Source organism: Mauremys reevesii, linkage group 7, assembly GCF_016161935.1.
Source record: "Mauremys reevesii isolate NIE-2019 linkage group 7, ASM1616193v1, whole genome shotgun sequence".
NCBI lineage: Eukaryota > Metazoa > Chordata > Testudines > Geoemydidae > Mauremys > Mauremys reevesii.
Genome location: NC_052629.1, coordinates 112,078,175 through 113,231,607, shown reverse-complemented (window position 1 = coordinate 113,231,607; position 1,153,433 = coordinate 112,078,175). Strand labels below are relative to the sequence as shown.

General features: G+C 40.9%; 4 protein-coding genes across 35 annotated transcripts; 2 read left to right on the top strand and 2 right to left on the bottom strand.

The window, feature by feature from the left end:
- The first annotated feature begins 217,300 nt into the window (after positions 1 to 217,300).
- On the top strand, positions 217,301 to 978,040 carry CNTN4 (contactin 4). 19 transcript variants are annotated; one of them, XM_039547144.1, is made up of 27 exons: positions 217,301 to 217,832; positions 244,690 to 244,798; positions 323,030 to 323,079; positions 410,751 to 410,791; positions 670,785 to 670,925; positions 745,402 to 745,528; positions 746,883 to 747,058; positions 796,329 to 796,424; positions 837,068 to 837,271; positions 843,785 to 843,887; positions 845,057 to 845,241; positions 859,556 to 859,692; positions 861,256 to 861,385; positions 867,294 to 867,444; positions 901,664 to 901,791; positions 937,588 to 937,763; positions 939,322 to 939,420; positions 942,065 to 942,182; positions 953,045 to 953,203; positions 954,905 to 955,054; positions 956,731 to 956,801; positions 960,760 to 960,994; positions 961,533 to 961,648; positions 962,313 to 962,499; positions 963,268 to 963,380; positions 973,824 to 973,992; positions 976,154 to 976,831. In XM_039547144.1, exons 5-27 carry the CDS (start codon positions 670,871 to 670,873, stop codon positions 976,252 to 976,254), a joined length of 3,186 nt encoding a protein of 1,061 aa, XP_039403078.1. In that variant the 5' UTR covers positions 217,301 to 217,832; positions 244,690 to 244,798; positions 323,030 to 323,079; positions 410,751 to 410,791; positions 670,785 to 670,870; the 3' UTR covers positions 976,255 to 976,831. The 19 variants fall into 19 exon arrangements, with proteins under 19 accessions (XP_039403078.1, XP_039403077.1, XP_039403083.1 ...); XM_039547147.1 differs by lacking the exons at positions 217,301 to 217,832; positions 244,690 to 244,798 and adding exons at positions 286,998 to 287,062; positions 305,521 to 305,598; XM_039547143.1 differs by lacking the exons at positions 217,301 to 217,832; positions 244,690 to 244,798 and adding an exon at positions 286,347 to 286,466.
- Positions 978,041 to 995,446: 17,406 nt separating this feature from the next.
- IL5RA (interleukin 5 receptor subunit alpha) lies at positions 995,447 to 1,031,889 on the bottom strand. Of its 3 annotated transcripts, XR_005582690.1 has the most exons (11): positions 1,031,829 to 1,031,889; positions 1,026,251 to 1,026,335; positions 1,024,967 to 1,025,109; positions 1,024,193 to 1,024,331; positions 1,013,419 to 1,013,551; positions 1,013,155 to 1,013,342; positions 1,011,460 to 1,011,605; positions 1,010,567 to 1,010,702; positions 1,003,249 to 1,003,357; positions 996,687 to 996,755; positions 995,447 to 996,537 (listed from the first exon to the last, which is right to left on the bottom strand). XR_005582690.1 is itself a non-coding variant. In XM_039480805.1 (10 exons), exons 2-10 carry the CDS (start codon positions 1,026,330 to 1,026,332, stop codon positions 996,737 to 996,739), a joined length of 1,095 nt encoding a protein of 364 aa, XP_039336739.1. In that variant the 5' UTR covers positions 1,026,333 to 1,026,335; positions 1,031,829 to 1,031,889; the 3' UTR covers positions 995,447 to 996,736. The 3 variants fall into 3 exon arrangements, 2 of the variants coding, with proteins under 2 accessions (XP_039336739.1, XP_039336738.1); XM_039480805.1 differs by having other exon boundaries at positions 995,447 to 996,755; XM_039480804.1 differs by lacking the exon at positions 996,687 to 996,755.
- A 42,719-nt stretch (positions 1,031,890 to 1,074,608) lies between these two features.
- LOC120369542 (interleukin-5 receptor subunit alpha-like) lies at positions 1,074,609 to 1,117,146 on the bottom strand. Of its 9 annotated transcripts, XM_039482990.1 has the most exons (13): positions 1,116,227 to 1,116,410; positions 1,115,686 to 1,115,946; positions 1,108,023 to 1,108,119; positions 1,103,659 to 1,103,743; positions 1,102,373 to 1,102,515; positions 1,101,599 to 1,101,737; positions 1,092,746 to 1,092,878; positions 1,092,482 to 1,092,669; positions 1,090,789 to 1,090,934; positions 1,089,900 to 1,090,035; positions 1,082,565 to 1,082,673; positions 1,079,486 to 1,079,570; positions 1,074,610 to 1,075,057 (listed from the first exon to the last, which is right to left on the bottom strand). In XM_039482990.1, the coding sequence occupies exons 4-13, from the start codon at positions 1,103,738 to 1,103,740 to the stop codon at positions 1,074,935 to 1,074,937; spliced, it is 1,284 nt and encodes a 427-aa protein (XP_039338924.1). In that variant the 5' UTR covers positions 1,103,741 to 1,103,743; positions 1,108,023 to 1,108,119; positions 1,115,686 to 1,115,946; positions 1,116,227 to 1,116,410; the 3' UTR covers positions 1,074,610 to 1,074,934. The 9 variants fall into 9 exon arrangements, with proteins under 9 accessions (XP_039338922.1, XP_039338921.1, XP_039338923.1 ...); XM_039482988.1 differs by lacking the exons at positions 1,108,023 to 1,108,119; positions 1,116,227 to 1,116,410 and adding an exon at positions 1,117,102 to 1,117,146 and having other exon boundaries at positions 1,074,609 to 1,075,057; XM_039482987.1 differs by lacking the exon at positions 1,108,023 to 1,108,119 and having other exon boundaries at positions 1,074,609 to 1,075,057.
- Positions 1,116,622 to 1,129,734, top strand: TRNT1 (tRNA nucleotidyl transferase 1). 4 transcript variants are annotated; one of them, XM_039483005.1, is made up of 8 exons: positions 1,116,622 to 1,116,717; positions 1,117,486 to 1,117,651; positions 1,122,268 to 1,122,461; positions 1,123,358 to 1,123,496; positions 1,124,059 to 1,124,185; positions 1,125,371 to 1,125,564; positions 1,125,753 to 1,126,006; positions 1,127,577 to 1,129,734. In XM_039483005.1, exons 2-8 carry the CDS (start codon positions 1,117,486 to 1,117,488, stop codon positions 1,127,823 to 1,127,825), a joined length of 1,323 nt encoding a protein of 440 aa, XP_039338939.1. In that variant the 5' UTR covers positions 1,116,622 to 1,116,717; the 3' UTR covers positions 1,127,826 to 1,129,734. The 4 variants fall into 4 exon arrangements, with proteins under 4 accessions (XP_039338939.1, XP_039338941.1, XP_039338940.1 ...); XM_039483007.1 differs by lacking the exon at positions 1,116,622 to 1,116,717 and adding an exon at positions 1,117,008 to 1,117,154; XM_039483006.1 differs by lacking the exon at positions 1,116,622 to 1,116,717 and adding an exon at positions 1,117,013 to 1,117,202.
- The last annotated feature ends 23,699 nt before the right edge of the window (positions 1,129,735 to 1,153,433 follow it).

The window sequence follows — 1,153,433 nt, the reverse complement described above, 5'->3', positions numbered from 1 at the left end:
TTCAATCCTGTGTTGCCCAGATTTCAGTCCAGCATCCACTAGTTTTATACTCCTCTGCATTCATCCTGGACTTTCTTCCTGAGTCAATGCCTCCTGATAATTTTCTGTGCTGACAGGTGTCAGCTAAAGGATATTTCCTGGGGCATTCAATGTGCCATGAAATAGACATTTTAGGTGGTGCTAGTGTGAGTTAATTGTGTTATTCTGCAGCACTGCTACCTTGGAGATTTTAAAGGGACTGCATATGTGCAACAGGAATCTGTCACACATCTCACTATCCTAAGTAAATTGAAAGCCTACAAAGTTTGAGTGGGTTTGAAATTTATTTGAAGGCCTTCTTACAGCTGTACAATTTATCCACTGAGATCAGCATTTTACTGCGTATTGATTAATGTGGTTATTGATTTATTCTGTGATTGCACTGGCCTGGTATGTGCAGCACTGGAAAGAGCTGCATTCCAAGAGTGATTGACTCCTCTCTTTATTGACAAAAATGAGCTGATGAAAGTCTTCCTCCTGGCTGAGCTAGTGCTACATTTTTATATTCCTGCTTCTAGCACAGAAAGTACCAGACAAAAGCTGACTCCAAGGAAAGAAGCTCCTGACTCTGCATGGCTCAGCCCCTGCAATATCACTGTAGTTGAGCTAACACTTACCCCATAATCTCAGGTAGGGAATGAGTTGGGACACAGATGTTAAAAGGATAACTTTTAATTTTGAACCAAAGGATCAAATAGCTATTCATTCTTCAAGCTTTTCCAGGTGAGTCTTGGAGTTTACTGCTATTCACTGATGCTGATGGTGAGCTCTGTTCTCCCTCCTCCTCTGCCACTGCCCCCATCTTCAGGAGAGTGGAAGGGCCAGCTAGACTTGAGAAGGAAAGAAATGTGAGGGCCTTACTGTCCTCAGAAGGAACAGGGGAAGAAGTGTTGCTTTGTATGGGTTGGACTGGTTTATTGGGAGGGTGTGTTGAACAGTGGGTAGAGCAGCAGAGTCAGGACACCTAGGGCTAGATTCGCAAAATGATGTAGGCACCTAAATGACACTTCAGACACCTAAATCCCAGATTCCAGCCCCACTAGGATTCACAAAACCCTGCAGGTACCCAAACTTGCTTGGTACCTAAATTTTTGCAGTAAAAGTTCCCGAGGTGCCTATATCTTCCGCCTCCAGGCATGCACATTGCAGCCAGATGCCTATGTAATGTCAACAGACCCCAGTCATGATTGAACTGGGGACCTCTGGAGCTTAGTGCATGAGCCTCTACAGCATGAGCTAAAGCCAACTGGCTGTATTAGCGGACTCATTTTCTCTCTTTCTTTAAGTAGTCTCGGTGCTACTAGATGGGACAGAGCACCACACCCAGAAGGTGTGTTGGTTACATACTTCCTGTAGCTGAGGAAGCACAACCTGAGCTTCAGAGACTTCCCAGCTGAAATCCCAGACAAGACCCCACTTGTAACTCCCACAGACCCGGGTTGCTGGCAGGGGGAATTGAACCTAGGACTTCTGGAGCTTAGTGCATGAGCCTCTACTGCATGAGCTAAAAGCCAACTGGCTCTTAACTAAGGCTATAGAACAGACTCATTTTATCTTTCTCTTTAAGTGATCTTGGTGCCACTAGATGGGACAGAACACCACACTCAAAAAGTATGTGGGTTACACTTGCACCCCAGAACCAGGAGAAGATAGGAGTTCCTCCTCCTAATTTGCACAGGAGGTCTGATCCAGCAAGCATTCTCATAACTTACCTACTGGACCCTATAGGTCATCTACTGTTGGGTTTTTTTTTGGGGGGGTGGGGTTTTTTTTGGAGGTGGAATGACTATAATCAATGGGACACCGTAATACCAGGGTACAAAATATATCGGAAGGACAGAACAGGTCATGCTGGTGGGGGAGTGGCACTATATGTGAAAGAAAGCGTAGAATCAAATGAAGTAAAAATCTTAAATGAACCAAACTATACCATAGAATCTCTATGGATAGTGATTCCATGATCTAATAATAAGAATATAGCAGTAGGGATGTATTACTGACCACCTGACCAGAATAGTGATAGTGACTGTGAAATGCTCAGGGAGATTAGAGAGGCTATACAAATAAAAAAACCTCAATAATAATGGAGGATTTTAACTAGCTTCATATTGACTGGGTACATGTCACCTCAGGAAGGGATGCAGAGATAAACTTTCTTGACACCTTAAATGACTACTTCTTGAAGCAGCTAGTCCTGGAACCCACAAGAGGAGAGGCAATTCTTGATTTAGTTCTAAGTAGAGTACAGGATCTGCTCCAAGAGGTGAATATAACTGGACTGCTTGGTAATAGTGCCCATAATATAATTAAATTTAACATCCCTGTCGTGGGGAAAACACCACATCAGCCCAACACTATAGCATTTAATTTCAGAAAGGGGGTCTACACAAAAATGAGGAAGTTACTTAAACAGAAATTAAAAGGTACAGTGCCAAAACTGAAATCCCTGCAAGCTGCATGGAAACTCTTTAAAGACACCATAATAGAGGCTTAACTTAAATGTATAACGCAAATTAAAAAAAAAACATAGTAAGAGAACCAAAAAAGTGCCACCATGGCTAAACAACAAAGTAAAGGAAGCAGTGAGAGACAAAAAGGCATCCTTTAAAAAACCGAAGTTAAATCCTAGTGAGGAAAATAGAAAGGAGCATAAACTCTGGCAAATGAAGTGCAAAAATATAATTAGGAAGATAAAAAAAAATGAATTGAAGAACAGCTAGCTAAAGACTCAAAAAGTAAAAGCAAAACATCTTAAGTATATCAGAAGCAGGAAGCCTGCTAAACAACCAGTGGGGACGCTGGACGATTGAGATGCTGAAGGAGCACTCAAGAACGATAAGGCCGTTGTGGAGAAACTAAACTAATTCTTTGCATTGGTCTTCACAGCTGAGGATGTGAGGGAAATTCCCAAACCTGACCCGTTCTTTTTAGGTGACAAATCTGAGGAACTGTCCCAGATTGAAGTGCCATTAGTGAAGGTTTTGGAACAAATTGATAAACTAAACAGGAATAAGTCACCAGGACCAGATTGTATTCACCCAAGAGATCTGAAGGAATTCAAATGTGAAATTGTCGGACTACTAACTGTCATTTGTAACCTATCATTTAAATTAGCTTCTGTATCAAATGACTGGAGGACAGCTAATGTGATGCCAATTATTAAAAAGGGATTCCTGAGGCACCCTCCAGTGATAAATTGTACACTTGGCCAATCAAAGGGCCACATGGTACTGTCACTCTGGGTGTTTTGGGGCCTATTCTCCATAGTGCTTCCTGCGGGGGCCTCCTGGTGGCATTGTGGGAATATCAGTTGCCCCATGCTCTGCAGATCTGCCTTTTAGACCCCAGATCCTTATAAGGGGATTAGCTCTTCCATCAATTTAAGTAATCCACCTCCCCAGGAGGGGTAGCACGTGCTTTCTACATGGGGGGTTACAATGGCTTAACTGTACCATTGAGGGGTGTGGATTTTTCACACCCCTGAGTGACATAATTATACCCACCTAATTTCCCTGTGTAGACCAGGCCTTAGAGTAGCCTTCATGTAGCATTCTACTATGTGCTTGGGCAGTGAGCCATTCTAAGATGAGGGAGGACCAAATGACAATTCTCTCTCTCTTTATTCTGAGAAGTGTTGAGTGCTTCTTATGTACTGCTCAGGACCTGGTCCACTATGTGCTAGAGCTGTGCAAATAATCTTTTTGTTGGTTTGGTTGACTCAATTTTTTTTTGAGTTTTTCAGGGAAACAAAATGTAAAAAGAATAGTTTTAATTTCAATGAAACATTTAGTTTGTCACAAAACAAAATACTTAATTTCATTTTTGAGGAGGTTTGGGGATTTTTTACCTTTTTAAAATAAAATAAAATGAAATTAAAATTCAATTCAAAAGTCATTTCAAATGAAAAAAATCAAAATGTTTCATTTCAGAAATCTATGCAGTGTTGTAGTAACCATGTTGTTCTCAGGATATTAAAGAGACAAGGTGAGTGAGGTAATGTCTTTTATTGGACCAGCTTCTATTGAACAAAACATTTAGACAGTTTTTGGATTTTTTTCCCCAGCCAAAACAATCTAGTGAATTCAACACTAATTCACAAAATATTTTGGCCAACCCAAATATGCATGTTTTTTACCAAAAAAGTTTTGTCCAAAAATGTTGTCTAGTAAATGCAAAGTATTGTTATTTTCTATGACCTCTGCCTATAAGAAATAGAGGCAGAAATCTAATAGTGGCTAGAGGGAAAACTCTCAGGATCCTTCATGATCTCATTAGAAATGGGACTAAATTTTCATCCCAACCCCTGAAGGTAAAGTGTAAATGTTTAAAAAAACAACCAGACCACTTTTCAGAGTAGCAGCCATGTTAGTCTATATCCGCAAAAAGAACAGGAGTACATTTTTATCTCTTATTCCAGGCTTGATGCCTATTATATAATGATGATTTCCATATAGAATTTACATTAGTGTGTAATGAAACATGTATGTTTTAGTGGTAGCACTGTATATGACAAGACCAAAGAGAGAAAACCACTCAAAGCAACTACTTGCAAAAGTATAAAAACGTTAAGGTCTCAAAAATGTCTGCTCTGAAAGACACAACATGAATTTATGCACCCCCGCCCCCAGCCACCATGAGAAGTAGACTGCAGTTCCTGACTGATTTTAAGGAATGCAAAAATCCAAAAGATCCAGCATATAATAAAATGTTACAACAAATACACAAAAATATCAATGAGGCAGATCTTTTGTTGAAGCCCTAGGAGAAGACAAAGAATAATGTGTCTTGGTGTGAAAAAATTCCAGTCCAGCTAGCAACCTCTAATGTTTGTTCTCCTTGTTTAAAAGAGAGAGAGAGAGAGGAAAAGGCGAAAGCGATTATCAGATCTGAACATTTTGAAATTTATCAGCTCAACCATTATTTGATTCTGTGAACTTGCCTGGAAGAACACAGTGAGAGGGATTTCATAACAACACTTTCTCTTACTCAGTGTCAAGAGAGGTGCATAGAAATATTAGGTGCTATTGTACTATTAACTACAGCATCCCTCACGACTAGTTGCCTGACTGAAAGAGTGCTATTACAGATGCCACTTTCCTTTAGACTACTGGAATCGAGCCTAAAATAATATATATTCTTCACTTGCCCACACAATGGGAATAGGCAATGTTCCTGCTAGAGATGGTTGACGTGTTTTTTTTTTCTGAACTGTTTTCATCAAAATTGAAACATTTTATGGCAATGTGTCAATTTCAGTGAAATTTGACAGAAAAAAAATTAAAACAATATCTATCAAAATGGAGTATTTCATTTCAACTTTTTTGTTGTTGTTCTGACTCCTGTTTCATTTTGACTTTTGTAACTTTTAATTAATTTAGTACAGTAAATCCTCACTTAAAGTCATCCCGGTTAACGTTGTTTTGTTGTCACGTTGCTGATCAATTAGGGAACATGCTCATTTAAAGTTGTGCAATGTACCCTTCTAACATCGTTTGGCAGCCGCCTGCTTTGTCCACTGCTTGCAGGAAGAGCAGCCCATTGCAGCTAGCTGGTGGGGGCTTGGAACCAGGGTGGACCAGCATCCCCCCTATCAGCTCCCCGCTCCCCTAAATTCCCTGTGCAGCAGCTGCCCATCAGACTAGCAGTTGCAGCTGTCCCTCCCCCCACTGCCATGTGCTGCTCCTGCCCTCTGCCTTGGAGCTGCTCCCCGAGACTCCTGCTTGCTGTGCGGGGGCAAGGGGAGGGAAGGAAGAGGGGTGCTAATGTCAGGGTGTCCCCCTCCTCCCTGCTCCTGCACCCCACTTACCCCATCTTCTATAGAGAAGGGGGAGAACACCAAGGCTCAGGATGGAGGGAGCTTGCAGCAGCTGTGGTCTCAGCAAGCTGATCTAATTAACAAGGCAGAGTATTTAAAGGGGAAAGGTGCATATCTCCCTCCATTCCTGCTGCCTTGTAGAGTGAGAGAGTTAACCCTTGAGGTCTCAGCCAATTGCTAGTTCATCATTTAGCAGTAAGGGAAATATCCCACCCTCTGACTCCTCTACCTCAACCAAGCTTCACAATCATCATCACTGTGTACCAGTATTAAATTATTTGTTTAAAACTTATACTGTGTGTGTAATGTGTAGTATATGTATATAGTCTTTTGCCTGGTGAAAAAAATTTCCCTGGAACCTAATCTCCTCATTTACATTAATTCATATGGGAAATTGGATTTGCTTAACATCATTTCACTTAAAGTCGCATTTTTCAGGAACTTAACTATGTTAAGTGAGGAGTTAATGTATAATATTATATCATACATTATATTCAATATTTAATATCACGACAGAATATTGAATACATTATATTTTACATTATCAAAATGAAACATTTGAATAGGGTATTTTGATGGTTCTGAAATAAAATATTTTGACAATTTCATCACAAACTAAATTTAGAATTGTTGACTTTTTCATTTGGATTTTGGACAAATAGACACTTCAGAATTTCTTTCCAGACAGAAATTCCATTTTCTGACCAACTTCTTCTTGCCAGTCTGTATTGCCCTCGACTTTCAGGATGTTGGTGTTATATTTATAAATATGTATACAAACATCTGAGATGCCCCCAGTGTGTGGAACATGTACAGTATAATTATTGCAGCTTATACAATTGATTAAAAGTTGTGCCATCCTACTTGTCTAGCAGAGATAGACTGAATCTGAAGGTGGTACTGTGGAACTGAGCTGTTAATTACACGTAAGCTTCAATGACAAAGAACAAAAGATTAGAGAAAGGGTGTAATTTTCGAAAGCAGCTACATGATTTAGGAGCCAAAGTATCTTTTCAAAAGGGACCTAGGAGTGTCTACACAATGGGGGGAATGTGCATAATGGAGTTTGTGATTTCTAAAAGCACTAATATGTTGCACATTAATCAGTCCATGTAGACCCTGCTCATGTGTACTAGGTAACCTTGACCATTAAAGATTTGCAGTTGCTGTTTATTCCATTAACTGATGAATTTCAAATGTTCCTACCCTCCTGAATAGAACAGTATGATTTTCAGATTTATATTGGCTTATTTGTTGTCTCTTTAAAAAATCATTTTGTTGCAACCTCATTTTCATGTAATCATATAGCTTGAAAACAGCAGGCTTGATCTCACAAAGAGACAGAGATTTGAATACAGGGTGGTTTGATTAGGATATTCCAAAAGGACCTTCCTGTTATTGAGGTTTGAAATATCTAAGCCGCCAAATCTTTACATTGCTCATGCACAGAGAGATTGAGAATGCTTAGAAAAATAAAATAAAAAGAGTTAGTAACTAAAAATCCTTATTTTAGAAGCACAACGTAGTCAAGAGGTGGGTAAATTATTCATCATCCCTCTCTCCCAGAGAAGGAAAATCAAAGTGATTCTGAAATATTAGGCAGTGCATAGCAGCAGACATTTGTATCTAAGGCCCACCATAATAATTTATCTAATTTATCTATGGTACTACACTCATAAGTATGGATTCCTAATCATTTCCAAACATAAAACTATTTTTTTCCAGCTCCTGGAAGATTTCTTCTATAAATACATCACTGGTTCTTTGACATACGAGTCACTGCGAGGAAGTAAAAAATGGGACCATGCCCTGCTCTATAAAACCTTGTCTGTAAAGCATTTTAATAAAAACACTAAATGAAAAGTACGAGATAAAATCACAGTCTGTTGCTTATCATTATGCCAGCCTAACAGTTGGGTTTTTTTATTTGAAATTAAAGACATTAACTATGGTTTGGTCACTATGTGATAGTTCACAGCTTTAAACAAAATAAAACTGCCAACCTTATTGATTCATAGGCTCGCCAAGCTTTATGGGATGTAGTTTGGCATTTAATAACATTAAATATCCAGGGCCCAATTACATCATCATTTTTAAACCACAATTCCAATGTGGTCCTTGATGTTTAATAAGATATTGCTCATTACTTACTGTGGACAAAATGCTACTCTCTGGTCCTTAGGCTTCCAATCCCAGATCCTCCAATACTCTGCTCTCCTTCATTTCACAGAACTCACATTCACATTACATGGACCCTGCACATTCCATCCGCATAGAATATTGGAGTCAAAATTTGCCACGTAGACCTGAGAGGAGAGTTTTCCCATTGGTATGTGAGACATGCACTACCTTATCAGAGCTACTTGCTTTATCAGACACTTCTTTTGGGGTTTAATTACACAGTGACATCCAAACATCATCCAATCAAAGACTTCATAAAGGCAATTTACCTGGTGCCAAAGCACTGCAAGTAATTTGTGAAAACTCTCAGGCAGGATTGTCGCTTCTCTCATCTTTTGTATAGAGCCAAAAAATTATGTCCCACCTACAGTTCTGAGGAGAACAAAAATTTAATTAACAAGATTTCAAAATTTGTTTTTATTCCAATTAGAAACAAAACCTGAAAAATTCAAAATGATCCATGAAAGAAAATGTTGGGGGAAATATTGTTTTGGTCGAGTTAACTTTTTATTTTAACGTAAAAGTCAAAATTGAAACAAACAAATTTTGAAATGAAAACTCATTTCAAAAGGAAAAAGGAAAAAGGAAAAGGAAAAATTAAATGGTTCATTCCAAAAGTGTCAAATAAGGAACGTTTTGACAATGGCAGAACTATTTTTTCCCCTTTTTTTGCTTAACCCCCCGGAGCCGCGGGACCAGCGCCCGGCAGCGCGCCCCCTGTGGCATGCCGCCCTGCTTGGGGCGGCCGGATTACTAGAGCCGCCCCTGCTGGAACCTGTAGTCTCTGTAGGCCTATTAAAGATGAAGATGACAGCAAGCCATATTTCACAATTATATTTGGCCTGTGAGTCACACTTTGGCTGCTTACACTTATCTTTTGTTCCTAACCGAGCACTACAAAGGTTAAACTGAGGAGGCTTTAAATTGCAGGATTCATTTTCTAAGACTTATTTGTGGATTTTAATTCAACTGAACTTTTGTTAAACTACATTTTACACATTTGTTTATTTCTCAAAGATCAATGTATGAAAAGAAGGGAAATTAATAATTACTGGTTATTAAACAAGACTTTATTTTACAGAGAACATTTTGTGCTTAATGGGCTACAGGCACAGTCAATATTCTGCAACTGTTCTGATTAATAAAGATTTATATCGTGCATTTCGCTGCACAAACTTAAACTGACATCTAAACTCTTCAGAAAATAGTCTTGTCTTTACTAGGAAAATAGTTGTGTTCTTGACTCATGTTAGCTAATGTGGTAACTAACATGAGATAAAATCCTAGTGAAGACAAAGCAATTTGTAGTTTTAAAATGTGTTAGAGTGTTGAGATAAAACTATGGGGGAGCCTAGATTTTTAGGTCAGAAGGAACCACTATGATCATCTAGTTTAATCTTCTGCATAACACAGGCTGTAGGACTTCCTTGAATTAATTCCTTCTCATAGACTCATAGAATTTAAGGTCAGAAGGGACCATTATGATCATCTAGTCTGACCTCCCGCACAACGCAGGCCACAGAATCTCACCCACCCACTCCTGTAACAAATCTCTAATCTATGTCTGAGTTATTGAAGTCCTCAAATTGTGGTTTAAAGATTCTGCACAAAGGTGCAGAGAATCCTCCAGCAAGTGACCTGTGCCCCACACTGCAGAGGAAGGTGAAAAACCTCCAGGGCCTCTGCCAATCTGCCCTGAGGAAAATTCCTTCCCGACCCCAAATATGGCGATCAGTTAAACCCTGAGCATGTTGACAAGACTCACTAGCCAGCACACAGGAAAGAATTCTCTGTAGTAACTCAGATCCCACCCTCTCTTGTGTCCCATCACAGACCATTGGGCATATCTACCTGCTAATAATCAAGATGAATTAATTGCCAAAATTAGGCTATCCCATCATAGCAACCCCTCCATTCTTGATGATAATAGCTGTGGTTGAACTAGAACGTAACTTTTAGAGAAACATCCAATCTTTGTTACAACATTTTCAGTATTGGAAGAGCCACCACAACCACTGGAATTATAATTACACCCCCACTGATTAAAAAATGCCTTATTTAGTTTGATTTTGTAAAACTTCAACCATTAGAACTTGCTACACCCTTATCTTTCAGACTGAAGAATTCCTATCACCATTTCTTTTTATGAACTAAATCAGGGGTCAGCAACCTTCAGCATGCGGCCCATCAGGGTATTTGCTGGTGGGCTGCGAGAGATTTTGTTTATGGTGACTGTCCGCTGGCATGGCTGCTCACAGCTCCCAATGGCTGTGGTTTGCCCTTCCCAGCCAATGGGAGCTGCAGGAAGCTGCAGGCACATGCTGGCCACTGCTTCCTGCAGCTCCCATTGCTGGGAATGGGGGGCCTGCAGATGGTCAATGTAAACAAAATGTCTCACGGCCTGTCAGCGGATTACCCTGATGGGCCCCATGCCAAAGGTTGCCCACCCCTGAACTAAATAGATTGAGCTCATTGACTCTCACACTGTAAGGCATGTTTTCCAAACCTTTAATCATTTTTGTGGCTCTTCTTTGAACCCTGTCCAGTTTTACAACCTTCTCCTTGTATAATTGTATATTGATGTCCTTGAATAAGTGGACATCAGACTGATTAACTTATTGGGTGGAGTGGTTGCACCAGTGTCAAATACTGAAGTGATAAAACCTCCCTACCTCTAGGCAATACTCCCCTGTTTATACATCCACGGATCACATAAGCATATTTAGCCACAACATTGCACTGATGACATTAAGTCCCACCCAAGACATAGCCTCCCAAGTCTTTTTCAGATTCACTGCTTTCCAGAATAGAGTCCCCCATCCTAGAAGTGAGGCCTGCATTCTTTGTTCCTTCCCTTTGTCCATACTGAAATGCAAATAGTTTTCTTGTACCTAGCTTATTAAGTGATCCAGATTGCTCTGTATCAGTGACCTGTCCTTTTCATTATTTACCACTCCCCCGATCTTTGGGTCATCTTCAAACTTTTTCAGTGATGATTTTTTGTTTTCTTCCAGGTCATTGATAAAAATATTAAATAGTGTTGGGCCAAGAACCTCTCTCTGTGGGATACCACTAGAAACACACCATCAGTGATGATTCTTTGTTTACAATGACATTTTGAGACCTATCAGCTAGCCAGTTTTAAATCCATTTCATATATGCCTTGTTGACTTTGTATCATTCTAATTCTTAATCAAAATGGCATGCGGTACCATGTCAAATGTCATACAGAAATGTAAGTATATTACATCAGTACTATTATCTCTGTCAACCAACCCTGTAAATAAGGTATACTTTTGCCTAACTACTGGTGTTATAACTACAAATTATCTTGTCTTCATTGAACTTTACATTGTTAGTCACCATGTGTTCACTAACATGAGTGAACACATCTTGTTCACTAATAAAAACATACCCAGACTTCTACCAACATGCATTCTGGTACTTGGGTTGCTTTTCCATCATTAAAGAAGATTCCATTACACAGATACAAAGAAATGTACCCTCCACTACAGTGAAATGCAGCAACTCTTTAACAGTGTATAGCAATACTACATAACAATTTAGGGCAGGAAGTGAAGAATAGTAGAATGTAACTAAGTAATTTGGAAGTTGGCCAGGATTACAGTGTTTTAGTATGCCACCTGCTGCAAAAAGTCTTTTTTTTAGTATAATTAGCTTACATTTCAAAATAGAAAGCCATTTTAAATCCATAAGAAAGGGATATTGCATTTTGAAAATGTCCAGATGGATCACTTTGACAATTTCAAAACTTGTTTCCACTCTATTTAAAATGAGAAATGAATTAGAACCAACCCTTTCCCACAGAGTTTCAGTTTTAACAAAACAAAACAAAACAAAAAAACTTTTTGCTGAAAAATTTCTGACCAGCTCTACTTTTGAGTGCTTCTGTTCCCAATCAGAGATATCTCCATCAAACAATACCCAGTGAAATCCACCGCCTGCACCAGTCAGCTTCTGCATTGCCTCCTGTTATTTCAGCTATCTACTCCAAAAAGGAGCTTAGCTGTTTCTTACATGTATCCTGGATGAAGGGCAGCTGTCATGTCCACCTTTTTCAGGAAGGTTTTTACCTGAGCTCCATTATAATATTATCCCGGTGAATAATATAGTTATAAATCAGGTCTCACACAAATAAGATAAAGTATACATTCACAGGGTTAATATGGCTGGTGTTACAAACTCTTTTAAAGAAGCTATTGAAAAAGCACCCAAGTGCTAGATAGCATTTTTCACTGCATTTTTTATACTAATGGAGTGTATTAATAGGGGGGAAAAGTTATACCCTAGCATTATAACTCTTTCAGCTGATATTATCATTATGTGCATTTCACATTATCACTAATTTTATATTCAGTGTATCAGGACCATTAATTCACATTTAGTTTCCAGCTGAATAAGCTAGATCGCTTAAGAAAATTAATGTCTCTATTTCTTTTTATAGGGTGAAGTTCATTTACAATTCCAGACTGAGAGAAGATGAGAATTAAAACCATGTTTGCTATATGAGAGTTCCCAAAGATTAGCATTCATGCATGTTGTGAACATATAAAGTGCCTTAAATAACATTTGTGATTTCTCTTCAGCTAAAGGCATTTTTCCTTAGCTCTTTTTGATCTATTTAGCAGCTATGTCTTTAAGCTTTCCTTGTAGCATATACACATCAGTGGAAAATTAGACACTGAGGTTACTGAATTAAAAGAGAATCATTATTTACAATTGTGGTTTGTAATACAAAATGTGTTTCTGGTGGCTCACAAAAGAATGAAAATAGATCTTCTCCAGGATGGCATTAAGGAGTTTCATCCTGATCTTGTGTTATAGATAAAAAGTTTGTCACATTCAATGGAATTTCTGAAGCAGCAATATATCATGTTAACTAGTACACAAACTGACTGAAGATCTCAGGTCAACACAGCTAAGCAGTTAAAATTTTGGTGAGGAGAGAGGAATTCAATGAAAAACCCAGATTCTAAAAGCAACATTCTGTTCATATCAATCTTCCCGTGGAAATTAACTAGCATGTAGCTCTGGAAGACAGCTGGAGGAGTAGTTTACGGGGGAGTAGTTTACGTTGCCTATCTGCAACCTGATTCCACTGAAGTCACTGAAACTTATGCCACTGACTTCAATGAAAAGGATAGACCCCTCTGTTTTCTGTTACAGTGCAATTCATACCGCTGAAGAGGGACAGCTCAACACCTGTACACTACTTAAGACCTACTTAAGCATTCAAAATAACATGTAAGTAGGACTTGGTCCTCCAGGGGACCATCTGCACAGCAGTGAATTTCACCACTCAGTTCTGCTAAGAACTCCATGCAGGCAGGCCCTACTCCTGCACAGAGCTTACTGAAGCATTGCCAACCTCAAGCATTCAAAATTCATAAGTTAGCCCTATAAAATTATGAGGTTTTTTTCCCCCTAAATAATAAATGTGGGGTTCTTTTTATTTGCCTTCTGGTTTCTGAGCTTGAGAATGCCCTCAGGTCAGCTTTTGTTTGAAATCCTGAGGGCTAGAAAGTACTTTTTTGGAGAAACAAATGCTGAGATTCTCATGCAGTCAATCCTTTTTTTCCAGCAGTTGGAGTGTTAACAAAAATTAAATGTGATAAGACTCACAATAATTGTGAGAACTGGTGACACTATCATAGCAAGATTGGTATCTTAGTCAGTAATGTAATTCCTAGAATCCCCCAAAACCTGAATGTTTTGCTGAACGAGAAATAGGATTTAAATTTAAAATCCATAGTTATAATAAGCAACTGCATACGAGTGTCCTAGCTAACTAGGGCTGATGTGCCTTTAAAAGTCCTGGAGGTTTTAGCTTACCTGTTAAAAAAAATAGCCACTGTTTAAAGGCCTCTCTGGTGAAAACAGATGGTGATATGAATCTGTCCAGGCATGTAGATAAGGCTCACCCCCATACCAATTGAGCATGAGTCCATTTTGTAGCATAAAGGACACCATATCAATGGGCTCCAGTGTAAGTAGAAAGCTAGGGACTGAATGAGCATGTGGGCTGATGCAGAATCATTGGAGGTGTGTGGCCAGTCACTAGTGTGAGAGGCTCTCAAGCAGATAGGAAGAGTGAGAAAGAAGGAAGCAGATGGTAAGGTGCACGGGTAACGGTACTTCATGTTGTATGTCACAAGGAAACATGGTTATAAAGCTTACTTTCATACACCATCCCTTGCTAAAGTGATTACAACATTTTGGAGGCCGGGGCAGAAAATGGCATGTTTCAAAAGAAATTTACAATATTTATATTAATATACTAACTATGGCACATCAGTGTTTTTCTTGCAAAGATGCTAGCATGTTAGGATGTCACACTGAGATTCTAACAGCTGAAATCAGACTAAAAATTGTAGAAATAACATTGCCTCATTTTTTTTTAATAAATGATGTTTTTAATTCTAAAGCTAAAATCCAAATGCATGAGTGTCATTTTATAACAATTGCTCTTATATCATGAGGTATTTTCCAATGTTCCATGGCAATGCCTATGTAATAATGGTTTAAGAACATAAGAATGGCCATACTGGATAAGACCAATAGTCCATCTAGCCAAGTATCCTGTCTTCCAACAGTGCCTAGTGCTTCAGAGAGAGTGAACAGAATACGCAATTTATCAAATGATCCATCCCCTGTTGTCCAGTCCTAGCTTCTAGCAGTTAGAGGTTTAGGGACACCCAAAATGTGGTGTTGTGCTCCTGACTATCTTGCCTAATAGCCATTGATGGACCTAGCTGCCATTAATTTATTTAATTCTTTTTTTTTTAACTAAGTTATACTTTTGGCCTTCACAGCATCCCCTGGCAATGAGTTTCACAGGTTGGCTGTGCTCTGTGTGAAGAAGTATTTCCTTATGTTTGTTTTAAACCTGCTGCATATTAATTTCATTGGGTGACCCCTGGTTGTTGTGTTATGTGAAGGGCTAAATCATAGAATCAGGACTGGAAAGGACCTTAAGAGATCATCTAGTTCAGTCCCCTGCACTGATGGCAGGACTAAATCTTATCTAGACAATCCCTGACAAGTGTTTGTCTAACCTGTTCTTAAAAACCTCCATAACAGAGATTCCACAACCTCCCTAGGCAATTTATTCCAGTGCTCAACTACCCTGACAGGAAGGTTTTCCTAATGTCCAACGTAAACTGACCTAGCTGCAATTTAAACCCATTGCTTCTTGTCCTATCATCAGAGTATAAGTAGAACAATTTTTCTCCCTCCTACTTTTAACAACTTTTTATGTATTCAAACACTGTTAGCATGTACCCTCTCAGTCTTCTCTTCTCCAGACTAAACAAATCCCAGTTTTTCAATCTTCCTTCATAGTTCATGTTTTCTAGGGCTTTCATAAATTTTGTTGCTCTTCTCTGGACTTTGTCCAATTTGTTAACATCTTTCCTGAAATGTATTGTGTCCATCCAGAACTGGACACAATACTCCAGTTGGGGCCTAATTAGCATGGAGTAGAGTGGAAGAATTACTTCTTGTGTCTTGCTTACAACACTCCTGATAATACATCCCAGAATGATGTTTGCTTTTTTGCAAGATTGTTACACTGTTGACTCATTTATTTTGTGATCCACTATGACTCCTGGATCCCTTTCCACAGTACTCCTTCGTAGGCAGTCATTTCCCGTTTTGTATGTACACAATTGATTGTTCCTAACTAAGTGAAGTACTTTACATTTGTCCTGATTGAATTTCATCCTATTTACTTTAGATCATTTCTCCAGTTTATTCAGATCATTTTGAATTTTTATTCTATCCTGCAAAGCACTTGCAACTGACAATTCCATATTCACTTTCTCCACACCATTGATGATTTTATAGATCTCTATCATATGCCCCATTAGTCATTTCTTTCCTAAGCTGAACAGTTCCAGTCTTTTTAATCTCTTCAGATGGAAGCTGTTCCATACCCCTAATCATTTTTTGTTGTGCTTCCCTGTACTTTTTCCAGTTCTAATATCTTTTCTGAGATAGAGCGACCTGAACTGAACACAGTATTTAAGATGCAGATGTACAATGGATTTACACAGTGGCATTATGATATTTAATGTCTTATTAGCTATCCCTTTCCTAATGGTTCCTAACATGTTGTTAGCTTTCTTGACTTCCATTGCACATTGAGCGGATGTTTTCAGAGAACTATCCATGATTACTCCAAGATCTGTTTCTTTAGTGGCAACCACTAATTTATACCCCATCATTTCATATGTATAGTTGGGATTATGTTTCCCAATGCGTATTACTATGCATTTATCAACACCGAATGTTTAAAATGGGAACTTTTATTTCTGCTGGGTGTTTAGTAGCTTCACAAGAAAGAGATCACAAATTACCATCACTGGTTTACAAGGGTCAGATTAAGAGGGGGAAAAATGAAACTAAATGTTTCAGAAAATAGGTAAAGTATCCTGCTGTGGCAAATTTGGATGATTTAGCTGAATGCTGAAAAGTTTTAACATTTTCGTCTATAGTCAATTGGATACAAGAACTCAGCAATGCTCCTGAAGTCTTTGACTTGAATTCTCAGCTGTATGTATGCAATCATATATAATCACAACTATACAAAAGATTAGCTCTTTATTCTTTCCTAAAAAGATTTAACTTTTTTTAATTCATTTTTTTTAATATATGTGTGTGTGTGTGTGTGTGTGTGTGTGTGTGATTGTGATTCAATTGTACTCATATTCCATTTATTTCAACTATATGCAAGTCAATTCAGCAACAGGTGACTCAGGTTCCAGAGGTTTCCTCTTTCCATTGGTTTCACAGGAGGTAGGATGTCCACCCAAATAAAAACATGCATAGGAGTTTGAAGACACGGAAACGGATCAAGTGTTTTGCATTTTTCCCCTTAATAATTTTGTCTTCCAAAAGTGTTAAAGTCCTGGAGGGTAAAACTACTTGGAGTTTTCTTATTCCTCATTACACTATCAGATCGCAAAGCCATATTTCAGCGATGGCCTAACATGAAAGGCAGTAGAAAGAAATAGAGATAGTGGCCCAGATCATCAAGTGAGCCAGAACAGAGCATTGGTGCACCTGAAAGGGGAGGGTCTATGATGGCTTCAGGTATACTTGGGACAACATACATGGGACTTCTGGGGCTGGTTCAGCTCCCAACCTAATTTAGGTCAGCTGCTTCACCATTTGGGGACCACTGAAGAGTATTCTACTCTGCCCATATGCCCTTCTATCCCCATTATGCCATCAACATGTACCCTGCACTACGGGGGGCTAAGAGAAGGTGATGTAGAGTTGGCTGTGCCATATGTAGATTCTTCTATACAAGGAGACTCCATAGCTGCCCTGTTAGATCAACTTTGACAGGACCCAAAGGAGGAGAAGGGGCAAAGGTAGGGTTACATAATCCAAAGGGCAACCAAAGTCCAAATCAGCCCCTGTCATAAACATATAGCTAAGGGTAGCATAAAATCCCTCCTTTATCTGTAGGGTTAAGGGTTAAGCAGCTCAGATAACCTAGTTGGCACCTGAAAAAAAGGACCAATGAGGGGAGAAGATACTTTCAAATCTGTGGGGGAAGGTTTTTGTTTTGTGTTCCTTTGTGTTCTCTCTGGATCAGCAAGGAACCAGGGCAGGGAAAATACATCTTCCTAAGCCATAGCTGAACTAAGCATCTAATATTACAGAAATAGTAAGTAATAGTAAGGAACTACGTTAGATTATCTTTTGTTTTAGCTTGTGAATTTTTCCTGTGCTAAGAAGGAAGTTTATCCCTGATTTTGTAACTTTAAAGTTTTGCCTAGAGGGAAAATCCTCTGTGTTTTGAACCTGATTACCTGTAAATTACCTTCCATCCTGATTTTACAAAGGTGCTTCTTTTACTTTTTCTTTATAATAAAGTTCTGTTTTTTAAGAATCTGATTGGGTTTTTAGTTTCCTAAAAACCCAAGGGTCTGGTCTGTGCTCACCTTGGTTACTCTCAAGCCTCCCCAGGAAAGGGGGTGAAGGGACTTGGGGGGATATTTTGGGGAAACACGAACTCCAAGTGTTTCTGGTCCTGAATCTTTGTCTAACTCACTTGGTGGTGGCAGAAGTACTCATCCAAAGACAAGGAAGGATTTTTGCTTTGGGCAAGTTTTTAACCTAAGCTGGTAGATATACGCTTAGGGGGTCTTTCATGTGGGTGCCCACATCTGTACCCCAGAATTCAGAGTGGGGAGGGAACACTGACAGCCCCTGTATATGGCATCCTCAAAAGAGGCACTAAATCAACAGGTCTGAGTTTTGATCCATAGCCTGCCTGGGACATCACAGACATTATTACAGTGAAAGGTCACCTTAGGGATAGTAGGGGTCTTCTCAGATTTAGCAGCAATGAGAAAGCCTCTGGGCACTCCTTCAGGAAATGAAAAAGAAATAGTTATATACATGCAGGAGCATCCTCCCTCCCCTTGCTGGATAATTGTACTCTGCTGCAGATATATTGGCAGGATCCACTTAACAGCATACAAGAAAACAATGAACAATTACTTGGAATGCCTTTGGTATCTTGGGCTTAAATGAGATGAAACACTCGCTCACATGAACAAATTTAAACTAAGTGGGAAATTTGGGACCAGGAAGGAAATCTCTCCCCAGGGCACCCTGGAATTTGAGTTTTTTCTTTTTTATTTTTTTCTTTGCCTTCCTTGGGAACATTAAAAAGCGGGCTCTGTCATTATGATCAGTTGGACTTATTCCATGTGATCAGCTTAGTGCAGTCATAGAGGGTCAGTCACTGAAAAGACCACGTCTTCTATCACTCCTGTGATGCCCTCCTAATCTGAGAAGTTCTCATAAAAAATAAAGAAGTTGATAGAATCATTTTATTGCCTGTCAGGAGGGGAGACTGCCTTAATTTTGTTGTCACTGGGAGTCTAAATGTATAAGGACAGCTGCTGTGCTCAAGCAACAATGCAATCAGTTAATGCTTTCAGCAGGGAGACATTAGCTGCTTCTTCCTCCTGCCAAGCAAGAAGAAACAAACTTTTTATTTGGGGAACTTTTTAGAGAATGAATCTTTTTTGCATGAACTTCTTAGAACTGAGGGAAGGCGAGGACGACAATAGAACAGTGGCATATCATGGACGATCTTCCCATTGCTGCATATGGCCTACTGATTTTTGTGTTATTTGGCATTTTGACTGGATGTTGGCCATATACATTCCCTTGGCCTAATTCTGGTGATTAGCCAGAAGAGAAGAAATAACATGAACAGTATACTATTCATTCAAGGCCTACTAGTGCACCCATGAAGTCATGGGGAGTTTTGCCATTGACTCCAGCTTAACCAGGATCCAACTGTAGGGAAGCTATTGAATCAGATATGAAGCAAGGTTAGGAAACCATAGAGAAAATAGATACCCTTCAGGGACAGACAAAATCAAGGTAATAAAATGGAGACATTAGCTACTGGCACATTCCCAGTAACTGTATATCTGGGGACAACAGAACAAACAGGGATACAAATTAAAAAAAAAGTGTAAGTACCTGCGACACAATCTATTGCTTTGCCCCAGAGCTGAAGAAATGTAGGACTCATTAAGCCCTAGGAACAGGTTTCAGTGGCTTAGTATGCTCACTTCTAGACTTATCCTTAGAAAAGCTTTTAAAGAGTGATGAAAAGAAGGATCACAGCAAGCTCAGCCCTGTTTTGGCAGATTTCATTGTACTCTGTTTTCAGACATTCCGTACGGATCTTGATTAATCGACAGTTCAAGAGTCCTCCTTCAAAAATAGGTCAAGAAAAGACGACTGAGATTTACACCAGAGGTTATCAATCGGTCCTCCACTACAGGAGTGCACTTGTACAGAAGGATGTGGAGAATAGAAAAGGGTGGTTTCAAGTAATTTCTCCCCCTCTCCATGTTACTAACATTTTCTAGTCTAGAGAAACAAATCATAGTAATAGTAAGGAACTACGTTAGATTATCTAGGGGGTTCTCTGTCATGGCTTAGTGGACACCATGATTAAAGACAAGAACAACAATCACAATTAACTATAACTATTTTATTGCTAAAGAAAGGGGGAAATTAAAAACCAAACAAAACAGCAAACAGTTATTTTGGTTACAGTCTCTTCTTTATGGGCTTCTGTGGAGAACTTTCACCACAGATTATACCATTCAGAGGTGGTCTATTCTTGTTCTCAAAATCAGGAGTCAGTCCTTTTTTATGGAACCATAGATGTCTAAACAGTTTAAAGATGGGCAAAATAATTTCATTTAATCATGGAATCCTAGAATATCAGGGTTGGAAGGGACCTCAGGAGGTTATCTAGTCCAATCCCCTGCTCAAAGCAGGACCAATCCCCAACTAAATCATCCCAGCCAGGGCTTTGTCAAGCCTGACCTTAAAAACCTCTAAGGAAGGAGATGCCACCACCTCCCTAGGTAACAGATTCCAGTGCTTCACCACCCTCCTAGTGAAAAAGTTTTCTCTAATATCCAACCTAAACCTCCCCCACTGCAACTTGAGACCATTACTCCTTGTTCTGTCATCTGGTACCACTGAGAACAGTCTAGATCCATCTTCTTTGAAACTCCCTTTCAGGTAGTTGAAAGCAGCTATCAAATCCCACCTCATTCTTCTCTTCTGCAGACTAAACAATCCCAGTTCCCTCAGCCTCTCCTCATAAGTCATGTGCTCCAGCCCCCTAATCATTTTTGTTGCCCTCCGCTGGACTGTCTCCAATTTTTCCACATCCTTCTTGTGGTGTGGGGACCAAAACTGGACACAGTACTCCAGATGAGGCCTCACCAATGTCAAATAGAGAGGAATGATCATGTCCCTTGATATGCTGGCAATGCCCCTACTTATAAAGTCCAAAATGCCGTTAGCCTTCTTGGCAACAAGGGCACACATTGTTGACTCATATCCAGCTTCTCATCCACTGTAACCCTGAGATCCTTTTCTGCAGAACTGCTGCCTAGCCATTCGGTCTCTAGTCTGTAGCAGTGCATGGGATTCTTCTGTCCTAAGTACAGGACTCTGCACTATCCTTGTTGAACCTCATCAAATTCTTTTGGCCCAATCCTCTAATTTGTCTAGGTCCCTCTGTATCCTATCCCTACTCTCCAGCGTATCTACCACTCCTCCCAGTTTAGTGTCATCTGCAAACTCGCTGAGGGTGCAGTCCATACCAGCTCATTAATGAAGATATTGAACAAAACCATCCCCAGGACCAACCCTTGGGGCACTCTGCTTAATATCCGCTGCCAACTAGACATGGAGGCATTGATCTCTACCTGTTGAGTCCGACAATCTAGCCAGCTTTCTATCCACCTTATAGCCCATTCATCCAGCGCACACTTCTTTACCTTGCCGGCAAGAATACTGTGGGATACCATATCAAAAGCTTTGCTAAAGTCAAGGAATAACATGTTCACTGCTTTCCCCTCATCCACAGAGCCAGTGCAGGTGAGTTTTGTTTGTTTTTTTATGGATAACCTAAACAGGCTGTGGGCAAAGCTGTGTAATCTCCACTAAGTCCTATAACAAAGAAAGAATTGAGTCAAAGTAAGCCATATAAGAAGCTGTCTTGAGACCCACAAATGAATGAATATTCACAATTTTAAATTTGAATTAAATCCCACTATATCTTTTTGTTTACCAATGTGAATTTATATCTCCTTTCCAGAAATACACTGTTTAAACAACTATGTGTTTAATAGGAGAAGCTGTTAGTATCTTAAATTACCATAGCATTTCAATATCCATTTAAAATCACTGAAGATACATTTTAAACTAATTCTTTGGCAATACTCTATAACTTCATCTCACCAATACATGACTTCAACATGGATGATGTCATCTGAACTGGAAAGCTGATTATTCGTATTGCTCCTCTGTGGCTGTTTGTTCCTCTTAGCTGTAGTTTTGCAGCTGCTGGTTCCTTGCAGAGATGAAATGAACAGGATGAGTCATGATGAGCTCTGTAAAGGGTGCTGTTATATTGGTTTAGTTGGAATAAATGGGCCAAAGGTGTTAACATAACCTAGTCATTGTCCAACATTAAACAGGACAAAATCCCTTTAACCTTTTATTAATGATACAGACAAATAAAAACAGTTAAAGTATTTTAAATGTAAAGTATTAAGTAAGACTTTCATTTTGACAACATTTTTGTTCACTTTCTGTTTGGCTGGTATAAAAATGGTAATAACTATCCATTTGGGTAAAAGAAGTTAGTTGATATGAGCTGAAGCTGCTGTTGTCATAGGCGCCAACTCTGTGGGTGCTTTGGGGCTGGAGCACCCTGGGAAAAAATGGTAGATGCTGAGCACCCACTGGCAGCCCCCCTACCAGAACCTCCCCTTCCCTGCAGTGCCTCCTGTCTGCCGGCGGGCCCCGACAATCAGCGCTTCCCCCTCCCTCCTAGTGCCTATCGCCTGCCATGGATCAGCTGTTTCGCAGCATCAGGAGGCACTGGGCAGAGAGAGGGGAGGAGCTAGGGTGCAGTGCACTCAGGGGAAGGTGTGGAACTGGGTGGGAAAGAGGTGGGACGGAAAGGGGTGGAGTGGGGGTGGGGTCTGGGCGGAGCACCCCCCAACAGATTAGAAACTCAATGCCTATGGCTGTTGTCATGGCTACTGTTGTTAAATTCAATCCCTTTTCATCTCAGGCCATATTTGGGATTTAGCTGGAGCTGGTAGAAGTGTCAATGCCATCTGTATCTCTAAGCCACTCTGGTCAAGACATCTCTCAGGATTATGAAAATGAAGGCTTAGTGTCTCAGGAAAGTGTGGGATGGAAGACATGACAGTGAAGCTTGCTCCAGATCCTCCATCTGTTCTTCCATCTTTTATCCCCAAAGTTCCTTTCTTTAAGGACCCAAAAGGGGAGTGATAGGTGGGATGGCCCATCCCCTTATTATTTGTTTTAGTATATTAATTTCTGGTTCCACTTTTTCTGTTTTTGTCAAGCATGATATCAACACAGTCCTTGAGTTATATCAGTCGCCTGTTGTGTTTAGTCTAATTCAGTCCATCTCCCTTTTGTACCTTTTCCCATTAATGTTTGTCACTATAAGTTACTGTGACATTTTATGAACTTTCACATACTTTTTACAGTTGAACTCACAATTAGTGTAAATTTGTAGGTACGATTATCACAAAAGTGAGGCGCAAAGAGCATTGCTTGATCAGTTCAGAAAGACTTTATACCACTCTCTTTTAATTTCACTGAAAGACGAAGAAACACCTTTTTTAGGGCTAGCTGTATTCAAAAATTAGCTGTTGTCATCCTTTTATTGGCTTAAAGCCTTCAAGGGTTAGTTTTAGTAACATATTCATCTCATGAAGATGTAGTCTGTACAATGCATATATAACATACATTATTGAATTTTCCTCCCCACAGATGGACTGTGACTCCAGACAGTGGAGTTCTATTTCAATCTCTCACACAGAACTCCTTGTGTATGCCACTTAGGTTGAGATTTTCAAAAATAGTCCAGTGTTTGGCCTAACCCTGCTCCAAATGAGGTCAATGGTAAAACTTACATTGACTTGAATGGGAGCAGACCTGAGTGCTTTTGAAAACCCCATCTTTAATCTTTTTTGCCCATTGAAGTCAATGGGAGTAATTTCATTGCCTTCAGTAACCATTGATTCAGATTATCTGTGCCTCAGTTATGCATCTATAAAATGGGGATACTACTACTCATCGGGGTGTTGGGAGGATGTAACTGAAATGCGCTCATTAAATAACAGTTGAAAAGCATTACATATCTTACAAGTAAAATAAGAAACTAACACTTGAGCCTTGCCTGAAAGAAGGCTGATTTTAAAGGCTGCAAACAGGACAGTTACTAAGGGAGTTTGACTGATAATTTGGTGAAGTGTCTAATAAGGACCACAACTAAAGCTTTAAATCATGATTTCATACTACAAACATATGCATCACAAGAACAGAAATTTCAGAATATCTTAATGATTTAATATTTATTACTAACAGTCTGAAACATCTGGAGGTAATTGGGTGTTACACCTCAAGAAAGGTGGATTGGGGAAACAGGGTAAGTTAATACTCCAAAAGCATAGAAATTAGACTTCAGAGATGTTGATGAATGGAACACTCAATAGCTAAAATGTTTTATTATTACTGAGAAAGATTAAAAAATGAATGCACTACAATATATATAAACAGAAGAGCCACAAACAGGATGAATTGCCACCTGCAGTATCTATGTGCATATAGACTGCATGTGAAGTTCAATATTTCTTCAAAGGGAGATCTGAAAATAAAAAGCAATACTGCAAACATTAGAAAGTTATTAGGTGTTGTTACATTAAAAATGCATTTGAGATTTCTGGCGTGGAGAAGTATTTGAAATGGTAAACCAGGTTCTTCCTCTAGGGAAAGAAAAACACCCCAAAATGAATATTTTTGGGCCAGATAATTTAGCACTTGTTCACTGAAGGAATCTCATTGGTTTGACTTGCACAGGGCTTGGCAAATTAATCCCTCATCTTCCATCCTCTGCTGAGCTAAAAAAAATCAGAAGATCTGAGGTCACTTTCAAACTTAGGTCTCCCAAAAGACAACATAAAAAGCAGCGTGCTGTATGCAAATAGACAAGGCCAGATTAAAATATTTCAAGCACCAACGCTAATGTACAGCAAGAGTAGTACAATGCAGAGAAAAAAGGGAATAATTTTAAATATATAAGAAGTGGCAACATTATGAACTGAAAAGAAATATGGGAATGATGGTTTTAATAATTCTTTAAAACTATTAGGTCAACACTGGCTGAAATAAAAGAATTTTTTTAATTTACTTTTAGCTCCAATCTTAACCTTATTCATCATTATTAAATGTTGGAAGTTTAAATATTTAATATAGATGAGATTAAACTATTTAAGAGCAACTGAAGCCTTTGCAAGAGAACCTGATTAATTTCTAAAAATTGTGGATAATGTTGGGACCAGACACATCAGAAAAAAACAGAAGACAAAATAAAATTGTTGATTAAATCATTTATTTATATCATTTGTCTTAATTTCAGAGATTACTGAAAAGGGATTTAAAGAAGATGAATTAGTTTTAGAAAATGACAAACTAAGTCTTTCATAGGGACCAGTGATTATGTGAAGTTGTATTGAAAATAGAAGATAGAATGTTATGTAGACATGCTGGACAGATACTATAATATAATTTAGATACTAATCTAGAGAAGTGGATTAATGGAATCAGCTAGTTGGACATTTTCATGAGAGCTTTTTACTGTCTTGTAAAAAAAGCCTACAAAGAATTAATTGAGGTTTTGTATCAAAGAGAAATCACCAGAGGTAGGAGGGTGGAAACAGGTTTCAGTTCACTTGAAAAGATTAAACATGGCTTTCAAATCATTTAATTAATTTTATTCTTTGTTCTTCGTGGGGGAATCTTTGGAGCTTGTTGTTTTTCTTCTTCGCTTTCCTCCCTCCCTCCTGAAATGCCCCCTTGTAGGGATTCTCCTTTGTGACATAAAGGCTCTCTCCAAAGTCTGCAAAGATTGCTCTGAGCCTCAGCCAGAGCAGCTCACTGACAGATCAAACTAAGCAAAGATGTAAAGAGACTAATCTTTAAAATTTCTCACTGATTAAATGGCAAAAATCTGAACCTGAGCCTTTTCCCAGTGAGGTCAATGGCAATTTTACAGCTGATTCAACAGGAGCAGGAGTAGGATTTGTGCTAGTAGTATTCAAAGGCAAAATATGGTGGGGAAAATATCTCCAAGTGGAGCGGCTACTGTAAGCAGGAAGCTTTTATTTGAATATTGACCAGTGGATATGACTTAATAAATTAATTAAATAAAAAAAAGATGCTATCACCTTGGTGAAAACCATTCATGATCTGATATTTTCAACATATCTGGGGATTTTGCAATTACTGTGTTTGTCCTGGGGAGATCTGAAGGAATGGCACTTTGAGGCATTGTGGTGATGTGACATTTGCCTTTGGAGAAGTAGCATTAAAAGATGGATTGGCCAGATTATATTTGTGAGATAAGATTATGAAGCAGGACTGACTTTGCATGGGTGTGAGAGAGAGGTTTATTTTTAGAAGGTTAAAACGATCTGTCAAATGAAATGCTTTCATCAAGGAGTTCAGGCAATGGACCCTGAAAACTTCTGAAGAAAAGGAATATAGTGAGAATGCAAATAAACAGGATTGAGAGACTATTTCAAAACATAATATGAATTCACATACAGTAAATAACCAACAGCTATTGTTATGAAAACCAGGAACATGTCAAAAAGAGAAAGAAAATTAAACTAACTATAACCAAGCAGAAAATAAAGCCAGTTACTGTTAACAGTAGTTATGAGAACTGCCTTTATCTCTGAGGAAAGAAAATCTCCAAAATTCTCCATTCAACCTTTTCCTCTGCTTTAGGCAGCCATACCATAGTGTGCTCAGAAACGTACATTCTTCCCTCCTGTAATGTAAGGCAACTGTATTTTAAGTTGGATATTTTAATACCTACCTGTGTGCTGTAAAGTAGATGCCATGTTTCATTTCAGAGGTGCCTGCCCTTCACTGGTAAATGAAGTGATTTCTGTATAGTTAAGAACTTTGGGCAACTTTGAGATTAATGAAATCCTAAAAATGTAGGATATTGTTATGTCACAAGTCAGCAGATGGCACTGTCACAGATAGTGTCTCTTTTTCTTGGAGAGCGAGCAAGTTTTTAGTCCTTGAAGAAACACTGTATTGTCAGTTTTGTTATGTGATGGCCCTTTGAAATAAGCTGACACAGATGGAGTTTGATCTCTGCTTCATTCTGTATTTGGATAGAATTCTTGGGACAGAGTAGCATCCTGGAAATTAGGCATTGATAAGCGGATGGAAATGTCTGGAAGAGGAGATTACCTATATCATCTTTGTGACTGTCTTTGTTCCAGGAATGGTGTATGTGTAATTAAAGCAAGTTGCACTTTAAATATATCCAGACTCTGTTTCATGGATTTCTTCTCCATTATTACCACTTGTCAGAAGGATGTTAGGGGTGCTGGGAATGGTCACTAGTGCCAGCAGAAGGAGCAACAATATTATCAATAGACCTGATTGGGAAATGGGAAACAAAGAATGCTAGAAATTAATTTTCATTTTGAATCAAGATTTCACTGTTGTTGAAAGCTCACAATCAGAAAATGTCAGATTTCTAGCTTTTAACAGCAGCTTCTCTATGGCAGGTGACTTTTGTTTAATTCTACCTGGAAGTAATAATCATGTTCTACCCTTAAATTATGCTCGGACATAACGCCCAATGACATAATCTGCTCAAACGGAGTAAATACAGAATGTGTGTCAGTGTGCTTCTGAATGTTTTAGAGCCAGATTGTTTTCTCACTGAAGTCAATTGAAAGGATCACGTTGATTTCTATGAGAGTTGGGATCAGGCTTTTACTGCATTGCAGTTGACAATTTCTAAGCAGTATTTTTCTCACATCCTGAGCCTGTAGAAAACAGAATATATTTTCCCTTCTTTTAAATAAGTGCTAAAGTGTATACAAATAAGACGATACAGTAGATGTGGTTTCTCTCCTCTGTGGTTCTTTGAAATTGCTCCCCTTCAACTTTTGTCTTTAAAAACCAGATGACTTTAAACAGCTCTTAGAACTCTAGAGAAAGCTGTAAAATGTTTCTTTCCAGGCAATCAGAGGCAAACTATTTTGTTTCTCAATTGAATTATAAAGATAGGATTTAAGTTGAAAAAATATATAAACATAGAAATCATATTAAAGAACTGTCATCTTTTGGAAAGTCAATCTCTATTTTCAGGTTAGAAGGACCTTTGGGGCACACTCCAAAAGACAATTTATTTCCCCAGGCTTGGAATGAAGCAGGGCTTTGATGAGAGCTCATGTTTGCAGGGGAGTGGAGTTTTGCTGGGTAGAGATTTGTTTGTTAGGGGCTAAAAGCAGCTTAGGAGCTGTTCCAGTGCCAGATTCTGATAACCTTGTTCACACTGAGTATGACCAGACTCTGTAAGTAATCCCACTGAAATCAGTGAGACTACTTCTTGTGAATTAAGGTATTAGTCATTTTGAGTAGAATGACCAGATTTGGTCTTAAATAAATACATAAGGTTTGGGGCCAAGATCCTCAGCTGGAGTGATGTTGCTATACATCCGACCCTTGAAGTTTCTACTGTTCATATTTAAGTTTGAGTCTCCAGCAAACCATATAAGAACATCGCCTTGTCATCACATCATATCTGAGAAAATTATTGTACTAGGTGTACCCAACTCAGATTTCATAGATTCCTCATCAGGCAAACACCCAAAACTGACAATTTAAAGGATGGTGCTGTATCTTCATCGACGAGTTCAAACTAGATTTAGAGGGATTTGTTTATCTAGCCACCTATATCTCACCGATGTTGAGAAACTTGGGCCTGCAGAGTTGCTAGCATTAAAAAAAATAATAATAAAAATAAAGGAGAGCTACTTAAAATTAAGCTTTAATGATTTGCATTTTGAATGAGAAACTAAATTAACTTTATGCTAATATGATACATATATTCTTCCCTGAAAGATACCATTAAAATGGGACTACACGGATCAAGAGTTTAATAACTATGGTTGTCAGTCACAATTATTCAAACTGTTTTGCTGATCAAAGTTTTAAAAAACTTGGATTGAATTCCCTTGATAACATCCATGAGTAACTTGGAATGCAGGAATAGACTGAAAATAAAATGTTTTAGTTTAAATTTGTTAGGTAGGTAAATTTTTCATAATTGATCAAATAAAAGGTAGTATTGCATAGTAAGCAATTACACCATTTATTATTTTAATTTAATGTTAATATCATATAAATAAGATCCCATAAAATAATAGAGTAATAACCAAAGAACTTTTGTAAAATAATGCTTATGTCAAACCTGTTTGTGCACCCTGCCAAACTTCTAAGAGTTCAAAGATAGAATCAAAATCTTCAAAAATACTTAGCTAAGGAAATATGTCAGATACTGCCATATGGCAACTGTTAATAAATGTTGATCATACTTGAACTGAATATATATGCCAGGTACTGTAAGTGTCCAACATGCAGGAGTTCCATTTGCAGCATGTTTGCAGGATGGAATCTGTTTGTATCTTCCACAAGTTTCATTTAGACCTGGAGAATTCAGCAACCACCTCTGAAGTGAGAAGTTCCAGCATCTCAGGGCTCATTCAACCTTTGCCCTTTGTGCTTAGACTGTCATTTAGGTTCTCAGCTCATGCCACTTGTAATAGCAGATTTTTGATATAGCTATGTCTCTGTTAGGAACAGGACTAAGACTAGCAACTCGTTTCACACTGAACAATCAGATGGTAATGACTTGTAATGGTCATTTCCAGACTCAGCCAGAGGTGATCCATTGACCTAGAGTTGAAAGACTACACCTCCCATTACCAATACTTTGAAATCATCCAGTTTCTACTTTGTTTTACTTTTGAATCTAACTCTGCTGTTAAAGAAACATTTAAAACGCACGTGTCCAGTAGTCATTATATTTACAAATTCTGACTTTATGGCTTTTAAACCGGTATGAAGAATGTATTAAGTCAAGCATGGATGCACGGTAAGGAACACGTTTTTAACAGCTGGCCTTTATTTTTGCATTCACTATTTGCCTCTGATTATTTTAAGGCCCAAAAATGTGAGTTTGAAAATTGAGACCCAGTTAACGCTAAGAAGAAGATCAGATCTTAGATTATAAATAGGCAAATGCTTTAATTTCCATTTTTGTCAAAAGCATTTTAAGGTGCTCTTATCTCGTTGCTCTGTCACTGGAACTAAAATAGTGTCTTCTGAAGAAAGACATGCAGAAGTGATTGTTAAGGTCTGATCTTGCAACCTCAGCTCAGACATTTCTATTTACTTCAATGAGACTAATTTTGTGAATAAGGACAACTGGTGTGAGTAGGTGTTTCCCAACTGAGCCCATAGATTAAAGTTCTTTGGGGTCAAGGACATGTCTTACTCTATGCCTGTAAAGTACTTTGTACATTTATAGTGCTCTATGAATAATTATTAATAGCACAGAATAAGGAATGAATGAGGCAACTGAAGTGAATTCAGAATTCCCAGGTCTGACATTTTACTGAAAAACATTTATAGCCATTTAAAGTCTCTTTATTCTCCCTTTGGAGTTATCCAGAGTGGCAGGGAAGGGCAGGGAAGGGGCATAATCCTCACCTCCACCAGCCCATGGAAATGGGCCATCATGAAGGGGGGAGTGTATCCTAGAAATGGGTGTAGAAATGCACACGCTCCCCATGTGTACTGTGAGTTCTGGGAGACATTCTGCAGAGTGCCAGTAGGTGCTTCTCTTGATGGTTCAGCTCAGCACGGCCTGCAACACAGGGCTCACGGTCTTAAACGTACAGTTAAGCTGATGCAGTTTAGAAGAGAACATGACGTGTTAAGCTATCACTATCCGTATGTTTATATTGCAAAGTTTGTTAAACAATAATATGATTAAAGGAACGTTCCCCTAAACACCACAGTCAAAACATTTTGCTTGTCAGTTCTCTGAAATTCATCTAAATCTTTTGTTCTGTGACATTTATCATTGTTCGGTTCTAGCAAAGGTTATTGTTTTATTTCCCAATGACTTTCTGACCTGTCTTTAAAGTCAGCAGTCCAATCAGTCTTAGCTGACATACAGAAAATAGTAACATATTGACTTTTACAAGAGGTAACAGAACATGAAGAGATGAAAACTTGGCACTGAATTTTCCATATGAATGGAAGTGTCAACAAAACAAGAGAAATATCCACTCTTCATATAGTCAGTGTATTTTCTATATACTGCATGTGCTTCCTATATGTGCGTACACTTTTATATAAAGTGACACCAATGTACTTCTGAACTTATCTCCTGAGATTGACTTAGGGATTCTAGTTTAAAAAAAATTAACCTTTGATTTGATAAAAACATGGTGGTTCATCTCTTTATGGATACCTAAAAATGGAAAGAAATTAAATTGCTTCCATAAAGCTGTGTGTTTGGCTTTATGGAAGACCTCAGCCTTCAGAAATCGGAAATGGCTTCCAGTCCATTTAAGAATCCAATGCAAAATTTCTCCTTATAATTTTCAAGGTCCTTTCCTATTCTCCAGCCTGGTCTCTTGTCTCACAAAAATGGGAAACATTTTCTCCCATGTTGTCCCACCTTCTGGATCTTTCTGACTTTCTTCAAATCCCATCTCAAGACACACGATTAATCATCATACTAGTTCCAGTAAAGTGTATGCTTAAAGAAAACAAAGGATAAAGGATACATCCATTTTCAAATACTTACTATGTTTTAGATTGGCTAAACAAAATGATTAGTAGTGCTGATTGGAGTTTTCAGAATTTTCAATTTAAAGAATCTTGAATTTCCATCAAAGAACAGAGAAACTGTTCAGTGACACTTTCATATTTTGGCATTAAACCAGTTGCTTTGGAGAAAATACAAAGTATACCATCAACAGTATTGTAGAACGCTGACACAAATCTGGCTCAACAGGGAAATTAGCTAAAATTAATAACAACTGAGGACTGTTCAATGGCCTTGTGAGTTGAATGCCTCAGTGCAGCTCCTAAGTGACTAATGACCACAACAACAGCAACAAAACAAAATGAAACTGTCACTAATTGACAGTTTTTGCTGGCAGTCTCATCACAGAAAACAAAGAATATTTCTCTCCATGTCAAGGCTATAGCAAACTGGGGGAGTAGTGTGAGAAACCTTACATTTCTGCTGTCCATTTAGAAAATGGTGCATAGGTATATTGAAGATTTCACTCTCTAGTGTTATCTATAGAAGAACTTTCCCAAGCACAATAGTTTCTTTCAAATCTACTTAAAAGAGCAGTAAACTCCATCCCACTAATTATTATTAGTTCTTCATGGAATATTATAAAGAAATAATTGTTGCCTTAGTGCCCTGAAGCCATAGGGGTCATTTAAATGCAAATATATTGAATGAAAAAGCTACATGTTGCTGATAAAACTCCAGAACATGTTAATTTAACATTTCAGTCTTATTTCCAATATAGGAAAGTGGACATAGGTTGAAAATGACACCACAGTTCAATATTTATGAAGTATCATTTTTCCCCTTAGAAATAAAGATATTCAGGACCAACTGTTTACCTCCCCATAGTGAGGTGGAGTGACCTCCCTCCAAGGCTGATTGGGAGGAACCACTCCCTGCCCCCTGGTGGGCAGAGCTAGGCCAGGCCTGCCACCAATGTCAGAAGCAGGGGGATGGGGCAGGAAGGATATGAGGCAGGGCGCTCATTTGGGCTGGAGCCAGAGAAGGAGGCAGATGCCCCCTGCCTTGCTTCCATCTGCCAAATACCCAGAGGGCTAAAGCCCGACTGTGTTTGCTGTCTTCCCCAGCCAGGGAGGCTGGACTAAAGACTGCTAACTGCTCTGCCCTGCCCAGAGGCCTGGAGCCAGATGGTGGTTGCCATCTACCCAAGTGAGGGAGCTTGGGTGATTGCTGGTACTTCCCCCAGGGGCTGGGGCCTAGACCATTAACTGCTACTATACCTTGCTAATCCCCTGCCAATTGATTATCGATAGCTAGGTGGCATAGTGAGACGGAGTGGTCTCCCTTCGAAGCTGACCGAGAGGAACCACTCAAAGCCGCTACATCCCCTCTTTCCTTTCTATCTGTGTGGGAGATCCTAAACCCAGTGAACCCACCACCGATACACTGTATGGCGAGAGGAAAGGAAAGGACAGACCCTGGAGAGACTCTAGACCTCCAACACACTGTGAAGCCCCTCTCCCCATGGCAACAGAGACAGGGGTTTCAGGTAAGGCTGAGGCAGGCATGGTGTGAGTTTTCCCAATAGATCCATCACTACATGGATGTACAATCTTAACCACACCTTTCCTAACCTCCCCTGGTGGATGCAGGGTGACCAGCTGCTACAACAACTTTCTGCTTGTAATTATTTCAGTGGAGCAGCTGCACATCCACTTGGGCAATGTCAGAGGAATGGAGAAGTGATGTCCTTACACCTAACCCCATTAGCTTCTCTTAGATCCCCTGCTCATAGACCTTTTACTTGTTCTTTTGTTTTCAGTGACCAGAGAGAACTGGGAAGAGCAGTTAGCCCCCAGTACTAATCACTAAAAGTAGATTTTGTCATTTATCTACTTTCCCATTTTTAATTATTTTCATTTGTTAAAATTGGAAAAGCAAAAATAATCTGTCCATCATTCTACTGATCAATTTGGCCCCTTAGGCTCATTGGCATGGATTTGTTTCCCACTTGATCAATCACAAAGTCACATAAGAAAAGCTTTCCCCATTTTGCTCTGTGCAATGTTCTGAAAGTCTTCATGACAAGCTCTTTCTGCTTTATTATATGTATATGAGATCAGAGATAGCCATTGATACCAGTTTTCCGCAGATCCATAGATACAGGCTGCACCACAGTTTCCAGGCAGTTTTAGTACAAATTTAACAATCAGGGGGAAAAATGTTAACTGTTTAATATTTGAAGATGTGTTTAATATTTTAAACAGTAAAATTCTTCTGGTGGTTAAACCAATATTAAAGCAGGATGGAAACTACCTACTGGCTACTGTCTATCAAATAAATGAGTCTTGAAGAATGGTTCAGTGATGGTGTTAGCTGTAAGTCCAGGAAAACACCTAGACAATAGGGCATTAAGGGCAGTGTGAACACTCTTCATGGTTTTAGATACATAAAGGAAGAAATGTGCAGAGGGCCATGCAACCCAGTGCCGTCTGCATGGGTGAATTTCACCCTTAGATAGCCTGCAGTTCAGTGAGTAAGTATTATTTCTTCTCATTGTACTGCCTTCCTCTCTTACGTTCTTATTTGAATATGTGCAGAGGTGGAAGTTCCCTTTCTTACTCGAGCAGCTGGTAAATGTTGAGGAGAAAATACTTGGTATTACCCCCAAACAGTTCTTCTTATGCAGTGTCTTCCATGTAGGATGACCACCTTTTCAAAAGGCAAAAGCCAGATATATGCAGGAGCCCTGACCACTCTGTGGCCCTGCCACCTGATCCTCCTCTTCTCTCCCCTCCTCCCCCCAAGATCCTGCCCTCTGGCCAGTGGTAAGAGCCTCCCAGGGAGCCTGGGCTACTGTGGGGAGCCCTGGACCCTCCATCTGCCCTGGCTGGGGGGCCCGAGACCATCCCCGGTCCCCAGGGCAGGTGGAGGGTCCGGGGCTCCCCACAATGGCCCAGGCTCCCTGGGCAGCTCTTACTACTGCTTTGGTCTGACTTCTGGTCTGGATAGGGGGAGGGGGTTCAGGGAAGCAGAGGGCGGCACCTTGTGGCAAGGGGGACTAAGTCCCCTCCTCCCACCACCGGGAAGACGCTGGTGCCACCCCTGAGCCGTGGGGTGGCGCTGCAGGGAATCTGTGACCAATGCTGTCTCAAAGTCATTCAGCCTGGGACCAGGACTTGAAGTCTGCATTTTGGGACTGTCCCACCCAATTTGGGATGGGTGGTCACCCTACTTCCATGGCTGAGCACTAACCATTTTGTGGTAGTCAAGTAACTCCTTTTATTTTCAAGGAATCATGTCTTGGGTAATTTTAGTCTGGCCAAATAAGCCTCAATCGAACATAGTTACTTTTGATAAGAACAGATACACCTCTAACTGTGATCATGGTCAGCATGAAAAATGTTTTAACTCCTACCAACAAGACAAGGGATCCCGCTAATTCCTTTGAAAGTTACTCCATTTTCTTCCTGCTTGAGTTATGACTCCTCAGACTGTCTCCTTATCTTCCTTTTCAGCTCTTTCCTTAATATACTTTACTGTTGAATATTGTTTTATGCTGGAAGTTATCATTATGCAGCTTCCTAAAAAGCAACTTGTACCTACTGCAAAATAACTTTAAGCCTGATCCTTAGCTATTGTAAATCAGCCCAGCTCACTGGCTTCAGTAGAGCTATGCTATTATAAACCAGCTGAGGATCTGGCCTTTTATTTTCTGCTTTCCTTCCCACTGTGTTTCTTTATGTGATCCTTAAAGGCCCTATATTGTAGTTCTCTGGGTAGTCCCTCATTTGGTCCAATTACATTCCCACCTGAAATCCAAACCTCTGCATTCACATGAATTCCTGAACCACTCTAGGGAAGAGATGTTACAGCGCAATCTGAAAGCCAGTTAGCCTTATTGTAAATTTATATTGATTTCCCTAAACAAAGTTATTGTGTTCAAATATTTCCTTAATGGCTAATAAAGACCCACAAAATACATGAAAGCAGGAGTTGATATCAATGAGAGAATGCCCAGTGCTACCTCAGAGCCCTTGCCTAACCCTCACCCAATGTCACATCTCCAGTCATGGCCATTCCTAATGCTTCAGAGAAAGTACGGTAGATTAAAAAAACCTTCCAGAATACCATTGGGAGGAAAAATCCTTTCCTGATCCCTGACAGTGGCTGGCTGAAACTGTGAAGCATGAGACATAAGACAAACTGGAAGTGAGCCTCAGGTCTTCTGAGCCCTATCCCCTACCATCACAAGCAACCCCATCATACAACTGCACTCATAAATGTGTTCAGCTCTCTCTTAAAAATTAAGTTGTTTGTCCTCCCAACTCCTACTGTGAAGCTGTTCCTGAACCTCACTCCTCTGATGGCTAGAACACAATCATTGGGACAGTTCCATTAATGTGTCCATGGCCTTACTTCTTCTGATTGCCTTGTGCAACCATGTTAGGACAGGTTACAATCTAGCACATGATTTTAAAATCAGTTTTGTAGTTTACTTATATGATCACAAAAGTATCTGAAAGAAAGTGCAACCCAACTTATCTCAAAAATGATGTTAACAGTTCCTCTCTATCATTACGATTCAAAGGAGATCTCTTATATAATTTACCAGTTGCCAGCATTACTTTTCTACAGATGCAAAATAAGAACAGAAACAAATGGTTTCATGCTAATAAACAAATATACAAAGCATGATCAATTAGCCAAAGTGAAATGACTCATTTGTCATTAAGACAGCCGTGCAGAGATATAACTCATCTATACAAGGATCCCACTCATCATATGAACATTTGGTCTGTAGTGTACATTCTTCTTGAAAGGATCTATATAAAAATAAACAAATCAACAACCTCTTAGTTCAATAAGTCCTACCACAAGGAATCCGGGGTAAAGTAGTCCACTGCCTGTTGAATATATTTTCTTATGTTTGAAGCAGCTGCATTGTATTAGTCTCTGAGCGTAATAAAAGATTGTTGATCAGTGCTCTTTCTCCCTTTTTATTTTTTATGGTACCATAAAAAAATAAATAAAAGCAATCTCCACTTTACAGCACAGAACAACAGTAAGCATTCAGAGCTCTAACAAAATTGCTTCCTCAACAATCCAGTCCAATACAATATTGTCTAATTAATCCATTTCAATCAGTAAACCCTTTCTTTTTTATCTCATTGTCAATTCTCAAATAAAAACAGATACCGGAATGAAGCCTAGTACAGATGTACATAACACATTTTTCTTCCAAATCCACTTTCATGAAAGCTCAACATGAATTCAAGTTCTCTCACAAAAAATAGTTTCTTTATATAAGATCTTTTAAAGTAACTAAATAGTCCAAAAGAGTAAGAACCAGATTCAACAACACTCACTCACACTGAGTAGCATCTTACTCCATGAGTAATCCCACTGAAATCAATGCAAGAGGGACATAATTTGGCCCAATGGGACTAGCCATGGAATAGGTTATGACAGCATGAGTAATGGGGAGACTGAGGCCTTAAGTGCATAGTTTAAGGAAAACCCCTCTGTATCTGCGTGGGCAGTGGACAACTTCAGAGGCGGTGTGGAGGAGTCTCAAAATGTTCCATAGTGTGGGCCATATAGAGCTAGATGTTACTGGTTTTATTATATATTAATAGTGAAATAGTCTTCTGGCCCACATTTTCCCTACCTCTCAATCAAGTCTGCATTCATGAGCATACAAAATACCTGCGGCAAATTATTTATTATTATTATTATTATTATTAATCATGTTTATTACAGCAGTGCCTAGAGACCAACCAAGAAAGCCTAGCACATATGGACCCCAGACACACAGTACAATCTGAAGAGACATGACAGCCATGGGACGCTAGAAAGGAATATAATACATGATGTGATGGCAGCAAATGTCATGTTAAGTTCCACATTTTTGGGGGTGGGGTAGTTAGGAGAGGATCAGGTAGATGGAAAACAAAGTGAAGGGAGAGGGGACATTTATGGGAGAGGATGTAAGAGGGCCAGGGGAGGGAAGAAGAGGGTAAAACAGACTGTTGTGGAATGAAGCTAAGGTAAAGAGACTGTGAGGGAGAAGGAGGAGGAAGGGTTGGAGCAAACCGCCAGTCAACACAGGGCAGAGAAACTGTAGAAAGGTCTCTGAATGTCCGCAGGTCCCTGCTTTGGCTTCTTCTGCAGCTGCTCCCACTGGCTGGAGTTATTGACCAGGTAGCGGAGGCTTGTGGTAGGGAAAAAAGCACACCCTGAGCAGGGACGGCTCTAGCTTTTTTGCCACCCCAAGCACGGCAGTCAGGCAGCCTTCGGCGGCTTGCCTGTGGGAGGTCCCCAGTCCCGCGGATTTGGTGTACACACCACCGAATTCCCGCTGAATCCGTGGGACCAGCGGACCTCCCGCAGGCAAGCCGCCAAAGGCTGCCTGACTGCTGCCTTCGCAGGGACCGGCAGGGCGTCCTCCCCGGCTTGCCACCCCAGGCAGGCGCTTGGAACTCTGGTGCCTGGAGCCGCCGCTGACCCTGAGTCCTAGTTTCCACAAAGCTGGAGGGGGGGATGCTTGGGGGGTGATGTGGCCTGGGCTGGGCCCCATTTAACTCCCCTCCCCCCAGTACAGCAGTCTGTGCTTTGGCTGCTCTGCAGCTGCTTCAACCAGTTGGAGTCTCTGGCTGATTCCTCCCTGTTGTTTTTTATCAAGGCTAAAGCAGTTGTTTACAGGGAAGTGCTATAGTAGGAAAGTATGTGTGTATTTGAACTGTGTTTAATGCAGTATGTTCGTATCTGGTCCTTATTTGGCAGGGAGAATTAGAGACAGTCTCCCCTTACTCTTCAGTGCATCTCCCTCCTCCATCTGTTGTGCCTTTCCATCTCTTGTCCTCCTAATGCTTCCCTGTTGCATGTTCCTCTACCAGTGGTGGCTCTTCCTCTTGCACTGTTCACTCCCAGTTATGTTCGGCAGCTATGGCCTTACTGGTGTCACCAGTTTGAAATGGCAACTCATAGTAGTGGTAGTATTGTGGCAGTGCATAGCATGGTGTATGGGAATTGTAGGCTGTCACTTTAATGTACAAGGAGTTTCCTGGTCCTGCTTTCAGGCTAGGGGGCTCTACAGGGAATTGTGTGATAAGAGTCAGCACGGAAAAAGCCAGCCTAGCACAAAGCTACCTTAAAAAGCATGTTTTAAATCTAACTTATCTGTTTGTATGCTATGAATGTAACACACAGGGACCCCCACACATGGATCCAGGGGTGCTGGAACAATTTGTATATTGGGGGTGCTGAGAGCCATTGAATCAAACTGTAAATCCTGAGGGAAACCACTTCAAGCCAGGGGTGCAGCAGAACCCCCAGAGCCCCTAGTTGCAGCACCTATGCATGGATCAGGACACCACTGCACTAGACATTGTACAACACAGTATGAAACAACTCCGCCCACTCCAAAGAGCATAAAGTCTGTCTCCTCTCCTCTTCCCCTTTCTTTAGCAGCGGCCCCTAATAAAGGCAGCTGGGATAAAGGTGTGGCCCCTAAGTAAAGGCAGCGCCTCCTCCACCACATTTCCAGCTGCCTTTATAGACCCTCATACTCTTCCTTCCATCCAAGCTCATCTGTTCCCATCATTCTACTGGCTTCAGTTCTGTTCTTCCCCTGTAACCTCCATCCACTCTCAGTGCTCTATTGCTGGCCTAATGAATGCTTCACAGATGTTTTTTTCCAGTGCTATGTCATGGTTATTTTTAAAGCCGATTCTTTTCCAATGACCAAACTCTGCCCTCTGTACAGGTAGATTCCTTTGAAGTGAGAGGGAGCTGTGCAGACCTACCCAGTGACAGAATTTGGTCCTGATTTCCTCACTTTCTTTCTCCCCAGTGCCATGTTTCTGTACAACTAGATAATTGCATTCCTGCTGTTCTTTGGATACTGAAAAAAAATATCCCACAGAAATATGATTCTGGGATGTAGAGCTGGGCATGATGCACAGCTGTCTTCCCATTCCGCACGCATTGTCCAGCAAGTATGCATCTCGAATTGAGATTAGAAGTCAATCTCAAATATTGGCAAATCATAAAACAATTTTTAAATGTTTTGTTTTGATTATTAAATGTTTCATAAATTCAAACATGTTTCTCAGTCTGATGAGTTGAAATTTCTAAAGAAAAAGTTGTTTTGAATCAGAACACTGGAATTTTCCATTTTTAAAAATGTCAAAATGAAATGTCGCAACAATTTCAAAACTTTTTTCTCAGCAGTTTTTGAGTTGAGAAATTCCTCAAACTCAATCCAATTTCACAAAAAGTTTTGGATCCAACAAATTACCACTTGTCAATGAAAAATGAGTCCTGACCAGTTCTACTGGGATGTATATTTTTCACAAAATGCTTGGTAGCCACTGTTATGTGAACATTTCTTATGCACCTGTTTCTCCCCCTTTCACCATTTTGCAGCTGTTTACTCTTATTCTGACCTATGTCCATTAGCCTCTGCCACCTGTATCACTGAGTTTCTGGCTCTGTTTCCTCTTCCCAGACAGCTCTGCAGTAGGAGAATTGTCATATACTCTTAATGATTCCTTTATGCTATCAGCACAGGTGCCACTCTCTCCTTTCACTTGCTACTTTTACACTCTGAGTTGGAAGGGGTATGTGGGGAGAAGCAAAGAATGTGCAGTGCCTTCATCTCCCCCACCCCCAATGCACACACACAGATGCACTTGCTGGCTAGTGCAGACGAGATGAGGGAGGATTGTAATTTTCTGCAGCTATAGGCCAGCAGCAAAGTATTAATCCCCTAGAGCAAGTGGGAAGGAGGGGAAGAATTGTGACAGAAATGTGATTCTGAGTCATGATGTCTCCAGAGACTACTCTTGGATTGATGCTTCATATCACCTCTTGCTCAAGTTTGTGCCTGATGTCACATTCTAGCCACGTGTGAGTAAATGGATTTAAGGACAAGACAGATATGACTGTCATATTTGTGGATTTGGGCCCATTGGGGTAAATCTTTCATCGACCATTTAAGCAAACTCCTGTCAATACTAGGGGGAGTTTTTCCCTCAGTGAGGAGTGAGTAAAAATTGCAGGTTGGAACCCACTGTATTTAAAACATTCCTTTGATATTTATTCTTTCTGAAGTCCACATTCTCTGTTTTTTCATCCTGGTTAGTTGTAGAAATTTTATTTTCTGAAAATGAAAGCTCACATTCTGAAAAATATGACAAAAACTTCAGGAAATCTTTGTGAAGACCCTAACTCCTCAGAATTCACAGATTTTCCACGTCCACAGATTTCAATAGCCCCAGGCTATAACTCCGTGACATGCCATTAAGAAACAGAATTGCAGCAAGCTGCGCACTAGATTTTTTACGTCTGGCAAATAAGCCCCTCAAAGCTTGTAAGCTAAGTGCCATTCACCCCATAGGCTCACTTGTAATTGCAAGAGAGAAATTGCAGACATAGCTTGGTTTAATAGAAAGTGGGCTTGCTTGGAAGCTGGATTTTCCAAAGTTTTCAAAGCTCAGCCAGAAATCCAAGCAGATGACCACTCTTTTGTGGGACAGAGGCTCTCAGTTTTCATCTGTTAACTATAGATGAAAATATCTTGTCAATAACATTGTGGAGGGGTTATTTTTATGAGGCTGCATGCTGTGAAACACGGTGCACTAATTGGTATATGGGTAGTGTGTAAGAAGCATTAATCACTGTTTGTAGGATTTCTGTTATCTTTTATTTCATCCATATGGTTCCACTTCTTTATTATATCAGCAACCAGAAAATTGGATGGTCAAATAATATGATTAAATTGTAAACTGAATCATTACAAGTCTTCTTTGACATGCATCATTACTGGGGATTTCATTAAAATGAAGGAAACAACAGGGTTTGGAGAGATGTATAAAGTTGTGTGTGTGTGTGTTTGCATGACATTTTTCTACTATATTGGTTGGCTGTAGAAAAATGTCATACAAACACACACACACACACACACCACTTTACACATCTCTCCAAATTCTGTTGCTTCCTTTATTTTACTATTTTACAATATCTTTACTCAAGCTCTGATCCTGCAATGAGATGAGTGTGAGCAGATTCCAATGGATTTCTCATGAGGAAGATCAGAGCCTTAATCACAAATTCCAGAGAAGACATTTCCAGCTGGCATGAATATAAAGTCAGCTTGCACACGTGCATGTGAACACAGATGCTCATGTACACACAACTGAGTCTGAGTCTGTGTGTGTGGAGAGAGAGAGACCAGGGTGAGGTAATATCGTTTATTGGATCAACTTCTGTGGGTGAAAAGTTTTCAAGCTTACTCAGACCTCTACGTCTGTCTCTCTCTCTTTCTCCATACACATACATACAACAGATAAATTGACATGACTTTACAGCAAGTGTGGAACACATTATTTTTCTGTTATGGAGCTGAGAGAAATTCTTATGATAGTGTTTATGTGCAAAAGTCGGAAGAGAAAAAATGTACATAAAGGGCCTGAGTAAGGATATTACAAAAAAAAAAGGGAAGGGAATTTATATATGAAATCTTACTATTATTCTAACACTAAAAAAGAACATGATTGATAGAATTTTTTTTATAAAGTTAGAAAATTGTTTAGGGAGATAGGGAAAAAAAGGTAAAAAATATCAATATGCTAAATTGTCCTCTGTTCCACTGCCTTTATGCTTAGAGTGCAACATGAACAAGGTTTTCTCTCATTGACATTTAGAGCACGAGTGACAGCAAACAAGGCAGAAACTACAATACTCTTTGGGACCCACTTTGAATTACAAAACTAATAATAAAAAATCATTTTGACTATCTCCCTAGCAACACAATTGCTAATCTCATTGAGCAATTAATTGCATAATTGTTCAACAACCACAAAATGTTCTGTTGGCTTTGGGACTATCAAAGCAAGCGTAACAATCCTCCCTAACAGCATTGTATAATACTGATATAATTAAATGGAAATATAAAAAGAAAACAGACTAAACAGCATACAGAGTAAACTGTTGGGATATGACATTTACTGTGATCCTTCCCACTTTCCTTTCAGTCAAAAATGTTGCTATATTGGTATTCCAGCTACACAGGCATGTCGAAGAAATTCCTGACCTTGTCTAATAAAGTTTTAACCTGCTCACTGATAGCATGGTTGTATTCTCTATGGACAAAACATTTGTGTATTGGGAAGGAGGCATGAGGAGTCAGCAATTAGGATAGAATTATAAATTCTGATATCTCTATGTGGCACCCAATACAGTCGAGGGAAAAAAACTATGACACAGTGAAGCTGATTGAAAAGTTACCCATTACCTGTAATGATCTTAGAATTCTTCTTTGTTTTTAATTAAATGAAATGAATTTACAGTGCATGCCCGGTGCTGGAAAGGAAGCATTGGATGGTGAGGAAATTGGTGGTCTCATAGTTAAAGCAATGGACTGAGGCTCAGTAGACCCAGGTCTGACATCAGATCCAGGTCTGACAGAGATTGCAACCCCCCAAACCCTCTGCAATACCTTTGGGGACTATATTGTATTAAGTCTGTAAGTAGTATAAATATCACTGTGGACCAGGGATTGTATACTACTCGGGGGAGGAGAGGTACTGCAGCTCCACCAGGAACCACCAGTGGAGGGTGATTAAGGTGAATCACTTAGAGTGTAAACACCTCCAGAGAGGTAGCACCCCCAGGGGAGGCTTGCCAATACTGGTTCACATTGGATTTTCCAGAGACTAACAAACAAAGAAAGGGCTTTGGATATAAAGATTGTTTAAACTGACCCGGGCCTTCTTTCTGCTCCAGTAAACGGACAGGACCTTCTGTCCAAGGAGGCCCCGACTCTTGCAAAAGGGTTGGAAAGACTTTGGTTGGCCTGGGTGGGCTCTGGTAAGCTTTTAGCATATGTATTTTTTATTGTTTTTAATATGTTTTTTCTATAATGCTTTTACCTTAAGAACAAATGTGCTTGCTTAGAAAGAGCTGTGTGGTACCTTGTAACTGCTGGCAATAGACAGTTGATAGCCCACAGAGAGAAAACAATGCACAGGCTCTGTCATTAGACAGATTCACTTGCTGGAGATAAGGCAGCCTTAAAACCCCCTGGTCAGAAGGGAACGGGATAAAGGTCTGTTCCCAGAGACAGGTGACAGCTGAAGACCTGAGACCAGACTGGGCACTTCTGGAATGGACCATGGAGAACGGGATACAGATGCAGTTACCCTGAAAGTGGGTTCAATTCTTAGCTGTGCTAGAGGCTTAATGTGTAACCTAGAGCAAGTCACTTAGGGACAGATTCTCTAATCAGTTTCCAGTCCCCTTACATCACCAAGGAGGTGCAAATGGAACTGCAACTAGACAGCTGAAAATTCCCATCAGAGGGGAACTCTGAGCAGTCACAAATGTGCTGTCTATAGGACCTGCACCTCTGACACCCCAGTGCAAGGAGCATGGCAGATCTCTCCTCTACCACAGCAATAATGCACTGTCAAAGGGTGCATTTGTTCAAATTAAAACTCACAGCAATTTTAACTCAGGGCAGGAGTGCCCCCAATCAGGAGCTAGCTTTCTGATGCACTAATTCCTGTACTAAGCAAAGCATCTAGCCTTTTAGTCTCTGCACTTCAGTACCCAATCTCTGTAAGGAGGATAATAATGCTTCCTTCCCCCATGGTTTGTCTAGCTCACTTGTTTTGACTCTAAGCACTTCAAGGCATATACATTTGTCTTATTGTGTCTTCCACTGAAGTCAAAAGATACTTTACTGTTCATTTCACTGTCAGTAGGACAACAATGCCTATGAATCCCTGTTAATATGATGACACACCGGTCTATGTTTTGAATATATGTGACCCAGCTGGAGGAGTTGAGTGCATTTTCCACTGTCTGGCAGGGAAAGGGCTTGTGACAAATTAGGGATGTGCACATCATCTGTTGCCTCACTGCAGTTTGGGAAATTCATTATGCTCTTCACATTGCCGAGTCACAATACTTGTAGCAGGAGACAATTGATGGCTTTACATACTTGCATACTGTGGATTTTCCAGCTCCAAAATAATTTCCTACTGACGTCACATGCCAACATTGCAAGTTTCCTTGGTGCTATCGCCACTCGTTTCTCCACTGTCAATGCAGCTCTCATTCTGGTGTCCCTGCACTGGAGGAAGTTCAGCACACAGTTCCAGGAATGTGGCTTTTTGCATCTCAAAGTTATTCAGCCACTGCTTATCATCCCAAACCTACATTACGATGTAATCCCATCAGTCAATGCTTGTTTCTCTGGCCCATAAGCAGCAATCCAATGTATACAATTGCTTCATGAATGCCACCAACAAACTATGTTCTTGATGAAATTGTTCTTGTGGTTTTTCCTGCAGCTCTGAAAATAATGGAGTATTGTTCATCCTATGTTTGCAACATTCATGACATTAGTGCAGAGCTCTGCAAGCTCCATGCTTCTGTCAGAGACCACATACAGCAAAAAATTAGGGCACAGTTTGTGGGACTGAAAAACAAAATGTATGTCCTATAGATTGCATTAAGGAATAGTGAAAGTTGTATTGAGGGAACTTGACCCCTTGCTCCCAGTCATCTCTGCATGACTCTTTTCTACACCTAACTGCATTGCAAAAAAGTTTCTCAAAAGGCAGTGTACCAAATGGTGCTGCATGGCATACTGGAATATCTATCCATAGTTCACCTCGCTGTGCATAAACACAAGCATTCCTGGTGAGCATGCATAGTGCCAACACAAAGCAGCCAAATATGCACACACGCAAGCAGTAGAGTAACTGCTGCAGCTTTATACCACCATAACTTGCTTCATCAAAGTTTGCAGTGTAGACATGGTCTAAGACTACTTTTATTCTGAATGAGGGTGTTCACACAGTGGTTTAAGGCAGTTAAACTAATCCACTTTGCAATTTAGTTTATTCAGATTGATTTTCCTGGATGTCCCCTTGTGGGCCAGTCCTGAATTAGTTTCACAGTTTGCATGCAACTTAAGACCACTCATTACATTGCATGTCTCAGAGTAGAAATAATCCACACCAAAAAAAAAATACTAAAAAAAAAATCCCCTCTCTATGTAAAGGGATATTTAAATAGTGAGAATGAAAGCAAGGAAATTCATAGCGAGCCTCAAAGGCACGTCCTGTGAACCAGTTCTTAGAGGTATCTCAATGTTTTAACAGTTTGGAAACATTCTATGCTTTTAATACTTTGGTTGTTCTTTTGTTCTGTTTTTTCTTGGGTGGGACACACAGTCATTTCTTGTTTTCATATTTAGCTATTTCAACTCAAATTTGATTAAAACAATAGTTTATTTTTTTCTATTTTCTCTTGAACCATCTCTCAATCAATACTGCACATACCAGTCAGTTCCGCAACATCCTTATTATAACACTCTTTCTTGGTAAAATTTTCAAAACAACTAAGTCCCTTTACAAGGGATAGTAATGAGTGACCATAACTTGCATGCTGACTCTGACTCTAATTGAAGCCTAAACAATAGCCAGACACATGGAATTTTATTATTTTCATGTAGGGTTATTTGAAACAAGCCTGTGCTTCTAGTGGTTTTCACTAGATGAAAAATGAAGAATTGGAAAAAAGGCCAAAGCTGCTTTTCATCTTTGGTGAACAACACATAAGAACAGACATACTGGGTCAGACCATTGGCCCATCTCTAGCCCATTAGCCCATCTTTTGACAGTGGCCAATGCCAGGTGCTTCAGAGGGAATGTACAGAATAGGCAATCATTAAGTGATCGATCCCTTTTGTCCACTCCCAACTTCGGGCAGTCAGAGGCTAGGGACACCCAGAGCATGGGGTTGCATTCCTGACCATCTTGGCTAATAGCCATTGATAGACTTATCCTCCATGAACTTATCTTATTATTTTTTTAACCCTATTATAGCTTTGGCCTTCACAACATCCCCAGACAATGAGTTCCACAGGTTGATTGTATGTTGTGCAAAGTGCTTCCTTTTATTTGTTTTAAACCTGCTCCCTATTAATTTCACTGAGTGACCCCTCATTCTTGTATTATGTGAAGGAGTAAATAACACTTCCTTATTCACTTTCTCCACACCAGTCATGATGTTATAGACTTCTATCATATCTCCCCTTAGTCATCTTTTTTCCCAAGATGAAAAGTCCCAGAATCTCTCCTCAGAAGGAAGCTGTTCTATACCCTTTGTCATTTTTGTTGCCTCTCTCTGTACTTTTTCCATTTCGAATATATTTTTTGAGATGGGGTGACCAGAACTACATGCAATATTCAAGATATGGGCATACCATGGATTTATATAGTTGCATTCTGATATTTTCTGCCTTATCTATCCCTTTCCTAATAATTCCTCACATTCTGTTAGCTTTGTTAACAGCCGCTGCACATTCAGAGTATGCTTTCAGAGTAGTATGCTCCAAGATCTTTTTTGAATGGTAACAGCTAATTTAGACTCCATCATTTTGTATGTATAGTTGGGATTATGTTTTACAAAAAATGGGATTCTGTTTTCCAACAAAAAAGGGTTGTATTGAAAAGAATGGAATTTTCTCATGATCAGTTCTAACCTAATATAGAACGAGTCAGAGTCCTCATTCCTGGTCCCAGTGGGCAACGCAGGATTTAAGGTCCCAAGTCAAGTAGGCACTTTGGAAAATGTTACCTTGTGTTCTCCAGGTGATCATCTAAATTCATGTGTACAGAGGGACTATATATCAGTAACTTATTGGTCTGAACAATGAAGCTGAACAAAGGTTTCCAGTTACATCAACCTAACCTAGCAATGACATTGTATTTTGAAGATGCATTATAATCCTGTGATCATTGCAATTCCTAAGTACGTTATGAATGTAAACTTATCAGTATTTGAGAAACATTTCTCTTTTGTCTTTCTGCTTGTAAATTCAAGTGTTTCTTGAAATACAAACTGTCTTACATACCAAACCCTATACAATTATTACTAGAGCAATAGTTTGTTAACCTATTAATATGGAAACCAACTGCTCCTGTGGTGTTGAACATTTTAGAAGCCACCTATTTCTTCTCTTTCTTTACTGTTATTAATTATTAATTATTATTATTTCTGGTAAACATTTTTCTCTATTTAAACTTAATTAACATGACAAATCCAAGCACTAGCATCTTTGTTAGCACAGTCCATCCCTAATGATGTTAAGAAATGTACAGGCTCTCAGGATCCTGAACTCTGTTTTTTCACACATATTTGCATTCCAACTTCCAGTCAGAGCACAGAAATCCTACATTTATCAGATTAGAAATAAAATTCCCTAGCCACCAAATGTCGCTCCACAATAGTTAAAATCAGTTTCAAAATAGCCCTGTACATCCAAACACTTTTCAATCCATTTTCAGCATTTCAACTGGGAATATTTGTGCACTCCCATTTGAATATCTGTCAGTTTATCTTCAGGGCCACATTCCACTTTGCTATTCACATTGGCCCAAATGCCATACAACTCTTAAGCCTGGGCACAACTTTAAATACTTGAAGTAATGGACTCTAATATTAAATAAAAGACATTGTTTATAATTGTAATTAATCACTCCTCATCTCCACTACAGTACACTAGATTATCAATACCTTGGTGGTAGGGGAGATATTTCTTTTACATGTGTTACTCAGAGCACAAAGCGAGTACTCAACAAATAATTGTGAGAAGGATATTTCCTCTAAAGCAGAAAAGTGTTTTCTGCAAATATGATATCCAAAAAACAATGGTATCAAACTAGTTAAAGGGAGACTATGTGATTTCTATACACTATAGTGTGCAAAAAACCCCAACAACTGGGTACCTTGTGAAAAATAGGTTCATGAGATTTCTGGCTTACAATCAGAAATGTGATGAGAAAAGCTTTTTTCATGCCTTTTAGGGAGGACTCATGTTTTTTTCTCAAAAACAGTAAATGTTGAGATGTATCAAAATGAAAAACGATGGTGAAGAAATGGCATCTGAAGTTTAAGACACTTAGAAAATGTTCAGAACCACTGGACTTTGGTTTGAATTTTGAGTGATCAATTGTGAGAGAGGCTAATTCGATTAGTCTCCTCCATGCCTAGTAACAAATTCCCCATTAATATATATTCTTTACAGGAAAGTCTACAATAATTCAGGAAACATCACTAAAATGTAACTAGACAGAAAATGAAATCTAACCTAATGGTGATCACCAGTATTGATCTGTTTTATGACTTGTTGTTTGATACAAGGACAATCATTTGCAATTACAAAAAAGAAAAGAGAGACAGAGACAGAGATCTCCATGCTATATTATATTTTGTGTGTCTCATTTAACATGTAATCAGTTTTATTGACAATCCCTACTTCTACTATGTTGCAGTAGTAATCATAGAATCATAGAACTGGAAGGGACCTCGAGAGGTCACCTAGTCCAGTCCCCTGCACTCAAGGGAGGACTAATGTTATTAAGCAAATCTGTGGGTTTCTTGTTTTTGTTTTTTAACTAAGTGATAATTACCTGATTAAAATAATTTCATTGTCAAAATACTTTCATGTGAGATCCTAAAGCAGCACGCCACATGGGGATTGTATTTCTTTATGTCAAGAGATTGTAGACTGTATAATAGCACATAGTGTTGTATTGACTTCCTTTCTCTCTCAGGCTTTGTACAGTTATCCTAATAGTTTTGAGTAAAAAAACAATATCTTTAGAAGATTATAGTGGTTGCCATTAAAAAAATCAACATTTGCCATTCCAAAGTAACCACAGTGCCATGATATAAATTTTTCTTAGTGTGTAGTATCTGTTTTAGTGATTGTAAAAATACTTAATGAGAAAAAAATCCCAGCTTATAACTAAAGGTAAGATTCTGTCATGGATATTTTTAGTCCAAGTCATGCACAGGACAGGGGCAATAAAGAAAAACTCATGGAAGTCTGTGACCTGTCCCAGACGTGGACTAAAAATATCCATGGGGAGCTGCTGTGTCCCTACAATCTTTTCTCCAGTTGGGCAGCTGAGGGTGGGAGGGCCACCCACGGCAGCTTGGAGTCCTCCCATTGCCTGCCATCCATGTCAGCTCAGCACACCGTGGGAGGCCCTGCCGCCTGTGGTGGCTCAGAGCTGCAGAGGAGATGTGGGGGTCTCTCCACTGCTGTCAAGAGCTGCAGTGTCCCCCGAGCTGAGAGTGGCATCTGGGAGCTCCGAGGGCCCTGCTGCCTCCAGCAGGGGGGAAACCACAGAGCTCTTGGCTGCCGTGGGTGGTGGGGGGACCCTGCAGCTCCCAATCACCGGGGCTGAAGTCATGCATTCCGTGACTTCTGTGACAAAATCAGATCCTTACTTAGACAAAGAGCTGGGTTACAGAATGAGTTACAGAAAGGTGAGGTGACTTGACCAAGATCACACAATAGCTCATGAACAGCATCAGTAACAGAATCCAGGTCTTCAGATTTCTAGCCTAGCTCTCTACGCATTAGACTACACTTCTTCATGTAGCAAGATAGTGGAGCTATTACAGGCAGCTGGAGAAGTGAATGGGTTTTAAATGTTCTCAACCTGTGTTCAACCATAGTTTTAGAACACCATTTTAAACTATGTCCTTTTGCATTCATTTGAATCAATATTCCAAAATCTAGTGTAGCTCACACCATTTTATTAAATGGTAATTACATTTAATGGTCACTTCACATGTTTAGTGTTTCCAAGAGTTTGTATTTTTTATTTAAGTAATGCAGCGTATAGTGTGACTTGGTGGAATCATGGAAAGTATATATCCATGGGGGAAATATTTATCTGCACTCATTACCATGTTAGAAACTTTCGGTGTGTTATGTGCTTATGGAGAAGTAACAAAATGGGAGCACAAGAGTAAGAAAAACTAGAAGACCCATGGTCCAAATCTAAGATCAGTTATTCACACTTTATACTAGTGGAACTTTTACTTTAGGGTAGTTATTTCAAATTTGCGCTAGTGTGAGGTCAGAACCAGACCCTGATCATTTCCTTTCCAGAAATACAAACCTGTTTAAACAGAAAAAAAAAGAAGAAATGAGACAGTATCTTGTAGTCAGAAAAAATAATCTAATTACTTAAAACTGGAATGACCAGAATCAATTCCAAAAATATAACATAATGGGGTGTACGGAGCACCATGGCTACAGCTTGTAATTTATCTTCACTCCTTCTGAATCAGTTAGATTGTCAGTAGTTAGTTTTTGATAGCATTCCTGAGCACTAGGCAAAACACTATGTGGTTGGCACTTCAACATAGCATATCTAGAAAGGAAAAAATGGATGTGTAGTGACTCTGCTACTATCTTCCTGTGCGACCTCAGGAAAGTCACTTAATCTTTAACTCAGTTTCCCCATCTGTAAAATGGAGATAATACTTCCTTTGCCTATTAAGCTGTTTAGGGCAGAGACTGACTCTTACTACATGTTTGTGCAATGCCTACTATGCTGGAGCCTCTAATAATACAAATGATACTACCTTGGTGCAACATTGTTATGCTCAAAGGAAAATATGCAGCATTCTGTAAGTATCTATAGGTACAAGCAAACAGCAGATATTTCCACTCTAGCACTACCAAAATGTGACCTGAATCATTCTACAGTAACCATATTTCTTCATGAAAAAAATTCTTATGGAACAGAAGTTCAGAGAAAAAAAACAGATGAGAATGTTTATCAAAACTCCTTTGGAGCCTTGGGCTATAGCAAGCTAGCAAAAATATTTTGGCTAATATAATTGGTCTGAGATTTTTTTCCTGCCATATTTTAGCTATCTTTCACATACCAGAAACAATACTGCATCAGGTAATTATGTGACTCTTGAAAGCCAGTAATTTCAAATCCTGTTAAAGATAATTTGAAAAATGAAAAGTATCTTGTGCTCTATAATAATTCCTTAGCAGATTAGGAAGCCTCTGGTGTTAATCAAATATGAAGATGACTTTAGGAGTTAATAATTGGTTACCAGGGTGATTCACAACATTTACCAAGAACACCAGAGCAATTTTATAAAATTCTTCAAGAAAATTATATATACACACACACACACTGGGGAGGGAGTGATTTGCACCTCAGAGAAGTACTGCTTCTGGAATATTAACACACAAATAAGGGACTTCAGGTGTTATTCCAACCCTGAAGAAGTCAAGTGAAGAAAAGAATAAGGGGGGATTTAATAACTGCTTTCAACTACCTGAAAGGGAGTTCTAAAGAAGATGGATCTAGACCCTTCTCAATAGTAGCAGATGACAGAACAAGGAGTAATGGTCTCAAGTTACAATGGGGGAGGTTTAGGCTGGATATTAGGAAAAACTTTTTCACAAGGAGGGTGGTGAAGTACTGGAAGGGGTTACCTAGGGAGGTGGTAGAATCTCCTTCCTTAGAGGTTTTTAAGATCAGGCTGGGATGATTTAGTTGGGGACTGGTCCTGCTTTGAGCAGGGGGTTGGACTAGATGACCTCCTGAGGTCCCTTCCAACCCTGATATTCTATGATTCTAAGTGGCGCGCACACACACAAGTTTTTTCTCTTGTATCATGGACAGCTACAATGCTCCTCAAATCAGCAACCTGGAGCGCTAATCATTGAATGCTATTTGGAAAAATCTTGTAGTAGTGAAGAGGTTTCCTTGAACTATAGCAAGCCTTTAAGAGTTACATTTAATGATTTTAAGAATATGTCCTCTTGCAGTAAAGAGAATAAGATAATTCTCCTTAGAATCAACAAGGACATAATTGGACACTCAGCTTGGGCAGCTTTCTGAAGTTCTATATGCTTCTTTCCTACTTCATGACTTATAAAACAGCAGCAAAGACAGGTACAATGTTACTATACTCCAATAGTGATAATGCAAGTCTATCAAGTCTTCTTGAGTCTTGTTTAATGTATATCAGTAGGATCAAAATACTTTTCATCTAGTTTTATGTTCCTGCAGGCAAAAATGCCCAAATATCCAGACTGCAGAGGAAAATCCTGTTAACAGGCTATATCCAAAAACTCATTCCCCCCAGCTTACCTTACACTGCTATTTAATCTATATAGGAGCTTTGTAAACCCTCTACTAGAGCCGAATAAGTTTCCTTCACTAGCATACAACCCCTTCCTAGGGGTTTGTGGGAAGAGTTGCTTCTTATAGGAACATCTTTCCCAGCATGCCTTTCTGGGCGTGGTTCTTTTAAATGTGGAAGAGGCAAACAGCTGCAGCCCCTAAGAAGCCATTTTGTAACTGGCTGCTGTACTGCTTGCCACATCTTTATTTCTTTCTGCTGCAAAGTGCTTTTAAATCTTTTGTTTTGCCACAATTTTTACTCTTTCTTCTACCTTAGGTAGTGACCCATTTTCATGTATATGTCACCCAGTGCAAAGTGATAGCCAGTTTTCTGTTTCTGCCTGAGTACTTCACTTGGCATGGGGCTTGTTCTACATTCTGTTGTGGCAGTGGTTCTAGAGCAAACAAACAAATGAAAGCATATTCGGGATCCCAAATGAGTTTCAGAATGAGCAGAAACCGCCATCTCTCTGGCTGTTTTAACTCAAGTCCTTTGCTTACTGTAAACTGTTTAAATCCAATTGAGAAAATATTACCTGCATGTGGTGTTTAAAAAGAAAAATCCCACTTTTGCTGCTGTATATCTAGTGTTCCATTTGTAATGGTCTATTGTATTTATTAAATAGTTGGCACCAGCTGCTAAGAATCTGCCTGGAACAAATCTGGTTTGAGCAAGGTAAAAAGGCAGAAGAGTGACTTTCTCCAAACTAATAGCTGCAATTTTTTGTGAAACTTTAAAGGGTCTGAATGGGATTTGCACCTTACTTCGAGAAGAGAGAAACATGGGTTAATTAAAATAAGGACACATTTTTTGTCTCTAAAGAATGTTTATAAACCTCATCTAAAATTGGAAGTAATTTATCACTGGATGTTCTGTGAAATTCAGCTGTATATCCATCTGGTCATGGTGCTTTAGTAGGTAATATTGCTTGTAGGGCACTTTTTATTGCTTATCTCTCAGGAGGGATATCTAAGTCTTGCCTTGATAATGCTGGCAGCTCTATTTCATCCTAAAAAAATCACTTCTGTTTCGGAAGCATATAATTCAGTACAGAAAAAAATCATTCATTTTTTTTCTCCCTCCCATCCTCCACCCTCCCTTTTTGTAAATAACCTTTTGGAATCTTGAAACTGAAATCTGTTCCTTGCCACCTTTCTTCTCCTCCAGCACATGAAAGCGTTGCTTTGGAGGGCTGTTCATGAGTGCTGGATTGTATGACATTAATTTGTATTTAATAACATGGAGGGAAAGTATCACTGAAAAAGAGAAAAAAAATGGTTGGACAAATTGTAGGTCTTATACAATCTTGAACAATGTCCCTTAAGCTCTGATTTGAATGAGTCTCCTGAGTAAACCTTTTCAGCTGCAAGCAGGAGTGAATGTGATATTTAGGGTGTCCACTGGACAAAAAAGTTAGTGTCCCAGCAGATGCAGGCCTATATTTTAGAACAATTTTTTTTGTGAAATAAGTTCAAATATTGGCTAGTGTTTATACAGATAAATAGTCCAGATACATATACAGTCCTTGAATTGGGCACCACTACATGAGTTATCGAAGGAATTTGGAAATCAATTCCCTATTTAGCAGAAAGCCACTGTGACTTCTCCAGGGTTGAAATAACACCTCAAGTCCCCTATTTGTGCGTTAACATTCCAGAATCAGCAGCAGCACTTCTCTGAGGCACAAATGCCTCCCCTCCCCCAATATATTGTAGTAAGGCCATCCTTACTACAATAGAAACCATAGAAATCCTTGGCTAACTCATCCTGGTAACAGTAAAAGTACATGGATGAAACTGGGACTCAAAATGTATTGGAATGGAACTCCACTGAACACTTCTGGTACCAGATTCATCCAGATTTAAGGTGGTCACAGACTGAGACAGGCCTCAAAGACTGAAATATATCTGATCATCTCCAGCCTATCTGTTGGGGGTTATTCAGCTACCAGTGGCCTCACCTGTCACTATAGGAAAATCTCTTGTGGAATGTAGCTTAGATAAAGTTTTTATCCCTTGTCTCTTGTGTGTGGAGGGGAAAGAATATCCCCAAAGGCTTCACATAATTGTTTTTTTTTCTACACACTTTCTACAAACAGGTGTGTAAAAAAAGGAACATTTCCAGTATGAGTATAGTATGCCAGTGATTGCACATCATGAAACAAATTATGTCTGGACCTGAGGCACAGTCTGTGGGCTTTAAATAAGGCCTTGTATGCATTGAACATGTGTTCTCTGTTTTGTTTTGTTTTGTTTTAAAATTTCAAGCAACATTCAAAATGTGCTGCAACAACCCACCTGCTCCTGAACACATCCAGGATCAGCTTCTGTTCTGTTCAGGTATAAATCCACAGTAACTCTAGTGAAATCTCAACATATCCATGGAGAAATCAGTGGAACTGAGATCAGAAGCTGTCCTTAACATGCTGTGCAGCTACATCTATAGGCAGACCAATGCACAGTAATATCAGTTTCCAAGCTGAGAAGAATAGCTGCGCCACCGGGAAAAAATATTTGCAACCATGTTGGTTGAACTAAAAATTAAAATGGATCTGGTGGGTTTTAAAAACAAAGGGGCAAATCCCATCTGATGTAAAATGGAATAGCAGCTGATTTGCACCAGCTGACAATCTGGTTGGAGAGCAATTTACAACCTTAGGGGAGCCCATGGAATATTTGGTGGGAGTTAGTTTGCACAGAACTATTGACTGCTTGCTGATAAAAGTAGCGCTAGTGTAACATAAGTCACAGTACACTAAATCAGCGAATATAAGATATACACCTTGGGCTCAATCTTTCCCTCAGCTATGCACGAGTACACAAATGTAAGAACTAATTTTACAAGGGGTGTGATGCACACAGAGCACGTTTTCAGCAGTGTCAAAGGGCATCTAAATAGAGCTGCCTAAATACTGCAAACATATTTTGAAGATACTTATTTGAATTCCAAGGTTCTGTTTAGTTTTCACCATGTTCATTCCCCTTAGTATTCACTATTTGCAAACACTCTTAAGAAGGGGTTCTTTATATTTGAATACTTGGGATATGGGGGTTCTTTCCATAAATACACTTATTCACATGTGAGCAAGGGTATTTGCTATTGCTTATTGTTAATTTCCTGTTAAAAAATGTCAGCGATCTAATCAGGGATCAGACACAATGCACATGACTTGGGTGACCGATAACACACTATAAATAATCAATAATCAATAATCAAAATGAACAGGTTACAAACAACCATATGCAAAAGAGTGCTTGTCCCAACTATTCATTGAATCATGAATACATTTGCAAAAATCAGGATCAGATCACAGCAAGTCAGGAGCGGAAAAAGAGCTCAGCTCCTGAAATAATTTATTTGCAATGACAATGTACTCTAATTGTAGGAGTTAATGATTTAGACTGACAAGCACAATATTGGATTTTTGCCCTGTTCCTGCCATTCAACTCTGCTCAGGCCCAGTCGCCTGAGTTTGGAAAAGGAGAGAGCTACAGCAGTTGAAGTGTGGCACTGTTGCCAACTCTTGCAATTTTATCAGAAGTCTCAAAATGTTTAGTGTTTTTTCTAATGACTGAGCCACTAGAATTGTGACATTTCAGGAGACTCACAGCTTTTATTTCAAAATAAAAAGTAAATCCTTAGGCCTTGTAGCTGAGAAAAGTTTGAAAAAAATGAAGCAGGTGCACTCAAAGGGCTCTAAACCAGAAGGCAAATAATAAGAACCCAACGTTTATATTAAAAAAAAACCCTCTTATGATTTATAAGTCAAGGTCATGATTTTGGCAGGCTGATGTTTTAATGCTTGGGCTTGGTGATACTGAGTATGCTGTTAGTCTCTGTGCAAACTTTTAAAAACATCTACAGCTATTGAATGTAAAGCATGCCAAGGAATGTTAACTTGAAATCAATGGAATAGAAAGGGACTTGATCATGCATGAGTTTCATGTTATTGGCAATTTTGAAAATTGATCAGCTTTCCTGTAGGATAGAAACGGAATGGAGAAAGCACGGGAATAATATTCTCACTTCTTTTTTTAGTACAATTTACAAATCAGGGTCAGGGAGCACAGCAAGTGGCACCTTGGAGTACCCAAACTTCTAAAAGCACGAAATAAGGCTCTTCTTGATTAGACAAGGATAGATCTGGCTTGTGCTCCCTCAGTGATGCATGATAATTATAGTGATCAATCTACTGGAACAAGATATGAGTGTCAGATAACAGGACTATAAAGAAACGCTACTGCGAGATGTTTTCATACCAAAACCAAGCATTAAGATACATTTACATAATATAGGAATTATTTGGTCACTGGCAGCTCAGTTAGGCCTGGCCTATACTAGGAACTTACATTGGTGTAGGTTCTCTTAGGGGTGCAAAAACTCAGTGTCCCTGAGAGATATAGCTATCAGTGTAGACAGTGGTAGGTCAACAGAAGAATTCTTCTGTCAAACTAGTACCACCTCTAGGGGGGATGGATGACCTTTGCCAACTGGAGAACCCCTCCCATTGGTGTAGGTAATGTCTACACTGAAGTTCTACAGTGGCACACCTGCAGCAGTGTAGCTGTACCACTGTAGCATTTTAGGTGTAGACATATCCTTAGTTATTAGCATGTTCCTAGGTGTAACATGATTACCCAGCCACATCTATTGCTGCATCGTTGCAGGCTGTTTTCAAATTGATACATGATTGTGCTCAATACCTTTACCCCGGAAGTGTCTGAAAATAAAATTCAAAATACAAAAGGGTTTGAACTGACGCAGTCTGTCTGCTTGAGTGTGCAGAGAGCCTGAAACAATAGCACCAACATGCTCCCATTCATGACAACGGTGTGGTAATGCTGAGGTTTGATTACAATTTAACTTAACTACTTTGCTGGTTATTTAACAGAATCTACAAGATAAAGTACTTCTTTGTCACTGTTACATGACTGTTACATGGGCAGCTCGAAATATTATTTGATTACTCCTATTCTGTTTCTGCAGTGTTTCTACTCCTCCTACTTATAACGTGTATAAAGTGAATGTTGTTTTCTTCAGATATACATGGCATCTCCAAGAAATGGATCACATACAGACTGTATAAAATGTGATTTATTTCACACAGATGAGAACCTGGATCTTCAAAAGAATGCTTAGATCAAACAGAGAAACAAACTGCCCTGTGACTGATTCTAAGGCCAGTGAGTGATGTAAAAGCCAGTGAACAGATTTATGTGAAAATCATACTGTGTTATGTGTGACTCAAATCCTTTAGAACAGATTTCTGCCTAAACTGTACATGGCAAGGTGAGATTACTAAAACCGAACCTCTGCAGAGATTAGCGCTATCACCAAGACTTTACACAAAGCCACAAATGGACTGGAATAGGAATAGTTCTCTCTCGCTCTCGCATTCTCTCAGGGAAAAATAAAGGCAGCATCCAGGAGAGCAATGCTGTGTAGAGTCACAAAACCCATCGGCAGACCCAGAGGCAAAGTGAAAGCTACCAACACAATTGTCAGAAATCTCTCCCAGGGAGTCAGATGCTGCTGTTGCAGAAATATATTTTGAAGCTTGGCATCTGGGTCCAGCAATCACTATCCAAAGAAGAGAATAGCTTACTAAACTTACTTGACTTGCATCATAGCAGGGAGAGTGTGTGGACACTTTTCCATTTCCTACACCTGTGATTTATAAGGGAGATTTATTTGATTATTTTAAAATATATTAATACTATTAAGGAAATAGCTTGCTGATTCTCTTTTGCCCATATGCCCTCAGTGGCAAGTCTGCAGCAGGACCAGAAAAATCTGAAAGTTCCAACTCAATTTCTTTCCATTATCCCATTAAAGAGTCCAGTTTGTCCCACAGTGGAATATGCAGAAGAGATGTCCTTGCTAAATCATGACTGACAAGTAATCCATGAAGAACTCCCATAGTTACCAAGGCATAAAGTGTGGGATGGAGCATTTGGGTGGAGGTGGAGAAGCCAGTGCTGTCATGGTTTGCTTGCCTTATCACTTTAGGGGGAGTTTGCATGAGTGTAAGGAGGACCTGTGGAAATTAATGTTAACACTGTTGGAATTAATTCTGCAGGTATTTTCTCTCTGGTTTAGAGACAGATGATGACATATAGAAGGGTCTACCCTTAGTTTCATCCCTTCACCCACCAAATCTCCTGCCCCAGGACTCAAACCTATGGATTCCTCAGTGGGCAGGTATATTGCAGAGAGAGGTAGGAATTCTAGGTCTTATACTCAACCATCCCTTCCCTCTGCATAACTGGGCTATTCCTGCAGTAAAAATAAGTAAGCTCTGTCCCTTTATACCTTTGCAAATACTATACACTATATACGGTAGATAGATAGACAGTGTGTGTATAAAATATACTCCATTTAGTGAAACATAATTTCAAAGCTGTCGTCATTTGAGAAAAATCTCTAGTTTATGCTGCAGAACAAAGATGTTTAGTGAAATGTTTGTTTTTTTCCCTCTAGACTGATAACTCAGGGCAAAACATTTTCACTCTTGTCTGATTTATCTAGTTTTCCTCCATTTAATGGAAGTTCCATACATTCTGATATTTTATAAAATTGTATTTCTAACAGTTGTCCAAAACCCCATAACTTCATAACTCTGTTACTTTTTGTAGGCCTGCTGAGTAATGTTATATGTTACATTACATTATTTAACAGACCCACATAAAACTGCGCATTATAATGAAAGGTTATATGGTTAGATATAAAGCCCTACTTTTGTATTATAAAAGGCTGGGAAAACTGTACTAAGCATTTAACTCCCAGGCATGTCTGAAACATCACACCTACACAAGAAGCATTTTGCACAAATTTTGATTGTTTCTGTGCGTAGGGTTTGAGTCAAACCAAAGTCTTTCCATTGACTTCTATGGGCTTCAGAACAGGCCCTTTTCTAGTTTGAGAGTTAGACATATAGAACCAATTTTACACAAGAGGGTGAAAATGACTGATTTACCAAGGGATTTGAATTCAAGCCTATGGGATTTGTTTTACTTGAACGCTGCTCGGTCTCTCTGTAGAAACTGCTGCTATTTATTTATTTAATAATTTCCAAATCAAGAGAGAGACTCAATGTCGTGCCTCAGAATTTGAGTAAAATCTCCAGACTCATTTTACATTTGTCCTAATTACTCATAAAAGACTCACTGCTGGCCACTGATTTGAGCTCACAGGGCTTGGGCTCTGGGACTGAAAAATTGCTGTGTAGACAGTCAGACTCAGGCAGAATACACAGCAATTTTTAACCCTGCTGCCCAAGCCCCACCCATGAGCCTAAGTCACTTATCTGGGCCAGCTATATGTGCACTGTGGGGCCTTTATCCCTGTGTAGAGTCTGTGAAGTGCACAGGCAGTATGAAGTGGAAATGTTACCAAAAGCAAAACTCCAATCTAAAGTTTGAACATCTGGAATTTTGAGAGTGTTTGAGCTATTTACATAATTTGCAACTGGATTTCAAACTCTGCAAACCTGTGAGTCTTTGCCCCTGGAGTTTGGATTCAGCGCCTATAGCCATTAGTTATGCAGAACACAGACTTGAGCTTGGATTTTGATTCATGCCCCAAACAATTAATAATTTTCGGAAAACAGAATGTATTTGGGAACATAAAAGTTATTACAAAGACATTAAAAAGATCTACAATCAAAACATTCTCTGTTAACTACAACACAGTTTGTTTAATTTTCTTCTTTACAATCTTAAAAAAGTTAAAGGTGAATTGCACAACAACCTGCAATGCAAGCCTCCGCATTGTAAGTGTGATGATGTACAATCTGTTAGCTATCTGAAGACTCTAAACAGACTAATATTTCGAGAAGTATAGGATAAATCACCCATTCAGAAGCACTGAAGAGAAAATGATGAAGCTCTGAGTGAATTGTGAAGCAGTGAATAAGGATGTATTACACCACAGGAAACTATCAATATTTGTTTACTATGTCAGTGTGAAAAATAAATCTGTTAACTAATTTGTATTCTCTTCAGTTAATTTCAGTGTTTCAGCATGAGCTTTTGTGTTTCACTTTGAGTGGTACACAGCTGCTTAACGGTGCTATCAAGTATTCTGGAGTCATGGTTCCTTGGAGATAGGGAGACATTGTAAAGCATAATATCAATTCATAGATGATGAAAGAACATTCCTTTAGGTTTCAATCACCACTTTATAACTCTTTGTCTTCCTATTGATAGTGTTTATCTAATGCATTGAACACTCCCTATTCATTATAAATCAACAGCTTAATTAGCCAACCCCTTAATTTAATTATGTTGATATTAATATAGTGGAGTGATATATCTATAAACCGCCCCGACATGACCTAAATTCTTTTCATTTAACTGCTGTATCAATCCCCATGGCTAAAATTTTCAAAAAGGTCATTGATTTTAAATGCCTAAGCCTGATCTTCAGATGCGTTGAGCTCCCACAACCATCAATGGGAGCCATAGTTATTTAGCACCTCCAAAAATGAGGTCCTAGATGTCTCCAGCTGGGTAATCAAAATGGATGCACCCTAAATCAGTGACCGGGTGCGTAAATTTTGGTCTGTTTGTTCTCTATCCCTGGAGGTTTCCAACTGTTGCTATGATAATTGCATTTCCATGTTTGACCAGTTAAATTTACCTGCATATAAACCTACCTCAAATGACACTTTCTACTTTTATGGCTACCCAGCAGTCAAAACCTGGTGGGTTTTCTGTGTGCTTATAAAGAATTTAAAAGAAAACTGTAGAGTTTTGTTCTTTGGACATGACACAGTACTTGTTGAATGAGCTGGAAAAAAGAAAAGAAACAATTGTTACATATTTTAATGAGGCAGACTTAAATTCAGTTATATTTTGTTAGCTAGTAATTGTCTAGGAGAATAGAATTAACCTTGTGGCTGCTTTGTGGGCTAGCTGAACATGTTATGAAAGCTGGATCAAGAATATAGATAGCTTATTTAGATCCCTGCCTCTCTGAAAGTCTTCTGACAACAAATATCATCTGAATTGTTTGTTCACTAAAGATTTATGAAGGTCTTTTTAAAAAACTCATTTCAAAACTCTGCTCTAAAGAGCTGCAAAGGTCACCAAAGTTTTGCTTTGATTCCCTTTCCAGTTTCTTCATTGATCTTCTAATTTCTGTCATTTAATAAATGTCTATAGCTGCAAAGTTTGATTGACTCTGGTCAACTTGTATGCAAGCACATTACTTGTTTTTTCAATGTACTTTAGAAAACTGAACGGAACGATATTGGTGTGACATGAAATTAACATGGCAATAATGTACTGTTATAGGGAAAAAATGCACTTCAAAAAGCTTGGCAGATTCATGGATTGGAGTGGAGAGGGAAGCAGAAAAGAATCTAGGAAAAAAGGAAGGCACTGACTGTAATAATCATTGTCACATCAGAGGAAAATTGTTCTTGATCAATGAGTTTCAGATGTGGATGGAGCATCTAGAGTAGGTGGGACTGATAATCCAAAGTCTGCCTACCTTCTGAACACTTTGTGAAATGCTTCTCTTTAACAAAGCTTTCCCACAGCGACCAAATCAACCGAGAAGGAAATAATCATAATAAGTATGAGTAAATGAAATGGATTTGTGACCAGATATTTGTCCCATTTCAGTAAAAAGTAAAACACTAAACTGTGGCACTCCATGCTACTGAAAGGTATTGAAGAAAAACTGGGCCTACTACTTATGCTATTAACAATATCTCCTTCAAAGAAGGCAACCTACCAACACAGCTAAAGAATGCACCTGGTTCTTAGAAAACCAATGCTTAATTATATTTTGCCATGGTGTACAATTTGCAGTGAATAACTTACTGGTGATTATATCCTTTTCTGTTGGCAAATTGTCTGCAGACAGACTGTGACTTTTATTATTCTTTCACTATTTATTATTGCTTGATAAAAAGTCAGTTGATTGCTAGGTTAATTGTGAACCGTTCACTGCAAAAATTCATTTGAATGTTTGATATTTCTGTTTCACCATTTGAGCTTACTGATTGAATAGCCTAAACTGCATAAATCACTTCCTCAGCCTGTAAATATTTTTTTCATCGTGAATCTAACTTTGTTTTATGATTAAAAGAATCTTGGCTACCTGCCTGAAATTCACTTTCAATTAACATTTGTACAAACAAAATTTTGTGAAGAGAGACTAATTAGAGATTCAAACATTGTCAAAGGTAAATTCTATTCAGAACTTGTAAACTGTTCAAGAATATTTTTTCCACTTTTCAGTTAACCCTGTTGATAATCACCCAACTGAGAATTGCTCCATCTCTGGCCATGCTATTCTTGGCAAAATCATTAAGAAAGTAGTGACAACAAAACTCCAACAAGACTTGGTGTGAGGAACACAGCTAGCTCTCAGCCTGGTCACTAGGCAATTCAGCAAGCTCAGATGCACCAGTCTTTGCTCCAAGGCCTGCTCTGCCTTGCTCCCAACCCTGTTCCTGCTTCAGCCCAGACAGAGCCTGTACCTGCTCCAGCCTCATCCTCAACTCTTTGCTCCATTCTGGTTTTCCATCTCTGGGCTACATCTCTGACTACAACTCCGTCTCACCCTTCAGTTTAGGATTGGTTTCTGACTCCAACTTCACCTTTGGACTGGCACCTGATTCCTGGATCTACGCTTGCTGTTACCCAAATTGCCATAACAATCACCATGTAAAGTCCTGCTCTGCCCATTAGGTAGGCCACCCAGGCCCTGGCATCTTACACTTCACATTAGTCAACTGTGTGGATCTTTCCCAATCTAGCTTTACACCACAACATGGTGCAGATATCTTGTGTAGCACTAATGAATGACTGTGAGATAAAGAATAAACCTCAATATTTATAGTACTTGACATCTGTGTAGACTTCAACACAATTAATCACAAATGGGCAACACAACGTGAGTTTAATCAGTCCTCTCAAAAGTACCACATAACTTTGACTAGCTGTTTGTCCTCATCCTTCAGAGTCCTCCCCTTTGTAGACATCTGCAGACATAGGAACTGTACCCCTTTTTTCACAAGGTCTACGCGAGACCTCAAGGAGAGGCTGTGGGAATAATGCAGTCTCCTTTACCACCAATGAACTGAAGATACCCAGCTTCATATCTCCTTGTCAACAGACATGATCAATGCTGTTGCCAAGATCCCATGGTGTTGGTAAGAAAATAGCGCCTTCATGGAGGTCCCCTAGCAAAATGAACCTGTTAACAAACGCACAGTTATAAGTCCCAACACACTTGCACAAAATATACAGTGTTTTTGATAGTCTCATCCATTGGCATGAATCTTCCCTTCCTCGTATTGCATGAGGTGTCAGTGCTTTGTCAATGTTAAAATGAATAACAGAAAGGCTTCTGCTTTTTTTGGAATCAAATTAAGGCATGACAGCAACAAAACATTCAGTCCCTGCTGAACTTAGTACTATCCTTGACCTCTAGATGTCTCTTCAAATCAAATCATTCTAGATTTTCTTTTTCTTTTTCAGATAAGGCACTTTAAATCTCCAATGGTTCATTTAACCCCTTGCATATTCCAAAGAGCTATTTTATTGTCAGTTGAATTACTACCCATTAAATCTCAAATAAATAGTGGAAGACAAGGACATCTATACTTGCTACATTTACAATATAAAAGTAGCCATATGGAAGTTAATATTTTTTTCCTAATGATTATTTAACTGATAAAAGGAAAATCTCAAGGTCTCACTCTCAGCTCAGTATAACCTCTTAGGTACTTAGCAAAAAATAGAAAACAGAAGCAAACAAATAAGCACAAGGCAATTAGAGTATGCTGTAAGGCTAAGCTACCAGAATGAACACAGTAAAGTAAAAATATGTAACGGCATCAAATATCCTTCAGTGGCATCTTTGCAGAAAGCAAAGCATGACTTGTTGACGGAATGAACAATAAATCATTCCTTTTGTCCACCCCAAACTGAAAAGTCTGAATCAAAAGAAAAATTTCTATATCAGACTGTTGTAATATCGGCTACCATGTTCTAGAGTTACCAATGATAAGGAAGAATTGCCCTCAGAAGAAGGCTACTAGTGCTCCCTGATCTATGTTCCTTTTTGGGTTGGTGCACATACTTCAGATAGTGCTGATGGGAATGCACGTGCACCAAGAGATTAATTCTGCTTCCTCCTCCACAAGTACAGAGGACCCACTGGTAATAGGTGCAATTCTGCTTTACCAGGGAGACACCGTGCAGGGAATTCAAAGACTGCTACGTGGCACAGAGCCCAGCTCTGTGGTGGTTCACTGTACACTATGTAGAGGCATGACTGATGCAGAGCTAGGGTCTGTATTGCAGCAGACTCTCTCACCCTCTCCCATACCCAGACACTCCATGACCAGTGACAAAGAGGCAGCATGCACATACTAGGCCTGATTCAGTACCTACTGAAGTCAAGGGGTGTTTTTCTCTTGACTTAAGTAAACATTGCATCAGGTCCAAAGTCCAGAATTCAGGCTGTATTCGCAATGGAACCATTTGGTACTGGAACCATTGACCTGTTCCCTTTCGCTATACCCAACCATTCTTGGTTTGGCAAAGCAAATAATCAGCTAACAAGGAAACACCTTCTCCTTATTCCATCCCTGGACACCACACCCCACATGAAAATTTACTGCAGTAATAACTTCCAGGATTAATTGATTTGTTTAATGTCAATGAGACTTAACTTAAGCGTATGATTAGGTGCTTTGCTAGAAACAGACCTTAAGGGTTGATCCTGTGGTCCCTGAAGTGAATGGTATAACTCCCTTTGAACTCAGTGGGGTAGATTCAGGCCCTTAGTGCCTAAAACAGGGATTTAGTTACTTAAGTACAGATCTAGGTTCTTAGTTATAGACATCTAAGTGTGAAAACTGGGCCATAGGTTTTAGCCTCTGTGGCAAGGAACCAATACATGATCATTTAGAGACAAATATATGACAAGCCTGAAGACTGCTCTATGGAATCATTCACTGAGACAAATCTGACTCCTAACTTAAGATGTACCTCTGGGCAAGGGAAGATTTGAGAAGAAATTTAAGCAAATATCACAGTACTATCTGCACCAGTGACATATTCATTTCAACCTAGATTTTTGAAGTATCTAACTATGATATTAAAAAAATCCTCCTAGCTGAAATTCAGCATAAAGGGTCACTAAAAGAAAACAAAAAAGTCAGTCTGTTCATGAGTTACTTAGCCATTTACTGCCCACTAAGAGAAAATATGTTCCTTTGCACTTTACCTTTGTACCATACCCGACTCACCATCATTAATCGGTTTGGGATGGTGACATAGATTTTAGCCTTGTCTCCACACCCTTACTATCATTGAACCGCAAAACCCAGCTGGAGTTTCTGCTACACCAAAAAATTGCTGAAATGTGCTTACAGGACTGGGAGTCAGTTTGACTGGAAATTGACTGTATTGGCAGATAGCATATGGAGTTTCCAAGCGGAGGGAGATTTTAAACCAGGCTTGTCCTGAGCCCACTCAGATTGCAATCAATCCCATTTACCCTCACAAATGGGATGGAGGGTTCAGCAGTGATGATTATACAAATGGCATTTGCCACACAGGCATGCAGCAGGGTGTGTTGGCAGTGCCGAGTTTCAACCTACCAAATACACACTCCGTGACCATTCTGCAGCTACTGAGCTTGTAACTGACGTCCCTCTTTTCAGGGTCATTGATGTTGGGGTACAGTTTCATAAACCAAGTTAGCAGCGTTTATGTGGGATCCCCCAAAATAATATAGGGCACAGACACCCCATACAGAGCAATATTATTTCTGGGGAATAAAGTCCTTTCTTTCCCCTTCAAGTACAATCCTGATCCCCTCAGCACCCTGGCATCATGATCCTGTCCAGTGTTTCCCATGTTTGTATTCATGAATCGGCCTCTGTGGTCCACTAAGCCTTGCAGAATGAATGAATAGTAACATTTCTGGTTCACATACTCACTTGCCCCCTGTGGTGAGCAAAGTATTGGGATATGGGTGCCATCAATGTCCCCCGCACAATTCAGAAACCTCATCCTCTGAAATCCAGGTATTATTTCTGGAACTTTTCTTATAGCAACCACCTGTGGGCAAATCACAGTGTTAATTGCCTCACAAACCTGCACAACCATTACCCTGACAGTGTACTTTTCACGCCCAAACTGCTTTGCAACAGATCTATATCTGTCTGGTGCAGCTAGCTTCCACAAGGCACTAGCAACCTTATTCTAACCCATTATGGCTTTCCTGAATAAAGTGTTTTGGCTCTGGAGTTTGGTGCAAGCCCCTCAGACAGCTCTATGAAGGTATGTTTCCTCATTCGGAAATTCTGAAGCTACTGCTGGTCATCCCATTTCCAAAACAACAGGATCCCACCAAACCATCATGGTTATCCTGCACCAGATGTGACAGTCCACTTAAGGACATACCATGGAAATGCTGGCACTCACCATATCTGTACAATGTGAACTGAATGAATTGTCATTGATCCTCAAGGTCAGTTAGAATATATATCGTAAAAATGGCCATATTGGGTTAGACGAAAGTTCCATCTAGCCCAGTATTCTATCTTCCGACAGTGGCCAATTCCAGGTGCTTCAGAGAGAATGAACAGAACAGGTAATCATCAAATGATCCATCTCCTGTCACCCATTTCGAAACAAATGCTAGGGACACCATGTCTTTGACCTGTCAGAAAGTTCTGCCCAAATTCCATCCAGCATCATGCTGATTGCCTACTCCACTACATCACCATTTGTCCCACAATAAGGAGCAGAGGCAGAAACACATCATCACCCCAGTGCTCCATGTCTTCCACCCCGTTTGGCAGGGAATAATAGTGAGGTGGCAACATGAATCTACCATCAGCAAATGTGTGAAGGTGGGGACCAGCACCAAAAACACAAAGCAAAGTAATTCCTAAAGTGTCTCCCTGTGGCGCACAGTACCCTGGGATACCATCCCTGAAATGGTAGCACTAACATCACGTAACTACAAGTGGCAGTGTGGACGTGGGCATTGATGTGTACACAGCTTTATACTTATGTGGAGAACAGCATAATGTGGACATTCGGGGCAGGCATGGTCCTTACTTGAGTATGCATGCCAGTGTAGACATACACCACCGGAGAGTTTGTCATGAGTTGGTAGAAGTGATCATGATTCCCATTAATGGCTGACCTACCACCTGTAACAGCTTCTCCTTACCTACAGCTAAAAGAGTTCACTTCTAGCTCCTGTGGCAATGGCTTCTGTTCTGGTACTGAAGACTGCTGATTGATCCCTACTGATAACTCTGGTGTTTGTGTGTATGTGGCTATGGTTCTCAGGAGCAGTCACCTTATTTCTGAGCTAGATGAAAGTCAAGAAAAATATCAGTTTTTAAAAAGAAACTGCAAGAACTGAAGACAGGACAATGGACAGGATAACCTCAGTTGGCTAGATTCTGAACTTATTTACATCAGTGTAAGTCAGGAACAACTCAGAATTTTCCTTTTTGATGGACTTACTCTTGACAAATTTCAACATCACTAAGTACCAAGTTTGATCCAATTTCCCATCGGCATAGCACATCTTCATCAGATGTACTACAGAGGCGCAGCTGCATCGGTGCAGCTGTGCTGATGTAGTGCTGTAGTGTAGACTTGCACTAGGATTCGCTCTGCCTAAATTGGGTTGCATATAAAGAAAAAATCTTCCCTTCCCTTCAGTGAAGCTTAGAATGCATTCAGCTTTTTTTTTATGAAGCTGAGGTTCAAAAGTTCACCATTTATAGATGTCAGCTGTGGTGAGGAGGAGAGGGGAAGGTCTTCAGAAGATAAATAGCATAACAATGAGCAACTGAAAGAAAACCTTGACAAGGATGTCTCTTTCCAGGCCTGACAAGTTTAAAGCCTGTCTCCACTCTGCCCCTGACATGCACCCCTTTGATGAACCTGCATTAGAATCAGGGCTCAGGGGAGACACAGGCTTTTGCAATTTGCAATTACTGTAGGAAAGTAACTGCAACATCTTTGTGTCTGCCAAAAACAAAGTCCTTATATTTCCAGTGTTAAGATCTATTTCACACTGATGAACTGGATTTTTTTTTCAGAATAACACATAAGAATTTAAGACAAATATTTTGCATTTAATTTCTCTGGACCTCAAACTTTTCAGTCTGCAGTAATAAATAATTAATGGTGAACTTAGTCCTTGATCTAAATCAAATTGAATAGATCTCTGCATTAAGCTAATAGGACCAGAATTTGGCTTTTGTTGGAAAACTCAGAGATTACTCCCAGGCTGAGGGAAAAATCCACTGGCTTCTCCTTGCATACGACAACAAATTTATATTTCATTCCTTGCTTTTAGGGCCCTACCCAGTTCTGCCATGGCCTACAACTCAGATATAATTTCTTATAATGTTGCTCGTCATTCCCAGCACTCCACCAACCAAGCCAGCCTCACCACCTCCTTTCATTTCCTTCTTCAGCTCACATGTTATCAACTTCTTCCCCTATGCATGGATTGACTTCTCAGGCTATGTCTACACTACCACAGTAAATCAACCTATGCAATGCAACTCCAGCTACGTGACTAACATAGCTGGAGTCAACGTACCTTAGGTCGAGTTACCACAGGGTCTACACCGCTGGGGGCCAACGGGAGAAACTCTCCCGACAACCTACTTTACTCTTCTCATCAGGGGTGGAGTACAGAGGTCAACTGGAGAGAGATCTGCTGTCGATTTGGCGGGTCTTCCGTAGACATGCTAAATCAGCCACCAGTGGATCGATCTCAGAACGTGGATCCCAGCTGTAGTGTAGACATAGCCTCAATATCAGTGTGAAGAGAGACCAGGATGATTGAAGGGGGTGACTAGTATATGCTTTTGACACATAATGATATGCCCCAGTTCCACTCCTTATCTAGGAGATCAGTTTGGATGGTCACAATGATCCCTTCTGGCCTTAAAATCTCTGTGTCTATGGATCTGTGAATTTAATTCCTCTATCAAAAAGGAAAATATTCCACTGAATGATCTTGAATGGATAAAAAGTGATAAAATTCAGAGGCCTTTCTGTGAATGGAAGGTGAAATGAATTAACAGGATGAGATGCAAGTCATTTTTTTGGTCAGACAATGAGAATCATCACTTGGTTTTGTTTCTGTTTCATTTGTTTTACAGACCATATTTTTTGTTGCTGCTGCACTTTAGAAGAAGAGTGCAGTATAAGGCAGCTGCATATATATTATTGAATAATTTCCTGTGCACATGCAACTGTGAACTGTTGATAAGTCCTGATATTGGCATAAAGGAGTATTTCCTCCTGCCCATCCATGATTTATATATCTATTTCCATTTTCAGTTTAACCCTGCCTATGCTGTAAAATTAGGCCCCTGTGCTAAGCCGCAGCAACTCCTTTGGGGTAAAGGACATTAAAACTTTTCCCATAGACCTATGCAAATGATTAGTATTATATATTTGGTGTATTGTACATTGTATAAATGTCTCAATGAGCAATCTTGCCTCTTCTCTGTATGTTTCTGTGCCCTATTGCTTGGCAAGGGACATCAATTTTCCTTCGAAAAAATGAAACATCACAAATTCATGCAGATGAGCCCACAAAGTAATGCATCCTGCTCCCTTTTCCTCACAAACCTTGTCCCAGTCACTTCAGGTTCTACACTGCACCTTCTGATCTATTGGGGCATAATTCTACCTGGTACTTTCTACATGCACATCCCTAAACAGTTTGAACCAGATTATACACACACACACGCACATACACACACACACACACACAAAACTATTCATGCTGAGTGGTACCTTAATTTGTAAATAGCCTGATTTTCTCAAATGGGACTCCCCACGGGTAAGAGATGATTTAAAGGGGAAGCAAAATCAGCCCTTCGGCAGCAGTAATGCAGTTAATTGGAAGCAACCCCGATGGCTCTTTATAGAGAAGTCATTACTAACTATGCTTCTGTTTTGGAGAGTGTTTACTTCTTACATACACTCTGTTAGTTTTCTATCAGTTATTTGATTTATTCTTCATTACACTTTAATAGATCAGGTGACTATTTATTTTGTAATTATTTAAACGTGTCTGTATTTTGCACCTACTTTCTTTTTTCCCCAAAGGATATCAGATTTTTCTTTGCCACAGGAAACCTAAAAATCAACCACTAATTGTCTGGAGGGATGGAGTGGGTTAGTAACTTGTATTTTAGTGATTGACCATGTAATTTCCATTAGGATGTTTTGGAGCTTTTAGAATTACAGTGATTATTTTCATTTTTACCCAGGAAGTATGATACTTCGGTGTTTATCACTTTCATCCTAAGAGCTTTGTGACAAATTCTTCTCTGATTTACAGCAGTGTAAATCCTGCACCGCTGCATTACATAAAACTCCTAACGTGGTTACACCGCTGTAATGGGAAGCAGAATTTGGCTCTAAGTGCTGCCAAACACAAGAATGAAAAAAATAACTCAGGCCAATGGAGTGAGTGAGGAAGGAATCAGTAGAACTAAGCAAGTTCAGGAGCAAGGCAGAGATATACGCAGAGGAACATGAGGAAAATGACTCTTGTTTATAGGTACAGAAGGTTATTTGCTTTTTTTCTTACAATTCAAAGGTGGTTTTTTTTCTCACTTGCATCACATTAAAACACTGGTGCTGTATAGTTTTCTTATCTTGTTGTATTCAGCTTTGTTTGTCTAATGCCTGTTCCGCTTTTGATGGCTGACTTTATTTGTCTTCGTTCACCAATCTAGTCACTGTAATAACCCTTTGTTATTATTTATCTTTGTTTGACTTACATTTCCTCAGCAGTCTTCTTCTGACATTGTTCATCTTCATTCACTGGCTAGCCACTAAACAGAACTTGTCTGACATTGTTCAGCTTTGCTCTCTTCATTTCTACTCAGCAATAGTTGCTTAAAGTCATTCTTCTTCATTTATATTTCAGCCAGTCAGCCATCTCTTAGCCTCACTTGTGTATATTAGAAATGATCATCGGAGTTCAATTTGCTTTTACTTCCCAATACATCCAGCAATCATCATCTGACATTACTTAGTCCTCCTCACATGTACTCCAGGATTATTCATCTTTATTCACTATCATTCACTGGGCAATTATGTACCTCTACATCTTGTGCCTGGATGCACCATAGCTACCATTTATGTTCCGATTGAGCAACATTTGTCCCTACGTGTTTCCAATTTCTGCCTTACCACTATTAAGCACTCAGTCCTTCTCATTCAGTTAGGTATATCTATCCTCTGTAAATGTATCTACTAATGGAAATAAGGAAACAAGCCACTCTTGGGCATGTTGTTGTTATTCACACATCCCTTTTATATAAATGCAGGAATATATGGTCTTGTAGTTAAAGCACAAGACTGAAGGCTAGGAGATCTTGGATCTGTGGTGGACTTCTCATATGGACTGAGCAAGTCATGTTATCAAATGGGGATAACATTTTTTTTCATTCTCAGAATGGAATTGCTGGGCTTCCTTAATAAATGCACAGTGTTTTGAGATCGTTGGCTGGATGATTCTATCAAAGTTAAAAGCATCAAGGACCTGATTCAAAAGCTGATGAAAAGACTTGAATTGTCTTCAGTGGATTTTGGAGCAGGCCAAAACTTATTAGGAGGAAACTTCTGTCATAGAACTGTTATAGCACAAGTATCCATTGATAGGGGTTCTGCACAATCTTCTGAAGCATTTGATCATGGATTTTTAGAAGGGCTGAATGCCTACAACTCCAAGAGAAATCAATGAGAGTTGAAAACCAGGCGTTAATGTCTCAGGCTGCCAGCTGGGTAACCAAAACTTGTGCACAATTGAAAGTTTTGGCCTTAGTCTCAGTGTGTCATCATTAAATTGCAAAATTCAATCCACAAAATGGTATTGTGAGGCTTAAATAATAGTTATAAGGAACTGTGAGGTCCTCAGATGTAAAACTGCATAGAAGTGTCAAATATAATTATTATTATTTTTCAAAGTATATATTTGTTTGTTTATAAAATCAACATGTGGGGTTCTAGGAAAGCTAGGATATTAAAGAGGTAACATATGTAACATGCTACAAAGAGTGGCAAGGCTGTGTGGCAGAGAACAAAACTTTTAAAGCATTTTCTAAATGTTAGGAAACAAATTCTAAAGTGTGTATATGCCTCATATGCACATGTAATTGTGCACTTGCATTGTCAAAAATCAAGGTGATTTGAAATGCTTTATAAAATATTAACAAAGCAGATTAAAATATCAAATCTTCCAGATGATATAATTGAAATTGAAACCTGGTGCAAGTAAGCACCACTCCACTGAAATCAGTCTGAAATCAGTGGAATTACATCTTGGCTAAAATTGTCCTTTACATGAGTAAACTTAAAAAATACCAATAAATCCATTTATAAACAAAATAATTGAAAATGGAAATGGAACTAAACCAAAACTTCTAATGTCCCTGAACCTGGGGGAGACTGCTCAAAATTCAGATCAGGATCTGATCAATTGTTAGTGCTCCTATCTTTATATTGCACCTGCCAAAGTTTCCGATCCTCAGACCCTGACACTGTACTTTGGTGTGTTCAAAATCCAGAATTTGCAGCTTCAGCCTATAAGAACGACTATACAGAGTCAGAACAAAACTCCACCTAGCCCAGTATCCTGTCTTCTGACAGTGGCCAATGCCAAAGCAACAAAGAATCCAGTGGCACCTTATAGACTAACAGACGTTTTGCAGCATGAGCTTTCGTGGGTGAATACCCACTTCATCGGATGCAAGTCACGGATTCACCCACGAAAGCTCATGCTGCAAAACGTCTGTTAGTCTATAAGGTGCCACAGGATTCTTTGTTGCTTTTACAGATCCAGACTAACACGGCTACCCCTCTGATACTTGGCCAATGCCAGGTACTCCAGAGGGAATGAACAGAACAGGTAATCAAGTAATCCATTTCCTGTCATCCATTCCCATCTTCTGGCAAACAAAGGGTAGGGAGACCATCCCTGCCCATCCTGGCTAATAGCCATTGATGGACCTATCCTCCATGAATTTGTCTAGTTCTCTTTGTTCTCTATGTCTACTTAAAAATCAGTTCCTCCTTTACTTTCCCTGCAGGAACTAAGTTGTGAGCCTACCTTACAAGGAATAACAACATCACAAGCTCCTAAAGGATTGAAGCTTCCTTCAGGGCTTAGTTGCCTCTGTTGTCATCAACTGACAATGGAGAAATAAAGTATCTTTTTGTTCACTTTTAAAAGCTGTGGGTCAGATCCTTAGCTGATATGAATCAATGGAACTCCATTATGATTTTGTAAATGTTAAGTTCACATGTATTCATTTAGTGTCTGATTCAACAGTATAGCCTTACACTTTACTTCAAGGGGTATTGGACTGGTTTGTAATATTTAAATAAAATAAGCATGTCAATTCACCTTTGTTTATTAAACAGTTACTACATATAGATTTAAAAGCTTTTCATTCAGGAGGAATATCTGTAAAATATTTATTGCAAGTGTCATTTTTTTTCTTTTTACATCTTAATTTATGGAATTTTATAGAGCAGTAGATCAAAAGGAGAAGCAAAAGTATCAAAAGAAAATGGTCCATTCTGAGTATTTTATTGGCTTGCATTGCAAAAATACTATAACTTTTTACACGCTACATAAATAGAGTATGCAGGGAAGTTGTTAATTATATCACCTATTTTTTATTTTAACATAAAAATCTACAGAAAGTCTGGAAGCTCTGACAGTTCCTACTCCGGTAATATCCAACACATCATGACATTGGGGGAATGAGTTGGGATTAGAACTCAGTAGAACCAGATGGTGTTACTGAGTAGACCTAGAAGAGGCCCTAAAAAGTAACTGTGGAGCTAAAATAGGAAGTGTTAGAGGGAAAATGGAGGGCAAGTCTGTGCTCCCCTCCTTCCGCACCCAGTCACCCTCAGCGTAGCATGACAAAACTGTCTGTGGCTGGGTGAATGTGTGGACATGATGCTGACAGAGAATTCTCTGAGGCACTGCACTAGAGAACAAAAACATTGGGATCCTGATGATCATCTCTGGTATATGAATGAAGCTTTGAAGATATCTGTATGGAGAAAAGAAGTGTGATGTGCACCTTACCAGCCCCAATCAGCCATCTCAAAACACCTTGGGTAGAGTATTCAGGCTGTGTGGCTACAGGGGATGCACCATACTCAAATAAGGGCGAGGAACTGTACTGCCAAAAACCCATAAGGTAAAGCTTGTGCTGGCAATAGACCTTAGAGGTGATGTCAGAAAGCAGCCAGCTCTTATCCGTGTGATGTCCAAACATGATGCCAGATCTGATGGCATTCTAGTAACATAGGACAGCAGTCCTTGTGGACGAGGAGCTAAAGTATATAGGGAACAAAATACTGATACACACAGGAATTGAAGAACATAAGTTAAGTCACATATGGTCAGGAATGCATCTACATTGTCCTGTGGTGAATTAAACATAGACGTCATCTGAATATGGCCAGTTTGGCCTTAATTTCTCCAGCTCTTATGTAAAAACAATTTTATAACACTGTGGAAGGGAACACAAACTGCAGAGATCAACGAACAGGATTACAGAGAAATAAGATAAGTAAAGACCTGGACCTTTTGGGGGCAACACAGAAGCTGTATACACAAATGTTTTCTTCTCTATGCAGCTGCTTGAATTTTCTGCCCTCCTTCTGCACTATGGTATGCCACGTATAATAGCGATGAAGTCATGTCATTTCTTTACCCCAGTGAGCACTCAGCGGTGTAAGGAAAACCCACCTTTGGCTGCTTTATGTTACACATGTGTTCTGTAGTTTTCAGGTACATGTGAGTGAAGGAACATGGACATCTGGCCATTCTTCTATGACCACACCTCCTACTTGGCATGCCCCCTTTCTTATTCCAGCACTTACTGTGTGCTTATGCCACCTACCATGCCATACACACTGCTAGGGTGACCAGACAACAAATGTGAAAAATTGGGACAGGGGTTGGGGGGTAATAGGAGCCTACATAAGAAAAAGAGCCCAAAAATCAGGACATCTGGTCACCCTACACACTGGGGAAGCATCGTAGCTCAGACTTTTTCACGCAACATGCTTATTTCTCATCCATACCATCTCCAGGGCAATTTGCACCTATTTTGCCCCTTGATCTGTGTGTAGCAGATTGAGTGCAATGGGTCCCATCATATGAGTAAAGTGAGAAGATGACATGGCCTTGAGTTCTGAAAAAACTCTCCCATGTTTTCCCTAGCTCACATGCATATACCAGTCCCATTCAAAATAACATAGGTCCTGAGATTGCTCCCATTAAAGTCAATGGCAGAACAAAAGTCAGTGATGAAGTGATCTCCCTTGGACTATTTCAGAAAGGTCTACTAACTCTTCGAGTTCCCTTGCCCAGAGTAGTTTGCATTTCTCAATGATTTGGTGGTATGATTTTTTTTTCTAAGTTATTGTACAGCCTCACACTGAAGAGCAAGGCCACCAGATGAACGGCGGGAATCTTGTAAGTTTTGAGTACCTTGAGAACTATCATTAAATCCCTTTCTATGGTTCTACCAAAAAAGAAATGAAATCTTTACACAGGAGAGGCAAACACTTCAATGTTAGCAAGTGTGTGTGTCCCTTTTTTTTGTTTGTTTCAATTATCTGATCTGCTGTGATATTTATATACTTTGTACCCTTTGTGTGAGAAAATCATAATTGGCTAAAAGTTTCTTTCTCTCCTAGTGTCTGTGGATTCCCTGACTCCCTGGGCTTGCCTCACTCCAAGTTCTGCTCTTGCCTAGACTGTGCCCTGGATCTGATTCTGGATCTGACCTTTGGCTCCAGTACCCGGCTTTGACTTTATCTTTGTGTCAAGAGTTGGCTCTGGCATTTGGATTCTGACTACAGTTCAGATCTCCTGCTTCAGTCAGTAGGCTGACCACTATGACCTGGTCTCCTAAGACCTCATCTCATCTGTAGATTTTTATCCATTTAAACCAAACTGTTCACAAGTCTGAAGGATTTCTTTTATATCCTCATCTTTCCCTCCCATGAATAACTTTGCGCTAAAGATCACAGGCCAAATTTGGAACAGATGGAAATCAGCATAGTTGTACTGACTTCAGTGGACCTATGCTGATTTGCACCAGCTGATGATCAGACCCTACATGGATATTACTAGAGTGACTCCTGACTATGTATCTGACCTCTGCAGACTTTACGCACGTGAGTAGTTCCATTAATATTAACTATGCTGTAAGCTCTCTGTGGCAGGATAAGTGCCATGTCTTTCTATTTGTCCAGCAAAGTGCCTAGCTGGACACATATATAAGGGTTAAATTGCATTACCCTTACTGTGGTGATGACTAATTGTCTCAAGAATCAAGTATGCAACCTTTATGCACATTGGTGAGCACTTAACCATTGGTGTCGATAGGACTATGTGTCTGTGGGCACCAACGTGTGACGTAGCTCACCACAGCACAAATGATTGCTCAATCTAGTTCAAAGGGGAAAGGGCTGCAAAATTATGTCCTGTATTTCTTTGTCTTTTCTTGAAGCGAGTGTCTTGTTTTGATCCTTTACTCTAAGATTCGTTATTCTGAAATGTATTTTTTGTTGTCTCCAAGCTACTTATACGTCTCAGCTATTCTATATCAGATCACGTCGCTCAGTAAATAGTCTCCTCTCACCTTAGCATTTGTAAGCACATGTCACGTTAATAATATTATAGTTATTTATAGTCCAGTAGTGCCTAGAGTCCCAGTCATGGACCAGAACCCTACTGTGCTAGCTGCTCTGTAAACACAGAACACAAAGACAGTTCCTGCCCCAAAGAGCTTACAATCTAGGCAAATATTAGGAAAAAATAGATCTAACAAGATTGATATACAGTAAAGATGATAATGCCCTGGTTAGCTGAGGATTTCAAGGCAATATATTGAAGTTAAGGAAGCCTCTGAGCATGGTGAGTATACGTCTTCATAGCCATTTTACAGATGGGTGAATTGAGGCATAAAGAACATAAGAACTTGCCCAAGATTACATAGCAAGTCAAGAGCAAATTTAAGAATATAACTCAAGAATCTTCCTAACTCCTCCTGGAAAATACTGTCTCTCACTAATACATTCATTCCAGTTTCATGCACTTCCATGTATTGCTTCTTTGTCTCTTGGCAGCTGTCATTCTGCTGAAGACAACCATCATTTCTGCTCCTTGTTTGGAGAGAAAGCACAGCTAAATGGCAGCGGTTTAACATTTTTCTTACTCTATGATTTCACACTGTAGACATAAACTCCCAAGATAGGCCTGTGGTAATGTCTTTATGAACAGCTGAACATTTGGTGCCTCTCACCCCTAGGGCTTCTGTGGGATTCATGCTTTTGAAGAATTTACAAATGTTAGTGAGGCATGATCTTCCGTTTCTTAAATCATATTGACTAGGTTTAATTCTGCAATGCTTTTCTCTATCTTTCCCTTTTGATCTCTGAAAAAGGAACTTTCTGTGACTTTCATCATAAAGTTGTGTTACGTTTTCTGATCTTCCTGTTTTTTTAAAGCATATATCTAGGTCTTTGCTTCGGTAATGGAGTTATGTTAGCTACTTTTCAGTTTTTCGGAGGCTTCTCTTTAATGGAACGGAATAAGCTTACAAAAATGGATATATAGGCTTATTCTTCTTGTATGAGTTCTATTTTAGTGAATAATAATAATAATTAATTAATAATTAATAATATCTAGCACCTAAAGCAATCAAGGATCAGGGCTCCAATGTGCTAGGCAAGGCACACACATATATCTAAAAGAGGGGTTCTCAAACTTGGTTCGTGGCTTGTTCAGGGTAAGCCCCTGGCGGGCCGTGAGACGCTTTGTATACCTGAGCATCTGCAGGTACGGGCCACTGCTTCCCACAGCTCCATTGGCCAGGAACGGTGAACTGGGAGCCACTGGGAGCTGCAAGCAGCCGTAACTGTGGACGCTCAGGTAAACAAAGCGTCAAGCGGCCCGCCAGGGGCTTACCCTGAACAAGCCGCGAACCAAGTTTGGGAACCACTGATCTTTAAAGATGTTATTTCTTAATGTTCATCATCCATTCTACTCATGTTTAATAGTGAATTGGGTGTTCTTTGTAGACTTTCTAATTTTGTATTTTCTGATACCAATGTAGGTGAATGTGTTTTTTTTCCATTTATGATAGCAGATGCATATGCAGCTCTCACTATTGTTCTTTATTGAACATCTCTAATTTCTTAGTATTGTTTTTCAGAGTATGACATTTTTCTCTTCAACATTAGTCTATTTTAGTGCAATGTACTTTGAAAAGTTAACTCTTTAGTGACAACCCTGACCAAGGAGTGGTAAGTAAGTTGCACTACCCAGGAGTTGTTCCAGGAGATACTGTGCCCCTCGTAGGCTATGTCTAACTACAAAGTTAAGCCAACCTAACTTACATCGTCCCACAACTGTCGCAATAATTACATCACTTGTCTGTGTCTGCTCTTTGCTCCTTGTGTCAATGATGCATGTCCTCCACAGGAGGGATTGTATCAATTGTCCCATCAGTGTGGGGCATTGTGGAATGACTCCTGAAAGCCTGTAACAGTTGACATAAGCAATGTAGTATCTGCACTGACTCTGCATCAACCTAACTACATGGACTTTGACTCTATGCTGCTCATGGAGGTGGAGTTATTAAGTTGACGTAGAAGGACAGTTATATCAGCGGGAGCAAAATTTAAGTGTAGACATTTCCATAGTTAGATCTACATAAGCTGCCTTGCATCGACCTGACTCTGTACTGTAGACCAGACCTTAGTCACAATAATCTTCCTATTCACTGTTTTTTCAGAAGCAGGGGAAGTGCAGTAATTTGCACCAAATTAGAGCAATCACAAGAAGAGAGGGCAGGTGTGACAGACTGTAGTCTTATGTTCACCACTTGCACAAAACTATGATAAATTTTGTACAAAATATGCCTGGTGAGGTATCATTTAAAAACTCGTAATTTGCTGATCATTATTGTCCTGGTAAAATATGTGTGACAACATTGTATGGAAAGTTATAAGATTCTACTGTATGATGCTACTCAGGTATATTCCAAATATAAGGAAGCAGCCCAAACCAGTTCCTAAGAGATAAAAGGCAAACGGATGCCTCACCCAGTTGTCAACAAAATCAAATGGACAATCACTTGGGTAAGCAGCCACTCTTTGGCAGGAAGGAAGGTGGAAGTGAGAAATGTACATCTTGGCAAACAGACTTGCTATCGCCTGAACCCTAGTTGGAGATGATTCTCAAAGGAGAGAAATGCTATAAGAAGAGAGAACAGAGGACATAAATCACCTCGCTCCCCTCATCTCTACTCATAGCATCAAAAACGTTTGAAAGACAAAAGGAGCATTATTGAACTGAGAGCGGGTTCCTGACAGAAAAATCCAGCCAGACTGTTAGAAGCAGATGGTGAGAGAAACCTTTTGCTTTAAATTAACTTAGCTTGTTAAGATAGGTGTAAGTTTGTGTTTTATTTCTTTGCAACCAATTTTGACTTTTATACCTCATTATTTGTAACCACTTAACATCTATATTTCTGTAGTTAATAATCTTGTTTTATTGTTTTATACAAACAAGCATGTGTTTGGACTGAAGTGTTTGGAAACCTCCATTTGAGGTAACAGGGCCTGTGCATATGATTTTCTATTAAAGAAATCACAGCCTTTCTATGACCTTGTATTACCCAGAAGGAAAGAGCCGGGCAGTAGAAGATGCCCATTTCTGGGGACAAGTCTGGGACTGGGAATTTGCTGGTGTCACTCTCCAATATCATTCAGGAGTGGCTGGCTAGAAGCACTCCTATAATTCAACTGGGAGTGATTTTGCATGCTAGAGGGTGTTTGTAAACAGACCAGGAGTGATTGTTCTCAGGGTGAAGCCGTGTAAAAGGCACCCCAGGTTGGAGAACTGAGGGGGCACAGCTGTTCAACCATCCAGACTGTACCCTGGGGAATGTCACAATGGGGCCAAGGAGGAGTCGCCTCTGTGATTGGCTCCACTTCCCTTTATCATAGGCAAGGGTGTGGCCCCACAGTCCAGGTATCCCACGCCTTCCATTCTGAGGCACTATGTCAGCTGATCTTCAGGTTTTCCCACTTTTTTTCTCCTTTTAACTTTGAAACACTCTGGTTTTGATATTTGGTCAACACCGATTATGGAGACAGCTCTAGACTCTTTCCAGAAACGAGCACCTTTTCTAAAGTTCATGCCACAATTTTCAATCCATCAGTCTCTGCCTTCATATTCCGTAACAATTTCCCTTTGTATAATTATCTGTGTGTGTGTGTGTGTGAGAGAGAGAGAGAGAGAGAGAGAGAGAGAGAGAGACCATTTAGGTATTTAGGTAGCCTGACTTTTTAGTCACTTTTCTTACATTTAATTCTACCTAGACTTATTTTATTATGCTGAGGGTTTGCAATTATGATAGTCTTTTACATGAGCAAAAACATTCCTTGCTTGAAGGTCTTTTTCAAAGACCTCATATATTCTGCCCACTGAATGTATTTTTCTAAATTTACATATTTTTGATTGACAAGAGGAAAAATATATTATGAATAAGGCTGCTATAAAATCATGGGCTTGAGAAAATGATACATGTTAGTGTTTTTCCCCCCTACAGCTTGCAATTTTCTATTCTCCCCAGGCAATTTCTGACAGAAAGAAAGTGACTTTTCTAAGGTGCTGATCCACTGCTATGCTATAAAGAGAAAACTGAACATGGGGAGGTAACAGACAAAAAGTAAAATAGAGAGAGGGGTGAGACCTTGGGCAAGCCACTTCCCCTCTCTGAGACTCTGTTTCCTTTATCTCTCTTGTCTAGTTAGATTGTGAACCCCTCACAGCGGGGATTCTTTCACTCTATTTGACAGTGCCTAACACAATGGGGACACCTGATGTGGGGATTCTGGTGCTACCACAACCCCGATTAACGACAACAACAATAATAATAATTAATATTCATATAATTAGGCACCACATGTAGATTCAGCAACACTCAGTCATGCTCATTAAGCCCCCTGAAACCAAAAAAGGAGTCTTTATTGTACTGTGATGCTCTTCAGATGTACCTAGGTTTGAGAGGCACTTCATCACTACCTGCCCTTAGTGTGAGACAGCCTTGTTTGTGCCTGCTATAGTTCAACTCCCTGAAACCATCAGTCTCTGTCCCTACTAGCACTGCCTTCCAGGTCTCTGCAGATTTTGTTCTCTCTATGCAGGCTGCTAATAGACATAAAACAATCCTTTAACCCCCTTGAAGTATCACCTGATGTGTCCAGCAATTAACAACAGGACACTCTCAGAAATTACTAGGTTTGCTGGCAAAACCTGTTTGACAAATCTGCCTGGGACAGACTCTAAGAAATATTTTCAACACATATAACATAACTCCTTAAATATCATCCATCCGTCCAGTGATGGTGAGGATCAGTATGACATAAGCTTTTATGAGACACCTCATGCTATACTTTTTGGATAAATACTATGAAATCAGCATGTTAGATGTTAGCATGTTAGGGGCTGGAGAGCTGAGAAGATGACTATCTGAACCTGGCTACAAACTCTCTCCTTCCCAAGCACACAAGATAGGATGGAGGCTCTAAATCAAGCTTTCAGGACAACCATGAGGGGAGAGGGGAATTAAGGGCACCAGGAGAAGATTGTTAAAAACTAAATAGTTGAAAATAATCTTTGATGAAAATAAGTATGAATGAATTTACCATCAGTGAGTATTTTGAACTATGAACAACAGTTCTTTGTGTTTAGAGGTGTGGTAAGGGGATTGGGAATGAAGAGTGTTTTGTGGATATAGAATAAATTAAATTTGCCACAGAATGTAAGTGTTCTTGCAGTAAAATTTACTAATCGTTGTAGTTTATCACAGAGAGGGTTAAGAGGCAACTTGGTCATGGCTTATAAATATCTACACAGAAATAATTTTTAATAGAAGGGGGCTTCTTTAAGCTAGCAGCCAAAGGCATAACAAGATTCAATCACTGGAAGTTGAAACTAGACAAATTCAGGCTGAAAATAAGGTGCTTTTTTTTTTAACAACGATGAGGACTAACCATTGTGACAACTTAATCAAGGGATGTGGGAGATTCTTCATCACTTGAAGTCTTTATATCAACATTGGATTTTGTTTTTAAAGATATGGTCTAGCTCAACCAGAAGTTATTGGCTTGGTGAAAGAATTACTGGGTGAAATTCTATGTGTTATGCAGGAGTTCAGATGAGCTGATTATAATGGTTCCTTCTGGTCTTAAAATTGATGACTCAAGGAGTTCAGCAGTGCTAGCTGAATAATTTGTGAGGACTTGATAATAGCCATGGGCTTCCATGGGATTTCATCAGTATTCTACACAGCTTCTCTCTTTGTTAAAATAACTAAATTAAAATCTTAGTGTAAGCAAAAAACAAACTTGGGGCCTATCTTTTGAAGGAGAGGCAGATGGAATGCAATATATTTCATATGGGATTCCAGTAGTAAGAACAGCCCCATTCCCTTTAGAATGCAGTGTAATACGTATATTAGCTACATATACATAGCTAGCAGATAGGGAGAGATTTTTTTCAGAATGTTAGTACTCATTACTGCTAAAAACAAAAGAAATCCTGTGGCAATATAGAGACAAACAGTTTTTTTTTTGAGCAGTTGGGTGAACACCCTTTTTCACCCATGCAAGAAGATTCACACCACCAACCTCAAGCTCATGCAAAAAAGCTATCTCTAGTTATTAAGGTGCCACAGGATTCTTGTTGCTTTCAGACAGACAGACCTCTGATACTCATTACTGCTGTATGTCATCTTTATCATTAATCATCATCTGTTATGTCATGTTTCCTTTCCATCCGGCCAGGCGTCAGGTGTGATGCTGAATAGCTGCAGTACATTAATTTCCAACTGGTGGCTACTAGTGGCTGGCAAATTAGATTACTTTGTGACTATTTATTATCTGTGTTAATTGTTTGACAGCTCGTTATTGAGTACCATTCAGAGGATGGCAGATGGCCAATAAGACACTACATGTAGTTTGTTGTCCTTTTGTGACACCTTGATGGTTTTTAGATTTCTTAAAATAAATAAATAAACAAGCAACATCACATATTCTGTCCTCAATTACATGTAAAATAGATAAATTATTGAGTTTGTGCAGCATAGACCTGAAGTGTGAGATAGGGCAAATCTAAATAAGAATATAAACAAATTCATCTTGGGTTTGAGCCTTAAGCTATTTCAACAACAACAAAAGAATTCAGATCCTGCTGGATTTCTTCTCAGATGAAATCATTAACATGTGTGACACTGAAAATGTCAGAGACATAAAAAAGGAAATGAGGCTCAAACCCGTATGCTATGAAATTGTCCATGAGTTTGCTCATTATTGAAAGTGGTCAGGAATTTTCCATCAAAATTATTTCTTGATGAAAAATGCAATTTCTGGAAAATCTCCTTAGCTGAACTTGCATGATGACCCTCAGTCTCCAAACTGACTAAGCTGTACGGTGCATCATGGGAGTCATGTGACTTCAAACTGACTCCAAATGAAATGTTTCAAAATTCCGATTTTTGCTCAGCTCTACTAATTTATTAAATAAACCATTAATTATAAAATATGTTTTAAGCTCCAATTTTCCTAGTGATCTAATCATTTTTTCTCTGAAACCGTGGTCAGACCAAACTAGTTAATGGTAACCCTGTATGTTTCTGAAAAATTTAAGATTGCAAGAGGTTCCAGAAATAATGTTCTGAATGTCTGAATATCCAAGAGAGCTTGTCAAAAAATGAGAGAGGATTCGTGATTTTTTTTTTCATATGTTTTCCCTCCCTGGTTTATTTTAATTCTAAATGTCATTGAAATTTCAACATTTGAACAATTTTGACTTACTCTAATACATAGAGTAAGCTGACTGCATCTCCAATGGCTTCAATTTTCAAAAGCGAGAATGTGGGGTGCCTCAGTGTTTCTGTGCCCTGATTGCTGAGTTGGGAGTGGGAGCTCAGCACGTTGTAGGATTAAATTCTTGTTCTCCCCCCCAAAAATAACTCCAGCCCTCCCTACTCACTGAGCAGTGTAGAGGAACTAGCATAGGGGAGGTATAATTTGCTGTTTCTATAAGTAAATCATTAATAGATCCCACACAAGAGCAAGGACGCTGAGTCACACTTCCTCCCAAAGTGACCCCAACCAATAGGCTGAACCAATGAAATGTTTCATTTCAAGTCAGTTCGCGGTCACATGACTCCCATGTGCACCACACTTTAAGGCGTACCTCTGACTGAGAGCTGTGCCCAAAGTGAAATTCAATCCCCAATTTTTTTTTTACTGATTGTCTGTTTAACTCCCAAATGAATAATCCACCAAAAAAAAAAACCCACTCAACTTTTCTCACCTTGGTACTTCCCTCAGAGAAGCCACATTATATTACTGGGAGATGTTTGTAACTAAGTATGCCTTGTATTGTAGCTGTGACCGCCTGATTAACAAAGAGAAGATTATATCACTATGCAGTGACCAATACATACAGAGTTAATAGGATCTGCAGTAGTAATTGCTGTGTGAAAATATCATTGAAATGAGTGAAGTCAGATAAATGCTAAAGCATTTCAAATTATGGCTTCTCAGCTGAGTTCTGAAAAATCACTGAAAAAGTAATTCTCTACGCTGAAGGGCAGTGGCTCGTTGTCCATCTGGTAAAACATTTTAATCAGCTTTCATGAGAATGCCACAGAGATTATATTCTCTTCTGTCAATTTGTTTAATGTCAACACCTCTAGAATTTGCACATTTCACTGATTCTAGAATTATGCAGCTTTTATATGATGCCACATGCATCATATTTTATGTTGGTTGCTTCTGAGGCTTGGATTCACTTCTGATAGCTCTGTCTCGCATTCTGTTTAGTTCATAGAATTTCCCATTCTGGGTCCAGTTATTTGGCAGATAGTGTTTTTATCTATGGACCTTATAGCCTGTATCACAGTCTCACGGTGCTCTTTTATAAGCTTGTTGCTATAGTTATCTTGATGATGAGGATGATTTCTTTGTGCCTGTAAAAATGAAAATACAATTCTTATTCAACATCAGTGTTTAGGGAGGGGGTTCCATATAGAAAAGGTGATTTGTGCTTAATTATGATGAAGTATGGCTCTAGCACAGCCCAGTTTTTTTATTCAAAATATTGTGAAATGACAAAGGAATATGGTGATATTAACGGATATTGAACTGGGGGCTTTTTTGGTGTTTTTTTTTTATACAGCTGGCTCAGGTGCTGTAGCATGAATATTTCACTATTTGCAGTTATAAAATTTATATCTAGTAGTATTTTATTGTGGCCATTATGCCCTATATATGCTACCCAGAAATGTAAGTAGTGTGATAACAAGATCTGTCTATTGTTATATAAAATCTGTTCTATTCTCCCAGTGAGTGGCCAAGGCCTGGTTTGTACTTAAAAGTTTTGCTGGCGTAGCTGTGTTGGTGTGAAAAAAATCACAACCCTAATTGACATAAGCAAAAGGCCCAAGGGTGGATGCAGCTATACTAGCAAAAATGTCCTTTTGCCCCTTGTGACACTTTTTTAGGGTGCCCAAGACTGTGAATCGCCATGTTAACCTCCTTCCTCAATGACCAAGAGATTGGCTGGTGCTAAACTGGGTAAAATTGGGTTAAAAAGAATTAGGGAAGTTCCTGGAGGATAGGTCCACCAATGCTATTAGCCAACATGGTCAGAGACACAACCTCATGCTCTGAGTGTCCCTAAACCTCACCTGCCAGAAGCTGAGCCTGGATAACAGGGGATGGATCAATCAATAATTGCCCTGTTCTGTTCATTTCCTCTGAAGTATCTGACATGGGTCATGGTCAGAAGACAGGATATTGGGTTTAGATGTACCATCAATCTGAGCCAGTATGGCTGTTCTTATATTCTTACAGGCGTCATCTCCCTGTCTCCTGTCTATTAGCTCCTGAAAATCTCCTCAGGGGTCTGCCAGTTGCTGCTTTGCTTTGCAGGTTAACACTTGTGTGACAGGGTGTACCAACCCTACACTGCGGATGCAAGGGTTAAAAAGCTGCTCTGGGCCCAAAAGGGCCTGCTCCCTCACCTCCACTGGGCATGCTCCGAGTGAAGGGAACATTTAAAAGGGAGTGACTCAGCTCAGTCTGGGCTGACTGAGGAGGAGAGTAGTCTGGTGCAGCAGCTTCCTGTCAGAAACTGCCTGGGCTCCACAACACCTGGACCAAGCCTCATAGCCAAGCCACTGGAAGCCTGTTGACCGCAGGAGTGATGACACATTGTGTGCAGTGGAAGAGACCCTGGAGATGGATCAGAGGGGAACACAGGAAGAACCCCAAGTCCAACTTGTGACAATGTTGGGGACTGGAACAAGGGTAGGAAGTGACTCAGGGAGTGCACTTAGGAATATCAGGCCTGAGCCCTGTGCAAGGGCCACTATTTCAAAGGGTCCTGGGTCAGAACCCAGAGGAATAGGGTGGGCTTGGGTTTCTGACCACCAGTGGGTGACACTATCCTGAACTATAGCCACTGGCAAAGCGACTTTTGGACTCTTGCCAGTGGGTGATACTACCCAGAAATGAAACTGCAAGAGGAATCAACACTTGGAATATCGCCGCTAGGTATTACACCCAGGAGTATCACCATTAGGTGGTAATGCTGGCCTGGAGCACACAGCTAACTCCTCTCCAACAGCTTGATGTACCCCAGTGCCCAGATTCCTCAGAAGCATCCCCTTGTAGTATTCAGTGACTGTCACTGGACACTCACAGAAATTACCAGTTCAGCAGTTCCCAAAGGAACAATACACACACACTTTTTTTTGGCTCAACTGAGTATCAGCTCTAATATAACAGCAGCAATCTATTTATGGTAAATAGAAAAAAAACACTACACCTATAAGCTCATTAACAAAGGTTAAGATTTAACAAATAGTGAGCAAGCAAATAACAACATAACAACATCAGGGTAGAAATAAAACAGAAAAGGTATAACATGCTTCTTATGGTCTAAACTTAACTTTACCAGTCTAATCCCTTACCCAAACATCCTTCAGTGCTTTCAGCCAAATTCTGGTTGAGATCTTGTTTTTATGATTGTAATTTTACTGCCCAATTACTCCCTAGGAAAAGAATAAAACAGGGGTCCTTTTGTCTTCCTATTATACCCCAAAGTTCATTGTCTTTGCACCCCAAAAACTGGTCTACCTCCTGTGGTTTTAGTCTCTGGTATCTTCCAATGATGATTTCACATCCTTATGTTGAGTTGGAATGCAACTGTATCGCCTAGTTTGCCTCACGATGCTTAATTTACATCAGACACAGCAATAGGTAATAGACATGCTTTATCTGGCAGAAAACCTGTTTGTCAACACTGCATGCTTACATAGTTAACATTTTTAGTGGGCACACATAACTCCTTACACACCATCAGTACATTTCATAAGGTCTATGATAACCAGTGTGTCACCAGCTTTCATTTAAGATTTCACATGACATTCTTTACAGATAAATACTATCACAGCAATGTGTTGGGTGTAGTGAGTTTGTCAGACCTGATAAGAGCTGCTCACACAATTGTGAACTCTTTGCCAGCCAGCACAAATGAGCCTCTGTGTCACACCACTATAGCTTATTTTGTTTGAGGAACTGGTATAAGCTAAACCAGCAAAATAACGCTTGCTGGCCTAAGCTGCATCTCTGCTAAGAGGATTTGCCCCTCCAGCTATACTGGAACAACCTTTCCATTAGAGACAAGGTTCAAGACTCCCCCTTCCTCTCCCCCACCCCCCGCACCATTCCCCCTGCATGTAATGCACTAAGGACCTGATTCAGGAAATCATCCCTGTTGAGGATCGCACCTAAGCACATGCTCTGCTTTCCTATTGATTTCAATGGGACTACTTGTGGAGTAATTTACAATTCAGCATGAGTGCAGATAACACATCTGGCCCAATGTCAGTGAGACTATCACAGTCTATTTCTGTATTAATATTGCATTTATAAATACTTCATCTAAGAACATGTATTAAATGGGCACATAGAAGATGCTTTTTTCTATATGTTATAATGTGTTTCATGATTGGCACAATTGTTTTAAAGATACAGTTTGATTAGTCCTATGAAAAGCACTTTATTACATCTTTCAGAAGACATGTCCTGTCATATTGGGTTTCATCAGTTTTACTTTCCTATGGCTTTGCCAATAAAATCCAAGGCTAAATCTATCTAATTTTAGATGATGTATGTTTCTCCCCATGATAAGATATCAAATATTCTCTCTGCAACAAGTCATCTTTAATAACAATTTAAAAAAAAAGTTTTAAAAAAAGTTCTTTCAGATAACATTTGACTGCAATTTTCATTCTTCAGTCTAAGAAGGACGACTTGAAAATACGAGGAGTGCACTGAATCATTAAGCATTGACAGGGGACTTTTGGCTGACACATTTAACTACACTTCTATTATTAATCAAAAATGCCAAAAAGATGGTGTTACACTCAGGTGTTAATCAGAACTCAGTAGGGCCCTGTATAAATTCCCTTAAACTGATTAAGGAAATGCAATACTGGATTAATGGCGAATCAGTGTGAAATATGGAAGTATGACGTGCACATGCCAGTGAACTTCGACCATGGTGAGAAGAGATGATAATGAAGCTGTTGTTGAAGATGCAACTGTATTTAATAGACACTATTACAACCCTGGCTTATAAACCCATGCAAACACCCCAAAAATGCACCAATACCAGGAACTGGAGGAACAACCTCAGCTGCTACCTAGCTGCTCTCTCTGTCTCAACTCATATTTGGTAAATATGGAATAAAAAACAAAAAACGAAAGGGATATAAAGCATCATTTGCTTTAAGGCTTAAGATTAAACCAATCTCTAACCCAGTGGTTCCCAAACTTGTCCCACCGCTTGTGCAGGGAAAGCCCCTGGTGGGCTGGGCTGGGCTGGTTTGTTTTCCTGCCACATCTGCAGGTTCGGCTGATCGCTGCTCCCAGTGGCCGTGGTTCACTGCTCCAGGCCAATGGCTCCCATTGCGGGAAGTGGCGGCCAGTATGTCCTTTGGCCCGTGCCGCTTCCAGCAGCTCCCATTGGCCTGGAGCAGTGAATCGCAGCCACTGGGTGCTGCAATCGGCCAAATCTGCGGTCACAGCAGATAAACAAACTGGCCCAGCCCACCAGGGGCTTTCGCTGCACAAGCGGTGGAACAAGCTTGCGAACCACTGCTCTAACCATTAGTTGTTTCTACCAGATGTCCCTAGGGGCAAATTATCCCACATCTGCCTACTGTGGGGTTTTTTGCAGCATCTGGGGCTTGCCACTGTCAGATGCAGAATGCTAGAGTAGATGGAACACCTGTCTGATCTAGTGTGGCAATTCATGTGTTCCAGCTCCATCTGTACATGCTTAGAAATGGATTCTAAGGAGCAGAGGCTTGAAAGATCCTGGAATGCAGATTTATAACAGAAGAGCAAGGAAAACATTTTAGTTAAAACTTTACAGAGTAAGAATCAGCAAGTTAAGCTCCACCCAGGCTAATGACCATGCGCTTATTTCACAGGATGGTTTTTTTCCCTACTTCTCACACCCAGTCTAATCAAAATGACAGCACATTTTAATGTCTACTGATAAATCAATTCATTCAGTGTGCTGGTGACATGTTCCAGAACAATATGAAATTAAAAGCGTAAAGGGAGGAGCCATTGCAGAACAATAATGATATATTTGAAAATACATTTCCTCTAAGCATTACACCTTGTCTTTATTTGCAGTTAAATATCCTATCCAAATGACTACAAAATTATATTCCAAGAAGTGCTAAATGTCTGAGTTAGATCAGCAACAGGAAGGAGACTAATTCCTGAAATTTGGTATGGATTTCTCAGCAATAATTCATGTAGTTTTCCCTATTGCAACATAAATTCAACCAGAGAGAGTTGGGATTATACTCGGCCCTTATCAGACTCAGGGCCAGACTGAGTTTGACTTCTGTTTGCAAGGATGGAGCAACTTGAACTGTTTAAGGACTGGACACTGTTGTAATGGGTCATTCAGGGTTTCCTGAAGATAAGTGTCTAATCAATTGTGTAACTCTGCACTATCAGTTCATTAATCACAGTCCTTCTCCCTCTTTCCATCCCTTCCCCCCATCAACTAATTTGCTAAATGTCATTGTTAATTAACTCTTGCTTACCTCAAATCTGCCCAGTTTGTCTGTCTGTCTATCTATGGCTATGTCTTCACTACCCGCCGTATCGGCGGGTAGCGATCGATTTTTCAGGGATCGATATATCGCGTCTCATCTAGACGCGATATATCGATCCCCGAACGCGCTCCTATCGATTCCGGAACTCCACCACCGTGAACGGCGGTGGCGGAGTCGACATGGAGAGCCCCGGACATCGATCCCGCGCCGTGAGGACGGGTAAGTGATCGATATAAGATACTTTGACTTCAGCTACGTTATTCACGTAGCTGAAGTTGCGTATCTTATATCGATTTTCCCCCTTAGTGTAGACCAGCCCTATGAAGCATCTACCTAGATAGCTGTTAGCCCCATCTTTCACAGTATATAGTGAGCATCTTCTTGGAAGTGCTAACATCCTCAATTCCTATAGACATCAATGAAGGCACATAGATTTTGAGTGTTTTAATGAATTGTGGCTTATAGGAATAATTGGTAATACTTGCTTGTCATTTATTTGGTGCCTTTTATAGACGGACCTGATGGTACAGAGGAAAGTGAAATTCAGCCACCTTAAGGATCTAATATAGCTTTTTGCACAGCCACATTACACAATAGCATAAGCTAAGAAGAGGGACACACAATAATATTCCAACACAGTCAAAGGGCATATTTAGGCAGACACTAATAGTAAATTCAGTGGTTCTGTGTCTACTCACATTTATGTGGGTTTACATCAGTGTGTCTCCCCTGACTTGAATGGAGTTCCCGCTTACACATGTGTAAATTAGTGGAGAATTAGCCAAAAGGTATGTTTGTGATTATAATCTCTTCCACATAACAGACATTCTTGGGCTAGTGAAGTTACAAAGAGAAAAGGACATGGCTCCTGAATCCTTAATTAGGAATCAAGAAGGAAAATTTTGGAGGCAAAAAGGGAGTTGGTTTCAGAGCTGTAGCCGTGTTAGTCTGTATCAGCAAAACCGAGGAGTACTTGTGGCACCTTAGAGACTAACAAATTTATTTTGGCATAAGCTTTTGTGAGCTAAGACTCACTTCATCAGATGCATGGAGTGGAAAATACAGTCGGAAGATATATATACATAGTACGTGAAAAGATGGGATGGCTGCTTCCTCTCCATTTCCTTCTTTCCTGTGCTCACAACCTTCCTGCTACTCTTGTGTCAGCCTGTGGTGCCTTGCAGCTGTGCTCAGTGAAAGGCATTAGAACAGCAACTGCTAGCAGTTACCCTATGGTCACCTTTGATGAGAGGTCCATCATTGTGTCAGGCAGTGTTAATTGTCTGATGCTGTGACTTGGTTCACAATGGAACTATCAAGAGCGACAAGACACAATGGCTGGGCTCACTGTTTAGAAGCAGGACATGACTATTCTAGTTACTGCTTGTTATTTGGCCAGTCACTATAGTGGCACTGGAATATCATCCAGTTTGTTTGGAAGATTGTGAAAGTTGTGATTCCTGAGCAATAAACTCAGTTCAAGACTTTTGTTTGTGTGTGAAATATACAGAATGGGTTTCAGTACAACTGCAAGATCTCATCAGACTCACTAAGCTTACAATCTTGTATTTGGCAATATAGCAAAGTTTACAGGGACTTCAGGTACTATTTGCAGAAAGCAGAGAGACAAACATATTTATAAGCATTATTTTCTTTCCTGGAAGGCAACCTTTACACTACATTGATTTTCTCTTTAGTTAATACTCAGGCAGCATCCTATTTTTCTACAAAGCAATATCCACCATTAATTCTGCTACCCATTTCCCATAAATACACACAACTAAAGATGTGATAAATGTTGTAGAAACCTGAGCTTGCTTTAAAATGGTGAGCAAATGAATATTCTGATGTTTTTGGTATCCCTTTTATTTTACGTGTGCTCAATAGAAATATCGAGAGCTTACTGTATTCATAGTGTACTATTTTCTGCTACCTAGCATCAAATGAATAAGTCATATAGGAAAAAACCTACATTGGTAGTTCTGCAATAACGATGTGGAAAAAAGATGATTCAACAAAAATGTTCCACTTGTATCTGGTCCCTGCTGTTATTTTTACTGCCCTATAGTCAGTAGTGTTACCTTGGGTGCTTTTAAAAAGTCCAAGGAAAAGTAACACTGACTCATAAGGAAGCCTGATCTTCTTTGAGAATATCTGTTCTCTTATAAAATCAGGCTGGGACACTAATAAATAGAAATAGAGCCAGCAATCTCATCAAAGAAAGATGATCCCACACGACAGTTGTAAGAACTTGGACCTCAGGTGTCTAACTACATTTGAGAGTCTGGGTCTTTCTTTTTAAATCTTCTCTCTCTTTCTCCATCTCTCTGGCCCACTGACTGTTTAAGTATTTATTCACACAGGAACAGTCATTGGGCCAGAGAGAAAGTGAGAATGACTAGTCATTGGGCCAAAGAAAGAGTGAGAATGATTTTGTAGTCCTGTAGTTAGTGCACCTTCCTGGAGATGGGAGATATTGGGCCCTGTCCCCTGCTCCAATCATTCTCTCTTTATTTATCCACAGTGGAACAGTTTCAACAGGAGAGACTAAGGGAGCCCCACATCAGAATATCCCATTGCTTAGTGGATAGAGCATTTTCGTGAGAGGTGAGAAACCCTTTTTCACACATTTTCTCCCCCTCTGGAAGAAAGAGGGGATTGGAACTTGTCTCCCACATCCTAGGTGAATCTTCTAACCACTGGGCTTGACCCCCACCTCCTTCTCCAGCTGAATTCTCAATGGGACCCAGTCCAGTAGGCAGCCTCTGAGCACACCTATCAGATGGCGCTCCACATCTGAGTTAGGCAGCCCGGTTCATGAAAAATCCTGGGGCTTAGGCTATAGATAGAAGTTTGGATGCCTAGACGGACACAGCAGTGCACATATTAAGAGGTAGAACTACAGGCATCTTAGGGAACTTTTGCTGAGTAGGTTTAGGCATCTATAGGATTCAACAGGAGTTTTGTGTATCACAGTGGTACCAAAACTGGGACTTAGTGCATAACTCCTTTTGAGCATTCAGGCCTTAGAAAACAAAACCAAAATCCCCCTGTGGACAGTTTCAAACACATAAAAGGGTTACATTTGTCAAGTGAATGGGTGGTTGTAAATTCTTCACCTCACCCTGAGAATGATATTAGCAATCTTTTTGAATCTCACCTTGAAGAGACCTTCAGTGATGTTTCCATGTGTTTGCTGCTGCAGCTCTGCACTGCACATAAGGAATGAGATATTCTGATACTTACTGAATAATGATTTCCCACAGCTTGTAAGAAACACCTGCCCATTTGGGCACAGTATATAGAATTACTCCAGGGTATCGCAAACTGATCAGCACAGAGCTACTTTTACTTAGCACAGGTGTTTCTGTAATTTTGATAAATAGGAAAAACACACAATCTTCAATAATTCTCAGATTCACCATTCTACCTGTATGAGGTACTGCTCTGGAGTTTGCAACATCAAACATGAGAACACTGGTTGTCTCTTAAGTTACTTATCTCTTTTAGGGAATGTCCTGACTTGCTCACATGGGTTCGCATGTTAGCTAAGTCTGCCACCAGAGTCCACACTGCAAAGCTCTACACGTGCCATACCCCATGTGGCTACATCCACACCGACATTTGCACGTTGCATATTCCTGAGTGCTCTCATGATGTGGAGTACCCCCTAGTGCTAGAACTTTTCTTTCTTTCTCTGATACCTTGTAATTTCAGCTTGCCATATTGTAAATTACTTCTGGCCATGCAACTGACTCAACTTCTGTCTATTACAACCCGTGAGCGAAATATGGATCTGTTTTATCATCTGCTCCTGTTTGCGAGTGAATGATCCCAGAATAAATGTTTGGCAAAATGCTGGATGGCATTTTGGGAAGTTTCTGATGCAAAGAAGGTGGAAGAATGTTAAAGGGCAGGTGGGTCCATTCTAGGGTTGCCAGCCCTCTGGGATTATCCTGGAGTCTCCAGGAATTAAAAAATAATCTTTAGCTAAAGATTATGTCATGTGATGAAACCTCCAGGAATACATCCAACCAAAATTGGCAACACTAGCCCATTCATGGAAGACTGAAAAAATCTATTGATTGCAGCAACTGCAATTTATTTTCCATGTGTGTAACAGCTTTCTGGTACAGCGTAACTAGAACAGCGTGGTGGGACCACATTGTCCTGCAGACCTGAGATGACCCACAGGGTTTTTGTGCCTGTGATTATCCTGGGGGACCCTCCATACCTGCTGCTAGCATGGTCCATAAAACCACACCCTGAAAACACAGCATCTGCTAGAAGAAGGTTCAGTTACATGCTCAGCAGTTGCAGGATGATTGTGGAGTGTGTCTTTGGCAGACTGAAAGCAAGGTGATGCAATTTACAGAACCGTTTGGACAATGCAGCCAATGCTATTCATATTGTTGAGCCCTCCACAATACCTTTGAGGATGCAAGTGAACATTATGAAGACTCCACTGGTTTGCAGGCTAGGTACATGCAACCAGAAAATGCACCTTTTCTCTCTAGGTCTGCTTCCTGGAGTGCAAGGAAAGGGATGCCCTCTGTGCCCACATGTTTCCATGTCAGGGTGAAGTTAATGAAATCTGAGGATGTTCTTGCCCTACACTCTGTGCACTGTTAATAAATGTTATTTTTTTCCAGTTTTCCAACATCAGTTACCTATGCATGCCTTTGTTTATGGGTGTAATATAATGGGTCTTTGACACCCCAGAGCCCAGCACAGATTATGGGCTAAATGCCTCTGGGGCTCTGGACAGAGATTTCCTACAGTAAGCTATGTTCTCATTGTTCCCCCTGTTACCTATCAACCTCTGCATGTCTGCATGGGTTGAGGGATGGAAAGGGCACCATAGTGTAAGGGGTTATTGCCGCCCCAGAGCCCAGCACACACCAGGTTGTTTTTGTGGGTGACTATATCCCAATGTACATTGGTGTTGTGGGTAGTGAGCAAATGGGTCCTCCATCTAAGAAGTTCATGGTTATGGATGCAGTCATCACACAGGTCTGTACAGCTGTCCAGTGACTGAGGCCTTGGATGGCACTTCATATGTCATTCCTTCCTCTGTGATACTAAACCCCTAAATTCGGATCCCTTAGAACTCTAGTTGTCCATGTCACAGAGAACATAATTCACAAACAAATTCAGTTAGCGAAAAATAAAAACTTCGATTGTAATATGGGGAGAGGGAGGAAAGACACAAACAGGTGTGCTTTACAGCACAAGCGCAACATAACCCCCAACGCTACAAAGCATCAAAAACACAAATAAATTCCACAACAGAAATTTGGAACAGTGGAACAAAAAATATGCAACTAGGAAAGGCAGGGAAAAGTAACAGCTGATGAATGATTGTACAATTAGGCTTAAGTGCAAAGTAACCCTGAAAGGAATAAAATTATAAATAACAAAGTGTGGATGTTTCAACTGTGGACACCGAAACCTTGTCAGATATATAAAATACAGGGGACACACCAATAAAAACTAAATGTGCAGTACAGGTCAAGTGCAATATTACATTGTTGTTTATGTTTTCTGCCCTTTCAATATACCCTTGAACTTGTACTGTATTGCGGTTATTTTTATGGGGGTTTACCCTGTACTTCATATGTCTTCCAGTGGTTATGCACACCACTGAAAGTAACACACGTTGTTATTTCTGGTTTCATCCCTCTCTAAGTATGGAACTGTAAAGTGTGCACATAACAAACCCATCAGACATAAAATACACAGGAAGCCCCAATAAAAATAATTGTGCTGTAAAGCAGAAGTTCAGCATGACACTGAAAGGGATTACACCAGAAATAACACTGTGTGGAACTGCAAACTGCCCACATGAAAACCTTGAGCACATATAAAGTGCAGGGAAAATCCTAATCAAAGGTAACTGTACAGAGAAGCGCTACTGCAGTATACATTGCCTACGTCAGTTTACACACATCACTAAGAAATAACCATCTCTGCTATATACCATTTTCAAGTTAACAGAGAACTATATTCGTATCACAGACAAGTAAGTGCACATGGCAGACAACCCAGTCTGCTTTCAAAGCACAAAAAAGTGAAGAATTTGTTTTAATAGAGAAGCACAGATAGAACAGAAATAAGCAAGTGTGAAACTGTCAGTATGGCAGGAGAACATTTCTACAGTCCAAACTTGCAACATCCACCATACTGCCCTGAAGCAGTAGTGGAAACAGTTGCTGGTTGTGGCACTTGTAGTCTGCTTACCTCCAGGACCCCGCTAAGATCTCCTTGCGCAGGGCTCTGCAGGGGTTGATGTTCATGCAGGAGGTTCACGGGGAGTCAAATATTTTCCAAACCCTGAACTGGTTTCAAGATGTGCTGCGATGGAAGAGACTCCAGTTGACCTGGAGGGCAGAACACAATGTAGCTGGCACAGGAGCTCCCATTTTGGGAAGCTGTAGAGCTGTCAGTGGAGCTTGCTGAACCACTCTGGTGGCCTGCATAGTGATGATCCACTCCAGGAACAGCCTGTCCTGCTCGCTGTTTCTCCTCTCCTCTTGAAGGAAAAGTTCCAGCATTCTCTCCTCTTGCAGTATGTCTCTCTTTTTCTTGGCCCTCCGGAAGGCAAGGAGCTCCTCGCTCCTTTGGGCCACCAGTCCAAAGAGCTATTCCATATTCCTCTTTTTCCAGACCTGCTGCTGGCCACTGGTGCCCCTTGTGTTGGATAGGAAGCTTGGCTCTGCAGATGTCAAAGTGCCTGCCAAAGGAAGAAAGCACACAGTATGTTTATTGTATTTCTATGTAGGAATGAATGAATAAATAAGAAACCCACTAAATTAATCTTTAATCCTACATCCCAGGCCACAATTGGCAACGTTATGGAATGTTTAGAAACCTCTCCTTCATTGTTTCTCCTGGGCAGACATTCTCATTTCTGGCACTGGAAGAGTGAGGCACACACAGTATGGTAAGTAACATTTTTTTTTTGAATTATGAAAAATATTTGGAATTCTGGAACTTGTTTTGGGGGAGAAGGGTGAAATCCTTTTTAATGGACACTCACCAATGGTGGCTCTTATTTCGGTTCCAGGCAGGTACACCCTTGGAGAACATAAATATTTTTTAAAATATCAGCATGAAAAAAGGAAATTTTGTTTTAGACAAGTGGAGGGATCCCATCAATTTATGCACTGAAGATTTTTAGGGAACTGATCATGGAATTGCATATCATTGAGTAGAGCAACATAGTGATCTACCATGGTGGTTCAAGAAAGTTTTCTCTCCCCAGAAATCTGCAAAATCATCTGGAATTTCCGGTCCATGAAAAAGTTTTAGATATTGTGTTCCAGGAGTGGAGTGAAATCAGGATGAAAAATGACCAACTTTTGCAGTAGCATGCATACTTTCACTGGTGGCAGGTGGAGGAAGAATTGAGGAATTGTTCCTGTAATGGGTTCGACTCACCCCTTCGGCGCCTCCTGCTGGTGACTCTGGGGAATTAGCTCTTTCCAGTGTTCGGAGCGCCCTCTGCAGGCCAGTGATCCACCTGTCTTCTCCTGGCCCCCGTGTCCCTCCCAGGACCCCGGTGCCCCTTTAACCGGGTTTCCCCTTCCCAGGGGAACCCCCACCCTACTGTCCCCACTTCGCCTCAGTAGTGGCTACTGCCCAGTCTCTATCTAGCCCCCGTTCGCTGGGGCAGACTGCTGTAGCCAGCACTCATCATCGGCAAAGGGGGTTTGGACCTGCTGCCTTGGCCTACCCCTAGGTTGCCCCCTGCAAGCCCCTGTACCTTTTGCCCTATGCTAGGCCGCAGCCTGGGGTTTTCTAGGCTGGAGCTTCTCCAGCTCCTCAGCCTTTCCCCAGCCCTGCTTCACCCTAGGTACCTTGTCTCAGTTCCCTGCAGCCAGGCCCATCTCCCTCTAGAAACAGAGAGAGAGTGACTGGGCTCCTGGCTCACAGCCTTTTATAGGGGCCAGCTGTGGCCTGATTGGGGTGTGGCCCAGCTGCGGCTACTTCCCCAATCAGCCCTACTTTGAGAGCAGCAGCTCTCAAGCCCTGCCAAGACGCTTTTAAACCCCTTAAAACCAGGAGCAGGGATCCACCCTGCTACAGTTCCCTTTAGGGATCTGTAGTTAATTAGCACAATATTAACAAGGTGGAAGGAACACAAGCCAGAATAGGGGAAGAACAGGTTAAAGAATGTTTAGAGAAGTTGGATGTATTCAAGTCAGCACAGCCTGATGAAATTAATTCTAGGGTAGTTTAGGAACTAGCTTACGCAATCTCAGAACCATTAACAATTATCTGAGAACTGGAGAAGGGCAAACATAGTACCTATCTTAAAAAAGGGGAACAAAGAGGACATGGGTAATTATAGACAAGGCAGTCTAACTTCAATACCTGGAAAGATACTAGAACAAACTATTAAACAAACAGTCTGTAAGCACCTACATGATAAAACAGTATGATTATAAAGAATAGCCAGCATGGATTTGTCAAGATCAAATCACACCAAACCAATCTAATGTCCTTCTTTGACAGGGTTACTAGACTTGTGGCTATGAGAAAGCACTAGCCATGATATATCTTGATTTTTAGGAAGGTTTTTGCCACTGTCCCACACGACAGTCTCATAAGCAAATCAGGACAGTGCAGTATAGATGAAATTACTATAAGGTGGGTGCCCAACTGGTTGAAAGAGCTTACTCAAAGAATAGTTATCAATGGTTCACTGTCAAACTGGGAAGACATACCTGTGGAGATCCCATGGAGGTCAGTCTTGGTTCCAGCGGTATTCAATAGTTTCATTAATGACTTGGAGAATGGAGTGGAGAATACGCATACAAAATGTGTGAATGACATCAAGGTGGGAGGCATTGAAAGCACTTTGGAGGATAGGATTAGAATTGAAAATGACCTTGACAAATTGAGAATCAGTCTGAATTCAACAAAATGAAATTATAGTCTCATAGACTTTAAGGTCAGAAGTGGCCATCATGATCATCTAGTCTGACCTCCTCCATATTGCAGGCCACAGAACTTCACAAATCCACTCCTGTAACAGACCCCTAACCTCTGTCTGAGTTACCAAAGTCCACAAATCATGGTTTAAAGATTTCAGGTTACAGAGAATCCACCATTTACACTAGTTTAAACCTGAAAGTGATCCATGCCCCATGATGCAGAGGAAGTTGAAAAATTCCCATGGTCTCTGCCAATCTGACACAGGAAAATTCCTTCCTGATTACAAATATGGTGCTCAGTTAGACCCTGAGCATGTGGACAAGATCCACCAACCCACTAGGGAAAGAATTCTCTTTAGTAACTCAGAATCTTCCACATCTATGTACCATCACCGGCCATTGGGTATATTTGCTCTCAGCAGTTGCAGATCAGCTACATGCCATTGTAGGCAGTCTCATCATACCATCTTAAAGCCAGTTAGGATTTTTTCCCATTACTGGTCCCCTAATCAATAAAGATAAATACTATATGCCACACTTAGAAAGCAAAATCAAATGCATAATTACAAAATAGAACTGGCTGGGTGGTAATACTGAATAAAAGTATCTGGGGGCGATAGTGGATCACAAATTGAATATGAGTTAACAATGTGATGTAGTTGTGAAAAAAAGCTAATATAATTCTGGGGTGTATTAACAGGAGTGTTCTATGTAAGACATGGGAGGTAATTGCCCCTGTCTAATAGTCACTGGTGAAGTCTCAGTTGGAGTAGTGTGTCCAATTCTGGACACTACACTTTAGTAAAGATATGGACAAATTAGAGAGAGCTCAAAAGAGCAACAAAACTGATAAAAGGATATGAAAGCCTTAAAGAAAAGGTTAAAGAAACTGGTCATGTTTAGTCTTGAGAAAAGAAGATTGCATTGGGACCTGTAATATTCTAATATGCTAAGGGTTGTTCTAAAGAGGACAATGATCAAATGTTCTCCATGTCCACTGAAGACAGGACAACAAGTAATGGGCTTCATCTGCAGCAAGTGTGATTTGGGTTAGACATTAGAAAAATGTCTCTAATTACAAGAGTAGTTAAGCACTATAATAGGCTTCTAAGAGAGGTTGTAGAATCCCCATCATAGGAGTTTTTAAGAACAGGTTGGACAATAACCTGTCATGGATGGTTTAGGTTTACTTGAGCCTGCCTTGGCACAAGGGGCTGGACTTGATGACCTATTGAGGTCACTTCAACCCTACATTTCTATGATTCTATTACCCTTCCTCCCCCTCCACACACACACCTCCATGAGATATCCAAAATGGATGCCAAGATGGAAAAAATAAGAAAAATATGAATTTTTTTTGTTTTTGCCCCCAGTTTGGCATTGATTTTGGATACTTCATGGCAGCTGCAGCAGCAGGAGTGAGGGAAAGTACTATACGGGGGTCTGAAGTGCACCAGCCACCATCTAGTGTAAACACACAAACACACATCCTCCCAGCATGAAACACCCTCCTTCAGGACAATTAAGTTACTTGTCATAACGCACAAATCCTGCCCTAATAACTCAAGATGAAGTTCATGTACATAATAAAATGCATGATGGTTTGGCTCTGACCTGGATGCAGCTCATTGCCCTGTCCCTGCTCCACACTCTGTTCAGTCCACAGTCCGTCTCCACAGTCTGGTTCATGTCTAATCTTCAAAGTCTCCTGCAGGAACATCCTCAAACCCATCCTGCTGGGTGGCCTCCATGGGGCATCAATCTCTGTGGACTGCACTTGAGAAAGTGTGTACCCTTTGCTGCCATCCTCTGTTGAGGATGCTTCATCCTCCTGCCTCACAGTCAGACCCTCAGCATCCAGGAGGATATAGTGGCTGATGGTGGGTTCTGTGCTGGGAGCAGTACCAAGCACACTGTCAAGCTCTTGGTAGCAGGAACACATTCTGGGAGCATTACCAGACTGTCCATTAGCATCCTTTGTCTTTTGATACAGGGACTTGAGGTGTTTAATCCTCTCCCTTCATTGCATCTCTGTATGGTGTATGCTCTGCTCAGTGTATGGGGAATCTTCTCATACAGATGAATTATAGGACTGGAAGGGACCTCAAGAGGTCTTCTAGTCCAGGCCCCTGCACTCAAGGCAAGGCTAAGTATTATCTAGAAGATCCCTGACAGGTGTTTGTCTAACCCGCTCTAAAAAATCTCCAATGATGGAGATTCCACAACCTACCTGGGCAATTTATTCCAGTGCTTAACATTTTTCTAATGTCCCACCTAAACTACCCTTGCTACAATTTAAGCCCATCACTTTTTGTCCTATCCTCACAGGTTAAGGAGAACAATTTTTCTTCCTCCTCCTTGTAATAACCTTTTATGTACTTGAAAACTGTTGACATGTTACACAAATTCCTTCCATAATCATGTATCTCTATGTAGTTACACCAGATGGACACCAGCCCCTTGATGTCATTCTCTGAGCAATTTGAAATATGTTGGGGGATGGAAATTGTTTTTAAAATGGTTATACAATAGTTAGGTGGAGCGAGTTGTTACAGCAATCCACTTGCACAAAAAAGGAGGATTCAATCCTTCTCAAGGGAAAGTAAATGTCAGGTAACTTCTGGTCCACAGAGAAAAAGTGGGAGGGAAAAAAGGATACTGAAAGGTGAGAAGACACATGACAGGGAGTTGTGGTAGTGACAATGGAGGACTACATAGACTTGAGTGTAGTTCACTGCTACAGCCAAATCACAGGCTGGGCGGATACAGAGGTGGGTATATGGGTAGATGGTGGTATACGGTAATACCCACACTCCAAGGCAGGCACGCTACCTCCCATTCTACATGCACCTAGATTCAAGCACCCCTGCCTGGGGTGGGAAGAAGCCTGGACAAAATAGTGTGGTAGAGCCCAGCTGGGAGGGCAGCTGGACTGGAAGGGACAGTGTTGGTTGGTGGGGATGAGCAGCAGAGGAGAGAAGGGTGTAGGGATTGGTAGTCCACTGGGCCTGGATGCTATCAACAGCTGCCACCATGACTGCTAATTCTCACAAGTTTTCTTTCTGTTAAAAACTAAAGAATTATATAGTAAAAACACACACAGAGAACACACTTTGTTGACACAGAGTTATGGTTTCCCAGTGACAGCTTGTGTCCCTCCAGAACACTAAGTTCAGTTAAACTTCAGGAATCCAGGAAATACAGAGTTAAGGTACATGCCAACATAACCTAAAACCTGCCCGTTTTGAGCGATACCTCGAAACCCCAAATAACACATATACCCACCCTCTGCCTTTTCACTGTACAGGAAAGGAGTTACTTGCACTTGCCTTTCACTCAAACAGTTAGCCTACTCTCCTGACAAAATACCACACTTGTGAAATTTAACACACTCAGTCTTAGGATACCATCTAAACCTAAACTTTCCCTTAATCATCAGTAAACCCACAGCTTGCTCTCATATCCCTCCTCACTACTGACAATTCCCATGACAGGAACCGCTCCACTCCTAGTGCCTCAATAGTGAGACAACCTATACGATTTTGCAATAAAATGATGCAGACTAGCTCCTTGGCATACATGTCCCTGTTTCCTTTGCTCTCACGCATGGGATGTGCACAAACTCTGATCTCCTCATTACACAATCACAGCTCTGTGACACCTCAAACTAATTCCCATCTCCGCAGCTCACAGACACACCTCTACCAACCTGCCCCTTCTACTGTCTCAACCATTCAACAACCACAACTCACACACTGAATGCAGCTGCTGTGCATGCAGATAAATTCCAGTGACTATTGCCAGCTCCAGGGAGCAGACTCAAGGTTACGTGGGTATGTGCCTTAACTCTGCATTTACTGGTTTTCTGAAGTTTGAGTTTTGCTGAACTGGACATTTTGGAAGGACATGAGCTGTCCTTGGATAGGGTGACCAGATGTCCCGTTTTTTAAAGGAACAGTCCTGTTTTTTTGGGACTTTTTCTTATATAGGCACCTATTACGTTTTTTTACAGTTGCTATCTGGTCACCCTATCCCTGGGAAAGCTTAACTCTGCGCTCACAAAGTTTTTTTTATTTTGCCATTTATATATTCCATTGAATAAGAATTTCACCCTTCCATTTTGCTGGTCGGCGTGAACAACACTTGAGCACTAGTAACTGTCCTAGAACTCCTGGGAAGAGAATGAAACCAAGAGAAAGACAGACCAAGTTGTCACACTGTCAGGAGTTGGAGAACTATGTTTTTTTATTGAATGTGCCAGTATTTCTCAGAAGCAGGTAAGCAGAGAGAAAGAAAAGCACTCACCGAGAAGCATGATTAGTCTCCTACCCTTGAAGAAAATTGTTATACTCAAGGCCTTGCATTTTAGTGGAGCTTTTTTGTTCTGATTTTAAAGGTTCAGATTAATTGCTCTAATCTGGGCAGTAAATAAGCCATTAGCCTGGCTAGCTCTAACAAATGTCTCTAATGTAAGGACTTTCAAACACACTCCACTTGCCCACGTATTTCTGCTTACCCAGGCTGCAAAAGTTAGTTTATGTATTGCAGTGTAGCACAGCCTTCAGATAGTGCCTAGGGACAGATTCTCTGCTGTGTCCAGATTCCAGCATGGGGAAACCAGGGAGCTGGTTCTAGTTGGGATAGTTGAAAATTTTCCATCTAAACTGTTTTTAAGGGGAAATTGGGTTTTTAACAGAATGAAGTTTTTCATTAAAAGTCTTTGCTTTCAAGTTTTTTGTCAAAAAAAAAGCCCCCCAAACCTAAATTTTTTAGCCAAAAATCAAAATGATCAATTAGGAATAGAAACAAATGGTTTTGACATTATCAGATCAAAATGTTTGTTCTCCGGCTAGTTAGACATGACATTGCATCCTCCTGAGCCACCATACTGCCTCCTGGGGCCTGAAATCACAATCGCCCTTGGAGACCATAACCATCTGCCATGGGTTAGAGAAGCAGAGCAATGGGGATGGAAGCATAGCAGTTGACTCCATCATTTCTGTGGGGACACCCAGGCATTTTCAACTGCTTTTGCATTGCCTGAATAGCTCAAGAAGAGAGAATCAGGGCAGTGAATTTGTTTCTTAAACTTCAGAAGCACCACAGATTTGTCAGCACACGAACCAAATTTCTCCCACTTAGGGTACGTCTACACTACGGGACTATTCCGAATTTGCATAAACCGGTTTTGTAAAACAGATTGTATAAAATCGAGTGCGCGCGGCCACACTAAACACATTAAATCGGTGGTGTGTGTCCACGGTCTGAGGCTAGCATCAACTTCTGGAGCGTTGCACTGTGGGTAGCTATTCCGTAGCTATCCCATAGTTCCCACAGCCTCCCCCGCCCCTTGGAATTTCCGGGTTGAGATCCCAGTGCCTGATGGGGCAAAAATCATTGTCGCGGGTGGTTCTGGGTAAATGTCGTCAGTCACTCCTTCCTCTGGGAAAGCAATGGCAGACAAGCATTTTGCGCCTTTTTTCCCTGGATTGCCCTGGCAGATGCCATAGCATGGCAATCATGGAGCCTGTTTTGCCTTTTGTGACTGTCACCGTATGTGTACTAGATGCCGCTGACAGAGGCGATTCAGCAGCGCTACACAGCAGCATGCTTTTGCTTTTGCATGACAGCAGAGATGGTTACCAGCCATACTGCCCCATCTACCAATCCATAAATTGGTAAAAAGATGAGCATGGCTACCAGTTGTTTTGCACCATTTGCTGCTGTCATAAGTGCCCCTGGCTGCTCTTAGCCAGGGGCGCAAAAGCCAAAATTGGGAATGACTCCCTGAGTCAATCCCTCCTTTTTGGTATCTACAAATAGAATCAGTCCTGCCTAGAATATGGGCAAGTGTACTAGAGAACCACTGTATCAGAGAGCACAGCTGCTCTGTGTCAGATCCTGCAGAAATTATGAGCTGTATGCTATTCACAGGGGGTGCTCCTGCAACAACCCCACCTGTTGATTCCGTTCTTCCCCCAGCCTTCCTGGGCTACTGTAGCATTGTCCCCCCACTTGTGTGATGAAGTAATAAAGAATGCAAGAATAAGACACACTGACTTGTTAGTGAGAAATGAGTGGAAGGCAGCCTCCAGCTGCTATGATAGTCCAGATAGGACAGTAAGGAGTGTGGAGCAGAGGAGCCCAGCATCCCTCTGCTAGTCCAGGGGCAATTGAATCTTTTTTTTACACATGAAGGGTGGGGGCTGACAGAGCTCAGCCCCCTGTTGCTATGATGACGATGGTTATCAGCCATATTGCACCATCTACCAGGAAAAATTAGGGCCAGGCACCCTTGATAGACCTCACCGATGCTAGTCTGCATGGTTACCAGTCCTTTTGCACTGCCCCATGTGCCAATAGGCTGATAATGAGGACGGGTACCAGTCGTATTGCACCATCAGCCACCCATGGCGGGGGGGAGCAAGGATGTTGGTGTTGAGTGCTGCAGCATCGGGTCTATCTGCAGCATTCAGTAAAGATAGGGTGACATGTTAAAGAGTCAAGAGAGGATTGTTTTCCCTTTCACTTCTGGGGGTGGGGGGGGGGTGCGTAAATTGCCGAGCTATGCCCTGACCCACCGTGGACACTGTGTTTGACCCTAGAAGCATTTGGAGCTCAGCCAAGAATGCAAATACTTTTCGGAGACTGCAGGAACTGTGGGATAGCTTGAGTCCTCCAGTCCATGAGCGTCCATTTGATTCTTTGGCTTTCCGTTACGTTTGTCACGCAGCAGTGCGCTGAGCTATGGCATCTGTCTGGAGATTTTTTAAAAATGATTTTGAATTTCGTCTTCTGTAATGGAGTGCTGATAGAACAGATTTGCCTGTTCTATCAGTGATCACATCCGCATGGTCCATGCGGGAGCTCTTTCTTTATTTTGATTTTTAACTGCATCGCCACACGTGCTGATCGGAGCTCCACGCTGGGCAAACAGGAAATGATATTCAAAAGTTCGCGGGGCTTTTCCTGTCTACCTGGCCACTGCATCCAAGTTCAGATTGCTGTCCAGAGCAGTCAGTGGTGCACTGTGGGATACCGCCCGGAGTCCAATACCGTCGATCTGCGGCCACACTAACCCTAATCCGATATGGTAATTCCGATACTAGCGCTACTCCTCTCGTTAGGGAGGATTACAGAAACCAGTTTAAAGAGCCCTTTATACCGATATAAAGGGACTCTCAGTGTGGACAGGTGTGGCGTTAAATCGGTTTTACGCTCCTAAAACCGGTTTAAACGCCTAGTGTAGACCAGGCCTTAGCACTGGGAACAGAACAGGAACCAATCCTCCCTCCCGGCAGTGGAACCAGTGGTGAAGTTTCTGACCCATTGTCTTGTCCTCCTGGATAATAAAGGACTCCACATAAATCCAGAGAACTGTAAGCCTGACCCTGGAAAGAAAGATATGTGCATATGTAGCTTTAATTTCACTGAGTCCTTTACTCATATAATGTGAGTCTGCAGCAATTATAAAAGGTTTTTAATAAAAGAATATTTTTCCCCGACACAAACTGTACACAACCCAGGGTGGGAGTAATATTTCATCCCAACTTAAGTCACATGTTGTAAGCATACCATCTGAATCCTCCTTCTGCTTGTATTATAATTTATTTTGTTCATAGCTTTTGGTGAACTGTGTGGGCTGAAGCATTATGGCTTTTCAATATCTCACTAAATATATTTGGAATGCCTAATTGAAGCTTAACCTTCAGTTTGTACAATAAATATATTCTCAATCTTATAGTTCTGAAAAAAAATCTGGTCAAGGTCTTATTTAGCTAGTTTTGTTTGCCTTAAAAGACAGAGAACATGAAGACACTGCAATGAATTGCTATAATAGAGAATCAACAGGGTAAAAGACAATTTTGATGATTTCTTCTTTGCATTGCAATTATATCAGTACCCTTGACAATGAAATAAACAAATAGTAAAAAATAATTTCTTTCCTCTCTACATAATTTTAATTAGACACATTTAATTAGACTTGGGAACAATTTCTCAAGACTTTGCAACTCGTATTTAAGCTAGTCTTCTACAAGGAGATGTATTTATTATCATTTATTAAGTACGACAGCTAGCTACAATGGTACTATGCAGCTCATGATAAACATTGCTGTCAAAAATAATCTTTTATTGCCAAATTTATTAGAAAACAAAGTTCTCTCCAGGTTCATTAGTTATTAAGCTTTTGCTGTTTTAATTGTTATAATAAATATACTGACATATTTAATATAGTCACTAATTTTTTATGACACATCATTTCTATAGCTAGCAATAAATGTCCCTAAAGATCCTGATGTATTTCCCTGTTCAGCTTTCTGTCTTCACCTTGTGCTTTTAAAATTGAATATAAAAATAGGTAAGAAATGTAAGATTTGCAATATGTAAGATCAAAATAAAATAACTCTTGGGTAGATGGGTCAGTGTCACAGCTACAGAAATAATAAACACACATCATTTTAGAGTATTAAAAGAAACCACTGTCAGAACTTGAGAAAATGTTAAAGGGGGCAATTCTCTCTGCTCTCAGGGTGATAAGTAAAGTTTGGGCAAATAAGTGTAACAGGTTATATACCTGATGAATATATCTCCTCTTTTTCTTTGCATGAATGGTCGGCAAGCATCACAATTTTCTCAAATGTATTCTTTATTCCGAATTATTCACTGAATAGTTTCAGGAAATTATTCTTGGCCTGTAACTCATTCACAAGCAGCTTCCCTAGGGTATTCATTTTTCAAAATTCTAACTGTTTTTACTGAGTACACAGATGACATGCATCCTACAAATAGATTTGCTTCATGAGAGGTCCATTGCATGTGACAAGGAGGAACCTGGGAGATTCCATTTTCCATGCAGGGACAAGGAGGAACCTGGGAGATTCCATTTTCAACATCTAGCCCATGGTTAATCTTCAGTTCCTGATTTGGCAGCTGCTCAAATGCACATTAAAGTCAATGGAAGGAGACACATTGATTTCAGAGGGCAGTCAATCAATCCTGTGATGGACATAACACTTAGAATCAGGTTGTCAAGGCAAATACTTCTTATTAATTCAGAGTATGCTTTTTGTGAATATTCTTCTATACGTGCTTAAAAATCACTCTGTCTGTTAACAAATGGATTTACTATCATTATTATACTGGAAGTTGGTGGTTGCCTGGGGGAGCAGTGATCAGGACCATATTACCTTCAACATGGGCAAAAAAAGGAGAGTCCCAACTGGTAATATATATACTAGGTCCTTCAAAAGGGCTGATATTCCAAAGATGAAGAAAATTATGAGCAAAATTGACCAGGAGAAAAAAATTAGACAGAAAAAAATGAATGAAAACTGGGAGTTCTTTAAGAAGAGTTTTTCAGATCGCCAAAAAAATATGATTCCACAATCAAGAAAGAACACAACTTTGACTAAAAGCCCACCTTGGTTCAGTGGTGAAGTGAAGGGAGCAATTAAAGTTTAAAAAAGCAAACTATAACAAATGGCAAAATGGGGAAGTAGCAATCAATATAAATTTAAAGTTAGGAAGTGTAGAAAAATTATAAGGGAAAAATCCCCATTTCACAGGGCCCAGGACAATAAGGAGTTTTAAAATATATTAGGAATTAAAAAATTCCTAGTAATGATATAGGTCCATTACTAGCTAGAAAACAATACTTGAAACAATAGTAAAGAATAAAATTGTCAGATACATAGAAAAACATAAACTCTTGAGCAATAGTCAACATGGTTTCTGTAAAGGGAAATTGTGTCTTACTAATCTATTAGAGTTCTTTGAAGGGGTCAACAAACATGTGGACAAGGGGGATCCGGTGGACATAGTGTACTTAGATTTCCAGAAAGCCTTTGACAAGGTCCCTCACCAAAGGCTCTTACGTAAATTAAGCTGTCATGGGATAAAAGGGAAGGTCCTTTCATGGATTGAGAACTGGTAAAAGGACAGGGAACAAAGGGTAGGAATTAATGGTAAATTCTCAGAATGGAGAGGGGTAACTAGTGGTGTTCCCCAAGGGTCAGTCCTCGGACCAATCCTATTCAATTTATTCATAAATGATCTGGTGAAAGGGGTAAACAGTGAGGTGGCAAAGTTTGCAGATGATACTAAACTACTCAAGATAGTTAAAACCAAAGCAGATTGTGAAGAACTTCAAAAAGATCTCACAAAACTAAGTGATTGGGCAACAAAATGGCAAATGAAATTTAATGTGGATAAATGTAAAGTAATGCACATTGGAAAAAATAACCCCAACTATACATACAACATGATGGGGGCTAATTTAGCTACAACGAGTCAGGAAAAAGATCTTGGCGTCATCGTGGATAGTTCTCTGAAGATGTCCATGCAGTGTGCCGAGGCGGTCAAAAAAGCAAACAGGATGTTAGGAATCATTAAAAAGGGGATAGAGAATAAGACTGAGAATATATTATTGCCCTTATATAAATCCATGGTATGCACACATCTCGAATACTGTGTACAGATGTGGTCTCCTCACCTCAAAAAAGATATTCTAGCACCAGAAAAGGTTCAGAAAAGGGCAACTAAAATGATTAGGGGTTTAGAGAGGGTCCCATACGAGGAAAGATTAAAGAGGCTAGGACTCTTCAGCTTGGAAAAGAGAAGACTAAGGGGGGACATGATAGAGGTATATAAAATCATGAGTGATGTTGAGAAAGTGGATAAGGAAAAGTTATTTACTTATTCCCATAATACAAGAACTAGGGGTCACCAAATGAAATTAATAGGCAGCAGGTTTAAAACAAATAAAAGGAAGTTCTTCTTCACGCAGCGCACAGTCAACTTGTGGAACTCCTTACCTGAGGAGGTTGTAAAGGCTAGGATTATAACAATGTTTAAAAGGGGACTGGATAAATTCATGGTGGCTAAGTCCATAAATGGCTATTAGCCAGGATGGTTAAGAATGGTGTCCCTAGCCTCTGTTCGTCAGAGGATGGAGATGGATGGCAGGAGAGAGATCACTTGATCATTGCCTGTTAGGTTCACTCCCTCTGGGGCACCTGACATTGGCCACTGTCAGTAGACAGATACTGGGCTAGATGGACCTTTGGTCTGACCCGGTACGACCTTTCTTATGTTCTTATGTTCTTCTTAGAAAAGGTAAAACTGGTTAATAATGATGTATCTAGGAACAAGGGATGCAGGTCACACCTTCAGAATGAGGGACTGTATCCTGGAAAGCAGTGTTTCTGATCAGGGGTCACAGTGGATGAGCAACTCAACATGCGTTCCCAGTGCAATGCTTTGGCAAAAAGGGGAGTGGTGACAAAGGGCTGATCTACACTGCTGCTTAAGTCGATGTAATTTACGTTGCTCAGAGGGTGTGAAAATTTCACCTCCTGAGCAACATAAGTTACATTGACTTAAAGTGGTGTCCACACTGCGCCCTCGCACTGGCATAGTTTCTGCCTTTCACAGAGGTAGATTAATTATGCTGACGGAAGAGCGCTCGCCCATCAGCATATCATGTCTTCACCAGATGCACTATGGCCGCGCAGTTGAACCGATGCTGATGTAGCGCAGTAGTCCAGACTTGCCCTCAGAATAGGGAGGTGACTTTACTTCTGGGTATGCATTGGTGAGACTGATGGAATACTAATACTGCCACCGTTTAAAAAAGGAAGTTGACAAATTGGAGAGGGTGAAGAAAAAGAGCCCGAAAATGCTTTCCAGTGAGAGCCTTAAAGTGCTCCACTTAGTTTATCAAAGAGAAGACTCAGAGGTGACTTGATTATGATGTGTAAGTATCTTCACAGAGAGAAAATATTGGCCTCTTTAATTTAGTGGAGAAAGGTATAACAAAAACCATTGGCTGGAAGTTGAAGCCAAATACATTCAAATTAGAAATAAGGCATGATTTTGTAACAATGAGGGTGATTAACCTTTGGAACAAACTGCCCAGGGAAACAGTGGATGCTCCACCTCTCAGTGTCTTGAAATCCAAAACTCAGGTCCAGCTCCAGGGGTTTTGCTGCCTCAAGCAGCCCCCCCTCAAAAAAGCTGCGATCGCAATCTGTGGCAATTCAGCGGGAGGTCCTTCGCTCTGAGCGGGAGCGAGGGACCCTCCGCCGAATTGCCGCCAAATAGCTGGACCTGCCGCCCCAGGTAACTGATCTCTTTGTATATAGACTGCATCATACAAGGACTTTCCACTTCAGGGACTTTGTGAATCCACACAAAATAATGAGGATTCCACCAAAATTTTCATCCAAATTCTGTATTGACATGGGTTTCACAGATATATGAAATTATTAATATCATTATTGATAGTAAATATTTATATTATGATCATACTGGAAGGCCCATATTGGGATTAGGGTGCCATCATGTGCCAGGTGCTGGACAAACAGAAAAGAGACATTTTCTGCCAGGCATGGCTTACAGTCTAAAGACACAAACCAATGAAGGGTAGGGGGATATATAGACAAACATATATAATGAAGGATTGGCACAGTTTTGTTAGTTACTCGTGTTGTAGTTGAGTTTTGTTTGTTTGTTTAAATGGGAGGAAGGTAAGACAAAAAGGAGTAGGAAATAGAGGTGGTTGATTTTCTTTTTGGTCAGGATGATTTTTTAACAAATAATACCATGGGAAAATTTGAATTTTGCTGAAAAAATTGATTTTCTGTTGGGAAAATTGAAATGACAGCTCCCCACCTGGAAGGCTCTTGTCAGCTTCATTTTCTGTCAGAGAAATTGACCAAGGTCTTCCTGGAGGGTCACTGACTCTGAACGTCCTGACTTTCTGCCTCCCTACTGGCTCCAGCCACATAGATAGACAACTGAAGTGTGAAGTTTCTCCGGTCTGGAGCTGGAGGGTGGGCTGAGTGGCTGGGCTTTCTGCCTCCACGGCTCCAGAGCTGGGGCGGGCAGTAAGATAGGGAGGCTGAGGGTATGTCTACACTGCAATGTAAGCGCAGGCTCAGACTCAAGGTCAAGACCAACCCCTTCCATCTACACATAATTCTGTCTAACTCAGGGTTTCTCAAACTTCGTTACACTGTGACCCCCTTCTGCCAACAAAAATTATTACATGACTTCGGAAAGAGGGACCGAAGCCTGAGCTCCGCTGCCCTGGATGGGAACCAAAGCTTGAGGGCTTCAGCCCTGGGTGAGGGGCTGTAACCTGACCCGACCATCCAGGACTGAAGCCAAAGCCTGAGCCCTGCCGCCCAAGGCTGAAGCCCTCAGGCTTTGGCTTCAGTCCTGGATGGTGAGGCTCAGACTTTGGCTTCAACCCCGGGCCCTAGGAAGTCTAATGCCAGCCCTGGTGACCCCATTAAAATGGGGTCACGACCCACTTTGGGGTCCCGACGAACATTTTGAGAACCGCAGTTCTAACTCATACTCAGACCCTGGCCCTGGCCACAGGATCCTGCAGGTGTGGAGGGTTTGAACTCAAGTCCCGCTGGAGCTCAGGCTTAAACTTCATCATTTTACAGTATAGACACAGCTCATGCCTAAGCCCCCAGACTTGTGTCCTCAGAGGCCACCAACGCTATCCCACAATCCCATGGGGCAGTTTTCTTTGCCCTTTCTATCTCAAGAGTGGCTCACAGGAAATGGAAGCAATGTCCCCGGCTCTCAAGTACAGCTGCTCGGCATTTAATCCTTCCATTTTGTTCTGACCACTGAGCTGCAAGCAAAGTGAACCTTCCCCTGCATTTGTAATGACCGCTGACACAAAGAAATCCTTTGCTATGCATGCTGCTAGCTGGGCATGTGATCACAGACTGATAGATTTTGGTTAATTTCTGTTGTAAGGTGAGCAAACAGTTTGTTTTTTAGCAAGAGTTCCAGGAATGATGACACAGACTAGATAACAGCAAAGCAGCTGGCAGCGTTGGGGATTCATCAGACCAGTGACCAATGCAGGGAGCAGATTATGCGGCTCAAGACTGACTACTGGAAAGCCAGGGATGTGAACCGCACCTATGAGAACACGCTGGCATCCTGCCTCTTCTACAAGGGGTTTGACTATGTTGGGTACAGTACCAGACACTGAGCTGGGTACTGCACTGAGCACAGTGCTCCACGACAGCCTGGTCAGCTGGGACGGTGACCTTGTCACCCCTGAATCCAGTACAGAAGTGGAGGGGAGCCAGCAAGCACTGGACAAGGCTGCCAAAATGACTCTTGTACTCAAACTGGTCCCTGAGGAGAACAAGAAGCTCTGTAATTTTTTTTTAATTGAAATTGTACGCAGAGGTGGTGCTAGCCCACTGAGGTCCCCGAGCAGCAATATTTTGGGGGTTCCCCACAACACATAATAAAAAGCGAATAGGGCCCCCCCCTTGAGATGCTCGGGGCCCTAAGCAATTGCTTTGTCTGCTTATGCCCACTGCTGGCTCTGATTGTAACTTACCATTGTCTGTGTGGTCTTTTCACTGTGATTAACTGAATTTTGTTTAAGGAGATTCTGGGAGTTGAGGCTTTCCTCTCAGAATATACTGAGCTTTGTTTTACAAAGTATAATTTTTTGGCCTTGAGATTCCACAGGGCTTTTTGCCTGGGGATGCTCTAAACCTGTTGTGAAGTACTCAAACAATAATGCACTGTTTGATGTCTGCCTTTAGGCCCTTTGAGCTAGGCTGCTTCTTTCAGCTCAGCAACATGAGTCCCTTGAAGGAGGTCCCTGGGATCAGGGGCGGCTCCAGGCACCAGCGCTCCAAGCATGTGCCTGGGGCAGCAAGCCATGAGGGGAGGCCTGCCGGTCGCCGTGAGGGCGGCAGTCAGGCAGCCTTCGGCAGCATGCCTGCGGGAGTTCTGCCGGTCCCGCGGTTTCGGCGGCAATTTGCCGGCGGGTACACCGAAGGCGCGGTACTGGCAGACCTCCCGCAGGCATGCCGCCGAATCTGTGTTACCAGCGGACCTCCCACAGGCATGCCGCGAAATGCCACCTGACTGCCATGCTTGGGGCGGCAAAATACATAGAGCCACCCCTGCCTGGGATGCAGAGCAGTCATGGACCAGTCCAAGTGAAAGCATTTCGGTGATCAACTTATGGTGGACATTCTCGACAGAGCCAATAAACAGGTGCAGTACTATAGGGAGAAGGGTTCACAGTTAATAGAAAGGCAAGTGGAAAGGCAGACAGGCTGCAGAGCAAGAGGACAGAATTTTAACACGTGAGGAGAGGCTGGCAGGCTGCCCTCAAGTAATTGTTGTGACACTGGAAGATCGGGGCAGGCGGCCCATAAAGCTCCAGAAATGCAGCTCTCTTCAAGAGAAAGTTCTGGACCCACCACTGGTCATACCAGGTCTGCATGACAATGTGAACCCACCAGTGTGTGCTTGTGGCCCTGAACAAGAAGCATCGGTCTATGTAGGAGGCATTATCAGCTATACGTAGAGTCACAAGCAGCAGCATCCAGTTGGATTCTTCCATGTCTGTATCCTCCTCCTCCTCCGTCGCCATCAGGCACCTTCAGTAGGTCAGAAACTGCCACTGGAATGTGTGCCATCATCTCATAGACGCTTTGCCTGTTTGCTGAAACAAGAGTGAGAGCAAGCAAAAGAAGCTCTTCAAGCAGTGACTCCTCTGTGTTGCTGGCTCTGGTTGCCGGGAGCTTGCAAACCCAAAAGAAGGCCTGGCAGGATGGGTTGGGAACGTAGTGGGATGCGACAACTTTCTGTAACATGGACAGTTGAGTTTTCACACATACCACCATGAACCAGGAGCAAAAGGGGCTACAGCAGGGGAAGGCAGTAGGAAGCTTGGAATATGGTGGTTTGACTTGGGTCTGCATACTGCAGTGTGGATGCTGGGGCCCCAGGTATGGATCCTGGTCCCAGAAATTCTAAACCTAAGGTCAATATGCAGCATGGATGCTCAAGTCGGGTCTTGCAAACCCAGGGTTCATGGACTCAACTCCCACTAAGCCTGAGCTTAGACTGCAGTGCAGTCATACCTTGCATGGCCTGCCCCTACATCAACTGGGCTGGAAGGCTTTTGTCATTTTCCCTTGTGAAATTGACAGGAGCCTTCCAGGAGGGCAGCTAGGAATACAAAAAAGTCCCCAAATGGATTTTTTCTTGAAAACCCTTTGTGCATTTTTGACATTTCATCCTAGTTTGTGATTTTTTTTAAATGCTAAATTTTTTCTCTGGAAGGGTTTTCTATTTTCCAGCCAGCTCCTGTAACAAAAAGGGAATTAGGAGAGAGAGGAATAGTGCCCTCTCATAACCTGGCCTGCTGATCCTGTAGGCATCACTGATAGAGGTGGGTCTTAAGGAGAGAATTGGATGCTCACGACGATAAGGGCACTATGGACTACACCCCCCACCATTGTTACTCAAGGAGAACTGCCATTTAAGTTCATGTTGAAGACACAGTGAAGTTAATGGGATTCTGCATAAAAGTCAATAGCAGAACACGGCCTTACTTCTTTAATTCACTCTGTGATGGAGCATGGGGTGAAGCTTTGCTGATACATGAAATAGGGGTGATGAACCTCAGTCTTGACTTTGATTGTCCCAGGACAATTTGGTATTTAAAAGCATTGGGCCACACCTTTGTGTGCACTTGCATCATGCTCGTACCAGCTCACTTTTGATGCAGAAGCTTGCTAAGTTATTAAGCAAGTGTCACCGCAATGCAAGTGTGATCCTGTACTGACATACAGCTGATGCTCCTACACTATATATGTCAACATAGACTGGGGGAGGTGTGGTTACTAAGAAGTGGCTTAGTAGGGACAACAATGTGCTACAGCAATCCTAGGTTAGCTGTTTGGTACCTTGTGACCATTACACGCAATTATCTGGATGCTTTAATGCATAATATAGGATATGGGCAGCATCAGAATCAATCCAAGTAGGATCTTTTCTCTCCTTTTGTTCATCTGATCCTGAATTTCTGCTTTATGAACTTTATTGATGCCTAAGCATCTTGCTTTTTTCCCTTAGATTTATACCTGTAATGGAAGACCTAAATTACATAGGGCCAAATTAATCCTTGGAGTAACTCCCTTGAAAGTAGTGAGGTTACAGCAGGAATTAATTTTGCCCATTATGTTTATGCAAGAGACCATAGCAGCTCCAGTTTGGGTCCCATGGGAGTCAATACAATGCGGCTTTTATCTCCACTACAATGCCTTGCTTTTAAACTGTATATGTTTATATGAGGTTTGTGTCTTGTAAAATAAAGCACTGGCTGCTCTTCCCTGTCTGCTGTCTGATATGATGCATCAGTAACATCACGAACAACATGGCATGCTACACTGGGAAAGCAGAGGGAAATTTAGCAACCTAATGAGCAGTGTGTGCTTTCTTTTACTTCTTCTTTTTTAATAGTTACAGAAATTTGTTGTTCAGTCAACAAGCACAATGCATCATCCTGTGCTATTGACTATCTGCGAATCAGAGAAGGTAATAAACTCAGTGTAGCTTTCACTGGAAAATCACCCCATAGTAACATTCTAACTTGTTCCACAGCTTTCTGAACTGCTTGTCACCGGTGGTCCAAATATCCCAGCATGAAGTTTTCAAATAATGTGCTGACTGCTAGCACCATGGGGTTAATACGTGAACAAGAGCATCATAGTGAGCCTAAAAGAAAATGCTTGAATAAGCTCATCAGTAGTACAATAAAGTTAGTTCATACAAAGCTGAACCTGTTTCTATGATGTCTGCCTTTCAGTGTAGAGTTTTGTTTGGTAGTCCAGTGAATTTAGAATGAGGTGTCAATAGGGTTCTGGGCTCCAGCCACTCATGAGCTACTGACGGCATATGGGGTAAACATTCAAACGTTGTGTATTAATTTTCAAGTAACAGTAAAAGAGTCAAATAGTTAAAGAGTTAGGAGATTCCCTTAGTATCATCAGATGCAGTGATTTGAATATTCCCTCCTGTGTGCCCCACTTATAGCCACATAATCATAAAGCCAAATGTCATCTTTAGTCACACCGATAAAATCCATCATAGGTAACAGAAGAGGAAGATTGGTTAGCACCGATACAGCTGCTGTCATGCGTCTGATGAATATGTTCTAGGAGGATGGGAGAGCGCTCTTCCGTTGGCATAATTATTCCACCTCAGCAAGAGGTGGAAGCTATATTGGCGAGAGAGTTTCCCGCCAACAGCGCTGGTGTGGATAGCGCTTAGGTCGCTGTAACGTGTGTTGCTCCGGGGGGGAGGAGGGTGCCTTTTTCCACATCCCTGAGTGACACAAATTAGATTGACTTAAGCGGTAGTGACAGGTTTCAGAGTGGTAGCTATGTTAGTCTGTATCAGCAAAAACAACAAGGAGTCCTTGTGGCATCTTAGAGACTAACAAATTTATCTGGGCATGAGCTTCTGTGGGCTAGAACCCACTTCATCAGATGCATGGAGTGGAAAATACAATAGCAGGTATATATACATAGTACATGAAAAGATGGGAGTTGCCTTACGAAGTGTGGGGTCAGTCTAAGGAGACAATTCAATTAACGGTAGAATACCAAGGGAGGAAAATCACTTTTGTAGTGGTAATGAGGGTGGCCCATTTCAAACAGTTGACAAGAAGTGAGTAACAGTAGGGGGAAAATTAGTTTTTGTAATGACCCATCCACTCCCAGTTTTTATTCAGCCCTAATTTGATGGTGTCCAGTTTGCAAATTAATTCCAGTTCTGCAGTTTCACATTGGAGTCTGTTTTTGAAGTTTTTTTGTTGAAGAATTGCCACTTTAAAGTCTGTTATTGAGTGACCAGAGAGGTTGAAGTGTTCTCCTACTGGTTTTTGAATGTTATAATTCTTGTAGTCAGATTTGTGTCCATTTATTCTTTTGCATAGAGACTGTCCGGTTTGGCCAATGTACATGGCAGAGGGGCATTGCTGGCACTTGATAGCATATATCACATTGGTAGATGTGCAGATGAATGAGCCCCTGATGGTGTGGCTAGGTGTAAGTAAGCTCAAAATGTGGCCCAGGGAATTATAGAAATGAAATATAGAAAAAATCACTCCATTTAATATCCCTGCCAGTACAGTACATGGCCTATTGATGAGTCCAGCCCTTTTTTTTTTAAGACTTTTTTTTTTCATTTCCTTTGGCAGACTATTCCACAGCCTCATATTTTACATCTCACTATCAGGAAGTTTTTCCTTGATTTTCAGACTACATGCAGCTTATTTTCCCTTTCTTAATTTTATCTGTTTACATCTAGTTTTAGCCCATAGAGAATTTCCCTCCATCCATAGCAAACACAATCTTCAAGTGTTTGTGGACAATGATTGTGTCCCCTCTTTGTCATCTATCACCCAAGCTATACATATTTATTTCATTTAGTATCTCCTCATAAATCAATGTAACACCCCACCCCTGGTAAATTTTGTTGCTCTGCTCTGAGCTCACACATATATTTTGCTATGTTTCTGGTAGTGTGGGGCACGTAATACCCAGGTGCAATCACAGCAGTCATAAAAAGTAGTCTATTACCTGATGTCTCCACGTATTCAGCCCCAAGTCACATTCTTTTCTGCTGCCATATCACAAATGCATGTCTAAATTTGCTCCCCACTATCACCCCAGAGTCATTCCAGCATAACAGCTTCTCCAGATTTTTAGAATGAAAATGTGAAATAAAACCAGATCTAAATCCAATTACTGTGGTAACCCCCTGAACTCCTCCTTACAATTTGATTGATTAGTCTTTATTGTTGCCTTTTATTTATGATCTTTGAGTCAGTTCATAGTCTACATGAGAATGTTCCTGTCCAAACCAAGTTTAATTAATGTCGACAGTAATATTGTGCATGGCACAAAATCAAATGCTTTACTAAAATCCAAATACATTTCATCTATTGCACTCCTTCATCCACTCATTTTGTAAGTGAACTACTACATTTAAATATTAATATTTAAAACAAATCAAGTGTGTCCAACAAGATTCATTATTTATATTCCCAGCTGCCTCTTGCTCCATATTCAGTTATGGCTCAATCCTGCAATGGGCTGAGTGCTCTGGACCCTATCTAGAAAATCTCTGAAGAATGCACTCATCTTAAAGCATGGCCTAGTCTCATTGTTTTCAGTAGTAACTTTATGCACACACTTATGTGTTTACCAGCATCAGGGCTAACAGCCCATTACTATACCCTTACTCACATAATTAACCTTTTCTCACACAAGAGATCTCATGGATTTCATTAGGATAATTCCCTTGAATAAAGATCACTTGGTTAAGTAAGGTCAGGCTCTACTTTCTTATTCAAACAAAAAATATCCATTTAGATCAATTGTGATTTTGCCCGATGAACAAACAAATAGGTCTTCAGAATTGGGCCCTCACTTCAAAATACTGAGATCACTGCTTTTTTTAACTTAGCTCCTGTACCATGAAATAAGTTCTGCTAGATTTCTTGATTTACCATAAAAGTTAAGTATCACAGTTTAGCCAAATAAAAATGATTAAAATATGACAGCTGGCAAATTATGCTAACATCTGGCAACAAATCATTCTTGACAGTTCAACAGTACACTTCTTATAGCACAGCTATTAATAATATAAACAGTGAACTCAAAAACAGTAGTACTTGACTAACATATTACCTGAAGCGATAGAAGAAATGCACTGTTTATCTTAATGTGGAAGAAATGTCATCCTTTCCTTCATCAGTTTTGAGGCAGATTGAAAATGAATAACTATAAATACACAAATATTTTAAGTAACATTAATACTGTGTATCAAAGCAACTGAAATAGGGAAATTCAAAATGCAGGATGACGGTCTGGCCATTCAATGTGCTGATAATGCAGATATAATGTCCATGTGTCAGCAGAGATTTTAGAATGTGCATTATTTGGATGATATCTCACATTGATTCTGCCAAAGCCATTGTGATCTGCTATGTAATCATGGCAAACTGGGAATATTTAAAATAAATTCTATTGACCCAATAAATATAAATATTTCTTAGAGAGATCACACACTTATTTTTACCTGAATGTATTCTAACTTGTGAGGCCCAAATTTAGCAAAACATTGACACATGCGCAGAACCTTAAGACTACAGAAGTAGTCCTATTGATTTCAGTGGGACAACCCACTTGCTTCTTGTTTATATGCATGCTTATGTACCTGCTGAATCAGAGTTTAAGTGTGTATTTGGGGGCTTTCATACCATGGTGTCCAACTCTATCTGGAAACTCCTTAGTATTCATATCATGGATCCCTAAAAACTCCCCAAATGGATTGCATGCAGGTGTAGATTTAGCCCATTGTGTCTACAGCCCATGCGCATGCATGAAAGGTAACAGCTGCCCAGCTCACAAGCCAAAGAAAATGGTCTGGGTACTGCAGAAAACCAGAGTAGATGGAGACAACAGAAACCTCCCTCAGGCCATGGAAAGGAATCAGAACTACTAGTCAGCTCAGGACTGCAGTTTCTCCCATATGCTCTACCTTCCCCCTTTAAGCAGCATGCAATACAGCATGCAAAAGATGTAAAGCTTTTGCACAGGCTCTTCAAATCCCATGGAACAAAGTCATTCTAGCCAATGGAAGTTGGAAGTACGCATCACTTCTCAGGACATGGCACATTGTAAAGAGTTTCCCCAAAACCCATCAGTCCAAGGTACCCATACAGAAATTAAAGCAAAGATCAATAATCTAATACCCAATTATACTTGAAGGATTAGCCTCCATAAGGCAACACCTCCCAGGGCTTGTCTAGCTCAGTATATCTCCACACTGCGTTTTACTAGGTTTTAAGTGCAATTGGCACAAAGACACACATCTTTGGCCCCTGTTCCAGCTGCTATGTGCCCCTGAAGCTGGCAGGGGAGCAGCCAGGGTGGGAAGGGAGTCAGGAGTAGTGAGGGGGAAAGCAAGGACACAAGGGGATGAAGTGAAGCAAGCAGCATTCTTCTTGATTCTCAGCCAGTGCCGAGTCCCTTATGGCAGCTCTAAGTTGCACCTGGGGACATTTTGGCCTCTAGCCAGCAAAGGATTGGGAAAGCAAAAATGTACCTAAGAGCCATCTCCCCCTCTCCCTTCAGCAGCACTCAGTGTTAAAACTCAACACAATTGACACCCTGTCCCTACGTCTGTAAATCATAAAAGGTACTTAGTGTACACACATCTGTCACACACATTGAAAGTGGGTGAAATCTTTCAATACATATCAAAGTGTCAAACTATGTGACATAGACTGAAAAAATACTTCGGCATCCTAGTGACTGCTGTCTATTCTAAAATTAATCTATGTGATTTCCAGGAAGAAATTAGCAGGAATTTCACAGTTGGATTTTGCACATTTTTTGATTAGCATTTTTTCTTTTAAATACGTGTGTTCCTAGTTTAATTTCAGTGTGCTGCCGTGAAGTAATTGTTTCCCTAATGAACATGCTGTTGTGCACAGTTTGAGGATCTAAAAATAACCTATAGCAGAGGACTCATAGATTTTACCACTTTTACAGATAATTTATGGAATGATTTTGCACTTCTGTGACACTCAGCTCACAATTCACGTTCCAATACATGAGGTATCATTTGGAGTTTGCAATAAATTCTTAATGAAATTCTCTGAGTTTTATCTTCTAAGTGTTTTCTTTTGTGCTTGGCCAGAACATTGAAAGTGTGTTCACATATGTTCATGCAATATAAGTGGAAATAAACCTACTGTACAAACTTTAAATACACATTGGCTTCGTAACATTCTGCCATCTAAAGTTAGTGTGAATAATACTGCCCTAAATGTACTGTAAGAAGTATGTCCTTGCATTTATCTGCAGGAGTTGCAATCTTCAGGAGTTCATTTCAACACATATGTGAAGCCTGAGGGAGAGACAATGTAACAACCCAGGCTGCAGTTCCAGATGCATGCTGATGACATTCAACACTGCTGGTTCCTCTCTTTTCTCCTCTGTTCCAGACAAGCTTGGAACACATGGGGCAAAGACGAGAATGAGATAGAAGCACAGATGAAGGTAAACTGGCGAAAGATTAATCCAGACAAGAGGGACTGTGAGGCTGGTGGGGAGGAATCAACAACAGAGGCAATATCTGCATCCTGTGTGAAAGGAGGAGTGTTTTTCTTTTGTCTCTAAGGTTCACAATCTAGGAGTCCTTGTAGATCCCTGGGTGCTTCTGTGCTTCCAGGTACCATCACTAGCCTGGAGAACTACACACTTGTGAATTTTTGCTTCAGACATGATGAACCTTAACACAGTTGTCCATAACACTGTGTCCTCCATATTGGACTGCTTCAGTGGGATCAATGTGGCTTTCCAGTTGAAGAAAGCACACAGAAATTACAGGTAATGCAGAACACCGCTACCTATTTGCATAGAGGTGATTACTATGTGGCTCACACTTACACCTGGGTTCTGTAACTTGCATAAGCTACTGATCTCTTTCTAAAATTCGAGAAGCTGATTAATTTGATCTATAGGTTTTAGCTTACTTTGGGTCCAAGTAAATTAGGGACCTTCTCTTAGGTATAATCTTGACAGTTTAATACAGCTGGGGTGCTTTTGCTAGGGTGGAGATCTATGGGTTGGAAGTAGGTTATTCTGAGTGGAGAGCCTTTGATTTTGGACATAGGTTCCTGTAGCGGGCCTGTCACCGCAGCGCCCCCTTGTGGCAGGTGTAGGATGGGGTGTCCACGCCTCACCACTCTCCCGTCCTTGTGACCGTCCCTCTTCAGGTGGCCTGTTACAGCCTCTCGGCCTTCTTCTCTACTGTCTCCCTGCCTGGAGCGGTAGCGCGGCCTAGCAGCCAGAGTCCATATAAACCCCTTTTCAAGCAGGGTAGTGTGGCCTAGCGGCCAGAGTCCATATAAACCCTCACGGTTTGGGGGTGAGGGGGTAGGGAGACTCGGACCTTCCATCTCCACCAAGCCCCGACCCAGGGCCCTGGCAGCGGCAAGCTTTCCTTGCCACTCACTTGGCAGGGATCCTCCTGCAACACGCCGAGCATCAATACAGCTTTAACGCCATTTATCTCTATAGTTCCCCATGGTCACTTCCTACCGTGAATACTAGTTCCTCCGCAGCAGGGGGTCCTCTGGTCTGTTCCTCCCCTGTGACGCCCTCCGTCGGGGTCTTAGGTAGGGCCTCGGCTTGGCTGCCTCCTGGATCCTGGCTCACAGGCCCTCCCTCTGCAGGAGCTAGTGGCATGCGTCCTTCTCCTCCAGTGGTCAGCCCAGACTGAGCTGATCTGCAGGCCTTTATAGCTGATCTCCAGTTAGAGCATGCCCAGCAGAGCTTCCGGGGCGTGGCTTCCTCTGCCAGGAGAGAAGGGTTAACCCCTGCTGTACCGGTGCAGGGCCGCTCTGCCCCGTCACAGTTCCCGTATTGGTCTGGCTAAGCTTACGTTTGTGAACCCTCAGGTTATGGTACAAAGATCATCAGGCTTTTGCTAGCAGTGAGAAGGTGGCTTAGATGTAAAGGGCTCTTGATGTTATGGGAAGGAGAGATTTTGTTTGGGGCTGGCTGTAGTCAATTTGTTATTTGCAATATGATAATTTATGAATTTCTGTAATGTTTATTGATGGATTTATTCTGGTTTATACAAATACAGAAAACTCCTATATGAAGAACACAGTGAACTAACAATGTAAACAGATGCAGCACCAAGAAAAAATGAAGAAAGTAATAATAATTCCAGCTTCAGTCTTCCACCCACATTATACATATTCCAGCAGACACTACGTCCCCAAAAGCCTGGAGAAAAAATGAGAGTAGGGATTACAATGTATGTGTGCGTGTAAGAGACAGATTGCATATTTGAGGAAAGAAGCCTTGTATAGTATTTTACATGTGTGCACTGTTTGTGAGTGCGTTTGATTCTCTTTTCCAAACTCTTTATTCTGATCATGTAAGCATTTTGTAGCAGTTTGTTTTGTAAATTTAGAGTGACAACTTTCAGTAAATTATCTGAAGAAGACCATAAAATTGAAATCTTTGGATTGCAGTGTGCATGGATCAATGTTCTATTTTCCAGGGTTATGATAATGAGTTTATTTTAAAGATGTATTGAGTGATTTGACTTTAATTCTGCGATTAAAATTTGCCTCATGTCTGGGCAGCAGTAAGGTTTGCTACAGTGCTTGAGAAGAAATCTGGGCTTCAGAATGTAAATGAGACTCTCAACCACAGTTTTGTGGTGACTTTGTAGAACGGTGAGGTGACGTACTTATAGGCAGGAGGAATGGGCCTGCAGGACTGGACAGCTCAGAGGATTGACAACAGAATATGAATCCAGTAGCTGTATGCAATGAGTTTAGTGTTTGAATCTAGTTCTCAGTGACAAGAATCCACGTAATAAAAGCACCTCCACAACTTACATGCTTGATGATAGTCATAGCAGAGTGGCCAAGCTCTGAGGGCTACATTCTGCCTGACCTTCTATGGAAGCACAGGTTAGGTGTAGAGAGTGTAAGCTTCACCCTTATACAGCCTGTGTAAGGGCCATGTGGAATTGCAGTGCCTGTGTTAAGGGACCCCAAGGACTGTTCTTTTCGTACCTCCCACAGGACTATGGTGCTATGGTAGGGTATACCAGGCATTTGTTGACCTTTGCCAGAGACACCACTGCCTTGGCACACCCTGTTCTAGGAAACTGTTATTTAAGAAGAGAAGCACAGTGAGTTTGGTCCTCCAGGTGTTGCCTGAAAAGGCTTGCCTGGCTGATAGAACCAGTGAGACTTGGTCCTCCAGTGGCTAGAAGGGCTGGTAGCAGGAAGAGGCCAGTCAAGGTCCAGCACGCCAGGTTAAAAGTCCTGGTTGCTGCTATCAAATGTCAGTTCTGAAGAAAGCCAGGAGAGAGGGAGAAAGATAGATTCTCCCTCTGCATTAGCCCAAGAAGCCAGGCCTGGTCAGAGATCTAATTCTGACTGCATTCCCTGACTAGGTCAATGAGAGACTTTTAATGTATTTTGTGAAATATAAGACCCAGGTGGGCCATCCTGATTTAGATATTACTTGGACTGCTGAAATCTAGCATACCAGATAGCTTCAGGAAGCATTCTGAGTCAGATTGCTTCCCAGTGCTTCCCCTGAGGCACTGCTGCTCCACACCACCCTTATCATGGACCTAGCCCTAAATTATCATAACACCACCCTCTGAAGGGGTTTCCCCAGGACAAGGTTGAGGCCTATGCATGGTACATCTTACAAAAGCTTGCCTTGTTGCTGTCTGTTATGTACTCCAGCTGATCTTAACTCACTCTGCAGATCCATGCAAGAGGAGAAAAGTTATCTGCAGATGATTTCAGTGAAGACAATATTCCATAAAATAATAAGGAAAGGTTAATAGTGCAGAATCCCTCAACCACTGCTACTACAGCTCTCACATGGACCACAGCCTTCCTTTTTCTCCTGTTCCAGTGAGTTGATGTACATTGACAGAAGTAGTTCTGTGGCCATTAGTGCATTCACATCTGTAGCTATTAAAGCCTCAAATCCCAAACCACAAACAGTTTCCTCTAAAGATCAGATAGATAATGTAAGTAATCCATTGCAGAAAGCTACTCCGTTCAATCTAATCAAGAGGGGGACAGGTTCTGGTCTACTCTCCTCCCAGAGCAGACCAGAAAAAAATCAAAAACAATTGTAGCAATGCAATACATGAAAGCACTTTCATGTAGCATTTTGTTACTTGTGATCATTTATTTCCAAACTACTGTATGTTTCAGTTTGTCACAGAATTTAGCAATACAGCATGGGATACAATTGTTTTCAGAAGAAAAGGTAGATAAAAGTTTGGTACATCATGTTAGCAGGCATTTTTATCCGCTTTTTTATAATGCACAGTAAGGATGTATGAAACTGGCGAAACAATTTGTCATAAGATTTCACACCAGGAGTATCAATAATTCATTTTGCACAATTTCAAATCCTTAAAATCTCTTTTCATAACATTTGATGGAGGCTTTGGGGGTTTTTTTTGTTTGTTTGTTTTTTCCCAAGATCCACTTGCCAGCACATGCTTCTAGTTTAAAATTTTGCATTTTCAGAATTTCACACATTTAAATGGTGATACCCGCCCCCCAAGCCATCTTTGACAATTCTGGCTTGCAAATACGAGAAAGGGATAGGCAAAGCTACATATAAGTAGCAATACACAAATATATAGAATATTCTATTCATAGATATGCACATGTAGACATAAGCCACTTTGGAGAGGGAAGGGTGGTGGAAGCAGCTAGTGATATGCACTCCAAGATACCCCACTGAGGGTAATGTCGCCCTGGCACTAAAATCACAAGATACCAACAGTGGCTAGATCTTACCACTGAGTGGAAACAAGCAGTGGCCCATATGAGAGCTGTCCCCTATTGATTTAGTGCTGCTCTCACACAACATGTCCATGCACAGGAGGACTATTTAGGGATGAGCCCTGAACAACTAGGGAATTGGTTGCGAAACAGGAAACACAATCTTATCCTACCACTATGCAGCTGATTCCAGAATGTCCTGCAACTGGTGATGCAGGTGACCAAGATGTCAATAGGGGAGAAGCAATGGAATCAGGTATGTCTGTCGCATCACTGGTAATGGGATCCTTCTTTGGCCTTACTGATGGTGTTGCCACTGTGAATTACTCTTCTCCTCCAGTCCTGACAGCCCATGGAGAGTGGCATACTCCTCACAGCTGAGGGCATAATAGTTTTGAGGCAGTAGAAAAGCCAGCCTGTTTCTCAGCAAAATCCCACCGTATATCTAAACATTACTGATTCCTTTTAGCAGTAAACAGTGACAATAAAATAAACACCATGCAAACCGCAGCCGCAACACTGCAAAACGATCTAGATCCTGGGAAACTGGATAGATAGTGTTAGGGTATAGCTGGTGAGGAAAGGAGCATACAACCTTGATATTCTATGATTCTATGATTGTGGACGGGGAAGCCCAATGGAGTCAGTTCTTTCTCATTCCTCTGAAAGGTTGAGTTTAAAAGGAATAAAAGATGCCTTTGCACTATTGTCTCTTGACATTTCCTAGCCTGGGCAATCTTATGCCTTTAAATCTTCCCGCTGACAAACCCTACAGAAGAAAGAAAGGATAATAGATAGTAATCACTTGTATCCCTCACTACCTCAGTCTGTATGCACTATATCCTTCCTCGTAAACACTTGCAGCCTTCCTGCTCTATGGACCAAGTGTCCAGTACAGCTGACAGGTTGGTTTATGAACTCTGCTCTGTGTTAGCTTTATCACTTCCAAATGGCCCAGGTTTCCAATTACAAAGACAGTAGCAGATTAGCTAAGCAATAAAGATATTTTTTTTACAGTCATAAAGAGAGAGGAAAAATGTGGATACTCTAGGGAGGAAAAAAAAACACTTTTTTTTAGGTTTATTGTTATTATTTACTATTTTTATTAACGTAGTGTCTAGGCGCCATCATCGTGGACCAGGCCCCTATTGAGCTTTTGATACGCTTTTTGAGATGAATGATGTTCCTGTAGTTCAAAAACTGTAATGGGATTCAGAACAGTTGGATTCAGTTCTCACCTCCACTACAATGTTCTTGTGTTACCTTTGGCAAATCGTTCAAACTGATTATGCAAGTCAGTGAGATTACTCAGATGCTTAAAGCTACATACATATCTTGCTGAATCTGGGGTTTAAACTCTCTGTTCCTCAATCCCCCTCAGTAAATTTGAGGGAAATAATATTTCCTTTTCTTCCACTCTTTATCTGTCTCACCTACTTAGATTCCATGCCCCTAGGTGCAGGGATTGTCTCTTATGATGTGTCTATGCAATACCTAACACAGTGGGGCCCTTTTCTCAGTTTAGATTGCTGGGGGCAGCAATAATACCAAAATAATAACTTTCAAGACATGTTTTAAATTTATTAACATATAACATTTAAAAGATAATACTTATAGGCTGGCACCAATAGCACTTTACATGTTTCAAAGTGCTACACAAATATGAAAGGAACTCTGTCTTGTTGAGTGGTCAATATTTGAAAAGAAAATCATGACAGTTTTAGGTTATATTACTGAAAAAAGTTATGTGTTATAATGGATTCCTTTTTCACTATTTATGTTGCTTATTTATTTTTTGCCTTTCTGTCCTCTCAGAAGATGAAAACATGCAAGTCATTTTCACTCCTCCCCCCCCACATATTTTCTAGTAAATGTCACATTCTCATATACTAGCCCTATGCTTCTAAGTTTAGGTTGCAGGCCCTGGAGACAATGGTAACTTTGTTTTGTTTGCTTATTTAATAAGTTGCATGCTATAATGCGTGTAATGGGACTCTACAGCCTGATTCTGATTTCACTCACAGCAGTGAGTCAGAAGTAACCGAGGTCACTGGAGATATTTACTAGGAGTTTTGCCATTGACTTCAATGGAGCCAGGATTTCCAAACTCAAGGTTTCCAAAACCAGGTACTATTTAATACTTGCTTCCCTGAAGCACTTTCTGACAACCCAGTGAATTTGATGTCTACCAGATTTCTCCACTCATGTCCCGATGCAAGCATTTTAGATGACTCCAGTTCACAGAGTACATTTTTGTCTTAGATTCAGCATATTAATTGTGAACGGTATTTATTATTAACTAGGTATAAATATTAGATAGAACTATGTTGAATATGTCATGATAGAAAACCTGTGTCTGGATTTCTTTTCATTCCTGCATACAGGTTTGGCTATTCATTTTCTACTTAAACGTGGTATAGCACTTAAGTGAAGAAGCTCCAACTCCAATGGGAGAACTTCTCCCATCAGCACAGTTAATCCACCCCTCTGTGTCACTTAGGGATGTGGATTTTTCATACCCTTGAGTGATGTAGACCTGGCCTCAGACACAGAGAGGAAAGGAAGGAGGGTAAAACAGCTGTGGGAGTTGCTAGATGGTTATAGATCATTATAATAAGCCATGAATACTGTCTCTCTCTATTAGGTTTTTTTTTTTTTAGCAAATAAAAAATTTAATTTAAGCTTCTCATCTTCATCTTTTTGAAGGTGTTGGCAGGTTTTTTTTGAGGAGGGGACTATATAAGTCAGATATAAAATGATCAGTTTGTGAAAAGTGTGCACACACAGTGTGTGTTTTTTTTTTTTTTTATCTATCTTCATTCATCCACATAGTTGTTTATTAGGGCATTTACAGTACACACTGAATACACCCTGTGTACATGTGTGTGTGGGGTGGTGTGTGTGGTGGGGAGGTGTTGATCATTATATCAGTGGAAATATTCTGCAGGTGGTTGTTCTGGCGCCCTTTGAGTTGGTGTCTCCTGGTTTGTGGGGAGCTTGTTTCTGATGATGAGATTGGAGAGGTTGGTGGGTTGTTTGAATGCCAGCAGAGGAGACATTAGGAAAGATTTATTTCAGGATGGGGTCTCCATCGAGTATGGGTGATGGCTGTTTGATGATACCCCATTTGGGTTCCAGTGTGAGGTGGTAAGTGTGGTCAGATGGAGGTTTAGTCACTATTGAAGCAAATTCTCTCAGAGTACTTGGGTGGCCCGTTTCATAATGTTATCTACTTCTTTGTTGCAGTGTCCTTGTTTGGTGAAGGTGGTTTTGAGTTTAAGTTGTATATCCTGGATTTAGCTCTGTCCTTCCCAGAGGTACTACTTCTGGAAGACAGTATATGTGGAAACAAAAGATTTGATGGTATGCTAATGTAAATGATGAAGGCATTATGGTTCATAAGTGGAACTTTCAAAAGCATGTCCACGTTATTGAAAGTTAGCGCTAAAAAAAGCTTTACTAATTTCTATGTAAAGTTGCTGAGGCAATGGAAATATTTCCAGATTCAAAGTCAGACACTTTACAAATCTTTTGTTAGAAAATAGGGAACAGTCTTTAAAATAATTTTTTAAAGTTTTTTGTGGAAAACTTGTTTGTTAAAGGTAATTTCAGAAAGTACTTTCTAGACTGTCTTGCTGTGAAAGAATGTTCCTTTAGATTATGGTGTATTAGATTATACAGTACAGAGAATGTACCTAAATGGATATAGTTAAGCACCTAAGCCTGAGAAATGTTTTGAAGAGTATGATTATATAAAAAATGGCACATTACCATAATTGTCAAAGTAGCCATAAAGAAATGACAGAACAATATTAAGTGCCTAATTCTGCCCCCTTCACTCATGTTGATTAGTACCTGACTCCATGAGCACTCCCATTAAATTCAGGTACTACTCAAAGTTAATACGAGTGTCAGAATCAAAGCCTAAGATTATTTTAGAAGAGCCAGTTTTTGTGAAGATACTTGCTCAAGTGTTTAGGGTTATTTGTTTTTATTGCAAGTGCAAGAAAATACGATGACATAGCTGTTTCTAGCTGTAGGTATATACAATCCTTAATCACACAATAGCACGGGAGTGGGCAGACCGCTACACCCACTCGAAACACTTATGAAGTCAATAACTCAGTGCCATGGTCCAGCCATGCAGATATTATTTCAGGATCAGTGACTGTTATTTCGGTGCTATGGTCCAGCCATGCAGATATTATTTCAGGATCAGTGCCATAAGTAGTCATGCTTAGAGATGGGTGCAATTAAACAGGAATGATTTGTTTAGAAGTTGTCTTTTCCCCATTCTAATTAAAATGTGCCAAACCAGCAGACAACAAAAATGCAGTATAATGGTCATAATGATTGATGACAATAATGCTACCTAGCTCATATATAGCACTTTTCATCAGCGGATCTCAAACACTTTGTAAGAAGGTAAGTATCATTATCCTTCTACATGTGGGGAAACTGAGGCACCAAGCGGTGAAGTGACATGTCCAAGGTCACTAAGAGGCTAGTTGCAGAGCTAGGAACAGAACCCAAATTTCCTGAGTCCCATTCAAGTGTTCTACCAAGTAGGCCACACTATGTCCAGTAATGATCTAAGAGAGAAATATATTATGAAAATAACTCAAAACTCTGAGAAAACAAATTTTGATTTCTGGATAGCATTTTATTAAATAGTAGATTAAAGGTAGAGGTGGTAGGGAGACTGGTAAATCACATTATTCTATAACTTGGATTCTAAATTGTGCTGGAATTGCTTTAAAAAAAAAAACTTTTCTGGCAGAATTTAAAGTGAATAATAATAGTAAAAGCACACATCCCACCTCTCACCCATGGGCAGCAGATGTAAGTGCAACTGATAAGCTAATTAAGCAAACAAACAGAAACAACACACATCTCAACACTTATTAATAGCTTGAAATCAAATGTGTGATTGCTCTGAAAATCCAGATTGCTCAACTTATTTTGGTTGTCTAAAAGCTGGAGACAGTTGCCCAGTATGAAAGCTGCATACATTTTTTTTCTCTGTCCTGGCATTTTGCTACATTAATTTACAGCATGACCACCATGCTTTTTCAGTACTGGAAACACATTTAATCTCCATCTCAGTGCCTTAGAAAACAATAGATGACATTTAAAAGATCAGCCTTCTGATTGCTGATTACATGTTTGCGCCATTTCTGTATCTGGTGTAACATAAGAGCTGGAAACTATATTTGAAGATGATAATTTGGCACATTAAAATGCTGGACTATTTGAGCAGTCTTACTTTTTTGTAATATGAATTGTCCTAGTGAATTGGGTGTGCCTATGTCAATCTGAAAGCTAGAGATAGGAATCAATATAATCCAGTGACCAGTGCTTAATTTGTAGTGAAAGAGGTGCTGGGCGCAAGAACCGATGCAGCGAGCCAGAGGTGCCAGGCCTTTGAACTGCCAAGCCTGGACGTGCTGTGGCTCAGCCGTGATAAGCCCTGGCACGTAGTAAGCACTGCCTGTGACCCTTTTGGTATTACTCTTTTAGGTCCTGATTGAAGGCGCACTGAAGAAAATGGCAATACTTCCACTGACTTCAGTGAGCTTTGAATCAGGCAGTTAATTCTGTGACGGTTGTTTGGATGACTGTGGTTATAATAGAAGGAGTGGCAAGAAGGAGTTGCTCGTAGTAAGTGAAAAGATAACTGAACAACACAAATAAGATGTAATGGAACTGAAGTATTATAGATGCACATCCAAAGATTTAGGAGTAGCTCATTCTAAGCCTTTCTGAACGCCAGTAAATGGTGAACTATCCAATATACCTCACATATTAATTTTATACAAAAGTCATTTTAAAAATAGTTTTACAAAAGACTTGCCATATAATTTAATTTGGAATTGACATTTACTCTGTTTTTATCAGCAAAACTGGAGTGTGTTTTGGTGAACTCAGAAGCCACTTGAGTTCAAATCGTATCTCTAGAAATACAGTACAAAAGAAAAGCGGGATCACGTGGAGGTAATTGGAGAGACTGTAACTGCAGATGATTGCCAATGTATTTGCATATGAGGCAGTTCTGTTTTGTTTTGTTGTAAGTGGAGAAAGGTTTATAATGGACCAAACCACACTCATTTCATGAGACTGGGAGGCATTTGGTACATAGGATTCTGTGCTATTACAAAAGAGAATATTGAGTCTTGGAGCCATGGAACTGCACCCACTTACACAAGGGCTGCATCTAGCCCTTAGGTTCACCTATGATACCCACTGGAGATACATTATATAAAATCATTTATTTATGCTCAAAACTTGACGTGATTAGCAAGAAGCAGGAGAACTAATAAAAGTCATTCCTTGTCCAGAGATTTTAGGTTCACAGATACTATGACAATGAGTGAAAATATAGAAATCTAGATAGATATTCTGCTGATACCATGCTCACTATAGCTGTTGCTTTGCGTATGCAGAATTTGTACTAAGAGCAATCCTTCTGGCAACAGAAAAGATTTTCACAAGCACTGTTTCTCATTCACTCTATTCAACTCTTTTCCCTAGTGTACTTTTTGTCTAAGAAAATTCAGTATAAAACACAATGCTAAATAAACCCTAAAGTCATGTGTATCAGCCCTTTGGAGTTCTGGAGAAGAATCCAGAGACAGAAAGTTCCCCAGGCCAGCCTTATCATGGAAAGGAAACTCAGTCACCCCCCTGAATGAATTCAAGCCTAGCAGAGGTTAAGAAGTAGTTGAATTTGCAGGCAGGTGTTCCTCCTTATCCTGTTAGGGAAGCCAGTGGGACATAACCTACTGATTTGCTCAGGGGGTCACAGAAACTAACCGCAGACCCAGCACACCGGATATCTGCAAAATAATCTAGGTAAGTTATCCTTAGCATTATTCTACAATGTGTTAGTAGGGAACAGCATCTCTGGCCTATGACCTTCAGTAAAAGAGATCTTTGTTGTTTTTCACTTATTTGTTCTCTCAAACACTGAATTAATTTGAAACCAGGAAAGAGAACTTTTGTTTCACCCATAACCCAGTGTAACTAGTGTCTGCTTCTACAGAGAGTCCCATTCTACATTGAAGCACCTTGATAAAAGCCAAGAACTTCCAAGTCAAGGGTGACACCTAGGTTTTCATTATAGTTTGCTGTTGTTTCAACCTAACATTGCTTGCTTACTTAAACCCTTAATTCTTTTCCTTCCATTCCCTGTACAAAAAAATGGTGAATGCCCTGTGCAATCAGACATACTGAAGAATTGTTTTACTAAAGTATATGAATCACTTTGCATATCCCTTGACCATCTGAACTAATCTAAAGCAAATTCTAGACACCTACAGACTGATTTCTCTTAGGAGCTTAAGTAGGAAAGAATGTAGCTATAGTACCTAGTAATTTAAAGCATTAAAATTGACCATACTGTTATATTATTCATCACAGCCTTTACAGGAAATGCATAGACATTCATAATAGGTTGTAGACAAACTGAAAGATTTGTAGGCCACAATGCAATTGTAGCAATGAAGATTGAAATGATCGTTTCCTGCTACCATTCTTTCATCCGGGCCAGGTCCCCTACTGGGGTTAATGAGCATAGCTCTTTTTGACTTCAAAGGTGCAGCTCATAATTTGACTTCAAAGGTGCTGAGGATCTGGTTTATAATATCTACAGTTTTCTTTTACTTCCATTCCAAAAAAGCATTTCAAGAATTATAGTAAAGAAAAGCAGCTGTGCATTTTTATCAGAGTATTATAGAGATAAGGTCTAAAATCCAGGTCACATTGTGTAGTATTTGATCCCACAAGTAGTCCGATTAAGGCCAATGGAATCAGAATCTATAGTAGTATATGGCTATCAGAATCTGCCTCTAAGAACTAAGATGTTAAAATCAAAATGTAATTCCTATTTTCAGTGGTTCTGCCTTAACCATCACTAGCATTTTCTTTTACAGCTAGATAGAGTTATTGCCTGTACAATCTACTCCCTTCCCATGCATATATGTAAATATCTGAATACATACCTGAAACTATTATCTACTTTTGAGGACTTCAAAGTTTTTTTTACCATTTGATCTTTCTTTCTTTCTCTGTGTGCAACCTGACAGTTTTCCTAGCTAACCCCCAGAGAGTTTTCATACCTTTTTTTACCCTTTCATCTTTTTTTTCTGATTATATTAGTTTATCTTTTCTCCTCTTTCATTAGCCTTGTTATTTCTGTTTAACAACCTGACAAAGAACTCTTAGATAAAACATCTCCAGTTTCTAGAAAACACAACTCTTTTATTTGAATATCTCACACTAAAGCATCATTTTAAAAAAGAAAATGTGGCATCTTATCATTACAAAGGTAATGTCACTACTTTAGTAGTGTAGTGTCACTACACTTTAAGTTAAGGAAACCAAAGGCTCATGATAGAGCCTTTATAAAAAGTTTAAATTTTAATTAGACTGAGTTTTCTTTGTCCTTCTCACACTATCTAACATTAAAATTTAAGGCAATATTCACGGAGACTTCTTGGTACGGACTGGCAATTGACTCTTGGGCTACATTCTTAGTGCAATGAGTAGAAATTTAATAACATTATTGCTATCCATTTTAAAAGGACATGACTAAAACCTGCAAAAGAAAAAAGTAGCCCTAAATGACAACAGAATTAGCTCTTTAAACAAACATTTTCAGTTTTTATTTATATATCATTTTTATTAATGTGCTGCTGTTGAGAATAGAGTTTTTAAAAATAGGATGTCAACTACTCTAAGGTCGTTCTCACTGTTTTCATAATCAGAGTGGGTATGTGTAGCACAGGAGAGAAGGTCAAAGTTCTAAATGCATTCTCCAAGTTGAAACACAGAAAATAACTCATCTAATATTTTGCACATCTCAAAAGCTAGAGTGATGTGAAAAACTGAGAAGCAAGACACCTAAAGCAGAGTTGTGCACACAAATACCTTTGCAGGAACAAGGCCTGTGTTTTTGTTTTTGTTGTATTCTGTGCAGGCAGAATGTAAATGTATACCCACCCAAATGGTCATATGCAAATATTGTTTGCACAGATTAGGAGAGTCTAATTTAGAAGTTGGATTGAGAGCATTTTTCAAAATTACTCAAGTACACTGAGGTCATCTAATATAAGAGTCATCATTTTCCAAATTCCTCATCGTATTTGAAATGCTCACCCTGGTGAGTCACCCATTTTATTAAAGGTAAGTTGTTTAGGCCCACAATTCAGACACAATGGTGATGGCAGCTATGTTAAAAACTTCAGTAGATGGAAACATTGATTTTTGAAGTGTGTGTCATGTCTAAGGAGACTTCTCTAGGTAACATGCAGAGTGGTTTAAAAATATCTATCCTCTCCAAGGGGAGACATGAAATTTATTATTATTATTATTTATTAGGGCTGCCAAGTTATTAAAATAATTAATCGTGATTAATCACACTGTTAAACAATAATAGAATACCATTTATGTAAATATTTTTGGATGTTTTCTACATTTTCAGATATATTGATTTCAATTATAACACCGAATACAAAGTGTACAGTGCTCACTTCATATTTATTTTTATTACAAATATTTGCACTGTAAAAAACAAAAGAAATAGCACTTTTTTCAATTCACCTAATACAAATACTGTAGTGCAATCTCTTTATCATGAAAGTTGAATTTATCAATGAAGAATTATGTACAAAAAAAAACCCCTGCATTCAGAAAGAATCATAGAATCATAGAATTCAAGATCAGAAGGGACCATTATGATCATCTAGTCTGACCTCCTGCTAGATGCAGGCCACATAAGCCGATCCACCCACTCCTTTAGCAAGCGACCCCTGCCCCATGCTTCGGAGGAAGGCGAAAAACCTCCAGGGCCACTGCCAATCTTCCCTGGAGGAAAATTCCTTCCCGACCCCAAATATGGCGGTCATCTGAACCCCGAGCATGCGGGCAAGACTCTCCAGCCATACCCTCTTGAAAAAGGTTATATCATATCATTGACCCATTGGACTATTTACTTCAGTGCGGCACTTAATTGACCTATTGACTAAGCCCGTTATCCTATCATACCATCTCCTCCATAAACTTATCTAGCTTAATCTTAAAGTCATGGAGGTCCTTCGCCCCCACTGTTTCCCTCGGTAGGCTGTTCCAGTATTGCACTCCCCTGATGGTTAGAAACCTTTGTCTAATTTCAAGCCTGAATTTCCTGACTGACAATTTATATCCGTTTGTCCTCGTGTCCACATTAGCACTGAGCTGAAATAATTCCTCTCCTTCCTTCCAGAAAGAAAACAATGGAAAACTTTAGAGCCTACTAGTCCACTCAATCTTACTTCTTGTTCAGCCAATCGCTCAGACAAACAAGTTTGTTTACATTTGCAGAAGATAATGCTGCCTGGTTCTTGTTTACAATGTCACCTGAAAGTGAAAACAGGCGTTTTCATGGCACTATTGTAGCCAGCTCGCAAGGTATTTACATACCAGATGCTCTAAAGATTCATATGTCGCTTGATGCTTCAACCACCATTTCAGAGGACATGCATCCATGCTGATGACAGATTCTGCTCGATAACGATCCAAAGCAGTGAGGACCAACGCATGTTCAATTTCATCATCCGAGTCAGATGCCACCAGCAGAAGGTTGATTTTCTTTTTTTGGTGTTTGGGTTCTGTAGTTTCCGCATCAGAGTGTTGCTCTTTTAAGACTTCAGAAAGCATGCCTCTCACCTCATTCCTCTCAGATTTTGGACTTCACTGCAGATTCTTAAATCTTGGGTCAAGTGCTGTAGCTATATTTGGAAATTTCACATTGGTATCTGCTTTGCATTTTGTCAGATTTGCAGTGAAAGTGTTCTTAAAACGAACAACATGTGCTGGGTCATCATCCGAGACTGCTATAACATGAAATATGTGGCAGAATGCGGGTAAAATAGCACAGGAAACATAAAATTTTCCCCCAAGGAGTTCAGTCACAAATTGAATTAACACATTATTTTGTAATGAGTGTCATCAGCATGGAAGCATGTCCTCTGGAACAATGGCTGAATCATGAAGAGGCATATAAATCATTAGCACAACTGGCACGTAAATATCTTGCAACGCCAGCTACAACAGTGTCATGAAAACACCTGTTCATGTTTTCAGGTGACATTATAATTAACAAGGGGGCAGCATTATCTCCCAGAAATGTAAACAAACTTGTTTCTTTTAGCGATTGATTGAACAAGAAGTAGGACTGAGTAAACTTATAGGCTCTAAAGTTTTACATTGTTTCGTTTTTGAGTGCAGTTATGTAACAAAAAAAACCTACATTTGTAAGTTGCACTTCCATGATAAAGAGATTGTACTACAGCAATGGTTCTCAAACTAGGGCCGCCACTTGTTCAGGGAAAGCCCCTGGTCGGCCAGGCCGGTTTGTTTACCTGCCACGTCCACAGGTTCGGCCAATCACAGCTTCCAATGGTCACAGTTCACCACTCCAGACCAATGGGAGCTGCAGAAAGCAGCATGGGCCGAGGGACGTGCTGGCCACCCTTCCTGCAGTCCCCATTGTCCTGGAGCTGTGAGCCACGGCCAGTGGGAGCTGTAATTGGCCAGACCTGCGGATGTGGTAGGTAAACAAACCAGCCCAACCTGCCAGGGGCTTTCCCTGAACAAGCAGCGGCCCTAGTTTGAGAACCACTGCACTACAGTACTTCTATGAGGTTAACTGAAAAATATAATTTCTTTTATTTACCATTTTTACAGTGCAAATATTTATAAGAAAACATCATATAAAGTGAGCACTGTACACTTTGTATTCTGTATTGTAATACAAATCAATATATTTTAAAATGTAGAAAAACATCCAAAAAATGTAATAAATTTTAATTGGTATTCTATTGTTTAACAGTGCGATTAAAACTGTGATTAATCACAATTAATTTTTTTAATCTCATTTAATGTTTTGAGTTAATCATGTGAGTTAACTGTGATTAGTTGACAGCCCTATTATTTACAAATATTTTGACTGAGTTTTGCATACCGTTTATGCAGCCTCTGATGTGAAACTGAAATATTTCTGTTTGATGTTTAGTGAATAAGGGAGCAAATAATTTTCTCTACAGGAATTATTTACTTGAGGAAAATTTTTTATTTTCTGTGCCACTGTAAAAATGCAAACTATAATTACTTGCCTAAATCATTCTTAATCCCACTATGCATTTAGGTAGGTAATCAATATATTGTTAAAATTAATCTTAGACTATAGACCCTTAGCACTCACCCTGCATCGGAAAAAGTTTGTACTGTGTCAAAATTACCTTGTACTTTGCACATCCAATTATTTTTTCTCAACACTATTCCTTGTTCAGAGACTATGCAAATGCAAATGATTTTTAATAGTACTTTGGAAATGCGGTATGCCAGTTTCTTGTTTAAATTTTGGAACAAGGATTCATTAACTTAATGTAACTAGATGCAATTATCAGACAAAATAAATACTATCCTTTGGTTTGAACCAAGAATAGTCTTTGGTACTGTTGTGTACATATCCTGCTAGATGATTATAGTGACATTATGTAACTGACTGCAGTGGATATTTTTCCATTTGCCCACAAAACTGGAGATAAATTTTAAATTGAAGTATCACTAGAAAATGCATTGAAGGGATAGAATGGACTTCAGCAGCCAAGAGGAGGTATGCCTGCATTTCACATTTCGGGTGCCTTCTCTGGAAAGTCACATTGATTCCTTGGAGAAGTTATGATCCACAATCAAAGATCTTGCAAGTATAAAGAGCAACTGAATGTGGAACAGGTAATCTTCTTTCCCACAAATCAACAATCAATTTTAGCAACCAAAAAAGTGCAATAGTTTGCATTTATTTTGTCACTGTTAATCTAAATCCTGGAGTTCTTATCCATTTTTACTCATGCAAAACTCCAATTGACTTGGAGTATGGGCTGGATGGATGGACTATAAGGTGGATAGAAAGTTGGCTAGACCATTGGGCTCAATGGGTAGTGATCAATGGCTCCATGTCTAGTTGGCAGTTGGTATCAAGCGGGCCGGTTTTATTCAATATCTTCATTAATGATCTGGAGGATGGCGTGGACTGCACTCTCAGCGAGTTTGCAGATGACACTAAACTAGGAGGAGTGGTAGATATGCTGGAGGGATAGGATATAGAGGGACCTAGACAAATTAGAGGATTGGGCCAAAAGAAACCTGATGAGGTTCAACAAGGACAAGTGCAGAGTCCTGCCCTTAGGACAGAAGAATCCTATGTATTGCTACAGACTAGGGACCGAATGGTTAGGCAGCAGTACTGCAGAAAAGGACCTAAGGGTTACAGTGGATGAGAAGCTGGATATTAATCAACAGTGTGCCCTTGTTGCCAAGAAGGCTAAAGACATTTTGGGCTGTATAAATAGGGGAATTGCCAGCATATCAAGGGACATGATCATTCCCCTCTATTTGACATTGGTGAGGCCTCATCTGAAGTACTATGTCCAGTTTTGGGCCCCACACTACAAGAAGGATGTGGAAAAATTGGAAAGAGTCCCGTGGAGGGCAACAAAAATGATTAGGGGGCTGGATCACATAACTTATGAGGAGAGGTTGAGGGAACTGGGATTGTTTAGTCTGCAGAAGAGAAGAATGAGGGGAGATTTGATAGCTGCTTTCAACTACCTGAAAGGGGGTTCCAAAGAGGATTGTTCTCAGTGGTACCTGATGACAGAACAAGGAGTAATGGTCTCAAGTTGCATTGGGGGAGGTTTTCACTAGGAGGGTGGTGAAGAACTGGAATGGGTTACCTAGGGAGGTGGCAGAATCTCCTTCCTTAGAGATTTTTAAGCACAGGCTTGACAAAGCCCTGGCTGGGATGATTTAGTTGTGGATTGGTCCTTCTTTGAGCAGGGGGTTGGACTAGATGACCTCCTGAGGTCCCTTCCAACCCTGATATTCTATTCTATTCTGATTCAAGGGATTTTTGACGTAAAAGGGACTCAGTAAGAACTTCAGGATTTCATCCATTAAAAACAAAAAGAAAGAATAGTATATTTTTCCCAAATAAAAATTGAAATATTAGTTATAAAATAATATCCTTAAAACACAATACAATGTGAGCATCAGTAGATAAAAGAGTAGGATAAAGTGTTTTATATTGGCCAGCCCTAGTATTTAAAGGGTAGGTGTTTCTTACTGAGGGACAAAAGGTAGGATTTTCAAAAGTGACTTTGGAAAACAAATCCCAATCACTGGGACTTCTCCTAAGTCACATAGGCATTTTTGAAACTGTCCCTGACTGCCCTCTAAACAGGTGCATATTGATAATGCTACAGATTGTAGCCAGCCTCTGCAAGAAGAGATGGGAGGATAGAAAGAATATTTCCTATGCATACTCCCTGAACAGGGCACAGCCACAACTGCATTTTTTGAGTATTTCTGAGGCCTGGTCTACACTGGGGCTGGGGGGACAGGGAATCAATCTAAGATATGCAACCTCTAAGTCGACATACTTGGACCTCCTCACAGTGGTGTCTTCACTGTGGTGAGTCGACTGCTGCCGCTCCCCCGTTAACTCTGCCTGCACTTCTCGCGGCGGCAGAGCATGGGAGTCAACGGGAGAGCACTCAGGTGGTCGATTTATCGCGTCTAGACTAGACACGATAAATCGACCCCCACTGGATCGATTGCTGCCCGCCGATGTGATGGGTAGTATAGACATACCCTGTTTTGTAAGGAATGCCTCTGGCTAGCACTTCTAGTCACATCACCAACCAACATAAGGGTGGTTGGAAGGCAGTGAGGTCACAGTTCCATTCGACTCAATAATAGCCAGGTTAGACAGGGCTGGCTTCAAAGGGTGATATGCTGGTGAATATGTTGCCCCCTGTATTCCTGGAAGCTCTGGGAAGCATTGGGCTACCATGCCTTCCAGAGGATCAGCTGGGGCAGCCTATCTCCACACCATCTATAATGAAGGCTTATTATATGAAGGTACAAGCAAGCCTTTTAATGTACACTTGTATTCAGGATAGCTGAAGCCTCTTCTAACAGCCATATCGATTTTATAATTTGTTTTGTAGTTCATCTCTAAAGTTTCCCTACCACATATTATGCATATACCACAATGCAGTATACTCCTGTTTACCACCCCGTAGCTGATGTAGGTATGACAGATTACACTTACACTAGAATGCAGTGTCATAGCCCAGATTTGTATGAATATTCTCAGCATCGGATATATGATATACTGTACTTGGTTTGCTCAATTCTTGTGAAATGTAGGTACACACTGGAGCTGCCAAATAAAATGTTAAAGAGCAGTGTCTGTGTAGAAGTTTTCATTTATGTTTCAGAGTAACAGCCATATTTTACAGTAGGCTACACTGACTGTTAATTTGGACCCAATATGCAAGTATATTACATTGCAAATATCACTTAAAACAAAGTGCAATATGGCCTCCTATTCTACTGCATCATGAAGCATCCATTTCACAGAACTTCATTCATTTACATCAGTGGTCCCCAACCTTTTTGTCTGGTGGGCGCCAGACGAAGGACCGTGGTGGCGGTGGAGCACCTGCCGAAATGTCACCGAATTTCGGCGGCATTTTGGTGGCGACGCCTCTCGATGACATCACTTGTCAGTGGCAAGTGGCGTCATCGAGAGGTGTCGCTGCCGAAATGCCACAGAAATTCAGGGGCATTTCAGCGGATGCTCCACCAGCGGCCAGGACGCAGGCGCATTTAGATGCCCCCGCAGGCGCCATGTCGCCCGCGGGCACTGTGTTGCGGGACCCCTGGTTTACATCATGCTGCATTGACTTGCATCAAGCCAGGAATTCATATATAAGATACACAGCCTACATAAGTGTAAATTTTCACATTTTCTCCCTTTTTTATAGGTACAAAGTAAAACAACAGATTTGCTCCTGTATTTTGTACGTGAAGTTTGCTGGCTCAGAGATAAGTATTTGGTCTCTGTCATATGGTTTAGAGGCACTGAAACTCAGATTTGCGTCCTCAATCCGTTCTTGAACAATGGAAGTAAAAGAAGTATGGACTTCTAAACAGGTGCAATGTACCTCTATACGTGTGCCTACCTATATCAATACTATACATTTCCAGAGTTACTTTGAATTTATCCAGGCACACCATACTACAGCCCAAAGGAATTTTATGGCTAATAAAGTAGGAGTTTATGGTATGTGTGTATTATAAGGCCCTGATCCTTCAATTATATCCTTGTGTACTCCTGGAACACAACTGAGATCCACCTGAGTCTTAGCCCAGTAAGGACATTTTAAACAAAGTTCATGCTATTACTTTCAATATTTTTTTTGTTTCTTTATAAAAGTGGAGTGTAAAATATAATAATGGTTTAATTGAAAATGCAGTATGTTTATCAGAAGGGAATCGCTTGGGTTGTGTCCATTACTATTAGACATATATCCTGTTTATTATTTAACACACTTATTCAATTAGAGTCTCAGTGCATACAGCGGTGTGATGTATGAACTGATGAAGCTCCATATAGCAGATGGTTAAGGCACTGGATATAAATAAAAGAAAGAACATGTTGCACTTCATTTTAAGTTGCATTTCTAGAGTACTGTATTTAAATTGTAGGTACTGAAATCAAAGCAATGTGTAACATGGCAAATGCACTGCAGAACGTATTAATTGTTACATGTAACATGTTACACTTCATTTTAATTAGGCACTCAATTCAGACCCTTCCTTACTTTGAGTAGACTGAGCATATAAGTATGGTGCAATGTTTAGCACACACTAGATTTGAGTGCGTGATGACCTGGGTAACTGTAGGTCAGTTAGCCTGTCACGAGTCCTAGGAAAAATAATGGAAAGCTTAAACAGAATTCAATTAATAAAGAATTAAAGCACAGTTTTTAGGGAAAACAGGTAGGATCAAACAAATATGTTATTCTTTGAGATAAAAAATTTGTTTCATAAAGATAATTAGATAGATATAATATACTTAGACTTTTATAAGGCATTTGACTCAGTACCATATGACATTCTCATGAAAAAATAGCACTATACAATATCAGTAAAGCGCATGTCAAAGAATTAAGCAATTAGCAATTAAGAATTGGCTAAATGACAAATCTCAAAAATAGTCATCAACAGAGAGTCATCATCAAATAAGGGTGTTTCTAGAGGGGTTCTGAAGGGATCAGTACCAGGCTCAATACTGTTCAACATTTTATTAATAATCTGGAATTGAAGATAAAATCATCCCTAATAAAATTTGGAGGTGCCACAGACATTGGTGGAATGGTAAAAAATGATGAAGATGGGGCAATCCTACAGATAGATCGAGATCACTTGGTAAATTGAACCTATAGTTCTCATACAGCCAAATGCAAAGTTATATATTTAGGAAAAAGGAATGGAGGCCATACCTATAGAATGGGATATTGTAAGCTGGAAAGCAGTAACTCTGAAAAAGATCTAGGGGTCATAGTGGACAAGCAATGCAACATGAGCTCCCAGTGCAGTGCTGTAGTAAAAGGGGTTAACATGATCCCTGGATGTATAAATAGGAAAGGGTTAAGGAAGTGATTTTATCTCTGTATATGACATTGGACTGGAATACTACATAAAGATCTGGTGTCCACATTTTAAAAGGATATTAAAAACTTGGAGAAGGTGCAGAAAAGAGCTACAAAAAATGATTTTAGGGATAGAGAAAGTGTCTTACAATTAGAGATTTAGAGTGCTCAATCTGTGTAGTTTTTGTTTTTGTTAAATAAATTTGAGATTACTTGATAACAGTGGATAAGTACCTTCATGGGGAGAAAATACTGGGTACTAAAGGGCTCTTTAATCTAGCAGAGGAAGGCATAACAAGAACCAATGATTGGAAGCAAAAAACAGGCAAATTTGAATAAGAAATAAGTCACAATTTTTTTAACTGTGAGGGTGATTAACCATTTGAACAAACTACCAAGGGAAGTGGTGGATTCTCCATCTCATGATGTCTTCAGATCAAGACTGGATGCCTTTCTGGAATATATGTTTCAGCCAAACACAGACACAAGTTATTGGACTCAGTACAGGGGAAACCGAGAAAATGTAAGGACCTGTGATATACAGGAAGTCAGACTAGATGATCTGGACTTAAACTGTATGAATCTATGGATATGATGCTTGGAATATATTGAAAATACCTTTCCTATATGTATTCGTGACAAGTATATCAAGCAATCAAATTAACTATAGCATACTTCTGTTGAGGAGTTATTCTTTCATTTGCATGTGCAGCAAAAAAAAATCTGGATAAACAGCAGAACAGGCATAGAACAAAGGGAGGAGAGAGAGCAACAAATACATCTTTTATAATGTCACACATACCTATGCACCATGCACTGATAGATAAATTATTGATAAATATGAGAAGCATCTGACCAAGAACAAAAATGCCAAATTAATAATGCATCCGATTCCATTTATTCTTAGTCTAGATATGTATACCAGATACAGATGTTTTACATGTGAATTTGCAGCCGGTGTAAGGTTCTAGATGGACATCACTGGAGAGTGCAGTCTTCTTTTTTGGCTTGATCTTGAGCAACACTAGCTATGGGTCTCTTCTGTTTACTAGTAGTTGCAGATATTCAACACTTGTGCATAGAACTAGTTCTCCATGGGCAATGACATTGCAGGTTTTATCACCCTGCCTGTACCCAAATGAAATGTGTTCCATTTCTAGCCAGGAGGAGCACTTTTAGAGGTGTAAGAATGCAAGTTAGTCTTCATGTCCATTCATACCTTGACCTCTCCTGAGATGGTCAAGAACAACAATAATAATAAATATTTAGCAGTTGTATAATATTTTATAGCCTAATTATCAGAGGTGGGTGAAAATGTGTTTTAACCTGGGTGGACCAGATGCAACCAATTTATGCTGCTCATGAGGGTGTTATGACAGCCAGAGAACACCAGGTCACAGGTAAATGTTATCCATGCCCCCATGCCAAAAGTTGGGAAGGAGTAACATAGGTGCTACTACCATTAGCTCTATGCCACCAGAGTATCCTCCCACACTATGGTAATCCTCTCTCAACTGCTTTCGGCAGGTCTACATCAGCAATGCCATCCCAAGCAGCAGCCCAGGATCTGACCTTATCTTTTCAAATACCTGTATGAATTATAACTAAGGTTTCATTTTGTGATGGTGGCAACTATCTATTAGGAACTGGATTGATATCACAATTCATTCCTCATAGCCCATTGAGCATCTGTTCAATGGTCATAAATCTCAGTCAATACTGAGCTGTTCTGGAACTGAACCAGTGAGAGAAGAGTAAATAGCTCCATGTAATGCCAGATAATGCACTTTCAATCAGGTTCATACAACTGGAATATTGTATTTATAGCTAACATTCAGGGATTTTTTTAAATGTCTATTGTTAATACACTGCTTAGAAGCAAAGAACCATGAAAAATATGACAAGCTTTCAGAATCTGTATTAAGTCTAATGGATGATTCAGAGTAAAATGGATGGGATGGCACTTCGTGGGCACTGAATTAATACAGAGAATAGAAGTTTACTACAAGCCCATTTTACTCACATAGTTAAGCTTTCTTAAAGCTGCTGGGGAAAAAAGATTCACATGATATACACACTTTCAATGCTTCTGGCTAACACCTGCCGTTTCCCTGTATGTGGAACAGGGACAGGATATAACTCCTTAGTACTTTCAACTCATCAAACTCATTCTGCTCCTAGTTCAACATAGTAAATCAAGAATAAAACAACTGGGCCTTGTCCTGCTCCCATAATATCACTTTAGCTAGAACAGGTTTGAGACCATTACCATCAGTGGAGTTGCTCTGAATTTACACTGATGCAATTGAGAGCTGAATTGGTCTAATTGTGTTTAAAACTTCAGCACTTTGGAAACAGAAGCAGAGAAGTTCCAAAGAATGAAAAGATGAGCACATATTATATACAGAGCAGGTGCATTTTGCCTATTCATAGGCATTGTACAGCACATACACAATACTACAACCACTGAGAAATGATCATACATTTTAATAAAGTGAAGTAATAATACTTTGCCCTTGTATCAAATATTTCATGCACAGATGGCCAAATCACTTTACCTGGGGTGAAGACTGTGCACCCTTTTTGAATATATAGTGGTTGGTTGCTTTTCCTATGTCTGCATTAGATTATAGTAGCAAAATGGAGCTTATAGTAATAAAATGGAGTAAAGTGCAGGACATAAGGATTTATGCAAATCCAAAACACCAGATTATTAGACAAATTATAGTGCCCCTTGCAAATGAGTTTTCTCAGACCTAAGATACATATGTGTGAACCTCAAAGATCAGGAAATAGCTGCTGATATTACAGCAAGTTCTGCTTATTAAATAAACTGATACTATCATGTAAACCCCTTTTCCTTAGAGAGTTATGCTCAGAATTCATATCCTCCCTTACAGCACATATGATTATTTGACCTGCAGGTTATATTAACACTGAGGTTTTGCCAAAGGGAACGTGAGGGGAAAAGTACAAATGAGTCCAGATATTTTTCTCAACCTGTTTTGTCAAAGGTTCTTGTCACCCTTGTCACTTGTTTGAACTACAGATGGTCAGCGCAGCAACAGCCTTTTATCATGGAACTCACAGGAGAATATCAATACCTAGTGTAATCCCTTAAAGACATCCAACAGATACTGAATAGCTACACTATTATTTACATTTCACCAGATAAGGGACACTGAGCTAGAGGAAATGTGTGTCTTGTTACTTTCTATTTTTTGCTCCTGGAATGCTGCATGCTGTCACAATCCTGTCCATTTTTCTTTCTTGGGATTGCTAGTTAATTGGTTCCCTTCAAATTCTGCCACATTGCAGTAAAATTGTACTTAATAAGATTGGCTTGGAAGACTATGTCCTCACAGTTCCTAAAGGCCCAGAATAGACTATTGTTAGTGGTTTGAACATATCCTAGAAAGGTTAACATTTTGGAAAGTTTATTAAAGCCAACCTAGGGGATGTGGAAAGCAATATAGATGAGGTGTTTTAATCTCTTAAGCATCTTTCAAAATCTCAGTGTTAGCACATAAATTTAAGAGTGTGAAGTTGACCATCAAATGTCAAACTACTCTGAACAGAATTTTCCATTTGACTTTTTTTATCTTTCCTATCTATAAATATCCTTTCCTTGGTTTTGGATGAAAAAGTTAAGAGTCAGAGGAAAGGCGAGTACAGTATGTGCTTAGAAGAGCGCAGTGGTTATTTTGTTGCCTAGGAAAATCATAACTAGAGGTAGGTGTGCAGCATTCTGCCTGTGCACTTTAAAATTGGCTTCAAATTGTATGTTATCTGACTTGTCAATTACCCGTTAAGAGTCAGTGGTGGAACATGTTCTTAACTCACTTGAGTAAATTACAGCTATTCAACCCCCTCTCCCATCTTCCCTCTCCAGGCTAATTAGAATAGCTCAGTCATTGGGGCCTTTCTTTTCACATTACCCCTTTTGACTGATACTCCCATCATCATCAGAAAACTCAAGAGACTTTCATCTTGACTTCATCTCTTTCTATTCTTGTATTAGGGCTTGTCTACACTTGCAAGTTGCAGTGCTGGTAGAGGCTTTCCAGCGCTGCAATTAGTAACCGTCCACACCTGCAAGGCACATCCAGCGCTGCAACTCCCTGGCTGCAGCGCTGGCTGTACAACTGGCCAGGTTGGGGTGTAGCGATTGCAGCGCTGGTGATCCAGCGCTGCTCATCAAGTGTGGACACACACCAGCACTTTTATTGGCCTCCAGGGAATAAGGAGATATCCCAGAAAGCTTTTAACTAAATTACTCTCTTTGTTTTGTTATGCAGCCTCTCTTTGTTTTGTTGTGAACTCCGATCGGAGCTCCGTTGAACTGCTTATCTAACACTGATCACAGCAAACAGGAGCTATCTGTACCTGGCTGTGAACGATCAAATGAGAGGCAGGGAGAGAATGTTTGCTTGACAGAGACACAGCATTGGAGGCAGGCTGTTTGCAATTAAGACCAAGGGTTCCCGAACATTTTGTGATTTTTCAATCCAGGAAGCTAAAGTGTTGGCTCCAAAAATCCACTCTCTCTCTTCCCCGCTCCCTGTCACAGTACACCACAGGGAGTGAGTGAAACAGCGGGGAGTCCGTGTTGGAGGCAGGCTGTTTGCAATTAAGAGTTAAGACTAAGGGCTCGCGAACATTTTGTGATTTTTCAATCCATGAAACTTAACACACAGTGTTGGCTCCAAAAACCCACTCTCTCTATCTTCCCCGCTCCCTGTCACAGTACACCACCCTCCACCCCCCTCTTTTGAAAAGCACGTTGCTGCCCCTTGAATGCTGGGATAGCTGCCCATAATGCAGCACTCCCAACAGCGCTGCAAATGCTGCAAATGTGGCCACACACCAGCGCTGGTAGCTGTGAGTGTGGCCACACACCAGCGCTGCTCCTACACAGCTGGATGACCAGCGCTGCAAACCGTAAGTGTAGCCAAGCCCTTAGTCACATCTGCCTGGCCTCAGGAGTTTGGCCTGAGGCTTTGTGAGGATTTCTCAGACTATTAGAGTGACTAACTGTGACATTATTTGATTAAAATATGATCATGTAGATCATTGTTTGTATCACTGTTATATAATTGCAACAAATCTTGTACAAAGTATGTCAAGTAAGGTGTCTATGGAAAGGTTATGATTTGCTGACTATGATTATGCTATTTGTATGCATGTATCATTTTTTTATCTGAAGTTATGAATACTAACTATGTACCTGTATTTAAAATGTTTGCTCATATGGTAACAACGCACATCATGAAGGGACTATTCATGTAAAATGGCCCATCAAAGAACACTTAACACACAATGGACCATGGAAGATGCCTATCTACATTTAATGGATTTTCCTGAGAACATTCTAACTAGAGTATGGGTAATGGCCTCTGCTATGACTAAGCAAAGTCTGCATGGACATGTGACTTACCCATGTGACTCCAAATACCATCTTGTTACCTGTAATTTTCCACAAATTAGAACAATGGGTTTCTCTTCACTTGGCAAAAGCTATAAAAGGCCCTGGAAACATCTCCATTTTGCCTTTTTCTTGCTCAAACCTCTGGACTAAGAACTTATACTAAGGAGAGCATTCTAACCAATGGACTTGAGGACCTTCCAATGATTTGGAAGCAACCAGAGACTTAACAAGCCAGCTGTTTGTTCCATCACTGCTACAAGCCTGATCCAAAAACTTTGCAACTATTGTATGTATTTGATTCCTTTAACCAATTTTAACTCTCACTTTTCTTTCTTTCTTCTTTGTAAATAAATCTCTAGATATTAGATACTAAAGGATTGGCAACAGCATGATTACTGGGTAAGATCTGAGTTTTATATTGACCTGGGTATGTGACTGGTCCTTTGGGATCAGAAGAACTCTTTTTTGTTTGATGTAATTGGTTTTAAATAACCACCATCATTAAGTCTAGTTGTTGGGGGTTGAATCCAGGACTGGAATACCTAAGGAGGCTGCATTTCTGACTTCTTGTTAGTCACTGTGGTGAGACAGAAGTTTACTTTTGTTGCTGGTTCATTCTCATGGAAGAATAATTTGGTATTCTCATTTGTGACCCATGGAGGCACTGGGACACTAACTCCAAAATCTCAGGACTCACATTGAACTAGTTTTCATGGTTGCCACACATGCCATACTGATAGTTGTTGTAAAACTGAAAGTGAAGTTGAGTGGGACAGAGGTGATGGAATTGATCTGGAGCTCCAATTAGGAAAAAATTAGTCACAATTATTCTCATTTGATAGGAAATATAACATCAGAATAGAATGTAAATCAGAAGGAGCACTGGCAGGCAGATGGTCCATACGACCCATCAAGCCTTTTCTATCATCCTCTAATTAGATGAGTGGTAGCTGCTCAGAAACAAGAATATGAAGGGAGAATCACATCTCAAAAGAGGAAGCCAAGAAAAATAATCTAATCCAGCAGTTTCCCAAACTTTATTGGTTCACATAACACCTTCTTAAAAATTGTTGTGAGATGAACTGATGGAACATGAAGCTCTTGTACACATATCAGAGTCTGGGAACCCTGGTCCAGACACTTCACTGACCTTCATCTAACAAGTTAATAGGCAAGTCAAAAGAGTGGTCCAGGTAGCAGATTAAAAGCACCCCAATAAGTGGAATCTGAGAATTTAGCTCATCCCTTCCTGCCAATGTAGAATTGTTCCCTTCCATTTATCTACCATTCCCTTGTCAAATCTTGCTGTAATTGATTCAAGGAAATATGGCTTCCAAACATTCCACTGGAGAACTACTGCATTCCCAAAGCCAATAGGACTCATCAGGCCATTATATTCATGATGCTTACACTCATTTTGCCTTTACTTAATTTCATGTCATTAATCTTGGTTTTACAGTGCTGGCAAATTCTAATTAATTAGGGGGGGGTTGTGTTTATGTCCTTCAAATGATATAAATGGCTTCCACATCCCCACATAGTCTTTCATGGGCAAAATTCATACTATTAAGCTCGTTTGCTCTTCCTCGATACTATAAATCCAGTGTCACCAACCCCTTACTCCTTTTTAGTGTTCTCCCATCAGTTTTTAAACAAATCTTTACAATGCAGGTATACAGAACTGAGAGCTCATGACTAGTTAGTCATGAAGAAATGTCTACAGTGTTTATTTGCACTGGTCAGTGAAGTGGCTTAATAATGAGGGTTTTTGCTTTTTAGTTTGCTAAAACTTGAAATGAATGATATCTAATAAACTAACTGGGTGGAAAAATAGCACTGTGGTCATTTGGAATATTTGCTTCTTAACATTTTCAAGAGGCTTCTTTTTTTTTTTTTCAATTTAGTCTGTGTAGCTGTTTTCAGTTGATAAAACCACAACAGAAACTCTTTTATCACAGTGGGGAGTTTACCTCTCCCTTCAGATTTTGAGCAATAACAATTCTGTGGGGTAATAATTATTCCAGATGCAGTGTACCATGTAAATTAATCTATTGCTTTGGTAGTACTGTTCCAAAAGCAATGCTGATGGTGAATGCTCAGAATGAGCAAATTAATTAGCCAAACTGTGAAATCAAATAAATCTCACAGCAGTGACCTCTGTGTCACTGAATAAAGAAAGACATTAAATTCCTATAGTCGCTTTAGTTGAAGTAAAACCAGAAGTATCCCAATATAAATGATGCTGGCTTAGGGCTAAATACAGCCCACGATGATACATTTTACATAGTAAGGAAAGGAGAATTTTAAGGAGGGTAAAGTCAGCACACAGGCATCAACATGTGGGTGTGCAGATAGTGCTCAGAAATGCAGTAGCCAATATGTACTGCCACTGTAATGACCCAAGCAGCTTGGTAACATGGGTTGTGGTATGCAAAAAAGGAACATGGTTAGCTCAAAATCCTGAGAGCATGTCTGATTTTGTCTACCATACAATGAATGCAAGGTAGTTCCGTTAGGCTGGAGTCTTTTGCTTCTGGGAATAAACAGTGCCCTTTTCTGGGCATCTCTAGCAATGTTCACTGACCTTTTGGCCTATTTCAAGAGTTTGATGCTGAGCAGTCACAAACAAGTGCCAAAGTTTTAGTCAGATCTCTATTGTTGTGGACGAATGTCAAAGGGAACAAGAGGAGGTTGTTGACTGGAGTTATGGACTTAGTGGCCGGGAGAATCTTTAGCTGGAAAAAGAGTCTTGTAAAAATGACATTGTGGGGTTCCATGTAGATTGTCAGAAAGTCACTCATTTCTATGTTAAATGTAATCAGTTTACATGTAAAAAGATGGGTTTTTTAGTCTGCAAACTCAACCTAAAGTTAGTGGAGTTATTGGCATGTCAAGCTGTTTTCTTTCTTTGTTTCTCAGGCATTATCCCCATTAATAAAGTTTCTGCAGATCAAATTAGGCATCAGTTATTCCTTGGCAACCCCAATGATTTCAGACTATGCCATCAGTGACAACTGGGAAAACATGTTGCCTTCAATTGATCTACATAGGAGTGACTGATAGGTGCTTAGCGAGAATTTATATGGATGATGCACAAGGTGGGAAAGATTCCATTGAGTTATAGATGTGGTGGCTCGGCAGGCCTGCTAAGCAGTAAAGATCATTTTGGCGGGAGGTTACCAACAAAAGCGGATATGTCACAGGTCATGTTTGTATGGTTGTTTTTCATGGTGGAAGTGCACTTTAAACAGTAATAAACTCCAGGGTCAGTATTTCTTGGATAGAGTACTTCTGGGTCATTAACCCAGCTGGTCATTAACTGCCAGGAACTGAATGACCCAAAGGTCTATATTTCTAATATAAACTGTGAGTATACATTTACAGCAAAAATAAATAAATAAATGCATGAAAATTAAAAGTGTTGAAACTTCTGTGCTGAGAAATGAAGTCGAAGGCTGGCACAGGGTGTAATTCAGCACAGAACTCGGCAGCACTTGGAAGACAAAACCCAATACAGAACCCAGCAGGAAAGCAGCACTTCATTCTCAACATTCCATTAGGTTTATAATATGGATTCTTTAAGCATCAAAGATTTTTTTCCATTAAAAGGAAGACTGTTCCTTTTTAAGGAATTTGTTGGTGATAATTTTCCTTTAGAGGCTTAATTTGTACTACATTATCTTAGAAAAGAGTTCAGGTATACTTTCTTGTGGAGCTTTATTTAATCTCTCCCAAGACCCTTCTCTGTTTAGGACTTTGTAAACTCATAACAGAGTGAGATGCAGTCTATGGCATGAGCAGAGTAGTTGGATCAAAAAAATCCTGTGTTTAAATCCTGGCAAATCATTTAAATTATCTTCCTCAGTTTTCCTATCAATAAAATAAGGATAAATATTACTTGCATAATTATTTCCCATGGGTAATATGAGGATTAATTTACTAATAATTAGAAAACACTTTGAAAATTAAAGATCATATAAAAGTGCTATTATCATATACATATTTTGAACATTGGACCGAAAGAGTGCTTTTTTAGATGCAAAGGGGATGAATCCAGAGTAATCCCAGTTCATGCTCTGTTGATGTCTACTCAGCTAAATGTCTTCTGGGGTTGAACATCTAGAGCCTCATCCTGTTCCTGTGGAAGTCAATGGAAGGACTGCTTCTGACTTCAATGGGCATAGAAAAGCATTTTTTTGTTTTGCAGGGACAGCTGTGGGCAATTAGCTGTCTGTCCATGGCACAAATATTCTCATGGTGTCTGATAAAGCAAATTTGCCGTGTTTGGGTCCAGTTTGGCATAGTTCCATCCCAAACCATTTCCCTAGCTTTTTAGTTTCAAAGCTTGCCCTGAATGTTCTTTCCAAAGTGTGGCATGTTTTTGATTTTCCTTTCCAGAATGATTGCTGAAATGAAGTAATTGTGAATATATACTACTGAATGTTATTTCAGTGTCTCATTTAAGTATATACAGCTTGTTTCAACTTTTGTTTGTTCCAGTACGACTCCATTTATTTACTCTAGATTCACACCAACCTCAGGGAAGGAGAAACAAGCCCACAAAGGGTTCACCAGGACAGTGGGTTCTTCACAGGAGCATAATTTTAGAGCTAGTCAGGAACCAGAATTTCCGTTTCATAGAAAATCCTGACATTTCAAAACATATATTGTTCTGAATTGGAATCAAAAGCCAACATTTTAAAATTTCCCACAAAACAAAATGTATGAAACATTTCGATTCAGGCCCATTGAAATGTTTCATTTTGATCACGTCACATCATTTTCTTTCACTAATGTTAAATAATTTTATTTTGATAAGGAGAAAACAATTTGTTTCAATTTGACTTTTTCATTTCTACTCCTATTGTTTAGACTTTTATATTAGAAATATTATATGCACTCTATAACATTAATATAATATACAACTGTATAATATATTACATTTAATAGTTTAATATAATGTGCAAGTCTAAGCAAAATGAATTGAAATTATAAAGTCAAAAAAATTCAGTAGAACAGGCGGACTAGAACCTATGTCTCCCAGGTGAGTGCTGTAACTGCCAGACTACAGAGTCATTCTCATGCTTGCTTTCTGTCTAGCCAAATGATTCTTTTATTATATATCCAGAGTGCAACAGTTTCAACAATTACGTTTTTATTTGCAGTTAGTACAAACAAAAATAACAAGCCTACTCATTTCATTCCTACTGCGATTTCCTCTGGGCTAATTAACGTGTATTCTACTGATACCTCAACTGTGCACCTATAGGAGATTGAAAGATTTAAAGAGACAAATGCCAAATCAGTGCTGTGGTCTCCATAATGGATTGTTTTTGAAAACAGGACTGAAGGGGTATTCATTAATATTACAACTGAGAAATTTCTGTAAAACTTGTAGTAATAAATTTACTATCACAGATATACAGAATGACCACCCCACCCGGTTAAGCAGGGGAGGGCGGGTATTTGGTTGGCTAGCTGAATGAAGGGAACAGTGCTTTATGGTTGGGAGGAGATGAAAACTGTTGCAAAAGAGGACAGCTGGGTTGCTGACTCATCCCCTAGGAATTCAGGTTTTAAAAGGGGCAAGCCTGCCTTTTAAGACCCTTTTACACAGAGCAATCTGAAGCATCAGGTGATCAGTCAGTCGCCATTAATATGTTGTAATTCCATTCAATGGAGGCGGTAGTGTGGATCTGTGGGCATAGGATTGTTTTTCTGATGCACATAAGCAGACATCCTAGTGGCCTTAACAGTTGGCAACCAGGGTCCAGTGATGAGGCGAGTCTGTGTTGGCAGGGAAAGAAAAGCATGTTATTGGACCAGCTCATGCCACTGCTGTGTGCCCAGGGGCCCATCAGCAGTCACTGACATGATGTGGCACATGTTGGAGAACGCTATGTGTAAAAGGGTTCCATTACTGTCCAAAACAAGAAGGGACTTGATGCAGGTCTGTGTTGTCAGACATCCATTAACGGAGGGGCTGGCTGGGAGCCATGTGACACCACCTACGGGGACAAGGCTCGACAGATTCTAACAGGGGAGTGGCCAAATCCCTTGGGGTCATAAAAGGCTCAGCAATTTGGGCATTCTGGGGCACCACATTATTCAGAGAGGATGGGGTTCCCCTATAAAGCCTCAAAGCTAATTTGTTTTGGCCAATATAAAAGGGGGGCAGCAAGAAATGTCTGGGAACCTGACTGGGTTCGGGCAGTGGGGGAGGCAGCCAAGCTAATTGCTGGCGCCTCCTTGTGGTGGATGTCCAGTACAGGTACTCCATAGGAAAGGTATACAGTGACCAGATAAATGGCTTGGAAAAGGACTTAAAAAGAGGTGTTTGGTAAAGGAACAAACGGGGAGGTTGAGGACTCCTATGATTGGTACAGCAGGGAGCCAACGCCCCATTCTGATAGCTCAACTTTAAGCCTCCTACAAGAGGGTGGATGGTAAGGTCCCAGCAATGGATTTACTGGAGGGACTTGGATGGAAAAAGAGGAGGAGCTAGTAAAAGCCCCCAGTGTGACTACAGAATAAACATGGGGTTACCTGCACTGTACACTTTTATCTGCCGGGTAGTTAAAGTTGCGGCCTAATTAAACCCATGTCAAATGTCTCCTGTCCTTCTTTTGGTATAGATAATAGGCTTTATCACTCTGAATAAGGAATTAGGACCAAATTCATCCCTGATATAACTCATTCAATGTACAGTACACTGCTGAACTATTGGTATAACTCTGATGCAGTGTCATGCATACTGATATGACTGATATCTCTACTACTGCATTGCGATATCAGCAGTGGGTGTGGGGGGGGGCGGATATGCAAATAGTTTGTTTTTAATCAGAGTGGATGTTTTACTTTAAATATGTTAAATGATTAATGATTATCCAAACCATGATACATGATATGACATCTATTTTAGATACAATGTAAATGTCTACAATGGTCAGAAAAATGACTAGTTAAAATTGTCACCAACTTATCCAACAGATTTGTAAAATGAGCTCAGTCTCATTTAGGCACCTAAAGGAAGTGGCCAGATTTTCAGAAGCAAGAACAGTGGGAGCTGCTGGTTGGTGAGCCTTTTTGAAAATCTGTCTACTTTACTTAGGTGCCTAAATGGGAAAATTACCCTTTTAAAAAAAATCTGGCTTATTAGGCAAACTTCCATTAATTTTTTTTACATTGACATTTGCATTTTTAAGTAGCATGAATAGAAAATTCTCTCTATACTGAGGGTATGTCTATACTACCTGCCGGATCGTGGGTAGTGTTCTATGTATCGGGGATCGATTTATCGCGTCTCGTCTGGATGCGATAAATCGATCTACGAATCGACGCCCGTACTCCACCTTGGCAGGAGAAGTAAGTGGAGTCGACGGGGGAGCCACGGCAGTCGACTCACCTAGCCGTGAGGACAGCCAGGTAAGTTGAACTAAGATACTTCAACTTCAGGTACGTGAATAGCATAGCTGAAGTTACGTATCTTAGTTCGAACCCCCCTGCTAGTGTAGCCCAGGCCCAACACGAGGATGGTATTTTTCTTTTCTATTTCTAGAACTTCTTGTTGACGAGACTTTTATACCAAAGTTCAGTGCATATTAATTTTTACAACCTTTAAAGCTAAAATGGATATGCTAACAGTCTCGGATCCTTAATTAGAACTGTACTATCATTCTCCGGTGTAAGAAATAACAATTCACTCAAGCTATTTGAATCTATCCATTAAAACAGAGAAAACTCTAGTGGTCTCCTGCAGTTTTTGTTTTCTCCAAATGTTAGTACTTAGCACAGTTAATTTTCTGTCTGCCATAAATAGTAAGGTTTTGATTGTTTGTTTGTTTTTTACCATCCCTTATGCAGAAATGTCAGTGAGTCTTAACAATTTTACAGGCATTTAGCCCCCAGGAAATGCCTGAGCAGTCATGTAATCCAACTGTAGGTTTTACATAGATAGGGACATGTGCTTCAAGGATATTTAATTGTGTTCCATGTTTGTTGTGGCTTTACTTTTTCTTTTCCTTTATAAATGCACATCTGTCCTTTGCAGTGGGTTTGCTTACCGGTATTTGTGATTTCACTATCCATTGCTCTTTGTCTTTTGGCAGTAACTGTAAGTCTAGAACATAAGAAAGAAAAATATAACATAAGCATATCCATGAGGGAGCTTCTTTCATTTTATCCTCTTGCATTCCTCTTTTCATGGATTCATATCTCCTTATTTTTTATTTTTACCTTCTAATTTTTTTTTTCACTTTTAGTGTCAGGCCAAGACTGGAACTAGAAGGGCCAAAATACCATGATATGTGCTTTTCTCCCAATTTCTGGCCATAACCAGAAGAGAAACTGCTGGAAATATGAGCCAGCCTGGTCTCCTGAGGTTTTCAGACCAGTTTCTCAGAGCCATGAGGGGGTTGGTTAGTTCATGTAAGCTTTGGAGCAAACATTTGAGTAGATACAAACAACCTGATCTCTGAAACCTTTACGGCTTTACACATCACTTGAAAATTGCATCTCCAGTAGCTTTATTCGAGTGTTAACGGAAAAGACACTCATAATTTACAGTGTAGCAGAGGATCCCAGCAGTCAGATGGTTAACCAAGGTTGTAAAATACTGCTGTAAACAATAAAAGCCTTGTCACTGCTGCTGACAGAGAATAAAGGGTAATAGGAGTTAAAAAAAAACAATGCCTTAGTGGGAATTTTCCTTTTAAATATTCTAATCATAGCAGATCAGAGTCATACAAAATAATGTTACTCCACGAGTGGTCTCATTTATTGAAGTCGATTAACTATTCATGGAGTAATGTTCTACTCAGCATGAGTAACGGAATTAGAATCTGGCCCAAAGAGATTTTGGGGAGTTAGGCATTACTGTCTGTTTTGTTCTTAGCTTTATGCAGAAGTTGTGCAGTCATCTGTCTTGTCATTGAGCCTGCTGTGTTCCATCTGTATGAAAGGAAATCCTTGATCTTCTAATATGGAAATTAATTTGGCTAATCAGCTATTTGAGGTAATGTGACCAGCACTAGACTAGGACTTCTTAGACCTGGGTTATACTCCCAGTTCTGCCAGTGTCTGGCTGGGTGACCTTAGGAAATGCTTTCCAATTCTGTGTCTCAGTTTCCCCATCTGTAAAATGGAGATAATGACACAGACATTCTTTGGAAAGTGCTTTGAGAGCAACTGATGAAAAGCACTGTATAAGAGCTGGGTATTTGCATTATTGTTATTATTTTGTTTAATGTTAATTGTGAGGGAGCTGATTGTACAGGGTAGATGTCAACATCCCAAGGTAAAGTACCCCATCATTAACATTGAAGGGTACTATAAGATAATAAGCACAGGATGTCTGGCAGAGAAAATCTGTCCCTGGCATGTGTCTCTCCATCCGTTCTTAAACAAATGCTGGGAGCTCAGTCAGAGTGTTGAATTGGAGTTATAAATTTTCAAGGACAAGTACGATATTATTAGAATAACAGACACAGGACTGACCGAGAAAATAGAACTGGGGATTCAAAATACTAGAATACAGAATTTTCCAGAAGACTGGGCAAAATAAAAGAGGAAAGAGAAGCGGTAACACTGATAAGGGATTATACTGAATCTGCAATGGGAAATGATATTTTGGCAGACAAAGCAAAGTTGTTTTGATAAAACTTTAAGGTGACAAAGTTAGCTGTCATTTCTATTATTTCATCTTTTACTGCATTGCTCCTTTGCATGTGTCTTATAGCTCGTGATAGAACAGCAAACAACGGACTCAATCTTTTTCTGTGCTCAGTCTCCCCAGCAGAGATGGGAGAGCCAATAAGAAACTGGAAAATGCTATCCCAACATTATCCTGGACCTACAGACATACAATTGCTTGTTCAGCCCCCTGAAGATCTAGGACAGCCTTAAGGCTGCTCTAAATTCCACCTCTACTTTAATGGCTCTCCAGGGGCCATCCATAGCTGGAGACTATTATAGCAGTTCACTCCAGCCTAATGTCCTCCTATTCCCAGCACACACAATGAACTGGGAGGGGAGTGTTGTAGTGGCAGTTATACCAGCTGCTGCCATTAGGAATTTGCCCCTATACCATACAAAGCCATAGATGGTTGTTTAAGCTAGCTATCTGGCCCCTTTGGAGGTGGCAACCATGATTTATCCAAATAAATTAAATAGATAAATTGATATTGAAGACATTTCCAATAAAACCTGTAGAACTAAGATTTGACATTAACAAATGTTTTAATGGATCACTCTCACCACCTACATGCACACTGTCTGTAATTATCAGCAGCCTTTTCTTTTAAGAATAAAAGTAGTTGAAAATAGTGTCATGACACTTTGATTTTTCTCATTGTGTTCACATGAAAAATGTTTTAGAAGCTGTGACACTGCTGCTGTGAAAGGGAAATCCAAATGAAATAAGACTTACCTTCCTTTAATGTAATATGTTGGTGTACAGTAATTATATAATTGCAAGTAAAGAAAAAAAGGGATGCTGAAATCTGGATCTGTATACAAAAATGCACTGGTTAACATACTTTTAAAGCTTTGAGAAATTGATTTTGCATCCTTGCACAGGATTTAGCACCATGAAAGCCAGTCCCATTTAATTATGTGCTATATAAATGCTCAAAAAAACAAAACCTGGAATGATATTCCATCTAGAGTAACACTGTAGCATTCAGCTCGTGGCATGCTATGAACACGTGACCTGGTAGGACACACACAAGCCTCTGAAATTTCATGGATCCTAGTCTGCAGGAGGTCAACCTATCCAACGAAGATAGAAAAAAGATTATAAATAAACCTACTGCTGAAAGTTACAAAGCTGACTATAAAGTGGAGAACTTATGGAAATGCATTTGACTTTCTGCAACAGTCCTCAATTCCTGCCTTTCAGTCACTTCATTCATCTCTATGCTTCCCCACATTAGCATGACTTTTGGACTCAGCCATAGCTCGGTCTTCACGGTATCCTATTTTTGAAACCATTTCATACAGGACATTAGATCAGAGTGATTTCAGTCACCGTTGATCTGATCTGGGTATTAATATTCAATTATTATTGATAATATCAATTCAATTAAACATTTTTTCATTGCTGGCACTGACTTTATTAGTACAACACTAGTGAGAGAGTTACCTGTATGCAAAGCAAACTGGAACCCCATTCATACTAAAAAATTGGCCCATTGTTGAAAAAGGTTATGGAAACTGTCCAACCGGATGCAGGGAGAGAGTCAGAGCAGTGCTGGGTACCTAAGGGCACTGGAGACAGGGCCAGAGCCACGGGAACCTACACTGTACCCTGTTACAAGTTATACTGGTGTACTCCCCCATACTTCCAGGATATTCTACCTGCTCAGTTTTCTGTTTCAGCAGCTCCTCATGCTTTGGTTTTGTCTGCACTGCTGTGAGCAGCTGCCTTGATTCCTTTGCTGTAATGCAGACTAATAGCCAGTAGGTGGTTTGTTGAGCAGTGATCATCTTAGAAGGCGCAGCCGGCCTGGAATCCTAACCTGAAGCAGCTGTTCCACACTCCCAGTCAGTGCATAGGGTCTGGTTCCCAGACTGGGAGTGTGTAATGTCTCCGGCTGGTCTGGTAAATTTCCATAACAGGCAATTGCCCAATCACCCACTGGCCAAATTCTGACTGCATGCACATGAGTTCTCAAAAGTAAATTCAGCTCTGAATAGAAATAATGTACAGTATATCCTACTAACTCACACAGTTCTGTAAATCTAGATCTACATCCAGACCTCATTAACTGGCTTCTGTTCCCCTTTACAACAGCGTTAATCAGGGTAACTCAACTGAATAATGGAGGTACACTGGGATATAAACAGTGTGAAATCATCCTCTGGCCCGCTGGACCCATTTGTACCCTCTTTTGATCCAAAGTAACTATTTTGACATTAGTGGAGTTATATTCCAATCACACTAGTGTAATGGAAAACAGAATTTGCAAGCCCATTGTTTTTAGTTTATTCATATGATCTAGCTTCAAACTCCAAGACAGATACTTTCAATCTTACTTGAGTTGAATAGTACCTTCTTGAACATTCCCACTGATATCAATTGCATAACTTATTGGATAAGTTACTACTCAATGGGTGAAAACTTGTCCCCATTGAAGCCAATGGGAGCTTTGTCTTCAGTTTGAGTGGAGATGGGATTTCACTCAGTATGAGCCAGGGCATCATAATCTGGCTCTGCCATGGTTCTGGATTCAAAGGATCAGATTCTGATCCTCTTACTCAAACTGCTGAAGTACTGTACTACACAAATCATCCCACTGAGTCCTGATAAGGTTATGGACTGTTCTTTGTAACCTCTGTGGGCTCAGTTATGCTGAAATTAGGCTACATAGGTCAAATCTGTTCTCAGTTACACTGGTGTAAATCCATAGGAACTCCTTTAAGCTAGATCCTGACTTGCACTGAGGAAGCTTGGTGCCACTCTGCAGATGTATAGCTCTACAGCCAGCTAAACCAATTCCCAAAAGGATCTTCCCTATCTACGGGGATTGTTGTATATAGATCCACTATAGCAGCTTCTGAGACACTCCCTAGGAGCCCTAGACTTTGAGTAACATCTGTTTACAACATAATGATGACTGGAGTGATTGAAACTGCCACTTTCTGGATTCTGCCTATTAAAACATATATTGCTTCTAAATGGTTCATAGGGTGTAGGATTTCAGTCACCAGGAATGTCATTGTGACCTTTTAAAAGAACTAAACTCACTTAAAAAAGTTAAGAATCCTCACCTTTCACTATTCCCCCAAAACCTCATGAAGATGAGTTACACGGTATTAATATTTTGAGGAGCTGATTTACAAGAGAAGGCCAACACTTATTTTAATTTGCAAAGAAGAAAGAAATCTACAAGACCATATAGCTACGATGTGGATCTATATTGTACCTCCACAATACAAGACTAAATTATCCTCTAATTCTAATAAGAAAGCTATTTCACCCTGACTAAATAGATTTTGAAAGCTTTTAAGACATAGAAGAATCCCAGGAACAGGTGTGACTAGTGAAGTACTATTTGCAGAAAGTCAAGACTATGGCTTTCATAACGTTGTTTTTGGGTTAACGTTCGAGGGAATGAAGACTCCAGATACAGTAATTTTTGAAGGTGAAACTTGAAAGGCTTCAATTTCACATCATGTAATATGTTAAACCTTCTTCACTTATAATATGATACAGGTGTGTGTTCAAAAGCTATATATTATTGGTGCAAGTTGAGCTCTGCACACCCATCATTAGATCTCTAGAATATCTGTGTTTTCAGGAAGGGTCTCTTGACCCTGCCACATGAATTTGCCAAACTTTTTGGTAAGATTTTAAAACACAGAGTAAGACATATCCCTGGAAGTTATTTAAAATAAATATTTGGGGAGAGCTTGTTTTAATAGAGTTAATCCATCCAGAAATGGATAACAGCAAGATATTTAAACCCGGCATATCCAGTTTAATCACATTTAGAGTCCTTGGAAATTGAGTTTATACAACTTCTTTAATTTAGAGGCCAGTATAATGCCTAAGTATTTAATCTTCTTAGAATTGATATTGGACTTAAGTCTTTTGCAGCATTTCACAGATAGAAATAACACCCATTTTAGGAAACTTCATGAGGAATTCAAATTAATAAATCATCCACACCCAACCTAATCCAGGTAAAAATGTGGGGCTTGTTCTTTTTACCCCAAAGTTTGTTACAATCTGATGTTCCCTTGGATACTGACAACTATGACAACAATAGCACTGGCACTCGTGTTGGGTTGTGATTAGGGAATGGGTATTCCAAAGTGATGATTTCCTTCATTCGATCTAAGGCTGACTGAAAAACTTAGAGGGAAAGTGATGGGGTTAGAAATCCCCACTGCCCTCTGGAAAACCTGTACATTTTATAAATTGCTCTGGGACCTGTGTTCAACTCTATTTTAAACTACCAGCTTACTCCAGCGAGCTATGGCTTAAATATCATTGGCCACAAGTAATATATCATCTATATTATTGATTTTGTTGTTGTTGTTCAGTCACTCTAGATTTTCATCCAGCTGCTCGGTTTATCATATAGTGTTTCCAGAAACTTTTGTGTAGAATGACCAGATGCCAGTAATTTATTTCATAGCAGGCACAGAGCAACACTAATCCTGCTTTGCCTTTATAGCTATGCAATCCTATTAAAGTCAATGGGATTGTATGGAAATAAATGAGGGCAGAATTTTAGCCCTTGATATCTATTATGATTCCTCAACCTTCTTTTTTGAAGAAGGAATGTCACTGATGAGCAATCTGCTCTATTTTGTAGGACCTTAAAGGGTGCAGAACATAAATCTGCCTACTTCAGCAGAGACTGAACCTCTTACCTGCACTAGCCAGCATTTAATCATAGGAGTAACCTATTGAAATCAATGAGACTAAACAAAGGAGTAACTGTTTATAAGTGCGAGTAAAGAGTTCACAGTCTGTCTCTTAATTAAAAATTGCCTATGTGAAGAGAACCAAAAACTGAAGTGCCAAAAAATAAAATGAATAAAGACAGTTTTTAATGGTAATGAAAATAATTAGTAATATGTGCCTGTTTGCTAGGACATCCTTTATGAGTTCTGAGTAGCATCCCTAAAAATAAGTAGCTCTTATCCATGGCTTTTGGTTTTTTTATATAACTGAATATCATGCAGTTATATCTCAGCAAATGGAGTGACAGTTTGTCACAAAAGTGTTTTTATAGTGTTTGGACTTTATATCTAACAAGTTTGATCTTGCTAGGTTCATTGAATAAGGAGGTTGCTGTAAATTTAGTGTGAGCTCCTTCTCTAAAGAACACAAAATATTTTCCTCAAAAAGTTTGACATAAAAGTGAAATAGTAAATTCTAAAGCCATCCATGCAGATAGTTTCAATACTAAAGTGAATTCATGGGCAGATTTACAATTAAATTCCTCGTAGAATAGAAATAAAAAAATGCAATAGTCATTTGTAGCATGGATTCAGCTAGGAAACATAAATCATATTCAGTTTCAATAAAGGCTTAACTCATGATATCTTCAAATATCTGATCAGAGTGGTTTAATTTAGAACGTTCTTCTAGAAATTGAAATTTGTTTAAATCAAATGTTTCTGCTGGCAGGAATCAAGCAAAACCAGAAAGGCCTTCTGGTGCTTTGCAGGAAAAATCCTGCAACTCTTGCATAGATGTGGGAAGTAGGGGTGCTGCAGCCTCTGCCGCCCAGAGTCTTGGCCGCTGGCCCTGCTGCTGCTCGGGCGCTCCACTGCTGGTCCCGGGTCCCACTCGACCCCAGGTCCTGGTTGGCCTGCTAGCCCCAAACTTGGGAGCTCTGCTGCTGGCCCAGGGTCCCATTCCACTGTTGGCCCCAGGGTCCCAGCTGCCGGGCCCAGGTCCGGGGTCCCAGCTTCCAGCCTCACGCCCAGGGCTCTGCACCCGCCCCTAGCTGTGGTCCCAGCCTCCACTGCCTTACCCCTGTCCGCATCCCCCCCTCGTAGAGCCACAACCCTGGTCTCAGCCCCAGCTCTAGGGGGTGGTGAGGGGCATGGAGAGGGATGCAGCTCAGCACCCCACTCCAAAAACTGTTCCAGCATCACTGAACTCTTGCCATGTTTAGGTGAGACCAGGTGTCATTCTGCTGCAGGAGTTGAGACCATATACAGTCCCGCACATATCATTGAATCTAGCTCCTGGGGCCCAGTATTGGGACAGGATTGGTAGCAGGGGTAGGACCGATAGATTCACAGTTGTATAGATTCACCACTTACTGCCCTCTGAAAGATACAAGTAGAGTACAAGCTACTTCAGCACTTGGGCTGTAATAATTTTTCCTGTGATGCTTGGTAGCCTGTGAGGGGAAGATTCCATCCCCCTAATACTCCTGTGGGACCACCTTTGGCCATGCCTGGCTGCTTATGTGTGTAATATAGATATATATTACATACACACACACATATACATAATATATGCAACTCTTTGAGCACAGAAAGCATAATTTGTTGCTATAGAAGTGAATTGAAGGTGGTTTGCTGCTCAAGGCCACAACCAGAAAATGAATCCAAGTTAGTCATAATGAAAATAAAACCCCAATATTAAGTCTGTAGGTCATTTTCATCATGCATACTCAAGCCATTGTATAATTTATAAATGATAGGACTTCCTCTTTAGGTGAAGATCCAATTAAAAGGTTATTTTCTTTTTCTAATTCATAGCATGTTTAGCCACTTTACATGGTAAACGATGTACCATACTGCAATCGAGTACTGTACTTGAATGTTCCTTAACCTTTAGGGAGTTTGCTGCTAGCTGAAGCAGAATATCAGTGTAATGAATAACTGACAGAAACAGCTTGTGATATAACAACTGTTTGCCTTGGCAATAACCTATCATTTTGTTTCATACGATGCTCCCATCTCTCTCCACAATGTTTGATCAACATGGAAACACTGAGTCAATAATTGAGCTATGTAAATCCTTACCTAAATATTTAGGCTTATGGGGACTACGGGTTGCTGAAACGTCTCCTATGAAGTGTTGAGCTTCATCAACTCCTAGAGATTGCACTGGGAATTGGAGATATTTAGAGCCAGCTCCTCTGCTGGGATAAATTGGTGTAACTACACTGATGCACAATATTTTTGCATGATTGAACCCATAGCTCTTAATTATTGGGGCTGGCATAATTTGTATGGCCTTTAAGTAAGATTACACCTTCCCAACTTGCTTCCATCCTATGACCTCACATTTTGTTTACCCTTACAGCTGTTAAACAAATTCCAAAATTTCTAATGTAGATAATTTTTTTAAATAAATGCCTGGAATTTGTTTGTAACTGAAGTGTTCTGAAATTATTAATAGGCCTTAAGAGATCACATTGTATAAACTGAATTTATACTTAGCCAGGAACATTTTACATGAGGCTTAAGTATAAGTTTTGCTTTGAAAACAGGTATCATTTTCAAAAGTGAGTGTCATAACAAATGCTCATCATAAAATAGACACAAAGGCAACTACTCTGAAGGGGAGAAGTTCACCTATAGGTAGATGGGTACAGCTTCCATTGATATCCATTAAAACCCTATGGGCAAATTCCTGACCCCCTTTAATTCACTGGGAGATTTGCCATTGATTTCAACAGAGCCAAAACATCACCATGTCTCTTCATCTGAATGACAAAGGATTTACCTTAGCTCATTGGTTTAAATAAAGTTCATAACATTCATAAAGATGGTCATAAAATTGATTAAACTAAATTTATTTATGCCAAATGAAAACTAAGCCTGATACCAATACCATACAATTAAATTTCAGTAGGATCACTTTGACTAGAGTCATAACATAGCATGTGCATATAAGAATGGGCTTACTCCTTCCTTCAATAGATTACTTCTAGGTCTTGATAATGAGTACCTTATATCCAATATATTTTAAATGTGATTTCAGGACAATATTAGAGATGTATCCATAGCAGGAGCCAATACCTATAGTAGGTCTATACAAAGCATACACTAATTGCTTTATTACTAGTATATTACTTATGATTATCATCCAGAAAATCTGAGGTAAATGTCTCCTATGATTCCACATGCACCAGCAAAGGTTTAGTGGTGGCTTTCACATACAGCAGATAGAATTATTTGCTGGTTGCACCATTTCCTAAACACAAAGACATCTGGGAACCATTTAATAAAGTGATTTCTAACTGAAGAAGATATTAATGTATGCAATTTTGTACATACTCATTATCCTCTTGTTACTATGTGAATCACTCTGATTTCATAAGCATAAACCTGTTTAACTATCAGTGGGTACATTGTTAATGCTGTAATGGCTTTTGTTGATTTCATTCATTATTTTTATACTATTAATATTTTTTTATCATCTGCCCTTTAAAACTATTGGGTTGAATGGCTCTTTCTGTTACAGGTGTCTCTGATCTCTCTCTCCCTCTAACTCTTTGTTTTTGGTTGTTCTGGTGGATAAAACATACCCATCCATTTTAAACAAGCTTTAAAATGGCTCACAATTGCCTCTATTTAAGATTCAAACCAATTAATTTTTTGTGTAAATAACCATTTATATATCTCACTTACCTGTCTGAACTTGCAAATAAGATAATTTCATGTCAAAAACCTGTTATTTGTGCCTACAGTTTATGTGGATGCAAACTTAGTGGCTGGATTGAGGCCCCTTTAAAAATTTGCTCCACTGAATGTATGTACATATAAATAAAGATGACTATACAAACTCTTTATTATAAGAACAGGACAAAATTGTCAGTACCTTGAAATATGGAGAAGAGGAATCCAAGTCATTTCAAGGGCCCTAAGAACCCAACATTGTCTACCCTCCCACAGCCTGGTTATCGTTGGCAGGAGGAGAAACACACAAGAATGTCATGTCATCGGAATAAAACTATAATGATTTACTAGTGAGCACTTCCTCCCTTAGCTTTCTTACCCCAAATGCCAACAAGCAAATCTGAAGAAAACAGCTGTCTCAAGTACCTGCTGATGATGAATGTAAAGTTAGGAACATCATGATCTCATTTTGGATGAAACACCAAATCCAAACTGCAGCACCAAGACCTGGTTTAATGTCACTTTTAAAGCTTAATCAGATCTGACAAGCTACTGAGTACAACTACAAATCAAGAAGTAGCCTTGAAGAAAATGCAGTGTATCAGTTGCATATACACTGAACCTTTCCTCAACTAATCCTTCAAGGCCCTGCCCATGGGTTCTGTCCACAGAGACATGGTCTTGCGCTCTATAGGATACAACCTTACTGGAGTCCCTACATATCCTGCATAAGAGGGTGAGATGTAACTGTGTCTTATATGCTGCATGTGAGACCTCCTCCTCCTACAGAGAAAATGGGAGCAGGATTTGACCAGTTATCAGCATGAGGTTCCTTGTTTAGGAAAGAAAAACATACACTCAAACAATATTTGGAAAACAAAAGTGAAAATCCCAAATCTCACATGGACATCTATAAAATACCCCTTCAAATGACAAGGCAAACTCATTTATATGGGATAATGGGCTATTCTTACCATGCTATCATTCAGCTATATCATTAGAGTTTTCAGAAAGCAGGAACACAAACACGTGCATTTCATAATAACCCTATTGATATTTGAAGAAAGATCAAATACTATGGTTTTGCAGGAAAATGTGTCCCATCCTAAGTTATTGAAATGGAGATCAAACTGATCTCAGCTACAACGTCATTTTTCAGCCTATTTGTAAGACAGCTGTCAAATGGAAAAGGGATCTGTTGGCAGTATGACAACTGTTGAATTTGCTACAATATTCCCCTCTCCCTGTAATTTTACTTTTCACCTGCCAAACCAATCCATTTATATGCTTATATCCTGCTATTATATAAAATCAGGGTGACAAATTGTATGTCTGCAACCCTTTTTGTTCCCATTCTACAGCCCAGTGAACATTTGTGGTGTACATCAATTTGACGGGAGTGTAGGATGTTTGGGGTTGGTGAAAAATGTTACTCTGTGTGATTCATTTTCCTGCAGCTAATGCCAGAAAAACTCTACTGAAAACAATAGCATGGTTCTTGGACTTTGCACATATATTTCTTTTGTCCAGTTGTTCCTTTGTTTAAGCTGCTATCCAGATGGAATAATCAGGACTCTACAAGCAGAAACCTAGCAACGGTGGCATTATATATTATGATTTCTAAGCATCAGTAATGTGTGTCATTATGTGGGTTGTTTCCCTCCCCCCCCAGATATATGAAACTATGCCCATCACAGAGCCATTGGGCCAAATACAGCCCTGCTGTAAGTAGGTACAACTCCATCCATTTAATTCAGTGGAGTCTCACCCACTTACATCAAGATAATAATTGGTCTTTTGGATGAATTTCATACATGCAGACAAAGAAGATGCCAACAATATCAGCACACTGCTGCATACACATGTGTTTCAAGGAAATACCTGGGGTAAAACCTTGGCTCCATTGAAGTCAATGAAAAAACTCCCATTGACTTCAATGGGGCCAGGATTTTCTCCATGATTTTTATGGCATTTGGCATACAATTTAAATAGGGCTATGGGGAGCACAGGAGAATCTCACCACCTTAAATATCATATGTTTGTGATTCTGGAAAATGATTAACTATTTTAGGATCATGTCAGATTTTCTGCTGGCAAATCTTCTTATGTGTCAGTACATTGTAGGAAAGTCTCAGTGAATATCCTGTGATAAGGATACAGAGGAGAAATTCAGTGGTGGGGAGATTAGGGTTCATTTTAACATTACAACTGAAAAAAATACAGTTTTGCTGAGTAGTTTTCCTACTTTAAAAGGGGGGAAAGTAAAAGACAGTGAAGATTAAAGTATTTCATGTTCAATCATGAGTTCAATTATGAATAAGCCAGGAAATGGAGATGGTGTCAAGCTCTCAGTTCTAGGTGGTGAGGCCAGTGGTAGGAGTGGTGGTCAAAGCCAGACAGAGTCAGGAATGAGCATAGTACGGAGCTGAAACTGGGGTTCAGGGACAGTCTGGGGGTCAGAACCAGGGTTAGAGTTCATAGGCAAGCCAAATGAGGATTGTAGTCAGAGTCCGGAAGCAGACCAAATGTCAAAGCCAGGTTGGAGTTGGTCTGGGGGTCAAGAGAAAGGTGCAGTTCTGGAGCAGGTCAGGAACAGCACTGGAACAGGGTCAGAATATGGCACAGCCAAGGCTGAAGCAGGATGGAACAAGGCTTGAGCAAAGCTGGCACAGGGATAGGATTGAAAGCAGACTAGAAATCTAGAGAGTCTGTAATATTGCAAGGCAGCAGGAGGGTTCCTAGCCAAGTGGCACTGTTGCACAGATTGGAACAGTGCCACTGTTGCAGCTCTGGCAATGAAGGTGAAATACCTACCTGTGCCCTGAGGTCATGACTTGAGCCCTGCCTAGGGATAGGCTGATACAGCATGCCTGAGGGTTGAAACACTGCAGGTTTTGCTTGAGGGATGAGTTGGTGCTGCAGTATGCCTAGGCAATGAGCCACCGCAGAGTCTACTGGAGGAGTGAGTTGTAGCTGAGTGAGCAGCCCTTGTCCTGCTATGGGTTAGTGTCACATATGGGTGCAATCCTCTTCCTAAGGAAGTCAATGGTAAACCTTTGAAAGGGCCCTTAGTTGGTTAAAAATATATATGCTTATATTTTTTCCTTTGCCTACTGTATCTTTTATTCTGGCTCTGTACCACTGCATGTTACATTACTTTAGGAAGCTCATCAGGAGATATATTTGACACTTGTAGTTTTGTACATATCTTCCTTGTTTTTGTAATACCTCAACTGAGGCCTGATCCAAAGACCACTGAATCATTAGGAGGATATTCCATTGACTTCAATGGGAATTGATCAGGCCCTTGAAGAATAAAGCTTTAAAATGCCATTAATGCTCTTTTACTCACCATTTTTTAAAAGTCTGTAATTGAAAATAACCCACTTTACATTGCCTTTGTTTCGTCTGTGAAGCTGCCATGTCATATACCAACTGTGCAGTTATCAGCAAAATGCCATGTAGCATTTTGTGGTAACACAGTATATATCTCGTGTCATTTCTTTATGAGAAGTTAGCACAAAATATAACCCTATTAAAATTACAATGCATTTATCACCTAGCTCAGTTCAAAGAACTCACAAGCTGCAAAGAATTTAATTAAAAAAACGATGATTTAATAGGCAGGATCCATCTATTGTTTACTCTGGAGGTAAAGATTCTATTTAAAATTGGGTCCCAAATTTAATTTAGGCTTCCACCAACCTTGTCATAGATATGACTGCTTTAGGGTGAAGCCGACTTGTAAATGTTTCATGGAGGGCCCTTTGCTTTGAGTCTACTTCAGGAATGGAGCACAAAATTTAAGATGGTTTATGTTTCATCTTCATGTTTGCTGCAATGGAAATGCAAAGTGAGTAATTACAGCTTAACCACATGTCACATTCCAAGCGTGTGGAGGTGACAATGTGAAGCAGCTACCTGGAAAGGGTTAAGGGATCCCTGCCTGTCACATACTGGGCAGGATAAAAAAGGAAGAAGCAGCTGGTCCCAGGGTGTAGAGGGGAGGGTGTGTTCTCTTTTTCCCCTGGCTGGTAGAGGCTCGAGGCACTGTGGCCAGCTTTGGCAGTTGAGTTGATTGATTTTGTTATTTATATCTTCTGTTTGCAAATAATAAATTGATCCCTGAGACCTTTAAAGGACTACGGTGTGATGTTTATTTCCCTTGCCAGGCTGGTGAAAGAGTCCCCTAGCTTACAGAAGGGTTCCACAACAGGGCGTTAAAGAGGCACAATATTGTCAATAGAATATTGTAATATTAATAGCAAAAGATAATGCAAAAGGAAATACAATGTGCAGGGGGAAAGTACAGTTCCATTTTGGGACAATCTTGAATACTTTAAACCAAGATGTGGGGAAAAGGTGTCGACAAATAAATGATTGGTTTATTGCAAGACTGTGCAAATTATACCCACAATGGGTAAATTAACCCCACTAGGGGCTACTTTCAGGAATATATGCATAGCAATATGACGAAGGGTTGCACAGTTTAGCCCTTAATTTCATATCTTGCAATGCCACTGTATCTAAGGGACACAATGCATTCCAGTGTGAACTCAAGTTACATTTTTGCTATCTTGCATGACATCTTTGCAATTGCTTAGTATTACATTGCAGGGCTGATTTATCCTTTTTTTCTTTTAAACATATCCGGTGGTGATCCATTACCAAAGTTTCAAATGCACACTCTGCTTATCTAATCCACAGAGCAGCATTCACCCTTTGGTATGTCTGACCTTCAATTTTGAAGAACAGAGATTCTGGGGTCAGAGTTTTTGTCTGATTTTTTTCAAACCAGTATTACAAAATGAAAATGAAACATAAATATTGGCTACTTGAGCTACAGTACTGTATTTGTTTTATCACTTTAGAAGTATAGATTAGATCAGTATAAAAATTGGGTGTAACTCATTCTGAAGGAGGATATGTTAGAGGATTTCACTGATTTTCAATAATTTATTAATTATCTAGAATAACCACAACCACCATAAGAAAAGGTGTTTCTAATAGCAGTAAATTCTAAGTCACGACTATCTGGATTACACATTTTTAAAGCTTTATCAGGAGGCAAATGAAGCCCTGTTTGTACAGATGGATACTGGTGTGATTCAAAGAAGATCTTGTACACACTTTCTATAAACAGAAAAATGTTAAACACTTGCCATCAAGAGCGTGATTTAATGTACAGATAAGGAAAGGCAATATGCCTATTTCTCACTTTTAATTGAAACTCTGATGGAAGATTCATTTATTTATTTATTTATTTTGCATTTGAGAAAGCTGAAAAGCTTTCCTGTCCAAATGCCATGTTTCTGTGTATTGGTTGAGCAGTAAATTTGAGTTGTAGTAAAATGTTACCTAGGTTTTATGGTAAAAGACTTTTTTAAGCCATTTTTCTTTGAGATTATATCTCAGCTGTTATAGTTATATCCAACTTTGTAATAAAGACATTGTATGAAAAGTCTGTCCACTCTGCAAAAAGTCTCATGAAAATATGTGCACACATGATTTAGATGTGCAAATCCATTATATGTGTGTTGTTAATGCATAACAACCCTGATCTGCTTTATCAAGAGATCTGTTTGTCTACGTCAGTGATGTGCAAAACTATGTATGATTTTTTGTACACACATATTGGAAAATGTGTACCTATTGTGAATAGAAAGAAGCAAAGGGAAAGACGAGACTGTCTAAAGTCATTTTATATTACTGTTATACTATCTCCTGGGCAGATAAAGGGGGTATCAGATTTTAAAGTTCATAAGACTTTATTTTCAGCATTTTAGATATTATTGGGAAGCAGTTAATAAAAAAGGGGAGGGATAGGAACTATTTTATGACATTTACAAACCATCAGGGTAGTGGTTACTTCATTCAATCTCAATATGGAAATCAGAAACCTTTGGGAAATGTAATTAATTCATAAAATGTATTTCAATACCATGAAAGGCCAAATCTACCACTCAGATAAATGGGAGCAGCATACTGACTTCAGTGCAGATGAGCCTGGTTACATCAATGTCAAACATCATGAAAGAGCCCAGGTTAAACACAGAAACTTGAGTTAAAGCTGAAACACCTGTTGTGTTTTATATGTCAGTAATTTAGATCTCACATGGTGATAGTCATGTTTGTTCAGAGAACTCTAGTACCGTTTCTGTCCCATTTGACCCCTGAAAATGGGATTAAAATGCTGAATATGCCCTTAGCACAGAGATTCATTTCACCCACTATTTTTAGAGATGGTAACAGTAATGGTACTAAGACAGAAATAGAGAGCAGTTACTATCATTATTATTATTTAATATTTATGTGCTTTGGTGTCCAGAGGCCCCAATCAGGATCAGAGATCCTAAGTACTGTAAAAAATCATCTAATCACGGGATTTCTATCCCATTTTCAGTTTTAGAAAAAGGTTACGATTCAAGACAATGAGGTTATTTCAAAATCATAAACAATCATTACAGAAGTTCACAAATATTTTTTGAAATCTTGTGTTTATATAATAAGATGGACAGAAGGGAATTTTCTTTGAGACACAACAAAGGCCAACCTCAAATTATCAAACTAAAGATCTTACCTAAGGACAGATTTTGTAACTCAAATTCACATAGAGACACCTTACTCTTGTGAATAGTCCTATTGGAATTCCAAGCTCTGTCATTGATTTTTTATAAGGCCTTTAGGAACATTAAGGCCAAAATAGGACTACTTGCAGTATAAGGTACTACTCAACATGAACAGGGATCTAAGGCTATGTCTACACTACCATGGTAAGTCGACCTATGCTACGCAACTCCAGCCATGTAAATAACTTAGCTGGAGTCAACATACCTTAGGTCAAGTTACCGGGGGTCTACACCTCAGGGGGTGGACAGGAGAAACTCTCCCGTCAACTAACCTTACTCTTCTCATTGGGGGTAGAGTACAGGGGTCCATTGGAGAACAATCTGCTGTCGATTTGGCGGGTCTTCACTAGACCCGCTAAATCGTCCACCAGTGGATCAATCTCAGGACGTCGATCCCGCCTGTAGTGCAGACCTGCCCTAAGGCTAGATTTCCAAAGGTGTTTAGCTGCCTAGAGGGATTTTCAAAGGGGCTGAAGCTGGTTAGGCACCTAACTCCCCAGTATTCATCTTCAGATGCCTAAATAACTTTGAAAATCAGATGTCTTCCCTTCCTGCCACAGCCTAGAAAATTTGAAAAACAATGCACCAAACTGATCCCTGGTGGAAATCCATTGATTTAAGCAGAATTACACTAGGATGCATTTGGCCCTAGAGTTGATGACCTAATTTAAATCCTGCCAAATTGCATCATCCATTACCTGTCTATAATAAAAAGAAAAACACTTTTTTTTTGCAGCCTCCCTCTCTCTCTCATCACTTCTTCCCACCTGCCAACTGCTAGTCAGCTAGAACAAAATAACTTCACGGTGAGTATTTTTTAAATTTCTTCTGCTTTTTTCATCTCCATTAATCCTGTTTGTAATCCAGTCCTGCAAACTTTGCACATCTAAAACTCCCACTGACTTCATTGTGAGTTGTGGTTCTAAAAGGACTACAGGACCAAGCCCTAGTTAGCCGCATATAGGAAGGTGTTATTTAAATATGCTAAGTTTGTTCTCATCAGCACTTGACATGGAAGGTGATGCTGACAATACAGGGTCAGATTCTTATAATGATCAGCACTTCATTCCCTGGGCAATCTCTTTGAGTCACAATCTCTTCCATGATTCCCTCTTGCTTCTAGAGGGCAAGCAATTTACTTCATCCGTTTACTGGGTGCAGATTATTTCCGTTCTTGCACTGACTCGGTCCTGCTGGTCAGTGCATTGGAGAAGGCTTCCCCCACTTCATGACATTCCCTATCCACTTGCTCAGGGGAGAGTACAGGGCTTGCAGCCCGTACTGTGCCCCTGATGACTGGGAGTCAGGGTGAGCCGAGCTGTAACACAGATACACAAGGTCTTATTATCCTTTATTTCCTATGCACTGCTGCATATGGCTGTATCTCAATGCAGTCCCAATGCCATACGTTAATTGCTCATTTAAAGAGAAAAAAGGGGTCAAATGTCTGGAGGGAGAAGTAGAAGGACACTGGAACTGAATCTGGGGATTGCTGTGGGGGATGAACTGTTCAGGAAGGATAGGGGAAGGGAATTTAGTGGACCAGATTCTTAGTCAATATAAAACATCATTGTTTCACTAAAGTCAATGGATCTACACTGATTTACACCAGCTGAAGATCTGGCCTGATGTATTTAACTTTAAAATATAACTAACAAGACATGGGATCATCATTACTCTGATCATCTCACTATTACGCTGTATGCTGTTCCCCGATACCACATCTCTCTTTATTTTTTAGACTTCATTGTCTTTGGGGGCATCGGACTGGGTTGAAAATCACCTAGCACATTTTGTATGGTACCCCCGATCTCAATGACAAGTAATGGCAAGGAATTACAAAACTACCCCCACACAGGGCCTGACCTTACCAGGTTCCGAGTATCATTCCCTTCTGTGGGAGTTGAGAGCTCTCAGCACCTGGCAGGTTCAGACTCCTATTTAGCAGGAAACAGTTTCATGTCACTGGAGGTTTCCGTTGCTCAGCTGCTATGGAGTTTAATCGCGATTTGGAATTGCTTGGCTGAGTGCCCGTTCCATGGCTTCAGTGGGTTTCTGCAGTGCAGAAAGCGGCAGACCATTTCTGCTGAATAGATCCATAAATTATTAACATTACCTTCATATAGCATCTTATTGACTACAGCATTGTAAAGTACCCTATTAATGTTTTAAGCATTTCACTTTATTTTGATACAAGTAAATTATTTAGGAAATGTTAAAATGCTTTATGCTTTGACTAATGAGTAGAAAAAGTGTATACTGCATCTTATTTTAATTGGCTGTTTACCATATCCTGTGGAAATCAGGCATTTATTATTTCAGACTTAATTAACTATGCATACAATCCCTGATGGATATGCATTCAGTTCTTCCACTTGATTTAGTCATTAAGAGACATAAATGTGCAGATTGTTCTTATCTGGAAAAAAATAATTCTATTTTGAGGGAACTAGGTTAGTATCTATGGAGTTCAACACTGATCATCCTGATTTATTCAGTTTCCTAAATTAATTCAATACAATAGGTTAAATTTGGGATAGTTTAAATTGATTCAAATAGTGCAGAAACATTTCCTCAACCTGAAGCGGATGATATCTTTTGATTCTCACTTTTATCTTCCATTAAAAGACAGAAATGTTCTTAAATTAATAGTAACCTGAAGATTACTTTCAATCACTGTTTATATGATATTATATGTACATATATTTATTGGAATGTGTCAAAATACCTTCATAATATTAAAAGTCTAGATTTTCTTTTGCTTTACCATGCAATGCAGGGGAATAAGTGATGTAAAGATCTACATTATTCCCTTGCACCATTTATTCATATCACAGGTAGCAGTTTCCTCTCCTGCACAGGTGAGCAGGAAGGAGTTTAGGAGGCCAGTGCACCAAGGGAGGTCATCTGCATCAGATTTTGTATTCAGATATCAAACCAGGGTGGGAATGAGGAACCAGATTGTGAATCTCTCATAATATGGTCCCTAATCTGTTCTTGGGACAACACAACTACACACTGTCTCTTACATAGGGCTTGTAGCAAAAACACAATTTAGACCAATGTCATTATTCTTTGTTTTATTACTGTATTTACATGGGTCTCCTGGGTGTTCTACTAACAAAAGGAGCTGAGATATCTGCCCTAAACAGCTTACTCGGGGTCTGAGCAAGATTAGTTAAAGTCTAGAAGTCAATGCCAGTTAGATACTCAGAGTGTTTGCAGGATAGGGTCTTTGACAGAAAATACATGGGTCAAACAGCACATTAGACATCGCAACACTGTAGGTGGGGAACGAGAAATACTTGGATGACAAATACAGGGAAAGGAAATCGTAAACAGTTTAAAGTATTTTTTTCCTTTTTACTGTATCCATGAGCTGCTGTCATTGAATTGTCTTACTTTTAATATTAGAATAAATAAATATTGTACAAGGTCCAGACAAGGGAGTGTCCATAGGTAGTGCCCAGGTAGGAATGAGCAGTTATCTAACCAACATCAGTGATGTTCATGGGGTAGAAGAATGTATCAAGTAGAGGCTGTTGGTGTGAGAAATGGTCCAGATTCGTGCATCGGTAGAAGTGATAAAGGACTTCTAAGGTAACTTGGTAGAACATTGGGCACAGGAGAGGTTGAATCTGAGTCAACAGACAGAAACCCATTGACTCAAGGGGAGGACATGGTTGCAGTGCCAGGAGAGGAAGATGGCAGTGGCTATATGGACTTTTATGAGTGTGCATCTTTTTAGTTACACAAACATTAATAAACCAAACATTCAAATCTGGATCTGATTCTCCAGTTCTCTGTGCCATGAGTTGTAGTTTACACTAGTACAAAGTGGATATAAAACACTATCAAATCAGAATGGCAGTGATTTACACTTACTTTTCACTGTGTGAATGACTACATAAGGTGTAGGGCAATGGAAAATCAGAACACTTGTCTGTTATAGAAGTTGCACAGTATTGTGTTACATTATTTGAAACAAATTAGTTTTCCCAGTCATAATGTTTTAGTAGTTTTCTTAGAACCATCCATTCAAGAATTACTTTCCAAATTACCACACATGCTTCATGGAACTATTATAAGAAAGCAAAAATTCTATTACTACTATGCTAATTACCATATTGGCTTCTGATCATTTTGGTTGCCTTAATGTTGTGAAATTGAGTCTTTCAAGACAGATTTCCTGCCTGCATATGCTGTAGGAAATGACTACTGGGGGCAGGGAGGGGAAGCACTCAAACTTTTTAAACTCAATATTTATGGCTGAGTCTAATTCTGCCCCAGAGAAACTTAGCAGCTGAGTTTTAGACATCTGCACCTACTAACCTCCCATTTTTCCAAGTTAAAAAAGATATTTTCTGATCCAAGTGGTTATGAAATATGCTACTAGCATATGTTCTTACAACATGAGTCCCATTGTGACTTCAGTAGGAGTTTATTCAGGTCTTGGGGTGAAATTCATCCCTGTGGAGAGGACCAGCCAAAGACTGGGGTGAAAGGAACACAGGCATTGCCATGCAGGATCAGATCAATGGTCCAATTAATTCAGTTTCATAGGAAGATCCTATTTCTGGTATAAGGGAAGTGAAAGAAACATGCAATAGACAGTTATGGGATAACCTGCTCTCAGCAAACATTTCTTCCTCACCCCAAATAGCTAGAGGTTGCATTATACCATGATGCATAAAATGTTTCTATTTCATTTTATTTTTCCTTTCCAGTTTATTTTTTAAAATTTACCAATAAAACTCTGGGCATTCTCATTGCCATATAAATATCAAATCTTTTATTTTTTGAATGCTGCTAAGTAGTTGGTCACAGTGATTTCCTGTTGCAATGAGTTCCCTAGGCTAACTGTACATTGTGTGAAAAGACATTTACTTTTATCAGTTTTAAATGTGCTTTTTAGTTTTATTGAATATCACCCTTGTTCTTGTATTATATAAAAGGTGGACTAGCATCACCCAATCTACCTTTCCTATGTCATTCATTATTTTCATTCACTTGAATGACTTTCTGTGCTGCAGAAAAGGGATGATATCTCCATTATAATGAATTAGCCCAGCAGATTGCAGCTCTTTGAACAAGCATTATGTGGTACAGATATCATGTAAAAACATGCAAAAGGGACAATTGCTAGGTCTTTACGAATGCTACAATGCCTGCATTGAAAGACAGCCAGTCTAAACGGCTCATGGACCTGTGAGCTTTAAAAAAATAATCAGGTCTATATTTTGAATTGGAATTAAAGATTGGGTCACCTCTTTTCTTAGTTAATAAAATAGCATTTATGGGGAGACTTCAGTGAAAATTGTATGTGCTCAGCAACTTTCTTGATCAGACCTAAATTTTGGATTGTTATTAGTACCTATCCATTTGTTTGCAGTATAATTTGAAAAGGGGAATGCAAAGAAAATAATACACTTGAACTTTTTATTATTTTCATCATTCTGGTCAAAATCTACTTTTATAGACAGAAAGACCCAGCATCCTGGAGAAGTATTTGCCAAAGTACGGCATGAGCTCAATTAAATAAAAACCAATGAAATAAATTACTACATTGAACTAAGCAAAATAGGCCAGAAGCTCAGCTAGCTCCATACAATTCATTGGGTTATGTAGATTTGCACCAGCTGAGGATCTGGCCCATTGTGTGTCAATAATAAGATATGGGGGAAGAGAAAGGAAAGATATTTTGGCAGAAAGATTAAGTATGTTCTCATGACTCTGGGTTTCCTACAACTAGTCCTTGGTTCCCTGCTGCCACTATCAACCTTCTCACTTAGAAATTTTACCTCAGGGCACTCCTCCTGCTTCCTTGTCATAAGGACCCCATCCCCAAGGGGGGGCAGGGCTCCTAATAGCTACAAGAGGTGTTCATCAAAGGCCACTCTAGGAATCACCATTAACAATAGTTGCACTCCAGATTGCATTAACAAATATTGTTTACAATTAAAACCAATTAATGAACTCTGGTACTGAAGAGCTGTCCTATCAAAGTGCCAGAAAGTTTTATTTCATACCCCAGTTCAGGCTTCCTCTTCATAAGTGTAGCAGTGCACAGCAGGGCCCCCTTGGCTCCTATCTCTGCTAGGTCCACAAAGTCAGTCTAAGACCCTGGGGATAGTAACCACTAGTGCAGTTTTATTCACAGGTTTGTTTCCACCACCATTTCACCATGTATAGTTGGCCCTTCACCATCTGCAGGCAGGGGGAAAGAGCTATCTCCTTGCTTCTGCTCCCGCTGGCTTCCTTCCTCTGAGGCTTTATACACCCCCAGGCTAATTAGAGCCAGGTTTCCTCCAGCCAGCTCTAATTTATTCCCCTAAATGGGAGCTGGTGTGACAGAGGGATGAATCAGCAACTCTTTGCCCAACGCCCTGTCACTATAAGCCATGGAGCCTGAAGTCTGGTCTCAACCCCCCGCTCACTGCCCGCTCCCTGATGGACCAGTCTCTAGAGTCTGGAGACCTTGCTTCCCAACTTCAACAAGCCACGACCAAACCACATCCAGCCAGCCAGTCTCCACACTAACCCCTCCAAGAGTCCTCAAACTGCCAACTTTTGAATGAACAATCTGAGGTTGCCCCTAGCAACCTAATGGGCCTTCACAGAGTCCTTAGGTTCCAAGCCACTTTTACCAGCATATTTTATATCCCAACTTCCTCATACCTAAAATAATACAAACATATACACTAACGGTCTCCACATATGTGAACAAGGTTTATCATTATAATATATATTATATATAATATATTATGTTACATAATAATAATATTATATATTTTATCATTATTTGCAGATTTGGTAAAATTGGAACATTTTATGGAAACAATCCAATTTCACTGAAGTTCCAACAGAACTTGTCTGGTTTCCTACCAGCTTGCACACAGATTACCAGTAGCCACCTTGGGAGGGTGCTGAAGACCCCTGGTCTTCCAGGGTCCATGAACCCAGGACATCCTGCCCATGACTCAGGGTTAAATTCATTTTCACAGGGAATTTTGATATTTTTATTTTGGTCCTGACTGGAATGAAACCAAATTTCAAAATATTGGTATCTTCCACGATGTGGAATTACTTTTCCCCATACAGCTCTAGCCCACATCCTACCAACACTTCTGCATGTCAGTAACTTTATATGCTGAGTAACTACTGCCCATTAATATTACCTACATACACAGCAGTGAAGGTTTTCAGCAACAGACCTAGCTTTGTTGGGAAAAAAATGATTAAAATTTCTCTATAGATCCATTAAAGAAGCAGTTCTGCACATTTAAATCTATCTATCTAAGGTACTTATATGGCCCCCATTACTGTAGTATTTGAGCGCCGCACAACCTTTAATGGATTTTTCATCACAACACTCCTGGGAAGTACGGAAGTGCTATTATCCCCATTTTACAGATGGGGGACTGAGACACAGTTTGATTTCAATGGGAGATAGGTGCCTAAATGCCTTTCAGACTCTGGGCCAAAGAGAGTAGCTGACTTGCCTAAGTCACACAAGAAGTCTGTGGTGCAGCACAACCTTGACCCCAGGTCTGTTAAGGCCTAGACTAGTGTCCTGATCACAGGACCATCCTCCCTCTCTAAATGACCTAATAACATCAGTGGGAATGTTGGCTGTATATTTGGAAATGAAGTTTACAGGGTATCCCCTACTACAGGGTTAATTTCTTTCTCTTTTGTCTCTCTGTCTGCTTAGTATTCATTCAAAATACTACTGGAAAGTTCTTATGGTATTTCAAAAACAAAGTGCAGCAGGTAATGAAACCATCTGGGAACAAAACAGAGCAGGTTTGGCTAAATATCGTATGACTGGAATTTATCATTAACAAGATTATAGGCCACTAAAGACCCCGAGACCTTAAAAAAGTGATAGCTTAAAGAAGAGAAAAGCAACTCAAATCACTCTGAAGAACCTACCTCAGAGGAAGCAGGTCCTCTGTGTTGCATTGACACACATTTTGGATGGTGTGTTTTAGCAGTTATAGCTAAAGCTGCAGAAAGCTAAGTATTAGAAGCAAACGCTGCATGGGCTGCCAAAGCAGGACAGAGGGAAAGAATTTATTTTCTCCTATATGGGTTCATACAAGAAATGGCATTTGTGGTCAGATCTTCAGTTTCTTCTAAACATAAGTCTAGTTCATGGATTGACAACCTTTGGCACACGGCCCATCAGGGAAAGCCACCTGTGGGCCGGGACGGTTTGTTTACCTGCAGTATCCACAGGTTCAGCTGATCGCAGCTTCCACTGGCCGTCCCAGACCAATGGGGGCTTCAGGAAGAGGCGCAGGCTTTGCTGGCCGCCGTTTCCCGCAGCCCCCATTGGCCTGGAATGGTGAACTGTGGCCAGTGGGAGCTGCGATCGGCCGAACCTGTGGATGCTGTAGGTAAACAAACCATCTCGGCCCACTGGTGGCTTTTCCTGATGGGCCACGTGCCAAAGGTTGCCGATCTCTGGTCTAGTTGATTTAAACCAATCAAGGAATGAATGTATATTTATTTATTTATTTGTCATATTTCCTTTGGCAGGTATGTATATTTTTAAAGAGCTGAATTTCAAGCCACTGCGTATGTCTCTAGCTGTCTCTGTTGAGAAAAATATTGATGCATGTGTTAATTTGATGTAATAAAGGCTTTTTTGTCTATTTTCCACTTAACACTACTGTTGATCTTACGTAAATAAAGTACAGATGGCTATCATAATATTATTATTATGTAACATTTCACTCTACATTTATAATTTAGGTACTGCACATTGCAGCCAGAATGAGATTTTCCTAGACAGAACAGGTAATTATTCGGACCATTTTATTTATCGTAATCCTATAATTTTGTTAAAAGAATACTTTGAAGTTAAAAATTACATAAGTATGGGTAAATATTTTTAAAAAATCTTACCTGTGTTGCTAAAAACATCCTTATTATCCAACATTATTTTTTAGGCCATGATTTTACAGTTAGATCTATTAGTGTAGCTCCCTGCAACCTGAGGAATCCAAATGACTTAAAATAATGCTCTAGTATCTGAAATGTGTGGAATTTGGTAACTGTAAAATATAGGATTTTTTGTAGGGCTAGTCTGAGCAATTGGTCTTAGCCCAGACTAAAGGGCAGAATATAGTCAAGTCATTCCGGGAACAAATTGTGACCCAGAAAGTCACATTTTCTCAACTGCTCCTCTCATTCTATGCGGCGGGATTACTTAATGCCCTTTCAGGGCACCATTTACTTCTCTCAGGAACTCTGAGTAGTACTTCCTGGTCTTCCTCTGCCCACTTGTTCTGCCAGGGCAGAGTGTTGGATGAGACCTTTCAGCTGAGCATCTGGATCTTAGACAAGAGAAATGCAGAGAGGTGTTATATGCACACATATATTTTCAATGATGAGAGAAAGACAAGTTCAAACTGGAACAGGTGCAGAGAAGGGCTACTATGGTGATCTAAGGAATGCAAAACCTACCTTATGAGCGGTTACTCAAGGATTTGGTTTGTTAGGCTTAACTAAAAGAAGGCTGATGGGACTGAGCCAGAGGGTCTATTACAGGAATGGGTGGGTGAGGTTCTGTGGCCTGCAGTGTGCAGGAGGTCAGACTAGATAATCATGATGCTTCCTTCTCACCTTAAAGTCCATGGGTTTATGAGAAAGACAACTGAACACTGCTAAGACTCAGGATCAGTGTTAGATCATAGAATCATATGACTGGAAGCTAACACAAAGAGGTTTTCTAGTCCAGTCCCCTGCACGCAAGGCAGAACTAAGTATTATCTAGATCAGTGGTTCTCAAACTTTAGCAACCCAAGAACCCCCATTTTTATTTAGAATTTTTCACAGATCCCCAAGGCCCCAACTCAGCCCCAGACCCCACCCCCAGTCCACCTCTTCCTGGCCCACTCCATCCCTGCCCCTCCTCTTCCCTGCCTCTTTCCTCCCCCTCCCCCAAGCGCGCCCCATCCCCACTCCTTCCCCTGACTCCCAGCACCTCCTGCATGCTGCTGAACATCTGTTCCCCACCGAGCAGGAGGCGCTGGGAGGAAGGCGGAGGAATTGAGGGAGGGAGGAAGAGGAGTTGATCAGCGGGGCCTGCGGACCCCCTGGAGTACTCTCGGACCCCCGTTTGAGAAACACTGATCTAGATCATTCCTGTCTAACCTGCTCTTAAAAATCTACAATGAAGGAGACTCCACAACCTCCCTAGGCAATTTATTCCAGTGCTTAATTACCCTGGCAGTTAGGAAATTTTTCCTAATGTCCAACCTAAACTGCCCTTTCTGAAACTTAAACCCATTGCTTCTTTCCCTATCCTCAGAGTTTACCAAAAACAATATTTATCCCTCCTACTTGTAACAGCCTTTTATGTACTTGAAAACTATTATCATGTTCCCCTACCCCCCTGTATTCTCTTCCCCAGACTAAACAAACCCAGTTTTTTCAATCTTCCCTCATAGGTCACGTTTTCTAGACCTTTCATCATTTTTGTTGCTTTTCTCTGGACTTTCTCCAATTTTTCCACATCTTTCTAAAATGTGGTGCCCAGAACTGGACACAATACTCCAGTCGAGGCCTAATCAGCATGGAGTAGAGGGGAAGAATTACTTCATGTGTCTTGCTTACAACATTCCTGCTAATACATCCCAGAATGTTGTTTGCCATTTTTGAAACAGTGTTACACTGTTGAGTTAGATTGTGATCCACTATGACCCCCAGACTCCTTTCTGCAGTACTCATTCCTAGGCAGTCATTTCCCATTTTCTATGTGTGCAACTGATTGTTGCTTCCTAACTGGAGTACTCTGCATCTCTCCTTATTGAATTTCATTCTATTTACTTCTGACCATTTCTCCAGTTTGTCCAGATCATTTTGAATTTTAATCCTATCCGCCAAAGCACTTGCAACCCCTCAGCACTTGGAATTGTCACAAACTTTATATGTGTACTCTCTATGCCATTATCTAAACCATTGATGAGGATATTGAACAGAACCGGGCCCAGAACTGATCCCTATAGGACCCCACTTGATATGCCCCTTCCAGCTTGTCTGTCTATTCTCTGGGAATGGTTTTCCAACCAGTTATGCACCCATCATATAGTAACTCCATCTAGGTTGTATTGCCCTAGTTTGTTTATGAGAAGATCATGCAAGACAGTATCAAAAGCCTTACTAAAGTCGAGCTATATGATACCACTACCACTTCACCCCATCCACTACCACTTCACCCCATCCAAAACGCTTGTTACCCTGTGAAAGAAAGCTATTAGGTTGATTTCAAATGATTTGTTCTTGACAAATCCATGCTGACTCTTACTTATCATATTATTACCTTCTATGTGTCTGCAAACTGATTGCTTAATTATTTGCTCCATTAGCTTTCCAGGTATTGAAGTTAAGCTGAGTGGTCTGTAATTGCCCAGGCTGTCCTGTCTTCCATGACTTTTCAAAGATAATTTTTAACTCATTCTTCTCCATTTTAGCCTCTGATCCTACCTCATTTTCACTGGCAATCACTATGTTAAATGTCCAATCACTACTAATTTTTTTGGTGAAAACCAAAACAAATTCCTTTAGCAAGTCTACCATTTCCACATTTTCTGTTATTGGATTTCTCCCCATATTGCATAATGGGCCTATCCTGTCCTTGGCCTTCCTCTTGCTTTTAATGTATTTGTAGAATGTTTTCTTGTTACCCTTTATGTCTCTATCTAGCTTAATCTCATTTTGTGCCTTGCTCTTTCTAATGTTGTCTCTGTATGCTTTTGTTATTTGTTTATATTAATCCTTTGTAATTTGACATAGTTTCCACTTTCTGTAGGACTCTTTTTTGAGTTTCAGATCATTGAAGATCTCCTGGTTAAGTTAGGATGGTCTCTCATCTTACTTCCAATCTTTCCTACTCAGTGGGATAGTTTGCTCTTGTGCCCTTCGTAATGTCCCTTTGAAAAACTGCCAATTCTCTTGAACTGTTTTTCCCCATAGACTTGCTTCCCTGGGATCTTACTACAGACTCCCTGAATTTGCTAAAGTTGGCCTTCTTGAAATCCATTATCTTTATTGTTTTGTTTTCCCTCCTACCATTTCTTAGAATCATGAATCCTATCATTTCATGATCACTTTCACCCAAGCTGCCTTGCACTTTCAATTTCTCAACCAGTTCCTCCCTATTTGTCAAGATCAAATCTAGAACAGCCTCTCCCCTGGAGGCTTTCTCCACATTCATGTGTTCTCTTTTAACATATTAGAAGGCAGGGAAGTCTTATTGCTGCAAGTTACATTAAGTCTGCAGTATCAAAACCAAAGCCAGGGCAGAAGAAGTTGTCAGGAATTCCTGATGTAACTATCTATGATTTGAATGGCCATAGGGCCAGGACATAATACCCAGTACACAAAAGCACTCTGTGATACTAAGCACTTTACTACAGATGTTCTCAGGCTGGGAGAGTCTTGCTGTTATATATAATTTTTAAATTTCCCTGCTGCAATAACCTGCAAGCTGTATTGTTTTCAAACAGTGCAGATGTGGTAGATGTACAGTTTAGCCTTTTGTACACATTTTATTGTGTAAGGTTGAAAAGAATCATAGAATATCATCTAATCCAACCTCCAGCATAAAGCAGGACTGATCCCCAGACAGATTTTTACCCCAGTTTCCTAAATAGCCCCCTCAAGGATTGAATTCACAACCCTAGGTTTAGCAGGCCAATACTTAACCCACTGAGCTGTCCCTCCCCCCAAAATAAAGGTCATCAAGTCTAGTCCCCTGCCTTCACTGGGCAGCACAAGTACTGATTTTGCCCCAAATCCCTAAGTGGCCCTCTTAAGGATTGAGCTCATATCCCTGGATTTAGCAGGCCAAATGCTCAAACCACTGAGCTATCCATTCTAGAATGAGTAGACATATAATGTTGCCTTTTTCAAAGTAAGATTGTCTCGCCAAATATAACTTTTTTTACAGATCTTCTTGTTCAGTTGTGACTCAGCATTCGTTAGGCTATCCTCTTTCTAAGTGTACTGCAGCTTGTCCCAATGGATTTGCCTTGCAGCAGACTGACTGGAGTTCTGCTGGAATGATAAAAAAGGAAAAGCATACAACTTTTACTCTAACAGCCTCTCTCTGTCTGCAGTTTCTTTGAACATTAGTAGATGCTTCTGGTCTTGATTATGAGGCTCTCTAAGTCATGCTGAATCCCCAGTAATATGCTCAAAATTAGCAATGGGAAAACTGGATGTGTGTTGACTGTATAGAAGTGCAATAAAAGTCTGCTTCCAAAATGTAAGTCTTTTATCATGGGAGACAAGATGGGTGAGGTAATACCTTTTATTGAACCAACTTCAGTTGGTGAGAGAGACAAACGTTTGAGACACACATAACTCAACATTGCATAGAATCTTTTATCATACCAGTTTACTAATCCATATAATGCCGAAATCCATTGAGGGCAATAGCAAAACTCTCAGGAACAACCATGGTGTCCTAACTCCCACTGAGTAGAATCTTACTTGACAAGTAACCCCATTAACTTATCGGATTACTGGTGGCTCATTCAATGTGAATAAGTTGTTCAGAATCTTGCCTTTAGATTGTAAATTCTTTGGGACAGGGACTATGTGTGTCCAGCTCCAATTCCAGACTGGGCTCCTAGGCACTTTCACAATACAAATAATTAATACCATTCATTTAAACAAGAGTTGGATTTGTACTATAACATTCTGTATACATACTAACTTTTATATATGTACAAACTGGTCCGTAATTTGGTAACAGCTGGGTATCAGTGACGGACTGAAATCAAAATATTCTGTGGAAACTGTCAAATAGGCACAATATGATAAGCCACTGCTTTGGGGAAAGCTCTTGACAGTAATCCTCAATTTCTTTGGAGTGCTCACAGGTCAGAGGACACTCAGATACCACAGTAATGAGCACTGTTTAAGAATAGAATAAGTAAGGCAATACTCACCTCTACTTGCCGACAAAAAAATTGTTTTCAACCTGTTTGGCACTTGGTTTATCTGAAAAGTTGCTTCCTTCATATTTTTTTTCCTGCCTCAGCTCTTTCTTGTTGTCAGGGAGGGATTTATTGAGACTGCCATTACAGCTTGAATTGATGTCCATTATATGTTTAACATTCTGAGGGTCTGATGCTGCTAATAACTTTTAGAGATGTCCACATTTAAATGTTTGCAATATCAGACCCTTACTGGAGAGCAGCTATTTGAAATTTTAAAATGGTTAAAACACCATTTGGTTATCCCATTTTATGAAGAAAATGCTCATAGAATATGTTTACAGCACAGGCCAGGTCCACTACACCTGGGACAGACAAAACTCCCAATGAATGAAATGAGAGTTTTGTTTATGTAAGACCCTCTGTTGTTATTCTATGCTTCAGTAGTAAATGGTCACAGAAGTACAGAAATAACTGGGAATGTTTGCCTTTCAGCATTATTCATCTTGCAATTCAATATAAGAGCCCAGCAACTGAATAAAAGCATTTAAAATACTGGGCCTGCTTCCAATCTCACTTATACTGGTGTAAATCAAGAATAATTCCACTGAAGGAATGGAGTGTAAAACTGGTGTAAGTAAAATCAGAATCAGGACTATATACTACACCTCTACCTCAATATAACACTGTCCTCGGGAGCCAAAAAATCTTACCGCGTTATAGGTGAAACCACGTTATATCGAACTTGCTTTGATCCACCGGAGTGTGCAGCCCCCTTCTTTCCCCAACCCCCCTGGGAGCTTTATCATGTTATATCCGAATTCGTGTTATATCGGGTCGCGTTATATTGAGGTAGAGGTGTATAACCTTACATTTGCATGGAATGTATTGCTAAAGATGTTTATGGATACCGCTATTATAACTAGCTTATTTTCATGCACATTTAATAGATCAAAGGTGTCCAAAGTGATCTTCTAACATGACTAAAATAAACAAGTATATTTATTGCCACATAACTTGCAGCAGGATTGATACCCTTGTTGAATCTGAATACAAAAATAGTGATTGATTTTTGTTCTTAGTTTAATAAAAGGAATCAGAAAACACTATAAAAACATGCATTCATTTAATTTGACTGACATCTTCAATTTTGGATATATATTCTAACTAATGGAATGAAAATTGCAATACATGAATCAATTATATTTGTTCAGTTATCTGTTTGCAAAGTGAGAACAGCTTAAATTATATATGATCCCACTGTCTATATATCATGGTATCTTAATTGACAACAATACCATCAATAAATTTGTTTTTAATGAAGAGCTTATCTGTATGCATACATAGTTCATTTCTGATCTATTATTATTTATAGAAGCAATGGGTTTGTATTCAAGTGTCTTGAAACACAGTCCCCACATTTTTAATTCAGGACAATGGGAAGAATTTGGTTGACGTGTACAAGGATTTACTGAGATAATTAGCAACCCTATTAATATTATATTATTATTGTATCATAATTATGTTGCTATTAATAGAATTATAGCCTCATATTTTTTATTTAAGAATTCAGGCTGTATTATCAAAGCCCATTCATGGAAATGATAGGCCCCAGCCCTGCAAACACTTACGTGTTGACTTGACATTAAGCACACAAGGAATCCCACTGAAATCATGATGAAACGGTGTGTTTGCAGGACTGGGGTCATACTTTTGGGGAGGTTATAGGAAATAGGTTACAAACTTTAATTGGGCTTGGAAATATTTTTCACTATATATATATATATATATATATATATATATACAACACTTTGAGCCTTTTGTTAGTGGTATGGGCTCTGTCTTACAGTCCTTACCTATGGATTAACATTCTGTGTTTGTAAAGAGTAAATTCATTGAAACTTTCTGAATTTCACATTTTGATCTGCATTTTTCCCCATTTTTGACCAGCTCTATGATTTAGCATAAACAGGTTAATAAAAAAATTAATGTGGTACCTGTGATGGAGTTTATATCCTCCTCTGGCACTAAGAGAGTTCACTTGGAGTGAGAGAGCTTAATTAAGACACATGGTTGCACTGGGATGGTGGATCAGGCCCACCTGAACATGAACTCCAGCTGAGGGAAGAGGTATTGGAGAGCATAAATGGAGAGGAAGCCCATATGAGAAGGAGGCTGTAGAAAGAGAGAGAGGAAGAACTCTGCAGTCCCTCTCTGCTTTGTTAGAGAGTGAAGGAAGGACCTAGAAAGAGGTAGATATGCAATAAGCCCAGGGAGGAACTGTGGGAAAGGTCCTAGGCAGGAAGAAATTCAGGGAGGTAGCAAGGAGACTAAGGAAATAGACTTACCTGCTCACCACAGGGACCCTGGACTGGAACCCAAAGGTGGTGCAGAAACACCCTGATGCAAGAGAGTGAAGAAATGTGAAGTGAAAGCCCTGAGAAGTGTTTCTCTGCCCAAGAATGGAAGGACAACCCTGCAGAGCCCAGGAAGGCATGAAGAGTCTGTGGAGGAGAGAGCCAGGGTAGGGTGAAGAGTTAGCTTCATTTGAGTTTAGTTTATTGGACTGTTTGGTTACCCCAAAATGGGTGGGACCAAATGTGACCTGGTCAGAGGGCTGAGTCATGAGAAGAGATGGGCAACCATGGAGCCAGAGAGAGTGGATGTTAGCAGGGCTGCTAGAAGAGGAGGGCCTGCTATGCCACACCCAGCCTCAAGGGGGCATGCTAGCAGTGTGTCCATTTTTCTACAGTGCCTGTCACAGATTATATAAGCATGCTAGAGGTCAAAAAGACCAAAGTGCAAAACCTTAAAAATCACTTAAAGAACCAACCAGCTCAAAAGAATGGCCAAGCAGAAATAAAAGGCCAAGTTCTGCTGTCCATTACCCTTCTGGAGTTACTTCAAATGTATATTTGGACAGCTAAGAGCTGAATTTGATGCAGAAGGATTGGCACTCAGAAAAATTTCGTGACCCAAAGCAAATTTTAAACTAGAGGAAGAAGGCGCAGAATAGACAAGAATAGGCCAACCAAAGCAGTCTGGACTTACAGTGTGCCCTAAAGACAGGCTGTAAGAGATTCTGATGAACCTCCTATTATAGAATCTAATCCAATGCCCATTGAAGTCATTGGAAAGACTACCATTAACTTCAACAGGTATAGTCTGTTAAAAGCCAAGAGCTCTTTACTGAGCAACCTCATCCTCTCAGTGCTGCTAAAAGAAACGGTAGATCAAGAATAGACCCATCTTGATTAAATGGTGGTTTCAGTTAGGATCATAAGGTGGGCAGTGTTTGCTCAAATACTTCCTAGTTAGATTATTAAGGGATCATTCATCTACTATTATTATGATTTTCCTTTATATACAAAAAGAAACTAGAAGAGAAATATATTTACTTATGATGTAGGCAAAGAACACTCAACAATTTGAAATAATTGTTAAAATAGATGGGATACTGTATAGTGAGAGTGACTGTTCTTTTAACTAACCTCTAACAAGGAATCATGGCAGGTGATGGGTTTCATTTACTTTTTGTAGGTTTTCCTCTGTGTGTGTGTAGTGCCATGCAGTTTGGAAAATCAGCTTCTGCACATGCACAAACAGTTTTAGAAGGATGCAGTGATGCACAGTGTGTTGTAGAGGACAGGACTGAGTCCCTAGTGTGTAGGCACATCTGTTGCATTGACATGACAGACTATCATGTCTCCAAAGTATCCTTTGGCTTCTATTGGTACAGTGATCTGGGAACTAAAAAGGAGCAACATAATCGAGCATAACAGATGTGCATGATTCATTGCAGTCTACTGAGTAACTAATACCCTTTTTGGAAATTAGTACGCAGACCAAAATAGATATTTACCTGATAAACTATAATACCATCAGTGAATTGAGTATATAATGCATATTGCTAAAATAAACCCTAAATATTTCCCCAGTCCTATGGCTATGGCTACATGTCAGTTTCCATTCACTTCCAATTTGAACACTCTCTCTCTCTATATATATATATATATCTATATCTATATAGATATAGATATATATATGTGGTTGCTAAATCAATGAAATATATATAAATCAAAATCTTAGTAGGATTCGAAAAGAAATTGGACATTACAGATAACAAAATATTCAGAATTACATAAAAAAGATCATTGTAAGGTATATATATCCTCAAGCTTCATGCCGCAAGGCTAATTAATGGAGTGTAGGAAGGCTCTTTCTTGGTCGCCAGCTTATGCCATAATTGTCTGTGAGAGAGTTTTTTCTGCACCTTTCTTGGAGTAGCCTGTCCTGGCCTCCGTCAGAGACAGGTTAATAGACAAGATGGATGGCTGCTATGAGTAAATGTAGCAATTCCATTGTTCCTGTAGTCATGATTGAGCTCCCTTTTTTCAGCTATGGCTGAGGACTGCCTACCACAGCTCAGGAAAGCAAAGATCATGCTACCAATCTTGGAACTGCTGGGCATAAGGTTAGTCCTTAACAAAACTTGGAATAGCCTGAAGGGATAAATATTGTGGCGCAGGGCATATGTACAATCATCCTGTCCATATCCTTCTTCCCTGGCCAGGCCCTCTACAATGGATGCAGAGAGGATGCACTGTACTGGCTCTACACCATCAGAAGATCCTCCATATGCTGGGTCTTTTTTTTCCCACCCAGAATCCACACTGTAGCAGAGAATTGGCCCTTGATACTCAAGTCTTACTTTCCTTTGCTGTTCTTAGGTTCTTCCATCACACATAAAATATGATGCGTCAGATTAATTCCTGGTGTAGATCTATTGATTTCAATGGCGGGGCAAGTTGAATTTAGCCCGGTATGACTCAATAATCTCATATTCCAAAGCAAACCAGGATAAACTAAACATCTTTTCCCACAAAAGTTGTAGCTCTTTGGGGTTGGGAGGTCCTCTCTGCAAGCCTTCTCAGAAAACCTTCCCTAGCCAAGGACACAATTTCTTGAACCTCACAGACTTTTCGTTCCCCTCTGGCTTCCGTCTGCAAGGAGAACTCTAGCCCTAAGTAACTGGGAATACCTGGAAGACTCCTGCTGATGTCATGGATTTTATTGCTCATACAATATACTCTTTTCATTACTGTGAGGAGATTGAATGAACTATAACGATAGTTATCGGTCTGCAGGAGACTACGCACCTTGTGCTTACAAAACAGCCATCAAAAATCATTGTAAATCATTACTGGTATTCATGGTACTTCAAGCCAAAATTCATAGAGACCAGTTTTTAATAAAATGAATTATGAAATACTTATCCATCACCATGAAATTGCTGTGTGCACATTCAGCAAGGAGAATTAGCAATTTATTTATTTATAAGTTTGTCTCTTTTTTTCCCCCTCCATCTTAAAGAGAAATCACAAGAAAGGTTGAGTGGCATGTTTGTTTATGAAATTGGCCAGAAAGCATTGTTCTCAATTTGATTTGCAAAGGCTAATGAGTAACATAATTTTTAATCATAGATTTTCAGGTTGACACAATTGACAAGCACATCCTGCATGTGTTCTATTCTGCATGGCATAATATAAGCTGTTGTGTATGCTAACAAGAGAACAAAGGCAATGTGAAAAAGATCAATGTACCATGAGAGAATAAGACTTCTTTGGCAAACAAGCTGTGGTGTAAATATCTTTTGGTTTCAGGATTAGCACAGTGAGTTTTTATACAAACTGAAAGATTTTCTTTGACTTGGAACACTGAGGAGATGGAGGGGGTGGGAGAGGAATTAAATCAGTCCTCCTGTATTAGTTAATTGAATGCTAGCAATCATCTGAGGTATAGAAAACATAAGATCCTAAAATCCTATGTTCCTGCAGGATGATTTTTAAGACACTCTAGATGGTATATCAGGAAATATTATAAGAAAATGCACACTGACAAACTTCATAAAATTGATTTTCCCTCACCAGCCTACCAAGAGCATTTTTTTCAATTATAATATAGAGCCAGATGTTCAGAAGTTCCACAAATTTCCACTCACAGGGCCATATTCTCAACCCTACTTTACTCCAATTGCACTGTAAAGATGATGGAAATCTATCCTAACGGGGTATCTGAGGATTCCTCCCATCTATGGTTGTTGAGGACTGGAGGAGTTGCAGCTTGATCCTTGCTCCTTGCTCCCCAGGGGACTGCTCTAACCTGGAGTTGCCCCCAGGATTGGAGGAATGCAAAAGTTCCATAAACCCACATTTCTTCATCCTCCCTCCCTCACCTTCCAGTGGGCCATGGGCAGTTCTTTTTTGCCCAGGAGCCCCTTCCACTCCAGGAACTCCTAATAAGTGACCCCTGTAATCACCACTCAAAGAACCCGGGCTTCTTTTCGATCCTGGAGGACAAGCAGAATTTGGGGGCAATACCACTGCCATTTCATGGAGAGTGCAAACCCTCTACCTTCTTTCTTATGTAGCTTTTGGTAAAGAGTCATCAAGAGGAGTCTCACAGTCCTGCCACCCCAACACTCACATACCCCTTCCTTCCAAAGGATATTTCTGAGGATAGGAATCCATGCAGGAAGGTTCCTCTGTGCAGGGGGCACTCTGCACCTATAAGATTTGCATCAGCTCATGGCCCAGAAAGGAGAGGTGTAACAGGGGCCAGGGACTCCTTATTTATAATCCTGGATCTGTCTCTGATTGTCAAGTCAATTATCTTCTCTGCCTCAGTAAAATGGGGATTATAATGCTTACTTACGTACATCACCTCGGTACCTTGTGGATTAGGTAGTTAATACCAGCAAAGCACGTTGAAGAAGAAAAATGCTATCAGTATACAGAGTAAATGAATAAAGTATATATTAGTATTCCCTGGACAACATCTTGCTTGAATGATCATCAGGTTATGACGTCAGATTTCTTTATAGTTTATCCGTTAACACAAGACATACAAGAAGTCATTTTGGTCTGGAAAATGATCTTTGTCTCTATTGTCCCAACCACTCAGATCCAGTGTAAGTGGAATTGATGGTATGTATTTCCCCTAGCACTCACTCATAATGCCATTGACATGCATTGGTAAAGCTTCTATAACTTTTCTAGGTATTTAATTTTACTTATTCATTTTCAGCTGGGAACAGAGAAGGAGGGAGTGAGAATCTGCTTGTGTGGGTGAACAGCAAAGATCTGGGTAAGTGAAATGTTTGAGAGGAAAAACAGGCCTGTAAAGTTTTTTGCTTTTGATTTAGCTTTGAAAGTTATTCAGTATTAGAATATCAACTTGCTTTGCATTTTAATCTCCATAAATCCCATCAGGATGTGATAAATGCTGCCAAGTGCTATCAGAAACTTGCTTCTCTGCTGCCACTATTTCTGAAATGACAGCGGAAGAAGAGGTGCAGGTTTCTGGCCACCTTTATCAAAAGAGACCACAGGCAGATGTAATTTGTAAAAATTGAAAACTAAATTATATTTATAATACCCAGCCAGTGACCTTTATACAACATAATAAAAGGGACACTGACTGCAGTGTGTGACAATAAAAAGATTGGGCATTTTTTGTTGTTGTTTTTACAGGTAGCCTAATGGAAATAGATCCTGATTATTTTTGACACATGTTAATGGTGCTTGTCACATTCTCTGTATTTTCATCATGACATGCATAATTTTTGATGACATGTGTCACCTTTTGTATATTTCTTAAATATATGTCATTTGCTAAAAATATACAAGATATTGGCAAAGTATGCATACCAACAATTGCATAAAAGCATCTCAAAACAGCAAGTGCACCAGTGATTGGCAGGAGGTAGATACAGTTTATTTTTTAAACTACTGGTAAGTTACAAAACTATTTTTTCCCCAAACCCTTTTAAAATAAAGGTGGTGGTTAAAGGTTATCTTTGGGGGTGGGGGGATGATTCCAGGGAGAGAAAGAGATAGCTGGAGTTTTTCTGGCAGATATTTGCCTCTTCCTGCTGTGGAAAAGTGGTAAAATGCTGATACAGTAATGTGGTAGTCATTGATTTATATAGTTTGGCAAAAGCTAGGCCAGCTCCTCTGAGGAGGAAAGGGAACAGGAGAGACACATTTCAGTCTGGCATTGAGAAATGGCTGCTCAGCATTCGGGATGTGACCTTCCGCCATTTGAAGTGTATGGTTGATATTATTCTTACTCTGGGAGAAGCAGTTGGGGATTACTGGATGTTTTAATATCCCACAAGGCACATAAAAACTGGGGCACCTGGAGAAACGGCAGGTGACCCCTTTTGGATCAGAATGGATGACTCACTTTGACTGCTGTTATCTTAAAAATACCTCTCAACAAATGTAACTGTCCTGTATACCTTGTACTGTATATATGTACATATAACTATAGAGACACATTGTCCAAATAAGGTCCCATTCACTGGCTTTGTACTGATTTTTGTTGTTGTTACGATCACTTTCTTGACATTGAACTACAAGCAAGGCCTCAGATACAAAGACTAACCCCAGAATCAGATTATTGTCCAAACTCCCCCAAAGTTTAGAGGAATTTGGTGCTCCGGTTTGGTCCATTATAGAAAGAGATCTAAAAAATGAAGGTGGGCTCAAGACCCAATCTTTCCCAAAGTTCAGGTCCATTATTTCATGTAGCACCCATTGTTGGTACCTGGCACTGTACTGCTCAGTGCAGTCACCAGTCAGTGGTGAGTGAGCCCAGTCGCTGGTATTTCTAGGCCAACTGAGTCTCGGTAGATTCCAGACACTATTTCCAGTTCTGAACTCTTAGGGCACATGCCTCGGCTCAGCCTTCCTGTTTGATGCCTTTCATGAGGCACTGTCACCCAGGGGTGAAAGTAACTTACAGGACTTACCGGTACTGCTGGAGTCCTGAGGGGGGCGTGGCCTCATCCAGAAGAGGTGTGGCCTCATCCGGAAGAGGCGTGGCCTCTTAATATTTAAAGGCCCTGGGGAACCAGCTGTGGCTGGGAGACCCAGGGCCTTTAAATCAACCAGGGGCTCCCAGCTGCAGAGGTGGCTGGGAGCCCCCTGGGGCTCAGGGGAAAATTAAAGGGCCCAGGGCTCTGGCCGCCGGTGGGAACCCCGAGCTTTGCGGGGCTGGGGCAGAGATTTAAAGGACCCAGAGCTTCTGCCACTGAGGGAAGCCCGGAGCCCTTTAAATCCTGGCCCCAGCCCGGGGAGGAATGCAGAGCCTTGTCTGCAGCCTGGCTGGAGGAGGGGGAGGGAGGAGCCAAGAAACCAATGTGACAGTGAGTTTTCGTCTTCCACCTGCTTTTATTAGCTCTGAATTTAAGCTGTGCAGCCAAATGCTTGTATTTGTTGTGTATATTAGTATTGGAGAGATCCCCTCATCCCAGGGGCAGAAAAGGACTGCCCTTGCCGTGGTCAAACACACCCTCCCTTCAACCCCCTCCCCCCAGCTACTGTGAGTGAAATTAACAAGGATGCCAGAAACCTAGCCCTGGGGGCTGAACCATCAGGGAACAGCTGAGTTTAAACTATTCTTATGCAGGGAGCAGGCTTCTCTCTCCCTCCCTCAGTCAGTCTCCTTTTCTTACTGGTCCTCCGTACCAGACCGTACCTGCTTACTTTCACCTCTGCTGTCACCCTAGACCTTGAAACCAATGTCTGAGACCTCCCTATGTCCCCCTCCCTCTGCTGCTTATACACATTCCCCCAGAGCTCCACCGAGGCTGTGGTCACCCTGGCATTCTAGTTTAACCCTGTCAAGTGCAATGTGGTAAGAAAGCAAGGAAAACAAGATTAGCAAAGGAATATCTTAACCAGGGTGATTTTACTCTTAAAGCACCTGAGAGTTATAGATCGTTTAAAATAACAAAAGTCCTGAAATGCACCCTCACCTCATCTGATCTCACCCTTCCTGTCAGTCTGAGATTCATTAGCATTTCAAGTTAGGCAGAGTCCCTCCTTACCTCTTTCTCCTGCAGGTCCTTCTTACATGTTGTGATGGGCATCCCGTGCTCAGAGTAGCACCTCGCTCTCAAGTAGACTCTCTGCCAGGTGCTCAGCTGAGACTGTCCAGCCCTCTTCTCTACCTGCTTTTGTCATTCTTGCTCCACCTGCAGGCCCTTGTGTAGGAAAAGTATTGTTCCATGAGAACAGCAGGCAGAGACAATCAATGTCGATGGCCCAAGATTGCCATCTGGTCCTTCAACAAGGTGTCAAACACTTGTCCTCAGCAGGGCAACTGTCTGTAACAATAGGCAGAACAATAGGTTGTCTTTGGGCATGTCCAGGCTTGTGTTCAATACATAGTACACAATGGAGTTCATGGTTTGATATTGACATATCCCACGCTGTCACCCCCATCTCCAGCTTTAAGCCTTAGAGGAACACTGACAGTTTGTAAGAAAAATAAATTTTGCGGAAAACATATACAGAATGAGTGTAATTTTTCAGTCACAAATAAGCACATATTTGACTAGTGAAAATCTCTATGAAAAGCAGAGCTTAGTATTCAGTTGATACATTTCTGCTTTTCTTTACTGAGTGTACTGTATTATCCTTTTGTTTAACTGTCTGAATATAGAACCTGCAGGAAATTCTGATACATTGAGATGGGGAATCCACTTCAGATAAAAATAAGAACTTCTCTGAACCACTGCCTAAAACACAAGCTGATGTCCAGCATAATGCCGTGTCATGCAGAAAGTTGAGATAATATGTTAGTACTCATTACCTTTTATTTTAGGGTTTGGTTGTTCTCTGGGATATAGCAATATAGCAAGGATTGGAATGGAACGTACCAACAGTAAAATAGCAAAGTTGAATGGTCAAGAGTGTGGACAAATGCTTTCAATCTAATGGAAAAAAGGACCAATCTTTCCAAGTAACTGCACTATAACGATTAGATGGAATGACAATATTGACTATGTTAATAGAAGCAAAGGTATACTTTACAAGATAGTAAATTCTAGCCATACAAACACGATTTCTCCTTATGGAAAAGTACTATAGAATTTAGTAGCATATGAAAATCTTTCTGTAAAGCTTTTTATCAGGGATAAATATACTGTTACTTCCTCAAAGCTGGTTTTAAAAGTCTGTAGAGTGATTTCTACAGAGCCCTTTTTCTTCTGTTCCTTTTCTGGTCCCAATTCAGCAAAGCATGTAAGTCCATGTTTCACTTCAAGCCTATGAGTAATCCCATCCCTATTCAGCAAAGCACTTTAACCATGGGCATAAATACTTTGTCAAATAGGGATAGGATTACTCACATGTAAGTAATTTGCTGAACTAAAGCCTAAATTTTGTAGGACATTTTCATAAAACTTATGACAAAAGCATGAGGATTTATTTTAATTTGATTGGAAACACATAGCTATTGTAGTTCTTCACATACACTTCACCTGTAATACCCATTTATTTATTGTATATTGAAAAGTGGCAGTTATAGTGTACAGTAGACTGCACACCGTGAAATCTACAACAGTTTTTGAATAGATGAGGTTTTAATACTTATTTTAAATACCTCCAAAATATTATTTTGATATAGAGAGCACATACAAGATAAATAGTTAGATCCTACATTTAATATTCTGAGTGTATGTTGTAATGCATGATACACGTCTCCTTGTAAAATGAATCAAAGTGGTTGTGCATGTAGAGTAAGTGGCTGGATGACTGAATGGAGCTAGCAGAAGTCATAGTATATTAGCCTTACAAATGAAAAAGAAATCTTATAATGAGTGAAACTGGAAAGGATCTATCAATTTGGTTGTTTGACAGGAAACAAGAACTCTGAAATTTACTTTGCTTCCTCCCAACGAGTGTAGGTCATGCAAGAAATTCATTTTGAGGGGATTCAGAAAGTTCCCATTCATTATAGTCATGCTTATAAAATATATGATGCTTATAAAACAGAAATGTTTCTAGGGGGAAAGGTGCTCGTTTCATTGTTATGGACTTTAATGATATATAACTGAGGCTTTTAAAGACAGGCCTGTATTAGTAGGTTGGAACAGGAGGTGCACAGACCCCATAGCAGTGCTTGGAGGCATTACACCTGTGCAGATTAAGAAGAAAGATAAAGCTCTTTGATTTTCCTGTGTGATGGAGCTTTGCTCGATGCACCAGGGAGTGCTCTCATAAAGCCACCTCAAGGTCTTTTGTTGTTAGGGCCTTCCCACCCGCAGTGTGACCTGATGCTTCTGAGTAGAGCTATGTGAATAGCTGAGTTTTCAGTTCAATGTTGTAGCCATGTTGGTCCCAGGATATCAGAGAGACAAGGCGGGGAAGGTTATATATTTCATTGGACCAAAGTCTAGTGACTGCAGAAGTGTTAACAGGCCACTTCACCTTGAATGGTCTCTTATAATATGTGTTAACTACTTGTGCTAAACAATCTGTTCCACCTTCTATTCAGCTGTGACACTCTAAGGCCATGTCAACTCTAGCGAGCTTACCACAGAGCAGCTGAGTGACATAATTTTTTCCTAAATAAGTGGTAGTGTAGACATGGCATTAATACCTTTCCCAGACCTGACGAAGAGCTCTGTGTAGCTTGGAAGCTTGTCTCTCTCACCAACAGAAGTTGGTCCAACAAAAGATATTACCTCACCCCGCTTGTCTATTTTTCAGTTCACTGGCGGGTCTGAACATCTGAAAAAGAAATTTGTTTTGCGTCAACCCAAAATGGATTCTTTGATAAATCAAAAAGTCAGGAAAAAGTTTCAGGTTGAACAAAATGTTCAGTTCAACTTGAAATGAAACGTTTTGTTTCCAGGCATTTTAATTGTTTTGTTTTTTTTAAATAAAAGCAAAACAAACTTGGAAACAATGGGCTAGCTTAAAAAAAAAACAAGAGGAGGAGAGGGTGTGCCCCCATTATGCCAATGGCTGAGGCACTCACTTGGGATGGACTGGAACAGACACTTAAACCCAGACCTCTCCCGTCCTAAGATGAGTTCACAAAGTTATTGTGTGTTCTCTAGTGGTGTTTTTCTCCTATTGGAACTGTTCCACTCTGTATAGATAATTGAACATGCATTGGCTCAGAGTGTGAGAATGACTCTATAGCCTGGTTGTTAGGCTACTCACCTGGGTTCCAGTTCTAGTGAACGGTTAAGTTAATAATCTGGTAAGAAAGATTTTTCACAGCACGTTTGAGCAGTACATGGGATTATGTTACTACAGAACTGACTAGGGATTACACAACTCAAGTCCTGGTTCCTCTCTCATTTGCACTAGTGTAAATCAGGTGTAACACCATTGGAAACAGTGGACATATTCAGCTGTATAATTGGCATAACAGACAAATAAGGCCCTGAGTCATCTTGAATTAATATGCAGGTTTGGTCAGAACGACCATGTTGCTTAGGCCAACAGCTTTGAAGAAAGTGTTGCTTTAAAAAAAAAGCATGCAAGCATTCACACTTTAAAAATAGATACAAATATATAGGTACTGGATGTGAAAGGTAAGTTTATATTATAGAGCCATTAACACCGACTAGAAAATAAATTATTTTTAAAGTTCAAATATTGAGCTCTAGAAGAAAATCAAAAGTGCTTCCCTGCTGTTCTTTTCAATATTCACTTCATGTTTTATTCTGAAGTTAGATTCATCCATTCTCTAAAATGTACTCTACTTTTATCTTAAGTATTGCTATATCCAAAGGAACAAAGAATGTTTCTTATCAGCGTCTTCCTGCTGGACTTCCTAATGCATTTGATTTCCAGCTATTAACCCAGGAGACCTATGTTCACAATCACTTTGTGGTTCTTTAGACCCTACAGGTTTAGTGGTGTATAGACATTCTTATAAAGATTATTACTTTATTTTGTACTGAACAATGTTTGCCAATATCCTCTTGGCTTGTGTCTGAAAGATGACTAGAAAATCAACCAGCCAAACCACTGGGGATCTAAATATTTCTCTTGCACTGCTATTTGCTTTCAATAAAACCCCGGAAACATGAACTTTCAACAGCATCTTTCACTATTTTAAGTGGGAAATATCATAGTGTCATCACACTCCAGCCAAAAATAGTTAGATGAACCTGTTCAAGGCTTCTTGTAAAAATAAATGTCAGACTCATCACAAAATCATACTGAAAACTGATTTACAAATAAAGGTCTCTTTGCAGTCAGTGGGCCACATTCTGTTCTCACTTATACCTGAATAAATCAGGAGTAACTCCACTGAATTTAATAGCCATGTTGGAGTAAAACTGACATATGTGAGATCAGAATTTGGCCATAGTGGGAGAAGAAATAGGGCCATTGCAACACACAGGCTTTGCTAGAATATACGGCACAGAAATGCTACAAATCAGAATATATACCCAATTCTCAGCTACTACCTAAAATGTCCAAATACAGATATTAACTTACTAATAAAAAGCAATAACTACTTGTAATATTCTGGGTTTTTTTTTTAATAACGTGCTTTAAAGATGAAGCTTAGTTATAACAAACTCCCAAACTTCATACCAACATGGCTTTTTTTTTTTATTGGTAATTATCTTAATTTTCTTAGCAGAAGGCCATGCCCTCCGTCACAGGCATTTTGATCAATTTTGCATTACCCAATTTTATTCAAAATCATAAGTCATGCGTTAACTGTTTTTCTTCTGATGTGATTACAGATATATTTTTCCTGCCATTTACATTTATGAGATTTATGGGACTAACTTTTTTAACATGAATAGGAATGACGCATTTAAGGACCTGATTGAGGAAAAGACACTTTTTCAGAGAAGCACTTAAACATGTGTTTAAATCCCATTGAAGTCACAGGCTTACAGGTAAGCACAAGCTTAAATACTTTCCTGAACAGAGACTAAACATGGTTAATTACTTACCTATATCAGGAGCTACCGGTCCTATTCAGCAAAGCACTTAAGCATGTGCTTTACCTTAATAATAATCTTAAATGCCATTGACTTCAGTGAGAGTTGAGCATGCACTTAAAGTTAAGCAACCGTTTACATGCTTTCCTGGACAAGGATTCTAAGCCCTCCCCACCCAGAGCAATGGCAAAGTAGATGCCCAAAACTGCACAATTTATGGGGCTGACACATTCGACTCCATAGTAAAGTATCCACACTATAATATTCCATAAACTACTAGTGTTCTAAAAAAAGTAGGGAAAGTTCCATCTATAACAAGCAGACTGATTCTAAACATCTTAAAAATAACTTTTCCTGGGCAGGAGTTATCTTTTCTGCAGCTGCCAAAAATGTATCAGTCTAGTCATCAAAATGTATTCTTCTCCATTGTTGCAGGGTGAATTCAATCACAGGCTTGGTTCTGATATTATTCACTTAAAACATTTTTTCCAAAGCATAATCCTCCAGCATAATGCTTTATTACTCATATTTCTAGCAATAAAAAAGAGAGGATATATCATTTTATATTAATTGGTTCCTTCTAATCCTAAACTCTAATACCCATGGACTATGGCAACTCTGTGTGACAGAACAGGTTTATTTAATATACACACACATATACCAGCTCATTTTTGGTGTTGAAACCCACGTGTAGAACTTGGTGAATATATCCAAATGCTTCCAAAAGCTGAAATCACTTTATTCACACCCATTTTGCTCACTTTTTGCTCACCTGAGGTTTGCATTACCCTTGCACGTGCCATAGAAACACCAGTCCAGCTTGAGTGGGACAGGTGGCCCCAGAGCTCTTGCAGAAGCACAAAGCCTTCATATGGAAGGTCTTATGCCTCTAGCATGTGTCTTGAGATCTGTGCATCTCTTGGGAATCTAGCGATTGTTGGGCAGAACCTCCTGTTTGTTTCACTGTGGAGAATAATCCTCTCCCCCAGGGGCTGAATTATTATTTATTATTTGTATTGCAGTGGTTAGGAGCCCAATACTGTATCAGGACCCTATTGTACTGTATCAGGATCCCACTGTATAAACAAACAAAAAAAGATGGTCTCTTCCACAAATTGCTTACAATATAAGTAAAAGAGAAAAGACAATAGGTACATACGTACAGATATGTGGGAAGTGCATGGAAGCAATGAGACAATATTAGTCAGCATCACAGAACACCAGCTGCCAAAGTACATAAAAAGATAGTAGTAGTCTTCTAAGCTCCACCTACGATATAAGCTCCACCCCATGAGAAGCCAAGAAGAGACATCATATCACTATGTACTGCTCCAAATTGAGCCCTGCATCCTCCATGTTCTTTTTAGGAGAACCTCATAAGCATTTCTTTCCTGTTCCCTTCCCTCTTTCATATTTTGATTTTATTAGAAGAGAAGATTTTCTCATTGCACTACTTTTTCACAAACTACAGGGATGTACCAACAGGATTCATATAACACATGCTTTGCAAACAATCACGTAATACAGTAGCACACTCAGGTTGAAAAATTGCCTTCAGATTTGGTTTTCAGATCTGATTTGGCAGTCAAATGTATATTTGGATTTCATTCGTATTAGGATCAGAATTTTGACTGGGCCCAACATTTGTTTCCCAACTTTTTTTTCGAGGGCGGGGGGGAACCTCAACTTTCATCTAAATGTAGAGAAAAGCTATTTCTAATACATAGATGGCCTGTTCCTCTGCACAGTTTGCACTTGATTATGAATGGCTTTTTGTGTTCTAAATGCAGTACTGAAAACACTTCCAATGTGCTGCCTTAAGATTAGTGGACACTTTACCCATTCTGTGAACTCTACATAAATCCCAGAACAGCGGCAGGAAAAAAGCAACATAAGCTCAAACAGAAGGTCTCCGTTTATTGGAACTCCACAAACTGCACGCTTGAATGGCTCCAGGGTAACAAACTGCCATACCTGCCTCTATATACACACAAAATCAGAAAAAGCAGATGTTGACCTGACCTCCATCCAATACATTTGTGTTGCTCTACCAATCTGTATTTATTTGTGCTCTAATTATGTTGCTATCTTTATTTTTGCTACTTTAATTGTTCAGTTACTTGTAAGGCACCTATTACCCATGCTGCCTAGGTGTGTGTTATACCCACTAAAAAGAGCCAAGAATGGGGGCACATACTCTGGCACTTTTCAGGGAACCCAACTCAGTTTCCTTGAAGAAAACTGAGGTGGGAACTCTTCAGTAGATTAACTCTCAGAGGAATCTAGCAGCAGTCTTTGTTGGAAAACTTAAAAAGAGATGTATCTGATATCTCAAACTTGAACCAGGCCAGGCTGGGATTCAGATGTATTTCCAGTGGGATTGAGAGCGTGCTACCAAGAACGTCTTACTATGATGCTCTTGGTGTTCACATTCGTGATATCTAGTCAAAGCTTTTCACACAGAGCGGAATCCCAATTTTTGAGCTAGCTGGGTCCCAGAAATGAACTTGCAGCCAGTGAAGAGTTTGAAGGACATATGTGATAGGATCTCCTCCATCTAACTAAACTGTGGGCAGTAGTCGATTGCAATATCCAAAGTTTCCAAGTGGCATTCAAAGCTAGCCCCAGTTTCAGCTCGTTCTAATAGCAGAGCACTGAGGTGATAAAAGCATGAATTGCTTTGATGTGCTCTGCATCTGAGAGAAACCTTCTGGCCAGGCAGAGATAAAAGATGTTCCTGGTTGCTGCTGCCTTGTGTCCTAGGATCAATGAGGGCCACATTTAGTCCACAAGACTTTGAACCACTTTGGCAATAGGAAAACAAATGGAGGGCAGAGTCTTTACCAGTTCCTCATAAAGCTTCCTTCAGCCAGCCAAGCATAATTTATTTCCTTTTTATTTAGACTGAGCCTCAGCCATCTGGCTTTCATTCAGGTCCTATATTTCTCAGGCACTTAGAGGACAGGGGAAACAGTTCTGTCAGGGTCCAATGAAAAGGAGATGGAGAGCTGAATATCATCAATCTATTGATGACATTGTAGGCCATACTGTCTCACAATTTCCCCTGGTGGTTTCTCATAAACATTATTTGAGAGTAGTGGCAAGTTAAAGCCCTCTAGGACTACACAGCTGAGAGAGAACAATTGTCCTGCACTACTGTTTGCAGTCTCTCTGAAAGGTCCCATGTTTCATAAGAAGTGAGTGACCCTTCAGGGTCTGCTTTCAAAGCCATTGATGCCAATGCAGCAAAAATGTCTGGCCTCTGTCAATTGCCCTGAGGAGATCATGAACCATTGTAATTAATGCATTGTCCCCATAGTATAATCTGATCGGAAGCCTAACTGAAAGCAGCCCCAAGACATTGCAGAATGCCAGGAATAGCAAGAGAAGGCTGGCCATTCCTTTGTTATTGAACATCCCTGGGAAGAGAAGGTTAGAGACTGGATGCTAACTAGTGAGGTTGTCTCTATCCAGCATCATTTCTATAATCAAGGGTCAGTGCACAGCATGTTTAAGAGTTGTGCTCCCATAGGAGGGAAACATGTATCCATCAGTATAGGGCCCAGCAAAAAAAGACAAAGATCCATCACACAGCTAGTTGTGTGAATTTCTTCTAGTGTATCGAGGACTTTGTATTGTAAGAACAGATTAAATTTAGTCAGTGAAAATGGGGAACTCCTTCCTTCTACCACTGGAACTGCTCCTCTGACTGTGAACATTGCCCTGAATCTTCTAACAGATCCTCTCTCTGAAGTAAATTTAGAGTTCTACACAGAATGAGACTCTCACCTCAGGGGCTTGCTGGACAGTTTGGGTTTGGGTTAATCAAATAGCTCCACTTCCTCAAACAGTTCTCTTAGTCAGATCTTTGCAAGTGGAGGTGCAAATGAAAAGAAGGACTACTTAACCTGTTCATTGACTTCAGTGCAGGGGCGGCTCTAGGAATTTGGCCGCCCCAAGCAGGGCGGCATGCCGCAGGGGGCGTGCTGCCGGTCCCGCGGCTCTGGGGGACCTCTTGCAGACGTGCCTGCAGAGGGTGCGCTGGGAGGGCGACAGGCAGCTCCGGCAGACCTTCCGCAGTCATGCCTGCGGGAGGTCCACCGGAGCCGTGGGACCAGCGAACCCTCCACAGTCATGCCTGCAGGAGGTCCACCGGAGCCGCGGGACTAGCGAACCCTCCGCAGTCATGCCTGCGGGAGGTCCACCGGAGCCGCGGGACCAGCAAACCCTCCACAGGCATGACTGCGGAAGGTCCGCCGGAGCCGCTTGCCGCCCTGTCGGCAAAATGCCGCCCCAAGCGTGCGCTTGGCATGCTGGGGTCTGGAGCCGGCCCTGCTTCAGTGAGAGGTCAAATGTACTAGAAGTTCAGGACTGGGTCCAATGTTTTCAAATACTATTTAAAGAAAAGCAATGCGTCTTGTTGCTGGCTTAGCTAATCAACCCCACACATATAAAAAAAGACACTCTTAAAGATAATATATTTCCAATGAGCTGATTTTCTGTCATGGGAGTTTACTCTCTTTCTCTTTCTATAGCTTTAATTACAAGGCGATTTTATAACTGTGCCATTGGAGGGATAGCTGAGTGGTTTGAGCATTGGCCTGCTAAACCCAGAGTTGTGAGTTCCCTCCTTGAGGGGTCCACCTAGGGATCTAGAGCAGCGTCCTGCTAGTGTAGGCAGGGGGCTGGACTCAATGACCTTTCAAGGTCCCTTCCAGTTCAAGGAGATAAGTATAGGTTTGAGTATATTTGGGTTTTGTTGTGATTATAATTGGGAGACATTTTGAATCTATTGTTAGTTTTCCTGGCCGGTGTGAAAACTGGATTGGGTTTTATATTTATTTTACACCTTTAAAACAAAAGTAAGCAGGTGAAACTCACCAGGTAGTTAGGAGTAATAGAAGAGCCTGAACGGATGGTTATACTCATTTTGTGCAGAGGCTAGTGGTAGTAAATAAAGAGCAATGGAAGATTTATCAAACCTTGTGACTTTAGAACCAAATCACAACAGAGAAGACTTTAACGAGATGATTGTGAGTAGGCAGAGGGAAAGTCTTTAGGTCGCACCGTGAGCAGGTATAGTGTAGCTTCACACTTTGCACCTTGCCACCCTGGTTTCTTCACACACCTGCTTCGGACTATGCACATGCTAGCATAATCATTCTATCCATGGCTAGCGCTACACATTTTGATGCCCAAAGAGGCAAGCCTCCCCTGAAAGCTTTCTCTGGAGGGCATCCTGCCCTCAGCAGTAGTCCTGTTTTGATCTCTACATGACATTCTGCTTTGCAGAGAATAGCTGCAGCTTCTCCTGCTAGGAAAGTACTATTCCGATAACCTTCACACTTTTATCGGCTGTCCTACGGTGGCCTCTGTGCAGAGCCTGTCTCTAACAAATTTCTTAGCTCTGTAGTAAAGAAAGATAGTGAACATTTCACAGATACATAGATCCATCCAAGTTCCCCTCACTTTCCCCCCTTTTCATTTTACCCCTGTAAAGTTGATCCCTTTTTTAATCCACCAGTAAAGCAAAAAATCATTTTGTGTTGCTGGGTTTCCTCACTTAGGCCTGGTCTACACTGGGGGTGGGGGGAGATAAATCTAAGTTACGCAATTTCAGTCAACATACTTGGATCGACTTACTGTGGTGTCTTCACTGCGGTGAGTCGACTGCTGCCGCTCCCCCGTTGACTCTGCCTGTGCCTCTCGCTGAGCTGGAGTACAGGAGTCAATGGGAGAGTGCTCGGGGATCGATTTATCACATCTAGACTAGATGCGATAAATTGACCCCCGCTGGATCAATCGCTACCCACCAATCTGGCGGGTAGTGAAGACGTACTCTTACTCTTGCTGGAGTTGCTTCCTTGAGCTTCCTCTCTGGTTTGCGCCACCTCTTTCTCCTCATCTTCTAGGCCACCAATAGTTCATGGAAGATCAGAGATTTCAAGAGGTACAAAAGAGGCTAATGGAACATCAAGAAAAAGGCAGTTGATGAAGAAAAACCTGATAGTTTGCTAGGATCTTGATTCTTCTAAGAATTGGATAGGACAAATCAGGTAAAGTCAATCTATCCCTATTAATAAAAGGATTTACTTTTCCTAATGAAAAAGGAAACATTCTTCACTGCAGCATGCACTCAGTTCTCTTCAGTGCTGACTGAAGCAACAGCCAGAGGGGTCCTAGTTAGCTAACCTCTGATCAACAGCTCACTTTATAATATAATAATATAGAAAATTTCCCAGATAGCTCCTTGCTCTCTTAAAACATACCCAAGGGATTCCTCAGACCCTAGAAGAAACAGTTGGCTCAAAATAATATTAGGTAATAATCCACTTGGGTGAACGACACTATTTTTATGTCTATCAACTGTGCAGGAATTTTTTTTTCAGCCCATTCCACCTTGGTGTGAAATATAAACTTGTGCAAGATATGGGCAGATGCGTTCATGCCATGTGTCTGACAAAGTGGGTATTGACCCCCGAAAGCTTATGCTCCAATACATCTGTTAGTCTATAAGGTACCACGGGACTCTTTGTTGCTTTTTACAGATCCAGACTAACACAGCTACCCCTCTGATACTTCATGCCAGTGTGTAAGCCATCTGTTGGCTAAAACTCCACACCAATTGTTAGTTTTGCGAAACAGGTAAGAAGGGGGATCCAGGAAAAAAGAATTTGTGTAATCTTCTGATCTTCTGTCCCATAAAGAAAACCAGGGTCTAAGCATGGTAAGATATTTTGGGGACATCTTTCTCAAAGCAATCAAGACCTATTCTAAACTTGTTTAGCTTCCCTTGAAGATCAGACTATGGCTCCCTTTGGATATTTTGATAGTACAGCATTTCAGATTACCCAGATGACCCAGTACTTTCATTCCTTTCATATTTCTAATATGAGCCCTTTTCAGGAAATGGGAAAGAGATCATTAAATAGGTCTTTCAAAACCTGGATGAATGTTCTGCTTTTGCAGTCTGTCTTACAGATAACCTACAATATTTAAGAATAGTAGTTCTCTCCACTTTGATTTATTTTGCACTGCTTCTAAAGACAATTTTCTCAAAGGGAGAGTTACCTTCTAAATTAGCTTTGCAAAGATCATATCTATAACCCATTTAAAATAGACACTATTGTCTTTACCTGAACAAACAGAATTAGGTCACCAGATGCATTAAGTGCACACCACAAATGATTTTTCTTCCGCTCAAACACACAGAAGCCAAGAGCAATGTGAAATCCCACGTGGACATTTTGTGCTTAGCATAAATGAAATGAATGAATGCTTATTGTTAGGATGAGGGTCTGTATATTCTGTGAAGCAGCAGTCTTAGCAGCAAAATAAATCACTGAAAAATGTTGAAGTTGTTCCCTGTAAAATTACAAAATATAGTCAGCACAAAGAGAATGGAAATTATTCATATTTTGCCTTAGCATATCAGCATTTACACTCAAAAAACCTTGAAACTCTGGGATTTAGTAGTAGAATGGCTGATTCTTCACCAGAACTATGAATGTACCCACAAACCTTGTGGTAAAGGGACAGCACAGAAAGGAAAGCTGACAATCCCACTACTAACTAACCCAACAGGGTATTTAAAATTTCTCACATCACAGCTACCATTGTGATTACTGATCTAAGCCAAAAGTGTCAGAGATGTAGGAACTTCTTTGGTTCATTTTGGGAGAGCTGAAATATAACCAGGACTTTAATGTCTAGCCAATTTGTGTACAACTATAGAAAATAAACTAATTATTTTACAGAACTGTACAGTTATCACTGATACCTGCAGGAAATAATTGTGCATGTATATATAATCTAATGTTTAACTCCCTGATAAGGTGAGTGCTTCATTTCCTCAGGCACTGTTGAAAGTCCCACCCAATATAAATACATGGACAGGTAGAACCAACTACATACTTGTTTGATGTTTGGAATTTTTTTCAAATGAGACATATGGCTGAATTATGGGTCCTGATTTTCCAGAACCTGCACCAAAGTCAATGCATCATTTTGTGCATATTCAGCTAATGTGTGCAAACAATATATGAAATAAGTCATTTGGGGATTAAATCCTAAATGCCAGATTAGGAAGATAGGAACACAGTGTGACGAATCAGGACCTGTAGCACAGCCAGTCTCCAGGCAACCTAAAGAGCTCACCTGGACTGTAGTAAGCTGCCTGATTGACTACCGTGCATGATTGGTGGGAGGAGTCAGCAGACCTGTTCTTAGTCCCATTAGCAGCAGCTTAGTGGCTGCTTAAAGCATTTGCCTATGACTGTGATAGCTCATGCTTCAGACCCAGCCCTGGCGCTATACTTCCCCGTGTAACCTAGCTCTGACCTTTGGCTTCAGTTCCTGACTTCTGATCTCAACTCTGTCATATGGCCTCTGATCTGGGCTCATACCACCTGGCTACCAATGCCTGCTCTAACCACTGGGCTTGAAGCCTACTTTAAGCACAAGACACAACTGCCCTTGTCCCACTCACTGACACACAGGTATTTCCATTCTGCCATACATACCTATCATTTGTTGTTTGGCTCATGCTCATGGAGAAGTGTTCTTATCCCTTGTACATACTACGAAGAAGTTCTCATTAGCCGTATAAATTCCTAACCCTTTTCTCAATCCTACCATGCTCTTGGTATCAATTATATCTAGTAGCAATAAGTTCCTACTAGTAACTTTAATGGGGTCACAGAGGGTATCAGTCGGGGAAGAATCTGGTCCTACAGCAATACAACAGCTAAGAAATAAAGACTATTTTTCTTCAGGTTATGACTTCACTGCTTGTTTGGCTGAGCGGATTTTTAAAACAAGTGTGCAATCCAAAATATATTGGTTAAAAACAATTGCAAGACAAAAATAAAATTGTCTAAAACTTAGATTCTGTGCTGAAAATGGCAACGATTTGCCAGAGAGAAATCTCTCTATATTTTTTGATAATTACTTAAAATTTAGGGACAGATTCTACAACTCTTACTCAGGCTGAGTAGTACCTTACTCTGCATCTAGCCCCCATTGAAATCACATGATTGTGTCCTTCTCCCTCCACCCGTTTTATGTCTCTTATCTTTGGAGACTATAAGGCCGAGATCCACAAAGGGACTTAGGCATCACAACACTGAGCATTGCAGTGCCTAACTTTTAGGTGCCTAATAAATCCCAGAACAACGCTGTGATCCACAAAGCTGAGCAGATGCGTAGAGTCCCTCTACAATGAAGGGGGAGAGATGGGCACCTAAGATTGCAATCCATAAAAGCTAGCATACTAGGTGGCACCCTGCCTAAAATAGCCAAGATACCAATGAAAGAGGTATGTCCTAAGCTTACTCCTCCCTCAGGGCTAGTCCACACTTACCGTCCAGGTCGACGCGGTGAGTTCGACTTCTCGGAGTTCGAACTATCGTGTCTGATCTAGACGCGATAGTTCGAACTCCGGAAGCGCCGCGGTCGACTCCGGTACTCCACCACTGCAAACGGCGGTGGTGGAGTCGATGGGGGAGCCGCGGAGTTCGACCCCGCCGCGTCTGGACGTGTGAGTAGTTCGAATTAGGGTACTTCGAATTCAGCTACGCTATTCCCGTAGCTGAATTTGCGTACCCTAATTTGAACCCCCTTTTTAGTGTAGACCAGGCCTCAGGCTAGGTCTACACTGGGTGGGGGGAGTCGACCTAAGATACACAACTTCAGCTACACAAATAGCATAGCTGAAGTCGGTGTATCTTAGGTCGGTTTACCTGGCCGTGAGGACGGGGGTGAGTCGACTGCTGCCGCTACCCTGTCAACTCCGCTTCCACCTCTCACATGCAGTGGAGTTCCGGAGTCGACTGCAGAGTGATTGGGGATCGATTTTATCGGGTCTACACTAGACACGATAAATCAATCCCCAATAGATCAATCATTACCTGCCCATCCGGCGGGTAGTGAAGACCTGCCCTCATAGATAGGTGCCTATCTCTACTTAGTGATCCACAAACAGGAAACATCTTCCTGAGATGCCTAAGACATTTCCTAAGGGAATGAGTTAGGTGCCTCACTCCACACAAAATGGCCAGAGTTTTTTTTCCAACTCTATTTCACAGTAACAATGCAGCAGATAAACAGTAGCAATGGTAACTATTCAATAATTGATATTACAAAAGCCAAATTATATCCCAATAATGGTAAAATGAACTAGTGTCCCTGTTTGAAGAAGGGTGTTTTCTCCTGGAAGAGTGCCAAACCAGGTATGGGAGTCCTGGAACACCTTTTGTTTCAGTAATATATATTAGTTTGATTAAAGTTAATAAAGCAAGAACAGCTTTAGCAAATTGAACAAATGTTCAGAGATAATTTCAGTTATAATGAATGAACAAGAGATGGGGAGATGTAATTATAGGAATCTGCTAAAGACCTCTAGGGTGAAATGAACATGACCACAGCACGCTGTAGGAGGAAACAGAACAAGTAACAAGACACAGTTAGTAATAAGATACTTTAATTACTCAGAAGTAAATTGGGAACAGCCTGTGGTAACAGTGCCAATATGTTTGTAACAATGTAGAGCTACTGCAGGATTTTCTAAAACCAGTTGGTAAGCAGTGTTGCAACCGGGGTGCAGGAAATATATAAAGTAAGTACTATTATAGATTCTGCCACTCTTCCTCACATGGAACAATACCTTACTACATCAACATTACCTTTAATTTCAGTGGGACTGTTCAGAGAGGTGCTACTCAGCATAAAGATACCCAAGACATTTAGGCCTTAAATGAAGAGAAATTGCAGATCTTTATATATTTTCTATAACTTTATGTTTACTTAACAAAAAAAATATGACACTGGAGTAACAGTTTGAAGATCAAACTTGGGAAGAAATCATAGCAACAGGGAGCACTAGTTTGTCCATCAACTGGCCAGACATGGTTATCAGTATTGGCATCTGTGGGAACACTTGTTCAGCTATGATGAATTCTCACTTTTAAAAGTTGCAATAACAGTTAGTTGTGATATTTTAATCAAAGACAGAAACCTTCAATCAATAAAAGGGAAGGTTTTAAAAATAATCAATAACTTATTCATAATTTTTCAGCTTTTTAGCCTCCTAGCAACACTGATTATGATTTTTTTCCCCCGACGGAATGAAGTAATTTCATCATGAATGACACTAATTAATTTTGTCATTATAGGGATATACACTAGTTGCTACAATAGCAATTACTGAATAGTCACTATTCATTCTGTTTTAAAACACCATAAACACTGGTAAACAAGTTATAGATATTCTATTATTGCTTGTGTCTATTTAAATGTTGTGCAATTATTATTCAAGTTGTTTGGGGGACAAGGTCACTTTCATTATATCAGCGTTAACTGTCTAATCTCATAATGCCTGTTATATTATCCTCTGATGGAATATGCCCCAGTGCAACATATAATATTCAATCAATTCTTACTTTATATAGGACTCAATTTCTGGAACCCAAATTAAATGAAAAATGCTGTTCTCTTCTGAATATTGTTTCTGTGAAAATGGCATGGTGGAGTGGCGTGTTTCTTGTCTCTCGAAGATGTCTGTATCAGATGTTTTCCATTTACAAATAAGGGGTTTTTTTTGGTTGGTTGGGTTTGTTTGTTCATTTTCCTAAGTGCTAGGCCTGCAAACACACCTTGGGCCCTGAGAGTCAAGCTGGGTTCTTTACTTCTTGTGTATCATCACCAGCAATAAGGGTTCTGCAGGTTCTTGGTTGCACCTGAACAACACATTGGTCCCAGAGGTGGATTAAGGTTTCCTGGGGCCCTGGGCCAGAGCAAGTGGCCCTCCCCTCCTTCCACCTGTGATCTCACCCTTGTTCTGCCCCCTCCACATGTGACCCCACCCATGGCCCCACACCTTTCCTCCCCTTCCCCAGGGCTATGTTCCACCCAGGGTCCCCCCCATTCTGTGCCCCCACTGTGGCCCCAAGATCGGAAAAGCTCTGCCCCTCATGCCTCGGCCCCAGGCTCTCCCAGCCCTGAGGCCACATCAGGTAGCTTCTTCCGTCCTGGGGCCACAGTGGGGGTCCTGGTGCTAGGGCTTCTCCTCCTGTCCCCGGCTTCTGCTGAGGATGGGGTTGGGGGGCACTGGGCTGGGGGCTTCCCCTGCTGCCAGGGATGGAGTCCGGGGGTGCTGGGGGTTCTCCTGTAGCCCCCCGGCTGCTGCCAGAGACAGCATCTGGGGATGCTGGGGGCTTCCCCCGCCACCACACCCAGTCACCTGGTGGGATGGGTCAATATCCCCATGCTGACCTGGTCTGCAGCTGCAGCCGAAAGTCATCCTTGGCTTCCTAGTCCTTAAAGGGGCACAGACCTTTTCCAGCAAATCAGACAATGGCCCCCACCACTTAATCTGCGGTGAGGTCATTCTTTTAATAATTGAAATAAACTCCTATGTCAACCATGCAGGACATATGAAATTAGTTCCTTTGTTCAGATAGTTTCACATCTAGAAAGAAACATCTCATGCCATTGGCTAAGTTCATGACATGAACAACGAATAACTGCAAAAACCTAATTATAGAAGCAGTTCATGTGGTGATATACCTTGACTGGTCTATCTCAGGTGTTTCTAATGTGCCTATCTCTACTCTAACCTAGGCCTGTTCTACACCTAGAACTTAGGTTGACATAGCTACGTTGTGTGGGGGTGTGAAAAATTCACACCCCCAACAGACGGAGTTAAGCCAACATAAGCCCTGGTATAGACACTGATAGGTCGATGGAAGAATTCTTCTGTTGACCTAACTACCACTTTTTGAGGGGTGGATTAACTACAGTGATGCAAAAACCTCTTGTATATAGTGTCTACATTATAACACAGCAGCACAGCTGCAGAGCCGTAGCTGTGCTACTTGCAGGGATCGGCAACCTTTGGCATGTGGCCCACTGGGGTAAGCCCCCTGGTGGGCCAGGCCAGTTTGTTTACCTGCCGCATTCACAGGTTCGGCTGATCGCGGCTCCCAGTGGCCGCAGTTTGCCACTCCAGGCCAATGGGGGCGGTGGGAAGTGGCAGCCAACACATCCCTCAACCTGCACCGCCTCCCACCATCCTCATTGGCCTGGAACAGTGAACCGCGGCCACTGGGAGCCATGATCGACTGAACCTGCGGACATCTCAGGTAAACAAACCAGCCCGGCCTGCCAGGGTACTTACCCTGGCAGGCCGTTTGTCAAAGGTTGCCGATCCCTGTACTATAGCATCTGTAATGTAGACAAGCCTAGAGTGTTTTTACTATAAATGGGGCACCCATAATTCAGATACAGGTCAGTCCTCAGAAGTACTTATTAACTTTTGAAGCATAAAATAACCAAATAACAAAAACCAAAACAAATACAAGTACAGAAAACAATTGTTACCTCAAATTGTTTTTTGCTTGTAACAATAATAGATACAACCTCATGTGGGAAAGGTGATTTTAATTTTTTAACAGCAAAGGTACTGTTTGCTTCTTTTGCTTTAACTGCAACATTTTTCACCCACCTCTCAGTACAATGCTTTGTCTTTCCCTGGTGTGATCATACAATTAAGCCACAGTGCCGTGTTTTTGACACATCTCTGATTTCTATGACAGCAGATTACAAAATCATGCGTAGAGAGAACGGGAGATGAAAACTAAGAAAAATGTTGCAGCTAAATGCAATTTTATTCAGTGTGCAGAGGGATGACAGAATGTAGGACGGGAGTGCACCACAGAAGCATTCCTGTTTAGGAGGGATGTTTTTCAATGTACGTTGCTTCCCTAATATCAAATGGCATAGGGTTTAGGTACCTCACACTTGAAGAAAGGAAAGGGTTAATATCCCACTGTGGAAAAAGAAGAAGTTTTACCCTGCTGCAGACAGTGGCCCTGATTCTACAAGGTACCAGAGCAAATGGCTATATTTAAGGACCATATGCTTAAAACTAGGCACATGGTTAAGAACCTGGCTGAATCAGTGCTAAATAGCCCTCCAGGTGGGACTCAGAAAGGAGTAGGAGTAGAAGAGGAGGCAGTAGGATACTGGCTATTTGGGGAAGGGAGGGAAGGTAGAGTTGCAAAGGTACGTAACTCTCATTTTTAGGTGCACTGAAAGTCACTAAACTGCTCAGCTGCTGCCTAATCGTGTGGGCACCTTAGCTGCCTAGCTGAGGTTTTAGGCACCTAAATCTGGTAAACCCAGAAACCCCACTCACCTGCCAGTGAACCCTCTATATGCCCCAAATCACTCAGTGCCTATGTTTTTTTAGTAAAAGTTTCCTAGAGACCCAGGCTTCTGCCTCTGGACATGCATAATGCTGCTTCCCTCTAGGCACCTTGTTTCCTATTTCCTGCCTGAGAGCAATTTGTGAGATGGGGGAAGATACATGTACCTCCCCCTAACTCATCAAGGGGGTCTTATCTGGTAGGTGTGCTCAGAAGCCACCTAGCCCCCAGAAACCAGCTGGGAAGAAGAGGAGGTGCTCCCTCAGAACTTTTTGCCCAGTAGCTAGGATATGCAGCCAGGATGTGGGAGACCCCCCATTTCAAGTCCCCCATCTGCCTAATGAGGAAAAGGGATTTTGAACAGGAATCTGCTACTTCTCAGGTGAGTGCCCTAAACATTGGACCATGGGATATTCTGATGTGGGGTTCCCTCTGTCTCTGCTGATGAAGCTCATCCACTGTGGATAAACAATTAAATATGAATTGGGCCTGACCAACACTGAGTATGGCTTTCTAGCCTGGTGGTTAGGGCATTCAGCTGGGTGGTCCAGGATCCAGTCCTCCTGCTTCAATCACACTTTAATCATTTATCCATACTGTGAAACAGCTTCAACAGGAGAGCCTGAGGAAGACCTTAGAATCCTAACTCCAGGAGAGGGTTCACAGCTGAGACACAAGCAGAGACAGGCACTTCCCTCCAGCCTAGACTTAGGCACCTGTCTCTGTGAGAGTGGGTTTAGGACAGACTTCTGTAATTAGCCTCTCCCAGGGGCTAGCTTAGGCAGCTTCCTGCCTACCATACTGGCTTTGTGAGTTGCAATCTAAGGTACCCATCACTCCCCAGTCCTTGTATAGAGAGCCTAGGTGCCAAACTGAGGCTTTGTGGATTATATTTGCAGTGGATTGTTCCTGTGGTTTTCTGGGTGCCTAATAGTGAGCATTGCAACACCCAAGTTCCTTCATGAATCTAACCCAGAACCTTCTTCATCCTCATGGAAGGAATGTTCAGGCTTTGATAGGCCCTGAAATGGAGGGCCAGTGTTTCTCTTTCTCTCCATGGTCAGTCAGAGGCAGAACTGCATGGTAGAAGCTGGCGCATGTTATGTTGAAAAAGGGGTGAACAATAAGGTAGTGTGTCCCTTTAAGGTGAGCCTTGCACCAGTAAGCCCAGTTCTGAGGTAGAGCCCTGTTAAGAACAGGTGTTTGGGTCTGGTACAGGGAATGATCAGAACTAACTGGGGAGTGGTCAAGTGATTGCCTCATGGGCACTGATTGCTATAAAGGCTGAAAGAGCCCATTAGGGAGAGCAGCAATAAGAGCAATGGGAAGTAGATTAGTGCCTGTGGCAGGGGAGCTTTTTAGGTAGATGATCTCTGGGATGATTGAGGAAAAGCTGTCAGAAGCAGGGAGGCTTTGGGGAGAAAGCCCTTGAGTCAGCAGAAAGATAGATGTTGGATTTACACAGAACTCTTATTCTGAGGTTTGCTGAAGGTTGTTGGTGCAACCAACAACCTGATGCCCTGAAGGAAGGGCCTGATCAAACTCTGGGTGTGGTGTTTAATCCTTCCTGGTCTGAAGTAACAGGATGTTTCAAGCCCAACAAGAGATAAGATGTTAATTAAATCCTTGTTTAATGGTGTAACTATGAACATCTCAGTGTTCTCTGGAGTTTTGTGCTGGTAACTCCCAGTGTAACCACTGCCATTAAAATACCTGTTAAAATGTTTGTTATTAAAGATACAGAGAAAAAGGAAAAAAAACAGTTAAAGCATTTGAAATTCAAACTATTAAGCCTTTCATTTAACAGTCCCTTATTCTCTTTAGCTATAGAGAGTTCTAGAATTTCTTCCCCTACTCTCTCCTTTGAAGTCTTTCAGATGATGATAATTAGGTTTTGTTTTGGGGTGGGGATATTTTGGTGGTGGAGGAGAAGTGAGCTGAGATGGTCTGGAGCTGTTGTTGCTGCTGTTAAAGTCTGCTTCTAAAGCCCAAAAAATGAGACAAAAACATACAAGAGGAGACAGAAAAAATAGCAAAGTTAGAAAATACAGCTTCTGTCTCTGGTGCTGATTCTTACTTGCCACCTAGCAGCTAGAGAAATGTTTTGGCACAGTGTAGTCTTATCAGCCACTCCAAGACGTGGCAAATGTTGCCAGCACTGGGCTCTTTCGTACATTGCTCTTAGCTGCCTCGCTGACCGTTGGCTCAAAGCAGTGTTGCAAAAGATAGTTTTAGCCAGTTAATCCAGACTCTTACTGAACAGAAGATAAAAGGAGAAAGATAGGAAAGAAGAAACAAGATGGGGGGGGGAAACTGGGACACGGGTTGGGGAGACAGCAGGAACCCAAGACTGGCATCCCAGGTACTGTTCAGGATTTAGCTGAAGCCAGTGGCCACCTCTGGTGATGTCATTGGTTCCCTCTCTCTTTCTCAGCACTCACTCCTAAGGATGCCTTTCAGGATCAGGATGATAAAGTCCTGCCAGTGTGATAGTGGGGTCCAATGAGACACTGTGGGTGACGGCCATGATGATAAAACATATTCCTTTTAATCTATGCATCCCTCAACTCCCATTGAGACACACCTAGATACAGTGTCCAAGAAGCGGTGGCCTCTATAGAACATCCTTAGTATGAGACACATAGCCAAACAAACAGAACTGGACTCCACACTAATTCAGAAAGGATGAGCCCTAATTAGGTTCTGCAGGCATGAGCAGAGTAGGCACAGAAACCCGACAGAGGAAGACTAAGTATGAAGTTGAAAGGAGAGGTCTGAGATAATATTTAGACTCCCTCTTACTATTACCGAAGGAAGGGACAGAATAATAATACGAAGGCTGACATTGTCTTTGATTTCCCAAAGTTTCTTTTGATAATCCTTACAGTTGGGTATTTATTTTTTCTTGAGGATTTTTCTTTCAAAGGTTGAAGAAATTTCTAGACTATTCACCACCAATTTATCTGCACTGACTCACAATGAAAACAGTTCTCACATCGCGCACAGAGGAGTGCTCCAGAAGAAACGCATAAGAATTTAAAAGGCTTGTGAATAGCTTTATCACTAATATACCCCTTACTGTGCTAAACTGTGAATTCCCTGGAGTTATTTTTGCATCCCTAAACCATGCAATATACGTGCTATGCTGGCTCAATGTGAATATTACATATGTGTGAAACAGATTTGAGCTACACTAAACCTAGATAAATCTAAGCTTCCACCCTATTGCAGGTGGAAATTAACATTGTATAAAACAAAGCACTATGCACATAGCTTTTATATTGTACGTGTACAATGTCCCAGTAGGGAGAGAGCATAATTCACATGTCTCCAGAGTTCTGTTGTCTGTAATAAATCATGATAATTGAAATATTCATCACAAAAAATAAATCAAGGTTTATAACCTCTTGGAATTCATACAACTTGCTGTAAATGAAACATGAGAAGTTTTACATCAGGGATCCAGACTGCCTCCCAAAAAATGTAAGACCAGGAACTATTGAAGAATTTGTTTTTTTTCCCCTTGTATGTTCATCATGTAAGTGATATTAGATAATAAGTGCATTGGGTTGAGGTGATTGTTCATGATTTATTTTACAGTGATCTATAAAAATTTCCAAACACTATAATTGGTAAGTGATCTAGTTGGAAACTGCGATAAACACTCCACTCCCCATACACTTTTTAAAAAAAAATAAATGGAGTGCCATACATTTTTATCTGGGGAAAGGAGGAGCCTGTTAATGCAATATTAAAATCCATAAAGTGTGCTGAAACCAGATTAAAGTAGATAAAGGACCTGATGCTGCATCCCTGGACTCAAGCAAAACTCCCATTAACTAGGCTTTTTCTCTAACCCAGGGGTAGGCAACCTATGGCACTAGTGCCAAAGGCGGTACACGGGCTGATTTTCAGCGGCACTCACAGTGCCCGGGTCCTGGCCACAGGTCTGGGGGGCTCTGCATTTTAATTTAATTTTAAATGAAGCTTCTTAAACATTTTAAAAACCTTATTTACTTTACATACAACAATAGTTTAGTTATATATTATAGACTTATAGAAAGAGACCTTCTAAAAACATTAAAATGTTACTGGCACGCGAAACCTTAAATTAGAGTGAATAAATGAAGTCTCGGCACACCACTTCTGAAAGGTTGCTGACCCCTGCTCTAACCCCTGGTCTACACTAAAAACTTACTTCAGTATAACTGTGTTGCTTAGGAGTGTGGAAACCCACACCCACACCCCTGAGCAACACAGTTATACTGAGCAAACTCCAGGCGTAGACAGGGCTATGTCAACCGGAGGGCATCTACCATCAGCATGGCTACCACCTCTCGGGTAGGTGGGGCACCTATGCCGAAAGGAGAACACTCCTGCACGGTAGGTAGCATCTTCACTAAGTGCTACAGCAGTGCAGCTGTGGCGCCATGAGTATAGACAAGCCCTCAGTCAAAGATTACAAAAAGAGGCCCAGTAGTAGTAAATTAGTTAGCCACAGATCAATTCTCTGGATGAAGTTTTCAGATAGATGTTTTATTTATCTAGGTATCTTATACTATATCCATCACTGTAGTAATGGACATTCACAACATTTTTTTTTAAACTGTGAACTCCCTGTCTTGCGTGCTTGCCCAGTTCCTTGATCTTGGGAATGATACTGAAATATAAATATTAAAAGGGCCAGATCCTAAAGTAGTGTAAAATACTGTCAATGGAGCTACTTGAATTTACACCAGCTGAGGATCTGTCCTTCAATCATCATAAATTCTTCATAGCAAGCTTCAATATTATTTGGTGTAGCTGGTGTCTTTCGGGCAAACTGCATCAAAAATGTTATATGGAGTTATAAGTGAATATAAAAAGCAGATGGGGAGAAATTAAAAGGAATAATCAAGGGAGGAGGGAGGAGAGGTAAAAATAGATGGAGCTGGTGAAGCATGGAACTTGCAAACAGGCTGTTCCAGATGCCAGGAGCTGTGGAGAAGAGAAGTGTCTTATCAGCACTGGTGCAGAGAGGGCTACAAGTGTGAATTTGAGTGGTGAGGGGATATACATCTGAAATATCTTCCCACCTGTTTTCCCTCCAGCCAATGCTTCAGTGGAGCACCCACTGGTGACAGAAAATGCAAGGCATAATAAGATCATTATTCCTCAGACTACATGCATTAGCCTTGCTGATCTTTATGATCAGAAGATAGGATGAATAATAATAGGGACATGGGTTATAAATGGCAACATTTATTTCAGAGTATTAAGTCAACATTGGGTGAGACAAAAGTCAAACAAATTTTTAAATTCTTCTGTTCTTAGAAATGACATGGTGAATTAAAAAGAGATGCATTTGTTCATGCCCCCATATCGTTATCTACTCTGAGGTTGACGCCTTATTTAACTTTGACTTATCCTGGCTATGTTTAAAAAGAAATGGATTGCTTAACATGATATTTATATCCAAATAGCTTGTTCGCAATCTTGATAACAACTGAGGCATATTACATAGCTATATAGGGCAATGAGCAGGCCACATGTTGCTAGACACAGGTAACTCGTAGTTAAGGGTGTCTTTCAAAGGCCATTGAAGCCAACAGAATTCTTTCAGAGTTCACTTCAGTTGGCTTTGAATCAAGCCTGATCTACTCTGTCATCAAGTAGGGGCTACTGATAAGAAATTGTGGAATGGATTGCTAACTGCCCTACACGCTCCATGGATGGAAACCATTTGTATACCACTGTCACTTCATTTCTGTACTATCATTAGTATCATTTGTTTAACTTCTTAAAATTCTGTGCAGATGTCCAGTTTTAGCTACTGCTTGCATCCGAAGAAGTGAATACCCAACCCACGAAAGCTCATGCTGCAAAACATCTGTTAGTCTATAAGGTGCCACAGGATTCTTTGCTGCTTCTCCAGTTTTAGCTAAGCACTCAAAACCCATTTACTGGCCAGCTGGGGTTGTTCATGTATTTTTAGGGCTATATTCTGCTCTAGCTCCTGTTGAGTAGCACCTTATTCTGAGTGTAATACTATCACTAAAATACTTCTGGCAAAACGTGGCTTTTGGAATTTTGGTTTTGCACAAAAAATTTCTTTTGAATATTATCGTATTTAAATACTAATCTGGGGCAAAGTCATCCCATGAGGTAAGCCCATAAACCCACATAAATCAAACTTGAAAAATATGTATTCACCTTCTATACTCCTTTGTAATCTAAGCAGATTTTTTATTTTTTTTTAGGAAAACGTTAATTTCTTGTAGCTTCACTCCTGCTAGTCCACTGCTTGAAAAAATGACCAGGTTAGGAAGAAATTCTTTCATTCCCAAGGTATCTCTGATAAATTCTGCCTTTCTGAAATCCATGGCAAACACTGGATACAAATTTAATCTCCAAATTACAGGCAATTCTACAGTAGATGGCATTTCTATTTTCCATTGAGCATTCTCTACAGAATTATCCTCTGCAGCTCACTTATTGTCAGTCATTATTATAAAGAAACAGTGTCATTGTCACATAAGTTGTCTTCTCATTATTAGTTGTTCTCTCAGGATTGCTTTTAATTATAAAATGAGCCAATTTAATCTTGTTTTGCGTAATCCTGTTTACCAGATATTCTTTATCCAAAACAGTCTACGTTTTGTCTTTCCTTCAAGTGTTTGTTACCTTGGATTCAATTTGCAGCTAACTCTAGGTACAGATACCCTGACTCTTTATACTGAGAATATCTACTTTAAGTAGTAGGCAAAATATCTTCCTGAAGACTTTTTAGACTGGAGAGAGCTTTGATAGCATGAATAACTAAGTTTCCCTATCAATACAAAGTTTAAACAATGTATGAGTATAGCAATCAGATCACATCGATGACAATGGCCATAAAATGTCAAGTATATTAATGATGTTATAAAGTAGCATTTCCTAGTTTTTCCTCAAACTCTTGTTAGGTCTACCCATCAATTTCTCATAAGCTATAAATATTCAGGAAGGGAAGACAGTTACCATATAATGACCTCTAATAGGCACTATGAATGAATTCTATACTGTGTAATAGCCAGGCACCTGTGAAAAAGGACAAGAGGATGTAATCTATATGTGCTATATGAAACAGCATGCTGTATCTGCAAAGAACACTAATTATGCTGTGTAGTTAGAAAATTAAAATCAGAGTGCATCTACCAAAGATGTTGCTTGAACTAAGAAATGTACAATACTAGTACTTCTTACTCAGTAATCAGTATAGTAATTAGTTTTGCATTTAAACAAATTGTAAGACCTTCAAAAATTCAACTAGTAAGCAAAGATTTTTTTAATTAAAAAAAAATTTTCAATGCTTAAGTGATCGAAGTCAATGAATAATTTAAAGCAAAAAAAAAAGTCTAAGAATATTAGAAAAACACTGTACCATATCTGCAAGCAGTCAGAGAGAGAGAGAGTTTCCTAAATGCAGCCATTGCTGAGCTGATAGAAGGAAATATATTTCAATAATTTTAGTGCCTATTTTTAATATGCAGTTAATGTGCTCACTATAGTATTTTAATAACTCTTAGGCTTTTTCCCCCCCTTCTCTCTCACCAGTAACAAAAAAGCAGCCAGATCCCGCTCCCATTGAAGTCAATGAGACTTTTGTCACTGACTTTGATGAAAGCAGGTGTCTCAAATTAAGGGCCTGCTTTTTCAAGTGGGCATTCCTGTATCCGAGCTCAAGCTTAGGGATCAAGCGGGCCAGCTCTGTGCCAGAGCCACAAGGTTTACATAGCTATTTTTAATGCACTAGCTTGAGCTGGCTCGTGTGAATCTGTCCACCTGGGCTGGGATGCCCATTCCCAGCTGCAGAGCAGACATATCCAGAGAGGCCACTCTGCAGGCCCTCCTCAGTAGGTGCTGTGGAGAGATGTTCCATGGGATTAAGTGACATGGGCTGGATTGTTTTATATATGGCCTCTCACTTGGCAGTGGTCTCCCTACATGCTCTTCTTAAATCCTCTCTCCCTTAACATAGATTCTGTGTGCTCCAGGGGGCAAACCTGAAGCCTATTCCCAATCCACACACCTAGGCTTGGCATACGGAAGTTGCCAAACTCCTGCCACTACCATGCTCCATGGCCACTGCTTCAAGCTCAGTAATGCAGGGACCATTCTGGCAGTGAACCCCTCTTCTGAGGAAAAAGCTGATTCCCAATCTCTGCTGTTCTGTGGAAATTAGAAGTTTCTCCCTGTGGCTCCTAAGCACCAATTTGGCCTCAACTGATAATAGAAAGAAAATATGATTAACATAGGAGTGATGAAAGTTATGTGCCTCATGAATTCATCTCAAGGTGAACTATCATATATTTAGGGAGGTGGGGAGAACTTTTCAACTGTATTCTTTCAGTTAAAAAATCAACAGCTTAAAGACTATGGGCTAGAATCCTCAGATGATGTGATAGATCCATTGGTTTCAATGGACTCTATTGACTTACAGCAGCTGAGAATCTAGCCCCATATATTAAAGGTTGGCCATGGAGAGGCATTTCAAGGCTGTAGAAAAAAGCTTACCATGATTTGAATCAAAGTAATGAACATTCTAGGAGGACTATAAAGAGAATTGAATTCTTTTTAAAATTTATGGGAGCCCTTTATCATTCAAACGCCACTGAAAATGAATGTTTTAAAGATTGTAACATTCACACAGCATTCAGATGTTTCAGAGCCATGGAATGACTTTTAAAAACCTGCAAACATAAGGTGTTTTTAATGGCAGGCTCATCCTTAACATCTTAGTCTGTGGACCACAGCTTCATTTACTTCTATTGATGTAAAATGTATACATGGTAAAACTTTTGGGGCTAAATTGAGACACTGTTCTTCAGGACATGAATAATCTCCTGCTATGGGTTTGTACTGTGACTATCACAATGAGGTTCTCAGTCTCAGCTGGGGACTTTAGATGCTATTGTAATGCATTTTACAACTTTTACAACCCTACAGACTAATGTAGTGTTCATGGCATTATATGTTTTATTGTGAAACATGACCAAGCCTAGTCTTCAACACTGGTGAAGCACAGAGGTACATACGTACATAAATACTGTAGATGGGAAATGCACATTCTGATGTATAGTAAGAAAATTAAGATCCTATATTTCTTATCTGGGTAAAACTGCCTTAGCTTGGTGAATTGCACTTAGGCCTTAATTTCCATGAGTAGTGTATAATGATCAATAATATGAAAATTAATTGTATAGTGAACTATATTGTGTACATTTACCATCTGTTCAAGATAACTAGCCTAATACTTTATAAAGTTGGAAATGGACATAAACTTTTTTTTTCCCTTGCACACTATCACATTTTGTAATAGAACAGAATTTTCCCCCCAACAGCTGAATATAAACACATTTCACTTACTGAACTGTTAACCTTGCAAAGAATAGATTTCAGAGAATCTCTGGGAATTATGAAGTGCTGAGGTATTGATCAAACTGCTAGTAGCCTTGTGTAGCTGGTATAATATAAATTTTTAACTTATTTAATTGAAAAGTGCAAAGTTGTACTTGGATCTCTATCAGTAATGCACAAAAATCCACACTTAAGCAATGAATTGCCTTTTTGTGCACATTGTCATTATACAAGTCCTGAGTCAATATATCCTCTTATAAACTGTCTGTGCCCAGTAAATTTTCTGATTTACTTGGATGTTATGCGTTGCTTATGTGCAGAGAAAGCAATAAAAATTGTGATTATTAGTCACTATTCTCCTTTTCTGTTATGAGTCATTAACATCAATTACTAACCACTGCATTGTCAATTAAGACTATGGTGTGCTGCTATTCACTGCTAATGTGCTAATTGTCATCAATTTACTGCTCCAATTATGTGGTCATACACTTGCCTCAAGGTGTATTGTCTTCTTATAGTGCTGCCGAGGAGACAGTCTACTCCGTGTTTTCAATGTAAAAAATATTTTTTTAAAAAAAAACTTTGAATGAAGCAAATACGTATGATTGCAATGTATTTTGAAAAAAATGCTTCACAGGATTTTATTTTATTTAAGGTAACTGAATTTAAGAATATAAACTATATTTTTAACTGAGAAATTTTAAGGCTTCCTAATCATGCTTGAGAATTCCAAGGAAATACAGGTTTCACCTACAGTATAATTAGATTCATAGGTCCACTCAATCTATAGGGGTGTGTGTGTATAATATGTATATACATATTATATACACACACACACACATTGCTGACTCGTATCTGATTGGCTAGTACAGGTTGCACTTTCTAATCATCCTTGAAGTCTCAATTTTCTGCCTGTTCTGAAATGGCTGATGAGAAGGAATATGAATGGTCACTTTGAAATCCAATGTGCTGTGGTCCCTTTGCAAAGCAGTAGCAGATTTTGACATTCTGCAGTTTCCTTTTGGTTAGAAGTAAGGGTAAGGCCTTACCAAATTCAGGGTCAATTTTTGTCAGTTTCACGGTCATAGGATTTTAAAAATCATAAATGTAATGATTTCAGCTATTTAAATCTGAAATTTCAGTGTGTTGTAATTATAGGGGTCCTGACTCAAAAAGGAGTTGTGGGGGGCGGGGATTGCAAGGTTATTGTGGGGAGGGGAAAAGGGTGGCTGCCGACTGAGAGCCCAGCTCTGCAGGCAGCAGTGCAGAAGTAAGGGTGGCAATATCCAGGGCCAGCTCCAGCTTTTTTGCCACCCCAAGCAGCAAAAGGTGGGGGAACCCAATTGAACTGCTGCCAAAGTGCTGCCAAACAGGAAGAGAGGGAGTGAAGGACCCGCTGCCGAATTGCCACCGAAGCGCTTGAGCTACCGCCAAAGACTCTTTCTATTCGCCGCCCCAGGCACCTGCTTCCTTTGCTGGTGCCTGGAGCCAGCCCTGGCAAAATCATCCCATCCCATCCTTGCTTCTGTGCTACTGCTGGTGGTGGCGCTGCCTTCAGAGCTGGGCAGCTGGAGAGCGACAGCTGCTGGCCAGGAACCCTGCTCTGAAGGAAGAGCGGCCGCCAGCAGTAGCGCAGAAGTAAGGATGGCATGGTATGGTACTGCCACCCTTACTGCTACACTGCTGCCTGCAGAGCTGGGCACTCAGTCACCATCCACCACTCTCCAGCCGCCCGGCTTTGAATGCAGCTAGAGCTCAGCTGTCCCATGAGCTCTCTGCTCCCAGCCGAGCTGCGCCCACTCTGTTCCCCACTTAGAGCCGGGCTGCCCCCGAGGTCCCAGCTCCCCCAACCCAGCTGCTGCCTAGGTACCGTGCTCCCAGCTCCAAACCATTACTGCAGCGGTTATAAGTCGACCTAACGTAGGTCGACTTTAGTTTCTAGTGTAGATGGCCTGAGACACACCAACATGGCTCCAAGGATCCTTGATGTAACTTGATCCAAAAAGGACTGAAGCAACATTAAAGTATTTGTAGAATGTGATTTTAACATGCATGATTAGAATGAAATATTTAAAAGCAATACTGACTAGGTCCGGTCAAAAATTTTCCGTCATAATTACTTTTTAATGACAAATCAGGTTTTGATTAAACATCATTATTTTTGCAAAAAGTATTTTCCATTGAAAATTTTGATTTTTTTTTCCCCATCAAAAACCCACCCAAAATATTTTCGGTAAAATTCAGAATATTTCAATGCTGATATGATTCCTCATGGGGTTTGTAATATGGGTGCCTCACGTACTCATTCTCCCCAGAGCTAGACTATGCAGCCAGACTTCATCTCCCATGTTGCACTCTGGCCATGGGGCTCCCCTTGTAGCGTGCCTCCATCACCAAGAAAGGAAACTATGGTTCATTATAGGAGATATAGTCTGATCCAGGAGCCTTTCCTTGCAGGAGAATGAGATCACGAAGCACCCAGAATACAACTCCCGTGGGTCACTGTGGCAGGATTTCCAAATAGAAATATTTAAGTGCTCATCCAAAATATTGTTTGTTTTTGCCGAAAAGTCAACTTTCACAGGAAACCCCCCTGCTTTCTAACCAGCTGCACTATACAGACCTACACATTTCTTATTTTCCACTGAAGCAAAGAGTTTTGTGACATTTAATGGCAATCTTTTAGTAAGCAGTAACTCTCATTAATTGTAAGAGAGAGTTTTTGCATTGTTCTTTATAAGTGGAGTTGAGAACAAAAGCAGAGGAGAGTGGGTTTCCCAGCGCTGTGGCCTTTCTTAGTGCTCTGTACAATTACCTTATTCTATGGACCGCTAATGGTGCATGTACATAGGATTTTACAATATATCTGTCTACTAGGCTTTAATTTATGTCTGGCTCTGTAATTCTGCACCTGCTTCTAACTTTCTCATCTAATGACATTTTAACATGAGAGTTATTTTCCCATTAATCAGCTCTTACAATAGTAAATGACCCTTATACTCCACACGCTACTTGAGGGAGACAATGTTTACAGCCCTTTACCCTTTGGTAGCTGGCTTCTTTGCTTTCTGTTGACAAGTCCAGATCTAATTCCAAAGCTATTTTCTAGCTAAACAGGTGCAGCAAGTGCACTGTATTAATTTAAATTCTAATGAAGGTGAATGACATTAAAACCATTTGGCCTGAAAATCAGCAAAGGGCACCAGTATTATGACTTCTCTCCATCTGCTTGGGAATCAATAGCTTAGTGTGAGGAAATTCAGAAGGGGGGGGGCTAACATTTCTAACCTGATGGGCCACGCGCTGCTCTCAGTTTTAGCACTGACTTCATGGACTTCAATGGAATTGCAGTGGTGAAATCAGAATAGGATTTGCTCCATTAACTCCAATTTTAGTTTCCTGTTTATCGGCCGTCTTAGCTATGTTGCTGGATATGAATTTCCTCAGAGGAAAGTCATGTATAGTGTGATAGAGATTAAACCTAAGGGGTTTTATTAGATATTTAATATCGCTATAGAAATTTCTTTAATAAACATATAGATTTCAACAGAGAATTCTGTCCGTACTATAGTGATATTAAGATATTGTATTGAATTCAACAGCACTGGTATAATTTTCTATTAAAAACCATAGATTGGTTTTAAAATGTATTAAGGTTATAATTTTCTGTTAAATTCCATAGTATAGTCCTACACTATAGACTGGGCAAAAAGTAATGTGCTTTGCTCAGTCTGTTCTGTGATTACCCTCCTGGCTCTGAAAGGGTTAATGTGGGCTTGACAGGTCAATTACGCTACCTGGCTGAACCTGGAGGGTGGGCCCGGCTTAATTAAAGATGAAATCCAGGTGGGGAAGGAGCTGCGTGTTGACTATTGAAAAGGGAACGCAGATTAGAAGAGGCATTATATATTGCATGCAGTGCATTTCTTACAACACCTATATGTGTACTATAGATAGCTTCTAGTGAAAGTCCAGCTACGCTGTGAATGAAATTACTGGATGTAACTGTCAGGGCCAATTGTAATGATGAAAGTACCAAACAAATATATGAGGACTGTTGGGATTTTGATAGGCGAATTATAGCATGCAAAGTCAGAACTCCACATGCCATCTGAGTTAAAGTGTGCATGAGAAAGTTGAAAGACAAGGAAAAGCTATACGACATCAAAACTTTTTGTCATGGGAAAATTAGTTATCGATGCAAAGTCTCATGTTCAAACGTGGCTTGAGATTTATTTGTTGTGTCAAATATATACAGATGGGTCCTCCAAATCCCACCCCCCCCCCCGAGAGTGGGGACAGCATATTGTATACTGGAATTTGGAATTAGTACATCTAAAGGATTATTCCATTTTGTAGCTGTCGTGACAGCCAAACTAGCAGCAATTATGTTAGCAGTAAATTGGATCTGGGATTAATGCCCAGCGGTGGCCGTTTTTTCAGATTCAATCTCTGGCCTTATGGAGATACAAAAGGGCGTCTCAGTACATAAGTGATTTAATCAATTAAATTATATTTCTAAGAAAGTTTGTGCAGATGGGGACACCTGTAGCTTGGATATTGCACATATCGCATGGGTGGCCAACCTGAGCCTGAGAAGGAGCCAGAATTTACCAATGTACATTGCCAAAGAGCCACAGTAATACATCAGCAGCCCCCGCCACCGCCAGCACCTCCTGCCCTGCCAATCAGCACCTCCCCATGCTTCCTACCTGCTGCGATCAGCTGTTTCGCAGTGTACAGGAGACTCTGGGATGGAGGGGGAAGGAGCAAGGGTGCAGCAGACTCAGGGGAGGGGGCAGGAAGGGACGGGGGCCTTGGGGCAAGGGGTGGAGGGGAGACAGGGCCTGGGGTTGAGCAGTGGAAAGTTGGCACCTGTAGCTCCAGCCCTGGAGTCGGCACCTATGCAAGGAGCCACATATTAACTTCTGAAGAGCTGCATGCGGCTCCAGAGCCACAGGTTGGCTACCCCTGACATATTGGGATAACAAGGAATGAAATGGTGGACAAAACAGCTAAAAGGGCTGTAAGAAATGGAAATATTGGCATTGAAATAATGCCTTGTGTAAACAGGAATGCAAAAGCCTATTACACAAAAGTTTAAAAGAGGAACGGCCACACAAAAAAAAATTAATGAAAAAAGAGGAAGAGTTTTTTAACTGTGCCCTAGAGTTGAGGATAATGAAATACTTCAGGGCCTGGATAGGAAAAATGAAGTGCTTTTGTTTAGGGTACTAACTGTCCATTGTGACTTACACAAAAATCATTTTTGAGTAACCAGACAGCAGTGGACTATGTGAGCTCTCTAAGGTGGAAGAAACAATTGAACACCTTTTATGGGTACGCAAGGGCTTTGATAAAGAAAGGGAAAAGCTTTCTGACCAATTGAAATGCCTTAAGGGAACAAAAGTTACATTATGTGATTAAGTAAAAATATTGGCAAAATGGGTTCACATTAGACAAGTGTTGTTACGTTACCTGAAGAGCACAGGGCAGAGTGAGAGTATATAAACTGCTAAGTATTTAGGAATAATAATTAGTGGAGGCTATAAACTATTCAGTCAAGTCTGCTTCCCCATTAAAACAAAATGAAAAGAAAGAAGGGGGCTGCATTGAAAAACAGTGGAGTTGCTTTCTGGCACTAGAGAGATTGGCAGGGTCAAGGAGGAAGCCCAGGGGGAAAGTAGGTCCTGGGATCCTATCTTGAGTGGTGAAGTTTGGTAGGCGGCCAGGAGATGCAGAGCTCACCCACCAGGAGCAACCAAGTTGATATTAGGGCATGATCTGAACTTCCAGAGAGAGAGCCCTGGGAGACATTTAAAAGAGGAACAGAGAAGGACAAAGTCAAGCCTGAAGAGGGAAAATGGGGGATTACATCTGGGATTTTCTTGAGGGATATCAGGGGAGAATCCTGTGAGTCCTGGCTCTGAAGGAAGGAGGAACATAGAGAGGCTGTGGGAGCGGTCTGTTGACAGATTATGGTAGGAAGAAGTTCAGGCAGGCAGCAGCACGGAGTCTGAAAGAACAAACCTTGGCTGCTCATTAGGGAGTCCTTGAAATGGAATCCAGTGTAGTTGATGGTCCTGGGTTCCCCAGCCACTGAGAAAGGTGGTGTGAGGCACCTGAGAAGATAAGGACAACAAAGAACTTGAGTGAAGGGTACGAAGACCCAGGGGGGACCAAAGATCTTTTGTAAGGACACTGGACTGTTGTTTGTTGGACTTTGTTACTCTGGAAGGAGTGGGATAAAATGTGACCTGGCTGGACAGCCAAGTCACAAGAAAAGATGGACCACCATGCACGTGGAGCAACAGGGAATGCAAGGGGAGGAGAGACTGTTGTGCCACCCAGCGATGATAAGATGCTCTATCAGTGAGTCCACTCTTCTACACCTTCACAATACAACTGTAGGGCTGTAGCATCAGCATACATGCAAATTAGTTAGTCTTGGTAGAATTCAATTTTTATTTTTATAATTCTGATGGCTATCAATGTTTATTTGTAAGTATTTTTTTAAAAAATATTATCAATTTAAATTTTCAGTGTGGAAAATTATGGGGCAGTCAGAAATGGGGTGGTTTGACAATAATTTAATGACCGTAGATGTAGAGATTCAAAAAGCTAAAATTTTAAAATTGTTAAAACACAAATTTGTCAACATCACATCAAAATATGTAAAGTAAATATCCTAAAATCAAATACTAAAAAATTCTCAGGCAATATAAGAAAAATTCTGCTTATCTGTAAATCTCAATTATTATTGATGGAAATATTTTTCTCGATTTGTGTGTGAATAGTGAACTCAGCGTTTACTGACAATAACAGATAAAAATCAAATCCTTCCAAGCCAATAAATAGAATGGGGCTATGCCCTAGCAAAAAGCACAATCAAAAAGCTCAGTCCCAACCAATCACAATGAGAAGAACAATTCCTTTAGTCTTGAATTTTCCTTCCCTGTAGAATATTTTAGTTCACTCTACATACACTTTCAAGCTTACGGATCCATATAAATATTCTTCTCCTAGGAAAAAGAGGGCAAAGGGAAGAATTGTCTGCAATCTCTCAGCCAGAACACGGGATCTCCTAATTTTCCAATACATTTAACTTTGACTCTGAGTCCCACATAATGCTCCACATTCTTCTGGGTGAAGAGTTAATGCTGCTCTTTGATTAGCTAGAAGGATAGATCCTGGATGATAGAAGATGCTCACTCCTACCCAGGAGCTGAGAGTGACACCTGCAAAATGCTCCATCCCATGCTGACTGTGAATAAAGACCAATGTCCAGTCCTACAAAGATTTAAGCACAAGCTTAATTTTAAACTGTAGTCCCATTGAGACCCATATGCTGCTCATGTGCTTAAAGTTAATCACATGTGTACATCTTTGTAACAGCAGAGCCAAGACTGAACTTTGAACACAGATCTGGCTAGTAAAATAGCCATAGATTTGTTTAATATTCCCCAAAAGGGAACATTAGATCATTCACTTCAACCTTCTATATAACATAGGTGACAGAATTGCATCTAGTTACCCCTGTACTGAGGCCAATAAATAGTGCCCTATAAGTAAAGCATCTTCCAGAATGTCATCCAATCCCACCACTTCTCTTTTAGTTTGAGGTTGATCAACTAATGGAACACAGTTAAAAAAAAATTGTGCCTTGTTTTTAATTTGAATGTTTTTGGCTTTAACTTCCAGCCCTTGTTTCTTGTTATGTTTTACTCCTCTAAGTTAAAGAGACCTTTAGGGGCCTGGTATTTGCTCCCCTAGAACACAGGAATTGCCATTTTGAATCAGACCAGTGGATCCATCCAGTCTGGTCTCCAATCTCCAATAGCGGCTGCTACCAGAATCTCTTTATAAAAAGTACTTATGGCCTCCATGACCACAGTATCTGAACACCTCACAATCTTTAATGTGTTTATCCTCACACCCACCCCTGGGAATGAGGGAAGTGCTACAATCTCTATTTGCTGTGCCAAATATAACGCTTGTGCAGATTCCTTCCTATCTTGCCCACTCGTCTCACCCATGAAGACAGAGGAAATAATGGCCCCACAAAGGCTCCTCTCCATCCCATGCAGCTAACAGCAGTATAGGTAGCTGGTGCAGGCGAGTAAGGGGAAGACTTTTGTTCCCATGAGTGGATGCATGGGGGCTACACTTTCATTCTTAGAGAACAACAATCTGAATGGCATATACTCAGTGATGCTGAAAGACTTATTGGAATAATGGTTTAGATATGAGCAGATATTGTGGGTAGGCTACAAAAAAGAAAGCTAAAGTAGTATGTGGATGTATATGCACAAATATCCTATTTTCTACAGCACTGGTGAGTTGGCAGTCTCTCTCTATATAGCACAGGTAAGACTCTCAGCTGGGCTACTGCACAGAGTACTAGAAAGTTTTCAAGAAACGAGAAGCTGTTCAGAGTAGAGCAACAAGCTTGATTAAGTTTCAGAATAGCAGCCGTGTTAGTCTGTATCCTCAAAAAGAACAGGAGGACTTGTGGCACCTTAGAGACTAACAAATTTATTTGAGCATAAGTTTTCGTGGGCTAAAACCCACTTCATCGGATGCATGCAGTGGAAAATACAGTAGGAATATATATATATATATATATATATACACACACACACACACAGAGAACATGAAACAATGGGTGTTACCATACACACTATACCGAGAGTGATCAGTTAAGGTGAGCTATTAACTAAAGTAGTTACATCTCGAATGCAGAGTAAAAGAACTACTGCAGAGGTGTAGGGAACTCAGCCTTTCACCTCTGCCTGGTAAGTTTGAATTGTACTTTGGTCAACAGGGACAGAAAGACTCTCCCATGTGGCAACTCCTGGCTGACTTATGTGAAATGAGTTTGTTTTTATCATCTCTATTACTGTCGCCCTAGGAACTCCAGTCATTGACCAAGACTCTGTTGTACTAGTTACTGTACAGAGAATAAAAAGACTGTCCCTGCCCCAAAGAGCTTACAGTCTTAGTATGAGACAAGAGACAACAGATGGCTACAGACCATAAATATGCACAGCACCTAAATTGCCCTGAAGAGCTTCAAAAGTACGTTCATACCAGGGTTAACATTCCTCCTTTCTTCAGCTACCTATCTTGGGTTTGTTTTCTCTGCAGTTCTGCATAGAGAGGTGGGTGAACAATAATGACAAACAACCACCTGTAACCTTTCTCAGAACACAGAGACACTGTTCTTAAAGAGAGAAACTCTTAACTTGAATTTCAATATTTTTACGGTACAAAATATATCATTGATTCTGACTGTGCCTTTCAAAGTGAAGAAGTATAGAAAGAAAGGGAGGAAAGAGAAGACAAGAGACTATAATGAAGGGAAAGAGTAGCGGGAAAGGACTTGTCATTTTGTTTATTTCAATTTTTGAACCACTGTTCCAGTTCTCTATTGTGATACTGAGCTGCAACAATGGCACAAGTAGGCTGTAATGCCAGTGTAGCCTGCCCCGGGTATCCTCTTGTAGGATACACTGCCCCGGGTATCCTCTTGCAGGATGCACTGCCTTGTGACTGCCGTGTGACCCATGCTTTGTCAGCACCTTGTTAAGAATACTGCTGTGGTCCAGCTATTGCTGGGTACTGGAGTGGCCCCTTTGGTCATGGCCAGCTGGGGAAAAGTGAGAGCAGCCCTGTAGCGGTCTGAAAATGGATTGGCCTCATTGGTAAAGGTTACCTGGCCACATTCTTCTCTGGTGCAACACTACTGACTTCTGGGCAGTTACACTGGGATCCCATGAGGTCTTGTCTTTTTATTTTAGTGGGAGATGAATAGGTATTTGGGTGCCTAACACTGCTGAAGCATTTTTGCAAGTTGATTAATCCACAAAAAGCTTGTAATTATCTGAGTGTCTCCCTCTGGACTTCTGAGCATGTGTTTGTGTCTGGCGCTCTCTCCGCCTAGCATATGCTATCCATTTCCCAAATCTATTACAATCCGATCAAAAAATTACTTTTCCAGAGTCATACTACAGAAATATATTCTTTCATAAGCAATGTGGTCTTTGCTTATCATGTTGTTCTTTACTTTACATGGGTAAAAATTCCATAGCAACACACTGATATAGTTAAAGGTAATGAAGTACCGTACTGATTACAAGAGAACCTAATTAAAGACACATTTTAACATAACTTCAACTCTTGTTGAATTATGGATGTGAGGGAAGAAAGCAGCATTTAGAGTGATGTTATAAATGTAATTTGAGGAAACGTGTGGATATTATAAATGTAATTTGAGGAAACTGTGTCCTGACATTTTTGATAGACAAAACATCTTGTTTATTTGTTCATTACTGTTAAGAGTAAACTGTGAAACATCTTTACCTTTTGAGGATATAAAACTAATTAAATCTCATATCTCTTGACCTATCAAATCTTCTAAACCTATATTGCTCCCCATAAAGTGTACATGGTCACCAATAAAATATCTATAATTACCAACCAGTTCCCAAATTATGGTATCTGAGAGCTTGATTCAGTGCCTATTAAAGTCAAAAAGAGTTTTTCCACTATCTTTAAATGGATGTTGGATATTGGTTTGAGTTTGCAACTATGCACTATTTTAAGACACACTTTAATATGAGATGCCACATTGTGGTAACAGATTGGTAAATGATGATTTTTTTTTTCAAATGACAACAAATGGAGTTCAATCAGTATCTGATCTCATTGCTATAGGAAGACAATGGATGCTATTCTGTTCTAGTCAGGTTCTTAAACCACAACCATCATTGCAGTATTTAAGCTCTTTCTAGAATGAGAAAATTAATCAGTTTCCTCTCCATTTTTTTCCCCATGGGGAAGGGGAAAAGATGTATGTATAGCATGTGCATAGAGTGTCAGGGACTGGTGGCTTTGGGGGAGGCTGGTGAGTTGTTGTTTTTGTTGTTGTGGGTGGGTGGGTGGTTGGTTGGTTGAATTTCTTGGAAGCAGAGGAAAAGAAGAAAGGGGAAAGTGAATAGAGTGTGCCTTACATTTAGACAGGAACCCAGTGAGGTTGTGGTATTTCACAGCTCCTACAGGAAATCATTTTATCTTTTCTCTTTCTCTGTGTCATGTCCATCTGGCCTAATTACATTTAAAAATAAAGCTTTGAAACAGTGAAAAGTGTCAGAAAAGACACATTCTATCTCTGAATCAGATGTGGCAGGACCTTGCGGTCCTTCCAGCACGTTGATATCCCCTGTGACAGAAACTTTTATTACAATTGCTGTAATAAGTGGCATATTAGGTATCTCAAAACTGTTTGAAAATATTTAGTCAAATCAAATTTGAGCCCCTTTGTATGTGCTTTCTAGGAATATTTTAGCAACCATGATTAATAGCAGTAATGTTCACAGACACAGCAAATTTTAAGCACATTGGTGGAAGGTGAATGTTGAACTAAAAAATTCAAGGACAACACTCATCTAACCAGGGAAGAGGAACAATATCATATGACTTATCTGTCTAAGAAAACTTTAGCTGGGATTACAAATATATACAATGAAAAGCTTGGGAACAATCTACAAAATAGGAGTTATTTGCCAGATTTATACAAAAATTAAGTTAAAATAATTAATGTCTGTGGAAAATGCAGGCTGTTCACAGACAATTTGTGAATAGAATAGGTGAAATGCATTGAATAAACTATTTGCTGAGAATTATTTATTTATCTCTAACAAAAACTTTCAAACCAGGCCAAACACGATACTCAGCATTACCTTTGGCTTTGTTTGGAATATTCTGACTTCTCAATTTTCCCTTGTTGAGTGGCCAAACGATCATCTTGTTCATTTCATCATAGAAAACACTTTTTTCTCATATTAATACCAAAAGCAGTTTATTTCCTTCTGACCTCAGAGACCTATGGATCCAGTATATTACTCCAGTTTTTGTTATGTAGGCCTGGCTTCACATGAGTAATTAAACATGGGGGAAACCTCATTTTTTGGAAAACAGAATTAGGGAGGTAACTAGATTAGCAGGCTAAAAATGGAATGTTTGTGTTAAGATAAGTAAATGGGTCCTTAAGCTAAAAGACAGCTAAGATATGAGGGCAACTCTCAGAGAAACATTCGCTAAGAACAAAATGACAATGGACAAGATAAGTCAGAAGCGTAAAGATGAGGTACGAGTAAACTTGAACATGAACAGTGTATGGGCAGAGCATTATACAGAGGGATTAGTTCCTGCAAAGTAACCAAGCCAGTTCCAAAACATGTGATGTAATGCATTTTGAGTGCAACGTGATATGTAAATCTATATAAAAGAAGGTGGTTTCTGTGTGACTTTGGATGTATAGTATACCCTGTACCTACTCCCTCCGTTTAATTCTAGTCAACTCAGTGTAGCTTTGCTGTATGCCAAATAAAAGAACATGAGCGATGAAACTGAAGTCAAATAGAGTTCTTAGCCAAGTGGCTATTGCTACATGGTGGTGCCATGACACTGATTGGGTCCATGTAACTTATAGTTTATTATATGCGTAGCTTAACAGTTAAGGGTCACAACCCAGCAGTTTAGCAATGGCATTGGCAGGGTTTAAATTTGAGGAGGCTTCCAGGGTGCTGGAGAAGTAGGTTAAATGTAAGGGTGGATCCAATTGACTCCCTAGAGAGACAGGACTGGGTGGAGACGGAACGCCAATGAATAGCGCTGAATACAAAATGCAAAAAAGAGATGCAAAAAACTTGTTATTGCAGGGACTAATCCTGGAAATAGAAGCCCTGTGTAAAGTAAGAGGTACACGTTATGTAGGAAATCTTGAGAGAGAAAAGAATGGGCTGAAAGAGCAAAAGGAAATACTGTATATGATACATGCCATGCAGTCTAACAAGGCATTTTTAAAACCTAATAAAAGTTGTTAAAAAATTAAACAGGTACTTTAAATTCCTATGTAGAAAGTGCTTGGCAAAGCACACCAAAAGTTTGTGACACTAAAATGTTAAAAAATAGGAACCCAAGGGCAGCCATACAAAAATGTAGAGGGATTTGTGTTGGGTTTTTTTGGTTGGTTGGTTTTGTTTTAACACAAAACAAACAAACAAAGGCAGCAGTTTGACAAAATTATTTCTCGTGGCTAAAACTTTACTAGCAAAATGTGCAACCTTGAAGACTGAATGCAAAAGCACAAAAAGCAAATCAAAGTTGTATAGAAGGAAACAAATAAATTAATTGAAAAAAATTCCTGAAAGTTCAGGGAAAAAACAATATTTATCCAAAGTAAAAAGCAGCTGTCCTTGAAGGACTATATTTAGGGAGTACAGCTTTGAGAGCAAAGTATACTTAGTTAAAAAATAAGTGCAAAAAACATAGAAGAAGCTTAAAACTGCAGAAAAAAAATCAGCTAAAAAGTGTCACTTTAAAAAATAAGGTGGTTTTTTTTTAATTAAAAGTAATAAAAAAGATTTTGAACAAATTAAACACTTGGGGGTTAGGAAAATGTTAAAAAGAAAAGGGGGGGGGTAAAAGTGTTAAATTCTTGGTTTAATAATGAAACCCAGTTGTACCTACATATCTCAGTGCAGTCCTGCTTGGTAAAATTCTTAGTAATCAAACAAATTATGAAAAGGAAAGGAGAGGTGGTAACAATTACCACCACTATGCTTTTTGCCCCCAAAAAGCCTTTACAGTCATTCTAAAGAAAATTGGCCCTTCCCAATAAATGTGTATTGCATGCGGCTGTAGGTACAAAAACTATCTAATTTAAATTGTTTAGCTATAAACAATGTAGTTAAAATAAATTAAGGAAATACAGAAAATTTTATGATTTGACTGCTTCCAAATGTACTAGTAAAAATGTAATACAAGCCCCCCCAGTAACAAATTGTTGTGCTAAGTTTAAAAAAAAAACAAAAAAACCCAGCAGCTAAAACTGTCAGAAAAAGTTAAGTGTAATAGTAAGCTTTTACGAAAGTGTCAAATAACTAAAATAGAAAAATAAAACAAAATAAAAAAGTAAAAACAAAATGTTGCTAAAATATAGCAATCATCAAAGCCCATGCCAAAAAGTTATCTTGCCTATAAAAAAAGAAACCTAGTCAAAGCTTAAATATAAAAATCAAATTTGCAATTTAAAAAAGTAAGCAACTTAAATGTGTCATCTGCTTATAATTTGCAATTTACAAAAGGAAAACTTCAGGGCTGTAAAATCATTTTAAAAAAAAAGTTCAAAGACTCTGCTAGCAAGGCTAAGCACAGCAAGTTTAAAATATTTATTCAGCCTCTCATAATAAACTGTTTACAACATAGCAAGGGACCACATTTTAAAAAAAAACTACTTAAAAATGTAAAATGTAAAATAAATTATCTTGTTTAAAAAAAAATCCATTAAAAACCCTCCAAATCTTTCATTCAAAGTTGTAAAGCTAACACAGACACTCTTTGAGCAGCAGCCAACATTTTCTGGCAGACTTAATTATGTTAATTAACCATTCGGGTATCTCAATACTTTTACAAAGTTTAACATTTTTTTTAAATTAAGTTATAAATGTTAAATATAAATTAGTAAATAAAAACCCAAAAGGTGGCCAAAACCAAAATAGTAAAAACAAACAAAAACCCCTCTAAATTCCTTTTTCAGTAACAAAGCAACAGCTAAAAAGCTGTAATATTAATATAGCTAATATTATTGCAAGTAAAAAGTGAATTATAAAAAGTGTGTAGTCCTATGAATAGGGACCTACCAAATTCATGGCCATGAAAAACACGTCATGGACCATGAAATCTGGTCTTTTGTGTGTTTTTACCCTATACTATACAGATTTCACAGGGAGGGGAGACAAGCCCTGACCCAAAAGGGAGTTGCACGGGGGGGGGGGGTCACAATGTTATGGGGGGGCACAGTATTGCCGCCCTTTCTTCTGCGCTGCCTTCAGATCTGGGCAACTGGAGAGCAATGGCTCTTAGCCAGGCACCCAGCTCTGAAGGTGGCCCCCTGCGAACAGCAGAACATAAGGGTGGTAATACCATACCATGCCATCCTTACTTCTGCGGTGCTGCTGGCCGCAACTCTGTCTTAAGAGCTGGGCTCCTAGCCAGCAGCCGCCACTCTCTGGCCATCCAGCTATGAAGGCAGTACCGCTGCCAGCAGCAACGCAGAAGTAAGGGTAGCCGTACTGCAACCCCCGCACACTCACACACACACACACCCCACTAATTTATGGCTCAGGGTCCCTAAAATTACAACACTGTGAAATTTCAGATTTTAATAGCTGAAATCATGAAATTGACAATTGTAAAATCTTATGACCGTGAAATTGACCAAAATGGACCGTGAATTTGGTAGGGCCCTATGTATGAACCATGTATACAGTAAAAGGGAGGAAAGAAATGTAAACAAGACATGCTACTTAATAAAAATCTTATAATTGCTCCAAGGAGGGCGGGGAAGGACCACAATGAGTTAGGGTATTTGTGGGGTTTTTTTCTTTGTTTGTTTTCAGATGGCTGTGTGCTTTTGAAAGCAGAAACAACCCAGCTCTGAGAAAATCAGTAAATATAAGAAGCAAAGTCCAACCATCAAAATCCTATTCGGAAGTTCTGTTTCACTGTGGTATAAAATAAATGGTGGTGAGCAGGGCCGGCTCCAGGCACCAGCTAAAGAAGCAGGTGCTTGGGGCGACCAATACCAAGGGGCGGCCCTCTGGCCTCTATAGGGGCAGTACATCTGGGGCTTCGGCGGCAATTTGGCAGTGGGTCCCTCAGTCCCTCTCGGAGGGAAGGACCTGCCGCTGAAGAGTGGAGCGGCGCGATTGCGCTGCCACGGTGGGTTTTTTGTTGTTGTTATTTGTTTGTTTGTTTTGGGGGGTTCTTTTGCTGCTTGGGGTGGCAGAAAACCTGGAGTCGGCCCTGGTAATAAGGGAGTAAAACAAACTTTATGGTGGAGTTTTATAAATATATAAAGAGATTAAAATGTCCTAAATTGGAAATAAGTCCAAATGGTTTAGGGTTCAGACCTATTAAGGAAATACTGTGCAAAGATGTTCAATTTATTTATGTGTCAGTGTTATTAAATTTTACCAATCTGCAATTACCGGAGGCCTATAACCATGACTTTGGTCTGAATTATTTCTAATTTAGTTGTCCTAAAGAGAGGAAGGATGGTCTAGTGGTTAAGGCACAAGCCTAGGAATTTGGGTTCAAATCCCTATTTTGCCAAGAACTTCTTATATGATCCTTGGGCAAATCACTAAGGCTGTCTCTACACTGCCACTTTCAGCACTAAAACTTTAGTTGCTCAGTGGTGTGAACCCCTCCCCCCGAGCAACAAAAGTTTTAGCTCCGTCTCCCAGCGATAAAGGTACCACCCCTCATTTGGGGTGGTTATTTTTTATCACCGGGGTAGAGCTCTAGCCCGGTGATAAGATAAAGTGTGACTACACTGCCCATGTCACAGCGCTGCTGCAGCCGTGCTGTAACATGGGCAGTGTAGACATACCCTTAGTCTATCTGTATCTTAGTTCCCCATCTGTCAATGTGATGACAGTACTTCACAGGGGCTTAAATAGTGTGAGGTGCTCCAGTACTGTGGTCATAGGGCCATTTAAGACAGACCATTAGGTTAGACAAGTGGCTCTCAACCTTTCCCAATTACCGTACCCCTTTCCAGAGTCTGATTTGTCGTGTGTCCCCCCCGTCAAGTTTCACTGCACTTAAAAACTTACAAAATCGGACATAAAGATACGAAAGTGTCACAGCAAATGAAAAATGGCTTCCTTTCTCATTTTTACCATATGATTATCAAATAAATCAATAGGAATATAAATATTGTACTTACATTTCAATGGATAGTATACAGATCAGTATAAACAAATAATTGTCTATGAATTTTTAGTGTGTACTGGCTTTGCTAGTGCTTTTTATGTAGCCTGTTTAAAACCAGGCAAATATCTAGATGAGTTGATGTACGCCCTTCAAGAGCTCTGAGTACTCCTAGGGGTACATGTACTCCTGGTTGAGAACCACTGGTTGAGAGCCTAACTTATTTTTTTCTTTCATCTCAGGTGGGTGAGCACAGTTTAAAACTAGGGGAAATATTTACTAAATAAAAATTAGTACATAACTCCACAGACACTATACTATATATATATATATATATATATAGTGCAGTCTCTTGATTTCTATGCCATGAGTCCATAACAGGTGTAACTAGCAAATAGCTTTGAACTTGCAACAAAAAAACCCAACCCTGCGCTATACCATTGTTGGTGGGGTGATGGTAGGAAAAAAGTGGAATTGAAAAAGTAAAATCCACTTTCCATGAGAGATTTCCTCCAAATGAATCTTGTCCTTGTAATCAGCTATACTCAAACTATTCAAAGGAGGTCTTGGAACCAAAAAGTCTGTCTAGAAGCCTCTGAGAAACACTCTCAGAAATCTATCAAGCCGTAGTGTACTCAAGTCACCAACTGTTTGTGCGGTTTGCATTGTGATTACTTATCAGGTAACACTACGTTGCTTGTTATAAAGAAATCTAGCCAGTAAGACATAGGCATCATTAAAACAAAATGCATCTGGTTCTATCAAACACATTTGTTACATTTGTTAAGAGGATCTATTGGCCTCTGATCTGTTAAAAGGATTTGAAGCCATCTATTTAAGTGACTAGATATGCAGATATAGAGGAAAATGTGCAGACAGAAAATTAAATTGTATAGATCATGAACATCTCTGAGTTGATTAAATTGAATGAGAGTGCATTTCCTCTTTCATATGGAAAGAAGCTTAACATTAAAAAACTAATCTTTTTTAAGATAAAGTTCATTAACACAATGATTATTCATTTGGCTTTTATAATGATATTACTGCTTAATCACCAGAACATTGCTTCTTGTGCTCGATAGGAATCAGCAGGAAACATTTGAAGAGATCGTGCTGGTGTTAATGTGATGGCAGACGGAATGGAAATCTCACTGCTCTTCATTTCCAAAGCAGCAACACGTTCTTACTCAGGTTTCTAAAAATCTACCCGTCAAACAGTATGAGCTTTAAACCCTCATTAAATGCAGAGTAAAGCTTCAGGTTTCCTGTTCTCCACAGTTAATGTGTAAGGTTACTGTAGGGTGCATTTTCATTATTTATTATTATGTTTTGGTTTAAGCAGCACCCTAGATTAGGATTGTAATTAGAAATGGGGCCTTATTTGAGTACAGTCATACAGGACAGGATATGGTCCCCTTGTGTTTATAGTCTAATTAGATGAGATAGACAAACGGTAATAGACAGATAAATAAAATGCTTGAGGTGCTTGTCTTGTTAGTTACTACTTTTTGGGTTGATTTCCCTGCATTGTCCCAACTAAATCCCTATGCCAAGCTACCACAGCTAATATGCACCATTGCTTATGGAATGTCCCTTTCCTCCACTCCACAGATGGCTTTTTATTTTATCTTTATCTTTGTTTAGTTGTGTTCCATTTTAATGCTTGGCTGTTAGCTGCTTTCATGGTAGTTTCAACTTCTAACTTAATGGAGACCAGTGAAAATGAGGTAGGATCAGAGGCTAAAATAAGGAAAGAACAAGTTAAAAATTACTTAGACAAATTAGATGTCTTCAAGTCACTGGGGCCACATGAAATACATCCTAGAATACTCAAGGAGCTGACTGAGGAGATATCTGAGCCATTAGTGATTATCTTCGAAAAGTATGGAAGATGGGAGACATTCCAAAGGACTGGAAAAGGGCAAATATAGTGCCCATTTACAGAAAGGGGAATAAGGACAACTTGGGGAATTACAGACCACTCAGCTTCTGTACCTGGAAAGATAATGAACAAATAATTAGACAATCAATTTGCAACCCCCTAGAAGGTAATAAAGTGATAAGTAAGAGTCAGCATGGATTTGTCAAGAACAAATCATGCCAAATCAACCTAATAGCTTTCTTTGACAGGATAACAAACATGGCTAGAGGGGGAGTGGTAGATGTAGTATATCTTGACTTTAGTAAGGCTTTTGGTACTGTGTCATGTGACCTTCTCATAAACTACCTAGAGAAATACAACCTAGATGGAGCTACTATAAGGTGGGTGCATAACTGGTTGGAAAACTGTTCCCAGAGAGTAGTTATCAGTGTTTCACAGACAAGCTGGAAGGGCATATCAGATCCACAGGGATCAGTTCTGGATCTGGTTCTGTTCAATATTTGCAGCAATGATTTAGATAATGGCATAGAGAACACACATATAAAGTTTGTGGATAATACCAAGATGGGAGGGGTGGCAAGTACTTTGGGAGGACAGGATTAAAATTCAAAATGATCTAGACAAACTGGAGAAATGGTCTGAAGTAAATAGGGTGAAATTCAATAAGGATAAATGCAAAGTACTCCATTTAGGAAGGAAAAATTAGTTGCATACATACAAAATGGAAAATGATTGCTTGGGAAGGAGTACTGCAGAAATGTTTCTGGGAGTCATAGTGGATCACAAGCTAAGTATGAGTCAACAGCATAACCCTGTTGCAAAAAAAGAAAACATTGTTCTGGGATGTATTAGCAGGAGCGTTGTAAGCAAGAAATGAGAAGTGATTCTTCTGCTCTACTTCGTGCTCATTAGGCCTCAACTGGAGTATTTTGTCCAGTTCTGGTCATGTTTCAGGAAAGATGTGTACAAATTGGAGAAAGTCCAGAGAAGAGGAACAACAATGATGAAAGGTCTAGAAAACGTGACCTATGAGGGAAGATTGAAAATATTGGGTTTGTTTAGTCTGGAGAAGAGAAGAATGAGGGGGGACATAACAGTTTAAGTACATACAAGGTTGTTACAAGGCAGAAGGAGAAAAATTGTTCTCCTTAACCTCTGAGGATAGGACAAGAAGCAATGGGCTTAATTTGCAGCAAGGGTCATTTAAGTTGGACATTAAGAAAAGTTTCCTAACTGTCAGGCTAAATAAGTACTGGAATAAATTGCCTATGGAATCTCTCTCATTGGAGATTTTTAAGAGCATATAGGGATGGTCTATACCAGGGGTCGGCAGCCTTCAGCACATGGCCCATCAGGGTAATCTGCTGGCGGGCCGGAGACATTTTGTTTAAATTTCCCATCTGCAGGCACGGCCCCCTGGAGCTCCCAGTGGCTGTGGTTTACCATTCCCGGCCAATGGGAGTTGGGCAGCAAGCTGGTCCAGGAGCCTGGAAACCCTGAGGTTTCCAGCCTAGGGCAGTCTGCATGATGGGGCTACAGACCCTGGAATCCCTAACAGCTGGTGTCTGAAATTGGCATTGCATGACATGACAATGAACATTTTATGGAATAGTGGGTTGTTACAAAAAAAAACATTTTTGGTCCAACTCAAAATCAACCGAAATTTGAATTGTGAAATTTTCCCATGAAACAGATATCCTGAGTTTCAACCTGTTTTAATAGAGAAAACTGATGTGAGATCAAACTCAGTTGTAAATTAAATTATATTTCTGTGCGCTTATTTAAATTATAGACAAAGCAATGCTAAAAGCAAAGGTTCCCCCAATCCACCAAATTCATATATATCTACTTAGATGTACATATGTGCCTGTTTGCTTTGCAGAGAAAAATGTATCCACTTAAGCTGTGGTGGAGCACTATGGTTTTTAACCCCCATCGTTATCCTTAAATTGACCTCCTGTCAATTATATATTATATGATGGACTCTTAACCTTGGGATCTGGATTTCCTGTGGAAACAAAAGAAGGAAACACGGAAAATAAATTATCCAGCAAAGGCATAAGAAGTTATTACAGCCAGTCCAAGTCGATCATTACTGAGGGACCTATTCCACAGACCTGCTACCAGATTTTGTAGCTTTGCTTCAATTGCACTTCAGGGAGAGTGGGGGAGTTTCCATCATATCGTTCCTTCTCGAGTTGCCAAGTGGTGACATTCAGAGGCAAGGAATACCTACAATGGGGTAGATCATGCCAGCTATGTACCACTTCTCAGCAAATTCTGTGACATGTCTAACAGCCCCATTTTCTAATAGGTATGAGAAGAAATGGAATGTTGTCTATTAGCTGTCCAGTAAGTCACATCCCTACAGTAAATACTAATCACAGATAAGTGTAGAGCAAAGCAAAAGTGCTTGAGTCTGTAAAGCAATACTTGAGGAAAAGATGCTGGTTAAGGGACAGCTTAAATGTCTACAAGTTAAAAACATCAGATATCAAGTTCCAACAGCATCATCTAGTGATGGGTGAATGTTCTTAATTAACAGATTTATTTTTTTTCAGAGTTTAAAATAGCTTAATTTTTTGAAAGGGGAAACGTGTGTTCACTCCATAGAGATATATTAGTGCACATAAAAACCCAACAGATTTTGATTGTCCAAAAGGGAATGTGTAGAAATGTGGAAGTGCCATGCCTTTTAACTTAATATAACTTTCACAGATTTCAAGGCCAGAAGGAACCATTGTGATCATCTAGTCTGACCTCCTGTGTAACACAGGTCATAGAAATTCCCCAACATAATTCCTAGAGCAGATATTTTAGAAAAACATCCAGGCTTGATTTAAAAATTATAGTGATGAAGACTCCACCATGATTCTTGATCAACTGTTCCAATGGCTAATTATCCTCACTGATAAAAATGTTTGCCTTATTTCTAGCCTGAACTTGTCTAGCTTCAACTTCCAGTCATCAGATTGTATTATCAGCTTTCTCTGATAGATTGAAGAGCTCATTATTAAATGTGTTCACTCTATAAGTACCTTCATAGGGTAATCAAATCACTCCTTAACCTTCTCTTTGCTGAGCTCGATAGTCTCACAGAGCTCAATCTACCACTATAAGGCATGTTTTCTAATCTGATAATCATTCTCCTGGCTCTTGTCTGAAACCTTTCCAATGTATCAACATCCTTTTATAATTGTATGGGAACCAGAATTGGCCACAGTATCCCAGCAGCAGTCTAACCAGTGGCAAATATAGAGGAAAACTACCTCTCTACTCCTACTCAAGATTCCCCTGCTTATGCATCCCAGGGTCAAATTATCTCTTTGGGGAACAGTGTCACATTAAGAGTTCACGTTTAGCTGATTATCCACTGCAAACCCCATGTCTTTTTTTCGTAGTCACTGCTTCTCAGGATGGAGTCCTCCATTCTCTCAATCTGACTGACATTCTTAGATGTGTATTCATGTTCCTAGATGGATACACTTACTTTTAGCTGAATTAAAACACATATTGTTTGCTTGCTTCCAGTTTACCAAGTGATCCAGATCACCTTGGATCAGTGACCTCTCCGCTTCATTATTTACCATTCTCCCGATTTTGTCAGCTGCAAGTTTAAGTTGCTTTAGCAAAATTCAGGATCTCTTTTGTTTTATCGGGAGGCAGTGTGGCCTCATGGTTAGAGCTCTGCAGTGGGATTTGAGAGACTTGGGTTCTATTCCTGGCTCACCCGCTGGGTGACCTACTCAAGTCATTTCACTTCCCTGTGCCTCCATCCCGCTCTGTAAAATGGGAGTTATGATACCAGCCTCCTTGGTAAAGGACTTTGGGAAAGTCAAGTATTATTAATATATTTTAATGTTCTCATCTTGTGCTGGGATGGTCAAGGCATTGGATGCTTGTAGATGGCCTGTGTAGAATCTGGGTAGATACAAAGGATAGCTCCTGGGTATCCATATTTGAAACACTCAGGCTCTATCATCACTAGCTTAAGCCCCAGATTGTTGTTAATATCATAAGCCTTTAATATGGAAACACGTAAAACTGCACAAGACCATAGTTTTTTCAAGGATCTTTTTAATTAATAAACACAGGAGGGAGGGGGGAAGGAACCAGAAAATGGCCTGGTTCCTTTAAAAGGGCTTTCAATGGAATTCACCTTCTGCTCACACTGTCAGCTTTTAATTACAGTCTGTGCCACTTCCTGAAGTTCCTGTTCATGTTCCCTGTGGTTCATTTCATGGTTGCACGCAGCAGCAGGGTGGTAAGTAGATTTGTTGCTCGTGTATGTTCATTGTTCCAGTGGGATTGCAGGATGCAAACAATAAAGGCGATTGTTTGAAACAACACATTTTTTGCTCTAATTGGAGCAGTCTCAATCCAAATTAACCCATAAAAATCATTCTAGAAAGCTACATGGCACTGAAGCAGCAAAAATGAACAGCTAAAATAGAAACTAGAACCCAGACCAGGTAGCAGGAATGAAGGTCCAGTGGTTAGGGCACTAGACTAGGTTTTGGGAGACCTGGGTTTAAATCCCTATTCTTCACCAGACTTCTTGTGTGATCTTTGGCAACTCATTCAATCTCACTGTCCCTGAATTTTCCATCTGTAAAATGCAGGTCATTGCAGTTCCTTAGTTCACAGTGGTATTGTGAGGATAAATGTATTGAAGATTGTGGAGTGCTTTACTAATATAATGGGAGCCATGTAAGCTCACTATAGATGTAGTCCAATAGGGCTGTGCCTCTTTTCAGAGACTCCTCCCACACATATCCACCTTATGTTTCTACTTCCCTTTACTTACCCCTCCCATAAAACATACTTCTTAGAAGCTGCAGGGATCTTCAGAGAAGCCCCAGACAGGCTACATCCCTCAGCAAAGGAAATAGGCGTTGGGAAATAGCTGTCCATTGTCTGATGGCCCCATTTTTTTCTCCACAACCACACACTCTAGAGGAAAAAGGAAATGTGATGTGGGATATACCACCCGATGCCTCTGCTTTTTATTATATCTTTTCTTATTTGGATTTATAAAAGCACAGCTGATGCCTGCCTTACACTCTAGGCACCCCTAACAATTAATTAGAAACAAAATCAATACCATACAATCAATGCAAACAAAACAAGACTGAAAAGCTTAACAATAACTAAATGAACCATTACACCTGTCTTTGGTACTTGGAGAAGCACAAACTGGGCAGGGTTGGCAACTTTTCTGTGCTTGAATGAACTGGATAAATTTTTTTTACTTCTGAAGAGAGCATACTGATATCAGGTAATATCCTACACTACAAATGTTCTTCAAATGAAAACAATTAACTATTGACATCGATAGGAATTTTGCTCATAGGCAACTTTCTTCCCCAAGATATTTCTAACATAAGCAGAGTTCTTACGGCAGAAAAGACTCTTTAATCTTCAGTTTATAAGAAAGTAAATGATGTGTTTGTCTCCTTTCATTGCCAATCACTGATATCATGAAAGTGATGGTGCAGGTTATGTCTGTGTAGATATGGTCATGAAGCGCACATATGTTATTTAAATTACAATGCTGGGAAAAACACATTTGTGTTAGTAGCTTTCCATCTCCTCTGTGAAGCATTAAAATAATGGCCAGAAGAAAGCATCATTTCATGAGTGCTGCTGTATTTTCCTCTTTTCACAAGTCAGCTTGTATCATCTGAAGAGCTTACTCATGCATTCCCATCCAGTTCATTTTTATTACAGCTATGGCTTTGCTATAGATAAGCTCAGAGTATGCAATTACAATTTGGGTTCCTTCCATAGTCCATGTATTTTTCTAGGTTTTAATAATCACATAACACTACATCAAGCTGCATGGTTGCACTTGCCAAAATAAAATTGCCAAATTGTGCTTGTCAAAGTTTTCAAGGATTTAAAATTCAGATAAGAAAGACTGAGATATTGAACAGGATCATCAGTCAGGACAGGATCATTTAAGTTTCACACAATATAAAGGGGCTGATTTATTCTTTTCTTTTAAAAAATGTAGTCTTTTTTCCTTTTTTTATGCATTGTTTGGAACAAAGTTATCTCCTTTATAGCTGATTAACCCCCTTTCCTCTGGCAATATATCCAGCCATGTCCAAATCCTGCTGCTTTCTTCTCTATAGCATTCTAAAAGCTGATCTGTTCTTTCTATCAACACCAATTAAACTCGTGTCCAGGCCTTCATCGTCTAATACTCATGAGTATTATAAGCCCCCTTTTTTGGATTCCCTATTATCCAACTCCAGTCCATACCAAACACAGAAGCTAAGGTCATCTCTCTTGCCCATCTGTCTGACAATATCACCAGATCTTTGAATCCCTCCAGAAGCTCCCTGCCTTCCATGTTGTTGTTGTTGTTATTATATTTATCAACAATATATAAGGCCCAACCTGCTTTTGTTGTGTATCCTAAACTCCTACAGAGTAGCTAACTTATAGCTGTAATTTTCTCTAAAACAAGAATAAGGTCTCATTTAACACCTCCTATTTTGTCAAGTCACAAGTTGGTGGTACTAGCCTCCATTTTCTGCTGAGATGTGTTTTCTTCCATGAACAGGGCTCTAACTTGATTGCACTTCTTCAGGAAGTAGATAATGAGCTATAATCATGTTAACGTCTCCTAAAGAGTAAATTTTCAGCAGGGTAAGTGGAAGATAAGATGTACTATTTTAGAGGCATGACCCATAGAAGTTAATCACAGAGGTGCAATTTCAGTGTGAACCAGAGAAGAATCTGGCCCAATGTAGTCAAAGTAAAACCAAAAAAGGACTCCAGCAAATTCTGAATTTTTAACTCCTACTACCGTAGCTGAGCTGTTCTACTGGTTCAGTGTGAGTGGAATACTCCTTTTTAAAAAAAAAAAAAAAAAAAAGGTTAGAGAAACAATATTCATTCACTCATAAAGAATCATCTAATCAATGCATATGTCATAGAGCATAAAAACTTTATTCTGAAATAGAGAATATCAGAGTCCAATGAAGAGGAATTTATTCAAGTATAAAATGTCATGTCTCTCTCCTGCAAGCACTTATGCACATGCTTAACTTTAGTCCCATGATTAACCCCATTAATTTCAATGGGACTATTCATGGTAGTATAATAAAGCATTTGCTTAAGTGTTTGTGTAACGTACAAGCCTCCTGCGTGTGGTGTCTGTCCCATCTAGTGGCACCGCGACCACTTAGCGAGAGATTAATGAGTCTGCTCTAGAGCCTTAGCTAAGAGCCATATGGCTTTTAGCTCATGCAGTACAGCAGGGATTGGCAACCTTTGGCATGCAGCCCCTCAGGAAAATCCGCTGGCGGGCCGGGACGGTTTGTTTACCTGCAGCGTCCACAGGTTTCGCCGATCGCAGCTCCCACTGGCTGCGGTTCACTGTTCCAGGCCAATGGGGGCTGCGGGAAGCGGCAGCCAGCACATCCCTCAGTCTGGGATAATAATACCTTTCATATATTAGTGCAGTCTCCAACGAGGCTCGCTAGTGGCCTTATTTAAGTCAGTGGAAAAGACTCCTATTGATTTAATGGGCTTTGGAGCAGCCCTTTCCTGGCTTGATCCTGTACCCACTGAATTCAGTGGCAAACTTCCTACTGACTACAGTGGTGCAAGAGCAGGTCCTAGAAAGACAGGTGTGGTTTTATGTTATCAAGTAGGAGAAATGCATCAACACAATGCATTCTTGATGTTGACATTCCTGCTTAATCTACACTGGATGCCTTCGAAGCTGCTTCACCCTTTTGGTGCCATTGAACACACTTAGGTAATATACCCTTGGGTATTATGTCATGAGATATTTCCTGGATCCTCAGATATAAAGACACAGACTATAGATTGCACACATAATATGGACCTAATACCAATGAACCAGGCACAGCATTACTGAATGTTCCACAGTTATGATGCTTGTTTTGGGCCACATCTAATGCCAACCGAATGATTCACATTGACATCAACGGGCCTTTAGAGTCCTGCCAAAAGTACATATCATAATTTGGATCATGGTTCTCATTGTTCCAAGCTTTGGAGTCTGCAGTTGTGCTTGTGTGTGTGTTTGTGAGCAAGGAAAAGCAAACACACAGTGGAGCTTTTTCCAATGGATTACGAACAGTAAGATGACAAATGGGCATCATTTTCTATTAGCAAAAAGTATTGTAAGAAAACTGGACTTTGTGTGACCATAATAAATGTTACTGTTTATGGTGTTCAAGGACAGCAGGTTTGGGTTATAAAGATATCAACTGCCTTAAAATAAACAATTTGGGGGAAGAAGCCTGAGAGAATGAAAAGGGAAAACAAGAAAGTAGTGGGGATTTTTGACTAGGTCTCAAACAGCTCTTATAAGTGCTTCCCAAAATAGGTTACTTTTATTTTATATTTAAATTTCATCTCAAAGGTGGAATAGTCTTTCTTTGCATTCCATTTGTTACATCTGATACCAGACAGAAAGAAATAGAAAAAGCACTGAAAAAATTATACATGCACATTAAAATGTTAAAATCACTAGGTTTGTATTTTATAAAAGAAATAGAAACAGTCTCACTGCTGATAGAGGAACCTGGGACTCCCCTGAAACACCAGGAACCACAATCAGAAAAGGAAGAGACAGGTTTACCAAGAATCCCCTCCTGCTCCTTTCATTGTTGCCGACAGCACCTTTCGGCTCTACTTCAGAACTGTGATTTTTTTTTTGAGTCACTGAAATGCAGTTAAATAGGTCTAAGCACAGATAAATATAATGTAAGACAAGAAAATCCCAGTACTCTGCTTTTAAAACAAATTATTTGGAGATCAGAGAGCTGTTGTCCCTGTCGTAATATATAATGATGCAATACAAAAAATACATGCCTCACACCTGGACGTGAAGCGCTTTCTTAGGTAGACTTGAGAATGTGTTTACTGGCAGGGAATTAAAGAAACTTTCCGCATGGGTCAGGTTTTCTAACCCTTTTATCATTTCTGTTGCTGTTCTCTGGACTTCCTTCCATTTTTCCACATCTCTCCTAAAGTGTGGTGTCCAGAATTGGACATAATACTCCAGCTAAGGCCTCACCAGTGCCAAGTACAGCATGACAATGACCTCCCGTGTCTTACATACAACACTCCTGTTAATACACCCCAGAATTATATTAGTTGTTTTTTTCCACTGAGCTCAGGGATATGGGGAAAAGGTTAGCTTGTTCATAAGACATGAAGTTCACTCCTAGGCAGGGGGTCAGTACAAGTTTATGTACCACTTATGTCCTGTTTAAGCCCTATTTTTAGATCTCAAGTGAGACCTGAGTGGTGCATATGCCTTAGTGCTGGCTCTCTGCACTGGGGTGAATTTCACTCAAGGTGAATTGCACTGTATTTCCCAAATTACAATCAGGGTAAAGAGTAAAACATTACAGCAGAATATTAAAAATAAAGTGAGCTGCAAGGCTTGAATATTTGATGTTTTAATATTCATTAAAAAACAGTAATTATCTGATTATATCTGTCAATTCTGGAACATTAGCTTGCTTCATCCTTTAAACTCCACAGTTAATTTTTGTACAGATTAATTAAAATAAAAAGAACGCCGCTTTGTGTGGCTTTTTTATTCACAAACTTCTCTTTTACCTGAGTCTTTCTTTTTTCAAACAAGTTGCTATCATTTAAAGTAAACCAGACACCTCCCAAATGGAACAATCTCTTGAGAAATGAGAAATGAGATTCTACAAGAAAATGAAAATGTTTCATGTCTCACTTTCATCTTCTGAAAGGTTACTTTAAAAAGTTAACTCCGGAGGAAAAACAGATGTGTCCTGAAATTAAGCATTCAAAGCATCACTAGGAAAAGCCCATTGCACCTACACAAATGATGAAGGAAAACATGTCCTGAAAATAACATTCAATTCCACTATTTTAGGCATGAGACCAAGTATTGTTTTTTTTTTCTTGTTGAAACACAAGTTCAGTACTACTGAGATAATATATTCATCAAATATAGGAATGACTTCTGAATTTAGAGTGTAGGGTCCAATCAAAATCCCATTGATGTGACGACTTCCCATTGACAACACTGAGAAATGGATTGTGCTCTACATTAGGTCAAAGCAAAATTGTCCTTCCTTTTTGCCAAAGTCTTCAAAAATATCTGTACATATATATATTTTTAGTGAAACTGATTAGCTCATAAATCAGGGACAGAAATTTGGGCCCTGAATTTTCTCATTTGTAGAAGAGGGATAGTGATGCTTACCTGCTTTCTGTAAAGCACATTGAGCTCTGGCAATGGAAACTGCCATAGCAGGGTTAAATATTATTATTTAGAAATCATAGTTATCACTGAAGTGCAGCCACCAAAGGAGTGGATGCACACCGGGCATCTAAACCAAGAGGCATATTCAGCACTACTTCTCAGATAAAGAAATGTACGCTCATTTATCCAGGGTAAGCCTCTAGAGGAGAACAGATAGACGGACAGTCCTATGAAAACTACATAGACTAAAACAATATGTAATTATCTGATCTTGAATATGCCCATAACGCTAGGGCTAATATAACTCTAATCCTATGAAAAGGGTCATGCTCTCTAATAATAACAAATCATAGAAATGTAGGTCTGGAAGAGACCTAAAGAAGTAATAAAGTCCAGCCCCTGTGTTCAGGGAGGACCAAGTAAACCTAGGCCATCCCTGACAGGTATTTGACCAACCTGTTCTTAAAAACCTTCAATTATGAGGATTCCACAGTGTCTCTTGGAAACTTAATCCAGAGTTTAACTACTCTTATAGTTAGAAAGTTTTTTCCTAATATCTAATCTAAATCGCTCTTGCTTCAGATGAAGTCCATTACTTCTTGTCCTACTTTTAGTGGATATGGAGAAAAATGGATCACTATCCTCTTTATAGCAGCCCTTAACATATTTGAAGACCGTTATCAGGTTCCCCCTCAGTCCTTTTTTCTCAAGACTAAACATGCCCAATTGGTTTTCTAAACCTTTTGTTGTTTTTATTGCTCTCATCTGAACACTGTCTAATTTTTCTATATCTTTTCTGCCCAGAACTGGACACAGTGCTCCAGCTAAAGCCTCACTATTGCTTAGTAGAGCAAGACAATTACCTACCATTTTACATACAACATTGCTGCTAATACACCCCAGAATGACATTAGCCTTCTCCACAACTGCATCACATTGTTGACTCATGTCCAGTTTATGATCCACTATAACCCCCAAAACCTTTTCAGCGGTACTACTGCCTATCCTGTCAATCCCCATCTTGTAGTTTTTGCATTTAATTTTTCCTTCCTCAGCACTTATCTTTATTGAATTTCATCATACTGAATTGAGACCCATTTTCCAATGATGATTAGGCTTGGCCAGATTTGGTTTTTATTTTTTAATAATTTCAGCTGGAAACATCAATACATTTTAAACATTTTAAAATTTTGTATCAATTTAAATTTTCACAGTTGTAGGAAATGATGGGAATGTCAGACCATGAGAGGATCAGACAATAATTATCTACTGACAGACACTGAGATTCCAAAAGTTAAAATCTTACAACCATTAAAACACAAATTATCAACATCGTATGTCAAAATAAGCCAAGTTCTAATAAGTCAAGTTCTAATACATTCTCGAGCAGCATTTTTCTTACTTTCTCTATCTATAAATTTTGATTATCAATGGAAATATTTTTGTCAGTTTGTGTCTGTATGTGAAATCCTTGTTTATCAACATTTACCAATAAAAATAGAGTCATTTCAAGCCTAGTATTTTGGTGCATAGTTTAACATCTCAGCTGAAAAACACCTCTGATGATACAATGCCCCCCAGAGGCACTTTAGTACTGACTTAAAAGGAATTCATTCATTAACCCATGTACAGTCATCACGTAGATTTCCCACAGAGTTCTGTCATCCAGGTACCAACCAGACCCTGCTTAGATTATGAGAGCTGACAAGATCAAAGCCAAAGGCGATATAACTGGAGGCCAGTAGAGCACATAAAAGTATTTATGCAACACTAAAACTTGTTATTTGGGCACCTTATTAAAATGTACCAGTAAAGAAAGCAATTTGTATTATTCTTTTATTCTTCATTAATTAAGCATTTATAAGTGTTACATTAAATTTGACCAAGGAGTTTTGAAGTGTTTGAAAGTTCTGTTCACGTCAAGGCATATATTGGAAACCAAAATCTTTTTCTGACTGCACTGCATTGATAGCATTGTCATGAACACTTCATAGCGTAATGCAAATGAGAGATGACATGTATTGTTGTTGCTCTTGATGGCTAGGTCTTTAAGCATTTTACTCCCACATTAAAAAAATAGCGATTCCAAAGTGAAATTTCTCCTAAACATAAACAGAGAGCAACAATTATGTACATGTATAATGCAGTAAACTGTTTTTCCATTTTTTCTCTACTGTAGTTGTCCTATAGAATATAGGTAAAATGATACTTGATGATTTTTTATATCCTTATGGTTGAACAAGCTTTGTCAAGTATCAGCAAAAGAGGATTACCTTATTATCCATACAGTTGGTGATTTCTGCAAACAGTTTGTTGTGTCATCTCATTACTTCAATAATTGCCCTGTTCTAATGCTTACACTTTTTGTTTCTGACTGAGTTGTGATAAAATAGCTACAGTATAACTTTGAGCTTATTTTGAAGAAATAATGATGGGCCAGATCTTCAGCTGATGTAAGCCAACATAGCTGGATTGGGCCATTCCTGATTATGTGTGTTTAGCACAGAAGGTGCCCACCTCCTGGGTGTTTACATATAACCATCCAATAAAGTGCAAGCCCATACCTTATATGTGGTTTTTTTACATAAACAGTTTTCAAGTGTGGCATTTAAGGCAGAAACACAGTATCCACTTGATTTCTGGCAAACTTTCTCTTGGGCTGGCTATGACTTCATGCACCATGGAAAGAGATGTAGTCGTCACCCCTTAAAATTGAGAGGGTTGTGGGAATAAAGTCTTATTTTAGCTGTCATCTGTAGCATCTTGCATTTACACTAATAATTTCTTCATAAATTCTCTCCAATTCATTTGACATCTAACATTAAAACTAAAAGTAAGACAGTGAGGCTAGGCCTTCGGGATCTGCAAATAGAGGAAATGGCCTAGCATATAATATGAAGGTGGAACACTATTCATAATGGAAAGCAGGTTCTGCTCCTTGGTTTGTAGAGGCCATTGATGTTCAATTTCTTATCTGATAATAAAGGGCACCAATACCCTTCAATTATTTCTTTACGGAACCCTATTCAGAAATCAGGAATAAATGTAGTCCATTGAGCCGAGAAAGCCAGAGAGACCACCTCATTCCTGTTCCTTCTGCTAAATGACATGTCTGCTGTAAAATGCACTAATCCAAACTCAGCCCCCTTTGTCATTACTTCATCATCTGTCTGACTGTCGCACTGAAAGAGAACAGCTGTGCAACTACAAGTGAAACGAGAGCAGAGTGCATATTTGCAATGAAACAGATTGAGTAATCTGGAAAAAAAAATCGCTGGGCCAAATTCCGTTCCTTGCTGCATTTGGGGGTGTAAATCTTGTGATGCCGGTGGATTCACTCTTGCTTCGGTCTGGTGTGAGAGCGGGATTTGGCCCAGGCACTGAGAGCAAGGCTTAGATGGAGTGCAAAAGCCAGCACAATTGCTGTATATAAACAATAAGGGTTGGCAGACACTTTCTTTTTGTTTTAAATGATGAATTGCATTGTCTGGTCCCTTTGTCACGCTTGTCATTCAGACTAATGCATGAATATTCATGTTTTTATTTGCTAGTGGGGTTGTGTGGAAAGGAGGAGTAAACTGCTTTTGTTCTGAGCTATTCAGCTAGATTCTCCACTCACTTTCACAGGTCTGAAACCAGGGTAACGCCATTGACTTCAGTAGAGTTGTTCTTAATTTATACCTGAGTTGGTGAAATCTGAGCCACTCCCACCATGAGTTTCCTTATTTGCAGCATAAATTATGTTTTTGGTAGAAACATAAGTGAGTTAATGATGATTTTATTATTATGACCATTGTGTACATTTCTAAGCCCGTATTATGTGCATTTGGGTACCTGCAAAACGAATACAAATCATCTCTCTAAAAAAGAAGCACCATCCCTTGTTCCTCCCTTTTTAAGCCACTTTCATAAAGCTTTAGAGGCCATTGCATTTGCATTTCTGAGAATTTGTGCATGCTGAGTTGCCTCTTCATAGACTTTATAGCAAACAGAAAAAATAACAATAGAGTGTTTAACTAGTACTAGATGGAACTCAAAGGGCCAGATCCTCAAATCCACTGGAATAATTACACTAATATTAATCCTGGCATATGCTTCTGAAAATGCTAATGAAGCATTATGCAAATTCTGCAGTAGCTGACATTGCTATGCAGTTGTCGAAAGTAATGGTTCCTGGATACTGTACTGTATTCAGTAGTCCTTTCCTGAATAGAACAGTCTAGTTCTGTTCAAGTCCAGGTTTATGAGCTAGAGAGTCATGGAGATCCCTATGCCTGCATATTTACTATGATGAACATGTTTCTGATGACTCCTACATCATTTTGGTTTTTATAATGTGTATTATGGCCTTTTGAAATTTGACAAATTGTCAGCTATACATAATCATACGAGATGAGAAAATAGCAAAATGTACCCTGATGTATGTGACAGCGTGAAGTGCAAATATAATAACAAACGTACGGTTAAATAATTCAAATGACAAGGACGTTATGTAGTAATGGCGATTAGTAAAAATGCATATCATTTTTTTTCTTCTGCTTCTCTCGCTTAGATACCACATTGACTTTCTTTTAGCTCCCTTTGTGCTCCGCCACATATGTGAATGCCTGTTGTCCTACTGCTGAAGTAAAAGATGGCTAGCAGCTCCTTTTCTAGAATCTCAACTGATAACATCGTAACATATTAATCTCATAATATTCCCTTTAAAATAATAGATCAAAAATGTGCAGTGTTTGATGCTTGCTATGCCCCCCGAAGAACCTTCTCTACAAGGTGTGTAAAGAAGCAATGATAAAATGAAATCACCATCCGTCTCTCTCTGTCTCTCTCTCTCTTAATCACTCATGCACACACACACACACACACACACACACACATAAACACATACTTTTTAGTGGTATAGGACTGAAGCCAGGGGAGTCTGCAGCGGCCTGTTTAGTACAGCTTTAACTCCTCTCTCCGTTGGTGGAGAGGCATAAAAGAGAATTAATTTGGATCAAAGTGGTCACGTGACTTGCCTTAGCGCCCACTAGGCCTGATGCAGTGGCCCCTGAAGTCAGGGAATCTTTCCATTAATTGTCATGGGCTTTGGATCGAGCCCATTGTGAGTTTGACTGGGCAGGAACGAAACACAAACAGGAATCAATGTGATGAATATGTAGGTCTCGCTTATCATAGATTTTAGAGGGGATGAATACCTGGAAAGAAGCCTAGAATTAGTGCCAAATTTTATTTCTGGTGTTTACATAAAACTAGGTCACATTTTACGGTCAAGTGGGCAGATTAACATTTCATGAAACACATAAGGACAGGTCAGATCAGAATAAGAGTAAATATGCATCTTGTAAATAAATATCTTCATTGCTTGTGATTTCCCCAGTTTAAGTGGTGACTGACCCTGCCAGCAGGTAGGGGATCTTGGGGGACAACTACTGCACAGGTGGGGTGCAAAATAAGCTTTATTAAGAAAAATGCAAAAACAGGGAAAATTCAATAGTGAGGGGTATGGGGTTTGTTAAGGTAGACAATTGGGAAGGGGTTTCTTTTAGTAAATAGTATAGGGGGTTTCAATAGTGGGGTACAATACAGTAGGATACAATACAGTGGGTAACCAATTAACACTGAAGTATAAATGTAACAGGTAGCTAACAATTTTTATGTAAAGGCTGTGTTACAGCAGCATATAACCAACTAACAGTTAAGGGTAAAATGTGTTAAATAACCAGAGAAAAAGGGTAACCAATGGGGTTTTATGCTAGATTTTAGCAATACAATTGAGGTTTGGCAGCAGTAGGAGCGGGGTGAACCCGTGGGGAAAGGGATTAAAAAAGAGAGAGAGAGAGAGAGGGGAAGAGAAGCAAGTGGTGAAGCGGAGACCAAAGGCAGAGGCACTGCGGAGGGAGATTTAAACTCATGGAGATGCAGAGAGCAGACAGGCTGCAAATTTAAGCAGCAAAGAGAGAGAGAGAGAGAGAGAGACTGCAACAAGCCAGGGAGACACAGAGAACAGACAGGCTGTAAGTTTAAGCAGCAAGTGACTGGGGAAGCCCGGGGGGGGGGGGCACGGGGAGAACGGGGGAAACACAAATATACAGAACACAGCAAGGTCTTTATCTATGATCTAACTTAACCAAGACTACACAAATTAGCAAGTAACAGAACACAATACAACAATTCTCTAAGCCTAACTTACAGAATACAATGCAAACAATTTTCTAAACCTAACTTAACCACAGCTATGCAAAATGAAATTACAATTTATCTAGACTAAAGGCTAAACCTAACCTAATGGGTGCACCTTATACTAGGGGTAGTTTCAGAGGGCAGAGTGGTGTGTGCCCAGGATACAGCTCCAAGGGGGGGGGTTTAAGGTGGTGGCTGCAGCAGTGGGACGACTGCAAGTAGGACGGCTGCAAGTAGGACGGCTGCAGCAGTGGGACGACTGCCCAGGATAGAGTCCAGGGAGGCACAGCTTAGCAGCGGCACAGGTTTATTTCTAGCAGCAAAGGCACTGCGGAGCTAGAAACAGATTACAGATACAGACCAAGGAGTTAGCTTGGGTCTGTCTGCTGGGGAAACAAGGCCAGCAGCCAGGACAGGGGGAGTTTGCAAGAGGGAGTTCTTACCAATCCCCAGGACAGCAGCAAGCACAGAGACAGGAACAGCAGTAGCATCGGAGGATGGAGAGAGGACTCGATTCGCTTACAATAATCAGGAGATCTCCAGGCAAAATTCGTTGTTCGTGGGAGGGGAGTTTAAAAACGGGGGTACGCTCAAAAACAAACGAGAGCGGGGAGAGGGCCCCCAAAAGACCCCTAGCTGATCAGACCAGGTGGCAAAGCAAGGACCTTCGGGGGTCTGATCAGAAAATGTCTGGTTTTAAAGGCAAACTCAGGCAGTTTCCCGCCAGTAACTCTGATTGGTTCCTTTTCATACAGGGGAGGAGAGAAGGCAGGGAAAAAACTGCAGGTGAGCACAGAACATGTCTGGGCAAGTTCTGAGTCACAGGTATGACTCATATGCTTAACTATTTTGGCCACTTTAGGTCTTGCATTCCTGGGCAGAGCACCCTACACCGAGCCGGGTCTGAACAAAGAAGAAGCCCCCCTCCCTGAGCAGAGCAATGGCTCCAGTCAGTCTGCACAAGCCATTCCCATGAGCAGGGCCAGGCTGTGACTTTGGTAGCAAGCAGTTCAATGGCCAGGGGCGGGGGTGGCCACTTAGAACGAACAGAAAGGAGGGCAGGGGGAAAGGAATCCAGCAGGGGGACAGCTGTAACAGACAGTGACAAATCAGAAAAAGAAACTTGCTCAAGAACAAGTGCATAATGGCCAGAACTAGACAAATGTCGTTGGAAGCAATGCAATAAAATGTTCCAGCCAGAGCCAAATGAAATAAAGATGAGCTGAAAAGCAACTAGTTATTTTTGCTAGGGGCTTGTGGGCTTCTGAAAAGTGATCTCATCTAGTGAGCAATCAACTTTCCTCCCCAGGAATTCAGATTAAATTTAATCAATTAACAGAGTTTCCATTTTAGCCAAACAACAGCAAAAGTAGAGTTTTATGTAAATTCCTCAAGGTTTCTTTTTACCCCTGCAGAAAAATAGGAAGTGACTGGATAACGGGCTGTTTTAAAAAAAAAAAGTTAACTAATATTTGTAAAGGCACAAAAATGACCATATGTGAGGTATTGGATCTGCTTCAAATGACGTGTAGACATTGTTATCCTGAGGCTTAATATACTTGGACTGGACAGTTCCAAGAATAAGGAAGGAGGGTTCTATAATTAGAATAATTGCTTTCTGCTGTAATCAATGACTGAAGCTGGTAGATGCATGCCTTTAAACTTTGGACTTAATCTGTAGATGAAGCAGTTCCTGCAACTGTACCTGCTGTTCTCTAAGGAATGTAACCGTCGGTCTGTGATCTGAGCAATAAGTGTGAGTACCATCTCCTGCCATAATGGCTGTTTCCTGTGACCCAGTGGAACAAGGCAAAGACTGTAAAGCATTAACAGGTCCCAGCGGGTCACATGGCTGCTCAGGGCCGCCATGTATAAAAAGAAGGAGGAGCTGAGCCAAAGGAGAAGGGCGTCTCCTCTCAGTGGGGACTTTTGCCCAGTGTATTTCAATTGATTTGCTTTTGTTGTCTGACCATTTTGGGGAGGGGAAATGAAAAATCCCTAAAGAAAGATCTATATAATGACTAGTGCTTGAAGCTTTATTTTCCTTCCCTGGCTATTGAAACTGTCCACCAGTTTATATCCAGATTCCTAAGCCGGGAGAGAACCACTAGCTCCATCATGCCTAGTCCTTTGTGTAAAAGGATTAGGGAGGCACGGTGGTTGATTTTATTCTTTTCCCCTTTGTCTTCCTGTATGGATATGTGTAAGAGATCCCATTCAGATTCCTGAGCAGGGCACTTGTATGCAAGCGGCCCTCCATGCGTGGATCTCTGCCTTCTGCACAGAATGGACAGGGTCACCTGTTTAGGTTCTGACAGGGCTCACCGTGGTCTGCACCCCACACAGAGCAGGAGGTAGAGCTGGGTAGCCTGAAGGGAAGAAAAGGCCATGGGTGGGGGGTGTATGTAGTTCTCCCCCTTCTGACTGTACAGCCATTACTCAAAAAATACAATACAGCTGTATTATCATTTCCATGAAGCTACCACATGCCTGGTTCTGGCTTCCCCAGGATCCACCAGGCTTGAGGGAGAGTGCTACAGACTCTTTCATGAGCAGGAAAATTCTGTACCTCTGATAGAATGACTGGGGAGGAATCCCATGTGGATGTCTTCATGGAGCTTTTTTTAAGGCTGGGACTTAAGAAAAAAACAGAGGAAAGTCTGTTTTCATAGAATCCATCCAGTTTTACACTGAGCTGGTGTAACCCACACACTTCCCAGGAGTTGTATTCTGTACCATCTAGTGGCACCAAGACCACTTAAAGAGAGAGAGAGAGAAAATGAGTCTGCTTAACAGCCAGTTGGCTTAAGGCTCATGTACTGAGGTCCCAGGTTTGATCCCAAACCAGATCTGTCGGTGTTAAAAGTGGGCACTCATCCAGGATTTCAACTGGGAAGTCTCTGAAGCTTGGGATACACTTCCTCACCTAGGGGAAGTATGTAACCCACACACCTCCTGGGTGTGGCATTCTGTCCCATCTAGCAGCACTTGGCGGGAGAGAAAGAAAAATGAGTCTGCTTAACAGCCTGTTGGCTTTTAGCTCATGAAGTAGAGGCTCATGTACTAAGCTCCAGGCGTCCCAGGTTCAATCCTGATGACCAGGGTCTGTCGGCGTTACACTAGGACAAGACTTTTAGAGATTAGGCAGTGGTGTGTGCAGTGCAGCTATCACCATGCTGTGCAGCTATCCACAAGAAAGGTAATATAACAGTTTTTGTGCATCACTAATTTATTTGCCTTAAATTATGAGGCTGTTCAGTAACCTGATACATAGGTTTACAGTTTAGAACTGTTCAAATTAGTCTACAGACTTACAACTTTGTCTTAAAAGCTGATGCTTTTATCTTTGCAAAACTAGGGTATTTCTTTTCATGGTGGTTCATTAGTGCCATTTCTTTCAATGCCCATATTCATCCTTTCCCCTTCTTCTTCCTACTCCCCTGAATAAGATTCTCATAGTGCTTCGGTTTAAAAAAAAAAAGTATTTCAAGCAGCTTTTACATCTAAACTATGTGAAACTTTACATTTTCCTTTGTTTAAAAAATTGTGATTTTGATACCATTCAAAACTGGCCCCAAAATTATGCAAAAGGTCATGTACATGAATGAATCTTTTAATGTACCTTATCCGAGTTTCATGTTAGTAATAAAACCCCAGACCAGGCAAGTTTCACTGCTTGTGATTTGTTGCGAACATTAGTTACAGCTGTAATGGCCATGAATGGCTTATACAATGTCAGTAGTTTTGGTCTGGTTTCAACTGATTAACACTGAATTCTCCATATTCTCCTTGTACTATAATTCTTTCACATCCCAACCTGTTTGGTATTATTGTGGTTGTGTTGTTTGTTTCATATTTTTTCCCACTAGTTTTTTGTACCTGTTTATAACAACTGAATTAGATCATCACAAAGTCTACTGTTTCTCAGCAAGGATCAGATCAATTTTCTTGGATTTTCTTCCATAACTAAAATATCTATGATGTACTTTCTCTCTGCTTGTTCTAAACTATTACTTTTCAAAATCCGCTATATTCTTCATAAAGGTATTCTGTAATGACCAATCCGATGTTTGCCCAAGATGAGGTCAGACCGGTGAGATCAGGCCATCTTTGTTGATTTATATTCAGTTCGCCTAGCAAGATACCGAAGCATTCTGCAGCCTGTTTTCATTGCTGCTATACTCTGGATTGTAAGGCTGTGAAATTTCCCCTACACTATGGCTGTCAGCCTGCTTTCTGATTTATCAATTACCTGTACTGCTTGAAGCTTTTAATCCAATACTTTTTTTTTTTGCATTAGAAAGGAGTTGGTCACTCAATCAAATGGTATATACAGTGAAACCTTTGAGAAAGAATCATAGAATCATAGAATATCAGGGTTGGAAGGGACCTCAGGAGGTCATCTAGTCCAACCCCCTGCTCAAAGCAGGACCAATTCCCAACTAAATCATCCCAGCCAGGGCTTTGTCAAGCCTGACCTTAAAAACCTCTAAGGAAGGAGATTCCGCCACCTCCCTAGGTAACCCATTCCAGTGCTTCACCACTCTCTGAGTGAAAAAGTTTTTCCTAATATACAACCTAAACCTTCCCCACTGCAACTTGAGACCATTACTCCTTGTTCTGTCATCAGGTACCACTGAGAACAGTCTAGATCCATCCTCTTTGGAACCCCCTTTCAGGTAGTTGAAAGCAGCTATCAAATCCCCCCTCATTCTTATCTTCTGCAGACTAAACAATCCCAGTTCCCTCAGCCTCTCCTCATAAGTCATGTGCTCCAGCCCCCTCCGCTGGACTCTTTCCAATTTTTCCACAACCTTCTTGTAGTGTGGGGCCCCAAACAGGACACAGTACTCCAGATGAGGCCTCACCAATGTCGAATAGAGGGGAACGATCACATCCCTCAATCTGCTGGCAATACCCCTACTTATACAGCCCAAAATGCCGATAACCTTCTTGGCAACAAGGGCACACTGTTGACTCATATCCAGCTTCTCGTCCACTGTAACCTCTAGGTCCTAAGCTAACTGCCTTCTCCATCCCTGGTGAAAAGCCATTATCCAGAGTACTACAGTGAGATTGCTAGAGTCTGCTCCAAGAAGAATCAAATGGTAAGGGTTGGTTTTCTCAAATCACCACTCCACCTAGTGGTAAGACACACCCAACACTTTCATTCAACGCTACACAATAAATCAACTTCATTTGATTTTGTGTCCAATTTACCCTAATCACCAGTCAGCCAGTTCAGTCTCTGCCTTGTGATCAGATTACCTCTTTCATATTTGAGCATTTATCTCAGGAAGTACAGGAATTCAGCCCGGAAAGATTGGAAGCTGCAGAAAACTCTTATTCAGCTTGTGAAGGAGAGGAGAAAGGGACTCCTGACCCAGGCAGGTATATCATTGCATATTGCTTATGGCTCAATTTATTGAATCAGATGTTGCTGGCACAGTTTATGGCTAGCCGGAGACTGATCAAGGGCAACTGTCAGTTAATGTCATGAATTCCTCTCCCTGAGTTCATCAGGCTCTGGGATTCTGGCGATTCTTTCTTATATGGCGGGGTTGGCCTGAAAGGAAAAGGCTTCCTGACCTTATCTTGGCTTTTCAAGGTTTCCAATCTATGCTCACTATTCCTTACAGTACCTCCTTCTGAGGTTCCAGATGAATTAGGTGTATTCTCCCATATCATCATGCAACATGACCCAGTCAGATTCAGATTCAGTCCTTGCTCAGCTAGTGACATATCTGGGAAAAGCCCTGCCTAAAGAGCAAACATCTTAAAATATCAGTTGTTGCATACCACACAGAGACTACATGTTCATTGCCCCCCAAAAGTGATAGAAATGAAGAACAGAAATCACTTCTGAAATGGCTAAAATAGTTTCCTCAGGGTGACAAGGTCTTAAAAGAAATCAACTTCTAAACAGTTGGACTGCAAAAATCTACATTCATAATAAAAAAATCTACATCAAATCAACATTCATTCATATGCAAAACCAAAAAGACATTTAAACATCTCAGGACTAATGGTCCCTATTGTCTTGCAAACAAAGCAGTTGTAATATTTTATTAGGGCTGGGTGACAGGCCAAGCAATTCCTCCTTTGGAAATTTCTGCCTTGACAGAAAAGTTCCTTTCAAATTTATCAAAATAACAATGAAAATCATTTTTATATAGAATCTGTATCCATATAGGCTATTTTTCTCACAATAAGTATCTCAGTTCTTAGGTTAGTGACTTACCATTGGATTCATCCTTTCTTTGTGTGTCCTATTGACATTAAAGCCCAAAAGAAGCTCTGCTGGTCACTTAGGAGTGGCTATTGTTTCTAGGACCAATTGCGAGAGGTCATTGTTCATGTTGGCAAGGTAGCCACTTAATACAGATGATTTATCATTGTAAAATACTTGAAAGTCAGGGTGGTTGCTTAGAGCAGATGATTTCTTAATAAAGCTTGGGCCTGTAACACAAGCTTCACTGTAATATAAATTCCAAAGCTGTTTGGAAAAAATCCAACAAAACTTTTTTTTCAAAATTTGCCAATTTTGTAAACTCAAATTGTTTTGCAGAGGTGATTAGATTTCACAAAAGTTATGCAGAACCAAGGCAGATTGCTAGGGAACTGCTGGGGAGCCTGGGTTTCCCTGATCCATGGGTTGGAAGTTGGGGCTCCATTACATTTCATGGAGAATTTCAAATTGTTTTGGTTTTTGTTCCAAACTGGATTAAACCAAATTTTGAAATATCATAATCCTTTGTGAAATGGAATTACCTTTCTCTGTCCAGCTCCAGCAAATTCTTTTTTATTTTAGTTGTTTGTTCTTGGATATAAAGTTCTGCATAAGTGCTCAGTAGTTTTGCTTAAGGTTTATGGTCCTTTTAACCTCAAAACCACTGATCTCATTCTGGTCCAGGTCCAAAATGGCTGCAACTTGTTAACAGCTGGACAGTGTTTGAGGGTTCATGTGAAATCAGCTGGTGGTCTTAGTCCAGTCGTCTGTAGATGTGTCTACATCATGTAAACCCACAAACTGGGCTGCCTTGCCTTGTTGTATACAGTCTTGAAACTCTAAAGGGAGGAGAAGGACTGAATGGACATGGAGTGTGAACTAACTTTTTCTCCTCCTAGAGTCTCATCCATTCAAACTGGAAGGGAGAAGCTATCCATTTTGTACCTGTTCTGTGAGTGAACTGAGGGCTTCATTTTTCTAGTGCTATTCATAGATTCCAAGGCCAGAAGGGACCATTGTAATCATCTAGTCTGACCTTCTGTATAACACAGGCCATAGACTTCTCTAAAATAATTCCTAGAGCAGACCTTTTAGAAAAATATCCCATCTTAATTTAAAAATTGTCATGTTGGAGGATCTGCCATAGCTCTTGGTAAATTGTTCCAATGGTTAATGTTACCAGTCTGGCCCAGTTTCTTACTGCTTACATGTACCTTTTAATTAAAAACATGCCATTTTGTTCAATCATGCCAGAAAATGCACATACAAGCAAAATGACTGAATTACACCACTAGGAAATGAAATAGGGAGCAGGTAGAGTGTTATGATGTTGGCAACAACTAGGTTCTGAGATGCCAGACAATGAAGATAGGAAAGTTTAATTTTAAAAAGTTGGAATAAAAGACTGGGTCACTCAGGGAAACAGGGACTTAAGAAGAAAAAAGGCCTGGAGAAAGCAGCTGCAACAAGCAGAGCTAGCGATGAGGGAGGAAGGAAGGGCCCAGGTGCCCACACGCATTATTGCCAGTTTGACAAAGACTCCAACATCATCGGAGTGGGATTTGTTCTCTTCTATATCAAAAAGACAGCTGCAATGCAATCTGCTGTTTGTGTAGGAAAGGTGTTAGTGGAGAGCAGGATGGTGCACTCCTGGGAATATTTGCTTTAAGAAGACACTAAAACAATAATCATAAAATAATGAAGGAGGAATGATGCATGCAGCAGGCTACCAATAGCGGGGAAGATGAGGGTACAGCTATGAACCCTTCACTTCTAAAAAGGTAGGGAGGATGCACTAAGAACAAGCAGGCACAGGAAATCTGGGGGAACCAGACTGGAACAGTCTCTCCTAGAACCTTTGAATGGGGTTGGGTTTGTCTCTTTGAACATAAAGAGTTACCCTAATGAATGAGACTCTCAAATAGGGAATGAACCAACTCGGTGAAATCAATGGAAAGATTCCCATTCAATGGAATGGGTCTACGATGAAGCCATCAAGGGCAATGCAAAAAGGGGTGTTGTTAAGGCTGATAGGCACAACATTTGATTTTTGGCCTACTATGTTTTGGCTGCATATGAAAGGCCCTGGTAATATCTCTTTTTTCAAAACATACACTTTCCTAATCCTTTCCTATAGGAAAAATAAAGATGTTAGCCCAGCTTCTGTGAGCTTCCTTGCAAGAAGAAAAAAAGAGAGGGAAAGAAAACGGTTTTGGTAGTAATAAAGTAATTATAATTATAATGAGCACATATTTAGTGCTTCACATTTTCAAAGCACTGTACAAACATTAGCTAATGAATATTTGGTAAGCAAACAGATTTCAAGCTTCGAGGAGGATTATTACAAACTGTGAGAAAAATATTTTAAAACATTCAGGTGACTTGTTCTCATTGTTCCTATATTTACAAGGTGAGTAAGCATTGCTTCACCTGTATCTTAATTATAATAAGAGATTTTCTATGGTCTCTTATATTACTTAAGCTTTTCTGTCTTAAACAGGATCTTTTTAAAGTATATTGTGTGGAGATATGGTAAAGCTTTTTAAAGTAATTTACTGTTGTGGGGAGCAAATATTGAAATAATGAAAATCATTATAATGATACCAATGATAATCATACTTTTCTGCACAATAGTGACTTTCATCTGAGCTTTTATTACATATATTAAGGCCACAATAATGCAAGATGATTTGTGGAAGCATAATCCTGCACCTGCAAAGAACTGACAGGATCAGTAGCTAAGATTAAACTGCAGGACAAACTATGAGGTAAGTGCGGGACATTAGAAAGGTCACAGCACCTGACACTAAATTAACAGCACACAGCAACACTACATGGAATGTGCCAGATGCTCAGCTGGTAGATGTATCTCCATTCATTTTAGTGGAGCTACTCCAATTTACACCATTTTAGGAACTAGTCCACGCTAGATCACCTGCCCAAATTGTGAGTCTGATCCGTATGTCTCAATGTGAACACTAATACATGTGTTAAATCTAAGTGAGATTTGGGGGTGGAATTCTCCTCTAATTATTGAAGACTTGCCCAGCTCTGAAATATCCAAATTGCATCCAAATCTGACTGTTTTACCTCAAATTCATCTCAGTCTGACAGCTCAAGGAGCTGATCCGTCTATCTGATACATGAGGATGGACCCTCGTGTGAATCCCTATTGACTTTAATATGAATGTAAATGGATGGACCCTGATACCAACATGTATTCCTATTGAAATCACTGAAGCTCCATATACGCACAGAGGTCCACATGAGTGTCTCGGAGTGAAGGATCGAGGTCTAAGTTAGGAAGTTCAGAAGTACACAAGAGTAAGCTGCATTAAGAGCCAGACATGTTAATGCCAATAGTATTTTGTTTACCTCAGAACATACAGTATTTACCTTTCTTAGTGTTGGGACTACAGTAAGTACCCTGGTAAGAACTGAAATGTGGTAAATATTCATTTTTAATGGTGGTCACTATAAAATTAAATGAAACTGCAGAGGTAATGTAGGGGAGAGAAATGTAATTACTTCAGCTGCTATTTGGTCAAGTTACTGAGATTGGAACCATCACTATTATGAAAGTTGCCCTGGGGTTTTAATCAACCACAACAGATTAGGAGGATTTTAGTTTTACCTCTCAAATGCAATACATCCAATGGTTCAGCAACCCCTACCTTCTATTATGCTGACATGCTGGGCCTCATTCTCTTCTTACTTAAATCAGTGTAAGCCCACTGATTACAGTAGAATTATTCTTACTTTACACTGCTGCAAGTGAGAGAAAAATTAGGCCCATTGACTCAGGAGGAATATGCCACCTACTGAATCTCCAACACACCTCTCTGAAGGTCTACCACCCAAGTCTTTACCTAGTCCAAATCCTCTTGGCATCAAAGTCCGAGGTAGCTAAAGACTTATTGTGGGTAATTCTTGATATGAGTCTCCAACCTCCTTTTTCTTGTTCTGCTGCTTGACTTCAATATTTTATAGCACATATAGCTTTTCTCCCAGTCCCTGACACACAATTCCATGCTAATGGTTCCTCTGATTCATTCATATCCTAGTCTTTTTTTTTTTACTTACACACGCTTACCTCTTCCTAATCAATTTTCTCCTTTCTAAATATCCTCAGCTTTGGCAACTATACAGTAAGCCTTCTTCACATGAAGTGATTAAAGTATTCAACTTGCTTGCTTTCTTCCTTCAACTTGTCTGATTCAGTTTGTGCTCTGAGCAGTAGCTGGGCAGTGTGTATTTCTTGTTTCTTAAATTCTCCAGGTTATGGGTGATCTCTATATTAGTTTCTCTTCCAATTACTTCTGCTTCACTATCCATGAACAATATGTAGTATTAACACGTTAGCAGTTTCAGGGAAACACTAATCTACCTTCTAGCTGCTAATACGTGTGAAAATGACAAATGCCTCCCTTCTCAAAGATTTTACCTTGTGTTAGTTACCATGTGTTAACCAATATAAGGTAAGAAAACATCTTTTTTTCATATATGTTGGTACGGAATCTAACATAGTGAGTCCCTAAATTCATTGGAGAACTCTAGAAACGACTGTGATACAAATAACCAGTAATAATACTACGTACCTTTTGCATTTTTCAAAGGGTAATTTAATTATAGCTGTGTCTCTTTTTAGGTAGATAGAGCAAAACAAGTTCGAATAAAATAGTAACAACTAAAAACCTAAACAAATAAACTGAATTGAACTGACCTGAACAGCCTGGGTTTTTCTAGTTTTAAAATACTTAGTTAACAACTTTTCCAGTTACTTTTTATTTTTGTTCCTTACCTGTGTACTTTTGCATGCCATCAAGGCCTGGACATAAAGAAAAAGTACTACAATGGAATTTATAATAATAACAACAATAATAATGATAGTGTCCAAAGGTGTGCTGTGCTCACTCCAATCAAAACAAGAAATCACTGCACATTTCATGACAGAGCTTGATCTTGTGGCTTTTCCAGCCTAATTTTGCCTCTAAACTTTGAGGGAGTTTACCTGGTCTCTCAGCGTTTTCACATCTGCCTGTCACAGTTGTGAAGACAGAAGAGAGTTTGTTTGTTACATTATTGCCTGAAGTATTACAAAACAGAAAAATCCCCCAAACTTAAAACTGAAGAAAAAAATGTACAGGGAAACAATCATATATCATGGAGTTTCAGTTTCAGCCCTTAGGCTTTAGATTAGAATTTTACAAAAAAAAAAAAAAAAAAAAAAAAGCCTGATTTTTATACCTACTGCAAAGATGCTAAACTTAGCTGGTAGGCATCTTCAGCCTGCCCTTCAGCAGGGAGCACTGATTCATCAGCAGTGGGGTTTCCCCATTGTGTTTTACCCAGATCTTCTCCTTAGCATTGTCAGGGCTATTGTCAGAGAAGAAAAGACTTCTGCCTCCTGTCAAAGGGCTGACACTCATCAAAGTGATAATACCTTTTACCTAGAGAACCTTTTAGATGAGGTCCATGAAGCAATAAAGTAAAGGATGATAAAAGAGGAAAACATTGGAGATGTTGGAGGGTTTTTTGCACTAAAATTTGACATTAGAAGGTTATTTTATCATTTTTTCCCTTTTTACTTTATAAAAATTCCTTGATAATTTCAATGAACTGGTTTGCTTTTAGGATTTCAGCCAAAGCCCACTGAGGTCAACAGAAAAACTCTTACTAACTTCAGTGGGCTTTGAATCTGGCCATAGAAGGCCTGAGGCTAAGAATTTAACAAGATTCAAAACCCCAATAGGGGGTTACATGTGTGGTTTTGTTTGTTTTTAATTAATGAAATATATATGAAGTTACTGGGGGAAAAATAGATGCTGAACTCCTGAACACAGGTGAACAAGTGCTCACCCAAGCAGTCTCATTGCCTGCAGTGGTTGAAATGTGCTTAATTCATACTTCAGTAGGATGACTCATACGAATAACTTTCCCAGTCTGGTTCTAAATAACTTCAGTGTAGGCATGTGCAGACCCATTGCTTTTTTTAAAAAAGCTGATTTCACACTAACTTAACCCAGAGAGTAAATACATTTCAGAACATACAAGTGGCTACTCAGGTTGAAATCACACTGCATGTGAGTTGCAAAATGGTGATTTTTTTTAATGTAACAAATATATGTAGGTCTCTTTCTGCCTAATTCTTTTAAAATTATGACTAACTCAGTTTTGGTGGAATACTTGTGAACTGAAAGCTTACATTTCATTGCAGTGAATGTAGCTAATTTTCCTTCCTTTGTCTGAAAAGCTAAAAATGTTTTAGTAAGCCATTATATAGGCCACATTTGGGTTACAGATTAATATTCACTATAGAACACTCCCACCTTAATCACAGGTTCATTGCAACTGTAAAACCTGTGTGTTACAAAATAAGAAAATAAAATATAATCCTTATCAAACTTGGCACAACCTAGAAAAAGCTAAGAACCAAGCTCCAGTGTTTTTTAGATTATAGCACTCCAGTACCATTTTCAGCTGTCAAACATTCTGAAAACTTCTCTTTAACAGCTTTGCACAGACATTTTCCCCTTCAATCAGGCATGAGGAATCCAATTACTTAACATTTGAGCTGTAAAACAACAGTGTTTATGTGATAAGGCAAAAAGGAAACCTTTAGCAAAAGATGGTTTTGTTGTGTGTCTTACATTTCATGAAGAACAAAATCTCTAAGAAAATCTCTAAGAAAAAGAATGGTGGATCAAAAAAAAAAACCAACCCAAGGTAAATCCATAAATTTACCATAATTTCTTCAGTAATTCCTTGCCCTTCCTTAAATTTACTATAGAAAAGGACTTAAATACTGCAATTATTGAGGTTATCTAACTGCAAATTCTTCCCGGTAGTTATCCAAGGCAATTGGAAAGTGTTAATGGCCTATTATTTTGGTCAAAAATTAGAACTTATGTCATAATTTATTATACAAATTGTGTGATTCAAGGTGAATGTTTGGACAGGGTCGTATTTGTTCCCTAAAATGAAATTAAGTTAATTAATAATAGAGGTAGGCTTGACTATAAATACTTTATATCCTCTAAAATAAGCCAAACTACTGCTAGGAGTTTTCAGCAGCACTCATTTAGGGTTATTAGTGGCATCAAAGAGGGGGATAGTTAAAGTGCAAATGAGTTGGATTAATCTCCAGGTATTCATCTTAACACACTTCCTCCTAAAACGAGTACATAAGCAGTGTATTTAACTACACTTCAGTTAAAATACACATGAATACACTAGAGCTAAGTTGTCTCTCTAATTTGCACTCTGTAGACATTATTGTATCTTTAGCTACTTCACTCAGGAGGGTCACTGCAGTGGAGAGGGTACCTAGGATCTGATCTTGCAAGATGTTGAATGCCTCTATGTTGTCATTATTATTCTTTCTGTTGTAGTAGAGCAGTGTATTCCAAACTTGGGACACCGCTTGTGTAGGCGCGATTGGCTGGACCTGTGGACGGGGCAGGTAAACAAACCAGCCTGGCCCGCCAGGGGCTTTCCCTACACAAGCGGTGTCCCAAGTTTGAGAAACACTGCAATAGAACATAGAGGCCTAATCAGGAATTGGGGCCCCCTTGTGTTAGGTCCTGTACAAACAAGTAAAACAAAGACACTCTGGAATTAGGACAAGATTCAACAGGGGGCTAAAGACAGGAGGTAAAATCCTGGAAGTAAATTGGATCAGAACTTCACCCATGGGTTTGGGGATAGGGGACAAGGTACAGTAAAGATGACAGTGTCACCATGTTTCCAGTGAGGTTTTGAACTCCCTCAGTATCCATGATTTCAAAGGGACTTGAGGGCACTAAACAACTTGAAGGATCAGGCACTTAAATCTATGTTTCTAGACTCACCTCATTTTGGGATGCACACGCCTCAAGGATCTCAGTCAGGAAGAAGAAAAACGCAACAGGGTCACTGCCTTACAAACACTGAAGGGCTTGACAACTTCTGGTCCAGCTGTAATTAACACAACTGGTACTTGTGCAAGTACTGTGAAACTTACCACAAGCCCCATGGAGAGCAATCTATTAAATCACATCTAGGGAAAAGTTAAAATTATTCACCAAACCCTTTCCTAGTGTAACTTCATTGAAATCCAATAAGTCACTGTTATATTCCAAAGAGGACAGCATTGCAAAGATTAGTTACTTTGAAGGGACAGCATTGCAAAGGCAAGCTGCTCTCTCTTCTCAGACTTAAGTGTCTGTTGATTTAAACTTCATTAAATATGGAAGTGTTTATTTTTAATTAGCTATTTCTCGGTGCTTACCAGTATTTATGGAGGTGCACTTTCTGTTAAGGTCATGAAGAATGAAATAATAATAAGGAAACAAAACACTATTAATTTTGTTCAACCGTGTCTAACAACTCAGTCAGGTTTCAGTTTCAGAAACTGAAACTTTTCCCCCTTTTCTTTTAAAATTAAAACTGCTATTTCTTGTGTTTCTTGACTGTTGAATATCAGATGAAGACAAGAAGCTGGATCATCCTTTCTCATGGTAAAAACACAAAAGGGGACTAAAGTGAGGAAAATCCTCTGTGAGAATCCCCCAATGCTGCTCTGTCAGGGGTTTGTGCCTCTCCCCACCTCCCACCCCCACACACAATGGGTAATGGAACCAGCTCTCAAACCCCGCAGCTCTTCTGGGGTGAGCAGAAGGCCAGAATCATCTATGCAGCATCCCAGCAGACACCAGAATCCTCCTGCCCCATAGCAGCATGGTTCTGTTGGAGCTGTGACACTGTGAATGTGCCCTGGAGGCTCCTACAAAAAGGGGGTCTCCACGATGGAAGGGATTCTGTGGAAAAAGACAATACACATGGGTCAATGAGGGTTTGATATACAACCCCCTTGTCCAGCCACTTGCCCTATTCTGATCCAAACCCAGAGATGACCCTCCATAGGGCATGGAGGAAGAAATATTCCATCTCTGTCAGCTCCATATAGTCAGGACTCTGCAAGGTTTGAGTGGGAAATGGCAAAGTTAAGGAGCAGCTGTTCTATGCAGCATGCTACTCTTAGGAACTAGTGGATATCATACTTGTATATCCATGCAGAAGTCAAATACTGTTTCAAGCAGCATTATCTTTTATTGCATGCCTTCATCCTTCTCAGAGATAGGAATACTGCTTTCAGGAGAGTAAAAGAGGCCAGGCAACACTATAGAAAAGCCAGAAAATTGTTTGGCATTCTTTTCCCTATTAATGTCTGGGGCCTATGTGGTTTGGAAAGCACATGCTCTGTCTCCTTCTTAACCCACACACCTCCCTTTGGAAGGGGCGCATGTGTCAGAAATTCCAATAGGTGAATCTCATGAAGTTTTCTGAGGGTACATCTACACTACCCGCCGGATCGGCGGGTAGTGATCGATCTATCAGGGATTGATTTATCACATCTAGTGTAGACACAATAAATCGATCCCCGATGGCTCTGCCGTCAACTCCAGAACTCCACCACGGCGAGAGGAGGAAGCGGAGTCAACGGGGGGAGTGGCGGCCATCGATCCTGCGCCGCGAGGATGTGAAGTAAGTGATTCTAAGTCAATCTAAGATCATAGCTGAAGTTGCGTATCTTAGATCGTTTCTCCCCCGGGTCCCAGTGTAGACCTGGCCTGGGACTTCTATGGAAGGGTGCGATAAGGCCTCAACATGACTAGCCTAAGATGATCACAGAACAAGTCAGTGGCAAGACTGGAATGGCAAATGGTGCCTATCCATTACCCTTGCAATCAGACATAACATACTCATAAGTGTGCAATGCACCAAAGACATTTCAGAGCCAGTCAGACCTATCTTTTTCTATAATCAGACTGAGAAGTGAAATAGCTTGAATAGCTTCCTTCATCCACTGAATTCTCCACATCAGTTATGTATTATTGACTTTACCACCTTCCTCTTTCAACCCAGCTTGCTGCTCTATAGCAGCCATAAGTGGCAAAATAAAGTGAGATGTGATGTTGCTGCAGTGAGGAACAGAGCATAAATGTTTCACAAAAAGGGCAGCTGATATGAACTCTTCAGCTTGCTCACAGGACAAACGGTCACACTTGGCACTTTGTGAAGGGTTAGGAGCCTTGGCATTTATTTAATGCAGTTTTCTGATCTATTTGCAAAACATTTATACCGATAATAAAAAATAATGAACATTTTCAGGGAATTTGCCTTCACCAGAAGCTTCACGTCACACTACACAGACACCAGTGATTTGAAAAATAAAATAATAATGAAGCATCTTACAGCACCTGTTGTATCTCATTTCATGTTTATTCCTATTATGCAACTGGCTCCTAATTCTCTTCTTTTGTATGCTGTCCAGCAGGGAAGACACCAAAGTATTATTATTATTTATTTGTAGTACAGCCGGGATCGGAAACCTTTGGCATGCAGCCTCTCAGGGAAATCCGCTGGCGGGGCCAAGATGGTTTGTTTACCTGAAGCATCTACAGGTTTGGCTGATCGCAGTTCCCACTGGCCACGGTTCACCATTCTAGGACAATGGGGGCTGCGGGAAGCAGCGGCCAGCACATCCGTCGGCCCACGCTGCTTCCAGGAGCACAGGTTGCCTTTGGACATTCACATACATTTTTTTTACATAAAACTTCATGTCTATGTGGTATGCTACTTCCAACACTTGCCATTTGGAAAATGTCATGTTGTCAGGTGGTGTTTGAAAAAAAGTGACTACGTTACTAACAATCACATTGCTTCTTGAACTAATGAATAACTCATGAATATATTTGATTTCTTTATAAATATTTTAAAATCATTTTTATTCTCAGCAATAGCAATGAGCTGCATTGTTTGCAATGAAGTCAACACTGAAAACAAACATTCTTTAATCATTTTCAAAAACAATATTGTATTTTCGCTGTCCTTTTTTTCTCTTCAACTTTTCCAGTAGAGTTATGTGCTGGGTTTCCTTTTTTCTTCCTTCCAATTTATTAAAAGAAATTAAAGGAAACATAGATCTGCAAACACACAATTCAGGATACTAGCTAAATTGAATATAGTGATTATCACTGGAAAGTCAGATTTTATCAAAAGTTATCTACCAATTATTTGAGGTATTTCATAATAGTTATTTCTTTTAAGTAGAGCTGAGTGAAATTTTTTCAGCAAATCTGTTATCTGCTGAAAATGCATTTTCAGGTCAGCTGAAACTGTTTGTAAAATGTTTTGTCCCAGTGAAAAATGAAACTTTTGGGTTGACTTGAAACTTTCACCCTCCTCCTCCCCAGGTTTGGCCACTAAACTGAAAGATCATTGATTCATCCAGATCTAATTGTAAGTATAGGCAAATACTGCAGTATCTCAAGTATCCCAGTGTGATAACTGTAGGAAAATGTTGATTTATTTATGGCAACCACTATGCATATTAAGGAGTGCTTAAATAAAACACTTTTGTGCACTAAACCAGACAAAAAGAAATACAGTGAATCTGAAAAAAAACTTCACATGAGGCAGAAGTAAACTGGTATAGAAAATTGACCAGACTAACACAGATGGTACCTGTTTTAAACTTAATACACTTTGTGTGCAACAAATTTAAATCTATTTTAAACAATAACAGGGTCCTTCAATTAAAAGAAAATACATTAAAAGGAGGAAATTTGGAAAATCAGAATAAAGATGGTGTTACCAAGTAAACATCAGACTTCCTCTACTGATTTTATTAAACCTCATTTGCTTGTAATCCTAGTAAATCTATGAATTCGGTTTGGATTATGGCAGTTTATTGCAATGGAGCTGTGCATTACAATAACAGTCTTCCTGAACATAAGACAGTTGGCTAATCAGGCAAATTTTCCAAGTGTCACCCGATACTATTTTTCATGTTCAAGAATATAGAAAGTTTTATTAATTGCTTTCAGTTATGAGGACTTTACTAAGAATGTGAAATGGAATTTAGCTAGATTGAACCTTTTTTCCCCACTAACAAGTCCCTAATAAGGGGTCTTTGATAAATACCTTATTAATGAGCATGGGGTAATGTGGACACCAAGCATAACACACTCTAAAGCTGGAAACAGACTGATTTCAGGCTATCCTTTCACAGTCTGATAATGTTTCTTCAGCTCTAATTCTTTGACTGGATAAAGGAACTACCATATGAAGGAGTTTATAGTATGCCACAAAGTGACAGATTGTCATGCATTAACAACAAGTCAGAGATCTATGAAAGAGATTTGTATTTTTTTTCCCTCCCAGAAAAACTTTTTTATGGGATCAGTACCTAGGCATTTATTGATGTAGATATTACATCTACAAATGAAATGTATCTTGATCCCATCATACAGACTTCAGAAATGGGGAACAAATCTTCAGAAGACAAATTAGTAGTGAGGCCTCATTTAAGGAATAAAAACATTGATTATCTAGCAGATGGATTCTGTTTTATTTTTAATTTTTGGAGAAAAATCCTATAGATAAATTTGTTTTGTTTCTCCCAGTGGAAATTTTTGACTGTTTAATTAAAGGCCTCATTGCCCCATCATTAAATTCAAAGAAGCATATCTAATACGAGCACTTAAACGTAATGTCATTCATTAGTCTTTAATGAAGAGAAACTTATTCTTTCTCTAAAGAACAGCTGTAAAAATAGTGTCTGTGTCATCCATAAAATTATGTATTATGAAGATTATTAATGTGTATGTAATGACTAAAAACTTCCCAAGCAATGTGTACATGCTCCCCTCACTCCTCCACTCTCCTCCCCACCTCCTGCCATCAGCTCCATTCATGAAAGTGGTTAATTAAAGCCAGGACACCTGGAATTCTGCATTCTGTAACAAGGGGTATGATAATTCTATAAAATCCCAATGACAGTGATAACATGAAGCTAGCTGCTCCGCCACACTGCGGAGATCACTGGTCTGTCTTTTAACTTGGTTATAGCTTTCATGATTCAATGACCACAAAATCCACTATTAGATATGGGATTTATCTAACCCTTTTTTCATACTATGCTCTTTTATATATACATGGAAAGTGACTGGCATGTTTACAGCATTATGAGGGGGTGGGGAAAGAGGGTTGGAGTATGAGGAGGAAAACTCAGTAGGATTTGGGATGTCTTTCCAGCCACTGTGCTTTCCACAGAAATAATTCCAAACAAGTGCTGGTGTAAATTATGCTGCCATTTCTAGAAACCGCAGAGCCAAGATTTCCAACCTGCATTTGTGCATCAGTGTTATGACTATGATGCTAAGTTATTTAGCACCACTTTGCTGCCATCTTGGTTGATGATACAAAATAAGAAGCTGTGACTCTTCTCACAGCACCCAGGGCTGTGGGTCATCTTGTCACTATTTGCTTCCAGAACAAGGGAATTTTGCCTGGGACTCCCTAACACAAGCAGTCAGCCACTCTCCTCTGAGCCGCACCAGCCCTTGCAGGCTGACAATAGATGCATCCCAGCCTCTGGGGTCCTTTCAAAGTGTCCCCTTTGATCACTGGATACCCCGAATCACTAATCCAGCCCTTGATCACTGGATACCCACAGAAATCGCAGATCCTCTATTTCCAAAGGAATAGTGTACTACTGTTCACTGGCTTCACCTTAAATCACCACTTCTGTAATACACACAGCACTTGAGTTCAATTATAAAACAAACAGGAATTTATTCAAGAAAGAATAGAAATTCAAATAGAAGCCAGTGTAAGAGATGGGAACAAATGGTTACATATAACATCATAACAGGTATTTTGGAACCTAAACTTAAATAACAAGACAACCTCCTGTCTAGAGACATTTTCCTCACCTTAAGTCGGATCGGCAACCTTTCAGAAGTGGTGTGCCGAGTCTTCATTTATTCACTCTAATTTAAGGTTTCGCGTGCCAGTAATACATTTTAACGTTTTTAGAAGGTTTCTTTCTATAAGTTTATAATATATAACTGTACTATTGTTGTATGTAAAGTAAATAAGGTTTTTAAAATGTTTAAGAAGCTTCATTTAAAATTAAAATGCAGACCCCCCCGGACTGGTGTCCAGGACCCGGGCAGTGTGAGTGCCACTGAAAATCAGCTCGCATGCTGCCTTTGGCCCGCATGCCACAAGTTGCCCTACCCCTGCCTTAAATCCTTCCAGCATACTACAGCCTAATCTGACTGAGATCTTCTTTTTGCCTCCTCAGTGGAAGGAACAGCCTGCCTCCCTACCTACCATTATAGCTCAAAATATCATTGTGATGATTTGTAAATGGAGCTCCCCCTGCTGGTTCACTTCTTTCTGTAAATTTCCTCTCTTCAGAGATTGGACAACCCTTCATTAGCATGTGGGTCAGACTACAAATAGTTGCTCATGGTAAAGCAGACAATACTTCAGTTTACATGTAAACAGATAGATGGCAAAACATATCCTGCCTGGGAAAAAAAACCAACACCCTATTTTCATCTTTGCTGGAGACCAGCCCCCAAGTTGCATACCTTAAGAACATTTTTGCAGTATATATACATAACTCCTTACATAATATTTGTATTTCACAATATTTCACAAGTATCCTGGTGATCAGTGTGACACAGGCATTCATTAGAGACCTTGCCTGCCAACCTTTGGTGAACTATTATGCATACATCAAACCCAGGGGATCCCTGTACCCCATCTATGCCCTTTGCCAGTTGGCATGAAGAGGTTCCTGGATCAAAGAAGCCCGAAGCAGTATTATGGTAAGTATTTTTTGAAAGCATGTGTTGGGGAGAGCAGAATATCAGCAACCCACATGGTGACTTCCATATCTCTGAATATTGCCATCAGATTCTAGAAATAGAATATAGCAGTCATATTCAGGTTTTTCAGTAAACTTGTCCAAACGTATACGGCCAGGGGGAGTTGCCACACAGTCTCAGTAGTTCATATGGTAGCATTGTTTTACACATACACAGAGGTGCTTCCTATTTGCTCCAGCAAGGGGTGGGTGGGTGTATGTATGAGAGAGAGAGACTTTTATTCATAGCATGCAGTGACTTATTACTCTGTGTCTACCCAGCATATTATTCTGCCTCAGTAACAAACTAAAGAGTAGATACAGAAAGGGACTTAGGTGCCTAACTGCCACTTTAGGAGCCTAAGTCCAAAATTTAGATCCTCCAAACCCCCACTAACCCTATAGGCACCTAAGTTTCCACAAATAAAGTCCCTATGGTGCCTAAGTTTCTGCTAGTGTGTAATTGCAAAGTCCTCACATTGCCAAGCAGCTCAGCACCTAAGCCCTAGTGCAGTGTTTCCCAAACTTGGGACGCCGCTTGTGCAGGGAAAGCCGCTGGCGGGCCGGTTTGTTTACCTGCCGTGTCCACCGGTCCAGCCGATTGCAGCTCCCAGTGGCCACGGTTCACTGCTCCAGGAAGGTACACAAACTGGCCCGGCCCACCAGGGGCTTTCCCTACACAAGCAGCGTCCCAAGTTTGGGAAACACTGCCCTAGTGGGATTCACACACGAGGCATTCCCTGACCTATCTTCCTTGTGGGGATGCTCTGAACCCACCTCATACCAAATGTGATGCTCCCCTCATACCAAATAGGGGCAGTCGCTAGAGCACTTAGCCAGAATCTGTCTGATTTGGAACAGAGGCTTGAAGCAAGATCTCCCAGGTGAGTGGCTTAGCTTCTGAGGTCTAGGGCAGTGTTTCCCAAACTTGAGACACCGCTTGTGTAGGGAAAGCCCCTGGCGGGCCGGGCCGGTTTATTTACCTGCCCCGTCTGCAGGTTCGGCCGATCGCGCCTCCCACTGGCCATGGTTCGCTGCTCCAGGCCAATGGGAGATGCTGGAAGCAGCGCAGACTGAGGGACGTACTGGCCGCAGCTTCCAGCAGCTCCCATTGGCCTGGAGCAGCGAACCGCGGCCACTGGGAGCTGCGATCGGCTGAACCTGCATATGGGGCAGGTAAACCAACTGGCCCGGTCCGCCACGGGCTTTCCCTGCACAAGTGGCATCCCTGTTTGCGAAACACTGTGCTAGGGTATTCTGGCTTTCTCACTCTCACCTGCTGAAGCTGCCCCAGTTTGTATAAAATACTTAAATATTCATTGGGCTAAAGAGTGAGAGAGTGATTCTACAGCCCAGGGGTTAGTGCTCTTACCTGAGAGACCAGGTTCCAGTCACTGCACCAACGAATATTTAAATAGCGTATGCAAAGCTTCAGCAGGACAACTGTGGAGCTGTAGCCTAGTAGTTAGCCCACTCACCCGGAAAATGAAGGCGAGTGGGGTTCAAGTCCCTGCTCCAAATCAGGCAGTGGGTGTTTGAACCTGTATCTACTGGGCATAAGGGAGACTCCTCCTCAGTAATTTGTGAGAAAGGGCTGACCTAGCTTTTGTGCCTAACTCCAGCAGAGGGTGCTCATCTGTGAATCTCAAGTGGAGGGAGGTGGCTTAGGCTCTACCCTTTCTCTCTCATTTCAGTTCAGTCCTGGATAGGTTGTGCTGCTCCTTGCTCATTCTACTGGCTTCTATGAATTCTTAGGGGTTTAACTCTCCCCCTGTATTGTATAGGGAGCCTGGGTACCTCACTCAGTGCCCAGGATTCCACTAGGTGACAGGGCACCTTAGAGTTGGGCATTGTAATGCTGAGCCTAAGAGTATATGTGTAACTGGTACACTCTGGGCCTTTTTTCTTCCTTTCTAGTTAAAAAGCACTGGATGCTTTGAACTGTGGCAGCTAGCACATTGCAATCTGAATGGCTTTGCTTTCTATTTACCCAAAGTTATCCTCACCATGTTCAAATCCATACATTAATTACAAGTCAAGAACAGCCACGTAGGAGGGAAGGAATGAGCTCATTTGGTAGTGGTTAGCCAAGTAGCTTCTGAAAGCATTGACACACTTTTATATAAGGGGAGTCTGATTCTGATCTCACCCTGACATATATCAGAAGTAACTCCATTGAACTCACTGGCAAAACACCACTGTGAAACCAGTAAAAGTGAGATCAGAATCAGGCCCTGAAGATCTAGTACAAAACCAATTCTTCCTACAGCTAATCCCATATTATGTAACTTTGCATGAACTCTCAATTTCTCTTTAATTGCATGACCCCAATGTACCCTGCAGCACAGCAACATTTATGAATCTCTTTAGTTTTAGAATCAGAGAGGTAGCCGTGTTAGTCTGGTTCTGTAAAAGCAGCAAAGAATCCCGTGGCACCTTATAGACTAACAGACGTTTTGCAGCATGAGTTTTCGTGGGTGAATGCCCACTTCGTCGGATGCAAGAGACTTGCATCTCTCTTGCATCCGACGAAGTGGGCATTCACCCACGAAAGCTCATGCTGCAAAACGTCTGTTAGTCTATAAGGTGCCACAGGATTCTTTGCTGCTTTTAGTTTTAGATAAATTCTTTATTCCTATTTTGGGAAGATTGTGTGGTTCAGTGGACAGGACCCTGAACTAGGAGTCAGGAAGGGCTCTGGTCCCAAGTCCACCTCTCAGCTGCTATGTGTTTGAGGCAAAAAGAATTGTCTATTTCCCAATCTGTAAAATGGGAGTGATATCACTTACCTTCCATTGGAAAAAGCTTTGAGATATATGAATGAAAAGTGCTAGATAGGAACCAAGTAATTATGTCTCTGAATATAGAGATGCATCTATACAGCCTGGAGATGAGAAGGAAGACTAGAAACTGTGGCAGTACTTCTAAGATAAACATGGAATTTTGTTTTCATTTACAAATAGCTATGGTGCATTTTCTAAATACTTCCTGCTTTATAAGATTCTGAATACCAACCGGATGTTTGTTTAGTTTGATGGAGGTAAGCCTATTGAAAGCCTATGTTTTTAATGTACTATCTAATGCTTGAGAGGGTGGTGGGTTTTGTTTGTTTGTTTTAAGAATACTTCCCTTCCTATTTCACTATAAGATGTCAGGTACAATCACTCATGCTATTTTGCATTAAGGAATGGGGTGCAAATGTATTCACTGGCACACCTAATAAGTTATATTTTTTACTACATGAAGGCAAATCTATTTACTTTTCAAACAGCACTGGCAAAAAAAATGGATTTAGGACAGTTCTCATTTCATTTACACTCATAAAAGCTAGTCTGGGGTTACTAAATGGATTTGGTGTAAGACCAGAATCTGCTCCACTTACTTCTTTGTAGCTTCTGAAGTAAAGAAGTCCTGCTTGTTTCAGGACCTATTCCTTAATACACAAATTACTTCAGTCTTATTGTCTGTCTCCCCCCCTCCCCAGCTTACCTTAAACCACCCACAGCTGGGCAAGTGAGAGCCTATGGTGATGCTTTTAGGGAGTGGTTGGTGTGGAAGGAAAGTGCATTGCAAATTCACTTATCCTAGATCAGGCTGCATCTCTTCTTTCCTGATACTAATCAAGTAAGGCACTTTCTATTTCCTCAAAAGTGTTGCATGTGGGATAACCAAAAATAAATGTAAGCCTATTACTCTTAACTCAGTTACTTGTACTCTAGTTTTTTGTTTTATAGTTACTTGTTAATTGAAGGTACCTCTTTTGGTGTTCATTAGCTGGGAAGTTTTGTTTGGGGTTCGGTTCATCTCTTAAGGAAAGAGCTTTTGTCCTGCTACACCTAAACACCAATTTCTCAGGAGCTCTGCTGGTCCTTTTAGGTTAAAAGAGAAAGGGGAGGGGGGAGGGACAAATTCTCCCTGCTTTAGGGATGGGTTAAGAGAACAGCACAATTTCTTTCAGAAGAAAGAAAAGGGAAATAGAGAATTATATACATGATATGTATCACTGATAGTTTGCCCATATGTGGAAAAGACAGAGGTCCCAGATCTGGAAAGGGATTATTAAAGGAAAATATTCATACATACAGCAGAGGAAGAAATTAGTGTTACTGTGCAGACAAGAGAGATCCTCATAAATTAACAGTAACACCACTAAAGAAGACCTGGCAATTATGGAGAGGCTTTACCAATTTTCCTGAAACTGTGGCTATCTTGGAGAGAAGGTGAGGAAGCATGGAGTAGGAGGCAGTCTTGCCTAAAGCTTTGACCTTTTAAAGTCAGTTTTATTATAGTGAGACTAGATGTTACTAGCGTATATGCTATTCCAGTCTCTCTACCCTCCTTCCCCACCCGCCTTAACACAATCTATTAGTATCTCTGGAGACTCTTATGTGAGCAAATAAAAGGAGAATTTGACAAAGAGAATGAGAGAGACAAAACAAGAAATATTTTTCTTTGGAAATAATGTGAGCTCTTTCCCCATGAGACTTGCGGCTTAGTTTGGCAGCTGCGAGAGGACAGTAGTGAAGAGGTTCGGATTATTATCAAACTATTGTGTGCTAAACTAAAAGGAAGCTAAACTAGAGCTGGTGGGATTGTTTGTGTTTGCAAATCAAGGTAGAAAATGCCAGAATTCACACTGAATATTATTATAGACTAGCCATTACAATCAGTGGTTGGGCCCTGATCCTGAAAACTCATCCACACAGTTCTATCTATTTCTCTCTCTATAAGGTTAGACCCTGGTGCCCATGCAGAGTCATGGAAGTCAATGGATGAGAACACTAGATCCTATAGAGAGGGGGACTACAGGTTTTCTATTTATTTGAGCAGATTTAAGTTATTTGAGCAGATGTAAATATGGTTGAATAAAAATAAATAATGTAAAAAGTTATTCATAAATAACTTGATGACAATATTGCCAAAATCCATGATGACTTTTTGGTGTCGCGCTAAGCTGAAACATTTGAGGTTTGACTTCAAAGGACTTAAGCAGGTGCCTAAATGCTTTTCTGAATCAGAGTTTAAGGATTTAAACATGTGAGCAAGTGCTTTGTTGGATCAGGCTTAGAGTTCTCAGCACGATACAGGATTGAACCCTAAAACTCTCTGGGCCAAGGCCTCAGCTGGTGTAAAGCAGCATATCTCCATTGACATTAGTGTTACTTTTTTATGGTTTCCAGCCATCATACTTGCAAGGAGTTTTCTGTCCCTGCATATGAAACACCTTGTCTTTGGCTGGAAGCGATGGTTCACTTTTGTAACATCCTTCTTAATCTAGAAAGTTTATTTCAGACCTCTCACATTTTGCAGCTGCTCATGATTTTCAACAGTTTCATACCTGGCCTTTCTGCCAGTCTGTTTCCTGGCATTTCTGGCCTTTGCTTGATCTTCAATATTTGTGGGTTGTTTTTCCTTTTTTTAAAATGAGTTCTCCAATGTTCTAACAGCTGTTTGTTTGTCATTTGGAACTTGTATCTAATTATTAGATTTGCTCTCTCAGTCTGGAGCTAACCTCTCTCAACACCTTTCTGTTCATAGTCAAAGTGGTGTTAACTGACATTAGAAGGAAAATTTGTCTGGCATCCTAAATATTGCAAAATACGAGCATAGTTTATGGGAAATTGTGTAGCTGTTAATACAAGTAGCATTAGTCACTGTGGAATATTCTAATTTATGGCTGTCTCTAAAGAACATATTTACCAATTAGTATCTTTATTAGGATACTTATTTTTATCATTTGGAAATATCATTTTAACTGAAACCAGCTATGCCCCAGAGAGGAAGATGTGTTTATTAAATAAATGAATAAATTAAACCTCACTGTCAGTAACCATGAGGGGAACTGGCTCATACCACATGGGAATCTTTATAGATCTTATCATCTACTATCTCTTTTAAATTCATCCAATTATTGAGAAACACAATTTCAGTTAACATGATATTGTCTTGCTGTGAAAAGTATAGACAGGATATTGGAATTTGCTTGTTTGTTAAAGCAAGTAGCTCATTAGGAATAATTAAGATAGAAGAAGCCGGGGTATTAAATTTTCATGGTGTGCTGTCAGCTAGATAGCTCTACTAAAGGCAAAAGCAACACGGTCCCTCAATTAGTACATTGATCAGTTGGTGTTTAACATAATTGAGATGCTGCTTTTGAGAACGTTGCAGTTGATACGGGGTGATTTTGGCATCTTTCATTAAAAACTTAGTAACTCTAGAAAAATAAACAGCATAATAGGGTTGGAGGGATGCTCATCAGCCCAGAATTCAACTCAATGGACATTGCATCCATCTAAGGGCAGAACTAGGACAAAACCGGCTGATTTTTTGGTAACACAGAAGACCAATTCAAGAGAAATGTCCCACAGCAAGACTGATTGAGTGTACCCAGGCATCACAATGTTGCCATGATACACCCTTCCTCAAGAGGGATGAGGAGATAGGCCAAAGCTACTGTTATAAGTATAAATTCTGTCACCCCACAAGTGTCTGGCTGCCCAGACCTACAGTTGAGAAGCCATTACTGTGAGAGGGACCTGGAGTCCTTCAGGGAGGACTTACTCCCCATTGAGTTCAGAGGAGTTGCATAGGGTGGATATCTGACTCAGTTCTATTCTATGCGAACAGAAACACTTCTTGCTCTACTGCTGGATAACTTCAGGATGATGATAAAGACCTTTTACATCAAAATTGCATTCTTCTTTGGCACTTCAATGCTACCTTGCACCACCATGGAACCAAAGCCAATGTTTTTAAAATATATTTCTCCACCAACCCCATCAAAAAAAGAAATACATTTGAACTATGCTTGAAATAAAGACGTGGAGTTGGCAGGCATTTTGGCAGCCTGGAGGCCAGGTTGTGCTTCTGAAAAGGGATTTCTGGAAACTTATATTGCCTGAGATGTTAAAATTCTATGTGTATGAGTACACCAAGCAGACACCCTGTGAAGTCACAAACTCTGTCATTGAAAAATAATTCCTCATCTCATATGAACTGCAGAGAGACGGCAGCAGGGAACAAGCCAAGCTACAAATGACTGAAGCTGATGGAGTTCAAAATATATAGTGTTGCCAACTCTCATAATTTTGTCATGACTCCCATAATTGTTTTCTTTAAAGCCCCAGCTCCTGGAGTCTAGTGGAGATGTGATAATTTCAGCCTTAGTTTTTCTCTAAGAACGAAGTTTCTAGCCCTCCTGGCTGTGGAGGAAGCTTCAAAATGAGACCCCAGTGTACCGTAAAAGCTCAAAAAACAGAAGGCAAATAAGAACACAAAATCTATTTTTTTTTCCATAATCTCATTATTTTAAGGCCAATCTCCTGATTTTTGGTGAGCCTGACTCATAATTTTTGAACATTTGGGGTTAGCAATACTGGATATGTCTTGATTGAATCTGAAAAGTGAGGTATGTGATGTTAACTAATCACTAGTATTAGGGCTTGTCTACACTTACCGGGGGATTGACACGTGGTGATTGATGTATTGGTGATCGATTTAGCGGGTCCTAAATCAACTGCAGATCGCTCTCCCATCGACTCCTGTACTCCGCCAGATTGAGAAGAGTAGGGAGAATTGACATTGTGCAGCGTGGTCCCCATGGTAAGTAGATCTAAGCTACATCAACTTGAGTTACGCTACTCACGTAACTCAAATTGCGTATCTTAGATTGACCTTTCCCTGTAGTGTAGACAGGGCTTTAGTGTTTCTTTATTCAGGTTGTGAAAGAAAATAAACCTTTACTGGCTTTGGTGAAGGCAATGACACTGTTATAGATCAGCTGGTCCTTGTCCACCTACACACTGTGAATCAGTAGAAATTCAAACTGATTCATCTGGTTATTTTTATCAGCAGTTGGAGTCTGCAAATTCTCACTAGCAAAGTCTTGGCAGGTATAATCATGAAGTGTGGGTTTTTCTTTATGGGTGATCAAATGCAGGGCTGTTATTACCATACCCCGGAGAACCCTCGCAGTGTGTAAGTCATTACTTAATTGGTTCATGTCCTGTTTAGTCAGCAGCACATTATTATCATTAGGAGTATGGCCATCTGCCATGTATCAGCTTTTTGTGTAGGCCGGGGGGCATCTGCAAAGCCAGTCGTATGGTCACAGTTCTGCAGGTGTGGTGAGAAGATACTTAATGAATCGCACTTTGGCTCTGAGCCAGCAAAGCAAAGAAGTCTCTTCATTCTTCATAGCTGAAATGGCTTACCTTACACATTTTGCCATAGAAAACCCTTAGGTAGCAAATTATCCAACTTAATTCTAGCTTTAAATAGCACAGACAGATACATACACATACCTACATGCATAACCACATGGTCTCCTGAATCCCCTGTGGTATTCCACTGCAAGGGAAGTTAAAATAACATCTCTAATGTTTTGTTATCCAATCTAATGAGATTTAATGTACAAATAGCCTGATAAATATTTAAGTAACAGAAGATTTAGGATTGCTTTGGTCTTCTGAATAGTACTTTGGGGCCTACAACTGAGTTCAGTCCTGCAAACTAAAGATCTCCCCCTCAGCCCACTGAATTTAAAGAAATTTGAGGGGGCTCAATATCTTAGATGATCAGGCCCACAGACTATAAAACTGCATTTTTATTTACAAAGTAGATAAGTTGGCAATTCCTTTGTAGAAAGTAAGTTTCCTTGATATTCTGTTTTTGGATCCCCGTCATGTAGGCATGCAGTATTTGGCCACAAATAAAATGTTTCTCTTATACACAAACAATGTATATTTGTTTTAATTAAATGAATAATACCAGGCAAATTAGGTTACCATTCAAGTCATCAAATCAGAGATGTTATATTCTCAGAACATAACATTGTGCCTCACAAATTATCTCCCAATCCCACCTGCTCTCAGCTCTTTATATCTTGGCTATCTGCTTTACTATGATTGCTCCATAGAAAAGAAACAGATGGGGCTGAGGAAAATCCAAAAAAATAAATGGGGTAGAAACTGCCTCAGGCCTTTTGAACAGCATAAGGGTGTTTTTCCAGCACGAGGGGTGGCGGGGGTGGGACAGTGCCTACACACCTGCTGAAACATAAGATAATATGATTTAATTTTAACCATATTTTTTTTTAAAGTTCTAGCTCCTTTTAGAGAGAGAGAAATTCTGTTTTTTAGTTGTTGTTGTTGTTTGTTTTTTTAATCAGATAATTGCATGATCAATATTAGTATTTGAAACCTATATTAAAATGTGTGAAAATCCTTCTAAAGCAGGAGACTGTATATATTCACTTCACCATACTGAAAAACTTAGTAATCTCATTAATTAAATTGCTTTTCAAAAAAAGGCCAGTTCCATTGATACATGACAAAGATAAATTATGCCCTGGAATGGCTTATATTGTCCAGCATGTGAATGCCCTTTATGTGTTGACTTCCACTTAAAGAAAGCCCAGCTAAACATGGTTCCCCCCCAGCCCATGCTCCCATGATACATCAGTATATTGTCTGAGGGAAGAATGCTCTTCCTCTGTCTCTCACATTGTTTAGTGACTCTGCTCAGAGGTGACCTTACTAGTGGCCTTTAGAGATGATTCTTCTCTTGTCAGTCTTTACCTATTTTTATTAACTAATTTACATAGGGGAAAGAAAAGAGAGAAGTAAAACTGAGATTATTTAGTGACTGAAATCTCATATTTAGACCAAAGTAGGATGGAAAAAACAAACAAATCAGATATAGAAAAGAACACTGTGTACTGTGTGGTGGATTTTTTAGAGTGTTTTTGTTTTTGTTTTTTTACTTGATGGTGTCATTTTTACAGTGTATCCTGAATAACTACCGGTACTTAGCTGTTATGGTGGGGAAAAGGTACAGGAGAAATAATATTAGATATGATATAATTATTCCAGTAGGCAGGTAAATCCCATCTTTGTCAGGGGCCTGGCATTCATAGACAGAAATAGCAAATGAGTGTTTGATCTTAACAATACATTCAAGGCCAAGTTCATCTCTGGTGCAAAAAGGTGTAACTCCATTGAGTTCAATGAAGCTATGCTTGTGTTTGTGAGGCATGAAGTGGGGCTGTGGACTATGGCTTTTCAGTGTAGTGAAGGTGAACCTTGCCCTTTTCATAGACTCCACACAAGGCATATGCATCATTTGTATTCTTTATGTGCAGCTATTGTGCAGGGCCGCCCGGGGGGAGGGGGCAGGTGGGACAATTTGCCCCAGGCCCCGGGTCCCACGGGGCCCCCACGAGACTTTTTGGGGCCCCTGGAGCAGGGTCCTTCACTCACTCCGGGGGCCCTGGAAAACTCTCGCGGGGCCCGGTCCCCCGGAGCTTCTTCTGCTCCAGGGCTTTGGCGGCAATTCGACAGTGGGGGGGTCCTTCCACTCTGGGACCCGACGCCGAAGTGCCAGGTCTTCGGCGGCAGTGGCCCCCCAACGCAAAAGACCCCAGGCCCCCGGATCCTCTGGGCAGCCCTGTTATTGTGGTGCCTTGGGCCTTGTACTGGCCTCCTGTGAATGAATTTGTTCCTTACTTTGGTATGTGTAATTTAAACATTATCATTGTGTTTCTCATAATTGAGAATAATTGCATTTCTCATCATTCTCTGAGTCAACCAAGCCAATATAATGTCAAACAGAGCTTCCAGAATGACTAAGTTCTTAAGTCCACTTAAAACCTCTAAATGGGACTAAAGAGGTGCATAATCATTGTGTTGGGCCTGTGCATAGGGTGAATTTGGTCCCTTGGGCAATAATCTCACCCTAGCTAAAGCAGTTTCACCAGTAGAATGTGCTGCTTTTGTCAAATTGATGGAGTTGGAAGCTTCAGTGCATGCCTGATATTACTGTTGCAGATGCATGATAAATACCTGAGATAGAACTGAAGATCAAATTGGTAATCTAGACATTATATTGCTTTATCTTGAGATAGGAACCTCAGTCATGTGACCAGGAGGACATCCTTGAAAGATTGGAAAGATGCAGAGTATATATGAGAGCTATGAATGTTTCAGGAAGTGAAATTTAAGGAGAGAAGTACTAAAGTTCCCAAGCTTTCCTTCAGTGGTGGTGGTCTAACATTTATATGTAATACCATATATATGCATGATGCTTTACAAATGTAACATGATGAGTGGAGCTAGAGAAAGAGGGTTTGGTTTCAGGAGGGACCTACTTTGGAGTAACACCAGGACTCCAGAGCACATGCTGGGGTGAGGTTGCTAACAGACAAACTCTAGAGCTTTAGTATGTAATACTGGTCTCTCAACACATTTAATAAAACTCTCTCTTTATTACAGCTTGCCACATCTCTTATTGCTAATGAAACATCAATGAGAAAAAAGCCATGTTCCCTGCCCCAGGGAGCTGACAGTCTACATGAAGGGAAGGCAGATATGATGGTTACACCTCAAGCTTTTAGAACCAGAGTTTCTAGGTTCAGTCATCACTGTCAACAATCCACCAATGGGCACAGCATAACAATGAGGCCACAGAATCAGCTCCTATTTTATACTCCTTACATTCCTCTTGAAGTAAACATCTCTTACCTGCTCTGAATTAGTGAAGCAATTTTATGTGGTCCTCAGTTAATGCAATGCATTAGTAAAGCATGCATTAGTTATCAAGCAGTCAGCATCCCATGTGACAGCTTCATGTCATCCTTTGGTATAATTAAGCCATGATCGATATCTGTGGTGACACTGAAATTGGAAGAGTACAGTAGCAATCGTACAGGGGGATTGAACCAAAGCACAAGGCTAGCTATGGAGATTACAAATATGAGTGCTGTAGGCAATGAAGTGATCCAGAACTAAAATGTCGAGCCCTACATCCAAGGGAAGGAATTAAACAACACAGATAAAAATGTGGGAACTAATCAAGTAGTCATATATCCTCAAATGAAAGTGAGTGTATATTTATCTTGGTGCTGTTCTAACATTACTGTTTCATATGACCATGGTCTCTATTTGCTTCAGGGATGATGTGGTTGGGTGGGATTGGGTGAATAGAATGTTCTAGAAATGTGGGTCTATCTTAAGAAATGGTCCACTCCATGGAAGAGTTTTAGAACTACTTCTGTTGTTAATCAAAGTGGTAAAGAGGAGACACCAAGCACACATTTGACCTGGCCCGGGGAGGGAGACGGGGACCAAATTAACATGATCATGGGGGGTGGGGAGGTGATGACACCTATATAAGCATCACAAATCACTGATGTTAAAGCTTATTATGTTCTTTGGGCTATATTAGGTCTGTTGGACACTGGCCCACATTGAGAAAGCAATGAAATAGTGCACAGCGTCAAGAGGAGCTCAGAGAAAGCCCATTTGCCCCATGGGCTGCACCATATTCACAATATACATGGTCTTCCTTGCAGGCTGGTGCAGACAAGGTGGCAGATCCATGGCACCGCCTACAGGCATTGAGCAAGAGAAGTAGTGGCTGCCGACAGGGACTGCAGTTTTCACAGACTCTTACAAGGGGCATGCACAAATAGGAGAGAGGGTCCTTAAGCACTCTCCCCATATCTGTGCACTCATGCAAAATCCTGTCTGAATCAATGCCTTTCTCCCCTCCCTCAGTCTCCATATAAGAAATACAATAACTCCTCGCTTAACGTTGTAGTTATGTTCCTGAAAAATGCGACTTTAAGCGAAATGATGTTAAGTGAATCCAAGTGAATTAATGTAAATGGGGAGGGGTTTAGGTTAGGTTCCAGGGATATAGATATACACACAGTATACGTTTTGAACAAACAATTTAATACTGTTCACAGCTATGATGATCGTGAAGCTTGGTTGAGGTGGTGAAGTTAGAGGGTGGAAGAGGGAGGGATATTTCCCAGGGAATGCCTTGCTGCTAAATGATGTACTAGCACTTGGCTGAGCCCTCAAGGGTTAACACGTTGTTAATGTAGCCTCTCACACAAGGCAGCATGAACAGGAGGGAGGGGAGACAGCATAGCAAACAGAGACACACACACCTTGTGTGTAGGGGAGAGAGAGATGCACACTGCCCCTTTAAGTAAGCTGACCCACTCTTAAGTGCATTGTCTTTTTAAGTGGATCAGGAAGTTGAGACAGCAGCTGCTGCCCCAAGCTCTCTCTGTCTCTCTCCCTCTGTGTCCCCTCCCTGTTGTATATGGGGTGCAGGAGCAGGGGGGAGGGAGACACCCTAACATTAGCACCCCTCTCCCCTGCAGGAGTCTCTGGGAGCAGCTCCAAGGCGGCTGCCAAATGATGTTAGAAGGGAGCATTGCACAACTTTAAATGAGCATGTTCCCTAAATGATCAGAAACGTAACAACAAAACAACGTTAACCGGGATGACTTTAAGTGAGGAGTTACTGTAGTAGCAGTCAGGAGAAGACAAATGCAGGACTCGTTGTGGAACTAACAAAGCAAGAGAGTAGACTGCACGGTTTAAACTGCAGAGAGTGAGAGGATCTGGCTGAGAGTTGAGATGATATGGGGCTGAGTGGTATGGTATGCTGCTCATAAGAAGCAAGATGAGGAAGGAGTCACTTGCCAGTTTGCATCATTATGGAGCCTGCAAGGGAAAACGAACATCACGAGTGTGCAGCTTTTTTTCTCTTTAGGTCAAAAGGGCAGTGGCAACGCAATCTGCTGTTTGTGTAGAAAGAGTGCCAATAAAGATAAGACTGGGAATGTCTGCTCTAATATGCCACCTGCAAACTATCTATAATGTGGCAGAGACATCTGCATGCAAAAATCCCCTGGCCAGTGTATGTTGAGAAGACAAATCGCCAGCACGCTTAAACTAATGTTCTTAATTGAGATGAGTGCAAATCAAAAAGTATCAGAGCATTTGAACCTGGGTCTTAGTTCAGAATTCCATAGAGATAAGAGACGGTGATAAAATGCAGATCCAAATCCCGGTTGAGATGTAGAACACAGGGAGGTCATGATATGTATATATGCAAATTTATGTACGTGAATCTGTGTGTGTGAGAGATCATTTATATACACCCCAGTCTCTGTTTGGTACTGCTGTTTTATTTTTATATTTTTGTTGAATTTTTAAGCAGAATACAGTAATACATTTGTAATATTACCCATATGATAAGATACCTACTGACCCCAATGGGAGCCTCCTGCATACGCTAACTACTGGGAGTAGTAAATGTTTACGGGATCATGTTCAAAGACCACTGATAATTGTGACCACTGATAATGGACACAAGTCTTCTGTAGTCTATGATATTTCGGGGGTGCTGACTCCAGAATTTACTTGCCACTCTTTATCATCATATTAAGAATAGTCTCCTCCTTTCCCTTCCCTATTCAGATTCAGAATCTAGTTTTCCATTATTATTATTTTATTTATTTTTTATTATACCTGAATGCCACAGCTGGATTGTACTGAATGTTTCATTTCTGGAAACAAAGGGAGCAGAGTTGAAAATGTGAATGACAAGGCCCAATTCTGCCACCCTTACTAATTGTGAGTAGTAGTACCTGACCAATCTGAGTAGTAACGTGGACTGGAGCTGGTTAACAAAGAGGGCTTTCTCCTCCCTGTGAAAAATTTCTATGAAAACCATTTTATTTTTATCTACATCTTCCATGGAAAACTTTGATTTCCAGCAGAAATTAAAAAAACACACCCCAAAATATTTCCAATTGGAAATGCTGCCATTGTGCCACATGGGACTTTTAGTTTGGGAGTCTCAAGCTCCCATTATCCCCTTTATTCAGGTCTTACTTGTTAGACTACATAGCCCATGGTACATCATGTTCTCCCCTCTCAGAGCGAGGAGAGAGTACCTGGTCACGGCGCATAATGGAAGATGTAGCCCAGATGATGAGCCTACCCAGGAGAACAGATGAGGACATGAGGCACTGTGGCAGCATTTCCAAACTGAAATATTTTGCCTTTTAGCTGAAGTACTTCAGGTTTGAGGTATTTGTTTTTTCAACAAAAAAATTGAAATTCTCTTCGGAAAATATTTTGCCAAAAATCTAATATTCCATCAAAAAACAGTTTAAATGGAAAACTCTTGTGGACTTCAATAGACTCTTTTATACTATGAGCACCAGGGTAGGGAATAGCCATGCAATTCTGATCTGGGTGAAAATTTCCCTTAAAATTAGATTTGTTCTGATCTGAGACTTGATATGGGTCTATCTCTAGTTTTTGATTAACATGTAAATTGCTTTGTCTGAAACCTGAAAAAGATCTTAGGTCCACAGATTTGCAAATATTCAAATTTAATTTGGGTTCAATTCCAATATATTTCTCAGGGAAAAAAAATCTATCTGTAAGTTTGAATTTTACAATCGCACTACCTGCAATCCTAGCAAAATGTCACATCGCATGTGTGTGACACACCACAGGAAAGTCTGTGGTATGAAGAAGTGTCATAATTAATTGTACATTAACAGACTTAAGGGTTTCTGAGACTATTCGGTATAATAGTGATACAATCAGTGCCTGGATTTAGTTTGGAAGCACTGAAGCTGCAATATTCATTGTTTCCCAAACCATTATTTTTGCTCTACTGAACAACAGCTGCTGTATGGCAGTATTTTGAGCTATCCTGTTAAAGATCCATTCACTGATGCAAATAGGAAATGTTATGTCTTCTATTATTTTTGATAGATCTCCTGTGGATTTTTTTTTTACAGTTGAATATAAATCACAAGTAAAATCCCTTCTTGTAAATATAGCATATGTACAAGGAGTAAATCAAGTTGATACAATCTATTCCATTGTCGTAATGCATCTCCTATGTGGAATACATAAGAGAGTGATAAATAATATTTCATATATTACTACACCTGTGCGATATTTCACTAGAAACTGACAGATCATGGGAAAGCAACTGCTGGAGAATTCTTAATGAAAAGTAAAGAAAACTAATCATTTGGGGACTTTGTTCTGTATTTAATACAGCTGAATATATAGGGCTAAGTTATCTTTACGCACATCCCTGGGTAATGAGTGGAACACTAGAAGAAACTGAGAAGAATCCCTCAAACACAATTATTTCCAGGATTCCCCTGTTGCATTGGAGTAATTTGTGGTATGCATTTCCCCTCCCTCTCCATGCAGCTAGCCAACTCTGTCCAGGAGGGGAACATTTAGATTAACTTCTTTCAGCACCTAGAGCTCACATCTAGGTAGCCCTAATGCCTCCAAGTAAGGGCGTGGGGAGAGTGTTAATCCTGTCCTTCACCCCCCCCTTCCCGCTCCTTTAGATGACTGCACTGAGGCCATGTCTACAGTACAAAATTATGCCGACCCCATTTACATAGGCATACAGAGACCACAGTTATTAAATCACTTGTGTGTGTGCACACTTAGCTCCTTGTGTTGTCGTCCTCACCAGGAGCACTTATATTGATTGTATTGTCAGCATGGGGACATTGTGGGATGGCTCCTGAAGGCCAGTAACAGTTGACGTAAGCAATCTAGTGTCTACCCTGATGCTGCATCAACCTAATTACATCGACTGCATTGCTACGCCGCTCATGGAGGTGGTGTTACTAAATTGGCATAGAGAGACACTTATGTTGGCAGGGCCAAATTTAAGTGAAGACACTTCAACAGCTAGGTTAAATCAAAGCGCCGTATGTTGACCTAACCGTGTAGCGTAGACCAGGCCTAAGGCTATTCCAACCTCAGCTCGGGATGCTGTAGGGAGCTTGGCCAGATGCGTCCCCCAAGGGGTGAGTGGGTGGAGAATAGGCAGCGGCATAGATCATTTACTCCTCTTCTTCTCCACCTCACTCTGTCACACACACACACACACACACACACACACACACACACACACACACACGTTAATCAGTGGAGCTGGCTAGATGCAAGGGGTGAGGAGAAAGTTTGCTACATTCCAAAATGTTACAGGGTGTTACAAGTCACTATTCTTCTGTCTCCTTCTTCTTTCCCCCATCCTCCATTCAAACAAACAAACCTCACAGGGCAACAAGGGGGCCTTGTGAAACAAATATAGAACAGAGTGAGTTTAAAAAAAAACCTCTGGAATTTATAAGTCACAATTGGAGGGGAAGAAATCCCGTTATCTGAAAAGTCAAGCTCACAAAACCAAGTGTACCAATTGAAACACAGTATTTTGTGAGGATCTGAAAATGTATGCATCTGTCCCCCTCCCTCCACATGTATTGTGCCCCTCTATATACAAAGATGCATAGTGTAAACATAGGCCTACATTCTAAGTACAGCAATTTCACCTGGGTGAATTTTGAAGTGAGGTCAGTGTCCCAAGGTACATACATGGCCAGGTTCTGCTGTTTCACTGTTGGTTGCAGGTGCGAGTAGAGCTGGGCTATCAGGGAGACGGTTACAGCTCAAACCTGCATCTCTCCCTATTACCAGTGCAGGTTAGAGCAGTTATGGGGCTGCTCTAAGCTGTGCTGACCAGCAACTCTCCACCAGCTGGGAATAGCTGGAGAGCAGAATGTTCTGATCCTCCCTTAATCCTCCCTCTTACACATGGTCCCCATAGCCCCAGGACCTGGCTACGCTGCCTGTACACCTGCAAGAGGAATCTGTTTGTGGAGATGTTTGTGGCTTTTGTTCCCTTTGCTATATGGCAGTTGAACAGGCCAGAGAATCTACCCCAGTAACTGGAAGCCATAATGAAAAGAGTTTTAAAGTACATCCCTAAACGTTTGTTCATGGTTAGGCTCCCTACCCCCTCCCCTCTTTAAACAAGGGCTTTTTAACTCCAACTTGGAGTTCTAATTGCCAAATAGAGCTGGTCAAATAGTGTGTAATCCAAATTGTATTGGATTACAGTAGGATGGATGCATGTAGTGTACTTGTAGCCATGTCAGTCCCAGGATACTAGAGAGACAAAGTGAGTGAGGTAATATTTGTTATTGGATCAACTTCTGTTGGTGAGAGAGAGAAGTTTTTGAGCCACACAGAGGTCTCCTTTAGGTTGTTTTCCCAGTCCTGAAAAAGAACTCTGTATAAACTTGAAATCTTTTCTCTCCCACCAACAGAAGTTGGTCCAATAAGAGACATTACCTCACCCATCTTGTCTCTCCAATAGGAAGCATGGTCTAGAGTGGGATTTAAGAACCCTGGGTTCAAATCATGGCTTAGCCACAGGCTTCCAGTGTGATCACTGCAAATCACTTAATCTCCCTCATTTTTTCCCCCCATTCTGTAAATTAAGATTAATACTTCCCTACTTCACAGGGGCATGGTGAGGATAAAATCTCTTCATGATTGCGATGTGCTCAGATCCTAGGCTGGTGATATGAACACCTAGCTAGAAAAAAGAGGCAAAACTTATGTATTCACCAATTGCCAAAAAAACCAAGGGACACATCCAAAGCATGCAGAGGTGCCTTTGCCTGAGTATGTATTGGCATGTGTGAAAACTCAACTTGTGTGCACAATTTTCTGTAACTGCAAATACAAACATAGGCTGGCAGATGTAAGTGACATGCAGACCTCACTTCATGAAAATTTGTTGTGCTACTGCTACAGCTAAATGACACATCCTTTGCTTCGTTGTTTCCAAATTATTCTCAAACGATGTAGTGTGTCATTCGTATTCATGTATTTGTGCCTCCATGCTGTATTTATTACTAATCTATAATTAACCCAGTGTTATATGACAAATATTTAAACGCTTACAAATAATCATTCAGTGTTAGATGTCTCCTCTCATAAAATATTGGGTTTCAGTGCTGTCCCTCTTGTAACATTAAAAGGATACAAGCAATTATAAAAAGTACATTAGAATAATGACTGGCTGTGCTTACAGCTGGGATATTTTTCAGGTTTAGTCTTTAACAGTCACTGTTCCTACTATTCAATGCTTTCCCCAGAAATATTTTCATTAGTCTAATTAAAGCAGGCAGTGAAAAGATCAGTTTCAATTAATTTCAGAAATAAGAAAGGTCAATGGAGAAAATTGTCATTTGAACTCACTTGTCATTTTAACTTTCCAGATTAGCACAGCCATTCTTTCTGAAAGTGCAAGTGTAGATGCATCAACATTTACATTACAGGGTGCAGGTAAACAGATTAATGCAGTTTTTGGCTTTCATAATGTACAATTGACACATTGCATTTCCACAAAGAGGCCAGAACACAGCAGCACACTGGAACTGCTTGTATCCATGGGAAATGGGTAGTAGAACTATAGCCTCAACGTTATCCATATATACAGCACCTTGGCTGTCAGGCTGATATTCAAACAGCTGCCATCTCACATCCCTTGCTGCCAGTGCCAGTACATCAGTGTTTCTCAAACTGGGGTCGCCGCTTGAGTAGGGAAAGCCCCTGGCAAGCCAGCCCGGTTTGTTTACCTGCCCCATCCGCAGGTCAGGCCGATCGTGGTTCCCACTGGCCACGGTTCGCTGCTCCAGGTCAATGGGAGCTGCTGGAAGCAGCGCGGGCCGAGGGACGTACTGGCCACCGCTTCCAGCAGCTCCCATTGGGCTGCAGCAGCCAACCGTGGCCAGTGGGAGCCACAATCGGCCAGATCTGTGGATGAGGCAGGTAAACAAACCAGCCCGGCCCGCCGGGGGCTTTCCCTACACAAGTGGCAACCCCAGTTTGAGAAACACTGCAGTACATGCTGTTGGAAGAGGAACGACGGGGTATACTGTGCATATACTTGTGCTGAAAGGAAGGTCTGTCCTCTTAAAAGAATGGATCTAGGGCTGGCCAAATAAGTGGAAGCTCTTCCAGTTGCTCTTCCTTTACATCGTTGGTGGGGCGAGAAGAGACATAGAAAGTGAAGTGGCGAAAAGCTGCTGTTGAGAAAGAGCCTGTTTGATTTTCATGCACTGGACAAACTGTTTCAAATTGGCTAACCATGTGATGTTACAATACCCACTATTCTGACAAGGTCAAGGAGACCTTTGATCATTCGCTAAGTAAATGCTGGGCAAGCAAATTAAAATTGCCTGGGGTGGCTTTTCCATATATGCCAAATTTATCTTAGAGTTCTGTGCTCTCTTTCGAACTTTAGCTACATAGCCTCTCTGGCAACTTTCCAGAGATTCAAGAAGGATTCTTACCAGCATGTGTGAAATGGGAGAGCCCACACAGATTTGGGGGCAAAGCTGGTGAGAGGCCAATGGAATGCATTGTAGCAGCACAAGATACATTTTGAATGTTGTGAATTCAGTGACATAAGTAAATAGAAATTTGATAATCTCCTTCTAGCAAAGGAGACACAAAGACTCAGGTAACCGAGGAAGTTAGCAGACCATTTGCCTTCCTGTGGCTATAACAATGCCAGTAATGAGTCCTTACACAATTTGGCCCTGGTAGGTAAATTTGTACTTGCTCCACTTACCATTAAGAAAGGAGTTGATGCTAATGTTATCACCTGTTTCTGAAAAGTGAACAGATCCTTTGGTTTGTTTTAAATCCACCTGAAGCTCTATGGAAGGGATGCTCTGAAAGTAAATGCTCTTCAAAGCTCTGCAAAAATTAAGTGAACTACCTGGGTTTATATAATGCCTGTGACACTACACACAGTATGTAACCCCCAAGAGCTGCAGTACAATGGAACAGATCCTCAGCTTGTAGTATAGCCTTCAGTGAAGCTGCACTAGTTTACACCAGCTAAGTGCCTGAACCACTAATTTGTGCTTCACCCCAGCAAAAGTACTACCCAGAACTCAGTCCAGAATCCAGTTTATAAGAGGTGGTATCAAGGATAATAACCAGAAGGACATGGTTGTTCCTACAGTTGTGTAAAAGTTCCATCCTGAAACCTGAATTCAGGTGCAATTCCTTTAATTTTGGGTCTAGTAGCTTTAGTGGATGACAACAGAATTTCTAGTGAGTTTGGCTCAAGTTCTGTTTGCTAAGGATCTATGGCTTCAGGTGGAAACCTGTAAAACTCAGTGGTTTGGATTTTTTGTTAGATTTTTTGGGTGTGTTTGATCCAAAACTCAAATATTTTATTTATTTATTTATTTTATTTTGCAGGGGGTGGGGGGGGGGTAGGATTTAGAACCAAAGCAAATGCTTGCCACATATCCCTGAAAAGTCACCTATCCAGTTTCCCATGGTTCATCCTTTTATATCAGTGAATGTTAGAGAGTTGCGGGGACATAAGTGGAACAATTTCACTTTGAGTGTATGTTGCTTGCAAAGATATAAGAAGCAAAACAGTGTGATTTGTACAAATATGGCATTCGTGGCTTTTCAAAACAAGAGCAACAACACAGATTTGGCCTGCTGTAAAAACAAAAAAAAAATCAGCCCTGGTGTAAGTGAACACGAATCTCATTGAATGACTGCCTGGGGACACGCAACATTAAGTCTGATAGTGTGGCGGGGCGGAGAGAGGAGGAGGGAAGCAGGGTTGCTTTAGTTCATATATTCCCATTAGCTGTTTTACCTACTTCACTGGCTCTTTATTTAAATTGCACTCATTTAGGACCAGATTCTGATACCTTTACCAATAGGCACTTTATTGCATGATAATCTCAATGGTTCTTTGTTGAGTAAAGTACTATTTCAGCATGAGTAAGGATATCTGAATATAATCCTTGAATGCCTCAATGCTGCAAGATGCACTACTTGTCACATAGGTCTGTTTTCTGACTAATTTATAACTAGAGCTGGGCAAATATTTTTGCACAAAACTTTGCATTTCTCAAAAAAAAAACCCATTCAGTGAAGTCAAAACTGTTGTCATTTCCTGTCATTTTGCCAAATTGTTTTGGTCAATACAACAAAACCGGGGGCGGAATTCTGATCAATTTTTTTTCTATTTGTCACAATTGCAGGCAAAAAGAAAAATCTATTTTTCGCTCAGCTCTACTTATCACTTATGTGTATTCTACTCCACTGTATTAATTGCAAGTGGATGGGCTCCTCCGACTTCCGTGGGAGTGGCACCCAACTCCTCCAAGCTGCTTTTGTCTGAATTTCTGCTGCTATCTGAAAAAAATGCACAATATCTGCTAAAATGTTTGATATTTTGCACCAAATTTGACTTAACTACCTTGGGTGATGCTAAGCATCATCTTTTCTTCTATGCCATTTTTGGTTGTGTTTTTGGGGTGTTTTGCACACACCAAAATCCATTGTGCTCTGACCTAACCTCTCAAGTTGGCTCCAATTCCTTGCAGTTGCTTTAAACGTACACAAATCATTTCACCCACAGGAGAAACAAACATTGGAAATAGCTGGATCATGCAATCTTTTTAGCAGGCATAAAATAGGAAATAAGCTTAAGGTTGTTTTTGTTTGTTTTTAAAGCCTTCCTATAAATTAAATAGATGCTGGTCAGGTCTAAATTATTTCTCTCCAGCCATGCATAGATTATTTTTTAATGAGAAGATATTTCACAGGATGCAATAGAAATATGGGATATTAAAATGTCTCGTGGTCAGTGACAGCCACTATCCCACATCTATCTATGAAGAGGTGCTTCAGTGGTGGGTCCACTCTGTCACATCTTACAGAAAATAAAAAATTCTCCACCATTCAAACCCATTGGGTATATTTGGGTGAAGGAGGTACTTTCATTATAATCAAAATCCATTTCCCTTTGCTTACCTTCACTGCATTTCCAAAGCCTTTTAGGACTATGTGGTAAAGGTTGCTAAGAGAAAATTCTTTTCATGCTGGTCAGAAGCGTGCAGGCCAGATAGTCAGGAAGCAATACCCGATGGCTATGTCAACAGGTAACATAAAAGGGAAATCTATGGGTCTCCCTCTTTGTATTCCAGGCAGACAAAAGAGCCTCAAACTGAGAGAGACTGTGAGACAGGGCATGCATGAATAAAAAGAAATCAAAATGTAGCTGAGTAAGTTCCTGTCATAGAAGTTGGATAGAGGGCAGGGGACTTTGGGGTGGTGGTCAGGGGCGGGGTGTGGGTGGTGGTCGGGGAAACAGAGGCAGGGGCCCCAGGGGGGCAGTCAGGAAGGAGGGGGAGATTGGATTGGGCAGCAGGGGACATTCAGGGGTAGGGGTTCCGGGGTCGGACAGGGGACAGGGAGAAGGGGTGGTTGGATGGGGCAAGGGTCTCAGGGGGGCTGTCAAGGAACAAGGTGGGTTGGATGGAGCAGGAGTCCTGTGGGGGGCCACAGCCCCCTCCCCAACTGTCCCTCCATACAACTTATGAAACCCGATAAAGCCATCAGGCCAAAAAGTTTGCGTGCCCCTGCTCTATACTAAGCCATTCTGTAAAAATCAATTGAGACATAACGTTCCTATTTCCAATGATGGTCAGACAGGTAATGGATGAGAGATCTGTTGACCACTTGTCTCCAACCACAGTATCATTTGGTAGCCCATGTGACTTCACTGGAAGTATTTGTACTGATATTGTTCTGTAGTTCTTTATCACAACACTTGAGGCTAAAAATGATTCACCACTTTAAAAAGTCCAAAAATATATGCAAAAATGAGTATGTTCTTAGCACATCCAGCAATTGAGGTTGGAAGGCCTGCAACATTTAATTTTGCAACAGTCCAGATTGCATGATGAGTAACAAACTATAACATTTGAGCCAAGGCTGAGGAATTTTGTACCTGACTTGGAACAATGTCGTGTTTTCCATTGATCTAGTGTTGGTCTGACTGAAACTTTAACTTTCCAAGGTCTTTTGCACAACAGAGAGTTCCTACCATTACTATTTTTAACAGTTATTATGCAGCCAAAGCAGCATAGCTACACTTACACATTATTTTATAAACATGAATAAGCTGAGGACCTCATTGGGTATGTGTTAAGATCAAAATATGTTCTTAACAAAATAGGTGGTTGGGTAACAATTGCAAATGTGCACAAGGCTGTCAGGGGTTGCCTTTGGAATTTATTGGGTAGATACACAGTTTTTTGTTATCAAGACTTTTTAATTTTCTTTTTTTTTAAATGATTTATGCAAAGCTGTATAAACGTGATGATGACTTATCTGCTTTAAACCTGTAACAAATCAGAGTTACAACTGAACTTCCATCTTCTGTTGCTCTAGATATTGCAGGCCACATAATCTTCAGAGCAGGGCCAGCTCCAGGCACCAGCACAGCAAGCACGTGCTTGGGGTGGCCAATGGAAAGGGGCTCTTCGGTGGCAATTTGGCAGTGGGTCCCACAGGACCTGCCGCCGAATTGCTGCTGAAGAATGAAGCGGTGCGGTGGAGCCACCAATTGCGATCACAGCAGCTTTTTTTTCCCTGGAGCTGGCCCTGCTTAAGAGCTTTTTTTTTTTTTATAATTGGAGATATACCAATCTCCTAGAACTGGAAGGGACCTTGAAAGGTCATCTAGTCCAGCCCCTGCCTTCACTAGCAGGACCAATTTTTTCCCCAGATCCCTAAGTGGCCCCCTCAAGGATTGAACTCACAACCCTGGGTTTAGCAGGCCAATGCTCAAACCACTGAGCTATCCCTCCCCCCCCGATGGACCATTTCCTCAAAGCCATGGTAAAAGGCCAAAACATCCATGCTGGTACTGATAGTCCTACTGGTAGCCTTCCACAAAGTTAATCATGAGATCTAGCTGATTCACTCATGACCTACTGAGGGTGGATGGAGCCTTGTTGTTATTGCTTTGCTCCTTTTTTATTGCAGAGATCAAATGGTATACAACCTCACTGTGGGTCCTCTCTTGTGGAGTACTAAATGTCTCTATCTTATTTTCTCTCTCAAGCAATTTATGGCATATGTGAAGCTGCTGGGGAAGACAGTATGGATTCTGTTGCCACTGATGTACTATTGATTCCCAACTCCATCTCCTGTTCCTTAAATCCACAAAGTGTGGTGGTTCTGTTGTTCCAAAATTTGAAGGAAATAAAGATCTGGGAAAAAAGCTAGCTCATATTAACATAGGCTAAAGTAGTGCTGACTGGAAGAGAGAACTACCTGGAGTAACTAGCAGGAAACTTCAGTTATTTTATTAAGAATGTCTCTCCTTATATTGGTTAAAAATCTTGGGGTCCTACTACACCAGTCCCAACTCAAGAACATTGCAGAAACAATAGCCATAGATACCTTCTTCCACATTTTGACTAGTCATGAAGCTATACCCATTCCTTTAGGTGATCTGTGCTTTTGTCACTTTAAGGCTAGATTACTGCAATTTATTCTACATTGACCTGACCCAGAAGGCCATTCATAAATTAAATTTATCCAAAATGCAAAAGACAATGTCAGTTCTACCCCAGGTAAAATTCAAGCTCCTGGTCCTTATATCAATATAATGATAAATCTTTCTAATCTCTTCTGTAGCCATGTTCCCTGCAATTCCTAGGCAGTTTGCAATGAATTAATGAAGGAAACTTCAGATTTAGCAATGAATCTTCTAAATTGCACTCTTAATTAGAGATGTGAAATATTCATAATGAAACCTGAAACCAATTAAACATTTGTCTGGTTTTAATTTGACCTGGTTCCTAGAAAGGTGTGTCTAATGTGCCCCCAAAGGTTTGTGAACTCATGGTTTTGCAGTGAAATCAATAACTCTCAAGATGTTATCTGTAAAATATGGATGTGCGTATAAGGAAACTGGGGCAAGACAAGATGATGTCTATAATCCCAGTGTCACACTGTGAATTTATGACAGAGCCAGCATTAGAATTCTTGTCTGACTTTGAGTTGAATGCTTTACCCCTGTGTCATGATGCCTCCCCACATGCTATAATTATTTGAGCTGCTTGGAACATTTTTGACTCAATTAAACTTTGAATCTTAAACCGGTCCGCTGAAGTGCTTGCAACCCCTCCTAGCTTGGTATCATCTGCACATTTTATAAGCATGCTCTCCACACCATTATCCAAGTCATTAATGAAAATACTGAGTAGTACCTGACCCAAGACTGACCCCACTAGATACGCTGTTCCAATTTGACAACAAACCACTGATAACTAAAACAAGGCACAGATGATACACATCTGCTTTTCAACGTCACATTGTAAACAAGCATATTAAGAGAAACTGATAAATGATTTTTGAAGAGTATAATGGCTTCTGTTTTCACAACATATTTACAGTAGGTTGAACATTCATTGTCATGCAAACATTTTGCCACTTTACCTTTGACAATACTAATGCCAGTTAATAACTATGTTTCAAGTACCATTATGCCATCTAAAGTATCAAAGCACTGTGCTAATACTATATTTAAATAGATCTCTCAATATCTCTATGAAGAAGGCAAGTATTACTACATCCACTCTACAGATAGGTAAATGAAGGTACTCTTAACATCCATTGGTTTTATTTCTATTTTAGTTTTTGGTCAAACAAGGAGATACTTAGATGATCCCAGCAAGATGCAGCCTTGCACTAGCTGAGAACAAGACAAATGCAATGATGGGGTAATGCCCAGCATGCAGAAGAAGGTATGCTTTTACAGAAGGTCTGTACAGCTGAGGTAGAAGAAAGTAGATCAGGCGACTGACCATGAATGAGATTGGAAGATGCAATTTTAAGGAATGTTAGAAGATTAAACCATTCCATAATGGCTCTTGCCAAAGGAAGACGACTTCCAAAGGACTGTTCATGACGGAAATCCATTCTGTGTGCCACCATGGCTACATCATAGCCACGTGAATCTGCTACTACTTCTGAAATGAAGGCACCCATAAAATCACAGACATGTAGAGCTGGAGGAGACCTCAAGAGGTCATCTAGGCAAACCCCCTCCACTGAGGCAGGATTAAGTATACTAAACTATCCCTGACCGATGTTTGTATAACCTGTTCTTAAAAGCCTCCAAGGACAGGGATTCCACAATCTTCTTAGGCAACATGTTCCAGTGTTTGTTTATCTTGAGAGTTAGGGTTTTCCCCCTCCCCTAATATCTAACCTGAATCTTCATTGCTGCAAACTAAGCTGATTACTACTTGTCCTAACCTTGATGGACCTGGAGAACAATTGATCACCATCTTCAAAACAATGATTTACTTATTTGAAGACTATCTCCCCATTCAGCCTTCTCTTCTCTAGGCTAACATGCCCAGTTCCTCATTGGTCATATTTTTTAAACCTCTCATATAGTGTCAGAATATGAATAGGTTCCAGATAATCTGATTCCAAGTTAGTTGTGCTAATTCTTCCAAGTTAGAAATTGAGCTCACACATGTATGTCAAGATTGATTCATAGGGCTCATAATCCCTAAATTTGAAAAGATTTGGGCTAGTATTTGAGTTAATTTGTTTCCCCATAAATCTCAAGTAGTGCAAAGTTTGGGTTTTCACTGGACCTGCTCGAGAACATCTTGGAAAATATCATGGAACTTTCTCTATGTAACACTTTTCAGACAACAGAATTAAAACTATACATTGACTAACAAATACAAGCTTGACATTGTACAAATGTCCAGATAAGAGTGAGAGACATTCATCTGTATTTCTGGTGATGAGTTTACAGACATGAATACATTTGTGCGAATGACTCCTGGTTCCCAAAGGTAGGTCAAAAGCAAACCAAGGCTGCATTTTAATGAAACTGCGATTAAGAGTTGAATATCTCACATGCCTCTGTTTCCAGTATCCCAATTTCAAATGGTGGCCAATATTGCCTCTAAAATTTTTCCTTTGCTTAACTGGTACATTTCCTAACTAGTTAATGAATGGGCCAGGACAAGGTGTGTATCCCCGAAGTGTAATCCCAGGATGAATATCTCAGAAGATACACAAATGGCTAAGACACAGTCTAAAAGCTAACAAGTATTTCTCTTATGTAGACATTTCAATGAATATTTGCTGTTGAGCATTCAAATTCCGTTGCCATTCCCGTTTAGAGCAAATGGCATAAAGCAAAGCTCTATCAGACACACAGTAAAAGTTGGTGGGCACAAAAATTTGACTCCTTTTGGTTTGGATTTAGGTCAGACTGTGACTCCCTTACTCACACTGTCGAGCAGTCGCTCTTGTGATCTATCCCATTGAAAGCAAGATTGTGGTTGAGGCATCGCTGCAGGCATTTCAGAATAGGTTAGATATTAATTTCAAGCAGATGGATTTTATTGCTTATGAGCATAGGTTCTACAGAACTCAAATCATTACAAACGCTCCCTTCCCCTCCCCCTCACCAGGTACCTCTTTAAACTAATGCCCTCCTTTCCCTTGTAAGGACTTGGAGAACTTAAAGGAACAGTGATAGCCTGACATCTTTCCCTCCTCCCACCACTTTCTCTTCTACTTTTGAGAGGAGAAGCAAACAGCTCCCCATAACATGCACTCAGGGGACCATAAAGTATAAAGTTCTAAATCTGGAGAACATAAGAATGCTCATACTGGTCAGACCAAAGGTCCATCTAGCCCAGTATCCTCTGTACTGACAGTGGCCAATGCCAGGTGCCCCAGAGGGAGTGAACAGAACAGATAATCATCAAGTGATCCATCCCCTATCACCTATTCCTGGCTAAGATGATATTCTGAAGTGCATTGTAGAAAGCACCTACACTGCTGAGAAACACTCCTCCTCTTGCCAGCCTTGTTCATGAATTCAATGACAACAATGTCATGTAATCTCCAGCAAGTGGCTGCTAGTATGCCCTTCTGGGGGTTTCACGAGAGATCATAGTGCATCTCTCCCCCAGCCTCAGTACAGAGGGAGTGTTTCCTGGCAAATGTGATTATGTAAGAATAAGTATTACTATGATCAGAAAACCTCCACAGGCTCAAAACCTGTGGGTGGAAGTGAAAATGTACAATATGTTACTAGCAAGCTGTGTCATCTTTTTTTCCCCCCAGCCTCCACCAAACAAACCCTATCCCATTTCTTTTTAATCATGCAGTTGAAAAAGACAAGGATAAGTGTGTGCGGAGGTGCTTTTCCCTAATTAGAAAGCAGGCAATGGTTGACTGGAAATATTGACGAGAGAAATTAATACAAGATGTACAAATTACCTCCTATACTTAAAGGAAATTGGAGCTGTTCCCCCAGCCCCTTTTGCTTCAGTTTACAAAAAAATTATTTACTATTTCATCATGTTCCAACTGTGCACTTAGCACTTTATAAACAAATAAGGAAACAACATTCCTACTCCTAGAAGCTTATGCAAACTAGCTCCGACACTGGCAAAACAGAGCAGAGACAAGTAGCCACGTGGTATTCCTGAATGAGCTGCTGGTGATTTAAAACTATAAAGCTGAGGTTAACTATCTCTGTGAAGTTTTAATTACAGACTTGTTTAAAATACATTACCATTTAAAAATTCCATGCGTGTTATATGTCTGCATGTGATTCGATATTATCCTAAAACTTGTGCTGAGGAAGACTGTATTTGGGGTCTTAAAATACCTTGATGCACAAATGTGTAATGACTTTCTTTAGGCCTTTGTGAGCATGTTGCAGAAACATGTTTATAGGCTACATACTTTCCTTATCCACATGTAATCTTCCTTTTAGAAGAAAACCTAGCATTTCAGGCTGCAGTGGATTTGTTCCAACGAGCACTCTTTTGAAAGAAATACATTTAGCATAATACAGTCACTTAGTTCCATAAAAATATCCTTTCTGTGAAATATTTTGATGCAAATCAACCTTTTCAGGATGTATTCAACTATTCAAAACAATTGGAAATCTGCGGATCAGTTGGGAGCATCTATAAAGCTAAACATGTGTGGATCCTCTTTTAACAGAGTAGGTCTCCCTTACTCACACTAGTAAGCAGTCACCCCTGTGAGCTATCCCATTGGAGCCAAGGTGGTGGTTGAGGCATTGTTGCAGGCTCTCAACAACAGGTTAGATATGAATTTTGAGAAGATGGATTTTATTGCTTAGAGGTATAAGTTCTACAGACCTCAAATGATAATAAAAACTCTCTTCCCCTCCCACCATTGTTAGACTTACAATGAATAAAAAAATTGTTCAAAGACATTATTATTGCAGATTATCCACATGGCTTTACTTGAATATAATAATGTGCTAACCCTCAGTAAATGGTGACTTTTTAAAGATAACTATGATATTTATCTGGGGTAGAGGTGGCTTTTGTATGTTTTTGTTTTGTGGGGTTTCTTTTGGAGTATGCATGTTTTCAATTGCACTTAGACTTATCCAAACAAACACACACACATAATAGGCTGGCACATGCAAAATGGTCACTAATTAGGCATTATAGCCTCAAACTGTAGCCTGAATGGTACAACATATGACATGTAGACAGCTAATACAGGGCTTTAAAAATGACCGGCAAATGCCTGGGAAGAAACAACCACAGTAAGAAGGCAGGTAATTGCTGTACTTTCCACAGAACTAAAAATAAATCAGAAGGCAAGACAATAGTGAGACAATCTGCATGTGGCTACATGGAGTACACAGTAGTGGCACTTGCAGCAAATGCAGAACATTTAAAAATAACTTAAATTAGCTAGATTGCTCCAGAAAAGACAATATTCCTTTTTAGCTATTGTACCAGCCCCATATTTCCTCTCTTCCCTTTCAAAAAGCCATTAAGCTATAGTCTGTATTTTAAAATAAAGACCAAAATGAAGATGGTCCAAATATGACAAGAAGCAGATTCTCTAAAGTTATCACTCTTCTCTGCCACTAAGTAGATGCTATGGGGATCATCATCAGGCTATGGATGTATGCTAGAGAATTCTCCTGTTGGAGGAAGAGAGAAACTCCCTGCTAATGAGTGTGTAGGATCTGGGCCCTGACCCAGCAGTCTCCCCTTCACCCACACCCTGCCCCGTGGAGTAGGGGGTATGCTGGAGGCACAAGTAAATGGGACAGCTCAATTTCACTTTGCCAGTCCTCCACTGGAATAGGCTATTAAGGACCCTACACCAGTGGAATGATTTAGAGTAGCCTGGGAGCTGCTCTAAGGACATGTCTACCATTTGAGATAGTAGATGTGATTCCCAGCTCACATTGATGTACCTGTACTAGCTCAGCTTGAGCTAGTGCCTAAAAAGAGCCGTCTGTCTTCAGCAGCATAGGCAGCTGCTTATGGTTAGCAGCCCAGAGTACAATCCTGGGCATTACTTTGGCGGCTAGCCCAAGCTGCTGCCCATGGTCTCACACTCACTCTGCTACTTCTAGGGGCTAACTCGGGCAGAGCTAATGCAGGTGCATATACATGAGCTGGGAATCACATCTCTGACCTCAAATGTAGATGTACCCTGCACCACACTGTGGCCAGAATCAAGGAGCTTTCCACTAACACCCTGAAAATATCCCCCCCATCCCTTCCTCTTGGGCCCAGGTGAGTATCTAGTGCAGAGCTGCAATTGTGGGGGATAGTGAGTAAACTCAACTTTCACTGGCAGTATTTCCCAGCTGGCCCTTGGCCTCTCACAGGATTGGGCCCTGAATTTATTCGCACAAAACTAAGTTGGATGCACACACGAGCATTTAAAACCGGATGTGATGGATGACACAGAGGAAAAATGCTACTCCTGTTAGCATTAGTATCTCTGAGAAGCTGGCTTCCATGGGAACAAGGAATGTTAACAGGGGACAGATGGATATATCAATTCCAGCCCCCTCCTAACAGTTAGATATTCAACTTTTTCCTATGCTTTTTCGCATATACTCATTTGCTAGCTCAGGATACACTTGTAGCACTTCTAAGATCTCTTCTCCAGTTGTTCCACTAATAGCTAATGCCTATTGGAAGCATACTATTCACGAGATTGTCAGCAAATGTTCTGACTCCCTTTTCATCTGAGTGCAATTCAGTGTGTTTATTTTGGTCTCTAATGCCCAGCATGGCTTCAACCTTGGCTATCTGAGAACCAGCCTCTCTGCCTATGAACTGCTGATGTGAATGGGTGTTGCTGTAGCCATGTCGGTCCCAGAATATTAACGAGACAAGATGGATGAGGTAATATCTTTTAATGCACCAACGTTTGTTTGGTGAGCGAGAAAAACTTTTGAGCTACAAAGAGCTGAAGAAGAGCTCATAAGAATGGCCATACTAGATCAGAGAGGAGAAGCAAACAGCTCCCTATTACACACGCTCAGGGGGGCATAAAGTATAAGCCCCAATCTGGAGAACATGAGAATGGCCATACTGGGTCAGACCAAAGGTCTATCTAGGCCAGTATCCTGTCTTCCAACAGTGGCCAATGCCAGGTGCCTCAGAGGGAATGAACAGAACAGATAATCCTCAAGTGATCCATCCCCTGTCGCCCATTCCCAGCTTCTGGCAAACAGAGGCTAGGAACACCATCACTGCCCATTCTGGCTAATAGCCATTGATGGAGCTATCCTCCATGAACTTATCTAGTTCTTTTTTTGAACTCTGTGTGGCTGGTAAGCTTGTTTCTCTCACCAACAAAAGTTGGTCCAATAAAAGATATTTTGTCTCTGATGTGAATAAGGTCAGCTAACAGTCCTAAGACTGAGGCATGAAGGGGCTGGTGACAGGGCAGTAGATACCCACGCTGGACTGACAAACCTGAGTTTTCTTGGCCATCCGAGCTCAGTGCATATTTTGATTTCTCAGATAGTCACCTGGTAGGGATTGATGTGGCTGTAGGACTGGTATCTTGGCCACCTCTGAAAGATGTAAGTTGTATTCACTTGTGACAGAGTCCAGGTCACCTGATTTTTATGGAAAGCCACATTTCACAAAATGCCATAATCAAAAACAATCTGATTCCAAAACATTCTCATTTGAGCATGCTCTTATCCTAATCAAGTGCCTTGTGCTCAAACCTAAAAAGATCAGTACAATTGTTTTCCTGATACTTAGTAAGCCTTCTCTGGCCCCTGAATAGTTGTAATAGAAGTAGATTCCTCACTGACAAGAAAGTATGGGAAAAGACTATTGTTAAATGGGTAGTAGGTGCAAAATATGGCTCTTATGGCCATCCAAACAGGCAGCTTCCAGCTGCTGTACCCTTCTCCCCTTGCAACTAAACTAAGATAAGCTTCTCTGGTAGCTGATTCACTGCCCTCGGCTCTAGCTCTAATTTCCTCAACATCTGATGAGTAGCAGCTCTAAATCTGTCAATATGAAGCACAGAAGGATCTTATTGATGGTCCAAGTACTATGCCTTTCATGGATGGTGCCATCAATCTCATGTCGTACACATCCATTATTGCTAACAATTTATATTGCATGTTCGGTAACTCCTATGTGGTGCTTCGTGACTTTATGCTGCTGTCCAATATACCACAGTCTTTGTGCTACATTTATCAGACTTAATGTATGGCTGAAATACATTTTTGGGACACCATCCTTATTTCTAAAGTAGCTTGCTATGAGGTACTCTTTATTTTTCCAGATAAGTATTTTTGGCACACCTTGAATTATTCCCCATAGTTTGACTCTCTTCCTGAGAAGCAGCATTGTTCATTAAGACTGTCATCTAACGCTCATAAATCAATGGAATAGCCTTAATATAAGCTTTAGTGGAACAGCTCAGCATTGCTAAGGAAGCAATGCACTTCCTTAAAGCTTCAACAAAACACTCTCCCTTCCTTTGACTGGGCTACATTTGTTTATCAAAGGTTCTTAGCTTCTGCAAGATCCCAACTGCACTTTTCTCTACCCTTTTGTAATAATGAAATATCAGCTGACTCCCACCCTTGAGTATCATAGTAGATTACACAGAAGTAGAGTTGAGGGGCAAGATGTGTGCATCTATTACATTAATTATACTTCCTACTAATGCTGCAAGGAGATTACTTTTCTTTCTTGATCTGCCTGCATGGATCTGATTTGCAAAATGAATGCCTGGGTTAGGAATTTCAAAATGTGTGGCCTGCTCTACTGCAGCACTTCTGGGCAAAAGCCTTTTGGCAGCTGTAATCCTCAGTTGCTGGTGGTGACATGGTGAAGTCATTGCATCTCTGAAATATTGTTTCAAGGTGGCAGATAAGTCAATAAGATGGGACTTTGTGTAGCTGTTAGTGGCATATACCACACAGAATGCAAGCTAGCATGGTCTCATTGCTAGGGTAATGAACTGGAAGTAGTGAGTTCTATTCCTGGCTCTTGCAGTGATCTGCTGCTTTACAACTGGGACAAGACACTTAACCTTTCGGTGTCTTTGTTTTCCATCCCATCCTTTGTGGACCATGTCTGTTTGAATCGTAAGCTCTTGGTGGCAGGGACCGCCTGTTGCTATGTGTTTGAACAATTGGGCCCCAATTTTGATTTAGGTCTCTAGTAATTCAAATAATTTTAAAAATAAATAAATCTGTCCCTCCCTATAAGACCTCATATAATTTCAATATCTTAGGTAGTGTATATGTACTGTGTTTCATAAGGATATAGAAAAGATGCAAATATTTAAACACAAATTTGAATATAATTTTTCAGACGTTACATAATAGCTCCATTAAGCTTTTTTATAAAAATTACAGAAATGGTCCTTGACTTAACAATAGTGCCCCCCCGAAACCTTCACAGCTGCCGTTTGCAAGTAACTCATGTTACCATGTTATTCCTTATACTAACTAGCAGTAACATTAATTAAATAAAAGGTAAAATTCCATAGATTTTAATGGCAACCACTATGTGTTTCATAGTATTGATACTGAAGTATTTTGGACCATCACTGAGAAATATTTTAGTACTTCTATGCTAGTTTGTCTTTAGTAGTTTTGGCACATATAGTATATACTTTAGGCTTAATTTTTTACCATTAACAAATTTGATCCAAGATCTTAATAAAAAAAAAGTCATGAAATGTATATAGACACATTATTTTCAGAAAATAGCCTTAAATACTGTTTATTATTAAAATGTCTTTGTTACATACCAGCACATCTTCAATTTATGATTTGCAGCATACTTTTAGAGATGATTGTTAATAACTAGGGTGACCAGATGTCCCGTTTTTAAAGGGACAGTCCCATTTTTGGGGACTTGTTCTTATATAGGCGCCAGTTACCTCCCATCCCGTTTTTTCACAGTTGCTATCTGGTAACCCTATTATTAACTTGCTTATTAAATGTCCCCTATGCCCCTCGGAAGATTGATGGGAGGAAAATGCATCTCTGAGTTTGTCTTCTAATGGATTTGTCTTTACCTTTAATATTGACATACTACTACACTTCAACATCTAACTGTAACCTATCATTACCTGAATGAGGCTTATCGGTTATTCATAAACTGAAGAAGGATGTTTTCACCTACTACTTTATCATTTTCATTTTTTTCTCTCTCTTCGTGGTATGTAATGGCCTCTAGAGAAACCTCTCAAATAAAATTTCTTTATCACTTTTTTGCTTGGCACAAATGTATTTTTCCCTCTGTTTTTGAGCTGAAATTAACCTGGTTCTATTTCTGTCCTTTGTTGTCTCTATATTGATGAGACTTTCTTGCTCAAAATTGCCTCTGTGGCTGCTGGCCCAAGGGGAAGTCCAAGAGGTCTTACAGTTCAAGACTGTTCCTAGTTCTGTAGGGATGCATCACTCTTCCTAGCAGCCACATAGGATGTGGTCTTACATCACTAAGTCAATGGGAATTTTGCAGTTGACTTCAGTGGGAGCAAAATCAAGCCCACAATGCTAATTTTGGCTACTCACCTGTGAAATCACAGGGTCTACCTGTGACAGTGATCTAGATCTGTGTGTATCTACATATATGTGTGTAAGATATGTAAATGGTTAGGGTGCCAGCAGATGGTGCTCAAGAACAAGTAGCATAGTTTCTGGCTTCCTCTGGGCAGCTTTTTACACCAGCTCTTAACAAGGCCCAGTCCAACTGCCATGCTAATTGCAATTATTTTCAGGGTATAATGTTGAAGGGACACAACATTATCATTTCAAGAGGTGAATAGTGGGGTGCCTCAAGATTCCATGGTAGGGCCAGTGTTTAATGCCTCTATTCATGAACTGCAAAGAGAATGAGCCGTGAGGTAGTGACATTTGAGGATAACACACAGCTATGGTTATTCAAGTCTAGGGAGAACTGTGAGAAAATTCAGAGGGTTTTAGCCAGGCTAGGTCAATGGGCAACACACTGGTACATGGAAGTTCAATATTAATAAATGTAAAGCCGTTCATGTTGGAAAGAAACATTTTAATTTTCTTGCACCTTACAGGGTTCAGACTCTTTGTAACAACTCAAGTAAGGGACTTGATTGTCATTGTGGACAGCTCTATTTGCAGTTGTGGTCAAAAATGGAAGCAAGATGTAAAAAAGTATAAGGGAGGAGATGGAGAGTCATATAGACAATATTGTAATGCAATTAAATAACTCAAGATAGCTTCTCCTGGAATACAGTGTGTAATACTTGTCATCTGAACTTAAGAGTATCGTAGAGTTAAAAATGGTTTAAAGAGGCCTATATAGTGATAGACTCAAGGAGCTCAATCTATTTGGAGCTTAACAAAGAAAAAGCTAAGGGGTGACTTGATCACAGTCTACAAGAACCTACTCAGTGAACAAATATTTGATAATTCTCTCTTCAGTCTAGTAGACAAAGGTATAACAAGATCCAGTGGCTGGAAGGTGAAGCTAGACAAATTCATACTGGAAATAAGATATAATCTTTTAACAGTGAGGGTGAGTAACCATTGGAACAATTCACCAAGGGTTGTGGTGGATTCTCCATCACTGGCAATTTTTAAATCAAAGTTGGATTTTTTTAAAGAGATGTTCTAGTTCAAAAGGAATTATGTTGGCAGAGTCCTATGGCCTGTGTTTTACAGGAGGTCAGACTAGATAATCACAATGTTTCCTTCTGGCCTTGGAATCTATGAATGGTGACTAATGATTAGTGGCCATGAAAAAAATCTTATATGAAGGCAGATTGAAAAGATCAAGATTTTGTAATCTTAGAAAGGAGATGAAAAGAGGTGATGACAAGAGTCTATAAAATAATGAATGGCCTAGAGAAAGAAGATGGGGAATTTTTGTCCTTGTTTCATACACAAGAACGAGGGGAAATTCAATGAAATTAAAATATGTCAATTAACTGATTCAAGGAAATAGTTTTTCACACAATATGTAATGAGTTCCACAGTCTAATTGCCACAAAATGATATTGAGGCCAGAAACTTAGCAAGATACAAAAGAAGGATTTGGCCCTTAAATGGATAACAATAATATCCAGAATTATAATAGCATTAATATAAATTTTATAGTGATATTAAACCTGATGCTTTAGGACTTCAGCCTATCCATAACTAGTAAGGGTTAAGAGATTTTTTGCATTTTCCTCTGGAACGTGGTGCTGGCCACTGTCAGAGGCTAGATAAAGGATTAGATGGACCACAAATATGATCCAGTATGGCAAATCCTATGTCCTATGATTACCAACTCCCCTGTATCCTGACATGAGTTCTCCCTAACCAGTCATCCAGCGCTCCATTGGCCTGAAGATCACATCTCCATGGCCAAACTCTCTTGGGAAGAAAAGCCATCCCTTCAGCCACACTCCTGCAACTGGATCCACATGAGACCATACGGAGATTGGATCACCAAATGGATCACCAAAAGGCTGGAGGCATGTGGATCAGATTGCAGACTTAGAGCCTACACATGGAATACTAATGAATTTCTGGTGCAGCACTTATGATGGAAAGTGACTTCAAGTGCCTGGACATTTTAAACTTTTGCTGAAAAGGCAGCATGGCATTTTTGATGGATGGATGGTTAAACAGCCTTTTTTTCTTTCCTTCCCCAGTATCTCCACCATTTTCTCCCTCTTATCTGTCCATTTTTACTACCCACTCTCACTGTATTTTTATCCTTGTAGCAACATGCTTTCTGAATTTAACACAATGGCCACAGACATTGTTTTGTTTTTCAGTGAGGTCCTGAATGTGCACAGTTGGTGCATGAAGTTGATTTTCCATCAACAGGCCCCACTAACGAATCTTTGGAAAATCCGTGACCACAGTCACCTGTGATAAGTGTTTCTTTAAATACATTAACCCAATATTTTGTTTTCCATTTAAAATGTTTACAAGTAGTAAAGTATTCCACTGGCACTAGACTGTATATTTATTAGTCAATAGCTGACTAATAGGCTTTATTATGCAATGATTGTGTATCTCTTCTTCACATGACATTTAGAAATGTCAGCACCTTATCATGCCAACACAGTCTGAATGTTGTGTGTGCCTGTGTTTAAATGTATTTGCTTCTGATTTACATTTTTCCATACATGTTTTATAATTCAAAACTTCCCTTTTGTGCTGAACTCAAATGACTGTTGAACTTTTCTTTTAATAACTGAAATAATGAGGTGCATAGTGTTAAAATGTAATCTGAAAAGTTCACAGCAGATAATAGTTTTCTATATAAATGTGGTTCTTTAAGTACTAAGATCTAGAGGTAGATGTCATCTTAGAATCCTAAACACGATTATAAATAATTTACAGCCCTTGAACTGAGAAGCTGCAGGCTTTTCCTGTGCTGTTTTTTTTAATGTGTTAATTTACAAATTACAAATATAATGGTACCGTTTATTTTCAAATTACATCATTTCTATTATAAAACCCCTAATTTCAGGATTTGGAAATTCAATCATAAAACTTTGCTTCGGACTCAGACATGGTATATAGGCATTTTGTTCAAAGAGGTGGGAGGACATTTCGATGCCTTGGATGAATGCAACAAAAACAAAACAAAAACAAAAAAGACTGGGTTCAGATGCTCTGTTGCACATTTTAAGATTAAAAACAATCTTTTGCTTTTACAAGTCTAGTTTAGGGCAAAATCCTGCACTTCTTAATTCAGGCAAAATTGCCACTGACTTCCCTGGAAGTTTTGCTGAGGTAAAGAATGCAGAATCAGTAGTGGATTTAGGTATCTTCTAAAAAATTGTATCTTGAAAAGTGAGTGCAATTTACATGCTACACTTTTATCCATGAACAGTAGGGACATAAATATGAACATCTCAAGGCTGTATTGAGGCTCTATGGATATTAAATGAATTGTTTGGTTTCCATCTGTGACAGATATGGCCATTTCCTGCCATATCCTTGGGAGACTTTACTGAATTAAGTTGAAATATCTTTTGGGATCCATTGTATTAAATAAATGGTTTATATATTATTGTTGGCCAGGATTGTATCTAATCTTTCAGGGGGCAGATTTGACAGATGTAAGACCTGGGGGTTCAATGGAGTATACTGAACAACGTGCTCAACAATAATGGACTTTTGAAACAAAATGTTTAAGTGCTTTTCTTGGGGAATATGTAAGGGGAGGTGAATGCAAATTTTGGGCTAGGCAAAAAACCCAGCCATTTGGAGCTACATCCTGAGGAGTGAGGCATTGTCTGCTGATCACCATTTCCTGAGGCCAAGATCAATGGCCCAAACTGTGTAAAGGAAAGATTGAAATATTCATGGTGGTTCTGGTTCTGATTTGGAGAAAGTTATGATCACATAAACATGGGGAAAACCCAGTTCTGAGTTCTGAAGGATGGACTACTACCGGAACTCAAGGTTAGAGTTGGGGGTGACCCCTGGTAAGCTTTATAGCATGTGTGAAGGGGTTTTATTGGCTTTTAATGTTTTCTTTGTAATGCTTTCACCTTAAGAATAAATGTACTTGCTTATTAAGCTCAGTATAGTAACTTGTAACTGTGGGGAATTACAATGTTCATAACAAAGCAAAGTGCAGATGCTGGCCTTTCAGATGGTCTGGCTCGCTGGGGATATCACAATGTAGGCAAAGAACTGTGCAGCCTAGAACATCCCCAGTCTGGAGGGAGAGAGATCAAGACAGGTGATGGCTGAGGAGCTGGGAACCTAGAAAGGGTTCCCTCAGGGGATGATGGAGGAGAAATACATGTGCTGTTGCCCTGAACTGTGAAACCACCCATCTCCTAATAGATAAATGTCCACATTACATAAACCCTCCACCATAATTGGCATCTCTTTTGGCCAGAGGCCAAGGATTGAATCAATTTGGAGAAAGGAAAACTCCTTCGCTTTTAGAGATGATTTCTGAAATAAGGGTCAAAGCACACTGGCAGAACACCAAGGAGCTTCTTCCATTCCATCCCTTTTCACTGATGGGACTTCAGCCTCCAGCCTTCAATCCAACACCTCTTCATCAGCCCTAAAATCACTTAAAACATTGTCTAAAAGATTTATACTCCCAGGATTCAGTGCATTAGTGCCATAGTCTTTGAAAACAGTACCATTTATGTTGTCGCTTATCTGTGAACTCTAGAATATTTACACATTATGCTGCAGATAATGCTCTGCAGAAGTTTGTTACAGTCTATTGCTTTTTAAATCTTCTTTAAAATGCATATTTGGAGTTGAATCTCTAAATGAGTGTGAATAATTATTTACATGAAAGGAGCTGCTGTGGCCAGTATATGAGAATTGAAAATGCATTTCCTTTTTTTTAGGACACTGTTAAGAAAACCCACACACAGGATATTAACCTACATTGTACCAGGTAAGCAGAGTTGTACAAAACTTGCTTTAAGAAACTGTAAATGAGCTAAATCTTGACCTGGTTTCGGGCTTTGTTACAAATGAAGAATTCACCCCTAGTTCATTTTAAGTTTCTGAACCCAGAATTGGTTTCAAGCATATCAGGGCTTTGTTTTGAACAAGAAATGAAGTAAAACCATGGGTTTGTGTGTGAAAATGCTGTTTTATCTGAGTTTTGCTTTGATTTTTTGGGGGGATCATTTGAACCTGTGACTTAAAGTGAAACTCATGGGGTAAGAGCCCACACAGATCAAAACAGAAGAACATATCTGCACAAATCCCTTTTTACTGCAACCACTGAGCTACAAGAAGTGCTAGAATTAAAAATCCCCTGAGGAACTAGCAAATACCCTTTGCCTACTAAAGATAGCCTTGGTATTTAATTAAAGGTCAAACAGAATTGTACTGCAAACCTTGGGGATACTTTGAAGTAGTTACTTAAGACAGGGTTACCTAGTGAAGGCTTCAGTGTACAAGTAAAAATCATTTTCAAGAGTGACACAAGCTATAGGATAAAGAAGCTACTGCCAAGTGAAGTTGGGTGGTGGGTTCTGCATCCCTAATCCTGCGGCTTCACCCCAGCACTCATATATCTTGTCCTGACATTTTGTCATAGAATAAACCTCTCCAGAGCCATGCAATGGATGTACTTCTCTACATGCACATTCACAACAGGCTGCACAATGAAACTGCAATGAGGAGGAAGGAACTGGATATGCAACACGGTACATGTGTTTGCCAGACTCCTTAGGTCCTCATTTATAATTCTATATCTGGACATGATCGAATGTTAAGGATTATGCCAGCTTTTACATTTTACTTGGATTGGATTGCCAGCATGTGTTGAAACCTTCATGGTAATTAAACATAGGTTTTGTGTGTTTAATTACTGTTATCACGCTATGTACTGTTCTTGTTATGATGCCCTGAAACTGGTATTCTGATTGTCAATCATCTAGTACAATTACATAGCTGTGTGCTTCTGAAGGTTGGTCTGTAAGGCATTGGCCAAAATGTCAGCCTTATTATTACAATTGATCTTAAAACAGTCTGCAAGGCAGTTTTGTAGCTGAATTTATCATCCTGTCTATGAAATATTTTAGGCTATTTTCTAAACAGAATGCATCTGAATTTTGAGCTAAGGCCTTTGATTTGTGACTGCTTTTGTCCACCTTTGACTTTTTCATGAGTTTATTTGGAACAAAGCAGTTGGGCTTGTTCAGTGATGGGTTATAAAATATGCACAGAAAATGCGCATGGGTGAAATGCTGCTTAAGCAAGTAATCTCTTCATACAGATGTCCCATGATTTACCTATTGCACATTATTTGCTTTTGCTCACCACCCAATTGAGGGGATGTGATGTATTTCTCCGGTGTTTGCAAAGATGTTGCATGCTCAGCTGGGCAATGATGATGTATTCTACACATGTCCTTTCTGAAAAATTCGGAAGCATTTTCAGCGTTGATTTCCCTTAAGAGTTATTATACCCCACACAGATTGGCAGTGCAGTGCCACAATACCTGGATTTATGAGGTGACCTTGGAGACACAGGCTTTCCCAAATTGAAAGCACTCGGAGCTAAACCTGAAATATATATATTACTGAACATGTTACCATTGTATAAATCAGAATGAGATTATGCAAATAATAAATAACATTTATGGAACATCTCATGAAATACAGCACTAGAATTCAATCATGTACTGGTCAAAGGCATCCCTCTCACATCTACCGGATCTGGCTCCCATCCAATCTCAAATCGGGAGTTGATTTCAGTGGAAGCAGGCTTGTGTCCCTCTTAAATCCACTGTGGGAGGCTGATTCATTTTATTATCGGATTTTGAGTCTGTGTATTTAGATTGTGGTCAGAGATGCTGAGCAATGGCCACTCCCATCAAAGACAGTGGGGGATGCTCTCAGGATTGGGCCATAGCAGGGATTTGGGGGTGGGGATGAACCCTGATACTGTGTGATTCTTTCTTCGGTACTGGGGAACTCACACATGCTGATATTTTCCCACCCACACTGCCTTTTGTAATATCCCAGGCTGTGCGGTCTGAGAATGCTGAATCCCTGCAATTTGGCTGAGGGAGCTCCCCTGCTTTCTGACAGAAAACTGGTCAAGTTGTTGTTAGGATCCTCACTCTCCTAGCTGTTTGGGAAACATCAATTGATTTGTTATTAAAGCCAGGAGCTGTTCCAATAAGGAGGTGCTGATAAATGGCAATGAAACTGCAGAGTGGAAGCATGTGGCGTGCAGACCTAGGAACAGCAATAAAGGCAAACCCAACCTGCACTAATGTTAATTGTCATTTAGTTTATATCAATGTGCAGTTTATTAAACCATAAAGCAAGGCAATGTGCACAGAGAGCTGCACTGGAGATAATTAAATATAATCAGGGTTTCAGTTAATCCACCAAAACCCAGGAGATGCACGGTTAAGGTTAAACACCCTGTGTGCACTAAAGACACTGTTTGCACAGTCATTACAACATGCACTGAACTTAGACTGCAACTCAGGTGTAAAGGCAGGTCCCACCTACAGCTTTAAACACAAATTTTCTTCCTTTTTATGTCTTGAAATAACTTTGAATCTCCAAGTAGCTGTTGGCTTACTTATATGCATTGCAGTAACAGCTAGAGGCTCTAATCAGGACTGATATCTTCATGGTATCAGATGACCTACCTACACACAGGGAGAGTGGGTCTTGCTCCAAAGAGCTAAATCTGCATAGAAAAGAGGGGCAAAGGGCAATGTAGAGGGATATATCATATCTGCAAAGCAATCATAGTGATGGAAAACACCATGTATGCTCCACTCTTCTCATCTGAGTTGATTTTTCTTTGGGATTTTTTTAAAGTGTGTGATGAGGGGTCAGGTTGGGCTGATGAAGAAGGCATGCAGGTAGGGATGGATACACAGGAGTAAGGGAATGGGAAGGACAAAAGAAGAGGACTAGGGAGATTGAAGGTGAATGGAAATAACGGGGAAGAAAAGGTGGTGAGAAGCATGGAGGGCAAAGAGAGTGAGGCTGGGAGCAGAGCAAATGGCCAGTAGGTAAAATAGAAAACATCCAGAGTTGCAATTTACGAAGTCGGAGTCTGATGACATCACTACTGTTCACAAGTGTAAAACAGCAGGGTGCTGTGTGGGCTTCATTCTCTGCTCCTTCTGAAGGGGATTGCTTTGGGCTCTTGAGGCTTGCTTAGACTCCAAGAGCTGCTGCTTATACTTCCACTGAGCCCAAGAGGGTGGAGGGCGTGGGCTGCACGGGCAGAGCCCTAATCACCAGGCTATTGGTTATTCTGGTGCCTGCTGCTCTTGTTTCCCCATTAAAATTTTTGAAATGTCTCATTTTTGTTCCCATGTAGGAAAAAAAAACTATTTGCAAAATTGCATTGTTGTTTTCTGGCCACCCCTATGCCTAAGGCTTGGTGCCCAGGCATGTGCTCTTATGATCATTAGGTCTTGAGGAGGGAGCATAGGTAGAGGAAGGAGAGCCAGTTGGCCTTGCCCTTTCCCCCCAACCAGTAGGGGGCGTGCTGCCGGGGTAAACTTTAGAGTTTTTCAAAGTATATCTTGTCTGAATAGAATCCAGGCCTTTTTATCAACATCAAAAGAAAAAAATTCTTAACGTTCTGAAATGAAGCCTCTGAGTAAAAGTAAACCGAGAAATAAAGTTTTGTTTTGTTTTTAAAGAGGGTGGGAACATAGACTTGGAAGAACTTGATTTTTATTTTTTTAATTTCCAAAGATAATATCTACATTCACTTTAAGCATTTTTAAAAGACTTTTATCTATTAAAACCCACAATTTTGCACAACTGTGAAAATTTAAAGCATTTAAAAAAATTATTGATCACAATTTTCACAGTAGTGGGGAAATTAAGGGTGTGTGTGCCAGGCAATCATTATTTTAATACCAATAAACATTGTGATTAAAAAGTTAAAGCTTTATAATCGTTATAACACAAATTGTCACCATCACACATCAAAATATACCAAGTAAGTATCTTTAAGTTAAACTCATAAGTTCTCAAGCAGCATTTTTCTTACTTTGTAAATAGCACTTGTCAGCCATGGAAATATTTTTTGCCCCTTTGTGTATGGGGAAATTGACATTTACTAATTAAAAATCTTAACTCCTCCAAGCCTAAATTTAGTCCAGGGAATAGAGCATCAGTCTGGGGGCCAGGAGCACAGGCTTCTATTCCTAGCTCTGCCCCTAAACTGCTGTGACTTTGGCTGTGTGTCTACACTGCAAAAACAAACCCTGCCACAGCCAGTCTCAGAGCTTAGGTCTATAGTACTAAATCTAGCCCTGTATATGTTCTGGCTCTTAAAGCGGGCCAGGGATGAGTTTTAGAGTTCCAGCCCAAGCGCATAGAGCTACATGGCTATTTCTAGAGTGAGCCAGAGTCTGTAGACCCAGGCCTCCAAGGCTTGTTGGGGGGTTTGTTTGTTTGTTTGCTGTGTAGACATACCCTAAGTCACTTCCTCTCTCTGGTCCTCTTTGTCTGGTGTTTAGCCTGTAAGCTCTTTGGGGCAGAACGGGGTCCTGACCGAGGTTGTGCCTCCAGATGCCACTGTCACGTCAATAATCAGCAGTGAGATGTGACTCCTTGAAAGCCTTTTCTCTGCAAGGGAGAGCGGAATGACTCCTTCTGCAGCAAAGTTGTAAACCCGGCAAGCAGTTGTAATGGAAAGAGGGGCTGAGCCGTGCACAGCTGCCTCCCTCACAGAAGGGGCATGTTAACACGCACGGGGAGGAATTGCAGCCAAGCACCTTTGCACCGTTCCCGGCACGGGGAGCGGAGCAAAGGGGTTAATGGAGGAGCCGCTTGCAGTTAGCGCACCCGCCTGCTCTTTAATTCTCTCCTCTCCCCCACCCACGGGCGGCCAAGGCTCAGGTTGGGGAGGGTGGGGTTTGCTCCGCGCTCCCAAATCTCTGACGTTCAATGTTCCGGCCAAAGGCGGCTCGGTTTAACAACATACCTCCGGCAGAGCGGGAAGGCAGCGCTCGGGCAGAGGACGCTCGGCTCTGCAGCGGCACAGAGCCGAGGCGCCTCAGAGCAGCCGCCGCCGCCGCTGCTGCGGGGGGACCCGACTGCGGCTCGCAGCCTGCCGGAGCCCGCTCGGAGGTAAGCCCGGGAGCGGAGCAGGGAGCTCGGCGCACAGGCGGGGGGCAGCGCTGGCCGCGGCGGGGGAGAAGGGGCAGCAGCGCTCCGAGGCGCCGGGGCTCCGGCTGCCTGGCCCGCCGGCGGATCGGAGCTCCCGGCCGGCTCTGGGGCGCGGCTCTTTGCAGGCGTGTCCACTGCGCCCGGGGGTCGGAGGCGGCTCTCGGTGCGAGGCGGGTAAATAAGTTTGTTTGTTGCCGGCCACGCGGCTTCCTCCTCCTCCCGGCCGGGGCTCGCCCTGGGGAAACCGGCCCCAGCAGCCCAAGTCGTGGCGGCGGCAGCAGCCCGCTCGCCCGTGGCCAGGCACCTGTCCCCCTGCAGCTATGCTGGACGCTGCCGGTGATTTGCCTCTGTCCCAGCTAGGAGACTTTTTTATTTTGCGCACGAACAGGTTTGTTACGGGAGGGCAGAGAGGGGACCTGCCGGTGTCTGATGCTGCGGTCTCACGGCAGGGAGGGATGGGGAGGCAACATCACGCAAGGTGCTGAAGTTGTGTATTTGCAAAGGGGCTCGTGAACTAGACGGAGGGCGCTTCCCGGCCGCCTAGCCCGTATCACCCATCTCCCCGTAACTGCCCAGCCCGATCCTACGTTATCCGGAGAAGTCAAGGGTTTCCGATCAACTTTGCCAGATAGCGGCTCTCTTTGCAGTCACCTTGGCAATGAAGCCGAGACGGCTGCATGGCTCGGCTCAGCTCAGCTCCCCGTTTGTGATAAGAGACAGCGGAGCAGCGTGGTGGATCGCGGCGAAACAGACACTCGGCTGATCAGCCCTGAAGGGAATTGCGTTAGTTCTTCCTAATACTTCAGGGCGTGTTAATTTATCTCCCTTGCAGCAAAAAGGGCTGCGCTAGATCCCTGACATTCTGCAGCGCTGCCAAGCAAAACCCTTTAGGAGCAGGAGCCTAGTGCAAGCGACTGTTTCGCTGAATGCCAGGCTCTCTCCTCTGATCTTCGCAAGTCCAAAACGAAACGCATGACAGAGATCGATCAAGCCAGTGTCCTTGGGAGATTTTTTAGATGCAGAGTTGCAGCTATCCGAGCAATAGGAGAGGAAAGGACCAAGCTGAGCGTGTGGACGAGGGGGGTGGGACCTGCTATTTCGCTTTCTAGCAGAAACCTATGCATAACTTTTGCTTGTTGCAAACGAGTGTTTCTTGATGTTTAAGGGTTTTGGCTGCTCTTGCTTTCTAAGGGCTGAGGTTAGCTTTCCGTGTTATGAGCAACATAATGCAGCATGTTGTTTTATTTATCCCAGACAAGAGTGATTTACTCTCTAACCTACAAATTAAACGATGTTGCTTGCATAACAAGTGGAATTAGTTGGTATCTTACATACTAATTTTAGATCATCTCTTAGAATAAGTGAAAGCAGATTGCTGTAGGAAGAGATAAAGGCAGGCTTTTGCCTGAGGCAATGAATTTGTTTTTTTTCTTAGTGGATAAAAGAGAGTAAAATATTAAAGAGCTAGATGCCACAAGTATTCATACAAAATTATTTCCTCTCTTAATGAATTTCATTTTTGTATCTGTACTCATTTTAAAAACATCTATCTTTATATCTTGATGTGGTCCCTGATCTTTATGCTAACAGATAAGTTACTGGAGTTATATGCCATAGAAGTTGATGCAGGCTTCATGTTAAAACTGTCACGTTCTTTTTGAAATCCTTTATTAAATAGTTATTGGGGTTTTTTTTCTTTAAAAAACAAAACACCTGTTTTCACTGCTGGGGATACCACGGGGCATAAGATCAGAGCATGTTTAACAAGGCTAGTTTGCCATCTGAAATAATCCACTCATTTCTCTAGCTATTAGTAAATCTTTCCAGCATATCCTTCTATGTTTAGATGTTCAACTCAAAACTAACAGTGAAATCTGGTGCTGGATTCGGGGGGAGCGAGAAAAATTCCTGGTGCTTCTGCTGCTTCACTTTGCAGGAAACTTAGTGTCTTCTCTTTCTGGGTTCATCAAAGCTTTTATGTCTTTAAACTGCATTTGCCAGTTACTGAATCTGCCTAAATAGCTTCTGAATAATCCCTTAAAGTCCCCCACCCCTTAATCTTCTACCATAACTATTTATTTTATGTGGATAATCCCCCTCTTCTGCAGTAGTTCTATTAGTTTCTGTACTTCCTCATTTAGAGGAATGTAGTCAGCTAATTTCCCCAAAACTCCTGATTTTTTTAGGCAATGGCTTCCAGTGGTGAATGCACGAGTATATTCGTTTCATCTTCACAGCTCCAGAGTTTGCTTTTGGTGTGCACAAAGGGCATGATCCAAACACCACTGAAGTCAATGGGAAATATGTCCATTGACTGTAGGAGGCTTTGGATCAGGTCCTAAGTGAACTGACACAGGCTGAACTCTAAATTTGTAGGTATTTGTACATAATTGTGCATGTGCTCAGAAAAAATATTATTTTTTCATGTTTGAAAACAGTACCCATTACATGTTAAGTTGTTTGACGATCATGCTTAAGTATTGCATAGTGAAACCATACACCATATGCCTGGATTTCTTGAAGAGCAGTTTGATTTGAATGTATTCAGATGAGCTGGGATGAAGAGAACTGAAGAATTTGGAAATCTCTTGCAGTTTAACTTCAGAGCTCCAGTCTAGCCTCTTTCATTTTCCTGCCACGTAAGCTTTTCTTGGATCACTGAATGTATCTGTTTAGATGTGACTAGTAGGAGGTGAAAGCGCTTTCCTTAACTAGAGGAGGTCTAGGGAGTTTTGCCTTAGCATAGGGAAATTTAATGGTAAAATGACACTGAGTTCCTTTAACCATGAACTTGCATGACAAATCCAGTCATGTGCTATGGATATTTGAGATTCTCTACTGGAATTGTGTGCAGCCATTCGGTGCCTACATATGTTGTGATGTGACACCAGTTGCAACTGGTGGCCTCTAGTCCTCTTTCCCATGACTTGAAGGAAGGGTGTTTGACTCATATCTTTTAGTCATAACTCAGGACAGCACTCTTTATGATGGTTGGTCTTTGAGATTTCCACAATCCTTTGCTATTACTGCCTTATTTATATTTGTAGTCCCTCTATTGTTCGTTTTCTGAATGCTGATGTTTTACTGTCAGCTGAGAATCACTTGTGCTGGAGTCAGAAATAATAGCACTGCAAGCCAGCAGACAAGTGGTGTTGCTGAGTTCAAACAACTTGCAGAGTGAGTGTGTGACCTCCACAACACATATGCCTCTCTGAGTCACCTGGAAGCAAGAACCTGTATTCGTTCCTGAACCTGAATCTCCTAGATGGATACAAATATGTGCTGTTGATCTTCAGGTTTACTTTTTAGTCTTTTTTACACTTATGACACCGTTGGGTTAAAATTCCTATATTTTATTTTTTAAGAAGCAGACAGTTCCTTATCTGTGTTATTAGTAACACTTGTGGTATTAAAAAAAACAAAACTCATTTTGACCATCAACATAATGCTGTTAATGTTTTTACATTATTTTCAGCTGCATCAGTTTCACATGCCATTGTAGCGGGGTTCATGTTCCGGGTTCCATTTAGCTATCTTGATCCTGATGTAAACTCCTAGTGGAAGACATGGCACAGGTAGTTTTCACCTCAGTGTAACTAGTTGAACTCAAGACTGTGCCCCCACCCCACTGGAGTTCACATCCACTAGCTATATTGAGGAAAAAACCTACCTGTGCCTTGTAGGAGGATCTGAGATATATCTATAATCTAAGTACATATAGCATAGCCCTACACTAGCATCATGCTGCAAAGTTTGGGTTTCAGACACTGCTGGAGAATATTATTTCTTTAAAAATAAAATATTTTAATTAGAATCAAGGAAATGTAGGGCTGGAGGAGACCTCAGGAGGTGATCTAGACCAGCCCCCTGTGCTGACACAAGAACACATAAAACTAATTGAAATTAAGAATAATCATGGTCCTATTTCTGATGATGATGGATTTTGTAAAATGTGGCTTTCTTACCACACTTGTATTTGCGACCTAAATTGACCTGATAGTGTCCCTTTAAATATTGTTTCTAACTCACTTTCATGTTAGCTGGGATCTGCTACTTACAGCTATACACTAGAGTGGTGGTAATTTTGAGAAGTGTTTGGGGAACCAGATGGGAATTTTCCTTCAAACACAGGAATTATATACTGTTTGTTGCTGCATGAGTGATGTCCACCTCTGGTACAAAAGTAATCACAAACACAGAAAAGTAACATGAATCACAGGAAATACACAGATGTCAGCTTTAAAACTCAAAATCAGCCAAAAGTATGAGTTGTACACATTCTTATTGTAATCTGTTACAATGGTTATATGAATGTTGTGATGCCAGTGATTCATTCTTTTGATTATTTGTTAGATAAATACCTAATGAGGACTCCTAACAAATCTAATGAGTTACATGGCGGTATATAATCACTTTCCATTCCCTCAATAATACACCCCCCACTAAAAAATAATTATTGGGGATTGTGATGAGGTGTTCACCCCACACCAGTCTTGAAAGGGTTAGGGTATGCTAGATGGGCCAATTAACAGCATAGGCTGCACCTGGAGGGAAGCCAGGGCTCAGTAATGCTTAATTAAGGATGAAGCTAACATAGGCAGGAGCAGGTGGGGCTTCAATAAAGCTAAGAAGCTGAGAACAGAAGGGGAGCAGCTGAAAAAAGTAGTCTGCAGTCACTCCCTAACAGGAGAGAGATTTGTTGGTGATTACAGGGTCTGGCAAGAAGCCAAAGGGAGAAGTAGCCACAGGGAGTGGAAGAAGTCCAGATGGATGGTAAACCCAGAGCTGCTAGAGGATAGAAGAAGGAAGTAAAACAAAGCACGAGGAAGTAGCAACAAAGTCTGGGATCATAACTGTAGACTATAACTGCAGAGCACAGGATCCCAGGGCTGGAACCTGGAGTAAGGGGTGGGTCTGGTGACCCTTATCAGCTGTTGGGGAAGTGGCACAGCCTTGGATGTAGGAGAGAAGACTGCCTGGAATGGCAGAGGACAGCTTGTTCAGAGAAGCATTGGCAGACCCCCGAACACAGGAACTATAGGGACCTGGCCAGAGGGTCAAGTCACAGAGAGTCCTGGAGGGCGAGGTTGAGATAACAGGCTGAGCATCTGCTGGAAGAGGCATCCAGCCTTTGTCAAACTAATCCCCAGATGAGCATAAGGAGGTGCACCTGTTACAAAGATATGAAAACCTCAGATGTCAATGTTAGAATACACAAGTTTCACATTTCCTTGCAGAACCTGGGCAACAACATTTCATACATGAAGCAACGGTTGCAAGACTGTATATGCTGTACTGAGGAAGTAATTTTGTTCTTTGCTACTCCCTAGATCTAAACACTATTTTTTTAATCTTAATCTGAGGAATGAAAACCTATTTTAATGTGATACTAACAAAAATAAAGGCAGGGATTTTAGAATTGTTGGGTCACTTACTGAAATGGTGGCCTTTTGTTATCAACCGATTCCAAACCTTTTAAAAACATTTAATCTAATGATTTCTTAATTACGTGCATGATGCATAGGTAGTATACTACCCACCTGGGCAAAACGAGCAGGCTGTGGTCCTATAAATATAGATTGGGATTTTGTAAGGAGCCTAAGGCACCTACCCCCCAACATCACAGTGTAGGTATAACAACATGAAGGACTTAAGTAGGGTAAGCGCATCACATTGCTACTCCATTTTAAAAAAAATCTTGGCTAATTTATTCGTAGCAATTATGGCCTATTTTCTGGAATACCTACTCTTTTAAGATCAATGTCTCAAAGGTAAACCAAATGATTGCATTAAATAGCTTGAAGGGGTAAGAACTTGGTCTTACAAAATTCATTGTTCTGTTAATTCTTCCATTAAGTCCCAGTGAGCCACAAGCTGAGACTAGTACTATACAAAATTTCATTAAGGGCACAAGTTTTGGGGTAAAGCAAAATTGTTGGTTGTTGTTTTTTTTTTTTTAACGAATACAGTGGATTATATATCTCCATATTTATATTGTTAAAAACAAACAAAGTGACATTTAACTAGCAAGCAAAGCAAATATTCAGGGAGAATCCATTCAAATGTAATTTTTAGTTTAATTAAAGGTTAACACAAGTTTTAAAAAAAGAAACACTCCTCAGTAATGGCTTAATAGTTAGCATGAATACACTCAGTTGAAATGAACCTTACATAGCAGAGCTCAATAAATAGAATGATACATTATGAATCCACATCAAATGGGTGTATGTTAAGGATCAAAAGATGACTGTTACTTAATACACATTTTTCCCTATTCACCGTTTTCCCTTCCTCTCAAATCTGTTCCCCTTCTCACCTAACCCCCTTCCCACCTCAGAGAATTGGCCTTTTTCCACATTCTACTTTCCCTTACCAAGGAGCACAACCTTCTTCCTCTCTCTCTCCCATGATGTTACTTCCCCTTTCACACTTTGGTCCTTTCTCGCTCTTTTGCCCAGTCTAAGGTCTCCGCCACCCCTTTAATTATTCCCTCTACACTTTATAATATTCATTTTTTAGTCTATGGTCAAGTTTTTGGTATAGCTGCTATCTTCAAACTTGCATGTTCTGAGAGGTCCCTGAGTTAAGAGAGTTCTAGAATGTATCATATGGTTGAAGCCAGAGCATCCAAGATTTGAGGACAGCACCCAGGAAAGTAGAGATTGCCCTATGTGATTCCACAAGGGGCCACGTCAAGGTAGCAGGGTCTCTGATGGGCAGAGTAGATGTTATACTGAAGAAGAGGTGTTCTTATTAAAATTGATTCAAACCTTCGTTTGAGTTTGATGGCTGGTCTAGAAGGTTTAGGCCAATTCTACTTTGTTAGTAACTCAAAACTCATTTGCCCATCTGTGATAGGGTAGTCCACCATAGAGGGCAGTAGCTTCCAGTGGTCATCCCACTCCGCCACCTGACTTGAACCTTTAAGGCTTGAGAAGGGTCCAAAAGATACATGCAGAGACTGAGTCCTGGCACTCAGAGAAGGAATCAGGCTACTGTACCTTTAAGGGACTGAAACCCTGCAGAGAATGCAGGGAAGGGCAAGGCTCCCCTCTAACCCAACCAACTGGGAAGAGGTTGGGAGAAGAGGAGCTGTATAAAGGCTGCCTCCTCCCTCACAGCAGGGTGATGCTGACAACAGAAGGTTGGCTTGCTGTACCCTCCAGATTGGAAGGCTAATTAGGCCGGGCGTTCAGTGGAGGGGAGCTGGCGGAAGGCCTTGCAACTGACTAACCAAAAGCAAGAGACTGAGGCACACTCCCAGCTCCAGGGAGATGGCTGAGAGGAACTTCTGCTCAAAGGACAGAGCTACTGACTGCTTTAAGGCGAGGGACAAAACTTCTAGTAGTACTGTCCATCCACTGAAGAGAGAAATGGAGACTGGTTTGTAGGCAACACCTCCCGAGCTAGTCCCAAGAGAAACTGTGAGGAACCACAGAATATGTCTACGCTGTAATTAAATGCCCATGGCTAGCTTATGTCAGCTGACTGTGGGGCTCTGTCTGTGGAGCTGTAAAGTTGCAGTTTAGATACTCAGGCTTGGGCTGGACCCTCTCCCCACCCCCACGGGATCCCGGAGCTTGGGCCCCAGCCCAAGCCCCAACATCTGTACTGCAAGTTTTCATCCCCGCAGCCTGAGTCAGCTGACATGGGCCATCTGCGGGCATTTAATTCCATGTAGACTTGAGCTCAGAGTACAGGTGTTGATACTAGAGTCTTCTGATCTTGTGAGGATACTGATAAGTGAAGTAAAAGTAGGAGCAGCCCTGGGGAAAATGGTGGAGGGATTGAAGGAACCGTCCTTAACCACCTAAATAGGGTTTGTTGGCTGGAACCCAGAGGAGAGGACAGGTCTGGGTTCCCCCATCTCTTCCCTAGACCAAGAGGGGAAACGTGGCAACAAAGATTAAAAAAAAGGCCAATAACGGCTGATAGAGGCTGGGAGATGGGCGTGGTAGCCATGAAACTTTGAGTTTCCTATTTTGGCAACTTTTCTATTTACTGTCAAAGGGGACTGAACTGAACAGTGACCTGGCCAGAGAGCTAGGCTGCACACAACGACACATTGTTGAGGCCCCCAGAATGACAGAAGTGGGCACTAGGCTGGGACAATCCCTGCAATGCCTCATCCAGGCACTAGAAGGCTCTACGGAGGTGAGAGGTTTGATGACACCGCCCCTAAATCATATACAATACAAGGTAATTGTAGGCTTGAGACAATAGATGCCTTTGCATTTTATTTATATAAAACGTTTAACCTGATTTATATATTTCCCATTTAAACTTGATATGCATAAGGCTTAACAAGTAATTTTAGTCTTAAATTAGAGGACTAAGATAATGAGCAAACAGTTAAGATTATTTTGTTTATAATGGAAAAAATTTGCATTACAAATGGTAATTAAATCTTCATGTCCTGGGTGGCAGTAATATACAAGGGTTTTTTAAACCAAACTTTAATATCTATCTTATTAAACACTTCTTATGCAGGTGATCACAGGGTATTATTGCCAATACTTACAAATAACATCAAACCTAGAGAGTTATTCACATTTCCATATATATGCTTCTAATAATATATGGGTGTAAAGACTGAAATAGCTATCTGTGAAAGTCCACAGAGCTTCTGAGTGTATGTTGCATGCATGTTTTTTCATAATATAGTTAGCTCATTGTTCTGTTCTCCAGCCTTTGTCTTTTATTATCTATAGCTTGAAAAAAAGTTTGACAGGTGCCTTTCCCAACTTGCTCTGCAAATGCAGCCCTCACTTTAGAGTCTGAACTCTCCTCCTTGAGTTCCTCTTTCGTTAATAATCAACAGTATGTTAAAGTTCCGTTCAAGCTGTGTTTAGCTGTTGCCCCTCAAATCTGCTCAGCCCAATGCCTTGATCTTCATTCTCCAGATAGTCACTCCCACCTCCATTAGAGTGGTGACTCGCCACCAGGTTAGATGGTGACTCGCCTCTCTCGTGAGTCAACAAAATTTGCAAATGATGCCAAGAGGGTTTTTGTTTGCAATGCATCTCTGTATTTGATTAATGTGATTAAATACTTATGCCAAATTCTGAGCTGATTTAAACCTAATGTACTCCCACTCCATTTAGTTACAACTTTCCTGAACATGGTACTATAAATCAGGGCAAGATGTGGCCTCTTAAATTTCTATTATTTCTTAAGGTGAATTTACTCCTCATGAAAAGTGACAGTTTAATAGCTCTGAAATGTAATCTTCTATCTAGCCACAGGACAGGCATAACAGAGTCATTGGGAAAAGCCAGCTTGTCTATGTCACTTCATCACTGTCCTGGAATTAATATCAGTAGAGTTCAGAAGTTATTTCAATTGTTAATCCTCTTAAAACCTTGGCTTTTTTGTGGGACAATCAAAGATATGAATTTTGCTAGGGTGGAAGCTTGTCCACTCGGCACTGAAGTGAGACCAGCACAACTTTATTAGGCCACCCCTGTCGTCAAATAACTATGTTTTATCATTACTAGACTGTTCTGGTGGAGGGGGATGAAAGCTCTTTATTCCAGTCTTTTGAAATGAATTCCTGAACAGCACAGAACTCCTGGCTTACAAAAGAGTTGCTTGTTTAGCATCAAAGCAGGACACTTGCCTAAGATGGTTTTAGTCTTGAGAATGACTTCTCCTATTTAATTGTACGTATATTGTTGTTGTTCAGTTAGGAGCTATCTAATGCCCTCTGCTGTGCGTGTATGGCTAGAAGTAGAAATCATCATGCACTGCAGGAGGGAAAAATACATTTCAAATAGCATCAACCCTTGGCAACATATGAAACAGGATTTCAAACCAGCCCTTGATATAGGCATGTCAATAGGAGTTTTGTAGATACAGCAGATTGGTAATTTTTGCATGCAAATTATTTTGAATTACAATATTTTTCATTATTCTGAGCATATTTGAGTGACCGTTTCTTCCAAATAATTATATAAATATGTTTTTAATCCAAAAGAACCTTTGGAATATTGTTCAGTGTTTGCAATTAACTGGAAACAGCTTGTCAGGTTTTTTTTCTTGAATCATGTCAATAACTTCATTTTCAAAACACATGTCCAATTCAGTGGGCAGTTACTTGTGAATATAATCTCTGTTTGCACACACACAGTAACCCCTCTTCCACTAGATGGTGGCAGCCAATGCATAATAACTTTGATTATGGCATCCTCTAGTCATTGGCAAGTGGATTTGAGGCCATCATTATTTTGCAAGGCCTCCGGTTTTCATGAGATTGTGCACATAGTGGGCATTGCCCAGACTTGGATACCAAATTTAGTATCTAACATAGCATGCACAGTGCTCCAAGGAATCAGTGAGCCAGTCTGGATGCACACACAGAAGTTTCTCTTTAGGGCAAGGTGGTAGAGGGAGAAGTATTTTGAGAAAAAGGACGTGAGGGGAAAGTAATACCATGTAAAGCAAACAGCATCATCCCGTTGACCAGAAAATAACACTGACAATTCAGCTTTTCCAACACCCTGGCTGACTGTTCCCCTAGATCCCTGAAGCCTCAGAAGCAGATTTGTCTGCATGGGCTCAGCCAAAAGCTCATGGCAAATTTACATATACATGCAAACTATATGCAAATTTGCATTTAATCCCTAATGGTGTATGTCACTACCCAACTCCTCCACCAGAATCCATAACTTTCCCCAATACACCTCTATCCCGATATAACGCTGTCCTCAGGAGCCAAAAAATCTTACTGCGTTATAGGTGAAACCGCGTTATATCGAACTTTCTTCAGTCTGCCGGAGTGTGCAGCTCCTCCCCCCCTGGAGCACTGCTTTACCATGTTATATTCAAATTCGTGTTATATCGGGTCGCGTTATATCGGGGTAGAGGTGTATCTATCAGCTACCCCCACACACATCCTTCCCCTTTCTCACATTCTATCAATGTCCCCATCAATTCTCTGTCAACCCACAAATCCACTCTCCTCCTTCATTACCCTTCAGTTCTCTGCCCCTGGTTGCCCCTCACCATTATCCTCCTTTACTATGATGTCCTGGGTGTTGAGCTAGTCTTCCCAACAGCAGCAGTGTCTGTAGTGGTTTGACTGGGCTTAGATTTCCTCCCACTGCCCTGCCTTTGCTGGCTGTTCAGCATTCTCCTCTTTGATCCTCCCTAACTTCCTTTGTCTTTCATTGAGAGGGAAATGGGGGAGAACTCAGAACAGGCAAAGAAGGAGTCTTAGATACTAGCCCAGCCCACTCTTGTAGCTGGCGCAACCCCCTCCCTCCCCCCAACAACAACAACAAAAAAACCAAGGAAGGATCAATGAGTCAGGTGGGGCCAGAAAGCTGGAAGTTGAGCAGGCCTGCTGTCAAGGTCACCCTAATAGTCTTGCTAGAACATGTCAAAGTTAGACTCAGGACTCACAGTTTGTCAGACCACTCTGTTTTATTAGCACAGCGCTCTGCTAATGACACCCAGATAATGTGAGCACCATGCAAGACACAAACTATCTTATTTATACAGATAAAAGGGTGAGAACTTAACAAGATAACAAAGGAAGCAGAATCAGATAAGTTTACCTGGGCTAGGCATGCATATCTTATTTCCTCACTAACTATTACCCATCTTCTGTTAATGTTTCGCCATTAGCACCATTGTTTATGCCTAATGTTTCTTTTCCTGGCACCTGTATTTCAACATTTCTTATTTCTGCTTAAAGGTACATACAACATTTCTTTAATCCATTCTTATTTTTACAATATAATTCATTCTACTTTCACAGGCATGATTGAACAGCTAACAGTTCCCAGAGCTCTGTGTTCTCTGGACCAAATGTTGGCAGATGTCTGGCTGGGCAGTGCAGTTGGTAGATGGGCAACAGTTTCAAAGTATAGCAGGAACCCATGTGAAATGGTGACAGCAAGGTGGGTGCTTGTTATAAGCGCACATTCCTATACAGTGGTCCTGTGCTGAAATGCAGGGGACTTAGTACTGAGTCCTGGATAGAGCACAGTCCCAGTATGCAGGCTCCCTTGAGAGTTTTCTGAACCTACCTTATTCACTAGCTAACTAGTTGTAGAGGCATCTCCTCCTGGGTATTCCCAAATACACACATAGTGTAGATAAGGGCCAGACTGGTATCTCAGAAATCTACGTGGGCACTACTCAATTCACAGGAGGCACCCAGTGTCCAAGCCATGAATCTCCCTCAGTAGACCAGGAGAAAGGTCTATGGACTGGAACAGCATATTTATGCAAGGTCTAATGGGAGGTGTGTGCTGAAGGCTTCATAGCCTCTTCCTTTCCCTCAGTACCGGCTGGAAGGCCAGTAAGATAAAGCAGGGGGCTGCTTTCTCCCCCCCCACCACATTTTCTCCAATACCTATTCTTTTGTTGTCTCCCTTTCTAAACAGTTTTGCTCATCCTTTCCACACTCTTGGCTTCTTTACCTGGAAAATGGAGAAAAGCAATGTGCCAAAGAGCAGATATTCCCAATTCAGTGGGCATTCTGTACTGGTATCCTGGACTTCAGTTAGTTCCTGCTATGATCAGATGTTTCTTGCAGGAGTAAACCACACCATAAGAGGAACTTCACAGAAATACATCCAACTTGTTCATGCATGGCTCCCCATTTCTGTTCCAAATCATGATAGTTTCCTGCTATTTTTTCCTAGTGTTTTGTGTACATACTGCACAGTGAATATTAAATCTTTGAATGAAAGAATTGCTCAGGTAAATTTAAAGTTTGATATGCTGCTTGTAATTGCAAATGTAGAGAAAAACCACTAGTCAAATAGATCTGAGAATGAGGGAGCACAGATGTAGACTGACTCAATATTTCCTGAAGTCAAGTGGAAAAAAAAGCTAGTACTAGAATCCTTTAAAGATCAAACTAATTTTTTACTCATGTGAAAATGGGAAATCCTTCTATCACACTGGTCTACAATTTTTGAGAAGTCGTCTGCTTCAGAGATAAAATGTAATATTTATTATGTATTTTGATGTGCTGAATTCAAATATGACAATTAAAACAACTGATTGGCTACTGTTTCTAAGGTTTTTAAGTTTTTACATTTTATGTCTATGTATATTGTGTAGATAGTAGAGTTTTAATCATAAATTGTAAACCTAGGTCTTTTCATGTGTTTATGGTTGCTTTAAATGATAATATTTCACCTGTCCTGTTTATCTAACACTTTAAAAATCAGCAAAAGGGTTATATAACTAAAATTTATTATGAAACAAAAGGCAAAAAACTATTATGTACATAGTTTAGTCCTATTCAGTGTCTACTCGGCACTTCTTGGCTTGTCTCTTGTATTCATTAAATGGAGCATTTCTTGTCACTGTCCAGCAATAGTCTGTAAGCATTGATGGGCTCCATTTGCCCTGATAGCGTTTCTCCATTGTTGCAATGTCCTGGTGAAATCGCTCGCCGTGCTCGTCGCTCACTGCTCCGCAGTTCGGTGGAAAAAAATCTAGATGAGAGTGAAAAAAATATATCTTTAGTGACATGTTGCAACCAAGGCTTTTGTATGCTTTGAGGAGGTTTTCCACCAACAACCTGTAGTTGTCTGCCTTGTTGTTTCCGAGAAAATTTATTGCCACTAACTGGAAGGCTTTCCATGCCGTCTTTTCCTTGCCACGCAGTGCATGGTCAAATGCATCATCTCGAAGAAGTTCACGAATCTGAGGACCAACAAAGACACCTTCCTTTATCTTAGCTTCACTTAACCTTGGAAATTTTCCACGGAGGTCCTTGAAAGCTGCTTGTGTTTTGTCAATGGCCTTGACAAAGTTCTTCATCAGACCCAGCTTGATGTGTAAGGGTGGTAACAAAATCTTCCTTAATTCAACAAGTGGTGGATGCTGAACACTTTTCCTCCCTGGCTCTAATGACTGTCGGAGTGGCCAATCTTTCTTGATGTAGTGGGAATCTCTTGCACGACTATCCCATTTGCAGAGAAAACAGCAGTACTTTGTGTATCCAGTCTGCAGACCAAGCAAGAGAGCAACAACCTTCAAATTGCCACAAAGCTGCCACTGATGTTGGTCATAGTTTATGCACCTCAAAAGTTGTTTCATGTTGTCATAGGTTTCCTTCATATGGACTGCATGACCAACTGGAATTGAGGGCAAAACATTGCCATTATGCAGTAAAACAGCTTTAAGACTTGTCTTCGATGAATCAGTGAATAGTCTCCACTCATCTGGATCGTGAACGATGTTGAGGGCTGCCATCACACCATCCATGTTGTTGCAGGCTACAAGATCACCTTCCATGAAGAAGAATGGGACAAGATCCTTTTGACGGTCACGGCACATGGAAACCCTAACATCACCTGCCAGGAGATTCCACTGCTGTAGTCTGGAGCCCAACAGCTCTGCCTTACTCTTGGGTAGTTCCAAATCCCTGACAAGGTCATTCAGTTCACCTTGTGTTATGAGATGTGGTTCAGAGGAGGAGGATGGGAGAAAATGTGAGTCCTGTGACACTGATGGTTCAGGACCAGAAGTTTCATCCTCTTCTTCTTCCTCGTCTGACTCAAGTGAGAATGATTCTGGTGCATCAGGAACCGGCAGTCCTTCTCCGTGGGGTACTGGGCGTATAGCTGATGGAATGTTTGGATAATGCACAGTCCACTTTTTCTTCTTTGACACACCTTTCCCAACTGGAGGCACCATGCAGAAGTAACAATTGCTGGTATGATCTGTTGGCTCTCTCCAAATAATTGGCACTGCAAAAGGCATAGATTTCCTTTTCCTGTTCAACCACTGGCAAAGATTTGTTGCACAAGTGTTGCAGCATATGTGTGGGGCCCACCTCTTGTCCTGATCTCCAATTTTGCAGCCAAAATAAAGGTGATAGGCTTTCTTAACCATAGTGGTTATATTGCGCTTTTGTGATGCAAAAGTCACTTCACCACAAACATAGCAGATGTTATCTGCACTGTTCACACAAGTACGAGGCATCTCTGCTCACTTTGGCTAAACAGAAATGTGTCCCTTTGCAAAATCAAACACTGACAAATAAGAGAGCACGACACTAGAGCTGATATAGGGCAATTTGTTCAGCAGAGTGATGTAAGCTTCATTGTGATTGCATCATCCATGATTTCTAGGAATAACATGATGCAATTCATATCATGTATGACGCAATACCAGCTTCAGATTGCATCATTCATTGTTTTGCCTAAAAAGCAAGTACTGTCCAAACCCAGTCATAGATTTATTCATAGATCTGGTCAAAGATGTATTTTAGTCATTTCTGGTTTAAATTGAGATCCCTTCCCTTTATAACTCACTTATCCTCCGCCATTCCCAAGTCAAGGGTCGTATATACTGACCCAATAGCATAACTTGAAAACTAGAGCCATGTTTTAAGCATCATTTTAAGCATCATTTTCGTTCTCAGTGACCCAGAATTAGTAAAGTTTGACTACATTTATTTCAGAAGCATTTTGGCTGTAGAGCAGTGTCATTGATACAGTGACAGCAAAATCTCTTTTCACTACTATGATTTACTTGCTGGTAATTTAGAGGAATTTTAAAAAAACCCAAAGCGTTCCTCACCAATTTAATTTAGTTTTCGATCCCTTTGAAGAGCTGGAGGTTCTAAAGACTTTTAAAGTTGTTTTTCTGAACTATTACTGCCGCTAGGGTCTGATCGAAAGCCCACTGACATCAATGGGAGTCTTCTCACTGACTCCCTGGGCTCCGGATGGGGCCCATGATGAAGATCCTAGAGTTTTTAAGTCACAGCATCACAGTTTTAACCCTTGTCGTTTGATAGGAACAAAACAGAGAACAGAAAACTTGACCGTAACTTGCTGTTTCCAATGACGAATCTGTTTGTCTGTTTATTCCTTTAGATTCGGCCTTGTGGGGTGAATAGTGTAAATAGCTAACATATACACGTTTACTATTGAAGCAGGAAAAGGTATCCAGCTCCTCACTCCCCTCAACTGACTTAAATAGCCTTGCTCATCCACAGCCTTGCCCCCGGTCTCTGATATCACTGCCTGATGTTCGCAAGGGCTCTGATTTCTCCCAGAAAATGGTAATCATGGTGCATAATCTCACACAGTTCTACTTTTCATTAGTGGAATGCTATCACTAGACTCTTCTGCAGCATGTGTAGTAAAAATTCTAGGCTACATAGGAGATCATTTGGTAGGTTTATAGTTAGCCATGTAATGCTTTAGTATATGAATTTCTAGAGTTTTTGGCTAACTGTAGTTGCATTTGTCATTGTTGCAGAACTCTGACAGTGAACAAAAGGTGCTGCAGGGAACTATAACTCATGCAATGAATTAATGGATCCCAAGCTTGACTTTTTTTCCAGCTAAAAGGGAGCTTGGAGCTATGTGGTACTTATACTAAAGACCGAAGATACTTGACAACAAGTTGTATAAAGTGCAGGGTTTTCCTGCCTTATATTTACAAAATATGAGACTGTAGCATATGTTGCAAATGTGACTTTACTGGTGATTATGGCAACTTTTGAGCTATGTATTTGTAATGTTTTAAAGGCATCTTGCTATAGATGACGTTTTAAAAAGTGGAGTTTAATCATCTCTGATTAAAAGTCGATGCTGTAGCTTTATGTGTGAAGGTATGTGTTCACTGACCTCTTTTAAAAAGAGAATTGCTGTTTAAACTATACCATGTGACTGTACAGTTTTCTTCCAGGTAGATATGTAGGTACCAATCTTGTGAAATACTCAGCATCTGCAGTAACTTCAATGGGAGTTCAGCACCAAAAAGGAGAAATTTCGTATTCCATGGAATTAGGCAAGTAATTAGCTACACACTTAGGCCAGGCTACACTTGCAAATTTGCAGTGCTGCAGCAGGGTGTGAAAACACACCCTCTCCAGCGCTGCAAATTGCGGTGCTGCAAAGCGCCAGTGTGGTCAAAGCCCCAGCGCTGGGAGCGCGGCTCCCAGCGCTGTACGTTATTCCCCACAGGGAGGTGGAGTACGGACAGCGCTGGGAGAGCTCTCTCCCAGCGCTGGCGCTTTGACTACACTTAGCGCTTCAAAGCGCTGCCGCGGCAGCGCTTTGAAGTGCAAGTGTAGCCATAGCCTTAGTAACAGGCTTGATTCACCCTCTGAGATGCAGCAGTGAAACTTTCAGCACCTGTCATCCACAGAAGCAGCTATGTCCGAGAAAGCATTCTCCCTGGTGGGAGGGCAAGTCAATGGGAGGTAGACTGGGGTGGGGAGTAAGCATCTTTAAACTCTGGCTGAGGCACCAAGAGAGATCAGCCAGTTAAAGCTCTTCTTACAGTGTGCGTGGTCAGTGCATCTCCAGAATGCTGTAGTTCTGCCCATTCCTGCCCAGCCCCACCTGTTCTAGTGAGCTATACCAGCTGGCTACAGACTTGCACCTCTTTCTGCACTTGGGAACTTGTCCCTCTTTTTGTATTGTGCATGAAAATCAAGGAAGATACCATAATCTCTTCCTGGAAAGATGTTAAAAATCATACAACCAGCTTTTACAGCAGCTTCACGTGTCCATAGTCGTGTGTGTGCGCCCATGAAACAAAAGCAATAGAGGTAAAATGCTGTTCAGTTAAAAAGCACAATACCTTCTAAAAGTCACAACTCCTAGATCTTTATGCATGATTTCATATGTAAAACTTTTATACCCTAATTTGTGATCTAATCAGAATCACACTGTTATGTAATGTTAGCAACTATATCATTTTGTAAAATGGCTTGATATAGATTAAGTGGTTTTGGACTCTTTGATCCTCTGGCTTAATTCTCAGTGCTTCCCTTTGAAAAGTGAGTTTCAAGGTCAATCTGTATTATGCTAGTACATAAATGTATAAAGTCTGACTATACCATGTGAGGCAGAAACTGACAGTATGTGCCAAAATAAGCTGCTGATGGTTCAGGAATATATACTCTTTGATTTGCTCAGTCCAGCATAAGAGGTTACAATGTAGCTGAATAGCACACCTCAGAGGAATCTAGAATAGTGTAAACAGAGTACCTGGAGTAGATTAAGTGATATAATATGGTTCCTGAGCAATGGTATATTAACGACCCTGAAGACACCATCCACAATGACTGGCATAAACGGGCAAAAGTGCAATATTTGCATTGCTGTTTTATCCTCCTCTGTAAACACTCACCTGAATAAGCAAGTCTCCAAGGCCTCTGTACAGCTGTCTGCAAAGAGAGGAGTAGAGGAGCATGGAGGGTATGTGAAAAGAAAACGAATCCTAGAATATCAGGGTTGGAAGGCACCTCAGGAGGCCATCTAGTCCAACTCCCTGCTCAAAGCAGGACTAATTCCCAACTCATCCCAGCCAGGGCTTTGTCAAGCCTGACCTTAGAGGTTTTTAAGGAAGGAGATGTCACCACCTCCCTAGGTAACCCATTCCAGTGCTTCACCACCCTCCTAGTGAAAAAGTTTTTCCTAATATCCAATCTAAACCTCCCCCACTGCAACTTGAAACCATTACTCCTCGTTCTGTCATCTGGTACTATGAGAACAGTCTAGATCAGGGATTGGCAACCTTTGGCATGTGGCTCGCCAGGGTAAGCACTCTGGCAGACTTGACTGGTTTGTTTACCTGCCCCGTCCACAGGTTCGGATGATCGTGGCTCCCACTGGCCGCAGTTCACTGCTCCAGGCCAGTGGGGGCTGCAGGAAGCGGCGCGGGATGAGGGATGTGCTGGCCGCCACTTCCAGCAGCCCCCATTGGCCTGGAGCAGTGAACCATGGCCAGTGGGAGGTAAACAAAATGGCCCGGCCCTCCACAGTGCTTACCCTGGCAAGCTGCATGCCAAAGGTTGCCGATCCCTGGTCTAGATCCATCCTCTTTGGAACCCCCTTTCAGGTAGTTGAAACCAGCTATCAGATCCCCCCATGTTTTTCTCTTCTGCAGACTAAACAATCTCAGTTCCCTCAGCCTCTCCTCATAAGTCAGGTGCTCAAGCCTCCTAATCATTTTTGTTGCCCTTCGCTGGACTCTTTCCAATTTTTCCACATCCTTCTTGTAGTGTGAGGAATGATCACATCTCTCGATCTGCTGGCAATACTCCTACTTATACAGCCCAAAATGCTGCTAGCCTTCTTGGCAACAAGGGCACACTGTTGACTCATATCCAGCTTCTCGTCCACTGTAACTCATAAGTCCTTTTCTGCAGAACTGCTGCCTAGCCGCTCGGTCCCTAGTCAGTAGCAGTGCATGGAGTTCTTCCGTCCTAAGTGCAGGACTCTGCATTTGTCCTTGTTGAACCTCATCAAATTTCCTTTGGCCCAATCCTCTAATTTGTCTAGGTCCCTCTGTATCCTATCCCTACCCTCCAGCATATCTATCACTCCTTCCAGTTTAGTGTCATCTGCAAACTTGCTGAGCATGCAGTCCACACCATTCTCCAGATCGTTAATGAAGATATTGAACAAAACTGGCCCCAGGACCGACCCTTGGCACTCCGCTTGATACTGGCTGCCAACTAGACATGGAGCCATTGATCACTACCTGTTGAGCCCGATGATCTAGCCAGCTGTCTATCCACCTTATAGTCCATTCATCCAGCCCATACTTCTTTAACTTGCCAGCAAGAATACTGTGGGAGACCGTATCAAAAGTTTTTTAAAATCAAGGAATAGCACATCCACTGCTTTCCCCTCATCCACAGACCCAGTTATCTCATCATAGAAGGCAATTAGGTTAGTCAGGTATGACTTGCCCTTCGTGAATCCTGTTCCTGATCACTTGCTGACTGTTCCTGATCACTTTTCTCTCCTCTAAGTGCTTCAGAATTGATTCCTTGAGGACCTGCTCCATGATTTTTTCAGGGACTGAAATGAGGCTGACTCGCCTGTAGTTCCCCAGATCCTCCTCCTTCCCTTTTTTAAAGATGGGCACTACATTAGCCTTTTTCTAGTCATCCGGAACCTCCCCTGTTTGCCATGCAATCGCATCCGCCAACTCCATTAGCACCCTCGGATGCAGTGCATCTGGCCCCATGGACTTGTGCTCGTCCAGCTTTTCTAAATAGTCCTGAACCACTTTTCTCCATAGAGGGATGGTCACCTCTTCCCCATACTGTGCTGCCCAGTGCGGTAGTCGGAGCTGACCTTGTTCGTGAAGACAGAGGCAAAAAAAAGCATTGAGTACATTAGCTTTTTCCACATCTTCACTCACTAGGTTGCCTCCCTCATTCAATAAGGGGCCTACGCTTTTTCCTTGACCTTCATGTTGCTAACATATCTGAAGAAACCCTTCCTGTTACTCTTAACATCCCTTGCTAGCTGCAACTCCAAGTGTGAGTTGGCCTTCCTGATTTCTCTCCTGCATGCCTGATCAATATTTTTATACTCCCTGGTCATTTGTCCAATCTTCCACTTCTTGTAAGCTTCTTTTTTGTGTTTAAGATAAGCAAGGATTTCACTGTTAAGCCAAGCTGGTCGCCTGTCATATTTACTATTCTTTCTACACATCGGGATGGTTTGTTCCTGCAACCTCAATAAGGATTCTTTGAAATAAAGTCAGCTCTCCTGGACTCCTTTCCCCTTCATGTTATTCTCCCAGGGGATCCTGCCCATCAGTTCCCTGAGGAAGTCGAAGTCTGCTTTTCTGAAGTTCAGGGTCCATATTCTGCTGCTCTCCTTTCTTCCTTGTGTCAGGATCCTGAACTTGACGATCTCATGGCCGCTGCTTCCCAGGTTCCCATTCACTTTTGCTTCCCCTACTAATTCTTCCGTATTTGTGAGCAGCAGGTCAAGAAGAGCTCTGTCCCTTGTTGGTTCCTCCAGCACTTGCACCAGGAAATTGTCCTCTACACTTTCCAAAAACTTCCTGGATTGTCTGTGCACTGCTGTATTGCTCTTCCAGCAGATATCGGGGTAATTGAAGTCCCCCATGAGAACCAGGGCCTGCGATCTAGTAACTTCTGTTAGTTGCCGGAAGAAAGCCTCGTCCACCTCATCCCCCTGGTCTGGTGGTCTATAGCAGACTCCCACCACGACATCACCTTGTTGCTCACACTTCTAAACTTAATCCAGAGACTCTCAGGTTTTTCTGCAGTTTCGTACTGGAGCTCTGAGCAGTCATACTGCTTTCATATATACAATGCAACTCTTACATACGAAGCAGCTAGAGACCTTCCTGATAGTGCTTCAGGAGAAGGAAAGACATGACAGCTGCAGGAAAGTGAAGAGATGGAGAAGGGCTGATGAACATGAGACAGAGCAAGAGGCAGGGAGAGAAATGCAAAGGAGTGATTGGGGATTGGTCAGTGGAGCGATGAGAAAATCCTTGTGTTCAGTTATTCTGCCATCACTGACACCTGTCTTCTCCCTGCTGAATCCTTTATTTATTGTTCTGATAGCTCCGCCACTACTTTAAATGGAGCATGAAGAGATCTGGTTGGAAGGGTCTCACAGAGAATTGGACCATGGATGCTTCTCATCTGGCATCACAGCTCTTGGGGAAGACTCCTGCTGAAAAACTCTCCATGATGCCAAAGAGGGGATTGCTACTTCAAGCAGCATTAATGCAGACTTAGAAATCCATGTGGATGCACTACATCGGGAGGGGAGAATGATGGTGATAGACTCATCTCAACCCTAGCCCACTCCCCCACCCCGGCACAGATTTACCCTTATTGAGCTCTTCTGATGGGCTTCCACAGGGAAGAGAGGCCTGTGTGGCAGACACATCTTTTTCCCTTACATAAGCTAAAGAATGTCAGCAAGTGCACATGAACTCCAAACCAACAGATCACTTGAAACATCTGCTTAACTTTAAGCATGTAAGTCATCCCATTGAAGTTAAGTGCTTTCCTGGATTGGGAGGTCATGCCATCTTCATACAAGATGGGGCAGTTACTGTGTCTCCAATGGGGAGGGGGAACACACCAATATGATATTACTCAACTATAATTCAAAACTACATTCTATACATTTAAAACATTAACAAGAGGGAAACTCCTTCAAATCCTGTTGAAATGCATTTTTAATGTGGAATCTGAGGCTATGTCTACTCTACAAACAAAAACTCTCCCACCTCACAGAGTCCTAGAGTCTGGGCTCTAGCTCAACCCTGGAAGTCTACACTGCAATTAAACAGCCCCGTAGCCCGAGACCTTCAAGCCTGAGTCAGCTGGCACAGGCCAGCCATGGCTGTCTAGTTGCTGTGTAGACACACCTTGACGGTACTGAGGACCAAATGCTTGGCCAGTTCCTTCCATTTCTCCAAGTGCAGGGAAGTTATTGGTGGCTTCGCTAAAATTTTTGTCATTAACATATAGTTTTCTGGCTGTTTAGTGGGCCAACAACATCCCAAGACAAATTTCACAGTATTCAGAGAAAGGATGGCTAGTTCTGTTGGCCTGTTTGTTTGCTATCAGTAGAGAATAAAAAGTCTCAGAACCATTTAATATTATTTATTAGTGTATTTCAGTACTATTGTACAAAATATGGAATTGCTACCACTAGAAAAGTAGATTATCTTTTCCTGGATAGTTAATTTCATTTCATTCAGCAAAATTTGATTCATATTTCTGAAATACTGCTGCCAAACAGCTTTCTAAGCAGAGTTGCAGTGAAAGACAAAATGAGATCCGGGTAGGGAGAAGTGAAACATCATTGTTGCAATTGTCCAAAGGGGATGAATGAAAATAATCTTATAGATCAAACTTAAACTGAGTTCAGATATTACAGAAATAACACAATTCTATATCTATAAAATCAATCTGTCAACTTCAGGGTCACACTTCAAAATGGTACATCTATTCCTGGATTATCCATCTTTGTCTGTAACAGACATAAAATGTTAGTTCCTTACATTACAGTGATAAAAATCTGCAAACTACTTAAGGGTGTATCGGTTTTCCCACCAAAAAAACCCACCAAACAAAAAACAAAACCCCACACTTTCAAGGATTTATAAAATAGTTAAGCTGTTACAATTTGCTCTCAGTCTGAAATGGCACTGTCTTAGTCCAAAAGTGACCCTTTGGGGAAAAAAAAATTCCAAAAATTAGACTAAGTCATTTATTATCGTAAAAGACTGAAGGATGAAATAAGTTCATCTGAAGTGGGTCAAGAAACAGCTTATATCTATATTATCTCTGTCTATCACTTAACCTTTCAAAACGGGCAGAAAGGCACCTAATATTAACTTTTTATATCAGCCATGGATTGCATTATAAATCTATATCCTGCCTAATTAAAATAAGAAATGGTCTTGAGCTGCAAAGTTTTATTGTCTTTGCTTCTCCCCCCCCCCCCTTTGGTTAGTACATTCCTCAAATTTTCCGTTTTAGCCATTGGAATATGTAGGATAGATCAGTAGTTCTCAACGTCGGTCCACTGCTTGTTCAGGGAAAGCCCCTGCGGGCCAGGCTGGTTTGTTTACCTGTCGCGTCTGCAGATTTGGCTGATCGCGGCTCCCATTGGCCGAGGTTCACTGCTCCAGGCCAATGGGGGCTGTGGGAAGCAGTGTGGGCCAAGGGATGTGCTGGCTGCCCTTCCCGCAGCCCCCATTGGCCTGGAGCGGTGAACCGCGACCAGTGGGAGCTGTGATCGGCCGAACCTGTGGACGCGGCAGGTAAACAAACCGTCCTGGGAGGCTAGGGGCTTTCCCTGAACAAGCGGCAGACCAGCTTTGAGAACCACTGGGATAGATTATCTCTAATGCAGAGTCTCTTAAAATTCATTACTCTTCCTATATTTGAAGGACTAAATTAAACTTCTGAACTTAAGGATTGAGTACCTAATCAAACACTCGGGTTTCAAAAAAATTACCATTACATTACAGTGGTATAAATCTGCAAACTACTTAAGGTTTTGCATAAAACTTATTTTTTATAATATCTCAATCCAAGTGCAGCTCTCAAATCATTTTAGATTGTTTCTGGCAGCCTTAATAATTGATTAAATGCCACATAACACAAGACTGTAGTTCTCCAGTGGAATATATTCTGGTGATGAAAATTGTATACGTTGTCTGGCTCAGATCATCTCCTTTATCCAATAGCATAAAGAACGCTGTCCTGCAATTGAAAATTCCACCCCATGAATTGTATTTTTAAAGTCAATTAAAGTGAACCATAAGTCTGTGATTACAGGTAAAGCTAAGCACTTGTGTGTTTGCCATATTGTGACAGAATGTACCCCTGTATTCCAGGCCCTGCACGCTGTTGTGATAAGCTTTTAACAAAATGTGCCTTGTAAGGTATCATCTGAAAACTAATAGCTTGCTGGTCAAAAATACTGTGGTAAAATGTATGTATCAAAGTTTTATAAAGAGGTTTGCTTGTCAGAGGACAATCTTAAAGGGATTTGTATTAACTTCAATTTATGGATAAGCTTTAAAAAGAGTCTTCAGACAGCAGGAGGGGGAAAAAGAAGACAAAGAAAATCTGCATTTCATTGTACACAGGTGAAAAGAAACAGCATGAAGCCTCCTTCCTCCACTGGACTCCATGTCTCCTTGCTCTCAGCTGGAAAAAACTTTAACTAGAGGTCATGCTCAGGAAAGTGCTTTTAAAGGGTGGCTAACACATAAAAAATAAATGATAAGAAAAACCCATCTCCTCCTATCCATCTCTCTCACCTAAGAAAACAACACACACAAAAATCCCAGTCATTGGACTTTGGGAACAGATCCTGGCCTTAAAGTTTAGTCAGTAATGTACTGAAAACTTGTGGTAAGGACTTCACTTTGAATCAAGTCAAGTTTAAGTTTAGAAAGTGTTTTATCTTTATTTTTCCTGTAGCCATTTCTGATTTAAAGCCTCATTACTTGGACTAATTTAAAATCTCTCTCTTTGTAGTTAAATAAACTTGTTTTGTTCTTTAGTGAAAATTAATCTAGCATTGTGAATTGTTTGGGTAACTTTATTGAAGGTGGCAAGCTGTTGTGTATGGATTCCTTTAGTCATGTAGAAAACACCTATTTCTGCCCATTTCTTTTCTTTGTGTTTTTGGGTTCATTTTCAAGGGGAAAAAATGTGGTGGCTGAACTCATATGATTTACAGATAGGGAGAAAAAAGGTTGTGTAAATCCCTGAGAAGGAAATTTGCCAAGTCTCCCAAGGGCTCTATTACTGCAGAGTATATTGTGTATTATTTATATAAACAATGTGTATAAATGGCTGGCACCACTTATGCAGGCTTTCTATGAACTTTATCATTGTTTCCAGTATACTCACCAATGCATTAGGCACTGATCAGAAAATGTAAGAAGACGGTCACTGTCCCATATAGTCCAAAAAGAGACAGACAAAGGGTGGACAGATAGGGATATAATATACAAGAGAAGTAGTCAAAGTGAGATATGGCCATGTCTTGATTAATACAATGGCTTGTTTTATGGTCTTATGGACTACATAGGAACATAAGACATAAAACTGGAAGGGAACTCTTGGGTCATCAAGTCTAATCTCCTGCTATCACGCACAACATTATCATATAATCCTGTTCACAAATGTATCAAGCTCCATCTTAAAATTAGTTTAGTTGTTTTTCCCCACTTATTCCTAGCTCACAGCTAAGATGTTCTTTGTGTAAGCACGATGTGAAAGGAAGCACAGAGTTGATAGCTGAAGAACAAACAATGTGCCCATGTCCACATCACTGGCAGAGAATAGGGGCGTGGAGGGATCACTTAAAAAGAGACAGGAGGGAGGCTGTAAAACAAGGAGAAGAAGCTTGAAAATGTAGTGGAAGAAGAGGAGTAACAGACATGGAAGCAGAATTGGTTGGATAATTTCCAATCTAATATTTTTTACTGTCAGAAAATGCCAATTTGTCAAAATCGAAACATTTCGCCTTTGACAAAAATGCATTTTGAAAGACAAATTGAAATATTAGGGTTTTGATAAGCTTGAAATGTTACAACTATTTTGAATGGAGTATTTCAATTTTCCATTTCAAAATGACTGTCTTTATATTATAACATTTTTTTAAAAGTAAAAAATAAGAACGAAACAAAACTGAAATGATCAACCCAAAATATACATAATTTATTAATTTCTGTGCATGAGAAATTCCATTTTTTTGTTTTTTAACCATTCTGGAACATTACAAGAAATTCTGAAATTACATAACTTACCCATAAAACAAAAAAATCCAAATCCGCATGGCTCTACATGGAATTTAATCATAGTGACTGTTTTTTGTATGGACTGAAAAGGAGAGGGAGGAAAAACAGCCTTTAAAAAAAAAAAATCTTTGTGTTCCAACACACAACTGTAGAGGAAAGGATTAAAACTGTTTAAACATTTCATTCTATCATTATCCTTATTGGTATTTCAGAATATATATATATCAAAATGAAATGTTACCTTTCAATAAGGTCAAAACCTTTTCATAATTCCCTAGTAATTCATTTCTATGGAACATTTTGATTTTTGTCAAATCAGCATTTTCCATTGGCAAACAGTTTCATCAGGGAATTTTCTAGCTCTACCCAAAACGTTTCATTTCAAGAAGTGAACACATTTTGTTTTGACCTTATAATTTTGTTCATATTTTAAGATGATATTATATAATTATATTTTATGTGTATATATATAGAGAGAGAGAGAGAGAGAGGAAAAATACTTTATATTATAATGGCTTGACATTATCAAACCAAAATGTTTCCAATTTTTTTTTTAATTTTCATTCCATGGGAAACTTCTGACTTTTTCATTGTGAATGAGAAAGAAAACACATTTTGAAATGTTGGAATTTCTAGCAAAATAAGAACATTAATACAACACTATTGGCTCAGACCAATGATCCATCTAGCCCAGTATCCTGTCTTCTCACAGTGACCAGTGCAAGGGGCTTCAGAGGGAATGAACAGAACAGGGCAGTTAGCAAGTGATCAATCCACTGTCATCCAATCCCAGTTTATGGTGATAAAATTCCCTTTTTTGACCAGCTGTAATTACGACCCTTAGGCTACGGCTAGACTACAGAGTTTACAGCGGCACAGCTGCACTGATGCAGCTCTAGCACTGCTAGTGCAGACGCTCTAAGTTGAGGGGAGGAGCTCTCCTGTCAACTTAATTACTCCAGCTCCGGTAAGTGGTGGTAGCTATGTGGGCAGGAGCAGAGCCGTCCGTTGGGTAGGGCGAATCAGGGTAACTGCTGTAGGCTCTGTGTTTTGGGGGACCCCGCAGGCCGGTGCGATTGGTCCCAGAAGACATAGGTGCGGGAACTAGGGGCGCTGGTGGGGTTCTGCAGCACCCCGGGCCCACACCCAGCACCAGGCCAGATCCGTCCCTCCAGCCCAGTCACCAGTGCAGAGCGGGGCCCCCAAGCCAGCAGGGGCTGATTTGTCCCAGGCCCTGCACCCCCTCTAGGGATGGCCCTGGGCAGAAGCTCTCCCACCAATATAGCACTGTCCAGATGGCGCATAGGTCAGTAAAACTTGCATTGCTCAGGGGGCTGACTTTTCAGACCCTTGAGCAACTTAACTTACACCAACCTAAGCTGTAGTGTGTACATAGCCTCAGATAACACATACAAAGCAAACAAATATACAATTAACTCAAAGTTGAAACTGAGTTTGGATTGTACAACTTTTGAAAGAATAGTTACAGTGCATATTGTATAACTCTGTTTTTAGAAGTAGGAGTGAATTGATAATATAAGCTATATCAAGTCTAAAATATTTTCTGCTGCTTTTGCAGCTCTAGCCTTATCTTGCAATAGATCAGGGTAGAAGTGCTGGATTTTTAAGCATTTACCCATTGGCATATATTAATTAAAAAATAAAAAAGAAGACAAAGTCAAACCAAAAGCAAAGGTGAGCACTGTGACTGCAAGCTGGTATTACCTAATGGTTACCATTGCTGGTCTTCATAAGATACATTCAGATGTTAGCAACATCATTAACAGACATAACAGACATAACAGCAAAATGGAGGTTTCTTAGTGCCATCCCTTTGTACTGAGACACACATTCACACTGGAATCAACCCATTCTTCATTATAGTAATGATTAATGAAGGGAAAGAATGTACTGAATACATGACCTTGTTCTGTTTCCTCCATCCTCCAAACCTACTGTCACTCATTCCCTTCATTTTCAAACCTTATCATTTAGTATTCCAGGTATCAGGTTTGATCCATCCTTCAACTGTCACTAACCTGGCAGATACTCTAAACATTTCCCGATATATATTCTGTGCAGCTCATGCAACAAGATGAGAATCTCACTGTTAGAACTTGGCAAATCATTGATTTGATATGACTTTGTTCTTTCTATTTTGAGTTGTTTGCCAAAATTGGAGTTTTTCAAATGGGTTTGTTTGAAATTTTTCAATGAATAATTCCTGGCCTATAATTCATTTGTGAACACTTCGTTGCAAGTATTTAAAAGTTATTTTGATAAGAGACATAAGGGGAAATTCTTCCCTCAGTTACATGGATGTAAAGGCCTTTTTGATTTTTGATTCTGTGGACTTCATTTGTTTCTGACTTGACTTAGTAATTCAAGTTGTATTTTATCTCCAACCTCTTCTGCATAATTAATGGATAACAGCAAAACATGGTAGCCATTAGCTCCCATGTTTTGTTTCTGTTACTTAGATTCAAACATACTATATTCCTTCATTACATAACAAATTCTTTTCTAGGCCTTTACTCCATTTGGTCTTTCTTGATTAAAAAACAGAGCTGTTTGGGAAACAATTTTCCTTTCTTTGTCCAGTTCAGCACAGGAAATTTCAAAGTCAAAATCTCAAATATTTTCATGAACCAAAATTAAAAATAAAGTCAGTTCAGGTTTCATCTTCCAAATTATTAAGTCATCTTTCATAAAGAGAAATCATGCCTCACCAATCTATTAGAATTCTTTGAGGGTGTCAAGAAGCTTGTGGACAAGGGTGATCCAGCTGATATAATCCACTTAGACTTTCAGAAAGCCTTTCCCTTGACAAGGTCCCATACTAAAGGCTCTTCAGCAAACTAGTCTGTCATGGGGATAAGGGTGGATCAGTAACTGGTTAAAAGACAGGAAATTATGTACAGGAATAAATAGTCTGTTTTCACAATGGAGTAAGGTAAACAGCAGGGTCTCATAAGGATCTGTACTGGGACCAGTGCAGGTCAACATATTCATAAATGATCTGGAAGAGGGAGTAAACAATTAGGTGCAAAGTTTGCAATGATGCAAAATGAATTAGTCAAGTGCAAATCTGATTGCAGAGTTACAAAGGGATCTCACAAAATTGGGTGACAAAGCAACAAAATGGCAGATGAAATTCAATGTTGATAATTGCAAAGCAATGCACATTGGAAAACAGAATCCTAACTGTACACACAAATGATGGGGTCTAAATTAGCTGTTACCGCTCAAGAACGAGATCTTGGCATCATCATGGATAGTTCTCTGAAAACATCTGCTCAATGTGCAGTGGATGTCAAAAATACTGGCAGTGTTGGGAACCATTAAGAAAGTGACAGATGATAATACAGAAAATATTATAATGGCACTATACCAGTGGTTCCCAAACTTGTTCCACCGCTTGTGCAGGGAAAGCCCCTGGCGGACCGGGCTGGTTTGTCTACTTGCCACATCAACAGGTTTGGCCAACCACAGCCACTGGGAGACGCAATTGGCCGAACCTGCGGACATGGCAGGTACACAAACCGGCCCGGTCCGCCAGGGGCTTTCCCTGCACAAGCGGCGGAACAAGTTTGGGAACCACTGCACTATACAAACCCCTGGTACACCCACGCCTTGAATACTGTGTACACATCTGGTCATCCCATCTCAAAAAAGATATATTAGAATTGGAAAAAAAATGTTTTGAAATGGTCTTATAAACATGATTTGGAGTATTGAACATCTTCCATCTGAGGAAAGATTAAAAAGCCTGGAACGCATCAGTTTAGAAAAGAGATAACTAAGGGGGATATGATAGAGGATTATAAGATCATAAATGGTATGGAGAATGACGGGATGGATCACTCAATAAATTACCCTGTTCTGTTCATTTCCTCTGAAACACCTGGCACCAGTCACTGTGGGACGATAGGCTACTGAGCTAGATGGAACACTGGCCTGACCCAGGATGGACATTCTTATATTCGTATATTATGTTCTGCTTTTTCCTCCCATATTTACAATTACTTTACTTTTCTACTCACAATGTATATAATAATAATTAATGCATTATGTTTGTGTCATTTGTACTAGAATGGAAGAAAGAATTAAAGCACATCCAATATTTTTGGGTAGTTTGTCATTCTGATAGCGTGACTTCCGTGCCCTCAATAGAATGTTAGTCCGATGGCAAATACTTGTGGAGAGAGAGAAAAGAAGAAAAACTTCCTGAGCTCCAACCTGCAGAGGCAATGTGTGTCTTTATTTAAAAAAAAATTAATAACAATACAGCATGGCAAATATTCAGAAAACAATGTTCTCTTGAGACAACAAAGTCAAACTGATTTAGAAATCCTAATTGACAGAAATAGCTACAAGAAAAATATAGTTTTAATAATTTTGCTTACACTATTAAAATACTGTGCACTGTATTTTTATTATGCAACATGAATATTTCATATATGAACAACATCTTGTTTGGAGGAGAGAGACTTCTAGAAAACAGATAGAGGAAACCCTTTGAGACTCAATGAAGTCTTAATTTCAGCTTTTCCTTGAGCAGCCTAGCAGCACAATAACTTTTGGATGCTTACTGAGTTACCCAACTGTTTCATCAAGCCTAAAGGCAAATGAAAAGTAGTACCAATACTCAAACTGTAATCATGTCTGCTCATAAGGAAAACTCATGATTCAAACTTCTCTTCTTTAAAAATAAACATTAATATTAAACAGGTAGGGTTCCCCCCCCCAAAAAAAACATACACTTTGCATAAAATATTGCAAGTTGCAAAACAATCTCTTACAACTGACAAGTTTATGGTTATGGTTGACTAATGAAACAACAGGAGTGTAGCAATATACTTTTAAAAAGTCCCCTACAGACTAAAGGCATTCTTTTAAAAAAAAAAAAAATTATATACACACTGACAAATGAACAGACCAGGGCAAAACTAGTGGTTTTAGTTCTCAAGGGTCCGTCTTTTTCAGTTTGATTTGCATGCATTTGCAGTCAACTGAGTTTTGAGGTTCAAAAGTTAAACATAGTCAAAACAGTCACATTTTGCCCAGCTCTGTTTCAAAACCATACGAAAAAGCATGCCCTCTCAAACCATAAATTAGTCCAAGTTCAATTTGAAAATCAAGCTAGGCTTGCTCAAATCTGGACTAGCTTTGCTGAAGAGGTAGACAAGTGAGTTTTGCCTGGTTTTGTTAAAAATCTGTCTGACGTGTTTGTAAATTACACAATAACTCCCAAACAAAAAATACAAGTACAGTGAATAAAATGTACATAATTTAAGTAGTAGTGATTATTCCGTGATGGTAGTGACCTAAATATTGGAAGTGCTGTGATGTGTATTTCTGGGAAAATTGCATTAGTCCTTGACCTTTGCTTACTCATTATTTTGTCTACACATAATTAACACATTCATAATACCACATAAATGCCACTTATTGATATTGTCCCAGGGGCAACTAGTTATCTGGAAGGAACATGGACACATTAACATTTACTGACTCATTTAGCTTGTCTTCCACATTAAACTGAAGAAATCTCTTTGTCAAATCCTATAAACATGTATATTAAATAGGCAATATTGGCATACATATAGCAAGACAGTGTTTTGGATTCTGTCAGACTCCAGTAACATTAATTTAAAAGTACAGCTAAACAGTGTGAGCCAGTATTGTACTTGTGGGGTACAACAAGTTGATATTTGGCTTATCACTGATGGAACATACAGACAGATGGAGATTTAGCCGAGTTTGTGATCTACCTATTAATAGGTCCCATATAATTGACTTATTGATCCAGATATTCTTAACAATCATCTTGAGAAGAGAAACCAACCATATGATTAAAGAGAATTGCCACCTGGAAGTAGACCTATGGGGTCAGATCCTCATTTGGTGTAAATCAGGATAGCTACAGTGACTTAAATAGAGCTCTGCTGATTTATGCCAGAAAGAACCTGACCCGTAAACTTGAAAGGTGGATCAGATTACTGACAGATCAGCTTCCTCTTTGGAAGGCTAGCGGTGCTCAGAATCATTCAGCAGCATAGATGCTTATTCAAGTTATCCATATCTTGCGCTGGGCACCCCCCAATGTCAATGAATCAATAATAGCACTTCTCTTCTCCCTTCCCTTGAGCTATGGCTCTAGTCCTGCACAAATCCTATTTTGGAAGGTCAGGTGATGAGGGGGAGAGTGTTCGCATCATCTCAGAGGATTGGGCCCTTCTGTGATGTCTTTAAAAAATCTATTTGTAGAAAGGAGTAATAAGACTGTGGAATCTCATGAGACCACAGCATCCTGTTCCATAATGAAATGCCAAAATAATAAACTGAACAAATAGCTATTGAATACAAGTGTAACAATTTGCAGTAAATTGTTAAGCCTTGAAATCTTAAGAAACATATACATATATATACACTGTGCACTTGACCTAAGTTATAAGGACTTATAACATAATGCAACGTATTAGGTAAGGTCAGATTCCATCTTACAGAACAGGAAGGGGAAAAAGCATTCTGCCATTGAGAAGCCACACTATTGCATATTAACACTGTCAACAGGTATCAATCTTCTGAATTTTCTCAATCTGGGCTATGAGTTAGGCGAAAATAAGAAGCATTCAAATTTGAACCAAAATTAACATTCACTACTTCAAAAAAAAAAAAAAAGAAGTCTTAGCATCTTTAGACCATTTCTGGTTTGAGTTACAACTAAAAATACCCTGGTACTTCAGATCCATCTGTACCAGGAAACACGGGAAATCTAATGAGATTTTTTTTTCCATTAAATTTCCTGTTAGAGGAGCCTTGGTTAAGTTTTATCCTAACCATACTGAACCACCAAATCTGAGTTTTCCCATCACAATGGACATAGGATGCCATCCCTGATTGCAGCAAAGAGTCCTGTGGCACCTTATAGACTAACAGACGTTTTGCAGCATGAGCTTTCGTGGGTGAATACCCTCTTCTTCCGAAGAAGTGGGTATTCACCCACGAAAGCTCATGCTGCAAAACGTCTGTTAGTCTATAAGGTGCCACAGGACTCTTTGCTGCTTCTACAGAACCAGACTAACATGGCTACCCCTCTGATACTTGACATCCCTGATTGCTGCTCCCATTGGATATGTGACTTGGAACCATGGCTCAAGAGCATTGTATGCCTACGATTTTTAAAAGGGGCATCGTAAAAACATAAGAAGGGCAGTACTGGGTAAGACCAATGGTCCATCTAACCCAGTATCCTGTTTTCCAGCAGTGGTTGATGCTAGATGCTTCAGAGGGAATTAACAGAACAGGGCAATTTATTAAGTGAACCATCCCGTCATCCAGTCCCAGCTTCTGCAAGACAGAGGTTTATGGACACCTAGAGCATGGAGTTGCATCCCTGACCATCTTGACTAATAGCGATTGATGAACTTATCCTCCATGAACTTATGTAATTATTTTTTGAGCCCAGTCGTACTTTTGGCCTTCACAACATCCCCAGGCAATGAGTACCAAAGGCTGAATGTGCATTGTGTAATGAAGTACTTCCTTATATTTGTTTTAAAGCTTTCTGCCTATTAATTCATTGGGTAACTCCAGGTTCTTGTGTTATGTGAAGGGGTAAATAACAAATTTTTTCTCCACGCCATTTATGATTTTATAATCCTCTATCATAGCCTCACTTAGTCATCTCTTTTCTAAACTCAAGAGTCAGTCCTTTTTTAATCTCTCCGCAGATTGAGGCTGTTCCATATCTGTAATAATTTTTGGTGTACTTCTCTGTACTTTTTCCCAGTTCTAATATATCTTTTTTTCAGAGGAGATAACCATAACTGTATGCAGTGTTCAAGATGTGGGCATACCATGGACTTTTATAATGGCATTATGATATTTTCTATCTTATCATCTATCCCTTTTCCCTATGTTTCCTAACATTCTGTTAGTTTTTCTGACTGCTGCTGCACATTGAGCAGATGTTCTCAGAGAACTATCTATGATGACCCCAAGATCTTTTTTTTTTCAGTGCTAACAGTTAATTTAGACCTCATCATTTTGTATGTATATTTGGGATTCTGTTTTTCCAATGTATGTTACTTTGCACTTATCAGCACTGAATTTCATCTGCCATTTTGTTGCTCTGTCACCCAGTTTTGTGAGATCCCTTTGTAACTCTTCACAATCAGCTTTGGACTTAATGATGTTGAGTAATTTTGTATTTTCTGCAAATTTTGTATCGTCACTGTTTATCCCCCTTCCCAGATCATTTATGATAAAGGGAAGGAAGAATGAAAATGGAAAGTGGCTCCTGCTTTTCAAAGAGTCACAAATTCATCAACATATTTTAACACAGGTTAGATGATTTCAGATGGCCTAATGGTCCTCTTATTCTCTATTTAGATTTTAGGGGTTTGATCCAATGCCCACTGATGTCAACAGAAAGATTCTTCTTGACTTCTGTGGGGTTTGGATGACTCCATAAGCTCTCAGGGCAGAGACCTTGTCTTTATATCTGAGTAAATTGGATCACACTGTTGTCATGACACAAAAAACAAATAGCAAGAATGATAATTGTCTCCTATAAACTGCTCTCTTGCGTGCAAAAGCGCCTGACAAGGCTGTGACCTATTCCTTTAAATCAGGAAGCAGGGGGATGATCTTTCTGATCACATGAAATCATTGTTTTTAAGAACATGTTTTTCACAAGGCTAAATAAGAATATTTATGCAATGCTAATTACCTTGTCACTGTAAAGATCCCATAACCTTGGATCAGATTGTCCCCTCACTGATCCTCTACCACTGCCTTGGGAATTTCCACCTGAAAGGGGGGGCAGATAGGTTGGAAAATGTCTAATCTTTTTGCTCAGCTTCTCCTGTTGTCTTGACTATGCTTGGAAATTGCCAGTTGCTGACAATGGGAGTTGGGTACAAGTGCAGCTGATTATGTGGTTATGTTGTAAGTGCAGACAAGGACAGGCTATATCTAGCACAGGGCAGAAAGCATGGCTAGATCCTGCTCTGAGTAGATTCAATCTGGTGACTTGGTCTGGAGTCATTACATGTACAGGGGTACTCCCCCACACACTGCTGTCAGGGGTGAAGCTGTATCACTGTTAACAACGGTAGGGGATTTTGCAGAGGAAGAAGCTAGTGTAGATGCAGCCATTGTGGAAGAGATTCTGTTCTGACACTGGGGTGTGAATCTGGTGTAGTTCCACAGAAGTCGAAGGAGTTACTCAGGTTTTGCATTAATGTTAATGATCACACCACACCTTAAGTGGTGGTGGGAGGGCATTGTCTTGCTTGCCGGGGAAAGGGGCATATCGCTTTAAAGATGGGGAGTGAGAGCAGAGTGGGTCAGTTTGAGGACACTGAATCATCCCCCAGGGACTGGAACAGCTGGGAGTTGATAAAGTGTAAGCCAGGTGAAAGCCTTTTCCCTGAACCAAATGAAGCAGCACCCACCCCTCACCCCCCTCCCACCCCACTCTTGGAGGTGGCAAAATACCACATGGTCAGGATCTTCTGTGGGCACTGCATCAGCTGCTCCTGTCTAGTGGGGCTGGGAAGGAATTTTTCCCTCACCACCAGATTGGCCAAGGTGGAATGGGGGTTTTTCACCTGCCCCGTTGTGGGCTCGGGGGGGAGGTTTTGTTATAGTGAGTAGGGAAAGGAGTTAGGCTATGATGATGCAACTCATTATGTAGATGTGGGGCAGATGTCCAATGAAGGTACTGCATAGGGAAGGGATACAGTGATCAGATAAATGGCTTGGTAACAGAAGTGTTTAACAGAGCAAAATGGTGGGGAGCGGCAGAGTTTTCAACACCTATGACTGGCACAACAGGGAGCCAACCCTCCATCCCCTTCCTTTGTAGCACACCTTAATTCTTGTTCGAGGGTGGGGGATGGTAAGGTCTCAGCAATGAGTTGGCTGGGGACCAGGATGGAAAAAGGTGGGATGGGTGGAAGCCCCGGGAAAATATTTAAATGATCATGGAGTTACCTGCATTGTACACTTTTATCTGCCGAGTAATCCCTGACATCTAATAATAAAGTTGTGGGTTGATTTCCTGATTAAACCATATCCAGCATCTCCTGTCCTTCTTCTTTTGGAATAACCAGACAATGACTAGAGTCTGGTCCAGTGTCTTTGTGAATACTCCTCCAAACTAGCTTTTAACATTTAATAATTCACTATATTGTTGAATTTTGTTGCATGTTTTTCAAACAAACATAATTGTGGATTCCTTTTGGAGTAATAGCCCCAACTGAATCAGTACCATGCCCAAGCAATATAGTATATTGCATCATAATCCCCAATTGACAAGATATCTGGCATTGAGGAAGTTTTATTCATGAGGCTGGGGATTTATGCAGCACCTCCATCAAAGCCACATTACCTAGCATTTTGTTATTAGAAACCCCAGCCATTTGCATCTTAATGACATGCACAGTTTAATTCCAGGAATACAGTCAATTGTATACCCTCAAAAATTGTTGTTCATTGTTTAGTTTACTTGCATGAGTATTTATCCCTGTGCCAGACTATCATTAAGACAGAAACGTTAATCTTTCTTATTCTTTCCATTCTGGCAGTACCCTTGGTGTACTGCTGATTTTTTTTAATACAAAATGCCAGGACCTGGTGATTTCCCTGGAGGACAATATTCTTGGTCTTTTCACATAATTCCTCCTAATTACTGGCAATATATTTTGTAAATTATATGGCATATTTTTGTTGTTGCTGTTTCACTGAAATAAGTATAATCAAGTCAAGTTTAACAACCGTATATAAACCAAGACATTTTTTCCTCAGGTCACTATCAGCATATGCAATAGAATAGAGCAAGTTAGAGAAACAGAGGCCATAGAGACATACCTATACAAACCTTTCTCCCTCATAACAAAGGGATTTGCTAGGCTGCAGTAGCTTCTCCTGCATTCCATCCTACTGAAGCATCACTCATAATTTGTCTCTTGCTATCTGCCTCTTGCTATCTGCCTTTATATCTTTTCAAAATCCATGAAGAGCATGTGTACCTTCTTGGCATGCTCCCAGTTGTTTTCAAGGACCAGCTTTTGAGATAAAATCAGGCCTGTAATGCTCTAACCTTCACACAAAAAGCATACTGCTCTTTCAGAAAAGTGATGCTTGGCAGCGATGAGCTTCTGTATTTTCCATTACTGTAGACTTTCCAAAGATTTTTAGCATGATTTCCTGATAGCTGGCAATCTCAGGAATCACTTCTTTAAAAGAAGTTGCTCTTAAAGGTGTCTTTCCCTGTAATAAGTGCCTAGCAAGATTGGTTTGTCACCATAAAGCGACGCGGACTCATTTGCTTAGGAGGCAGTGTGGTCTAGTGGGCAGATTACTGGACTAAGGCGTCAGGAGGCCTAGGTGCTATTGCTGGCTTTACAGGTGACCTGCTTTGTGATCATGGGCAAATCACTTCACCTCTCTGTGTGTTTTTTTCCTACACACTTTGTTTCTTGTCTATTTAGATTCTAAACTCTTTGGGGGAAGGGGCTGTCTTTCTCTATATGTGTATAGCACCTAGCCTAATGGGCAACCGATCTCTATGGGGGCTGCTGGGAGATACCCATACTGCAAAAAATCAGTGGTTAATTTTGGAGATTGGTTTTAGGTTCAGCTAAGGTTGACAGCAGTGCACCTTGGAGTGTCTGACTGCTAGACTTACATTTATTTCTGTAATTATATATGGAACAGATATTTTCTGTAAATCCTTCCCATGTTTTCAAGTTGTGGCCTTGGCTAGCTACATGATCCTGAATTTCTATGAATAATTCCAGCGGTCGGCAGGGGACTCTGGGAAGGACTGTACTATCCCTTTAAGGGACAGGATGGAACCAATGGTTAGGACAGTATGGGGTGTAATCAAGGAGGCCCTGTACTAGGACTGGGATATAGAAAGAGAAAGAGGAAGCTAAGGTTGAGAGGAGTAGAAGCCTTTCAGGCTGCAATGGTTTCTCTCAGGCTCCAGGAGACTAACCTAATCAGACTCAGAGACTTGGTGTTATGGATGCTAAGTCTGGGGGATTTGAACCAGGGTCCTGGGGTGAGAACCGTGTCAGCTGTTTGCTGTAATTGCTCCTGTACTGGACTCTTATGAAAAAAGGGGACTTACTATTTTGTTAATGTATGTTTGCCTTCTCCTTGTCCTGGGCTCATAAACTGAACCTGTTGCTGCCCCACCTGAAGAAAATTCAAGTGGCGCTCCCTCACAGTGCAACACCAGATCATAAGGGGGTTCATAAGGACTGCCCACACCTTTACAGGCTCCTTAGGGATTGAAATTCTCATGTGGCTGCTTGATACATATAAAATGCAGCAAATTCATCCACTCTGTGACCTTCATATGCATTAATTAGTCATGCCTAGTGTCTTTAAGATTATTTGCTGTCCAGGGGACTTTCTTCCTCTCTTTTCCAAACACGTTAAAATACAAGTACAATAAATACTGTTATCAGGATTCATAAGGTCTATCTGCTAACTAACTGTGAAAGGTCTCCATTTTATTTCCAATGACTTTAGTGTATTCAGGATTCATGTGGACACTGTTCAGCATAGTTTTGTGGGTTTTTTTTTTCCCCTCAAGACGTTTGTTTGATATGCAGACTGCAGTTACTCTGTCATCACCATTCAGTTTTTTCGTTTGGTTGTGCAATGCTTTCAAGTAGAATGGAAAAAAATATCCCTTTACTTACCTTGAAATTGACTGTAATCTCCTTTCTCAGGTTCTCTGTTCTGTTTAATATTGCCAGTCGGGTGAATAGCTAGGAAAACAGCCAAACACATTTAGACCTTTTTGTTTTGATTTCTTTCACTGAATGATTTCAGATATTTTCATATCTCACCATGACAGAGATCAATTCCTGTTTTTTTATTTGATATTTTTGTCTCCCGTGAAAATAATAGAATCTACAGATGAAGAATGATTAAGATGTACATTTTAAAAAAGAAACTTTATCCTACCCATACACAAATAAATTGTAAACTGAATAATCCAGTTGAGATTAAGTAAAAAAGCTACTTGTATGCTTTCCTGTGTTTCATTTCCTCCTCCAACTGGAGCCATGTACCCGTGGCTTATTCCCTTTTATGAAATAAGTCAGTTCAGTTCTGATGTAGTAAAGGTATCTCAAATGAATAAGAAGGTTGGAGCCAGTGCCTTCGCTATTAGAGACATCATATTCCTATGCACTACTGATCTGATAACAAGCAGAGAATGGCATGCATATTAATGATCCTGCCTGTACACCATCTCTCAGAGGATTATTGTACAGCCTTCCCGTGATGGGTGCCATGAGGAGTGACTGCAGTGTGAAATACCTCTGCAGTGTTGGTAAAATGTCACATTAAAGCTGAAAGCTCTCTTGAGCTATGACAGCCACAGCTTTCAGCTTTGACCTTCTTTAATCTGGACCATAATAAGGTCAGTTTGGTACAGCATGATGGTTCCATCAATTAGTTAAGTCATACTCCTAACAAGCCTCACAGTCATGCATGTTCAACCTCCGGGTTACATGTATTTGCTAGTTAAATGACCTACAAATCAGGGTGCTGCCATTTCCTTCTTTATGATTGAACTACATGTCACCATCAGATTTCTCAGTCTCCCTCTCCCCTCCGCCTTCATCTCACTCACATGTACAGTCCCTCCCCTAAGCTGGCCCATATGCTAATACGCCCCTCGATTTGGTCCACCATGGCTCTGTTGTCTTCTCCCTTGTTTCTGCTTAAAACACACCCTTCAAAAGACCTATAAACATTAACACCTTCTATCTGTTAGGGGATTTCTAATGCTGCTGTCGGTCTAAAGTACCCTGCTTCTTGCATGCAGGGAGCACACTGGTTCTGCCTGTTGCCCCACATTGATAAGCACATGGGGCAGAGGTTGCTTCTGGCCTACATTCTCCATGCAAAGGCACGCTGGGCTGAATGCACTCCAGTAATCATTGTAATTACTGAATCATGAAACTGAGGTTATGTATCAAGTTGTGCAAGCTAGAAAAGTGGGTTCTGATCAGAAGTGAGGTGTGTAACACTTGCATAAGTAAGTGTTAGTGTTAGCCTTGCAGAGCCAGCACCATTATAGGACAGTGAACTAGATTATTTTTGTCTTGCATATCAGTGGAATTGTTAGCTACATTTTAGTTTAGTGTTAATAGAGCCCAAACAAACTCTTCTCTTGACTTCAGATACATAGGATAAGTTTGCAGGGTTGGCAACTTGAAGAATATCCTGTTGCTTGCAGCTTCATTAGATTAGTTCTAGAACTCACTGATGGATAATGAACATGTGCCTTCACTACGCTGTTTTTATAGAATGTCTTTTTGAACTGTAACGTCACTTTGAAGATTGTTATGGTGGCCTTCCATTTTCATTCTTTTTGTGTTTGGGTTTTGGCAGGCAAGTTGCAAGCTGCAGTCACTTGGTACCTGTGGAATATTATATGATCGGGCACATTCATTCAGTGTTGAATAAATAATAGCGGTTTTGTTTTAAATATATTTTTGGTGACAGGGAAATTAAATACAGTTAAGGAAAGGCATGGCTTTAGAAAGGTGAAGAAGTCCACTTGGAATAACAGAAGAATGTTCAGACTCACTGGCAAACAATTTTTGAAGAGTTAGGTGGCTAAAAAAGAGTTCTCGGATATAAAGTCTTGAGTGCTACCTGCTGTCCTTGTTAATGTGGGTGTTACGTTTTAGCAAAAAAGATGTATAATTAAAACTATGTAGTCAGTAGGGGAATAAAGAAGCTAGAAACATAATCCAAGAAGCACCAATAATTAGCTATGCTAATCTCATTAATTATTTTAGACCCTCAGTGCATGCTGAATGAGTATTTTGGTTCCTGGTTTTTAAGTGTACAGTAATGAAACACGAAAACATGTATTAATATGCAGTGGATTCAATATGATAGATCTTTAACTGCATCACACTGAGGTAAAGATCTGTGAAGCATTCCATTTTTATATAAACTCCATACAGTTGAATAGAATTATCACCCCAGGTACAAAGCTTCTTGAATGCTTCAACTTGATATGAAAGTTTTGACTTAGGAAGAAACTGTCTAATAAACGCTGGGGGTGAAAGTTCATGTAGTGGAAAGTATTTCCAGAGGGTCTGGAGACCTTTGGTTTTTGTTTTTATACCAATTGTCTTTCCAAAGCTGATATGACATGCTGTGTCAGTTAACCTGTAGTGATTGTACATCATTTGTGCCTATTTTTAAGGAAAAGAAGACGCATACACCAAGAACTGTACTTCTTAAGTTTAAGTAATGGCAGACCACCCCAAAAATCCTAAGGCTCTAATTACAAAAGCACTCAACATTAGCCTAAAGGGGAACTTTACCACTGAATTCAGTGGGAGCTGAGTTAAACCAATGCTGAATGCTTTTGAAAATCCTATTTTAACTATTTTATGTTTAAAACGTAGCCCTGCCCCCAACCCACAGCACAATGAGAAGTGAAGTCAATGTATCTCTGTGTGGGTCTGTTTGAAGAATCTGGCCTTTATTTCTAATAGCTGGGGATACCTCTGGTACCAGAAATATTTTTTTTAAATGTTATAGCTATTCCCTGTGTACACTCAAGCTGTACACAGCTTGGAACATAACATTCTAGCTTCTGTTACGATAAACTCCTAAATACTCAGTGCATAACAAATGATCAAACAAGCACTAGGTGGGCAAGGAATTCTTCACTACTTGCCATGTATAAATGCATAAACGTGCAGTTTTTGTTCTGTGTCTGTGCAGTGCCTAGCACAATGAGGCCCTGGCTCTTAACTAGGGATCTTAGGTGCTACGGTAATACAAATAAGAAAAAGTAATAATGCTTAAAGACTGAATGACTTGATTGAGGATTACCAACACTTTACATGGTAATGGGAAACTGATTTTCAGTGTTGCCAACTCTTGTGATTTTATTACTAATCTCATAATCTCCGATATTTTGTGATATTTAAAGCCCTGGCTTCTGGAGGCATGTGATTAGGTAAGAATCTCACATTGTTTACTTAAGTAAATTTCTAGCCCTCTTAGTCGCAGAGAGAACCTGAATAAGATGAACTGAGTGTACCCTAAAGGCTGACAAACCAGAAGGCAAATGAAAAGAACCCCAAATTTACTATTATTTTAAAATGCTCATGATTTTTTAAACCAATCTCATGATTTTTAGGGGACCTGACTCGTGACTTTTGAACTCACGGGGTTTACAATATAGTTCTCACTACTTAAATCAGTCAGTATATTACTTTACCACATACATGCAGGAAATCATACATAAATGATAAATAACTGCATTATTATTTTTTAATCCAGGCAAATTGGATCCTCCAAATAAACTATATCTTAAACTCCTAGTGATGACTATGCCAGGAGTTCCTTGCTATAAAAAAACCACGTTCAGATTTCAGAAACTGAACAAATGCAGACTGGTATACAGCACGTACTAGCTGTTTCATGTAATCCGAAAAGCAACAAAGCACAGGCATGGATTGAGTAATAAGAACTATGCTCAACATAGGCACTAATAAAAGAAGAAATAAACATCATTACTAGGTCAATGTAGCTAAATTGGTATCCTCACTGTATTATAAGAAAGTAATGAGAAACACCTTCAGCCTCAAACAGAAGTCAATAGAACATCAACAAGCGGCGACTGCAGGCATCCTTTATCTAGCAAGGATCTGACACAACATGCAGACATTCAAGAATAACACAAACACAAAGAAATGTTTAAAAAGAGGACAAACAACTTCTAGTAAGCAGCAAAAACAACCATCCACATTTTTATGCATAGATTGTACTTTTTTTCCCCCCTGTAAGCTGGTGAAACAATGGAAAAAAAAATACAGGTCAAAGCAGCATTTTGGAGGCATTCCATTGCAGACAATTGGTTGATAGCTGCAGACGGCCACACAAGTGAAATGAAATTGAGTACCGGATGAAGGAATCTGAAATGAAAGTTAAAGATAAGGTTTCAGAAATTTCTCTCTCCAAATGAAATTGCAACAGTCGCCTGTTGCCAGCAGCACTGAGAATGTAATGATAATGACAGAAATTATGCAGGAAAATTATGGTGGAAATATCAAAATGTGAATATGTGAACTCAGAAAATATTGTCATCCTTCCCCTCCCCAATACAGGGCACAAGCCATCATGTTTAATGCATAATGCAGTGGTGTATTGAAATAAAGATAAGTGATTAACTATGCATTACACTTAACATCTAACATAGTACTCAAAGTGTAATCACCCTAATTTGCAATTGTAAATCTCCTATCAATTAATTTACACTGCACAAGTAACCATCTGATTATCTTTTTACATAGCTGTATTTACACAGTAATTAAACTGTAAGTAATTAGCATGTAATTGCACATACTTATTTGCACCTTGTAAAGGGAATGGTGTATTTAGACATCATTAAATATTTGAATTTAAGGAAGTTGTCCACAAATCTTTCACCCTTCTTCTTCCTCACCACGCTCTGTCAAATAGTGACTGTAGAAAGATTCCTCTGGCTGATGTTTTGGGTGGGGCCCAGCTTGAGTACACCTTAAAATTGGGACCCCTCAGACTATCTCAAGATGGGCAGTCAAACATTAAGGCACCCAAAATCACTGGTCATGTATGAAAATCTTGGCCTGAACCTACATGGCATTTTAAAATAATTGCCGTCCCTCATGACACCCACCCTCTGCCGAAGAAGAGAGGTGAGACTGCTAGATCTGTTTGATAGAATTCCCAATGTAACCCACGAGGAAGCCTGGAGACAATAACCTCTACTCTTGGCATGGAAGAACGCTTTCCATGTAGCAGCTATAACAAAAAATATTACCCCATTGAGATACCTACTAAGGGTACACTCTATGAATGTCATCAAGGGCAATGGTGGCTTTCATGTCCAATATTTCTAATGGGAATTTTATTCCCCTCACACTGCTATTCCTTTTTATTCTGTCTGAAATTATTCTGATGGCAAGACTTTTTACAGGTGCACTGCTTCCTACCCAGGAGTGTCATTTCAGAAAAATGGGGGTGGAGGGAGGGGCAGGGGGAGACAAAGTTCTGACGGTGTAAAGAGCATTATATGTAATTATATTATGTCCTGTGAAGTTGGTAGGGGCAGTGAGTGGGGCATATAGGTCTATGAAAAATTTGGGGGGGTAAACTGAAATCAGGGGAGGAAACTGCTCCCCTTGCCCACTAGCAAATGCTGCCCCAGTTTGCCAACAGTTATCGCAACTCTGTATCTGAGATCAACTTAATTTTTCTTTATGCTTAGAATAGGAAGGATCTGTGGTAACAGCTGGCCTTATAATAACTTCTGGGCTAGGGTTCCCTCACTGTGGCTTGCTGACTGTCCCCTGGTGGGAGTGCTGAGTACCTTCTGTTCCCATTGACTTTATGGAGAGTTAAGAGTGTCCAGTACCTTGGAGATCAAATCCTGACTATGCCCATACCTAAAGGTCAATTCAGATTAGAGATAGGTAAACTCAATGAAGTTTGAGGTATTGAGAGAATATTTGGGATTCACAGAATGAGTTTGAGTGGCATGGAAAGCTGTAGGACAATATTATAATTCGTACAGCCAGGTCTCCTACCAGGCTGGAGCTTTGTAATAAACGATTTTTCTCTGCTCTGCTACATAGAACCCCCATGTATTTAATGAAGAATTTGCTCTCTACTCCTTAAAGATCATCTGTTTGAAAGAAAATCTTTGTCAACCTCTTCCTGTTCCTTTCGTCCCAGCAACAGGATTTCACTCAGCCATGCCAGACTTCCATTGTCTGGAAATCTCAGGATGTAGTAATTGTCTCATTAGTTATAGAAATGCTATGAGGGGCATTAATCCACATGCTCTAGGTGCCTTAGATGCAATTTAAAAATACATATTAAATGTAGCAGTAGATTGCTAGTGGTAGGTTATCTATAAATCAGCCAAATTTAAAACTCAAATCATCTGCACATCCAGCAGTTCCCATCACTTGTAATTCCTGCTATGGAAATAAATGCATTGTTGCCAACTCTTGCAATTTTATTGCAGATCTTGAAATAATTGTCTTTTCCTAAAGCCCCAGCTGTTGGAAGCAAGAAACTGCATGACAGTCTGCTTTCATTTAAAAAAAAAAGTAAGTTACTAGCCCTCATATTTGCATCAGAAAAGCATGAAAATGTGACGCAAGTATAGCCTAAAGGCTCAGGAACCAGAAGGCAAATGAAAAGAGCCCCAAATGTATGTGTTTATTTTTTATCTTATTTTTAAGCCAATCTCATAATCACTGGGGACCTAGCTATGATTTTTGAGCGATTGGGACTGGCAATATCAAACATGAGTTTGACTAGAAAGCAAACTTACATTTATTCAGGCCAAATGGAATGCTCCATTTTTAACGGTAGACTTAAGTGAATCCAAAATTGAACATAACACATTGCCCTGCCCTATTTCAAGTAGCTTTCCCATATGTATTCTTGCACATTCTCTCTCTCTCTCTCGCTGTCATTTTCACACACTCTTAAACACCACTTGTAGCAGGCAGCTGCATTAGTATACACAAAGTATAGAGAGACAAGATGAGTGAGGTAATATCTGGGTCAACTTCTGTTGGTGAGACAGATACATACAGCTCTTCTTCAGCTCTGGGAAAGATACTGAGAGTGTTGCAGCTAAATAAAAGATCGAACAGATAGTTTAGCGTAAGTAGTTAGCGCATATTCTAAGGCAGTGGTTCTCAACCAGGAGTACATGTGTCACTGAGGATACACAGAGGTCTTCCAGGGGGTACGTCAGCTCATCTAGATATTTGCCCGGTTTTACAACAGGCTACATAAAAAGCACCAGTGAAGTCAGTACAAACTAAAATTTCATACAGACAATAAGTTGTTTATGCGGCTCTATATACAATGTACTGAAATGTAAGTACAATATTTATATTCCAATTGATTTATTTTATGATATGGTAAAAATGAGAAAGTTAGCAATTTTTCAGTAACGGTGTGCTGTGACACTTTTGTATTTTTATGTCTGATTTTGTGAACAAGTAGTTTTTAAGTGAGATGAAACTTGGGGCTATGCAGGACAAATCAGGTTCCTGAAAGGGATACAGTAGCCTGGAAAGGTTGAGAGCCACTGTTCTAAGGGAACATTCAGTGCGAAGTGGCCCATTAACACCCAGGGCCGTCCAGAGGATTCAGGGCGCCTGGGGCAAAGCGGGGGAACTGCGGCACTTGTACTCACCTGGCAGTGGTCCGGATCTTCGGCGGCATTTCAGCAGCGGGGGGCCCTTCAGTCGCGCCGCGTCTTCGGCAGCACTGAAGGGCCCCCCGCTGCTGAAATGCCACTGAAGACCCAGACTGCTGTCGGGCCAGGGCTCGCAGGTCCCCTGTGGGGTCTGGGGCAAATTGCCCCACTCCCGCCCTGCCCCGGGCGGCCCTGTTAACACCCTTGTATTCATAGGACCAAAAGAGCGGTAAGTGGATTACAGATTATTGTCTTTTTAAAACCATTTGAGTGTCTTTTTAGTGTCTGAATTTAAGCTTCCAGGCTCGTCTTTTGAAAGTGTTGTTGTTCAGGTTTACCTTTGAGGATGAGGACTGATAAGTCAGATACAAGAGATCTCTTTGTGAAAAGTCACTACACTTTGATCTTAGCTCCAAGGAGCCGAGAAGTGTTCACCCTCAGGTAATATTGTGGGTTTTGTCTTTTTATCATTTTCCTACATGAGTTCATTCGAGAGCGCAATGAATGTTTGGTTGCACCCACATCATTGTTACTGGGGCATTTGGTGCACTGGATATGGGACACCACATGTGATGACAGGCAAGTATAGGACCCATGGATCTTGAAAGGTGTGTTGTGGTGGGTGTTTATTATTGTATCAGTGGAGATATATCTGCAAGTTTTGCATCTGTTGTTCTGGCAGGGTCTGGTGCCTCTGAGTTGGTGTGTCCTGGTCTGTGGGAAGCCTGCTTCTGATGATGAGGTTGAGGGGTTCTTTGAAGGCCAAAAGAGGAGGGTTCAGGAAAGATTTCTTTCAGGATGGGTTCCCCATTGAGTATGGATTGTAGTTGTTTGTTGATACCCAGTATGGTGTGGTAGGTAATAATTGGGGCAGAGGGAGTTTTATTTCTGTACTGAAGCTAGTTCTCTTGGGGTATTTGGGTGGCCCATTCCATGATGCCATCTGCTTCTCTGGTTGAGTGTCCTGGTTTGATGAAGGCGGTTTGAGTGTAAGGTGTATTTTCCAGACTTTCTCCTTGGAGCATATTCTGTGGTAGCTGAGTGCCTGGCTGTAGATAACAGATTTCTTGGTGTGTTTGAGGTGGTTATAGGACTTATGATGGTAGGTGTGGTGATCCCTGGTTTCATATATAGTTGTCTGTAGGATTCCATTCTTGAAGCTGATTGTGGTGTCCAGGAAGTTGATGTTAGTGTGGGAGTGTTCCAGCAAGAATTTGATGGATGCGTGGTGGAAATCTAGGAGGGAGATTAAGCCATCTGTCCAGAGGATGAAAATATAATCAATGTATCTCAGGTATATCATTGGTTTTTTCATGCACTTGTCCAGAAATTCTTCTTCAAGGTGGCACATAAAGAGATTGGAATACTGAGGAACCATCCAAGCTCCCATGGTTTGGACAAAGTGTTTATTGTTGAATGTAAAATTGCTGTGGATGAGGATGAAATGGATGACCTTGGCAATGTGTTTGGGGTGGCTATCTGAGGGTTATCCATTGTCTTGTAAATACTTGAGGCAGGCAGCTATTCCATGATTGTGAGGGACATTGGTGTATAGGGAAGAGACATCCATGGTGGCAAGAATGGCATTCTGAGGGAGGATGTTAAATGTTGCAGAGTTGGAGAAAGTCGTCTGTGTCCTGAAGGAAGCTGATAGTGTGTGCGGTGAGTGGGTTTGAGGATGGCTTCTATGAGTTCTGATAATTCTTCAGGAATAGAGCTGTGGGCAGATACGATGGGTCTGCCTGGGTTCCCTTGTTTGTGTATCTTGAGAAGCATGTTGCATGTCTCTGGGATGGGTTTCATAGTCCAGGTGTTAACTTGGCAGCTCTCAATGTTCCTAGATCAAGTATTTGCTACTGCATCTGTTTACTGACATGCAAAAAATTAAAAAAATTCAGAAGTCATGGATGTTGATTTAAAAATATATAAATAAAATCCATGGATTCTGTAACAGTTGAGACAAAAGTACAGCCTTAATCATTGAACCATGGATAAAATGGCTGGAGAACCAGGTAAATTCATGGTCATACTACAGTTGTCACATATAACATTAAATATCATATTTGCTGTTTGATCACTGAACAATTTTACTACATGCCATTTCATAGTTAAATTGTAGATTCGTGACCTATGTAAAATGTTTATTCAAACCACTATCTGCAAATCAGTTACTATTATGGAGTAAAACTCTTGAAGCTGCAGATATTGGGCTCATTCCCATTTTCATAGAAGTCAATTACACAACTGCAGTTGATTTCAACAAGTCCAGAATAAGACCATAACGACAGGTCCCATCTCTGATTCTCCCTGATTTCCCCCCACCCTCAATTAAATGTAAGAGCAACAGAGTTGATACCTGCCTGTTTTTAAAACAATGTAATGCATTTTTATTAGAGCTGGTTGGAATTTTTTTCTGCAGAAATCTTTGACTTTTCATCGATTTTTATACTCTAGATATTTTTGGTTTTTCATTTAAAAAAAAACAAATTTTTTTTCAAGGAAAGCAGGCTTGACAAAATGAAAAATTTCACAGAAAACAGCTGTCTGTTGAAAAATTTCCATGCTTTTCTTTTTTTAAACCAGCCTTAATTTTAATCTTACCCAAACATAAAGGTCACTTGTTTTCACTGCAGCGAAATAAGGACTTCACAAAAAGGAGGATTTGATTTTTAATTATTAAAATTAACGGGCAAAACTCAGCTCTATTTATTAAGCTGTATTAGTTTACTCCCAAGCTGAATTTGACTTTAATCAGTATGCAATCGTGTTATTAAAAATTGTCATAATGCATACATGCAAAGCAGCAGAATTGAGTATTCTTAATTTTGTCACCTTCTAATTTTTGAGTACTTGATTTAGCAAAGTTAATCTTTTAACATAGTTTTATATATCTAGAATATAAATACAAATACAGACTAAATGTAATACTGTGCAATATGCCTTCATAATCATACCTGCATACACTCAACTGAATATGTCTATAACATACACAATAATATCTTGATATATTACTAGACAGAGACTGATATTATATTTTATATACATTATACTCTATGCACATATAAATGTAGCACCGAGGAACACTGTAGGCTGATTTTTTTTTTTATGCTTGCCCCTACAATTTCTATATTTGAAATAGACTCTATGGCATCATTTGTGCTGTGAGAATAGAACATATTTTCACGTAGCCAATCATTGCACCGTAGCCACAACAAATCTGTTCTAGTAATAATAAATGCTTGGAGAAACAATGTAATTAACCAACTGGCTATTTTGCCATTCAAGGCTGCAGTCGAGTGACTAGCATTGCAGCTAGCATATCAAATATTACACCAAACTGTCAGACCTCCTCAAGCATATGTTTATGCAGGCGACAGCCAACTATGACGCTCTTTCTAATCTTTCTAATCTCACCTGCTACAACATGTAATAAAAGCAATAGGTATCATTCTAAATGAAGCCTGCGATGTTCACCACATTGCCCATGGCCTTCCTGCTTTTCATTTATATCCTTTTTTGGAGATCAAAGGCCCGCAGCTTTCTTGCAATACACTATAGGTAACATAAACATGCTATTTTATTCTAATAGGTTCAGAAATGTAGCTCCCTCACTAAATAAAACACACAAATGTTGACAATCAGTTTGTAGCTGAGTAGGAAATAGCCACAATAAATGTAAGTTCTTCCTTTCTGTAGCTTTAAACTGCAAATACGCTCCAAAACCCCTCATGCTTATGCTGTGGAGTATGTTACAGTACTCTACTGAAGAGGTAACAAGTCTACTTGGAAAGCTGCGTCTCACTTCTTTCTCTAATGGCCTGTGGGTCCCCTCGCACTTTAGAAGATAATTGAGAGTTTTTCCGCAGTGTTTAAAAAAAAAAAAGTTTCTGAAGCTGCAAATAATATATTTTTTGTTACTTAAATAAAACAAAAAGACCAAATGTATTTAAAACTATTTTTACCATACACTTGCCCCTGGACTATAGACCTGTGAGGAGCTGGATGTAAAATTCTTCTATGAACACCTGAAATGGCATTTCATGATGAGTGTCAATGGGATCAAAACCTAGTGTAGCAATGTGTTCTAATATAAGGAGTACACATCAGGATAGATATTCTCGGTACCCTGGATACATGGTTTAGAATCCTAACAGGGTTGGCTCAGCCTTTCTTCCTTCCAAAGAAGAGGAAATTGCTAGCAAGGAATTTACCCTGTGGGTAATTATCAGGTTCGACCTTAAAGAATAGGTCATGTCTGATGTGCAAGGATAATAAAACTCCCAAGGCACTTCTTGCTGGGTTTGCCTTAGAGTCCTAGTCAAACCATACCTTTCCCCCTCCCCTCAATTGTTGTACAGTAAACTGCGTACCAATGGGGGATTGCCTGGGTCCTCAGAAGTAGCTACATGGTAATGATGTATATAGTTTGGGAAGCAATCTGTAATCTTTGTGACCTCAATCATTCTAGTTATTTATATGGTCCCTATAGCTGGTATCTGAGAGCCTATTCTCTCATGGTTGAAAAGTGATGTGTTAATAAGAAATGCTGTTAGTTTAAAACATCATTAGTACTTTTGAAATTTTAGCAGCAACTTCTCAGCCCCAGCTTCTATTTCTGCATGCCAGCTTTAGCGCAAAATCTTGCCCATTTTGCACAGAAGCAGACTCCATGTGCCCAGGTATTGTAAGCCGTACTGCATAGGCAAGAATAAAAATTTGGCTCACATCATCTAATGACATGAATTACTTTTATATACAAAGCACAGAATGAAGGGCTTGAATATGCTGCCACTTGATCAATGGCAGTAGGATCTGGCCCCAATACGATGCTGTATGTGTGTGTTTGACCCCATTAATGCCTTCTAGATGATCCAATGTACAGATTAAGGGCTAAATGCAGCTTTCCCTATTCATACAGGCAATCCATTCATTTCAGCTATGCTAATTGTCTATGTAAGCAGGGCAAGGCTTGGTGGTAAATGGTGAAGAGGACATCAGGGCAAAGCAGGTGAATCTGAGTAATATTCTTACAATTGTAACCATTAAACCAGTTCTTCATTAGGAATAGATCTTGCAATCTGTGGAGAGTGGGCAATTATACAGAAATCCAGGAATAGATTTTAGCTAACTATGGGTTTAATATTTTTCTTTCTTTTTTCCCCTCTAATTTCCCCTGAAAACCCATACCATTTATTCGTGATGTTGTTACAATAATTGAACCAGTCTTGGAAACAGAAAAAATCCAACTTACAAATTACTACCCAAGACCTACGTTATTTTGACAGGTGTCATGGCTGGATAGTTTAGCTCGTTCTAATGTTTGAAATGGCATGGTATCATTGGGACACAGACTAATAGCTTTCTGCACCTCTGCATGTGGATAGATTACACTGCAGCAGGGTGCCCTTCCCCCCAACCACCTTTCTTGTTTCCTAGTCATAACCAAGCAGTTTGAAGTAGTGAATAAATTGGTAGAACATTCCCAAGTACTTTACATGTCTTGTTAACACAGCAGTTTCTCTTCTGGAAGTTGCGGGCGGAGGCGAGGGAAAGAGCGGGGAGGAGGGGGAGAGGGAGTAAAAGCAGAAAGATCATTTCCTACAGGAGTAGGTGCCTATGGTGATTTATGAAGCTCACAAAGAATTACAAAATTCATTCATCATAGTTTCTGATATTTCTCTGAAATAATCCAAATATAAAAATAGCTGAGATCGAAAATGAAAAGCTGTCTGGCTACATATGTCCAGCTTTCCTACCAGGCTGTGATAATACTTTAGAATATAATTAGGAAATGTATCGTGATCAGTGGAACTGCAGTCAGAGGGGCCATGTTCCCAGGAGAGACAGGGAATGCAGGGAGTGAGGCCAGAAACAATTTAGCCATATGGATAGAGCAGTCCACAGGGTTTAATGAAGTTCCACTTGTTCAGTTTAACCTGACTTCAGCACATTCTTTGCAAATGAAACATGGTGGCAATGTTGGAGCTCTGAGTTTTCTGCAGTGCAGCAGCTGTGGCAGTGTGAGCCATGGAACTTGGTCAGAAGCCCTGCAGAGCCCTGGAGTTTGCAGACACAGACCTAGCCCACTGATGGACCTTTTGGAAGGTAGAGTTTGAACTGTATGCAGATGTGATAGTGCAGGAGAAGGACAACATCAGGAAAGTAAAACTGTTACTTTACCTTATTGGGGAACAAGTCAGAGTGGTCTGCATCTCCTGAAGCTCACCACTGCCTCAAGTCTCACAGCAGTTATAGGAGCCCTGGGACCTATTCCTTCCCAAAGCAGAATAAAATTGTGGAGCAGCATCACATGTTTTTCACTAGAGACGAGACCAAAAGGGAAGGGACTAGACCTCTCTTTTACTGCCTTATGCACACTGGCTGCTGCTTGCAATTTGGGGGAATTGACAGACTTCCTAATTTGGGACAAGACAGTCTGCAGCACTTGAGATCACCAGCTGCAGGAGTAGCTGCTCTAGGAAGGTGATGTCACATTAGACAGGTGCTTAGATGTAGGGCTTGCAATGGAAAGCAGAAGAGAGAAAATGAAAGCCCCAGGAAGCATTAGATCCCCCAGTAGTCCATGCAGTGAAGCCACAGTAAAAAAGAGCAGGGGGGCAGGTTTCCATACCCATAGTGAGATGCATTTACTGCAACAGACAGCATGAGAAGGTAAAGAAAAAGTGCCCCACACTAGGACAGCATTGCAAGGAATGTGGCAAGCTGAACTAGTTTAGCCGTACGTGCAAGAGCAGTGGAAGGTCTCAGAAAGAGTCAGTTAGACTTGTGCACAAGGGGGATGGCACATCAGACAGAGGTGATGACGACGTAACTCTCTCCTGGAGTTTGAGAGCATATCAGGTTCAGGTTGTTGGAATAGGAAAGCAACAAGGGACGACACCAATCTTTGTGCATGCAACACTGGTAATCGGGAACTGCCCTGTGCAATTTTACTTGGATAGTGGGGCTTCCTTCAATGCACCCATTACCAAGAGCAGTCACAATCTAAAAATGTACAATAGGACCATAATGCATCCTGTAGGAAAATGTGTCCTCATAATAACTAACCTGAAAAATAACAGATGGTACCAACTGATGTTTGTGGTGGTTGGTGGTAAGCACACAGCCTCCTTTTGGTGAATACAGCCATGCAAGCCATGGATCTGATCAGGTCGCAGCATCAGAATTTTATAGCTGCAGTGCAAGAAGCAACGGGGAAGAGCAGTCCCGTACACAACAGACAATTAAAAACATTCTGGATATGTTTTCAAAAGCAACAGGTGCCTCCAAAAAAAAAAAAGAAGAAAGAAAAAGCTGCAACTGGAAGTAGACCCTACAGTGGAACCTTTATGATTATGAAGGAAAATTCTAGTTCACTGCATAATCCAGTACACAAGGTGCTTGAAAGTCTGCAGAGCAGGGGTATCGTAGCATCTGTAGAGGCCAGTACAACCTAGGAATGCAGTACAATGATGGTAAATAAGCCATCAGGTAAATTATGCATCTGCAGAGATTCAAAACCACTGTACTGGGCATTGAAAAGATGCCACTATCCACTGCTCACAATTGATGACACCTTGCTAGGATTTTCCACAGCAAGAATCGTTATGGCCTGTGACATGAGGAATGGGTTTTGGCACATAAGCCTGGATAGGGATTCCAGCATGCTGACAACCTTTGCAACACCACTTGGTCGCTGCAGATGGTTGTGCATGCCAATGGGTATAAGCCCAACACCAGAAGCATTTCAGTGAAGACTCACCCAAGTGCTGGATGGACTGCCTGAGGTGAAAATAATTGCAGATGATATCCTCATTTGAGATGAAGGAAATAACGATACAGCAGCTGAACAAGACCAACAAAACTACAAGCTTTTCTACAGTGATGCAGTGATGACAACATAAGGTTCATCCTAAAAATTTTGTGATTCAAACAGCATGAGGTGACATACGTTGGTCATCTGCTCACAGCCTGGGCCTGAAAGCAGATCCATCCCAACACAATCAAGGTAGTCAGAGATATGACAGCTCCAGTGGATGAAAAAGGAGTGCAGTACTTCACTGGAAAAATGTTCAGTTCAAGTTCTGTCCACATTTGGAAGCAGTAGTGGAACCCATATGGCAGCTCACGAGATTCTGAGTGGGATTGGGCAGGTCCCCACCAACAAGCATTTGACATCCTGAAACAAATGATGAGAGTGTCCTGTCCTGAAGTACTAGCAACAGGAGAGCTCCAGTTTTGATGCAATTGGGTGGAACATTTTTTCAGGAGCAGCTGTCAGTTGCTTATTCCAGCAGAGACCTGTCAGACTGAACACAGGTACACCCAAATAATATAGCCACCCAGTAATAGTTCAGTCAGACCAAAAACCTGTAAAGACAATCACAGCAAAGCTCCTGTTTAGTGCACCAAAGAGTTGATGCACATCCAGTGCAACCAGGTAGAGATTGGCGATTGTCCAGGATGTTTACTGGTATTAGTTGACACCTTGAGCCGGGCATGTATACTCAGCATCAGCGAGTTGGGAGGAGGGAATCAGGTGCAGCATGTTAATGGATTTAATCTCCCAGTTTCAACAGTGAAGCTGATAATCAAAGAGCGTATGGGAAAGGAAGTCCAGCTACAGGCGTCAAGAGAGCAATACTAGCAGGGTGGCCAGAAAATATATCCATATTTTCAAATAAAAGAAATGATGAGGGGAGCGTGCAGGATGGAATTATAAGGATGTCATGCAAAAAATACATGTCTCATACCTGACCATTGACAGGTGTTCTACAAGGACTCAAAAGTGTGTTTAGTGACTGGGAATGAGTGCACGCCTCTGCTTCTTCATAGACTGGTGTGGTGTCTGCCACTCAAGTGAAAACTGTAAGCAGAAAGAGACTCTATTACCACATGAGCTCCCCACCCTACTATTTATCTACAAGGAAAAGCAATACAAATTACTGTGGACTGTTTTTCAAATTTCTTGGAGGTCAATGCCCTCCTGGTACAAAAAGAGTAGGGCTGTCAGGCGATTAAAATAAGTAATCGTGATTAATAGCACTGTTAAATAATAATATAATACCATTTATTTAAATAGTTTTGGATAGTTTCTACATTTTCAAATATATATTGAGTTCACATACAACACAGAATGCAAAGTGTGCAGTGCTTACTTTATATTTATTTTTTATTACAAATATTTGCACTGTAAAAAAACAAAAGTACTCTAATAGTATTTTTCAATTCACCTAATACAAGTACTGTAGTGCAATCTCTTTATCATGAAAGTTGAACTTACAAATGTAGAATTATGTACAAAAAATAACTGCATTAAAAATAAAACAATGTAAAATTTTAGACCCTACAAGTCCACTCAGTCCTATTTCTTGTTCAGCCAATCGCTCAGACAAACAAGTTTGTTAACATTTGCAGGAAATAATGCTGCCCATTTCTTGTTTACAATATCACCTGAAAGTGAGAACAGGTGTTCACATGGCACTTTTGTAGCCTGTGTTGCAAGATATTTATGTGCCAGATGCATTAAAGATTCATATGTCCCTTCATGCTTCAACCACCATTCCAGGAGACATGCTTCCATGCTGATGACAGGTTGTGCTCGATAACCATCCAAAGCAGAGCGGACTGATGCATGTTCATTCTCATTGAATCAGATGCCACCAGCAGAAGGTTGATTTTCTTTTTTGGTGGTTCAGGTTCTGTAGTTTCCGCTTCTTAGTGTTGCTCTTTTAAGGCTTCTGAAAGCATGCTCTACACCTTGTCCCTCTCACACTTTGGAAGTCTCTTCAGATTCTTAAGCTTTGGGTCGAGTGCTGTAGCTATCTTCAGAAATCTCACATCAGTACCTTCTTTGCGTTTTGTCAGATTTGCAGTGAAAGTGTTCTTAAAACGAACTACGTGAGCAGGGTCATCATCTGAGACTGCTGTAACATGACATATATGGCAGAATGCGGATAAAACAGAGCAGGAGACATACAATTCTCCCCCAAGGAGTTCAAACACAGATTGAATTAATGCATTATTTTTTAATGAGCATCATCAGCACGTCCTCTGGAATGGTGGCCAAAGCATTTAGGGGCATATGAATGTTTAGCATATCTGGCACGTAAATACCTTGTAATGCCAGCTACAAAAGTACCATGTGAACGCCTGTTCTCACTTTCAGGTGACATTGTAAATAAGAAGTGGGCAGCATTATCACCCGTAAATGTAAACAAACTTGTTTGTCTCAGTGATTGGCTGAACAAGAAATAGGACTGTGTGGAATTGTGGTCTCTAAAGTTTTACATTGTTTTATTTTTGAGTGCAGTTATTTAACAAAAAAATCTACATTTGTAAGTTGCACTTTCAAGGTGGAGATTGCACTACATTACTTGTATGAGGTGAATTGAAAAATTTTGATTGCCATTTTTACAGTGCAAATATTTGTAATAAAAAATAACAATATAAAGTGAGCACTGTCTACCTTGTATACCGTGTTGTAATTGAAATCAATATATTTGAAAATGTACAAAAACATCCAAATATATTTAACAAATTTCAATTGATATTCTATTGTATAACAGTGTGATTAAAACTGCAATTAATCACAATTAATTTTTTAAATCACAATTAATTTGTATTAGTTAATCACATGAGTTAACTGCCATTAATCGTTAGCCCTAAAAAAAAAGAGACAGTAATTCGCAAATGTAAGGCTCACCTTGAGAGAGAGAACATTCTGGTTGCTATATTCATCAACAACAGCCCCCAATTTGCCTCAGAAGAATTCAGTGAATTTGCATGCAAATGGGAGTTTGACCACTACACCACCTCCCCAGCCTGCCCACAAAGTAATGATAAGGTGGAATCAGTTGTAAAAAAACACCAACAGACTGTTACGCACAGCTGGTTCTTCTGGTTCAGGCCCCCTTGTTATCATTTCTGACACACAGGAATACCCCAAAACAGGGCGGCCAAAACTGGCTCACGCAGACCCTGATTGTGGGACAAAGGACCAAAACCTGCTACTGATGAGGGGAGGCCTGTTGCAACCAGAAAAAATGGGTATATTATAGAGTATGACAGGCCAGCCAAGGACCTTTCAGCCCTGCAGACAGGCACTCCTGTGAGGATCCAGCCACGAGAGAGACAGAGAGCGAGCAAGCACAAGGAGTGAACTAAAGAAGTTGTGAAGGGTGCAGTGGCATGCAAGAGAGACAAGTGATCTACAGGAATGAGAGACAATTACGAAGAACAGACACAATGCCCAGAGAAGCTATAGAGCTAGAGAGATCACTGTGGAATGGAGAGACAGAGAACCATCTGGAGGCCAACTCCCCATGGAGGGAGGAGACTCCACAGATAGTTTTGCTAAACTTGGAGACAAGTGACAAGGGGACATAGAAAGGTAATTCCTAGTGTGGTTACCTGTTGAGGAAACCAAACTATCTCAAAAAATATGTAGCTAGCTGAGTCTATGTTTTAAAAACAGGACTCCGGTTCAGCTTTAGGCTAGCAATCTCTGGCTGAAGGGACACGGGGTGGGGATCTGGAAGTCAATCATTTTTGTTTTTAATGCTTATGATAAAATATTTGTGAAACATGGAAGATATATCATGACCAGTGGAAATAGAGTAGAGGGGACCATGTTCCCTGGAGGGACTGTTATTGACAGGACACCAGGAAAATAGGATCATGAGGGAGTTAGGCTGGGAGCAACTCAGCCACATGGACAGCGCAGTCTGTTGGGTTTAATGAAGTTCCATTTATTTAGCTTAATGTGCATTCAGCATCACTCTTTGTGAATGAAATGCACATGTGTTTGTTTCAGATGATGTGAATAAACTGCTATGTCTGCTAAATGCTTTTATTAGTTCTCCTTTAGCATGTGGGAGAGGTAGTGGGAATTAGAATTGACCTGAAGAAGAGCAGCAAAGTTAGGACTGTTATCTTCTGATATGGCCCTCACCACTGTAATATCTAAATACCTTACAGTCCTGTCCTGACAACAACCCTGAGATGGGAACTGCTATTCCCAATTTACAGCTGGGGAATTGAGTCTCGGGGAGGATTAAGCAACTTGCTGATGATGGCACAAGAAATTTGTGATTGAGCCAAGAATTGAACTATCTTCTGAGTTCCAGACCAGTGATATATCCCCTATAACACCCATCCTACACTATTGGTACCGGAGCATATATAACTTACATAGAGAATGAATGTGTATAATACATAGTCTTACTGGAAATGGGAGACTTCCAACTTCTCTGTGATCACTTGCTTATAGACCATGAATGTCTTGAGATAAGAAACATTAAAATTATGACTTTTAAGTAGTAGAAAGTTAAAGGTTTTAAGAGTTTTATTAAAGGTTTTTATGGCTTCATCTTCGCTCTCTACAGATGGTTACATATGGTAACCAAGGCACCTGCTTTACAGAAGAGAAATCCAAAAAAGTGTCTAAAAGATTCCTGAAATAGTTTCTCTGGCATGTACAGAATGCACAAAGGCGTGGACTGATGTACAGGTTTTATTGGCATCCGAGAGTAAAGAAACTATCCCAAACTCATGTTTTATAGAACCTTAGTAGTACACTTTTTAAAGCCTTCTTTGTAAGGACAAGCATTCAAAAGTTAGGCATAAGGCTACCTTACTTCTGGCATTTCCTACCTGGCTGGATCATGATCAGTGCAGTTAGCATGTATTGAGTGCTGTGAGGTTGGAGCATACCAGTGCAGAAGGGTGTTGGATATTTCAGTAGTAAGCTTCTAACAAGCTGTGATGAACGTGTGCAAAAGGTGGCTCTCAGTGACTTCTGAGTGAATTTTGATGAAAAAAACAAAAGGTATCTCTTTGACACTAAGATGGAGGTGTTAGAGCTCTGCAAAGAAATGGTTGGGATATAGGTTTTGTGAACATTAAAGCTATCATTTCCCTAAGCACCTTTTCAGAAAAGGCTGAACCACTTTTAGTGAAACTTGCCAAAAATGTTCAGCCAGCAGCAGAGAGAAAACATGGAAAATTTTAGCCGAAATGGTTAAAGTTTAGCAAAATTATAAGCAACCGAAAACAGGAGTTTAGAATGGAAAGTGACGTTGTAATGTACATTGTATCTTTTGCATGGTGAACTCGTATACAGCAGGACCTGTGCACAGAAACTACAAGCTAAATCCATGTATGTGAAAGGTATTATTATCCCACTATCTATTTACCTGAGCTATCTCTTCTCCATTACTTTCCAGTATTGCATGAATCCTCCTGAAAGAACAGTATGACTGAAGTTGTAATTTCATAACATGAGATTTCTGATTAGTGGCAGAATTGCATTGAGCAATAAATCCCAAATGCTGTCTCATAGGGAGTAAGATTTATTGTACATCAGTTGCTAATGACATTCTCCCTTGCTTTGGAAATTTTCATGAGGCCTTCACTGTCGCTTTGTGCACAATCAATTTTATTATCATTCAGGATGTGTCTTATTTCCTTTCTTGCTCCCAGTGCACTGTTAAGGGAGACTGAACACAGGAAAAATAAAAAGTATTCAGATAGAACTATATTAAATATTAACTCAGAGTGAAAATCAGTGTAAGATTTGACTGATGGTTAGAATGGGTGTTTATTGTTCTCCAAATAAGCATATGAACTCTCTTAGTCATGATAACTTTTACTAAGTATTATTACCCCTTTGGCCCAAGCTGTTGGCCAATATTTGGAGCCTTCCCTGTTTCCTTTAGGAGGAGAAATTAATGACATGAGCTAGGTATTTCTTTGGTGCAATTGGTGTGGTGGGCTTTTTTTTCTTTCTTCCAGTTCTGTTTTTGTTTTTACAAAGAGTATACACGCTGTCATGTTTCCGCGAATAAAGTAGAAACTAACAGCAGGCAGTTTCCTTGCTCAGAAATCCAAGTCTGCCTTTCCAGCAACTACTGTGGCCAAAAAATCTGTCTCTCTGCTTCCTTCCAGAGCCATGCTCATGACTGCTTCCCTCAGTTTCTCTTGGCTTTCTTCATGTTTTCTGCCTCTCACAAACATAGCTGCAACCAAGCCCCTGTGTTTACTGGAACTAAGAGTCCTGGGGGTGCTACCACACTCCCTGACTTGAAGTGGTTTCCATTATACACAAGGTTTACAGTTAGTTCAGTGGCTCTTAGCACTCCCACTATAAATACTGTTCCAGCACCTCTGTTTACAATCAGTCCCAAGGAAATCTTTCAGGGTGTGTCTACACTGCAATGAGACATTCATTGCTGGTCTGGATCAGCTGACTTTTTGGCTCCCAAAGCTCAGGTTTTATTTTGGTGTAGACATTTAGGCTAAGGCTGCAGCCCGAGCTCTGGGGCCCTCCCACCTCAGAGAGCCCTAAATCCTGGGCTCCAGCCCGACCCTGAATATCTACACTGCAGTTAAACAGCCCCTTAGCCCAAGACCTGTGAGCTCAAGCCATATGGCACAGGCCAGACACGAGCGTTTAATGGGAATGTATCCATACCCTGAGATTAACTCTGCTCACACTTGGCTATGTAGCCTAGTGCCTTAGGCAATACCTTTTTCTTGTTTTCGGTTATCACTACAGAAAGAAGCATTTAATTGCTCCTTCCATTTAGCTTGAAAAGAGTGGTTAGCACACCAATCAGCTTTAGGCAGGTCCGTGACTGATGGCAGCCATTAACACCTTCCAGCATTACAGTCTATAACTGTGTTTGCATTGTGCTCTCAAAGCTGGCAGACAGCACAACTTCTAGTAATGCAAAACCAAAACAAGATTTTTTTTCCCCCTCGGGATCATGTTCTCTGTCTTCAATTGGAGCTCTCCAGAGTACTGGATTTTGCTGGTTGTTTCACATATATATTGAATCAGGCATCACAGGTTCCACATGGAGTGGACAGGGCAGAGAAACTCCACTTCCCAAATATCCTGTAGGAAAAGAGAAACTGCAGTGAGCTAGGAGTCAAGATATGAGTTCCAATCTCTCTTCTACTAACTGCTATTCACATTACTGTACACTTCATAGCTCGTACTCAGCGAGGCCATAAATCCTTGTCTTAGATGGTAGTCCAGTATTGTCTGCCATTTTACAACAAGCTTTTACAACTGAGAAATTGCACAGTCACTCCAAGTGGAACTGGGAATATAACTCAGATATCCAATGTGGAAAATGTAAGTGTTATCCTCTCATCCTTTCAGAATCAATGTGCCAAATATACGTTCCTGGCTGCTGCTCTAGCCCCAGGATCATGGTCCTCTCTCAGAGCCAGGAACAGAATTCTTGATCCCCAATGTTCTATTATCTAGTAAGTGTTGTGTAAGCCACTGGCAAAGTGTGTTACATCATCTTTAGTGTATGGTCCATATAAAGGAAAAACCACTCTTTTTAATCAAATGATAGATGTTATCCTGTATTTTTTTTAACGTTTAGTTAATTAACCTCCTTTGAAATGGGTTTCATAGTTTTTTAAAAAAAATTGTAACGTCAATTATGGGATGCCATGCAACAAAACCCAGGCATTCCATGTTTAATTTGTCATATTTGAATTACTGATATCACACACTGGTAGGTTTGATGGTTGGCATGCTTCCCGTACACACATGCAGCTCCCAGTGACATATATAGAAATTGGCCACTGGTTCCTGGAGACAGAATTTGACGCCAATCATAATCTTTGAACAATTAATATTTTTGGATGTTATAAATTAAAAATCCAAAAAATGAAGTTAAATTGGTAATTTGGCCCCTATAATATTGAACACAAAAGTTATTTCAGAAAATAATTCATTAGAGGGTGACTTTTTCTTAAAAGTCTTTCCAAAGTTTTGAAGTATTTGGTTCCAGATTTGCCTTGGCCTGTTAGAGAGATGCACGATGGCATTGAAATCTGGAGTTGCATCTGAATTTTGCCAGAGTGCAGAGTTATATGGAAACAGCATTTTGGTGGAGGTTCATCTGTAGGACAAATGTGATACTTAGGTTGAAATTTGTAGAGCTATTTTCACCACATGCATATGGGAAGCAGTCTTATCATTTCAGGCATTGTTGTTATGGCTCTCAATTTTTTTTAAGTTATGCAGATGACCAAAGATACAAGTTTTTTTTTAAAGTATCAGAGGGGTAGCTGTGTTAGTCTGGATCTGTAAAAAGCAACAAAGAGTCCTGTGGCACCTTATAGACTAACAGACGTATTGGAGCATAAGCTTTCGTGGGTGAATACCCATGCGTCTGATGAAGTGGGTATTCACCCACGGAATCTTATGCTCCAATACGTCTGTTAGTCTATAAGGTGCCACGGGACTCTGAATTTTTTTTTCCCTACCATTTCATGGCTGTTCCAATATCAGAGCCACAGGCCACGTGGGCTAAGTTCAACCCAGATGACAGCTTTTGTTCAGAACGCAGAAAGAAATTAGCATGGAAGCTGAATCACTATTGCACTCCAAGAAAAAAGCATGGGCCCTTAGGTCATACGTCCCTTGGCCAAGAGATGCGGAAATGCTTCCACAAAACATGTAAGTGCTGTAATTAGCCTACGCCATAAAAGCGTCTTTCTTTGATAGTATTAATCCATAGTTCTTAGGGGCATTAATAAAGGAAGAGCTACTGAAAGCAGTAAATGTTACTGCCTATGGATTTCAGGTGTCGATTGTCCTGTTTTTTTTGTTTGTTTGTTTAGGAGCTGATACAGTAGGGTTCATGCAAACTGTTACTTAAAAAACAAAACAAAAGGATACTTTCTCTAGAACCATATACTAAACAAACCAGACCCAAAGATAGACTCTGCAGCTCTGATTTTCACCAGGCTCTCAACTGAGCCATTGATTTTTCTTGCTGTAATTATACACCTGGAAATAATTGCAGGTGCAATTCCGTGAGGGCATTTTAGAGCACATAGACCTGATTTGTTTGCGCAATAACACTACGGGTCAGATTGCAGTCAAAATCAGGTAGCTCTCTCAATGTCATGAAACATAACATCTCACACTCTGCTGTCTGGAGTGCGAGGATGCTTCCGGAAATGGAGTAGAGGCATGGAGATTTTGATGCAAATGAAAAGGTGCTTCTTTCACCCAAAGCCAAAAACTGCCACCAAAGGACTATACGCTTTTAATATCAAGTGAGTCAAATAAAAGAACATATGCCTAAAGAAAGCATTAACAAAGCTGAGCTATAAACTAGAGGGTTACACATATAGGCACTGACTTTTATTTTTCCCCAAGGATACTCTGCCTTTTTCCCCGAGGCTCATGCTCGCTACTCTCCACCCTCCCCAAAGCACCTTTTCAGACACCAAACAGCTAATCAGTGGTGCTGCCGAGCAGCTGTGTCTGGCGGGTGTTGAGCACCCACTATTTTTTTCCATGGGTGCTTGAGCCCCAAAGCACCCATGGAGTCCATGCCTATGGTTGCACACTTCATTGCTTCTATAGTCCAAGCTTATTGCACATGCCAGGTGCTCCTTGCAAGCCCCCTTTCCACTCTCCACCAACAATCTGTAATTTGTTTAATTATTTTCTTGTTGTCTGGGGGAGGATGTGACGAGGTCCCTAGGGTGCAGCCTGGGATCATTGGTTAGTGCCCCCTTAACTCTCCAGCCTGGGCTGTGTCTCTCACAATGCTTTGCTAGTGACAAGCAGCAAACCTCTCCAGGCACTGTGATCACTCAGCACAACAGCACGGAGAGCCCCCACAGCCAGCTGGGTTGCATGAAAGCTTCCAGAGCCTCTCATGAATCATACAGAGTAAGGCACCAGCCAGATTCCCCCAGCTTCCAGCCTTGTACCCCAGGAATATACCATCTGTACAAAGGACGCCCATACCATATTACCCCAGTCTATGGTCAAATATATTAGGCACTACCTACAATATTGATCTGGGTATTGAGAGGTGCAAGTCCAGAGCCTGAGTTGTCCTATTCTGGCCGGGCATGAATACGTTTTGATTGACCCTATACAAATAAATTTGTGAGCATTGTGGATTTGAAAAACATTGAGCTATGTTGACTTTTCATTCCTTTTCAGGATATGAAAAAAGTTAAAAAAATCTCAGAAATTCTGGTGGGATGTTTGACAGGGTGCTGGGCAAAGGGTTCCTGATTCAGCCCTCGGTCATGCCAGCTCCACTTTAGAGGGGATAGATTAGAGCTGGCTGGAGATAACCTGGCCCTAATTGAGGAGGCAGAGACAGCTACCACCTAATTAGTCTGGGGCTGTATAAAAGCCTCTGGGGAAGGAATCCAAGAGAAGGGAGCAGAAAGAAAAGAAAAAGGCAGGGAGTGGAAGCAGGGAGGTAGCTCTTCCCTTCCTCCCTCCTGCCTGCAGACAGTGAAGGCCAACTGTACATGGTGAAACGGTGGTGAGAACAAGCCTGTGAATAAACTGCACCAGTGGTCACTAACCCCAGATCTCAGAGTGACTTTGTGGACGTGGCAGAGGGAGGAGCCGGGGGGCCCTGCCACGCTCTGATACAGTTGGGAAAAAATAACATTTCCTGCCAAGCTGTAATGAAAGTGCCTTCCCAAGGTCATACACCAGGTCCGTTGAAGAACTGGGAGTACAACCCAGGTCTCTTGAGAGCGGAACTGGTACACTGTCCACTGGAAACACTTTGCCTCATCTGTTCCAGGGTGTCTGGATCATCTACCCACACACCATTCTAGATATCACCACTTTTGTTTTATTTATGAATTGTTGGTATTGGTCCATGGTTAATTTTAGTGGGTATTATGTTTTATTTCTTTAATTTAAAAACAAAAGGAAGCTGTCACAGTAGCTACTGAAGTCGACCACAATATAAAACTAAGTCCCTCACTCACACTCCTGTGTGTCAAGACTTTTCTTATACAGTGATGGGAGGGACACTTTATTTATTTTACTGGAGTGAACTTTTCAAATTTTGTGAGATTATATGATGAGAGTACATGTCTATGTCCCGTGACCCAGATACATGAGCTTGCAAAATTCGTTGCTAAATTGGTGTAGAAAATAAACGGTTCTTTGTTTTGTGGAAGAGAAGGCAGGTGTGGGGGAGAATGTGGGTGATCTGAGATTGCAGCTCCTAGTTTGTTCTGAAGCATAGCTGAGAACAAATTAAAGAAGTCTTAAGAAGTAAAGAAACAGTATTTAAAAAAAAACCCACAAACCTACACAAACTGAGAGAGATGGAGCTGTTATGCCAGGCAGGCCAGAAAGTGGGTGTATCCATCTGATCTTATCACAGAAAAGTGAGAGAGCTGTCCTAAAATCTCACTTACCAAGCTAGTCATTAGTGACAGTAGAACCTTGATAAAATGTTTAACTAGCATTAAATATTCAAAGCCTTCATTCAGAGTAATCAATGGACTGGGTGGATGAATATATTAGCTGGCGCAGAACCACAAAATCACCACTTCAAATAAACAGGAGTTGAATTCTAAAGAAATGCAAAGTGGATGATACAGTGACGTCAATAATTACTACAGACGCTGTCCATAAAACATTGATTGTTTAGGCATTCTCCTGAGCTCTTGACATCCGGTGTCCCGTTATACTGGTCTTACTAAGAATCAAAATCAAATACACATATATAGCCATGATCAGGAAAATGCTAAATGATTCTTAACCACTTTTCCCCCCCGAAAACAAATTTGAAAATCAGAAAATTATAGATATTAGAAATGGAAAAGATCTGATGGCCATCTAGCCAATTACCCTGCTATATTAAGACTTTTGCCTACTATATATCTTTCTTTCTGATGTGTTGTCCAAAGAAGATGCACTGACTTACCATGAAAAATCTTCATTGTATTGCATCTTTGCCTTAGTATGATATGATTCTTTGGCAAAAGATGTAGACATACAACAGTTTGGAAACAGAAATAGAAATACAGAATCACAAGAAACCCACATTTGTTCATGAAAAGCTGTAGACATTTTGGACTTTTGAAAGTTATGGATTTGTTCCCTCCTTTAATCACCAGTGGTTGGCTGGAATTTTTCTTGCAGGAGGAAATGGGGCACTTCAGAGAATCGGTCAGCATTGTTCTTTCTTTGGCCAAAGGAGGCATTCTCTCCCCGCTTCCTTATAGGCCGACAGTGTTATGGAGACGGCAATGACTGTTTTGATGCTCTAGAGAGTGAAAGACGAGGATCAGGAACTGAACACTGATCCTCCAACAGAGAAGAGCTCTACCACTTGCCACCAGGTTGGCTGCTACTTATTAGACATCTCATTAAAAATAAAGAAGAAAAATACATCAGCAGATTAAAATGATAGTGTATGAATTCTGACTGTTCACTGAAGACTGGCTACCACCTGATGCAACCAATAACCCTCTGTTTCTCAGAAAACCACTGTCTATTGGAAGATGCTGCTAAAGTGACAAGAAAAAGTTCAAATAAGCAAAGCAGAAATAACTTCAATGGTAAAAATGGAGATTTGTTGCTGATGGAGTCTGGCATACTGTTAAATAATCTTTTATGATAAGTGGCTGGGTTGATGTGCTGTATGCAAATAAGTCAAGAATCACTTACTCAGCAGTTCAGAGACTAGTGTATCACTTTGAGGAAATACAAAATGATGTATGCATTTCATTGCATTTAAAGTGGAAAGGAGATTAACATAATGTGTTCTAATCCAAACTGCATTCTTTAGTGATCATTTATTTTTACTGACAGATATACTTTAACCTGTTTACACCCACATAGCAAAATGTTTCCCTAATAATTTTTTTTCAGGTTCATGCCTCTCTTTCCTATTTTCAGTATATTGGTGTGTATTGAGCTTAGCTCAATGGAGGGTGAAAGCCCACTGTAAACAATAGAGGAGTTAGAAGTTTAAGATTATGAGGCTAAAATTTTCAATTTATGAATCAGCCTGAAATCATGTCTACGTTTCTTTGACAATTTATAAAGTTGATTTTATTTGTCAACATGCAGTCAAGCAGCTCAATGTTCATTTCATTTGGGAAGCAAATGAGATCAAGAAAATTTCATTTTAAAACCTGAAATCAGTAGAGATTTATAATACTGTTCTCAAGCTGATGATGTGTGTGTTCTGCTACCTTAAAAAAACATTTTCAGCGATCGAATTTTCACATTTTAAGAAGTAACAAACCATCTGAGATCTTTGTTTTGACAACATTTTTCTTTGAAGTTAAACAGATGAACGCTGGGAGAGGTACCGTGGCTATTAGACTTGGAGTCCTCTTTCCATGAGACAGATTGCACTTAGAGTGCTTTTACTGAATGTTTAGATGAACAAGAAATGTGCTTATGACAAATACATACAGGATTTATATTTCACCTCTGAAATCATATCTCTTCAGTTTAGTTGTCATCATCAATCTATTGTGTTAATGACTATGTATGAATTCAGGGGTAGGAGGAAAGCCAGGGATTCAAATATCTGAGAAAAGTGTTCATAATTTATCAGCTACGGCTGGTAGGTGAGTAAAATGTGGTATTCCTTTCAGGCAAGATGATTGCTTGCTGTGTGCACCTGCACAGGGGAGTAAAGCACGTCATTGTTCCCCTTGGTGGCTCAAAGCACAGGGGTGAGGCAAAGTTGTAGGTGACTAAGGAAGGGTAAGGGCTGAGTGGAGCTGTCCAAGTAGCACAGCTGGGCCGGCACCAAGAGGAAGTGATCTCCTACTGCTCGGTAACAGTAACAGATGGCTTTCTCTAGGAGCAAGAAGGCAACCAGGAAACAAATTATGACGGAATCAAAATTCATCCCTTGGTCTGCTCTGGGGGCAGTGCAGCTACATGGTGCACTTTATTCAGGGTGGTTAAAAAAAAATCACAATCTAGCCATTTATTAGGGAAATAATCGACAAACGAATGGTTAAAAAAATGAACCACCTGCTGCCATAAATCAACTCTCCTGAATCTTTTCTCTTTTAGGAAAAGAATAAAAGAAAAATATAAACCAGTGGATGCATACTGTGGATTAGAAGGCAAAAAATCACTAATGAATAGAGCCGAATTAAATCTTTTGGAAGAATGGCCTATTCCTCCCAAAATGTAGTTTAGAGTCACCCGAAACAAATTTGACACAAATTTGCCAAATTATTCCACCAATTTCTTGAATTTCACAAGGGAATTTAAATACCAGTCACAAAAGCAGAGATGGAGATGGAGGTAGCACTGGCAGCCCCTTTATGCCCAATACCCACTGGTTAAGGCCCTCACTTGGAAGATGGGAGATCCACCTTTTAGTCCCACTGAGTCGCAATTCCTATCTAGTGCATCTCGTGCGACTGTGGAACTGTATTCCAGCCCTGCACAGAGGACAAAGGCTCTGTCTACCCCTGGGTATTGCATACGCTTTGTGAACTTGTTGCCATTTGTCTCATAACTTATTTATTTTTATTATATTTGTTTTTTATAAATAAAGCGAAACAAACAAACAAATCCTGTTCCAGGCTTCCGTCACGGGACTGAAACCTACCATTCGTACAGTTGGAGAAGGATGTATAGAGTCAAATTCTTGGCCTTGCTGTGGCCCATTTGCTTATACAACACAATGGGGACTTAAAGTAATTCTGTCGGAAGGAGTGAGCTAGAAGGAGTGGCTTTGAGCTAGTGATTCCTGCTCTGTTCCATCTAGGAATTCATCAGATTCCTCTCACAAGCCAGAGGAATTTAGAACAGACCTGAGACTGCTCTGAATTATGCCAGAAACTGAATCAGGCCCTGCATCAGTTGTATCCCACCTATAGGTACAGAGTGCTATTCCAGCACACTTGAGGATTCAGCCCCTACAGCTGAGTGACATCAGAACAGCAAAGACGCAACAAATTGTTGGGGCAATGATTTTTATAACTTTATGTCTATAACAATAGCATTAACAATCGAGTATGTAATTAGCCACGACAGTACACATAATAGTATAATCCCTAACAGGGCATGTTGTATGTAATAATCTGAACTGTTGGATTCAAGAGTTCAGCAATGCCAGGGGGCCTATATTCTTTTCATTGTATTCTGAGCCCCTCCTACAGCCCCAAGAAACTTTCTCCATGGTCTCCACTCATCCCATCACTCAGGTACAAAGACTTCCTGAAATAGCTGAGTGATTCTGGATCATAGCCAGTCAGTCAGTGCCACTCTTAAATTGGCAGAATAATTGTTCTCCTTCCCTGGGCCAGATCCTGCTGCATTCACAGCATAACCACGGGCAAAAAGATTATGTAAAGTTTCTGATGCCAATTACCTCTAAGTACTTTATAGTGAGGAATCACAAAAGAGGAGGATAAGGAAGGATCAGATAGTGAATATGGTGCCTGCTAAAGACCTGGGTTCAATTCCTGGCTCTGCCACAGACTTCTGATATGAACTGAGGTAATTCTCATCCTTTCTCTGTGCCTCAGTTCCTCATCTCTATAATGGGGGAAATAGCAGTTCTCTACCTCACAGGGTGCTGTGAGGATAAATGCATTAAAAACTGGGGATTGGATGGTAATTGGAGACACGTAAGTGCCTGAGATAGATGTGAATGTGCATCTTTGGTGGTATGGCTTCTTTCTCTTGAAAAACAGCAGTCTACAGTAATGTCAATATAAACACAAATTGCAGACTCCCAGAACTGAGCAGATGCAGAATGCAGCGTAAAAATTTCTATTGCCAACCGACAACATCAAATGGTCTTTAGGCTGTCATCAGTAGCTCCCAGTAACCAGCCACCAAAAAGCTGCCTTCACCTGAAAAATAGATTTTATTTTTGTGCAATTAAGCAGGAGTTCTGTGAAATGAAGCGGTGTCTTTTTAATTTTTCTCCTGAAGTGATTGTTCCTTTGGAGCACGCGTTACTCTTTTATATAAAATGAGGCTCACTTAAAAATTAATCTTTTTCGTTTCTTGGAAGAGGCAACTGAGAGAACAAAACTCACAGGTGGTAACTGGGGAGCCACATTAAAGAACTGTCCCTTTAGCTTTTGGAACAACTTTATGTCTGCATTCTGCAGCTTGTTGCAGTGATTTTCAGAGAAAGGCATACAGAAAATTCTGAGCAGCTTAAGAACTCAGGATATCTTGTAGTGTATTATATAGTGGCATCTAGGAGAGTGTTATGTTTGTTTCAGAGTAATTTCATAGTTATGAATTCCAGTGTGTTCCCCACCTGGGTATGAAGTGAGTGTTTGAGTTGATTGGAAGCTATGACTGATATTTATTCTAAAGCAAAATTGCTTGGGGGTTGCTGGTTGTTAGGTGGTAATGTAGTTTAAATGCATTAGATTTTCAAGTGTGGAAATCTGTGTTCAATGTGGCTTGTGAGGATACAAGTACAATTACTTTAATCACCATCTCAAACATGTGTCTACCAGAGCACTATACAGTTTGGGTTAGAGCGGGGTGAAATATCTGCAGGGAAATTAAAGCACTATAAACTTGCCCTTCTTCCCAGTTTTCGAGTCACCGTGTCCATGTAAATGTTGTGCTTTGCATGAAATTATCCATAGAAGCAATGCTTCTGTTTTGAAGCTGAAAGTTCTTCGGCTTTGACTATTTCACACTGCTAATAATCTTTTGGTAACACACAGGCCATCATGACGGGAGGAATGACTAGTTCCCTTCTCTTACTCCACCTTGTTTTTTGTGGCCTTGGCTACAATGGTGAATGCAACAAGAAGACAGTGGGTGGTGGCAGTTTTTGTCTGTCCATTGCCTCAGCTTGTTTGTGAGGGGGAGTTCCTTGAGCAAAGGAAATGTGGCTATGATACAGATAAAATATACAGCTAGCTGAACAGAAAACTGTATAAAATATACAAAGGTCAATGGAATGCCTTAGAACTTACATGTTTGAAAGTGTCTATTGCTGTGTATAGACAGAAACATACGAACACAGGTACTTTAAAACATGTCGGTTCTAAGGTTTTCCTCTGACCTTTGTGTATTGTTTTATAAGTAATATGAAATTAACGGTTGAATCCAGGAAAAGAGCGAGGAAAAAGATTTAAAAAAACAAAAACAAAAAAAACCCAACCCGGAGAATGGAGGGAAAAAGGGGAAATGGACAGAGGCCACCCAAGACAATCTGATGCTCTAGGCAAAATTTCAGGGTGCTGCCCCCCTCTGACTGAGATTTGGAACTGCATCAGAATTTCTGTGGGGGTGTAGTGAGCCTTTTTGATGGTTCGGTGGTTATGGTGGAAGTGGCCCTGGGAGAGAGGGGCCTTGACACACCAGCTTGCAGCACCACTCACTCACCTGCCTGGCTCGGTAGCCCAACTACCACTGCCTGGCCAGGCAGAATCTGCCTCACTAGGCAATTACCTAATTTGCCTAAAGCTAAAGCAGCTCCTGGGAATGGATATTTGAAGAATTATAACATTTTGATCTAATAATTTTTCCTTCATGTAAATGTTTTCATTCCCAAGTATATCCTGAAACTTAAAAAATCATTCTGGGCTCAAATCTGTCACCTTGAAAAAAATCTCATTAAATGGACCCCGTTATGGCCAAATGCTTTTTTCTTGACAATGTGCAAAATCACAATGCTCAGGCGTGAACCTCACCCCACTTTAACAAGCTCCTTCTAAGGAGCAAGTGGACCTATATGCTTTTCATCTCCTTCTTGTGCACCTAAAGCAACAATACAGCCTGGAATGGTGAGGGAGGATAATGATCCTAAGCCCAAAACACTTGAGTTTGAGAGGAGGATGGGTAATAGAGGATGACTTGTTTGTATCCACAGCGCACCATCCTGTGTTGGAGGGAGGCATAGGAGGAGTTTCAATCTTCTATGGAAATCGCCCTGAGATACGTTTCACCTCCATCACCCGTTGCTCGTATTAACTAATAAGTAATGAGAGGAGGTAGTTAAAGACTGCTGCTATAGGAGAACGAGGAAGTGGGGCCAGTCTTAGGGTATGGCAAGCAAGGCAGTTGTTGTGGGCACCCATCTCCGACATCAACTCAGCATCTGGGGGGAGGGAAAGGGGCACATTGATCAGTCACTCAACCAATCCACCTTAGCCAGGCTGCTTAGGGAAAGGGTGGTGCAGATAAACTTTTCCATCCTGGGCAGCAAGCGACCTGGGCTCAGGGGTGGTGGGGTGCGGGGGAGAGTTAAGTTTGTGTGCAACCTGAACTGTGGTATTTCCTGACTTAGAGTGCTTAACCTCTTAAAGTAGGTTTGGGGTCTTTCTGTAGGATATATATTAATTTCACATGCACACATACATCTACACACACGTACAACTAGATATATTGTTGCAATTATTAGGGGGCAGTTCAGTGCTCTTTTGAAAGAAGAAATACGAGTGAAATAATAAATACTGGTGATGTTTTCTAATTCCATTAGTTTTTGTATCTGATGTGGTGTTTTGTCAATCATCTCTTCTCCTCTCTGCTAAATGTAAATTTATGCTTGCACCTGGCCAGATAGTTATCTGTTTGTCAGTCAGTCGCCTTTGCCCTCTACTGTTGTGCTATGGAGAAGTGTATCTGTGGCGGAAACTAAATAAACGTGACACCAATTAATGAAACAATAAGAGGATTTCTGCTGTTGATATTTGAAGATATATACCACAAAAAGCTTGTAAAACATATTCGTCAACAGTGTGTCTGTAGAGTTAAATGAGAAGTTCCTTGAGAGTGTTTTTATTTTTTTAAGTACTAGTTAGTGAAGAGTTCATATAAAAGAAAATGAGTTGCAGAAAAACTAGAAAAATGCAGGACCCATATGAATGCAAGACCTCAACTCTCATAGTTCAGAGCTACTTCAAAAGATTTTGTGGTTATTTTGGAACTTATTTGTGTTTTAAAGGGCACAAGCTTAGGGGAGATTTTTAAAGACACAAAGGAAACTTGGGCTTTCAGCTCACATTGACTTTCAACTTCAATGCCTCTTCAAGGTGAAATGCTGGCAGATTCCTGTGAACCCAAGGTTATTTGAATACACAAGAATCTACACTTCAAATTCCAATAATGAATATCTGCACCTCTGGTTATAGCAAACCGTTCACATAGCCATATTGGAGCCTGGCTCTGACAAACACTCCTATGCGCTGGAATAATTTTCTTCTGACTGTAATGTAGTTGTACCATTTAAAGTTTCCATTGGCACGAGTGTGGGATGCCTTGGCTTTACCACCAGCGAGTAATGCATTCATTCTAAACTCATGCGGATGGAAACTTTAGATCATGTACCATGCAATGATTTTGCCCTCCTTTTTCATATGGAGATAAGCAAATAAATTTCTTTATTCTGAGATCACAAAACTCTCTTAAGGAATACCAGTTTATACGTAGATCCTAAGGAATGAATGTTAATTCTCAGTTGTATACTTTGACTCTACTGGAGTGTTTAACAATGAACATAGAATAGTGACACTGTTATTGCCTGAATCCCAGGAGAAATCCTTCTAAGAAATGTTTCAGGCTGCTACTGCAGATCAGTTTCAGAAATATCCCAAAACAGTGAAATGAGGAGTGGATTAAGATCACGCTAGACTAAACTGATTTATGTGAAACCAAAAGGAAGTCTTAAGTAAACCAGTGGAAAACCAAGTGCACAGTAGAAAATATAACTACAAAACAAAAACATGTAATGTCTGGGAATCAAAAGGTGTAAAAGTTAGGACATCAGAACTGATTTGTGAGCTTAATCTGGCAGTTTTTATGCAGGAAAATTCCCATCCAAGTCCAGGCTTGGCTGTCCCTTATAGGACATTACTTGAAATACAAGCTGTCATTTAGCATGTCTTTATACAAATCTTGCAGAATCTAGCTGAAGAAAGCTACTAGATTTGCAGTTTGTTTTGATTAATTTTAAATCATTTTTAGATAAAATCTTAAATATAAATTTGCCCATGCACTAAAGTACTCCCATAACTTGCTATTTTATTCAACCCTTACGGTAGATTGATTTAAAACAGAGCAATTTTAATCATGATTAAAATCAGTGTTCACTGCTTCCTGATTTAATTCATGTTTTTTTTGTTTGTACTTTTTGGTTATTTTCCTAAAGAAAGGTTGATTCTCACTACTGGCTAACAATCAAAACATATTGATTTGTGTTTAAATATAGCCTTTACACATTTGTTACTTCCTTTTGTTAACCAGGGGGATATATTTATTTATATTTACATTTATTTAAGCAGTTTTATAAGTTACATTTATTCAGATTCTTAATATTTACATTTTTATTATGTTAGAAAATGATGAATGAAGTATTTGTTTACTAGATATTTTTTTTTACTTCTGATATGTCTATTTGGTTGGAAATGCAAATCCAATTAAAATGCACAAAAACATTTATTTTTAGAAACTAGTATTAAATAATTACCTAAAATGTCTTGGATACATAAGATAAAATTTATTAAAGTTTTGCATTTAAAACTGATTTATCAGACAAAGGAAGTATTATTTGTGGTTAGTGCAATGAATTCATTGTTTCTGGTAACCATGCCCTTAAGTTTTTAGAACTAGTAGCTCTCATTCTCACACCTAGTTTTTAGTTCATAGATTGGAAGAGGAAAACAGATTTTCCTGCTTTTGTCTCCCTTGGTTTCTTAACTTTGAATGAAGTAGTGTGTCATAGCACACTGTTACTGAAAAAATACTTACTTTTCTCATTTTTAGCATATAATTATAAAATAAATCAATTGTAATATAAATATTGTACTTATGGTACATTGCAGTGTATAGTATATAGAGCAGTATAAACATGTCATTGTATGAAATTTTAGTTTGTACTGACTTCACTAGTGCTTTTTATGTAGCCTGTTGTAAATATCTAGATGAGTTGATGTAGCCCCTGGAAGACTTCTGTGTACCTCCAGTGCTGTGTGTACCCCTGGTTGAAAACCACTGATCTAGATTTAAGACAGAGTAAGCAAGATCAGAAATTCCCCCTCTTGGGTATGGGAATATTTGGAATTCTACTCAAGCCATGAATTCTAAAAGATATATTTATTTTTAACTGCAGATTCTTTAAATAAATGACAGTCACAGTGAATAAATGGTACCATATACATTGTGTTTTTCACCTTTATTATATGCATTCTTTTCAATATCAAGGGATAGATTCTGAGATGGTGTTTCTCTACATAGTTCCATTGACTTCAGTGGAGTTATGCTGACTCAAACACTGGCTGAGAAAGTCTGTCAGTCCTCAGGAAAAAGTCTAATTGCATGTGCTGTGGTAGATATTTGTAAATGTGCCCATTACATTTCAATACAGAGTAGCAATGTATAATTGCCCCACATGAAATTATAGTCAGCAAAATTGTTTAATAATCTAGGAAGTAATTTAGAGCTTGATCTTGTTTCCAATAAATTAAATGGAAGAGTTCTACCAGAGACTTCAATAGAAACAGTAATGGACTCACATTCTGGGCACTACATTGTTGAAAGATATAAAATTCCTTATTTCTTTCTCCTTCAGTATTACGTCATGATATTAAATAATGCAACCAATGATACCTACCAGCCTCTCTGTACCAGACTTTCATTTTACAAAATAAACCAGCAAACTTTTTCATATTCAAAGCAAAATAGCAGACTTGGTTTGAAACTCAGTGAGGCACAGTGAAGGTGGTGATATCAGTAGCTCCAACTCCATTGATATCAGTGGACTTATACTAGGGCTGAATTTGGCCAATGACTCTTAGATTTTGGCTATCTTGAAGAGTCAGAGTTGACAGTAAAAAGGGATCTGCACTTATTCCTAAAGAAATACCCACCCAAATGCTGCGTAAACATTCTTTTTCATATGGCAACTTGAAAAGCAACATTAAAGATTAACATCCAAGTTTGTCATCCACTCTATGGCTTTTGATGAAACAGAATGAATCAAGGCTATTCCTCTGGAGAAAGCAGATGTTCCATGGTTTGGATGTCTTCTCCACATATGCATACTGGCCTGTTCTTCATTTATGTAGTAAGTAATTGCAACACCCAGGAGGTTCAAATGCAGGTTGCTGTGATCCATATTGTATGCGGCATGGTGAAACCAGGTGGTGGTCTGTAGGATCTGTAATCAAGTCTTGATTCTTGACATCACTGTTTTATCACAACTTCAGACACTTGTCTTTTCATGACAGTCCCAAAGCAATGAGAGTTTTAGCTGTTAACCAGAAGTAGGTTCCTGGACTTAAGGTGGCATCTCAGGGCTTCTTTGAGATCTTCATAAATGGGCAACTCTGAGTTTATCACAGAGATGTATTCTTGTATTATTGCTGCTTCTCATAGACTCATAGACTTTAAGGTCAGAAGGGACCATTATGATCATCTAGTCTGACCTCCTGCACAATGCAGGCCACAGAATCCCACCCCACCACTTTAACAAAACCCCTAGCCTATGTGAGTATTATCAGTCCAAAAATGCAAATTGAAGACCTCACCTCAAGCTGCAGAGAAAGAGAGAAAGTGACCTGCATGCCATGCTGCAGGAAAAAGAAAAAAACCTCTCCCCCCCCTGCCCTGGAGGAAAGGAGGGATGGTGGTAAGATATGCGTGAGGACAGGAAGCCACCCTGTGACTTCAGCAGTCTGACAATTCTCATAGCAATGTTCAATTGCACATCGACAAGTTTCATATGTATGCTTACCTGTCCATCCTGGCATGCAATATTCAGTTGCTGAGAAGATGAAGGCCCAAAGTGGCTATCCACAAGATGTGAGCGCTGTTTCCCAACTGATCCTGTGTAGTTTGTGGATTACATTGTTCCTAGTCTTTATCTTGGCAGCCATCCTCATCAGATGTTGTCAGTATGTGAGGCTATGATCCAGAATCACTCAGCTATTTCAGGAAGTCTTTGTACCTGAGTGTAATGTTGAGGAAGGTGACATTCAGGCACCTCTTTGCATGTTGGTTGCCCTAGTAGAAAATTGAGACAGCTGGCGTTTTTTTAGGGTTCGGATCAGAGTTGCCATGACCAATACTACTCCAGGTTTTTTTAGGTCTTCTGTGAGGATGTAAAAGCAGCAAAGAATCCTGTGGCACCTTATAGACTAACAGACGTTTTGCAGCATGAGCTTTCGTGGGTGAATACCCACTTCTTCAGATGCAAGTTGTGGAAATTTCCAGGGGCAGGTATATATATGCAAGCAAGAAGCAAGCTAGAGATAACGAGGTTAGTTCAATCAGGGAGGATGAGGCCCTGTTCTAGCAGTTGAGGTGTGAAAACCAAGGGAGGAGAAACTGGTTTTGTAGTTGGCAAGCCATTCACAGTCTTTGTTTAATCCTGAGCTGATGGTGTCAAATTTGCAGATGAACTGAAGCTCAGCAGTTTCTCTCTGAAGTCTGGTCCTGAAGTTTTTTTGCTGAAGGATGGCCACCTTAAGATCTGCTATTGTGTGGCCAGGGAAGTTGAAGTGTTCTCCTACAGGTTTTTGTATATTGCCATTCCTAATATCTGATTTGTGTCCATTTATCCTTTTCCATAGAGACTGTCCAGTTTGGCCGATGTACATAGTAGAGGGGCATTGCTGGCATATGATGGCGTATATTACATTGGTGGATGTGCAGGTGAATGAACCGGTGATGGTGTGGCTGATCTGGTTGGTCCTGTGATGGTGTCGCTGGTGTAGATATGTGGGCAGAGTTGGCATTGAGGTTTGTTGCATGGATTGGTTCCTGAGCTAGAGTTACTATGGTGCGGTGTGCAGTTACTGGTGAGAATACGCTTCAGGTTGGCAGGTTGTCTGTGGGCAAGGACTGGCCTGCCACCCAAGGCCTGTGAAAGTGTGGAATCATTATCCAGGATGGGTTGTAGATCCCTGATGATGTGTTGGAGGGGTTTTAGCTGGGGACTGTATGTGATGACCAGTGGAGTCCTGTTGGTTTCCTTCTTGGGTTTGTCTTGCAGTAGGAGGCTTCTGGGTACACATCTGGCTCTGTTGATCTGTTTCCTTATTTCTTCGTGCGGGTACTGTAGTTTTGAGAATGCTTGGTGGAGATTTTGTAGGTGTTGGTCTCTGTCTGAGGGGTAAGAGCAGATGCGGTTGTACCTCAGTGCTTGGCTGTAGACAATAGATCGTGTGGTGTGCCCGGGATGGAAGCTGGAGGCATGAAGGTAGGCATAGCGGTCGGTAGGTTTTCGGTATAGGGTGGTGGTAATGTGACCATCACTTATTTGCACCGTGGTGTCTAGGAAGTGGACCTCCCATGTAGATTGGTCCAGGCTGAGGTTGATGGTGGGGTGGAAGCTGTTGAAATCGTGTTGGAATTTTTCCAGAGTCTCCTTCCCATGGGTCCAGATGATGAAGATGTCATCAATGTAGCGTAGGTAGAGAAGGGGCGTGAGTGGACGAGAGCTGAGGAAGCGTTGTTCCAGGTCGGCCGTAAAAATATTGGCATATTGTGGGGCCATGCGGGTGCCCATAGCGGTGCCACTGATCTGGAGATATATATTGTCATCAAATTTGAAATAGTTGTGTGTGAGGATAAAGGCACAGAGCTCAGCAACCAGTTGTGCTGTGGCATCATCAGGGATACTGTTCTTGACAGCTTGTATTCCATCTGTGTGTGGGATGTTTGTGTAGAGAGCCTCTACATCCATGGTGGCTAGGATGGTGTTTTCTGGAAAGTCACCAATACATTGTAGTTTCCTCAGGAAATCAGTGGTGTCACGGAGATAGCTGGGAGTGCTGGTGGCATAGGGTCAGAGTAGAGAGTCCACATATCCAGACAGTCCTTCAGTGAGAGTGCCAATGCTCGAGATGATGGGGCGTCTAGGATTTCCGGGTTTGTGGATCTTGGGTAGTAGATAGAATAATCCTGGTCAGGGCTCTAAGGGTATGTTGATTTGTTCCGGTGTTAGTGTAGGGAGTGTCCTGAGTAGATGGTGCAGTTTCTTAGTGTATTGCCTGTAGAATTTGGTATTGGAGAGTTGTCTGGCGGCCTCCTTTTGGTAGTCAGACCTGTTCATGATGACAACAGCACCTCCTTTATCAGCCTCTTTGATTATAATGTCAGGATGGTTTCTGAGGCTGTGGATGGCATTGCGTTCTGCATGACTTAGGTTATGAGGCAAGCGATGTTGTTTTTCCACAATTTCTGCCTGTGCACGTCGGTGGAAGCATTCAATGTATAGGTCCAGACTGTCATTTCGACCCTCAGGAGGAGTCCATGTGGAGTTCTTCTTCTTGTGCTGTTGGTGGGAGGGTAACTGTGTATCAGTGCGCTGTTCAGTGTTGTCCTGAAAGTATTCTTTGAGTCTGAGACGGTGAAAGTAAGCTTCCAGATCGCCGCAGAACTGTATCATGTTGGTGGGGGTGCCAGGGCAGAAAGAGTCCTCGAGCTAGGACAGACTTTTCTTCTGGGCTGAGTGTGTGGTTGGATAGATTGACGATATTGCTGGATGGGTTAGGGGTATCACGGTTGTGGCCCCATGTGGCAGGTAGGAGTTTAGACAGCTTACAGTCTTTTTTCCTTTGTAGAGAGGTGAAGTGAGTAATGTAGATCTCCTGTCTTATTTTAGTGAAGTCCGTTTGTATGGAAGTTTGGTTATTAATGAGAGTCTCCAGGTTGGAGAGCTCTTTTTTGATGTTTTCCTGTTTGCTGTATAGGATGCTGATCAGGTGGTTCCTCAGTTTCTTTGATAGAGTATGGCATAATCTCTCACTGTGGTCTGTGTAATATGTAGATAGCAGTGGATTTTTTACCTTTAGTCCATTTGGTATAATGTCCATCCGTTTGCATTTGGAAAGGAAGATGATATCTGTCTGTATTTGTGCAAGTTTCTTCATGAGGTTGATGGATTTCCACCAATATGAGGATGTGTTCCACTTGGGTGAAAATGCTTGCTTGAATGATGAGTGCAAAATCATCCATGTATCCAAATTTCTGTAACTGGGTCAATGATGTGTCACTGATATAAATATTAAAAAGCAATGGTGCAAAGATGGATCCCTGTGGGAACCCATTGTTCAGTAGTTGAGGTCTGCTGTCTGTTCCATTAATTATGTGTGAAACTTGCTGTTGGTGGCATGACTGTCTGCAGGTGCAGCGTTGTTCTGCAACACTGTTTTCAACACTTTTTTTTTTTTTTAGAAGCAGGTCACTGAATTTATGCAAAAGCTGACTTTTATTAAGCAACTGATGTTTGCATGTCCCATGGCTGGGTGTTATGCTAAGTATATTACAAACTTATTATAAATCCTTATATTGAATTGTTTCCATATTTTCAAATGTTTCAATTATTTCCTGTCATGGGGGTCCACTCTCCGCATGTGGTGCCTCCTCCTGGTGACTCTGGGGATTAACTCTTGCCCAGGCACTGCCCTCCTCCGGTGGTGTCTCTGCCCATCTCTTTCACCCTGCTCACGTTCCTGTTTGTGGCTTGGTCCTCCGACCAGGTCACTAAGGTCTGCCCTTTCTGGGGAATTCAAAATCCTTCCATACCAGCTGTCTGGCTAGTGTCTCCAACGTTCTGTGACACTTTCAATCGCTGGTAGGGGAACCCAGCCCCACCCTCTACACTGGGTTCCAGCCCAGGGACCCTATAACAAGCAGCCAAGGTCTACACAATCCTACCTCTGGCTGTTGTTTCCCTGGGCTTCCTACTTATCTGGCTTCCCCCTCTTCCTGGATTTGTCAGCCCAAACTCCTTCCCCCCCCAGGGAGTGACTATAGAATACTTCTTAAAGCGCCCTGCTGCTTGCATCTCATCCACTTTATACAACCCCCTCCTGTTCCTGCCCACCTGAGCCCATTTCTAGTTTTTGCCTTTTTCCTGGTCTCCTCCTTCAGGTGCAGCCTGGGCTGTTAATTGGCCTGCCTAGCCACTTTAACCCCTCCTGGCCTTGTGTGGGGTGAGAACTCCATCACATTTACCCTAAACCAAAATTTGAGTAGATGGTAATTTGGGTTAACTGGCTACCTGCAGAGCTAGAACTTCTTGGGAACTGGATGGGCTGCAAGTTAGAGTGATCTGACACCTAAGCTTTAGGGTTTGGGGCCTATACATTTTGGTGAGCTAGAAGCTATGAGCTAAAAGAACAGGAGTTCTGTTTGCGGATACAGACTAACACGGCTGCTACTCTGGAAGCTATGAGCTGTGATCTTCAGGAACTGAAAATCCTATCCATGCAAGCAGTGAAAGTCTGCCACATTTGGCAGACTGAGAACATTTGTGCAGCAGAGGAAGCTGGATTTTACTGGGAGGACTTGGCAGGCTATAAGAGCATGTTCGGTCCACAGTTAAGTCCAAGCCGCTGAAACCTTAAGTTCAAATAGCCACAAGTAGAATTCTTGAACTTGAATGTAAGCTACTGAGTGCAGTGAGTGGTAGGTTTGAGAGTTGTATGCTACCGCCGAGAGCTGTTCAAGAGAGAATTTACTCAAGTAGAAGAGATCTGTGAATCATATGGTGGAAAAATCCAGTGGAGTACTTGGCCTGACTTACTTTTTTAACTCCCTCTGTTGAATTAACTTGTTGATTTTCAAATGATGAAGCTTTTTTTTAAAAAAAAAAAGTTTTGACTTTCATAATCCAAGAACATGTATGTATTGGGAGAAATGCAGGAAGAGAAAGATTAGTTTTTTTGGAATGTGGAAGGGGATGATTGCATTCAGTTGTTAATGCTTGACTATTGTCATCACTGTATATATTTATTTGGTGTGTATGACTACTTACATTTACGCTTTCACAGAACACTTTTTTTTTCAGATCGAGTAACTTTGCTGCCCATCATACCTTTGTAAACTTATGTTCCAGCATTTCAGTTTTATATTGTATTTTCTCCAAAACCAAAAAAATCTATTTAGTACCAAATCCTGAAGTCTGTACTCAGTCCTGACTCAAGGCAAATTAGTATTGACAACAAAAAGTTTATCCCTGAGTAAAAATTAAAGACATAGGGATCTGATCCTTGTAATACTTTAGGTCTTAGCTGCATAGAGAGACATTTGGGTACCTTCACGCAATAAGTCCTGCATGGTATAGTCTCATCCTCCTTCATTAGCAGCACAGCACATGTGTGTTCATATAACTACCTACCTGTCGTCTTATCTTCTGGTACAGTTTGAATTGCTAACCTGTAGGTACCCTAACTGTTTCATGTTGTAATAACTGTAGATTATATTCTGTTTTGTAATTCCAAATAGCTCTACCCATCCCTCCCACAGGTAAAAATGATGTAACACACACAGTTAATCAGTTTACTGATAAAAATCAGTCTGACTTATTTTCTGTATTCATTTATTTTTTTCAGGTTATGGTGAATTGAATGAAGAGTACGTACCATGCACTGGAGTAGGTAGAGCTTTTATATTTTAATATTTATTGTTGTGTCATCTCTCATAATTCCTCTTATACCATAGTTTCTCAGTTTTCAAACTACATTAATTTATTGAATGATAGTTTGATTGGTAGCAAAGGCCCTCTTTCACTTCTGAAAACTGAGTGGAGACATTTGTTTACTGTTTACCTAGTTAAATGACACAGAGTCAGTAACATAGGTATAATTTTTGAGTTATAGTTTATATTGCATAAATTAGGATCGAGAAAACATACATCACTCATGTAACTATTTTCATCTTACTCTCCTCCTTTCCCCTCATTTTTCCAAAAGTAACCTCGTTTGAGATTCCATGTGTATTTCTGATAGAATGGCCTTCTCACAGAAATTGTGTTTTATGGTCAGGCTGTATTTTCTGTCCCCTCCTGTGATTCTATCATAACATTTCTAAACCTGATGGTTAGTAAATCATTGAAGATTTAGAATAAGAGTGTGTTTATTTTAATTGAGTTACTTTTAAGTATGTCATTTGAGTGTAAAATGCTGGGTGCTCAGCAAATTTACATTACCTAGGTTTGAAAATTTACTGGTTTGAGATGAGATTTGGGCCTCCGTGTTCTAAGTTAGGTCTGGCACGCCAGAGCTCCCATTGATTTCAATGGTGCAGGGTAAGGATTTAAATGTAAATTTCATTGTGAAAGACGTTTGAGGCCCAAGTCTGCTCCCATTCAAATCAAGATTGGCAAAAATGAGCTCGTTTGGGGTCAGATACTGTATCCCATTCTATAATCTGTTTTTCACCTTCTCTAATATTGAGGTAGCCAATTTCCACTGTTAAATAGCTATGCACTAGAAGTACTCATGGTAGTAAGTATTGCATTCAGTAATTTTGTTGGATCTAAGTAAGTCTCTTCAAAAGTTGTTCTTTGAATCATATTGTGGGAGATATGTATGAATTTGCTTGTGGTGTTCTTCTAATCTGAGATTTGATTACTCCATCTCTACTGGGTAGTTGCAGACTGCACATCATTAAAATATTTATTTTTCTCAGTTGTTCTCCTTTTCTAGATGTGAATAATTTAAAATGTTTCTCCTGGGCAGCTTGCATGTTGTGTAGAAAGCCAGTTGAAGAATTGTATGTGTTTGTTTGAATTAGAAGAGAATTCAAGTGACTTTGTCTAAACAATGTGGTCCTGTTGGAGATTGGATCATCTTTCTTGAACTTGCAAAGTTATTTTTTTCTTTTTTCTTTTTAAATATTGTTTGATAAATTTTGCTCGTGTGACTCATCAGTTTCTAATTGTCCAAAAGAAAGAGCTTAATTTCCTTTATCTAAAGGAGTTATTCAGAAATATTGTGCTGTATTATATTATTTCTAAACTGATCTTCCAGTCTCTCCACAAGTGAAATTCCCATTACTATGAATTTTCCTGCGAAATGATGGATAGTGATACTAATCTTGTTGTAAAGTGCTTTGAGATCTACTGATGAGAAGTGCTATATAAGAGCTTGGTGGGATTATTATTACTACTAATAATAATTATAATAATTAATAATAAACAATAATGAGGGTTTTGCCTGAATATGAACAGTAGGATCAAGGTTTGTGTTATGAAAAAGATATTCTAACTCTGCTAGGTCTGTGTTTTGCACTCTGAATATTCAAAGCATCAATTTGATACGAAGAAAAGTTCTGCAACAGTAATAGATGTGCTACTAATGACCCACAAACATCAATAAAACAACTGCCTTATTTACTTATCTTCGGTTTATCAGTGCTATACTAGATAATTCTACACGAATGCTGTTTCAATTTGCATATAAAATGTGTTCCATTTGTAATAAATGCCTCCTTAACCAGCGTATTTGTTTCCAAATTTAATATATGTGACTAGTAATGTAGTTTAAAAACAAACATTTAGTCTCCAAGATTAACTGCTGAATATGTGTAGTCTAACACTTATATGCACACATGCTAGATGTATTCCCTTCATGTGACATTATAGCTGGTTTATGATAGGTGTGTATCTTTCTGTGGTCCAGTACGTAAGCAAGATGTTCAGCATCAGCTTTTCATTTTCCAAAAAGAGTCCAATAAGTAAAGATTTGTAGGCAAATATTTATAAACATACAATTAAAATAATGTGGAATCTGTTCCTTTATTACCTGTTAAGGTCAATGGAACATCTGCCTGCAAACAGTAATCTTAGAAAGCCTTTAGCTGCAATGCTTTGTATTCAACACCTAAGTTATCAGTGTAATTTAATTAGAAATATTACCAGCAAACATACTGTACTGTTGTACATGAGCTTCAGTGCCATCATTTGCTGCTTGGAAGTTCTGGACAATAGCTTTAGGGTAGGAAACTGTAATGGATGCATATTCTATTATATGTAGAGCATGCATAGCAATTAGTTATTGAAAAGATCTGAGACTGTTTTTTCCCCTGAGTATTTATTGGCAAAGTGATAATTTTGGGGTGAAGGAGTAATTGTGGAAGTTGACTATTAATAATTGTCACAGACTGACTGATATTTCATTCAGTTTGGAGACGTTTCTCTATTAGTTAGACTATTTAAGATGTAGATCTTCTATCTCTTTCTGTCTTCTTCAAAGGCACTGGGAGTTTTTGCTGTCCCTGTAGTCTTCTCAACCCCACTGAAGAGAATTATTTCTCCTCCTAGGACTTCCTTGATCTTTACTAGGCTCTCTCTCGCTCTCTCCCCTGCGCCTCCTCCTCCTCCCCCCTGCAACATCCCCTATTTAGGTCTTTTCTCTCTCCCCTACTTCTGTTCCCTCCTAGTTGTTTTCATTTCTCTTGCCAGATCTCCCTACCATTACCTTTAAGTACTTTTTTTCTCCTCACTATTCTTCTTGAAAATATTTGTTGGATTTCTGCTGCTACCATTACTTACTCACATGGCATTCTCATACTGTTCATGGGCTGTTCATGGAGGGTTAGCGTGAGTTTCTCAACATGCTGCTATTAAAAATGCAACTTTCAATGTCTTAAACTTGTCAATAAATAAATGCACTAGGCATTTCTTTGGCCTGATTAGGCAAATACTTTTTAAACCAATTGTTTTGAAGTAATGTAAAAAATCAGTAAAACTGTTATCTGATTTTATAGCTGTGGAAGCTCTTCTATCAGAGGAAGCGGGTTCTATAGTACTCCTTCCATCTGTTAAATTAAAAGATTGCACACTATTTTTAAGCACTGTGTAATTTTAAGTCTTTCCAAGACTGGTACCATCTAATGAGACCCAAAGATGACCTATTACTGCAACGTGCGAAGCTCCTCTTGCAAGACGATGAGTTTTCTTTACTTCTCATGAAGTTGCATTTCAGAAGAGATCCAGAGGAAGCTTTTTGTCCACAGCATACCCAGATGTGTTCCTCTTGACATCTACACTTTGGGCCACACTTGGTCATAGTACAACGGTGTTTAGCATTGGGCTTATTATGACTTGGAGAATGAGGAAAGGAGGGAAACTGTCTGGGGCAGTGCTCATTGTTTGGTGTTAATTCAGTAGTTTTGTACCCACTATGATCACAGGGTGAGATATTTGAAAGAGATCTGAGACTAGTTTAAATTAAAAGATGCGGGCAGCTATCCAAAACAGTGCGTATTGGAAGTTCTTCTATTCCTTTAACCGTTAACAGATTTTAGGGCTGATTATTTCTTTTGCTGTGCATGCCAGCTTTTCCATTGATCACTGCAAGCCTGGCTTTCAGAATGACTGCACTTGAGTTATATGGTATTTACTCTCTTGATAAGAGTGCATCGTGCTCAAAATAACACCAAATATCTATTCAATTAGCAAGTGTACTTACATGTTTATGAAATCAGATGGAGAAACAGTTTCTACATCAGCGCAAATCCACTTTTCTTCACTTGGTTGATGTACAGAGAGATTATCATGGTCTTCTGAGAAGGTTAAACTGTCATCTAGTTAAATATGTACTGAAAATAAATAATGCTGCTAAAGCTGCTGCCACTTGTGATTGATACTGATGACGGATGGTAGTTTTAAATCTTGTGTGTGTGTATGTGCAGATGCACACAAATTGCCCATTTTTCAGACATTTCAAGGTTCCTTCCTTAGATTATGATGTAATCTGGGTTTCTAGTTGCATTAGACATCTCTTCTGATTAAGGGGAAAGTAACCGCAATGCTGAAATAGCACTAAATCTGGTGCTACAGGATAGGTTTTGGTGATTTATTGCCCACTTATTACATGAGTGACAGCATTATATTTCGGACAATAGGGGGTCACCCCTATGAGGATTGCTTTTCTGTGACAAACAGCTCATGGCTTCTGTGTGATAATGGTGGAGGCATAGAGGCATAGTGCTATCCTTTCTCTCCTTCTTTTTATTTATTTATTTTTTTAAAGCGCTCATTACTATGATAGATAAAGCCCTTGAAATGAATAATAAGGTTTAAGTAAGTGTTAAAGTTGGTCTAGTCCTCTCAACTTTATTTCTATAACATCACTGGATCCTGGTGCTAGCACACCCAACCCTTTTCTTCATGTGACACCAGCAGTCATTTCTCCAATGCTGTTACTATGTGTGCTAAGCCCTGGTTGAATTTTAATTCCAACGCTTGAACAAAAGGGAGAATGAATAAAAACAGTTTTTTAAAGAAAAGTCCAATAATGTTTGTATCCATTCGGTAAACATTATCAATCAAAGTTCTCCCGGCTTTATACGGGCTGTTTCCTTAACAAATACATGTATGCTATGACTATTTATCAAAGCTGGGAGTTTAGATGATGAGCTTGAGCACTCTCTCAGGCTAACAATAAAAATAGCCTGTTCGCAGTTTTGTTGAGTGAGCACTTGAAAATTGGCAGAATAAATGTGTTGTTCTGACATCAGGAAGAGCCTCTCAGAGCTTGTTTGTGTTTTAAGGTTGGGAGAGTGCTCCCACTGCAATCTCTGACTGATCTTTTGGAAAACACCCTTGTATAATACGGCGGTCAGGTCAGGTTTGGGAGTTTTTGAAGAAGTGTACATCATGTGTACTATCCCCTGCTCAAAGCCTATAAGTAGAGAGTCTTCTAATGGATATAAAGGTGGTTGAGGCTGAAAGCTAAGAGGTCTGTCGGAGATAAACTGCATTTATTAAATGAAAGAGGGAGAGAGCCTTAAACAACAATGATATAGGTAGCTGCTGTCATGAGTACTCTTTAAAAGGAATGAAAAACTGCTTCATGGAAAGAATTACTGTATTGAAAAATGAAATGTTGCATCACTGTAAGCAAGCATGTGGTATTGGTTCTAAAGGGCACGGCAAAACAATATGTCTGGTGCAATAAGAAAGATGAAAATTGCTACAGGAGCTGTTATTTCAGATATTGCATCAATCATCCCATGTCTCAGGACTGTAGATGACTCAAGGGACAGTTAAGTGAATTTAGTGCTCATGAAAGATGCCAGATTGACAGTCCTGGAAGTGAGGTTCTCTGTTTACTCACAGCACATGCAGCAAAGATACAAGGTTTTTCCATGCTAACTTATACCTGACCAGAATTGATACCCTTTTAGGACTGAGGAAAGTGCAGCCTCTGTGTTTCTTTTTAAGACTTTCAAGCATATTGCTAACTTATCTCAATTGCCACAGTGGTTTGGGTGCCTTAGGAACTGAAATGAGACTGCTATCTTATTTCCTGAAGCCTACCAAGTAATCAGCAACTTTGAATAGCTTATGACTTGGGATGAATGAAGCCTAGGGCCTTAGGTACCAAACAGTATCAAAAGTACCGTACCATACTATATCATTCCATAAGCACATAGAGAGATACATAGAGATTTAAAGTTTTGCATATCTCGCAAACTAATTTCAATTGCTGCTTTCCCCCTTGTAATTTAAATCCATTATTATTTTTTTTTAAAAAGAGAAGATGCACTTTTCCAGCTAGCAGAGGTTAGGAGTCTATTACAGGAGTAGGTGGATGAGGTGCTATGGCCTGTAATGTGCAGGTCAGACTAGATGATCATGATGGTCCCTATGTATTAGGGGGAGAAAATTACCTCTTTCCAAAGGTTAGACTCAGTGACTGGTTGGTATTTGGTATAGACTGTTTCACTCCCTCCCCACCCTCCCACCACCACCACATAAACCCTTTCTGCTGTTCTTTCACAATCTTTCCACATTTGATTTGTAACTCCGCCTGCTTTTTGCTCCCTTTTCTGCCTCCTTGCATTTCTTTTGGTTTTCTCTCCTACCTTCAGGCCTGGGGTGAGGATGATAATAAGCAATACTTAAATTTCACAGAGGTAAGTGTTATTAGACTATACATTGTACAGATAAATAAAACAAAGACAGAGAGAGATTAAATGACTTGTCCCAGGTTGCATAGTCAATGTTAGATCCAGGAATAGAACCCGAGGTCTCCTGAATCAAACAGATTCGAAAGTGGGCAGAACAAGTTCACCCATCTCGAGCCTCTACCAATCTGTGCTGGATTTGAATTGGTGACCTTGATAAGAAAGGTTCCATGTTCTACTATTCATCTCCTAAGCCAACTAGTCCCACTGCACATTTTAATTTAACATTATTCAAACTACTACCAGTGTGAGTGCTTGCTATAGGTAAGAGGAGTCACTAAACTTTGTGAGTCAGAATGATAAATTCACCCACTATTCCCATCTTAATAAGAATGAGGTAAAGGTAATGTCTGCATTCCAGATCTTCCACATTTCCATAATTTAAATATTCTGAGAGTTAACCAGGGCAAAAAGCATTAGTAATCTACAAAGTCCTTTTTGGAATGAAAGAGAATTTAGAGGCAGCAGCAGCTTGATCAGAATCCTGCATCAAAATGAACACGAAAGAGCTTTCTTGGGTGTGAAAGGCAAGGAAGTCAGAATTGAACCATAGCAAATTTGAATGCAAAAACGTTGCTTGGTGCTGCGGAGTTGAAAGAGGAATCTCTTCTTTGGCTGAAGCAATGGCTATCACAATTATAAATATTAAAAGGTATGGAACACAAAGAAATGAAGGGCTAAAGAGGTAAGCCACAGCTTTAGCAAAGACCCACAATCTCTCCACAAAATTATAACACAATGATGACACGCACGTACACAATAAGGGTTAAATAAGGCTGCAAGTCTTGAGAAAACATTCTACCTAGAGAGAGAATTTGTTTAGATTTGTTTTTTCTCCCCAGCCAACTTTTCATGTTTGTTCGGGCAAGTCAAAAAATAGGCGTGGAATCCCTGAAGGGATATTCAGTGAATGCGTTTGCGTGTTGTAGAGTCTCTTTAGGGATTCCAAGCCTATATATAGGCCGGGTTCTTTAGTCCTGCTGACTAGTTTCTTACAACGTGAGTAGTTCTGTTGGATTTAAGTTGCTCAGGTACAACTTAGTGTGAGTAAGCAGGATCTGGTCCTTTAATTATTTAGGTAGGGATTTTCAAAGGTGCCTGAAGGATTATTTATTTGCCTAAATCCTATTCAAATTCAACAGGATTGGGGAACCTACTTCTCATAATTTCTCTTGAAACTCCCAGCCATGCTCTACATCTGTTACTTGTTTTCTATTAGAAGAAAAGTCCTATTTTGCTGCTATCTTGCCAGTTTGTGCTCTGCAGCCTGGAACTCTGTTTCTGGCCCAACATTGACCCTTTATTCCCATTGTAACAGGAGTTGATCTCTAGCTCCCCCTCTAGTCAAAACAACCAATGGCTTTGGTCAGCTGTGATGCAAACAGTACCAAACCTTCCTTTGTCATGCAGAAGGTGAGTGAGATACCCAGGACCTTAAAAGTGCAGTGGACTTTAAGAGGACCTAGGGTCATACTAAGTCCTATTATAGGTACACACGACTCCGTTAACTTCAGATGAGCTGTATCAGAGTAAAATTTGACCTTTAAGATTTATTGGCTCTTCAATCTATTGACCAAATAAATCAAATGTTCCTAATATCTATTATAAGAATGGCCAGGCTGGATCAGACCAATGGTGCATCTGTGGTTAGATGTTGATAGATGTTTAGCTGCGTGTGGGTGTCCCCTCTGTGTGCCACTCCAGCCCTACGCAGACAGCTGGCTTGGCAGACCTCGAGAGAACCGCCCAATGACCACAATATCCATTAAGGGACGAAGGCACCCTGCCAGGTTTATTGTCAATGAAGCATGGTACTACTATCCCGCAGTCTCTACCGGACCACTAATACACGTATGTCCGTAACAATGGACCAGCTCAGTAAACAGCGGGACTTTCCGTTCCTCCTTAGGCTAGACAAAGATACTCCCTCTGAGATAAATCTTTATACCCTGATACAAAGAAGTTAGTACTGCCCCTCCAGCATAGTTACTGCCCCCTGATGTGGCTAGTTATCACCCATCACCTTGCACATGTTGGTTCAATCAAAACATCTCTATTGCGTACTGTCATCCTGACCTTATCTTTTAGGAGGAGTCAGTGTGTGCCTGTTATCCTTGGGGAATGTTTTTGAACCATACTTGATATCGGGATGTTCTGGAACCACTTGATATTGGGATGTATTTGTGTGAATACTCTGTGACTAGCACTTCTTAGGAATATGTATTTCTGCAATATCAGCCCTGTTCTTGCCAGATTCTGTGAGCAGGTCCTGCCTCATACTAGGGTTTATGTCTCAGGCTCTCTTCCAACTACATCAACTAGCCCAGTATCCTGTCTTCCGACAGTGGTCAGTGTCACAGGGAATGAACAGAACAGGGCAGTTATCGAGTGATCCATCCCCTGTTGTCCACTCCCAGCATTTCTATGTATTATTTGTGTTTGACCTGGACCCGACTATGCTGGGCATTATACAAATGGAGAACCAAAAGACTGTCCCTGCCACAAAGAGCTTACAGTCTAAGTCGGGGTCAGCAACCTTTAGCACGTGGCTTGCCAGGGTAAGCACCTGGTGGCCTGGCCAGTTTGTTTACCTGCTGCGTCCACAGGTTCGGCAGATTGTGGCTCCCACTGGCCGCGGTTAACTGCTCCAGGCCAATGGGGGTGGCGGGAAGCTGTGGCTAGCACATCCCTTGGCCCGCACCACTTCCCGCAACCCCCATTGGCCAGGAGCGGCGAACCGCGGCCAATGGGAGCTGCAATTGGCCGAACCTGTGGATGTGGTAGGTAAACAAACTTGCCCAGCCCGCCAGGATGCTTACCCTGGCGAGCCGCGTGCCAAAGGTTGCCGACCCCTGGTCTAAGTTGACAATACTGTCTAGATAAAAATCCTGTTCACTAGGTAGTCTGCTTTCTTTTGCATGATTATTTATTGCAGTAAGAAGATAATGCTCATTCATAGATGGGGGGGGAGGATATAAAGGCAGAGTCATACTAGGAGGTGCCGATTGACTCTGGCAAGGTGATCAGTATCCTCAATGAGATGCTTGTCACCTCCCAGGTTCAGGCCCAGAGCCAAATTAAAAGTAGCCCTACCTTGAAATGAAAAAGAGAAGTCAAGTTTCTGAGATTAATAGTGTTTTCTGTCACTATAAATTAGATCGGCTTTACTAGTTTTCAACAAGCTAAATAAGAATGAATGTTTTTTGCCACAGATAGTAAACCACCACCTTATCTGTCATCCTGACCAGTTATTAAAATAGTTTCCTTTTGCTATCAATTCTCCTGTTGTTAATTGCCTTGTACACCTTGACAATGCCACTGGCAATTTGTAATAGTGCCAATTAACATTTAGGAAATTCAGCCCAGTCATCCATTTTGCTCCAGGAATGCTAATAAACAAACAGTTAAACATTTGCTCTAGGAAAGCTAATAAAGTGCATTGAAATTGTGTTTTCCAGCTTACTGCAGAGTACCTTACTCTGAAGTAAATCTGATTTTGGACTAAGGTACTATTCAACAGGAAGAATAAGGGTGGCACAGCTGGATCCTTTGCTAATAAGAATAGCAACAATAACAATGCTTGAGTAAATGACTTCACTTTGGTTTACAAGGGCAAAATTTGGTCCCAGTACATTTCAGCTAGTATGTTCTTAAACATCTCTAGTGCTGACTCCTCCACCATTCTCTTTGATTAAAACAAGGGAACAATGCATCAATCCATCAACGTTAAAACAACAAACAAAAATCCTTAGTCAAATCATGGAGTTTGTTCTCAGTGTCCTTTCTGAAGGCAAATTTACCATTTCAGCCGATGGGAGTTTTGCATGAGGAAGAACTTGAAGATTTGACCCTTTAGATCATGTTTATTTGTTTTCCTTTTTCATGAACAGATCATTGCATCTCGTTCTGCAACAGTAAGTTCTGTAAACAAACACCCTTCATTTCTTATACTATTTGCTTTTCACTGCCCTACTTTTCCTTTTGCCTCTGATGAAAGTAGACAATTACTTTTATCTTCTGGAGTTGTATTTACCTCTTTCACTAACAATGACCCAATTCTCACTGACTAGGAGTAGCCATATTGATATCAAGGTGCCACGTGGCATAAGAAAGGGCATCAGAATCTGGCCCTTGTTTTGCCTTTCAATATCTAATTGCTACCTTATACTCCTGTCTTGTTACTCCCTCCCCTTTTCATTTAATGTACAACTCCCTGTCACCCTTCAAATCTTTCAGAAGTTATCACTACAGTCACATTTTCCTTCAATTTAATCTTGTAAAAGAATTGCTTTCCACTGATTGCCTTTGCTGTAGCATCTTCCCTGTATTCCAGGCTTTCGCTATCCTTTTCCCTCTTACTATTTCCACCTATAGAATGATGCACGCTAGTTCTTCTAAACTTACTGAAATCAAGTGCAATATAGTAAACTCCCCAATTTGAATATCTTAATACAAGGCTTCATCATGCAGCCACTGAAGTATATTGCAAAACCCCGCTGATTTCAGTAGTGCAAGATTGCACTCATGTTCAGCTCATAAGCTCCTCTTCACCTGCAGCTCCAGGATTTCACTTATTTCCTCTTTAGAACATAATACAGTCTAAAATTCCATTTTATCTCCTCACTCGTTGACACATGAAGTTATCTTCTGTACAGTCCAATAACTTCCTTGATGACTTAACTCTGAGTTAAAATAATTCATGAATAATAGTGGCCTGTGATTGTGTGTGTGTGTAGCATTTTCTATGTCTGTTCTAGAATTAAATAATCATTTCTGTCATGATTTAGGAATATGAGATACCTACTGCAAATTTGTATCCCTCATCTTTGTCTCTTTTTCTGTCCCCTAAAATGTCACTGTTGCCACTTATTTCATTATCTATCTGTATTTTGTAGATAGTATAAATTCTCTTGCTGAAGTAGGTAAGCTCCTTGCACACACCCTTGTCCATTCAAAACAAATTGTACCCTGCAATAGTGACAATCCGGTGATCTGGTTTATTACTCCCTCTTTTTGTGATAACATTAAAGATACAAGGGTCATAATTCTTCTCCTGTACCTCTTATCGTAACCTTTTCGTAGTTGTCTCCTAATATACTAGCATCCTAGAAGGTTCATTGCTTAGTCTGTATGTATTTTTGGCCAGTTTAAACTCTTGATAACTTAAATTTACTCTGGAGTTAACTCTACTGAGGCCAATGGAGTCACTCTGGATTTACAGATTGTCCCCTCCCCGCAGTTGGCTTTCCACGGGCAACAAAAGCACTCCCCTCCAGGCCAATGCAGGCTCTGCTCACTCTCTATAGGTTAGTGATAGGCACACTCTAACCCCTCCGAGGGTGCTCCTGGAATTACCAGCCCCTGGTCCACTAGGCACACTCAGAACTCAAAGATCTGTAACTCCCAAAGAACCAGTTCAACCAGCTTACCAGTTTCCTTTCGGATCATTGCTCTGTTTAATACACACAGAACTTAGATATGTTTGTCATGCTGTCTGGAGTGGCTCACAACTGTGAGTGCCTACATCAGAGCAGACTGTTGGAAAACATGAGCAGACACCCCAAGCTGTTGGTATGCTCCATAATTAAGTTTCACCAAGCCAGTAACAAATGCGACCTCTAGGATCACTATACCTATTTTACCATGGTGTCACAATCCCCTTAGACACTCCAGCCTATCTTGCCATGAAGACAAACTGGACTTTGATAAAAGGTCACTTAAACCCAAAATCACACCACGTCAGGTGTTTTGTCCAGTCCCAAGAGACCAGCCACTTACCCCAGATCAATTGGTACTCTGGATATTACACCAAAGACAATGCCAGTAGCCAATTCTGTAGGAAACTAACTGAAGGTTTATTTAGCTAAGAAAAAAGAGTTACTGAAAGATTAAAGCTGGTAAAATATATGTACAGGTGAATCAGTTTGTAACTCCAAGTGGTGGCAGAGATGTAATAAATGCCAGCTTCCCAAAAGTCTTTCAGGGTACCCAGGTTGTCTCTAGGGATCTTGACTGTGCATCTGGCACACTCCTCTGTAAGAGTCCAAACAGTCAGAGATAAAGGATCTTTCTTTGAATCCATATTTATATCTTCTTCTCACAGAAGACAAGCTGACAGCCTCTCTACCCATGTGGGCTTTTCCTCTGATGACAGGGAGTGAGGAATGCACTTTGAGTCTCTGACCTCAGGTCATCATCACAATGGCCATTTGCTTTTGAATTAACCCCTTTGCTGATAAAGTCCTTCATTAGCATTCTCCAAGTCTTTTTTTGATGTCTGAGTTCTTTAGTTACAGGCGGATTTACAATGTAAATGTTTTATATACCTTATGACAGGAACAGGTAAGTGAAAACAATGCATGTAACATCCCATTAGTTTTGTGAAGTGTAAATACCCAAAACACTAATCCCTTTGATCTATAATACACAAATGAATTGACCTGAAGACAATCTAGCATGACCTGGTCAACCAGCATCACAATGTTGATGGTGAAAACAAGTAAAAGTTTATTTAACAGTGTATAGGGATTTGAGAAGTCGCAAGTCAAATAGTGGAAACCAATGGTATTATGTAAAATAAAATCACAACATGCATCCTACAGCATAGACTTGATTAACAAAATATTGCCTTGTCTTAAAGGAGCTGAGCTCACCCAAAGTCTTTGCAGCATTTTCGAGGCAGGTTGGTTAGAATCATAGGCTTAGCAGGGACTGCAAGGGTCATCTAGTATACCCCCCTGCCAAGATGCAGGATTGTTTGTGTCTAAACCATCCAGCCTCCTTTTGGTTCCATTGTCCTATTGTTCTTACAGTTAGGATGTTAGTTTATGACCCAGCTGTCATAAGACAGAATACAGTGACAGTTTATCTCCTCATTGTGTCCCCAGCTATACCCCCTAGTTCCATTGTCTTTACCTATAAATGCAATAACCCCTACTGTTTGTTTTTTGCTGCATATCTTCTCTCATGTGAATTCACAATCTCTTCAATAGCCTCAGGTTTAGCAATGCAAATAGGCTTACACTATGAGACGCACAATGATCAGCCAGAGAGTCTACATCCCTCTGCTTACACAAAACCTTATGACCCGTCATAACTCTCATATCTTAAGTATACAGTTTTCATGCATAACTCCTTAAATGTCATCTGTACATACATCTCACAATGATTAGGATGACTGGTGCATCAGTGGCTGTTGGTAGAGACCTCATGTGGCCCTTTGGGGTACTATTATGTAGACATTAGACCCAGAAGACCCCTATAAACCACTATGCACCCATTATGCCCTCAGCTAGTGGGCACCAATGATTCCGTGGGTGGCACCTTTATTTTGTCTTTGTTTGCTACTCATTCCTGTTTTACTTTCACTTTGATTGTATAGCCCCACTTTCCTCATCAGTTATAGTCTAAATCTCCTAGATAGACTTTAAAATTGGGAGAGCAGTTAATCCAAGCCCACTTGAAAAGTAAGAAAAGAGGGAATGTCTGACTTCTGCACCACAGAGACCCCCGTGACAGGGGAGGAAGTCTGAGCCAAGGATGAACTTTGTTATATACAATCCTGGAACCAAAAATTCTGGATGGGTGATGTCTGATTTAATTATTCAGTACATTCACCCAGCTGGGCAGGAAGGGCATGTGGCATTGCTAAGGCTCCCAGACTCGTGTCTCATGTTTGACATGTCCTCTAATTGCCTTACTCAATTTATTTTCTTTCTTTCTGTGTTCAGAAGAAAAAAAGGTCAGCAAGGAATAGATTATTCTCGAAGAGTCTATACCGAGGGTCCAGTCCTACAATAGAATTCCACATGAATCATTTCCCCTCACTAAAAATGCAAATTCAGGAGACTGTAATAATTCATGAATGTGGGTTGGTGTTAGTTGTTTCAGCTGGTAAATTTTTTCAGTTGAATAAAGAACGATAAATTCAGAAATATTGAAAAGGTTCGTTTGGGACATTTCTGAAGAGAAGTGTTTTGCCTTTTCTGTTTCAGAAAGATGTTTCATTTCAAAATGTCACGGTTTTATTTTTAAAAAATGTAAAAGCTTAAAAATCTCAAAACATATTATATGGGGAGGGGGAACCACCAAACCCAAAAAATCAGTTATTTGCACAGCTCTATCAAGAACCCAGTTTAAGGATAAGACTCCACACAGATGTAGCACTGCAAACAATTGCAGTATCTGGGCCCAAGACTCTGTACTTTTTGGTCTGTCATTGAGAATATGGAAAGCTGAAAATTATGATTTTTCTATAGATGGCTCATGTTGACTTTGCCCCATTTTCCTGATAATCGCCTACCAGTTTCCATTGGGTACTCAATTAACCACATTAACACAGAGGTTGTGAATGTGTTTTCAACTAGGATCGGAGTGTCATGCCTCTAAAGACCTCTGGTCTCATTTACCTTCTGACACAGAAGCGTGTCCATCAGCCAGCTCTTCCAAGCTGCTCAGATACACTTTGCAAGAGCTAGAAATAATTGTGCAGTATGTTGCAAGTAAAATGAGACAGGTGGTATTCTAGCTCTCTCCTTGCAATGCACTGTTGTGAGTCGGAAGTTAGTGGTTTAATTTCCAGACAAAACTGTTTACATTGAAGATGTCTGGGTATTCTCTGTTTGTGCAGTTTTTTATTATTGTCAGAACTGATCATATAAATCTGTCTCACTGTATGTGTGAGATGCATGCTAAAAGTGATTTTAGTATTTGCACGAGTCTCCAGCATGCTGTTGTCTTCATTTTATTTTCATTCCCTTCTCCTTAGTGCTTTCTGCAACTTACTGTAACTCACAAATCATATTGTCTCTGCTTATTACCCAAGCCCATCTCCAGCTGGTGAAATGCAGTTTCTGCACTGCTATTTTCAGGCCCTTTTTCTTCATCATGTCCTGAGTTTACTCCATGCATTATAAATTTGTATACAAATTTACTCCATGCATTTATTATATATATATATATATATACATTTGTATACAAATGTGTGTGTATATATATATATACACACACACAGGTTTCAAGTATTTTTATAACCCCCGTATAGAGCATATTCCATGAAATTGTTTGTACAAAATTCACACTCTGAAGTAATACACCCAGTGGTTGCTAAAAAGGGATGCATTATATTTCTCTTCTGCTGCTACAGCCAGATATGTTTTTCGCTTTAATTCCTATTCCAGCTTCCGCATATAATTTTGAATTTTGTACTAAAGCATTCCTATGTTGTGTAGTATTTTGACTAATGAGGTGTGGCTAGTACCAGCTTGGAATTTCTTGTACCATTGCAACCAAGTAAAGTTCGTGTTAAAGGCAGAGAAGAGGCAGTGAACATAGTGCCAATGAGTTAAAAGGCACATTCATTTTCATGTGTGAAAAGGATGAGAACTGGCCGAGGACCAAGTTATTTAACTATTTCATTTAGTGAAAGATGTCAGTTATGAATTGATAATACCTTCCATCTGAACTGCTTCATGAGTAAAGAACAACATCTCTGTGTGAGCAGGTGGTTTCTGAATGACACTGAAATGTCAAACTATTGGGCACAGTTTAGGGTTTGGTCTTTTACTATTGAATGTTATCTCTTAACAGACTTATCATTTCCAACTTTCGTATTAAGGACGGCAGCATCAGCAAGCTGACAAATTTTCTGCTTGAGATTACTGACACCAGAAAGACCAACGTCATAGAGTCAAAGGGAAACTTGTGATAGTTGTTCTTGTTCTTGGCTTTGGATGCAGAGGCATAAATGAATGAGGCATTGTTCATTATTAGAGAACTTTACGTAAACTAAAAGCATCTAACTGCATGGAGAATATTTAACGATCCTGTCCCTGCACCATGCAAAGGAGAGGGAGAAAACGTTAAGAAAACTGGGCTGGGGGAAGGATCTAGTAATGATACTTGGTCAAAGTCAAGCTACAAAGTGAGTTGCAAGGCACCATTCAACAGTAAAGCACTTGCGGAAGAAGGAGGCTTTAATAATCAAGTGTTTTCACTATTATTTCCCATAAGAGGCTTGAAAACAGCTCCGCTTCACTAATGTTTTATATCTATGCCTTAAACCAGTAAACTGTGTTATGTGTCCTTGTCCTGTAGAAATGCAATTTCACATACTGTAGATTAGGTAACTTCAATAATCGTTTACTGATGTAATACTGCCCTCTGCTTAAGAAATGCCAAACTTCATTGAACAGTTATAAGCCTGTTTTTTAAAAAAGGAAAGAAAATAGCTGCAAGCAAAAGGTGAAATGTTTAGAGATGGGCATTTTTATCTGGAAATTTGATCCAGGCCCAGATGTGGAATTTGGATTCCAGAAACCAGATCTGCAACACAAAACAAAGCCATAAATAGCATTACTATCTGAATCTAGTATATTAAAGTTGGATCCTATTGCTAATATTGTGTCATGTTCTTTTGCATCACTATAAAAGTATTAAATTTGTGCTTTATGCCAGAATAAATAACATAATTATTAGTCCATTAGGAGCTTCTTGATTGGGAAATGCCATTCTGCATAAGAAAGCAGGTAATTTACTTCTGTATGATTATCAGAAGGATTCATTGTGATTAACATTGTTGAAATAAATACCAAAGGGACAAATTATTTTTTGGCTACTCATCTGGGATGACCTATGCACTTCTTGGTTCTGCCTCATTCTGAAACAGAGTAAAATGGCCATTTCAAAATAATGTATGTAAATATTGTCTTTTTCCCTTTTAACCACTGCAGGTATATTAATATAGTGATATTAATATAGTATTAAAATGACACATTATAATATCCTGAAGTCTCATTTTTAGATATCACATGGACTGTAGTTGTTACTGACTGGAAAGGAAGTTCACTCAACAATGATCCCACTCTGGCTAATTAAAGTAACACAGATTCTGAAGGACCCTCCTTTTTTTTTTTTTCTTTCCTTAGTGGAAGGAAGGTGAATACACCAAAGATCAATAGGATTGGGAGTGAAGATGGGGGCTGGGGAGAAATGGAAGATCCTTCATGAACTGAGAAAATGTTATGTATTCACAATGTCACCTTTTCAATGGCATCTCCAATTTGCACCTACAGTTTCTGCACACAGTTTACTCTGAGTGCAACTCTGCAGACAAGCGATGGTAGATACTGTGTTTGATAAGCAGGTTGCTAGATCCTACAAGCCAGATTATCCCCTATATGCTGTAAATATTTTTTCTCAATTCCAGCTGAAGGTATAAAACCAGAAGCAATTTTTAAAAGTTAGTCCCAAGAGCACAGTAGGTACATCTGATTCAGTCACACTGATTATGTTAACACCTTTTACACAAGGAGAAATATAATTAATGATATTCAAATATGTAAACTCCATTTGACTTTTTATCTTCATTGAATGTGACTTGTGCATTATCATTGCTGGTACTTCTGTACTGACCTCATTTACATACACTGGTGTATCCCTGTCATTATTTTGATTTAGAAGGAACTAAAAAGGCACCAATCCCAGGCTCTAGGCACCTGTGATGATATTGTGGGAAACCAAAGATCTATCAGCAAATGCTACTGTATATTTAGGGCCTTACCAAAGTCATGGTCCATTTTGCTTAATTTCGTGGTCATAGGATTTTAAAAGTCATAAATTTCATGATTTCAGATATTTAAATCTAAAATTTCATGGTTCTGTAATTGTACGGGCCCTGGCCCAAAAAGGAGTTGTGGGGGTTTCACAAGGTTCTTGTAGGGGGCGGTGCCCCACCAGCAGCAGCGCAGAAGTAAGGACGGCCTGGTACGGTATTGCCACCCTTACTTCTGCGCTGCTGCTGGTGGGGCACCGCCTTCAGAGCTGGGCGCCCGGCCAAGAGCCGCTGCTCTCTGGTTACCTAGTTCTGAAGGGAGCACAGAAGTAAGAGTGTCAATAGCACGACCCCCGTTAAATAACCTTGCAACGTCCCCGCAACTCCCTTTTGGGTCAGGACCCCCAGTTTGAGAAATGCTGGTCTTCCCCATGAAAAAAGCACACAAAAGACCAGATTTCACGGTCCGTGGTGTGTTTTTCATGGCTACAAATATGGTAGGGCCCTACGTATATTGGAGATAATACACCATTCCTAGATAGCCGCAGTCGGGCATCAGCCGCCTCCACACAAGGCCTGGTAAAAAAGGTGATCTTTGCAATGTTCCCTGAAGGTCAGCAGATAGACCTGGTTGTTTTGGACCAAGGGAGCACATAGTCCAGGGTCCTTCATAGACATGGTTTCACCAGGAGCACCTTTCCTTTCAGACTGAAGGAGCTCCATCTTGGGCATCTTTGTGAACCTCAGCTGTGGCAATGTGGCACAGGGAAATGTGTGATCTCTGAAGTAACAAGATCCCAAGCCACTTAAGGTCAAAACTAACACCTTGAGCTTCAGAAACCCACAAGCAACCAGAGAAGACCTCAGAACAGCAATGTAATATGCTTGCAATGACAAATCCTGTTTATCTGCAGGCTGTTGAATTCTGTATCAGGTTTGCTAAATTGATTTAAGATGTAGCCCCCAAGTAGAGCCTAACCTAGAGGTGACAAACTTATGAATCACTGTACTGAGGGCCATATCAGAAATAAAGGTCACAGACACAAAGGAGAATTGTGCTGATATGTGACTAAACAGCAATAACTAGAAATCTACTGAGACTTCCAGGTTGCAAACTCGGATGAAAAATGTCAGGCAAACGCGCGCAAGCAGAGAGACAGATAAAATCATCTATTTGCCCCTTGGATTTGCTTTCCTCATTCCACCAGTTCAACTCTTTTTTTTATCTTGGCTGAGCCTCAGTTTGTTAACTCTTGGTCATACTTCAATCTCAACAAGATACTGGACCAAGGCACTAATCTGCACCATTTAGACTGGAAGAGAAATGACCTGTTAAAACAAGTGTCATCAACATACTGAATGCACCGCAGCCCCTTCTTCTTGGCTAAGGCATGATCTCGTGAATGGGAACATTCCGACTGAATAAGCCCCTATGCATCCTAATGACCTTATACACATTTCTCTCTTGTTCAATAATATGGAACTTTTGTAGAAACCCACATGGTATTTTACAATATCCAGACACTTATGGAGCCAGGCCCTCAGCCAGTATAAATCAATGAAGCTCCGTTAGCTATTGCTTTATATTGATTTATCCCACCTGAAGATCTGTCCCATGTTCCATCAATGACTCCATGTGAAAAACAAGCCAATTTCTAAGCTCTTCTTTATGTCTAACTGAAGTGAGTACAATGAGATGACAGCGCTAAAACCGGGATGCATGTGTGTAATATATAAATATTAGATGCAATATTATGTTCTGCTTTATTTTTTAAAAAAATCTGTTTGGCACTGTGTGTTATGGAGGGCCTAATTGGGTCCATAGCAAGTGCATAAATTAGTGCTGCCTTATGTGGTACTGCTAATTTATGCACATCAAGTTTTGAAAATGTTATAGAATTCTTCAGAAGAGAAAATGTGCAACTGTGATAGGTTAACACAACTCTTTACACAAGTCTGCCAAGCTCCTCCATCAGACACATGCTGTAGTTTATTGAAAACTCTGTTAAAATTGTAGGCTGTCGCTTTAAAATTAAGAGATTTTCCTGATCTTGCTTGCAGATTAAGGGGCTTTGTAGGGATGTCTATGAACTGGGCCTTGGAACGGTCAGTCTGCAGACAACCTTTTTGTAGTAAAGTTATGTGAGTTGTGCCTCTCTGTTTTAGGGAGCAGCCTGCTTTGTGTCTCTCTGGAGTTCTTGTATGTTATCGTTGTGAACTCTAAGACATAAAGTAGTGCTACATGGCAACCTTCCAGCAAGAATATATATGTATTTACGTAACTTCTCTACATGTATGCTGTGACCATAACACGCACTTGTGTGCAAGAGAGGAAGAGTAGAATGCCAGCTAGAAAAGGATAATTAATAAAAGGATCATGTAGACCAAGTGTTAGAAATTCATAGGGCAAACGATTAGGAGAATGAGGCCATCAATGCTTCTTACCTATTACTAGAGCTGACTGAAAATTCACAACCTGAAATTCATTGCATGAATGCAGCATCCATGTGTTTCTACCAAAATATATGTGAGGATTAATCCCGCTAATTAATTTGTCCAAAATTATTCCATTAATATCTTTTCAGTATTGATGTGGAGAAGGAAGCAATGAGACATACACCAGAGAAAGGTTAATGTTGAGGCTGCAACTTTATTAAACAATTAACCAATGAGGAACCTCAAATTACCTGACAGGGCAGTAACAATGCAGATTTTAATTGGACACCAGTGACCCTGGGTTCTGTACACCTGTGGATGGGTATGAGGGCAGTCCTCCCTCAACATCCCCAAGCCTGCCTGGGGACCCTGGCAGGAACCAGAGTTCTCCCACACACCCAAAGAGTGCAGAAAGAAGGATAGAGTGGCACTTATGTCCCCACTGCTCCAGGTCCACAAATTACACACCACAGTTAATATGGTGAGTCTTTTTATAAACTCCGCATTGATCATTAATATCTGACATTTCAGCTGTGCTGCCTAGCTGTGGGTGATGAGATAAGTCACATTATTGTTCCTTGATTGGATGCTCTGCAACAGGGGTCGGCAACCTTTCAGAAGTGGTGTGCTGAGTCTTCATTTATTCACTCTAATTTAAGGTTTCGCATGCCAGTCATACATTTTAACGTTTTTAGAAGGTCTCTTTCTATAAGTCTATAATATAGAGTGAAACTATTGTTGTATGTAAAGTATATAAGGTTTATAAAATTAAGACACTGAATTTAAAATTATATTAAAATGCAGACCCCCTCCCCGGACCGGTGGCCAGGACCCGGGCAGTGTGAGTGCCACTGAAAATCAGCTTGTGTGCCACCTTTGGCACACGTGCCATAGGTTGCCTACCCCTGCTCTGCAAGCACTTCTAGTTTGAATCCCTGTATTTGCAAATCTAAATTAATTTTCTGCCAATATTTGCATACTGGACTTTGAAATTTGCCTTCCACAAACATTTCTGCAAGTGAAACTCCATCACTTAAATGTCTATGGAAAGTGAATACCAAAGGGATACAAATGGGACTAAAGAGACCTATTTAGCCCTCAACCCTGGAGCTGACTGCACCTGCAAGGAGCCCCAGTGAAGACAATTTATCCACCTGAACAGAGCCATTTGCAGGATGAACACATGCAAGTATTCAAATTGTAAGTCCTTACTGCTCATCCAATCAAAGAACAAAAATTATACCACGTGATTCATTTGACTTGAGTGGAGTTCTATGGGGGCACCCAATTCATCCATGCAGATTGCAATGTAGAATCAGTGCCTAAGGCATTATTGGCCTCATCCAGCTGCCATTAAGTTAATGGCAAAACTCATTTTGATATTAATGGGTGTTGGGTCAGGCCCTATCTCACTGACGCTAAATCAAATAGACTTGCAGGGACCCCTTTCCTTCTCAGAGATAATATGTATATAATACCTAAAGATAAATAGAAACTATCACCTCAGAGTTTCAGTAGAGCTATAACAGGTTTAGCTACACCAACCGCTGCCAACATTTTGGACACATTAGCTGCCCTACTCTAGGTATTTATATAGCCTCCATTATTGGTTATTGAAGTTATCCATTAGGGAAGTATCACTATCTCCATTTTACAGATGGTAAATTTAGTCAGAGAGGGATTACACGACTCTCTAGAATTTACTTAAGAAGTCTGTGGCATAGCCATGAAGAGCAGGGGCGGCTCTAGGCACCAGCAAAACAAGCTGGTGCCTAGGGCGGCAAAATCTAGGGGGCGGCAGGCTGGGCCGGTGGACCTACCGGAGCCCCGGGACGACTGGACCTGCCGCAGGCATGACTGTGGAGGGGGCGCTCGTCCCGTGGCTCGGCTGGACCTCCCGCAGGCATGACTGCGGCAGCTCAAGCGGAGCCGCCGGACCCCCGAACCGTCCGCAGCCGCGGGAGGTCCAGCCGAGCCACGCGGGACCAGCGGTCTCTCTGCAGTCATGCCCGCGGGAGGTCCGCTGCTCCCGCGGCTCCGGGGCGCCTCCCGCGCATGACTGCTTGGGGCGGCCAAAAAGGTAGAGCCGCCCCTGATGAAGAGAACCCTCAACTTCTGTGTTCCAGTCTAATGCCTTCACCACGAGGCCATAATTTGTTTTAGGAATTTAATCTAGATTTTTTTTGAGCCATATTATTCAGTAGCAAAGTCTTCAGAATTACACCCTTGTAATTAAAACAAAAGCATGAGAGGAAGTGAAATAAATAAATAAACCCATAAAATGAGTACGTGCTTACAAAGCTTCCATTTAATCAATAGTTATGTCACTGGTGATTGCAAAACTTTGCTACATTAATTTAATCAGAGAGGTTTTTCCTGGCACGTGGGCGGCAAGTATACTGATTAATTAATTTCTATTCCTGGAATGAGACAGCCTCCCAGCAGAGCAAATCTGAACAGTTTGGTGACAGTGCAATATGCAGTAAAAATGTAAGCAGCTCCTTAGTTTATCAGGCCCAAGACAAAAACATAGCTACTGCTGCAGCTGATTAACAACGAGAGCTAGTCCAAAACAGTAAGTGGCACAATTTAAGTGCATGTACGTGATAAAAAGGAAAAGAAATTCCAGTACTTCCTTGCAAGGTGGTATGGGAGAGTATGTGGTTATCTTCTGGCTGGGAACATGTTTTTTAAATAGTTTTTCAGTTTAGTGGTATCTTAGGATACACATCTTTCCTTTCTGATTTGTATAACGTACCTTGGCTCCAATATTCTGCCCTTCCTAAATAAATGGAATTCCATTTGCTGTCAAGGAGAAGAGAAGAGAGCATCAGAGACAAAATTTGCTATGTAGGTTGGACACGACAATGTTTGTGGCTTACCTGTTTTTTTTTCCAAATTGTCTAATGGATTTTGTCTTGAGTGCCTAAAGACTAACATACATCATACATGTAAATATAGTGGACCAGATCCTCAGCTGGTGTAAATCAGTATAGCCCTGCTGACATCTCAGGTTCCAATCCTCCTCAGGTGCTGAGGTGGTAGGTTTGGTTTAAGAACCTAGGGAAAAGTATGTCTATAACATCTCCAGGTGGCAGTGCACAGGTGCTGTTCTCTAGCTGTCTGATCATCTCCATCACCAATGGAGTCCTAAATGTATAAAACCATGTGGGGATGTCTAGAGTGGAGTGTGTCTCTCTCTGAACAAAAGAAGTTGGTCCAATAAAAGATATTACCTCACCCACCTTGTCTCTCTAAGGATCTATTGGCCATGTAGTTCCCAGGGCCGGCTCCAGACCCCAGCGCGCCAAGCGCGCGCGTTTGGGGCGGCATTTTGCTGGCAGGGCGGCAGGCGGCTCCGGCGGACCTTCCGCAGTCATGCCTGCGGGAGGTCCACCGGAGCCGCGGGACCAGCGGACCTCCCGGAGGCATGACTGCGGAGGATTCGCTGGTCCCGCGGCTTGGGTGGACCTCCCGCAGGCATGACTGCGGAAGGTCCGCCGGAGCCGCCTGCTGCCCTCCCAGCGCATCCTCTGCAGGCACGTCTTCAAGAGGTCCCCTGGAGCCACGGGACCAGCAGCGCGCCCCCTGCGGCATGCCGCCCTGCTTGGGGCGGCCAAATTCCTAGAGCCGCCCCTGGTAGTTCCTATAATTTTCTCTTTGTCCCCAGAATATTGAGGCTTAGGACAATTCCATCAGACATGAATGTACTCCCTCTTGCATGTGTCTCAAGCATTATTATAAATTTCATTTAAACTTCCTGGACTGAGCTTCCAATGATAGATATAGTACTTTTACAGTGATTTTGCTTCATTGTGTCCCAAAGAAAGAAAGTGGCAACCCATTCACTCTTTCATAGTCACTTCTTTTATTTGCTATCTTCCATTTTTTCATGAAACCACCTTTAACTTTTGTTTTCACATTCAATACTAGGAGCCCCTCTTCTGTGTGAAGAGAGATGGAAATGATTGGAACTGTTTAGTGTGGAGATGAATAAGTGGGGATGTGATGGAATATTCAGAATAATTAATGCTGTGGAGAAGGTACTCGTATTCACCTTTTCTCATAATACAAGATCAAGGGAGAGATTCAATTAAATGGATAAAAAGGTTTAAAACTGATAAAAAAAAATTAACTTGTGGAACTCACTGTTACAAGATATCACTGGGATGAAGAGCTGCCTAGGATTCAGGAAAAAGGGTGCAGAAGTTATATGGACAATGAGACTACTAGCACTTAAAAAAAGAGAAAAAACTCCAAATACAAACTAACTACTTCTAATTGAAGAAACATCTCTATGGGCTGGTAACAACGTAACTCCATAACTGTACTCTGCACAGTTTCCTGCACCTTCCTCTGTAGCATCCAGTACTGGAGAGACATGATACTGGACTGGATGGACCACTGGTGTGGCGCAGTTGGGTAATTCCTGTGTTCCTACAAATTCTTTGAAGTCACAGAATTAATCCCATATTATTTCTGGTCTGGTACATGGCTCTTTTTTTATGCCTCTGAACGATATTTTGAAATTTTCTTCCACTTTATTATTCTTTGAAGAATATTAACAAGATAGTCAAATGCCAGAATTTTTAATTCCATCATATTGTCTTCATAGAGCCTCTCTATAAATGTCTTCATCCTTCAACATTTGCTGTATTATCCCAGTCTCTCAGGGAGCTATAAGAGCTGTTGGATTAAAAGTGGAGTTGTATCTAATAGATGTTAAAGATGAAGGAGGGCAGCTACCTTTAGTTCTAACTGATAAAGGTACTGACCTGGAAAATAAGTCTAACACAGGCAGTTAGGACATTTATTTGTTGTCCGTGTGGTTTTTTTTTTCATAGGAAAATAAATGTTAAAATATTTTAGGGGAAATCCTGCTATTATTTGGATCGTCTTGATATGCTTCTCTGTAGTAGTTTAGCAATTTGGAGATTGTGAATGAATCTGTCAAGATGGGTATGATTTCAAATCGGTATATCAGTCCTTTCTATGGGATTGTTATTTGTATTGCAGAGGTATTTCAGATTTACGAAATGGCCAATCTGAGTATTGGAGAGGCTCTTATATATAATGCCGTGCTCTCTGGTTCTAAAAGCATGAGCCTCTACTGCCTGAGCTAAAAGACCCAGATCTGTTAGCCAAGGTTGTAATAGACTCATCAACTTCTCTAATATCGTCTAGCCACCACCAGAAGTAGATGGAATACCACACACTGCGTGGGTGTGGGTCACTTACCAAATAAATACAAACTAGTAATAGAATTCAGGACCTACTGCAGTTTAAAAAACATCCTTTACCACTTGTACTAATGGAGAGCCTCTATTGGGTGTTATTAACTTCGAACCTATCCTCTGTGGAGGCCACCCCTTCAGAGTAGCACAGTCTCAAACCCTTGGAGCAGCTTTGATTCCATCCCCCAGAACGCAGTGGTATACAACTGCTATTGCCAGTTAGCATGTACAATCAATTGATCTAATCTGTCTGTCTGTCATTTGATCTATCTAATCATCTGGTAGATTGGATGGTCTTCTTGTGTGCTAAAGGCCTGATTCTTATCTTCCTTACACCGGCCATGGAGTTCACTGCTGTAAAATGAGTCAATGGGAATACTCAAGCGCTTACATGTGCAATAAATAGTACACACAAAATTAGTGTTTCATGGAACCTTTTAAGGTATTAGATGGCAAATGCCAAATATGTAGTACACTTTTTGATTTTTTTTATTGGACAGTTGAAATTTGCTCCTGCTTGAAATTCTTATTCTGTTTCTTAAAAAAATAAGTAGATGAAATATGTCATGATCCACTAAGCTCTAAATGAACTGAAAGTACTTTCAGCAGGGAATGAAATTAATGTAAACTATAACTCAAGTTCCCTCTTCTACTGCTCAGTATATGACAGGATGGTACACTGCACTTCTTCAGCATCCCACAAATTAAGGTAGTCCTGAAGAGATGTGAAAATTCCAATATAGACACTTTTGAGTTTAATTTATATGCATGAGACAGTATGAATTCAGACTTGACTCTCTAATATTCAAAGAATTACAACAGTTAAATCATTCAACTGACCATGTTCAAAATTTCCATTAAGTATCATTGTCAGCACTGACTCTGAGAGCTGATTCTGTCCATGTTAAAGGAAAAAAACCTTCTTTACTCCATCAAAATCAGATAATTTCTCTGAAATTAAGCCCATATATTATGGAGCTTTACAGAGGAAAATATGAACAGTCCAGCATATCTTCTGCACCATCCACCATATAATTTGAACACTCCAATCTTATGAAAAGCAAAATTCTTATGAAAGCAAATGTCCTGCTGTTTGTAATTGTCTTTATTAAAAAAATTGACCGGATTTCAAGTGGTACTTTAGGCTTCTTAAGTGTATGTATCAATCTTTCCTCCAAGATAATTTTCCCTGAGCACTGTGCAAATTGCATTTAGGGCCTGATTCAAAACCCATTGAAATCAGTTGTATCTTTTCATTGGCTTCAGTGGGCTATGGATCGTGCCCTTAAAATCTTTGTTTTGTAAATGTTTCTAAAAAATGAAATCTTCTAGAATTTAGATCCAATTCTTCAAAAGTGTGTCTGTCTAGTCCAGATGCATAAATTGTGTACATGCATTGTATATACCTAATTTGGACACAAGTAGATGCACACTTTTGTTCATGCATATTTGAAAATTTAGCTCTGTTTTTCTTTGGTACTGGTATAAGGAGATGAAGTTGTGAAATCTGATGTGGTTATAATTTGCTTCAATGTAAAAGGGAGGTCTACCATCATGACATGCAATATATAATAGAGAATGTGAGTTGTATCAAACATATACTTGGTAACATTGCTTCTTTTTTCTTTTTTTGTTAAAAGAGATAAACATTTTTAATGAGTGAATTGGATTAGATAAAATTAAAACTAACACAATTTTTGGAAACCTTGAAATGAGCATTGTTTGGAAATAGTTTGGTTGATTTGGTTTTCTTTTTTCTTTGCATTATTTTTACCTCTGCTTTCCAGAGTGAGAGACAGAGAGAGCATAAAGGACACTTTTATTTGACGATTTACAAGCTGGCTGCAAACTGGAAGGACCACAATTCTCACAAGAAAGTATGTCCTTGAGATTTCTAGCCCAATTTTTATAACCATAAGATGTTGAATAATTCCCATAGATTTTGAATAAGTCTCTGAATTTTCTGGGTGTTCAGGTGGACTGAATCCTGAATTCCAAATCTTTAGGGTTTCATTCATCACTATTCATTACAGTATGTCATTCGGGTCAATAGCGAACAGAGAGAGAAATGTATGAATATTAAGGGAATTAATTATGTTAAGAGCAAATGGGGAAGTTTTTCAAAGTCATATCAAGGTTGCTCTCCATGGTATGTATCTTATGCAGAGCTTAATATCCGTTTCACAGTTTGTAGACTTGTTGGAAAACATGCAGATGGAGTCTGAAGAGTGTCTGTGAACTCTGCCAGTCTTCCATAAAGTTATTTCCATTTTCTCCAAGATTTTAATTATTTTATGTCACTTTAAATAAGCAGCACATTACAACCTGTTGAATCAGATGCAGGAACCATGGTTGGCTTCTGGGAATAGGGGGGCTGTAAGGAATAGGGATGGCTGTAATTGTGTCTCTGTTCATCTCAGACACTCAGCAAAATTTCAAGAGGAGTCCCGAGGACCCTGATCTTGCAAATTACTGCACTTGAGAGCAGCCACACAGCCATGCAGAGCCCTAGTGAAGTAAATGCAAAGCATTAAATACACCGGTGTAACCAGCAAATTTTTGATCAAAATCATAGAAATGTAGGACTGAAAGGGCCCTCTGTAGGCCATCTAGTCCAGTCCCCTGCATTCAAGGCAGGACTAGAATCCGAGTTAGGAACACCTTGGGAATGGAGATATAAAGGGCCTCTTAGTGTGGACGAGTGTGGCGTTAAATCGTTTTTACGCTCCTAAAACCGGTTTAAACGCGTAGTGTAGACCAGGCTTCTGAAATGTTCGTGACTCCGAAGAAAACATTATGATCGGTCTTTCAAAAGTTTACAGCTGAACATTGATTTTTATACAGCTTTGAAACTTTACTATGCAGAAGAAAAATCTGCTTTCCCTTTATTTTTTTAGTAGTTTACTTTTAACACAGTACTCTACTGTATTTGCTGTTTTGTTTTTGTTTTTTGTCTCTGCTTCTGCCTGATTGTGTACTTCCAGTTCCAAATGAGGTGTGTGGTTGACTGGTCAGTTCGTAACACTGGTATTTGTACCTCTGAGGCTCTACTGTAAGTAATAACTAGAATATTCCTGAAAGGTGTTTGTCTAACCTGTTCTTAAAAACCTCCAATGATGGAGATTCCACAGTCTCCCTAGGTAATTTGTTCCAGTGCTTAACTACCCTGACAGGAAGTTTTTTCCTAATGTCCAGCCTAAACCTCCCTTGCTGCCATTTAAGCACATTGCGTTTTGCCCTATCCTCAGAAGTTAAGCAGACCAATTTTCCATTTTCTCCATGTAGCAACCTTTTATGTAGTTGAAAACTGTTATCATGTCCCCTATCACAAATATGTGCAGTTTTGTGAAAACCCCAGTTTTCATTGGGAATAAAGAAATAAAACGAAAATAGAGAATTTTGGTCTGGCATAACTATAAGTATTTACATCATACTTCATGTTCTAATTCAATCAAAAGGTCTTTATGGAGGAATGACAAGGAGAAGTTGTACGGCTTGTGTTATGCAGGCAGTGAGATGAGATGATTATAATGGTCCCTTCTGCCTTTAAACACTGAATCTATGTTATCTTCCAAAGGGCAGTAATTAAACTATACAAGTGAGAACATCATGTTACAGGGGGAAAAAAGGCTTGTTGTTTGGTTTGTTTGGTTGTGTTTTTTGTTTTGTTTATATCAAAATGGAACCAGATGCACTTTGCTTTAAAACCAAGAAAAGAATGAAATTATGAATTATGGCTGAAGTAAACAGTCTGGGTATGTCTACACTACGGGATTATTCCGATTTTACAGAAACCGGTTTTTTAAAACAGATTGTATAAAGTCAAGTGCACACGGCCACACTAAGCACATTAATTCGGCAGTGTGCGTCCATGTACCGAGGCTAGCGTCGATTTCCGTAGCGTTGCACTGTGGGTAGCTATCCCGTAGCTATCCCATAGTTACCACAGTCTCCCCCGCCCATTGGAATTCTGGGTTGAGATCCCAATGCATGATGGGGCAAAAACAGTGTGGCGGGTGATTCTGGGTAAATGTCGTCACTCAATCCTTCCTCCGTGAAAGTAATGGCAGACAATCATTTCGCGCCCTTTTTCACCTGGATTGCCCTGGCAGATGCCATAGCATGGCAGTCATGGAGCCTGTTTTGCCTTTTGTCACTGTCACCGTATGTGTACTGAATACTGCTGACAGAGGCGGCACAGCAGCATTCATTTGCCTTTGCAAGGTAGCAGAGACGATTACCATCCCTATTGCACCGTCTGCCATTGTAAATTGGCGATGAGATGATGATTATCAGTCATTTTGCACCGTTTGCATTTGGAAATTGGTGATGACGGTTATCAATCCTTTTGTACTGTCTGCTGCTGTCATGGGTGCTCCTGGCTGGCCTCGCTGAGGTCGGCCGGGGGTGCATGGACAAAAATGGGAATGACTCCCTGGGTCATTCCCTTCTTTATGTTTTGTCTAAAAATAGAGTCAGTCCTGCCTAGAATATGGGGCAAGTGTACTAGAGAACCAGAGTGCACAGCCGCTCCGTGTCAGAGCCCCAGAGATCCCGCAGAAATGATGAGCTACGTGCCATTCTAGGGGATGCCCCTGCAACAACCCCACCCGTTGCTTCCCTCCTCCCCCAACCCTCCTGGGCTACCGTGGCAGTGTCCCCCCATTTTGTGATGAAGTAATAAAGAATGCAGGAATAAGAAACACTGACTTTTAGTGAGATAAAATGAGGGGGAGGCAGCCTCCCGCTGCTATGATAGTCCAGGCAGTACAGAATCTTTTCTTTAGACATGAAGGGGGGAGGCTGATGGAGCTCAGCCCCCAGTTGCTATGATGAGGACGGTTACCAATCCTTTTGTACCATCTGCTGGGAATGACCGGGAGTCATTCCTATTTTTACCCAGGCGCCCCCGGCCGACCTCACCGAGGCCAGCCAGGAGCACTCACGGGCTGATGATGACGATGGATAGCAGTCATGTTGTACCGTCCCTCACCGGGAAGGGGATGCTGGTGTTCAGCGCTGCAGCGCCCCGTCTACCAGCAGCATGCAGTAGACATAGGGTGACATTGAAAAAAGGCGAGAAACGATTTTTTTCCCTTTTCTTTCGGGGGGGGGGGGGTGTGAAGGGTGTAAATTGACGACATACACCCTGAAACACCCGGGAAAATGTTTTTGACCCTTCAGGCATTTGGAACTCAGCCAAGAATGCAAATGCGTTTCAGAGACTGCGGGACTGTGGGATAGCTGGAGTCCTCAGTACTCCCTTCCTCCCTCCATGAGCGTCCATTTGATTCTTTGGCTTTCCGTTACGCTTCTCACGCAGCAGCGTGCTGAGTCCCTGCTGTGGCCTCTGTCTATCATAGCCTGGAGATTTTTTCAAATGCTTTGTCATTTCGTCTTCTGTAACGGAGCTCTGATAGAACAGATTTGTCTCCCCATACAGTGATCAGATCCAGTATCTCCCATACGGTCCATGCTGGAGCTCTTTTTGGATTTGGGACTGCATCGCCACCCGTGCTGATCAGAGCTCCACGCTGGGCAAACAAGAAATGAAATTCAAAAGTTTGCGGGGCTTTTCCTGTCTACCTGGCCAGTGCATCCGAGTTCAGATTGCTTTCCAGAGCGGTCACAATGGTGCACTGTGGGATACCGCCCGGAGGCCAATACCATCGATTTGCGGCCACACTAACCCTAATCCGACATGGCAATACCGATTTCAGCGCTACTCCTCTCGTCGGGGAGGAGTACAGAAATCAGTTTAAAGAGCCCTTTATATCGATATAAAGGGCCTCATTGTGTGGACGGATGCAGGGTTAAATCGGTTTAACGCTGCTAAATTCGGTTTAAACGCGTAGTGTAGACCAGGCCTCTGAGTCCCCGGCATTGCATGTTGCTCTACAGACTAATAGAGTGAAGTTCAGGGTGGAATTTGAGCTCCTTGCTTACAGGGGTTGGATCTATTGTGGGAGGTGCGTCATTTGACAGGTGTCTAGGGAAGGCATGCTATGTTGGTATCAACAGCTATCTCATTCCTAGAGTGGCAGTGGCAGACTTCAGAAAGCTCCGGAATGCTGCTCTCCTCACAAAGCAAGGACTGTAATTTTCATGGAAGAACTATTATAATCAGTCTAGACAAGTTATTCCCTATAGCCCTTGTCTGTAGGGCTACAGAAAATTACTTTCTCAGACATAATGATGTAAACATCTAGTTTTAGTCTTTGTTTTAATGCATGTGAGAATTTTCTGAGGCATTCCTCTTTATTTCTTCAGTGTGGAATATTCTTGGATCCATTGGTGGTTTCTTTTGACTCCTGCAAACACCTAACTGTTCAGCTTCAGCCTAATTAAAAAAAAATTATGAATCTCACATTGATTAGAATGTGGGAAACTAGATGCCAACTATTGGGAATAGAAGGACCTCAGAATATGAGAAGAGGCCACGGAGGAGGACTACTCTCTCCAATCACCAGGGACTATAGTGGTAGAGCTATGGCACCATAGCTATAGGGGTAGAACCCCACGGAGGTAGGCGTTTTCCCATCCCTGTAGGATCTACACCTCCCTGAGTGACGGAAGCTAGGTTGATGGAAGCATTCTTTCTTTAACCTAGCTGTGTTTACATTGGGTGTTAGGTTAGCCTAGCTATGTCAGTGGGGGCGGGGGAGGTGATTTTTCACACCTCTGAGTGCTCTAGCTGTGTTGATGTCAGTTTTAAGTATAGATCAGGTCCTCAGCTCTCTGCACAGACCTATTTAAAGACATGACCCACTTAAATCATCTCCTAGGCAGACGGTCTCAATAGTTGGGTGTTGTGGAAACATATTTAGAATCAAATAAAATGCGCCAGCACCAACCCCCTTTTCTGTTTAAACCTGGTTGCTGTTCTCTTGACCACTTCTGCTAAGCTCATCAGTCACTGTATCACGTGACAAGATGGGCTGGCTCAAAGGACTGGATTCTGCCTGACCCTTAGGCAGCTGCACTGCACATGTGAGTTGAGGGGGAGAACAGAAAGGAGTCTTCAGCCAGCATAAGGAACCTCCTCAGCTGTGTCCTAGGCGGAATAGCAGTTCCTGTGCTCCAAGAAGCACAGGGATAATTCCCACACTGATGCCCTTGAGGCAGGAAGGAAGAAATGTCCTTATTCCACCCCTTCCTAAATGCCAGTCAGCTCCACTGGCTGGCTGTTTGGAGGGCTAAGTGTAACCCATTTAGTGGTGTAATAGCAAGTATGCAATCTCTGTATATCTGGGGAGTGTGCTGGCATAATCCTTCCTTTTAAATAATTCTGGGCCTAATTCTTGTATTTAATACCTGGGACATAAAATGGAATATTTTGCAGAGTAAAGCACTACTCAGCATGAGGCAGGTGGCAGAACTGAGCACCAACTACTGGCTAGCACATCACAAATCCTCATTGACTAAGGCTCTCATGTTATCCCAAGAAGAATAGAATTAGAGACACAGCATGTGTAGGACTAAAGTCACCGCTATGCAGGGGAACCATGGGTATTTTATGCTTAAGGGTAGAATTCATGCTGCCAAAGTACTGAACGTGAAGAGATAAGTGGCTGTCATCTGTGGCTGATAGCCAGAAGCACCCTTTAATGCAGGGATTCTCCAGTGCTCTGAACGTTACAGCTAAATTAAAGAAGACAAAATAATCATAATGAACATATTTTAAAATTAAAAACAAATGCATTTGTCATGCCTTCTGAGTGAGAGTCTGTAAGGGCCATGTGGATGGTCTTTTACCAGCTACCAGGAATTATTATTATTCAAGGGACTTAGACAGACAAGATGGGTGAGTTAATATAGTTTTTTTGACCAATAAACAATATTACCTCACCCATCTTGTCTCGCTAATATCCTGGAACCAAAACGGTTGCAACAACACTATATTCAAGGGAAATATTAAAAAAAAAAGCAGAAGTTGTGGTGTAAGTGTCATTAAGAGTGTGTCTATGCTACAAAAAAGTTGTGTTCTTAATTTGGATTAAATTAGCAGTGTAGACACACCAACTCAGTTTTTAGCTCAGATTAGCAGCTCCAGTGCAAGCCCAGGTCCTCTATAGCTTCTAGCCTGAGTCTGCTCCCACTTTGGGCTGGCACATGCTCCATCGGCCATTTGTTTGAAAATTTAACAAGCACAGTCATACTTTCTCCTATGCTGCTCCTTGTTCTTGAGAGGAGCTCTTCATAAACAACTGCAAAGCCACCTCTTTGTCCTCCTTGAAATCCCTCCTTAAAACTTGCCTTTTCTGTGATGTCTACAAAAAACTTGACAAGAATTAGGCCATTGCTGTGCTGATACCACTACATCCCATGCTGAGCAGTATTGTTTCCGTGAACTCCACTATCTCTCTGTATCCATCTCTTGTCTTATACTTGGACTGTAGGCTGTATGGGGCAGGAATCGTCTTTTTGTTCTATCTTTGTACAGCACCTAGCACAACATGATCCTGGTCCACAATTGGGGTTTCTAGGTGCCAAAGTAATACAAAGTTATTAATAATAGAATAATAGAAAAACTGCCTGTTGTCATCAGTTCTCTGGAGGTTTAAAATATATATGTTCACAGAATGCTTTTCTGTAATCTAATAGTTTCTAGAAAATCTCCTCCGGGATAGTCCACATGAAGAGAAAAGGTTGCCTTCATCTGAGGATGATGATTCCATTTGTGCAAATGGATTACTCAACTCTAGCGTGTCTGGGCTGTGATTTGGAATGGCTGAAATCTTTCTTTAGTCGTACAGTTGGAGTAATATACCCTTTGATTCAAAGCACTTACCTGTCTTTAGTTAGCTATGGTAAGTCAGGAAATAGTTGTGAATACTCATTGCCTGTTGCTGCAGCTGATCTTGTCCTACTGCTGTTCTGGAGCATTTTAATTTGTACTACAAGCTCCGGATAACATAGGACATAATGTTACCATATACAAACCCAATGTGCAATGAATAGCATGGACATAAAATAAACCTTAATAGCTCATCATACCTTTAACTCCTGCTCCGTTGATAAATGTGCTTCTTGAGTAGAGTTGTGTCTTGTTTTGCATAATTATAGTTAACCTAATTTTACCTTCATTTAAATAGGTGCCATCTCATTGAATTCAATGGAAGTGCTCGGGCATAAATGAGACCTACATTTCAGTCTGTGTGAATGTCCTAATGATACATCTGTTGTCCATTACCTGTGACAATGTCATTTTCTCCGTGATAATTAAAATAATATTGTGGACCCTCTTCCACACCAGTTCCCCATGTCTGGCAGCCATTATTCATGCCGTAACAAAATCTACAACTTCATATGTAAATATTTAATTCTGAGAAGCCCCAGTGTACTTACAGATCCCATTGTACGATAACTCTCCTTCTGAGCAAACTGGTTACCTAAGGAATCTCTCAGTGCCTCTGTATGGGATTGACTGTCCACAGTCTTGAACCTGTGAAGTCACTTTCTCCTTTGCAAAATGAGTGTAAACCACCACCTTTCTGACATGCTAGCATATTTCCATCCATTTTGCCTCATGTAAATGTCAACAAGAGGTGTGGAAAATTAAGCAACAGGTGTTGATCAGTGCTGCACTACAGCACAACCCTTTCTCTGTGGCTGAACATTCTGCTTTTGTGTATCTCTCTCAGTTCCTGCCAACCTAGGGGCGGGAAAAAATGAGCTCTGTCCAAAAACCCTGAGTAGCAATAGATTCATCTGTTGGTATTGAAACTGGCCAGCCTCAAGCTTTGTTCTTTTGCTTGGGACTAAATTTGCAAGATGTCTCCTGCAACATGCCTTCTACCCCTCTGTGGGCATTTAACGTGAGATGAACGCTCTTAGCACACCCAAAGAGATGCACAGTGTCTTGCAGGATTAGTTCCTGAATGAAGTTTGGATCTTTGTTTCATGTCCTGAGTTTTATACACTTTTATAAAAAAGAGAAATTAATTTTAGGAAGTACAATTATGCATACAAATTTTATTGGAAAGTTTTTTTTAAAAAAAAGCTACAGACACTGATAACTAGAAACCACACAATCAATGATTAAATGTGATAGGTAACTGCAAGATATTTGGAGCCAGGTCTACCAAAAGTAATGTGCTCCTTGAATAGAGTTGTCTTGTTTTGCATAATTACAGTTAACCTAATTCTGCCTTCGTTTAAATTCTGCCTCCATTCCTATAAAAGGAATAATGTTTACAAGGAACTGAGTTTTTGATTTAGTTGGGGATTGGTCCTGCTTTGAGCAGGGGGTTGGACTAGATGACCTCCTGAGGTCCTTTCCAACCCTGATATTCTATGATTCTATGATACCATCTGGTCAAGATGACAAAATTCACTTGTAAAGTAACAGCATTGTGCTTTCCCATTATGAGGCACTTCTTGCACTGCAACTAATAGGCCATCATGCTGTAACTTTGAAACTAGGTGCAATTTAAATGTGGCAGAATATGCAGTAGACTTTGTTTTTTAATATAACCGGTCTGTGAACAGTGACAGACCTTAATTGGCTTGACATGAATTCATTAAAGAGAAAATTGTGCCAAGCCATGAAAGGTCAGTGAATGAGACCCATAAATATTGAGGTCAAACAGCAAAGGATACAGCTAATAACCATCTGTTTAAAAAGTTTTCTCCAAAGAAAAATTATACAAGTTGAAAATTAGCATTTGTTTTTGAAAGGCTATGACAGATAAACATCATCCTTGTGCAATGGCACATAGTGAAGACCAAATTTGGATGCTTACATTTAATCATTTTAATCTGTGTTTGCATATGGATTTACAATAGGGGCAAAATATTTAAATCTGGGTACCTACAGTTAGGCACCTGAATCCATATTTATGTATTTATTTAAGTAGCCTGACTTTCTCAGAGGCACACGTCTAGATGAAGTGAATGGGAGCAGTGAGGGCAAGCCTCTAGGCTATTTTGGAACTGATCCAAAGCTTAATGAAGTCAATGGAAATACTCCCAGTGAGTTCCGTGGGGTTTGGATGCCAGGTCTTTATTTATATTTACATTAATATTAGGCTCTTGTTTTTTTGTAAATGTGGTTTTAGCACTAGAATAATGCGGATCTAAATTATTTTCCTAGTAGGGAAGATACCTATTTATTTGTACCTTTTTTTTTTTTTTTTTGCAATTGATATGATAGCAAAATTAACTGTAAATCTTCCATTCTCCTGGTCAGGGCCGGGGCAACCCATTAGGTGACCTAGGCGGTCGCCTAGGGTGCTAACATTTGGGGGATGGCGACCGCGGCGGTCGGATCTTCAGCCACTCCAGTTCTCATCGATATTTTGGGGGCGGGACCTTCCACCCCCTCTGCCGGGGTTGGCATTTCGGGGGTGGGACCTTCCGCTGCCTCTGCCAGGGGTGGCATTTCAGGGGCGGGACCTTCCGCCGCCTAGGGTGGCAAAAAAGCTGGCAGCGCTTCTGTTCCTGGTTGCTGTTTTTAAAGTTCTTATGCAGTTTAACTTTATTGGTTCACTTAGACGCTAAAGATTTCTTTTTTTTTATAATACACCTGTTCAAAAGTTGTATTAGTCATATGTATTATAAAAAGCCAAGGTCTAATAAATTTCTTCAATATTTATTTAATCCTTTAGAGATGTTCTGAACTGAAAATTTTAATTAAATATTGATTAAACAGTATTAAATCTCTGTAAAAATATTTTAGGGTTGTTAAATATTGAAAAACCTTCCCAGGAAACTTTGCATCATCTGGCTTTTTTTTTTCATAGCAAGCGAACTCCAGCTACCAGAAAAGAGTACTGGGCTCCTTAGGGCTGAGCAAACCAGTCATGGTAAAAATCCAGCCCCATCTGGGACTTGTCTGGGTTATAAACTAGACACTCATGCTAGGTTCATGAAATGGTTCTTCCTGTGAAGTGAGCAAAGCTTTTGAGTGAACCTGCCCTGCCTTGTGATTTTTGCCTTGAACCTCACAATAAAACTGAATTTTCATTGAGTTTCATCTCAATTTTGAGTTTCATCTCAATTTTGATTTAACTTTTTTGGTTCATTCAAACCCAAAATTCAGAGTGAAACTCAAAGACTGAGCAGCCCCACAACCCAGTTCTGAAGACAGGGTTTGAACTGTGCTCTGTATAGGAAAGCAGCAATTTTTTCAGAGCACTCTTCCTTTGTCACTGACTTTGTGAGCACCAAGACCTTGGCATACAGTGTATAATCCAATGGCAGCTTTCAAAGAAAATCAAAGACATTAAAAGCAAAGACCCTCTAGACAAAAGTCTGAGAACCCTCCCAAAGTTCTACTTTCAGAAGTAATAAAAGCTTTTATCATTTCAAAATTGCAGCTACCAGTACATGGAATGAATTCCAAAAGAGTCATATGGCCTTCCATGTTAGCCTGAGCTCAGGAAATATTTAGGGTAGCTAGGGAACACGCATATATTAACTTTCTGGGCAACTTGATCATAAATGCTTTTAACTTATTTTAGATTATTCATTTTGCATTAAAAATGTTGAGGGCTGTTAATCTTAAACCATCAAATGGCTGTGTGTGTGTTGTGTATGTGTACAAAGTTTCTTGCTTTTAGAGCAATTATTTTTTTTAAAAAGTACAAATGGATTGAGTTTAGAAAGAAAAGTGTGTGTGTGTGTGTGTCTATATCAACACACACACAACAAGAGGACGATATGTCATAATATATCCATCCATCCATATATATTAGAGAAAGATTTTATGGTCCTCTTGTTATACGTGTATGTAGTGTGTTTGTGTGTCTGTACACAGACACATACACACATGTCTTTCTAAAGTTAATCTGCTTGCACTTCATATATGTTTTTTAATTTTTGCACTAAAAAAGCATGAAATGTTCATAATGCTGATGAAATTTGAATAAATATCTTGTAAAAGTAAATTGCAACACCAATTATTTTAATTTTTGTATGTATTGCTTACTGAGATGCATTTTAGATAGTTTTAAAATAAAATATTCATTAATAGTATTAGAAACATGTAGTCCTTTAGTCTGGTGTATCTAAATGTTCATTAAATGTATTTCATATATAAATGGTACTGTACCAGGATTCAGCTCAGAGCACTAATTAGACATAAAAGCTTTGGTTACGCTAAATGTTCAAGTACTTGTTAAGAATGTACTGTTCTCCATCATCTTTACCATGGATGTCATTAAAGAGCATTAAAGTTTATCAGAAAGAAGTGCTGACACTGACTAGATGTACTATTAGAGATATAATAGTTATCTGAAGATGGAAGTTGGAAGGCTGAGCTTAAAAAGCTTTTGGGCGGTCGGCAAATTCTCATGACAAAGTTCAGTCAAATTGAAATGGCAAAACTAGCTTTGAGGTTTAGTAGGGGAGTTTAAAAAGAGGGAGAGAGGACTATTCAGCTATCCTAAGTGACAGGTGTTGTAAGCAGAACTGCTTTTGGTTAATACACACTATCATTTTTCCCCCAAAGAAAATTTCACTGAACTAGAAAATTGGACATTAAGGACAGAATTCTTTTCTGAGATATGCACAGTGTATTCTGGATATTCTGTGTACCTGGACTCTGATATTCTTCTTTCCCTATATTCCTGGAACTTATGAAATCTGAAAGGATAATTTTGGCCTGAAGATCTACAACATGCTTGCAATTTGTGTTATAATTTTCTCTCCATCCTCTTGCAAGTCCTCTTTTATATCAGTTAATTTCAATACCAGTTTTGTCATTATAAATATCAGGTAGACTGAATATTCTGAATTGCCTGTAGTATTTTGCTGGGCTTGACATAACCATAGCAAGCCAGAAACATTTCCCAAATCAGGTCTTTTTTGCCTTCCCAAAGTCATCAAATATTTAACTCTTCACATTGGCCTACATCCTATGTTGGGTCCCCCAAATGGATACGATCTAAATACAGCAAGGGATGCCACACTTCACCTGCAATGGAAAGCAAGTCAATGGAGAGCCCAGCTGGGGGATTTTAAATGTGCTCGAACGAGGCTGCAGAAGACTTCAATCTATCTTCACCTCCTCCTCTCTAGGGAGAGGGAAAATTGGCCATGCTGAAGGGCTTGTTGAGTAGGTTCATGTATAGTATGAAAGGCCAAACCTCACATTCTAGTAGAACAGCAGGTTAGCTTCCCAGCCATGGCTTAGATGGGTCTGATGGACATTCTCATTCAGAGGATTTCTTCCTTTAACCCTGATGTGCTCCAAGCAGTTCCCTCAGAACTAAATCCCTTTATTTGTCTAGGCTCCATCTTCAGGACGTGGCCCGTTCTGTCTTTAAGCAAGAACAGCATCAATGGCTTTGGGCTTAAGTTACAGCATGTAAACCCTGGATTAAGCACTGCAGGGAACTTGTTATAACAAGAACAAAAAAAACTTGTCAGTGAAATCAAGCTGTTCAGGAATGGCTTTATGAACTGCAGGATGCCAAATAAGAATGGACCCCCAAGCTCCAAAATGGGCTTGGATAGTGTTTGACTCACCACCCTCACTCTCTAGTGGTACAGATGCAAGTCTAGTTGAACATTGTCTTCTCCAGTACTGCCAGAGAAGGAGATTGTGCTCATGAGTTACCAAGTCCATGTGTGGCCCTCAGAAACATTAGACCCTATACAGCTGTAACCTACTGGTCAGTGGGCTACACAGGGATATTGCTTATACATAAAGCTATTTATGGAAGGTGATGGAATCTCCAACACTGACAATATTCAAGGCTAGACTAAACATCCCTCAGAAGAGGTTAGTTAAGGAGACAGTTAAACCAGCTATGCTATGATGTAGTTGAATCAGCTGACCCAGTAGCTCTACTTCTAACCAAAACAACTCTCTGAAGGTATTTGGCCACTACACAGTGACCTTGAAATAGCACCAAGACTTCATTATTTTCATGTCATCCTATTTGCATTATATACTTGCATGTATAAATGGAAAAGAGCGAAACAGATTATGAATATCTCTAAACAGTGTCATTATTGTTACTTAACAGTAAATTGCAGTATAAAGAAGAGATTTCAGTGCATCGTAAGTTATCCAGAGATCTCAGTTCTGGCGTAGTTCCAGTATTAAACTTATGTTTTTTTCTTAGATTCTTCTTTGTCTTTCCAGAAAAGCTTAATCATAAAGCTAGTGCACAAATGAAGTTTATACCAAGTCAATGGTGTTCACCAAGTCGGGTACAGTATTCCACTCCACTTGAGTGCTAACAAATTGGATAATTGTGTGGGGGTGTTTTTGTGAATAATACAGATGTTGGTCAGATTTCCTTGCACCTTTGTCCCTGTGTCAAAGTCAATAAAAGTTCATAGTGAAGAAGAAAAAGCAAAATAAACACCATGAAGTTGACGACTGACTATGCGACATGGAGTCATGAATGCAGCCAGTCTCTCTTTTAGTACCTGTTACTGTAAAATAAAATCTTTGTATGCACACACTAATTACCTCTGTAATGGAGAAGTAAACAAAAATCTATATCAATATAGGATATTATGCTCCATGTAAGTTGTGTTCATGAATAATCCAGTTTACGCATTTATTAAACTATAATTTTTTTTATAAATCTAGTTGACATTTAGGTATTTTATTAAACATGATAAATGCCAGAGAAAATTGAATTAAGAAAGCTTTTAACATGCTTTACTACTAGTTTTGAAATTTTGCCTAGCTAAATGGACCTGCTTTATATGAAGAATAAATCTGTTTGAAGACTGGAGAGTATTTTTTTTAATTTCATTGCCAGAGGCCCTGACCTTTTTGTTGATGGCTGGTTTTTAACAGCTTCACCTTATGGTTTTATTCCTTTTGATTCACAAGAAATTTGATTATCTGCCCTGAGCAGTAGTCATAATCACAGCAAGAAAGAGGTAAGCCATTTAGGGGATAATACAAAATGTCTTCAAATTCTGATAGAGTGAGAGTTTGAGGGAATCTGAACAAAACTCTAAATCAGTCGTGATGCCATAAACATCTTGCAAAATGTAAGTGCTTCTCTATACATATGTAGTCCTTTCCCAATGTTCTTCAAGACACTAAAACCAAGAGCTTTAAACTTGTTCTGCCCCACCCCACCCCATACCCACAAAAAAAGTGTCAACCAAATGGTGTAATTACCTCCATGAGGTGTGGTTCTTTTGGCACCAGCCCACAACTTTCTGTTTTATTGCAAAACAAAGGACACAATTTGTAACATACCTATTGTTTTAAAACTGTTTTACGATCATTTCTCCTGAAGGAAGTTGATATTTTGTTTGGCTTATCAGTTTCCGGGCATGTAAAAATGCATCCTCTCCTTCCTTATGCCTTGCAACAAACACTGAGTTTGTAGTTTTTCTTATTTACATGTAAACCCTATAGGTTTTCATCCACAGAGAGATAACTCTCATTTTCTCACGAGTGTATATTTCCATTGTATACATGAATGTGGAAGGGATGGAGAAGGGAACTCTACAATTATTCTACTGAATAGGAGAATTTTCCTTTTGATGAGGTACAGTTGCACTCCACTTGCACATTAGATTTATGAAAAACAATGAGGAGTCCTTCTGCCACCTTAGCGACTAACAAATTTATTTGGGCATAAGCTTTTGTGGGCTAGAACCCGCTTCATCAGATGCATGGAATGGAAAATACAGGAGCAGGTATAAATACATGAAAAGATGTGAGTTGCCTTACGAAGTGTGAGATTTATGGTTACTTCCTGTTCTCATGGGGCTTTATCCAAAGCCCAGTGAAATCAACAGAGAGACTCCCAGTCATTCAGTTGTCTTTGGATTAGGACTGAATTTGCAAGAGCAATTCTATAGCTTAAATGAGACTAATTTTGTAAGGAAGTCTCACTCTAGTCTAAGAGAAGCCCAAGAACATTGCTCCAGAGAGTTGTAACTGAGAATGGAGTTTAGCCCTTAGTCTTTTAACATGCCATTCAGCAATAACATATAAATCTGTGGAGTCAGAAGGGTAAAAACCTCTAATTCTGCTGCTGAGTTTTCTTATTTAATTTAATTGAAGCTCCAGTTCAAGGAAGCATACCTATCCAGGACAGCATTTAAGCATACGTTTAATTTTAAGCATATTTAACTATTATAAATAAGGATGAACTTAAACATGTACTTAACTGTTTTCCTGAGCTGGGGTCCAGGGAGATGAGGTTTATGGAATATTGCAAATACCTTTCTGCTTATTAGGAGGATTATTAAGCTAAACACATTACAATGGTATAATGCACTATAAATATTGGCCAAATCCTCAAGTGGTGTAAATTGGTTTAGCTCCACTGGCTTCAGTGGAGCTCTGCTGATGTTCACTACCTGTTGATATGACCGTGTGTGTGTGTGTGTGTTCATTCAACATTTTTCAAGCTTGAGAGTCTAAAGTTAGGCAGGTACTTAAATGTCCAGAATGTTAGTGGTGCTGAGCACCTGTAGTTTTTGTTGAAAGTGAAAGGATATAGAAGTACCACCCAAAACCAAGCTACTTTTTATTTTGGTGCCTAAAATTAGGCTCTCAATTTTGGAAGTTTGGGATATAGTTTGGAAACGATTCCACGTAAATTAAAATATCTGTTACTTACCCTGGTTAATATGGGGGATGGGAGAAGAAGAGGGAAGGAAAGGGGCATTCATTTATTGACATTGCAAACACTTACCATCTTTTCCACTTCAGTTTACAATATGATTTAAATCTTGCACTGCTGGGCTCAGTAATTAGGAAAAATAATGAAGTGCAAAAGCCAGACTCCTCATATGACCTGAGCCAGAAAATGAGATATCATGTGACATTGTATAGTATCTTGATATATAACACACCAAAATATACCCGTGTGCATGTGAGAGACTGTGTAATTTATTCATTTAGATTTCAGTCTTATGCTAGCTTCACAGCAAAGGGTGACCAAAGCTCTGGACAACGTTGGAACCTTCCCCTAAGAAGTAACAGATCACAGCAAAAAAACCCTTATGCAGCAGCGAGTGTCAGAGCCATGGTTAACTGATTCGGCTTTGTGGGGCTTGTGCTGCCAGGCTAAAAACTGCAGTGTAGACTTGTGGGATGGGACTGAGCTCTGAAACCTGGTGCAAAGTCCTCCTTTGGTTGCACATGGCAGATATATTCTGGATGGGGTAGAATTCTTAGTATACAATTTTTTTTATTTGTGGTTATAACATAAAAGGTTTGTTTGTTTTTATCCACTGACCCTTTAGGTATCACTTCAACAGAATGCCATTATTGTTTGCTTTAGCTGTGAAACTACCCTCATTTTTATTGGCCAGTAGCCATATCACCTCGGGCTGTGAACATATCAAACCTAAGCTAAAACGAGCCAATTCTGGTTAATCTTTAATGTAAAATCCTTGAGGAACACACAGGCTACTGTAAGATGTGATGATGGTGATTCAGAACATGGCTGTCTTTTCTCTTGATACTCTCCCTCTGCTCCCAGTACAATTTTATGTGGCACTGTGCTGCCGGAGATGCTGTCTTTCAAGTGAGTCCTAAAACAATGGCCCTGAGTACTTGATCATTCAATATCCTGTCATATTTGTTTCCAAGAAAAGAGGTATCTCAGTCTTCTTACATTTTACATAATTAAGCTCTACCTACATAAATCTCAGCTAGGTGATTTCACTAGCATGTGGGATGATTCTTCACATCTGCCATTAAAACATTATAGAGCAGTGGTTCTCAACCTAGGGTACATGTAACCCTGGGGGTATGCAGAGGTCTTCCAGGGGGGTACATCAACTCATCTAGCTATTTGCCTAGTTTTAACAGGCTACATGAAAAGCACTAACAAAATCAGTACAAACTAAAATTTCATACAATGACTTGTTTATACTGCTCTATATACTGTACACTGAAACATAAGTACTATATTTATATTCCAAATGATTTATTTTATAATTATATGGTTAAAAATGAGAAATAATTTTTCAGTAATAGTCTGCTGTGACTGTTTTTGTATTTTTATGTCTGATTTTGTAAGTGAGATGAAACTTGGGGTAGCAAGAGAAATCAGACTCCTGAAAGGGGTACAGTAGTCTGGAAGGGTTGAGAGCCACTGTTATAGATAATGCTGCTCTGTGCTATCAAGTACTTTCCAAATTTAATCTAAGGATCAGCTGCATCTTTGGGGGGAAGGTGGGGATGAAGTGATTCTTATCTGCCATGTACACAGATATGAAATGTACAAACAAAATATATTATGATTTATGATAGTTTCTCACGGTGAATTTAGGATATTGGTATAGGCACAGAATAGGGTGAATGGGCTGTCAAAGCAATGTCTCCACTGGTAAAGTGGAATCTCTGTTATATTTTCAACATATGCAAGTAAAAATGAGACTGTAAGCCAGGCTTCCTTATTGTACATTAGGGACAAGCAAGTGATAGCAAGAGGTAGATTTCCCCATCAGGTTAGACCCTGATTGAGCTGGGAAGACCTACAGATTCCAGCTGGATACATGTTTGTCAAAGCTCTAGGGAGCACATTTCTGACAGGCATGTCTACCACAGGTTCATTATCTGCATGGTTTGGTATTTCTCTTTTGTTTGCTGCCATTTGTTGTTTTGTTTATGTGCCAAGATTCAAGGGTTTGTTGTCAAGAATTAATAAAATGGTTTCCTGAAGTTTCAAAAGCGAGAGTGCGCTCTGGTTTAGTCGTGTGGAGGAGCATTGTGTTTATGCTTTTCAGTGAGTCAATTGACCTAGAATATTTTCCCAAGGACGTAGCTGTTAAGGGATGAGGAAAAAAAAATCTGGTTTTAATTCCTTATCATTTCCCCCCCTCTTAGAAAATGAAAATGGGAGAACAAGTGGGTTTTCTGAAACTTGGTTTTTCTGGTGTCTTTGTCTTGGGCAACAGGGGGAAGGAGAAAAAGGTATATTTATAGCTTCTTCTGGGATGCTGGTGATCACACGAGTGTGTCTAAGCCTAACAATACTTTTTCATACTATTCTGTTCATTGAAAGCTTCCCCTTGCAAATACTGTAGATGTGATAGGCATATTCTTTTCAGCCCTTGTGCTTTTCAATAGAGCATGTTCAACAAAGGAATAGCCTTCGTTTCTCACATAATGTAAAATGCCTGTCACTCACTATTAGTATAAGTAATATCCTCTATGATTTAGGAAGCTACTGTGTAAACATGTATCTAGAGGAACAATCAGCATGACCACCTATTCGCTGCACTGCACCAGAAATCAGCACGCATGCTGCATTTTCCTGTCATTTTCATTTGGATCGTGTAATTTTCAACATACACAATAGCAAGACCTACCAGTTGTATCTCTGTAAATTATGTTGCGCTTTCTTCTGACATAAGTTTCCTGTTTTAACCCCACCCCCCATGGCCCCTCTGCTGAGTGGCAATGTAACCCACACACCTCCTGGGTGTGGTGTTCTGTTCCTTCTAGTGGCACCGAGACCCCTTAGAGATTAATGACTCTGCTACAGCCTTAGCTAGGAACTATGTGGCTTTTAGCTCATGCAGTAGAGGCTCATGCATTTAGCTCCAGAGGTCCCAGGTTCGAACCCGCCTGCCGCCGAGCAGCATCTGCCAGTGTTACAAGTGGAGGATCATCCGGAATCAAACCTGGGATCTCTGGAGCTAAATGCATGAGCCTCGACTGCATGAGTTAAAAGCCACATGGCTCTGAGCTAAAGCTGTAGCAGAGTCATTAATCTCTGAGTGGTCTCGGTGCCACTAGAGGGGACAGAACACCACCCCCAGAAGGTTTGTGGGTTACAACAGCACACATGTTCAGGACCATACGAGTTAGCTTCCTGTTGAAGGAGAAATCAGTGAAGTGTAGCCTGGGTATATTCTAAGTGGAACTCTCTTTATTTGCAAACACATATCAATCCTGAAATAAATGATTAAACACCATGCAAGGCAATCCCTTCTTCCAGGAATCTGAGCCCAACACCAGTGCCCAGGTCATGGGGATAACCCCACCTCAAGAATTTACTCATCCTTCCATTAGAGGTGAAAGTTGTTAATTTTGTTTCACAGGGGTTGTGCAAACTTCCTTTAGTTTCAATACAAGTTTAAAGGGGGAATTCCTGCCCCCAAACTCACAAACTGAAAGAAGCAAACTGGCTTATTTCACAGCTAAGCCTTGTGAAACCAGAAATCTTTCCAAATTCCCTTGGATGTGGGCGTAGGTATGCTCAAAACTGTGCCACTATATTTACAATACTGTCATACAGGGCTGGGTGAAAATTTTGTGTAAATATTCTTTGGAAAACAGTCTGAAAATGTAAAATATGTTGATTTGGATATTCTGCTGTAGTGTTTCATGGGAGAGGTAGTTTGGTGTCCTCATATCCCCATTTCTTGTGGGTTGGGCTCTCCAGCTGGACTACATCTCCCATGATGAATCATGGCCTTGGATTCCCATGATGCATCATGTCTCCTCACAAAAAGGAGAGGCCACAGTGCATCGTGGGTGGCAAAAGTACTGTGATGGGGAAGAGGGGTGGGTGGGTACCGGAAGCATCCGAACTACAATTCCCATAAGGCACTGTAGCATTAGCAAATCAAACAATTTTGGTTTTGGACAATATTTAGTTTGTCCTCAAGTCACTGAAAAATTGAAACTTTGTGCACTGGGGGAGTACATTTTCTGACCATCTCTACTCTCTGACTCTTTACCTAACTATACCAAAATGGTTGATGTTAGATCACATCCTGAAAGCAAAACTTATAAAGAAAGATGCTACGGCAGCAACACAGCAACTCTGTGAGTTCTGCACGTTAGTGCAGAGTACAATCTTGTGAGTTAAGGTGGACCAATGGCAGATTATTACTGTTTGAAAGGGGTTTTTAAACTTAGTGCTTATTCGCATAGAAATAGTTGTCTCCTTTTTTTTTGCTTTCTGTGAACATTGTTACATTTTTTTCCTTGTAGTTTCATTTTCCAGTTTCAAAACAAGCATATGAGAAAACTATGAACCAGAAATTGGTAGTAATGTAAAGCAGTTCTCTTGGTGCTGTTTAAATGCAATGTAACTCTACTGAATTAATTGTATTGCAGTAAGTGATTGGCTAGTCTGGATTTACAGCAATACAGATGAGATCAGAATCTGGCCCACTGCATGACATCTGGTAATGTTCTTTCTTTTATTTATGTTGTTACCCCATTAGAAAGTTGAAAGAAATAAGGAAAAAAACGTGTTACATGAATAAAGCCTTAGGTAAATATTAGTTGTTCACCACGTGGCCAATCCTTTCACAAGCAATAAGGCTGCTTTGCGATGGCCATATTAGATTTATAAACAAAAATCATCATCTTCTGTTTGTGTGGTTTTTGTAAATCATTTCCATTTTGAATAACCTAAAATGGAGCCAAGCTCTCAGGGTTTGTTTTGTTTTGAATTCTATGGAAGACCATAGCTTTGTTGTTATCATCTAACAATATATAGATGACAATAATTATCTCAATGTTCACCACCCAGGCGCCCGTGGTAGCTGCAGTGTCTTCCTGTGCTTGGGATATGAGACATTCTGGTCTGCAATCACTGCAGAGTGGCAGACCTTTAGTTTATAATGGCTTAACCTGCAGTGCAGCAGGCCCTAAACTGAGAAAGAGAGAAATGGCTGGAATTTTCAAAGAAGAGAAAGGTACTGAATACTAAAAACAAAAACAAAAAAATTCTCCTCCATTAAAATAGTATTAAGGGCTGATTGGAACTGATGAAAGAAAGGGAGTTCTAATTGCTGCCACTCTGTTCTTTACTCACCCTGTCCTGTCTGGCTATTCCAGCATTCATGAATCAGAAACCGTTTTAAGATTTAGCTACAATGGATTTAGTTAATAATGAATTGTCTGCTTTGATTTGAAATATGTTGCTCATGTCTTCTGAAATCAGCTTCTTAATATTATTTTGATATCCGTTCTGTATTGGTTAATTTGCTGCATTATTTAATTGTATAATTGAAATAAAACATAAGAAAGAAAGTACTTTAAATTCTGCTTACACTAGAATTGTTAGGGGTTGTTTTTATTAAAGTGTTAGCAATTTCCTTAACATCATAGTACCTGCTAATGGCATTTTGTGTAATGAGAACCCTGCAGATTGCATCTTATTCTGACAATGGAAAACCTCATCGCTTAGTGAGAATATTACACAAGATCCTGGCAAGACAGGGACATCATAATTGCTTGGAAGTGAATTGTTATGTAAATATTTGTACTCCAATTCAAACCAAATTTAATGTGATGTTTTCAGAACACTCATGAAGTAATTCGTAGTATGGAATGTATTGTGTATGTGCATTAGCATCCGTTATGAAAGTTGCTAAATGCATGCAGTGCTACTTTCCAAATATAAACAAGCTTAGTTATATTCTCATTTGGTTTCAAATGCTGAAAGAACTGAGACCACGACATGGTGAAATATGAGGCTATACATGTAAGTTCTAAAAAGGAAGTACAAGTTGATATCTATCTTGATATGCAGCACACGAGAATTCCCCTAACATCTGCAGATTGGTACTCACAGACCTTAAACCTGACTTAGGAGTCATGAATATGTGTCAGCTGGGACTGTAGAATATCCCCCCATACTCATGTACGGAGGTGGACCAAATCTATAGTTGACATTTGACTGCATTTTTCATGTCCAAGTATTCCTCTAAACTAGAGTGGGCAAAAAAGGTTGGGCCAAATTTTTTTCTTGGAAAAATGCGGATTCAGTTTGACTGAAACATTTCATGAACTTCTGTAAAATTTGCTGAATAGTTTTGGTTTTAAAAAAAATCTGAAAAAGTGATATGGTTTGATTTTTTTTCAATTCAAAATTCCTTAGTTTTGAATTTTATTTTTAAAGGGTTTAAAACACTCAAAGCCTTTTTGTAGTTGAACGTTTTGTTCTATCCCAAACTAATTTGATTTTGACTTTTTAGTTTGCCTAAATATTTCAAACATTTTTTTGTTTGTTTGGGTGGACCTGAAACAACTCTCCCCCCCGCCCCCACACACGTTCTTTTGGTTTGACCAGAGAACCAAAAAATCAGTTGTTTGCAAAACTCTACTCTAAGCTTGTTTCTCAGTTTGTTTTGGTTTTGTATTTGACAGTGCCTTGTGTTGCCATTTTCACTTATCCCCCCGACAGCACAGTGATCCGGCAAAACATTTAAGACATGCTTAACTTTATTTATATGAATGGGCCCAGTAACTCCAGTTACTTCACTATTGGGATACCCTTCTTTAAGGTCCATTCTTATGTTTATTGCCCTTTCATTCTGGAAGGGCTGCAGTCAGCACAATCTTTCATATACACAGTATTAAACTCATTGCAACTTGTCTAACAAACACAGTGCGGGTTGGTTGCTTAGCCTGAGGATATCACCGAGACAAAAAGACAAATTACAAGAGTGGGACAAGAAGAGCATAGGGAATGATATGGAGAGTCAGAGGAAGTGAGTGCAGTGATTAAATGCCTTTAATGTTTGGATAGGAAATGAGAAGCCTGAGCCTCAGCACCTATGGCCTAAAATGACCTTAAAGCTGTCTGGAAGAGGGGAATCCTCTGATGGCAAAGTGAGCTTGCGGGGATTGTCTAGGGTGGAAAGCGGGTCTGACAGGTCAGAGGGGGAGAAACTGGAGTGTTGATTCCTCATTGGTGGAATGGTGACAAGGGTACATGCTGGAACAGAACATACCTGTGATTCCTCTAAGTTGTGTAGGAGCTGGTTTGGGTCCTAAACTTCCCAAACATGGGATGAGGAGCGTTAAAGGGGGTTTAGAGAACTGGAGGATTGAGCCCATTGCTTTATTTGTTTCACCAGCTAAAGAATGCAGCCTGTCTGGACATCAAAGGGTGTTCACCATGTATAGATTTTATTTTTCACTTTGAAGCTCTACAGGTAGTGGATGCCTCATTAGAATATCCAGTTCCTTTTTCCTTTAAAAAGGGTGGGACTTACAGAAGAATAGTTCAACTGCCTGGCCATGCTTGTCGAATGGCTCAGAGGGGTGTAAAAGATTAGATTCAGGATAAACCTGCTCCTTTTGTAAGTCTGTGGAAGGGAGCAAGCACTTTCTCATGCTGGAGAGCTCCCAAGATGACACTTGAAGCCATCTAAATTGTTTTATTTGTTGTTCTTTAAAAAAGTGTGACTGCACAAATTTCACTGAAGTGTTGTGTATCTAAAAGGAGCGCACACATATATGTATATATGTGTGCAAGTTTGAGAACATGCTGTTTGAAGCCTCTGCTTACATGCTGATTTGAATGGCTGAAATATGAACTATTCAAAAATGAGATTTTTTAATGGAATCTGAGATAGACTTCTATGCTGTGAGGCAGTGCTCTGTCCATAGTATAATGTGATGTCAGTTCAAGTAATAAACAATATAATAAAGTGTTTCATATCTTGTCTAGCCAATAAGGTTAACATCATAACCGGCCTTTGAAGTTGAAAAGACTCAATCCGCAGTGCTTGTAATTCTTTGGAAAGAGAGCATGAATTTAATGTGTTTGTGATATTAATTTATCCTTTTAGATCAAGATAAATAACACATGTAGGCACATGTCACGAGCACTTAGTCATATGCATGTCACACTTGCTGAAGTAGCGAACTTCAAGTGTTTTGACTGGATTAACACTAATGTCTCCAGTGAAGTAGTAGGAGTTTCATTTAGCTTAGCATCAATTTCTGTTAAGATCAGATATTTTTAATGTTTTTGTAATGTGAAGGACAGGTTGAGAATTCATCAAATTAAAACTACATATACCGAGAAAAATCAATAGGTACATTTCTGTTCTAGGTAGTGCTCCTTACCTGAAAACACTGTCAGGCAGAACACCAGAGGTTCCAATTGCTGGGTCAGGGTGTGTGTGCGTGTGTGTGTGTGTGTGTGTATCTTTCTCCAGAAGCTTTATAGTATCACCAGCTCATGTTACATTTGATCGCCAAAGCATTCCTTAACATGTTATTCTGAGGAGTGTAATTCTGTTCTGTTGGGCAGCCATAGTTTACAGTTGCTTTCGAGGCTGCATTCTATTTAATTTGTCAATTTTTCTCATACAGTGTAGCTGCTGTGAAAGAAATTGGAGCTGTTACACTGTGTGCTTTGATACACTTTGTAAAATGCAAGGTGGGAGACAGTAAACCAAACACAGCATGCCAGTAATTTCTTTAAAATTGCTGATGTTCCAGAAGTGTGATTCCATACCCTAGTAAGCTGTCACTGCTTCCCCGCAAAAAGGATAGCACTGTTTAAATGTTTCCTTTTCATTTGCATTGACATTGTGGTACTGTATATTAAATGAAATCCTGGGCTGCGGTTGGGAGGTTTCACACAATTTCTTGTCTCTAATGAGACAAGTCTGGTTTGTACGTGATAATACAAGTCACATCCCAGTTTATCTGAATGAAGAATGTTTATCCTTGGAAATAAGTAAATAACTAAGTTCATTGATCTTTCCTGTATTTTATGAACGTGTCTAGTAGTTGTGACACTTCTACATAAACAGAAAATACTCTATAGCAAAGGGATGGCTAATTCCAAGCTCTTTAGAATTTTCAAAGTATAGAGTGGGAATTCTCTTCTTTTTTCAGACGAAAACTTTGATTCATGCTAGTAACAACAGGCAACAGATCCACAACTAGTTTAAATGTTTATAGTGGCCAGTAAAATTGATAAAAATACACTGTCAAGCTTGAAAGCTTGTCAGATGTTTCCCAGTTGCTGGGGTCAAACAGTCCCTGATGCAGATTTGTCATATTGCCATTAACCGTTTTGAAGCAAGGTGCATTGACATGTTATGTGAAAAATGTGAACAGTGCAAAGCAAGGATACAATAGCCTGCAACAGTCATTGACAATCTTGTCTGTCCCACAAATAACTATGTTTGTGTTTCTTGGGTTGATCTAACCTAACACATACATATTCACCTATAGTGTTTGCTGAATCCTCATATGTTGACATTGACATGAGATTCCATCATCAAATTCTCATAGCTCTACGGAAGTCAGCGGAGCTGCAACTACTTATATGAGCTGTGGATCTGCCCCTAAGAATCAACAGGTAAACTCCAGAGCCAGGTGCCCTAGTGTACTACCTGCTGACTCAGCTATCTTTGGAATGTGGGAAGACTATTTCTGACATTGAAGAACTGAGGAGTTCCAGGCAGCTGGAGTGATAAATCAACTCAGGTGAAAACAAACATGACTTGGGCTGCCATTTCTCTGTCTCCCTTTCCCCAGACAAGCTGAATCTTTTATAGCAAATTTGAAAAGTTAACTAGAAAATATACTGTGTAATATTGAGGAGCGTTGAAAGTCCTCTTTAATATCTACAATATTTCAGACTGGATACTTAGTTTGGTCTTTTGGGGTGGATCTTTTCTTAAGAAATTCTACTACAATCCATATTGTAAAAATAACAAGTTAAGATGTATTTGGCAGCAATGCTTTCCAAACTATGTATTGTGGATTTGAATAATACAGAAAGAGGGCATGTGGAATGCACACTGTTGAAAGAAAAGTGAGTTCCATGAGTCAAATCAAGAATCTATGGAGATTTTCCTTATAAGACCATCCTTCAGAATTCATAGAGAGGAAATGCATAGGATTCCAGAGAAATGATAGTTGAACTTTTGAAATTTTACAGCCCCAAAGAAAGGGATGTTCAATTAGCTTTAGTTATGTTCAAATACATTTTCTTGCTATACAGGTTTGGTTCCATTCTCAAATTCTCTGTCTTTGCATAGATAAAGGGATGGGGAAAAATCAGTTCACCACATCATGGGTGATTATAAATCTTCTATTACTAAAATTGCTGCATTCCAAGCAGAGTGACTGGAAAGTATATTCTGATAGTCTTCTAGAAACCATTTTCAACATGGACTCACGTGGGGACATACTAAATCAGAGCCAGATCAGATAGTCCAAAATACGACAGATTGTATCTTCATACTGCTGCTTGTTAGAGAGTGCTGCTGTTGCTGATTCTGTGACACACCTGCTATTTACTGTACTGGCTTGTGGAATGTGGATGATGGTACTCTTTCCTCTTTAATTCCACTGTGACGGGGGCCCTGCGTGTCGAGCTGGGGGACCCCCATCAGCCCAGTGCGGGGTTGATATCCCCCATCGCCCAGTCGTCGGGATTCCTTGTTAAGCAGGTGATTTCAGTCAAGTGGTCCTGGCCCCCAGATGGGTCACTTAAACGAATAGTCCATGGGTCCCTGAGCGGGCAAAACAAACAGTCTGTAGCCCTGAAGCTTCCTGCCTGGGGCAAACAATAGTACTTAGCAGCAATTAGGCTGTAGCCCCTGGGCGGGGCAAAGCAAACCAATAGTCTGGAGCCCTGCAGCCTCCTGGCTGGGGCAGTCATTAGCACTTGGGGAATTATCCCCTGGGCAGGGCAAAGCAGCAATCAGGTTGCAGCTCCCAGGCAGGGCAAAGCAAACAAACAGTCTGGAGCCCTGCAACCTGGCTGGGGCAAGTGATAGCCCTTGGGGGTGGTATGGGAGCCCAGCCCCTCCCACTCCACCAGGTTCTGACCCAGGGTCCTGTGAAGCCTGGGACTCCCTAGTTAAAGGATTAGGCAGCAGCTTCCACTATATCCCCTGGGTCACTTCCTACCACAAGCTGTATCTCAGGTGTCTCCTTGGTTGGCAGCGATCTGGCATCCATGTCAGTCTCTGTAGTCAGCAAGTTATCCACAGTGTACTCTGGGTTATCCACGGGCCTCTGGAGGAGCCCTCAGGACATGTCCTTCCTCCTCCGCAGCCAGCCCCAACTGAGCTGGGCTGCCTCCTTTTATCTGGCTCCTCCACTTGGAGCATGCGCAGAAGGGAAAAAGGGCATGGTCTCCTGGGTCCATAATGATTGTTCTGTCCCCGTTGGCCTAGTGCGGCATTGGAACAGCTCGTCACATCCGCTTGTTTAGTTACTCTTCTGCTTTCTTCATTCATTTCTGCTTCTCTCCTTGTGCACTAAAAAGAGAAGTACAAAATTTGGACATTTCTATCATCCTATTTTATAGTTCACTATGAGGAACTTTCACCTTCATTGCCAATTAGTCTAAAAGTGTCCTGTATTCTGTATAGTAATCTAGGATTTAACAGAAAATGTTAAATTTTCTGTAAGTTTGTTGTAACCATCCTCATTAATTCTATTCTACTTTGTAAGATACTTCAAAACCCCATAGGAGGTTGATCATTCTCTATGAAATTCTAGATTAATTTCTGTAGATCCTGGTTATATTTTTAAATTTCCAGAGAGCCTCCATAGTTTGATCCCAAATAATTCTAGAAGATTTTTCAATAGGGAAATTAAAGCATAGAATCAAATTTATTGAGGGGATTGTTTCTGATGTTACTGTTTGTATGTACACATTTTTTTCTGTTTTTATCCCCTATGCATTTTCTATGTGCCAACACAGAAGCATTGATCATGGAAAATGGAGTGTTTCACCTTGATAACACAGTTTCCAATCAATCCCATGTCAGGAATGATTACCACCCCCATCCCCCTCAAAGTTTACCATCTAATGGTTGTTCAGTGGTCTGTTTTTAAATAGTTGGTAGTTCTTAATTTACCTCCTAGCTGTATTTACATCACCATAGCAATCATCACAACTGGCAGCAATTTGGCCCCTTTACAGGCAGTCTCATCAAAGAGACCAATTAATGAATAATCCCTCAGAACAATTTTAATGCACCTAAATATGATCCCTAGAGGGTTGCTTTGGTAGACCAGTGTGAGGAAATTTGCACTACTACTGCTCTATCTCTGGATATATAAGAAGACTTCAACCTCCAGGACTGTCATTCCAGCACCTTTCACAAGCACTATATTATCTTTAAAAAATGTATAAATGAAAAAAAGAAGGAACATTACATGGATGCTTGATATTGAAGAAGAAGAACTCATTTCTAGGATAATGCATATTCTCAAAAGTTATCTTAAAGCAACAGTTGTCTCTCTAATGCTGTCGAATCCAAAGTCAGAATGCTTTTCTACCAGATAAGTGAAAATGAGGCAACTTAAACCTGCCTGGAGGTTGGAGTAAATTCTGTACCCAAGTCTGTGTGCATTATTTAGTGTATCTTTTATAGTCTTGGTTCCAAATTCAGGACTCGTGGAAACAGATGCAACTCCTTTGAAGTTAATGGAATTGGACCGGGCCTGAATTTGTATTATAATCTCTTGTTTATGATCTCTTCCTCTCTTCTCTCTGTGAAACTTCCATATTGCAATTTCAGGTGACTCTGCATCTGCCGACAAATTGATGTGTATCCAGAGTTAGTTTCTTCTTGCTATTGACCTTCATAACGTACCTTTATTGATATTGATAAGCTCAATGGTACATTAATTTTATACAAGCTATCAGTAACTGTTCCTTTTTAATTTACTATGGTAATATCTACTAGTGCATTATGCTCATGTAGCACTTCACCGCAGTAAATTATCCTGAAGCAATTATCAATATGAATTCAGAAATGTGCATGCTGCCGTGTTCTAAAACCATTAATGCTACTGCTCAGAACAAAAACACGAATCTATGGTTAGTTGGCTGTTTCTCTGGGATGTGATGAGTATATTCATCATAATGTTTGTTATCTTTTCACTGACTGGATAGGAACATCACATATGTATTGGTCTGAAGGAGCATTTTAATGAATGATATGAGTTTGTTCCCTATTCAAATATTACAAAAGCTATGTTGAAAACGTTATTAAGGTAAAACACTGAAAAGTTAGGAATGTCAAAATTAAAGTCACTCATGCAACCTTAATTCTGCCTCCCCTACACTTAGTGTATATTAATTACAAGTACAATATACTCATTAATTACATGAAGACATGGTGTTTTCTCCACAAGTCTCCTGATCTCGGTCATCATCTGATCTGAGTCTTCTCCTCCACCCCAGGTTCCTTGTTCAAGTCTCTTTGCCCAGCCAGTGTGGATGAAGGCGTTTATGCTTCAAGCCCTGTCTACACTAAAGAAATTTTGCCCAAATTTCTCACAACAGCTAGGCTAGGTCACTTCCACAAGTGTTAACATCACTGAAGGTCTTAGTATATCTGGGCCACAGGCTGTGATTAAAATTTGTGGGATCTGACTCTGTGCCCTACTCAAATATCTCCAGTAACCTGTGATCAGCACATATGATTAAAACTGTCAGTAACCTTTTATTTTAAGTCTGAAAATTCTTGCATTTATACTCTATCTATATGTTTCAACTGGTTTTATTCACCTGATTAAAGAGCTAAAATCAAACGAAAGTATGACTCAAAAGCTGAGGGCTGAGCACTGTACAGTATCACTGAAGCTTACAGTCATGAGTTACATGGTTCAGCTCCCTCTGCTGCTATCTAGGTCAGGAATTGTGACTCTGACTGCACAGAGCTCAAAAGACTCAGATTGATAAGCAGAGGCATTATTGGTCAAGGCAGCTCTAGCAAGAATCTTGAGTGATTTTTCAATATGAGCAAGTATACTCCCAAGGAATCAAACTGTCCCAATTTAATTTCATGAGCATACATGCAACTCTGATTACTGCTTGATGAAATTCTGCTTGGTGGGTCAAAAACTTGCCATAGGAGGACTGTATAGGATGTGGCTCTACAGATTTCTAGGCTCTCTTTGCCTGTCTCATTGGAACAGTGTAGTCAGAAACTAACAAAGCCCTTTGAGAGAGATACATTGAGCTGGACTCATATCTCATATAGCTGTTAATCAGGTATAACACCATTGTCCAGAGAAGTACCTTGCAGGTATGTTGAAAAAAGTTTTCACATTTGGAAACAGTGAATGTACCAATGCAGTAAACAAGTATCTTAATTAAGGATAATGCCTTGTTACATCAGAAAATAGAGACTTTAGAAAATGTTAGGAAAGCCTCCAACATCTACATATAAGGTATGTCTTCAATGTCCAGAGGAAGGATCTTATTGGTGCATCACTGCGTCAGAGCAGCACTCCATTAAAGTGAATGTGTCGCCATGTGGAGGCTTGGACATGTTAATCTATTTGCAAGGCTCGCCCCTGATTCTGAATTGCTTCTGTTTTTATTCTTTGCAAGTATTTGATCTTCCCCTTCAGTTACCTAAAGATATGTCTACACTGCAATTTAAAAACTTGCTGCTGGCCCATGCCGGCTAACTTGGGCTTGTAGGGCTTGGGAGAAGGGGCTGTTTAATAATGGTGTAGATGTTTGGACTCGGGCTGGAGACTGGGCTGTAAGACCCTGAGAGGTGGGAGGCTCTTTTCTTATCTTTGGTTATGAAATAAATCATTATTAGGAGTAGTAATGGTATTACAGTAGCATGAAGAATCTTTAAGTAATGTTAGGGCCTCGTGCTATGTACCATATGAACACATAGGCTTACATCTACACTACTGAGGGCAGTGGTTCTCAACCTGTAGCCTGTGGGCTGTTTGCGGCCCAGTCGCCACACTGTTGCATCCCATGTGACATCTTCAGGGCCATACAGATAATATTGGATGTGGCCCACAATGGTAGATAGGTAGAGCACCACTGAACTAGGAGGAGTATAAATAGCAGTGTAGCCATGGTAGCATGGGAAGTGCAGCAAAGATATGGAGCAGAGAGTCTGCTTATAAAATTTGCAGATTACACCAAGCTAGGAAGGGTTGCTAGCACTTTGCAGGACAGGATTAGAATTCAAAACTACCTTGACAAATTGGAGAATTGGGCTGAAATCAACCATGCAATTCAATGAAGACAAATGCAAAGAACTACACTTGGGGGGGAAATCAGATGCACAACTACAAAATGGACAACAACTGGCTAGGCAGTAGTACTTCTGAAAAGGATCTGGGGGTTATAATGAATTAAAATGGAATAAGAGTTAAAAAAAAAGGTGATATCATTGTCGGATATATTAACAGGAATGCTGTATGTAAGACATGAGAGGTAACTGTCCCATTTTACTTAGCACTGGTGGGGCCTCAGCGGGAGTACTGTGTCCAATTCTGGGTTCCACACTTTAAGAAAGATGTAGACAAATGGGAGAGGGTCCAGGGGAGAGCAACAAACATGACCTATGAGGAAAAGTTAAAAAACTGGGCATGCTTAGTCTTGAGAAAAGAAGACTGACAGTGGGCCTGATAATTGTCTTCAAATATGGTAAGAGCTGTTATAAAGAGGACAATGATCAATTGTTCTCTGTATCCACTAGAGGTAGGACAAGAAGTAAAGGGCAAGGAAGCTTATGCAGCAAGGAAGCTTTAGGCTAGATGCTAGGAAAAATCTTTCTAACGGTAAGAGTAATTAGTTCCGGAATAAGCTTCCAAGGGAAGTTGTGGAATCCTGTCACTGGAGGTTTTTAAGAACAAGTTGGACAAACACCTCTCAGGGGCGGACTAGGTCTGCTTGTTCCTGCATCAATGCAGGGGACTAGATGACCTCTCAAGATCCCTTCCAGCCCTATATTTCTGTGATTCTATAATTAAGACATGTCAGACAAAAGGTGTGACAGAGGACTCATTATCATTACCATTTTGCTGCTAGTGAACTAAAAACACAAAGAGATTAAGTGATTTGCTCAAGATCACACAGGAAGTCTATGGAAGAATTCGGACTTAATCCCTAATCTTCTGGGTCCTAATCCAGGGTTTTTATCACAATACCATCCTTTCTCTTTATTAATGTTACTATTCTGAAATAATAGATTTTAAAAAAAATCTTCTGCCTTTCATGGATTCTTTACTCTTCAAGGTGAAGCCCACTGAACAACATTGCATTCCAGTACCAAAAATAAAAAAAGGACACATTTTTTTCTGCAAGATGAGAAGTGTTTTAACTTCTAGGAATACAAAAAATCATGTTGCTGGGTGCAAAGAATTCATTGTAATAGCCCTTAGTTCACTGAAATAGCCTGGTCTGTTCTATGTCATTTCTCAATCTAGATAATGTATTATGTGTCAGCTCTGAAAAGAACTCTGATTTTGATCAAGTTCGGACTTGCCTTGAAATGACCCTTCATATATAGCAGAAACGTCATTCAGATAAGAGAAGTATTGAATCATCCAGTACAGAATAGTGGCCAATCTGGGTAATTTAGTCTGTGTGCTTTATTACCTGTGCAAATATTCAAGTTAGCTACTTCCTACGTGAGATGCAGGGCACGTACCTGCAGGAAAGACTATGTTTCGAATTTCCAATATATTATTATATCACATCTCATAAAGTGACATATTAATCAGCGGTGATGTGACACAAATTGGCATGATAGAACTAGAAAATGCAGAGTGACAGGTTTCCATTAGAGCTGTGCCAAGGGTTCTGCACTATTGGTGAAATCAGCAGAAATTCATTTTCTTCACTGGATTTGTGAAAAGCCAAAAGCTTGGCATTTTCTCCCTGTCTTTCCTTATGGGAAAAGCTGTTCCTTGCAGGCACAAAGCTTGTCTTTCTGGTTGATGGAGTAGCCAGCTGGCAGCCCAGCCTAAATAAAATGAAGCACCTTTTCCTAAGAATTTTCATTCTCTCTCCACCAACACCTCTAGTGTTTCCTGCTTTGGGGCTAAGCTGTGCCTTGAAGGCACCACTTGTATTAGGGATGGTGCAGAGATGAACCGGGAGTTCCTGTAGGCATTGTGTCTCAGGCAGCCACACAGCACCATTGCTCTTTGGCATGGTGAACTGTGCAGTCCCCCTTGTATGGGGCCACCTTCACTGACTGGAGCTAGGGTGACCAGGTGTCCGGTTTGGTGCGGCAGGGCTGGGGCCTCAGGAAGGGTCAGAGCTAGGGTGTTCGGTTTTGTGCAACTAGGAAGTTGGCAACCCTAACTGGAACAGAGGAGGTAAGAGATCGCGCCCCACTTCTTGCTCTTATTTGGGGGTTTTAGATCCCACAGCCAGTAATAGAGACCCCAGCTTCTTGCACTCAGGGAACAGAAGGTCTGAGAGTATGTGGGTGCGCAGGATGAGGGATGGCTCTTTACATGCTGTCTCTCTCTCCTTCCGTTTGCACCCTTGCATGGCCAGGCCCAAATGAGTTATGAGGAAGACTCTGACTCCTTGTAGAGTGAGTGGATTGTCCATAAACTAACCACAGTCCTTGGGTATATTCAGAAAGAAGGTTTGATAGACACCCCCTCCTCAATTCCAAATAAGTCCAGAGGAGAGCCACAGATGGGGGGATGAAGCTCCCTGTCTTTTACTCTTTACAGGATTCTAAAAAGGAGTGGGGGAGAGGTTCTCTACCAGGATGAGTCTCCTACGAGGAGCTTTAAGATTTCACAAAGCACCTCTTAAGCCTATGGTGGAATGAAACAAATTAATTCCTTCCCTCTCGCAGGCAGCAAAGAAAAAGAAAACTCAGAATATATTGCAAAATAAACAGCAACCACAAACAACACTTCTATCTGCCATAATCCTGAGGTGATTCTTAGTTCATTGTCATAATTAATTTACTACTAATTACAGATAATCTACAGCCCCTTCTATATCATAAAAGAGTTAATGGCTTCAGGACTATCCCTAGGGCAGTGTGGGGCCCGGGACATAGGTGCCAGGACATAGGTGGCGGGGGGTTCTCCCCTTGGTTCCCCTCCAAGGCCCTGTCACCACTCCACCCCTTTCCCCAAAGCCCCACCCCACCCCTTCCCCGCCCAGTCTCACCCCCTCTCCTGAGCGTGCTGCACCCTCACTCCTTTCCCCTAACCCCCCAGCATCTCCAGACACAGCAAAGCAGCTGTAGGCGTTGGGAAGGAGGGGGAGGTGCTGATTGGCTGTGCCCACCAGCAGGCAGGCGGCGCTGGGGGGAGGTGGAGGTTGATGGGGTTTCTCCTTGCCCCACCTCACCCACCCATCCGCTGCCTCACCTCCCTGCCCACCTCATGAAGCGTGAGGCCCCTGAAAGCGTGGGGTCTGGAGTGGTCACCCCGATTTGCCGTACCCTAGGGATGGCTCTAAATGGCTTAAACAGTCGCTTGGCCAGAATCTAAGTAAATAAAAATATTTTGAGAGGAAAATATTTATAGACAACCCCTCCCCCCATTCATTAGTACTGAAGAAGGAACCTGTTTGGAGTAGTCAGTTCTGCTGATATAAACTTCTTGCTTGTGCCTCAAAAGACTGTAGCACTTGCCTGCAACTCAGCTAATCACAGAATCATAGGACTGGAAGGGACCTCAAGAGGTCATCTAGTCCAGTCCCCTGCACTCATGGCGGGACTCAGTATTATCTAGACCATTCCTGACAGGTGTTTGTCTAACCTGCTCTTAAAAATCTTCAATGATGGAGATTCCACAACCTCCCTGGGCAATTTATTCCAGTGCTTAACCACCCTGACAGGAAGTTTTTCCTAAGGTCCAACCGAAACCGCCTTGCTGCAATTTAAGCCCATTGCTTCTTGTCCTATTCTCAGAGGTTAAAAAGAACAATTCTTCTCCCTCCTCCTTGTAATAACCTTTTATGTACTTGAAAACTGTTATCATGTCCCTGGAAGAGAAACCCTACATTACTTGGAATGGTCTGTGGAAGTCTCTAGTTCATAGAATCACAGAATATCAGGGTTGGAAAGGCTGTAGCACTTGCCTGCAACTCAGCTAATCATAGAATCATAGGACTGGAAGGGACCTCAAGAGGTCATCTAGTCCAACCCCCTGCTCAAAGCAGGACCAATCCCCAAACAGGTTTTTACCCCAGTTCCCTTGCATGAGAAGCTGGCATTCAGGGTTTTTGGTTTTAGTTTGGTTTTGTTGTTAGTCTTTCTTAGACAAATTACTTGCATGACATTGTAATTGGACCAGTTCAGAAAGGGGTGGGGGGGGTCAAGATAAGGGATAACACATTCCAGGAGATGCATTTAGAGAGAGAGGAATTCATGCCTTTGGTGCATAGTGAGGCCTGAGGCCAAGTGCCTTCTGTTCTTGAGAAGAGAAGTTATTATGCAAATAACACATGCCCTGATATGTATTTGTGCTTAGAACATGGTGTGTGAGTGAAAATAAAGACTTGAGAGGGCTAAATAGCACTGGACCATATAGTTATTATCCTATAATGGGAAATTTGACTTCAGTGAGAAACGGAGGGTGCTTAAATAAACAATTAAGTAGTGTCTTTCTTTCTATGCATTTGTTCTTCTCCCAGTCATCATAGTATCTGACCACCTCAAACCATAATGAGTTTATCAACACAACACAACATCCCTATGATGCAGGGGGATAGTAATATCTCCATCCCAAAGAAAGGGAAGTGAGACCGAGAGATTAAGCAACTAGCATAAAGTCTTATAGAAAGTTGATGACAACAGATCTCCTGAGACCTACTCCAGTGCTTTTGCCACAGGACCATCTAATTAATCTTGAGGTGCACGTGCATTCTCACTCTCTGGACACACAGTTTGTCCAACAGTCAATTATTTCACTGAAGAGCTTCCAAAGGTTAGAACATATAAGAACATAGCATAGCTTACTTATAAAACTTCTTGTAATAATGAATAGTTTGAAGTGGCATGACTGGCTGGGTCACATCGACAGCTGGCTATGTGAAGTGAGCATTGCAGGTAAAACTGCTGCTCAATAGTCTAAACTGCCAGCTTCATGGTCACAAACAATAAATACCCATTTTCTTTTCTGTAATGAGTTTTTATGCAACAGTGTGAAAACTCCAGGGACTCTTGTTATCAAGAGATAATCATATTCTGGCAGTGTCACTTATCATATCCAGTAAATGTCCCAAGGATGTGATTATCTCCTGATATCTCTGTAGCCTGTATGCTTTGTTGTTTACTTACAATGGAGAAAGTATCTGTAATCTTTGTATGTAGTTCATATTATTCATTGTGATAATGATAAAGGAATAAAGTGACCATTTACTTGTTAGTGTCAGGCTTTGTGATTAGAAGCCCAAACATATTAAATTTGTTAATGCAGAAAAGTAAATGCATTTAAATATAATCTCTTTCCTGGTCTTATTTCAATAACTCTCAGTGTTCATATGGTTTTAACCAAGCAAAATTAATAGGAATTCTGGAAGCAAATAGATATTTTAATATCTGTATGACCTTTTCTTCCCACAGCAAATTCAGATTGGTTCTCAAATACCTATATAGGAAGCAATTGAAATTTCCGAGGCTTCCCACAATTAATCAGGTGCTAATTTAACTTTAATTTAATTTAACAAGATTAAATATACGCAAAATAATGTACTGGATTTCAATAAGAGTGGGAGGAAGACATTTTGAAACTGTATTGGTGTCTTTGTGAAAAGCAACGTGGACTGCGAGTGAATAGGTTACTGGACTGAAAGTGGGCAGACCAGAATTTTATTCCGGCCTCTGTCACTGCTGAATTTTTGTGACCTTGGGGAAATGACTTTACCTCTCTCTGCCTTAGTTTTCCCATCTGTTAAATGGGGGTAATGATATTAGGCTAACTTTGTGCAGGTCTGTGACAAAAAGTAATGCAGTATATATTTGATAATTGTTAGCAATCATTTATTGCTTGTACATAAACATTATATTTAAGACTGGAGACCAGCTGTATATCTTTAGGCAGCAGACACATAGCCTGTGTTTGTTCTCAAATAATTTCCACCCCCAAAGAGGAGATTATAATTGAGGCTCTGATAATCCTGCGCAGTTTGATCATATGGAATTCATAGCCGGTTGCGGCAGTGAACTCAGATCCATCCCCTTGTGTGCAGCAGCTAGAGAATCCATGGATGTTTCCTAGCTTCCAGGCAGTGGATTGGATGCCACATAAACTTGACTACATGGTTTCTGGAACTGCCTATTTCCCATATATGTGCCTGTGCTCACTGCAGCAGTCACAGGCAGCATGAGCAAGAGTCTTTCTGCTGCTGTGGAGGGTAATTCCTGCGCATCATCCCTTGAAGAATATCTAAGGATTGAGGCTCAGTCGTACTTACTTTTCCCTCTTCTTTCCTCTCCCCCCCACACTGAAGAATTTATTGAGGCAACTGACTGGCTCTCCCTGAAGACCTTAAGTAGCTTCATCCCACCAGCCTCAGGTTCGAGCAAGGAGGCAGTTCAGGCCAGAGGCTGCCCATAGGCAACAAAGATAAGGTCTTGGGGCCTTCAGAAAAGGAATAAAATGGAGGAGGAGGGGTGGGCTGTGTAAACAGCACTAGCTGAGGTTCATTGCCTGCTTGTAAACCTGGGTTAATATTTGAGGTTGCAGTCAAACTCTAGTCTAAATAACCTCTGATACTTAAGCACAACAGGATCTTCCCCTAATCAGGGTAAAATCAATAGAGGGGCTACCTAGCTGCATTATAAAATATAATGGAGAACTAGATACTTCCATACTTTTTAAAGACTACCTATAGAATTCTATAGCCGGATGCAATTGACTATTATGTTATACTGTATGGTTTAAAATCTATAGAAAGGTTATCATTTTCTATTAAATTCTTACAGGAATGTTCTGCTTTTCATCACCCATGTTCCTCTCCTCTTTTGGAGACTCCTGCTGCTTTCCCTGCTGTCCTTTCCCCTTCTCTTTTCTTTTTTAAAAAAAGGAAAGAAATCCTCTACCATCCCACCCCTTGAGGGATTTTCTGGTACTAACAATCATTCACTACGTTTGTTAAAGGGACATCGCCTAAAAAAAAATGCTACTTGAAGCAGAAAATATGTACCCTTTGGGAATTCTTAATGGGTGCACTTAGGGGTAAATCCTGCAGCAAAGATTAGCAGGGATGCAATCTGTACACTCTCTGCCATAGACATCTTGCCAACCAGAGAGCAGGGGCGGCTCCAGGCCCCAGCACGCCAAGCGCGTGCTTGGGGCGGCAAGCCGCGGGGGGCGCTCTGCTGATCGCCGGGAGGGCGGCAGGCAGGCAGCCTTTGGCGTTCCTGCGGAGGGTCCGCTGGTCCCATGGCTCCACCGTCCGCAGGCACACCTGTGGGAGGTCCACTGGAGCCGCGGGACAGGCGACTGGCAGAGCGCCCCCCGCAGCATGTCACCGTGCTTGGGGCGGTGAAATGTCTAGAGCCGCCCCTGCCAGGGAGGATCCCACAGGGCAGTCTTGGGGATTATACAGCAGGGCACGTTTTTATGCTACTTTGAACACAAGCAGCATGTATCCTTAACTAGTCCTTGCTGTTGATAGGAGTATATGCATTAATCAGCCAATGCCTGGAGAGCCTCTTCTCACCCAAACAGCACACAACCTCTGCTTGTCATGCCTCCTTCAAGCACTAGAGATGGATCCTGCCCTGTTACTGCATGCATGGGGGTGAAGATGAATGTGTTTGGAAAGGGCAGAGGTTTAGTCCATAAGTACAAGTTATACTCTGAAGTCATATTCTGAAAATGCTGTCATCTTTTGGGCTATTTCAAAACAAGACTTTCAATGTGCAACCCTTGCTGCAGTTTTATCTATAATGTTCTTACCAAATAAAAAGAGAGGAAAAAAAAGGTAAAAAAAAAAAGTGTGTGTGGGGAGGGGGAAACCTACATCTCATTCAGTCTATTACATTAATCGGCAAAAAAAATAGAAAGGGGGATTTTTTAAAAATTGGTTTTAGAAAAATGAAATGAAACAAATTTCAACTGGAAAACTTATTTTTGGTTTCATCTTGAAATTTCCCAGAAAAAAAATTCTTCAAAATAGCCTCCTCCAGCAATAATCCCCCAATGTTTTTGACAGGAAAATGTTTTGGTCAGAAATTTTCAACCAGATCTAAAGATAGCTCTTTTGATGTCAGGATTTCAGAACTGATGCTTAAGTGTCTAAATCCCAAGGTTTATTTTGTTTATTTTGCATAACTCAAATGCCATTTGAATTTCACTTATGTGTTTGAAGAATGAGTTTTTGTGTGCAAAATTTTTATCCAGTCATTATAATGCAAAGCTTAACAGATTCTTAACAATAGAAGACCTGTAACACTTGAGTAGCTAACAAATTACATTTGCAAATATCTTTGGGAAACAAGAAGACTAGATGTCACTGGAAGACTGTGATTAGTGCGGACCCTTTAGCTAATGCCTGATGAAAAATGCTGATTCATTACTTTTAATCAAATTACTGCATTGGAGGTATAAATGTTACTATGTTTTCTTTCTTACTATGTTTTTTCAGTGTTTAAAAATTCTGTTTATCTTGTATATTCCTTTTTATCTTCTCCAAAAAGCACTTACATCACCTGTTTAGAACCACTTTTGCAGCCATTATATTTAGTGAGGCACTTTTAACCACATTTCTGAGGTATGTCTGCTAACCAAACTCGCGGGCTCCGAGAGCTCCACTTGGCCACTAAGAATGATATTGTTTGGCCTGGTGAATACACAAATACTAACTAACTAAATAAACCACTTGGGGCCAAATTCTGTTTTTGGTTTCTCTGGTGTAAATCTGGTGGAACTGCACTGAAACCTGGAATTACTTCAGATTTAGTGCTTTAATTTAAATGAGAGCAGAATTTCACCCAGTGCCTTTACCTTGGCCTGTTTATCAGGTGCAATGTATATATCAGAATATATTTCATATGTATGGAACTAGATTGGATGTACAATTTTCACAGATTACATAAATGTAGTTGCCTGTAAAACTCAGCTGCAGCCAAGAAAAGATGAAGCTCTAAAGTAATAGAGGGAAAATATCTTTACACATAGGCTAATTACCATGTGGAATGGATTAGAAAAGGCACAACAAAAGCTGCAACCAGGAAGCTATTTAAAAAGGAATTAGACATGCACTTTAAAAGAAAAAGACATTACAGGGTATTAACATTAGTAATATAGGTAGATGGGTCAGCGTGAGCTGTCAGTCCTCCTTACTCCCACTACATGACATAGTTTTAATCCAATATAAGACTGGTCCACACTGTTTTGATCTGGATCCAAAATCATATTTTCCTTTAAGTTTCAGGTGTTCAGATATACAGAGTTTTGACTGCAGCCAATCTCTAGTTGCAGATATAGACTTGTGCATATCAATAATAGAATCATGCAAGATCCGTGTGCTCAGTGTGTCGATGTTTTCATTCCTTTGAACAATGCCCATGCACTTGCATGCTTGTGGAACAGAAGTGTCCAGTTAAATATGCCTTTGGGATGGTGCATGTATGTGTTCCATTTGTGTTGTGTTTTCTAAGTTAAATATGGCTAGCTTGAAGTTAATCATTTTTTTCGTCATTTGCCACAGGGCCCACCTTGAAGGGCTCCCTGTGTGGTAAACAAGGGTTAATTGTAGATAATATTATAACCTATGCAGGTTTACATGAAGGGCCAAATTCTGCTGCCCTTACTCATGCTAAACTTCTGTTGAAGACAGTCTATCAGTCTACATCTGTATCCACCTATCTATCTTAGAATATATAGTGTGTTTATGACTCAGAGCTCAGTGAGAGCTTTGTATGACAAAGACCAGAAACACTGGGTACAAATATCCTTTGCAGAGAGCTTCTAAATAAAAATGCAGTGAAACACATAATTGCTGGGGTTTGCTGACTTTATTTCATTATTAATTTAAATACTATTTCCCTTTAAAATCTTAATGTCAGCCACTCACTTTATTATAAGTATGAAAAGTGCTGCAAACACCACAGAACAAGTAAAGACTGAAAATACTGTGCTTAGGTTCATACAGGCATAGTGAACCTGGAGGATTTAATGGCACTGCCATGGAATTTGTCATGAACTTATATTTAATATATATTTTTAAAATATATAGCACTAAAATCTGGTAATGTAGTTATTCTTTAGACTTCTTTCAGAATGCAGCACTTACATTAACAATTGTAACTCCATGGTACACAACCAACAACAGAATCTTAGTTCAGAGGCAGGCCCACAAGTGGAAAATGTTCACATTATACACATAACATGCTTAGTTATCAGATAGGAAAATGTCATCCACTTTCTCTTTGGGCCTTTACACAGAGTAAGGCAGAATTTGTTTCCTATGAGAGACTACATCTCTGATAACATTATTATACTCGGTGGTGATATGACAGGGATCATAAGGTGAAAAATAGACTCACTGACACAAAATACCATACTGAGTATGTTTGTACTGTACTTGAAATACAGCATCTGTACTAACTTGTTTCTAGAGAGGATGGCAGCAAAACTTGGTAATTGTGTGAAACAAAAGCCAATTGGTACCCTGTAAAAAAGGTGGTTTCAACATGAAGAAGACTCAAATGCCCTACAGGACTTTACAGGGTAGGAGGTCTTAGCGACAAAACCAGACTGACCATCCATTTAATTGGGGCCTAAAAGATCAAAGTTTTAAGGCTTTGTCAGGGATAAAGAAAGAATACGACTTGGTTCATTTAGCAAAGTAATTCACGAAGAGGAGCTTTGGAGATAATGCTTGTGCTCCTGATTTCTGGGTGTCAGCTCAAAACCATTTTTCTCTTGATAAAAGATGCAGACATCTTAGAAAGTGAGATTAGATTCTAGATGCACGTGAAAGAGACAGATGCGGTGAAAAAGCACTATTAAATCTGCCTAGACATTTAGAAAAAAAAATGTTACTCAATGGAAAAACATGCCCTTTCATTGGCAGAAAGTGGGTCTTATTACTTAATATGCAATGCATCAGAAGTCATCTGTTGCAGTTACAGCAGATAAAGAAGATACTGTACAGTCATTGCTGGGATTTATGTTACGAGTAAATGAGACCTTATTATTTTAAGCCTCAATTCCATTATTGATTGTAACATCCTTCTAATAAATCAGGTAAAAGCCTGTATTTAAATTTCAAAGACTGCAAATTCCTTTTGTACCATAATTTCTGTGTGGCATACATCTTTTAATGAATGTTAAAAGGATATTGTTCCTCAGATAATAGCCACTTATTCATAATTGTCCAAGTAATTCAATTGTAAGTTTGGCATATCAGGTGTTGGATGAATGTGCATTTACCAGTTGTCAACATATTGTGATGTTTTCCTGATGCCTTAAAATATGTCCTTTGTCTACACTCCTGCTATATAGAAATCCAAGTCAAAATTTCATTATGTAATTATTTCTATTTCCATTCCTATGGCATTGGGACTCATTATAAATATTTTTAAACAATGGAGTCAATTTATCTGCCACATTTTCCCAATGTATACTTCCCCAACCTCTCATAAGGAATTTTCCCCCAATTATGTTCCCCAAACACTTGAGCAGCATGGTTATTTGTCTATGCATCTTGAATAAGACCTATATGAGTATGTGATTAATCTTTTTAAAGTATCAAAATATTCCTTGTGGCCAGTATAGTTTCCCCTCCCCATCATTTAATGAAAATCAGAAAAAAATATAAAAATAATTAACTAAAAAAATGCTAGAAGGAATTTATGGCTAATACATACACATGACACGCATGCACAGTTTAAGAAAATAGGGAAAATCATAACCCTGTACTTTGGGGTACAAGCTTGGAATCATTTAAATGAAATTTTTAGGTTGGGTTTTTGGGGGAATTTAGGCATATAGACTCCATTCACATATATGCATGGCCAAGATTTTAAAAAGTGAATGTTGATTTTGGGTGTGTCAGTGTTTGAATGCCCAACTTCACACATTAAAGACGCCTGATTTTCAGGAAGTGCTATTCATCTACTTCTGAAAACCTTAGGAATTTCTAATGGCCACCCAAACTCATTAGTCATTTTAGAAGATCTTGGCCATGTATATGTGTGTGTGTCTATGTAACCTAATCTAAGAAATGAATTGATATGAATAATTTTAATCTTTTATTCCAAATATGGAGTTATGATCTCATCGTCCTAAACCAATTTTATATTTCTTCATGATGGTGTTGAGATTTTCCCTTAGAATGACATTGGGGTTGCTTGATTTTGCTAAGATAGAGTATTTTAAACCACTTAGAGTCCACATAAAATATTATTCAAAATGTATTATGCCCAATTATGTGAAGTGACAGTGCCTCCAATTTCTCCCAGTACATGATAGCTACTTGTTAATGTGGCAAAGAATTTCAGGGATACAGGTGAAGAACAAGGTTACATAAGAGAAGTCCTGACAATGATCACCATATTAAGAAAAGCTGCAAAAGCTTCCTGTTTGATAAAGCTTTTCCACCATGACCAGAATGACATTCACAACATCAAACACTCCTTCACCACCACCCCCTTAAAATAAACCAGAAAAACATAAATAAACAAACACAAAGCAGAGCTTTCTATAACCTAAAAAGGGAGACGTGTCAGAGATTAAAATGTACTGGGGCTTCCCTACTGCCAGTTCCACAGAGAGCTCAGATACTGTGGTGATGGACAGCAGTACAAAACTCTAAGGAATTCTCTACACGGTGCTTTAATCCACACCAGAAGGGTGCACCATTTAGCATGTGCTAACTGGCCCATGTGAACTCTGCTGGTGCACAGCAAAAGTTCCTTAGTGCATATTCATGTAGTCCTGTTTCAAACATTACTATGTTAGTGCTCACTAGGTAACTTGGAGTGTGCCCCAGCAGGATTCACATGGGTCAATGAGCATGTGCCTAATGCACTATGTAGACTAGACCTAGGACACTTGACTGATTAGATAGATGATGGCTTGTTTTCACTTTTGATGCAAAAGGTGTATCAACACTGTTTATTGTTGGTTTTGTTCACAGCTTTCTTCATTTGTTAATCCAAAAATATAGTTGCATAATAGTTATTGGAAGTATTTTCAGAAACAGATGATAATATAAGGAAAAGACAACCTATGCTACACCTTTAATTATAACACAGGTTTCCAGATTAATATCTACCAGTTGAATTCATGCAGAAACAAGAGCCTATCCCACTTGACTAAATGCTCCCTCTGCCTCGAAAGAAGTTGCTCCAACTCAGTTTTGTTTGTTCCTAAATAAATATATTACATTCAAAAATAATATGATGCTGTCATGGGAGAGTCCATTGATAATGAATCCTACTTAATGTGGATAAATCTGTTCAGGCAAGGCATGATTAAGTCTGTGATGGAGGGCCTGAGTGAGAATTTTTACAGTTAGCATTGATTAGGAAGATTGTATGGTAATTTATATATTATTCCCCATCTTTACCTGGCTGGAGAATCAAAGCGTTGAGATCAGTTCTTAAACTAAAGGGGAAGACTAATATTACAAGCCGATTTAAAGGTGTTTAGCAGCGATGATGTGATCTGATCCATACATTACTTATAAAATTCAGCAGGAAAGTCATCCAACTCTGAACTCCTAAAAGATTGCATGGATTTTATGGCCTCCTTTATCTTCCCTGCTGATACAGCTTCCTGTAATCCATCTCTCTGTTTGTTGTTTAGCATGGGGACCTGAAATCCCATGAGGAAGAGGCTCAAATCTGCAGGCTCAGATATAGTACTTTCAGAATATATATATATTACAATATAAGGTCTCAAAGGCCTCTTATTTCCTCAACTGATATTTCCTCTTTAGCATTTGGAAATACTTTGTATCCATTCCTTCTTTTCTAACCCTATTCCATAATAAACCTGTACACTCCCCAGACTGCTAGCATTTTTGTTATGATTGAAAAACCTAAATTCAGGGCTTTCATTATATACCTTATTAATTCCGTATTCTGTCTATGTAAACCTCATCAAAGTGGTATAATTTAGTTTGCCAGCATTGCCTTTATTCAGTTCAACTTTACCAATAAGTTTGAGAGTAAAAGGATCTGGTCCAATGTTCACTGTAATCAATGGAAAGACGGTACAAAAAGAGTAAAATACAGTCACTGCCTGAAAGAGTTTATAGGCTAAATATGTTTTAAGTACAGTGGTCAGAAAATTTTTATTCTCCAGGAAATTCCAACATTTTGAATTTTTTCTTTCCAAATGAGAATGTAAAGCAGAAATTTACCACGGAATAAAAAAATCCACACAAAATAATAATAAATATTCAAAACCATCAGATATTTGTATTTTGATGTCAGACATTGCCGTATTAAGTAAAATATATTAAACATAATGTGTAATCTACATATAATAAAATTAATATTAATAGTCAAAACTACATACATTAAAATGGTAAAGTCCAAATGAAAGGAGAGAGTTAAAGTCCCACAAAATGTTTACATTTTGATTAAACCGGGGTTTTGATGGAAAACCCTTCTACTGAAAATGTTTTCAACCAGCTCTCATTTTCAGTTTACCCTTCCAAGAAGCCATATTTAGCTCACCCAATGTCTGATTAAACTGTTGTATTTCTTTATTCAAAATCTTGTGAAGGGGGAGGAATTAAAACATCACTTGTCGTCTATACATTTCCTACCTATTGCTGGTGAATTGTTTTACTTCATTACACTTAGGGAAACCACACAGAAGTTTCACCTAAAATAAACATGGCAAACTTCAAAAAATAAAAATCTGTAATAAACTTTGCCCAGCCCCTTGCATATGGGACTTGCTACTTGTATCCCCACCTGCACACCCAGAGGAACTCGGCATCATTACAGTCCCTGTGTTCAGGTAAGCAAAAAGACTGTGGGTCCCAGGGCCGCCCAGGGAGGAGGGGGCAAATGGGGCAATTTGCTCCAGGCCCTGGGCGCAGAAGGGGGCCCTTCAGTCGCTCCGGGTCTTCGGCAGCATTTCGGCAGCGGGTCCTTCAGAGCTGCCGAAGATGCGGAGCGGCTGAAGGGCCCCGCCCCCCGCCGCTGAAATGCCTCTGCCGCAGACTTGGAGCACTGCGTGGTGAGTACAAGCCCCCCGCTTTGCCCCAGGCCCCCTGAATCCTCCTGGTGGGTCCAGTCCTGCAAGGTGTTGAGTACCTCAGCCCTGATTATGTGAAACACAAAAGTGTGGGTTTAATCTGAGGCATGCACCTAATCCCACTGACTTCTGGAACTGAAACATGTGCTTCAATGGGCTTTGGTGTATTGAGACCGGAGTGCTCAGCATCGACCAGAGTTGAACTATCAGCACTAACACTCTCAAAGGGATCTGGGAAGGGGGCCAGGCCATGCTTCATTTCACTCCCCCTCTGCACCAGTCAGTAGCTCTGATTTAAAACTCCTGTAGAATTCAATAGAAAATAATAAACTTTACTTAGTTGGTGGAGTTATTTCCCCCTTACTACTCGATAGACAGTCCGTTAGGAAATTATATCCCTGGTATAGAATTCTATAGAAAGTTCCAGAAACCTACAGAGGAGATTTCATTCCTTGTTCTATCCTATGGGATTTTTTAGTGTAATTTCTATAGAACTAGTTTCATCCCTCGTAAATTCTATAAGAAAGTAGTTCATGCTGCACCCCAATAAGGTGTGGTGATGTCTGTCTGTAACATGGTTTATGTAGCGATAAGCGCCGTGATTTCTAAGAACCTTACACATTCTGAAACCAAACCCATTAAGGATCCACCACATCTTTCTTTCCACTTCTTGGCTGGTATGTGATATCCATTCATCTTAGTGGCGGGGAGGGGTGTCAAAAAGATGGGCTTCATAGTTCAGTCTGACGATGGTGTGGCTTCTGCAGTGTCGGGCAAGCTCCCCGGGAAGCTGAATCCCCTTTACTCTCGTGACTGATTTGTTCCATTGAAACATGCATGGGACCTTGGTAATGAGAGCTCAGATGGCTCGGCTCTAGGGTGACCAGACAGCAAGTGTGAAAAATCAGGACTGGGGGGACGGGGGGGAATAGGAGCCTATATAAGACCCCAAAATTGGGACTGTCCCTATAAAATCGGGACATCTGGTCACCCTACTCGGCTCAGCCAACGGAGGGCTGTGAAGTTAAGGACCCAAATGTGTCACCTTTGTTTTTGAAAGGGAGCCAGTGCAGAGAGCAGAGCACCAGGGCAATGGGTTCTAAGCAATCTGTGTCTGCATCCTTTCATCCACAGCAGGGCAGTGCACTGTCACCAATGTGAGGTAATCCTTGTAAGGCACTATTTTGCCAGTAGTTTCTTTCAATTGACATTGGTAGCCTCCATAGATCAACCAACTTTAAGACCATATACAGTAACTCCCCACTCAACGTCCTCTCGCTTAACGTTGTTTCGATCTTATGTTCCTGCTCAGTTACAGAACATGCTCCATTTAAAGTTGTGCAATGCTTCGCTATAACGTTGTTTGGCTGCCTGCTTTGTCCACAGCTGGCAGCCACCCCCCCCAGCGCCTCCTGCTTGCTGGCAGACCCCGCAGATCAGCACCTTCCCCCTTCCCCCCGCCTCCTGCCCGTGGCAATCAGCTGGCTTGTGGCATTCAGGAGGGAGGGGGAGGAGTGAGGACACGGCATGCAGAGTAAAGGGATGGGGAAGAAGAGGAGGGTTAAGGGTCAAGGCTTGGGGCAAGGGGTGGAGTGGGCGAGCCGAGGGTTGAGTCCCCCGCCCTTGGTGCTTGCAGAGTAGGGGAAGCTGTTGCTGTGCAACGTGCTTCCCTGAGCCTACAGCACCTTCAGCCTCCTTGCCTGCGTCATTGTCTCCAGTGCCAGTGAGCTGTGCCTGTGTGGGGTAAGGAGGGGGCACCTCCCAACTATAGTACTGGACTGTATGGCAAAAAAAAATTTTCCTTGGAACCTAATCCCCACTATTTACATTCATTCTTATGGGGAAATTGGATTCGCTTAACATCGTTTCACTTAAAGTCGCAGTGTTCAGGAACGTAACTACAACGTTAAGTGAGGAGTTACTGTACCTTAGAAGTACAGCACTCTTCATCAGGGAGATCAGTATTTCTGAAATGCATATTTCTAGCTCTGCCTTTTCCCTTGTGGTTGTGTGCTAGAGACTATAAAAATGTTCAAATAACTAATATTGTATTCAGAGGGCAAAAATAAAATATCTTGAGGCAAACAAAGAGATAGATAATAATGTTGGTTCCTGAGATTACCTTATGCCCCTGCTTTGGGCTTTTGACAGCTTAGACATCTATAACCTGACATGTTTTACTCTCTGAGACATGGCAAAAAATGAAAGTGCTGTTGGATTTTCTACTTGCTCTTAATGAGCTTAATAAGTCCTCATGGGGCCTTTGATATAGCAGAGAACTCTATTTTTTTAAGCTCATGTTTTTAATTTTTCATATATTTCTCCTGATAGTAGAGTGACTTTCTCCCGTTGACACAATATTAGCTGCCTTACAAGAAGAGCATTAACATGTCATAAGGGCAATGGCTGAACTGATGGAATGTGTAGGATCCTTACCTCATTTTGGCATATTTTGGCATATTCAGTTCACAGATAAAAATATGGCCTTTTCTGAGCAGATTGGGACTTAAAAAAAAAATAATTTTATTATTAGGTTCTAGTTCAAATCTGTTAATTCAATACCTTTACGGTTCTATTTGGGACTGGCAAATAATGTTATGGGCACAGAAACGGAGCTGTATCAACAGATTTTTTTTCCCATGCTCCTTTTCTTTTCTCCCTTGAGACTTAAGACTTTGATTTTCCCTTCAGCAGATTAGCTTCTTTCTATATTTCTTCTATTTAAATACTGTATGAAAAAAATTAAGATAATTATTTCAAGGAAACATGAAACAGAAATGTACCTGATCAAATTTGACAGATAAATTAGCCATATTTGTACATGCTTTCTGTGGATTCTTTTTTACGTGTATTTTTTATGTGCAATCATACAACTGTATGAAATTAGGAATTGGGTGTTATACACATTTTAATTAATTTTGATAATTAAGATGCCTACATTTTAGTAGCTAGCCAGTGAACTATAAATCAATAGAAATATTGGATCTGAAATATGTGATCTTACAGCAAATTTAAATGCAAACCTCAATGTGCACAATTTATGCACGGGGTCAAGATTTTCTCTTGGTGGTATCTATGCAATCCTTCCGAGGCCAATAGATTAGCAGAGAGGTGTACATCACAGCCAAGGACCTTCTAAAAATGAGTTGCCCAGTTTATAGCTCGAAAGGTTCTTTCCCTTTAGCAGCAAGGAAAGCTGTTTTTCTACAGCAGTGGGATGCAAGGAAACAGATGAGTCTCTTGTCTCCAAACCCCTACTCCTAAAAGATTTTTTCCCACAGATTGGGGGAAAACTTTACTCAGCTAGTGGAGGGCTGCCTGTCCTCGTACCCTCCCTGATGCCTTCCCTTTGTCCTCACAGGATTGAGATTAGTGGGAGGGAGGGTTTAATGCCCTTAGTGCACTGGGCCTGATTCTATGTTGCTTCATGCTTTGTGTAGTCATCTGCAGCAGTGCCAAGTGAGTGCGACTTATGTGTAATCTGTTACCATTCTGATACGGTAACATTTTGTACCTCTTTGGTCTGGTGTAAACATACAGAGCAATAGAGACTCAGATCCACTGAGTAAGGAGGCATATCCCTTTAAAATGGAGGGATTGTGTTTAGGGATTAGGACCAGTTCAAGATAAACTGGGCCCCTTTGCTAAGTGATTCAGTTGTTCTAATATCCCTTTTCCACCAATCTGTATTAATTGTATAGTCTGATAGTGGGCAAGACGTATACACTAAGTGCGGCTACACTAATTGGTTGGAAAGAGGAGAAGCAATAGATATTGTATCTAGAGCTAGGTAGTATGTGCCTAAGAGAGTTAGGAGAAAATGTGGATGAAGGTTCCTTGCTTAAAAACAAGGACCTGAGGAACCTGTCATATTCCCCTGCCAGGACAGGAGTCAGAGAAGACATTCTGTTTTCCCCAGGGATTCAAGTTATAACTATAGGTTTCCTAGTCAGGAAATAGCAATTCTCACTCAACACCACATGGCACTGAAACAAGAACAATACAGATCCCATTGACAACTTTGCCCTATTGGAATGGGGCACCTTGTAATAGCAGATCTGGAAGTATCGCCTAAACCAATGTTGCAGGGAATGGCAAACTGTGAGTCAAGAAATCTTGGAGGCTCTACAGGAGGGAGCTAGGGGAGGAAATGCAGCTGCATACACAGAGCTGAATGGTTTCCAGTTACTATTTGGAAATGACTTTCTCCCAAATAGAGTCAATATTTGGGCTAGTTGAGAATCTGTTATTCTGTTCACACAATTTTAACTATTACCAATACTGGGTGAAACAGCAAAATCAAACAGATGGATATAGCCTGAAAATCAATCAGTTTCCCTGAAGTCTGAATTAATAAATTATCTACTCTAGCTAAGGAAGGAGCATAACCTGCAAAGGTGTGATCTATATGATGCAGTTCATACACATGGAACAAATGGTAGCCATCTGAAGGTTGAGTGATGTGCCAAAAGATTGTATAAATTGGAATACTTGATGCTTTTAAAGCCTTGAAAGGGAATAGAAAAGAAGCTTCAGCTCATCCTACTCTATCTAAATTCTCCAAACATTGGGTAAAGTAACAGACCCGGTAAAATGCTTCCTTTTCCAGAATCTGTTCTACTTGTTGATCAGATCCTCAGCAGCAGTAAATTAGCATAACTCCATTGACTTTGATAGAGTTATACTGACTTACACAAGCTGAGTATCTAGCCCAGTGGAGAGCAGAATCTCATAAAGACACAATTTCAGTAAATGAATAGGATGAATTAAGGTTTCAGAGGTCAGAATAGGAAGTGTAAGTCTGTCTTGCTAGATTTTCAATTAATATAGTGTTCTTAATAATCTCCCTTAATTCCCAAAGCCCCATGAATTATGTGAAAGACAAATGCCATGATCATTGGAGGAAACCATAACAGATAATACCTGAGGCCTCTGAATAGGTGCACTGATCAATACTGGGTTAATTTAGTTTGTATTAAAATGTAACAAATTGCTGCATCTATGACTGGATTTATGCTAAACATCAAGTTGCTTCCTGAGTTCTGCAGGAACAGAATGGAATCAATGAGTATTATTGGCATGGGTTTTATACTGCAAATACAGAAGACTGAACGGTACCTTGTGGGAGCATACAAATTCAGAACTAAATATGATCTTGACTGGAACTCTGGTGCCCCGGTGCATCACACTGTGGAGGCTAAAGCAAATAGAATCATCATCAATCTAGAACAGTACCTGGAAACCAATACAAAAAAAGCCACATGAAATAAAAGCAGGTAATAGCCAATATTATAAAAAGCATAAGAAAAATCCTCCAGTGCTTCATGCCTGGTTAACAAATATGTGAGAGCTGGTGAACCCTTGTGTCTCAGCAGTGCTGTTGTCTGTTCAGAAGTTGTGCTAAAACTTATCATAAAAGGTCACGCTCTCAAATATATTGCAGAGATTTCGTCACTTCCTATTTTACTTTAGAGCTGCCTTAGAAATAAAAGGAAGATTAGTAATTAGATGAAAGCTAGCTAGTTACTTGCTAAAAAGAGCTGAGGCCTTATAAAATCAGTAATTGCAGTCATCTTCAAACAAGACGGAAAGGATTCTTGAGGAAGTGAAAGATTAACAGTGTTAGTAAGAACTGAGCCCAAAGTATGTATACAATGTATCAAGAGCCATCAAAGCCAAGAACCAGAAAAGCAGGTGGAAGGATGAAGCTGCTGAATAGTCTTCTTAATTTCATCAATACTTACTGGGAAGGGAAACAAGAGGGGTGGGGAAAAACACAAGTTGCCGATGGCAGTGAAACAACAACAAAAAAATATATGAAAGCTACCAGGAGGGGCACCACTTAAAAGTAATTGTGCCCTGATTCTAGTAATTTTGTAACAGAAACTTGCATCATGCTGTGGTTCTATTTATTTATTTATTTTATTTATTGTACAGAATAATGAAATAAAGAGATTTTGCATAAATATATTGAGGAGTAAAATACTGGGACCATGTTTACTTCAAAGCATTCAATCACTCCATAATATTAGAGAGCCCAAGAGCTCTAAGCAATTCTCCTCCTTTCCGTCTACTCCATAAAACACCATGAGAAGTAGTGGCTGGCTCTCAGCTGTTTGGTTCCCAAAAATGCTATTTCATCAGTTAGAAAATAGTTGAGTTAAATTTTCTGTCAGCTCTCAATGTAGGGAAGAAATGCAGAGTCACAATAAAAAATGAGGTCAGGGAAGATACTATAGATCCCTATCTTTGTCCATGGTTATCTTCAGAAAGACCTGACTGATCAACCAGAAAACAGCAACAAACTCTACACACAGTCTTTGCTGTAACATATGTTGTTCACTGTGGCCCCAATCCTACAGACACTCAAACTTCATTGTAATATTCTTTCTCATTCATCATGTGGGCTTTTGGGGGCATAACAGACCCAGGGCTAGAATGCAAATCATGCACAGCTAGGATTGTACCAACAAAACAAATAAATAAGTTATTTTAAAATGGGTTTTTAAACAAACATTGGAAGCTATATTTCTACAATTTCCATTTTTCCCCAGTCCATTTTTTATAATTGATACCAATACAGGAAATTCCTCCAGGACCTCCACCTTCTTATACATCTCTGTCTGACGAAGTGGGCATTCACCCACGAAAGCTTATGCTCCAATACATCTGTGAGTCTATAAGGTGCCACAGGACTCTCTGTTGCTTCTTATACATGATATTTTAAGTCAAGAAACTCCTTAGTCCAGCTCGTAGCTTAGCTTCCTGCAGACCTGGGTCCACGTCAGTGGTGATGTTCACAGCAGGTAGGCTGCAGGAGGAAGAGGCACTCTTGAAGCATTGGGTGGTTTTACTCAAGCAGCAATGCTTCAAAAGGAAACCATTGATTCTCTGAGCAACCCAGGCTCAGAGCTCAGCTACCCACCTTTGAGAAATAACTGGCCATCTTCAGAGTGGACGTTGAGTGCAGAAGCTGAACTAAGAGGCACCTAATTCACTATCTTGACTTTAAAAGGTCCCATTAAAATAATGGTTGAGGTTGGGGAGAGAATGACTGAGGAGACATAGACAACTGGCTACTTTCAAATCACCTCTTCCCTCCTCCCATGGCCCTAGCTCCTGTTTCTGCTCAGGTTGAAGATATCTATTCTAAAAACTAGATAGGAAAATAAATCACAATTACTAAGATGAAGAATAAGGGACCTAACCAGTGCTAATTATGCAAGCAAAACTCAAGATAAGTGCCAGAGCCCAAGATAAAGTGCAAGTTCTTTTGTGAATGCATTCACTGTGACAAAATCACGAGGTTAAAAAAAATTATTAAACCTTTCAGAAAGTAGATGTTCAGGAACATCAACGTGAATATTAATGTTTCCCATAAAAGAGCTTTTGTGCCTGAAGTCCATGTTCATACAGTCAGCAGTAAATTCAAAATTAATCTTTGGTGTATGATAAAAGACCAAGATAGAACAAAAGAAAAGAAGAGCCTAAAGGAAAAAGTTAGGCACAGAAGAAATAATATCCTACAAAAATACCTTGCACATCTGTAGCCCCTTCTGAAATAGGCTGTCCTCTCTTTACCCCGATGATCAGAGACTGTACCAAAAGAGAGATTTAAAAACACCTCTTATACAAGTCGGAGCAAACCAACCCATTCTCTGTCACACTCCAAGGACCTGATCTGAAGTCCGCTGAAGTCAGCGAGAGCCTTCATGTTAACTTCAGTGGGCTTTGAATTAGGCCCTATACATCTGATTTATTTTCAAAAGCAAAGCCATAAATTATGGTGGTAGTGATTCAGTACTTAGAGAATTTATATTACGATTTTAAAACAGGTTCTCCCTCCCCCTATTTTGTACTGCAAACACCACCACCTGGTTAGGCATAAACCATTGATTGTGTACACAGATTTCTTTGTCATGTCAACCACCCTAGCATGCTTGTGCTGCTTAAACACAATCTCAGGAGCTCCAAAAAGGGTGAGATACCTCACCTGCCCCACACACCTGACAAGTTGCCATAGCCTATTCAGGGATAAATAAAAACTGAAAGGCCTGGCAGTGTGCAACAGCAGCATGATCAGGAAGTGTCCAGAGCTAGGACATCTGGGAATATGTTAACATGTGGTCCTGGAGAAGGTCCAAAAAACAGTCCTCATGTAAATTACAGAATATGGTAAAGAAGAATGCAGTAATAGAACACACATTTTCGTCTCAGCATTCCTCAGTCACAGCTCTCCAACCTGCAAATCGACCCTACTTGCAGTTTGCCAGCCCTCTCCACAAGCAGAACAGGGTCTTTCCCCTACATCGTGGGTCACTAACAGGGGTTTGCCTCTCTTCATTGGCTCCGTGACAAGGGCTTGTTTTGGCTTCCCAGCACAGCAGTCAGGTCTCTTCCCGGTTCCCTGGCTCTTAGACAAAGCATTAAGTAAGACAGTCCAATGTATTCCTACACAATACATAAGAAATTGAATTAAAATAACATTTCTTTATATTTTATTCTCATCCAAGACTTGACTAGTAAATCAGTAAGTGGGAAGAGAATAGAATAACTGGATGCGGTGCTTTGCCATTGAAATATTGAAGTAAAAGTAATTCAGGACCTCTGTAATCAGAACACAGAACTCAACCCACACTAAGATTTATACTGTGGAAAAAACAATGAACAGTACTGGGATTTTCTTCATAATCATCCTCTGATTCTCAAGTACAGTAAGTGCAGTAAAGCTATATAAATGGAGTATGTCTACACTGGGCCTGATTGTCTTCTCCTATTGGTGTAAAAGAGGAGTAACTTCATTCACTCTATTGGGGTCACATTGGTGCAGAACACTAAAAGAGGGAATCAGGGAGGGTGGAATTTTCATTTTTCTCCCCAGTCAAGTCCTTTGCAGTAAATGTCAGGAAGCAGAAGTTATTTATGGATGTTAAAATTGCTAATGGAGCAAATCTTTCAGTACTCAAGGGACCATCCATCCTGAGCTGTAAACAGAAGCCAAGGAAAGGAAAGTCCACCAATGCCGACTAAAGTCAAGGAACGAGGAAAGTGGCTGTGTTCCCTGCTCCTCCACTTCATTACAGCATTTGTTTGGGGTTTTGTGGGTTTAGTGAGGCGTTATTGGGGTTTGAGAGCTGAGGTAGAGAACAATTGCTGTGTGTGGCATGTTTCTAAATGGAAACATCAGCTGGACAGGAACTAATGGCAGGGTCCCATCCCCCTCTGCAATGTTTCAGTCTCTACCTGAGGGATGCATTCCTTGGAAACTCTGCAAATTCAGACTCCTTGAATTTTCTGGGCATTTCCCTTCCTTCCATACAGAACACCAGTATTTGCTTAGTGTAGTTAGTATTCAATTCCTTCGTTTAGTCAAGGATGTAAGGAGACCCCGTGTGGGTAACTTGGGACTTGCCAGGCTGTGTTAGTCTGCTGGGTAGAGACCCAATAGCTGTGGATCAGTCTGTGTCTAATAGCCTCAGTAAATAATCACTGCAATGCCATGTGGTCCTCTCAGCTCCCTTGCACAAGACAACACTATTAGTAGTGAACACTGCTATATGCCAGAAGACCCAGACCTTCCAAAAGTGGTAACTGCCCTTGCAATTACTTGTAAGCTCAGTAGGTCTAATATGCCTAGTAGCACAGAATTATATTATTTCTAGGATTGCATGATCAATCTATTGTAGCCTTTTAATGAGAATCGGGAAAGTGAGGGTGACTGTCAATGAAAGTCTGATGCCACACACAGAAGCAATCAGTTCTGTACCATTTAATTCAGTAATAGCCAGTAATTTACAGCGAGGCTGTATTGTTTTAACAAACAGGAATACAAATGAAATCTAGTGGCTTCTGTTTGAATTTAGCAAGGTCACTGGTAATAGTTTTTTTTTATTGTGTTTTAATTAGTTTTTTGTGTTGTGCAGGGCCTGGAATGTATTGTTGGTGTGAGGAAAAAGTGCAAATAAATAAAATTAATTATTTTGTTATTGGTCAATATTATTAATAGCTAAATATCAGCATACATGCACGAATATCTTCTATGTGTTATAGATTGCTGTAAGCTTGTAAAGATCTTTGGAACCCTTCAGGATGAAAAGTGCCATGTAAATGTAAACTATTATTAATAATAGAGGCTAGATCCTCGGCTGATGTTAACCGGCTTAGCTCCCTAGACTTCATTTTACACCAGCTGATAATCGAATCTGTTGTTGTGAAAGTAATCCAGTTATATTATCTAAAACTCTACTCCACACCACTGCTTCTGGTGAAGCCTGAAACCAGGACCTATAGAAATGTAAAATTTGTTTTCAAAATATTATGAAAACTTACTTTTCATATTTTGAACTTCAGTAAAGGTCTAGATTTGGCTGTAAAAGGTCAGGCCAGTTCTTAATTTATTCAAACTTGTTTAAATTCTAGTAGCCATGTTGCTTCCTCATCTATTTGAGCTCAAGTTCTCTTGTGTAAGTGATAATGACTGAAGTACTGTGGTCGTGCCTTTAACAGAAGCTAAGAAAGAGCGAGATGATCTTCTAGTGCTAGTGAGTTGTGAAGATATTCTGCCTACACCCCTCTAGTCACCTGGCAATTGGAAATCAGAAACCGCTTAACAGTATGTACTGTGGGATAGATAGAGAGAGAGAGGTTTCCCAGCAAACTGAAGTTCTAATTATATACTGTTGTGAAAGTCTTATTCTAAGAGTTCTGCTCTCTTGGGGCATAGTCTAACACTTCAAGCATGTGAGTAGTCCCATTGACCTAGAAATGTGCTGACATGGTCAAAGTTAAACACATGCATAAGTGTTTGCTGGACTGGGACCTTAGAAGGCCATCAGGGACCAAGTGAGGGATATGAGTAAATTGGATTGTATCTAGACCTCACTCAGAAGCTGGTTCATAGGATGGTATTGATAGTAACTTCAGAGGTGGTCTACTAGATGAAGGAAGAGAGTTGTGCAATTATTCTTGCTAATGGAAGTGAGGAAGAGTGAAGAGTTAAATAGTTACAGTATGAAAAAGGTGATCACTAGACCGTTCTCCAATGCTAGTAATTCTCCACAAATGGGAGAATAAAGGGAATTGTATGTTGCTATTAGGGCTGTCAAGCAATACCACGATTACTTGCACGATTAATCGCACTGTTAAACAATAATAGAATACCATGTATTTAAATATTTTTGGATGTTTTCTACGTTTTCAAATATATTGATTTCAATTACAGCACAGAATATGAAGTGTACAGTGCTCATTTTATATTTATTTTTATTACAAGTATTTGCACTGTAAAAAAAACCAACAGAAATAGTATTTTTCAATTCACCTAATACAAGTATTATAGTGCAATTTCTTTATCATGAAAGTTGAACTTACTAATGTAGAATTATGAAAAAAAAACCTGCATTCAAAAATAACTGTAAAATTTTAGAGCCTGTAAATCCATTCAGTCCTACTTCTTGTTAAGCCAATTTCTGAGACAAACAAGTTTGTTTACATTTGCAGCAGATAATACTGGCTGCTTCTTCTTTACAATGTCACCTGAAAGTGAGAACAGGTTGTCATGTCACTGTTGTAGGCAGAATCACAAGATATTTATGTGCCAGATGCACTAAAGATTCATATGTTTCTTCCTGCTTCAACCACCATTACAAGCGACATGCATCCATGCTGATGACAGGTTCTGCTTGATAAGAATCCAAAGCAATGCAGACTGACGCAGGGAGGGCTAGCTCAGTAGGGGAGGGATAGCTCAGTAGTTTGAGCATTGGCCTGCTAAACCCAGGGTTAGGGTTGTATCCTTGAGAGGAGGCCAGGGGGGGGGGGGGCAAAAAAAAATGGTCTAGGTAGGGAAGGCAGGGGGCTGATGATGAGATCTCCTCTTCCTTCTCCAGGGAGATTAGATATCTCCTATCTACTATGTTCATTTTCATTCTCTGAGTCAGATGCCACCAGCACAAGGTTGATTTTGGTGGTTCGGATTCTGTAGCTCTGCATTGGAGTGTTGCTCTTTTAAGACTTCTGAAAGCATGCGCCACACCTTGTCCCTCTCAGATTTTGGAAGGCACTTCAGATTCTTAAATCTTGGGTCCAGTGCTGTAGCTATATTTAGATATCTCACATTGGTACCTTCTTTGCTTCTTCTGAAATCTGCAGTGAAAGTGTTCTTAAAATGAACAACATGGGCTGGGTCACCATCCGAGACTGCTATAACATGAAATATATGGCAGAATGTGGGTAAAACAGAGCAGGGGATGTACAATTCTCCCCCAAGGAGTTCAGTCACAAATTTAATTAAGGTATTATTTTTTTAACGAGCGTCATCAGCATGGAAGTATGTCCTCTGGAATGATGGCCAAAGCATGAAGGGGCATACGAATGTTTAGCATATCTGGCATGTAAATATGTTGCATTGCTGGCTATAAAAGTATCATGCAAATGCCTATTCTCACTTTCTGGTGACATTGTAAATAAGAAGAGGGAAGCATTATCTCCTGTAAATGTAAACAAATTTGTTTGTCTTAGCAATTGGTTGAACAAGAAGTAGGACTGAGTGGATTTGTAGGCTCTGAAGTTTTACATTGTTTTGTTTTTGAGAACAGTTATATAACCAAAAAAAATCTACATTTGTAAGTTGCACTTTCACGACAAAGAGATTGCCCTACAGTACTTGTATGAGGTAAATTGAAAAATATTTCTTGTGTTTATCATTCTTAGAGTGCAAATATTTGTAATAAAAATAATATACACTTTGATTTCAACTACAACATAGAATACAATATAAATGAAAATGTAGAAAAAATATCCAAAATATCTAATACATTTCAATTGGTATTCTATTGTTTAACAGTGCAATTAAAATTGTGATTAATTAATCACGATTAATTTTTCGAGTTAATCACGTGAGTTAACTGCAATTAATCGACAGCCCTAGTTGCTATGTCATTTTGTGTATTTGTTCTGGATATCTTTTAACAGGTTACTGTGTTTAGGAATTATCAATTATAAGAGTAATAATAACCCAGCAAGTCTGTGGTTAGTGAAGTAAATTGTGCCACATTCTTGGGTAGCTGATGAGTTGTGGAGTCACGTCAAGCTGCAAAGCCTACTTGAGTTACTTGAATTGAGCTACGTGGCCCTTTGAGATGTAATATTCACTCAGCCTTTACTCTCAATTGTCTCTTAAGCAAATTGAAATAATTGAGATGTATGTACCTCTTGTGTATAGGGCCAAAGTAGATGTGCAGTGTGTTGTGTTGTGTAAGTTGCAAGTAAGGCAGAAATACAATAGTACATCATTGTTTTCTGATATATGAAACTCATGTTACTGGTTTTAGCCACTATATATTATCCCCTACAGTTTGTACAGGACCAGACCTGGTGGCAAATCTAGGGCATTGCCATGAAAATATAAATCACTGGAACTTCATTCTTTTATATCATTTTGTTCAGACCTCCCTCCTAGTTGTAATATCGCAAACAGGGGGAACTGGTTTATTTTTAGGTGTGTAAGTAAATAAGACGACAAATAACTAAAATGTACCAAAACCCTCCATTTATTTTTCTTTTCTTCTTTCCTTTTCGAAGCAATAACTAAAAACATTTTGCACTTCCTTTTATGTGAGAATCTTAAAACACATTAAAAACATTGCTTATGACCTGTAGTAGGCCCCTGAGGTAGGAACAGTTAGTCCTGTACTTTGACTGTAATCTCTTTGGGACAGGGACCATCTTTTTGTTCTGTGTTTGTACAACGCCCTAACACAATGGGATCCTGGTTTCTGACTGGGGTTCTGCTGCACTACAAATTATAAATAATCATACAGACTAACATGGCTGCTACTCTGAAATAAATCTCTGGAGCACGGACCATCTTGTCATTATGTGTACCAAGCTTTAGCGTAATGGGCACAAATCCCTGACTGGAGTATTAAGTGTTAATGTAATATAAATAATAAATACTAATACTTTTACTCATTTTGCAGATGGGTAAACTGAGACAGAGAGAGGTTTGAGTAAGCTACATAATTCAAACAGCAAGTCCAAGCTAGAGTTGAGAGTAGAGAATAGCCATGTTAACTCAAAGTGCTGTGTTCTAATCACTAAACCAAACTCTTTTCTCCATTAGACCAAACAGACAATGAATGAAGTATGTCGATTAATGATTTTTTTTCTTGCATGCAATTATTTTGTCAAACCAGAGATTGCACAAATTCTGTTGCTTTCCAATACAATTTTGTATTAATTTGCTTTGCAGTACTCTTTGTTACAGTAATGAAACAATATAAGTTCCATTTTGTTGGCTAAATTAGGACTTTCCAATCCCAGCACCCAGAACTAAAGACTGAGTTACCTTAGTTGAGAGATTCCCCAGTTCTGGTCCACAGATTATTTGGTGGTGTCTATTAAGAGTAGGCTTGTCACCTGAAGAGTAGGCATGTCTTCCTTATTTCTAGCTGCTAAATTACATCAAAAGAAATAAAAATGCATTACATGCCTTCCTAAGTTTAGTTTCCCATGTACAGAGTTGCTGTAGTTGCCACATAGGTATTATATCATCATGAATGAGAGTGGAAGTGGTAAACAGGACAATTTCTCGAGTGGGATGTTGTTCACACTATAATAATAATAATCAGGGTGACCAGATGGCCCGATTTTATAGGGACAGCCCTGATTTTTGGATCTTTTTCTTATATAGGCTTCTATTACCCCCGTCTCGATTTTTCACACTTGCTGTCTGGTCACCCTAATAATAATAATGATAATAATAATAATAATAAAAAATATAATAAAAAGTTTGAGAACCCCTGACTTAGATCATAAAATGTTGAGGTTAGCACATCTGTGATGCCTGGAAAACATGAAAGATTAAATAGGTGCACTGTGCATTCTTGAGTGGAACTAATGCAATATAGTATTGTTCAGGAAGCTAGCAATATGTCAGGATGCTGGGCTTTTCTCTACAGTGTGTTTATGTAGGATTTGCTACAACTGCAATACTTGCAGGGTTATGTATTATGTGTTCATTTTGTATGCTGAGTATAAGCTTGCTCTGGTAAAAGTTGAAGCAATACACTTGATTGAGAAAGTGTCTGCCATATGTTAAGATTGTGTGAATTTAAATCCTGTTGGGATTACGGTTTGTTTTTGTTTGTTTTTTTCACACACATCTTTGTTGACTAACTTTTCACTCCCAATTGCCTTTAGCATCCTCAAATATGCTGCATTTCCTTAAAACACTTCAGTAGTTCCTTTTTGGTTGAAGAAGAAAAATAAACAGTACATTGTCTGATTTTTCATTAAATTAATGTGTGCATGTAGGTAGTCACATGACTAGAGCATCTTGGTATCTGTAATTGCTACATATGAGGTGTAACTCTTCTGCTGCTGGGCATGACTGTGTGTCTGTGCTGTCATTGAAACAAGTTAGATGACAACACGGTAGATATTGTTAGTCCCAATGGGCTAGATCATCCCCCACCATTCATATCAGAGGTTCTCAAACTGTGGTCCGTGGACCACCAGTAGTCCGTGAGCTCCATTTATGTGTTCTGTGGATAGGTCCCTCTAACTTCCACGCCTGGGCAGCCGCACATGAGAGAATGAAGGGCCACCCACCTAATTAGGTGTCTGGACCCTGGAGAAGATGCACATGTAAGGTGAGGTGGTGGCCTTGGGGGAAGTATGGGGTAGGTGGGAGGGGGCAGTGGGGTGAGAAGACGGGGTGAGGGGGATTTGGGATGTGCAGACCTGCGGCAGCCAGAGAAAGTGGCAACTTTCCCCAGCTCCAGGGCTGCAGCTGCCAGGGGAGAGACAGCCCTCCTTCCCAGCCTCAGCTCTGTGGCTCCTGTGGTGGGGGAGAGACCCCCATTCTTTCCAGACCCAGTTTGGGGGCTGTTGCAGTGTGGGAGAGAGGGAGAGACCTCCCCTCCTTCCCAGCCCCAGCTCGGGGGCTGCCGCAGCGCGGGAGAGTGGGCACATCCATCGCATTAGAAAGGTAAGACTACCAATATTAAAATATGAGTTGTGTGCTTTTATTTGTAGAACAAAAAAAGTTTATTATTAAAGTTTGGTTTTTTATATAGCGCTTTTATCCAAAGCACTTTACAATAGAAGCAGCAAAGAATCCTGTGTTCACCCACGAAAGCTCATGCTGCAAAACGTCTGTTAGTCTATAAGGTGCCACAGGATTCTTTGCTGCTTCTACAGAACCAGACTAACACGGCTACCCCTCTGATACTTGACACTTTACAATAGTTAGCTAACGGTACGAACAACATTTGGAAAGATCATTAAGTGGTTCGCCGAGACCCTCAGCAATTTTCAAGTGATCCACACAAAAAAAAGTTTGAGAACCACTGATCCATATGATTGGAGAGGGTTCAGATCTGCTTCATCTACATGGGATGATGATTTTATGCCATCACTTCCTTCCATCCCATTTCCCCATGGAATACACTCTTGGTGCTCTGTACAGATGGAGAGGAGAAGGAGATAGATGAGTTGGGCTCCTTATGCAGCCCCATCTTGCCAGAAATCATAAGGAAGGAGCAAGCAGGATTATGCTGATGATCTTGATGCTATGCACAGAAACCTTGGCAATAAACACACCTTAAGAGACTAAATAGACTAAAAAATGAAATAAAAAAGCCTTAGATCTTCATCCTAACTGACATGGCCACACTCCCCCCTGCCTCCCCACACACACTTCCAAGAGTGGGACAGGGACAGATGCTCAACAAAAAAGCCTGGAAGCTTCTACTGAAAACCTATTGCCATGGCTGGGAAGCATTGTGAAGGCACTGTGACTCCATAGAGAGACCTGCATGTTTGGAGGGGGCCGATCCCATCCCTGGCTGGGACAAAATGGTAGGAATTGAAAGAATTCTTTCTCCCTGTTAGAAACAGCCAGATATCATGTTCTCATGAGATATCCACTCTACTCTGTGCTGATTAGGCCTCAACTGGAGTATTCTGTCCAGTTCTGGGCACCACATTTCAGGACAGGTGTGGACAAATTGGAGAAAGTCCACAGAGAAGCAACAAAAATGATGAAAGGTCTAGAAAACATGAGGGAAGATTGAAAAAAAATAGGTTTGTTTTGTTTGGAAAAGAGAAGACTGAGGGTGGACACGATGACTGTTTTTAAGTACGTAAAAGGTTGTTACAAGGAGGCGGGAGAAGAATTGTTCTTCTTAACCTCTGAGGATAGGACAAGAAGCAATGTGCTTAAATTGCAGCAAGGGAGGTTTAGGTTGGACATTAGGAAAAACTTCCTAACTCTCAGGGTGGTTAAGCGCTGGAATAAATTGCCCAGGGAGGTTGTGGAATCTCCATCATTGGAGATTTTTAAGAGCAGGTTAGACAAACACCTGTCAGGGATGGTCTAGATAATGCTTAGTCCTGCCATGAGTGCAGGGGACTGTACCAGATGACCTCTTGATGTCCCTTCCAGTCCTATGTTTCTATGATTCTAGGTTTGTGTGTGTTATATCCATAGGTGATGAGTTATATTCCCACGTGGTACCTGGGCACCAGCAATATTCAGAGCCCAGGAGCCCAGCTCCACCCATCCCGAGTGTCCCCTGGCCCCCTCTTGCCTTCCCGGGGCCCCGGAGCAGAGAGTCACTGACTCTTCCGTGCAGCTCCATGCCACCTCCCTGCAGCAACTGCTGCCACAGGGTCCTAGTGCCCCCTGTTTCGACTGCCAGGCAGACTGACTCTGAGCCTGCCTTTCCACTCTGAGCCAGACCCTTCCCTTTTCCGGTGGGACCCTCCACCAGCACAGCCCCCCACCCACAGTCACCGCTCCTGCCCCATGCTGGGCAAGGAGGCAGCCCCATCCCTCACCCCCATTGAGGCTACAGGCAGGGGAAACAGCAGGGGAGGAGGCGCACACAGCACCCCCTGGCACCCACCACGGGGGAGGCGAGGAAGATTCCTGGACCTGAGAGAGGCCCTAGGAGCACATGCAGTGAGAGTGGTGGGGGTGAGTGTGCTGCTGTGGTGGGGAAGGGGGGATCCTCCCCCAGAGCTCGCTGCTGCTGGCAGAGAAAGGGCTGGGGGGAGTCCTCCTCTCTGTCCCCTGTCCCAGAGCAGCCTGCCTGCACCCGAAACTGATCCCCATCCCTGCCCCATCCCACATCCCTAACCAGAGCTTTCACCCCCCCACTGCACCCTCAACCCTCTACCCTAGCCCTGAGCCCCTCCAGTACCCCAAACACCTCATCTCCGGTCCCAGCCGGAGCCCTCATCCCCCCCACTCCCCAACCCTCTACCTGATCCTGAGCCCCCTCCAACACCACAAGCCCCTCATCTCCAGCCCCAGACAGAGCCCTCATCCCTGTGTACTCCAACCCTCTTCCCCAGCCCTGAGCCTCTAACACTCCAACCCCCCCAGCCCCAGACAAAGCCCTCACCCCCACACTCCTACTCTCACCCTGAGCCCCTCTCACACCCAAACCCCTAATTCCCAGCCCCAAACAGAGTCCTCACCCCCTACACCCCTACTCTCACCCTGAGCCCTTCCTACACCCCAAACCCCTCATCTGCAGCCACACCCCACAGCCCTCACCCCACAGCCCTCATTCCCGCACCCCCCCTCTGCACCCCCTCCCATCCCCAAACTCCCTCTCAGAATCTGCAGCCCCTCCTGCCGCACTCCCTCCCATCCCCAAACTCCCTCCCAGAGCCTGCACCCCAGTCCCCTGCTCCAGCCTAGGGCCTGCACCCCAGACCTCCTCCCCCACCCATACTCCCTTGGGCAGGTTGGGGGTGGAGATTGGGCGGGGGCGGGTTCTGGGCACCACCAAAATTTCTACAAACCTGCAACCCTTGGTTATAGCTAAACTAGTTAGAGGGGCTTTCTCATGTCAAAGAATGCTCATTAAGATATTGTTGGGATTTATGTTTTTATCTATGGAAAAGGATAAATGGACACAAATCAGACATTAGGAATGGCAATATACAAAAACCTGTAGGAGAACACTTCAACCTCCCTGGCCACACAATAGCAGATCTTAAGGTGGCCATCCTGCAGCAAAAAAACTTTAGGACCAGACTTCAAAGAGAAACTGCTGAGCTTCAGTTCATCTGCAAATTTGACACCATCAGCTCAGGATTAAACAAAGACTGTGAATGGCTTGCCAACTACAGAACCAGTTTCTCCTCCCTTGGTATTCACACCTCAACTGCTAGAACAGGGCCTCATCCTCCCTGATTGAACTAACCTCGTTATCTCTAGCTTGCTTCTTGCTTGCATATATATACCTGCCCCTGGAAATTTCCACTACTTGCATCCGATGAAGTGGGTATTCACCCACGAAAGCTCATGCTCCAAAAGTCTGTTAGTCTATAAGGTGCCACAGGATTCTTTGCTGCTTTTACAGATCCAGACTAACACGGCTACCCCTCTGATACTTGTTTTTATCAGTGTTGCAAACAAGGATAATTTTTCAATGGATATCAAAATATAAACACACGTGAAATGGAGAAAATACATAAAGAATTTGAAACACAAAAAATACAGTGATACAGTGCTAGTCACGTGAGCTCAACGTGTTAAGAAAATAACATTTTGTTCCTTTTGATTAATTCCTTTCCTTTTGGCTTTTCTCATATTGATGTGTGATAGAGAACCATTTATCATATATATTAGATGTCTCTTTCCAACTTGGTTCTTGAATATTAACTTTAAAAATATCACCTCTTTATACAATCAACATTTTCTTTTTCTGACATGACTGGCTTGGAACATGTTTTAAGATTTTTAATCCAGTATCTCCCTACTTCAAACACCATTAATTGAAGCCAGTCATTTTCCATGTACTCCATTTACTGTATCTATCAATAATAACACTGGGATTTTTTTCCCCTTTTAATTTGACTTTAAACCCTAAAACATTTCTATGCAGGGTCAGATGCAGGTTGGACACTAAGGAGAACTGTATGGATGGATGCATGCTGCATCTTCAATGAATGCTTTGTTGTCTATTCAGAATGGATTGAAATGTGCTCTAATTTCAGAAACACTCCACTCGTTTCATGGTGCTACATCACGAAGAACTGACAGGATTTATTGACATGGATGTGCAGATAATCCATATAGAAATTCCCATGGACAAGTTTACTTACCCTGAGTTCTGTTCTGAAATAGGAATGAGAAAAAGTGAGATACTTGGGCTTTGATTAAATCAACACTAGGTGAAATGGGCACATTTCCTACCCAGCTGGGATTCAGGGAAATGCTGCAAGGTTTAATAAATAGAAGAACAATTATTTGCTTATGCCCTACCTGACTGTAACACCCTTTGAGAGAAAAGCACTAGGATTTGGGAAGCTGTGATGCAGTACGGTAATGCACTGTATCTTTGAAATGAAAATTAAGAGAAACGAGAGCCAATAGATGGGGTGTCATCTTCTGGAAGCCACAGACTTTCATAAACAACTGGCTTTTATTAAAGAAAATAACAACACTCTCTAAACAGTCATTCATTACTAGTTTAATTAGAAATGTAGGTCTGGGATGCACCTCCGGAAATCATCAAGTCCAGGCCCCTGCACTGTGATAGGACCAAGTAAACCTAGACCATTCCAGACAGGTGTTTGACCAACCTGTTCTTAAAAACCTCCAATAATGGGAGGTTGGAGGCCTCCCTTGGAAGCCTATTCCAGAGTTTAACTTTTCTTTTATAGTTAGAAAGGTATTTTTCCTAATAACTAACCTAAATCTCCTTGCTCCAGATTAAGCCTATTACTACTTTTCCTACCTTAGATGGACATAGAGAACAATTGATCATCCTCCTCTTTACAAAAGACTTTAACTTTAATCTTTACAATCTTTACAAAAGACTTTAATATTTGAACTCTGTCACTAGGTCTTTCCTCAGTCTTCTTTTCTCTAATTTAAACATGACCAGTTGGTTTTTTTTTAACCTTTCCTCATAGGTCAGGTTTTCTAAACTTTTTATCATATTTGTTGCTCTCCTCTGGACTCTTTCCAATTTGTCCACATCTTTCCTAAAGCTTCTAGACTGGGACATAGTACTCCAGCTAAGGCCTCACCAGTGCTGAGTAGAGTGGGACAGTTACCTCCTGTGCCTTACATATGACACTCCTTTAATGCATCCCAGAATGCTATTAGCCTTTCACACAACTGCATCACATTGTTGACTCATATTCAATTTGTAATCCACTAGAACCTCCAGATCCTGTTCAGCTGTACGACCGCCTAGCCAGCTACTCACCATTTTGTAGTTGTGTGATTTAATTTTCCTTCATAAGTTATGTACTCTGCACTTGTCTTTATTGAATTTCATCTTACTGATTTCAGACCAATTCTCCAATTTGTCAAGGTCATTTTGAATGTTAAACCTGTCCTCCAAAGTGCTTTCAACCCCTCCCAGCTGCAAATTTTATAAGCATAGTCTCCACTGCAATGTGCAAGTCATTAATGAAAATATTGAAAAGTACCAGACCTATGACGGACTCCTGCAGGACCCCATTAGATACACACTCACAGTTTGACAATGAACCATTGATAATTGAGTATGGTCCTTCAAACAGTTGTACACCCACCTTCGAGCAATTTAATCTAGACCACATTTCCCTACTTTGCTAATTAGAGTGTCATTGGACTGTGCCAAAAGCTATACTAAAATCAAGATATTGACAGCTTCTCTTCTGCATACTAGGCCAGTAACCCTGACAGAGACGGAAATTAGGTTGGTTTGACATAAGATTTGTTCTTGATATGCTGGCTATTCCTTATCCTATTATCCTCTAGGTGTTTACAAACTGATTGTTTAATAATTTATTCCAATATTTTCTAGGATATCAGATTTATGCAGATTGGGCTATAATTCTTCAGGTCCTCCTTGTTCCCCTATATTTGCCCTATTCCAGCCCTCTGGGACTTCACCTGTCCTCCATAAGTTCTCCAATTAATTACTAATAGTTCCAAGATTTCTTCAGCTAGTTCCTTAAGTACCCTGGAATGAATTTTGTCAAGCACTGCTGACTTGAATTCATCTAATTTATCTAAATATTCTTTACCCATTTTCCCCCTGATTTGGATTATGTTCATTCCCCCTTGTTGTTAATATTGATTGTGTGGAGCATCTGGTCACCATTAACCATTAATCTCTATCCTTGTCTTTTTTTTTTTATCAAAGACCACTCCCTTTCTTGAATTTTCAGTATAGAGCAGAGACATTGAATGGCTGGGTAGCATAACTGCAGCTATATCTCATTAAAAGGTGGGGGACAATTTTAATTGCTAGTGAAAGGAAAGATCACCATTTTGTAATATAATTCAAACTGCATATACACAAAAAATGGAATTGAGGTTAAATGCTAAGAAGGAACATCTGCCTTGTAAATACAGACCATACAAGTCTTCCAGATACCCTCAGAAATTCCCCTTCGTTTCTCTTTCTGATTGTGATCTTATCTAATGAAAACCATCTGCCACAGAGATGCTAGAGAGCAGTGATGCCTAATGGACAGAGTATTGTACTGGTCTTTGGGGACCAAGGTTCTACTTCCAGCTCCACTACTGGCCTGTGGGCTTACCTTGGACAAGTCACTTAAACTGTTCTGTGCTTCAGTTTCTCCATCTGTAAAAAGAGGATAATGACACTGATTTCCTTGGTAAAATGCTTTGAGACCTACCTATAAAAGCCCTTTATGAAAGCTAGGTATACTATTATTTGTTAACTTCTGGGTCGCAGCTGGAGTGGCCTTCCATTGCTGTAGACTTACTCACTGATGTTAGACTAATATCAACCAAGCTTTTTATGTGTTCAGGCAAGTGCCCAATATCAGTTGTATCAATTAGAACTGATAATTCTTTAATTAAAATAATCATTTAAATGAATAAAAACAAAGCTTTAAGCTCTGTGGGTTCCTTCCTGAGATCCAAGATTTTTCTGATATTTATTTCCATGTATTAAGGAGGGCCTACTGAAAATCTTAGGCTCTGGGACAAATTTTAAAACTTCCACATCTAATCCAAAAAGATGATTGCTAGTCCATCCTGAACAAATCTTCATGGAAGAAATAGAACCAGTGAACCAGATACCAGCATTATAGTCCTGGTATAAATATCAGAATAGGTGGACTGTGAACTCTCTTCCTTTCCTAAAGCCCTGACCACCTCATACCTCTCAAACCTCCTCAAAAAGTCTCCTGAAATATTGGTCCCCAGCAGTAAGGAAATCAGGTTATTTCAGAACACAGGTGAAATGAACTTCAAAGTTAAGGTCAGTGCATGGAACAGTTTCTAACACCTTTTAACCAAGAGGCTTGTGAACTTGTCACTGTGGCAAACAATATCAAATGTATAGGCAGGTCTCAAACAACTTGGGTATTCGTAAATAAAAATGAATACAGATTATGGAAAACCTCCATTGGAGTAATAGCGCAGCAATTTTTCTTCAGGAGCTACCACAGTTTTTAGTCTATGACTCTGTATGTGGTATATGAAAATAGATCTCTTCATGTACCTATTATTTATGAATGTTAATTGTTGGTTATTACTCCTTTTATTATTAATTAATAATATGCAAAATATGGGCCTGAGCCCTAGTTCTTAATTCAGGCCAAACTTCTATTGGCCTCAGTTGGGTCAATGTGAGTTTTGTGTTAATGTATAAAATTGCAGCATCCAGATCTAACTTTGTAAATCTCCTTTGTATTTAATGTTGGCCTGATTCTGTGAGCTGCTGCTGAGCACAATCAGCTCTCTCAAGTTGATGAGAATTGAGGGCTGCTAGCACCTTACAGGAGTGAGCCCTGTATGCTTCCATAGATTGAGAGTATGCCAGTGCTTTTTTTCATAATCTTTGTGAGATCTTTTTATAGACATAAATACCATGGGTCAGGAAAAGCACAGATGCAGTGATCTTATGATATTTTCCAGTATAGTCAAGTTTAATGACATTTGAAAGAGCTAACTGGACTGAGGATAAGTATGATAGGGTGACATATGGCAAAGTAGATATGGGCTTACCGCCTACTGCTTGCATTCATGTTTGATCTAAGTATAGAAGGAAATCTGCCTAATGAGAATATTTGATTCCAGCTTGTTTTGCATCTTTATTTCATCTGGGAGAGACCTTCTCTTGAGCAGCGAGTGGTTCTCCCAGCTGAAAATTGGTATCTATCACATTATGAGTTCAGCGAGAAGTAGGTGTTTTGAAAATACATTAATGTGCAAATAGTTATATGCATCTGTAGCACATAGGTGCATACTCTGCACCCTACTGACTTAACAGTTTAAATAAAAAAGCATGCCAGTGTTCTATGAATAATAGTTAATTGGACAAAACACCTTTGCTGGTATTTGAATTACTATAGATGAGTTCATGTCAAGGACTTACAAAATAAGAGCTTCCTCAAAACTTTATCTGGATACACTGGTGTTCTGTCAAATAGTGTGAATAAGCATCTGAATTTGTGTTAGCAGAGTGAATGAGAAAATAAGTAATACTGGAAAGGAAATGGATACCTTCTCTTGTGTATAATAGCTCACTATGTCTGATTGCATGGTTATCTGTCAGTCTCCATTGATGAACACATGTGTATGTAGTAAAGGTTCATTACATTTACACTATAAGGGCCAGCTCCTCAGCTGGTAGAAATTGCATAGTTCCTCTGCTGATAATGGAGCTAAGCCAATTTATAGCCGGAAGGGGATCTGGCTAAAAAACTCTGTCCTGCACAGACCACTATGTAGAACAGGGCTGCACAACATATGGCCCACGGGCTGCATGTGGCCCGCGTGGGCTCACTGTGTGGCCCGCGGGGTGTGAGTAGGCAAGCGGCAGGGTGGGACATGCCAATGGCTGGCCAGCCGGCGGGTGGGCGGGGTGGTGAAGAGGCCAGTGGCAGGCTGGGGAGTGAGGGTATGCCAGCATCAGGGGGCGAGGCAGTGGCAGAAGGTAAGAGGCCAGCGGCAGGCAGGCAGGTGAGCTGGTGGCAAGGGGAGCAGGCGAGCTGGCAGCAGACAGGCAGGTGAGCTGGCGATGGCGGCGGTGGAGGGGGCTGAGGCGAGTGGTGGGCGGGGTGGGTAGGCGAGTCGGGGGGGGGGGGGGTTGACGAGCTGAGTGGGAAGGCAGGGGCAGGGGGGTGAGTGAGCGGGAGGGAGAGGAGGAGAGGAGGAGAGCGGGGGGGTGGGGGTGGGTGGGGGGTGGGGGGGGGGGGGGGGGGTGGCTGGGGGGGGGGGGGGGGGGGGGGGGGTGGGGGGGGGGGTGGGGGGGTGAGGTGAGCAGTGTCGGTGGTGTGGCTGGTCTTCTATTGTTCTCTCTCAAAAAAATTGTTTTTTTGCTTTTTTTTTGGGGGGGGGTCCTGGTGCTGGCAAAGGTGGTGTTCCAGGGTGGGGCCAAGAGGGCATTCTTCCCTGAGGCCATCAGTATGTTTTTGTTTGACCTTTTCTTGACACTTTTTGAGTTTTCTTTTGCTCTCTCCCATTCCATGCCCTCTTCCTGGTTTGCACTGTTCCTGCTCACTGCCTTCTCATTCTCACTCCTCAGCACCACACATTCCATTCAGAATTGATTTTATTTACAAAGATAGAGAAGATATTTTTCTTTCTAGCAAAAATTTTTTTTTTTTTTATAATAATTATAATACTTAGGGGCACACTTATATATAATAAGGTTCAGCAGCGCTGCTTTGGCAGGGCAGCGCTGGGAAAGGAGGGTGTTTTGTTTGGGTGGGGTGGTGGGGGTGGGGGGGTGGTGGGTGGGTGTGGGGGGGGGGGTTGGGGGTGGGGGTCAGCTGGGGGGGCCTTTCTTTGTTTTCTTTTGAGTAATATTGCAGAATATGCCACTAGCTTATCAAGAAGTTAGGAAGATTCTGAGTGTCAGGAGACACCCTCCCTTTTTGTTTGGGCTTCCTTTCTTTTTTCCATACACTGGACTGACGTGCATGCTGGTATTCAGTTTCTTGTTTGCAGAATTTGAGGTGGGCCTGTGGGTGATTTCTTTCAAAACATATCCTACCAGTGATCAGAAACTCTCCTGAGCATTGGTGCCAGGATATCACAAACTCTCAGAAGGGAAGAGCTGGAGCTTCTAGAGGAAGAGTCATTTGTGCTATTACCTAGTTGGGAAATACAAAATGACAAATGATTATAGCTGCTGTATTTCCATCTCTCTCTCTCTATATATATATATATAAAAATTAGGGCTGTCAATTAATCTCAGTCAACTCACGTGATTAACTCAATAAAATGAATCACAATTAACCGCACTTATAACAATAGAATTGAATTTATTAAATATTTGTTGGTTTTTCTACATTTTCAATACTGATTTCAATTACAGCACAGAATAGAAAGTGCACAGTGCACACTTTATATTATTTTTATTACAAATATATGCACTGTAAAAACGATAAACAAAAAAATAGTTTTCAATTCATCTCATACAAGTACTATAGTGTAATCTCTTTATCATGAAAGTGTAACTTAAAATTCAGGGTTTTTTTGTTATATAACTACACTAAAAAACAAAACAGTTTAAAACTTGAGAGCCAACAAGTCCACCCAGTCCTACTTCTTATTCTGCCAATTGCTAAGACAAACAAGTTTGTTTACATTTGCAGGAGATACTGCTGCCTGCTTCTTATTTACAATGTCACCTGAAAGTGAGAACAGGTATTTGCATGGCACTGTAGTAGCTGTTGCAAGGTATTTACTGCCAGATATGTTAAACATTTGTATGCCCCTTCATGCTTCGGCCACCATTCCAGAGGACATGCTTCCATGCTGATGATGCTCGTTAAAAAAATAATGCATCAATTACATTTGTGACTGTACTCTTTGGGGGGAGAATTCTATGTTTCCTGCTCTGTTTTACCTGCATTCTGCATATATTTCATGTTATAGCAGTCTTGGGTGATAACCCAGCATATGTTCATTTTAAGAACACTTTCACAGCAGATTTGACAAAACGCAAAAAAGGTACTGATGTGAGATTTCTAAGAATAGCTACAACACTCGACCCAAGGTTTAAGAATCTGAAGTGCCATTCAAAATGTGAGAGGCAGATGTGTGGAACATGCTTTTTGAAGTCTTAAAAGAGCAACACTCTGATGCGGAAGCTAAAGAACCCAAACCATCAAAAAAGAAAATCAACCTTCAGCTGGTGGCATCTGACTCAGATAATGAAAATGAACATGCGTCAGTCCACACTGATTTGGACCGTTATCAAGCAGAACCCATCACCACCATGGAAGCATGTCCTGTGGAATAGTGACTGAAGCTTGAAAGGACATATGAATCTTTAGCGCATCTGGCATGTAAATATCTTGCAACGCCAGCTACAACAGTGCCATTCGAGTGCCTGTTCTCACTTTCAGGTGACATTTTAAACAAGAAGCAGGCAGCATTATCTCCTGCAAATTGTAATAACCTTGTTTGTCTGAATGATTGGCTGACCAAGAAGTAGGACTGAGTGGACCTGTAGGCTCTAAAGTTTTACATTGTTTTATTTTTGAATGCAGTTTTTGGTACATAATTCTACATTTGTAAGTTTAACTTTCGTTATATGAGCTGAATTGAACAATACTATTTTTTTGTTTTTTACAGTGGAAATATTTCTAATAAAAATAAATATAAAGTGAGCACTGTACACTTTGTATTGTGTATTGTAATTGAAATTAATATATTTGAAAATGTAGAAAACATCCCAAAATATTAAAAATAAATGGTATTCTATTGTTGTTTAACAGCACGATTAATCATATTCATTTTTTCAATTGTGCGATTAATCATGATTAATTTTTTTAATTGCCTGACAGCCCTAATAAAAATAAAATGTTGTGTGGTTTGACTATAGATGGATAAGCACTGAGACCAAGTGTGTATGTATGTATACACACACACTGTAATTATCCTTTTGTATTGCAGTAGCACCCAACAAAGTAACTCCTCACTTAATGTTGTAGTTATGTTCCTGAAAAATGCAACTTTAAGTGAAAAGCTGTTAAGCAAATCCAATTTTCCAATAAGATTTAATGTAAATGCGGGGGGTTAGGTTCCAAGGAAATTTTGTGGGGGCAGACAAAAAGGCATTATATACCGTACAGTACTGTACTATGGTGGGGAGGTGCCCCTGGCTTATACCTGGGGGAGGGGGTGCAGGGTCTAGGAGGGAGTTAGGGTGTGGCGGGGCGCTCAGGGTAGGGGTGCAGGGTCTAGGAGGGAGTTAGGGTGTGGGAGGGCGCTCAGGGTGGGGTGCGTTCTGGCTGGCCCTGACTGCGGTGGGGCGGGGGGCGATTCCCCGCTCGCTTCCTTCCTCCCTCCCTCCCTCGCAGAAAGTCCTAAGTGCCACCAAACAGCTGTTTGTCGGCAGGGGAAGCGCTGGGAGGGAGGGAGGAAGGGAAGGGGAGGAGGCGGAGAAGAGGAACTTGTGCAATTCTCCCAAGTAAAGTCAGCCAAATGACGTTATAAGGGAGCATTGCACACCTTTAAACGAGCATGTTCCCTAATGGAGCAGCGACGCAAGTTTGAAACAGCGTCAAGTGGGAGAACGTTAAGTCAGGAGTTACTGTATGCCAGGTGCTGTACAAACGCATAGAAAGTCACAGTTTCTGCCTCTGAAAGCTTTCATTTTAAAGGGGAAAGGAGAAGATTTTCAAAGGCACAAAGGGCAGTTAGGTCCCCAACTCCAGTTCAAAATCACTGATAATTGGGCATCCAGTCTCTTAAATGCTTTTGAAAATACTCCCCCCCACACACACATTATCACAATGATTATCTTACTGCACACTTGCATAATAAGACTAGTCTAATACATACACACACACCTTTCTTTGTAAGCTGCTTAACTTTGCTTCTTAAAGATTCTAAGCATGATATGAAAAATATATTAGTGAGTTTGCCATACACCAGAGGTCTAATAAATAGGCTTATGCCATTTTTCTTCCACTCCCTGGCCGATTTAAGAAACACGTTATTCTCCTCACTACTTTTCTTTTATCTCCCCTCTTTCTCCTGTTTCTGCATTATGTTTCCTCCTTCAGTCTGTGGCAGTAGCACTAGATGCTGATTAGATAGTAGTCAGTCCATCCCAAGGCAGAAATTTTAAGGTCATTTCCTCAGGTTCTTTATTGCCTGCCCTGCTCATTTCCTTGTACTTGTGTTTCAGGTTAGCCAATTATATGCAGTTATTTTTATGATACTTGCCCGGCTTTACTAGCCTTAATTTCTTTTCCTCTTCATTTCCAGTAACATAAACTGTCTCTGTAATCTAGTCAGAGCTGAAGTTCATAAAAGGAATCCCTTAAGCTGACTGTGTGAAATGAACAATCAGCCACACTCACATGCTAAAGAAAAAAGAAGAGGAATTTTTATGGGAACTAAGTAAAAGCGAGTCATCATGACTAGTGTGGTGATGCCGTTGCATTACATGCTGCTGCCAAGGGGGAAGTTACCAGGATTTGTGTAAATTTTGGGCTCTCATTTCCATTTTTATACTTGTTGGGGATCCCAAATTTTGGCTGCCTGGGCAGTGGGGAACAGAAATATTAAAAAGAAGACGGGCCTGAGATGTGATCCCGTAAAACCAGGAATTGAAGGGTCAGGCCATTCATTTCCAACTGGGTGGGGTGTGGGGCCAGCAACTACCTAGCCCTGTTCAACAACTTTTTCTGATTCGAGGATAATCTTGTTATTCTTCATCTTAGTGTTTTCTGTCTGTTAGTATTGGGCCAAATCATACAAACCTTTAATAAATAAGAGTTTTCAGAATTTGGCCCACTATTATTTATTATTATGATTGTCTCAACGTTGCTGCAATGGTGTTTTAGGAAAAGGAATGTAGAGAAAGATGACAAGTTCAGGAATTAAAACATGAGCTTTCCTATGCTCAACTGTTTGAGGTCCACACACTGTTAAAGGTCGCCATGACCAGCAAAATAAATTCCCTTATTATTTCAAATTCAGTTCCTGGTTCCACTTTGTTAAACTCCAAATAAATACTAAATTAGTCCCTGAAAGTTACAATTCAGAGTAAAGGAGCAGACCCTTATTATAGCTTTAGGAACAATAAAAAAATAAGAACATTGAATATAATTTGAGTGTAATTTAAAATGGATGTTGGAAGGCAGCACCATTCCGCTGGAAGCGTCTAATTGAACTTCATCTTCTAATAGCAGAAAGATGATGATATAGAGTAGGAATAAACTTTCTTAAAAGACCTTACAGCAATGTTGAAAATGTATGAGATAAAGTGTCGATTTACAGTTTTCTTGCCTTGTTCTCTATAAGGGATTGTGAGGGATGAGTGGTATTTTATCATTATTTAATGAGACCTCAGTTCCAATCCTGATATTATGATAGTTCCTACAGGTTCCAGTCAGGATTGCAGCACCGGTTTGTCACGTGCTGTACAAACACACATAGGAAGGCCCAGTCCCTGCCCCAGAGAACTTAAAATCGGGGGCCCTGAGCCTGCAAGATTCTCTGTACTAATGCAGGAGTCTGCCTGCATTTACAAATCCAGGGGTTAAATTAAGACAAGATGCAATCACTGAGCTGCCTCTGTGTAGGGAGAAGTATGCTGTAGTAGTCTCTATGTTTCCCCACTTAACAGAGAGCTCCAAAAGGCAGCCATTTTCCCTGGGACAGAATGCCCTAGCCATGCTGTTGTACCACCCTGCCCTAAACACAAGGCTGTATCTGAATCTAGCCCTTAGTTTGCAGTTTATTGGCTTCGACATACTATACACAGAAAGCCCAGATAATAGCTAATTCATGTTTGTTGCTGCAAGGAGTCCATGATAGCTATATATCTGTAGACAATAGACCAAAGTAAGTTGTAGGTTGAACTTTCCCTCACTCACTTGGTCAGTAGGGATTTTAGTGAGGAGAAAGCATTATAATCTCCTTGCATGGATGTCAAGTGGAAGTTGTGCTTTGCTGTTAAAGTGGTTTGCCATAAGCTGGAGAGATTGGGAACCAGGCTGCATAATCAAAGAGGCAGCATCTTTATGAGATACCCATTTGTCAGGTTCTCTAGATATTAGAAACGTTTTCAGAGGGACAATTTAAAGCTTGAATCTCTTATATTTTTCTGGCTGGACAAAAACAATTTTAGTCCATGTAAATGAACAATTTGCATATTTGTGTACAAATAGTGATAGTCATGGCTGTTAAGGTCACAGAGTTTTTGTTCCCACACAAGTCAGGAGAATTCTATAAATGTGATAAGTGCCTCAGTACCACTCGTGAGAATGATGACATCCTGGTCGTTACCCTTTCACATCAAGGACAGGCACTGTAGAAGTTTAAACCTCAAAGGCTGAAACAACATAATGAGACAGCTGCTTTTTATGCATACTGAATACAATAAAAGTCACTTCAGCATTACAAGGAATGAAATATACTAAATATGTGAAGGGCTTGCCTTCTAGAATTTCTTATATTGATTTATTTCAATTTATTTAAAAAGTGCACCCAGACCCCACCATCCAGTGCTCTAGGCACGTGCATGCTTACTATTAGAGCATAGCAGCAATTAAGACCAACAAACTGAATCCACCAGACCCCACCAAAAATCTTCATCCTTTCCTACCGCTCCCATCCACCTACTCATCCCTCCACCTCCTGGAAATGTCTGGGAGAATAAATGGGTCATGTAGCATGAGTTGTACACACTTTGCTGTTCCGTGCACTCACCTGGCCCATGTACAGAGACATAAGGAGAGAAAGCTCCTTGCCATCTGTCCTCACCTACACAGGAGTGGCATAAGCTAGCTCTCTAGCATGTGTAGCCAGGTCTGATTTTCAAAGAACTATGACACAACTACAACTGAAGTCAACTGGAGTTGTGGCTGCTCCACATCTCTAAATCTCAGCCCTTATGAGTGGCCCGTGAAGCCTACATAGGACACAGTAAATATATTCGTAGAGTTTAAGGGAAGAAGAGACCACCAGATCAATGGCCATCAATGCCACCCAGCACTAAACCAAGCACCCAAAATGAGACCAAAGTATTACAGCCCACAGGAGACAAGCCTATTGTGTGCCACAGGCAGAGAATAGGAAGGGCCATCATGCACGAGTGCCTGAGGCCCCCACAATGGCAGGGAAATAATTAAGTGAGATACACCCAGATAATCCTGACAAGTGACCTGCACCCACATGCTGCAGAGGAAGGCAAAAAACAAACAAACAAACACAAAAACCCAAGGTAACTGCCAATCTGACCTTGAGGGAAAAAAATTCACAACCCCATATATGGTGATCAGTTTGACCGTGAGCATGTGAGCAAGAACCAGCCAGCCAAGCACCTGAGAGAGAATGCTTAGTGCCACCTCAGAGTATTGGCTCATCCCATCCAGTGTCCCATTTCCAGCCATGCCCATTCCTGATTCTTCCGAGGAAGGAAATTTAAAAACAACAACTACAACAAAAACAGACTACATTATGCGTGGTTGGGGAGGGGAGGGAGCAAAGGGGCTGATACCCTGAAGCGTGAGCTTGTAGGAACATAAGACATAAACTGGATGTGAGCCCCAAGGCTGTTGAGTCCAGCCCCATACCATCACAAGAAACCCTGGTCATACAATCTGCAGTTAGCACCTGGAACGACATACTTGGGTAAAGCTAAGCACATGTGAACAGCTTTGCAGGATTGGAACCTTAGTGGCCTGATTTTCAAAAGTGCTTAGCCCCAATAGCTCCTCTTGATTTCATTTGTCCTGCAAGTCCCATAGGAAACCAGCCAATCTATGAGAATAAATAGATAAAGTTCATTAATTGAAGTTGCAGCCTTAAATGTGCCTTTAATTTTCCCTTCAGTTGTGGCCTTTTATCCACGTCTGTTAAAACTTCACAGCTGCCCTCCAGCTGATCTGAAACCAATATCTGAAAACAGCTGATGCCCTGCCTTAGCAAACCTACTGCTCCAACCTGGCAGCACAACTAATCTTGTGCCAGAAACAGCCATTTACCAAAAAAAAAAAAAAGTCCAGTCATATTTAAATGTGTTTTCCTGTAGCAGCACTAGCTGTTAACAACAATAGCTGTAATGTTTTGCTGGATGGAATGACACTAAAATGAGAGTCTGGGCACCTTAAAACAATTCAATTAAAATAAACAAATTGCATTACAAATATACACACAGCGGAAAAGAGACACTCTCTCTTTAACTCTAAACTGGAATTTGATAGGCAAATCACTGTAGGCTCTTAGAGAGCATGTTCATATTCAACCCACAGGCTATGGTGCATTTACTGTGTATCATCAGATACGTTACAGACATCTGACAGAGACCTGGAATCGATTTTTATCCATTCAGTTGATTATAGATGCTGGCTGTTGTGACTTCCAAATCTCAGAGGGTGGATTACGGTGGGATCCATGGATATACGGATCTGTTCTTGGTGCTGGGAGGATCAAACCTTGGATTCAGGGATGCTTGGAGGGGAACACTGCCAGAGGAGACTGAGGAGCAGGAGGTAGCTATGGCAGAGCAGGGAGCCAGGAATCCCACAGACACTTTAGCTGAGGGGTTGGGAAAAAGCCTTTGGTTGCAATGCATTTGGACCCCAATTCCATGTTTTCCAATTTACAACTATATTTCCAAATTAATAAGATGGGTATGGAGAGGTGACAGACATGTTCATGAGGCACCTTACAATAGAAGTAAAGTACATGTCTCTCCACATACATATTACAAATGAAATATTTTACTGTATCCCATGCAAACATGTACACACAGGATTTGCTGCAAGTATTCCAATGTATATGAGAGATGAAATGCTAATATAAGGGAACCAAAATTGATCCCAGGCCTGACTCAGTTGACTTCAGCTAAGTTACACAAAGGATTGCATTGGCCCAAGATGTGTGTTCAAAGCTTTTATAATTTTGTTTGAGCAGACAGGAATATGAGTGCATCCTATTTTAAAGCATTTAAAGTTCTCCAGTGCCTGAAAAGCTCTTTAAAGGTCAACCTAATTAAGACTAAGTTTGTTTGTACCAATATAAAGTAGATACTATTATTGGAAATTCATTGCAATGCAATATATGGCATTTTCACTTACAGTTTAAAGTTTTGCAAGCTCAATTTGGAAAGAGCAGAAATGATCCTTTTGGTTCCCTGATGTCTTACTTTAAATGACATTTTAATCTATTATAATGATTTTTTTTGTTACGATTGAAACAAGTTTCACTGTTCGTGATGTGTAACGGAGTGCAATAATTAAGCAACGATTTGCATACTCTTGAAAATGGGGAGTGGATATATATAGACTGGGGCTCCATTATATTGGAAGCCATGGAAATTTTGAAGCAACTATTGTCAACAGCAGTCTTTACCTTCTCTGTGTATGTTTAACATCTCATAGTTCAGGGTACTCCCTAATAGCAATATTTCCTTTTTCCTTTTTTTGTTTGTTTGTTTTTGTTTTTTTAATTTCATGACATTTGGTATGAAGATATGTGAGCTCCATAGCTCTTGTCAGAACTCAACAAAATGAAGACCTGCAAATTCATGACACTATCTAAATGACAAGTACATCAGTTCCTCCTTCGCTTACCTGATAGCTACTGTGCCTTCCCTCACCTACTCCATCTTCCCCAAACTAATGATACCATCACAATTATACAATAAAGAGTGTACAGGAAAATGCTTCCTGCTTTGCTGGAGAGAATAAAGAAATGTGATGTCAGGACTAGGCAGATAAGCAAAAGAAGAAATTATGTTCAGATAGAGTTGGAACCAAAGGACATTGACGGCAATGGGGAGTCTTCCCTCTCATTTCAGTAGGCTTTAGATCAAGCCCATAATTTTTTTTTGTTTGTTTTTTTTAGAAAGTGGGTTTTGCATTTCTCCCTCCCTGCAAACAAAACCAGAATAATTAGGTTCTGTGTATAGGATGGAAAGAAGGGATCTGTCTGAGCAGACCATGAGGTTGCAGAGCAGGCCGGTCCATGACTCCAGTTCCAGTCTCCAAGTTGGAACAGTGGCTGCTGCCATGCTCCTTCCAAAGCACATGGGCTTTGAGCCCCTATAGCCAAACAATAGAGAGTCAGTATTGATCTCAAGTTGCAGTGGGGAAGGTTTAGGTTGGATATTAGGAAAATTTTTCACTAGGAGGGTGGTGAAGCACTGGAATGAGTTACCTAGGGAGGTGGTGGAATCTCTTTCCTTAGAGGTTTTTAAGGTCAGGCTTGACAAAGCCCTGGCTGGGATGAGTTAGTTGGGGATTGGTCCTGCTTTGAGCAGAGGGTTGGACTAGATGACTTCCTGAGGTCCCTTACAACCCTGATATTCTATGATTCTATGATGGGTCTCCCAGTCATGTTTCAGCTTGATTCTGCCAGCCTATTTGGAGCCCTCTTCTACCCTGTAGTATGCCAGCAATGCAGAAGGCCCACTTGTGTGGTCTCTTTGCCCATATAGGACTAAAATAGCACTTCTATGGCAAATAAGGCATCAAACAGGACCTCCATTCACCCCTCCTGAGATGGGACCTTAAAATATTATTTTCAGCTTTCTTAATTATAAAAGGTATTAAATAATTCAGCTTAGCAGTTAAATTTTCTGATTCTTTTCTTTGTAATGACCCTGCTCTGACTTCGTGTTTGAGGGTAGGCTCTAAAAGATGCTTAGCCAGGAGGGAATCAGCAGCAGCAGCTAAGCAATATACGGAATGCTCCTGACCCAGACTTGGATTGCTTACAGAGCAGCTCTAGGCTGGCTTGACTTCTTTATCACCTGCTTTACACTATTTTTATGGTGTGAGAATATAAGGATTTTTTGTTATCTAAATTCCATAAAGCGAGATGGCACTATAAAATGTAAAAACTATCAATCATCCATTTCACTGAGTTTCTTGGAAATATTAAATACTTTGGGTTTTGTCCAGATGTTCTCCTAGCTCTAGTTATGTCTGCCCTAAATATATCAACTGGAAAAGAACAGCTGTTCCTGCATTGCCGGAACTCCATTCTTTCAACATATTGTTCAATAGTTTTCCTTCTTCGGCTAACCTATTTTTGTGCCAGGCAAAATTGGTCCCAAAACATTTGCACAACCTTACAGTAAAAACTTCTCATCCCATACCTTTCAGGGAAAAGCATCTCTCCACATCAATGGCTATAGAACACACGCTAACTCAGTTACTAAACAAACACAGTTAGAAATAAATTAGCTGAGATGTCAAGAACAGCTGAATGTCAACACAGTATCTATGGCTGAAGGTGGGGACAATAGGGAAACCCCAGCCGGTGTCCTTTCCCCCTCCTCAGGAGCACTTGGAGACCATAGCTCACTGGTACTCCACATTTTTTACTGGTTCCTGGTTACTTCTGGCATCAAATCAAAACCCTTAATCTTAAACGTTGCAGTAGTTTAGAGCTTGACTGCATCAGGGTCATAGAGACAGCTGTACTTTTCTGGGAAAATGCAGATAAAGGTATAACTCTTGAGAACTAGAGATAAGGTGTTCTTGTCCAAGTGTGCTTGACTATGGAACAACCTACTGGAAGAGATAAGTGCTCAAGAGTGATTGTTATCAGGGTTTGATTTTCAGGTGTGCAGATTTTGATCAAAATCACTAGGAGCTGTGAGTGCTCAGCAGCTCTGGAAATGATACTGTCATCATTTTTTGCAAATACATTCCTGCTAAAACTGGAGAGGAAGAATTACAGTAAAGAAAGTGGTTGTCTCGAAGAGTTGTGCAAACAATATGGGCCACTCTATATGAATCTTAATGACTGTATTTGAAGCTCAGACTATATTGTGATGGGAACCTTTGATACATAGATACCGTATCACGTCATTCCCATACATGACATGGTTGAGGGTTAATTTTTACTCTTTAAAAAAAAATGATTCAACTAATTCATAAATATTGTTCCTGTCTCCTTGTTGCACTGAGATTCTGTCCAGCTGTTGCTGCCAGTGCTGTCCTTCAGCATGCTGCTAAGTTGTGTCATTGCACCTTTATGCTACTTTACTACTGAGTTGATGTCTTTTATTATCACGCCCTCCTTTTGCCTGTCCATCCTTGTGAAATGCAGATGGAGAATTACATTACTAGTGTAACTAAAATAGAAAAACGTACCATTGTAATACTTGAATTCCTGATACACTATCCAGTGGTTTTACATGCAGCAGATTAAGATTTTACCCTGATAGCCTTGCTATCTGATAGGTACCAAGTGGAGTGGATTGTTCACTATCTAAGCATCTGTAATATAAATACCAAGTTGTGCCTTATGTAGAGTACATTAATAGGATGCTCAGCAGTGCCTGCCTGTCTCAGCCTCTCTCTGTCTCCCTCTTACCCACACACATGCCCTGTGGTGGCAGCACGGATGTGTTTTCGCTGTGCAGCATTACAGCTTTTTTCTTCAGCGATGTGATGTCTGCCTGGGAAAGGTCAGGTTGGTGTCCTTGTTGTTCACAGTGACTTCCTTTTTGATTTTCAGAAGAGAAAGCAAGATTAGGGTTGTGCTGAAAAGTGCAGCAGAAACACAAGTTGCAGCAAATAAAGAAATTACTCTCTATATGGTAAAAAAATCTTGTAACACTTTATTGTTTTGTTTTGTGTTTTTAACAAATGCCAGGAAGGTGGAAAAATGTATTTAGTCAAAATTAGTATAGCATGAGCTGCTAAGTATGGACCTAGGATTTAGCAGAACCTGTTGGAGTGGCACTGTGGTACAGTATATAGGGCATTGGAGTGGAAGTCAGGTCATCTGGGTTCTATCGCTGACTGTGCTAGTGACATCTTGGCATCTCATTCACTGCCTCGTGCCTTAGTGTCCCCACCTGCAAAGTAGGGATAATGATGTTTATCTTCCTTTGCATCTACCCTGGAGACAGATCAATTTTAAGGTGTGTGTGTGTGTGTGTGTGTGTATATATATATATATAAAACTGTAAGGTACTTTGAGATTCTTTTGAGATGAAAGGCCTTATATCAATGTAAAAAGATATTATTTCTAGAATGATAAAATAATATTCACTGGCCAGGTTAATTTTACCCAGGGGTGTTTTTTTCTGAGTGTGCAGGGGATCTCTGTGAGGTTTTGCAACACACTGAAGTGCTTTTATTCAGGGATTAAATGAACTGTCTCATACTGGGAAGGTTTTCTAGTGTCGGAAATGAAAATGTTCTTTAATTAAAGTGTATGGCGCAGTTCCGATGTGCAGACATATCTTGCTAATCTCAAATATGAACTTAGAATTCCCATGGAATCTAATGTAGACAAGACTGAAGCACAAACATATATAGTATAGGAATCAGATTTTCAGAAATGCTGAGCGTCCACAGAGCCTATTTGGGCCTGGATCCACTTCTGAGAACCAGGCCCTAAATGTTTTTCTTGTGTTAGTGCTCTCTGTTTACACTCTTCTAGCCAGGATACTCTCTGACCTTCCACAACATTTGTTGCTTAAAAGGGCAAAACGATAACTTATTAACAATACTTAGGCAGGAAAGACTTAAAAGATCTGATTCAATTCTTAGTTCTACCAAAGACTACCTATGTGACCTGGACCAATGACTTAATTTCTCTGTATGACAATAACCCAGCTGTAAAATGGGAATGATAATACTTCCTTTCCCTGTCTTCTCTATTTACACTGTAAGCTATTTGGGGCAGAGACTGTCTCTTCTTTGTGTGTACACAATGCCTGCCACAATAGGGCTGCAATCTTGGTTAGATTTCTAGGCACTCCCATAAGACAACCTGAGAATATTGATTTAACTTGGCATATGCACTTCAGGCATCCAAGGGATAAAAAGACCTATTCCTTTCCCCAAGTAAAGTGCGTTCTGTGCAGTTGAACTTAAATCTGTCTTTTACTGTATGTATGGCTATAGTGCAAGTTGTATAAGAATAAATCATGTCAAATCTACCTATTATCTGTCTTTGAAAGGGTAGGAAGGCTTGTGGTTAGTGGGGAAGCTGTAGATTTGGTATAATCTTGACTTTAGAAAGGCTTTTGATAGTCTCATGCATGACCGTCTCATAAACAAACTAGACAAATACAGCCTAGATGGAGCTAGTATAAGGTGGGTGCATAACTGGTTGGAAAACCGGTTCCCAGCGAGTTGTTATCACTGGTTCACAATCAAGGTGGAAGGGCATAGTGCGTGGTATCCCCCCCCCAGTGATTGGTCCTGGGTCTGGTTGTGTTCAATACCTTCATAAATGATTTAGATAATGGCATAGAGAGTACACTTATAAAGTTTGTTGATGATATCAAGCTGGTCGGGTTGCAAGTGCTTTGGAGGACAGGATTAAAATTCAAAATGATCTGGACAAACTGGAGAAATGGTGTAAAGTAAATAGGATGAAATTCAATAAGGACGAATGCAAAGCACTCCACTTAGGAAGGGAGCAATCAACTGCAAACATACAAAATGAGAAATGACTGCCTAGGAAGGAGTACTACAAAAAGGGATCTGGGGGATCACAAGCTAAATATAAGTCAACAGTGTAAAACTGACGCAAAAAAAGCGAACGTCGTCCGGGGATGTGTTAGCAGGAGTGTTGTAAGCAAAGACACAAGAAGTAATTCTTCTACTCTACTTACTCCACACTGATTAGGCCTCAACTGGAGTATTGTGTCCAGTTCTGGGTGCCGCATTTCAGGAAAGATGTGGGCAAATTGGAGCAAGTCCAGAGGAGAGCAACAAAAATGACTGAAAGTAAGCATGACCTATAAGGAAAGATTGAAAAAAAATGGGTTTGTTTAGTCTGGAGAAGACAAGACTGAGAGGGACATTACAGTTTTCATGTACATAAAAGGTTGTTAAGAACATAAGAAAAGCCATACTGAGTCAGACTAACTGAGTCCATCATACTGAGTCCATCTAACCCAGTATCCTGTCTTCCGAAAGTGCCAGGTGTTTCAGGGGGAATGAACAGAACAGGCAATCATCCAGTGTTCCAGGAGGAGGGTTACAAGAAGGAGGCTGAAAAATTGTTCTCATTAACCTCTGAGGATAGGACAAGAAGCAATGGATTTAAATTGCAGCAAGAATGGTTTAGGTTGGACACTATTTGTCAGGTTACTTAAGCACTGAAACAAATTACCTAGGGAGGCTGTGGAATCTCCATCATTGGAGGTTTTTAAGAACAGGTTAGACAAACACGTGTCAGTATGTTCTAGTTATTACTTAGTCCTGCCTTGAGTGCAGGAGCCTGGACTAGATGACCTGTTGAGTTCCCTTCCAGTCCTACACTTCTATAATCTGATATTTAAAATACGTCATAGGTAATTATGATGCAAGACATTTTTTTTAGCTTTTGAAAGAATGTAAATAAAACCCATTTTGTATTACAAGAATAAGACCACTGTCAGGGTAAATGTCTTTACAGTTGCTAAGATGCTTGTTGCTAATTTATTTATATGCTCTGACAGACATGATGAAGACATCTGAAGGAAAAACTTATTTCTGCATATCTTATTTCCTAGTGGGTATCAACAAGACACATGAGAAGGGAATGGCAATTTACATTTACTGCATCTGTGCTACCACATTTCCTCCCAAATTATCTCTAACAACATTATATTATTACACATAAATTGTAAACTTATACAGCATTGCAGGAATCACTTTACCCAGTACAGAAATGCAGCTACCTCTGGGGTGAAAAGTGACATCTGTTGAACAGCACACACCAACTCTCCATAATGAGAGACAGGGAAGAATAGCTTATTCAACTGATATTACATGAGGAATTTAGGATGTTAAGGTGTAATTACTGAAATAGAAATTTGACTAGCACAATGGGGCTAAGATCTCTACTCTTGGGAAAAGGGGCCAGGAGATATTTAATAATGACATTTGGTCAGTATTGTCTCATTGAAAGACTTGGAAAGAGCAGAGAGTTGATTTCTTGATTCAGAGGTCCTAGTTTCCAAAACACAGTGCAGTGGAAGAGATAAGACAAATTGATTTTAAATTGTTCTGGTAATAATGAGTGAAGACTGAAATATAATAAGGTCAGTCTCTTAAACATCTCAGTTCAGAAAAATCCACTTTTCTATTTGAATGTACATTTCAGCTCAGCAGCATGGCACGGAAATAGTAAATGATATAACGTAAGAAATATGATGCTGTTTAGAGGAAACGTAGATTATAAACAGATTAAATATTTAGCTGACAGAGAAAATTTCCAGGGTTAATTTCAAACGTAGCCTGGCATTTTGCCAATCTATCTAATGCTCTCTTAGCAATGTGAGGTTCAGCTGACACATCGCTCTCACTAGAGTTTGAGTATAATTTGAAGTTAACACTGGAGATATAGCTGAGCTTCATTATACTTTTTTTAAAAAACCTGGCAGCAAAGACAATGCAGATGTAGTAATTACCAGCAATTTTCATAGATAATACAGTTTAAAAAAAAATCAGCTGAGCACATGAAGCAGTATAGATGTTCTTTAATGGGAGACATTGCATTTGCAGCTTTATTCATGGAGCACACACTGTCTGTTCCTAAGGATGGATGAACTTTGCTCAGCTCAGTATTTGTGCCCATTTTTTTTAGTCTGAAGTTTAAATGACACAGCAGTGGAAACCTCTCATGAAAATCATTGGCATTTTACAAGAAAAAAATCCACACTGGTGACACACTGAACCCTTTTGATTAATTTAAATTCTCTTTAGCAACAAAATGGTATATTTGATGTGCACATGCGCACTCTGCTGCACATGGACCTCATCCTTCAGTTTTCATGGAGGCTACTTCCCTTTGAAATCAACAAGAATTCAGCCCATATTAGGACTGTAGAACTTGACCATCTGTTAGGTGATAGGGAGAGGGACACACATATATGTAAATTGTGTATATGTCTATAGATACAATACTTGTGCTTCTTTTTATATGCATGTGTAGTTGCATCACATTCACAATGAGGGGAGAATACAACTCATAGGATTTTTTTAATGGTTTCTATAGGATGCCAGTTTTATAACTAGATATGAGAAAAATAAGGCAGTGGTTTAAAACTAATCTGTCAGTGGGGAAGGGTGATTTTGTCAGATGAAGGAAAAGATTAAATTATATTTAATTGGTATAGACTTTACTTGAATAGAGTCTGTCTACTAAAGAATCACTAACTGTGTTTTCAAACTCAAATCGTTGCGTATTTTCTATGTTCTCTATTGTGGCTTTGCTTTTATCTTTTGACTGAAAATGCATATTATTGCTTTAATCATTTACTGTGCCAATTTAGCAATACATTAAGCACACGTTCTTTTATTTATTCATTTATTTAAATACCTATTTTAGTAGTGCAAATGTAACATTTGAGTGTGGGATTTTCAGTGCTGCTGGGAGGGGTGGGGTTTGAAAGTCCAATTCCCATTAAACATATTGGGATTTGTGGGTAACATTTTCAAAAGTATCTAAGCCCCATTTTCAAAAGAGATTTAGGCACTCGGGAGCCTAATTCCAATTGACTTTCATTGATACTTAGGCTTCCTCAGTGCCTAAATCACTTTTGAAAATGGGTCTAAGGCTCCTACGTCACTAAGGGCCAGATTTTCAAAGGCATTTAGGCACCTAGAGATGCAGATAGACACCTAGTGGACTTTTTCAAACATGCTTAAGCAGGCTACGTACCTAATTCTCATTGACTGCAATTCACTTCAATGGTATTGAGGCAGCTAACCTGCTTTTGAGAATCCCATGTGGTACCTATCCATATCTTTAGGCTAAATACCTTTGAAAATCTGGCCCTAAATCGCTTTTGAAAATTTTACACTGGATATCCAAGTCCTGTAAATGCTTTCAAAAATCTCAGCTTTAAAGTCTAAATTCAGGCAACACAAGCTTTTATTTGAATGCAGGGCTAAGAAATTGCACATAAAATGGCAGGATGTGTGCACATGACAGTCAGATTGAATTCCTACCAGAATCTTTGCAAATGGCATCCATATCTTTTATCATATCAAATGACGCGAAGTACGGATGCGCAGCTACTAATGACTCTGTGAATTCAAAAGCTACAGATTGACTTCAGTAAATGCTATATACACATTTTGTTCAGAAGGGAACATTATTAAATCTACAGGAAAAAAAAAGTAGCATAAACAGAATTGCCGGTGAAGATAAATAGTCTTTGATAAACTTACACTTCTAAATTCACCTTAAATTTGTTTCTTTGAGGATGAGATTGCTATTTCTCACAGGAGGTTTTATGTTCTGTTTCTGTCTTGTAAAAAGATATAATGCTTCTGCTCAGGTCTCCTTGGCCATTGCTCTCTATTGTTCTTGATGCCTCTCCCATTATACATGCACTGCGAGCCTCTCTAGAAGGCAGAAAACAATGTGAACTGAATTGGGATTAAAACTGGACTGTGCTAGATTAGTACCCATGTTTTAAACCTACATAATCTTGTTCAAAATGATGGGATTAGAATGCCATTTAGAAATTCTTAGTTCACATCAGTGATTTGATTTATAAAGCTGACACCGGGGTCTTTCTTAGAACTCCCTCTTCCAGATGCATGGCTCAGTCCCCGCCTCGGTGCTGAATGCTTTCTTAGATGTGCTGAGCATTATCATCTCCCATTAATGTCAACAATTTTCTGTATATATAAATTATATACAAAATAACCTATTTCATGGAACCATTTTTAGATCATGCTCAATCACATGTTTAGCACAGGATAATTATTAATAACAGTTCAACTCTGTTGGCCTAGTTAACTTACATTTAAAAAAGCAGATACAGATAATTAGGTATCAGTTGCCTGTTAATAGTCAACACATGCTTTTAATTGAATGACGCTCCCAAGATTGAAAAATGTTTCAAGTCTCCACTTACAAACATGCACAATTGCACATGTACTTCCACTTTTTGCCCCAGATCATTGCCTGTAAAGTTACTCTCCCAAGCTCTGCCTGTATGAAATGCCAAACCAAATGCCATTCACAGTGAATTGTTCAGACCTTCATTATATGATTGTCCCTGGCCTTTCTTGCATACTTTGCACTGCAGTGAAATAGTATGGCGTGTTCACATTTACATTATCATCATTAAGCTGCAGAGTTTAACATCCCTGTTAATCTAGGCTCAGGCAGATATCAATTTTAGTTAACTTAGAAAGGGCTGGAGACTTTTTAGTTTTTCAATCCAAGTGCCCACCACAAAAACTACTGCTTCAGCCAGTTTGGCTGTTCACTTGAATCTGAAATGTGTAAACAGTTGTGTGCATACTTTAAAATATATATATGGCACACTGCAGGGCTTTACATTTTGAGCCTACAAAATCCGACATAATCTTTTCCAAACAGATAAAATAAATACATACATATAAATAGATTTATGATTTTTTTTCAAAAGCTCCTGATTGATTTAGGAGCCTAAGTCACATTTTCAAAAATGACTTAGCCCAATGTTAAGACTGAGGCACTTTTGAAAATTTGACCCCTACACAATATTCTCAAAATCCAAACAAGAACTGTTTTCTTCTCAACACCAGTTTCAATTTGTTTTAAAAAATGAATCAAACTGCTTGAGAGTGCTTTTGTGAGATTTGTACAATGCAAAATTAACTCTGAACAAATAACCAGGAATTCAGCAGGCCATTTTAATTTCTAAATAATGATTCCTCGTATATTGCGTAGAGTGGAAGATTTTGTTCGGAGTCTTGCCAAAACTCAGTTTTCAAATGAATCCCTTTTAAATAGCATGAGTTCCAAGAGGCATTATGTTTTTATGGAAAATATAGTGTTGTTCAAGCATATTTTGTGGCTTTGTAAAATACGAAGTGCCAATCAGAAGACTTAATGGCTGTTATCTGGCCTAAAACTTTAATAACAGGTGTTACTTGCAGACTTTCAATAGCTAGTCTCTGATAGAGATGGCAGTTTTATCTTTTTAAGGATTTAATTTTGGCTCTCATGGTAAAGTAGCAGTGGACATCATACTAGCATTATACAACAGTTACAATAGAAAGACTATCTTTATTTGGAGGGTAATTGGATATCTGCCACTTATTCAAATCAAATAGCAGGTATCCAGTCGAAATATGCTAAGCAGATAAGAGAGTGAACTAGAGGACACAATAAGAGAGTATGCCAGGGGTAGGCAACCTATGGCACGCGTGCCAAAGGTGGCACACAAGCTGATTTTCAGTGGCACTCACACTGCCCAGATCCTGGCCACCGGTCCGGGTGGCTCTTCATTTTAATTTAATTTTAAATGAAGCTTATTAAACATTTTAAAAACTTTATTTACTTTACATACAACAATAGTTTAGTTATATATTATAGACTTATAGAAAGAGACCTTCTAAAAACATTAAAATGTATGACTGCATGCGAAACCTTAAATCAGAGTGAATAAATGAAGACTCAGCATACCACTTCTGAGAGGTTGCCGACCCCTGGGGTATAGAGTGGTTTAGTGCAGTCTTATGTCAAACCCTATTTTATTTTTCTCCCGGATTAAATCTACACGATAACCCCGTCTATAACCATTTATTCATAAAATCCTAGTGTCTGTTATAAAAGCATTAATTATTACTCATTAGTCAGGGTGAACACTGAAAATTAAAAATGGCTTTTAAAAAGAAATAGAAATTTCTCCGTGTGAAAATATTGATCTAACATGGGTTTAGTTTAGATCAGTGTTGGGCAACCTGTGGCCTGTGGGCCGCACACGGTCCATCAAGGTAATCCACAGCTCCCATTGGCCGGGACCGGTGAACCGCAGCCAATGGGAGCTGCGGGCGGCCGTGCAAATGTAAACAAACAGTCTGGCGGCCGCCTGTGGATTACTCTGAGGGGCCGCAGGTTGCCCACCACTGGTTTAGACATGCTGAGCGTGTCTCATTCAAGTAGATTATAAAGCTTAAAACTTACCCAAACTTTTACAATTTGTGCTGAACCTTATCATGGTGGGCATCTGCCTCAGGGTGAATTGTTTTGGAAAATTTCAGCCAAAACAGTTTGGTGGTTTCCGAGAGTAAGGCTATGTGCTTTTTAAAAGGCCACTATCTGTGTCTTTAGACACCTAAATACTTTTAAAAATCTGGCCTATCACTTTTGAAAATGGGAATTATGCACTTTTGAAAATCCCAGCTAACGTGTGGTTGGGAAACCAAGATGAAGTGGTTACCCTATAAACCTCGTAGTCTGTCATTTTTCATTGTTTCCATATGTGGGCTTCACATCAGAAGTGGGTCATGAGGAAAAAAACAAGAAGAGGCTGGGGGCCAGACAGACTGGAATGAAAAATCAATCCATGAAGGGACTGCATGTAAGACAGCAGGAAAAAGGGAGGATTGAAAAGAGGTTATGAAGCCTAATGAATCATTGAATGGCCATACAGCATTTCTGGGATATAAAAGAGAGAGATTTGTGTTGAGGATTATTATCAGCCTTAATATCCAAATTTCTGAGTGCCCGAGCAAGTTAATTTTTTTATAAATTTAACTTATGTCCTGAGATGTCATTAATGCCACCTATGTTTATTTAGACAGAAATGTCGTTGTATACCGTACCTCTTTTGCAAGGACAGAAAAAGGAATTAATTTGAAACCTAAAGTAGAAGTTTTAACTTTTCCTTTTGCTCAGGCTCCTACACTGTCATACATAAATCAGTGGAATATGAAAGAACTAGTAAAAGTGACTGTATCCTTCTGGGGCTGTAATTTGGCTCCATGAATTATTAATTATTAGACCAGTATAGCATCAGCTCTTCAGAACTCAATATAAATGTAAAAGGCTCACCTTATCAGTCATAATCTAAGAAGCAGCAGTAATGTAATTCTTGCCATTTAGCACTTTGTGGTATGTTGAAAAGGAATAGGATATTAGACCATTTAAAGTTTCTGAAATGTAACACAAAGTAAGGAAGTATTTTTTCTTACATCTGTGAAATACTGTAAAAAGAGATGAATGTGCACGGATTTCTCAAGGTTTTTGGACTTGTACAAGTGACGAAGCTGTTTCATTTGTGAGAGAGTCTGTGGTTGAAGGAAACTCTCTGAAAATAAAGGGTTGAAGCTACTTGTATCCACAGCACTGGTAAGAAGAAAAGAAGAAATACACTATGTCTTGAAATTAGGCTAATGCAAACGAGAGTACAAAGACATCTCATACTGTAAGTACAATTTTTCTCCATAAGAAATGTAGTTCTTCTCTTCATTTTTAACATACAATATTAGAAGGGTGTGGTGTGCATTAATTTGTTTCAGTGTTATTTAATAGAGGCTTAAAATGTTGTTTCACTCTACTACATATTGCCGTAATATTTAAACGGTCTGAAAGAAATTAGAACTTAAAATTCTTCATTCTTTTTCTTATCACAAAATTATATTTGCACAGGACACACTTACAAAGGTATCAACATTTAAAGTGGATCTGGGTACAAATTTCAGTACTCCAGTTTTTATTTGGTCAGTTGAGAACTAAAATTTAAAAATCTTTTGGAAATATTTTTTCTTCACCTATGAAGATAATCTGTAATAAATTAACAAGGAAAGAGGTTCACATGTCAAATATTATAGTATTGCCCTTTGTTTTAAATGTTCTGTTTTAATTTTAATAGAATATAGAATGGAATTAATGAGAAATTGGGTCAAGATTTTTTTTAAAAAATTACAACTCTTTAATCACCATAACAGTATAAAATGCACATATGGTGATATTATAGTGAAATTCTAATGTGAAATTTTAACAGGGACAGCTGAAAGAGTATAGCACATTGCATAGTTAGTACCATTTGTACCTTATTTAAAAAAAAATTGCTTCCATCTGTTGATTCAAGCAATTCAGACAACACTATTAAAGCAGTAGTTCAGGGTGGTGAAGAAAGTGCATATAAAATTGGTTCTCAGAAAATTAATTACTCCATATAAGATTTCAAAGGAAGTATGCAAGCTCCTACACTAATTATGGATTTTTTCATGATTACATAGAACAGTGAGTCATTTGGTATGTGATACCAAACTGGGAAAAAAAGTTGAAAATATTTTTTTTAATCTTGTTAATTTTTTCTGACTTACTGTTATCCCCCAACTGCCTCTGAGAGTGTAGAGTCTGAAAAAAGAACTGATTTCCTGCTGGGAAAATATGAACATTATTAACATCCATATTTCTAAAATATCTCTATTAAAAAGATAATTTTCAACATAAGCAAACTTGGTAACACAGATTTTGATTCACCATCTGCAGTCCCTAAGGCCCTGTCAGGTGCCTTGCTGCTATTTAGTATCATCTTGGAAGCGTCCTCTTCAGAAATCACTTCTTTCTGGAGTTCAATTTTCCTGCTGGAAAAGTTAAATCAACCATTCTGTGACAATATTCCTGGAACTACTGCCATTGTTTCATCATGTCAAGTAAAAAAAAAGAAGGGGAGGGGGGCAAGGGGGACCGTGCAAGTATAGGTAGCTAGTCTTTTGTAAGTCTGCATCTATATTAATTAAAGCTCTTCTGTAAAGTATCCATATTAGGACCGCATGCAGGCAAAGATACATGGATCATACACACATGCTGCAAAGATTATGCATGCAATCTACAAGATAGAAGAGTGAATGTCTTAAATCAGACATGAACATTGCATTAAACCAGCAGTTCTCAACTTTTCAGTGCTTTTACCTTAAAAAGACATCAGCTCCCATTTAGCCTGGAATTAGATGAGACCCCTCTCAAATTTAGCGACATTGGAAGGACAGGATATTTGTAACTCCTGACAGCCATACATGACCAGCTGGGAGATCACAACGTCCAGGCTGAGGATCCCTGTCTTACAGAGCTTTTGTTGCAAGCTGTCTGAAGATTCAGGCAGACATCACCAAATTGGTTTATGTTCAGTTCATGTTTCCAACACCCAGGTTAAGAACGACTGCATTAATTCTTGAATAATTGATCTTGGCATGCCCTGCACGACCCCTGTGTGATCCTTGCACTTTTGCTACTGTGGGGCATATTCTGTCCTTAATCCATATGTAACCTATTCTAACTGAAATCAAATCTGTCCCATTTACTTCAATAGGAGCTGCATTTGCCACTGTCAGAGCTGACACAGAACCTCAATGCACCACTTTGGTTGGAAGGAGATTAAATTAGTTCTTTGTCCATCTATACTATGAAATGCTGCTTGCGGAATTGTGGAAGGAGAATTTCTAAAGTTTGCTTTGTTCAGGCTGTGAAGCAGAAGGTTTTTCTTTCATTACTAACTCACCACATAATTGTGCTGTGGTGAGGCACAACCTGTTAAAATAACGTCTGCATTTTATTTCCGCTATAGGCAGTGGAAGAGGGCGTTTCATTAATTATAAAATCTTTCAAGGCAAGGTGCATTTGTATGCAGTGTGTTGAATAATTGAATGTGGCAAAGGTAATTAGGAATGATTTCTTCATGGAGTTAAACTTTTTTATGATATCAATTCCCACTATGTTAAAAAGTCTTGAGGGGCATACAATGTGTGATCTGAATATTGGGGCCTAAATAGCAGACCAGTCCTTGAGCTACCTCCAAATTAGCTGGTCTCACTTGTTCAGTTGCAGCTTATAGCTCCCGTAAGCCATTTAGAACACCGTCATATTTACGTCAAAGTCAGATGAAGGAAATCAAAATGTTAAAGGAATGAGTCACTTCTTTTTTGTTGTTGTTGTATACTTTTATTTCCAGTCTTTGACTATATTCCTGGTCAAACCAAAATATCTACTCTGTACCTATATTTCCACTGTGTTATATCTCTGATGGCAAAACAGTCCTATTCAGCTGCTGTACAAATGCAGAAGTGCTGTTGTATGCCTACAGCCATTGCATAATGCTTGCACAGGCGTGAAGCAGGCTGACCAGAGCACTTGAAGAGGGTCTGTTTCATGCCTGACATATGCCTGCGGCCATCATACTACTCTGCCTATGAAAGCATGAAACTGGCCTGCTACAGTAGCTGAACAAATCCTTCTTCATGCCTGTCTGCATTCAGTTGCCATATTCTTCTTGTGTATTTGCAATATCTCCAGCAACCCTGCAGATGAAAAGAGAGGCCCAGAGTGTCACTACCATTGTGTCTCATTCACTCTTATTCAGAATAATAGAAGGTTCCTTCTGTCAGGCAGTTCTTTATTGTGAGGAAAATCCTGCCCTTCCGTACCCACCAGAGTAACACTGCTGAATTGAGTATATTCACACAGGGAGAAAGCTAAGGCCAAATTTGGCCGTAAGATTAGAAGAACATTTCAAACTCTTCTTCCTGCTTTAGTTACCTGGGTTAGTGGCTCACATAATATTTTTAGATCTTGTGTGGGCTAAGTTAGTGTTCCAGGGTGTGTTACAGATGAAAGAAGCAAATAAATTGCTGTATTAAAAGAGTAAGTTCAGTGGGTTCTCCGCAAATCATCCTTTTTAACATTTGGATGCTTTGAAATATTTGCTTTGAATGCTTTGAAATACCTAGTCTAAATCCCATTTTCAAAACAGAAGTTAAATCGATCTAACGCTGCTAAATTCGACTAAACTTGTAGTGTAGACCAGGGCTTAGAGAAATCGATTCCAAGGCCAGAAAGGGACCATTGTGATAATCTAGTCTGATCTCCTGTATAACACAGGCCATAGAGTTTCCCTCAAAAAATTCCTAGTGCATATGTTTTAGAAAAACTTCCAATCTTGATTTCAGAATTGTCAGTTATGAAGAATCCACCACGACCCTTGAAAAATTGTCCCAATGGTTAATAACCTTCACTGTCAAAAATGTACACCTTATTCCCAGTCTGAATTTGTCTTGCTTTCGCTTCCAGACTTTGGATCGTGTTATACCTTCCTCTGCTAGGTTGAAGAACTTATTATTAAATAGTTCCCCATGTACATACTTTATAGACTGTAATCAAATCATCCCTTAACCTTCTCTTTGTTAAGCTAAGTATATTGATCTCTTTGACTCTATCACTGTAAGGCGTGTTTTCTAATCCTTTAATCATTCTCATGGCCCGTCTCTGAACCATTTCCAGTTTATCAGCATCCTTCTTGCATTGTGGGCACTAGAACTAGACACAATATTCCAGCAGCAGTCACACCAGTGACTCTACTCCTACTCGAGATTCCCTTGTTTATTGGTACTCCTGGTACTTTTGGTATTCCTCTGCTCCTACTCTAGATTCCTCTGCTTATGCATCCCACGATTGCATTAGCTTATTTGGCTACAGCATCCCATGGAGAGCTCATGTTCAGCTGATTATCCACCATGACCCCCAAATCTTTCTCAGAGTCACTGCTTCCCAGGACAGATTCTCCCATTCTGTAAGTATGACATACTGTACATTCTTTGTAATTAGTCATATACATTTAGCTATAATAAAATGCATATTGTTTGTGCCCAGTTTACCAAGTAAACTTCTTTGCTTTGAATCAGTGGCCAGTCCTCATCAGTGTTTACACTTCTCCTCTTCTTGTGTCATCTACAATCTTTATCAGTGATGATTTTATGTTTTCTTCCAGGTCATGAATAAAAATGTTAAACAGTGTAGGGCCAAGAACTGATCCTTGTGGGACCCCACTGGGAACACACCCGTGCAATGACGATTTCCTATTTACAAGTACATTCTGAGGCCTGGTCTACACTAGGACTTTAATTCGAATTTATCAGCGTTAATTCGAACTACAACTCAACCAACCGTCCACCACAGGAAGCCATTTATTCGACTAGAGGCTTTTTCGAATTTGTTTGGTACTCCACGGCCCAGGTGTAACGCTAAAAGTCGCACTTGCTGGCTTTGGGTGGAGTGGGGTGTGGATGCTAATCGAAGCAGCGGGCCCGGAGCTATCCCACACACTCACCACTTCTGGGGACGCCTGACAGCATTCTCTGCTTGGATTCTCTGGCCAGCCACAAAATGACCCGAATTTTGATTTCAATTCATTTTTTCCTGTCTGGCGGTTCTTGAATCTGTTGGCACATCGGCACTGGCGGGCTCCACCTGCAACCAGGCAGCAGCTCTCTCAGCAGAGGAGCAGAGCAGCAATCCCCGAAGAAAGAGGCCCAGGATGTCAGGATGGAAGAAGAAGAGGATCATCTCTGTGTGTGGGCGGCGAGGAGTGTCTGCTCGCGCTGCCAACAAGCAAGCGGAGACAGAGAGAGGTCTCTAGACGCTGAAAAGACAAGCCATGAAGATGAAGTGCGGCGCGTGCAGCGTGAAAGTGAAGGACCTAAGAAGAGGGAAAGGAAAAGAAGCAAGAAGCACAAAACGGCAGCTCAGCCCCAGCCAGACATGCCGCTTCCGCCAGGCCCATTCTATGCCATTCAGTGCCCCAGCCCCACCAGGTGGGGTGGGACAGACACCCCCGGACCGAGACTGTGAGGAAGGAATTCAGTCTGTTAGGGATGATGAGGGAGGAAGGAGGGAGGAAGGGCGGGAAGGGAGAGGAGGGCGTTTCCGACACCCCCTCACCCTCCCTCTTCATCCATCACCTCAGCCTCTCAGCCAGGACCCTCCCACCCTACCGACCCGGCCCCGCCTCCAGAGAGGGAGGGAGGCGAAGGGTGCAGGAAACAGGAAATTTAAAATTTTTAAAAAACATTTATTTTATTTTAAATATAAAATATAATAAAAATAAATATAAAAAATATACAAACAGCAATAACACAACAAAACTACAAGAAAACAAACACAAACAGCAATGGAGCAAAGCTCTCAAAGCCTCAGAGAGCAGCTAAAAAAGCCTCAGCAGAGCAGCAAGGAAAGCCATCAGCAGAGGTGTTCCGTTGGACACACTCTTCACTCCTCTCCGCCCGCCGATCCTCAGACCCAGGCCCAGGCAGGGTCCTGGGGGGCAGGGGGTCTGGTCTGGGGTCCTGGTCTGGGACCTGCTCTGTGTGCGTGCTGCCTGACACGCTCTCTCTGGAATTAGTGTGCTGTTACTGCTGTGCATGTGTATGGAATTAGTTGCTTAGCATACTTGTGCATGTAGTGAGAATTTGCATCGCTTACTTGGTACTCTTAACACAGAGTAACAGAGTTTTACTTTGCATAAGAATGACCCAGCCACGTGTTGCAGTGTCAGGAGGCCATCAGAACAAAAACGGGGGTCTGGGGTCTTGCGGCATTCCAGCAGGAGAGCAGGCTTCATCACTATCTGATCAGCAGTCTGGCACATGAGCTGCACAGCTGTACACAGCAAGCAACAGTAAAGGTTGTAAGGACTTTGCAGCTGTTGTGCGGCAGCTGTGCAGCCAATGAGCGTATATCTCGCGCTCTCGCTACAGCTTGCTCTCCTGAGATTCGAAATCTCGGACTTCTTCCGAATCTGATAGACTTTCAGTTTGTCCTGTGGTCTTCTGTTTTGTACTTCTTTTACTAAACTTGTTTGCTTGTGTTAAACATGTATTTGTATGTCACCTACTTTCGCATCTCACATTTTGCCTCCCTCACACGCACCGACTGCCCCCCTCGGGAGCATGGCTCCCAGAACTGAGGCCCGCTCGAAAAGAAGAAAAGAGAACAGACGCTCCAGAGAGGAGATCGCGCACCAGCAGCCAGGCGAGGCGGAAAGAGCAGAGGCAGCAGAGCCTGAGGCAGGGAAGCAGCACACAGCGCAGGCTGAGAGGATAGGAAAGGGACGGAGACAACAAAGCAGGAAGCGACAATGCTTGGCGATGTTCGGGAGGGGCACGCCACGCGGCCTTGGCCCACAGATGCAGCTGCAAAGAACGTGCAGCCCCAAGGCCCCCTCCCCCCTCATCTGCACTGCAAAGGCCAGGAGAGAACTGTCCCCCAGTGTCCCAGGTGCCAAAGGGCAAAGAAGGGGGCAGTGTAGTGTGTCTGAGCACACGCGCCGCAGCAGAGCCTCTTCTTGTAACCTCTGTAACTGTTCTAATGTAAGTTCTTCCCTTACAGGATCAATCCTTATAGTCCCGTTTTGCTGTTACTCCCCCACAGTCCGTTTTGTATTTAAAAGACTTTTGTTTAGTCAGGTTTGGTTTCGCTTGGGTGTGGGTGCATTGTTGGATTTACAGACTTGCAGGGCAGTCAGCCACAGGGCACAGCAGACTGGGCAGGTCAGCTGCAGCACACACAGACTGCAGTCACTAGGCACAGGGACAGTCTGTGTGGTGTAGTGTCCTGGCCCCTGTCTTTGTAGTGTAGGGGTCCCTCTGATCCCGCATGTCCCCGTGGCTGGCGCCCCCCCTTTGCATTTGGACCCCAAGAGACCCCCCATCCTCCCCCCCAAACCCCCCCATCCACCCTCCCCCCATACCCTTCCACCCCTCCCCACCCACCCCCCTCACCCCTTCCACACCCCAAACCCACACCCTCATGCAGATAACCCCCACCCCCCACCCCCTCCAAGCCCAGAGAGAAACCCAAACAGCAAACCAACACAGAATAACCAAGTACGAATGCTTCCATGTTTAAAACCAAAACAAAAAATGTGTCATATAACAAACTTAAAGTTAAAATTTAAATGTTAAAAAAAGAAAGTAAAAAAAACAGAAACTTGGGAAGTGTTTTCCTGCTCTTAAAAGTAAATCGCTTCCAAGAGGCTCCTCACTCACCTGATTGAAACTCTCTCTTTGCATAAACACTCAGCTCCCTCATCTCTCGCTGGGCCTGTCTCCTCAGCCCTCTCGTCCAGCTGACAGCAACATAAGCAGCAGCCATGCCTCTTGCTCCTGCTCCCGGCAATCTCGGCTTCTCAGTCCCTACAGAGCAACAGCAGCAGATCAGCGATGCCACCCTGCAGATATCCTCATTCGCTGATGTCCTCCCAGTTGCAGCAGTCCACACGCCAGTCCCTCGTTGGGCTTTCACTCCACCACCACATCTGCCTTTATATTGGCGGCGAGTGGTTGAAGAGGGCCAGAGCCATCCATTGGTCGGGTGGTAGCATTTTAGAGGCATCATGAGATTAGCTGTACAGCGGGGGTGGGGTGCCGAGAAGCTTCCTGATCAGCTGGGGCATTTCCACCACCGTTATTTCCGAACACCTGCGTGCCGCCTGCCCCTGCCCACCCTAAACACTGTGTGCCGCCTGAACACACGCCTGCCGCCACTTTGCAGCCCAGACGCTGATGCTGGTAAACGTCCCTGGCCTGGTGGGCTGCTGCCAGCACCATTGAAAAGTAGCCCGATGGCCATCTGGCGGCTGGGTGGGTTGCATTGACATCCAGGACATTGATAGCCATGCTCCACTGGACCTGCCCACGAGGCCGAGAGCCCGCTTCATCGACGATGATTGCGGACATTTCGGCAGTCACTAGCTTGACCTTGAGTGCCCAGTGATGACCTGGGAACTTCGCGAATGAGGTACTGGCCAGTGTAGATTGCACAGTGGCAGCTGCTACTGCTACCATGCTGCTGCGCTGGGGCAGCGTTTCTGTGCTGGCTTCAGGGCAGCTGACAGCAAGTCAGCAGTGCGCAGAAAGTTGTGTCCTGGCGCGAGTCTTACGCACAGCCAGTCTGTCAGTTCAGGGCTGCAGTCCCAGTTACAGTCAGCTGCTCGCAGTTCCAGTCCCTGGGCCCCAGACCCCACCCACCAGGCTACCAGTCCACCAGTCCCCCTGTTTGCCGCCATAATCTCTGCCCTTGCCACTCATGATCTCCACTCTGACCATGATCTCCACTGTCTGCTGCGGTCTGCCTCTCCTCCCTGACTGACTCTCACGCGCCCGTCGCCTGCCGCGTACCGTGCGCTCTGGCTGAGGCGCCTGACTGTGGCTGGCGTGGAGATGCAGCGGCGGCCTGCAGAGTGCTGGGGCATGAGGCGCGCAGCAGACGAGAGCAGGCGGCTCCATGCGGCATCAGGGCGGCGGCATTGTGAGAAGAGCGGGGGCGGATTCCATTGATTTCATGCTGCGCGGGGTCCAGAAATGGGGGGCGAAGGACACGGGACAGCATTTTCAAGGGAGCTTGGGGACTCAATGGGGAGCAGTTCAGGGGCCTGGCTGAGTGCGGGAATGCGCACTGGGGGATGTGGTTAGTCAATTCACACAAGGATGTGTAAGAAGAAATTCCATTAAATTGGTGTAGCAAAATGTTGTATTCGTAGTATTATACAAGATCGACCTGAGACCTATAAATTAGCCAGTTTTTAAACCACATAGTGTGTGCCATGTTAATTGTATATCATTCTAGTTTTTAATAAAAATGTCATGTGGTACCAAGTTTAATGCCTTACTGAAGCCTGAAGTATATTATGTCTACACTACTACCTTTATCAACCAACCTTTGTAATCTCATCAAAAAAAGATATTGAATTAATTTGATAGGTTATATTTTCTATAGACCCATGTTGATTTGCATTAATTACATTACCTTCCTTTAGTTCTTTATTTATTGAGTCCCGTATCAGCTGCTCCATTAGCTCACCCAGGATTGATGTCAGGCTGGGCCATCCTGTTTACCCTTTTAAAAAATGGCACAACATTAGCTTTCTTCAAGTCTTCTGGAACATCTCCAGTACTTCCAAGACTTATTGAACATCAACATTAACAGTCCAGTGAGCTCCTCGGTCAGCTCTTTTAAAACTCTTGGGTGCAAGTTATCTGGACCTGCTGACTTAAAAATGTCCAACTTTAGTAGCTTCTGTTTAACATGCTCCAGAGATACCAGAGGAATGGAAAGAGTTTTATCATCAACTTACGATGAGACTATGTAATCTGTTGTTCCCCCACATACAGAAAATAAATATTTATTGATTTTAATCAATTAATATTTATTGCCTTTTCTGCATTATTACTGATAAATCTACCATTTCCATCTAGTAGTGGATCAATACCATTGTCAGGATTACTTTTTTCACTAAAGACTTGGGAGCCCAAGTCTCATTGAAAGTCAATAGAGTTTAGGCTCCTAACTTCTTAAGTCATATTGGAAATGTGACTTAGTCTCCTAAACTATGTAGGCACTTTGTAAAATTGTTCCCTAAGTCTCATTGAAAGTCAGTGGGTAAAATTGTAATTTGCTAAGGCTGTGGTTGACAGACCATATTCTCTGCCCTCCAAACTGTAAAGGGAAATCATACCTCACCAATCTACTAGAATTCTTTGAGGGGGTCGACTAACGTGGAGAAAGGTGACCCAGTGGATATAGGGTACTTGGACTTTCAGAAAGCCTTTGACAACGTCCCTCACCAAAGGTTCTTAAGCAAATTAAGCAGCCCTGGAATAGGAGGGAAAATCCTGTCATGGATCAGTAACTGGTTAAAAGACAGGAAACAAAGGGTAGGAATAAATTATCAGTTTTCAGAAATGAGTGTGCATGTTCTGTTTGGGCACACATATAAGCACACACACAGTTTCCCTAAACATGCCTTTGAAAATGTACATCATTGTGCGTAACTTTCCCCTTTCCACAGCTAGGCATTAATGCTTGATGGACTGACCTCCCCTTCTTGAATATCATTAAAATCGGTATAGTTTAAAAATATATTTTTTTTTAGTTGAGTCCAAAACAGATTTCCCTTAGTTTTCCCTCAGTCCTCTTAAAGGTAAATTGCACATGCCTGGATAGTTCCTTTACCTGTATTCAGAACTAGCCACACTTCCACAGAAAGCTCAGGAGATTTAATATTTTAATCCCTCAAAAGCAATTTTGTAAGGCTGCAAAATGGTAGCTAGATTTTCAATTTTTCTCAGAGGAGACAGACTTTGAATGTAAAATATGTTGGAACTCCTCTCAGGGCAAAGAACATCTGCTAGGCTGTAATCTAATAAGACAGAATCAGCTGAAGATGAGGTCTTTGACATGTGCACCGCTTGTAACTGCACCTGAGCAACCCCTGCATTTTTTTATACATATTGTTAAAAGGGACAGGCACACATGGCTACCAGAGTAGCAGGAGGGACAAACATCTTTCTACCACTATTCTGTCTGAACTGAATCCTCTAGTGAACTGCGGGAACAATGTGATTTATAGCCTCTCATATTGTCTGCCCTTAAGTATAGTGGTGCCTAATGGTTAGCCCACCCTGTCATTTTGAGAGGCCCAATATGTATATGTGTCTGTTTGTCTATAAAAGGATCTCAGGGATATTGACGGAGAGGAAGTGATCCTGGGAATAAGCGGTGATTGGGAGATAATCCCATCACTGTATCTTTAAGAACTTAAAGCCGGAAGCCTTGCAGAGGAGGCAGGACGAGGCTCAGCTGGGGATGAGCTGGGAGAAGGGGAGGGTGTAGACACCAGCAGGGGCCAGTTGAGGGATAAGCTGGGTAAGGTGCTGCAGCTGGCTAATTCACAACCCCACTCCAAGAAGGTGAGCTAGGGATTCCTGTTAAGGGAAACAGCATTTGGAGCACAAGCCCAGCCCCTCAAAGGGGACTTGGGGCGGGAGGGGGGTCCAAAGAGGGATAAAAGATGTTTTGGTAGCATTCAGCTTTGTTTGTAGTTTTGGACGTCTAGTGTGGGGCCAGGGAGAAGTAAAAGAAGAGTGTGATTCTGTTTGACGTGTAAGGACTTTGCTGCCAGCCTAGGGGAAGCTGGGTGAATGGACCTGCTGGGGAAAACCGGCTTGGGGCCTGGCCAGTTACAGCTGGACTTGGATACCTGAGAAGGGAAATGAATGTCTGAGTAACCTGGATGGAGGGCTAGACCACAGAAGACTCAGACACAGGCAGCCAACAGGAGGTGACCCAGGGTAAAATACAGCAAACCCACAGCCAGCCACAAGGGGGTGCCAGCCAGGGTGTTGCTTCTGTGCAGATGGGGCTTTCTCTGGGGTGGAACCCCATCACACATATGTATTTCAAAGTTGGAGGGCCACATTCTCCTCTCAGATTTACGCTGCAGATCCCTGAAATTTTGAGTCAGTTGTACTTCAAAGGAACTAATGGCAGCCTCACCTAGGCATATCTCACTAAATCATTTCCCTGACACTGCAGGGACCTTGAACATTGGTTTACCTTGGTCTTTGTTGTTCTCTGCCTGTGGTATACAATAGTTTAGTCTCCTGAGTGCTGTGATACTTTTCTCTAATTCTACTTGTTGATCTTGATGGGGAAGGTGTGGTGGGGGGAGGGAGTGTTTATTGCCCTGTTATAGCTGGAGGTCAGACTGGATGATATGGTTGTCCCTTCTGGCCTCAGAATCTAGGAATCTAATCCTATGGGAACTATTAGTTTTCCGGTATCCTCCTAAATATGTTACTCCTCAGAGAGAAATATTTTCCTTGTCTGTGATGACAACTGCATCAGAGGGTGTCATCTCCCTGTATTAGGAGAGTTGGGTTTTCTTCAACTATTCCTACGATTCTGCTTGGGAAAGGTGGGCCTGAAAAAATTTAGTGAGCACAAATTACAAATTGACTTTGGAAAGAATAATGTATTCTATCTGGCCTTTTTAGATACATAAACAATAGCGCACTAAAGCAGTGTTTATGCATCTTTCATTTGAACCAGACATCTGAATGCAAAATTGGAGCATTCAAAAACACTGAATAGATTTATAACATAATCTGGAGGACTTTGGGTAGAGAAAACCAAGGGCTGGATCATGTTCATCCAGGAATGGTGCTGTCTTTATTAGTGAAAATTACAACACTGAGAACTAATTTAGTGAACTGTTTCATAAGTCCATGTGTAAGAGAGAAAGCAGAGATTGTCCCCACATAAAGGGAGGTATTTGAAGCTTTGTGTAGTTTTGGCATGTCATACACCCAGTTCTTAGCTGTTGGATGCCTCTTCATTTCAGCTTTCCTCCACCCTACATGCTCAAAGGCAGGGCTATAATAGTGGCAATAGAGGAGAGAATGCAGTTGGACTCTGCACCTCATGGAACAGGGTTGAATTTCAAACTGGGATGCGTTTCTGTTTACTTTTCTACAATGTTAAATTATTGGCCTTGCTGGTTGTAAATATTACACTTGAAGAAGAGACCTTGCTGACTCTGGCTGTTTTTTATTCTGCTGAGACATTCCTTTAGCGTACAGCAGCCTAAACCATGAAATACAGCACAACAAAACAGTGAAACGGCAATGTGCAAATATTTAAAGGTTTGCAAGTTTGGCTTGAACATGCATCCAGAAGTTCAGACCCCAGTTTTTCCCAAAGCCTTATTGGGAAAGGGGCAGAACAGCTTGTGAAAACAGCTGTGCTGACAAGCTCCCCATTGATCTTTACGGCCTCCCCAGCTGACGGCGGCTGGAAGCACTCATTCAGCAGGTCCTAAGAATAGATGTCTTTTTAAGGTCTTGTGCTATCAGGATCCCAGAGCTACAGTTGCCCTTGCTCACTTCTTCCTAACCTCTGTTGAACGTGGTTTGGTCCAGAGTGAAAGAGAACACTCTGACCTGTCTCACTGTCTCACTATAGACAGCAACAAAAACTCCCCTACTCCTATCAAGGCAGATTTATTCTAAGTGTGGTGGAGTGAACTGCACCAGCCTATGTGTTCCAATGGGGCCTCTGGGCCACAATTGTAATATAAATATGAAATAATAGTAAGTAGAAATAACAATCAACGTATTTCAGGATTTAAAATAGTAGCAATACTAATACTGTGAACAGGTAATCTGACAGATATGTAGCATTCCTAACAGGGTGTCCTTGGTAATAATTCCAGCCCATAAATAAGATCCTAGACATCCGGCTAAGTGTTAGGACTTGAAGAAGGTGAGGGGAATACAAATCCAAAGAGTTAGGCATCTAAAGTAGATATTTTTTTCCCCCAAGCAGATTATTCCACAGTGAAATACATCTCTAAATGAAGACACTAAAAATAATTGTGCTTTGATGGCTTTTAGATCTCACAAATTAAATCCATTTAGAACATCTTAGCTTTTCCCCGTACAAAATTACACAGCAGAAAACTGTCTTAGTCCATGTTCCGAGAAGTAGAGAGAAATATGTACTTTATGGGCCTAAGAACGTTATGGAAATGCATATTGCTGGAATGGAAGTACATAAGAAAATGGATGGCTATTATCCAGCTGTAACTTCCACTATTTAAATGCAAACAAAACAAGAAAATGAAATGCAATTTTTAGTTTAATCTACTTTCATGAGTCTTCTGGGAAGCCCAGAAGTATCTGAAAAGAGCCTCTGGGACCTGCTGGGTTTAAATATGGATTTTGAAGTCTGTTCAGTAATAAGTGGTATGCTACATTTGGTCTAAAAATGAAGCTTAGCAAGTGACATCTGTGTTTAAATGAATATACAGGCATCACATTGGGAGTGGGGGGACAAGGAGGGGAATGTGCTAAATTAACTGTTCACTTTAGTGATGTATTAACCCTTTCTATTGCCCAGAGTTCAGACTAAATTTATCCTTGCCCCAATCCATTCTAAAAACAGCAAGTTAAGTATAAGTACTTAACTTTACACCCACTGTAGATTGCTTAAGTAAAGCTACTTTGGTAGAAACAGTTAAAATATACAACCAAATGCATTGGACATTGGCCAAATTATCAGAGATCATCCAGGAGGGCACAGTGAAACGTGATCAAGATGAATTGCAATGAAAGGGGTATATAATTGTCCTGCCAACAAACTAATTTCTAAGGAAAGAGATTTAATAACAGGTACTTTATGCTATGGAAAATCATACTTCCAAATGTTGAGTATGGTATATAAAGTGTGGTGTATATAACTGACCCTTGATGCAATACTAAATGCTTTTCTAATCACAAATAACTTCCATTCTAAGAAGAGAAGAGTATGAAATGGAGTCTGAAGTTAATATTTTCTGTAATTTTAAGCACTAGATTGGCCTGGGACATCTCTGCATTGATGTCCTTAGAGTTACATTTCCCTTGAGACCAATTACAGAGGTCCACAAGGTTGTTTTTATTTTCCTTGATGCCTTTTTAATGAGGCCTCCTAGTAAACAGCACGCATTATGCTTTCCTGTTGTATTCCTGTCTGCCGCCTTCAAACGTTTATTACTAATACATCTGGGAAATGATTTATAAATTAAATATTAGGAAAATGTATTTTAAAAAAATAGTAGTAGTATGGAGGTATAAGTTATAATTCTCATATGGGGGGAAATTATGCCAGCTGTTTGCTAATGGAAGTGCAGAGAAAGTCACTGTTAAAGGACTGTCATGGTTTTATGTAATAAATAGATCTAATAGATGGAGAGGATTTTTAGCACATATTTGGACCTGTGGTTCATTTTAATAAAATGTGGATATGAGAGCTAATTTTTGTTTAGAGCGGCCCATGGATAATTAGGAATGAAGCTAGCGTAAAGGACTGAAATTTAATGTTACAACAATTTAGCATTTAGGTGATACTTTATCATCCATATAAAGATACAGATCTAGTAAAATCTCCTCCTTCTACAGCTAAAGCATAATGTTGGTGGGGGGAGAAACGCATGTACATGCAGACACATCGTACCTGAGAATCATTTTCATGTGAGTCTCTGTTATTGTCTCCTGTTTGAATTTAGAGTAACATTATGATACTTTGCAAATACATCATTTCCATTTTCTGAGAAGCTTAAGTTAATCTTTTCCTTGGTGTCCTACAAGTTAGCAGCTAAACAGGCGCCCTGATATTTACAATGTTGAGGCCCTGCAGCTCCACCCACTCCCACTAATGGGAGTTGTGAGTCTTCATTACCTCTGAAGATCAGACCACATATTTAGTTTGGTGCCTAAATATGGATGTAGGTGGCACTCAAGGTTGAAAATTTGTCATTAATTAACCTACCTAAATGCTGCTGTGTGTCAGCGTTGTCGTTCTCCAAAGATTCCACGTGTGCAGGATTCTCACTGCTGACTCTTAGTGCTTTAGCGCATGACTGAGAGAATTCACGAGAGGGCAACAGGACAAATAGCATTCCAGGTCATCTACTATCCAGTGCTCTGGACACTATAAATCCCAGCCCTGGAATGGTCCAACCGGCTGCTTCTTAATTGTGCTGCCTCTTCAGTCTCCAACTCTTCTAGATTGCAGAGACATCTTCTGAGGTATTCTTTACCCTCCATTACCTGCTAGTTGGTTTTAATATGCTTGTATGCTAGTGTGTGCTCAGTGTTCAATCACAAGAAGACAAAGAGAGCCAAGACAGTGCAATATTCAGGCTTCTATTCCTTCCACCACATGTGGTGTCCTTTCCATGAAGCACTTCCTGAAAGAGTTCTCCAAGTTCCTAGACTTCACACTATGCATACACACACTACAATGCCTCCTACAGGAAAGCCATCTATCATAACACTCAGATTCCTGGTCTGATCTCTCCTGGTTCCCACTCACTTTCTTGCCCCTTTCTGTTAAGGAACTCATCCCTATCCCGGGTCTTATGCTTTGTAGCCCCCAGTAAGGCTGCCCCCTCTTTCTTTTATTCCCTTCTTTCCCCCCTCTTGGGTTTCCCTTTTTCCCTGCCCCAGGATTAGGGATTTAGCAGTTATTTCCCATTTCCTAGACAGTATATCTCCCCTCACCCCCGATTCTTCCAGTGCTTCAGGGTGTGATGTCACCTATTGAAGTGGTTCTATGAGCAGGTACTGCTCTCCTAATTCATCTCAATGCATCCTAGTCCGCAACATATTACCTCAGCATACTCTGATCCAATACCCAGTGAAAGACTCCAATTGGATTCAGTGGCAATTGGGTCAGACCCTATATATCACTGAAACCACGTAGTCTGGAATCTCTGCTTACGTTCGGGGCTCACCTCTCTCTTCTACTCAGCCTTCTGTGCATCAGTGGATATGTTGTTGTTTTTAACTACATACGGTTCTTAAGGAAGTTCGCTGTTGTATGTGGTTTGACTTTGAATTTTTTTACTGGTGTTTTTCTTAAGTTGTCTTCAGTTCAAACCTCTAAACTCCCTCTGATTCCTTCCATTTCTCCGTTGGTTTTTACGTGCTTTTGCAAGGGGATGAAATCAGTTCAATCCGCTCTGTGCCCTTAGCAGTAATATATTAATGACATTGAGAGTCTATTAGAAAATTTAAAGAAGTATCCAGAGGGCTTTATATTGGTCTGTTCTTTTCTATTAATTGCACATTTTTGGTGATGCATCGTTATACATTTACCCTCTGTTTGATACAAGATGCTTTTCTATGTTATAAATTATTGTACAAAAATGTGGGAGCTCCGATCATGTGATATATTACAGTACTTTGACCATTTTGATCATGTATATCTTAACTGGTTCATCCCATTCATTTGGCATATTTACGGCTATACTACCCTGTGATGAAAACAGTAGGTTGGCTAGCTAATCAGGATGCAAAATATCAAAAAGGTCAAAATGAAACAGCATAGTGCCGTAATTCACATAATATAATAGGTACTACATTCTTATGAGCACAGACCATTACCATAACATTAATCCATTCAAAGCAAAAAGAATTGCAGTAAGGAGGATTAACAATGTAGATTTAACCAAATCAAGTTGTCTCCCACAGATGTTGTCCAGGGAAGAATAAGAAGATTGAATAGCTCTGATAAATCTCTTGTGTGTCTTTTTTTTTCACTGCAACTATATTGAAAACATAAGAGGTCCATAATTAAACCAGACTAATAGCAGTCTTTACATTATGAGAACAGAATGTTAAACATTCACAAGACAAAAATTGGAATAATGGCACTATGATGCAAAACTATTTTCTTCTTATAAAAATCTTTAAATTACACCACATGAGTAAAGACAATGGTATGAAATTCATGTAACCCTTCCACATCAGGGAATGAAAACAGAAAATTATATCATATTAATTCTTTCTTCTTGCCAGTTTTAAGATTGTAATCCTCTATATTCATCCTCTCAAACCAAGTTTGAAGGGTCTTTAATTCTGCTGTTTTTCATATCTTCTTTCTTATCCCATTGTGAACAGTATAACTGATTTCAAAGATGATTTTCTGTGGAGATTAAAACAAGAATGATTCATCCTATCCATTCTGTGATGAAGATGTTATTATCAGGGGAATAAGTGGACTAGTTTTCTTGAGGTTAGCCTTTTCTCTTAATTTTTGGAGTGAAAAATGATTCATATCAAATTTTCAAATGGCAAATATTTTCCCCTCTGAGAAGCTGATGAACAGTGTGTGTGTGAATGTGGATGTGTATTAGAGGGCTATTATAATTGGTTGTAGGGGTTTACATTACATTATATTATTTTTAACATAGTCTGTTTAATTGAGTGGTGGGTTCCATCAGTTTAATTCCATTGATTTAATTGGAATTTTGCCAGTGTAAAGTTAGAGTAACACAGTGGTGAATCAGTGGAGTTTTGATTGATTTACACTTGCATAGCTGGGTCATAATCAGTCACCAAGAGTTTATGGTCACCCCAACATGTGCTATTATCACTTTAAGATGTTCAATTGACTTCACGCATCTGTGGCTAATTTTCTTGTTACTTTTCTCCCAAAGACTTCAAAATGGTGTAGTTGATCTATTCCATTTGTTCTCACTGTGTGGTTTGTCTCTTGACACACATTTTGTTAGACTTTAGGATTCTCAGATCTTCCTTGTTCAGTATTATTTAGTATTTGTTGCTGCTTGAATTTAATTTTACCAAAATAAGTACAGTAAAGTGTTTTCATATTATTATTTATTACCAACTCTCATGTTAGCAATGGGAGTTTATTTCCTGTCCATGGCATAATTAATCTTGTATGTTAATTTGGAGACCCCTTTGTCAGTTATTCATAGTTCATTGGTGATAGGAAACATTTCAGTATGTGCTTGCATTATAATTTAGAATGAGTAAAAGAACAGGAGTACTTGTGGCACCTTAGAGACTAACAAATTTAAGGTGCCACAAGTACTCCTGTTCTTTTTGCGGATACAGACTAACACAGCTGCTACTCTGAAACCTGTCAGAATGAATAAACTGCCTCTTAGTATTTATTGCAATCCATTGAAGTGGAATATAGGGCTCCTTTTTGCCCTTAACAGCATCAGTGACATAATCAGGATGACTTTCACCACACATTTTGGCACATCTTTATGTGTGCGTGAGCGACCACCTCAATCAAAAGGTAGACAATATTCTGATCTCTGATTTTCACGGATCTGTGTTCATGGATTTGGCTATCGATCTAACTTTTATTCTGCACTTTTGGTAAATGAGGATACTGTTTAACTTAAGAACATAAGTGCAGATTTTTCCTCTGTGTGGGGGAAAAAACTCTATGAAGAGAAAAGAAATTCTGTGAAATCCTCCTCAAAGAGTTTCCACCAGATCATACAATTGTCCCTGTATATCTCACTGTCTGCTTTCCATGAAGTGGGCAGAGTTTGGACCCAATGAACCTGAAGAGGCCAGGGCTACCTGTGTACAGATGTCATGGTAACCTGCAGCTCTTTTACCCCCTGACAGAATGAATGCCCCTCAAAGCTGCCTCCATTTCTTTCACTACCACCCTGGCCCCCTGCCAACACACAGAGGGCTGTATTAGATTATAGACTTGGGTTGTATCAGTGCTTCTGTGAATTCCCTGCTGGTTTCTGGGGTGACAAATGACATGCATTGCACACTTATTACAATAGCCCCATGGCAAACACCTCCTCACACATAGACCCAGGACTCTATGGAAGACTCTCCATGGCATGCAGGATGAAGAGTATGATTGTTCAGAGGAAGCTGACTCCCCCCGCTCCCCGCACACACACACACACACTTTCTGCCTCCTAGCCAGAAATATACTGGATTTTCATCCACTTTGTCTAAAAGCACATTGGACAAATCCAGTCCAGAATACACTTCAGCCAGGTTTGCTCTGTCCCAGAGGGAAAAATGTTCAATACATGAAATTCACTTATTATTCTGTCTCTAAAATTCTCTGGAGAGTGTTTCAAATCTACACAACAACTGTCCTGAGCAGAACTGGATAGCTCCTGCAAAAAGTGTCCCTGACTCTTCATTTTAATACTTAAATAAATTAACTTCAATTGTATTTGTGTCCATTTCATATGTGCTTTCTGAAAATATTCTAATGAATGGGGTTAATGGCAAGAATGTTCTGCAAACATTCTGTGAGTATGAAGTGAACATTGAAGACTATTCTTGGAAAGCAACACAAAAATCCTGAGTGTTTATCCAGGTAATCTTATACTGAGAGTATCAGAGGGGTAGCCGTGTTAGTCTGGATCTATTTTAGCAGCAAAGAGTCCTGTGGCACCTTATAGACTAACAGACGGTTTGGAGCATGAGCTTTTGTGGGTGAATACGACGAACTGGGTATTCACCCACGAAAGCTCATGCTCCAAAACATCTGTTAGTCTATAAGGTGCCACAGGACTCTTTGCTTCTTATACTGAGAGTTTTACACATCCAGTCAGGGAACAGAAACATTGCACCTTACCTATGGGTCTAATCAAAACTAACCAACACATTGTAATTCAAATATTGAATACTCGCAATCACGCATTCTGCTCGTGAATAGTATGTAGACCACAGAGAATATTTGCTAAATGATTTAAATATTAAAGAAATCTGAGAAAATCATAAGGTGTTTGTGGACAATTTGCAAACAAAATTATGAAATTCAGCTAATAAATTATTCACTCTGAGTAATTTGCACAGTATGTGAGGATTATTCTATATCTGGCCAAAAATTGGATGTCAGATTTTTGTTGAAAGATGCCTAAAATCTAGTTTAGATAGATAGCTATATTGACTACTTTCTTACTTAAGCAAGAGCATTATGTTGTTCCAGCAAAAATCAGGAATAAATCTTAGTCAATACATTGGCTCCATAATCCTAACATAAGGGGCCTCAGATGGTGTAAATGAGCATAGTTCCATTGGCTGTCATATCAGTGGACTACGCTGATTTACGCTAGCTGAGAATCTTACCCACAAGTTTAGAAGGTATTTTAGGAAGAATTTTAGGCGTATCCCTTTTTCGAGATCTGCTGTTGTAGACATGTATGATGTGTGGATCGAAAGTTCTCTCCGCTTTTGTGAGTTTAGCAGAATACTTGAGGGATCAGCAGTTTAACATTGTTTTGCATGCCCCTCCAAAGCAAAAGGCCATCCCACACTCTGGACATCAATAGAGTGGAACAGCAGGCAGCCCTAATCCCTTAACACTGGTATGTTTCAATTATTGTGAGCGGTGAGAGTCTTGAACTCCCTTTGATTTCACTGGGTCTTGGAGGATGTGCCACACCTTGTAGGACCAGTTCCTAAAGGAGAATTTATGAAGTGTGACTAGAGACAATGATCAGCCATTTAAAGGAGAGGAGAATCACTAGAATGGCCATTTAATCATATATCATGTTGTCAAATGTACTTTGCCTTATCACGTTTCATGCTAGAGTGTTGACTCTTTCTTCTGGTTTCCGATCCCTAACCTTCTCAGCGTGACTGACCATGCCAAGAGCCAACATATTTGTACTGGTATTGATTGTGTTGGTTTGTAAAGGCTCCTTAATGTTCCACCCAAAGCAAAATAGAATTATTTGAATGAAGAGAGCAGCATAGTGTGTGCCTCTGTTATATATGATTGCAATTTATATTTCAGTTTTGCAGTAGCATGCAGTACTACGCAATTTAATCAATGTATACTCAGATATACTGGGCATTTAGACTATTTCTATATTTGTCAGACTCATTGGATCTGGCTTCAAAGTTCTTCAACAGAGCAAAAATATACATACAGAATTCACAGAGAATTAAGCGTGTTCATTTTCTTTCTATTTTTGACAGTATTTTTAGTACAATACTGACTGAAGGAGGAAAGAGAACCCTAGATTAATTTTACTTGATTTTCGTTAAAGACCAGGACTGGACATCAGGATGCCTGGGTTCTGTTGCTGGCTCTGCCACAGACTTCCTGTGCAAGGCAAGTCACTTAATCTTGGTTTTTCAATCTGTAAAAGCAGGATAATGATATGTACCTCACTGGGACAGGGTTTCACAACGTGGAATGGGCACCAGACACATACTGTAGGATAGGAAGAAGGCTGCACTATGCAAAAGGGTGTTACAGAGGCAGGAGGAAGTGAGAGGGCCAGATTCTTCCACCATTACTCAGTGAATAGTCCAAGGGGATTTATGAGGCCTTACATTGCAATAGTTTTTCAATCGATAGCCAATTATTTCCAAAATTTCAGGGAATGTTCTAAGCATCGGTGGGCAGAATCATATCGATTTTGGTGAAAATCAGAAGAAAACAAAGGGCAGGGGGATGTGTGGGAGACACATTGCTATCAGCTTCAACCACCTCGGAAACTAGAGCAGCCATTAACACATTCTAGCAAAACAATAATCCTCATTTTAGCTCTGCCCTCCCTCCCAATACAATGTAAAAATGTTGATATCCTGAAAGAGAGAGAAAAATAAGAACAGTGGGGGATATAGGGAGGCATGGGATGACGAAGGAGACAAACTGGGGGTGAACCCAGAATCCCTGGCATAGGGGGAGAATGGGGAGAAGGGTGAATAAGGGACATACCGAACCTTTAGGATGGGGGGGGGGGCACTCAGAACTCCCAACAGAGGGTGGAATAGGGAACATGGGGGAAGGGAGACATGGGGGCACACACAGCCCCTGGTATTAGGGGAGAATGGGGGACACAGAGACATACCTGATGGGAGAAATGAGGGGCACATAGAACCCCTTGTTAGAAGGAGGCAGAATGCTGAGGAAGAGAATGTGGCACCCCTACAACCCTATGGGGAAGGGGGCAGAATGAGGGACTTGGCATGGAGCGGGAAGGAGGACACACAGAACCCCTGGCATTAAGGAAGGGAAGGTGAGGCATTGCTGGAAACCCTGATGGGGAGATGGGAGCATGGCACACAGGGACCTTTTTGGGTAGAATGGAGAAATGCAAGGAACCTCTGGGGCCTGTAATCTGCTCGGCCTACAGAAGCTATGAAGTGTGTGACACCCTTGTTGCTATTGTTATGAATTCAGATACTACTCAGCATGAGAAAGGGAAGCAGAATCTGGCCAAAAAAGTTAACAAGACATTTGTGAACCTTATAAATTTGACATTCAGTTCTAGCTGTGAGGATGGTTCCTTTATTATCCAAACATGCTAACATGTACATCTCTAATAATTAGTGTTGACATCGGGAAGGGAAGGAAACAACAGCTTGGAAGCAAGCCCTCAAACCATTCATTTCCTCAGACTCCTCTAACCAAAAAGCTGCAAGAGGCTTCTTAAACAGCAGGCGCTCAGCCTAAAGGCATTGAGTCTGGCAGGGCTACTGACACAGGGAGATAAAAAAAAATGAGAGGAACAGACACAGCTGTAGCAATTGCTTTAGGTTATCTATGCCTATCACTTCACAGGAGTATTTGTAGCTGCAGCACCCAGTGCGGAGGATCAGATGCGTCTCCTGCTGGGAGACGTCTATGCCTGTGTTCTGTGTTAGAGTTCCAAAGTAATTTGCTGTCTACTAATCAGAAAGGAAGAATATGCAGCTAGGATTTACTCATCTTCTAATTGTGCCATTGCCAATGTACCAGTTCCTCTAGACCTTTCCAGCTATAAGCCAAATTCAGTCCTCACTTGAAACCTCACTGAAATAATAGGGCTTCACTGGAGGATAATAGGGGCAGATTCTGGCTCTTTGTCGAAAGCCATACTGCAGCAGAAGACAACATCAGTATAAAGTGAGTGTTTGCCGTTCGGCTGAGCACTGTGTTCTGTATCCATCACCCACAATGGTGGCTTTAGTATAAGAGGTGAAAGATCAAAATACCTGCTGTAAACGTCTGATGTTAGCCCAGGTGGCTGCTCAGAAATGTGAATGATTTGGATAGTCTACCTGAATTTACCTGCGGAAATATACTCTACCTAAAACTTACTTGAGGAAATATGTTAGTATATGCTCTTACTATATTTAAAATAAACGTTGAACATTTTTGGTAATAAACTGCACCACCTATAATAACTAAATGATTCAGGCAAGATAAACATTACCACTTGCAGGGGAGTTTCTTCCTGGCATCTCATTTGTAACTGAATTTTAAAGCCTTTTTATATTTAAAAGGTTATTTTGATGAGGTTTTTCTTTTTCTTCAGATATACTAGTTTTGCAAAACAGATTCCTTCTAAGGGCAGTCAAGTGTCAAATGCAAAGTTATGGATGGTGCCAGCTGCATTTGGAAGCACACGCTCCATTTATTCATTATAGCTGTGAAAGCTTAGATGCACAAACATCCAGTGCCGTTTTGTGTACCTGTCACTTTAGTGCTTTTAATGAACATTGATCATGTTCATCCAGACATATATTTGAATAAAGCAAATAGGCAGCAGTTTCTGAAAACACTGCATGAACTTTTCTTTTAGCATAATATTTCAGAGAGCCCTTAAGAAGTACCTGGAAAGATGTTCCCTTTTTTCAATGAAGCACAGGCAAATATAAATCTCAGTAACATGCTTCCCTCTTAAGTAAGTAAATAAATAATCCTCTACAGAATGAGAAATAGGTTAGCACAGATTCACTTCAGTCTTCTTGCTAAAATTGATCAAAAAGTTTATTTTGTGATTCATTTGTACACTATGAGGATGGATTTAATCCCCATGGAGTCACTTTATAGAGCAGCTTGCTGGGAAACCAATAAGTTAAAACAAAAAACCTAGAACTACCCTAATAAATTCACATTGGTGCAAAAATTAACTAATATTCCCTTGAATTATTATTATTTTGCTTGAGTTTGAGAATCTGAACTTCATGTTGGTAATTCCTTTCTTACTGGTTCTGGTTACAAGAAGCACTCCTTAACAGTGTTCATATATGTGAGGGTTCTGTAGTTTTAGGCAAAAATGTCTACCTGTTCGCTTATTTCATATCATGTTTTGTCACATAGGAATTCCACTCTTCAGCATTGCATAGTCATAGTTTATTTCTAGGTGGTAGGTGTTTTGATACTATATTTGTATGGAGATTTGTGGATCTATAGATTGTCTACTGCACTGGGCCCCAAAAACTTGGAGACAGACGTGGAAATGTAGACCTACCCAATAAAACTATTTGCAGACAAACCGAACAAACGGACTTATATTAGAGTAGGTGCTTTCTGATGACTCCAAATTACTACCGAAAAAGATTTCTCTTCCAGTGGACTATAGCTGGAAATCAGTCAGTCATCCCGTCAACTCTTCAATCTCTCTGGCCCATTATAAGCAAAGAAACAGCATCTTCTGAGTATCAGCTTTGTTTGCTGGTATTCCAGAATAAAGGACAGAAATGACATATATAAAAGAAGAGGGATAAAGAAAACAATAAACTTTTTTTTGGCAGGTTTGATTAGTTGCCCTTGCATGAAAATAATCATTTCTTCTGCAATTAACCCATAAAAGCTTAGCTGAAATGCCGTAGATAAGTATTCAGAGGGTAGGTGTGTTGAATATTACTGTTGTGATAGTGCAATAAGTTTTGCTGACTTTTAAATTTAAGACCGGTCTTCCGTTACAAACACAGAGTTGAACCCCTACTCTGAGATCACCAGAAGTAAACCAGCCCCAACCCCACTTTTTTCTGGAAAGTTTAAGGTAAATTAGATGAAGTATTTGGGAGATATTGGACTTCAGAGTGACATATCTTGCTATACATTCTCCTAAATCTTCTTATTTAACTTGACAGACCTCCAAATGGCCCTATTTTGCTTGGCAAAGACCGCTGCCTTTGTCTAGCTGTAGTGGGTTTCTTTATGTAATTATTTAATTAAGAGCAGGTTGCACAGAAGTACCACGCATGCCTTAGGAATGCTGCATAGTGTGGCTGTTCCAAAATAGGACTTAGGAAGTAAAATGATTAAGGACCTATGATTTAGATATTTACTGTACTTTAGGAAGCCTGTAATCAGCAAACAGAAGTTTCCTAAACCACACGTGCCCAGAAGATGAGCCACTTCAGTGGAGACCACATGGACTAAAGGAATGAGTATAGGGACTGAGGGTGGCAGAGGCAGATCAGCAGTGAGAGCTTTTCAAAAACCTACCTTAAATGTTATTTAGGGGCTGATCCTGTGAGTTGCTGAGCAGGACCGGGCCCTTAGAATTCACAGCAACCCTTTGATGTGAATAACTACCCTTCTATAATTGGGTACCCTGAGACAGAGAGACTAAGGAACTCTGCATTCCCCTCATTTACAATGCTTTCTCCTTTTTTGTTTTCTTTTCAAAGTATAACTTTGAATTTCCTACATTTGAAGGAATGTTGAAGCAATATTTCTGAAACTGTGTAGTTGAACTCCCTATTTCTATAGATCTTGAAGACTGATCGATCCCAGTCTACCTACAAGTGCTTCTGTTTTCCATTTACTTTTTTTTAGCAGAAAATGCAGTTGATGCAAAAATCAAAATTAATGTATTATTTATTTTACCGTTGGGAAAAATGTAGCACAATATTTCATTTTGGGTCAGGTCAAACTTGGTGAACAGTCCCCCAAAATTGCCATAAGTCTAAGCCCATACTATCTCTTTTGCAGTTACACATTACAATTTTGGGGTTCTGAAGGAAAGATATATAAATATTAATTCTCCGAAGGACTGCCATCAGAATTGGTGGAACAACAAAAGATTTTAATGATCAGTTAGATGTGAATCTAAGAGTTTGGATTTTTACACAAAGCATGTTAAAATGTTTGCGTAACTCTTAGGTCTAGAAATTAGTATAGAAATCTCACAAAAATAGGCTGTTTTGAGATTTCTAATAATTTTAGATTCTGGCCAGTTTGAAAGTACCTTTTTCATTTACAGGTTCTACCTCTGTTCTCAAATGAAACCAGGATATTGACACGTGTGTGAGGAATAAAAGCAAATGTTAAACAATTTAAAATAAATAAAATTTGGTTGGGATTTGTTGGACTATAGAAATTTTCACTGTGTAAAAGTCAGATGATCCTCCTAATTAGCTAACCTCTTGCTGACAGCAGCTAATGCTGAATTTTTAGCCTGATAGAGTGAGTCAATTTATTCACTGTAAGTAATTGATCTGATGAATTTTGGCATTTTTGTTTGAAGAAATTGACACTTTTTTTTTCATTATTTTAATCTGCGCTGTAGAGAGTCGACCAGCAAATAATTTATTCAATGAAAATCCCTGTCAATTTTCTGTACATTTTATGAGAATAAATATTTTAAACATTCTTCCAGAGGCCAGCACTCTGCTTTTAAATGGTTCATAATGACACTGATTTAAAATTTGATAGCCAATATTTTTTCCAAGTGATTTGTCAGAAGAATTCCTTTTAATTTAAATAGCTTTTCCCCTTAATCCTCATGTATTGTACTTTCTACTGATACCTAATATTTATGCTCAGATATACTGTCAGAGCACAGACTTTCTGGCTTGTCATCTCTAATAGGGAAAAAGGAGTAACTAGACTGCTTCTCAGAATAAGGATGCTTAATTGGCCAGCCACGTGTTTGTTCATTCCAGGAGTCACTTGAGCATAGCACAAGAAGATTTCAGATGAAATGGAACCCACTGTTTCACAAAATATTGTGGAAACTCATGTTCCTGCTTTTTGCATAGTAGATAGTGCCTCCAGAAAAGCATGTTATAATTTGGGGAATCTGTCTATGTACAACTTGTGAATTCCAGCTTGATTTTATGAACTCTCTGTATCCTTATGTGTTATGACTGTAGTGTGCTGTGCTCTGCCTCATACTGCTTGTGCTTTGGAGACATGAAAGTGGTGCCTACATGTCTGCCTATGAATAGGTCTGTCCTTAAAGACGATCAGCACCTGAGTAGTTCTGGCCAGCTAGCATTTAAAAACTCAGAGAGACTAAAAGAAACCGGAGCATCTGGAGGAGTCTGCACTACTCACAAGGCATAGCTAGTTGGAATGCTGGAGTGTGCCTGTAGATGGAGCTGTAGTGTCTGGACTCTGCTCTGTCTCAGGAAGCTTAAAGCACATGGCTCCAGTGTTGGGACCTGAACACTGTAGCCTGGTGAGCATCCCGAGGGAGGAGCTCAGCTATGGCTGTGACAGAGCCCGGTAAACTAATGTCTCCGTACTCATGAAAAAGAATCAGATTTTCACAGTTTCATGAAAAAGCCAAAGGATTATTTTTGGCAGTGCAGTTGGTTTGTGTGTGACTGACACATTTTGCTGAAACAAAAGGTAATTTCTACAGGCGGAAAAGTTGTGCTTTGTTGTTGTTTTTTGTTTTGCTAGAGGAACTTTGTCTAAAAAAAATGGCAACATTTGCAGTGAGTATGGAATTTCTTTTTCTGGGTGTAAATATCATTACAATTTCAAGGTTTTATCCTCTTAGCAGAATTTTGGAATTTCATCATGAAAAGATGGATTTGAAATTGCCAACATTTCATCTTGGTTCAATGCATAAATATTTGCAAGAACAGGATTTTATCAAAATGTCAGGAGGATTTTTTTTTTTTACAAGTGAACAACTTTAAAACAAAACTGTAGTTTGGAACAGCTTTAGTCTCCATCCTTGAGTTGAGGCAATTTGCTTATAGTAAGCCAACATTTCATGCACTGCTCCTAAAACAGTGTATGTTGGCTATCACTCAGATAGCGGTTGTTAGTAGCATGGCATGTTCCTGTGGCTGCCATTATTTTAGTATATAATATGGAAATATTTTAGTATGTAATACAGGGATCTTGTCAGTTGATGGACTCTTCTAATGTCATGGACACATGGGTAACCTTCAGAGCTTATCAACATTGAACATAGCAATGTATTTTCCTTTCTTTCTTTGTGTAGTTGGTGCCATTAATCTCTATAAGGTATTCTGACCTACTCAGTACATCAGGGAAAATGCATTTCTAGTGCTGACTTCTGTAGTAGGTTGAAATGCAGAGTTTTTAAATGAAGGAAAACACTTCAAAGTAACTGTACTGTATCCTGTGTCTATAAAGGAGGCCCAACCAACAGAGATGGGATCACTCAGAGAATTTATAGCTGCCTCAATGTCATTTTCCTGACGGTGATATTTTACTTTAACATGTTCTCTCTTCCAAACACTTCAGTCTTGTTTTAATAACTTAATATAGTCCCCTTTCCATTGAAATAAGTGCAATGTATGGCCTCTGGTAGAACTTTATGCACAACTTCTATGATTTGCTTCCATGAGCACTTTATTCCTTTGCAAACAATGACAAGTCTAAACTCAGTTGATGCCCATTTTTCTCTTTCCTATTGTAGTTCTTCCAAATTAAGAGCTGGTCTTTTCAGAAATATTATTTAACAGGCGGTATGAAAGCCATTATTTATAGTGACATCATACCAACAGGAGAGGCAGTAGAAGATGGATGCTCTTTGTATTCCTTACTAATGGAACTGATTAGCATTTTTTGTCATAGTGGAAGACCCCATAGGACTTGGATTGACAGTAGCTGTGTTGTTTTGTATTCTGTTTCTCTGTAGTTTCAAATTATTTCAGTTGTTATAGTGAAAGACAGAAAGGAATATTAAACATAGATAAACGGAAGTCAAGTCACAGAGTGTCCAACACTGGCAGTCCCTTTTACAGTCAGGTTGTTATTATATGAAATAAAGGTATATATTCTATCCTGCTTCTCAAATTTCCCTATGTAGTTGGAGGAGAGGGCGATCAGTTAGTGATAAAGATAGCTTATGGCAGTAGGTTGATGAGACTGTCAAGTCAAGTAAGAAAGCAATAAAGCACACAAAAATATTAAAATATTTTGATTCTTAGTGGGCTCTACTTCTGATCTTTAGTTTCTGCTGCCTGAGGCTCTCATCTCATCTACAGGGTAGAGAAAAGATTCTGAGACCCCCGCCAATACTCACTCTTTAACACAATATACCCTTTCTCAGGAACTTACATAGTGTGTATGTTAAACCTTTCAAATCTTTTGTGACTACAGAGGGGAAGGGGTAAGAATGACAACAAGAGCCTCAAACAAAGTAACTTCTCAAATCAATTAAAACAATATTGAAAATTAAAATAATTAAAATAAAGAAGGTGCTGTTGGTATCCAGTTGATAAGCTTCTGGTCAGCCAGTTAAGATGGAAATATTTCAGGACACACAAATCTGCTCATCCAACATTCATTAGCATTTACAGCCAATGGGGGATCCTCTGTGTGGCTTTGAAAGAGTCACCTGGAGAGACTGAAAAGCAAACTAAGGAGAAATATATAACATTTTAAAATTTTGTCTCCTAGTGACTAATAAGGTACGAAGAGATCCTCAAAACCAAGTAATGCTCTCAATGTGAGAAAAATAAATCATAACCTGTCTCACCAAAACCATGAATTTGAGCTCTTCTCTGGAGGACAGTTGTGTCCTATTTTTAATATCCCATCACATGCCCTTTAGTGACACACTGTTGCCTGTAGGGAGAGTTCAAGAAAAAATGGAAAGATTTACCTCCTCTAAAATTATCTTGCAGGATTCAGACTCTTGGAATTTAGCTCCTTAGTGTGAGATGACCAGAACTCCCCTAGCTTTGAAGGTTTGTGAACTATGAGGTGCAAGATGGAGCACATGCCATCCCATCCCTTGCCAAATGTAAATGCTGCCCTCTGAATGTTTTACTCAGTTCCTTTTCTTGCTCAGGAAGTGAGGCTCCCAGAAGCAAAATACAATTCAAGATGATTAACATACAACCAAAAATATGACTTCAAAGAGTAAAAAAAAAAAGTGCTGGAGAAAAATACCCCCGAGAGAGAAGATCAAAACACTGAGAGGAGATGGGTGAATGGATGAGAATTCTGCACGGTGAGATGGTTGAAAGACTGTACTCAGAGTAGTTATTAATGGTTCACTGTCTAACTGGGAGGACATATCAAGAGGGCTTCCTCAGGGGTCTTTCCTTGGTCCAGCACTATTCAATAATATGCTTGCAAAATTTGCAGATGACAACACCCTGGAAGGGCTTGCAAGCATTATGGAGGACTGTATTAGAATTCAAATGATTTTGATAAATCGTAGAATTGGTTTGAAATCAGTAAGATGAAATTCAATAACGACAAATGCAAAGTGCAAAGAAGGAAAGAATCAAATACACAACTACAAAATAGGGAATAACTGGCTAGGCAGTAATACTTGAGAAAATGATCTGGGGGTTATAGTGCATTACAAAATGAAAGAGTCAACAGTGGTGCAGTTGCAAAAAAGGCATATGTCATCCTGGTGTGTATTAACAGGAATGTCATATGTCAGACATGGACAGTAATTGTTCTGCTTTATTAGGCCCTGGCGGGACCGCAGCTGGAGTACAGTTTCCAATTCTGGGCACCATGCTTTAAGAAGAATGTGAACAAATTGGACAGAATCCAGAGGGGACTAACAACCAAATATGAAATGTCTTAGCTAGGTAGGGTAGCCTTGGGAAAGATGAATGTCCTCCCAAAGTTGTTGTTTTTGTTTCAGTTAATCTCTGTTCATGTATCCCTGACATGACATTAAAACTCATATGGAAACAGAAAAGACACAGGGTGAGTTCTAAAGGTTCTGTATAAGCCTGCAAAGTGGCAGTGGGCTAGCTTTTCCTAATGTGACTTCTTATTTTGTATCACAATTAAAAGACGTGGTCAGTTGGGTTAACAATAAACCATCCAAACATTGACTAAAACTCAAAGAAGACTGGAGCCCAAATATAGCTATTTATAGCAATTGTTAGGTTAAAAAGAAATGTAGGTCACCAAAAATAAAACTAAAAAAAATCACCTGACCATCCAGACCCCTTTAGCAGCTTCGGGGACATTTTTAAAATTCCTGTCACTGAGGCCTTCTCCCTTAGCTACTTTCATTCATAATCAGGAATTTAGCTCTAGAAAATAGCCAAGTGACTATTAGCTTTTGATAAGAGCTGATATTATTCAATTTGGATAGCTGTTCCTGGGTCCTGATTTGAAATCATACCAAGATATCTATAATAATGTACATAATAGAAAGATCCCATATTTTCAATATTTATAAGTCCAACATTTTATTGTGAAATCTGGATACAAGACGGCTCTGCCAACACCTTTAATGACATCTGAGGAGTTGACCTGGGGCAAGCTGGAAAAAAAAGGTTTAATTTGTAAGATAATATACCATTTTGACTGAAAAAAGATATTGACAGGAAAGCAACCCAGATGAAAAGATGGGAGAGGGATTTGGACAAAGAAATTGATCCAGGTCAGTGGATCTCAAAATGGGAAAGAAGATATACATCTTCAAATTGTGTAGCTCACAAAGAAAATGTTTATAAATTACTGTGTAGAAGGTATTTGACTCCAGTTAACAGCCATCATATTTTTGCTACTAGGGATGCACTCTGTTGGAGTGATTGCAGGGAAAGCCACTTGCACATGTAGTGGCTATGTCCAGGAATTAGGCTGTTTTGGGCAGACATTATTAAAGAGACCATTTTATAACAAAATGCTTCTTGTTTCAGCAAAGGATCAGCATTTTAATAGGACAACTTAATTCCTTTTTTTTTTATAGTTAGCAGCAAGATTTTGTATTTCATATGATTTGAAAAATGTGACTTCTCCTCCTATGGAACTCTGGCAAAATAAAATATGGACTGTCCTTGTAATGGAAAAACTTTCATACGAAGTATGTGTACACACGCAGACACGCGTGCACCAAGAAGAGGTTAAGTGTTTAAAAACTCAATCACTCTCTTTAGCATACTCAGAGGAAGAGGATGCTCCAGCCAACAAGCCAGAATCTATAGAAAGGTGTATTGAATATTAACCTGATCCTGAATAAGTAAGGTATGATGTAGTTAAGGTTTTGTCGTAAGTAGGTTTTAATAAAAGGGGAAGGAGGGTTGTTGTTTTAAAGAGGTTCAGAAAAATGACCTATGAAGAAAGGTTTGAAAGAACTGGGCATGTTTAGTCCAGAGAGGAGAAAGAGAATCCCATTTGTACTGTATTGTTCTCTCGCTCTCACTCTTTTTTAACTAGAAAATATTACAGTCATTTCACCAGAGGTAAAGTTGGAAAGTATTTTTTAAAAAGTAAATAAAATAAGTAGGTGATAGTTATGGTCAGAGAATTAACTTCAGTATCCACAAGGCATGATTGAAGTCATAGTGAGTTCCAAAATATATTTTCATTTAGAAGCTATATTGCTTTTCTTATAAAGTACTGCTTTAACCTTTCAATCAATTTATCTTTAACATTTCATCTAGAGGTAATTCTGAATTTGTTTTGCAGGTCAGACTATAGCAATAGCTTTCTTTTTGCACTCGAAAGAATACCAGAGAGACCAACTTTGTGTTACCTTATTCAGTTTCATATTATGGTTCTGACAATGTATTAGAGCTAAGAAGGGAAACTCCTGACAACCTTTCACTAGAGACTTTCCAAGATGCTGCTTTTGTTTTGATCCATGTCCCCATATGTATCTACAAAATAATCTTGTTCCACACATGAAAGGAACCATCAGTAATAATATGTTTTAAACTTTGCAGTGATTCAGTAGGTGGCACTCTTCCCTTTGAGTCAGTAATGTACCATTGACGCAGAAAGGCGTTAGTTGGCACAATGTTGCTTGAGGTGCCAGCTTCTGGATCCGATAAGGTGTCAAACTGGGGAAAGGTTGTGGATCCTTCCCTCCCCCAAGCAAAACATTGGTCCAGCTTTTTTCAAAACTTTTTTTTTCTTCAAATAGAAGCAGTCAGATATGTGTGTATATGCTACAACTATCTATTTCTTTCCTGCCCGGACACCCACTCATCCAAGAGCCTACCCATGAGTCACACTCAAAGTCCTTAATCTGTGTCTGCACCCACATGTCAGCCTGAATGGGTCCAATTGCAGGATTGGTGCCTTATTTTATATGGGTTTATCCCAGGATCCTGGTCTGGACAAATTTCAGTTTTTGTTAACTGCATAGAATCTCCTTCCTTCCTTCCCCCATTAATTTTATGTAAGTAAAATACTATTCATCTACTGCCTTGCACTTGAATAATGTTGCTCTGTGCTGTTAATCAGTAGCTGTCTCACATCTGAGAGATGGCTACATTTGGGTATTCTCTCAAAGGAGTGATATAAGGAGAGTTCCCTCCCACATAATGTCTAGCATAGAAGAGGGGGAAACAACGCTTTCTCCTTCCCAACTTTCACCCTCTTTTCTCCAACCTTGGAGGGGGAAGGAGGAAGGTTGCGAGGGTGCTGGGGGAGAAAGCTTTCAAGCTGTTAAGTGCAGCTCAACATTCTCCTGTCTTCCCCATTGACCTACTGCCGCTGATAGCCTGAGCCAGGAGGGAGCAGCTGATATTGCAGTAATGTCATTATGCCTGATAGGTAGGTGGCTGCTCTCTTCATTCTTCCTTCTGTCGGTTGTGAGTGCAGCTGGGGCAAGTAGAAGGCTGAGTTGGCCTTGGAGGAGAGACCAACCCTTCCCAGCAGCTCCAGCTTCTCCTCCTCCTTTCCACCTTCTGAAGGAGGTTCAGGATTCAGGATTGGAACTGAAGGATGTGCACAGGTTTGGGGGGGGATGGGACAATGAGGGTTCAGGCACAGGCTGAGGGGAGGCACAGTCTCAAGGATGTAGGCAAGGTGGAAGGATTGAGGGAGAAACCCTGGGGAGGAAGGATGTTGTAGGGAGCACAGGCTACAGAGGGAGACCTGGGGAAATGAGGATGTTTGGGAAAAAGGGAGGAGAAAGTTGGAATTTGGAAGGAGGAGCGAGGTGAGCAATGTTTGGTTAGCAAGACAGTTTTAATGGTGGGGACGGAACATGTTCTGCTGGGGCCGCCTGTGATGGGCTTGAATTACTGAGCATCTGTATCCCCTTCCCTTTTCTCCCTCGCACCCCCCACAATGAACTTTGCTGGTAAGATTTGGTCACTGGTGATTCCTGTAAACATAGAATCAGATTATGCCTCAGATAAACCTGTACAACCTTGATCACTTCAATAGGGTTGAGACCATTTAAGTGAGAGCAGAACTTGGACCACCACAGGTAAATCAGTTTGAAAGTCTTGCAACACCCTGGGGTACTCTGGATCAAAGGCATTACATCCAGTATATGTGCGGTATTAGTCCCTTAATTAATTTGAAATGTGCCAATTTGCTAGAGGCTAGCAAGGAGGCGACTTTCTTAGAATACTTGCTGTTTTCAGCCAGACTGTGTTATCTATGTTTAGTGGGTCACTGTGGTCCAGAATAGCACAACATATTCCCTCTGCTTCCCCTCAGATACCCACATTTAGAAGTAAATTTCTGAATCTTATAAGACAATTCATATATTTTTACCTCAAAATGAGCTTCAAAAGCTAAATCTCAGCAAAAGTTGAAACAGGCATCTAAAGTGCATGCCTTCAGTAATGTTACTATTTTAACATTTTCTGCCACTCAGTTATTGAAGCAATTTATTTAACAAATGTATAAAATACAGCTGGGAAGACTAACTGTAAAAACAAACAGCCAGTCTCTGCTCCTCCAGAGGAAAGAAAACATTGTTTGGGGGATTTGTCCATTCACTGTAGTTGGTACACTGACTCCCTCCCAGTTACCAGTGACCCAGCCAGAAGAGAGTAGGAAATGGTGCAAGAAATTGCTATTATAGTCTAATTTGTCACCCAAAGTCTACAGTGTCTCTCAGTCTATTCAGGCTGCTTGTGTTTCTTCCACCCACTCAAGGCCATCCATCCTCATCTTTTGGTTGTCTTCCCCTCATTAACCACAGTAGTATGGCTGCCCTCTCAATAGTGTGGTAACACTAACTTCCTTCAGGGTGATTCAACCTCTCTATAAGTCTCAACCAAAGCTCTTGAAACAGAGAATGCAATAACCAGGCAAGCTCAGCAATAGAATTCGAGAGGGCAAGAATTCTCACTGAGCTCTTTGGAACATTCTAGATGTAGCATAAAATATTTTGGATGCTTTCCCTTTAAATACCTAGATAGACTTTTAAAATTATTATTATTTTAAATAAAGTTTTGTTTAGCAGAGGAATGTATAGAGGATCCCAGATTCTGATCTCAGTTACAGGTGTAAATTTTGGAATAACTGCCTTGAAATCTCTGGTGTAAATCCCAAGCAGTTGAGACTAGAATCTTGCCCAGAAAGTTTTTTCTCACTAAACTGAGAAGTTTATATCTTAAAATATAAATGCAAGCAATCAGGCTGAAGACTCCTAAGGTTATTATATTCTAGCCTTGTGGGGTCCTTTAGTCTCGGCTTTCTCCCTTTGGAGTCTCCTCTTTCTGCTTCCACGGACTCCCTAAATCCCACCCTCTTTTTTTTCGTACCACAGACACAGTGTTTCATCTGACGAGTCTTTTCCTGACACCCTCTTATGCACTCTAACCTAATGCCTCTGTTATTTCAGTGTTTCTGTTCCCACCACTTCTGGAACTGGCTGCTAGAAACACTTCTCATGCTCCTTTCACTGCTTCCTCCCCTTCTTTTTCCTGTGACACCACTTAACCAGCCTACAACAATTTGGCTGGCTGAGTAGGTACAGGGAGCTAAGGGAACTATCACTCAAACTCTCACTTTCCCTTGCCAGCCAGCCTTAAAAGGAAAACATTATAAATAGAAACTGAACTTCATAATATTCAGTTCTGTTGAGAAATTTTGAACCAACAATACTGAAGTGGTTTTTAAATTCCCCAAAGCAAGTTCTTACCATCCTTTGTAAGAATCAGTGTTGAAAAACAAACAAAAAATCCGTTTGCTAATGGAGATTTTCCTTTGTAGTATGCCTGTCAGCAAAATGGATTGCTTGGAGAAAATAACACTGTCTGAATATTTCTCTTTAGCTGGAAAAAAACCCAGTCTTTAGGGTTTGTTGCTTAAAAATGAAAAGCTGTCATGCAGCTATCTACTGACACTGGCCACTGTCCAAAGAGAGGATACTGAACTACATGGACCATGGGTCTGACCCACTCTGGCCGCTCTTATGTTCTTAGGTACTTTCCCTAAAATTATGTAGAAAAACAGAGTACAGAATGTTTCCCTTTGTGAATTGATACTTCCTGTTGTGCGTTGTCTTTTGCTTGGTCACCTTTTGAAAAGGAAGTCAAGGGAAAATACATAAATTAAGAATTAGTACATATTCTTGAACATACAAACTGAATGCTTAAAACAAGTTTTGTTTTGTTTTTTAAACCCAAGCAACCAAAACTCTGCAAATTCACTAGAGATGACTGAACTAATCCTGAAAAATGTAACTGTCCCCTACCTTTTCTTCGTCCACCCTATAAATTCATGGGATTTCCCCCCCTCCACCCCCCCCAATTCTGGAAACAAATTTGAGCCAAAGTTTTCAGATGTTTGGCTTTTTCTTTTCTCCCCACTGAAGGGTTCCAGCCTGAATTAAAACCAGAAGTGATAAAATAATGTGGGAAGCTTTTTCATAACATTTTATACAGGACTGTGATGTGTATTTGATAAAACCTTCAAGAAAAGGACTTGTGGTATGGGTGACAGTTTTATCTTCAGTTGTGCCAAATTTTGTCCTCCTAAAACAAAGGAAGAACGTTATATAGATCTATGGACAGAATGTGTCCCTATGTTGCTATTCTGAGAGGCTTCTGGTATGTGGACAGTGTTATGCTCATACAAAGCCCACGGGATCTTTATAGAGGAAGGTAAATACATAGCATTTATTGAGAATACAACAGTTAGCATATGCTTTTTAGTCACACACACACACGCATACGCACACACATAGTCCTGCCAGTGATGTTCATAGTTACCAGGCTGTTGTAGCTCAAGTCAGTCTAATGGCCAGTTAGATTGGGCATGAGTGTGGAGCTGGGCTCTTGTCAGTCACAATCCGATGCTCCTGGAGTGTGGCAAGATGAACCCAAAGTTCCATGGCCAAGCACCCTGTTCTTATAGGTTACAGACTAGCAGCTGTGTTAGTCTGTATCCGCAAAAAGAACAGGAGTACTTGTGGCACCTTAGAGACTAACAAATTTATTTCAGCATGAGCTTTCCTGAGCTGCAGCTCACTTCTTCGGATGCATAGACTGGAACACACAGACAGGAGATATTTATACATACAGAGAACAGGAAAAGGTGGAAGTATGCATACCAACAGGAAGAGTCTAATCAATTGAGATGAGCTATCGTCAGCAGGAGAAAAAAACTTTTGAAGTGATAATTAAGATGACCCATAGAAGGTGTGAGGAGAACTTAACATAGGGAAATTGATTCAATTAGTGTAATGACCCAACCATTCCCAGTCTCTGTTTAGGCCTGAGTTAATTGTATCTAATTTGCATATTAATTCGAGTTCAGCAGTCTCTCTATGGAGTCTGTTTTTGAAGGTTTTTTTGTTGCAAAATTGCCACTTCAGTGACAGACTTGTAGCTCACGAAAGCTCATGCTGAAATAAATTTGTTAATCTCTAAGGTGCCACAAGTACTCCTGTTCTTTTTCCTGTTCTTATAGTTTTTTTTCTCTGTTGAAGTCAAGTCTATGGATTTTGCTGCGTCAGTTTGTGACTGGTTACTTCTTAATTGGTGTAAACCTTCCAATACACCTCCGAGAGGGTCATCCTGTCCTTTGTTCTGATTTAATCAATTGTCCTTAGGGGTGCCAGCCTTCACCTCAGGGTCCTCAATCTGCCATTCGTTATGGATGCGCGTTGATCATTCTTTGATGTCCTTTAAGTCTCTTTACTCCTTCTTTCCTTGACTTTGGCTATAACAATGGCCTTCACACCTTATCTTTTCCTGATGCATATATTCCTCATTCACACAAACAGATTGAGAATACAAACAGTAGTATTTTATATTGAGCAAAAAGGCATTGCAAATTAAACCTTGCTAAGTTTTACAATCAATAACCAAGACAATTTACATTGAGACCCAGGCCTTCAATGTTTCTCTAATTTACTTAACATAGACACAATAGAGAATCCTGTCTCTTACTAATTAAATCTTAAAACAAAGAGTTAAAGAGGGCCCAATTTGTAATGCATATGGGAAAACAGAATTTCATAGTCCAGAGGGTCATTTCTTTCTGCTATTCAAAAAGGATGGCTAGCAGGATGAAATCAAATCATACATTAATTCTTGTGGGACATTATAAAATCCTGCTCCTACAACAGCACCAATTATGTATGTTAGGCCAAATGTGCTGCTGATGTCAGTAAATCCATTGAAGTTGGAGCTACGGCTGCTTGTATTGTGGACATGCTCCACGTAATCTGTATCTGACGCACACAGTTAAATAAACATACTTTACCCAGTCACACATAATATCTGCATCAAAATTCACTCACTCACAAACGGTAACTGGTAATAATTAGAGCTGCACAACTTGGCTCTTTTGCTTTACAAGGATCTGTGCAAACATTCCTTTAAGTCTCAATCCACATAGCTGAGTTTAGCCTCCCCCACCTCTAGTCATCCTGTTGGGTGTAGTTTGACACACTCAGGCCAATACTCACATTTATTAATTCAAAACTTTATTTGAACCAAAAGCATTATATATGTGTATATCCAAATTACATATTCATTAGCACTCTTCCAATTGGCATTAAGCGTTATGTATCTTCCAATTCAAATCAGGAATGTACACAAACTTAGACATTAACTGTTTCAGTGGTTAATTATCATTGGTCATACATAAACCATATATTAAAGAGAAAAGTAGATAAAGTCATATTTTTATTGGATTAAGTTCTGTTGGTGAAAGAGACAAGCTTTAGAGGGCTCTTCTTCAGGTCTGGGAAATGTTCTCAGAGTGTCACAGCTAAATAAAGGCAGAACTGAAGGTTTAACATAAGTAGCTAACACCATGGAATGTGGGAGTGGTGCTCCAAACTGTAGAGGAGGCAGGTATTTGTGTGTGACGGCTCTGGCTGTGTTTAAGGATTACTGGATTTAAAGACAGTATGGCCTCAGTTCATTCCCTCAGCTGTCCCTTGTGCTGCACCATGAAACTGCAAATAGCATGGTTTTGATGCAGAGGCATCTCTTGGCCAAGGTTCATCAGTGCTTGGTCCAGGTTTTGACATCTGTCAAACCTTTCATCCAGCATGATCCAGATTTCATGCGTTGCAGTCAAACCCAAAAGCAGGTGAATGTTTGCAGCTTTCACTCAGAATATTTCTCACAGCTCTAATCATAACTCAGAAAAGCAGAGACACTTGCGTCAAACATTTGAACACTCAATTTGAACTAGAATTTAACATCTGATTTCAAAGTAGCAAATGTGCTTTCCATAAAAATTCCTTTCATGTTCACACTCCACTTTAGCTACAAACAGAATCTTTCTATGGCTTTTGAACCAGAAATCATCTCACCCTTTCTTCTGTGTAGTTCGTCCCTGTCTTTGGTTCCAAAATATAGTGTAATACACATAACATATGTGTAAAAATTAGATTTTTCCCCTTGCTGACTCAGGCAGAAAACATAATAATATGACCTGTAATGGATTTTATTTTGCTCATGCACAGTGTTCTCTGGATTTTTTTTTTTTTTAAAGAACGTGGCTATCCCATTAAACTGACACTTCTCTTAAAGGTCTGTTTGTCTTCATGCCAATTATTCTTCTATTCTCTTTCTGCTTCCCTTCACTAGAATTCAGCAAATGCACATCTTCCAGCACATTATTGTTATAGTTCATACCTTCATCCTCAGTTTCTTTGAACTTATTCTGTATCTGATGTTGAACTTTTTCTCTGAATGTGAAACATCCTCTGCTATAAATAAATAGGGCATAGTTATCCTTAGAGCTAATACCTGTACTGGTAATATAAGCATGTGTTCTGTTTCTTTCCATTAATGAAGTACATGGGGATCTGTAGTTTCCTTTTTAAGCGAGACAATTCTTATATTTCTCTTTGGGCTCCAAAGAGCAGCAAATAACCCTTGCTCTCCTGTTAAAATGGATACTTATTTGGAGAGCTTCTTAGCCTATACCATCAGAGGCACCACATATATGGGTATTAGGACGGGGGTTAACAGAAATATTCCAACAGCTACAGCAGCAGCAGGCTTCTTAGGGCAGGTCTACACTGGGGGGGGGGGGATCAATCTAAGATACACAACTTCAGCCACGTGAATAGCGTAGCTGAAGTCGAAGTACCCTAGATCGAATTACTTACCGTCCTCACGGCACGGGATCGACATCTGCGGCTCCCCATGTCGACTCCGCTACCGCCGTTCGCGTTGGTGGAGTTCCGGAGTCGACAGGAGTGCGTTCGGGGATCGATATATCGCGTCTAGATGAGACGCGAGATATCGATCCCCGATAAATCGATTGCTACCCGCCGATCCGGCCGGTAGTGAAGACGTACCCCAAGCCTCTTTAGTTTGAGACACTGATGAATGGTTTAAAGCAAGCAGGAGACTAAATGAGCAGCCTAACCACCGTGCTGGTGGATTGTATATGTGCTAATGATGACTTGGGGGGAAAGAAAGTCATTCAAAGGGATAGAGGGTGGAGCTGCATATGACATTGCCTAAAACACCCGCTAAAGTCAGCCAGAGTACATACACAGCAATTTTGTATGTGCAACTGCATTTATTTATTTTTCATTTTCTCAAAGATGGGGACTTTTATAAATATAGCTAATTAGGTACCTGTTGTATCTGAGGGACTGATGGAGCAACTACTTTTGGTTCTGTTTTCTAAGTAATAAGGAAGTTACTATGGGTAGAGTTGGTTTAAACAATAGCCACTGCATAATTTATTCACCAAAGTTAAATATTTTAAATAAATATATTTCACTTTTTTATTTTTCACCCCACTTACATCTCTATGGAAATAATGTGCGCATATTAATTATTGTAAATAGAAAAATCATTAAAATTTTCACATCAAATATTTGTATTTTTGCCATTATTTTCAGATTAGGAATGCCACCATGCTGGTGGATTGTATATGTGTATAGATTCTTGCTAGTGTTGTTTGAGGGGAAGGAAGATTATTCAAAGGAATAGAGGGTGGAGCCGCATATAGACTTGTGGTTGGAGTAACCTCTAGCATGGTTTGGATATAGCTTGGATCTCAGAATAGAATCCCTGTCAATACTAAGCGGAGAAATAAAGCTAGAATCAGGCAAGCTACAATTTTGTTTGAATACAATCATAGTTAGCACAGTTTTAGCCGTAGTACAGAATGAAAGGAAAAGGTGCAGAGAGTTAAGTGGAGAATCTGTACATGATCTATAATAATCTTTGGTTTTCAAATTACTTTTTGGTCTTTTCTGCCTTCCAAAGAAATTGCAATAAAAACATTCATAAATGAAATCTTCCATCTCCTGGAAGCTATTCTAAAATAATCTTTGTAATTTGTTTTGTCATTTTGAATAAACCCTAGTGGGGGAGAGACGTTATTTAAATACACAATAATGTTTACTGCTCAAACTAAGAAAACTAAATAAAACCATTTGTTCACATCTGCAGGGAGAGCACATTAGAGACAGAAATAAACTGCAAATATCTTTTGACAGTCCTATCAGCACAAGCCCAATCCAAGTAGTTAACATGCTTTTTTTAAAAAATATTTTTCCTAAACAAGCAGAAAGTTCTCTCAACTGTCCTATAAAATCTCTGTGCTCTCTTTTTTTCCCCTTCAGTTAGACCATACCTCCCTTTTAGATTACTGATTTGAATCCAGCTGAGGAGTTGGCACAAAAATCTGTTACCACCTCAAGACTGTTCAGAGGCCTGTATGATATATGCTTTTTTTTCCCCTTTAAAGATTTTTACATTTCATATTGGCACTGATCACCCTTTTTGTTGTTTTCTAGATAAAGCAGCTGCTTCAGAGCTGAAAGAAAATATCGTAGCCTTAACCTAATAGCATTTCTGGTAACTTTTAGTCCCCACAGTTAAAATTACTCTGAGGACCCCAAAACAGAAGAGAGCCACAGCTATGGGTTTCAGTCAGTCCAGAAAGGCCATCCATAGATGGCTTACTAGATTATGAATAATATGAATTTCAGGAAAAATCTGTGAGAAACTCTGACCCCTAAAGACCAGTTTACTCTTACAAGTTTATCACCACAACAAAAAAGAGCCAGAGACCTTCCCCATCTGAATCAGATGAGTGTTTTTGAATCCCCCTTGGAATGTATCTATAATTGGTAGAACTGACTGGAAACCAGAATTTTCTTTCAATGGGATTTTTTTTTTAAAAGTTCCAAAATGAAATAAAAAAAATGAAACTTTGCAATTTCCCATGGAATAGGAATTCAAAAAGGTCATTTAGAAAAGGTTATAATGGTGCTTGTTTAACTTTTGACCTTTTTTAACAAGGTTCTGAATCTAGAAAAAGTTATAGTTAGGCTTGGAAGAATTAGAATTCTTTACCTGTAAATGTCACTAAACATCAATTTTGCCAACCCACACAAATTGACAAAAGTATTCCATTCATGGTCATTGAAATTTACAAATAGGCAATATAAGAAAATGCTATTTGAGAACTTATTAGAGTTTGATTTAGGGATATTTACTTTGTATGTTTTGACATGTGACAATGACAATTTATGTTTTAACAGTTATAAACCTTTAACTTTTTGAATCTCAGCATCTGTCATTAAATAATTATCTCATGGCCATGAACATTTAAATTGATAAAAATAAAAAAAGCTTAAAACTCATAATTTTGTGCACTGTGACTTTATATTGATAAAAATTGAAAAATGCTTAAACTAAACATTGATGATATCTGTTGAAATTATACAAAATAAAAACTTAATTCTGCCAAGCCTACTTATAATAATGCTTTGTTTCACTTTTAACCTTTTCAAAAAGGTTCTGAGGCTTCTCAAGCTACCTGGAGCCATGGCAGATGGCTGAACAGCTTTGGATCCAGGAACGGTTGGCTGCCCAGAAGTCCACCAGGCAGGCTGCCAAGTAGCAGGGGAGCCATAGAGTCGGGAATGATTTTCCAACAGAAAATTTAAATTCTCTATCAAAATTTAAAATTTTCACATGGAAAATTTTGATTTTGTGGAAAGTGAGATTTACCTCAGAAAATCATTCCAATGGAAAATTCCTGACCAGTTCTAGGAACTGGTGATCTCTCTTCTGTTTGTTTACAGGCTTTTCTCTGGCTCTCATCTCAATATTAACTCTACCACTGAGTCTAAGAGCTTGGCTGACTGAACTACAGTACCAATATATTTTTAAAAAATCCAGAACTTTGGGGCAGTTCTAATGCAGATTAAAACACTGTATGTAACTCACTCACATTGTTTGTGACTGTGATGCTATCCAGATGAAAGCAAATTTATGAATGCACTTCATTTTGCTGACAGTGGCAAGAGACATACCATAAGAAAACTAATATACACCATTGGTGTGTTAGGTAGTTATCAGGTAATTGTTTGGCTTTTGTTTGCCATAGGGATTGCCAGTTATTGTGAAGTAAATTCAGCCAAGACTGCATTTACTGCAATAATAGAAAGCACAATGCTGTTTGCAAAACAGGACTTTATAGACGCCTAGCACTGCAAAACCAACTTCTTTGTTATTCCATATCTCAGAACAACTGATGCATTCTAATGTACCTGTAAGTACCAAATGCACTTTAGTGATTATTTTTCCATCAACTGCAAGCATCCTTAGCTCTAGGAAGAATTATCTCATTAGAAATGCAACTTTGCCAATCAGAAATGTGTAGTAGATACTAATTTTCAAGTGATGGCTCCTTACTTATTCATTCCCTTGCTGTGATGCATTTGGCATCAGTGCAGGCTGACACAGCTAGTCCCTCCTCTGTCAGTGAGAAAGGTCCCAAATAATGGGAGTGAACTATGTAGCCCTTTTCCCCTCCCCTGAAGATCAACCTCTCCCTCTTCTGACTAGGTTCAGAATGTGTACTGAAAGGTGGCTCACGGCTTTGCCTCTGCTAGGATTGTATATTCTTTGTTAGCAGTCCTTTATTTTCAGATTTCAAAGTAGCAGCCGTGTTAGTCTGTATCCGCAAAAAGAACAGGAGTACTTGTGGCACCTTAGAGACTAACAAATTTATGCTCAAATAAATTTGTTAGTTTCTAAGGTGCCACCCGTACACCTGTTCTTTATTTTCAGCTCTTTTACCAATCCTTATTCAGACCTGGAGCAAACGAGGAAAAGCCAGTACTGTTCCACTTGATAGTTTCCATTCACAGGGAGGAGATTTTCTTACAGGATCATTCTTTGCTATGACTAGGTTTCACTGATGCCCTTGCCCTTCGGTAATGGTGAAGCATCCTCAGTTAATTTTTGTTGTGGCCTAACCTAAGAGCCTGATCCAAAGCCCATTTGACTCAACAAAAAGTTTCTCATTAATTTCAGTGAAGTTTTGGCCTGAGATTATTACAGTTCTGGATCATCTGGATCTGTTGTAGTACATAGGAAGAACTGGCGCTTTGGAAGGCACCAAAATCTCTATTGTCCTCTAAGTCACATTTGGTTGTCACCTGTCTACCTGAAGAGCAGAAGATTACTGATAACTTTTTGAAGATGTGGCACTTAAAAACTTGTCTCTTTTACCAGTAGAAGTTGGTCCAAGCAGCAGAAGAAATATCCATTAGCTTTCATAAATGGAAGTGCATCACAGAAGAAAATGATCAAATAAGTAATTGTACTTTTAAGATGCCTTCGTTGGCTAATAGGTTAGTAATGAGATATGAAATATTGCAACATTGCAACGCATATTGTTTGCTTTTGTCCAGCTTACCAAGCGAGCCGGACTACTCTTTGTCAGTGAACTGATCTCTTCGTTAGTTACCTCTGCCCCCATTTTATTGTTATAGGTAAACTTTCTGACTGGTGATTTCGTGTTTTCTTCCAGATCATTCAAAACATGTTAAATAACATGGGGGCAAGAACTGATCTCTGCAAGACCCCACTAAAAACGCACCTATTTGATGATGATTCTTGGTTTACAATTATGAGTTGAGATCTATCAGTTAGGCAGATTTTAATTTATGTAATGGATAGCATGTTAATTTTATACTGTTCTAATTTTTTAATCAAAATGTCCTGTGGTACCTAGTCAACTGCCTTCTAAAAGTCTGTTACATCAACACTATTACCTTTATCAACCAAACTTATAATCTTATCAATAGAAGATATCAAGTTAGTTTGACAGGATATATTTTTCAAAAACTCACATTGGCAGTAATTTTATTACTCTCCTTTAATTCTTTATTAATCAAGTCTCATATCTGCCACTCCATTCTTTGATCGATATCAGACTGACAAGCATATAATTATCTGGTTTGGCATGTTAATACTTTTTAAATATTGGCACAACATTTGCTTTCTTCCAGTCTTCTGGAACTTTCCTGGTTTTTCAAGACTTATTAATGGTACAGCGAGTTCCTCAGCCAAATCTTTTAAAACTCTTGGATGCAAGTTATCTGGACCCGCTGGTTTAAAAATATCTAACTTTAATAGCCACTGTTTAATATCTTTCTGTGATACTAGAGGAATGGAAAGAATTTTATTATCACAATATGATGAGACTATTTAATCTGATTTTTTTCCTCCAAACACAGACCAGAAATATTTAGTGAATTTATTCTGCTTTTTAATAATGCTTTTTTGCATTATTGATAATTTTACTGTTTAATGTCAATCTGACTCAAACATTTTGTTACTATTCAATACAATGAATTGACACATTTCAATTCAGCAATGTTATAACATTTTGTTCAAATTGAAATGTCAAAACAAAATGTTGAAATTTCCAAATTGAATATTTTTTTAACTTTTCATTCCATTAAAAATTTTGATATTTTGATTTTTCATCTTGAATCAACACACACACACACACACACACACAGTTTAAATACCTGAATTTCCCAAAGGATTGAAATTCTGATTTTTCACTCAGCTCTACTGAATAAATGTCCACTTCTTCACAACTGCCACTAATCGATATCCTTTTTGGCCGAGGGGCAAGGTTGAACAGATATAGGAAAAAAGAAAAAGAAAAAAATAATGGAGTAATAAAAAGCGTACTATGACTAATTCTCTCCACCTCTAGTCAAAATGTGTAAGTTTATGGGAGAGAGGGAGTTGAAAAAAGTATATGTGGGTTAAGTTTAAGTAAGTTAAGAGAATGAATAAGAAATTATAGTGACACTGCTAGGATCATCATCTGAAAGACAGCTCAGTTTACTACCAGTAGATCCTGTTATCTGGAGATTACAGGGAGAAACTACCATACTGGGTGGGGGAAGGGGAGGAATACTGCAGAATACCAGCCACAGAACTCCAGAATACCAGCTTCGGAAAGAATTTTGGCCCCAAAGGATTTGGATATGGCCAGGGAGCAGGTGCCCTTGTTCATGCTCAGTGAAGGAGTAAAATCCAAGACTGATTATGATTCAACAAGACTCTTCCTCTGCAACAAGGCCAGGGCCGGCTCCAGGCACCAGCAAAAGAAGCAGGTGCCTGGGGCAGCCAATAGAAAGGGGCAGCACATCCGGGTCTTCGGCAGCAGCTCAAGCCGTCTGCTTTAGTCTTCTGCGGCAATTTGGCAGCGGGTCCTTCACTCTGTCTCTTCCTCTTCAGCAGCACTTCGGTGGCAGCTCAATGTTTTGTTTTGTTTTTCCTTCGCCACTTGAGGCAGCAAAAAAGCTGGAGCTGGCCCTGAGCAAGGCACAGCTTAAGTGTTACTAGTTACTGTGAAACTGACATTAGTGTATTATAATATTGCTTATGTTGAACTTTTACCAAATACTAAACCACTACATATTTCTCTATTTTTCTTGTGCACCACATGTTAATGAATACTATATTAGCACTGTCATTCCACTTCAATAAAGCTTTGGGGGACAGGGAAAGAGTTTATGCAGCACAGGGAGTTTATGGACATGGAAAGAGTTTATGGAAGAGAGACAGGAGAGACAGAAGTAGAGAGAGGTTTAAAATCTGAAGCAGGGGGAGCAGAGGAAAGAGAGAAACAGGCACTAGGCTTGCAGCAAAGTCAAGTATGTAGTAATAGTAATTTGTTCTAGAATAAAAGTGATACATTTAAAAAATGAAGATAGACTCTAGAAGTATATTTAGAAATGCTCCATAAAAATACCTGTAGACTATCCGGCTTCTTGTTCTCTTATATGCTAATAATAACCCTAACATTATGGTCAAAGCATGAAAATAATTAAGTAAGAAAAAGAAATAATTGACTTCATAATTTCTCTCTCAATACTGTTCATTAGGAAAACAGGGTAGGGAAACAAATGAACTTACATTTGGAATTTGATTAAATAATCAATATTTATAGCAACAATAAAGAAAAATACTGGAGTAAGGGAATTAAAGTGACCTTGAGTCCAGGTACATTATTACTGTATAGGTATTGTTTGACTTTAATTTTTATTAATGTAGATAATGGCTTACACAGGCCTTATGTCTGCATTACTAGAGCTCTAAAATTTAATTAGATTTTTAGAGCAGCCGTTAATGTCTTCTCTAGGATTATATAATTCAGTGGCAATACCAGCAAATTTCATCCATTTCATTTCATTGTGCTTGGAAAAGAAGCAGAAATGAGGTACTTTGTCTGAAGTACTTACCCTGGATTCTTGAGCCTTTCTTGTAAAGTAAGTAAATAAATATGGCCACAGTGATTGCTTGTTATCCTTGTGACACAGTTTGAATGTGGTGTGTACAGCATGGAAGGCAAAAGGTCTTATTAAAAGAACATATTTTAAAGAATGTTTTCAGAATTAGGATTTGCTCCCCCCTCCCTTTTTAAATTCACATTTTAGGGCCTGATCCAAAGTCCATTGAAATCAATGGAAACACACCCACTGACTTCAGTTAACTTTGTATTGCAGTCCATATGTAACCCATGCCTGCTCGGTGTGGTGCTCTGTCCCCCTCTAGTGGCACCTAGACCATCTAGAGATTCAAGAGTCTGCTGCAGCCTTAGCTAAGAGGCATATGGCTCATGCAGTAGAGGCTCAAACACTAAGTTTCAGAGGTCCCTAGTTTGGTCCCAACCTGCCAAAACTCAGAGTCTATCAGTGTTACACATATACAACAAAAATAAACACAAGTTCTCTTAGGTAGATGTTTACTCTGCTAAAGCAGTGTGGGTACAACCACCCAACCCTGCACTCATTCCTGTAGGATCATGGATCATCAGTATAGTAGGCATATGTGTCCTTAGTATAGTCTCAAATTAGGAATTGTTTGCGCCCTTGCCCTTTCAACTTTAGGCCCACTTTTAGAATGCCTTTCGGTAGCTCCTATCATGGTCAGCCTGAAGAACTGCTCCTGCCGATAGGTGGGACCAGCATTGGGTTGGAAAATATCCACCACCCTCTTCCTTGCCACTAGATGATGAACTTCTGGGCTTAACCATTGACGGACAAGTGTTAATCTTATTTTATAGTGTTAATTTCCATTATAAAATAAAAGGGTGCTAGATTATTCTCCTGCATTGCTGCATAGCATAACACCCATTTTGTAATGCATTGTAGAACTTTTAAAGTAAGGGTTACAGGTTAGGTTGAAAAATATAACAGATTTTAAACTGGTTTTACATTTTCAAAACTATCTGCAATATGGCAGGGAACTTTGCAGTGTCTAAATTGCAAGATTAATCTATGTTGTCACAGACTTTTTCCCCTTCAACTCCTGCTGACTGGAGGTGAGACAAGGATGAGAGTGTTGCAATTTTGGGAAGCAAAAGGAGGGCATCTTTCAGTTCCTAAGCAACTAAATTTTTAAATCTTATCTCCAAGTGAGTTTTCTTAATAACTACTATCAAACAAATCTGCCTGACACTACAGAGTTCATCCGGTTATGGCACTACTTACTTGATGACTACACTACAGGCATAAACCGCTGGCAGTAGTTTGGCACATGGCTGATTTTGATGTCCAAAGATATTACCAAAACATACACAGCTACTAGACAAGAAAATGATGGATACCATAAATGAGCAACATATGAGTGAAAAATGAACCAATTTATATGTGGTTTCATCTATTTTAGTTCCTGTTGGGAAAATGTATTATTTAGACTGGACTTAGCATGTGCACAGAGCATTCTCATTGAGATATTGAATGTGATCTAGCTATTTTTGCATTTGTCATGGCATCATTCATATGACCACATCTTGTCTTTTCTACACAGATATGAAATAAAATTAGCTGGGAGAGAATAATGCACTAGTTTCAGAGACTTTGGCCCAAATTTTGTCCACAGATAACCACATAAATCTTCTGTTGAAATTAATGGTCACTCCTGCATATGCTGTCACCTAGACAGAGCTGAACAAATAACTTACAGTGAATAATTCATTTATTTAATTTAATCTTTTTCCATTTGTCAATTGTTCACAAGCAGCTTATTGTTTTGTCTTATTTATTTATTATTCAAAACTTTTTGCTGAGTAACTTTAGCAAACAATTCTGTCTGTAGATTGTTTGCGAGTAGTTTGTTGTGATTATTCCTTATTTCCATAATGCATATCACTGTTCTAAAAACAAGCGAACACTGCTTTATTGTGTTACCTTTAAAAGGATGAGAGAGTTTATTTTAAACACTTTATTTATAATCTCACTTTGATTAATCAGCCCAGACTGAAGACATTTCTTTTACTAAACTTTTTCTAGAAAGCAGTTAAGAAGTCCGGAAAAGAGGAGGGAGGAAGGAGCAGTTACTGCAGTTTTTCATCACTTTCCTTCAAACAGAAAACTATACATTGTGTTTCTTCTAGTTTACTATAACATGTTTGTAAACTTTTCCCCCAGTTTATAAATAATTAACATCTAGTCCAGGAAAGAAATATATGATTGTAAACTGGTGTAGCGGGGGCTTCTTTTATATATGCTATGAATTTCATTTGGTCAAAACTGCTTATACAGATTAAGTCAAATAGCTGTTCATTTCCAATTAATACAAAAAGTTGTGAAGAAATAGTGTATTTTGCTGAGTAAATGCAATGGGGAAAACTGGAATGAAGATTAGGCATCTAATACCAGTAAAAACTTTTGACCAGATGCTAGAGGGATTGTGTAGAAAGAGGAAAAAATTATTCCTGGTCCCAAACAAATTAAAAATGACTAAGGTAAATTACTAAATTTACATATGTTTTATTAAAAGGTCGATATGTAACCTACATGCATACTCCTTTTGATTGGTATCTTAAGCTTTAATTTACATTTTAATGCACTACAATGTATAATTCCATATAAGACCATAGAGTTAGAAAAACTTTCAAAGAAAATATGGTGCATTTGAATATTATATGATACATAATTCTGTAAAAGATCATGTGGTTAAACAATCCCTGCTCATTGGCAAAACCAATGGAGCGTGTTTTTTCCCAAGCTCCCAGCAACAGGGTTTCTGCCATTAGGCTCTCGGTGCTTAATGGGATTAGCTGCTTTTCTTTCTTCTTCTCTCTGCCGTTTTTCATATATATAAAAACTTTCTTGGACAACTCTGAAAGTAAGTTTTCATTTTTAACCACATTTCTCACAAGATGGAGAGCAGCTGCTCTCTGTCCATATTTTCCCCCTCACTTTGCGACCATCATATATTAATTTAAAATGCCATTATTTACAATTGTAGTAACTGAATAAAAGAACATTTCCCTCTGGAAAGAGAAGGAAGTTGCATGATATATATACAAATGTCTTATTTATTTCTTTGTCATTAAATTAAATAATTGCACAGTCTCATTTAGAATTGTACTAATTGCGTAAGAGGAAATGAGGAATGAGGAAAATCAAATGAAATATATACTTCCCATGTATTCTTCACTTACTATGCCTTTTTTGCAGATATTTGTTGTTTCAAATTTTACCAGCAGTTTTGTGCAATTATTTAATCTTTTTTTAAAAAAGATGTTCTAATTGCAGAAAGAACATATTTTCCTCTGAAAAAGGAGAAAAAGGCCTGGGATCTATATTTATTAATTTATATGATTACAGTAAGGATAAACTAAATACATTTTTAAATTTTCCCCTCCAAAAATTGCTGAATGGTGACATAAATGCACATGTGGCCAAAAATGAAACATAATGTACATTTACACTGCAGATGTCAAGTGCTTCCTAGTACAGATAGACAGACTGCACTATTTCCACTCAAACTAGTGTGCTAAAAATACCAGTGTAGCTGGGGTAGCATTGACAGCAGCTCGGGCTAACAGCCCAAATGTGTACCCGGGGCCCAGGCAGCACAAACCCGCCTGGACCCCCTAGGTACGAACTTGAACAGTTATCTAGAGCTGCCACCTGTGCTATTGTAACCTACACACCTCCTGGGTGTGATGTCCTGTCCCATCTAGTGGCACCGAGACCACTTAGAGAGAGAGAGATAAAATGAGTCTGGTCTACAGCATTAGCTAAGAGGCAGTTGGCTTTTAGCTCATGCAGTAGAGGCTCATGCACTAAGCTTCAGAAGTCCCAGGTTCAGTCCTGCTCAGAAACAACCGGGGTCTGTCGGCATTACACTGTCATAAGCTGTTAAAAAATACATGATGAGGAAAGGTAGAGAGTTATTACTACTTTGCATATTAACTTAAAGACAGCCTAGAAAAAAGTAATATCACCCACCCAAGGTGACTTCGGACTTGTCTTTATACAGTGTAAGTGCTGCAGTAATTGCTTAGAACTTCATTGGTATTAGAACAATATATTAGAAGATGTGTAGAGCTGGCCCTTAGCTGCTGTTATGCACCTTCTAATGAGGAAAATTAAACGGAGAGGGAAGGAGGGCATTTTTCAGGCTTTGTAAGATCTTGTCAGCTTAGTTCTTCATTGTGTCATGGTAATTATCAAGAGTAGATATTAACTGGAAAAAAATGTTACAAAGTAAAAATGGATGTTAACAGATCAAAAGACTGGCTGCGTTAGGTAAAGAAATTATAATAAGTGACAGTGACCTAATTCCTGGACCAATTTTCCAGTATAAAATAATCTACTAATTTGTAATTATATGATTAACTCACCAAGAACAAAATCAATCATGTCAAAACCATCAAATAATGTATCAACTCACTACACGTTTTGCCACAGTGCCTTGAGTACTGTGGAACCTCCTCTGTTGCTTTCTGTTAATTCTCCTTTTGAATTCAGTGCTGAAGATTAAGATGCAAATTCAGAGGGCAACAGCTCAATTGTTTGATATTAGAACTAAACGGGAAAGGGGCAAGGAAAAATGTACCATCACGTTAAAAATCATTTCTAAGCTTTGAAAGAGAAAGGTTAAGGCCATGTTTGGTGAAGGGTATCCATGTACTGTGGGTACAGTTTGGAGCTAAAAGAAGAATACACAATTTGAAAGGCAGGTGAACCAGAGTTGGAAGTAAACACAGGAGGTGCAGCTGGTCATGTTACAAATGCGAGGATAAGGGTAATAGGACTCAGAACCCTGAGGGGAAGCTGAGAAGGAGGCAAGAATGGGACTGAAATTCTTCCTACTGAGTCAAGAAGCTCCCTGGTTCCTCACTACTGTTCTGCACCACTAGAAGATAAACATACACAACAATCAGAGCATAATGTAGAAAAGGGCTAGCAGTTGTCATGTTTGGAGTAGTGCTCTGCAGAAATCTTGAACTAATTAGAAACTTCTTTCCCTGTAGAAATACAGTCTTTAAGGGACTAAACCCCCACCCGCAAAAACTGGATTTCACTCAAGTCAGAATATTACTGTTATTGCTATAATACTGTAATTAGACATACTGTAAGCCATTTAGAAATAGAAAGCCAGACAGATTCGAGTGCACTTTGCCATAAATATCTAAGAGCAGTGGCTAAATCACTAAATGTTAGATGCATTTTATCTGTCAGCCACTGTAGAGACAAAAATAAAACCTGTAAATACGGCATGGAAACAACAAATCATTGTACAATTAAGTATATTTAGCAGACTGTAAAGCGTGTGGGTTCATATTCTACTCAAGGAAAAAGTATGTAGTTTCATCGTGCTGAATACAGTGAACAATGGACTGTGCTAGATAAATTGTTCAGAAAACACCATGCTAATGACCATAACACACCTTTAAGCAGGGGAAGGGGGAATTTGATTGGCTGGCCAAATTAAGGGAACAGTGGTTTATAGCTGGGTGGGGGGAAAGAGAGGAAAACTGATGGTAAAGAGGAGAAGGGGCTAGCGTGATGACACTGACTTAGCCCCTGAGAACCGGATGGGTGGAAGGGTTTAAAAGGGACAGCTCTGTGCATGAAGCCTCCTTTTACATGGAGCAGGCGGAGACAGCACCCGCCCTCCTTCTCCTTTAGGTGGTGAAATACCAGGTTTGCTTGCATATATATACCTGCCCCTGGAAATTTCCACTACATGCATCCGATGAAGAGGGTATTCACCCACGAAATCTCATGCTCCAAAACGTCTGTTAGTCTATAAGGTGCCACAGGACTCTTTGCTGTTTTTACAGATCCAGACAAACACGGCTACCCCTCTGATACAGGTTTGGTCAAGACCTCTGTGGGCATTGCACTAGGTGCCCCTTTCTAGAAGGGCTGGGAAGGAATTTCTCCCTTACCACCAGATTGGCATAGGTGGAGTTGGGGGGGGGGCGGTTGCCTTCCCCACAGCGCGTTTCAGGAAGGGCTCTGTTCATGCATGGCATAAAGGGCAGTAGAGGCTGTATGTCACAACTCATTATATAAGTATGTGGCAGATGCCCAGTGCAGGTACTCCATAGGAAAGGTATACAGTAACCGGATAAATGGCTTGGAAAAGGACTTTAAAAGGAGGTGTTCATTAAAGAAATGAAACGGGGGGTGGGAGGGGGGAAATGTCAGGGACTCCTATGATTGGTACAGCAGGGAGCCAACCCCCCCTTGCCTATAGCCCATCAGCCTACGGGGCAGGGTGTGGATGGTAACATTGCAGCAATGGATTGGCTGGGACGACCCGGGGAGAGCTGGCAGAAGCCTCTTGGGTAATTATGGAATGAACATAGGGTTATCTGCACTGTAAACTTTTATCTGCCAGGTGGTCCCAGACATCTAATAATAATGTTGTGGCCTGATTAAACCAATATTAAATGTCTTCTGTCAAGAAGTTCAGAATCATAAAGGCTGAGACACAAAATGAGTTACACCTAAGCAAGGGACATACAAGGCAATAAGAACAGGTTCTTTAAATCCATTAGCAGCAAGAGAGAAAGATGAAAGAACGTGTTGGCCCTCTATTTAGCAGGGAAAGCTAATAAGTGATGAGATCAAAAAGATTGAGGTGTTTCATCCTATTTGCTTCAGTCTGCACTAAAAAGGTTAATTATCACCAAATACTCAACACAATTAATATTATCAACAAGGGAGAAGAATTGAAAGCCAAAATAGGGCAAGAACAGGTTAAAGACTATTTTTATTAATTAGATGTATTCAAGTTGGCAGGGCTTGATGAAGTTCATCCTAGGGTACTTAAGGAACTAGCTGAAGCAATCTTGGTGCTGTTAGCAATTATATTTGAGAACTCATAGAGGACGGGTGAAGTCCCAGAGGACTGGACAAGGGCGAACATAGTATCTGTCTTTGAAGAGGGAAACAAAGAGTACCCAGGGAATTATAGACCACTCAGCCTAACTTGGATATCTGGAAAGATACTGGAACAAATGATTTAAAAAATCAATTTGTAAACACCCAGAGGATAATAGGATTATAAGGAATATCCAGCATAAATTTGTCAAGAACAAGTCATGCCAAACCAACCTAATTTCCTTCTTAGACATGGTTTACTGGATGGGGGAATGTAATAGAGGTGATATATCTTGATTTTAGTAAGGATTTTGGCACGGTCCCCCATGATGTTCTCATAAGCAAACTAGGGAAATGTGGTCTAGATAAAATTACAATAAAGTGGGTATAGAACTGGTGGAAAGATTGTACTCAAAGGGCAGTTATCAATGGTTCACTGTCCAACTGGGAGGGCATATCTAATGGGGTCCCGCAGAAGTGAGTCATGAGTCTGGTACTATTCAATATTTTCATTAATGACTTGGCTAATGGAATGGAGAGAATGCTTATAAAATTTGTAGATGAAACCAACCTGGTAGCACTTGTGTAGGACAGGATTAGAATTCAAAATAACTTTGGAAAATTGGAGAATTGGTCAGAATTCAACAAGATGAAATTCAGTAAAGACAAGTGTAAAGTACTTCACTTAGGAAGGAAAAATCAAATGCACAACTACAAAATATAGCATCACTGGCTAGGTTGATAGTAATGCTTAAAAGGATCTGGGGGTTATAGTGGATCACAAACTGAATATGAGCCAAAAATATGATGCCTCTGCAAAAAAGACTAATATCATTCTGGGATGTATTAACAGGACTGTTGTATTTAAGACACTGGAGGTAATTGTCTTACTCTACTTGGCACTGGTGAGACCCCAACTGGAGTACTGTGTTCAAGTGTGAACACCACACTTTAGGAAAGATGTGGTCAAATTGGAAAGAGTCCAGAGGCGAGCAACAAAAATGATAAAAGGTTTAGAAAAACATGACCTATGAGGAAAGGTTAAAAAAACTGGGCATGTTTAGTCTTGAGAAAAGAAGACTGAGGTTGGGACCGGATAAGTCTTCCAATATGTTAAGGACTGCTATAAAAAGAACCGTGATCAAATGTTCCACATGTTCACTGAAAGCAGGACAAGAAGTGACAGGCTTAATCTGCAGTAAGGCAGATTTTGTTTAGATATTAGGAAAAATCTTTCCAATGATATGGATAGTTAAGCATCAGAATAGGCTTCCAAGGGAGGTTGTGGAATCTTCATCATTGGAGGTTTTTAAAAATATGTTAGACAAACACCTGTGGTCTAGGCCTCAGCACAGAGGATGGATCTTGATGACCTCTTGAGATTCCTTCTAACCCTCATTTCTATCATTGTGTGATTAAGAACAAACTGTATTAAATGGCTAAAATGTCCAAAGTGCTATGGGAGAAGTGAAACAAAATCCTGAGATTGCTTTGAAATTGTTATAACAGTCTGTGACCAGCCATTATTCATTTAGGAATTAAATGATGCAACAGTAGATAGCCTCATTATTCAAAATAGAAACAAAGCTACTACTACTATGCAGTTTAAAAAAGTCTTCTTGTATTTTCAAGTACTTCTAAATTTTGTAATATGATACTGTGAGATAGAAAGTGTCTGTCTTCCTTCCTCATTTTCACTCTCTGAAAGTTCTGTGAAAGCAGCTTAACTTTACCATCTATGTTGCTTCAGAATAAGGTACTCTTCCAATGAATCTGATTCACTTTTTAGGAAAGCTTCCCTTCAGAAACTCTGATACAGGTTTCAGGTCTAAATCAAAATTATTTTAAATTCAAAGATCTCTAATCTGTAATTTGCAGACCCTTTAAAACCATGGTTGATGCAAAAGGGCTTTTTCTAGTTGGTATTTAATAGAGCAGAGTTAATAATTCATAATTTCATAATGTATTTTATTAATTTTGCCTCTTTTTCCTGGAATGTCCTCAAAGGATCTAACAATTATCTCTAATGTATTTGTTGTCTGAATTTATTCAACGATGTTTTTCTTTTGTGAATATCATGTGCAGTTTGGCTTGCTTTTTCAGCTGTATTGCTTTGTTTTAATTGTGTTTCTATTCCCTGATTGGGTGAGCCTAACTACAGCAATAAGATTTCTCTTGTGAAGGCTTGCAGGAACTGAATTTAAAATTAGCTTCTGATGAGTATTTTAAGTGTGTAAGTTTAGCATGCACTTTCTGTGAGCATTCTTGTTAGTAATATCAATTGCACACACGATGTATGGAAAAGGGGTGCGGACACTGCGGAGGTGAGTTTTGTTTAAACATTCAAATCAATATTGCAGCAAATGTTATACACTATTGGCACATCTGTATTATTTAAATGAAACCAAGGCAAGAGAACCCCAGTAACACTCAAAATATTAAGAAAAGAAGATCTTGCTCTACATACTGCTCATGGAGCTCTTTGACTTTCTGAATTGGAGAAGAAAAAAACCTGAAGGGTTTTCCAGTTGCAAACAGGAGCTTTGCATGGTCTCCCTGACACCAGGTTGCCTTGGTGAACAGCTGCTGGATTGTGATAGTTATAGACTATATATTAACGCCTAGTTCTATGATCATAACTCTCAAATAATCTAGTGAGGTCCCTCTGTTCTCTTGGAAAGACCCTTTGTCCCCTTTTCATTTGTGCCTTTGATATATTTTCTTCCTGCCAACAGAGGAGATTTATATCAGTTAAACATGTTTTTTTAAAAGCTAGGAACTAACATGATGCTTACTGTATACCTAAGCAGCCCCATAGCCTTGGGGGTTTTGTTTGTTTGTTTTTTCCTTCTTCCCTCCATTGCCCTTCCCTCTTAGCTCCATTGCTCTCTTTGGTTTATCATGCTTGGATTGAAAACTGTTGGGGCAGGAAGCAGGTCTTTGCTTGCTGTGTAAAGTGCTAGACTTGTCTATTGTGCTATATTCAAATGTTAAAAGAATAATAATATTTAATACGTAATCTGTGTCCTAGCACAAGTTTGGAGGAGTGGACGATACTGAGAACTTTCCAACTTGTGTTTGCATCAGAAAGCAAGAACATTTACCTCACATCTCAAATATTTGAGAGTTCTCAAAGTGCTCAAAGTAAAACAAAATCTCCGTAGTTATCATTTTAAGTGCTCTGGAACCGTGCAGTACTGGTCATGTATTGTTTTTGTTTTTATCTGTTTTGTGGAACCTTTTTTCTTAAACTAGTTATTAAAAAAAAAACCCAACTTTTTTTGCACACATGTTTTCAACTTTAATTGTGACCTGAAATCAAGTTTGGTGATTCCTAGGCCACCGACCAGCAACCGATGCTTTCTTTACCCTCTGCCATCACCACTCTTTTTCCTGATGGCCATGTTCCCTTGTGGCAGTTAACACTCTATCTCTCAGCACAACCCTAACTTTTTCTCTGCCAGCACTCTCACTTTGAGGGCACATTCACATATGAAAATTCTTTTGAACTGATTAATCGTGTCTTTTAACTCACAAAGCCCTTACAGAATTTTAGAAATTAGTTAGAACAATCACTTATTCTGATATGGAGTACTTGTGGCACCTTAGAGACTAACACATTTATTTCAGCATAAGCTTTCATGGGCTACAGCTCACTTCTTCGGTATGCATCCAAAAAAGTGAGCTGTAGCCCATGAAAGCTTATGCTGAAATAAATTTGTTAGTCTCTAAGGTGCCACAAGTACGCCTGTTCTTTTTGCTGATACAGACTAACACGGCTGCTACTCTGAAACCTGTTATTCTGATATGTATTTACAAAGTAAATGGGAGTGGATGGGTCACTACAAAAACTAATTTCCCCATACTAATTTCCCCCTACTGTTACTCACACCTTCTTGTCAGTTGTTTTAAATGGACCACCCTGTTTACATTGGCCTCATTACCACTACAAAAGTGATTTTTCCTCCCTTGGTATTCTACTGTTGAGAATAGCCACTTCCACTTTAATTGATTTGTCTCGTTAGCACTGACCTCCCACTTGGTAAGGCAACTCACATCTTTTCATGTACTGTGTATATATCTACTGTTTTTTTTCTACTCCATGCATCTGATGAGTGGGTTAAATACAAATCACTTACTCACGAAGTACCTTTTTCCACAAACCAGAGGTTAAGACTAGCTGTGCTACATGCACATGGACAATGGTAGTAGTTGCAGAACACTCAAACATTGATCACCACCAGCTGACATAGAAAAGCTATTGCCATCTCTGTCAATACCAAGTATACCAAACCGGTTGATATCTTGATGTTTTCAGATTCGGTACACTGTGTTGTCATCACAACTGCAACATCACATGCCATCTCTGTTGCTAAGTAATAGCTATATTTACACATAAATGCTAAGCATACAAGGAGAAGGGCAGAGAAAGTGACTTCCATTTCCTTGTACTTTAAAGGGAAAATCTGGTTCCAGGCACCTAAGCCTAGCAGTTGGACTGGGCTCTGGAGAATTCTGTAGGTGTAACTTGGCAGGATCCTCTCCAAATTTATGATGGACGTAGTAGTGGAGCCTCTCTAGTGTTTTGAGGGTTAGAGGAGCCACCATAGCTTCTGTTACATCACCTCCATATAAGGATCTGCATAGTGTCAGAGCCACCTGCCCAACTCCAGTCCAAAGCCCATTTGAATATGGTCATGCAGAAATCGCTTGTGGAGCTCGGATCTGTGCTGCACAGAGGTGGGCTCTTGAACTCCTACTCCTCTCAGTGAAGCAGAACTTCAGTGGTCCCCCTGCCCTTTCCCACATGCTGTAGAGGAACAGAATCTGGAGCCAGGGATAGTACATGGATGATTTGAGGCAGAGGTGAAAGCAAGCCATAATATTAGAATATCTGTAGAAGTTTAGAATTTGCATCCAAAATTCATAGCTAGTATAAAATACTGCTGGACTTCATGTCTTCATGGAGACCACCAAAATTCATAGTGATCTTACTTACAAAACTAAACATTCTGAAAGGGTTTGGAAATATATCTCATAGTCCCAAAATCTGAGTGGGTAGGAAATGTATCAGACTGGGTTTTTTGATGTGATGTACTGATTTTCCCTATTCATTTTTTCCCTTTTCTGGAATTCATGAATTCCCAGTATGCTCTGACTGAAATCAAACTACACAGACATGTTGTTCTGGGAATAGATAGCTTTTACCCAATTGATGAAAATCTAAGCATACAAGTAGCTAATAAGCTACATCCTCCCCGGTGGCAGGTGCACTGAAATGTGCAGTGTTCTAACAAATAATTTAATGACATGCTCTATACTGTTGTATGCATATATTTGTTAAATTAAAAGTTCAGCTCATAGGCAGTGGAGTTACAGCAAGGCTGAATTTGGCCCAAGGATTGAGTGCATGCTTTTCATTATGTGGAAGTTATTTCTTTTAAAAGAAATGGATTAATTAAATAGAATGAAAAAACTATATATGGATTTAAAGTTTCATGGCTTCATCAAGTGGAAAGATATTAATTGGCCATTATCTTTTCTCCACTTCTGATGAGCTGTATATAGTGGTCATTTGGAGTGGACATGCTAGTGAAATTTGCATGCAATTTGCAAATTAATTTTTAAAGAATTAATTTTCTCTGCTTAGACAGCGCCCATAAATATTAGTGATTTCTTTTACGGTGGTCAGGGACAAAAGGACGTCTAATGACTTTCTTGTGACAATGAAGATCTTTACATTATTTTGCATAGTCAAAGGTATTTCTTGGCTGGTCTTTTTCATTAGTACCTTTTATACATTAATGCAAATGAAACAGTGGCTATTAGAATAAATTGCTGGGTGAAGGATTATAACTTACTGTTTTGCTATATTAAATTCCCCCAACATACTGCCAATTGCCAGTGAATTTTATCAAATTGGACCTGGTTAGTATTTTAAGGTTGCTTTTGGGTTTTATTCTTAGCCATATTTGATTTGAATAACCTTTTTTATAGAGTAACACACTTTCTTGCAGCTAAAGCAGCTAAGAGGTGTCAGCACTAGATTTTCCCTTTAAGTATCAAATCTGATAAATGGATATCCCATGGTTAGGAAAATTACATACACTTAATACCTGAGGCAAGTGAGTTGCAATCTCAGCAAAAGCTTAAATGATAACCCTGCTCCTTGTCGATGCAAAAGGGAGTATTAACACTTTCCTAGCAGCATTCATGGTAAGGAATTATCGTCATCTCCTTCGTATATTCATGGGGAATATACCAAAAAAAAACCCCCAAAAAACATGGCTGGTGACTTTTAACAGAATGTTACAGTAATATATATTTTAAATAAATAATGTAGCTATAACCTTATTAATCCCTGCACATATTCATAGATAATTTGAAAATTGGAAATACTCACGTTTTAGAGGTTTTTTGATTATATTAATTAGTTGTATGCCTTACCCCCACACTTACATAATCTGTTACACTAGTTGCATTAATACTGGCTTCAGAATGCCATATCCAGGACAGATCGCATCTTTCAAAGTAATGGCTATGGCATTTCCACTGACACCTTTATCTGAACTGCTGTGTAAAGGTCTTACACAATAGTAAGGTTGTGTTATGCCTGAAGCTCTACATGCCCAGGATGGGAACATGTAAGATCTCATCAGCAAAGCCTGTTTAGTAGTTGGATGGGAGATCTCTGTGGAACTCTTGAGATTCTCTATGAACTGCCATTGGTGATTCTGCTGCTAGTCTTTTCTCTGAGTCAGGACTGTGCCAAAAATGTCTGATCTGGTGTTGGGGGCCACAGTGCGGTTAGAGCTATCCTCTTTCAAATGAGGCAGAAAAGTGAGTTTATAATCACCTGTGGTCATTAAAGTTCTTGTGACACTTTTAGTATTAGTAAGTATGGTTGTGATCCTGCAAAGACTTGCACATGTTCTTACCTGTACCTGCTACAACTAATTACATTGACCTCAGTCTGACTAGTCACAGTACATAAAGTTAAACATGTGTTATCCACTGCGGGATTGGGGCCCAAGCTAACCTCAATCTCCTAGGCAAAATTCAGTTTCAGTAACTACATGATACTTACTAAATTCCCTCTGTGATTCAGATATGATAGTGTTCACTTATCGTTCTAAATCCTTGAGTAACGATTCTGTCAAATACCAACCCAGCGCTTGCCACATTTTAATGGTGAGTGGGAGTCCTTTGTAGTTTGTAAAGACTTTACTATCTTATGCCCTGAGACTCTAAATAAATGTTGTTTTAATTAAGAGCTTGAGCATAAAGGGGAAAAAAAGAAATTCTCATTTTAAGTGGCAGCCTACAGTAGAAGACAATAAAAAGTCAACATCTGTCAGCAGTCTTCATAGATATTTTTTCTAATCTAAGCTTAGGGGAAAACTGTTGTATCTTCCAAACACTATTTGGTAATCACTGGAAAATACAGTGGCTGCAATTAAACTGGCAAGGTTAATAAATATTTTGTTTATTTTAATCATTTTTTGTGCAATGAAGTCTCGTGGTCTGTAAAAGTAGACGTATACAATTAGAAAAGCAACGTTCAGGCACATAATTTGCATACGGCTGGGATGAGGATCTGTGCAAAGGCCCATTCAGAAATATGCAAAGGAATGCCAATTGAAAACTGAGTTCATTTAGGATAGAACATCCAAAGAAGAACAGACACATTTTTAAGGAAGAATGAACAGAGACTGGGTGAAGAGCAAGTTGTTTCCTGTTCACACTAAAGTCATTGTCAGAAGGATAAATTAACGTTAAGGTATTTCCTGTTCAGTACACACCTCAAGAATGTAGAATATCTCTCCTAAATCATAGGAATTACTGTAGTGGAACATGCTACTATGATCTTCTTCAATATTTAGCATTTCAGTTGGCTGTCTAAACTTCTTTTCTCCTATTACAGGCAACAGCCTCGCCGCTCTGAGAGGCAGAGGTATATATTCATAATATAGAGTCAGCTCTGTACTGAGTAGTGATAAATGTCCAGGGTATTGCAGGTCAGCACCCTGTTGTAGGAGGAATCAGTGATGCAGAGTATATTTTTAGTTTGCTTTACTTACAAATTGCCTGTCCCTGGAGCTGAGGTGGTCAAACACCATGGAAATCTCTTCTTTCCAAAACTGCAGCCCAACAACAATGCCCGCTTCTCAGGGAGAAACTCAGTCTCAAGAATTAACTCTACTCAGGCCTTGTGTACATTACACAATTAAGTTGACTTAAGTTAGGTCGACACCACCAAAGTAATTACTACGGTAGTTCATGTCCACACTACGCCCCCTCTGTCGGTGGTGTGCATCCTCACCAGGAGCACTTCCACCGACTTAACTGTGTGGGGCATTGTGTGGCACTAACAACTGGAGCCCCCCAGCCCTAGGGCCAACAGCCCAAGCTATCAGTCTCTTATGGGGCTCTCAGCTGGAGCCCCACTTCTCTGGGGCTGACAGCTGGAGCTGAGAGCCCCATGTGGGGTGGGCTGCCAGCCCTGCATTGGTGGAGCTTCAGCTGTTAGCCCCGCATGGGACTGACAGCCAACAAGCAATGTAAGTAATGCAGAGTGTACACACATACTGTATCACCCTAAGTACATCGACCAAAGCACTGCGCCTCTCACGGAGGTGGTTATTAGGCTGGTGTTGTGGGAAACTTATATTGGCATGAGCAACCTTCTAATGTAGACACATACAGAGTTAGGTCAGCGTAAGCTGCCTTACGTCGACCTACCTTTCTAGTGTAGACAAAGCCTTAGACAGATTGAGCCAAGAGTATATTCCTCTGCTGCTTGTCACAATTTGCCCTACCCCAAAGAACCTGCAACAACAAAATTAACAGTACATTGTTGCTTGCAAGCAAAACAAAACAAATGTGCACACATGCACCAAAACTTGTAAGACCATGCACAAGAGTGCCATCTGGTAAGTACTTCAACAACAGTATTAATTCCTTTTGTTCTGCTTATGACCAGGCCTGATATTAAATTTGAAAATTGTAGCAAGAGTATAGGCTATAACAGATGTTTTTTGGACAACAGATGCATAATAACATGTTAACTTCAAAGTCTTCAGCATTGGCTCTCCAGCCCACATATGGGAGATTTGAAAATGCAAATCTCTTTTATAGTATTTATTTTTCTATTGTAGCAGCATGTAAGTAGGCTTGGAATCATTAGATTTTTATTGCTAAATGTTGGTAAACATTGATTTCACTGTACACACACAAACTGATGAAAAATATTTCCATCAAAGATGACTGAAATGTACAGATAGGAAAAGTAAGAAAAATGCTGCCTGAGAGCTTATTAGAATTGGATGTAAGGGCGTTTACTTTGTGTATTTTGACATGTGACGCTGGCAATTTGTTTTAATCATGATAAACCTTTCACTATTTGAATCTTAATGTCTATTGTCATTAAATAATTATTGTCTGATTTCCCACAGCTATTGAAATTTAAAAAAAAACTTCTCATAATTTTGTGCAACTGTGAAAATTCAAATTGATAAAAATTGAAAAAGTTCTTAAATATTGATATTGTCTGTTGAAATTATAAAATAAAATAAAATAAATTGAGTTCTGCCAACCCTAACATAAGGAACCCAAGCAGGGATCATGACCTCATTTTTTATTAGTCGATGTACAAATAACTAACACAAAGGTGAACCCTGCCCTATAGACCTCACAGAGTGAGTATTTTGCCTGTGTAAATAGTCAGTGCAGCTACAGAAGAACAGACCTTCTTAAGAGTAAGCTGTTCTCAGAAGACACTTTAACCAAGGCATGTAATACAGCTGAGTTTCATCCCAAAGTACTCAAAATAAACTCGTCCTTTTCACCTCAACAGTTTCAGGAATTATAAATTGCTACATATGGAATAAATTCTATTAATACATTTGTAATAGGAAGGGAAAGGAAACAAAGAAAATGGTTCACAGATAAACATTTAAGTTCAGCCTTTATCATTTTAATATTGGTCAATTCCCATCTGCTATTGATTTACCATAAGATCATGGGCAAATCACTTAGACACACTATGCCTTAGTTTCCTTGTTTGTTAAATGTTATGACATCACCTATTGGGTTCTATTTCCTGTTCTGCCATCAACTTCCTACATAACCTATCTTGAGTTTTTTTCCACATCTGAAAGCTGAACTTATACACTCTCCTTCTAGGCTACTGGGGTGGGGGGGCTTTTCTGAGAAATGTAATAGAAGGAATAATTTTACCAGATCACATGGTTTCACTTTTGAACAGGATCCCAGTCTGGTTGAGAGACTGATAACATTGACCATAATCTGAGGGGTTTTAATATCAATGTTTCTATTGACCGAGGATCCTGTCTAGTTTTCAGATAATTGCAATTTCTTAAATAATTTACTATTCTTGCCCTTGAAACCCTTCTCCCACTGACCAGTGTCAAAAGGCTGTGCTACCCAACGGCTCTAAGAGGCATTGTTCCCTCTAGAGTAGCTGCTGGGTTGCTGAAATACCACGTTACACCCAAATCAGGAATGCGGCTATATATATATATAGTATAGCACAGAGTAAAGAATGCTATGAGTGTAGCAGTTTGAAAATCCTAAACTTTTGGTAGGTAGGATGCTTATAAAACTTCACTTTCCTCAAAATTTGGGTTCTCAGTTTGGCCTTCAGTTTTGAAGAAACAATGGTGATACAGTTTTTCCTCTGATTTCCAATAAAGTAGGGAGAGACGGAACAGTGCGATGTGTAGTAAACTTTGTCGATTTGATAAATTAATTTCAATAATCCTCCTATAAATCTGGATCGCTTTTTCCATTTTATAATTTGAAAACTTTAGTTTGAAGGAGTTGTTTTCAGTTTATTGCTCAAAAGTTTTATCATTTGAAAGTGACTCAGTACATCAATTCACATTTTGTTATGGACAAGGTCAAAAACATCAAGTGTGCAAGTACTTTGTAATTGACTGTCTGTTGTAAACACCAGGGGACTCAATCTATTACATGCACTTCAGTGCACTAAACCAACACTGCATGAAGCCATCAGAGCATAGAATAGGTTTGCTAATCTCTCATAGTAATTAATGCAGGTGATCCTGCTCATATAAAATGGACATTCATCATATGATGGACTTTAAAAAAAATCACTAAAAGCATTCAATAATCAAACACATCTTGAACCTTCATCAGACATTAAGGAAAATAAATGTAAAGAAGAAAAATCTCTAAAATGGAAATTCTGATCAATAGTAATGTTTCTCTGGCCCATAAAAAATTACTGTAGATAAACATCATGGATTTGTTTTTTTTTTTTCACATTAACTATTATAACTCCAGTTGATATTCATAGAAGGTACATGTGCAAGGATAGAAAAAGAGACATCTCTGAGCCTGTTCCAAACCACCTTTTGAAGTCAGTGGAAATTTTGGGTGCACAAGGAATGTAGGATCAAGCCCAATGTACTGTATATTTAAAATGTTAAGGTCATTTTACACAAAATAACAAAAAATAGGGAATTCAAAGTTAAGACTGACACCGTTCTTATGAGGCTGAGGGTGTGGGAAGGGCAAAAAGCACAAAATTATGGTCTAAAGAATGATTGATAGCCTTCAGTTTGATTTCTCCCCGCCCCCTTGCCCCCCATGTTTGAAACATGGGACTATTGTCTCATTGTTTCCTTGTGCTCCCTCGTTTATCTTTCTATATTTGCCTCTTGTCTCATGTCTTACTTTTAGATTGTAAGTTCTCTGGGGGCAGAGACTGTCTTTTTTGCTACAAATTTGCATAGTGCCATGGGCCATGACTGGGGCTCCTACTTACTACTGCAGTGCAAATAATTAATAACAATCATATTAAATGGTAACTACAGTAGACATTGCATTTCTCTCTTATCTAGTTATAGTATTTCTAAATTCCTGGTACATAAACTAATTCTAATGTATGTTGTATTATGTCAAAACTAATTTCTCATTTTTATACATATTTCAATTAGCAATACATGATTTGGACATGTTAATTTTAAATGAATATTATTTAAATCTAATATTTTAAACTGATTATCATGTTTTAGCTATATCAATAATTATTTATGTCATGAACCATAGTGTCAGCAGAATGTTCATACGTTATACATATTCCACTGTTTACAGGTTATTATTTCTACACTCCATAAAAAGATCTATTGTATTACTCAGCTACTGCAGATTTTCCTAAAATTAAAACATCCATATCCCATTACCAATCACTAAATCATCTGACACCTCATTTAAAGGTGCCAAAGTACTTAGTCACTGTTTAATTTTAACCTTGACATTTGGACTAAATACCAGTCTTTCCTGTTTTAAGATTCAAATCACTGCTGATCTATATATTTTGTTCTGTATCATTAATTACAGCCATATTAAAAATATCAAAAAGTTCATAGTATTAGGTAACCGCAACAACAACAACAACAACAAAATAATATATATGAGTGTGATAGGGTGCTGCCACAGAAGCCCTTAATCAGCTCCTACCACTCCTGCCCCAATCCCGGAGAATGGATTGGGACTGGGTGAACCGCCCTATGGTTGCCTGATAACTGACCACACCTGCCAGCCTCATTAGCAGGAGCTATAAGGCTGGAAGGAAGTGAGGGAAAGAGGGGCGGAGACTAAGAGCAGTTGACTAAGAGAGGGAGTAAGAGCCTCCTAGTTTGTTGCTGGCCAGGCCTGTGGTAGGCCAAGCAGTTGTCAAGCCAGTATGTAGTTGGAAACTGGTGGTGGGAAACTGATCACGAATGAAGAACACGGGTGTTGCACCAGATTGAAGGGTCCCTGATACATGGAGGGGCCCAGGGGCCGAATCCGGAGGGGCACAGTGTGACCCCCGTTACAATGAGAAACACCGATGATCCATCTGTTGTACATTTCCCCTTTACATTTGTTCTGAACCAAACCTTTCTGGTGACAATGTTATGATTTTTAAATGCTCAGTTCCCTGCAAACCTTTTCCAGCGATATAGTTAATCAAGTCTTTTGGATGTGTTGAATGCTGTCATGTATTTTGGTTATCATGTAGACAAGATAATCCACTAGATCAAAGGTAATTTTGTTACCTATGACATGTCCAGTGGTTTAATCTTCATCTAGTCTCCTACAGCTTGATCCAGCTCCTGTTTTAGTAAATGGGACTTTTCTAATGAAATCCATCGGCAAAATCCTCATTGACCTCAATGAGAATAGGATCAGGCCATAAGAAATGGTAGGACTGCAGATTTTGAAAGCTCCTGTGAACCTGAAAATGTCCTTACTGTTTTGTGAAGTCTATCAGAAAAAGTAAACCCACCTCTGTATTCAAGAGCATTTGAAGCTGTTTGGTTCTATCAGCCAGGTACGGAGTTCAAAGCAAACACAAAGCATGCTCATATTTATAAAACAGCAGCAAGCCAGCTCTGAAAACCTTATTGTTTTGTGAAGTCTATCAGAAAAAGTAAACCCACCTCTGTATTCAAGAGCATTTGAAGCCAAGATGACATGTCCTCCATATCTTTATTTCTAAACATAGAGGTAAATTATCAAAGCATCATGTGCTGTTAGCCATGTAATTTCAATTAATAACAAAGGAATTTCTGCAAAAAGAAGTCAACACTACACTTTGAAAATTAACCTTATAACAAATTTAAAAAAAAAAAACAAAAAAAAACAACTGAAATCTGTCTACAAAGCTTAATGGGTGGCTCTGTGAAGGCAGGATTACTATTTTGTCAAATACTGGACTTCGATATATTCTCCTCACAACAAAGATTTCCCCTTACCCTACCATAGCCCATAGCTAACCACACTTCCTCCTGAGAACTGTAATCAAGATGTAGTATAGAGAGTCAGTAAAGTAGAGGGGCTACTGACAGAGTAGGGTGACCAGATAGAAAAATCGGGATGGCGGTGAGAGGGTAATAGTAGACTAGATAAGAAAAATACCCAAAAATCGGGACTGCCCCTATAAAATCGGGACATCTGGTCACCCTACTGATAGAGTCACACCAGACACATCTGTTCTGACTTGAACAGGTCTGAGTTTTACCTGCATTCATAAGCATAAATAGTCTTGCTTTTTCTTTTGTGGGATTTTCTTGTCAGTTGCCTTTTTCCTGTGTTCTTTTATTCTCTGTTCTTTTCTCTTTGTTTTTGGGAACTTGTCTTGCTTTTGTTATCCTTTCTGCTATGCTTTTTTTTTAAATCTGTTATTTAATATATGCTTTTTCTGTTGTCTACCCTTTCTTGTATATATTTTTTCTTCCCGGTCTTCATATTCTTATCCATCACTTCCTTGCTTCCATTTGTCTGTTTTTTGTGCTGGCTCTTTTCATTCAAGCTTCCTGGTTCTGGCCACAAAGAACACAATAGGCCTTTCTTAGTAATTTTCTTGCTTGAAAGTAATCCAATCATCTTTCTAACCTGGACCATTGCTATCTAAAGCACATTCCTGTGTGTGTTGAAAGACCAGAGTCTTAATATATGAAGGGAATCTGCCAACTGGATTATTTAAAAAAAAAAATTAAATAAAAAGATTGTATTTCTGAGAGGACACCCTCTAAATAGTATTTCATTATTTTTATAAAGGTTTTGTGTGTGCCCTAGAACAAAACACATGAAGACCCACCAGACTCCCTATCTTGTCCTCATTGTATGCTCTTATTTCAGTTTCACTGTTGCTCCTGCTGTAACTACTAAAACATCTTCTTGCAGGGCCTGTACAAATGAGCAGTGCATGAGGATGCACCAGAGTAGTGAGTGATATCATGCTAGTACATGAGACAGGAAGTGTAACTGTCCATCCTCAAAACAATGGAATGGACTTTTTACTGTCCAAATGCACAAAGTAAGCAAACTTGAATGGGGGAGTGTGGGAAGGAGGGAACAATGTTGCCATCTCTGATCTTGTTCAGTTATAGTAATTTTAGGAGGTTGCTTATAATAATAGGTACAAAAATTACAGATTAAACTATGATTTTTTTCTTTTTTTTAATCTGAAAACTTGTTCCATGATCCAAGACAACATTTAGCAAAAAAGTCACAAATAGTGTGGTATGTGGAGCTGCATAATATTCTAGGCACCAAATTACTGTGTACCTAGGACTATAAAAACTTTATAGGGTTCTTATCACAGCAGCACTATAGTGTCCTACCAGTATTTCAGTTTTAGTCTTTTGGGATACCGTCGGACATTGAATATTATAGTCTGGCCATTCACGATACCTGTCTGGCATGTATGACCACTTCAAGGAGCAGGGGTTGAGGAATTTTGTGATATGGAGTATGCATAACACATGCATGAGTGTTGTTTTTTGCAAGTTACCTAAGCTGTGCAATGGCACTATTAATTTAAGGCACAGCGTTGTATAAGGAAAAATAATTATTTGTGCCATGTATGATGTGCTGCACAGTATTGTAATAACATAACACATTTTAAATAGGCATTTGTTTCTGTTGTGTTCTCTTATCCAAACAATTTAACTTCACCTACTCGTTGGTATGGCCATTCCCCCGTTTTATGAAAATTGACCAAGACAAACATATATATGTGTAATTCTTGGAAGCTCCCCTTTTTGGGGGGCTGGCATCATACCAGATGAAACAAAATTTAGTACACAGGCCATTGCCATGTCCTTAAATGTACAAATAATGCCAAATTACAAAGATCAGGAGTTTGGATCAGATAACAGATGAATATTGTCTTTTTGGTCTGTATCCCATCTGTATGTATTTGCAGCATAAACTTCCACCTAGATCATTTTTTCCTCACTTAAGTCCAAGCTTTGTGGACCAGGATTTAACTGTGGATGGTTCCACTACAGGTGGTTTATAGTCTCTGCATCTTTTCTTAGATTAGTATTTATTTCTATTGTTGCTACTGAAGGCCATAATCAACAAGGGGTTCTACTGTGCTAGGTGGGCAAAAACCAAACCCAAAGAATCTACAGTCTAAGGCCTTAACCCTGCCAATTTTTATCCATTTGCCTAACTTTAAGCACATGGTTAGTTCCACTGCGGCCTAAACTGATAAGCAGCGTAACAGGACAAACAGGGTGGGAAAGTGGAATGCAGTTTTTTAAAGGACACACACTTTAAATGTAATTAAATAGGAATTGATTCATTAGGCAAATTTGACCATTAATATGAATTAGAGTGGCTGGATTGTGCAACATTATGAACAGAAGATGCATTTTTCAGCTTAAACAAAAATGCAAAGCCAGCCTTATACTCTTCATTCATCACTATCCTCCTCCTTAACACATTTTTTCTGACAAAATGCCCTTTGATAAGGTTACTTGAGCATGGCTACCAGTGCTGATGTATAAACATTCTGATAACATTCTACATTTTTAGGTAATGTATTAATCAGGGTGCCATATACATCTCTCAACTCATAGTACTTTTATTACCTGCTATCCCAATTACGTCGTGACTGTCTGACTCATACAGCAGCGATTGTTTGGGTGACTTCCATACAGTGAAATAATGCAGCCCCTATCTGCTGCTTTTCCTGCTCTGCTTGCTTTATGCTGTAGAAAAGAAAGTGCACCAATGTGTTTCTGCTTGTTTCATCTCATCAGCCCCATCAGCTTTTGCTCAAGGTTTTTGTGCTTGGCTTTGTGCATTCTCATCATGTCATCCTGATTTTAAATACTCTTTACCACATCTAATACTTCATCTGTTCTCCAATCCTATTTTTTTTATATTTTTCTTTATTCTTTTGTTTAGACCAAGGGCTACTGTCATCAACAGAAAATTGCTAGTATTTTTGCCTCTTCTCGGTGCCTCCCCACAATCTTCAATGTCCTTTGATGTCACAGGTCCTACTACACACCCTCCAAACTTTTTGTGCTCCTTATGCAGGGGCGGCTCTAGGCACCAGCGGGCGCCCGCTGCGCCTAAGGGGGGGGGAGGGGGGGGTTTGGTGCTCGGTTGAGCTCCCTCGCGGTATGTCCACCGGAGCAGAGACGGAGGAGGCCGCCCTGACGACCGCACATGACCGCGGCCCGTCCTTCCTTCCCTCCGCTCGCCGCTGCTCTCCCGCGCGCCGCAGCGGCGCGCCCGCCGGGCCGGGCTCCGGGCGCGCCGCGCGGAGCATGGCGGAGCTCAACCGAGCTAGCCCCTCCCCTCCCCCATGAGAGAGAGGAAGGGGGACCCGGGGAGAGGGCGGGAAGCCGGGCGCGGCGCGGGCCCGCTGCTTTGGGGGGCCAGCAGCCTGTCCTTATGTATCTCACTTTCTGTAATCTCTCTGTCTCTCTGCCAGTAGACTAGCATGTTTATTCTTCCTATACTTTTCCGTCAAGTAGCCATTAGTATATTTCTAACACAATACAAATTGTTTCTGTCCCCACAGTGGTCCTAAACCCCAACTGACATCGGTAGCTCTCTGTATGAGAAAATTACTTCCCTAGCAGTGTTTGAACGGGGTGAAATTTATGCTTGTACAGAGAGCCTAAACAAGGCTTATATGTCCCTCTAAAGACCTGAAAATAGGACTTAAGTGGTGGAGAGGGCTCACGGGGTCAGAGACCTTGTCTTCATACTTGATGGTAAAGCACAATACACATCAATGATGCTGGATACATGAGAAAACATGTCCCAGTGGTTAAAGCAAAGCATATGAATCAGGAGTTCTGGGGGATGTTCCTGCCCATGTCACTGACTCACTGTGTCACAAGCGCTTTTCTGAAGCCCTGTTTCCCCATCTAGCAGGGACACTAATATTTTACCTATCTTACAGAGTGGTCTGTGACTTAATGAGCAGAAAACACTTTGAGAACCTTTGATGGAAGGTGCTTTAGAAGTGCAAACTGTTGTCATTTTGGAGGGTTATTTTTAAACTAATAGAAAAGTACAATATTCTCTTCAGGGCCCACAATAAAGGATTCAGAGGGTCTGTGAAATCTTCCCGGGAAGCAAGAGACATCTGTATTACTTACAAATGTTTCCTGCTCTGAGGGACCTGGCAGGAAGCCTTGTACTCTTCAGCTGTCTCCATTGTACATCACGCTGCATTTTGTTTCTGAAGGAACACCACTTTTTAATCTGATATCCAATAGCTTCAGGATGGAAGCTCTCACCTCAAACCACAACTCATGTATTTCAGCTGTCTTATAAGTTTGACATTCTAGTAATATCACACTTTCCATCCTGTAGTTGCCCTCAGTCAGTTTTAAGAATGTACAGTGAATCATTGCAACTGTGTTCTCTTATAGGCAGAATTTAGCTATTGCAAATTAATGGTTATTATTTCCTTATCACGCCTGTCACAATAGGTCAAAAGATGAATCAGTTGCCTGGGCACTGGGTAACTAAAACAACAACAAAGATTCAAGCATAGTTAATGAACAGCTTCCAAAGAAAGGTAGGATCTTTGTGTGTAAGGGACACAGAGAGGCAGGCTAGGAGGTATGGTTGGGGGAGGGATACGCAGGACTAAAATGAACAGCACTGTTCCCAGTCCTTGATTACAGCTTATGGGACCAATGCCTCTGGTGTAACTTGGAGAAACCTCTAAGTTATATTATATCTTGGCCCCCAACATTCCATGGATCGTGGAAGGCAGAAAGGTAATGAGCAGCCACCTTCCCCATTCCTCAGCTCCTCCAAATGTGAGATGGGCACAGCTAAGAATTCCCACCATACCTCTGTAGCTCACTTCCACTCCATCTCCAGTTATTTTTTCCAGTGTCCATGTTTAGCCCGTTTTGCTACCATCATCCTTAAAGCATCAACATTTTCATGAGAGATGTGATAGCTTCAAGATGTCTATGGTACACACAAAGATCCTTCCCCTCAGTGGGGAATGCCACTGAATTCAGTAAGCACAAGAAGGTCAAAATGGGGGGAAATGAAATTCTTTCCTTTGCAGTCTTTAATTACAAGTAAAAGGTTTTTCAAACTAAGGAGGTTGCAAAGCAGCTTTGTAAGCTCTTCAAATAGCTACACTTTTTAAAATGTAATATCAGAGCATGATTCTGCTCTAAAAAGAGATGGTAAAAGGGACAATGTGGAGTTCCAGGCTTATTGCGTCTCAGTAAGTTCAGTTTACAAGTAAAAAAATGTTTTTCTTTTCTCCAACTGCTAGCTCTGCTGGCTCTGTATGAAATCTGAAAGTCAAGCTGTGCTCTTTCTGGCTTGTACGTCTCCATCAGCAATACAGAATCTGCAGGACAAATTCTGTCCTTAACTACACCTGCGCAGCCCCATGGTTTTCCAGGATTTCACAGGTGTAACTGACAATAGAGCTGGCTCTGCAGTTCCTCTGAAAATTGAGAGTGTAAAGAACAAGAATAGCTGAAGGGAAAAGCTCCAAGGAGGGAAAGGATCTAATTAAAGTTGTACAAAAAGGTGTGTAACTAGAAGTGAAAGGTGAAACATAAACATAAGAACATAAGAACATAAGAATGGCCGTACCGGGTCAGACCAAAGGTCCATCTAGCCCAGTATCTGGCTACTGACAGTGGCCAATGCCAGGTGCCCCAGAGGGAGTGAACCTAACAGGCAATGATCAAGTGATCTCTCTCCTGCCATCCATCTCCATCCTCTGACGAACAGAGGCTAGGGACTCCATTCTCACCCATCCTGGCTAATAGCCATTTATGGACTTAGCCACCATGAATTTATCCAGTCCCCTTTTAAACATTGTTATAGTCCTCGCCTTCACAACCTCCTCAGGTAAGGAGTTCCACAAGTTGACTGTGCGCTGTGTGAAGAATAACTTCCTTTTATTTGTTTTAAACCTGCTGCCTATTAATTTCATTTGTTGACCCCTAGTTCTTGTATTATGGGAATAAGTAAATAACTTTTCCTTATCCACTTTCTCAACATCACTCTTGATTTTATATACCTCTATCATGTCCCCCCTTAGTCTTCTCTTTTCCAAGCTGAAGAGTCCTAGCCTCTTTAATCTTTCCTCGTATGGGACCCTCTCTAAACCCCTAATCATTTTAGTTGCCCTTTTCTGAACCTTTTCTAATTGTAGAATATCTTTTTTGAGGTGAGGAGACCACATCTGTACACAGTATTCGAGACATGGGCGTACCATGGATTTATATAAGGGCAAAAAAAATAATCAAGATAACATTTTAGCTGAAGAAATGTATTGAGCATGAGCTGTATTGGACTGTAGAATATTCTCCCTAGGGGAGTAGTGGAAAGCCCTTTACTTGAACGTTTTAAATGAAATTGGCTAAACACTAGAAAATGTACTGTAGGGAACAATCCTGCATTGGCAGAGATGCCCCAACACACACTTAAGGGGAGAAGGTAAACGATACACTTAGCAGGATGTTTTACTGACTAATGTGTTTACTAACTCCTAGGATTTAAAAACACTAGCAAAAGTAGCCACTAGCACTTTGTGAGTTTATAACTTAGGATTTTTTTCTCAGAACACAATATTCCAAAATCCATAGGCTTTTCGAAGTAAGAGATGCATAAGACCATCTAATGCAACCAACTTATCTATAGTCATTTGACACAGTCCACCTAACATGCTGTTTCCATCTCTAACTTCTATGATTCCATGAACAACACAAGCCATTAGAATTTAAGAATCCTGAATCTAGCTGAGGGACTGAATGACACAGGGGACTGATAATGGGATAGAGGGCCTTTCACTTCTAGATTGCCATTTCAAATTCAGCCTAGGTCAGCAGTGACTGTTACCATGTGACATCTGATTGGGAGTGTAGATGAAATGTCACAATTACTAATTGTCAGCGGAGAGGAAACTGAATAGATATGGAGAATAAACAACCCATTTGCCACTGCATACGTGCTGTCCAGAGGTTAAAGCATGCTGATGGGACAGAATGGTGAGGCCTGTACTGCTGCTTCCTTGGATAGATCCCATTCTCTCTAACGACGCATTGTAACATCCTAGGCTGTCAAACCAGGCACCTCTCCTGGATACTACAGTCTCCCACTAACATACCCACATCTTTGGGGAGTGGCTGTTATCACAAGTTTTTTCTCTATATAAAGGGAGAATGATTCTACTTTCTGAGAAGATGACTATAAAGATTCTCCTAGCATCGAGGAGATAATAAACAGGGAAGGTTGAGATTTGTCTGATTCTTAGGAATAGAGGGCTGGATGTCAGGCAAAACGATGTTCGGGTTTAATGAGAAAAGTTGCCTTTAACCAAACCATCGTGAGACAGCAATAGGGAAGCATTTAATCCATCACACCCTCTTATTCTCATCAGACTGTTGAGAGTACGAAGATACATCAATCCCTCAGACCACGAAACTCATTTTTACCTCATCCTGTGGATATAAAAAGATGGAAGGCCCCAGCCCTTATGTGCAGGCTACTATTAACAATAAGCAGGTAAAAAGAAATGGTAACAGTATTTTCATCTTAACATTCTTACAGCTCAGGGTGTTTGTCCCTAGGAAGCACTGTTCTGCAATACTAAACATTTTGAAATAGTTACTGTGCTCAGGAGATTGTTTCCAAGAGATTTACTGAGGTTTGAACTAGTTATTTCATAGCTATATTTATATATACACATATTAAAAAGGATTATGGTAATGGCTCATTTTGCCCATATCAGTCTTATTTACTTTTAACAATCTCTGTAAAGCATTCACGTTTTTAATATTCAGATTAATTTCCATGAGCAATTCATCATTGTGAAACCACATGTGCCCCAGCCATTAACTCGTGCAAAAATAAACACAAACTTAACCATAAACTTTTCAAAATGGTGGAGCTTTTAAAATCAGAAATGTTGAGCCAATGAAAATACACACGGAAGAATTTTGCTTTTTTTTTTCCTTGTAGAAAAAAAGACTGAAATTTGCACCAAATTTAAAATTAAGGGTTCAGTTCATCACACATTCATGTCTATGTGACCAGTTGTGATTTAGTTGGTGTTGGTCCTGCTTTGAGCAGGGGATTGGACTAGATGACCTCCTGAGGTCTCTTCCAACCCTAATATTCTATGATTCTATGAGTTGGGTTTCCTTAGTGGAGAAATTCAACAGAAGGAAAATCACTTTTGTCACACAAGCACATGCAAAACTAATATGCCAGCTACATATAAATGGACTTTTACTGCACCACAATGAAAGCAAATAAATTCACTGTGGAATTTTATCCACTGTTAGGAGGGTGAAACACCAGCACCATCGCAGACCCCTTTAATTATTTCCTTAATGTACTTTTGTGTGCCTCGGTGGTTGGAGGCTTGCCCTTATCTAGGATTTCGTTCTTCTCCTTTCACAACTCACAACTATAATACAGTATTCATTTACTGTAGGGATGAGTGTGTGTGAGAGAGAGAGAGATAGAGAGAGAGAATTTATGAAAATGCCATTTGCTGCACTGTTCTGATTCCCTCTCACAGCACAAACAAAATGGTGAATTGAAGACAGCTGCCACATCAAATTATCTGGCTCCCAGCCACCATTGCTCTCTTCTTTGAATCTCTCTCCCTCCCCCCCCCCCCTCCTTTGCCCTATGGTTCCCTTTCATAAGAAATATTTTACAAAACGTGCCAAGAAGAATGGAGGCATTCTTAAAAACAACTTGCTAAAAATAAGGGAAATATGCCTGTGAACCAGAAGTCCTTAAAACAAATACACTACCCATAACAGATTCAATGAGCTCAAAAGCAGTTACATAAATTAATATAGAATTGAACAGTCTTTAAGCTAGTCACATTTTAATTAAGTTGAATAGGTTTCTGTAGATTACACAACAGATGATGCAATCTCATCATATGGTGGTAACACTCTTTCCATTCCAGTAGTATCTCTGGAGGTTGTTAAACAGAAACTACTAATGTCAGAGAATTTTAAATCAGCATGTCCAGATAAATTGCATCCAAGAGTTTTAAAAGACCTGGGTTTCTGAACCGTTAATGTTGATTTTCAATAAGTCTTGGAGCACTGGAGAAGTTCCAGAAGACTGGAAGAAAGCAAATGTGCATATTTTAAAAGCTTAAATGGTAATTATAGGCCTGTGAGCCTGATGTTGATCCCAGGCAAGGTAATGGAACAGCTGATATGGGACTTGATAAATAAAGAATTCGAGGAGGGTAAAATAATTAATGCAAATCAACATGGCTTTGTGGAAAATAGATCCTGTAAAACTAACCTGATATCTTTTTTTTTATGAGATTAGAAGTTTGGTTGATAAAGGTGATAGTATTGACATAATATACTTACACTTCTATAAGGTGTTTGACTTAGTATCACACAACATTCTGATTAATAAACAGAATGATATAAAATTAACATGGCACAAATTGCATGGATTATAAACTGGCTAACTGATAGGTCTCAGAATGTAACTGTAAATGGGGAATCATCAAGCGGGATTGTTTCCAGTGGTGTCCTTCAGGGATCGGTTCTTGGCCCTACATGATTTTATTCATAAAACTGTTAAATAATCATTGATAAATTTTGCAGATGACACAAAGATTGGGAGAGTGGTAAATGATGAAGAGGACAGGTCACTGTTTCAAAGTGATCTAGATCAGTGGTTCTCAAACTAGGGCTGCTGCTTGTTCAGGGAAAGCCCCTGGTGAGCCGGGCCAGTTTTTTTACCTGCCACGTCCGCAGGTTCGGCCGACCGCAGCTCCCAGTGGCTGCAGTTCACCGCTCCTGGACAATGGGAGCTGCAGGAAGCGGCGCAGGCCGAGGGACGTACTGGCCACTGCTTCCCGCTGCCCCCATTGGCCTGGAGCGGCGAACCGTGGCCAGTGGCAGCCGCAATCACCCGGACCTGCAGACACGGCAGGTAAACCAGCCCGGCCCGCCAAGGGCTTTACCTGAACAAGTGGTGGCCCTAGTTTGAGAACCACTGATCTAGACCAGTGGCTCTGAACCTTTCCAGACTACTGTACCCCTTTCAGGAGTCTGATTTGTCTTGCGTACCCCAAGTTTCACGTCATTTAAAGCTATTTGCTTACAAAATCAGACATAAAAATGTAAGTGTCACAGCACACTATTACTGAAAAATTACTTTGTCGTTTTTATCATAACATTATGAAATAAATCAATTGGAATATAAACATTGTACTTAAATTTCAATGTGTAGTATGTAGAGCAGTATAAACAAGTCATCGTATGAAATTTTCGTTTGTACTGACTTCACTTTTCACGTAGCCTGATGTAAAACTAGGCAAATATCTAGATATGTTGATGTACCCCCTGGAATACCTCTGCATACACTCAGGAGTGTGCATACCCCAGGTTGAGAACCACTGACCTAGATCACTTAATAAAATGGACACAAGCAAACAATATGCATTTTAATATTGCTAAATGTAAATGTGTGCATCTAGGAATAAAGAATGTAGGTGATACTTACAGGATAAGGGACTCTGTCTTGGGAAACACCCAAAAACCTGTGTGACTGGGCAACAAACGGCAGATATTGATAAATAAATTGTATTTGTAGACATGCCCTTATACCTGCCTTGAGTGCAGGGAATGGACTAGATTATCTATTGAGGTCACTTCCGGTCCTACGCTTTTGATTCTATGATATCTCCACTGCTACAACGATCAACACACCTCACAAAAAAACTTTCAAGATCCATGGATCCTACACATGCCTATCACAATGTGGTAAATTATAACATAAGACTAAATAACGTGTATAATGGGTATATGGTAGATGACAGTCAGCCAACCAGTCACTGTGGTGCATGAAAGTTACAGAATGAAGAGGTAAAATGAGGAACTGCAGAGAGGAAAATGGTTATATTTTTTGTGCATTAAAAAGGAGAACTACCCTAGAGCCACTGGAGGGGAATTCAGCAGGCAGGATTAAGGCAGATTTACAGGATACAATGAAGGAAGCTTGCCCAGTTGCCTCCTGCTCTGGGGGTAAATAGAGGATTTAAGTTTTCATATCTGTCAATCTGACACATTTAATGAGCATGAAATGTCACTAATAATATTTGTGAAGTTGGGTTTGCTGAGTTGTTGCAAACACTGGAGCAGACTTAAACAAGTAGTGAAGACTACTTCACCCCATCTGGTGACTGTACATGCTTCATTGGCCAAATCCTGTAATCCTTAGTCAGTCAAAACTCCTTTTTGTAGTCAGAGGAAACTTAGCAAGCATAAAGACTGCTGATTTTGGCTCTTCTGCATCTTATCACAGCTGAGGTTCAAACTCATGGTTTGAGCATCTTTCCAGGCTGAGGTAAAAAGAAACTCCCCAAAAGAAAGTTAGACTTGCAGGAGATGGGCTGAGTGTCTCTGCATAATGTATATAACTGAAATAAACATAGTATTTACAAGTTTCAGAGTAGCAGCCATGTTAGTCTGTATCCACAAAAAGAACAGGAGTACTTGTGGCACCTTAGAGACTAACAAATTTATTTGAGCATAAGCTTTCGTGGGCTACAGGCCACTTCCTCAGATGCATAGAGTGGAAATAGAGAAGCTATTTCCCCATGTTAAGTATCCTCACACCTCTTGTCAGCTGTCTGAAATGGGCTATCTTGCTGATAATATCTCATCTTAATTAATTAGCCTCTTAGAGTCGATATGGCTACTTCCACCTTTTCATGTTCTGTATGTATATATATATCCTTATTACATGTTCCATTCTATGCATCTGAAGAAGTGGGCTGTAGCCCATGGAAGCTTATAGTATTTACAAGACCCTTTTGGCAGGCAAGCAAAATTATTCTTCAAAACAAGAGCTAAATACATACACTGGGCAGTAATAGTTTTATCTGAAAAATAATTAGGTCTTCTTTGTCATAGGAATGCTTGGGTCCTTGAAGGCTGTACCCACAGTACATAAGGTCAACTCATGACTAGCAAATTTGGACGCCTACATGGGCTAGCCGACCCTTTCAGTTTCATTCTGCCTCTCGTTCTGCCAATTAAAACACCAAAAGCAATTAAACTGTCTATAATTATCCCAGATATCAAGTTGGCTTTCTGGGCATTAGCCACAGCACATTTTACAATCACTTACACTTCAAATACAGCAATCAGTAATTATCTAAAATGCATAGGCTTAACAATTAGCAATTCAAGTTCTTGTTTGCCGGAGAAAGTGAGCAAAGAAATTCCATACCATACACAGTGAAACAATAGCTGGGAGCTAGCACAAATCCTAACTTTGGTATTAGTGCATTAACATCAGCTTCAGCTGAAGTGGCTTTTAGGAATGAGAGAAACAACTGACTGTCATAATATTATTTAAATTGAGTGTAGGCACCATTTCTGGTAATGGATAGTTTAGAATTCATAGATAAAAAGGCATGATAAATAATACAAAAGAGGCCGAATCATTCATCTTAGCATTGCCCTATAGAGACTTGCTGACTTGCATTAGCTTTCATTTGGCATACAGCCTTGTTTTGGTTTTGCAAATTATTTTTTTGTCTTTGGTTATGCAATGAAATGTAGTTGTTTCCTGATTTTTATTTATTTATTGATAAAATGATTAAACCCTTTACCTACATCAGCTCTTCAAGGTTTGCTGATAGTCTACCTGGAAACTGTTCATTTGAAATAAAGGGATTTTTATTTTATTTTATTCTTTGACCATTGTGATTCATTTATGAAGTCATCAAAAATGTAAGAGAGAAAATATTCCCCTCCACAGACTGATTCTTTCTAGTCTAAAACTGCATAGGATGATTTTTTCCCTATTTTATTGCCAAACTAAGTTCCATTTTCTGAGTCCTCCAGTATGATTTTCCACTTATGCAGAATATCCTTTCAGTAGATAGCTATGATGTTTTGTGGAAGCATTTGCTGAAGTTCAGTAATTAATGTCATTCTTGACCTCTCATATTTACTGTAGGCAACTCAGCAGGATCATAAAAGACCATAAATAAGCAGAGTGCTTTGTTTGAATGGTTTCCTATATATATTGTTCCTCATGAGTAATGCTACAATGACATATGCAACAAAAAATAACTGGAATCTAACATTAAACAAAGTTTAAATTATACTTTTTCAGCACCCTCAGCTCCACTAATCTAGACTGGAAGATCTGTCTGTTAGAAGATGTGCAGCAGCAGGAAATGCTTGTGACCAAAGCTTTTAGTGTCCAGGGTCTCCATGTCCCTCTGCTTCTTTTCCTAATCTCATTCTACCATAAAGAGACAGTTCCAACTGTTCCTTCTGTACCTCCCCATTGCCCTTGTTTTCCTTTACAAAATGTTTCATGACTTAAGTAGACAAATGCAGTAGTGAAATAGTGATCTTCAACCCACTATTATTGAACCCATTTGCCTTTGTGGTGCACAAGACCCTAGCTCCTCATTGGCCTAGCATACAGGGCGCCAGACACCAGATTCACTTGCTACATCCCTCAGTCAAAGTAGAATGCTGCAATGAGAGAGGGCACTTTCGCAACCCTAATCCTGTATTAGTAGAGACTGTGGTGTCACAGGACCGCTCTCCTCCAAAATGTAATCCCTCGCCTCTTTCCCCCCGTTTACTAGCCAGTCAGTGATTACTTCTTGGCTATGGATGTACTGGAAATTGTGATGGTGACTCTTCTCCTTGTTAGGCTAAGACTCATCCACCCTGATTCCTGTAGCAAAGAAGATGAAGATAGCATGAGAGGTCTCCTAGAGTGAAATCCTTTCTGGTAAGGGCAAGCCAGTCTCTTCTAGCTTTCCTATGTGGAAGAAACGATATGATTTTCCCTAACAAGAATAAAAGAATTAGAGCTAGATTCCTTTTTATTTTTACACACACACACACACACACACACACACACACACACACACACACACACACACACACACACACACACACACACACACACACACACACAAAAAAGCCTGGTTCTTGGAGGCAGAGAAGAGAGAGAGAGAGTGCATTACCATCTTTTAACTCCTTGGCAGTGCTCAACATACAGTGGTCCTGGCCACGGTAAAGCAGTCCTCCAGAGGGCCAGGGCCATGCAATCTGGCGGATCAAAGCAAGTTCGATATAACGCGGTTTCACCTATAACACAGTAAGATTTTTTGGCTCCTGAGTACAGCGTTATATGGGGGTAGAGGTGTATCATTAGTCCCCTCATATGTCATAGTATATAGTTTGGGAAGAGATTATACCGCTTTCTTATTTTGGAGGTGCCTAAAAAGCCTTTGGATGTTGATAGTAATTAATGAATATAATATTGATAGACTAGTTTAAGTTTATTTATATTTGATTGTCAAGTCAATCAATTTTACAGGAAAACATTGCAAAATACAGTGTCTGGGCATGTTGAGCTGTACAGTTTTAATTGTATGAACATAAAAATTGATTACCCTTGAGCATTATAAACTATTTTTTATGGACTGAAAATATTTTCTGTGCATAAATGCTAATTCTTGTAAACAAGTGTCTATTTTGCTTTCAATATTTAAAGTCTTTTAATTGTAGGCATAACTGGTTATCCTCTGTGATAATTATGGCCTTTCCCAGAGGCATCAAGTGAGAATGAATTAAAATGGTGGCATTCTCTTCTTTAATTTATTTGTATCAGAGGTGTAGCCGTGTTAGTCTGGTTCTGTAGAAGCAGCAAAGAATCCTGTGGCACCTTATAGACTAACAGATGTTTTGTAGCATGAGCTTTCGTGGGTGAACACCCACTTCTTCGGATGCAAGCAGAGAAGAAGTGGGTGTTCACTTCTTGCATCCGAAGAAGTGGGTGTTCACCCACGAAAGCTCATGCTACAAAACATCTGTTAGTCTATAAGGTGCCACAGGATTCTTTGCTGCTTAATTTATTTGGAATGCCATCTTCTGCAGAGGTCTAGAACACAAGGAGGGGAGGTATTTTACTCAAAAAAATAGGAAACAAGCTGATGCAGAGAAGGTGTGTTCATGGGGGGATATAAATCAAATAGAAGATGTGATGAGCTATTGATCTCCATCTGGATCTCCCATAATAGCCTTCCCACAAGGCTATGAAATATTGCAAAGTAGAGAAGACATCAAGAACCAGGAAAGTAAATGAAACACCTTCTTGGGCTGATTTTCTTCTTCTGAAGTAGCAGTGGCATGCTTTGAGTTTTGTGATGGAGAAGAGCATCAGCAGTTCTACAATGTCTTGGCAATGCAACATTGGAAGCTAGAATTACATGACAGCGTCAGTGATGGTGGTCTGTAAAACAGCCTACTCCATTATGAATAATGAATTATCAGCTTTGATGAAGGATGACTCTTGCAGTTCAGGCTCCACCCTGAATTTTTTTATTCTTTTGCCTTTGATGAGCGGAGAGCCGAGTAGAATTCCAGTCATCAACTTGAAGAGAAGAAAGGTGACCCTTCTGAATTATACTGATACAATAAAAACAAATAAGGGTCAGGTATGAGTGGAGGAGATCCCAAGCCAACCTCATCTTAAACAAAGCAATTGGCAAGTCCCATGTTCTTTAGTTGGATCAAAAGTGTCAAAAGTTATCAGAAACAGCAGACAAATTATGCACAGCATATTTGACTGCAAAAATGGAAAAACAGTTTATCTCTCTTCTTCTTCTTCTTTATTTAATATTGGTATTGTGGTAACACAGAGAGACCATAGTCAGGATCGAGATTCCATTGTTCCAGCTGCTGTTCAAACACAGAGGTAAACATGCCCAATCAGCTATAAATAAATTATCGTTTTTGCTGCCTCTCTAGACATGTGCACTGAAGTGTAATCTGACTACCCTGATATTTATTTGGCCATCATCATTGTAGAGTGTGAGCACTTGCAAGAGAGAAGGCACCTGGAAATAACTTTTCCAGTTTTCTTTTAAAATGTGAGGCTTTCATCTTTAGCTGAATTCAGCTGGGTCTGGCAAGTGCCCCCAGCATCACTTAAGATATACTTTGAGTACATGTTGGGTGGTTGTAATTTTTGCTAGAGGTGCTTGTAGTCCCTATTATTCTTTCATTAGTTTCTTTGGCACTCCCAGACATCCAGGAAGATACTCTGTTTTATATGATATACCTAACATCCACATGGGACTTCAGGAGATGGAAGAGGGTGAATGCTATGTCTTCTGGCAATTTGCTTATGAGAGCATCCTTCCAAAAATCAAAGTCTGCCTGGGGAGGGATTTTTTTTCAAGTCTTCCCAGGAGAGATGGATCAAGTAATGTTAATGGCACATAGTCTTCACTTTCAGACGTGCATGCTTTCCCCCCTGCCCCACTGCTGTTGCTGTTGCAGCAGGTGAAATCGATGTGGCTGTTATTTCTCCAATTTCTTTTGTCTTGTCCAACATTCTAAAAAAATGATGTGTTTTAAGATATATACCTGACACATGGGATCTAGGGAGATGGAGATGGAGGATGCTGAAGATACAGCCTCCAGCATTTTGTTCATAAGAACATCCTTCAAAGCACATTTATTTCTGTGTAGGTTGAAGTATGGTAACCCTCTAGTATTTGAGATACAGACTTGTTGACAATATCCCTTTTGAGCATATTTGATTCCTAAATCAGTTAACATCCTGAAACGGGGTTTCCTTCCACCTTTGTGACTACAAGTGTCTTTCTTTAGTTTAAAAGTCACTTTGCAATTTTTTTTTTTAGTAGCAAAACTGGCAATATGAAAGCAACGGTTCTATGGAATGAATGTTTAAGGAATAGATATATCTCTGGTCAGATCATTTTAGAGCTCTTCACTCACTCAAAAGATTGAAGCTCAATAAATACTGAGATTTTTGTTTCAAAATATGAGCTTCTCCATACAGAATTGGCCATATTCACTCTGGGTGAATGTAAGTGCTGGCCAATGAAATTGCCTCCACTTAACATCCTGGGAGAAATGGAGCAAAATAATCTACTATCTTAAAATGAGCATAGCTCCATGAACTTCAGTAGACCTCCACCAATATGCCCTTGCACCCTTGAGTGTAAATTTGCAACAAAACAACTTCATCCTTTTACTTATTTTCAGCAGTGGAATCTAAGAACCATTGTGTCCGGACCAGTTATAACCATTCCAGGAAGGATTCTGGAAGACTGGTTTACAGTGTAATAATTGTGTATGTGGCTCTTTTCAGCAGTTAGAGGTAACACTCTTTGCCAAACATGGGGTTACCACCAGTACCCAACTGACCGTTCTTTTATCAAGAATATCTGGAGGAAGAAATTCTGCCCAGTACATTCTTCAGAGTTGGCAGCTCTGAGTTGGCAATTGGAGAAGTGATATGATAGTTGCCTGCCTGTTTGGATGGAGAGTTTGATTCAGAATAATATGTTGAAAAACCTACTTCTGATGCCTACTACACATGGCTAGATAAATGTCTTGCAGCTCCCGTGATTTGAGGGTATTAGCTGAGAGTTTTTTTCTCTTTTGGTTTTGTTATTTCTGCAGGAGCACCTCCCTTCTTTTTTTTAACCCATTTTGTTCCACCTGGCACACCATGGGCCTCTCTGTTCCATCAGGTCCCCTAATTTTCAATAAGAAGCTCAAAGACACTGAATATACATAGGATTCAAAAAGAATCTGAATGCTTCCTTGCATGTAGAACCTGCTGCAAAATCCACTGAGGTCAGGGAAAGACTCCTATTAATTTTAGTGGACTTTGCATTAGCGCCAGAATTTGAATATGCACTGCCACTCAGTATGGCAAACTATTGCATTTGAACACTGCTCTGTTGACAATAGGGCAGTTGGTCCGAGGAAAGTGGAATATGCTATTACATTAGGAATCAACCATGAGAAGTTTAATGTAGAATCTTGTTTCCTAATTACATAGACAGGTAGTAAAAATAATAATGTGCACTTGTATATAGTGCCTTTTGTCCAAGGAAATAAAACTGCTTTATAAATATTAATTAAGCCTCAAAACACCTCTGTGGAGTAGGTAATTATCATTGTTGTAACCAGTTTACATATAAGACAGAGAGATTAATGGCCTTGTATTCCACAAACATTTACTTTACCAAAATTAGACACATTACAGGATGCCTAATATTTTCTTTCATGCAATTGCCATAGTTGCCTTTGAAAATTGTATATTTATGCATTTTAATGGCAAGTCATGCATCTATCTGGCCATTTGTACATGCAGATACCTGATGTGTAGAGGCAAAAATTAGGCACACACATCTGATGTGCAATACCGTGCCTGACTTTTGGAATATCAGTCTTGAAGTGACTTGCAAGGCCACGTAGTAAGTCAATGGAAGAGGATCAGGAACAGGAATCCTGATTCTGGTTTTTAGTTGTCTACTCATTAGACAACATTCTAGACAACTGATTGATTTATACAATAAGAAAAAAAGATGAGTATCTAAGGTTCAAAGTGCACCGACAATAGGTTTGCCAACCACCCAGGATTGTCCTGGAGTCTCCAGGAATTAAAGATTAATCTTTAATTAAAGATTATGTCATGTGATGACACCTCCAGGAATATTGGCAACCCTAGCCCGTGACACATTAGAAGAACAAAAATGAAATTGAATAGCTGCTTTATTCCTGACAGCCAGCAGAGCTCAACCCCTATCAAAAACACAGAACTCTTTCCCCCATGCAGATCGAACCTCGCTTTCTGCAGTGCGCACAAATAGACATGCTTGAAGATCAACAGATTTGGGCTTTTTCAGAGCAGGGGCCTAAGCTTGACTCAGAATTGAATGTTCATCCCGGAGAAGGCTTTACCATCCCCACCCCCATTTATTAAACAGATTGAGCACCTCCGCTGATCACAACTGTGGCAATACATCTTTAAATAGGGAAGAGTCAGGTAGGGAGGCCCCAATCCATGTAAGTCCTTATAGATAAGCTCCTTGGGAAAGGATCCAATTTTTTGTTCTCTGTTTATATGGCATCTGGCAAAGTGGCATCCTGGTCTCTGACTGGAGCTCCTAAGTATTACCACAATATAAACAATACCACTTTCTAGCTTCCTACAAAGCAATGAATGTCAAACATTACCAATTCAGATAGTTCTTTTTATTATTTTTATTTATTTCAACCCATCTCTTTTAACAATACCTATACACGTCTTGTTTGACAGCTTTCTGTTGGAGAAGGTCTGTCTGTTTTTTTTCAGCCTTTCCATAAATAAATTATAAAGATTCCAGATTTTATAGTTCTTATTTATTTTCTCATCAATGTTGGTATTCCACTTTCAATAAAGAAATAATGATTACATCACACAATTGAAGGCTTTGTATGATTCTGCTTTATTTTTCTAATAATTTTCCTCCAAGGGGATTACACAAGCGATTGATGGAGTTTAAGAAAATTGTGGTTACTAATTATCACTTATATTTTGAAACAAGTGCAAATCACTGGGCACCACAGTGTATCCAACCCAAACAATAATCAAATATGACTTGAATAGAACTTAAAATCAATTAAACCATTTATTTTCAACTTTATTACTGAACAAATACTTCAGTATATATTAATTTGCTTCTCTTTTTATTTGCTCCTGTGGTCTGCTTACTAATATGACTGAGATGCACAATTGCTATTTAATTAACCTTTTTTACGGTCTGCGTCTCACATACTCTGTGTGGAAACACATAGGCTGAAGTTCCCATAATGCCAAGAATAAAAATAAGGGACTTGTAAGCATCAATCAATTAGCAAGTAAATTCCCATCAAGCCCAATATCTGAAATTTTGGACCAGACCCTCTGTCTCTGTAAATCAGAATTCAGTTCAATTCACTGAATTCTGAGGAGCTAGGCCAGTTTATGTCAACTGAGAATTTGGCCAAAACAATTTTCACCAAAGGTGTGGATTCAGATTATTGCATGTAAGTTTGACCAGTGTCATTTTCATTTTTTCACATTGAGCGAACAAAAAATTATTCACTACTTGACATGCAAGTGAAGGCTATTTCATAAAGCTGAGTTGTGTATTTTACTCTTCATGTTAATAGGGGTACGTTTACTTCCATACAACACAGTGATATTTTTAGCCTGTCTGGGAACTGGGAGTCATTTGCCTATCACTGCAGAAAACCTTGCTCAAAATCCTGACTTGGGTCACAAGTGAATGTTTTACTTCATCTTGGCTCTTAGAAGATTTATTGTTAGACTGTTGCACTCTTTCCAAGGCCGAAATCCCTGATCCCACAAAACACTAAGAGCCTTCAGTTCCCATTGGGAAAACTTGAAGTTGGTGAGACTCAGCCTCTGAAGAGATTGTGCCATTGGAGAGCGGCATGACAATGAATGAGGTGTCCTGGGAGTTCTGTGAAGAAACTTTCATGTGGTGGGCTCCATTCTTAGCTGGTGTAAATTGCTGTGTGCGGACCAATATTTTCTGTTTACTTGTACTCCCGGTCTGTATCCATCTCTTGTCCGTTGTCTTATTCTTAGATTGTAGATTTTGGGGGGCAGAGGACCATCTCTTTGTTCCCGTGTTTCTACAGCACCTACCACAATGAGGTCCTGATCCATGATCAGGTCTCTGAGGCACGATGGTAGTACGAATAATTGATGATCGAGTCTGCTATCACTCTGCCTCGTCCTAACTGGTTTTCTCAACAAATAGAAAAGGGTTATTTTTTTAAAGCTAGTGTATTTTAAAGCTACCTTACATATTGACGTGCGAGGATGGAGAAAACACCTTTCAAGAGATGAATTTTACACCAACTGTGAGCCCAACCTTTAAACGGCTAGAATGGCTCACTTTCACAAAATGTGGCAACTGGATACACTACCCCTTTCCTACACAGCCTTCTTATGAACTAGTGGATTTGAAACTTAAATAAAACATGCCCCCAAAAATAAAACCACCGTATATTAACAAGAAAAATACAAGTACCATAGTGCTCACTTTTTAAAGAAAACTAGGTCTGCTTCTGATTCTTGCGGCAGGACTGTTATCCTCAGTGAAAAGACTCTTCAACACTAGGGTCAGAATTCACCAAATCTCTGTTCCCCAAAGATTAAACCTGAAAAGCATATAAATATTACACAGAGAAGGGGTGAAAATGATACTGCAGTGTGTATGGCACCATGCAATAGTTAAATAGGACTGCAGAGAAGACCTGACACAGACTTGTTGGATTATAACAGCATAGTTTACTATATATGTAAAGCATCCAGTTTAATTATAGGGATTTGTGTAATCATTTTTTATGTGGTCATAGCAAACATAAAGCCCTCATTGAAACCGGTGAACAAGTATATATATTTTATCTGGGGTTTTTTGGTAAGGTTTGACACACTTGATCAGTGAACAAAATTGATTCCCTAATCAGAATCTGTGTTAGGATATCCAGTTAAAGATGTGTGCAGCTCTCTCTCAGTATGCATCTTTGATTCATGTGCTAATTGTGTAGGTCCTTTGGGGGAATACAGCGGCGAAGCAGTGTACTTCCTGATTAATGCTGGGGAAGAGACATGCAGTGCTCAGTGGATAGCAGTTAAGCATCTCTAGTCCCAGCTGAGAATATGGTTCCATTATCTCCCAGCTGCATAGACAATCCATAAGGGCCTGTTCTGCCTGGCTGATCAGCATAGTGGAAGGAGTGACTTGCTGAGAGCTGAAATCTTTGTTTGATTTGCTGTAAAATGTAAAAGAAACTGGGACATTTTACTTTACAGTTCTGTAAGTACCAGTTTTTTCTCTAAAGCTGCATGTGAATGTGACTTTGCCTAATGCATTTGATTTTCTATTCCACTGCTCTTTGTTGAATCTAACTGGTGAGACAGGGTATAATCTGTTTAGAGCTTGCAGTTTTCTTTGGCTCCTTTATACAGGCATGTAATTGATTCACTTAAGCAAATTAGTTGTCTTTTTTTTCCCAAATGCTTTTTATGAACATTAAAGATCTCGCTACATAGGTAGTATTGTGTTGTTTCAAAGGCTCGTGTGAGACATCTTAAAGCAGGCATTTTAGTCTTTTACAGTTTTTCTATGCATATCAATGACAAAAGTATGACCAACAATTATTTAGCTGAAACAGGTGTTTGTATTCTGTATTATAATGTAGAAAATACTTGTTGACAAAATAGTTCATTCAAGCTGCCAGCTTTCTGTCTTCCCCATAAACACAGTATGGGAAAAGAGAAGTGAAGTGTTCAGTGAGTTGCGAAGTGCTTTAAAACTTTCTTTTTAAAATGTACATGCATATGTATAATGGAATGCCTGTGATATTGATTAATTTCACTTAAATGTTGAGGATTGAGTTAAAATGTAAGATAAGCATGTGCTATATACAGTAAGAATCTCATTTTGTTTGCAAGGCATATTCTGAACACAGATCTGACTAACTGAAATTTGGAGTCGGTGTTTTATTTATTTTTAGGAAAAGATGCAATATATCAACATGCTTTATATAGCCCTGATTACTGTAATAATATCTAAGCAGCCATCATGTTAATATATGTCATTTACAAAGATGCATTAATCTAGCACTATACTTGCAGAAGTAATAAGTTTTTGCAGTGACTTGCAAATTATAAGTGACAGCAGTGGCATTATTTTTTTCTGGCTTTCATGGGCTTTGTCTTCCAGTTCTATACATTTATGTAACATGTGGCTTTACATACAGTGCCCTTGGACTTCTTGTGCTATAGGTGAAGCCCTGGAATAGATTAAAGTAATTCAAAATTGTTCTGATTTGAAGGGTAGAATTGTCAGACAACCTGAATGAAATCCTGTGATGCAGAAGGTACATAAGGAGTGCAAATATTTTTTTCCAGTATAGGCAATAAGTCTCAAAGCTGAGAAAACCACAGGCTGTGAAGTATGAAAGTGTCTTGCTGGTGAGGACAGAGTATGTTCTCATTAGACTTGGTTAAGGGGAACAGCCCAAGAGTCACAATAGATGGCTACCTGCGGTAGTACAGATATTCTCCGATCCTAGGGATCCAGGGAGAAAATAAGGAAAATATAACATTTAGTAAGAGGAGATGCTAGAGAATGAATACAGTATTTCCATGTGCCTTCCATATGCTGGGATTTTAGTGTGGAGGTTTCTGCTTCCATGGAAAAGGGTAAGTCTGAATTAAGTATTACAGAAAACATGTTTAAGGTTAATTGTTCTCAGCAACTGCCTCCTAAGCATTTTTTTTCCATAATTGAAAGAAGAACGTGTCCTCATTTCAAAATAGAAGGCATCTCCAATGAGCCCCGCTGTAGAAAGAGCTACATGGGGATTATGATAATTTGTTTCTTTAGTAATGGTGTTATTTCAGCATTTCTGTAATGATTATGAGCACATGCAGCATGAAATGTGATATTGCTTTAATATGCGTTAGCTAAACCAATGTACTTAGTTATCTGTCAGCCTTTTGCAAATATGTATGTTTTCATAAAAATGAGAGCTATCATTTTCATTTGTCTCAGGTTTTTACACTGGGAGATTTGTTTGCTCGAACTTGACCTCCTAGTCAAACTTTTAAAATTTCCAAGCACATTTAAAATTTACTGTTTTGCGACTATACAGCATGATTTCTCCAAAGATTTTGTTTTTATTTTCATAGCTGTTGTTTAGTTTTCAGTTTAGTTTAAACTTAGAACTGAGATGTGGAGGAGAGTACGAGCTATGTGGGAATGTTCGCTATTCTTACTTAGCCTCAAGACACAGATATTTTGAATATTAGTGAGCAGTGTTTGCGCTTACTGATTTTTGTAATGTTTCTAATCATTTTGGGAGATTTGAAAATTTAAGCATCTGACTGCAACTGTGATGGAGTAGTCAGAAGCAGCTTTGCAAAATATCCCAAAAAGGAAATATACTCGTGGAAGGCAAAAGTTGAATTAAGGACCACTGCAGTTTGTTGCATAGTGCTAGCACACCTTGTGGGCCGGTGTCAACTTGAAACAAAGGGTTTTGATTTCGATCCAAATTTGCTTAAAAATGTATGAGGGAATTAAAAGAAAACTGAAATGCCAGCAATGCTGCAGAACAACACCACAGCAATTATTATTGTCCATACTAAGTAATCAAGTGGGGAGTGATTTTACTGGTCTTGTAAATAATAATGCTTAAGCTTACAGCCCTGGGTCAGCAAGATACTTAAACATATGTGTGGTTTTTAAGCACATGGGTTGAAGTCAATGAGACTCCTTGTGCTTAATGTCAAGTTCATGGTTAAGCACTTGATTGAATCAGGGCCTTATATAGCACTTTCCGTATGAAATTCTCAAAGTGCTCCACAAACTGATGAAATAAGCCTCACAAGGCACCTGTGCCCTGGCTCAGCATTATTATCACTCTTCTACAGAAGTGGAAATTGAGGCACAGACTCACTTGCCAGAGACTTGCTCAAGGTCACAATACAGCAAGTCTGTGATGCAACCAAAAGTGTAAACCTTTGCACCCAGTTTCTAGTCTCCTGTTCTAACTACTGGTCACTTCTGATGTACAAAAACAAAACCAAACCACCTGTTGTAAGGATTAGGAACAGTGCTTGTTACTTTGATCACCTGCATTGTTCATGTCTCTCCACAGCATTAATTAATTAATTTCCATATAAGACAAAAGAAACTTTAAAAACACACTGTACTGGTTATTGCAACTTAAAAATATGGCATAAACTTGCCATAACAATAATAACATTCATCTTTTCAGCGATACAGAACTTGCTGAATGCCAAATGAGTCATTACCCATTTGTTTCTCAGAAGTGGAGTTGTACATGGGGAATTTTATTTCTCTAATGTTAAGCTATTGACATGACAAAATTAGGTCAATGCAAATTATTTGCTAAAACTGGGGACGTAACACGATTTGTTGCATATTACAATCTCTCTAACCCAGTAGAAGTTTTAACTCTGAAGCAACTCAGATGAGCTAATGTTGCTGCTCCCTCCACCCCCTTACTGCCCCCCCCCACCCCGGGAAAATAATAATCCTGGGAAATACTTATGGTGCATTGATTATGGCTTTATAGTAAGTACTTTCAAACCTGTGGTTCTTATAGGACTCTACTTTAAACATATAGTTACTGACCTCCAATTGTTGCTTCATCACATGAGGATATTTTAAAATGAGCATTTAAGTAACTGCAAGAGGATCAGATTACTATGATTTAGTTTTCCACAGGCTAATTTGTTGAAAGAAAGCAAGAAGGAAAGAGAGCTAGTGGAGAGTGTAAATTTGTTCATGTACTTTACACACAAATGGCGACAATCAGAAATTATTTAATGAGCACTTCTTTAAGAGCTGATGGACACTGATTCTCACTAACATTCAATGCTTGTATGCTGATGTGGAGGAATATATGTAATAAAAACAGGACAATGCAGTATTTTCTGGATGCTATGAGTGCATGGCATACAACTGTACGTAAATGTAAACAAACTTCTTGAGAGAGAACGGCATTATTTCAGGTTTGCTGTGCTGTACTTTAGGAATTCTAATTTCACCTCTTATTAAAGTTATATAGTGTAACATATTGAAGCAGGAAATAGTTAATTTTTTATGAGATCAATGCAGTATGTGAAAATCATTTCCTTTTGGTTTCCCAAGTATCAGTATGCTTGCTGGACAGCACAGAGCCAATTAAGTGAAAGCAGCGATGCAAGATTATCTATACAGTTTTTGTCATTGCATTCTTCCTCTCCATCCAGGAAATGAATTTCCATATTAAAGTATAATATACTCTTAGCCACATAGTCTCTCTCTTATGCAGAATAGAATGATGACAGGCAGGATTTCTTTACACTGTTAATTCTTTAGCTGCAGTCTTATATATTTTCTTCAATGGCATCATGCATTTGGGTTAAACCAATGAATGAGAAGATTTGGAAACACAGTTCAATATTGGTTAGTTAATGGTTCCAATGGTGTACCAGACAGTTTTATTGTATTGTATGAGAAAGCTATAAATCATAGATAAGACATGGCTGTATTTACACAAGGACCCTTCTGTTAGAGTCCTTTTTTTTCCTATAATTAAACGGTACATGTTCTCAAGGAAGGAATAAAGTAGTAGTTTTGTATATAAAGTAAAACAGGAGTAGCTTGTTTTTCAGCAAGGGAAAGCCAGTGATTTAATATTAAGAGGAAAGCATCAGAAGAACTGCAAAGAAATAAAATATATCTTATGGCAATATATAGAATGCAGTGCTGTAGATTTTAGAGGAGATGGCAGAATTTACAGAAGCTGACTATCCCAGGCAGTTGGCAGAAGGGACTAAAGAAGACAGATTTAAGACTTGCCAGAAGGAAACCCTATATCAGTGGGTAGATTCAAGTGCCCTGCAAAGGAAATGTAAATAAGGCAGTAGAATCTGAGAGTTCTGTGGTCAAATGGTATGCACAGAAACAGCTTCAATCCGAGGAGGGAAGATGTGGTATATATGGAAAAATATCAAATATAAGACCACTGGGACAAATTCAGAAACAGCTGCCGCATGCATTGGTAAGTTACTGTGTAAATGATTATGAAATTTGAATAGCTTGTAGTGAGATGTTTAAAAATAGTTTCCTTTAGCTGCTTTTTGATACCTAAACATGTTAATAAAATTACTGCGTATGCTTTTAAAAAGATTTAAAAAAATAAAAACTACTATTCTGTGGGAAGTGGTTACGGTGATACTAGAAGTGCCTAGGATTCTGCTTTAGAAACACAGAATCTCCCTGCAAGGTTACGTGAATGTGGTTGCCTGATAGGTGTTACTAAGCAGTTTTCAGTGTTGCAATGTTGTAGCCGTGTCAATCCCAGTATATTAGGGAGACAAAGTAGGGTAATATCTTTTACTGGACCAACTTCTGTACGTTTCCCAGACCTGAAGCAGAGCTCTGTGTAAGCTCGAAAGCTTGTCTCTCTCATCCACAGAAGTTGGTCCAATAATAGCTATTACTTCATCCACTGTGTCTCACTAAATAATAGGAAATTTGTATCTATAAAGTACACTTTCTAGTCTTAGGAGCGTATTATTGTGAATGAGTGATTCAAGCTCAAGTGTGTATGTGTAATTATACCACAAATATGGAAAATGTGTTTAGTTAGCAAAAAGCCATTTTCTAAACCATTTGTATTGCCTTCGCTGAGTCTGAGAATAGAAACCATAGTAATGTATCTAGGTGCTATAGACATTTAGTAAAATGTTGTTTGCCTTCTGGGCATATTATTAATGAACGAGGTCAGTCATTAGGCACAGTAATTTGAAAGTGGTTTCTTGTTCTGCTTCTTTGGATTTTTGTACGTTCAGGCACCTTTTAGAGTAGAAGAGCTGCTTGCACAGAAATAATTTCATGACACTAAAAGAAATCCTTGGGGTGGCTCTCAGAACAGAGTAAATATTGTGATCAAATATGGTTTCTAGGGAGTGTAAGTGATGTATGTTGCAAAAGCAGATTCTGTAATTCGAAGTTTTCTGTTTGTCTTCTTCAGCTATTGATATATTTATGGAGTGGGAAGATGCAATGGCTAAGAGATACTCCTGGGACCCACACACTCCCTGCCCTGGCAATACCCCCTTTGGGAAAACTTATTTACTACTATAACCTCTCTTAAATTATTGCGTTTCTTGTTGAAACTATGTAGAATACAGTGCACTTAAAAATTACATATGTTAAAAAACTCTATAGCTACACTTGTATGAGAGAGAGTGCTATTTCACTATTTTACAGTAAATGTAGGCAAACTATTGAGATAATATTTAGCAAAATGTTCTGTTTTGAAGGTTAATGCTTCCCTGCAAATTAGAAAACTTGTGTAAAGATACAAACACAGTATTTTTTTATCTTGGAAAGTTGCCGTGTAGATGAAGTAATATGTTAAATGTGTAATGAAAGAGGTGTACAAATCTAGATTTTTCACCAAGTAGATTGACGTCAACATATCTCACAATATCCTCTTTATATGCTTCATAAGATGGAATTAGTATCCTACTTGAAGGACTAGATAAAGACCAGAGACAGTTCCCTGACTTCTTTTTTTTTCAAGTAAAACTAAGCAGCTGCAGTTAATGAAGAGCTACTAGATCATCCCACATCTGTCAGGGAGTATTCACCCAACAGAGTGAAGAAATGACGTTAAAGATTAGTGAGGGAAAGTAGGATAGTTGCTAAATTGAGCAGAATAGGCAGCATTGCACTGCACTATTAATAGAAATCCTGTAATAATTTTAATCTGTGCAAGATGTATAGTTCTAGAAAGAAAAGCAACGTAGAATAACAGCAGGTAACTTGTCTCATAATCCTATATTGGGCTATGCTAAACTTTTCCTATGTGAGGTTGAAAATTATGAACCTAAATGTGGGAATCAGCAAATACTGGTGCAATGTGTTGGCATAACAAACATAGGAGAATATACTTGTACATTCATTAAAGCCAAGTGCATTTTCTGATGGGCAAACAAAACCTCCTTCTCCTTTAACATGATTGTAAAGTGTGGGTTTGTGGCTGATTTACTAAATCTTCAAGATAGTTTTACAAAGCTGAGTTTTATTAGAGATGGGCCTAAACTGTTAAGTTCAGCTCTGGGTCCACACTTCCCCAAGGTTTGAGGGTGTTTGGATCCAGGATTTCAGCTCAGACATCTAGGCATTTTGGATTTGTTGCAAAAATGAACTGCTGGGGAAATCTGAAGAAAAGAGTTTGTGAAAACTCAAGGTTTAATATCATGTTCGACTGAAGTCCCATTTTCAAAAGTGACTTCAGCACTTAGAAGCCTTATTCCCATGCACTTTCAATGACATATAAACTACTACCTGCCTAATGGCCAGATTTTTAAAGATATTTAGGTGTCAAAAGATGCAGATAGGCTTTAGTGGGCTTTTCAAAGTCACTTAGATGCCTAACTCCCATTGATTTCTATTTGTGTAAGGTACCTGTTTGCTTTTGAAAATCACATTAGATGTTCATGTACATCTTTAGGTGTCTAAATACCTTTACTAATCTGGCCCTAAGACTCTTGAAAATGGGACTTGGGAGCCTAAACCACTTAGGTACTTTTGGAAATGTTACCCAGAATCTTTGATGGTATATTTATTTATTGGCCTTACGGAGTGAAGTGTTTCAGTGAGTCTTATGAGTCAATTTCTTTCATTTATGACATCCCTTGTTCTACTCTTAGGATGAAGTTTAGCTCCACTGTTTCTCTAGCTAAGTTTGTGGAGATTGTTGGCATGAATGATGTTTCTGTGCAGAAAAAGAGTTCAGAGGCTACAGTATTTTTGGTATTGCCTTTGTGGTTGTTGCTTTTGCCAATCACAATGGTTCTGGGGTTTCCCAGCACAAGCCTGGGCAGGAAATGCATTAGTTTCTCCAGTAATTCTATAGTTCCTTCTCCTGGAGGTCTGCTAACCAGTAGTGGGAGTTGTGCTTGCAGGGAGGTGACAAGGTAGGGATGCTGTATGTAGCAATCTGTGGTCTTGGGATTGTATTATCCTTCATTTCTTGATGGTAGCTATCACTTTACAGAAGACAAGTTGCCGGCTCACTGGTCAGTGTGTCTCCACTGCCCAGGCACTATGCTGGTTAAAAAGTAGTAAGGCTGATTAGCACTAACGGATACGGACTATTCTATTTCCAGGTCAACCAGCAAAAACCGAATTGATTCTAAATATACACTATAACCACCTCGATGCATATTTTATTCCACAACTCTTTTGTTTCACCACTTCCTGAATTGTTTGAACTGAGTAGCTTGAAGTCCTGCATGAGATTTGAGCTAGCCATTGAAAATGATTTATAGCTGACAGCTGTCTTTTTGCAATGTCCAGAGATCGAAGATTCATGTAAGATTAATTGTGATGGAAGGTGCTTGCGTTTCTTCTAGCGGTAGAAAAGTGGGGTTTGGTATCTTTATATAGAATGTGCCTCGGAATTCTCACTAGAAAATCCCAAATTTTCACTGTCAAGGCTATTATTAGAGGGGTAGTCTGGATCTGTAAAAGCAGCAAAGAATCCTGTGGCACCTTATAGATTAACAGACGTTTTGGAGCATGAGCTTTCGTGGGTGAATACCCACTTCGTCGGATGCAAGTCATGCAAGTCAAGACTTGCATCCGACGAAGTGGGTGTTCACCCACGAAAGCTCATGCTCCAAAACGTCTGTTAGTCTATAAGGTGCCACAGGATTCTTTGCTGCTTTTACAAGGCTATTATTAGCAGTTCCCAGTATACAACATGTTGATATTGGCAGCTTTGTTTAACACAGAAAGGACATGAGTGACGGAGTAGTCCCTGATGTTAAAAGACTAGGTCACTGTAAAATATATATTTGTTACATATTATGTATCTAATATTGTGGTCTTAAGAGACAAGGGGATGGTAGGTAGATTCTGATTCCTTAACTCACAGTAAAAAGAAACACTGCACTCCACAAATAGTCCCATTGAAATCTGTGGGATAACTCATGCGGTAAGGTGCTATTACATGAGAGCAAGGCTATCAGAATCTGCCCCTAAATGTGCACCTGCAATTTTTTCTTCATGATCAGTTGTGGGCTCTCAAGTATTCAGACCTAATTTTGCCCTCAGCTATATGAAAACTAAGGACCACGTTTTCACGATCATCTGTGCCTACCTGATTGGAGTCTCCATTTGCTGACACATTCTGGGTTTTGTGGGCATATGCAGTGGTGATTATAGATTTTAAGTATAAATAGAATACACTTAATGAACCATTTTGAAAAAATTAAACAAACAAGACAAATCCTTATGTGACAGGTGAAATTACAATGTTTATAATGTTTCCAAAATTGGTTTCTATCTCGATAGGGTCATATCCTCAGCTGGCATCAAATGGGATAGTCCATTTAAATCAAATGAGCTATGTCATTTTACACCAGCTGAGGATCTGACCCAGATTCTTTAGCACAAAAACGTACCTCCTAACTGTTTCTTAGTAGCCTAGAAACTCCTTTTATGCTAAGTGGCAGATTGCCTGGTATCAAATTGATGTAGTATTTTAAAGTTAAAGATCTATACACAGAGTGTTAACAAGGTTGTTGCATTTTCCACAGAGACACTAACAAATGATGCAGTCTTAAATATCAATTGATTTAGAATATCTTTTAACCTTACATCAATATTAGGGCTTAGTATAACTCTTCCACAAGAAATCTACGATGTGATCTTTGTACTTCATGTTAGAGTGCATCTTACATACATCCTATGTTATGTTAAATATAATCTTTCATAAATTATCAGACACTTTTATCCATTTGATTGTATTGTTGTTTAGATTTTTCTAGTCACAAACATGTATCTGTGGCATTGGTAACCAAATAGTCAAGCAGCCAGGACTTTAGAAACTTGCTTTTGTATTGTGTTTTGCAATCTTTGCAGCATCTTTCCACCAGCCGTGCCTCCAGTGCTATCAGTAAAGAAATATGTTCTTCTCAATTCTCGCCAAGCTATGCCAGTTTCTATACCCAGGTCAAGATTTTCAAACTAGATTAGTGATTTTGGGTCCCCAATTTGGCATACCTTAAATGGGCCTGATTTTCAGAAAGTGCTGAGCATCTCCCTTCTGAAAATTAGCATCCTGGAAGATGTGTCAAGTTAGGCACCCAGAATAGCTTAGTCACATCTGAAAATCTTGCCCCAGTTTTTAGGGTCTACTTTTATACTGGCCTGCACATTCTTGGAGGACACATGTATTATGAAAAATCCATTGTGCCTAGGGAAGGGTAAACTCATGCTGAATTTCAAACCCAGTCAAACCTTATAGGTTTGAAAGTCTTACTTGATTGTTTTTAGCTTATAGTCCACTTATCAAAGGCTGGTGGGGATGGAAAGAGTAGAGAAGAATCTGAGGGGAAAATATAGAGAGACTGATTTTTTTTCTTTAAAAAAGAGGAGATAGAATGGGGAGAAGAAATGTAATGAAAAAAAAATACAGTAAACATCTCACATATAGTATGTGGCAGTGAAATCTGTGTGATAAATTGTTTTTAACATTCACCTTTGACCACTTCACCTGCACGTTCTCACTAATCTATCTCTTTTGCTACTACAGGGTACTTCCAACATTCCAAACCTATGAAAAGCCTGAAACAAATGTGTTAGTCCATCATACCCCTTTAAAAAAGAATTACACTGGTCTGAGGGCCAATTCAGATAATGTCCTGGACCAATGTCAGGGTTAAAGTCTGATTTCTCTCATCGTATCAGGATTAGAAACAAGAGGATGTTTCCAGCTTTCCCTTGAGTTGTACAGCACTTGATTCTAGGGTGTGAGTTCCCAAAATATCAAACCTTAAACTTATAATAATAAAAATATATATTCACAAAAGGCATTTTCTATACCACGTTAACATTATGTATGAGTTATCATTTTCCTCTCCTGCAAAGTCCTGTACAGTTGAACCCCATAATAATGTGGGGGAATCTGACAAATTGTACTAACTCTCTAATTTTTCCCCTGTAAAATATGTGGCACATACAGAAGACAGGATGGTGTGACAGATTTTACTAGCAATCACATAGGCCCTTCCCAAATAACTCACTCAAAGCTTCATCACTTGAAGGGCCTAGAGCTGCAGGTAGAAACCCTGGTAGAGAATAGAAGGGGGTTTGAGCAGCTGATGGAGCAATGGCAAGCAGTAACCGAAGGGGCACGCCCAGGGGCACAGGGGGGAGCAGAGGCCGAGGCCAAGGAGGGGGGAGCACCAGATGAGGAAGATGGGCGGTGGAAGCATGTGACCGTGAGAAGCAGGCCAAGGAAAAGGAGAGCCAGTGAGGGGGAAATTGAGCTAAGGAACAGGTTTGAAGGTTTGGAGAATGAGGAAGGGGTAAAGCTGACAGTGGGAGGCCAAGGAAAAAGAGACGAGCGGCCAGTCCCATAGAAATAGGGGAGGAGTCTATGGAGGTAGCACCAAGTTTGGGCCCAGGGAGGATACAGGATGGCTTAAGGGGAACCACAAGGGAGGATAGGAATGGAAGGAGCTTGCAACCAGGGGGAACGGGGGATAGGTTAGAGGACCGCACTGTCCCCAGGCAAAGGCAGGTCTACGTGATTGGGGATTCCATACTGAGAAGGTTGGACAGGCCTGTGACCAGGGCCGATCCGGAGAACAGAAGGGTGTGCTGTCTACCGGGTGCTAAAATACGGGATGTGGACCTGAGGTTGAAAAGGATCCTAAGAGGAGCGGGTAAGAACCCTTTGATCATCCTTCATGTAGGAACGAATGACACGGCTAGATTCTCGCTAGAGAGGATCAAGGGAGACTATGCCAGGTTGGGTAAGACGCTCAAGGAAATTGGGGCTCAGGTGATCTTCAGTGGGATTCTACCTGTCCCTAGGGAAGGGCGCCAAAGGGGTGACAGGATCGTGACGATTAATAGTTGGCTGAGGGAGTGGTGTTACAAGGAGGGCTTTGGGATGTATGGGCACTGGGAGGCTTTTGGGGACAGACAACTGTTCTCAAGGGATGGGCTCCACCTAAGTAGGGAAGGAAGTAGACTTCTAGGAGGGAGGCTGGCTCATCTGATTAAAAGAGCTTTAAACTAGACACTGGGGGGAGACGGTCGGGAGAGGTCCTGGTGCTCTCCACGCCAAATTTATACATTGGGAGTGAGGACAACAAGATAACAACAGATATAGCCAGAGGGGGGCGGTTAGGTGTAAGGAAGAGGGGGGGGACGGATACTAGATCTACAAGTCATACTGGAAGTACTGTGTCCCTACCGAGTTGGGTGAAAAGAGTGAGAGGAGCCCAACAGGAAAAATTAGGATGTTTGTTCACCAATGCGAGAAGCTTAGGTAACAAAATGGAGGAACTGGAGCTCCTGGTCAGGGAATTGAAACCGGATATCGTAGGAATAACCGAAACATGGTGGAATGGTAGCCATGACTGGAGTACAGGTATGGAAGGGTATGTGCTGTTTAGGAAAGACCGATGCAAAGGTAAAGGTGGGGGAGTAGCATTGTATATCAATAATGAGGTGAAATGTAATGAGATAACTAGCAATGCAATGGATAATACGGAGTCTGTCTGGGCAATGGTCACATTGGGGAAGAAAACTACCAGAGCCTCACCCGGGATAGTGATTGGGGTGTGCTATAGACCGCCGGGATCTAGCTTGGAGACGGATAGAGAGCTCTTTAATGTTTTTAAGGAGGTAAATACTAATAGGAACTGCTTGATCATGGGGGACTTTAACTTCCCGGATATAGATTGGGAAACAAATGCTAGTAATAATAATAGGGCTCAGCTTTTCCTAGACGTGATAGCTAATGAATTCCTTCATCAAGTGGTTGCTGAACCGACGAGGGGGGATGCCATTTTAGATTTGATTTTGGTGAGTAACGAGGACCTTGTTGAGGAAATTGTTGTAGGGGACAACCTTGGCTCGAGTGATCATGAGCTAATTCGTTTCCAAATAAATGGGAGGATAATCAATAGTGCATCTGAGACTAGGGTGTACGATTTCAAAAGGGCTAACTTTACGAAATTAAGGCGACTAGTTAGGGAAGTGGACTGGGCTAACATATTTAGGGATCTAAAGGCAGATGACGCCTGGGGTTACTTCAGGTTGAAGTTGCAGGAGTTGTCAGAGGCATGTATCCCGCGAAGGGGGAAACGGCTCGCAGGTAGCAGTTTTAGACCGAGCTGGATGAGCAAGCGTCTTAGAGGGGTCATTAAGAAAAAACAGAAAGTGTACCAGGAGTGGAAAATGGGAGGGATCAGCAAAGAAACCTACCTTATTGAGGTCAGAGGGTGTAGGGAAGCTGTGAGAAAGGCAAAGCGACGGGTGGAGTTGGACCTAGCGAAGGGGATTAAAACCAATAGCAAACGGTTTTTTAGCCATATAAATAGGAAGAAAACCAAGAAAGAAGAAGTGGGACCGCTTAAAACTTTAAACGGAGTGTAGATTAGGGATAATCTTGGAATGGCACAATATCTGAATGAATATTTTGCCTCGGTCTTTAATGAGGCTAATGAAGGGCTAAGGAATAGTGATAGAGGGACCGATGGGAATGAAGATATGGGGGTAGACATTACGGTATCTGAGGTAGAAGCCAAACTTGAACAGCTTAACGGAAGTAAATCGGGGGGCCCGGATAATCTTCATCCTAGAATATTACGGGAATTGGCGAGGGATATTGCTAGCCCGTTAGTGATAATCTTTAATAAATCTCTAAATTCGGGGATTGTACCGTCTGACTGGAGATTAGCTAATGTAGTTCCTATATTCAAGAAGGGGAAAAAAAGTGACCCGGGTAACTACAGGCCTGTTAGTTTAACATCTGTAGTATGCAAAGTCATGGAAAAATCTTAAAGAGAGAGTGGTTCGGAGCATGAGGCCGATGGCAACTGGGATAGATTACAGCATGGATTTACGAAAGGTAGATCGTGCCAAACCAACCTGATCTCCTTCTTTGAGAAAGTAACAGATTTTTTAGACAAGGGAAATGCGGTGGATCTAATATATCTGGATTTCAGTAAGGCGTTTGATACGGTACCGCATGAAGAATTACTGGTTAAATTGGAAAAGATGGGGATCGAAATGAAAATCCAGAGGTGGATAAGGAGCTGGTTAAAGGGGAGACTGCAGAGGGTAGTATTGAAGGGGGAACTGTCCGGTTGGAGGGGGGTTACCAGTGGAGTTCCTCAAGGCTTGGTTTTGGGTCCAATTTTATTCAATCTATTTATTGCTGACCTGGGAACCAAGAGTAGGAGTGGGCTGATAAAGTTTGCGGATGACACCAAGTTGGGAGGTATTGCCAATTCGGAAGAGGATCGGGATATTCTCCAGGGAGATTTGGATGACCTTGTAAACTGGAGTATTAGTAACAGGATGAAATTCAATAGTGAGAAGTGTAAGGTTATGCATTTAGGGATGACTAACAAGAACTTTAGTTATAAGCTGAGGAGGAGAAGGACCTAGGAGTCCTGGTTGATCGTAGGATAACTATGAGTAGGCAATGTGATGTAAAAGCTAATGTGGTCTTGGGATGCATTAGGCGAGGTATTTCTAGTAGGGACAAGGAGGTGCTAGTGAGACCTCATTTGGAGTATTGTGTGCAGTTTTGGTCTCCCATGTTTAAGAAGGATGAATTCAAACTGGAAGAAGGGCCACTAGAATGATCCGAGGAATGGAAGGCCTTTCGTATGAAAGGAGACTTGAGGAGCTCGGTTTGTTTTCCTTAACCAAAAGAAGGATAAGAGGAGATATGATTACACTCTTTAAATATATCAGAGGGATAAATACCAGGGAAGGAGAGGAATTATTCCAGCTCAGTGCTAATGTGGACACGAGGACAAACGGATATAAATTGTCAGTCAGGAAATTCAGGCTTGAAATTAGATGAAGGTTTCTAACCATCAGGGAAGTGCAATACTGGAACAGCCTACCGAGGGAAACAGTGGGGGCGAAGGACCTCCATGACTTTAAGATTAAGCTAGATAAGTTTATGGAGGAGATGGTATGATAGGATAACGGGCTTAGTCAATAGGTCAATTAAGTGCCACACTGGTAAATAGTACAATGGGTCAATGATATGATATAACCTTTCCAAGGGTATGGCTGGAGAGTCTTGCCCGCATGCTCGGGGTTCAGCTGACCGCCATATTTGGGGTCGGGAAGGAATTTTCCTCCAGGGAAGATTGGCAATGGCCCTGGAGGTTTTTCGCCTTCCTCCGAAGCATGGGGCAGGGGTCTCTTGCTAAGGAGTGGGTGGATCGGCTATGTGGCCTGCATCTTGCAGGAGGTCAGACTAGATGATCATAATGGTCCCTTCTGATCTTGAATTCTATGATTCTATGATTCTATGTGTGTAACCCTTCCATCTCAAACTCATGCCTGCCAAAGAACTGTGTCTCCCACCCCACAGTAACATATTTTGCCATATATAAAATAGCTTAATACATAACATAGATTTCCTTTTAACTAGTTGACCCACCTACTGATTTAAAGTACCGGAGAAAAAGGTGTGCAAACTCAAGCAAGTTGGAGCTCTTTTAAACTCGCTGGATCGCCTACTGTTAATTGCAATTGTTTATATTAAAAAACAAACAAAAAAGCCCCCCTCAATTAATGAGCTCTCATGCCTTTTAGGCAGGTTCAGGCTGCCATCACTTTGCTGGAATATTTTTTTAGACTTATTGTAGGTGGGGAGAACAACTTCTCTTTCTGAGAGACGGAAACAAGAAACTCTGACTTTGGAATTTATTATCTATGCTCTTGGTCTGGAGTATGTTTTTTTCCGGGGAACTTTATTTTCCCCTACACAGTATGTTGTGTGAGGTGACCAGGGTCTGCTAGGAGCTTTACATCCTGTGGCTACCAATAAAAATGTTTATTTTTCTTCAGCGTATTGCATATTTCATTGCTGCTAGTGACAACTCTTGGGATAGAGAGACACTCACTTCTCCCTGCTATAGTGACATGATGACAGCTGCCATGGGAAGGGGGAAAAATAAAGTGATTTTTCAAAGTTCTCCAGATGAAGGTATATTTAGTGCTATAGTTTAAGGGAAGTTGCTTCAGGTGACAGATTTTGGAGCACTCAGGGCATATCTCCACTGCAGTTAAAACCCCACGGCTGGCCTGTGCCTGTTTGCTCAGCCTAGGGGGCTATTTAATTGCAGTGTAGACATTTGGGGCACAGTCTAGAGCCCAGGCTTTAGAATCCTATGAGGTGGGAGAGGCCCAGAGCTCGGACTGCAGCCCAACAAAACAGCCCCTTAACCCGAGCCTCACAAGCCCGAGTCTGCTGGCACAGGCCAGCTGCGGGTGTCTCCTTGCAGTGTAGACATACCCTTAGTGGTGTGAAGACAAAGGGTCCTTTTTGGACCACGCACAGTCCTACGGAATGTGACTTTCTCATCTAATTTATTAAAGGTCATTTTTCACTACCTTCAATTGTTCATGTTGCAATAAAACACTCATCTGACATATGAAAGAGGCTTGTATGAGTCCAGAAGTGTGTGTGAGAGAGAGAATGTGAAAAAAATGGAGGAACAGTCCTAAGTCAGCCTTAATTTATGCAGAGCACTGCACAGGATGTCACAAATCTTGGCAGAATTAATGGGGTGTCTTTAAGATAAACGGTTCTTTGTAAAGGTTTCTGAAGAGCAATATTCAACACCAAATATTTTTAGTACCAGGAACTTGTGTTTCCTTTTCTACAGGGAAATGTTTTCATTGTGGTGAGTGTAAGACAATTCTTCTTCCCATTTCCACCAAGTCTTTCCACTTCCCCCAACTGGAACAAAACTAATAAGAGCAAGTGAGATAGAAAAAACTCAAAATCTTGGGAGAGCTCTCCAGAAAGAAAAGTTCTGCAAAGTTCTGCTCTAGTTATTACCAGTGTCCAATGCAATGGTACCACGTTGTGTTTTTCAGTAGGGCTTAGCACTCTAAAAACTGTTTGCATAGATTGTTCTTGAAAATCATACAGAGAATGCATCTATACTGGTGCATAAAACAACAGTGAGAAAAAGAGTGTGTAATTTATGTATGTATCCAAAGAACAATATAAGAATGGAACTGCTCAAAACAGGCTAAAATAAGAACGACATAAAACTTCACCCTAAACTCAAACCAAATTTTTAGACTTGAATGTATTTTCTTTAACAACTTGGTTCTGGCTTGGTGCAGACATGCTACTGTGAGAATACTAACTGATTAACTTTTTGAAGGTGAGGGTACCGTGGATATTAAGAAGTTCTGATTAAAAAGTAACTTTCAATGGTATGGTCTCAATCACAAAAATGGCTTTCTACTTTGTTTATAATTTTCCTAATGATTTCTTTATACAGTCTCAATAAAATGTGCAGATATTAGCACTCAGCATCACAGTAACGGAAAAGTTATATATGATGGGAGTGACATTGCCTTATCCTAAAGAGATGTCCTTTAGACCCAGATTCTGGCATGCTTACTCATGTTGAGTAATACATAGCTTCACAGGAAGTCCCACTGATTTCAGTGAGGTGGGCAAAACAGAGTGCACAAGGTAGCGATCTGGGAATAGTATAAATTCAAGAAATATATTCATCTGTCCTAGATGAGTTGTGGTATCCTCATCAGAGGACCTGTTTCATGGATTGGTGCTATCTACTTTTAGCAGCAGAGTTGAATATTTCTCATTACAAGGAGTTTATTTGTTGCGTATTTGTGAGCAAGATCACTTGGATTTAGATTAAGCTAAATAAAAGTGGTCTTACTTTCATAAGTGCTGAATTATCCCTGGTTTCCAAGTCATTTATCATAGATCATCTGAGGCTCTTGAGCTAACAGTTACTAGTTTAATTGTGATGGGACTGGAGGCAGGACATTTCAGTGAGAGGTTCTTGACCATGGAACTCTCCTCAGTTCACCAAAGGTCAGATCTTGTTCTTTCAGGTAACACTCCAAGACCATTGTCTGGCTACACCAAAAGAAAGACAGGAGACATTTGACATGGGTTTAATCAAAATGCAACTTTATTATTAGATGTCTGGGACTACCCAGCAGATAAAAGTGTACAGTGCAGATAACTCCATGTTTATTACTGAATTACCTGGGGGTTCTTACCAGCTCCCCCTCTTTTTCCCTTCATGTCTCTCCAGCAAATGGATTGCCGGGACCTTACCATCCACCCCACCTCGTAGGGGGGTTAAGGATGGCTATACAAATGTGGGGTTGGCTGCCTGCATACCGATCACAGTCGTCCCCAATCTCCCCCCATTTGTTCCTTTAGTGAACACCTCTTTTAAGTCCTTTTCCAAGCCATTTATCCGATCACTATATACCTTTCCTATGGAGTACCTGCACTGGACATCCTCCACAAGGAGGCACCAGCAATTAGCTTGGGTGACCTGCCCCCGCAAACCCAGTTGGGTTCCCAGACATCTCTTACTGCTCCCTTTTATATTGGCCAAATGGGCTCCAAGGCTTTACAGGGGAACCCTATCCTCCCTGAATAATTTGGTTCCCCAGGATGCCCAAATTGCTGATCCTTTTATGACCCCAAGGGATTTGACCACCCCTATTAGAATGTCGAGCCTTGTCCCCGCAGCTGGTGTCACATGGCTCCCAGAAAGACCCTCCGTTAATGCATGTCCGACAACACGGACCTGCATCAAGTCCCTTCTTGTTCTGGGCAGTAATGGAACCCCTTTACACATTCCCATATAGTGTTCTCCAACGTGTGCCACATCATGTCTGTCACTGCTGATGCACAGCAGTAGCATCAGCTGGTCCAATAACATGCTTCTTCTTCCATGCCAACACAGACTCGCCCCGTCACTGGACCTTGGTTGCCAATCCCTAAAGGCCACTAGGACATCTACTTATGTGCATAAGAAAAACAATCTTGTGCCCACAGCTCAACACCACTGCCTCCATGGCCAGTCTTCCAACATTGTTCTGCTTCCACATGGAGCCATGCGGCTGAGATGTGCTGAAGTGCTGTGTTCACTCCTGCTTCAGCCTGCTCCGTGCGAAAGAGAGGCTTTAGGTGCAGAGCTGCCCCTTTTAAACCCTGTATTCCTAGGGGATGAGTCAGCGACCATACTGACCCTTTTGCAGCAGTTTTCATTCCCTCCCTCCCCACCAGCCATAAAGCACTGTTCCCTTCATTCGGCCAGCCACCTAATTACCTCCCTGCTTAAAGGTGCAAGGCAGTCATTCGTTCTTCCAGACTGTTCTTCCAAAAGAAAACAAGTTGATGGATTGGATGTCAAGAGGAGTTTTGTTAAGAGGGCTTTTGGGGAGAGTCCATTTGTTGACCCTAACTTTTATTTTGACATCAACTGTACATGAGCCCAAAGCACTAAATACACATTTGCCTATAAAATGAAAGCGAAAAACGTTAGTGAAGCTAAAAGATGTTAGATGTCACATGACTCTTCAGGTGTAGACCACACTACGTGGTTTTTCAATACAAATATATACCTATATCTATATAACTGTCAGTCTGTCTCTCTATATAGATGCTTCTAAGCATTTATCCCTTTGGGTGTATATGTGCGCTTTCCTTTTCCCCAGGTTGCTAGGAGATATTTTTCTTACAAGATTTGTCACTATTTTTATGATCTGAAAATGGAATTGGAAGAATTGACTTTCTGTCTATGACGTTTGAAGGAATATTGAAAAGAGGAATTGTTAAAGATTAAATTATTTGGTCCGCAAAATACCATAGTAAATTAATTTGAGGGTGTTTTGGTCTGTATTTTTTTTTTTAAATGTTGGATGAGATGAAAAAATATTTGACCAATCTGTGTTATTTCTGTACTGTGAAATAATTCCTTCTCCTGTACATCTATACTGGGGTGATTTCATTTTAAATTCCAGCAGTTTGATTAATATTTGCTCAATTCACATGTAGCAAGGCTAATCAAGTGAGCTTCAAAATGTAATAATGTATTGCAGAAGAACTACCTCCAGTTTCACCCATAGTCTTTCATGATACATTATCCCGTTCGGAGCAAAATTCTGACTGACTGGGCCCTTTGGTCCTTTGGATTCGCAGATTCTACTCTCCCCCTCTGCTACCTGATGGGAATTCCAACGGTGATGGCTTGCATCTTTTGGGGAATATAACCACAGACTTCAAAATGTATGCCTGTGCATTCCATGTTTTGGCAGGTAGCAGTACTGGCAGACTATGCAGGGGGGCTTGGTTTGCCAAAGTGCAAGCACACATTAATGATACTTTCATAATGGTGTCTATATATGCTGGTTTGGGGGATGATCTGGCTCAGTGCCAGCATTTATTACTTGCTCTGAGTTTAGCCATTTCTGTGTTTATTTGTCCAATACATTTAAAATATTTTTGCTTGTAAGTGGATGTGGCTGCCCATAGTGCCCCTGCTGGACAAATGTTGCACTGCAAGGGCTCCCTACACCGGTTTCCCTTCCTGAGGTGGGTTTCCTCAGCTCTCCACACACCAGTCAGTTCTGGAGAGGTATCTTAACTCTCCAGCCAAATCACAAAACAAGAAGTCTAAACTAAAAAGTCCTAATAAATGAAAAAAGTTCTTCTGCCCTTTGGGGCTTATCTTCAGGCTATGCTCTGGGCCCTATTCCTAGCCCCCTTCTGTGCTACCTTTTGAGAGTCTCTTTCTCTGGTCTGGGCTAAAGTGCTGGCCCCAGGCTGGTTCTCCTTTCCCCTCCGAACCCTGGCCCACAGTAGCCTACCTGCCTGCTCTCTGTGGCTCCAACTACCAGACCGATCCCACTGTCAGTCCTTTTATAAGGCCCAGGTATCCATTAAGCTACCATCTGACTCTCCTTAGTCCTTCCCTCTTGGGCTGGAAGCAGCTGCTTAAGTCACAGGTATGGCTGGCCCCATCTCCCCTTAAAGAGGCCAGTCACCCTATGACACTGCTGCATTGATTGGAAGCTGAGAGCTGCTAGGTGAGTTTCAGGTTCTTTCAATTGTAAAAGTCACAGTGCAACTCAGAATGAGAGCTCCTGCAAAAGAAACCGGAAAAATCTGGTAGGCATTTACCCATCTCTAACACTGACACACTTCAGCCCATGTGATTATCACTGAACAGAGTTGCCTGCTGTGAGTTCGCTGTCATTTTCAGTCTCGTGTGCAGTGACTTTAAAAAAAGAAATAGGATTCTTCCTTATACCTTTGTAGCCTTATGCCAGTTCTGTTCCTTTGCCATCTGTCTCTGAATTCTTCTCAGTGAGGCCCCATATCCCCCCTCACTCTTCCACTGCAGAAATTGAACACAGCATATCTGCAATGCATATAGCATCTCTCTTGCATGCGTTCTCTGAAAACCCTGAATCTTATCCCAGCTTACTTCCTGCTGCCCAGTGCCTGGCTCATGTAACACCTCTGATCTGGCTATGTTACAAGCATCATCTTTATTGAAATATTTATCTTACTCCTAGATTATTTATGAGTTTTCTGGTTCTCTTCTAGTAATACTTTGAGTTCCCTCTGAAGAAATAATATAGCCATGAAATATTGGGTGGAGGGGTTGTTATGGGAATGCCTTTGGATGCTGCTTTAATTTGATAAAAAGTGGATATTAAAGATGCTTATTTAATTTAAGTGTAGGATTTACCATCCCTGTGTGTTTGGTCTATTGCCTCTCTGTCTGTATATTATCTGCACACACAGCACCAGTTTATCTGACGGACTGTGATTTATCTCCTGGCAATATTTTTTCCCCACTATATGCAAATAATATAACTGTTTGCACTATGGGGCTGATCCAAATGGTTTTCCATTAACATCAGTGGTCTTTGGATCAAGCCTTAAAATGGGTTACTCCTACCACCATTCGTACTACAAGATATAGTTACTTAGGGTGGTTGTAACTATTTTAATAGGAGAGAAATTAAAATACTGTCACTGTGATTTTAAATAGCTGGATTGAAGTTTATTATATGCAGTAAATTCTTATCTGGCTACTCAAAAGATCACTTTAATGTTATAGAATGAAAAAGCAAGAAATACAAAGAAATAAAGATAATCAGAATCACAGCCCCCATAAGTGAAATGAATTCCCCTAAGCTGGATTCCCAAGCCTTCCCCTTTAGCCTTAGCTCTCTTTCATTTTAGAGCCTCTTCTTTCAATTGTAAAGGTCACTTTTTGTTTCTTGTGTCACAGCTTCCAAACCCACACTCTCTCATTCATTCCCTTCCTCCTTCTCCCACCAAATGTGTATTTTTATCTCAGGTCTCCTTCTATCTCCCACCGGTTTCTGTTTTGCTTCTAGGTTTCTCTCTGTGTCTGCACTTCCTGCTTCATGTGCTTATTCCTGTCTTCCCTAATATTGATTCTTGTCCATGCTGCCCAGTCACTCTTAATGATTTTTGACATATTTAAGGGAGGAGTGCTTCCTTGTGCACTCTACTCTGATTCTCCCCTGGCAGGATACAAGTAACTCCCATCACAGTCAATGAGTTATAGCTGTATCCTGCAAGGGGCTCACCTGAAGAATCCTTTTGCATTTAGCCTGATCCATCTCTGGTTTCATAGCTGATGTGCCCTACTAAGAGTATTCTGTATGAAGAATTTCCTTAATGAATGCATTGAAAAATCTTCCCATTTGATTATATTGAAACTTTTGACCTTTCCAGCTGAAGACTTGTCCTCCAGTGGGCTCAAGAAATTATTCACCTCTCAGAGACTGTTTTAGAAGGGATTATATAACCAAAGTAAAAACATACTCAAGGCATGAGGTGACACTACTGAGGTCAGGCATTAAGAACATTCTGTCTCTTTCATGCTGCAAAACCAAGAACAGAACCATGAGCTGCTAAAGTGTCTTACTTTATTGCTTGCCTTTATTCTTGCTATTGTGATAATTTTTGGAAAGGTTAAAGCCAGATCCTCAGTTGATGTGAGTTGAGCTACACTGATTTACACGAGTGGGACATCTGGCCCTGAGACTTTAAGGTAATTCAGGGAAGCTTCAGGTCAATGAGTTTCAAACCTACAAAGATGAAGTGGGTGAAATGATTAGTCAAATGTATCTTTTCGTCCCCTTTTTTAATTCTTAATTCTCTGGCTCCAAGCTTGAGGTTTGAATCCTGTATCTAAAATCATTTATACTTCCCTGATGAGTTGGTATTTGGATGCTTAAGGCTTTTTTTTTTTAATTAAGTAGTTTTAAAACATTTAGTCATTAAAACAATAAGGAGTTCTGTCAAATGTTGAAAATATTCAATCTGGGTTAACAAATATATCTACAGAGGATGAGCAACAGAAACTGTTGACCATGTCCGGAATTGAATTGGTACTTAAGGCCTGTAGATAAAGAACAGATGAATGCTGAAAGGTTAAAAATTAGCACTCATAGATTATATTAAACCTGAACTTTGATGGGCAATCTACTACATCAGATTGTTTTAGACATAATCTGACAGATTGTTGGAACACTCTGTGTTTGCAAACATTGGGCACTTTAGTACTTTTATAGGGGAGTAGCCTACGTTGTAGAGTGGATACAGGGCTGCCCAGAGGATTCAGGGGGCCTGGGGCAAAGCAATTTCGGGGGCCCCTTCCATAAAAATAGTTGCAATACTATAGAATACTATATTCTCATGGGGGCCCCTGCAGGGCCTGGGGCAAATTGCCCCACTTGCCCCCCCCCCCCGCCCCTGGGCAGCCCTGGAGTGGAAACCCCATGAGTTTGCACCCACTGAATTTCCTCGTAGACTTTAAGACCAGAAGGGACCATCATGATCATCTCATGATCTCCTGCACAAGCTCACCGATCCACTTTGTAATAGGTCCATAACCTGTGGCTGTGTTACTGAAGTCCTTATATCTTGTTTTAAATGCTTCAAGTTACAGAGAATCCACCGTTTACTCTAGCTAAAACCAGCGAGTGACCTGTACCTCATGCCGCAGAGGAAGGCAAAATAAACCCCAGAGTGTCTGTCAATCTGACTCGGAGGGGGGGGGGGGGAACTCCTTCCCAGCTGCAGATATGGCAATCAGTTAGACCATGAGCATGTAGACAAGACCCACCAGCCAGATACCCAGGACAAATTCTCTGTAGTAACTCAGAGCCCTCCCCATCTGTGGCCGTTAGAGATGCTTGCTAATAGCAGTCACAGATGCACCATATGCCACTGTAAGCAATCTCATCATACCATCCCTTCCATAAACTTGGCAAACTCAATCTTGAAACAACTTAGGTTTTTGCCTCCACTACTCCCCTTGGAAGGCTGTTACAGACCTTCACTCATAAGCATTTCGCCTGTGGAAGGTGGGGGAAGGGTCTGCCACTCTGCAATGTGCTTAAACCCCCAAACCTGGGAATCCATTGAGATTCAGGGGGACTTGCCTCTGGCCTCCATACTAAGCCCTTACTCCTGTCAGCTCTGCCCCTCTTCTCCTGTGTCTTCCCCACCATCAATTTGCTGTCTCCCCACCTGAACTGCTGGAACCCAACTCCTCCTGCCACTCTGAGCTCGTCTTCACTGCAACATTTAGCTGAAGGGAGAGTGATCACATTGGGCAACAACTGGAGTTACACAGAGTGATTTGATTAGCAGCACAGAGTCACTGGACTAGCAGAGTGATTGGATTAGCTCTTGATGAACTGTTGCTGTTACATTCCTAGCTCGAGCATCAGTGTCCCTGGAGCTTCTTCCACCCACTCTTCCCAATGGCTCAAGCTTAAAGCCCCACTTCACTCAAGCTAGAGATTGTTTGTGTGTGGACAGGAGTCGAGGTAGGGGTAACACCCAAGTTATAACTTTGAGCTAACTGTGCTACGAAGACACACTGTGAGTGACTTGAGGGAGGCGGGGTTCTGGAGGGCTGTGGAACATGTCAAAGATGTAGGACTTCCTCACATTGTGGCTCAAGGAGAGAAGGGGAACATAGAGCCCGAAGCTAGGGATAACAGAAGTGTATATTTCTCTTCTCGCACCGAGAAGCTATTATACATAAATCAATGATGTATTCAGGTTTGCTTTCTTTTATTTCCTTTCATCTGCTGCATATGACAAGAAAACCAAGGGATTAATGTGACATCTCAACAAATCCTCTCACTGCCATCCAGCCATTCCTGAAATTCCATGCCGTTCAGATCATTTGACATTAAGTTCTCCACTGCAGAAATACTTATCTGGCCATGGGGTTGCTTCCTCCAATAATTGATATTCCAGAATGGGAAACAAAACAGTCTTCGGTGCCCCCGCGTTAGCATACCACAGCTGGCTGCAGCACACTTACCAGCTTGACAGCCTGTGGCTATGAGGGAGCACGCAGACAGTCTGATTTTTTTTTCCTAGCAGGAGCCAGTCCTTTGTGCAAGCATGTCTTTAAACAAATAAATTTCTTCTGTGAAAAATGAAAGAGGCAGAAAAAAGCAATAATATCACATAATCTGCATAGTCAATATGTGCAACTGCAAGCATGTTTTCAGCCCTCTAATAGAGCATCATAAACATGCAGGATTTTATGGCATTCAGCTAAAGAATAGCTTACATAAATTAGATGAAATGCAATTTCTTTGTTTGCAGTCTGAAGTTTATTTCCTTTTTATGTTAGTAATTAAATCAGGGGGAAAATACTGCATCGTGGAATGTACCAAAGCATAGCCATGATTACATGAGGATACCATAGGAATGACCTCCTTTTGCTCTGGAAACTGTGTACATTGTATCTTTGGACTACCAAGCATGATTCATGTAGCTGAGACAGTCAAAAACAGTTTTGCATGGTTGCCCTTCCAACTCGTCCAAGGGGCTTGGTGCCACAAGAACTATTGACTGGCTAGTCAGGGCTCAGTTGTGCTTTTGAAGTCATGGGCCTTCATTAGGGGGTGTGCAGAGGTTTATTGCCCCAGTGGGATGCATGTTTAGGGTGGAAAACATTTCCAGTAGCTCCAGATACACAGGAGACTCCATCCCTAAAAGGGCTGCTGGCCTCTCCTTTATGGTTTGCCAACTCCTGTAGCTAGTGGGAAGTAGGATATTGGTGGTCCCATTTCTCTGAGGTGGCTAGATGCCTATTGCTGTAGGGAATGGCAGTTACTTTAAAATAGGCATTTTAAAATCTCCTGTGTCTAGACAGACCAGTATGCTGTTGTCACTACTGCTCAGTTCTATCCACAAACCTCCGACAGTAACATGACTCCTGTGGTTGCCACCTGAGAAGCAGGGCTCTCTTCCCTCTATATATTGTGCCACAAGGGATTTGCTTCTTAAGCAAGGTTAAATCAGCTAACAACACAGAGCATGGCTAAGCAATTCCTATCGGGAAAGGATGAAGGTCCTTTTTGCTCTTCAGTTCAAAGATACTGAACGTTCTTTAAGCCATGTTGTAAATGTGGGAGATTTGTCCTTGATCTGCCCCGGGGGATTTGAGTCCTACCAATCTACTGATTTCTAAGACAGTGAGCTAGTCCCTTCTGTGCCGACAACCGTCAGGACTGGATTTCCACACAATCACTTACCTAGAGGTGAACCAAGCACATTGAAAGAAAAAAATATGCCTTTCCTGGTAGGATTTTGACACATTTGCTACTTAGTTGTTTTAGATTTCCTAAGCAAGTAAGTAGTCACACAATCTTTGGAGTATACAAAATGGCAAATATTCACATTTATTGCACACAGGTATATGATGGATATGCTTTGAATTCTATGGGTGTAATCCTGGCCCCATTAAACTTAATGGCAAAATTCCCCTTGGTTTCAATGAGCCGAGGATTTAACACTGTCATTCTATTACTGTGCCATACCATCATCTTTGCTAGTGTTATTTAATTCCATATTAGAAGAAACTCAAAATTGCACTAGAGCAATTTATAATTGAGAAATCAGTGGTCAGAAAATGGTGAGTTTAAATAACAACTTCAGTGTTTATTTTGCCCTCATGCATAAACATAATATTTTAATAGCATAAAATGAGTTGAATATAATGTTAGGTTTAACAAAAGTATAAACAATTGTATTATATTAGATTTTAATTTTATATTAATTAGATTTTAATTTTATATTAATAAATAGTTTATGAAATAACTGACAGTAAATGCAGGCAATAATACAAACTGGAATTTCTTTTGCAGTCCAAGAAATAGTCTTCAAACTTGTCTGCTTTCATAAGTCTTAATAAGATTTGCAATGTTAGTTCACAAGTTTAATTTTAATTTTTGTATTAGAAATTCCATTGTTGCTTCTTGGATCTATAGAAGTATCCCACAATATATTGTGCATTTCTATACAGAAATTAGGGTTTTGAACTAATTGAAGGTTGAGTAGTTCATAAAATTGAACATCTCAAAGTTACAGCCGTGCATACAGTTACAGTTCGGTGCATAAGTTGCAGTATGGTGCACTGCATCTATTTCTTCTTTTTCTTCAAATCACTGCAAAGTGATTTCCAAAGCACTGAAGGCATCAGAATATGAAGGGATGTTGACTTGTCCTTCATCACTTCCATGACATGATCTTCTTCTTCTTTTTTTTTCTTTTTTTCCTATTGTGAGGAAAAATGGTTCGTATAACTGGTCGGGTCTAAGACTGGCATTCATAAACTCTAGGTTATGCTGTATACAAGTACAGAATTTATAGGAACACTCCTCTGACTGATATGTATTAAGTCATTGATATGTCATTGTTATGTATATAGCATTAAAACATTTGGGGAACGAAAATAATTAGAGAATGCAGTACAATAAAAGCCAGTAACAAAGTACATGAGCCCTTGTTACAAAACAAATTCAGTAGTAAAGGGTTCATGTTTTGACATTTTTATTCTTTAGTACATCAGCTAGATACAATTTCCAGGGGGAAAAAAATCTGTACTTTTTTCTACCAGGCATATTTATATTTACAGTGGTGGTAACATACAAGTTAAAGGGACATCACTGACACAAATATCAATCTGCTACCTGAATTTTTTACCTGATATTGTTATAACAATAAGCATCATGTAAGCTTACTACCACAAAAGAGATTTGAGAGAGAATAAAATAAAAAATCTTTTTTCTCAGTTTATTTATATGCATTTGATGGCAGTTCTTATGTAGTCTGTCTCACCATTTCCCCTGTATAGTAATTCTATGCAAACTCATGCACACACAAATAAGGAGACTCACTTGAGTAGTCCGAGTGAAACGGATACAGATTCCTCAGTGAGACACACCCATCTTTGTAACTGACGGGTGCCAGACTGGATTAACTTGCGTGCCCACTACATAGAACAATTCCGCACTGCAAGATTTGACAGATGCTGAGGTGGAAATGAATGTACCATTTTTGTCTCCTGCTCAGGCCTGACATATGACTTTAAGAATTCTTTATTTAATTTCCATGGCAATCAATTGGATTTGATTGGTTCCATTAGCTGAAGCCAATGGAACTACTGACATGAGTAAAATGACTTCAATGAACATGTATTTGTAGGGTCAGGCTTTAGTCCGCTCCCTCCTCTGTGTGGCTTTTTCACACAACACTGAGATGAGAAAAATATTTTTAACATAAAAATATAATGGGATTGTTAAATCACAAAACTTGGCTGGGGGATGGAGGGTCTGCTGTAGCAGCTGGAACTCAATTTCTCCCTGGTTTTTTGAAGTGACTAATTTCCGAGTTGGCTGTTTCCCTTTACAATACAATTGGCCTCGTTTTTGACAAAATTGGAAAAAAAAAAGTTAAAAGACATGATTGTAATGAAGAGTGTTGCCCACTAATATTAGGAAATTTACTGTAAATGTCCAAATTATAAGGATCACAGATACTACTGACAACTCTTCAGGAAAAAAAAAGGTACATATTGAAAACTTTGAACTTGTGGGGCTTAACCTTTTTGACACCTGTTGTCAAACTTTTGTCAGGAATAACCTCTTTGGAATATATATTTTTAAAAGTCTTAAATACATTTGTTATAAATTAACTGACAGCCAATGACAGAGGTTGTAGTAGCCAAGATGTTTCAAACAAGCACAAAAAAATTCACTGTAAATAGAACCATACACTAAGGGATTCTGGATTGATGTCATGTAGAGTTAAAGGACTCCTTTAATCTGCTAAGTAACTTGGAATGAGAAGGAGCAACTTTTACTTGAGATTTGTGCCCCTATGAAATATACTGTAGTTAGATTATGCATCAGAGAGCTTGCAATGCAATTCTTCACTGTTTTTATCTAAAATGTTGAGAACATAAATGTGCTAGTTGCAGTACATGATTTTAGACTTTTATTTTAAGCTTAATTGTGGCTGAAGAAAATATTTGGTGCAAAGTTTAGATTGATAAAATTACCCCTGCCATGCTAAATTGAGCTGAATGTTAAAACTGTAAACAACTGGGACAATAGTCGTGATGTCTCTCTATGCTGTCGTCTGGAGCTGCAATAAATTGGTTATAAGCTTCTGAGACTATCCAAAATTTATTTAAAACAAAAAAGTGTGGTTACCTTTTTTTTGGAATTTGAACAAAATAAATACACAGGCAACAATAAGAAGTTGACCAAACACGAATGGGCCGTTTAACGATAACTACAGAGTAGGAATAAGATATTTTAATTCTTGTATGGAAAAGCCATGTATGTTAATCATGATACTACATTAAAATCCTTTTCCAGAGCAAGGTTAAAGTTTGATGTTTTAATAATTATTTATTAATAATAATAATAAGTAGTAACCTGAACAGCTATGTAAAACGCTAAGACTGGTCATAAAATCATAGAAATTATAGATGGAAGAAACAACAAATGTATGGAGCCAGATTTTCAGCCCCTCTATTTTCAAGTGCCAGTTTTAACAGATGCAGCTCACCACATCTGCAACATTGAACCTATTCCCAAATTTTGCCTGGAAACAGCTCTCTGTGGACAAAATTTATGTGGGAGGAAGGGTGAGCAAAGGGTGTTAGGGTGCTTGCCTGGGCTGTGACTCAACTCCCTTCTCTGCCACAGGCTGCCTGGGTGAATCTGGGCAAGTAACTTAGTCTCTCTGTGCCTCAATGCCCCATCTGTAAAATGGGGATAATAGTTCCTTAGCTCACAGGGTGTTGTGAGGATAAATAAATTTAATATTGCAAGGTGCTCTGATGCTGTGTACTATATTGAGAGATGAAACAGGTGTGACTGCTTTTGAGATTCTAATTTACTCTATGTAGAAAAACAGAAATGAAAGCCAGTTTGAGTTTGACTGATTATTTTGTGCCATTAGTTCATGTGGGCCACCACTCTGCCACTGCAGGATGTTTGCTGCAGTACTTTGTGCAGAATAATTTCTTATAGTGCTGTTCAAGGAGTAGTCTCTTTGAAGAACCCAATGTCTTAGGGTATAGTTCTTTTTCAGTCAATTGCTGTTTTGACTTCAAACCATGTGCAACTTGAAACAAAACTCCCTTTCTCAGAATGGAAATTTGGATGTCGCCAAGCGTGCTGTTCATTGTGAAGATTGAGGCACAAATAGTTACAGATTAGTTCTAGGGCAGTGAAATAATTTCACGGTATGAGAAACCTATTGTACCTGATTTGCTTTTAGGTGGTTTGGATGGATTTTGTTGTAAATATTGCCAGAATAGTGTGGAAGTTCTGTGTTATTAGATAAATTGGAAAAACAGAGCTTGGTGACTCATTGGCAGAGTGAAAGCAGAGCAGGCTGTCATGTGGAGACACCTGCATTCTGAACCACACACAGCAGTTACAGCACCAGTTTTTGTTCCTGACTTCAGGAATATCAATTTCATTATGAAAGGAGTGATAGTGGTTTGTGCTTTGAGTTCCCATTGGTGGTAGATGTATACTGCAGATTTGGCATACCTCTTGAAGGAGAATATTTTCCTGCACTTCCAGCTTGATTACTGTAGAGTTTGAGGCAAATCCTGCGTAGGTGTATTGTCTGTTGTAAAGGAAGAGGAGAAGCACCAACTAGATATGACACATTTTGCACCTTTTCCTGTTATGAATTGTGCCCAAACAAATTATTTTCATGCATGTATTAATTATCCATAATTATTTGTTGGATAATTACTTCAAATCATTTTAAGCCTGTTTTGCTGCTGTTGTGAGTATTCAGGTTCTTTTGATTAGGATGTATAGGTCATCTGGTATATTTCTGTTCTCTGACTGAATAAACGCAAATGTCAGAATCACATTTTTGGTGGGTGGGAGAGGGGAGAGAAGCCTAGAGGATTCTGATTTGAAAATGTGCTTTCTGCAAATATTCTGCCATGTCTCTGAAGGACATTCCTGCAAGTAAACTCATACACTAGAATTTTCCTAGAATGTAATCACAGAAGAGGCGAATTTGTTTAATACGTTGAACAAATTCAATTTTTTTTAGTGCTCACCCAACTCTGAACCCAAACAATGTTAATTTTATGAAAGGTCGCACACAGCTAGAATTTTGGGCATGGCTGTGTTAGAGGATGCTGAGAGATAAATCCCCTCACTATTTACTTCTGCTTCCAATTGCAGAGATTGGAGCCTATTTTTGTCAGTAAGAGAAAATATATGGCTCACCAGATGCCATTAGTTTGAAAAATAAGGAGGATGTCTTTTTGTCTGAAAGGAGTAGAACATTAATGGGATCACAGCAGTAATGAAGAGCTAAGCTGCTAACTTTAGCTTTGAAAAAGTCTTAGGATGAAGACACCGCTATTCACTTACAGCCATTCAGATTCAGAAACAACCTTTTAAAGTAAACTCGGAAGGAAAAAATAAAACATTCCATAAGGAAATAGTAAGAGGGAGTGAGATTTTTCCCCCCTCCATAGGAACAGGCACTTTTTTTAACAAAATAGTATAAAATATTTGGACCCACAAAACTTAATTTTCATGTTTGAGGACCTTTGCTGGCTATGCATGATCGTCTGTAAATAGACAACGTTGACAAGGAATATATAGTAGAATATAAGATGCAAGACTTGCACCTCTTAGAAAAGTTTAAAGAAAGAAAAATCCTCAGTAAAATTAAGTGAATTTTATACTCACCAGAGGTGCCAAGATTATAGCATTGAAGGTACAAAACAGGCAATGCATGCTTCATGTGCCATCACTTTAATATGTCACATTCCTAGTGAGAAGGAGCCACTGCCAGCAGAGACAACCTGTAACACTTGATGGTAAGGGTGGAGAATTTAAAGGTGTGGGTTGGGTTTTTTTTGTTTGTTTGTTTTTGGGGGGGTAGTGACTGCCCCACATGTCGCCTCTGGCTCCTTTCTCACTCCCCCTGCACCTCCCACACCCAGTCCAAGTCAGCACCACCTTGCTCCCACTTTCCTCACAGCTCATTCCCCCCACTTACTTCTCCTCTAGCCTCCGTGCTGCGGGCACAGGGCAGGCTGGAGCAGGCTCCGGACACCTATTGCCAAGCAGACAACTGCGGCTGCGGGAGAGGAAGGGACGGGATTTGAGGGCTTCCCTGTGCATCCTTTGGCGAAGCTGTGCTGCTAGCCCTGTCTCTTTTTCCCTTCTCCGGTCACCTCCTAGCAGAGCTCAGCCGGAGCACTAGCTGCTGGAGCCTTTCCCAGGCATGTCCCTCCCTCAGCCAAACTCAGCCTGACTTCCACCCGGCAGAAATCTGGGGGACCAAGCGACCCCTCGTGCCCCTGCCACACATCACCTCTGATTGCCAGAGATGGTCTAACTCAGCATCCATGACCATTCAATTTCTTCACGTAGTGTTGGAGTTTCAGAGAAAATTGCTGTTCTTGGTGATGGCGTACTTTGTGGTGTGGACTTATAGAAACTTTTTTTTTCCTACAGGCTGTTGAACACCCACTGGATAATAACTTTGTATTCAACTTACCTCTCTTGATCCAGACTCAAACCAATATTGTAGAAGTATAACAATCTTTGTCACTGTCAGTCCCTTGAGCTATCTTTCCTAGGGAAAAAGTTCAATGGAATTAGCTACTGAGATACTGGTAATTTAACCCCCTCTACTTTTAAAAAGAAAACCAATCCTTGGGAAAAGAAGGGCAATAGGCAAAGCTAAATGCTACTCCCACTGCCCAGTTATATCTCTGAGGCATTAAACACCAGATCTTGACAAAGAACAGCACTTCTATGGAAAGGCCTCCAAAAATGTCTTGTCCACTGTATTGTACAGCACCTGATGGGCTATTTTGAATTATTGGTGGAAGGGAGACAAAACAGTTTGGAATATACCTGTTTGTGTTGAGGTGACTTTGGGACAAACATCTCTTGATTTCTGCTGCACACTCTGCACTGTTTCATGTGCAGAACTCCCATTGGCATCCATGAGAATGCTTCCTGAGAGTATGCATCAGATACCTCCCCTGCGGATACAAGATCCGCTGTATGGCAAGAAGAGGTACAATTTATTTCTTGAATATAGAGCCTAACATCTTCCATGTGGTGTTGTACTCCAAGGTTATAAGGAATAAAGCTTGCTGTCTCTAAAACCAGCTTCTTTAGCATGTTTTACTGTTAATTCCTTGGGTATACAGAATATTTATTTATTTTGAATTTGCCAAACAACTAAAGGGATAATCTTATTCTGCATGCAGCTGGGAATTGTTAGCAGGCTAAGGAGAAGATAGGATGGTCGTTCCATAAGAACACAGTTTTTTCCAGAGACTACAATGTCATTTATAGAAAATGCTAGGCTATGAAATTCCACTCCTGCACAGCGGGATACTTCAGTATTCAGCAAGAAATTTTGGGAGTTGTAGTGGATGCTTACATGCAGGTGGCGTGCAGAAATGGCTGTCTTACATAGGGGAGAACACTGTTTTCTCTGTGTAAGACATATCAGAGGGGTAGCCGTGTTAGTCTGGTTCTGTAGAAGCAGCAAAGAATCCTGTGGCACCTTATAGACTAACAGACGTTTTGCAGCATGAGCTTTCGTGGGTGAATACCCACTTCTTCGGATGCAAGCAGTGGAAATTTCCAGGGGCAGGTATATATAAGCAAGCAAGAAGCAAGCTAGAGATAACGAGGTTAGATCAATCAGGGAGGATGAGGCCCTGTTCTAGCAGTTGAGGTGTGAAAACCAAGGGAGGAGAAACTGGTTCTGTAGTTGGCAAGCCATTCACAGTCTTTGTTTAGTCCTGAGCTGATGGTGTCAAATTTGCAGATGAACTGGAGCTCAGCAGTTTCTCTTTGAAGTCTGGTCCTAAAGTTTTTTTGCTGCAGGATGGCCACCTTAAGATCTGCTATTGTGTGGCCAGGGAAAGGATAAATGGACTCAAATCAGACATTAGGAATGGCCATATACTAAAACCTGTTGATTTGAGAACATTTATCCTTCTTAGAGACCTCCCTGGCCAATGTACAATAGCAGAGGGTCTTGCTGGCCATCCTGCAGCATATAAAACTTTAGGACCAGACTTCAAAGAGAAACTGCTGAGCTCCAGTTCATCTGCAAATTTGACACCATCAGCTCAGGATTAAACAAAGACTGTGAATGGCTTGCCAATTACAGAACCAGTTTCTCCTCCCTTGGTTTTCACACCTCAACTGCTAGAACAGGGCCTCATCCTCCCTGATTGATCTAACCTCGTTATCCAATTGTTCTTGCCTTGGGAGGATTCTGGCTACAGTGTTGGACCTTACCAGTGCAAGTAAGCAAGCAAGAGCAGTGAAAATCATACTCATAGAATATCAGGGTTGAAAGGGACCTCAGGAGGTCATCTAATCCAACCCCCTGCTCAAAGCAGGACCAATCCCCAACTAAATCATCCCAGCCAGGGCTTTGTCAAGTCTGACCTTAAAAATCTCTAAGGAAGGAGATTCCACCACCTCCCTAGGTAATCCATTCCAGTGCTTCATCACCCTACTAGTGAAAAAGTTTTTGCTAATGTCCAACCTAAACCTCCCACACTGCAACTTGAGACCATTACTCCTTGTTCTGTTATTTGGTACCCTGAGAACAGTCTAGATCCATCCTCTTTGGAACCCCCTTTCAGGTAGTTGAAAGCAGCTATCAAATCCCACCTCAATCTTCTCTTCTAAAGACTAAACAATCCCAGTTCCCTCAGCCTCTCCTCATAAGTCATGTGCTCCAGCCCCGTCATCATTTTTGTTGGCCTCCGCTGGACTCTTTCCAATTTTTCCACATCCTTCTTGTAGTGTGGGGCCCAAAACTGGACACAGTACTCCAGATGAGGCCTCCCCAAGGCCGAACAGAGAGGAATGATCACATCCCTCGATCTGCTGGCAATGCTCCTACTTATACAGCCCAAAATGCTGTTAGCCTTCTTGGCAACAAGGGCACACAGTTGACTCATGTCCAGCTTCTCTTCCACCGAGGGATCTGTGGTGGTGTGTGGGTCCCTTGAAAGGCTTTAATTTGTGGGATTTTCTCAATGGTAGCTGCACTCTGATTTGAAGTGTGTAAAAGGAAAAGTTATACAACTGGGAATATTCAGCACTTCTCTGAGGCATACTGCTGCTTTTATTATGTTTTTCTTTGCAGTAAATGACAGTAGGGAATACTACACCAAGCAGAACTGTTAGCAGATAATGATCATTATGATGATGATTATTTGGTATTTTTGTTACACTGGTGGCCAGGGGCTTGGATCAGGATTTGGACCCTTTTTATGCTAGGTGCTGTACAGCAATAGAAGCAGGCACTGTCACTGCAAAGATCAGATTGTTTGTTTATGATCAAAGACAATGCAGACAAAGTGATGCAGGCAGGAGGCCGTAGAGTATATACACATATTTTTCCCTCTTTTAAAAGTTTGTAGTTACGTGGCTTAAAAGAGTTTTCTTAACTGCCTCTCCACCAAACCATTGTACAATATGAGTATGTAGTATGAGGCCTGTGTGTTCCACACAAGCCAGCAAGAACAAATTACGCTCAAATTCTGTCGATCGTAATGCACCAGACTGGACATCATCTTGGTTACCAGACCATCCCTTCAGTGAGCTATGCTGCTGTTAATTGGGCGCATGTTCATTCTCTTAATCTATTTTGAATAGTCTAGTTCAGGGGTTGGCAACCATTCAGAAGTGGTGTGCCGAGTCTTCATTTATTCACTCTAATTTAAGGTTTCACGTGCCAGTAATACATTTTAACTTTTTAAAAGGTCTCTTCCTATAAGTCTATAGTATATAACTAAACTATTTTTGTATGTAAAGTAAATAAGGTTTTTTAAATGTTTAAGAAGCTTCATTTAAAATTACATCAAAATGCAGAGCCCCCCCCCAACAGGTGGCCAGAACCCGGGCAGTGTGAATGCCACTGAAAATCAGTTCGCCTGCCGCCTTTGGGGGGTTGCCTACCCTGGTCTAGTTGTTTATATAGCCATTAAGGGTAGGGGGACCAGATGTCCCGATTTTATAAGGACAGTCCTGATATTCATGGCTTTTTCTTATATAGGCACCTATTACCCCCCCACATATACCCCAGTCCGGATTTTTCACATATGCTATCTGGTCACCCTAATTGAGGAGCAAGTTTATGCGTGATTATGTTTCTATAACTGGTGCCACCATGCAGTATTCCCTGCAATATGTTGACAACATCGTTATCTGATAAATTGTTTCTTTGTAAACCACCATAAATTTAAAATAAATACATTCATCCTGGCATATGGAGAGTATTGCATGCAGATGGAGCTGAATGTGCCACAAGCCTGTTTCTTTTTTATATGTTCAATCGCTTTCCTTGGTCTTCTAATAGTTCAATTAGTGAATGAAGAAGAGTTGTAGGAAGTGATGGTCTATTACTCTTCAGTAATATGACTGGGTTTATGGCATTGCCTGCCGGTAGCGTTACTTAGCCCAACCCTGAGAGATACTGTGTGACTCAGTGAACTCAGTCAGATTTGATGGCAATCAGAACCTCAAAGGATTTGGATCCATTGTGCTGATCTTCTTGGAATGTTCTTTTCCTGGGCTTGTATCCCCATGGTACAGAATAGTAGAAATGATACTAAGTATCTCTAGGTTGGATTTGTTTGAGGTGGTTCAATCGAACAGGAGCCAGCTTACTCTCTGGCAGTTGCATACCTTTTCATTTTCTTCAGATTATGATGGCTGAGCTTTGTGACAGCCTACGGCAGATGTGCAACTGAGAGATGAGACTTCATATGCAATGCATGCCAAAGACCGAAAAGGTCTGACAAATATAAATGACTAGGGTGAGTTGGAAACTTATTTCTTGAGATGTTAAAACTTCTTGAGAGGCAATGAAATGAAGTCTCTATCTAGCCAGTAAAAATAAATGCCCAGAGGAGAAAACTAGACAGCAAATTTGATGAGGGTGGGTTTTTTTTAAGATATTCAAATTTATGTTAAAAAAGCATCTCTCTTCAATTTATGATGAACATATTCTGTAAATGTGTTACATATAAAGTTGTATATCGTTTGCTTTATCAACCACCAAATATTAAAATGCATTTTATAATGGAGTTTTGAAGAGGATCATTTCAGCAAATGAACTTGAGATATTTTGGTATGTGACAAACATTCTGTGAGAATAACAACAATGAGTAGAATACAGTGAGAGATGTCATTGGTACTCTTCCATTACCTTCTCTTCTAGCTAGCTCTATTTTCTTTTATTTATTTATTTTTGTAATGTGAAAGGGCTGTCTCTGAAAAGGCCAATTTTGCATAACTTTTTTATGTCGAGATTCACAGCAACACCTACAACAGTGAGAGGGTTAAAATCAAGTCCTAGGTTTTAAAAAAGATTTTGGCAATGTATATTAAGAATATAGATTTCTGTAAAGACTTGGATTTTGAGGGACATACATTGTAGGCAGCTTCTATTTTGGTACATCAGGTTTTGTGTGGGTCAGTGATTCCACCTGTGAAAATGAGTATGTATCATTTAGTGACACACGGTCTACATTTGTGACCTACACCTTAAAACTACTGGAAAAGTGTGGCTACCTACTTACAGTGTGTTTCATGAAGAAAGGATCATGTTTATGCTCTGTGAGTGGCACAAAATGCCTGTCGATTTTCTGAATGAAACTCAGGCCCTGAAAAGCCTTGCGTTGTTTGAATCATGGACAATTTTGAAGCCACCTAAACCACCTCTTCCATTGTTACCAACTCTTACTAATTATTCCTGAGTGACATCATTTTGGCCTCTGTTGCCAACATGCTCGCAAAGTTGTCTATCCTTCACACAATCTTGATGAAGAAAAATATGAGACAGACAGACTCTCCCTCACACAGTACCCTGTAGTCTAGGGGAAGCTGACTTCTGGACACATCTTTTCCACTAATAATTGTTAGTATTTCTGTGATCTTCACAACTTTATTATGAATCAGAGCCTTGTACTACTTTGAAGGTAACCATCTTCCACCCATTTCACAGATCAGAGTGCTCCCACAAGGATACTTTAGGCATAGTTAAGGGTAGCACTCCTGTGTTTTGATATAAGAGAGCTAAGTCTCATTTGTTTTGGCATGCAGCCTTTCAGAAGGAATGTGTCGAATTAGGTGCTTCTGTAACCGAGAACAACACAGTATTGATATATAGATGTTTGACTGCTATCTCTGATGCTAGCAGATATGATTAAGTGGCAGAGGCTCATTCTTTTTATATCCAGAGGTCCCAGGTTCATTTTCTGCTCACAACCCAAACAGAGGTAGTGTTACATTTGATTATGATATTCTGTCTATAACCACTAGATCACACTCTGCTTCCAGAGCCAGGAACAGGAACGCTGATGCCCAGAATTTTTCTGCTGTCTAGCAAATAGCAGTGTATCCTACTGGCAAAGTATAAGTTGTGTTTCTGTGTACTGGTGGTCCACATATAAGAAATCAGCATGTTTTTATCCCACTACTTATGCCTCTAGTTAAAATAGATGGGGTATGTGCTGTGGATCTGAAGGTTATGAGTTTAAACCTTATGGAGGACCTACGTGGACTTTAAAAAATTATACACATATGTTTAAATGTTAATATAAGGACCACAGAGCAATAGCTGAGATTATTATATCTGCCAAACGTTGACTTAAGAAATGATTTTGAACATTGTGTTAATATTTGTTTTGTTCTTGCAATTTTATTGTTTGTCTTTTGATTAATGGAAGCTGTGCCTTTAAGATCCTGTGTTTGAGTCTGAGTGTGTAGGAGATTATCTCTGTGTGTCCAGAGACTGGAAGACCCAATCTATGCAGGATACATTAATGTCAGAACTTGATTTAGTAAATGTAACTTTCCGGAAAGCAAGCCACATTCTCAAAGGTGTGACATTAATATTTCCGGGGGACTGGATGCCTCAGAATACTAATAACACACCTTTCACCTGAAGTTCACTAGTTTGTATTCTGCTTAATTAACGGGTCTTTGGTGGTCCAAAATTGGATAAGTTTTGTGGTTCCTAGTTCCAGCTCTCTCATCACAAATTCACCACTGTGTTCTGCACTAGACTGCAAGCTCTTCAGGGCAAAGACCCTCTCCCACTATGCGTTTGTACAATACCTGGCATAATGGTGTCACAATCTTGGTTGGGTCTTCTAGCAAGAGCTCCTGCAGGCCAAAACTGCCTTATGATAAATTTGCAATTCGGCAATGCTGTAATTGTCACGTACTTTCAAGGTGGGCAGGGTGAGTTAAAAAATCAGAAGATAAACCTTTTAAAATGATTTTTTAAAAATCTCATGATTTTGGGAGAAACTCACAATTTTTATTTATTTATTTTTTTAACATATGGGGTTGTCAATACCACTCCACATGTGGGGATGTGGCAATTATGAGCAACTAAAGTGCTTGAGGTGACAACCACTTAAATGAAAGAGTAGGTTTGGGGTGACAGGATATGCCACCCTTGACTCTGGAATTCACTTACTTCCCTTGGTTTGACAGAGCCTGGATTTGTGACCTTCAGGTAGGATGACCAGATGTCCCATTTTTAAAGGGACAGTCCCGTTTTCTGGGACTTTTTCTTATTTAGGCACTTATTACCCCCACCCCCTGTCCCGTTTTTTCACAGTTGCTATCTGGTCACCCTACCTTCAGGAAACTCTTATGGGGACTTTGCTGAATTTTTGAATGTTAATAGTGATTCTACAGCACTTAAATGCCTAGTCCACACTTCTTTAGTTGGGAATAAATGCTGTTATGTGCACAAATGAGGAGAGAGTGCCTGCACCCTACAAGGCAAGTTGTAGCTTTATGTAAAACAATATCTTTCTGATTCAGTTCTGACTAGTCTTCTGAAATATTAAACCAGGAGGGATCAGATAAAGTGTATATAGGGAGTAAAGTACTCTCTTAAGATCTGATCTTACATGAGCAGTCTTTATACACACAAGCAGCAGTGGGACAAATTGGGTAAGTAAGAACTGCTAATTGGAGTAAGAATTTGTAGGCTGAGACCCTCAATAATTATCACAGCGACTGAATGCTTCTGAAATAACTTAGTTCATTTGTGCCATTTTCTCTCATTTCTTTTCTCAAAAAATTGACAAAAATAAATAAAAAATTAAAACAGCACAGGACATTTGATTACAGAACTTAGAAACAACTCAAACTAATGAGGTCTTTATTCTCAAAAGTGATTGGTTTGGTTTTTCGCATAATTCAGCCATTTGTTGTTCTCAACAGGTAACAAGAACTGCTGAAATTTTTTGCCCCTACAACATGTCCACAATGCTAATTTGAGGAGCTAGGTTTATGTCATGATACAAACTTAAATAGCGACATTGCTAGTGTGCTTATTGTTCCTACATTTTTATAATGATGATTGTATCATGCTCTGTGTAATGTGTCTTTGGAACGATCACACATTTCTAAAGACAATTTTTTTTTTTAATCTCAGAAGTCCTACTCTGGTTTATTTTCATCCTTTTTCATGAAAACAGGATGAATTTGTATCTGTGGTCTAATCTGAACAGTCAGCAATATATTTCATTTAATTGCCACCCAGCTACAACATTGACAATATTGATTGTATCGTGTGATCTAAATATTTCACTATTTTTTTTCTCTAACCTTTTTGGCAGCAAGTAGCTATTGAATAATCTATTGAAGATGATAGAATCAGGAGGGTAAATATTAAATTTATCCCACAAATTCCAAGCTGTCTGTCACATTAATGTTTGTTTTAAGTTTGTGTCAAACAGAGGAAGAAGGAGGCACAGAGTCTGCTCTTGGGAAGGTCCTTGCCACTAAAGGCATATAGCCAATATCTAGAAAGACAGGAAGACAGTACAAGGCTGAGCAAAGTCTCAAAGGAGGCACTGTGATCTAGCAGCTAGAGAAGGGGATTGGGAGCCAGCTTTCCTGGGTTCTGCTACTGATTTGGTGTGTGATCTTGGGCAAGTCTATTCACCTCTCTGTGCCTCAGTTTCCTTATCTTTAAAATGCTAATATTAAATCACCTTTGCCAAGAACCTTTAGTTCCTTGGATGCAAGTACAAACTGTAATAACTACTTTCTCGTTTACTCGTACAGCATTATAACAAGGAACATAAACAGTTTTTAAGAGCCGTTGGTAAGTATCATGGTGAAATGCACTATTTACATGTCTTGCAAGGTAATGCTCAAAGGACTGAATCCAAATGCTTCGTCCTTTCAGCATGGAGGGCTCTGAAGGCAGCATAACCAATGCAATTCTATAGGGTAGAAGGGTTGACATGCCAAGCATCTGCACAAGGTGTCTTCACATCCCCGTGCTCCATGGAGTTGTGCTCTACGGAACCCTTTCCATATGTTTACGGTGATTATGTTTGAAGGAAGAATGGGCCCAGACCGTGTCGCTCTGTGACTACACAGATGCTAGTCATTTACCTGTGTGTGGTGAACAGTTCAATGGGGTAGCTATTGAGAGGCTCTCTTTCTTCTCTTCGGTTTGTAAGGGAGGAATCTTCACTTCCAGTAGAGCATTGCTGCACCAAGCCTTTCTATTCCTGTTTGCTGGGGACTAGTATATGACTCGTGTTGCATGTTGCATCCTGAATTTCTGAGTTTGAAAATGACCAAAAAGACTCCTGGCTTTAAAGGGTTACTGGTATGTGGCTTGAAAGCTAGTATGTCAAATAGATGAATCTATACTTAAATCTTTGTGCTCCTAACTGCACTCAGTTGAGAGCTGTGAAAATCATAGGGTACTTGCCACTTTAAATCTGACAACTCATACATTAGGTTTTGGAGTGTTTTGTGCTTACCTTTAGCTCTTCTTTTGTTTAGGTGATTAAAAAATGCCTGTTGCTGTCTGTATGTGCAACATGCTTCATTAACAGTGATTTATTTTGGAGTTTAGAGGAATTGGCAGTCTGTAGCACACCAATGGGTAGAAGAAAAACAAACGTGAGATGATTGCTAAGAAATCTTTCTTGCTACTACTAGTTTAGCTGAGAGCCTGAGGCGTTTTGCAAATTTTATTTCTGAATGTCTGCAAAAGTGGAGGGTTTGTATGCTGGACTCTGGGCACTAACATTTTCATCAAAGATTACAGTGTTTTCCTTTACACTGGAGGGAAAAAGAGAGTTCCATCTATTGGTGGTTTATTTCTGTACAATGTGAACTCACCAGCCCAAGTGCCTCGAAGGCTAAAGGCCTCTTTGGTTTTGTTTGTTTGTTTGTTTGTTTATTCAGAAGCATTAAGCACCCACATGTACAGTTGAGATTAAAGAGAGCAATGTGTGCTCAGCATCTCTGGAAAACCAACTCCTAAATGCCTCAACAACTATGCACATCTTCTTTCTTCTAATACCTTATCATGCTCAAAGCTTGTAGTCAACTTTCTCTGTCAAAACCCAACTATGAAAAAGGTGCCTTTCAGAACAAATTGATTCTGATGGAGGCATTACCAAAAGTAAGGTTACAAAAGCATCTGTTTTGAGGTCGGGTATATCAGAGGGGATATAATTAGAGTTTAAATTATGAGTCTCTCATTTTAATAGCTTAAAAAAATTGTATGATACTTCGACTCCATTGATATTTCCTTTTTAGAATAAGAATTCCTTTTATGAGTGTTCAGGTTTGTTGCATTCCTTTCCAAAAGTGATACCAAAGGCTTTTATTCAACCAGAAAACAGAAATTAGAGATGGGAAGGATCTTTTCAATTATCAAATTCATTGCCCAGGCTTGGGTGTTTCCCTTTCTAAGGTGGTAGTCATAAAACATGTACCAACACATACAGCACAAACATAGCTGTCAGCAATGGGCCTACTGGCATAAATAATAACTGCACATGTGAGAAAAGGTTTTCAGGATCAGGTTCATTGATATGTGAAATGGGGAGAAGAATCTGGGATTCTAAGTATAGGAAAATGAAGCATATTTAAGATACCACCTTATTTAAATATTGATGAATATTATTTCTAATGGTGTGCTCGCCCCCCCCCCACACACACACATTTAGTTTTTACTTCTTGCATTATTTCTGTTGGAAGATTTTCCCATAGCCCATTAGATGTCACATTTAGGGACCGGGGTAGGTATTTTATCATGCAATGCCAACGTTGGGCTGGCATGCCAAAAATCCAAGTGCCTGTTTGCAGTGGGGCTTCTGGGAAAGCTGTTATATAGTACCAGGAAAATAATGCTTCTGAAACTGTAATATCATTCCAGGAAATAATTGCTTTCAGCAATGGCATTTCTGGGAATGGCATCAAAACACGGTACTGGTCCATGAATTTGGTGAATTTCTATATCTGCTAGCATATCCTCAAGGAATATATTATAAAGCAATTACTAAACCTGATATACCCCCCCGCCACCCCTTACGTGCATGAAATTCCCTTTGAGATTCGTGGAAGTCCTGAAGGAGACAAGTGCCATATGTAGGCTGGTCCTTCACGTCACAAATGATGAGAATTTCAACTTTGATTATGTCATGCTGGCTGGAGTGGTTCATGGCAGTGAGTGCCAACCTCAGGGCAGACACACCACACTGTCTATTCTATAATTAGATTTCACCAACCCAGTAAGAAATGTGAATTCTGAAGCACTATAACTGTCTTACCACAGAGTCATAGACAGTCCCCTTGTGCATTCCAGTCTGTCATGCCACCCAGGTATGCTGAACTAGTGATAGTTGATTGCCATACACTAACGATCAATAAAGATTCAGGTTGCTTCCAGTCCCAACAGCCCAGTCACTTACCCCAGGTCTATTTGTACCTCAGATCTCACACCAAAGACAATGGTTATAGCAGATGAAAGAGTTAGTTATTTACAGGTTAAAACACAACATACATAAACAAATCAGTTGCAGATATGGTTCCAAAAGGTTACAAACATGCAGTAATCTGTCAGCACTCCATGTCTTTTAGGGTTAACCCAGGTTGACCTTTGGGATCTCTGCTTCTGTTTCCTAGCTGCAGCAAACAACAAAGAGATGAAGAATTTTCATGCCAGGTATCTTAATTTCCAGAATTCAAGATAAGGGGACCAGCTTCCTTGCACATAGCACCTTCATCGGCGTGAGAAGGCCATTAACCCAGTCTTTGTATTGTGATGTGTTACAACCACCCATTTAGTATTGATAATCTTCCTCCTCCTGCCTGGGCTCACAAATTCAGAACAGACATTTTTACAGTTATGAAGCAAAACTTGCATATTGCCTTATAGCATGAGATACAGACATTACAAATAAGATTAATACATGTAGCAACGTACAAGTATCTTTGCGAGTCTAACATGTATCTTGAACATGCAGATGAGCTGGTCTGGTTTCCAGCTATGAATTTGTCCGTGCTCAGCTGAAGCCTACAGCCTTGGCAAGAGCTGGCACCTGGTCTACCATCATCACATACTACTTCAAAATGTTTCTTTAAAGCAGACACATCTCCCTTCTGATTACATTGAAAATGTTGAAATAAGCAGGATTTTAGGGAGATTTTCACATTTTCCATTGTATTTGATAAATAACTGTGCTGAATAGTAATAAATATGTGTGTCATCATTTTGTTTTCAGCTAAAACCAGGACAGGTAGTTGTGGTGTTAAAATGATTTTATAGAAGGGAAAGAAGCTGCCATCGTGAATGCCTTTCCTAAATGTTTAGAAGAAATTTATGGTAATAACATCGTGTCAGTCAATGATCTACTTTTCTCTTTCATTTTCCTGTATATTGAAATTTTCTATACGAGTTTTGAAAATGTGAATAGAGATATATCTGCATGTTGTGGTATCATGTATACTTGGAAGCCACCTGAATACTTTATCCCACTAAGACCAGACACAGCACAAATATGAAAGGTCCCAATTACTCCCCTGTGTGTGAGCACCCCAATTTCTGGAAGTAGGATGGCAGTACTTGTGACGGCCATGGCACGTTTTGGGGTTTCTACCAAAAGATAAGCACCTCAAGAGAAGGAGTTAGAAATTGCAATATGAGCCACATGAATGACAGATTGCCATTCGGTTGCTTTCTGATGCCTATAGAAAAATGGGGAAGAAAACAAGCCAGAACTCCAGGCGTCTAGTTCCAGTTCTGTCAGTGACTGACTTGGCCATCAATTTGATTGAGTTACCTACAAACTGATCCCCAAAGTCCATTGAATCAATGGAAGTCCTTCAGCAGGTTTTTTGGATGAAGCCTCTAGCCTCTGAATTCTCAGTTCTTCATCTGTAAAATGGATGCTATAATACATCCTTACCTCACGGGGATGTATGCAAACCACCTGGAGAGTTTTTTCGCTTGAAATTGGTACTGTTGTTGTTTAACCTTCCTACTAAAATGTGACTGGGTGAATGGGATCCAGGAACCACTTAGTGCCAACTGGCAAGGGGCACAGAAGGGGGTGTATAGGGTACAGGGATCTCCTGGGTCTGGTATGTCCATTCTGGTTCACCAAAAAATGTCATGTGAGGTCTCAAATAAAAGCCAGTGTCACACTGGTTCTCATTTCGAAATTTGTCTAGGGAATGGTCACCTGCAAAGGTGAACACATTTTCTGTCAGATATGATTTTTTTTTATCTAGGGGGCTTTTACATGTAAATTAAGTATTTACAGTGGACAAGAAGCTGGATATGAGTCAACAGTGTGCCTTTGTTGCCCAAAACGCCATTAGCCTTCTTGGCTGTATAAGTAGGAGCATTGCCAGCAGATCAAGGGACATAATCATTCCCCTCTATTTGATATTGGTGGGGCCTCATCTGGGGTATTATGTCCAGTTTTGGGCCCCACACTACAAGAAGGATGTGAAAAAATTAGAGTCCAGCAGAGCCCAACAAAAATCATGAGGGGGCTAGAGCACATGACTTATGAGGAGAGGCTGAGAGAACTGGGATTGTTTAGTCTGCAGAAGAGAAGATTGAGGGGGGATTTGATAGCTGCTTTCAACTACCTGAGAGGGGGTTCCAAAGAGGATGGATCTAGACTGTTCTCAGGGTACCAAATGACAGAACAAGGAGTAATGGTCTCAAGTTGCAGTGGGGGAGATTTAGGTTGGATATTAGGAAAAACTTTTTCACTAGGAGGGTGATGAAGCACTGGAATGGGTTACCCAGGGAGCTGGTGGAATCTCCTTCCTTAAAGTCTTTAAGGTCAGGCTTGACAAAGTCCTGGCTGGGATAATTTAGTTGGGGATTGGTCCTGCTTGGAGCAGGGGGTTGGGCTAGATGACCTCCTGAAGACCCTTTCCAACCCTGATCTTCTATGATTCTATTGTGTAGTTTATCAGGGATCTCTTCTCACCAGTCTGAACTGAAGGTTAATGAAGTATTGTGGGAATTTGAAAGAAGAAAATTAACAGGAAAGCAAGCAGCAGGGAAGAGAGGACATATCTTGAGCTGCTCATCAAGGGTTGCTCTACTGTATTTGGGGGACATCCTTTCCATCCTTCACCAAGGAAGTAAGCAGACAGTGAGTTTACTGCATGGAATGGGATTACAACCAGGCTTGGTTGAAATGGCTGGAGAGAAGTTTGAATGAGATAAGCTTCTCTATAAATGAGAGGATAACTTGTTGGTTAAGTTTAGAAAGCATGTTGTGATTCTCTAGAAAGCATGTTGTGATTTTATTTTGCTTGTAACCATTTGTTTCCAATATTCTTACTGACTTTCACTTGAATCTCTGTTCTTTGACAATAAATGTACTCTTGTTTTCACTGTAAGTATATTTTAAGTTGTGTGGTGTGTTAATCAAAGTGATGATCCTGAGTTAAATTTTACACGTTGGTGTGTACTGTTCCGTTGGGAACAGCAGACCTGGACATTCTGAGAGTGTTCAGCGGACAAGGGGCAGGCACTACAGGGAACAGCCCCAGGATTTGGGAGTTGATGTGTGCCTATTGCTACCTGTGCAGAGAGAGTGAGGTGCATGTGTTGCCAGGGGCTGGTGGTTTCAGGGAGCTGATCCACAGCAGGCACAGACCAGACTTGCTAAAGCCAGGTGTTGGTGAGGTATCTCACAAATCTCAGTGCCCCTGGGGATCATCATAGTTAGTCTTTCTATATGCTAGTAGCTGTGTTTTTTGTGGCATGTGTCTGTGTGTGCATTGGAGATATTTTCTGGCAATAGATTAAGTTAATTATAAGAGTTATCCTACCTCTTGTGTTCTTAATTAGGTATCAAAGGAAATACTACATGTAAATTACTATTCTGCTCAAGTTCCACTCAGCTTATTCCATGAAGTGAGAAGAATAATCCTAAACCATTGAACTGCCCCAGTATAGTTCAAGTTTTATAAATAATACCTTATACATAAGGATCTCTGCTTATTGGTGAGAATACATTGTTGGAAAGCCAGAATGCAAAGAAAAAATTCACAACATGATGTTGAACGTAGGACAAAATTCTACTCTCAATTGCATTGATGTAAATTGAAAATAACTGCCTTGAGTTCTATGGAGTTACCCTGTCCTTATGTTACTGTAACTGAAAGCACAATTTGGCACAAAGAGCATAACTAGTTTTTTACCTAATATGAAATCTGTATTACGAAATTGGATACTTTTCCTCATTAATTGCTGCAAGAGAGAAACAGCTTAACATTGTAGATCAATTCAGAGGTCAGTCATGACATTTTTTAAAAATAAAATTAATTATTAATACCCTAATCATTCACTTAAGATGTTATTAGTTTCATTGATCAGTCCTTCCTGCTTATCTACAGCCAGTCTAATCACCAGTCATGTCAGAATATCTGAATATATTCAGTTAGTCTTCACCCTCTTCAAATTACATCTTCAGATCAGAAGATAAGGATTCTTAGTCTTCTCAGCACATTGAACCTGATTTTATTAGAAGAATCTTATCAATTTTAGCTCACAAAAGCAACCAGAGACTTCTAATGATACTACTTCAGTTTCTATTAGTCATGCAGTTTGTCTTGCAAACATGAAGGCTCCTTAACTTCCAGATATCAGAGATATGAATAAATGATAAGAATGTATGATTGGGTGGAATTATGTATTTATTTACAGTATTTAAATGCCTGCTGTTATTTCCAGAGAGGAGCACTATGTAGAAAAGGGGTATTTTCCTCCCCCTAATTTGTCATGGAGCTTAGAGTGCCAGGAAAAGATCAGATTTCATTTGGAAATGCTTAGATGATGTGTTTCGGGTTCCTTATCTGAGCATGGGTAAGAGTGCAGATGGTTCCCAGAGAAGGGGTGGGAAGAAAAAAGTCATGCTCTACAGAAAATGTATTGACTTGAGACAAATTGATGTGACTCTCAAATGTTTTACGGCACCGTGATCCTTGGCTGGCTTGATGGTCTAGTGGCAACATGACATACTGCCATGCAGGAAATCTGAGTTACAGTGTAGAAATTAGTCCCAAGCTGACCATGTCACTGCAGGCTCATGAGGAGGAGAGGGAGTGCCCTGGTTCAGTAGGCAGAAAGAAGCCTCATCACCTCTAGAGACAGTCTCCTTTGGACAGAGTGAGATTTACGATTTCTGGAGGTACACCTCTACCTCGATATAACGCTGTCCTCGAGAGCCAAAAAATCTTACCGCATTATAAGTGAAACCGCATTATATCAAACTTGATTTGATCCGCTGGAGCATGCAGCCCCGCCCCTCCCACCCTCCCGGAGCGCTGCTTTACCGCATTATATCCGAATTTGTGTTATATCGGGGTAGAGGTGTAGCTACATTTTGCTCAGTTCAGTTGCTGAAGTACTTTGAAGTTGTCAGACAGTAAAGAGGGATCATAATAATACTTTAATCTTCAAAGTGTTTTACACAATTAACTAACTAATAACAGCTCCCCCATGAGGCAAACAGGTGAGTTTACAGAGGGGAAAAATGAGGCAGAGAAGTTCAAATGACTTGCCCAAGGTAACAGAGAAAGTGGAGGACGCAGAACCATTATATCACAGGAGTCTGCCTTCCAATCCTATGCTCAGATCACATAGTCTGCACTTCTCACAGATATAGTGCTCCTCTGCAAATACCAACACACACTCTGTAAATCCTCTTCTTTGTTCTTCAGATCCATAATTTCTAATTCCCGCCTCCCACCCCCACCCCGTCCAGACTGACTTTATAAAACAACGATTTCTGTTTCCCTCCAGGTGTTAATTTCATTTAGCTCACATGGAAAGATACACTCTCATAGTATAAAAAGCTGTAATCCTAAATCTCGTTGTAATGTGTCTCTCTTTTTTTCCCCCCCACAGATTAAAGGTTGTGTAAAACTTAAAAGAAGCAGCATTCTATTCACTAGTTATTGGACTCAAGCCTCCTTTGACCTCGGAAACTGAAAATGAGGTTGCTATGGGAACTGCTCGTGCTGCAATCATTCATGTTGTGCCTTGCAGGTAAAGTGTCACTTTAAAACTTTTTGATTTAAAAATGCCACTGTATTTCACACTAATTCAAAAGTACACCAAGTTTTATATGCCAAAGATAAAACACCACAGTAAGACTCCACTCTGTGAACTGCATTAACAAAGGCTGCTGAACAAACCAAACCAACGCTCTCAACCTGCTTCTTTAATATTGATTAGTATCTCCAAAGCTAGACTCTGCTATTTCAGATACCAGTTCTACCCATTTTTAATTGAGTTGCTGTTGACAAAAGCTATTGTTTTTCCCATGTTCCATGCTAAGCAGTTCAATGCTCAATTAAACACTGGTATAGTGTAGCATTAAATCCAATGAGAACAATATTGAGAGGAATGATACAAATCATTTGAATAATATGATGCAACAATGTACTCATCTTTTTAACTGCTACAGCACTGTTGTGAATGAACTGCAGAGTTGTCAGTATTTCAGTCCTCCCTCCTCCCTTAATGCAATCCAACACTCCTTCAAATGCTTCATCCCTGCCCACCATAGTCCAGATCTTTTCCCACCTATATTGTTGTTATCTTGTTTTTCCAACACCAAGGTTCCGTAGGCCTGAGGTTATGAACAGACTCCATCCACATCTGTTCTGAGGCATAATTTGAGCCTGTTGGGTGTTGCCTGGATGGTTTTATGTTATACCGCTGTCTCCTTGGACATCCTTGTCCCCTTTCTTTCCATGCACATGTCTAGAAAGAAAAATTTCAGGCGGTCGGTAATGGGTTGTTGTACCCGTTATAGTTGGCACCTTCTGATGATTATAGTCATGCATTGCACTTTCGGTCTTCTTCAGATGTCATCACTTCTTAGTCTGTCTAGCCTTGTGACATTTAAGATATGGCACAGGCACTTCATCTCAAATTTTGCTCCAGGTATTTTTTCAATACCCATGTTTCACAACCAAAAAGTAATGTGGGTACAGTGAGTGTTGTTTGTAGTTGTGTTGTAGCTCATATGGACACTGCTTTTAAGATCCACACACTTTTATTCAGGAAGGCGAATGTTGTGTTGGTAGTAGCTATCCGCTTGTTGATGTCATCTTGATAGCAGTTGTCATACAATGGAGCCCAACTAGCAGAAACTCTGCTTGTTCAATGTCTACACCATTAATGACTAGTTTAGCCTGTTTCTGGATTTCTTGATGTTATCATTGGTTTTGACTTTTGTTCCTTCATTTTTAAGCCCCATTCTATGGCTGTTGTGTACAAGATAGTTGCTGCTTCTTAGTTGTATTCCTCTATAAACACAATAATTATGATATCTTCTGCAAAGTCAAGGTGATTGATAATTTTCCCCACTGCAGGCTCCACCAATATTGCTGAGGGAGTTGAACAAGACATTTTCAAAGTGTACAGTAAAAGTATTGGACTTTATATGCATCCCTGTTTGACTCCAGTTTTCACTTCAAACCACTCTGTCAGCTTGCTGCTGACTCATACTGTATGTCAAGCTATGTTATACAGACTCTGCAGTATTGAAATCAACTTGCTGCTAAAACCATACCACTTGATTACTTGCCACAGAGCCTCTCTGTTAAGAGTTGAATACTTAGTCAGTGAATATGAAACAGGTATTCGTTGAACTCTGTGTGACTCCAACATTTGATGAAAAACAAGTATCTGATATGCCATAGAACATCCAGATCAAAAGCCAGCTTGTGACTCAAAAGATTTCCTCTGCTCTTTTTTTAATTTGGTCAAGAATCATTCTACAGCAGTGCTGGGCAACCAACATGTCCCTGCAGCCCGTGCCACTTCCCGCAGATCCCACTGGCCAGGAACAGCAAAGCGTGGCCACCGGGAGTTGTGGGCAGCCGTGCCTGTGGATGGTTGATGTAAAGAAACTGTCATTCAGCCTACCAGGTCATTACTCTGCCGGGCTGCAGGTTTCGATTGTATTATGGTAGCAGGATCATGTTTCCCTTGTAGTTTAATGCTCATTATGCATGATGAGACACAGCTAAAGCTTTTCAAAGAGCTGTGAATATTTTCTGATAGGTTGAAGGCATCTCCTTCATTCTGGGCATTGTCCGTGCTTCCACAATAGATGACTTTATGGTGCTTTGTGGAAAGTTCACCACTTCCAGTCCAGTGTGTCTCACAAATGCCAAAAATGTCTATGGAAAAAGATACCACTCTAGTTCTGAATTCTGCAATTAAAATTCTGACTTTGTCTCATTCATCCACCTACTTAGAACTATAATCCTCCCTGCAAAGATGGATAAGTTGATTTCCCTTCCCTGTCTCCCAACCTTCTCTGCCCTGTTTCAATTTTCTCCCTGCCTGCATCTCAGCTGATCCTTCTGACCCAGTGCTGTTTTCTAGTTTGATTGTCTGCTTTACAATATGTAACTGGGAAATGAGTGCTGTGGGGAGTGTAGGCCTCAACTAAGTGAGAGTTTCTGGGATATGACTCCTAGCAAGAGTGCTATACACCCCAAATCCCTACAGTGGGAAAATCGCCAAGTCCCACGCTATGATCCGTAATTCACCCCTCCAGACATTTTAAGCAGCCTGTCTCCTAGGTATTATCCACTTGGGACATATTCCATTTCTTAAACGTTAATCTTCAAAATCACTTCACATACCATATTTTTGCAAAACACAAGCCCTGCTAAATAAGTTAGTTGTTTTTTTTTCTAGAATGGAGGCCTGCTTTTCCCTCCTCTCTCCAGAGACATGTAACTTGCCTGAGAAGCAAAAGCACTAAGGCAATCCAGCCAAGCACACACCCTAATTCAAACAAAAAAGCGGCTCCTTTGCAAACAATGGACCTGATTCTGATCTTATTAACACAGGTGTAAAACAGGAATAGCTACATTTGCATTCTACTACTAAAATCAGTGCGCGTGAAATCAGAATGAGGCCCAAAACTGTGGTGACATTCAGAGGTAGAACAAAGGGGTGCTCATGAATGATAAAGAATTACAGTAAGAGCATTTTGAATCTTCATCCTCCCTCGTTAAGTCTTCATTGATGGCTTTCTCATTACACAGTATTAATATTCTTAAACACGTGCTTTGTTCTGAATTGGGGTAGTTAGGTTTTAATTAATGTTTTTTGTCATCTTGTTGTTCATCTTGATTGCTCCAATTTATCCAGTGATTGTTATTCAGAAGTCTTAAGTGTTTTCTTCAATAACTTGTGTTTTTTCTCCCTTTTATATTTTTTGTTTCTATGTTACTTTTGAGTATTCTCTAAAAGCCAGTTGAAAATATGTTTATTCTCTTATACTCAGTACCACTGAACATTAGGCCTCTTTGTCTAGGTGCCTAAATATTGATTTAGGTACCTAACTTGAGGTACCACATTTGAAAATTTTGGCCCAAGTCTCTTAAATGTACTATGACAATTTCAGAGCAGGATGAAAACTAGTTACAAAGTGTTATGCTATTCCATACATGGTGCTAGAAATTCTAACTCTAACAGTGTGTCTTAGGTATAGATCTAGTATAATTCTATGTTGTTTATAAATAATAATAATAAATTCACCCAATCTCACAAACCAAAAGAATGCATGTTTATTTGCTATCATTTCCATTCTAAAAAACTCATAAATAAAAAATCTGTTTCTCCATGAAATAGAAAGCAATTCAGTAAAAGAATATTTCAGAGGATTGTGTTTGGATTTTTAGGCCTGATGTTTCTTACATTCCTACTTCCCATTTAATTTAAATGAAAACTGGCCTTAACACATATTGTTCTGCAGCAGCAGTTTTTCCCTCTCCTGTGCTTTGCAACGAATTTCCCAATGACATGGTGTCACATTCTGTGTTCCAGTTAAGTTGCACTCACTCCAGGAATGGAGGGGGGTGATATCAAGTTTTGGGCAAGTTTTATTTCAGGTGACTGATGAATATATGAGGCTTGGTTTTATGGCAAGACAGAGAAGTGCTGCTGCTTTGAGACAATGTTTGTAACTCCTGCATTATTGTAACTTCAATTGTTTGCCAAAGATGGCCAAAGCTTTGGATAAGGACATCCTTTGATGTGGAATTTTCCCTTAGAGTGAAATCGAAAATAAATAATGTTGTACTGTCCTGGGACTGTTCTAACTTAATCTCAGCTGTAATGCCCCCCTATGGGCCATTCTGCAATGGAGAATAGCCACAGCCTGGTTTGCTCAAGCCATGACCCCACCAATGGGGGAAATGTGGCAAAAATGTAGAATATGACATGGTTAATTACAATTTGTTATATTAGTATGATGGCGGTTAATCACTAGTTCTATAGCTGCCTTACTGTATGATGTGCATTACAATACATAAAATATATAATATGCTAAAAACCCCACCACCTATATTAAAGAGTTTGCAGTCTTTATTTTATATATTTTTAGAGCACCACCTATGTCTAGGCACCAAAATAAAGTTAAAATATAAGAGTACTATACTTTCCTGTTCCTAGGGAAAAGTATACATGATTCAGGCTCCCTTCAGAGCATCTCTCAGTAAAACTGAGATTTTCCCAAAAATATGTCCTAATTAGAAACTAACAGGATGAAAGGGAGGTTAAGGCTCCCCAGTTCCTAATTTCTTGAATTGATTGTATGGAATTTAGTCTCTTGGTTTTATGGATAATCCTTGTTCATCACTACAGACAGGGAAGGAAAACTTACCTTCCAAATATGGCCTGGACCAAACATCATTACTCTCCCTTTCTGGAACTCCTAAATTAACTCCTTGTGATATCAGAACATTGTTTTTACCTGTGAAAACTTGTAAGACTTTGCATAGAAAGACACATAGGAAGAAAGAGGGGTGTCAGAGAATCCCACTGTGGAACTAGCACCATGAATCAAATCAGACTTTTTGAGTTTCTTTAAATTTTCAAAGATTGTGTATTGTTTTGTTGGGTTCAAAAGAAACCATTTTTTAAAAGTCCCATGGTGTTAGCTACAAAGCTTTGTTGATGCCACCTCTTCCAGAAAAAAAGTTTCAATCAAATCAAAAGAATATAATGAGGTAATTTTCAGTTTTCATAACAAATTATGGTTTTGTACTGTAGTAGTCTGAGATTAATCCAACCTCAAACTCAAAATCTGAACACTCCTGAACCTTACTCTTCAGAATCCAGATTTGGATCTAAATTTTGAAGCCTTTTCCCATCTCTTAAAAGTAATTAATTCATCCCAATTTCCAGAAACCACCTTTTTAGGGCATTACCAATTGTCATTTTAGGTATCCAGTTAGGAAATCAGCCACTTACCTACCTTTCTGGTTATTACTATGAGCTTTAAAGGTCAGAATTCTTAGCTCTTTTCTTACATTGTGGAGCAGTTGCTCACATGAGCGGTGTCACTGAAGTCAGTGGGACTATTTGTGTGAGTTGTCATCAGTGTAAGAGGTTCACAGTCTACTTTAATATTAACTCTAATGATCCAATGAGGAGTGTTGGAAAAATAAATTATATATAGACCAATCCTGGACTGTATTTAAATGTTACCTACTGGTGAAAGTCTATTAATAATTCCCTGAGCTATCTAGTCTCCTTCATATCCTGCACTGCTGAAGGTCTACCTAGAACAAAATAAAACTCCCAACATATCCTATTCAACATATACAATATACCCTTGGATCAGTCTTCAAAGTTCATTTTTACTTTGGTCATTCCAAGATTTTGTTCATGGACACTGATGGCATTTTCCCTGGACATTATAATTAATGCCAGTTGTGACCTCTAACCTGGGGTGCTCTTTACAATGCTTTGCTGCTGTAGCTTCCAGCCTGGACTGCTCACAAACAGCCTCCAGCATGTCAGTCACTCCCAGTTACGTCTCTGTGTGTGCTGCAACCAGCCAGCCACACCTCGGCTCTTACCAGCCTTGGTTATGGTGCTGGATGACCTCCAATACCCCCCAGTTTTGGAATTTCCCCCCCGAAATGTATGTTCTGTACTGCTCTGCCCTCTTCTGGACAATACACATATTTTAAGTCTGTTATTCTTTTCAGGGAATAATGTGCCAGTTTATTATTTCAAATAGTTATTCAGACACTTCAGTTTAAATTAGATTATTATTATAAAGATGATTATTATAGATTATTAGATAAAACAGTAAAAGAAATTTATTAACTACACATAGATTTTAAGTGAGTACAAGTAATGAGGCATAAAAGTCAGAAATGGTTACAAGAAAAATAAAGATGAGACGCTTACTAATGCCTAACTTAACAAACTATATTCGATTCAAGCAAAGTTTCTCATCACATGCTCCAGTAAATTACTGACCACATCAAAAACTCTCATATAAGACCACTCCCCCAGAGCTGAACACCTGCTTTCTTTGTCTCTGTGAGTGCAGTGAATGAGATAGCCAGACACACAGAGAGAGGTGTCTTAGGGTATATGTCCCTCTTTTTTATTGTTTCAGTCCTCCTCTCAAAAAACATTTCCAGGTGAGAACCAGTCTATGTGGAAGGATATTCCCTGCTGATTTTTTCACCTGTTTGAACTTCCTTTGCCTTCCTTTCCTGCTGGATGACTCTGTTTACTGCTTAAGTGCAAATTAAGACAACCACACATTCCTTTGTTTAGGAGAGACCTGTTGCCAACTTCTGTTTGGGCAGGGCTGTGAGGTTAGGAGCCATACAAAGGGATCTTATAACGTCACATATAATGTTGCCATAGATATTTTACAAGGACAGTGCTGATCAGGAAATTAGGAGTTTCCAAATGAGACCTTACGAGGCATATTTTGTACAAAGATTATTACAGTAGTGTGAAGGGTGTGAATGCAAGGGTGTATTCTGTCACATCAATATTCTTAAAGGCTCTGCTATATTTTCTAGACTCTTTCCTTGAATTTCCAACTTTGTAGAACTCTACTCCCCATAATTACATGAATACTACAATGCCAAACAATCCTGATTTGTTAGGGCTGTAAAAATCCTGATGCTAATAATTGTAAACCCAAAGGAGAATAGCCCATAAAAAACACTTATCAGGCTTTAGCAAAGATCCAGCAATCTCTTTCTTGGAAAGTATGATCTAGCCATATGTCACAGAATAAAATATATGTGGATAGGGATGGGAAACTGAAGCTATGGTATACAATGGGCCATGTGAAGTCAAAAAATGACACCAGGGATATATATGGTCCAGTATATCTGCCATATACTGCAATTCTCATGCAGAAAATATCTCCCCCACATCTCCCAGAATTTTCTGAGCATTTATATACAAAACTAAAGCAGAAGAATGAACTGAGGGGGAAAAGAAAGATTGTGTGTTGACTGACACTTTGTAGTAAAATATGGCTATAAATCCTGCATATAAAAATGACACATTCTACTTGGAGATGATATTCAGATGACATGTGACCTTGAAGAACTAAAACCAGCCTACAAAGCAAAATCTTCCAAACCCCACTGCAATTTAATTAAAATGATCAAAGCATAAACAAATGATAAATTCCACTCATGAGACTAAACTGAACCCAAGTCAACCAAAACAGTAGTAATAAAGAAGGACTAATATGAACCATAAGAGATTCTAGGAAAGTGTTGTGGTGATAAACAAAATACATCAAGACCTCACAGATGTAGCATATAAAGCTGAGTTAGCAAGGTGAATAATCAAAGCCACTGATTAAAGTGTAAAACTCCAATGTAAATGACACCTACACCAGAAATAAATTAATACACCAGAAAAGCACTCCCATTGCTACAAAGAAATGAATGTCAAGACAACCAGCTAAGCATAAAGTTGTGATTCAGGAGCAAAGCACTGTAATAATTTTTAGGGAGTGTGAAGATTAAACTTTACAGAAAAAAATCAGTTAAATCAAGTAGGTTCTGATCTGAGTGAAATGATCAGATTAATTTTTACATATGGTACCAGGCCATTCTGACCTTAGGTGAAGCCCACAATTCATGGGGATATAAAATCAAGTTTATCAATCTATTGGATCTTTTGTATTCAGATTAATATGAAGAGTAAGGAGAATGAGAGTTGATAGCTCTACCTGTGGCATGGTGGGGTCTGTGTTTGTTTAGTTGATTCACTTAACTTTTCTAGGAATGATACTTTTGCTTACTGGGTGGCATATTGTCTAAAGTTGAATCCGTTTAATGCAGTTTTATTTATTTTGTTAATTTCCATAATGTAATGTTTTGAAAATTTTTGGGTGCCCTCAGCAAGAGTCTTTCCTAAAAGGTCATTTACCTCTCAGATGGTTGCTATGACTCATGGAGCATGTAGAACAAAGCAAAACTCCCATTGATTATATTGGGGCTGGGATGTCACCAGAGACTTTTTTTTCTTTCTTGAGATGAATTTGTGTGCTCATGAAGGATGCTGGATTGAGAGCACTGAAAACAGAGGCCATCTAATTTATCCATAAAAGAAATAATAGAGGGCAAACTTCTCTTCCCCGTCCCAGTAATGGACTGTATCCTCAGGTGGTGTAAATTGCTCGATTGCCTTCTCTAGAAGCAAAGGCACAGATTCATTGTCTTCTACAGAGCTATGACAATTTACACCATCTGAGGATCTGGCCCAGCCTGCCTAAAATCTGATTAGAAGAGACTAGTACTACAGATAGAAGTAGTTCTCCATGCATAATATATACTTGACCTCGAGTTCCCAACAAAGGCACTTCTTGAGGTGGTGGATTGTGTGATGTTGTCCACCACTTCATTTAACGTAGGCCACCAAGGAGCCATCAGACAGTAGAAGCTTTAGGTCTGTCTTCCTTTCCAGGAGAGTATCGTCACTGATTACAGCAAAGGGGAAACGAGGGAAAATATATTTGCAAACATGCTTGCCAATTGCCGTACAATTTCGTACATGCACTTCTTTTCTTTTCCTTTCTTTTTCTTTTTCTTTTTCTTTCTGTTTCACAAAAGAAACATAGGAATTGCCATACTAGATCATCTATGAGTGCCATCTAGTTCTCTATCCTGTCTCTGACAGTGGCTGGTACCAGATGCTTAGAAGAAGATATAAGACCCCATCAGCAGGCAGATGTGGGATAATCTGCCTCCAATATTAAGTCTCATCCTGGTCTCTAATAGTTCCAGACTGCCTTAAGCTCTTAAGCATGAGGATTAATATCCATTTCTAAATTGTTACCATTAATTGTAATTCTGGATATTCTTGTTGCTCATATAAATGGCCAATCCCTTCCTGAATATTGCTAAGTTCTTGTCATCACTGACCTACAGTAGCAAAGAGTTCCACAGTCTAATTACACATTGTGTGAAAAGTGTTTTTTTGGTCAGTTTTGGACTTGCCACTTTTTAATTTCATTGAATGATCCTGTGCTCTTGCATTATTAGGCAGCCAGAGAGAACAGAAATTCATGATCTACTTTCTCTGTACTGTTTATTTATTTGATATGCTTTTATCTTGTTGCCTCTTATGGATTTCCTGTTTAAGGAAGTCAGGTCTTTATTCATACATTTGGAGTAGGACCTTTTTTGTGTGCAAATATGAGTAGTCACATGCGACCAAGCATATTCACCTGAAATGTTTGCGGTTGAGCTCTCTGTCCCCTCCCCACTCCCCCTTTTATAGATGTATAAAATACACAGACGTGTGTTTGGAAGTGAGGATGTTAGAAAACATGGAGAAAGAGAGTAAGGAAACCAATGACTTTTAAGCAGAATTTGTTTGCTTCTGTAATTTTCCCCTCTCTAGATCTTCTGGGACAATTGGATTTCTAGTCTTGTTGTTCATAACATTTACTCAGAGCTCTTTGCAAAGCAAAACTTGTCAAGTAAAATTGTTTGCCTTCCTTCCTTTTTTAGAATGAAGCTCATAAACTCACGCTCAAATAAACGAATCCATAAGTGACAACTTGTTATGCAGTTTTATGATAATGCTTTTGTTTTTACTAAGTGGGTTTTGTCATAGGGAAAATGCTATAAAGAGTTTATCCATTTAGTATTTCTGAGTGATCGGTTTTAAAATTAAAGTGGCCATTTAACAGACTGCAAAGTGTGCAGGCCAAAATACAAAGGCTTGATGTGTCACATCATGAGATTTATATTTGCTTTATTGATTAAAATGCATGAAGAATTTTATTTTTACTCTCCAACAACATAGCTTAGTAATGAAACTTATTGGATTGTCTGTATAAGTCTTTGGTTTATAACCAATGAAGCAATACATATAAAGATGAGTTTGTTGTCATCGGTTTGTTGTAAGATAGGACCCGATCCTGATAGGTGCTGAGCACTGCTGCTAGCTCCCAGAATAGTTTGTATATATAAAAGGAAAAGAATAGTTGAAATTTGGGGGGGAGAATGGCAGGGATGGGGAAATTATGTTGGAACCCTGCTAAGAAAGAAGCTGAATTGTGCCTAACATGAAGGTGGCCATATAGGGAGTAAAGAGGAGTTAGGATTCCACCACTCTTCAGAGCTCATGTTAGAGCTTCCCAGATCCTAGCTCCTGGCACTGAGGAGCAGAAGGGTTGTTCCTGAGGTGCTCCTTCCTTGAGAAAGTGTGTGGTGAGAAGGCAGAACCATGGCATCCAGCCCCCTATATGCACTGGCGAGTGGAGCTGGTTAGATGCATGGAAGAGAGTATTTTATACCCCTAAAAGGGGTGTCACAGATTGCTTTCCCATTAGTACAACATGAGAGTCCTGAAAAGAACACTATCCTGCTGAGCGGTGTCACTGCCTGCCCTACAGATTGTAGAGGGCAGGGATTAAATGGAATAGATGCAATAATTATGAAAGCTAGAGATGAGAGGGATACATAGTTAAAACAAGGCTACTGCAGAGAAGGAGAAAATGATACCAATCTAAAACAAAATAAGAGGATTGTAATGAACTCTTACTACAAAATGAGAACCTCTTCCTCCTGTCGCACCCTAACTCCACCTCAACAGTTTTTCGTGGGTGTCTGCTGGGATGTGTTGTGTGTTTTCAGACTGTGCTTGTGTGAAGCATTATGCACACTTTCCTTGCAGTGTATTTTCCTTTCTCTCAATGCATGTATTTTCTTTCAGAACATGAAGTGGAACCTTTACTGTTAAAAATCCCGTTGCTCTATTCAGTTTTTTCAGTTAAAAATCTTTGCCTGTTACCCAGAACATAACTAGCATTTTTTCAGCACTCCAGATCATTTTCAGGGTCGCATACTCAGCAGTAAAGTCAGTGGAGTTATGCTCATTGAAACCAGCTAATGTTCTGTTCCTCCAATTCTAATTTAGGTAGGGATTCCCTTTCTTCTACCTGTACGTCCAGTAAAATTGTCCTCTGTACATCTTGGGTTTCTGAAGATAACCAGTCTCCCAACTCTGGTGACACTTTGATACATAGATCTCCGGGTATCTCTCGGACGTAAAATGAATGTGTGCTCAAAACACTCCTGTTAAAACTGTTGTACTAGATCGAGACTACCTGTATACAGATGGATAAGGTGTGATCCATATTTTCCAAAAGATGTGTGCAGATGTGTGCACATTTCATATGTTGCCCCTGATCACACAGCAATTCACACTCAGCAAAGTGAAGGTCTACCCATGCTAGCTTTAATCTATCTAACACTGGTAACAGTAGGGAAGATGTGTTGGCACAGGCTTTAGCATGGGCTAGAAACCCATGTACGTACCCAGGGTTCCCAGTGGGTTCGTATTTGGGGGTCTAGTCCACATTGAAACCTGATCTGCTTTATCTTTACTATTATTGTTACTTGTGCTGGCTAGATCAAAGCTAATATAGATATGCCTGCCTGTGCTGCAACCACACCAACACTAGACTCACCCTCAGTGGCAGAGCCAGAAACTGAATCCAAGAATCCTGACTCATCACTCCCAGATTTAACCTCTCTTCAGAACTCCATCCTCAGAAACAGAACAAAACAACCCGCCCACCCCAAACCAGTGGCAGATTAGCCACTGTGGCCAGGTGCCCCAGCCACTTGGGGGACCTCAGAAAAATGGGCACACCCATGCCCCGACCCCACTCCCCCCTAGCAGGAGGACCAGGTGGGCAGAGTGGGGCAAGCCCCTGCACCTCAACCCCAGTCCCCCCCACAGGAGTTCTGGGGAGGGGCTGCAGACAGAAGGGTGGGGAGGGGCCCCCACTTGCTCTGGCCCAGGGCCCCACAAAACCCTAATCCACCATTGCCCAAAACACAAGCAACCAATATGCCTAAAACTTTTTTATTTTAGCATAATGTGCATTCTTTCATACTTGCTCTCAAATTGCTATTAACCAGTATCAATTATTCTCTATCGTGAAAAAAAAAATCAGAGGCTTACACACAATAAGTCACCTATGTCCAGGTTTTCAAAAAAGCCTCATCACCAGATTTTTCAAATGTGCGGTACCTTTTGGGGAGCAGATTTTTCCAAAGTGCTCAGCTCCCATCAGTTCCTATTATGACACTTAGGGCTAGATTTTAAAAATGGATCAGCACTCTAAGTGCAAAGCTCTTTCAGAAATCTAGACCCCTATTCCGGTGCCTAAATGCCAAAAACTCCTGAAAATCTGGCCAACTGTATCAAATACCTATGTTGTCCTGTTACTTTATGAAGCATATGCTGTTTTAACATTTGAAACATAACTGTTAATGGTGACTTTGTTGCTTATCACCACCTTGTGTCCTGGCCCTGAATTGTTCTGAGTTCCTTCAAGATGTCTGACTACCACTTCTTGGGTTTGTGACCCTTTCTCTGCTTACACATTAGTTCATTGGCATACACAGCACAATCCATCCTTTTTTTTATTAACACCAAATGAACAAAACAACACTGTAATTCTTCATACAATGGTGAGATGAGATTCCCCTGCTGCTCAGTAGCTTTCAGTTAGTCTGTTTGGGTTTTTGACCATTATGCCACAATGTGTCCTCGTCTCCGCTGTAAGTCTTGGGTCAGCATCAGTTTCCTGTGCCTATGGCAGTGTGTTTCCCAGATAATCGACCTGGGTATCCGATGATCTTGTGTCTGATAAGTCCACGTCCATAGTCATCTCAGCAAGCTGTATCATTTTGGTATGTGTTGATGTGACTACTGATATGTGCCCAGTTTGATGTGTAGGTGCAAGATGTGTGGAAGTAGCTCATCTCGGATACTTATCACTGGTACCTGTAAGAGATGCTTACGGTTCCATCTCAACAAAAAAACCTGTTTTGTTTTGATCTCATATGATCTTGGAGCAACCAGCTTAATCACCTCAGTTTTATCTCCCCAAGAACCATTATTCTAAATTTTAACAGATTCTCCAGAATGTTACCACCTCAGGCACACTGAATTTTTGCCACAGTGGAACCTTTTAATACTTTTACGTATTTCCCTGTCCTTCTGTACTCATTTGTGCATCTGTTCCTTAACTACACCTTGTTTCATCTTCAGATGAGGAAGTTTAGTTCTTATCTGATGTCCTAACAAAAGGTCTGCAGGTGACTTACCACATTGGTAATGGTACTGCTCTGTGATTCAGCAAGGCAAGAAGAGGGTCTTCCATCACATGTGTTGCATTTTTAAACAGACACCTAACAATTTTATGCTACATTTTGCACACTAATTACCCATGTGGCACAGCTATTTACTATGTCAGTGATGTCATCATTCATGCCTGGCCAACAGGGTGCTTCCCATGCCTATCTTTTGCACTTCCCTATACCCAAGTGCCCTTCATGAATGGCCTTTAGCACGTTTCTTCTGAGTTCAAATGGAATCACAATGCTCTTACTTATGAGAAGGACATTATCAACCATAGACAGTTTGTGCGTGAAAGGAACATACTGCTTAGGCGTGAATTGTTTTTTCCCTCCAAAGTATAGAGCATGAATCATGAACTGCAGCATCTAATCTTTCACTGTAGCACTTTTTAGCTGTGCCCACATGTGAGGTGAAACAACTTTTGAATATTTTGTCACACTGATGTGAATATCTCTCAAGTTCAGTTTCTGGATCCACAGCTCTCTGAGATTCAGCCCAGATCCTGGATAGTATATCTGCCATGATTAAATGATTTCCCAGAGTGAATTCAATGATACAGTCTTATTTTAGAAGCTTCATTAGAAGTCTTTGAATTCTAGGCAGTCCTTCCACTGGTACTTTTTGAAATGGTTATCAACAGTACTTGTGATGCACTCTGCACTTTTGTCCAAATGCTGGGCATTGTGGGTACACGCATTTGGTTCCACACTTCCAACACATTTGTTTGGGCTAACCCTGACATAGAATGTTGTTGGGATTTTTGCCCTTCCTTATATTGTCTGTTGTCAGTGTACCACTTGTTTGTGTATGTTTCCTTCTTGTCCTCCTACAGAGTCTCCCTGTTATCCTCTTTGCTTAAAGTCTGCATTTGCAGTTTTGCCTGCTCTGCTGCTTTGCACGTTTATGGCTTTTCCCAAAGTTAAATCTCAGTTTCTCAGTCGATGCTCCTGCAGCTTTGCATCATTGTAGACTGCCACCAACCTATCTCTAACCAAGAAATCTCTCAGGGGCCCAAAATGGCAAGATTGGCTCTTACGCTTCAAGTCTATGATGTAATCGTCCAGGCCTTTTTGTTTTCCTTTTCTACTTTTGTGTGGGAAAAGGAGTCGTTCATGAGTTTGTCTTTCTAGGAGTTCGGTGTGCCTCAAATTGTCCTCAGACCTTATCAAAACCTTCACTCTCTTCTGTAAAAAGATCTAGACCTTCGCACACCAGCTTTGGTTAGCAGTAAGGCTACTTTCCAGGCTCAGCTCAGAAAGCTTGTATCGACTGCTGTCATATATAGCAAAACAACACTGGTTAAGCCTCTTCCAGGATTCCTCCATGTTCCCCGCTAACCTGAGTTCCAGCGGTGGCTTTATGCTATCCTTTTTTGTCTGTGTTGCAGAGGAGGTGGGTTTCTGGAGCGGGGGAGGGGGAGGGTTCCTCTTAACTGTTCTATAGTGTAATGGCGGCTTGAAGCAGTCCCTCTCTCCTTTATATGCTGACTTTAGATGTTTTCCAAACAGTGCTCTCCCATCAAGCCACTTCTGATACCATGTGTAGTTCTGTTACTTTATGAAGTGTACGCTGTTTTATACAAAGGATTTTTGTTTAACATTTGAAACATAATAGTTAGTGATTGCTGATCACTGCACTGTGTCCTGACTCTGCATTACTCTGAGTTTCTTCAAGATGTCTGACTACCACTTCCTGGGTTTGCAACCCTTTCCCTGCATGTGCATTTGTTCATTAGCACAATGAACACAACACCTTCTCTCATCTGAAATTGTAGAGTGAAATTCACAGAGCACCAGTGCAAGGCCTGTACACCACTCAGGCAAGTGGGACTTAAGCACTGCAGTCCTTGTGCTGGTCTTCTCTACATGGGAGAATGTCAGCAGTAGGGAATAATGTACCATCAGCACCTGTCCAGATTGAATAAAGCCAGCTTCAGACATTCAGTAGGATATTTTTCTCTGCATAATCATTTATCCCACCCACAGTGGATTTTTTTTAACATCGAAACATGTACGTGAGAACAGAGATTGTGAAACTGGAGACAGATTTTTAAGAGGTATATTTTCAGTGTAATTTTCAATACTGTGTTTTCAAACATGAAAATATTCCATCATTATCTCTGGACATTTTCTCTCACATGATGGTATAACATAACCAAAGACCTCAACCATATATTTCTCAACCCAACAATAAAAAATGATGCAGACCAATATTCTTCAAACAAACTTCTATGCTTCACAGAAAAACGCCAGTGTATTTTCTAGAATCCTTGTATTTTCATACCAAAAATCAGTGTAACCAAATCAATGAATTCAACATGTAAAGGAATTGATTCTGCTGTCAGACATATGGCCATGCCCCAGTGAGAACCTTGTATATGAGCAAATGCACATGCTTGTATAGGAAAAGTTTCCAAAAGTGAATACATTAATTAAGGTAGGTTTCAGAGTAGCAGCCATGTCAGTCTGTATCTGCAAAAAGAACAGGAGTACTTGTGGCACCTTAGGGTACGTCTTCACTACCCGCCGGATCGGCGGGTAGCAATCGAATTCTCGGAGTTCGATATATCGCGTCTCATCTAGACGTGATATATCGAACTCCGAACGTGCTCCCGTCGACTCCGGAACTCCACCACCGCGAACGGCGGTGGCGGAGTCGACGGGGGAGCCGCGGACTTCGATCCCGCGCCGTGAGGACGGGTAAGTAACTCGAACTAAGGAAGTTCGACTTCAGCTACGCTATTCGCGTAGTTGAAGTTGCGTACCTTAGTTCGACCCCCCCCTAGTGTAGACCAGGCCTTAGAGACTAACAAATTTATTTCAGCATAAACTTTTGTGGGCTACATCCGAAGAAGTGGGCTGTAGCCCATGAAAGCTGATGCTCAAATAAATTTGTTAGTCTCTAAGGTGCCACAAGTACTCATGTTCTTTGTAACCATCTAAAATCATTGCCTTAATTAAAAAGTCCATGATGCAGTATATGCATAATATATATATATATATATATAATTAGTTTAAATATTGCATTTTTCTGAAACATTTGGCTTATGTATCTAAGCAACATATTCTTTTTATATATATATAAAGAATATGTTGCTTAGATAAATAAGCCAAATGTTTCAGAAAAATGCAATATTTAAACTAATATAGACACAGATTACATGAAGAGGAATCAGACAAAATGTATATACAGTGTTGTCGGTGTACCCCAATATACCAAATAAGATATAAGGAGATTTTAAAAGGCACAATGGAAGTTAGGAGCCCAACTCCCATTGAATTTTAATAAAATCTGGGTGCCTAAGTCTCTCAAATGCCTTTTGAAAATCCAGATAAATGCTTAGGGAACCTAGTGGAATTCATGTTTCAGTACAAATGGAGACTACACATATAAGAGAAATTCTGCTTGTGTCTATAGCTAAGTATGAACCACTAGCTCAGGAAGTACTCTTTTACTGGTGCAACGTAGTTTCCATACCACCTACTTCAGTGTTGACAATAAATAGGAAATGATCAGTTTAAATTATATAATTCCTTTAATTTATGTATTTCCAGTCATTCCAGTACCCGGCTGCCTAGTTAATATTTGTATAGCACTTTGAACAGGTAAAAACGGTATAACTGTTTTTATCATCATTACGTGTCTAGCATAATAGCACCTCATTGTATCAAAATGGCTTTGTGATGCATAATCAGCTCTCACAGAGATCAATGAGAGCTGCTTTTATGGGTTGAGATCACATATGGCCCTTAATATTCAATGTTTTCCTGAAGTGATTTGTCATTTCTATTCAACAGCGTAAACCAATGTATTTTTAAAAGAAAAAAAATGAAGCAAAAGAATGCATGAACATCTATAGAAATAATGGCATATTTATGTAATTACGGTTTTGCCACAAAAGCTAATAAAAAAAATACCCATATGTACCACCCAGCACTATCTGGAGAAGCCATGGTAGTTAAAGAATATTGTCACAAGTACAGCACACTCTGCTTTGGGTAAGGTATAAAAATTGGTGCCTAAAAATATGCTTAACGTTGCCTCCAATGGAAGATGCTAAGTATTTAGCACTTTTGAAAATTAGGCTAGTTATTTAAGTATTTTAATAAGGACTGAGGAGCCTAACTATTTTTGGAAAATTTTGGTCTTTTAGGTACAATCATTATATTTAAAAAAAAAAAAGACTTCAGAAATAAACTGTTATTTCTTACTCAGATAAGTACCATCACTTTAATTATTTGTTTCATCTTGGAAACGGAAGTTAGGCTTTATTACTTTTACCTCTCTGACTTAGAAGGTTCTATTTTTTTCCCTGATGAACATTTCTTGCAACTGTATGTATTTTAACAAGCAGGCGGCTAAAATATTATTCATGTCTTGGTTACCTCAGGGATTGATTTTAGGAACTGATACTTTTTTATGGCCTTCCTCCCGAGGCTATTTCTAGGTTGCAATGCGCCCACAGTCCAGGCACTATATTTGCCTCTCTTTGATCAGGTCTCCGTTGACTCAGTTTTAACCCAGATAGTCAAGTATTTTTACATTAATATCACCAAACAGGGTGTGGGTGGGTGTGTACATGTACATCATATCATACATAATGATATTACTAAAAAGTATGATCACACACTCTGGAACACCTTGTTCTTATAAAACATGTCCTGTGGTATATAACTAATGGGAGGAGAAAAAAAATCAAAGTATTCCTCTGATGCTTTTTAATATTCTAATCACAGTGGCTTTGACTTTTCAGGGACCAATTTTAATCTCACTATTTGGCACATCTCTATTTAAAATTAAAGTTGGAAGGTGAAAATATGTGTAATATTTTGGGCTGCAATAAAGCCAGAGTGCATGACCTGACTATAATTATTTTTTTTCATGATTCAAATAAACCAAAGGGACTTGACTGGGAATTCAATGTAACTAGACTTAGAAACTGAATAGAAAAGGTTGCTAGCAGCTACTGTGATGTATATTAGTTCAATTAGTTGATATACTTATGCATGTAGTGATTTGACATTTGTATAAACATTCCCCTAACATATGTACAAAGGATATTCAGCCAGGGGTACGTGTGCCCCTGGGGATATGCAGAGGTCTTCCAGGGGATACATCAACTCATCTAGATATTTGCCTAGTTTTACAACAGGCTGCATACAAAGTATTAGCAAAGTCAGTACAAACTAAAATTTAATGCAGACAATAACTTGTTTATACTGCTCTATATACTACACACTGAAATGTAAGTACAGTAAAAACTGTTCTATCCGGCATGTTCGGGAAATGGGGGGTGCTGGTAAGTGAAAAATACTGGTTAACTAAGAGGGAGGGAGTTTGGGTACAGGAGGGGGTGCGGGTCGCAGGCTCTGAGAGGGAGTTTGGGTGTGGGGGGGGGAGGGGCTTGGATTGGCGGCGTGGGGTGCTAGATCTGGGGGGCACTCTCGAGCGGCTCCCCAAAAGTGGTGACCTGTCCTGGCTGCTCCTAGGCAGATGCGCGGCAGGCGGCTCCACACTCTGCCTCCGTCCCATCCCAGATGCTATCTCTGCAGCTCCCATTGGTTGGGCACCGCGGCCAATGGGAGCTGCGGGGGCGGCACCTGCGGGCGGAGGCAGCGTGTCAGCCGGACTATAAACCAGAATTTCAATGAAGATCAGAAATGCCAATCTATAGAGCTTCCCGGTTGGTGAAGTGTGGAAAAAACAGATTTTACTGTACAATATTAATATTCCAATTAATGTATTTTATAATTATATGGTGAAAATGAGAAAGTAAGCATTTTTTCAGTAGTAGTGTGCTGTGACACTTTGTATTTTTATGTCTGATTGTGTAAGCAAATAGTTTTTAGGTAAGGGAAAACTTTGGGGTATGCAAGACAAATCAGACTCCTGAAAGAGGTACAATACTTTGGAAAGGTTGAGAGCCACTGATATAGATGATTAAAAAGAATGTGCACGTTTCTCTATGTCACTGAGTTACATAGGTAACATACTCTAGGATTTGAAGGCAGCAGTTGCAAATACTTTAAGGTGAAATTCACCTGTGAAGTAGAAAGCACTCTGTATCACATAAGTCCCATTTTGGGGCTGTGCATGGGGTTGGGGGAACAAGGAATGCAGAAGAAAGAGCCATCCAGCGGACGCAGAAGGAGTTTCCATGCTGGCCCACTATCAGGCATTGTGAAGGTCAGCAACTGGTTCATAGAATCTATATTTATATGGATTGGCCCCAACACACTGCACAGGTGATAGGAAGAGAAAGCAACCTTTACTGTAGCTATAGGCTGCAATGGCAGATGTGTCCTGCCCAGGGTTGGATGACTATATATTTAACCTCCCAGCCCACCAAGAGTTCACTTGTAAAAAGCCTGGTTATTTGGGATTTATGCAGGTGAAGTAATTCCACTCTTAGTGTGTTTGTGTATGATATTTTGGTTGTTTTTTTCCCCTCCGGAATAGGACATTCTTTGATTCCTTGGCGTTAGTTTACAAACACTTCCTTTTCAGTGGAAACTGCAGTTCTGTTGTGTGCACCTCAGAGCTTTTATCTTCACAAACTTACAGTTGAACATGTGCAATGAATATAATACTTACTGTTGATATGTATTGTTCCTTGAGCACCATACATGTGGGTGACTCTATACAAACGTAGAAGTCCCTGCCCCAAAGGAGCTTCCAGTCAAATTGGCCACAATTAATACAGTGGTCAGGCAAAAACCTCACATAAGTTGGGGCAGAGATTTTCAAACTGTGGGACGCACCAAGGAATATTTGGTGGGGAGGGGAGCGGTGATGCCAGGCGGCTCGAGCTTCAGTCTAGTGTGGTGGAGCTTATGCTTCAGCCTGGCAGGGCTCAGAGAGGGAGTGCCACCTCCACCCCCTGACTCACTTATTTTTGTCTGGGTTGAGGGGGCGCAACCAAAAATTGAAACTCAAAGAGGAGGTTTACCTCAAAAAGTTTGAAAACTGCTGAGTCGGATAGGGTGACCAGGTAGCAAGTGTGAAAAATCGGGATGGGGATGGATGGTAATAGGAGCCCATATTAAAAAAAAGCCCCAAATATCGGGACTGTCCCTATAAAATCGGGACATCTGGTCACCCTAGAGTCAGGGGAAAAGTAATCTTTGTTAAATGAAAGATTATCTATCCAGTGGACACTCATTGAAAGCTATTGTGGAAGGAGTGACCTAAAGAGGAAATTGTGGAGAGGAAAGAAGAAAGTGTGGGTGATTCCCAGACAAGGGGTTGGAGATAATTTTAAGCATAAAGAGAGGCATGGAAAACATTTAAAGTCAGGAATTGGAAAAGAGATAAAATATCACTTCCCAGAATAATAAAATATATCAATTGGCATGTGCCCCAGGTCACAGATGAATTTAGCCCAGAAGTATTCCCTGTTTCTTGGAGGGGGTTTTCATTGGTTAGCATACTTTATTTTTTTTTTGTCTCGTTGGCAAAGTCTGGTCATCTTTTAACTTTCAATCATGCTTCATCTCTCAGCCCTCTCCCAATAGACTGCAGGAGTATAAAGAGCTGGTGTATACCCCAAAAAATGTTGGAGGATTACGATACGAGTTCTGTTATCCCAACGCAGTTAAGACATGGGTCTGACTTTTCATAGACTCAACCTGTGTCCCAAACTATGTTACAGCCTGTTAAACACGGGTAGATCCCATCAACATTTTAAGTGAGTTTTCACTATGTCTGGGGACAATTCTGTTATAAGCAGGAGTGGTTGTAGCGTTGACAGGACTTGCTACTGTAAAAGTAATTGCTTGTGGCAAGAAGAACTATGGGTGATCAACCAAAGGAGGCCAAACATCACAATTTGCAGCTGACAACATGTAGCAATTTGAGATCAAATCACATAGTGGTTCCACCAATGTGAAGCATTTTATAAGATTTAAAGACCTCCCAGGCTTAGAGTTACTCTCCTTGTTAGTCCAGAAAGCTTTAAATGTTTTGAGGAGTTTTCAGATGCAGTACAAAATGCTGTGCAGAGACAACTGCCTAAGGAAAGCTACGCCTGCATGCTGCTGATAATTGTCTGAATAAAACAGATTAGGGGAAAGTGAGAACGAACACAGACATTCAACATTTCCTAAAGATGATGATAAATGCTTATTAATAGTGCTCAACATTCCTAATTACTGTGGAAAGGCATTTGTTTCTTTTTCACACAGGGGTTTCTCAATTACAAAGGTAAACTTCGTAGCTGTAATTTTAAGACGGGCAGCATCCTCAGATAAAACACACATTAAATATTTTCATACCAAATGTGCTGCTAAATTTACATTCGTAACAGATTTGTCCTCCTTTTAATTCCTTTTAAAATGGTCCCAGACATTTTATTTTCTATATAGAAAGTTCCAATGGAAAAAAATAACATGCCCAACCCTGCAGTCTTTTTTTCCCCTTCAATGAGGAAAGAGAGCAGTATCACGCCCATCGTGAAAAAAAGATACATGGCTTGTTATATGAGCAAGTCCTATCCCTTTTGCAGGGGGTACTCTATTAGCTAAGTCAGGTACAGCACATCTCAAAAGGCTTTGGCAGTTCAGTTCAGAAAATTACCCTGAATCCATATGCTTATCTGTTTGGTCTCTTGAATCCCCAAAACTGGGCTAGTAATCTCATGAGAACAGACAGACTTTTTTAAAATCTAATTTGCTTGTACATTCTGCTTCTGATCAGGATCCAAGTACTTCATTTTCTAGTGCTGTTCAGAAACCAGGAAGTACATTGACATGTAATATGGCAGGAAAGTTATGCAGCCTTTATAGATTTTGTACAATTTCCATTTCAATTTGGGGCTAAAATTCAGGAATTATACTCAGCTCTGTTAGTCCCTCTCCTGACAGCTCTGTCTCAGGATTCTCTGGTCCAGGTCTCTCAGCAGCTTGCTGTATGACCTTGAACAAGTGCTATCCACTTTACAGGAGTACTCGGAGTCATAATTAATTAATGTTTGTGAAGTGCATTGATTTGGATTTAAGGCACTGTAAAGGTATCACCACTAATAATAAATATTATGAGTCATTGTGCCACATCCTCTGGTATTCCTGATACACAGAGGGTGGAAAGATGATATGCAATTTTAGCATGAATCACCCATTTGATCACATATCATTTAATGCATGTCCTAACCATGCTCTTTACTAACACAGCATCAGGGCTTCACTAAACTATGCTGGTTTGTAACAGCCACACAGGACAGAATACTTAACCCAGGACTGATGTAGAGGAGTGTCATCCCAGCCACAACCTCTTTTAGATGGTGACGCCCCTGTTCCCTTTAAGCCAGCAACAGTGAGGGGGTGTGGCCTGGCCTAGATCAACTAGCTCCATTGCATTAAAGTGATCATTCATACAACTTCAATGGCCAAAATCCTCCAGTGGTGTAACACAAAGTATCTGACCCATAATTTCCAGCTTGTGGTTAATGCAACAAGTATGAAAGTACCCACAGAGAGAGACAATAGCATTATAATATGCCCAGCTTTGTTTTCCACACAAACTGCTAGGTATTCCCCCACCCCCAGCTTCTTGCTAAAACAGTGTAGATGCCTAATGCCAAGAGGAGATTGGCGGCTGAGAATCCCAAGCAGAGGTAGGTATCTCCCTGTAACGCAGGCTTGGGGGCCTATGTCGGAGAGAGGGGTGGGGTTTTGTGCACACCCCTCAGCTTGGAATGTCCCATTGGCTAGTTTAGTCAAAGAACTTCATAGTGCGCTGGACTTAATAAATCCCGTTCTAAAGCACCTATCTTTCCACATTCATTGTCAAGGCACTGAACTGAGGCTTTCTGAATCCCAGTGATTTTTCTAATCACCTAAAATTAGTCATGGCAACGCTCAGCATCAGCACAGCGAAGTTCCTTTGTGAATCCAGCCCCATGTGTAGATTTCATCCAAAAGCCTGAATCTGAGAGGGTGCTGAGGTGCGCTCACCTGGCTGTTGAGGGTGCTTAGCATCTCTCAGGATTAAGCCCTTACCATGAAACGAGATCCTTATGTATTCCCGCAAAGGAATGTTATCTCCCAAAATGGCAGGTATGAGGATTGTTCACAATAAATATTATTTTTAATGAATACACCACAAAATGATATAGTGCAACTCAGTCATTGAACATTGTTTAATGCTGGTTTATTGAAGCATTTGTCAAGTATTGTGACAACTTGCACACTGAAATTTATTTACCCGTGACAGGCTTCACTGAGTCATTATTGCAAGTTTTAGAAAAGTTTTCTTATAAATTATGATGAAAAAACAAAACTTGTAAGTTATCACCTCAGTGCTTCAGTTTATTTCTTTATTTTTTCTTGTGCATTATTTTTATTTAGCAATAAAATATTCAGATTTAGCATCATAAATCAAACTAAGACACAACTGTTAAATAGCCTATATCATATTAATTAGGCACTGAAACAAGGCAAGCATTACAACCATTTATAATCGAGTACTACACAAGTTGCTAATCAATGAGAAAGGCAACTAATTAACAAGCTGGCAGTCAGCATCTTGAGCAGAAGTTGGTGACTTTCAACTTATTTAAACTTTTCAGGTGCCAGGGAGTCTATGAAAGAATTTTTACTCTGTGAAATATCTTAATTCCACCTTTCTTGATTTTGAAAACATTAAAGATCATATCTGTTTTAAGGAAAATGATGTGGCTTAAAAGCAGCGTGCATCCACAAAGCACATTTTATTAGAAGGAAAAACAAATCTCCAGCAATTAAAGCATCCTATTTGAATTCTGCACGCAGTTCATCTCAAGCACAACTCAAGTTAAAATATCATCCGTATGACCATGGAGGTTAGGTACATCCAAATGCTTGTGGAGAAATAACAAGTATAATACATGGTGCAGGAGAAAACTGAACTATGTTGACAATGGTTTCACAATGTGTGCCCTTAAATTGGTATTGAAAATGCTTGCAATATGTAGCGAAGACTAAACTGCTTTCTGTTCTGTTTCAGAAAGACTGACTGAAACTTTGTGGATCTATTGCTGAGAGCCATTATCAGCAATAGTTCAGTTCTCTAGTGTAGGCAGGGCTGAAATGGTTTTTGTAAAGTGGAGCAGAATGGATGAACATTCAACTACTTGTTGATTTAACTCTAGTCTCACACAGGTCAATGGGAGTTTTACTAGTGACTTTGGTATAAGCAAAGTTAGACCAATGCTGAGAGCTTTTGAAAATCCCCTTCTCTCCATTTGGATTTGTAGATTCCTACTGCATGCTCAGTTGGAGGTGCATGTTTTCTATTCTGTCTCTTTTTGGACTTGATCCTAAATTGACTGCATAGCATATGTGTGTTATCTCCTAATGAGTGACTAATTAGTGATATGTCATCAGCTTGCTTGGAGAGACACAATATACCATTTTCCTATCAAAATTCTGTGAATTTTGGATGTGAGCCAGGTACTCATGTGGTTGGAATGGGGTTCAATAAATTAATAAGGTCAATGACAATTACCGGTACTTTAAGTTGTATTTTATTGCTCAACTAATATGTGTCTCTCTCAAACTTTTGGAAACTTGGAAGTGGCTTTGTAATAAGAGTTGTCATGTATAATTTGTAAAAGGTAGCTGTTGAGCCTATTCCATAGTGTCAATTCTTTGCCACTATACTACAAGAAAACAGAGGTGTGGTCTCCTCTCAGGATATCAAATTAATTGAGGTAAATCAGAAATCTTAGGCATTAACAAATATGCCCCCAAAATGCCTTTTCTCAAATTGGGACTTTCAATGGCAATCCTTTTATATGAAATACTTAGGAATACTGATTCCCAAAAATATTCATAACATCCTTAAGATAAATATAGAACAAATTATTGTGCATGCAGCTAACAATTTGGGGGGATGGAGTTAATTAACCCTCAGTTTGTGGGGTAAAATGAATATGCTGAAAATGAATGTCCTTCCCAGAATTTTGAATGTCTGGGGTCTCTCTATTTCTGTTCTTCAAACTTATTTTTAAGAAATTAAATATTATTTTCAGAACATTTTTGAGGGGTGCAGGTAAGAAAGCTAGCCTAGCTCTGAGCAAATTACATCTCCCTGTGTCTCTGGGAGGATTTTGTTTTCCCAACTTGGAAAATATCATATCTCCTTTTTGTTAAACCAGGCATCTAAGTGACTGTTAGATACGACCCCACAGACCCCACCTTGGGTTCAGATTCAACAAGAATTGGTACACCCTGTCCCCCTTTCAGGCATTGTAAAGTCAAATTACTATAAATGTTATGGCTCCAGAGCTCCCACAATGATGTTTATGAGGCAAGCTTGGTCAAGCTTGGAAAAATGGATGGAAGCAGAACTTTCTAGCCATGTAGAGGTGGTCCCATGGTGCACTCCTATCCTTAAAATCACTGGCAAAACCTTGATGTGGAGGGATTATGATGGACAGAGGAATTATGACTATGTCACAGCTAATTGACTATGATAAATTTTAAACAATTTGTAGATCTTCAACAATAATTTAGCTTGGCCTGCTCTGGAGCATGGACATATCTTCAGCTAAAGTATTTACTTACAAATGTATTTGGACTGGATGCACTGGGAACTCCAGAACTTTTATTTTGGAGGAAACTTGTATTTTCTTGGCCATCGGTATCCTTTTACACTTTTCTGGCCCAAAACCCTGTTGCAAAGATTGATCATTTGAGAGTTGCTTGGAATAGAGATTTGGATACTCTATATCCAACCCATTGGAATACAATTGTATCTAATGGTTTTTAAAAAAAAAAAAAATATTTAAGGTAATAATTGGAGATATACCAATCTCCTAGAACTGGAAGGGATCTTGAAAGGTCATAGAGTCCAGCCCCCTGACTTCACTAGCAGGACCAATTTTTCCCCCAGATCCCTAAGTGGCCCCTTCAAGGATTGAGCTCACAACCCTGGGTTTAGCAGGCCAATGCTCAAACCACTGAGCTATCCCTCCCCCCCAGGGATTTATAGACCTGAGACTACAGATTATTCATCAAAAGACACTTTTTTGAATATAATGGCCCCCACATAGGCTAATGGTAATGGATCTCATACATGCTTACCGCTGTTGGACATGTAACTCCCTTGGTGCTTTGTTAGCTATTGTGCTTTGGAAGTGCCCTCATATCAAGAATTTCTGGTATGCAGTGGATCAAAGGATTGATTCAATATTGGCTGCTAAGTTGGAGCCCTCCCCTTAAATTTCATTCTTGTATATACTCCTGATACCTGGAGATTGCCTGGTAACAAAGCGGCATGGTTCCAATGTGAAGCTTTGGTCTCTAAAAAATGAATCCCGCAAAAATGGAGAAGTCAGTCCCCACCAATTTATGGATGCCTGGCTCCGTGAGATGGCTGACCTCGCAGCTAACAAATGACTTGCATTCCACAGAAAAGAAATATCTGAAAAACTCAAAGCAATTTGGTCTGACCTTTTTAGAAGTATATAATGAACATAGACTCTAAAGATAGGTATTTTGCTTCCCCTCCCCTCCCTTTATCCAAACCCTCTTTATTTATTTTGTGTATTATGATGAATTTGATGTTATGGAATATTTGTTATATTTGGAAAAATTATAATTATAAATAAATTAAAAAGAAAACAGATCTGTGTGCTTATATATGCAATATAACCTATTTATCTAGGGATCTGTATAAGCAAGCACTTAGAATAACCAAGATTTAAATTTTTGAAAATATGTGAATGGGTGAAATAGGAAAACTTGAGATAGCAAACTTTCTGTTCTGAAAAATAAAACGGTTTGTTGGACCTGGAAGGAAAAATAAATGAACACACGCACAAAGACCTCTACAACTATCACATGTGATGTGGAAACCTAAAGAAACAAAATAATTGGGTTGATCAGAAAACTCTAAATGTAGAATGACAATATGGGCTTGGATCCTCAGATCAATGCATTCACTTCTATCAAGTTGTGCCAGTTTATACTGGCTGATGGTCTTGCCCATACTTTTATAATGACATCACCTTGCATTTCTACTTTCTATTTTCATGCTTCTTATCAGTTTTCTATGCCTTAGTTTGTTTATGCGATAGATAGATCATATTGTGCAATATCTACATTATTGTGGTAGTTATCAAAATATGAATGGGGGAGAAAGGTCAAAGGAAAAGTAAACACTGATGTGTGCAAACAAGCATAATGGATGTTAGTTTCCAAAAGTGTTCTTTCTTTTGTTCAACTTCTACATTATCAGCAAGAACAGGGGGTATGAATGATAAATCACAGGAGCTTTCCCTGGTGAAATGGCCACAATAGAAACAGCAACAATAATAAGGTCTTTGGGTTACATCATGGGAACTGGGAGTAGAGAACAAAACGCATTAATACGGTATCAGCACTGATGAAACATGAAATTACTGCACCCGGCAACTGAACAAAAAACAAATCGCACTAGGAGCAGAGTTGAATAAGAAAATGCAAAACATGATCGCAGTGTGTTATAAACCAGTACAGAAGCTTTTTAGACTTCAGTCACAATGACTGAAAACGGGCAGAGATAGAAGCATTCTGAACTCTTCACTTCTATAACATTGCAAACCTGACCACATTCTGCTTCAAGTGCAAGGTGCGTTTTTGTCATTGCATTCTCTCTAGTGGTATGTAATTTTTTTTTAAAAGTCTCTACCAAAACATTTCATTAGGTACACAATTCTCTTCTGGGGAGAGGATGACAGAGAGAATGAACCACGTGACACATGCCAGTCACATCAATTAGTGCACAAGGAGGATTTGGTCAGATGCTACAATGAAGAGGGAGGTATAAGAATCTATATAGAATAGAAAAGAATGTATCCACATTGCAAAAATACACTGTCAGCTATAGCTGATGCAAGGAATTCACTTTATTGGTAATCTTGGCACTGAGCCCAAGAAATGAATGAGACAAGAGACTGTACTTTTCTCGTCTCGAAGTAGTAAATCCTGCTCTTCAGGGGGAATGTCGTTTAATAAGACTGAGTTCTTGTTTAAAAACAAAACAAAACACTCTCTTCCTGCAGGACAGGTCAGATTCAAGGTGCCAGAATCTATGCTGTGTGTCTCAGAAATCAAAGCACAGAAAACACAGGTCAGACAGAGCAGAGCAAAGGTGGCTTCTGACCATTTTTGCGTTTCCCATATTCTGGTCTGATTCAGAGGCCAGTGCAGCCATTGGAATAAGTTAGAGCAACTGTGGACAACTGGAGCACATAACGCTTGAGCCACTCACACTCCCCACCCACACTCCTCCCCCTCTTACCTTTAATATGGCCCTGTACTGGGGGTCTGCCTCTGATGGCCCAACGCTTGATGTTATGCCCCCTTTACAGAAGTGGAATAAAAGGACCACAATCGGGTCCAGTATTTTGCCACAGAGCTCTGGGATGAAAAAATAGATTTTATTCTTTAGCGATGTCAGTCTTTCATGTTTAATTCTTTCAACCTTTTAATGACTGCTAACATTTTACTTACACACACACACACACACACACACGAAAACGCTATTTTAACATTTTATGCTTACCTAGAAAGAAATCATGGCACTTCTATGACAAAGATGTTCTTGCTGAAATGATCATTACAACCAACAATAAAGTTTGCTTAATTTTTCATAAGTGCATTATTCTTTTCTCATTTAAATTTGTTCTGAATCCTGTTGAACCAAATGTACCTTAAATTATATTTTATAAACTTAGTTGGAAGCTCTCTGTTTTAGTTTATTCGAGAACCATGAAAGTAAGTGTGTGTGTGTGTGTGTGTGTATGCTACTTTTGAAATAACCTTGCTATGCATAAAATATAGCTTCACTTTTTCTTAGTGATGCAACGTTAAAATCTGTCTATCAGATGTTTGCAGATTGATGTGTAAAAGGTTGTTAGCCTTCTGTTAGGTCTTACACATTTGAGTCAGCAGCAGAATTCACAGTTCGTGTTAGGTGGTGTAGTTAAAAACTAACAACAGCCTTTCAACACAATTTTTTTTTAGCATTCCTTTATGCGACACCCAATTACTGGTAAAAACTACCTCAAGCCCCTGTCACAGTGGAATTTAGTGATTATCTGGAATCTTTAACTGCTTGTTTCTAAAATTATTCCTTTTTGAATATAAAAGAGAGGGCGAGATACACATGAACAATCATAGCAATTAATGAGAATTTTGCATACATTGATAGAAGCTGCAACATTCTTTAAGAAACAAAATAAAGCACATTTTTAATATTTATCAATTAATAAAATGTGGTCCTACAATTGATGGGATTATTCACGTAAATAAAGATGCTTAGAGGTTTGGAGGATTGGGACTATGGTGAACACATTTTCAGATTGTTCATCTGGGTTTTAAACGTTAAAATATAACAGTGAATACTTTGGCAATGAATACTTTTGCATTCTTATGCAGTTGGAGGTATTACCTACATGTCAGAGTACTCCAGTGATGGCCAGGATGTAAATGGGAATTAAACAGGGAGGTCCAGGACTCTGAGGTGGGACCGAGCATTCTCTCTCAGATGCTTGGCTGGCTGGTTCTTGCTCACATGCTCAGGGTCTAACTGATCACCCTATGTGGAGTTGGGAAGGAACTTTCTTCCAGGTTAAATTGGCAGTGACTTTGTGGGGGAGAGTGAGGGGGGCACCTTCCTTTGCAGTGGGTGAGTATAGGTCATTTGCCAGGGTTGTCTGGGTATTTCTCCACTTAATCATTTCTCTGCTATTGTGAGAGTCTCAGACACTGATGCACCATGTCCTTCATATTCTCTTCCTGTGGCACATAGTAATTTAGTCTCCTGGGGCTGTAATACTTTGGTTTCATTTCAGTTCTTGGCTATAGTGTGTGGGTGCTGGGTAGGGTTGGCGGCCTGTGATATACAGGAAGTCAGACTAGATGATCTGCTGGTCCCTTCTGGCCTCAGACTATATGACTCCCACACTGAATGAAATATGGTTCATCCAGATCATTTGGAAAAATAAGGTGTCTTCAGCCCCAGCCCTCTTTGGTGAAATCCAACAGCAAACAAAGCAAGTGTGGCTCCCATGGATTTCATTTGTTGGTGTTGTCACTTACTCTGTGGCTGAATGTGGCTGTTTTTGTTCAGAGTTAAGAACCTCAGCACATCTGGCTTCCTTAGTTGATCAGAGTGTGATCTAGTTAAAGCCAAACAGATCTTTAAGTTTCATAGATTTTAAGGCCAGAAGGGACCAATATGATCATCTCATCTGATCTCCTAGGTAAAACAGTAATTTGAATCAGTAACATGTGCATCAAGCCCTTAACTTCCTGGTTGAGATAGAGCATATCCTTCCTGCTGAATTAACCCCCAGAAAGGAGCTTGGTCTGGGGCTATGGTCTCTGCTCTTGGTGTTGCTCAGAGTTGGGTTTTTTGGTCCAACTTGTTATCATTGGTTCACTGGATGAGTCAAGTGTTGTCAGTGAAACAAGATATGTTTGTGGGGTAAAAAAGAAGCAAAATGTTTTCCTAGGGTTACAATTAAATCTGTTTGGTATGATGGGTAACATGGCACCAGAGTTGTTTCTAGGCCCAAGGTCATTAGACATTCCTGGCTCACTCCCTTTATCAATTTATCTCCTTCTCTCTCTTCCCTCTTCTTGTTCCTCTTCTACCTCATCACTCTATTTTCTCCCTCTGAATTTTTTTTTAAGTCAAATATGTTGTGGATGCCTAGATAGATGAATGTGCTCCATCCACCAGGGTATGGTGATTGGAGAGCTATTGGTGAGTTCTCCAATGGCACTACCAGGCTTCTCCTGTTGGGATACATTTTATCCATGTTCTACTCTGGAGACAATAGAATGGAGACAAGGATTTGCCTGACAGTTCTTCCAGGACTGCAGTTCATATAGAGAGATTTGGGACCTAACTATCTTCTCTTTGCTTGAGTGGTCTGCCTGATGATTAAGGAATTTGTTTCCTGCTTATATTCAGACAGGATCCTGAACTGTGGCTTAGTGGATAGATCCATGTACTGGCCATCAGAAACCCTGGAATCTATCTTGCTGTGCTGTACGTGTACTAGGATGTTGGACAATTAACTTCACCCATCTGTGACTCTGTTCCCTTTCCTACCACTTCTCTGTGTCATCAATTTAGTTTGTCAAATGTGTGGGGCAGGGGTTATCTCATTTTGTGTTTGTACAGCACCCACCACAATGGAGCTCCTATCTTTGTCAAGGCCCCTAGATGCTACTGTACTATAAATAATAATAATCAGAAAGCTGGGACAATTTTTTTATTTTAAATTGAAGATTTCAAACATTTAATATGTGTTTGGTGCTGATTTTATTTGTTTTTGCATTCTAAATTGCCTTGACTATTTGAGATGATATTTAATGATAATAGTATCAGAAACTTCACAACAGAATATCTTCTCAAATTGTTCTATAGAGCAAATGGGCCCTGAGAAATATCCCAGTCCAACTGTGCAGCCCTCACCTAGAAGTCCTGGTACTAGCATCTGTGGAGGCATTAACATTGTCTTCTGACCTCTAACTTTCTCCTAGTCAGTAGTCCTGCGGGAATTCCCCTCCAAAAAATTAAAAATTCTGCACACAATATTTTAAAATTCTGAATATTTTATTTGTCAAAATAGCACAATATAATCATGCTGGTTTCAGTTATTTTGGTAGGTAATTTATTTAAACTACAATACAATGAATGGAGAATAGGAGTGGGGCGCATTAGAGGAAATCTTCAAACCTCCTTGTCCAATAGTATGTAGCTAGGTTTGACCATTTATTTCTAGTTATTAGTCAACAAATATATGCACCGTATGTTCAGTATTACACCATAGGCAAATAAGGGCTGGTGAATCAAACTCACAATTTGTAATGACTACTGACCATCTCCAGAAAGGTCAGTAGCAAACAGTTCATGGAGCAAATTTTGATAAGAAATATTTTCAGTCCAAACATTTAGACCAGTTCTAAACACTAAAGCACCATAAGCATTTATAAGCCATACTGTCCTTAAAATAAGACTCCTCTACACCACAGAAGTAATTTTTCAGTGGGGAAGCAAAGAAATCTGCGGGGGACATGAATTCTGCACACACTCAGTGGCATAGAATTCCCCCAGGAGTAAGTCACTATATTAACAGCTCTCAGAGTGAGGCAGGCATAGTGAAGAAACATGGAGAAAACATGAGTTTTTAGTTACTATCGGCTTTCTTTAGTCCTAGTTGATAGTAGAAATAAATATGCTGACACACTCTGTACAAATGATATCCTACTCATTACCATCATTGCTTTTTGTGAACAAGAGAATACAGTGGCTTAAAAATGATTTAAATTGTTTCTGAGGTCTTTGGAGGATCTCATGTAAATTCATTAGTAACTCTGTAGTTGCCCACATTGCATTTAAAGTAATGAAAAATGTATTAGTTTCACTATACAAATGTATTGGCATCCACTCTGTAGTTAAATGAAAAATGTAGTAGCTGAACTATACAAGTGTATTAGCAGCCTCTCTTTACGTTGATATACGATGCTTAACTTCACCTAGTCCTTAAAGTATAAATAATATTTAAAATATACAGTAAATACTGGATTATAAACTGCTTCCTTTGGTTTCTTTTAAGTGGCAGAAATGATTGTTCATAGAATATTTCCGTATGATAGTAAATATTGTTATCACCCATCTTAAAGATGGTTGAACAGCAAACCTTCTCAAAAAACAAACAATCTCTGATTTGTGAATATTCTTGTGAGCAAAAGTACAGTTTGCTTTAATATAACTGATGAGGTCTTTTTTTGTGGAGTAGGAGAGGCATTTGTGAGTATTCAGAGGACTGCCTCATAGTCCAGAAAATGCTTGTGGATCCCAGAAGTTTCATGAATTAGTGTTGCAAATGTTTGTCTGAATATTTGAATCAGACATGTATTAATTCTTTATTAATTATTTTTCCATTTCAAAAGTTTCACTTATTCAGTCAGTGAGCAGAAACAACACCATAGGAGATAGGTGAGCAATAACAAATAACTCATGTGGACATCGCCTAGGCTGAAAATGATTTGTTGAAACTCTTGAGTAAATAGTTATGAATAGCAGTTAGATTTTCAGAACCCAGGACTAGTTCACAACTAAAGACGGAACTTGTATGGATGAACATTCTTAGTTTGTCTCCTACATCAGATCTGAATTCTATACTGTTTATGTTGAAAAGAGGATTTTCATTTTTACATAAGATCCAGTCTGGAGAGATTTTAGATTAGTCCAGATTCAAGGTGGGGAATCCTAGCAGGTGCAGAGTATGTGGTCAGGGAGTTTGCAGTACAATGCACCCACAAACTCCTGTCCCCTCCGTTATGTGATGAAAGTCGTGTATAAATTAACAGAATATGAAAACTTCCTCTCGGTATGTTGGACTATCCTATATGTTTTAATGGATAATTATATCCTGGCTACAGGTTGAAAAACATGTAGAGAAGATGTCAATCTCTAATACATTGTATAGCTTTTATTAATTATTTCTATAAACCCTTATTAAGGGTTCAGTCCTGCCAAGTTCTGAGGCCTTCTGAGAGATACTGAACACTCTCAACTACCACTGAACTAGGCAGGAGCTGAAGGTACTGAACACCTTTCAGGAGTGTTCAATACCACACAGGACACAGCCTTTATAGTTTCCTATTGGTTTCATCCCAATTAAAATTTTTCAGGACTTTTTCCATAAGACCCACTCTGCCAGGGACCTTGCAGCCAGCTAGGGCTGCCCCAAAAGTGGGTGTTGCTGGTGGAGGATTGGCCAAATCAGTCCATTGGAGTGCTGATCTGGAACAGCTTCTCCAAGGAATGCTGCTGTGGAGCCCTAAGTTTCCACAATATGAAGATGTTCTTCACCTGTGCCACAGGACTAAACTACAATGCATTGGTGACCTTCCAGAAAACACCACCTAACCACCATTGATGTAGCTACACAAACATCCCACACACAGATGGAATCACTAACGCCCCTTCTCTACCTATGCTACATTGATGACATCTTCATCATCTGGACCCATGGGAAGGAGACTCTGGAAAAATTCCACCACGATTTCAACAGCTTTCACCCCACCATCAACCTCAGCCTGTACCAATCTACACGGGAGGTCCACTTCCTAGACAGCACGGTGCAAATAAGTGATGGTCACATTAACACCACCCTATACCGAAAACCTACCGACCGCTATGCCTACCTTCATGCCTCCAGCTTCCATCCCGGGCACACCACACGTTCCATTGTCTCTGCTTTTACAGATCCAGACTAACACGGCCTATCCCTCTGATACTTCTTCACTTGTGCAATTCCTGGGAGAGGGCAATATGCAAATGCCAGCTGTTTTTCTGTGGGAGTGGGGGAGGTGGGGAAGCCCCCAGTGACGCACCGATGCTGCCTGGCTCAGGGAACGCAGCTTGCCTCACTTCCCTGGATATGGAAGGATCAAGTCCTGAGGTGTTATGGTAACTTCGCTGTGTTTACACTGGTTCAGTGAGTTGTCGTGTGGCCCTAATAGTTCTAATCAATGTGGTAATTTCAGCTTAACGGCATACATATCCTTACTGTCCTGAGGATTTTTGAACAGTAGCCTGTCTTTCCTGTAGACTTTCCTCCAAGGGAATTTACTCCCTGGTCAGTGGGTAGTTTTCTGCCCCTGTCAGTCTATATGGTTTCACCTGCTTGATATGAGTCTCTTGTAGTGACAGCATTACAAAAAATTGGCTAGTTTACTTTCTGAACCAGCAAAGGCCACTGATAAAATAAACTTGGGATTAGTAGGGTTTCATCTATGGTGAGGCATGTGGAAGTGATACCTTTTTGATATGGGGTGCAAAATTTAATTCCCAGGACCACTTGGGTAGTAGCTTCAGCAAGATCATCTGCATGTGTCAATTGAGCGGGATTTGGCCCTACGCGAGTTAAATTGCCTTGCTAAAATAGTGGTTCAGATAAATGTGATCTGTGGAACAACAGCTTCCTGGGATGCAGCCTTTGTGTGAGAAATTTGCATTCATGGATGTGAAAGTGCATGTATCCTGAATTTCTGCCTTGTGCAACTTTTGTGTATTATGAAGCTGAAGGTGACTAAACTGCAAAAGTCACTGAGGGATGTTACTGTGGATATGAGCCCTATTACTGTGACAATCAAGGAGCCATTAATGCACAAGCAAGGTGCATAGTTACACTATACAGTGTCTGAGCTTTACTTCTGCAGTAAGCTGCATTGAGATGATCACAATACAATGTGGTATAATCTTCGTTATTACAAGGCAAGCTTAACTGAAAGCCTTAACCCCAGAGCTAATTAGCCCGTCTAAACACGCCTTTGTGGTGTGTAGCACTGACATAGATCCTGAGAATACTAGTGTAGCTGTATAATTATGTAGAACAGTGGTTCTCAACTAGGGGTAGGAGTACCCCTGGGGGTACACAGAGGGCTTCCAGTGGGTACATCAACTCATCTCGATATTTGTATAGTTTTATAACAGGCTACATGAAAAGCACAAGCGAAGTCAGTACAAACTAAAGTTTCATACAGACAATGACTTGTTTATACTGCTGTATATATTATATCAGTGTTTCTCAACCTGGGGGGTCATGATTTATTTTATGATTACATGGTAAAAATGAGAGAGAAGCAATTTTTCAGCTACAGTGTGCTGTGACACTTTTGTGTTCTTATGTCTGATTTTGTAAGCAAGTAGTTTTTAAGTGAGGTGAAACTTGTGGTATGCAAGACAAATCAGGGGGAAAGGTTGAGAAACATTGATGTAGAACATTTCATTCAAGGACTCCAAAGGTCAATCAAACTATAGATGAAGCTTCACTGCATCCACTTTGTAGTGACACCTCACAGAAGTGGAGAGTTGGGGGCAGGGGGGAGGTTGTGTTTTGTTCGTTCATTTCTGTGGTTTCTAAAAGGAGTCCCAACACATACAATTGGTTGCAACTTGGAGAATCTAGGGCTCAATTTCCTCTTACTTCTCCCACTGTTCCCCAATTAATCCTCGCTTCTTTCTGCCCTGACCTTCCTTGGCATGTAGCTGAGTTTATCTGGGCCGTTGTCATTACAGTCCTGAAAATGGTATGGGGAGGAGGGAGAAAATGGAGCACTCGGTATCACACATCTCAGACAACACCTCCTTAATTTAGCAAAACTGATTTTTATTTTTTCTATACTTGGGTAGCAATCCAGGATGCAGGAAATATGGGTCAAGTATTGAATCGTTTCTAAGAACACCTGTGGAATGAGAACTAGCTTTAGCACCAGCATCCTACCCTGAATAGTGAAGACAGCTATGCAGGGAAGAAGATGGAAGGGTTTTGGAAATGCCTGTTGTGAAGAAAATTCATCTTCTTTAGAGGAAACTCACATACATACATTGAAACGGAATGCAAAAAACTGAGCTGATCAACAAGGAAAGATATTGTATATTCATTCATTAGCCCATATGTCCAAAGGTGCTGCATCATGTCCTGCAGGGATGTATTTGGTAAAGTATTATCCCATACATATGACCTTTTAGTTAATGGGAATCAGCTAATAAATAGCTCTGACACAGAAGGATGTTCTTATGCAGCATGATACTGGTTATTTTGTGTGTAGTTCTGTGTCTAATAAAAGAAACTCCCTCTTCTTTGGTAGAGGTAGGTGTGTTGCAGCCACGAACTGCAAGACTGGGGCACCATTTTCCCTCATACAGGAATTGCCCTCATATGTGAGAGGACACTTTTGTGAGTTTTAAGTCATGGTATTTCCTTTGAATTTTTATATTCGGGTAGTATGGTTCTCTCTGCGCACACACAACAGGGGATCTGCCCTTAACCCTGTACTTCCAGCTGCCTTTCTTGCCTTGGCTGGCCCAGAACTTTTTCCATGGCTGGGAAGGGAAGCAGCAAAAGTTAATATACAGGCCATAGGCCTTTGTGTTGGGGAGGAGAAGATCCAGTGTGCTGCCCTCTTCAGTCCATGGTGCTTATGTAGGTTGGGAGAATGGAGTGAGCTGCTCCTGGGACAGAACCTTTCTCTATTCAATCTGTCCTCTACAGGAAATCAAATGAGGGAACCTGGAGGCAGTTAGCTTTTCAAGGATAGTTAACTCTGTCCACTGGAGAAAAAAATGTTCATTTCTGTGTAAAATTAAATCTGTTTTTCTATAGGGTGAAGAAAATCCAGCCAGAAACAAGGTTTTGCAAATGAGTAAGGGAACAGTTTGACTTCTTTCTTTCTACCTTTCTACCTTCAAAAAAATCCTTTAAATCTCTGTAGCCTTAGCAGAAAAAAACTACAGTGTTTGGGAATCTTTCCTTCAACTGAAAGCAAGGCAGGCAAGAAAGAGGTGAAGGATTATGACTGTTTCAATAAACTAACACTTTATCACATTGGAAAACCGACAAAAATATTCATGAGAAAGATCAACTAGAACCATAATCTGCCTGGCTGCTAATGTGACTCTGGGTTAAATGTTTATATTCAACACATACATTCAAAGCAGGAGTGTAGGCGGGTGGGCTGGCTAATTAGGATGCTGTCATCTTTCACTAAAGAAGTGATGCTTTAGTCATAAGAACTTAATGCACTGTGGTGCTCCTCTTTTGGTTGGAGGATCAACAGTATCAAAGATCATGTTAGATTTTTCTCAAAGTAATGGTGTAGTAACCATTTAACGTTTTAGCAACGAACAGTGACATGTTGCTTACAGAGATGAAACAAGAAAATGCCTGTAAAGTGATTGTAATGTGTTTGGGTCCAGCTGCTGCTTTCAATCTCCAGAGGTGCAAGATGACACTAGATTGCCTTTCCCACTGATACATGTACAGTGGAACCTCTTCTTAGTCAGGTTGGATACAGTGGAATTCTGTGTAGAGGAGCCTCTTTTTCCCATAGGAGTAGTGGGGGCAAACTAGTTTTAAGATGGAGATTGATACATTTGTGAATGGGATTATATGACAGGGTGGCCTGTGGTAGCAGGGGACAGGACTGGATGCCCCAGAGGTCCCTTGCAGGCCTCGGTTCCTTAATACAATTTGAAGTCAAAAGTTATTCCATTACAAAACAATCTGTACATTCACAGTTCCTTTTATAGTACACTCCTAGTTACCATGCAGATGTTATGTATGGGGAAGGAGGAAAGGCATCTCCATAAAAGGGACTGGATGTTTTAGGTGAATTGAGACTAGGCCTTTCATTTCAGGTGGTGACTGATGGAATTTGCTCACTAGTTGTCACTTGAGTTCTTAGTTTAGGGCGTGATTCCCATCTGCTTTCAGGTTATCAGATAGCAGGTATGACCAAGAGAGGTTTTTTATTCATGCTCAGTGGTTTGCAACAAAGGGTGTAGATCTGACCCTTGCTACCTTGATCTGTGCCTTTGTCACCTCAAGAGTAGACCCCTGCAAAGAGCTCTATGTGGCTCTTTGCCTTGTCCATTTGGGATCGGAAGCTAGTGCAAAATGCAGCAGCCCCCTTGTTAACTAACTGAAGTTCATCAGAATCTGGCATGGAAGAATAGACGTTTTCCATCCTCCTCCCCTAAACAGCAGCAGCCCTATTCACTATTCTTGTTTCCCTTTTCTCCATCCGATTGGGGCCATCCAAGGGAGCTGCTCCAGGGATGGTGGGGTCTCAGGGTGGGAGGAAGAACAAAACCCATGGCTGCAGGTATTTCCATTCTGTCTAATGAAGAGAGCATGGCAGCTGCAGAGTATAACGGGACCTACTGAACTTCAAATGTTAATCTGAGGCCGTTGAAGGCACATCTCTTGCTTTGTAATGGGGAGGAGCTCACAGGACTGGAGACAGGTCTGACAAGGGGGTGAGGAAAGAGGGACAATTGTACTGGGACCCAAGCTTGGGGATGGGGGACAAAATGTCTCTAACATCCATGTAAATAACGTGAAATTGAGAGGTGGGGGGCCCAGTGAATGATGTACACTGGCCCCAAATTTCTCTCAACCAGCATAGCTGGAGGTGTCTATCCCATCCCAGCTTCTGGGTGGAAGCAGGTTGTGTTTCTGTCCTTAATCTCCTGCCTGTGGCTATAGAGCTGTCCTCCGAGTGCAGTTATAGTCAACTTCACTATGAAAGAAGTCTCACTTCCTTGTCCCAGCACTCACTGGAGTTAGAGAAATCTTTGTGTCAGAAGGACCTTTCTCTTCTTTTCAGGCAAGCTATCCCACAGCTGTCAGCCAGGAAGCAGGGCCGGCTCTAGGCACCAGCACTTCAAGCATGTGCTTGGGGCGGCACTTTCCAAGGGGCGGCACTTTCCAAGGGGTGGCACTCTATCTTTTTTTTTTTTTTTTTTTTTTTTTTTGGCCTGGGGCGAAAAAAGCCAGGAGCCATCCCTGAGCGAGGTGAGCTGTGGCGGTGGGGGGTGCAGGGGGGGCAGAGGAACCGCTCCCCCCCCAGCTCACCTCCACCTCCTCCCCTGAGCAGGCTGGGAAGGTACAAGGAGGGGTATAAGGGGAAATGTGGCGCACCCGGGGGAGGAGGCGGGGCCGGGGATTTGGGGAAGGGGTTGGAATGGGTGGGGAAGGGGAGGGGTTGGGGCGGGGCCGGGGGGGCACAGGAAATTTTTTTTGCTTGGAGTGGCAAAAAACTTGGAGCCGGCCCTGCCAGGAAGACCCACTTAAAGCCTATTTGAGGGGTAGGTTTCACTTACAGAGAGCCACAGTCCCTATATTCCAGGGGGAGGGAAGCGAGGGACGACTTAAGGGGGAATTCTTTGTGTTTCCCTCACTCTCTTTGCACTCCATCCTCTGGGCACATACTGTCTCTGGAGCAGTTATTTTTTATCTTGTTGATTTCTTGAATCATTTTTCTCATATATTAACTGTTTACATTTTTAAAAGTATAGGTGAAGTGTATGCTAGTGGATTGTTTCTCTACTGTATTTTACTATATTTTGTTGTATTTTTATTATAAATGAACATGGCCAATAATTTATTTGATGGATTTCACCCAGTTTCTGCTCATGAATTGTCTGAAAACAGATTGGACATTGTCAATTATTTACTTATTTGTTTTTGTTAATTTATTTCCCAATAATTTCTGCAGTTTGCTCATGAGCAGTTTGTTGTAAATATTTGATATTGGGTAGTTGAGTTTTATTGCTTAGTGTTGATTGGAAACACAGATCACATGATATGTTTCTGGTAGGATCAGTATAACTCTTAGTAGCAGGTTTCTGCTTTGAACAGTAAAGTTTGAGTTTGAATTCATTAATTTGGAATATTCTCTTTAAATGTGTGGTTTCCTTGACCTTTCATGCAAGGAAACTCATTTGCTAAAGTATTTGTGAAAAGAATGCACACACACAGTCAAATCAGATTGGTTTAGAAATACTAATAAAAATACACACAACTTTCAGCAGTATTCACCCAACTCTGACCGTTACTTTTATTAAATGGGTAAAACTTATTTTAGATTGTTATATTTTAATTTTCTATAATTAGCAGCCCGGCTCTCTCCCAGTATCTCCTCTGATACAAGTGAAAAGGCCATTTCCATTCTTTTAACTGACTGTGGACAGTATATTTTGTTGACCACCATCATATGCTGGGTTTTAAACTACTTATTCCCATTAATGAACAGTAAGTTGAACAAGAAGTCCTACTGATTTCAAGAGGCTACTTGTGCCAGTACCAGTTCAACAGTTGGAATAGGAGAGTTATAAATGATCAGAAGTCTCTCTCTTCTAAGGAATTTTCTCATTTTTTCTTTGCATTCTGTTAACATTGTCTTGCACCCTTTTCTTTTATCAAATGTGCAGTAGTAAAAGTTAAAACATAAGCTGATTTTCCTAAAGGGATCATCTAATATGCTGTACTGGTAGCGGTTTCAGGATCACTGAGCTTAATGTTAATGTCAGATTACTAAGGATGTGTGTAGTGTCTCACATCTCATTCATATGTGTTCTTTTTTATGTTCCTGGATTTTCTAAAGTCAGATAAGAAAAAAAAAAAGTTTTCTGCTGAAAGCCTGGTTTTGTCTCTGAAAGCATGGAGTGTTTTAAAGATCAGTGTGTTCTGTTTACATATTGTCTATAGCTGACATTAAAAACTGGAGAAGTTGTGACAATGTTTTAGTAAATATTAGAAGAGTAATAATACAATATTGTAAATCAGAAGCGTAAGCAGGATTCCTCTTTAGAAGGTACTCTTGACAAGATCTTTGAAGAGCATTGTATTATTAATGTTGACAATGACTGCCTATAAAATATAGCTTTTGCATGGCACGTTATTGTGCTACAGGTGGTTATTTAAGACAATCAATTTACAAAGAACAATTTATTCTTTTTTCATGCTGTTAAAGAAAATTGGCATGTAATTAGATTTATATACTGAATAATCTCATTTGCATATCCAATTAATTCTTTCTGTTTTAATTTGCTAGGGTTGAATTCACATTAGTAGTAAAAATAACACTTAAATTATCAAGGACTCAAATTTTCCTTTGCTATAATTTGTTCAAGATGTTTCATTAAAAGTTAGTCCTGAACATCCTTTTTCTTTTTAGAGGCTATAAAATAAAATTAAATTAAAAAGACCCAACCAAACCAAAACAAACCCACCCCCCGTGTTAAAAAAATATTTTTCTCTCTTATGCTGACCAAAGCAAATACATTTTGAATTTACGTTATTTAAACAACCCCACTGTATCTGTAGGTATAATAGCTATGGATCTGAGCCTTCACCCATGAGTTTAACGATAAAACTCCCAGTGATTTCAGAGGGGGCCCAAGCATCTTTTTTCTAAAACAGTTTTTTTCAAATCACGAGTTTCTAAATCTGTACTTAGAAATCTATGTAAAAATAGTCTGATTTGCAGAGATGCTGAGCACCCACAGATTCCCCTGGCTTCAACAAGAGATGAAAAGGCTCATTACCTGTGAAAATTATGCAACTTTTGCTTATATATATATATATATATATATATATATATATATATATATATATATATATATATATATATATATATATATATATATAAAATACATTAGGTGCCAAACCTTAGGACCCTGTTTGAAAATATTGGCTGAAGATTTGTTCCCTACATCCTTATTTAAACCTTTGTATTTTGCATCCTTTGTAATTTCAATATTATTACAGTATCAAAACATTATGAAAAAGAAAAGTATCTTCCTTTTACTTGCTTTGGATCAGTAGGTCATTTATTAAGACTAGAAATCTTATCATTCAAGTGACTGTGATATCAGCCTAACGTTGTGATATTCCATAGTAAAGAATGTTGTTTAAGCAAACATATTAGTCCAGTTTAAAGCATTTTAGAACTCTATCATATTTGCATTAAAAGCACATGAAATATTCCGAGTTTTAAGGCTGGTTTTGTGCTTTTATTTAAGATCAATTTTAAAAAAAAGTTTTTATATGATAATGTAAATTAAGTAAGTATCTAGCTATCCAGGTTATTGGAAATAGCTATAAGGAGGATTTTGTTTTAGAAAACATTATCTGATTTTTATAGTTCAAGATTTTTAATGGAAATGTTGTTCAACCCTGAATGAAAGTAGCAAGGGTATTATTCTGCTGTATGTACCAACCATTGCCTCCTCCCAAATCAGAGAATACTGTAAAAGATGAAAAGGTGTTCACCTTCTTCATTCTTCTCTGACACTGACAATACATACACTTCATGCAGTGTCTTGATGGTATTGTAGGAAGTGTGTGATTTTTATACATTACTTATACTGGTGAAAGACAGAGTGCTGAAATAGTCCAAGAAACATTTGTAACACAGTGTTTCTGGTCTGGATGGAGTCAGGAAATACCTGAAATGTCATGATAGTCTGTACTTGTGAGATTTCTGGCAGGTAATGGCCTGATAATCACTCAGACTTTTAGGATATGATCCAAAATCCATTGTTATCAATGGGAGGTCTTCCACTGATGTCCAGTGTGTAGGGGCCACAGCAAAAGTAGGGAGGGGAGGGTGAGTGCTTTCAAGAAGCCAACTCCCTCTTTATCTGAAGATGCATGAGCACATCATGTTTTCAATGTGTGGATATGAAGTCCTGCTTCCAAGCTATTCTTAGTAGCTCGTTTACTTAGGTTGGGGAACATGGACCTAATGGCCCTATAAATAAAAAAAAATTCTATTTTCTGTGACATGACTAACAACCATGAGAGCTGGATGGATTGAGTTTTGTTATAGAACAGATTTTTCTTTTATAGTACTTTTCATACACAGGGTATCTCAAATTAATGGGATACGTGTAGTACAGCGAAAGTGTAGGCAATTAAAGGAGTGTCTAAATTCTCGTCCAGACTAGGATGTTAGAACCTATTGTACTAAGATTGGGAATGGGGTCAGGACAATGTAACCTATCTGTTTCAAATGTGAGTTGATGCATTTACCGTCTATGTGGGCAAAAGGGACATCATCGAGCATCTCATCTGAAGAAAACCCCCGTACCATGCTGTAGTAATAGCATGTCAGTGTTATATACAGTCTAAACTTTGGTGTGCAACTTGAGCCTCTGACCTTTTGTCTGGGGAGGTGAGTGAGCTGGATTGGGCACTGTCCCCACTGAACTCTTACCAGGCATAGCTCAATGGGGATACACGGGGATTGCCAATGTTACAACTTTCATGCTCCTCTGAGTTGCTGTGAATGTGTTCTTTAAAAATAATGAACTTATACAAGTAAGGGTGAGATGGGAGAGGTGAAAGAATAGGGAGGGGCAACACTTAGCAGCCATTGGGAGAATGTAAATGCAGGGGAGAGGAAAGGAAAAGAAGAAAAAGTGAGGGAGAGATGAAGGGGAGGGATGGAACTGAACTCAAGGCCCAAAATGGGTAGGTACGGTGGCTGAGAGTGAACGAAGGAGCCAGACACAGTGGGGAAAGGAAATGGCAAAGGGAGGGAAATGCGTTGAGGGGACACAGACACCAGGAGGGAATGAGTCCTCTTGTGGGTAAGCAGGGCTTCACATGATTATACATCACATAATGATACTTCTGGGGATTGTCTATAGGGGCTGTGCTTTTGCTGCTGTGTCACACCTCAAGTAGATCATGGCTATGGCCCTGCTACAGCATATGTCTCAAGAACAAGAATGTAGTTGCACCAGTACTGTTAATTGCTAGGCTGGGAAATGCTTGGAGGTTAAATAGTAGGCTAAATTATATTGAGTGTGCAAAAAAGCATCTTGTATTCCAGATTTCTCATGACAGGAGTACTGAAATGTAGCTCCCCCAGTATTTGGGGCATTGGATGACTAATGCTGACACATTGGTGCACATTAGAATTCACACCCCATTGAAGTGTACTGCTGCACTGTGTAGACAAGCCCTTAGTCCTCCATGGAATCCCTTTGAAGATAAGAGGGACTCCCACATTATTCTGATTGCAGGATCAGAGTTTAAGATTGTAACGGTTTGCACAGATTGGAAAAAAATAATAAAGTACCTTAAATAACAATCCAAGAAAAAAAGTAGCATAGTAATATTTAATTGATTCCAAATATTTCCTACGGTAAATTGCAATGGATATCAATTAACAGTTAAATCATAATGGCAAAGATATCTCATGCAGTTAGCTACATCCAGTGCACAGAAATAAAAACTGCTAAAGAGAGCTATGTGTTTTATTGCCTGCATCTCCTGCCACTGCAGCCATTCTATGACACTGTGCTGTTTCCACTAAGGTGAAGTAACTACTGGAGTGTTCCTGCCTTGCGGGGAACAAGGAATACCTTATTTGTGTTCCAGCAAGACAACATGAAATACAAGCAAGTTAGAAATCAGTGACAGCTATGAATAGTACAAAACAATTTCTGTCTGCTAGTCTTACTTGATGTGAAACACTTCACCTATTCCTACTTAGTAATAAAAAATAAATTACATAATGGGACCAGCAACTGTATTAGCTTTGGAGGTAGATACAAGAAAAGAATGTATATAGATAAATGTTGCAAAGTACTTGACCAAACTACAAACACAGCTTTCAGATTCTAAAGAATGGAAAAGACTGTAAACATCTCTACGTGTCAGAAAACTAAGTGAAAATGACCTTTAGCTCTGAGGCACTTATTGAAAACCTATTTTAAATTGAATACACAAGCCAACATAATACAGGCTGTTTGATAAGAAACATTAGAGAAATCCATAACATGAGGCTTTTTATTATAGGTTTATTACATCAATCTCTCCAGTGGGTAATGGAACTTGTAAATATACTCTTATGTAGGAGTCTCCTTGCGGGCTTTTTATTCATGCTGAAGTAAGCACAGCAAACTTATTTGCTGTCAGGGTACATTGAATTTAAGATTAGTATTTATTTTGGTTCTAAAGAGGTTTTGCTTTTGTGAATTGAAAGTTGGAACAGCTACATGAAAGGAAGATAGAACTACAGGGAATGCAGGAAGTAAATTAGTTTTCTAAGTGTTCTGTAAACCACTATTGCACACAGGATGTTGGTGTGTATATGCAGAATTTGTGTGGTTGTGTATGCAGCCTGGCTCTTTATATTCTTCCGGGTCTTCAGGAAGAAAGTATTTTATTTTTGTTTTTGTTCTTTAGGAACTCAATGTTTTTCACTGGCATTCACCCAACAGGGGAGGAAATCACATGTGGGATTGGAAAAATTTAAAAAAGCCAGGACTCTATGTGTATGTGTGTGTGTTTACGTACATCTATACTATTATAGATGGAGCAGCTGGGATGCTTATAGTGATGATTGCCAAATACTTTTTGTTAAAGTTATAATGGAAAATATTTCAGCTGCTGCTAGCTTTAACAAACTATAATCATTCAAGTTGAAATTTTCCTTTTGTCTAGTCTGACCATGTGTGTACACCACCAATGGCACCTGCACACTAGTCCCAACAGCCAAAATTAGACCAAAGTATCACATCCTGAGCTATTGTTTGCCACAGATAGAGGATAAGAGGGGCTGTTGTGTATCTGACTGGCAAATTAGGTGTCAATTTCTATTTTCAGTGACCGGCACACGACGAGGATGACAGTTTTCTAGTGATACCGGCTAACTGATATCAATTAATCTTTTAGTTCAAATGGTAGAGGAATGTAGTGTGAAATAAAGATCCTGGATTCACACTCTGCCTATGTTATTGCACATTATTATTTTTTTCAGATTTATTTATTTGTTTGTTATTTTATTAATTTATTTAAGGACCCTATGAAATTCTATTAAATGAACACTCAAACACTTTAATGTAAGAATATGCCAGAATTAAGGTTGCCTATGCGACCTTAATTTTACACCTTTATGTATATCATAGTCATTAATTATATGATCACATACAGTTTTTTTCTCAGGAACTTTGCCTCATTGAGGATGGATGGTGAATGAAACAAGGTTGTGTAATTAATGAGGTGGTCTTAGGACCTCTGCCTTGTTCATTACAGAAACGAGAAGGTGTATAGTGAATGAGAGGGAAAGGGTTTTAGAAAGAGAAAATATGGCTTTGTTATTAAGATACGGGTCTAGGAATTAGAATCAACAGAAAGGGCAGCTCTCAGGATTTGGTTTTTACTTCACTGTACTGTGCACATAGAACCAGATCATAGAATCATAGAAGAGTAGGTTTGGAAGAGACCTCAGGAGGTCATCCAGTCCAACCCCCTGCTCAAAGCAGGACCAACACCAACTAAATCATCCTTTGTCAAGCCGGGCCTTAAAAACCTCTAAGGATAGAGATTCCACCACCTCCCTAGGTAACCCATTCCAGTGCTTCACCACCCTCCTAGTGAAATAGTGTTTTCCAAATATCCAACCTAGACTTGAGACCATTTTTTCTTCTTCTGTCATCTGCCACCACTGAGAACAGCTGAGCTTCATCCTCTTTGGAACCCACCCCCCTTCAGGTAGTCGAAGGCTGCTATCAAATCCCCCTTCCTCTTCTCTTCTGCAGACTAAACAAGCCCAGTTCTCTCAGCCTCCCCTCGTAAGTCATGTGCCCCAGCCCCCTGATCATTTTCGTTGCCCTCCGCTGGACTCTCTCCAATTTGTCCACATCCTTTCTGTAGTGGGGGAGCCAAAACTGGATGCAGTACTCCAGATGTGGCCTCTCCAGTGTCGAATAGAGGGGAATAATCACTTCCCTTGATCTGCTGGCAATGCTCCTACTAATGCAGCCCAATATGCCGTTAGCCTTCCTGGAAACAAGGGCACACTGCTGACTCATATCCAGCTTCTCATCCGTTGTAATCCCCAGGTTCTTTTCTGCAGAACTGCTGGTTAGACAGGCAGTCCCCAGCCTGTAGCAGTGCATGGGATCCTTCCTTCCTAAGTGCAGAACTCTGCACTTGTCCTTGTTGAACCTCATCAGATTTATTTTGGCCCAATCCTCCAATTTGTCTAGGTCACTCTGGACCCTATCCCTACCCTCCAGCATATCTACCTCTCCCCCTAGCTTAGTGTCATCTGTGAACTTGATGAGGATGCAATTCATCTCATCATCCAGAGAATTAATCAAGATGCTGAACAAAACTGGCCCCAGGACCAACCCCTGGGGCACTCCTGTGCTGATCAGATCCTAGGCTGAAGTGAACAGCACTTCATAGATTTACATCAGCTGAGGATATACATCTTTTGTGTATGTTATATGTACTGCTCTGGTAGCCATTAAGAAAATCAACATTTACAATGTGTTAGTATCTGAGAGGCATCAGTTATTTCTTCTTCGAAGTTATTTTCCTATGTTATTTCTCAGAACCCACAATGAAGTATCTATTAGTAAATATTCATTATTTTTTTAAATTGTAACCATTGGATATATATTTGCAGTTTAATATATATGAAATTCCTCTGAGATGATAGTATGGTTATATTGATATTATAAAAGGGTTAACTAAAACTTTATACATTTCCTCTGAAAGTTTATGTAGATGTGAAAGGAACGAAAAAGAGAGAAAAGCAAATTAAAATTAATCAAAAACACTAAACTGAAATTGTTTCTCAATTTATTTTCAGTTAATTTCGTGTGTGGACAAAACTGCTTAACTGTGGGATGTTAATTGTTCAAGGGTCAAGAGACACGATAAATAAAGTGTCAGCAAAGTCAACACTTCACCACATTGTGGCAACTTGGCTATTGCAGTTAATTCCTAATATAGGGTAATGCTATAATGCATGTACTCTGCAATAACGATTAGTAAATATTTGTTTTGGTTTTATTTTTATTGGAATTATCCTTGAATATTCTGCACTTAGCATGATGTCACATATACCTTGCAACCTTCTTCATTCATCATGTTTTCTGAATGCTGTTTGGAGTCCATCTTTATATTGGTCTTATCTACAGAATTGAAGTTTCTCAGATCTAGTTTTCATTTGTAGTCTGCAGAAGATGTAAGGTTCTTAATAAGCACTTAGCATTAGTATTGTTCTATATACAGACTTCCCACAACCCTTCCCAAGAGCTCCTCTTGATTGCTACTCCAATATGAGGGCAATGGCTAAATGCTTCACTCTGGCCTTAGTTGAAGCTAGTGGGGGGCATGGAGAGTGTTGCCCCTCCATTATGAAAACCTCGGGTAGGGGTGGAATTTGCCCCATCCCCACATGTGGCCCCATTGGCAGGACTGGAGATGCCCCCCCCAAATATAGATGTCAAATTACATCTATACTGAAGCTGTAGTGGTTCACGCTTTTAGTTCACACAAATTGGGGCTTGTCCAGTATCCAAGCTCCTGTGGCCTCAGTGCCTCAGGATGAGCTTTCTTTGACTGTTTGTGTGTGTGTGCTACACTTTCCCCTCTGTGACTGATCCACGTAACATGTAGGTCTGTCACCGCCCCCTATTAAGTGGCATGGCTTTTAGTTCAGGCTGTAGGAGACTCATGGCTTTCAGCTCTGGAGATCCCCAGTTCAATCTTCTGTGTTGGCCAAAATGATGGCCATCACATTTTCATACTGTTTGGAATGCCAGTATTTTCTTCTATTTACTCAGATACATGTATATACTGTCTTTCAAGTGGATGTCCCCATCACCACAACGCAAACCCCCAAAAGCAAGGATATAACAAGGCATAGGTAGGCCATTGTTAAGCCATATGTTATACCATAGCACAGAAGCACTGACAGTAACAAGACTTCACATTGTCACAAGGGAGCGCCTGCAACTGATAAGGAAACATGCTACCCACAGCATAATCTCTCTCTCAGTAGAATACAAATCTTAGTTACAGTCTCAGCAACATTAGCAACTATGCAGGTTCGACATATATAAACAAGGTATGCCTGGAGTGGGCTATATGTTTACATGGGAAGCATGAGTCCAAAACTTAGGTTTGCCTCTACAATACAGGAATCAGTTCATAAAGCACTGAAATGCAGCTCCTTTTTTGTTGGAACCTGATAGTAAAGTAGATAATTAGTGTTTGTCATACTGCAGAACAATGTGCATGTATGGGGGAGAAGGTGTGGAGCTGAAGGTGGAGGCATTTTTTGGCAGGGATCCCAGTAAAAGCCCCTATTTCACAAAAGGGACGTAGGATCATTTATGTCAATAGAAAAGGCAGGACTGGTAGTCTCAACAATCATTTCCATTTCCATTTGCATCTTCGATAAGAATCTTGCTGTTTTAAAATATTTTATCTGAAAGATCTTTTATAAATAAAGCAGAGAGGTGTATAACTATCCTTATTGCATTTTGTAGTTGTAAAGAAGTCTGTTTATGTCAAACCTGATGTTTAGACCGCCAACCCAACCATGTACGCCAAAGTCATGTCCATTCTATTTAGAATATGCTTATGAACGTTTTCAGATATAGTATTGATGCCATATGTTTGATCTGTGTTCATTGCCTTCTACTGAGAAATCTTAGGAGATCTCGGTGTGAAGATGTATTCTAGAAACAGTGGCTGTAGCAAAATTAATGAGCATTGAGGTGTTAATGACACCATGTGTTTATATGATAATGCTGCTGTTGACGTGGGTCACCAGTTCTATGGTATTATTTTCATTAAGATTTAATGAGATATTATCATTAAGCCCATTCAGCTTTCACAAGTTAAATGATTTTTTTTTAAATTAAATTCTCTTGACTATGAACTAGTTGTTGGCAATCCTCTAAATGTGTTAGACTTTTCTTCTGCTAACAACAAAATATTAATGGCTCTGATACCTTTCATTTTAAATTCTATTTCATATACAGCAGGTTGTGAAACAAACAGGTCAAGAAAAACCCTTCTGAACATCTTTGATTTTCTGCTCTTTTCTGAGCATTGTTCTAATAAGAAAGCAGAGTGCAACCAAAGCAATCTATAAATAATTATTCTTATTTTAATTACTTTGTCTGCAAATTCCTCATTATGACATGGAATGGCTTACTTTTTAAATAAGTACAGCATAAAGTTAAAACTAACGCACTCAGACTAAATAAAAGACTACTTAGAAAAGTTCTTATTTGTCTTCAAGGCATTTAAAAAAATAATCTATAGACTCTGTGTAGTGCAGTTCTCAATCAAGTATAATCCTTTAATTTCAATATAGAGAAACCTATTATTTAAATTGTAATGAAAAAAAATTGGGGAAGCAGTGCATACATTTTGATTCCCTACTGAGCTCTTCTCTCACTGAATAGGAAATTATATTTTTCTTTAATAGTCTTTCTTTTAGCTTCTGTAACTTGTAATTTAAAAAGAAAAATACCTGAGACACACCACTCTCAAACTGGCATGTGACCACCTGATAAAACACTGCAGGTAGTTATAAATTCTCTGACTAGTAACGTAGGTGTATTAAGATTCTTCATCTTTAGTGCCTTGTGAATGTTTTGTTTCATGTGTTAATCCCAGTAAAATATGTCAAAGAGTAACATTTGTTACTTTCCATTGAAATTCTAGTCCATGACTTTGCTTATTTCTTAAGATTTGCCAAAATAGCATAAATATATGGTATTTACAACTAGTTTACTTTAGGACTGCACCAACCCAGTAGAAATAGCATTCCTTATTATGCAATAAAACAAATATGTTTGTTGTAAGGTAATAGAAATTTCTGATGGAAACTTTTCTTCTGAAGATATACATATCATCTTCCTTGCATTTCGTTTGTTAGTGTGCTGCCTTCATTAATATTTGATCTGATTTTTATCCGTGTATCAATTTTATTGTGATACATTTCTTCAGAGATTTTCTTAACATAACGTCCTTCATTACAACATCAAAACAAGAGCTTCCACAGGGGGCAACTAGCTGTGTTCCATCTCTTGAGATACAATTATTCTGTGTTTATCCTTAATGCCTTGGGGGTATGGTGATGTAGGAAATCCTCTATGCAGCATACAAAAGAACCTCCTTATTTGTTAGTGCTGAAAATAGTCTTGCATCATACCTAGGTATCAGTTAATAACTGTACTGTGCAAAAGTTCTACTTTGTCATTAACCTGGTTCAAAGGCCTTTGTAGATTTGATAGACAGCTGTACGTCTGTTACTCTCATGCTTGTTTGTAAATAGTTTAGATGGAAAGACATCTTTTATCTTTCCTGGCTTTATGTATCTAAACTAAAGCAATTGTTCAGGTACTGCTGGATTAAGTTTGAAGTGTAACTTGAAGTATGTGTTTGAAGTATCAGCATCAACATTAATAGCCTTTCCACTGGATGTACATCCCCTGTGACAAGAAGGACCATGAATGGGATCCATCTTGTTGGATGCCTGAACAGAGAGGTCAAGGTTTGAATGGACCACTAAAAATGAACAACTCTTTCACCTCTACAGGTGATACCACCAGGTTAGAGTTGAAGCATTAGGAAGTTTAAATTGTCAATGCTATACCAGGTATGTGGATGACATCTCTTTCCCGTGTCATACATCTTGACGGTTTTTATGAGCGCTACATTATACTGAAAAAGGGGGTAATAGTGATCACGTTTCTATATTATACAGAGGTGTTGTGAAGATTAATTACAGTTTATAAACCCTTTTGAAGATTCAAATATTTATATTATATGTGCAGAAAGGATCCTAAGCACTCAGATACATTTTAAGTTTACACCAGTAGCTCTGTGGAAGTCAACGGAGTTACTCTGAATTTACACTGATGTAACTCAGAACATTAAATTAAATGTTGTGTTTGTGTGGGATTTTGTGTGCGTGTGTTCACATTCAGTGGGTCCAAGTTCTCAAGTCCCTCTACAAATGGAACACCAATTAAAGTAAATGGGCACGTGAAAGGGTCTGTAAGATTGGAGCCCATAAAAGAAAGAAATGGTTGATGGAACATTACTGGACACTGTTGTGAAAAATTTCTTGTGCCAAAAGCTACTTTGCTCATACTAAGCAGGCATAAAGGAAGAGTGTGAGCATATACCCCAATCCCAAATAAGGTATTGTAAAGTGTAAAATCCAGAGAGAGTGCTAAAGAAAGTCCTCTTAAGATCTAGTGTTCACAGGTTTTCCACAAATGATTCAGCATTGTGTGTAGCCATTCCAAAGGTTGTCCTGGCAATGTGCATTAATTATTGTACATCTGAGGAAAACCGAAGTGCCTTATAGCTGCTTCAGTTTTAGGTCACAGTCGCTTTAAGATTGAGACCCTGCTCCTCAGACAGTGTAAATTTGTGTAACTCCAATTACTTCAGTGGAGCTATGCAGCTGAGAATCTGTCTCCATGTCCCAACAACATATATCAAATAACATAAATCCATTTATACATGGTAGCAACTTGGAGATTATAACACTGGATCCTGTTTAGAGGATTGAACATTTGGGAGAAGTGGGAAAAGCTAGTGAAACTTTCACAAATGCCCACAACCACACGCCATCAGTTTTTGAAGCTATGATGTGATATATGTTGGCCAGAGCATCTGAAGAGGGAACTTGATATAGTGAAGAACAAAATCATACAAACTTTGCTTTGATGTGGCATTGGGACATAGTAGTATAAGAGAGGCTTTTGGCTTTCCAAATCAGTTCTCTTTAAATTCCAAGCAGACGTCTGGATTGTTGTGGTGGTAGGCAGGCATTCTGATCAATGAAAAATCGAAGAGACAATTGCAAGCTGCTGATGCCTAGGTTTGCACCAATGAATGAATGAATGAAGATAAGGAGGTTGCCATTCCCTGGCAATTCTTCCAACTGTGTTGAAATCTGTGCATAAAAATATTTCTTTATTGTGCCTGCCTTTGTTGGGCTGTAGACTGTAACTGCTGTCAATAATAACAGAGGGCAGGATGCATGGTTTAATTTAGGGTGTAATATACCAGCCTGGTTTGTGTTATGAAGCAAGCGTTTAGAAGCTAAATTTCTCTAGCATTAGAATGTAATAGAATGGACATAAATAGTAGAGCTGGCTGGAAAAATCAGAATCAGGCAGAGTAGAGACTTTAACCTCAGTCTCCCACCTCTCAGGGAAGTGCCTTAACCATTGGGTCATTGGCTATTCTGGAGTGAGAGAGAGAGAGAGAGAGAGAGAGAGATTTTGATTGATTCCATCGTGGACCTGAGGAACCTTCTCAATGAAATTTTTGTCAGAACCAATACTTGGTGAATTGGCATTTTTTAATGAATAAAAGTTTTGTCCAAAAATTCCCAGTCAGCTCTAATAAATAGATACACTTCACCCTCCAAGTTCTCTGGTGAGTATCTCCCTCCCCTACGGTGGTTTTCCCCACAACTTACTACAGAAGCTTTTCTATTGTGAAAAAAATTTGCTCCTGGGCAGAGACCTGGAACGTCATGTTTAATATGTAGTACAGGCATACTCTGAGTTACATACATCCCAAGTGAGGGAGTTATAATTGAGCTATTGACAGCCTTCTCCCTCCAAAGCATAAGCATATTGGTCCCACTGGTAACTTAGGTATATAAAAATATATGAATATTATCCAAAGTAATTGTAGATACAAGTAAATCTTGGGAAAGACTGTGCTTATCTCCCTTGTGATCCTTCCTTATTCTTCCCTTTATTGAAATTCAGTAGGAAAAATGCAAATCCCAAACTCTCTTTTTTTGGGAATCTGTTTACAATTTAATTCAATTGCAGTCTTTCTATAAAAGCAGCTGTAATGTCAATAAAAGGGGTCTGTTAAAAGTGTGACTGTTTTTAAAATGATCCCGTATAGTTTTAAGGGATTAAAACATGAGGGTAAATTGATTTATACAGGGAACAGCAAAGTGCTTTCTCTTCATCCTACTTCTTTTAATCTTTGCTTTGCTTTGCTAGATCAGATCATTGCTGGTTTTCTCAGCTGTTTTAAGCATGATCTAGGACAGCCAACGTGAAAATTGTGAAGACGACCTTACTTTCCAGGTATTGCCAGGTATTTTTCCAAAACTATGATTGAGGCTCCAATAATTAGAAACGGTTCTTTTAATATACCATTTACTTGAGTGATTAAACCAGTATTAAAAGGAGAGATTAACCTGTGTGAAATAGAGAGAGAAGAATCTAATCGAAATGGTGAGCCCCTGAAATCATTTGAATCTGTATCCCTCCCTATCATCTCAACAGGGCCTGTCCCTCTCTGCTCCCTCTTTGGACTTTAACAGTCTTACCTCTCTCTGCAACCCTCACTCCTACCTGTCTTTAAAAGAGCTTCTTTATATAAACACAGTATGTGGCCACCTGTCAACCCGGCTTGGCCAGTCAACTCATTTAAATTTGGTATGCTTCCTCTTCAGAAGTGTCTCCAGTTTAGTCGGCTGACCTATTTAACAGCTACTGCTACACTGCTTACGAGCCTGCCCCCCCTTTTTGTATTAAAATTAAACTTTACATTGTTCTGTTAAAAAAAATCATCTTTCCATTCCATCCATTACATGTTCGAGGATGTGACTATAACACTAACATGTAAACATCAAAGCCACTATATAAGAACAGACATACAACAGCCAAAAGGTGAGATTTTCAAAAGAGCCTAAGTGAGTTAGGTACCAATCTCTCTTTGAATTGTCAATGATGCTTAGGTGCCTAACTCACCCAGACGCTTTTGAAAAATACCCTCCAGGCCTGATTTTCCCACCACAGGATACAAGCTGCCTATTACCCCTATTTTGTGATGGTAGAACTGGGGCCTTTGCTCTTTTACGATGTCTCTTGACCATTCCTGCATAATCAATTTACTGAATTAACTTCAGTTCCTTTAAAAAAAAAAAACTCTCCCTGCTGAAAAAGAGAAATTTCAGTACAGTATTTATTCAATACAGTACAGTTATTGTGATCTTACGATAATTATTTATTATTTGTAACACAATAGCACCTAGGAGCCCATTATGGCTCTGGAGTGTATTGTGCCAGGTGCTGGTACAAAAATGGTCTCTGTCCCAAAGAGTTTACAAACTAAGTAGAAAATAGTTATACATTTAACTTTTTATAATATACATTTAATTCATATATGGCTATACTTATCTATCAATAATTGAAGCACCACTCAGTTTTGGAGAGGAAAACCAACAGAGGATCCCTGGAACAGTTACATTGGTCAGTCTTGAGCCATGAAAGATGCAGTCAAAACAGAATGGTAAAGACTGGGAGTTATAAAACTTGGTTCCACCCCCTGGGGCCTAGAATGAGAGAGACAAAGTGTTTATGCCCATCAAAAAGCAGCCAGTCGTCTTTAAGTTCGTTTTTCGTAGGTGGGGAGGGGAATCAGGGTTACCAGAAGTCATATTACAGTTCATTGGTAAATCTGTGGGAATGTTAGCACAGAATTACCTTCAAGTACTTTTAACCAAATCTAGAAGAGAGAGAGAGCAAGAGAGAAGATGAAGACGAAGAACCCAAATCAATCACTCAGATAGTGCATGCTTCTTTAATCATAAAATGAAATACAGCCATGGAAAACACTTCCTTTTTGACAGGTGGGTATGATGAAATTTCATCACACTCACTCGCTGGAATCCTGTTGTTATGTCCTCCCAAGAGCACTGTTTTAAGTGCTCCTATTGTCAAGACAAAATATGTAGGTAGAACCACATGGATTTTTATTGAATTGGTTAACTAGCATTTTACTCTTCACTGTGTATAAATTTAAAAACCTGCTTTTGATCTACTATTAGCATTAAAACATGCATGTTAAAATTAACAGCACTCTCCTTTTAAAAAATATTCCCAAGATTTCCATAATTGTGCAGCAGCCTTGCTTATACTGGATACAGCCAACTACATATTTATACCACTCACCAGCTCACAATTCTTACATGTAAGCGCTAGTCCTCTTAAAATGTTACCACTATAAACATCCAGGGCCTAAAGTACTCCGGGTGTATCCTGTTGCCTTCACTGAAGCAAGACCAGTAGTGCTGTTACTCTGCAGTATTGTGTCATGTTTCCTGCTTTATTTACAAAATATGCAACTATGACATAGAAAAATGTATTTTGGCTGCTCCGTTAGGTAACAGAATACAGCACAATTGCAATCCAGTGAGTGCAAATTAGGTTCCACATCCTTCAGTTAAAGAAACATGCCAGACAGGTTATCTAGTATTTGCTCCTACCCAGGAGAAGTATTGAATTACTCATAGGTAATTTTATCTGCTTATTCACAAATATTTGAGAACTGAATCCCTTGCCTAAACCTTTCTGTAAATAGCAGGATAAAAAGTTGGCAGGAATCAGCTTTACTTCTGATGGTCCTGAGGTACTTCGACCTGAAAATAAAAACATGAGGCTCTCCACCGAAGTTGTGATTGAAAGAGAATTCCTTTCACCTTGAGGATTTCTGCAAAAGGTTGTTCTCTTCAATTAGTTTAGAACCTGTGCATATATGTTAAGAATTCACATTAGCTTTCTAACCATTAGATGATACAGGGATTAATGGTTACTCCAGTCTCCAGTATTTTACAGACTTGTATAAGGTGGTTATTCCATAACTTTTATTGACTAATGTTTTCTTTAGTGGAAAAATAGTCTTTCTAGCCTGGCTTTTGTATAACACTTTCCTTTCCTTAAGAACCCTCATGTTTATTATCTAGAGATTTTGAGTTTAAGGCGCTCAGATGACCTAAATTGTCATGAAAGCACCTAAAGAGACATGAAGACTCTCAGCTAGACAGGAAGCTGTTATATCAAAGATAACTATAGTAACGCCTCACTTAACGTTGCAGTTATGTTCCTGAAAAATGCGACTTTAAGCGAAATGATGTTAAGCGAATCCAATTTCCCAATAAGAATTAATGTAAATTAGGGTGTTAGATTCCAGGGAATTTTTTTTCACCAGACAAAAGACTATATTTTATATATATACATACACAGTATAAGTTTTAAACAAACAATTTAATACTGGTACATAGTGATGATGATTGTGAAGCTTGATTGAGGTGGAGGAGTCAGAGGGCGGGATATTTCCCTTACTGCTAAATGATGAAGTAGCCATTGGCCGAGCCCTCAAGGGTTAACTTTCTCACTCTACAAGGCAGCAGGAATGGAGGGAGATGCGCACAGTTCCCCTTTAAGTACACTGCCTTGTCTAGCCTGATATAGGGTATTGATAATATTAATTTGGATAATATGGGAATTTAATTTATTAATGTATTTTTATTTGATTTTAATAATAATAATTATTATCAGTATTAATTAGTATGGGTTTTAGGCTCGCCAATCTGTTTGATCAGAAGATACAAGTTCTTGTCCTGAATCAGGCTCCACAGAATTTATAAAGGACCCTCGGGGTGTGACAGGAAGCTCACACTGGGACAGATCTGGCCTTAAAGACTTTTTATTAAAATCAGTAATAGTAAGTAAAAGGTAAAATACTTGAGTTACAAAGTTACAATTGCATTACTGCTATTTAAAAGATACCAGGGCCGCCCAGAGTGGGGGGCAAGTGGGGCAATTTGCCCCGGACCCCGCAAGGGCCCCCACAAGAGTTTTTCGGGGCCCCCGGAGCAGGGTCCTTCACTCGCTCCGGGGGCCCCGGAAAACTCTTGCGGGGCCCGGGCCCCCTGAGCTTCTTCCGCTCCCGGTCTTCGTCAGCAGGGAGTCCTTCCGCTCCAGGGCGGAAGGACCCCCCGCCAGCGAATTACCGCCGAAGCGGGACCCGCGGCCGAAGTGCAGCCGGGTCTTCGGCGGTAATTTGGTGGCAGGGGGCCCTTCTGTTCCGGAACCCGCCGCCGAAGTGCCCCAAAGACCTGCGGTGGGGGCCCCCCGCCGCCGAATTACCGCCAAAGACCCGGCTGCACTTCGGCCGCTTCGGCGGTAATTCGCTGGCGGGAGTCCCCACCGCGGGTCTTCAGGGCACTTCGGCAGCGGGTCCCGGAGCAGAAGGACCCCCCGCCACCGATTTACCACCAAAGCGGGGGGCCCCCCGCTGTCGAAGATTCCAGGCCCCCGGAATCCTCTGGGCGGCCCTGAAAGATACATATGAGAATATAGTATTATATGCAACAAAGCTTTGGTTAATGTACACACACCCTTCCTTGATAACCTGGTGGTAAGAGACACAGGACCAGCCTTGCAGTTCAGGTTTCTGAATTCTTGAGTGAGGGATGCAGTGCTTAGAAAATGCTTAGAGCTGTTAAAGCTGACTAGGGTTTACTTGACTATCTTAAACTTAAATCAAAACCTAATAAACAAAGAATAAAACTTAGGGAAACCAAGCTTAGCCTAGTTCCCTTGAAACTTAAAGTTTAAGAAGAACAAGTTTAGCCTACAAATAGTAGCAGTCATCATAGATAGATAGAGTGGAAGAAGTAAGTGAGAAATGGAGATCTGAAGCTAGTAAGAAAATGGAGATAATGGAGATACTCTATTGAGGTGGTTACCTCTTTTATAGGGCAAATGCCGGACCTCCTTCCTCTTATGCCCAAATTTCATTCCTCACCCACAGAAATGTTAGGGTACACTTACCCCGTAGGCTAGTATTTATGTGCATATTGATCACAGGTATGTACGCACATCAGTCTCTTGTGGTGTACTTGTTAAGTCTGTGGGAAAACCCCCTATGCCATTTGTCATTGTCGATCAGTCTAAATAAAAGGTCATAGACATAGGTGTGGGTACTCATCTATTTAGGTAACAAGATATAAGTCAACTTTGCTTTCTGAATAAAAGGTCTTAATATAGATGTGCTAACTTTGCTTTAGCTTAACATACAGGATATGGCCTGTAGGTCTCTTGCATTACAGCCATACTTACTTTAATATAAATCTATAAACCTAATACAATACATCAAATAAAAAGATATTTATGCAAGCAGGTTAGTCTTATAGGCTACACTTGTTAATTAGATCAGCTTGCTGAGACCATAGCTGTTGCAAGCTCCCTCCGTCCTGAGCCCTGGTGTGTCCCCCCTGTTCTATGGAAGATGGGGTAAGCGGGGTGCAGGAGCAGGGGGGAGGGGGACACCCTGACAGCCCCCCCTTTCTTCCCTCCCTCCCTCCCCCCCGCACAGCAAGCAGGAGTCTCGGGGAGAAGCTCCAAGGTAGAGGGCAGGAGCAGCACATGACAGTGGCGGGAGGGACTGCTGCAATTGCTAGTCTGCTGGGCAGCTGCTGCACAGGGAACTTAAGGGAGCGGGGAGCTGATAGGGTTCCACCCTGGTTCCAAGCCCCCACCAGCTAGCTGCAACGGGCTGCTATTCCTGCAAGCAGTGGACAAAGCAGGTGACTGCCAAATGACGTTAGAAGGGAGCATTGTACAACTTTAAATGAGCATGTTCCCTAATTGATCAGCAACGTAACAACGATAACCAGGACAACTTTAAGTGAGGTGTTACTGTACTTGAGTTGTACTAAAAAATGAATAGCAAACCAGGATGGTCCCTAGAGAAAATTCATAACTTATCTAACAACATTCTGCACTAGAGAAAGGTCCTGAGCGATCTTCTAGAGTAGCTCCAAGTAAAGTTCAGTGCAATAATGCAGCATGGAAGTTGCATGGATTGCTGTGGAGAGAGCCAGATCAGATAGGAAAGGCCACATGCCAGTGAAAAAGATGTTCTTGGTTATCAGACCCAAATGATACTTTGGTAACAGAAGTCTCCAAGGGTGCCCACAAAATCAAAACTGTTTGACAAAGAACAAACATACTTTCTCAAAAATAGAGGCAGGAGCTATTTGTCAGCCCACAAGCATCTTGTCACTCTTGTCAAGACTTAACCACAGCTAGTTTACCCCGATCCAGGTTCCAATCCTCTAATGGAGGAGGAGCTCATGAGAAACTTGTTAATAGAATAATTTCTGGTGTATACAAGCAATAAGCTTTGAGTTACAAATACTCAAGGCCACAATTCATCAGATATGGAACATGACTTGAACCTCAGTGTAGTATCTGTGACAGACCATCAGCGTGGCTTGTGAGGATGAAGAATAGAAAGACGATGGTTAGAAGCTATTGTGTAAATGGTTGAGAATAATGACATTCTTGGAGCAGGCTACCAATAAAAAAAAAATGAATCCCAGTTGGGTCCCCCTGTCATTGACTGACCTCCCCAACTTGAACTACAAAAAGCCCTGACCTGGAAGAATTAATTATAAAATGTGCAGTAATTTTCTTGAAACTGTATGTTCACTAGAGATGTGCCTGAACTCTGATGTAAAATAAATGTACAATGCTATTCAAAACCAAACAAAACAACTGACCCCATTTTAGTTTTAATGTGTTAGTCAAAGATACAAATTTGATGAAGTCCGACTACAATTGGTAAAATTTACTGTGAAGAATAGTACATGAATGGGCGCACATACTTCAGAACAACTTCCAACTTGACCTTCTCTTCCTCCTCCCCACAAATATGACAGAGTTTACATAAGCCTGGGCATAAAATTTCTGTAATACTGTACCGTATTTGTTTAGCTTGGTTCTCTATATGCTAGTGGAGGAGGAGCTCATGAGAAACTTAATAGTGCATATAAGGAATAAGCTTTGAATTAATTAGGTAGATAGCATAATACCCTCAATTTTTACTGTATGTATGTGTGGGAGAGTGAAGAAGGTCAAAAGGGAAGAAATAACCAGCAATTGAAGAACCAAGTTTCAGAGTGTGGGTTTGGCTTGGTTCTGATAAGCCCCAAAAGTATGGATGTAGTGTCCAAACTCCAATGATGTTCTAACAGTTATGGGAACAACCCAAACTCATAAGAAGAGGCGCATGTAAAAGAAAAATAATAGATTAAAAAAAACTTCTAGATGCAACTTCTTTAATTCCTGAAATAAGCAAAAGTTTCAGTGGAGTTTTTGACTTTGACTTAATTCACCTATTGCTAGCTGTAAAATTCATACAGCTCAGCTAAATAATAGATAAATTCATTCTCCAGCTGCTTTTGAAGATGCATATTTATTCCTGTTTCTCTTCCTGAAGTTCTTTGTATATTTTTCTTCATCCTATAGTACCAATACAGGTATTGCTATAGTTAAGGGTTGGTATTGGAAGTTCCCATTATACTCCTGTATTTCCATGGATGTACAGCATTACTCTAATGATTTCCTCTAGGCTCAAACTTAACTAATAAGACATCAGCACAGGACTGATTTTGTTTTTTAAACTGCTTTTCAGAAATGTCCCTTGAGCAATTCCTAACTTTCAGAAATTGAAAACAACAAATGACTTGGTCATTAATAAATATGCTGTGGGGCCTGTCTCTCCTTGATAACTTATCTCATGTCAAGGGACTTAGAGATGTCCCTTTGTGTTTTATGTATTCTTAATATGCATTGTAATTATACATTGTATCATGCATTGTATTCGGCTAATATAAGTAATCCTAATGGAGTAGTGTGAATATATCCGCTTATTAGCTGCGGTCAGCTGTGGAGGACCAACTATATGGAAGGTTGATGTCAGAACATTTGTGTCAGTAATCCAGAAACTCTGTGCTTTTGTCCTGTACTGAAGAGAAAGCATCTGTGATCATGATCATAGTGTGGAACTATAGGGATGACACAAGTTACAGTCTAATAAAAAAGTAGAGGGGGGGATGGAAAATGTTGATACAGTTCATTTGACATTTTAAAAATGAAACATTTTAATTTCTCAGGCTAGATTCACAGGAAGACTGAGGCACCATTCTCAAAATGAAGGAGGAGCAGGTGGTGGTGGTAGTAGCGGTACCCTCTATAACCGATAGCCCAGTGGTTAGGGCACTCACCTGGGATGTGGCAGACCTACAACTGAAGCAGGGACTTGAAGTCAGGTGTTCCTTCTCCCAGCCTAGCAGCTTTTCTGGGGTGGGGCACTCTTGGTACCTGTTGAAGGCATTACATTTTGTATAACTAGTTAAAGATTAATTGGAGCAAGGGCTGTCGTTCCCACCCCCAGGTGAGTGCCCAACTCCAAGGCTATAGAGTCATACTCATTCTCCCTGGCTCAGTGAATGATGGACTCTGCTCCATGACTTTTGAGTAAAGCCCACTTCTATTGGGCTGGAGGTATGTTTAGCCTTGTCTTTGACTTTGATTCAAATATTTCAGACACTTAATTTACTCTCTTACAGTGATCTGTCCATTCCCACATCCATTTCAGTGCTGGAACCCTTCCACAGCTAAATTAACACTGGAATAGCTTTATTTCTTCACATCCTCAGAGGCTAAGGAAAACTATGGATTTTTTGTGGTCCTGTTACTGGTGACAAGGTATATCTGACACAGTGTCAATTGGCTCAATGATGTACATAACCTGTTAGACAGTTCTTTCTACTCCACAGCTGCTTACACTCAGCATAACCGTGATCTGTAGGAAGTGAAGGAGAGACAAGAGAAGATAACTGGGGGAGCTGCTTGGAGTATGGTCTTTTGTAGGCCTTTGTTCAGAGTTGCAGAAATGATGTGACTGAGGTCAAGAGGGATTGCTTGTACTAACCTACAGAGACCACCAGCAACCACGCATCCAGGTGTTTGCCATTTTACTAAGATGAGTGCCTCAGCTTGGTAATACTCCCTTCAATTATCTGTGATGAATTTGTTCTGTTCTCCATGGCTAAAATAGATCAGCTGTGGGTTGGTGTCGCCAGACCCTTTGTCTTTGAGATCTGTGGGTATGATGATATTGATCCTCAAAGGATTCAAATTGGTTTATGATGAGAATGCTCATGATTGCATGTCTGATCTTGACCCTCTTGGTTTCTTAAAAGCAAGCGATGTGGCTGTGGTGCAGGCATTATCCACAGTTCTGTTAGCAAGGGAAGCATGCCAAGCATCCGTAAGCATGCAGGGGTTGGAAAGCCTCCTCCATAAAACAGCTCTTTATGCAGGAGTGTTAACATTTTTTTTTACTGCTGCTCATCACACCAAAAATGCCTGTTGCAACTTGTTTATTAAAAAACCCAGATTATTATTATTATTATTTATTTATTGTATTAGAAATGTCCTATGTGAAATCTCATTCTTATCAGTTAAATATTATTAGCAAGATATGTTTGTGCACTGGATGTAATGAAGGTAATTGAAGTGATAGGCAAAAAGGAAAAAAATAGAGAGAGAAATTGAGAGTAAGTTTTAGTTCTTTTCTACTCTGGAAGTCTTAGTACAACTGACTCACCTTGAAGAGCATTATGTTGTTTTAATCAGTGATGCCCTTCAGCTGTCCAATCTATCTGCCTTTTTATTTTCCTGAAAAGAGTTGCTGTTCCCAAGGCACAATTTTGTCTTGCAGAAATACCGATTTGTAACTCTGTATGAAAATACACTGGCATAGGTAGTTAAAACTAATTCCCTAGGAAGAAAACAAGGAAAGGATTTTCATCATTTAAACTGGCTATATTCCAAGAATTCTCTGTTCAGTTTTATTAGCTTTCCCTACGTATGAAATATTCAATTAAACCATCTCTCAGATTGGCTATAATTTTCAATGGAAATTTTAAAAGTTCCATTTAGCTAACAATATCAATCACTGAGTATAATGTTCAGAGAGAATAAGAACGGCTTCCACCTGTTCATTTGAAATAAAATGTTTAACCTGCGTTTACTTTAAACACCTTTCAAGTTTCATTTTAATAAATGTACAGACAGACAACAAATGCTTAGTACTTAGCAGCCTGCTGAATGCTTTCTTATTTTGCCTTGGGTTTTGACTGCTGGGTACAGAAAATGTACTGTAGATAAACAAAAAGTTTGCAGGATCTTCATGGTTTCATTTAACCAAATGTTGTATTAGATTTTGGAAATTGAGGAAACCTCTAGCTTTAAAATTGTAGTGGACCACCCCATGTGTAAAGGAAATATGAGTTTCATATACCTAAACGGTATATAATATCTTTTCATATGATGCATTAGTGACTCAGTAACATATGAAATAGTACATTTTCCTATAACTTTAAATATCTGAATAAATACATGATTGAACATAAAACCAAGCTGTCAGATATAAGTTGCATACATAGCATTTGCATATAATTTAAATACCACATGGTATTTCCACATGGAAAATATTCTAAAGAGCCTCCTAAAGTGTATCTTCAAAATATGTGTGCATACCCATTTGAGTCTGTAAATCCTATGGTTACGGTCAGGAAATGGGTAATTGCATTCAGAAATGTAAGATTTTGTACAGGCAAATAAGTTCACTTGCAATTTTACATGTACATACTAGGAGGATATAGAAAATGTGCCCCAAAGTGTATATGGGGGCGGGGGGGATGTGCAAACAGGTTTGCTTCTACCATATTTCCTGCTATTTGTACGCTGTTTATGGCAAAGCAAGTAGAGGGAGGGTCAGATAAAATTGACCTGAAAGTTTAAATAAATAAATAAATGAAGGTTGGGGAGAAGTGAGAGCTGTGGGGATATAACAGCTGATTTCAATATTTTTATTAGATCTTACAAACTGACAAATAGCCAACCTATAATGGGTGACTTAAACCAAAACAAAACTAGGTCATTATGATGCCATTAAACCAGAATCTATGCTTTAAACTCATTATTGAACTCCTTGTGATTTGGCAGCGGAGTCAACTCTTTTGGGACGTGGCTTGATGGGGATCCCCTTAAGCTCGATTTTTTTTTTTGATCTGTGTGATAGATTCATGGCGTAATCAGAGGAAGCCAAGTCCAGCTCTTGGAAGGATGCCCTGATGCTGATATCAACAGGAGTCAAATGTATATATCCTTGGGCAGATCCCTGCCTGAGTAAAATATCCAAGTCTTTCTCTGCTTATTCTGTGCATTTTTTCAGAAAATTATACAATCTTAATTCAGATTTCTTCCATAACAAGTAATAATGAAGCTTCAGTAAAAGTAGCTGAGGTGAATTAAATATAGAGCGGTGGAGATGAGTGGAAGAAAACAGGGAAAGGGCTTTGCATAAATGGAAGACTTAGAGGGGAGAATCATCTGAGTACAATGTATTGAAGATGTTATAATGCTAAGGGAACATTAAAGGCTTTTCTCTACATACGATTAAGTCACATCTCAAAGAGATGTGAATAAAATTAGGCTAGAAGATCATTAGGGCGAAACATCAAATTGTAATAAATAGATGAAACAATGAGATGAAAAATTCTGACAACAAAAAAAGTAAGGACTTAATATGCATGGTATAAAAGTTTATTTTTCACTCCATGTGGGGAAGCATTCAGACATCAGCTAATCAAAAGGGAGGATCAAATGGTTATAAAGTATCTTAAGGCTCAGAAGAGGTTTGATTCTGAGTAGCAATTAATTGGTCTGTTCTTTTCCACTCCCCCAAGTTGCCACTTTCCACAAACAGCCCTGCCACAGTAGTTGAGGGTAGTTGCAATAGTTGCCATAGTAGTTGGGGGACTTTCAGTCATGCAAAAGACAGATCTGTGAGCAAAGTATCCAGGACCAGTGTGTGTTTTAGGGAGGGAATAATAGATGTCAGTTTTCTATTAAACAAGAGGGCAAAACCTGTGATGCTCTCCAACAAATGTTGAGATGGGATGGAGCTATCTTCATTTTCCAGGCAGCTTACCTATTATTTCCACAGAGCAATCAGCCACCAGATAGCAGTTTGCGAGTCAAGTCACGTGGCACTAGAATTATCACACAAGTGAATCTTGCTCCTGATGGCGACAGAAGACTTCTGGCTTGGGTCCCCTGTAGTTGTAGGCTAAGCAGTCCTTCCGAGCCAGACTTGTAAACATAAATTCAACAGCCCTCGCCCCCCAAGAAGTAATCACTTTGTTGGGACTCCCCTAGAGCTGGTTGGAATTTTTCTGATGGAACCGTTTTCCATCTGAAAATGCTGGTATGTCAAAAGTGAAACATTTTGCAGAAACGTGTTAATTTCAACAAAATTTCATTTTGAGGGCAAAATGAAAAAATATTGATTGACCCAAGAGGATTTTTTTGGTTTTGGTTTTTTGGTCTCATTTTGGAACAGAATTGGTTTCCCACAATTGTGGAATTTCCCTGAAACAGAAATTCCAGTTCCTGCCCAGCTCTAGACACCAGTGACATGGGTAAAATTTTGTACATTAAAAAGACTGAAACTAGACAGCTTGTGACAAGATTTTTCTTTTTTATTCCGATAAAGAAATTCTCTTTGATAGAATAAACTGCAGTTAGTAAAGAAATTTCCAGATGGGTTTTCCAATTACTTCATTTACTTTTTTATAGTGAATTTAGTGTTTCTGAAAGCTGAGGGGTTGACAGCCCAAGAAAACCATGGCTTCTGTGTATCTATGGAACATACATAATATAGACAGTGGCTCAGGACTGGGCTCTCCTGCAGTGCCCAGCGAGTGTGTTGGAACCTAGACATGAAGGGTGAAAATGTAGATACTTTCCTATGTCCACTGTGTTCCTGGGACCTGATTCTCAACTATATCTGAACTATGCTTGGACTTAGTAGACAGGGGTGGCTCTAGACATTTCACCGCCCCAAGCACGGCGGCATGCCGCAGGGGGATGCTCTGCCGGTCGCCAGTCCCGCGGCTCCGGTGGACCTCCCACAGGCGTTCCTGCGGAGGGTCCGCTGGTCCCACCTGCGGGAGGTCCTGGGCACACCTGCAGGAGGTCCACCGGAGCCCTGCCTGCCACCCTCCTGGCGACCGGCAGAGCGCCCGCCACGGCATGCCGCTCCAAGCACGTGCTTGGCGTGCTGGGGCCTGGAGCCACCCCTATTAGTAGACTTTGTGGATGCAGGGGGCCAGTTGCTGATCACTGATCCACAGCTGTCCAGCCCCAATAGAAATAGAACAGCAAGGGACTTTCCTCTGCAGTATTTATTGCTGGACGCTCTGTCAAAGACAGGATTCTGGACTAGATCCAGCCTGGCAGTTCCTATGCTACTGTGATTAAAAGAGAGTTTTTCTCCTAAAATTCAATGCAAGTTGGTGTGAGTTGGATGAAAGCCTCACAAGCATAGAAAAGCATGCTCCTTTCAAAGGAATCGAAACCTTGATCTTCGCTTCTGTCTATTTTTGCTGATAGAAGAGGAGACGCCTTTTGGAGGTGAATCACTGTTTGCAACTGGCCTTAAGCTTAAGCTTGCTCCATCTTCATTTTGGGTCAGCTGTGTCTGTCGTGAGTAGCAGATGCAACTCAAAAGGAATCTATTATTGTGAAAATACATAAACAGGAAGCTTAGCTTACGCATGAAGGGTATTTCTTGTGCTTTCACAGAAAAGTAATAGATCTGTAAAGACTAACACAGACCAGACAGTAGGTGCTGGAAAGTAAAGGATCAAAGAGAGTGCTATGAATCATGTAGTAGTAGATCTTTGTAAACGTAGGTGCATCGAATCATCATTTTATAGGAGTAAAAGAATAACCATATAAATGTTCTCCCCACTTAGGGCCAGATGTAAAGCTCACTGAACTCAACAGAAGGGCTTCCATTGATGTCAAGGCTCTCAGTTGGTAAATCATGGCCCATGGCCACTACTGATATTTCATATTATTTTAACGATACCCACGGCGTGGTCTGTTAGTCTTTACAGATCTATCCATCTATCAATCTTTCAGCCATGGTCCCTATCAATATAGAGAGATCTATAAAAAGTAATACTATCTCTATCATCTTTATTTTAACAATTGCATCTAGTAAACATATACTTAGATAAGGAAGCCTTTTGGTGCAAGGAGCATCTTTTTGGTGTGTGTTTGTACACCGACTCGCCCAATGGGTCTTGAATCTGTGATTGAGATCTCTTGCCATTACTGCAATATAAATATTCATCATTTTTGTGGTGAATTTAAATGCTATTGCCTATTTTACAATAACAAACATCATATAACAAACCTCTTCCCACAAAATGATGTTATAGTAAAGTAAAATGTATTTGCCTCATGATATACTAGATACTGTGTATATTAAATTCATTTTTTATCCAGCAATATTGTAATTTAATCAAGACTATCATTTATGTGCAAACAGTAGTTTTCCACATACAAGAGACCAGACAGCAATTTTGTTCTGTTTATTAATTGCTGAGTATTTAGAGTTCTTTGGCCCAGATCGTCATCTGGTATAAATCAGCGTAGCTCATTTGTTATCAGATACGATCATGTGCTGGTTTCAATAATACATTGGATTGTGGCAACAAGACTGTGTGGGCTATGGGCTAACCAGTTTGGACTTGCTTATCTTGGCTATGCACAGGCAGTGATTAGGAAGAGAAAGAAGAAGGAAGAATAGCCACTCAGAAATACATTTGAGAAATAAATTTAATTGTGCATTGTTGTAATTTTTCTCTTCCCCTTTTGTTCTACTTTTATGCTGACAGCTGTTCCTAGAATTTCTCATTTATTTTCCTTAACCAATGCAATTTTCTCTTTTGAAAGACAAGTAGTATTTTTAGCTGTGCCTGTTGTTGTTAGGTAGCAGAAAAGTTGGTTGGGGGGCGGGTGGAGTTGGTGGGGAGGGTAAAAGACAAATGTTAAAAGGTGTCAAGTGCATGTATTTTAGTATGTGGAAAGCAACTTGATCTAATGATCTGTCATCAACTTACACTTGATGTCATTTTGTTCTTGGCACCTATGGGTTTGATACCAATTAATTAAATCAACGAACACAATTATTTTACCTAACTGAGGCCATTTCTACCTTTGAATTCTGTATCTTTTGAGTGTTGTAACTAGTTTTCTTACTACCCAGTACAATGCTTGGACATGATATAAATAGGTTGCACTTATTTCTTAGAAATAAGTGCCAAGTCAAACGTCTGTAGACATTTTATGAACCAGTATGGATGAAGCTTGAAAACTGGTGTCTTGTCTGCTTGTCAAAATTGGTGCACTGGCAGAGGATGAAAGAGCAAATTCTTTAGGCACCAGTCCTGCAATCCGGTCCGTGCAGTAACTAATCCTCTTCCATGGCCCCTCTTGAGCCGTGCACAGAGTGAGGTATTTATGACCCTCTGGCACACTGTGTGTACTTGCCCCACCTTTCATACCAGAACCACATCAGTTCTGTAGGAATAAGCCACTTAAAACAACCTTAAAAATTACACTTTGGCGTCAGCCATCATATGTCTGCCAAAGACCAGCAATAAAGAAACAAGTTTGCTGTGTGCCTTTTTTATGAGTTTGAGTATCTGAGCTTAACGGCAACCATCCCCTTTTAAACCTGAGGTATATTTTCTTGTGATCCTGTGACTTTTAGTATGATGTGACGCAATGTAAACTGACACCCCACACTTGAAATAATGTGAAACGACAACACAGTGTGACTCAAGTACCTCGATGTGGGGTAACTTAGATAATGTAGTCGATACAGTAGATATCTGCGTCAGCATGGTTCGCTGCCTAATAGAATTATGAGCGGATAGTTTGTCTTATCCCCGGCGTAATCAATCAGCCTACCTATGATATTTCTAGGCACCATAGTATCTTAGCATCAGGACAACACATCTATTGAAATTAGTTGTTTATTAATGCTCATTTCTGTTTTTGACAATTTGGAACATTGGAGAAATTAAAATGTCCTTAATTTTTTGTTTTAAATCCAAACAGTATAAAAGTTGAAGCTATAATCCCTATGGGCCAGATTTCAATTGCCTTCCTAATGCTGCATGCTTTACCCCTGAAGTAGTCCCTTTGAAGCCTATACAACTACTCAAGGCATAAAGTACCTATGCATATCAGAAGTGAGTAAGGATATCCCAATCTCACCCTGAGATGGTGGTGGTTATTATTAGTTGTTGTTATTATCTTTCTTTTTCTGCCAGCAACAGTGAGCTGCACACAGCTATTATTGAAGGTAGAGATTATGTGAAATGTGTTTTGAATAATATATGAATCAGTCGGACATATTTAATATGTATTTAAAAATAAAGATTAATACAACAGGTATTTTCTTAGAACATCCCCCTTTGTGTTGAGGAGAAGAGATTTGGGAAATGTAGCTCCTTGATAATCTTTGCGCAGAGTCTCGCTCAAATCATTACATAACAGAAGCAGAGTTTTATTTCTGAGATTATTTGCTATGGTTCTTCTGACACCCCTCAAAACAATTCAGTAGAGTTCCTGAATATCTGCTAGAATCATACGTTACCCCCACCAGCTCTACTCTCTCACAGCTGCCTGGCCATGAGTGCCATGGATCCACTGAGACGCATCTTCCTCACATCTGATTGCTTCAGGGTATTATATCACAATATTATTGCTCCTCTTCTCATTTCCAGCTTCGTTGTCACTCCTCTATGTGACTCCCTTTCTCCCGCCCTCTCCAATTTTCCTGAGAGTTCATTGAGGAGGCAGTAGGGCACCAGAACAAGGTGGAGGGGTAATACCAAGAAAAACGATCACCTAACCTCATGCAAAAATTATTTAAATGGTTAATTGAGTTGAGAATCCTTATCCTTAATTAGGAGATTGGCGCCTCTTAGGAGGCTTCAAATTAAATCCATACTTAGGTCACAATCAGTAGTGTAGTTGACAGCAAACGTGTAAACAGAGTCTATCTCACTTCTCAGTTGTGGAATACAGAGTTTAGGTTAGATTATCTTTTCTTTTCTATTCGCCGATGCAACAAGAGCTCTCCAGGTTCTTGTGCAAGAGTAATGGCCTGTGCAGATCTTGACTTGACTAGGATCTGCCGTGTAGATTGTGTTGTAGCATTAGGACCTATTCCAGAAATTTTACAGATGGAGAGGTCAAACTCCTTCTAAGGTCAATGAAAAGTCTCTCTGACTTCAAATGGAGTCTGATTGGGCCTTGTGACATCTAGCAAGGAGCCAGTATTTATGATACTGAATAACAAAATTTAAAAAACCAACTGGTTGACAAAAGCAAGAAGAAAGATTAATTATTTTTGAGAGAAAAAATTAGATTTTGCTTTATGTTGTGTACAGTTATTCTAAAGATAATATCAAATCACGCAGAAACATGATCTGTGATGGTAATGAATTTATGTTATAATACAAACTGTGTGTGTGTGTGTGTGTGTGTGTGTATATATATATTTATATTTATATATACAATGTTGGTGTTACTTTTTGAAATACTATTTTATATTTAATTATGCCACAATGCTAGTGAACCCACAAGAAATTCCTATTAACATACCATAAGAATGTAAGAAGCTCAGAAATTGTCTGGATAATTGTAAAAATGAGTCCTTTACAACATTTTAAAAAGTCCAGTTAGATCACAATGGGAATTTGCCCTAATTAGTAGTTTTAAAATATCTTTGTGGCCTGTGTTAGTAATTACTGGTCTTTGCGTTTGTGAGAAACATGAGCCATATTTGTCATTTTCTATCAGCTATATCTAACATAACTCCTAGAAAATAGTAGAAGGAATTGTGGGTAACAATGAGTCCAACAATATAGTGATAGATTTTTAACTCAGACATTGACTATGAAATCAGGACATTGTGTGGTTCAGATAAGCATGCAAAATTCAGGTGCTTTTCCAGTTTCTGTACAGGTTTATCCATCAAAGCTCTTAGGTAAGGTAATTGGACCAGAAATCTTGTGATAACTTTTTGTGAGGTTTTTTTCTTTTATACTTTCATGTTGAACTTAGGTCAGAAGTGCCACCTGCATTGTCTCCCTCACACAATTTAAATTCTGTTGCCATTTTTAGTCTAGGAGGCACAGAAGCCTGAAAGCAGAAGGTGGGAGATGAAAAGTTAACTGAACTTTTTAAACTCTTCTGAAAGGTCTAGTAGTCAATGTTTGGCCGAAGGTTTGGGTTGCTTTTTATTTTCATTGTTCACCATTGTTTATTTAATTTCCAGTTCACCTGTATCTCATAGCAATGCTCACCTTTAGCTCCATGCATAATAAAGGTTTAAAAAAAATATGGAGAAGGTTAGGTAATTGGAAGGAGGGCCGGGGGGGAATGAAAGGATTAACAGAAGATAATAGCAAGGAGGGTATAATAAATACAACCCTAGCTAGGTTTTCATCCACACTCTCCCTCCCTAAATTACTGTAGAATATTAAGAGGCTATAGCAGGGGTAGGCAACCTATGGCACGCGTGCCGAAGCAGGCACATGAGCTGATTTTCAGTGGCACTCATACTGCCCAGATCCTGGCCACCAGTCTGGGGGGCTCTGAATTTTAATTTAATTTTAAGTGAAGCTTCTTAAACATTTTAAAAACCTTATTTACTTTACATACAACAATAGTTTAGTTATATATTATAGACTTACAGAAAGAGACCTTCTAAAAACGTTAAAATGTATTACTGGCACGCGAAACCTTAAATTAGAGCGAATAAATGAAGACTCGGCACATCACTTCTGAAAGGTTGCCGACCCCTGGGCTAGAGCATTATTTTCATTTCATATTGGGATGTTCTTCACTCTTGACTCTTGTACACCAATTTAGGACATTTTTAGTTTACATGGGGCAGGGGGGGCAGAAGGGAAACCACACATTTATTTCTGAAAAGTTCAGAGCCCATTTGCCATGACCTCCACTCAGCCATTTCTGAGTAGCTAAACATACAAGTGCTCTTTTTGCAATAAACTTTGGCCTGGTCTACACTAGAAAATTAAGTCGATTTAACTACCTCACTCAGAGGTGTGAAAAATCCACACCCCTAAGCAGCATAGTTAAACCAATCTAATCCCTGGTATAGACATTACTAGGTCAATGGAAGAATTCTCCTGTTGAACGAGCAATCACCTTTCAGGGAGGTGGATTACCTATACCTGTGGGAGAATCCCTCCCATCAGTGTAGGTAGTGTCTACACTGAAGTGGTGCAGCTGTACCGCTTTAGCATTTTCAGTGTAGAGATGCCCTTACTATGGGTGAAGAGGTCTGCCCATCTGTCCATGTGGAGTTCATTGCAGGATCAAGACCTTAGAAAGAAGCACTTAACTCCTTCACTGCTGTATCGTGTACCAGGTACATGATACAAAATGCTCTTATAGTATAATGCTCTTATGATAATAATGATGAAAATATCATAATAGTTGATGATGATAACATAAATAAGGCTACGTCAAGTGGTAACTGTGCTTGGAACTGTACAAAACGAAAAATAAATAGAGACAGTGTCTGTGTCAAGGATCTGATAATATGAAAAGTATTTTACAATATTGTGTGGCAAAAGAACCCCTTAGAAATGCCAGTATTTCAATGCCATGCATCCAACGAAGTGGATATTCACCCACGAAAGCTCATGCTCCAAAATGTCTGTTAGTCTATAAGGTGCCACAGGATTCTTTGCTGCTTTTATAGATCCAGACTAACACGGCTACCCCTCTGATACTTGAGTATTTCAATGAACTCTTTCAGTATACAGGAGTTTCAGTACACAGTGGGTTAACAGTACCCAATTATCATGCAGGATTTTAGCAGACCCTGTAAATACCTATGAACCTACAGCTCACATTATTTTAAATATTGCATTTAAAACTGGTTTCAAAATAAAATGCTTCTTAAAGATGTCTACATCAAATTATGTAAACAATACGCACAAGAATAATACATTCTAATTTTAATAGAAGTATGTGTGGGCCTGGGGAATGGGCCTGTTCACAATCAATTGCAGAACTGGGACCTATGTGAAATTCAAATCTGTCAGCTGGTTATGTTTACATTCTCTCTAGTGAAAGTCCAACAGTCAGTGTGAAGATAGCGGTATAAGAGATTGTATGATTGTAGAATCAATCTTTTGGCTTCTTTTCCCAGTAAAAGAGTTGTTGGTCATTTCTAGGGTGAATGATATACCAGATGCACCCCTCTCTAATACGTTTCTTTATATTTGTAATATTAAGATACTGTCCAATACCTGTCACATTTTTGTTCCATGTAACACAGATGACAACACGCTGCATGGGCCAGTTTTCATTCAGGAACCAAACAATGTGATTTTTCCTCTGGATTCTGAGGAAAAGAAAGTGAAGTTGAGCTGTGAAGTAAAGGGAAATCCTAAACCAACTATCAGGTTTGTTATATATTTTTCTATTCTTTAGCACGCCCTCTCCATGATCATGTCTCTCCGAGACACACATGTCTGCAGAATTTGGGATGTGATGTATCTTTATTTGCTGGTGTGTTTCGATTTTGAATTGATACAATAGTTTAACCTTGCTTAGCACTTTTAAAATCCATGAAACACACCAAATACAAAAATTTAGTTAATTTGAATCCCATTCATATATTGCTAAGGCTTTTAAGAGTTGCTTTGACACATTAAATGAGACATTTGGAATTAAAATCTTTATTGCAATACATTGAATCTACTTAAAATCCCCTGAACTTTAATACGTTTAAAAATCTGGTCCCTACGCCCAGTTTTTTCCACAAAAATGGCACAGTAGCACTGTGTGCAAATAAGCAGTGTGATGTCTAACTTTCTGTCTAGCAATCATGATAATTTCACCGCAAATTATCTGCATGCAGAACTGAAAATCTGTCCCTTAAACTCTGTGCTCAATGATCTTTAAAATCTGTAAAATTTCAATAATGGTACTTACAGTTCCTAGCTTTATAAAGTGCTTTGAGAACCTTGGTGAAAGAAGCTATATCTATGAAAATATGCTGTTGTAGTGGTGCTGTTGTTATTACATAGAATTAATCTGGGTGTTTTAACCAATTTAATCTGGTGTCTCCCTTCTTATTTCCCCCCCCCCCTCATTTTGCTCTCTAGTGTAAATGCCACTTTGAAACCGATTAAAATCATAAGACCCCAATCCTGTTGCTGTCTTCTGGCAATACTTAGCATTTAATGCAGTAGAATATGTTGATTCACTCATGCAAATATATTCAAATTCCTTCCCCATAGCTTCCAATACAGGGAACTGTTCTGAGGATCTAATCCTTTATATGTTCCATCATGGGCTGCTAAAGATGGCCGTTGTAATTGGAGGGATGTTTTGTTAGAAAATCTTGATGCCCCAGTTTGTTAAAACATCTGCTGTGAGTGAGTTTTCTTAAATTTAAAAGCAAACAAACAACTAAGGCAGAAAATGAAAAGAAGCCACTAAAATTCTGTTTCTGGGGCTTCCCCTTGCAAAATGATTAATTCTAAAGACTAACATCATCAATAACAACAGCCAAAACAATAAGAACATTAATCAAATCAGTGACTGAAATATATGTTAAGGATGTTGCTCTATAAATGAAATATTAGAACGTTTCAATGCCGTGCAGGAAACATGCATTTTCATGCTGGGTTTAAAAATAAGAAATCAAATGGGTTTGAATGTTTTCTGTATTTACTGCATGTTGCTTTAGAAACATACAGAAATATTGGTTAATGGTAGCAGAATTCAACTCCTGGAATTTTTATACGATAGGTGGAAGTTAAATGGAACCAATGTTGATGTCGGTATGGATTACCGCTACAGTATAGTGGGAGGCAGCTTGCTGATCAATAACCCCAATAAAACCCAAGATATTGGAATGTACCAGTGCATAGCAACAAACTCATTTGGGACCATTGTTAGCAGAGAGGCAAGACTTCAGTTTGCTTGTAAGTAGCAATTATAACCCTGGGCAAATACTTAATCCTTGCAATATAATGCTGGAAAAATGGTAAGATGATGACTGTCTTTTTTTTAAACCTCATCTAATTTGTTATTCATTATTCTTTGCCGAGCTGTTTGTTTTGTTTAGAAAATATCTTGACTAAATCTGACTGAGGATTGGAAATGTTCTATTTTGTGACTATTTAAGTAAATGGACGTACAGCACATAATGTGTATATTTGCCTATCTATGAGAGACAGTGGAAGTGTGAGTACGTGGCTGTAGGAAACATTCTACTAACACTTTTTACAAGTGAATAATAGAAATGCTCAAATGTGATTTTTTTCCCTCCAATGGAAAACATAGATTTTAAAGCTTCAAAAGTGCCCAAAGGGACATGCCCTTCAGAAGCAGCAGTTCCATAATGGCAATTTCTACCACTCCTATGATACAGGATCCAGTAGGAGGCACATCTCTGACAGAGTTTTTAACTGCTGATGTAACCCACACACCTCCTGGGTGTGGTGTTCTGTCCCACTTGTGACACCACCAGACTCCGGACCTCTGGAGCTAAATGCATGAGCCTCTACTGCATGAGCCCTTAGCCATATGGCCCTTAGCTAAGGCTGTAGAGCAGACTCCATTAATCTCTAAGTGACCTCGGTGACACTACATAGGACGGAACACCACACCCAGGAGGTGTGTGGGTTACACTGACACTGTGTGTGGGTGAATATATACACAATATTGAAATGAGTGTAAAGGTGATGTACAATGCTAAGTTCTTTATATGTGCTTTATATGTGCTGTTTATGTACATTGATTTATTTGATCATTTTAGAAACACCAACGTTTTTTTTTAAAGGCTGCTTTATAATATTTATTTAAGGCCTATTCAGCACTTTTGACACACCTTCATGAATGAGGAGAGCTAAACAGGTTTTTTATGGGCTTGAACCTGCATCGTTTGAAGCCAGTAAGAATTCTGCCTTTGACTTCCTAGAGTGCAGGATGAGGGTCCTTTAAAAGGAAGACCATGGATTATAAAGAGCCATGGCCAGCCTCCTTGGCTAGCTGGCATAAGAGCACTGAGGGCAAGTCCCTCCTCCTTCATACCTGTAAGCTCTGAAGATATGTCTACACAGCAACTAGACACCCACAGCTGGCCTATGCCAGCCAACTTGAGCTTGAGGGGCTGTTTCATTGCTGTGTAGGTTTCCTGGCTTGGGCTCAGGCCCAGGCTCTGCAAAGTGGAAGGTTACCAGAGCTCAAGCTCCAGCCCAAAAGTCTACACAGCAATGAAACATCCCTGCAGCCTGAGCCCTGCGAGTCCAACTCGGCTGTCATGGGCCAGCAGTGGGGCCTTGCTACTTTCTGTGTCTACTTGCTGTGTAGACATACCCTGAGAAGCCTTGTGCTGTGAAAGGTGCAAGCTATACCTTAACAATAATTTTCTTCATGTGCTTTTTTTGTCAGATCTTAGTATTTCTTAAGCATAATTGTAATGTTAAGGTAAAGCTAGACTTTTAATATAATGCAATATGTTTAATGGACTGGCTAATAGCTACAATTAGTGTGATCCTATTACGCAAGTAAAAGGGGTAAGATGTCAAATTTATGCCTGATGCGCTGCATGCAAAAAGGTGATTTGTGATGAGAAATAGAACTGTGGGAAGCTAAAGTCTTCCTTCTCTCAGAGTTGTTCACAATATATTATCAGTTTTTCTTATGATCTGCTTGTGTTTTTCCATTACTGAAGATGCTCTTTCACTGTAGAGTGCTAATAAACGGCTTCCTCAAAACTCATCTAATAACGTTAGATTTCAGTATGTCAGGGGGATTGTTTCATAAATATTGTTCTGGGCCTGCTTCTCTGCATATCACATGCTTCACAGCATCCCGAATCTTACAAATCAAGGACTTTGAATATCCATCAGGCTAAGCCTTTGCAATGTCATTATTCATAGCTAAGCACTTGAAAACAGTTTGTGCTGTAATCGTATCATTTATGAAAGTCAATAATGATCTCAACATCTAGCTACCTAGAGAGTGAGAGCAGGTGTACTAAGTTAAGAGTTCAGTGATATAAGGCAAGGTCCTGCTCTCATCAAAATCAATTGTCAAATTCCCACTGACTACTTGAATGGGAGCACTGCTTGAATGAATATATGCCACTATATTCATTAAGCCATTTTGCATCAATTGACCATTAGCTGGTAATCACAAAAATGCTGCATTTAAAAAAACCAACCAAACATAACATTTCATATTTATTTTCAAACATGGAACCTTAATGTCTATTACATTTATAATTAATTGATTTATCTTTCTTGACAATAATAAATCTGGACTGTACTTGGAGTTTTGATAGATGACCAAGCATAAGATAGGCTTGACTGATTCTTAATTAAGAAGGTTGCTTTTAGAAGCAAATTTTGTTTCTTAGCACTTAGATGGTGATGGATGAGTGTTTGGATAAATAAATTGCTCAGATTTAGATCAATTAGATTTTAATCATGTTAGGAACATTTGGATTGGAGATGGGGAGAAAAACAAGCATTTGTTAAGTCAGACTCCGTTCTTCAGCAAAATAGTAAGTCATTCCGAGTTATATGATCAAAGAGATTGCAACCAGAACTGGCTGAATTCTGAAATATCCACTGTAGTTTTAATTTTATCACACAAGCTTTGCCTCTGAGAAGTGTGAATCTGTTTTAATAATGCATGTTTTTTAACACTGACATGCCAAGATATGTGGATGTACCAGTGCTATTTAATACAATGAAAATCAACAATAAGAGGCACTTGTTGCAGGAACTGGAAGTCCTAGCTAATTCAGAGCACGTAACCTCTTTCCCTTATACTTTTTTCTGACATTATCATTTTTGAATTGCCCTCTGTAGGTTTTTTATGGAATAATCTAAAAATATTTCCTAGCAAGAATCCATTCTAGCAGCTTGAAGTGTCTCAGTAAAGTCCATTTGCCCTCAATTCCTCTCTCTGGATTTTTTCCTTTTACCAGGGTCATTTACCCTGAATTTAACCTCTTTGTCTGGCATTTCGAGACCTAGAAATTTGCTATTATTGCACTTGCAATCTCTGACCTACCTGCAGCTCCAGCAATTCAACTGTGGTCTCTCAAGCATTGTTACCATTACGTGTTATGACATTTTTAGCTGTGGAAAGCCATTTTGTTATAGAGTCCAAGACTCGGTTGTTTTACCAGCCAGCACCTTTTACTGCTTTGCCTTTAAAATGAACAATCCATTTTTCGCCAGGCTGCTCTGTATTTATGCTGTTTGTTATCTCATTCTTATTTGTGAGTTAAGTTATTGCCAGCCCTTTTGAGACTAATACTCGCTTTTAAGTGCAAGGGTTAAATTCCGAATCCAGGGGCATCATTAAAAGATGTTCATTCTTATTTCAAGGTCTAAATTATTCTTCTGTAGCCTTTTCACTGCAGATTAAACTCTGAAGTAGCTATTCAGCCTCCTGTAGAGGTCAGAAAGGGTCAGCAATTTATCCCTGAAATATGTATTTAGGTTACAAACTAATTATGATGAAAGTGCTAATATATGCCCCCAAATACTTGCTTTGTTATACATCATTAACATTTCAAATTTGTTCCTTTTTTTTCTTGACATGCTAGTTGTCTCTTAAATTGAACACATTTTCGAAAAGGAAGGAGACTGCTACACCACACTAATGGAATATGGATTAATGATTCTTTAAACCCTGTGCTTGTAGCAGTACAGATTCACAAGGGGGAAAAAAAGCCTTAAACTCTTAATATGAGACCCAACAATTGCTTTTCAAAATGATATATGAAAACACACTTAAGCTAAATTAAATTTTCTTTTTTGTGGAGGAGGGATAGTTTGACAATTTTATTTGCTGTTCCGTAACTTGTGTGCAGAACTAAAGGGCCTGAAGACGATAGGAAGTCTTGCCTAGGTAAGAAATGCAGCCTCTGTGATGTAGTTTTAAATGTATTCACCTATTCAAAGATAACATTAAAAATTCGACTATGGCCTCAGTCGTGCTTCCATTGAAGTCAATGGTAAAACTTCTACTGACTTCAGTAGAGTCGGATCAGGCTCTGATAGCACATCGCTTCATCACAAAGTGCCTGATCATTCAAGGTATTGAGGATGGATTACACCTGAAATTCTTAACTCCACAAGTATTCTGCCTGATCCAACTCCCACTGACAGCAATAGAAGTCTCTCCACTGATTTTATGGAGAGTCAGATCAAGGCCATATGGCCTAGTTTAGGAGTGAGCCCTTTGAGAAGTATGTGTGAAGGGGGAATACTATTCAGACTGTTCATGGGTTTAGGAGTCAGTAGGACCAACCTACTGAGCAGATATTTGGAGGGAGAAGGGGTGTCTCAAGACAGGAGCTTGAGGAAGTCCTTGGGAAAGATGTATACATCACAAGATATGTCTATTAATTTTTTAAATCCAGCCACATTCAGAAGTGTATTTGTAAACTGATCATCTACTTTCTGCTTTAGTGTGCGTGTGCGTGTGTGTGAATTTTCATTTAAACTAAGGCTCCTTTCAGGGAAGCTCTGATTGGGGAAAAAGTACAGGGAACTTTCAAGCTTGCCTTCCCCATGTAAAGCCTATGGTGAAAAAGAGGTGTGCCCATCACCACATACACCAAAGAAATTCCACTTAAAGAAGCACAGTTATACCTATGCCTTGACACTGAAAACCCTTTTTTGATGGGTAATAAGGAGCACAAGGCTGTACTCCCATCAGTGGCGGCTCGAGGCACCAGCGCTCCAAGCGCGTTCCTGGGGTGGCAAGCTGCGAGGGGTGCCCTGCCGGTCCCTGAGAGGGCAGCAGTCAGGCAGCCTTCAGCGGCATGCCTGCGGGAGATCTGCCAGTCCCACGGATTCAGCAGCAATTCGGCGGTGGGTACGCCGAAGCCGCGGGACCAGTGGACCTCCCGCAGGCAAGCCGCCGAAGGCAGCCTGCCTGCCATACTTGGGGCGTCAAAAAAGCTAGAGCCTCCCCTGATTCCCATGCACATGGGAGCAGAAGTTACAAATGGGCACAAGTAATATTGAATACAGGGGGCTTGATCCTGCACAATACAGGTGCAAAGTGTTGTACATATAAGTGTAAAGTAATAAGTAATGGGCTTGGACAGGAAGGGTATACAGGGAGTGTGATCCTAGCACTGCGGCATGGCTGCCAAATAATTCCTAGCAATACTAGCAAGAGTAAGATGGAAGAGGGGAAGTATTTAACAAAACGTCTCCTTTCCATACTGAGGACTGCGTGTGACACCCATGTCCTGTCAGACATGGCCATTTTTTATCCTCACCTCAGGTTGTGTGTATGCTATTAACAGTAATAACAGCAAGATGACACATGGGCTTAAGATTTATTTCCACTTGTCTGGGAACTCTGCTAGTTCCTAGTTACCTGTGCATAGTTACCCCTACTCAGACCTGTCCTGGAGTGCACCAGCCTTGTGCTGTGTGCTTTGACTTGCAAGATCAAGGCTTAAATGTTGTCCACAACTTTTCTAGAAGTAAGTCGCAAGCCCCCTAGCATGCACGCTCCCTTATTCTCAAGAGCATGGGGTACAAAATGCTTGGACCAGTCTGAGTGCTTAATTGCTGTTCTCAGCATAAAAATTAGGTGCTCGGCTAGCCACTCCTCTCAATGGCCCTTGAATGGGGTAGAACCCGTGTGACTAAGAGAAGAATGTAGGCCCCAAAACCAGTTATAGAGAGACAATTGTTACAGGATGCGGGTCTCCTACGGCTGCATAAACACTGAAGGAACATTCTGGGGCACGTATGCAAAATGCTATAAATGTGAAGGCAAAGAGGAGACATTTTCTTTATAAGAAGGTGATGTTGATTCCATGGAAAGATTCTTTAACAATTACTTCATTATTGTATAAATGATTGACATCCATTTTATCACTACATCAGATGGATATACAGTAGAGTGACGATTGTTCACTGTAATATTATTGAGTGGCCATATTGTGATTGATATGCAAAACTGAAAAAAACCCCAGCTCTGTTGTATGTTTCAGCTAATTGGAGCCCAGCTCATATGAGAGGCTAAACCTACCCTTGGTTTACTGACCTGTTGGGGTGCCAGAAATCTCCAACAACTCATGCTTTGTGACTGCTTCCTAGCAGAAACTATGTTGTTGTAGAGAGAAACCTTCACGGCAGAGCTGAAAACCCAGGGATAAACCCCATATCTATGCCCCTGGAAGAATCCCAACTATCACAAACATTTTGTCCAGTCTCTTTCGATCCAGCCATCACTAACCAAAGAATGATGATGAAACAAATTCAGTTGCCTTTATTCACATTGAGTAGAGCCTGGGACGACTTGCAGAATAAGATACCACTCAAAATGAGTAAGAATTGCAGAATCAGTGCCAAAGAAAAGAGGGTAGCTTAGAAGGGTTGGTAAAAAGCTGTGATATTGTTTCAGTTCCTTTGCTTTTTTTCACAAACCTTTGTTAAATGACTTTTTTTTTAAATTAAATCTGTTGTTTTAAAATCCATTGAGTTAGTGGAAGGGAGGTGAAGGATGACAGTAATATCTCTGTCTCATACGCACACTGACACACACACTCTGGCATGTATAATATAATATAATCTTACATTTCAGATAACTCACTTTATTTTCTGTGAAGCACACAGTCTCCTAATATGATAAACTTAATGTCATATTTTATTTCATTAAATGCTCAACCGTGACTTTACCACCAGGCCCGAGTAAGGTGGGGTGCATTTAGCACTGCCTCAGGAGCAGCCCAGGAAGGAGATTCTGACTCATTCTCATAGTCTCCCTCCTGCTTGGGCTGCTACTCTGGGGAGTCAGTAAACTGCACCCAGTCTATAACCAAGCCAGCGTATGTTGTCTGGGACATTGAGGATGGAGAGCCAGGGCTCCGCCTGCTCATTTCCTGGATACCAACAAGACCTGCCTGTGAAAGGGGTGGGATTTAGCAGCTCTGTGACGCCTACTCCCTCACTGCTACCCAGGATGCTAGCAGCCAGCAGCGGGATGCAAGGGAGGAAGGGGGCCCTGATGTTGCTATGGTAGCCAGAGTAAAATTTGGCCTGAAGTACCTGAATTCTTCAACAACATATACAGCTAGACATGCAAAGATACAAAGGCAGTAGCTATATGTAATAGCTTTTATTTAAAAATAAATAGACTACCCACAAATTGGGATTTATTATAAAATGGCCATAAGGTGAGCCAGATGAATATATTTATTACAACTACAGGTTCTCATCACATGACGATGATTATGAGGGACAAAAACAGCACACAGTTCATTAATCATGTAATAGTTTTGCCTCCTTTAGTTATGAGTAACACTTCTGAGGTTGATGTGACTGAAAGATGAGATTGTATTTAAATGCATGTTTCTCTATTTTTGTCCTGTTTGTTTTAGCTTTGAAATATTAACATATCCTCACTCTGTGTGAACAGCCAGTCCCTCTGAAATCAACATGACTTATTTAATCTGAGTCTATCTTTCTTTCTTTCTTACTTACTTACTTAGTCATTTTCCCTTTTGTTTCTGGGAGTCTTCCACATGGCAGCAGAGCAGGGGGGAAACACTTTGAAAAAGAAAATAAAAGGAAAGAAGATCTGATTGCAAAACCACCCTCAGTAGCAGGAGAACTCGGATGGGTGTAATGCCTCTGAACTGGCTTTTTGTTAAACTGACTAGATTTCATGTTGATGTGTTCCTTTAAATGTCAATCCATACTATTTCTGGGACTGAACTCTAAGGCTTTGCGTCCTTGCATCCTTTCTTTTGGTTGAACTAAAAGACTCAGAATTTTAATCCTATGTCATTCTTTATGCTTGCTTGTCATTAAGATTCTGCCTAATGCTTACCCGGGTTTGCAGTGCAGGGAAGTATGGAGGGTAGGAAGGATAAGAGGAGTCATGCTTATCCCTTGGCAGTCCACATATGAAGACTTTTCAGTCCCTATCTTCAGGGATAACTGGGATTGCTCACTCTCTGTTTCTCTAAAGATATCTGGCACCCCAGAAGGGACAGGAAGGAAGTGAGGTTCTGTCTGCCCTGTACTACAACCAGACATTGGAAATCAGTTATGAAGGGGGGTAACAAGAGGTGCTCTGACTCTGCATATCTGGAAGCTCCTCCTTGAACCAGAATGTCTCCCAGTGCTCTCCCTGGGTAGTGCAGCCCTGCGCGGCAGGGCTGTGCCTACAAGGAGTCCATAGTCAGGGACTAGACTGACTCCTCTTGGAATCAGTGAGGGATTATTACTTCCTCTTGGAGCCCAATCTCTGCTCTCATTGTCAGTGGGAGTTCTGCTATTGATTTCAAGCCTCTAATGAATTCTATTGTATATTACATTTTAGCTTAGTTGCAGTGTAAAACAGGAAAACGTATGCTAATTTGTTGCATAGTACGGTTTTCACTCAAATTATACGTGTTCTCCATTGGGCGCGGGAGAGGTATTCTCATATTCTCACAACCAATGGAGTCTTTTCTGGGTGCCCTTTACCTACCTACGTTTGCATCAGATACACTGTAAATTTTACTTGATGTTGTAAATTTAGTTCTCAGCACATCTTTTTCACCAGCTGCTATATCCAATGACCATCTCCTCTCAAGCAGTTGTTTCCCACATATACAGCCTACCGCAATCAGGACAAGAGAGCTCCTCAAAATAATGTTTGGCTATTTCTGATTGAAGAATGTGGAGAGACCGGCTGGTGGATGCTGCACGAGATGGTGCAATTCTACACACACTCATATCCCATGGCCAAGTCAGTCAGCTCTTCAGAGCACTTGTACTCTAATCTTGTTAATAGCAAAATTCTCATTGATCTCAATGGGAGTAGGATAGGCCCAGATGTGTAGTCACATTGCTTAATGCACTACTGGAAAGCATTCAGATTAGTACTATGGTGAATGCGGTATCTGAACCTGGATAGAATAGAGTAGCTTTTACCTATCTAAGACCCAATCCTGCGCTCCTTAAAATCAATAGCAAAACTCCCATTGACATCAAAGGGAGCAGAATTGGGCCCTTGAAGGGAAATAATCCTCAGAAATTTGCCTACCAGCTGAAGCTAACAAATATAAAATGTTTTGCAGATGTTTATGGTAAATGTTTTAGTATCAACTCTCCAAGATGCATTCATTCATTATTCGTGTATCGTCACACCGAGTACCTTAAAGATGAGAATTGGGGGAGGGAGGACAAGAGAGAGAAAGCAAAGCTCATGATAGTGCAGATGGTACAGGTGAAATGTGCCCAGCAAAGGAGTTGTTAAGAGCAAGTACAGTGTTATGTGAGAATGTATTGCATTTGGGAAACCTGGTGCATTGGGAATAGCAAGGGTCCAAAACTAACACTTAGTAAATAGCACAGTGCCAGGAGAGACCTATGTTGCCAGCAGTGCTTGGCAACAGGGAGCACACACAGTCTACTAGATACTAGATGCAGACAGACAGGTAAAGCCAAGTTTTATTCTGCTGCTGAGCCATAGGCAACAGGGAAATTCAGAAGAGGTTTATTTAACAAAGGGGGGTGAGGAATCACATATTGGACCCTATGCTCCCTTCCACTGCATAGTGCAGGCAAGAGAAGGAGACAGAGATGGAAGGGAAATGAAAATTGTGAGAAGAGGAGTGGAGCAGAACTGATGGATGCACTCTCTTTGAACTGCCCCCTCATGCCTGGGGTCCCCTGTGAGTTTGGCGAGTAGGGCTGGCAGAAGGAGGAAAGCGCAAATAGGAATAACAGGATTGAAAAACACAAGGTGAATATTAGAAGTGCAACATGTTAGGCTGTGAAATAGTCCCCCAAGGAGAAGTCAGGAGGCTTCCTTGCTGTGGATAGCTGAAACAAGACTGGACAGAATACTAGTTGTGCAGCAGGGAACAATCTTGCATTGGCCTCTAGGTGATGGACGGGATGGCTCTTTGGATCTAATGAGTCTTTTCTCTAATTTCTGTTGTACTATGAGCCATGTACAGCCATCCTAGGCAGTTTGATTTCTTAGGAAAAGCACAGATTTCCTGTCAGACTGTAATGCTTCTCCCACCCTGATGTGTAGGAACTGGGGAACTGAGCGAATGGAACACTGCTAGGAAGTGAGATGTGCAGCTCAGGGAGTGACAAGGCCAGGATAGCATACAGAGGAATGTATTCCCCAGGCAGCTGACCTCAGATATACTGACTTGAGGCTAGGATTCCCCACAGATCTTTGGAGTCCCCACAGTTCACAAGAGAAGGTGTCCATTCTGCACACTGGGGATATTTCTTCATAACCCCTGTCAGTTAACCGAGAAATGTTCCCTGGATCAAGAGGGCTTATCTCCTGAATGCATTTTTATACTGTCTGTTGTAAATATGGATGCTCTTACTGGAATTGATTCTGACTTCATTTACACTGGTGTAAATTGGCAGGCTTAAATGAGGTCAGAATCAGACCTATTTTTCCTATAAAAGTTTAATCCTTTTAAAAACACTACTACATTCATTGCCTCTATCTCCCGGCAGTGAATGCTGCAGGTTTTCCACAGTTTTAAATCTGTTGTCTTTAATTTATTTGGGCATCCCCTTTTTCTAGTATTGAGAGAGGAAAAATAGGAATGCCTTGCTCATCGTCTCCAGAGCATTCATTATTTTATAACCTTCTCTTATGCTACCTCTTATTACTCTCTTTTCTAAGCTAAAATAATTCTCATTTTCTAAATCTTTAGTATAGAACGCATTCTCTGATCATTTCCCTTACCCTCTTCGGATATTTTTTCTACTTTTCATTTTAACTTTTTTGACATGTGGTAATGCTAAGCTCGGCATCCGGTCTTTATTGCTCACTCATCATCTACTGCTTCACTGCAGGCCATACAGGCTCTTCCACAGACACAGACGGTGGTTTGTTTCCATTCCTAACCATAGAAATCACATACTGTGTAACAGTGGTCCACGCATTGCCTTCGCTCAGGATATCTGACCACTAAAATGTAGAAAGTTTGGGGACTTTACTTATTAATAAATATAGTATTGAGTCAAAGCCTGTCCCTTCCTGGACTGGTGTGATGGACTCTACCTGCAGAAGAACTAAGCAAGGTCTGCTGGGCCAGGATCATGGCTTCTGGGACTATTTTGGCAGAGCCCATCTCTGCAGTGGCTCCTTCCATGCCACTCCAGAAGGTTAAGGTTATAGGTGAAACAGAGGCAGGCTGGGGAGGGAGCTGGGGTGGAACCTGTTCGTTGCACATGCAAGGGGTGGGGACAAACAGTCAGAGAAGCTGCATTACTGAATTAGGGTTACCTTAATGGTTTTGGAGCACCTGGAGGGGAGGTTTCCCTCCCCCATAGATCTCAGACCAGTTATTTGAGCTGTTTGCCTATGGCAGCATTTACCTCTTGGCACTTATATTTTGCAAAGGACTGCACAAACATGAGCTAATTAATCATCAGAATTTATCCATGGGGCAAGTGATATTATTAGCCCCATTTTACAATTGGGGACACTGAGATGCAAGTCTAGCCCTCCCCAAAATAATTTGATTGGGTTAAAAATCATGAGATTTAAAAAAATCAAATACAGTGATTCTTTGGTCTGCTTTCTGATTTTTAAGCCTGAGGAAAATCTTCAGTCCCAATTAGTATGTAATAATTTCATTTTGAAAATTTAGCTGGGGATGCACCAAGAAATGTAGGTGTCACCCTTGTTATTTAGAGGAGGGAGATTCCACTTACACACTTCTAATGTTTTGGGTTTGAGGATCTACCACGCTAACATTCTTCATCTTCCTCCGAGCCATCTCCCACACGCATTTGTCTTTCTCCTACCTATCCCCAGCCTGGGTCATGGAGAATTAAGGGAAGCCATCTTGTCTGAGGGCACCATCACTGCAATCCCATTGGAAATAATAGGAAAAAGGTGATTCTTTACTGGGGGTAAACTTTCCATTCACAGGTTTTAAAGAATCAGCCTCTTTGCTTCAGTCCGTTTGAAAATAATGGGAGATGGTAGCTATTTTCAATAAGGGTAATTTTGCATTTCTTCAGGAGAAGCTATTTATCTGAAGTCATCAGTTTTATTATATCCCAAGGTTTCTGCAGCATGTCTGTTTCTGCTTCACTCTGGTGTAAATCAAGAGCAACTTCGTTGCAGCTAATAGAATTACCAGTGTGAGCCTGGTGTAAGTGAGAACCGGGACCAATACTGATTCATAGCCAAAATATTTTTAAATGTCCACTATATTTGGATCCCTCAATTGTTTGGGAGCCAGCATGAGATACCTACGTCCTGATTTTCAGAAATGCGAGCAGCTCTCATTTAAAGGGGAACTGAGCACATTTAAAAGTCAGGCTTACAGTTTTCCAAATTGGGTATCCAAAAGCAGTGGACGTTTTTGAAAACCTAACCTGAGTGACCTGCCTATTGTCAGAGGTAGTGAATCAGGGCCACAGTTGATATTAGAACTCAGGAGTTTCTGGTTACCAGCCACATGCTTAATCCATTAGAATATGTTGCATCACATTTATTTTTCTTCATTGTTTCTGAAAAAATCTGAGGTTTCTACACCGTAAACTTCTTAAGGGTGAGATTGTTTAGATTGCAGAATAGCTGTTGAAGCCCTACCATCTGAAACATTTAAAACTAAATTGGACAAAGCACCACAAGAATAATTCTGCACTGGCATGGTGATGAAGTAAATTACCCAATAGGGTCCACTTTTGATATCTTTGGACCAAATAATTTCCAACGGAAGTTTTGACCCTCCATTTTAACATCTCCTGGGTGTATTCTCTAATTAGATACAACTTTAATAACATACATTTATTTCCTTCTGATGCTTGGTTTGTATTCTTATGATTCAGAACTGATTTTGATATTTAAACCACACAGACTCTCTTTGGTGGATGCAATTTGTGCCAGCAAAACTTCTGCCAGCTACTGAACAGTGTGCACCAACATGAGTATCTGCACTTTGTACCACCTGATTGTGGGCCAGACTAGGGAGTTAGAGATGCAAGTATTCAAACCTATCCCTGCACTTCATTTCTGATGGAGCCAAAATATTGATCCTTGCACCCACCAAACAGAGGTTGTTCCTAAGGCTGGCTAAATATTTGCTACACAACATACATATTTTCTAAAAAAAAAATTAATAACATTTTATGGGGGATGGAGCGGTTTCTTAAAAATCTTATTATTTTGGTGTGATTATTTTTTGATGAAAATGTGGACCACGAGTCTGATATTTGTATGGAAACTGCTGAACTGTAAATTCCCCGAACAATTTAATCTAACAGATCCACTCACATTTTGTGGGCATTTTCTCTATTCTCTATTGTGGTTCCTTTCTTTAAAATCCTTGTTGATTTCATTCAGATCCATTATAGAAATTTTAATTTGCTTTAACCAAGAGGATGCTTTTTTAAGTGCAGGAAATAGCTTGGAGACCTATTCCCTCCCCCCCTCCCCCATGGTTTATTAAAGGAATTTGTTTTATAGAAATGGTACCTTGAAAATAATTACTATGCATGACTTAACAGATAGTGTGCAGCACAGTGCAATGCAGTAGCAAAAACAATAATAATGCACTGGTAATGAGACTACTTTTGGGGTTTGACCTACCAGTCCCAAAATAATTTCACTATGATAGTGGAAAAAGAAAATTACTCCCAACATTATACAATAAAGGATTTTTGCAATATTCCCAAAGCTGTAATGATTCCTGTAATATTTGGTGGTAGAGCAAATCCCATAATTTTTGCTATTAGTTGCTAAGAAACAAATTATAATTGCTGCTCAAATTCTTTACTGTTGTAGCCTCTTATTGCCCTGAAGTGCATTCATTTTCTTTCTGAAGATTAAATGATCAATGAAGTAATTCTTTCAAGAACAATTAATAATGAAAACATTTACAGAAAGCCACCAATGCCTCTGCATTTTTCAGGACAAAAATAAATAAATATATAAATAAAAAACTCAACAACAAAACTCCCTAATTAATTTTATTGATGTTATTGTATGAAACTGAACAAAGCTTTTGGCACATCTCAATGAAATCATTTCCAAGGTGGTAACTGTAATTTCTGGCTGCTGAGAAAAGATGGTGCCTTTAATAATCAGTAATTTAATTATCAAGCCTCTTGGAAGTCATTATATTAGATGAAAAAATAAAATCTGGAAATTAAGATCTTGTGTGCTGGTGGTTCTCTCGCTGGCCCAGAAAGGTTTGGCAAATGATTGCCTGAGTTCATCTCAACCTTGAACTTTCTTCTTTTTTTATTTTTTTTTCCAGATCTGCCAGCAAGGGGTAGAAATCTAGTTCTCCGGGTTACTCCCTATCTCCTTTCCTTTGTCCAGTTGTTTTCTGTGGATGTTCTTCTCAGTCTCCATGTGTTTCACCCAGGCATTGAGATCCCACCCACCATCAAATATGAGCTGATGGACTTACTGGCCCAGGAAGTTTGCCAGACAGTTGCCCAAATCACCTGGGCAACCAGATGGTGAGGGATGCAAGTCATTTTAGGGACCTGGCTATGCTGAATGCTGACTGAGAGAGAGCAGTTCATATGCAACTCTCAGATAAACGGCCAGTGGAGCATAATCCTGTAGAGATCAGTCAGGAGGAAGGGCCAAGAGCTGAGTGGAGTGAATAGGGAGGTGTTAAGGAGTAAATTGTGTCCAAAGTCAAGGGCCTGAGGTGAACTCAGGTGATCAGCTGCCAGATTTCCAGGGCCTGAGAGTGTCCATTGGCTCAGGAGCTCTGCTACCCAAATGGCCAAATTTTATAATAATTCACTGTCCACATAAGATTGATGTATCTCATTAACATGTGTGTCATGGTTTCCTTGGAAGGTTTGTGAAAGGAACAGAGTCTTTGGAGAGCTAGCTGTACGACTCTCAGCATACATAGCTAGCCCACATAGTGATCTAGTCCCACATTCAGTTCAAGAGCTAGTTCACCAGGATGAACAGCTGATACAACACTTAGTGTTATTTTTTTTCAGTCATGGTTTGGCTTTTAGCCCCCTCAAGTCACATTGACTTTCATGGGATTGTGGGGCTAAAACCTTTGCAGTTCTATGAAAATGTCGGGGTGTTATATTTTTGATTTTCTGTGCCAGCATTTACACTGTGTACATAACCACTGCACCAAGGCACATAACCAATGCACTTCTGCCCGCTGCTCAGAGTCTCCACTTTTTCACAAAACCCAAACAGGTTGTTTCAGCTGCAGACTTCTCCGGGAAATAAAACATCACATGCATTTTCTAAACTGAAGAAGCGGTTTTCTTTCTTTCACTAGCCATTGCCCAACCGAAGGCTGATCCACCCATCTTAGAACTCAAGAGACATTCTTCCTTGGTGATTAATGTCTTTGATCCATAGCCAATAAAAAGCTACTTATAAACATTCAGTCATGCCTGTTTCCAAGCAATAATCAGGCAAACAATCAGTCACTGTAATACACATGGTGTATTTTGTACCATCAATAAAACACTGTGAGGTGAGGCCCCTTAAAAACAAGCTTAATTTTTTTTGTACAGTTTGTCCTTTAGTTGTTTGAAAACCCAGATGGACGCTTACATTGTTCACACGCTGACTGCCTGACCCAGGCAATCTCACAGCTGAGCACAGTTTAGATTATCCAATTTGAATGTCCTCAGCATTTCCGTGTTCTTTCTGATTACTGAGTGCCCAAGCTGTTCACAGGATAATTTCATGAACTAGGCTTCAGATGCATTAAGAAAAAAGACCAGAAGGTTAGAGGCAGCAAACCCTGGTTTCCCTGCACATGGCCAAAGAATTGCATTATTGCAGCATCAATGCATTCTTGAGCAGCAGCAGCACCATATGCAGAAATAACTCCCCTCTCTCAGCAGTATCTCTAAGCCAAGCACAGTTGTATACAGCCCAGCTATAACTCAGAAACCCAACATTCACTTCCACTAAGCTGACATTTACTGTCCCAATACTCCCAGGTCCATACTGATTACATACCATTGGGATGTAAGGCCAGTCTGTCAAATGCAGTGGAGCATGTTAGGGTCTTTACTGGTTCCTTAATCAACAGGAAAGCATCAGTGTTGCTGTATCAACTAAGCAAGGTACTAACAACTTCAACAGGACTTTATTTTTTACAGTGGAAACCACTGTACCAAGCTGCTGCTGCATCCTCTGCAACTCTCACTCAGCCTCCTCAATTCCTCCTCACTCCTTCCTGTTTCCTGTCCCTTCAGACTCCCAACAGCCAGTGCTCCCAGTTCTAATAATTACAACCACAGTTGTGAAGATGGTTCTGGGCCTGGTTTACAGCTCTCCACCATGGTACATGCAGGGCCAAAGCCAGGCAGGGAGGGGAATCAGTAGCATCTGACATGATTTTGAAAGAGCAGATCTCCTCCTTCCATTGTAAGCTCTGTGGAGAAGGGAGCTGTGTCTTCCTATCTCAACACTTAACAGAGTAGGTCCTCAATCCTTTTTTGAATTGCTATTGTTTGTCTTACAGTAGGACTTTGATGTTCATCCAGAATCGGAGCTCCATTGTTCTAGGTCCCATGTGATCATGTTTACTATGATGCAGGAGAGTGTGTTCTGTACAAGATGACATGCAAACTCCTCCCCTGAATTTCTGCTCATACAAATGCTTCCAAATTACATATTTTCTTCTTTGCTTACATCATTGTTTCACACACAGCTGTAATAGGCACATTAGCAATCTTTCTGGTATCAGCTGTACAACCTCTGCACCTTTTCAACCACATACTCTGAGTAGGAAAACATTCTAAGCACCATCAGCTTTTTTGGATGAGTAGGACTAATATGCAGTACATTACGGAGGATTGTTTTATAACCTTAATGAACAAGAAATAGAGGCATACGGATTTATATCCAGTTTGTTTCTACTTGAGGGTTCTGAATAAAATAACCGTGTTATTATTATTATTTAAAACAGTGGCAGGGTGTGTGTAAATAATCAGCTCACCCTATCCCAAAGCTAGTAATTTTGTAAGCCCCCTTTGATATTCAGAAAATGGTTTTCAATTTATATCACACAGAGAGGCTACTATTGAAACAAGAAAACAATGCACAAGGGAGTGTTCTGTCCTAATATAGATACAGTTTAAAAGGACTATCACAGAAGTAGCTACTCTAAATGTATTGGATAACTGCCATCAATTTCTATGTTGTACCTGACACAGCGATATGTTAAGTAACCGTGGGCCAATGTAAGCTAACCTGTTTGTTTAAAAAAAAATTTGCTTTAGAAGTATAGCCAGAAATGCTGCAAAAGTGGAATATCTATAACATTTGTTCCTCCTGGCTACCTTGGTATTTATAAATTATATCTATAATCTGTGAATGCAGTAGTGCCCACATTTCAAAAGTGGCCTCAAATTCTGGAGACCTCCATTTCTGGCTGCCAGATCCTCAACTGCTGTAAATTGAGGTAGCTCCATGGAAGCCAATAAAGACAAGTTAGCTGCCCTGATTTACACCATTTGAGGATTTAGGCCCCAATTGGGCATCCAAAGGTGGAAGCACCCAAAACTGAAGGCAAGTTTTGAAAATTTGGACATAAACGCTTATCTTACTCGATCCCTAACATAGCACTTGAAATATGCATTAGATGTTTTATAGACAGGACAGAGTAGATGATCCTCAAACATATGTGGGGCCAGCTTTACCCTGTCTCACTTGTTACTCAAAAATTCTATTAATCTTTCCTTTAGTGAAAAATAGCCAGATGCAATAACAAGTCCAAAAATAAAAATAAAAAAAACCCTGTGACCTGTCTGAAGTTAGAATTGAAAGAAGACTACAATTAAAATGGGATTGAGGGAGATTGCATTGATGGTTAATGAAACATGTTATAGTTAGCAGAGATTTTTCGGTATACTGAGAGATAATGGACTGTGAACTGATTTCCCCTACCTGAGCTTTAAGCACATTATCTCTTGAAAGTGCCTGTAACAAAGAAAACTACTGTTATTGGAGCACTTTCTTTAAAAAATCTAGTCATTCTTAACATCTAAAATGACTGGCTCTTCTGAAGACAAGGTGAGGTGGGGTGAGGTAATATTTGGTATTGGACCATCTTCTGTTGGTGAGAGAGACAAGTTTTCAAGCTTACACAAGGCTCTTCTTCTACTCAAAGAGTCATGGGTACTTTTAGTAAAAGTCATGCACAGGTCACAGGCAGTAAACAAAACTTAATGCCCCGTGGCCTTTCCATGACTTGTACTATATACCCTAAGTAAGTCTTGGGGAGGGGGCAGTCCCGGAGGGGAACTTGGGGGGGGGCATCCCAGAGGGGTGCTGTGGGGACTGGGACCCCCGCTGTTGTAGATGGTGGCACATGGCCCAGGACCTGCGCTAGTGCTGGAGGGGAGGGAAGTGTTAGCAGGGCTGGCTGGCTCCCTACCTGGCTCTGCGCCCTCCCTGGAAGCAGCAACATTCCTCAGTTCCTAGGCGGAGGTGCAGTCACACGGTTCTGCATGCTGCCTTCTCTACAAATGCTGGCTCTGCAGCTCTCAATGGCCAGGAACCACGGCCAATGGGAGCTGTGGAGGTGGTGCCTGCAGATGGCGGCAGTGTGCAGATCCCCCTGGCCATGCCTCCCCCTAAGAGCCAGAGATAAGCACCACCCAGAGCCCTCACCCCCTCTCACACCTCAACCCCCAGCCCTAAGCCCCCCACCCAAACTCCTGCTGCTGCTGGTGGGGGCAGTGACTGCTGCAGAAGTCACGGAGGTCACGGAAGTCATGAAATCCATGATTTCCGGACCTGCATGACAGACTCGCAGCCTTTGTTATAGCTAAATACAAGGTGAAACAGATTGTTTAGCTTAAGTAGTTAACACATATTGCAAGGGACCATTCAAGGTGAAGTGGCCCGTTAACAACTGTCCAGTCATAGGGGGGAAAGATTGGGGCAGGGCCGTGAGGACCACCTGGGGAGCTGTTAATGAGTTATAGATCGTTGTAATAAGACATAAATCCAGTGTCTCTATTCAGTCCTTGATTTTTAGTGTCTAGCAAAGTTATGAATTTAAGCTCCCAGGCTCTTCTAAAGTTTACTTTAAAACCTGGCATACCATTGAAATGTAGATATACTAGAAGCCTCAGTAAAAGACTTGAACATTTCAATGACATTCTAAGGTGAAATCTGACCTGGTTACATTTTGTGGTGATTGTTTTCACATGCATTAGATCCAGTTCTGAACTGCAAAAAAAATCTCAGTTTTTACATGTGCAAGGGGGAAAAAAACAGAGGCTTTTTTTCCACCTCATTCATCTGCCATACTTACCTGAATCAGTATCATCTCCAGAACTGATATAACTTCATTATTTTTTCTGGTTGTTTATTCTTTTTATTAAAATAAGCGAAGGTGCCATTTCTAAGTAGAAAATAAAACAAAGAAATCAAGATAAAAAATACTTTTTTACCTATGTTTAGATCTTTAGTCAGTGTAAATCCCATTAATTAATTAAATTAATTGGGTTACATGGGGTATATGAGTCAGGATACAATTTGGAAGGGTTTCCAAAATTCTATCTTTGAGAACATAGATTTGTCATTTACTTACTTATTTATTTATATATAATTGTTAAGGTCGCGAACATTTTTTCTGGCCATAGTAGTCTGTAGAAGGGCTGCCAGTGACTTCAGAGAGCTGTGGATTGGGCTCGTGTTGCTTATTAAACTGATGGTAAAATAGCACTCATTTTAGCACAGCATAGCTAGGGTTGGAAATGTGAAACATTTTTTGCAAAGCTCTGCTAATAGACTTTATATGTTGCAAAGCATGCTGCTATTATGATTTACTCCGATTGCTACTAGATTGAAGTGAATATAAAACTTCCCATTTTTTTTATTTTTAAGGTGATTTTTACCTGTTTACCACAGCCTTGCAGAGAATCTCATACTGTACTATTATCAGTGAAATTTCCTGTTCGCTTCTATCTCATTCCCAAAGCCGTTATAACCTACCTGTATTACCACCAAGTTAGTTCCAGTTCATGGCCCATTTGGCTGTTTACTCCTGATTATTAGAAACTCAGTGGAGTTTGTCTGAAATCTAGCCCAGTCTTTGAAAGCAAAAATAAAGAAATTAAAAAAAAATGGGAATGCTAATAGTCCCTTAAAGGTAAGTAGCCTGTTATGAATATTAATGTCTCTTTAGCTGTGGTGTTAATCCTCTGAGCATGAATATATTCACCAAATATTTTTCTTGGCCTTTTGTTTTTGTTTATAAATCAAAATACAAGACAGGAGTAATTGAGTAATATAGATTGGTAAGTAGCTTTTATTATATTGCTCATCTCGGTGTACATGGAAAAAATTGTGCTATATTCATTGACTATAGAACATCTGCAAATCATCAGTACTTGGTTTATTTATTTTTGCAGTAAAATAGCAGGGCTATATAAACAGAAGTAGGAAATATACTATCAAATGAAGTTATTTTTTCAACAATAAATAGAATAATCGAGTAAGGCAGATGATACTGTAAAGCATAGTGTCCCAAGACAGCTGTAACTATTCAGGGTACTGATCTTTCAAGGAAATGAAGACTAGTGATGCTGGAAAACTATCTGAGCTATTGTGTGTCACATATAAGACCAAAATGATATGGCTCAGGAACATTGTTGCTAAATGAATATAATTATTTTAATTCTTGGAATGTCTTTAAACAATGATTATTCAGAAAGGTACACAAAAGTCAGAGATCAGAACAGTTGGTGTAAGTAATTTCATCAGGAAAAAATATTGTGGGTTACAACAGGTCTCTCAAAAGAGAACATAATGACCTAAAAATCCCTCTGTCTTCCTTCCATCCTACAGAATTCTACTAAATATAACTGTTTTGTTATATAAATAGCTGTTGTATAAAAATGCCTTCAAGCTTCTTTAACATGAATAGAATGAAGTTTGGTACTGAACCAAAGAAGACACACACACACACACACACACCATAATGATTTGATTTGAATTGATCTGAATTGATTTGATTTGACTTGAATTTATAGTTAAGAAAATCCTTGATATTTCTAAGGCTTAAAAAAAAGGAGACCTTTCCTTGTAATATGTTATGATTATAGTGTTGCCAACCCTCCAGCATTGTCTTAGAATCTCTAGGAATTAGTCTTTTTAATTAAAGATGTCATGTGATGAAACCTACAGGAATACGTCCAACCAAAACTGGCAACGCTAGTTATGAAGGAGAAAAAAAGAACACAAAATCATTGAAAAAATTTTTTTGCAGATCACCTTTATGACCTACATATTAGCACATTCCATTCTAATTGTCTAGAACCATATTATCGACTTTAATTTCTATGTACAACTGTTGCTAGTATCAGTGAAAGTTATACATAAAGATGAACAACATGGTACGACCCTTAATATATAATCAAAACAAGAATTCAGTTATCCTCTCTATTTCTGTGCAAATTATATTATCTTTCTGTATCTGCATTTTCATTTTGTATATATCCATTGTTTTCAATTTTCCATTTTCAGTGTTGATAAATGCAAAGTAAATGCACATTAGAAAACATAATCCCAACTAAACATCTAAGATGATGGGGTCTAAGTTGGATGTTACTACTCAAGAAAGAGTCATTGGCGATAGTTCTCTAAAAACATCCATTCAATATGCAGCGGCTGTCAAAAAAGCCAACTGAATGTTGGGAATCATTAAGAAAGCAATAGATAATAAGACAGAAAATATCATACTGCCTCTATATAAATCCATGGTATGCCCACATCTTGAATATTGCATGCAGATGTGGTCATCCCATCTCAAAAAAGATATATTGGAATTGGAAAAGGTTCAGAAAATGGCAACAAAAATTATTATGGGTATGGAACAGATGCCATGTGAGGAGAGATTATTAAGACTGGAAGAAGAGACGACTAAGGGAGGATATGATAGAGGTCTATAAAATCATGACTGGTGTGGAGAAAGTAAATAAGGAAGTGTTATTTACTCCTTCTCATAACACAAGAACTAGGGGTCACCAAATGAAATTAATAGGCAGCAGGTTTAAAACAAACAAAAAAGTATTTTTTCACACAACACACAGTAAACCTGTGGAACTCCTTGCCAGAGGATGTTGTGAAGGCCAAGATTATAACAGTGTTCAAAAAAGAACTAGATAAATTCGTGGAGGATAGGTTCATCAATGGCTATTAGCCAGGATGGACAGGGATGGTGTCCCTAGCCTCTGTTTGCCAGAAGCTGGAATGGACAGTGGGATGGATCACTTGGTGATTACCTGTTCTGTTTGTTTCCTCTGGGGCACCCGGCATTGGTCACCGTCAGAAGACAGGATACTGGACTAGATGGACCTTTGGTCTGACACAGTATAGCCATTCTTATGTTCTTATTTTTTCTAACACGGGAAGAATAATAGAACTATATAAAACTTACATAATGAAACCTTAAGTAAACAAAATTTGTCAGGTCTTTTCATTACAAAACTAAAGCTTCAGTGAGATTTGTGAACTTTTTGGTTTTAACATGTTTCATCTAAAACCACACAAATTTCTGTGGCTTCAGTTGAGGTTTGGATTGGTTCAGTTTCTTTCAGATCTTAAACTGAAATTAAAATTCAGGCCTATGAATGCACCTGAACCAGAACACAAACCCCAGTGAAAAGCAGTCACCATCATTCGTAGAGATCAAGTGGGCAATGTCTATAACTTTAACACTGTTGGGATGGAATCCACAAAGCTAATTGGGTGCATATTGCATTCAGCTATTTAATTTTTATTCAGCTCTGTCTAGTGAATAGAGCACAGGACAGGGAGCCAGGATTCAACTCTTAAGATGACTTGCTGTGACACCTTTGTTAGGTCATATAACCTCTTTCACCTCAGTTTCTCCATTTTTCTAATGAGGATAATAATACTTGTCCATCTTTAAAAAATACTTTCCAATTGCATTTGCAGTAGGTAATAGATAGCTTGTGTTGGACCAGGCTATCTCTGAAGTATAGAACCCAACTGCATCTTTTCAATGTCTCTCCAGGATTTTAGACAGTGCCCACCAACATAGTATCAAAGTGCCCCCATGAGCATTTAGGGCTATATCTTGCCAGATAGTTTAGTGGTGGTTTTGAATGTCCTCAGCTCCCTTTGATATCAGTGGGAGTTGAGGCCACTCAGCACCTGGTAGGATGGGGCCTTGTGGATTGTGGGTTTTATTAGGACATTCTAATGAATTGAAAACAATCAATCTAATTTCAGTGCATGAGCTTCCTTTCCTTCCTTTCTCCTTTCCCATTTTCTTTTCTGGGCGGGGAAAATACAAAACAATGAAATTAATTGTAAGTGAGGGACAGTGGGACTCTAAACACATGTATGTCAGGATATCTCTTGTCAGTTCCTTTTGCCTATCTGCCACAATATATGACTACTACTTTATAATTCACTAGAATAGAAATACGAGCAGCAAGAATGAAATGTCTGTTATTGAAATCTGGTCTTGGGATGCATAATAATATACATCTTGGGCAACCTGAGTCACCAGCTAAACTTTAATGCTCAGAGTGTCTGCTGGGTGCTTTTTATTCTACGGTAGAACACCAAAGTTATGAACACCAGAGATATGAACTGACCAGTCAACCACATGCCTCATTTGGAACTGGAGTACATAATCAGGAGAAACACACACACATGAAAAAAGCAAATGCACTACAGTACTATGTTAAACATTAACTACTTTAAAAAAAAAGGGAAAGTTAAAAAATAAGATTTGACAAGGTAAGGAAACTTTCTGTGCTTGTTTCATTTAAATTAAGATGTTTAAAAGCAGCATTTTTCTTCTGCACAGTAAAGTTTCAAAGATGTATTAAGTCAATGTTCAGTTGTAACTGTTTGAAATAACATAACGTTATGCTGAGAGTTACGAACGTTTCAGAGTTATGAACAACCTCCATTCCCGAGGTGTTTGTAACGTTGAGGTTCTACTGTACTTCTGTTGAGTTCAGAGAAATCGTCCTTTTGAAAATTCTAACTCTGTGTGCTTGTGTAATGTTATGTTGCCTCATTTTACTGCCATGCTAGTATACATGCAGCACCCAAAGTAACAAGGTGTGGTACAACATAATCCAACAGGTTTGGTGTGCTGAAGGAGCTTCTCAGAGGACCCTTAATAATGTGCTGTAATCAAGCAGAAGAGAGGGTTAGAGTGCTTTTCCCTGCCTCTGATGAAACTCTTCTCTCTTTAGATACTGCTAAATAATCTACCAATAATCTTTCAGTGAAGGTCATGAAGATACTTCTGAAGAATAGATTGATTTTGAAATGCATCAAATTGCACTAAAACAAAAACTTAGGGAAGGCAATGTCCAGTACTCCACACACATGCATGGTCCTCACTCAACGTTCCTTAAACCCAAATAAAGCAAAGCACTTAAATCTCATTGAAGTCTATGGGACTTAAGTACAGGCTCAAAAGTTTTTTTCTGACAGGATTGTTCATGTGCTCGAAATTAAAGAATATGCATAACTGCTTTGCTGAATGACAGCCATAGTTCAGATTACACATGTTGAACGCTGTACTATAACAGAAACAAAGGAGAATCATTTCCAGCAGATACATTTAGTATGCACCTGTTTGTGTATTTGTCAGCTTGCCTCCTGGTTATAATAAAGCATTTTGCTTCCATGAGTAAGCAAACGAATGAATAAATTTGCAAGGCCCTCAACCTTGCTCTTTGCAAACACACTTACTCCTTGTCATGGGGAAGAGGGTGGCAGGAATTTTGTTGGATCCCCTTGTTCCATCCTCAGTGCCAGAGAGTGTTACAGTACAGGCGTTTATGTACAGTATGTTGTTGTTGTTATTATTTACTTGTATTTGGATTACCGTAGGGCCTAGTAGCACTAGTCGTGGACCGGGACCTCACTGTGCTAGGTACTGTATAAATACAGAACAAAAAGATGGTCCCCAAGGAGATTCTAATATAAGTATAAAACAAGAGATGGATTCAGACATACAAGGGAACAATAAGACAATACTGATGATAGTGCTCACAGAGCACCAGCAGCCCAATTATTGTCAAGTAGTTTTTTTGAGGCATCAAGGCAAAGGAGAATTTTCTAGAGGGATGTGAAGGAGGATAATGGGGGTAGTTCTGTGGTTGTTTATGAGGATATCCTCCCAAGACTGTAGGGAAGGATGGTAGAAAGCAGAAAAGTGCTCATCTGAAAACTTTACAAGTGGGTGGTGGAGGCTGACATCATGGGGTGATTGAAGGCGATCATTGACAGCTCACTGAAAGACAGGGTGGGGAAAGACCAGGAAGGGCCTTGAAAATGTTGACAAGCAACTTATGACTGATGGGATAGAGAACAGGGAGCCAAAGGAGGGATGCAAAGAGAGGGGTAACACGGTCAAAACAATGGGCTAGGAGAATAGTTTTTACAGCAGTGTTCAGAAGGGGTATGAGCAGGGTACAATTGCTTTTATCAAGACTAGAAAAAAGTGTGTTGTAGTAATTGAGATGCGAGATGAACAAGAGTTTTAGCTGTGTGTATAAGAGAGGCCATATCTTACAGATATTATGCAGAAATAATCTGCAAAATTTAGACATAGCCTGGATGTGAGAATCAAGAGAGAGATTTGAGTAGAAGTTGAGACACAGTTACAGGCCTCAGGAATAAGCCCCTCATGTTGTCCACAGTGATCAAGAAAGGAAAGGTAGCAGGGAAGGCTTGGGAGGAAAGATTAAGATCCCTGTTAAAATTATATAGACATTTTGATTATATCCCTCTCACTAACCCTTCATATATTGCTTGCTTCTTAGGACCTGATCCTGCAAAGTCATAAGCATGTGTTTAACTTCCATTCACTTCAGTGGAGCTAACATGATAAAGTTAAGTCATCGTGGGGTCTTAGATTGTAAGTTTCTTAGGCCAGGGACTTCCTTTATGATTGTATAGATCTTAGCACAATGAACCCTTGATACTGATTGAATTTTCTGCATATTATTGCAATAAAAATAATAATGATTAATTATGGAAAATATTTTACAGAAATATTAATTACCCTAGAAGAATTAAACAAGACATGACATATTCGGTTTAGTAATTAGCACACTCGGTATGCGATTAAGTGAAATCCCCAGTATTTATTTAATACTTTCATTTAATAAAATGGAGTTTAACAAAAACAAATCTGTAACAGAAAATAAAAATGTTGAGCCTTATACTGCCTCTTGCTTAATGCACACAGTAAAAATCTCATAACAACATTATTTTCATAGGGGGTAGGGGAGTTGCAGGCCTACCCTCTGAAACTTCTTCCCCTCCCCCCCCAATTAAATTCAAATCCCAGTGAAACTTCTATTCCAAAGGTCAAATTAGAAAGCATCCATCCTAAAACTTGTAAACTATTTCTCAAATCAGTGACTCTAAAAATTATTCATTAAAACACAAGCTCTTAAACTCAAACACTATTAAGCTCTGTATCAACAGAGTTTATTCTAAACTACACAGGCAGCTGTACAGTCCTGACACCACAGCAAGGACACAGGCAGAAGAACTTAATCTTTATGTCTTTGTGAAAGGGATGACATAAAACCCTGCTTTTAAAAAGTCAGCCACAGGTTTTATAAAGACAGTGTTTAGCAATATTAGACCCATAAATATCAAGAGGGAAGTCTTGTCTAGTGTTTCGAGAGCAAAAAGCTTTAATGTTTTTTGGGTGCTACTCATCAGTTAAAGTGCTTTCAGCCCACTGTCTTATAGACAGGCTATGATTTCCTTTAAGCTATGTCCTCTAAACTCTACAGCTTATTGAGTTGGCCTGGAGTATGCTATTTAAAAGCTATGTTATGGGCCAGATTAGAAGATTTTATAGTCTACATCTAGTGAAGTCACATTACTCCATATGCAGCAATGCAAATGGCTTCTTTTTCCATCTGTTTGTGTATTTGTGTCCAGGATATGAAAGCATGGCTCTGTTGTGTGTATTAGAGCTATGCAAATCTGGTGAAAGCAATTTGGAAGACTGTGTATGAGCAATCTCTTGATAGAACATGCTTTATCCAATCTAAAATGAGCAGATATGCCAACCTCTTTGGTCTGTGCTTTCAATAATATGTCATTTCTGACTTACTCATAATCACTTGGGGCTGAATTCTGCGGTCCTTAATCAAGCAAAATGTCCATTGATTTTGTTAAGGACAACGGAATTTTACCTTAAAATTCATACTACATCAGAGATCCAAGATACTTTACATCTGAAAAGGTTATACACTATTGAAAATATTTGAAAAAAATAGCGGGTACACAAACACAAACCATTGACTATCAATGGAACTTGGGCTCCTAAATCTTAGGCCATTTTCAAAATCCCCTTGTGTTTCTTGGCTATTATATATCTGAAAATATAGCTAGGTAAAATACTATAACTTAGCCTTTGTCTTAGTAAATTACCATATTAATTATGGTTTAGGTCCTCAGTGCAAGATCAGGTCTTTAATATGGGAAATGGCTGGTAAAAATTCTTAAGTTTGCCAAAATATGTGCTAACTATAATTTTTCTGGGTTGTGAGCTATTCACACAATTTTTACACTTGTGCCACTAGAAACATAGAGTATGGGTAGATTGCAGGTAGGAGGGTGCTTCCCAGCATGTGTAGACAGACACATATTAGCTCTGCTCAATCTAGTGCGCTAAAAATACCAGTGTGGTCTCAGTGACACAGGCAGAAGCTTGGGCTACATTCGCAGGGAGTCAGGCAGGATTGTACTTGGGCAGCTGGTCTGAGCCATTGTCCATGTGATCATAACCATACTGCTATTTTCAGCATGTAGGTGGAGCAGAACTAGCATGTGTCTGTCTACCCATGCTGGAAACCACTCTCCCAGATACTGTGTAGACATACTCTTTGAGCCAAGTATAGCAGCATAATAGCATCCAATATTTTTGCTGTAGGTCCCGAATCATGTTAAATCGGGATTTAACAACGTATAAAGAATTGATCTACTGATCAAATTTTGATCAAACTAGCCAGAGACATAAAGACTAACAAGAAAACTTTCTAAAAATACATTAGAAGCAAGAGGAAGACCAAGGACAGGATAGACCCATTACTCAATTGGGGAGGGAGGGGGGAATGGCAGAGGTGCTTAATGACTTCTTTGTTTTGGTTTTCACCAAGAAGGTTGGTGGTGATTGGATGTCTAATGTAGAGACTGCCAGTGAAAATAAAGTAGGATCAGAGGAGGCTAAAATAGGGAAAGAACAAGTTAAAAATTATTTGGACAAATTAGATGTCTTCAAGTCACCAGGGCCCAATGAAATACATCCTAGAATACTCAAGGAGCTGAATGAGGAGATTTCTGAGCCATTAGCAATTATCTTTGAGAAGTCATGAAAGACGAGAGAGATTCCAGAAGACTGGAAAAGGGTAAAGATAGTGCCCATCTATAAAAAGGGAAATAAATACAACCCAGGGAATTACAGACCTGTCAGCTTAACTTCTGTACCCAGAAAGATAATGGAGCAAATAATTAAGCGATCAGTTTGCAAACATCTAGAAGATAATAAGGTGATAAGTAACAGTCAGCATGGACTTGTCAAAAACAAATCGTGTCAAACCAACCTGATAGTTTTCTTTGACAGGGTAACAAGCTTGTGGATGGGAGGAAGCGGTAGACATGGTATATCTTGACTTTAGTAAAGCTTTTGATACTATCTCGCATGACCTTCTCATAAACAAACTAGGGAAATGCAACCTAGATGGAGCTACTATAAGGTGGGTGAAAAACTGGTTGGAAAACCATTCCCAGAGAGTAATTATCAGTGGTTCACAGTCAGGCTGAAAGGGCATAACAAGTGGGGTCATGCAGGGATCAGTTCTATGTCCGGTTCTGGTCAATATCTTCATCCATTATTTAGATAATGGCATAAAGAGTACACTTACAAAGTTTGCGGATGATACCAAGTTGGGAGAGGTTGCAACTGCTTAGGATTAAAATTCAAAATGATCTGGACAAACTGGAGAAATGGTCTGAAGTAAATAGGAGGAAATTCAATAAGGACAAATGCAAAGTATTCCATTTAGGAAGGAACAATCAGTTGCACACATACAAAATGGGAAATGACTGCCTAGGAAGGAGTACTGCGGAAAGGGATCTGGGGGTCATAGTGGACCACAAGCTAAATATGAGTCAACAATGTAACGCTGTTGCAAAAAAAAAAAAGCAAACATCATTCTGGGATGTATTAGCAGGAGTGTTGTAAACAAGATCACAAGAAGTAATTCTTCCGCTCTACTCCTCTCTGATTAGGCCTCAACTGGAGTATTGTGTCCAGTTCTGGGCGCTACATTTCAGGAAGCATGTGGACAAATTGGAGAGAGTCCAGAGAAGAGCAACAAAAATGATTAAAGGTCTAGAAAACATGGCCTTTGAGAGAAAATTGAAAAAATTTGGTTTGGTTAGTCTGGAAAAGAGAAGACTGAGAGGGGACATGATAAGTTTTCAAGTAAGTAAAAGATTATTACAAGGAGGAGGAAGAAATTTTTTTTTCTTAACCTCTGTGGGTAGGACAAGAAGCAATGGGCTTAAATGGCAGCAAGGCAGGTTTAAGTTGGACAACAGGAAAAATTTCCTAACTGTCATGGTGATTAAGCACTGGAATAAATTGCGTAGAGAGGTTGTGGAATCTCCATCATTGGAGATTTTTAAGAGAAGGTTAGAGAAACACCTGTCAGGAATGGTCTAGATCAGCGGTGGGCAACCTGCAGGGCAATCTGATTGCAGGCCGCAAGACATTTTGCTGACATTGACCATCCACATGCATGGCCCACCGCAGCTCTCCATGGCTGCAGTTCACCTTTCCTGGCCAATGGGAGCTGTGGGAAGTGGCAGGCCACAGGGACATGCTGGCCGCTGCTTCCCACAACTCCCATTGGCCGCAAACGGTGAACTGCACCACTGGGAGCTGCAGGGGGCTGTGCCTGTGGATGGTCAACTTCAGCAAAATTTCTCATGGCCCGGAATCAGATTACCCTGATGGGCCGCATGCAGCCTGCAGGCCGCAGGTTGCCCACCACTGGTCTAGATAATTAGTCCTGCCAGGAGGGCAGGGGACCAGACTAGATGACCTCTCAAGGTCCCTTCCAGTTCTATGATTCTGTGATTGATTTAAGCATCTGCTGCTGTTACAATATATCAAAATGAATAGTTATTTCTCATATAAGCTGTAAATTTTAAAAAAGAAGTTAGAAGTATAGTAGATAAGAAATAACATTGAAACTTTGTGTCCCAATCATTATAAAATGCTTTAAATGATAACAAAGGGTTAACCAATGGAGTATGATTTTTTGACAGTGCATCATTCAACCAAATGCACAACTGTGCTTATTTTTGCAAGATACAGTCACATAAATTGGCTTTCTAAAAGACATGTAGACACCTGTCACAACCAATTTGAATCATTTTTCTACTGTATTTTTGTTTAATAGTTATGAAATATTCCTCATATGTGTGTAACACTCTTTTAGTTTCGGAAGTGGAATAATTACAAAAAGCATTCTGGATTCTAAAAATATGCTAAGCATTTTTTCATACAAGCTTAAGGAGAAACAACCATGGAAACACTCCTCTGGCAAAGAAAGAAATGCAAAACAGAGCTTAGCTTTCATAAAAGATAGGAAGCTCTTTGTCAAATCACCAATGACCTGAGACATGCAGCCTCCTTAGGGAAGTCTTACTGTTTTCATTCTTGTTTCCAGGGTGCCTGGAGTTCAGTAGTTGAATTATTTCCACATTGTAGCCAACAACAGGAAGCAAGTGGACCTAGTATACAAATGCTGTAAACATGCCTGACTTCAGATGTTCAAAATTAATCAATTACGTGAGCAGTAAATGAAAATGGGTTTAAATACTAACAATAGAGGTCAAACATTACATTATCTGTAGCTCATTCTACCCATGAATCCTTAGTAAAGAGAGATCATCTTGCCTTTTTCTTGCCATTTGGTGCATTTCTGATCTCTGCTATTAACTGATACGACCTTGGCATAAAAGATCAAATTGTGACTTTCAAGACCTCTCTGGAAGTAAAAGTTATATGCTAGAGTTTACAGATTTTATATTGCTTTAATCCCTGGCCATGTGGACCCTAGTCATTCATAATTAAGGAAAAATACAGCAGCCCTGGTTTGCTTATTATTTAATCTTCTTAGCCTATAAATATTGATGATTGTGCTTTCTGTGAATGTTAAAATATGGGGAAAATATTACCTACCTCGGCCAAAGTTGGATAATTATAACCATCAAATGTCATATGTTCCAAGTTAAAATTTCTGTATGAAGTTTACTGAGGTAAACTACAGAGGCTTGTGGGGTTTTTTAAGGGTTTTTTTTTGTGGGGGGGGGGCTTTTATTCCATCACATATGATGTTACAGAAGTGAGTCATGCAGTACCCTATTTAAAATGATAAACTGGAAGGAAAAGTTAAATGTGGTGCGATATCATGCTAGCTGCAGCTGGCAAGTTTGACTGACCTTGGACATTTTTCAGAGAGTTAGTATGGTCTAATCTGCTTCAGACTGTCATCACTTCATTCTACCAAAATAAGGTGCATTCATAAAAGTAAGGAGTTTCAATATGGCATGTTAATAAAGGTCACAGAAAAAACTAGTATTGCACTAAAAAGAAAATCAAGTTTGTACTACAGGAAGGTTGTTAACGCATGCATTCGAATAATATCTTGTACTTACTTGGTATGTTTCATCCTAGGATATCAACTCTCTTTGCATATATTAATTAATTAAGCCTCTTTTGAGGTATATAGTTCAAGTTTTATTATAACCATCTTTACAGATGAATAAACTTTGACACTGAGAAGTTAAGTGACGTACTCAAGGTCTCAAAGTGAGCCAGCGACACAAATCAACATTTTCTTCACAGACTAAATATATCACAAATTTTCTTACAGTCGCTTGGGTTCAATGACAGTTGATTAAGGGTGACAGTACTAAAGAGATGATACAGTCTAAGCAGTGTTCCTCAATTTTTATAGGTTGTTTCTTCACGTTTTGAGACTTATCCAAAGTAATTGTGGTGTGCCTGTGACTAATCTTTATTAATTTTCATAAAGAAACCAACAGTAAAAAGTACAAGAGGAAAATTACCTACAGCGTGCATGTTAACAAATACTGCATTTTCACAGGATATCCAATAAAATGATGCAATTTTACAACTTGTCAAAACCGCGAGACCAGACCACACAAAATCAGACAGTATGACCAGGGGCGGCTCTACATATTCCGCTGCCCCAAGCAGTCATGCGCGGGAGGCGCCCCGGAGCCCCGGGAGCAGCGGACCTCCCGCGGGCTTGAGTGGTGAGGGTCCGCTAGTCGCGCGGCTCGGCTGGACCTCCCGCAGCTGCGGGTGGTTCGCTGGTCCAGCGGCTGTGGTTGAGCTGCCCCCGACCAGCGAACTGTCCGCAGGTCCACTGGAGCGCCCCCTCCGCAGTCATGCCTGCGGCAGGTCCGGTCGTCCCGGGGCTCCGGTGGACCTCCCGCAGGCGTGACTGCGGCAGGTCCGCCGGCCCAATCTGCCGCCCCTGCCGGCAAGTGCCGCCCCACGCGCGTGCTTGTCGCGCTGGGGTCTGGAGCCGGCCCTGAGTATGACACAGACATAACAGGTTAGGAGTCTAACTGGAGCAGATGCAGAGAAGGGCTACTAGGATGATCCAATCAATCCTTATAAGAGGAAACTCAAAGAACTTGGCTTGTTTAGCCTAACCAAAAGAAGGCGGAGGGAAGATATGATTGTTCTCTATAAATATATCAGAGGGATAAATACCAGGGAGGGAGAAGAGTTATTTAAGTGCCAGTGTGGACACAAGAACAAATGGCTATAAATTTGCCATCAACGGCTTTAGGCTCGACATGAGGTGAAGGTCTGTAACCATCAGAGTAGTGAAGTTTTGGAACAGCTATTCAAGGGGAGCAGTTGGGGAAGGGGAAACCTAATTGACTTCAAGGCTCAGCTTGATACATTTATGGAGAGAATGGTATGATGAGACTGCCTACAATGGCATGTGGCCCGTCCTTGACTGTCAGTAGCAAAAATTCCCAGCAGCCAGAGATGGGATACTAGATGGGGGAGGGCTGTGAGTTATTACAGAGTATTCTTTCCCAGGTGTCTACCTGATGTGTCTTGATCACATGTTCAGGGTCTAACTGATCGCCACATTTGGGATTGGGAAGGAATTTTCCGTTGGGAGATTGGCAGAGACCCTGGGTGTTCTTCACCATCTGCAGCATATGGGGCACAGGTCACTTGCAGGTTTAAACTAGTGTAAATGGTGAATTCTCTGTAACTTGAAGTCTTTAAACCATGATTTGAGGACTTCACTAACTCAGCCAGGGAATATGGGTTTATTACAAGAGTGAGTGAGTGGGAGAGGTTCTGTGGCCTGCAATGTGCAGGAAATCAGACTAGATGATCATGATGGTCCCTTCTGATCTTAAAGTCTATGAGTTTATGAGTCGTAGATAACAATATATATATGTACACACACACACACACACACACACACACCCAAAAGACGTACACAAATAGGCAAAAAAGAGAAGGAGGGGACCAGGGACAAGGAAGGGGCAGGAAGAGGAAGGAAAAAGGCTGAGGTCAGGTGGAATGGAAGTTGATTGTTCTTTGAGTTATCTCAGCATTCTTTATCAAAATATATAATGAAACAGGATCCAATTTTTTTTTCAACTTTATATAATTGCTCTTTACATAATTTATTATAATGCTGCTAACTCAGATAGGACTGAATACCACTGCTCTCTTCTGGACATCCATCTAGTCCATTTTTGTAAAATCATGCCTTTGGTGATCATTATGGCCCCCAAGAACCTTTGTAGTGGAGTTAAACCCAGTTTAGTAGATAGGTACATAATCTAGGATATAATTTGCAGATGAAATTTGGTTGCTGAAAGCCATGCTCTATTTTCACCCTTGTGTCCACCTCTTTCCATAGCTGCCTGACCATTGAACAGTCCCACAGCATATGCTTCACGGTTCCTTTTTCTCTATTATAGCACCAACGAATCATGGAGAAGGTCCCCATCATGCACAGCCTCTGTGGTGTCCAGTATATTTTGAACAGCACCTCTTGCTGTGTTAGGTGTACTCTTAGGTCTACACAATGTAATTCTTCTTAATATATATTGTATAAGGCAATGGACCAGATTTGAAGGATCTGTATCAGACCACCTTACACTAACTTAGATTCCCTTATGCTCAGTCAGCTTTAGAGCTGATTACATCCATTTTACTGATATCTAAGGGAGTCTAAGTCAGTGTAAATTACACACCAAAGAACTGGAAGAAGGTATAATTCAAGTAGGATGGTGGCTACTTTAACTTATACCTCTTTACACCCTCAACTGGGCTGCACATATATGTGCAACAATAACTTACCCTCCGTTAGACATCAGTAGAGTGAGAGAAAGTAGCTCTAAGAGAATTGAAGTCAGTCTAAGGGGATCATTACACTTCACCCTTGAATCTGGCCCTATGAATATATAGCCAAGGTCTGAATAGTTAATTCTAGATGGAATCTACATCGGACCAACATACACATTGAGGGGAACTTAATTAGACTCCCTTTAGGCTTTCTTAAGGTTATGATTCAAATCTGAATTTGTAACTTTTCTGAGTTCCATGTCTACATCATGGAAGGCTACAGTATTCTCCAGCTTTCCTGTTGCTGATATTTAATAACATGAGAGTTTTTGAATTGTTAGATCAAATTCTGCTCTTGGCTACTCTTGATATGCACCCCTTTAACTTGGAGCAGAATTTGGCACAATCCAGAAACGCTATTTTGATTGGTGTTGCTTGATTTTATTTTAATCTGTGTTCCTCATTTTTGTAATTTGCATCACATAATAAATTAAAGCGCCTCACTAAAGGCAAATAAGTCTATTTTTTAAAATACATGGTTCATCTTTTCCTCCACTATTTCCTTAGGAATTTTAGCTGCAAAGTCAGGGCATGCCTTATTTATAGGTATAATTATAGATAAGTTTTGATCTCTATTATGCAACACACAAAAGCAAGATAATCAGCAAATATATATCTCCAAATGAACAGCAAAGCCAAAGAATGCCAAAAGATACAATTTGCAGAAAGAATCAAGATTCATAACAAAATAATTTTCTAATGATCAAGTCATCTTTCTTTCACCCATTCTACTTTACCATTATTCTTTCAAAAAGCTATACCACTAGATGTGGCCCTGACAGCACACTCCCATCCTAAGCAAGAACAGGCTGGAACAATATATGAAAGGGGAAATCTCTATGGAAAACCAGAAAGTGATGCTGGTGATTCAGCACATGGTACAATATTTTGAATCAGCACTGGGTCAAAGCTGCTGTGCTTCTGGACATATCTTCTGGAGAGAGACAAAAACAGGTCTTGAACAATCATGGTCATTTCAGATCCTGTGGCACTTTTGCTAAGATTGACTATGTTAATCCTGGTGGCATACCCATATTCAAATTACTTGCTGCCTAATAATCACCCCTCTGCAGCATCAGTTGGAAAATGTACTGTTTGCTTCTTAATAGGAATGTGATATCTCTGTGCCCTGTTAAATATTTGGTACCTTCCAATAGCTGATGAAGGGATCCTTCTGTCTGGTTTGTATAGACCTTTTGGTTGTTATGAAATGAATGTAAATTCATAATAATCTCCCTGTAGTATAACTTTCATCCACCAAAATTATCGTTGCTTAACAACAAATGTGTGCTATTTTGGAATACTCAGATTAAATAGAACCAAAACTCATATGTGCATATTGATGTTAATTCTGGTTTTTTAAGCAATTATAAAAAAGAAACCCTGTTTTATTTAGTTTGGTATCAAGGTTCTAAAAATAAAAACCTGATTTGAAAGTAGGTCCCTGATTCAACCCTTTCTTCTTCATCTTCTTTTTTTTCAATCATTAAATAATCACAAATTATGGAACAAGACAGTGCATAAGTTACTGATGCTCAAGGGCCATAGAAATTTACATACGGTATAATTTATGCAGATTTTATGTACCTACTTGATTTGTATTTCTTTCTTCCCTACATTTTAATTCTAACATAAAAATTTTATTCTCTGGAGTAATTTTCAATTACCAGTTCTTTTTATTTTATTTAAAATGTCCACTTAGTGGAATTGTGCAGACACACAACAGTTGTTGTACATGTGAGGTCTTGGTTTTGGGTTGGATTTTTTTCCCCCAATACAGTAGTTGATTTTTTTGCTGATATTTGATTTGATGAAAACAAAAATATATGATAATTTAATACTCATTTGAACAAAATACAGCATAAATTGTAGTCGCTGATCATGCAAGCAATCTGTGATGAACAGGGCATGGGATTTTTTACAAACATTCAGACTATCAGTCCATCAAGTTAAATATCCTGCTTTTGACAGTGGTCAGTATCTGAGAATAAGTATTATATTCAGAATAAGTTCCCACTTATTTTTTTATCATCTGCCAAAACAAACGTGAAATGCAGTATCAGGGTATGAAGTGTCTTTCTTGATCATGTGACTAGAAAGGGTATTTCCTACTCCTCACACATGACCTTGCTGCCACAAAAAATCTGGATTATCCTGGCATACCCTGATTGAGGGCATGATCTAACAAAGTGCTTGAACATGCACAGAGCCTAATGTCGTATGATTTTTTAATCATCTCAGGGGTCCCCAATTTTAGTCATGTCGTATTTGTCTTACATATAAATACTCTTATTGACTTGACATACAAATATAAAGTCGGCTCCCTTCTTCCACAAACATTGTAAATAAATGAAACAAAAATATCCTCAAACCTTTTAGTTAAATCCCCAAGCTGCAGCATTCCAGTATTGGTCTCACTTCCTGCTCACTACTGCCCTGGGTATACATCCAAGGATCACATTAGCCTTTTTTTCCCACAGTATTGCGCTTGGCGCTCAGGGTCAGTTGCTTCATCACTATGACCCCTAAATCCTTTTCAGATTCGCTGCTTTCCAGGATACCGTCTCCCATTCGGTCATTATGGCTTGCATTCTTTGTTTCTAGATATGTAACTTCGCATTTGGCTTTATTAAAATGCACTTTTGTGGTGAAGTGGCAAGTACCTCGATGGCATCATAGTCTTATTGATGAAGGCGTTTGGGCAAATCTTAGGAGCTGGTTGTATTCCCAAAAATATGGGTGTCTACTGACTTCTGATTAGTGGATTGGGGGAAGCACATGTACTTACCTGTAATGAAGGATGACATAGTATACCCTGCTCTGAACTGATCTCTTATTACATTACCAATATCTTATTGGGTGTGGAAGGATTGTACTATATAGGAAGTGGCTTTTCATTGTCTGTGAATCTCAATATCTAGCACTACCAATATGTTACATGGAGAAGGTAATGTCTTGTAGAGATATTATGTTCATATAGTACAATGTATCCAGGTGGGTTTGTAAGCAGATGAGCTAAAGAGGGTACCTACCCATGGGCAATCAAGGGCATCACAGAACAATATGAGTCACTAATATACATCTCCTCTTGATACTATAACTTGCAAATTTTAACTAGATTGTGGTCTTGATTCTGATCTCAAACCAATGTAAATCAAGGGTAATCACACTATGAAGTCTGTGGATTTCAATCTGTGTGATCGGTGTAATTGAGGTCAGACTCAATCCGTAAACCTTTTCTTATAGCCTGACTGTTTTTTCCCCCACAGTCTTCAAATAAAGCATTTTTTTTCTGTTCAGTTGTTTGCAAAGCTCCATTTAAATTTATTTAATTTCATCTACGATATTGTTGATTTTTGTTATGCGAAGACATCTTTTATTTGTTTAAACAAATAAAATTGTTTAGAAACCAAAATAATCAAGAATTCATTGGAGATTTATACCGTATAATGATTGAAGCCTATTTCTTATATAAAACTCACATAATCCTTTGTGGTTGTGATATATAGTTTAATTCTCAATGTCATGCTTGGTAGCCTATTAAGTTATAAAACTCCCATGGTAAATGAAGACCAAATAATTGTATGATACATCACTGACAGCGTGGTGAAAGTACTACACCACTGGTAACCATATCTATATATTTTCATGATGCTTAATGTTTTATTCATCTCAGTCACGTCACATTATTTGAGTTCTTCTCACTGGGAAGTTCATTTGTGTAAGATATAGGGAGCATTAACATTTCTTGTATCTCAGAATTTTCATTTTAAGTAGAGTTAATTATCCAAAGTCTTTTAATAAAGAATATTTGGAGAAGGTTAGGAGCGTGCCTTTTCTCTATCAACACAGCTGATCTTAGCCCATCCAACATGTGTACGTATTCATGCCCATATTACCAAAGCTGTGCTGTTACCTGCTATTTAAGTGCTGTAGGAACCTGGGCATTATATTCTGTTTGGTAGTTACTGAGAAGGGGAAGGAGTTATCTTGTGTTGCTGCAGGGCTGCTGACTGAATCCTTTTCTTTGCTTGCCACCTTTTGGCTCCTGTACTCTTCAGTGTGGGTTTCAAAGAAAGGGAGATGATGTCATCATGGGAAGGGGGTGCTATGAATTGGTGAAGTCTGTACTACTTATGAACTCTGATTGATATTGTGAAGTTGTACTATGAAAAAGTGCTTTATTATGAGTGCCTATATGTATGTGGGTCCACCATTGCTGACAGCATCTATAGCATGTACACCCCAGAGAGATACAGAAGTAAATATTTAAGGTTAAGGATGGTACTTACACCTCACCGAGGTTATGCAAAGAAGCAGCTGCATCCTTAGAGACAAACAGTTTACCTGGTTCCTCTGGAGGGAGGAGGGGAAGGTAGGAGCAATGGACAATAATTGGGAGGAGAATAAAAGAAGGGTTTAAGATAAAGAAACAGACAGGAACAGGGGCCATACAGGAAGAGGAAGCATGGGGCAGGAGAGGGCAAGGTCACAGCAGCTGGATAAGGGACTCCTTGAAAGAGACTGAATAGCACGCAGCAGCCTCACAGTGACCGGCAGGCCGCCCCTCGCGGCTTGCCGCCCCAGGCACGCACTTGGTGCGCTGGTGCCTGGAGCCGCCCCTGCTGCATGAGGTGTGGACACACTACTTTCCTGGACCCAGATGGTTCCCCAAGGACTCACAAGAGAAGAATCAAGTAGAAAGTGAGGGATATTTGTGGTTTCAGATGTTTGTTTTGTATGAGCTGTTGTCTCCTGTGCTTTGCAGCGTTAAGTATAAAAGAGCATAATAGTGTTAGACTGTACTCTGTGTTTGAGTGGACTGCTTCACCGCTTCTTCATGCCCCTGAGAGAATTAAACTGTAAACCAAAATCTTCACACCTTTGGTGTTCTGGGAAGGGGGTGTGCTTAGGTTGCTGGGGTATCTTGGATGTCAGTGCTGGTCCTGGAGGCCCCAAGCAGGTGGGCTGAGGATCCTCATTTCCAAGCAGGGGTAGCAGACTGGGAGTCAATACCCAGAAAATGTGCCAGAGAGGCCAGCCAAGGGCTTCAGAAATGTAACACATCTCAGGAGATGAAGGGCACAGAGGCTTGGCTTCCCCTCATAGCTGTCTAGTGTGTGGCTGGCAGGAGGCACTTGCTAGGATCTGTGACTGGGGGAAAGAAAATAAAATAAATGGTATATTTGAAATTAGTTTAAAGTTTGGGAGCAATGAGGAAGAAAGAAGATGGTGGAGAAGAAAAAGTTGAAGGGATGAGAGATGGTGAACTTGGGTCAATGGCAGACAGAAAGGCAGAGCACAGGCGGATCTTGGCAATCGGAGCATGAAGCTAGGGTGACCAGTTGTCCCGATTTTATAGGGCAAGTCCTGATTTTGGGGTCTTTTTCTTATATAGGCTTCTATTATCCCATACCCCCTGTCCCGATTTTTCACACTTGCTGTCTGGTCACCCTAAGTGAAGCATATGGGGAGAGTCAGCAACAGAAAGGTGCAGACAGGAACTGGACAACAGAATATGGGCAGCAAGAGTGGAGGGATGTGTGTGTGAGAGAGAGAGTGAAATAGACTGAGGAGTGGAGCAACAGGGGCTGAATGAGCAACATAAGGTGCAAGACAGGAGAAGAAAGTGAGTTATTTTTGCACTTTTTTGGCATGGCAAATTACTGTGGATAATGTGCACCCCACTTGCTCCTAATTAGGAAAATGCCCGACTATGCAATATGTATGCTATCACCTCACTCAGTGTAGATCTGAGAACAAGCTTGTGATTTTTTTTTTATTGAAAGTCATTAATCATATTAACAACCAGTCAATGGAGACTAAGTGATAAACTCACTCATGGCCCCTGAGACCAGTGAGAGAAACAAAACAGGAATAGAATCCAGGTTAGGATTAAACAAATATATCTCAGCCACCAAAAGAAAAATTAAAACCTCTACAATTGCTAATGTATCTGGTAGATATGGGAAATCCTTACAAAGTTTTAGGCACCTTCTTAGAAATTCAGAGTGCCCTTAATTCCCGCTCTCAGGAGGTGCTCATTTTCTTGTAGCATTATTGTCTAGAAATACCGTGCTTCTTTTTTTAAAAAAAAAGAAAGAAACAAGATTTTCAGATACTATGGTAATGGGAGTGATTATAAAAATCTGGTTAAAGGATTTTTTTTTTGCATCTATCGTCACTGCAAAGTATGTCAGGGAGATTCCCACACCTGAGTCATTATTTTTAGGTGATAAATCTGAGGGACTGTCCCAGATTGAGGTGTCAGTAGAGGAGCTTTTGGAGCAAACTGATAAATTAAACAGTAATAAGTCAGCAGGACCAGAAGGTATTCACTCAAGACTTCTGAAGAAACTAAAAAATTACTAAACTACTAACTGAGGTATGTAACTTATTCCTTAAATCAGTCTCTGTACCAGATGACTGGAGGATAGCTAATGTAATACCGATTTTTTAAAAAGGCTATTTTGGAAAGAATCAACATGGCTTTTGTAAAGGGAAATCATACCTCACCAATCTTTTAACATTCTTTGAGGGTATCAACAAGTATGTGGACTTTCAGAAAGGCTTTTAAGTTCACATACCAAAGACTCTTAAGCCAAGTAAGCAGTCATGGGATAAGAGGGCAGGTCCTCTCATGGATCAGTAACTGGTTAAAAGATAGAAAAGGGTAGTAATAAATAGTCAGTTTTCATAATGGAAAGAGGTTAATAGCAGGCTCCCCCACAGATCTGTCCTGAGATCTTTGCTATCTAATATATTCATAAATGGTCTAGAAAAAGGGGCAAACAGCGAGGTGGCAACATTTGCTGGTGATACTAAATTACTGAAGATAGTTATGTCCAAACAGGCTGCAAAGAGTTACAAAGAGATCTCACAAAACTGAGCAACAAACTGGCTGATGAAATTCGGTGTTGATAAGTACAAAGTAATGCACACTGGAAAACATAATCCCAACTATACATACAAAATGATGGGGTCTATATTGGTTGTTACCATTCAAGAAAGAGATCTTGGAGTCATTGTGGATAGCTCTCTGAAAACATCCCCTCCATGTGCAGCAGCGGTTAAAAACACTTAACAGAATATTAGGAACCATTTGAAAAGGGATAGATAATAAGACAAAATGTCATAATGCCACTATATAAACCTATGGTATGCCCACACTTGAATACTTCATGCAGTTTTGGTTGCCCTATCTCAGAAAAAGATATATTATAATTGGAAATGGTACAGAGAAGGGCAACAAAAATGATTAGGAGTATGGAACAGCTTCCATATGAAAAACAGATTTAAAAGACTGGGATTATTCAGCTCTGAAAAGAGACGACAAGCGGGATCTGATTGAGGTCTATAAAATCATGACTGATATGGAAAAGGTGAATAGGGAAGTGTTATTTACCTCCTTTACATAACATTAGAATCCGATGAAATTAATAAACACCAGGTTTAAAACAAACATCTGTAAGTACTTCTTCAGAGAATGCACTGTCAACCTCTGGAGCTCATTGCCAGGGGATTGTGAAGGCCAAAAGTAGAGCAGTGTTCAGAAAAGAACTAGATAAGCTAATGGAGGATAGATCCATAAATGGCTATTAGCCAAGAGAGTGAGGAACACAACCCCCTGTTCTGGGTATTCCTAAGCCTCTGACTGCCAGAAGCTGGGACTGGGTGATAAGGGATGGATCTCCTGAAAATTACTCAATTCTGTTCATTCATTCTGAAGTATCTGGCACTGGTTACTGTTGGAAGACACAATATTGGGCTAGATGGACCATTGGACCATTGGTCTGACCCAGTATGGCCATTCTTACGTTCTAATGCATTGTGGCAGAGCCGTTGCGACTCCATAGTTAAGCCAGGGTTCGGTTTTGCACTTGATGCAGGACTTCACTCTTGGTTTTTGTATGAAAACCACAGCATAACTGCCTCAAGTTTTCAGCACGTAATCTCAGAGTGAAGCTTGAATTTTCTAAGGAGTTTCAAGTAAATCTGTTAATTACTTTCCTAGTTCTAACTAATTACAAATTGGCTAAAAAAAGTTCATGTTCTCAGTCTCATGACTTTTAAGAGCTCATCTAGCTTACAAGGCACAAACTGTAGAAAGTCAGAATACTGTAGCAAGAGCTCTTTTAGAGTTGTGTAATTATTTTTTTAATTAACTAAAAGAAAAATACAATCTTATGTTATCTGAGAATTTGTGGGCAAGCCAGACTGTAGAGAATACATGACCGGTTAGAAGTGATAGTCACAAAGGGAAATATATATAGCTGTACCATTTGCACTGTAAGTCACAGTAATCGGAAGTTGCAAAGTCTTATTTTCATTTCTTCTCCAAAGCCATCCCATTGATCTTTATGGTAAAAAGTACAGAGAACAATTTCCCACCTACTCTTCATGCAGGAGTGGAGAGGCACTAGAAAGGTGTGTGGCCTATGATTGAGGATAGCATAAATCAAAGGAATAAAATGTACATTTAACTTTTGTATGGCAAGTGGTCTTGCTCCTATGTACTGATTGTTCAATTGTGCAGAATTTAATTCTGAAATGGAACATTTTGTACCCACTTGAATACAAGTTTCTAGGCAACATCTCCACTTTGCACAGCATCCGAGGGTACAGCAGAACCTCTTTAATTGGCACTTCACCAATCCATATATTTTTATAAATAAGTAAAAAAAAAAAAAGCCATAATTTATCCTCCCTTCTCACAAAAAATGTAATAGCAAGATACTATGTACCACAGTAAATTCATTTGTACACTATGGAGACGCATAAATAAAACAAAACTATGCACTTCAAAATAAGGGAATGAAATATGGTTTGTGATGCATCAGCCTTTAAGTTTTATTCATGTTTGTTCACTTAGGACTAGATCAAAAATCCTTCTTACACACACTAGTGAAAAGTTACTCACAACCGAAGCCAACTGGACTCTTCCTGTGAGTAACAGATTCACAGTCAGGCCCTTGTTTACAGTGTAAGGCTGAGTAATGCATGAGCACTTGCCTAATTTACAAAATTCAGTAATTTGCAATGTGAGCATGAGTGATGAATGATCGTCTATATTCATAACCTGAAACATACCCGGAAATGAGCTCTGGCCATTATTCTGTCATCTCTCTGCAGCTCACTCAAGTGGAAACATTTTTCCCCTGGTTATAACCATTTTCTTGTCATAAATAGATTACTGGCTGTTTTGCCAACAAACTGGTGTCCTCTGAGTGATTTTCTTACACCCACAAAGAAGCTAGAAGAACAGCTCTGGGTTTAAACTTACCATTATGTTGTGTACTTTCTCCCCATGCTGAAAGAACTAGAGTTACTGATGTCATGACAAATGACCTAAGAATTTTTTTAACCATCCTTACCAGCAAAATCCCCAAGAGAAGTAAATCAGACTATAAAAAAAAAAAATTCTCCCTTTTCAGCCAATGGGATTATTCACAGTTTTAAAATTAAACACCCACATAAGTGTTTGCAGGATCGGGGCCTGAAAACTGTATTATGTACAGTCTGTACTGTGCCTTTTTATATAATGCAAAATTAAATACTTCAGTCTATGGTGGAGGAATAATCGAATAGCTGAGTCACTGCTTGAAAAGTCTATTACTATCTGTCTTCAAGACTTTGAGATTATAATACTTTTAAAATTTTCTTACTAGATAGATGGACACATTTTAAATACTGTACATACATCTCCCTTTGATGAGTGGGACCATGATGCCTTTTCTGTGGAATTTTTATTTATCATCAATATTAATCATTATTTTTTTTCTCCAAATGCATTCATTTGTGCAGTTTTAACTTTAGATTTCCCAGATGATTATGTTAGTTGGTAATAACAGTGGTTGTGGTAGTGCAACCCTTACACATGTTGCTAACCATTACTCATGCAAATAGTCCCACTGAGGCCAATAGGATGATTTCAATGATTAAATTCTCATCGATATGAGTAAGGGTTGAAGAGCTAGCCCTTAGCTGTACAGTATTGGTAACCACAAATGTTGAAGCCTGGCCAAAAAAAATACTGATATTGGCTTAAAAAATCATGAGATTTTTTTCAAAGGGGTTCTTTTAATTTGCCTTCTGGTTTCTGAGCCTCTGGTGTGCCCTTGCTTCATGTTTTCAAACTTTTTTCCTCAACCACAAAGCTGGAAACTTACTTTAAAATAAAATAAAAATGAGATAATCATAGAATGATGTCACTCATGAAATGGAGAGTAATCGTATATTGCATGATTTATGATAAAATAGTCACAATTGGCAACACTGACTTTAATTTCTCTAGAATCCCATCTTTTTGTTTGTGAATGCACGTGAAAAAGTTACCTGCGTTTATTTGCTGCTTTTTTCACTAATCTCATTAATCTGCTGTCACTGTTAAACCTTTACTTGTTGACTTGAAGAGAAGTGATGTTGGTGGAGTCTGATACCTAAGCAAAGATGTCCGTGTGGATGAATAAAATCACAGCTGAACTGACTGGAAAAGATCTCCTGAGTCATCTAGTCCAATGGCTCTCAACCTTTCCAGACTACTCTGCCCCTTTCAGGAATCTGATTTGTCTTGTGTGCCCCCCAAGTTTCACCGCACTTAAAAACTACTTGCCTACAAAATCAGACATAAAAATACAAAATGGTCGCAGCTCACTATTATTGAAAAATTGCTTCTTTCTCATTTTTACCATATAACTATAAAATAAATCAACTGGAATATAAATATCATACTTGCGTTTCAGTGTATAGTATATAGAACAGTATAAACAAGTCACTGCCTGTGTGAAATTGTAGTTTGTACCGACTTTGCTAGTGCTTTCCATGTAGCCTGTTGTAAAAATGGGCAAATAGCTAGATGAGTTGATGTATCCCTAGAAGACCTCTTTGTACCCTCCCAGGGGTACATGTACGACTGATTGAGAACCACTGATCTAGTCAGTCCCCCTGCTCTGGGGAACTGATCCTGCAGCCTATACCCACATGAGTAGCCCTGGTGGAAATCAACGATCAGTGACTACCTCACATGTTTAAACCTGCAGTTCAAGCCCCTGGGGCAGAATTGCTGTACAACAATCTCTTGAGTCTGTTTTGAAAATCACTGGTGCTTTTGTTATTATGTATGACAATCTCCCTTGGCAGATTATTCCATTGTCAGACAGGTTCTCCAGTTTAAAAAAATCCTAATATTTAATTTATTTTCTCCCTACTTTGGTTTCAGGCTATTAGTTCTTATGTTACCATCCGCAGCAAGAATGAAGTTCACTCGTACATTCTTTGCACAGTCATAACTAGTCAGTGGGAGTTTTGGGGAGGATGAGGAATGCAGGACTGGACCTTTGAAAGCATCACTTTCCCTTTTGTGTGTTATTAATTTTGAAGGTATATTTTTGCCTGTTTGAAAAGACATCACCATTGTTTTTTCTCTAGGCTACAACCACAGTAATGCGGTGTGAATGGAAGGGAATTCTTTTCACCCACAACTGTCTGTTGCTTGATTTACAACATTTAGTAACTTCCCAGTCAAGGAATATGACTCTATTTTTCTTCCCTATTTAGCCATGGTTTTGTATTCTGCATTGTTTTTGTTACATATGTTCCCAGTCTTGAATCAGGGTTGCCAGTATAAACCTCTGTCTCACTGTGGAGTCCTATCGCAATGGTCCACACTAGTTGATCCAGTGCAGAATTGGGGCCGAAATTATTATGACACGTTATTTAATTTGGGTCATAGCTTTGAGACCTATGTGTTACTTTGATCTTCCCTAAGGGTCTGATCATGTAAAGCGCTTAGCCAGTTGCTGACTGGCCTCAATTTGCTTATCATTGCCTCAGTCTACTAACTCCAAAAGAAACTGAGACGTGTTGATATTTTGGACTGTAATAATTTTCACAACACATTCACAGTGTAAAAGGGCTTTCCTTCACCCCCTTCCCTGGTTCTTGTTACACAGGCAGAAAGCAGAAGACCAGAAGTCTGAAGTGCAGGCAATGCAAAGTTTATGGGGGTTTAGTTCCAAGCAAACATATTTTGAAGCCCTTCACACCAGTCAGGCTTATTTTTATACGCCGATAGTTTCCCCTTCTCCTCCCCCAACTACAGTTCTATACACCAATAGAACCCCTTCTCCTACCCCCTAGCTACGCACACTGATGGAGCACTCTCTTCCCAGGGTTCTGTTTCCAGCTCTGATGCCACAGAGCATTTATCCTGTGTCCCCCTTGCCAGCTCTGATGCTGCAGAGCCTTGCCTGTGTCCCTGTTCCTCCTTGCCCTATTCCCAGTCCCCCATTGTGCCATTACCATTCCCCTTCCCACTCCTCCTTCTCAGCAGGCCCAAATATACCTGCAATGATGCCTCTAGTCACATCCCTTATAACTTATGGTCATTTTCCGTTCTGGAGGGTCGTGAGTCAGGGGTCTTCATCCCACCCCGTTTGTACGCCATAAGGGGAGGGGTAAGAAGTGAGGCTGTGCTCTGGTCAGGGGCAGGCATTTCTCTGATCTTTTAGTGTTTTACCTCCCACCCAATCTCCCCTTACCGCTCCCGACTGGTTACCTGACCTTGCTTTGAGATAAGGAGTTGCGGCAGTCGTCAAGTGTGCGCTCATATATTACACTCCCACTGTACCCTGTACCACTTTCAGCTCCATCGCTTATCTGTCTCATTGTACTAAAAGCCCCATCTGGTTGTGGGAAATGAAACACACAACATCTTTGTCCTTTGTTCTTCACACATATTAGTAAGGATGTAAGAGTATTAAAAGTCAAACCCAAAATTCTGTCTCAGGCTAACAAACAGGCTTGTATGCTAACACACAGCCGTGCACAAGTTTCCTTAATCTCCCTTCACAAGCCATACACCCTCTGAATATTGTGCAATATTATTCAGTCATTTAAAAAAGAGTAAAATGTATAGCATAGGGACACAGCAGAACTGTGCTAAAATGTGTATAAACCTTGTAATTAATTGTTGCACATTATTTGAATTCTGATGACTGTTTTTACTTAGATTGTAAACTCTTTGGGGTCAGGGCTGTCTTTTTGTTCTGAATTCATACAGCACCTAGCGCAATGGGATACTGGACCATAGAATCATAGGACTGGAAGGGACCTTGAGAGGCCATCTTGTCCAGTCCCCTGCACTCATGGCAGGACTAAGTAATATCTAGACCATTCCTGGCAGGTGTTCGTCTAACCTGCTCTTAAAAAACCTCCAATGAGGGAGATTCTACAACCTCCCTGGGCAATTTATTCCAGTGCTTAACCACCCTGACAATTAGAAACATGGCTGGGCTCCTAGGTGCTACCGTAATACAAATAATAATAAGCCCCTGCCTTGTCCCCAAAAAGTCTTTTCATGGTCGGGCAGAACACTCAGCCCAAGGTGTAAGAGGGGACTTGGCCCCAACCCTGCAAAGAGTTTGCACATTGTGTAGCTTTACTCCTGAGTAGGGTTACCAGATAGCAACTGTGAAATAAGGGACAGGAGGTGGGGGGTAATAGGCACCTATCTAAGAAAAACTCCTCCAAAAAGGGACTGTCCCTTTAAAAACGGGACATCTGGTCACCCTACTCCTGAGAGTAAAGGTATGTGCATGCGTAAGTGTTTTGCAGGTTCAGAATCTAAGACACTACTTTGAGATTAATACCTGAATAGCACTGTGGTTAAAGTGAAAAATGGAGTTTTCTTAATAGCTAAGAGCACTACCGATGGACCTGTGTTAACTCTTCCGTAGCAAAAAGATCTAAAGGGGATAAAAATTCAGTGTAATGTTTTTCACTTTGTAACAGTGTAATGACATTCCTGTTGTTCCCTTACCTCCTGTGTATTTTCTGTGTTTTTCTGCTGCGCCAAACAGCAGTTTTGAGATCAGCAAACAATGGCTCCGTTGCATTGAAAGGAAAAACAGAATGGAAATTTAAAAACAAGCCACTATATAAGATAAAAAGGCTATTGGGGTGACTCAATATACTAGAGATCTTGCACAGAATTCCCATGGCAGCTGATGCTGCTGATCAATACTTGGTGCTGCTAGTTGGGTCACAAAGTGTAACTTCAACAATTAATAGTAACTTTCTCAAGCTCACTGTGGAAGACAGAGAGAGAGGGGGGTCACATTTTCCCAGTGTCTAATACCTCCAGGACAGGACAGGAGAGAAATGAAGTGAGGAATTTAGTGCAATAAAGCACTGTGCAGCTAACATACATTGGTGGATTAATGTCAGTGTTAGCAGGGAACTTCACTATGGGGAATCTTTCCCATGTTCCGAATTGCAGATTTGCATCCACATGTGGGTTACATGGGACATCAATAACAAAACTCATCCAAAAGGGAAAGACTCATAATCTGTGGGGAAACAGACATGGATTATAAAATAAATGAGGATAAATGGCAATTTAGGGCAATAATTTCTTCTATTGTGTGTTATAATATTAACTGCACAAGCATAATACATTGTTATCTCTGAGTTTACTTTGCCCTCAGTGAATGTCCACCAGTACCAATCCACAATCACCCAAATATTTATTGAAACTTTTGTTTCCTCCGATGTTTTTCTACACTAGGCAACAGCCTGTTTTGCCTCTGTCTTAGGAGCAGACTTCTACAAATATCTTTCCCAAACTGATGTTCATTTTGTATCTCCCTCAGAAAATAAAATAAACAACCCTAACATATGCAGTCCTTCCAGAAGAGAATACTAATGCCATTTCATGCACTCTTTCTTGTTAACAGACCTTGAAAACTTCAAGACAAGAACAAGAAGTACAGTGTCAGTCCGACAGGGTCAGGGAATGGTACTGCTGTGTGGACCACCACCACATTCTGGAGGTAAATCATATCAATAATGCTATTTTCAATATTCAGTGGCAATTTGCAGGTATCTCTGGCTTTTGCTCCAGAATAGGGTTTCAAGAGTTCTTAAAGCTTCCATCCAGGGAAGAAGCAGGTGATAGTGTTGGATTGAGAGAATGATCCAACCTGAATGGTTCTTGCTGGGCATACAGACACCTTGATAAATCTGCTAAGAACTTGGTGTGATAAACCCAGACAAAGGATAAAGTTTTATCATCTAAATGCATGCATGGAGAAGAAGAAACTAATGCAAAGGTCAATGTGTGCCAAAGTGGAGCAGATGAACCTAGATTAAATGGAGCCCATACATCTGTTTAAGATCTGCATGTTTGGTTTTCTGCAGTTTTCAGTCAGCAGGGAGGGTAACCATGTAGAAAGAACGTGGGTCACATGTTGAGCCTCTTTCCATTGCGTTATTATTTCATTCACAATAATGAATTTCACCCTCAGTGCAAGAGAACTTGTATCCTCTGCACCAAATTTAGCCCTGAGGCACAAGTCCCATTGAAGTCAATGAGATTTGAACCCACCTATTCCAGAGCTAAATTTGACTCTGTATTATGTGGTTCTAAGACTTTAAATAATGTGGGGAGAAATGAAAGGGTGTTATCAAGTTAGTGTAACTTCCAAATATGAATTAGCTTAAAACATGGTACAAAAATCCCCTATATTCTAAATATATTGCTTTTATAAAGAAATATTCAACAATCTTTAACAGGGAAATGAAAAAGAACACACTACAAATGCTCGTGTGATTTGTTCTCTTTTGACAGTGTGTGATATCTATCAAATCCTTGTCCCTGATGGGAATCAGCATCATCGATGCTGCTGTTCAGACAAGTTAACAGGGAAGTTTCAATAATAACTCAGTGTTTTCTCAGTGGCAAAGAAAGTGGTATATGGCCCCCAAAAAATCAAGTTTCTAAATGGATTTTATAAACTATGAAGACTATAACAATTACTTTACTACAACATCGTTTTAAAAGGGGATGATAAAAAAAGTTTAGAAAATTCAAAGCAATCATTTTCAACTAAAATTGTATAAAGATTTCTTATATCCTATGTAGATATGTAACGAGTGGTGCCAAAATGATCTTGGTTGACTGGATATTTATACCTGTGTGTTTCTGTGTTGCAATTCTCACAAATCAAGCATTGGAAAGATAATTAGTTAGTTGTCTATTATATCAATTGATTGATATTGGACTTGATCGCAGGCAATGCATTGTGTGCCCAGCAGTCAATGAAGTGTGTCATACAACTTCAGTGTATTGTCACTAATCACTATGATCAGCAGCCATCTATTTTGGCTGGGTATACACCCAAGTGGTATTTCCAGTAATCCACATATAACTTCTCAGGTAATTTTTCTCTCCTTTTTTTTTTTTATTGTAATCATGTTTTTAAATCTATGTGCCATTTGAGTCCTCACTCATCAGCTAAACATTGCCTAGCAAACCATTTGCCACTGTGGTGCTTTTACTGCTCAGACACAATGAGGCAAGTATTTACTGAGCCCATTTGCTTTTGACCAGCTGTCAGGAAAGCTTGACAAGTCTACCAGCCTCCCTTGGCCCCTGGGCTTCACAGTCCCCAACTAGACTGCCACTTGAAAGAAACAAAATTTTTAAAAAAATGGTTTGGAAGGCCCCTGGGTCTGATACTTTAATGACCTGTGTGATCTGCTCCTGCTTACAAATCAAGAAATCTTTTAATTCTGAATATCATCTGTAAGCCTTGACCAAACCTTTTTGAATCAGGATAAACCCCATACAGACATCCCACTGACCCCTATTGATCTGAGTAAATATTTTTTGCACCAACAACATTGTTCTGCATTTTAACTTGTGGGAAGCTCTGAAGTTTTTCTTCACCAAAGGTACATTCCGTGCTGTCACTGTATGGGGGAGAGGGAATGCTATGATAAAGGATAACCATCTACCTAATTTCTGTAACTAGGACACCTTTCGCTTTCATTTTTTTAGGCATTATCCCTTTCCTTCAGTGTATAATATTACCATCAGAATTACAACTTCTGGAATCTCCATGGAAGTACCCGTTACAGGGACATGGTTGTTTCATCTGCAATCTAAGGCACTTTGTTCCTACCTTAAAGGCTTAATTTGGGACCTACCTGCACTGTGCCCCATTGAGGCATCTGCATTTATTAACTGCTGAGCACTCGAGCATATAGTGGAAGGATTGGCTCTTGTCAGCTCATGTAATCTGGTGTGCCTAAGGTTTTATAGAATTCCCAGATCCCAATGCAGACCAGCTTACCCAACTTTTCAGTAGAGATGTGAGGTCCAACACAGATGCAATGAAACCTGCATTTTTAAGGTAAAGGGACTGTTACTGGAGGGTTCTGGGGTTGTAGTGGTTGACATTTGAAAGGTCAGAAGTAAGTGTAAGAGCTTGAAGGGTCCGGTAGGAACTTTTCAGTAAAAAGTACCCTGAGCTGACTCCTATATTACAAGCCTGTTACTTAACTCTCATCCCCAGGTGCACAAAGCCTCCATCACCTGCCACCCACTACCACCTGCTTCAACTTTTCTCCCCCCACCCGCCCAGCTATAAAACCTTGTCTCCCTCCCTGTGACAAGTTTCCTGACTTGATTTCCCCAACTGCAGGCTACACCTCCCCTACCCCTATGATGAATCCCCTTTTGTTTAAAACAAACAAAAAGAAGTATTTTTTCACAAAACACAAAGTCACCCTGTGGAACTCCTTGCCAGAAGATGTTGTGAGGGCCAAGACTATAACAGGGTTCAAAAAATAATTAGATACGTTCACGGAGGATAGATTCATCAATGGCTATTATCCAAGATAGAGCGGGATGGTGTCCGTGGCCTCTGTTTGCCAGAAGCTGGGAATGAGCGACAGGGGATGTATCACTTGATGATTACCTGTTCTGTTCATTCCCTCTGAGGCATCTGGCATCGGCCACTGTCGGAAGACAAGATACTGGGCTAGATGGACCTTTGGTCTGACCCAGTTGGGCCGTTCTTCTGTTCTTATGTTTACCTTGAATTTAGTTCTTGACAGTGTGACATAAATTGTTTTGCTCCTCTTTTAGTCGTTGTTTAACCCTCGCCTCCCAGGTGCTCAGCCTCCCTCTTTTCATGCCATAGTCTTGGGAGGAGCTTTTTGTTTTTTTTATTTTGATGGGGGTTGGGGTGTTTCCCTTCTGGGCTGTTTTAGTGTTATGATCATGTTTATTACCATGCTGAAATCAAAGCTGTGCTGAACTTTGAAGGAGGCTGATACTTGATCTACATTCAAATCTCTGTTTTTGACTAGAGAAATGGGATTCAAATATATCTCCTGAGATACTCATAAGAATTACACATCTATTATAACTGTACCAGTAACTAGTCAGTCTTTGAACCCATTGCTTTATAAAAATGCTGAACAAACATTATTCTAAAATGCTTAAAATTGGCTTCTTAAAGATATAATAGTTTCAGGTAGTTTTAAGACGTATGTATGCAAATGTCTATCCATTTATTTGTAATGAGTTCACCATCATAGAGAGAGGCACTGTATACCAAGAATAAGAAAAGCATATTACTGGCTGAAGGCACCATCTTCCCCCATCACACCCCATTCTCTCCTCCCTCTGTCCTCTCCCCTGCTTTCTGTGTGCTCTATGCAGTTAGTTTCTGTGGCTGTATATTGGTTACCTAGGAAACTGCTGTAGGCTGGAATTCGACTGAAAATGCTACTGGACTGAGTGTCAGAATTGTGGCCTGTGTTTCAAGTGATGCATGAGTGCATGTAAAATTTTGACAATTTTATTATTATTTGTGACATAAAATAACGTCAAGCACTGGTGCCAAATCCATACATGGTGTAACTACATTGATGAATTTGGCCCACTCTCTATTGCAGGCTGTCAGTGCCATTTAAACCAAAATGTACACCCATAGAATCAGTGATACTCCCCCTGCATACATGCGATACACACTCTCCCATAAAACCAACGCTACCATCCCAGGCTCTCTCCTAACATCATGAGCCCTCACAAATTATCCCCCACCCCTATCCTGACAATATTGTCACCAAGTAAAGAGGCTGCCATTTCCCAGTAGGGGCAGGTAATGTAGAAACTTATAAACAAGAGATAAGACACAAATAAGGCTATTCACAATGACTCTCTCCTACCCAACAATTAATTCAGCTGCCTTAAAATCAAACCATGCTCCTTCTATACCACCCCTGATGAGTCTGACCTCACCCTTACAGAGAATTGGTCTACATACCAAAAACTCCTCTGCCACGAAGATTAAATGCGTAAATTAATTTAGCGTGAGCAATGGGAATTCCAGGTTATGTGCTGAGGGTTTTTTTGTTTTGTTTTATTTATTTTATTTTTTTGCTGTGAGGAATTTTGTTGCTATTTTGCAGATAAAATGGCTGAGATCCAGATTGAACTGTCAGATTGGTGTGTTGTGTGTAAGTGACTCAAAGACATTTTAATGTAAATGTATTCAGTGATGACAGTAACAATCTAAAGAGCTGATAAAGTTATTTCCCATTACTGTGATCTGAATATATACAGCATGTAAGGAAAGGCATGTTATGGTGTCTGTGAGATAAGCGCACACACTTCTGGTGCCCAGCAAGGCAGAAGACTGAGGATATTATTACTAGATCCACAGTTAGTTTAAATTGGCACAGCTCCATTGTTGTCAGTTGGCCTGTGCCAGTCTACATAAGTTGATGTTCTAAACCATTTTCAATCAGAAGAAATTTTATGAAAGGCAAAGTAATTCCAGTCTATTCTGCCCTGGATCCTAGTAATCTCACTTGCCCTGCATGAAGAAAATGTCGTCTTCTTTTTTTTTTTTAACAGGACCTAATTTGTATTTAATATAATTCACCCTGCTCAGCAGGAAATAACCTGAAGGAATGGTAGAATTTTTAGGCTCCAGAACTAGTGATTATTTCCAAATTGCATTTTGGTTAGCCAACTAGCTTGCTCACAATATACGTTGGAAACCATTTGCTAATGATTACTGCACAATTACTGCAGATATCTCCTTTTCCAAATGTGGGGAGATAGAAGTGAGCATGAGAATATCCGATGTTCCTGGCGGGTACTCTTTCTAGGGATGTTTTATCAGTGAAAAACTATAGCAGCTTCCATCCCAAGGGATCCCAAAGTAGTTTTTACTGACCAAAACTGTAGAGATCACTTCATCCAATACTGTAGTTCTGCCATCTCTGGGATGTAACATAGCAATTGTTTAATGCATTACTACAGCAATACACAGCAGTTTTAGGCTAGACGTGAAGAATACTATATGTAATTGAAAATACAAGAGCAATTTAGAGAGAGAAGATACAATTATCTGATTTGGAATTTGATTAGGACACTGTGCTTAATGCCATCCCCTGGCAAATAGTGCCATGGACCTTTAATTTACCTGCTGAGGACCAGAAAACAAGAAATCTGTTTCATGAAAAATCTTGAGATATCAACATTTATTTTCATTTCACATCTAACTCTAGACATTTTGAATTTTTTTCTCAAAAAATCCCCACAAGAGAGAGACACACACACACCCCAGAATAGCCAATGGTGCAGTAGTTAGCAAGTGGGAGATCCAGGTTCAAGTGCTTGTTCTGCCTGATTCAAAATAGGGAGTTGCATCTGGGCTTCCGGATCTCAGGTAAGTGCCTTAATCTCTGGCCTATTGCCTGTTCTGAGGTGAGTCTCTCTCCAAAAAGCTTTGGTTTTGACAGATTGGCATTTTATGACAAAAAAAATTTTGTCCAAAAAATCCCAACTATCTCTACTGAGGACAATGGTTTTACATATCATAAAAAAGAACACAGTGCCGCTTCGCACTGTGACTAAGATGGAATAGCACCATCTAGTGAATCATCACTAGCACATCCTCAGCTACTCCTTGGAGAAAACTCAGCCGTGGAGTGGCCCAGCCCAACCCTCCTTCGCTTGGGAGATCAAACAGGGTGAAAGCAGTAAATGTATGGCACCAGGACAATTTTTTCCCCTTTGTTTTATCATTAAGAAAATCTATTAATGGTTCATCGTGTTTAAAAAAATAAATGGTTCTACTTCTTTGCTTCCATCCCCTACCCTCATTCCTCTCAGCTGTAGTTTGCTACATGTATGTAAACAGAAGTTTGGTCTTTGGGATTGCCACTGAGGGCAAAATTATGTTGGATTTCATGTGCTAGTTGAGCTTTGATCCATTTACTACCTTAGAGATGCTAAAAAAAATCAGCTTTCTTCTATTAAAATTCTAGCAGTAATTTATCCTAATATGAGGCAAATGATTAACAAGTATTTTCAGCTTCTTAAATGGGACCGAATACAGTTCATACATAATCATTTGGACTTTCCAATGCAAGATGCATCACAACAATTCTTATTTTAATACAAGCTGGAAATTCACTGTATGAATGTAATCCCTTTTTTTTTTCTCCAGCTGAAAAAGAAATGTGTATTTTTTAGGAGACATTTTCAGCAGGGAGTCAGCATTTTGTCAGGTCAGTGCATCATAGTGTTACATTGTGTTAAGCAGCATAATGATGCGACATGCTGAAATGCTAAAATGCTGGCTGAGCGCTGGAAATTTGGAAATAGACACCTATTTGGAGCGAGGAATAAAGGCAGGAATGGATGTAAATCAAACATTTGCCACTGTCAGATGTTTAGCTCTTGAAACATTACATAGATGGACACAGAAGATTGGCTTGCTGTATTTATAGGACCCTGTCTTTTAGAAGTTCGCTTTTTTTCCCCCTTCCCCATTTATTCACTCATACCTATTAAGCAAGTATAAAATAGAGAAGTAGTAAAACTAAGAATAATAAAGCTACCCAAGTCATCATCTTTGTTCCTTAGCCATTAATCCTATCACATTCATGTATTCCTTCCCAATACTTCTCAGATCTCTCATCATTAAAAAGTCAACTTCTAATAATTCCTTCATTCATACCACAACACCTAGATCCACTGGTTATTGCTGACAAAGTGCTTTATAAAGATGGGGGACGTTAACAATGGCAATGGCGCCAGTAACTTCCGTTCTCTGAAGGGGAATCACAGTGTTGAATATACTCTAGGAAAGAGCAGGATTTAGCCGTTGTAGTAACAACTTCAATCATTTTACATTGTAAACACTTCAGACAAAAGACTACATCTATCTCCGTTTTCACAGCAGCTAACAACATTGAGTCCTGATTGCAGCCTCTGTGTGCTACCATAAAATTAACTAGTCAATAATAATAAATCCTAGTATCTCCTACTAAGTACATTAAAAACCAATGGCAGTTTTAGGAAATGTTAAGGAACTTAAAACGTTTGGGTGGCTTTCTTGATGAGACAAGTTGTGGGTGTTCAGTGTTTCTCAAGATCAGCCCTATAATTTGGAGGTAGCAAAAACAGTACTTATAGTGCTTTACATTTTCAAAGTACTGCTAGATCGATACCATCTGAAGATGTGTACACTCCATAGGGAATGAAACACCCCCCTCCCCTTGGAAATATTTCAGGGATTCTTTCCCTTTAAATGAATTCCAGTACAAATCTCCATATTTACTATCTCTTCACTAATTCATGTCGAATCAGTGCTAATACACTGGTACTTTATTCTGTGCATTTATGGAAATTGGGACATTTAACTGTCATATTTACCAGATTTATGTTGTTGCTGAGTGCTGCATTACCTACTATACAAATAGTAATTTAATTTTTGAATACTTGCTAACAATATCTCTGCTATTTCATTATGAGTCTATAGATTAAACAGTGACATTGAACTATTTAAATCTGAGCCAGCTTCAATTGCACTGGTTTACTGAACACTAAAAGCCTCTTTTTGTAACTCTTGCAGCCTGCAGGGTCACAGAACACACTCTTGTAGTAAAAGCCACAGGAGTGGGATGGAGAGCCCAGGAAAGTTCATGCGGTTGTCCTGTTGGTGTTCCTGATGTACGATCTCCTTTCAGGGGCAGTGCACATAGGAATACAGGGCAGGCAGCTTGCCAACATCAGTGACCCATGGGGGAGTATAAACTCTGCCACCAGCTTCTCTGACCTGTTCTGTTTTGGGGTGACTCCCTTCCTTCTGGAATCAAAGCACTGCAAGAATCAGATCCCACCCCATTGGCTGCCCCACCTATATCTGTGCTATTCTGCATCTCCATGAGGAGAGGACAGTGTGGAATTTAAATACATATCAAAGCATCAGTTCTGGTTGATTTTGCCATCAGTGTCCCTGCCATCTGCGAATCCTGTCAGAGAAAGTAATTATTGTGTGCCCTTGATATGTCCCTCCCATCATCGAGTCCTGGCAGAGAAGATTTAGCTGCTGTTGTTGTTGTTGTTATTTATTACATGCAAGAGAACTATATTAAAAATTATTAAGGTTGCAAAGTCAAGCACTCAAAAATTAGGAAATGCCAGAATTAAGGTTGCCTCTGCGTGCATTATAATACTGTCTTTAATTACATGATCATATACAATTTTTTCCACAGGACCCCAGTCTCATTTCCTACACAGGATTGCTGAATGTTGTGTAGTTAAGGGGGCTGTTGTCTGGAGGACCTCTACATCATTTGTTGCAGAAGTTGGAAGGTGTGTAGTGAATGAGGCAGGGTACTGCAGAAAGAGAAAAGACAGTTGCATGGTTGAAGCAGTTGAATGATGCCCTGGAGAACTGGGTTCTGTCCCTGCCTTTTCCATAGAGTTCCTGTGAGATGCCAGTCAAGTCACTTAAACTGGTCTTTTCAGGGGTGATCACTAATTGTATGTTCCTCATGTTCTGAATTCCTGATTTCACACCCTGGGTATGATTTGCAGGAGTGCTGAGAACTGCAACTGAACTCAGCGGGAACTAGGCTGTGAGTAAGTGTGTGAGTAAAAAGTGCTATATAATGCTAAGTACTCTGCAAAATCCGGTCCTACATATCTCGAATTGGGCACCCAAAATTAGTGAATACTTTTTTACCCTTCTCTCTCTGTGCCTCCATTCCCCATCTGTACTAAGGATGTAAAAAGTTAACCAGTTAACCAGGAAGCATTAGGCTTACCGTTAACTGGATTTTAACTGGCCAGAGGGATCCCAGCCCTGGCTGCGGCGGGCAGGTTGGTGTGGCCCCAGCCACCACGGACAGCATGGCGGGCTGGATAGGCCACGCGGCGGGACCCCAGCTGCGGTAGGCTGGAGCAGCCCCGGCTGCAGCAGGTGGGCTGGGGTGGGATCCCGGCCGCGGTGGGCCAGGTGGGCTGGGGTGGATTGGTCTCAGCCATGGTGAGCCAGGCAGGCGGGACCCCAGCTGTGCGGAACCGTCAGGCCCACAGCCCCAACGGGACCCCAGCCAGGCCAGTGGGACCTCAACCCTGCTTCCCTCCCCCCCCCCCCCCGCCGCCCTACCTGGGTGACCTTGGTTAATGGTTAACCAGTTAAACGATGTAATTTTAATCATTTATCCAGTTAACATCCCTAATCTGTCTGGGGGGGAGTATGAAAATAATTTTCATTGTGTGTGAAGCACTTGTATTCTATAGTGATGAGCACCACAGGAAAGCCCATGAGGAAATTTATAATTCTGTCTTCAGAACAGGGCTTGAATAATGTGACGTAAATAAGGCATGAGACCACACATTGAGCAACATGGAGAAAACAAAATATGGACTGTCTGTTCTGTGCACTGAATGGGGCAGGCTTGCTGTGCAAAAAATAGTATGAGATCAAATTAACCTATTCACATAAAGGGGCCAAAATAAGGTTGCATCGCCAACTTTAATTCTGGCATTTCCTAACTTTTGGGTGTTTGACTTTGCAACTCTAATAATCTTTTAACGTGGGGTTTTGTGTGTGATTTCATACCTCTTAAAAAAAAGCAAACTGAAAAAAACAGAAATTATATCATGTGGCATCATATTGATACCTGCGTAGATCATTAGCAGGGGTGAAGTCTTTAGATCTGCCACACGGAGCTCTGCCACTTAAACTACTGGAATAACTGATAGCAGTAGTAGGTCATTATTCTCCATGTAGGCCAGCTCTAGAGAGAGATGGGACATTTTGCCAGTGGGTTTCACAAATATTTGCTGTCAGAGGAGGGTGCAATTCAAGACTCTGGAAGTGTGTGCACTCTAGTGGACATAGACTCTTCTGACCACAGGCACTGACTTTTAATTTTCCCTATGGGTGCTCCACCCTCACTCCGCCCTGAGGCCCTACCCTTCCTGTCCCCGTTCCAGCCCCTCCCCAGAGGCTCTACCCTGGCTCTGCCCCTTCCCACCTCCCCTGAGGACCTCACTGCTCTTCATCCTTCTGCCAGCCGCCAAACAGTTGATCAGTGGCCCCACCCCTATTTTTTTCTCTGGGTGGTTGAGCCCTGGAGCACCCACGGGGTCGGTGCCTATGCTTCCGACCATTGCCCACAAGCTTGGCCCTTCTGCCCTATTCCCCCGAACATTTCCCTATTCCAGTCTTGTCTCTGCCCCACCACTAGCTCCTCATCGCATTCCTATTCTCCTTGCCTACCCAGCCCCAGTCTTCACTCCTCGGGCTGCTGATCCCAGTCCCTGTCCCTTTGCCCAGTAAATCCTAGTCTTACCCCTTCACACCTCCCATCCCACTCCTCCCCAAACTCCCACTCCCAGTATCCTTGCCCAGCTGGTCCCATTTCTCTTCCCTACTCTCTGATGTGTCTCTGTTTCCCTCCAATCTCCCGTCCCTCCTACGCACATTTCCCATCCCCACGAGTTCCCAGTCCCAGTCTCTCTCCCAATCCAATCTGTGTCCTCGACTCCATCAGTTCCTTACCCCAGCCCATACCCAGCCAGTGCCTATTCTCCCCTTGTATCTCCTGGCTCCTTGGCAGATCTATTTTCCCTCCTTCTCCACGCCACACTGGCTCCCAGACCCATCCCCCACCTGTTTTTTTTCATCTGATCTCAGTTTCTCCCCTACCCAGTTGCATTCCCTGGTTTCTCAGTCTCTGCACCGTGCAACACTCCTGTCCCAGGCTCCTTGTCCCAATCCACTATCCCAGTCCCCCCCACAATGGCCTGTCTCTTGCCCCCTTCTGAATGTGAAGCAGATGGTTTCTTTCTCCATGCTACCTAGGTACAAGAAGGAGTTTACTGAAGACACAGGAGAGACAGGCTTCTTGCTCTCAGTCCTTGTGCCCAGCCGCATCCTGGCCCAAAACAGCTGTTACAGGGGAAGGCTGGCTTCATCCCTGTATCTCTGGGCTGGAGCACACTTAGTTGTTCTGTGAATACAGTACATGTGCTGTCCAGTCACGTGCAGGAAACAGGAGGGGATACAGCATGATCGGTCACTCTCTGAGGGTGGTGTATACACAGTCTGGTCACACACAGGAGCTGTGAGGGGATGGAGCAGGCTCAGTGAGGGTTGCAGCTTCAGAGCTTTTAGATGTTAAGCTCTAGAAAGTCTCTACTGAGCATGTGCAAATTGTGATTTACCAGGTCTGGACAGATTTTCATGGGGATGGCAAGCAGAGCATCTGTGGCACAAAGGCCACCCACATGACAGTTTTCATGTCCCTGCTGCAGAGTATGGAGGTGCTAGAGCTTTCCAAAGAAAGGATAGAATATTTTATTTAATATTGAAAACATTATTTTCTCTAGCCTCATTCTCATAAACAGCAGAACTCTTTGGGCTGAAATTTTCCAGAAAGAGTCAGCTCAAGGCAGACATGTGGCCTGGAAAGTCTCAACCCAAATAATTCAAGTCTGGTAAAGTTATAAGCAACTGAAAACAGGATTGTATAATTGAAAGTAGTGCCCCACCTATAATTATTTGTATTGCGGTAGCACCTCAGAGACCCAGTTGCAGATCAGCATCTCATTGTGCTAGGTGCTATACAAACACAGAACAAAGGGAGTCCCTGCCTCAAACAGCTTGTAGGTGTCCCAGCCAGCAGGTAGGGGATCTTGGGGGACAATTACTGCACTGGTGGGGTGCAAAATAAACTTTGTTAAGAAAATGCAAAAACAGGGAAAATTCAATAGTGAGGGGTATGGGGTTTGTTGAGGTAGACAATTGGGGAGGGGTTTCTTTTGGTGAACAGTAAAGGGGGTTTTAATAGTGGGATACAATACAGTAGGATACAATACAGTGGGTAACCAATTAACACAGAACTATAAATGTAACAGGTAGCTAACAATTTCTATGTAAAGGGTGTGTTACAGCAGCATATAACCAACTAACAGTTATGGATAAAGTATGTTAAATAGCAAACAATTTTAGGTAAAAATGTGTCACAGTGGTGTAAATGTAGAATGTGAGGTGTATCAGAGAGAAAAAGGGTAACCAATGGGGTTTTATGCTAGATTGGGATGGGGGAAGAGGAGCACGTGGTGGAGCAGCAAAGAGACTGTAACAAGTCAGAGAGACACAGGGAAAGCCCGGGGGGCGGGGGCAGTGAGAAGACAGACCTAATCACAATTATACAGAACCCAGCAAAATCTTATCTATGATCTAACTTAACGAAGACTACACAAATTAGCAAGCAACAAAACACAATGCAACAATTCTCTAAGCCTAACTTACAGAGTACAATGCAAACAATTTTCTAAACCTAACTTAACCACAGCTATGCAAAATGAAATTACAATTTATCTAGACTAAAGGCTAAACCTAACCTAATGGGTGCACCTTATACTAGGGGTAGTTCCAGAGGGCAGAGTGGTGTGTGCCCAGGATAGAGTTCAGGGAGTGGTGGCTGCAGCAGTGGGGTGGCTGCAAGCAGGCTTATTTCTAGCAGCAAAGGCGCTGCAGAGCTAGAAGCAGATGACAGATACAGACCAAGGAGTTAGCTTGGGTCTGCCTGCTGGGGAAAGAAAGCCAGCAGCTAAGAAAGGGGGAGTTTGCAAGAGGGAGTTCTTACCAATCCCCAAAGCAGCAGCAGGAACAGCAGTTTCAGCATCCGAGGACGCAGAGAGGACTCGATTCGCTTACAATAATCAGGAGATCTCCAGGCAAAATTCGTTGTTTGTGGGAGGGGAGTTTAAAAACGGGGGTACGCTCAAAAACAAACGAGAGCGGGGAGAGGGCCCCCCAAAGACCCCTAGCTGCTCAGACCAGGTGGCAATGCAGTAACCTCTCCGAGGTCTGATCAGAAAATGTCTGGTTATAAAGGCAAACTTAGGCAGTTTCTCGCCAGTAACTTTGATTGGTTCCCCTTCTTACAGGGAGGAGAGAAGGCAGGGAAAAAACTGCAGGTAGGCATAGAACATGTCTGGGCAAGTTCTGAGCCCCCAGGTATGACTCATATGCTCAGCTATGTGGCCACTTTAGGTCTTGCATACCTGGGCAGAGCACCCTACACCGAGCCCAGGTCTGAACAAAGGAGCCAAAAGCCCCCCTCCCTGAGCAGAGCAATGGCTCCAGTTAGTCTGCACAAGCCATTTCCATGAGCAGGGCCAGGCTTTGACTTCAGTTAGCACCATTGCCGGGAGGGGCGGCCACACAGAACAACAGAAAGGAGAGGAAAAAAAGGAATGCAGCAGGGGGGACAGCTGTAACAGATAGTAGGGAGCTCCCAACAGGCTTTTGAGGAGACTGGGGCTTAGCCACAATGAGTCATTCTTCTCCTCTCTTTTGCCTTTTGGGCTTTTCTTCCCCATTTTTGTTTCATTTGCTCACCTCCATGCCTCTTGATAAGAGGAGCCACGTAGGCCTATTCCCAACCCTGGTGGGAACATCCCATAGAATAATAGAGATGAGACTTCTAGGGTGTTATAAATATTACTTTAAACCAGCTGTAGGATCCACCAGCAAATTCCATAGAATGGTTTATATGTTCTCTCTCTGTTTTAGTTATATGGTTTCCCATGGCCATAGCACCTCACAATATTTAATGTATTTAGCCTCACAGCACCCAAGTTAGATACAGGAGTGTTGTTATGCCCATTTTATACATGGAGAACTGAGGCACAGAGCAATTAAGTGACTTGTCCAGCATCACACAGGAAGTCTGTGGCCGAGCTGGGAATTGAACCCAGGTCAGAAACTAGCACCCTGAGCACTGAACTATCCTTCCCCTCCCATCATTTCTTTAGAAATTATACCAGATTATCAAATGGCTTCAGTGGAATTATGCAGATTTACACCAACCAGAGGATCTGCTATAGTATTTTCGGTTAAATGCTATAGTATTTACCCATAAAAGAGACTTTTAAAAGATAGTTCTAAATTTGTATCCAGAATCTCACAGGAATTTCAATGCAACACAACCCTGATCATTTCATAGCTTGATCTGTGTTGTCTGAACACAGACAGAATTCAGCTATTTTTCTTCCACCTTGTTCTATTAGAACTATAAAAGAGGTATGTTTTACTAATTAAAATAGAAATATGCACTCGTGTTCAGATCCAAATGCTTGAAATAAGGCTCGTACATTTGTATCTAGTCACTTATTTTTCCATATAAGAGCCTAACTTTAGGTACCCAGTTTTAAAACGTTGGCATTGATTAGTAGGGCTTTGTTTGGAAAAACAAGATTTAAAGGAAAGTGAGTTGACACCTTGTTCTTTGGAATTATTATATGCATACATGTTACGAAGATCCGCTTGCTTATTTCCATCTTCCCAAGGGGAAGGGAGTTATTAAAGATCAACCTGTTCAAATAACTCTTAACTATCTCAGGCCATTACTTTTGATGGAATTGCACTTGTAAGCTCTGTGCCTTTGAGCTGCTATGTTGACAGGGAATTATTTTCACATCTTTTTCACATAATGGATGAGCTGCTAAAGGTTCTCTCTTTTTTTGTTCTGTCCTGACTTTTTCAATAGCTGAGAGAACTTTTGGTTCTGTTGCACAGCTTAATCAAGTAGAACTAACTAAATTTTAGCATTTGACAGAAGAGATGGCAATTTTGATTTCATCTCAATCTCAGCCTTTCATGCTATATGGTAGGTAGTGAAGTGCAGCTGCCAGCCCTGTTTTCAAAATACACTGCCAATTATAGCAGCAAAGCTCTGCAGACAAGTCCTCAGCACAGGGTGTCATTGGCTGGGGAAACACACAGAGCGGCCTTACAAGTGGGCAACATGGGTGACTGCCCAGCCCCAGCAGGCCTGGGGAGTTCCTTGCAGGGCAGGATGGGGCCAGGACTGGCCTTGTCCCTGGGCCATGCGCTGGGCCGCACGGAGACTGGGGGGTGAGGAGAGCGCCCGGGGGAGAGCTGCTTCCACCCTGTGTCTCCTGCACTCACCCCTGGCTGCCTGGTGCAGCTAGGGGGACCAGACAGCAAGTGTGAAAAATCAGAACGGGGTGGGGTGTAATCGGCACCTATGTAAGAACCCCCTCACACCCCGAATATCGGGACTATCTCTATTAAATCGGGACATCTGGTCACCCTAGACACAGCCTGCCTGCCAGGGTAGCTGCTCACTGCCCCTGAATGCCCGTGGATCAGGGGAGGATGGGGTGTGCCCAGGGTAGTGGTAAGTGCTCCTGGGGGTGCACAGCAGTGTCTGAAGTTGGGCAGCACTGGGGAACAGAGGCAGCGGGGCTCCCTGGGCAGGTTTATGGTAGCTCAGGGAAACAGACCCTGTGCCAGGTGCGTGCTGTGCTAGGTTTCAGTTCGTACCTCACAGCCTTGCCATCCCCCTGGTGCTTCACACGGTTGCCAACCTGGTGTTCTTGCCCCCGCGGGTGCCAGTGCAGTGGTACACAAGGGTACACACAGTCCCGACTGTAACTTAAAGCTTCTCCAGTGAACTCAAGGTGTGTGACTATACTGTACTTAAACTCAAAGAAAGGGCGGCAAAATACAAGTTCGCCTCGGGCACCATTTTCCCTAAGGCCTGGCCTGAATACACATTTGTCTTCACTTGAATTTTTTGGAAAACAATGGCGGGCATTTCACAGGCTGAAAACAGTACAGTGGTTTTGGTTGTAATCATGAGGAGGACGAACTGTTGTGTGGAATGAACTATTTTTTGCCTGTGCAATCATCTCTGCATGGATCATGTCCCAAGTTCTCCCTCACTTACCCAACTCTGCTGAGGAGGAAGTGGGGGAAAGCAGGAAAAGTTGAGCAGGACTGTTCAGTAGGAGCCTCTGCAGACAAGAGTAAGGTACTACTCAAAATAAGAAAGGCTCTCATCTCCTCTAACAAAAGTTTTGGAAAAGGAATTTTTTCCTGCAGGAAAAAATCTGTATATGTCCAAAAAGGGACTTTGCAATGAGCAAAGTCATTAGAATAGGTCCATATAGAACAGAGAAAACCAAAGCAGCCTGCATCATTTACCTGAGTATAATATTAAAAACTATGCTAAAAAAAAATCACACCGTTGTATTCAGTCAAATTAATGGAGAGACTTGATTCACTGGTTTAACTAGTTGTCTAACTGCTGAATCTGTGCAAAATACATTGTTGATTGTGGTGAAGGTTGGAATGAAAATGTGATCGTTCCCTGGTGCCTGGGGGGGGGAAGCAGCTATCACTAAACTGCTTGAATTAGCACTAATGACATAGCTGCTGCCTTGAAACATTTAAGATCTCAGAAGGTGAACTTTCGTCTGTGCCACGTTTACCAAGGTGAATGAAAGATGCAGTGAGGGAAGACAGAACAGAACTGGAGATGAAACAGCTAAATAAACCCTAGCCAAATGGGGGTGTGGTGAATTTCAGAGATCTTCAGGTGGACAAGAGAACTACTTCACACTCACTCACACTCTCTCTCACACACACACACACTCTCTCTCTCTCTCTCTCTCTCTCCCCACCTTGAACTAGCACTCCCACACGCACATGTTTAATATTGTCATTCTGGGTTATACTTCCTGGAAGCTGGTGGGCATAACCATAACCTTCATTCAGAATAAATGTAAGAAAACAGTTAGGCTCCTTTATACAATAGATAGCTGAAACAGTAGGAGGCACTGCCCAAAACAGGTCATGCAGAGCTGGTCAGAGGCAGAGCTATGTTGGTAAAGGTTTTTCGCTGGTTATCATTTGTTGGAGGTGTGTGTGAGAGAGAGAGAAAGAGAGAAGATGCAACCAGAAACGCCACTGAAGGAGACAGAGAAGACACATATGCAGAAGAATTGGTACCATGACCCTGAGAAAAGGCTAAGAGAAAGAACTTTGGGCTAATTGCAGGCTGGAAAAGGGCTTGGAACTGTGAGCAAAAAACCTGGCTCCTCAGATTCCAACTATGTTTAGGGAAACAGGATTTTGTGTTCATTCTTTGTAATAAAATATGATTTGATCTATCATGGATTCTTCTCTCCCTCCCCCCCCCCCCCCCGCCCCAATGGAAACAACCCACAAGATCCTACCAGCCATGTGGATCAAAAATAGTAACAATATTAGAAACTGCACCCAACACAATAGAGAACTGGTCCATGACTGAGATTCCTAGGTGCTATGCCAATACAAATAACTAATAATAAAAAAGTGCTCTCTATTCTGCAGAATACATGTTTGGCTCTGAAAGCCATCAAGTGACATATTGCAGTCAGAGAACCCAAAAATTGCTGCTCCAAATCCTGCACACTGCAGTATGAATTTTTGGGCCAGATCCTCAGCGGCTGTGAATTAATGTAGCTCTATTGAAGCCAGTGGTTGAAATCCTGTGTACCCAGGTGCAATCATTTATCAACAGAACAAAATTAATGTAAGTTATCTCATTAGGTACTGGTATTACAAATAGCCTGTAAACAATGAGTCAGAATCAAGAATCCATTGCTAGACAGTCCTGCAGCATATGCACCAAGCAGTATTTGAAAACAAATACAAGCTATAAATCATTTACTTTTTTGTACTTTTCATTGTCTGTTCCTTTACAAAAATCAGTTTTAAAAAATTACAGAAGAAGAGGCCATTGCTGAATTAAATATGACATTACAGGGTTTGGAAACCTTACAATCAAGCATAATTCTATTCTGTCTGATTCCGCATGTTGAAGAAGTCTCCTGATCTGCAGAACAGGTTTCTTGAAACTTAAAATCACTCATAAAAACTCTACTCTAATTTAAATTAGAACGAGTTGAAAGTTGTAACTTCCATTTAAAGTATATGGTCCATCATTTACTTTTTATATGCAGCCTTAGCCACTGTTTTTAAATTATTAAGATCAAGAAGTAAAAAGCTTCTCAGGAGATAGACATGGAGGAGATTAAAATTAATCCTCCATAATCCTTGTTTTAAAACTGCTCAGTCAGTGTGTGTACATGTTTATCAATTTATTTAAGTGTGGGAGGGAAATAGATTACCGTATATACTCGTTCATTAGCCCGTTTGTTTATAAGATGACCCCCCAAAATGGATAGGTAAAAATAGCAAAAACTGTATGACCCTTTCATAAACCGGCCCTATATTTCAGGGGTTGGAAAACTTTGGCTCTCGGCCCATCAGGGTAAGCCACTGGCGGGTTGGGATGTTTTGTTTACTTGGAGCATCTGCAGGCATGGAGCCCCTCAACTCCCCGTGGCCGCGGTTCACCGTTCCCAGCCAAGGCGAATGATTCCATGATTCCTTAGAGTTTAAAATCATCAAATTTTGGTGTAGACCCATTTATAAACCGACCTGCACTCTTTGATGCATCACTTTTCTGCCAAAAATATTTGGCTTATGAACGAGTATATACGGTACATATTTTTGGTTTTGGAACTTCTTTTTTAAATGTCCCATCACATATGTGTCCTTAAGCATTTTACTGGCCTATCACCTGTTTGATTCTAACATTATTACAGTTAAGATTGTTTTGTTGTTGTTTTGTTTTAATTGGAAATTCTAAGAAATTGCAAAACTCTACTCCTGGTTACACTGGTGTAAATCCAGTTTACTTTGGATTTACACTTCTTTAACTACTTGATTTTACAACCCTTACCAAAGTAAGTAGTCCCATTGATTTCAGTGGGGATGACTTTTGTGAACTGGAGTTGCAGAAGTGGACCATAACTGAGAGTAGAATTTAGCTCAGATATTTGGAGCCAGTTGGTGAAATTCAGTGGTTCTCAAATTTTTGTAGTGGTGACCCCTTTCACACAGCAAGCCTCTGAGTGAGACCCCCCCTTTTAAATTAAAAAGCTTTTTTATATTTAACAGTATTATAAATGCTGGAGGTGAAGCGGACTTTGGTGTGGAGGCTGACAGCTTGCAACCCCCCCAAGTAATAACCTCCTGCCCCCCTCAGGGGTCACAACCCCCAGTGTAATTGATTAGCACTTTGACTTCAGTGGTGCTACACTGATTTATACCATCTGAGGATTTAAGATTTCTATTTATGAAAGGAGGGAATAAATTTGCCTACAGTTTCCTCTTACAGCTGCCCTATACCTCTGCAGGTTTAATATATATAATTTTTTGGTAGGGTAACCCCACTATGTATCATCTATGCACGATTCTTGTAGATTTTTACCCTTCAGTCACTTAGGAGCTGCAACTCTTCATGCAGACTAATGATCTCCTGCTGACTGACTGCCCACTTGCAGTTCTGTCTTCAGCACATCTGTCAGTGCAGCTTCCCCAGGGATCTGTATTCAAGTTTGAAACGGTGACACATGTGCATTAACAACCCAGTGACTTTTCTTGTTAATAACTGACTAAATCTTCGAAAACAGCAAGTTTCCTACCAAACACCTACTATTTTCACTTATATGCCAGTTGGGCTGGTGGACTGTCACAAGATAAACAGCAAGGGAAAAGACATTTGGCATATGTAACTCATGCTGCAGTCACAAAAACTAAAACAGAACAGATCCATTTCCCCGGTAAAGACCCTGGATGATATTGAAATAATAAGGAACAAGACATTAATGGATTTGTTTGATTCTTTTTCAGTAATGGCTCATGACAGGGATTAAAAACAAACAAACAAATATTCGTAATGTTAGGTATGTGCTTAACTACCTCGCTAAACTGGGGTCTATACTGAATGAATATTGAAGGGAGACGACTAATGGCTGACACCTTTCACCTCTGAGTAAATAGACTCTGTAAGTTATGTTACGTTATTACCATTTCGTGGTCTATGTACAATACATTGGAGACCCGAGTCCAGTTACTAGTGTACTTTTCGTCACATCACAACCACACACCCCTTCCCATAATAATTTGAACTTTGCTTGGCAGTCTCCCACAGAGATATCAAAAAAGGAGCAGAGGCTGTGAGCAACCTTCAGGTCCTTAGAAACAGTCCTTATAGAACACAAACCATATGAGTGAGACAGTTGTCTGTAAAAAAACAAACAAACAAACAAAAAAAAACAGGAGTACTTGTGGCACCTTAAAGACTAACAAATTTATTTAAGCATGAGCTTTCATGAGCTACAGCTCACTTCTTTGGATGCATAGAATGGAACACACAGACGGGATATTTATACATACAGAGAACATGAAAAGGTGGAAGTATGCATACATGTACCCATAAATTATATATGCAAAACACTACACTGGTGCATCTCCAATCTTGCAATTAGGTCTGCTTGCTCCTGTAGAGTCCCATTTAAGTTAATGGATCTGACAGCACAGTCGTTTATTCACATAGTCATTTAACACATATGTTAATCCATGTAAAATAAGATGATTGAAGGCAAAATCTGACCTTCAATTAAAAAATTCATGAGCAAGGTCATGTTACTGTGAAAATCCTAACTTGTGCATTTCCTCTGTGTGTGTAAATATGTAACCTTAATATTGTATGAACATGGGATAATTTCCATGATTTTTTTAAAAGAAAACAGAGAAACTGCCCAGCTTAAAAATAAAATAAAACAAGTAAGGTTTTAACCCCCAAATGCAGAGTTTTTTTTCAGAAAACAATGTGTCTTAATAAAGTCCCAATATAACTTTACTTACAGCAATTAAATCCAGCTCATTTATATAATATTGTTTTACTATGCATGTTACAGTAGCATCATATAATGTAATGCAATCATAATCTACACAGATATCAAATATTTTCTGTAGTCTCATATTTCCTAAAAAGGACATCTCTCCTATACTATTTTGCTAAATATTTCAACCTTGGAGTTGATATAAATAACTTCAGTAAGAAAATTCTCCACAAGTAACTTTCTTTTAAAGGTTTGATCTAATCTCTTATAGCTACAATAAGAGGCTGATCAAAAGTAGTGAAAGCCTGGTATTAAAGGATTAGCTAGGTCACATTGAAATATGTTTTAAAACAAGCACAGGGCCTTTAGATCAGGCTCAGCTCGAGCGAGCATACAAAAGGGCTTTAAGCTAACTCTTCATGACTTTAAATAGAAAACAAACTGACGGATTAAATCTGTGAATCACTCTTTAAGGTGATATTATATGTAGCTTTATATAGTACATATCATAAGCTTGGGAAATAGAAGTAATGGTTCAATTATGTAAAGGACAAATATCTTCTAGAGTTAAAAATCAATTTTAGTATCATTTAAGTCAGTGTTTCTCAAACTGGGGCCGCCAATTGTGTAGGTAAAGCCCCTGGCGTGCCGGGCCGCTTTGTTTACCTGCCCCATCCGCAGGTCCGGCCGATCATGGCTCCCACTGGCCGCGGTTCACTGCTCCAGGCCAATGGGAGCTGCTGGAAGCAGTGACCAGTACGTCCCTCGGCCTGCGCCGCTTCCAGCAGCTCCCATTGGCCTGGAGCAGCGAACCGCGGCCAGTGGGAGCCGCGATCGGCCAGACCTGCGGACGGGACAGGTAAACACACTGGCCCGGCCCGCCAGGGGCTTTCCCTACAGAAGCAGCGACCCCTGTTTGAGAAACCCTGCCTTAGCAGGAAGACAAGATTAATTCCATCTCTGGCTGCTATTAGGAACTTCAAAAGTCTTCTTTGGAACAATATGTATGAGGTGGATTTCTAAGGAAGTATTTTGGGGTGAGGGAAATGCAAGTTCTCCCCTCAGAAACCAACTTTTGGAATAGAGAGACTAATTGTGTACTAATTTTGGAAGAGAGAGTCTAATTGTGTACTAATTACCTTCTTCTGAAAATTCCAGATTAAAGACCCCTGAACTGTATAAAGAGTGAACTGAACAGGTTATGAATAAGGCCATGATTTAGTCATGGAGGTCACAGCCGTCACGGATTCCGTGACTTTGCCAGACCTCTGTGACTTCTAAGGCTTCAGGAGGAGGAGGCGGGACTGTGCGCCCCTGCCCGCAACTGGGGCTGGCTGGAATCAGGGGCTGCAGCCAGGGCCACATGCCCCAGCTCCGTAGTGACCCAGGCTTGGCAGGGTCCGTGTGCCCCAGCCCCGTGGCTTTCACCGGAGGCTGCAGCTGGGGCCACGTGCCCCATTGCGGCTTCCCAGGGCCGTGTGCTGCCCCCCCTTCCCCCCATGCTGTGGCCGGAGCTTGGCGAGGGCTGCAGTTGGTTACGCACCTCTGTCCCGCAGCTAGGCCAGTCCTGGAGCAAGGGCTGTGTGTCCCCCGTGACTGCGATCCCTGCTGCAGCCACTGGAGTTGGGGCTGTGCCCCCTGCCATGGCGGGGGGGGGGGGGCTCAGCCTGTCAGTCCCCATCCCCCCTCCAAGGGACTCCATTCCTCCCCCATTCCTAGCCCTGCCCCCAGTTATTTTTGGTAAAGTAAGGGACAAGTCACGAGCTCCGTGAATTTTTGTTTATTGCCTGTGACCTGTTGGTGACTTTTACTAAAAATAACCGTGAAAAAATCTTAGCCTTAGTTATGAGCGTGCTTGTTCTGAGCTGAAGTTGTGATGTACTGGTAACCACAAGGACATCCCTAAGGTGTGGGGTTGGAGGGCTTATCCTGTCAGAATCCATGTTAGAGTTTGGGTTAACTCTGGGAAGCTTATTAGCATGCATGCAGGTTCTTTTATTGTTTTAATACAGTTTCTCTGTCATGCTTTCATGGGAAGCCTGTGTGGGTACCTATCTGTAGCCTTTACACTTGGTATCTGCCTCTAAAGAAAAAGCAAGCAATCGTCCTTGGGCAACCTGGCTGTGATGGGAAATAAGGCAGAGAACTGTGCGGCCTGGGAATACCCCTCAGAGGAGAGAGGGAAGCAGGTCTCCACCCATGAGAGGCAACAGATGGGGACCTGGAAGCCTCAGAGTAGGTCCCCTTCTTGGGCCACTGAAGGGTGCAGTTGCCCTGAACTGTGCCAGTGCCCATGCAGTTCTTATCCATACAGTTTACTCCAAGACCTATCTGCCTGCATGCTAGGCTGGGCAGGGGAAAAAAAATCTGCTGCCCATGAGAAGTTTCTGAAATAGGTTTGTGTATTTAGCTGTAATAAATACAATACAGAGAACTTTCAGTCTTGTAATATTTTCCATTCTGTCATAGATGGAGGCTACAGATGATTTTTCTCCCTGAGGGAACTTTTAAGTTAAGACTGTGTCAAAATCCCCAATGGTATGTGGGGGTAATAATCGTTAATGTTTATCGTTGCTATAGCAACTAGGATAGCAACCTGTTTGTAGGAGATAAGCTAGGTCAATTATTGAACAACTGTCAAATATTTAACCATTTTAGAGATCTAGAAAAGCAGAGATAAGGAATGGGTCAAACTGCTTATTGACTGGAATCCATATAATACGGTAGTTCTTACACAGTTTTAGTTCCTTAATGAAAATATAATTAATTTGTATATTCAAAATATTGTAAGTGGGAAAAGATAGGTTTAAATGCAGGAACATATTGTACAGGAGAGTGTATATGTGCATGCCTAATATGTATATATATCTTCATATATTATGGTATAGCATCTCCTCTATCACTTATTACTGTGAACTTATGATACACACGTGATTAGTCCCATTGAAGTCAAAGGGACTACTCGGGGTAAATTTAAGCATGTGCATCATAAGTGTTTGCAAGACTGGAGCCTATGATATTTATACTGGTCTTTATTAATGTTTGCCATCACATAGGCCTTCAGCTTGCAATTTTCATTCCTTTAAAGTATATTCCAAATTTCCTAATTATATAAATTTCCTGTTTTGCCTCCTGAAACCCTCAGGTATGAGGCAAGTTCTTAAAGAGGTAGCAATTATTTTTTAAATATGCTTCATAAGTGCTACATTCCTATTGGAATACACCTTGTATCAGTCACCAAAAATCTTCTGATGTTTTACTTATTGAGGGCCACATCATATCCTTTTACATAGAACTGGTCAAATACAGTAGTACAAAAAGATGATTCCTGGATTTTTTGAGGCTAACAGTAGTATATTTTCTCTACTGCTGTTGTGGGTTCATATTATTTGTTGTTGCAAATAGTTAGATGGCTGCTGAGCATCTGTGAAAATATTCACAAATCCTGAAAGTTTTATACATTTTAGCACAAGTATGCCATGTGGCATGTGCCCAATCACACACCATGGTTAGTGCCTAGCAAATAGTCAAAGTGAAGAGTAAGTGAATAAATCAATGGTCTTAAATTTGGTTCCTCTAAATTATTAAGCAGATCACTTCCCTTCACTTCTTGACTCCTTTTTCTATTTACCTGGGGTCACAGGTGCCCCATAGTTCTTTGCCCCGCCTTTCAGTCCACAGCACATTTTCAAAGGTCTTGGAGTTCCACTCCTTTTCTCTTCAAACCTCTCTTGACAGCGTCTTTCCATTGTTTCCTCAGTCTTCCACATTGTTTCTTGCTGTCTTCTTCCTCCCAACCAATTCAAACATGCACTCTCCAGCCTATCACTCAGATTCCCAAGTTGATCTTCCGTGTGCCCTGATTTCTTCCATGCATACTCTGTCTACCCTTCACTTACCTGCCATGTTCCTCATTATGTTGTTTTCCCCTGTCGTTTTTGTCCATCTCCGCAAGACCTACCATTTCCAAACCATAGAGCAGGCAGGCACAAACACATGCAACATATGCTTTTCCTTTCAGTTTGTTACTTAATTGCCTGCCACCTTTTCCACTACTGCCCATGCACATTTTTGGTTCTTCTTTTCATTTCTCCAGATCGCTCTCTAATGGCACTGAATGTACTTCAGAAGTGCACAAATTTTTTGTTCTGATTCAGCTTCTTTCCTGAAACATCCGTCAGCAGCTCATTGTCTACCTTCCCGTAACTTCAGTTTTCCTTGTGTTGACCTTCAAACCAGGATCTTCAAACACCAGTGCCCCCTCTGATACTGTGTTTACCAATTCCTCTCTGCTATCAACCAAAACGGCCAGATCATCAGCAGACATCATTTTTCTCAGTGTCTCCACAGGCTTGGTTCTCCTACTAATTAACTCCATAGCCAGGATAAAGAGAAGTAAACTCAGCACACTGTCTTGTCTCAGTTCCAGGGTCATCTCAAAAGTCTCTGAAATTCCATGTATTGTTACACCTTAGCTCTTGACCCGCTATCATCTCCAATTCTTGCAGGCCCCCTCCCATCCAGCTCAGTGCTCCAAACACCAACTGCTGCAGAACCAAGAGACGTGCTTTCTCAAGATCTATAACTGCTACATAGCAGTTATGGCCTCCATTTATCATTCTTTCAAACTTCTGTCTCATTGCCAATATTGTATCTATAGTACTCCTTCCCTTCCTAAAGCTATGTTGCTCATCTCCTAAATTTTCCTCCATCTCGCACCTCAATCTTGCCTCCAAAACTCTCTCAAGGACTTTGAGAGGCTGACTTAACAGGCTGATGCCCCAATAGGTGTTAAAATAATTTGCATCACACTTACTCTCCAAAAGAGGCACCATCAACCCCATTCTCCAGTCATCAGGGTTGATCAAAGCTTGATCCCAGTAAACACATAATAATCTATGAAGACACTCTACACCAGTGTCTCCAATCGCCTTGATCATATTAAGTTATCTCACTTTCACCATCTGCTTTACTATTCTTCATTTTATTCGGTGCTGCTTCTGTCTCCTCAAGAGAGATCTTTTGAGTTGTGAAGAGAGAGTTGTGAGTGCAAGCACCACTGACAATTAAATTATTAAGCAGATATTTTTTAAAAATTAATACATGGATAGAAATTGGGGGATCAACTAATAAATAATTTGTGAAAAGAGAAATGGGCTAAGCTCACAACAAATATTATGCACAACTAATAATATATCTAGCTTTACTGCCACAGTACAGTTCACGGGAGAGAGGCAGAGAAGCCAGGATACTCTACAACAAGGGTTCTCAAACTGGGGGTCGGGACACTTCAGGGGGACGCGAGGGTATTGCATGGGGGGATTGTGAGCTGTCAGCCTCCAGCCCAAGCCCCGCTTAGCATCCAGCATTCATAATGGTATTAAATAGGAAAAAAAGTGTTTTTAATTTATAAGGGGGGTCTCACTCAGAGGCTTGCTTTGTGAAAGGGGTCACCAGTACAAAGGTTTGAGAACCACTGTTCTACAACAAATTTTGCAGAATTCCAGACAAACACACCACTCAAGTGAGAAGGAGCTTGGGAGGCTGGAGACAGGGCAGAATTGTGTTCATCAAATCTCACAGATTGGTAGCTCCAACCCCATGATGAAGCCTTGTCTTCTCTTCCCCTTTAGTTGCATTGTGCCACCAGTCACCAGACTGCCCTGGAATCAACCCTGTCTTCATCTAGAGAAGTACTAATTCATCTGCCTGGCTGAGAAGGGAGTATTCCATGAACAATGGTTGCTCCTAGACTTCATTCCCCCTCCTTCTGCCCTAGAGCTGCAGAGCCCCATCTGTACAGTGGAAAACGGAAGGATTTTTGCAGGCTCACTGAGTAGGACCAAATGAAGGGACATATCACTGCTTTCCTCTCCTGCTCCTTTTGTGGTTTCTCTGACAGCTTCACTACTCATGTCTTTCTTCCCCGAGGAGCGTATTGGTACTAGACCAGTAGTGTATCTTTTTTTTTAAACCTGTGAATGCAAGTTGTAGCAGATTCTTTGAAAATTCAGTGATAAAAAGTAAGAGGTTGTCCCTCTCATGAAGGGTCTGATCCTGCGAGATGCTAAGCCTCTTCAATTTGTGCTAAAGTTAATGGGAGCCCAGTTTTTTGCAGGGCCTCCTCTTTTATTTTAAAATTGAATGAACATCAACAGTAAAGGCCAGTTAAAAAAGAGAGAGTAAGCAAAGGTGTTAGTGCTTTAAAGTGTGGATTGAAACAACCTAAGAATAGGTCACATTTGTCCCCACACCATAGGCACAGGAGTTTGACTGGTTGTAATAACAAGAGAATATTGACAACAGCCATATTTGCATCTTTGGGTATGAGCTTTGTGAGACAGTGTTGAGCTTTGTGAGACAGTGTTGCGTGTCTCGGTGCGCAGTGTTTGTTCAGGGTAATATCTGGCAGGAAACAGCCATATTCCAACGCTCTTCAGCTCCCCGCCCTCCCAGAGCCTCTGCACTTTTTATGTTACAAAATAGATGATGGTGTAAAGAAATAAAAGTGAAGAATAGCAGCATTTGGGAGAAGGAATGGAATGGTAGATACCAGAGACAGCTGGGATGTATGTGATGCGTCAGTTCTGTATTCTTGTTACCTCCGTTTGTGGCTGCTAGGGGAAATGCAGCAAAATACTGGCTCCTGTTACTTTGTTAGGTAAGTCTCCATGGAAATTACTATGGAAATTCAAGCAAGCATATTAAATATAATGTTAAGAGTCTGCTTTCAACCCTCCATAGCCAAGACATTTTCAGATAAATCTACCATGGGCCCTTTCGCTTGGTATCCTTGAGGCTTTGCCATGATAGCTTACAGCACAATATATGGTCTTCTGTCACAAGCTGCTGTATTATATGAATGGCAATAACATATTTTTATCCATTACCTATAGCTTAGCAATAATCATCATTTATCAAGGCAAATGCAAATCTGTTCTCTAGCCACAATACCAGCCACCTAATGTCAAATATGATTCCTATGTAGATGGTTACATTCGCATGCTTGACCTATCACTAGTTTGTGTATGGATGTGGGTATGGGTGTAAAAACAAATGTGATCTGTAATATAGTGTTCAGTACTTCACAGGAGCAAAGGGAGTTGTTCTTAGGATCGCTAGTCTGGAGTACTCCAAGCAACATGAGCTGTCCTCTCTCCTGGGAGATCAGCAGTGCGGTACTAAAGCAGTGGGTGTGCTGCTGGTCTCAGGAAGCCATGAGAATGGAGGGAACTGAGAATCCTGCAGAGCATCGAGCCTCAGGAGCAGGCCTACAATTTACAGAGGAGGGGGACAGAAGAGGTGACTCCCTTCATACTCAATGAAGACATTAAAAAAAGCCCTCACTTCCTCCTCCTCCCACCCCACGCTTTGTTTAAGAGCCAGTTTTGCAGCATCTTCATGCTTGGAGTTCTGCTAATGAAGTCCCTGCAGACTGGGGCTGGAACTTCTTATCCACAGGGAATGGCTGCATTTAAGGGGATGGAGTGTTCATGTAACGTGAACATGTTTGGGCTGGAGGAGGGTTTTCTGCAGGAGAGCTCCATTTCTAGTGGCCTCATGCCCCTTTTCTCCAGCTAATCTGCTTCTCCTCTTCCAGTTCCTGAACCTGCCATTAGGTTTAAACTGGCAATGGGGAGTGAGAATGACATCCCCCTTCCCCCTGGCCTATGTTCCTGTACAGAGAGAGACCCAGAACGGAAGCAGGCAGATGAGGGAGAAAGGGAACACAGACACAAGTGGGAGGCGCCCAGTTAGGGCACTTTCCGAAAGGTTGCAGAGTGTCAGGCTATGTGCACACTACAGCTTAGGTTGCTCTAAGTTACATTGCTCAAGGGTATGAATATGCCACCCCATTTACACTGACCTAAGCACCGATGTGGACAGCACTATGTTGGTGGGAGAGCTTCTCCTACGCACATCACTACCAGTGCTCGCGGGGGCTGGAGTAACTAAGTCGACAGGAGAGCTCTCTCCCGTTGGCTTAGAGCATCTGCATTAGCTTCGCCGCTGTAAGCTCTGTAGTGTAGCCATAGCCTAACAAAACTTGGCTTCTACCATCTCTACAGTGGGAAGAAGTTTGAGTGCCTGTTACAAGGGTAGAGGGGAGTATGTATCTGCATCCATCTTCACTTCTTCAGGGGGAGGCTTCAAAGCCAAAGCCAATAATCGATCATTTGTTTTCAGCATTGTAAAATAATTTGTATTATTTATATGAGACGCCACCTCTAACTGAAGGGTGGGCGGAGTGGTTTGCTAATCTGATTGGTGAAAAGGCAGTGCCGTCGTGACAGGTGCCGGAGACAGTTATTCAGGTTGGAAGCCTTTTTCTGTCTGTCATACCATGGCTTTAATCTAAAACACTTTAAGGAGCAAGAAATACATTAACTGACATTTTTTCCCCTCAATTTGAGCACATACTCACTGTTGCAGCAGCTGGGAGACTTAGCCTACTTTCCAAAGAGTAAAGATATTTTTTGTGTACAATGAAGACAGCCAAAAGAATTGTCTCTTTCTGCAGAATTCAGCAGGGAGAGATTAGACATTTTGCAGACTAATGTAGTGAACTCTGTTACAATGGTATGCCCTACAGTGCAATCAGTGTCCAGACGCTGTGTGGATGGGAGCATTAGAAATGCATAGATAAGATACATGGAGATAGAGCTTTTGGGTGCTGCCATTATATGAATATTTCATAACAATCTCTGAGCTTAAGTGAAGTCCCTAGTAGGGTAAAAAGTCTTTTTGGGCTGGGCTTTTTTGTTTTGTTTTATGTTTTTAATTATAAGTTTGATTTATTTCAGGAGTTTTTGCTTGTTTGTTTGCCATACTAGCAATAATGATAAAGTAGATATTTTCCATTTAAAATTCATAGCTAGAGCCATATACTATCTGAAGAGAATAAATAAAGATACTTCATACTGAGGCCCGACCCGTGTTGAAATTAATGGGAGTCCTTCATTGACTCCACTGGTAGCTGGATTAGGCCTTCCCATACCACTCTCATCCCAGGGTTAAAGATAGTTTTTAAAAAGTGGTTAAGGTATAAATATCCCCATTCTACCAATGATAAACTAATCACAAACAGTCTGAATGATTTTCCCAAGATCATACAGTGAATTTGTGGCATACATATCTTTTAAAATCTGTATACATTCTTTGTCTATATGAGATTTTACAGCAAATGTTGCAACCTCTGTGATTAAAAGGGAGTCGCAATTTTTACCCACTTGTTAAGGATGAAATATTGGGTGATAGTATATAAATTAGAGGAACTATTAATGATCTGATATATCTTTGTAACTTTCAGTAAAGCCTGTAAAATCTAACATTGCATATTACAGCACACTGTTTGTATTAAAAATTATAAACATTCCCCATTTTGTTGTTAATACTCATTTACATTTTTTACTCTTCCATTTAGCTTTATGGTAAATGAAATCTTGATGTTTTAATAGCTTTTTCCATAATCATTATATAGACCTTTTAAATTTGCTCAGTGACAGGACCTCTCTTTATGGAAAATGTATATTTTGTCTAAAAGCAATACCAAAAAGGAAGCTGTTAATGTATGAGACATGAAATCTGCATTTTGTATTCACTAAGAGGAAAAAAAAAAGGTTAAAAATACATGGTAGCCTGAGAGAACATTATTTTGGCAAATCATCTGTCTAATTAAAATAGTAATTCAAAGCATAAGTCCTGTTCAGATTTCAGTAACATTTTTGACAACTTTGTAAAAGTTATTATTTGAGAGCATTTTGCAATTAACATTAACTTCCTTTAAGTCTGTATCTTTTCCTAAAGTAGAAAGTATGCTGCAGTGTTGTCCTGGGGATGTACTGGGAATTACGCTCTGTTTCATATAGATTCCCATCAATTAATTAGAAATGTAATGAAATGTGACTCTCATCAGCTAAATGCAAATCTGCCAGGGTTCTGGGCCATGCCACATATGCTGGGCCATGCCACATAACAGGGAGTAATGGAAATGTGAAAGGGGAAGGATATATACAAAAATGTTAACTGTTCAAGGTTTATATATTCAGATGTGCTCTAAGCAAAAAATTGCCAAGCACTACATGTGGGAAAGTGCAATGCAAAGAATATATTTCCCAAATGCTCTTTGGAAATATTGTGGGCAAAATTTTGCTCCCATTCACACCAACATAAATGCAGAGTGGACATTGAACACCATAGAGATCATCTATATTTCATGGTGTAACTGAGAGCCACTTTGGCAGAGCCGGGCAAAAATTTTTGGACCCGTAGTTTATTCTCTAAAAGTTCAGTTTCGGTCAACCCAAAACAATCTTTGAATTTGGCCCAGGTGGGTGAGGTAATATAATTTATTGGACCAACTTCTGTTGGTGAGAGACAAGCTTTCAAGCCACACAGAGCTCTTCTTCGGATCTGGGAAAGGAATGCCTAGTCTCACAGCAAAATGCAAAGTGGAACAGATTGTTTAGCAGAAGTAGTTAGCTCAGATTGTAAGGGACCATTCAAGATAAAGTGGCCTGTTAACACCTCTGCAGTCAAAGGACAAAAAGTGGGGGTTAATGGTAATAAGCCATAAATCCAGGGTCTCTGTTCAGTCCAGGTGATCTTTGGTGTCTAGCAGAGTAATGAATTTAAGCTCCCAGGATTGTCTTTTGAAAGTGTTGTGCGTGTTTCCTTTGAGGATGAGGACTGATAGGTCAGATATAGAATGATCCATTTAGTTTCGGTTAGAAAAATGGTTTTCAGGGTCAGCTTCAGAAGTGAGAGAGAGAGACAGTGTGTGTGTCTATGTGTCCATTCCTTTCCTTCCCCATATCCTTTAGCCCAGTGGTTAGGGCACTTGTCTGGGATGTCATGTGGGAGCCCGAGGTTTAAATCCCCATCCCTAGAGCAGGGTTGAACTCAGATCTTCTCCTTCCTGGTGAACATCCTAACCAATGGGCTACCTTCTCTCCTATTGAAGGTGTTCTACTTTGTGTTCATACTTATATATTCATTAGGCCAGAGAGAGAAAGTAAGAACAACTCTATAGCCTGGTGATTCAGCTCTTCTCTCTCCCTGATTCATATGTAGGGATTTGCTATAGAATATGTTAAAATCATATTTCTAGTATGACTGAAAGTAATTCTCAGTTTGGGCAGAGGTTTGAGTTTCTGGAGAGGAGTGTGGAGTCTGAGGTATTCCTCGGGTAGGTCATGCTTGATTATGTGCAGGGGCGGCTCTAGCCATTTTGCCGCCCCAGGCACGGCGGCACACCGCGGTGGGTGCTCTGCCAGTTGCCGATCCCGCGGCTCTGGTGGACCTCCCGCAGACGTGCCTGCGGAGGGTCCGCTGGTCCCGCGGCTCCGGAGGACCTACCGCAGGCATGCCTGCGGATGCTCCACCGAAGCCGCAGGACCAGCGGACCTTCCGCAGGCATGCCTGCGGGAGGTCCACCAGAGCTGCCTGCCGCCCTCCCGGTGACCAGCAGAGCACCCCCTGCGGCATGCCACCCCAAGCTTGCGTTTGGCGTGCTGGGGCCTGGAGCCGCCCCTGATTATGTGCCTGCCTTTCAGGAGAACTGAATACTATTGAGAAGTGCATGATGGTACTCCAAGGGAATAGTTCTTGTCAGAGTAAAGAGAATCCATGGTTGCTTCCCGAGTAGCACTCCCTGAAACCAAATTTAGAAAATAATTGGGTGACTCCCATCCCTAAGCTCTCATGCACAATGACAGGATCCAAGTATCAGAGGGGTAGCCGTGTTAGTCTGTATCCACAAAAACAACAAGCGGTGTAGTGACACCTGAAAGACTAACAGATTTATTTAAGGTGCCACCGGACTCCTCATTGTTTTAATGACAGGACCATTTGTCCACTGGCATCCCAGGCACCTTGTACCTATAGATAACAAGAATATCTTATAGAGGACATATATACACATATAGAGGCACTAGACTGGGACTCAGAAGACCTTGGTTCAGTTCCTGGCTCTGCCACTGCTTTTCTGGGTGACCTTGGGCAAGTCAGATCCTTGTGCCTCAGTTTCCCCATCTGTAAAATGGGATAAATAATAATGACCACCTTTGTAAAGCACCTTGAGATCTACTGATGAAGAGTGCTGTGTAAGAGCAAGCCATTATTATTTATTTATTATTTGTATGTACAGAAGGTTTTTGTTGTCCAGGGTATTATGAATGTCCTAGGAAAGTAACTAGTCTTGGCTACAATGCATATATTTTCAGGTCATCCAGCACAGCTGGCTTCTGAAATCTGGAGTCATGGACTTATGGTTATTTAGTCAATCTAGCATGCAACAAGATGCAAGACATTTAAGAGAGTATGAGGAATGTCAAATTACATATTCACAAGTCATATGGTTATGATTCAAGGATTACATTTAAAGAGGAAATTGGCCAATCTCAGTTCTTAGAGAGCTATAACGAGAGGCACAGAGAACCAGGCCAGTGACCAAGAGAACCTTTGCCAGCTTGAAGAGCACTACAGTTCTTTAGCTTGCACCTTGGAAAGAGCATCATGTGTTCACAGTAACATGCAAGCTCTATAAAAGAGCCAGAATGGGGTAATCCCTTTTTCATCAGGTTTAGCTGTCAGAGAATGAAGACTGAGCACATCTGCAGCAAAACTGGTCTCTCAGATACAAATGTTCCTGAACACACTGCACTTTCTACTTACATTATAAAACCTCTGTGAGTTGAATGAGATGATACTATAGCAAACTAAGCATGCATCTGAATGTAAGGTACTCTAGAGAAGCCAGACAGGAAGTAATGACACAGATGATAAATCAAACAGAAGGCACAGATATCTCAGTATGAGAGAGCAAGTGGATGCTGCTAGCAGAAAGAAGACACAAGGGGCAGACAGAGTGATGAGGCTGCTGATTCCTTCTGTCCTCCTCCATTGCCGGGCTAAAATGCCATTTTTCTCTGTGTCTGTATGATGTTCTATACATCTTTCTACACTTCCGTCTCCCGTCATTCCACAGTCAGGCCATGTCTAGTGATACTGTTTCTGGTGCAGAGTGATTGCCTTTGTCTGCTTTATCTGTAGATTCTCTAGTGGCAACTTGTGTGAGAGGTTTCTTCAGCAAAAAGAGGAACTTTGCCGGCATATAACAGGCCAGAAGAGACAGTATCTGGGAAAAGATTTTTAAAAATTAGTGTCTTAAATTAGGTTCTAAAATCTTTATTTAAGTAACTTAAATAATTGGTCAGTTTACAAAAGTGTTAAGTGAAGTCGATGGGAGTTATTGGATGTTCTAAACTTTGGAAAATCAGGCCATTTATTTAGCCATCTAGGAATGGACTCAAGATCCTAATATCAGAGGGGTAGCCGTGTTAGTTTGGTTCTGTAGAAGCAGCAAAGAATCCTTTGGCACCTTATAGACTAAGAGACGTTTTGCAGCATGAGCTTTCGTGGGTGAATACCCACTTCTTCGGGTGCTCTGCTTGCATCCGAAGAAGTGGGTATTCACCCACGAAAGCTCATGCTGCAAAACGTCTGTTAGTCTATAAGGTGCCACAGGATTCTTTGCTGCTTCAAGAGGCTAAAACTTTTTGTTTTTAAATCCTGGCTGAGATTTGTAAATGGGTTCTTTTTGTTTGTTTCTTATGGTATAGAATATGGATTTGTGATCAACATACTCGATTCTGAAATGCAGACATAGTCCAAACTGTTGTGGAGCGAAATTGTCACGCTCAGGCATGTAGTGGGGGAAATCTATGAAGATGATGAAAGAATTTAAATAAAGGGTTCCTATCTTTTAATATTGCACCTGAGTAGAAGCCAAGAACATTCATGGGGCTTTGAACTGGGATAAAGGTTGATGTCCTTTAGATCAGGGGTTGTCAAAACGAGGGTCGGGACCCCTTAGGGGGTTAAAAGGTTATTACATGGGAGTCACGAGCTGTCAGCCCCACCCCAAATTCCGCTTTGCTTCCAGCATTTATAATGGTGTTAAATATATTAAAAAAGTGTTTTTAATTTATAAGGGGGGTTGCACTCAGAGGCTAGCTATGGGAAAAGGATCACCAGTTCAAAAGTTTGAGAACCACGGCCTTAGATGGACGTGTTTGAAATGTATATTCCACGTGTAGCATGCAGTCTATCACATTCCAGTGCTGATCACTAATCCATAACATAAAATTAAATATATTAATATTAATAATGTTAATATGTTCTCTGTTATCGCTGTGTGCCCAGGCTTTCCCTAAAAGCTTATGGTATTTACTCTTGTTGGTGAATGTTGATGGCTAACTAAATGAAGTACATTCGTAGGTACTACTGTGTGGTACAGTTCTCTGTCATATGTTTATATGACTTCCATTTCTGTGACTATATATCTCTGCACTTCTCTTCCACCTTTTATTTTAGCCAGAGTGAGACCAAACTTCTCTCAACAACCTAATGTGTTCCCCACCTTTTGCTTCACCAGTCTTTACTTGTGCTTGAATTTACCAAAGGCTCTCTTGAATTCTGAGGGATATTATAGAGTTTTAACATGCTGTTCCATATCTGTATTATCTCTGCTTCATTGCTCCAGAGCCTTAGAGCAGATCCTAGTATCTTGTGACCTTGTGAACAAAGAGGTTCATTCTTTGACAAAAGGAAATCTGCTTTCCTTCTCTTGGTGTGCGATAAGCTTACTGCTATTGCACTGACCAAGTATGTACAGCACTAACAGCAGCGTAAGCTGATGCCACCAGTTTTCCTTGATCAGCAGCATACATGTGTGTGTATATATAAGGAAAAGTTCTTAACATGGACAGTATAGTGAAAAAAGTTTCTTCTTTAACGTCCTGAATCCAGTGAATTTTAAAAAGTTGTGGAAGCCTGTGATCATGCCTTAAAAGTTCAGAAATAGCAGTTTTCCTCTGTCCAGGCCTGAAGTCCCTGTCAAAGTGTGAATTTGCCAGCAGTCTTTTAGATTTGTTTGACACACCTTTATCTCCTTTGGAAATGCATGCAGTCAAAACACCTCCCCACGCGGAAAGTGCATCTCCCTAGGAAAAGAAAGGTACATTATGTATAAAAGGCCAGTTCCTCGGCTGGTATCAATCGACTGAAAACCAATCAAGCTTCACAGATTTTCACCAGTTTCAAATCTGGGTCAAAATGTGTAAAATAGTGCACCACATGTAAGAGATTTACATCTTTTAAAAGGCAAATAAAACATTTTATGCATTGTAGTAAAACATTGTCTGGTAGCCAAAATTACATGCGAAGGAACCCAAGTTAGAAAACAGAACATCACGTTAAGTCCTTGTCATAAATAAACAGATCAGGGTTAAGGTCTCTTTTACCTGGAAAGGGTTAACAAGCTCAGTAACCTGAGAAACACCTGACCAGAGGACCAATCAAGGGTCAGGATAATTTCAAATCTCTGTGGAGGGAAGCCTTTGTCTGTGTTCCTTGTTGGCTCTGTGTGCTCTCTTTGGATCTAAGAGAGGCCAGACATGTCTCCAAGTTCTCCTGGAATAGTTCCTACTATCCAATAGTGAGTATTAATTAGAAAGGCGGATTAGTCTTATAATTTGATTTCTACATTTGCAATTGTGTGTTTGCTGGATAAATTCTTTATTCCTGATTGCTGTTACTTTGCTTTTACTGAGAAAGAAGTGGGAGGGGGAAGTCTCTCCAGTTTTTATAAGTTAGACCCTGTATTTTTGCATCCTGGTATGACAGAGATAGTGTACTTTCTTTTTTTGTTCTTTTAATAAATTCTTTTCTTTTCTTTGGACTTGGTTAATTCCTTCTCTTGTGGAGATTCAAGGGAAGGGGAGGGGGGGACGAGTGAGTTCCTCCTGAGGGTGATTCACAGAGTTGAATCGGTGTGTATCTCTCCAGAGCGGCTAGGAGAGAGGGAGGGGGGAAGTGGGCTGCTTCCCTGTGTGTAGAGATTCAGGGAGATTGAATCTGTGTTCCCCAGGGAAAGTTTGGGGGAACAGGCAGTGTGTCAGACACTTAGAAAACTGACTGGTGGCAGCGAAGAAGATCTAAACTAGGATTTTAGTTTAGGGGAGTCCATGCAGGTCCCCATCTTGGAACCCAACAGCTCTAAGTGGGGGTGAGACCTATGACAGTCCTCAAAGGATACCTGGTATAGTCTGTGTACAACCTTTACACTGTGAGGCACCTTGTTATAACCCACACAAGTGTTTCAATCACCCACCAGAATCACCAAATGCTATCTCGTTCTGTATTTTAAGTGTCTGTTTACTCAGATGTTACAAATTGCCTATGGGACAGGAACTGTCTGTCACTTCCAGAGCAATTAGTATGTGAAACCTTATCAAAATAAATCTGTCAAGTTTGAAAAGACATAAATATTGCACAGGGATCTCTAAGGAAATCAAATTGAGTATGGTACAGTATGTGTTTATGTATTCCTACACAAGGAAATGTACTTAAGGCTTCTCCAGTCTGTTTTTTTTTTTTCCCCATCCTTTTTATTATATCACTTGATTCAAACTCACTGTAATTCTACAATAATAAAAACTCCCCAGTTATTTTAGAACAAAAAAAATTAGAACTCTGAATAGTATCCCCCAGTTATTTTAAATACTACACAGTACAGCTGACTTGGTAATGCTGTCTCATGCCTTATAGCTACAGCAGTTATTGGTCATATAGCTGTAGTATATGTGCAGTGTAACTGTGTTAGAATCAGAGTAAGGCAGAGATACTAAATCATTAGATCTTTATTAAGGCTGAGATTTTCAAAAGTGGCTAGTGATTTGGGGTTCCTCTTTTTGTTTTTTGAGGGTGGGGGAGGGAAACCCAACTTGAGACAACTTAAAGGAACCTGATTTTCAGAAAGTGCTGAGCATCCATCCTCTGTAAATGTGTCCACTTTAAATTGCCTCAAGATGAGCTCCCAATCATTGATGTACTCAAAATCACTAGCTGGTTTTTAAATCAGTCTTCCCCATTGCATACAACATCCACACAGCCCTCTTCACTCTTGCAATCTGCTTGCCCAGGGTTTCTAAACTGGCACTGAATTCGAGTCAAACAAATTGTGGAGTACGCTATTAATTGCCTGTGCTGTAGTTACTACATAACATTTTTGTCTTAGGCTTTTCCTTATTTTGCTGGGGGGACCAAGGTCTGTGGAGATTCACTCAGAGCTAAAAGCTGCTCTTTGCATTCCAAAGCGGAAATGTTTGTCTATTGTTGGATGCTTCTGGGGGAAACAAGTTAATTGTTCACCAAGAGTAAATTAAAAAAAAAAATCTAAATACTTGCAGAAAATAATAAGCCTGCTGAGAAGTGCTACCTTGTTTACTCGAAGTATCCTCTTGACATCAGCATGGGGTTACTTATAATTAGATGCACATGTGTAAATACAATGATTAGATATTCCCACATAAACATAATTATATCTTCCAAGAAGTCTAAGCAGACATTTTATAATCCTGTCATTAAAAAAATAATAAATAAAATGAAAAACACAACAATCTGCATACCCCCTCCTATGTGTGTAAACACTGGAACATTAGGACAGACTGTATTTCCTAAAGTACATAACAGTACTTGAGGTCAATTACAATTATGGCTCATTAGAGTATTAAACTAGGAATATGCTGTTTACTATAATTAATGTTCCCTTTACAAAGCTACAGTGATCTTTCCTTACTGTAATTTCTCAAACATTTTCAGTGTTTGGGTATTAGTCTTAGACAAATATAATGGGGTTATATTACATTAACCTAACTTATAAACTCTGCAATCAGAGTATGAAGTATGTCACTCACTGTTTTTTTCTTTTGCAAATAACTTCCAAAGGCATGTTATAAATTAAAATATTATCTAATTAGTCACATTAAAGATTATAGCTACTTAATTTAGTGTATTAAAAAAATCCAAAGTATAAAACCATACAGTTCACAAGAACAGAGTAAGGCAGATTCCACCCTAATTTATCTTGAAAGGAAAGAAGAAATAAAGTTAAGAGTATTCTTCATGACTCAGGAAAAATGAGATTGTTATGGGGTGGTCCCCTGTGAGTCCTTTCAGGCCACAGACCACAACTTCTCCAGGTCTCCTTCACCACCACCTTTATTTATTGTATTCTTCCAGTAGGCCACAGCATATAGTGTTGTTCACATATAGTTATAGTTCATAGCCAGCTTCCCCACTTGCTTCTAGCACTACTAGCAACAGTCAGTCTTGTCTACTTCTGCCTTCCTTCAGGCTCCCAACTCTTCCTGCTGCCCTTCCTTCCTGTCTGCTTATATGGGCCCAGTTGTTGGGGCTGCTTCTACCCACTTAGCCACTCAGCTGTATCCCCATTCAGTTAATTATCCTCTTCTGTCAACTGCCTGTCTTTAGTTAGTAGAAACAGATGGGGATTTGAGTGACCGAGTGCTGAGTTAGCTCCTGAGTCAGCACACCCGGTTACAGATATGTTCTTGGGGACAAAGGCATAACAATTGTTCCACACTTTGTTTCTGTGTGATAAAGCTTCCTGACTTGTCAAACCATTAAGTCTGAATTCTCTGTGATATGGTGGATGATAAATTCAAAGAAATGGATGTGGAGCCAAATGAGTTATGTGCACATACAAACATAGTCACCCACAATTTTGATGCTCAGTTTTGGAAGCGAAGATGTAGATATTTGCTTGTGAAAGCTGGTCCACTGTCCACTGGTCCTCAACAGTTCTTAAAGGTGAACTACAAAGTAAGTTTCCCTGCCAAAGACAATGGTTCATTTCATTTGAATAATGGTGGAAGGCCTGATCCTGCTAAATGATCAGTGCAGAAAGACATTTGTGGGGCCGTGACTTGGGAATTCTACATGGGCATAAAAGTCAGCCAGCACGGTAACTTTGCAAGATTGGGACCAAATGCTATCGCAGCAGCTGCATTATTCCCTGTTATACTTTGTGTCTAAAGTTTTTTCAACATTTGCAAGAGAAAAATAGAAGCCTGGACATAGTCAGTATAGGAGGAAAATATATTCAGTTTTAACCAGCTTCTTTTTAAATGTGTTAATGTGTAAATGTTTAAGACTACATACCTGTTTTATTGTCGGTACAGGATATCCCGGTTATTAATTTGTAAAAAAAGACAAAAAAACAAAAATCAGATTGCTTTATACAAAGCTGACATTTTTGGCGAAATTGTTTAAAAAACTGAACCTTTGGATATAAATCAAAGAATTCCCACAAAAATCAGCATTGCAATGGATGTAAAAGTCCACTAAACAAGACCAGCATTATCTATACCCAAATGTGACAGGTTTTCTTACTATTTTTTCCCCCAAATTAATGAATAGTCCAGAAAAAGAAGCGAGATACTGAGAGCCCTCTGTTCTATAAGTTACTCTCTATCTGCATTTCTGCTTCTTTACAGAGCCCTCCTAGTTTATGCAAGGCTGCTCTTGAGTCATCTTTGCCATAAATAGCTCCAGCGCCTGTCTGTGTTACAGCTCATCACTTTTCTAAGCCATGTGAAATTGGCATGATTCTTGACAGTTTCAGAATATCATTAATGAAATTCTCGTTAATTTCATTTTGTTCTGGTTTGGAAAAGTTGAGGGGCAACAGAGGCATTGGAGCTATAAGCTGTCTGTCTGAAGACTCAGAAAGTCAGCACTGCACCAGTACACATATGGAAGATTATTATCATAATTGTACAAACAAGACATTTTCATTTCATTATGAGTTAGTGTCCCCATACTGTAAGTACAAGAGACAGGGAGAAATTCATTTTCAGAGTTTCAGTTCTGCCCTGGGATGACCATATTTTAAATTTTAAAAAGCATTAAGTTAATAATACTAATAATACCTTTTACTTCTAGAACTGACTTATGCATGGATCTTCAATGAATACCCATCATTTGTGCACCAGGATAATCGTCGCTTTGTTTCTCAAGAGACTGGGAATTTGTACATAGCAAAAGTGGAAACATCTGATGTGGGCAACTATACATGTGTGGTGACAAACACTGTAACAAATAATAAAGTTCTGGGCCCCCCAACTCCTTTGATACTGAGGAATGATGGTAAGATATCTGGTTTGATTTTTTTTGTGTGTGAAGCAATCATTGTGCAAATATTAAGAAATAAAAGATAAATAAATAGTCTCAACTTTCTAAAGATCCACTGAGGATCTGAAGAATGCACAGACTCAGTTTTCAGTTCTATGTCATAGAAATCAGTATTTTTTAAAGCTGTAGTTGTGAAAGATACTTTGTCACTGGAAGATGCCACAATAGCACGCAATGGTTGTAAAATAAAATACAAACTTGGAGACACTTGACCAAGGACAGGGAAGAAAACAGATTTTAGTGGATATGCTGCAGTTTTGCTCATTTTATACAGCCCAAAAATGAGCACACAAGTACTTTGCTGTTTTGGAGGCTAATAGCTTAGGCAATAGTTCCCAGTAGAATGAATGCTATTTTTAGTAGTCAGAGGAGTGGTACAAGAAGGGAAAAATAAGTAAAGATTTCTAATTTTATACCGCAAATCGATCTGTATCACATTAAGTTTTTGAGTAGATACATAAATCATATTTTCATGATTACTTGCAGTGTTTAAATGAGGCTTTAGGAAGTCAGTGGAGTAATGGATAGAAGAATTTGGCCCTTAAATCCAATATAGGTTATCCAGTGCATGAAAGAAAAAGGTGAAAGCTAAAAGCTGTCAAGTTTTCTATTAGCATCTGCTCCATATGAGGAATAAACATAGCCTGTATGTTATGTAAGATCTTCAGTCACAATATTTTACATAAATCATACCATGCTCTGCTTCCACTGACTTTAGTGGAAGTAAGATTGGGCCCTGTATATGCTGCTGTTCTTGAAATGGAGCATAATGTGATGATGTGTACTAGTTGTACTCACTGTGAAGCATATCACCAAAGGCTTTACCTTAGCAAACCGTTCCTCTGCACACTCACACTATCATATTTACAGGGTCCAATTGCCTTCCTGAAGTAATTCACACAAACATACTCCAACTCCTTTGATATTTACTCTAGAGTTTATTATGGACTTGAAATTTTAATTGAACTGCTGAGGAGCCCTGGAAAACATTGCATTAAACAGGAAAGGTGCTATAATGTCCATTTAGCAAAATATAGTCAGATTTCCCCAGCTCAAAAATTAGTATATTTAAGATGTGCTACATTTGTATTTTGAAACTACGCTTGTCACTAACATTGTGGGCAACATCTAAAATCATTTCCAACTTAGTTTCTAATACAACAGTTAGTGATGCAATAAATTCTGGACTTAACATGTTACGATGCATCAAAAGAAAAAACACAGTACATTTCAGAAATACAAAGAGCACAAATGAATGAAATGGAAACCACAGAATAGCCACATTGTATTTAAACTGGCAAATATGTCTTGCTTGTCTTTTGGATTTATGCCGACATGTCCAGTACATCTTAATATATGACATATTATTCTCATTAGACTGCTGTATCATTAAATTAGCAGACCAAGAGGCCAATTCATCAACAATTAATGTCCCAGTTACATCTAATTTCAATTAGAATTACATGGGAAAATTTCACAATGTACCGCTCCCACTTTACTTAAAATATACTAAACTGTTATTAATCGATCTACTGTAGAGTACATATTATTAAACATGGAACCATGTAGCAGAATTCCTGTCTATGGTGAGGTAGAATAGGAAGCCTCCCCTCCTTTTTTCCCCGCCAAAATATAGGCTAGACTAGGGATGAAATTCTCTCCACCTGTAGAAAACCTGAGGTTGAGATCCTTTCCACCACTTTGGCTCCTTTATTCTGGGTTGAAGGGACTTAGTAGCATAAAGGGGGCCTTAAAAATCCCAGTTCTGCCTAGGGAGGATTCCCGCAGCACAGGCATTATAGAAGACAGCCATTAGACTATCTCCTGAGGATCCTCTTGCAAACCCTGATGTAGGGTGTGTGTCAGGAGCTGAGGATGGGAGAGTGTGTCTGGGATGGGGCTACAGCACACATTACAGCAGAGACCCCAGGTAGCAGTGCATTCCCCCCCTACTCTGGATCTTAGTCCCAGTCACCTTGTTCAGCCATTCCTAACCTCCCCTTCTCCCTCCAGCTCCTAGTCCTATCTCAGTGTTTCTCCCCAAGCCAACTGGCTCCCAGTCCTGCTCATTTCTATCACCGGCTCCCAATCCCAATTTCCTTGCCCAACCAGCCCGAGACTCTCCTCCCTCCCTCTCCTCGCCAGTTCCCAGGCCCAGTCTCCTTGCCCAGCCCATCACAGATTCCCTCCCCCTTTCAGTCCCAATGGCACCAAATTCCTTGTCCCAAGCATTTTTTCCTCACCCCTGGTCAAGCTTCTGTCCCTTCTGCATTTGAATCCTATAGTTTCTTCCTCCATGCTGCTGGGGTGCCAGTGTAACTTTTGGGTGGGCTTATTGCCTTTCTCCAGTGCCTAAAAAACCCAACTCCAATAGAAAAGCACCTGGAGACTCAGAATTCAGTCATGGAGGACGTTCAGCAAGGATTGCACAGGGTCAACCTCCACACCATCAAGTCCAAAAGGAATGTACTCTATGCTTAAGTACTAAATTTATAACTTAATTTTAATAACAGAACATGGCTACTTTATAAGCCACGTACATTATCTTCACAATTATATATAAACATAAAGAAAATAAATTAAATATAAACAGGTCAGTACCCACAGAAACACAGTGTGATGAAACCAAGAGTTTCCACAAGCATAGGTGGAGTTCACCTGTGTCTCAGTTAGAAACTTAGGTCACCAAATCTATACAGTCTGCTGAGTCAAAAGCAACATCTTCCCTCTACTTGCTCGTAGAAATCTTCAATTGGAATCCATTCAGACTCTTCCTCCTCCTCTGCTGAAATCACTCAGTTAGTCAGCTAACCAATTAACCAACCACTCAATTAAGTATACAGATTTTTAAAAAACCTGTTACAAGAAAAATGCAAAACTGAGAATAGCAGAATAAATGATTCTTTCCCCATTATCACATTTATATAAAAGAAAAGTTGGTGAATCATACTAGCTGAGACCATTTACCGTATGTACTTGTTCATAAGCTGAATATTTTTGGTAAAAAAGTGGCACCGCAAAGAGCTTATAATCGGTCCTCACAAAAATTTGATGATTTTAAACTCTATGGAATCATTTAATTGAATATCTAATACATTGTCATTTTGTTTAGCTTGAGCGTTTCAGGGGTCGCAATTCACTGTTCCCAGCCAATGGGAGCTGCGGGAACTGGCGCACCACTTCCCGCACCTCCCATTGGCTGGGGATGGCGATCCATGGCCACAGAGTGCCGGGGGGCTCCATGCCTGCGGACGCTCCAAGTAAACAAAATGTCCCAACCCGCCAGCAGCTTACGCTGACGAGCCGGGAGCCAAAGTTTTCCAACCCCTGAAATATAGGGTCGGCTTATGAAAGGGTCATAGAGTTTTTGCTATTTTTACCTACCCATTTTGGGGGATTGGCTTATAAACGAACGGGCTAATGAACGAGTATATATGGTAAATAAAAAAGAGTTTGGCTAAAATTAAACATTCAAAGTATACAATTAAAACAAAATAAATTAGTTTTCCTTCTCAATTTCCTTTTTCTATAATGCACACTTCCAGGGCTCCCTGTTGGAGGGCTAACTAACATTCTGCAAAATGCTTCAGCCTGCTTTCTGCTCCTGTGGCTCAGCTTCTCACCACCCACACAGTGCACATGTGGCCTTTTGCAAAGCAGCTGTCTTTATTACCTGCCCTCCTGGAGTCCGAGTCCAGCAACAGGGAACCTCTTGAACATGCACAAAACTACCACACCCGATTCCAGAAACTTCTGGATGTGGAGTGCTAATTGTGCATTTGCCAGGGCCGGCTTTAACTCTTTTGCCCAAGCGAAAAAAAAGAGCGCCGCCCCGCCGTGCCCCCCTGCAAGTGCTGCGCTACTGAACCCCCTCGAGTGCCGTGCCGCCCAAGCCCCTGCCCCCTGCAAGCCTCCACCCCCCGAGCGCTGCACCGCCCAAGGCCCCGCCCCCCCAAACTCCGCGCCACACTGCCCAAGCCCCCCACCGCCCCGAGCGCCACACCGCCCAAGCCCTCACCCCCCCGAATGCCGCGCCACCCAAGCCCCCACCCTCTGAGCGCTGCGCTGTGCCGCGCCACCCACGCCTCCGCCCCAAGTGTCACGCCGCCCAAGCCCCCACCCCTCGAATGCTGCGCTGTGCCATGCCGCCCAAGCCCCCTGCCCCCCGCAAGTGCCATGCCACCCAAGCCCCTCCCAAACGCCGCACCGCTGAAACAAAAACAAACAAACAAAAAAAAACCCTCCAGCGCTGCCCAGCCGAACCAAAAAAAAAAAATGAGCCCCGCCCCGCCCCAAGGTGCCGCCCCAAGCACGTGCTTGGTCAGCTGGTGCCTGGAGCCGGCCCTGGCATTTGCCTAGCAACGATGACCCAGACACAACTCAGGCCTTTCCTTCACCACCACCACCCCGATAGATCTCTTAAAGGGATATCTCCTATTAGGCACATGAGTTACATTAGCACAGGGTCACAGAGAGTGTAGGACAGACCACCTCCCTGCTCTCAGTTCCAGTCCTCAACCCTGCCCCAGGCCAGAGCAGCTGAGAGTTACAATTACAGGAAAAGTCAAACTTCGTCCCTGTAGCTGTGGGCTGGATGGTGTGTGCTCGGACACTGTGTGGGTATAGCTCATGCACGGTCTGGGAAGCACTAGGAGCTGTGAAAGGCTTGAGCATGCTCAATGCAGATAGAATCTTCAGAGGTTTTAGCGGCTAAAATCTAAGTCTTTAATGGAGCATGTGTGAATTCTGATTTTTCAAAGATTTTCAAGTTGGCCAAATCTGGGCAGATTTTCATGGGGATAGCAAACAGCACATCCCTGATACAAAGGCCATGCCCCTACAAATTTCAAGTTTTTGCTCCAAAGCATGGTGATACTAGAGCTGTTCAAACAGAAGGTAATCAGAATTTTTTAACATAAAAAACCCATGTATTTTTCTCTAGCCTTGTTTTTGGAAACAGACAATCCATTTTGGCTGATATTGTCAACAAACACAAAAAAATCATCCTGAGGCAGACACCAAGAATAGAAAATTTTAGTCCAGACAGTTGAAGTTTGGGCAAGTTTTAAGCAACTGAAAACAGGGTCTTATATTGGAAACTGTCAGGCAGCCTTAATAATGGACAGCGCTATCAGACCCATCCATATTATAATCTCCAAAGGCTGAAAAGTATTGGGCCTAATAATTCAGACTGAAATGCCTAGGATAGTGACATTCACTTGTGAGTTCCCTGGTACTTTTATGTGTCTTGTTGTTTTGCTAGTAAGTGTTGTGTATTCGTATTGTTAACAAACATACTTTGTTCAAATGACTGATTTTATGTGGCAGCTGCTTTTTATATAATGTACAGACAATGCTCATTTTGAAGCAAATTGATTGAAGGAAGGTAATGTAACCTGTTCTTGTATCAGAACAAGTAATATATAGGTCAAGAAGTAAAAGTGGATTTGATGTATATCTTAGCCCACACACACACTTATCCTGGGCATTTTTGATGTAAAACAATCCCACTGTGAAAATGCAAAGCAAATAGCCTCTCTAGCTTCTTGCTCTCATTAAACTTGCACCATGCAGTACTTTTTATAAAGCAATGACACACATGGCAATACAGCAGATAAGAATAAAAGACCACCAGAACTACTTCAATACATTTGATTTACTCATCACAATTAACTCTGTGGGAATCTATGCTGCCCAAATCAGTATGTATTGGTAGCAGTCATTTTTCTTCATCAGGTGTGCTATTCCCTATCCCCAAAACTGCAGGACTGCCCCCATTCTTGAACACCAGTCCTGCATGGTGGGCCCTCAGAGAGAAACAGTTAAGATTTAAACTACGATCATCAATTAGTTTATAATCACTATCGGTGAAATTATATGTACCAGTTTTAAGACTCTGCAGTCAGTAGAAATGTGGCAATTTATCATAAATTTAATGGCTTTTTTATGTGCACAAATTTTTAAACACAATTTCATAAAAATCCTGCCATGATACATTATTTAATAAGGCAGTTAAAGATCAAGAAATTACTAGTACAGTATATGATCTCTGAGCATCTAAATCCTTAATAGGAGCCCTAATTAGCCCCCAGTGCTTTTAAAACTTTTTCTAGTGGCTATTTGTTCCACATTACATTATTCAAAAGGTGGTGATCCTACTTTATCATCTCTTTCCTTCTTTTACAAGATACCTGCAAAAGAACTAAATATTCAAAAGCAAAAAAGTAATGGAAGCATGAAGAAATTTAATCTTAAACAGATGGAGGGGAGCTGTGATGCAGATTTTCCTCTGGCAGTAAATGGGAAGAGAGCCCACAGTACTCGGCTGTTAGAGACAGGCCCTGTTTTAAATGAGCAGATTAATTGGGCAAGTAATGATGTATAGAACAGCTCTGTGATAATGCAGGAACACTTGAGAATGTATTACAAAAATTCAGCCACACTTTAGCATCTATGATGTGTTCACAGGGGTGATGGGTGAATATGAGCCAAAAATAGAAGTACAGGTCCCAGAAACAGTTCCATCTGCAAAAGGAACAACTGTGAAACTGGAATGCTTTGCCTTGGGAAAGTAAGTTTTGGTTCATTATTATTACTTTAGCTTACACGGGTATAATAGTACTGTATACTAGAGTATGCTTTTTTAAATCACTTGCTTTATTTGTAGTATAGCTATTTGCTGATTTCCTTTACATGCAAGAGATTTGTCTTACATTAACCAGCCATAAAAATGTAGATTGCTAAAGAGAAGAAAATAGACAATTTATTTGGTAAAATTGCATCTAGGTATATTCTGTTACTAAGGTTCTTTTGGCACCTGAGAGGCTCTGAAAAGTGTCACATGTTGCCATTAACATACATTTTCAGCACATATAGAATTAATATATGGGGCAGATAGGAAAGTGGAGTTGTTGACCCTTATTCATCGACTCCTGCTCAGCAGGTCAGTGCAGACAATGTGCATGATGGGCTAGCTGGTAAACCGATTAAAAAAATAAATTATGCAATCAGTGACCAAACTACTCCAGTTCCTGGGCAGAGTATTCACCCTGTGGAGAGAGAAGTCATCATATATTTAACAGATGGAGCTGATCAGATAAATGGTTATCTTAATCAGGCCAATACTATACCAATATGGGGCCCAAACCTGCTCCCTCTGAATTTCAGTGGGAGTTAAGCTTAGTCCCAGGGAGACACAAAATCAAAATGACAGCAGTGTTCACTTTCCAAGAAAAGTATCAGGAACACACAATTGAGCTTTGGGTGATCAAATCAAAGAATTAAAATTAAGCTTGTGAAGTGCTTGTTGAAATGTTTTCAAGAGGGTAACCAGCTCTCACTTAGCAACATGCATAATATATCGAGATGGGTGGATGTGTGTGTGTCATCACCCTCTAGTGACTGGCCCACAGAGAGAATAAAGAACCTATTATTGTAACCAGCTATTGAACATCCTCTTCACCTCAAGTGATACACACCTGTGGTTTTGGAGTTAATGCATCAAAGTTCTAGTCCTGATTTCCAAAGTCAGAAGGGAAGGTGGGGAGTGGCTTATCTAGAGACTGGGTCTGTTGCTTGCAGTTTGGATTCACTGCACAATATACTTAGTATATGAACAAAATTATTGCTTTTAGAGAAACAGAACTTCTACTGGTTCTACTTTTTAAAATATGAATGAATAACCCAGTAACAGGATGTAGCTTTTACTATGAGGCTCTTTTGCTTTGTTCTTATTATCAGCCCAGTTCCTACTATTAGTTGGAGAAGAGCAGATGGTAAACAAATACCCAGGAAAGCCAGGAGACAAAAATCGAGTGGAGTTCTCGAAATCCCAAACTTTCAGCAGGAAGATGCTGGTCTATATGAGTGCGTGGCTGAAAACGTGAGAGGAAAGAACATGGCACGAGGGCAGCTTACATTTTATGGTAAACAGCGTGACAACTTTCCTGGTTTTTTTATTGCAACACAAGCAATGTGTAGTAAACGTTTTTGTCAGGATGTCATTGTTTTTTTATGTTTCTTAAATTATTTTATTTTGCCAGCAGTAGTGCTCAAAGAGTGCAATTTGAAATAAAATAAAATCTTTCTGAGTAGGGCATATTGATTGTGACTAAGAAGTGAGGGGAAATGAAAACATGCATTGTGGAAAGGAGACTGGCATGGTAACACACAGAAAGCAATTGTAAAGCAATTTATTTGCCGTTCCCTACAAATAGCTGCAAACCTAACACTCCTGTGAGGCATTCTGGTTGTTATGATTTGTGATTTATTATGAGAGCTCTGTGCTGCTCTTCATTAATCATTGGTAATTGCTCTTAGCTGGTTAAGGGCTGTTTTTAGAAGGGGTTTTGGTGGTAACACTACACAGCCTGAAAACTGTTGGTGATTAACCAAGTCAGTGCCTGACCAAGCCTTCCCACTCCAAAGACTGTATCTGCTCTTGTTAGAGTCAAATCACAGATATTAATCCGAGCACGATTTAAATGTGAAATTTCAAATGCCTGGGCCTCCTATTAAGCTTGTATTGGTGCCTCTAATCCAAATAGAAGTGTCTGCAGATACATGATCATCTGTTTGAAATTCAGCCCAAATTGTGTCAGCCTTCAGGAAACGAACTGAGCTTGCAGTTGCAAAGTTTGAGCTGGTCTAAATTACATTAGATTTACTCATTAGGGATCCAAGGGGGAATCATGTTGCATTTTTTAAAGGTAAGAAATCACTGACTAACAATGTTCATGGTTTGGGATTTATTTTCATTTTGGTTATTTTTTTGGAACCTGCAGAATATACAACTGTATGCGCACGCACGCGCACACACACTCACGCACACACACACACAGTTGTCCTTGCTTTACACTCCCAAAAGGCTTCAAAAGTCCCTGTGGCATAGTTACCACTCTATTTCCAGACACAGCTTCTTCTGGAGCACCTTGGTGTCCTCCACTGAGGGAACAGTTGTTCAAGCGTGACCCAATGTTCTCTCTCCTGCACTGGTACTGAGCACAGTTATTCTTCAGAGTGCAGAGTTCTAACCGCCTGGGAGACTGGATTGAACTCGAGACCAAATCTATGTTCCCCACCAAGACAGTACAGCATGTCTGCACTGCACTTGCTGGCACAACCTTTGTTAGATTATAAGAAGCAAGCATAATGAATTTGGTGACCTCAGTCCAATTCCCAGTGGACAACTGTCCACATCACAAAAGCCACCACAATTGCTGTCAATTGTCATACTTATCAGCAGTCTTGGCAGAGAAGCTAAGGCTTTTATGGGATGATGGAGACTGAGCTACCCTCTTATCCCTAAAACCTGTTCCTCCAAGTCAGGGTTGAAGCACATTGCAGTGCAATGCTGAGAAGCTTGTTCTACTGCTGTCTGTGCTCCTGTCTTTTCTCTGGGTAAATAGAGGAATTCAGTTTCCAGAACTGTCCATCTGTTATCAGTGACCAGTGCTAATTCCACTTTTTATTTGAAAGATATTAAATTAAAATATTATCATTTTTTTATCTTCACTAGTGTCATTTTGAAGCTGGCATAATCTGTCCAGTTTTCAAGGAGACCTTTTTTTTTTTTTGGCAGCTATTTAATGTTGAAAATGTAGACCGTTTGCAAAACTTAGGCCCTGAAACTTGACCCTGAGTTTCATACAAAGGCTAAAAATTGCATCCTGAAAGCAACTTTGTATAAATACTTCATATGAACAGCTAATACTGAATTAAAGCATATTCCTTTAATCCTTTTTCTTGTTGAAGCTGGGAAATGTTATATTTTATGGAAATATAACTAAGGTTGTTACAGCTTTTCAAGTTGTTTCTAGTGGGTCAAAGGTTCACATCCTAGAAAGAGGAACACTCTAGTGTATTTGATATGGAAAATCAGACATGTCACTTACTTGCAGCATTGCTCAGGGAAATGTTCTATCGCAATTCATGCCCTCAGAGATTAAAATCTGGCTCTAACAGTGTTACTCTTTTAAACTGAGTTATCTACTTCTGTGAACAGTGGGGGGAAAAAGAAAATGAAATTCAAATTTGCCTGCTTGCTTTAGATAACCCAGGCATTCCTCCTGTGTCACCACTTTTGGTGCTTCAGAAAGTTATCAGGAAAGGCTGACTTTTGTTGTATTTCACTCTTGTATCAATGCTTATTCTTTTGTGTGACTTTTCCCTTTGCTAGCATATCAGTGACACCAAAGTTGTCTGGCATTCTCACTGCAGCAGGAAAGAATAATTAAACATGAAAGATGTATTCTTCCATAGAGTTCTCTGTTCTGAGACACTAAAATATGTTGTGTTGTTCTTTTCCAAAGGCATGATTCCTGTTATCCAGCTGTCCTATTTCATTATTAGAAAATGTATCAAATTAATATAATTATAAGTACTTGTATTTCTCAACCAAAAGTACATGGCAAACCCTGACTTGAGCATTGCTTTCCTTGTTATTTTTACCATAAGACGCTATCATAACACACACAATGCCTAACAGGTGTTTTGTGTCTGAGATTACCTGGGGAATACTAGTGAATTAAGTTTGGAAATGTACCTGTCTCTTTTTTTAGCCCTTATGTATTGCTTATCCATACAACACCGTAGCAGTCACAGGTATGTTGTATGGTATACCTGGTTTTGCAATCTGCTCCCTATTGAACTGGAAAAAAATGAGCTTTCATAACAAGATCTAGTTTGAACCTCTGCTGCTGAAGAAGGTGTGCAAATTCCCTCTGCAATGCAGTGAGCCTTCAAACTTGAGCCTATTACCAGATCCAGGGCTCCCAGATGGTAGGAATGCATTATTGCCATATGATTTGGACTGGCTCCTGGGCTTCTGCTTTCTCATTGAACTGATTGAACTTGGAAGTAAGGTTCCTCAGAAGTCAGAGAAATATGTTTTGATCCAAAACATTTCTGAAGTATTCACTTTAACCTGACTTCTATTTTTAATCTGACTGCTCGTAAATTTTAAACTTGATAACCTTACATGAAGCAAAGATTTATATCTTACGCAGAGGTAAAAACCCAACACTTTTAGGGTTTTCTAAGGTGACTCTTCTGAGCTAATTCTGAGAGAGAGCTGCTTTTCCTTTCACCAAACTGGCATCAAGATAACTTTTTTATTTATTATTATTTTTTATTATTTGCCATGGCTCCTGGGAGCCAAGGTGATGAGCCAGGGCCGCATTGTACAAACACAGAACAAAAAGACAGTCTCTGTCCCAAAGAGCTTACAGACTAAATATAAAACAGGAGACAGTGAGTGGACACAGACTGATGGGAGAACACAAAAAAACAATGGTGTTGCCTTTTCAGCTACTGTGATTAAAAACATTCCTAGGAAAAATAGGCCAATTACATTCCTGCTATAATTGTACTGAAATCAGTGAACCTAATTCTCCACTGTCTTGCACTTAGTGGGAGCAAAATGCTACCACATCATAGCATTTTATACTCATGTTACATTCCTGTTGTAGAAGTGTAAATGACTAGAGCTGGGCATAATTTTTTAGCTGAAAATATTTTCAACAAAAAACACTATTCGGTGACTCTGAAATGTGCCCCAAGTTTGTGCCAGTTTTGACAAATTGGGTCAAAAAACAAAAAAAAATATGAAAAAGTCAGTGTTTTGTTTTTACATTTCTTAAAAGAAATGTTTCGAATTTTTGATTCAAAATGACTTTTTGTTTTAGACTGTCCTTTGCTGGTATTTTTTAAAAAGTTAAAAACTGCTTAAAAAACAAAACAATATTTTTCCATTTTTCTATTTGCTAAAGATTTCAGTTTTGCGTTGAGCTGAAACAATTTTTTTTTAATTTTAGAATTGCCAGCAAACTTAAAAATCAGTTATTAGCAAGCTCTATAAATGACAGAAGTCTAAGTATGTTACACCAATGCTATTACCTTTGGTGGATACAGATAATAGTGCTGGCATAATATACTTAGACTTCCACCTCGCATGACATTTTGATTAAAAAACTAGACACAGCTCCAGTTGAGGCTTCACTAGTGCTGAGTAGAGAAGAACAATAACTTCCCATGTTTTTGATATGACTCTCCTATTAATACACTGCAGCTTGAGATTTCTCTTTTTTGGCACAGCATCACATTGTCGGCTCACATTCAAGTTGTGATCCACTGTAACCCCCAGATCTTTTTCTACAGTACTATCATTTAGCGAATTATTCCCCATTTTGTATTTCTGACCAGTTCTCCACGTTATCAAGGTCATTTTGAATTCTAATCCTGTCCTCCATGCAATCCTGCCCACTTGGTGCCATCCACAAATTTTGTAAGCATACTCTTTACTCCATTACCCAAGTCATTAATATATATATTGAGGAGTACAGCACCCTGGACAAAACTTTGAGGAAACCTACTGGATACATCCTCCTAGTTTGACAGTAAACTATTGGTAACTACTCTTTGAGTCTTTGATTCAAGGAGCTGAATCTATTTAGCTTAACAAAGGTAAGGTTAGGGGGTGAGTATCAAATATTTGTAATTACCTACAAATATTTGATAATGGGCTCTTCAGTCTATCAGACAAAGGTATTGCACAATCCGATGTCTGGAAGTTGAAGTTAGACAATTTCCGACTAGTAATAAGGTGTAATATTTTAACAGTGAGGGTAATTAACCATTGGAACAATTTACTCAGAGTCATGGTGGATGCTTTATCACTAGCAATCTTAAAATGAAGATTGAATGTTTTTTAAAATCAGATACTCTATTTCAAAGGGAAGTATTTGGGGGAAGTTCTATGGCCTATGTTATGCCAGAGGTCAGACTAGATATCACAGTGGTCACTTCTGGCCTTGCAAGCTATGACTATTCAAGGTGCAAAACACGTTTTCAGCTCTGATTTTTACTTCCACATTGTGATGTAGTCCTGAATGGACAACTACGAGGATGTCCCCACCAGTATGACCTCAGATGCATGTTGTGCGGTGGACGCCATTTTGCTCTGCATCCTCCATGTAGTTTGAGGTTGCGCTGTGTGGAGGACACCATGCTGAGAACAAAATGTCATCCTCCACATGGCAGACATCCCAGTAAGCTGTTCCAGTGTGAACTGGCCCCACTACAGTGCTGCATGCCAGCTGAGCAAATGCACTCAGCTTTGCCATGCACCCTTTTACAAGTCCCATGTAAAACAAGTTTTCACGGATAGTTACATGATGTCTTTAAAAGGCCTTTTGCAAGTGAAATGAAGTCAAAAGTGCCATCTCCGATTTTAAAAAAGTGATGTACACACTGGAGCACCTAAATCCTATTGACTTTTAATGAGACGACGTGTTTTTTGAAAATTTTACCCCAAAGTGACTTAAGAGCCTAAACCCCATTTTCAAAAGTGAATTAGGCATTTCAGAGCCTAAAGTCAATGTCTAGAGTGGATAGTGCTTGCCAGTCAGCTACAGTGGGAACCACAGTGACACATACTCAGAGAAGAAAGAACAGTTACCCTACCGTGGTTCTTTGAGATTGTAACAGGGTGGCTTACCTCATGGGCTGGAGAGGCTGGAGATAAGCCAACCTCCATTACAGAATGATCTCCACGTGAGAGGAATCAGGTAATTCCAGTACAAAAAGGAGCGGGAGGTTGCAGTGAAAGTGGGAACCTAGGAAACTCTGGCTATATTTGTACACACTGCAGGGAACAGCAAGTCTCTGAGTCAGCAGGGGAAAGCTCAAGAAGCAGGAGACAGTGCAGAAAGCTCTTGAAGCAAAGAGGCCTGAGAGAGACCCTGTCCAAGCGGAGGAGGGACTGCAAAGGCCCAGCTGGGAAGACCTGTGAACAAGGACAATTTCTAGGCAGGAGATGCTGCAGGAGAAGCAGAAAGGTGGTCCCTCAGGGAGCTGGGTTTTTCCCAACTGAAAGTGGGGTGAAGACTGTGTGTGAGTTTGTGGTCTATGTTTGAAAGTGTTATTTTGATACTGAACTGGGTTTGAGGCCCAGAGGGCCAGTATGCACCTGAGAACTCAATAAATAGGATCCTAGGAGGGGATTGTTTGAACTACCTTTAAATTCAGTTTTTAAAGGCTCTCGAAGAGAGTAGGAAGCTGAGGCAGGGTGCTGTAGAGTGACCTCTGGCCACAGAGATTGTTGTCAGTGCAGATCCCAGGATCATCCTCCATCCCCACTTTTCAGTGTTCTCAGTGACATGGGCTTTGGATTGTGAGGGATCTGAGGGCCCTGCACCACCCTTTATGCCCTCATATGGGAGCGCTGGGAGGCTTGGGGCATATAGGTGACCCTGATGGTAAAAAGACTCCAAATTCCTATAATGGACTCCATGCTGATGACATCATGAATAACCACACTTATTGTAGGGTAAGAAACTGTTCTTTATAGACTGCGCCTTTCTCAAAGAACTTACAAATGAAAGTCATGATCCTGCAAACCCTTATGCTTATCCTTTACTTAAGCACATGTGTAGGCCTATTAGCATCAATGTGAATAAAGTGAAGTTAATTTAAGTAAATGCTTGCAAGTTTGGGGGTGTGAATGTGCATGACAGACAAAGGGAATCTTAAGCTATGTCTATGGTAGAGACCTCACAGCGGCATAACTGTACTGATGCAGTTGTGCTGCTGTAAGATCTCCCATTTTAGCCATCTATGCCGAGGGGAGAGAGCATTCCCGTTGACATAATTAAACTGTCCCTAATGAGCGACAGTAGCTATGCTAGTGGGAGAGCGTCTCCCACCAACATAACACTGTTCACTCCAGCGCTTCTGTCGCTATAACTTATGTTGCTCAGAAGGGTGGGTTTTTTTCAACACCCCTGAGGGACAAAAGTTATACCGACAAAAGTGCTAGTGTAGACATAGCCTTACTATCCTAATTATACAGATGGGGACCTGAGGAGCAGAGAGATTAACTGATTTGCCCAATGTCGTTCAGAAAGTTGGTGGCAAAACTGGGAAGTGACCCCAACTCTCCTGAGTGCCAGTATAGTTCCTTAATTCCAAAACTATCCTTCCTCTCTGAGTTTCTTGACTCTGCTGTCAAACTTGCTAGAGCAATGGAGGCTGAGTTTTGGAAACCTAAAAAAAAAAAAAAAAAAAAAAAAGCATATAAAGTATTCAAATGTCTAAACAAAATAGGGCACTACTAACCAAATAGTAACAGAAAAGTTCCAGTAGAGAATACTTTCTACAAACTCCTTTATTTCTATATAGTATCTATTTCTATAGTACATGAGCACACCAAACAAATCTTTAGACAAGAAAACCGGGTCAGGCTGAAGGGACATTCAAGGAGTTGCTGAGTTTATATCTCCCTTGAGATAGTGTTCCCTGCAGAGCACTTCACTGATAAACAACGATGGGGGAAAACATTAAGGTGTAGGCATCATGATTTCTAAAAATAGCAGAGTAGAGACGAAACAGCACTCTTCTGTAATGAATTGCATTTATTTATTTATTTAGTAATAAATTCTTAATTGGGACGGTCCATTCAGAGTAAATAACCTTCCAATTCAGGCCCTGATCCTGCAAAGAATTATGTGAATGCTTATCTTTACACACATGAGAAATTCTATTGTAATCTGAAGGCCTGATTCTCATTTATACTAAGGCCACTTTATACCATTCTGGCAATGTAAAGCAGCCTTAAATGTAAATTCTATTATTCCTGCTTCTAGGTCTCTTTTACACTGCCAGAGAGGTGTACTGAGAACCAGGTTCAATAAGTCTTTGTAGGGCTGGGGCTTGAAATCACAGGCTATTTTTTTAAGTCCAAAAAGACTTGAGGTGAAATAAAATACTGTTCAGCTAAAATACAATGAAATCAGTATGATACTTAGTATAGTTTATTAGTTAAAAATAAGTTTGAATGATGATCATAAGACCTTCCAACTTCCCACAGTCTCTTGCAGTATCTGCAGTCTGGTGCATAAGTGAGTGAATAGCAAAAACTTCAAGCATACTGCTTCCCTTTATAAATGTATACCGAGTCTGTAACACATGATCATCAGATCCATTGCAAAAGGCAAAAAAAGAAAATACATAATTGTACAAAATGTTTTATGAAACAGGAAATAGGCTGGTATAACTAGGCAACATAATGTCAAATTAAATTCAACATAGATAAATATAGTGTAAGGCACATTGGAAAGACCAATTTAAATAGTTGTTTTTAACTGTTCTTTTGTTAACTCCTTCAAGTTCTTCTTCTACTACTTCTGTGATATTATAGTATTGACCAAATGCCCCAGTCAGGATTGCTCTGCTGCTGTACAAAGAGAGAAAAGACAATCCCTTCCCAGAATGAGTTACTTTCTCCTAACACAAACAGGTGAAGGGTAGGATGATGAGGGTACAGCATTCAAGCCAATGAACTTGCTGAAGTTGCCCAGCTTTGTTAGATGAATGGATTATCATTTGTTTTTTACCGAGAGTAGAGAAAAGGAAACAGCTTGTCACCTGCCTCCACATGGGCACTAAGAATTCTAACAGATTAGGGATGTATGAATTAGTGAGACTACGTTCTTCTTTCTCCCAATATAACATGTGTGCTTAATGGTCCCTCACAGGGGGCAAACATCATTCACTGTGTAAATGCTTCAGAACAAAAAAATGCTTTATTGTTAATTATTTTGTTCAACTGTTTTAGTCAGCACTGGTGTTTGGCTCTCTGGTCTGATTCACTTTCAGCGTCTTCATAAAGGCTAGATACAACAATAGGCAGTCTTCTCGCCCTTCAATAGAGTATCTGCTGTTAATGATGAATTACACAGCCTGGGCCAGGTCCTCTGCTGCTATAAATTGCCTTAGCTCCACTGAAGTCTATATACAGCAATTGTGAATCTAACAATATGTGTATTAGTTGCTCTTTTGCTCCAGACACATCTTCGCTAGTTTTGTCTATTTCATCTTCACACTTGCTTTTAACCCTTTTAGTGCAGGATTTCGGGTCCAGCCTTAGCTGGGTCTCCTTTTTGGCGCTTGCAATTTGGGCAATAATTGCAACACAGCTTAGGCTATTTAGACATATAAGTGCCAGACTATATTTGCACTTATTTGGGATAGAGTGGCCAGGTACCTGGATTTTGACCAGAAAGTCTGGTCCGAAAGGGGACCTGAAAGTGTCTGGTCAGCTCTACTGCCAGAACACCCAGAGTCCAGTTACCGTGGGCGGGAGAGGCAGGGTGGCGCTGGGTCATCACCCACTCCAGCCCCTACTGTGCCAGGGCCGCCTTCTACCTGCATCAGGCAGCTGCAGCCAGGGCCGCCCAGAGGATTCTGGGGGCCCGGGGTCTTCGGCGGCGGGGGGCCCCGCTTCGGCGGTAAGTCGGCGGCGGGGGGTCCTTCCGTTCCGGGACCTGCCGCCAAAGTGCCCCAAAGACCCACGGCGGGGACCCCCCTCTGCCGAATTACCGCCAAAGCGGGACCCGCCGCTGAAGTGCAGCTCCCACCGCGGGTCTTCGGGGCACTTCGGCGACGGGTCCTGGAATGGAAGGACCCCCCCCCCACCGCCGAATTACCACCGAAGACCCGGCTGCACTCCGGCGGCGGGTCCCGCTTCAGCGGTAATTCAGCGGCGGGGGGGTCCTTCTATCCCAGAGAGGAAGGACCCCCCGCCAGCGAAGACCGGGAGCGAAGAAGCTCTGGGGGCCCGGGCCGGGCCCCGCGAGAGTTTTCCAGGGCCCCCAGAGCGAGTGAAGGACCCCGCTCCAGGGGCCCCGAAAAACTCTCGTGGGGCCCCTGCTGGGCCCGGGGCCTGGGGTAAATTGCCCCACTTGCCCCCCCTCTGGGTGGCCCTGGCTGCAGCTCCCAACTCCAGCAAAGCAGGCAAATCCCTCCTGACCCGGGCAGGGGAGTGGGTGGGGGAAAGCGAGCGAGGGGAAGGAGGGGGAAAGAGGCATGGATAGGAGTGGAGCCTTGGGGGAAGAGACGGGCAGGAACAGAGCCTTGGAGGAAGAGGCGGGGCAAGGGAGGTTCTCGCACTCCTACTGGAGTGTCCGGTTTTTAAATATTACCAAATTGGCAACCCTAATCTGAGTATAGTTACCCACTTAGCTGTCTAAATGTCCTAAACTACACCTTTAAACCTCTGAATGTGGTCAAAGGTGAGCAGGGCTTTGGAAATGTGTCCACTTTACATTGTACCTGCCAGAGACTGAGATCCAGGCCCTGATTCCATCACTTGAGATGGATTTCTTTTCTTTAAAGAATACTCGTATCCATCCATTCAACCATTTTTGTATGTTTTTCTTGCCCTTTTTTTCCTTTCTCTCATAGATGTGACATATCCCAATTTCTTGTGACGTTAATATCATTCTTAAATTAGCTTCCATGCTGGTTTTATGATTTCTAATGGCCTAGCTTTTCCCTTCAGGAGTTTTCAGGGGTTTGGAAGAAGCTCTACTAACAAAGGAGCAGTTTTTTTCAATATAGCTGCCTTTAAACTAGCAGCTGTTGCCAGCACAGCCATGTCAGTCACAAATCGCACCTCTTCACACCCCAGACCTATAGAGCTATGGCGTTAAAAGTTTGTAGTGCACACCTGGCCTTACACCCTTATTCTATTTTTTTTTAATTAGCCTGCTTGAAGCTTTGTATCACTTTACTGCTTCTTTGTATGACCCCCAATGGGAGGACGTCAAAATTTCATTATATTATGGCAGCTGGTGCTGGTGGCTCAAACACACCTATTTCATGAACCAGCCCTGGTGTTTTACATAAAACTAAATTAGGAGAATGTCTTGTATTCTCTAGAACAAGTGGTTCAATGGAGAGTTTGACCTAATTAGGAATGTCTCCCAAAGAGAAGCAAAGAACTGCATTCCTGTGAAACAATGGGCCCTGCTGTTGTCACTGAGATTTATTATTGACCTACTAAGCTTTCACTATAGCTGTCTGCATCATAAATAGCATTAGGATAAAAAGTTTAACCAGTTCACATAACTAGAATGGATGAACACTGGACTATGGTTCAAGTCTGTGGCTCACAGGTGCTGCACAAGAGATTATAATAAATAGCTTCTGTAGCTGCTTGGATCATTTCCAGCATCAGAAGTGAGAGTCTCGATGCAATTACTTGCATTAGGATTTAAGATTTTGTAACCTGAATAAAATAAAGACTGGAACGTTCTAAAAGTAGGGATCAGATTGCTCCTTCCAGTTAATAAACACTGGCTCAGTCCTTCAATCCAGGACTGGACAGGCAAAAATCTGCCATTTGCATGGGTGAAATCTTTGCTTATGCAAGGAATGTAAGATTGATAGCCACAAAAGGAAAAAGAAAGATCTAAAATCTCACCTATTATAGAATGAGTTCTTATCATTTCACCTGAGACATTTATATGTGACATTCCAATATAACTATGCCACAGAGCACACTGTACAGATTATGTAGATTTTCTTCATTAATGTGGGAGCTGCTTTTGATTACTTTGTCTATTTTTTAAAAAGAGCAACTTGTTTTATTGGGAAATGGGAAATGAACAAAACAAAAAGGAGGTTTTTATAGAGCACCATTTATAACATAGAGTATCCTAAGGCTTTCTTCAAAGTTATGAGTTAGATGCTAATAGTAATAGTAGCCATGTAAACGAATTGTGCTGTCAGCTGTAACTTGCAAATAGCATTAAATCTTGGAACCTGTTGCACTGAAAGAAGGAATGTATGCTGGAACTCATTACTTCATGTCTTATTCAGTACAGGGCTAGACAGTTGCCACTCATCTTGCTCTGTTTCACGGCCTCCCCTTTTTATGTCTCTCTTGGGATGCATGTTCTGAACAAGCCTTAAGTCACAGGTGGGCAAACTACAGCCCGCAGGCCACATCCGGCCTGTGGGACCCTGCTTTCCGGCCCCTGAGCTCCTGGCCCAGGAGGCTAGCCCCGGCCCCTCCCCTGCAGCCTCAGCTCACTGCGCCACCAGCGCAATGCACTGGGTGGCGGGGATACCTGACCCGGCGCTCTGTGCTGAACGGTGGCGTGGCTGGCTCCAGCCAGGTGGCACGGCTGCATGTTCTGGTGCTCTGGGCAGCGCGGCTCTAGCATCGCCAGCCACCAGTGCTCCAGGCAGCGTGGTAAGGGGGCAGGGAGCGGGGGCGGGGGTTGGATAGAGGGCAAGGGAGTTTGGGATGGGGGTGGGGGGTGGGGGGTGTGGATAGGGGATGGTCAGAGGTGGGAAACAAGGGGGGTTGAATGGGGCCAGGGGTCCTGGGGGGCAGTCAGGAAGGAGAGGGGGATTGGATGCAGCAGCGGGGGGCAGTCAGGGGTAGGGGTTCTGGGGAAGGTCAGGGAGAAGGGGTGGTTGGATGGGGCAGGGGTCCCGGGGGGGTCCATCATGGGGCGAGAAGCAGAGGGAGGTCAGATAGGGGGTGAGGGGCCAGACAATGCCTGGATGTTTGGGGAGGCACAGCCTCCCCTAACTGGCCCTCCATACAATTTTGGAAACCTGATGTGGCCCTCAGGCCAAAAACTTTGTCCGCCTCTGCCTTAAGCATAACAGTAGGAAAGGAGGAGAGGAGTAAACCTTGTCCACCTCTCCATTTTCGGTTGTGACGTCTGTTTAAATTCTACATTAACATTCAAGTATCAGAGGGGTAGCCTTGTTAGTCTGGATATGTTAAAGTGGCAAAGAGTTCTGTGGCACCTTATAGACTAATAAACGTATTGGAGCATGAGCTTTCGTGGGTGAATACCCACTTCGTCGGGTGCATGTAGTGGAAATTTGCTGCTTTTACATTAACATTGTTTCACCATATTAAGTTTGCCTTTCTGCTTTTGTAATCCCCACTGAGTATTTCTGTGGTGTATTTCAGATTCTATGCAAATTTCTGTGTTTTTTTCCCCTTTGGTTTGTTGTTTATAGACTCAGTGGGAGGGGAAATATTCAATGTGGCATATGTGGAATTAGGTGCATATCTGTCATGAACAGCAACATCAGTTGAGACTAATTCCCCAGACAGAACATTTAAAAAGTATCCCAGCTCTCTGAGGTTTCTTGGGTCTATCAGCAGGAACATATAAAGACAGACGCAGCAGTATTTAAAGTGTAGTGATGTCAACTTTCCATTCAACTAAACATTTTGTGTTTGTTATCAAGTTTGTTTTTTTCATCTATTCTGTCAAACCTCATCTCAGTCTAAACGGGATTTATAAAGCTGTTGTCTTTTGTTTGAGAAATCCTAATTGTTTTATCTGATTATCGAGGGAAAGTATAGAAAAATATTATCCAGGTTCTTGGAGACCTCTGCTGGTGATATATTGTTTTTTAATTCTTTCAGGTTGTGTTTGTTATTTTAAAGTAGGGGAAATCTGTCTTTAAGAAAAACCTGAAACACTTCTGATTTTAGTACAGTCCTGAAGCTCAGACTGAGGTGTTTTTTTTTGAAAGGGTCACTGCGGTTTTGTGCAGTGAACTAGACACAAACCTGCGCTAACATAAACTCAAACGTTTTTTCAAGGTTTCCAGCAAAACTTGAGAGTTACAGCAGAAATCTGCTCTCTGTTTTGAGTATGGATAATCTCAGGGTGTGAAAACCTACCTGACACAAGACTAGGAAAAGGTTTATACAGACACCTGAGAATGACAAATGCCAGTTTTCACGGAGATCTTTTTAGAAGATTAAGTATGTGAAGTCAGTACTTTAAGCTATTATATTAAGGTCCCAATCCTCTGAACCTTTATTGATATGAAATGCCTTTTTATACACATGTATCCTTTATTCACATGAGTAGCTCAGGTTTTGCAGGACCTGTCCCTAAATGAGCAAGAGGCCAAGATATGGTATTAGGATCTGCAATTAAATCTAGCTACTAACTATCCAAAATTTGAATTTAGGCCCATTACAGAGGCATGACTGAGTACAGTGCTTGAATGTAAATCCCAAAGCGTAAAGGGTTTTGATTGAGAGCTGCGATCCAGCAAGTCACTTAGGCCCAGTTCGTGAAAACATCAGGAAAGCACTAACTTCAAGCATGCCAGGAGTCCCATTTATTTCAATGGCACTTCTCATGTGCTGAAGTACTTCATTCCTGAAGATGCGATTTTTTTTAATTAAATACTTATTTTAAAAATAAAAGTTGGGAAACTATAGGTCCTGATTCTGTTCCCATGGACTTCAAAAGAAGCAGAATTGGACCCCTAAGAAAAAATCCTCAAAGCAAATCCAATAGTATTAAATATGTGATTCTTTGAGGAAAGCTATTTGGGGGATTTGCTGGTATCTAGAAAATAGACTCTTGTTTACAAACGTGGTTTTATTCATTACTTTCTACATTGCAGCACCACCTAACTGGATTCAGAAAATAAGTGATGCCCACAAAGCTATAGATGAAAGCATCTTTTGGGAGTGTAAAGCAAATGGGAGACCAAAGCCTTCATACAGCTGGCTAAAGGATGGTGAACCACTGATGCCTCGGGTAAGAATATTTCTGAAGTCTAATGCCTGTGTTCTTTGAACGAGGTGGTCTCTTGCAGAATGTTCTATATGGATTCTGCTGATTTGGCAGCTTTCTCATGTCTGCATAGTTCACTGCCTTTGAAACAGAAGTTCAAACGGTGATGGAGCCTTAAAATTCAAACTAGAGCATATTTTCTACCCTCGTGGGTCAGTGCCATTGTATGACATTGAGTTCCTGTATTGGAGAAAAATAGTCCTTTACTTTCTGTAGGATGATGATGAAGGCTTCAGGACAGGTCCAGAAGAAATTTATATTAGGGAAAACAGATTACATTAAACAATTCGACTTTTACAAGTATCTATACCTCTGTGGAAAGAGTAATTCATAATACTAATCTGATGGTCAAGAGGCCCCAGTAAAATCAGTGGGAGTTTGGGACATACAATGATTTTAATTTGATAGTTTTCAGCTGAACTTCAAATGTTAATGAAACTTTGGCATTTCCTCCAGTCTCTGAACAATAATCCAATTCCTCTTGTTCAGATTTGTTCCTGTACAGGCGACCAGAGACTTGACCTGCCATTAGCAGTGCCATGAAGAACTGCCTACAGATTAGCAAGCCATAGAAGTGTGGGATAAAGCTCACTCTCCCCCCGCCCCACTCCTTCTCTCACTAGAGGGCAACTTTGAGTCCCAGGATTGTCTCAATTATACAGCAAAACTAAAGCAAATTACTAAAGGGTTATCAGGGTAGCCTGCATTTTTCTCCCTCCACTTAATGTGAAAGGACATGGCTGCCTAGATTTGATCAAGTTCTAATAAAGATTGCACAAACATTAAATTGCCACCCTGCAGCCAAGTAGAAAGCCAATAGCTCTTTATATTCCTTATTTTTTTTTAAATGGCAGAACTCCCAGGGTGGGAGGGAACATTTTTCTGTACTTATTAAAATTGATAACATGAGTTCCATATCCTTAGGCTGAGAAATGATACCATGGTCTTTTGTTCCACACGCTAATTTTACTTCATGCTGGTCACTAGCAGATGGTCTTGTTCTTAAATCACGTTAGTGGCAGAAATAAAGTAAAGGATCATTAAATTATTAACATCTACATTTTTCCCCCAGTAAACTGCAGCTGATTTTAAATGTTTCTCCCTGCATCACCTAAGATGATTACTATTCCTATTAACCTTCAGATGGCTACAGGCTAATAACTCAACTGTTTTAAATGCTCTCAAGAATGTATTTGACCATGATACACTATCTTAAAACAGAAGTGCATTTTTAGATTCGAGTTTATCTCTTTGAAGGGGATATTAATCTGAATGGTTTAGGTATTAAATCAATGAGAACTCAAGGGAGAGTCCTCCAATTTAAATTGCATTTACCAACTACGGTATTGGTTTTTCCATTTAACGTCTAACCTGATATAAATTTAGTTGACAGACAAATAGATTGTAGCATGTAAATTGTTCATATTACTATTTTTTTCTTGTCCCCTGTGATATAAGATATGACACAGCTGCTGTAACATATAAATTCTAAGGTGAGGTTTCCTTATTTATTTTGTTGTTCTACAGGACAGAATTCAGATAGAACATGGAGCACTTACAATAACAAATGTGAATCTGTCAGATGCAGGCATGTATCAGTGTGTAGCAGAAAACAGACATGGAGTCATTTTCACCAGTGCGGAGTTGAGTGTAATTGGTGAGTTTCCTTTCCTAAAAACCAAAAATCTCTTGTAACCTATACCAATGTTGCGAAGCTTAAATGTCTCTGCCAAGAGTACATCAGTATACCTCCAGCACCAAGAAAACAAGTATAATAAAAATTATTGAGGCGGGTGGAGATACACCGTTAATACAGTTACCTGCGCATGGAAAGTTGGTGGTGAACCATACACCTCTTGGTTGTAACATCTCGTAGGGACTTCATTATTGCTACTAATTTTATGTGGAAAGCAGTATAAAACCCCAAGACAGAAAGAGACAGACTGACTTCATTGGGTCATGCCCATCTTATATATCCATATTAGTGAGCATAATGACAGCTATAAATTGTGTCCATGTATTGCAATAGTAAAATTGCAGTTCTTCCTATATGTCTGCTTATAGTCAATTGTTCTATGCCTACACTAAAAGAGGGTTCCATTGTATGCATTTTTTTTTGCAACAGTCTACTATGAGTGTGTGCTGAGCAGCTCATTTGTCAAGTGATTGTCAATCCACACATGGAAATTTAAAAAGTGTTATGCACTCTGAGGCCAAACACTTTGGGCCTGGTTTATTGGCCTCTATTGCACTGGAGTACATTAAGAGTAACTCACTGAAGTAAGTGAGTAATTTTACACTTGGTAAAATTGGTGTAAGCAAGAGGAAAATCAGGGTCAATTTGTGTAGCACTAGAGCAAATCCAGGCTGTTCATTGGTGTTGCATATTGTAAATTCCATTTAACCAGGGGTTTTGGCTATCCCTTCATACCATAAAATAAAAAGAGTTTTAGATAATGAGGAGACAACCAGACAGTTTTACAAGGATCCATGGACTGAGCCTCAGACCATCACTTTGAACTAGAAATCTTGTCTCCTTATCTTATCTGCAGAGGGGGAAGCTGGAGCACAGAGAGACTAATTCTGATTCTCCTCTCACTTATTCTGGTGAGAATCAGGAGTAGCCCCATAGTATTCATTGGCAGCATAAAACTGGTGTGAGATCAAAATCAAACTTAAAGGGATTTCCAGGAGGTGTATGTCAGAGCCAGGGATAGGACTCATGTCTCCAGACTCCTAGTCCTGCATTGAATTAGAAAGCTGCCCTTCCTTCCTTCCTTCAGCATAAGTTTGCAAGTAGCTAATTTGCTCGCTTACAATGCTGGGAAAGTTCTTTCCATCAGAGAGAAAAGAGGGAACTAATAAAGAGCTCAGATTACATGCAGCATTTCCAAGTGGAAACTAGAGTTTCTGATTTAAGCAATCTAGTTTTAGGAGTTTTCAAAGAGAATGTTCAGTACCATTGTTTGCTTTGTCCTTAAGAACAAGGCACGAGGTGTGTTCTACACATCACATTTCAATGTAGGTCATCCTTTTATCAACCTGAGAGATGCCTACATAGAAAAAAAACATTTTCATCTGGGAGTTTGCTGCTCGAGGAAAGTACAATTGTGTTCAACAAATTAGGCTTCACAGCGATCAGATTTATTGGGCATGTTGCCTACTGTATAAAAGAAATCCAGACAAACCCACTGATGCTTTTCCAGTCTATTCAGAACTGTTATACAAATGAGCCTTGTAAGGTAGGCAGAATGTAGCATGAGATAAAGACCCTGATTCTTCCCTGCATTCAGGTGGCTCTTGGTATAGGGGGCAGGTCCAGGGCTTACCTGTTCCCTAATAATCTCTGGATGGTAGAATGGCCTCTTGGAGCTGTTGGCAGCTGATATCATTTAGAGTAGCCCTGAGACTGCTCTCTCATTCCTGTGGACTGGACCAATTCACAACAGCCCTAAGATCAGGAGTACAGAAACATGGCTGAAAGTCACTTCTACTTTTCCAGTGTTTGGCTGCTGCTCAGGCTCTAGGCCAGTATATTGTGGAGTTGGTGGGTGATCCTAACAATAGCCCCTAGAGAACACAGATTGGAAAGTGTATAGTGCAGTGGCTTCCCATATCCACACAGGAAACAAGAGGAAATGGGCTAGAGCAATAGCTTCCCATATCCACACAGGAAACTGGGATGGATTTTAGATGGCTTTTACCCTGATCCTTCACCTCTAAGAAAACCCAACTCTTCAAGGTCAGCATCTCTTAAAGCAGCAAACAAAATCCGTGTTTCTCTATTCTGTGTGCCTCTTCAGTAAATCCCTGTGCTAGTACGACACTCTGCCTGTCTGATGGCAGTCCTATTCTGTATTATACCCCATTTCATCAGGGCCTCTGCAAAAATTGTAATGGATAAGCAAAGAGTGCCTGGGGTCTTTACATACAGTGTTTTCCATCTTCATCAAGCTCAAATGTAGAACAAGTCTAAGAGAACTGCTCCATGCATAACTAGCAAGGACCTTAAAGAGTTAGCCTTAAAAGCCTGCAGATCAAGAGAAAGATATGTTTAATTCTAGATTTGCTTTCTTCACATTAAGGTTGCAATGACTGTGCTGTTGAGGAACTGATCCTTCTTCTATATTAAGACCAGTTCTTTGTTCCAAATAAATGCTTGAAATAGAAGAACTAGTAGAATACCGAAAAACCTGCTTTACAAATATATTGGTAAATCCAAGACCTGAGTTCAATTTTCTGTGATTCCTAGAGTTATATTATCTGTTCACAAATATTTAGGTTGTTGCTGAGTATTCAGTATCTTATATGTAAATCATAGTACGCTTTGTGTGGTTCCCCCCCGCCCACCCTGCACACACACACACACAGAAAATGACAAGAATGATGATTCTGCAATAAATGTAGTGTTCGTTATTTTCCAGTTTAAAAAGTTACAGCCATCGCATACCATCGGGGAGCAAAAACAATAGTACTGTGTGACTCGGGTTACTATACACAGAACACGTGTATACGAGTAACAAAAGTGAATAGTCAATGCAAACACTTTACAAGCAAACCATACTCTGAAAATGAGTTGTCTAAACAGTTCAGTAAACATTTAAAAGTAACTGATCTATTCAATAATTGATTTCCAAATTATTTTTCAATCGAAAAAAAGTGGCACATTTTATTTGAAAATTGGTAATTAATATTGTTCTCAAAGAGCAATGTGACCAGCTCTGATATATATAGTATATTAATATGTAGAGGTCCTCACTGTGTGTCTTCTATTTTGAAAGGTTTTTTGACTCCACTGTTGTTTTTCTGGTACTTTGATAATCTCCTATATAACATATGTACTTTCCTCTATGCCAAAATGGAACTCTCCATCTATGATTATACATAAAAGGCAAGACAGCCCAGATGTTAGTTGACTCACAATTCACAGAAACTGGAGATAAAAGAATTATCTCATGGGTTCCACTCTCCAGTTCTGTGCTACCCTGCTGCTTCAGGAGCATTTTAGACATAGGCCTAGTTTGACTTCTATATTTGAGGGGGCAGCACCAGTGCAGACAATGGGACTATGCATGGGGGGTGCAAAATCCATGCCTACCTGAGCTTGCAGTTGGTGGGGAGGGGCAATACCTCCCTCCCTGTCCCTCCCCAAACTACGGCCATGATTTTAGATCATTATGTGTAACATCTACTTGATCTATAAACAGTGAATTAAAACTCTCCTGAAGTGGCGGGGTAACACAAAACTGCCGAGCCAAACCCAATCTTTGGGCTCACTTCTAGAATTATATGCCATAACATGAAAAAGTTTTTAATTTTTTCCACAATGCATTTTGGCTACCAAGTTCGATGTATTATCAAGCAGAAATTATTTGCCAAAACAAACAAGCAAACAAAAGGTCTGCATCCTAGAAGGGAGTTTGTGAGGGCAATCATGCACTGGAGCAACAGCAATAGATTTGAAAATAGAATGCAAAATGAATGTCGGAACTCTTAAAAGCCAAACATGGTGCCAAAGCATTGTATTCAAAAGTATAGCTGTATGAAATGTACTGTGAAATGAGCTCTCCTATGATTGGTACCCATGTAAAATAATCATATTGAATTAGTATATTGCATCGTATCTTAGCTGATAGGACGTGTAAGATGTAAAGGTAACTTTTTTGTAGTTACAAAAGTAGCAGATTTAGTGTTATCAGTTCTGGGGGAGATGAGGTCTTTTCTAATTTGTCCCAGTTTGTAGGTGTCACATTTATAGGGCTGGCCGTTTTTTAAACATGAATTTGTGCATACATGTTAATTATAGTAAATACAGTATGTACTCCATAACTGAGTTGAATTCTGGAAGTTGTTGAAGACATTTTAGCAAACAAAATGTACTGTATGCTTAAAGATAATTCAAGTCACAAACTCTTGGCTTGACACTCTGTGTTAAGTCCTAGTACTTTCCATTATACTGCACAAACCTTCCAGGTTAGCCACAGCTGACAAACTATCCAGTGAGCATGGAGAGAATTGATCATTGTTCCAGGTGGTCTGTGGGTTTCTGAATGAAGTCTTCAGGGGACACCTACAAAATGTGTTTTTTTTATTTAGTTTGGTTTGTTTTTTCCACACCTGTGGTTTGAATTATAAAACATATTTTTTAAATAAAACTTGAATGTCTACTGAAATGGACCAAACTTTCAGCAGGCTTCCTTGCATCTTCCAAATTTCCAGGTACTTCTGTTTGCACATGCCCTGTGTAGGCGACTATTCACGCAAATGGGTGCATCTGTAAAATGTGCAGATGTATTTAAGAAGGCCTGAAGTAAATGTTGCTGTGTAACAAGATTTTTGTTCCCAAAATCCTGGATGACTTACAGATCGAGGGGGAGGGGGAAAGTGCGAGCACCAAGTTCAATCAAAAAGCTTCATTTTGGGTTTGGGACAAGTAGATAAAGATGTATTTGGTCAGCTGAAAAATATTTATCAAACCCTTTAACTGTCACTATGTGTGTTAAGTTTGATTCTGAACCCAATGAACATATTTATATACTATGGGGCTTATTTTGACCTAAAATTGGTTTTATACAAATGTAATTCCACTGACTTCATAGTACTTCTAGCTTATTTACGCTAGTGTAAAAGGAGAATCGGTTCTTGTATCTATACAAAACTATGCATCTTATTTGAATATAAATGTTACTTTCTCTAACTCGTTAAATTGTAGACACTATTAGCATGTCAACATCTGCCAAGAGCTCCAACATGATGGAAACCGAGATATCACTTTTATTCGGCATTCTACGTATAAAGTAAATTGTGCTATCTCAGAAACCGCTCTGGAGTAATTGTTTGCAAATGCTGATGGTTTAAAGCTGATCACTGTACCCACAGTAAAAAGTGTTTCAACAAGAAACATTTATGTTATAATAAAAAAAAAAGCTGAAAACCTAAATGTCCCACTAAATTCCCTGAGTCACTCAACCCCTATTCAAATCACAGCATTTATTGTCCTCTATTATGTGTTCCATTCCATAATTATGGCAACAATCACCTCCCTGCATACTGTTGTCTTATGCACACACAGTACTGGGGAAGAGATCTGTAATCTCCTGTGTACTGTTAGGCATCTTAGCATATTTTCATCGTCACCACACACTGTTATGTTATGAACATGGAAGAATGACACCCACTGCACATATAAGTATTTCTGATGTGAGCTTCTCCAAATTGCACTATATAAAGGGAGCCTGATCCCTAGGTGGTGTAAATCAGGAAGGTTCCATTGACTTTATTAGGGCTACACTGACTTACACCAGCTGAATATTTGGTCCATGATCTTTAGGTTTCATTTCCAATACATTTTGCTATTAAGTATATCTTTCCAAATAAATTAAGCTTTTAAGCACAGAAGTATCTATTTTCCTAATCAATCTGCATGTGTAGCTCCTGATGCTGATAATTACAGAAGTTACAAATGTAAATTGGTGAGAAGATACACCAGAATATTCTAATGTTAAAAAAAACTGATTGGTTCTTTCCGGAGTGAATTCTAAGCTTCTTCTACTTTTGTTTTTCAGCTTTGGGTCCAGACTTTTCCAAAACCCTCTTGAAAAGATTAACTCTTGTTAAAGTGGGCGGTGAAGTAATCATAGAATGTAAGCCAAAAGCTTCCCCCAGACCTACTTATACTTGGAAGAAAGGAAAAGAGATCCTAAGAGAAAATGAGAGGTAAACTCTTAAAGTAACCATTACTTTTGTTACCTTGCTCCAACCCAAGGGCTTTCAGCAATGAAAGCTAAAATGGTCATTAATAGCTTCCTGGAAATGACTTGCAAATAAATGTGAAAACAGTTAGTGTTCAATCTGTGATATTTGGGGTGGGAGATCTGCTCCTCTTGTGTTTATCCCAGGCTCTGTTTAGTGTTTAAAAAAAACTGCCAAGAAGCTTATCCACTAAAGATATAGTCTAGAGCAAATATTTTGCTTTTGGATTGCTCCATATAGCCATAGTTCTTCAAAAAGATTTCCCAGGAGATCCTTTCCATGAAACTCTCTACTGCAAATTACTATCCCCTAGTAAATTATTCAGTCTCCCAGCAAACAGCAATTATTTGGGGTCAGTAACTAGTTTGGCAATTGTAATGTCTGACTTGGAGACAGTACTTTCTGAGTGACCAATAAAAAAAGTGGTACATTTATTTTATACCAAGGATGATATTTGCAACCAGCCTCAACATGGCCTCTAAATTTGCACATGCACATTTTGCACATACAGTCAGGTGTTGGTACTGAATCTTTGATATCTGATGGCTTTATCTACCTAATTTATGCAATAGCTGTGCTTGTAATTATGCACAGGAAAAAAATAGAAACCATTCTTTGAAAACTTGTCTCAAGGAATTTATGAGATAGTGTTACATACCAATTTTGGTGGCATTAGATCAATTAGCAGAATCCTGTACTGCTAGCAGATAGCTGACATTTTATAGCTCTTAAAATTAATGCATGTAGCTCTATGTGTTTATTAAAATATTGTCAGTGGAAATTGTCAAGGCTTCTGGTACTGTTGGTTTTCACCTGCCCACAAGGATGACTTTATCCTTCATCCTTCAATCAGTCGTGTGCGAAATCAGCAAATGCAGAAGTGCCCAAATACTACTTTTTAAAATATGTACCAACCTTTTTCAGAGTTTAGACTGGCTCAGGTTTGGGTCACCTGAAATTCTAGCCTCATGCTTTGTTTTATCTGAACTGCTTACCTGTAATAACCCCATTCTCATTGCAAACTTTAGAATGGGTATGTCAAAATTTAGGCTCATTTATGGCCAGATGCTAAAACATGATGAAGATAAGGGTGCTCATTGCCTTGCAATAGCTGACATGTATTTATTAAGCTAATGCATTATGTGCTGTTTGCTTTGAACTCTCAAGATGCCATTTTCAATTGGCCAATCATTTTGCCCCACTCCCTCTTTAAAGTGGGCTACACCATGCATTGAACCCATTGAAGTAAGTGCAAGTTGTGCCTGGATGAGCACTGCAGAGTTTTGTTCCGTCTTATCCTGTGGATGAAGTATAGAGCTATCTCTGCCAACTAGACTATGAGGCAAGTCTAGATTAAAGTTATAAAAAAGTGCTTAGGACTCAGGATGTATTGGGTTTTAAAACTGAGATATCGTGTTCTTCAGACAAAAGACTGTAAAGAGAATAGAAAATGTTGAACATTTAAGCCTTTACTGTCTCAGAATTGTGAGCTCACTGTTCTCCTTGCATTCTGCACTAGCCAAACTCGGTGTCTGGAGTTTGCATAAGCATCACCTGTGCACATTTTCTCATGTGCAGTGGTGGGGAGGTGACTGAGGCTTGGTTTATTTGGACAAAGGGCTACTATCTAGAAGGAAAAGTATATGAATATATATTTCTCATCTAAATATTTACTCTGACTGTGATACAATGCTGACCAAGCACAATTCTTTGGACTTTAACCTTATCCTCCCAGAAGAAAATATGAACTAAAACATGAAAACTCTACTTTAACTCCTATAGTTATTATTAGAAAAGGGTTGGATACAGAACTGTTGGAGTTGGAAGGTAATAGATACCATTTGAATTTAAGCAAGTGTGGTTCACCAAAATATTTCATGAAGGTGGAATCATTTTGGCTTCTAATGGGGAAAAAATAATCAAATAAATGAATGGTTCAACAGGACACAGATTAACTACGATATATTAACTATTCATTCATAAAAGCCTTAGCAATTCGCAGTATCCCATCTGTTCCATATTCACTGGAGAGAACCAGGCAAGAGCCAGATGCAATTGTGGAAAAAATAGCAAAGAAGATAATGATGACTAATGCAAGATCTGAAGCATGACATCAATACATTCTTTCATATGGACCCAAATAGTATTACTGTTCTTCCAATTATTTCTACCAGCCCTAATGCCTTAATAAGACAATTTTCCTTCTAAGTTTCCCATACTGTATTTATTACTACAAATCCATGATAGCCTACATGCCCAGATGTAAAACTGGGTACCACTGGGGTTGCTGGCTGCTTGGAAATATAAAAAACTCTCTCATCTGCTACATTTCATTTATTGTTAGAATGAAATTCAAACTCAAACTTTTTAAAGGCACCAAATATTGAGAGGGTTTTTTTTCCCTGCACCCCTCCCCCTCCACTTTTCGTTTTTCCATACCATGGAAATGTCTCTGAATGCACCCAGCTCAGATCTCGAGTCTTGCAATTACTTGCTTTGGGGTGGAAATATGCAGTTCTCTCACTCTTAGGGCTTCTCTACCCAGTGAATTAATGTGCAGCAAGCCAGGGTGTCAATCTACAGTGCACTAGCCTGCTGCATGCTAACTGACCATGTGAACTGTGCACTAAAAATTCTGTAGTATGCTCTGACATACTAGCCATGTAGACAAGTCCGTAGACCAGGTCCTGAGTTCACCACCCCATATATACTAACCACTTATCACTCTGCAGGTCCAAATAGATTTGTGGACATCTGTTTGATCCTCCCTTCAGGAATCCATGGCCAGTGTTATTGAACAACAGCCTTCTTCATACAAAGTACTCATATTTAGCAGCTGGAACAATGTGTCAGAGAAAAATGGATCTTAAAACAACAAACAGCCTGCATGCGTATTTAGTTTTATCTAATCTTATGCTTCCCTTCAAGCTATGTTAGATAGGCTTTCCCTGTAAGTTACAGGAACAGAGACAATCCAGCTTTCATTCTTCTCACAAAGCTCAGATCCTCCAGTATGTCTGTGGGTCTCCCAGTCTCTCTCTGACTGGTTCAAGAAAGCTCCTCCCCCCTTTCTGTGTAGGGGGGGAGCCCACTTACCATATTAGTCCATAGTTTCTCTGCTTACAGGCCAAGATGTGGCATCTTCTGGTGTTTCAACCTGAGTTCTTCCAGTCAGCGGGATCTCACACCTCCAGTTCACCCAGCTGCAAAATGGGTATCTTATGCATCAGGCTACGGCAGTCAAAGGCAGTGGGATGAGATGCTGGCCACATCAGTCCCTTATGTACTATTGGCTGTGAAAGTGATGTGCCTTAACCCTCTCAGCTCAATGAGCCATTGGTTCAGGGATCATTCAGCAGGGCCTATCCAGGAGAATGCCCCTGCAATGGCTTCTGCTCTATTGTTTGGGAAATTAAACCCATTCATTCTCAATGGGGTACAACCCAGTGGCCTGATTCCTATCTTCCCCCTTGCGGGAGGGTGTTGAAACTGCCTGATCCCCTTGCTTAGTCTAACATTCCATTTTAGAAGTCAAGCACACAGCCCGCATTTTAGCTACAGATCAAAATAGGCAATTTAATACAGAAGCCCTATGGTCCTATTTGATCCCACCAGGGCACACCGAGGTTGAGATTGTTTGCTTTGCCTCTAGGAGACTCAGCACAGAACTCGCAACCCCAGAGGAGGGGGAGGCTCTCCCCCCCCCCCCATGTAATTTAGACAGCTTTAGGGGCCTAAGTTACAGCAACCACCGTAGCTGCCCTCTGGGCAGCAGCAGTGCTCAGAATCTGTACAGCCCTGCCATGCCCATCCTGCCCCAGCTCATCCCTATGCCAGGGTTTGCAAGGGGATCCTCACAGCACAGTCTTCTGGATGTCTTCTGCAGTGCCTGTGCCAAGAGAATCCTTTGGCAGGAACCAGGACATCTTAAACCCCTTTATGCCGCTGCAGCTCTCTTACCTGGCACAAAGGGGCCAGAGCAGGAATGAGTCCCTGGGTTCAGACTGAAACTGAAAATGCTAAAGGTCCAAAGGCTTGTGGTAAATCTTGCATCAACTAGAGCAGGGGTAGGCAACCTATGGCATGGGTGCCGAAGGCGGCATTCAGTGGCACTCACAGTGCCTGGGTCCTGGCCACCGGTCCGGGAGGCTCTGCATTTTAATTTAATTTTAAATGAAGCTGCTTAAACATTTTAAAAACCTTATTTACTTTACATACAACAATAGTTTAGTTATATATTATAGATTTATAGAAAGAGACCTTCTAAAAACGTTAAAATGTATTACCGGCACGCGAAACCTTAAATTCGAGTGAATAAATGAAGACTCGGCACACCACTTCTGAAAGGTTGCCGACCCCTGAACTAGAGCCTTTAAATCCAGGATGGATGTCTTTCTCAAAGATATGTTCCTGTTCAACCACAGTTTATTGGACTTGATGCTGGACTCATTGGGTGAAAGTCTCTGACCCGTGTTATGCAGGTCAAAGTCATTGATCATGACGGTCCTTTCTGGTCTTAAATATATTGAAATCTATGGAAAAAAGAGCATAAATAATAGCTGTTGCTGGGATATTTTCATCTGGGCTGGAAGCAGACGTTTGGAGTAGCACGTGAGAAAAGCTGTTCTCACAACATTTCCAGCCTAGCCGACTCTGCAAATTTGTGAACTTTGAACGAGCATCTGAACTTCTGGATACTTCTCCTAAGTGAACCTCAGCTCTGATACTGTGGAGGTTAATTGATGTGGATAGTCCTTCCATTTCCAAAAGGAATTAAAAGCAATGTTAATGTGCCAGTTCCCTGAGATGCTTTGAATTCTGCCATATCATGGCAATCATTCAAGTTCCTACCTTGGGGCTCTTGTGACTTTGCAGACAGAGTGTAATATTAGGGAATAACGTCTAGAGGCAGAAATAACATGCCTCGTGTGCTGCTGGGAATCCTGCTCTGGGGGCTCCTGCTGTCCAGGAGGCAGAACGAAATGCGATGCTCAATGTTTGCCTAGAAGGCACAGCCTATCTTGGAAAAGAGAGCTTTATTGCTTTAGGTTTTGTATTCTTCTCTGGAGGCAGAACTACTGTGTACTGTGCCCTTAATGAACAACCTGCCCTGGAGGTATCGCTGACTGGTGTTTGAGAGCTCTACCATTGTGTTGTTAGGAATTCTGCCCTGGGGTACAATTATATTATTGCAATCATTAAAGGCAGTTCATCTCCATAATAATGGAAATCCTGCCTTGGAGGCATAACTGCATCAAAGTAATGTTAGCAGCCTGGCTCCAGAAGCTAAATTATATATAGCTATAGCATAGATATAGACATGCTGCAAAATCAGCTCCGGAAATAAAGACCGCTCCTACATAGCTATGGATCCAGAGTTCATTACCTGTTCGTGGTGCTACATGAACATCCAAACACATTATTCACTGCCAAGAGCCTATTATGTCCTATGGGCAACATAGAACATAATCCTTGTGCAAAACCACATGACATATGGCTGAAGCAGCCCAGTAGAGGATTTCCCTGAACTGGGGTAACTCTTAGTAATGCGGTGCTACCACAGCAGCTCCCACCCTCCAAGCCTTCAGCATAAGGGTTATGGCCAGACGTCCTAGATTCTGGCAATTTGTGGTTCTCAGAGTAGACCCTTGAGACTCTGAGCAACTGGTAAAATGTAGAGTAGACTTGCTGCTCTGCCTTATGCCAGATGGGTGTGTGGATCAGGAAGAGGAGGTTGCAAACTTTTGCACCACCACCTTCCTCTGTTCTGCCAAGCAATTTGGCCCTATAATTTTTTGAAAGTACTAGTAGACTAGCAGCAGGGTCTGAACCAGATCGACAGATCCTAATACCATGTGGAGGAGAGAGGAGACATGGGCCCTACCTTTCTTCTCCCTTCCCCACCCTTTTGGAAACAGAACCAGGGCTCTAAACATCGAACAGTTAATGAGAGCTTTGGTCAGAAGAAAATGCTGATTGAATCGTGGTGGTAATGGAAACTGAGCCATGTTCAGTCACAGGGCCTGATACTGCTCTCAGTTACACCAGTGTAAATCAGGAACAACTTCACTGGACTGAATAGTTACCCCAGTGGGATGCTGGTATAAATGAGAGGAGATTCATATTCTTTGGGGAGACTCTTCTCTTAAACTCTTGCACCTTTAATGCAAGTTTTTGATCAAGCATTTTATGTTTCACCATATTCCCTATTTGTGACAATAATTTCTTAGCATTAAATGCCATATACTGTTGGTCAGGAAGACTGGGTTGGGGGAATCATGACAGACTTGTTCCTACGGGGTTTGTGAATCCTCTCATAATAATTCAGTTACACTGTTAGATAGATTTGTTACCTAAACTTGTGTTTTAACGCCTTTATTTTTCAGGTGATCTTATTACAGAAAGCTTTACATTTCTTTATAATTACAGTGTGGTTCCTGCAGGGAACTTACTCTCAGTTATAGGTAGAATGCCTGATTCGGCTCTAGCATACATGGATGTAAATCAGAAGTAACTCCACTAAAGTCAGTGACTATAGTGGTTACCCATGGTTTATAATATAAGTGAGAGAGAATCAGGCCCTGGATGAGTACCAATAAATACAGGTGGTACACAGAGCGCTGTCAACTAAAGCTATGATGTCAAGTATCAGAGGGGTAGCCATGTTAGTCTGGATCTGTAAAAAGCAACAGAGAGTCCTGTGGCACCTTTAAGACTAACAGATGTATTGGAGCATGAGCTTTCGTGGGTGAATACCCACTTCGTCAGACCTATGTTCACGCACAACCATGCTCATATTCCAAATTGAGTAAGAAATACCCTATAATTTAGGTAACTATCCACCTGGAACTATGTAGTTATATCAGAAAGCATATTTTTAAATATTTATAAATAAATATTCCCCTTCATTTTAGCATAATCCTCCATAGTCCAAATAATTATAACATTGCACAATCCAAAAAGCTTACAAGCAGTACCATAGATGCTAAATGGATAAAGTTTGGCACGTTCAGCCAAAGGAGCATTGCAGTTAGTACAATATGATTTATTAATCTGCATTACCAAACTCACTGAAGCCTCAAAGTTGGGTTTTCTGTAAATACCTTATTGCATTTTTGTGTGTTTGTAATATATGGAAAGAATATTTCTGTCTGAACTGATCTTATTCCACAGAATGTACCTCACTGTTGTGAAACCACGTTGCTGTTGAGGAGTGTTGGGCAAGGATTAGACCATAGGTCTTGCATCCAGAAGTTATAGGATCCTTTTCTTGCACCATCATGGATGGCCTGTCACTCTCTCTCTCTTTCCCCCTTAACTTACACCCTTATATATTGGGGATAATCACACTTATGTACTTCACGTGTGTGGGGGGGTTAATGAGGCTAAATGAATGTTTGCAAAGCATGGACAGTCTTCAGATGAAAGGTGCTGTTTTAAGTCGTAGGTATTCATTTTAGAATATCAGTCTCTCTGAACACACGTCAAAGCTTATTACTTTTCCATGACCAGTCACAAAGAACAGAACTTTTAGTAACAGTCTAAATGCCAAATCCTACTCCCCAAACATTTCTGCATAGCTCCAGTAAGTAGCTTTTGCAGGGATGATCCAAGAAGCGTTTAGTTGAAGGAAATCTTCCTCAAAGCCCCGGAGCTTGCTGTGGGGGTGCTGTGCACCCATTCCACTGATGTTTCTATAGCCTAAGGACAATAATGGCACATGGGAGCCCTGTACACCCCCCTATCTGAAAGAATTTAGGACTATGGAACTGCATAGTGATGAATCCACTCACTGCTCTCCACCCCCTAACTCCTGCTGTGTACTGCTTCTGAAGACAGGCGCTGTAGAGCAAATCTCCACAGCACAAAGGGTGTACTCGATCTGCTTTCATGGCAGCTCACAGCTAGGTTCCCCCCCACCCCCCCACTGCAGAACCACAGTGATTCAGTTGTGATTTAATGCCTTCCATCCCCATGAAGGGGATGACCGCATTTGGCCCTTACGCAGGCTAAGATGTGGACATGCTCTCTCTCTCTCTCTCCCCCTCTCCAGGTGTAGGTAAGTGAAAAATCTTATCTTCCCTTTTCAGACTTCGAGCTGTGCAATATGCAAAGATGACAAGAGACCCTATGCTGTGTCTTGCCTTCAGATTCGGTCATTCATCCTTTTCCCCTTCCATCACACATTGAGCCCCATAGTCTATTGTCAGTTATCCAGTTTGCCAGCGCATATCAAAACCAGAGCTTGAGCGTTTCCAAACCAGTTAATTTTCTGTTAAAATAATTAGTATTTAAAATTCACAAATGAGAGGCTCGTGTTCCTAATGTTTTCCTGAAAGACACTGAATATTAAACTGACGCTGTTAGAAAACTAACTTTACTTTTATGCCAAAAAAGATTACTCTCCTCCCATTCTGGCTCATGTTAAGCTCCTTTACCATTAGAATTCTCTCTTTTGTATGAACATACAGTGTGTGAATTGTTTATTCAGTTCATTTGTAAGGGGAAAAAATCATAAAAAGTAAATGATGTTCAGGACTGCTAGCAAAGAATGTGAAAGTGTCCAATTAAACAGCCGCTCACAAGGACTTGTATAATAGCAACATCTGTTATCTTAATTAAACAAGTTTCTTTATAAGGGGCCTTCATGGTGCGCTTTGTTACAGCATGATCTGACCTAGATACTCTAGGCATGCTTGCTATCTTCATGGGAATTTTCCCAGTTGGTCCCATTTATGTTGCAGCCTTGACAAGCTTTGTGATATATGAGTGCACAGACACATGCACAGACACAAAGCCGTATTGTTTAAGTCCAAAGGTTTTCTTTTTTATGAAAACCAGTAAAACAAAGAAATGCAACATTCAAACTGATCTTCTTCTGTTTAACTCATTGAGCATAGGTACTGCAGTGCTTGGAGGTCTGGCGCATCTCTCCGTAAATGTATACTTCTGCCATACGAAGGCTTGAGGGGACAAGCTAAGGGGATATGGTAGTATTTTCAAATGTGCCTGAGGGCCAGATTTTGAAAGATATTGGGAGTTAGGCATCTATCCCTAAAGCCAATTTTCAGAGGTAACTAAGGAGGCTACATCTCACTGAAAGTCAGTTAGGCCTGGTCTACACTGGGTGGGGGGAATCGATCTAAGATACCCAACTTCAGCTACGAGAATAGTGTAGCTGAAGTCAATGTATCTTAAGTCAACTTACCTTGCATCCTCATGACGTGGGGTCGACTGCTGCTGCTCCCCCATCTATCTGCTTCCACCTCTCGCCGCGGTGGAGCACAGGAATCGACGGCAGAGCAATCGGGGATCGATTTATCATGTCTACACTAGACACGGTAAATCGATCCCCGATAGATCGATCACTACCTGCCGATCTGGCGGGTAGTGTAGACGTACCCTTAGGCTCCTACCTCGCTTAGCTTGGCTTTTGGAAATTTTACCCCTAGTGTCAGCACGGACATTTGGATTTCTTTTCATTGACTTCTTGGTGTCACAGACCATCTTTACTTAAACACAGAAGACCACAAATTGTATATGATTCAACACTGTGATGCAGTGGCAAAAAAGGCAAATGTCACTGTGGGATGTATTAACAGGAGTGCCACATGTAAGACATGGGTGGTGACTGTTCCACTGTACTCTGCAATAGTGAGGCCTCAGCTGGAGTCAGCGCCAGAAGAGCCTTCCCAAAAATGGGGGGCCAGGGGCTCTACCCCACCCCTCCCCTTCTACCAGAGGACCCGCCCCCAGCCAAGCCGGAAACTGGAGCAGGCCGGGAGCCACAGACCTTCCACCTGCCTCACAGCATCCCCCGGACCGTGTCCCCGCCCTGCAGGCCCCCTGCCCAGGGCAGGTGGAGGGTTCATGGCTCCCAACAGCTGTCCGCATGGCTCTTACCCCAACCGAGCTCTGGCTGGGGTATGGGGCCTTGGAGCCGCAACCCAGCCATGGTAAGAGCTGGGCAGCCAGGCCTCTGAGGTGCCACGGACCCACCACCTACCCTGGCCAGGGGGCCCAGGGGTGGGGACATGGCGCAGGCACTGCTCTTGGCCCCTATCCCAGGGAGGCAGGGGGTCTGTGGTGGGGCACCCCCTGCTGTCCGGGCTCCCCAGCTGGGCTCCAACTGCCAGCCTGGCCAGGGGGGCTTTAAGGGGAAGAGTAGGAACCGGGACAGGGGGGGCCATGGCAAAAAGTGAACAGGCCAGGCACTGTACTCTGCAAAAACACTTTCAAAAAGTGGGAGGGTCATGGCCCCCAGGACTCCCCTCTTCCAGTGCTGAGGGCTGGAGTACTGTATCCAGTTTTATATCACACTATAAGAAATATGTGAACGAATTGGAGAGTCAGAGGAAGAGCCATGAAAAGGTTTAGAAAACCTGACCTATGAGGAAAAATTGAAAGAACTGGACATGTAGTGGGTATGTTTAGTCTAACGAAGACTAAGGGAACATAAGTCTTCATATAAGTAAAAATAATTATAAAGAGGACGATGATCAATTGTTCTGCTTTTCCTCTGAGAGTAAGAAAAGAAGCAATTGGCTTAGTTTGCAGCAAGGGTGATTTAGGTTGGATATTACAAAAAGCTTCCTAACTATAAGGATAGTTACACCGTGGAACAGATCACCTAGGAAGGTTGGATGGTTGTAAGAACAGGATAGACAAATACTGTCAGATCTAGGTATCCTTTGTGCTGCCTCAGCATGAGGTGACGGGCTTAGAGGACTTTTTTAGGCCCCTTCCAGGCCTACATTTCTGAGATTCTGTAGTTGTTTCAAGGCATCCTACTCTCTGCTATAATTATAGAGTTGGAGTAAAAAGACTGGAGTTTATTGAGCCCTTCAAATAAACAAGAATCCCATCACTTTAAATCATTTAGCATTTCATTTCACCAACACCATTAATAGCACATCAATCACATACTGAGGATGAAGTAGTATTGGATATTTCAGCTCTCTCTTGGTATCCTTACTTCATTGATTCACCAATGAAATGACTTGCCCAGATTACCTCATCAGCTAGGAGCTCGGAAAGGAATTCAGTCCTTCTGCATAACCAGAGCAACCCTGAGAATACTGCGTAGCAAAACCAGACGGAGACTCTCTCTGTCACTTAGATGGATTTTTTCTGTAAAGAAAAATATTGCTTATTGCAATACATAAAAATGACACAGTATCATGCAAATTAAAGTTATCTTGTCAAAACATGCATTAAGCCATTTCCGATTTCTTGCTTTCTAAAAATACACGGCTGATTTTTCTGGCCCTGATTCAGGAAAGTGCTGAAGCATATGTTTACATCCATGCTTAATCATATAGCACTTAAGCCTGTGACTAATTGCTGATCCCGAAGGATGCTGTTCTAAATTTGGGCTTCTAATTGTGTCAGTTTCACTAATGTAGCATGAAATCTGGACCCTGTTGAAGTCAGTGGGGCCAGGATTTCATCCTTGATATATGTACATTTAGGTCCTAATTCTGCAAATGTAGCGGTCTGCCATGTGGAGCTCCTTGCAGGATCGTGGCCTCAGTGCACTCAGATCTGTGACAGGAGGCGAGAACACAAAAGCTTCAGAAGAGTCCATTCATCTTGGCACCACTACAACCCAGGAGGTATCGTCCAGAAGCTAGGTGTTCAAACTGAGAATTTCAAAGTAGTGTGTGCAATTCAGGCACACTTTTTTCTGCAAAAATGATATAATGTGAATCAGACTCCCCTATTCTACTTTGCAAATCTCAACCTACATGCTCAGTTGTCACTCTTCTAACTAAAGTTAGTTCGTGGAGAATTAGCCATAAGATATGTTTGTGATTTTTAAATGATAGCAGTTCTTGGGCTCACTAGCATTACTTAACCGTCAAATTGGACTTTTAGAATTGTATCTGAATAGCCTGGATGTGATGGACTTAATTCATCCCCATTGTGCAACTTCATTACTTTTATCCTACTGCAATTCACCTTATTCACAATAATGGCCATATTGACTACTTATATTAATAGAGTAAGAAGAATTTAGCCTGTTATTTGAAATCTAACTTATCTTTATTTTGACAGTGTACTGTATACAACCCCCTTTAAAAAAAAATATTCTAAAAGCTCCCAAATAACTAGCAGCACTAAATACGAAGCTACTGCCAGTTAGCCAAACTATTGTTTTTTATGTTCATTACTTTGCTTACTCAACTGAGTGTATTTTCTTCGCAAAGTTGAGTATTTTAAGTTAAGCCAGTAGGTCCATATTCCATAATGACTTACCAAAGAGGTTAAAATTTGGCCCATAACTTTAAATAAGTGTGTGTGTGTGTGTGTGTACCGCTTTCTACTTTCTCTGCAGGGGGTAAACTGAATTGAGTGATAGAAAGGTAGAGATTTTGCTGTTCAACTTTTATTTTTTGGAACTTTTGATACTTAAAGAGGTTTAACAACTTTGCTTTTCTAGGGGAAAAAAATATATTAATCACCGTTTGCTCCCAGGCTGTCATTTTGCATGCCAAGAACCGTGTTTAAAAAATAAAATTTTTGGTCTTACTCACAAACCACTAAAAGTAGAAGGATTTGGCGTAATGGAAATTCTGAGGTTATATTAACTATAGTTCTATATAACTGTACCATTTTAAAAACAACGAGTAAGGAAAAATTGCAAAGCCAGATAAGAAAGAGAACGCAAATTGGTTTTCCCTAGCATTTTAGATGTGTCTCGAGTTAAAGAGTATTAATACAGATTCGGGGGAGAGGGGTTGATTGCCTTGAACGAACTTAATTATTTCTTAACTGTTCTGAACATCAAAAAGAAAATGACAATAGGATAGAAAACACATAGTAGCCACATGGTGCCTGTGTGCACACAGAGATATTAGTTTCATATTGATAACTTGACAGATGTAGTGTAAGAATTTGTTTTGGACATGTAGTCTAGTGGCATTCCAGAGAAGACCAAAACCCCAAAGGAAGCTTCCAACCATTGTCTTGCATTGATTGTGCTGGCTTTTTTTTTTTTTTTTTTTTTTTAATAAAGCACCTATGCAATTTCTTTTAGGCAGGCAGGTAGCCAAATCATCAATAACTTGTCGTTTTTTCATTACATCCTGCCTTGGTAGAGTGAAAAATGACACTGTGTAAATAGCTTTCTGAGGTTTGAATCGACATTACAGCATTTATCTTAGTTCTCAAAGAGGTGGCTTTACCTTGTTTGAACATGTGAAATAACTGGCCTGTCAACTTATTTTAACCCATTTACTGCAAAAGAGAGCTAAAATGAAGAAGTTAACTACTTGATTGGACAGAGAGAGGTCCAAAATCACTGGGTATTCTGTCCTTAAAAGGAATCATTTTAACTGATTATTTCTCAGCAGAACCTGTGCTTCTCTGCATTTTGTTCAGAGAAGGATCAAAGCGTGATGTCGCACAAGCTCATGGATATGTGTTCAACACTTTCAATCTAATTTGTGGCTTTGTGGAGTTTCTTTGATAAAACACCTTGGCTGCCTTTTCTACAGGTTTAGCTCAGTTGGCATTTGGAGGTGACTCTGAACCACACATTGTTCTTTTATGCTCTGATGAGCAGCCAAAAATGAGCCACGTAGGCTGATCCATGAGTTTCCTGGCATTTGCCAAGGCTGCTCAGAGTTCTGAGGAATAGTAACTTGTCCAAGTCTAGTCCTGCAGCTCCACATGAGTCATTTGTGACACGGGAGCTGCCTATTCCGAAGGGAAGAATCCATGGGCCAAATTCTGCCATCAGTTACAGCCATGCAACTGTACTGAGTCAAATGCAATGCCATGCATTTAACTTAAGGGCAGTATTCAAACCTCTCATTCAAACTTTGCCTTATCGTAATTATGACAATTGAACCATTGCAAAGGATATCAAGAGGCGATGGCTGTAAATAACTGAATATTTGGGTCCGGCATAGGTCTGGGAAAAAATGTTTTGGGTCCACACAAAATGAAAACGTTTCCAAATTGTTGTGAACCACAATATCAACAAAATTGTGTTGATTTGGGGGTTTTAAAAACTTTTAAAATGTTTTTAAAATAAAATTAGGGGGAAAGCCAAAACAAAATGTTTCAGAAATGTGGAAATAAACTGTTCTGACATTTCCAAATTTCTTTTTTTTTTTTTTACCAAAACAAATCACCAGAACCAACCCGAATTTGCAAAGTGTTTCAGTGGACCTGTATCTGCATTTTTCAGCCAAAGAAAGGTTTTTGCATGAAAAATTTCACTCAGCTCTACAAAAGTCTGAGCTCACTTTGTTAGTGAATTGAATGAGTTCCAAGATTTCCTAACATGGAGTCAGGTTTTGCTTCCCAAGCTGACTAAAGATCACTGGTTTATGGAATTACTTTAAGGAGGTTAGAGTCCAGACTCTCCACTGGTGTAAATCAGCATAGCTCCATTGAAGTCAGTGGAGCTATGCTGGTTACATCAGCTAAGAATTTGGCTCTAGATGTATTGTGCTCTTTTTGGTTGACAGTTCCCTCATAACACCCCCAAGGCTCAGGAGATGAGCAGGAATCCACCCTCATTTACAGAAATATAGTATGTTTTATTGGTTTTAAAGATTGAGTTTTAATCCTCCGATTCAATCCATTTCGCTTATCTGAAGCAGCACATGATTATTACTCTGAGCAGAGAATGAGGCAGAAAATGAGGTGGTGTGTGCATCACCTCCATGGACCACTTGTGGGTGAGACGCGTTTTTTTTTTGCTTTAGTCTTCTTTGTTGCAAGTATTCAAAAAAAATTTAGCCATTTTGTTCTAGGATTTGATTTAGTGAAGTCTTGAGCACTTCCTAAGAGGTGGCTCAGCATCCTTCACTCTCGATTAATGCTTCAGTTCAGCAAGTTACTAAGAACATGCCTAACTTTAAATGTGTATTTGCTTCAATACTTTGCAGATTTGGGGCCCAAGGCAATGAGAATTGAAGGTGCTTAGCGCCTCTCGAGAGGAGCTCGCAGAATCAGACACCTAATGACTTGCACTTGGAGGATCATAGAAACATGGAATCCTGTTTTGAAATTATGAGTCTGTCCTATAGTCCACTATAAAACCAACACCAGGTGTTTCATCCACTGGAACCTTACAATACCAATTTCACTTTCCCCTGTGAAGGGCACCTCCACAAAGACGCGAATTTGAAAAGCAGATAAAAATTCACTGCATTAAAAGTCGTTAAGATTTGTGTTTCACTATAGGTAGGGTTTTAAACTTCCTGTGAAACATAGGGTGTGGCACCCTCCTATCCATTATTTAAGCTTGCTGTAGTGCACTTGCTACAATGAAGATCTCCTTCTACTCTTAAACAAACTAATTTCCCAGTGAAGCCTCTTCCTCAAATTAGTATAACATTATCTGAACTCTTCATTTAGTGCCATTCTCTCTTCCCTCCCCCTTTGTAAAATAGTTGCAGTGGTGACAAAAATGAGCTAGGTCTGTCACTTCATCTCACCTAGCACTAGGAAATGGTTTATCATAATCATCCACAAATTCTATGGAGGATTATGAACACGATCAATTTCTATGAGGGGACTGAGGTCTAGACCTCCTCATATTAAATTGTCACAATGTCAGAAGTCTGATCATCAAAAAGGATATTGCAAAGAAATTGCAATTATATTTATCAATTTTTTTCATTGACCTTTGAATTCAGTTCTCCATCCCCATGGTAGAATTTTAGAACGTGCTATCAAAATCAATCTGACTGAAAGAGGCTTACTTCATACCCTCCTAATAAGGGCTTGTCTACAGGGGGACATTCAGGAAAGTTAATCCTGACTAACCAAGGGCTGGACTACACTGGGAATTTACCTCAGCATACCTTCGTCGGTCAGGGGGGGTGAAAAATTCACTCCCCTGAACGACATCATTTAGCTAACCTAACTCTTGGTGTAGACAGCGCTAGGTCGACAGAAGAATCCTTCCATTGACCTAGCACTGTCTACTCCAGAGATTAGGTTGGCATAGCTATACAAAATTTTTAGTGTAGACCAGCCCACAGAATTAAAGTGGCCTTAATTTTGTTGAGTTTAAATCTCTTCCAGGGGTTTAAAGTGAACTAAACTAAGCTGAATTAAGACAATTATAATTACAAATGAGTGTGTCCACACAAAGATTTAATGCATTTTAACAAATCCATTTTAAATACCTACCTTTAGCTAATTTCGATTAATTTTTCTGAGTGTCCCCATGTAGCCCCAAATGTTCTCTGCATAGGACAGTGGTTTGTTTTCATTATAACATAACCATCCTACAAACTATAAAATTAATAATTTCCTCTAATTTCCTAACTTTATGGATATTTGAACCTTGTATTATATGGACTTTTTTGATGTAGTATTTAGTGTGTATTCTTTTGTGGTCATTTTTCTATTCTTTAAGGTTTGACATTCTGATCCATATGTAGTTTTCAATATTTTTTGATGCAAAAATTGCTACAGTTAGTTGGAAAGTAAGAAAATGCAATAAATTTACTTAGCTTTTATGAACGCATACAAGTTCAATGAAAGCTAATGGGAGTTGTGTGCATATATTACTATTTTCTTTGGAAAAATTTTAAGTAAAAGAAAAGACATTCTAAAAATAATTTGAATACATTGTAAAACTGCAGATATGTTGGTTAACTGACACCACATTTATCCATAAAGACCTAGTTGCCTCTTTTTTGTTCATCATGTTGAACAGTCATTTTGTGTCATGTCATTGTCATCAATACTGGACTTTAGAAGCATGTCTATTAAAAAGTGCAAAAAATGGATACTTGCCCTACCAAAAATAAAAAAGAAAGAAAAAGAAAAATCAGAAAACTGCTCATTGGAAGCAAAGGTGTTTTCTGCTTTTATTATTATTTATTATTAATGCTTAAAGGCCCTGTAATAAGCTCAAAACTTAGCTTTCTTTTTAATTAGAGAATTTAGTGTTTCTAAAAGGGGTTGGATTCATAGCCCTGGAGAATGAAGCCCTCATTTTATCCCCAGAAGAGTTATAACACTAGCAATAGCAGTGCAACTTTCACCAACTAGTGCTCCTTGACTGCTCAACTGGAAGGACCATCAGTGAGTGTCATGGAAAAGTTCAATGTCCAGGCCTCTAAAGTCTAGTGAGAACATAAGAACAGTCATACCGGATCAGACCAATGGTCCATCTAGCCCAGTATCCTGTCTTCTGACAGTGGACAGTGGCAGATGCTTCAGAAGGAATGACTAGAATAAGGCAGTTATCGAGTGATTCATCCCCTGTTGTCCAGATGGAGTTTAGGGACACCCAAAGCATGAGTTCCATCCTTAACCATCTTGGCTAATAGCCATTGATGGACTCTCTGGTTTCCATCTAATGTTTATTTAAGGACAGATTGTAATTATACAATTTACCCTGAGTAACGGGCAGTGCGTGGTTCCACACAAACAAGTCTGAGTCACAGTTCAGTCTTTGGCGTCACCTTGCTCCATGGAGGAAGTAATCTACCCCAGTCCTTTGCCAGGTGAATGCCAGCTGAATCAAGATTTGCACACTTCCCACTCCTGCCTGTGCATTCTGTATGAGAGGAAGAGTGGCAGCCGCAAGGAAGGTATTTTCCTCTGGATATCCCACCTACTGGAGTAAGCAAGCATCTTCTACCCTCTTATTCCTCTGTGCAAGTGCACAGGGCAAGCCATGATCTTGTCCTTAGTACGATCATTTATTGACTAGGAGTGGAACTCCTCAGTTCATTTTACAGAGGTCACCTAGCACATTCAGGCGATAATGAATTTGTTAATACCAACCTAAGCCATATTTCAACCAGTGACCCATAGCTGACAGGCTCCATAGCCCCTTGACCTATGCAGTGCTCTGTATTGTCAGAGATGTTTTAGTATTGAGCGTTTCATGCATGTTATTCTCATGGAATGAGAGGGAAAAGTACTAAAACAATGGTCTCCAACCTTTTTATACACAAGATCACTTTTTGAATTTAAGATCAACCCTGGATCTACCCCGTCCCTTCCCTGAGTCCCCACCCCGCTCACTCCATTCCTCTGTCCCTCTGTCCCTCGCTTCCCCCCACCCTCACTTACTTTCAGGGGGCTGGGGTGCAGGAGAGGGTGCAGGCTCTCGGCTGGGGCTAAGAGGTTCGGGGTATGGGAGGGGGCTCCAGGCTGAGCCTGGGGCAGGGGGTTGGGGTGCAGGAGTGAGGGGTGCAAGCTCTGGGAAGGAGTTTGGGTGCAGGGGTCATACGGTCACACTGCACCTAATCTCATAGAATCCACTGGACATTTGATGGATTTTACTTTTTATTAGTGTCATTTGTGGTTTATAGATCCAAAATCCTTCAAGAACTGTCACAGATCAGGGTAACACTCTCCACTATGGGGTGTGCATTGGCTGAGCCTGGGGCAGGGGGTTGAGGTGCAGGAGTGAGGAGTTCAAGCTCTGGGAGGGAGTTTGAATGCAGGAGGGGGCTCCAGGGTGGGGCAGAGTGTTAAGGTGAGGGGTGCGGGTTCTGGGAGGGAGTTTGGTGCAGGAGGGGGCTCCGGGCTTGGGCAGGGGATTGGGGTGCAAGAGGGGGTGAGAGGTCTGGGAGGGAGTTTGGGTGCAGGAGGAGGTGTGAGGTGCAGGCTCTGGGCTGGGAGGCGCTTACCACAGGGGGCTCCCAGCCGGTGGTGCAGCAGGTCTCAGACAGCCTGCCTGTCTGCCGTGGCCCCACGCCGCTCCCGGAAGTGGCTGGCTGCTGGCACGTCTCTGCAGCCCCTGGTGGGAGGGGGGCAACGGGTCTCCATGCGCTGCCCGTGCCCGCAAGCACTGCCCCCACAACTACCACTGGCCAATTCTGGGGGTGGAGGCAGCGCGTGGAGCCACCTCCGCCCCCCAGGGGTCACAGAGATGTGCCAGCAGCCAGCCACTTCCGGGAGCGGCATGGGGCCAGGGCGGGCAGACAGACTGCCAGAGGCCCGCTGTGCCACCGGACTTTTAGCGTCCCGGAGATCGCGATTGACTGGCAGAGGCTTCAGGTTGGTGACCACTGTACTAAAATATTTGCTCATTATGCAAGTGTTGAGCATTCTGTCCTCCTTGTCATCATCGTGTGTCTCTCTCACACACACACACATGCTAGTTAAGTCTGCCTAGTCAAAGTAATGACTAACCTTCCAGCAGCAGTTTCACCTAAAGAACCCAAAGCTGTCAACAGACTTCTTAACCTTGGGCTCAGTTGTGACTTTTCTCAGGTGGTGTTTGGTGGGTCACAAGGGGGTGGAGGGCAGAGGGAGGAACTGGTGCCTACAGACAGCATTGCCTCTGACAGGCAGCATGCCTCCTGGAGGCAGTGAGAGGCATTATGTGCTTACACCTTCCTAAGAAATAGTGTCATTTGCTCTGGGCTGTTAAACAGCTGTTGCTTTTCATACTGGAGATGGCTACATTTCAGTGACTATTAAAGTTATCCCAGTGTACTGTACATAAGGCTAAATTATTACTTTCACCCTGTGAGTGCATTATAGCGAAAGATAGAGCTATTCCTTGCAGTGAAACTACACAGGAGACTGGTGTAATCTGTCTCCAAGTAGTAGGGAACTTTTCTTAGGGGAGGGCCTAACACCCCCTCCCCCCATCCCACACACACACACACCCCAAAATTTTCAAAAATGCTAAAATTAGATTCCTAAATGCAAGAGTAGATTCATTCATTCACACACACACAGTATTCCCCTAATCCAAAGAAACTGATTTCAGTAACTTTTATGCATTTTAAAGGAAAACATTATTTATTATCAAGTATTTCTTTTCTATGATCTTTCCATAATTTAAAAAAGAACAAGATACTGATTCTACATTCAAGACTAAGCTTTAAGAAATTCGTGTAATGAATTTAAAATCTGAGGAAATAAGTATATGTCTGGGGGGGATGGGGAGAAAAGGATTTCTAAAGTAACTTTTCTCAGATATTCTAGCATGTTCTCATAGTATTTTTGATGAGTAATTAAATATTATGAGTAATTAAAAAAATATCCATGTTAATGTCAATTATAAGTGAAGTGGGTAATCTATCTTTGTACCATGGACATTTTTCATTGAAACTAACAAAAAGAATGTCTTGTATTTGAAAGACTATGCCTTTGGGCTTCTGTTCAGATGGTATCAGCTGGAACAATAAGCTGAGAATGCATTTACTGCTTCTTTTCTAATCTCATGAATGGTTCCAAAAATGGTTTGTGTCAGCAGCTGATTCACATAGAAAATCTGTATGAATGTACATATTTTTCCACTTTAGAAAATAAGTTGCTTTTTTACAAGAATGTAAAGAGTTTTAGTTTAATGCTTCTGTCCTTCAACACACACAAGTGCCTAATGTAAATAGAGAGGACTAGAGCTTGTCATTCCAGCTGGTAGAACTGTTAGAGCAGGAGGCTGGAAGTCACAATTTTTGGGGTCTCTTTAGCACTTCCACTGAATCTGAGTCACCTTGGGAAAGCCACTGTGACTGGTTACAATTACTCTTTGTAAGAATGGGCTTCCTGATACCTAAAGTACCCCCACTGGACTTCAGATAGGCTGAATGAATTAGTTTTTATAAAGCACCTTGAGACACTTGTGTGGAATTGACTTCACCTGTATAAATCCTGAGTTTATTGGGCTTATATAGTAACAGTATGATATTTGTGAGCCCTTCTCCCCAAACCATGGCCTGTCCGCTGCTCCTCCTAAAAGCTAGAGTAGCAACTGTAGCTCCTCCTCCCCACTTAAAATGTGTTTTGGGGTGACTAGGGTATCTGTGGAACTGGTGGGGTTGGAAACAGCTTGGGCAGGGCAGCTGAGAGACAAACAGAGGAAGTTAATATGACCCCAAGCTGTATTTACTTCTGCTGGTGTGGCTGCTCAGCACTGTGGAATTTCCACTGGGGGATGGGGATGGATCATTCCTGGGGCAGATGCAGATGGCAACTGGCAGATACAGAGATTCTGAGGGGGTTACACTGCTGGTGGGAAAAGTCTTGGAGCTCTAGAGATGGTGTAGTGTCACAGAGTCTCTGGTGGGTGGCTGAGTCTCTGGGGTGTGTGTGAATTTGTGCAGTTTGTACCTCTCGTGGATCCTCTGTGATCTGTGTGATCCTCTGGGGATCTGTGGCTTCTGGCCTGGTAGCTGAGCATTTGACTTCTCTGTAGGGAAAATGCTTCCCTCGCAATGGAAAAATAAGGCGAAGGACTTTTTTGAAGTATTTTGTAAAATTAGACCAATTCCCTGATGCATCTGAGTGACAATGAGGGGTGTCTTTCACCCTGAACCAAGGGCATTTTTAGTGGGGAGGGGAATCTAAATTTGAAATTTTATTTTGACTAATATTAGTTTTCTCAGCAAAATGAGAAATATCATGCTTTATGGGGGAAGCTGCATTTGGCAACATATTGAGGAAGAGTGTTTTGTACAGTTTGTACTTGTGAATTACAATCACCTGGAACATTGATTCAGTTATGTAGGTGGTAAATTGGTTAGAAAACTCTGAGGTAAACTGAACCCTGCATGATTCGGTGGAGCTGGCTTTGGGAGTGCTCTGAGACCACAGAAGGAAGCCAAAGTTAAAATAAAATGAAACTTCCAGGAGGTCTTTCTAATTAACAATCACATAGGGCTGCATTTACCTGGTTGTATTTAAAAAATAGGCAATCAGACTTTTTTAATATAATCAGTTCATAGCTAATTCCTGATACTTATCTCCTACAGAACACAAAATGGACTTCCTTCAATGAAGTGAATTGTGATTTAGGAACTTATTTCCACTTTAATTATACTATTGTCAGTAGAGATAGTATAGTTAAGACTAAGGAAGATATAAGCTATAATTTTTCGAGATTACTGTTAAGAAGAATTGCAAATATTATTCTAAAAGGAAAAGAAAACATTTTTACTGAGAGGGATAAATCAGCATAGCATCATAGACAAACTACGTCAATTTACACCTGCTAAGAATCTGGCCTCTTATGTTTTTTTGCAATGAAAATAACAAATGGTTAAGCCACTATTACAGAATATTTTAGCATGGTTTGTAACTTGAACCTGAGAAAAGTTACATGTGAATACTCCCAATGAATACTCCCTGATTTCATGTGTGTTTTTCGGTTACTGGGAATACAAAAAGCTCTTCGTTATCATCATCTCCTTAGAATTATGGAAAGGCCTTTGTCATTCTGGAATATTGAAATTTTCCAGAAAATGCAACTTTTTAGCAAAATGTCCTGCCAACTGATTTAATTAGTCATTATAGCCAATTACTTGGGTGATTTCACAGCTCTTTCCAGATTGGTTGCCCATCAGGGTCTGAGATTCTACAGTACAAAAAATAACTGTCACCTGGGAAGGAGATGATAAGAGGTGATCAGTTAAACTTTGGATTTTTCACATGATGGTTGGTTTGTCTTCTGTTTACAAAATAGCAGATATCCATTTCACTGTGAACAACTATACAGGTAATTCCCTAAGGCAGTGTTTCCCAAACTTGGGACGCTGCTTGTGCAGGGAAAGCCCCTGGAGGACTGGTTTGTTTACCTGCCCCGTCCGCAGGTCCGGCTGATTGCGGCTCAGAATGGCTGCGATTCACTGCTTCAGGCCAATGGGAGCTGCTGAAGCGGCGGCCAGTACATCCCTCGGCCCACACCACTTCCAGAAGCTCCTATTGGCCTGGAGCAGCGAACTGCACCCAGTGGGAGCCGCGGTTGGCCGAACCTGCAGACACAGCAGGTAAACAAACCGACCCGGCCCGCCAGGGGCTTTCCCTGCACAAGTGGCATCCCAAGTTTGGGAAACACTGCCCTAAGAGAAAAGCACATACTTTCTTTGCATCTATCAGACTCAGATGAGAAGTGAAATCCTGACCACTGAAGTCAATGGCTGTTTTTCTGTTGACCTCAATAGGGTCAGCAGTTTACCTGATTTTTTTTTTTTTTTAGCAAATGTAAACCTTTCCTGAGATTTAGTTACAGTGGTCATTATTAAAAGACCTGTCAATTATAATAGACAAGTAAGTGCAACATCCAGTGCCCCCTGAAATCAATGGAAAAATTCCCAGTGACTTAAATGGTTTTCGATCAGTCCCTAAATAACATTACCTTAGTATTTGCAGTAATCCCTGAATATTTCCCATACTATGTATAGGGAAGTATGTGCTGAGGTAACTATCTGCTTAACTAAAGCAAAACTAACAAGAGAGGCAATTGTGTGTGTACAATGCAGGACTTAGCCATCTATTGCCTAGTTTTTCATTCAATTCTGAGTTTAGTTTGATAATGAAATTAAAATACATTCTAATGCAGTGGTAACAAAAACTGCCTGTCTTCCCTGTGGTCCTATCTAATGTAATGACTGTATTACATACCTGTGAATATTGTTCAGGTCCCTCATTTCTATTTCTCAGTTAATAATATGATCTTCAAGCAGTGTTCAGTCACTCCCACAACTGTAGTAGCATGGATTTTCCCCATGCCACAGATTTAAAAATGGGCAGAAATATCATATGGTACCCAATCATCCCATCAGAATGATTTGATCAGACCAGTCTATAAGAATATTTTCTTCCCATGCTTTCCCTATCTTAGGCTTTTATATTGCCACCGGAGTCTGAGCCATCTTCCATGTAAAATCAGTAGCAATAGTGAAGTTTCTAGTGGAATTCATGGAGTCTCTGGCATTTGTCCCTTTATGGGGTAAAAACCTTGCTTGAGGTATTTGTTTGTTTTTGGGTGGAGAACTATACTGTGGTGACAATTTTTGACCACTGTTCTGCAATATACGGTTTTGCATCAATGTCTTATCTGCCACTCGGTAGAATCTGATCTGGGAGACGGTGATCACTGCCTGTGAGATGGTGAGCACTTTAAACTTCCATTGATTTAGGGTGTGATCCAGTTTCCATAAAAGTAAGTGGAACTGAGGTAAATGGGATCTAGAATGGGCCATTAGGGCAAAACTCTGCCTTCACTTTGTTAGTGATTAATTTCACAACCGTGGTAAAGAATGGGCTTAAATGCAATATTTGATCATTGTTTGTTTGTTTGTTTATACAGAATGCAGGGTGCTAGGAACTTTACACTCAAGTATGAAGACAAGGTCCCTGGTCCAAAGCATTTTACAGTATGTGGGTCATATTCTGAACCAACCCCTTTCACAATATGTTGAGCAGTCACTCACAATCTCACTGAGTTCAGCAGCAACACATTTGTGAGTCATCATGAGTGAGGGATTCACAGTCTGCCCTGTCAGCATTTTGCTTATTTTACTGAAATCGATTAATGGCTAATACTTGTTATGGGATCACTTTAATAATCTCAACCTTCTGCTTAGTTCAATGGCAAGAAATAGAAAAGGGTAACAAACTTTGACAAGGCTATTAGATAGAAATAAATTGAGAGAGATAATGTGGTAAATAATAAAATGCACCTGAATCATCCAGATGCTGAGCACCTCCGAAGAGGAGATGCTGAGCACCTCGGGTGCTCAACAGCCTCACCCTTCCATTGAATTCATGGCAGAATTGGGTCATGCGTTAGGTTAAATAAGCTCTTAAAATGCTTTAGGGCCTGATTCTGTCTGTAGAATTATGGCTAGAAACTGAACAAATAAATTGCTAGGAATACAATGTGGTCTGTCTGATCAGTGCTTCTTTTTTTCTCCCATAAGGTTCAGAGGACGGCCAGTGAGCCATTTATCATACAGGCTGAAACACAGGTGCATTTAACCTAAATCTTCCCAGAGAAGACAGATTACCTTTTAGAAGAACTCTGTCACCACAGTCTCTTTTCAATAGCCATGTCAACCACTGCCACAAAGGCTGTACATGAAGGGATCAATGGTAGTTTTATCTGAAATTGCACTCAGTGTGTGTTTCTTCCAGCTGACATTCATTTAAATTCTTGCTCTAAGACATCTTTTCTCCCCGTAATAAAAAAAGGATCAGACATCCTAAAAATTGTTTCTTGGGGAACTAAAATTTAAAACATTCACTTGGCTAAGCATGAAATATTTCTGATTTATATGTTTAATCAACAGCCAAAGCAAGTAAAGATCTGCTTGTAATTCATAAATTGCAATACTAATATTATCACATAAGCAGCAACATAACTGATTTCATTGCAGAAGAACTAATATGCCCAATCTGGAGAAAAGCCACCACATAATTGTGAGTAGTTTGCTCTAAAGAAACCATCCTTCAAGTCAATACTGATATCCCAAAAGTCCTGTAGCCTGTGTCCATATCACTTCTTTATGGAAGGTAAAAATGTTAATGTTGCACACACCATATGCACTGCCTTCTCCCCCCCACCCGTTCATATCACAGAGCAGTAAAAAGAGGCATGTTGAGAATTGTATAATTGTATACATGTTGCATGTTGAGAATTGTATAGATGGCTCAAATCTAATTTTTCAAATATCGATGCAGTCGCATGTACTTTGCAGGTTAGTAAATAACTCGAAATATATTAGCATTTTGCATGCCAGCAGAGCACCTACATGCATATGTACAAGGGCATCTTTCTCCCTGATCGTTGCAAGGTAGGGATGATGCTGTCAATCCCTGGCCAGCAAAGGGGCTAGATTTAGTGATTGGATCCCTTATAGATTTTTTTTAATTGAACATGCTGCTTGGGACAGGTTTTTACAGTAAATAATGCAAGGTTTGGGATTTCTAAGTGAATACAGGATTGAAATAGGAGTTTGAAACTGAAGAATGGATCAATGGCATGTTTTGGTCAAAATGCATATCTTCAGACACACAAAAGATCTGTCAGATTTCCTCTGAGGTTTGGTAAGGGGTTTTCATTGATATCCAGGTTTGTGATGAGTTTAGGAGATCCTTTTCCTGTGTAACTTCAGGTCATCAGACAAATGATGCCAGAGAGCCACTCCTGGTGGTGAGGTGGTGCTCAGGAGGCCGGCTACCCATTTATATAGCCTGATCCTGTTTCCATAAAGTCAATGATAAAAACTCTCATGGACTTCAGTGGGGCAGAATCTGATCCCAAATTTGTTACTCATTGAAAAATATAACTCCTACTCAAAATTCTGCTTTCAATATTTACATTTTTCTTTCATAAGAGAGACATTGGCCTGTAATTCTCCTTTGTGTGTTCTCCTTTCCAAGGTCCATGCCAGCCACATGAACAAATGCCTTAAGACACTTTCTCCTCTTGCTTCAAAGACAGTTAAGGGCATTCGCTTTCACATGGGCTATCCAGCATCAATGAGGCGCTGTCATGAAAACTGCGTATGTATCAGTTTTGGGATAGACCTCTTCCTTAGGGTGACAGGAAGTGTGCAGCTTTTGTCATTTGCTGCTGCTGCAGGGGAAGAAAAATCAGCATTTTTACCATCTCCTCAGACTGGTTTTGATTTACACGAAGAACAAGGTCAACTCTTCAATGGTTAGAACCCAAAGCCTCATTTTAAGAAACAGAAATTCAATTTATCTCATAAGTCCAGATATGTTCCTACTCTCAATGGATCTGAAATCTCTAGTTGACAGCCAAGACCGGCAGCTTCTGTACATTACAGATAATGTAATATGTAGCAGATAAGATGACCTATCTTTATAAAGGGGTGCTGAAGTACTTGTCTCTTCTTTATTTTTCCACCTTGATACTTTTATCTTCTTTGACTGTTCTGTGATATTGTCAGTGATTAAAAGGCAGCCTGCAGGTCGGTCAGTTTCACTAGCCTATGCAAGAGTAGAAGCAGATATACGTTTTCAGTTCTGATCTAATGTTATCAGGATTCATGGAAATTAATAGGGAACCCGATGCTCAGTATCACATTAATAGTTGCAAGTCAGTCCGTTGTTTAAAATGTGAAGGCCTTGAATTATATCGACCCCAGAACCTGGAACATCCAACCTGGACAACAAACTGACTTCAAAAGAAAACATCATATGAGCATGAACAAGGACAGTTTAATCAGTCGCAGTGGAATCTTTCAATCTCGCTGATACTCATGGAAAGAGCAAGTAAATGTGATTAATCTGCCTAACCAGTTATTTGTGTATAGTCATTATCCTTTAATCAAATAATATTATATTATTTACACAGATAGTAAGCATTTTGCAATCCTAAATATTGGGTAAAGGCACAACTGAAGTAGATTCTAAGGGTCCAATTCTGAAAACACGTTAGATCAATGGGAATACTCTGTGAAATCATTGGGAGTATTCACATATAACTTTTCTCAGGTTCAAGTTACAAACCATGCTAAAGTATTCTGTAACAGTGGCTTAAGCCACTAGTTAAAAAAATTACTATGTCCAGTCCTTTTTAAGAAGACACTTAAGCCACTAAATGTGGGTATTTCAGATATGAATTATTCATTGTTAGGATGAAAGTGCTCTGCAGCCTGCTTCCCGTGATGGTTACCTTCACAAACCTCTCTGCATGAGCCTGGTTTCATTGAGAGTATGCATGTCTTCTACCACAGGTGTTAGAAATACAGTTTTAACAAATATGGGGCATTTGAAAAAAGTTCATAATTGAAATGCTTATCTCAATGGGCTAGACCTGACTTTAAAGGGTGCTGAATTCTTTGTTGTAGAAAACCCAAAAAATGAGCTTCAACTCTGACAAGCCCAACCTATTTTTGGTTGAATCAGGCCCAAAGCTACCAATTTTTGTCTTTAATTTTGCAGTCATGGGCGGCGGGTAGCATAGACAGGGGAAGGCTGTGCCTCTCCAAACAGCCTGGCATGGCCTTGCCAACGCTCCAGCCCCAGTCCCCCTCCTGCCTGCTTCCAGTTCCCCTCCCTTCCCACTCTTCTGTGCCGAGAGGCTGGGGCAGGTAGTCTGGGGCCAGTGCACAAAAGACCCCAGGGCTGGGGCCATGCCACGCCATGCCCCCCCCATCCATTCACCCAGTGCTGGGACTATGCTGCCCACCCAGTGCTCCAGGGCTGGGGGCACTCCAGGGCTTGTGTGTGCTCCAGGCTCCAGCGCAGGAAATGGCGGATGGAAGAGGAGGAGAGGGACCTTGGGCAAAGGGGGAGGAGCCAGAGGGCTAGCATCCTCCATGGACGCATTCACCCACCACCCATGTTAGCAGTTATATAAAGACAGACTGTCTAATACTCTTGATCCTGCTCAACGTAAGATACTAATCTAATAGCTACCTTAAAGATTCAGAGTTTCATGGCCACTCTATAGAACTGGAAGTGGCAGACACTTTCCAGTTCAGTTCTCTCTTATGGATAGAAATAACTAGCCATGCAAGCGGCAAGTCCGATGTATAATCCTACAGCACATTGTAATATCCATATTTAAGTGCTATGTGCCAGATCCAAAGCCCATTGAAGTCTGTAACAAGGATCTCTTTGATTTGAAGGGTTCTGGGTCAATTTTAAGGATTCTTTATTATTTTGAGCCTACGTAGCATCTTAATGTATGTATTGGCTTTGCCTAAAAACTTTTGCTCAGTATACAAATAAAACTTCAGCTTTTGCCACTCAGCTGTCCAGTATCATTGCTGCCAGGTTGCCATGCTGCTGCTGAAGTATTCTTCTTAAATTCATTCTTCCTAAAGATCTGGCTTCTGCTGACTTTAGATGCTTTGGGGAATTACACATTTCATAAATACCTGCTTAGTACTTTGGAGATGATGGGAGAAAAGAATAGGAGAAGAGAGCGAAATGAAGAATGGTGAAAAAGATAAGTCTGGCAGGCCTTTCCAAGAGGTGAAGTTATGATGAGCCTGGTGGTTTCTGTAGCATTAGGCTTGCTTGATGTCAGCAAAGTGATTATTGCCTGTTGAGTCTGGATAGATATTTCTATAGCCCTAATCTGTCCCTTGTGGATCTTTAGGATAAGAGTAACTCTTAGGGGCCTAATCCTGAGCCTATTGAAGTCAATGGAAGTGTATTACAGAATAATATTTAGATAATACTGTGCTTGTATGGCTCTATATAAATAATAATGATTCACAGACTCTGAAAAATCATTCGCATTGAGTTGCAATAAACAAGGCAAGAGTTTGTGGAAACTTTTTACATTTTGCTAGACACATATAACTATAAATTAATTGCAAATAATAGTACAGTTAACACACTCTCCAGGGAAAAGTACTGTTTTTTTTTTCTTATTTTCAAGTTTGAAGCAGTTTTAAAGGACTATTTAATTTGGAAAAAAATGTACTCCGCAATTGACATTTGATTCTCCACTAAAGTAATACATGCATTTATGGAAAATGTTGCTTTAGTTAACATCGTTCCTTGCAACTAATTAGAAAATGTGTTGGTGGGTATATTTTAGAACAAAAAGTATGCTGAGCAAAGCTTCATTTAGTTTGAACTTCTCATCAGGAAAGAACATTTTTAACCAAACTGCTGAAAGTGGTTGATGAAGACATGTTTTCTTTCAACCCAATTAGCAGTTAGAGAGCCTTCAATGGCCTACAATGAGCCTTTTCCCTTGTTTTAATGTGGCTACATCTACAAAGAAAACTTGTGAAGCAGTGGAAGTCAAGTGCTGAAATAATTGTTCCTGTTAACTTCTACCACGTAAGCTTCATATTAAGGGGCAAAATGTACAGGTTAGAAGAGTACTTTCAGCAAGATGGACCATGAGGCCCACTTAATCAATGAGTCACAGTTTAAACAATAAGCTTAAAGATCTGATTTACATTTGTCTTGCATAGGTATTTGTCAGTTTTAACGTAATCCTTAGAATGAAAGTAAGAGGGATTACGTACTGGAGTGTGGTTTCAGAATTATTAGAATGCAGGTGGAGAGGTTTATGTAGGTACTTAGTGGACTGCTGGCAATCTCATATCATCATTAAGAGACACCCACCTGTTAATTTTTAGAACCACCCACATGAACCTCAAAATTAGAAACAGAAGTGACATAGATCCTCATTCAATAAAGCAGCACTACCCCCCCCTCTTGAAGTGTGCACAAAGCTGATATTAGACTCACTGGCATCATCCAAAGGTCACTTCTTTGGAAGCTGAAATCCAAAATTCTTTTCAAGTGATCAGCAAACTAAATTTATGCTGTGAAGGAAGCTCATACAAAAGAGAAAGGGTAGCATTTGGAAGCCAGAGAGAGAGAATTAGACAAAACTCAAAATTAGAGCCATTTGAACACTGGATAAAATTAAAATGCATTATTCATGAAATACATTAGCTGATAAATAGCTTCCAACTAGCTCTATGCGAAATAAAGATCTATGATCCATCCCCTTAGGAGCATTGTGCCAGTACTTAATAGCACTTATCTAGCACTTTTCATCCACAGACCTCAAAAGGTTTTCCAACATACATATGGGGAAACAGATACTGAGTAATTGACTTACCAACTGTAACAAAACAGGTCAGTGGCAAAGCTAGGAGGAAAACCCAGGTTTCCTGACACACTGTTTGTGCCCTATGGACTAGGCAGCACTGCCTTCTGAATTCTGCACATAAAGGAGTCCCATCAGACTCTCTTGTTCACCCTTGAACTTGCCTCATGCCTTTTTGAAATCAAATAATCACCTTTTAACTAAATTTGCTCCATCTGTTCTTCCCCCTGAACCACACTTGGCTCTTTTCAGCCGCGGTCTCATTTCATGTTGCCCCCGGACTCCTTTTCCAGCAGACCCAAGAGCGTCATTCTCCTGTCTGTACAGCTTTGGCTTCTGTTGAAAAAGTGAAACGGTAAACACGGGCACACAAGGGTGGGTTTTTTTTTTCAAACATATTTTTTTATTCTAAAAAACTAAATTAAAATACACAATAATTTTCCCTTTTTGGTTTCAAAAATGTGATTTTTTTTAATAATGTTCCTTTTGTCCCTTTCTTTAAGTTCTGAAAACCAAAAATAAAATATAAAATTCTCACCTTTATTGGGCTTTTGTGTAGAGCAGGGGTGCTGAGGGCCAGGTTAGGTTGGGGGTGGGAGGAATGTATGCTGTGGATGGAGAGGGTGGGTGGGATTCTCTTTTGAGGATTGGAGAATATTTTGAGTTCTTGCATTTGTTGTTTATGTCAATTTGAATTTTTAATGCATGTCCAGGGCATCTTCAGCTTTTAGAAAAACGCTTCTAGGTCTGTTCTTAAGATTTGAAGTGAATAATAGCACCAAGTGTTTCCTTTGAAACAGCTGGTGCTGGCCTCTGCTGGATTTAGGATACTGCACAAGATGGACCATTGGTCTGATCCAGTAGGGCAATCTCTATGTTCCAATATACAGTTCATGTCACACGTATATTGATACCTGGCAGTATACAGGTAAAGACAAGTAACAACATAACAGTCTCCTCTAATTATTGGGGAGGTAGCGCCGAATCTAATATGGGCCACTAGATTTCTGCAACAAAGTAAAAATATTAAAGCTGACTGCAATGACCTGATGCAAATCCCTAAGCTATTCAAACTGCACACACTAATGAAACACACGCAGTGTATTCTGTAGCCTGCCAAGTACCACTTGGCCTACCCATAGCTCCTGCTATGTAGCCTCCACATGATGGCACAGCTACCATTGTGGATGCACAAGGGCTGGACTAGCACTGGCTCTTGTGACTGAAACAACTCCTTAGTCAGAACAGTGATTGTTGGTAGCTGTCACATCCAACTCTGCATGCGCCGGAGAAGGTTCCATAAATGGCTCAGACAGATGTGCTTTGACCTCATCTTTGGCCCCGTGGAAGAAATATTTCCCAATATTTCACCTGGGAAGAGGCCAGATGAATATGAACACATGATAAATGGCAAGAAACTCACATTTGTAGATGACATGACAGAAGGTTTGATGATGACGGAAATGGTGGATTATAGTTAAAAATACATTACAGGACTTTTCTGCTGCTTTTTAACACAACTGTCCTTTTCCTTGAACATTTGCAGCTCTGTTCTTTACCTTACTTTTAATATCTAGTTTTGCTGGCTTACATTCAGCTCCTCCAATGCCAACTCCTCAGTCTTCCTCCAACAAATGTCTCTGGTGCTCCATGCGCTGGGGGTTATAGCAGATCACAAATTCAACATGAGTCAAAAATGTGATGCAGTCAATAAAAAGGCTAATGTCATTCTGGGGGGTGTATTAACAGGAGTATCGTATGTAAGACATGGGAGGTGATTGCCCCACTCTACTCAGCGCTGGTGAGGCCTCAGCTGGAGTATTATCTAATTTCAGTTGCCACACTTTAAGAAAGATGTGGACAAATTGGAGAGTCCAGAGAAAAGCAACAACAATGATAAAAGATTTAGAAAAGTTGACCTGTAAGGAAAGATTTTTTTCAAAATGGGTATGTTTTGAAAAAAGAAAATTGAGGAAGGAATTAAGTCTTCAAATAAAGAGGATACTGATCAGCTGTTCTCCATCTCTCTTGAAGATAGCACTGGTAGTAGATAGTACAGATAGTAACTGGTTACAGATAGTAATTGGCTTAGTTTGCAGCAAGGGAAATTTAGGTTGATATTAGGAAAGACTTTCGAACTATAAGGATATTTAATCTTCCAGGGGAAGTTACGGAATCCCCATCCTTTCAGGTTTTTAAGAACAGGTTAAAGAAATACCTGTCAGGGGCAATCCTGGGGAGGCGGCAGATGGGACCTCCGCAGGCATGCCTGCCCCAGCAAATCCTAGCCTCGGCTGGGAGTCAGAAGGCTCTGAGCTGGCTGCTGGGAATCAGAGCCTTCTGATTGGCTGGGATTTAAAGGCTCTGGGTCACCAGCCCAGGGCGGCAATTCAAAAACTGTAGAGCCGGCCCTGGTCAGGGGTAATCTAGGTTTACTTGTTCTTGCCTCAGCACAGGGGGCTGGACTAGATGACCTCTTGAGGTCCCTTCCAGCCCTACATTTCCTTGATTCTATAATCATATGTTGTACAAGGAAAAAGTTAATTCAGCTCCGAGAATTCCTCTTAATTTCTATTGGCTCACAATGTTTCAGAAGTTTCTGAACAAACAGAGAAAGGGAAACGCAACATGTTGCTAAAGAGAATCAATAGTGTTGGTGTGAGATTTCCCCTGGAAAGGGTTTGGAGAGAGTGAAACACTCAGGGACCCCCAAACCCAGCATTTGCTGGGTCTTGACAGATTTACCACACCATGGAAAGCTGGTTATATTTGAATGGATAAGATGTCAGCTCCATAACGTGAGTGTGGATGCTGGGTGCCGGGAGAGTTAACGGCAGAAATAGGCTTCGATGAGGAATACATGAGCATTATCACAGAAGTGTAAGTAAGGCACTCAGTGGGAAAGTGAATCGCTTTAATGGAAGCTGGGCTGTCATAACCCCACACCATGTGAGAAAGTGCCAAGTGCAGGCAGAGTTGCCACACAATCGGCAATAGGGCTTTAGCATGCTGAATTAGATATAAGCCAGACAGCACCCAAGCATGCATACTTGCCACCCTAATGGTATAGGGATCAACATCCTAAGCACTTTTTGGTGCTCCCATTTATGTACATAGCCTGTGATGCAGGGAATTTCATCAGTAGGAATGGAGATATTCTGTGTCCTTACTGAGAGTTGCAGCAGTGAAAAAGAAAATGATTAGCACAGAAAAAAAGTAAAATGACACTGTAAGATGAACAAGCCCTTAAAGCCAGTCCTGGCCTAAATCTAACAGAATATATAGAAGAGAATGGACCAAGTATCTATTCCCCCCATGCTATATGTTAACATTCAGTTATCCAGCTGCCCCCTGCTGTGCAAGCAAGATATAACACAGCATGTTGTAGGAATTCTATTGCAAAGGAAAGTTTACAGGACTTCTCAAACCATGATTGTGCTGTCAGACATGTCATGGAATGACTGCAATTAAAACATCCAGGTGCTAGGTGTTCAATAAGCAGAACATTTTGTACCCTTATTTTAGAAGCCACAAAGTGTCTTACAGAAAAATCAAAGAAAGCAAGTCTAAATTTTGCAAGAACTTGGTTTTGCAGTATTAAGTAATTGACTCTAGATTTTTAGGTGTAGCATGTGCACCGCATGTTGCAAGAGTTGTTCTGGTGAGCACTGACTATGCAGATTCACATAAAACCTACACATGCTGCTAGTGTGTAAATTAAAGTTGCCCTCAGGTAAAAACACAGAAAACTCATGTAAATGGTGCATGCAGCATTTATGAATTGGGCCCTCTGTAACTGGCAATGGACTATGTACTGTTCAAAATGAAAATAATTGATACAAACTCAAAATAATTTTATGCTATCTTAAAAAAACCCTTCATGCCTGATTGTCTTTCCAGAATCAATATTATGGATGATGGAAGCCTCCGAATTGTCAATGTCACTAAGGCAGATGCTGGAAGTTATTCCTGTATAGCAACAAACCATTTTGGTACAGCTAGCAGCACTGGAAGTTTGGTGGTGAAAGGTAACAACAGCCCTTATTACACATCGCTTATATCTCCGTCTTACTCTTAATCTCTAATAGAGAAAGAAGAAGCCACACATGTTCCACGCTTTTTAATTTCTCTGCTCCTGAGTGGTACTGAATCCCAACAGCTCCCAGTGAAGAGCTGTTGCCACACATCCCCTTCTGCTGAAAGGCTCTATGGAGTATACAGAAATTACTGATTCTCAAATATCAAAGCTTACCTAATGCCGTTTAGTATCACTGCGGCCAAAGATATGTTAACAGTAAAATCTGTTTGATGTCTTGAATAATATATATAGCAAGTTGGTACTATGTTTTGTAATATATGTAAGATTAAACTGAATGAAATATAGGAACATAAGAATTGCTGCACTGGATCAGATGAATGGTCCATTAAGTCCACTGTCCTGTCTCTGACAGTCACCAGCATTAGACCCTTCAGAAGAAGTTCCCTCCCTAATGACTAATTATGAACAGTTATGCACTATGGCCCTGATCCAGCAAAGTTTTTGAACTACATGCTTAACTTGAAATCCATTAAATTCAGACTATCCATGGAGGAATTTTTTTTTACCCTAAGCAGTTAATGGCTAGTTTGTCCTTTTAAAAATGTTTATCTAATCTAATGCATCTGCAGATGTCTAAGCCTTTTAACAGTCCTGGTAAACTCTTAATACATGCAGGTTTGCAAAATAATATGCAACTTTTTCCCTTGCAATACATTTTTTTTATTTTCCAAAATATAATCAGTGTGTGATTTAACACTATTTAATAATTCTTGCCACTGAGTGATATCTTTATATATCCCATGAATCCCAAGTGTATGCCCAGAAATTCTCTCTCAACAATTTTTTTAAAAAGTAAACATAAAATGTTTGACCAAGGATTTAAAGTTCAAATCTGTTAAATGCAGTGACAGTGACAAATGTTTTAAAGTTATGCACTGTTATGAGAAGTTGCGTGTCTGATGAATTATTATAGGCAACAGGCATATAGATTATTACACTGATAAACACTCTCCATCTCTCTTATTTGTGGAAAATGCTATGTTAGATAACAGATCAGGAGAGATTGATTTATTATTTTGTAATCAATCACAGAGCTCTAATGCTGTCAGTTTTAATTCTCCCATATATTGGCACTGATGGACAATATTGGTTTAGAGGTTCTCCCTATCAATTATTTCTATAGTATACAGAGACTTCTTTAAAATGCTTTTAATGCGAGTTTAAATGGGTGCTTTTTATAATCAGAGTTTAAGCAAAGAATCTCAGGACAGCTGGCCCTGAGAAATAGTGATTCTCCATGACGCTTTACCTGCTACTAACCTATGTGTGTGTGTGAGATGCAGCACCAGCACATTCATGGAGTGAAATCTTCCCTAAAATATTGGGTGTGCACGTGTGTCTGAGGACAGGAACCGTCCCAATTATATTATTAAATCTTCTCTCTCTCTCTCTAATTTTACATGCTTCTCTTTATATTAGAAAAAGTTTTTAAGCATGTTGGGGCAATCCTCAGCTGGTGTAAATTAACGTGGCTCCAGTGAAGTCAATGGAGCTTCATGGAATAACACCAGCTGACGATCTGGCCCTTTGTGTTTTGTGCTGGATTACCCCGACTCTCTCCCCTTGGGATCTCTGGTTGTGCAGTGTAACATCCTGTCACTTCTGCAATACCATCTCAAAATGTAGCAGTCCTTTCCCAGATAGAACTTCCATTGATGAGGCTGGTACATGTGTAAGAATTGAAGGGTCAGTCCCTACAGTAAGATAACATTGGGTAAATACACCTGCATAATATATATTTCTTTTCTTTCTTGCATGTACCTTTGTGCAATTTTTATTTTAAAATTAAGGCTATAGGGGGACTATATTATGTCTTAGAAATAAATTGGACTTAACGTAGTCACTTCCAGTTTGTGCAGCTTGTACAGCATGTGCCTCAGCAGATATTAGTCTCTTTGAACAGGAAGTCCCTAAGGTTAGCAGTAGGTCTGTGTTTAAGATGACTCTGGCTGCCAGAGTCATCTTAAACATTAATCCCTGTTATCCTCAAGCAGAGGCATAACAAATAAGTGTGAGTGAAATTCTGGAAGTTCCTGAGAACAGGACAGCAGGAAAAGTCTTGCCCAAGGTTCTGAGCACCTCCTGTAAGGGGCAGAAGGCTTTGTGCCCCACCACTGAAGTCAGCAGGAGCTTTGGACTTCAGCAGGCACAGAAGGTCGCCCTGAGTGACCGCTGCTCCTATTGATTTTAGTAGAAGCTGAGGGTGCTCAGCCCCTTGTAGATTTGGATCTCAATAGTCTCCTCCGGGAAAAGTCTACTTGTGGATCCTTTGTAAATTAAGGTACTAATTTAAATACGTTGTTATTGCATGGAAAACATAAAGAACAGAATATAACAACCGACCTTATTGACACAGAAGGATACAGTTCTTAAGCCCTCTATGTTAGTACAAGAAAGCAGATAGGCTAGGAATGTGACTGGGTGGTGCAATGGCCCTTCCATGGACTATGATGAAGTTGCACTCACTTATGGCAGCGGTGAAATTGACTCTGAGCTCAGATCTTGAAGATGGAAGCACCAAATGAGTGTGAATGCCAATGTGTGAACCCTCATTTGTGGACATCTCAAAGCCACCATACAACTTGAAATAACTAACCCTTGTTGTCAATCTCAGGTCAGGAGAGGGCCAGGGCTAGACTTGAGAATTTGTCAGGCATTAGGTGCAGTGTTGGCTATATGTGAGAACAACACTTACCCAAAGCATAGCCAGGTCAAGTGGGATACAGAATTTTCATGGGGGCCAGTCCAAGACTCTGGAATGAACTCTCCCAGGAACAAAGGACCATCATAAACCTCACTGTGTCTGCTCTAAGTGCAAGGTTCATTTCTTTGACTTTGCCTTCTCTAACAAAAAAATGTTGCCCCTTTTCAACCAAAGCACCTGGTCAAAGTTCAGGGCCTTGAAGATGTTTCAGTTGGAAGTAGAAATTGATGGAAATCTGATATTTTCTTTGATGCAGTTTTGGTTATTTATAAGGAAAGTACAAAGTCCTGTGTCTCTGAATGCAGAAGGAACCAAGAACAAACCTTATTTTACAGTGCCACACTAGAACTTAGCTTTGTCCATGGTCACACTGTGCTTACAGGCTCCTGCTTGGCTTTCTTGCCTCTTCTGTCTCTGGTCTCAGTTTATGTGTGATACCTTTTTCCCCTTCTCTCCCCACAGACATCCCCACCCAAAACAATACTCAGCCAAAAGCTCCTGGGTGGGTTCACACACGTCTTTTGTCTGACACACAGGGCTGGCTCCAGGTTTTTTGCCGCCCCAAGCAACCAAAAAAGGCGGGAGGGCCCACGGAAGCAAAAAATAAAAAGGAATCCCACCCCTTGATAAGGGCTACCCCAAGCACAAGCTTGGAACACTGGTGCCTAGAACCGGCCCTGATGACACAGGGGCTTATGTAACAGTTATGTTAATTGAAGGGTGGTGGGGTTTTCATTCAACCCATAACAATAAGCAGCAACATGTATATTTATCAAACACAACCAAAACCCCTACCAAAATAAGCCACTCCACTATACGTGCTTCACCCCCTGGGGAGCAGATGAGAGAACAATCCATGACAGATGTCAGTCACGTTGCTCAATACTAGAAGGTGCCCAGAGACTATGGTAATGACAGTGGTATTAGAACTAGCACTGCTGGGGGCGCTACCACACTCCCTGGCTTGAACTGGTTTTCATGGTATACAGAGCTTTCAGTTTGGTTCATCAGCCCCACCATACAAATTGTTCCAGCACTCCTGCCTCTATAGATACAGAAGCACACTTTCCTCACCTTTGTGTGACTTGTAACATACTGTTTTAAATAATAACAATTGAGAGCTCTGTGTCTGAGGACAAATTTGATTCTAGTCAGCCCTAATGAGGGGTTACATAGATGTAAATGGAGGCAGAATTTGCCCCTAAGTTATGTCTACACTGCAGCTGCACACATACCTACCGGCATGGGTAGACAGACACGAGCTAGCATGCTAAAACTGGCAGTGTGGCTGCAGCGGCATGTGCTGTCGTTTGGGCCAGCCACCCAAGTTCAAACCCGCCCAACCCTCTGGGTACATACTTGATGGATAGCCCAAGCCACCTGCCATGGCCATACTGCTATTTTTAGCATGAACTAGCAGAGCTAGCACGTGTCTGCCTGCCTGCACTGGGAAGCACGCTCCCGGCTGGTGTCCAGACAGACCCTTAGGGACTGATTCTGATCTCACTTGATGTAAATCAAAACTAACTCTATTGAAGTGAAGAGGGTTACACGGATGTAAAACCAGCGTAAGTAAGATGAGACCCATACCCTGGGTCTTTAGTTTAAATACAATTGATACAGGGACTGATTTTCAGAAATGCTAAGACCCACATCTCCAATTGTAGTCAGGTGCGCCTCCACAAATTAGGCCCTGACTGTACATCCATAAAAGGTTAATATTTAAAAATATTACTTTGTTTAGCTGATGCTGTTGAAAAGTAGTCATTTTATAATTTAAGAATTATCTAATTCTTCCTTTATTATTATTATTATTTTATTAGAGGCAGCCTGTTTGCTACTTACTGCAAGAGTATATATTACATCTGGTCATTCTTTATTGGTCACGTGATTTAAGTATCACTTCACATTGTGTTAAGGTTATAAGAGATTAGCAAGTATTATTTTTTCATCTTCAATGCTCAGTAGGAACTTGATCCCATTAAAATTAATAGGACCTATACATATGTGTGAAGCGGAGAATATACCCCGAGGTCTGAGACATGGATATTAACAGTGAACACAATTTTAGAATCTAGTCCACAAAAAGTATAGAAGCACATAAAACTGTTCTGAACTCTAAATGACTGTGTAAAGTATTGTATTTTACATTGAAATATCTGAGTTTCTATGATTTAAGTAACACGTGTACTAGTTGGGGTGAAATATTTCTGAATGCCATATTTTAATTCAATGTTATGGTCTACAAAAGGACTAATTTATCAGCTGATGTGTTCTCTGACCTTAAAATATGTTTTTTTATTCTTTTTGATCTCATCATATGTCATTGATTAAAAAACAGTGAAGGTCATACATCAGAAGACATCTTTTCTAACCTTTCTGTGTTCTTCCATTAACAATAAGCATTTCTCTTTTTTAAATCCTATTGCCCTCTTTCCCCCTCCCCCACCAATATAGGGTGAGCAAGGATGGAGGATTTGGGGGGTGGGGGAGGAAGGAGAGGAAGGATAATATCTGTTACACCAGATCCAGGGAGGCTTAAAATAATCTCTGGCAAACAACCAGAGAGATGAATAAATATTCGTATTATGCATGAGTAGATGTCTTAAAAATATAACATGCTGACAGGTGCCCATAGGGCTGTTTATTAACATGCCATTGTCAGAAATTCTGAACTTCAGTGGTTTTCAAAACCGATCAGAATACATTTTTGGTTTGTTCTGTTAGTTCTAAGTGAACACTGTCCTGGCCTTTGAGACCCAAATTCTTGCAAACCTTGCATGTATGGTTTGACCTTTACATTAAAAAGCAGGGATTGCAACTTTACGGATAGGGAACAATTCAGCAGCTATTATTAGGAGATGTGTAGAACACGAGTTATGTTTACATGCAGCATATACATATTCATTTTCAGTCATTTTTCCATTTTCTCTGTACCTGAGGCTAAATGTTCCAATTCTTCCATGACATAAAAAGACTTAGTACTGAAGTGTTTACGTGACAAATAGAGTAAACAGTGTTAGGCATATACTGTCGAATGCTGGCTTATTTGTACTTTAATGTAGTCACATAAGTGGCTTTTTATAGTGGCAGCTCTGAGCTGCTGGAGGACTAATTCAGATTTTAATGGCAAAGCTGAATACATTAACTATAGAGAGACTTTGGGAAAGGGAGCTTCTTTAGTTACCACAGTAGCAACTTATTTCCAACTAGGTAGCTCCCCTGCGCACCACAACTGCCAATCCTGACTCCTGTCTTCTGCCTCTTTCAACTCCACATCCTCAGAGTGGGCGCATGCAGCCTGCTGGAATGGTTCCCCCGAGCCTTGCATTGTCAATGGCTAAGGGAGGACCAGCTTCCTTCATCTTCCCTGATGTGTTATTTTGTGTCTTGTTTACGTGCACAAGTCGGATACCATTTGCTTGCAGGACGGCTTAATTACCAACAGTTCCCTTCTCACTCGGATAGCAATGACTAATACACAAATGAAGTTTCTCTGGCATGCAGGGGTTCAGGAGGGAGCCGTGTAAACAAGCTAATTAAAGCAAATGATCTTGCTACTGCTCCCTTCCCAAAATAAGATAATCCTTCCGATACAGCTTGGTGCCTGTGAGTTACACTAAATACTTACATGAGTTTGTGGCAAAATTACTTTGACGTACATGATCCTCTTAATATGATTTAGTCCTGTAGCTTTGGAGAAATGGAATGATGATATCAGTTCTTAAAACTCAAACTGTGTAAACAGGTGCAGTGTATACCTGTTTTGGTATAACCTTCTGTATCATATAAAACAGCTTGTAAGTCTGAAACAATATTGGTTTAATTGTTCGGCCGAGTTTGGTAGTATATGGCTTCACAGCAGAGGCCTTTGCACTATCCTAACAGGAAATAGTGATGCTGCAATTATTATTGCACTAATGGTTCGTAAACTGTGATTACATTGGAGAGATAGGGTCATGTTCCTCACTGTCTTGCACCTTGTACTACTCAGTGTATGTAAGACACTACACATTCCGAATGGTAATGATTTGCATCCACTTTGCCCTGGTGTAAATAGCTAGATGAAGTTCAGGACAAGGGACAATCTATGGGGTTTGTAAGTAACAGTCTGGGAGTGGCTTTATCACTTTCTGGTGTCCTCTATCACAGTAGGTAGGAATAGAGTCAGTATGTTTTGTAGAGTGATGTTTCTGCTCTCCAGAGCAGATTATAACAATGGTTCCAGTACTTACATGCTACCAGGGCAAGGACAAGTTCTAATTACATTATTTACCGGTTTCATTTTGGGAGTAGGGTTCCAGCTACCATTGTGCCAGCATTCAAAGCAGTGAATGGCTTAACAGATTTAAATAGTTGTTTACTTTTATTTTTGTTTGTGTCTCAGACTAGCTTGCATCCATCTCATATTGGCTGCTTGGGTTTTCAGCTGTTTACCTCCACGCAGGACTAATGAGCAAAGATATTGCCAGTAGGTGTATTCCCACCCTGGAATAGATAGAGATCTTTGCTAACAGCCTCGACTCTCTCCAGCAGCTCGGGTTTGGATTCTTTTCTCCCACTCCCTGCGAGAATGTTACTTTGCGGATACACTGATTTAATGAGCTGTTTTTTAAAATCCTGTGATTTGGCAAAATTCATCAAATTCCTCTGAGAAATATTTACCTCCATGGTCTGGGAGCTTTTCAGGGATTCTATATCTGACAATTCATGGATTATTGTAATTAATTATTGTAATACCTTTGATAATGTTCAGGCTTGTATTAATCAGTATTGATACAGGCTTTATTGTCCCACATAAACCACATCCCTGGTCTGGAATGGTCTTGCAAACATTAACTTGCAATCTATAACTCTTTTGTCTTTCACATACACCTTTTGTTTGGACACTTTGAAATAAGTGGTCAACTTGCTGCCATGTGCCAGGCTGAGACAATATGTCCTTACCTCATGTTTTGTATTACACCCATAGAACCCATGTCGATTTGCACTATTGTATCTTGTTTTAGTGGATGTGAAAAAACTGTTTTCTCACCTTCAAAAATTAAGATTATGCCATCCAAGATAGAGCTGAAAAGAACTTAACTGTCTTGTTCCAAAACTTCGCTGCACTAGAAAAACGTTGCTGTCTAATGTCTGGCCATCTGTCCAATATTGCATGTTTCAGAAGTTTTGTTCTGAAAGTGATTGGTGCTGGAGAATTTAGTGTTTCTTCAAGTGATTTAATTTTTCTATAATAGAGTGATTGAGTGATCACACTTGCAATCAGATGGAATTGCTTTTCTGCTTGTGCATAATGCTCTTCAGCTTGGTCTGAGTGACTTTGTTACATTCAGGAGTAGTCAGCCTTTCTGAGGATCTACTGCACCAAGGCCATTCATAGAAGCATCTGTTTGGCAAGGTCGACTTTTCAAATAAAAAATGCAGGAAAACACTTTGGACTGGGTTAGGTTGCGAAAAGTTCCTTCATATTATGGGAAGCAGTGTCATGTTCTTTATCTTAAATGGAATTCATTGACTTGTTGTAGTATGGCCATGGTGGTGCATTAATTTCAAACAGTTTGGTGCAAACTTTACCAGCTACAGTAGTTAACTTCGAGAACGTAATGTAACTCTGCTCCTTTATGTGGTTGTTTCATGTTCTTTATTGGAATGATTTAAACTGGATTGGTTTGATCCCATTTCCATCAAACAGTGTTCCAACTAGTTTACCTCCAGTACACACAGCATATCAGACATATCACTGAGGCTGCTTAAAAGAAGGATCCTCTTCTGTATTGCATTGCAGTAGAGTTTTCAGACCCTTGCAACTCCTTCATAGGTCTCATCACTCTTGCACTGTAATTCTTCTCATGGTTGGATGATGCTTAGAGTGTCAGATTTCACGTTGTGAGCTGGATCTGCAGATAACCCCAGTTTAATAACGGCAAGATTTAAACATGAAGCAATGGGCTCAAGTTGCAGTGTGGGAGGTCTAGGTTGGATATTAGGAAAAACTATTTCACTAGGAGGGGGATGAAGCACTGGAATGGTTACCTAGGGAGGTGATGGAATCTCCATCCTTAGCGGTTTTTAAAGCCCGGCTTGACAAAGCCCTGACTGGGATGATTTATTTGGGGTTGGTCCTGCTTTGAGCAGGGGGTTGGACTAGATGACCTCCTGAGATCTCTTCCAACCCTAATCTTCTGAGATTCTGTGATTCCAGATCCATAACTGAAGATGCTTGAGTGTTCATAACAAAAATCTCAGTCCTCAGCATGTCTGCATTTCTGCTTATATTTGTGCCTTATACTTTGTCATTTAGTTCCAGAGCCATAGAAACTTTTACTTGTACAATGCAATGGAACCAGAAGGCTGAATTTGCTGAATACAGCATGTGCTTTGGTATAACGTTTCTTTGGGCTCTCCAGTGTCAAGTTTAAATCTAACATTATGAGATCAGCAAATGCTTGGCCTGTGCATGACTGATCTGTTTCTCAAACATTAATGCTGATTATATCAATTGTGTTGTGTTCAGCAGCTTTGTCCTTTCTCATGTATTGGTCAAAATATATATGACTTGGTTTGAGTCATATCTACATGCCTTTCCCAAGTTTTTCAATTTATTAAGTTTAGTACAGTGACCACCATTTTTGGGGTATATTATTTCATTTACAGGTCTTTAACTACAACATTTCTGTGCTTTATGGATATACAAAGTGCAGATTTTCTGCAAGTGTTTGAGCTGTCTTTCTGTAGCCCCTTTTTTTTTCCCATCACTGACAGCACGTGCATTTTATCATCATGCATTTCACCTGCTATTGTTCCCAGTTATGATTGAGGTACTTCCTGAGACACATCTATATCAATTGTTTTTCACTTGAGGAGAGCTGGACTCCTTGATCAAGAAGATATTCCCTAGGAGAGAATTTGCATTGAATACTTTACCATTACTCTAACCATTTCATCACTGTCTGCATAGTATTAGCCACAATGTTTGATTTAAGAATTCTAAATCACTGGTCAAATGTCTCTTTGAATTATTCCCCATAGAATTTTTGTCTAAAAAAAAGTCTGAATTTGCTCCAGGCATAAGGTATATTTCATATTTACCAGAATAAGATTTTAGAACCTTATCATCCTCTTCACAGATGCTCTGTGAGTTATGACCCAGTCTTTCACCATATCAATATAATAAATTGCGGCTTTTTCCTTTTCTCTGAGATTTGTTTTGAGGTGCTGGTGCTTTGTGACATGCAGTTGCTTTACATTTCTTTCCCAGTTGACTGATGTACATCATCCAATTTTAAACTCCTAAAAAAGTTCATCCTAGCGCCAGCCAGGAAGTCTGCTTTGAACTGTGAAAGTTAGTATGATCAGGCTGTCATTTCCACAAGCCCTCATCGTTCTCTCTGACTCTGCCATTGAGAAGAGAGCAAGTTTCAATGGCAACTTAATGTTGAAATAGAGGGGGATAGCCCTGTCATGCTGCCTGGTATGGGTCTCCACTGAGAGTGCCACATTCAGGGCAGACACCCCAAAACTGGTGGTTATTCCAACATTAGAGTTCACCAAGTTGGTTAAAAAACTGAACTCTTGTTCACCACACTGGTTAACAAGAAGCTAAAAACACAGTCCCCTTAGGCATCCTAAAACACAGTCCCCTTAGGCATCCTAGTCCCTAGCTTACCACCCAGACAACTGGACTTCTGCGATTATTAAAACCAGAAATCACATATAAAGTTCTTCCAATCCCAAAGGATCAGACACGCACCCCAGGTCAAAGTATACTTCAGATCTTACCCCAAAAATCACACATAGCCAATCCTTTAGGAACTAAAAACTTTAATAATATAAAAGAAAAGGAAAGATAGTTATTAAGAGGGTAAATGAAACGTGCACATTACAGTTGATTTCAGAGTTTGTAGATCAGGATAATACCACTGATGTTAAATCTGGTAGTTTACAAATAAATTTCTTTAGATCATACAAAAGATTAGAGCCCAAATGACAGCTTAGCTGTAGTCTGTTAGAGTCCTTTCATGAATTATCCAGGGCAATCCAAGAAGTTACTTGGACATCTCTGTCCAATAGCTTAAACTTTCCCTGTTTAAAGTTCGACAGACTAGAGATGGCAGGATCTTGCCCAAGGTCCAGTATTTATAGCTCTCCGGCAGGCTGACAAACCTCCTTACAGAAATTGTCACAGCAAGTTGGATCTTATTGTTAAACTACGACCCTTCTTTGAAGTTAACCTTCTGCTTCCCAGGCATAAACAAACAAACCAGATACTGTACATTGATTTACATAAGGTAATTGCTGGCCATTCATTATAACAGGGATGGATAATTGACAACCATCAGTTATTATCATTAGTCCTCATGCATTATATACACATCTTTGGTTTTAAGACTGATTGAGTACAGTCACATACATCATCTAAAGAGACATGAAAAGGATTTGGCATCTATAAGCTGATTTGGTGACATTGTTAAACTTCTAACAGGATATAGGTAAACACGGACAAATATATTTAGCATTTACTCTTGATTCTTATCACTACACATGAACAAGTTAGTGATTGCTAGTCTAATTAACCTTTCTTTGATACTCACGCACAAGTGAATTGTCCTGATTTCAACCCTATAAGGGTCATACTGATTTGCCAGTGTCACAATACCCATTCAGAAAAAGGCATAGTTTCTGTAGACCAGCAATCAAAGAGAGGCAATTTGGGCTGCCTATGGCTTGGTTTTTGGTAATTATATTTGATGGCACACTGTGTGTTGTCAACTAGTATCAGAGCCAAAACTATTCAGTTACCCATCATCAAGAACTTTAAAACAGTCAAAAGAGGGGTGGAAAGACAATTTTAAAATATTAAGTAGTGGAGGACCATTTTTATGGGAACTCATCGTATATATGTAAGATGTGAGCATTCCATAAAAAATAATACTAGTTTAAAGAAATAATTTTGGGTAAAGAAATCCCAATTTTGGCTTAATGTTTTAAAAAAAAAAACAACCACTGTTCATCTCATGCTTCAACAAATCCAGATTTTTTTAGGTAAAATTCTATGGGGAAAAATACAGGGGATATAGAGACATTTGACCTCTGATTTATTCATGGTTTTGTTTTGTGTCTTTCTTGCTTAGTTTTGGAATAGAAATATAAAATTGATTCCAACTTTGGTTTTCAGTAGCTAGATCATGTCTGTGCATTTCTTTACCACTTTCTAAAGAAAACTGTGATAATTTTCACATAGTCTGTTGAAACTAACCAATGTGTGTAAGTATTGAAAAATGTTTCCTGTCTTCAGACTCATAAACAGTTAGAAATCAGTAATGAACACTAAATTTTAGCAATTAACAAAAGCAATAACATTTGGCCATAAAATTGCAACTGAGTACATTCTCCCTAATTGGACTGTTTCCAATGACACCAATTATTTTCTAGGACACAAGTATCTTCTAGTAGGATTAAATATGATCCAACGCATACACTGTATGAAAGAAAAGTTTTTAAATTAGAAAGTTATCCATTTCACTGATCCTTCTTTGTCACCTCCCCAAACTGTTGTAGCCATACCCCCTGGGGCTGTTATTCTGGTAGTGGATCTTCTAAGCCAGTGGTTTACAACTGTTTTTCATTTGCAAACCCCTAAAAAATTTTGAATGGAGGTGTGCACCCTTTGGAAATCTTAGACATAATCTGTGGACCCCCAGGGATCCATGGATAACAGGTTGAAAACCACTGTTCTGTGGTAACGAGAACCTTTCGTGGACCCGCAGTCACAGTCTGCCTCCATCCTGGGGTCTGCAGACCACTGGTTGAAAATCACTGTTCTAAGCTAAGCCTGGTCAGTAGTTGGACAGAAGTGAAAGATGTGTTGTTGATGTCCAGTAGGTGTAATTTTGCAAGAGCAGTATTACAGTTTCAAGCAGAATTCCAGTGTGTTGCCTAACTGCATTTCCCCCATAGTTTTAGTTGGGGTAAATTATTCTTCACTTGTTCTCCTAAATACAGTAGTTGAAAGTCTCATTGTAGACCACTTTGGGATCATCATTGTGAGACACAAGTCATTTCCACTCCAAATCATATATGTAGGCTCAAATATTCAGAAATCATCTTCAGAAATCAAAATTTGTGGGGGTATGCATTTTATGCATGCAAAACTTGCATTTAATAATACTTAGACATTGCCTTTCACCTGAGGATCTGAAAAAGTACTTTGGAAACATTGACTATCATTCAGAGAACACCCTTTTGAGGTAAAATAAATTGCATTATTTCAGTATCTCCATTTTTCAGATGAGTAAATTAAAGCACAGAGATTGCAAATTGTCCAAAGTCACACAGCAGAGCCAGGATAGAACCCAGGATCCATGCTATAACCTTTGAATCGTATTCCCTTCACCCCTCAATTTTTGCAGACACTGTTAAGGAGGACTGCTGAAAATGTGACCCATAGAGTATAAAATGTGTGCGTGCCATAGAATGTGTGATTTTTACCATCCTCGTAGTTCTTGTTAGAATGTCTTTTCCTTTTGGTTTTCTTGGCCAACATGACAAGCAGTACAGCCATGGACCATTAGCACTGTGTTGTAGTAGAGAAAGGTCAGTAACTTTCCATAACATTTGGTAAAGATTTTAGCAAACATAATGGCATACTGAACGTGGCCCTCGTTTAGAGCCCCATCCAACTACCACTGAGTTTTTCCATTGACTTCTCTGGGAGCTGTGTCAGTCCTATAATTGGTTAACTATTATAATTGGTTAACAGCTGTATATTGTTATAAAACTGCATTCCTTTAATTTATGATCATTGTTGAACAGAAAGTGCTTTGAGAAAAAATGCTTGTTTCTTGCCCTTTTTACATTTAAGTTCAACTCTGATACCTAACGGATTTAAAAAGTGAATAGAACACACTCAGGCAGCTGAATTAAAGTGTAAAGTATAATACTTTTCACTTAGGAAAGGCTGCTCACATGAAATAGATTACTTTTTTTTCTTGTAAACACTTACTGATCATAACAAATAAAACTTGTAAACATAATATGACTGTTTAGCCTCATTAAACTTGTAGCAGACACTTAATTTTTTCAGGCAATTCAAATGGTCGTCTGTAGTACTGATTTAGTTTAATTGAACCATATTACCATGAGCAGATAATAAGAAATATATTGAAGATATCCATCTGGCTTGCATTGAAAACCTTGTGCATTTCATTCTCCATGGCTGTCACAGGCCTTACTAATTGCTTCATTTTGGCTGTTTTACAATCAGTATGATTTAGCCATTAATGTGATAAAAGTCTTACTGGAGAAAAGCTAGATATTAAAAAGCATAGATCTCTGACCTACCTCACTTGCCAGTTTTGGACTTATCTCTAGCATTATTAAAGTTATATTTTTAACAGCAGAAATAAAAATATATTGACTCCTTCTGAGCTTCTTCTTTCAGTTCAGTTTCTTATTTTGCCTATCCAACTCTGATTTAAAGAAAGCTGGGTGCTGTGAAATGTCTATTCTATTAAATATTAAATTCAGAAGGATTTTCCTCCCCCATTTACTCTTTTAGTCAATTAGTGGTTTTAAACCAGATAATTGCACAGATAAATAAGCATGTCAAGACAGGAGCAAGTGTCTTGTGTTTCTAAATATTTCTGTTTCAGTATGTAACACTTATGGGAAAATGACTTTTTAAAAGAGGTCAGCCGTATGTCTACATTCCCTGTAGAAAAGGAGAGATTTTTCCATTTGTCGCCCTGTATTTTCAGCTTAAGCCCACAAGGCATAGCCAACAAATTTACACAAGCTCACATGTTAAGACTAAGAATTATTACAACCTCTCCTACCATAAAAAAAAGACTTAGAATAATTCATAAAAAGGTTCATGACTTCCGTTTTAGGAATTTACTTACCCTCGCAGAGAAAGGAAGAGGTTCAAGAGGTCTCACTTAATTTCACTGTCAATAGATGATTCAGTCGATTTGCCTGTCGTTGAAGATCAAATCCATACAGCAGTTCAAAAAGGAGATGACCTGTAGGTTAAACACAAATGCTCAATGAGATGAAAGCAGGTTAATTAACACTGTTTCATCAACTTGTTCCAATTTAGTTTAACATTATCCCTTTCAGAAAGGTTACAGTATTTTGCAGTTTTCTGAATACAAATGAAAGTTCAATGTTATTAAAATGAAAGCATTCTCAAAGCACACATAGTTGTTTTCTGATATATATCTGATGCCTACTTACGTCTGCATCTGAGCGTGTAGGTGTACGAGCGAAAATATCAAGAATAAGTTACTTTGCACATGGCCAGATGGAAGCTGTTTTAATTGCATAGCGAGGGAAGACATGTAAAGAGCAGCAAGGGCTGGTTAACTGAAGATTATCAGTATGGTGAGTGTGTTTACAATAAAGCGGATACATTTGGTTTATCATCCGACCCACTTTCCTCAGCTATCAGTAATAGAAAGTAGCTCAACTTTTGCTGGACTCTGACTTAGGGAAATGAGAATGTTTGTAACTTATAGAATATGAGAGAATCTTTGAATCCAGTAAGTCAGGCAGCGACATCGTGGGAAGGAGGCCACAGATGCCTTTGACAGATTAAGTCAGTTGGAGGTAGCTGCAGGGTTAGAACAGGAGTGATGAGCTGACTAACCTTTCCTTCATCACTAAGCTCTGACAGTTAACAATTTGTACAGCTAACGCCAATGTCTGCACCATAAGAATAAAAAGAAGAGTCCATTTCTAATTGGATACAGTAGGCCAGATTCTTAGTAGTGCAAATTTGAGTAGCTTCATGGACTTCATGGAGCTACATCAATTTACACCTGCTGAAGATCTGGCTCAGTGAATTTGTATGTTTGTTTGTTCCTTTGACTGTTTTGATTCTTATAAAGTTAAATGTGACGGCTGTGCGGCCATGGCTTAAAATTCCTACTGTCCCAGAACACCCCAGTGCAGGAAAAACCCACATCATAGGGTCTAGTCAAACTGAGTGACTTTCAACTCTTAGCATGTCTTCCTACTCATCCACTCCACTCTGAGGGGTGGGGTTTATCCCTTTCCAGAGCAGGCAGGGAATAGACCTCCAAACGCATCACCTTTACAAGGATCCCACAGATCTGGGCAGGGTAGGGGAGAGAGGGCAAGGGACTCTGCAGGATTGCCTCATATCTCCTTTGCCTTGGCAGCATGACTTCCGCAGGAGGGAGAAATTGCAGACAGGGTCGCTGTTCTCTTATGCTGTTATTTCCCTGATATTCTAACAGGAAAGGACATCACAGAGAACAGCACAATCCCTCCCTGAATATGCAACCCTGACTTGGAGGAAAGGGAAAGCCTGTCATCAAGTCAATGGCTGTCAAAGTGTGGGGAGCAATCTGACTCCCCTCCATTCATGTTACTGAAGGAGAATGGAGACCTAAACCTAGATATTACACACATTGAAAATGTGACTGAATGTCTCAGTGCCCAGTGATAAGCCAAAGGGAGCAATGGGGGGGGGGGGATGGGAAAGGACAGCAATGGCAAGAATTTTTCAGTGCTGAAAATTGTACACAGTGAAATTTGAAAACAGTCACTCTGAAATCAGAGTAGCAGGAAGTCTCTTTCTAACATCTAAATTACTGATCTAATGAAAAACATTATGTAAGAGCTGGGTATTATTATTATTATTGTTGTATTTACTAGAAAAAAATAGAGAGAGATGTGGTATAGTGATTCACTCACATCTCAACACTGGAGGTCTGAATTAATATCCTGACTTAGGTTACAGTAGAAAGTGATCTTAATGATTTACGGCTAGACATAAGTTGCCCAGATATCCAAAGTGTCTGATATATTTCAAGATGACTGATCTTCTCCGCTCAAGAGAACCATGAATGTGAATGGCAAGGAGTGGTGTTGCAGATAATGATTAAAGGGCATCAGCAGAGCTAGGTCGGATAGCTACTATGGTAGCTACTAGCACTGGCCAAATTCATCCATGGTTTAACTACGTTGAGGTTGGGATGAATGCTCCAGTATGTCTTGGAGCAGGTACCATCTTTTCTTTAAACACCTCTACCCCCATATAACGCTGTCCTCGGGAGCTAAAAAATCTTACCACATTATAGGTGAAACCGCGTTATATCGAACTTACTTTGATCTTCCGGAGTGCGCAGCCCCGCCCCCCTGGAGCGCTGCTTTACAGCGTTGTATCCGAATTTGTTATATCGGGTTGCATTATATCGGGGTAGAGGTGTGTGTGTGTATATATATATATACAGTGCCTAGAACAGCTGAGCTCAGATCCCTTATTATTGTCTATACCCAATGCAAATAATAAGTAGTTTCAGCAAAACCTAACACTTTTAGTTGCTCACTTTTATGAACACTAAACCCACTCTTTTATTTAACCATTTAAAAAATTCTTGAAACTAAAGTTTGAAATATGAAAATGATTTTACATGTTGGTATACTATAGTTTGACTCTGTTTGTACATCTTTATAAATTAGCTCTTGAGTCTCATTATGAAGTGATCTACATAAGGAAACCTGTGATTGATTTGGAGTAAAAATCTGTGAAAGGGGAGCAACATTAGGGATGCTTTCTAATAATGCTTCATATCGTACTATTAGTCAGGAGTGGGAACTGGAGATTTTCAGCCACCTCTGAAGAAGGGATGATCTTGAAAGTTTTTTATTCTACACATGATTTTTCATTGATCCTTCCACTTTTCTTTCCCATCAATGCCAGGAGGTTATCAGTAATAGAAGAAAAGCCCAGCTATCGAAATAAAAGTTTGCTGTCTCAAGATCTGTCAATGGGACAAGGAAATATTAATCAGTATCTTGCAGGATTCCCAAGTAAATTGAGAAGAGGTTATCCTCTTCACCAGAAAACAAATTAGTCTCTTCTGAGCATGGAATTTTTTTAAAAAAGGTTTGTTCTGGAGGGTTTTGTTTGGTTGGGCTTCTTTCAATTCTTGGCATTTGGTCCTTTTAGAAAGATATGTTTTTTCTTCTGTGTTGGATGCAATAATAGGGCAAAGGATCAACAGGATATAGGCTAAAGATGTCTTTTAAAATAAGAATTATCTACACTTATATGATGGTATTTCCCTCTATTATGCGGTCATGTCCCAGGGCCTACTTGTCATTCCCCGGTTGGTCCATATACAGGCAGAATGTAACTTTACATGGAAGGCCTGATCCCACACTCCTTATCTTTTTGTGCAAATCCAAAATATGTTAGGTTGGAACCAAACCAAGTGAGCTGTAACAACCACAGGTCGTGTTATGACCTACACCTCTGCATATATAACAGTAAGTTAATATAGCCTGCAGTCTAGTTTGTTTCTTTATTGTATTACAAAAGCACAGTGTGGCTTTTAGTGTGGTTTCTAAAAGGCTTAAGGGTCTTAGACTTGACATTTGTGTTATAGAATCTTTTCTTTCAGGGAGCTATTTGCTAACACTTCTACTAATTTTCTTCTAATTATAAAATAGTGGCAGCAGATGCTGTTTAGAGGAATACTTTGGTTGAAGTCATCTGTGGGTTTGACTCAACAACCCAACCTGCAGAGAAACCATCATAATAACAACAGGCTGTTGCCACTCATTGCTGAAAACTGAGGTGGTAATTTTTCCGGAGGAGAAATAACCGTAGGTCCCAGTGTGAAACTCTTTGCTTTGTTCTTCTTTTACAGTGTCTTTTGTGTTCCTTCACAGATTCCAATATACAATAATAGAATTTGGTTTCCAGTAAAATCAACTCTGATAGGCCACTTCCTGTCTGATAGGCCACTTCCTGTCCAAAAGCATTTTAAGGTTGGAACAGGGTTTTTCGGACACAACAATGGGGAGGGGGGAAGGAGAGGGAAATTGTGAATCAACTCAGAGATAAAGTTGAATCTAGCCTGATTCTCAGCTAGAGCTAAGCAGCGTAGCTCTGTTGAAGTCAAAGAAGCTAAGTCAATTTACACCAGTTGAAAATCTGCCTGACTGTGTTTTTACTTTAAATGTAGGGCTGTGAGTTTTGTTCAACTTGCTAAATAGGATAAAGACTGGGAGTCCGCCCCAGTGATAGTTCTGTTTAAAAAAAAATTAATACTTGTGGCATTCAGTTCTCTGCATCACTGAGGGAGTCACAGATAGAGAAAATAATTGAAAATTGGTTAACTAGTATGAAAACACTTACTGTTCTTTATTTTTGGAAAGTTTTTCTTTACCCCCTGGTGTCTCAGGTTGCTGAATTGAGGGCTGCATTTGCTAATTTTATCTTCAGACATTTACAATACTGAATTTCTGCTGGACATTTTCAGCATAGTCCTTTGATGCACATTCTACAGCCAAGACTTTCAAAAGTGTCTGGTGATCTTGGATGCCTAGATTGTGATACTGCCTAAGGGTCTGGATTTTAGAAAGGGCTGATAAGACACCCTTTAAAAATCAGGTCCTTCATTGGTACTTCCAGTGGGGCACCAAAAAAGTGAGTCATTAAGAATTACTAATTAACCCCTTAAATCAAAGACAATATGTAGCTGTATTTAGATATGTTATGTCAGCAGGTGGCACTGTTACATAGTCCTGGATGTTCTTTTTCTCAGTGTGCAAGCACTGTTCAGTCTTGGAAAAAATGATTGTATTATTGTTAGTTTTGTTATGTAGTTTCTTCTTGTGGGACTTACGGCAAGCAATAAGATGGAGCTGCTCTCTGCCTTAATCTTGCTAGTTAGGGTCAATTCTTGTGGCAGAGTTGCCCCTTGGGAGCCAGGCATTGGTGTTCAGAGTGAGATGCCAGAAAGTGGATTGTTTGTGTGCTGTTTGTGACCATGACTGTTCAAGGACTGATGTATCTAGTGTAAAATAAAAAAAAGTTGCACTAAGACTATACCTAGACTCCACATCATTGATTTCTCCTCCACCAGGGAACCAAACTGCAAGGCCCTGATATCTGCTTCTGCTCAACAGAGGACGATAGATAGAATTTTGTCTTTCACACTTTGAAGAAGTTTGTAAAATTTGCAACAAATTGGCATGAAATCAGGAATGTTTTATTTTTTAAATGTGCAAGAGGTGTCCTTCAGTAACCCAGTACAGTTCAAATGAAATTTTATGGCCAGTAACTCTGTTATTCTGGGGCAAAACATGAACTTTTGTGAAATAAACATTAGAACTTGACTCTTAGCCAAATGGAAGAAAAAGGAGATGTTTTCCTGTGGCTTTATCTGCAACATGAATTGAGATCTAAAAGCCAAGTGTGTGGCCTTTATACTTTTTACTATAACATCTGAGAGACAAAATACTTATCCGTTGAGTATGATCCCCTGAAATAGATTGTTGTCACCCCCTAAGACATGTACAATCAAAATTATGGCACCAGGATATGGGCAGCTATATACCAAGATAATGCTCCTCATCCATTCCCAAACACAAACATGCACATATGCATGTGTCCATATATATATTTGTGTCCTATAAAATAAGACAAAGTACAGATTTGTAAAGAAACTTCATTACAAAATATAATACCTAAGAGTTTTGTCTTAATGAATAAAACTGACACAAAATACAGCTTGAGGTTTTTATCCATTTCAAGCAGCCAGATACAACAGTTAATATTTTACATCTGATTAACATTGCACAACATCTGAGCAGGAAGAGAAGGAAACGAGTGAGAGAAGATGGGAAGAGGGCAATATAAAAGAACTGAATAGGGAAAAATCAGAAGAGAGGGGTATCCAGTTTTGTCTCATTATTACCTTGTGCCCTCTCCCCTTCTCCAGTCATATCTATGTCTTGTCTAGACCAGGTCTACACAAGGAAATTAGGTCGGTATAACTACATTGCTTGGGGTTGTGAAAAATCCACACACACACCACCACCGAGTGACACAGCTAAACTGACCTAATCCCTGATGTAAACAGCGCTAAAGTGACAGAAGAATTCTCCGTTGACATAGCTACCACCTCTCGGGGAGATGGAGTGCCTATACCAACAGGAGAAGCCTTCCTGGTAGCATAAGTAGGGTCTTCACTGAAGCACTACACGGGCACAGCTGTAGCATTTTAAGTATCAAGCTGCCCTAGTACTTAGACTATAAGCTCCATGAGGCCGTGGATGTCTGTTCTGTTTTACAGTGCCAAGCACAGTGGGGCTCCAGTCTATGACTGGGGCCTTCTGTGGCTACCACAATACAAATAATAAGTAATAATAAATTCATCAACTTTGATTCCAGCAACTTCAGCTTTCTGGGAAGTGGTCATCAGACAAAAGGATAGTGTCCGTAAGTGGCTGAGAGTACGATAGTCTGTATAGTAAATGTCCTGGAAGGCCTAGATGTTTGCCTAACCCTTGGGACCAACGACCAATTCATGGTATGACATCCATGATACTAGGGATTAGAAACTAATGCTAACGTTCATTGGAAATCCCGGTTTTCCATTGATGTCTAATGGTATTCTTTAGCTTTGGTGACCCCGGAGATATTAGGCTTTAAAAATGGTTTATTTTGATCTTACTGTTGCATGTTCACTAAATCCTGAGCTTTAGAATAACTTCTTGGCCTACATCCTGGGTATGGAGGTAGCAGAGCAGAGATAAATATGGTGGTGTGATGGGCATATAGAGAAATGTAAGAATACATACAGCTCTATACAAATGCACAAACTATATTAATCACCTTATAGCTGATGTGTTTGAGTGCATGCATATTAGTTATTTTTTATTGCTCGCCTGTAGCCCCTTGAAAATTTAAGCCAGCATTTCTCTGTATTTACAATCATTATCATTCTAAACATATTTTAAAACACCACAAATCAACAATCTCAGCAGGCTACATTGTTCAAAGTGGCAAAATTCTTTTGAATGCTGGGCATGTGATAGTAGAACACATTGCATGTCATCACATTTGTGCAGTAACAATGGCTCGTTGCAAGGGGAACTGATGATTGATCCTTGAGTGACTTGTAATTTATCAAAGACCAGATATGATTGCTCCTGTATCTGATTAACCTTCCTTGTAAGATGGCCATCATTTTTTGTAATGACAGTAGATTACTCCATACTTGCAAAGATGGATATCAGCTAGTATTAATCAATAGCCCACAAAAGGTGACACCTTGAATTCACTAGTTTATCTATAAAGTCTGTCACAAATGGTACAATCATTTGTCAAATATACCAATTTCATATACGGTACTTCTGAAGTGAAGTGCCTTCTATTTTAGTGCAAAATACAAAGCGATACATGTATAGCAAAATGTATGCTTTGTTTTCCTAGCGTAATCAGGCACCAATGCTGACTGCTACAAAAGAGCAAGTAAAAATTTCTCTGAGTGACAGGTTTCATTGTCATTTCCAGACCCCATTACATAGGATTCTCTTTGTCACATTTGTATGGAGAGAGCTTGATTTAATAAGATAGCATTGCACAGGATAAAATGGAGGTTAAAATGAAGTATTGTTCCCTGTTCTTACTTAAGAAACACCCTTTGTGCTCTCTCTCTGGACCAGATATATTTTCATTTATTTTTGTCTTCATGGTGTTATAATGGTGCATCCCTCCCCGGTATCCTTTGATGCAATTCTATTCTTAATGTGTTTTCAGATTTAAATTAACCTTCATTTACTATTCAGCCACACAAAGAGTGTGTATTTCAGTATGCAGAAATGCTTGTCTGCTAATTGACTGCCTGGTCTTTTCTGGGAGATGGGAGGTGTTAATTCTGGGAGGGAGACTCTTACATCATATTTAGACAGTTTTCAATCTCTGGGAAGCTTTTTTCCAATGTCGTGTTAAGAAATGCATTAATAAGTTGTACCAAAACTGCTGTTCAGGTATGAATGGAGCTAAGAAGGAAACCGCCCCTCTTAAAAGTGAACAGATGGACAGCATAGTAGGAAAAGCAATGGAACAGTATTTTGCTCACGTTTTACTTAAATAGAAAAATTGCCCATGTTAAAATGAAATGGATGATCCTAACAGAAAATGGCTCAGGAGACACTGTAACATACATCTAGAAAGTATATAATCTCTCTTTTTATAAAATGTGGTTCTAACGTAGCAAAGACTAAACATGTTAAGTTGCCAGGATTGAAATCATGCAGACCCCCACTCAGGAAAGCATTTAAGCATGTGCTTAATTGCTGAATCGGGGATGAACTGCTGAATCAGGACCTTTGCTCCTTCAGGAAAGACCACATTTCTCCCCCTCCAAGCCTCACTCCCAATTATATACAGAGCTATAAATCACTGACATCCCTTATTACAGAAAAGCATGGCAGGAGTATATAGTAACACTATGGGTTAACTTTTCAAAAGCACTTAAGTCCTATTTTGAAAAGTGACTCAGACACTTAGGAGATTAAGTCCCATTGACTTGTCATGAGACATTTTATTCTATATCTGGCAATATCATACTACTGCAGAAAATAATCAATAACAGTCAAATGCTATACATTTTCTTATATGGATCATGCCTTACAAATCAGTTCCTTTGCTTGAGAGCACACATGTACAATGGTTCATTGTACAAAAAACATGGAAACATATACTGGTGTATGAAAAGAGCAATCCTGAGTCTCATTTATGATATGTGGACCATTCTGTGCTGTTGCCTTCCTGTAAGATTGACAGCATATAAGTGAAAGCAATGCAGGTGGATGCTGTGATATTGTAAAACAGAAGATTTTGTTTATCCGTTCACCTTTGCTCTGACCTTTCCCCATTCCTTACTAAAATGAATTTTGCCCATGCCCCATAAACTATTCAAACAATCCATTAGGATAGCTGTAGAAATTAGCATAGCAAACTATCACATGTTAGTTTAGCTATTCACCGGTTATTAATCTTCTCAGTTCAGGGTCACATTATCCTGTCTTCAGCATTTTTCACGGTGTCTGATGATGTCTAGAGTGTTAAGAGGTCTCAGAAGTTTGATAGTCACCAAGCTTCAGATGCTTTTGACTTTGTCAATTGGCAGTTCTTGTATAAATGTTGCATTAGCAAATTAAAAAAAAGGAGGGGGGGATGCTGCTTGTCTGAATATTTAGTGTATTCCTGTAGGTGATTTCCGGTCTTTGATCACATATCAAAAGCAGAGTGATTTAAATGCTACTGTTGATTTGTATTATCTCTAGTCACTGTCTTGTCCTGCAAGGTCTTTCATAGATTGTCAGGCTAGAAGAGACCATTATGACCATCTAGTCTGACTCATACATAACACAGGCTATAAAATGTCACCCGTTAAGAGACCTGCATTATGACCAATCATTCTTGGTTGAGCTAGAACATTCTATTGTAGAAAGTCATCCAGTCTTGATTTAAAGACTCCAAATAATGGAGCACATACCACATCCCTTGCTAAACCGTTCCAATGGTTAATTATCCTCGCTGTTGAGAATTTGCATTTTGTTATGTCTTTGTGGGATGCAGGCATATGCTAGGGAACTGGATGATGATTATAGATTTTTAAGGCCAAATTCAGAGGTAACATAAATGACAGCATAAGTTTACGTGTCACCTCATCGTTGTAAGTGGGTGAATTTGGTTCAGTCACTGGAATTTACTTTTTTATTGTGTTTTCATTGGGTCATTACTCTGGTCCCGTTTACCTGGATAGGTAGATATTCTGCCTGTGTTACATGGATGCCTTAGGCTTTTAACACTTCAGTTTAATCTGTATCTGCTAGCTCACATTGCCACTTTTAAGGCAGTCATTATTTTCTTTAAAAGTTTGACAAATTTAATGATTACACCAAGACTGTTGATGAGCATATTTGCATGATAACCCACGTTTTATTTCTGCCTGCTCAAAAACAACAGTGTGGCATTCAATCTTCACTGTCTGCACAGGCAAAAATGTCACCTACTTATGCATGCTTAAAAAAACAAATCTGTGTGTCTTTTTACTCTCTCTTTGCTGTCACGGTGCTGACTGTTATCAGCCTGCTTCTGGGGGCTTTTCCAACCACTTCATATGGTCCCCCATCTGCTTAATCTCTCTCCTTGTTTGTCAATATGCCCTTTTGTCACCAGCATCCTGCTTCTTGACCAAACTACAACTGCAAGTACTTCTGGTTCCATCACATTATTGTCTATAGAAACAGAAGAAGAGGTTATTTAATTTATATCCTAGCTAATTTATATCAAAACGCTGGCAGACACCCAAATAACCCTTTCCCAGAGAATTAAAGTCAGCCCTAGCATGGCAAGGGAAAAGGCCACTGAATTATTTACATAATGCAATAATTTAGTCACAAACCAAGAATGACCATAAACATCACTCATAAAATAGATCACCACTGACTCCAAATATTTTCATTTTCACTCTTTTCCTGCTTTATTCTACAGTCTAGAACTTAGGTGGAGGTGTACACAAGTTGTTGCAGCTTTGTAATTCTCTTGTCCTTTTTGAAAAATTCTGACTTCTTTTTTGCCTAGAACAAACCTTGAAAATATGTTTTGAAATCACACACACACCCTCTCCTTGTAAGGTTTCCTGTTAAACTTACAATCAGGCACCAAGTGTGGTTTAGTACCAATATTATGCCATTAAAATATTCCTGGAAAATGGTGAGATCATCTCTTATCTTACTGGTGTTTTGTTACCCTTACAAGACAACCTAGCTTCTTAACCCCTGATATTGAAGCCAAAAGTCAGCAAGCAAAATTTCAACAACACCAGAATGACCTAAATTTGAAGGTGCAAACATCTGCTCACTCAGGTGAGATACACGTGCAAGGAACGCTTTAAAATTCTGCAGTTTACACAAAGGAAGATAAGACTCAGTCTTACTTGAAACCAACATAATGCTCTACAATGCAGGGCAAAATCTAGGGCATACTGCTTTGGTATGCTGCCTATTATCTCCCTTCATAATGGATTTCCAAAGTAAGACACATCCAAGGCAAAATGAAATGCCTGGGAGCAGTTTCGGCTATATCCGTCTAATCACTGGTCCTTGTCAATTGAAACTAAGTAATGGAGATCTTTGAACAGCTACTTATGGCAAAAATAAATAAATCAAACAAAAATATTTCAAAAATCATCCCCAAAATTCTGGGGTTATAATTTATCTTTTAAAAATGAATTTACATCTAAATCCTTGTAAAGTTGTATGAGTGCCTAAGCAAAAAATCAACTTTGAAAGTTAATTCTGATGTTTGCATCAGAAAATCAGGTAGTTAAATGGGTGGGGCTTTTATTTGCACTTGAAAATCATTCCATATCCACAACTGCAGGCACAATTGTTTGTATCTACAAAAATAGATGTGGAATGGAGGCAATAGAAAAAATATAGCCCTGTATCTGCTTTTGCTATGGGTATGCACATCAGGGTCAAGTGAGGCCTATGAAATCAGACACAAAAATGAATCAATGTAATTTATTGAACTGGCCTTTCAATATTGTTAATCAAAGTAATTTTCTCCAGACTCAACCATGAATGCACAATCAAAAGTGATAACTTAATGCTTTTGATGGAATTTAGTAAAAACTGTGGTCTATTATTCTTCCACGGGAGAAGGGGGAGAGGTGTTCCTAACATTGTTAAATACCTGAAGCCATAGAATGGCTGGCCTCAAATATGTAGCTACTGCATAAATCCCCAGACCCACACAAAGGATGTTAAAACTTTACTGAACCTTTTACCTAACCCTGTTGTGTCTTATCTGATTACTGTACATCAACAGCAAAGGCAACATTCTGTCCATTTTCAATAGTATTGGACTTGATCCTTTGTGCTCGGCATTGCTTTCCTTTGTCTTACTGCTTGTTTAAAGCATCTGGTAATTGAACATAAACTCCTGCACTTGAGCATTCATGCTTGAACCTGAAACTACCTTGTCTTGACATTGGCTTTCATTAAACATCTAACAGACACCCTGGCATGCTCCAATGACAATACATGGTATAGGAAGTCAGCACATTGTGTGCTGAAATGGCCTTGGCCTATACAGCACTCTCCCTTCCAACTCAGAATAAAATCCTCTTCATTGCTTTCTCCCGCAGCCACTTCGGCCATTCTTTGCTAGAGCTACTCAGGCTCTCTAACTCAGGCATTGCCTCCAAGTCAGTTGCTAATATGTGGGTACCAAATGGTACCCAGGAGCTTGAAGAAAACTCCATGAGTTACCTGAGCAAAGACTCACTTTCTATCTTCCAGGTAAAGAGCCAGACCAGGTTTGTTCTCCCTCCATGAGCTAGCTTCTATTCTTATGTATGTAAAACATGGGCGGTAACCGTCCCACTCTGTTTGGCACTGGTGAGGTCTCAGCTGGAGTACAGTGTCCAGTCCACTCTAAGAAACGTATAAACTGAAGAGTGTTCAGAGGCAAAATACAAGCTGTCTAACTATACGGGTAATTAAGCACAGCAATAGGCTTCCAGGGAAAGCTGTGGAATCCCCCACACTGCCGGTCTTAAAGAACAGCTTAGACAAACACCTGTCAGGGATGGTCTAGGTATACTTGGTCCTGCCTCAGTGCAGGAGGCTGGACTTGATGACCTGTCAAGGTCTTTTCTGGCCCTACATTCTGTGATAATAGTCTAGTCTTCTGACGGCTATAGTACTTCGCTGTAAGTTTGAGTGGTGGGTTTAGCGTGTGGATGCTGGGTGGTGTTGATGGCATGTGATATGCAGAAGGTCAGGCTAGATGATCTCGTGGTCCTTTCTGGTCTTAAACTCTGACTCTATGAAGCTCTTTGGGGATCTGGGTCTGGGTCTTCCAATATGCTTATACAATGAGAAGCATAATGCTAATCTTCTGGAGATGTTAATAATAGTGGAGAGCAGAGCGAGACCCGGTGCCTTATGAACCCTGTCCATGCCATTCTTTACATCAGTCCAATGGGGCTTTATGATGAGAGCATGAGAGCTAGTGCAGCGGTTCTCAAACTGTGGGTCGGGTGATCCTGTTTTAATGGGGTTGCCAGGTCTGGTTAAGACTTGCTGGGGCCCGGGGCTGAAGCCGAAGCCTGAGCCCCAGCATCTAGGGCTGAAGCCCAAGCCCCACCTCCCAGGGCAAAGCCCAAGGGCTTCAGTCCTGGGTGGCGGGGCTCAGGTTATAGGCCCCCTTCCTTGGGATTAAGCTGTTGGGCTTCGGCTTTGCCCACCCCCGCCCAGGACAGTGGGGCTCGGGTGGGCTCAGGCTTCAGTCCCCGCTCCTGGGGTCGTGCAGTAATTTTTGTTATCCAAAGGGGGTCGCAGTACAATGAAGTTTGAGAACCCCTGATCTAGTGATTACAATATAGGACGGGGAGCCAAGGCTCCTGGGTTGTTTTTCTGTTGAGCACTTCCAGTGACTGGTATAACCCTGAGAGAGTCAGTTTGGCAAAAAATGTAAACATAGGGACTTGAAGCTAAGCACTTACATATGTATTTAGGCACCTAAATAAGCTGTCTGGTGCTCAGAGGTGCTAAATTAATGGAAATGGTAGGTGCCCATTGTTATGGTGATTTTTATTTGTACTATAGTAGTGCATAGGGACTCCAATCAAGATGGGGGACATTTGTACAATGCACCCCACATACAGAGGAGAGAGTCCCCACTCTGAAGAGTTTATAATCTAAATAGACAAGGGTGGGGGAAGGGAAAGTGCTATTATCCCCATTTTACAGATGTGGAATTGAGGCACAGAGAAACTGATTTGTCCAAGGTGTTGCAGAGAGTTTGTAACAAAGCCAGGAACTGAACCCCCAGCTCACGGGTCCCAGTCCAGTGTCTATATCACAGGGCTTGCCTTTTTCAGCCCAGTACCTTTGAAAATCAGGTCACTTGTTTAGATGACTAAATACATATTTCGATCCCTAACTTTAGAGACCCACATATGAAAACATTGGCCTTATGTCTCTTTGGGACCAATCATTTGAGATGCTCAGCTCCCACTGAATCACAACTCCTTTTGTTCGTCTCAAGTCCTGAGCATGTTGTAAACAGTATTCAGCCTTCTGGGGTTTAAAATACTCTTTCCCCCCACCTCATTCAGGACTTAGGAGGCTTCATCCTTTGTTTGCTACGTACTTTGATGTCTTTGAATGAAAGGCACTACAATTATTAACATTATAGCATTCCCGTCCCTGAGCACACAACATTGCCAGGTTGGAAATGAACACACTTGAAATGGGATCCTGTGTGGCGGTGCAATGCAGGGGATCAGCAAACCAGCCTAGCTCTAGTTAGAAATCACCAATTCATTTGAAGTCTTTTTGGTCACTAGGGATAAACTATTATCCACTGTGGTGTCGTTCATTACTCTGTTTTTGCTCACTCGTTTCGTTCAGAAGCTGACACTTTCACATCGGGCACCGACTTTAAAAAAATGCATCTGTCTCTGACTGTCTGCCTCTGATTTATTTATGTTGCTTATTGTGTCCCACAGCAGATTGTGTCCCACTGTGTCATGTACTCTAGATCAACATGACACAACACAGCACTGCGTGATCTACAACAAGCAAATATGGCAATGCGGAGCTGTTTATTCTAAACAAACAGTCCCTCCTAATGGACACAGAATCAATAAAAAAAAAATCAGGGCAAGCTGGTTTCTTTTCAAATTGGATAATTTGTTCCCCTCAGACAGTATCGGTGATACATACAGCTAGGCGGTTTGTAACTATAAAATGTGTTGCAACTTCCCGAAATGAGACATGAAAACCAAATAGTGCAAACAGCCAGAGAAGATTTTCTTCTGGTAGAATGCAAGTGACAAAAGCAACAGTTACAGCAGGCCCACTGATGACAAATGCTTCCCACATCTTCTCACTTTGAAGGTTAACAGGAATACTCTTGCTAAAAATATAGTGCAACATAAGCAAACTAAACTAAACTAATCAGAAATACAGCAGATTCTGGTAGCCTGCCATCAACAGTAAAATAAAGAGAAACAATGCAGATCAAAAGATAAGTCAGGAAAGCTTGAATTCTCTCTGAGCGTTCTTTTGTATGTATTATGGGCCAGATCCTTAGCTGGTGTTAATTGGCATAGTGGCACTGAAATCAAAGGAATAATGCTGATTTACAGTAGCTGAGGATTTGGCCCTGTAAGCATATTCTCTTCTCAAATGACCTAAGCTTTAATCAAAACACACTGGAAACTCAGCCAGTACATGATCTGTCAGATATTGTTGGCATGCAAAGAAAAATTGTATGTAAAATAAGAAAATGAAGTTTCCTTTACATGATAAGCACTAAACCTTTGGTCCTGAAAATTGCTGACTTGAGGGCAGCTTTCTTATTCTACTGAGCTTTCAGTGACACCTACAGGCAAGAGTGTTAACTACTCATCGACAGTGTTTGTAGCAATGAGTCAGATCAAACTGTAAATCTCATCATTTACTGCCTGTCCTCTCAATACTTATCTAGGAAAGCCTTTCTATTAATTATGGTTGAAAGCCATCCCTTGGCAATGGGAATTGAACTCTTTCATTGTACGCCAGGGCTGCATTTGGCCATACGTATATTAATCTACATTATATGCTTACATATATGCATACAAAACATGCTATTTCACTCAATTGCTCATTTTCTTAATCTGTCGTTAGTTCCTTTTCAAAACTGGAAAGTGGATTTTCTTTTTTTACCCATTTGGTGTTTGAAGAAGATAAAAACCTCTAGAGGAACGGAAGATAGCACTGGTAGTAGATAGTACAGATAGTAACTGGTTACAGATAGTAATTGGCTTAGTTTGCAGCAAAGGAAATTTAGGTTGGATATTAGGAAAGACTTTTGAACTATAAGGATATTTAATCTTCCAAGGGCAGTTACGGAATCCCCATCCTTTCAGGTTTTTAAGAACAGGTTAAAGAAATACCTGTCAGGGGTAATCTAGGTTTACTTGTTCTTGCCGCAGCACAGGGGGCTGGACTAGATGACCTCTTGAGGTCCCTTCCATCCCTACATTTCCTTGATTCTATAATTACCTTTTTCAATTTAATTTGCGGCTGTATTTCCAATAGTGTCCAGGCAGTAATTCTAGCTGAACTTTCTCAGAACTCCCATTAAACAATTTTGATTGCTCTTATTTTTGAAGCCAAAGTGCACAAGAGGGCTTCCAAAACCAAATGTTCACTTGAGTCGCAAATAAAAAAACCCTTTGTTTGACCATTTTTTAAAAACAATTAGCTGCCCTTGGAAGTCTTCCTCTGTGTAAAGGTTACTTAACAAAGATAGCTGAGGAAAATAATCTGTATTTAGGAGAACATCATGGTGGAAGAGCAAACCCAGCTCTGCTGTAGTATATAGGTGAATGGTTCGTTCGTCTTTCTTGCATAGTAACTAAGAGCAATAGAGAATGAATAATAAATAGTTATTTCCTGGCAAATTTTGACTAGCTCATAAAGATCCTTTTTGTAGCTAACTTTGAAATATGGAGGCGAACCAGAACAAGTTTGGTGTCATTGAAGCACTCTCTTCAAACTATGGTGCTTCAAACTATGGATTTTAACAATGCAAATAACTTTGATTACCATTTGGCCTCATATTGCCAAGGTTCGTCCACTTGACTGTCCTCAGCTGGCTTGTGCATAACACTTTTCATTTGCTGCTGCAGCTAGAACTATTAAATAGAACTTTTTCTTACTTTTCCAGTCCTTGAAAACAGATTGGTAAGCATTCTCCTCCCCAGAGTGATTTGTAAATTGCATCACAGAGGGCTCACATTCATGCTAAATATGACTAGGGTCAAAGTCTTGCCTGTATTCCACTCAGGTGTCATTTGTCATCAGGCTGTATCAGCCATTCAGTGAAAAACAGTATGTTAAAATATAACATCACTGTGCTTCTCAACACTAAGGGATTAGGAACCTGAGGCAAGGGCACCTGTAGCTCCTATCAATTTCCTCGGGGATTATGCTTAGCATCTCTGAAAGCGTGTGTGTGTGTATGTGTGTGTGGTGTGTGTCTCTGTGTCTGTGTGTGTGTTTCAGCAACCAGTCCATGCCCTTCCCTTCCCTTTTGTAGTGATGACCTCTTACATTTTTGCACGATGTCACAGGGAAGTACAGACTAGACTCAGCAAAAACTAGCCACTAATATTTGTTTAGGGCACAATCCTGCAAGATAAATTATAGGACTCTAGTGGAAGCTGAAGGTGATCAGGACAAAAGCTGTGGGGGGGGGGGGTGGGGAGGGATTTTTCAGTTTGTTAGCAATTCCAAAAAGTAAAAAAAAAAATCATTTCAGATCCACTGAAATATTTTGTTTTGAAAAAAAAACATTTTATTTTGATTTTGAGCATTTTAAACCTTTTGATTCTTTTTAAATAAAATTACTGGAAATTTGGGAAAAAAATCTGAACTGAAAAATCTAAACATTTTATCTTGAAAATGTAGAAACTGGCCATTTCAACATATTTGGAAAATTTTATTGACTTTTTTCCAAAATAAAAAAAATTGAGCTAAATCAACATAAATTCAAGAAATATCTTGGTGTCACCAAATCAGTAGTTTTTAACCTAAGGAAAATGGTTAGTGCAAAAAAATTTGCCCAACTCTGCTCATAAACTTGTAGGAGACACTCATTTCTTCTCAGGATCACACACTTAAACATTTTATAGGGTTTTTGGAGAGGGCTGAGGGAGTTCCTGTCCAAATAATTACTGTAATCCTGCTAGGATTTTATGGTAGCATTAATGATGTGTTAGGACATCTAAAGCCTTTGATAGGTGAGTTTTTTATTATTATGCTTTGAAATTATTCGGGGAATGAGTGGACAGAAATGGTAAATTAAGATTTCCTTTGAAATGCTAAGTGCCCTCAATTTCCATTAACTTTACTTCACAGGATCAGGCCCACAGGGAATTTTACATGAGTGTAGCAACACCAGTGAAACCCTCACTGGTACAAACCTTAGGGTAACATGCTGGACTGGTTTAAGAGTAACTTGTCTTAATCAAGTGTGTCTTAATCTATTCCAGGGGTTGGGGGTGGAAACCAATGTACTCAATCTTTTAGACTCTGAACCTCTAGCTAAAATATAACATTTATAATGAAACACAATAGTCAGTACAGATGTTGTAGGCCTACTTATGGTAATACTGTACCTGAGTTGGGAGGTACAATACTGCAGGGCCGGCTCCAGATTTTTTGTCACCGCAAGCGGCGAAGCGAAAAAACCAAAAGATAAAGCTGATCGGCAGCACTTCGGCAGCAGCTCAAAGAGGAAGAGAGGGACTGAGGGACCCGCTGCCAAATTGCCGCTGAAGACCCAGACTTGCCGCCCCTTTCCATTGGCCGCCCCAAGCACCTGCTTCCTTCGCTGGTGCCTGGAGCCGGCCCTGCCATACTGTATTTCCTTACCTGTTCTGCTAATTTTCCTGCTATACATTATGGAAATCTGTATTACCCAAATCTTCTATTCCTTGTATTTATGTAGTTAGTGAACCAACAACAGTCCAGCTTCATTCTAAAGTCCATATGGTTTGAAAGCATGATCCAAACCCTAACAAAGTCAGTGGGACTCTTTCTCTTGACTTCAGTGGAGTTTGAATCAAGCCCTAAATGCTCAGATTTTAAACATTTACCTTTAGATTAGATACATCATGTAGGAGATACCTACACGATAATTTTATCAGCCTCCTGTGGGAGGCCAACCCAGTTATCTCCGCAATCTGCCAAGCTACTGTGCTCTTAAACCCTGCCAAATTGGGCTCCTCAGGTGAGTTAGGTGGCCAGATGCCTATCTTCCCCAGCTTGTGAATCACTTTGGGGCGTAGGCAGGAGATGAGCACCCAGACGCCCACAGTAAGGCAGCAGTGTGCATGCTCAGAGACAGAAGCAAAAACTTAGGTGCCAAGTGAGTTTAGGCGCCTACAGGGTTTCAATGGACGTTTTATGCATCCTAGTGGTCCCCAAAACTGGGACTTGGATGCCTAAAATAGACAGGTGCATAACTCCTTTTGTACATTTAGGGCCTTGTCCCTTGGCCTTGTCTTTTAACAAGTTGTAAAATGTTCAGCAGTGTTTATGCATAACGTTTGTGTCAATGCCATCATGAGAAATACTCCTTAATATCATTAAATTAATGAATTAGTCTTCGTCAGTCAGGTATATGGTGGAATATTTGCTTTGTTGTATCTCTGGGAATGTCACTAGGATCCTGCTGTCTAAGTATTGAAACATCTGATATCTCAAGACAGAATGAGAAATTCTTCATAAAGAGCTGTTTGGGAGGAAGGGTCACTGCTATTTTAGAAATGAAATAATTCTTTTGGCTTCAAAGGCATGTAAATCAAGGGGTGGGTGGGGGAGGAGAGAGGTGGTTGAGAGAAAGTATCTGTTGAGAGCTACAATATAAGCTTAGAAATTTTAATAATGGTAAAATTCATCCTTGTGCAGGGAGCCAGCATAAGGCTTATGCATCACTTAAAATCTCCCATTTAAGAGGAATGTGGTGCGTAGGCCTCGTGTGGGCCCTCTTCAAAACAGAATTTCACCCAAAAGGAACGGACTTAAGAGCATCAGAATTGGGAAGATGGTAAACAGGTGTACCAAACAAACACAGTCTGCGATAAAAGCCACTGATAAGCAGGGGCGGCTCTAGACATTTCGCCGCCCCAAGCACGGCGGCATGCCGCAGGGGGGCGCTCTGCTGGTCGCCGGTCCCGCGGCTCCGGTGGACCTCCCGCAGGCGTGCCTGAGGAGGGTCCGCTGGTCCCGCGGCTCCACCGAACCGTGGGACCAGCGGACCCTCGGCAGGTACGCCTGTGGGAGGTCCACCGGAGCCCTGGCTGCCGCCCTCCTGGCGACCGGCAGAGTGCCCCCCGTGCAGGGTCGCCCAGAGGGGGGGGCAAGAGGGGCAATTTGCCCCGGGCCCCACAGGGGCCCCCACGAGAGTTTTTCGGGGCCCCTGGAGCGGGGTCCTTCACTTGCTCCAGGGGGCCCAGAAAACTCTTGAAGGGCCAGGCCCAGGAGCTTCTTCCGCTCCCGGTCTTCGCCGGCGGGGGGTCCTTCCGCTCCGGGGCGGAAGGACCCCCTGCCGGTGAATTACCGCCGAAGCGGGACCCGCCACCGAAGTTCAGCTCGGTCTTCGGCAGTAATTCGGCGGCGGGGGGCCCTTCCGTTCCAGGACCCGCCAGCGAAGTGCCCCGAAGACCCGCGGCGAGGACCCCCTGCCGCCGAATTACCGCCAAAGACCGAGCTGCACTTCGGCGGCGGGTCCCGCTTTGGGACTGGCGGCGGGGGCCGCCGCGGGTCTTCAGGGCACTTCGGCGGCGGGTCCCGGAACGGAAGGGCCCCTCGCCGCCGAAGACCCCAGGCCCCCAGAATCCTCTGGGCGGCCCTGCCCCCATGGCATGCCGCCCCAAGCACGCGCTTGGCGTGCTGGAGCCGCCCCTGCGGATAAGGGAGGTTCTGACTGTCTTTAGTTTGATTTTAGTATGTTCTTGCTTCACTTTGATTGCTGCTGCTTTAGCATTCTGTATGATTCAGATAAGAAGTGCACATTAGTCCATGAAGGAATGGTATCGAGGTAGTGCTCAGTTTGCAGAATACCCACAACATTTTTTGATAACACTAGTGAACCAATACATTGGCTGATAAACCTTGCAGCATGTATTCCCAGATAAAAAGAGGGTGATAAACTGACAAGGGGAGGATAGACAGGTTCTGATAAAATATTCTCTAATCTTTGGCCCCTTCCCTACATTGGAACCAGACCTTTCAAATTTGATTTCCCTTCTCCCCACCCCCTCTCCACATCTGGCCATTACCATTTTATTTTCATACACCTCTCCTTACACTTCCAGGCTGAAAGATTTGCAGGTGGTATTTTCAACTCAGCTGAAAACAGAGGACTCAAGGGCCTGTTTTTACAAAATTCCCCGCCCAGTTTTACAAACTTAATAGTTCAATTGTTCCTTTAAGCATCCTCCTAACTCTTAAGTTCTTGTCTTAATTGAACCTCTTAACCTTTTAAAAGTTCACCCACCAGTAAAGAGGTTGCAACAAGCCGCCTAGTGTTGTAATCAATTCTTGAAATCTATGTATTTCTAAAGGAGAAGGGATTCATTCTTCTCTTGTGTGTTCTCTGTTTGTTATTTACAGATCCAACACGGGTTGTGGTGCCACCTTCCAGCACGGATGTCACTGTTGGAGAAAGTATTGTCCTGCCTTGCCAGGTATCTCATGATCACTCGCTAGATATTATGTTTACTTGGTCATTTAATGGACACCTGATAGACTTTGAGAAAGACGGGGATCACTTTGAAAGAGTTGGAGGGGTAAGTATTAACAACCCCCAAAAGCCATTCACATGTTATACTGAGACACAGAAATGACTGCAGATAACTGAGAAAAGGACTGTCTACCCAGAACCAGATTTAAAGAGAAAGAGAAAGTATACCCCTGCTAATAGTGAGAACTTTATCTTGTGTTTTACTGACTACTAAGCAAAGCATTAAATAGGTACTGTATCCTAGTTCTGTAGTAATTCATATAGCCCAATATGAATGAGATTTCTCAAGGTCTATTTTTCTGTGGATTCGTGGGGAACATATTTTATGCCAATAAATCCCACTAATGCTAAAGAGACCTACAATACATTGGCAATTCCCTTTGCGTAGAACAGATTTCTTAATCTGCCCCAGGATGGATACATTCCGTAATGTTCTCCTCCTTGCTGAAGCAGCAAAATATAAATTGAATGTAATTGTTAAATTCTGTATTCACTTTAAAAATGGAAGGAATTTGGGGAACATGCTTTTCTGGAGCTCTGTAACCTGTTTGATTAGTCTTTGTCATTTTGTCAGCATGTTTCTATGCCCTCATAAATCAATGTGTACTCACTTTACATCTTCAAAATAAGTATTCCCCCCCCCTTCCCGCAAACTACATAATCTGCATAGTATTATGGACAGTGTTGCCTCTGGGATCAGGTTTTCTTTCAATGTTTTACCATCTGATTTTTCTGTCTGTGTGATGTGGCTGGCTGGTATTAACGCCACTTAATACTTTTTTGTTTATCTGAAATCTAAACTGTGGCACCAGATAATGCAAATATTTTCAATGACCAAAGAATATGCTACTCATAGGTTGGAAAGATGGTGCCCATGAAAATACTGTATGGAGTAAAAGAGCAGGTTTGACAAGGGTTGTAACCATTTTGGTCACATTCAAAATGTAAAATCGCTCATTACAGAATAGACTATTATTATTGGATTAGGAAAGCATCCATAAAAATTCCCTCTGCCTTGCGAGTTACATTATTTCATTTCAAATTCACTTAACTAGCGACCCCACACCTTTCACCTCTAGGTCACTAGTTCAAATGCAGCAGCTCCCAAAGTTGTTACTGTCTGATCACTGCCTAGCAGCCTGTGTGAAATGTGTCCACGTTCTTCTAGAGTTGTTTGGAGCACATCAGAAAACAACTGCCAAATTCAGCACTAATTAACACTTTTGCTAGCAGCCTCCATGGAGAGTCTACGAGCTAGATGGACATGAGGCATGAACCACCCTCTCCCATCTGCTGAATGAGGCATGGTAAATTGGTGTGACAGTGTGGGGAAGTTTGCCCGACTGCTACCTGTGCCAAACCTCTTCTGTCTGTCAGTAGAGGTCTCCACGGCTGTGAATCTAGTACCCTTTGTGGCCATTAAACTCACTGAAAAGACCTCCATGCCTCAACCTTATCGTTTTCTTTTGTTTTTAAAACAAAAGATGTTGGGCCCATTCCTGGTCCCATTGAAATCAATGGGAATTTTTGCATTTAGTTGAATGGGATCAAGATTTGGCCATTTTTTATAGTATTAATGGGTCATATTGTCTTTTCTCTTCAAGGATTCACTGCATGGCAGCAGGAAGAGCACCATGAGGCAGCAAATCTTTCTGCGTGGTACCTTGTCTGTGACAGTATGTTTGAGATTTGACTTAATAGATGTAGGTTGGTATTTTCAAAGGAACCTAAAGGAATTAATGCATCCAAATCTCACAGAAATTCAGTGGAAGTTGAGTGCTGTTTATGGATGGGCCCTTCTGAAGATCCCAGCTGCAGTGAATATACCAATTGTCAAAGCCACTAAGTTGCAGTCATTTCTCAAAGTCTAAGGCCTTAAATATACCTTTGCAATCAAGGTCCTCTGTATGAAGATGACAATCTCATGGTGCTTTTGGTGTTCCTGCAGTGTTCACAAGCAGGTTTCCTCATGGGGCCTGTGGGAAAGAAAAATGCCATACTACTTCAGTACAAAGTCCTAGAGATGTCTTTGAAAAGAAGACAAGGGAGCAAATCGGGAATAGAATCTATTTCATTAATCACATCAGTACTTGGCCTCTCTACTGAGATTATTGACATAGGTATCTCATTTGAAAGGGGATTTAGTAATGTGAAACCACATCCAATAAGAATGAGATCTCATTACAGATGGACTCATGAACAGCCATCCTGAGGTAATAACTTTCACTACCAACAGTAGTCAGGATCGAACTGTTGACCTAGAGGTGAAAAAAAAGCCCCTGAGTCATCCAATGCACCTTAACATCTAAGTTCTTAACAGTCACTTGAGGCAATCCAAGGCACTATTGTCAGTAGTTTGAAATATGAATAATACACTCGCTGGTTTAATGTGTTTTCACCTGTAATTGTTTTTAATTTTCACACTTTTTTGTAATACCAACCATCTCTGGGAGTCTTACACATTGGATGCTATAAAATGTGTGTGATTAAGTCAGGGCCATCTCTAGGGAAGTGCGGGGCCTGAGGCAGAAGTGACGAATTCGTCACTTTCGGGACTGAACCATCACTTCCGGGACTGACCGCAATGGCCAATTACAACGGCCCACAGGGTTCCCCAAAGCATGAGGCCTGGAGCAGTCACCCCGATTGGCCATATGCAAGGGACAGCTCTGGATTAAGTCATTATAAAGGAGGTTGAAAATAGGAATAACAGATCCATGAGTCTCTCCCCACAACCAACCAAACTTTTGGATGTTATTATTCTGATTGAAAAAAATTGATAACACAGATGAAAAGTTTTGACCCATTAAATTTTCAAAGCGGTAGACCACAGGTTGAGTTGTTATGTGTGACTTCTTTTGAGGTCACTTGGGCCCACAGGACTAAAATCCCTTGCAGTTCACTGAAAATATAAGGTTTAGGTTCACTTGTGTTTCATTTAAATAAAAAGTTTGAAAACTGGGTTGGGTGAAGGTACAGTGCAGTATTTCATACACAGACAAAGTCCATGTATCTGATCATATTACATGCTTATATCCCCAACTGTGGTAGAAAAGATAAAATATGATGTGTGCTTAAAAAAAACAATGTGTCAAACAAAAGCATTAGCTGTCACATACTCAGAGCATGGATGGAAAGTTTGCTTTCATTTGGAAATTCTATGCTATTTTTCACATTTCCAATTTCATCTAGTTGTACCCACTCCATTTTGTGCGGGTCTGTTGAGGGTTTAATCTCTAACCTAGTTGCAACAGAAAAAAATATTTCATTTCATTCTTTTCCCTTGTCTGCTTGCATTCAATGTAGCTAGCAGAAAAGATGGAAGAAACCAAATATGTATTCACTAGAAGTAGTGGAGGGAGAGAAAAAGGTTTTCACATGTGGCTTTCATGGACATTTCACAAAGTTAGAGCCTTTTCTAGACTTTACACAGAGTGATGGTCTCCATTTACATTTGTCAGGTGTGAAATTTAGTGCTGCAGGGAAAAGCAAATGCAATTTATGAGTCTTTTGTTATCATTTTGAGGGTGGGGGCGAACAAAATTAATTTGAAGATGCATCATATCACTCAAAGATCTGCACTCTAGGGTACACAGCAACAGAGACAGCTGTTTCTAGTGATTGCACTTGATAGGGCTACAAAACTAAAATTGCAAACTTTATTAATATTCTTCACTGAAGATGCCATAATTACAATCTTACACTGAGATTTCTAATGTACTGAAAGAATTGTGTCTGGTGAAGAGTATAGAAATACTGAGATACATATACACCTATAAACATAATTAGTTCTATTCAACTGTTAATCAGACATGCATTAGTGTTGTTCCACTCTAGGTGAAGCAAGATTTCCTTAGAGAGTGCTGTTCTCATGATCTTTAATATGTGAATTGTGGGCAATCAAAATGCTGGCTGTAAGACAAGGCTGTCAAACTATTGCAGATGCCTCATAATTTAGGCTGGTTTTCACCTATGAAATGACTGTAGGCAGAACATAGATATCTGAATACCAATTAAGTCTATAAATTGGACGGCTGGAGAGATAAATAAGGAATCATAGAGAACCTGCGTCACATAAGTTTTGTCACATCATTTTAATGGTAAACTGTCTAACTGACCCAAACCCGACTCCCCCATCCCTTGTAGAAACTATAAATTTAGAAATGCTACTGCTCTTATCTTCAAGGCAGGTTCACATATTTATAATAGGCCACACAGCTTCCATTACTAATGTTTTCATCAGCCGGTGTAAAATAAATCCATTAGTCACAGTGTCCTTCATGTGGTAATGATGTTTAGAGCTCATTAAAAAGTAATTGTAACCACTTTTCCCTACTTTATCAGCAGGATTCAGCTGGTGATTTGATGATCAGAAGCATCCAGCTGAAGCATGCTGGGAAATATATCTGCATGGTGCAAACAACTGTGGACAAGCTATCGGCTACTGCAGACCTGATTGTAAGAGGTATTTGAATTTTGTTGCTGTTGTAAAACTACTTTTTGCACTATCTGCTGTTCTCGGTAATACAATACATGGTCTCAGAGAAATTCATTAAAATCCCAACACCTTATCATTATTGTAAGAAATAAGCTCCAAGATACCACACAGTACATTTTCCAAACACTGCACACAGAAATCCTTGTATGTGTGTTTATATATCCATCACAAAACTTTCATAACTTGCAGAAACAAGATTGTATATTGTTACTTCTGCAACTGAAATACTGTAATGGTAATTCAATAAATTTGTTGCTGTCAATACTGCATTGTTTCTCCAGATTAATCATGATCTAGTAAAACCACCATCATGGTTAACTTTGAGATAAAATCCTTAGTGTGCTTAGATGATCTGTAAATGTGGCCTTCAATTTGAATGTATTAAATCTCCATTCTGGGTCACTATCATGAATATAGCCTGTATTCAGTGTGTAGTTGCTGTGTCGGAAAAAATAATTGTTAGTTTCAACCAAACCAGTCCCTAAACATGCCCATTCTGTTCATGCCAGGTGCTGAGAAATCTCAGTTCCTACCAATTGCAGAAGAAGTTGAGGATGCTCAGTACCTCAGAGGAATGGACACTGTTCCAAAACCCAGACCTGCAACTTGCTCTAGTTGCATTTGTTAGGTTGCCTCAGCAAAGCAGTTATGAATGGGATGGGAATTGAGATCAAATTGGACTCTGACCCCGCTTAAGATGTCCCTCTGGGTCAAGGTAAAGGCAGGTACATTTTGGGCAGTGTGAGGAGAAGCTTGCATTCTTATCTGCCAATGGAAGACTTCAGTTTTTATTGCTGTCTACCCAATGTATTCCTCAAACTTTCATTTCACTCCAAAAGGGAAAAGAGAAAACTATGTAGCAAGGGCTAAATCTTGCACCCCTCATCTCATGAACAGCCATCCTGAGGTAATAATTTTCACTACCAACAGTAGTCAGGATCGAACTGTTGACCTAGAGGTGAAAAGAGCCGTGGCAGTTTTGTAATAGTAAAACATAAAAGATTAGGCCAGAAACCTACCATCACAAATGTACCCCTGTGTATAGATGGGAATTCCTGAAATCAGCATCCTATTTTATGAGTTTAAATATGTTTACTACTTTAGGAGGTGAATGCTGAAGTTCTTTAACCACAGGCAAACCGTCAGAGTCTAGCAGAGAGGAAATTATTATTGTCCATTAAAAAGACAATCATTGTTTGTCACTCCTTCCCTTGTAGGCTAAAAGACATTGTTGTTCTGAATGTATACTCCATTTAATGAGGATGATGCTCAGATCGGCACTTAAATGTCAATAAATTAAACTACTAAGTATTTAAATTAGTAGTATGTGAAGTTTGTAAGTGATATTGCATACTTCATTTTATAGGAAATAACATTAAATTCTGCTAGGAATTTGTCAAGGCCATTCTTAGAAGAAAACATATTCTAAAAAGCCCAGTGAACACAATGAATGATTTAGGTCTTTTGTTCCTAAACTCTGAATTTCTCTTTATTTAATTAGCAAAATAGTTGAGAAAAGCTACACCTATGGGAGGAATGACTGTAACATTCATGTTTTCTCCTCATGAATCTATCAACACATGCTGATGACAGCTGTTGATGAAATGGCATGTGCCAGATCATCAAATCATTGTTTGTGAGGGCATGTGTGGAGCAAAAACTCATTAGTTGTTATATTCAACATTCCCTGTCCAATAAGGAAAGCTGCTACCCCGTAACCCCAGAGAGCTCAGCTACTACAGTTACATTGCTGTTGCATATTTTTTGTCCTTATTCTTTCAGATAAATATTTTTGCATAAACATTTCAAAACAGTCCGCTGATGAGAACATGAGTTAGGTAACTTCCCGTAAACCAGCTCTGTAATCAGTCAACAAGAACATGATTCTTACAAGAAAATGACCACAATGATATCAGAAATAGTGACCTTGCCACCACAAAAAACACCAGTCTGAAACTTTTCCGACAAGACGGTTGTCCCATGGCGACTATGCACACTCTTGTTCATTCTGCCACCTCAATTGAAAAGCAGTGCCATTTTTGTTGCTGTTTGTACCGATCTTACCAAAATAAAGAAATCATTCAAACATAAGTGGAGGGGAAAAAAGGGGCCAGGGAAACTGTGGGAACTTTCTGTGTCAGGATGGGTGAGGAAACAGAAAACAGGTAACTTATTGATAAGGGTTTATGCATGCCACAAAGGCAAATAAATGTATTGTCAAAACATTAGGGTGTGCGACCAGGAGCCATAGCTCCCGAGCTTCACTTTTGGTTCTGCCACTGACCCTTATGAGTAGTCATTTATGTCCTCAGCTTCCAAGTTACACATCACACCTGACGCATCGAGGTACAACCCCTCTGCATGTTGGGGTGCTGCCTCTCTCCTGGTACATGTTGGTTCAAACAAACCAGTCTATCCATCATATTATCCTTTTGACCCTGTCTTTTAGGATGGGTCAGCCTGTTCCTCATTATCTCTGTGGAATGTTTTTGTACCAGACTGTTCTGGTGCCATCCTGGCACATGTTTATCCTATTAGTACTTGATACCCTTTAGATATGTGTTTAAGTCCAATTAGCAGCCTTCTTCTTGCCAACTTTTGTGAGCAGGGCCTGCCTCTGGCTCACAGCTTAACTTTGCTTTATGTTAGGCAAGTCTTGACCATTACTTTAGTGCAGGCCTTATACCGGGCCTCTGATACCAAGGTTTTGTGTTTCAGGGCCTCAGCTTACTACATTCCCCCACTTTTTTGTCTTTTTATGGGGAGGATGTTTACCCATCTTCCCAGAAAACCATAATCATGGACTCCAGATAACCCAGTGGGCTAAACACTGTTATGCGGTTACCTCATTTTACCATCCATACACTCATGCCCCACCTGTCTTTTTAGTCTGCACATTCCCTCATACGACTAATAGACAGATTTTATTATCCAATTATTTTTTAGTGCCTTATGGTGGAACTTGGAATGTTAGTCCTGGGACCATGACTGAGAAATGTAGTATTGATTGAGTGTCAGAGGCACTCCCAAATAATTAATATATGTGAATAATATGGATATGGTGTATATATTTGTAGAATATATGCTTATATATGTATAGTATGTATGTGTACATATGACACCGCCTTATATCCAAGCATAACCATGTTTTTCCAGTCTGGTGTTGTACTCTGGCCCTTTTACTTTGATGACACAGATAGAAATACAATTGTAGTTATCACCTGTATCATCATTAGTAATAAGCTGAGTGTTTTGAAATAGTGGGATAGGCATTGTTAGTGTGTTCCACAGTATTATGTATATAAGTAAAACAGAAATTTGGAGTAGTGACACTACAAATGAGGCCTTTAACTATAAATGTCTTGTAATTAATTACTACCCAGTACTGTTCATTCATGTTATAGGTCACCCTTATTGTTGGTTATCACCCTCTGGTAAGCTTTGCTGGGCAGGAAACAGGAATGGCTAGCTTTTTTCTTCCTTGGATTGCATTGCCCCGTGATACACCAGTAATTGATGTAGATCCAGCTGTTTTTAAGGGTGTTGTTTTCCAGATAACCTACTGAATGGACCGTAACCAATTTATCAAATATTGCTGTGTCAGGACGTAGTATTGGTATCCAGACACTAAGCAAGATTGTTTTGAATAACATGTGCCTCAGTTAGGATGCAGTGTCAGTAATCCAAATTATGATGGGTACTAACAGGGAATTTGTTTACCCAATTTGTAGCAACTATGTAACTTAATTTCTTTACCAATTTGTTTTGTCCTTGCCTTCATGTTTGCTGCCATTCATTTGTTGGTTTTTACCTGTGTGTTGGTTAAGCAGTTTAGCAAAGTTATGCACATTGTAAATGTTGTATGGAAATACAGCAGTACAATGATAATATAGTAGTACAGCAATAATACAGTTGTTTTTACACAGTAACCAAGTTGAAATTAAATGACAGTTTATCCTGCTCCAGCTAGTGGTTTTTAGCTGATTGTTAACTTAATTGTCCATATGTGGTAGATAGAGGTGTATTTGACCAGTCTCTTATTTATAAAGCACTTCATTGTTCTTTTCTTGATGCTTGGGGGTTTCTTCACTGTATTCTGATATTTTCTGGTGTCTGTGGTCTGTGGGATGCAACTTAAACAACTTTTGTTAGTTAACATAGTAAAGTTTTTTTTGTTTTCCTTTTTTGTTTTTGTTTTCAGAAACCCAAACTTAATACAAAATTTAACTAAGTTTCTTTACAATGTAATAGGGACAATGTAATAGGGACCAAGTCTTTTATAACACACGCTATACTTTTGCAATTATTGTATAGACATTCATTTTTATTTGAGGTGCATTACTAATATTTTATACTAAATGTAATGCTTAACTGCTAAAATAAATGCTCACAATCTTCTGTGCAAAGGCGTATTGCTTTTTTTTCCTGATGAACACTCTGTTTTAGCAAAAGAGTCAATAGCATAATTTTTACCAAGCTTTTTAGAGTTAATTTGCTTGTGATACCAATTTCACTCTTAACTGTTTAGAAGCACAATCTTTAACAACCACTGCTTCCCATTAACATAACATAATAAAAGAAAAGTGTATAAATTTAACCCAACTATAAAATTAAACCAAAATACATTTTAAATACAGGTCCATGCAAATACTTTGACAATATTAAACTTTCATGATGCTTTGTTCTGTTTAGGAGCCAAAGGTGAAAACCTATTGAAAACGTGGAAACCTGTTGAAATTGTTTGGTTTGCTTTATGCCTAAATTGATATTTTTAAACATTTTTGCTATCACATTCTTATAACTATATTTAAAAGTGCAAACAAGTTTATAAAAACCCAAACAAGAAATTTACATTTTGTTAATGTTATCTTTACCTTAATGTTGAGGTTTCCCCTGACATTTTTCCTTTGAATAACAAATAAAAAAAACCTTAAAAAACAAAACAAAACCGTGACTAATAAAAGAGAATTATTTTTGTTTGCAATCGCATTATTTGTTGAGACAGAAACATATGTACACATATTTGTAACTGAAACCTTTTTGAACTTTGCACAAAAAAATTGGTGTTAGTAATATTATGATTATACCCCATCCATGATCTTAAAATAGTGTGGTACCACATATACATATATTTTTAAAAGGGTATAAAATTGACTTTTGTTGCAACAAAATAAAAATAATAAAAAATAGTCACGTGACACACACAACATACAACACAGGACAACACACATGACATACAGGACAAACTTACAATTAAAAACAAATGGCGCCAGAATTATATTAATAAGTATACCAAATAAGGCAAACAAAAATAAAAATGGTTAAACATTTGAATAAACAAGTTATTACATTATTTAAAACTTTTAACAAAAATTGATAAAAATATATATTAATATTTGCCAAATGTATTGTATTAATTTGGTAACAAGGAATTTTGCATTACTTTGTATTTAACATTATTTTAAAACTGTGCTATATGGAAATAAGAAAAGCCCATGTTTCAAATATTAGTGAGTGATTAGGATTAGAAGCAGAGTGCTTGGCAACCATATCTTCAAGAAAGTTAGGAATAATTCCAGCTGTTGCATTCCTGAAGGGTTAAAATAATTAATTTACTGGATTTATTTGAAGTAAAGTTTTTACCTTGTTTTCTTTTCGTTTCTTGTTTTGTTCTGTTTTCAGTTGCTTTATCTTTTGGAGGTTTCTGTAAAAACTATAACTTTTAACACAAAGAGTCAAAGTGAGGAGAGGCGGGAAAAAGGGGTGTGGGAGGTTGAAAAGCTACCTAGGAAGGTAGTGAGATTTGAGCCAAGGAAGATTAACTCTTAAGGTACAGGCAGTAGCAGCAAGTTTAGCAAACTGATAAAGGATATAAAAGAAAACATGCTGGTATGTAAAAATATTTGAGAAAAGAAGTTATATTTTTAGCTGAGTGCGGAGTGTGGTTCCGTGGGTCAAAGCAGTTGGGAAACCGCACCCTGGATTTTAACCCTGGCTCTGAGATGAGAGTGGGAATAATTGTCTGCTCTTGTGAAACCTGAATTTGTTCCCCCAGTGTCTGTTGCTTTTGTCTGCATGCCAAACAGATTGAAGGAGAGCCCTTTTCTTCCTGCAGTTAACTGTTTTTGGGTAACTCCATATGTTAATGCATCAATTCTAGGTGTTAACCTGCTCAATTTTAGTTTTTGACTTTGAAATTCCTTTTTATTCACTCCCCCACAATTCAGTCACAGTTCCTGTCTTGTAATGTGTCCTGTGAACTGTTCCACTTTTTCCTTCATTTGATTTACCAATTCAGTGAAAGTAATTTGTGCACTTACTTGTCCTCTTCTGACAGGCACCAGTCTAGGTCCTGGTTTAGGTTCTACCAGAACCTGGCTTTTATCATAAGTGGTTGCACTGCAGTGGACCCTGTTTCATCTTTTAATTTTACTAGGGCACCTTTTTCCACTTCTGTCCCCATTCTTCAGGCACAGGAGAGCTACCTGAAGCCTGCTGTTTGCCACCAATATTAATAATAGGAGACGGCACATGGGTTTTTTGGTAGGTTCCTTGCAGCTGTTTCCAATGTTTTATTCTGTTCCTGGTTGTCTCTGGGCTGCTTGCCACCCTGCAAGGGAGGTGGGAGCATTCCAGGTCTGTGTAGCATCTTTTGATTCTTTTAACTCTTTCTTTGTTACTGTTACTTGCCCCACCAATTTTGTGGCGTGCTGTTTTAACCACTTAACAGCCATGGTTATAGTTTGCAATAGTCTACATTTCAAGGCTACTGTCTCTGCTCTAGCCTTACAAATTACATTACATGTTTCTTCCCCATTATATTTTTTAAACTCTGTGGGGATTTGCAGGGAGGGGTTAAGGGGATTCCCTAGCTCGTGGTTTTCTGTCATGTTAGATCGTGATTCCTACAGCGGACAGCTCGTTTACTCACCAAATCAGCCGTTGGGGTCACGCATGTTTTCAGACATCTGTTCTGTTCAGTGATGATAACAGTCGGCTACGTGCGTGTGCTCCCTCTGTGTGCTGCCCCAGCTCTGCGCAGATAGCTGACACAACAGACCCCGAGAGAACCGCCAATGACCACAGACTCTGATAAGGTAGGAAGTCACACACCCAGGTTTATTGCCAAACAAAATACAGTCTGTAGCTCCCCGGATCAGATGTCTATAATTCTGCTAGTAAGTATGTGCTCCCTGACAATGGACGGGCTCAGTCAGTGGCGGGATTTACCACTGCCCCCTAGGTCAGACAAAGACATCCACTCAGGGATCCATTCTTATACACAGGTACAAGCAAGTTACACATCACTCCTGACACACTGAGGTACAACCCCTCTGCGTGTTGGGGTGCTGCCTCTCTCCTGGTACATGTTGGTTCAAACAAACAAGTCTATCCATCATATTATCCTTTTGGCCCTGTCTTTTAGGATGGGTCAGCCTGTTCCTCATTATCTCTGTGGAATGTGTTCATACTGGACTGTTCTGGTGCCATCCTGGCACATGTTTATCCTATTAGTACTTGATACCCTTTAGATATGTGTATAAGTCCAATTAGCAGCCTTCTTCTTGCCAACATTTGTGAGCAGGGCCTGCCTCTGGCTCACAGCTTAACTTTCCTTTATGTTAGCAAAGTCTTGGCCATTACTTTAGTTCAGGCCTCAGGCCTCATACCGGGCCTCTGATACCAAGGTTTTGTGTTTCAGGACCTCATCTTACTACAATAGGTAGAGCAAAGGAGCAGGAAGCTGGACCGAGGTATGAAAATAGGAATTGGGAGCAGAGGAAGATCTGGGATAAGGAGGACAGGAACTAGGTAGGGTACAAAGTGGCAGCCAGCCAGGGATTCACCTAGTTGCTCAGATAACTTCCTGGGCCTCCTGATGGCTTAAGTTGTGCATCTGAGCCAATCTGTGGGGCCAGACATCTCCCCCAATCAGGATATTTTGTGGGCGGATCCCAGAGTGAGCTAAAGCTCTGCTAGTCCTCTTCTTCAGTTCCAGCGAGCTGCCAGGTGGCCACTGCAGTCCGAGCACTACCTGGGGACCTGTAGGCCCATGTTCATGACCTGCAAGACCTTATGCTGTTAAAGATCCATATGTCTTCCAGAAGAGGAGAGCCATCCTTTGCAAGGTTATGGTCTATGGTCTCATAACAGAGGAGCAGCAGGAGGGTCACGGCTCTGTTATTTTCTGCCTTTCCATACTCATGCTGGAGAGGCTACCTCCCAAAACGACAGCACCCCTGCCTGGGCAAGAATGCTGACTCTTTCAAGACCTCCTTGAATGCTCACATGTTCCGTGCTTTGTCTAGATGAGTTTCATTCTCACTACACTGTAGAGTGACCAGACAGCAAGTGTTAAAAAGCGGGACCAGGTGGGGGGTAATAGGTGCCTATATAAGACAAAGCCCCAAATATTGGGACTGTCCCTATAAAATCGGGACAAGGTCACCCTACTACACTGACATTTTGTTCATATTTTTTGCCTTTGCATAATAGGCAGAATGACACCACGCAGACACCCTCCTATACCTCCCAAAAATAAAAATAAAATATAAAAACCCATAACAAACAAATAAAACAAAAAACACCAAACCAGAGTTTGAGCCCAAAAAGGAGGTGAGCCAGAGACTCCATAAAGTCTACTAAGGACTTATAGCTACCAAGTTTCAAGCAAGACACTCAGGTATTGTGATCATGGGTGAGAGTATAAAATCATAAAATAGATTTTTCTGTTCTTCTCCCTCCCCCTTTACTGGGGCACACAAAAATTGTTCCTGTGTAGAGACCCACTAAGATACTGTAGGGATAGGCATGGAGAAAGAGGATACATCCCATAAAAGTGTGTTGTTAAATGTAAAGAAAAAAGTTTTAATAAATGTACAATATAGCCATTCAAATTAGGTTAAATTAATAACACAGATTAGATATGCTGTGTTATTCACATCTAGAATTCAAATAAATTAGGTACCTTATGTCAGAGAATACAAAACAAGAAAAACTGACAAGATAATACTGAACAAGCATACCTGAGGCATTGTATAAATAACAAATAAGCCACCCATCACAGGCTTAGCATTCCACTCATTCTGAAGCTATGTAATGATAGTGTCTCTTGACTGTGCATGCTAGCAGCTAAAACAGGCACACATTGCTGAAGTGAGGGTGGATCAGTATCTTAATTTCATTTTCTCTTCTCTCCCTTTTCCAGCTGTGTCATTAGTTTTCAGTAAATTTAATTAGTACAACACTGAAGAACTTCTAAAATGTTATCAAACTATCTTGTCTAAGGAGAACTGTACTCTCCCAGAGTCTTGGAAGTAAAAAGTATCACAGCAGTTGCTTCAAAGTTTGTGTTATTGGGGAGGGTTTGTTGTCTAATTTGTAAGACACTTGACCAGGCTGGTTGCAAAAGAAGCAAGTCTTACAGCAGGTAATCTAAAGTGATATTATATTGGGTATTTGAATAAGGTACTAGGTGAGAGGCCTGTTGGTCTAAATAATCTAGATTTAAAAGCTGGAAAATCTTGTAAATCAATTTCTGCCAAATTTTGCAAAAAATACTTTTGATTTTTTTTCCTTTGGAATTTTGAAATTTGAAACACATCCACCAATATTACAGTCGGCAAAAATGAGGGGATGAGAGGGAAGAGGATTGTGAAAATGTTGGGGTTTTTTTTCCTTATTTTAGAATTTTGAAATGTCATTGAATTTTTAAAAATTTCAACCAGCTCTAGTAAAGCCTTCTCTTAACCAGGTTTTAAATAGGTCTTTATCTGTATCATACTCCTGCCTTTCTTCTTTATAGAAGGAAATCAGAAGTTTGAAGTCTTTGTCCTTTCCTGTGCACTTACACTTTAGACCTATCCAAATCATGGCTTGAGTTTGCAGGAAAGTCGTCCGTTTTATCACCAGAGGAAACCCAGTTGGCTATCAAGCAAAGATTTTCCAACTTCAGTAGTTAGTAAAGAGGAAGAGTCTGACTTCTTGGAATTAGGAGAACAAACTTTTGTGTTTCTTCTTTTGGATATTTGGCACTATAGGTTAATTCTTTTCAGGCCATTGCTATTGAATGCTCTCTGATAATAGCTGTTTCGCACAGAGGTCTGTACAAATTCTAAACTAATTGCATTGGATTATTACTACAGTAAAGTGACTGAACGAGATATACTATCGCTTTAAAGCCCTGATTCTGCAAATCATTTAAGCATGAGTTTAAGTTGTCTAGAAAGCACCTAAGCACATTCTTATGTGTTTTTCTAATTAAATTCTCTGCTGTAAAGTCTACTTCAACGGTAGCAATTCTCTTCTGGATGGGCTACACTGCCCATGGTCTGCCAGTAAGGTCTGGTAGGTCTGGGTAGTGCTGGTTCTAGGGCTGAGCAGTAGCCCTGGGCACCGACTTCCTTGGGGATCCACCACACCACTGGGTGCTTCTTTTCCCCTCTCCTCTGACAGGCTGTTTTTGCTCCACTCTGGTTAGCCAGCTGTTTTTGCTCTGCTCTGATTGGCCGGCCTTTGTTTTGCTCTGCTGATTGGACAGTTGTTTGGCTGTTGTGGGTTTTTTGTTTGTTTTGAGAGATTTTGGTTTTTTTGCCATACCTCTGCAAGGGGGTATGTGCCAAGCACATTTTTCACCCTAGGTGGCAAAACAGCTAGGGCTGATCCTAGGTCTAGATGCTAGAGGCAAAAACCACAGAGCCATTCTGTTCTAAGGCTGAGCTTTCTGTTACTGAATCTTAAATGAAGAATAGAACATTCCTTCCTTCACATGCTATATTATGTCATCTCAATGATTTGAGCTGAACTGTTTTGTATGTATTTTATCACAGGTCCACCAGGCCCACCTGAAGCCGTGACAATAGATGAAATCACTGACACTACAGCTCAGTTATCCTGGAGGCCAGGAGCAGATAATCACAGCCCCATTACTATGTATGTAATTCAAGCAAGGACCCCATTTTCTGTGGGATGGCAAGCCGTGAACACAGGTAAATGCAGCACTCAATAGTAACTAAAGTTGGCCATGAAAGAATTCTGTACATGTAAAAACTGATCCATCAGTACACACACATACAGAAAGAGTAAAGTTAGCTATACAGCCAGAATAACTCATCTTCCAGCACAACTGGTTGGGAATTTTTCACCACAACCCTTTTTGTCTGAAAATGCCAATTCAGTGAAACTGAAACTTTTTCCAGGAACCTACTCGTTGAGATAAAACTTTTGTCAGGAAAGGTTCCTCAGGTCTGGGAGGGAGAGAGAAACAGACAGATATGCAATCCGCCACCTGCTCCAGGATAGCCAATAGCCTGGTGGTTAGGGCACTTACCTGAGATGTGGAAGACACAGGTTCAAGTTCCTGGTCTGAATCAGGAATTCTCCCCTAGGTCTCCCATGTCCTAGGTGAGTGCCGTGACCACCTGGCTATGATGAGGTGAGTCCCTCCCATTTTTCACAGAAAAACTTCAGAAAATCTCAGGTTTGTCTCAAGATGGAACCGGAAAAATGGCTAAAATTTCAAAAAGTTTCATGGAATGGGAAAACCACTTCCTGTCCAGCTCTAACAGTGATACATTTGGTCTTTCTTAATCCTTTTCATGATTTGCCAACCTTGCTGTGGTATTACTCAACCAGTTTTTCTCATCAGTTTTTATCTATTGTATTTTCGGGGAAAGGTTTCGTTCCCTTCTTTCAAATATTACACACTGCTACACTGGTAGGGTGACCAGACAGCAAGTGTGAAAAATCAGGTGGGGGTAAAAGGAGCCTATATAAGAAAAAGACCCCAAAATCGGGACTGTCCTTATAAAATCAGGACATCTGGTCACCCTATACACTGGTGATGTACAGCCATGACGACAACTATGGTACTGTAAAGACATCTTTCAGGTGACAGACAGTGTCATCTGGAGTACCGTCCCTTTTGGCAGAATTACTTTCTCCACTGTATATTTGCTCATTCTTAAATATGTTCATTTAATTCAGCTAATTGTTATGAAAGACACAATTTATAAAAATTGTTTCATCTGTTGTAAGCAAAAAGTACAGAATGTATGGAAAGCCTTCTCTACACGTGAACGTTGTACTGTTTTAACCAATCCCGTATAGTTAAAATTATACAACCTCCCTACAGAGAACATAATTACACTGATATAAATGTGCTTTTACCAGTATACCTATTCCTGCATGGGAAGGGAAATAAGCTATAATGCTATAAGGCACCTTCTTACCTGTGTAACTGAATCCACACTAGGGTTTGAACCAGTATATCTCTATTAGTTAAACCAATAACCACCTAAACAAAATAATCGTATGATACAGAAACTGTGTGTAGATCAGGCCTAAGTTGTATTACCTTTTAATGAGACCCTATAAGGATACTGAGGTAAATCTGTGAGGATGAAAAGTCAATTTCTAAAGCATAGATTTCCTTGATGCGTGCATATTGTTTGTATACAGCCTGCTTTGCTTCCCCATACTAAGAATTGACAAAAGAGTAAAATGGGAAGACACACTAAGGGCCCAGTATCATAGTCCTTAATCGTTCTGCTCTCAGGATGATCTTCTATTGTTTAATAGTTTCAAGACTGTGCCTATAGATCAAGAGGCTACTGTTCTTCAATGACTGAATATGTGTACTTGCTCTTAATTTCCAACTCTCACTCTCCTAACCTGGGGGTATATTTCAGTTCCAGATATCATTGATGGCAAGACATTCACTGCAACCGTGGTGGGATTAAACCCTTGGGTTGAGTATGAATTCCGAGCAGTTGCAGCCAACCTCATTGGGATTGGGGAACCAAGCAGACCCTCAGAGAAAAGAAGAACTGAAGAAGCTCGTAAGTAGTAGAAAGGAAGCCCAATGAAGTCTTTTTATAAAAGCACCCTGCCATAAGCAGTAGGTTACCTGGAACAAGGTTAGGAAGTATTTTCTATATGACAGTTATATTATCTAGTTTCTCCTCTGCCTCATCATATAACATTTACAAAGAGCACACACAAATAGAGTAGAATAGAATTAATAGAAAAAATGAGGCCCAAGATGGGCTTTAATCCATGCTTTCTAGACGTACATGACTGGGAAGAATTCCCCCAATTCCCTCATGTCCTGTATAGCCCAGCTGACAAAGGGCATTTGAGGAGAAGTGAATTCAGCTTCCTCTGAAGATACTGATGTGAACCAGTCTAGTAATCCCTGTGTTGTCCCACATATGTGCGGAGGAAACACTCTAGAGAGTAGAGTACAGTATGATTACTTTTTTCTACAGATCGGAGGAGAGTTTCTGGTCTACTCCTCTCAGGTACATTTACACTTCGCACTCCTTATGGCGGAGTGTGGAGTACATACATTTCATACCCTTCCAGCATGGGTATGAATAGCAGCATATACTGAGGCACTGCTTGGGCAAATAAGGATGCACCTGATCTCTCAGGTTAGAGTATGTAATCTCTACAGCACTGTACACACCCAAGCAGTGCCTTTCCCTGAAGCGTCGTGTCCCACTGCCAGAGTCTTTCCCTGTCACAGGGAAAGGCTCTAGCAACATGGAAAGGCTCTGGCAGGGGGGAAGGTAGCCAGGAAAGGCTCTGACAGCTCCCCACTGCTGGAGCCTTTCCCCACTGCAGTGAAAGACAAGATGCCGGTGCTGCATTTGCCTCTTTCTTTCTCTGTTTAAAATGTATCAAACAGACAACCTTCACCACTAGGCTTTTGGCTACTCTGGGGTGGGTCTTTCTTGAAATTCTCACTGACACCAATATGTTTCCATGACACATTTTGGGTTAGACAATACAGCATTTCCACCAGAAATAATGTTTGTCAAAAAAATTTCAACCAGCGTTAGTTACTGCAGCCTCTGTGGATTGTCCTCTGGGCCACAGCACTGCCCATAATCTCTGCAGCACTATGGGCTGTATCCTCGCTCCTGACAAGCAACACTCCCTGACACCTTTTAAACTAGTGCTCATTAGGAGACCCTTAAAAGGCAGCCTTATAGCCGTCTCCTGCAGTGTCTGAGCCAAGGGCCCCTTTATGCTGCTCTGGCCCTTTCACCTGCCCTAAAGGTCTTGGAGCAGAGTTGGAGAGATCACCCCAGGCAATTATCACCAGGACTGTTCATTATGGGTCCAATCTTGTAGTTCTTGCTCTGTCTTAACTCAGGAAAAATTCCTACTGACAGCAGGATTTGGCTCTAAATTGAAAAGCAGGAATCAATATTGTGAAAATAAATGGACCTTGTTATATGGAAAAATAAGTATTTAAAACAAGCAATTAGCAACTAGGTACATGGATAACAGACGTGCTCTTTGTCCATCTGACTGACAAAAAACTGGAAGTATCTGTTCCCTGTGCTCCTTTGATAGTCAGGCTCATTGTCCCAAAAGGGAAAAGTCACAAGATGCCAGTGCTACATGTGCCTCTTTCTTCCTCTAGTTAAAATGAATCAAACTTCTAGCTTCAAAATTAATCGCTTGTGCTTTCCATGCTACCTACTGTAACATTTCTTTTACACAGTTCCTGAAATCACCCCAGCTAACGTCAGCGGAGGTGGAGGGAGCAAGTCGGAGCTGGTCATTACCTGGGAGGTAAGTGAAGTATAAACCAATGGGAGAATTAACACATCTGTTTTATAAGGCTGGACGATCGAGGTGCTAAAGGAGCACTCAAGGACGATAAGGCCGTTGCAGAGAAACTAAATGAATTCTTTGCATCAGCCTTCATGGCTGAGGATGTGAGGGAGAGTCCCAAATCTGAGCCATTCTTTTTAGGTGACAGATCTGAGGAACTCTCCCAGATTGAGGTATCATTAGAGGAGGTTTTGGAACAAATTCATAAATTAAACAGCAATAAGTCACCAGGACCATATGGTATTCACCCAAGAGTTCTGAAGGAACTCAAATGTGAAATTGCAGAACTACTAACTGTAGTCTGTAACCTTTTATTTAAATCAGTTTCTGTACCAGGTGACTGGAGGATAGCTAATGAGATGCCAATTTTTAAAAAGGGCTCCAGAGGTGATCCCGGCAATTACAGGCCTGTAAGCCTGACTTCAGTGCTGCGCAAACTGGTTGAAACTATAATTAAGAACAATATTGTCAGACATATATATGAATATAATTTGTTGAGGAAGAGTCAACATGGTTTTAGTAAAGGGAAATCATGCCTCACCAATCTACTAAAATTCTTTGAGGGGGTCAACCAAGGGGATGCAGTAGATATAGTGTACTTGGATTTTAAGAAAGCCTCTGACAAGGTCCCTCACCAAAGGCTCTTAGCAAAGTAAACTGCCATGGGATAAGAGGGAAGGTCCTCTCATGGATTGGTAACTGGTTGAAAGATAGGAAACAAAGGGTAGATATAAATGGTCAGTTTTCAGAATGGAGAGAGGTAAATAGTGGTGTTCCCCAGGGGTCTGTTCTGGGACCAGTCCTATTCAACATGTTCATAAATGATCTAGAAAAAGGGGTAAACAGTGAGGTGGCAAAATTTGCAGATGATACAAAATTACTAAAGATAGTTAAAACCAAGGCCCCAGGCAGACTGCAAAGAGCTACAAAAGGATCTCTTAAAACTGGGCGACTGGGCAACAAAATGGCAGATGAAGTTTAATGTTGATAAATGCAGAGTAATGCACATTGGAAAGCATAATCCCAACTATACATATAAAATGATGGGGACAAATAAGTTTCAAGAGGCTAAATTAGCTGTTGCCACTCAAGAAAGAGATCTTGGAGTCATTGTGGATAGTTCTCCAAAAATGTGCAGCGGTAGTCAAAAAAGCAAACAGAATGCTTGGAATAATTAAGGAAGGGATAGATAATATCATGTTGCCCCTATATAAATCCATGGTACGCCTAAATCTTGAATCCTGTGTGCAGATGTGGTCGCCCCATCTCAAAAAAGATATATTGTAATTGGAAAAGGTTCAGAAAAGGGCAACAAAAATTATTAGGGGTATGGAACGGCTTCCATATGAGGAGAGATTAATAAGACTGGGACTTTTCAGCTTGGAAAAGAGACGGCTAAGGGGAGATATGATTGAGGTCTATAAAATCATGACTGGTGTAGAGAAAGTAGATAAGAAAGTGTTGTTTACTACTTCTCATAACACAAGAACTAGGGGTCACCAAATGAAATTAATAGGCAGCAGTTTTAAAACAAATAAAAGGAAGTATTTCTTCACACAACACACATTCAGCCTGTGAAACTCCTTGCCAGAGGATGTTGTGAAGGCCAAGACCATAACAGGGTTCAAAAAAGAACTAGATAAATTCATGGAGGATAGATCCATCAATGGCTATTAGCCAGCATGGGCATGGATGGTGTCCCTAGCCTCTGTTTGCCAGAAGCTGGGAATGAGCAACAGGGGATGGATCACTTGATGATTCCCTGGTTCCGTTCATGCCCTGGGGCACTAGCCACTGGCCAGTGTCGGAAGACAGGATACTGGGCTAGATGGACCCTTGGTCTGACCCAGTATGGCCGTTCTTATGTAGTGTGCAGCACATGAGTGATGCTGATCTGCTCACGCCGATTCTATCCCATTGTATTTTCATTCTCCAGTGGAGATACTGCTGACTTATGCCTGTGTATGTGAGCACAAGACCACATTTATTGAAAAGGTTCCTGCCTTAAAGTCAATTGGACTAAAATCCAGCCTGTTCTTCCATGCCCATGGAAGCTCTCCAAGCAATGGAACTAATGCATATTTGTTGTGCCAGGCGGGTGGAGCTGGCTGTGGGTGGGTGGTGCAGAATGTGTGCACTACTGTGTGGCAGTGAGCTCAGCTCCACGATGACCCCTGCACATCAGCACGGACAATGGCAGAACACGGATGGGCTGAGTTAGGGAGTAGAGAGAGAGAAAGGATCCTCTTGTCCTCCACCCCAGGAAGCAGCTCCATGGCCTGGGGACAGGGGGCAGGATTCCTCCATTCTTGGTCCTCTACATACCTGCCCATCATCTGATCTGATTACTCAGGCCAGCCACTGCACAGAGTATTAACCTTGGTGTATAAAATAAGTTTCAAGAGGCCAAATCCTGAGAGGTGCTGATTTGCTTGGTGAGTTGTGGGTGATTAGCGCCAGGCTATTTTCGTTGTGTAACAGTAAATGATCTGAAGGTGTCTCATATAGAACTTGCATTACCAGCTGATTTCAGTCTATCACAAAGCCTAGAGAAGAAGAAAACACAAATGAAAAAATCTTGAAGGCAATTGAGGATGAAACATTCGTTGTTTTGACTGCTCATATTTTCATATTGTGGTACGATGGAGTGAGTTAAACTAGCCATTTACGTCACTAGATTTGATACTGCCCACACTCAGCACCTCTTTTGAGCACCCTGGCAGCTGTGAGTCACCAGAGGTATTTTTTAAGATTATTAAAAATCTCCAAATGTGTTTTTATCCTCACTACATGGCTCAATGTGTTGAACCTTATCCTCCCTTGGACTAATTAGTTTCACTGAATCCCTTAAAGACACTCAATATACTTTTTTTTTAAAGCATTAAAGAGATGTCAAAAACATCATCCATGACTTTGAATCATGCTTTGCAAGTATCTTAGTTTAGGCTCCTCTAAAATGATCAACACAGAGTCATTTTCTTATCTTTTTTTTAAATCCATATAACACTGATTATGGAGCACTCATTTAAAGTAACTTTTTTTTTTTAACTCTGATACTCAGAAAAAGCACACACTTAAGATCCATTGACTTTAGTGAGACTAAAGTACATAATTGAGTATAGGGATGCTTTTACTGACTTGGGGCTTTTACTGCTTATGTTCCTTTTCTAAGGTTAAAAATATGAAGCTAGGCAATTGCAACATGTACAAAAGTGACCTGAAGGGGACAAATCTCTTCATCTAGATGTGATATATCATTTCCCTGCCATTCTCCATCACTTTTATGACATGCCACTCACTGCTATCTTACAGCTATTAGTATACTTCACATTATGCTCTTTGCCTGAAAACAAGCTACTTACCATGACCAGGAATTTGGAAACTGCACACAGAGTAGCCAGAGGAGCACACAAGCTAATGCCTTTGATGGTTATAAAGTCAGAGATCTGAATAGTAAATACACATGGTTGATGTCAGTTTATATAAACAATGGAGCCACATGTTAACTTAGAGATGCAGATGAGAAACTCACGGAAAACAAATGGGAGCAGTTCTGTGGATTTAATTTACCTGGGATATGCTACAGAGATAGGTGCTATCACAGGGCTGTAGCCAGCCCTAAGAGGGGCAGACAGTTGTGTCTGCAGTTATGATGTAGCTCAGAATGTTTTATACAGGAATTTCTATATGAATTTGAGGAGCTGCCTTGCAGATATTTGGCAATTAGATGCTCTGGCCTAATTATTAGCTGCTCCTACTGTAGAATTACCGTTGTTTCCTGTTTTGAATGTGCCATTTATGAGGGAGTTTCTTAAAGGGACCAAACTGAGAATGGAAAACCTGCGAGAAGGAGAAATAAATCCAGGCAATACCTGACACTACTTATTATTCTGTGTATGATCTGCCCTCCTTATAGACGGTGCCTGAAGAATTACAGAACGGAGGTGGCTTTGGTTACGTGGTGGCTTTCCGACCCTTGGGCACAGTGAGCTGGATGCAGACTGTAGTAGCTTCTTCTGATGCCTCCAGATATGTGTTTCGAAATGAGAGCCTGCCGCCATTCACGCCCTATGAAGTTAAAGTGGGCGTGTACAACAATAAAGGGGAAGGTTCTTTTAGCCCCGTGACAGTTGTATATTCTGCAGAAGAAGGTACAGTAGGCTGCGCACTGCACTCCCTTCCTTTGCATTGTCTTGAAATCCGATGCATGAGGCATGCCGCTGTTTTTGAAAGGGTTTAGTATCCCACATGGACACATCCATTGATATCTAATCCTTGCTCTGATTTATTATAAATGGTGAGTCACAACTAATTCTTTTGATAGTCATTAAAATAACATTAATCACAGTGAAATCTTTCGATATTAATGGGAACGTAATATGTAATCTTGAAAGAGATTCAACTGAGATTTAATAGGAATTAATGTCCACTGATTAGAAAATGTTTCTCTTGTCCTAATACCAATACATAGTGTCCTGCTTTGAGTGCCCCCAGTGACATCTGATTATTTATTACACATTGGCATAATGAATTCCTGCCTTGGCCTGATGGGTCACCATTTTGAATTTGAAACATTCTTTTTGGCTGCCTAACCCCATTCTCTTCTAGTGACAGGAGTAAATCCTGAAGCAAAGTTAAGCCTAGAACCTACACTGAATCCTTTTTCCCCCCCCCAAACTATACATATAGAACCCACCAGAGCTCCAACCAGCGTCTTTGCCAAAAGCCTTTCTGCTTCGGACATTGAAGTTTATTGGGCCTCTCCGCATGAGAATCAGAGTAAAGGAAGGATACAGGGTTATGAGGTATGAGAATAAAATGTGATATCAAGCTGGAACAGACTTAATACTGTTCAATGAGAAGATCCTAGCAATATATAATTGAAGGTCACCTAAACACTGCTTCTTACACATGCATCTGCTGGCTGATGATGACATAAAGCAGTGCTTGCTCACTGTTTTTTCCCTTTGTACACTGGGATGTCTCTTTTTAAGGTACAAAGGAAAATATCTATGTAATCCATGGTGAAAATGGGTGGCAGTCTGTTGAGGGAGGAGGGGGAAATCTGCCTTCTCTAGGGACTTGTGGAGACCACAGTAACCCCCAGTAAGTACTGTTCAGTGGAAAATTGAGATCTATAAATCTATCCATCTCAGAGTCCACTGAAGGTCAGAAGCACTGACCTCTGGATTTATGAACATTTCCAGTTGTGGTCTTCTCTAAGATGGAGAGAATGGCAAAATTTACAGAGTGGAGCCGGAACATTAATACAATTCTCACTTCCAGGGTGGTGAATGGCCCTTTTCCATTTGACAGTAGGTTAAGGGCATGTTATCCATAGAGATAAATTTTACATTATTAATCTCGGGATTTCACTTACTGCTGTACCATATCTATGGGGAATTAAGACACGGATAGGCTCAATATCACTGAGTTAAGTGGGTAAATGTACATATTCTGTTTTTTCAGGTTAGATGTTGGAGACATGAAGATAAGGAAGAAAATGCTAGAAAAATCAGGACTGTTGGTAATCGAACATCTACAAAAATCACTAATCTGAAGGGCAATGCATTATATCATTTAGCTGTCAAGGCATACAACACCGCAGGGACAGGACCCTCCAGTGCTACAGTCAATGTCACTACCAAAAAGCCACGTGAGTATTCATTGTGATAGATCATGGTCTAACATTGGGATCCCAACAAGCACTTTCCTTGTTGGCATTTTCCAGGTCTCTCTCTAATTTGAAGATGCTGTGAGGTGTTGTTGTTTTTCTGGAGCTATGTTCTTCCTGCAAGAGCTTTGTGGGGTTGTTGTGGTGGGTTGGGTTTTTTTAAATGCTTCTGAAATCATTACTGTGCAGGAAAGTTAAACATTCATATCATCATTAAGGGCGGCTATCTCTTCTGGTCAGACTCACCTCAAGTAAGCAACAGAGTCCCTCTTCATTTATACCACTGTGTTGTGTAAGGGTATGTCTTCACGATCGGCGGGCAGCAATCAATCCAGCGGTGATTGATTTATCGCCTCTAGTCTAGACACGATAAATCGATCCCCGAGCGCTCTCCCGTCAACTCCTGTACTCCAGTTCAGCGAGAGGCGCAAGGCAGTGTCGACGGGGGAGCGGCAGCAGTTGACTCACCGTAGTGAAGACACCACGGTAAGTCGATCTAAGTATGTCGACTTCAGCTAAGTTATTCACGTAGCTGAAGTTGCATAACTTAGATCCCAGTGTAGACCAGGCCTAAGACCTGCTCTGACCTGGAACACAAACCTCGGTGCAACGGCTCATTAACATACCAGAGCCATAGGATTCTGTAGATGTTCAGCTACTATGGTGATGGAAGCCATATAAGTATTTAGATAGATTAAGCTAGAAAACATTGCTTCTTAACCACATAATACTTTGTATATTTTAATATAGCACCGAGTCAACCCCCTGGAAACATCATATGGAATTCATCTGACTCCAAGATTATACTGAACTGGGATCAAGTTAAAGCACTGGATAATGAATCAGAAGTGAAAGGATACAAAGTGGGTAACTTCTTAGCATGGGCACATAGGACTGGTTATTTATCTGTATTAACTGCCTCTTGACAGTAGGCCTGTGATGAACTCATCAGATTCTACTCCCCTGGGATTTTCACACTGGGTTAAAGTGAACCTGTCCATGAATCCACAAAACTGTGTTTAGAGTTTGCAATAAAATCAGAACTCAAGAGTAGGGTGAACATACGGCCTGGTTTGGCTGGAACAGTCCCTTTTTTAAGTCCTGTCCTGGTCATCAGTTGGCAAGAGCAAAGGAGACAAATACTCAGTTTTGCCAAAAAATGTGGGGTGCGACCCCTAGCGGGGCACAGAGGAACATCCTGGGACGATGTGTTGGGTGAGCGGCTCCGGCCAGGCCAGCCCCACACGGGCGGGGAGGGGGGGAGTAGCAGGGGCCAAGGGGGGTGAGCAGTGCAGGCTGGGCCTGAGTGGGCAGGCAGCTCAGGCTGACCCCACGTGAGCCAGGAGGGGGGTGTGGGCCTCGGGGGGGGGGTCAACAGCACAGGCTCAGGGGGTGAGCAGCATGGGTTGGCAGCTCGGGGCCTGGCCCTATGCAGAGGGGGTGGAGGGTTGGGCCAGCGGCTGATGCCAGCCCCACACAGAGATGGGGGGCAGGCTCAGGCCAGCCCCGAGGGGAGAGAGAGGGCACTTGGGCTAGCCCCAGGGCATTCACCTCTAGAGATTCCTATCTGTGCCAGGAAGAAAAAGATTTAAACTCTAGCCAAGTTGGAGCTCCTCTGACAGAAGTGATGAATTTTCTGGGCTGTACTGGCCAGAGCCAACACGTTCAGCCAATCAAGGGTTGTGGGCAGCTTGCATCACTGTACCCCTCCCCTTAACAGACTGGCTCCCTGGGGCCCACCAATGGCTGAAATATGCCCACTAATTGCAGGAGACAAGTTAAAGTCCTTGCTTGATGGTTCAGCTTTGTTCATAAAGCAAAAGGAAGGAGGGTGTGACGTCCCAGTTAGTAGCAATCTTGGTAGGGTATCAATTATAAGGAGAAAAATCTTGGGTAGAATTCAGTCCTAGATCTATTCCAAGACCTTACTTTGGCCTGAGAAAAGCAGTGATGGCAATTTTGCCAGCAAGTTACATTGAGTTTCAAGCTCTGCATGTTGCGTCGCATGGCGGACCTGGACAAAGCTCAACAATCAGTTTGATTGGTAACAGAGTCATTTATTTCTCTCCAGCATACATCTTTATACTCTTGAAGCAAGCAAGCAAGCAAGCAGTTGCTAATTGGTTAACAAAATACACACAAGCACTGCTATAACTTCATAGGATAACATCATCCTAGACAGCTTCTAATTTATTATCCTATTATGCCTGCTAGAGAGAAGTTAGCCAAGGCCAACTTCTCATAACAAAACTCACAACTTAATTAACCCAACCTGAAAACCTAAACATCTTAGGCTTCCCACACTATCTCCTAAAAACCTAAACATCTTAGCTTCCCACACTACCAGCTGCCAAGCTAGCAAAATATTTCCAACACCTCCCCCCTTTAACTCAAAATCAAAACAAAAAAAAAATTAGCAAAACAAATCCAGCTCATAATATCAAACTGCAAGCTACACAAGCCAAAGCAAAAGGCAAAATAAACACCAGCTGTCTAACTAAGCCGTAACAAAATCTTCCGCAGTGCCCTGCTCTCACCTATCACATTCTCCCTCCAGGTAATGCAAGTGGCCCAAGGGGCCAGGAGGGGCCTGCCAAGGTGCGTGCCACACAGCAACAGCGGCGGGCACACCCATAGCAAAAATATAAAAGGCAGGCAACAAAAATACAAAGCATGCCTAACATTAACCCCTGTAATAAATGTGCAGCCCAGCCACGTAGCGACGACAGCCATGACCACAACCAGAAATCACCCTGGTGCTGGCGAATGCCCTCCGCTAGATGGCGCAAACGATCCAGATCTGCTTCGATAGCCGCACTCGCATCTGTAATATTGAAGCAGCACATACCCACAAAATCAGAACAGGGATGACCATGTCGCAGCAACAAATAATCAATGGCTAAGCGATTTTGCAAAACTCCTCGGCGAACTTCTCCCATCTCTTGAGTTAACAAGGCAAGAACAGTGGAGGTCAAATTCAAGGCCTTTGCCACAGTACAGGCAAGGTGTGCGACGGCATGGTAATTATGCACCACCAAACCAGGGAGGCCCACCAGGGTAAAAGTAAGGGCTGCTGCCTCTCGTTCTGAAAACAATGTAACATCTGCCTTACAGGTAGGGCTCAAGGGAATACTCTCACGCCGTTGGCGAGGCCCTCTCACACTGGGATGGGGAAACATCAAAGGGGCCACACGGCCAATAGCACAGGGGCCACCTGAACTATTAGCTGGAACATAAGTAAAGGCTGTGCGGCTGCATAACAAAAACCACCCCAGGGGTAACTTCATGTGTCCGTAGGCAAAGGATACATCCCTCTTATGGCGACAAACAAGCTCCACATTATCAAAATTAACAGCTACATGCTTAGCATTAACAAAATTCATACACGTAATAGCAGCTGTCACATTAGCCAAACGAAACGAATACATGCTGGCATCTAACTTATCTAAAGTGGCTCCAGGGCCCAAGGCATACAACTCTGCATAAGGTATATCCCTGGGGATATGAAACAACCAAGTGTGCTGCTGTAGCACCTCCAATTCAGTACACACACCCACAAAGCAGGTTTCCATAAGGGCCCCCACTGCAGCAACATGGGGCAAACAGAAGGCCGTTGTATTTATGGCACTCTGCGCCAAAGTCAGCCAGGCATTCACTGGGGGTATAAGATCATACGTGGCGCCTCCCCTCACAAGGAGCGCCAAAACAAGCAACAGAGCAAAACCAGGCGAGGCTGACTCTCCGCATCCAGCAGAATAGGAGCCCAGGCCAGGATCACGGCGGCTTGTGGGACGCAGTGAAAGACGGGCCATGCTGTACTGCCCAGGGCGCATGTCTCCAAACCTATGGGCAACAAAAGAGTACAAAACAATTAATATGCAATCACACAGAATCAAAAAAGGCGGGCAAAAGTCCTGGCGTGGCCAGCGAGCAATTATTCTCCAGGGGTTCTGGCTCCTCGGCGTCTGGGCGCGTCTCGTGTGGCTCTTCCGAATCTGTCTGTTGTTGCGCCCGAGGATGCAGCCAAGGTCGGACCCATTTCGCCGGTATCCACCTAGGACCTGCGTCAGTGGAAACACAAGCATAACCCCTCCCCCACGTTAGCAAGTCAACTGGTCCTTTCCAAACTTGCTGCTGATAATCGAACCATTTGACCGAGGGTCGTGGACTTGTACCCTGCTCGTCCCCGGTTATCCCACCAACATGTTTAATCGCGGGGGGTACTTGGCTGTCTTTCCCAAGCTGTAGCCAATTGAGCACATAAAGAGCTTTCAGCAAACGAGCGGCAGGCGTCTTATCCAAAGCGTCCGCCCTTTCACTCCGAATGCCCCCTTTCTGTCTCAAAAGAAGCGCCTTTAAGGACGCATGGGCACGCTCAATAATAACTTGTCCAGTAGAATTGCCAGGAACACCGGTAGAATGCTGCACACCCCATTGTAAAAGAAACTGGGCAGTGCGATGCGAAACATAACCTCCGCCATTATCAGTCTTAATGAGCGCAGGAACCCCCATAACAGCAAAACAGGCTTGCCAATGCTTAATCACATTGCGGGAGCTGGTAGAGGTTAGTGCTGTTGCCCAAATAAAGCCAGAAAAGGTGTCAATGGTAACATGAAGATTGCGCAAGGTGCCAAACTCAGCAAACGTGGTAACATCAGACTGCCAAATTTGAAGGGACAAAAGGCCACGGGGATTAACACCGGAAACAAGGGGCAACACATGTTGTTGACAATCAGGGCAGGAGGCCACAATAGCGCGAGCATCAGTGATAGAAATCGCAAACTGGCGTGCCAAAGCACGAGCAGACTGGTGAAAAAATTCATGAGAGACCCGTGCCTGAGCAAAGAAATTTGGAACTTGGGCAGCGCCAACCAAATGATCAATCAGGGCATTGCCTTCGGCAAGACCATCCTGCAATCCAGAATGGCTCCTAATGTGCATAACGAAATAAGGGCACCGGCGAGCATTCAGCAAATGCCAAAGCTGAAAAAGAGTGGTCCACAAAACGGAATTTGTGACTCGGCCCAACAGGGATCGCTCCAAACGACGAAGCATACCCACAGCATACAAGGAGTCACTAACAATGTTCAATGGAGTATCGGGCCACTTTTCAAAGGTTCGAACAATAGCACGAAGCTCCAGAACCTGCAAGGAGCCATCGGCAAGGACAAATTCGTGGTGCCAGCGGTTATCAGCAAACCAAAGAAGTCCCGCACGCTGAGCACTGCCGCTGGCGTCTGTAAAAACGGTGAGGCCAGCAACAGGACTGGACTGCAACATCAGAGCTTTCTCCAAGGGCAGCATAGTGGCAAAAAACCGATGTGGGGGAAAATGACTGCTAAACTGACCGGCATAGTCCATGGTGGCAAGTACAAAGGGAAGGTGAGTAACAAGCAACTGAGTCAGGTAGCATCATCAAAGGGCAGGTAAATCACGTGCGGATCCATGCCCGCAATGGCTAACAAATGCTGTCGGGCCACTCGAATAAGATGAGCGACCGCATCAAGTCGCGTGGTCACAGTGGTGGCATAATGCGAAGGCGGAAAGACCCACTCAATGCCCACAAGTGGATCTAGCAGGGCTTCATGCCACTGAAAAAGCAGGGCCGTCAGGGAAACATCCGTAGACAAAATGGCCAAGAAAACAGGTAAATCCGGATAAATGCGTCCGGAGTACCGCGTGGCTAACTTATCTGCAATGGTTTGCAGGGCAACATGATGTTCAGCTTGAAGAGAGCGAGGCTCATCCGGGGCACGACCACCCTTGAGCAAGGAAAGGAAGGGTGCAAGATCCTCATTTGTGATACCACAGAGACCGCGAATCCACTGCAGGTCACCCACAAAACGTTGCACATCATGTAAATTACGAATATCCAATTGAATGGTTAAGTTCTGTGGCCGCACAATCGAATCGGTTATCTCCATACCAAGATACCGATACGGGGCTTGCTGTTGAATCTTTTCTGGGGCAATAACCAAACCAGCCTTTTGTAACACAGAATCAATCTCAGCAATGGCTGCTTCCATTGAAAGGTGGGCGCTGGTAAACAAAAGATCATCCATGTAATGATAAATAATCCAGTCAGGATGTGCCGCTCACAGGGGCGCTATAGCCCAAGCAACATACAACTGACAAATGGTAGGAGAGTTTTTCATACCTTGTGGCAGAACAGTCCATTGATACCGTTTGACAGGTTCAGCCTTATTAACAGAAGGCACGGAAAAGGCAAACTTCTCTCGGTCCGCAGGATGCAAAGCAATGGTAAAAAAGCAATCCTTGAGATCAATAACAAGCAAGGGCCATCCATGCGGAAGCATAGTAGGTGTGGGCAGCCCAGGTTGGAGGGCGCCCATGTCCTTCATCACAGCATTAACAGCGCGTAGATCTTGTAACAAACGCCAGCGCCCAGATTTTTTGGGTATGGTAAAAATAGGAGTATTCCAGGGGCTAAGGGAAGGTTCAAGATGACCCTTAGCCAGTTGTTCCTGCACAAGTTCATGTACTCGGGCGAGCTTGTCTTTGTGCAGCGGCCACTGAGCGACCCAGACCGGTGTGGTGGTTGTCCATTCCAGCTGGAGGATCGGTCGCCCCTCAATGGCCGCTAGGCAAAAGGTGAATTCTGCAGCACAACGCCCCACTGACTTAAGCAATCTCGACCTAGTAACCAGATCGGAGCCTGCATCACATAAGGGCGAACCTTCGCGCTCGTGGCCGGATCTTCCACATCAACAATGGTAATAAAATCCACACTAATGCGAGTCAACTGAGTCCCGCCAATCCCGCTCACAGGTGTGGCGGCATCCCGCAAGGGCCAAGACTCCGGCCAAAATCGAGAGGGAATTATAGTCACATCGGCCCCCGTGTCCAAGAGGGTGTCATGAACAATCTGTCGCCCATCGGAGCCCTGGAGGCGAACAGTTCGAATGGGCTTACGCGGAGTGACTTCCATAGCAAAGGCAATTTGGGGAGGTCCGGTAGATCCAAACCCCCGAGACCCGTGATCAATCTGGGTCGTTCTGGGCACGCATCCTTTAAAAGGTATCAACTGAGCCAAACGCGTGCCAGCAGTGATGGTTATAGGGGGACAAAGGGCACGTACCATAATTCCAATATTTCCCGTATAGTCAGCATCAATAAGGCCAGGCAAAACAAAAATACCTTGTTTTGATGTTGACGAGCGGCCGATCAAAAGGGCACTCAGTCCAAATCCTAACGGGCCATCAGTATTAGACGGAAGAACATGGACTTTGTCATCCTCTATGACTGTGTCTGTCGCTGTGGCCACATCCACTCCGGCACTGCCACGGGTTGCTCCGGTGAGGCGTTCCAGGCAGCCGGATTGGTGGCTGGAGGCATTTGTGTCGTCGCGCTCCTCCGAGGGGCTCTCTGCGGTCCGTTTCCCGGCAGCAGTGTTCCATCCTTGCTGCAGCGCGACCAACACTCAAAGGCGCGATGGCCATACCTCTGACATCGTGCACAAACGCTGGTAGCGGCTTTAGGCGACACATCAGGGGGTCGCTGCCCACGTTGCACAGGGCAGTTCCGCCGAATATGTCCGGGCTTTCCACAAGCAAAACAGAGGCCGCTGGACCGGGCTGGCCGTCTGGCCCCTCGCTTGCGCCCGACCAAAGGTTGTAATGCAACGGCCAGTGCAGTGGCATGTGCCTTAGCATGAATTGTAGCTTTATCCGATTCTTCAAACATAGCGGCCCTGTTACACGCCTCAATCATTTCCATCAGGGTCGCAGTCTTTGGCAAGGTGGCTAGTATGCGGCGGCAAGTGGGGTTTGCATTCTGGGTGGCCAGATCAAGTCCAACTGCGGTTCTGACCTCTGGTGTCAGATTAGGAGATCTATCAATAGCCTCTCGAAGGCGATCCAAAAAGGTAGCATAAGGTTCCAACGGGCCTTGTGTAATTTTAGCATATGGAGGGGCCGGCTTCCCCATCTGGGGCACCGCTTTAAGGGCAGCTAGAGCCAGTTCCTGCGATTGCTGCAGGATTCGGGGGTCAAGGCGGGCTTGCAAATGCGGTTCAACAAAGCGGCCGGTCCCCAAAAGCATGTCGACAGTGGCCACACGCCGAACATCATCGTCCGGTAAATCCAAATTGCGGACAAGGGCCAAATCAATTCTTTTAGCCCAATCATCTTTCCACAAAAGTCTCTGGGTAGGTGTAAGAAGCATATCAGCTAGCTTAATCGCATCATATGGACACATTGCCTGTCCAGTAAACACCTGTTCAATTATAGACTGTACATACGGATTATCTAGTCCATAAGCCATAATCGATTTCTGTGCCTCACGAATCAACTTCCAATCCAAAGGAGCCCACTGCCGACGGTTTGGCTGTTGAGGGTCTGGCATGATCACTGGAAAAGCCTCAGGTGTCAAACCTTCAAGGATGGCTTCCTTTAAAACTCCATGCCAGCGCTGTACCGGATCCGGAGCGTCCCCAGTTGAAGGGTCCCCCGGGCCAGGTGGGGCGGAAGGGCGAGTCGGATGAAAACACTCGTGAAGATGCGAATGCGATGATCCAGGTGGAAAACCTTGCATTTGATCCAACTTATTATAAATGTCTTGTAGCTGTTGACCCTGGCGCTCCATCTCCTTATAAAAGGCATCAGACTGAGTAAATTGGGTAAGCGTAGTCAAATCGGGATATGTCTTTGATGGCGCATTGTCCAGCCGAGCCCCCTCTGCTTCCCCGCAATCGTGACACCCCCAGACCCCGTGAACACGGCATGGCTTTGGGGGGGGGTGCATACGGCAAAGCTATGTCCATAGGCTCGGGCGTATCGGGGGGTAGCGGAACCGTAGCAGGATCAATTTTGTCGGGGCCAAGAGCCACATTGGAGGGTAGTGGGTCCATAGCAGGGGCAAAATCATCCGGGTCGGAAGCCAAAGGTATCACCGTGGGCTCGCCACCGAAAAACTCCCGGGCTCCAACCGGCAACACAGAAGGCACTTCGGGCGGTGGGTGGAAAATCTCAGAAAGAGCCGCCTGCACTCCTGCCTCGGCCGCGAGAGTTTCCACTATCTTCTTCGTTTTGTCCCACACTGGGCTCAGGGAGAAGGCTTCCTTATCGCCCTGAGCCACCGACTTCCAAAGCTCGGAGCCTAGCTGCTCCCAAACAGCCTTATCAAAAATTGTACTCGGCTTAACGAAAAGTCCCCTTTTCTGTCCCCACCGTAGCAGGCGGGATAACGTGTCAGAGGGGAGCTTTTCTCCCTGCCGTTCCGCGATGCGTATCAAATATTCATGCACCATTTTTTCTTCCGCTGATGCAGCGGTCCCCATGTTAGCCGCTCACCTCTGAGCTCAGATGCGCCTCTCCTTTGGACGCCCGGGGGCCGGCCCTTCTCCAGCACTTCCCGCCGCGACTCCTCCGCCTGGGTCAGGCCACCGACACTGTCACCATTCGATTCGAATCACGTCGGGGTCACCATTTGTTGCGTCGCATGGCGGACCTGGACAAAGCTCAACAATCAGTTTGATTGGTAACAGAGTCATTTATTTCTCTCCAGCATACATCTTTATACTCTTGAAGCAAGCAAGCAAGCAGTTGCTAATTGGTTAACAAAATACACACAAGCACTGCTATAACTTCATAGGGTAACATCATCCTAGACAGCTTCTAATTTATTATCCTATTATGCCTGCTAGAGAGAAGTTAGCCAAGGCCAACATCTCATAACAAAACTCACAACTTAATTAACCCAACCTGAAAACCTAAACATCTTAGGCTTCCCACACTATCACCTAAAAACCTAAACATCTTAGCTTCCCACACTACCAGCTGCCAAGCTAGCAAAATATTTCCAACATCTGCAAACCTTTTGCAATGGAACCTGAAACCACGGAAAATTTTACGAAGTTTCCTGTTTTGTTAGGAACATGAAACTCAAGCCAGATTCATTTACATTCATGAACCTGGGCCAAGTTTCGTGCATGTCTGTGCTGATATTAGACCAAATCTAGACCATGTTTTTGTATGGTCAAAACTTGTTTCCATCCAAACGCAGGCAAATCTCAGCAGTTTTGGCCAAGCTTCAGGTCACGTTTTTGAGTTCAAAATTCAACCAAAAGTCAGCCTGAAATGGTGGAAGAGAAGCCCTCCTGAGCTTTCCAAAGCCGTCTCATCTAGTAGTGTGTCTTTTTTGTAGCTCCTCTTTTTCTTTTTTGTTACAGTTGTACAGCCACATTATTGCACTTATATGCAGAGAGCAAAACCACTACTTTTTTTCTGGAAATATGCTATTTTGTGGCAGGGTTTATATTCTAAATAAGTTGAATTTCCAGATCTTAGGTAAAAGAAAAAAGGTAAATCAAAGAAGCAATTTATTCTGTGAAGCTGCTAGGGACACTACATCAAATACGCCAGTCCAGTTTTCTGAAGCACTATAATAAGATGTTATGACATCTCTAAATAAGCCAAAGGATTTATTTTAGTTTGATCCTTAGCAAGGACTAAGGTGATACTGAATTGGATGTCTCTGGTGCCCAGAATTGAGAAAGGAGGCTTAGGGATCTTGCTAATTTAAGGAAAATCATATTCAGCTCCTTGCATTTAACAAGTATAAATTAAGGTGATCTAATGCTACTTTAGAGAGGGAGGAACTCAGTGATTCTGAATAAAGTTTATATGTGCCTGGTTAGCTCTTTGAATGGAAGGGTGATTTATGCCAGGCTCATCTGATCACAAGCCACAGCAGAATCACTTTTGTTTTTTATTTTCCAGTAGAAGTGCTCTTCCCTGCTCCTCTCAACAACCTAGTGAATAAAGAGCCCAGCAGCAGCACCTGTTCAGACTGATTTCTGATGGCTGACCCATAAATTAGATTGCCCTTTTGCAGCACACCCGCCTGGCTAAAGCTGGCTGTGCTGGAGAGCTTCTGAAATTGCTCCAGCTGATGGGAAAATGAAGTTTAATCAAGCTGAGAGGCAGAGGTGCTCTGCCAGTTACAAGGGCCTCTGCTGAGTGTCATGTGGCTTTATGACAGGGCTACACATCAGAATTCCAACAAGAGCCGCATTCCGCAAGCTCCCTCCATAGTTAGCCTTCAGTGCCCAGTGGCTTCACATCAGCACAAAGTGAAAAATTCACAAATGTGACTTCCTAAAGCACCCATCAGGTTCAGATCAACACGTCTGTGAAATCTGCCGGGCTTCTGATGATAATAGAGACAATTCTGTTCTCTGGGAAGGAAAAGATCAATAGTAAATCTTTAGGTTGTTATGGAGATGATCAGTTCTCTTTTCTCTCTCCCTCCCACTCCCACCCATTCTCCACTCCAATGTTTTGCAGGTTTTATACAGATGGAACAGACAGAGTAGCACATCTGTAATCGAAACTAATAAAACATCTGTCGAGCTTTCTTTGCCTTTCGATGAAGATTACATCATAGAAATAAAGCCATTTAGTGATGGAGGCGATGGCAGCAGCAGTGAACAAATCCGAATTCCAAAGATATCAAGTAAGAATGTTGTCATTGTGCTTGTGTTTCCAGACCACGGAGCATGGATTCGTAATGGATCAAGGGCCAACATTTTCGGATGGCGTCCCATTTTTGGCATACTAAAATTGAGCTGTTGGGGGCACTGTGGCCCACTTTGCATATGCAGAATATCAGCGGCAGCCACAAAGAAAGGTTTTGTGCAAGCAAACTGGGGTGTTCAATCACAATGAAGGTGGGCTTCAAATTTGCCCAATTCCGCATGTACGCAGCGAGGTATGCTGAGAAACAATAAACCAGAGACGAGACTGAGCTGTAGGGCTCATATTCAAACCTGAACTTTCCCAGAATTTATGGGCATTCAAACCCAAGGTTTTGGTTTGGGCTTACTCAAGAATAAACTATATGCAACGGCATAGTAAAAAGGGTTCTATTTTACTGAGCGTTTCTAGACTGACACACTCAGGGTTTTTTTCATTTGTTATTACAGGTTTTGATAGTCTCTTCGATACCAATATATTGAGTCTGTTGTTTCACTGCAATCGGTGATCAGAAAGTGTCCAGTATGAAGTGCAAAAACGTATTAATTTATACTGTCGCCTTATAGCAGTACTTCACTCTGTGTTGTGTGCATATATACTTATTTAGGGAAATGAGGCTTTATCTCCATGTAGAAGCTGATATTTTCCTTTTAAATAGAGAAAGGAGTAGCTATTACAATGCACTGGTCTTATAAAATGTCTATGTTCCATCTTCCCAAGTGATTTCCATGAGTGAAGCAACAGCTGGCAAACTGATTTAATCAGGTGGGTGAGGGATTTTGTGGCCCTGGGCCAAATCCTGCCATCCTAACTCAGTCAAAACTCCCACTGAAATAGGATGGCAGGATTTGATACGTACCATGGGAAAGTCAGGGGGAAAGCCACAATCCACCTGAGATGGCTGAAATTCTCCAAGCACGATCAGAGCTGATAGAGCAAGACACAGAGCTGAAAGTTTAGGGAGGTGTTGCCGGGCTGGCTGTTTTTGCAGGTTCTTCAAGCCTGACCCTGGCATAAATTTGTCAGAGGAGAGGGTGTTTATGGATGTTCTGAAGGGAATTTTTAAGACTGGGTCACTTGTGCTTGCAGTGTTTGACTAGATTTGGATTTAAATCCAGATTGGGGGTTTTACTGGGAATCTTTAATATTTCTCAGAGTTCTGGATGCTCTATGCACGCTAATCCATTCTAAGGGCCTGATTTTGCCTAAATCACTTGGGAAGATGGAACATAGACATTTTATAAGACCAGTGCATTGTAATAGCTACTCCTTTCTCTATTGCCCTAATTTATACTGCAGTCAGTAGAGTTACAGCAGTATAAAAGGTAATAGGCTACGATTCTGATCTTATCTATGTATATATGTACCTTCTTTATACAAACATGTCAGGAATCTAAGCATCAGTCACAGAAAATCATAAGATCAAAAGCCGGTAACACACATGCTGTTTTTCTCTGATCTAAAATGGAATCACAGATTCCAAGCTGGTATAAACCAGCTAGCTACAAAAGGATCTGGTCCATCATGCCATGTTGGGATGGTGTTTGGTAACTTGAACTTTGTTCTGTTCTAAAGAGATACATTCCCTAAAGTCATAGAATTTTGCGTGTACCTTGAATACAAATGACTGGGGGAATTCAAGTACAATCCATAATGCAGAATGGCTAATGAAAGTAGTAGGTCCCATTAAATAAACAGAATCTAGAAGGGGAGAAGAGGTTGGTTAGGTCCAAGAAAGAGAAATTCCATCCCATCTTCCCCCTGTGTTCCTCAAACTAGGACTGGGAGATTTACAAATCTTGGGCATTCAATATGCTTGGCTAAAGTGAATTGATTTGTGTGGGAGTTTGACCAACCCTGTGCCTGTACTCATGATATCCCAGCAGAAGGCTGTTGTAGTAAGATTCTTAGCCCAATTTGCAAATGTACAGTTTGGCTAAACTTTGCAGGAATATGTGAACTCTTGGGTCTGTAGCCAAACTTACTTTGAACTCTGGACCTTCGGAGGTCACCACCTCCTCGTTTGTGGTTTGTTACCCATTTTGCTGTCAAATGCATTTGGGGCTCATCATGACAGGATATAATGGCTGCGGGCTGAATCCTGCTCTCCTTACTGTTTCTTTTCTCTCTCCTTTTTTCAGATGCATATGCGAGAGGATCTGGTACTTCTACTTCAAATGCATGTACGTTGTCAGCCATCAGCACAATAATGATATCCCTCACAGCTAGATCAAGTTTATGACAAAAATTACATAAAGGACTTCCTGTTTATAATATAAGCAACATTTAGCTAGTTGTTTTGAAGACACCCAGTACTAAGTAATATTGTTGTTCAAGTACATCTTACTACTGGAAAAAAATGTTTTATGCTTCTTTAGGAATGGCATTATACAGTACTTCCTCAAAGCAAATATAGCTTTGTTTGAAGTTTCCTTGGAAACTCTGCAATGCACTGAAAACATCTGTAATATGATGTTACCAAAGCAGTTTACATATGTCCTTATATGCATATTTTTTATTATATATTTAGTGTTTTATAGAATTTTTTAAAGTTAACATATGATGTAGATATTAATTTTTCCTCTGCTATAAAATGCTACAGATAACACTATCATAAAAAATATTGTTTGGAATTTTTTCCTTTAAAACTGAGAGTTCAAAGTTGTTCTCAGTAAATTGGTTACAAATTGATTGTACAGTTTTGCAAGGGTACACATTGGGAGAACTGTTTAGGACTTGGTTTGTAACTCAAGGCAGCTGTATTTAAATGACAGTTATGATGGTTCCTATGTTAAATCAATTGCTTAAGATATTTTTTCATTTTGGATCAGATGAGTATACAAGATAAACCTGAGATAACCTTCAAGAACAGCTACAATCTTCAAAAATAAGTATACAGATTTTTGTTCCTAGCCAATACTTTAACATCATATATTAAGCTTTCATTTTATTGTCTTTAAGTAGCTTTGTCTTGATCATAATTAACATTAAATTGAACATTAAAGTTGATATTACATAGTCGTAATCTCTTCCTATAGTAACATAGACCAAGTTACTGCAGCAAAAGAAGGACCAGATTCTGACCTTAGTTACCTTGGTGTAAATTCAAAGTAATGCTAATTTAAATCAATTATTTTACTCTGGATTTACACCAAGGAAATTATAATCATAATATGCATGTCTTTAAGATTTAAAACTAATTCTGGGTTCCACTGTCTGAATATGTATTTCTTTTCAGTCTACATTTTAAATGTAATTCATAAATCTTCATAATTTAATCACAAAGTTATGTTTTCTTATGTAATCTCTTTTGAGTGTAGGTCATAAACTGAATCTGACAGATGTATCATGTTTCTGGTGAATAACTCTCTAAAGTACATTTTTCATATTAATTTGCAAAGTATCTTTTTGTGTGTATGGTCCCTTAATAGTTCTGTACTAGGAAGTCTTTGTTTCTTTACAAACTCTTCATACAAATATGAAGTTTTAATAGAATCATATTGGAAAATGACAATATCAACAGAAAAATAACTCTTCTTGAAAAAAGGACTGTTTGTTACTATGGGATCATTTTGTAAGTCCACTCAGATGGATCAATGCTGGTAAAAAGGAAATGGAATTTTCTATAAAAATTTTCAAGTTTAAATGCGCTGCAGTGCTTTATTTTTTTCCTGATAGCTTAAATTTGCCTGTAACTTGTCTTTTTTGCTTACAAAATACTAAAAGTTAACTTTTAAACCTTCTCAATATATTTATTCAGTAACTCATAATTGGGATTCCACTTGTGTAAAAGTCAGGGGTGTTAACCAGAGAAATATTGTCAATATTTCAAGCTGTGTTCCTTTCTTAGTTTGATATGGTTACTTCTATGTAAACACAAAAACAAAAAAAACCACAAAAACAAGAAAATGAAACAAAAAAAAAAGCCTATGTAGTTTTCTCCCCGGTGTAAATGATATTTATCGGTGATCTAGCAGATGTAATCTTTTTTTAAAGGTATTGGTAATAAATATTCTGTCATTTGTAAAGATACTGGTCTTTCAGGAGCATTTTTCCTAAATATCTGTTTACAATTTGAGACAAACTTCAGCACTGGTTATCTCGGATTGCCACTGACTTAAAAGTGGGAAGCAGTCCAACCCAGAACTAAGGGGAGGCAGAGAAATCAAATTACATGAAGTCTCTAGGCTTATTCTGCTTCCTACACTATAAAAAAAGAGTATCTGATGAATTTTGGATGATTCCAAACTCTGTTGTAGCTCTGTGACCTTTCAAAGCTTATGTGAACTAATATCATAGAGTCTTTACTGATGGAGAATCTCAGTTAGCATCTCATTTAGATATGGAAAAAAGAAACATGAAATGTTTATCTTCACAAACCCATTTAACACTTCTGACAGTTAAGGAGGAAGGACACAATCTACAAAAGTTCAGCAGGTAGGAAGGAATTGCAGTCAGAACAAGTACAGGTGCCCAATTTGCTGATAACATTTGCAGATAGTGCAAATACAGTCCAGAGGACAAGAGGACCTTTCTTCTGGTGCCTGAGGGAATATTAATTCTGTGCATAAGGATAAGCTTTATCAAGATTCCTGCTGGCTCTTGGTGTTACTGCTGAAATTTTCTTCTAAATGTTCATCCAATTCTAAGTTATACACAATTCCAATGAACCTTCACCCAGAAGGCTGTTGTTTTGTGTTTTACAATGTACATCCAGGTAGTTAATAGGTGGACTGCGGGCCAAATCCACTTTTGAACAGACCCCAAAATCTTTTTAATTACTTATTATTATTATTATTCCTGGAGTCTGGATCTTGACCAAGAAATTTGGACCTTGACAAAAGATAATGCACCATCCCTGAATTTGATGTGCAGGGTGTCAAGAACGTATATATTGTCATTTATACTGTGAGGGTTCTCTTTGATTCAACTCTAGAGAGGCTAACAGTTTCTTTGATATCAGTATTATCCTCAGTATTTGTCAGTATTTGTCAGTGCTGCTGGATTTAGGGTAATGGTAAATTGAAAATGGCATTAAAGTCATGAGTTGGCTTTTATATGGCCCATACTGCGGTTTCATAAACTCTGTGTTCTGCTTGTGAACGTGATCTCTGGATCTGGATATGAGCTCTCACTGGATGCTGTGTGGTAAATTTAACAATAAACAGACACTCCTCAAAAGGGTGTGGAGGGAAGTTAATTGCAGCCCTTATGTGGATTTAAAGAGGAGTCTCTATTGAACGGACCAAGCAGGAGGTCCAGGCAGAGCAACAGGCTATGTGAGCAAAGGTGCAAGATTTCCAGGCAGATCTTCCCAGTTTGATGTTAGTGGCTTACCACTCTGTCCAACATAGCTCTTCTTACAGACTCCAACTTTCCAGTGCTCAGTGAACAAGGAAATCGATCTGCACAAGCTTTCCACCGTCACATATTTCCAGCAGAATGGTGCAGGGTGTGAATATCCTGCTGTATTACATTTCTAACATTGAATATTGGGCGTACCAGTATGCAGAGGCGATATGATTATAGCACTCCAATGACGCTGTACATTTTCAAAGGAGCCAGGCTCCACTTTATGATCAAGGGAGCTTAAAAATCAAATGGCCTGGTAGCATAACTCAATTTTAAATTTGCAATATTCAGTCAAGTTCAGAATTTAGTGGTAGGTATTCCCCGTGCTGACTCTCCAGCTGATGTTATCTCAGATATTTTTGTGTTGATGTATATAATGAATGTATTGGGTTTGTGTATCCTAATTGAAGACAAAATTTGTGTGAAGTATTCACTTGGGTGTCTAGCATAAATGTACTGAACCTATTTGTAATTCAGATCTAAAAACACTGGTATAAACAGACTCAATATTTGCTTCAGCACAGTTGTAGCCGCCACGCCAGTGGTAAATTTGGCCCATCATCTCTGCCATATTAAAACACTAAAAACACTGGTATAAACAGACTCAATATTTGCTTCAGCACAGTTGTAGCCGCCACGCCAGTGGTAAATTTGGCCCATCATCTCTGCCATATTACATGGTAAAGAGGCAGTAATCACTAAATGATAATACTGCAATTAACCATGAATGTTATGAGTGTATTAGAAATTTTTCAGGGACTCAAATTACTGTCCTGTGGCTTAAATTGCTAACTGACAGTAAGGAATGACTTACTAGAGAGTTGTTTTATTGTTCTTTTTAAATAAATGGCTAGTCCCTTTAAGGCACAAGCAAAACTTCTCAATATACATCTGCATAAGATCGGCAGTTCTGTGATGTCAACAACAGCAAATACAATGGGCTAGATCCTCAGCTGGTAAAGTTAATGATTCTATGTTGATTTATATCAGGTTAGGATCTCATCCCATTAAAAGAATAAACCCAGTATAAATCTGTGCTGTTGGCAGTAAGAGGTGCTGTAAGGAGGGGAAAATAGTGATTGCCTTGAAAAACGCTTACTTCCTATCATCCGATACACACAAACATTTTGTCTTCAAAGGGAAATTTACATCTTGAATATCTTTGACGATGTAATAATAATATTTAGCTCTTCCCTACTGCTGCTCATCTGCAGCTCTCAAAGCATTTTACAAAGGGATGTGAGGTCATGATGTCCTTTTTACAGAGGGGGAAACTGAGGCACAGAGCGGCAAAGTAACATGCCCACAGCCACACAGCTAGGCATAAAACCTAGGCATATTTTATTTTAATGCATTTTTCCCAAGAGCAAGGCAATGGCTGTGGTCCCCACACAGCATTTATATTCGATGGGCTAGATTATGATACCCTTACTCTCACTGCATAATACCTTACACGTTGTGAGTAAGGTTTTTGCAATCTGGCCCTTCTTGAGCAAGCGAGACATTCCTAGAAGTGCTAAGAATCTGGAGCATTGTGTCTGGCTTTATGAAAATCTGTACACATTCTCGCATGTTTTCATCAAATCTTTGCAAATGTTTGTGTAATTTCCTTATGCACCATCCATCTGGCTCTTGTCAATAACACTAAAACTTGAAAGATTGTCTTTCATTTTTATTTGAGACATTAATCAGAAACACAAATATTTGTCCAACTACGCCAGCCTAATATACCTGTCTTTTATGTTTGGTCACATGGCTAGCTTGGCTGGTAAATTCTGAGCATTCCAGACAGTTTCTAATCACTTGAACCTATAGTAATACAACGCAAAAATTATTTAAATATACTGCGTAATCCCGGCAGTAGCCTTCTGTTAAAAGGGGCTTAATAAATGAGAGAAAACTAGATTTAGCATTCTTATATATCAGGATACTTGGTGGCATAAAACAAATAAAATGCATCAATAGCAAATTTATTCTCCTGTGTTCTCATTTTAAATTTCTGTTGATCTAACATACTGTTTTTAGGCTGTTATATCTTGGCTCCTCCGATCCATTAAAATCACCTGAAGGGAAAGTTTTAGGCACAAAAATTCGAAGGAGTCATACCAATTTACACCAGTTTGGGAACTGGCTAATTAAAATTTAAAAAAAACGAGGCACCTTAGAGACTAACAAATGTATTTGGATGTAAGCTTTTGTGGGCTAAAATGATGCATGGAGTGGAAAATACAGTAGAGAGGTATAAATACACAGCATATGAAAAGATGGGAGTTGCCTTACCAGGCACCTATTTAGCAACAGCACTGGACAGTGGTAGCACTAACTTCCTGATAGTATTAGGAGAAACTCTGCACAAGTTGCCACACCTCATGAGCATCAGCAAAACAAGTTCCCTTTCAAGACAAAGTTGCCTGTGTGGTTCTGAGATGAAGGTTTATTTTACAGTGTGCTCTGTGGATTACACAAGGCAAGCATACAGATTGCAAGGGAGGCAACAAGATTAAACTAGAAGAACAAACACTGGCTTAAACTCTGCTTCATTGGGGTTGGACTGGTGCAACTGAGAGCTGAAATGTGTAGCGTACAGTGTAGGCAATACGAGAAAACTGTATTGATTAAGGCTGGAATTCTCAAGTATCCTAAGGGAGCTGAAATTAATGGGGAGTTGGGGGCCTAACTCCCTTTGGCTCATTCAGAAATCCCAGCCAAGAGCAATATTATTTCTCTGAGGGTTTTCTTTCACCTTGTCACAGGTCCAGCTTCCTTGTGCCAGAACAGGTGCTCTCAGGCTGGCTAGTTAAGAGGGTCAGGGAGAATCTAAGAGGAAGAAAGACGGTGGGTTGAGGTTGCCAGAGTCAGTCAGGAAAAGGCAGTTGGGAACTGCCCAGGTCAGTCAGGAAGGGCAGGTGAGAGCTGCCAAGTGTTTCCTGAGGCAAGGTTGAAGGCGAGGAGAGCCACAGGTTGGGTTTGCCAGCTGACCTCCCCAAGCCAGAGAGCCATAGCTGAAGGGGGCTGAAGGCAGGAGAAGCATCGGAGGGAGGTGCTGGCTGGTTCTAAGCGGGAGAGCCAAAGCTGAGGGATGAAATCAGGGGAACAGCAGTGGTGCTCACCCACTGATGTCTCCACTCTGCAGAGCTGGACTTGGGAACAGTGAGAAGGCTGGGGCAGGAAGCAGGGCTCCCCTGGTGAGGATGCTCTCCCAGCAGAGACACTGTGGAAGTTCCCAATGGAAAGAGCAGGCTTGCACTTCAGTCAAAGAGGCTGGGGTGGCTTGTCCTGGAAGAGGGACTAAAAAGGACTGACAAGGACCCTAGGTGTGGTGGGAGATGCCAGAATGTGGTATGTGTTACGTTAAAGGCCAAGAGGATGTGTGTGGTTTTTTAAGGACTATAGGCACTGATTGTGATAAATGGACTTTGTGGGACTTATGTTTTGCACTATTTGTGTTACATTTTGTAATAAACTGTCCCCCAGGAGCGATATTATTCAATCAAGAGACCCCAGCATGTAGTCCCTCATTTACCTGAGTGGACAATCTGTGATGAGTGGACATGTTGTGCCATGGCCTGCCACAAGAGGGCACTCTCATCAGGATGACTTTACGAAACATCCATATATATTTGGGGACTTTCCCATGCCCTCTACTTTTCCATGCCAACCTTTTGCAAGTGTAACTGATGAAGACCACAGAACTGGGCATGCTCCTGTTTTATGCACAGAGATCCATTTGCCCAACGGTCGCTGTCTGTGGCTACAGAATGGATGTGCTTCTATCATTACAGGTGCATTCAACTGTTTTCGTAAAAATGAGCATGTGAAAACAGAGGCTAGGGCTGAAAACATAGTAACTGAAGGGCTTTGTTTCCCTCACTCTTTTTGGGGTTTCTTCCATCTTCACATATTTATAGCCTAGGAAGTGTGCCTAGAGACAGGATCTCACCAACTTACTGCTCCAAACAGGGTTCTTCGTCAGAGTGGAAAATTACTTGGTCGGGTGAGAAACATGATTTTCAACATTTACTCTAGCACTCAGTTTTTTGCTTGGGCAAATGGCCAGGCCTCAGGTTAAAAGCATTCCTAGCACAACAGTACATTGCTGAAGATATCGGGCACTCAATCACAGATGTTGTGAAGAACATGCTTGAGAAGAAGCCATGAGAGGGCACCGGACATGCTCCAGAGAGGTGCTAAGTGCCTGCCACTCCCACTGACTTCGGCACGTAGGCCCAGAATTTGTTTCATCTGCACAAGCAGCATTTTCAAAGTAATGATGACGATTTATTAGTTAAGTGCGGATAATGTGCTCAGCACTGTCTGTAGACGGCACGTAGTACAGATGGGCTTTATGCTGATAGGCTAACCATTTCACAATGTTTGAAAGGGCCACTACCAAGAATCTGTTGTCTTCCTCTTTCCATGTGAATGTGTGACTTTTGTTGGTTTTCTGTTGAACTTTATAGATGTTGCCCCGAATGCTTTTCAGTATGAATTCATCAGTGTTTGAATTTGGCACACTGATACCATTGCAGAGCACAAAGCTATTATCCTGATGCATAATATCCAAGGTTGCATTGATTGCACAAACAATGAACTATCTGAATGCACACAATCACTTATAAGTGTGACTAGCTGTGCATGCAAAAAGCTAATTTGCATGTTCAGTTATCAATTGCATATGCAAATTAAGCAGCCTATTTTGGATGCTGCAGAAGGTAACTAACTTGTTAAAAATCAGGCTCTCGTGATCTCACAGTTTACAAACTCTTGTTACTGTAATTTAAGAAGACCAGATGAGCCTGATCTGCCATTATCCTGCACCTTGTTCAGTCTGAGCCTGATCTGCCATTTTCCTGCACCTGTTTAGTCACTTACAGCAGTGCAAAAAGAATGCAAATATAAAGTTTTATACCCATTTGGCACTATGGTAACTAACTGCACAAGGTAATGGAGAATTGGGCCTTGATGTCTGACCTCTGGTTAAATACTATGAAACAGAGTTCTGCACAGCAAATTTCACACACCATTAAAGCAGTTCTAATTACCAAAAAAAAAAAAAAAGGGAGGAGGGAAGAAAATCCACATTTTAAATTAAATCGAGTACAGTTTGCCTAATTAGGTAAGTTGTTAGTATTTGCTTATACTTCCATTGATATAAATTACACTTTACAGATATTAAGACACAGGTCTTGCAAACTGAAAAGCTTACAAGCTAAGTTGAGTTCGACAAACATAGGATGCTGAGGGAATTAATATTAAAAAAGGGAAGACTGGAGGGAGGATGGAGTTCATAGTACCAGATATTAGAGCAGCTAAGGCGACAAAGACTGTATCATAATTTCGTTCCATTTTATATCAGTGGGGGTTGTTTGTATGGGAAAAGGTGAGTTTAAAAAGGGAGTGGAGGGCAAGGGACTTGCGTAACAAAACACAGAGAGAGCCACTACCTTTTGAAAAAGTTATTTCACTGTATTTTGATTTTTGAGTCTTTCTGGCCATGTCCCTCCTGTGCTCACAAAGAGCAAAGACTCAAATGTGATTTATATAAGTGTGATAGCTCCCTAACCGCTTCCTCAGAACGTACAGTTCCAGGAACAAAAATATTCCAGTTATCGGAGAACAAAAGCAGCAATAGGAGACCAGTTCTTCAGCCCACTCTTATAGGAGTGGTTCCACTTGGCCAAATTCAGCTCCGATGTAGCTTCACTGTGGTTAGTGGAGTTCTCTCTCTTAGCTGCCAAGCAGAAGATGTCTTTGGCTCTCACACTTTGATAAGAGATGCTTACAGAATGTGTGACGTTGACGTCTGGTGTTGCCTGGACCAGTGATCTGCTAGGTCACTTCAATCCTTGACTCTGGGAGCCAGCCTTATCCTGCTCTGCTGTGAGAACCCCCACCCCTGAGCTGTTCATGCACAGCCTCTGGCATGTCAGCTGCTCCCAGCTACTTGCAAGCAAATGACACTAGCCAATAAATATGGTCTCAGAAACAACCCTAGGAACCTCAATCTTGCAGTGTCCAGTTATGTCCACTGGACGCTGCAAGTTTATATAAATTCATCAAAGAAATTGATATGTACCAGGCTTGTTCTCCCAAGGGGAGTCTCTGACACACTGCAAACCAAACACATTGCTTCAGGTAGAATAAACAAACCGATTTATTAACTATAAAGGTAGATTTAAGTGATTATAAGTCAAAGCATAAGTCAGATTTGGTCAAATGAAATAAAAGCAAAACGCATTCTAAGCTGATCTTAACACTTTCAATGTCCTTAAAAACTTAGATGCTTCTCACCACAGGCTGGCTTTTCAGTCAGGCTTTCCTTTTGCTCAGTCGCTTGGTGGCGGTGGTGTCTGTAGGTGTTGATGGAAGAGAGAGAGAGAATGGCAAAATATCTCTCCCTTTTATCATGTCCTATCTTTCCTCTTGGCTTTGCCCCCCGCCCCCCTTCGGAGTCAAGTGAGCATTACCTCATCGCAGTCCCAAACTGCTCAAAGGAAGAGGGGTGACTCCCTTGAGGGTCTAACAGATTCTTTTGTTGCTGCCTAAGCCATTGTTCCTGTGAGGCTGGGCTGGGTTTGTCCCATCCATGCCCTGATGAGGTGTGAACTGCCTCTCTGTTCTTGGAGAGTTTTTGCATGGGCTTGCTTTAAGCCATGAGGATACATTTTCAGCCTCATAACTATATACATGAAATTATAACCTATAACCTTACTGTAACATCACTATAACAACCATGCTCAGTGCATCATGAGCCTTCCAAAGGCTGTGGCTACACTTAGCACTTCAAAGCGCTGCCGCAGTAGCGCTGCCGCGGCAGCGCTTTGAAGCGCTAAGTGTAGTCAAAGCGCCAGCGCTGGGAGAAAACTCTCCCAGCGCTGTCCGTACTCCACTTCCCTGTGGGGAATAACGGACAGCGCTGGGAGCGCGGCTCCCAGCGCTGGGACTTTGACTACACTGGCGCTTTGTAGCGCCGCAATTTGCAGCGCTGCAGAGGGTGTGTTTTCACACCCTGCTGCAGCGCTGCAAATTTGTAAGTGTAGCCAAGCCCAAAGACACCTAACATGACAAACTTTGCATTGGCTACCACACAATCATTTTATAAAGATGAACATGGGGGTGTAGAGTGTCCCCTCGAGGTACAGAGCGTCACAGAACGTACTCACTTTTTTCTTTACAAGCTAACACGTACAAATGTCACTTTTTATTAAGCAATTTCACCTCTTGGAAACAACACATTTTTCTGTGTTTGAAGCAGTGATGATGGTATGATCTGAAGGTTTATCCAATCTAAGCCGTTGTCACTTGCAGTAACACTCCTGTTAATTTCAAGCTCATGAATGGATTAATTGTTCATATTACAAGAATCTTCAAGGACATCCGAAGAAAGGTCTTCAACATAGCTTCCAAGATCTTCAAAGCAACTTCCAATTTCTGTTTCCGTTTCACTGGTAAAGGTACGTGCTCTCTGAAAAAACAAACACTGCTATTAGCTATCAAACGGTAGGTGAAAAATGCTTTTGAGCTACAATTCATGACAGTTCAAAGTTCACAATGATTAAAAACACACAACTGAAAAATATATATTTTTGCTTGAGATTTAACCTCTGAAACTTGTGTGTTCCAGGAGCAACGCCCATTAACTTATCCAAGCAGTATGAAATTTTGCAGGGTGCAAAGTATGTCTCAGCAGGAGATAAACTGTGTAAAAGTTTATATTACAATTAACCCAGTGGCTGGTTGTGGCCATTTTGCTGATGCATGTCACTTTTGTCATGGCAGTGTGAGATCCATTGACAAAGGTCACAAATCCAGCTTTGTATAATATTGCCTTAACTGGCAGAAGAAAAATGCTAAAGCACTGACTGTGGGGAAAATGGCACTATCTTAGACCACAGATCTGCCCCAGGTGTATTTGATGTCATATCTAATTATTTTCATTGCAAAATCAATGCTTGACTTCTTTTTTTACTCTGTCCTGTTAGCTCTGAGAGCAGTGTGGTACACCGTACCAGCATGCAAGAGACTTGGGGTTCTATTCCTGGCTTGGCCACTGGCCTGCTATAACCTTGGACAAGTCCTATAAAATCCTGGTCTCACTGACTTCAGTGGGGATTTTGCCATAACTTCAGTGACAATGTAAAGTGACAATGATATTTTCCCTCCTTGGTAAAATGCTTTGAGATCTATGGCGGAAAAGCACTATGAATAGTATTAGGAGAGAGTGAGGGAGCTATCCATCATATAGAAAATGCTTAAATAAGAATGGTGGTGCCAAATTCTGACCTCTGAAACCCAAATGGGCTTCAACAGGTATAATTATGGGTAGAATGTGACCTGCAGAACCTTAATACATGAACCAGAAAGAACACAGTTGGACTTTCATGATCCAAAGGTACGTTTGCAGGGCTGGCAGAGAGATAAAATATCTGTTTCCTTGTAAGTTGAACAAAGTTGCCTTGGAGTCATTGAAACACAATAAATATGGAAATTGTGAATTGCCATTTTTACACAGGCCCTTTTCTGAGTTGAACCATACCCTAATGTTAAATATTTAAGAACTGACGGGCAACACCATGATGCTGGCAATCTCAGCGGAGACACCAAAACTGATCTGGCACAGAAGTGGTCCCATCAGAACAAACTAAAGCAGGGGTCAGCAACCTACAGCATGCATGCCAAAGGTGGCACGCAAGCAAATTTTTGATGGCACATAGAGGCGGGCTGAGCGGCTCAGCCCACCGCCACTCTGGGGTTCTGGCTGCTGCCCCACTGTCCAGCCACTGTCCCCGCTCATCCTGCTGCCAGTCTGGGGTTCCGTTCACTCAGCTGGCAGCAGGCTGAGCGGGACCGGTGACCGGGACCCCAGACCAGCAGCCGGTTGAGCCGCTCAGCCAGGTGCCGGTCTGGGGTTCCATCTGCCAGCTCCTGCCAGCTGGGGTCCTGGCCACCGGCCCCCTCAGCTCACTACCAGCCTGGGGTTCTGCTCACCCAGGCCGACAGGAGGCTGAGTGGGGCCGGCAGCCGGAACCCCAGAGCGGCAGCGGGCTGAGTGCTACTGGCAGTGGACTCGGCCACTCAGCCCGCCACCAGCCTGCTCAGCCCACTGCTGGCTGAGTGAATCAAACCCCAGGCCGGCAGCGGGCCGAGCGGGGCCGGCGGCTGGACCCCAGGCCGGCAGCGGGCCGAGCGGGGCCGGCGGCTGGACCCCAGGCCGGCAGTGGGCTGAGCGGGGCCCGCGCCTGGACCCCAGGCCGGCAGCGGGCTGAGCGGGGCCAGCGGCTGGACCCCAGGCAAGGATCCCAGGCAAGGACCACACTAAATTGCTAAGAGCTGAATTTTAATTTTATTTGAAATGAAGCTTCTTAAATATTTTTAAAACCTTATTTACTTTAAATACAACAATAGTTTATTTATGTAATATAGACAGAGAGAGGGACCTTCTACAAAGGTTAAAATGTATCATTGGCCACAAAACCTTAAATTACAGTGAACTTGGCACACCACTTCTGAAAGGTTGCTGACCCCTGAACTAAAGCATGTCGGTGCGGTGGGGGGAAATTTGCACTGCTTGGCTGCTCACGTTGTGTTGTATTCTATTGCTAAACACAGGCCTTCAGCCTCTAGGGCTATCAATCTGGTTTCATTCACCTGCATTAAATTTACTTTAAATAAAAAGATTGCTAAGTAAAACCCAGTGCTGCTCTCAGAAATGTAAAATGCTCTTTGTCTTAGTTCACTTTTTCTAAGGATTGCTTAGCTGCTATGTTAATATTTGCTATTTCTCTTATTCTAAAATCAGTTTGTCATACCCAATCATGTTATTTTCCACAGTTGACTTTACTTTAATTAAAAACAAACTGAACGCTTATACAATAATCTCTTAAACGTGTTTCCTTGATCAGACTGTGGAATAACAAAGGAAAACTTTTCAGAGGGCGGGGGGAGGGGGGAATTAGAAGCAAGTTACTATACAGAATTCTCCGTGAAAAGCCAAGGCGAAGTTACACCTTATCTGTAAGGCAATTATATTTTTTCAGGAACAGCCAACATAAGAAGGCATAAAAACTGCTTAATATTAAGTCCAAAGGATTTCTCATCAGTTTTCACAAAGTAAATCAGGTCAGAAGACAGAAGTTAGATGGTGTTTGCATCCATGCTAACACAGGGCTATCTCTCTATGGTACTTCCATATCCCCCATTACCGTAATATCTGAGTGCTCCCAATCTTTAATGGACTTATTCTCACAGCATCCTTGAGAGGCCATTATCCCTATTTTACAGGCGGGGAACTGAAACAGAGAGACTAAGGGTATATTGCAATCGGAGGTATGGTTGCAGCTGGAGTAGACATACCTGAACTAGCTTTGCTCTAGCTAGCTTGGGTACCAACAGCAGGTTACAGCTCAGGCCTGGAACCCTGGGTATCTACTCGGACAGCTAGCTCATGCTGCAGTCCGTGCTGCCATGGGTTCACCACCATTAGTACCCAAGCTGGCTAGATTAAAGCTACTCAGGCAAGTAACATACTACACTCCTACGTCCGATTGCAGTGCCCCGTTTGACTTGCCCAAGAAGTCGGTGGCAGAGCAGATAATTGAACCTAGAGTTCCCAGCCAGTACCATAACCACTGGATCATCCTTCCACCCTAGAATGTTTCCTAGAATACATTCTTTAGGGCTTTCTCCATTCAGGTTTCAAGTTTCCTATGTGATGGACTTTTCCAGCATGTCCCACCATTCCTCCACCACATACATCTTGCTGTCAGCAAATGTTTCCAGTTAAATCTGTCTTGGTTTTCCCTTTCTTCATTTCATCAGATTAGTCCTAGTTACACCACTTGTACTATCTTATACAAATCTGCCATTAAATACCTCTGGACTCAAACTCCACTTCACTGTTTAGGAGACAGCTCCTTTCCCCATCAGAGCTATGGCATCATCTGTAGCAATCTGGGCTCACTTTGGAACACTTTGTGGGCACAGCTTCCAAAAGTGAATTCTAAATAATAAGTGCAAATCCTATAGCTAACTAAGCAAGCTGGCACTCTGGCCTTCTAATGGGTAGCTTGCTATGCACCTACGTGCCTCTTTGCCTGAGCAAATGTGTGATTTGGGTGCACTTTTATGTGGTCACCCTTGAAAATCTGGTTATTTCTCTCAAACCCTGAAGGAACGTATATGGCTTCCCCTGGGTTCCCCAGTGGGCAAGCTACAGGCATGGCAGGACGTATCATGCCTCACATTAGAAGGTAGTAACAGGCCACATCCACTGCTCTCCCCTCCCCCCACACATGCACAAATACACAACTGTAGCCAGCTCTAGTCTAGCTACAGATATTTCTTCAAGCAAAGTCTCCTACCCAGGTTTGGTCCTTTTACCAGGATTTGTTCTTATACCTTTAACATTGTGGCTTATTTTTAGTAGAGCTATGTAATATATAAGGCAACCCTTTAGGATTTCACAAAAATATGCAATGCACAAACAGGGCTAGGTCTAAAGTCTTCACTAAAGTCAACAGATCTTTGCTCATTTAAACCAGTTTGAGAGTCTGGCCACAGTTGCCATAATTGCACACACAACCTCACTAACTGCAGGGGCAAATGGCTAATTCGGTTTCTAGCTCATCTTTTGTGCTTGCAGTTAGGATTCTCTGAGTTATTGCATTAATTGCACACACAAATTACATGCACGCATTTCTGCATGCACTAGTCTGAAAATGTGGCTCACAAGTAACATTTATGTGGGAAGTTATAAACAGCAGGAAGGGAGTTCCTAATCAGAGCAATGTCCGTTGCTCTCCAGGAGGACAATACAAAAGAAATACAGGCTTAGCATATGTCTAGGAAAGCGGAAGCAGCCAAAGACTGTTAATTGTCTCCTCTGTGCAAATAGTATAACACATTTCTTTTACCTGATAGCTCTTATTTAAAAACAGATTTTTTAAACTGTTTTGGAGTGTTGGAATTGGTGGAAATAGTCTGCTCCATAAGTGATACTGTGGAAACAGTAAAGCAGGTTTATAAAAGAAATCAGTTGTTTTCTTCACTCTACCATGATTAACAATTATTTGATTCCCATGGGCTCTATTGTCACATACACTCAACTTGCCTGCCCCAACTCCTTTTCAGATTGTGACTCCTGCCACAGGGAGGTGAGCTGGGGGCTACTCCCCTGTTAGTAAATGCCTGAGGCCAATGCAATGAGGGAGGAGACTCCACTCACCTCTAATGAGTGGCCAGAACAGCTGACCTAGCACACAGTGGGTAGTGAAGTGCTGCTCAGTGAAAAAGGATGCAATGACTTATGCTTTCCCCAGGGAAAAGGAGAGAGAATGTGACTCTGTGTCATAATCTATTCTCTGAGGTGCTCCTGAGATGGTGCAGCTGTAACCCATGTGCCTAACAGAGAAAGATCTCTTTAAGAGATCTATGGAGAAGGGAGGAAGGGGTGGGGGGCTAGGAATGACTGGGTCATTGGTGCTTGGCAAATGCAAAATTAGCACGCCACACCCAGAAGTTCCTGAAATTGAGTGTAGTTTGGGACATGCGCAATAGGTTCCTTGTAGCTGGATTCCATTGAAGGTAAGTAGACAGGGCTTCTGCTTTGCAAAAGCCCATGTGGCCTGTATGCTGTGTACCATTTGGTTGGGCTAGAGTTTACTTCCCTTCTCCAGTGCCTTCAAAACCCCATCTCCCCTAGGAAAGCACATGGAGACCCAGAATTCAGTTGCTAAATTTGGGGTCAACCTCCCCAAACCAATTCTAAAAGGAATTCACTTAATTCTCAACTACTAACTTTATAAAATCTTATAATGCTAAAGAAACATAACAACAATTTCTGCATTATAATGAGGCTACTTTATAATCCACATACATTATCTTCACAGTTATACATGAACATAAATAAAACAAAGTAAAGTTAAACAGGTCAGTCCTGTCGTGGAAAAATTAACCACGCCTTTGATTTTGGGTCAGACACAGCCTTGAGGCACCTTTATTATTACAAGCATGCATGCAGGGAGAGGGTTAAGCTTCCCTCTGCCTGTTACAAATTTTACCAAGCTTATAAAGGTTAAAACCGCAAATTAACACGTACTTAGATTTCCTTATTTGGTTTTTCCTGTTATTGTTCTTTGACAGTTTTTGTTGGTAGTCTGTCTGCCTTAAGACCCCTCCCTTGCGGTTGCATTGGATAAGGCTCTTGTCGCATTCTAGCTGAGCTTCCCTCAGTTCCCCTTTCTCTGGTTTCTTCATCACCACCCCCCCCTCGTGCCCCCTATATACAGACAAACAAATTTTGCAGAAGTTAACCTTTGTCCTATATAGCAATTGGGTTTTGCTAACAGGCCTGGGCCTGAAAGGCAGGGGTTAGGATGCAGTCTGCTTCTGACCCTATGGGTGGTGGTCTGGCAAATTCCCTATCACATTACAAATCTTAATTGTTAATAACGCCTTATTGTTTACTAAATTGCTTAATACAACTGTTTCTAATAGAGTTCTACAGTAAGCCCTTTCCTAACTATATGTGTGCCCACCTACGTGCGGTTACATTGTACAAGACTCTTTATTAATTTTCCATTGCTAATATGCTGTTATACTAGGCCATGTTTCACAATTATCAGTAGGCGTTAGTTCCCCTTTCTCCTGTTGGCCTTTTGATTATGCCATACCAGCTATCCTATGTCTTAATATCAAGCTGACCTATAATGGCCTAATGTTAATTATGCTCAGCTAATTCAACTTGGGGCAAGCGGGACACAGTCTGGGGCAAGTGGGACCCCTTAAAATCCCTATCAATTCCCTCCTTTTGATGCCAAATCAATGGCATCAACTTCCTCAATGTGAATATTCATTAAGGCCTGGACCTCAAAACTTGTAGGCTCATTTTATAGGGTGCTTCCAGGGTTTCAGGCAGACAGAGATCTAATTCCCTCAAGGGAACAAGGGCCACTTAGTAAAGTGGAATAAACTAAGCAAATATTAGGCGGGGACAACAAGCTCTACAGCAACAATAACAAAAAAACAAATATTTAATGACAACCCTCCTTTGGAAAGGCCCCAATATATGTACCTACAGGTATGGAGGGCTAGAGGGTTTTGATAATGTCCCGTAAAACAATTGAGTTAACAAGAACGCAGCTATCATTGGCCTGGATAAGAGGTTGGGAAGTAAGGGTTGTTAATTGGCCATTACCTTCCCAACAAACATGATCATGATCAGTAACAATTTCTCCAGGGTTAAGCTTTCAGATGGACTGGAGATGAGGGGGTTCTAAGGACCATAATGTCCATAGGTTACCTAGTCCTATCCAGAGATCCGGTTTTAGTTTCGTGGTACCAATTAAGAACCGGTTAGGGCTGTGGGGTGGTTCTACTGTTCTATTACCTTTTCTCTAGTTCCAAAAGCAAGCTCAGCTGTTATAATATAACAGATATTCTGGTTTCCCTTTATCCAATTCTAGTTCCTCTTTTTGGGGCCCTGACCACATCTTTCTGCCCCCACATGCCCTTTGTACAGAAAAGCCACTGTTCCATTTTGGGAACTTTCCACTGTGATTCCTTTTACCTTTTGACACACAGAAGCAACTTTCTATCACTCTTTCATCACTCTGTCCCCCTCCTCTCTCTCCCTTATACACAGAGACAAGTTGAACCAAAGTTTAACACAGCCTGAAAACAAACTTATCCAAAGTCTAGGCCTAAAAGCCTAGTCAAAGTTCTAAGCCCACCATATTTTCCCTCTTTTCCTGCTTATCCGTATACACATTCATCACTGCTTTTGGCTTCCTTTCTTTCCAACTATTGCCATAAAGTTCATTAACAATTATTAGCTTCTCTCGCTCTTATGCATTAAATCTAGCAGTTAATACTGGGCAAGTAATGATAAATGCATCCATTACAAAGGCAACAATAACATAAAAGCAATAACATTTCTATGGCAATAAAACAATGGGGTTGGGATTACTAAATGGTTTTAGTTACAAAACACAAAACATCATATTTAGTACACCAAACAGAAACCCTATAGGCTATATAAAAAGCATTACCAGTATTTTCAATTTGATATATAATCTGGAATATGTGAAGCTCAGAAATTTTTGTACTACTGGTAAAACTGCAAACAAATTCTGGAACCAGTCAGACATCAGGTTAGTCCAATTAAAGGGTATCTAAGCCTAAAGGGCTGGTTGCAAAATTTCTCTTTCTAGGCCAATTCAAGATATGACTGTCTGCAGCAGTGATGAGATTAAATGTATGTTTTGTAAATAGTGGTCTCTACAAGCACACAACTATCATTAGCTTAAAGAAGCAGGTGTCCTGTCAGGATAGTTTCTTGTTCTATATTCTTCTAACAAAACTGTGACAACTTCTCCTGGCTTCAGTTTACATACACACTGAAGCTGTGGGGGTTCTAACGGCGAGAGCATCCATTGGTTTCCTATCCCAATCCAAATATTGTTGTAGGAGCACTAACTACGAATTGGCTAGGCATATCAGGTGGCTTGATTTCCCAAATGTCTTGGTGAATTACCCAATCTCATATGCATCCTCCACACGGGCCTGGCAGGATCCAGTATGTGGAAGCTTACACTTCCTTTAACTGGTCCATATGCTTGGAAGGAGCACTGTGAATGCACACACTTTTACCCAGAGAATTTCCAATTATGCCTCCATGACCACAGGTCCGATGGTACTCCTGAGATGTCTGTAAGGGCCGTGGGCCAAGCCTGGTGCTCAAGATCACTCTGAATGGCCATTAGCTGGTCACTCAGGAAATCCCAAACATGCCAGATCCCACTGCAATGCCTTTCCAGCATTAGTGATATTTAATACCACCTCTCTTAATACCTTCTGGGTCATAAAACTAAGGGCTGAAATAACGTGCAATTCACCCATTCCTGCCTACACCTGAGTTAACTGCGCCCCAGTAATAAGACTGGGCATACTTTTCCAGTTGGCCCAATTTACCTTCAGGCTGTTGGGTTTCACAAATACTTGGATAGATAGCGGCAATTTGAAAGTGAGTTAACGGTAAAGTAAACCTGATAGTCCCTAACGTGGCATTAAGTATAGTTCATTTGAATCCCTCTGGGTCTCTTTTCTATAGGGGCTATACCACAGCTATTGGTTATATACGTGGACAACTTCCTGCGATGCCTCTGGGTTTGTAGTATGAGAGGGAGAATACTGTAATAAGGTACAGGTGATGTTATCAGCTACAGGGATGGCCTCTAAGCAGGAAAACAGACAAGTTCTGTGGATATACGTTTGGTTATTTACCAAATAGGTAACCAAATAGCAAAGGGGACCTTTTCATGATTGATTCCTTACACGGTTTGGCTAGTTTGTCTGTAAGTTCCCCTTTCCCGTTCCACTGCCCCTACACTCTGAGGTTGGTGAGCACAATGTGAAGGCTGCTCAATGTGGAGAGCCTTGCAGACTTGCTGTATGACTTGACCCATAAAGTGGGTACCACGTTCACTTTTTATAGAAACAGGGAGACCAAATCATCAATAAAAATCCCTAAACAATTTCTTTGCTACTGTGATGGAGGCAGCCTCTGCACAAGGTAAGGCTTCAATCCATCCAGAGACTATACAGACACATATTCATATGAGCAACCTTTTGGCATGTTGATAAAGTCAATCCAGATATTCACAGACAGGCCCTACAGAGTGGGGTGAGCTGCCGGTTTAGTCCGGACCGGCTTACCACTATCGTGCACTACTAGTGTCGTGACACCAGTGCAATCATCCCTCCTTTGCTCACGTGGGCCAAACCATGGGTCACATGAGCAAAGCAAGGCAACAAAGTCTTGGGCGCTACCGAGTGACCATCCAGCTGCTCCATTAGCCCCATCCCAGTTCATTAAGGAGGAGAGTTTGAGGAACACTACAAGTTTCATTTTTCAGGTAGTTTTGGCTAGCTTCCGCAAGCTATTCTTCGAGATTTCGTAGTCTTAATTCACTTAGCTATCCGGCAGTGAGGCAGCAAGGGAGAGGTTGCCAGCACAATCACCTTGCTTGCTTGGAGGCTTTATTATGTCCTCAGGTGGAGAGGTTGATTTCTTAGTAAGATTCAAAGGCTCAATGGGTCTGTCAGCAGACAAAGTAAAGGTTGCCACATCTTTACCCTGTCCTTCACTCCTGCTGTCTAGAAGGAGCAACAACGCCTGAAGGAAAGATAAACCGATCATCAGTTGGAGAGCCATGACAGTGAGAAACATGGGCAGGTAGTCAGTTCTCGACACTTCACAGCGGTGTTGGCAATTAACAGGATTTGATAAGGGTCTTTCAGAATGAGGCCAGAGTAGTTTCTTACTGGTGGACCGCCATGTAGATTCAGCCTTCTGGTTTCAGCAAGCAGCAGAGCTACTGTATATAAAAAGACCTAACACATTTCATTAGTCTCTTATAATAATTAAACATTGTGTTATTTATTAAATGAATGTCCATCTGAGCCAAAGCCAGCAGGGCACTGTTGATAGTTGCATTGGGTGCCCTGGTACAAATTTTAGAAAAGCTTAATCTGGCCTTTCAATTGGGAGTGGCCTTCAAAAGGCATTTAACCATACTAGATCTATGAAGCTGCACATAACTTGTTATAATTTTTTCAGTACATTAAGTTCACAATCACTGTTGCTACTCACAGTTTCACAGCAGTTTTGGCATTTGTCTTTTCACAAGAAAATACTTTACTAAAACTAACACATACTTACAATTACAACATTCAAACATAAAATTAATCTAAATAATTTTCCTTTATAAATACCCTTACTGATTGCAGGCAAAACTGAGGAATTACTCAAATTACTCCCCATATTTTCCTGTATTTGTTTTATAGACAGGTCAGGTTTTAATGGTTTCTCTCTTTTAACTTCTGTTCTTAAATACATGTTGATTTTTAAATGGAAAACACAATCCATTTTGGCTTTCCTTTGACAACGTAACCGTTGATTGCATAGAGCCACCTTAAGGTTCAGTGTGGGGTTCTTACTACAACTTTTATTTGCTATTTGTTACCAAAACAGATTCAAAATCTCTTACCAAAATTTTATAACACATTACATTACCTTAAGGATTAAATATTAAATTCCAAAATTAACACTAGTTTCTTTTTGTTTATTTTTACAACCCCAAAACAACACCAATTTATTATAAAACAAAGATTGTACCCACCATACGTGTTTTTAACAAAATTGACTATCTTTTACAGTCAAATGATTTTACTTATGTAACCTCTTGCCTGGATTATTCACAGACACTCCCAAAGGAATGACTGCAAAGAAACCAAGATTTTTCTTTTCATAACACCTTTTTTTAATATTTATACATAGTTTTACTGCTTAATTTCCTCCAATAACTATAGAGTTAACTTTTAACTTTCCTTCTTTTAACTTCCTCAAACTGCGGTTGCCTGCTTGTTTGGGCCCAATCCTTTTTTTTTTCTTGCTACATTTTTTTCTCTGTTCTCTTCTCTCCAGGGGCATAGGCATTGTTTCACTACCAATTTAGCAAGGAGGGCGGGCTTTTGACTTAACCCTCCATTTATCTATTTACATACACACATCACATTTTGATGCATTCTATTTAATAATGAATTTTTTCTATGTCCGGACTTAATACAATCCTTCTCTGAGCCGGTGACAACCCCTCAGCACTGAAAACAACAGCATGAACAGCACAGTAAAATTCTTCTCTCGGTCTAGTTTGAGAGAGGGTTTACTATACTTTGGGAAGTGGTCCTGCTGGGTTTAGACACATTTCAGCCAGTTGGGCAGCCCCAATGTGCCCAACCTGGTTGGCATGATCGGCTCACAATGCCCACAGGGAGGGAGAGACCTTAACCAGCTGTTCCTGTTGCAACGAGGAAGGGCTGGGGTCAGTCTGCTCCATAGAGTGTCCTTCTGAAAACCTGCCAGGACCTCATTGTGAGCGGGATCAGACACATCCAGATACACACCAATTGGGGTACAACAGATTGCACAATTTAATTCACAAAGCAAATCTTTTGATATTTCTTTCCCTTGGGGCCAGTGGAGGCCGGGCAACAGCTCCCTGCCTACTTTCTAGGACCATAATATGAGTATATATACGTGGCAGGAGTGCCCTTCTCTGGCATGGGAATCTACCTAGATTCCCCCTTTGCCCCCATTACGGATACCGGGCAGACAATTACAACCTAGCTGACAGGCATCCCTAAAGGGCTAACTATAAAACACTTAACGGACATGCTAGCACAGTGGACAAAACATACAACAAAACACACCACATTTACTGTGTGCCCCTTCGCCCCCTGTCACCATCAGTCAGGGTGTAACTCTTAATTATTTCAGCATTCACTGGCACACCTATGGGCTGTTAGCTCCAATTACTGGCAGCTAGTTTTACGGCCCCTCCACTGTCTGCCTATTGCTGACGGGAGCCTTGGCCAACCTTATCTCTAGGGCCACTCCGGGGTTACTCACTTCCCCAGGGTTCATAGCGGCTTCTACCTCGGGGGTTCTAACCCCAAACCTATAACCGACACAAAACAACCTTTACAATACAGGCATGGCGTTGACAAGGAGTGCACCCCTGAGGTGTACAATCCCGTCAAGGTCAAAACTTCCCTTCAGGGGAAACTGCAGTTTTGGATCATCCATTTTTCTAAATATTTACACGTCGACGACCCATAATGTACATACATATAAGCAGCAGGTGTGCCTTGGGGTGGGACCTCCAGGATTTTCTTTCCTTTGGCCCCCATTCTCTCCACAGCTCACTTTTACTCAAGCCAGTCACACCAGGATGCTAACTCGGGGGTCACCACAGTTCTACCCTAATGGCCCAACCAGGCCTGCCCTTGTTTCATGGCAGGAACACAAGGGAGTAAGCTCCGAGGGTTAAGGGCCTCTGCCGAGCCTACAAGGTGAGTGGGTAAGGGGGGCGGGCTAACGAAAAAGCCCGTGGTCCCTGCACGTCCCTCTGCAGCTCTGGGCACCAGCCTTCGAGCCAACGGTGCTGCAGAAGCCTCAGAGCCGATGGTATGGTTTCCTGGGGCTTCCCTCCTCTCCGAGGAAGGGAAGGGAGCTTATGGCTCCGGGGGGAACAAAAAGGGACCCTGCGGCCTTTCACAAGGCAGTGCTCAAAGAGCGGTCACTGGGCCATGGGGAAGTGGAGGGGTAAGGGATAACAGGATGGGGAACACACAAGCACCCTGACTGGTTAGCCACTTACCAAGGCCTGCCAGTCAGGGAAGCTTTTCAATCTTTCATCAAGCGGGTTGTGGAGCTTGCTTTCAGAACACCCCCGGTCACTAGCTATTGCTTCGCAGGGGGTCTGGGGCGTCTTTCCACAACCAACACACTCCGGCCGCTCGGCCTTATACACACACAGGCACATTTCCTGGCACAGCTGCCAGGGCGAAAACTGCCCCTGGTCCCTCCCAACCTAGTGGCTCCGGGACGCCGAACGCCCAGCTCTAATAGGCGATCAGTTTCCTCCGGACCAAAGGAGCGCGGTCCGCGGGGCTGCCGGCACAACCTGAGACTGAGACTATAACTCAGCCTAACCTGAAACCTGAGACTGAGACCGTAACTCAGCCTAACCTGAAACCTGAGACTGAGACCGTAACTCAGCCTAACCTGAAACCTGAGACTGAGACCGTAACTCAGCCTAACCTGAAACCTTAAGACAGACAAACAAACCTAGTGAGCTCCGAGGGTTAAAGGCCTCTGCCGAGCCCACAGGGGTACTAAGGCAGGCCTGAATAAAGGCATCAAGCGTGTCTGACTTTGTCCCAAGGTTGGATCCAGCTTGTGACTTACCCCAGCCGGAGCCTACGGACCAGTCCTCTTCCAAACCCCTGCAGAGATTTCAAAAGGTCTCTTACCTCTCAGATGGGCCCGGGGTTTGAAAGGGAACTGCCCGCGGTCCTCCGATCCAGGGATGTCATCTGTGGATCCCGGACGAGCCCCCAAATTGTCGTGGAAAAATTAACCACGCCTTTGATTTTGGGTCAGACACAGCCTTGAGGCACCTTTATTATTACAAGCATGCATGCAGGGAAAGGGTTAAGCTTCCCTCTGCCTGTTACAAATTTTACCAAGCTTATAAAGGTTAAAACCGCAAATTAACACGTACTTAGATTTCCTTATTTGGTTTTTCCTGTTATTGTTCTTTGACATTTTTTGTTGGTAGTTTGTCTGCCTTAAGACCCCTCCTTTGCGGTTGCATTGGATAAGGCTCTTGTCACATTCTAGCTGAGCTTCCCTCAGTTCCCCTTTCTCTGGTTTCTTCATCACCACCACCCCCCTCGTGCCCCCTATATACAGACAAACAAATTTTGCAGAAGTTAACCTTTGTCCTATATAGCAATTGGGTTTTGCTAACAGGCCTGGGCCTGAAAGGCAGGGGTTAGGATGCAGTCTGCTTCTGACCCTATGGGTGGTGGTCTGGCAAATTCCCTATCACATTACAAATCTTAATTGTTAATAACGCCTTATTGTTTACTAAATTGCTTAATACAACTGTTTCTAATAGAGTTCTACAGTAAGCCCTTTCCTAACTATATGTGTGCCCACCTACTTGCGGTTACATTGTACAAGACTCTTTATTAATTTTCCATTGCTAATATGCTGTTATACTAGGCCATGTTTCACAATTATCAGTAGGCGTTAGTTCCCCTTTCTCCTGTTGGCCTTTTGATTATGCCATACCAGCTATCCTATGTCTTAATATCAAGCTGACCTATAATGGCCTAATGTTAATTATGCTCAGCTAATTCAACTTGGGGCAAGCGGGACACAGTCTGGGGAAAGTGGGACCCCTTAAAATCCCTATCAGTCCCCACAGAAACACAGTGAGAAGTAACTCAAGAGCTTAGGTTGAGTTTATCAGAGTCTCAGTTACAGTGTTTGATCACCAAAATGAAACCTATAGTGTCTGCTGAGAAAAAAGCACTATTTCACTTTCTTAATCATGTCAATGCAAATATGAGAATCCCACAGCACCATGACCTGCAGAACCCACCAAAAACAAGATTAAAATCCCGCAACCCCCTATGGAACCATATCAAGATCCTTACACCCAACTTTGATGCTAAGGCTCAATGTTGCACTTTCACCCAGGCTGGTAATCCACCTACTCTGCAATATGGACACAGGCTCACTCATTTGAGTGCTGATAGTCCTCCACTACCTTCCCACAATTCCTCTTTTGTGCCCAGAACAGACATGATCTTGTGATCTCCATGACAAAACTATATCCTTAATATACATGCCCTAATTGTCCATTCCGTCACATGCTGGTATGATTTAAGTGAAATGACACTGGGTTAAAACCAGTGCAACAATTAGGGTAATCTCTGTTGAGTAGGTGCTCAGCTAGCATTACATCTGCACCACTTTCATCTGTGTTGGTTGGGGTCAAGGTGAGAACTGCCTGTTTCTGGTTCACTCTGTTATGTGCTGCTTAAGGAAGAGGCAGTCCTGTACTCTCCCCACTAAGCTACTGATCCTTTTATTTTATGACCACTGTCTCAGGTCATCTGGTTGGTTGAACTCCTCCATTACCATCACTTTGCCCTTGTCAAAAGCCTTTTTGGTTCCTGCCAAGCTCTTTTTAGCCCACATTCCTTCTGATCAAATTGTCTAAAGTAAATATATGCTACTAACTTAGTCCCTTTCATGAATCCCACTTGGGCACTTAATTATACCCCAAAGAGAGCTCCTTCAAAGTCTTCCATGATTATCATGCAGTATCGTAGTTGGTAGACACAACCTGGCTAAAACGGCTACCACTTCAGTAAGTAAATGTTAAAACACATATTTGTGCTTAGCTAATTATTTAGTGACATTATGATGAAAATTACAAGTCACATGTGACTACACAGCCGCATTAAAGTGCTACCACCATTTTTTTCACAACCTGTGCTTTTAGTTTGACAAAAGAAACTTTGTGGGAAGGAAATCAGCTGAGGACTCATCAGGTGAGCAACTAATTTAGGAGCCATTAAAGAAATTAACAGGCAGTTAGTGGATTCATGGACAGTGCTTAAATTATGGGGAGCATTTTTATTGTGAACCTGATGGTTGCTGCTTGATATATCTCTTAGGAAGAGGAGTTTGTAATTACATTATTGATTCTTTGAATCATCATTGATGAACTGACTTCATCATTGATTTATGATTCTCTTCCTTGATTTCTGGATACTGCCACTGAAATCCAAAGTATTTCTGGCTTTGTTCACACAATGTCTTTGGAAGGTTGGCTACAAGGGCATCCATTGGGCCCTAATATTAAAAAGAAGCTGCTCTAAAATACTTGCCAGACCAATCCTAGAGAATAGTTAAATGTTAAGGGTGTGAGTCAATACTGGCTTAGTTTTCTGGTGGTGCTGAACACCTTTGTCTCCCAGTGAAGTCAGTGAAAATCAGGCCACATGTACAGGTGCCTAAATATGGATTTCAGGTGCCTGGTTTTAGACCACAAGTTTGAAAATACTGGCCTTTGTCTTTAATCATGAAAGATGGTTTCTCTGAGCAGCTTTTGTTGGGTCTCGAGGTGGCATTCTTCTACGGAGATAAATGGCCAGAAGGGTCCATCTTAGTGAGGACTGAGCAAAGTAGATAAGTTAGAGTCCCGACAATCCATCTCACACTGAGACAGTTTCAGTCCCTCTTTCAACACATGGCTTTGGAATTTGATATTAAATTGAGCATTCACCTAAACTTCCTCAAATTCACTGAACAACTTTTATCATGTTATCAATATTCTTGATTTGTATTAATCATGTTTAATACCAAAATAAAAGCCCTTTGAGTACAGAATAATTCATTTAATGATTCCTCTTGCAAATTTATTCTATGCTAATGAGTTATTGCCTAATCAAAAATACTTACTTTCTGCATATTATAGCAGTAAGCAATGCCGTGGAACATACGAATACTATAAGCGCAATGAGAACCGTGTAGGCCTTGGAGTCTACTGGAGTCCTTGGCTGGTTTTTTCCTAGATTTAAAAAAAAAAGAAAGAAAGAAAGAAAAAAGTGGTGAGATTTTTTCCTTTGGAAAAAACACATTGGGGGAAAATTCTTCTAATAGATAAGCCCTTGGAACCAAGCTTACTTCATTCAGTGGGTTTACATGGATGTAACCGAGATCACAATTTATCTCGCTCCATATAAAATCTTTTATATCTGTGACTGGGGAACACTCTGTAGCAAATTCAGCATTAAGAACTGCTTCCACATGGCTAGGTTTCAATGTATGCGTAGAAGAAAGAAAGCGAGCTAAGAATTGTCATGAATCGGGGCCACAATCATTATCAGTACAGTACACCCTGCTATGTTAACATACTGAGTTGTGCAATTCCACACAACAGGCAAATATGGCTGAGTCTGCAAAAAAAGAGACAGTTTGCTTATAATCGTGGTCACAAAAAACTTGTTCTGTTAAACCAGCCTTCAGTTATTTATATTAATCCTTTCAAGTCAGGAGTTGGATTTTCCTGGCTTAATAGCCATGGCCAATAAAACATGCAATGAGACCACCAATCTTTCTTTGAAGTCTGTTGTTTATCCTCCCTCAGGAAGAATGTCACTGCTCCAACTGCCTGGGGGCAGAAACACCTATTACATTAAGGACAATGTTCCTGTTTGACAAAGGTGTTCCTAATGTCACATTTCACCACTCTGAGCTATAGAAAGAAAACATTTACATTTGAACATTAAAGTCCGCCCCCATGTCTATGAGAATGGCACAAGGCCCATATCGAGGTGACAGAATGACTGTCACTGAATAATTGAAAGGATATAAATTGGTGAGTAGCACAATACTCAGATTTCAAAAAGAAATAATATTCACCTTTGGAACAGATCCTTTTCTGTGGAATGAAGGACTAAAGTGTCTAAGCATGCAGATCTTAAGTGAGTAGTCTTCCTGTAGTGACTGGGACTACTTTTGTGGGTATGGAGTGCTCACATGAGAAATGATTGCAGGATTGGGTCCTGTACCATTGCAGCTCAGCGACCTGGGCTAGCATTGTGTATATTAATTACCGCCATTGATTTAAATAGGTTTTTTTTTAATTCTGGTTACAATTATACTTCCAAGAAAATGAAGCCTAAGGCCAAGCTGGGCTCAGGGCAAGTCTGGGAGGGTGGGGTGGAAAGTGGCCCTAAAATGCATTTACATTTTCTTAGTCCTAAAACTGGAGTGAGCTATTCCTGGTTCCCAGCACAAGTCTGAAGCTTCTGTGCCTTATTTTGGCTGCCTGTGATCCTAAAGAGCCATAAGGTAAGGCAGGAATCAGGAATACAAATTTCTGTTTGTAAATAAGAGAAACCTAGCAACCTTAACTGAAACTGAATTAAGTTTGTTGTGGGGAATTTAATTGGTTTTTTTTAGGTTTTAAGTGAATGATCCTGGTGAGACATCTAAGAGCATTTTTAGTTTTTTTCATCAGTTTGAATATGTTTCATGTTTGCAATTAATTAGTGATGCAACATATGAGGTTGCAAGTTCAAGTTCTGCAAAACACATGTGAAACCAGTTCTCCGCTGCAGATGCACTTGACGCATAAACAGTTCATTGTCGTAGGCTAGATCAGGTCTAATAAGTTCTCCACAGACAAGCAGACTAAGATTTATCCAGTTATCCTCTGCAGATTCAACGTTTGCCAAAGTTATCACAGTGTGCTACCTGAGACAAGGCAGTATTTCCTCATACTTCAAATAAGAAGTAAGGGCCCAGCTAATGGCAGGCCAGGCCTACACTATGATTTTAGGTTGAATTTACCAGTGTTACCTCGATTTAACCATGCACCAGTCCACAAAATGAAGCCCTTTTTTTTTACTTGAAGGGCTCTTAAACTCGATTTCTTTACTCCACCTCCAACAGGGGATTAGTGCTGAAATCGGCCTTGCCGGATCGAATTTGGGATAGCATGGATGTAATTCGTCGGTATTGGCCTCCAGGAGCTATCCCAGAGTGCTTCATTGTGACCGCTTTGGACAGCGCTCTCAACTCAGATGCACTGGCCAGGTAGACAGGAAAAGTCCCGCGAAGTTTTGAATTTCATTTTCTGTTTGGCCAGCATTGCATGTTGATCAGCACAGGTGACCACGCAGAGCTCATCAGCAGAGGTGACCATGGAGTCCCAGAATCGCAAAAGAGCTCCAGCATGGACCGAACAGGAGGTACGGGATCTGATCGCTGTATGGGGAGCTACCTTGGCAGTTATCCCTCTGTGTGATGAATTAATAAAGAATGCATGAATGTGAAGCAACAATGACTTTATTGCCTCCGCAAGCAGTGATCGAAGGGGAGCGGGGAGGGTGGTTAGCTTACAGGGAAGTAGAGTGAACCAAAGGTGGGGTTTCATCAAGGAGAAACAAACAGAACTTTCACACCGTAGCCTGGCCAGTCATGAAACTGGTTTCAAAGCTTCTCTGATGCCTACCACACACTCATGTACACTTCTAACCACCCTGGTGTCTGGCTGTGCATAATCAGCAGCCAGGCAATTTGCCTCAACCTCCCACCCTGCCATAAATGTCTCCCCCTTACTCTCACAGATATTGTGGAGCGCACAGCAAGCAGTAATAACAATAGGAATATTGGTTTTGCTGAGGTCTATTCAAGTCAGTAAACTGCGCCAGCGTGCTTTTAAACATCCAAATGCACATTCTACCACCATTCTGCACTTGCTCAGCCTATAGTTGAACAGCTCCTGACTACTGTCCAGGCTGCCTATGTACAGTGTCATGAGCCATGGCATTAAGGGGTAGGCTGGGTCCCCAAGGATAACTATAGGCATTTCAACATCCCCTACGGTTATTTTCTGGTCTGGGAAGAAAGTCCCTTCCTGCAGCTTTTGAAACAGACCAGAGTTCCTGAAGATGCAAGCGTCATGTACCTTTCCCAGCCATCCCACGCTGATGTTGGTGAAACGTCCCTTGTGATCCACCAGTGCTTGCAGCACCATTGAAAAATATCCCTTTTGGTTTATGTACTCGCTGGCTTGGTGCTCCGATACCAAGATAGGGATATGGGTTCCATCTATCGCCCCACCACAGTTAGGGAATCCCATTGCAGCAAAGCCATCCACTATGGCCTGCACATTTCCCAGAGTCATTAACCTTGATATCAGCAGCTCTTTGATTGCGTTGGCTATTTGGATCACAGCAGCACCCACAGTAGATTTGCCCATTCCAAATTGATGCCCGACTGACCGGTAGCTGTCTAGCGTTATAAGCTTCCAGAGGGCTATCACCATTCGCTTCTCAACTGTGAGGGCTGCTCTCATCTTGGTATTCTGGTGCTTCAGGGCAGGGGAAAGCAAGTCACAAAGTTCCATGAAAGTGCCTTTATGCATGCGAAAGTTTTGCAGCCACTGGGAATCATCCCAGACCTGCAACACTATGTGGTCCCACCAGTCTGTGCTTGTTTCCCGGGCGCAGAATCAGCATTCCATGGCATGATCCTGCCCCATTAACACTGCCAGGGCCCATACTTTGTGAGAAGTCTATGTCCTCATCACTCTTGTCACCACGCTGCCGTCGCCTCCTCGCCTGGTTTCACTTTTGCAGGTTCTGGTTCTGCATATACTGCAGGATAATGCGTGTGATGTTTACAGTGCTCATAATTGCCATGGTGATCTGAGCGGGCTCCATGTTCCCAGTGCTATGGCATCTGTGCTGAAAAAAGGTGCAAAGCGATTGTCTGCCGTTGCTCTGACGGAGGGAGGGGCAACTGACGACATGGCTTGCAGGGAATTAAAATCAACAAAGGGGATGGCTTTGCATCAAGGAGAAACACAAACAACTGTCACAAATAATGGCCCCCCCTTAAGGATTGAACTCAAAACCCTGGGTTTAGCAGGCCGTTGATTTCACGGAGGGAGGGGGAAGCCAATGAATACAAAACAAATCTGATCTATTTCTTGTTTTGAGCCACTCCATCTATCTTATACATCTTAGGCTGGCAGCAGATGGTGCAGTACGACTGCTAGCTATCGTCATCTCCTGGGTGCTTGGCAGAAGATGGTGCAGTACGACTGGCGAATGACCTGGCTAAGTCATTCCCACGTCTGCCCAGGCGCCCCTGACCGACCTCACTGAGGTCAGCTAAAAGAGCACCCAGGAGTATGATGACGATGGCTACCAGTCCTAATGTACTGTCTGCTGCCAAAAGGCAATGAGCTGCTGCTGTGTAGCAATGCAGTCTCACGTCTGCCAGCACCCAGGAGACGTATGGTGACGGTGAGCTGAGCCGGCTCCATGCTTACCATGGTATGGCATCTGCACAGGTAACCCAGAAAAAAAAGGTGTGAAACGCTTGTCTACCATTGCTTTCATGAAGGGAGGGAAGGAGGGAGAGGGAGACCTGACGCCATGTACCCAGAACCACTGTTTTTGCCCCATCAGGCATTGGGCTCTCAACTCAGAATTCCAATGGGCGGCAGAGACTGTGGGAACTGTGGGATAGCTACCCACGGTGCGACGCTCTGGAAGTCAACGCTAGCCTTGGTACTATGGACGCAGTCCACTGAGTTAATGCACTTAGACCATTTTGTGTGGGGACATGCACAATTGACTGTAAAAAAATGATTTCTAAAAAAATGACTTCTATAAATTCGACCTAATTTCATAGTGTAGACATACCTGCAGCTGAAAGAACTTAACACAGGGCCTTAATCTGGCAACTCAGAAATTGTGAATGTGGCCAATTTTGACCCCTGCTCCAGTAGGTTCTCAAACTGTGAGGGAGTGGAATGTATTTAGAGGAAGGGGGTGAGAAGCTTTAGGAGAGCAGCGGTTGGTGGCTGGGCATCCAGCTCTGAAGGCAGTGGAGAAATAAGGGTAGCATGGTATGGTATTGCCATCCTTACTTCTGCTCTGCTGCTGGTGGCGGTGTTGCCTTCAGAGCCGGACGCCCCACCAGCAGCCACTGCTCCCTGCTCTGCCTTCATAGCTAAAGTGGCCAGATATGTACTTGTGGGCCGGGAGCAGGGCAGGGAGGGTTGTAAACTACTACAGACACAAAGCGGGTATATGCAATCAAATCAGTTTGAGAACCACTGGCTTATAGGACCTATAAATGAGTCATAAAGGGTTGGGGAAAATTTCTCCAGCATGGAAACAGAGTAGGGCCAATGTAAGCAGCCCTATACTGCCTTCCTTCATTTTGTGGGCAGAGCTTGGTTAGCACCAGAGCACTGCTGTGGCCCCACTTCTGAAGGACGCTCTGTTACCAGGAGCTGGGTGAAGGTACCCAGCAAATTCATTAGAGCCAACTAGGCAGATTAGCACATTAATGTTAATTAAAGAAGAGGTATAAGGGGATTGAAGAGTTTGGTAAACAGGAGAGAGCAAAGTGAAGAACATTTTTTTTAAAGAAAATCAGGAAGTAAAGAAATATAACTCCAAAGATAAGAGTGAGAGGGGATGGCTGAGTACAAACAGTCGATAATGTGTCATGATAAGATAACTGCTACTTCTATGAAAACATGTTCAGCAATCAGGAAATGCAGTATCAAGTGGATCAGATCTAGGCAAATTAATGCCTTCCAAAGATGCTAATCTTCACAGATCCCCATGGGAGTTCAGGTAACGTCTAATAAGGAGTACCTGACCTCACCATTTGCTTTGACTTTCGGCATTAGCACACCAGCACCCATATCACCGTGGGGGGGGTGTGTTTGTGGCAGGTATGTGTCAAATTTAAAGAAGTAAACAGCTAGCAGGACATGCTGATTTCTTCAGGTGTGATGCATGTCAGACCCAGCTGTGCCAGCTCAGGCTAGGATTTTGTCATATTTCACATGGAGAACAAAATTGCCCCAGGCTAGTAATTATATGGAGACATCTAAGGACACTGCAGGTTACTACAAGAGGTAGCTTCAGGAGGTAGCATTCATTTCTCTGAAATAGTATTCCACCAATCATGTCTACACTTGCCATTTAAAGCGGAAAACGTCCCTTTTTTGTGCAAAAACCAAAGGAGCGTCTACACTTGCCAATGACTTTTTGCAGTAAAACTCAGAAGTTTCACCGCAAAGAGAGAACCACCTCCACGAGAGGGGTACAGCTCTTACCGGTGACGCTTTTGCGGTGATGTGCAATTGAAGACACGTTCTTCCTGTTTACACAGCTTTTAATCTCTGCAGGATATCCCACAATGCCTAGGTGACCACTCTGGCAGCAGCTCTGCTGCTGTGATGCCAGGTAAACAGACATTCACCTCTCCCCCTGTAAAGCCCCGGTAACTTTGAAATTCCCCTTCCTGTTTTCTTGCAAGTGCTCACTTATCATCTGGCCAGGTGACAATGCCTGCTCCAGGGAGCCAATGATCCCCTGCTTGGAGCAATGCTGAGCTACTGGAGCTGATCAGTGGTTGGGGAGAGGAGACTGTGCAGGGACCCAGGATGCCCCACAATTACCACCCCCCTCCCACACACACACACACACACACACACACTTCCCACAAGACCTATCCTCAAAATGGAGAGAGCTGCACTGTGGAATAGCTGCTCTCATCGTTGATGGAAGTGCTGCAAATATAAACACTCTCTGATGCCTGTGGAAGTAAGTGAGTACACAAACCAGCACTTTTCTTTCATCAGTTCCCTATCACCGTTGAAACTGAGAGCACAAAAACTCTGCAAGTGTAGACATAGCCAATGCTCCAACATTGTACCAGTAGGCAGGAGGGAGCTCTATACACTCCCCTAGGACCCTGATTTCAGAGGTGCCAAGCATGCACAGCCCTCATTAACTTCACAGAGAGTTGTGGGTGTAGTTCAGTCAATCCTTTTCAACCAGCTCTAAAACTTGAACCAGTCAGTTTCATTTTCTGGTTCTCATGTGTTAGCAATACAATTGCATTTGTGTTTACAACACCATGTTTATTTTTAGGAAGCTGTTTTTATTGATTCTTTTAATTAAAACCTGAATTTGGGATCTAAACTATTTTCAAGTGTTCTTTCAAACAAATGTTTCATTTATCCACACATTTCTTTATGAATGGAACCCATATTCTGGCCTACCCAGAGGCAAGTAGTAGCAACAATTAAAGAGTCAATGTACATCCTCAGATACACTTGCATAGCTTCCATTGAAGTTAACGGTAGCAGTATATGCTCATGATTAAACAGAATTTAGCCTTCAGTAACATATGTATTAAAATAACTATTAGACAAATACATTTTGATTCTTACCAATATAAAGAGGTTCAGTCCAATTACTCCAAAATCCTTCACTACACCATGATTGATGATTAGCTCTTATCTGTACGGAGTATCTGCAGGTGTCATCAATACTTAAATTGAAATCATTGAACTCTGTTTCCAGTATCTGTTAAAAACAACATAACTCTGTCATAGATTTCTTAAGACTAATATGGTCAAGACAACAACACTTAAATTGCTACAGTTACTAAACTTCAGAGGTAAATTTACAATATTTGCTTTAGGCATAAATATAAGCATTGTTACAAATTGATTATTGTGTTTGTTATTCTTTTAAATTAGCTTTAATAGCATAGAGGTGGATGCCAAAGACTTGATTTTCACACAAAACCTCCATATTTGTGGGCACAATTTTGCACCCACAATTAATTACATCCACCATTTTTCACCTGCAATTCATTCAGGCCAAAATTTTCAAAAGTATTCACTGGTTTTGGGAGCCCAGTTTAAGACTCTTAATGTTGGGTTTTCAGAGTTGCTGAGCACCTGTACCATTGACAGAATGGACCTGGATGCATCAAGATGAGCATCCAAAACTGATGAACATTTTAAATTGTTCCATTAGTGTTTTCCAAGCTAAAATGTGGGTATAATTCATAATTATGGGTGAAATCGTAGTCCCACTAAACTCAGTGGGAGTTTTCCCATTGATTTCAGTGGGACTAAGATTTGACACTAGATCTGTAGATTTTAGAGGATGGTAGTTGGAGTTCTGGTTACATGCATAATTTGAAACTCAAAAGATGTCCATGAACCAGAAGACTTTTTCGCTAGATTACATATGAAACCTTTTCTAGACATATAAGAAAGACAGTTCATATTCAATTCTATACAGAATACCTCAACTTTTAACAAGCAGTTACCTGTTTGTAATCCATCTTCCAGTTGTAGATGTAAAGTTGATATTCAAAACATTCCTTTATGAAAGAAGAAACTGGCATTTCCCACGTGATCCGGAGGTTGTTTTGTTTTAAAGACACGGTGACATTTCTGGGAGGATTCACTTTCTCTAGAAAATGAATAAGATACCAGTGTGTTACCAATAAAGCAAGTCTCTTGGCAGGAGGTTGTTCAAAGCTTGGCTATGGTTTGGATCTGGTTGAATGTATAGCCCAGGAGTTTCACTTTGAGTTTGTTGTATGATAGGTTTAAAAGAACTGAATATATCAGTGGAAAAACAAACACTGAAAAGTAGGTAAGGCCACTGATATATCAACAATTACTAAGAAACTGACCTCCTTTATTAAAATCCTTTACAAGATTTTAAAAAAACAAAAAACAAAAAAAACCCATTCAATTATTTCATGCCGTGTAAGATCCATTATTGACAAAGAGAAGGTAAGATTTTTTTCATGCAAAATAGGTCTTGTTGCTATAACCTTTTCTCCTTAGCCTCCATCAGCTTTTGTAGGGTGACCAGGGGCGGCTCTAGCTTTTTTGCCACCCCAAGCATGGCAGTCAGGCAGCCTTCGGTGGTGCGCCTGCGGGAGGTCCCCGGTCCCACGGATTTGATGGCTTGCCTGCGGAAGGTCTGCCGGTCCTGCGGCTTCGACGTACCCGCCGCCAAACTGCTGCTGAAGCCGCGGGACTTGCACCTCCAACATCAAGCCACCAAAGGCTGCCTGACTGCCGCCCTCGCAGGATGCTGGATATCGACGCTGCCCTCCACATACAAATCTTGCCTCTCCTGTGCCAAAGGTGCTGCTATATGTCCTGCTGAGTCCATCTATGTTGTAAGACCTTCCCATTTTTCAACATCCTTTGGTAATATGGTGACTGGAATACAGTACTTCAGTGTACTCCAGGCACCATGCTGCCATAAAGTTTCTGAAAAATTGCAAGAAGTTCAGAGAAGAGCATTGAAATGGAATATGTGGCTACCTCTAAAATGTAAGTTTAAAAAGTTAAATATGTCTCTCTTAGTTAAGCAACATATGAAAGGAGATGTGATAAGTCTATAAATAAGTGAAGGTTGTAAAAACTCAGACGGGGGAGGAATTATATAAGAGAATCAAAGGAGTTTAAACTAGACTAAAGGGATGACATTAAGAAAAGTAAAATTAACCTATCAGGAAAAGCTTCCTTCCAATGAAATGTGTTAAGCTATATAATAAAAACTGGTAAAAGCTGCATTGCTTGGGACATTTAAAGCTAGACTGGATAAAGCAGTAAAAAAAATACTATGGGAAACCATACTTTGGCAGACAGATAAATTAGATTAACAAATAGGTTATTTCTATCTCTTATTTTTTATTGTCCTAGAATTTAAACCTAACTGTTAAAACCACACCGTTAAAATCATCATATTTCCCCTAGTTCCACACTAACACCTCCACTTTCAGAAAATATCCATGCAAAACCTTAAACTAGCCCATATCTTAAACTGGACCATGGATCATTCAAACCACCAATGAACTTCAACAAATCTTTAAACCAAAATGCAGAGCAGGTTTGAGTTTTATACCAGAATTTTTAAAGATTTCACTGAAAACATTTCACCAAGATCTAAGAAGTTATACTGATATTTTAATGTGTAAAAACTAAAAATATTTACTCACCAATGGCATGTGGATTAAATAACTGTTCAAAAGGTTTGATTGCAGTGTACTTGCTTGACCCATTAATGTGTATGATGACTTCATCAGCTTCACTAGTCTTTATGTAAGTGTTTGAAAATCGGCAACCAATATTTCTCTCCCATTTGTCTTTACTATATTCTTGGCATTCTTCAGTGTAGCTATTATACCTAAATTAGATTAGTTTGTAAGACACTATTATCTTAAGGAAACTAACATGGGGTAAAAATAGAAGCAGACCCTTACCTGTAAAATAGAAAATATTTTGTATCTTCTGGTGCCTCTTTGCCAGCAAGCCAGGTGCAATGAAGAGATGCAGTATTATTAATGTCCGTGTAAATCACACAGGATAAGTTAGTAACTGATGTCTCAACAGCACCTATAGCACCAACAATACATAAAAGGATGCACTTGTAAGATAATAAGTGCTAAATATTTACTAGCATGTTCTTATTACTCATGAATATAAAATAACATAAAATACAATTGATTACAATCTTTGGTTCCTTGTATATGTATATATTCTATCTAATCTGTCTAGATATCAAATATTTATACAAGAGTGGGATGTCTCTCTCATGAGTGGTGAAGCAGTTCATCCCAAACACTGCAAATTGTTATTTTTATACCAACAGACACCATCAGGTAGGCCTGGTCTACACTAGGACTTTAATTAGAATTTAGCAGCGTTAATTCGAATTAACCGCGCACCCGTCCACACCAGGAAGCCATTTAATTCGACCTAGAGGGCTCTTTAGTTCGAATTCGGTACTCCACCCCGACGAGGGGAGTAGCGCTAAATTCGACATGGCTATGTCGAATTAGGCTAGGTGTGGATGCAAATCGAACTTAGTAGCTCCGGGAGCTATCCCACAGTGCACCACTGTGTTGACGCTCTGGACAGCAGTCCGAGCTCAGATGTTCTGATCAGCCATACAGGAAAAGCCCCGGGAAAATTTGAATTCCTTTTCCTGTCTGGCCAGTTTGAATCTCAATTCCTGGTTGGACATCGTGGCGAGCTCAGCAGCACTGGCAGCGATGCAGAGCTCTCCAGCAGAGGAGTCCATGCAATCTCAGAGTAGAAAGAGGGCCCCAGCATGGACTGACCGGGAAGTCTTGGATCTGATTGCTGTGTGGGGCGATGAGTCTGTGCTTTCGGAGCTGTGCTCCAAAAAACGGAATGCAAAGACCTACGAGAAGGTCTCCAAAGCCATGGCACTCAGAGGATACAGCCGGGATGCAACGCAGTGCCGCGTGAAAATCAAGGACCTGAGACAAGGCTACCAAAAAATCAAAGCGGCAAACGGACGCTCCGGAGCCCAGCCCCAGACATGCCGCTTCTACGAGGCACTGCATGCCATTCTCGGTGGGTCTGCCACCACTGCCCCACCAGTGACCGTGGACTCTGAGGATGGGATAGTGTCGACGGGCAGTTCCTCGGCGATGTTCGCCGATGGGGAAGATGAGGAAGGGTTTGTGGAGGACGAGGCAGGCGACAGCACTTACAATACTGCTTTCCCCGACAGCCAGGATCTCTTCATCACCCTCACAGAGATCCCCTACCAACCCTCCCCGGCCGTTAACCCGGACTCTGAATCAGGGGAAGGATCAGTCGGTAAGTGCTATAAACATGTAAACATTTATTTTTTAAAAAACAGGAATAAAAACTATATGAAAAGAAGGTCAATGCATATAGGGATCGAACAGAAATCCTCTTGGGACAGTTCCACGAAGCTCTCGGAGAGGTAATCGAAAAGCCTCCGCAGGAGGTTCCTGGGGAGAGGTGCCTTATTGGGTGCTCCGTGGAAGCACACTCTTCCGCGCCAGGCCATCCTGAGGTATAGTGGGAGAAGTGCCTCGACCAGCATGGCAGCATAGGGCCCTGGTTTGTGCAGGGATTCACGCAGCATGCGCTCTCTGTTTCTCCTGGTGACCCGCCTCAGGGTGATCTCGCTCAGCGACTGCTGCATCTAATTAGGGGAATTACTTTAATGTTACTATTGTGAATGCTTGACTTTTCCTTTGCATAACAATGACCGTCGTTTAACAGCCACGTGGTGGAGGCTGCAGAGGAAAAGCATACAGGGATCTTTCCCGGGGACAGCCGCGAGGGGCTGGAACAGGGTCAGACTTTATGCTTTCCAGATTGCCTGCAGCAGGAGGGCACTGCTATCCATTAACTGTTAAGCAGCCTAAAGTTTACGGCTTACCAGGCCTGGCTGCCACACGGATTCTGCTGTCCTGCCCCGCTTGTCCGATCTCCAGTGCAAGACCCCAGGCAATGAAAGCGAATGCCAAAAATTTGAACTTGTCCTGAGAGCACATGAGATTAGGTGCCCTGTATGGTCTTGTTCCCAGAAACTGAGTAGACTGTGTTCAGTGTTCGCAAACATGTATCTTTGCAAGGAAATCACTTCCTTTTTCCATCACACAGCTGCGGCTCTTTCCCGAACTGCCCCGGCATCCCCCTCACAGAGGCTGGCGCAGATTAGGCGGTGAAAGAAAAAGACTCGGGACGAGATGTTCGCTGAACTGATGGCCTGCTCCAGAGCCGAGGCGGCCCAGCAGAGCCAGTGGAGGGAGACCCTCTCTCAGCAGCAGCGCTCACACAGCGAACGGGAGGACAGGTGGCGGCAGGAAGACCAGCAGGCGACTCAAACGCTGCTTGGACTAATGAGGGAGCAAACGGACACGTTCCAGCACCTTGTGGATGTTCTGCAGGACCGCAGGCAGGAGCACAGAGCCCCCTTGAACTGTATCTGCAACCGCCCTCCCCCGCCACAAAGTCCTGTCCCCCCCTCACCCAAAATCACAAGAAGGAGGGGCGCTAGGGGCCGTGAAAACTGTCACTCCACCCCAGCAGAGCGCTCATGTACCAAACAGCTCTCATTCCCTAAAGTATGAGAATTGCTTCCCTTCCTGGCTCACCTGATCCCAAATCCCAGTTTCATCCCCCAACTGTGTAGTTGAGTATTAAAAATAGTTTGCTGTTCATTACTGTTTCCGTCATCTTTCTTTGCAGAAGACTTTGTGTGAAGGGGGGGAGGGGTTTGTTAATTGCATAGGACAGCCACCATTAACAGGGTACAGACATGGGGGCAGGATCAACAGCAGGTCACACACAGAGTGCAGTCACTAGGCACCCGGGTCACTGTGGGAGGTGTCTGCTGCCCCAGGTCAGTCTGGGAGGTGTATGCTGCCCCAGGGTCCGAGCGCCTGGCATCCATAAATGGCAAGGCAGGCTGCCCGTACCATGTCCTTCCACCCTAGCCATGAACCTCTCCGATGCCCTGAGCCCCAGCCAGAGCCCTCATCCCCCTACACCTACTCACCCTTCCCACACACCCCTCACCCCTTCCTGCAAACCCACCCCTTCCTGCACACCCTCCTGTAACCGTCCTCCCCCCCAGAGACCGCTGTAGGAGCAGGAGCCTGTCAGTCCTCGAGTGTAGAAGCGGTCTGTACATCACTTTACACCGTACCCACCACAGTCTGCACCCCTGTTTGAACCCTTTAACGCGAATTCGTTAGTAAAGAAAACTTTGTGAATTAAAAATGTTCCAATAAATTTATTTATTTTTAATAAATATAATATATTTAATATATTTATATTTAATAAATTTAATAAATATAATATATTTAATATATTTATATTTAATAAATTTATTTTTAAACATCTGTTGGAAACCTGGGGAATGGGGTATGTAACCGCTGAAAAAAGTGAATCAGGGGCAGGTTCAGCTTCTCTGTAAAGAGACTGGACAGTCATAGGTTACCCTGCTCTCTGAGGAACCTAGCTTTCAAAGCCTCCCGGATGCACAGCGCTTCCCGCTGGGCTCTTCTAATCGCACGGGTGTCTGGCTGAGTGTAATCAGCAGCCAGGCGATTTGCCTCAACCTCCCATCCCGCCATAAAGGTCTCCCCCTTGCTCTCACAGAGATTGTGGAGCACACAGCAAGCTGCAATAACAATGGGGATATTGGTTTCGCTGAGATCCGAGCGAGTCAGTAAGCTCCTCCATCTCCCCTTGAGACGTCCGAAAGCACACTCCACCACCGTTCTGCACGCTCAGCCGGTAGTTGAAGAGCTCCTTGTCACTGTCCAGGGCGCCTGTATAGGGCTTCATGAGCCAGGGCATTAGCGGGTAGGCTGGGTCCCCGAGGATCACTGTAGGCATCTCCACATCCCCAACAGTTATTTTGTGGTCTGGGAAGAAACTACCTTCCTGCAGGCGTCTAAACAGACCAGACTTCCTGAAAACACGCGCGTCATGAACCATGCCCGGCCACCCGACGTAGATGTTGGTAAAACGTTCCCTGTGGTCCACCAGTGCTTGCAGCACCATTGAAAAGTAGCCCTTTCGGTTAATATACTGGCTGGCCTGGTGGGCCAGTCCCAGGATAGGGATATGAGTGCCATCTATAGCCCCACCGCAGTTTGGGAATCCCATCGCGGCGAAGCCATCTATGACGACCTGGACGTTTCCCAGGGTCACTACCTTTGAGAGCAGTAGGTCAACGATTGCGTGAGCTACTTGCATCACAGCAACCCCCACGGTAGATTTGCCCACGCCAAAGTGGTTCGCTACTGACCGGTAGCTGTCTGGCGTGGCAAGTTTCCAGAGGGCTATGGCCACTCGCTTCTGCACAGTCAGGGCTGCTCTCATCCGGGTGTCCTGGCGCTTCAGGGCAGTGCCCAGCAAGTCACACAGTTCAAGGAAAGTACCCTTACGCATCCTGAAGTTTCGCAGCCACTGTGATTCATCGCAGACCTGCAGCACTATGCGGTCCCACCAGTCCGTGCTTGTTTCCCGGGCCCAGAATCGCCGTCCCACAGCATGAACGTGACCCATTCCCACCATGATCCCCACGATGCGGGATCCCGTGCTTTGTGAGAGGTCTGTGCCACTCTGACACTTCATCTCCTCACCATGCTGCCGGAGCCTCCTCGCCCAATTTCTCAGCAGCTGACTGTGGAAGAGGTGGATGATAAGGTGCGAGGAGTTGACAACGGCCATAAGTGCAGCGATGATCGCAGCGGGCTCCATGCTCGCAGTGCTGTGGCGTCCGCGCTGTCACTGACCAGAAAAGTGCGGTAACAGATTTCCCGCCGGCGCTTTCAGGGAGAGAGGGCGGGAGTGACGGTTGAATGACAACAGTTACCCAAAACCACCCTCGACACATTTTTCCCCCAGCAGGCATTGGGGGCTCTACCCAGCATTCCAATGGGAAGCGGGGACTGCGGGAACTGTGGGATAGCTGCCCAGAATGCACCACTTCCAATGTCGACGCTTGCCCCGTTAGTGTGGACTCACAAAGTCGAATTAGTGTCCTTAGTGTGGATACACAAATTCGAATTCATAAGGTCGAATCCACAAATTCGACCTAAGTTAAATCGAACTACTCTTGTAGTGTAGACATACCCGTAGTCTGTGTATGCCCCTCGGTTATGGGAAACAATGTTTAGAAATGTTTTAGAAAGTTTTAAAATATTTTCTCTTAGCCCCATTCACTTGAAGCAATTTCTTTAAACCCCATTCCAGCAAACACTTAAGCACGTTATACTACATTTGATGGTCTATATGAGTACAGCCCTACTTCATTTGCGACAGTATGCAAATTGCAGACCTTGTGGCTTCCACTGCAGTTTTTATTTTAATTAGCTTACTTTGCACAGTCCACAATTTTGCAGACATTTTTATTATGCAATTAATACTGCACTAACGTTCAATGCCTGTAAAAGGCATAACATAATACTTCAGTGTTTATATAATTCCAGTAATTTTTTCTTAAACAAGTAGGTCTACTTTGGCTTTTCCAAATTACTACTATTAATAAAGGTCCATTATTACTTTTCCACGATTTTCCATGTCTTGTTCGCAACTCAGCCGTAATTATTTAAAGCTTGTCCCAATATTCAAGTCAGGCCTTATATATCAGCCCAAAGAGTTAAAGGTGTTAACATGACCCTGTAACTTTCTAACATTAAACGGTTTTAAACAACCTTTAACATTTGGAAAACAAAGACCTCAGCCTGCTTAGTACCATTGCAAACACATCATTAAAAAACCTTTTAACCTGTTATTCAAGATGGAGAAAAGAAGGGAAAACAGTTAAAACATTTAAAATGTAAAGTATTAAGCAAGACTTTCATTTTAACAGCATCCCTTGTTCTCTTTTCCTTTACCTATAGAGAGTCTTTAGAAGGAAAAAATCTTTGTTTATTAGGGTACGTCTACACTACGGGACTATTCCGAATTTGCATAAACCGGTTTTGTAAAACAGATTTTATAAAATCGAGTGCGCGCGGCCACACTAAACACATTAAATCGGTGGTGTGCGTCCATGGTCCGAGGCTAGCGTCGATTTCTGGAGCGTTGCACTGTGGGTAGCTATTCCCTAGCTATCCCATAGTTCCCGCAGCCTCCCCCGCCCCTTGGAACTTCCGGGTTGAGATCCCAGTGCCTGATGGGGCAAAAATCATTGTCGCGGGTGGTTCTGGGTAAATGTCGTCAGTCACTCCTTCGTCTGGGAAAGCAACGGCAGACAAGCATTTCGCGCCTTTTTAGCCCTGGATTGCCCTGGCAGATGCCATAGCATGGCAATCATGGAGCTTGTTTTGCCGTTTGTGACTCTCACCGTATGTGTACTAGATGCCGCTCACAGAGGCGATTCAGCAGCGCTACACAGAAGCATGCTTTTGCTTTTGCATGACAGCAGAGATGGTTACTAGCCATATTGCACCATCCAAACCCTTCCATAAATTGGAACTGAGGATGATCATGGCTACCAGTCCTTTTGTACCATTTGCTGCTAGTGCCCTGGTCAATCAGCCAGGCGCAAAGCCAAGAGTGGTTACTAGCCATATTGTACCTTCCATCGTTTTGTACCATTGGCTGCTGTCATAAGTGCCCTGGCCGATCAGCCAGGGGCAAAAGCAAAAATTGGGAATGACTCCCTGAGTCAATCCCTCCTTTTTGGTATCTAAAAATAGAATCTGTGCTGCCTAATATAGGCAAGTGTGCTAGAGAACCACCTGCTCTGTGTCAGAGCCCGCAGAAATTATCTGTATGCTATTCACAGGGGGTGCTCCTGTAACAACCCCACCTGTTGATTCCGTTCTTCCCCCAGCCTTTCTTGGCTACCGTAGCATTGTCCCCCCACTTGTGTGATGAATTAATAAAGAATGCAGGAATAAGACACACTGACTTGTTAGTGAGAAATGAGTGGAAGGCAGCCTCCAGCTGCTATGATAGTCCAGACAGGACATTAAGCAGTGTGTAGGAGAGAAGCCCAGCATCCCACTGCTAGTCCAGGGGCAACTGAATCTTTTCTTTACACATGAAGGGTGGGGGCTGATGGAGCTCAGCCCCCTGTTGCTATGATGAGGATGGTTACCAGCCATATTGCACCATCCATCCACCAGAAAAAATTAGGGCCAATAGGCTGATGACGAGGACGGTTACCAGTCCTTTTGTCCCATCAGCTGAAGCTGATCATGAGGATAGATTTCCATCATTTTGTACGATCAGCTTATGCTGATGATGAGGATGGATTTCCATCTTTTTGTACCATCAGCCGCCCATGACGGGGTGGGGGGGAGCAAGGATGTTGGTGTTGAGTGCTGCACTATCGCGTCTATCTGCAGCATTCAGTAAAGATAGGGTGACATGTAAAAGAGTCAGAGGATTGTTTTACCTTTCGCTTCTGGGGGTGGGTGGGGGGTGGGTGAGTAGATTGCCAAGCTATGCCCTGACCCGCGGGCACTGTGTTTGACCCTAGAAGCATTTGGAGCTCAGCCAAGAATGCAAATAATTTTAGGAGGCTGCAGGAACTGTGGGATAGCTTCAGTCCTCCAGTCCATGCGCATCCATTTGATTCTTTGGCTTTCCGTTACGCTTGTCACGCTGCAGTGCGCTGAGTCCCTGCTATGGCGTCTGTCTGGAGATTTTTAAAAAAGGATTCTAACGGAGCGCTGATAGAACGGATAGAACGGATTTGCCTGCCCTTACAGCGATCACATCCGCATGGTCCATGCGGGAGCTCTTTTTTTTATTTTGATTTCGGACTGCATCGCCACCCATGCTGATCGGAGCTCCACGCTGGGCAAACAGGAAATATTCAAAAGTTCGCGGGGCTTTTCCTGTTTACCTGACCACTGCATCCGAGTTCAGATTGCGGTCCAGAGCGGTCACTGGTGCACTGTGGGATAGCTCCCGGAGGCCAATACCGTCGATCAGCGTCCACACTAAACCTAATCCGATATGTTAATACCGATACTAGCGTTACTCCTCTCGTTAGGGAGGAGTACAGAAACCGGTTTAAAGAGCCATTAAAATCGATATAAGGTGCCTGCTAGTCTGGACGGTTTCGGCGTTAAATCGGTTTTACGCTCCTAAAACCGATTTAAACGCCTAGTGTAGACCAGGCCTCAGTCTCTTAAATGGCCCTTTTGGGGGAAAAGAGAAAAAGTTAGTTGAGGTGGGTTGGAGCTGCTGTTGCTGTTCTTTTTAAAGTTTGATCCCATTTCCTAGAAGGCAAAACAAGACAAATACACACAAGAGAAGAGAAAAGAACAGGAAAGATAGAAAATGCAGCTTTTGTCTCTGGTGTTAATGCTCATTTGCAAACTTACTGCTAGAGAAACACAAGCATGGCACAGTCTTATCAGCCACTCCAAGACTTGGCAAACTTGTACCAGTGTTGGACTATTTAGACACTGCTTTTATCTGCCTCTCTAGGCACAGGCTCACAGACATATTGGAAAAGTATGCAGTCTTGGCTGGCTAAGCCAGACTTCTATTAAATAGAAGGCAAATGAAGAGCGATAAGGAAGAGAAGAAAAATAAGGTGGGGCGGGCAAAAGATATACAGGCAGGGAAGAAAACAACACAGTCTCAGACCCCAGATGGTGTCCGGGATTTAGCCAGAGCCAGTGGGGGTAGTGATATCATCTGGGTCTTGCCTTTCGGCCGAGTCTGTTCAAAATATCTCTTGGTAGTAGGATGACAAAGACCCACTGGCGTCACAGTGAATCCCAGGGTTCCAGTAGGCAGGGGAGGGAGGAAAGCCATGGTGGTGAAGCTTGCTTGTTCCTGTTTTCCCATCTTTCAGTCGCTGGTTATTGGCAGACAGCTGCTGCTTGACTTCCCCCCCACCCACAAGTCTTTTCTTTTAAGGCACCCAAAAGGCAATGATGGGCAGAATAGCCCATTGCCTCATTATTTTGTTCACCAATTTTTGTTCACTGATTGCCAGTCCCAGACTTTTCTTGTTTACCAGGCATGAGCTTAACACAGTGCTTAAGTTATAATAGTAGGCTAATTCTGTCTCCCTTTTGTACCTTTCCCCATCAACATTTATTGTATTGTATGGGGGAGGGATAGCTTAGTGGTTTGAACATTGGCCTGAACATTCACCTGCTAAACCCAGAGTTATGAATTCAATCCTTAAGGGGGGCCACTTAGGCTCAATAGTATAAGGCTTTCTCAAGCAGTTTGCATGATGTCTGACAAGTACACATACATACACACACACATATATAAACAGACCTATCTCTCTCTAAATAAACATGTCAAACATCAAAAGCTTCTTAAAATCACGTCCATTTCATTCTTCTGCAGAATTGGTTGAACATGTTTGCATAAAGAAAGTCAGGCTAGAACAGATACAACACTGCCCTTCAGGCTTTATGATGTAATTGGCACATTTAGACTTGAGCTGGTCTAAACTGTCTCTAGAGCAGAAGTGAACTGAATTATTAAATAAGAGGGGATTAGATGATCTCAGCTACTGTCTTTCAAGAACTCTGTTGTAAGAATTATCAAAGTTGTACAGCTGCAGTATGTATTCCAGGCTTGAGGGCTTCAAAGAGTGAGTCTGGCTAGCATGGAGATGACAAGAGCTCCAGAGAGATTGAAATCAGATACAGATTGGAATGGAGATAGAAGAAGCAATGGAGATAACTATGATTCTCTGGGGCCTGTTTGCTTAGCTTTTTTGTAACACAAGGCTCTGATTGCTGATATTGCTGGATATCAGGCCAACAATGAAAACAATGCAGGATAGAGATGAGGACAACTGGGAAAATGAAAATTCTGTAAGAGACGAGTGCTACAGACTTGTCTCATGGAGAATTCAAAATCCTAAAACAGGAGTATGTTTTTTAAAACAAAGGGTGGGATGGTTAGATTTGATTTAGAAGAATGCGAGTCCATTTACAGGATGAAATCTTACAACAGCAGTATAATCTTCTACATGCATCCCTACCATCTAAAGTGCCTCTATCTTGACCTTTAGGGATCATTTCTAAGGTTGAAAAATAGTGCCCATCTCCATTCAGTACTTTCAGCATAGATAGACAATTAGTTAAAACTGTGATGAGGAATCAGCTCCACTAGAAACCAAACAGGATTCCCCAACTTATTTCACAGACCTCTCGACAGTTTTTAAGTAATAGTAATTTAAAGTCAACCAGTGACCTACAGGTGAAAAAGGCTGTTATTCTGGTACCAGTCCCCTGAGCCAACTAATCTTCCAAGATGTGCATCTTTATGTTCTTTTCATTTCAGGATCCTACACATCCTCATGATATCTCTGCCCACTCCCTGCTCTGACAAAACCACTACTCCACCTCCTCTTTATCAATTATATTGGCAAAACCAGGCTAATCTTAACTGATACCCTAAATCTCAGCCATCTTCTGCTCCTTGGGAATTTATGTGTTGTCTCTCCTGCGGGACAAATTCTGATACCCATACTCAGACTGAATAGCACCTTGCTCCACAAGTAGTGCCATTGACAAAATGAAGTCATGCAGTTATAATCAGGAGTAAGATGCTATTCAGTGTGAATAAAGATATTGGAATCTGGAAGAAAACTATTGTATAAGAACAATGCCATGTAGAGCAGGAGATGTGGCTTCCTTTTGAAGTTTTTAACCTGTCATCCTTTTTCATGCTTTCTTGTCTACAGACTAGAACATAACATAAAATTAAATCCTTGTTCGTAACACATCTTACCTGGTGGAGCTTGAAGTTTAGCTGTAACCCAGTTACTTTCTATTTGCGAGTTGTTATAGAGAAGCAATGTCCGAATACGTGCAGAAAAACCATTATGAAGCACAGCCGTACGGGTAATGCAAGTTTTCTTTGTCTCAAACTTGAAAAATAAACAATTTATTAGTATCAATTGCAATTAAACCTAACCTAGGTTCTCACTCAGAGGACCAGCAAAGGTTGATCTCCTAACAAAAGTGGTCTTTAACTAAGGTTCAAATCATATGACATTTGAACCTATATGAAGGTACTTTAAATGTAGTGCTTAAGATGGGGGATTGCATACTGGAAATGGGTTAAATGAAGGTTTCCATGTACAGAATTTTGGTAAAACATGGACTCAAATGCTATCTATATACTGGTGTCAATCTGCAATAAATACAGTAACATCAGTGGTGGATTATACCATCCAGAAACAGTGCTGATTCAATACCTCTCCTGGACAGCCTTCAACGGGCCAAAAATTAAAACTGCCCTCACTTAGTAGAATTCCTTGGGAAGAGTGACAGCAGTACTGACACCTGCTATCTCCTGAGGTTAATCTCCCTTGGAACGGAGTTGTTCCCATAGACAGAGAGAGAGATGGATCTGGGTTAATATATTTGTTTATGATTCAAAACCAAAAGTAAATCTGATGAGCCAATGTATCTGAAAGTCATATCTTAATCAGTAAATCTTGGGTTTGAATTTGATATAGCACATTTAACCCAACATGTATTAGCCATACTTTACACTTACCGGTTCCCTCTCAGGAGTCAGAATTTCCACATTGTATTCAACAGTGTAGTTCTTTTCTTGGTCAGGGTTTGGTTTCCATTGCAAAAGTACTTCTGCTAGTGCAGAGACTGTGAGAGTGAAGTTAACAGGTGGGAGAACCTGAACTGTTGATTAAGGTAGAAAACAAAAGAATTAATGAGATACTAATGAATAAACTAGTAAAAGTGAGTAGTTCAGAGCAATAGCTACTTTCGAGTAACTATCACTACAGGAAAAAGGTTACAAACTTCATTTAAATGTTAGACTGCATTCATTCAATAGCTTCTTATAAAACATGTTTCTTATATGCGGGCAAAAGGCTGAGAGTTAGGAGCAAATTGATTATTGAATAGGAATTTAATTATAACCTAACCAAGCTAAAATTATTATGAAAAACAGATTACTTTAAGTTCATGAAGTTGAGTAACCTACTATCACATCTAGTTTGTTTAAAAAATATAGTTTTGGATCCTTCAAGTTGATTTACATGGATGGATCCCTGAGGTCCATGAGCATTTGTGTTGGCCCAGGGCTGTCATCCACAGATCAGTTTGCACAATCGGGGCCTTACAAACAAGATGGAATTGAGTTTTGTCCCTGGAGTAAATGTATATTAAACCATACAGAGAGATTTAATTGAAAACACAATAATTTATATGTGTAGGCTTCCCAGGATTAGATTTTTATTGTCAAATGTCCATATACATCGCTTTCACCCTACGCACACACACACACAGAAATCGATGAAAAATATTTCCATCGGTAATCAAAATTTATAAATAGGTAAAGTAAGAGAAATGCTGCTTGAGAACTTATTCTTGTTTGATTTGAGGATATTTACTTTGTATATTTTGACATCTGATTTTGACAGTTAGTGTTTTAATGGTATAAAGCTTTAACTTTTTTAATAACAACACCTGTTGTCATTAAATAATTGTCTGATACACACACCCATAATTTTGCCAAAGTGTGAAAATTAGAATCAATAAAAATTGGAAAAAAGGCTTAAAATAAACATTGGTATTATCCATTGAAATAATAAAAAAAATGAATTCTGCCAAACCTACATATATGTGTGGAACATATGTATGCTGAACAAGGAAACAAGGCATAAATATTAGCAGAGATAGAAGGATGGGATTGACAATTTAGAAGGACAAGGTGACAGAGACCCCCGGGAGAACAAATGATGAAGCGTGAAAAATGTAAGCATATAAATGGCAAAAGAACAAAAGCTTCAGGTATCACTAGAAGAAAATTACTTACTTCCTTTAGCTTGCAATAAGTTTGCCTGAAACGCCATCATTCTCCAAAGGAGAACTGGAAAAATGCTCATCACGATGGCCATAGCCTGTTGGTAATAAACAATAAGGGTTAGTTATCAGCACACGCCTCAGCCCATTTCAACTAGACAATACAAGATGCAGTCCCTTATCTATAAATTAACACACAAAGTTTGTAGTGTAACATCTGAGGTTGCTACATGCAAATAAACAAAATTAAGGAAATTAGGTTGCCACCTTACAGTGCCTACCCTCCACTCCTTCCCCTGCAGGTACACATCTTGCCATTACCAAATTTCTGTGGAGCACCACCTAAAGAGGACATGGAGGGGGGGGCATGTGGGTCACATGGTGTGGCAGATCCCCCTTCCCTGTGCAGCAGCTGTTGGCACTGGTGAGCTGCAAGCTGCACCCCGCAGGGAGAGGCAGGAGCAAAATCTGGGAGCTTAGGGAGCGGCCGCTGCTTTCCGGAGTGGGAGACTGAGGGTAAAGGAGCGGGGTCAGCCTGGGGGGCGGGGGTATGACTTGAGGCCAAACCTTTAAATTGTGTCCTCTCCCCCTCCTCCCCCCACTATCAGCAGGTACAGGTTGTCTCTGCACACACCACAACCTTCATTCTACTGTAGCCCTGAGGATTAATCTGTTGGTCTGTATAAAATGTCTTTTTAATAAAGTGTGTAGGCTGCATAGATTAATAGGAATTTGCAATAGCTGTAAACGCAAGATACCTAGAAACTTCTAGGCCAGACATCCTGGCCTATTTCCTTTGTGACGCTGACAGCAACCTTTAAGACCCTTACTCAGAAAAGTAATAATAGGAGACAAACCTACGCAAATTGTCTAGGGACTTTTGAATATCTGCTAACCTTTCACCTAGTTAGGTGCAAAGTGGGGTTTTTCTGCCCACAAATGTAACATGTACACCCGCAAGCTACTATATAGCTGTCATTCGTACGCACACAAAAGGTCAGCCAATGAAAACAGGTACCCTCACCTTTCCATGGGGGAAAGACAAATTTGGGCATAGGAGGAAGGATTTCTCCCTATAAAAGGTGTGATAATCCACCATTAGGCAGGCGATACACCCATCCTTCTACTCTCCATCGCCTCACCCTGCCTACACCTACGAAAGCTGTCAACTACTGATAAGTCGTAGTGTTCTGTCCTTTCACAGCTGTAAGTATGAAATAATTCTTAATTTCTACTTCACCTCTAAAGCATCTATGCTAAGAAGGGTTTAACTCATAACCAGTTTCTTTATAACTATATTTCCTCTAGCAGAGGTGTGAAATTCACTCTAGTACTATTTGCTGCAGAGTGCATTTAGAACTGTATAATATCATCTCATATCTCTTAAAGAACTGTGATATTTTGTAACTTTGTAATCAAACTGCTTTTAACATTTTACATTTACTTCTTGTTTCATTGATTTTAAATAAAAGGTCTTGTTTGACTAAACTTTGTCTCAGTGTAAATTCCTGTTATACCCCAATCTCCTTGTATTAAATTCTGTGAAGCCTGATTCAAGACGAACTTTATCTTCTGATCACACATATTGGCGAGCCATACCCATATTATTAATATCTATTAATTATTACTAACATTCTTAATTAATTAGAAAATTAATTATTAAATAAAACTAAATTAAGTGGATAAATTCCACTGTCCCTATTAACCCTCCCCAAATCAGGCTACAGGCTGGCGAGCCAGCAGGAGGAGATTTAAGGAGTGTGTGACAGGAATTTCAGGTATTCCAGATATTCCTGGACCCTTTGAAACGCAAGTGTAGCAGGGTGGACCCTGCTCTGGGGTTTTAAGGGGTTAGAAAGCAGCCTGGCAGGGCTTGAGAGCTGCGGCTGGAGGCTGGGTTGATGGGGAAAGTGGCTGCAGCTGGAGGCCACGCCCCAAACTGAAGCCCTGGGGCTTATAAGAGGCAGGGAAGCCAGAGCCCAGACAGAGTCTCTCTCTGCCTATAGAGAGAGATGGGCCTGGCTGCTTAGGGCTTGAGGCTAGATACCTGAGGGAAGCAGGGCTGGGAACAGGCTGAGGAGCTAGGGAAGCTCCAGCCTGGAAAGCCCCAGGCTGCGGCCTAGCAAAGGGCCATAGGTACTGTGGGTTGCAGAGGGCAGCCCAGGGGTAGGACGAAGCAGCAGGTCCAAACCCCCTTTGTCTGTGATGAGTTGGCTGATACTGCAGTCTGCCCCAGGGTGTGGGGCTAGACCATGACTGTCAGTAGCCACTACTGAGGCAAGGCGGGGATAGTAGCGTGGGGGTTCCCCTGGGAGGGGGAGACCCAAGTATAGATAGCGGGCACCGGATCCAGGGAGGGATGCCGGGGCCAGAGAACAGGCGGGTCACCAGCCTGCCGAGGGCGCTTCAGGGCTGGACTGAGGGACATTCTGGGACCAACCAGCAGGAGGCGCAGCAGGGGTGAGTACCGCCCTGTTACAGTGGCACCTGACCAGGGACCGTTTGAACCGCCCCTGATACAAAGGGCCAGGGCAGGGAACCCAGGGAAGGATGGATCCCTGCTATGCGGGGGTCTTCTATGCGGAGGCCCCGAATGCAGTCTCTGGATGGGCCCCGGCATCGGTGCCCCAGAGGAAGGGGACCGGCCACTTGCAGGGGATCCGGGAGGCCCACCAGGACATGTGGGAGGTGCAATGGGCCCTCCAAGGACAGTTGGCCCAGCTGGTGGAGGAACAGCGGGCCATGCAGAAACTCCTGCGGCAGGTTTTCAGGAGGGACCGCCGAGGACCACGGGAGGAGCCCGGCCCTAGGGCCAGGAGGCCTAGGGCAGAGAGAAGGACTTGTTTTGTCTGTGCCAGGAGCGGGCACATAAAACGAGACTGTCCCTATGGGGCTGGGGGCAGGGTGCCTCACCCCAGATTGGGACAAAACCCAGTCCCTCAGACGGCACGCTGGGTGAGGGAACCCAGGCGGCTGCGGGTGTGTTGGGCCTGTGAGAGGCGGGGCCACTTTTGGCAGGACTGCCTGGCCTGGAGGAACACAACCCAGGGCAACCCAGGAAGGGTTGGCCCAGAGAGGGACAGAGGGAAGAAGCAGGGGGCCCGGGCAGCACCGAGGTGGGGAGCCTGTTGGCATTGCCGGGAGCAGGGCCACCTGAAGAAGGACTGCCCCCTAGTGGGGAGGGCAACACAGCTGGAGGCAGCCGAGAGAGCGGCTGACCGGCCAGTGGGCCACCCAGGAGAGGTGGTGAAGACCGCAGCTGGGATGGTGGGGACCCTGCGAGAGGGTCAGACCCAGACCATCGCCAGGGAGGTCATGAACAAGGAGACCCAGACAGAGTGGGCCCAGCAAGAGGCTGGGGCCCAGGAGAGACTGGTCCAAGAGACAAAATGGACTGACTCAGGTGGTTAGGGGACAGGCCACCAAGGGAACCCAGACCCTGAGGGAAGAGGGCCTGGGGGACTCAAACCTACGGGCACGGCTTGAGGTTGCAGAGCGGGCCCTCCGCGAGTCTGAAGCAAGTGGAGTGGAACTCGCTAAAGACTATGCAGCGGTCGTAGAGGAGGAGGTCCGCTTGAGGAAACTGTTGCAGGAGTCAGAGAAGAAGCGAGTGGCACTGGAGGCACATGGGCGAGTGAGCCAGGCCAAGAAACCTCCCTATCCCCAGGGGTGGGGGTTTTAAGGGGGGAGGTGTGTAGCAGGGTGGACCCTGCTCTGGGGTTTTAAGGGGTTAGAAAGCAGCCTGGCAGGGCTTGAGAGCTGCGGCTGGAGGCTGGGCTGATGGGGAAAGTGGCTGCAGCTGGAGGCCACGCCCCAAACTGAAGCCCTGGGGCTTATAAGAGGCAGGGAAGCCAGAGCCCAGACAGAGTCTCTCTCTCTGCCTATAGAGAGAGATGGGCCTGGCTGCTTAGGGCTTGAGGCTAGATACCTGAGGGAAGCAGGGCTGGGAACAGGCTGAGGAGGTAGGGAAGCTCCAGCCTGGAAAGCCCCAGGCTGCGGCCTAGCAAAGGGCCATAGGTACTGTGGGTTGCAGAGGGCAGCCCAGGGGTAGGACGAAGCAGCAGGTCCAAACCCCCTTTGTCTGTGATGAGTGGGCTGATACTGCAGTCTGCCCCAGGGTGTGGGGCTAGACCATGACTGTCAGTAGCCACTACTGAGGCAAGGCGGGGATAGTAGCGTGGGGGTTCCCCTGGGAGGGGGAGACCCAAGTATAGATAGCGGGCACCGGGTCCAGGGAGGGACGCCGGGGCCAGAGAACAGGCGGGTCACCAGCCTGCCGAGGGCGCTTCAGGGCTGGACTGAGGGACATTCTGGGACCAACCAGCAGGAGGCGCGGCAGGGGTGAGTACCCCCCTGTTACAGCAAGTAAATAGTTAACTTCAGTAAACTCTGAAACTCTTAAACCAGAGACAACTTCCTGTGATTATTGTTGCTGGCAGTACGCCCAGTATTTCCGTTTTGTATTGTGGTTAAGCATCTTACTTTCACTTTTGCCTAAAGGTTTTAACTGTATTAGCTAACTGAATATTAAAGTAATATTGTTTTAAAGTGATAAGCGCGCACAGAAAGGGGTTTTTATAAGTTGAAGAAATAAATGAATGGTACCGAATAAAATATTTGCAGTAGCATCTGGATCCGATGACCCACACTAGTGGTGGCGGGGAGTTAATAAAGCAAGGTATTCATAGCCGCCAGAAAGGCCGCAATCAGTCAGAACTTAAATAGTTCAAAGATACCTTATCTTAGTCCCATTAACTCTTCCGGACTGCACCTCTGATCCGTCTGCCTCAGTATTCCCCCAATATTTGGCAGGCCCTGACAGAGGGGAAAGACCTCTCGATCTGCTATAAGCCATCGAGAGAAGAGAGAAGAGAGTATCCCCCACTCCCTCTATTTACTTGGGACTTTTATGATACAGTGTTTAAACCGGTTAAGGGGTATTATCCTGTTGTTTTCTGTAAAAGGGAAGCCTTTTTGTGTATCAGAAGTAAATCAACAGAGGATTGATTCTATTGAATATACTAGATTCTAGTGAATATACTAGAAAAAGAAAGAGATGAATTCTCTATTTCGTATTAAGAGTATTAAAAGTGAAGATAGAACATGAGTGGAGTGTGTTGGAGTTACTAGCAGTTTTGCTTTGGAAAACTTTGCTAGGAAATATATTCAGGAACACGGTGGAGGTTTGGAGCAGCTGAGAAATAGTGGAATGATTTCTGAGCAGAGAAACCCGTGGGGTTTTGTGAGTAATGTATTTGAGGAAGAAACAGAGCAGAAAAAGAAAAGAGCTAAGGTGCTGAAGGGAATAGCTGTTGAATGCTTGCTTGTAGCTTGTAGTTCATTGGGAAAGAAATTGGATAAAAAGATGGAGTTACTCAGGGAAGTTCAGCAGATGCTGGTAGCCTATAGAGTAGACCGTGGTCAGCTGTTGGAAAAGATTAAAGAACTAGAAAAGGGAGAAAATAGAGCAGAAGAGGTTGAAGAATTGATTCCCATCCCTATTGGTATGGTGGAACCAACAGAGGTAGAAAATCCTATTGGACCAGTGACTAGAAGTAAAACAAGAGAATTAGCTCAAGCAAACACAGTACCTTCAGAAGCAAAGTTGCAGGTTGAATCTGTGGAGTCAGAGGAGGAAATTGGCAGTGCAGAAGTCACTGACAGTCTGCTGATAGAGGGCGGAAACTCTAAAGTGACAGTTCAGGAGGCGGAGACAAGTGTCACAGTCAGTGAAGCAGTTAGTGATACAAACAGAGAAGCAGGGAAAGAGGAAAAGATCTCTACTTCTGTAGAGGCAGCTTCTGTGAGTGAAGAAGCAGTGTCTTTAGAATCGGTCATTGTTCAAGGATTAGAAGAGGCCGTATCACAGGTAACACTTGTAGCTAATGCATGTGATGTAGTGATCTCTAAGTTACAAAGAGAGCTACAACAACAAGCAGGGAATAGAATTCCTGCTCCTCCACCCAATGTTACATTAGCACCATATAGAGTAGAAAATCCAGTCCCTTTGGGTGGACATTTATTGGCATTCGGGCAATCAACATTGCCTAGACCCCAGGAATTTCGTGGGTCCTCTACACCCCCGTGGTATATGCTGGTATCACCTAGTGTATCGGTAGAACGCCCTACCACGCCAGACTTTAGTGGACTAAGGGATGTCCTGCGTCAGTGTGGAGACACTTTGAATGTAAGCCATAGACATTTCATGGAAATTTATCCTAGATACCCAGGATTATCTCCAGTGGAAAGTTTTGATGGTTCAGATGAGGAAAATGTGAATCCAGGTAGAAGGAGTCAAGGAATAGAAATTGTAGATTTAAGCTCAGATGAAAGCTCAGATTCAGATCCAGAAGAAGGAGCTGCAGGTTCCAATTCTGATTGTCCTGTAGCAGTTGTTACAGATATTAAAACCTTAGACCTGGTGGCTAAGCAAGTAGGAATGATGGAGGATTCTTCAGTTGCTATGCATGCACAACGTGTGCAGGAGACAGCAAGAGTGTTTGGCTTACCAAGAGAAGATTGGGTTAAAATCTTACAACTCACAATGAATCGAGCATTGTGGAGTACTTTGCCACTTAAGTTTAGGGTAGGAGAGAGAACTTTTCAAGAGACAGTAGCCCTATTGGAACATAACCAGCACCCAGGGCAAGCTGGAGTAGCAATTCTGTCTAACGTAAAGCAGAAACCTAATGAAACTCCACATCAGTTTCATTTACGGTTAAGTGCAGCTTGGCAGAGTCATATCAAAGAAGAAACAGATGAACTGCCATACATCAGTTTGCTAGTTAATAATTCCCTTCCTCAGTTAAGAGAAATGGTTAATATGCATATAACTGATGATATTTCTTTAAAAAGAACATTAGCCTTATTGGCTAAAGTATATGCACAGGGAGGCTCTAAATTAGGTCGGCGTGGAGCCCCGGTTGCAGTACTTCAGGAACCACAAACTAATCCTACGGTGAGGATTGAGGGACCTCAACCTCAGCCAGGATTAGGACGAGGAGTTCCTAAATTTCCTAAGTATCAACGTTGGCAAAATGACCCTAACCCACGTAATAACCCTGGACCTTCGAGTGGCCAGGCCCCTCGACAGGGTTATGCGTTTGGATCCTATGCAGGAGCCTGGGATCGTGTTCCTTTCTTTTCAGATGCTGCACAGAACAGTTCACGTCTGCAGAGACCTAAATCACCGCCTTTGCACAAAACTGAGGACTCGGTTGTGAAAATGTTTAAAACAGTGCAACAGACGCTTGAGGCTCAACGACGGGCTATCCGAGAACTTCATGCCCGTGTGAATGAGCTGATGATGATGGAAGGCCAAGGCTCAGCAACCTTGAACCGTCCAGTGGCCTCCGTTGATCCATCCCCTTTTCCCCAGTGGCCAGCCACTCCTCCAGAATTGGCTGCCTCTGAGGAGATAGAGGAGGAACCCCTTGATTATCTGACAGCATATGCTGCATGACTACAAACAACCCCGAGTGTAGTCATAACCCCTTTAGGCAGAGATACAAGTGGAAGACCCACAATATCTGCAGTAATAGAGGGACTAGACAGGAATCTCATTATAGATACTGGAGCAGCAATCAGTATTCTCCATGTCGAGGATCCTAGATCCTCTCCTCTATCATCAGGATGTACCAAGACACTTGCAACCTTTGCAAGTAATCAGGTTACTACCACACTTTCTACACCCTTTGAAGTACAGATAGGTCACCTAAGAAAGAATCATACTTTTGCATTAATGAAGTTAGCAGACCCAAAGAATTCCTTATTGGGAACTGATTTCTTATACAAACAGGGATGTGTTCTTGATTTGTGTAACCAATTATTGTGTCTTTCAGTAGAACAGGAAAAGGATGACTCTCCAGTAGTCATACCTGAGTGTGGCATGGTATCTCCAGTGGAGGACTTTGAACCTGAAGGGTATGATTTGGACAAAATAGTGGCTAAACATGCAGACCAACCTGAGTTACAGGCATTACTGTACAAACATGCAGATGCCTTTGCTAAACACAAACATGACTGTGGATGCATGGCCGTCACTATTGTTGTGGAAGGAGGAGAAATTTCAGCCCAAAAACAGTATCCTTACCCAGAACAAGCAAATCCATACATAGAAAAGACTATTAAGTCCTTGCTGACACAGGGAGTACTACGAAAATGTACTTCCACTGCAAATTCACCTATTTGGCCTGTTAAGAAACCGGATGGTTCGTGGCGTCTCACAATAGATTACAGATGCCTAAACCAGGTCACACCAACTTGTGCCCCCACAGTGGCCAAAATGCCAGATCTAATCAAATCCTTTGATCCAGAGGCTGTATGGTTTACTGTATTAGACATCAGTAACAGCTTTTGGACATTACCATTGGCACACATTTCACAGTACCGTTTTGCATTTAGTTTTCAGGGAGTGCAATATTCTTGGACACGTTTGCCCCAGGGATATAAAAACTCTCCAGCTTTATTTCATGCACAAATGAGACGGATACTGTCATCATTTTCTAAACCAAATGTTCTATTTCAATATGTAGATGATCTGTGTTTAGCAACACAGACGAAAAAGGAGCATTTAGAAAGACTTGACGAGCTTCTGCAAATTCTAAAAGAAGCAGGGTTAAAGTGCAATCCAGCCAAAGCCCAGCTAATGGCTAATTGTGTCTCTTTCTTGGGCCTCACCCTGACAAAATGGGGTAGAACCCCAGCGCAACAGAAGGTGGATGCAATCCAAACATTGCCTTTACCACAGGAACCTACGGCTTTAAGAGCTTTCCTAGGTTTAACTGGGTACCACAGGGATTTCATCCCTAATTTTGCTTCTATTGCAGGTCCTTTGTACCAACTTCTAAAGAAAGGTGTACAGTGGGAATGGTCTGAGCAACACACGGAGGCAGTATCCCAACTAAAACAGGCCATTATCAAGGCTCCGGTGTTGATCACACCAAATCCTGAAATACCCTATCATCTGGAGGTAGCGGTGAGTGTTAATGCGTTGGCGGCTGTGGCCTCACAAGAAAGGCATGGGAAAATCAGACCTGTGGCCTATGCCTCACGTTTAATGTCATCAATTGAACTCAAATATGACAATTGTGAAAAGTATCTATTGGCAACCAGTTGGGCCATACAACACTTTTCTTTTCTAATTGGCCTCAGCCCAATCATATTACACTCATCGCACACTCCTCTTCAGTTTTTACTGTCCGACAGGGTAAAAGATGGGCAAGTTTCAAATGCTCGCCTTGCTCACTGGGCATTATTACTGCAAGGGAAAGATATCGCAGTCAAACCTATTAGGACACCATCCTTGTTACCAACCGCTCTATTGTATCGGGGAGAGCCACACAAGTGTCCCAACTTCGATCAATTGGATCTAAGGGGGGAGGAAAAACAAAAGCTCTTTCAACCTTTAATCCAGGAGACAGATCCCATTAATAGGTATAAATTCTTTGTTGATGGTTCTAGTTATTACCATCAAGGCAAACCCTATACTGGGTTCGGAATCTATGCAGTTCCCCCTGAGGGGAAAGGAGAGCCTTGGGAAAAGGCATATTCATGCACTCCACATTCGGCTCAATATGCAGAATTAGCTGCAGTGGCTTGTGTGTTGGAGTACTGTGTACAGTTCTCCATCATCACCACATACCAAGATATCTGTCTGTTTTCAGACTCTGCATGGGTATGCAATTCTCTCACAGAGTTCCTACCATATTGGGAAACAAATGGTTTTACATCTTCTGATGGCACACCTATTAGGTATGCATCACTGATGAGATACATCCATCGGTTACCAGTAATAGTTACGGTTTCAGAGCGGCCAATCAAAATAAAAAAAAGTAAAAGCTCACTGGAAATTAGACCCTTATGCTATGGAAAATGAGAGAGCTGATAAATTGGCCCGTGAAGGAGCCCGATCAGGAGAATTTTGGGAAAGTAAGGATCAGGAGTATTCTGTTATTACCCCTAATCCTAAATGTCCTATAGCTGCAACTAAATTGGTACAACCCAATATACCAGATCTAAAAGACATGCAAAAATTGGATAAGGACATAATAAAAGTAATTTTAGAGCTTTCCAAAATAGACAGAGGGATCACTAACAATAGACCCTTTGTACAAACGACATGAACAGCAGTTACAAGTCGTAGATGGAGTTCTCATGTATACAGGAGGTCCTTTCCCTGTGTGGGTAGTTCCAGCTCACCTACGAAGGGAAATGATGTACTCCATGACACTCCTACAGGAGGACATCAGGGAGTGGACAAAACTGTCCAACGTCTTGCATCTGTAGGGTGGTGGCCACTTCTTAGGATGGATGTGCAACAATATTGTGAAAATTGTCTGGCATGTGCCCAAGCTAATCCTACTCCATCCAAAAGAAATGCGCCACTAAGATCCCAGGTGTATGAAGGTCCATGGATGGCTTTGCAGATTGACTTTGTAGATCCTTTGCCAAGGACCCAAAGAGGTAACCAATATCTATTGGTGATTATCGATCCTTTCTCAAAGTGGATAGAGGCATTTCCTCTTAAAGCCAATACTGCAAAAGCCACTGCCAAGGTCTTGGTAGAACAAGTCTTCTCTCGCTGGGGGATCCCTGCAAAGGTAGAATCAGACCAGGGATCACATTTTACAGGACAGTTCTTTAGGGATTGTCTTAAATTGATGGGAGTCCCGCAGAGACTACACATCCCATACAGACCACAGTCATCTGGGATGGTGGAACGAACCAATTGGACTATAAAAGTGATGTTGAGGAAACTGGTTGATGCCAATGGACGTAACTGGGACACCCTCATGCCTTTAATTTTAATGGCATTGAGGGCGACACCAGCTGCATCTACTGATAAAACACCTTTTGAAGTGATGACAGGCCGAACAATGAGATTACCAGAACATTTAATTTGGCAAGCTAGTGGCACTCAATTAGAGGGAATAAAAATGGATACCTACCTGCAAAATCTGCAAAAACATTTAAATCACATTCACTTGCAGGTAGCTGCTAAATTGGGAAAATCCAGACGTAAGGCAAAGGCTTACTTTGACAAAAACCAGAGAGAGAATATTTGGGTGGTAGGAGACCAAGTAATGTTATTGTCATATAAGTCACCAGAACATGGGTTGTGTAATCGATGGATTGGACCTTTCCAAATCATTGATAAACTCAGTTCAGCAGTATATAAGATCAGAATAACAGGAGGAAAGCATAATAGAGACAAGATTTATCATGCTAACCAGTTAAAGCTGTATCGATCGCAGGAGCAACTTCCTCCTCAGGACTTAAGTGATCAGACGAAATCGCAACAACTGGAGCCCAGCAGTTTGTAACCATGAAATTGACATTGACATTTTTGACTTATTACACCCTTATTGTTGCTCTAAGGGTAGGACTATGCCAAAATCTTAAGTCTGAAACTGAACTATTGCAATCCCAGGAAACCAGACGACCGGATCATACTCCGTTGTCTGAGCCCAAGCAACAGAACATACCAACAAAGAAGGAACGGACTATTATACTTAATCCAGAACTGGTCAACAACCCGATTCAACAGGTTAAGGGAATTCGGGGGGAAGATGTTACTTTTGAATATCAATTGGAAAAAGTAAATGCACTAGCCTCTAGTGGTTGGAAAAAGATGTGGCCCTTGGATGAGAATTCAAAGGGGGGTGGTTGCAAGACGTTTATAAATTCAACTTCCCTAAAACATGGTATAGCTTATGGAATTTGGAAAAATAAAGCTAGCTGTAATAATTTGATAACGGAAGTTTAACCTTGTATAAGCTTGAATATGAGGATCAAGGGCGATATGATGTACTCATTATAGCTACCTTTCAAACCAAAACAGGAAACAAAAAATATGTCCAGAATATGACGTTTGAATTTAGAGTTCAGGACCCAGTTATTGACTATGATGTTGATCAGCCAAGAATAAATGATGTAAATTGTCCAGTATTAAACCCAGGACCTGTTAGTGGTCTTACCACATCACCCATGATGGGAAAAATAATTAATCAAGTTCAATTTATGCATATTCCTGTAGTGCTAAATTTGTCTAATTGGTACTTGGGAGAATTTAGCTATTGTCAGCATACCAAAGTAGCTTCCTTTTTCTCAGTACGACTTGTGGATAGGATTGTAGCCTATCAGCAACGAGTGCGGGATATTGTTCTGTTGAAGGATGATAAAGTCCCTAAGTCACCAACTCTTAGGAGAAAACGTAGCTTAAATCTCCTTGGAGGTTTAGGATCCCTAACAGGACTATTTGGTGCAGGAATGTCAATTTGGAACCAAGCGGATATTGGAAAAATCCGCAAGCATATAGATTGTGTTAAAAGAGGAAGCTAACCGAGTAGTCAATCCAATGTTACAAGGAATAAAGGGATTGGCACAGGAAGAACGATTTACTGTTTATAATATGCATGATATAACCCAATTGTTTAATGAAACTCAACAGAAAATTAACCAGTTAATTGCTTTAAACAATGATCAGAAAAGAGATCAGCATTTGGGGAAAGAAATTATATGTTCTGCATATGGGGAATATGTTGTAAGCACAATTACTGATGCATTGCGATCCTTAAAATTAGGAGAAGTCCCTGACTTAATTAAGGATGAACAACTAATGAGTTGGTATTGTCCTAAATGTTTTCAAAAGCTGGAAAAGGAAAGATCCACTTGTTTGGATGCATGCCAGCATTTGTCAGTGGGTGCTATGAGAGAGATAGGATCTGTGACACCTCACCCCAACCGAGACAGTTGTTCTCTTACAAAAGATTGTATGATGGCACAGTCTTTGTATGTCTCATTCACGGTCTCGTTACCAGTGTTTGACCCAGACAGAGATGTGTACAGGCAATTGGCTGCTATCCATTCTATAGGTCACCTCGAAGATGACATCTACAGGGAACGCGTTAATGCACCTCCCCTGGTAGTCTATCACACTCCAACTCAGACTTGGAAGGTACCACAGATGGCCTGTTGTTCTGAAAAAGGACCCCAGTATATCTGTAGGTGTAATGTGTTTGAAACAGACACTGTTTTGTGTGGACTAGCAGAGATAGAAGGATGGGATTGACAATTTAGAAGGACAAGGTGACAGAGACCCCCGGGAGAACAAATGATGAAGCGTGAAAAATGTAAGCATATAAATGGCAAAAGAACAAAAGCTTCAGGTATCACTAGAAGAAAATTACTTACTTCCTTTAGCTTGCAATAAGTTTGCCTGAAACGCCATCATTCTCCAAAGGAGAACTGGAAAAATGCTCATCACGATGGCCATAGCCTGTTGGTAATAAACAATAAGGGTTAGTTATCAGCACACGCCTCAGCCCATTTCAACTAGACAATACAAGATGCAGCCCTTTATCTATAAATTAACACACAAAGTTTGTAGTGTAACATCTGAGGTTGCTACATGCAAATAAACAAAATTAAGGAAATTAGGTTGCCACCTTACAGTGCCTACCCTCCACTCCTTCCCCTGCAGGTACACATCTTGCCATTACCAAATTTCTGTGGACCACCACCTAAAGAGGACATGGAGGGGGGGGCATGTGGGTCACATGGTGTGGCAGATCCCCCTTCCCTGTGCAGCAGCTGTTGGCACTGGTGAGCTGCAAGCTGCACCCTGCAGGGAGAGGCAGGAGCAAAATCTGGGAGCTTAGGGAGCGGCCGCTGCTTTCCGGAGTGGGAGACTGAGGGTAAAGGAGCGGGGTCAGCCTGGGGGGCGGGGGTATGACTTGAGGCCAAACCTTTAAATTGTGTCCTCTCCCCCTCCTCTCCCCACTATCAGCAGGTACAGGTTGTCTCTGCACATACCACAACCTTCATTCTACTGTAGCCCTGAGGATTAATCTGTTGGTCTGTATAAAATGTCTTTTTAATAAAGTGTGTAGGCTGCATAGATTAATAGGAATTTGCAATAGCTGTAAACGCAAGATACCTAGAAACTTCTAGGCCAGACATCCTGGCCTATTTCCTTTGTGACGCTGACAGCAACCTTTAAGACCCTTACTCAGAAAAGTAATAATAGGAGACAAACCTACGCAAATTGTCTAGGGACTTTTGAATATCTGCTAACCTTTCACCTAGTTAGGTGCAAAGTGGGGTTTTTCTGCCCACAAATGTAACATGTACACCCGCAAGCTACTATATAGCTGTCATTAGTACGCACACAAAAGGTCAGCCAATGAAAACAGGTACCCTCACCTTTCCATGGGGGAAAGACAAATTTGGGCATAGGAGGAAGGATTTCTCCCTATAAAAGGTGTGATAATCCACCATTAGGCAGGCGATACACCCATCCTTCTATTCTCCATCGCCTCACCCTGCCTACACCTACGAAAGCTGTCAACTACTGATAAGTCGTAGTGTTCTGTCCTTTCACAGCTGTAAGTATGAAATAATTCTTAATTTCTACTTCGCCTCTAAAGCATCTATGCTAAGAAGGGTTTAACTCATAACCAGTTTCTTTATAACTATACTTCCTCTAGCAGAGGTGTGAAATTCACTCTAGTACTATTTGCTGCAGAGTGCATTTAGAACTGTATAATATCATCTCATATCTCTTAAAGAACTGTGATATTTTGTAACTTTGTAATCAAACTGCTTTTAACATTTTACATTTACTTCTTGTTTCATTGATTTTAAATAAAAGGTCTTGTTTGACTAAACTTTGTCTCAGTGTAAATTCCTGTTATACCCCAATCTCCTTGTATTAAATTCTGTGAAGCCTGATTCAAGACGAACTTTATCTTCTGATCACACATATTGGCGAGCCATACCCATATTATTAATATCTATTAATTATTACTAACATTCTTAATTAATTAGAAAATTAATTATTAAATAAAACTAAATTAAGTGGATAAATTCCACTGTCCCTATTAACCCTCCCCAAATCAGGCTACACTACCCTCCTTCCCTTCCACATACACTATTTTACTAACTTACCTCCTGTCAACACTGTTATTGCTGGATGTGCCTGAACCATTACTTCCATGTTCTTGTGGTATATAATAAAACATGCTAGCAGGCTAGCCCTATAGGCTACATTCTCCAGGGACTTACATGTCTGTGTTTATTACTGGGTGTAAGAGAAGCCATTTTTGTTTGTATTAGACCAGGGGTCAGCAACCTTTCATCAGTGGTGTGCCAACTCTTCATGTATACACTCTAATTTAAGGCTTCGCATGCCAGTAATACATTTGAATGTTTTTAGACGGTCTCTCTATCAGTTTATAATATATAACCAAACTACTGTTATATGTAAAGTAAACAAGGTTTTCAAAATGTTTCAGAAGCTTTATTTAAAATTCAATTAAAAAGCAGATCCTATTAATTTAGTGTGATCCTTGCCCTTGTTTTTCCTTGCTGAGTTTTCCAATGTCTGGTGGCACCTATTTAGATACTTTAAGCTGCACACAGGCTTCTGAGTTATAAGTTAATAACTGGCTGGCAGGAGGTCAGCGGCTGGAACCCCAGATCGGCAGCTGTGGTGAGTGGAGCTGGCAGCTAGTAGGGCTGAGCAGGGCCGGAAGCCTGGACCCTCTCTGGCAGGGGGCCTGCACTGGAACTACAACTGGAAGCAAGGTGAGTGGGGTTGCGGGGACCCCGGCTGGCAAGGGGCCAGCAGCAGGAACCCCAGAGCGGCAGTCTCAGCCCGCTGCCAGCCTGGGTTCTTTCCTGCCCGCCCCGCGTACCATGAAAAATCGGCTCGTGTGCCACCTTTGCCACGTGTGCCGTAGGTTGCCAACCCCTGGACTACATCTTAAGAGAGAGACTGTCTCACTAAGAACGTCCTCAGGCATGATTGCATTCCCTCCCATTCCAACTCACATAATTTGTCTGTGGCAACTACAGCAATTCTTTACATGGAAAAATAACACTGTGAAAGTATTTAGTGTATTTTAATTTCTGTAAAGTGGTTTAGCAGCTGGAAAGGAAAAGAGCTAGCATCCCATGACCTAGCAGTTTTCCATGACCCATCAGCAAGTACTCTGCCGATCCCCAGTTATCTAGCAAGCGCAGGTTTGGAAACTTCTGCTGCAGAGGAACTATTTTTAATTTTGAGTTCATGAAAACAAGATGTTGTGTAACATCCAAGTCCTACTCCATTCTCTATGTTTATATCCTGTGGAGAGCTAGTTCTTTGCTGGTCAGGAAAGTGCATGAGTCTGGTTGGACCTGTGGTGTTTCTAACTGCTCAGTCTCAAGGGAGCCAAGCTTGGCCTCCATCTGCTACTATGGAGTTGGAAGCAAATTTGGCCTGACACTTGATGCCCTTCTGAGATCCATGCGAATTTCAAAGAATCATGCCATGGCCATCCACATGCCTGTACAATAGCTCCAAGACCACTTGCCCTCAATGGCAGTATAGCTCCTGAAAAGCCATGCACCTATGGATTTCACCATTGGCTGTAATTACTGTGGAGGCTGTAAGTCAATAACATAGGTTGACAGGTTTCAGAGTAGCAGCCGTGTTAGTCTGTATCCGCAAAAAAAACAGGAGTACTTGTGGCACCTTAAAGACTAACAAATTTATTTAAGCATGAGCTTTCGTGAGCTACAGCTCACTTCTTCGGATGCATAGAATGGAACACACAGACAGGGGATATTTATACATACAGAGAACATGAAAAGGTGGAAGTATGCATACCAACAGGCAGAGTCTAATCAATTGAGATAAGCTATCGTTAGCAGGAAGAAAAAAACTTTTTGAAGTGATAATAAAGATGGTCCATAGAAGGTGTGAGGAGAACTTAACATAGGTGTGAGGAGAACTTAACAATGGTCATTACACCAATTGAATCTATTTCCCAATGTTAAGTTCTCCTCACACCTTCTATGGGCCATCTTTATTATCACTTCAAAAAGTTTTTTTCCTCCTGCTAACGATAGCTCATCTCAATTGATTAGACTCTTCCTGTTGGTATGCATACTTCCACCTTTTCATGTTCTCTGTATGTATAAATATCCCCTGTCTGTGTGTTCCATTCTATGCATCCGAAGAAGTCAACATAGGTTGAGTTAGAGCTGTAGTGGAGACAAGCCCTAAGATGGGCTATTTAATTGTTGCCTAATCTGTATGTAAAGACACAGAAATCATACCAATAAAAATGTCTTTGTGTAAGAAAAGACCCAGTGGGTCTTGTAAAAATATGAAATATAGCATTTCTTTAAAATTCCGTTTGCAAGCCTCATACAGATGTTCAGTTCTTCTTCCATAAACATTACTAATGATACAAAAATCTACAGACAATGGCTAGATCATATTTCTGCTAAAACACATTCAAATTACTGAAAAATTAGACTAAACACATACATAGTCTAACAGGGAGGTCTGAGCCTCATAGAGGCAATGCAACAGTACTTACTGTTTAGTTCTGGTATTATTTAAGCCAATGTAATCAGAGTATTGAACTAGATTCCACTTATGATTACACATTTTAGCTATGGGAGGTACTTTATTATTCCATCATAGCTGCACAGGTGTGGATTATTATGTAATGTTTTAAAGAGCACTTTATAATATTCCTCTCAGTAAATGGGGAGCACAACACCGGTGATCAATTTTTTCAAACACAGGTGCCTAAAGTTAGGTACCTGAGTCCACCTTTAGGTTTCTAAAATGCCCAGCTTTTCAGATGTGCTGAAGACCCACCTCTCGTACTGACTTCAGTAATTTCAGAACATTGACTTGGATGGAGGCAGCTGGGGCTCAGCACGCCTGCAAATCAAGCCATCTATTTAGTAGCCGAAAGATGGATTAGGGTGCCTAACACCTAAGTTTGTAAATTTTTACCTTGGAGCCAGGAGATGTGGCTTCTAATTCTTCTTCCACCACATATTTTCCCTGGGACCTTGGATGGACACTAGGCCCTGGTCTGCACCACAGAATTATTTCAGTATAAGTACATCGCTCAGGAGTATGAATAAGCCACACCCTTGAGCAAGGTAGTTATACTGACCTAAGCTCCGGTTAGTCAGCACTATGTCAGCAGGGGAGCTTCTCCCACCGACATAGTTACCGCCTCTCCCGGAGGTGGATGAACTAAGCTGACTGGAGGGCTTTCTCCCATCGGCGTAGAGCAGGGATGGGCAAACTATGGCCCGCGGGCCGGATCCGGCCCTTCAGGGCTTTGGATCCGGCCCGCGGGATTACCCCTGGTGGTGCTGCGGGCCCGGCGCTGCTCTCAGAAGCAGCCCCCGGGCCGGGAGGCAAAGGGCTCCATGTGCGCACGCAGAGCCCTCTGCCCCCCCCCCCCAGGGGCCGCAGCACTTCCTGGAGTGGCGTGGGGACAGGGCAGGCATGAAGGGAGCCTGCCCTGGCCCTGGTGTGCGCCACTGCCACCCCGGAGCCACTTTAGGTAAGCGGCACCGGGCTGGAGCTCAAACCCCTCCTGCCCCCCGCCCCCCAACTTCCTGCCCTAAGCCCTCTGCCTGTACCTCGCACCCCTCCTGCACCCAACTCCCTGCCCTGAGCCCCTTTCTGCACTCCTGTGCATTCCAACCACCTGCCCTGAGCTCCCTGCTGCACCCTGCACCCCGTGCACCCCAACTCCCTGCCCTGAGCCCCGTCCTGCACTCTGCACCCCTCCTGTATCCCAACCCCCTTCCCTGAGCCCCCTCTTACACTCTGCACCCCTTCTCTGCCCCAATCCCTTGTCCTGAGCCCCTTCCTCCACATCCCGCACTCCACCCCCCCTGCTCTGGCCCTGCATACAATTTCCTCACCCAGATGTGGCCCTCGCCCCAAAAAGTTTGCCCACCCCTGGCTTAGAGTGTTTTCATTAAAGTGCTACAGCAGTGCAGTTGCATTTGGGCAGCTGTGCCGAGCAGCGTTTTAAGTGCAGACCTGCCCTAAGATTCCTGGACCCTCAATTTCCCCATCATTTTCATTTTTCCATCATCCCAGTACAGAAAAATTAACTCTTTAAAGAGGCATTTCCATACTCATGTGATACTACAAACTTTTCGGATATATTTACCATTGTACTGTATCATTTACTGCTGGGTTTGTATGTTAAATTACTGAAAATGTAATCAAACGAAAATGTATGCAGGGTAGATGTAGCCGTGTTGGTCCCAGGATATTTCAGAGACAAGGTGGGCAAAGTAAAATCTTTTATTGGTGTTAACTGGCCACTCTACCTTGAATAGGCCCTTATACTGTGTGCTCTAAGCAATCCATTCCATGTTGCATTTTGCTATGACATTGCAAGTACCTTTTCCCAGACCTGAGGAAGAGCTCTGTGTGCCTCCAAAGCTTGTCTTGCTCACCAACAGAAGTTGGTCCAATAAAAGAAATTACCTCACCCACCTTGTCTCTCTGATCAAACAGAAGTGTCATTTTAAATCATTAGACAAGCTGATTAGACATCTGCAATAGCATTAACAGCCTATTCATTAATAAACATGATAAGTATTCATACGGAAATAAGAGGCAAGCAAATTTTGATTATGTATGGTATACAATAAATACTGTAGAAAATTATAAATAGTATCTTCCATCTTAAAAGGCAGCAGAAAAGCCAAGGTTGCAGAGAACAGCTGCTAGAAGTTAAGGTTTTTCTTATTTATTAGCACAGCTGCAGTCTAGTCCACTGTCAAGAGTTTACTGACTGGGAGCAGGTTCCAGACTCTCATTTCCCAGTGCATGGAAGACAAGGTAATCTGTAAAAGGGATACCCAGTCACTCCTCCAGAAAATGTTCTTTGAGGTTCCCAGCAGAATCCTAAGGGTGCCTTTCAGATTCTTTGTTCTGTTTCTGAAAACTGGCCTCTGGGCAGCTCTCTCTGTGTTTCTTTTATAACTCTGCTCTCTGTTTAAATGCAACTCTGAGAGGTACGTTAGAAATGATGATGGATGATTAATTAGGAAACCGTGCAGAAAAAAAAGGGAACTCTGCATATAACCACAGAATGAAGAGCTTTCTTAAGCTATGAAATGGTTTTACTTTTACCTGTATTGGCTTAATTGTATACCATACTACGGTGGGTCTATAAATAATTTGGCATATAGCAATATGATATAACACACCACAATGATTTCTGTCTTTCATACAAACTGCATCCCCAAATGCTCTGCGGGGTTAAAGATTTCTGGCACAAAGTTACAATTAAAAGTGATAGCAGAGGAAATGAGAAATTAAGAAGCAAAGGAAAAAACAAATGTAGAGAACTGATTTGTAGGGAAAGCAACCCTGTCATTATTAATGGACAGTTTCTAAAAAGGAGGCTAGTTTTAGGCTTGGTCTAAACTTAAAACTTATACCGGCATCACTATGTTGACAAACACACCCAGTATAAAGAACAGGAGTCCTTGTGGCACCTAACAAGTTTATTTGAGCATAAGCTTTCGTGGGCTAAAACCCACTTCATCAGATGCATGCAGTGGAAAATACAGTAGGAAGATATATATAGATATATATATATAGATATATACACACACACAGAGAACATGAAACAATGGGTGTTACCATACACACTGTAATGAGAGTGATCAGTAAAGGTGAGCTATTACCAGCAGGAGAGAAAAAAAAAGTGTGAGGAACTGTAAGGGGGGGAAAGAAACTGTGTGTAATGACCCATTTAAATTAGGCTTGAATAAAGTTCCTCACACCTTCTTGTTAACTGCTGGAAATGGACCATTTTTGATTGCCACTACAAAAAGTTTTTTTTTCTCTCTTCTGCTGGTAATAGCTCACCTTAACTGATCACTCTCATTACAGTGTGTATGGTAACATCCATTGTTTCATGTTCTCTGTGTATATATATCTTCCTACTGTATTTTCCACTGCATGTATCTGATGAAGTGGGTTTTAGCCCACGAAAGCTTATGCTCAAATAAATTTGTTAGTCTCTAAGGCCTGGTCTACACTAGGACTTTAAGTCGAATTTAGTAGCGTTAATTCGAACTAACCACTCAACCGTCCACACCAGGAAGCCATTTAATTCGAACTAGAGGGCTCTTTAGTTCGAATTTGGTACTCCACCCCGACAGTTACTCCCGACAGGTGGAGTAACGCTAAATTCGACATGGCTAGCTCGAATTAGGCTTGGTGTGGATGCTAATCGAACTTAGTAGCTCCGGGAGCTATCCCACACTGCACCACTCTGTTGACGCTCTGGACAGCAGTCCGAGCTTGGATTCTCTGGCCAGCCACACAGGAAATGACCCGGGAAAATTTGAATTCATTTTCCTGTCTGGGCACTTTGAATCTGACGTCCTGGTTGGACATCGGGGCGAGCTCCGCAGCACCTGCAATGATGCAGAGCTCTCCAGCAGAGGAGTCCGGGCAATCCCAGAATAGAAAGAGGTCCCCAGCATGGACAGACCGGGAAGTCATGGATCTGATCGCTGTGTGGGGCGAGGAGTCTATGCTCTAGGAACAGAGATCCAGCAAGCGGAATGCAAAGACTTTCGAGAAGGTCTCGAAAGCCATGAAAGACAAAGGATATAGCCGGGATGCGATGCAGTGCCGCGTGAAAGTCAAGGACCTAAGACAAGGGTATCAAAAAGTCAGAGCGGCAAACGGACGCTCCGGAGCCAATCCCCAGACATGCCGCTTCTACGAGGCACTGCATGCCATTCTAGGTGGGTCTGCCACCACTGCCCCACCAGTGACGGTGGACTCTGAGCACGGAATAGTGTACCGGGACAGTTCCTCCTCGATGTTCGCCGATGGGGAAGATGAGGAATGGTCTTTGGAGGACGGCGCAGGCGACAGCGAACCCACTCCCGCTTTCCCTGACAGCCAGGATCTCTTCATCACCCTCACAGAGATCCCCTACCAACCGTCCCCGCCCGTTAACCCGGACTCAGAATCAGGGGAAGGATCAGGCGGTAAGTGCTATAAACATGGAAACATTTATTTTTTAAAAAACAGGTATATAAAAAATAGAAATACTATATAAAAAATTTTAAATCTCAAACTATACAAAAAGTAGGTCCACACATATAGGAATAGAGCAATAATCCTCTTGGGACAGTTCAAAAAAGCTCTCAGAGAGCAGCTCGAAAAGCCTCCGCAGGAGGTTCCTGGGGAGAGGTGCCTTATTGGGTGCTCCGTGGAAGCACACTCTTCCGCGCCAGGACATCCTAATGTACATAGGAACCATCGCCTCCACCAGCATTGCTGCATATGGTCCTGGTCTGTGCAGGGCTTCCCTTAGCATCCGCTCTCTCTGACTCCGAGTGACACGCCTCAGGGTAATGTCGTTCTGGAAGTGCTGCATCTAATTAGGGCAATTAGTGTACTGTTACTATTGTGAATGGTAGACTTTTACTTTGCATAAGAATGACCCTCGCTTAACAGCCACGTGTTGGAGGCCACAGAGGAAAAGCATACAGTGATCTTTCCCGTGCACTGCCGGGAGGGGCTGGAAAAGGCTCAGACTTTATGCTTTCCAGATTGCCTTTAGCGGGAGGGCACAGCTATCCATTAACTGTTAAGCAGACTCTACTGTATGGCTTACCAGGACTGGCTGCTAGACGGATTCAGCTGTCCCTCCCCGCTTGGCGTCTCTCCTGTGCAAGACCGCAACCACTGAAAGCGTATTCCGAAATCTCGAACTTGGCCTGAGATCTCGTGAGACTAGGTGCCCTGTATGGTCTTGTTCACAGAAACTGACTAGACTGTGTTCACTGTTCGCAAACATGTATCTGTTCAAGGAAATCACTTACTTTTTCCCATCACACAGCTTCGGCTCTTTCCCGGACTGCCCCGTCATCCACCTCGCAGAGGCTGGCTAACATTAGGCGGCGAAAGAAAAAGACTAGGGACGACATGTTCGCGGAACTGATGGCCTGCTCCACAGCCGAGGCGGCAGAGCAGAGACAGTGGAGGGAGACCCTGTGTCAGCAGCATCGCACACACATCGAACGGGAGGATAGGTGGCGGCAGGAAGACCAGCAGGCGACTCAAACGCTGCTTGGTCTAATGAGGGAGCAAACGGACACGCTCCGGCGCCTTGTAGATGTTCTGCAGGACCGCAGGCAGGAGGAGAGAGCCCCCCTGCACTGCATCTGCAACCGCCCTCCAACGCCAAGAAGTCCTGTCCCCCCCTCACCCAAAGTTACAAGAAGGAGGGGCGGTAGGGGCCGTTACAACAGTCACTGCACCGCAGCAGAGCGCTAATGTACAAGACACCTCTCGCGCTCTAAATTTGTACAAGTTCTTCCCTTACAGGATCACCCAGTCCCAAATCCAAGTTTCAACCCCCCACTGTGTATAACATTATTAAAAGCGGTTTGCTGTTACTCTCTGTTTCCGTCACGTTTCTCGTGTCAGAAGACTTTGTGTGTAGGGGGGGGATTTTTAATTGCAGTGCATAGCCCACATTACCAGGGTACAGACTTGGGGGCAGGGTCAACTGCAGGGCACACACAGACTGCAGTCACTAGGCACAAGGGTCAGTCTGTGTGGTGTATGCTGCCCCGGGTCATTCGTTGATGTGTATGCTTGTCCAGGGTCCTGGCGCCTGCCATCCCCGAATGTAAAGGCAGGCTTCCCTTACCATGCACTTCGACCGTAGCCACGAGCCTCTCCACTGCCCTGAGCCCCAAAAAGAGCCCTCATCCAGGGACAGATACTCACCCGTCCCCCCCACCCCGCACCCCGTCCAACGCCCCAACCCCCACCCCACAGCCCACAAGCAAACCCCAATCCAAAAACCGCACCCCTCGCCCCTTCCTGCAAACCCACCCATTCCTGCAAACCCACCCCTACATGCACAATCACTGTAAACCGTCACCCACCCCACAGACCTATGTAGGAGCAGGAGGCTGTCCGTCCTGTATTGGACAAGCGGTACATCAGTGCACACCGAACCCAGCACAGAATGCTTCCATGTTTCAACCCAGGAACAGAAATGCAAAGTCAACGAAAGATTTATTATTAATTACTGTTACATTTCATTAGTTTTAAAACGTGCTTTGGAAGTGGGGGAAACTTGGAGAACCGGGTTTGTGAGCTCAGATCTAACTCGACACATACAGACACAGGCCCATGATCAGGCTCTCTTAAAATCAAGTGGACAGTCACAGGTTACCCTGCTCTGCGAGGAAACTAGCTTTCAAAGCCTCCCGGATGCACAGCGCTTCCCGCTGGGATATTCTCTCGGCACGGGTGTCTGGCTGATCGTAAACAGCAGCCAGGCGATTTGCCTCAACCTCCCATCCGGCCAAAAAGGTCTCGCCCTTGCTCTCACACAGATTGTGGAGCACACAGCAAGCAGCAATAACTACGGGGATATTCTTTTCGCTGATGTCCGAACGAGTAAGCTCCGCCATCTCCCCTTGCGACGTCCGAAAGCACACTCCACGACCATTCTGCACTTGCTCAGCCGGTAGTTGAAGAGCTCCTTCTCACTGTCCAAGGCGCCTGTATAGGGCTTCATGAGCCGGGGCATTAGCGGGTAGGCCGGGTCCCCGAGGATCACTGTAGGCATCTGCACATCCCCACCCGTTATTTTGTGGTCCGGGAAGAAAGTACCTGCCTGGAGGCGTTTGAAGAGACCAGAGTTCCTGAACACATGCGCGTCATGAACCTTGCCCGCCCACCCGACGAAGATGTTGGTAAAACGTCCCCTATGGTCCACCATTGCTTGCAGCACCATTGAAAAGTAGCCCTTTTGGTTAATGTACTCGCTGGCCTGGTGGGCTGGTGCCAGGATAGGGATGTGAGTCCCATCTATAGCCCCACCGCAGTTTGGGAATCCCATCGCGGCGAAGCCATCTATGACGACCTGGACGTTTCCGAGAGTCACTACCTTTGAGAGCAGTTGCTCAACGATTGCGTGGGCTACTTGAATCACATCAACCCCCACGGTAGATTTGCCCACGCCAAAGTGGTTCGCTACTGACCGGTAGCTGTCTGGCGTGGCAAGTTTCCAGAGGGCTATGGCCACTCGCTTCTGCACACTCAGGGCTGCTCGCATCCTTGTGTCCTGGCGCTTCAGGGCAGGGGACAGTAAGTCACACAGTTCAAGGAAAGTGCCCTTACGCATCCTGAAGTTACGCAGCCACTCTGTTTCATCCCAGACCTGCAGCACTATGCGGTCCCACCAGTCCGTGCTTGTTTCCCGGGCCCAGAATCGCCGTTCCACAGCATGAACTTGACCCATTGCCACCATGATCTCCACAGCGCGGCGTACCCTGCTTTCTGAGAGGTCTGCGCCACTCTCCTCACCGTGCTGCCGGAGCCTCCTCGCCCGATTTCTCAGCATCTGACTGTGGAAGAGGTGGACGATAAGGTGCGAGGAGTTGACAATGGCCATAAGTGCAGCGATGATCGCAGCGGGCTCCATGCTCGCAGTGCTGTGGCGTCCGCACTGTAACCGACCAGACAAGGGCGCGATCAGATTTCCCGCCGGCGCTTTCAGGGAGGGAGGGCGTGATTGACGGTTCAATGACGACAGTATCCCAAAACCGCCCTCGACACATTTTTTCCCCCAGCAGGCATTGCGAGCTCTACCCAGCATTCCAATGGGCAGCGGGGACTGCGGGAACTGTGGGATAGCTTCCCACAGTGCACCGCTTCGAAAGTCGATGCCGGCCCCGTTAATGTGGACTCAGAAGTTTGAATTAGTGTATTTAGTGTGGATACACAAATTCGACTTCATAAGGTCGAATCCACAAATTCGACTTAAGTAGATTCGAAATAGTCTTGTAGTGTAGACAAGGCCTGAGTTAAGTGGGTAAATGTACATATTCTGTTTTTTCAGGTTAGATGTTGGAGACATGAAGATAAGGAAGAAAATGCTAGAAAAATCAGGAGTATTGGTAATCGAACATCTACAAAAATCACTAATCTGAAGGGCAATGCATTATATCATTTAGCTGTCAAGGCATACAACACCGCAGGGACAGGACCCTCCAGTGCTACAGTCAATGTCACTACCAAAAAGCCACGTGAGTATTCATTGTGATAGATCATGGTCTAACATTGGGATCCCAACAAGCACTTTCCTTGTTGGCATTTTCCAGGTCTCTCTCTAATTTGAAGATGCTGTGAGATGTTGTTTTTTTTCTGTAGCTATGTTCTTCCTGCAAGAGCTTTGTGGGGTTGTTGTGGTGGGTTGTTTTTTTTTTTAAACGCATCTGAAATCATTACTGTGCAGGAAAGTTAAACATTCATATCATCATTAAGGGCAGCTATCTCTTCTGGTCAGACTCACCTCAAGTAAGCAACAGAGTCCCTCTTCATTTATACCACTGTGTTGTGTAAGGGTATGTCTTCACAATCGGCGGGCAGCGATCAATCCAGCGGTGATTGATTTATCGCCTCTAGTCTAGACACGATAAATCGATCCCCGAGCGCTCTCCCGTCAACTCCTGTACTCCAGTTCAGCGAGAGGCGCAAGGCAGTGTCGACGGGGGAGCGGCAGCAGTTGACTCACCGTAGTGAAGACACCACGGTAAGTCGATCTAAGTATGTCGACTTCAGCTAAGTTATTCACGTAGCTGAAGTTGCATAACTTAGATCCCAGTGTAGACCAGGCCTAAGACCTGCTCTGACCTGGAACACAGACCTCGGTGCAACAGCTCATTAACTTACCAGAGCCATAGGATTCTGTAGATGTTCAGCTACTATGGTGATGGAAGCCATATAAGTATTTAGATAGATTAAGCTAGAAAACATTGCTACTTAACCACATAATACGTTGTATATTTTAATATAGCACTGAGTCAACCCCCTGGAAACATCATATGGAATTCGTCTGACTCCAAGATTATACTGAACTGGGATCAAGTTAAAGCACTAGATAATGAATCAGAAGTGAAAGGATACAAAGTGGGTAACTTCTTAGCATGGGCACATAGGACTGGTTATTTATCTGTATTAACTGCCTCTTGACAGTAGGCCTGTGATGAACTCATCAGATTCTACTCCCCTGGGATTTTCACACTGGGTTAAAGTGAACCTGTCCATGAATCCACAAAACTGAGTTTAGAGTTTGCAATAAAATCGGAACTCAAGAGTAGGGTGAACGTACGGCCTGGTTTGGCTGGAACAGTCCCTTTTTTAAGCCCTGTACTGATCATCAGTTGGCAAGAGCAAAGGAGACAAATACTCGGTTTTGCCAAAAAAAGTGGGGTGTGACCCCTAGCGGGGCACAGAAGAACATCCTGGGACGATGTGTTGGGTGAGCGGCTCCGGCCAGGCCAGCCCCACACGGGCGGGGAGGGGGGGAGTAGCAGGGGCCAAGGGGGGTGAGCAGTGCAGGCTGGGCCTGAGTGGGCAGGCAGCTCAGGCTGACCCCACGTGAGCCAGGAGGGGGGTGTGGGCCTCGGGGGGGGGGTCAACAGCACAGGCTCAGGGGGTGAGCAGCATGGGTTGGCGGCTCGGGGCCTGGCCCTATGCAGAGGGGGTGGAGGGTTGGGCCAGCGGCTGATGCCAGCCCCACACAGAGATGGGGGGCAGGCTCAGGCCAGCCCCGAGGGGAGAGAGAGGGCACTTGGGCTAGCCCCAGGGCATTCACCTCTAGAGATTCCTATCTGTGCCAGGAAGAAAGAAATTTAAACTCTAGCCACGTTGGAGCTCCTCTGACAGAAGTGATGAATTTTCTGGACTGTACTGGCCAGAGCCAACACGTTCAGCCAATCAAGGGTTGTGGGCAGCTTGCACCATTGTACCCCTCCCCTTAACAGACTGGCTCCCTGGGGCCCACCAATGGCTGAAATATGCCCACTAATTGCAGGAGACAAGTTAAAGTCCTTGCTTGATGGTTCAGCTTTGTTCATAAAGCAAAAGGAAGGAGGGTGTGACGTCCCAGTTAGTAGCAATCTTGGTAGGGTATCAATTATAAGGAGAAAAATCTTGGGTAGAATTCAGTCCTAGATCTATTCCAAGACCTTACTTTGGCCTGAGAAAAGCAGTGATGGCAATTTTGCCAGCAAGTTACATTGAGTTTCAAGCTCTGCAAACCTTTTGCAATGGAACCTGAAACCACGGAAAATTTTACAAAGTTTCCGGTTTTGTTAGGAACATGAAACTCAAGCCAGATTCATTTATATTCATGAACCTGGGCCAAGTTTCGTGCATGTCTGTGCTCATATTAGACCAAATCTAGACCATGTTTTTGTATGGTCAAAACTTGTTTCCATCCAAACGCAGGCAAATCTCAGCAGTTTTGGCCAAGCTTCAGGTCACGTTTTTGAGTTCAAAATTCAACCAAAAGTCAGCCTGAAATGGTGGAAGAGAGGCCCTCCTGATCTTTCCAAAGCCGTCTCATCTAGTAGTGTGTCTTTTTTGTAGCTCCTCTTTTTCTTCTGTGTTACAGTTGTACAGCCACATTATTGCACTTATATGCAGAGAGCAAAACCACTTCTTTTTTTCTGGAAATATGCTATTTTGTGGCAGGGTTTATATTCTAAATAAGTTGAATTTCCAGATCTTAGGAAAAGAAAGAAGGTAAATCAAAGAAGCAATTTATTCTGTGAAGCTGCTAGGGACACTACATCAAATACGCCAGTCCAGTTTTCTGAAGCACTATAATAAGATGTTATGACATCTCTAAATAAGCCAAAGGATTTATTTTAGTTTGATCCTTAGCAAGGACTAAGGTGATACTGAATTGGATGTCTCTGGTGCCCAGAATTGAAAAAGGAGGCTTAGGGATCTTGCTAATTTAAGGAAAATCATATTCAGCTCCTTGCAATTGTTGGTGCCACTAGGCCTGAGTAAACCAAAGTTGTGACTTTGGGCCTGAAGTGAACCAAAGTTCTTACATGCTGTGAACTTTAACCAGCCTAAGATGCTAACAGACTGTAAGCAAAATGTGTAGCTGTCAGCAATCTCCGCTTGCAAATGTAGGAGTTTGAAACAGCAGAAGCGGCGGGGAGGAGGGGGAGAGGGGGAAGGAAAATCTGTATGCGTTTGTTCTGTGAAGGTCACAGATAAGCTTGTGGATGAGAACCTTTTCTAACACGCTGAAATGTAATGCCTAATGTAGCTGCTGCTGGGAAGGGAGGGGTGAGGGGGAAAACCGAACAAAAGGCTTACACAAACAAGGGGGGTATAAATGTTGGGACCCCGCCTGTGAGCGGGCGTGCAGGATTTGAGAAGGCTTTTCTCCCTGGCACCTTTCTTTGGGCTCAAATAAACCTGGTTTTGCTTCTCCACCCTGGTGGGATAATTAGTGCGACGCACACCGGGCAACGAACCCTGCTGTTGCTCCGCCTCGGGCTCTTTGAGCCGGCAACAGTTTTGGCGTCCCTGGGTGGGCTCGAGGCAAAATTGTGCCTTGCCCGGACTCCTCCAATGGCCAGTGGACGAAGGTCACAGCCAATGCCCAGCGCGCACCGGTGCCTTTACCGGGGGCCTTGGCAGAGACGCGTCAGGCTGACCTTGGAGGACACAACGGTGCAACGCACTCAGATAGTGGAGAAGCAGCTGCGGGCGACGGTGAGGAACCGGTCCTGTGGATAAGGTAGGAACAGTCCAGTGGTGTGGACTTTTGCCTGAGGCTGGGGACGCCCAGCCGTTGTAATTCCCACTAGACAAGAGAGCGTCCTATAGTGGGTCAAGGGCAAGCCCATGGTATGGGGCAGGAACAGAGTACAGGCAGTGTATGGTGTACACCCTTAGAATGCATTCTGATGAATTGGAGAGTGTTTGAATCAGATCCATTGACTAAAAGTAAACTGAAAAGATTTTATACAGTAGACTGGCCTCAGTATCAGTTAGAGAGCCAGGAAAGGTGGCCACCAGAAGGATCACTTAATTACAACATGATCCTTCAATTATTTCTGTTTTGTCAGCGAATGGGTAGCTTCTGAAGCTGTTTGTATGTAGAGCTCTTGTAAAAATCCCTCATCATATGCCCCAGAGCTGCACTGGGAGGAGAACTGTCCGTGGGAATGTCTGTCTCTGCTGGGCTCATGCCATTTGAATTTATTGACTGTGCAGCAAGATAAAATGCATCGTGGTAATAGGAAACAATGGCCTTGGTGTGTGTGTGGGTGTGTGTGTACCTGTGTGAGTGTTCGTTGCTGGAAGACGCCCAGATTGCCCTGTGAAGCGATTGCTAATGATCAGGAGTAGTCTAACGCAAGCCCAGTAACTAGTGGATCTTTAGGAGATCTGACCCACGGTGGGCTGACTCAGCCTGGCATCGTCCGGCGAGGAAGCTGCCTGGGTCTAGGAATGTGTGAACCCATCTTCCCTCCCCCCCCTTCCTTTCCGTGTGGGCTACTGACAGTCTGATCATCTCATTGAATGCAATTAGAGTATACGGCGCTGTGTCTCCCAGAGACTAGCCGACGCTCTTTGCTGAAAGGGGATGTAGGAGAGTCAGTCATCCTTGTTAGTCTCCCCTGTGTGAATGTTCTGTAGGGAGAGATTCTTAGTTTATGAGCCGCTAGCGCGGACAGGGTACCCTCTCTGTGTGTGTAAGTGGAAAATGGGTAAGAGACAGTCTAAAAATTCTACCTCACCCCCTAAGGGTATCCCAGCATAGTACATGTACGTACATTATGGTCCTAAAACCTGCAGGTATTTAGAGAAGTGGAATCTTCACATGTGTAAAAATCCATCTAAACAGTGCCCATTAGAAGGTATCTTCAATCTAGATAAGATCATATATCTCAGAGGAGCTTTTAATCACAAAGAAAAGCCTCTGACACAGTGTGAGCAATTTGTCTAGGAACGGGTTAATTTGAAACTCGGCTAACCCCAGAGATAAAGAGAGAGAGAGCTGCTCTGCATACAAGGTCAAGAGCCAGCACACAGACTATGCTAAGTAAAACTGCTTTCAGCCCCAGCTGGTTGTGGAAAATAAACAGAGGCAAACCAAGGGCAGTACAAATTACAAAACTGAGATTGCATTTGCAAAGCTTAACGGTTCAGTGAGATCCAACAGTGTGCTTCTGCAACACTGTAGCTGGTATGGCTCGGTGACACTGGAAAAGCCACAGGCAGCTGACCTGAACTGGAATCTCTGAAAGAGACGCCGCAGGAGATTCCAGGGTGTAAAAGAACAGCCATCCCAAGAGTGGAAGCATGTTGGAAATGCTGGACAAGCTGTATACAGGATAATCTCCCGTCCACCTATTTCCCTTCTCTGAACATTATACACAGACATGCCAGTCTGGATATGTGTAAGTATTAAAGTGGCTTAAGGCTTGGGGCATTCATATTTTTCCTGAGTGATGTGGGAGTGTTCCCAATACTCTCCATTGTTGTTTTATTATTTTTAATGAAGCTTTAAAATTTGGATATATGGTGTGATTTCTTTATCTACCCCCCCCAGTCCTGCAATGTCAGTTTGATCACCTGACATAAGGGATAATTGGTAACAGAAATTTGTCACAGTTTGGTGAGCAATAGAGAATTGGGGAGCCCTGTAGAATTTACACCATCTATCTGTTTTACCCTTATTATTTTATGTTTGCTTTGTTTGGTATTGTTTGGTATTATATGATAAGGATTGTATGGTTAAAGGTGAGCCCTAATAGAATAAGGAGACACTATCTGGTTTTGGTGCACTATCTAGTTTTAGCTCTGTTCTGTTTAACTGGTTACTGTTGGTTTTTCTGCTCTGTTTATTTGGGCGTTGGGTGTGTGGGCGGAACTGAACTTCTCGTTCGTAATTCCTCAGGGTGGAAGCCATGTGTGCGATGAAGCTCTGATGTTGTATTGAGATAATTCTGTCCCGCCCCCCCATGACGGACAATGTACTAGAAGTGGAAAAATCTGGCTTAGACTGTAATTTTCTCTGCTCTCTGTGTAATTTTCTTTTCTGTTTAAGTGTCAGCAGACAAATGAGTGGGTCTCTGGGTAGACCCCCTTTAGGAGTTTGGATTGTGTGTTAAGTAAATGGCCTTTACCCAATGGCCGTGTATTTTTGCCAGGTGGCAAGCCTTACTAGGGAGGACTTGAGTAGTTTTGGGAGTAAAATGTTTTAGGGAAAAGACCAGAAGGGTGGGGGCTAGTTGTGAAGCCCACCCTCCTAGCTAAACTGGTAATGGAATAAGTTTGTGTCCAGGATAGGAACAGTTCAGCGAGAAAAGCAGGATCGGGCCCAGGCAGGCAGGCAACAGAGAGATGGGAAAACAGGTTGGAAACTTTTGAGGGTGTAGTGAAAAGGAGTAAGTGAGTATAAGCATGGAAATTTCAAATACTCAGGAGGATATTTGAAATGGTGATTTGAATTGGTAAGTGGCTGCTGAAGGAAAAAGCAAGTGATTTAAGGGAAGGGCAAGTGATTTTTAAGGGAAAGTAAAAAGTTAACTCTTTAGTTGCTGGAGGGAACAGCAGTTGAACTTTGTAAAAATGCTAAAGAGAAAAGTTTTTGGTGTCTTTGAAATGTTTGTAAATAAATTCAGGCAAAGAAAATATGGGGTAATTCTCCTGAATTAACAAGAGTATTCGTATATTTTAAGTAATAATTGACTGCCCAGAAGGGGTAGGCTTTTGCTTTGTCTTTCAGATAATCAAAGAAAATTAATACCAGCTGAACAGCATTCAACATACCATGCATTTACTGACAGAGTAACAATTATGTTTTGTGTTCTATGTTCTGTCTTGTGGTGTTTGTCTCAAGTGGCCAGAATTGTTGTGTTTAATATTTTTATGGGATGGTCTAATTTAAAATCAAGTGGCAGTGTTAAATTGAAATGCAGATACTTGTTTTGTTCAATTTAGAATACAAAGTGTTTGGATATATCAGAAAAATGTGATATACTAAAGTCGAATACATTTTCCTAAGTAAGAGAAAGAAACTTTATTAGCCAAATCTTTTAATTGAGAATTGTTATTAAAATTTGCATACTAACAGTCTTTAAAAGCAAGGACATGGAAAGTTAACCCACTCCCCATATTGTACATGGGATCCTTCTGGCTACCTCAGACTTCTAGCCAGAGGGCTGGGATGGTGGAAAGCTATTGGACTAGAGGTTGTATTGAGTGAACTCATCAAAGTGGGTGTGCTTGTCCTGGCTTGTTGTTCTAAAGCTCTGTAATAAGGTTATTTTAGTGAAAGGGTATATGTGGCATATGTTAAATAAGACTAATGTACTGTGTATGTGTTTATTGTTAACAAAAGGTGTATAAGTAAAAGTTTCCTTTATAGGTTAAAGAAAAAATGGGAAAAGGAAAAAGAATGAGTTAACTGAAGAAAAAAGAATAGTTAACATGCTAAAAATGAACTGGCCAAGATTTGTGCTGAGACAAACTTAAAGTGGCCAGATGCCCTTCCTTTGGCACTAATAAGTATAAGAACCATTACTTGGCTAAAAACCAAAAAAAGGGGAAACTTAAATTTGCCCATGCAACTATAAAATTTGTAAAATCTGCAAGGACACTAATGCAATGTGTTAGGGTTTTTTTTCTCACAGGTAAAGAAGAAACAACCCGAAGATCCTAGCAGTCCTACCACTCCTAGGAACCAGAAGACTGGGTCTACATAAAGATCCATCAACGAAAGACTGCCTTGGCTCCACGCTGGAAAGGCCCTTTCCAAGTCCTCCTGTCTACCAACACTGCTGTGAAGTGCCAAAGACTGACTGCTTGGACCCAGGATTCTCACTGCAAAAAGACCCCTCCATATCAGAAGAATTTTCCTATTGATGATTAGCCTATTCTTTCTTCTAGTTCTACTGTGCTTCTGGACAGCTTCTGGACAACCTCTCCCTTGTCCACTGACAGACCAACTATGCCTTTAGACTTTTCTAGAAAAAGCAAAGCCATTACAGGGTGATATGTGCTGGAAACCTCTCCCCTGTAGGATGCTAAACCACAATTGTTTTGGGAAAGAAGAAGAAACACTCACTCCACTGACATTGCCAAAGTCCAGGAATTCCTGACTAAAAGGACATTGAGAACTGACCCTGGTGAAGAAACAAAGAATTGTACACTGGCAGGAAGAAATTTATGGGACCCATGATTGGGAATGTGGTATTAATTGAATTTTGGGGTTTAATCTACAGGCTGTGCCCTGTGTTTTGGATAAATCCTTCAGTATGTATTGCCCTCCCTAATTGGATTTTAAATGACATTGCCCTTATCCAGTTTTCAAATCACTTCTACATACCCAGATTGCTCACAAGGGACTGCCATTAGATTAGCACAACAGAGGGCCTGGGTTATTTCCTCTGGAAAGAAAAAGAATTGAGCAGATCCCTGTGGGCTAGGGCCAATATCTTAAAAGCAAATAACATGATAAGAAATTGGGCCAACTAGAAAAGGCTACTAGCCTTATTCTTGAAACTCAGCTATCTTAAGTACAGGCTGGAGTTGGTGAGTTACATGTCATTTCAGCCCTTAGTTCTATGACCCAGAAGTTACTGACAGAGATGGTATTGCATATCACTGAGGCTGGGAAGGTATTGCAGTGGGATCTAGACCAGACTTGGCCTACTGCCCTTACAGATGCATCAGGAGTACCATCTGATCTGTGGTCATGAAGACATACTTGGACACTTTCTGGATGGAAGTGGGGACATTCACAGTGCTCCTTCCAAGCATATGGACCGGTTAGGGTGGGTGTGGGCTCCCACATACCGAATCCTGCTGGGTCCATGGGGAGCATGCATATGGGACTCAATTATTCACCGAGACATCTGGGAAAATTAAACCACTTGGTATACCTACCTGATTTATAGTCAGTGTCCCAATCCCTTAGTTGTTAAATGAACATTCCACTGTTTTGTCCATGCATTCATTCCTGGGTTGGGGGTAACTAAGCTCAAAAGAGCAGTTGTACATATATCTGTAAAGCTTCATTGAGTAAACCAAAGTTGTGACTTTGGGCCTGAAGTGAACCAAAGTTCTTACATGCTGTGAACTTTAACCAGCCTAAGATGCTAACAGACTGTAAGCAAAATGTGTAGCTGTCAGCAATCTCCGCTTGCAAATGTAGGAGTTTGAAACAGCAGAAGCGGCGGGGAGGAGGGGGAGAGGGGGAAGGAAAATCTGTATGCGTTTGTTCTGTGAAGGTCACAGATAAGCTTGTGGATGAGAACCTTTTCTAACACGCTGAAATGTAATGCCTAATGTAGCTGCTGCTGGGAAGGGAGGGGTGAGGGGGAAAACCGAACAAAAGGCTTACACAAACAAGGGGGGTATAAATGTTGGGACCCCGCCTGTGAGCGGGCGTGCAGAATTTGAGAAGGCTTTTCTCCCTGGCACCTTTCTTTGGGCTCAAATAAACCTGGTTTTGCTTCTCCACCCTGGTGGGATAATTAGTGCGACGCACACCGGGCAACGAACCCTGCTGTTGCTCCGCCTCGGGCTCTTTGAGCCGGCAACACATTTAACAAGTATAAATTAAGGTGATCTAATGCTACTTTAGAGAGGGAGGAACTCAGTGATTCTGAATAAAGTTTATATGTGCCTGGTTAGCTCTTTGAATGGAAGGGTGATTTATGCCAGGCTCATCTGATCACAAGCCACAGCAGAATCACTTTTGTTTTTTATTTTCCAGTAGAAGTGCTCTTCCCTGCTCCTCCCAACAACCTAGTGAATAAAGAGCCCAGCAGCAGCACCTGTTCAGACTGATTTCTGATGGCTGACCCATAAATTAGATTGCCCTTTTGCAGCACACCCGCCTGGCTAAAGCTGGCTGTGCTGGAGAGCTTCTGAAATTGCTCCAGCTGATGGGAAAATGAAGTTTAATCAAGCTGAGAGGCAGAGGTGCTCTGCCAATTACAAGGGCCTCTGCTGAGTGTCATGTGGCTTTATGACAGGGCTACACATCAGAATTCCAACAAGAGCCGCGTTCCACAAGCTCCCTCCATAGTTAGCCTTCAGTGCCCAGTGGCTTCACATCAGCACAAAGTGAAAAAGTCACAAATGTGACTTCCTAAAGCACCCATCGGGTTCAGATCAACACGTCTGTGAAATCTGCCGGGCTTCTGATGATAATAGAGACAATTCTGTTCTCTGGGAAGGAAAAGATCAATAGTAAATCTTTAGGTTGTTATGGAGATGATCAGTTCTCTTTTCTCTCTCCCTCCCACTCCCACCCATTCTCCACTCCAATGTTTTGCAGGTTTTATACAGATGGAACAGACAGAGTAGCACATCTGTAATCGAAACTAATAAAACATCTGTCGAGCTTTCTTTGCCTTTCGATGAAGATTACATCATAGAAATAAAGCCATTTAGTGATGGAGGTGATGGCAGCAGCAGTGAACAAATCCGAATTCCAAAGATATCAAGTAAGAATGTTGTCATTGTGCTTGTGTTTCCAGATCACGGAGCATGGATTCGTAATGGATCAAGGGCCAACATTTTCGGATGGCGTCCCATTTTTTGCATATTAAAATTGAGCTGTTGGGGGCACTGTGGCCCACTTTGCATATGCAGAATATCAGCGGCAGCCACAAAGAAAGGTTTTGTGCAAGCAAACTGGGGTGTTCAATCACAATGAAGGCGGGCTTCAAATTTGCCCAATTCCGCATGTACGCAGCGAGGTATGCTGAGAAACAATAAACCAGAGACGAGACTGAGCTGTAGGGCTCCTATTCAAACCTGAACTTTCCCAGAATTTATGGGCATTCAAACCCAAGGTTTCGGTTTGGCCCTTACTCAAGAATAAACTATATGCAACGGCATAGTAAAAAGGGTTCTATTTTACTGAGCGTTTCTAGACTGACACACTCAGGGTTTTTTTCATTTGTTATTACAGGTTTTGATAGTCTCTTCGATACCAATATATTGAGTCTGTTGTTTCACTGCAATCGGTGATCAGAAAGTGTCCAGTATGAAGTGCGAAAACGTATTAATTTATACTGTCGCCTTATAGCAGTACTTCACTCTGTGTTGTGTGCATATATACTCATTTAGGGAAATGAGGCTTTATCTCCATGTAGAAGCTGATATTTTCCTTTTAAATAGAGAAAGGAGTAGCTATTACAATGCACTGGTCTTATAAAGTGTCTGTGTTTCACCTTCCCAAGTGATTTCCATGAGTGAAGCAACAGCTGGCAAACTGATTTAATCAGGCGGGTGAGGGAGTTTGTGGCCAAATCCTGCCATCATAACTCAGTCAAAAAATAGGATGGCAGGATTTGATACGTACCATGGGAAAGTCAGGGAGAAAGCCCCAATCCACCTGAGATGGCTGAAATGCTCCAAGCACAATCAGAGCTGATAGAGCAAGACACAGAGCTGAAAGTTTAGGGAGGTGTTGCTAGGCTGGCTGTTTTTGCAGGTTCTTCAAGCCTGACCCTGGCATAAATTTGTCAGAGGAGAGGGTGTTTATGGATGTTCTGAAGGGAATTTTTAAGACTGGGTCACTTGTGCTTGCAGTGTTTGACTAGATTTGGATTTAAATCCAGATTGGGGGTTTTACTGGGAATCTTTAATATTTCTCAGAGTTCTGGATGCTCTACGCACGCTAATCCATTCTAAGGGCCTGATTTTGCCCTAATTTACAGAGTAACTCCACTGCAGTCAGTAGAGTTACAGCAGTGTAAAAGGTAATAGGCTACGATTCTGATCTTATCTATGTATATATGTACCTTCTTTATACAAACATGTCAGGAATCTAAGCATCAGTCACAGAAAATCATAAGATCAAAAGCCGGTAACACACATGCTGTTTTTCTCTGATCTAAAATGGAATCACAGATTCCAAGCTGGTATAAACCAGCTAGCTACATAAGGATCTGGTCCATCATGCCATGTTGGGATGGTGTTTGGTAACTTGAACTTTGTTCTGTTCTAAAGAGATACATTCCCTAAAGTCATAGAATTTTGCGTGTACCTTGAATACAAATGACTGGGGGAATTCAAGTACAATCCATAATGCAGAATGGCTAATGAAAGTAGTAGGTCCCATTAAATAAACAGAATCTAGAAGGGGAGAAGAGGTTGGTTAGGTCCAAGAAAGAGAAATTCCATCCCATCTTCCCCCTGTGTTCCTCAAACTAGGACTGGGAGATTTACAAATCTTGGGCATTCAATACGCTTGGCTAAAGTGAATTGATTTGTGTGGGAGTTTGACCAACCCTGTGCCTGTACTCATGATATCCCATCAGAAGGCTGTTGTAGTAAGATTCTTAGCCCAATTTGCAAATGTACAGTTTGGCTAAACTTTGCAGGAATATGTGAACTCTTGGGTCTGTAGCCAAACTTACTTTGAACTCTGGACCTTCGGAGGTCACCACCTCCTCGTTTGTGGTTTGTTACCCATTTTGCTGTCAAATGCATTTTGGGCTCATCATGACAGGATATAATGGCTGCGGGCTGAATCCTGCTCTCCTTACTGTTTCTTTTCTCTCTCCTTTTTTCAGATGCATATGCGAGAGGATCTGGTACTTCTACTTCAAATGCATGTACGTTGTCAGCCATCAGCACAATAATGATATCCCTCACAGCTAGATCAAGTTTATGACAAAAATTACATAAAGGACTTCCTGTTTATAATATAAGCAACATTTAGCTAGTTGTTTTGAAGACACCCAGTACTAAGTAATATTGTTGTTCAAGTACATCTTACTACTGGAAAAAAATGTTTTATGCTTCTTTAGGAATGGCATTATACAGTACTTCCTCAAAGCAAATATAGCTTTGTTTGAAGTTTCCTTGGAAACTCTGCAATGCACTGAAAACATCTGTAATATGATGTTACCAAAGCAGTTTACATATGTCCTTATATGCATATTTTTTATTATATATTTAGTGTTTTATAGAATTTTTTAAAGTTAACATATGATGTAGATATTAATTTTTCCTCTGCTATAAAATGCTACAGATAACACTATCATAAAAAATATTGTTTGGAATTTTTTCCTTTAAAACTGAGAGTTCAAAGTTGTTCTCAGTAAATTGGTTACAAATTGATTGTACAGTTTTGCAAGGGTACACATTGGGAGAACTGTTTAGGACTTGGTTCGTAACTCAAGGCAGCTGTATTTAAACGACAGTTATGATGGTTCCTATGTTAAATCAATTGCTTAAGATATTTTTTCATTTTGGATCAGATGAGTATACAAGGTAAACCTGAGATAACCTTCAAGAACAGCTACAATCTTCAAAAATAAGTATACAGATTTTTGTTCTTAGCCAATACTTTAACATCATATATTAAGCTTTCATTTTATTGTCTTTAAGTAGCTTTGTCTTGATCATAATTAACATTAAATTGAACATTAAAGTTGATATTACATAGTCGTAATCTCTTCCTATAGTAACATAGACCAAGTTACTGCAGCAAAAGAAGGACCAGATTCTGACCTTAGTTACCTTGGTGTAAATCCAAAGTAATGCTAATTTAAATCAATTATTTTACTCTGGATTTACACCAAGGAAATTATAATCATAATATGCATGTCTTTAAGATTTAAAACTAATTCTGGGTTCCACTGTCTGAATATGTATTTCTTTTCAGTCTACATTTTAAATGTAATTCATAAATCTTCATAATTTAATCACAAAGTTATGTTTTCTTATGTAATCTCTTTTGAGTGTAGGTCATAAACTGAATCTGACAGATGTATCATGTTTCTGGTGAATAACTCTCTAAAGTACATTTTTCATATTAATTTGCAAAGTATCTTTGTGTGTGTATGGTCCCTTAATAGTTCTGTGCTAGGAAGTCTTTGTTTCTTTACAAACTCTTCATACAAATATGAAGTTTTAATAGAATCATATTGGAAAATGACAATATCAACAGAAAAATAACTCTTCTTGAGAAAAGGACTGTTTGTTACTATGGGATCATTTTGTAAGTCCACTCAGATGGATCAATGCTGGTAAAAAGGCAATGGAATTTTCTATAAAAATTTTCAAGTTTAAATGCGCTGCAGTGCTTTATTTTTTTCCTGATAGCTTAAATTTGCCTGTAACTTGTCTTTTTTGCTTACAAAATACTAAAAGTTAACTTTTAAACCTTCTCAATATATTTATTCAGTAACTCATAATTGGGATTCCACTTGTGTAAAAGTCAGGGGTGTTAACCAGAGAAATATTGTCAATATTTCAAGCTGTGTTCCTTTCTTAGTTTGATATGATTACTTCTATGTAAACACAAAAACAAAAAAAAACACAAAAACAAGAAAATGAAACAAAAAAAAAGCCTATGTAGTTTTCTCCCCGGTGTAAATGATATTTATCGGTGATCTAGCAGATGTAATCTTTTTTTAAAGGTATTGGTAATAAATATTCTGTCATTTGTAAAGATACTGGTCTTTCAGGAGCATTTTTCCTAAATATCTGTTTACAATTTGAGACAAACTTCAGCACTGGTTATCTCGGATTGCCACTGACTTAAAAGTGGGAAGCAGTCCAACCCAGAACTAAGGGGAGGCAGAGAAATCAAATTACATGAAGTCTCTAGGCTTATTCTGCTTCCTACACTATAAAAAAGAGTATCTGATGAATTTTGGATGATTCCAAACTCTGGTGTAGCTCTGTGACCTTTCAAAGCTTATGTGAACTAATATCATAGAGTCTTTACTGATGGAGAATCTCAGTTAGCATCTCATTTAGATATGGAAAAAAGAAACATGAAATGTTTATCTTCACAAACCCATTTAACACTTCTGACAGTTAAGGAGGAAGGACACAAACTACAAAAGTTCAGCAGGTAGGAAGGAATTGCAGTCAGAACAAGTACAGGTGCCCAATTTGCTGATAACATTTGCAGATAGTGCAAATACAGTCCAGAGGACAAGAGGACCTTTCTTCTGGTGCCTGAGGGAATATTAATTCTGTGCATAAGGATAAGCTTTATCAAGATTCCTGCTGGCTCTTGGTGTTACTGCTGAAATTTTCTTCTAAATGTTCATCCAGTTCTAAGTTATACACAATTCCAATGAACCTTCACCCAGAAGGCTGTTGTTTTGTGTTTTACAATGTACATCCAGGTAGTTAATAGGTGGACTGCGGGCCAAATCCACTTTTGAACAGACCCCAAAATCTTTTTAATTACTTATTATTATTATTATTATTCCTGGAGTCTGGATCTTGACCAAGAAATTTGGACCTTGACAAAAGATAATGCACCATCCCTGAATTTGATGTGCAGGGTGTCAAGAACGTATATATTGTCATTTATACTGTGAGGGTCCTCTTTGATTCAACTCTAGAGAGGCTAACAGTTTCTTTGATATCAGTATTATCCTCAGTTTGTCAGTGCTGCTGGATTTAGGGTAATGGTAAATTGAAAATGGCATTAAAGTCATGAGTTGGCTTTTATATGGCCCATACCGTGGTTTCATAAACTCTGTGTTCTGCTTGTGAACGTGATCTCTGGATCTGGATATGAGCTCTCACTGGATGCTGTGTGGTAAATTTAACAATAAATAGACACTCCTCAAAAGGGTGTGGAGGGAAGTTAATTGCAGCCCTTATGTGGATTTAAAGAGGAGTCTCTATTGAACGGACCAAGCAGGAGGTCCAGGCAGAGCAACAGGCTATGTGAGCAAAGATGCAAGATTTCCAGGCAGATCTTCCCAGTTTGATGCTAGCTGGCTTACCACTCAGTCCAACATAGCTCTTCTTACAGACTCCAACTTTCCAGTGCTCAGTGAACAAGGAAATCGATCTGCACAAGCTTTCCACCGTCACATATTTCCAGCAGAATGGTGCGGGGTGTGAATATCCTGCTGTATTACATTTCTAACATTGAATTTTGGGCGTACCAGTATGCAGAGGCGATATGATTATAGCACTCCAGTGACGCTGTACTTTTTCAAAGGAGCCAGGCTCCACTTTATGATCAAGGGAGCTTAAAAATCAAATGGCCTGGTAGCATAACTCAATTTTAAATTTGCAATATTCAGTCAAGTTCAGAATTTAGTGGTAGGCATTCCCCGTGCTGACTCTCCAGCTGATGTTATCTCAGATATTTTTGTGTTGATGTATATAATGAATGTATTGGGTTTGTGTATCCTAACTGAAGACAAAATTTGTGTGAAGTATTCACTTGGTGTCTAGCATAAATGTACTGAACCTATTTGTAATTCAGATCTAAAAACACTGGTATAAACAGGCTCAATATTTGCTTCAGCACAGTTGTAGCCACCACGCCAGTGGTAAATTTGGCCCATCATCTCTGCCATATTACACGGTAAAGAGGCAGTAATCACTAAATGATAATACTGCAATTAACCATGAATGTTATGAGTGTATTAGAAATTTTTCAGGGACTCAAATTACTGTCCTGTGGCTTAAATTGCTAACTGACTGTAAGGAATGACTTACTAGAGAGTTGTTTTATTGTGCTTTTTAAATAAATGGCTAGTCCCTTTAAGGCACAAGCAAAACTTCTCAATATACATCTGCATAAGATCGGCAGTTCTGTGATGTCAACAACAGCAAATACAATGGGCTAGATCCTCAGCTGGTAAAGTTAATGATTCTATGTTGATTTATATCAGGTTAGGATCTCATCCCATTAAAAGAATAAACCCAGTATAAATCTGTGCTGTTGGCAGTAAGAGGTGCTGTAAGGAGGGGAAAATAGTGATTGCCTTGAAAAACACTTACTTCCTATCATCCGATACACACAAACATTTTGTCTTCAAAGGGAAATTTACATCTTGAATATCTTTGACGATGTAATAATAATATTTAGCTCTTCCCTACTGCTGTTCATCTGCAGCTCTCAAAGCATTTTACAAAGGGATGTGAGGTCATGATGCCCTTTTTACAGAGGGGGAAACTGAGGCACAGAGCGGCAAAGTAACATGCCCACAGTCACACAGCTAGGCATAAAACCTAGGCATCTTGATTCTCAGTCCCGTGCCTTATTCACTGACCACGCTGTCTCTTTCAATTATATTTACAAACTTGCCTGATTAGACTTTCTTTCTAGAATCTTATTGGAAATTCTGTGGTTTAGACAAGACAACTCCTCTCTGGAGATGGGGTACCTGGATTTCAGAAGAGCGCGTACCAGCATAGATACATGGAGATGCAGTACTGCTCATCTGTGGGCAGAACGAACAAATCTAGGTGTCAGATCCTAACAGTTTGTTGCTGGATATATATCTTTCATGTTATATTTTATTTAAATGCATTTTTCCAAGAGCAAGGCAATGGCTGTGGTCCCCACACAGCATTTATATTCAATGGGCTAGATTATGATACCCTTACTCTCACTACATAATACCTTACACGTTGTGAGTAAGGTTTTTGCAATCTGGCCCTTCTTGAGCAAGCGAGACATTCCTAGAAGTGCTAAGAATCTGGAGCATTGTGTCTGGCTTTATGAAAATCTGTACACATTCTCGCATGTTTTCATCAAATCTTTGCAAATGTTTGTGTAATTTCCTCATGCACCATCCATCTGGCTCTTGTCAATAACACTAAAACTTGAAAGATTGTCTTTCATTTTTATTTGAGACGTTAATCAGAAACACAAATATTTGTCCAAGTACGCCAGCCTAATATACCTGTCTTTTATGTTTGGTCACATCGCTAGCTTGGCTGGTAAATTCTGAGCATTTCAGACAGTTTCTAATCACTTGAACCTATAGTAATACAATGCAAAAATTATTTAAATATACTGCGTAATCCCTGCAGTAGCCTTCTATTAAAAGGGGCTTAATAAATGAGAGAGAACTAGATTTAGCATTCTTATATATTAGGATACTTGGTGGCATAAAACAAATAAAATGCATCAATAGCAAATTTATTCTCCTGTGTTCTCATTTTAAGTTTCTGTTGATCTAACATACTGTTTTTAGGCTGTTATATCTTGGCTCCTCCGATCCATTAAAATCACCTGAAGGGAAATTTTTAGGCACAAAAATTCAAAGGAGTCATACCAATTTACACCAGTTTGAGAACTGACTAATTAAAATTAAAAAAAACGAGGCACCTTAGAGACTAACAAATTTATTTGGATGTAAGCTTTTGTGGGCTAAAATGATGCATGGAGTGGAAAATACAGTAGAGAGGTATAAATACACAGCATATGAAAAGATGGGAGTTGCCCTACCAGGCACCTATTTAGCAACAGCACTGGACAGAGGTAGCACTAACTTCCTGGTAGTATTAGGAGAAACTCTGCACAAGTTGCCACACCTCATGAGCATCAGCAAAACAAGTTCCCTTTCAAGACAAAGTTGCCTATGTGGTTCTGAGATGAAGGTTTATTTTACAGTGTGCTCTGTGGATTACACAAGACAAGCATACAGATTGCAAGGAGGGCAACAAGATTAAACTAGAAGAACAAACACTGGCTTAAACTCTGCTTCATTGGGGTTGGACTGGTGCAACTGAGAGCTGAAATGTGTAGCGTACAGTGTAGGCAATACCAGAAAACTGTATTGATTAAGGCTGGAATTCTCAAGTATCCTAAGGGAGCTGAAATTAATGGGGAGTTGAGGGTCTAACTCCCTTTGGCTCATTCAGAAATCCCAGCCAAGAGCAATAATATTTCTCTCAGGGTTTTCTTTCATCTTGTCACAGGTCCAGCTTCCTTGTGCCAGAACAGGTGCTCCCAGGCTGGCTAGTTAAGAGGGCAGCACAACACCTGGGGCTATAAAGGGTCAGGGAGAACGTAAGAGGAAGAAAGACGGTGAGTCGAGGTTGCCAGAGTCAGTCAGGAAAAGGCAGTTGGGAACTGCCCAGGTCAGTCAGGAGGGGCAGGTGAGAGCTGCCAAGTGTTTCCTGAGGCAAGGTTGAAGGCGAGGAGAGCCACAGGTTGGGTTTGCCAGCTGACCTCCCCAAGCCAGAGAGCCATAGCTGAAGGGGGCTGAAGGCAGGAGAAGCATCGGAGGGAGGTGCTGGCTGGTTCAGGGAGAGCCAAAGCTGAGGGATGAAATCAGGGGAACAGCAGTGGTGCTCACCCACTGATGTCTCCACTTTGCAGAGCTGGACTTGGGAACAGTGAGAAGGCTGGGGCAGCAAGGAGGGCTCCCCTGGTGAGGATGCTCTCCCAGCAGAGACACTGTGGAAGTTCCCAATGGAAAGAGCAGGCTTGCACTTCAGTCAAAGAGGCTGGGGTGGCTGTCCTGGAAGAGGGACTAAAAAGGACTGACAAGGACCCTAGGTGTGCTGGAAGATGCCAGAATGTGGTATGTGTTACGTTAAAGGCCAAGAGGATGTGTGATTTTTTTTTAAGGACTATAGGCACTGATTGTGATAAATGGACTTTGTGGGACTTATGTTTTGCACTATTTGTGTTACATTTTGTAATAAACTGGCCCCCAGGAGGGATATTATTCAATCAAGAGAGCCCAGCATGGAGTCCCTCATTTACCTGAGTGGACAATCTGTGATGAGTGGACTTGTTGTGCCATGGCCTGCCACAAGAGGGCACTCTCATCAGGATGACTTTACGAAACATCCATATATATTTGGGGACTTTCCCATGCCCTCTACTTTTCCATGCCAACCTTTTGCAAGTGTAACTGATGAAGACCACAGAACTAGGCATGCTCCTGTTTTATGCACAGAGATCCATTTGCCCAACGGTCGCTGTCTGTGGCTACAGAATGGATGTGCTTCTATCATTACAGGTGCATTCAACTGTTTTCGTAAAAATGAGCATGTGAAAACAGAGGCTAGGGCTGAAAACATAGTAACTGACAGGCTTTGTTTCCCTCACTCTTTCTGGGGTTTCTTCCATCTTCACATATTGATAGCCTAGGAAGTGTGCCAATGTGCCTAGAGACAGGATCTCACCAACTTACTGCTCCAAACAGGGTTCTTCTTCAGAGTGGAAAATTACTTGGTCGGGTGAGAAACATGATTTTCAACATTTACTCTAGCACTCAGTTTTTTGCTTGGGCAAATGGCCAGGCCTCAGGTTAAAAGCATTCCTAGCACAACAGTACATTGCTGACTATATCGGGCACTCAATCACAGATGTTGTGAAGAACATGCTTGAGAAGAAGCCATGAGAGGGCACCGGACATGCTCCAGAGAGGTGCTAAGTGCCTGCCACTCCCACTGACTTCGGCACGTAGGCCCAGAATATGTTTCATCTGCACAAGTAGCATTTTCAAAGTAATGATGACGATTTATTAGTTAAGTGCTGATAATGTGCACAGCACTGTCTGTAGATGGCACGTAGTACAGATGGGCTTTATGCTGATAGGCTAACCATTTCACAATGTTTGAAAGGGCCACTACCAAGAATCTGTTGTCTTCCTCTTTCCATGTGAATGTGTGACTTTTGTTGGTTTTCTGTTGAACTTTATAGATGTTGCCCCGAATGCTTTTCAGTATGAATTCATCAGTGTTTGAATTTGGCACACTGATACCATTGCAGAGCACAAAGCTATTATCCTGATGCATAATATCCAAGGTTGCATTGATTGCACAAACAATGAATTATCTGAATGCACACAATCACTTATAAGTGTGACTAGTTGTGCATGCAAAAAGCTAATTTGCATGTGCAGTTATCAATTGCATATGCAAATTAAGCAGCCTATTTTGGATGCTGCAGAAGGTAACTAACTTGTTAAAAAATCAGGCTCTCGTGATCTCACAGTTTACAAACTCTTGTTACTGTAATTTAAGAAGACCAGATGAGTCTGATCTGCCATTATCCTGCACCTTGTTCAGTCTGAGCCTGATCTGCCATTGCCCTGCACCTGTTTAGTCACTTACAGCAGTGCAAAAAGAATGCAAATATAAAGTTTTATACCCATTTTGCACTACGGTAACTAACTGCACAAGGTAATGGAGAATCGGGCCTTGATGTCTGACCTCCGGTTAAATACTATGAAACAGAGTTCTGCACATCAAATTTCACACACCATTAAAGCAGTTCTAATTACCAAAAAAAAAAAAAAAAAAAAAGGGAGGGGGGAAGAAAATCCACATTTTAAATTAAATCGAGTACAGTTTGCCTAATAAGGTAAGTTGTTAGTATTTGCTTATACTTCCATTGATATAAATTACACTTTACAGATATTAAGACACAGGTCTTGAAAACTGAAAATCTTACAAGCTAAGATGAGTTCGACAAACATAGGATGCTGAGGGAATTAATATTAAAAAAGGGAAGACTGGAGGGAGGATGGAGTTCATAGTACCAGATATTAGAGCAGCTAAGGCGACAAAGGCTGTATCATAATTTCGTTCCATTTTATATCAGTGGGGGTTGTTTGTATGGGAAAAGGTGAGTTTAAAAAGGGAGTGGAGGGCAAGGGACTTGCATAACAAAACACAGAGAGAGCCGCTATCTTTTGAAAAAGTTCTTTCACTGTATTTTGATTCTTTCTGGCTATGTCCCTCCTGCGCTCACAAAGAGCAAAGACTCAAATGTGATTTATATAAGTGTGGTAGCTCCCTAACCGCTTCCTCAGAACTTACAGTTCAAGGAACAAAAATATTCCAGTTATCGGAGAACAAAAGCAGCAATAGGAGACCAGTTCTTCAGCCCACTCTTATAGGAGTGGTTCCACTTGGCCAAATTCAGCTCCGATGTAGCTTCACTGCGGTTAGTGGAGTTCTCTCTCTTAGCTGCCAAGCAGAAGATGTCTTTGGCTCTCATGCTTTGATAAGAGATGCTTACAGAATGTGTGACGTTGACGTCTGGTGTTGCCTGGACCAGTGATCTGCTAGGTCACTTCAATCCTTGACTCTGGGAGCCAGCCTTATCCTGCTCTGCTGTGAGAACCCCCACCCCTGGGCTGTTCATGCACAGCCTCTAGCATGTAAGCTTCTCCCAGCTACTTGCAAGCAAATGACACTAGCCAATAAATCTGGTCTCAGAAACAAACCTAGGAACCTCAAACTTGCAGTGTCCAGTTATGTCCACTGGACGCTGCAAGTTTATATAAATTCATCAAAGAAATTGATATGTACCAGGCTTGTTCTCCCAAGGGGAGTCTCTGACACACTGCAAACCAAACACATTGCTTCAGGTAGAATAAACAAACAGATTTATTAACTATAAAGGTAGATTTAAGTGATTATAAGTCAAAGCATAAGTCAGATTTGGTCAAATGAAATAAAAGCAAAATGCATTCTAAGCTGATCTTAACACTTTCAATGTCCTTAAAAACTTAGATGCTTCTCACCACAGGTTGGCTTTTCAGTCAGGCTTTCCTTTTGCTCAGTCGCTTGGTGACGGTGGTGTCTGTAGGTGTTGATGGAAGAGAGAGAGAGAATGGCAAAATATCTCTCCCTTTTATCATGTCCTATCTTTCCTCTTGGCTTTGCCCCCCGCCCCTCTTCAGCGTCAGGTGAGCATTACCTCATCGCAGTCCCAAACTGCCCAAAGGAAGAGGGGTGACTCCCTTGAGGGTCTAACAGATTCTTTTGTTGCTGCCTAAGCCATTGTTCCTGTGAGGCTGGGCTGGGTTTGTCCCATCCATGCCCTGATGAGGTGTGAACTGCCTCTCTGTTCTTGGAGAGTTTTTGCATGGGCTTGCTTTAAGCCATGAGGATACATTTTCAGCCTCATAACTATATACATGAAATTATAACCTATAACCTTACTGTAACATCACTATAACAACCATGCTCAGTGCATCATGAGCCTTCCAAAGACACCCAACATGACAAACTTTGCATTGGCTACCTCACAATCATTTTATAAAGATGATAATGGGGGTGTAGAGTGTCCCCTCGAGGTAGAGAGCGTCACAGAACGTAGTCACTTTTTTCTTTACAAGCTAACACATACAAATGTCACTTTTTATTAAGCAATTTCATCTCTTGGAAACAACACATTTTCTATGTTTGAAGCACTGATGATGGTATGATCTGAAGGTTTATCCAATCTAAGCCGTTGTCACTTGCAGTAACACTCCTGTTAATTTCAAGCTCATGAATGGATTAATCGTTCATATTACAAGAATCCTCAAGGACATCCGAAGAAAGGTCTTCAACATAGCTTCCAAGATCTTCAAAGCAACTTCCAATTTCTGTTTCCGTTTCACTGGTAAAGGTACGTGCTCTCTGAAAAAACAAACACTGCTATTAGCTATCAAACGGTAGGTGAAAAATGCTTTTGAGCTACAATTCATGACAGTTCAAAGTTCACAATGATTAAAAACACACAACTGAAAAATATATATTTTTGCTTGAGATTTAACCTCTGAAACTTGTGTGTTCCAGGAGCAACGCCCATTAACTTATCCAAGCAGTATGAAATTTTGCAGGGTGCAAAGTATGTCTCAGCAGGGGATAAACTGTGTAAAAGTTTATATTACAATTAACCCAGTTGCTGGTTGTGGCCACTTTGCTGATGCATGTCACTTTTGTCATGGCAGTGTAAGATCCATTGACAAAGGTCACAAATCCAGCTTTGTATAATATTGCCTTAACTGGCAGAAGAAAAATGCTAAAGCACTGACTGTGAGGAAAATGGCACTATCTTAGATCACAGATCTGCCCCAGGTGTATTTGATGTCATATCTAATTATTTTCATTGCAAAATCAATGCTTGACTTCTTTTTTTACTCTGTCCTGTTAGCTCTGAGAGCAGTGTGGTACACCGTGCCAGCATGCAAGAGACTTGGGGTTCTATTCCTGGCTTGGCCACTGGCCTGCTATAACCTTGGACAAGTCCTATAAAATCCTGGTCTCACTGACTTCAGTGGGGATTTTGCCATAACTTCAGTGGGATCAGACAATGTAAAGTGACAATGATATTTTCCCACCTTGGTAAAATGCATTGAGATCTATGGAGGAAAAGCACTATGAATAGTATTAGGAGAGAGGGAGGGGGCTATCCATCATATAGAAAATGCTTAAATAAGAATGGTGGTGCCAAATTCTGACCTCTGAAACCCAAATGGACTTTAACAGGTGTAATTATGGGTAGAATGTGACCTGCAGAACCTTAATACATGAACCAGAAAGAACACAGTTGGACTTTCATGATCCAAAGGTACGTTTGCAGGGCTGGCAGAGAGATAAAATATCTGTTTCCTTGTAAGTTGAACAAAGTTGCCTTGGAGTCATTGAAACACAATAAATATGGAAATTGTGAATTGCCATTTTTACACAGGCCCTTTTCTGAGTTGAACCATACCCTAACGTTAAATATTTAAGAACTGACGGGCAACACCATGATGCTGGCAATCTCAGCGGAGACACCAAAACTGATCTGGCACAGAAGTGGTCCCATCAGAACAAACTAAAGCAGGGGTCAGCAACCTACAGCATGCATGCCAAAGGTGGCACGCAAGCCAATTTTTGATGGCACATAGAGGCGGGCTGAGCGGCTCAGCCCACCACCACTCTGGGGTTCTGGCTGCTGCCCCGCTGCCAGTCTGGGGTCCAGCCACTGTCCCCGCTCATCCCGCTGCCAGTCTGGGGTTCCATTCACTCAGCTGGCAGCAGGCTGAGCGGGACCGGTGACCGGGACCCCAGACCGGCAGCCGGTTGAGCCGCTCAGCCAGGTGCCGGTCTGGGGTTCCATCTGCCAGCTCCTGCCAGCTGGGGTCCTGGCCACCGGCCCCCTCAGCTCACTACCAGCCTGGGGTTCTGCTCACCCAGGCCGGCAGGAGGCTGAGTGGGGCCGGCAGCCGGAACCCCAGAGCGTCAACGGGCTGAGTGCTACTGGCAGCGGACTCGGCCACTCAGCCCGCCACCAGCCTGCTCAGCCCACTGCTGGCTGAGTGAATCAAACCCCAGACCAGCAGCGGGCCGAGCGGGGCCGGCGGCTGGACCCCAGGCCGGCAGTGGGCTGAGCGGGGCCAGCGGCTGGACCCCAGGCCGGCAGCGGGCTGAGCGGGGCCAGCGGCTGGACCCCAGGCAAGGATCCCAGGCAAGGATCACACTAAATTGCTAAGAGCTGCATTTTAATTTTATTTGAAATGAAGCTTCTTAAATATTTTAAAAACCTTATTTACTTTAAATACAACAATAGTTTATTTATGTAATATAGACAGAGAGAGGGACCTTCTACATAGGTTAAAATGTATCATTGGCCGCAAAACCTTAAATTACAGTGAACTTGGCACACCACTTCTGAAAGGTTGCTGACCCCTGAATTAAAGCATGTCGGTGCAGTGGGGGGAAATTTGCACTGCTGGCTGCTCACGTTGTGTTGTATTCTATTGCTAAACACAGGCCTTCAGCCTCTAGGGCTATCAATCTGGTTTCATTCACCTGCATTAAATTTACTTTAAATAAAAAGATTGCTAAGTAAAACCCAGTGCTGCTCTCAGAAATGTAAAATGCTCTTTGTCTTAGTTCACTTTTTCTAAGGATTGCTTAGCTGCTATGTTAATATTTGCTATTTCTCTTATTCTAAAATCAGTTTGTCATACCCAATCATGTTATTTTCCACAGTTGACTTTACTTTAATTAAAAACAAACTGAACGCTTATACAATAATCTCTTAAGCCTGTTTCCTTGATCAGACTGTGGAATAACAAAGGAAAACTTTTCAGAGGGCCGGGGGAGGGGGGAATTAGAAGCAAGTTACTATACAGAATTCTCCGTGAAAAGCCAAGGCGAAGTTACACCTTATCTGTAAGGCAATTATATTTTTTCAGGAACAGCCAACATAAGAAGGCATAAAAACTGCTTAATATTAAGTCCAAAGGATTTCTCATCAGTTTTCACAAAGTAAATCAGGTCAGAAGACAGAAGTTAGATGGTGTTTGCATCCGTGCTAACACAGGGCTATCTCTCTATGGTACTTCCATATCCCCCATTACCGTAATATCTGAGTGCTCCCAATCTTTAATGGACTTATTCTCACGGCATCCTTGAGAGGCCATTATCCCTATTTTACAGGGGGGGAACTGAAACAGAGAGACTAAGGGTACTTACATTGCAATCGGAAGTATGGTTGCAGCTGGAGTAGACATACCTGAACTAGCTTTGCTCTAGCTAGCTTGGGTACCAACAGCAGGTTACAGCTCAGGCCTGGAACCCTGGGTATCTACTCGGACAGCTAGCTCATGCTGCAGTCCGTGCTGCCATGGGTTCACCGCCATTAGTACCCAAGCTGGCTAGATTAAAGCTACTCAGGCAAGTAACATACTACACTCCTACGTCCGATTGCAGTGCCCCGTTTGACTTGCCCAAGAAGTCGGTGGCAGAGCAGATAATTGAACCTAGAGTTCCCAGCCAGTACCATAACCACTGGATCATCCTTCCGCCCTAGAATGTTTCCTAGAATACATTCTTTAGGGCTTTCTCCATTCAGGTTTCAAGTTTCCTATGTGATGGACTTTTCCAGCACGTCCCACCATTCCTCCACCACATACATCTTGCTGTCAGCAAATGTTTCCAGATAAATCTGTCTTGGTTTTCCCTTTCTTCATTTCATCAGATTAGTCCTAGTTACACCACTTGTACTATCTTATACAAATCTGCCATTAAATACCTCTGGACTCAAACTCCACTTCACTGTTTAGGAGACAGCTCCTTTCCCCATCAGAGCTATGGCATCATCTGTAGCAACCTGGGCTCACTTTGGAACACTTTGTGGGCACAGCTTCCAAAAGTGAATTCTAAATAATAAGTGCAAATCCTATAGCTAACTAAGCAAGCTGGCGCTCTGGCCTTCCAATGGGTAGCTTGCTGTGCACCTACGTGCCTCTTTGCCTGAGCAAATGTGTGATTTGGGTGCACTTTTATGTGGTCACCCTTGAAAATCTGGTTATTTCTCTCAAACCCTGAAGGAAAGTATATGGCTTCCCCTGGGTTCCCCAGTGGGAAAGCTATAGGCATGGCAGGACGTATCATGCCTCACATTAGAAGGTAGTAGCAGGCCACATCCACTGCTCTCCCCTCCCCCCACACATGCACAAATACACAACTGTAGCCAGCTCTAGTCTAGCTACAGATATTTCTTCAAGCAAAGTCTCCTACCCAGGTTTGGTCCTTTTACCAGGATTTGTTCTTATACCTTTAACATTGTGGCTTATTTTTAGTAGAGCTATGTAATATATAAGGCAACCCTTTAGGATTTCACAAAAGTATGCAATGCACAAACAGGGCTAGGTCTAAAGTCTTCACTAAAGTCAACAGATCTTTGCTCATTTAAACCAGTTTGAGAGTCTGGCCACAGTTGCCATAATTGCACACACAACCTCACTAACTGCAGGGGCAAATGGCTAATTCGGTTTCTAGCTCATCTTCTGTGCTTGCAGTTAGGATTGTCTGAGTTATTGCATTAATTGCACACACAAATTACATGCACACATTTCTGCATGCACTAGTCTGAAAATGTGGCTCACAAGTAACATTTATGTGGGAAGTTATAAACAGCAGGAAGGGGGTTCCTAATCAGAGCAATGTCCGTTGCTCTCCAGGAGGACAATACAAAAGAAATACAGGCTTAGCATATGTCTAGGAAAGAGGCAGCAGCCAAAGACTGTTAATTGTCTCCTCTGTGCAAATAGTATAACACATTTCTTTTACCTGATAGCTCTTATTTAAAAACAGATTTTTTAAACTGTTTTGGGGTGTTGGAATTGGTGGAAATAGTCTGCTCCATAAGTGATACCTGTGGAAACAGTAAAGCAGCTTTATGAAAGAAATCAGTTGTTTTCTTCACTCTACCATGATTAACAATTATTTGATTCCCATGGGCTCTATTGTCACATACACTCAACTTGCCTGCCCCAACTCCTTTTCAGATTGTGACTCCTGCCACAGGGAGGTGAGCTGGGGGGCTACTCCCCTGTTAGTAAATGCCTGAGGCCAGTGCAATGAGGGAGGAGACTCCACTCACCTCTAATGACTGGCCAGAGCAGCTGACCTAGCACACAGTGGGTAGTGAAGTGCTGCTCAGTGAAAAAGGATGCAATAACTTATGCTTTCCCCAGGGAAAAGGAGAGAGAATGTGACTCTGTGTCATAATCTCTTCTCTGAGGTGCTCTTGGGATGGTGCAGCTGTAACCCATGTGCCTAACAGAGAAAGATCTCTTTAAGAGATCTATGGAGAAGGGAGGAAGGGGTGGGGGGCTAGGAATGACTGGGTCATTGGTGCTTGGCAAATGCAAAATTAGCACGCCACACCCAGAAGTTCCTGAAATTGGGTGTAGTTTGGGACATGCGCAATAGGTTCCTTGTAGCTGGATTCCATTGAAGGTAAGTAGACAGGGCTTCTGCTTTGCAAAAGCCCATGTGGCCTGTATGCTGTGTACCATTTGGTTGGGCTAGAGTTTACTTCCCTTCTCCAGTGCCTTCAAAACCCCATCTCCCCTAGGAAAGCACATGGAGACCCAGAATTCAGTTGCTAAATTTGGGGTCAACCTCCCCAAACCAATTCTAAAAGGAATTCACTTAATTCTCAACTACTAACTTTATAAAATCTTATAATGCTAAAGAAACATAACAACAATTTCTGCATTATAATGAGGCTACTTTATAATCCACATACATTATCTTCACAGTTATACATGAACATAAATAAAACAAAGTAAGGTTAAACAGGTCAGTCCCCACAGAAACACAGTGGGAAGTAACTCAAGAGCTTAGGTTGAGTTTATCAGAGTCTCAGTTACAGTGTTTGATCACCAAAATGAAACCTATAGTGTCTGCTGAGAAAAAAGCACTATTTCACTTTCTTAATCATGTCAATGCAAATATGAGAATCCCACAGCACCATGACCTGCAGAACCCACCAAAAACAAGATTAAAATCCCGCAACCCCCTATGGAACCATATCAAGATCCTTACACCCAACTTTGATGCTAAGGCTCAATGTTGCACTTTCACCCAGGCTGGTAATCCACCTACTCTGCAATATGGACACAGGCTCACTCATTTGAGTGCTGATGGTCCTCCACTACCTTCCCACAATTCCTCTTTTGTGCCCAGAACAGACATGATCCTGTGATCTCCGTGACAAAACTATATCCTTAATATACATGCCCTAATTGTCCATTCCGTCACATGCTGGTATGATTTAAGTGAAATGACACTGGGTTAAAACCAGTGCAACAATTAGGGTAATCTCTGTTGAGTAGATGCTCAGCTAGCATTACATCTGCACCACTTTCATCTGTGTTGGTTGGGGTCAAGGTGAGAACTGCCTGTTTCTGGTTCACTCTGTTATGTGCTGCTTAAGGAAGAGGCAGTCCTGTACTCTCCCCACTAAGCTACTGATCCTTTTATTTTATGACCACTGTCTCAGGTCATCTGGTTGGTTGAACTCCTCCATTACCATCACTTTGCCCTTGTCAAAAGCCTTTTTGGTTCCTGCCAAGCTCTTTTTAGCCCACATTCCTTCTGATCAAATTGTCTAAAGTAAATATATGCTACTAACTTAGTCCCTTTCATGAATCCCACTTGGGAACTTAATTATACCCCAAAGAGAGCTCCTTCAAAGTCTTCCATGATTATCATGCAGTATCGTAGTTGGTAGACACAACCTGGCTAAAACGGCTACCACCTCAGTAAGTAAATGTTAAAACACATATTTGTGCTTAGCTAATTATTTAGTGACATTATGATGAAAATTACAAGTCACATGTGACTACACAGCCGCATTAAAGTGCTACCACCATTTTTTTCACAACCTGTGCTTTTAGTTTGACAAAAGAAACTTTGTGGGAAGGAAATCAGCTGAGGACTCATCAGGTGAGCAACTAATTTAGGAGCCATTAAAGAAATTAACAGGCAGTTAGTGGATTCATGGACAGTGCTTAAATTATGGGGAGCATTTTTATTGTGAACCTGATGGTTGCTGCTTGATATATCTCTTAGGAAGAGGAGTTTGTAATTACATTATTGATTCTTTGAATCATCATTGATGAACTGACTTCATCATTGATTTATGATTCTCTTCCTTGATTTCTGGATACTGCCACTGAAATCCAAAGTATTTCTGGCTTTGTTCACACAATGTCTTTGGAAGGTTGGCTACAAGGGCATCCATTGGGCCCTAATATTAAAAAGAAGCTGCTCTAAAATACTTGCCAGACCAGTCCTAGAGAATAGTTAAATGTTAAGGGTGTGAGTCAATACTGGCTTAGTTTTCTGGTGGTGCTGAACACCTTTGTCTCCCAGTGAAGTCAGTGAAAATCAGGCCACATGTACAGGTGCCTAAATATGGATTTCAGGTGCCTGGTTTTAGACCACAAGTTTGAAAATACTGGCCTTTGTCTTTAATCATGAAAGATGGTTTCTCTGAGCAGCTTTTGTTGGGTCTCGAGGTGGCATTCTTCTATGGAGATAAATGGCCAGCAGGGTCCATCTTAGTGAGGACTGAGCAAAGTAGATAAGTTAGAGTCCCGACAATCCATCTCACACTGAGACAGTTTCAGTCCCTTTTTCAACACATGGCTTTGGAATTTGATATTAAATTGAGCATTCTCCTAAACTTTCTCAAATTCACTGAACAACATTTATCATGTTATCAATATTCTTGATTTATATTAATCATGTTTAATACCAAAATAAAAGCCCTTTGAGTACAGAATAATTCATTTAATGATTCCTCTTGCAAATTTATTCTATGCTAATTAGTTATTGCCTAATCAAAAATACTTACTTTCTGCATATTATAGCAGTAAGCAATGCCGTGGAACATACGAATACTATAAGCGCAATGAGAACCGTGTAGGCCTTGGAGTCTACTGGAGTCCTTGGCTGGTTTTTTCCTAGATTTAAAAAAAAAAAGAAAGAAAGAAAGAAAAAAGTGGTGAGATTTTTTCCTTTGGAAAAAACACATTGGGGGAAAATTCTTCTAATAGATAAGCCCTTGGAACCAAGCTTACTTCATTCAGTGGGTTTACATGGATGTAACCGAGATCACAATTTATCTCTCTCCATATAAAATCTTTTATATCTGTGACTGGGGAACACTCTGTAGCAAATTCAGCATTAAGAACTTCTTCCACGTGGCTAGGTTTCAATGTATGCATAGAAGAAAGAAAGCGAGCTAAGAATTGTCATGAATCAGGGCCACAATCATTATCAGTACAGTACACCCTGCTATGTTAACATACTGAGTTGTGCAATTCCACACAACAGGCAAATATGGCTGAGTCTGCAAAAAAAGAGACAGTTTGCTTATAATCGTGGTCACAAAAAACTTGTTCCGTTAAACCAGCCTTCAGTTATTTATATTAATCCTTTCAAGTCAGGAGTTGGATTTTCCTGGCTTAATAGCCATGGCCAATAAAACATGCAATGAGACCACCAATCTTTCTTTGAAGTCTGTTGTTTATCCTCCCTCAGGAAGAATGTCACTGCTCCAACTGCCTGGGGGCAGAAACACCTATTACATTAAGGACAATGTTCCTGTTTGACAAAGGTGTTCCTAATGTCACATTTCACCACTCTGAGCTATAGAAAGAAAACATTTACATTTGAACATTAAAGTCCGCCCCCATGTCTATGAGAATGGCACAAGGCCCACATCGAGGTGACAGAATGACTGTCACTGAATAATTGAAAGGATATAAATTGGTGAGTAGCACAATACTCAGGTTTCAAAAAGAAATAATATTCACCTTTGGAACAGATCCTTTTCTGGGGAATGAAGGACTAAGTGTCTAAGCATGCAGATCTTAAGTGAGTAGTCTTCCTGTAGTCACTAGGACTACTTTTGTGGGTATGGAGTGCTCACATGAGAAATGATTGCAGGATTGGGTCCTGTACCATTGCAGCTCAGCGACCTGGGCTAACATTGTGTATATTAATTACCGCCATTGATTTAAATAGGTTTTTTTAAAATTCTGGTTACAATTATACTTCCAAGAAAATGAAGCCTAAGGCCAAGCTGGGCTCAGGGCAAGTCTGGGAGGGTGGGGTGGAAAGTGGCCCTAAAATGCATTTACATTTTCTTAGTCCTAAAACTGGAGTGAGCTATTCCTGGTTCCCAGCACAAGTCTGAAGCTTCTGTGCCTTATTTTGGCTGCCTGTGATCCTAAAGAGCCATAAGGTAAGGCAGGAATCAGGAATACAAATTTCTGTTTGTAAATAAGAGAAACCTAGCAACCTTAACTGAAACTGAATTAAGTTTGTTGTGGGAAATTTAATTGTTTTTTTTTAGGTTTTAAGTGAATGATCCTGGTGAGACATCTAAGAGCATTTTTAGTTTTTTCATCAGTTTGAATACGTTTCATGTTTGCAATTAATTAGTGATGCAACATATGAGGTTGCAAGTTCAAGTTCTGCAAAACACATGTGAAACCAGTTCTCCGCTGCAGACGCACTTGACGCATAAACAGTTCATTGTCGTAGGCTAGATCAGGTCTAATAAGTTCTCCACAGACAAGCAGATTAAGATTTATCCAGTTATCCTCTGCAGATTCAACGTTTGCCAAAGTTATCACAGTGTGCTACCTGAGACAAGGCAGTATTTCCTCATACTTCAAATAAGAAGTAAGGGCCCAGCTAATGGCAGGCCAGGCCTACACTATGATTTTAGGTTGAATTTACCAGTGTTACCTCGATTTAACCATGCACCAGTCCACAAAATGAAGCCCTTTTTTTTTACTTGAAGGGCTCTTAAACTCGATTTCTTTACTCCACCTCCAACAGGGGATTAGTGCTGAAATCGGCCTTGCCGGATCGAATTTGGGATAGCATGGATGTAATTCGTCGGTATTGGCCTCCAGGAGCTATCCCAGAGTGCTTCATTGTGACCGCTCTGGACAGCGCTCTCAACTCAGATGCACTGGCCAGGTAGACAGGAAAAGTCCCGCGAAGTTTTGAATTTCATTTTCTGTTTGGCCAGCATTGCATGCTGATCAGCACAGGTGACCACGCAGAGCTCATCAGCAGAGGTGACCATGGAGTCCCAGAATCACAAAAGAGCTCCAGCATGGACCGAACAGGAGGTACGGGATCTGATCGCTGTATGGGGAGCTACCTTGGCAGTTATCCCTCTGTGTGATGAATTAATAAAGAATGCATGAATGTGAAGCAACAATGACTTTATTGCCTCCGCAAGCAGTGATCGAAGGGGAGCGGGGGAGGGTGGTTAGTTTACAGGGAAGTAGAGTGAACCAAAGGTGGGGTTTCATCAAGGAGAAACAAACAGAACTTTCACACCGTAGCCTGGCCAGTCATGAAACTGGTTTCAAAGCTTCTCTGATGCCTACCGCACACTCATGTACACTTCTAACCACCCTGGTGTCTGGCTGTGCATAATCAGCAGCCAGGCAATTTGCCTCAACCTCCCACCCCGCCATAAATGTCTCCCCCTTACTCTCACAGATATTGTGGAGCGCACAGCAAGCAGTAATAACAATAGGAATATTGGTTTTGCTGAGGTCTATTCAAGTCAGTAAACTGCGCCAGCGCGCTTTTAAACATCCAAATACACATTCTACCACCATTCTGCACTTGCTCAGCCTATAGTTGAACAGCTCCTGACTACTGTCCAGGCTGCCTATGTACAGTGTCATGAGCCATGGCATTAAGGGGTAGGCTGGGTCCCCAAGGATAACTATAGGCATTTCAACATCCCCTATGGTTATTTTCTGGTCTGGGAAGAAAGTCCCTTCCTGCAGCTTTTGAAACAGACCAGAGTTCCTGAAGAAGCGAGTGTCATGTACCTTTCCCAGCCATCCCACGTTGATGTTGGTGAAACGTCCCTTGTGATCCACCAGTGCTTGCAGCACCATTGAAAAATATCCCTTTTGGTTTATGTACTCGTTGGCTTGGTGCTCCGATACCAAGATAGGGATATGGGTTCCATCTATCGCCCCACCACAGTTAGGGAATCCCATTGCAGCAAAGCCATCCACTATGGCCTGCACATTTCCCAGAGTCACTAACCTTGATATCAGCAGCTCTTTGATTGTGTTGGCTATTTGGATCACAGCAGCACCCATAGTAGATTTGCCCACTCCAAATTGATGCCCGACTGACCGGTAGCTGTCTAGCGTTATAAGCTTCCAGAGGGCTATCACCGTTCGCTTCTCAACTGTGAGGGCTGCTCTCATCTTGGTATTCTGGTGTTTCAGGGCAGGGGAAAGCAAGTCACAAAGTTCCATGAAAGTGCCTTTACGCATGCGAAAGTTTTGCAGCCATTGGGAATCATCCCAGACCTGCAACACTATGTGGTCCCACCAGTCTGTGCTTGTTTCCCGGGCGCAGAATCAGCATTCCATGGCATGATCCTGCCCCATTAACACCATGATGCGCACACTGCCGGGGCCTGTACTTTGTGAGAAGTCTATGTCCTCATCACTCTTGTCACCACGCTGCCGTCGCCTCCTCGCCTGGTTTCACTTTTGCAGGTTCTGGTTCTGCATATACTGCAGGATAATGCGTGTGATGTTTACAGTGCTCATAATTGCCATGGTGATCTGAGCGGGCTCCATGTTCCCAGTGCTATGGCGTCTGTGCTGAAAAAAGGTGCGAAGTGATTGTCTGCCGTTGCTCTGACAGAGGGAGGGGCAACTGACAACATGGCTTGCAGGGAATTAAAATCAACAAAGGGGATGGCTTTGCATCAAGGAGAAACACAAACAACTGTCACAAAGAATGGCCCCCCCTTAAGGATTGAACTCAAAACCCTGGGTTTAGCAGGCCGTTGATTTCATGGAGGGAGGGGGAAGCCAATGAATACAAAACAAATCTGATCTATTTCTTGTTTTGAGCCACTCCATCTATCTTATACATCTTAGGCTGGCAGCAGATGGTGCAGTATGACTGCTAGCCATCGTCATCTCCTGGGTGCTTGGCAGAAGATGGTGCAGTACGACTGGCGAATGACCTGGCTAAGTCACTCCTACGTCTGCCCAGGTGCCCCTGACCGACCTCACTGAGGTCAGCTAAAAGAGCACCCAGGAGTATGATGACGATGGCTACCAGTCCTAATGTACTGTCTGCTGCCAAAAGGCAATGAGCTGCTGCTGTGTAGCAATGCAGTCTCACGTCTGCCAGCACCCAGGAGACGTATGGTGACAGTGAGCTGAGCCGGCTCCATGCTTACCATGGTATGGCATCTGCACAGGTAACCCAGGGAAAAAAGGTGTGAAACGCTTGTCTACCATTGCTTTCATGGAGGGAGGGAAGGAGGGAGAGGGAGACCTGACGCCATGTACCCAGAACCACCCAGGACACTGTTTTTGCCCCATCAGGCATTGGGCTCTCAACTCAGAATTCCAATGGGTGGCAGAGACTGTGGGAACTGTGGGATAGCTACCCACGGTGCGACGCTCTGGAAGTCAACGCTAGCCTTGGTACTATGGACGCAGTCCACTGAGTTAATGCACTTAGACCATTTTGTGTGGGGACATGCACAATTGACTGTAAAAAAATGATTTCTAAAAAAATGACTTCTATAAATTCGACCTAATTTCATAGTGTAGACATACCTGCAGCTGAAAGAACTTAACACAGGGCCTTAACCTGGCAACTCAGAAATTGTGAATGTGGCAAATTTTGACCCCTGCTCCAGTAGGTTCTCAAACTGTGAGGGAGTGGAATGTATTTAGGGGAAGGGGGTGAGAAGCTTTAGGAGAGCAGCGGTTGGTGGCTGGGCATCCAGCTCTGAAGGCAGTGGAGAAATAAGGGTATCATGGTATGGTATTTCCATCCTTACTTCTGCTCTGCTGCTGGTGGCAGTGTTGCCTTCAGAGCCGGACGCCCCACCAGCAGCCACTGCTCCCTGCTCTGCCTTCAGAGATAAAGTGGCCAGATATGTACTTGTGGGCCGGGAGCGGGGCAGGGAGGGTTGTAAACTACTACAGACACAAAGGGGGTATATGCAATCAAATCAGTTTGAGAACCACTGGCTTATAGGACCTATAAATGAGCCATAGAGGGTTGGGGAAAATTTCTCCAGCATGGAAACAGAGTAGGGCCAATGTAAGCAGCCCTATACTGCCTTCCTTCATTTTGTGGGCAGAGCTTGGTTAGCACCAGAGCACTGCTGTGGCCCCACTTCTGAAGGACGCTCTGTTACCAGGAGCTGGGTGAAGGTACCCAGCAAATTCATTAGAGCCAACCAGGCAGATTAGCACATTAATGTTAATTAAAGAAGAGGTATAAGGGCATTGAAGAGTTTGGTAAACAGGAGAGAGCAAAGTGAAGAACATTTTTTTAAAAGAAAATCAGGAAGTAAAGAAATATAACTCCAAAGATAAGAGTGAGAGGGGATGGCTGAGTACAAACAGTCGATAATGTGTCATGATAAGATAACTGCTACTTCTATGAAAACATGTTCAGCAATCAGGAAATGCAGTATCAAGTGGATCAGATCTAGGCAAATTAATGCCTTCCAAAGATGCTAATATTCACAGATCCCAATGGGAGTTCAGGTAACGTCTAATAAGGAGTACCTGACCTCACCATTTGCTTTGACTTTCGGCATTAGCACACCAGCACCCATATCACCGTGGGGGGCGGGGTGTTTGTGGCAGGTATGTGTCAAATTTAAAGAAGTAAACAGCTAGCAGGACATGCTGATTTCTTCAGGTGTGATGCATGTCAGACCCAGCTGTGCCAGCTCAGGCTAGGATTTTGTCATATTTCACATGGAGAACAAAATTGCCCCAGGCTAGTAATTATATGGAGACATCTAAGGACACTGCAGGTTACTACAAGAGGTAGCTTCAGGAGGTAGCATTCATTTCTCTGAAATAGTATTCCACCAATCATGTCTACACTTGCCATTTAAAGCGGAAAAAGTCCCTTTTTTGTGCAAAAACCAAAGGAGCGTCTACACTTGCCAATGACTTTTTGCAGTAAAACTCAGAAGTTTCACCGCAAAGAGAGAACCACCTCCACGAGAGGGGTACAGCTCTTACCGGTGACGCTTTTGCGGTGATGTGCAATTGAAGACACGTTCTTCCTGTTTACACAGCTTTTAATCTCTGCAGGATATCCCACAATGCCTAGGTGACCACTCTGGCAGCAGCTCTGCTTCTGTGATGCCAGGTAAACAGACATTCACCTCTCCCCCTGTAAAGCCCCCGTAACTTTGAAATTCCCCTTCCTGTTTTCTTGCAAGTGCTCACTTATCATCTGGCCAGGTGACAATGCCTGCTCCAGGGAGCCAATGATCCCCTGCTTGGAGCAATGCTGAGCTACTGGAGCTGATCAGTGGTTGGGGAGAGGAGGCTGTGCAGGGACGCAGGATGCCCCACAATTACCACCCCCCTCACACACACACACACACACTTCCCACAAGACCTATCCTCAAAATGGAGAGAGCTGCACTGTGGAATAGCTGCTCTCATCGTTGATGGAAGTGCTGCAAATATAAACACTCTCTGATGCCTGTGGAAGTAAGTGAGTACACAAACCAGCACTTTTCTTTCATGAGTTCACTATCACCGTTGAAACTGAGAGCACAAAAACTCTGCAAGTGTAGACATAGCCAATGCTCCAACATTGTACCAGTAGGCAGGAGGGAGCTCTATACACTCCCCTAGGATCCTGATTTCAGAGGTGCCAAGCATGCACAGCCCTCATTAACTTCACAGAGAGTTGTGGGTGTAGTTCAGTCAATCCTTTTCAACCAGCTCTAAAACTTGAACCAGTCAGTTTCATTTTCTGGTTCTCATGTGTTAGCAATACAATTGCATTTGTGTTTACAACACCATGTTTATTTTTAGGAAGCTGTTTTTATTGATTCTTTTAATTAAAACCTGAATTTGGGATCTAAACTATTTTCAAGTATTCTTTCAAACAAATGTTTCATTTATCCACACATTTCTTTATGAATGGAACCCATATTCTGGCCTACCCAGAGGTAGCAAGTAGTAGCAACAATTAAAGAGTCAATGTACATCCTCAGATACACTTGCATAGCTTCCATTGAAGTTAACGGTAGCAGTATATGCTCATGATTAAACAGAATTTAGCCTTCAGTAACATATGTATTAAAATAACTATTAGACAAATACATTTTGATTCTTACCAATATAAAGAGGTTCAGTCCAATTACTCCAAAATCCTTCACTACACCATGATTGATGATTAGCTCTTATCTGTACGGAGTATCTGCAGGTGTCATCAATACTTAAATTGAAATCATTGAACTCTGTTTCCAGTATCTGTTAAAAACAACATAACTCTGTCATAGATTTCTTAAGACTAATATGGTCAAGACAACAACACTTAAATTGCTACAGTTACTAAACTTCAGAGGTAAATTTACAATATTTGCTTTAGGCATAAATATAAGCATTGTTACAAATTGATTATTGTGTTCTTCTTTTAAATTAGCTTTAATAGCATAGAGGTGGATGCCAAAGACTTGATTTTCACACAAAACCTCCATATTTGTGGGCACAATTTTGCACCCACAATTAATTACATCCACCATTTTTCACCTGCAATTCATTCAGGCCAAAATTTTCAAAAGTATTCACTGGTTTTGGGAGCCCAGTTTAAGACTCTTAATGTTGGGTTTTCAGAGTTGCTAAGCACCTGTACCATTGACAGAATGGACCTGGATGCATCAAGATGAGCATCCAAAACTGATGAACATTTTAAATTGTTCCATTAGTGTTTTCCAAGCTAAAATGTGGGTATAATTCATAATTATGGGTGAAATCCTAGTCCCACTAAACTCAGTGGGAGTTTTCCCATTGATTTCAGTGGGACTAAGATTTGACACTAGATCTGTAGATTTTAGAGGATGGTAGTTGGAGTTCTGGTTACATGCATAATTTGAAACTCAAAAGATGTCCATGAACCAGAAGACTTTTTTGCTAGATTACATATGAGACCTTTTCTAGACATATAAGAAAGACAGTTCATATTCAATTCTATACAGAATACCTCAACTTTTAACAAGCAGTTACCTGTTGGTAATCCATCTTCCAGTTGTAGATGTAAAGTTGATATTCAAAACATTCCTTTATGAAAGAAGAAACTGGCATTTCCCACGTGATCAGGAGGTTGTTTTGTTTTAAAGACACGGTGACATTTCTGGGAGGATTCACTTTCTCTAGAAAATGAATAAGATACCAGCGTACCCATAAAGCAAGTCTCTTGGCAGGAGGTTGTTCAAAGCTTGGCTATGGTTTGGATCTGGTTGAATGTATAGCCCAGGAGTTTCACTTTGAGTTTGTTGTATGATAGGTTTAAAAGAACTGAATATATCAGTGGAAAAACAAACACTGAAAAGTAGGTAAGGCCACTGATATATCAACAATTACTGAGAAACTGACCTCCTTTATTAAAATCCTTTACAAGATTTTAAAAAAACAAAAAAACAAAAAAAACCCATTCAATTATTTCATGCCGTGTAAGATCCATTATTGACAAAGAGAAGGTAAGATTTTTTTCATGCAAAATAGGTCTTGTTGCTATAACCTTTTCTCCTTAGCCTCCATCAGCTTTTGTAGGGTGACCAGGGGCGGCTCTAGCTTTTTTGCCACCCCAAGCATGGCAGTCAGGCAGCCTTCGGTGGTGCGCCTGCGGGAGGTCCCCGGTCCCACGGATTCGATGGCTTGCCTGCGGAAGGTCTGCTGGTCCTGCGGCTTCGACGTACCCGCCGCCAAACTGCTGCTAAAGCCGCGGGACTTGCACCTCCAACATCAAGCCACCAAAGGCTGCCTGGCTGCCGCCCTCACAGGATGCTGGATATGGACGCTGCCCTCCACATACAAATCTTGCCTCTCCTGTGCCAAAGGTGCTGCTATATGTCCTGCTGAGTCCATCTATGTTGTAAGACCTTCCCATTTTTCAACATCCTTTGGTAATATGGTGACTGGAATACAGTACTTCAGTGTACTCCAGGCACCATGCTGCCATAAAGTTTCTGAAAAATTGCAAGAAGTTCAGAGAAGAGCATTGAAATGGAATATGTGGCTACCTCTAAAATGTAAGTTTAAAAAGTTAAATATGTCTCTCTTAGTTAAGCAACATATGAAAGGAGATGTGATAAGTCTATAAATAAGTGAAGGTTGTAAAAACTCAGACGGGGGAGGAATTATATAAGAGAATCAAAGGAGTTTAAACTAGACTAAAGGGATGACATTAAGAAAAGTAAAATTAACCTATCAGGAAAAGCTTCCTTCCAATGAAATGTGTTAAACTGTATAATAAAAACTGGTAAAAGCTGCATTGCTTGGGACATTTAAAGCTAGACTGGATAAAGCAGTAAAAAAAATACTATGGGAAACCATACTTTGGCAGACAGATAAATTAGATGAACTAATAGGTTATTTCTCTCTCTTATTTTTTATTGTCCTAGAATTTAAACCTAACTGTTAAAACCACACCGTTAAAATCATCATATTTCCCCTAGTTCCACACTAACACCTCCACTTTCAGAAAATATCCATGCAAACCCTTAAACTAGCCCATATCTTAAACTGGACCATGGATCATTCAAACCACCAATGAACTTCAACAAATCTTTAAACCAAAATGCAGAGCAGGTTTGAGTTTTATACCAGAATTTTTAAAGATTTCACTGAAAACATTTCACCAAGATCTAAGAAGTTATACTGATATTTTAATGTGTAAAAACTAAAAATATTTACTCACCAATGGCATTTGGATTAAATAACTGTTCAAAAGGTTTGATTGCAGTGTACTTGCTTGACCCATTAATGTGTATGATGACTTCATCAGCTTCACTAGTCTTTATGTAAGTGTTTGAAAATCGGCAACCAATATTTCTCTCCCATTTGTCTTTACTATATTCTTGGCATTCTTCAGTGTAGCTATTATACCTAAATTAGATTAGTTTGTAAGACACTATTATCTTAAGGAAACTAACATGGGGTAAAAATAGAAGCAGACCCTTACCTGTAAAATAGAAAATATTTTGTATCTTCTGGTGCCTCTTTGCCAGCAAGCCAGGTGCAATGAAGAGATGCAGTATTATTAATGTCCGTGTAAATCACACAGGATAAGTTAGTAACTGATGTCTCAACAGCACCTATAGCACCAACAATACATAAAAGGATGCACTTGTAAGATAATAAGTGCTAAATATTTACTAGCATGTTCTTATTACTCATGAATATAAAATAACATAAAATACAATTGATTACAATCTTTGGTTCCTTGTATACGTATATATTCTATCTAATCTGTCTAGATATCAAATATTTATACAAGAGTTGGATGTCTCTCTCATGAGTGGTGAAGCAGTTCATCCCAAACACTGCAAATTGTTATTTTTATACCAACAGACACCATCACGTAGGCCTGGTCTACACTAGGACTTTAATTCGAATTTAGCAGCGTTAATTCCAATTAACCGCGCACCCGTCCACACCAAGAAGCCATTTAATTCGACCTAGAGGGCTCTTTAGTTCGAATTCGGTACTCCACCCCGACGAGGGGAGTAGCGCTAAATTTGACATGGCTATGTCGAATTAGGCTAGGTGTGGATGCAAATCGAACTTAGTAGCTCCGGGAGCTATCCCATAGTGTACCACTGTGTTGACGCTCTGGACAGCAGTCCGAGCTCAGATGTTCTGATCAGCCATACAGGAAAAGCCCCGGGAAAATTTGAATTCCTTTTCCTGTCTGGCCAGTTTGAATCTCAATTCCTGGTTGGACATCGTGGCGAGCTCAGCAGCACTGGCAGCGATGCAGAGCTCTCCAGCAGAGGAGTCCATGCAATCTCAGAGTAGAAAGAGGGCCCCAGCATGGACTGACCAGGAAGTCTTGGATCTGATCGCTGTGTGGGGCGATGAGTCTGTGCTTTCGGAGCTGTGCTCCAAAAAACGGAATGCAAAGACCTACGAGAAGGTCTCCAAAGCCATGGCACTCAGAGGATACAGCCGGGATGCAACGCAGTGCAGCGTGAAAATCAAGGACCTGAGACAAGGCTACCAAAAAATCAAAGCGGCAAACGGACGCTCCGGAGCCCAGCCCCAGACATGCCGCTTCTACGAGGCACTGCATCCCATTCTCGGTGGGTCTGCCACCACTGCCCCACCAGTGACCGTGGACTCTGAGGATGGGATAGTGTCGACGGGCAGTTCCTCGGCGATGTTCGCCGATGGGGAAGATGAGGAAGGGTTTGTGGAGGACGAGGCAGGCGACAGCGCTTACAATACTGCTTTCCCCGACAGCCAGGATCTCTTCATCACCCTCACAGAGATCCCCTACCAACCCTCCCCGGCCGTTAACCCGGACTCTGAATCAGGGGAAGGATCAGTCGGTAAGTGCTATAAACATGTAAACATTTATTTTTTAAAAAACAGGAATAAAAACTATATGAAAAGAAGGTCAATGCATATAGGGATCGAACAGAAATCCTCTTGGGACAGTTCCACGAAGCTCTTGGAGAGGTACTCGAAAAGCCTCCGCAGGAGGTTCCTGGGGAGAGGTGCCTTATTGGGTGTTCCATGGAAGCACACTCTTCCGCGCCAGGCCATCCTGAGGTATAGTGGGAGAAGTGCCTCGACCAGCATGGCAGCATAGGGCCGTAGTCTGTGCAGGGATTCACGCAGCATGCGCTCTCTGTTTCTCCTGGTGACCCGCCTCAGGGTGATCTCGTTCCGGCGACTGTTGCATCTAATTAGGGGAATTACTTTAATGTTACTATTGTGAATGCTTGACTTTTCCTTTGCATAACAATGACCGTCGTTTAACAGCCACATGGTGGAGGCTGCAGAGGAAAAGCATACAGGGATCTTTCCCGGGGACAGCCGCGAGGGGCTGGAACAGGGTCAGACTTTATGCTTTCCAGATTGCCTGCAGCAGGAGGGCACTGCTATCCATTAACTGTTAAGCAGCCTAAAGTTTACGGCTTACCAGGCCTGGCTGCTACACGGATTCTGCTGTCCTGCCTCGCTTGTCCGATCTCCAGTGCAAGACCCAGGCAATGAAAGCGAATGCCGAAAATTTGTCCTGAGAGCACATGAGATTAGGTGCCCTCTATGGTCTTGTTCCCAGAAACTGAGTAGACTGTGTTCAGTGTTCGCAAACATGTATCTTTGCAAGGAAATCACTTCCTTTTTCCCATCACACAGCTGCGGCTCTTTCCCGAACTGCCCCGGCATCCCCCTCACAGAGGCTGGCGCAGATTAGGCGGCGAAAGAAAAAGACCCAGGACGAGATGTTCGCTGAACTGATGGCCTGCTCCAGAGCCAAGGCGGCCCAGCAGAGCCAGTGGAGGGAGACCCTCTCTCAGCAGCAGCGCTCACACAGCGAACGGGAGGACAGGTGGCGGCAGGAAGACCAGCAGGTGACTCAAACGCTGCTTGGACTAATGAGGGAGCAAACGGACACACTCCGGCACCTTGTGGATGTTCTGCAGGACCGCAGGCAGGAGCACAGAGCTTCCCTGAACTGTATCTGCAACCGCCCTCCCCCGCCACAAAGTCCTGTCCCCCCCTCACCCAAAATCACAAGAAGGAGGGGCGCTAGGGGCCGTGAAAACTGTCACTCCACCCCAGCAGAGCGCTCATGTACCAAACAGCTCTCATTCCCTAAAGTATGAGAATTGCTTCCCTTCCTGGCTCACCCGATCCCAAATCCCAGTTTCATCCCCCAACTGTGTAGTTGAGTATTAAAAATAGTTTGCTGTTCATTACTGTTTCCGTCATCTTTCTTTGCAGAAGACTTTGTGTGAAGGGGGGGGAGGGGTTTGTTAATTGCATAGGACAGCCACCATTAACAGGGTACAGACATGGGGGCAGGATCAACAGCAGGTCACACACAGAGTGCAGTCACTAGGCACCCGGGTCACTGTGGGAGGTGTCTGCTGCCCCAGGTCAGTCTGGGAGGTGTATGCTGCCCCAGGGTCCGAGCGCCTGGCATCCACAAATGGCAAGGCAGGCTGCCCGTACCATGCCCTTCCACCCTAGCCATGAACCTCTCTGATGCCCTGAGCCCCAGCCAGAGCCCTCATCCCCCTACACCTACTCACCCTTCCCACACACCCCTCACCCCTTCCTGCAAACCCACCCCTTCCTGCACACCCTCCTGTAACCGTCCTCCCCCCAGAGACCGCTGAAGGAGCAGGAGCCTGTCAGTCCTCGAGTGTAGAAGCGGTCTGTACATCACTGCACACCATACCCACCACAGTCTGCGTCCCTGTTTGAACCCTTTAACGCGAATTCGTTAGTAAAGAAAACTTTGTGAATTAAAAATGTTCCAATAAATTTATTTTTAAACGTCTGTTGGAAGGGGGGAAACCTGGGGAACGTGGTTTGTAACCGCTGAAAAAAGTGAATAGTAAGTGAAACAGGGGCAGGTTCAGCTTCTCTGTAAAGAGACTGGACAGTCATAGGTTACCCTGCTCTCTGAGGAACCTAGCTTTCAAAGCCTCCCGGATGCACAGCGCTTCCCGCTGGGCTCTTCTAATCGCACGGGTGTCTGGCTGAGTGTAATCAGCAGCCAGGCGATTTGCCTCAACCTCCCATCCCGCCATAAAGGTCTCCCCCTTGCTCTCACAGAGATTGTGGAGCACACAGCAAGCTGCAATAACAATGAGGATATTGGTTTCGCTGAGATCCGAGCGAGTCAGTAAGCTCTTCCATCTCCCCTTGAGACGTCCGAAAGCACACTCCACCACCGTTCTGCACTTGCTCAGCCGGTAGTTGAAGAGCTCCTTGTCACTGTCCAGGGCGCCTGTATAGGGCTTCATGAGCCAGGGCATTAGCGGGTAGGCTTGGTCCCCGAGGATCACTGTAGGCATCTCCACATCCCCAACCGTTATTTTTTGGTCCGGGAAGAAACTACCTTCCTGCAGGTGTCTAAACAGACCAGAGTTCCTGAAAACACGCGCGTCATGAACCATGCCCGGCCACCCGACGTAGATGTTGGTAAAACGTCCCCTATGGTCCACCAGTGCTTGCAGCACCATTGAAAAGTAGCCCTTTCGGTTAATGTACTGGCTGGCCTGGTGGGCCGGTCCCAGGATAGGGATGTGAGTCCCATCTATAGCCCCACCACAGTTTGGGAATCCCATTGCAGCGAAGCCATCTATGACGACCTGGACGTTTCCCAGGGTCACTACCTTTGAGAGCAGTAGGTCAACGATTGCGTGAGCTACTTGCATCACAGCAACCCCCACGGTAGATTTGCCCACGCCAAAGTGGTTCGCTACTGACCGGTAGCTGTCTGGCGTGGCAAGTTTCCAGAGGGCTATGGCCACTCGCTTCTGCACAGTCAGGGCTGCTCGCATCCGGGTGTCCTGGCGCTTCAGGGCAGGGGCCAGCAAGTCACACAGTTCAAGGAAAGTGCCCTTACGCATCCTGAAGTTTCGCAGCCACTGTGATTCATCCCTGACCTGCAGCACTATGCAGTCCCACCAGTCCGTGCTTGTTTCCCAGGCCCAGAATCGCCGTCCCACAGCATGAACGTGACCCATTGCCACCATGATCTCCGCGGCGCGGGATCCCGTGCTTTGTGAGAGGTCTGTGCCACTCTGACACTTCATGTCCTCACCGCGCTGCCGGAGCCCCCTCGCCCGATTTCTCAGCAGCTGACTGTGGAAGAGGTGGACGATAAGGTGCGAGGAGTTGACAACGGCCATAAGTGCAGCGATGATCGCAGCGGGCTCCATGCTCGCAGTGCTGTGGTGTCCGCGCTGTCACTGACCAGAAAAGTGCGGTAACAGATTTCCCGTCGGCGCTTTCAGGGAGAGAGGGCGGGAGTGACGGTTGAATGACAAAGTTACCCAAAACCACCCTCGACACATTTTTCCCCCAGCAGGCATTGGGGGCTCTACCCAGCATTCCAATGGGAAGCGGGGACTGCGGGAACTGTGGGATAGCTGCCCAGAATGCACCACTTCCAATGTCGACACTTGCCCCATTAGTGTGGACTCACAAAGTCGAATTAGTGTCCTTAGTGTGGATACACAAATTCGAATTCATAAGGTCGAATCCACAAATTCGACCTAAGTTAAATCGAACTACTCTTGTAGTGTAGACATACCCGTAGTCTGTGTATGCCCCTCGGTTATGGGAAACAATGTTTAGAAATGTTTTAGAAAGTTTTAAAATATTTTCTCTTAGCCCCATTCACTTGAAGCAATTTCTTTAAACCCCATTCCAGCAAACACTTAAGCACGTTATACTACATTTGATGGTCTATATGAGTACAGCCCTACTTCATTTGCGACAGTATGCAAATTGCAGACCTTGTGGCTTCCACTGCAGTTTTTATTTTAATTAGCTTACTTTGCACAGTCCACAATTTTGCAGACATTTTTATTATGCAATTAATACTGCACTAACGTTCAATGCCTGTAAAAGGCTAAAGTGACTGGACTCGATTTCTACAGCAGTTGTGTTGAGACTTTTACTCTTCTGAATTTTATATTGTATCAGTCACTGTTTTAAAATGAATGTAATATAGTTGCAGCAAAATGGTTGGTGATCAAAAATTAGCAGGCATAACATAATACTTCAGTGTTTATATAATTCCAGTAAATTTTTCTTAAACAAGTAGGTCTACTTTGGCTTTTCCAAATTACTACTATTAATAAAGGTCCATTATTACTTTTCCACGATTTTCCATGTCTTGTTCGCAACTCAGCCGTAATTATTTAAAGTTTGTCCCAATATTCAAGTCAGGCCTTATATATCAGCCCAAAGAGTTAAAGGTGTTAACATGACCCTGTAACTTTCTAACATTAAACGGTTTTAAACAACCTTTAACATTTGGAAAACAAAGACCTCAGCCTGCTTAGTACCATTGCAAACACATCATTAAAAAACCTTTTAACCTGTTATTCAAGATGGAGAAAAGAAGGGAAAACAGTTAAAACATTTAAAATGTAAAGTATTAAGCAAGACTTTCATTTTAACAGCATCCCTTGTTCTCTTTTCCTTTACCTATAGAGAGTCTTTAGAAGGAAAAAATCTTTGTTTATTAGTCTCTTAAATGGCCCTTTTGGGGGAAAAGAGAAAAAGTTAGTTGAGGTGGGTTGGAGCTGCTGTTGCTGTTCTTTTTAAAGTTTGATCCCATTTCCTAGAAGGCAAAACAAGACAAATACACACAAGAGAAGAGAAAAGAACAGGAAAGATAGAAAATGCAGCTTTTGTCTCTGGTGTTAATGCTCATTTGCAAACTTACTGCTAGAGAAACACAAGCATGGCACAGTCTTATCAGCCACTCCAAGACTTGGCAAACTTGTACCAGTGTTGGACTATTTAGACACTGCTTTTATCTGCCTCTCTAGGCACAGGCTCACAGACATATTGGAAAAGTATGCAGTCTTGGCTGGCTAAGCCAGACTTCTATTAAATAGAAGGCAAATGAAGAGCGATAAGAAAGAGAAGAAAAATAAGGTGGGGCGGGCAAAAGATATACAGGCAGGGAAGAAAACAACACAGTCTCAGACCCCAGATGGTGTCCGGGATTTAGCCAGAGCCAGTGGGGGTAGTGATATCATCTGGGTCTTGCCTTTCGGCCGAGTCTGTTCAAAATATCTCTTGGTAGTAGGATGACAAAGACCCACTGGCGTCACAGTGAATCCCAGGGTTCCAGTAGGCAGGGGAGGGAGGAAAGCCATGGTGGTGAAGCTTGCTTGTTCCCGTTTTCCCATCTTTCAGTCGCTGGTTATTGGCAGACAGCTGCTGCTTGACTTCCCCCCCACCCACAAGTCTTTTCTTTTAAGGCACCCAAAAGGCAATGATGGGCAGAACAGCCCATTGCCTCATTTTTTTGTTCACTGATTGCCAGTCCCAGACTTTTCTTGTTTACCAGGCATGAGCTTAACACAGTGCTTAAGTTATAATAGTAGGCTAATTCTGTCTCCCTTTTGTACCTTTCCCCATCAACATTTATTGTATTGTATGGGAGAGGGATAGCTTAGTGGTTTGAACATTGGCCTGAGCATTCACCTGCTAAACCCAGAGTTATGAATTCAATCCTTAAGGGGGGCCACTTAGGGATCTGGGGCAAAAATTTGTCTGAGAATTGGTCCTGCTTTGAGCAGGGGGTTGGCCTAGATGACCTCCTGACATCCCTTCCAACCCTGGGATTCTATAATTGTGACATTTCCTGAACTTTCACTCACTTCTTACAACTGAGCTCACAATTAGGGTAAATTTGTAGGCTCAATTACTACTACACACATGCATAATTTTAAGCATCTCCATAGTCCCATTGACTTGTAAGGTTTCGAATCAGGCTCAATAGTATAAGGCTTTCTCAAGCAGTTTGCATGATGTCTGACAAATACACATACATACACACACACATATATAAACAGACCTATCTCTCTCTAAATAAACATGTCAAACATCAAAAGCTTCTTAAAATCACATCCATTTCATTCTTCTGCAGAATTGGTTGAACATGTTTGCATAAAGAAAGTCAGGCTAGAACAGATACAACACTGCCCTTCAGGCTTTATGATGTAATTGGCACATTTAGACTTGAGCTGGTCTAAACTGTCTCTAGAGCAGAAGTGAACTGAATTATTAAATAAGAGGGGATTAGATGATCTCAGCTACTGTCTTTCAAGAACTCTGTTGTAAGAATTATCAAAGTTGTACAGCTGCAGTATGTATTCCAGGCTTGAGGGCTTCAAAGGGTGAGTCTGGCTAGCATGGAGATGACAAGAGCTCCAGAGAGATTGAAATCAGATACAGATTGGAATGGAGATAGAAGAAGCAATGGAGATAACTATGATTCTCTGGGGCCTGTTTGCTTAGCTTTTTTGTAACACAAGGCTCTGATTGCTGATATTGCTGGATATCAGGCCAACAATGAAAACAATGCAGGATAGAGATGAGGACAACTGGGAAAATGAAAATTCTGTAAGAGACGAATGCTACAGACTTGTCTCATGGAGAATTCAAAATCCTAAAACAGGAGTATGTTTTTTAAAACAAAGGGTGGGATGGTTAGATTTGATTTAGAAGAATGCGAGTCCATTTACAGGATGAAATCTTACAACAGCAGTATAATCTTCTACATGCATCCCTACCATGTAAAGTTCCTCTATCTTGACCTTTAGGGATCATTTCTAAGGTTGAAAAATAGTGCCCATCTCCATTCAGTACTTTCAGCATAGATAGACAATTAGTTAAAACTGTGATGAGGAATCAGCTCCACTAGAAACCAAACAGGATTCCCCAACTTATTTCACAGACCTCTCGACAGTTTTTAAGTAATAGTAATTTAAAGTCAACCAGTGACCTACAGGTGAAAAAGGCTGTTATTCTGGTACCAGTCCCCTGAGCCAACTAATCTTCCAATATGTGCATCTTTATGTTCTTTTCATTTCAGGATCCTACACATCCTCATGATATCTCTGCCCACTCCCTGCTCTGACAAAACCACTACTCCACCTCCTCTTTATCAATTATATTGGCAAAACCAGGCTAATCTTAACTGATACCCTAAATCTCAGCCATCTTCTGCTCCTTGGGAATTTATGTGTTGTCTCTCCTGCGGGACAAATTCTGATACCCATACTCAGACTGAATAGCACCTTGCTCCACAAGTAGAGCCATTGACAAAATGAAGTCATGCAGTTATAATCAGGAGTAAGATGCTATTCAGTGTGAATAAAGATATTGGAATCTGGAAGAAAACTATTGTATAAGAACAATGCCATGTAGAGCAGGAGATGTGGCTTCCTTTTGAAGTTTTTAACCTGTCATCCTTTTTCATGCTCTCTTGTCTACAGACTAGAACATAACATAAAATTAAATCCTTGTTCATAACACATCTTACCTGGTGGAGCTTGAAGTTTAGCTGTAACCCAGTTACTTTCTATTCGCGAGTTGTTATAGAGAAGCAATGTCTGAATACGTGCAGAAAAACCATTATGAAGCACAGCCGTACGGGTACTGCAAGTTTTCTTTGTCTCATACTTGAAAAATAAACAATTTATTAGTATCAATTGCAATTAAAGCTAACCTAGGTTCTCACTCAGAGGACCAGCAAAGGTTGATCTCCTAACAAAAGTGATCTTTAACTAAGGTTCAAATCGTATGATATTTGAACCTATATGAAGGTACTTTAAATGTAGTGCTTAAGATGGGGGATTGCATACTGGAAATGGGTTAAATGAAGGTTTCCATGTACAGAATTTTGGTAAAACATGGACTCAAATGCTATCTATATACTGGTGTCAATCTGCAATAAATGCAGTAACATCAGTGGTGGATTATACCATCCAGAAACAGTGCTGATTCAATACCTCTCCTGGACAGCCTTCAACGGGCCAAAAATTAAAACTGCCCTCACTTAGTAGAATTCCTTGGGAAGAGTGATAGCAGTACTGACACCTGCTATCTCCTGGGGTTAATCTCCCTTGGAACAGAGTTGTTCCCATAGACAGAGAGAGAGATGGATCTGGGTTAATATATTTGTTTATGATTCAAAACCAAAAGTAAATCTGATGAGCCAATGTATCTGAAAGTCATATCTTAATCAGTAAATCTTGGGTTTGAATTTGATATAGCACATTTAACCCAACATGTATTAGCCATACTTTACACTTACCGGTTCCCTCTCAGGAGTCAGAATTTCCACATTGTATTCAACAGTGTAGTTCTTTTCTTGGTCAGGGTTTGGTTTCCATTGCAAAAGTACTTCTGCTAGTGCAGAGACTGTGAGAGTGAAGTTAACAGGTGGGAGAACCTGAACTGTTGATTAAGGTAGAAAACAAAAGAATTAATGATATACTAATGAATAAACTAGTAATAGTGAGTAGTTCAGAGCAATAGCTACTTTCAAGTAACTATCACTACAGGAAAAAGGTTACAGACTTCATTTAAATGTTAGACTGCATTCATTCAATAGCTTCTTATAAAACATGTTTCTTATATGCGGGCAAAAGGCTGAGAGTTAGGAGCAAATTGATTATTGAATAGGAATTTAATTAAAACCTAACCAAGCTAAAATTATTATGAAAACCAGATTACTTTAAGTTCATGGAGTTGAGTAACCTACTATCACATCTGGTTCGTTTAAAAAATATACTTTTGGATCCTTCAAGTTGATTTACATGGATGGATCCCTGAGGTCCATGGGCATTTGTGTTGGCCCAGGGCTGTCATCCACAGATCAGTTTGCACAATCAGGGCCTTACAAACAAGATGGAATTGAGTTTTGTCCCTGGGGTAAATGTATATTAAACCATACAGAGAGATTTAATTGAAAACACAATAATTTATATGTGTAGGCTTCCCAGGATTAGATTTTTATTGTCAAATGTCCATATACATCGCTTTCACCCTACGCACACACACACACAGAAACCGATGAAAAATATTTCCATCGGTAATCAAAATTTATAAATAGGTAAAGTAAGAGAAATGCTGCTTGAGAAATTATTCTTGTTTGATTTGAGGATATTTACTTTGTATATTTTGACATCTGATTTTGACAATTAGTGTTTTAATGGTATAAAGCTTTAACTTTTTTAATAACAACACCTGTTGTCATTAAATAACTGTCTGATACACACACCCATAATTTTGCCGAAGTGTGAAAATTAGAATCAATAAAAATTGGAAAAAAGGCTTAAAATAAACATTGGTATTATCCATTGAAATAATTTAAAAAAAATTGAATTCTGCCAAACCTACATATATGTGTGGAACATATGTATGCTGAACAAGGAAACAAGGCATAAATATTAGCAGAGATAAAGGATGGGACTGACAATTTAGAAGGACAAGGTGACAGAGACCCCCGGGAGAACAAATGATGAAGCGTGAAAAATGTAAGTATATAAATGGCAAAAGAACAAAAACTTCAAGTATCACTAGAAGAAAATTACTTACTTCCTTTAGCTTGCAATAAGTTTGCCTGAAACACCATCATTCTCCAAAGGAGAACTGGAAAAATGCTCATCACGATGGCCATAGCCTGTTGGTAATAAACGATAATGGTTAGTTATCAGCACTCGCCTCAGCCCATTTCAACTAGACAATACAAGATGCAGCCCCTTATCTATAAATTAACACACAAAGTTTGTAGTGTAACATCTGAGGTTGCTACATGCAAATAAACAAAATTAAGGAAATTAGGTTGCCACCTTACAGTGCCTACCCTCCACTCCTTCCCCTGCAGGTACACATCTTGCCATTACCAAATTTCTGTGGACCACCCACCTAAAGAGGACATGGAGGGAGGGGGGGGGCATGTGGGTCACATGGTGTGGCAGATCCCCCTTCCCTGTGCAGCAGCTGTTGGCACTGGTGAGCTGCAAGCTGCACCCCGCAGGGAGAGGCAGGAGCAAAATCTGGGAGCTTAGGGAGGGGCCGCTGCTTTCCGGAGTGGGAGACTGAGGGTAAAGGAGCGGGGTCAGCCTGGGGGGCGGGGGTATGACTTGAGGCCAAACCTTTAAATTGTGTCCTCTCCCCCTCCTCCCCCCACTATCAGCAGGTACAGGTTGTCTCTGCACACACCACAACCTTCATTCTACCCTCCTTCCCTTCCACATACACTATTTTACTAACTTACCTCCTGTCAACACTGTTATTGCTGGATGTGCCTGAACCGTTACTTCCATGTTCTTGCGGTATATAATAAAACATGCTAGCAGGCTAGCCCTATGGGCTACATTCTCCAGGGACTTGCATGTCTGTGTTTATTACTGGGTGTAAGAGAAGCCATTTTTGTTTGTATTAGACCAGGGGTCAGCAACCTTTCGTCAGTGCTGTGCCAACTCTTCATGTATACACTCTAATTTAAGGCTTCGCGTGCCAGTAATACATTTGAATGTTTTTAGACGGTCTCTCTATCAGTTTATAATATATAACCAAACTACTGTTATATGTAAAGTAAACAAGGTTTTCAAAATGTTTCAGAAGCTTTATTTAAAATTAAATTAAAAATCAGATCTTATTAGTTTAGTGTGATCCTTGCCCTTGTTTTTCCTTGCTGAGTTTTCCAATGTCTGGTGGCACCTATTTAGATACTTTAAGCTGTACACAGGCTTCTGAGTTATAAGTTAATAACCGGCTGGCAGGAGGTCAGCGGCTGGAACCCCAGATCGGCAGCTCTGGTGAGTGGAGCTGGCAGCTAGTAGGGCTGAGCAGGGCTGGAAGCCTGGACCCTCGCTGGCAGGGGGCCTGCACTGGAACTACAACTGGAAGGAAGGTGAGTGGGGTTGCGGGGACCCCGGCTGGCAAGGGGCCAGCAGCAGGAACCCCAGAGCGGCAGTCTCAGCCCGCTGCCAGCCTTGGTTCTTTCCTGCCCGCCCTGCGTACCATGAAAAATCGGCTCGTGTGCCACCTTTGGCACGTGTGCCGTAGGTTGCCAACCCCTGGACTACATCTTAAGAGAGAGACTGTCTCACTAAGAACGTCCTCAGGCATGATTGCATTCCCTCCCATTCCGACTCACATAATTTGTCTGTGGCAACTACAGCAATTCTTTACATGGAAAAATAACACTGTGAAAGTATTTAGTGTATTTTAATTTCTGTAAAGTGGTTTAGCAGCTGGAAAGGAAAAGAGCTAGCATCCCATGACCTAGCAGTTTTCCATGACCCATCAGCAAGTACTCTGCCAATCCCCAGTGATCTAGCAAGCGCAGGTTTGGAAACTTCTGCTGCAGAGGAACTATTTTTAATTTTGAGTTCATGAAAACAAGATGTTGTGTAACATCCAAGTCCTACTCCATTCTCTATGTTTATATCCTGTGGGGAACTAGTTCTTTGCTGGTCAGGAAAGTGCATGAGTTTGGTTGGACCTGTGGTGTTTCTAACTGCTCAGTCTCAAGGGAGCCAAGCTTGGCCTCCATCTGCTACTATGGAGTTGGAAGCAAATTTGGCCTGACACTTGATGCCCTTCTGAGATCCATGCGAATTTCAAAGACTCATGCCATGGCCATCCACATGCCTGCACAATAGCTCCAAGACCACTTGCCCTCAATGGCAGTATAGCTCCTGAAAAGCCATGCACCTATGGATTTCACCATTGGCTGTAATTACTGTGGAGGCTGTAAGTCAATAACATAGGTTGAGTTAGGGCTGTAGTGGAGACAAGCCCTAAGATGGGCTATTTAATTGTTGCCTAATCTGTATGTAAAGACACAGAAATCATACCAATAAAAATGTCTTTGTGTAAGAAAAGACCCAGAGGGTCTTGTAAAAATATGAAATATAGCATTTCTTTAAAATTCCGTTTGCAAGCCTCATACAGATGTTCAGTTCTTCTTCCATAAACATTACTAATTATACAAAAATCTACAGACAATGGCTAGATCATATTTCTGCTAAAACACATTCAAATTACTGAAAAATTAGACTAAACACATACATAGTCTAACAGGAAGGCAGCTGGGGCTCAGCACGCCTGCAAATCAAGCCATCTATTTTGTAGCCGAAAGATGGATTAGGGTGCCTAACACCTAAGTTTGTAAATTTTTACCTTGGAGCCAGGAGATGTGGATTCTAATTCTTCTTCCACCACATATTTTCCCTGGGACCTTGGATGGACACTAGGCCCTGGTCTGCACCACAGAATTATTTCAGTATAAGTACATCGCTCAGGAGTATGAATAAGCCACACCCTTGAGCAAGGTAGTTATACTGACCCAAGCTCCGGTTAGTCAGCACTATGTCAGCAGGGGAGCTTCTCCCACCGACATAGTTACCGCCTCTCCCGGAGGTGGATGAACTAAGCTGACTGGAGGGCTTTCTCCCATTGGCTTAGAGCAGGGATGGGCAAACTATGGCCCGCGGGCCGGATCCGGCCCTTCAGGGCTTTGGATCCGGCCCGCGGGATTACCCCTGGTGGTGCTGCGGGCCCGGCGCTGCTCTCAGAAGCAGCCTCCGGGCCGTGAGGCAAAGGGCGCCCTGTGCACGCAGAGCCCTCTGCCCCCCCCCCCAGGGGCCGCAGCACTTCCTGGCGTGGCGTGGGGACCGGGCCGGCATGAAGGAAGCCTGCCCTGGCCCTGGGGTGCGCCCCAGCCACCCCGGAGCCCCTTTAGGTAAGCGGCACCAGGCTGGAGCTCAAACCCCTCCTGGCCCCCGCCCCAACTTCCTGCCCTCAGCCCTCTGCCTGTACCTCGCACCCCTCCTGCACCCAACTCCCTGCCCTGAGCCCCTTTCTGCACTCCTGTGCATTCCAACCACCTGCCCTGAGCTCCCTGCTGCACCCTGCACCCCGTGCACCCCAACTCCCTGCCCTGAGCCCCGTCCTGCACTCCGCACCCCTCCTGTACCCCCACCCCCGTCCCGGAGCCCCCTCTTACACGCTGCACCCCTTCTCTGCCCCAATCCTTTGTCCTGAGCCCCTTCCTCCACATCCCGCACTCCACCCCCCCTGCCCCGGCCCTGCATACAATTTCCTCACCCAGATGTGGCCCTCGCCCCAAAAAGTTTGCCCACCCCTGGCTTAGAGTGTTTTCATTAAAGTGCTACAGCAGTGCAGTTGCATTTGGGCAGCTGTGCCGAGCAGCGTTTTAAGTGCAGACCTGCCCTAAGATTCCTGGACCCTCAATTTCCCCATCATTTTCATTTTTCCATCATCCCAGTACAGAAAAATTAACTCTTTAAAGAGGCATTTCCATACTCATGTGATACTACAAACTTTTTGGATATATTTACCATTGTACTGTATCATTTACTGCTGGGTTTGTATGTTAAATTACTGAAAATGTAATCGAACGAAAATGTATGCAGGGTAGATGTAGCCGTGTTGGTCCCAGGATATTTCAGAGACAAGGTGGGCAAAGTAAAATCTTTTATTGGTGTTAACTGGCCACTCTACCTTGAATGGGCCCTTATACTGTGTGCTCTAAGCAATCCATTCCATGTTGCATTTTGCTATGACATTGCAAGTACCTTTTCCCAGACCTGAGGAAGAGCTCTGTGTGCCTCCAAAGCTTGTCTTGCTCACCAACAGAAGTTGGTCCAATAAAAGAAATTACCTCACCCACCTTGTCTCTCTGATCAAACAGAAGTGTCATTTTAAATCATTAGACAAGCTGATTAGACATCTGCAATAGCATTAACAGCCTATTCATTAATAAACATGATAAGTATTCACACGGAAATAAGAGGCAAGCAAATTTTGATTACGTATGGTATACAATAAATACTGTAGAAAATTATAAATAGTATCTTCCATCTTAAAAGGCAGCAGAAAAGCCAAGGTTGCAGAGAACAGCTGCTAGAAGTTAAGGTTTTTCTTACTTATTAGCACAGCTGCAGTCTAGTCCACTGTCAAGAGTTTACTGACTGGGAGCAGGTTCCAGACTCTCATTTCCCAGTGCATGGAAGACAAGGTAATCTGTAAAAGGGATACCCAGTCACTCCTCCAGAAAATGTTCTTTGAGGTTCCCAGCAGAATCCTAAGGGTGCCTTTCAGATTCTTTGTTCTGTTTCTGAAAACTGGCCTCTGGGCAGCTCTCTCTGTGTTTCTTTTATAACTCTGCTCTCTGTTTAAATGCAACTCTGAGAGGTACGTTAGAAATGATGACGGATGATTAATTAGGAGACCGTGCAGAAAAAAAAGGGAACTCTGCATATAACCACAGAATGAAGAGCTTTCTTAAGCCATGAAATGGTTTTACTTCTACCTGTATTGGCTTAATTATATACCATACTACGGTGGGTCTATAAATAATTTGGCATATAGCAATATGATATAACACACCACAATGATTTCTGTCTTTCATACAAACTGCATCCCCAAATGCTCTGCGGGGTTAAAGATTTCTGGCACAAAGTTACAATTAAAAGTGATAGCAGAGGAAATGAGAAATTAAGAAGCAAAGGAAAAAAACAAATGTAGAGAACTGATTTGTAGGGAAAGCAACCCTGTCATTATTAATGGACAGTTTCTGTAAAGGAGGAAAAAGGAGGCTAGTTTTAGGCTTGGTCTAAACTTAAAACTTATACCGGCATCACTATGTTGACAAACACACCCAGTATAAAGAACAGGAGTCCTTGAGGCACCTAACAAATTTATTTGAGCATAAGCTTTCGTGGGCTAAAACCCACTTCATCAGATGCATGCAGTGGAAAATACAGTAGGAAGATATATATAGATATATAGATAGATAGATAGATAGATATACACACACACACAGAGAACATGAAACAATGGGTGTTACCATACACACTGTAATGAGAGTGATCAGTAAAGGTGAGCTATTACCAGCAGGAGAGAAAAAAAAAGTGTGAGGAACTGTAAGGGGCGGAGGGAAATAAACTTTGTGTAATGACCCATTTAAATTAGGCTTGAATAAAGTTCCTCACACCTTCTTGTTAACTGCTGGAAATGGACCATTTTTGATTACCACTACAAAAAGTTTTTTTTTCTCTCTTCTGCTGGTAATAGCTCACCTTAGCTGATCACTCTCATTACAGTGTGTATGGTAACATCCATTGTTTCATGTTCTCTGTGTATATATATCTTCCTACTGTATTTTCCACTGCATGTATCTGATGAAGTGGGTTTTAGCCCACGAAAGCTTATGCTCAAATAAATTTGTTAGTCTCTAAGGTGCCACAAGTCCTCCTGTTCTTTTTGCAGATACAGACTTACAGCTGCTACTCTGACACCCAGTATAGATACAGCTACGCTAACAGAAGAGTCCTTCTGTTGCCAAAGCTAATATTATTTGAGCAGGTAGTGTTCCTGCACTGGCAGAAAAAACACCTTCATAGCTATGCCACATCAGCCTCAGAGCTGGGACAAATTCATGCCCCTGAGAGCTGTAGCCTGTAGTTATGCTGACCTATCCCAGGCATTCACTCTTGCAATGTCTTTTAAGTGTTGAATGCCAGGAAAATCTTTCCACAGCAAAATGCTTATGTGTCAGATTACTTTGCTTAAAATGTGAGACAAAAAAATTGCATTTATGTATAACATTGCCTCCCATTTGCAATGAACATTTCAATGCACTTGCTGCTGAGACTGAGCTTTATCCAGGCTGGGAGTTTCCAAGGAGGCAAAGGAAGTCAGGCACCCAACTCCCAGTGACTTTCAATGAAATTTGGATGTGTAACTCCTTCAGGCTCCTTTGAAAACCCCAGCCTGCCTTCTTGTTCTAATGAGCCAAATTTGTCCCTTTACCTCAGTCAGTAGTGTCCTTCTAACTTTCTAAGAGGTAATTTACTCATTTTTTAATCATTCCCTCTCAATAAAGTTATACCAAATACCCAAACTATTATGCAGTGTCACCGAGCATTGTTGAACAGCTCTCAAGTTTAACACCAGAAGTGACTCCAGTTCATTACTTGAAGTGATCTCTGTAATTAATGTATCAGTTATAAACCCATTAAGGTCTATATAGGCCCCACAAGGCTCTGTGTGGGTGGACACATTTTGTAGAACATTTGGGGGCCTATGTTTGTAAAACATTTCAGAACAGTAAACATTAGTTACATTTCAGATAGAGTTCTATTAATTTTAAAGTGGCCTGAAGATTAGTATGAACTTGTATTTAATGATGGGAATTTTTCTGAACACAATTATAAATGTATTATTTCGTAATCATTGTCTGTGTTTTTATTACGAAGCTGAAGTAACAACACTGACTGTTCCTTTCTGTTGTTTTCCCTGATTATCTGTTTACCTTTTGTTAAAATCTCATTTTATCATCTCTTGATGCTTGTGTGTTTTTTTTTCTTTACTGTGTGAGTACTTGCCTGCCTGCAGCTGTGCTCAGGAGCACCTGCAGCCTGATGCACAAGGGAATCATTGCCAACTGTGCTCACCTTAGGAGGGAGGTCACATGCTACATTTGCCAGAAATCTGAACATTTGCATTATGATGGTTCAGTGAATAAGAAACAAGCAGGATCAGGGTAGGTACTACGCAAACCCCTGTGGTACTTTTCTTTGTGATTGTCTTAAATGCACCAGAGGATGGACCAACATCAGCATCTTCCCAAGTTGATTTTGGCTTAACAACAAAATTTGTCAATGGACCCAAACAAGGTCTCGCTACACCAGTATATTCTATCTAAAGCCTTAATGAAAGGTTTAAGTGAGGCATAGTGCCCTCTGCACTGGAAAATGTAGGGCCATCAGGTTTGCAATACTAGGACCAGTATCCTAACTACTGTCATTATTTCACAGGAAAGCAGAATGTCCACCAACCTAATGCACCTCAGAAACTGTGAAATGCTTTTCATGGGGAAGAGATCCTTCTGACCCTGGGGCTAACATTTAATACCCGGAGTATCAAATTCAATGGGCTCTAACATTGCCTTTGTAGCTATAATTTTGTTTTTCTGGTCACAGAATTATCCAGGCCATTATTAAAGCCAGCTACAGCATATAATGTTCTGACCTCCTGTATTAGTGAATTCAGCTCACTGACTAAACACACTGTGAAGAATTATTTTGTTTTATATCAAAAGTACCAACCATTAATTTCAAGTGACCCCTTGCTCTTGAGATCAAAGGTAAGGAGTACACTGGAAAACTACTTAACTAACAACAGGAAATTAATCCATGAATTTGTGGACTCTGAACTGACAGGGCCAGATGCCTTATTATGTTCTTTTACAAGGGACCACATAAAAAAAACAGGTCTGATTTTTAATTTTAAATACCTCAAATAAGAGCTTATATATCTTTCACAGTATTTCTAATGTACCTGTCCCCACAGTCTAGGCTATGCTATAATACTTAAAGCTGTTAGAGTGTTTACATTTTCAAAGTTTTGTTCAAATAGTAATTAATGCTCAAAACTATATCATTTGGTAGGTAATATGCAGATGAAGAAACTGAGGCAGCAAGGTTAGGTGACTTGCCCAAGGCCAACAATGAGTTACTAGCAGAGCTGAGATCAGAACTCGGGGAGCTCCTGGCTTCCCATCCTGTGTTCAGAGTACTAGCTCATTATGTTTTGTAGTTTACTGTGCTTTCCCTTTTCAGTCTCTTTCTATAGACATATCCTCATAAAAGACTTCTAACCATCTTTACTGTCCTTCACTGAACCTTTTGAATCTCAGCTATATCTTCAAATTGTGATGCCAACACTGAAAACAACATTCAAAATGGGACTGTGCTATTTTATTATTTGTATTTGTAGTGTATTGAAAGCTGTATTAAAATAAGATGCTATCACTGTAATTTGTAAGGGGTTTGCTGGTCCTCCTTGCAGGTTTGGGGGCTATATAGGGAAGCATGTGATCTGGGTCTTTCTCAGCAGACAGTCTGCAGAGAGCCAGCTTTAAGTGAGTTGTGTCTCTCTGTTTTAGGGAGTCACCCGCTTTGTGTCTCTCTGTTTTTAAGTACTTGTGTGTATTGTTCTGAATTCTAAGAAATAAAGTAGTGTTACGTTGCAACTTTCCAGCAATAGTATTTTATGTTTTTATATAACATCTATATGTCATGTGAAATCCTATTATGTTCAGTACCTAGAGGCGCCAAATGAGATCAAAGTTCCATTTTGCTACGCACATATAATAGGAGATGGTCCCTGCCCCAAATTGCATACAATTAACAGTTAAACTATGTTCTGCATTATTTCGGTTCATAATGCATCCAGGCATGCTGCACACGGGACCTCTGTTCTGCTTGGGCTCTCTATAATGAAATCTGAGGACTAAAGACTTCGGAAATTTGATCTATTTGCATACATCTCTCCATCCAGGCAGAGCCCCGCCAAAGGTAAGCAGGTGCAACTAGGGTGACCAGATATCCCGATTTTATAGGGACAGTCCTGATATTTGGGGCTTTTTCTTATATAGGCTCCTATTACCCCCACCCTCTGTCCCGATTTTTCACACTTGCTGTCTGGTCACCATAGGTGCAACCAGGCCGATCTAGCTGAGATTCTAGTCCTAAGACTTTACCACAGAATACTCCTCATGTTTACAGCTCATCAGCAGAGTGGCCAGCTCCGGTGATATTATTGCAAAACTTGCAGTACTTTTTCTTAAAGTTCAGACTGCTGGAATGAGGGGATTGCATGTGAATCTCAGCTTTGATTTTTTATTTTATTTTTTATTTTTTGCAAATGTAAATTTCTAGCACTCATAGTTGCATAGTAAAGCACCCTTAAGGCTCAGAAAAGTCCAAGGCAAATAAACACATTTTTTTATTTTTTTATCTCATTATTTCTAAACCAGCCAGTCATGATTTTGGGGGGGGGACCTGAGTCATGATCTGTATGAATTAATGGACAGTATGGAATCCCTCATGGGAAGTTTTTAAGTACGAGTTGGACAAGCATCTGTCAGAGTCAGGGATGGCCAAGGACGATGAAGTCCCCTCCAGCCACTACACTTCTGTTTGCCAACATACTGTAGTAAGATGAGGCCCTGAAACATAAACCCTTGTATCAGAGGCCCGGTATGTGGCCTAAGGCCTGAACTAAAGTAATGGTCAAGACTTTATTAAAATAAAGCAAAGTTAAACTGTGAGCCAGAGGCAGGCCCTGCTCAGAGAAGCTGGCAAGGAAAGGGCTGATGTTGCAAAAATACACATACCTAAAAGGTACCAGAACACTCTGACACTTGTACATTCCACACAGATAACAAGGACAGGCTGACCCATCCTAAAGACAGGCAAAAGGGTAATATGATGGATAGAGTTGTTTTGTTTGAACCAACATGTACAAGGTGAGAGGTGGAACCTTACTACGTAAAGGGGTTGAATCTCAATACGTCAGGAGTGATGTGTAACTTTTTTGTACCTGTGTAAAAGAATGGATCCCTGAGTGTATGTCTTTGTCTGACCTAGGGGGCAGTGGTAAATCCCGCCACTGACTGAGCCTGTCCATTGTCAGGGAGCACATACTTACTAGCAGAATTATAGACATCTGATCTGGGGAGCTACAGACTGTATTTTGTTTGGCAATAAACCTGGGTGTGTGACTTCCTACCTTATCAGAGTGTGTGGTCATTGGCAGTTCTCTCGGGGTCTGCTGTGTCAGCTATCTGCGCAGAGCTGGGGCAGTACACAGAGGGAACGCACGCACGTAGCCGACTGTTATCATCATTGAACAGAGCACCACAGCGGTGATGTCTGACAACATTGGTGACCCCAACGGCTGATCTGGTGAGTAAGCGAGCTGTCTGCTGTAGGAATCATGATCTAACATGACAGAAAACCACAAACTAGGGAACCCCCTTAACCTCTCCCTGCAAATCCCCACAGAGTTTAAAAAATATAATGGGGAAGAAACATGTAATGTAATTTGTAAGGCTAGAGCAGAGACAGTAGCCTTGAAATGTAGACTATTGCAAACTATAACCATGGCTGTTAAGTGGTTAAAACAGCATGCCACAAAATTGGTGGGGCAAGTAACAGTAACAAAGAAAGATTGTGAGCATTTATTTTAGCAGTTAAGCATTACATTTAGTATAAAATATTAGTAATGCACCTCAAATAAAAATGAATGTCTATACAACAATTGCAAAAGTATAGCTTGTATTATAAAAGACTCAGTCCCTATTACATTGTCACTATTACATTATAAACCAACTTAGATAAATTTTGTATTAAGTTTGGGTTACTGAAAACAAAAACAAAAAAGGAAAACAAACAAAAAACTTTACTATGTTAACTAACAAAAGTTGTTTAAGTTCCATCCCACAGACCAAAGACACCAGAAAATATCACACCCCGAAGACACCAAAAGAAACCCCCAAGCATCAAGAAAAGAAAAATGAAGTGCTTTATAAATAAGAGACTGGTCAAATACACCTCTATGTACCATATATGGACAATTAAGTTATCAATCAGCTAAAAACCACTAGCTGGACCAGGATAAACTATCATTTAATTTCAACTTGGTTACTGTGTAAAAACAACTGTATTATTGCTGTACTACTGTATTACCGTTTTATTGCTGTATTATTGCTGTACTGCATTATTGCCATACAACATTTACAATGTGCATAACCTTGCCAAACTGCTTAACCAACACAGGTAAAAATCAACAAATGAATGGCAGCAAACAACATGAAGGCAAGGAAAAAAACAAATTGGTAAAGAAATTAAGTTACACAGTAACTACAAACTGGGTAAACAAATTTCCTGTTAGTACCAGTCATAATTTGGATTACTGACACTACAGCCTAACTAAGGTACATGTTATTCAAAATAAGCGTATTCAGTGTCGGGATACAAATAATGACACAGCAATATTTGATAAATTGGTTACCGTCCATTCAGTTGGTTATCTGGAAGACAGTAGCCATAAAAAACAACTGGATCTACATCAACTACTGGTGTATCACAGAGCAGTTGAACCAATGGAACAGAGAAGCTAGCCACTTCTGTTTCCTGCCCAGTGCCGCTTACCAGAGGGTGACAACCAGCAGTAAGGGTAATCTATAACATGGATGGATAGTACTGTGTAGTAACTAATTACAATATATTTATATATAAAAGCCTCACTGGTAGTGTCACTACTCCACATTTCTGTTTTACTTCTCATATACATAGCAGTGTGGGACACATTATCACAGTCCCTATCCCAGTATTTCAAAACACTCAGCCAACTACTAATAATGATACAGATGGTAACTGTAATTGCCCTTAGAAAAGTAGGTTGCTATCTGCAGTACCACAAGGGCCAAATTACACCACCAGATTGGAAAAGAATTGTTATGCTTGGATATAAAGTGCTGTTATAGGTACACATACATACATATATGCATGTATACACTACAAATATATACACCATATCCATATTATTCATATATATTAATTATTCGGTGTGCCTCTAAGGCTCAATCATAATATTACATTCCTCGGGCATGGTCCCAGGCCTAACATTCCCAGGCATTGTCAGGGAGCACTACGTACTAGCAGAACTATAGACATCTCATCTGGGGAGCTAGAGACTGTTTCATTTGGCAATAAACCTGGCCGGGTGCCTTCGTACCTTATCAGAGTCTGTGGTCATTGGGCAGTTCGCTGGAGATCTGCTGTGCCAGTGATCTGCGCAGAGCTGGGGCAGCACACAACGAGCACACGCACGCACGCAGCTGTTATCAACATTAGATAGAGCAGAGCACCACACTGGTGACGTCTGACAACACATACCTATTACCGTGCACCATATGTTTCTTCTGCCCACTTCACCCAAGTATGTATGGAAGTTCTCATGCTACGCTGCAGGCTGGCTTCTGATTTTCTAGTGCAACTGATAAATACCCCAATTAAAAAAAAGAAAGAAATCGGTGTATATTCAAAGAGAAAGCCGCAACCCCACCTGTTTTTTTGGACAGCTACATAAAACTCAAGCACTGCTGAAAATACCCCCACCCCCAATAAAATTAATAAATGCCAAAAAACAGAAGCACTGTCTGTGGGTTAGTGACAGGATCAGTCAAGGTGCCCTACAGGGTTAATAGGGCAGTGACCAGGGTCCCTCAGACTTGCGTAGGGATGGATGCTCACAGGAGCGGGAGGCTCATCATTACCTCCCTCAGCCTGGCCCAGGGGATGCTGAGGTGATCGGGGGAGGACGACAGCGTAGAGCTGGTGCAGGTTGAAGGCTCAGTGATGGCTGTTGAGGGGCTGGGGGATGAGATGGTCTAAGAGCACTAGGACACTGGGGGCGCTGGGGTTCCCCAGCCCGCACCTTCTCCTGAGCCGGCAGGGGGCGCTGGGCCCCAACAGCCCGCACCATCCCCAGGGGCCGGCAGGGGGAGCTGGGCCCCACGGCCCGCACCATCCCCAGGGGCCGGCAGGGGGCGCTGGGCCCCAACGGCCCGCACCTTCTCCTGAGCCGGCAGGGGGCGCTGGGTCCCACGGCCCGCACTTTCCCCAGGGGCCGGCAGGGGGCGCTGGGCCTGTCACCCTCTCGCCCCGCGACCGGCTCCTCCCCGCTCTCGCGGCGCGCTGCGCTCACGCGCCCTTCCCGGAAGAGGCGGCCTCGGCGGGGGAGCTCGGCACAGAGGCCGCAGGCTGGGTAGGGCGGCCTCGGCCTCCTCCTCCTCCCTGCGATCCGAGCGCGCCCTCCAGGCCGCACCCGGGCCCAGCGACCCCCTTGCGGCGGGCACCTGAGGGTTCTGCGGCGGCCGGCGGGCACCGGAGAGGGGGGGGGGGGTCTGCGGCGGGCACTGGGCCGAGCGCCGCGCGGAGGTCGCGGACCCGACCCGCTGAGTCGGCCCCCTCGGAGCGCTGCCCGGGGGGGGGCTGCGCCGGGACTTGGGGGTCTTGGGGTGCAAGGAGGGGGGGGGTTCGGGTCCTCGCTCCGCTACAGTTTGCACAGGACCGCTCCGCGCGCCGGCCTGGGGTCCCGCCCCGCCCACCCCCCGGTGCGTGCTGGACCCTCTTATTCTGGAATCGGAACCTTTCCGAGCCGGTTGAGCTAAGCCGGAACAAGGCACCGTTACTGTGGCCTGGGTGGGTCTGTGCCTCGTCAGTCAGGAGCCGTTAAGCGGGAACCGCAGCGTGCGTGGGCCGGGGTTTAATTCCTGTTCCTTAGTTCCCCGTTTGTGAAACAAAGGTGGTGATGCTTCCCTATTTCACAGAGCCTGCTGCCCTGAGCAGACATTCATGGAAGTTCTGGAGCTGCTCCGGTGCTGTGGTGACTGAAGGGGGCATGTTCATGTCAAGATCAGTCGTTTGCCCCTTCCCGCCTTTGTGGAGAAGCTGCAGAGAAGGGGAACTTGGCTTTCTGGCCTCAGCTGCGGGTTGCGTCCCAACTTAAACTGGGTCCATTCCTTCTCTTTAGATGTGGTGTCAGCTGTTCCTGCAGCGCTGCAGGGCAGGTCTCCACCTTTTCCCCCACACCCAGAGAGGGGTCCGGGTCCGGATCCAGGGACGGCACTTGGTCACCATGAAGCTGGAGTCTCCGGAATTCCAGTCTCTTTTCACCCCAGGGCTGAAGAGTATCGCAGGTGAGAGACCCTTATACCTCCATCCTCAGAGGTGACTTCTGGTCAAGCAAACCCTTGGCAGTGGAGTTCAGAGAAGTGAACAGATTATTGCAGATCACTAGCTCAGAGCACTGTTAGCACTGATTGGAATTTGGAGGGGTCCAGGCTGTCACTCAATTGATGAAGGTAATATAGAGGGAAGCTTACTTCAACCTTGTGTTGGTATAGTGTGCATTGATTAATGGTTAGAGAAATATGTATCGGAACAAATCTGAGTGTGGACACAAGTGCATTTCTCACCAATGAATGGATATCTCCATTAGAGAGATCTCTAATGTACACATGGCCTTTATCTGTACACATGTAGGAGGGGCTGGGTATTGGTGCAGTTACTGCATGCTGGAACATGTATGCTTTTGTTTAACTGTAAAATTCAGTGCTTCCCACAAACATGACTTTGAATATGGAACCATTTACACATCGACTCTTATTCCATTATTTGTGAACTCAGAAAATGAAAGGTGGAACCTTACCATCCAATGTGAAGATATTGTTCTCTGGGTCAAGTTGTCTTGCAGAAGCACGAGAACATGAGTATCAACCTCAGGGCACACTGTCAAGAAGTTGAGCACAAGCCCCAAATTGATTGCAAGCTCTGTTCTTAGATTTTACCAACCAGTATCAAGACATGGGAAGTAATTCTTCCACTCTATTCAACACTGATAAAGCCTTAACTGGAGTATTGCATCCAGTTTTGAGCACCACACTTTAAAGTTGGGAGGAGTCGGGGTGAAAGTGAGCCAGTACGGGCCGGTACTCCGTACTGGTAAGAACCCTCACCGGCCCATACCCAGCCCACTGTTGCGGCAGCGCTTTAATATCCCTGCCCCTTTAGCCTCCCCTGTCGGCAGCCCTACTGGTAGGGTTTGTACCGGCAGGGCTGCTGACGAGGGGGCAGGGCTTTAAGGACTGTCCTTTGCTGCGACGGCGCTTTAAGGATCCTCAAAGCACCGCCGCAGCAAAGGACCGTCCTTAAAGTGCTGCCCCTTCCCCCCGTTGGTGGCCCTGCTGGTAGGGTCCATACCTGCAGGGCCGCCGATGGGGGAGGCTAAAGGGGCCTAGATAGGGCAGCACTTTAAGGACGGTCCTTTGCCGCGGCAGCGTTAACGCTCCTGCACTCCCCCCCCCCGCCCCTGTCGGGGAGGGGGGGAGGGCGCGACAACATTAAAACGCTGCTGCGGCAAAGGGCCCTGCAGCACTTTAATGTCTCTGCCCCATTGGCCCCCCCGCAGTGTCCGACAGGTGCGGGGGTGCAAAGAAAACAGTTGCACTGGGGCTGACGATTTAAAAGGGCCTGGGGCTCTGGACACTGCTGCCGTTAGTCCCGGACCGTTTAAATCAACATGGGAGCCCTGAAGGGCAAGGGCCAGGCGGTCTGAAAGGGCTGGTTGGGGGATGCTGACCCCCAGCCCCACCCTTTCTGCCTGAGGCCCCGTGCCTTCCAGGGGCCGGAGGGCCCCCCACCCCCAGCCCATACCGGTAAGTGACCTAACTTACTTTCACCCCTGAAAGGAGTGGATATTTTGGGGAGAGGCCAGAAGAGAGCAACTAAAATGATCTAGAAAACATGACCTGTAAGGAAAGATAGAAAAACTTGGGTTTGTTTAGTCTGGAGAAGAGAAGACTGGGGGGGATGTAGCAGTCTTCAAGTGTATAAAAGGTTGTTATAAAGAGGAGAGTAATAAATGGGCTTAAATTGTAGCAAGGGAGATTTAGTTAGACATTAAGAAAAATTTGCTATTTGTCAAGGTAGTTAAGCACTGGAACAAATTATCTAGGGAAGTTGCGGGATCTCTGTCATGGGAAATTTTTAAGAACAGGTTAGACAAACACCTGTCAGGAATGATCTAGATAACACTTAGTCCTGCCTCAGTGCAGGGGACTGGACTAGATGATCTCTTGAGCTCCCTTCCAGTCCTACATTTCTGTGATTCACATTTCAGATATGCCCAGCTTGCAAGTGTTTAAAAAAAATTTTTTTTTTCTTTTTTTTTTTTCAAACCCTGAGTGTTTTCACAGTCAAGCTGGATTCTTTTATTTTGCTCATTGCTATCTGCCAAATTGCACTTTGGCAGCCTCTCTGTCTTCAGATTATAGGTAACACCTGTGCAAAGTTAACGAAGGCTGATAGTGTGACTGAGTACAAAATCTGAAGTTTATGGGGCGGCAAGCATGAAGTTACATGTGGCTTGCAGAACCTATATTACTGGTGGTGATTTATGAAATGGAGAGAAGTAGGGGTCCAGAGTGAGTTTGTGGGTGTTGGCGTTTAGAAAACAAATCTTTTCACTTCCAAACTGAGCAAATTTAAAATGCAGTTCAGTGAGACAATGTATATGGAGTCCCACTGTGATATTTTTAGAGATTAATTTCCTGAGGGTAGAATTGTATTCTAAACTCAGAGACCCTGTTAGTTTAGCTCTGTAAATATATTAAAGATTTGATGGTACATATACTGAATTTGGATTTGCTCTAGTGTGTTAGACAAAATTTCACTGACTTTGTTTGCCATTTGTTTGCTGTCCCTTCCAGAAGTTGGGGTGCTTTGTGTAATGGGTGAAGTGTTTGGGATCTTTTGGGATAATACTATGTAAGTTTAAAATATTATTAAATCACTTTGTAAAATAAATGAATAAATACATTAAAGTGGCTTCATATAACATTTTATTCTAACTTATGGGGACACTTTCAAGAAAAAAGAACATTTTAATATGGCTGATGCTAAAATGCCTTATATTGTTGAAACTGAAAGCTTTAAACAGTTGTTTTTCCCCCATGTATGTTGTTTCCTTGCTTGCATTTCATTCAGCTAGGACAGTATAATTGGCACATTTGTCAAAGCCATTTCAGTCAGTTTTGTCTATTTGACTTTTTGGTTCTCATGGGCGGGTATTATTAAGGAGTTATCCTCAAAACTCTTTTAATTGAAATAATAAATGAAAACATTTTTATTCACAGTAGGTTTATAAACAATGCAAAAATCAACAATTTTGTTCCTAAATTAGTATGTATTCTTGTTTCTTCTGTCTGGGTTTTACAATTAAGAGGTCTAAAAAACCACTGCCTCGCTTTTAGCAAACTTGGACATTTTAACGCATTTTTATGTATAATATGTTGTTCGTGTTTCTCTTTTCTTTTTAGTTGAAAACAAATCTCACTTCTTGAGTCTGACTTTTTCTTTTAAACTTGGGGTGGCAAAACTGATTTTGGCCCCGCTGAATGAATATGGTATTGCAGTTACACCTCTGACCTTGAATTGAGATTTATCAAATTTTGAGGTTACTGCATCAGTAAATCTGTCAAGAAGAAAACATTGGAGATTGGGAAAACTGCACTGTAATAATATTTATGTAAAATATATTGTGTCATTTGCCAGACTGTGGTAGTAATGTACTGACCATGTCTCTCAACTTTAAAGGGTGTCTTTTGAAACCTTATTTGAAAAAATATTTTAAATTCTAGTAAAATGAATGTATTGCCTGAAAGAAAATAAATATTTGGTTTCTAACTCATTAATCTTGCAGATACTTTTATTTCACTGTATTGCAAAGCTTGCAAGAATCACTTTTCTAAATTAATTGAAGAAGTTGCCCCTTTTAGTAAAACGTTAAGACTACAGGGAGATAAGTACTTTGCAATATATTCTTTTTTTTTTTTTACCAATTTCAAATATGACAATCATTTGTATAAATTCCAAAGAAGACAGTGCTCCTCATAATTTATGTAAAGAAGCTACTGAAGGCAGCAGACTAACTTTTTTAGTTCTTCAAGATCATAGAGGCATTTCTTCACACTCTGGGTCCACAGTGACAACAGAAGTCACTACTGAACCATTACTAGCAGTAATTTTTAAACCAGTGATACTAGATTGAGTCTCGCAAGTCAAAAATATCTCTCTAATGTTTCTCCTGCAGCTCTCATTTTGCTGTGAGACTAGTGTGTGTGTGTGTGTGTGTATATATACACATACACACACATACATATATATGCCATACATAAAATATTAAATGAAACAATGAATTCCTTCTGAACCACTGAGATCTGAGTATCACTGCTTTAAACCGTTAGCACATGTTTTAATTTCACATAGACCCAATGGTAGATGTGTGCATGTTCGGGCACTTGCACAGTTATTCTTGTTTAGGTTCTCTTGTGCTATTCAATCTTTACAACAAGTATAACCTTATGCAAATTACAGTAACCTAAATATTTATTTACTAAATGCAAAAGGCCTATATTGTCTGTCTTTGTCTTTTATGCAAAACAAGCCTCTGTTAACATGATGTACTGGACTAGATTTTCAAATGTGTTTATGCGATGTCATGAATGCAAACAGATTTGTGTCCATACATGGCCAGTTAGGTAATCAGCTGGCTTGGTTGTATGCGCACATGCATAGTTTTTGTTTTGTTTTGTTTTTGTTTTACATGCAATCCTGGTATTTGTGCGTGTTTAACATTTGCCACATCTTTGAAAATCTGCCCCAATATATGTGTGAGCCAAATCTACAGCTGGTTAAAGATGGATATTACATTTTTAAAAGAAAATATTCTTACCATGACTTTTTCCCCTCCCAGAATTATTTGAAAAGGAAAAGTATGAATTAAGAATAGCTGGAGGTGCTGTCAGAGATTTATTAAATGGAATGAAACCACAAGATGTGGACTTTGCCACTGTTGCTACACCTACTCAGATGAAGGAAATGTTCCAGTCTGCTGGTGTTCGTATGATCAATAACAAAGGAGAAAAACATGGAACCATTACTGCCAGGGTAATCGCAAACTAGGTTTATGAATCATGTAGGCTCTTAGTCGTTAGAAAAGATCTGTTAGATCAGAGGTGGGTAAACTACGGCCTGCAGGGGGCAGTCAGGGGGACAGGGAGAAGAGGTGGTTGGATGGGGCAGGAGTCCCGGGGGGAGGAAGGGTGAGACAGGAAGGAGAGAGGGGGTTGGATGGGGCGGCGGGAGGCAGTCAGGGACAGAGGTTCCAAGGGCAGTCGGGGACAAGGAGAAGGGGTGGTTGGATGGGGCAGGGGTCCCAGGGAGGGAGTCAGGAAGTGGGGGAGGGGTTGGATGGGGCGGCAGGGGGGCAGTCAGGAATGAGAGGAGAAGTTGGATGGGGGGCAGTCAGGGGACAGGGAGCGGGGGCGGGTGGTGGATGGGGCAGGGTTCTGCGGGGGCATCGGGGTGAGAAGCAGGGAAAGGGTGGATAGGGGGCAAAGGCCGGGTCATGCCTGGCTATTTGGGGAGGCAAAGCCTTCCATACAATTTCCAAAAGCCGATGCGGCCCTCAGCCCTGTGTTAGATAGTCCATCCCCATATAAAAGCAGGATATATTGTCCCCAATAAAGGGCTTATCCAATAGTAAACTGAACTATGCTTGATCTTATCCAAAGTACTACTGCAATTATTTCCTCCAATTTGTATAATTATTTTGCCTCTGTTTTCTCAGTAAAAGTATAGCACCCCAAGTAGCATGAGAAAATTAAAAATGAAACCTTACCTAACTTAAAGGCAATGAACGTATTCTGATTTTTCTGTTCATGGAATTCATTGTACATGTGTTTAGAAGCTGGATATGCACAAAGAAACATTTAACTCTTGTACATTGATTCCTTTTCCCTATTGTGTTTGAAGATAAAACAACAATATTGTGTGAATTGCAGCTTCATGAACAGAACTTTGAAATTACCACACTTAGAATTGATGTAGTCACTGATGGACGACATGCAGAGGTGGAATTCACAACTGACTGGGAAAAAGATGCTGAAAGAAGAGATCTCACCATCAACTCTATGTTTTTAGGTAACTTCTCCCAAAAATAAAATACAATTTCTGTCTTATTGTTGAAGGCAGTGTTTCATCTAGGCCTTCAACCAAAGCCACAAACTGCCTCCACTTATTCCTATAGCTAAACTAGGGGTTTCACAAATGGAGGAGATCTGGCAGTCAGACGATATCTTGGCTTTCATGTCTTCTGGTGTGAACGTTTTCTTCATAGAATCATAGGACTGAAAGGGACCTCAAGAGGTCATCTAGTCCAGTCCCGTACATTCATGGCAGGACTAAGTATTATCTAGACCATTCCTGACAGGTGCTTGTCTAACCTGCTCTTAAAAATCTCCAGTGATGAAGATTCCACAACCTCCCTGGGCAATTTATTCCAGTGCTTAACCACCCTGAGAGTTAGACATTTGGAAAAACTTCCTAACCTAAACCTCCCTTGCTGCAATTTAATCATCTACCCAGTAATAGAGTATCTTGTTAAAACTAAGTGTATAATGTCTGCTGCTTTAAATTAACTAAATTCTAGGCTGTTTTTACATTTACTTAAGTATGCCTTTTAAAAACACTTTTTCTGCACTAGGTTTGGATGGCACGCTTTTTGATTATTTCAGAGGTTATGAAGACTTAAAAAACAAGAGAGTCAGATTTGTAGGACATGCAACCCAGAGAATACAAGAGGATTATTTACGAATACTGAGATATTTCAGGTAATACTTCGCTTTTCTAAATAAAGAATAACATTTGTGAAGATTGTTTGAAAATAACTATAGTCTTATATTCCACAGTCAGTTGGATAAATAGAAACTTAGTGTGTCGTGAAAAACACACAAGCCAAACTCATGTAGTGCCTTGTCCTCAGTAAGATGCTGAAAATAAGGAATCAAATGTAATTTTGGTAATGTTTTTCCCTCTGCAGTGATAAATAGGGCAATGGGTCTTACCACATTGGTTTCTGCAGCTTCATGTCCCGGTTATTAACAAAACATGTAGATCGAGAAACAAGACTGTCAGCTTTAGAACTGTAGAGTTAACTGATAACGTGAAGTTCAATTTACTGTTTACTTTGACCCCTCAATGGATCTAATGTTACCATGCCTAGAAATTTTCAGTGATCAATCAGCTTTTCTTTTGTCATTGCCTCTGTTTTGGCAGCAGATGTCCAGAATTCACTACAGTGGCTTGGAAAGTTAGTGGGTGTGTAATATAATTCCTCTGTTGAGGAATGGGGAGTGTTGCCATTTGTTGCAGGGGAAGTTAGAGTAGAGCCAACATGGTATTAACCTCTCAGGAATGGTTTATGAATGACATGTTATCTGAAAACATGCAGAGAGAAAAGGAAAGAGGTATTCTGAAGACATAAAAGTTGGATAATCATTACGAGTTTAGCAACTGCTTGGTTCATTGGGAGTAGGTCATAGCAGTCAGCGACCAGATTTTCAAAGGCATTTATATAGCCATCTAAAGATGCAGACAGGCAACTAGTGGAATTTTCAAAAGTGTCTAAACAGATTAACTGCCTGACTCCTGTTAGGCACCTAATCTGTTTAGGTGCTTTTGAAAAACCCACTAGACACCTAAATACATCTGAAAATATGGTCCTAAGAGACTTCAATTCTGTCCCAAGATCTGCCACCAACTTTCTGTAAGACCTTTTTCGGCTGCACCTCAGTTTCATCTGTAGATGATGCCTTTGAAAGTGTGATGTCCTTTGACATCTGTGGATATATAAAGCACTATAGAAGTTCTAATTATGTAAGATCAGTTGCACTTTAATACTCCATGAATACTTTAAGATTAGGGCAGTTAATAGTGCCCTGAGGTAATTCTCTGAGGAGAAGTAATAAACAGGAGAATCGTTAAATGTAGTAAGATTTAGAATTCTTATTTTGTAGGTTTTATGGAAGAGTAGCAGAAAAGCCTGGTGACCATGAACCTAATACTCTGGAAGCAATTAAGAAAAATGCCAAAGGTTTGGCTGGAATATCAGGAGAGAGGATTTGGGTGGAACTGAAAAAAATTCTTGTTGGAAACCACGTAAATCATTTGGTTCGACTTATGTATGATCTCGATGTTGCCCATTATATAGGTAAAGTACAATGAGGGTTGGATAAGAATTGTATAACACAAATAACTGCAGACCAGCGTATTAAGATGGCAGTAGTCTCCATAGTCATTTGTGGTGTTGTGCAGTACTTGATTAGACCATTTCTTCTACTGATTTGCTAGTTCTTTTGTTACACTATTTCATGATACTTTTTGTGTGTCCCCCTTCAGGATTACCTGTTAATGGGAGTTTAGAGGAATTTGACAAAGTCAGTAAAAATGTTCAGAATCTGTTTCCAAAACCAATGACCGTTCTAACATCACTGTTCAAGGTGCAGGATGATGTCATAAAACTCGATTTGAGGCTGAAAATCTCAAAAGAAGAGAAGAACCTTGGCCTTTTTATAATGAAGCATAGAAGAGACTTAGTCAAAGCTATAGATAGTCCAGAACCACTTAAACCATATCAAGACTTCATTATAGATGTAAGTGCATTTCACATCACTGTCTATATTTTATTTCTTATGTTTAAACTCAAAGCTGTCACTTAAGACAGACAAGAAAAGAGGCAGCATCGTCCAATGCAGAAGACCCTGGACAGGGAGTCAGGACTCTTGGGTTCCATTCCCAGCCATTTTACTGACCTGGTTTGTGATTTTGGGTTAGTTACTTCACCTCTATACACCAAAGTTTTACCACCTGTAATATAGGGATCATAATACTTTCCTTCCTTTCAAAAGTACTTTGAGATTTGTGGATGAAAAGTGCTATACAGAGTTAACTATAGTTTACTCCTGGGGGAATTCTATGTCAAAAAATTTAAAAATTCTGCACATGATATTTTAAAATTCTGCATTTTTTTTTAAATCAAAATAACACCATTGTAATCACATCAGTTTCAATTATTTTGGTAATTTGTTCAAAATATCTGTCAGCAAGTATGACAGTAATAATACAGGGGAAAAAAAAATTCAAGAAATGTTTTTTGACAAATAGATTCCTTACTAGGCAAATTAATACAGAACTTTGAGTAATTCATTTAAACTACAGTACAGAAACATATCTCTCATACCCCTCAGTGCAATGGCTTGGGGGAGTCTGGGGCAACGGAGGAGCTGAGGGAGAGGGAAGGACCCTGGGAGTGAACCTGGAGGGTTGTTGGGTGTGGGTGGGGAGGTTTCGGGGGTCAGGGGAGGGATTGTTAGAAAGTTAATTACTATAATAAATCTACTATAATAAATCACTTGCACATAAAACACCAAAGTTTGATATTTTGAGGCCCCCTTCAGAGCTGCCATTCACATGGACACCTGTATCACACTTTGATACCTAAAAAAGCCAAAATTTTCAAATGTGATGGTTTGTGTTAGGCTCCTAAAATCCATATGTATGCGCCTTCTTAGAAGTAATATCATTTTTAGCAGTGCTGAGTTGCCCCAACTCCGTAAGGTAGCAGGTTTTACATGGGTCTATCAGTCTAATTTTAAGGCAGCCAGATTTTAAATGTTGGACTTAAACATCTGAAACAAAAGTTTGTCAGTGCTGCACAATTCCTTGCAAACATATCTGGGGAATGTTAGTTTGGCTGTGACTGTCCCAGCTGATCTCTACTGCTGCATTAACACAGAAGTAAACAGGTTGATGGCCACTACTATCTGGCTTTCCAGAAGCCTCCAAGGATCTGCCAAAAATCCCCAGATTGCAAACCTAAGTAATAAAAGACAGGCTCTCTGACTTGGGATGAAAAATATCACCTCCACTATTTCTTCGGATTTGTTCCACCTTCCCCAAAATGCTAAAACCAACTTCTCATCTGGGTCAGTCTGGTAGCTACAGTGGCTCTCTTGCAAGTGCCAGTCTTGGTTAGATGTTGCAGAAAGCTAATCAACTGCGCAGTCAAAATGGAGATGTTATGTATATATTAACTTGCCTATTCAGGCCTTACAGGCTGCCAGGAGGGTGCCTGTTGTGTCAGTTTGTGATGTTGAGTAGGAACTGATTTGAGACTAAGCTGTTTTCTGACACTATAATAGTTGTTGTGTGTTTTGTTTTAAGTCTAGGGAACCTGATATGAACTCCAGGATCTGTGAGCTTCTAAAATACCAAGGAGAAGAGCATCTTCTAAAGGAAATGCAAGAGTGGTCTGTCCCTTCTTTTCCTATCAGTGGCCATGATTTAAGAAAAATGGGAATATCTTCTGGAAAGGAAATTGGAACAGTGTTACAGCAGTTAAGGGATCAGTGGAAGAAGAGTGGTTACCAAATGGATAAAGAAGAACTCTTAACTTGTGTAAAGAAGGTGTAAAATCTAAGAGTAGTAGGGTTTGATGATAATTTAGTAATACACATAATTGTATTTACCTTGTTACAGGAAGAATCAAAATATTTGTAAATATAATGCTACTACCAGCCAATATTGCATTTGAGTTCAAGACTTTTAGGCACAGAATTGTTTCATGTTCAAAATTCATACTGTGCTCTGAATGCTGCAGTAACATGCGGCTTTATTTCTGCCAATCTGACTGAAAACCCTACCTTTGTTTGTTATGTTTAAATGGTACCTAATTAATACTTGGGGTTTTGTTTTTTCTCTCTTGTGTTCCTAATGGCAAGTAGAGGTGACACAAGGATTTTTGATACTCTGACTTAGCTATAGACAAGGTGAATGACTTCTGTGCTCCAGATAAAAACCTCTAACACATTATTTTTTATTTTTTGTAGTCAAAGCTGAGTATCAGATTGAAAGGTTCACTTCGGCAGTTCCCAAACAAATGATATCCTATCATGTGAAACAACCCTGTTTTCCTAAAGGCTTTGGTTTTTATCTTAATTCCAAAATCAATTTTAGATTAAATGGATCACTAGTCTAAATCAATAGCATCAGTATCTACTTGGATATAAGTACTTTTTATGTCTTACGATTTTTCAATCATTTATTTCTCATTTTACAAGTATACAAATTGTTGGAGCCCCTCTGCCCTTTTTCCTAAAATATGTTTTAATTTTTGTACACGAAGTGAGGGATATTAAAGTGTAACACTAACCACTGACAACTAAAGCAGATCCAGAGCAGCTAGTCCAGATTTCTCCTCCCAGTGTCAGGTCATCCCATCCTGCCATAGTAAAAGAGAGCCACCTCCTATTTGCCTTTACCCTAGGCAAAGTGAACCTGAACTGTGTATATGCTTTGAAGTACTGACATTCCATTGAAAGATGGGCATGTAAAAAATGTCTAGCATTGGGGGGGGGATAAGAAACTGACTGTAAAAATATATTTATTACTGTAATACCCCCCACCTCTCAAAATAACTGACTTAGGCCCTAGTTCCTGCCACCCTTACTTATGTTTAGTGTCATTCCATGAATAGTTGAATTGAAATCAATGGGATTCGTTCAGGAAAACAGACAATGACTCGAACATTAGATGGCAGTAAAATCCGAGCAACTTTACAGCAGAACATGTATTTGTGTTCTTTCATGTGGCTAATTATTACTGGGGGTGTTGGATTCCAGTTACTTACATGCTCAAGACATGATACATTGTTCTGTAGCAATTTAGGGCCAATGATCTGAAACTGAGGGGAAAACATAGATCCTTGAGTACTGTATTTTCATATTAATAAGAGCATGGTTGTATTGTGTTAGTCTGATATGCTTATCACAGCATTCTACCTTTACAATTTGTTAAATAAAGTATTTTTGTTTAATTTTGCTGGGGGAAAACATGGTACAGTTTAGCACTGAAGTAGGTCCTTCCCTCTAAGGAACTTAAAACACTTTACAGACTTGAATTAATCCTTAAAGCAGCCCTGTGAGGTAGCAACTTAGTGCGGCAGCTTTGAAATTTCTCTTCTCAGGATGAAACTCAGGGAGGGTTTGGTATCTTTGACTTTTCTATCCTTAAAGTCACACACTCAGCAGATTGAGAAGCAAGTTGCTTTGAAAATTGTGTGATTAAATACACTCACTTTGTTTAATTGCAACCTGCTTAGTACCTCAGATCAAATACCCCAATTAAAATTCTTATTAAATTCATGGTTCCTACCTCAGGTGCATTGAATGCTCAACATTTGTTTCACAGAATTTGGAAGAAATTAAATTAAAAGGTGAAACCGTGAGATCAATTTTCATATCTGTAAATGACTATGTAACATTTTAAACAAATTATTCTGTTAAATTCTACAAAACATTAAAAGCTGCTGTTAATAGCTCTATTTTCTAATTCAGTATGAAATTTAATTATATTCAATTCCACAATTAGGCAACAACGCTGTTGTAGATATCATAGTCAAATTTACTTTAAGTAGTGCATTCCATAATTGGCTTAATTAAGTTATATTATTCATAATTTGTATTAATTTGTAAAGTTCCGTATAACAAAGTCACATTAAAACTCATGTTTTGGGTTTGATAGGCTGGAAGACATCCCTGTTCCTTGGCCCTTTCTTTGACCTGGCTGCCAATATTAATGGTTGAATGGATTATTTATCATGGTTCTGTGAAGCCAGAGTAACTAAGCAAATTCAGGCCTGGTCTGTACTATGCGTTTAGGGCAATATAAGCTGCCTTGTCTCAATCTAGCTGTGGCAGTGTCTTCACTTGCATTTGGCTCTCACTGATGTAAGTGCCTTTTTAAGCCTATTGTAACACGACCTCGCTGAGCAGCCTAGAGTCAGTCGATCTAATTAGGTCAGCACACTGTCAGTGTACACACTTGATTATGTTGACCGTTAGGCCTTCAGAAGCCATCCCACAATGTCCCCTCTGATAATACAAGTGCTCCTGGTGAGGACACACACCACTTTCAGAAGGAGCCAAGTGTGCATACACACAAGCAATTTAATAACTGCAGGGGCTGTCTGCTGATGTAAGTGAGGTCGATGTAATTTTGTAGTGTAGATGTCCTCAGATTTTACAGACCCAGTACCCCCGGTGTGCAGTCAGGCTTCCTCATGTGTTGTCCTGTGTCACTGAAAGGAAATGATGGTTCTGTTCTGATACACCATATTCCTTTTATCCTTCAAAAGAGCTCCCAACCACCAAGCAGCAGAGGAAGATTCCTCTTGGAGGAAACCAGGAGGAAGAGTTGCAAGTGCCCTTCCACTGTTTCTTCCCTTCAACTTTTGTGCTCTGTCCCTTCTGTTTTTTCTTGCAAAGAGTCAGTGCTGCCAGGCTTAAGCAGGGGTGAGAGTAGCTATAAACAAGGCCATCATACTCTGCTTCTGTAGTCTTCTAGGGTTTAGCTAGGCAATGACTAATCATCCTGGGATTTCCATTAATGGAATGCTTAGAAAAGGACGTATTTAGAATGTTACCAAGGATACCATGCTGAGGTAGCACCCATCATCCCAGGCAGAAGGGAGTTCTTTCAGTCAGGATCCGTAGCATAGCACAAGACAGATTCAGCCTTGCTTGGTGCAGAACTCCAAGGAGTACCCGTCCTTCCCCCCCCATCCCCAAGGGACAAGAAAAGACAATATGCCATCGCCTCAGATAAGGAACCACCTGAGGAGAGCAAAATGGGCAATAATGCTAATAATGTACCTCCAAGGTGAGTTGTGAGGTTTAATGAATGTATTTACTGTGCTTTGTGTAAATATTGATAGCCCAAATGGGCCTGAATGAATCTCAGAAGGAAAGGGCAGAGCCAGCAGGCTGGGAGCAGTATTATCGCTTTTTATGCCCCCTGAGAACTCTAAAGGCTTACTCAAGGGAGGTTAGGAAAATGACTGTAAGGACCTGAGGGCTTTTGGAGTACATAGAATGTAGGGTTTGATTTCTTTAGAAAACAGCACATTGAGAGCCAGATATCATTGGTTGAGTCCAGCGCTCAAGCGAGTTTGACATCAGTGCTAAGCGGAGGATGAGCAGGGCAGCCGAGGCCTGGCTTGAGTGGGAGTGTTCACAAGCACGCATGAGTGGCTTCCTGGTGGGGTTGTCAAGTTTGGTTGGTGGTATTCCTAGAGATTTCATCACATGACAATCTTTAATTAAAGATTTATCTTTAATTCCTGATGACTCCAGGACAATCCTGGAGGGTTGGCAACCCTACTTCCAGGGCATTCTTGGGTTGTTCCCCCCACCCCTTTCTTATTCACTTTATATTAGCACTTATATAGAGTTTAACATTTAGAAGTGCTGTACAGACATTAGCTTAACATTCTGACTGCTAAGTTGTCTGTTAGCAGCTCGTGCAATTCACACCTCTAAATCCTGGCATCAACGTGATCTGCTCAACTGCAGGAGCTAAAGTTTTACAGATAAGGCTACCAGCAGCCCATAAAACCAGTTTTTTCAAACCTTTGCCTTAATATTCATAATCAGAGGCCAGATCATTTTTTAATCAAAAATGTATTGCTCAAATCGTGTCTGCGTTTTAGAGCTGTGGCATTTGGGAAAAAAACAAACTCAGACACTTTTTTTTCTAGTTCAAACTGTTTTCCCCACTACGTTTCAAAGTCCAGTGCTAAAATAGGCATCATTAAACTAGGGGCTAGATTTCAAAGGCACAAATGCCATTTATATGTCTAACTGCCATTTAACGTCAATGGGAGTTAGGTGCTGTTTTTGCTTTTGAAACCTATTTGCAGAGCCTTATGTGCAAGTTATTAGCGTTGTAGGATCCAGTGCTACAACTGGATATTCACAGACACCATTCCCCCACATCTGCTTAGCACCTGACATGGATTTCACTGGTGCTTGGAACAGGCATGGCATAGGCTACTTTCATGGCTCCAGTAGCAAGGTCAGGACAATAGTTTGTAAGTTATGCATATCTGCTGTGGTTATGCCATGCTTACACGGTGACTCCATTTGGGAAATACTCCCACCACCTCAGCTAGCTGACAAGTAACTGTTTGGACCATTAAACATTTAGATGTGAAAGACTGAACTCTTAAGAAACACTGGAAGAGTATTGATAAAATAATCTATTGTCAGGTATAGCATAGTTACATGTGTTTATCGTTTAGCAATAAGCTGGATACATTTAAGTAGGCCTCAAAATGCCATTGCCCATGCTGTGGGTAACAGATGACATTGGATTACAGCTGCAGTAATTTGGCAGCTTTCTCAAACTTTCTTGCATCCGAAGAAGTGGGTATTCACCCACGAAAGCTCATGCTGCAAAACGTCTGTTAGTCTATAAGGTGCCACAGGATTCTTTGTTGCTTTCTCAAACACTAAATTCTCAGACAACATGAACAAAAAGCAAATTCTGTGAGCGAGTGTATCTAGCAACGTAATAGTAGTGACTGTTAGACCTGGCATTAAGGTTGCGTTTCATGGGGGAAGCGCTAATATAGGCTTGTCTTTATGGCAAGGACTTCAAATTTACAATAACCAGCAGGATTTCCCTTGAATGTGCCACAGTACCTGTGGTGTTCATTGTTATTGCACATGCCTGCCTGCTGTTGGAGGAGTGCTTGTTCTTTCCTCTTATAACAGTCCCCAATGGTTAGTGTTATGCAGAGCTTGTCCATATAATGTTGACAAGCTCAGCTTGGGTAATTTGCAGTATACACCAGTTATCCAAATTAACCTATGGGCAAGCGACTGTAGCACAGGAACTGCCAAGCAGGCATGCGCTCACGAGCCAGCTAACCTGGTACTCTTCTCTGCTGGTGCTAATTAGCTACAACAAGATGACTCCCGCTCTAGATGCCTAAATCCAACATTTAGGCACCACTAGCATGCCTCCATACCTGCTACCAAACTTATACCTACATTTCTGCCACTGGGCATATGCACTATGGCCTCAGACAAGCATCTCTTGCCTAAGCCCCAACAGGATTCCTATATGAGTGTGAGCTGGTAGGAGGAGGCAACCCGTAAATGTTGATAGTGGGGGAGGGGCACAATTTAAAGGTGTGGGGGGTGGGAGCACATGACCTCCCCATCTTTGCTACCCATCGGCCCTCCTTGCTGCCTCCTCCCCCAGTGCCTCCTCAAACTGTCACCTCCCCACTTTACCCTTTCACCACCCCCACTCCCAGCAGTTTTTCAGCCCCATTAGGCTATTTCTAAGTGAAAGTTGTGGAGGTTTTTTTTAACAGTTGTGGATTGTGGCTGTGGGCTATTCTGCTGCCCTGCTCCTCAGGATTGCGACCAGGAAGAGCTTGAGCCCTGCAAGTACCAAAGCCACCCTGAGCAGCGGGGGGCACAGTGGAACCACTCCCCTGCCTCAGAAAAGCACTGCATGGGTGTGTGTGTGGGGGGGGAGATGACATTTCCAGCCCAGATCTGCCCTCTATTTGCAGGCTCCGTGGCAAGGACTTCACCCCTCTGCTGGCCTGCTCAGCTTGAGCATACGTGCTTAGCCCCCACCGGCAGCCAGCTCCCCTCCACGTCCTTCCCAGCACCTACCGCTCACCGCAATCAGCTGTTTCACAGAGTGCGCGAGGGGGTGGAACTGAGCAGGCTGGGGCAGAGACTTGGGAGAAGGGGTGGGAGGGTGAGCACCCCGCCCCCCAGGGCCCAAAGGAAGCCAATGCCCATTGGCCTGAGGGAGCACAGAGCTGCGCCATCCCCTAGGCTTCGTGCCCAGAGCCATGTGAGGTGCTGCGCCGCCTGCAGGGGTTTGGGGTGGGGGGTGCCCTTTTGCTTGGCTCTGCAGCTGCTGAAGCCCTGCCAGCCAGGTCGCTGGTGCACAATGCCGCCTTAAGGCTTAACCCCTTCCTGGCCATGCTGCATGAGGCGGCTGGGCTATATCCATGGCTGGTAGCTGCCTTTCGGTACTATGCAGTATGGGAAGGGACGGGAGCTGCTTCCAGCTGCAGCAGGGAGCCAAGGGGAAGGGATGACTGCTGCAAAGACACAGGCCGGGGCGCCTCCGGGGCAAGGCGCAAAACAGCCTGGGACAGAATAGTTTCCCTTTATAACTGTTTGGCCCTGGTGGTTAAGGCACTTAAGTGGGATGGGGGCTCCTTCAAGTGCAATGCTTCCTTTGCCTAGTGAGAAGGGCTTTGACGTTGGGTCACCCACTTCGCACGTGAATATAACGTCAGTCTCACTTATGCTCCAGCCCAGTTAATTATTTGTACAGCAACAGTACCAGAAACCCACCTCAGAATAGGCCAGTGGTTTGGCACGCAGTGGCGTAGTGAGAGACCTATGTTCAGAGCCCTTCTTACACCAGGCAGAGGGCAGATTTAAACCAGGCTCACCCATTAGCTGTGTGTGTCAGTCACCATCAGTGGACTATTAGCAGTCACCGCATCCGTCCAGTTCCCCTTTAATAATCGCTGTGTCACAGGACAACCCATACAGATTTGTAATCACGTTTCAAGTTGGTTCTTTAATCTCAAATAAACTGGCCCTCGTTGCACGTGACTGTACCGGGGGGGCTGAGCCACCGCGAGGTGGTTAGTCCCGCTACAGTCCATATAAAATTTAGGGTGCTCCAGTGCATACATTAGACTTCCATTTCCCAGTTCAAAATAGCTCATCTTATTGAAGTAGCTCTTTGTAACAAGCGGCTAAGAGTGCAGACTTGCTGCTCTTTTTGCCGTATCGCTAACAGGTGAAGGACTCAGCTAAAGACATGAAGTGACACGAGCCCCGTTTTTGTATAACTAGCACTCACTGACGTAACAAGCCAGTTGCTTGTACCTTGCTTTGTCTGTGTGCAGTGACAAACAGGCCACTCATAATAGCCCAGTGCAAGCATCTAGTTTTATAGATGAGGGTGACTGCAGCAAAGCAAACATTTAAGTAAAATTTACACCCTGGGCCTATCCTTTCCCTCTACCAGCAGGCAGTGAGTGCACGTCGCCTGCTGCTGGTTTCCACATATAGGTAAGGAAAGGAAGTCTGTCAATAAGTATTTTTATGCATTCTTTTCATGGACACGAAGCCCTTTTTTTTTTTTAGCAGCCTAGCTATAACAAGCTTTTATTTGGGCACGTGTGCTATTAAGAGCTTTATCGACTGTTGGTGGCATGACACATTTGGATAAATGTGTTTTATTTTCCTGTCCCCATGGGAGGGGTGGGGGCTGGCATGTGTGTGTGTGTTCGTTCCTCTAGGAGCTGAATTCTGCCACATTAAAACACAGAAGAGCTTGCTTCATGTTTGCTTTGAGTTTAACCTACTGTGATTGAAGAAGTAAATTAGAAGTTTGAATGAGCCCGAGATAGAGGAGTGAGAAAGGAGTCCCTGTGAGGGTTGGCGCATGTCTGATTTGCAGGCTTACTCCTGTAGTGCCTTACCAATTATATTCCCCCCGCCCAACTCTGCTCACCACTTCAAGCTGTTACTGTCTAGGATTTTCTGTAGCCCATCATTGCGGCAGCCAAACAGTTTGCTGCAGCATTTCAGTTCACACATGTGCACTAGGGTAGATGAATACACAGGAGTAAATACATGGGCGCATATGCGCGCACAAACACACACACACACACACACACACACACATATCTACCCCAAAAAAGGTATACACACACATACAGAGTAGCACGCTCATGCCTCCTCCCCAGCATATACATGTGTATGTGCACCCCCCCCCCCCACACACACATACAGTATATGTAAAAAAAAGTATATTTAATAGCAACTAAAAAGCTGGCTTACTCTCTGACTGCTCAAAATGGCAGTGCCGGTGCTTTTGGCAAGCTGACACTCCTGCCTAGCGCCCCCCCTCAGGGCAAACAGAGGGACCGCAGGCTAGCTCTAGGCTTGCAGAGCATTAGCTGTGTCTGTGCCACAGCTGCCAATGTGGCCTGCTTGCCCTCCTATGGCGGAGGAGGAAGCACACCTCCCACAGCCACATCTTCTGCCTGGCAGACTTACTCGTGGCCTTTGCCCAAGGGTTCCCCCAGTGGTGTTAGGCTTATATATATATATATATATATATATATATATATATACACGAGTTGTGATTCCAGCCCTCTGGGACTAGCTTCCGTCTTTGGCCCCCATCCTGCAGTCAGCTCTGCTAGCACGGACCACTGTGCCTGTGTACAGCCCTAGACCCGCTGCGCTGCACAGAGGGTCACATCAGTGATTCTGCTTACAGGGCCAAAACCTTGGTTTGCCGGCAACCTTGAAGACATACAGCAACAAACACCCTGCTTGCCATGTAGTTGGAGAGGATAGATGGCGTGTGTGACAGCGCAAAGCCCAGAGGAGTGATGGTCTCTGGTACAGGGCACTAAAAGCTTGTTTTATGCCATGCAATTTCCCCCAAGATTAAGAACAGGGGGTTGGCACACTGTAAAATCATAATAAATCAAGCGTGTCATGGTAGCTTTCAGTTAAAGAGATATGAGCAACAAGATGGTGCAGTAGTGTTTAAAATAATTTCTCTTACTTATGGGTGGCATGTATAAGAGTTTGGGGAGGCTAAGCGTCCCCAAAATTATAAAGGCTGGCCATGCACATGCCGGATGTGAGTGCCTCTCCCCTCCCCCCACTCTTGGAGGCATGCTGTACCAGCATCCAGCCTTCCCATGGCCCTGTCACTGCTCGGCTTCTTCCCCTGAGGCCCTGCTGTCACTTGCTCCTCTCCAGTCTCTCCCCTCCCCAGCATTGCTCACCCTTAAGGCAGGAAAAAAGTGGGAGGGCTTCAGGCACAGGCCTGGAATCTGGCTGCAGGGCTTCCCCCGAGCTCTGGCCCCAGGCTCACCCCCACCCTGCCATCGCCCTTCATATCCGCTGCCTCCTCCGGCCCCGGGCTTCAGCCACATGGAGGTGGGCTGTCTCCCATCTGCAGGCCCCCAGACTCATCACCCTTCCCACCATCGCGCCTGGTGTCCCACTGCCTCCTCCGGCCCTGGGCTGTGGCCACGCAGCAGTAGGCTCCATGCCCCAGCAGCAGGACTTCAGGCCCCGGGATCTGGCTGTGGGGATTTGGGCTCTAGCCCCTGGCCATGCAGTGGCGGGTGCCAGCCCCAGGATCATTTCCCCCCCCCCCCACCCAGTTGCCCCAATTGCCACCCCCTTTGGTTGGTGCTGGTTTGTTAAGAAAAATCATCTTCAAGGTGCAATATTTTTTTAGTATCACTTAGCTACTTATTGCTGTTACATAAGACTTACCTGAACTGGGTAATGCATCAAAGAGACTACTGTGTCTAGGGGGGAAAAAAACCCTAAGAATGGGCAAGGCTAGTTACATTGTGGAGACCAGTTTTAAAAAATGCGTTAGTAGTCTCCATACTGGATTGGTACTGCTGCACATAACTTGAAGGAGCATGTTTCTGAAATACAAACTAGCGTCTATAAAAGTAATGGCATACAAGACTTCCTGCATTATGCCTTAGAGTGGAAATAAGAAAATTGAACTATAATTAGATTTAATGCTTTCAGATTGGCCTGATTGGGTCTAGAACAGCAAAAAAGAACTAAAAATAGCAAACCAAATTTAGCCCTATGGCAAAGAAAAAGAAATTGTGCTTGTGACTGTCAGTGCTGGAGTTTGAGCAACTGGGCATGCTAGTGAAGGGTGTTGTGAGTTAATTTCCAATTACTTCATCCTCCCGCCCTGCTCACCCCATGCAATTGCTTCTCATTAACAAAGCAGAATGAACAACTCAGAGAGAGGCAGATTACACATGCTAATCTGAAAACCTTTTGTTGAGCACTGACATTTAGTTTAAAAGTAAGGAGCCTGTCCTGTAATTTTATTTACTGCCCCCAAAACAGCATTAGCACAAGGTTGCCCTTGCTTGGGAATGCCTAGTACCCATCTAGAACACCAAATGTGCCTATACTTAAAGCTCTGAAAAAACTGGAAATACAGAGCGAGATAAACTCTGCCATGGGGCCTCTGCTCACCCATCCGACCTATGAGGTTCAGCATTGCTACCCACATAAATGCTCCCCTTAACCCCACCTCCCGACAGGGCTGGCTCCAGGCACCAGCAAAGGAAGCAGGTACTTGGGGCAGCCAATGGAAAGGGGCGGCATGTCTGGGACTTTGGCAGTAATTTGGCGGCGGGTCCCTCAGTCCCTCTTGGAGTGAAGGACTCACTGCCAAATGGCCGCCGAAGAATTAAGCGGCGCGGCTGAGCTGCTGCTGAAGTGCCGCCGATCGAGGCTTTATCTATCTGTTTGCTTGTTTTTGCTTCGTTGGTTGGGGTGGCAAAAAGCTGGAGCCGGCCCTGCCTCCTGACTCAGCCATGCTGCGTATCCCAAAGGGCAGCAGGTTCCGACTGTGTTTGACCAGTTGGCTGAATCAAGTTGAAGAGCTTAGGGCACATCACTGTTAATGTTCTGGCTGCCACATTCACCCACTTACATCAGGTTACCAGTTTCAGTGCCTGGCCTGTTGGTGAATACTTTGGTACAGCACAAGACAGAAGTGGTTGCTCTCTCTATCACTGCTGTTCCTACTGAGTTACAATCGGGCCGCCCAGAGGATTCCGGGGGCCTGGGGCAAAGCAATTTCAGGGGGCCCCTTCCAAAAAAAAGAGTTGCAATACTATAGAGTACTATATCTCGTGGTGTCCCCCCCCCCACCCCCCCGGGCAGCCATGGTTACCATTTGCCAGTAGCTCATCACATGGCTGTAAGAATCCTCTCTCCAAACCCTTTGTGTCAGTCTCAACCATATGTAAGCTGGAAACCATTCAAAAGCGTCTATTAATCCTAGACCATCACCACATACAGCAGGTACATTGCCTGCGCGGCTGTGACGGGCTGTATGAGGTAAAACGGGTACTGTTAACATTAGAATCGAGCTCGTTGAAGGGCTTTGCTGACTCCAGGAGTTGTGCTGCCTTTGTCCATTCTGCACAGTGACTTTGCAGTAGCAGCCATGGACGGGAGTCTGTGAATGTTATGTGAGGAAACCTGATAATAAGAGTCAGGGTCAAACATGACTGTGGCTGGGTTAAGCAACCTGATTATCTGGGAGGCTTTTGTCTCTCCTATATGCATGTGGAATCCAGTTGCTGATAGGGTTGCCAGATGTCTGGTTTTTCCACTGGAAAGTCCTGTTGAAAAGGGAACCTGGTAGTGTCCGGTCAGCAGTCAGAAGTAACTGGCCTCTGCTACTGGGGCGGGAGCGAGGTATTGGTTGCTCCCCCCATCCTGCCACCCAGTTTGGCTCTCCCCACCCTGTCCTGCCCCACTCACCCTTCCACTCCCAGAGCACGGCTCACTCTGCCCTGTCCCACTCACCCCTCAGGCCTAGACCCCTGCTAAATAATAGTTCATTAGAGCTAGGCATTTATACCACATGCATTACTATAGTGTTTCACTGTGCAAACCAGCTATCTTCAAACACGACTGCCCACTGTCTGCAAAATCCTTGAGGCATGAGCACAGTGGAATCAGGTGCTCTATGCAATGCAAGGGCCTGGGTTCACTAACCAGTGGTGACAAAGCAGCACTTATGCAGTTATGACATTTTTTCATTGTTTGTTTCCAGGCCTGTAGTTCATTTGCTTGTGTGTGTCTGTTACGCTACAGGTTGCTATATGGGCCTAACCCATAAGAAGGGATTTAGTTAACATTTAAAGCCTAAGAACTTGGCTAATGTTATTGATTCACATTTTTAAATGGGCAAACAATGTGCTTGGTGCTGTAAGAGACAAGGAAAGAGTGGAACTTGTGCAATAGTTATTGTGCTAGAGGGAAAATTATACCACTGAGAAATGAATTACTGGGAGGTGGGTGTCAGGGCATATCAGACACGGCATATCATAAAAAAGGAGGTTAAACAAGTTATCAGGTTGCATAAGGAAAATAAACTCCATGTGCAAACTGAGAAGTCTCTTTCCTAATAGGTTAACCCATAATCTGACTTAGTGACAGCTAATACATAGGAGTTGATCGGGAGGAAGACAATATAATCTATTTCACTCTCAGAAAATGAGCCTCGTTCCTCTTGTAGCCTCATTTTCTCTGCGATAATATTTCTGCACTAAGGCAGCATTAATGAGGACTAGGGCTGTTCTTCTGATGAGTTTCTGGCAGTGATATTTATTTGCTGTTGAAGCATAACTCACAGCGATGAGTGTTTCTTCAAATTCACATTTTTACCCTTTTCCATTACTGAAGGAGAGAGGAGCAGCTCAGGGTAAAAATGCACAATGAGACGGCCATTATTACCTCAGCTTTCTGTTGGGCACAAATCACACACGCACAGCAAAACATACATACGTAGCCAGCTTTCTAGATATGCACACGCACACTCTCTTGCTCTCTCTCAGGTAAAAGTAAAGTCCCTCTGAAGTATTTCAGATAACTGGACAAACACCCTCCAGCAAGATGGTAGGCACCATCCATGCCTTTCTTTCAAGACACATATTCCAGTCAACCAGCAGCGCTTCTATTTTGGGTAGACAATCTCATCCAATCCTCTCTCCTGTGTAGTCAATGAGAAAGAAAATTTTCTGCCCATATGCCGGGACCAAGGAAAGCTGTAGAGTCATGTGATGTTAGCATTATCTCCCCAACAAAGGCAGGTTAAAGAGAGGACCATGACTGGTGAGATTATTAGCAGCAGGAGATGCACTTGAGCAAGGGCCTAACATCATGTTTTGTATTTACACTGGGTGTGATTATGGCCATAGATTTTCTTGGCAAATCACTTAATCCTTCTGTGCCTCAGTTCCCCATCTGCAAAATGGGGGTAATACTTCCCTACCATGCAGAGGAGTTGGCAAGATAAATGCTTTTCACACCCACCGACACCATAGCAATGGGATGGCCTAACATGTACCTAGAATAAGGTGTTAAACTCATTCATTGCAGAGACTAAATTCCATTTTGAATACACCTCTAACCTGACATAATGTGACCCGATATAACATGAATTCTGATATAACACGGTAAAGCAGTGCTCCGGGGGCGGGTGGGGGGGCTGCGTGCTCCGGTGGATCAAAGCAAGTCAAATATAACGCAGTTTCACCTATAACACGGTAAGATTTTTTGGCTCCTGAGGACAGCGTTATATCAGGGTAGAGGTGTATAGTTTACAGGCTGGGATATAAATTCAGGACTTCATATTGCCCTCAGCCCACAGCTGATCCCCTGTCGATGGCAATGGGAAGTTAATGCAAAGATCAAGGATAGACTACATTTGTGTGGTGAATTAACTTTAGTTACTACAGTTATGTGTGTGTTCAGTACCCTATAGTCGCAGTATCACTCACCAGAAAGAACATCAAGTCCACTTGAGGACCACTGCTATTTCTCTTTTCCCCCATCTTCCTTTCTCTGCTCCTCTCCCTTGCTTTCTCTCTCACCGTTGCACCGTTTTCACTGCAGCAATTCCCCTTTCCCCAGGCTATCCACTAAAATGGTAAGCAATTAAATAGTTAGTGTTGATAAATTGTATAGGCAATTGCTTGACCACAGGTTGGTTTGTTAGTTCTTTATGAAATATATATATAAGAGACCAAATAACCAGTGCCAGTCAGATTTGTTAATATGGTACAGGAAGAGGGTTCTATATCGTACCATTCTCTGAAGAGCAGACTTGTGCAGCAATGTTACATTCACCTTATGCAGAATGTGTGCGCCTCAAGTTACACATTTCAGAGGGTATTTATATGATTTTACAAGTTACACATTTCTTTACACATCACTAAAATCCAACAAATCAATTTGTTCCAGTTCCCTAACTTCTTGTTCTGTTCCTTCCTTATCTTTGTTTTGGATACTAGCATCCCAGGTACTGATCTGTGAAGGTCCTTCCCTAGCTTGTACTAAGACATAGAATGAATGTATCTTGATTTTGACAAGTTTCTGATCTGCCTGTGCCATGTGCTTACTTCAGCAAATTCTAGGTGTTATGGGATACTTAGCATGAGTGAACAGGATTATGATATAGACCAGTTTAGGCTATATCACCATTACAATATTTGGACTTAATGTTATTGGTGCTTAATGCAAATATATATAGTGCAGCTAATAACATAATTGGGCTCCAGGGTTGACATTCCAATGAGAGTGGGGGTGAATTCACACATCTGTCATTGTTTCAGGCTAACTAACAGACTAGAGTTCAAAACTTATTTCTCCCTGTGTGTGGATGACAAAGGAGAAAGCCTCCTGGGTTCTATTCCTGACTCTGCCATTGACTCACTTTGTGACCTGCCTCAAATCATGTCACATCACTTTGCCTCAGTTCATGCAACTCACATCACATAATACCTATCTTGCTTTCAGGAGTGTTGTAGCTTTATTGCTTTGAATATCTTGAGATTCTAGGGCATATGGTGCAATAGAAGTGCAAGGTAAAGTCTTTTAGGGTAGCAACCATCTTTTGTTGTTGTGTGTTTGTACAGGACCTGGTCCATTACTGCGGCTCCTAGGTGCTATTGCAAGATAAATATTATGACTATATTGTTTGGCTTCCTAAATTGCAAATGTTGTTATGAAGGAAAACATACTCCTAGACATCAAAGGTTAAATCTTTACCATTTTGAATTAATAAGGTCTGTTTCCAGCTACCCAGACTGCAGGCTAGTACCTAAAGCAGCATTTTAATTTTCCCCTCTACTCTTCAAAGTCTTATCTCTATTCCTAGCATAGACTTCAGCAATGAACGGACACAATTTGATTTATGAAGGGACTTATGCTGCATTTGCAATGCGATGCCTTTTTTTAAAGACAAAGACAAATCTGTTGCTCTTACATGAGAAAATGATTATTTAAACCTAATTTTATTTTATGACAAAGTTTTATTCAAACTTTATGCTCACTGAAAGCAAATGGTACTCCCCAGGTATTGGGAAGAATCATTTTACAACAAATACATTTCTAATGCAATTGTAGTTTAGTTTATCACAAGGACCACACTGTACAGATTCAAACTGACTGAGACTGCGCTAACATGGCCCCGGTACATTACAGCTCAAGTGACACATGAATACGAAGTATCAGATGAAGGCAAGTTACAATAGGCAGGCATGTGATGGCTACATTTTTTGTTAATCTCACTTTTCTCCCGGCATTGGTTTTTAGCGAGATGCATACAGTTGGATTTGCTGGTCTGCTGAAGCCGTTTTGCACAAGGCGGTTTTAAAATGGCTAGAGATAATGGGTTGAGAATTTTCCTTCTGTAGTGTAACCAGAGCTAATGGGGGAAGAAGGGGATGTCAGGTACTTGCAAAGGCAGGAGGGAGAACAGTGGAACGTGGTGGTCCATTATGGCCCTTATGCCACTGACTCAGCTAGAATAGACCACCTCCTTTTTCTAACTTCCACCAGAGCCAGGTGTCAAAGAATTAGAGGGCTGCAAACAACTCTCTGCAACTGCCACTCTCCTCTACATCCGAGCACCGCTGGGTAGCAATTGCTACTGTTAACATTAGAATCGAGCTCATTGAAGGGCCTTGCTGACTCCAGGAGTTGTGCTGCCTTTGTCCATTCTGCACAGTGACTTTGCAGTAGCAGCCATGGACGGGAGCCTGTGAATGTTATGTGAGGAAACCTGATAATAAGAGTCAGGGTCAAACATGACTGTGGCTGGGTTAAGCAACCTGATTATCTGGGAGGCTTTTGTCTCTCCTATATGCATGTGGAATCCAGTTGCTGATAGGGTTGCCAGATGTCTGGTTTTTCCACTGGAAAGTCCTGTTGAAAAGGGAACCTGGTAGTGTCCGGTCAGCAGTCAGAAGTAACTGGCCTCTGCTACTGGGGCGGGAGCGAGGTATTGGTTGCTCCCCCCATCCTGCCACCCAGTTTGGCTCTCCCCACCCTGTCCTGCCCCACTCACCCTTCCACTCCCAGAGCACGGCTCACTCTGCCCTGTCCCACTCACCCCTCAGGCCTAGACCCCTGCTAAATAATAGTTCATTAGAGCTAGGCATTTATACCACATGCATTACTATAGTGTTTCACTGTGCAAACCAGCTATCTTCAAACACGACTGCCCACTGTCTGCAAAATCCTTGAGGCATGAGCACAGTGGAATCAGGTGCTCTATGCAATGCAAGGGCCTGGGTTCACTAACCAGTGGTGACAAAGCAGCACTTATGCAGTTATGACATTTTTTCATTGTTTGTTTCCAGGCCTGTAGTTCATTTGCTTGTGTGTGTCTGTTACGCTACAGGTTGCTATATGGGCCTAACCCATAAGAAGGGATTTAGTTAACATTTAAAGCCTAAGAACTTGGCTAATGTTATTGATTCACATTTTTAAATGGGCAAACAATGTGCTTGGTGCTGTAAGAGACAAGGAAAGAGTGGAGCTTGTGCAATAGTTATTGTGCTAGAGGGAAAATTGTACCACTGAGAAATGAATTACTGGGAGGTGGGTGTCAGGGCATATCAGACACGGCATATCATAAAAAAGGAGGTTAAACAAGTTATCAGGTTGCATAAGGAAAATAAACTCCATGTGCAAACTGAGAAGTCTCTTTCCTAATAGGTTAACCCATAATCTGACTTAGTGACAGCTAATACATAGGAGTTGATCGGGCGGAAGACAATATAATCTATTTCACTCTCAGAAAATGAGCCTCGTTCCTCTTGTAGCCTCATTTTCTCTGCGATAATATTTCTGCACTAAGGCAGCATTAATGAGGACTAGGGCTGTTCTTCTGATGAGTTTCTGGCAGTGATATTTATTTGCTGTTTAAGCATAACTCACAGCGATGAGTGTTTCTTCAAATTAACATTTTTACCCTTTTCCATTACTGAAGGAGAGAGGAGCAGCTCAGGGTAAAAATGCACAACGAGACGGCCATTATTACCTCAGCTTTCTGTTGGGCACAAATCACACACGCACAGCAAAACATACATACGTAGCCAGCTTTCTATATATGCACACGCACACTCTCTTGCTCTCTCTCAGGTAAAAGTAAAGTCCCTCTGAAGTATTTCAGATAACTGGACAAACACCCTCCAGCAAGATGGTAGGCACCATCCATGCCTTTCTTTCAAGACACATATTCCAGTCAACCAGCAGCGCTTCTATTTTGGGTAGACAATCTCATCCAATCCTCTCTCCTGTGTAGTCAATAAGAAAGAAAATTTTCTGCCCATATGCAGGGACCAAGGAAAGCTGTAGAGTCATGTGATGTCAGCATTATCTCCCCAACAAAGGCAGGTTAAAGAGAGGACCATGACTGGTGAGATTATTAGCAGCAGGAGATGCACTTGAGCAAGGGCCTAACATCATGTTTTGTATTTACACTGGGTGTGATTATGGCCATAGATTTTCTTGGCAAATCACTTAATCCTTCTGTGCCTCAGTTCCCCATCTGCAAAATGGGGGTAATACTTCCCTACCATGCAGAGGAGTTGGCAAGATAAATGCTTTTCACACCCACCGACACCATAGCAATGGGATGGCCTAACATGTACCTAGAATAAGGTGTTAAACTCATTCATTGCAGAGACTAAATTCCATTTTGAATACACCTCTAACCTGACATAATGTGACCCAATATAACATGAATTCCGATATAACATGTTAAAGCAGTGCTCCGGGGGCGGGTGGGGGGGCTGCGTGCTCCGGTGGATCAAAGCAAGTCAAATATAACGCAGTTTCACCTATAACACGGTAAGATTTTTTGGCTCCTGAGGACAGCGTTATATCAGGGTAGAGGTGTATAGTTTACAGGCTGGGATATAAATTCAGGACTTCATATTGCCCTCAGCCCACAGATGATCCCCTGCTGATGGCAATGGGAAGTTAATGCAAAGATCAAGGATAGACTACATTTGTGTAGTGAATTAACTTTAGTTACTACAGTTATGTGTGTGTTCAGTACCCTATAGTCGCAGTATCACTCACCAGAAAGAAAATCAAGTCCACTTGAGGACCACTGCTATTTCTCTTTTCCCCCATCTTCCTTTCTCTGCTCCTCTCCCTTGCTTTCTCTCTCACCGTTGCACCGTTTTCACTGCAGCAATTCCCCTTTCCCCAGGCTATCCACTAAAATGGTAAGCAATTAAATAGTTAGTGTTGATAAATTGTATAGGCAATTGCTTGACCACAGGTTGGTTTGTTAGTTCTTTATGAAATATATATATAAGAGACCAAATAACCAGTGCCAGTCAGATTTGTTAATATGGTACAGGAAGAGGGTTCTATATCGTACCATTCTCTGAAGAGCAGACTTGTGCAGCAATGTTACATTCACCTTATGCAGAATGTGTGCGCCTCAAGTTACACATTTCAGAGGGTATTTATATGATTTTACAAGTTACACATTTCTTTACACATCACTAAAATCCAACAAATCAGTTTGTTCCAGTTCCCTAACTTCTTGTTCTGTTCCTTCCTTATCTTTGTTTTGGATACTAGCATCCCAGGTACTGATCTGTGAAGGTCCTTCCCTAGCTTGTACTAAGACATAGAATGAATGTATCTTGATTTTGACAAGTTTCTGATCTGCCTGTGCCATGTGCTTACTTCAGCAAATTCTAGGTGTTATGGGATACTTAGCATGAGTGAACAGGATTATGATATAGACCAGTTTAGGCTATATCACCATTACAATATTTGGACTTAATGTTATTGGTGCTTAATGCAAATATATATAGTGCAGCTAATAACATAATTGGGCTCCAGAGTTGACATTCCAATGAGAGTGGGGGTGAATTCACACATCTGTCATTGTTTCAGGCTAACTAACAGACTAGAGTTCAAAACTTATTTCTCCCTGTGTGTGGATGACAAAGGAGAAAGCCTCCTGGGTTCTATTCCTGATTCTGCCATTGACGCACTTTGTGACCTGCCTCAAATCATGTCACATCACTTTGCCTCAGTTCATGCAACTCACATCACATAATACCTATCTTGCTTTCAGGAGTGTTGTAGCTTTATTGCTTTGAATATCTTGAGATTCTAGGGCATATGGTGCAATAGAAGTGCAAGGTAAAGTCTTTTAGGGTAGCAACCATCTTTTGTTGTTGTGTGTTTGTACAGGACCTGGTCCATTACTGCGGCTCCTAGGTGCTATTGCAAGATAAATATTATGACTATATTGTTTGGCTTCCTAAATTGCAAATGTTGTTATGAAGGAAAACATACTCCTAGACATCAAAGGTTAAATCTTTACCATTTTGAATTAATAAGGTATGTTTCCAGCTACCCAGACTGCAGGCTAGTGCCTAAAGCAGCATTTTAATTTTCCCCTCTACTCTTCAAAGTCTTATCTCTATTCCTAGCATAGACTTCAGCAATGAACGGACACAATTTGATTTATGAAGGGACTTATGCTGCATTTGCAATGCGATGCCTTTTTTTAAAGACAAAGACAAATCTGTTGCTCTTACATGAGAAAATGATTATTTAAACCTAATTTTATTTTATGACAAAGTTTTATTCAAACTTTATGCTCACTGAAAGCAAATGGTACTCCCCAGGTATTGGGAAGAATCATTTTACAACAAATACATTTCTAATGCAATTGTAGTTTAGTTTATCACAAGGACCACACTGTACAGATTCAAACTGACTGAGACTGCGCTAACATGGCCCCGGTACATTACAGCTCAAGTGACACATGAATACGAAGTATCAGATGAAGGCAAGTTACAATAGGCAGGCATGTGATGGCTACATTTTTTGTTAATCTCACTTTTCTCCCGGCATTGGTTTTTAGCGAGATGCATACAGTTGGATTTGCTGGTCTGCTGAAGCCGTTTTGCACAAGGCGGTTTTAAAATGGCTAGAGATAATGGGTTGAGAATTTTCCTTCTGTAGTGTAACCAGAGCTAATGGGGGAAGAAGGGGATGTCAGGTACTTGCAAAGGCAGGAGGGAGAACAGTGGAACGTGGTGGTCCATTATGGCCCTTATGCCACTGACTCAGCTAGAATAGGCCACCTCCTTTTTCTAACTTCCACCAGAGCCAGGTGTCAAAGAATTAGAGGGCTGCAAACAACTCTCTGCAACTGCCACTCTCCTCTACATCCGAGCACCGCTGGAGAATCAAGGTCAATGGTACTGATTGTTACACACAGTGAATGAAAATAAAGACACAGTTTGCAAGTTTGGGATTGATTATTGCTCACTGTGTGACCTGGACAGCCTCCCTCACTGCAAGGTAGTTTCTACTGGGTTTTTCTTACCTATGGCTGAGCTCCACAGCAAACAAACAATATAATGAATGCACACCACTTATGTTTGCCTCAGATTTTTGAGCTGTATTTTTAAATGCTATGGGTCAGACCTTCTGCTGGTATAAATTGCTGTAGCTCCAAGAACTCCAGTGGAGATTTATCAATTTACAGGCTCTGGCCTTATTTGTATAGTTAGTTGTATTCATTTACTTTTTGTATTTTATTATTGAAAGTCTGTGGGACTTGGCTCCTCAATAACTTGAGCAGTTTTGGAAAATTTTACCCGTTGTCTTTTGGATGAAATGTAGAACATGGCCCTCGTTTGTGGTCAGTGCAGATGCCAGGAAACTTTTCACAGAAGGGCTAATCCCTCTTTTTATGGTGGGTAATATACTTTGCCTACATCGGTATGCCCAATGGCTCGTAGCTCTCTTGCCTCTGGCCTGGACCCTGAGTGCTATTCCTAGTTCCTTACTGAATCATTTGATTGCCTTGTATAAATCAATTCTCGTTTCCCCATCCATCAGAAAGGAAATGATGATACTTTAGCCATGTTTTAAAAGCAAACAGAGGTCTACACCTGAATAAACACTACATCACCGAGTATTAAAATCTCCCACATGCTTTCATTTCTGTAAATTATTCTTTACATCCTAAGCTTTTGTGAAGTCCTGCTGTGCTCTGTTAGAGTGTGTTGTACTTCAATTTGGAGCAAGAGTGATTCCTCTATAGCTTGCACAATCAATGTTTGTGCATTGGGATCCATTTGGCTGAATGTGAAGGCAGAGCATTATCCTTATGTTACTTGCCCATCTGGTATAGAGATGAAGGCTCATTAACTTCTGTGGGACTCTCATAGTCTCAGATGATAGTTTTTATGACAATACTAACCTTTTTGTTCCTATATATTACAAATGGAATTACTAATAGGTGAGGAAAATGTGCACAGAGAATAAAATACAGATTGCAGCCCTTTACAGACAAGTGCTACCGATTCAGACATAGATGAAGCTTTTCAATCAGTTTGTCCTCTAAGTCCTCTAAAAGTCATATTTATTTTTTTAAAAAGTCACACAAAGATTAAAGAAGTCATATAACATGCTGCCATTCCAGACCCTTTGTAATTTCTCTATGGATTAAATAAAGCCTGTGATAATATCTTTATCCTTATCTAGTATTTTATCACTGATTTTATTCAGGTGGTTGACCTTTCTTATGAGCTTCAATAAATCAGCAAATCCTATAGAATACTGTGAAGCATGACTGGTTATAGTCTAATAATTCTTCCCTTCCCCCCCGCCCCCCGACAAAATCCTCTTCAAATTCCAATGGGATAGTAAAGCTTGTTGCTTTAACAGAATGTTAGTGCTAAAGGAGCTATCAGTGCCCTTCATTATCAATGTGTGTAAAAGGACAAGGATTTAAAGTCTTGACATTTTAAGTAATTTCTTCATAACACAATAGCTCTTTGAAAGTCTGAAATTCAATTCAACATGCTCCACTACCTGCATATAACCTTAAGTACAAGTTGTACGGCCTCATTTAGTCATAATATCTTTAGACAACTCTACCTAAAATCACATACAGCTTGGGATCTGTCCTCTTCATATGGTACAGGCTTACATTTCTATGCAGAATCTGTGAACCCATGCCCAATAGCTATGCATTTGTCATTAGCCCCTAGTGGATTTGCACAATGTTGAAAAACGTGATCTCCCAAGAAAGAAGGGCAGACATCTTAAATTTGTACTGAGTCAAGGATCTGGTAAGCCAATCAATGGCAACTTGTTCATGAGAAAATGCATGCATGGTTTTTCTTGCATGTTAGATCTTGTGAGGGAGAGGAGAAGTTAGAAATGCATATAATATATAGCACTGAATAGCTTTTCAGCCATGTGATTATAAACTGCTGGAAAATATTAAAAATTGCAAACACTTTCAAAATATGACCTGAAAAGCCTATGCAGAAACTTAGTCATACACCAGCATTTGTGAAAACATTAACAAACAGGAACTGGACAAGATTTACATTTCATACTTACTGGTATTTGGCAGGTTTCAGAGTGGTAGTTATGTTAGTCTGTATCAGCAAAAATAACTAGGAGTATTTGTGGCACCTTATAGACTAAAATTTATTTGGGCATAAGCTTTCGTGGGCTAAAACTCATTTCATCAGATGCATGGAGTGGAAAATACAGTAGGAAGTTATATATTTCAGTACACGAAAATATGGGAGTTGCCATACTAACCACCCTTCATTACAATTCTTGCCAGGTAACCGGGGAAAACTCTTCCCACTTTACATCAAGTCTTGGGATAAAATTTTCAAAAGTGCCTAAGTGAGGTACACTCCTAAGAGACATTTTCAAGTGACTTAAGCCCTTAGCCCAGTGGTGCCCAAACTTTGCCTGTCCCCCCCCCCCACGCCTTCATTACTGCACAGTTGGCTCAGCAGTGGAGCTTGGGCTGAAGGTGGAGCTGGGGGAAGAACTGGGGATGCTTTCTAACAGAAAATTAGTTTCTGGCCTCTACTTGGAACAAAAACGTCAACAGCAAAATCAAGTTACTCTATTTCGTTAGGTAACCTAGCCCAGAGAATACAACGTTAGAGGTAAAAAAGCTCAGATTAGACAAAGTCCAAATGCTCCTGGTGCATGTGATAGCACACATTTGAGAGCACATTGTTGGGCTCATATGGAAGCCGAGTCTTTGCTCTGGCTCAATTGCACTTGATGCAGAACTTGAGCAAGAGCCGGAGCGATGGTGGCTTTACATCATTTTTATATTTCCCTCCATCCTGGAGCCAGCTGGTCCCTGTGCTTATCTTAGACATTCAAGATGCTTGTAACAGCTTTGAAGGATTTCTCAAACTTCATTGCACTGTGACAACCCCCCCCAAAACAAAACTTACACCATGCCCCAGGAGGGGGATACTGAGCTTGCCCAAGCTCTGCTGCACTGGGGTCGGGGGAGGGCGGCAAAGCCGAAACCCAAGGCAGGGAGCCTGTAACCTAAGCCCTGAAGCCCAGGACTGAAGCTGTTGGGTTTAGTCTTTGGCCCCGGAGGAGCTGGGCTCACGCTTCAGCTTCGGCCCTGGGCAGTGAGGCTCGGGCTTTGGCTCTATGACATCTTAGCTAGCTCTGATGACCCCATTAAACGGGGTTGCGACCCACAGTTTTTGAACCGCTGCCCTACATAATTTTGCCGAGTCTGCCCTGGCCTTATCATATCCTCATTCTCCTCCTCTCTGCTAATACTGCCAGGCTTAACATACCATTTGTTTGCCTTTCCAATCTTTGTCTCTGATCCTTTTTCTGCCCAGCTCCCTGTAGATGGCACACTTTCCCTGAACCTATCTGCGAAGGCCATAGCTACCCTCTCCTCAAAACTCCCTTCTTCCATGATGACTTTCAAAAACTAGCTGCCTAAGTCATCTACTTATTTATCTAAACTCTCTGTTAATGAAGGATTTACTCATTTAAATGGAGCTAAACGGTGGAATGCTAGAAGAGAGGGAAACAAAAATTGGAATTGAAGCTAGGGATTGCTTGGGTGGGTGGAAGCAATGGGCTAAGGAGACCATCTTTTCAAAAGGCAAAAGTGGGACACCATTGGTGGTGGGGGGCGGGGGGGAAAGAGGAGCAAAGGCTGGGCCTCATGGCGAGGAGGCTAAGGCCGCCGGAAAGAGGACTGGTGCTGCCCCTGAGCCTCAGGCAGGTACTGGAGGGAACCCAGGCCAAATGCTGTCCTGGAGTCATTCAGCCCAGGATCGGGATTTGAACTCTGCATTTCGGAACTGTCCCACCCAATTCAGGATGGGTGGTCATCCTAAAAGGGCTGATGGAGGAGGGGAAGGGAGTAAGGGAGGAGGGACTTGAGTGTTTCATTTAACCCTCCCCCTTCAAAAACAAACAAACAAAAATAAAACCAGTAAAACTACTGAGCCACACATGTACCATTTTGCTTCTATATTGTATGACTATCTTACACCTTTTGTCCTTCTCTGCCTTTTCAGTCTGCACGCTCTGTGAACTGGAAACAGTGTCCTCTGTATTTTGGAACACACGTAGGGCATTTTGGATGCCAACACAATCTACATAATAAATACAAAACTGAATGCTTTCTTTCCTTCCCAGCCCAAGCACCACCCAAAAACATGATCCTAGGCATTTGTTTTGAAATATATTTGAAAGAGTTTTATTTTTTGCAAATGTTTGCAAGCAATGAGATTTTCTGAAAACTTGTTTAAAAAGGCAGACAAAGGAACAGTTAAAGCAGAGCGTGTTACCCTACCTGCAACTTTACAAAGAAGTTTTAACAGAGTCAGATGAAAAACAGGTGGATGAACAAAATGTTTCATGTACAAAAATAGCATTATTATCAAATAAAATAAATGATATAGAACTCCAAAACACTTTAGAACAGAAATAGCTACATGCAACAGAAAACATTTTATTATGGTTCTGTTTATGCATCAAAATTTAACAGAAATTATTTTGAAATCTTGATATTTGTTAGTGAAATGGACTGTCATATCAATGATATGTCTTAGGGCAGGTCTTCACTACCGCCGTAACGGCAGGTAGTGATCAATCTATCAGGGGTCGATTTATCGCGTGAAGTGTAGACGGCCAGGTAAGTCGACCTAACATATGCCGACTTCAAGTTGTGTATCTTAGGTCGACCCCCCCGGTAGTGTAGACCTGGGCTTAGTGCTACTGCAATAATGACTTTAAAAGAAGCAACTGAATGAAGCTGAAACAACTGTTTTCATGATGTTCAGTGATTGGTTTAGTACTTGGCTCTCAGAAGTATGTAATCTCTGTATTTGAATGATTTACTGGTAAGAGCTGACAATCCTAATATTGTAGTAGTTTTTCCCCAGAAAAAGAAACCCGTTTTTCTAAACATAGAAAATTTTAACTAACGTACAGAACCTTTTACAAT

Bases quoted from the DNA above. Each gene is read 5' to 3' on its own strand.
- CNTN4 (XM_039547144.1), top strand. From the start codon at position 670,871: ATGAGGTTGCTATGGGAACTGCTCGTGCTGCAATCATTCATGTTGTGC. The intron at 670,926-745,401 runs GTAAAGTGTCAC...CATGTAACACAG, and splicing joins ATTCATGTTGTGCCTTGCAG to ATGACAACACGCTGCATGGG. The intron at 963,381-973,823 runs GTGGGTAACTTC...AATGTTTTGCAG, and splicing joins CAGAAGTGAAAGGATACAAA to GTTTTATACAGATGGAACAG.
- IL5RA (XM_039480805.1), bottom strand. From the start codon at position 1,026,332: ATGGCCATCGTGATGAGCATTTTTCCAGTTCTCCTTTGGAGAATGATG. The intron at 1,013,552-1,024,192 runs GTAAGATGTGTT...TTGGTGCTATAG, and splicing joins TAAACTTCAAGCTCCACCAG to GTGCTGTTGAGACATCAGTT. The intron at 1,003,358-1,010,566 runs GTAAGAATCAAA...TTTTAAATCTAG, and splicing joins GACTGAACCTCTTTATATTG to GAAAAAACCAGCCAAGGACT.
- TRNT1 (XM_039483005.1), top strand. From the start codon at position 1,117,486: ATGTGGTGTCAGCTGTTCCTGCAGCGCTGCAGGGCAGGTCTCCACCTT. The intron at 1,124,186-1,125,370 runs GTAATACTTCGC...CTTATTTTGTAG, and splicing joins CGAATACTGAGATATTTCAG to GTTTTATGGAAGAGTAGCAG. The intron at 1,126,007-1,127,576 runs GTAAGTGCATTT...TTTTGTTTTAAG, and splicing joins ATCAAGACTTCATTATAGAT to TCTAGGGAACCTGATATGAA.
- LOC120369542 (XM_039482988.1), bottom strand. From the start codon at position 1,115,844: ATGTGTTGTCAGACGTCACCAGTGTGGTGCTCTGCTCTATCTAATGTT. The intron at 1,090,036-1,090,788 runs GTAACTGCTTGT...TGTTTTTAACAG, and splicing joins GGAAGATGGATTACCAACAG to ATACTGGAAACAGAGTTCAA. The intron at 1,075,058-1,079,485 runs GTAAAAGAAATG...TTGTTTTTTCAG, and splicing joins TTTTAAATAAGAGCTATCAG to AGAGCACGTACCTTTACCAG.